This window comes from Ictidomys tridecemlineatus, chromosome 8, assembly GCF_052094955.1.
Source record: "Ictidomys tridecemlineatus isolate mIctTri1 chromosome 8, mIctTri1.hap1, whole genome shotgun sequence".
NCBI classification, from domain to species: Eukaryota; Metazoa; Chordata; class Mammalia; order Rodentia; family Sciuridae; genus Ictidomys; species Ictidomys tridecemlineatus.
Window position 1 is genome coordinate 95589668 of NC_135484.1, and position 1153433 is coordinate 96743100.

At 36.5% G+C, this 1153433-nt stretch overlaps 8 protein-coding genes, 2 long non-coding RNA genes, 2 other non-coding genes and 1 pseudogene across 54 annotated transcripts; 9 read left to right on the forward strand and 4 right to left on the reverse strand.

The window, feature by feature from the left end:
* Window positions 1-567: 567 nt before the first annotated feature.
* On the forward strand, window positions 568-32531 carry Rab23 (RAB23, member RAS oncogene family). Of its 2 annotated transcripts, none has more exons than XM_005318526.5 (7): window positions 568-689; window positions 8679-8898; window positions 11136-11221; window positions 24912-25068; window positions 26614-26696; window positions 27474-27566; window positions 30281-32531. In XM_005318526.5, the coding sequence occupies exons 2-7, from the start codon at window positions 8744-8746 to the stop codon at window positions 30418-30420; spliced, it is 714 nt and encodes a 237-aa protein (XP_005318583.1). In that variant the 5' UTR covers window positions 568-689; window positions 8679-8743; the 3' UTR covers window positions 30421-32531. The 2 variants fall into 2 exon arrangements, with proteins under 2 accessions (XP_005318583.1, XP_077875969.1); XM_078019843.1 differs by lacking the exon at window positions 568-689 and adding an exon at window positions 712-851.
* Window positions 32532-36688: 4157 nt separating this feature from the next.
* Bag2 (BAG cochaperone 2) lies at window positions 36689-46988 on the reverse strand. The gene is made up of 3 exons (XM_005318527.5): window positions 46855-46988; window positions 38528-38637; window positions 36689-37277 (listed from the first exon to the last, which is right to left on the reverse strand). Exons 1-3 carry the CDS (start codon window positions 46965-46967, stop codon window positions 36865-36867), a joined length of 636 nt encoding a protein of 211 aa, XP_005318584.1. The 5' UTR covers window positions 46968-46988; the 3' UTR covers window positions 36689-36864.
* On the reverse strand, window positions 38527-140118 carry Znf451 (zinc finger protein 451). 14 transcript variants are annotated; one of them, XM_078019838.1, is made up of 16 exons: window positions 139834-140104; window positions 139214-139297; window positions 132395-132475; window positions 109679-109804; window positions 104538-104649; window positions 99988-100138; window positions 98029-98155; window positions 79494-79671; window positions 78633-78780; window positions 73673-75267; window positions 71349-71489; window positions 69799-69929; window positions 68720-68906; window positions 61644-61709; window positions 54422-54473; window positions 38527-38637 (listed from the first exon to the last, which is right to left on the reverse strand). In XM_078019838.1, exons 1-15 carry the CDS (start codon window positions 139852-139854, stop codon window positions 54448-54450), a joined length of 3174 nt encoding a protein of 1057 aa, XP_077875964.1. In that variant the 5' UTR covers window positions 139855-140104; the 3' UTR covers window positions 38527-38637; window positions 54422-54447. The 14 variants fall into 14 exon arrangements, 12 of the variants coding, with proteins under 12 accessions (XP_077875964.1, XP_077875960.1, XP_077875956.1 ...); XM_078019834.1 differs by having other exon boundaries at window positions 54422-54476; XR_013425082.1 differs by lacking the exon at window positions 38527-38637 and adding an exon at window positions 49434-51502 and having other exon boundaries at window positions 54422-57723.
* LOC144366170 (uncharacterized) lies at window positions 47030-49387 on the forward strand. The gene is made up of 2 exons (XR_013425084.1): window positions 47030-47168; window positions 47463-49387. It is a non-coding gene; the product is annotated as an uncharacterized LOC144366170 (long non-coding RNA).
* On the forward strand, window positions 83188-83294 carry LOC120889428 (U6 spliceosomal RNA). The gene has a single exon (XR_005733319.1). It is a non-coding gene; the product is annotated as a U6 spliceosomal RNA (small nuclear RNA).
* A 21149-nt stretch (window positions 140119-161267) lies between the features above and the next one.
* Kiaa1586 (KIAA1586 ortholog) lies at window positions 161268-173834 on the reverse strand. Of its 3 annotated transcripts, XM_021721798.3 has the most exons (4): window positions 173562-173834; window positions 172942-173025; window positions 169011-169091; window positions 161268-168097 (listed from the first exon to the last, which is right to left on the reverse strand). In XM_021721798.3, exons 1-4 carry the CDS (start codon window positions 173580-173582, stop codon window positions 165941-165943), a joined length of 2343 nt encoding a protein of 780 aa, XP_021577473.1. In that variant the 5' UTR covers window positions 173583-173834; the 3' UTR covers window positions 161268-165940. The 3 variants fall into 3 exon arrangements, with proteins under 3 accessions (XP_021577473.1, XP_077875967.1, XP_077875966.1); XM_078019841.1 differs by lacking the exons at window positions 172942-173025; window positions 173562-173834 and adding an exon at window positions 170146-170209; XM_078019840.1 differs by lacking the exons at window positions 172942-173025; window positions 173562-173834 and adding an exon at window positions 168221-168330.
* A 9388-nt stretch (window positions 173835-183222) lies between these two features.
* Window positions 183223-249460, reverse strand: Bend6 (BEN domain containing 6). 5 transcript variants are annotated; one of them, XM_021721799.3, is made up of 7 exons: window positions 248844-248975; window positions 222404-222623; window positions 213407-213584; window positions 197207-197427; window positions 195634-195826; window positions 194473-194608; window positions 183223-184481 (listed from the first exon to the last, which is right to left on the reverse strand). In XM_021721799.3, exons 2-6 carry the CDS (start codon window positions 222521-222523, stop codon window positions 194481-194483), a joined length of 840 nt encoding a protein of 279 aa, XP_021577474.1. In that variant the 5' UTR covers window positions 222524-222623; window positions 248844-248975; the 3' UTR covers window positions 183223-184481; window positions 194473-194480. The 5 variants fall into 5 exon arrangements, 4 of the variants coding, with proteins under 4 accessions (XP_021577474.1, XP_005318588.1, XP_077875979.1 ...); XM_005318531.4 differs by having other exon boundaries at window positions 248818-248955; XR_013425087.1 differs by lacking the exons at window positions 194473-194608; window positions 222404-222623 and adding an exon at window positions 192002-194403 and having other exon boundaries at window positions 248818-249460.
* Window positions 249461-249559: 99 nt separating this feature from the next.
* Window positions 249560-677201, forward strand: Dst (dystonin). 23 transcript variants are annotated; one of them, XM_021721801.3, is made up of 103 exons: window positions 249560-249866; window positions 250442-250503; window positions 296575-296775; window positions 335489-335696; window positions 428686-428747; window positions 461328-461417; window positions 463715-463792; window positions 465946-466038; window positions 490103-490269; window positions 506105-506217; window positions 506316-506422; window positions 508532-508651; window positions 511039-511134; window positions 511370-511497; window positions 515083-515176; window positions 515460-515614; window positions 516778-517240; window positions 517465-517593; window positions 517740-517817; window positions 517914-518075; window positions 518168-518272; window positions 520601-520696; window positions 521195-521320; window positions 521931-522083; window positions 522254-522408; window positions 522615-522741; window positions 523216-523399; window positions 524511-524668; window positions 525119-525297; window positions 525809-525947; window positions 527035-527228; window positions 528311-528473; window positions 529172-529255; window positions 530520-530627; window positions 531147-531245; window positions 541471-541599; window positions 544069-544157; window positions 545277-545406; window positions 546456-551930; window positions 552059-552208; window positions 552930-553145; window positions 553311-553460; window positions 554482-554715; window positions 555895-556047; window positions 557375-557608; window positions 558064-558330; window positions 559754-560299; window positions 561397-561573; window positions 568615-568738; window positions 572742-572950; window positions 573585-573902; window positions 574353-574519; window positions 576216-576372; window positions 577258-577384; window positions 579720-579782; window positions 580310-580551; window positions 581474-581603; window positions 584196-584395; window positions 585856-586351; window positions 587532-589003; window positions 603298-603459; window positions 604767-604937; window positions 607999-608165; window positions 610267-610426; window positions 610637-610963; window positions 611497-611581; window positions 612672-612913; window positions 613844-614050; window positions 623203-623322; window positions 623520-623627; window positions 625421-625639; window positions 629042-629245; window positions 630683-630914; window positions 631774-632000; window positions 633454-633576; window positions 633718-633819; window positions 635478-635579; window positions 637508-637681; window positions 637991-638146; window positions 640548-640745; window positions 641071-641199; window positions 642585-642755; window positions 643476-643631; window positions 643808-644014; window positions 646357-646476; window positions 648747-648916; window positions 652461-652620; window positions 655117-655311; window positions 655830-655958; window positions 658133-658276; window positions 659053-659241; window positions 660678-660807; window positions 662394-662557; window positions 663263-663425; window positions 664153-664307; window positions 664482-664556; window positions 665429-665446; window positions 668257-668374; window positions 670384-670455; window positions 671406-671605; window positions 672016-672126; window positions 675219-675342; window positions 676166-677201. In XM_021721801.3, exons 1-103 carry the CDS (start codon window positions 249686-249688, stop codon window positions 676426-676428), a joined length of 23361 nt encoding a protein of 7786 aa, XP_021577476.2. In that variant the 5' UTR covers window positions 249560-249685; the 3' UTR covers window positions 676429-677201. The 23 variants fall into 23 exon arrangements, with proteins under 23 accessions (XP_021577476.2, XP_077875971.1, XP_077875970.1 ...); XM_078019845.1 differs by having other exon boundaries at window positions 612672-612901; XM_078019844.1 differs by having other exon boundaries at window positions 545277-545394.
* Window positions 391960-392032, forward strand: Trnaa-agc (transfer RNA alanine (anticodon AGC)). The gene has a single exon. It is a non-coding gene; the product is annotated as a tRNA-Ala (tRNA).
* Window positions 597386-600310, forward strand: LOC144365933 (uncharacterized). Its single transcript, XM_078018640.1, has one exon. It carries the CDS (start codon window positions 598748-598750, stop codon window positions 600308-600310), a length of 1563 nt encoding a protein of 520 aa, XP_077874766.1. The 5' UTR covers window positions 597386-598747.
* A 71204-nt stretch (window positions 677202-748405) lies between the features above and the next one.
* LOC144365887 (uncharacterized) lies at window positions 748406-751040 on the forward strand. The gene is made up of 4 exons (XR_013424617.1): window positions 748406-748737; window positions 749081-749209; window positions 749308-749576; window positions 750401-751040. It is a non-coding gene; the product is annotated as an uncharacterized LOC144365887 (long non-coding RNA).
* A 19332-nt stretch (window positions 751041-770372) lies between these two features.
* On the forward strand, window positions 770373-782946 carry LOC101966194 (signal transducer CD24 pseudogene; annotated as a pseudogene).
* A 150716-nt stretch (window positions 782947-933662) lies between these two features.
* Col21a1 (collagen type XXI alpha 1 chain) lies at window positions 933663-1102712 on the forward strand. The gene is made up of 31 exons (XM_078019855.1): window positions 933663-933913; window positions 991000-991068; window positions 992460-992583; window positions 995408-995959; window positions 1009135-1009303; window positions 1009445-1009661; window positions 1012304-1012477; window positions 1013569-1013646; window positions 1015109-1015117; window positions 1015452-1015535; window positions 1021986-1022048; window positions 1035790-1035843; window positions 1035934-1035987; window positions 1048311-1048364; window positions 1048832-1048883; window positions 1049535-1049590; window positions 1049848-1049901; window positions 1062021-1062074; window positions 1078997-1079041; window positions 1081100-1081153; window positions 1083293-1083346; window positions 1086387-1086440; window positions 1088083-1088154; window positions 1089887-1089922; window positions 1092974-1093018; window positions 1096711-1096743; window positions 1097482-1097628; window positions 1097718-1097772; window positions 1098289-1098489; window positions 1099483-1099560; window positions 1101121-1102712. The coding sequence occupies exons 3-31, from the start codon at window positions 992496-992498 to the stop codon at window positions 1101306-1101308; spliced, it is 2874 nt and encodes a 957-aa protein (XP_077875981.1). The 5' UTR covers window positions 933663-933913; window positions 991000-991068; window positions 992460-992495; the 3' UTR covers window positions 1101309-1102712.
* The last annotated feature ends 50721 nt before the right edge of the window (window positions 1102713-1153433 follow it).

Sequence of the window (1153433 nt, forward strand, 5' to 3'; positions counted from 1 at the left end):
AATTATTATTCCACTTTACATCCAAGGAGTAAGGTAAAATAATTCAGTTACTTGCAATAACTTCAGATACTCGCCAACACTAGGTATTTTCCATCATTTTTTTTTCCTATTTTATTTGGAAATTAGAGGCAACTGGGACAAGTTTGGTTGCTTTTTGCAGGACCTCTTAGCTTGGGAGTTGGTTTTCTGAATCATTAACTAACTCAGGCTTTTACCTCGTCCAGCCAAATCCTGTTGGCTGTGAGTGCATTTTCACTTTGCTTGACAGTTTTATTCACTCTGCTACTTGGATGTCTCCAACTCAAGAAAATAGGTGTGCACTGGGGGCGAGGAAAGAGCTTTGAGGACTCTGGAGTCTGATCGCTGTTTCGGTAAACTTATGCGAACCTTCTTCGTTTGAATTCTTTCTTCCAGACCCTATGGGCTAGCAAATCCTTCTCATCTCTGGAGTTCTGGGTGTACGCGGCCGGCCATGAGACAGGGATCCCACTGCAGCCGCCCACTCCACCACCAGCCGGTGCAGGGGTGGGGCGGGGCACGGTTTGGCGCGGAGCATGCGCAGAACAAGCCCGGCGCATGCTCCACAGTGCGGCGGGTCCACAGTTGAGGGGAGTCGAGTCTCCCGCGCCCCGCCATCCCTGGTGGAGTGACCGCTTAGCCATTCGATCTGAGACCTCAGTGATAATAAAGTTAGTTTAAAATCCATAGTCATTTTTAAAAGAGAGGAAGAAGGTGCGAGGCAGTCGGGCGGCCCCCCTGGGGAGCTGGCGCGTTGGGAGGCGGTGGCGGTTGCGCCGCGACCAGGAGGAGCCGGTCGCGCCTGCCGGCGGGTCCGCTGCTGGCGAGGGACGGTGAGTAGCGGCTCGCGCTCCGGGGTAGCGTCGCTGCGCTCATCTGCCCTCTCCAGGGCCGCCTGAGGTTCTCGGCCTCCGCTGGGGAAGGACCTGCTTCTCTTGGGGTCCCGGGAAGCGCCTTGCGCCGAGCTGCGGAGAGGGGCGTGGGGGCAGGGGCCTCCAGGCCCGGCTCCCATCCCCCCCCTGCTGAACAGAGCCCAAGTTTCAGGGAGGAGGTGGGGGGCCCGGCGCCCATTCTCAGTTCCCAGCGGTCGGATCTGTGTGGGCGGCGGTGCCAGAGATTACCTTGTGGGCGGGAAAGAGTGGGGTGGAGCGAGGCGCCGTCTCTCCACGTCCATCCCTCGGGCTGGCTGAGCATCCAGCTTCTTGCAGTCCCCCAGCCCCAAATGGAAAAAGGGGTGGCCCAGCCGGGCAACGCACCAGCGGGGGACCTAGAGTGCCGGGTTAGGTTTGCGCGGGAAGAGGGTCCCAGGTCTGCCCTGGCTGGGCTTTCAGACCCCTAGTCTCCCCGCAGTGGGGGCCCCTCCTTAGCCGCGGCCCCACCCTTCCCTAGTTTCTCGCTCCAACTGCTAGAATATGAATGAGCCAGACTGCACTGTTTCATTGACGCTGGCTGCCACAGAATTTCTTTACTCAGAGATTTAACTACCGTAGTTTCCAGGAATATGTACCCGAGTGTGACAGAGTTAAGAATCAGGAGCTAGTGAAGTGGCGGTGGGGTCCAAAGTAGGCTATTTACTTCTCTAGTTTTTACATAACTTTCTAATATGTTATGTTCTAGGTAACTTCATTGACTCTAGGAAGTTTTTAATTACAAGTTATTAACGAAAAAACACTTTTTGATCAGAGTTGACGCATCCTTTTCATTTCTAATTAATTGTTTGGCCAATTAATTTTAAAATTAAGTTTGTAGGGAAAGGGTGCTTACATAAAAACATTACTGTCAAGGTTTTAATTATACTCAGAATTCGACTTTTCTAAGGACATCATTGTTTTGAGGTAGGGTTTTAAGTTTGTAGTGACTGAAAAATCTCTAGAGTTATGTTAAGATCTGCTTTCACTTTTTTCTTTCAATTTTATTTTTGAAATTTATAGTAAAATTGACTTTTGAGGAGGATGTACAGTTATGTGAATTTTAGATTCATGTAACCACTACTACAGTCAGGACATAAAGCAGTTCTACCACCACACACACAAAAATCATGTTATTCCTTTATATCTCACTCCTTACCCCTAACTCCTGTCAATGACTGTTCTTTTCCAGAGTGTCATTTAAATTGAATCATTAGTCAAGGTCTCCCTGCAGGCTGGTCTTTGAACTCCTGGGCTCAAGTGATCCTCTCATATCTGACTTTTGTCAGTAATTTTAACTTTGCCATTATACCTGAAATCATTTGAGCCTAGACATTTTTTTCTGAGTTTTTTTTTTAAATATATTTTTAGTTGTAGGTGGATACAGTATCTTTATTTTATTTATTTTTTTTTATGTGGTTCATGGAATTGAACCCAGTGCCTCACCCATGCTAGGCAATCGCTCTACCACTGAGATTTGGTAAGTTGTAAAGTTATACACTCAGTTGTGTAGTGGTATCTCATTGTGATTTTAATATGGCTTTAACCAATGCCCAAAGATGTTGAATGAGACCTTTTGATACTGCTTCTTTCACTAACCATGATGCTCTGAGATCCCTCCCAAGTTGTTTCATGTTAGGATATTTTTTTTCTTTCTTTTGTGGTATTGGAGATTGAACCCAGGGCCTGGTGAACTGAGTTACATCTCCAGCACCCCCATCTTTTTTTTTTCTTATTGGATACAGGGTCTCAAATTGTCATTGTTGGCTTTGAATTTATGATTTGCACTACCACCACATCCATCAATTATTAACTCTTTCCTTTCTCCCTTCCTTCCAAGTAGTATTTCCTTAGCTTGATATATCACATTCATCTACTCATTTATACATCCATCCATTGAAGAACATTTAGGTTGTTTTCAGTTTTAGACAGTTATGAATAGAGCTGCTATAAATACATGGTACAGATTTTTATGTGAACTTTTCATTTTTCTAGGGTAATGCTACCTGTGAGATTTTAGGATTATATAGTTAATCTGTGTTTAACTCATTGACTTGTCAAACCATTTTCCGGAGTGGCTGTGTCATTTTGCAATCCCACCAGCAAAAGGTGAGAATTCTAGTTTCTCCACATCCTTTCACATTTTTCCCAGTACTTGACACTGTCTTTTTTTTTTTTTTTTTTTTTTTTTTTTAAAGGAAGGTCTCCCTGCAGGCTGGTCTTGAGCTCTTGGGCTCAAGTGTTCCTCCCATGTCTGACTTTTGTCAGTAATTTTAACTTACCCAGTCTGAAATCACTTGAGCCTAGACATTTTTTTTCCTCTGAGTTTTTAAGTTGTAAAGTTATACACTCAGTTGTGTAGTAGTATGTCATAGTGGTATCTCATTGGCTTTAACCAATGGTCAGAGGTGTTGAATATCTTTTGATATGTTCATTTGATATGTATACCCTTTTGGTGAGTTATGTAGCCAAGTCTTTTGCCCAATTTTGAGTTGTTTTCTTATGTTGAGATTTGAGGATTCTTTATATGTCTGGTTACAAATTTTATGTCACGTAAGTGTTTTGCAAATGTTTTCTCCCAGTCTTTAGTTTGTCTTTTTGTTATTGTGACGATTTTAATGTTACTGAAGTCCAGTTTATAAGTTTTTCCTTTAAATGTGTCTTTTGGGCATTATGTCCAAGAACTCTTTGTCTAACACCAGGTCAAGAAAATTTTCTTCCTTCTAAAAAAATTTGTTTGTTGTTAAAGTTAACAGTTTTACATTTAGCTTTGTGATTCATTTTGAGTTGTTTGTGAATTTTAGATGAAACTTTTACTTTTTTGCATGTGGATGTATTATTGTTTCATCACCATATTTTGAAAGACTCTTTTTTCCACTGAATTGCTTTTCCCACCTTTGTCAAAATCAATTGGTTATTTTTGCGTGGATCTATTTTGAGCCCTCTGTTCTGTTGCATTGATTAATGTACTTTCCCTTTGCCAGTATCACACTTTCTTGATTAAGTTAGGTTTACAATGTCTTTAAATTAGGCATTATGATTTCCTCCAATTTTCTTTCTTTTTAGCTATTTTAGTTCCTTTGCCTTTCCATATAAGTTGTAAAGCTAGCTTGTCTGGGAAATCTTGTTGATACTTTGATTGGAACTGCATTAAATCCATGGATCAATTTGAGAATTGCTGTTTTTTTTTAACATTTATTTTTTAGTTATAGGTACACAATATCTTTATTTTATTTTTATGTGGTGCTGAGGATCAAACCCAGTGCCTCACACATGGTAGGCGAGCACTTTACCTCTGAGTCACAACCCCAGCTCCAAGAATTGCTGTTTTTACTTTGTAGAGTCTTCCAATCCATTAACATGTTGTGTCATTCTACTTATTATTATGTTTAGTAGTGTTTTGTAATTTTCAGTATACAGATCCTGTATGTTTTGTAGTTTTTAGTTTTTTTTTGTAGTTTTTAAAAATTTTGGGAGCTTTTATAAATCTGATATTTTAAATTCTGCTTTCAAATTGTACATTGTTAATATATAAAAGTATAGTTAAATTTTATGTGTTGCCCTTGTATCCTGTGACCTTGCTAAACTCACTAATATTAGTTGCAGGGTGTTTTGTTTTCTTTTGTTTATTGTTTTGTAGATTCTTTGGGATTCTTTGGATATTTCTACAGAGATAACCCTGTCATTTGTGAATAGAGACAGTTTTATTTATTTTCTAATTTTTTAAAAAAATTTTGTTGGCTGTTGCACTGGTTAGGATTTTGTGTATGATATACAGTAGTGAGAGTGAACTTCCTTACCATGTTCCCAGTCTAAGGGAAAAGCTATTAAATCTTTGAGAATTAAGTATGATGTTAACTGTAGGTTTTATGTTTTCAGTGCTCTTTATTGGGTTGAAAAGTCTTATGGATTCTAGTTTGCTGGGAGTTGTCCGCCCCCCCCCAAAAAAAACCAGAATGTTAAGTTGATATTGTGATGCATTCCCCCCCCCCCAGCCGAATGTGGTATATTACATTAACTAATTTTCAAATATTAAACCAGCTTCCTTTCCCAGAATAAAGCCCATTTGGTTGTGGTGTATTGTTATTTTTATATTACTCAATTCACTTTAATATTTTGTTGAGAAATTTGCATCTTTGTTCATAAGAGGTTATTTGTCTATTTTTCTTTTTGGTACTTTTGTGTGGTTTCAAGATAATGTTGGCTTCATAAAATGAATTGGGAATTGTTTCTCTCCTCTGTCTATTCTTAAAGAGATTTTTTGTCATTGGTTTTAATTTTTCAAATGTATTATGAAGTTCTCCTTTGAAATCTCAAAAAATTTTGAAGATTTTTTTTCCCCGAGTTTTAAAGTTACAAATTTAATCTCCTTTATAGTTATAGAACCATTCAAATAATCTTATTTCTTATTGTGTAAGTTGTGGCAGTTTATACTTTTTGATCTCCATTTCATGTTAGGTTGTCAGATACATGTGTGAAGAGTTGTTTATTTTTATGTCTGAAATTGTATTATATTTGAAATATCTTTCTGGCCTCTGCCATTTCATCCTTGATATTGGTAATTTGTGTCTGCTTTTTTTTTCTTTATTAATCTTGTTAAAGATTTGTCATTTTTATTGAACTTTTTCCAAAATTAGCTTTTAGTTTCTTTTAAATTTTATTAATTTCTGTTCTTTATTATTTTCTTCCTTTTGTTTGATTTGGGTTTATTTTGCCCTTTTTCTCTTTTCTTGAGGTGGGAGCTTAGATTGGTTTTTGAGTTACTCTTTTCTAAGGTAACTCTGAAATCTGTTGTTTCTTACACATTTTCATATGTTGTTCTCTTATTTTTATTTAAAAAATGTTTGTAACTTCTCTTTAGATTACTTTGATCCTTAGAGAAGTGTGTGTTTCTGGTTTCAAATGTCTGGAGATTTCCCTGTTACTTTTCTGTTAGTGATTTCTAGTTTGATTTCATTGTGGTCAGTGAACACACTATATTGAGGGAAGTTGGTGAAAGTTTTGCCTTTCTAATAGGCGTCTTCTAACACTACCCCAGCAAGGAAAGGGACATAAAGGTGAATAGAGATGACAACTGCTGGATGGGTGGATGTCTAGGCTCCCCATATGATGGTGGTTTGGGGTTGAGGGTCCCTTCATGACCTCCCAATGGGGATGAAAGTGGTGGCTCTTCAGTTGGTCTTCTCTGATATCACCTCATGGGGGAATTAGGTCCCATCATTATATTTCTCACAAGAGTATGTTTTCTGTCTTGCTCTTGCTAGGCTGCACTTTTTCTGGTCCTTTAGCTAAAAAAAGTAGACTTTTGTTGGATCTTTTTTGTATTAGCATTTCTTGGTTATTGGTGCCTCAATAATCCAGTCTGAGATATATGAGAAACGGAAAATTCACTACTTTGTTCCTTGTATCCTGTGGTCCATAGCCAGGTCCATAGCCAATCTTTCTTCTTTTTTTTTTTTAGAGAGAGAGAATTTTTAATATTTATTTTTTAGTTTTCGGCATACACAACATCTTTGTTTGTATGTGGTGCTGAGGATCGAGCCGCATGCATGCCAGGCGAGCACACTACCGCTTGAGCCACATCCCCAGCCCTGTTTTTTTTTTTTTTTTTTTTTTTTAATTTTGACACAGAGTCTCACTAAGTTGCTGAGGCTAACCTGAAATTTTTGATCCTCCTTCCTCCTGAGTCACAGAGATTATAGGTATATGCTGTTGCACCTGGCTCCCTTCTTTCTACTTTTTAGAACCTTATGTTTGTTTTATATATAATATCCAGAGTTTTAAATAATACATAAATTTAATGAATAGGGAAAGAGATGTCTATTCTTTTAGAAACAGATCTCTGAAGTATATATTTTTAAAAGGGTAAACTATGATACATTTTGTTGTAGCTTTATTATTATTATTATTTTAAACTTCATAATCTTTTGGCATAAATAATTATTTAGGTAGAGAGAAGGAAATTGCCTTCCAAGAACTCAACTGATGTGAGATAAAGCTAGATGAATAGGGGTCAGATCATGGTAGGAATTTTTGATTTTTACTGTAAGTATCCTGAAGACAGACCTTTTCATAGAGTAGAAGGGTGGTGGTACTTGATATCCAGCTTGTATCCTAGACCACTTAAATCATATTCTCAGAGAAAGGATCCAAGCATTAGTAATTTTTAAAGTTCTCTAGGTTATTCCAGTGTATAGTCAAGGTTTAGAGTCACTAGCCTAAGGTAACAGTTATATCATTTGTCTAAATATAAAATCACTTGCCTATTTGAGTCCTTCAAAAAGCAAATGTCAGGAAGGAATTATAAGCATAAGTGAGTTATTGGCGGAAATGCAAAATGGTCAAGAGGAGTCCTTCAGACTGCAATGCCAGTTTGATGCCTGTGAAAGGAGAAAGGAGGATTGATTGGAAAGAGCCCCAGTCTGCGGCTGCCAGAAAACCTCAACCAGTTTGATGGGGAGACCCTGCACAAAAAGGAATCCCACATTGAGCAGAATTGGCCTGACTCATGTTGGGCACAGTTGTCCTTCCTGTTTGCTCTTCACTTGGGGAGAGTATGGCCTTAAAAGAAGTGGTAGTGCAATAGATCCTAAAGGTGTGGTGCCTGCACACTCAACATAGCATTTCTTCTGAAAGGATAATTAAATTGTATACTTCTGTGTTCATTTTAAAAATTTCAGAATTGCAGCTAGTGCTCTGAGATTTCTGATGAATTATATCACCGACTTAGAGCCTCTACTTTAGCAAGTACTGACAGGTGATTCTTATGATCAGGCAAGTTTGTGAAGTACCAGGGGCAATTGCTGAGACTCTACTAAGGACAAAGAAAGAATTTTCTTCACATTTCAGATTTGTTTTGTGTAGTGGTTATATAAAGAGTTTTCAGTTAAGGTAGTTAGAATATAATAAATACGGCAGGGGCCTAACTAGTAATTAACTGTAACTGGTCCAAAACTAAAGAAAGAATATATGGTATAAGATTTGTGTAGACCAAGGGGTTGGAGGTGGGGAGGGAAGGGGGAATTGATTATGAACAATATCCAAGTGATATTGGCTGAATTATATTGTTATATTGTGTATATGTATGCATATGTAGCAGTAAAACTCATCATTAATGTACTACTATAATGCACTAATAAAAAAGTGTGAAAAATTAAAATAAAAAAATTGATTCATTGTAAACCTTTCTTTGGGGTGTTTTTCTAGGGATGTTAATTATTACCTATAAGGTTAAAAAACATTTTTATCAGATTTTACATTTGCTACCCATTTGGTGTAATACTGTGGGGGTATTTATTATGCTACGTAAAACTACTAAGTTTTGCATGTTTAACTTTCACTACGGTAAGTCCTTTATATGTATCCATGATCAACAACACTGTGAAGTAGATTTTATTGCCAGGATACAGAAGCTTAAAGAGGTTAGGCAATAACTTCACCAAGAGTACATTACTAGTAAGTGGTAACTTTAAATCAAGCCTCAGTTGCAATGCCCATAGGCTTGGTCTGTATGAAACAGAATGCTATGTAGAATTAGGCATTTGTTGATATATGAATGTCATGCATTGTGCTGTTGATGTGGTATCAAAAATTATTGTTTTATCTTCCAAAAAATTTATCTAAAAGAGGTAGAATGAGACCCTAGTCTTGGAAATTAATTCTTGTAGTGTTATTTATTGATAAAACAGTTATGGTTTATTTTATTTTGTACAATTTTTGTGACACAAAGAATAATTTCATTTTAAACTACAGGTGTGAAAGAGAAGTTCTGATCACTTGGAATTGGAGTTGGTACTGAAACCATTTCTACTTCAAAAATGTTGGAGGAAGATATGGAAGTGGCCATCAAGATGGTGGTTGTAGGCAATGGAGCAGTTGGAAAATCAAGTATGATTCAGCGATATTGCAAAGGCATTTTTACAAAAGACTACAAGAAAACCATTGGAGTTGACTTTTTAGAGCGACAAATCCAGTATGTAGTTGACTGCTTTATCCCTTTGGTTTTGAGTTGTGAACTATATCCAAGACTTTCATTGTAGTAATAGTAACTAATTATAGTAGTCCAAGGTTAAGTGGCAATGACTCATGTGACAGTTGATGGTCGTTTTCAGTTATTCATTAGCATATATATCTTTATCCTTGTTTTTCCTTTCATCTTCTTTTCCTCTTTCTCTTGTTTTTTCATTTTTACTGTGTTCCCTTTCCCCATTTTTCTTATGTTTTATGTTTATTAGTGATAACTTGAATATTTATTACATAAAATGGTGATAGACTTTAAATAGATTTTTGTCTCCTATTTTATTTAGAAGGAAAGTTACCTGTCTCAAAGTTTTCATCTCTTACATTACAGGTGCCTTTTGTTTAGAATGTCTCTTCTCTTTTTAAAACTGGGCAATACTACTTAGAAGTTAAGGAAATAATAATTTGCTTTTATTCTAAAGGTATAAGAGAAGACAGATTTGGAAGGATTAAATTTGCCCATGAAAAGGAAATCCTACTTCAGGAAATCCAGTTGAATTTCTAAAACACCTCAGTAATAGTTTTTGTCATCAATCTTGATAACTTTAAAGACTGTTTTAGGTTGTAGGAGACAAAAGAAAATAAGAACATTAAACATCTGATTCATTGGCCTAGATACTAACATCAAGTAAAGATAACTGTGTTTATCATTTTGAAAATATTTTTTTAGTGTAGATGGACACAGTACCTTTTATTTTTATGTGGTGCTGAGGATCGAAACCAGCATCCTCTGTGTGCAAGGTGAGCACTCTACCACTGACCTACAACCCCAGCCCTGTGTTTTATTGTTTTAAAGATGAATTTTTAATCTGTTCTGGGATGCTTTTTTTGTACTTCCATATTTGCTTGCTTTCTTGGAGCATATTTTAAGAAGGTTCATTTTAAGTCTTGATGGTATATATTTCTTGTACTTATTACCTGAAGCCAAATTAATATTTTAAGTATATAGTTGATCCTCATTATTCGTAGGTTCTTTATTTGCAAATTCATCTACTTGGTAAAATTTACTTGTAATCACAAAGTAAGTACTTGAGTATTTTTGTAGTTATTTGTGGACATGTGCAGAGCAGCATATGGGTTACTCAACATGTACCTTCCTAGCTGAGGTCAAACCAAGGTGTTACTTTTCTTTCTTGTTTCAGTTCTCACACAATGAACACTTGTCTTTTTTGTGTTCCTTATAATGCCATATTTTTCACATTTTATGCTTTTTAAAAATTTTTATTTTTTTAGTTGTAGATGGACATAATCTTGGATTTATTTATTTACTGCTTTTTTGTTAGTGATATTACTGTTTAAAATGGCCCCTAGGTATAGTACTGAAGTTTGTATTGTATTGAAGGTATGATGTGCCTCATGGAGAAAAATACTTGTGTTAGGCAAGCTTTGTTCAGACATAGATAAGAGTGTTATTGGTCTATAGTGCTTGCTATTGGATATTAATTGAACATTAATGAATTAACAATTATATTAATAAGTATCTGTACTTAAAAACACATATAAAATAAGGTGATGAAATGTAACTAGGGGTTCTCAGGAACCTAACCCTATAATTCCCCTAGGAGTGGTGTGGTTCAGTGCTTATTTGGTGTTCAAAGTGATATTATGGGACTGGAGTTGTATCTTAGTGGTAGAGCACTTGCCTAACAAGTGAGAGGCCTTATGTTTGATTTCCAGCACTACATACACACACACACAGACAAATATATATATATATATAGTGATATTTTAGATCATAGCTCCTATAAATAATGAGAATTAACAATATGACAAAGTAGAGAAAATTTTTTAGTTGGAGGGTAACAAGCAGGTAAGCTGCTTTCTCTTATTCTCATTCTATCACTAGGGCATCAGAACCCATTAAAATGGTGTAGTGAGAGAAGAATAAACACTGGCCTAAGGGAATTCCCCTTTGCCAATACTTCCTAATCTCAGAGCCACTACCATTCATGACTATTGTTGAAGGAGAAAAGTGGCAGAAAAATCCAAATCATATGTAAAGCTATATAGCTTTGCTTTCATTATTGGGAATAGTATCAACATTTAAAAATACTGAACTCATAGACTTTTTCAGAGTGAAACTGACAATGTAGTTTTAATACTTTTGGATGTGAAAAATAAAAATGTACACAAAGCTAAGTTACAAAAAATATTTTCATTCATATGGAATAAATTCATCTCTCCTTTCAGAGTTAATGATGAAGATGTTAGACTAATGTTATGGGATACTGCAGGTCAAGAGGAATTTGATGCAATAACTAAAGCCTACTATCGAGGTAAAATGTGAGACTTATATTGTTTGCTTGGTGTGTTCTTTAAAAAATAAATAAATATCTATATCTATATCTATATGTATGTATGTATGTATATGCTTTTAAAATATTTGTTTTAGTTGTATGTGGACACAATAACCTTTATTTTTATGTGGTGCTGAGAATCGAAGCCATGTCTCACGTGTGCTAGGCAAGCACTCTACCGCTGAGACACAAGCCCAGCCCCATACACACACACACACACACACACACACACACATATTTAATTGTAGTTGGACACAATACCTTTATTTTATTTATTTATTTTTATATGGTGCTAAGGATTGAACTCAGCTCCTCACACATTCTAGGCAAACACTCTACTCCTGAGCAACAACCCCAACCCCTTGGGTGTATTCTTTTGGCTGAACAAAAAACTTTGCTCTTCATGTTTCCCACATAAGGATTTCTCTTTAATATCTGTTTATTTATTTATTTATTTATTTAGTTAGTTTTCGGTGGACACAACATCTTTGTTTGTATGTGGTGCTGAGGATCGAACCCGAGCCGCATGCATGCCAGGCGAGCACGCTACCGCTTGAGCCACATCCCCAGCCCCAGGATTTCTCTTTAAGATAGTTAAAATAGAGCTGGGAACACAGCTCAATGGTAGAGTGCTTGTCTAACATACACAAAGCACTGGGTTTGATTCTCGGCAACACACACACACACACACACACAAATAAATAAATAAAAAGAATAGCTAAAATAATTTCAAAGTATTTCTTAAAAATCCCAGTTCATTATTCTTTTTTTTCTTACATACATGACAATAGTGGAATGCATTACATTCATAATTTTTTTTGCATTCCAATTCTTAATACACCTTTATACCACAATTTATCAAATCTGTTTGTATATATGGTTTGTTGACACCAAATTCACATCTTCATACATGAATTTTGTATAATGATGACTGACTCCTTCCACTATCCTTGCTATTCCCCTTCTTCCTCCCTTTTCCTCCCACCCCTGTTCCCTACATCTAGAGGTAATTTTTACCCATGCTCTTCCTCCCTACCCCACTTTGAGTCACCCCCCTTATATCAGAGAAAACATTCGGCATTTATTTTTTTGGGATTGGCTAACTTCACTTAGTATAATCTTCTCTAATGCCATCAATTTCCCTTCAAATGCCATGATCTTATTCTTTTTTAGTGCAGAGTAATATTCCACTGTGTATAAATGCCATATATTTTTTTATCCATTCATCCACTGAAGGACATCTTGGTTGGCTCCACAGTTTAGCTATTGTGCCAGTTCATTATTCTTATAAAGATCTTGTGGAGTGTCAAATAACACTTCATACTGTAGATAGCTTATTTCTGTCTTAGAATTATGTGACTCATATAGATAAATCAAACTGAATCAAGACAGAAACTATTAAATGTCTACCCTGACACACAAAGAAATTACTGTACTTTCAGAGTGAAAACTTAACATATAAAAAGTAAAGCCCCTGAAAATAAGATGGCATTTTGCTTAATTAAAAGTAAATGACACGGTAATTCCTATTAGTGCAATGCTAAAGAATAGTTCAGGGAAGTGTTAAGTATACGTGGAGAGGAAGGAGCCACAACAAGAGAATTTAAGGTTTTAAAATATGAGCTTAAATTCCTAAAGAGAGTTTCAATTGAACTTATAAATGGAGCTTAGTGTCCTTTAATATTTCCTATAATATTTTGTCCTTTTGGAATTTTTAAATTTGCTTTTTCACTTTTTCAGTACTGCCAATTGAACCCAGGGCCTTGGGCATGCTAGACAAGTGCTCTACCACTGAGTTGCATCCCTAGCCATTTCTTTTTTTCATTTGAGACAAGGTCTTTGTAAGTTTTCCAGGTTAGCCTCAAGCTTGTGGTCCTCCTGCCTCAGCCTCCAGAGTAGCTGGGACTAAGATATGTGCTACCATACTTAGCCTTTTTCTTTCGGAATTTAAAAGGACATTTTCAGTGTTCTTCTAACTTACTATCAGTGGTTTCTGAAATGAAAAACAATAACTGAAAGCTTGATCTAGTATCATATAGCATGATCTTTTTTTTTTTTTTTTTTTTAGTTAGGACACAATACCTTTATTTTATTTATTTATTTTATGTGGTGCTGAGGATCGAACCCAGAGCCTTGCATGTGCAAGGCGAGCGCTCTGCCACTAGAGCCACAACCCCAGCCCCAAGCATGATCTTTTGATGCTTAGTAAGGATTTGGTAATTCATATCAATAGTTGTTTAATACTCTGCATTTCCCAGATGCTGTTGAAGAGGTAAAGGGACAGTGACACATGAAACTGAGCGCTAAAGCCTACTAGTGCTGTGTTATAAACATTCACAAAAGTGTGCCAGATGTGGTTTGCCTGTAATCCTATCAACTCAAGAGGCTGAAGTAGGAGGATCCTGAGTTCAAAGCCAGCCTCAGCCATGGCAAGGCGCTAAGCAACTCAGTGAGACCCTGTCTCTAAATAAAATACAAAATAGGACTGGGGATGTGGCTCAGTGGTTGAGTGCCCCTGAGTTCAATCCCTGGTACCCCCCTCCCCCCAGAAAGTGTGATATATACATGTGAGAGGAAGAAATCATGACAACATTTGCATAGCCCATGTTGGCTCAAGTGAATTCTAAAATGTATGCTTAAATTCATAAAGAAAGGCTCAGTTAAACGTACTGATTTCCCTTTCTTCTGTGACATTTCCTCTTTGCCTAACCTTCTTGTTCTAATTAAAATTTGATTCATTTCCTAAAAATGCTGTTATCCCTGCTACCTTCTCTAGTGAAAGTTGTCTTGCTCACATCCCCACATCTTCATGTTTTTCAAAACTTGATGGTTGTTGTTGCAGGAATGTCTTTCTTTCTCATTTCTGTTTCCAAACCATTTCTCTTCTTTTTGAAACCTTAGCATCTTGAAATTCAGTCATGAGAGTTTTACCTACCTCCCTGGTTACCATGGTTTATCAACTTCATGTCTCCTTCCTGGTAACAGTGGTATCTGGATCATTTTTTTTCCTTTAGAATTGTTCAGTTTATTTTTTGTGTGTGGTGCCAGGGATTGAATCCAGGACTAGGCTTACACCTCTGCCTATTATTACTTTCTGAAAATTCAGTTTGTTACTCATTTCCTTGCCCTTCACAAGGTCAATGATCTTTTTATTACTTCTAAAATTTAAACCTCTATAAAGTCTCCCACTTGATGATTACAAGTTCTTATGATTCTAGCTTGCTAACTTTAATATCCATATTCTTTTAACTATCCTTGAACTTGTTGAGAGCTTCTGTTCACTGACCTTACTACTCTTTTTACTATAACTTTTCACATGATTTTACTTCTTTCCTTTCTCAACTTAGTTTTTCTCATTCTGTAAACATTTGCTTTAACTCCCTGCACTGCACTCCCTGTGTAATTCTTGTTCTGTAAAATGTTCAACCCAGTTAAACCCCACTATCTACCAGTCTGTATCCAAGCACTGAACCTTATTCATGAATATCAGGACCATTTTGACTGAACTTTGAAGTTATGATCACTTAGCTTTAATGAATATTCAGTGTCCACATATCTTTATACACTACTCAAGTCCCTGTTGTTATCCAAAAGAGATGTTTATTTTATGCCTTCTCTTGCCTTTAATCTTTAGGATCCCTTTTTTTTTCCCATTCTCAGATGACTTCCTTGCTTCATATTTGAGAAATTAAATACAGTCAAATGAAAATTATCTTATTCTTGTCATTGTCAAATCATGTCCTTTGGTTAAACTCCTAGTAACCTCTTATTTGAGAAAATAGTTCAGGCATTTTAGCATGGTATAAGAAGACTTTATAGTTGTGTTTCTCTTTGTGTATCTAGCCTCATCTCCTGCTGATTCCTCATATGCACTTTACTCCTGTGAAATCTCCAGATTATTTTTTCACAGTGCCTGAAATTCTTTCTTGTCACTTTTGACCTTCTACCTTAACGTGTGAACAGCTCAGAAATCTATGAAACCTTTTATGGCCCCCACACCTGAAAAGATTAATCACTTTCTTTTGAGCTACTTCTTTTTGATTATTGAATTTATCATTATATAGTGTTTGCAGTTAACAGACTGAGTTCTTGAGATTCTAGCTAATGGAGCTGCAGAGTTGTAGGGTTTATTTTGTTTTGGTTTTTGTCTTTTTTTCCTCAGCTCATTTGCATAGCCCATGTTGGCTCAAGTGAATTCAGTTGCTCTTAAGAGGCCAATTCATTTGGTTAATTTTTTTAATTGTATAAAAATTTTGGGGGCTGGGGATGTGGCTCAAGCGGTAGCGTGCTCGCCTGGCATGCGTGCGGCCCGAGTTCGATCCTCAGCACCACATACAAACAAAGATGTTGTGTCTGCCGAAAACTAAAACATAAGTATTAAGAAAACACTCACACTCACTCTCTCTCTCTCTCTCTCTCTCTCTCTCTCTCTCTTTTTAAAAAAAAAAAAATTACCTAACAGATATTTCGTTCTGACTTTAAGCTACAGGCAAAATAGTATATGTACACATTTGTAAATATAAATTATTTCACTTAAAAGTATTTGCTCTCTCACTAGAAGCCCCAAGAAAGGAGGATAATATATGTTTTATTATTGGCTCTATGCCTGTTACTCAAGATTTAAAGTTTCCTTTAGCAAATGTGTATTGAGTATGTAGTGTCTTGTGTGTTCTAGGTAGATTGTAGGCATTGTAATCTAATCCTGCTTCCTTGTTTTGTATTTATATTCATCTAGTAACATTTCTTGGAAATACATCCAAAAAGTTTTTCTTAAAGATAATCTTTTTTTCACATCTTTTTTTTTAAAGAGAGAGAGAGAGAGAGAATTTTTTAATATTTATTTTTTAGTTTTCGGCGGGCATAACATCTTTGTTTGTATGTGGTGCTGAGGATCAAACCCGGGCCGCACGTATGCCAGGCAAGCGCGATACCGCTTGAGCCACATCCCCAGCCCCCTTTTTTCACATCTTAAATTTGTTTTTCTGTTTTAAAATCTACTCTTTAAATTGTAAAACTTAAAATGTATTTTATCTTAGTAATTAGAATGATAGCAATTTAAATAATCCCAAAGACTTTAGAATCAGTAATGATTATCTGTTCAAAGTCTCTTAAAATAACCTACCTTAGTTTTGATGAAACTGAAATAACAGTTGTATACAATGGAAATTCTACTGACTTCTTCGTTAAGGTCTTAACTTATTTGACATGTCATTGTACACAACTTGAAAGGAAATGTGTATGTGAAATGGATTATCTGAGCAATACTTGAAATAGAATAGGTATATTAAATAGCCAGTTTGAATTGGCAGCGTTAATGATTATTTGGATATAGTTTCATGCAAGTGCATAAACTTTTCTACTTTCAGATGGGATTTACCACTGATTTTATTGAAATAGCTTGCTACTCTATTTGTAGATTCACATATATAATATAAAATATGTATCCTTGAGAAACAGGATGAATTCAGGCAGCTTTTGAATATATATCTTATTTTTTCCACTTCTGAAAATGTAGAATTATAGTAAATAACTGAGATCTAATAAAAACATAATTTCACTGATATTTAAAGTTGCGTTTCTAAATTGGTACCAAGGAAAATTGACTTCCACTGCCTACTCTGAGAAATAACATTTTAATTTTTTGAGGAGAGTGGTATACCTCATAATTGTCATCCTAAGACTACATGTCGATGCTTACTATTCACTCTATTTATTCTGTCCTTAGAGGTTTGTTATAGTTTGGATTTGAAGTGTCCCCCAAAGACACATGTGTTGAGGGCTTGGATCCCTGCTTAGCAAAATTCAGAGGTGAGGCTTTGAGGAAATGATTGGATCTCCAGGGCTGTAAGCATATCAGTATATTAGTCCATTTGCTATGTTAATCATTTGAGTGGACTAGAAATTGTAGGAAGTGGGACCAAGTTGGGGGAAGTAGGTCCCTGGAAGGATGCCCTACAAGGGTATTTCTTGTGCCTGGTGTGTTCTTTCAAGCTGTCTCTCTGCCTTCCTCCTTCCTTGCTGCTCTAAGTTGAGCAACTTTCCACAACCTTCCACCATGATGTTCTGCCTCCCCTGAAACCTAAAGCATGGTTGGGGCTAGCTAATCATGGATTGAAACCTGAGAAACTATGAGCCAAAATAAGTCCTTCCTCTTTTAAGTTGTTATTGTCATGTGTTTTGGTCACAGCAGTAAAAAGCTAACTTATATAGCTTCCCATCAGAATGGCTTTATCATTGTGTATGGTTGCCAATTTGTATCTTGTGCACCTGTATTCATGCTGTAGGGTTGAGAATTATGTTATTACTACTTCAAGCTCTTAGAGTAGTTTTTTTTTTAATTTTTTAGTTATAGATGAACACAATACCTTTACTTATTTATTTTTATGTGGTGCTTGAGGATTGAACCCAGTGCCTCATGTGTGCTAGGCAAGCACTTTACTACTTGCCTAGATTGGTTTTTTTGGTTTTGTTTTTTTGGTGCTGGGGATTGAACCCAGGCATGCCTTACCACTGAGCCACATCCCCAGCTCTTTTAACTTAGTAAGACAGAGTCTCACTAAGTTGCTGAGGGTGGCCTTAAACTTGGAATTCTTCTACCTCAACCTCCCAAGTTGCTGAGATTACAGGCATGTGCCATGGCACCTGGCCCTATTCATATTTTTTAATGGGGTTATTCTCACCATCTGCTTACCTGTTTTTTTCTAAGGAAAAAATAAACAAAAAAAACCCAGGTGTAAATACCAAAAATAGTAATTACATGAGATTTTCACTATTTTTTATTCTCCTTTGTTCTATAGACTTTCTATATGAAATATATGTTCTTTTTTTAAAAAGAGCGTTTTAAATATGTATTTTTTAGTTTTAGGTGGACACAATATCTTGATTTTTTTTTTTTATTTTTTATTTTTATGTGGTACTAGGGATCAAACCCAGTGCCTCACACATGCCAGGTGACCACTGTACACTGAGTTACAACCCCAGCCCTATATGGATATTAGGAAAATGTTGTGTTATTTCCTTTTAAGATTTTGACAATTTCATATGGGAGTATTATTTTTTTAGCCCAGTAGTTATTTTGGGGTCATTGTATACATATACTTAAAAAAAAAAAAGCAAAACTGTGTGAATCTATAGTTATCCCTAATTAAAAGTTTAATTTAGAAATTAGCTAGGTACAGTGGTACATGCCTGTAATTCCAGTGATTCAGGAAGCTGAGTCAGAAAGACTGCAAGTTCAAGGTGAGTCTCAGTAAAGTAGGGAGGCCCTGTCTCAAAATGAAAAAAGGACTGGGGATATAACTAAGTAGCCCTGGGTTCAATCCCTACCACTGAAGGAAAAAAAAAAAAATCTGGCCAAATGTAAAAACATGATTTAATTTGTGTATAAGTTTAAAGAAAATGTTGGAACTATCTAGTTAAGTAAATCATTTGGGTCCCTGATGATTTTTTTAAAAGGACCAGATAACTAAAAGTATTTTAATTTCCCATTGTAGTTTAGGTATTATTCCTGCTTTCACCGATTTTTACTATAAGACCGTCCAGGTTTTTTATCATTTAGTTGTTTTGTTTGGATCATCTAGTTTATTGTATAGTTAATGTAGTTTAGTACTTTTTAGATCTCCACATATACCAGAATTAAAGAGTGAGTCATCTTTATTAGTATTTATATCTTAATTTACTATGAATGATGTTTAAATTACTTCCCCCTGTATTTCACTTGGATTAAACTGTTAAATATAGGGAAACCAATTAAAATTTGGTTTCCCTATATTTAACAGTTTAACTCAAAGTTGCCCTAAGTTTCTAAATAAATGTCTGTTAAAAGCTTTTCTTAGCCAGGCACACACCTGGCAGAATCCCAGGTTCAAAGCCAGCCTAAGCAAGCTAGAGAGGCCCTAAGCAACTTAGTGAGACGCTGTCTCAAAAAATAAAAATAATAGGGCTGAAGATGTGGCTCAGTGCTAGAGTGCCCCTTGTCTTAATCCCTGGTGGTGGGGGAGGACTTAATAACATTACCTTTTTTTAGCCAACTCTATTAAAATGACAAAGAGGGTGGGAAACTTAGGTCTTCACAATGCAACTTGAATTAAGGAAGAAACAGTGACTGTTTTACATAAATTTAAGAATGCTATATTGAACATTCTTTTATGCTTTTATTTGGAGTTCCATCAGAATGCTTTGGTTGCTGAAAACAGAAAAACATTTTCAAATTTTATAACTTAAACTACAAACAGTGTATATTGATTTGTTTAATAGAAAAGTCTGAAAGTAGCATAACTTTTAATTGTGGTTTGTTTAGACTGCAACTTCACTTAATCGCCTGGCTTTGCCTCCTCCCTGTATGGAATTCCTCTCATGTTGATTTTCTCCTTGACTGCAAGATTGCTACCATGAGCAATGAACGCCACATGCTTTGTTTATATCCTTGGGGAGAGAATGTTGCTTCTCACAACAATAGACCAAAAGTCTCAAGCTTTTCTCTGATTAGACCAGCCTTGACCTGATTACAATAGTCAAGGGAATGTGATTAATTGGCTTGGATCACCTACCCCACATCCACAAAAACCCCTCCTCCCACAGAAGTTAGGTTTAGTCTTCCTAAACCATATGGCATTATATATTGGGGGAAGATGTTCTTAGGAAGGGATGTCAGCTAGGCAAGTGATAATATCTACTACTAGTATAGATTGAGATAATAATGTAATTAGGAAGATGAGTTAAGATACAAATTTGGTGATTGAAAAACTGCTTTATTCAGTTTTATGACTCACTGATTTAAATCCAAAAAGAATTACTCATGATGCATAAAAATCAATAAATTAAAAACTTAAAAATTCTATATAATTTAAGAAATAACCAAAGCAGAGACATTATTTTATAGACAGGGATTGCTGGCTTAATTGTTCAATGAGACATGTTGAAATATGACCTTATAAAGAGGTTATAACAGTGCCTGTATCATATTAAGAAGCTTTTTGGAATCCCAGATGATTTATTCTGGGTGTGTAAACTCTATATTGGCAGGTGCTTGTAACCCATGAGAATCAAGTGTAGGGGAGAAAAAACTTCATTATACCCTCTTGGATTCAGTGATCAGGGGCTTGCAAATTAAACTGGCAAATGAGATTAGCAGATGAAAAAACAAAATTTAATCTAATGTGCATATGGAAATTCACAGCAATATGTGACTCAAGGAAGCATTTAAACCTATAAACAATCTTAATAGGTGAAGGGGAGGGAAAGAAGGACACTTACAGGGAAACAAATGACTTTTTGGAAAGATAAATGGGTACTTAAGATAACAGAAGTGGGATGTGACAGTTTTGTGACAATGATTATTTGGGTATGTGGTGATCATAAGAGTCTCTTTCCTGTTCTGGGGATATATGACACTTGAGTGCTTTTTAGCAAGCTCTTTTTTAATGCAGATAAGGGGTTCCAGGAACTCAGATTCCTTTTGCTTAAAATAATTTTCTGGACCCCTTCATAAGAATTCCACTGTTATGGCTAGCTGCTGTCACCTGCTAAATATCCTACTGAACATAATTTTAAATTACCTCATGCTGGTGAAGGGGTGAGAAATCTTTTCCTTCTAACCCTCTAAAGTTTATGACCTGGGCCCCATGCCAAAAGGCAGAGTAACAAGAGAAAAGCATACAGCTTTAATATATGTAATTTATATGACACAGAAACTTTCATAAGGAAATGAAGACCCAAAGAAACAGTCAAACTTTAGTGTGTGTGTGTGTGTGTGTGTGTGTGTGTGTGTGTGTGTGTGTGTGTGTGTTTTTAAAGAGAGAGAGAGGGGGAGAGAGAGAATTTTAATATTTATTTTTTTAGTTTTCGGCAGACACAACATCTTTGTTTGTATGTGGTGCTGAGGATCGAACCCAGGCAGCACGCATGCCAGGCAAGCACGCTACTCCTTGAGCCACATCCCCAGCCCAACTTTAGTGTTTTTAATGGTAGGTTTGATGAAGAGTAGAGAGTCCTTGAAGAAAACTGATAGGGTAGAGTATGAGGTAAATGTAGTAAAGTGGGAGAAACTTGGCAAGACTTGTTTTGGAGTCCTCTTTGAGACCTTTCATCTTCAGAAATAAGGATGAACAGCCCCTTTCAAGTGAAGGTCTCATGACCAGCCTGAAGGAAAGGTCAGAGGGTTCTGTGACCTGTTTCTGGAAAAATACCCCAGGAGTCACATTTTGGGGAAGCATGTTTTGAACTCCATCACTGTTTAGATGATCAATTTCCCTTAAGAAATTGATTTGCGTTCTTTGCCCTGCCATTTGATGGGAGCAGATTTCTTTCCAGATGCAGTCTGTCTTTGTCTTTTGGTCTTAATGCTGCACCTTCCTCAAGCTTGAATTGAAACACCACTAATCCAGACTGTCTTCCAGTTACTGGGAATACATCAGATTCCTTAATTGATCTTATTGAAGTCCATTCTCCCCCAAGGTTTGAGATAAAGGTGGCAGTGACAGTACCCTCCTTCATCCCAGCCCCTCTTCTTGGAAGATAGAGAAGGTTTGGAGAATAGTACTTTCTCTTATCTTTTACAAATTCTCTTTTCAACCCCTTTCTCAGTTAAAAAAGCAAAATAAAACAATTCATGGAGTACTTGAAGGAATTTCAGAATTGTATAACAGGTTTATATTCATTTCCTTTGTGTACTCTAAAGTTAATGATCTCTCTCTCATACACTTTGGAATCTGGTCTTTGTCATCTATTTTATTGTACCTCCGCCAAAATTTTGTTTTTTAAAAAAGGGAGGGCTGGGGTTGTGTCTCAGTATTAGAGTGTTTGCTTTGCACATGTGAGGCACTGGGTTTGATTCTCAGCACCACATAAAAAATAAATAAATAAAATGAAGATATTATGCCCACCTACAACTAAATAACATAATTCTTAAAGAAGGGAATCTTTTAATTTTTTAAAATTATATATTAGAAAGGGTCATTTGGTCATTAAGTACAAAAGAACCAAGATGGATCACTGTTTGGCAGAGTACATTTTGTGTAATGGATAATATTCAGTTAGAGGAAATTAAAATAAATTGTCCAACATTTGTTAGAATTATTAGAACCATAAAAGTAACCCAGATTGTCTGTTGGTTTTTATTTTATCATTTTAGCAATATATTTAGGTTAAATTAGACAAGGTGGTTGTAGCATCTGATCTGAAGGCTTAGAATCATCCTGCCTTGGAGATTTGTGCATGGTTCTCTTTCCAGAGATAGTTAATTGCTATTCTTAGGACTTATTTTTGACATCTTATTTCAGGTTTAACTTTTTCCGTAGCTCTGTTTTGGTTGCTTTTGTTGTGGGGTTTCATTTTATTTTGTTTTTATATCTACATTACTTTTTTACATAGGATGAATTCAGTTTTCTAGTGTGATTTAATAATCATGAATTCTCTTATTATTCTTACAGTAATTGCCTTTAACTAAGACATTAACTGTCTTAGTTTGAGATTATCCCCTCCCTCCCCCCCTCCCCTTTCTCCCTAATTCCTCCCATACTCCTTGATGCTAGTGGTTTATTTGGGATATGATCCTAGGAAGAAGAAGGGAAAGAATAGGGAAAGTGAGGCAGGAAAGGGGGAAAAATACAACAAAGGATTCTGATAATATCACTGTAGGTAACTAGGGGTCAGTCAGTTCCTCTGATGAATCAGGTAGATAAGCCCCAGGAGGCTGAGGTATTTACTGGTCCTGCAGATAAACCTTTCCCCTGGAGACACTAGTTCCCTTTGGTGATCAGGCTCTTAAGAAACATCAGAAAAAGCCCTGAGGCAGAACAGAGAGCTACCTGCATCATGTACTTGAGATAGGATACTAGCAATAGACACAGAACTGTCTTCCACAACTGTGGCCAAAATCAGAGGCTTGAGGGCTACAGGTGTTCACTGCATTGTTTATTTACCCCCCTTGATTATTTAAACATCATTTCAATATTACATCTTCTTCAGACAAGCATTTCAGCATGTTTTCACATTCCTTTAGTCTCTCCCCATTCTATCCCCTACTAAATAATTTAAACGTTCTGGATATACTTTTTCTTTTTTTCCTTTGGTCCTCAATTTTTAAAAATAACATTGAACTTTTCATTCTTATTGTTCATATTAATCATTCTTACTGGTCACATCTTTGGCACCATCTATTTAGATTTTTTAAATTATTATCATCATATACTTTTTCCTCTAAGAGGTTTTTTATTTTTGTTTTCCAAGTCTGAGACCTTATATACTTGGAAATACCCTATTGTATCCTCAAATTGAAATGATAATTGGCTGGTTATAAAATTTTAGGCTTAAAGCTAACAAATAGAACTTTATAATAAAGAACAATTTCTTAAAATCTGATTAATGTTTTCTTATTTATAGTTTTAGTAAATGATACAATTCAAGTAAGTATACATTTATTCATGAATACTAATTTGGGGGGGGTTGTTTTAATACTGAAGCACTTAATAGGAAGAACTTAGCAATAGCCTCCACTCATGCTTAGATACCATTCTGTCAACCTTTTATGATAGAATTAAATATGTCATTTCGTGGTGTTCTAAAAAGAACATGTACAAGTTTTGGGAACACTTTGACAGTTTTTTTCCTTCTTAAATTCTGAGATGATCTCAATTTCTTCCTGGATTTTATATAATTAATTCATTAAGTTTAAAACTTGTTCATAAACTATTTCCCATATGAGTCTTCTGTCTTTATAGTAATAGCAGACTGATGTTTTTCTTTCATTCTGTTCTCTTTGGCTTTCTACAGTATCCTCTTTGGTGATATACAAGCTATTTTTGTCTTAGGTAGGCTAGGCATGTCCTGAGTTGTGGTAGGAAACTCTAAATACCAGAGGGATCTAGAAGGAGAAGTAATAGTAAGAAAACATGCCTGAATTCCAGGAAATTCTCTTGAGCCTGGGGATGATTTTCTTTTGTCACCTACACACTTGTTTCTATCACCATGTTTCCTGAACCAGCAGCTAGTTTCTAAAACAGCTTGTTTCAGGAGGTTGTTGTTTAGTTTTAATTTTAGATATTATTGGCCTAAAATGACAATTGATAGTTACATGACAGTAATAGTTACATTATGGAAATTATGCAGTTAAACAGGATAAAAGCTAAATTAAGTCTTTCCTTCCTTTATCAGATGGATGGGTGGATAGAAAGATACAGATCTTTTTTTTTTTTTTTAAACTTCTGGTACTGGTTCTTAAATTATATTAGGATTACCGCTCTTTTTCCTAAAATAAAATAATACAAAATAAATTGATGACAAATTATATTTGTTTTCTCATATATTTTTCTTAAATCTGTGCTAAAAGAAAGAAATCTTAACAGGAAAAACAGCAATAGTCTATCAGTCATGCTAGGTTTAACAGTCTCTTTAACTCTTACAGTAGAATTAAATATGTGGTGTTCTAAAAAGAAGAGTGTATAGTTTGGGGGGGTATCTGGATACTTTAACATTTTTGGCAATTGTTCTTGATGTAAATTAGTTCTTTGAATTTGAAAATAATGTTTATGTTGAAAAATAAATAGTGTTTCAAAGATGAGTTCAACATTGATTTACATAAAAGTTGTTTTGAATAAATTAAAAGTTGCCCCTACCCTACATAGGTTTGTTTTATTAACGTAAATAACATTTTTATTTTGTGACCTTACAGGAGCCCAGGCTTGTGTACTTGTATTTTCTACTACAGACAGAGAGTCTTTTGAAGCAGTTTCTAGCTGGAAAGAAAAAGTAGTAGCTGAAGTTGGAGATATACCAACTGTGCTTGTACAAAACAAGATTGACCTTTTGGATGATTCTTGTATAAAGAAGTAAGATGGCTGCTTTTTGGGGAAAAGGGTATTAATTCTGTAAAGTTAAAACAAATTTTTGCTTAGACTTACAAAAGTAAAATTTTTATATTTAAGTTCTAGAGGTTTTAATTATTTATAGGCTTTAATTTACTTATCTGTGAGCTATTTGTGATTGGTTTATGTTTAAATGAGCATAGAAGGTGATAATAAATAATAATACTAAACTGTACATTTCAAAAAAACTGGAGGAAAGTACATTGAAAGTTTCACCATAGGGAAAGGATAAATGTTTCAGAAGGTAGATGTTTAACCTGTACAACATTGTACAGAAAACATTTTTTCTATCTCAGTTTCTGTGGATCAGTAATTTGGGAGTGGCTTAGCTCAGTGGTTTTATGTTGGGTTATAGTCAATATGTTGACTAGTCACAAGCTTGAGAAATAAGCAGTGTTTCAAAGATGAGTTCAACACTGATTTATATAAAAGTTGTTTTGAATAAATAATAATAATAAAAGGTGCTAGAAGATCCATTTCTAAGATGGCTGTCTTGCTGCAGGAGGCTTTAATTCCTTGCACTGTGGGCTTCTTCTTAGGGCTGCTTGAGTATTCTCACAACAAGGCAGCTGTTTCCCCAGGGCAGGTGATTCAAGAGAGAGCAAGGCAGAAACCACAATGCTTCTTAAAAGACCTATTCTCAGAAATCACATACTGTCATTTCTATTGTATTTTGTTGGGCACACAGACCAAACTTGATTATGGGTAGGAAGAAGCTATACAAGAGTTTGAAGACCAGGAGCCATTCTGGAGCATGGCTACTAGAATTCTAATGCAGCTAAAAAGGGTCCACTCTTACAGACTCAGCCATTAATAGGCTGACTTTGGCTTTGGGCAGCAAAGTTATTTCATGGCCAAGAATAATATAACAAGTTATTCAAAGTATAATTAAATCCAAATATTCTCAAAAAGAAAAGAGAGAAAATTAATTAAAATTCTACATAAAAGCTGCATTTGATGGTCTATCCTAGCCATTCAAGAGGCTGAGGCAGGCCGATCTTAAGTTCCAGACTTCGGCAACTTTGTAAAATCCTGTTTCAAAATTTTTAAAAAAGGACTAGGGATTTAGATCAGTAGTTAAGTGCCCCTGAGTTCAATCACCTGTACCCCCCACTCTAATTATATAAATAAAAGTGATATTTAATTATTTTAATTAGTGACTTTATAGAAAAGTGTCCTATTTACAATATAGGTGGTTGGTGTTTATCCCTCGAGAGGAATGAAGCTAAAAATCCTGCTCAAGCACTGAGAACTTCACTTTAAACACTTTTATTTATTTGGGCATCAATATCAAGCTGATTTTAAAAAGAAACATGAACATTATCTGAAAGATCTGCTACATCTCCCTATCCTTATTCTACTGTACCCTACCAATCTTAATAAGTGTAATTTTTAAAAGTAACTTTTTTTAAAAACAAGCTTTCAGAAGCTGCTGCTTCTCTCTCTCTCTCTCTCTCTCTCTCTCTCTCTCTCTCTCTCTCTCTCTCTCTCTCTTTTATTGGTGTGCAGTGAGGAAGCTGAGGCTCTGGCAAAAAGGTTAAAGTTAAGATTCTACAGAACATCAGTGAAAGAAGACCTAAACGTGAGTGAAGGTAAGTTGCATCTTTAAAAATATATATTGTAATAGGAAATTTGTTTTATTCTTCTTAATGTCTTTCCTGTTGTGTTGTTAGAAAAAAAAATTGAGAATGTTTTATTTTTGTCACCTAACATTAAGTAAAATTTAAAGACATTCTGCTTCTTTGATTTAAAAAGTCCTTGGTTATTTAATTAATGTCCTTGAAACTTATTCCCTATAGCAATTTATAGTGGTACTTTAAGTTTTATCATTATCTTTGAAAATTTAAGTTATAAATATGTGTGTATGTATGTTTTTCATGTATACCTTTTAAAAATTACTGAACTGTTTTAGTACTCCTTGGTAATAGATATTTCATTAGGTAATTACAATGACCTTAATTTGTTTAATAATATTTCCCAGTTTAAGAAAGTGAGATTAGAGAAAGAAAATTATGACTTTTCTCATTCCAGAATTGTCACTTATTAGATTACAACTAGATTGTGGCTTCAGTGTTTATTCTGGGTAGTTTCTTCACCTGAAAAACTAGACATTTCTTCAAGTCTGAATCAGTTGGATGATTTTAAATGAATAGCCAATGTCTACAAATAGTATTTCATTTCTTTACTATTATTCTAGTATTATCATTGTTCTCAGATATCCCTCAATTAATTTTTGAAAGTTGAATTTTTAACTAAATGTCAATTTAATTTTATCTTCATTTAGTAAGTATAAAATTATAAGTAATATGAAATAATACATTTATTGGTATAAATCATATTGACTGTGTGTGTGTGTGTGTGTTTTCTAGTTTTTAAATACTTGGCTGAAAAATATCTTCAAAAACTCAAACAACAGATAACTGAGGATCCAGAACTAACGCATTCAAGTAGTAACAAAATTGGTAAGTGCTCAGGAAATTTTTCCCCATGCTTATCTGGTATTTATTCTGAATCCATTATTATATTTACTTTTTTTTATATATAATGTGCACATTTCTTTTAAAAATGTAATTTAAAAGTGTTAGATTAAAAATTATTAAATTTAAGAGTATCAGATCTCTTGTTAAATTGAGATGTAAATACTTTTTTATAAAGGTCTATCCTTTATATAAAGGAGCTTTATATTACTTGTTTTTTTCATTCTATACTTGTCTTTTCTCTTCCTGACTATCTTGCTTATTACCTGTTGATTATTTTTTCTTTTTCTTTTTTTTTTTTTGTTACGGGGAATGAACCCAGGGACACTCAGCCACTGAGCCACATTCCCATCCCTTTTTTAGATTTTATTTTGAGACAAGGTCTTGCTGAGTTGCTTAGGGCCTTGCTAAGTTGCTGAAGCTGGCTTTGAACTTGCGATCCTCCTGCCTCAGCCTCCAGAGTCTCTGAAGTTACAGATGTGTGTCACTGTGCAAGGCTATTGTTTTTTCTTTTACATGTTAAATGCTAGCAGAACTTTAGCATTGCCTAAAGAACAAGTGTGTTGTCTTCTGTTTTACAGTAACTGTTGGTTTCCAGGGAGATGAGAGCCAAATGTGCTGGTTCTGAAGTTCTGTGTAGTCTCTTAGGGACTTTGTTATCTACATTCTGTCCTTTTTCCTTGGCTCTGGCTTTTTTTAATTCCATTTTTGTTGCATATATGACTGCCATTGGACATCTCAAATGCCTTGTGAACAAGATAGGACTCTTGCATGAGTCTATAGTTGGTCTGGTCTGCTTGGCCCCCTTCATGTCTCCTTCTAATTCACTGATAGATTCCCTTCACACCAACATTTAAAGACAGTTTGTCCATTCTCATTCCAGCTTCATGCATCGCTATGCACCCCGTTTGCTGGGTTCTGCCGGAGGTCTTTTTCTTTCCTGAGAAGAAAAGCCAGTGCTGCTGCTTCACTTTTGCACATTTTGTTACTTATATTGAGAGTGACCTCTTTTTCCCATCTTGTTTCAAAGAACAATTCATTCTTCAGGGATAATCTAGAAAGCTCTCTCAGCTTTTTATCTGGCTGAAGCCACAGCCTTCATACTTTTCCTCTAACAGAATAGAAATTAAAGTCCAGGGCATTGTCAGATGTCCAGTTCTACTTTCATGTAGTTTTTCGTTGTTTTGAAATTCTGTAGTATGCTATCATATGAATGAATCAAATTTAATCAGTTCTTCCTTTGAACCATCTATGAGATCTTGTCTCTCCTTTCTGACACTTAACATATAATGTCTCTAGCAATACTTATCTGTATTCTGTCTTATCTCACTTATTAAGTTGCAAACTTCTTGTGGGCCAAAATTGGTCATGTTTGTATCCCTGATATTGTTTATTGTCTCTGGCCCAGAGTTTTGTGTATCATACATGCTACGTAGTTCATAAATTGTGTGTGATTTACATTTTGTGACTAGCATAGTTCAAAATGTGAATTAAAATAGAAAAGGTTTCTGTTTAGTTCATCTCTTCTTATCTACTGTTGCTATAGACCACTTTTCTGTTGTTTTAGCCAACATAGGAAAAATCTGTATTTCACCAGCTTTTACATGGCAATGTTATTATTAATATAAATTCTACAAGTACTGTTGTTAAGTACAGATCAGGTATTCTTGAGGAAGTTATGTGGTATATAATGAATAAGTGAAGTCATTAAAATGATTATATTTGCATATTCTAAATTTTGAAAATAGAAAAAGATGTGTGTAGAAAAAGGCATGTAGTATATGCCACAATTTGGGTAGAACAGGATAAAAGATATATGTGTGTATGTGTGTGTGTGTGTGTGTGTTTTTCTAACTACATCTGCATAAAATATCCCTGGAAGGATACAAAGGAAAACTGCTAACATGTTTGCCTTAGTGAAAGAAAACTGGCAAGGTAGGGTGGTGAAAAGGAACACTTCACTGTGACCTCCTTTGTACCCTGTGTATTCGTTTTTTAAATTGTAGGTGGGCTGCTAAAATTTTTCTGTGTTGCCCAGGCTGGCCTTAAACTATCAGTCCTCCTGCCTCAGTATCGAGTGCTGGGACTAACAGTGCACACTGTCCATGCACAACTTTGTATTAAAACATGCATACACACACACACACACACAAAAAAAAAAATTTCAGTACTAAAATACCCATTGACATCTCAATGGATAAAGATAAACAAAATATGTTATCTACATACAATGAAATATTATCCTTAAAAAGCAAGGAAATTCTGTAGTATGCTATCATATGAATGAATCAAAGATATTACGCTAAATGAAATAAGTCAGACGCTAAAAAACACAGTATGATTCCATTTATATGAAGTAGTCAAAGTCACAGAGACAGAAAGTAGATTGGTAGTTGCCAGGGGCTGATGGGAGGGAGAATGTTGAGTTATTGTTAATAGGTATAGAGTTTCAGTTTTAAAGACACAAAGATCATGGAGATGGATGGTGGTGATGGTTGTATAATATTATGAATGTTCTTAATAGCACTAAACTGCACACTTAAAAAAGGTTAAGATAGTATATTTTGTTATTTATACTTCATTATAATAAAAACTGAAAATAATTATAAATACTTAAAAATATTCTGATTTACTAATAAGCTGAATGCAACAGGTAACTAGGATGTATCAATCTCTGTGTTTTCCTTCAATTTATACAGGTGTCTTTAATACATCTGGTGGAAGTCACTCGGGTCAGAATTCAAGTACTCTTAATGGTGGAGATGTCATCAATCTTAGACCTAACAAACAAAGGACCAAGAAAAACAGAAATCCTTTTAGCAGCTGTAGCATACCTTAAAATATTTTAGGGATGAAAAAGTTGAATTATATTGTACACTTCACTAAGAAACACATCCAGCTGTCACAGTATGCTACAAGTGTTTTAGCAGTCTTTGTACCTAATGGCTTTCTGAAAGCTGACAGATTTAAACATTGCTCTGCAGTGCTTTTCAGAATGTAGAGTGAGACCTCTGGTGGAAAAATTACTGCCCTGTGGAATTCATTTTATTTTATTTTTTTTTATATTAGACGAGGCTTCTCCTGTTTTTGAAAGAATGCTATTACGAAATGTCAAAAACAGGTTTTGCTGAATTTTAAATGCTAGAAAACATATATGCAATGCCTAAATATATTGGTACAGATTTTAATATGGATAAAGGAAAAGAAAACAAGCATTCTTTTTCTGAAATTGGCCATCTAGCTTTTCTAGATAATAGTGTTGAACCCAAATACTTGGGAAAAATAATGCTGAAAGGCAAACCCTAAATCTTATCAGACTGCACTAGTATGTATTTTGGCAATGTTACTTGTGCAATATCTAAAAATTAGAATGTGGAAGTGTGCATGCAGATATCTGGTACTGAAGCAAACTGAAGGTATGTGCAGTATTTAAGGGAATGTAGATTTTAATTAATTCATTTGTAAACCATTTACACAATGTGTACGTTTTTATTTTCAAATGAAAAGTTCCTGACATATATTTTGCAAAATAAGCTTAGATTTAAAATGTGCTTTGTGCCAAAAATATCACCTAATTTTTACAGTGCTTTACTATCAAAATTTTTATTGTTTATAGTGTCTTTTAAAAGCAGTTCTCTGATAGGCAGATAAAAGGGGAATATAATTATTTTTATTGCTAGAGCATCTTCCTGGTATGAGACTTTTGCAAAATCTTTTCTGTGTGGTCACTGTAAACATGGTGCATTCATGCTGTCATAGGTTAGCCAAGTCCCAAGAAGGTACACTGTTCATGCATGGTCATTCAGGAGGTACTACGAAGTTTGTGCATCTAGCACCTTTTGCTGCTGACTGAGAACCCAACTTTGAACTTTTAAGAGTATGCTAACTATTTTTAAAATATGATCTGTAGTCCTAATCTAAGTTAGGGATTTTATAATAACCTGCAACTCTGAAGCATCCTTTTGTTTACATACTTTCATATATTATTTTACCATTATTGCTGAAAAATTTCTATAGCCTTTGGTTTGTTTAACACTTTCTCAAGAGCTGTCAGCACCACATACAGAATAATAAGAAACAATCTAATATGAAAGGATGTATCAGAGCATAAATTTTGTGACTTGGGACAGTAGCCTTTCAAACAAAAATAATCGCATGAACTCTGTAATCGATTATAATTCTGATTATCATTCATCCGTGGTTGTTTTTTAATATATAATTAACCCATTTCAATATATCTCCTTTTTACAGGATTTTAAAATATGCAAAAATTTCTCTTAATGTGTCATGAAATCATTTTCATTATTTATACTAAATACATGTGTTTTATATATTTTTCTTTTTTTAAGTCTTCCATCTGCACCACCCTCATCCTTTTGTCCAGATTAATATTGAGAACATGTAGAATTTCCTGCGGTATGTCTTGGTTAAGTGATCAAGTATGAATGTTTGCTTTTCATAATATTGAAATAATCGAGCATTATCTATTTCAAAGTAATATAAAAAGTTTATTTTTATGTCATCAGTTGTTACCACTCCCATTGCTGGCAGTGGGACAAGTGTTGGGGGAAAAAACTCAGCTTCTTACAATGATAACCTGCTAAGGAATACATCTTTTTTACTCTTTAATTTTTGCACAAAAAATATTTGTGTCAAATAATCTCATGATCTTTATCAGAAGAAAAGTCTCTTGTTATATAATGTGTTGTAGTTCAATTTCATATTAATTGTGTGAATAATGTGTGTTACTTCTCTGTATAAAAAATGTAATCTCCAATGATGATTGTAGTTATGTTTGGTTTATCCTTGTTTTTCCTTATAACTGAAGAGACCTAAATTTTTACTTGGCATTATTATATTTTACACCTAATCATAATCATTTAAAATAAAAGGTCTGAAAACCAGTGATATGTTAAATAAATTCTTAATTTAATCTTCTAAAACTTTAAAGATTGATATTTTTCCTTTGTGATCCTTTACTCTTTTAAGTAATTTTATTAACTTATCATGAAACTCTGGATACTAAAGAGACACGACTAAGATGCTGGGTTAGCATGCATTTGTGCTCCAGTCTACTTTTATGGGTAATTTTTAGCATACAGACATACAGCTGTGGAACAACTGCCATATTTCAGTTCCCCTGGTTTCCTTTTTCAGTCTCTGCCTGTGAATTAAATAGTATGTACAAAATAGTCCATATAAGGCAATATATTTTAAAAGGCTCTTTTTACCTGTTCAAAATTGGAAGCACATGTGGTTTTTCAGAATAAAGCTTAACAGTATTAAAAAGGACAAGCAACTTTCTTCATTATGGAGTGAAGCTATGTGGTTGTTCCAAAGTTGGCAATGCAGTGAGAAAGAAATCTCAGTAATATGTATTCCATTGCACCTGGGGCTTTAGGAACTGGGACCTTTTTTGAAAATCTTCTAGTGAGGAGTTGTCCTTAGAACCCAATGTTCCAACTTCAAACATTGTACTGTTTTAATATAAGATATTGTTAGCGTCTTTTTCAAATTTTTGAAATAGTTATTACTTTCTGAAATGTATCATTAGTGTATTTCTCTGAAAACAAAATGAACTGATGTGGTGAAAGCTTGTCTTTCATTGCACAGTCATTTGATAAACAGGTAGATTTTCTCAGTAATTATGAATATCATGTGTACTTATTGTCACTCTTTAGGCTTTCGTATATAAAACTTGTATATCTACATAAAATTGAATTTGTAAACAACAAAAAAATATTTAAAACCCTAGTAGTCTTTAAGATACCCAGTCATCAAACACATGAGTAACTGGGTAATCTGACTATGATACTCTTTTACCAGCTAGTGCCCCTTTTTGGCTTTCTTTAAGTATCTCTAACAGAATGTTGGTAAATGGTATTTTAAAAATAAAAACTGGATTAAAAGGAAAACTGAACCACTTCTATATTTTTTTGTGAGGATTAAATAATACTTTTGTAAATTTAAATGGAAAACCACTTGTATGAATTTGTACTGAGTAGCAGTTATGCCCTCAAGATTAATTTAAAATGTGCTATTTGGTTAAAATTTCAGTGGAGATGAATTCCAATAATTAAAAAAAACATGCATTTCAAAGCTAGAATTTCATGTGATATGTGTGATGTTATCACCAAGGTGAAACTCAGTAGTAAAAGGTATAATGTAACTTCTTTAAAAATAAAAAATAACCTAAAAATAGTTCTTACTCCTGATAATGGATCAGTATGGAATATATTCATTTTGTTAGTGGTTATTTAATGCAACTTAGTAGCACCATGGCACACAGATGTTTCTTCTAGCCTTGTAGCAATATCATGCTTTTATTTTGTCTTGTTCTGAGGCTTTTAGTCCTCCAAATAACACATTTACTTTGTCTTGTGGTATAAAATAACCATATAGTTCTAATTGATTTCACAAGTTTTTTTCCACATGTGAGCATGTAGTATCTCTTACACATAAAAGCTTGAAGGAGCCTTGTAACCCAGATTTTTCAGTTGCCAAGGGCAAGATTCTTGTTAAAGGAAATGCTCCTGGGCCCTCTGCTGGTAAGAGATGGAGTTGGGCGCTCAGGCTATGTCTTGCAGTGATGCTTATTAACCCAGTAGTACTGTGCCTGTTTTCTGTTTTATCCATTTTCCTTTGGCTTCTTTGGTGTGAGTACACACACACAAATACAGAGGTGGCTGAGCCTACATTTACTCACACCTTGGTTGCCTTTTCTTTCCCAAGATTCTTAGCTCTTTTACCTTATTTTGTGTCTTTGGGTAATTGTAAAATTCTGCCTTCAGAGACAGCATTTTTACATATATGAAATGTGTCCACATTTATCAGTCAGTCATTTAAAGGGTATAAATACATTAAACAGAATTTCGTTAGTTGTTAACCTCTTTAGGGCAGATTTTAAGCACTCTGGTCAATGCTAAACTGAGCTGCATCAATAGGGTACCATGCCTGCACTCAAGTGTTTGTCCTTGTGCATCATACTTGACTAATGTTTCATTAAATGAAAAGGAAGAGCCCATTCACAGGATTCCTTGTGTCCTAGAGAATCCAATAGTGGAAGAGCTGAGGCTGTAGCTCAGTGGTAAAGTGCTTGCCTCATATGTGTGAGGCACTGGGTTCAATCCTCAGCACCACATAAAAATAAATAAAGATACTGTGTGTTCATCTACAACTAAATAATTTTTTTTAAAGAGAGAATCCATCAGTGGAAAGGCAAAGGCCATTGGAAACCTCAAGTTCAAATTCATTGCTGTTAAAGGTCCCCTTCCCACTTAAAAGCACTAGGAACTTTTTCAATATCAGAGTCCCTAAATTAAAGCTCAGTTCTATATTTGCCATACTCAACTAGGTGGATTTTCACTTTGTCCTCAATTGATGAATTTGAGTTAACGTCTCCTTTGCAGGTCCGTTTGCTAGCTACCATACTTCAGAAAGCCTATCATTAAAAATGAAGGCAGAAAGCAGGCTTTATGGAGAACCCTTGGGACAGACAGGGACGGAAATAAGACAAAGAGCTGTCCTCAAATTGCACGTTAAAAAAATTCTTAAATTGTGTTGGATTGTGATAAGTCAAAACATACTCTAAATGTCCTTCAAGTCTATTATCTGTCATTATCTATCATGTGGCTCATGTAGCAAAGAATACAAGTCAAGGAAGCATGTCAACAATAATTTGTGAAGGAAAAAGTCCTGGACTGATATGGAGTGAATGGAATGGGAGGGTAGAGGGCAGGGAGTACCACCCAGAGGGGAAAGGGCTTTCCAAAACTGACAACACTAGAGAATCTGAGGAAAACTTGATCATCCCATTCTTAATTTTCAAAAAGCTGCTAAAAAACAAGGTGGTACAATTTTTTTTTTCATCTGTGCAACCTGATGACAGCAACTCAGAATCCATTTACAAACCAAGAACTATTGCCACAGATAGAATTAACATTTCCCCAAAATAGAAAGACTTAAATGAGCAGAGTTAGGGCTGGCAAAGATCAACTATGAATGTCCTGAGTATATCTAACTTGGCATCTTTTTTTTTTTTTAACCCCTACCCGCAACTAACTTGGCATCTTTTGTACAGAAAATTCTGCTCAATGTTGTTTGCACTGAGGAATATAGATATATAAAATCAATCTGAATATTTTTTGTGATTACCTATGTTCTAATAGAAATTGAAGTATTTGTTTCACAGTATTTGGGGAAAAGCACTAGTTAATTTTAACAAAGTTGTGCTATACTTCATTTATAAAAGGATCAATACATTAATCAGCCTTGTTAGTAAGCAAGATGCAAATTAAATTCAGGTGTTTTAAGTCTACAAAAAATTTAAGGCTCAATGCTAGAATTTCAGTGAAATAACTATACTTTAATTGCTGAAGACAGACATATTTCTGAATTCTTTGTATAAAAGTTCTCAATTTATAAATATGTTAGGCCATGAAAATCTATATACCCTTTGACCCAATAAATCCACCTGCTGAGAATTTGTACAAAAATCAGAAACAAAGGATAAAGCTTAGTTAAGTTGCAGTAATAGCAACAAGTTGGACCACTACACAAAATAGAGCTTTTGAAACTACAATTAAGCAGCCTTTATAGTGGCTTAAAGGAAGAAAAAAATAAAAGGCAAGATTCAACACTGAAATTTTAGACAACTAATGCATTTGAGAGATCAAGTGGATATATAATTGTTCAACTGTTGCAAAATTAAAGCTGCTTTTTCTCACGCTGCCATGTATATACAAAATACATTCATACCGTGAGATGCACAAATCTTAAAAACAAAATAATCATGTAAATGCAGGTAAAGGTCCTTATGTTGTGATTCCTTTTATCCCTCTAAGCACAGTATTTAGTACTTGAGTGTACTGCGTGTGTGTATGTGGGGTGTGTGTGTACATGCATGCACGTGTGTACTGTTAGGGTAAGGAATTTCTAGCTAACTAAATGCTCATGTGCCTATGTGTTTACATGCCAGACAAAGTCCAGGAATGCTTTAACCCCGGCTGAATACATTTTTTTCTACATACTATGTATTCATTCATCCATAAAATAGTAAAATATATAGTGCTAGATCCTAGTACAAGATAAGAATTCAATCTAAAAACTTCTAGATAATTAAAATACTTTAAATTTTAATTATTATTTGCAAAAAATGTTAACACTGGAGTATTTTCCTCATCTGAAACAACTGTATCAAGTAAGTGGTTATACCTGACAAAGAACTAAAATAGCATCTTATTATTTTTATGTCATCATTTGTAGGTACCCTTAGGTTTCAAGACTACTTAAATTTGCTTTCAGCATTTTGTTGCAGAGTTTTAGAACCAGCTCCTTTAGAATGCTCCAATAACTTGATGGCCTTGTCAGAATTTTCAATATTTCTAAGCAAAGTCTCTAATCTTCTCTTAATTTTCTTCTGATCTTCAAGAGCACAGCCAATTACTATGGATTGAAATTTTTGATCAACAGGCCCAGGTGGTACCTCAGACAAACATGCACTGTAGAGTGACATTAAATGATTCTTGGCATTTCCCAAATCATCCAGAAACTTATTGACCACCTCATCTATAATCCTTGTGGCATGCTTTAGGGATTCTTGCTGTTGGGGATTTCTAATTGTTTCTACTGAAACTTCAACGGTGAGGGTTCGTCCCATCAAACGGTTTGCAGTCAGATTTAATTCTTCTCTTTCTCCTAAACATAAAAAGTTTTGAAATATCAATCAATATGGGACACAAGCTTATTCATGTCAAGAACACTAAGGCATTCATTTATGGCTAGATTTATTTTCTATAAGAACTTGTGCTGTGAAAATTTTAAGGTGAAGACTAAAACTACAGCATGTAAGATTAACAGACGAAATACTAGAGGTTGCAGAATACCTTCCTCTGAAAATTTGTGACAGTGTACCAAATGATTTTTCAGGTTCACATGTCTGCACAAGTGTGTGCAGGCTTGTGTCTGAGATGAAGAACAATCACATCATTATGAGCAAGGAGCATAACTAGGGTTTGTGCTGGGTAGAGCTGTGGTGATGAGACTGTCCCATATGAGAGTGTGCAGGTGTGGCCAAGGAGTCAGAGCTATGACAGTAGAGAATAAGCTGGCCTCAAAACCAAGCACTGACTTCATCCCCTCCAGGCAGTCTGAGGAAGATCAGAGGTCCCGAATCGTGGCTGGCACAAGGAGGCAATGATGGTAAACAGGGCTCTGTCAACAGTGCACTATATGAAAAAGCCCATGATCTTTTGTCCTATAACCTCATTCCTAACTCATGACCCTGGGCCACAATAATGAAGAGAAAAACTAGATCACGACCCACTCTGGATGTTTACCAGTTTGGATATGAAGTTAAGCTTACTGTTTTGTGACCCACTGGCTTTCCCTGTGGAGCACCAAAGGAGCCCAGTTGGGAATCCAATATCAAGGGAAGAACACCCCAGAGCCCTATTCCTCCACAGGCAGTGGCGTTCTTCAAATGAAGAGGACAGCACATCAGTGTCTTCTTTTGGTCCTGTAATTTACCTTTCCTCTGAATTTTCTCCATTTCCTCTCACCTCAATTCATCTCTTTTTTGCTCTCCTCTGCCTCCACTTTCCCCTTTATTCTCTGCTTTGTCCTCTGCTTTTCCGAGTCCAGGAACTTGGAAAAATTGAAGTTAAGAGTGTGAACCTGACAGGAGACACATGGCCTTACGGCTTGGGCCCCACTCTTCCGGAGCTTTCAGGCCTTTTCCAGATCTGGGGTAGGCAGCACATAGGAACAATGATCTCTACATAAGTGGCTGCTGTAATTGACAGCCACAGCTGCTCCATGTAGCTCACGTGAAATGCTGAAGCCTAGTGTACGCATACCAGAAGTCAGACAAAAACTGGCCCATGCTTATCACAAATCCCCTAAAACAGTGTAAGAGAGGAGCCCCCTTCTGTGGAAATGGCTCTCACCGTCACTGATCTGCCTCATGTCCTGGCTATTTTGGATACTGTGGATCATTTCCAAGAGGATTTCTTTCTCTTGCTCAACAGCAGTTGCTGCTTCTCTTAAAGCTTCAACCCTATGTAAATTGGGAAAACAAAAACAGTCATTAATTATATGGACGGTGTTCTTTTTATTAATTTTCTTCATTTTCTCATTCAATCCAAGTCAGTCTTTAAGATCATTAGGAATGCATTTTAAAATTTCTTTAGACCTTTTTAAACATATCATTTTTCTACTTTTTTTAAATTCACTTACTTCACTCCCACTTTCATCTCTGCCCATAGAACAATTATTCTATTTGTTGTTTCTCTGTTATTACAAAATCTGTATTATTCGTATATTTGCATATTTTAAATTTATACCTTATCCCATTTTTAAAATTTCCATTTTGTTCAGAATCATCCAGGATTTGGGGTGTATGTCTAAGCAGTAGCTTCTAATTACTGCATATGTATAAACATCTGATGTTTTATGTCCATTCCCAGAGATGGGCACTCAGATTGTCTACCATCTTCTCATTAGGGCAATAACACTTAAAGTTGACAACATGTCCCCTATGGGCCTGAGAATTTGCATATTAATTTCTGGTTGGCAACAGACACTGCAATACCTGCTTTCATCTTGTCATATATGAACCTAGTCTGGGATTGCCTTCACTTGAGATCCTGGTTTTTTTTTTTTTTTCTTTTTCTGAGATGCTAAGCTGCTCAGGTTGGTCTCAAACTCAAAAGCCTCTTGCCTCAGCCTCCCCAACAGCTGGAATTTTACACATATGCCACAATGCCCAGTTATGAGGTCCTTATGATGATGGGATGGGTTAGTCTCTCGTTTGTGGTTTATGCTTTAAAGTTTTGTTTAAGGCCTTTCCCACCCCTAGGTCATAAGATATTTTGCTCCATTAAGTTCATAGTTTTATCTTTCTCATATTTATTTAATCCACTAGAACCCATTCTTATATGTGGTTACATAAATATTTTATTTTTATCCAAACAATGAGACATTTCCCCCCAAATTATTTACCACACAATTCATATTTCCCTACAATTTGTGTTATTTCTGAAATCTGTATTCCATATATTGGTATATTTAACTTTTTATACCAACACCTATTTAAATTTTTTTAATTATACATGAACGCAATATCTTTATTTTATGTATTTTTTATGTATTTATTTTTATGTGGTGCTGAAAATTGAACCCAGTGCCTCACATGTGTGAGGCAAGCACTCTGCTACTGAGCCATAACACCAGTCTTGCATTTTGCATTAATATTTGGTAGAGTAGCCTCCCCCAACTGCCCAATTTTCTTTAAAGATAACTTAGCTATTTAATGGGAACTTTTTCCACTGTACAAACTGTTCAGTAAGTTTATTGGGTTCTAAAAAAAATTGGGAGAAATTTGACATCTTTATAATAAGAGTCATTTCACTCAGGGGTATGATACATCTCTTCATTTAGATCTTCTATATTCTTTATTAGAGTTTTGAAAAACTCTCCATAGTAGCCTTGTGTTCTAGATACATTGTAGACATAGTTGATGTTGTGGATAACTTCAATTACATTTCTAATCAATGACTTAGTTCAAAAAATGCTGTTTTTGTAGGTTCAAGATTGTAACTGGAATCCTTGATTTATACTTATTAATTTTAATGGTGTCTCTGTTGATTCTCTTGGTTCTTCTAGGATGATGATCATATCATTGGCGGAAAAGAAAAAAAAAAGACCGCTTGTGTCTTCTCCTTTGCAATCCAAATAGCTCTTGTTTTTTCCTTTGTAGTACTAAGGTCCTCTGGTACTATATGAAATGGTGGTGGTGTTGGGAGCATCTTTTGTCTTTTTCATAGATTTAAAGGCAAGCTTTGGTAGGTTTTTGGTATGAAGCCCTGATCAAACTATAGAAGCACTCTTTCTCCACCTCCTTCAACTAGACACACATGCCTCCTTCACTACACAAACAGAAGAACATGCCCATTCACTAAAAAACTAGGTGGCAGAATTATGAAAGCAGGAAGAAAAAAATGACATGCTGCATAATTAAAAGTTGTCTGACATTTGCTTTTGAAAGGTTACGGTAACTAAGGTACCAAATCTTGTAAAATGACAGTGTCAGACTTATCCTCAGAATTTGGATGATCCTAGGAATACAGGATCATGGGAGATCTAAGCTAGATTGTGCCTAAAGTGGGCACAGAAGGAACAACTCACCAATGTTCTGGCATGTCAATTCTGTGAAAGGATCCCTCACCTCTCACCCTAGCCCGGAACATGCTTTTTTTCCATCCACTCACCCACCTGTTATACCCCAAAATAGCACTGAAAGGCTGTATAACCACAGCATGGTTATTCTTCAAGATATTAAATATGTGTAGGATTCTGTGTTTATAGGAACCAGTAAAAGCAAAGAGCTGGTAAGAATCTTATGTGACAAATCTGGCTGGAAGACACAATCAAATATAATATTCCATAAAGTGGTAATAATGCAGTATCAGGCCCTCTTCCTGCACCACTCACCATTTATTCAAATATTTTACAAAGTCTAACAGATATACGTGAAAGAGACTGAGTAGCCACTAATGAGATATTTATACTAAAAACACCATGACTAATATTTAGATAACTGACACAAAAGAATCATGTGATTGGTAAATGAGAATAATAATTTTTTTTAACACTCCTGAGTTTGTATTCACATGTAAGATGATAAGGACAGAACTGAATGCTACAAGGCAGGCTGTACATACAAGAGTTTGTGGAATTGTTAACAGATTAAAATAAAAATGTAGAAAAAATGTAAATATGTTATATAAAGAGAAATTTTATCAATGAATAAGACCAAATGAAATCAGCTAGAACTCTATTTATGGGGGATTTTTTTTCCCCCATAAAACTTCTTTATACAGAACAGAAAGTGCCAGGGCCTTTTCCTCGAAAAAACAGATTTGATCTTTAAAGAACTTCTTGTACCTTTTCCCTTTCAAGGCAAAAATAAACTGCCATTCTTCAAGATGTGGATTCCAGGGGTGTTGGCACCAGGGGCTTTTTACTTTTTACTCTTCCTTCTTCCTGCCACCTTCTCTCCCCCACCCTTAGACCCTTATCTACTAGGTGATCTTTTTCAAAACCCAAAGCCCCTTTGACAGGAACTGTTTCCTTAACAACTCCTCCTTCCTGCCCCTTGAGGTAATTAACACCTTTGGCATTGTTCATCTGTGTATGTAGTAGTAGCAGTAGTATTTGTACTGTTTATCAGCTAGTATAGATTTGTCTATAGCTTTTTCATTAATTCCAGAAAATTCTTAGCTATTGTATCCTTGAATATTCCTGTCTCCCTTTCAATTATTTTCCTCTGGAACTCTGGTTTCATCTCACTTGGGCCACCTCACTTTTTCCTTCATGCTTTTAGTATCTCATCTGACAACACTTCTCTTGGCGGCAAAGGGCAGTTCTGTATTTACTAACAGATCTTGGAAGCAGCTACATGTCCAAATTGGGAAAGAACTTATCCTCACATCAAGGCTGGTCTGGGCTGTGCTCTTGGAAAACTCTCCATGTTAAATCACAACTAAGCAGGCTCCCCCACCCCCCTTCAACCCCAATCCTGGGGATTGAACCCAGGGGTGCTCTACCATCCCAGCTTTTTTTTTTTTTTTTTAAACGATACATTTGTTTATTTTTTTTTTTAAGAGAGAGTGAGAGAGGAGAGAGAGAGAGAGAGAGAGAGAGAGAATTTTTAATATTTATTTTTTAGTTCTCGGCGGACACAGCATCTTTGTTGGTATGTGGTGCTGAGGATTGAACCCGAGCCGCACGCATGCCAGGCGAGCGCGCTACCGCTTGAGCCACATCCCCAGCCCCATCCCAGCTTTTTTTTAAAAAAAATATTTATTTTTTAGTTTTAGGTGGACACAATATCCTTATTTTATATTTATGTGGTGCTGAGGACCAAACTCAATGCCTCATGCACTAGCACTCTACCACTGAGCTACAACCTCAGTCCCCAAGCTTTCTTTTACTTTGAGACAGGGTCTTGTTAAGTTACCGAGACTGGCCTTGTACTTGCAATCCTCTTGCCTCAACCTCCAAAATCACTGGGATTACAGGTTGCCCCACTGAAATGGGCTTCTAAGCAGGCTTTGACAAACAAAAGCAAGCCCCACTTTCATCAGAATATTACTGAGGACAAAACTGGCACATATGCAACCTAAGGTAGTCCCCAGGTCTTGGGCACCATACAAAATTTCTGCAGCTTAGGTATCAAGAAGACAAATTGGTGGGAGACTTGGGAAAGGTGCAAACCTAACCTGGAGCTACTATTACATTAGCTAATAAAGTGTGCAGTGAAAACTGTCTTGTGCTGCCACTTTCTGGCTATATGGCTTTGAGTACTTATTCACTCTTGGCTACAATTCCCTCACCTATGAAAAAGAGATAATGAGGAGATGGTGGCTAACTAAATGAAGTAAAGAGGTGATGAGTTTAATGCAGTGACTGGGGCAGTGATTTAAAAAAAAAAAATATATATATATATATATATTTTTTCATATGTATGATGTGCTTAGAATTGGTGCTGGCATACATCAGCTTCACAGCAGTTATTATGTACTTACCATCACCACAAACTCATTTATTAATAACAAGAATTCATGTTTTCATCAAATGGAGGGAAAATGTGAAATGCTCACATTATGGATTTATCTGAAAGAAATAATTTCCAAAACAGTATCTTATTTCATACTGCTGCATTTTAAAAAACTGCAACAATATTCCCTTAATATTTTGGGCAATGTGAAAAAATTGAAGGGTTTTTCTAATCATTAAAATATTAAAGTTTGGGCTGGGACTATAACCTAGCACAGTGAGGGACTGAGTTTGAGCCCCAGCACCACATAAAAATAAATAAATAAATAAGATAAAGGCATTGTGTTCATCAACAACTAAATATACTTTTTTAACGTTAAAGTTCATTCACTATCAAGATACTGGTATAAAAAAGGGATGGGTATTTTCCTGTTAATGGCTACTCATCAGTAACGAGGCCTCAGGCAAGCCATTTAATCCCTCTAGACCTTAGTTCCCTCATTTCTAAGAGATAATAATATGTGCCCTCCTCCTACCTCAAAGGATTCTAAGTTTTCAATGACAATTTTTATGAAAGGTGTTCTTTTAAATTATAGGCTGTTATGCAGAATTAACTATGATGTTATCTTGCTTTTTGAGTCCTGGAACATTTCACACACCATGACAGACTTTAAGTGCTGAGAAACTTTAAGCCACAGGAATGATACACTTCATCTCCTGCCCAACCCTTCATTTCCCAGCTGTGCTCACAGCTGATGTGACAAAGGAAGGAATGACTATGATTAGTTTGGGGGAATGTGACAAAAGCCAATCTCCCTATTTCCCCTCTGCCAGTCTCTAATACCCATCCCCTAAACATTTTCCTTTTCTCCCTGGGCCTTCTAGGAGTCACTACGCCTGTCACACAGTGGGTGTTTAGTGTTTACTGAATGGAAGTTTAATATAATTTTCATCTTTTTTTAGTAAAATCATATATCCATTCATATACCAACCCAATATTATGGAACAGGACATATTTAAGAAAATTCAGGCACAAAGTATTAGAGCCTGGAGAGCCAGTCTTCCAGTGTTCAAATTTGAAGTCCACTACTCTTTAGCTGTGTGGCTTTAGACAAGTCATCTATGTGTTAGCCTCAATTTCTCATCTGTAGATTGGAGATAATAGCATGGGGCATTATATATAGATATTTAGACAGTGCTCATTAAATGAGTAAATGTTAACATATTATTTCTAAGTTATTATTACTGTTAGAAATAACAATAATAAGCAGGGTGTCTTGAGCCACAGGCAAATGTGAACTCCAGATTTCACAGAATTGGTTTATTAAGAGGAAGCAGTAAAGGAGATGAACTGACGGGGGAAAAGAGATTTTTAAAGGCTAGTGTAATAAAATATTAGAAACCAATGGCAAGTTTTAAGTCTGTAGACCATGGCCAAACAATTTAAGGCCTTTTAAACATCTTATAAGCCAGTTTATACCCCAAGTCATAGAGCATTTGGTATAATCCTGTTTTTAGTTTCATAGATGGAAGAACTTTCTTCCACAACCAGCAGAATCAGTGTGGATGAGGAATTAGGTACAGACTACACTGTTTACCCAGCCTACTACTTTAAAGTCATAATCAATATGAAATCAAAGTAGAAAAGCAAAATTACATATAAGTTTCATGTGTTTTTCTAAAAGTCAATCTCCTCCTGGGCACAAGTCTAGTTTTTAATAGTGTAGGGGTCTGTGACACTGCCCTTATAGCTTCAAAAAGAGAAAAAAGAATTAATGGGAGCAGCATTAGCATTTTTCTGTTTTTGCTTACCTTCTGAAATACTTCTTTACTTTTTAGTATTACTTTTTTAAAGGAAGAATAAAAAATTCCTTAAAGTGGACAATTAGACACATATATTAATTAGGTTTTCCTCTTTGGTGCAAGTGTTAAGCAAGTTATTTTCATTAATTAAACATTAGAATATAATAATACTCAAAATCAGAGGTTTGCTTTTAAAAAGAAGCACTTGAGTACTTTTGTACATACCACATACATGGGAGGCATTAATTCAAGTTTGAGTACAATGACTCAGCTTGAAGCAAAGAGGCGAAAACATCCTCCTCAAGGCTTTAAGAAAAAGTTTTCTTTCTGACTATCCAAGAGAGACTGAAATGATTGAGAATATTCTCAAAGATCTAAAGACTGTGGATCACTGCTACAAGAAAAGAACTATTCCTCAGAGGGCTTTTTATCAATAGCTGGGGCCACTGATCTGTAGTTCCCCAATTTTGCTCCACTTTCTCTGCCAGTTGAGCGGGTGAGTTGATATTTTTTTGAGATCCCTTAAACAGCATTACCTCTCCCTTCCATTTGTCTCATTCTGAGCAGATCCCCAGAACCAGGTGCAGGGCCCTAGTTTCTCTATCTGGTGCAGTTCATAAAAATGCTGTGGGTGGAAAATTTCTCACTTTCTAGCACTTTTCTCCCAGTAGTAACAAATACCTAAAATGCCAGGAGATACTGTGGTTATTAATGTGTTATGTGGGGTGTTTTGGCTTATGATTACAGGGAGATAAAGACACAGGCAAGTGCTTCTTAAGCTTTCTGGCTCACATTCTCCTATCTTTTTATCCAGAACCTGGCAAAAAAATTACGCAGTTTCAGGAGACTGCAGGTACCTTAGCAAGATTTTCATTATTTATACCTGCGTACAATAAAAATTTACACAATGGAGCTGGGATTGTGGCTCAGAGGGAGAGCTTTGCCTTGCATTCATGAGACACTGGGTTCAATCCTCAACACCACATAAAAATAAAGATATTGTGTCCACCTATAACTAAAAAATTAAATATTTAAAAAAATTTACACAATAATTTCAGCGATATTTACAGGATGTTTAAAAACGTTCACATTAAGTACATAAAATTTGACAAACACAGTTAAAGAAAAATGTTTTCAAAATTTACTAATACTCAATTATTTAGAAAATTCTAACCAATGAAATAAGAAATTCTATTCAAGTCTGATTTCTTAGTAAAACCATAAGCAGGTGAAGAGACTACCTTTTCGCACTTTTAGGCCAAGGACTGGCACTTCAAAGGTGTGAGCAGAATCTTCCATGCTAGGAGGTGCTCAATAAATACTGAGACTAAGGGACTGCAGAGTACCATACAGGAGGTTAGGGGAGTACAAGCGTTTGTCCCTTGGTTTATCTCACCCCTCTCTAACTCTGGCTCTAGAGGGGATTCCTGGACCCCCCAACTCACCTTTCTTTTCTGCTGTCAAGTGTTTTGGAGCAAAAAACCCCCCTCATAGCACACCAGGAGCCACTAGAAACTGCTGCCTCCTTTAAAAGTGCATAATTTGGAAAGAGTTAAGCTTAAGGAAGCTGGGACCACACAGAAGGTTCTAGAAGTTCTATAGACCCAAGGTGCCGTCTTAATCCCTAGTGATGTCACCATCTCTTCTCATTTTTCTGCGCTCCCAAACGCACGTCCAGGTGTTTTAGTGAGAACGTGGCCACCGCGCTCACAGGTTTAATTGAATGCATTTTTTTTAATTGATGCATTTTTCTCTCCGACCAGGGGAGGAATATCCGCTACGAAACAAACTGCATCCTCTCCACCCACAACAAATCGCCACAAGCAACCCGTCCCGCCGCAGCCGGCCCGGGACTGGGCCCGGGACGCCCGCGGCCTCTGCCCGCGCCGCCCGCGAGGGCTCGGCGGCTCACCTGAGCTCCAGCTGGTCTAGACTCTCCAGCAGGCGGCTGGAGCGGTCGGCCATGGAGGAGGAGCGGCAGAAGCGCCCCTCGTTGGCTTTGGCGTTGATCTTCGCCTGAGCCATCTGAGCCTCCGAGGCGGGGCGGCAGAGGTCACCGGCCTCTCAGGCGGTGGCGAGCAGAGCGCTCCCGGGGCCGCGGGCGTCGCCGTCACCGCGCGGGGCGCCCGCCTCCCTCTGACGCCCGTGGGGGCGGCCCGGGCAGACGCGCCGACTCCGCCGCTGCCGCGTGGCCAAAGAAGGACAGGCGCACCGCCTGCGGCAAGGGTACGAGTCGGGGAGGGGACTCGCCGAGGGGCCGGTGGGGCCCGGGGCTTCAGACGCCGCCAGGCCGCCGCAGAAAGGGGAGGTCCTGAGCTGGCGGCTGCCTCCCCCGGCGGACTCGGGCCGCACAACCCGAAACCGGGGCGGGGGCACCCCTGAACACCCAGCCTAGCTTGTGGCCCCGACTTTCCGTGCAGCCTGAAAGGATATCCGCCTGCGAAGGTACCTAACGGCAAACAGGCAGGAGCTGCACTGCCACTAATGGTTTCATTTGTTCTCCATTACCCACATTCACAGCCAGAACAAAACCCACTGGATCCTTTGACATGTGGAAAAAAGGTCCCTCTGTGAAACAGAAGGTCTCTACACCGCTGGCAGTCTACACTGGCCTGACAAGTTGGGTTACCATTTTCCTGAGATGAGAAAAATGAAAGCCTGGACAACACTGAGGCAAAGTTAAAAAGAAAAAGCCACCACATCTTTCCCTGTCTACATGTGGGAAATAAGATGAACTGACTCCACTTCCACCCTAACGAAGGGATTTTTTAGTGACTTTGTTTTTCTTATTGAAAAAACTATCTGTTAGTATTTGAGTGGAAATAATTGGTACTGATTAGTTAAGCCACTTCACATCCAACTTAAGTCTCCTGTTAACAATATAAAGATGCAGTAGGCCCTTAGGTCAGATGCTTAGAGGTCAGTAAAGGACCGACTAGGGCTAGGAATAAAAAGATTTTTTATTTAAAAAATTGTGCTTTAGTTCCCTCTTATGATAGTTCTGTGCCTCATACTGCAGAGATGAAAATGTACAGGGCACAGAAAATAATAAATCTTTGAAGCTGAATCACGACCTTTAATCAGAGATCAAAGTTATCTTAACCCTGGATCCCAGTTCCACCCAAACGCATGGGATTATTTGACTTCATTAAATGTTATTTGTCATTTCATGACAGAAACTTGAAATATAAACACACTTTGTGAATAGTCTAAAAGTCTTATAATTTGACTTTAGAATCATCCTGGAATCTGTCACATTCTAGATCCAATCCATTAATAAATACCATCATTGGGGCTGGGGATGTGGCTCAGGCGGTAGAGCGCTTGCCTGGCATGCATGCAGCCCGGGTTCGATCCTCAGCACCACAAAGATGTTGTGTGCCCCAAAAACTAAAAAAATAAATTTTAAAAAAATTCTCTCTCTTAAAAAAAAAAAAAATCTCGTCATTTTTGCCTTCAGAGTAGATTCTTCCTTCTCATTGGACTTACACCATTCCAGTCCAAGTCACTTAGTTGCACCTGGATTATTGCAATTCCTTCCTTTCTGGCCTCTGTTTCTACCTTTGCCTCTTATGTATTTTCAATATAACCAAATAAGGTACACCACACCACTTATTCTCAGAAACCTTTAATGGCTTCTCATTTCACAGTAAAAGCCAAGGTCCCAAAAGAAGCTGTAAGGACTTGTCTTTTACTCTCTTAAACTCATCCTGCTTTAGTCATACTGACATTTTGCTTTTCCTTGAATATACCAACTTCCCCTCTAGACTTTCTCATTTTCCACCTGGAACATTCCTCTTTATATAGATATTCCCCAGTTAGAATGAGGTTACATTCTGATATAAGTTGAAAATATCATAAATCAAAAATGCACTCAACCTACTAAACAGTAGGCTTAATACACTCAGCCTACTGAACAACACTGCTCAGTGGTACAGGGCACAGCATACCCTCATGCTGGGAGCTGCAACTCGCCCATGCAGGGCCTGAGAGAGTATGGCAAAACATATTAACCTGGGACAAGATCAAGATTCAAAATATGGTTTCTCCTGAATGTATATAGTTTTTGCACCATCCTAAAGTCCAAATAAATAAGTCAAACCACCCTAACTCAGGGACCACCTGTATATATTTGCATGGCTCATTCCTTCACCTTCCTCAGGTCTTTGCTCAAGTTCACTGATCAATGAGATCTTTCTTGACTGTCCTAATAGAGAGCCTTCTCTCCCTCAGCTCCCTGCACTGTTTATATCCTTCCTTCTTTATTTACTTCATTATACTTATCACCATCAGATACACTGTTTTATTTATTTGTTTACTATTTAATACTCCCACAGTGTGTGTTCCATACCCGGCATGGAGCTTTGTTTTGCTCACTGGTGTGTGTCATTTGCTGAGAACTGTTGCTTGCATATAGTAGGTATTCAATAAATATTTTGTTAGTAGATGGTGAATAAATGAATGGTGGAATGAAAAAAATCAGCATCTATGTCAGGATTAGAAACATTTACTTTTGATAATATACCTTTCCTTAATATATTCTACTAGTTACATCTCCTATGTCTAAGTTAAGTCCAAATTATAATTTTAAAATGATTTTAATTAATGAATAGAAATACAATCAGTGACAATTATAAATTTAAACATTAAATAACCCAATTATTTTTACTTAAGGTGAAAAACCCCTTTCTTATTATACCAAAAGCTTCAGTTACTAGCATAACACATCAAGAAACCTTAACAGAGCACCTGTTTTCATCACACCTGTGTGTCATCGCTAACAGAGATGCTACCTGCTCTTGCCCCACATCCACTTAACTACTCTTCTCTCTGGAACGTCCCTTCTGCTTCTCACTATTTAGCAAACTCCTGCAGATGTGTTTAATGTCCAGCTCCATTACTGTATAGCCTAGTGCCTGACAACTTTAACATAAAAATTAAATGCACAATGTGGTCATTTTAGAAACATGATTAATAAATCCTCAATATACAATGCCAACCTTAAAAAAATGCAAGTAGGAAGAGAAATGACTTTAAAGAAATAAAAACACAATTTGGTTTCAAATATAGATTGAAAAGACTATAGTTAATAAACCAGCAATCTGTTGAACATTAAAATATCTAGTGTCAGAGAAAAAAACAAAATTTTAGCCATGATGTCTTTCTATCTGAAATATAAAGAAAAACTGTATAGAAATATTTTTTACATTTAGTAAATAATTACTAAAAATTTTTAGAGATGAAGATGTTTTTGGTTAAATAACATGAAGCATATGTGAAGATAATATTAGTCCTTTTTAGTTTTCCACTTATGCAATTTCACAAAAATTATAACAAGGCTTCAACATTTAAAAACAGGGAATACCAAATGTATGAAATAGACAATTCAGTGAATTTGAATAACTAAAATGAAGACACTCCATATGAAACAAAATTTTAGAGAGTTAAGAAAATTATTCCTGAGAAGACCCTCAACATTTCCATTACTATTATTATTTTATTTATTTATTTTTGAAGGACTGGGAATTGAACCCTTAACCTCACATATTCTAGCCAAGCATTCTACAATAGAGCAATATCCCCAGTCCTTTTTATTTCACTTTGAGACACAAGTCTTGCTAAGTTGCCCAGGCCATGATCCTCCTGCCTCAGCCTCCAAAGCTGCTGGAATTACACATTTGCCCAGCAACAAACATTACTTTTGAAGAAAATTACGCATATAAAAATATATAAGAAGAGTAATATTATTAAAATAAGTTTAATTCTATGCATATTTTGACATTCCTTTAAACAGTAGATCATACAAGTCACATAAAAGTCTAAGCATGTAAAAGGAATGGAAAAAGTTTCATTTTAGTTTTTTTGAAAAAAGTGTGCTTTTATTTTAGCAATGAGATTCTCTAAATAAAGCAAGAATATATATCTGTGTGATACCCACAAAGAACATCACTGGTAAAATTTTTAATCTGTTTTCATTATCAATTTCCATTACCCTCTTCTAATAATCATAACCAAAGATCTCAAAGGTATTATACATTAGTGCCACATGAGACACAGAATTTACGGAAAAACTTTTGAGTTATGGCACCTTTATTTATACTCATTTTTCAATCCTAAAAAAATAAACTAGAATCATCTATATAGTACAAAAAAAGAAAAAAAGGAACTAATAATACTTGGAAACCAAACAATAAGCAAAACTTTCCTTTTTTTCTTTAATCCTTTTAACCTAAATATATGAATTCTAAGATAGTTGGGAATCTGTGATACCTATATATTAGAATACATGATCTATATATGCATTAACATGTATTCTACTCCTTTGATACAATTTTGTACAGTAGCACAAAAAAATACAAAGCAAATATGAGATTGTGAACATATCAACACAAAAACATGTTTTCAGATACGTTTATACTAGTAGGTTTCTGGTCTCCTTTAGAAAACAAACTCAAGAATTCATTATCCTGAGTCTCTTCAAGGCCACTTGATGTTTTGTGGTTATATCTTTAATTACATTTCCTCAAGACTTCTTCTAATAGCTTCTTCTAATTCCACATCTGTATTAAAAAACAGAATTTTAAAACTTAGGGCAGAAAACTAATCAACAGGTTCTTTATGTAAGTTTAATCAACTATATTCATCTTTTCAAGAAGGAAAGAAAAATCAAAATTGAAGAACTTAGGCTATATTGGAGTTTCTCTGTAATATTTGAATATTTTGAACTGAGTATCTGGATATGATAATAACTATATATTTGAACTTAAAAGTTTATTTCTATTTAGGGATGCAGAAAGTCAACAAATTTTCAGTCATTCACACATACATAATCACTTGTTTCAATTTTGAAAGAAATCCTTATCACTTATTTCCTAAAAGACTTGAAATGATACATATAAAGATGAAGTTGAAACAGAAAGGTTAACACTATGAAACAGCAAAAATCTCACAGGTTATTAAATTTTACTTTTTGATTTGTCAACTATACTCCAAAAAAGCCTGATGAGAAAAATCAGCTCTAAACTTTCTAGCATCTTAGGCAGAGTGAAACTCATGGCTATATAACGTTATCTGAGAAATGTATGTATACACACACAACTCATTTAACCAATATTTATTGAATGCCCACCATATACCAGGAACAAGAATATAACAGCAAACAAGAAAGACATCATTGGGCTCAACAGGTCTCTCTCCATCTCTTCCCTGGGACTGCTTCTAAAACCTAGGAGGGTAGAATTAGGTGTCAACTCCTTCCTTTCTCTGGTTTCTCATACCAGATTTATCTTATCATACACGGTTCACAGCCTCCCAGAGCCTCCTTAGTTTACAGGCACCAGTGATTCCTCTAGGATGCAAGTGTAGTTTCCTCTGAGCAGGGGCACTGGTTTGTTACGGTGTCTGCAATTTAAAATACTACAAACTAGTATAAACTGTGCATTAAATTAAAGGTACATTCTAAGGTCACAGAGTTGCCCTGAGATGAACTCAAAGGGATGCGTTAACACAAAGTAAAGCCAAGACATTTCTAGTGAAGAACAAGGTGATAAGACCTGTATAAGATAGAACATGTTATTATGTAGTTACAGTAAGAAAGAATGTGGTACTAGTGTAAGAATATACAAAGAGACCAAAAGAACAGCAGAGGAATTTCAGAAACAGACCCGTGATTATATGTACACTTTAATTGCAAAGATAATACTACAACATACAAGGGAAATAGGGTCTTTTTAATAAATGGTGGTAGATCAAATGATAAGTCATATAGGAAAAATAATTTTATCTCTATCTTAAGGAATACACAAAAACATATTTCTCATATTCTATATATCTGTGAGAGGCAAAATGAAAAAGCTTTTATAAGAAAATATAGGGCAGTATGTTTATGATCAGTGTAGATGAAGATTTATTAAACAAAATTCAAAAACCATTATGGAAATGATGGTGAATTCCACTGAATTAAAATTGTGCCCACCAAAAGGTACCATTACAGCCATTATACTTGGGAGGCTGAGGCATGAGGATCACTTGAGCCCAGAGTTCTGAAACCAGTCTAGGTAACCTAGTGGGTCAATATCTCAAAAAATAAAAAGGACTAGAAATATAGCTTAGTGGAAGAAAGCCTCTGGGTTCAATCCCCAGTACCCCCGCCAAAATAAAAAGAAAGAAAAAAACAGGAATGTTCACAGCTGAATTACTTATCTTAGCCACAAAGTATAAATTAAGGGAAAGGAGATGGGAATAGGAAAAATAGTGGAATGAATTGGACATAACTTTCCTATGTTCATATGTGAACACACAACCAGTGTAACTCCACTCTGCCACGCGACCAGCGCAGGCTTCATGAAAGAAGGTTCGGTTCATAAGAAACTGCTAGTGAGTTTTGAATTAAAGAGACACACTCTCATTACCTTTAACACCAGCTCTGAGATGGCTTCTCCTACCTCCCGCCTCCAGCCACCTAATGCGGTGGTGAGGTTTACAGAAGAGACTAGCGAGAGAGGGAGAGCACGCCAGGGAGTGAGCTTTTATTGGGGAACAAAAAATTCCAGGGAAAATCCCATCCAATGAAGGGTAAGGGGGGCAGCATCCCAAGGTCAAGGATGATAACTGGGTCTTCAGGGCAGTGGCCAGGCACGTCTCTACACAAGCCCTTGGACCTGGGAAAGGGTGGGGAAGGCTTTTAACACAGCTGTGTCTAAGCGCCTCTCACCCAGCCAGGGAGGTAACTCAAATCACGTGTGAGGATGGCCTCCCACACTCCACATCATGCACAATCACGAGAATGGGAAGTTTATACTCCATGTATGCAAAATATGTCAAAACATATTCTACTGTCATGTATATCTAAAAAAAACAAATAAAAAATTTTTAAAGTCTATAAATAACTGGTTGTAGTATATACATCGATTATTACATAAGTATTAGAAATAAACCAAAAAAAAAAAGAAATAAACCAAAGCTACATAACAAAACACAGATGAATCTCTAAATCAATGTTGATTAAAGGAAACCAGACCCAGAATACTACAGCCTATACTTATATTCAATATGATGGACACTAACTTATGTGGCTATTTATATTTAAAAATTAATTAAAATTAAATGAAATTTAAATTCAATATCTCAATCAAGTTCCATTTCAAGTGCTTAATACCCATGTGACTGGTGGCAACCATAGTGGACCATATTTGGACAGTAATGGTCCATAAAATTCCATCTAAATGAAGTTAAAAATCAAGCACTACTATCGTGTTTAAGTTACATAGTGGTTACTAAGCTTTGGAAAGGAGAAGAGGGAAAGTAACTAGAAGAGAACATGAGGGGGACCCTTCTAGTGTACTAACTGTGTTAAGGGCTGAATTGTGTCCCTGTAAAAGATATGTCCTACCCACCCCCCATGTCTTAGCCCATTTTTGTGTTGCTATACCAGAATACCTGAGGCTGGGTAAATATAAAGAAAAGAAATTATTTCTTACAATTCTGGAGGTTTAGAAGTCCAGGGTCAAGGGGCCTGCATCTGGTGAGGGCCTTCTTGTTGCATCATCCCAGGGCAGAAGACAGAAGGGCAAGAAAGCACGTGCACAAAACAGCAAGAGAGGGCTGAACTTGATTTTATAACCACCCACTCTAAATAAACCCAGTCCCAAGATAACATCAATTCATTTATGAAGGCCTCATACCATAATCGCCTCTTTAGTTCCACTTTCTACTTATTAATACCATCACAATGACAATTAAATTTCAATAGTTTTGGGGGAGACATTTGACATAGCAATTAGACATTATTTCTAGAAAATAATCTGATTTGAAAATAAGGTCTTTGCAAGTATAATTAAGACGAGGTTATTTGGGTGTCTTCCCCCACCCCCTGCAGTGCTGGGGATCTCATCCAGAGCCTGCTACATGCTAGGCAAGCATTATACTACTGAGCTATACCCCCAGCCCTAGGGTTAGTTTTAATAGTCTTAGCCCTAGGATTAGTCTAGTAAGACTGTTATCCTTATAAGAGGAGGAAAATACCATGCAAAGGCAGACATACAGGGAGAAGAGGACCACATGAAAATGGAGGCAGATACTGAAGTGATAAATATATAAACTAAAAAAATACCTAGGATTGTCAGAAATTGCCAAAAGCTACAAGAGGGTACATAGTCCTGTTGAAAGCTTGATTTTAAACATTTAGCTTCCAATCTGATAGAAATTAAATTTCTATTGTTTGAACCCACTCAGTTTGTAGTAATTTGTTAAGGAAGCCTTAGGAAACTAAAATATTGGAGGTGATTTACTTTTTAACCAGAGAGGTGGTTAGCTACTTTAAAATATCTTATAAAGTATTTTGTATATTTTGTGTGTGCATTATATCACACATGCACACACACACAGAATCAAGTTCTAGAAAATACCAACATGTAAGTTAGGAGGAGAGGACCAAAGTTGAAGTGTTCTAAAGGCCTTTTACTGCAAGAGGTGGACAAGATACAGGTATAGTTTAGTTTTTAAATTATGGTGTGTGGGGCGTGGTAAAATTTGAAGGTAACCATAAAAAAACTTGCTAACCAATTTTTTAAAAAAGAGAAAGCTTAGACTGAAGTAGCAAAAAAAAAATAAATACAAACATACCAGTATCTACAGTGAGCTTTTATGAATTAAACTTGCCAATTAAAATTGGATAAAAAACAAAAAACAACTATATGGTTTCACTTCCAATAACAGCAGAGTAGCTTATATTGGAATATCCTCCCACAGATAAGATTATATACACACATGTGTGTGGTGTCTGTGTGCATGCACGAAGATATTTTTCCCTGTACTTGGCATTAAACCCAGGAACTTTTGTGTACTAGGCAAGTGCTCCACCATTGCTCCACCACAACCAGTCCCCACAGATACAACTAAACACTACTTCAAGACACTGTAGAGTAATAAAGAAACAAAGAAAAAAAGAAAGAAAAACAGGTGCAAACAAACAGATGTTGACCCTTAAAATAAATGAATATTACAAGGTTAAATTTATAGCTTTATCAGTTTTGCCTTAGGGTACTTTCCATTCCTTATGCAGTAAGATGAACAGACTTCATTTAGAAAGCCAAACTCTTAGTGGCTTGAGTAATCAAGATAGGGTGTCCATCTACAGAAAAGCTAGAAAGTGTGGGGGTGGGGATGGGGTATAAGAGGTATATCCCAGGGCTGGGGCTGGGGCTCAGCAGTAGAGCACTCGCCTGGCCCGTGCAAGGCCCTGGGTTCGATACTCAGCACCACATAAAAATAAGTAAATAAAATAAAGGTATTGTGTCCAATGCAACTAACTAAATAAATATTTTTTTAAAAAAGAGGTTTATCCCAGAGAAATGAGAAAGCAACAAAGAAGGTTCCCCTAAATCTACAAGTACTGGGTTTACTTCAGAAGTGTAAGTATGCATCATACATGAGAAAAGATTCATTCCCCAGTGAAAATCAACAGCTGGAAACCCAAAACTTCGAAATAAGCAATTTTAGCTGTTGCTTGCTGTTGGGGGAACAGTTTGAAGTCTGAATTTAGCAGAAATAAAAATATATTACAGGGCTAGGGCTGTAGCTCAGTGGCATAGCCCTTGCCTAGCATGTGTGAGGTACTGGGTTTAATCCTGAGCACCACATAAAAAAATAAAGGCATACTGTACATCTACAATATTAAAAAAAATATTACAATGAAATATTATTCTGAGCACATTCACATTGGGACATTTGAAAATTTAGGTAAAATGTACACATTTCTTGAAAATCACAAAACTCCAAAGTGACATAAAATGAAAACTGAAAAATCTGTGTATCTACAGATAGATTAAAAAAAAAAATCCAGGCTAGATAGTTCATCAGTGAATTCTATGAAACATTTAAGAAAGAAATAAAAACCACTCTTGAGGTGAATTTAATACAGTGGGACTGTAGTCAGCTCTAAATACACATACCTTCAGGGATACACTGAAACACTGGCAGAAATAATTTTATCAAAACTCTGGAAAACAACAAAGGTTTGCAGCAACCAAGCAAATGCTGAATTAAAAAGGAGAGAAAGAAAAATGACAACATAAAGACAGCAGGAAAGCCTCTGGTATCTGTATTTTGCCTTTTCCCCACTATTTCCTCCCCAACTTGGCAGTAGTCTTGAAGACAGCAGCCTATTCCCAGTATGGGATCCTGGTCCCTGGTTCCAGAGAGAGCAAAAATCTTACTCACAAATTGTTGTTTTAATCTATCTGGGAGCTAGCTGAAGGACAAGCTCAAAGCATTCATCTAAAATGTAAGGCCCACAGAAATTGGGTCAAAAGATTATGGGTAGACTACCTAAAGCCTTGAAGGAAAACCCAGGAAGAGAATTTCTTTAGGAAATAAAGCACTGAAAAGTGGCTGTGTGTACTGAGCAATTTAGAAAGCCAAGTATGTGCCCAGGACAAGATATAAGCTGAGAAAACACCCGAAAAGACCCTTAACTTTCATCACTGCCCGGTCTATAGAGTTAATGTGAGTCTGAATAAATGTGCAAAGGAGGGCCCCCAGCACAGAGCCAACCTGCAAAGATTAGGAGTGGTATGTTTTTGTTTGTTTTGAGCCCCTGGCATTCAAAGAAATCTGTGAAAACACTAGCTGAACACAAACTAAAGGAAGAGAGACTTCAGTGATTGCATACAAGGAATACAGTTTTTGCAAAAGTAATATGGAAAAGTAAGCAAAAAATGCACAACTGCTCAATTTAACAATCAAGAAAACTGCTGAATTCAACGATCAAGAACCGCAAACCCTGGAAAAGAAAAAGAACATGATTTCCAGAGGTAACACGTTATAATATTCAATTATCTAGTTTTCAACAATGAAACAAGAACAAAAACAAACAAGAAAACATGAACATATGAACAAAATTATAGTATCACTAAAACAGAAATTATAATAAAAGTCCTCAGCTCCTCAGCTGAAAGTACCGATAACTAAAATGAAAAATTCTTTTGATGAGTTTAACAGATCTGATCTACTAAGAAGAATAAATCAACAAATTTGAAGACAGAAGGATTTAAATTATCCAGTGTAAGAAACAAAAATGAAAAAAGAATCTAAGGGAACACCATCAAGTAGACTAACATGCATATTATGCATGTCTCAAAACAAGAACAAGACAGGAACAGAAAGAGTATTTATTGAAATAATGGCTGAAAAAAATCCAAAATTTGATGAAAGATATGAATTAACACATCCAAGATGCCCATAAATTCCAAGAAGGATAAACTCAAAGAGATTCACACTGAGATGTTACAGTCAAATTGCCAAAAGTCAAAGATAACATGATGAGAAAAAGTAGCAACTCATCACATATAAAAGATCCACAGTTAAGATTAATAGCTGATTTTTCAACAAAAGCCATGGAAGCCAGAAGACAGTGGATAACATAAAGTACTGAAATAAAAGCCAAATAACCTGTTTAATGAAGAATTCTTTATCTACCAAAACTTATCTTCAGAATGAAGAAGAAACCAGATTTAAAGAAATAAAGAGTTCATTCATTAAATAAACCTGTCATACAAGAAATGCTAAAAGGAATCATTTAGACTGAGATTAAAGAACAAAAGAAAGTAGTAATCTGAAGTCACAAGCAGAAATAAAAAGTACTTTGTGTAAAATCTGGTTTGGCCTCTTTTCCCCTTTTTATTCTGTGGCTAGTTCTATGTTCCTCTTACTCTCCTTTTCCTCTGTCTTAACTGCATTATATGGAAGTTGTAATCATGGCAGGTTAAGAAAGAAACCAGTAATAAGAACTAGAAGACCTATAACAAATCATTTTCAAGCTGTGAATGGGAAGCTAAATTACTTAATGTTTAGAAGCCTGTTTTTTAAAATATATGAAATGAATGTTTTGACTTTCAGAAGTTAAGAGCAGTTTTAAAAGTAGTGTTTGTTAAAGAGCAAACATTTTAAAAATTAACACTGGTCTCTTATTCTTTATTTGTTCTTTAAAAATTGGCTACATTAAGTAGTTTTAGTATTTATGCTATATCAATAAAATGTAGATGACTATATTAACTTAAAGAACTCTAAAAGTAAGTTAAATTGCTGACATTTAATTCACACAGTGCTGTCCTATTTCCCAGGGTTTTGAGTAGGCATACCTCCACAGCAAACTTTGGATGAAGATAAGTGAACAGTGGTAATAAGGATAATTATGGTCACACTAACAGCAGCAACAACTTATACATACACTGTATAAGTTTACCACATTATTTTATTAAGGTAGGTATGCTAGTGTTCCCATTTTTAAAATAAAGAAAATGAAGCACAATGAAGTTAGATGCACATCTATAGCATCCAACAACCCAAAACAGTGAACCCTGGGGAAAGGGAAAAATGATTTCCAGAGGTGCCAAATGACAATAATTGAATATCTAATTTTCAACAACAAAAACAAGAACAAAAAGAATATAAATAAACAAGAAAGTATGACATTAAATGACTTGCCCAATATTACACAACTTATAAGCAGCAAAGCTCAATTTTAACTTAGGCAGCCTGAATCCAATATCTGTACTCTTCATCACCACACCATGTGGCTTCCCTTATCTAATAACCAAAAGAGATTATATGGGACTGCTATTATTAGCCTGGGTGATCAGAATTTTGTATTGATTTACCGAGAACAACAAAGGAAGAAACAAATCATGATGGAGGAGGTTAGCCCTCCCCACAAGGCAAAAGCCACAAGCAAATTTATCCTTCCTTTTGCTACTATTTGTTAAGCACTCACTATGTTGTCTTAGGAGGAGACAGAAGAGAAGAGACTTGTCTTATCAGCTCCAGATAAGAACATTACTTGTTCCATGGTGCAGGGTCAGCAAATCACTCAATATTCTTCCAAACTGTCCTGTATTAATTTTCCTTAATCAGTTGTAGGAAGAAGGGTCCTGGTGGCTCTAACATGTTTTATGTTTATTTATTCAACAAGTAATAATTTAGTACTAAACGCTATGCTAGGTACTACTGGAGGAAAGTAAATAAAATGTGATTCTGATTCCTTGAGGAACCCGGTGAAAAATAAAAAATGTAGACAGAAATATTTTAAATCTATTTGGTACTTAACTGTGGGAGCCTAGTAGAAGCAGTGGTTAGCTCTGTTTAAAGACCAAAAATCTAGAACAGGCACTGATGACACAAAAATGGTAATTTTATGTGGTTCAACCTAAGAGATGACATTTGAGCTGTTTCTTATTGGGTAAAGAAGAGTAAAAAAAAGAAGGTTATTAAAGGAAAGTGCATAGGAGACCATATTCCTTAACCTGCATGGAACATTGCATACTCCTCACACTTAATTCGATACAGATGCATCAGAAAATAAAAGAAAGCTCAAACATATGTGTCTTTTAATTTTCTTGGAATGAGGTCCTATGTTGCCACCTCAAATAACAACTAATGAAAAGTTCAAATGATCTTTTCTTGAATCCTTTGATAATTATTTTTCCAAAGTATTATAAAAACGTAAAAAAATCTCAATCCCTAAACCACATAATGCATTGCACAGATAATAGAATGGCATACGTTCTGATACATATCCAGTTATACACATCACATCTCAGAGTTCTTGGGTAAGCCAGAAGCCCATAAAACTGTAAAAGCTTCAAAACTGTAAAGCTTCCAAAGCGTCGTTACTTAAGTTTTAACTCTGACTGGCATTTTCCTGGAATTATTCATGGATGTAAAATCTGAACTTAGATGTTCAACAGTGTTTATCTTTTAGTGGCTCTGATAAACAACTTACTTGGCAGATTTTGTTTAAAGCTCACAAAAGTTCTTTTATTTATCTAACTTCTTATTATGTGGCTGCTAAGCATTGAGCTAAACCTTGAAAAACCCATGTTGGAAAAAAAAAATTGGGCAAAAAAACCCACCCCGTTTCCAATTAGATTGTGCATTTTCTGTCAACTTTGTTTAATCAATGAATTTTGGCTATTAAGAAAGATAAGAGTTTTCTACTTCATCAAAAGGATGAATCAATTTCACTGCCATACTCAAATTTCTGAATCCTAATAGCACAAAGCTCTACTATGCCCTTAGTGAAACTAACTGCATTAAATGAGAGAGCACATAAATGCACAGAAAACAAATCAACTGGGCTATCGGTTTGTGTGTTAAGCCACATTTCCTTCCTTACTTTCTAGCCTCCAAATTCCCATCCTCAAATCTCCAACCATAAACACTAGTATACTGGAATCTATATAAAGACTTCTACTATTTTAATGCCAAAGACACTAATATAATACTTTCCACTCCTTCAATGCAGCTAAAAGCATCATCTCATTTCCTCCCTGGTTATTAAAAAATTCAGCTTATTATGGAAAGGCCAAAGTAAAAAACGGTTATATGGTACAAATAGTGGTACAGCCAGGAATTTATGTCAAGTAACACAAAAACTTTCTCTAATTTATAGAAGGAAAGAGCCTTTCTTTATAAAGCCAGGTGGTATACTATATTTGGCACAAAAACCATAATGGATTGATACCTGTTCTAGTCTTAGAACTAGGTTTACCTTTAAGTTTAAATCATCATATGTAAGAAAATGCAAGAAATCTCTTAAACTGAGAAAACTTTGTTGTTGGTTGTTTTAAGGGTGGAGAAGGTGAAGGGCTGACACAGGGAGGAATTTTTTAAAACAGAAAATAAGGATTAATTTTATTAGATTACCTTCTGTGGAACTGAATTCTTCAACTGAAGTACCTTTTGCTCCCACATTATCATCACTGTCACATTCTGTAAGATAGAATCAATAAATGCAAATGTATTTCTGAAAAAGTTATTGCACCATAAATTACATATTCTCAAACAATACTGTTTTCAATGATTTCTTTCATACCCAAGCTCACTAGTTTCAGTTCATTAGTATTATATCATTTAACCAGGGGTTTGATTTTTTTAATGCTTACTAAAAAATATTAAAAAAGGTGACAAAGTTTTTTTTGTATTTTGAAAAACATCTGTATGAAAGTTTTTTCTCAGCAAGAGAAACAATAAGAGAGGTAATACATCCTGGGAACAAATTTTTACTCCTCACACTTCAGATAGATCCCTAATATCCAGAGTATACAAAGAACTCAAAAAATTAGACAATAAGATAACAAATAACCCAATCAACAAATGGGCCAAGGACCTGAACAGACACTTCTCAGGGGAGGATATATAATCAATCAACAAGTACATGAAAAAATGCTCACCATCTCTAGCAGTCATAGAAATGCAAATCAAAACCACCCTAAGATACCATCTCACTCCAGTAAGATTGGCAGCCACTATGAAGTCAAACGACAACAAGTGCTGGCGAGGATGTGGGGAAAAGGGTACACTTGTACATTTCTGGTGGGACTGCAAATTGGTGAGGCCAATTTGGAAAGCAGTATGGAGATTCCTGGGAAAGCTGGGAATGGAACCACCATTTGACCCTGCTATTGCCCTTCTTGGACTATCCCCTGAAGACCTTAGAAGAACATGCTACAGGGATACTGCCACATCGATGTTCATAGCAGCACAATTCACAATAGCTAGACTGTGGAACCAACCCAGATGCCCTTCAATAGATGAATGGATAAAAAAAATGTGGCATTTATACACCATGGAATATTACACAGCACTAAAAAAGGCAAAAATCATGGAATTTGCAGGGAAATGGATGGCACTAGAGCAGATTATGCTTAGTGAAGCTAGCCAATCCCTAAAAAACAAATACCAAATGTCTTCTTTGATATTTAATGAGAGCAACTAAGAACAGAGCAGGGAGGAAGAGCAGGAAGAAAAGATGAACATGAGATGGGAAGGAAAGAGAGAAAAGGGAAATTGCATGGAAATGAAGGGAGACCCTCATTGCTATACAAAATTACATATAAGAGGTTGTGAGGGGGAATGGGAAAATAAACAAGGAGAGAAATGAATTACAGTAGATGGGGTAGAGAGAGAAGATGTGAGGGAAGGGGAGGGGGGATAGTAGGGGATAGGAAAGGTAGCAGAACACAACAGTTACTAATAGGGCATTATGTAAAAATGTGGATGTGTAATCGACGTGATTCTGCAATCTGCATTTGGGGTAAAATTGGGAGTTCATAACCCACTTCAATCTAATGTATGAAATATGATATGTCAACAGCTTTGTAATGTTGTGAACAACCAATAAAAAAAAGTTAAAAAATAAATAAAAATTTTAAAAAAATTAAAAAAAAAGAAAATCATCTGTATGGAGAAAACACCACAGTTTTAATTAACAGTGCTCCTGTGATATTAGCTAGATTATACTGTTATATTGTTTACATGTATGAATATAAAAATTCCCATCACTATGTACAAGTATAATGAACCAATTTTAAAAATAGAAAAAAAAAATTGCTCCTGCATCAAACAAATTCCTTACCCGGGGCAAATACTGACTATACTAACTTCTACTTATTTTGAAACATTTACAGCGAGTAAAGGTGGAAGATATAATGGAAGGGGATTTCTAGTGAATTTTTTAGAACTGCATGTTGTACTAATGAAATAGCTCACTCTAGTGCTTCAAGTTCTTGGCCAATATCCTGCCCAGCCTCTAAAGACAGAAATGTTGGTTTAATTATGAGAGTAACACTGCTAATCGTTTTCCTTGACCTATGCTGGACATTTAATTAGTTTACTTTTAAAAGTATCAGAACTCCCAACAACCAAATAATTTTATCTTCTCACCAAAATATCAGGTTCCTTAATGTTATTTTTAAAAAAGCATGTTTAATATCTTAATATTAATTCTGCAATGTTGTTAAGACTATGGCAGAACATCTCTCATTATCTTCACTCTTTAAGGACATGGTAAGTATCACTAATTCACACTGGGTGGCTATTTCTACATCATGAAATCAAGTCTGTCAATGAAAGCTTTACCTATAGCAGTTAATACTGATAAAAGGCACTTCATGGCCACATATAGGTTATTTAAACTCTCTGAACCTCTATTTCCTCATCTATAAAATGGGGTAATGTAACATATCCTACCTCACAAAATGCAAAGAGGATTTAAAAACACATGGAAGAAGCTCTTAAAATGTGTTTAAAGTATACAACCAGAGATACGAAAAATTGTGATCTATAAGTGTAATTGTAATGCATTCTGTTGTCATATATAACAAATTAAAATTAAAAATAAAAAAGTGTTTAAATATCTTTAAATGTTTAAACAACTATAAAAGGAGCTAGCATGTTGGCTGGCACATAATATATCCTCAATAAAGTTTAGTTCATTTCTCTTTAAAACTGAATATTAAAATGTCAGGTTACATCCCCAACTCTAAAACATGGGACTTAAGTTAGAAGGAAGATGTACTTGTGAATAAAATGTAAAAGGTCTAAAGCAAAGTCTACCTGGCTCCTCTGATAAAGATTACCAGAAAGGATCCATGTATTTGCTAAGTTTTAAGAAAGTGCAAATGACTGCAATAAAAAATAAAATTGAAAAAAATAAAAGAACTGATGAAGGATAAGGCCACCAAAGGGTCAATTAAGGACAGACCACTGGATACTTATATATGTCTTTAAAAGGATTTATACTATTTATCATAGCTATAATCAAAATGTTGGTAACTGGAACACTGGAGAGCTTAGAGAAAAAATATAGCAAAACCCATGACACAACCAAACCTGGAACTTTCTCTAAAGGTTCATCTAATACTGATTTACTTGATGTAAGCAAGTCAGAAGCCTAAAAAAAAAAAAAAAAAAAAAAAATACCATAGTAAAACTATCTACCTTTCCCTTCCCTATCAACAAAAAGTAATGCCTTAGGGTCAAATGACTAGAACTCAATATATGGAAAAGCTACTCCAAATATTTCTATTTTTACTAAGTATCTCCTGAAATTTTTTCAATTAACAGAAAGGAGGCAAAGACTAAACTCTCCAAGTATAAGATATCTTATGACCATTGATCCTCATGACACTATCCCTCAGATTCTTTCTGATTACACAGGAATATCCAGTCTAACTTTCTGAAAACTCAGAATAAAAAACACAAACTTGTATCATTTCTTCATGCTCTAGTGAAAAATTTAAAAACATGTAAAATCACCAGACTGTCTGCGTAATAGTAAGTATGAGAGAACTTCTCACTGTTACATACAACATCAACTTCTCCCTATATCCTGAAAGATGAGAGTTGTTTGTTGGTTAGTAAACAGGAATGCTAAGACCACAAATCCCCTGAAATTTTAAGTAATACTGTACATACAGGCTGTTTATTTGGGGGATAAGAAAACTTTCATCTGATTCTCAAAAAGATCTCAGTATCCCACCCCAAAACCACAAAACCTTTAACAAACTGTCAAATCTGAAGACAAGAACACCAATGCTAAACTACATGCAAGGAGTTATTCTGGCATTCTTGTGGTGACTGAAACTATCTAAAGACCCAGTGAAAAAAACTAGTGGGAAGCCAGGCATGGGGGAATACACCAGTAGTCCCAGCTACCTGGATGGGTGAGGTCAAGAGAATCACTTGAGCCCCAGGGTCCAAGGTCAGCCTGAACATCATAGTGAGACACCACATCTCTAAATAAGTATGTAAATAAATAAAATCATTAGTGGACACTGAAAGATTTTTAAAGTACCAAAATATATATTAAATACCACTCCATTACAAACTATTATTCTATCATTCACAAAGCCATTTACTAGGAAAAATGATGGAATAAAGAAAAAATTTGATATTGATTCAGATAACTAAACTTTGAATATACTGTTTTCATATAACTTTTTTTTTAATTTTAGAGTTTTGAAAGCATTATTCATTTGATCCTTAAATCTAGGTAAAGGTAAAATCTTCTGTTTTAAAGATACTACACTTCTTCATCAAGCACTTAATTATTTTCATAACTTTAAAAATGTAGTGGTTAAGGCTGTGGCTGGGGTGAGCTGTGGCTGTGGCTCAGTAATAGAATGCTCGCCTGGCATGTGTGAGGTGGTTCGATCCTTGGCACCACATAAAAATAAAGGTATTGTGTCCACCAACAACTAAAAATGCATACATAAAATGTAGTGGTGAGGAGTCTTATTTTCTTTTTATGATAGTACTAATACAAAGAGCTACCATTTGTTGAGTCCATAGAATGCTTTATATGCTGTGCTAGACATTTTACATAGATCACCAATTCTTATAACCAAAAAGATACAAACAATGAGATTCTGAAAAAATTAAGTAACTTGCCTGAAATCACACTGCTAGGAAGTAGCAAAGTTAGCACTCAAAACCCATGCCCTTCTTTATGTATTGCACAATCTCTGCATTTCACAAAAATTCAGAATAAAGTATACATGTGTTTTCAAAAAGCAGTATATTCAAATAAGTACTACATATGAATGATAAAGAGTACATAGAGTGGGCTGGGATTATAGCTCAGAGGTAGAGTACTTGCCTAGCATGTGTGAGGCACTGAGTTCGAGCCTCAGCACCATATAAAAATAAATTTTTAAAAAAAGGTATTGTGTCCATCTGTAACTAAAAAATATTAAAAAAAAAAAAAAAAAAAAAGAGGGGCTGGGGTGGTGGCTCAGCAATAGAGCGCTCGCCTCACACATGCGAGACCCTGGGTTCGTTCCTCAGCACCACGAAAAAATAAATAAGTGACATAAAGGTATTGTGTTCAACTACAACTAAAAAATATTAAAAAAAGAGGGCTGGGATTGTGGTTCAGTGGTGGAGCGCTCGCCTAGTACATGTGAGGCCCTGGGTTCGATTCTCAGCACCACATAAAAATAAATAAAGGTATTGTGCCCAACTACAATATATATATATGTACACACATATATATATATATACATACATATATGTATACATATATATATATAATAGAATACATTCAGAAGGGTTTAATGAGCATATTAATAAACCATATTTTACCTCCAACCCTAATGTATCCATGCAGGCCTTCTCATATACAGCTCTCATTCAAGTTGAACAGAAATAGAGGGAAATTCATAACAGGTTTTACATTATAAATTTAAAAAGAAATGTTCCCCAAAAAAGCAGCATAAGAGAAGGAAAAGGAAGTTGGTCTAGTGTGGAAAAGGTAAAAATTTAAGTATTTTATAGAATATTTATAAAAGTATTTTATAGAATATAGAATATTATGTTGTTGAGGATAAAGGAAAGGGTGATAAAAGAATGGAAGAAAATAATTTTTATAAAAAGGAAACCAATATATAAAGAGTGGAGGAGGGGCTGGGATTGTAGCTCAGTGGTAGAGTGCTTGCCTAATACATGTGAGGCATTGGGTTTGATTCTCAGTACTAAATATAAATAAATAAAATAAAGGTTCATCAACAACTAAAAAAATTTTTTTAAAGTGGATTAAAATGAAAAATACAGAACAGGAAGATAATATTCAGCACTAACATGTAACATAAATATGTAAGAGGTCATTTTCCTTTATAACCTTGCATCAGTACTTTGATAAAGAGTATAGTTGTGCCAAGTAGATTACCAATTCTCAATTTTGCAAAAGTGTATTGATCCACTGTTATTAGTGAAGAGAGCAAGATTCTTCAGAATGGACTTTCAATTTAAAATATGGTTCCAAATATATTAAAAGAAAAAAAAATAACTGAAAAGCAAGCAGAGTTGGAAAATTTAAAGGCATAAAACAAAATGCCAAAAAGTAGCCACTATTTGTTATTTAATCATTCATTAATATCTTCAAATTTTATTTATGAATTCAAACTATTAGGAGAAGTAAAAATTATTATTTTATTGTTTTCATTCTCCCATATTTATTTCAGAAATTATGAAAAATTGAATGTGGTCAGGTGTAATGGTGCATGCCTTTAATCCCAGCCACTTGGGAGCCTGAGGCAGGAGGATGGAAGTTGGAGACCAGATGACCCAAATTAGCAAACCCAGTCTCAAAATTAACATTTTTAAAAAGACCCTGGGTTTGATTCCCAGTACTGGGGAGGTGTGTGTGTGGGGAACCAAATCTTCTGAATCCTTAAATAATGAGAAGTAAAACTAGCTATCATTAGCATTCCTTTCAATTTCATAATAATGAGTTACAGCAATAAGATAGGATGTACCAACAGGCATGGTAGCTATAATCCCAGTGACTCAAAGGATGAGGCAGGAGGATTGCAAGTTGGAGACCCATTCATAGTAATTTAAAGACCTTGTCTCAAAATAAAAAATAAAAAGGGACTGGGGGATACAGCTCAGTTGGTAGAATGCTTGCCCAGCATGCACAAGGCCCTGGGTTCAATCCCCAGCACCACAATAAATATATAGATATAACTGAAGCTAAATCTGAAATTTCAGAAACAAAGATCTGAATTCTGAAGTTTCTAAAATTATAATATTTCAACCTATAACTATATATTTTATATAGATTTTTTTATATTTATTTTTTAGTTGTAGTTGGATACGATACCTTAATTTTATTTATTATGTGGTGCTGAGGATCAAATCCAGGGCCTCACATGTGCTAGACAAATGCTCTACCACTGAGCCACAACCCCAGCCCATGAGTATGGTTTTTTATCTACTAGATTTTAATAAAGGCTATGGAAAATTACTGTGAATTATTGTCCTTCTAAAACACTAAAGATTAAAGGGAAAATAGGGAAAAGATAAATAAGATAGAAGTATGACAACATGAAGGTTTATAAACAGGCAAAAGTTCACTAGAGGACAGCAGTTTATTGGTTTCTCTCAGCAGTGAAGTCTCCTCCTCTTGGGTGGTTTGCACTGTGACTGCAGCTGCATACCTTTGGTGGTATCAGAAATGCTATTTAACAAGGCACACATCATATCTCCCTCTAAGTGGTGAGGGTTTAGTATATGAGCTGGCCTCTGAGTCTTCTTAAATTGATTCTCTAGCTCCAGAAAACCTTGATCTCCTGAGAGGATGGTGAAAGGAATTTGCTTGGGTAGTTGTTCATCTAGACGGCCAGCCTATGTTGGAACAAATGGCATAGGTTGTAAGAATCAATATGAGTTTCAAATCAAGTTACATCTACTTCACATATCTAAAAAAGCACACTAGGCTTATTTCCTAGCCTACGTCTTCATAAATGAAATATGCCACATTTAACCAAATATAAGATGCCATCATTTATACGATCAAGGTAAAAGAAAAAGCCAAAATGAAGTCCAATAGGAGGATTCACATAAAGCAGTAACACCAAAGGACTACACACTCAATGTAAGGGAAAATAAGAAATAAATCCATAATAGGGAAAATAAGAAATAAATCCATAATAGAGAAAAGGGAAGCAAGGTAATTTGCATGATTCAATCTTGGCACTGGATAGAAGGGAAAGGAAATCTCTTGTGGTTTAATCTCTTGTGGTTTACCTTCACATTAATAAATCAACATGAATACATTCACATTATCAGTGTGACAAAGTTTCTAGTAGAGAATTTACTATAAAATGGGCCCTAGGTCAGTGGTTTCTCTAGGTAACTGGCAGAGACAGTTGTAAATGAAAATTCTATCTCAGTCAACAGTGACTGTGAACAGTGTCTCTGAATGTCAGAAATACAAATGTGAAGTAACTTAGCATAAATAAAGTACAATATCATCTCAATCACTCATTCCATAAATAATGAAGGTAGATCTACTGTGTATAGTTGAGGGTCTGCTGGGAATTGGGGGATATAGCAGTAAACAACATGCCACAGGCCTCTACTCTCAGAGTAGTCAAAAGTAGAACCTGACATAGGCTTCATTCAAAAATATAGTACTGAAGAATGATCTATACTGACATTACATACAGTTCAAATGGGAAAAAAATTCAAGTGGATCCTGGATTCACATTACATTTTGAATTAAACAATGACTCACATGCATACATATGGCAAAATCAGCAGCATCTTTTCTTTTACTACAGCGAGGATGAAGGAAGAAGCATCCAATTCTGTTCAAGTAATTATAGATCTTACAGTTGAGTGGAGGCTTCCAGTTCGTGTTTCCTCCTAATAATTTTAGAAAAGGTAAAATGACAGTCAAACAGGAGGAAAAGACTAAAAACTGTATCAAGGGAAACACTAAACTTTTTTTTTTTTTTCTAGAGAGAAAGTACTAGATAGAATGTGGGGAACGCAGGTCTTGTATAGGCATCACCATCTTGTTACTTTAAAATCTTGGAAATGTAGGCCAAATTCCCTGATCTGCCTACTCGTGTGAAAATTCACAGGGATGTTAAATAAAATCTAAAGTAATATGTGTGAAAATTCTTTGAAGGCATTATTCTACATGAATGCAAATTAATGTTTTTTACAAACATGACACAGATGAGCAGTGGACAGAAATGATGAGCAATCAGGAAAGCTAGACCTAATAAAACTTTATACTGGCTAATTTATATAGGGCAGTATATTTCTATCTTTAATCCTAATCATCCTCTATATAAGCCATTTCCTCTCAAATATAAACTATATTAGATACTCACTATACTAAAAGCTCTGCAAACCCAAAATCATCTCCCTCAGGTCTGGTCCGTGGTTTGGTTTATAAAGAGATTTAGATGAAGGTACATACTTAAGAAAGGAAGGATGAACTGAAGAGGCAGCTGTGGCATGTTGAAAATAACACTAATTCTATAGGTAAGAGACGGAAGCTCAAAAGCTTACAGCTTTTTATTAGTTATCACTTTAAAAAAATAATAAACTTCTCAGTCTGTTTCCTTGTATTTTAAAAACATAATAATAATCAGTATCCATGTTTGTATCAAGCAGTGGAGTCTGGCACATTATAGGTGGTGAATAAAATCTTTTTTACTCTGTATCAAAAGATGTATATTGCCAGACGCAGTGGTACACTCCTGTAATCACAGCAACTTGGGAGGCTAAGGCAGAAGGAGTGCAAATTCAAAGCCAGCCTCAGCAACTTATCAAGGCTCTAAGAAACTCAGTGAGATCCTGTCTTTAAATAAAATACAAAATAAGGGGCTGGAGTTGTGGCTCAGCGGTAAAGCACTCGCCTCTCACGTGTGAGACCTTGGGTTCAATCCTCAGCACCACATAAAAATAAATAAAAAAAAATAAAGATATCGTGCCCATGTATAACTAAAAAAACATTAAAATACATAAATAAATAAATAAAATACAAAATAAGGCTGGAGATGTGGCTCAGTGGTCAAGTGCCCTTTAGTATAATCCCTAGTAGCCGCCGCCCCCGCCCCCCCAAAAAAGATTTATAAACTTTGGGTCACCAAAAAGAGCTAATGTTTACCATAAAGACATGTAAAAAGAAAAATATTCTAGCAAAGTTAACATAATGCAAAGTAACACTATTCAAATTATATTCTCATGTTCAAGAAGGTTCTATGGAATTTCGTAAAAGAAATCATTATGGAGAGAGGTTATCTCACATGTTTTCCTTATTGATCATACCTTGAAAGCCCCAAATAAATGTTCCTTGGTTAAGATGCCCTGGTAGATGACCAAAAAAGTTTGACCAATTATCAAAATCTACAAAGACTATATGAGTCATGGTTCGCAGGTAATCCAAATCTGGAAGCTCAACTTCTTCCTCTGAGAATACAGAAACATTAACATAAATTTAGTAAGAATCTGCTATAAACATTCTATTTTCTCAGTCTAAAAGATATTACAGGCCTAACAGGAAAAATAATTAATTTTATATATTAATTCATCTATCTAAAACTTTTAAGGTAATTCAAATTTATACATGGTAATGGTTTATGCTTAAATACTTGATTATATATATTTTATAAATATCTTTCTTTGATTTAAAAAAATAAGTCATTTTATTATTATTTAAGTCATTCATAAAAGAAAGTTTTAAACAAATCAATGTACTAGAAAATCAAGTGTCAACAGTATATAACCAAGAACTTACAATTCACACCATCCACCAAAATAAAATTTCAAGGTGACTGGCAAGAATGTCCTTGCCACTAGAATTTGCTTCTTTTCCTAATTTAGACTGATTTATTAGGAGCCCCCTGGCTCTAAGATTAAATCCCCTAGAAAGCCAAGCATGGTGCCACATGTTTGTAATCCCAGTGACTTGGGAGGTTGAGGCAGGAGGATTTCAAGTTCCAACCAGCCTCAGCAACTTAGTGAGAACCTGTTTTAAAATAAAAAATAAAAAGGGCTGGGGATGTAGCTAGTTTCTTTTGAACCTAGGAACCCCTAGGTTCAAAAGAAAGAAGAGGAAAGAAAAGGAAAGGAAAGAATAGAAAATTCCCTAGAGAGCAGAAATAAGATAACCAACAACCCAATTGCCATAAAGCAGTGGTAGAAACAGGTGGTAGTTGCCTATTAATACCTTTAATCATAGATATATCTTTCTTGGTTCTCTCAAATTCTTTCATCTCCTTCCATTCTCCCTCATTCTCTCTCTCTCCTTTCCCTTATTTCATACTTTTACCTTGACAAGAACTTCCTGTTTCCAGTATTAGTAATGCAGACTTTAAAATATTAAATTATCTTAAAAATGAAGTTTTTACTCTGCCTAATAGTTTTCTTCAAATATACTACTACCATCCCCTTCCATTTCCAAGCCACTTTATATCTTCAAGTTCTTAATAATTCTATATTTATATATTAGTCATCTTTTATCAAAGATAGATTAATGCAAAATTACTGAGAAAAGCAAAAGCCAAACATAAAAACATAAAATGGTGTGACCACTATTTTCACTATCTAGAGTAGTAGAGTTGACTAAACTGGACACGATTTAATTCTTTCTTACTGAAAACGTGTCATAATAAAAAAAGGTAATGTTGATTTTATGTGTGCAAGCCTATAAAAATTCAGTGGTTCATAGCTGGGTGTGGTAGTGCACACCTGTAGTCCCAGCTACTCAGGAGGCTAAGGTAGAAGGATCACTTAAGCCCAACAAGTTTGATCAGCCTGAGCAAAACAGACTCTGTTTCTAAAAATAAACAAATAAACAATAATGCAATGGTTCACAAAAACATTTTATAAGCCAAAATTTTCACATGTTCTCATTGTCTCCACTATCCATTATATAACTCACCATGAACTAATATTTGTTTAAAAGGCTACGGACTTAAAATTACACTCTAAAACAACAGGCGCTTAAACTTCTAAACAAAATCAAATCACTATACTACTTACTGAATCCTATAATATGAAAGAAATAAAGTTCAGAATATGTATAAACAAGGGGATTCATCTCAATTTATCTCTAGTTTCTACCACTTTTAATTCTACTTCTAATTGCTATTTTAGCTGCATGTTAAAGCTTTACTTTCAAATAAACTGCAACAAAAATATATAAATGCCGAAATTGCCTTTAAGATTTCTCATACTTAAACAAACAGGCCAGACAATAAAAATAATTTAATCTATTTTATTTTTTAATGAATCTAAATAAATGGTACTGAAAAATCTAAATGATAGTAAGGGTCAGAATTTCAAATCTTTCAGAAAAACTGTCAACTTCCTTTTTCTGAAAATCCCCATGCCTTTTGTAAAAGAAATGAGATCTCAAATATGTATTATTTAAAGCCAACACTCTCCCCCCTCTTAAGTTTAGAAAGTGGATGAAGAGAGTAGTAGGAATACAAATCTCCCAAAAATATATGCTGCAGTAATTAAGTGAATGATGTATCATCCTGTTTCTTACTTCAAAACTGAATCTTTAACTTTCACAAAAATGGTGGATGCACTGCATACAAGTTTTTATATTACTATGTGAAATGTGCAGAATTGTAAAGCCATACCTATATTCTGCCAGCTTAGGTCATTTTCAGCTCCTTTCTCGATGTCTGAGTTTTTTAGACAACTCACTGCCTGTTTTGGTTTTTTCTCTGTACGTGGGGCACTGGCAGTAAACTTGTATGTGCTCCCTTTTTCAGATCCAAAATGAGCCACGCTGGGTTTCTGTAAGAAGCCATGTTTCCTATGGAAGTGCTGCTGAGCACTCTCAGGATTATGAAATGTTTTGGTGCAAATGCCACACTTGATTACATACTGCTGCTCCTCTTTATCCCTCTTTTCTTCTCCATGTACTTGAAGGATGTGAGTGTTCATGCTGGCTAAATTCTGTGCTGTTGCTGAACACAAATTGCAGCGAAACCATAGTTTACCTTTATCTAGCATGATTTGAAGACATCTACCATAATCTTCCTTTCTGTTGACTTTACAGATGTAACTCTCACGGCAACCACAGGTTAACAGGTTACCGGTCTCTATAACTGGAAAATCTTCCTCAGTTTTAATTGAAGTTTCAGTTTTTTCTGACACAAACACATAATCTGTGCTGTGGTGCTCCTTATAATGACTCAGAAATGCTTCTTCCACATTAAAGATAAGATCACAAAGTCCACAGAAGTATTTAATCTTTATTTCATTGTTATGTTCATCTTGGCAATGCCGGTATAAGGTTTCTATCTTATGAAAAGTCTTTTTGCAATGGGCACAGCTGTATCTATGAAATTGGTGACTTGCCAAAGACAAGCAGTGTTTTTTCACACATTCTTGGGAATCAAACATATCTTCACAAATTCGGCATTGCCATTTGCCTCTTGGAGGGCTACTTGCTGGGATATGATCAATAGTAATAGCTGAAGGAGGTTTGTTAGCAGCCAAATTACTCACCAAAGAGGATGATGGTAAAGTTTCATCTTGTATCTCATCCATCTCATAAAAATATCTGTGCCCATTATGATATTCAGTCACATGTGCCATGATAGTATCTTTCTTCATTAACTCTTTTTTGCATGTCCGACACCAAAAAAGAAAGTTATTTAAATGTGCCCCTCCATGAATACGACTCATGTGTAAACGGATGACCCCTGAATCTTCGCACACCTTTCCACAGACCACACACTTGTAACACATTGTGTTTGCTGAAAAAACATGCTTTTCTACTGCATCTTCACTTGGGAATCGCTGATTGCATTCACAAAACCAGGTTTTAATTACTGACCTTTCTTTCTGGACACAAACCACACCTTCATGCCTTTTATCTTCTAAATTCATCTTCTTTTTTGGAATCATGCTGCAATCCTGTGAGCTAGATTCTTTAATAGACATAGTTCTTTTAAGTGATGAAAGCTGTGGTTGATCTAATAAATTCAAGTCAGATGGAGGTCTGTTCCCTTCACTACTGTGGCAATATAGTAAGACTGATTCTTGGACTGAGTTAGCGACTCGGATTTTGTGTCCTGAATTCTGCTTGTGAATTAGGGTGCTGGTTTCATCCATAAAGACCTGGTTGCAATTTGGACAATAGCCTCTTAATATGAATTTTTCTGCAACCTGAGTAATGCTTTTCTCAGCTATAGCTACAGGTCCAGCACTACGACAACGAACCCTAAATTGGATTAAAATGAAACAAAACATTCCTTTGTAAGAATTTTCCAAATATACCATTTTTGCTTTTTATGACAGGTATTTTTAAATAACTAACATATAAATACTGATACTATTTTTCAATAAGGATACAAGAAATTTAATGATACTGTATCATCTCAAAGTACCTAAGTATTATCTATATTTTGTCTATTTCTAACCCATACACAAAAAGTTAAAACTAGAATCAGAAGATTAAAAAATATTCAAGTAAACACAAGAAAATTAAAGTCAGAATCAAATGCACTGATACATGACCTTATCACCTTTATCAGACAAACAAATTGACTCTCCAAGCAATTAAACTATTTGGAGGAACACTAACATAAGACCGCAGATAACCTTGTATTTACCTGATTAATTTTACATCAGGAATATGCTTGCCTAAAGAGCAAAATTCAATAATAAATATGCACAACCATCATTACAGTTTGAGAACACTACATCACATCAAAAAGAAATTACACACACTGTAACTAGCCTTTTCACCCTAATGCTTCCCAACCCCAAAACAATCACTGAGCCCTGTTGCAACTACTTTCCGTTTCTGTGAATTTCCCCATTCTGGAATGTTATATGAATGAAATTATATAGTAAGTGGATTCTTCTGACTGGCTTATATCATTTATCATGTTTTCAAGGTTCCTTAGGTAGTAACATGCACAGTATTTCATTCCTTTTTAAAGTCAAATGATGCTCCATTGTATGGATATGCCACATTTTCTTTGTCAGTTGAAAGAATCATTAATAATGCAGCTTCAAACAAACATAAATTATTTGCATGGACCTATGTTTTCATTTTTTTTGGCTGTATCTCTAGAAGTGGAAATTGCCAACTCATACAATAACTATTTTTAATTATTTAAGAAAAAATAAAATATTTTTAACTGAATGCAAAAGAAATCATAATTTATCAAAATCTATGGAATGCAGGTAACACAGTGCTTAGAGGGAAATCTATACCTTTAAATGTTAATATTTTTTTAAAAAGTCGGTGTGGTGGCATATGCCTATAATCCCAGCAGCTCTGGAGGCTGAGGTAGGAGGATCGCGAATTCAAAGCCAGGTTCACAAAACCCAAGGTGCTAAGCAACTCAGTGAGACCATGCCTCTAAATAAAATACAAAATAGGGCTGGGGATATGGCTCAGTGTCCCTGAGTTCAATCCCCAGTACACCCCCAAAATGAAATAGAATATATTCTTGAAGCAAGAACAGGCAAACACAAATTATACTCAATGAGGTTAAGAGAGTCTGTTCTTCAAAAGATATAATTATTAATATGAATATACAAATAATAGACTGGGAAAATATACTCAAGAATATTTGAGGGCTGGGGTTGTAGCTCAGGGGTAGAGTGCTTGCCTTGCATCTGTGAGGAACTGAGTTCAATCCTCAGCACCACATAAAGATAAATAAATTTTAAAAAATGTCAATCTACAACTAAAAAAATATTTGAATTGTCTTTATATATATATAACAAAATACTTGAAGCTGAGTACCTTATTACAAAGGGATTTACTTAACCCACAGTTTTGGAAGCAGAGAAGTTCAAGACCTCTGCATCTAGCAAAGGCAGGAATATCTATCTGTGAGAGAGGACAGCAGTTGCATGTAGAAGAGGCCTTGCTTTACAACAATCCACCCTCAGGGTGACTTATCCAGTCCCATGAGACCTCACCTTCTCCATGAAACAAGCATCAATCTCCTCTCAGGGTGGTGCACTCATAACCTACTTACTTCTTAGGTTCTACTACTTCTCAATACCATTAATGGGGGACCATGCTTCCAGCACATGAACCTTTGGGGTACCAACCATGACACATATAATTCTAGAAAGTCCCATAATCTAAACAGAAATTTGACAAAAGTTTGTATATATGAAGAACCCCAGCTCACTACTAAAAGATCAAACAATCCTATTTTTAAAATAGGCACAATCCTTCAACAGACTTTTCATAAGCAATTAGTGCTCAACATCTTTCATCAAAAAAAAAAACTTGATAATTAAAATCACAATGAAACATAAGAATAGGTGAAAGGAAATGTTGGCAAGCATGAAATTAGAACTTTCATATCTTGCTCGTATAAATGTAAAGTGGTACAACTACTTTGGGAAAATATTTAATCATTTCTTATAAAGTTAAATATATATCTACTTTTTACTCAGCAATTCCACTCTTACATGTTTACCTAAGAGAAATGAAAATATATATCTACAAAAAGACTTGTGTAAAATGTTCCTAGCAGTTTTTTCATAATAGCTATAAACTGCAAAAAGAAACCCTACATGTCCATCAACATGAGAACTGATAAACAAATTACAAGCTAATAGTTCTAAGTTGTGTATGTGTTCTGTGAATGGGAGGTGACACGGTTAAAATAGTGCCTGGGCTTTAAGTTAACTGGAAAATATTATACACATGTGTAAGATTAAGTCTCAGTGATAGGCTAAATTTATTGAGTAATGAAGGAGGATTCCAATATGCTTTTGCTTTGTCTTTACAATGTAATCTTTTTAAGTTATACATGAAAGTAGGGAGAAAAGTATAAAGACCACCACTGCAACTTTTACCACCTGCTTTTAATAGTTATCATAATAACAGTCATGTTTGATTTATATTCCTAACCTCCACAAGTTAATTATTTTGAAGTAAATCCTAGATATCATTCCATTTCATCTGTTAAGTACTTCAGTTGTACTATAAATGAAAGGGGCTTTTTTTTTTTTAAACCGGGGATTGAATTCCGGGCCACTCAACCACTGAACCACATCCCCAGACCAATTTTGTATTTTATTAAAGATAGGATTCTCACTGAGTTGCTTGGTGCCTTGATTTTGCTGAGGCTGTCTTTGAACTCACGATCCTCCTGCCTCAGCCTTCCGACCCATGGGATTATAGGCATATGCCACCGAGCCTGGCTGAAAAGGGCTTTAAAAAAAATGTGATACTATAAGACACCTTAAAAAATTAGTGGTTTTGGGCCGGGGCTGTAGCTCAGTGGTAGAGCACTTGCCTGGGCCCTGGGTTCAATCCTTAGCACCACATAAAAGTAAATAAAGATATTCTATCCATCTATAACTAAAATAATATTTTTTTAAAAAATAATTGGTTTTGTTTGTTTTGGCAGTACTGGAGACTGAACCTAGAGTGCTTTATCACCAAGCTACACCTTTCTCTCTGCTAAATTTGATTAATTTCCAAGAAAATGTATATTCTTATTTGAAAAGTAGAAAAACATGAATAGGAAAGTATTTCTCGAATCTTCCCACTGATGAACAGCTCATAAGGATATACTAACAGCTTAAGACTAGAACTGTACCAACCTGAAATGGGCAGTGAGCTCCATATGAGAACGCAGTGTCTGGTGGCAAGCCACACATTTTACTTGAAATGGAACATCTTTGCACAGAGAGATCAAAAGTTTCTTTGCATAAGATGGAAATGATACTGGATGTGCTATTCCCTTGTCAGCTGAAAGACAAAATAAATGATAACTTGCAAAGTCATTTGAATATACAATGAGCCAATCTTTCTCCCCTTTCCCTTTCTCAACATCAGTTGAATTACTTAAAACAATGTAGATGAAATTATAAGGGAAGTCACTTTCTAGCCTTAAATACAAGAGATGCCCTATACTCAAATTAGAAATTGAGCATAAAATGTAGAGAAATACTCAGTTTCCAAGATATCATGAATATACCATATATACTGAATAAATCTTTTCTTTCCAAGTTTCTCTTCACTCTTCAAAGTAGTCCTCCTCAAAGCAATCCTTACTCAAATAAATATTGAGAATCTTTATTAAAAATAAGAATTCAAATGAAAATCTTTCACTTTCATAGTTTTAAAAACTATTAGGAAAATAAGCAACATAAAGAATGGTGTAAGAGGCTGAGTGCGGTGTTGCTTGGGAGGCTGAGGCAGGAGGATCGTGAGTTCAGAGACAGCCTCAGCAAAGGTGAGGTGCTAATAAGCAACTTATTGAGACCCTCTCTCTAAATAAAATAGGGCTGGGGGGGATGTGGCTGGCTCAGTGGCTGACTACCCCCCTAGGTTCGATCCCTGGTACTCCTCCTCACCACCCCCCCCCAAAAAAGGAAAAAAGGAATAGTAAAGAAGTACAATAAATTAGTTAAGTAACATTAATGTGGTTTAATAATTTGCAGCAGAAGATATTAACATACCGCCCAGTTTAAAGCTTTGATGGAAATGATTCTTAAAGCTTTGGTGGAAATGGTTCTTTCCAGACATATGCTTTAGACAGTCATCCTTATTGCTAAAAAGAAGAAAGCAACTTGGACATGCAAAACACTGAATAACCTGAGGAAGAAGGTTGTTGTTATGTCCATCATCTTCAGCTTCCTAAAACATAAGGCAAAGTTGTATTACAGACAACTAAAATCAATACTCAATTTTTTAAAAATTAACTTTCAAGTTTTCCTACTTATCTGGAAAATTCTGTATTAATTTTTAATATGAAAACTTTTCTTCCCTGGGGCTGGGGCTCAGCAGTAGAGTGTTCACCTACCACATGTGAGGCCCTGGGTTTGATCCTCAGCACCACATATAAATAAATAAACAAACAAACAAATAAATGAAGGTATTGTGTCCAACTACAACTAAAAAATAAATATTTTTTAAAAAATTTTTCTTCCTTAGTGTGAATTACAGAACTTTTATCACAAACAAAGTAACATGTGAAATTTAAATTTTTCTTCAAGAACAAATTATAGCCATCTTTCTGTGATAACATAAAAAGCACATTTTTCATTTCTTACATACAATTCATATGTAATATATTAAAACAGAAATGTAATCATAGAACATGCACTCTTTCTCATGGTTTGCTTTGTTTACTCTCCTGCAATATAACTGATATTTACAAATAAATTCTTTCATAAACTTAGAATTCTATGTAATCATTTAAAAAGACATATAGAAATAAATTTACAAGCAGGAAAGGCACTGTTTTATCAGATATTGTCATCTTATAGACTTCTGCCTACTAGTTTTCTCATTCCATAACAAATAATGGAATTCCTATGGTATAGGTGTAAATCAGACCTCTTACTGGTTGTAAAGTATGATTCAACCACTCATTTCTAGGTTTTTTTTGGTTTGGGATTTCTTTTCCCATATAAACAATGCTATTACAAACAATCTTAAATATATATGTACTCTTACTTATAGTTACTTTTTTTTTCATTATTGTGTCAGTACGGGGAAAAAGGATATATTTATTTGAATAAAAAGATACTATTAGGCTGAACATGGTTGACACATGCCTGGAATCCCAGCACCTCCGGAGGCTGAGGAAGGAGGATCATAAGTTGGAGGACAACCTCAGCAACTTAGAGAAGCCCTAAGCAATTTAGAAAAACCCTACCTCAATTAAAAAAAAAAAAAAGGGTTGAGGAGGAAGCTCATGGTAAAGTGTCCCTGGGTTCAACCCCTGGCACCCCCCCCCCCAAAAAAAGATACTATAGGATTGTTTTTCAAAAAGGCTTAACCAATTAATATACACTTAGTACTGAAAGAGTCTGTCAGAAACAGATTATGTATCTTTTTCATTTTTGCTAGTCTAGCAGGTATAATACTCAATGTTATTTTAATTTGCATTTCCTGTCTATAATTGAGCACGAGCCTTAATTTACACATTTGCTGGGTATGTAGATATGTTTTTGTTTGGTTGGTTTTTTTGGTACCAGGGACTAAATCCTGGGGCACTCAACCACTGAGCGAGACAGGGTCTAAGTTGCTTAGGACCTCACTAAGTTGCTGAGGCTGGCTTTGAACTTTCGATCTTCTTGCCTCAGCCTCAGAGGCACGGGAATTACAGGTATGTGCCACCATACCTAGCTTGTGTGTGTGTTCTGTAAAATTCTTGGTTTGTATTCTTTAACTTTATTTTTTAATTGTTTTGTTTTCAACCCTTCTGAAATAATTTATATTAGTCCTTTGTTACTAGAATCAACTCTTCTATGTCATCTTCCATTCTGCAATTATTTCCCCAAACATTTATCCACTAATTTTGTTTATGGTCACTCTCAAAATTCTGACATAATCAAAGAGGTACACCTCTTCTAGCATCTGAGTTTCCAAACTTGGTTCAAGTCTCCTCTATCTTAAAACTGGAAACTGTAAAAGAAAAGTGTACATTTACAAGTGTGTGGGTGCTTATTAGAAGTATAATTTAACTTCTTATTAAGTCTCTAGAAGAACAGCCCTAAAAATTATTATTATGCTGCCTTCTTCTTTTTATAATTTTTTTCAGTTGTAAATGGACAGAATACCTTTTTATTTTTATCTATCTATCTATTTATTTATTCATTCATTTATTTGGTTCTGAGATCAAACCCAGGGTCTCACTCATGCTACGCAAGCACTCTATCACTGAGCCATAACCCCAGCCCTACTGTGCCTTCTTGTAATTTACTAATCATTAAGTATGCAACAGTTTACAGGATGCTTATCGGATGCAGCAAGATAACAGATTACATTTATATTGAGTACTTTTCAAGCCTCACACAAGTATTCTGAACATATTTATACATTTAATTCTTATCAAAACCCCATGAGGTACCATTTTAATTGTTTACAATTACCAATATTAACCACCCCACAAATTGTGCCCATAAAAGAGACAAACCTATCATTCAAACCTGGTTTTGTATCCTTCGTTATAAATTCAATGCCCTTTTCACCATTCCCTACAACAGCTGTTTTAATTTCATGAAGTTGTGTCCCATGCAAAAGAAGAAACACCCAGAAGGACATTTTGAAGCTAGAAGATTCTAAATGACATGAACAACAAAGCCATTTACTAACCATCAATTTAATAAGTTTAAGGCTACTTGAAGAGCCTTAAACAAAGTAAATAAATCAATTTTACTTCAATTGAGAGTTATAAATAGATTTTGGAGCAGGGTACTAAGGATTGAACTCAGGGGCACTCAACCACTGAGCCACATCCCCCACCCTATTCTGTATTTTATTTAGAAACAGGGAAACAGCTGTTGCTGAGGCTGGCTCTGAACCCGCAATCCTCCTATCTCAGCCTCCAGAGCCACTGGGATTACAGGTGTGCACCAAAGAGAATTATAAATAGATTTTTAAAAAAAAAAGTTTAAATGATTTGCTCAAAAGAACCAAAATGTGAATATACATAAAATTTTGTTGGAGGGTTCAGTGGTAGAGTTGCTTGCCCAGCACCTGCGAGGCCCTGGGTTCGATCTTCAACACCACATAAAAATAAACAAATAAAATAAAGGCATTCTGTCTATTTACAACTACAAATAAATAAATAAATTTTGTCAGAACATACCTATTATAAAAGTATGGCATATCTGCAAATATCTCCTACAAATTGTTAACATGCAGTCATTCTGAGTCATTCTAAGTTATTCATATGCACATTAAAGTTTAAGAAGATTGGCCATGAGGGAAGAAATTGGAAATGAAAGAAAAGGAGAGACAGGCAAGGAAAATAACACTAATTGCAAATAACTTAACTCCTTCATTGAGGGATGCCATCTTTACAAAAATATAACTCATAGGTATAAAAAACAATGTGGCTTATACAATCTTCCAGCAACCTTTTCTGGTTGGTGGGAAAGGCAATTACAACCAAATACATACTAGTGTAAAGGTTTAGAGTCTAAGTTTGATTAGAGTCCTCATGACTGATATACCTAGGAATATGCAATAAGGAGTATTAATTAAAGTCTATAAGTCAGGCCCAAAGTACCTTACAGACTATTATATCTTCTCTTAACCTTGTATGTTTAAGTATAATAACACCATTTTAGAGATAAAGAAACTAAATTCAAGAAGCATTTAATAACTTAAGAACATTTAGCTTATAAAAGTGACAGTGGAGTACCCACTTCAGGAGCACGTATACTATAATTGGAACAATACTGAGAAGGTTAACATGGCCTCTGCACAAGGATGATATGTAAATTTGTGAAGTGTTCCATGTTGTGGCCCTATTCTATGAGATGGTAGGAACTTACAGAGACACTACAAGTAAACAAGGTAGAGACTCTGGGGTTGAACTAAACTCAGCCAAAAGATAGCACACCTTGTTCTACATACAAATTACATGAAAGGAGCATGAAAACAAGGAGGAGTACTACTCTCATTTCTGAAAAAGCAAACTTCAAACCAAAATTAATCAGAAGAGACAAAGGTTATTTCATACTGGTAAAGGAAACAATCTCAAAAGAAGAAATAATAATAATAAATATTTATACCCCAAATGTGGGTGCTACCAGTTACATAAAAGGGATACAAATCAAATTTAATCTCGGGAAACACCCTAGTACAATAATACTAGATTTAACACATCTGTCTCAATAGATGGGTCATATAGATATAAACTCAGGAATCTTTGGACCTGAAAAATATTATAAATCAAATGAATGTAATAGACATTTACAAAACACTTTATCCAACAACAACTGAATACATTTTCTTATCAGTGGCTCAAGGAGCCTTCTCCAAAAGAGACTATATTTTAGGCCACAAAGTAACTCTTAACAAATATAAAAAAAAAACTGATATAATTCTTTGCATCTTATAAGATCATAATGGATATAATTCTTTGCATCTTATCTAGGAATTAAACTAGAAACTATGCATCTAATAGAAGAAGATATGGGGCCAACACTTCAGCATACAGAAATCAACACAACAAAATCCACATAAATAAAGTCATCTCAACAGATACACAGAAGGCCTTCAATACAATTCAGCATCCATTCATGATAAAAACACTGAAGAGACTAGAGACAGAAGGAACCTACCTCAACCTCATAAAGGCTATACATAAAAATACCAAAGCCAATCGCATAGTAAATGGGGAAAAAATTGAAGGCATTTCTTTAAAATCTGGGACAAGACAAGATGCCAACTATTACAACTTCTATTTTAATATAGTGCTAGAAATTCTAATCAGAACAATTAGGCAAGAGAAAGAAATAAAGGGATAAAAATAGGAAAGGAAGCTGGGCATGGTTGTGTACAATTTTAATCCCAGTGGTTCAGGAGGCTGAGGTAGGAGGATCGCAAGTTCAAAGCCAGACTCTGTAAAAGCTAGGCACTAAGCAATTCAGTGAGACTGTCTCTAAATAAAATACAAAATAGGGCTGGGGATGTGGCTCAGTGGTCAAATGCTCCTGAGTTCAATCCCTGGTATCTCCTTCAAAAAAAAAGGAAGGAAGAAGTCAAATTAAACAAATTTTTGGCAAAGCAGCAGGTTGCAAAATCAACATACAAAAATCAATCGCTTTTCTATATACCAACAATGAATCCATTGAGAAAGAAATCAGGAAAGCAATTCCATTTACAATAGTCTCAAAAAATTAAATACCTAGGAATAAATCTAATCAAGGAAGTGAAAGACCTCTACAATGAAAACTCTAGAACATTGAAGAAATTGAAGAAGACCTCAGAAGATAGAAATGCTTCCCATTTCATGAATAGGCAGAATTAATATTGCTAAAATGACCATACTGCCATAAGCAATATTCAGATTCAATGTAATCCTCATCAAAATACCAATGACATTCTTCATAGGAATGAGAATGGCCAAAGCAATTCTAGGCCAAAAAAAAAAAAAAAAAAAATCAATGCTGGAGGCATCTCAATACCTGACTTCAAATAATAGTACAGGGTTAAAGTAACAAAAAACTGCATGAGACTTGCATAAGAACAGATAAATAGATCAACGATACAGAAAAGAAGACAGAGACTAATCCACACATCTATAGTCATCTGATCCTTGACAAAGATGCCAAAAACATACTTTGGAGGGGCTGGGGATGTGGCTCAAGCGGTGGCGCGCTCACCTGACATGCGTGCAGCCCGGGTTCGATCCTCAGCACCACATACCAACAAAGATGTTGTGTCCGCCGAAAACTAAAAAAATAAATATTAAAAATTCTCTCTCTCTCTCTCTCTCTCTCTCTCTCTCTCCTCTCTCACTCTCTCTCTAAAAAAAATTATTTAAAAAAAAAAACATACTTTGGAGAAAAGACAGACTTTTTAACAAATGGTTCTGGGAAAACTGGTTATCCATATGTAGAAGAATGAGACTATGCACTTATCTCTTACCCTGTATAAAAATCAATGCAAAACGGATCAAACACCTAGGAATTAAACTAGAAACTATGCATCTAATAGAAGAAGACATGGGGCCAACACTCCAGCATATAGGCACAGGCAATGGCTTTCTCAATAGGATTCCTAAAGCTTAGGACATAATGCCATGAGTTAATAAATGTAATGGTATCAAATTAAAAATTTTTCACACCAAAGGAAACGATGAAGAATGTGAATAGAGAACTTCAGAATGAGAGAAAATCTTTGCTAGTTACTCTTCTGACAGAGGATTAATATCTAGAATATATAAAGAACTCAAAAAACTTAACACAAAAACATGAAATAACCCAATTAATAAGTGGGCAAATGAATTAAACAGAATCAACTCAAAAGAAGGAATACAAATACAAATAGCCAATGAATACATGCTAATTGCAGAAATGCAAATTAAAAGTACACTGAGATTTCATCTTCTATCAGAATGGCAATCATCAAGAATACGAATAATAATAAATGCTGGAGAAGATGTGGAGAAAAAGGAACTAAATTAGTATAACCATTTGGAAATCAATATGGATGTTCCTCAAAAGACTAAAATGGAACCATCCTATGACCCAATTATACCACTCCTCGTTATTTACCCTAAAGAATCAAAATCAGGCCAGGCATGGTGGGGCAGATCTGTAATCCCAGCAACTAGAAAGGCTGAGGCAGGAAGATTACAAGTTCAAGGCCAGCCTCAGCAACTTAGTGAGGCCCTAAGCAACTTGCCACACGCACATCAGATATAGCACTAATCTCCAGGATATATAAAGAACTCAAAAAACTTAACACCAAAAAAACAAACAATCCCATCAATAAATGGGCTAAGGAGCTGAACAGACACTTCTCACAAGAAGATATATATACATTTGATCAATAAATATATGAAAAAATGCTCAACATCTCTAGTAATTAAAGAAAGGCATATCAAAATTACTCTAAGATTTCATCTCACATGAGTCGGAATGGCAGTTATCAAGAATACAAACAACAATAAGTGTTGATGAGGAAGTGGGTAAAAGGCATACTCATACGTTACTCTTGGGACTGCAAATAGGTGCAACCACTCTGGAAAGCAGCATGGAGATTCCTTAGAAAACTTGGAATGGAACCACCATCTGACCCAGCTATCCCACTCCTTGGTCTATACTCAAAGGACTTAAATCAGCATAGTATAGTAACACAGCCACATCAATGTTTATAGCAGCTCTTTTTACAATAGCTAAACTGTGAAAGCAACCTAGATGCCCTACAATGTCTCAAAATAAAAAATAAAAAGAACTAGGGATGTAGCTAAGAGGTTAAGTACCTCTGGGTTCAATCCTCAATACCAAAAACATAAAAATAAAAAGGGTCAATGTCAGTATACTATAGTAATACAGGCACACCTATATTTATTACAGCACAATTCACAAAGGCCAAACCATGGAACCAACCTAGGTGTCCATCAGTGGATGAATGGATAACAAAAATGTGGTTTATATACACAATGGAGTTTAATTCAGCCATAAGAAAAACGAAATTATATCATTTGCACAAAAGTGGATGGAACTTACAATCATATTAGGTGAAATAAGCCAAACTCAGAAGGAGGCAAGGGTCATTATGTTTTCTCTCATAAGCTAGAAAGGAAAAAAGGAAAAGAAAGGTTGGCAGACAGGGATATCATGAAAATCAAAGGGAGATAAGTAGATAAAAAGGACCAGAGAGTAGGAAAAAGGGAGGGAGGGAGAAAATGATGCTGAGTGATATGGGCCAAATTATATTGTTATATTTTGTATTATGTGAATGTACCAATATGTAACAACAAATCCCATCATTATATATAACTATAATACACCAATTAAAATGAAACCCAGGTCAGACATCAAAGTCTTTTCTGTATTGTAGAATATTGCCTCTCAGCAGGCTGAATGCCATCAAAAATCAAACATTCCATGCTATTTTTCCATGCAAAATAGCATGGAATGTTTGATTTTCTTTCTCAGAAAGAAAATGAGCGAATTAATGAAATACAGGGAAACACAAATGAAAGAATTAATTTTAATTATAAATCACCTATTCACATTTTCTAAAAAAATAAAATAAAATATAAATACGTTCATTATAACAGAAAAAATACTGGGAATCCAACATGGTGGCGGGCACGGAGAGATCAAGTCTCTGACCCCTTCAGCTGCACGGGCATAGGGAGTCATAAACTGTCTAAATGCTGTTTGCTCAGGATCACTAGGCAATGGAGGGCTGACGTGGATCTGGGGCCAACAGTCCGGGCCTCTCAGAACACACACCGAGCAGGGATCGGCTGCATTCAAGCTCTCGTTCGCCTGCTTCTCGCAGCCAAACTGCTATGACTCAGCACTAAGGATCCCGCCGAAACAACTGGTCGGCCCTTCTGATCCTACGGAAGTAAATGCCAACCGAGCCTGAACAGGCAGTGGCCACAGGATTGAAACGGGGCTTGGGAGAGTCAGACAGGACCCACCCATTGCATTGGTCACCCAGCAAAGGAAACGAACTGTCACCATTTGCATGGGATACCACCATGGCAGAGAACTGACGTCACCAAAACTAGGTGGAGGAGATAAATTCATTGAAACCAGCGGCAGAAGGTGTGTAATCCCCTAGCCTTCCCTCTCCACACAGCTGGGAAACCTTAAGGGCCCCTCCCCCCTCCCAGCTCTCCCTTGAGTGCGATAGCCAGACCAAGGGAACCAGGAGTGGCGCAGGACTCCCGGCGGGGAACTCCCAGCTACCGCTCCCACCAGTGCTGACAACTGAGGTCCCTTGCACCAGCTACCGGGGGCATGGCTACCGGAGGGCAAGCAAATTCGCTGGGGATTCTCAGCCCCGAGCTCTAAAAACTTAGGGTCCGAGGGAAAGGCAAACAGTGAGAGTGTGCCCAGGCGTTCATGAAAACAGAGCTACCAGGAGCGGCAGACCTAGCGTGTAGCCAGTATTGTGGTGAGTGTCACCAGTGAGCGAGGCCTGGCTTGAGGAAAAGAGGGGAAGTGTCTAGACACAAGAGAAGGCCCTAGGCACCCAGGATTGGAGACCCGCCCAGTCTGGGAGGAAGAGCTGCTGCACAGTGATTGGTTCCCGCCTATTGAGAGGAGAAGCTTGGCCCAGTGGCCTACTGGAAGAGAAGTGGCCTACTGGAAGAGAAGTTAATCAAACTCTAAGACTGCATTTATTAATTTTTTTTTCTTTTCTTTATTTTAATCTGGGTTTTTTTTTCATTTTAATGTTTTTGTTGTTGTTTTGTAAATTTTTTAAATTTTTTTAAAATTTTTATTATTTTATTTTATTTTTTATTTTTATTTTTTAAATTTTCATTTTCATTTTTTTATTATTATTTGTCTTTTCATTTCTTTTCAATTCTCTTATTCCCCCTTCCTTGAATTCTATCTGCTTACTCTCATTCTCTTTAGTGACTTCTTCCCTTCCCTTCTAATACCTTTTCTCCCAAGCATCAAATAAATTTATAGGAGTAAACAGTAACTCAGCAAACAGAACAAGAAGTAACATGAGCAGCACGAAAAAGCAAGGAAGAAAAGGAGTACAAACAATGCAGGACAGCCTAAATATTTAGGAGGACCTAGAGCCATCAGAAAAATGGTCATATAAGGAACTCAAGGAATACCTTAGACAGATGGAATGGAACCTTAAAGAAGATACGAGACAGCAAATTCAAACAGTGAAAGATTACATTGAAAATGAATTACATAAACAGATAAAAAAAGAAGTTAAGCATCTTTATCAGGAGATAGAGATTATAAAAAAAATCAAACAATAATTTTAGAAATGAAAGAAACTATACACCAAATTAAAAACTCAAATGAGAGTATCACTAACAGAGTGGAGCAAGTAGAAGCCAGAACGTCAGATAATGAAGACAAAATATATCTTCTTGAAAAGAGTCTAGCCAACTCAGAAAGGCTGGTAAAAAATCATGAGAAAAACATCCAAGAGATATGGGATAACATAAAAAAAACAAATTTAAGAGTCATCGGGATAGAGGAAGGCACAGAGATTCAATCCAAGGGAATGAGTAACCTGCTGATTGAAATAATTACGGAAAACTTTCCAGAAATAAAAAAGGAAACGAATATACAAATTGTAGATGCACACAGGACACCGAGCACACAAAATCACAGTAGACCAACGGCAAGACACATTCTTATGAAGATATCCAATATACAAAACAAAGAGAAAATATTAAAAGCTACAAGAGAAAGGAGGCAGATTACATTCAGGGGTAAACCAATAAGGTTAACAACGGATTTTTCATCACAGACGCTGAAAGCAAGAAGATTCTGCAATAACGGGATTTCAAACACTGAAAGACAATGGATGCCAACCAAGAATTCTGTATCCAGCAAAATTAAGCTTCAGGTACGACAATGAAATAAAAATCTTTCATGATAAACAAAAGCTAAAAGAATTTGCAGCCAGAAAACCAGCATTGCAAAGCGTCTTGAGCAAAACAATATACGAGGAAGAAATGAAAAACAATAACCAAAACCATCAGTGGGAAATGCCTCGGTAAAGACAGAGGACGAGAGGAGAGCTAATCATGGAGAAACAAACTAAATTAGAAAAAAAAAAAAAGATAAATAATCAAACATGGCTGGAAGTACAAACCATATATCAATAGTAACTCTAAACATTAATGGCTTAAACTCTCCAATAAAGCGACATAGGCTGGTAACATGGATTAAAAAAACAAATCCAACAATATGCTGCCTCCAGGAGACATCTGATTGGAAAAGACATACACAGGCTGAAGGTGAAAGGTTGGGAAAAAATATACCACACACAGGGTCCTCGTAAGCAAGTAGGGGTGGCCATCCTCATATAGAATAAAATCGATTTCAAGACTAAGTTAATCAAAAGGGATAAGGAAGGACATTATATACTGTTAAAAGGAACCATTCACCAACAAGACATAACAATTATCAATATTTATGCACTAAATAATGGTGCTGCGACGTTCATAAAACAAATTCTCCTCAAGTTCAAGAATCAAATAGACCACAACACAATAATTATGGGTGACTTCAACACATCTCTCTCACCATTGGACAGATCCTCCAAACAAAAGTTGAATAAAGAAACTATAGAAATCAATATCACAATCAATAACCTAGACTTAATTGACATATATAGAATATATCAACCACCATCAAGTGGATATACTTTTTTCTCAGCAGCACATGGATCCTTCTCAAAAATAGACCATATATTATGCCATAGGGCAACCCTCAGTAAATATAAAGGGGTGGAGATAATACCATGCATTTTATCTGATCATAATGGAATGAAACTGGAAATCAATGATAAAAGGAGAAAGGAAAAATCCTACATCACATGGAAAATGAACAATATGTTACTGAATGATCAATGGGTAACAGAAGACATAAAGGAGGAAATCAAAAAATTCTTAGAGATAAATGAAAATACAGACACAAAATATCGGAATCTATGGGACACAATGAAAGCAGTTTTAAGAGGGAAATTCATCGCCTGGAGGTCATTCCTCAAAAAAAGGAAAAACCAACAAATAAACAAGCTCACACTTCATCTCAAAGCCCTAGAAAAGGAAGAGCAAAACAACAGCAAATGTAGCAGAAGGCAAGAAATAATTAAGATCAGATCGGAAATCAACGAAACTGAAACAAAAGAAACTATTAAAAAATTAACAAAACTAAAAGTTGGTTCTTCGAAAAAATAAATAAGATCGACAGACCCTTAACCATGCTAATGAAGAGAAGAGAGAGAACTCAAAATACTAACATACGGGATGAAAAAGGCAATATCACAACAGATGCTACAGAAATACAGAAGACAATTAGAAATTATTTTGAAAACCTATATTCCAATAAAATAGAAGATAGTGAAGACATCGATAAATTTCTTAAGTCATGTGATTTGCCCAGACTGAGTCTGGAGGACACACACAATTTGAACAGACCAATATCAATGGATGAAATAGAAGAAGCAATCAAAAGACTACCTGTGGGAAGCCATTCTAACACGTGATTGAGCGACTCCCGTTAAGGGCCTGAGGCACTTTGGCAAAAGTCGAAGTTTTCCCGACCCTTTCCTGATGAGAGAGCCCATCCGTGTGGGGGTGTGCCTGACCACTGACCCCGGGGACCCAATCACTGACCCTGACCTTGGAGTGCAGCCCCCCCTCAACCTTCATTGGATGGAATTCTCCCCTGATTCTCTTGTTCCCCAATAAAACGCTGATCCCCGGCGTGCTCTCTCTCTCTCTCTCCTGCTAGCCCAGAGTAATCCCTGCTGCCCTCCTGGGCAGTTTAGAGGAGTGAACCAGAGGGGAGCCGTCTCGGACCTAGCAATAGAAATAAGGTAATTGAGTCTGTGTTTTTATTTTGATCTCTTCTAACTAACTTTATGCCTAGAACCTCATTAATGAAACCACTGTGCAGGCCGCGTGGTAGAACTACCAACCAAGAAAAGCCCAGGACTGGATGGGTATACAGCGGAGTTTTACAAAACCTTTAAAGAAGAATTAATACCAATACTTTTCAAGTTATTTCAGGAAATAGAAAAAGAGGGAGCTCTTCCAAATTCATTCTATGAGGCCAACATCACCCTGATTCCGAAACCAGACAAAGACACCTCAAAGAAAGAAAACTACAGACCAATATCTCTGATGAACCTAGATGCAAAAATCCTCAATAAAATTCTGGCGAATCGGATACAAAGGCACATCAAAAAAAATTGTGCACCATGATCAAGTAGAATTCATCCCTGGGATGCAAGGCTGGTTCAATATACAGAAAACAATAAATGTTATTCACCACATCAATAGACTTAAAGATAAGAACCATATGATCATCTCAATAGACGCAGAAAAAGCATTCGACAAAGTACAACATCCCTTTATGTTCAAAACGTTAGAAAAACTAGGGATAACAGGAACTTACCTCGACATTGTAAAAGCTATCTATGTTAAGCCTCAGGCTAGCATCATTCTGAATGGAGAAAAATTGAAGGCATGCCCTCTAAAATCTGGAACAAAACAGGGATGCCCTCTATCACCACCTCTATTCAATATAGTTCTTGAAACACTGGCCAGAGCAATTAGACAGACGAAAGAAATTAAAGGCATAAAAATAGGAAAAGAAGAACTTAAATTATCACTATTTGCAGATGACATGATTCTATATACCTAGAAGACCCAAAAGAGTCTACAAAAAAACTACTAGAACTAATAAATGAATTCAGCAAAGTGGCAGGATATAAAATCAACACGCACAAATCAAAGGCATTTCTGTATATCAGCGACAAATCTTCTGAAACGGAAATGAGGAAAAACACTCCATTCACAATATCCTCAAAAAAATAAAATAAAATACTTGGGAATCAACCTAACAAAAGAAGTGAAAGACTTATACAATGAAAACTACAGAACCCTAAAGAGAGAAGATCTTAGGAGATGGAAAAATATACCCTGTTCATGGATAGGCAGAACTATCATCATCAAAATGGCGATATTACCAAAAGTTCTCTATAGGTTCAATGCAATGCCAATCAAAATCCCAACGGCATTTCTTGTAGAAATAGAGAAAGCAATCATGAAATTCATATGGAAAAATAAAAGACCCAGAATAGCAAAAGCAATTCTAAGCAGGAAGTGTGAATCAGGAGGTATAGCGATACCAGATTTCAAACGATATTACAGAGCAATAGTAACAAAAACAGCATGGTACTGGTACCAAAACAGGCTGGTGGACCAATGGTACAGAATAGAGGACACAGAGACTAATCCACAAAGTTACAACTATCTTATATTTGATAAAGGGGCTAAAAGCATGCAATGGAGGAAGGATAGCATCTTCAACAAATGGTGTTGGGAAAACTGGAAATCCATATGCAACAAAATGAAACTGAATCCCCTCCTCTCTCTATGCACAAAAGTTAACTCAAAATGGATCAAGGAGCTTGATATCAGAGACTCTGCGTCTGATAGAAGAAAAAGTTGGCTCTGATCTACATATTGTGGGGTCAGGCTCCAAATTCCTTAATAGGACACCCATAGCTCAAGAGTAATAACAAGAATCAACAAATGGGACCTACTTAAACTAAAAAGTATTTTCTCAGCAAGAGAAACAATAAGAGAAGTAAATAGGGAGCCTACATCATGGGAACAAATTTTTACTCCTCACACTTCAGATAGAGCCCTAATATCCAGAGTATACAAAGAACTCAAAAAATTAGACAATAAGATAACAAATAACCCAATCAACAAATGGGCCAAGGACCTGAACAGACACTTCTTAGAGGAGGACATACAATCAATCAAAAAGTACATGAAAAAATGTTCACCATCTCTAGCAGTCAGAGAAATGCAAATCAAAACCACTCTAAGATACCATCTCACTCCAGTAAGACTGGCAGCCATTATGAAGTCAAACAACAACAAGTGCTGGCGAGGATGTGGGGAAAAGGGTACTCTTGTACATTGCTGGTGGGACTGCAAATTGGTGAGGCCAATTTGGAAAGCAGTATGGAGATTCCTGGGAAAGCTGGGAAAAAGAGCGTACTATAGGGATACTGCCACATCGATGTTCATAACAGCACAATTCACAATAGCTAGACTGTGGAACCAACCCAGATGCCCTTCAATAGATGAATGGATAAAAAAAATGTGGCATTTATACATCATGGAATATTACGCAGCACTAAAAAATGACAAAATCATGGAATTTGCAGGGAAATGGAATGGCACTAGAGCAGATTATGCTTAGTGAAGCTAGCCAATCCCTAAAAAACAAATACCAAATGTCTTCTTTGATATAATGAGAGCAACTAAGAACAGAGCAGGGAGGAAGAGCAGGAAGAAAAGATGAACATTAAACAGAGACATGAGATGGGAGGGAAAGGGAGAGAAAAGGGAAATTGCATGGAAATGAAGGGAGACCCTCATTACTATACAAAATTACATATAAGAGGTTGTGAGGGGAATGGGAAAATAAACAATGAGAGTAATAAATTACAGTAGATGGGGTAGAGAGAGAAGATGGGAGGGGAGGGGAGGGGGGATAGTAGAGGATAGGAAAGGTAGCAGAATACAACAGTTACTAATAGAGCATCATGTAAAATTGTGGATGTGTAACCCACGTGATTCTGCAATCTGCATTTGGGGTAAAATTTGGAGTTCATAACCCACTTGAATCTAATGTAGAAAATATGATATGTCAAGAGCTGTGTAATGTTGTGAACAACCAATAAAAAGAAAAAAAAAAAAACAGAAAAAATACTAGAACATGGAATAGAGAAACATGCCCCAAAAGAATTCTAGTTCTGAAAAGTCAGAATATTAGTGAACTACTAAAAACACTAAAAAAAAAATATGGAATGCAGTCTCTTGTATCCTTTCTCCCTTCTTTACCCAAACTTTCCATCTGTAGTGGCAACAGACAGCCCTCTATCATTTTTTCTTTCAACATGTTTTTTGGCTTCATGTTAAGGTTTTCATTCTAAATATCAGTATTTAAGTCAAAGCTTTTTCTCATCTCAAAACTAAATTTTTTTTAGGCTGGGTTTGAGGCTCAGTGGTAGAGTACTTGCTTAGCACGTGTGAGGCGCTGGGTTCAATTCTCCACATATAAATAAATAAAAATAAAGATGCACTGACAATTAAAAAATAAAAAACTAAATTACTGCAAAAGTCACCTAAACTGGTCTCCTGTCCACATCTTTGAGTCCACTCTGAACACAACTATAACTCTAATACCATTCAGTCTTCTTGGTGTCCCTAAAGACAGGAAAGAAACTGGGTTGAAAAATTATAAATACTTCCAGTTCTAAAGGTATAAATCATTATTTTTATCATATCATTGTTCTACAACAGTGTTCCATCTATAATGGTTCAATAATGGCTCCCTCTTGCTAATATCAGATTTAAAATCCTGTGTCTTTACAATCAGGTTAGTAGAGGAATATGTTAAAAGATTATTAATCTATGTTATAAGATTACCCTCAGGGGTTCAACACTTTGCCAAGAGAACTTACAAGACAAAGTACACTGTCATACTCACAGCCAAAACTTTTGAATGCAAGGATATGCAAAATCAGCAGAGGAAAAAAGTACAAGGGGCAAAGTCCAGGTATAATATGCCAAGGAATCTGTCTCAGTGTAGTCATATAGGCACATTTAATTCCTCTACCAACAAGGTGATAGACACATTCCAACTGTGGTCTACTACAGAAATTTACTAGAGATTTAGTATTCAAAGGCTATTACTATAGGCAGTCTCAGCCTAGCATGTATCAAAATTCTAGGCTCCTATAAGGAAAGCAAGTGCTTGGCATAAACCATAATGTTTGCACACAGAATTCAGGCAAAGTAAGCCTCTCATATCAAAAGAATAATGGAAATTCTCCCCAAAATCCAAGTTCTTAGACATCAGTTGAGAGCCAACATTGCAAGCAAGTCTTTCTAAGGATGGTAGTCTCAGGACTACTAACTCTTCTGCACAGTCGCTTTCTACAGTTGCTTATTCTGTTCAGGCTCTTCAAACTTATCTGAATTTCATCACTTGTACTTTCCATCTTACCACATCCCATCTTTGAAGACCTACTGTTTTTCACAATGCACTGTAAAATTCTCTGACACTTCTCTCCCCTTTCTCTTAGTTCCTATTTTACTTTATGTTTTACCAACAAGACTTTTTGTTTTAGAGCACAAGCTGTGTGTAAGAACTACAGTTGATTTCTCTTATACTACAGATGAAGGCTCTTAAAAGTTAATGACTGATTGTATGTATGTTCTCAAAATGTTCTCTAGAGCTGGAGCACAGGATGGGAAGACTACAGAACTCAATTAGATATAATTTAGATTATAAGCTTTAATTCTGTACTGTGAACCTACACAAAATTCGAGCTATTCCCTACATTAAGTTTCAGATATAGTTCTAGATATAAGCAAATTGTGAAAGCACAATTAAAATTAAAATTTATGTGCATACTAGCACATCCCTATTGCAAAAACTACTCTTCACTCAGTAATACATCAAATATAGATCTTCTCAAAGGTTTTAAGTCACCAGGATATTTAATGAGGTATTGTTTTAATGATAAAAAATTAATACATCCAAAGGAAATTAATTAAGTAAACTAATATACTCATACAGACAGCACTATTCATTCATTTTAAAAAGTAGAAATATATGAATATATTCAGTCAGTAACTCTGGATTTATGTTTACAACACTCTGTTATTTTGAATCCCAAGGAAATTTAGATACCTTATCTTATATGAAAAATATGGAGAATATTTTTACAAATCTTTTTTTTTTAGTTATAGGGACACAATACCTTTATTTTATTGTTTCTACATATATATATATATATATATATATATATATATATATATATATATATATATATATATATGTTGTGCTGGGGATCAAACCCAGTGCCTCATGCATGCTAGGCAAGTGCTCTACCACTGAGCCACAACCCTGGCTCTAAAAATATGGAGAATATTAAAGACATATATCACATTATTAATAGTCGTTAACTGAGAATAAAAGTGAGTTCTTAATTTCCTTCTGTTAGATTTTAAATATGAATACATACAGTCATCCCTCAGTATCTGGTGGGGGACTGATTCCAGGACCAACTGCAGATACCAAAATCTGATGCTCAAGTCCCTTATACAAAATGGCACAATACTTGATACAACCTCTGCACCTGCTCCTGTGTATTTTAAGTCATCTCAAGATTACTTATAATACCCAATAAAATGTAATGCTCAATAAATAGTTGTTATATGGTATTGTTTTAGAAATAATGTTAAGAAAAAAGGTTTGTACATATTTATTATAGATACAATTTAAAAATATATATTTTTGATCCAGTTTGTTGAATCCACAGATGGAGGATATAGATATGGAGGACAAACTGAATTACTTTTGTAATGTTAATAAGTCATTAAATATATCTACTATATAATATGGTAAAAACCCATGAGAGTTCTGTATTATAAGGAGCTTAATATCCATGCAAAGTGAGCACTCTATCCCACAGGGCTATATCCCAATCCCTTGATGTGCATATCCAGGAATCAATTCGTGTCTTTTGAGATTAAACACTTTAAGGAGAATTAAAAAACAAAGTTTCATAAATATTAATACTATTTCTTAATACTAGCACTAATAAATTATTAATTCTAGCATAAATAAAAGTTTTCATTTACTAACTGGGGGCAGACTTACTACAGATAGCAGACTTCATAATATGACTATTTCTCACATGTGACCAACTCATAGAGCATCTTAAACAAGGCAGTTTAATTTAATTTCATATAGTAACTGCATGAAAGGAAAGCTTTCAATATAAACTCAGACTAATGGCTCTCAGCTATGAAGCTTACCTGCTCACAATAATTTAGTGCCACAATCATATTATTTTCAGTAGAGAGTACATTCTAACCTTACGTGTGATTGCAAGCTTAAAAGCAGTATGAACATAAACCTATACCCAACTCCAAGGTTATTTAGAAAAACAATATCTACTCTTAGAATATGCTCTTACCTTAGCAAAAAGATGATCCCTATATTGCTGCTGAGTAACAAAATTTTTACAACATATTACACAAGCAAAGGAACTGGAGAAAGGTCCACGTAATGTAATGGTTGGATCACATGGAGAGTGATCAAACCTACACAGCAAAAGAGAAGAGACATTAGAAAGATGTACATTCTAGAGGATAAATTATTTTGCTTTATTTGTGAAGCTAAATACACATACTCAAAACTTTTTGTACTACTTCACTGAAATATTAAATAATGTTCTTCAAGTTCCAGAACTTTCAAGTGGCTCCAATATCTTCAGTGGTCAACAGTTAACTCAAGATTTCATAAAAATACTCAAGATCCAATAAAATGGATTTAAATATTTCTTGCCAGACTAGTAAACTTCCAGTTTGAAAATTATAATCCTATTAAGTTTTCCTTCTTGCTTTGATTACCATAAGACTCACAAATAACTTTAAATAAATCACTGCAATAATAATCTCATGTTAAGATTTGTGGCATGGACTGGGGTTATGGCTCAGTGGTAAAGTACTTGCCTAGCATAGGAGAGGTCTTGGGTTCAATCCTGAGCACCTACAAATGGTTTTTAATCCTTTCAGCGTTCACTTTAACCACTTAAATCTGTGTCATTTTTTTAATATGTATTTTTTAAGTTACAGGTAAACATAATACCTTTATTTTATTTATTTATTTTTTTTTAAAGAGAGAGTGAGAGACAGACGGAGAGAGAGAGAGAGAGAATTTTTTTTTTAATATTTATTTTTTAGTTTTCGGCGGACACAACATCTTTGTTTTTATGTGGTGCTGAGGATCGAACCCGGGCCGCACGCATGCGAGGTGAGCGCGCTACCGCTTGAGCCACATCCCCAGCCCCCTTTATTTTTATAAAATAAAATGCATCATGGTGCCAGGCAAGCACTCTGCCACTAAGTCCCAGCCCCAGACCAAATCTGTGCCATTTTAAACTGCCTCAAAGACCTTTTAAAGGTAAGGTAAATATAGCATACTGAATCCCACTGTTATGTGTAATTATAATGCACCAATAAAAAAAAATAAAATAAAGGTAAAGGCAGGCATAAGTAGAGTAGGACACCTGGAAAAGACATGGTTTGGAGCCCCCAAATTCTCAACTTCCCCTTTTTCAGCTATTAGAAAGGGAGACTGTGGAGAAAAGAATGTCTACTATCTTTATGCTACCTTCACTTTCTTCTGTTCTTCTATGAAAAATCTCAGTAAATTGATTAAATGAGTTTCACAGAGGATTTCCTTATTATTAATTTTACTTCCACTGGTTTGCCTTTAGTATTTTTTAAAATGCCTACTAACAACTTTAGGATAGACCAATATCTGAAAGTGTTCTGCATTTCTTAAAATTTACATTTATGGGGGCTGGGGTTGTGGCTCAGTGTTAGAGTGCTTATATAGCACGTGCAAGGCCCTAGGTTTGATCCTTAACACCACATAAAAATAAATAAAAACAAAGGTATTATGTCCAACTAAACTACAACTAAAAAATAAATATAAAAAAATTTACATTTATGGGCTATAACAAATTCAACTGCAGTTCAATGTAAAGGCTGCTCAGCATTTTAAGAGACATATTAGGGAAAAATACATACTTAAAAGGCTACACCCATAAAGACAGAATATCACTAGAAAAATCTGACTTCGCCAAGCTTATTTAGGGAACCTAAATATAAATTAGAAATAATTACATCAATATAGCACAAAACATCTTGAATTTCAAATATATAGCTATAATCACAATGACAGAAGTATATTACACTTTCATTTAACAAAATTACTGCAGGAGCTAGGGATGTAGCCCAGTGGTAAAGCATTAATTTAGCACATGCAAGCCTGGATTTGATCCCCGAGAGCACAATAAATAAATAAATAATTTTGCTTTGTACTTCACTTGTTCATAAGTGTCCTTTATTCTGAATATCCTACTTACCTTTTCAAATGCCCTAAGAGAAGGTGCCCATTGTCAAATTCCTTGTTACAGTGCATTATAGGACATGAAATTGGCTTCCCACACTTCCGCGTTTGACCTCCTCTTTGGAATGAACTTTTTGTTCCAGAATTAATTGTACCTGTTTTGAGTCCTGCATCATCAGAATATAAATTCTTAAGTTACTATTTTCAGATAATTGTCCTTTGGAATGACAATCAAAATTACGGCAAAACAATGAAAATTAGAATACAACATCAAGTATATGATTCTTAAAATAACTTTGAAGTTAATTAGTTATTTTGGACAAAAACAGTCCTTAATTTTTCCACAAGCATTTTCTTTTTTAGAAAAAGAATATCTACTCTTAGAATAGATAAATCCATTTTCTTAAATTCAACACTCAAGAAATGTTGAGGATAAAATGCCCTACAAAATTAAGCCCCTACTTCCTTCATCTCATTCATATATATTTGCCAAGATCATTTCTTCCAATTCTTATTTTCTCTTTTAACTGTCTTAAACAGATTTAAAGGTTGAGCTTATCCAGTGGTACAGTATTTGGCTGGCATGTGTGAGGCACTGGGTTCAATCTTCAGTACCAAATTAAAAATAAAGGTACTATGTCCATCTACAAGTAAAAAAATATTAAAGAAAAAGAAAAAAAAAGAAAAGGTTGAGCTTCTCTTATAGAGTACTTGCATTTTGTGAAAATTGTGTTAAACAATGTAAATGAAGTGAAGGCTAGGAATAAAGAAAGCAGAGACGCAAAGGAAGAAAGAGTGCTATTTTCTGACAAATCTAGCCACTGATCAATCATTTCCAACCTGGACATCAAGTAATGCAGTGTCAGTAACAACAAATTTATAGAATATAAAGCAGAGATTTATTTAATGTTGCTCTCTCTCTGAACCCAATATTAATAATGCGTTCATTCTTTACCATCTTGGTTATATAGTTACACAACTCTTTAGACTAATCTCCCTAGTCAAAATTTGCTCTCAGAAACTCCCAACACTTGATATATGATGGGAAATTTAGAGTTATGTTGTATAAAAAAAATTATAATGTCAGGAGGATTCTGATGCAATGATAGTTTAATTACTATCTTTTATTATTATCTCTTATGAACTCTTTCATTTAAATGCCTTGAATATTCCATAACAATGGAAAATTGGGCAGTTTCTACAAAGTCCCTAAACATTTACTGGACTAAAATTATTCCTTTAACATAATCTAGTTTTTAAATCCCCAAAATGGATGTAAATGTTTAAGGTTTTAACTGCTTTTCTGCTGTTTTAGTCTTAATGGGGGGAACGCCTCCATTAAACTATCAAAGTGTTTTTAAATGTATTCTGACAACAAATAATGGATACCACGGCCTTAATCATATTTTAGTTTTAATGAGGCATTAAATGTTAATGCACCTTTTATCTTTAAGCCTGCACGTGTGGTACTGGGGGCTGAAGTCAGAGAGCCTGGAACACACAAGCCATTCAGCTATATACCCAGTCCTATCTTTAACTTTTTTAATGAAGTCAGAGTATGACAGTTTTTACATCTGTCCATTCATATTCCAGATGTCTTCCATTAGGACCTTTATTTAGCTACAAACAGCAACTCAATAAAAATTAAGTTGGAAAAAAAAAACAACCTATCAAAAGAAAATAAATATTCCCCATAGAAGAACAAAACACAAAGATTAAAAAGCTTTTTTCCTTAAATAGTTTTGGGTGCAATGCCTTAAAATTATTTAGTATTTAAATGTATGCAACTGGCTCAACTATAAAGGTCCATAAAAAATAGATGGTCCAGGGCTAGGGGTGTGGCTCAGAGTAGAACACTTGTTGAGCATGCACTAGGTCCTGGATTCAATCCCCAGCACTACAAACAAGAAATAATAATAACAACAAAAAATGTCCAAAGTCTGGGTGATTATAAAATACTTAAAGTAGCTTTAATTAAAAAAACTGAATTATAATAGCTGAGTACTTTGAAATAAGATTGAATGAGTACTTTAAAACTACTAAGAAGTAGAATCTCATTTTTTTAAAATATGTTTTTAGTTGTAGGTAGACATAATATACCTTTATTTTATTTATGTGTGGTGCTGAAGATGGAACCCAGGGCCCTGAACAGACTAGGTATCACATTTTTTATAAACTAGGATCAAATTTTTTATAAACAAAACCACAACTCCTCTCTGTTTCTCCCAGTTATACCCTCTTAAAAGGTCTAAATAAAGCCCAAGTAAGGAATGGCAACATACCAATTACAGCCCAACAACAAAGCAGCTATTCTAGCAATGAATTCAAACTTCATTTTTATACTGTCTCAAAAACCAAGTAAAAAGCTACCTTGATGGATCGATTGATATCTCTCTCTCTCTCTCTCTCTCTCTCTCTCTCACACACACACACACACACACACACACACACACACACACACACACACTATCACACAGAGATAACTGCAGAATTTAACACTGAACTCAAGTTTATCTGCTATCAGCGAGCCAGGCATGACCTGAAGGTAGAGAGTTTACCTAGTCTTCTTAGTACCATAAAGACACAACTAAAAAACTCAGGTCTGCTCAGGAAAATAAATAATTAAATGTTCAAGAATTGAATTTACTATGCCTTAAAAAATTCTGACACTCTAGAAGCCATGAATTAGGTCTAAAAGAACATATTACTGACCCAACAAACATTCTATATAGTTAGACTCATATACGAGATTGGTGATTTTTAGAAGCAGACTTAAAGATAACACAGGCTTGTAGTTTTAGCCCATTTTCCTGTCTACCCAGAAATATTCCCCAAACTGCAGATACTCTAAAAGATCCTCTGGAGATAATGGGGCCTAGGCATATGTTTACAAGTTCTCAGGTGATTCTAATGCAGTCAAGGTGAAACCACTGAGCTAATCAGTAACTTCTTCCACTGAGAAATGACTTCACATTAAGAGGTATTTTTTTTTTTAACTATAAACTTTAAAAGAACATCTCAAGAGGCAAAATCATTTATCAAATTTTCCAAAGGTAAAGGTGGTCTGGAATGCCATAACATTTGTTTGTTTAACTGCTAATCGTCTAGTTTGGAAACCAAGTTCTAGGCTTCCATGTTTATTACGCAAATACTTATAGCCCACCTCAATACAACAGTCATAGAGCATATCTGTGCTGGGTATTCTTTATATGAACTGACACTATAAAAAACTTGTTCTCTGTCCTCAAAGAACATATTGTCTACTGGAAGAGACAAACAGATCAATTCAACATAAAAGAGTAAGTAAATACTGCATTAAAGAAACAAATAAGGTACTATAAGACAGTAGCTCAAGGGGGCTGAGCAACTAACCCTATTCAAAATAAACCAAGATAGGCTTAACACATAATTAAACATGACATACGATAGATAAACTCAGCAATCCTCAGTACTGAGTACTGGAGGAACAGGAAATATGTATTAGCCTTACAGGCAAATAAGAAGAAAAAAGTGAAAGTTACTTTAAAAGATGTGTGGGTTGGGATAGGCTGAGTGGAAGTTTGTTATACACAAGCAGATTGAGGGTTAAGAAGGAAATATAGGGGCTGGGGTTGTGGCTCAGTGGTACAGCGCTTGCCTAGCACACATGAGGCACTGGGCTCGATCCTCAGCATCACATAAAAATGAAATAAAGATTGTGTGTCCACCTACAACTAAAAAATAAATATTAAAAAAAAGAAGAAAATATAGTTTGAGTGGTGGCCAACTGTCAAAAAGAATACTGTATCCGTGATAACTGCTAAATATCAATAAATATAAATTATTTAAAATCTTTTGTAAGTGGTAACTGTAGTCAAAGGAAAGCCCCCTTATAATTAACTTTGGGATGATAAGATATCTAGGTTCAACAAAGTTAAGCACTTCACACATAGATTTCTGATGATTTTTTGCAATGAGACATTCTAGATTAAATTCATAAGTAAGATTCCTGTGGATATACTATAAGAAAGGCTAGAAAAGCTGTCACAGTGGGGTTCTCCTAATAGCTGTTGAAAATTCCAAATTATCTAGCTGGGGAAGAACTGTTTCACAGTAATGCTTCCAGAAAGCTCAGGTCTGCAAAGAGTGAGTAGCAGATATTTCCTTACAAAATATCTACGTAGGCTGCATTGATGAATACATAAACAATAATCCTCTAGATAATAGTTTAAATTTCATTTTCTTAGGCCTTTTCTGATCACAAATAAACTGCTATACAGCCTCTGACAGATACATACTACTTTATGCAATAAATATGAAATATATGAATGAATTATAAACAGTGTCTTCTGAGCTCAGAGATGATCTATCTATATTGCTTCTTCTCAAAATATACTTCTGCCAAAGAAGAAACACAACTGATAAAGGAGGCCATTATAAAGTAAGCCATTATGAAGTGATATTACTATCACTAAAACTAAATTTCAACACCTTACATACTTATTAGCAAATGAATGAAACAGACATACTTTCTGCCTTAGGGCTTTCTGGAAGCTTAGTAACCTTAACACAATTTCTAAAGAATACCTGGCATTTTTAGCCACTGGTCCACACACTGTCTTGCTGCTTCTGTATCAGAATGTCCTTGAATAAATTCCAATTCTTGTAACCCATGCGCATGTTGAAAATCGACTTTTTCCTAAAGATATTAAGAAAAAATTCAATTGACTTTGATTGCTACCTGGTTTCCTTAGGATAAAGATTTTGATACATCAATGATCAGAAAATACAGAGCACTCCTTATCCCAAGAATTACACATCTAGAAATCTATGCTAAAGTTATACATATATCATAATAAAGGTTCATATTCTAAGATGCTGATGATCTTAATATTATTTGCTCATAGTTTGCTACAAACTATATCTTCAACAACAGGGTATTATTTAAATGATTAGGGTCCTTGTATTTGTCAGAAGTCATTAGAAACACTAAAAATTTCCAGTGCTGTTCAAGAATATACTTTTGATATCAAGTAGATCATCAAATTGTATTAAGCAGATAAGGCAAAATGTAAAAAAAAAAAACTAATCTCAATTTATACACAATTACATCCAAAGAGGGGAATGAAGCTATAACTATATACATTAAATGTTATTAAAGCTATATGGCTATGTGCAGGAATGGAAATATTAAGGATTATTTTTACTTTTAAACTTTTATGCACTTTTTTCCAAATATTCCATATTTAGCCTGAAATACACAAAAGGATAATAAATACTTGTTCATTGAATACTATTAGTATCAGGTACTCATTAGCACTTAATATGTGCTAGTATAAAGCATTCGTTGCTTCTAGATCTATTTCAAAAAGGGTCAGAGAATATTTCATGGGCTTGGCAAGCTACACAGTCTCCAATACAACTTCTCAACTCTGATGCTATATAGCACAATCACAGACCATATGCAAACTAATGAGTATGACGGTTCCAGTGAGCCTTACGTATAAACAGGCAGCCAGTGCCAATTACTGAAAAAGATGCTTTAAAACATTAAAAGTCTCAATTTTTTTTTTACTTATGTAACCCATAAATCTATTTTTGTATTCATTAATCATGTTGTATGTAACAATTAGTAATTGCTGACCATCTAATACATATCAGGCATTGTTATAAAAAGACTTTATATTTAATTCTCACAGTAACCCTATGAAATAGGTACTATTATCATGCCCATGTTATGATGGAAAGACTGAGGTACAGACATGTCAGATATATTGCCCAAGGATATATAACAATGTCAGGATTCAAATTCTGGCAATCTGATTTTAGAATCCATGCACTAAAGGAGCATATCACACTGCCTCTCAAAAAACATTTATATGTATAGTAAGCCCCTCATATCCATGTGTTCCATGTGCATAAATTCAACCAATCTCTAACCAAACACGTCAGAAAACAAACTGCATCTGTACTGAGCACATACTTTTTTTCTTGTCATTATTCCCTAAACAATACAGCGTAACAAAGATTTGCATAGATAGCACTTGTATTGCATTAGGTATTACAAATAACCTAGAGAGATTTAAAATATACAGAAGGATATGTGTAGGTTATATGCAGATAACAAGACATTTTTTATTAGGGACTTGAATATCCCCAAATTTTTTCTAGGAACCAATCCCCCACAATGGTGCTTAAAAAGAAATCTCAGAGTCAGAAACAGTGAATTTGAAAGATGCAGGCCAGAATAGTACATGGTCTAGTTAGCAATATAACAAAATTTTCTATAAGGAAGGGTAAGTGAAGGGAAAAGGTGGATCAAGATATTAATGTAAGGCTGAGGATATAGATATAGCTCAGTTGGTAGAGTGCTTGCCTCACATGCACAAGGCCCTGGGTTCAATCCCCAGAATGGCAAAAAAAGAGAAAGATATTAATGTGAAAAAAATTCACAAAAAATTATTAAAAGGACAGCCACAGAATACTAATTCTTAAGGATATTAGTATGCATTATAAACATTATTTTAAATTCTCTGTAATCAAATTATGTAAGTATATAAAAACTGGTTTTAATAAAAAAAAATATTCATTTCATACAAGCTTCTGAAGTTCAAAGTGCTAATGTACACTATGATTTTTCCATACATAAAGCAAATAGTTTCCCAACTTCACAAATCAGTTGCTCAGAAAAATGTATTCCAATAAAACCCTTCAAATAAAACAGTAAAATGGAGGGGCTGGGGTTGTAGCTCAGTGGTTGAGTGCTTGCCTCACATGTATGTATAAACACTGGGTTCGATCCTCAGCACCATATAAAAAAATAAATAAATAAAACAAAGATATTGTGTCCATCTACAACAACAACAAAAAACCTTTAAAATTTTTTTTGAAAAAACAGTAAAATGGAGATTAAATATTAGTACATGTCAGTTAACAGTCTACTTAGGCAATTTCTAATATTAAAATTAACCTTTTCTAAAAAGTTTTCTGGCATTTCTTATAATAGGATTTAAATTCTGTGAACATGCATAATTAATGCCCCAAAATATTTAGTGACTGAAATTATTCCAAAAATTAGCCACCCTTTTCTCCTTTGTCACAAACTACTTCAACGGACTTTAGGGTTATAGTTCTTCTTACAAGTCAATAAACAAAGCTGACAGCTGGTTACCTGATCAGCATAACACAAGATCTCAGAAACTGAAGTATCCAGTGAAGATTTTAATGAATCTTTTCTCTTTAAAACCTCTTCATTTGTCAGGCATGGTGGTGCATGCCTGTAATTCTAGCAACTCGGAGGCTGAGGCAAGAGGATCATAACTTCAAAGCCAGCCTAAGCAACTTACAAGGCCCTGAGCAAGACTGTCTCAAAAAAATTTTTAGAAGGGCTGGGGATGTGGCTCAGTGAGCTCACACACGCGCTGTCTCTCTCTCTCTCTCTCTCTCTCTCTCACACACACACACACACACACACACACACACACACACACACACACACACAAATCTCTTCATTAAAAAAAGGAAAATCTTGGGCTGGGATTGTGGCTCAGCAGTAGAGCTCTTGCCTAGCATGGGCGGGGCCCAGGTTCGATCCTCAGCACCACATAAAAATAAAGGCATTGTGTTGTGTCCATCTACACCTAAAAAAATAAATATTTTTTAAAAATTAAAAATAAAAAAAATTAAAATAAAAATTAAAAAGGATAATCTACTTTATTAATAAAGACACAATTCAAAAAGCCTAAAATAGAAGACAATTTCTATATCTATTTTTACCTAGAATTATCACTCACTACAATTCTGCAAAAATTATTTCTGTAGTCACACATGGAGGTGCACGCCTGTAATTCCAGCAACTCAAAGACTCAAAGATCACCCTCAGCAATTTGTGAGACCCTGTCTCAAAATTGAAAAGTATTTTAAAAGGGATGTGAATGTAGTACAAGGGTAGAGTACCCTTGAGTTCAATCCCCAGTAATGCCAAAAGAAAAAAGAAATTTAATTGAATAGTGTTTCTACCAGGATAGAAAAATAACTTTGTATTTTTATAAATAAACATTTTAAATACACAAGTAGAATACATAGTGTAATTTAATTACTATTATACCAAAAAGTTAAAGACCCTGAACTGACCCACATCTAAATTTAAAGATTTGTGTACTTTATTCATTCATTCATGCATGCATGCATTCATTCATTCATTCATTCATTCATTTCGTTTTTGCAGTGCTGGGGATCAAATTCAGGGCCTAATGCATTCTAGGCAAGTATTCTACTGCTGAGCTACAACCCCTGCCCAAGATCAGTTTGCATTATCAGCTGGAAGATATTAAAACAGATGCTACAGAAATATAAACTTCTTTTTAATAATCAATGAAACAAGGAATCAAAAACATGACATTAAAATTATAAAATCCAGGGCTGGGGTTGTGGCTCAGTGGTAGAGCACTTGCCTCAAATATCACGAGGCACTGGATTTGATTCTCAGCATCGCTTGTAAATAAAAAAAATCCAGGGCTGGAGTTGTGGCTTAGTTGGTAAAGCACTTGCCTAGTATGTGTGAGGCACTGGGTTTAAAAAATAAAAATAAAGTCCACTGTCGACTAAAAAAACATTAAAAATAAATATAAAAAATAAATAAAAGTCCATTAACAACTAAAATAAATAAATAAATATTTTAACAAAATTATAAAATCCTAGTGCTTATTTTGATCTGGGAGAACATCTTCAACTTGTTTCTTTATAGAATAAAAACCGAAGTCTACAAAAATTAAGGATCTGATGAAATCCAAATAGCTGCTGGCAGTTATGATAATAAACCTTTTTATAACTCTACTATAGAGACTTGTTTTACCCAATGCATTAACTTTTTATGTTTAATAGATTTTTTGCTAGTCACTGAAGGAATTCTTTAAGTAATTCATTTGGTGCCTTCTAAAGCAAGTCAAGTAAAAAATTTGTAACAAAAGATTCTACATTAGGCTTTGTTTTACATAGCTCTTCTACAACCCCACTTCAAATTACTTCTTTTTACTAGTTATGTAAGTTGGAGACAAGAGTGTGAGTTTTGAGAAAGTGATTTGGCTCTATTTGGTAGAAAATGACCTTTCAGGGACTAGGGCTATAGCTCAGTGCAAAACACTTGCCTAGCATGTGCAAGGCACTGAGTTCAATCCTTATAAAAGTGAATAACCTTTCAATAACTTATTCTATAAAATGCCTGATAAAATCTTTCACTCATGTAATAAAGTAACCCAAAACATTTAACTACTTATCTGCCTTAAGAAATGTCATAATTTTTCATTCTCCAAATCAAAGTCCATTCGGTTATTTGTATGTTTTCTTCTTTCCTATGCACACAGGGGATACACATCCAACAAACTAAAAACAAAAATGTAAAAAGCTATATGAGCTAGGCAGAGTGGTGCATGCCTATAATCCCAGCAGCCTGGGAGGCTGAGGCAGGAGGATCAGCCTCAGTAACTTAGACTCTTTGTCTCAAAAATAAAAATAACTGGGGATGTAACTCAGTAGTAAAGCAATCCTGGGTCTAACCCCCAATATTAAAAACAAAAGCCTGTAAGAATTACTACTGAATTGATGAGCTATCTAGAGTACATGCTGAAATTTGAGTCAATCATAAATTTTCTTATCAAAGTTTTCTCATTACATCTGTATTCAAAACAATTCTATAAAGTAGTAAAATATCAATTAAAATAGCCACCTACCCTGAATGCTCTATTCTTCTCTTCTTTTTGCTGTTTCTCTACTTCAACATGACGAGCTAGTCGAGCCAGAGTTAATGCAACTTTATCCTTCTGATGGTCAATATAGTCTTTATGTTTAAAATTATCCTATGATGGAAAAAACATTTTTTCATTCCTTTTAATACAAAATTGGTATTTGGTAACATCTCCATTTGTCAAACAGCTATTATGCTAAAGAATCATTTACTTCTTTTATTATTTCTAAGAACCTATCTTGGTATATTTTACGTGATATGTTGTAAGTCAGCCAAGTATAATAAAAAAGTAATGATACACTAAAAAAGGAGAAAAAATAAAATATGAAATGCTCAATTAAAATCATAGGGAATATGAGAAGACAAAATAAGGGGGGAAAGCACAATAAAAAACAGTAAGAAATATATCAACAATCATTTTAAATGTCAATGGTCTAAATATACCAATTAATAGATTGTCAGAAAAGATTTTAAAAAATCCCAATGTATGTGGTCCTTAACAAACCCTCTTTAAATTACAAAAAAATAGAAAGTAAAAGCAAAGAAATGAAAAAGATATTTGCTAACACAAATTAAAAGAAATTGGGACAATAGCTCAGCTATGGAACCAACCTAGATGCCTGGATAAAGAAAATGTGGTATATATACACAATGGAATATTACTCAGCCATAAAGAAGAATGCAGTTATGGCATCTGCCCATAAATGGATAGAACTGGAGACTATCATGCTAAGTGAAATAAGCCAACCCCCAAAAGCCAAAGGCCTAATGTTCTGATAGGCAGATGCTTTTGGATACACAATATAAGGCATAGAGGCAGAACAGGGGACACCACGAGGACACACAGAAGTTTAATGGATTAGACAAAGGGAAATAAAGGGAAGTGGATGTAGGGGGATGGGAATAAGAAAGAGAATAGAATGAATCAGACATAAGTTTCCTATGTTCATATATAAATACAGGACCAGTGTAACTGCACATCATGTACAACCACAAGAATGGGAAGTTATACTCCATGTATGTATAATATGTCAAAATATACTCTGTCATGATTATCTAAAAAGAAAAAAAAAGTTAAAATAAAGTTTTGTTCCCAACCTCCCAATACTGGTGATGGAACATATACACCCCATCCTCCATAGTTTTTCTTTTAACATTACAAATGAGAGTCATTAATTACTGTGTGAATTTGAATCTTGTTACAATTCTGAAGTGATTTTAGTTGATTGTCACTCTTCCAGGTATACAGTCATAAAATCTGTGAATAACCTTAATTTTACGTTCTTTACAGATTTTTTTAACCACATATCTGCAGTTTCTTTTTTCTTCCAAATGCCCATAGTAGTATAATAAATTGTTGTGATATTAGTTGAGGGGTGGGGGAAGAAAAGAAAGTGGGAGTAGCTACATCAATTCTAGGCAGCACATTTTAAAGCAAGCAAAGTTATCAGGGATGTCAAAGGATAATACAGGAATACTATAAACACTTCTATACCCACAAATTCAATAATCTAGAGAAAATGGATCAATTTCTTGAAAGACATAATCTGTAAAAATTCACAAAGAAATAAAACAATATCAAAAAGCCTATAACTATTAAATTAAAAAAATAAATAACTTCTCAAAATAGAAAGCACTAAGGCTGGGGTTGTAGCTCAGTGATAGGGCACTTGCCTGGCATACTGGGTTTGATCCTCAGCACCACATAAAAAATAAATAAACAAAATAAAATTATTATATCCAACTACAATGAAAAATATAATTTTAAAAAATAACCCTAAGATCAGATGAATTCACTGCTAAATTCTACCAAACATTTAAGAAAAAAATATTATACCAAATCTCTACAATTTCTACCAGTAGACAGAAGAAGGATTACTTCCTAATTTAAAAAGCCAGTATTGCCCTAATACAAAACCAGACACAGGCACTATAACAAAACTATAAAAGGGGCTGGGATTGTGGCTCAGTGGTAGAGCACTTGCTTAGCATGTGTGAAGTGCTGGATTGAATCCTCAGCACCACATAAAAATAAATAAATAAAATAAAGGTAGCGGGAAAAAAAACTACAAAGAAATATTGCTCATGAACACAGTAGATCTAAAAATTCTCAACATAATTTTAACAAACAAAACTCAATAATGTATACAAAGAATAACATATCATAATTAAGTAGGATTTAGCCCAGGTATGCAAAAGCTGGTGAACCATTTTTTAAAAATTAGTAGAATCCATCATATCCATAGGCTAAACAAGGAAAATCACATGATTGTGTAAGCAGAAAAAGCATTTGACAAAATTCAATGCTCTTACGTGATTAAAATAATAAAAATAAAAACTTCTAAGCAAATTAGGAATACATAGGAATTTCTTCAACTTGATAATCAGAAAAAAATTACAACTAACTTCACACTTTGTAGTGAGAAACTCAAGTTCTCATACAAAGATAGGAAATAAGGCAAGGATGTTCCCTCTCACTACTCCTTTTCAACAATATACTGGAAATCCAAGCCACTGAAATGAGAAGGAAATGAAAGGCTTTTTGATTGGAGCTGAAGAAATAAAACTCCTTTTTTAGATAACATAATTGAAAAAATTGAAAATGACAGAAAAAAGACTCCTGGAATTAATAAGTGATTAGCATGGTTGCAGGATAGTAATTTACAAAAGTGGATCACTTTCCTATAAAGCAGCAATGAGCAGGTAGAATTTAAAATTAAAAATTATTGCCATTTACATTAATAATCCCCTAAACAAGCTGGGCATGCTAGCACACGCCTACAATCCCAGTGACTCAGGAGGCTGAGGCAGGAGGATTTCAAGTTTCAGGCCAGCCTCACAATTTAGTAAGACCTGTCTCAAAAAATAAAAAGGAGTAGGGATAAAGCTGAGTGATAAAGCGTCCTTGGGTTTAATCCTCAATACAAAACAAACAAACAAACAAAAATGGGGAGAGGGTAAGAAATCCATGTTTATAGATAGGAAGACTAGATATTGTCGAGGTGTCAGTTCTTCCCAACTTGATCTCTCTACATAGACACATATACAGAGACATTTATATTTATATTTATGTGTAAAGGGTGTGTGTGTGTGGGTGTGGGTGTGTATGCAATCCCAATCAAAATCACAGCAGGTCATTTTCTGTTTTTTGACAAATAGGTAAAAGGCCCACAACAACCAATGCAATACTGAAAAACAAAGTTGGAGGTCTAAAAGTACTTGACTTTAAAGTTACTGAAAGCTACAGAAATAAAACTATGTGATACTAGAAAAAGAATAAACAAATAGATCAATGACACAGAAAAAGACCCATGTAAATATAATAAACTGATCTATGACTAAAAAGCAAACGCAAGATAATGGAGAACAGATAATCTTTTCAAATGGTATTGAAAAACCAGACATTTGCATGCAAAAAAAAAAATTAGACTCTGATCTTATACTCTTCACAAAAAAATGAACACAAAATAAACTACAGAACTAACATAAAACACAGAATTATAAAACTTCCAGAAGATAACACAGGAGAAAATCCAGATGACCTTGGCTGTAACAATGACTTTTTAGATATAACACCAAAGGCATGATAAAATAGACTTTAAAATTAAAAAGTTGTCTGCATAAAACATTATCAAGAGAATGAAAACACACAACAGAGAAAAAAACAGATACAAGATAAAAAACTGTAATTCACTATATACACAGAACTCTTTATAAAAATCAACAATAAGAAAACGAATAGCCCAATTAAAATATGGGCAAAAGACCTAAAGAAACATTTCAGTAAAGATGATACATAGATAGCAAATTAAGCATGTAAAAAGATGTTCAACATCATGTCATTGGTAAAGTACAAACTAAAACAATGATATACCATATACTCTTATTAGACTGACCCAAATCCAAAACACTGACAATACCAAACGTTGACAAAGATGCAGAGTAACAGAGACTCCTTAGACATTTCTAGTGGAAATTCAAAATTATACAGGTTCTTCAAAGAACAGCTGGACAGTTTCTTACTATATTAAATATGCCCTTACCAGTCATTAGGCTCCTTGATATTTACCTAATGAAATTAAAATTTAAGTAGAAATTAGAAAAACCAGCACACAGTTGTTTAAAACACCTTTCTTTTTAACAGCCCAAACTTATAAAACAACCAGGATATTCATCAGTAGGTGAATGGATAAATAAACTTTGGAACATCCAGATAATAAGAAGTAAGCTATCACCTTGAAAAGATATGGAGGAACCTTAAGAGCATATTATTTAAGCAAAAAAAAAAAGCTAATATGAAGCTACATATCATATGATCAGAATATTATATAATATTCTGGAAAATATAAAACTATGTTAACAGTTAAAATATCCGTGGTTACCATGAGTTAGAGGGGAGGGAGGGATAAATGGGCAGAGCACAGGTTTTTAGGGCAGTGAAATTATTCTCTATAATACTATTATGGTAGTTACATGTCATTACATGTATGTCAAAACCCAGAAAATGTATAACACTAAGAATGAACCCTAATATCACCTTTAGACTCTGGATGATAATAATGCATTAATATAGATTTATTTGCTGTAACAAATGTTATTAGGATATGGATTGTAGGGGTGGTTGTGAATGGGCAAAGGGGCAGGACCTATATGGGAACCATATCTACATTCCATTCAACTGTGCTATAAATCTAAAACTGTTCTTAAAAGGGGGGGAAAAAAGCTATTTTAGGGCTGGGAGTACAGTTGTATAGCATTTACTTCACAAGTAACAAGGTCGTGGGTTAGATCCCTAGAATCATGCAGAAAGCGGGGTTGGGGACAAAGAATAAAAGGAAAAAGTTCATTTTAAAAAAGAAATGATCTTATCTGACTTTCTACAAGATTGGGTGACTCATATTCTTTAGGCAAACCAGTCACATACATATAACCCAATTTTAATTTAAAGTCAAACACTAAGTTATTTCTGCAAACAGAGGGAAATTATATTGACGTGTGCATATTTAAAAAACAGCCAAATTGCTAGGTGTGGTGGCACATGCCAATAATCCCAGCTATTTAGTAGGCTGATTAAGGAGGATCCCAAGTTCAAGATCAGCCCGGGCAACTTAGACCCTATTCCAAAATAAAAATTAAAAGGGCTGGGGATGTAGCTCAGTGGTAGTAAGGCAGGACCCACCACCCAATATTAAATCCTAGGCTAAACCTTGTTTTTTTTTCTGTTGTGGCTGTCTAACAGGAAGGTCCAACTCAGGCTTGGATGCCCATACATTCTGTTGTTCCTCCAGGTTTCCATGACTACTCTAACATTATTCAACCCCAATGAGTTGTTATGAACTCAGCAATTCTTTTGTTTTAAGGAAAAACTACAGAACAAACTCAGGTTAACATATACATTAAATCATCTCATTACGGGAATATGAAATTAAAATTATATACTTTCAGTTGAATCAGAGAAAGAGAACTCTCCAAAGAAAGGTTAGTTTTTCATCAAAACACTACAAAAATATCTAGAGCCAACAACAGTACCCCTCTTTGGGAGCTTTCCTTGCTTGCTTCTATTAAATCTGCTACTGAATTTTCACCCTTGTAGTCTGCATACTTCATTCTTCAAGTGCACGAGATAAGAACCCTAAAGTACCCACACGACCCTGTGTTATAGTAGAAGGCACCTGGGCTCAATTCCAAAAAAAAGGGCCTAATTGGTCTTTTCAGCATGATGCTACACTTTGGAGTAAGGAATGTTTACAAGACCACTTTAGGTAATGTGAATATTCTGTGGACAGGAAGGCAATCATGTTTTAGATAAATTAAGGTAATCCTAATCCAGGAAAACCTATCCTCGAATTGATGGCCCCACTGTCATTTAACTTTTTCCTAGGCCACAACAAAAACATTCTGAATTACTTTTTGAATTGTAATTCAAAAAAACTTCACATAATGTTTACTCTTCTTAAATTTTACATTAAAGCACTTAGTAGTTCTAATTCAGAAATATAGCAAATACGTATTAATGAGGAAATTTTAATAATCTTCTAATCATAAAATATAAGTATATTCTGAAAGCTTTATTACCTTCAAATTACACCCATATGCCATCAAAACAAATTTATAATGCTAGGAATGTTAAGTAGTTTAGCCTTTAAGCAACATTTAAACCTTCATTTAGATCTCTTCAACTTTACTCTAAAATTAATCTATAGTCCTAAACCATTACCTTTATTTGAAAAAATTAGCTATGTAAAATATGTAAATGTGTAAAATTATGGGGTACAGTGTGATCATTCAATATATGTATACAATGTATGATGATTACATCATGGTAATTAGCATTTCCACCTTAAATATTTATCATGACCATTACACCTTGAAAGTTAAGTAAAACTGTTAGAATTGTTACTAAATTGTTTACTACCATTATTTAACTATCCATAGCCTACATTACCTTTTATTTAACATTATGGTTCTATCTCAATAAAAAGACCATTTCTTTCTGACCAGTTCTGCTCATCCAATTATCATTTACAAGTTGTAAGAGCTGAAAAGACCCATATCCCTGAGTCTGAAAACAGAAGACATCTTAGAACTGAGTGTGGTCTCCTTTTCCTTTTCCCCATGGAGAAAGTTTCTACTTTCTTCTTGAAAAGAAAACAACCAAAAAAGAAATTCTGACTACCTACATTGAAAAATCTGGGAGAAAAGGAATGGTAACTAGAGAGAACAAGCATTTCAACTTTGAAATTTTTGCCAATATTAAAGTTAGCACTCTAAAACTGAGAAAAGGAATTTTCTCTTTAACTGGAGGACATAGTATATATGAAGCAGATTATAAAAGTCATATGATATTTTTCCATCACACCTCTGGGTTGGGTGAGGGTCAAACTGTTGATTGGGGCTGGAAGTGTGGATCAGTGGAAGAGTGCTTGAGGTCCTGGACTGAATCCCCTGCATAGAGGATGGATGGAGGTTGCTAGATAAGTCAGGCACGAGTAAAAATTTATATAAGAATACTATCCCTTTTTCCAGAAAGACAAGTTATTCTGCTAATGATACTGAGGAGTGATCTCTAGATGTCAATGAATTATACTCTTCTATCATTCTGGGAAAAGATATTGGCATTGAAAAAAGCAGAGAGATCTCTGCTATAAAAATGTTACAGATTTTACCCATAAGTCACAGAAACCCCTATTTTGCACAGCTGTAAAGCAGGTAATTTAAAGAATTAAACCTACAGAAACAAATTTCAAATGATCAGAATGTAAGGGAAAGAAAACTTAACATGATTTTGTTACCAAATCAACTGCAAAACCAAAGGTTTGATATTGTCAGGAATATGGGCAAAATGCAAATTAATTTCAGGGTAGATGAAAATACCTTAAATGCTTCCTACAAAACTAAAATAAAGGGGGTTACTCAATTCTTAGGATTGGGAATTCCCACCATTCCATTAGTGCCAATATGCTAAATTGTAATTTTAACATGAAATCATAAAAAAAAATTCCAGGACTGGTCTTCTTAAGCTTGATTTGTCATCTGCCCCAAAGTCTATTGATGGAATTATCACTTAGGTTCTTGGAGCTTTTCTAAGAAAAGTCTGGCAATCACATAGGTACTTCCTAAGCTAGACCTAAACTGACTCTGAATCCATAGTGACCATAACAGGATTTATGTTTCATTTAGATTACTGGCAGCTATAGAAGCTCCAGGATCATCCTTTTTGAATTACTTCATTATGTTACTCAAGACTAATTTCTCTGTAGGATAGACAGTAATACTATAGAATCCACATTACAGTAAATGATAAGCCATCAATTCATTCAGTTATTTCTTGAGAGAAGCATAGGAAAGTCTTAGGAAAAATATTGGGAATAATGTCTCTAAAATTTGTCTATATTTTAGATCACTCTCTACCAGTTTTCCTCCATACTCAGATCTGCACAGAATTAAAGAAGATGTAAAAGTCAGGAGTTTAAAAGGCAGATTCTGGTTTAGTCAGTATGAAATTCTAATATTGTCAAGTATATTTCTTTACATTTTTATTTAAAACTTGAGGTAAAACATGTACAAAGCAATTTGGGGTGTGTCCTAGAAATGATATTCAAATTTAGGATACTGGTTAAAACTTTGTATACATGTTCATGAAATCTAAGCAATTACAAGTCAAAGTAAAGAAGAAAGAATATTTTTTGTTCTAAAGAACAATGTTTATGTTTTATTATAGCTTGAAGAATTACAGCAAAAAAATTGGAGTCTGGAAATAGAGTGTAACTTGGGCAAGAAAGAGGGCTTTCTTATGACATCTACTGATAAATTTCATTTAACAAATAAAAAAAATTGTCCCTGGAGGTATAATGACTAGGTTACATTTTTCCCAACTCTAACAGAAACACATTAAAAATAAAAGGCAGGCACAGTGCTGCATGCCTATAATCCCAGCTACTCAAAAGGATGAGGTGGAAAAATCTTCAGCCTACAAGTTGGGAAACCAGCCTAGGCAACACAGCAATACCTCTCTCAAAAAAATATTTTCATAGGTTTGAAGACAAACACCATTATCACTTTAAAGCAAAAAATGTTTAGTAAAAATGTCTGTTTTGGTTTTTGGTACAGGGTTATACTCCAGGAGTACTTAAATACTGAGCCACATCACCAATAATTTTTTATTTTGAGATAGGGTCTCCCTAAACTGCTGAGGCTGGCTTCGAACTTGCAATCCTCCTACCTCAAGCTCCCAAGTTTACTAGGATTGTAGGCACGTGCCACCACACCTGGCTCATAAGTAGTTTTTGGTTTGTTTTTTTTTTTTTTACCTCGGGGGTCAAACCCAGGGATTTGTGAATGTAAGGCAGATGCTTTGCCACTGAGCTACATCCCAGGCTCTGGTCTCAAGCCACATCCCATACTTCTGGTTTCAAACCCTCTCTTCAGCTTCCCAAGCAACTCAGACCTACAAGCACTTGCCACTGCACCCAGCTCACATGATTTTTTCAAAAAACCCAAAGCACATGAACTAACATTGTACATAGTAAAACACTAAAAATATACATAGTTAGGCAGGTGAGGTGGCACATGCCTGTAATCCCAGTAGCTAGGGAGGCTGAGGCAGGATGATCAAGAGTTCAAAAGAGTTCAAAGCCACCTCATCAACCTAGGGAGGTCTCAACCAACTCAGTGAGACCCTGCCTCTAAATAAAATATAAAAAGAGCTGGGGTTGTGGCTCAGTGGTTAAGCGCCCCTGGGTTCAATCCCCAGTAGCAAAAAAAAAAAAAAAAAAAAAGCATAATAAATTGAAAGTTGAAATCTGAAAATATTAACTTACTTAACTTAGACCTGACCTTTCTCAACTGATGTCTGAATGTAAATATAGGAAACAATATTCTTAGCTGTTCTAATCACAAAGGTAAGTTCTAAGTTTTAAAGAGTATATTTAAAAGAAAGCTAATTACATTCCAAAAGAAATTTTTACTGGAAGCTAAAAATTTCTCACTGGTCTTAGATTAATATATACATAAATAACTTCACAGGTGAACTTTCTTTTAAAATTAATCTACATATGCTTTCTTCTTGAACTACGCACTATCAATTCTGAAATGGATTATGGTGTAGAATCAACTCTCCTTTAGTAGTTAAGAAAGGCCCTGATATTTGGGGCTGGGGTTGTGGCTCAGCGGAAGAGCACTTGCCTAGCAGGTGCTAGGCCCTGGGCTCAATCCTCAGCACCACATAAAAATAAAATAAAGATATTGTGTTCAACTACAACTAAAAAATATATTTAAAAAAAAGAGAGAGAAAGGCCTTGGTATTGAATGCTGAGAAAACTGGATCTACACTGTTTTATTAAAAACTATTCAAGGTCCCATATTTTCTCAAATATTAAATACAGGCAAGATCTTTCATATTACTCATCATACAACTGCTCACCCAAAAGTTGAATCCCTAAGTCACTTTATTAAAAACTCTCTTAAAAAAAAAAAATTAAAAAGAGTGATTCTGCTTTTGCAAAGCGATTTCTATAAAAACAATACTGAAATCATTTTATAACTTGTAGCACTGTATTAGTGGTGGCTTTTTAAGTGAATAGACGGTATATTTTTATTTTTATTTATTTTTATTTTTTAAAAAATGCCAGGCGAGCGTGCTACCGCTTGAGCCACATCCCCAGCCCCGGTATATTTTTAAATCATTAATATTCTCCTCTAAAAGCATTTTAGTTCTTAATGAAAATGATTACATTTTACATTTCTTACAAAATTTCCTTTTTTAAATACCTTTATTTTATTTTTATGTGGTGCTGAGGATCAAACCCAGGGCCACAACCCCAGCCCACAAAATTACCTTTTTTTGTGTGTATGTGTGTGGTAGGACTGAACCCAGGGACTCATGCATGCTAGGCAAGTGCTCTACCACTAACCTATATTACTAGCTTTTTTTCAATTTTGAGACAAGATCTCACCTAGTTGCCCACCCTGGTCTCAAAACTGTCAATCCTCTACCCTCTGCCTCTTCAGTGGCTCAATTTACAGGCATGCACTACCACAACCAGCCTTTCATAATTATTTTAATAGAAATATGAAATATCCACAGGATCTTCCTGAAAAATAGAATAATTCTACTCCACCTACTACACAGGGTGACAGAACATAGGAAGAATGTACTTTGCAAAACTATTACCCAAAGAAGTGACCACAACAAACCAAGTTTCCTATCTGACTTACCAAAGGCAATTTTGGAACTCCGAAAAAGCCAGTATTAAGGAAAGAAGAAATCTGTAATGGGCAGGGGATTGAGTGAAAGGGCTATATATAGAATTCAAGGCAGAGGTTTATTTATTGTTCCATCTCCCTGAATATCAGCTAGCAGTAACTAGGCAGAGAATGACTATTTCCTCCCTCAACTTTTTTTGTAAGGAAAACTGAATTCAAAGGAAATCCAAAATAGCAACCAACTGCAAAAAATGTAAGGAATTTGCTTTACAAATCATACTGTCATCCACATGACCAGGTACTTCTTTTGAAAAGAATTCCTGAAATAAATGCACTACAAATTTCAAAGCCTATTTATTAATTGCCCATTCTAAAGCTTCAGTCCCTTGTTTGGTGTGAAATTTGCACTCCCAAACACTGTGTTTACTCTTGTAACCAACATAACCCCAAATAATGATGTGAAGGTCAACAGTTTTTCACAAGAATTTTATATCCAAATACAGACAAAACAAAAGAGATAAACACAGCAAAGCAGTACAATATTTATTTACCATATCCAGCAGCAAAGTTTTTGAACCAAGACACTCTCTTTTTACAAAGCAATCTCCTTTCCCCACCCTTTACTATTTATTGTTTACAAATACCAAGTACATAGAACATCTGTTTTATGTGAACAGAGTGAAAAACATACATACAGATATATCCCAATCTGCAAAGTACTTTATTCAGTTAAGAAAGCTTAACTGAATACCACCAAACCTGTTAAACAAGACTCCTATATTCTGATAATCAAACTGCCAATCTTTCTGTAAAAATCCTAAGAAAATGACTTTGATCCTCCATCAATTTCAACAACAAAAAAAGAGTACAACTTTGGAACTTAAGAGAATTTCTTAATATCTCTGAGTATGACACTGTGACAAAGAGGAGTTACTTTTTAACCCTGAGTGCCACTGCACTGCACTGCCTCCTGCACAAGGAGGGTAAAAAGGAAAGAAAAAAATATAACAATATAGGGAAGAAAACATGAAAGGGGCAACAATAGCAAGGAAAGAAAGGAGAAAAAGCAAACAGTTGACAAAATGTGTTTGGGAGCTGCTGGAGAGAACCACTGGCATAAGGTTCACAGTTGCTACAACTCAACTCCTGCAAAATGTCAATGCAGTATCCTTCTTATAACTACCTTCATTTTTTCCAAGTTCACTCAGAAATTATCCATATATCAACACAGAGAGAAACTGGCCACATTTGGCTATACTGAGGGAGATGCTGCCAGCTGACTGAAGTGTATGCCATACTCCACTTATGCAGAGTATCCTGTCCATCTTCAAAGTTACACTCTACCAATGTCTCAATTTTCTCTCATTATTTAAGCTGCCCCAGGGGCAGAAGTGCATTGTTAAGAGTTCTCCTTAGGTTCAGTTCAGGAAAAAAACGAATAAGCTGTTCTGTGGCTGTGAATGACTATGATACAAACCAATTCCTATACAAACTACTTCTATAACCTTACAAGTACAAACAGTATCCTTGCAGGAACCAATACATTTACATGGATAATTTATCCTTTCTCCTCAGCTTAATCTCCTTCATTTCTATCCTCCTAAAGGCTATTTCTTATAATTCTGAAACCAGACACACCTCATGATGTTTCCATCTTTGCATATAATAATCCCTCTATCTTAATGCCTGGCTTCTGCTTCTCCACTGGACCAACTAACTCTTTACTAACCATCCCCCAAAACTCAGCTCAAGCATTATTAAGAAAGAAAAGCTTCCCTGACTCCTCTATCTGACCCTTTCTTTTGTTCATACTCCACCACAGGTTTTCCTCTAAATAAAGCAGTTTCCACTATCTCGTATTATTTGCTTCTCTTAAGAGAATATACTGTTTTACTAACCCTCAGTATTCCCAGACCTTCCATATATAGGTAGGTGCTGAAAAATGAGTCTGACAAATGAAAAGATGACTGTTTCCAACATAACTACAAAATAACATCCATCAAAAATCATATATGCATACCTATGCACACAAGCTCTTCATTCTCCATTCTCCTTTATTATTCTTATTATTTAACACAAGCATTTCTTAGCTTCTACTTCAGAAAAGAGACTTAGTCCATTATTAGGCTTGTAATATAGCCTTAAAATGTAAACATGAGGAACATGATCATATGGCATGAAATGAACAATCACATGCTATTAAATATGTTTATAAATGTATATAATTATCCATATCCAATATCATCCCACAGTTATAAGAAATCTAAGGATGTAGAGAAGAATAGCACAATGACTTATAAAAGAAAATCTGTATTAAGATTAAATATTTTCAAAGTACTTCCAGGTATCACCTCATTTGAGAGTAGAAAAACGAAGGCATAAGAAGTAACTTGTTACTACTGAGACCAAGACCTTAGGTACTCAAACACCACATGATTTGCACCATTCCATCTTCTTTCCATTAAGCCAATATCCTCAAGATGTCAGTAAAGAAATTTTCAGTATATATCTGAAACAAAATGAGTGCAGCAAACAAAAAACACAAACCAAAGTAAAAAAAAAGGAATTATGATTCAAATGGTAAAGTCTAAAAATGAATGAAATACAAATAAGCAATAAGTAAAACAGAAGTCAGAGAATAGGGTTCCTGACTAAAGACATCAAGTTATGAGGAGTGGGAGTATACCAATAAACACAAAATTCAAGGAAGAAAAAAGTTAGCATTTATCAAAGAGGTAAAACTTGTCTAGGGCCTTGAAAAACACATAGAGGCAGCCTAGCACAGTGCTTAAGGGACACTCTGGAAGAAGTGTACATTAAAGCTCAGTTACAACACTCGAGACAGTTGCTCAATTACTGCAAAATAAGGATGAATTTCTATCTCAAGAATGTTTAGAACATATAGGTGCTACTAAAGTAGATTTTTTCTTCTACTTCCTTCTCAGGTAGGAAGATGATGATTGGACACAAGGCTATCAAGGTGGTTCCAGGACGTTTCAGAATACATGGGAGTTGTTATAAGCCATTACAGAAATGTCAACACAGGCAATTCCATGCTAAGAATATAAAATAGACTAACATATTAACTATATTCTTACCCAATACAGAAAGGAATGGGTTGCACAGTTACTAGCAAGAACTTACTTAATGCAATTAAAACATATTTTTTTAAAACAGGAATTGAAAACTTCAAACTGTGTTTAATGAGCTGGGATGTTTTTATTTCATCATCCACATCACTACTGCCTAAATAATTAAAATACAAAGGAACCACAACATGATTATTATGTAACACATAACTACATTATAAATCAAACTAGTGAACCATCACAGACAAAAGTGGGAGTTAAAAGGAGGTCTATTTATAGCCCTTAAAACTGAACACTATAATGCAGCCATTCTTCTGGGTAATGAAAGAAAAAAGAAAGCATATGATAGCTTATGGGGAAAAAAATAGCATGTGGAAATTAGTCTCATAAAAAGACTAGTAAGAGACCTATTACATAGCAACACCTGAAGCCTTTAAGGTCAAAGTAGAATTTTTAAAATTATCACTAAATACAAAACAGTTCCTTTCACTTTTACCAAGGAATATACTCAAAGAATATTAGAAAACAAGACCACTTGAGAGATAGTCAAAGTTCCAAAAGAAACTTAAGAACTCTGAACTCTTCATAAGTCATCTGAAAATCTATCCAATAAGCCACTTGAAAGTTACCTCAGTGAAAACAGTAAAACCCTCAAGACTTAGAGAAAACCAGAGAACTGTAATATACAATATATCAAGAATCCATGGCAATGCACTTCAAATTTTTCAAATAAATTTGACCATAAGTAACACATTTGTGTGAATATGTAGAAATGAGAAAACACTGCCTGCCATTAAAAAAGAAGGCATTAAAAATTGATGAAAATAACCAAAAAACACTTTGAGACTGAACTGGTTATATATGTTTGTTTTTGTTTTGTTTTTTTAAAAAAAGCATTATGGAAAATTAGAAAATCTCTTACAATAAAGCCTAAGACATCGTATTTAGGTATACAAATACAAAGCCACATCAAAATCTGGCTACTGTACACTGGTAGAATTAAAAAATATAATCTACATCAAAGAGATTAAGAAGAGATCAGACATCCTTTTAAAGAGAAGTATAGTATAAAGGTGAAGAAAAGATCAATACAAAGAATAAAATAAGTAATATGCTAACATTATAAGGACATGACTGGACTATGACCACACCTGGATATATCTCACAGGAAGCAAACATAATTTCCAGTAATAAGATATCTCAATGTTATCAAGCATTGCTATAAAAAAGCTTTCATTACAATACAGTAAAGCAAATAAAAAGACAAAGTACAAAAACATTATCTCACTAATAAGAAAAAAAGATTTAATAAAACAATGTTATCATCATCTATCCAGGAAGGGACATATTTTAATGGTTTACATAGCTTGCTGTAACTGGAAAAAAATAACTGCAAAATTTGCATTCAGTATAGTAATCGTCATCAGTTTACTGATAACTTCCATCTGTATATTTTCTTAACTAAAAAGACTGGTTGGTTTGTGTATGTACTAAACACCATATAGAATAGATTTGGCCAAATAAATGACATGCATATGTGACAACCCATTACTGGACTAGCTACTAACATTAAGTACATAATAGTAAATTTCAAAAGATAATGGAACACAAAACAGTGCAAAAACTGGGGCAAAATATGCCTTGCATTTAAAAAAAAAGTTTTCAGTTATTGCAATCTTCTAAAAATATCTAATCTGTAATTTCAAACCTTCATCAGAATCCCAATTAATTATATCTTCAAGAATAATAAACTTGTCATTTAACCCTATAATCATCCATATCAGTACCCAACTTTACATTTAGAAGGGATTCTGAAGTTTGTCTTTTTCAACCTCACTGTTACAATACCTGAGAGGTTATCCTGGATGTGTCAGGCCCTTTAAAGACATTATCAATCAGGTCACTTAAGTACACTTCAGTAAATTATTAGTGTTGTCCAATATAAATTATTAATGTAGTCCTAATATAGAGTACTCTACAGTATCCAAGTAGCCTGAAAGAGTTTATGCTTCCCTCAAAAAGACATTTTGAGGGCTAAGTAAATAAATGAATTATACTGATAAAGAAGCTGCCACTCCATTTAAAAAAAAATTTAAATATAATGTAATTACACTGATAAGGAAGCTGTCATACATCTAAAATATATATATGTATGTATGTATATGTTGTGTGTGTGTAAAGTGTTGGCAAATTTACTGCTTTTTTAAAAATATCCTTGCTTCTTCTAACCAGTGGAACATTCACTTATCAAACATAAGCTGTGTTACCATGGCTAACAAGGTTAGATAGGAGACAAATGACTCAAATCAGAAAATCCAGAACACAAAGAGAGAAAACAAAGCTGCCTTAATGCCTAGAAAACTGGGAAAATCACTAAAAACTAAAAAAAACTTCTGTGACGTTAATTAAATAAGGGGGAGGGAAGTATACTCCACAACCTTCTGAAATTAATCAACAGTGCTAAGAGAAAACAACCATTCAGAAGGAGAGTACATTTAGATAGTGCAATTTTACAGATAATAAACCAAAAAATTAAATCACCATACAAAATTCACATAAATATCACCAGCAATATATGTGAGACTTCAAAATTTAACTTTTAAACATAAATGTGAAATTTAAAAAGGCACTTCATATAACAATTAATGGAAATAGTATTTCTCTATACATAGTAACTATAAGAAATCATATTGTCTCCATATACATTTTATGTCTAGTCAAGAATAACATTTTGAAGAAAAAGGATCATTAGACACATCCATTTTAAGAATACCAAATCATTAAACTTGCAACTATTTCAAGGCCTCCTAAAAAAAAACTAGAGGCATTTCAAATCAGATGTTAGGCTAATAGAGAATTCTGTCCCAGGCTCTGCACATGGCAGGCACAATATGAATATTATCTAATTATGAACTCTATATTCTATTGGGGTTGTCTTCCTGACAAAGTACCCACTTTTAGTTTTATAACACCATCATCATTCAAGTATGCCAGAGATTTTTTAAAAAGAATTTTTTAAAAAAGATAAATGGACTAAGGACACTGGGATATTGTTTCTTCTACAGTCAAGAAACAAATCTAGAACTAAAAGCTATGCCCATCCTCCTGCATTCTGTCCTCATCCCCATTCAACTGTCAGATACCTTCATTAAGTTTCCTATTTAGTCACCCATTTGATGATTCCCAATACCTTTTCACTTTCAAAATATTCAATTCTCTGGAAACACTTGAGCTTATCAATTGAAGTGGTTAAGTAATGTTATTTTCACTTTATTATTGAGCAACATAAATATCACAAAAGGAACATAATAGCAATGTTGTTTATGTGTTTTAAAAATATTTAAGAAAGGAAGAGCTATACAACAACGTGAATATAGTTAACTTAAAAATGGTTAAGGTGCTAGATTATATATATTTGTGTGTGTATATATACATATTTTTCTCCTTAATCACTATTTATAAGGGGAAGAAAAAGTAGAAGCATGTAAAATTGAAAAGCCAAAGCAGTTTCAGAGAATCGCATCTGCAAGTATCATTTATTTTGGTTTAGTTTTTGGAAAGTATGGGTATCTCAAAAATCATCAAGTTTGTGACATACCATCTAATTCAGGGAAAAAGGGAAAAGTAGGAACAAAACAGTGTGAAATAGGCTTAAACAGGAACATTTTGTGCAGCCACATAAAATCTTTCTAAGGTCTCTCTCTCCAATGACATCCCAGTGGCTAGTTCTTTCACCAAAGAAAACTACAATGTCAGTGTCAAGGACACAAGACTTCTTCACTGGTACAACACACTTTATATAGCTACAAAAATCTGTATCTGATTTCTTGGCCCTTATTTCTTTTCAGTAATCAATGTTCTTCTAGAGTTCAATTTGACAGACAGTTTCAAACTGAGCATTAGCATGGATTTAAAGAAGTGGATGTAAACTTTGAAAAATACAGAAAAGGTAAATATTGATTCTAGATACAACTTGGCTAAATTTGCTAAATCTGTATTAAGACTAGTTTAGGTTTAATCTACAAAAGGGACAAACAGGACCAATACAGTATCCTAAAATTATCTGACAAATTAACTTCTTCCTAGTAGGGAAATTTATGCCTTTAACCTCTATGGCACAAACACTAAGAGGAAGAAAGGCAGATAAAACAAGAGTGCTAAATATGATTATGATGGGGAAGAAGAATGAACTTCCAATAATAAACTTTTAAAAAGTGGGACATCACAAAATGCCATTACTACTGTGCAGGATCTATGGCATGAAGAAACAGAAACCACATAAACTTGTAAAATAGTGCTATATTCCATTAACAGTATCCAAAACACCTTGATCAAGCAGATAAAAAACACATATGTTTAACAAACCAAGAAATTACAGATTGTACCCCCAACCCCTGGAAATTTTTTTTTTTTTTTTTTTTTGGCTTCCAAGCAAATTAACACTAGGTGGTAATGTATTCAGACCCCTCAAACTTATATTTTCTCCATTCCCAAAGTCACTCTGTGAAGACAAAGATCTAAAGGCTGGTATACGATACAGCCATTGCCTTGAGATTGAAGAGAAGATACTGTGGAACATATAATTGAGGTATCTGCTGTCAGTTCCAGTAGAGTGGAAAACTATTATTGGGAGCAAAAACACAAGTCATCTCTTATAGTGAGTCTAGACTAGGTGACCAATAAACCAAGACACATCTCTGTCTCAATTTCAGTCTTTCAAGAAATCATTAGCAGATATTATCATTTAAATATCCAAAAACAGAGCTATGCAGCTTGTTCTCTTCAAGATAGTGACACTTTAAACCTTGAGGATTTCTCAACAAAATCTAGATTGATGGTATCTCTCTTCATTTTGATAGGGGACCAGATTGTCAGGCATGTTTAGAATTTTTACTCTTAAGAGAGTTCAGACTTGCATGCCTCGATTATGAAATAATAAATATCCTTTATTTCCAGGGCACTGATGTGCATGTCTTTACTGCATTTAATGTGTGACACATTATCAAATTCAAAGGAATTAACTTTTTAGAAGACAGGTTTTAGAAGGTCATCCTTAGTGAAAGGCCCAGATTACAGTAAGACCTCTATGACTGAGTCTCACAGCTTGTTGACATAAGAGCTTGATAGGTAAAGACTACTAGGATTGATGACAACAAAGAACTGTCTCACATATAGCTTTATGAATGGTGATGGTATTATGGCCATCAGTGTCGATGAAAGTTACTGTGAAAATTTCTACAGTGATATTACAAGTAAGAAAGTCTCTTCCCAGCTGGTATCCATAATGTACCTGTGACATCTAGCCATTCCAACTGGAAGCAAACAGGATTCAGCAAAATTTTATTTGAATTCCAGTTGACACATAGCTTGGTGGCCAGTTCTGAAGTCTCATAGAGCTTGATAGGAGTATAAACTCTTGGTGAGGTGATAATCTTGACCCAGAGACTGTAACAAATTTGACATTTCATGAAGATCTACCAAGCTGAAGCCTGAACAAGGAAGCACAGATGACCTAAAAATGAAGATTTACTCTGGTCTTAGTAAACAGAGATCTAATAGTAAGTAGATTGTTTCCATATCCAAAATCTGCTAGTTCTCACCAACAAGATTTTCCTGAGGAACAAATCTATATATTTTCTTTTAATCACAAGAGGATTCAGATTCCTGAGTGCCCTCCTCTGGACATATTTTGGACCAGAAATAATGGATAAACCTTGTCCAACCCTCTTTACAGGAAAGTCTCCACTGCTAACTTGGCCAAAAATCAGTCTTTATCATAAACTCATTCCAAAAGTCAAAAATTCAAACATTAGCTGTCATCATTCCAGACACGAATTCAGTTTTGCAATGACCTCCTACCTGTAGATCCCGTTTTGAGCTGGGGGTGGGGCAAGTAAGATAGTTAGAATCTTGGATGAGTATTCTGATGAACATGAACAGGTTATTAATTCTTGTACCCATGGCGTTCTGGAGATTCTCCCTTTTTTCTGTATCTATATGGGTGGTTTCGAGGTTTGTACCAATCTCCTTTGGAGTATCCTCTATTGTGATAATGTGCTTTCTGATCATGACTATAAAAGTATCGATGCTGGTTGTAGTATTTACTGTGATCCCTATAGTCATTTTCTTTAATACTGTTTTCTTCTGCAACAACAGCATTCACATCTTGTCCAAAAAGGGAAGTACCATCAAAGGGTAAGTGTGAGATCTTTTCCTGGGTTTTCTTAGTGAGAGATGTAAGTCGGAGCCAGGCTTGCCTCCTGTAATCAACTGCCATGGCCATAACTCTAACTACAGAATCCATTATGTCCCTAGTAGTACAAAGTTGCCAAAGACCTGCGTCCATACCATCAGATATTATACACCTTGCTTTTCCACGATCAAACTCGGGATCATGAACCAGATCCTCCATGTCTTCCCAGAGTTTTCGCTGATACTGAGTCATATAGGCCATGTAGCTAGCAGCTCGAGCTGCAATGGAGGCAGCATGGTAGAACCTACAACCCATGATCTCCATTTCTTTTGAGGTAGAATCTAGAGGAGATGTTGTATTTCCTCTTTTGCTGTGCTCCAGTGCTTCTACAATGGGGCCCTCAGCTGGTGGATTTGGTTGGAAAGGAGAGGTATCCTTGGCCACAGGATATACCCTGTGTCCCATGAAGGAAGAAGGATGGCAATCAGCAGGGTCCTTAAAAACTTCAGTGGTGGCAATTCTCAAAAGAGGATGCAAGGGAGGAACCAAGCGTTTTTTAGAGGTCACACAATCAGGTTTCCCTTCACAGGATTCTGCTTCAGATTGTAAGGTTACCCTCTTTATAACACCTCTTTGTTCCATTCTCTTCAAAAGACCTGTAAAACTGGATTGGGTGGGGTCAGTTGGCTGCCCTTTGTCATCTGCTGATGGGGATTTGCAATCAGTTTCTTCTTCAACTGTGGATAAATTTTCTTCCTTAGAGGTGGAGATGTCCCAAGGAACTGAGGAATTCTCACTTGGCCTAGAATGATGAAATCTAAAACAGCTCCGGGACTGCAGATCACGTATCACTCTGGACATCTCAGCCACTTGTGTCTGGAGATAGAGGATGGCATCCTGTCCATGTTGTGAAGCTGAAGAAGATTCTAAAGGTAAATCTTCTTTGTCCTCAGAAGAGGCCAAAGACTCTTGGGGGACCAGAGTTGGAGATGAAGGCAGAGTCTGATAATTTTGTGATGATTTAAGTGCCTCTGTCTCAGAGATCTTAATATCTGAATGATTTTGATCATTTTTCTGTTTCTCCAATGGGTTCTCAACAGCAGAAGGTTGAGAAACTGTCCTTTGTGGACTGTTGGCACAACTCCCAGAGGAGGAGCTGCTGTCTCCAATGGGAAGAAGAACATTGCAGCTAGAGCACATTTCTGGGCGATGATTCTCAGAGGATGGCACCTTAGATTCAGGCATTCTCTGGGTTATCCACATGAACAAAAAACCAAGGAAGAAAAAAAATATGCTTTTAATATGTTAACTTTCAAGTGCAGAGATGCATGTCCAGTAAGTAGAATCAATTTTTAAATTATTATAAATAAAAATGAAAGACATATCCACTATAGGTCAGTAAAGAGGTAACAGAAGTCAAATCCACAAGCTTCACTACCCCAAGCCCCAATATGAACTTTGGGCATTAATATGGAGCTCTGGCTATTAAAAAGCAGAAGGTAAACATATGCTAAATTCAAAGTGGTGCTACCCTGGCTTGCTGCTTGGTCCTGTGCTGATAGAATGATGAGACCAAGTAACAACAATTAATAAAAGAAAAACCCCACTGAACATATATAAGTCAGTAAGTGTGAGCTAATGATGGCAGAAAAAACTTGAGGAAAGTCTCACTGAGAAGAAAAAAATTGTTCTAAAACTCCCTTTTTAGTCATTTTTAAGCCTCTTTAAAAATTTTTGGTCATTCACTTTCCATGAATTTTCAAAACTTTCCAGTTGTATATTCCTACTTCATGGTTTCTAGTTTGAAGGAGCTTACATAGTTATTACCTTATTTCTTCCTCACAACAACCCTGTGAGGTAGGTACTATTTTCATCTAATTAAAAAACAAACACAACTGAGGCTAAAAGGTTTCTTAATTGATACAAACTCACAGAATTAGTAAGGAGTAAAGCTGGCTCTCAAACTCAGGTATTTTGATTCCAGATATTTTGATTCCAAGTCCAAGTCTCAACCCCCTTTATCACAGAGCAAGAAGCTTTCTGGCCACTATGAGCAAGTGTCAAGAGTTCTCTAATCCATCAAGAAAACAGCCCATTAATAAAATTTTGGGCTAAGGCAAAGTCAAATCAAAGGCAAGACTATGACAAAGGAATTCAATTAATTTAATTTTCAGAGTAAGAAAGTACTGATTTAATGATCAAACCCACAACTAGCAAGTCACAGTTAAGATGAATAATTTCAAATACATGGGGGAAAGAGGAGGTTAAAAGGGATGTAGACTAAAGTTATACACGAGCTATAAACCCCTTCCCACATTATTTCCTAAAGGATCTTCGGATATCCTTTTTTATGAGATAAAACAAGTTTTCTGTGGCCACAGTTTTGGAAGAAAGGGATCCAGTTCTACAGGGCACCAGAGGAAAGCATAGAAAAGAAAAAAGTCAAGAGGAGCCACAAAACCACAGCTGTTATTATATTTTCCTTTTATTATATATCATTTCCAGGGCTTAGAACTTCCTAGAACCATTTTAACTTTTCACATCCTCAGTGAGATAACGGAACAAAATTGGAGTAGGAGATGTTCTTAACAAAAGACTTCTAGACTACCTATTATGGCCCATTTTAACAGAAATGGGCCATTCTCTAAGGCACAATAGTTCCTAAACACAACCATCACTGATTTTAAAAAATGCAAATCAAATGTAATATACTTACATCACTATGAGAGGTGCTAGGTTCTTCATCATCACTGCTGACCAGATCAATGTATTCAAGAACAGGTCTTAGTGGTCCTTCCTATAAAAGAATTGAGTAAATTTACCAGTCATGAACAGTTACTTAAACCAAAATAGCATTTAAAACAATGACTTTTTATTATTGTTTTTACTTTTTCAGTTGGGATTGGCTCTGAAGAGGAAGCCTTGTGGGTAGCAGAAATAACTAGAACAAAAGAAACAGGAAAATATTCAGTGTGTGTAAATAAAAAATGATAGGACTTAAAAAAAGAACCTAAACCCCTACAGAGTATTAAGGCCATAAAAATTGCTTGTAAAAAGGAAAATAAATACAAGAATAGTGCAAAAAAGACACAAACACTGCAATCCAATGTTTCTTAGTTGGGATGGGTATCAACAGTCCGTTAAGATATCCAAGCTCAAGGAATGGTGATATAGCTCAGTGGTAAAGCACCTGCCTTACATTTGCAAGGCCCTGTCAATCCTCAGCACCACACAAGAAAAAAAAAAAAAAAAAAGACAGTCGAAATATGGAGATATCTTTGACCAACAGCTTAGCTTCATCTCCCAATCCAACAGATTTAAACATCAAACCCAGATTCTTTCCATTCATGCTGACATTTTCATAGACCAGGCTTTGAATGTCAAGCTTAAAAACCTATGTTCTATTCTATAGGGAAAAGAGCAAAATACTTATGAACTGTGCTTCAGGAAGATTAATCTCATAGAATAGTAGGAATCATAGGGAAAGCCAAATAGATAACAGAGAGCTACAGGTACATAATAATGCAGAACAGTGGTGATGGTAAGAAGTGATGGAATAGATATATAAGAGACTATGAGTAACACAAGGTGGGGAAAAAAGAGGACTGGCTATTAAATACAAAATAAAACCAAAGAGTCAAAGAGTTAGTTTTAAGCTCCAGTGGCCAGAATACTAATGCCATTAATATAAATCCACAATGCATAAACAGAAAGCTGATTTTTTTTTTTTAGACATATTGACTGAAATAACAGTGGTACACAGAGGTATCTGGCAGACAGCTGCAAATGCAGGCTTATAACCTGGGATATGAACATACCTGCAAATAAGATATTTGGAAGCTGCTCCCCTAAAAGACTACTAAACTCTAGAACTAAATTGAAACTGTGATATTGCTTCAATGAATAATAATCAATGCTAAACATGACCAGAAACATTAAGTTCCAAGAAGATATCACTAAATTTGGCAACAGTACATTTTTAAATGTCTTTCTGATAGCAATGCTAAATAAAATAATGAGCACAGAAACCAGAGAGAATGTAGAAAAAGTAAGAAGAGAATGAGGTAGAAAGGATCATTAGTAAAGATTATTCTTTCAAGAAATTTAGGAAGAAGGAACAAAAAAAAAAGAAACATGGGTCAAAAATATGGCTGAGAGAAAAAGATTTCTTAAAATGGAGACAGCTGCTGACTAGATATCTAGTTAATGATTCTTTCCCCCCCCCCCCAAAAGCAGCAAGATGGCTTTTTTCTTCCTAGGCTATGAGTTCTGCCCAACTGGAAAACTGCTAACCTTTTGGGCAGTGATCCAGACACTAAGAGAAAATCAATGGGCAAAACTTCTAGGCAGGGAACTGCAATTAAAAATGAGAATTTTTGCTCAAAGTTGTAAAGATGAATAAGAGAAAGAGAAGTAAAAGAAAAAGGAAAGGAAAGGCAAGGAGAATAGAAGAAAAGAACAGGAGAACAGATATTCTCAAATATATGGTCAATAAAGCTACATTACCTGTCTTAAGACTAAAACCTATTGGCGTGAACATACTTTATACATAGAGTTACGAAAAATTGTGCTGTGAATGGATAATTATGATTGTAATGCATTCCACTATTGTCAGGTAAGAAATAAAAATTTTTTAAAAAGTCTAAAACCTAACCCTGATATTAAGTCAAAATCATATTTTCAACTCAAGAAAGAAGCAGGAGATAAAATGTAAAACTTTTCCCATTCACATCATTTCCTCTCCTCAAGAAATGTGATTTAGGACCTTTCATTAGAGTAAATAGTAAAGAAGAAAGTCCCCAAGTAGCCAGAAATACAGACGCAAGGGCAGAATTTCCATGAACAAAAAGTAGATAAAGAAAAAAGGGAGACAAAAGGTAATAAGACATAAGGCAAAGTCAAAGAGGCAAGAAAAAAATGTAATAAGGGAAAAAAATGGTCACAAATCAGACTGAAAAGTAGCTACAAAGGGCTCGGGGTGTAACTCATATAAGAGTGTTTGCCTAGCACATGCAAGGCCATGAGTTCAATCCTCAATATCACAAAACAACATCAACAACAAAACATACTTTTAAAAATGCAGAAATAGAAGAAAGACCAAGAGTAGGGACAGTGAGAACACTATCAGAAATTTACTAGAATGAACCATTTTCAAACTATAAAAGACAATCCCATACAATTCATAGTAATTAAGACAGAAAAATAAAAGAATCGAGATTTTAAAAAATCAAAATTGTGAATTAGAATATCCACTCACTCAACAAATAATTACTGATTTACAAATGTAGAATGAGAAAGGAAACACAAACAATGCATAGGCTAAATGAAAAAGGAAAGACAAGTTTATACATAGATACATCATCCTCTAGCTAATTTTCACTATAAATTCACAAAACTTCCATCATAAACTTATCAAATATTCAGTCCTCCATTTATTTTACTACTATATAACATTTACTAAGCCCTGTATCGAGCACTGTAATAAACTTCATGCACATTATCTCATCCCAATCCTCTCAACCGCTTTAAAAGTCAGATTCTGAATTATCCCATTTAAAAGAGGATAAAACTTATTGAGGTACACATGGTTATCTAAACGCATAATTGGTTCTGTATTCACTATAATTCTGAGACATTTGAAAGTATAATCCTATTTTTAAACCAATGATTATTACTTGTTTCCAAGACAACATATTTTCTTTTCCTTCAATAAGAAAAAAAGGACTACCTGCTATTGCCCCCATTTCTGAATATTATAACACTGACCAAACATAAACTACTAATAATACCCAAAAAATAATGCCTATAATGCAAATACCAAGGAAAAAAATCTCTATATTTATGATTTTATCCTTAGCAACTACAAATGCATGTGGTCCTCCAGCTATTTTTTATTTGAATTTATGTTATTAAGTAATAAATCATCCCCATACCCTCTGATACCAATAAGGATTCAACTTCTAAAGCCATACAAGTTAGCAGCAGAGGCACATGTACAAGCATGACAAAACATTTGAGGAACACAGTTTAACTAACATTGTAATTTTTAAAAATATGCTTTTAATAACAACAACAAAAAGTTTTCATTCCTGTAATTAGAAAACTTGATTCTCAGAGTGCAAACACCAATTTTCTACTTGGAAAGAGAGATTAATACATTAAAATATGGCCTACAGAAAAAAAAACTAGTTTAATTCAAACAAAGAATTCTCTAAAACAAGGACTATGATTTAAGTGTAAAAGTAAAAACCTAACCTAAAACCCTAAATAATGTGTTGTTGTTTATTCCATATAGGTAAGTAGGGGCTTATTTTACTTCCGCAGTCCAACCCAGTTCAAGATTTCAAATGGCTCCCAGTTGTCTACTTTATAATTTAAATTTGGTCCAGTACTCAAGTTCTGTATCATTGGCCCCACTTTAAAAACAAAAATATCTCATCCTCCAAGCACACATAATCCTGTTTACCCATTTTCATGTCCTTCTCCTTCTATTCCAAATTGCCCTTTTAAATGTATACAAATAACAATTAAATATACAATAAACTATCACCTATGCTACAGTGACAAACTGTAAAATCTTTTAAAAATCATTTTTAAAGCACTAAGTACTCTTTATAAAAGATCTTTCTACTATCACTTTGAGTTATTTACTTAATTCTCTTCTCCTATCTCAGCACTTCCACTAAAATATTTCTATTTAAGGGTAGAATATATTTCCAATTAATCTATTTAGGTCTAAGGTACTTCACTCACAGCTTTGCACTATGAACTGCAACACTACTTTTGTTTAATAAGTGAATTACAATGCAAGAAATCAGCAAAAGATAACCTCACTTTTTGCAAAAATCCCTCGTATTAGTATTTACTTTTAACTACAGGCCCCTCAAGTTATTTATGAAATTCTGTCTCGACATTATTGATTATTCCCACATTTTCAATGAGCCTATATAAATCAATAATCCTGACTAAAACTGACATCTTCTGTGCTGTTATAAAGCTTAGAATAGGTTCCCTCAGCAGTTTTTATACCTTTATATTTATAGTGGCAAAAGAAACAACAGCTATTAGCTGTTAACAGCTATTAGCTGAACAGTTTTTTTGGAAGCAAATCAGAAAAGACCTACTGTTTCAAAGAAAGACACAAAGGTGGTGGTTGAATAAAAGAAGCATTATTACTACACAAAAAATGCAAATAACAGATCTATATGAAAAAATTTTGTTAGAATACCATTCTTCATTTGGGCACTGTTCAAATGGGTATATTGACCTTGCAAAAATCAATCAAATAAGTACACTTACTGAACTGTGCACATCTCAATGTATTTCATCACAATTTAAATGAATAGGCTCATTTTCATATCCCCACATCTTTCCTTCAGGTATATTGTATTTGGCTTCAGGTTCAATATTTTGCAAACCACAGAAAGTCTGCTGTGCAACCTTGTAAATTCAAGGTGGGAAAATTAGATTTGAATGAGGCTAAGAAATCCAAACCAGAGTAATCAAGAAGTGATCACATAATGCACTTTTTGTTATCTTTAGAACTCAAGCAGGTAACTATTTTTCATCATTGCTGGATTAAACATTACATGGAGGACTCAAGTGTATAACTGGGTTACAGAAAAAAAGTACAAGATTCTGCCTCTGAATTTTAATTATTAAGGTATGGTTGTCATTTAAGCATTACCACTTAAACACAAAGAAATGTATTTTAATAGGTTCCTTCTAGTATTCTAACCACACTTAAAACATGTAATTCATTTTCCATTTAGGGCAGTCAAATCACTGAATCTTTATCTGGAGAAAGAGAGAGAGAGTATCAAGTACAATATACTGTACATTCTTTATTCTTCCTGCAAAGATATTAGTAACTTTCTATTTTAAAATAAAATTTAAATTAAAAGACTACGTTTAAGCTAAACAAAACCCTACAATAACTAGTTACAAGCTATAATGCAACTCTTCATTCAAAGGGTACAAAAAAATATTTATTCTTTGAACCTTATTTTTATATATTATGTCTGTTTTTCAAAAGTTCAGAATATCATTCCTAATTTTATTTGCATGAGACATCAAAGTAAATAGTTTGTTCACAAATATACAGATTCCGAAAAAATGGAAATGTGTGTCCTAAGAACCCATAAAATCCTATTATCGAACATACTTCAGCCAGGCAAATTACTACATACCTGTAATCCCAGCAACTCTGAGGCAGAAGGATCACAAGTTCAAGGCCAGGCTCACCAATTTAGCAAGGCTCTAAATAACTTAACAAGACCCTGACTCCAAATAAAAAAGGAGGATGGAGTGGGATGTAGCTCAATGGTAAAGTACCCCTAGGTTCAATCCTCAGCACCAAAAAACAAAACATACTTCAGCCCATGCTTAGAGTGCCCAAGCCCTAGGTTCCATCTCCAGCATCCTGCCCCAAGAAAAAATACTTCAGTACAGAATGAAGAAAGTAGCAGGATATAATGCACTCACCCCAAATTCTTAAAGTTCCAGACAAAATGATATAGTACAATGGGCACTGGCAATGGGAAACAAAGTCAAGAAAACAATCTTGGAAAGGAGTCCCTTCACAACAAATATTAAAACACCATACAACAACAGTTCACTACAATAGCCCAATGTTGGGGAAAATATTGTTCAATAACCACTTTTATATAGTTGGCCAACAACATCCACAAATACAAAACAGATGTACAAAGAAAAATTATAAAAACTACAACTATTTCATTCCAAAAGAGAGTATGGGGAAGGATTCTCTATAGCTTTAAGCAGAGTCACTGTAAAAACTTAACAGCTACAGATAAAAATCAGGCAAAATACACCACATGCTGTTTTTCCCAAACCAAAGCTTTATTGTGTTCAGAGATCCAAATGTCCTGAACTTGTTCAAAAATGGAGATTCCTAAGCCCGACTTTGAATTTCTTTCTGACTCAGTAAATCTGGAGTTGGGCTCAAGAATTTGAAAGTTTCTATTTCCTAACACTTGAAAACTACTGCCTGTGGCAAAGGACAAAAACAGAAAAGAAAGCATGCTCCTGGTGATGCAGGATTCATTATGTGCAATTGTTGCACTATGCTGTAACATGATGATCTCAGAGGTTAGTCAAGTCCTCAAGCTGAGTTCCTACACACCTTGTTTTCCACCTCTCTCCCTCCCTCCTAGTCCTGTGTGTCACCTTTGAGAAGGCATTCTTGCCCCCATTTTAAATCACACAGTCTGTAAGTTTACAGAGACCAGAATTTTGTCTGGAGTAATCATAAAATGGATCCAAATGAGGGCACCGGAGGCCTCAATAAGAGGCCAATACGTTCAATAGGCCATGCTCTTTGTGATGGCTATTGTGGTGGCTCAGATATCTTTCCTGGTAAACTCCTTAATCCTACACCATGTCCCACAGTGTCCAGCACCCAGGAGACATCCTTACTATTCGTTGAATGATGAATGACCAGGTCAGTAAAACTGCACAATGCCTTACACAGTCTTTTACTCTGGGAAAAGCCCGATTATCAGTAGCTACTTACACTAACAAACTGAATGTCATCTTCGTTTTCATCCGTTGTTGATTCAGATGCCTCAGGCCCAGCTGGAGGGGCAGATTCTATTATCTACAAAAATAAGCCAAAACATGCTTATCTATTCAGCTATACACTTGTAGGGAGAGATTTTTTCCAAAAAGGACGATTGAGACAAAAGCTTGGACGGAAACTGAGCACAAACGCACGCAAACGCCACGAAGAACTGAGTCGAGGAAGCTCGGTTTTGCTAAGGCGTCGTGCAGCTGTAGTGAATGGCCCTCGAAAAGGAGTGACCAGCGCTCAGAAGGTCCCCACCTACTCCAGGAGTAGGGATGCAAGCTCGCTACCCAAGGGCAATCCTGACTTCAGCCGTCGCTGGGCTCCCGGGGCAGAGCGGCGGCAGCAGGAACTAGGGGCCAGTTCAGGGGCCGGGGGCGGCCGGGCGGCCATTGTTGCCGCAGGTTCCCGGGGCACGCACGCAGCAGGCCCGAAGGCCCCGCTCCGCCCTAGATGCTGAGGCGCAGCGCCCCGAGGCTGCGGCCGAGCACAGGCCTCAACCTCACCAATCTCGAAACCCTCCGCGGTTCGGCTCCCAGAACGCGAAGGCCCAAGGCCCTGCTACTCACCTCCGACCCTGGGTCTCCCATTTCTCCAACGGCTTGACAGCACCACCACTACTGCTGTCCCTGCCGCCGCCGCCGCCGCTGCAGCAGCCGCTGCTGTCCCCGCTGCCGCCTCCGCCACGACTTCCCTTCCCGCCCTGCACCACCCTGACCCGCCCCTGCGTGAGCGCTGACGCAGCTGACGCCGCAGGCAGCACGAGACGCAAACCATAAGGAAAAGAGCAGCGGTCCTCACAGGCCCGCTATACCCCGGAGCCTCTTTAGTACACTCCAGGCCTGCCCTCCCAGCACCGCACAGGATGGTGGGAATTGTAGTTCCCATTGGCCTTGAAACCGCTCCCCCACCGCTTGGGGGGGAGAAGAGCTAACAAGGAGCCCTCAATGCCGCGCATGCGCTCCACCTAGCAGACATCAGCCATAGCTGGGCAAAGCCCTGGGCAAGACTGGATTCTGTTGGATGAAGCGCAGGAAGACTGCGTAGGATGTGGAGGAGGTTCTCCACTTGGTTGTAAACGTGAAAAGTCTGGCTCCCATAGGCTGAGACAATAACTCGAGAGACAGGAATGGGAGAAGAAAGCTTTATTGGCAATAAACTAGCAGGTGGAAAAGGGAGAGGCCTTTCACCCACATTCCATTTAGTGGTCGTAAGGGCAAATGCAGGGAGTCCAGTTTTACCCACAGCCACGTGGACACCGAAATGGTCTTTTAATTCGTGGAGTAATCAATGGGGAGATAATTTTGGAGGTAGTGGGGGTTTTGTTGTTGTTATTGTTTGGTTGGTTTTGTATTGGGGATCTAACTTCAGGGCAATTTACAATGAACCACATCACCAACCCTTTTTATTTATTTATTTATTTATTTAATTTTTTTTGAGGTGCTGGGGATTGAACTCAGGGCCTTGTACATACAAAGCAAGCACTTTACCAACTGAGCATATCCCCAGCCCCTTATTTTTTTGTTTTGAGACAGAATCTACGGTTGCTGAGGCTGGCCTCAAACTTGTGATCCTCCTGCCTCAGCCTCCTGAATCGCTGGGCTTACAGGTTTGCACCACCACGTGACCAGCTGAGTAATCAATTCTTTTGACATGGTTTGGATGTTGTCCACAGGTCACCAAGAGTTTCTGGTTCCTGAATAGCTAAAGGAAGATTACTGACAACCTAAAGAAAGGTTACTGATTGGGAGGACCACTATTGTTCTTTGATGTTTCCCCCTCATTATTATTTTCTAGCAAAGCTCATTTACTGTTTAATATTTGAGGAATGATGCAAACAGACTTGCTAGTGCTAAGGACAAAAGTTTTAATGGTTGTGAAAGAGAAGCTCATTGATAATTTTATGTTTTAGCCCTAGAGGCAGGAGGTAGAAAATAATATCTCTGTTTTCTTATTCTCCGCCCTGGCCCTGTCTCTGTCTCTTTCTCATTGAGGAGGGGGGGGGGTGTCTATTTAGGTGAAGAATTGAATGTGAAGTGCCCTTATTAAACTCTCCTCCTGTATGTTACTCAGATTTCTATCTCTGTGACAAAATACCTAAGATAAACAATTTAAAGCAAGAAAGGTTTATTTTGGTTCACAGTTTCAGAGGTTTTTCAGTCCATCAGTCAACTTGGCTTAATTGTTTCTGAGCTTGTGATGAGAAAGAACATCATAGTTAGAAGTGCCTAGTGGAAGAAAGCTGGCTCACCACATAGCAAACAAGAACCAGAGAGAAGAGACAAGAGGACAGATGTAGCTTTCCCCAGCATTCCTCCAGGATCCATCACCTCCAAATAGGCTTTACTTCCTTTACTTTATGAACTCACTGATGGATTAAGCCACTGATGAGGGTAGAATGGTCACTATCCAATCACCTTCCAAAGGCTGTGCCTCTGAACAGTGCTGCCTGGTGGACCAAGCCTTTAACATGTGAGCTTTGGGTTTGGATTTAAAATCCAAAGCATAACAGCTTCAGTCTTGCAGCCCTAGCAAGTGCTAACCCTGAAGCCAGAATTAAACAGGCAGTCAGTATAGATAGGTAAATCAGGTCAGGTCAGCTCTAGGAGGCCAATTTGAGTGAGCCTGTGAAGTTGGAGACTGCTCTCTGGGGGACTGAACAGCCTTCAAAGCCCTTCCTCCACCCTAGCAAGATCCCCAGCTCCAACCTGTTGCTAAGTTAACCTGTTCCAGGAATTGCTCTTCCCTACAGGGAGTTATAAAATTGTTAATTCATGTGTCCTGGGCTGCTCCATCCATGACCCCCTCCTTCAACTGCTTCTCACCTTTTGGCCATCCCATTGAGCACCTCCTGGACCTAGTCACAGGAAGGAGAGAGATAAGGGGAAGAGAGCAGAACAAAGAAAGCCTAGGACACATAAAACAGGCAGAACACCTCAATTTTGGGGATACCAGCTATGGCCCTCTTCTCCCTCCCAGGAGAAGACTATGTTACCCCTTTTCTCTGTTGTACATGCTTGCCTCTGCATGTTTCTCTAATGTTATACTTCAACATGTGAGGAAGCAGAACTAACTCAAGGAGATATCAACACAACTAAGGAAGAAAACTCAGTGAAGAAAATGGGTGAAGTGAAGAATCCAGGATCAATTAGAAAAGGCAGCCAAAGTCTAGCTAGCTTTATCACTAACCCTAGACTTGTAATTTTAAGATGTACTTTTTCAAAATATTCTCAGGATACCCAACTAAAATAAAATTTAACCTTTTTTTTTTCAGTTTACACTCATATACCAGTCTACAAAATAGATCAAATTCAACTGTTTTCATTTTTTTTATCAGATAATGCCTTATTTTTTAAAAGTTTTTTGAACACATAAACAGTGGTCAATAAGGTTTTTAAAAAGAATGTAAGTGAGAAAATTAAGTCTTAAGTGCCTGTTTTTCTCTGTTTATATACAAAACAATCAACTGATTGCTTATGACTGTAGTAATAGGTTTTTTAAAAATTTTTTTTTAGTTGTTTATTTTTATTTATATATGGTGCTGAGAATCAAACCCAGTGCCTCACATATGCTAGGCAAGTGTTCCACCACTGAGCTACAACCCCAGACTCAGTAATTGTTTTTTTAATATTTGATATTTCCTGAATCTCCATTAAGTGCTTTATGATATCAGTTGTTTTTCTACCAAGTAAATTTGAAAATTGCCTGTAAATTGTACAGGCCGATTCAGAGCTGGCAACTTGAACTGTGAGTTCTTCAAAAGTTGTACATTTATTATTATGCCAGGGATTGAACCCAGGGGTATTTAACTGCTGAGTCACATTCTGAGCCATTTTTGGGGGGAGCAGGGGATTGAACCCAGGGTCTTGTACATTCGAGGCAAGCACTCTAACAACTGATCTATATCCCCAGCCCCTCAAAAGTTGTACATTTAAACTGAATATCACTAAAACTTTTAAATGTGTACGCAAAACTTTTAAAAGATTGTCTTTTAAAAGCTCAGTAAAATATTTAATTGGTTGCATGTAGGAGTTAAATTGGTAAAACCCTTCAAAACCAGTCAGTCTATGGATAGAGCCAAAGAAAAAAAACATTAATACTATTCAATTCAATAATTGTAGTTAAGGGATTTATGGTTTGTTTATAATAGCAAAAATATCAGAATGTCTAATAACTTGGGAATGGAATGGTTAAATTTTGATACATAATCACTATATATACTTTTATTGCCATTGAATATGTTTACTAAAATTTCTGAAAGCTTATTTTTGAAAAATGTAAGCTATATGTATGATTGAAAGCATGTCAAACCACCAAGCAAACTATGTCTGAAATGATCTGTACTAGCAACCTTATGTTGATATTCTTCCTTCAACGCATTATGTATCAAGAATTCTAGAGCTTCAACATTAGTTTTCATCATTTCTCCATTGACTTCTTTGCTATTTTTATTGAACTATTACATAGTGAAACATGTCTGAACAATAGTTACTCAGTAGCATTTAAAATTCTGAAAAACTGTTTCTTGACTGAGGTTATGCCACCAAGAGGAACATTAAATAAATCAGAATTTAAAACTCCCATTAAGAATAATTATCTGATAAATCTCAGGGAAAAAAAAAGAAAAATTTCAGGATTGACATCCAACTGACTAGCATGAACCTCTAGTTTATTTAAGGAATAATTAATTTGGGCAGAAGAGTTTACTTATATACAGCTCCAAATTTTGTTATGCTTTAGTAAAATACAATCACTTTCAATGTAATTATTTTATTAAGAAGCACATTTCAAGGGGCTGGGGAAGTATCCCAATGGTAGAATGCTTGCCTAGCATGCAGGAGGCCCTGGGTTCAATCCCAATACTGAAAAAAAAATAATTAAACCCACATTTGGTTTGGATTTAAATGCTTTCATTTAAAGATCTGACAATTCAAATTGTTTCATTAACAATTCCTGAGAAAGTAAGAAATGGTTTAGAGGCATTCATCCCAAAACAAAATATTCTTGAAGGAATAAAATAACTCAGGCGTCAGGTGTCTTTGGTATTGCTTGGGAATTATATGAGCAGAATTAAAGAGCAATTGGTTTTGAAAGAGTATAAAGAATTAGTCCACAAGTCTATCATGCAGTTTCTCTGCTTCTTTCAGGTCTGGAATTCTGCACAAGTTACGCACATAAGGAAAAAAGCCATTTGGAGCACAGCACAAAAGAAGGCGACTCATTTCTATGGTCAATTCATAAATACAAGCTGCTTGTTTCATTAGAGCAAGCTGTCATACATACATATGGGCATTTTCCCTTTCAAACAAAATGCATTTGTACTTAAACAGATGAGAGTAGTTTTGTTATTATTAAACATTGTGAAAATTTTGCAATACCTCTCATCTCCTTTCTTGAAATATTTGGAGGATGACATGACAGTTCACCCTATTCAGATCATTGAATACTATTCCTCCGTGTCAGACCACTGAACAAAACTTCAACTTGTGGTGGATCACTAGGGTTTTTAAAACACCATTGATAACCAAAAGTATTAGAACTATTTATATTCAATAAAGAAAGTGGTTTGTAGCAAAATGTAAGGGTAGGCATAATTGTAAGAATCTTGTTGGAAGGTAGTATCTATTAAATAAGTCTAACTTTGTTTACAATAATTTATAATGTTAAAATAGTTGTCAAAAATCCTTTTACCAAAGAGCAACTATGGATTAATTTAAAGCAATGTAACTATTGTTTCTTCCCATAAGGTGAAGGATAGTAAAAAGTTCTAAGCAGAAGCAAAACATCTTGCTATGATTTTACACTTATAGAATAGTTGCAAATAACAACATTTGCTTTAGCATATCCTCTAACCTATATTTTTCTGTCTATACATTTTTTTCCTATCATTCATCCTTATCCTCAATATTTCCATCCTAAGAACAAAGATCTTTTTTTGATGTACTATAATAAATAACAAAATCTGGAAATTTAACATTGATAAAGAACTTCTTTCCTAATTTATGATCCTCATATTTTGTCAGTTATCCACATTATAATATCCAATCCAGAATCACACCATGCATTCAGTTGTCTATATGATATTGATGTTTTTGAGAAGTCATGGCCAATTATTTTATAAAATATTCCTCAATTTTGGTTTGTCAGACATATGGTCATGATTTAAGATAGATTATATTTACCAGACAAAACACTGTGACACTGAAACATTTTAGATTATCACATTATTATGGCTATCTGCCCCTCATTGAGGACATTTAATTTTAGTCATCTGGTGAAGGTAACGTTCAGTGACTAATTGTATCAAATTAGTAGTACTATTTTTCCCTTTACAACTAATAAGCAATCTGTGGTGATATACTTTGAGGCCTTGCAAACACCATGCTCTTCATAATCTTATGTCTTAGATACGGCATCTTCTGATAATTTTTGCATGTACCAATTTTATGATGGTTTTATATTATGTTTGCTTGTACATAACTTTTTATATGATGGTTGCAAATGGTAACACTATTGTTCTCTTGACATTTTCACCTTTTTCTTGCCTCTTATTTTATAAAAATTTATCATAGGTACAAATTCATTGGTTTCCTTTTTAAAACCTTTCATTACATTATTTTATAATTTTAAAGAGAATGCAAATACTCAGAATCACATAAGTAGCTTTCATTGCTACCATCCCACTGCCAGATCAGTAAGACAGACTCCAGACTACCCTAAACAATTTAGCAAGACCCTGTCTCAAAATAAAAAGAGCAGGGGATATGGCTTAGTTGTTAAGCACCCTTGAATCCCAGGTTCAAAAAAAGAAAAGAAAAAGAAAGCCACTAATCTTCTCATAAAGGAGATGACTTCTTTTGTTAACAGAGAATGGAGAAGTTCAATCCTAAGGGTGCTCTCAAGAACCCAAGATAGTGATGAATGGCAACTGAGAGGATATTCAAGATACCAGGCAACCAGTAGGTTACCTAGTTTTCAGGAGAACAATAGACTAAGGTAGTTTATATGAGCCCCTAGGGACAAAAACAAATATTGACCGCTGACCTCAGACATTATTCTTCAAAGAAGCCAGAATTTGGATGACTTTGCAGAGCAATTTATCCCCCAGAGTATTATAAGATATAACAGAATAATCAGCAACAATTAATGGAGTTTAACAACTGGGAATAGATAAGGAAAGTGAGGAAGCAGGCTCTATCCAAATTCATTTTATTCCATAGGGACTGTGGAGATGCTGCAATATAGAGGCTACACTCTAAAACAATCTAGCTTATCACTGAACACATAAAACAAATACCAATAGAAAGTCTTAGAGGGAGGGTAATATCCATATAAAGAGTTAACACAATTCTTTATATTACCAAAAATGTCCAATTTTCAACAAAAATGTACATGGCAAGCAAAGGAATAGGAAAGTGTGACCTATTCACCAAAAATAACAAAATAAAAAAATTATAAAAAACAGGCAACAGAAACTGTCTATGACACATTAGTTTAAAAAAAAAAAAAGAAAGAAAGAAAAAGAAAAGAAAGCCAGGCATGATGGCGCACTCTGTAATCCCAGCAACTCTGGAGGCTGAGGCAGGAGGACTGCAAGTTCAAAGCCAGCCTCGGCAACTTAGCCAAGTCCCAAGCAACTCAGTGAGACTCTGTCCCAAAATAAAAAATAAACAAAGGGATGGGGATGTGGCTCAGTAGTTAAGGGCCTGTGGATTCAAGAAAATCTTCAGGGCTGGAGAATAATAAATAGCTCAGCAGTAGATCACTTGCCTAACATTTGCAAGATCCTGGGTTCAATCCCCAGCACTGCAAAAAAAGTAAAAGAAATATGTGGTAGGGACTGTCTCAGAACAAAGGAAAGATAACATGACACCCTCAATATTAGTGTGCACATTCCACAACTGTTGTAACATTGTTGCAACTCTATATTATAGAAATAGAGTGCCCCATCAGAATGTGTTTTATTTTATATGCAAGGCAAAGAACTAGCAAGTAAAGAGGAACTAACAAAAGGCATACAAGGCAATGCCTTCTGTGTTTAGGGCTTTAGAAATGAATCCATTAGGTCAGTGCTGGCCCTGCTTCCTGCTAAACACCCTGGTGGTGCCCTAACTCTCTGCATAAGAATCCCAGGAAGTAGTCATATACAAGTTCTCAGAATTAAGTGAAAACATGACTAAAAAGGAAAGGAAGGTATAATGACAATGATACATCAAATGGAATATCAGTAAAGAGATTAAAATTATAGAAAACAAATGAAATTCTGAAACTGAAAAGGTTAAGAGATGAAAACTTTTTAAAAATTCACTAGAGAGACTCAAAGGTAGATTTGCACTGTCAGAAAAAAAGACTAAGGAAACTTGAAGATAAATTGATAAAGATTATTCAATTCAAAGAACAAAGAGAAGAATGAAAAATGGGAGTCTTAGAAATGTACAACACCATTAATCACACCAACATATGCATAATGAGGGTACCAGAAAAAATATTTAGAGAAATAACTGCTGGAAACTTGCCAAATTTATTGAACAGCAATAACCCAAACATACTAGAAGCTCAATGGACTAAGTGGGATAAACACGAACAGAGCCTAAACAGACACATTGATGAACCCAGCCTAATTCCATTTTAAGATTGGGATCCATCTCGTCACAAAGTCATGAAAAGTTAATTTCTGTTTTACTATAAATTACTGCAATTTCTAAATTTGTTTGGAATTCCTGCTTGTGCCTTGAACTCTCACCCATGCCTGGCTTTCCCTGACCAGATAACAACTCTCTCTAAAATCTTAGTGGAGCCTCATAAATCCTGGCTCCACCTGACCAGATAACAACCCTCTCTGAAACCTGAGTGGCACCTCATAAATTCTAATGTTGAGATCTAAATTTACTCCCTACCTTGAAATATCATGCCATGTAGATCATTAACCTACTATCTGCCTTTGTATTATGCTTGTCAAAATCCTGTTAGCTCTAAGTTCTCAAGACACCCACCTTTGCAACTTTTTGTGCTATAAAATCATGTTCCTGGAAAGCTGGGGGACTGATCTCCAGCCCGGGGTTTTCAGGAGAGACAGTCCTGGCCAGCTCCTGTGTACACAATTACAAGCTTGCTTTAATTTGATTTAAAATTGGAGTCGGTGGTCTTTTCTTTGCGCCGTGGCTTAACAAAATCATAGTAAAAACACTGAAGAAAACTCATGAAAACAGCTGCAGAAAAATAGCTCCTTATTTCTAATGGAAAACAAAAAAGATTAACAGCTGACTTCTCAGAAAAAACAATGGAGGTGACAAGGAGTGTTAAAAGTACTTAAGAAAAAAAAAACAGTGAACTAATAATCCTACATCTGACAAAGTTCCTTTCAAATACAAAAGTGAAATAAAATCTTTCCTATATAAACAAAAAATGAGGAAATTTGTTGCTAGAAGACCTGCCTTATCAGAAATTCTTTAGGCAGAGAGAGTGTTAACTCAGGTCTACACACTAAAAAAAATGAGAGCACGCATAAGATTAATTATACAATTATAAGAGCAGCATCAATGCATATTTTCTCCTCTTAACTGATTGTATATTATGTATCATTGCTATTACTAAGCCTGTAACATAGAAATGTAATATACGTGTAATATATTATTCAATAACAGCACAAAAGTTTGTAGGAGCAAAGTTTTACTGGGCTAAAGAAATAACTATAAGGGCTGAGATTGGGGCTCAGTGGTAGAGCACTCGCCTAGCACACATGAGACCCTGGCACCACATAAAAATGAATAAATAAAATAAAGATACTATGTTCAACTAAAACATAAATATAAAAAAAGAAATAACTACAGATAATAAATTTATAATTATAGTAACACTTTGTTGGTTTTTATGACAAATGTAATAGGCATAACAATAATATTTTAGAAAGGAGTGAAGGGACTAAAACTATATAGGAGTAACATTTCTACATATAACTGGAACATATAAGCTAGTACAAATCTAAAGCTGATTCTGATGTGTATGATAAACATAAGAACAAACACTTTTTTTAAAAAAGTAAACAAAATCATTACATTAAAATGCTACATTAGAAAATGTTATCAATAATGTAAAAGGAAGGAAGGAAGGAGCAACTGAGGAACAAAAAGATCTGACACACACAGAGAGCATAAAGTAAAACAGCAGACATATGTCATGTATAGATTACATCAATAATTAGAGTAAATGTGAATAGATCAAATGGTCTAGTCAAAAAGATCGATAAGTCAAAGAAGAAAGCAAAACAGGAACCAGAAAATATTTTGAGATCAATGAAAATATACAATATTCCAAAACTGACGGTAGGCTAAAGCAGAACTTAGAGGAAACTTTATAATTAAAAATGCCTATATTGGGCTGGGGCTATAGCTCAGAGGCAGAGCGCTTGCCTTGCATGTGTGAGGCACTGGGTTCGATCCTCAGCACCACATAAAAATAAACAAATAAAATAAAGGCATGCTGTCTATCTACAACTACAAAAAATATTTTTTTAATTAAATAAAAATTAAAATGCCTATATTAAAAAAGACAAAAATGTATACATGTTTCAAAACATCATACTGTATACCACAAATATATAATTTTTATTTTTCAATCTAAAAATTATTTTTCTGAAAAGGCAAAAGATCTCAAATCAATAAGCCAGCCTTACTTCCTAAATCCCTGAGGAAAGAAGGGCTAGCTAAAACTAAAACAACAAGGAGGAAGGAAATAATAAAGAATAGAGCAGAAATTAATAAAATAAAGAATAGAAAACAGAAAAATCAATGACACCAAAAGCTGTTTAAAAGATCAGCAAACTGAAAAACCTTTAGCTAGTTTGGCCAATAAAAACAGAAGACTCAAATTACTAAATCAGAAATGAAAGAGGGTTTATTTCTACCAACTTTAAAGAAATAACACAAGATTGTAAGGGGTTTCTCTCTCCTCTTATAGATCACCCATTCTCTCCCTCCCTCTTGAGAGTGCTTTCTTTCCTAATAAACTTTGCTATACAAAAAAAAAAAAAAAGAAAGATTGTGAGGATTACAATGAACAATTGTACATCAAAAAATTAGATAACTTAGATAAGATGGATATATTTCTAGAAAGAACCAAACTACTAAAATAACTCAAGAAGAAATACTAGCCTTAATAGAGCTATAACAAGAGATTATATCTGTAATTATAAACCTACCCACATTGAAAAAGCCCAGGGCCAGGTAGCTTGAATGCTAAATTCAACAAAACAACTATATAAAAATGAATGCCAATTCTTTTTAAAAAAAATATTTTTTTAGTTGTAGATGAACACAATATCTTTATTTTGTTTATTTTCACATTGTACTGGGGATTGAACCCATTGCCTCACACGTGCTAGGAAAGTGCTCTACCACTGAGCCACAACCCCAGCCCCTGGACACCAATTCTTTACAAGATCTTCCAAAAAAGAGCAGAGCAGGGAACACTTCCCAACTTATCTTACAAGGCCAATATTATAGTGATAACAAAACTAGAAAAAACACAGGAAAAGAAAATTTTAAAGCAATATCTCTTCTGAAATGTAGACACAAAAATTCTCAACAAAACACTACATGACCAAATCTGGCAGTAAAAAGAATTATAAACCATGACCAAGTGAGATTTCTACCAGGAAATACAAGGTTAGTTTAGCATCCAAAAATAAATTAATACACTAAATTGATAGAATTAAAAAATTAAGATCATATGATCATCTTTAAGATGTATTATATCTTCAGTGTATTATCAATTTATTTTTTTCATGATGAAAGGAAAAGACAATAAACCTAGAAGGAAACTTTCTCAACTTAATAAAAGACATCTATGGAAAACCTACAGCTATAGGTTAAAGACTGGATGCTTTATCCTCTTTCAATACTTCTATTCAACATTATGCAAGCCAGGGAAATTGGGTAATAAAAGGGAATAAAAGACATCCATATTGGATAGTAAAAGTATATCTTCATTCACATATGACATATTTTTGTATAAAAAATCCTGGGAAAGCTACTAAATTAAGTATTCAAACATAATTAAAAAGTTCAAGCTGAAGGGACATTCTTGCTATGTTGAGTATTTGGATCCTTGAATACAATATTTCTTTCCATTTATTTAGATCTTCTGTGACTTGTGATTTCTTTAATCAGCATTGTGCAGTTTTTAGCATACAAGTCCTGTATGTTTTGCTAATTGTACACCTAAGCATTTCTTTTTTTTCCTTTCTCTTTCAGTCTTCTTATTTTTTTAAGAGAAAGCAACAGTAGATAGTATTGCTTTTTAAACCTGGCATTTATATGGTTATTGCTAGAACATAAAAATAGAGCTCAATTTTCTATATTTATTTTATATCTTGCAATCTTACTGAACTCACCTTCTAGTTTTAGGTTTTGGGAGGGACTTTTTTTTATTGCTTGTTTGTAGATTCTTTGGGATTTTCTATGTAGTAAATTGTGTCATCTGGAAATAGGGACAAGTTTTCTTCCTTTCCAGTTTGTAAACTTTTTGTTTCCTATCATTCATGTCAAATTTTTTCAAAAAACTATAGTTAACATTATACTTAATGATATGATACTGAATACTTTTCCCTTAAGAACAAGAAGGTGACAAGGGTTTCCACTCTTATTCAACATAGTGATGGAATTCTAGCCAGTGCAGTAAGACAAGAAAAGGAAGTTAAAGGCATAAAGATTGGAAATATCTACCAAAATTTATAATACAATACTCATTCCTAGGAATTTTCCTTCAGATGTATCTGCAAGGTTTGAAATAGCACATGCATAAGATATTCCTAGTGATGTTGTATGTAACAATTTAAGAATACTGGAAACATCTATATCCATCATTAGTGAACTTTCAAATAAATTATGGCACATTATATGAGAGAAACATTTAAATAATATAAAATTAGAAATTAGGATAGTGGTTGTATTTGGGAAATAGTGACTAAATTAGTGACTAGAAAGGGATGCTGTAGGGTTTTCTGGAATACTGGTTCTCATTACACAGTTTTTTGGTTTTATAGAAAATCATAACTATACATCTTTAATCCATGCACCTTTTTTAAATTCTTTTTTCCTTTTTTCATCATTTGCTTATTTTTTTTAACAGAATGTCTTTATTTTATTTTATGTGGTGCTAAGCATCGAACCCAGTGCCTTACATGTGCTATGCAAGCACTCTGCAACTGAGCTACAGTCCCTGATCTAATCCATGCACTTTTATATGCATATTTCAATATAGCAAGACCCTGCCTCAAAAAAAAAACTGTAAAGCTAATCTGGATTAATATACTTATTAAAATAGTCTAAATGCTTTTGAAAAATACAGATAATTTTAACTATTAGATGTAATAATTTATTAAAAATCACTAGTAATTAAGACACTATATATGACAGATTAAAGCATTAACCTATTTTTCTTCCAAATATTTTACTGAAATGAACATAAAGAAATACTTCCCAAAGCAGCAATGGATGTTTTTGGCATTATCATCCAGGGAATTAATAAAGCAAGGACTCTCTAGGTTATTGAAAAGCTAAATATACTAACAACTACCTTTTTAAAAAAAATTTTTTGTGGGTTTTTTTTGGGGGGAGGGCTACCAGGGATTGAACTCAGGGGCACTAGAACACTTAGTCACATCCCTAGCCCTATTCTGTATTTTATTAAATATAGGGTCTCACTGAGTTGCTTAGCGTCTCCCTAATTTGCTAAGGCTGGCTTTGAATTTGCGATCCTCCTGCCTCCACCTTCTAAGAGCCGCTGAGATTACAGATGTGCCACTGTGCCAGGCCCTAATAACTACCATTTATAAAATTATTACTCCATGGCAGATGTCATATTACACACATAACCTTATTTAATCCATACAATAACCTTGTAAGGTAGGTATTAGTTAGTTTTATCTTTAGTAGACATTTGAGAAAACTTTGGGACACAAAACTAAGTGAAGTAATAATGATTCCACAGGGCATAGGAAGAAACCAATTTGTCGGGGTGGGATTGTGGCTCAGTGGTAGAGTGTTCACCTCCCACGTGCCAGACCCTGGGTTCCATCCTCAGCACCACATAAAAATAAATAAGTGAAATAAAGGTATTGTGTCCAACTACAATTAAAAAATAAATATTAAAAAAAAAAAGAAACCAATTTGTCCCAGGAAACCCAGGAATCATAATACTATGTGCAATCCATGATGGAGGTCAGGTGCCACATACCAAAGAAAGAGGTTGAAAGACTGTATTCATCCCACACATCTCCACATATCTATTCACAAGGCACTTTCCGCATCAAGTTAAAAGAATTCATGTGTAGTTGTGAACCTAAGTAAAAGCTCGAAATAGAATTCACTGAACGACTTTTTTCTTTTTCTTTGGTATCAGGGATTGAAACCAGGGGAAACCAGGGGGAGCTTAACCACTGAGCCACGTCCCCAGTCCTTTTTTTTTTTTATTTTGAGACAGAGTCTTGCTAAGTTGCCTAGGGCCTTGCTAAATTGCTGAGGCTGGTTTTGAATTTGCAATACTGCAAGGACAGCCTCCCCAGCCCAGGGATACACACCCAGCTGAAAGTCTATTTTTAACATTGTTACTTCAGTCCCTTTTCCATGTCCTGTATGCAAAATATTATCAACTAAGAAAACTTCTGGAGAACACTCAGTATCAACAAAAATAATCAACATCAGACTAATATATAAGATACCTCAACAAAACTACTGGCTTTCCACCCAATAACACATATTAAAAGTCATTGTATATGAAAGAACATCCAAGGATCAGATAGAAATGCCCCAGACAGCAAAGTAAATTCAATATGAGAAAAACTTCAGTAAAACAAATATTGCCCAAAAAATATTTTAAAAAGCTAATATCGGGGGCTTGGGCTGTAGCTCAGTGGGAGAGCACTTACCTAGCAAGTCTGAGGCAATGGATTTGATCCTCAGCACCACATAAAAATAAAATAAAGGTATTGTGTCCATCTACAACTAAAAATATATATTTTTAAAAAAGCTAATATTGGTGCTTGGGATGTAACTTAGAGGTAAAACAAATGCTTAGTATGTGCAAGGCCCTAGGTTTGAACCCCAGCGCCAAGACTAAACAAAACACTGCTAATATTTTCAGAGGATAAGTAAAGTGGATCCTTCAATTAAGCAAAAAGTATAATACTTAATGAAAAAAGAAACAAACATAGAACAAGAAACAACTCTTGGTAACCAGAAATGTATACTTGAGCTTAAAAATATAGTAGACTGGGAATTATATAGTTAAGGAATCTGCCAGAAACAGAAAAAAAAAAAAGATTTTAAAAAAAGTCATAGGAAAAAAGATAGGACACAGAGAGATTCAGTCCATGATAACTGATTCCCAGTCTAACTGTAATTTCCAAAAGTGACAAGATGAAATGTGATGGGAAATCATATAGAAACTATACCAAAAGTAAAAATAATTTTTCCCAGAAGCAAAAAATACAAGTATCCATCATGTATCCAGCACAACATAAGAAAAAGATGTAGAAGAGGCAATTCTAATATATCAAAGAAAAAGATTTAAAAAGCCTCAAGAAGTAGGGGTACACAGCTTCTGAAGAGAAGAATGAGACTCAGAGTTGTATTAGGCTTCTGTATAGTTACACAGGATGTACCTCTCCGGTATGAACACACAGTAGGTAGCCTTACTCTTTCTTCTCCTACTCTTAGAGACACCAAACAAGAAACAAGAATAGGAAACAAAACATAGATTTAAAAAATATTGTCCCTCTTTTTTTTTTCTTTCAGCAGATAGGTGCCATAAAATCTGAAAATTCAAAGGAAAAATTAAAAGTGAGAAGAAAATGCAGAAAATGAATATCAAGATTTCTTATCAGTGGCAGATTCAGAAAGCATCAGCAAAATTATACTTCCTGAAAAGGAGGAACTTACCAAGTAATGTAAAATCTTTAATTCATAAATCTAACAATTAAGTGACTGCAGGGCTGTCTCAAGCTGAACTTCAGAAGTCACAAGGTTGAGATGCAGAGAGAAAGGCACAGGGTTATCTAGAAGGTTCTTAGCAGCACATCTCAGAAAAGTCTAGCAAAAACATACTGCCTGAAAGCGAATGGCTCATCTTTAATTGCAGAGCTTCTGTCCTTTACAGCTACTAATGGGCCTGGGGACTGACAGAAACCATTCCAGACTCAGATTGGATCAGACAACCAGAGAAATCAGAGCTACATAAAATAATTTCTTGAAAACCCATACCCACCAGTCCCTGTTACCACAAAATGAGGGCTTCTCAAAGATTTAAAACCTGGAAGGAAACCCTGGAGCCTTCTGTCAATCCAAGAACCCACCTACAAATTGCTGGAGCAGGAAAATGATGCCACTAAAAAATAAGCATCTGTGGGGCTGGGGAATATGGCTTAGTAGAGCATTTGCCTAACATGCTCAAAGTCATTGGTTCAATCTCTTTTTTGCTAAAAAAGAAAAAAGAAACAAAGAAAAGAAAAAAGAAAAAAAAAGGTGATAGCTCAATATCCATTAAGATTTTATAAGGGAGATAAATAACATGAAAAGATCTATAAAATTGACAAATGAATGTATATGAGAAACATTCACAAGAAACAATGTCGTTACAGAACAGATAAAAATGCTGACCACACCTCCACCATGGGGTAAGATTCTTAATGGAACTACACCTTTGTGTGTGGGAAAACTACAGAACATACAGGCAGGAACCCATACACTGATAAGTTCTTCTTTGGCATTTTTGCTGCACTATCTTTATACTAAGAATGTCCTTCTCATCCAAATAACATAAAAATATACACCAATTTCTACTTTTATTTATCACTTCGATGTTTACTCTTAGAAGAAATATACTTTTTGTTTTTTTCATACCACAACTGTATTTGGGGATGAGAAAATGGGTATCTCCAAAGGAAACATGCTGCACACTTATTTGATAGAAATTCTCTAGTAGTTTGATACATCACTTATATTTAGTGTGGAATCCACATGCAGCTTCTTCACCAAGCTTCTTGCTCCATCAGGAGAATCCAAGAACATCACAGATGGCCTATATCCTATCATTGCACATCTGTCTATATGATCACTGTCAGGGAGGTTGCAGATTCTCCAATAAGTCCAATGTTAGACTTAAAACTGAAGGGGATGTGGCTCAGTGGTTGACTGTCCTTGATTTTAATCCCTGGTACCAAACAAAACAAAACAAAAAACACTGAAGATGCTTTGCTTCAGATCAGTATAACTTAAAAAAGCAAATTTTTACAAGTAGGATAAATTTATGTCATTGTTTTATGCCATTTTAAAACTAGTTGTTATTTTTGTACCTACTATGATTTTTTTTCTTTTTTGCTTAAAACTACAAATTTCTAATCATACGATTGTTATTGAGGTGAGTTAGGGATTATATAATCTATCACAGGAATTCCAGCATAGAAAACAGTTGATTTTAAGTTATTTAAGTAACGGGGATTGAACCAGCGGCCTAGCACATGCTAGGCAAACACACTGAGCTAAATCCCCAGCACTTTTCTAAATTTTATTTTGAGACAGGATCTTTCTAATTCGTGAGGCTGTCCTCAAATTTATGATTCTCATGCCTCAGCCTCTTGGAGATTACGGGCATAGACCCATGCATCCATCTTCAAAGTGATTTTATTTATTATTATGATTATTTTGGTACTGGGGATTGGACCCAGGGGCACCTTACCAAAGAGCTACATTCCATTCTTTTTTGTATTTTAAAAAATTTTGTGACTGGGTCTCACTAAATTGCTGAAACTTGTCTTAAACTTGTAACCTTCTGCCTCAGCCTCCCAAGTTGCTAAGGGTATGCACCACCACACCTGGACCAAGTAATATTCACAAAAACTTTTTATATATATTTTTTTTAGTTGTTGATAGAACTTTTTGCTGAATATCGAACCCAGTGCCTCACACATGCTAGGCAAAAGCTCTACCACTGAGCTACAACCCCCAGCCCCTACAAAAACTTTTTATTAGAGAAATTTACACAAAGTAAAACAAAGCCCATCCCTATGTATACACATACTCAACATTCAGATTAAAATTATCCATAATTCTAACATTTTATACCTTTATTTTGTTTATTTTATTTTTTTATGTGGTGTTGAGGATCGAACCCAGGGCCTTGCACATGCCAGGTGAGCACTCTACCGCTGCGCCATAACCCCAGCCAAATTTTAACATTTTTAGAAAATGTTTAATTAATTGCTTAAGTGCCTAGCTATTTCTAAATCTGCCTTTCCTCATTTAGAACTCAAAAAAAAAAAAAACCTTCAAGAGGCTACAGTAGGAGGACTTAAAGTTGAGTCTAACCTAGGCAACTTACCTAGTACTGTCTCATAACCTAAAAAGGGCTGGGGTGATGCTCAGTGGTAGAGTGCTTGCCTAGCATGACTGAGACCCAAGTACTGAAAAACAAAACTAAACTCCAAAACATCTAATGATGGAGGTCAGAAATCACTACCAATGAAACTTGCTTTGATGGATACCTTTGAAAAAACGGGCCATAGCATTATATTCTCACAAATTTGTGCTAAATTTATAAAAATATTTCAACCATAACCACTAAAGACTGCTGTCTCTTTCTATGTCATATGTCAACTGCCCATTCTTCATACTTTCCCCTCATGTTATAACCCTGGAGTACATAGTAGGCATTTCCGAGATCTTGTTAAGGGCTGGACTGCAATATGTTTTTGTGCTTTGACATCTCTTCCATGTATAGTTACACTATTACTTGCCATCTCACTATAGAATGTCCCATAGCAATACTATGATCAATTCAGAGAGTATTTAAGAGCAGTCACACAACAGAAAACATGAAATACCCTGATATCTTACAGCTCAGGTATGAAAGATACACCATAGAAGTTTCCCTGAATCTGACAATTCTAAAAACTATATTGAATTAGAAATAAAGAGTTGAATCACATCGGTTACACATCCACATTTTTACATAATACCATATTAGTGACTGTTGTATTCTGCTACCAATGTGATTCTGCAATTTGTATTTGGGGTAAAAATGGGAGTTCATAACCCACTTGAATCAAATGTATGAAAGATAATATGTCATGAGCTTTGTAATGTTTTGAACAACCAATAAAAAAAAGAAATAAAGAGTTGAGAATTTGAAACTTCTGTAGATAATCAAAAATAAAAAGCAATTTTCCAGTAACTATTTTAGAAGATATTCTAAATTATCCTTCTATTCCTCTATAAAAAATGAGTTATAAAATCAAGTGTGTGTACATCAAAAGTAGAGGTGGGGTTGTGGCTCAGTGTAGAATGCTTGCCTAGCACATGTGAGGCACTGGGTTCAATTCTCAGCACCACATAAAAAACAAATAAATGATGATACCATGTCTATCTACTATTAAAAATTTTTTTAAAAGTAGAAAAAATATTATGGTGGTATAAATTATAAAAAATCATATCTCTTTCTCCTCTATATTTTATAATATTAATTTTTAAATCTAATGAAGCTTGCAGTGATTTATTTCCTTCATGTAAATAAATATTTCAATTGTACATGATTTGGTGTGTTTGTAATTTTGTGGGGTTTTTTTTTCCCTAAAATGGGTGCCGAATTCAATAATCAATAGGCCCCACAAAACCTGGAACCACTCATGACATAATTATTATTATCCTCATTGAAGGATGAACAAATTGAAGTTCAGAGCTATCAACTAACTTTCCAAAGTTACCTAGATATTAAAAGATGGGCCATGCACCATGGTGCATGCCTGTAATCCCAGTGGCTTGGGAGGCTGAGGCAGGAGAATTAAAAGTTGAAAGCCAGCTTCAGCAACTTAGTAAAGCCCTAAGCAACTTAGCAAGACCCTGTCTCAAAAATAAAAAGGTCTGGGGATGTGGCTTAGTGGTTAAGCACCCTTGGGTTCAATCCTTGATACCACACATACACACAAAAAGGTGGATTATGAGTCTAAAAATCACATTTTCAGGGCTTGTAATTTAGCTCAGTGGTAGAATGCTTGCCTAGCATGCCTTGGGTTCCATGGATTCCAAGCATCAAAAAACAAAAAACAAAAAAAAATTTCAGTCTCCAAGACATTAAGATAGGAAATACAAAGAATTATATAGCATTGATTATCTGTTCATTAAAAAAAATAAAAACTTATGACTATTGAAATCATAATCTCTTGAAATATGGTTTCACTACATATAAAATAAGGAGGTCCTATTAGATCATCTTTAAATTGCCTTTTCATAACTAGGCCAATGGGAGTTACCTGAGCTCAGTACTGGCTGGAGGAAACAGCTACTTAACTCTAAGTTTATAGTAAACATTGAATAAATACAGTTATCTTAAAGGAAGTGGAGAGCCAGTGAAAGATTTTCAGGAGAGGAACATGATAGATCTCATAGACTGGCTAAGCTATCATCCATTTCCAATTTTTTCTCTCTTACCTATCTCTACTATTGAAGCTAAGGAAGGTAGAAGTTCACATCCCAAGTCTCCCTTGCGATAAGGATGGTCATGCTAATACAACTCTGTCAGTGTTTTCCTACTTGGAAAAGCTTCTAACAAAGCTTTTGATTTTCTGATTCACACAGGACTTGCTCCACCTTTTACCATGCTGGCTTAAATCAAGCAGGTCTAAAACTATGTCAGCTATCCTGCCATCTTTCCCATGAGGAAAAGACCAAAATAATCCCAATGACAATATTAAACTACTCAGAAAAAAAACCCCACAGCCATCTCCAAATTTCTTGTTATACAAGGTTATAAGTCCATTTAAGTGATTTAAGTTGGTTTTCTGTTGAGTGAATATCTTACTGCCTAATAAAAGTTATAAGAAAGCTGAGTGTGGTAATATATGCCTGGTTTGTAATCCCAGATACTCTGGATTTGCAGGCAGGAGGATTGCAAGTTTGAGGCCGGTATGGGCAACACAGCTAAAAAAAAGTTAAAAGAATAAATGTGGGCTGGGTATGCCTGGCATATGGGAGGCCCTGGATTCAATCATTAGCACCATACAAAAGTATAAATGTGTACTCTAGAATGGCATTCTCATGTTTCTGTGGAGGCTAGATTAAGAAATGTCAAGAATGAAGGCAGGGAAGCTTGTTAGGAAGCTATTACAGTACTCTAAGAAAGAAAACCAAGAGTGTGGATAAGATAACTACAGTGGGAGAAGTGGAAGAGACACAGCAGGCTGGATGAAGAAGTTTGCAAATGTTTTCTCTTTCTAGTTTGAGTGACAAGAAGGTGGTTGAGCCATTCTCTACAGCAGATATACGAAGGGATTGATAAATTCAGCTTTGGGTATATTTACTTTGCATTGCCTATGGAATGAGATTTTGAAAATGATGAAAAGATGGTTGGCTATGGATCTTAAAGTCAGAAGTAAGATCTAGATTGCAGAAACTTGGGTTTGATAAATACCATATAGGATAGTGCTGACCAACAGAACTACAATGCAAGCAATTTATGTACTTCTAAAGTAAAACTAAATACATAAAATTAATTTTAATATTTTATTTAACCCAATGTATCTAAATTTCAACATATAATCAACATAAATTAATGTGATAATTTACATACTAAGTCTTTAAAATGCAATGTGTATTTTACACTTAAAAGCATATATCAATTCCTCCAAATGCCTTTTTCATCACAAATACTTGATCTGTGTATAAATTTCATAAAGTCATAAGTGAAAAAGTAGAGTCACATACTCAAATTATTCCGAACAGTTATTCTTTTACTTTAGTTTTCATATCCATGCTGAAAAAAATCCCTTTTTATTTTATGTTTTAAAAATATTTCTTTCAGTTGTAGTTGGACACAATACCTTTATTCCATTCATTCATTTTTCCATGATGCTAAGGATTGAACCCAGGCCCTTGCATGTGCAAGGTGAGTGCTCTACCATGAGCCAAAACCCCAGCCCATCCTTTTTTTTAAGAAAAAAAAAACAACAGTAAGATTTGGGTTTATATTTTATGGATGCTGCTGCTGCTGTTTCAATTTTATAAAGTAAAGCTGTCTGCTTTCCAAATTCCAAAAGATCCCCATACTAACCAGTGCCCTTTGGTTTATTTAGGACAAGAAGGATGAAAGGGTTTTCATGATGGAAGTGCCATTTTTTATTTTGGGACTTTTCATGTACAAATCACAAAGTGGATGAGCACTTTATGGAAGTTTAAATATTATGCCCTAGCCAAATTAATGTATTTTACCCACCCTTTTGGGGAGAGAAAAACCATGCCTATAAAACTATTTCACTTGACAGGATGTTTCTACCCATAATAAGTAACTTCAACAACTTCCAACAGTAAGATGTCTCACATGGCTTCTTTTTTTCTTTTGGTACTGGGGACTGAATTCAGGGGCACTCTGCCTCTGAGCCACATTGCCATCCCTATTTTGTATTTTATTTAGAGACAGTGACTCACTGAATTGCTTAGCACCTCGCTTTGGCTGAGGCTGGCTTTGAACTCAAGATCCTCCTGCCTCAGCCTCCAGAGCCACTGGGATTATAGGTGCACACCACAGCACTTGGCACATTTGGTTTTTAACATGGGAAAGTCACATAGGCTAAAGGTAAAAGTTAATTTTCAAAAACAAATAAAATTTAGTCTATAGGTATGAATATATACCATTCATCTTTTTAAAAATAACTGATTTGACTTCAGACCAAAAGCATTATCACTTTGAAACCATTTGAGTAAATTCAATAAATTTTACGCCAATTTAGTATTAACACTGATTTCAGAGTTGGCTGAATAAATTGAAAAGCAACTCTAAATTCATCAATAAAGGAGTTTTCAAATTTTTCTTGTGGTTTTTGTAGTAAATTTCCATAACACTTTCAAATACATTGAAAATCTTGTACACATTGGTTCATGTTAAAAAAAAAAAAAAACATGTGCTAGGCGTGATAGCACATGCAGCTTAGAAGGCTGAGACTGGAGGATTGTAATGAAGTTCAAAGCCAGTTCAGCAAAAAGTGAGGCACTAGGCAACTCAGTGAGACCCTGTCTCTAAATAAAATACAAACTAGGGCTGGGAATGTGGTTCAGTGGTTGAGTACCCTGAGTTCAGTCCCTGGAACCCCCCTCACTAAAAAAGTGTGGGCTGGGAATGTGGCTCAGTGGTAGAGTGCTTTGTTAGCATGTGTAAAGCCCTGGGTTCCATATCCAGTATTGTATACACACACACACAAATAAATAAATAAATATACAGACAGATAGATAAATAAATAAAATTATTTGCCAGGTACAATGGCATAGTACTTTAATCCTATTGACTCCAGAGACTAAAGCAGGAGGATCACAAATTTGAAGCCAGCCTCAAAGTGAAACCCTGTCTCAAAATAAAACAGAGTTGGGGATGTAGCTCAGTAGTAGAGTAGCTAGGGGTTCAATTCTCAGTGACACACACACACACACAAAAGAAGAATAAGAAAAAGTGTAAGATTCTTACTAATTTTCATTGTTTAAAGATTTGATTTCAACATAAATTCTAGTATTTGTCTAGTTAAAAAAAAAAAAAAGTTTTTTTCCCCTAGCCTTAGAACTTCAAATTTAGATCCTTCATATGCCATGTGATATTGGGGAGAAAACAAAACTACCATTTTTGTTCTTATTAAGTATTCTCCTTCCATTTCTGTTTCAAGAAAATCCTGAGCTGAAGTTAAAAGTACATTAAATTTTGTATAACTCTTCCACAATTTCACCAACTGGCAGAGCATGTAAGATCACTAAGTTCATTGCCCTAATTCATTGCCACACTGTCTGCATTTGTGAACAACTACTTAAATGTTCTATAACACTTGTCATAGAACCCATTTCAAAAAACTGAGCACAGGGACTGGAATTGTGGCTCAGCAGTAAAGCACTCGCCTAGCACGGGTGGGACCTGGGTTTAATTCTCAGCACTACATAAAAAAATAAAGGTATTGTGTTGTGTCCATCTACAAAAAAGATTCATATTCTCTCTCTCAAAAAAAAAAAAAAAAGAAACAATATGAGCACAAGTTGGGTATCGTGGTGCACACCTATGATCCCAGCTACTCAGGAGATTGAGACAGGATGATTGAAAGTTTGGTATCAGCATGGATAATTTAGCAAGACTCTGTCTTGAACTACAAAGGGCTGGGGAATATAGTTCAATGGTCAAGAGCACCATTAGTTAATCCCCAATATCAAAACACAAAACAAAAAATTGAGCAAAAATATTTTCATACTGCATCATACAATAGAACAAAGAAATAAGGAAGCTGGGCATGCTGGCACACACTTGCAATCTAAGCAGCTCAGGCTGAGATAGGAAGATTGTGGTTCAAAGCCACCCTCAGCAATGGTGAGGTGCTAAGCAACTCAGTGAGACCCTGTCTCTAACAAAATACAAAACTGGACTGGGGATGTGTCTCAGTGGTTGAGTGCTCCTGAGTTCAATTCAATCCCTGGTATTAAAAACAAACAACAACAATAACAAAACAGAAAGAAATAAGGAAAACACCAGGCTTATTCTTTGGCTGTGTGTGTGTGTATGTGTGTGTGGTGCTGGGTGTTGAACCCAAGGCCTCTTGCATGAGAAAATGCTCTATTACTGAATCACATTCTTAGCCCCCATCAGGCTTATTTTGAAATTCCAAAGAAATACAATTTTTTACCTCACCTAGCCAGAGTGTTCTCTATTGTGAAAGGTTTTTTTTTTTTTTTTCCACATCTAGTTGAAACTCCCATCATGGCACATGCGTGTATTAAGAAATTCATTTTGAAGACTCAGCTTACATGGCCACATAGACAGAGAAGTCTAAAACCCCAAGAACAGGTGGAGCTGGAGGGTTGGGCCGTGTTGGATGCTGCATGACATATGTAAAAGACTAAAAAAACAGCTGCATGATTATTTTTTAGGTTATGAATTTAAATTACTTCCTTATAATTTTTAAGTCCTATGAGATAAAATATACTTAGGATTATTAATTGGGAAGTATCTCTTATATACTCACCTAAAGCTATCTGCAACTTTTCCGATTTTGAATCAATCTTTGATACTGTTAGGTACATATTGTATAAGCAACTGATGGCTTAACTGAAGGCCCTGCGTGCCTGTCTCAAGTACTGGGAATCAAACCCAGGGACATTTTACCACTTAGCTACATTCCCAGCCCTTTTTGTTTTCAGACAGCGTCTTGCTAAATTGCAGAGGCTGGTCTCAAACTTGCAATCCTCCTGCCTCAGCCTCCCGAGTAGCTGGGATTACAGGTATATGATGGTGCTCAGCCCCTGCATGTTTTTATAAACTATCTTAGGTTTTACTCGTAATTTTCTAACAATTTCTACAACTACATAATTTAGTATTAATCCATCTAAAAACTAGTTCTCTTTAATGCAAGAATTCAAGCTGTTTTAAATTCATCAGGCCAAACTTAAAAGCTCAGATCCTATAAAAATTGTTAAAAATTTGTCTTGTTAGACAATTTTTCAGATGACTAATTTTATTTTTTAATTATACATAGGAGTACATATTTGTGAGGATACAATGTGCTAGTTTCTTTTTTGACCTTAGAAAGGTAATTTATCTAATTCATCTTGCACTTTCTGAATACATTCATATCTAATTTTTTCTTAATTATCAGCTTGCTTTTCTGCCATAGCAAATTGCAACTGCCATTCATCATGAAATCTGCAATATACCTTCTTCCAGTTTCTTTTTGTTAGCTGTTACTGATATACTAGCTTCTCCATCTCTACTTATTCTTTTTTCAGTATGTCTTCATTTTAAATTTAAAAATTTGTTGATATTCATGTGAAAACTAGAAAAATAATTATAATCAAAATAAGCATTTCAATTTAATCAGCAATTGATTTTCATAAGTATCACTATAATTCCTGTGGTCTACATAATATGTTCAGGAAAAACATGGTATAATGTTACATCATTGTAGAAAAAAATAATTTGTATTGATCTGTCTGTTGTCAGACTTAATTAGTGATATGTTTATATGTAATATTAGAAATGATACAGAAGTTTGACAAGCATACTACAATCATATTTTATGCAAGGTAACAAAGGAAAATGTGTTCCCAAGAAAGTTATGCAGAAAAATATTTTATGTTGCTTCAGTTTTTACAAGATTAAAATTAAATAATTCTTACTTCCTTAGTCCTAACGAACTCATCTCAAGTGTCTAATAGTCAGTCACTGAAGCTAGTGGGTACAATACTGTATAGTGCAGGTATAAAAATGAGAAAGACTAGAGCCAAAGGCTTAGTTTTTATCCCATTTTTCTTTTATTTGATAAAACCTTCAAGGTTTAGAACTTAGATGTCACTTTTTTTTTTTTGGTATCCTTATTTAATATAAAACAATGCAAAAAGTGTAAATGGTTGGAAGTTCTATATAAGACTTTTTGGAATATATAATGACCCATTCTAGCAGACATGGGTCAAACTCTAAAAATTTACAGTTCTAAAAAACAATTATCATCAGCTTTATCTCTTTAAAGAATGTCATTTAAACAGCAAAATGCTGATAATAGTTTAACTGGCTTTCAAAAACACTTTTAAGTATGTAAAGGATGTGTGGCACAAAACTTACAAATGATAAAAACATAAAGGATATTTTTTACTGTAAGTTTCTTAAAGCCAGCTAATTCTCATAGAAGACTTTTGTTGATTTTTGCCGAACTCTTGTATCTGTGGCCAATCTATGGTTGCAATTTGACCAAGATTTTACAAATGGAGTTGCATCCCAATCTGCTAATTCCTTCCCCAATAAATTTATTGTCATTAAATCAGATATGTGATCTATTGTTAAACTATTTCTCACCCTTGTACAAATTATATTCATCAAACTGAAACCTCTTTCAGCTTCAGCATTATTGACTGCGATGGTGCTAACTATCTTCTTAGCTTTTTGTATAGTTGTAGGAATTGAAACATTATCTGATTTTATATTATTATTTATAAATTCCTGAAAATCATTCAAATCAATTTTGTATTTTAAAATTTCACACAAATGAGATAATTTTTTTTCACCAGCTGTCCATGGTAAAGTCATTTCTTCATAAGGCCATGTGGAAGGTTCTAGCAAATCAAAATAATTAAAAATACTTTCATCATGGTTTCTATCAGAAAAAAGGCGTAAGTTCATGTGTTGAATTATATTTTCTAGCAACATATTCCTAGGAAGAGCATTAAATTTATTATTCTTACTAAATGGAATATCTCTAAACTTCTCTGACTTAATCAAATCTTCAACCTTTGATTCATATTTTCCAGTATCAATTTTTAAATTTTCCAAAGATCTTATGGTTCGTTTGATCAATTTTTGTGCTTTCTGAATATTAGTTGATCTTGACTGTAATGCAGTTGAAAGCAGGGAAAATTCTTCAAGAATGTCAATCATCAAAGCAAGGTCTTGTAAAAAATTAGTATTAGCTAACCTCTCTGCCAAACCAGAATAAGAATTAGAAAAATGCATATATAATACAGGATATGCACGCCATACAGCAGTAGCAGCTTGTAAACTACATGCAGCCCATCTTGCTCCCATTACCCGACCAATTTTAATAATTTCAATTTCAAGGTCTTTAGCTACAGATCCTAATAGCTTGGTTTGATTTGTATTAGATTGATGATAAAGAGAATAAATTTTATCAAGAAATATCTTAAAATGATTAACTTGTTTTATTTCAGATACTGAATCATCAAGTGACAATTGCAATCGATGGTTTAAACAGTTCCACATAATGATTTCAGGAAATTTTTCTAACAATTTTGTACCTATACCAGACTTTCTTCCCAGAATCAGGTTAGCACCATCAGAACAAAATGCAATTAAATTTGCTTTCAAATATTCATTTGTAAAGCCATAATCATTTAAAGTAGTCAATAATGTATTTAAAATGTACTCTGCTGTGGTTGATAGTAATTCTTTTAAAGCAACAAATAATGTAACAGGTGCAGGAGCTGACTGAATTGCGCACTGGAGATAAATCACAAGGGTGCTTTTCTTTGAAACTGTAGATGCCTCATCAATTATGATACAGATTTTGGCTTTCTCTTCAATGATATTCTTAAATATCTTCATCTTCATTTCTTTTGCAATATGTTCTGCTATTCTTGTTGCACTGTAGCGGGTATTTAAACAATTGACCTCTCCATTTTTCTCCTGTAATTCTATTGCCCCTTCAATATCAGATAAAGGTCTATTATGTTTTACTAAACTGTAAACAGTATTGAAAACTTTTACAGTAGCATCAATATTTTTATTATTTTGTTTAGGCAATATATTAGAAACTGAATCATTAACCGATTCCTTTAATAAATCTTGAATTTTACCATGAGCTTTAGATATATCATGCTCCCTAATTTTTTTCCGCAAAGAAGCTTGTCTGGTAGTTTTATTACTGCCATTAGGGGTTACTAAATATGAAATCCATTCCTTGGATACATGGACATGCTTTTCTGCTTTCGATCCCAAATGCCGAACTGTTGAACAATCCTTACATCCTAATTTACCTTCTTTAATTTCAAGCCACTTATACTGTTCTGTAAACATAAATGCTTGTTTTTCATTCCAACAATCTGGAAGCATAAGATTATCTATTTCTTCCTTTGATGAACATGATGGCTTTTGTTCAATGATTGGTTGTTCAATACATTCTAAATTTGGTTCCTTTGACTTAGACAGTCCACAATGATTTTTGTTCCTATCATTACTTTCTGTGTCTGTTTTAGCCTTCTTCACATTTAAAAAGTGCAAGATGTCACCCTGTCGTTTTGGCATTTTAGGGAATAGAACCTGAAAAATAATTTTACATGTATAAGTAAAATTCATGATAACATTTGAAAGGCTAATGTAAAATGTTCTCTTAGTAATTTATTTAAATAATTTTAGAAATAAAATTTAAACTAAAATGCTTACCTTGATGTTCATTTTTACCTATAACTTCAATGTCACTTGCTATTTCTTGAAAAATCCACTATCAGATTTTAAAAAACGTCTATTGCCAACAACAGTATCACAAAATCTGACTATGAATGTTTCATTATGATCCAATTCAGTCAGAAACACAGGTCACATGATTTGCAAATGAGTGTAATTCCAATATGAAGAGTGGGTGGTATTTTCATTTACAAGAATAAATAAGATGAAAATGAAACAACGAAGACATATATTAGACTTCCATTCATTTTTCAATGACAACATCAAATCTTTGCTGAATTAACAGTTTTCAATATCACAAGGCAATTTCCTCAATTTGTTGTGCTACACACATTTTAGCAGTTAAGAAGAGTCATATCACATTCTGAAATTTAATCTGGATTAACATTTTATCTTTTGAGTTTAGACCACCAACAAATAACAAATCAAGCCCTGATTTCTATTTTCCCAATTACCATGAGGTAAATACTCCTTTTTTGTGGTACCAGCACACTACCTAGTGTGGCATTTCTATCCAACAGACACAACAGATGCAAATAACTTCAAGTATACAGATGCTAGGATATGATGAGTTTGAGTATTAGGTTAAATGTAATGATAATGTATACCATATATTTATATACTTTAATTTTGAATAACGGCTATGTTTATAATCAACTCACGAAATTCCAGAAAAATCTAACAATAGATTCTTATAATACAGTTCAAGGACCTCCAGCACACTATTACACTTACTAGAAGAACTAAAACAGAAATATAATGTGCTTACATCACTATGGTGCATGTTAGACTCTTCATCATCACCACAAACCAGATCAATGTATTCAAGAACAGGTCTCGACAGTCCTTCCTAAAAAAGAGAGTGGTAAATTTATGTCATTAACAATCAATTAAACTCACAATTACAATCAGTGGGGAGTTTTTGTTTGTTTTAATTAAAATTTGCAAAAATTACTCTGAATAAGAAATATTGCAAATGGCATAGAATAAACAGAAACAAAAGAGGCACAGGAAAAAGAGAGTAAATAAATATGTAATAATGACAAAAGCCAGCCACAAAGAGCTTAAATGTACACAGAGGAATAAAGCCATGTGGCTTCCTTTTGGAACGGGCAACAGTACAGAGAGAGTATTAAAAAAGACACAGATTTAATAGTACAGCATTTTAAAACTGGAACAGTTATCAATAATGTTTGAGATAGCTTAAGCTCAATGATTCTTCCCTCCACCTTTTTTTTTGGTTGTAGATGAATAAAATACTTTTATTTATTTATTTTTATGTGATGCTGAGGATCAAACCTAAAGCCTCACCCATGCTAGGCAAGTGCTCTACCACTGAGCTACAACCCTAGCCAAAATTCTTGAATTTCTTCACCCACACTACCCCTAAACTGTTAAACATCAAACTAATTTTTTTCTATCCTTTCTTTACATACACAATACTTTCCTTCATAGATGAGGCCATAAATATCTCAAGTTAAAATATTAGACTTTATCCAAGGACAAAAGATCAACAAATAATGTTAAGATAGGAATATTATGAGAAGTCTGTTTCAAGAAGATTGATCATATAGGAGAGTACTGAGCAAATACAAGTAAGATAATCCAAATAATCAATCCAGGAAAAGGCTAATATGGTACTAAAGTAAGGTGATGGCAGGGAGAACAATGAGGAAATATACATTTTTTTTCTAAATGCATACTATAGTTCAATAAAATTTATATCAAAGATAAGAGCTCTTTTTGTATTCCCCAATCAATTTTGTCATTCCTTTATTTCAGTATATTATGTTTAATTTGGGGCTGAATACTTAGCAGACCACAAAAAGGATGTTGTGCCACAATGTAGAATAAAATCTAGGGGAGTAGGGCTGGGGATGTGGCTCAAGCGGTAGTGCGCTCGCCTGGCATGCGTGCGGCCCGGGTTCCATCCTCAGCACCACATACAAACAAAGATGTTGTGTCCTCCGAAAACTAAAAAATAAAAAAAAAAAAGTTAAAAATTCTCTTTGAAAAAAAAAAAATCTAGGGGAGTGAAAAAAATCAAGATTTATATGAAACAACTAAGACATAAAAATCAGAATATCAAGAATTAACATATTAACATTCTTTTCTGTATCTGTATAACCCTTAAACAAATAACTAAATCCAGAGCATATAATCCGTAATGGATAGTACTATAAAAAATATTTTTAAAAAAGCAAAAGCATATCCTAGTGGACTATAGGATGGTATTACAGAATAAAGTAATAGATTCTGTATCTAAATGCATTTTAAAATAGCATTAAAGTCAATTGTCTTTTTCTTGGCACCATTTAAATGCAACAGGAGGGCTGGGGATGTAGAATACTCATTCAGCATGCTTTGAGGTCCTGGGTTAGATCCTCACACAAAAAGTAATAGTGACAATAATAACAATGCACAAATGCATTGGAATTTTTTAAGTACTTTCTGATATGCAATTTCCTTTACAGCATATCATTTATTTCCCATGTGAGGCTATCAAGCCTTTGATCCTCTATTTGGAACAGGATAAAATATGAGGTTCTCATCTATTCAAGACTTTGTATGCAAAGATGCAAATGATTCTCTACATTTAAAGCATATCAACCCTCCATATCCATGGGTTCCATATCTATGGTCAACCAACCATGGATTGATAATATTTTTCATAAAATAAAACTTTTTTAATCAAAAAGTGTCCATACCGAACACATAAAGATTTTTTTCTTATCATTATTCCCCATACAATGTAACAACTACTTACATAGAATTTACATTGTATTTGTTATTATTTGAAATCTACAGATGATTTATACCTATAGGAGATTGTGCAGAGGTTATAGGGGAATACTAGGACATTTTACATAAAGGGTTTGAGCATTCACAGATATTGGTATTAGAGAGAAGCCTGAGAAAAATCCCCCACATAAGCTCAGTCATATATAAGCTCAGTCAGAACTTAAAATATTATTATTCTTCAGGGTATTACACAAACTTATACCTATTTATTTTTCAACCTTAATTGTAGATTGCTTTTGTGTTTCTCAAGTAAGGCAGACAGATCATAAAGATGATGTGTGTCATTCCTACTGAGAATTACACAAAACATTATCAAGATCAGAACATCCCAATCCCTCATGGGATAGTCAGGAAAAATCAAAATTATTTTTCCTAAAGACCCATGACATCCTCTTTCCAACTTTTTTCAGTACAAAACAAAACTATGACTCTTCGATTTCCAGTTACATCACTTAACTAATCACAAAAGTGAAGAGTAAGCATACAACTTCTCATGGTACCCTCAAATTTATAAAGGTTCTAAGTATCAAGACTAGAACACCATATTCACTATTCATGTATTTCAAGAAAGAATGCCAGGGCTAGGATTGTGGCTCAGTGGTACAGCACTTGCCTAACATGTATGAGGCATGGATTCGATCCTCAGCACTACATAAAAAATAAAGATATTGTGGTCATCTATAACTAAAAAAATTATTTTAAAAAAGAATGCCAAAGATGGGCTGGGGTTGTAGCTCTGTGGTAGAGTGCTTGCCTATCACAGGCATTGGGTTTGATCTTCAGCATCATATAAAAATAAATAAATAAAATATTTGTGTTCATCTACAACTGAAAAATTATATTATAAAAAATGCCAAAGATATGATTTTGTGAACACTTTCTACATAAATCTTATAGAACAAACAACAATGTTAACTACATAATTTTCAGGAAGCAAATTTTGTTTCTTAAAAAAATAAGTGACTTCCAAAGTCAATCTAAACTACAGCCACTAAAAACACACAAACATCAGACAGGCACTCTAGTATAAAGAAAAACTATACAGACTTAATACAAACTAACTGATCACATAACTCAGTAATAGAACAGTTTTGAGGCAGAACTGTTTTTGCGTAGCTGAGATACTATGACAAGCAAAGCCTTTGTAAAACTTTAACAGCACTGAATGAAAATCATCCCACAATATTTAGAGCATTTCCTTCCATTTTCCAAATCAATGTTTTATTAAGTGTGTTCAGAGATTCAAATGTCCTGAACTTGTTCAAAAATGGAGATTCCTAAGCCCGACTTTGAATTTCTTTCTGACTCAGTAAATCTGGAGTTGGGCTCAAGAATTTGAAAGTTTCTATTTCCTAACACTTGAAAACTACTGCCTGTGGCAAAGGACAAAAACAGAAAAGAAAGCATGCTCCTGGTGATGCAGGATTCATTATGTGCAATTGTTGCACTATGCTGTAACATGATGATCTCAGAGGTTAGTCAAGTCCTCAAGCTGAGTTCCTACACACCTTGTTTTCCACCTCTCTCCCTCCCTCCTAGTCCTGTGTGTCACCTTTGAGAAGGCATTCTTGCCCCCATTTTAAATCACACAGTCTGTAAGTTTACAGAGACCAGAATTTTGTCTGGAGTAATCATAAAATGGATCCAAATGAGGGCACCGGAGGCCTCAATAAGAGGCCAATACGTTCAATAGGCCATGCTCTTTGTGATGGCTATTGTGGTGGCTCAGATATCTTTCCTGGTAAACTCCTTAATCCTACACCATGTCCCACAGTGTCCAGCACCCAGGAGACATCCTTACTATTCGTTGAATGATGAATGACCAGGTCAGTAGAACTGCACAATGCCTTACACAGTCTTTTACTCTGGGAAAAGCCCGATTATCAGTAGCTACTTACACTAACAAACTGAATGTCATCTTCGTTTTCATCCGTTGTTGATTCAGATGCCTCAGGCCCAGCTGGAGGGGCAGATTCTATTATCTACAAAAATAAGCCAAAACATGCTTATCTATTCAGCTATACACTTGTAGGGAGAGATTTTTTCCAAAAAGGACGATTGAGACAAAAGCTTGGACGGAAACTGAGCACAAACGCACGCAAACGCCACGAAGAACTGAGTCGAGGAAGCTCGGTTTTGCTAAGGCGTCGTGCAGCTGTAGTGAATGGCCCTCGAAAAGGAGTGACCAGCGCTCAGAAGGTCCCCACCTACTCCAGGAGTAGGGATGCAAGCTCGCTACCCAAGGGCAATCCTGACTTCAGCCGTCGCTGGGCTCCCGGGGCAGAGCGGCGGCAGCAGGAACTAGGGGCCAGTTCAGGGGCCGGGGGCGGCCGGGCGGCCATTGTTGCCGCAGGTTCCCGGGGCACGCACGCAGCAGGCCCGAAGGCCCCGCTCCGCCCTAGATGCTGAGGCGCAGCGCCCCGAGGCTGCGGCCGAGCACAGGCCTCAACCTCACCAATCTCGAAACCCTCCGCGGTTCGGCTCCCAGAACGCGAAGGCCCAAGGCCCTGCTACTCACCTCCGACCCTGGGTCTCCCATTTCTCCAACGGCTTGACAGCACCACCACTACTGCTGTCCCTGCCGCCGCCGCGACTTCCCTTCCCACTTTGCACCGCCTCAAGGCACCACCACTTGCCACAGCGTTATCTCTAACGGGAACTCTGGTCAAGCGCAACCAGGTGCAAAACCGCCAGAGAAGGAGGAGCGGCCCTCCCTGGCCCGCTATCTCCGGAGCCTCTGGCTCTCCTTCCCCGCACCTCGCAGGATGCTGGGAATTGTAGTTAAGCCAGACACAGAGCCGCCCTGCGCGTGGGCGCTGAGTGGGAAAGGACCTTGGGCTTCTGCGCTTGCGCCCCCTCTTTGCAGTTCCTCTCAGAGGGAATGGCTGAGGGGTCGGTGGGGATGTTTTGTTTTGTTTTTACGGACGTATTTGGTCTGTATAAAGATAAATGTGATTAAAGTACTTCTTCGTTGTTTGTTCAGATATTGCCTTAGCGAAGTTATGGCCCACCTTTTTCAATATTACCACAAAATTTTAGTAAATGGATGAAATTTATGAAAACAAATTTTAACTGAGAACATTCTTTTAAAACTTGTTTCCCCCCCCCAGCCTTAATAGCCTAGGGCCACTTCTAGTTGATAATTCTGTAGCTCCAGAAATCACCTTTGAGATTTTGATGATGACTTACAACGAGCAAACTCATACAACTGAGGAACTATGGGACATCTCACCATTCAAAGGATAAGACAGCATGATTATAAGATTTTAAGAAAGTGTAGAAATAGGTGAAATAGAAATGAGGCAATTTTATTTATTTATTTATTTTAGTTATACATTGGCACGATATCTTTATTTTTGTTTACTTATTTTTATGTGGTGCTAAGGATCGAACCCAGTGGGCCTCACATTTGTGGGGCAAGCGCTCTGCCACTGAGCCACAACCCCAGCTCGAATGAGGCAATGTTTTAATAGATTCAATTTGATTCGGACTGTGTGCAAAAGGTTTGATGTTGTGTGTGGACTGCAAAGTGGCCCAAGGTCTTGTCAACTTGAAAACCACAAACCTAAAACAGGGAATGTTGAACTCAGAAATTCCCTACGTGTATCCCGTGCACTAGTTTTGAAATATGAAGTTGAATCTCTATGTTAGAGTTATGTAGCTTCTCCAGCCAAGAGACAGGCTCACTTTTGTCTTTCTGATAAATTTTCAAACAACAAAGTTTTTGGTAGTCTGTGATTTTAGAGAACATATTTTCTCAGTAAGAGTGAAGTAGTTCCTAGTCATCTTGATTCTTTATAAGTGCAGTATTTCTTTTGGGAAAAAAAAAGTCATCTTTTGTTAATTTTGCAGCTGACTTAATCTGTTAATTTTGCCTGATAAATAATGCAGTGGATAATTACTTTCTCAGTTTGAGACCTATTTTTTTCAGGTCTAAATGGGAACATAGCATGTGATTACTTGTGTTTGCAGTTAGTATTACATTAATCTGTTTCATTTCTTGCATCTCCACATAAAACATTAAGCCTGCTGACTAAATTTAAGGAAAGCACTTGCATAAAAAGCTCAGAACAAAAGGAGACCTGTCACAATGAGCACCCCAATGCCTAATGGAAATTAACCATTTCTAAATTACTTAAATGCCTAGGAGAGACTTGTATATAAAAGATTTTCCTTGTCGGTAATCCCAGCTGTTGGGGAAGCTGAGGCAGAAGGACACCATTTGAGACCAGCCTGAGCAACGTAGTTTGACCCTGTCTCAAAACAAAATTTTAACTGAGAGGAGGAGGGGCTTGGGATGTAGCTCTGTGGTGGAGCTCTTGCCTAGCAAGCATGAGGCTCTGGGTTCAATCCTCAGGACAAAAGATTTTTCTCATGTGCATTATGTGACTAGATTCTGGATGTGCTCCTGCTCTTCAATTCAGTAGCTTTTCTTTTTTTTTTTTCTTTTTCTTTTTCTTTTGTGGTGCTGGCAATTGAATCCAGGGCCTTGGTGCATGTGAGGTAAACACTCTACCAACTGAGCTATATCCCCATCTCAATTCAGTAGCTATTTCAAAGATGGTCCTTTTATTCCAAACATTCTAATAGATGTGTAGTGATTTCTCATTGTGATTTAACTTGCAATTAACCTAATGACTAGAAAGTCATGTTAAACATCCTTTCAGGGCTGGGGATGTGGCTCAAGCGGTAGCGTGCTTACCTGGCATGCATGCAGCACTGGGTTCAATCCTCAGCACCACATACAAATAAAGATGTTGTGTCTGCTGAAAACTAAAAAGTAAATATTAAATTCTCTCTCTCTCTTAAAAAAATCCTTTCGTGTTTTATTGGCTATTCTTATATCTTCATTGGTAGTGTCTAAGCACATTTATCCATTATTTAAATGAATATTCTGTTTTTTATTGAAATTTGAGATTTGCTTATTTATTCTCCTGATAAGTCCTTTAACAGATATATTAGTAGTAAGTCTTGAAAATAGGTAGTTTTCCAACTTTGTCTTATTTTTCATGTTGTCGTAATTCTTTATTTTGGGGAATTTTTTTTAGTGTACCAATGTTTTTCATATTTCATCAGATTCATCTCTAAGTATTTCTTATATTTTGATATTTTTGTTTTTGCTGTGCTGGGGACCATGCTGTGTGCATGCTGGCAAGTACTCCACTATTCAGCTATATTCCCAGCCTATTTCAGGTGTGTGTGTGTGTGTGTGTGTGTGTGTGTGTGTGTGTGTGCGCGTGTGTGTGTGTGTGTGTGTGTGTGTGTATCTGAATATATGTATATATTTCTTTCTAGGTATGAGTACTGAACCCAGAGCACTGTACCACTGAGCTACATCCTAGCCATTTTATTTTATTGAGAGAGGTTCTCACTAAGTTGCCCAGGCAACTCCTGCCTTTTTCTGATTGTTTGTTGTTAGCACATAGAAAAACATCTCATTTTTGTATGTCGATTCATATTCCCCACAAATGATGCATTACATTTCACATGGGCTATTTTTTGTAAACATGCAGGAGTTGGGGTCATCACCTGCTTTCTTGTGGCCAGGCAGGGGATTTCAGCCTTAGCAGCTAGTTTACTTTTAGAAATTTTTCAGTAAATTTAGGAAAAGCATAGGAGTAGGGTTTTTTGTGTGTTTGATTTTTGTTTATTAGAGAGGAGAACTCTTCCATGAGCAGTTCTTAAAAATAAGTCATTATTGCTGTTATTCAACTTTCTGTCACTATGACAAAATATCAGAGATAATCAACTTGAAAGGAGGAAAGGTTTATTTGGGGCATGGTTTCAGAGGTTCTGTTGTTTTGGGCTTGAAGCAGCACAGTACATCATGGTGGGAGTGTATGGTGAAGGAGATCTATTTACTTCATGGTGGCTGGGAATCCAAGAGAGAGACAAAGGAGCCAGATTCCCATTATGTCCTGGAAGGAAATGCCCACATTGACCTAAGTTCCTCCACCTGATGCAGTGTTACAGGATGGGGACCAAGCCTACACATGGGCTTTTGGGGAACATTTCAGATCCAAACTACAATTGCTTTCCCATCTCCCCTGTACTTTCTAGAGTCGAAAGCTTACGCTTCAGTTATCAGAGATTTTTGCTCTCCTGCAAAAATCTGTGTCCTGATTCATTAACTATAACTTCACACATTTTTCCTCCAATCATTCCCTATTCTCACCCAGAACTGTTTACCTAAAGGATTGGGTTTAAGGTGTAGAAAGCATTTCATAGAAAAACATTTACACACAACTTAACCAGAATTAAGTTTGCAATCTCCAAGGCTTCCTTCAGTCAGGACATACCAAAATAATAATAATAATTTATAATAATAATAATAGAAAACCAAAGGCATTTTGCCAGTTCAAGAAAAGAATTCACAATTTTCAAATTTTTCAAAATAAATCTGTATAACCTCCCACCCCTTTATCCTAATCATATCAAGTTGCAGCCTAGTAAAGATAATCCTATTATGAGGGAAGCTACATAGCATAATCTTATGAAGGCAACAATAACTTACAAAGGAGTGTATACAAGGAAAGAAAGAATAAGGGAGTAGAATGAAGCTGTCGACTGATTGTTGAGCAGTTTCTTCCATAAAAGGTACAATTCATCAGACTGCAAGTAGTCTGGAAAGCCAAATGCAAAAGGACACAGCAATGATCTATCTCCTGGAAGTGGCCAAATGCCTGAGGTGATTGAATCAGTAAAAAGCGGAACAGAAGGGATAGGTGGTGAAGGACTCCAAGCCCTGAGCCCTTCCCAGTTTCAGTTTTCAGCAGTTATCTTCTGAAATCTGTGCTGTGTACGTTCTGGTGTGGTAGTTTCCTCATGTGTGTGCAGATTGGACTCAACGCTCCAGGAGTTCTGCAAGTGTCTGGAGTTCTTTGTGTGATTCTCCTCTAGGCTGCTCTTTGTGGACCACAACTACCTTAGTTTCTATAGACTTTCATCTCCCCAATTCCTGAGTTTTTTTTCCTGCTTTATGGCTCAGAAATTTTCTACAAACATTAAGTAGGGACACTTGTAGGATTTTCTGTCTTCCAAGAATCACTGTCATTGAATGTTTGACATACAGTATCTAGAGGGCTGTTGTTTCACAAAAAGGTCTAGTCCATTATCACACAGTGCATTTAATTTTCATAACTTTATTATTCTTTAATTTGAAACAATCTTTAGCCTTTTCTATCTATCATGACATTGGCTTTTTTGTATTTTTGATATTATATATTGAACTAAGGTGTGTGCTTTAAAACCAAACTATATCCGTAGTCTTTTTTTTTTTGAGACAGAGCTTGCTAAATTACTGAGGGTCTCACCAAATTGCTGAGGCTGGCCTTAAACTTGTGAACCTCCTGGCTCAGCCTTCCCAGTTATTTTATAGAAATAACCTCTGTTGAGGTTGTTAATGTTCCCTGGTAATCACATTCAGATTATGTCTCCCTGGTCAGAATACAACTCCTTGCACCAGCTCAGACAATGAGTACACCTAACACCCGGATATTGGTTTCTAAATACCATTTCCCACCAAATGAGAAATGGTTACTTGTAAAAATGGCTGATTTCAGGGCATGGTAAAGAATGTACAAGATTCAGTTAGAGGGGGACTGGGGTTGTGACTCAGAGGTAGAGTGCTCGCCTAGCACGCGTGAGGCCCTGGGTTCAATCCTCAGTACCACATAAAAATAAGTAAATAAATTAAAGGTATTGTGTGCAACTACAACTAAAAAATAAATATTAAAAAGAAAAATTCACTTAGAATATTTTGCTATGCCAAAAAAGTAAGGATTTGCTCAAAAAATGATGGTCACATGACCCAGTAAAAAGATACTCAAACTGGCTGAATCTGGGACAACTGATAATCAGAATAAGTTGGAATAGAAATGGATTACAAACCACTGAATAAATAGGAATCCATATCCATAAAGAATAGATAATTTACGAGTAAGGGAGAAGGAAAGATTGGTAGAGTTAGAAAATGACTATTTTGCACCATCATTTTTTAAAACAAGAATCATCAGTAGATAATAAATCTTGAAGTATAAGTTTCAAGAGAAGAAGATATTTACATGTTATCATAATATTACCCCACAGATTCCTTATAAATTGCAAGGAGATAAACACTAACTACATCACTTTCTTAAAAATGGACAATGCATTGACAAGATGATTAAAATTTTTAATCATGATTAAAAGACAAATGGATTTTATGTACCTACAGATGTAATTCCTTAGAGACAACATAAGCTCACTCGAGTGAGCTATTGTCCTATCTCTTTCCCTGATATTTAGAATTGGATGAAATTCTTTTGTGTTCTTTTTTATTCTTTTCTTGGGTGATGCATCTCTTCAAACTGGATAGTCACATTCTTTAATTTTGGTGATGAATAGAAACATATACACAATTATACCCAGTATTCAAAATTTTTTAAAAAATATATTTTTAGTTGTAGACACAATACCTTTATTTTATTTGTTTATTTTTATGTGGTGCCAGGGATGAACCCAGTGTCTTATGCAATCTATGCAAGTGCTCTACCACTGAGCCACAATCCAGGCCCCCAGTATTCAAATTTTTAAATTTAATTATCATGTATTGATTCTCTAAGTTTCTTATTTTATATTTTTTAATCTCCTTTTTTTCTGCTTTCTGGGAGATTTTCCTCAGTTTTGTATCTTCAAGTCCATTTATTAATTTGGGGTTTTGTTTGTTTTTACAATGCTGGCAATTAAACCAAGGGCCTTGCACATTCTAGGTAAGCCTCTACCACTGAGCTATATACCCTGAGCCCCAAATTTTTACTTCAATCATCAAAACTTTAATTTCTAAGAATTATTTATTATTATCTGCTTTTTTTCATAAAAATACACCCAGACCATAGCAACAGTACATGCATATACAAGCATGTAGAGAAATGTATTATAAATAAAATAACAAAAGTTAAAATGACATTAGGCTTAATAACAAAGCCAGATTTGGTAAATAGAAATATTGGACATGTATTAGCTTTCTGTTGCTATGACAAAATAACTGAGAAAATCAACTTAAAGAAGGAACTATTTATTGGCTCACAGTTTCAGCGTTTTAAATTCCTGGTCACCTGGCTCCATTGTTTCTGAGCTTGTGATGAAGCAGAACATCATGGTGGGGAGTGTATGGTGGAGCAAAGTTGCTCACCCAATGGCAGCTGAAAAGCAAAGAAGCAGGACAGAGCGAGGCCAGGAAAAAAATATACCCTTCAAGGACTGCCGCAGTCTGGCTGGGCACAATTCAGGAGCCACTTGTCAAAAGAAACTAACTTTATCTTTAGAACTACAAACGCCAAACAAAACAGCTCCTCAGGGAAAAAACCCTCAGAGCCCAACTGCCACCACCGGCTTCCACAAGCCTCTCACCCCCACACCAGCCTCTCAACCTCCCACAATCCTCCTGCTCTTGAGGCCGATTGGCTGGGTTGCGTGGGCAGAGCCAAAGAAGTCCCCCAATGAGCAGCTCCGTGGAGGAGCCAATCAGCTAGATGTTGCTGGGGCCGCTGTGAGCCAATCATCAGCTGGCAGTCTGAAGGGCAGGGAAACAGCCCAATGAACATCAACGCAGAGGAGCCAATCAGCTAGATGTTGCTGGGGCCGCTGTGAGCCAATCATCAGCCGGCAGCTGGAAGTTTGCTGGCAGCTGGATCATCAGCCGGCAACTGGAAATTTGCTGGCAGCTGGAAGTTTGCTGGGGCCCCTTTGGCTGTGGCTCTCAACAAAGGACAAACCCCAGTGACCTATTTCTTGTAACTAAGCTCTACCCTTAAAGTCTCCACTACCACCTTCCAATGCCCATTAAGATCTGATGCAGTCATCTCCCAAAAGTCCCCACTTCTGAACACAGGCACTGGGGACCAAGTCTTCCACATATGAGCTTGTAGGGGACATTTAAGATCCAAATTATTTGGATAAAAATTATATAAAAATATATAATTATAGTTGTCTTGAGTCATGCTATGCAGGAGATATAGATAATGTCCAAAATTTAATATTTTCATTGAAAAAAGGATGATCTTACTAAATGTATAGTATTTCTTTTTTTAAAAAGCCTACTTGATAATATATTGCCTACTAAAGGTAAAAATTACATAAAAAATTCAATTGAATTTGAATTTCAGGTGCCTGAATAATTGTTTAGTATATGTATATCCCAAATTTATGGTATTTATAGTTCATCTGATTCAAATCACGCCAGGTGTTCCATATTTATTCAGCAATTCTACAGTAGTGACATTGAAAATAATTCTCCAGTAGGAATATGCTAGGAGGGCTGGGGTTGTGACTCAACGGTAAAGCATTCACCTAGCACATGCAAGGCTCCAGGTTCGATCCTCAGCACCACATATAAATAAATAAATAGATAGATAAAAGGTATTGTGTCCAACTACAACTAAAAAGTAAATATTAAAAAAAAATTTTAAAGGAATAGGCTAGTAGATTACTTATCTTTTCCATCCTCTAAGAGATGTTAATTTTGTTTTATTTATTTACTTATTTTTAATATTTTTTTAGTTGTAGATGGACACACAATGTCTTTATTTTTATGTGGTGCTGAGGATTGAACCCAGTGCCTCACACATTCCAGGAAAGCCCTTTGCCACTGAGCCACAGTCTCTGCCCAGAAATGTTAATTTTAAAAAGCACTTCGGAGAAATAAAAATAGAATAACAAAACACATGTACTCTATTTTTAGCAATGTAAGTGACAGAAAAGTCTCAAAATCCATACTTTAAAAGACTGAACTAAATTACACTGGGCAGCAAATGCAAGGAGAATATCAAGTTGTCTCCTAAGTAGTGGATCTCAGAAAGCATAAGCAAAAAATATATTCTGAAAAGAAAGCACTCAGAAATGGAAAATTTCTAATAACTGAGTGCAAGCCTGCTGTAAGCCAGACTTCAACTGATGATTTTTCTTTGGTCTTTTCATGGCAGTAGCCTTGGAATGAGAATGTGCTTCCCATTCAGAGAACACAAATATGGAAAATGGAATATGAAATACATACGGAATCATAGAAGATAGTTTGAAGTAAGAATATGACATTTTTTTCATTTATTGAGTAAACCTTTCTTTCCCTACTTATTAAAGTTCTACTGTGTTCTAAATTCTTATAAATGTGAAAACACATATATACACATACATATGTATACATGACTTTCTGAGATTCTGCTTTGGGTTTTATGATTTTCGAATTCATTAAGGACCAATGTACAAAGCTGAATTTAAAAAATACATTTATTCTCTTATCTCTAAAGACATCAATATATATCAAAATAATGACCATACAAATTATGTTTGAATAATATGGTTATGTTTTGCAAAGGCAATTTTATTTACCTTTAGTAGACAATACTTCTATTATTGTGGGAGACTAACCTCCCATGTGACTAAGTTAATTCCCCTGCTGGGTAATGTGGCGTTAGGCACCCATGCTGCTAGACTGCCCCGATCTTCTAGGGTTCCATGAGGTGTGTCTTCCTACAGCCCCATATGGGTGAAGCTACGCTCACCTGTTCCTTTGTAATATAACCCCTTGCTCTGTTTAGGATAGAATCTTCCATGGAAGTGCCTTGTGTGTGTACCCTTCTCTTACTGTGCCCTTGGATGTGATCTACCCAGATGTCAGTCAGCCTGCTGACAGTAGACATCATGAAGATAGACTCAGCCCCCTGAAACCTGACCCCTTGCCTCATTTGAATAGCTTCTCCTCAATAAAAGGGGTCAGCACATGCAGTGCTCTCTCTCTCTTCCTGTGAACCCTTAAGGTCAGAGGAGCCGTCACAGCGACGCCAAAGAAAAAGGTATTTGTGTCTCTTGTGTGATTATTTTGTGCAGCCCAAGTAGCCCACTTCAACTGGAGTGACCCCTGAGCCTTTTAGTCGAGAGAACAGAAACCTGGCATATTATCAAGTAGGCTTTTTAAAAGAAGAAATAATATAAGATTAGTAAGATTACCATTTTTTCAATGAAAATATTAAATATATTTACCTTCTTGGACATTATCTATATCTCCTATATAGTGTGACTCAAGACAAACAAACCATAACCAGAGAGTCAGATTATAAAGGTAATACCTCAGTGAAGAGGCCATATGCTTAGAAAAAGAAATTTCTCTGAATTTTATACATTAGTAAACAAATAAGAAAATGCCATTTCTCTTTTCAATAGGATTTATTTATGTTTAATTAAAAGTAGCAAATGTTATGTAAGTCATTTTCTTAAGAACTTTATTTTGTACAACCACATGGTTATCAAGCAACATTTATGGAATGTTCCCTGGGTCCATGATACAGAACTTTGTAACTATTGTAGCATCCTCTTTTCCAAGTTTAAACATGACTGTGTACACTGAAGAAGCACAGCTGTACCTTGCAGAGTGGTCATCTGTGACAACCTGACATCAAGTGAGAAGCCTCTTGAAGAACGTTGTCTTTTGTTGATTTTTTACAGAATGGCACTTGTCTTTTTTGTGTGATTATCAAACCCATATTGATGTTTTTCAATTAATTTTTCCTTTGCTACCATGAAAACAAACCAGTTAAAACGAAGCAGTGTAGCAATATAACGAATCAAACACATATGATGTTATATCTTATATAGGATGTTTTAGGTGGTATGGATGTTTTAGACATCTGTACTTAGCTTATTTTGGACAATAAAAAGAAGCATATCAGCTAAGCAAACTCAAAGATTATATTGGAGATTGATACACTGTTTTGACACACACACACATACACACACACATAAAATCTTGGGCTCATTTGTTTTTCAGGAGTGTGGTAGAATAGTTTACTGTTAAAAAGGTTTGGCTGTTCTTGTTTTCCCCAGATTCCTTTTTTATGCATTTTTAGATAACAGAATAATATTATTTCTGAAACATTATTACTTGGTTTGACAGGCTACTAGAGTGCAGGCTCACTTTGCCATTCTCCTCTTTGTGAACGTTGATGATTTCTGTTTACTTTTCCAAACATGTGCTTATGCTAAAGATCCAAAACCTATAATGGAGAGTCACTGGTAATTATAAATATACAATGTTTTGTTAGGACAATGACTGATCTGAGGGATTGAAGTTTTGTTGCTAATGTAAGAGCTCTGACTATCCTGCTCAGCTGTACAGAGAAGTATTTGGGAATAGGGAAATGCATATTTCCAAAGAAACCATACTGCATGCTTATTTGACTGGTAGAATTTCTCTGGTTTGATGCATCACTGGTATTCAGGGTGGAATTGACATGCAGCTTCTTCAGCAAGCTTCTTACTCCATCAGGAGAGTCCAGCGATGTTACAGATGACTTATAGCCTGTCACTGCACATATCTCTCTATGCTCACTGCCAGGGAGGTTGCAAATTCTCTAGTCCAATGTTAGTCTTAAAACTGAAGGTGCTTTGCTTCAGATACCTGTCATACCTATAAAAAAGAAAATATCAAAAAAAAAAAGAGGGAAAATTTGTGTTACAGGCTTTATAGTACTTTAAGAATTGTATGAATTATTTATTTTTATATCTATTACAAATTTGTGTTTAAAATACAGATTGTTGGGGCTGGGGATGTGGCTCAAGCGGTAGCGCCCTCGCCTGGCATGCGTGTGGCCCAGGTTCGATCCTCAGCACCACATACCAACAAAGATGTTGTGTCGGCCGAGAACTAAAAAAAAAAAATAAATATTAAAAAAAAAATACAGATTGTTGGGCTGGGGCTGGGGCTCAGTGGTAGAGAGCTTGCCTAGCACATGTGAGTCACTGGATTTATTCCCTAGCAGCACATAAAAAAACTAAATAACAAAGGTATTGTATTATCTACAACTAAAAATATTTTTAAAAATACAAATTGTTGATAAGAACTATTACTAGTAAAGTGTATTAGTGATTATTTTATTTTGTGCAATAAAATTTCAGCACAGAAAATGGTTAAAGTATTTCACATTAATTTTTATCTGAAGTGACTTTTTTTTTTTTTTTTTTTTTTTTTGGTGGTGGTGCTGAGGATTGAACCCAGGGCCTTGTGCATGCGAGGCAAGAACTCTAACCAACTAAGCCATATCCCCAGCCCTGAAGTGACTTTTAAAAAACTTTTTATTAAGTAAATTTTAAAAGACCCCAAAATAGGTAAATTTCAAAAATTATACCCCATATGCAAAGTAATCAACCATCTTAAAAATATTATTCACAATTCTGTTGTTGTTCAATAATGCTTATTTACTGCTTATTAAGTGTCTGGCAGTTTTCCAGACCTGCTTTACCTCATTCAAAACACAGAAGAGTCAAATGAGCAAGGTTAGAGGCAGAATTACTATGACACTTAGAAAGCTTACTTGCCTGGGTACCTTCAATAAAGAGGCCCTATCAGTATCTTTATGTGTTTATATACAGTCACACTGTCATTTAAGAACTGGACGTGTTCTGAGAAATGCATAGTTAGACATTTTTGTCATACTCAAACAAACCAAGATGGTGGAGCCTATGCACATAAGCTGTATAGTGTAAAAGTGGTATAGCCTATTGCCCCAAGGGCCAGGATGAACAAAGCAACACTAGACTACATCTAGCACAAGAGAAATCAATCCAATCAAGGGAGTGAATGAGACTACTGCTGTCATAATATTGCATACTGTTTTATGATAAACTTTTTTTAATAAGTAGAAAGAGTGCCATCTAATTATAAATACTATGATATAGTAAGTAAAGAAATTGATAACAGTTACTTATCACCAAGCATTATACACTGTGCATAATTATATGTATCTTGCTTTTATATAACCAGCAACCAAATATGTTTGTTTAAACTGATGTCACCACAAAAACATTGGTGATGTGTTATGATGGCCAAAACATCACTGTGAAATTTTCAGCTCCATTATAATCTTAAGGGACCACTGTTGTATATTCAGTCCATCACTAGGCTTCTGGATGCACAGGAATTTGTAGACATTTGCATGATTTTTCAGGACCTCTTGCCTTGCTAATACCAATAGTAGGAAAGTCATTTTCCCAGGGAATATTGACCAGAAACAACATTACCTGTCGCATGACTGTATTTTGTTAAGTTTGCAAAAATAAGATATTTCAACCACAACCAGTTTAGACAGCTGGCTCTTTCCATTTCAACTGTCTCTTAGTGATAATTTGTTCTCTTATTGTAATTATGGAGCAGCAGTAATCATTTCTTTGATCTTAATAAAATAAATGACCATTAATAAAGGGTTGACCAGTATGCATTTTATGTGCTTTGCAATTTCATCCACATATAGTTACATTTTTGTTGGTCATCTCAGTTTGGTATGTATTCTAGGAATATTCTGAATATGGTTAATTCAGAGAACATTTAAGAGCAGGCATTCAGAGAAGACCCGAAAAGACCTGACATCTTCTGATTTAGATATGAAAGAGACTCAAAAGAGGTTCCCCCATTTTTTTTAACCCAGGGGCACTTAACCACTGAGCCACATCTCCCCATTTATTTGGAGACAGGGTCTCTCTAAGTTACTTAGGGCCTCATTAAGTTGCTGGGGCTGGCTTTGAACTTGCAGTCCTCCTGGCTCAGTCTCTTAAGTCACTGGGGTAAGAGATGTGTGCCACCATGCCTGGCAAAGTTTCTCCAAATTTTACAACAATCCTAAAAATTACATATTACTAACAAAGAATTGACAATGTAAAAGAAACCTCAGTAAAAGAAAATTGTCAAAGAGAAAAATAGAAAGCAAATTTCCATAAAATATTTAGAGAATAGTCTAAATAATTTTTTTCTATTCCTCCTACAGAAAATGCCATTACAAGATTCTCATCAAATGCAGAGACAATAAAAGAATAGGCAGGGCTTGGGGTGTAGCTCAGTGGCAGAGTGCTTGCCTAGCTCGTGGAGACAGCACCACATAAAAATAAACATAAAATAAAGGCATGCTATCTAATTACAACTATAAAAAAATTTTAAAAAGAAGAGGCAATCAGTGTGTACACAACTAAATAAAGTAGGATATTGTACAGCTGTTAATATGATGTCATTCACATGGAGATTAAACAATATGCTACTGAATGAACAAAGGGTTACAGAAGACATCAAAGAGGAAATTAAAAAATTCTCAGACACAACGTATCGAAATCTCTGGGACACTATGAAAGCAATACTAAGAGGAAAATTCATTTCATGGAGTTTATTCCTTAAAAGAAGGAAAAGCCAACAAATAAATGAACTCACACTACACCTCAAAGCCTTAGAAAAAGAAGAACAAATCAGCAGCAAATACAGTAGAAGGCAAGAAATAATTAAAATTAGAGCTGAAATCAATGAAATCAAAACAAAAGAAACAATCGAAAAAATTGACAAAACTAAAAGTTGGTTCTTTGAAAAAATAAATAAGATTGATAGACCACTAGCCATGCTAACAAAGAGAAGAAGAGAGAGAACCCAAATTACTAGCTTACAGGATGAAAAAGGCAACATCACAACAGACAATTCAGAAATACAGAAGATAATTAGAAATTATTTTGAAACCCTATACTCTAATAAAATAGAAGATAGTGAAGGCATCGATAAATTCCTTAAGACATATGAACTACCCAGATTGAGTCAGGATAATATAAACAACCTAAACAGACCAATATCAAGTGAGGAAATAGAAGAAGCCATCAAAAGACCAAGAAAAGCCCTGGACCGGGTGGATATACAGCAGAGTTTTACAAGAACTTTAAAGAAGAACTAATACCAATACTCTACAATCTATTTCAGGAGATAGAAAAAAGAGGGAGAACTTCTAAATTCATTTTATGAGGCCAATATCACCCTGATTCCCAAACCAGATAAAGACACCTCAAAGAAAGAAAACTACAGACCAATATCCCTAATGAATTTAGATGCAGAAATCCTCAATAAAATTCTGGCAAATTGGATACAAAAACATATCAAAAAGATCGTGCACCATGATCAAGTAGGATTCATCCCTGGGATGCAAGGCTGGTTCAATATACGGAAATCAATAAACGTTATTCACCACATCAATAGACTTAAAGATAAGAACCATATGATCATCTTGATAGATGCAGAAAAAGCATTCGACAAAGTACAGCATCCCTTTATGTTCAAAACACTAGAAAAACTAGGGATAACAGGAACTTACCTCAACATTGTAAAAGCTATATATGCTGAGCCTCAGGCTAGCATCATTCTAAATGGAGAAAAACTGAAGGCATTCCCTCTAAAATCTGGAACAAAACAGGGATGCCCTCTCTCACCACTTCTATTCAACATAGTTCTCAAAACACTGGCCAGAGCAATTAGACAAACGAAAGAAATTAAAGGCATAAAAATAGGAAAAAAAGAACTTAAATTATCACTATTTGCGAATGATATGATCCTATACCTAGAAGACCCAAAAGGGTCTACAAAGAAACTACTAGAGCTAATAAATGAATTCAGCAAAGTGGCAGGATATAAAATCAACATGCATAAATCAAAGGCATTTCTGTATATCAGCAACAAAACTTCTCAACTGGAAATGAGGAAAACCACCCCATTCACAATATCCTCAAAAAAAAAATACTTGGGAATCAACCTAACAAAAGAGGTGAAAGATTTATACAATGAAAACTACAGAACCCTAAAGAGAGAAATAGAAGAAGATCTTAGAAGATGGAAAAATATACCCTGTTCATGGATAGGCAGAACTAACATCATCAAAATGGCGATATTACCAAAAGTTCTCTATAGGTTCAATGCAATGCCAATCAAAATCCCAATGGCATTTCTTGTAGAAATAGATAAAGCAATCATGAAATTCATATGGAAAAATAAAAGACCCAGAATAGCAAAAGCAATTCTAAGCAGGAAGTGTGAATCAGGAGGTATAGTGATACCAGGTTTCAAACTATATTACAGAGCAATAGTAACAAAAACAGCATGGTACTGGTACCAAAACAGGCGGGTGGACCAATGGTACAGAATAGAAGACACAGAAACCAATCCACAAAATTACAACTATCTTATATTTGATAAAGGGGCTAAAAGCATGCAATGGAGGAAGGATAGCATCTTCAACAAATGGTGTTGGGAAAACTGGAAATCCTTATGCAATAAAATGAAACTGAATCCCCTTCTCTTGCCATGCACAAAAGTTAACTCAAAATGGATCAAGGAGCTTGATATCAAATCAGAGACTGTGCGTCTGATAGAAGAAAAAGTTGGCTCCGATCTACCTATTGTGGGGTCGGGCTCCAAATTCCTTAATAGGACGCTCGTAGCCCAAGAGTTAACATCTAGAATCAACAAATGGGACTTACTCAAACTAAAAAGTTTTTTCTCAGCAAGAGAAACAATAAGAGAGGTAAATAGGGAGTCTACATCCTGGGAACAAATCTTTACTCCTCACACTTCAGAGAGAGCCCTAATATCCAGAGTATACAAAGAACTCAAAAAATTAAGCAATAAGAAAACAAATAACCCAATCAACAAATGGGCCAAGGACCTGAACAGACACTTTTCAGAGGAGGATATACAATCAATCAACAAGTACATGAAAAAATGCTCACCATCTCTAGCAGTCAGAGAAATGCAAATCAAAACCACCCTAAGATACCATCTCACTCCAGTAAGATTGGCAGCCACTATGAAGTCAAACAACAACAAGTGCTGGCGAGGATGTGGAGAAAAGGGTACACTTGTACATTGCTGGTGGAACTGCAAATTGGTGCGGCCAATTTGGAAAGCAGTATGGAGATTCCTGGGAAAGCTGGGAATGGAACCACCATTTGACCTAGCTATTGCCCTTCTTGGACTATTCCCTGAAGACCTTAAAAGAGCGTACTATAGGGATACTGCTACATAGATGTTCATAGCAGCACAATTCAAAATAGCTAGACTGTGGAACCAACTTAGATGCCCTTCAATAGATGAATGGATTAAAAAATGTGGCATTTATACACAATGGAGTATTACTCAGCACTAAAAAATGACAAAATCATGGAATTTGCAGGGAAATGGATAGCATTAGAGCAGATTATGCTAAGTGAAGCTAGCCAATCCCTAAAAAACAAATGCCAAATGTCTTCTTTGATATAATGAGAGCAACTAAAAACAGAGCAAGGAGGAAGAACGTGAGAAAAAGATTAACATTAAACAGGGACTAGAGGTGGGACGGAAAGGGAGAGAAAAGGGAAATTGCATGGAAATGGAAGGAGACCCTCATTGTTATACAAAATTACATATAAGAGGATGTGAGGGGAAAGGGAAAAAAATCAAAGGAGAGAAATGAATTACAGTAGATGGGATAGAGAGAGAAGAAGGGAGGGGAGGGGAGGGGGGATAGTAGAGAATAGGAAAGATAGCAGAATACAACAGTCACTAGTATGGCAATATGTAAAAATGTGGATGTGTAACCGATATGATTCTGCAATCTGTATACGGAGTAAAAATGGGAGTTCATAACCCACTTGAATCAAATGTATAAAATATGATATGTCAAGAGCTTTGTAATGTTTTGAACAACCAATAAAAAAATATGATGTCACTTTCTCTACATTATATATATGTGATATCTGAGAAATGTGTTAACACCTAACAATGTAGTTTTCATGATTTATTTTTCTTCTAAATTAATATATGGAGCTGGAACCAATTATGTATTCATACTTTGCATTCCTTCCCTTAAAGAGGACTCTGCAAATTCAATTAAGATTCAGGTTCCAGAAGTCCTGGATCTGAGATATATGGTACTATTACCCCTGTTTTAATTGAAGTTTAGAGAAGTCATGTGACTTTACAAAGTTCACTGTTATTAAAAGGTGCAACAGCCTTTCAAACCTGACTTTCCTTCCCTAACACATTAGTAATGATGGTTAATTTCATGTGTCAACCATGGTGTAAATTGTCTGGTCAAATGACAGCCTAGATATTGCTTTGAAGATATTTTTAGATGAGATTAACATATCAGTCATTTGAACAAAGCAGATTGCCTTCCCTACTCTTAAGAGGGGCTTAAGAGAAACCACCGAAGTCCCACGGGGAAGAAAGAATTTTGCCTCCAAACTGCCTTTGGACCCAAGATGGCAAAATCGACTCTTCCTGACTTCTGTTCACCAGATGCCAGTAGTACTACCCAGTTGTGACAACCAGAACAATCTTCAAGACACTTCCAAATATCCCCTGATGAGAGAAAGGAAAGGGGCAAAATAGCCTGCCTACCTGCTATGTGAGTGCCACTATGTTAGATTAGCTCTAAGCAATAATATATGCATATGTGATAGTATGGGTTTTTTTTGTTTTTTTAGAGAAAGAGAGAGAGAGAGAGAGAGAGAGAGAGAGAGAGAGAGAGAGAGAGAGAGAGAGAGAATTTTTTAATATTTATTTTTTAGTTTTCAGCGGACACAACATCTTTGTTTGTATGTGGTGCTGAGGATTGAACCCGGGCCGTACGCATGCCAGGTGAGCGTGCTACGGCTTGAGCCAATTCCCCAGCTCCGTCATAGTATGTTGAGATGATCAACATTGAGGTAGCTTTGGACATTTCAGGAGAAGGCTGTTGATCACTTCGTAGGTTGAGTTAAGAGATAGTAGCCTAGTGTTGTGCCTCAGTGGCAGAACGCTTGCCTTGCACACATGAGGCACTGGGTTCCATCCTCAGCATCACATAAAAATAAATAAACAAATATATTGTGACCATGTATAACTAAAAAAATATTTTTTAAAAACAGGTGGTAGGGGGGCTGGGGATGTGGCTCAAGCGGTAGCGCGCTCGCCTGGCATGCGTGCGGCCCGGGTTCGATCCTCAGCACCACATACCAACAAAGATGTTGTATCCGCCAAGAACTAAAAAAAAAAAAATAAATGTTAAAAATTCTCTCTCTCTCACTCTCTCTCTCCTCTCTCACTCTCTCTTAAAAAAAAAAAAAAAACAGGTGGTAGGGCTGGGGTTGTGGATCAGCAGTAGGTAGAGTGCTCACCTAGCACGGGCAGGACCCAGGTTCGATCCTCAGCACCACATAAAAATAAAATGCATTGTGTTGTGTCCATCTACACCAAAAAATAAATATTAAAAAGTCATTGTTTATTAAAAAAAACAGGTGGTAGCCTAATATTCTGTAATTCTTATAAATAAATTTTTCTTCAGTTCTTATAAGAAATAAAGAAAGGCCAGAAAGATTGATAACTTCAAGCTCTTGGCAAGTGAGAGCTGAGGCAAATTGAGGGCAATCACAGGAATAGGAGAATAGACTTTTTTAAATTGAGAGGGACAGAATTTAGCTCTTACTCCAACAGAAATGAACCGTATCTAGAAAATGACTTTTAATTCATAAATCACCAACAACCGGGCTGGGATTGTGGCTCAGTGGTAGAGTGCTCCCCTAGCACGGGTGAGACCCAGGTTCGATTCTCAGCACCACATAAAAATAAAGGCATTGTGTTGTGTCCATCTACAACAAAAAAGATTCTTTCTCTCTCTCTAAAAATAAATAAATAAGTCACCAACAAGGACCTGAGCTTAGTCCTGGGACATGGACACAGTCTACCATAGGAACCATGGTGGGGACCATTAGGCTTCTTGATGCACAGGAATTTGTAGACATTTGCATGATTTTTCAGTACCTCTTGCCTTGCTAATACCAATACTAGGAAAGCCATTTTCCCAGGGAATATTTTTTTGGTGACAGGACAGAGTGGGAGTATAGTTTGTCTGAATAAATGTATCACATTTTTGTTCCTGTGGGTTCAATGACCCAAGGAAGAAAAAATACAGCAGTAGTCCAGTAGGTGGTGCTGTATCTGCCTAATTCATCAAGCACTTACAAATTAAGGTTGTATGTGACCATGTCTTTCCCAGTAGCATATTTTCTTCAGTCCTTTGGATATAAGTTGAATTTAGCTATACTTTAAGTTAAAGATATCTGCCAAATTAAACAGAATTTGCATTTATGTTAATCTCCACTTCTAATTCAAAATATGCATTCCTAATCAAGGTAACCTGGCAGTCAGTACAAAGCAAGGCTCAGGCCCAGAGGCGCAAGAACATATTGTGTTCAAAGCAAAAGGTTTTTCCTTTGTTTCAATTTTAATTAATGCCATAGTCAGGAGGCTTAATAACTGGCAGGCACAAGCAAAACTGATATAAAAATCTTTTAATATTCATTTCTTCAATACCCTGCTGTCTGATAAAGTCAGATATGTGTTTTGTTACTATCCTTGGTAGTCTAAGATATTAAAAAAGACAGAGCTTAGGATATTAAAATGACTTATGGAATTCAGAAATATAATAATGTGCTCCAAAAGATAGCTTCATGAGTTGGAGTTCTAGTTTCATAGCATTCAGAAAGGTCACATTTCTGAATATTACCCTGAATATATTCAGGATATCTGGCTTGTCTCATGTCAAAATGAGAAGTTCTAGGGCACATTTATGAAATTATTTCATAATTGGAAAGTTATGAGATTCACAATCTACTGAAATTTATAATCCCATGGGGAGAAAAAGGATCCAGATATCCTTATCTTTTATAACTTGTGAAGTCAGTCTCCGGTATGTGTGAGCCAACAGGAAGAATCTCACTGCAGTTATTGTAAGTAGTATTTTTTTTTTAAGGAAGAGAGACTCTTGTTGGCTCTCAATGGAGCTGGCCTTACTTGTATAACAAAACAGATGAAGGACCCTTGAGGAAGTTGGTAGTGACAGCAATGGGTAGACAGTGGAGGAAGTTGCTGCACTACATATATAACTCCATGTCCCACTTAAAACCTGGTCAGAAGAAATGCAGACAAATAAAATAGTGTTGATGGTGACTCCAGTTAGTCAGAAAACAGACAAAATAGAAGTCAAAGAGAAGTGAAGAAAGTAGGGGGAGGGCTGGGGCTGGGGCTCAGTGGTAGAGCCCTTGCCTAACATGCATGAGGCACTGGTCGGATCCCCAGCACCACATTAAAAAAAAAAAAAACCCTGAATAAACAAAATAAAGGTGTTGTGTCCATCTACAATTGAAAATATTTTCAAAAATGGGGGTGGGGGGGCAGGGAGAAGGGACATCTTCCAAACGTGTGAATCTTACTCTTGTGTGTTACCTACATATACCTCAATGAAGCTATTAATCACATGATCATACATATTTCCCATCAAAATAATGGAGAGCATGTTAGTTAGTTTTCTATTATTACAACAAATATCCAAGATAATCAGTTTACGAAAAGAATAGCTTTATTTTGGCTCCCAGTTTTGGGGGTCTCAGTCCATGATGTTTTGGTCTGGTTGCCTTTGGGCTTGTGGTGAGGGCGTGTGGCGGAGCAAGCTCTTACCTCATGGTGTGAAAGCAAAAAAGAGGAGGAAAAGAGTACTCTCCAGTGGAGTATCTGGAAAATGCTGTTTCAGAGATAAAAAGAGCACATTTTATTGTCACATTGAAAGGATTGTGAAGATGTAAAAACTTACCAAAAGATCTACTTAATATCCTGAGAGTTAAGATTTTTGCTTAAACTTGGCTTCTTGGTACAGTTGTTTAGTTTTTGCCCTATCATTCTCCTAATTGAAACATCATCCGTATTGGGAAATAACTGTTTTGTTACTCCTGTAAAAGACAACAATAACACCCCAAAACACTTTATGAGACTTTTGGATCTTAAAGCACAAACTGAGGCAAAACATTAAACATCCTACATTGTAATTTTGTCTCCATTTTACAAAAGTATCCCAATTCCCATGAGGTATTTAAATGATTTTGTTTTCAAAACAAAACAAGAGATAACAGAGGGTTCATATTGTCTGTTTTTTTAAATTATACATGGACACAAATATCTTTGTTTATTTTTTTTTATGTGGTGCTGAGGATGGAACCCAGTGCCTCACATGTGTGAGGCAAGCACTCTGCTACTGAGCCACAACCCCAGCCCCAGAAGGTCCATATTGTAAAAGCAGAATATACTTTTGTCTTCCTATGGCACCATTCAACTATAACCCTGCTCCTTACTTCCAACCTGAAATCTTTTTGCTCCATAATGTTAGGTATTTATTTTTATCCATTCCTAACATCAGTTGAAACAACTAGATTCCAAATTATCTTTTTCCAGCTAAGAAATGACATACATAGAACTAGGATTCAGAGACTCTCTAAATTTGTTGGATGATTGCAAAAAATATATATATTTATTTTTTAAAATAATCTAGATGATTATATGTTAGAAGGTTCATTAATTTAAAAACCACAAATAGTATAGTCAAATTAACCTTCATCTTTCTAGAATAAAAGATGAAGGATATAACCAAGAAAGAGAAAAATGGAAATTGTTATTGAAATTTTATTTTAAACTTTTTTATTTTTGAAAATGGGGGTGGGGGGGCAGGGAGAAGCCACAAATGTTATTAATTCAAACTTTTTGGTCATATGACCTTCAGTTTTATTTTAATAACCATTTTAATGAAAATTTTCCATAAATTTTTCCATGTTTAATGAAAGCATTATACTATTCTAAAATTTTTCTTTCATAGAGCAATAAATTTGAAACAAAATAAAAAGGACCATGAAAGAATAACTTGACCTTGAATGGTAACACAATTTCAAATTTGTGTGACAATATAATGTAATGATATTATCACCTATGATTTCTTGAACTTCATTCTGATTCATAGCTGGTTTTACGGCTTTGTCCCTTGAAGTAGAGGATTTTGCCCCTGTCAGGCTATGTGTGGCCATGTATTCGTTTGTGTAAAGTACTTGCATTAAATCATTAATAAACTTCTGAGGCTTGCTCTTATTACAACGGGCAATCTGCCATTTTTCAATCTTGAACTAAAAAAGTAAGAAAATGAAATAGTTGAAGTTAGAAAAAGAAAAATGGTATCTGGAGAAATATATTACTAATTAAGATGTGCCAGCAAACAATATCAACATTATTTAAGGTGACATATTATACTTTAATATATGCTTTACACTTCAGAGGTTAGAGCTTAATGTTATCTTTGAGATAATTCTCAGTATTTATGAGATATTTGTTCCAGGGTTCATGTAAATTCTTGTCATGTAATCTGGATTTGGTGCTCCAAGGATCAATCCTATCCTCAGCACTACATACCAAGTGTGGTAAGCAGAATAATGGTCTCTGAAGATCACAGCCTAATCCCTGTACTGTGACTATATTACCTCACAGTACAAAAGCAATTTTGTAAAATGAGATTAAAGGTAAGTACTTTGTGGTGGGAAATTATCCTGGATTGCTCGTGTGAGCTTAATCTACTCATACAAGTACTTAAAAACAGAAGAGGGAGGCAGAAGAGTGGGTCAGAAAAGGGAGACACAAAAAGGAGGAAAGATAGAAAGAGAGACTTATGTGTCATGGCTGGCTCTGTAGGCAGGAGAAGTGGGCCATGACCCCAAGGGTTGTGATTGCCTCTAGCTATGGGAATGGCCTTTAGTTTAGAGCCAGCAAGAAAATGGGAAATTCAGTTCTACATACAAGAAACTAAGTCCTGCAACACAAATGAACAGGAAACAGATTCTCCTTTACAGTCTTCAGGAATGTTCCTGCTGACCTCTGATTTTAGTTCAGTGAAGCCTGTTCCAGATTTTGGACCTACAAAAATATGAGATACTAAATTTATGTTATTTGAAGTCACTAAATTGTGGTAATCTGTTACATAGCAATAGGAAATTGGTATACTGTGACTCAAATATTCTGAATGTTAGATTGTTAATATTTCATTATCCCCTTTGAAGACATAATTTCCAAGGCTGATCTGAGATTTTAACAAAACCTTATCTTTTTTGGTTTCTGATTTTTTATTAAGAGAAACTGCAAAAAAAAAATAAAAAATAAAAAAGGAATTGTGATCCTCCAGTGCACAGAGGCTGAAATTTATCTTCTCTCAATTATATAAAATTTTATAACTGTTGATGCCTAAGTATCCTCCAGTTATTGGTTTTAGAATGTAATAGCTTAAAAACTTGATCATTTTTCTACAATTTGTCTTTAGTCTTTTACACTGGGTATTTGCTTTCAGAAATTAATTTTCATTTCATAGATAAAATAGTTCAATATAATAAGAATATTAAGGTTATGTCCTAAACTTACCTAAAATCTTATCTGACACAACAATGATCATTTCTGCCTTTATTTTAATTTTTGCATTTAACTATTTTCCAGAGAACGATAGGGCAAGTATTCCATCTGACCTGCTTCTCTTCAGGATGATGCTCCTCCTCAGCTTTCAAGGAAACTGGTGAACTAGAATTAGAATTGGAATTACTGCCTGTTGAGGCAAATGAATCTGGTGAGGAATTATTTGTTGCTCTCCAGAGAGTGGATGCAGATGTGGACATGGTCCCTCCACCCTTAAGCAAGGTTTCCGCCATGCTAACCAATTCTTCAAACTGGGTGACTGCTTGTGGTAACACTGCAATGGCAAGAGAAAGTAGCATTTTACAAACATGTTCATAAGGGTGCATATTTACATGTTTTTATTCTGTATATGTGCACAGAACTATGAGGAATAAATTGTCAAAATTTTCTACCTTTGGTAAATAAACATAGTGGGGAGGGTGAAACATTGATTTTTTATTATTAAATAACTTGATAATTGTTTAATAATAATAAATCAATTTTAAAACATTTGGTCATTGTATTTAAGTGTGTATGTATTACTTTGAAGCTAAAAAGTTGATACTTAAAAAGTTGATTCTTTTTTTCTATATTTGAAGGTGTTGAATCTGTCATTTGGAGATGTGTCTGATTCTATTATCAATTACCTTCTGGAAGCTTACACTAGGCCAGTTTAAATGCCAAGATAAAATCAACAAATTCTTACAGATTCAAATAGATTGTCCACAACCTTTGTGTATGGTCCACCACCACCGTCAAAATCTATCAAATTAATAAAAATACACTGCTGCAATTCAAATCTATGTTGTCATGTATTAAAGACGAATTTTGCTAATCAACTGAATATTCACTTTGTCCCTTTTTGTTTGTTATTGGAAACTTACACATTCAAAGTTTTCATGCTTCCATGTAAAATGGTCTTCTCTGTTGTTATATCTAGTTTGTTTCCTAAGGACAAATAACAAGAGATCTTGAACCCTGTCTAATTATATTCCTCAATCAAATGTCAAGGGCACTGCTTGCTGGAGAAGTGAAAGAGACTCTGAAACAAACTGAAATAATCTTTATCTCCTCTCTCTCTCTCTCTCTCTCTCTCTCTCTCTCTCTCTCTCTCTCTCTCTCTCCTTATGTATTTTTCTTAAGCATATTATTGAGCTATACTCTTTTGAATAATTTATGACAAATCAAAATTAATACATCTTGTACTCTATGAATAGGCAACTCTACCAAAGAAGAATTTATAGTTTCTTATTCTTTCAATAAATATTCACTAAGCATCTCTTATGGTGCCAGACACTTATTCAATCAGTGTTTATTTATTGAGCATTTAATAATATTAAATATTTATCTAACTTTTTCTCTGTGCCACAAACTATTCTGAGAATTCCTGTGATGTTTACTTAATCAACCCTCATTGCAGAAGAGGTCAATTAGAGGATAAGTAACTTGTCCAGAAGAGCCAGATTCAGACTGTCAGTACCCACATCCATGTTTTACAGACTCTCAATATTTGCCAACCACTATGTGAAGTGCTAGGGGAAAAAACTGGGAACAAAACCAGATGTGACCCTTGCCCTTTTGGAGCTCAGAATATGGTGGATAATCTTTCTCTCTTCTCCCTCTCTCTCTCTTTCTCTCCTTTCTTATGTATTTTTCTTAAGCATATTATTGAGCTGTACTCTTTAGAATAATTTATGACAAATCAAAATTAATACATCTTGTACTATATTCATAGGCAACTCTACTAAATATGGTGGAGTGGGGTAAACGGGAGGACATTATTCACATAGCCATGCAGTACAGTAAGAATTTTGTCTTGCTCAAAGAGGGTCTGGCCTTTGTGCCAACTCCTAGATGGTAACTTCTAAACCCTTTGGGGTTTCCTGAAGGATAGATTTATCTTTGTTAATCATGGTGAGCACCTGCGACCCACCTGGTAGTTTATGCTAATAAGGTAATTCAGAGTAAGGTCTTCTGTACCCAATATCCAGAGGGTGGAAGGTGACCACAACTAGAAATCTAGAAAGATCCACCATATAATTTAGAGACTGAATTCAAGCATGTGGACAATCAATCAGTCATGCCCATATGAAGCCTCATTCAAAACTTTGGATATCAGAACTCCAATGAGCTTCCTGAAGGAGCATTACTGTCTGCTTATGGTCACACATAGATCCAGGAGGGTAAGACTTCCTGAGGACAACAGAACTCCATATTTAAAAACCTCCTAGATTCTACCCTCCTCATATTCTAATTTGTGTCCTTACTTTGTAATACAATCATGACTTTAAATAGGCTTCAGTGAGTTCTATGAATTTTTTCTATCAGATTATTAAATGTGAGGGTGGTATTAGGAAATCCCCAAGTTTTGTACTTGGTGACAGAAGTCTTGGACAGATTTGGCAGTCTGGAGGACAGTGCCCTTGACCTTGCAATTTGACTAACTTGTACATGCAAAGAAATAAAAATTATAATTCTGAAGTTACACAAAGAAGAGGCATTGATCTGAGAGCTAAAGACCCAACAGGAATTAAAGAGCTGAAGAGACTGAGGGAAGGTCATTAGAAGCACAGAAAACGCAAGATCTGTATTTGAAGAACTGAAAGAAGACTAAAGCTATAATGTCAAGACAAAAAGGGAATTTGGTTTAATACTTGAAGATTTATTTTGGTTGTTGTATGAATAAGTAATTAATTCCTTTTTGTCAATGACTATATTCCATTACTTCACAATTAATACTCTGCAACAAATGTATCTAATCATCTATTGATTAATTATTTACCATCGATACATAATTTTAATTGTTCCCTAATATTCTAAGATATCGATGTTGTATAATTTACTTAAATGCTCCATTTTTTCTTCTTAGAGATTAAGTTGCTTCCAATTTTTTTAAGAGAGAGGGGAGAGAGAGAGAGAGAGAGAGAGAGAGGAGAGAGAAAATTTTAATATTTATTTTTTAGTTATTGGCGGACACAACATCTTTGTATGTGGTGCGGAGGATGGAACCCAGGCCGCAAGCATGCCAGGCAAGCTGCGCCACCGCTTGACCCACATCCCCAGCCCTCCAATTTTTCTTTATTACAAACAAAACTCTGACCAGCCTTCGAGCACATACGTCTTCATGTGCATCTCTGATCATGTCAATTCTAGACATTTCTCAAAGCATTATATTAGGGTCAAGAGGTATAAATGTTTTCAAGATTCATTTAGTTACTAAATTCTCTCCAGAAAGACTTTTTATGATTTACATTTCCATTAAAAATGTAAGACATTGTACCACTAACAACAAGCTTTAGTCATTAACAATAATCTTCATTTTTTGAGAGGTTAAAGTCTTAGTAAAATTTAACTTGTGATTATTTAATTATTGTGAAGTTAAATATATATTTATTTGGGTTTTTTTTTTTTGAGTGTTTGAATTTCTTTTAAGAATTACCTATGAGACTATTGGCACCAGTACTTTTTTCTGTTTTTTAAAAACTTACATGGCCTATGTAAAATGCTTACAACACTGCCTAGTGTACAATGTATAAGTTATTGCTGTTAACTCTTTTGTATATCAGCAATTTAATTATTTGTATGTTAGCATTATTTGTATATTTGCATCCTAATCTTTTATTTGTATTAAATTGTGAGTACCTTTCTCAGAATGTTTCTCTCTTAATGTTGTCACATTTTAAAAGCATACACAAAAGCCTAGTGTGACAGTGTGCACCTCTGTAGTCCCAATCACTTGGAGTCTGAGGCAGGAAGATCCCTTAAGTCCAAGATTATGAAGCCTGGCTGGGCAACACAGGGAGACCCTGCCTTTAAAATTAAATAAATAAATGTGTGTGCACACGCCCAGTTTGAGTCTTTATTCTAGTTAAAAGTAGTGGTATTTTCTTAGTATATTGTCATTTTATTTTATGCTTGAAAATTATTCAAATATTCATTCATATATTGAATAATTGTAACATATTTTTAGAAATGTTTTCTCCTCATATATATATTTTAAACTTTTAATGGAAAAATTTAAACACAGACAAAAAATGGTAAAATACCCTAGTTTCTGCTCAAGTAAGGCCAATCTTGTTCTATTTTCCCAACTACTTTCTTCCCAAGATTATTTGATTGGAGTCACACACATCATCTCATTTTATTTGTAAATATTAGTATCTATAGACATTCATTCCATTTATAAGTATGTATTTCTAAAAGGTGAAAAATTAAAAAAAATATAACTGGAACACCACTGTCAAAATAAGAAATAATTAAAAATAATTCTTTAAAAAAACCTGGTCAATGTTTAAATTTCTTTGTCAAGTTGTTTTTGTTTTTGTTTTTTAACAGTTTGAATCAGGACTCAAAATAAAGACTGTGCATTACAATTATTTGCTGTTTCATAGGAACTATAGGTTTCCTCTCCCTCTCCTAGTTTTCTCCCTTGCAATTTATTAGTTTAAAAAACTGAGTCATTTGTTTGGAGGATTTCACTTGGTCTGGATTTTGCTGATTTTACGGCTAAGTAGGCATTTAACATATTCTTCTGTTCTTTGTATTTGATGTAGATTAATAGTTAGATCTGAAGACTTATCAGATTCAAGTAGTACTTTCATTTCCATCAGGTTGCATTTAATGCGTGGTTAGCTCTTTTATGATATTATAAGCCACGATGATCACTGCTTAGGTTCATTATGTCATAAGAGGTCCCCGAATGGTGATATTCTAATTATTTTATTTTTTGCTAATTAGCTGAAATTCTTTTAGAAAGGGAAGCTCCCTCTTACCAACTATTTGGTCACTCAGAGGTTCATTTCATATAGTAATGACAGGATAAATGCTTCATTTTGGGGGGTCTGTTTTTGCCAGTTTTCAAAGTAATTAGACGCTTTTTTCAGATGACTAGTAGATTATGAACTCATACGCTTAAACATGTACAATATGTTTCTATCTATTGGGATTATCATTCTTTTTATTTTATTTTAATTTTTACATTTGTTCTAATTAGTGTGGTTTTTATTCTTTTTGATGCTCAATCTGCACTTCTTTGGTTAGTAGGAAGCTCTTCTAGTTGACACAATCACAGTGTTTGCTATACTCCTCACTGGTATGGCAAGATGTTCCTATTTCCTGTTCAAAGGCTCATGTGGTGTATTCCATGTGCAGATATCAAATCAGCCTTTTCTTCAAGGATCTTGAGTTTCTTTTAGTGGGGAATAATGCTATAAGACTACATCCAGGTGCTAGAAATGTCCTTTGCTATTGAGTTCTTGTTTCTAGTCCTATTTAGTGAATAGTATTAGGAAATATATGACGTTATATTTTTAAAGACAAAGTTCATCAACTCTTCAAACAAATACTTCCCATTCAAATTCAGAATGTGTAGTTTTTATTTAAACTGCATAGGCATGTTTTCATGTGCTACTTGGTGCAAAATGAGAACCTAACTTGGAATATCAGTTTTTCCAACACCATTTGCTGAATAATCAATGATTTTCCTCATTGACTTGCAGGGCTTACTATATAGCTACATTTGCAGGATCCAGTGCAACATGAATATGCAGAGCCCAAAACTTCTTAAGAACTTTTTAAAAAATTTTTATTAGTTATTGATGAACCTTTATTAATTTATTTGTTTATATATGGTGCTGAGAATTGAACCCAGTGCCTCACACATGATAGGCACCACTTAGCCACAACCCAGCCCCAAAACTTCTTAAGAATTTTAAGAGGATGACAGTAAAACCTTAGACCAGTAAAAGCAGGGCCCTGTGGGACTACATGATTCACATACCCAGGAAAGTGGCCTTGCTAACTTGTGATAGCAAACATAATAGTAGCAAATTTTTATAAAGTACTCTCTATGTCCTTAACTCCATTCTGAATGATTAACCTCTCTCCAGGTGACAAATTTCAGAGATGAGGACACTCTTTTCTCTAAAATGGCACAGAGCTGTTGAACAACTTACACAACAGCGGTCAGTATGTGGTAGGGCTAGGGCTTGAACCTACATGCTGCCTCCCAAATCTGTAGTATTTATCTCTGTGTCATGTTGCCTCTAGGACTTTTATCATATATTGGGTTCTCTTGGGGGGGAATATGCATTCTTCTCCATAGATCTGCTAACTCTTGGACTTTAAATCATTGGATAATAGGCTCCGCCCACTACTAGCTCTGTAACCTTGGCAAGCTATTTAACTCCTCTATTTCTCAATTTCTTAATCTCTAAAATAGAAGTACTAAAACTACTCACAAGGGTGAGAGATAAGACTCAGAACAGTCTGATACCTAGCAAGTACTGTATAAGATTTACTTATTATACAATTTAATATGGACACATTTTGTACTCGTACTTTTTTCTTAGAATGTTCATAATTGATCTTGCCTGTTTATTCCTTCAGATTAACTTTATTTATTCATTCATTCATTCATTCATTCATTCATTCCAGTACTGAAGATTGAATCCATGGGCACCTTACCATTGAGCAATATCCCCAGCCCTTTATATTTTGAGACAAGATCTCGTTAAATTGGCAGGCTGGCCTTGAGCTTGCCATATTCCTGTCTTAGCCTCCCAGTGCCTGGAATTACAGGTGTGTGTCATTGTGCTCAGCTCAGTTTAACTTTAGAATAAAATTTGTCAATTATTAAAAGACAGAAGGGGCTGGGGCTGTAGCTCAGAGGTAGAGCATTCGCCTAGCATGTGTGAGGCTCTGGGTTCGATCTCAACACCACATAAAAATAAATAGAATAAAGATGTTGTGTCCAACTACAACTAAAAAAATATTTTAAAAAAGAATGGATTTGATTTTAAAAAAATACAGGACCAAAACAGCCACTGGTATTTTGATTGTGACTGCATTCAAACTACTAGTTATTTTGGGATGAGCTGGCAACTTTTCTTCCCACCTATAAATGTGACATGTCTCTCCATTTATTTAGGTTTCTTCATTTCTCAGTTTTTACATTTTTCTTCACAGATTCCCACACATTTCTTGCTGGGGTAATTAGTCAATATTTTATAGTTGTTTGTAATTAATGTGAATATATTTTCTTTTCCTTTTTTTAGGAAAATAGCTGATAATTTCTGATATATAAGGAAATTACTGATTTTTTTAAATGATAGATACTAGATATTGGGCATCTTTTATGTATCAAAGATTTGTTACTTTTAAAATAAAAATAGGCTTATAAGAGCAATGGTGCTCTGCCTTATCACTCGCCATTCATGATTTTCACTCCTAGACACCTTCACTTCCCATTAATTTACCCATTTTTCTGGTATTTGCCCTTTCATTGTCAAATAATAATATGCATATACAACTATTTCTCATTTTTTTCAGATTCAGAAAACTATTTGCTGACTTTCAGCTATGTAATATGACAAGGTAGCTCTTCTTTGATTTCTCTATTATCTACAAAACAAAACAAAAACAAACAAACAAACAAAAAACACACAAAACCCTCCAACAAACATAAGCAAAAGAACAGACACTTCACAGAGGAGGACATACAATCAATCAAAAAGTACATGAAAAAATGCTCACCATCTCTAGCAGTCAGAGAAATGCAAATCAAAACCGCCCTAAGATACCATCTCACTCCAGTAAGATTGGCAGCCATTATGAAGTCAAACAACAGAGTTGAGTGGGGGGAGAGAAAGGGAGAGAGAAGGGAAAGCATATGGAAATGGTAGGAGACCCTCAATGTTACACAAAATTACATATAAGGGGTTGTGAGGGGAAAGGGGGGGGGAACAAGGGAGAGAATTGAACAACAGCAGATGAGGTAGAGAGAGAAGATGGGAGGGGAGGGGAGGGGGGATAGTAGGGTATAGGAAAGGCAGCAGAATACAACAGTCACTAATATGGCATTATGTAAAAATTGTGAATGTGTAACTGATGTGATTCTGCAATTTGTATTTGGGGTAAAAATGGGAGTTCATAACTCACTTGAATCAAATGTATGAAAGATGATATGTCATGAGCTTTGTAATGTTTTGAACAACCAATTAAAAAAAAAAAAAACACCCAAAACCCCACAGGCACAGTACTCACATGCAAACATACCCACACTTTTCTCCTTTTCCATCATCCTTGAATATTATAATAGGATTGCTAGTTCAACCAATTATTGCACTTATGTTATTATAGTAAGGTAAATATTATTCACAATTCCTTTTCTTTATAAATGTTTTGCCCTGAAGTCAATAATTGTCTTATATTAAATAGTTTGTTTAATATTTTTTATTGCTTCTTTCACTAACACATCTCATAAGTCCCCATCAATATCCTTGTGATGTGTTTGGATTCATCATGTCATCCATTTTTTCTTGGAAATCTTGCTCTGGAACCCTCTATACCTGGGTTAGCTGTATGCTTGTCATCCTGGGCCTTCCCTGTGTCTCTCCTGAAATGGATCACCCATTTTCTGGTTACTGTCTTTCTCTTTATAGGTTTGTTCTCTCATTTTGGAGAAGCACAATCTGTATTTTTAGATTCTATAAAAGAAATCATGGGAAGCACATTTTTGAGGTTTTGTTAACTGTGAAAATATTATTACCCTTCTTTGACATTCAGTCAGTAATTACACTGGGTTAGAATTCTAGGTTTAAATATCTCCTTTCAGAATTTTGAAGGCATTGCTTAATTATCTTGGAGCTTCCAGTTTTGCTATTAAAAAGTCCAGTGCCATTCAGATTCCCAGTCCTTGGTTTGTGACATGCTTGTTCTCTCCGAAAGCCTTGGGAGCTCTTCTTTGCTTTTGCTGTTCTGAAATTTCACAATGTTATGCTTTAGAGCGAGTCCATTTTCCTCTGTTAGATTGGGATTTTAGTGGAATCTTGATTATTTTATTTTATGAAAGTTTTACTTAAATCTATAAATAAAGTCAATTCAGCATAGTTAAAATCATTAACAGTTTTACTCTCTAATCATTATTTCCAACCAAAAGTATAATTTACTATGAGAAAATAATGAAACATTTATCTGAAACTAAGGTGATTATATTGTCTTCCAGTCTCAAATTATTGTTTTCAGGCTAAGCTCTTGCCATATTTTTGTACCTATGTGAGATGATGGATATGTTAAATAGCTGGACTATTTTAATCATTTCACTATGTACCTGCAAAATGTCATTGTATACCTTAAGTATGCACTGTAAAATTTTAGAAAAATGTTTTAAACACTTAGCAAATAAACTTATCTGCATTTCTAGTGGCATCTTTTTTATTGGTTCTTTTTTAGTTATATATAACATTAAGATTTGTTTTGATATAATTATAAAAGCATGGAACATATTTTGCTCTAATCCAGTCCCCAGTATTTCCCCCTTTCTTCCTCTCCTCTCTTTCTCTGTTCCTTCCTTTGGTGCTAACTTTTGACCTAGAAATTTGTGCTCTTTAGTTTATTGTATTGTGGGTTTTTTGGTTTTGGTGTTGGTTTTTTGGTACTACGGATTGAACCCAGGGCCTTCTACATGCTGAGCGAGTGCTCCTTCACTGAGTTACACCCCACCCCTATTTTGAGACAGGGTCTTGCTAAATTGCCCAGGCTGGCCTAGAACTTGAGATTCTCCTGAGTAGCTGAGATTACAGGCATGAAACACTACACCTGGCTTGGTTTCTTAAAAGTATCTTCTCCCTCTGTTCTCTTTTAGGACCTTTTCTCTTTGGATGTTAGGACTCTTGGACTATTTTTTCTAATCTTTTATATTTTCCTTTGTCTTCTTGCTCTAATATCTACAACATGTTTTTAACTTTAACTTCCAGACAATTCTATTGAATTTCTAGGTTTCCCCACCACCACCTTGCTTTCTAAATATTCTTTTTTAGAAGTACCCTCCTCTCGTTTCGTGGATGCAATCTTTTTTTTTTTTTTCTTAGTGGAGTTTTATTCTGCTACCTGCCTTCTTAAAACATGGATTTTCTCAAATAATCACATCCCCTTTTCCAACTCTCCATTGTCCCTGAGTTCACAGCTTTGGTTCAACGTCTCCTGAGAGAAAATCTTTGGTTTTTGATACAGTGAAGAAGTGATAGTTGAAGGCTACAGTGGAAGGATGTGCTTGTGGATTTATGGTCTGAAAGGGTGTTTATGTAGGTTTTTCAATGTTTACCCTCATTTTCACACTACCATAAGCCTTTTCACAGATATAATTTCTGCAGCTTTTTGTAGTTCTGTTGTATGCTTTGGATTATTTCTTTGTAATTTCTCTACCTTTCTCCTGTCCCTACACCACAGACCTAAAAGTTCAGTTTTTTTCCCACATAAAGTCAGTCACCATTTATCCATCTACTTTTCAGCTTCTAAAATTTTATTGGCATTTAAAAAAATTTGTTGTGATCTTCTCTTGAGTTCTCCTGGTTCTTGTGCTTTTGCATGTCTTCAATATATTTTTTGAAAGGGGTTTCAAGGCAGGAGGGAAATTCAAACATATTTAACTTAAACTTCCCATCATATTTAAATGAAGCTGAACAAAACTTCCTGCTTTCTTTTTTTGTTTTGTTTCAGTGCTAGGGATTGAATATGGGACCTCATGCACATTAGGCCAGTGCTTTACCACTGAGCTACATCCCCAGCCCAAAACATACTGTTTTTTGATTCTTAACTGAAATCTTATTAGTTGTGGTTTTGGCTGATTTTTTGTGTTTCCTAGGTGTACATTCATTTTTGATAAATAACAACAACTTAATACCCTCTTATGTGATAGATAATATCACTCACTTTCTTTCACATATTGAGCTTATCAGTTCTCATCCACAAGATTATGTTTCAACTGTTTAGCACACACTCATTTCCCATTTAGACTGTATAGAACAGCACAATAACATGTATATATGCTGACATTTTTCTTAGTAGGCTTCATAAACAAAAGAAGTAGCCCTGATTCTAGTTCAAAGTTATTGGGAACATTATTGCAAACAAGATAACTAGTACACAGCCTTCTCTCAGAGACTGAACATATTATATAATTATATGAAATAAACTTATTATATAATTGACTTCATTATTATTTTTTATGTTTTTAAAATTATATCCCCTTACACACACACACACACACACACACACACACACACACACACGAACATAAGGTCAATGAAAGCAGGAATCTTAGCTGGGCATAGTGGCCATGCCTGTAATCACAGCTACTCAGGAGGTTGAGGCAGCAGGATCATGAGTTCAAGGTCAGTGTTGGGAACTTAGTGAAACTCTGTCTCAAAATAAAATGAAAAGATCTGGGATGTATCAGTTATAAAGAGTCCCCATGTAAAAAGAAAGAAAGAAAACAGAAATATTTGTTTCTTCATTAATTTTCCCAGGTAGTGGACAGGACCTAAATATAGTAAGGATTTTATAATATTTATTGATGAATAAATACATGAATGAACACTGGAGCATCTGTAGGCCCTCTGACTTTTCCAGTTGCCTGAAGTCCAGCCAAGAACAACTTTACTACTTTATTTTTAAGTTTACTTTACAGGCAGTAGAGGGGGCTAGAGAGACAGTATTAAATATGTAATAGGTTATATAGGCTTAAAAGTGCCCTGGGAAACAAAGCAGGAGAAGAGGATTAAAAAACACTGGAAGGGGCTAGAGTTGTAGCTCAGTGGTAGAGTGCTTGCCTAGTTTGTGTGAGGCACTGGGTTCAATCCTCAGCACCACATAAAATAAATTAAAAAATAAAGATATTGTGTTCATCTACAACTAAAGAATTAAAAAGAAAAGAAAAACATTGGGAAAAGAGAGGTTGAAATTTTAGATGGTGGGAGTCAAGGAAAATATGAATTTGGAGTGAAGGCCTAAAGTGAGTGAGGGTTCAAGCCATGTTGATACATGGAAAGAATCTTCTAGGCAGTAGGAAAGAGCAAGTATAAAGACACTTAAAGTTAAGATCATGTCTGATGTCTTTAAAGGGAAAGCAAGTGGGCCAGTGTGTCCTGAGGACAGCAAGAGAGAAGAGCAGCAGAATGCAAAGCTGGAGAAGGAAGGGAAGGGAGATAACCAGATCATGGTTATGATTCCAAGATCATAAAAAGGACTCTAGTTCTTGCCCTGAGTAAGGAGGTAATTCACTGGAGGATTTTAAGCAAAGGAGTGACACAAACAGATCTATAATTTACAGTTTTATTCTTACTGCTGGGTTGAGGATACAGTGCCCAGGAGCAAGAGCAGAAGTAGGGACTTCAAAATAATAATAATCTGAATGAGAGATAATGGTGCTTCAGACCAGACTGCCAACAGCAGTGGTGGTAAAAGGATTGAGCTCCAGACATATATTGAAGGCAAAACCAGTAAGATTTGTTGATGAACTGAATTGAGATGTAAAAGGCATAGAAATAGAGGATTACATCATGGTTTTGGGCTTGAGGAACTGAAACAGTGGAGTTAGCATTGACCAAGAGGAGGAAGAAAGACAAAGAGGCTGAAGGTCAGGAATGTGCTGTGAGATGCATAAGTCTGAGATGGTTATCAGTCACGGCAAGTAGGCAGTTAGCTGGAGAGGTCCAGGCAGGAGACAGAAATCTGAGAATCCTAGCTTGTAGATGAATTTTAACACCACATGATTGGATAGGATCACATAGGGAGTGAATGCAGATGAAAAGGAAAGAAATCTAAGGACTGAGACCGGTGTGTCATCAAATATTTAGTGGGTAGGATGATGAACCAGTCAATAGTCTAAGGTGGAAATACTAGGAATGCAGAAGGAAAACCGTGGCATCTTGGAAGCCAAATGAAGAAACCTTTTCAAGGGAAGAGAGTTGCCCAATTGTGTCAAAGCGCTAAAGATGGCAGTTGAGAAATGACCACTGGGTTGGCAATGTAGAATGTTCTAGATTGAACTGTGTCTCCCTTGAAAAGGTATGTTGGAGTCTTAACCTCCATATCTCAGAACATGACTTTATTTGAAATAGGGTTTATACGGATGGAATCAATATGAATGGTGCCTTCAAGGGGAGCATGGTCCTGATGGAAACTTCATTTTGGAATTCTAGCTTTCAAAACTGTAGGAAAATACATTTCTTTTGTTTTAGCCATCTGTTCTGAGGCAGCCCTAACAAATGTATACATGAAGGACATGGTTGATCAGAGAAGAGCAATATAATGGAATTGAGAGTCTGATTTAAATGGGATTCCGAAGTAACAAAAGAGAGGAAGAAGACAACACGGATAGCCAAACTTCTTAAGAAGTTTTTCTATAAAAGAAAAGAGAGAAATAAGTCAGAAGGTAGATAAACAAATGGCCTAAAATGGAGTTTATTTTTATTTTTTAATGAATTATTATTTTTTTAAGTGCCAGGGATTGAACCCAGGAATTAGCTAGCACCTGCTGGACAAGTGCTTTACCATTTAGCTACATCTAGACCCTTTTATTTATTTATTTATTTATTTTGAGACAGTGTCTTGCTAAATTGCCCAGAAGGCTGGCTTGAACTTATGATCCTCCTACCTCAGCATCCTGAGTAGCTGGGATTACAGGTGTGTGCAACTGTGCCGAGCAAGGTGCTTTGTTTTTTGCTTTAAATGGGAGAAATATTAGTATGTCAAATAGTAGTAGGAATGATCCATTAGAGAAAGAAGACTTGATTTTTGCAGGACAGAGGGACAGAAGCTCAGGGCAATGCACTCATACACTGGTGGAGAAATTGTCTTTGGTTGCCTACAAAGATGGCTCATTCATGAATAACAAGAAAGGATGGAGCATAAAAGGATGGGTGCTGGGAGATGACGGTCTCCTCATATTCTCCTATTTCTCAATGAAGTAGGAAGCAAAGTCATCAAATGAAAGTGAGAATAAGGGAGGAGGTGTAGAGAGTTGGCAGTGAGGAGAAAAAGAAATAGCAATCTGGGAGTGTGGGAGAGAGGGAACTGGTTATAGTAAATGATTCTTTTTCATCTGTTATTGAGCCTGATTTGGTACTCATGAATTAAAATTTTCTCACAAATATTTATAACAAGAATTGATCTTAATTTTCTTTTTCAGGTTCTGTTGTTAATAAAAACCTCGATAATAAAAATAATAACTACCATTACCGAGTCTTGTGCCAAGTGCTGAGTAAAGCAGTTCTCCAAATCATCTCATTTAATCCTCCTAGCAACAAGGAAATCATATATTGTCCCCTTTTCGTAAAAGAGGAACTGAAGCTGAGGCTGAGGTCACAGTAAAGTGTCATGGCTAAAGTCATAAAGCTAGTAAAGCAGAGTTGAGATTCAAACCAAAGTGTATAACTCCAAAATTGATGCTCTTAAGCAGTTCTTCTAACTTTATAAAGTAGCTTTTATCTCGTTCTATATTCTGTGACAGAATTTAGGGGATTATATCTTCTTTGAAAAGCACAAAAACTTCAACAGGAGAAAGTCGCAAAAATGCAATATTCAAAGTGAAGAAATTTCAAGAGGGGCTGGGATTATAGCTCAGTGGCAGAGTGCTTGCCTAGCACATGTGAGGCGCTGGGTTCCATCCTCAGCACCACATAATAAATAAATAAATAGGAGCTGAGGTTGTGGCTCAGTGGCAGAGCACTTGCCTGGCATGTATGAAGTACTGGCTTCAATTCTCAGCACCACATATAAATAACTAAAAATCCATTGACAACTAAAAAAAAAGTTTAATAAATAAATAAAAGGCATGCTGTCCATCTACAACTACAAATTTTTTTTAAATATCTTTTTTTTTTAGCTATAGATGGACACAATACCTTTATTTTGTTTATTTATTTTTATGTGGTGCTGAGGATGGAACCCAGCGACTTGTACGTGTAAGGCAAGCACTCCACCCCAGTCCCCCCCAATTTTTTTTAATTAAAATAAAATGGCTTGTTAATGGAATAAACATATTTCCATTCACATGTAGCTATTTCTACTAAAATCTAAGCCTTAAATTTAACAAACATTCTGAGGAAAACCTGTAACCTATTACTTTCTTTTCTCAATCTCCAATCTCATTCATCACCATATTCTGTCATTTTTGTCTCCAAATATATCATGAAACTGTCTTCTTTTTTTCCCACACCATTGCGCTACAGTAGGCTGCTACTAGGTTAGTCTGGATGACTATAATAGCTTTCTGGTGACTCTTCTTAACTTTCTTTCTTATACCACTTGTACCCATTCTATACACAGCAGCTGGAGGTATCTATTTATTTTCAAAATGTTTGGAGCGTTTACTGGTTTATAACACAATGCTGCCCAGCATTGGATTAATTGTTAAATATTCAGAAGCACATAGTGCTTACCCATGGAAACCATCTCTCTCTGTTTTTTTTTTTTTTTTTTTGTCCTGGGATTGAACCCAAGGGCATTTTACCTCTGAACTACATCCCTATCACTATTTTTTTTTTCCTTTTTTTTGAGGCAGGTTGTAGTAAGCAACACTAAACTTTGAACTTGACATCTTCCTTCCTCAGCCTCCTGAGTAGCTGGGGATTAAAGGAGTGTGCTACCATGCCCCATGGAAACTATACTTTTTGAAAAACAGAGTCTCAGATACAACATAGGATCCTACAAAAAGCCAAGTGGTTTTTAATTTGCCTAGGCTCCTCTTTTTCCTTTATGTGTCTCCAGTGAAATGAAATTATTTTCCCAAACCAAGGTTCTCAATAGAAAAACTAATATGAAACCATTAATTCCAGTGGTTTCCATAATAGATCACACCAAGCCTCATTTTCTAGGGCATTCTCTAGCAAAGCATCTGAGATATGTGCATCATGAGCACCCCAACATATTTACTCTCTCTGACTAATGTTTTCTCTCTAGGGCCTAGGATGTGAGTGGCTGACATTAAATGCTCAATAAATACTTGTTGAACATTAAATGTGTTGAACATTGTTAAATGAATATAATATTTGGTATTCTGTAGGAAAAATCTAAAATTTTTGAACAATAAACTAGATGCTTCAAAAGAGTGCTGCCATATTTAAATTTTGTAATGGTGATTTTCTTAAAGTGTGATTTTTAAGCTCTCTAAGGTACTGGTTTTCTTTTTCATTCTTTTTTTTTTTTTAATTCTTGTATGGGAATTGAACCAGGGGGCACTTAACCACTGAGTCACATCCCCAGCCCTTTTTATTTTTTATTTAGAGATGGGATCTCTAATAAGGTTGAGTTGCTTAGCGCCTCACTAAATTGCAGGGGCTGGCTTTGAACTTGTCATCCTCCTGCCTCAGCTTCCCAAGCTACTGGGATTACAGGCATAAACCATTGGGCCTGGCTCTTTTCCATTTCCAATTCTTTTCACTGATTATACAATTTTCCCTTTTATCTCAAATGCCAATTTTCTCAAAGTTTACCTTGTAGCATGACCAAAGACTGTCGAAGCCGGCTGTTTTCTTTCCGGGTGTTTGTTAGTTTTTCTTTCAGGTTTTTTATCTTGGCACATAATTCCTCCTTTGATAATTCTGCTAAGGGCGCTTCATCCTCACTGGAGCTCTCCCCAGGCAGAAAGGCATTTCCCGAATATGGATCTCTCTAAAAGGCAAGGCAGGCACAAGAAGAGAAGTTTCACAGCACCTTTAACCGTTTATCCTATGTTCTGTATTCTGAAGGGGTTCATTCAAGACTACACACTCCTGTTCCCACAGGCACTTCCTGCAACCCATGCAGCCCAGCAGCTTGAAACCCCACCATTCAGAGGAACTCAGGATGAGGGGAAAACAGTGCCTCCGACAGCGTGGAAATCAGGATTCTAACTTTCTGTGTCATTTCCGTGAAAAATACAAAGGAGAATAGTCATGTAACAGACTATAACCAATAAGAGCACCAGGTCTCCTCTGAGATGTGGCCTGTTTTGAGCCAAATACTTCACAATCTGAACCTCACTTCCTTCCTCTGTGAATACATAGATAAAAATCATGCAATAAAATAGGAAAATCTAGCAAGATGGCAGGATAAACAATAGTTACTGCTTCTACATACCAGCTACAATTAGCACTGTAGTGCTATAAGAACACTATTTATTAAGTCAGGACAGTAGTTACTGTGGGGACCAGTGATGGAAAGTAGCAGAGAGGAGCATGAGGAGATCTTTGAGGTACATTTCTGGCATGGATGTGTTCAGTTTGTGATAATTCATTAATTTCTGGCATGGATGTGTTTAGTTTGTGATAATTCATTAAGCTGTACATTTCTGACATGTGCAACCTTCTATATGTATATTGTACTTCCATAAAATGTTTTAAAAAATATCTCCAAGAAGGGGCTGGGGTTATGGCTCAGTGGTAGAGTGCTTGCCTAGCATGTGTGAGGTCCTGGGCTTGATCCTCAGTACCACATAAATAGTACCTTTTGACAGTTTCCAATCCATATAGCCTAAATATTTCACATTTATGTTTAATTCTTGTTTTGAGAATAAGTGTCATTAATGTATAGCAAAAAAGTGAAAGATCTCTATGAAGAAAGTAAACAAGCTGTACTAAAAGATGATGTCAATGTAGACAGTCATCATGTTCAGAGATAAAATATTTCATTTAAAAAGTAGTAATTATCCCTAAATTGAACTTTAAAGTTAATGCAATTTCAATAAAAATTTAAAAAACCTGAAACTTAATAAATTGATTCTGAAATTTATCTAAAAGAACAAAAGCCTAAGAATATCCAAAGAAATCTTGAAGAAGCATATGAAATGAAACAGGATCTTTCTTTACAAATGCAAGGGCTTACTAAAAATATAGAGCAATTAAAACAGCATGGCATTGGTATAGAAACAGACAGCATGACCAAAAATAGAGAGGCCCAAAATAGATGCATGCACATGAGAAACTTCTTATAGGACAGAGTGGCATAGCAACTCACCCGTTGTTACGGTTTGGATAAGAGGTGTCCCTCAAGAGGTGTCCCGCAAAAGCTCATATGTGAGACAATGCAAGAAGGTTCAGAGAAGAATGATTGGGTTACCAGAGCATTGACCCAATCAGTGGATTAATCCTCTGATGTGATTAACTGGGTGGATAACTGAAGGTGGATAGAGTATGGCCAGATGAGGTGCCATTAGGGGTGTGGCTTTAGGGTATATATCTTGTATCTGGTGAGTGGAGGCCCCTTTCTGTTTTCTGATCATCATATGAACCACTTCCCTCTGCCACACTCTTTCACCATGATGTTCAGCCTCACCTTGAGCCAGAGGAATAGAGTCTGCTGTCTATGATTGTGACCTCTGATACTGTGAGCCCCCAAACAAACTTTTTTTCCTCTACAGTTGTGCTGGTTGGGTCTTTAAATAACAGCGATGAAAAAAGCTGACTAAAACACCCAAGAAAATAGGACTTGCTCAATACACGATGCTGGAAATACTGGTTGACCTTTAAGAGAAAAGGTAAAGAAAATGCATTCCTACCTTGGTGTATACACACACACACACACACACACACACACACACACACACCACTTCAGATGGATTAAGAATTTAAACATTAAAAGTGAAAATTTAAGTTGTACAAGAAAATATACTCTTAAGATTTCATCTCACTTCCGTCAGAATGATAGCTATTAAGAATACAAACAACAATAAGTGCTGGTGAGGATGTGGGGGAAAAGGATTGCTGGTCGGACTGCAAACTGATGCAGCCAATATGGAAAGCAGTATGGAGATTCCTTGGAAAACCACCATTTACCCAACTATCCCTCTCTTTGGTCTATACCAAAGGACTTAAAAATAACATATTACAGGGACACAGCCACATCAATGTTTATAGCAGCACAATTCACAATAACTAAATCATGGAACCAACCTAGATAACTTTCAGTAGATGAATGGATTAAAAAAATGTGGTATTATACACAATGGAATATTACTGAGCAATAAGAATAAATAATGGCATTTACAGATAAATGGATGGAGTTGGAGAATAGAATACTAAGTGAAGTTAGCCAATCCCCCAAAAATAAATGCTGAATGTTTTCCCTGATATAAAGAGGCTGATTAATAGTGGGGTTGGGAGGGGCAGCTTATAAAGTTAAAGAATAAATAAGCTGGGTATGGTAGCATATACCTGTACTCCTATTTTCTGGGAGGCTGAGGCAAGAGGACTGTTTGAGCCCAGGAGATGAAGGCCACTGGGAAATAGTGAAATCCCAGCTCAAAATAAATAAAATGATATATTTTAACACATATATTATACATATTATTGAATAAATATTTGTGTGTAATGAGACAATATGTGTGCACGTATTTCACTTTTATAAATTTTTTAAAAGTGGGATAGATGTAAAAAAGAATGACTTTATGACTTTTTCTGGTAAATGGATGGAGCTAGAGATTATCATGCTAAGTGCAATCCAAAAAAACAGAAGGCCAAATGTTCTCTCTGATATGTAGATACTAACACACAGTAAGTAGGAGTGGGGGAGAATAGAAGTTCATTGAATTAGACAAAGGGGAATGAAGGAAAGGGAGCAGGGAGGGAATAGGAAAGACAGTAGAATTAATCAGACATAACTTTCCTATGTTCATATAGGAATATATCACCTGTGAACTTCCACATCATATACGACCACAAGAATGGGATCCTAGTTAGAGTAAGTTATATTACACATATGTATAATGTATCAAAATACACTCTACTGTCATGTTATCTGAAAAGAACAATTAAAAATTTATTAAAAAAAGAAAATTTTCAAAAAAGTGGGCTAGGGACACAACTTAGTGACAGAGCACTTGTCAGCATGAATGAGGCCCAATCCCCAGCAGTGTAAAAAATAAGTCTTACAAGCAAGTAAATTATATTAAGATGGGCAGCAGTTTTATTGGAGTTCATTATTCTTATTCTTTTTCTTTTGTTGTTATTATTGCATGTTCTGGGAATGGAGCCAAGGGCCTGTACATGCTAGGCAAGTGCTCTATCACTGAGATACATCCCCAGTTCTCATTAATTTCAAAATTAAAAAATAAAATAACTTAGGACAATATTTAGAGTAAAACCTAGCATATTGCATTGCACATAATAGACATCCAATAATCTTATTGTGCTGGAAGTCAATATATTTTCCTTCTTTTTAGTTCACCCCCATTCTGCATTTCTTTCCCTAATCTCCATTCATAGCCTCACTGTCAAGACTATGGCATGAAACCAATTGGGGGCTTATTGCACCAGAGAAAAGAGAGAGCAGATTGGCCTAGAAGGAAACATTCACATTTACCTTTTTATTTTAAAAATAGTTTTTAATGTCAATAACAAGACTTAATTTTAAGACTCTGGAGTTGTAAAATCCAAGCTGTGTTGATACTTAACCTTTTTTTTTTCTCTACCAAGCTGGAGAATTGTAGTACTAACTGGAATTTGTAAATATCAAAACCCAGAAGCCTAAAGCTTTAAAAAAAAACAAAACAGGAGAGTAATAGAAATAAAGGTTATACCATAAAGAAAGTTCCTGCTGCTGAGAAGAAAAAGACATTCTGGTGCTGGAAGAGGCTGGGAAATAAAGAATTGAAATGGCAGGGAATTAGGTTCAAATGTCTGTACTCTACTGTCCCCCTGCCCTTTAGGGGATTTAAGAAGTTGGGGCACATCATATAAACAATCAGATAACGGGGGCAATCCCAGAGCACCAGGGATAGCTCCTTGCTTCTTTGTGCAGTCTAAGCTCCTTGAAGAGGCTCCATGTCCAGTGTAACTTCAGGGTATCATGGTGATTTTCTGGGCCCACAGATCAGAAATAGTCAATTTGGTTTTCAGACAAATGGACAGAGATAGTACCCCAGACTCCCTGGTATGAATGCAAAGCAGCTAGAGAATCCAAAGGATCCTTACGTCCTGGTCAGGAGATAGGAAAGTACTAGGGAAACTAATGAAACAAATAGCTTAGAGTGTAGATCAGAGGCCACATGGTACCAGAATCTCATGGAAGGTGGTAGTGGGTACCAGGATGGCAAACTTCAGCAGCAGGTACCAATAAGATCCCCAGTGGACCTGGAAGAACTAGCTCAACAGCAACACTTAACGACACCTAGGAACCGGAGATGAAAGTAAGAATCTTAATAGAAGACCGAGTGTACATGTTACGTAAGACTTCTAAAAACTTGAATCATGTCTTTAAGAAAAAAAGTAGAAAGCAGAAGAGGTTAAAAATATAAGATTGATTGAAGCTTAAATCCTGAAGTGATTGAGATAATGACTAAAAGGGACTTTTAAAAAAAGACTGGAATACAAATTGTAGGATGATGGTGATGATGATGATGATGATTCAGGAATGGAGAATTAAAAGCCAGATGAGATCAGTTAGAGAAAAATTCATTTGCACTTTTGTATGATTTATGATATGTATATTCAATCTTTATTTTATAAACAAATATCAGTATATGTATATATATTTTATTGTTATACAAATGCTTGCATGTGTATATGCACCTATAATGTATATATAACAGTAGTGGATATATATGTAATAGTAATAATGTAAATTACTATTCTATGTGGGCAAATAGCTAATGTACTCACACAAGATATATAAATCCTAAGGGAAAAGGTGATGTATTTAATTAAATATAAATGAAAGATTTTTTAAAAATTGAAGGATGCTTATTGAGACCCTAATTCTATGCATGATAATTGGAAAAAAATAGAATGTATGGTCTTATTCTCGCCAGCAAGTATTAGAAAGAAAAGGAATCTGGTCAAAGTAAATCCATTTGTAATTACCAATGGAAGGAAGAAGATAACAGTTAATACACAAATAGAAACTGGGAGAAGATATTTGTAATATCTCAAACCTAAATCACAGTAGGCTAATTTCTACAATAGATAAAGTATTTATATTAAGAGTGGGATAAAAGACCTACCAGAATAGACCAAGAAACCCAAAAGAAAAGACAAAAACCCAACAGAAAAAATGGACAGTGGTAGAAACTACTAGCTATATGTATCTTTTGTCCCATTTTTTCTCTGGTAACAGGGTTCTACCTGACTGTTAGCTAAAGACTTCATTTCCCCGACTCACGTGCAGTGCGACTCACTGCAACTGTCTATGCTCCTGCCAATAGAATAGGAGCAGAAGCTGTGTGCGCCACTACTGGTCCATAACTCTAAGAAAACGAGCATGTCTTCAGATACTTCACTAGCTAGCCTGTAAGTACACAAAAAAACTCTTTGAGTGCAGCAGATAGTCTAAATTAACTGAGTTTGGCAATGTTAAATCTTCAAGCGTTTGGGGAAAATTTTTACTTCCATATCTAAATAGCAGGAGGTAAGACTGTAACCTCAAGGCTTTCTCAGGAGCTTGTTCTCCAGCAGACAGTGGTATCCAGCCCACTAAAAAGCTTTAAATTCAAGGTGTTACCTTCAAGATTTTTTGTTTGTTTGTTTCAGATGGCTGTGAGGTAACTGTTATAAATTGGAAAGAAAAGACGAGAAAAGATGCCTTAAAAGAAGAGAGTTTTCAGGCCTAAAATCTATGATCAAATAAGAGCTCTGGCTATAGTGAATTGCAATGGAATCAAATAGAAATATGTAGTCTGGAAAGCTATGGTTTTTGAGGAAAAAAATTGCTGACAAAACCACACAACTGGCTTATAAGAGCAAGTGACTATTTTACCCCTCAAGCAACCCTGAGTCCCCCCAAATCTGCACTAGCAAATTATAACAATATTTTCACTGATTGATTTGGTAAAAATTAGAAAAATGGATATTAATGCTAAATGTTAGTAGGGAAATATAAATATAGGAACCCATTATGCATTACTGCTGGGCATCTAGACTGATGTGAACATTCTGAAAAGCAATTTTGTAATATTTAGTCAAATGAACTAGAAATACATATGTAAACCATAAATCATCCTCCTATGTATTTACATCATAGAAATTTTCACAGTCACTTTTAAAAATATTTTTTTAACTTGGTGATGGACCTTTATTTCATTTATTTACTTATATGTGGTGATCAGAATCTAACCCAGTGCCTCACACATACTAGGCAAGTGCTCTACCACTAAGCCACAACCCCAGCCCCACACTGTCTCTTAAAGGGACATGTATGAGGATTAGTTTATTGATGTTAGAGGACATTTAAGTGGTCATCATTAGAGAAAAAGATAAATAAAAAATGGTACCATGCAGCAGTTACATGCAATGGATGAGATGTACATGTAGCAATATAGATAGGTGCTAAGAATAGTGCTATGAAAAGAACCTAAGTGTTCATCAATGGATGAATGGATAAAGTATATATGTATGTTAATATACGGCACATACATATATACACATGTGTATTTGTATATATATCCATAGTTTATTTACAAACATGTACCATACTTAAGTATGTGCCATAATTTATATACATAATGCATGTATATATGTATATGCATGTATATATGTATGTACACAGTGTATATGTATATGTATACAATTCAGACTTTAAAAATAACGAGATGGGGGGCTGGGGTTGTGACTCAGTGGTAGAGTGCATACCTAGCATATGTGAGGCATTGGGTTCAATTCTCAGTACCACATATAAATAACTGAATGAAATAAAGGTCCATCAACATCTAAAAAATTTTTTAAAAAAATGAGATCTTGCTATTTGCCACAATGTATATGAGCCTGAAGGACATTATGTTAAGTGAAATAAGCCAGATGCAGAAATAAAAAAAATACTACATGGTATTTGCTTACATCTGCAGTCTAAAACAAAACAAACAAGCAAACAAAACCAATTATACAGTGACAGAGAAGAAGCAGTGGTCCCCTCAGTGGTAGGCAGGATAGAGGTTAGGAAATTAGGAGATTAGACCAGAGGATACAAATCTGAACAAGTCTAGAGATCTAATGTATAACAAGAGGACTATAGGTAACAAAACTACTATATTTGAGATTCATGCTAAATGAGCTGATTTTAGTTCTTTTTGCCCTAAAAACAAACTAAAATGAATAATTCTATGAAATGATGGTAGTGTTAATTCGTTTTACTCAGTAACCTTTTTACTTTTTAGATGTATCCCATAACATGTTGTATACCTGAAATTTTATATATAAAAATTATTTTTATAAAGCAATTCTGATGGAAAAATCAGAAACAAATTAAGATTTATAATATGATATCAATGTACTACTAAATGGTGTATATATAAGTTTATATAGTGCATTGTAGATCACATTAAGAAAAAGATTAAAAAGAACCCCATTCATCACAGGGGACTAATAAAGATTGGTGCATACAGACGGTGGAATAGAGCTATCTATTAATGGAAAGAGCTTCAAAATATATTAAGTAAAAAAGCAAAGTACAAAGCAGTATATATAGTATGTTCCTTTTTTGACCCAAAGAGAGATAAGAATATCTATTTATATTTGCTTTATTTGAACAAAGAAATGCAAGAAGGATAAACAAGAAAGCAATAAATGTGGTTGCTGTAGTGGGGATGGGGTTCGGGCATGAACAGAGTGAATAGGAGACAGGAACATAAGGATTTTTCATTGTTTGTCTTTAAAAATATTTTAAACCATAATAATGTAGTATTTATTTAACAAATTAAATAAAAATATATGAATATAAAACACTGCATGTATTACAAAGTCATACACAATATTTCATGTATTATAGTGACAAAAAAATACAGAATAAGCACATTGATTGACTGTCCAAACTATAGGAGGGGAATGGGATTATGAGGATGGGCCCCCAGTTGAAATCTAAAAAGAAAAGCAAATAGTGTGTCTTAAAGAAGAGATATTCCAGCTAGGTACATTGGCGCAGGAGCCTGAGGCAGGAGAGTCACAAGTTTGAGGACAGCCTCAGGAATTTAGTGAGACTCTGTCCTAAAATAGAAGGAGGAAGAGGAGAAGGGAGAGGGGAAGGGGGAGGGAGAAAGGGAGGAGGAGAAGAATAGGGAAGAGGAAGAAGGAAGAGAAGGAAAGGAAGGGGAAGAAGAAGAAAAAGTTCTAGGGATATAGCTCAGTGGTAGAGCATCCCTGGGTTCAATCTCTAGTTCAATCGGGCGTGGGGAGGGGGGGCGGCAGTGGGATGCGGGGAGAAAGAGGTATTCCAATTTCTCCAATATATTTGTGAAAGGAAAAAAATGTTTTCTGACAGTTTGCTGACTTTTAATTTCCCAGAATTTTAAGCAAAGTTTTAACAATGGCATATTTGGCCATAATTAAACAGAGGCAGGCTTATTGATTATCAAATGTTTCTAACTCTTCCTATCTAAGATTGAGAGGAGAACATGACACTACATTCCCTTGACTGAATACAGAATTTAAAGGAAGAAAAAATTAGTAGAACAGAAGAAAGAACTGAGAAATTATGGAATTGTGGTTGAGCTACTTAATAAAATTGAATCAAGGTAAGAGAGAACCAACCTGTCCTTTTTCCATGTCACTATTTGGATTTTCTGAGTCCATTGTCTCTGTCCTTTTCCTCTTTCCTTTTCTAAAAGCTTGGATATTGGTAATTTCATCTGTCTGCAAGATCTTCTGCATTTTCTCAATTAGTTATCAAAGATTTTCTGAAACTGTAGGAGGAGGGAATGCCCATGTAGACGTTGCTACTCTGGATGAGGCCCCAAAGTTAATGATTTTCCTTAAAAACAAAAACAAAAACAAAAATATGTTTACAACTCTGCTTCACGATGGCATTACTCCCTCAGGCAAACTATTACTAAATGCTTCCTAGAGTTTTTTCTTTCACTGACCAATTAGTACACAGTTTCATTTGATTCAGAAGTTCAATTTCATTATCATCACAAGGATGTTCATGGTATGATTTGCAGAAAGCTGACACAAAATCAAATAGTGTAAACATTTTTTCATTTTTGTAACTTTTTATCAGACAAAAAGTCTAAAAATGAGAAGTCTAAAATATTATAAACATTATAAATTTATATAAATAGTATCTCAGAGACAGCTGAAGTTATATATTAACAGCAGAACTCACCAGGACCAAAGACCTAAATATTCCAGGGAGAACAATAAAAATTACTTAGAAGTTTTTTTTTTTTTTTTTAAAGAGAGAATGAGAGAGAGAGAGAGAGAGAGAGAGAGAGAGAGAGAGAGAGAGAGAGAGAGAGAATTTTAATATTTATTTTTCAGTTATCAGCGGACACAACATCTTTGTTTGTATGTGGTGCTGAGGGCCTCACGCATGCCAGGCGAGCGCACTACCGCTTGAGCCACATCCCCAGCCCAGTTTTTGTTGTTTTTAACAGAAAATCATGAAGTCTTGAGAAGGAACTAAAGAATTGTAACGTTAGGATTGAAATGATTTAAATTTTGATATGTACAAATGATGCAGTACCTTGGGCCTGAACATCCTTTGTATTTGAATGTATTGGTGTGTTTTCATGAGCTGGGGTTGTGGCTCAGTGGTACAGAGCTTGCCTCACACGTATGAGGCACTGCCTTCGATTCTCAGCAACACATATAAATAAATTAATTTTTAAAAAGATTTCACATTAAAAAAATTTAACTATATAAGGGACTGAGCTTAGAAATCTTCAAGAAATATGTGGACTGTTGAGCAAAAGATAACATTTTGCTTCTTACCAAATTATACTGAGTAGCCAGGCATAGTGGCGCATGCCTGTAATCCCAGCAGCTAGGGAGGCTGAGAGGCAGGAGGATCATGAGTTCAAAGCCAGCCTCAGCAACTTAATGAGGCACTAAGCAATTCAGTGAGAACCTGTCTCTAATAGAATATAAAAAAGGCCTGGAAATGTGGCTCAGGGTTAAGTGCCAGTACAAGAAACAACAACAGCTAAATTATACTGAGTAATTATATTAGAAAATATGGTTCTTTTGCTTTTTTTTAAAGAGGAGAAATGGGGGGGGAGAGAGAGAGAGAGAGAGAATTTTTTTAATATTTATTTTTTAGGTGTAGATGGACACAACACAATGCTTTTATTTTTTATGTGGTGCTGATAATCGAACCCAGGTCCCACCCGTGCTTCTTTTAAATGAAAGTCATCACACTCTATCCCAAGAGTAAAAATAATGTTTGGATGTCTTGCCAAAATTGCTGTGATTCTTTTTTGGAAACTTTTCTTAGGCTTTCAAATACATTAATAGTATGTGAGCTTACACATAGGAACTGCCAAATCTGACTCACAAACATTAGAGATCTTACCCAATATTGAGCTTTACTAATAATTTCAAAGATATAAGCAATAAACAGGCACAGGCAAAGTAGGGAGAGGTCTAGTACATCCTGCTGTAGAGGTCTAGTACATCTAGTCCTTCCTTCTCATATCATATATGAACTCTGTGGTTCAGACTACTTAGTGAGACCTCAATGAGGGTCACCTCATACAATGGGGAGTGCTGAAGTCATAGCATATATTCTTTTTATATTTCAGAGTTGAATAGCTTGCATGACATTCTAGAGGGAGGGATAAATCCAGATTCCAAACTGATTCTATACTATTAATGTATTTGAAAGCCTAATTGCCATCAGCAATCCTAAACCAAGGATATACTGTTAAAAGCATTCCATAGATGCAAACTTTATTCCCAGTAAATGTAATTAGTTGAAAAACTATCTCTGTGAAGGACTTACATAATAAATATTGTGGGTATTGCAAGCCAAGAGACAAATATGAATATAACATATGAGTTTATACAAGAGAAGAAATAAATTTTTACAAATTTTTTTTCACAAAATTCAAAATGTAATAATTGAATAGGAGTTTTTAATAAGACAAATTTACTAATGTAAAGAACAGAATTTTAGGGGCTGGGGATGTGGCTCAAGTAGTAGCGCGCTCGCCTGGCATGCGTGAGGCACCGGGTTTGATCCTCAGAACCACACAAAAATAAATAAGTGAAATAAAGATATTGTGTTCAACTACAACTAAAAAATAAATATATAAAAAAGCAGAATTTTAAAAAATAAGATTTTGCTTAATTTGGGTTCCAAGTTGTTTTGCTATCATCAAAATCAATTGCAAATGCTCATCTTTTAAGTCTAACCTGTAATGAGCTTTTGCATATTTCATTTTTGAAGATGTTATTCACTGATAGGTTCTGGAATATATTGATATTAATCTATGAGCTTTCAATTTTGTTAATTGAGATAAAATTTACATAAATAAAATTCACCCTCTTAACCATTTAAAAGTGTGTATTCAATGATTTTTTAAAAATGTATTTGCAATATTTTAAAATCATTACCAGGAGATCGTTACTTCTCGATATGAGTTTAAAATTTTAAGTGAACATATTTATCTCTTAGAAGACCATTATAAAATTCTTTTAAATTCTTCTCTTGATATATGTCTTTCAATATCATTATCTTACAGATTAATACTTCTAATTAAAAGTTAGAGGGAAACTCCTTAATTACTTAGTAAAATGACTTGAAACATAGAAATTTTCTTTGCATTTGCTTTGAAGTTTGAAAGACAGTGCTGTAATAATTTGAACTTGAAAATATATCAATTGCAAATATAAGTGAGAATAAAGCTTTCTTCTTTTAACTTTGGCAGTAGGAGAAGTGTATAAGGCAGTTTGACATTTTTTTAAAATATTTTTTTTAGTTGTAGATGGACACAATACCTTTATTTATTTATGTTTATATGGTGCTGAGGATCCAACCCAAGGCCTCATACATGCTAGGCAAGTGTTGGTACCACTGATGCACAACCCCAGCCCAGTTTGACATTTTTGAGACACAAATTGTTACTGAAATGAATTAACCTCAGTATACACTTTGCATATAAGTGTTTTGTCATGTAATTTTGATTATAATTTCTTAATAAATTCATTTAAGAAACATTATCAAGCTATAACAAAAGTAAATTTTCAAAGTCATTTAGTGTTCCATGAGTGACCAAGGGCAGTTCTCATTCTCAAAAATTTCAATCTTTGCCCTGAACTCAAATACATGCAATAAGACTCTGTCACTACTAAGCCATTGAAATGATATGTAGTAGGGAAAGTGAGAGTATTTTTCTATTTCTATTCAAATTGAGGGGGAGGAACTGGGGGACTGAACCCAGGACCTCATACATGTTAAGTGCATGCTCTATCACTGAGCTACACTCCCACACTTTCCAACTTTTGTTTATGAAAATATTCAAGTGGTTGAGTTCAGAAGCATGAAGCTCACTATTAAATCTAATGGATCAAAAATACATGATATTTTCAGAAAATACCAAAGTGACCTTAAATGTTCTTTCTTTTTTGTGGTGCTAGAGATTGAATCTAGGACTTCACATGTGCTAGGTAAGTACTCTACCACTGAACTATATGCTTATCCTTTAAACTTTATATGGAAATGCAAGAGACTCAGAGACTTAGAGTGGCAGAAACAATCTTGAAAAAGAATAGTCAAATTTGTAGAGATAGAAAGTAGATTAGTGGTTTCTTAGGGTTCGGGAATAGGTAGAGAGGGATAATGCATATAAAGTTTCTTTTAGAAGGGAAAAATGTTGAAATAATTGAATTGTAGTGATAGTTGAAAATTCTATGAATATGCAAAAATTTTAAAATTATAAGGCACACTGAATTGTATACTTTAAATGGATGAATTGCAGGGTATGTAAATTATATTTCAATAAAGATTTTTAAAAAACACATAAAATAGGTTCTAATATTTTTTTCAAAGTATCTGCTGATGAATAAAAAATTAATAGCCATATATTTTCATAAACTTTGTAAATTTGTCTTTCTGATTCATATATATTTTTACCACCGTTATATCACATCTTAGTATGTTTCACTTAAGGTTGTATTACATTAGTGTTTTCTTAATTTCTTTGAAAATATTCTTGCCCATAATTGTTTCAAAAGACTATTTACAGGGGCTAATTTTTTAGTTACTTTAAATTCAGCATTTGTTCCTCAAATAAAATACAACTGAGCAGTAACTTCTGTTGACTCATCTCTAACCAAGAAAATCTCAGTCACTTGCCTTGTTTTATAATTATTGTACTGATCCTATGACCTCAACTCTTTTTGTTTAAAGGCTAATAGTCTTAAGTCAGTTTTTTTTTTCCTGGATAAAAGCATGATTTAATTAACTTACTATCAGTGAATGGCTTCCCTTGCTTTACAAATAAAAGAGCTACTAAGAAATTAATTTGGTTGCAGAATCACTTCCATTTTTTATTTTGTGAAGAAATTTTGTTATGATGTAATTTGAGATATTCCTTTAAATTTTCCCAAATTTTCTGGCTGTTGTTTTCTTAGAAATAATGTAATGAGTATTTAGTCTGGTAAAGTTGACATGTTTTGTTGCACAGTTATAGTATCATTGTATAATAAAAACAGGGCTTTGCCATCAAATTTGATAACAAAATAATTCACACTCCACTCGGCTTTAAAAGAACTAAGTCCAGATTTATCCTTTTTTCCCTCTTTCTTGTTTTGACATGATTGGCATGCACTGGTTATGAAAGAATAAAATGCCATAGTATGACAATATACACATCACTCAAAATGTTGTCAAATTATTGTAAGTGCATCATTGCAATTTGTGGTACATAGAGAAGTGCAATAAAGCAATGAGATTGCCCCATATGATTTCTGTCATAATTACTTAACTATTTCCTCATAGCATAAAAGCAGCCACTGGTAATACATAAACATAGAGTGAGGCTGCATACCAATTCAAGTTTGTTTATGGACACTGAAACTTCACTTTTATATAATATCCATATATCATAAAATGTTATTTTGATATTCATTTAAAAATTTTAAAACTGTAAAAGACATTCTTACCTTACAGGCTGTACAAAAAAAGGTGGCTGGCAGATAAGCCATAATTTACTAAACTCTGATCTAGAGGTCCAGTTTTATCATTTTTAAAAGGAGTTTATATAATATCATTTGGCTTCTTTTATTTCATTTTCATTTCTTTTTCCAGGGAGCAAGCCAGCTGCTTTAACTCCTTCCTCTCCAGTACCTTACATTACTGCACATTATCAATAACAAATTAAAAACAGTGCTTCAGAAACAACCGTGTATAGCCTATAAACTGTAACCAAAATTATTATTTGATAAAACTGGATTTTACCAGATATAACTGTAGAGACTGTTAACCTATTTAGTGATAGTGACAGATGCTAGAATCCTGGTTCACTTGGATTTTTAACAACTCAGGGTTATGTGGAGATTCATTTTCTCCACAATTGAAAAGACAACATTATTTGCCTCTAGGCAGGTTCTCTCAACATATGTCTCACTCCCTCCTTTTGTTGTTATGTTTTTTCCAACTAATCACGACACTTTCAGTAAACTCAAGGTAGTGCAGTAGAGCCCTTATGACTGCAATTAATTTTTTACTTATTCATAAAATAGATCAATACTCCACTTGAAATTTCACTTATACTATAAAACTACATGGTAACTCCCTGTCTTTTCTATGATTTCTCCTCTTCTCAACTGTACAAGCTTGTCTGTTAAGAAGAAATAAAATCTTGCTATGCACTGAATTGTGTCCCCTTCCCATTTGTATGTTGAGACTTATCCCCCAATGTGACTCTGATTGGAGATAGGGACTGTAGGAGGTAATTAAGTTTAAATAACATTGTAAGTATAGGGCCCTAGTGCAATAGGCTTAGTAGCCTTATAAGAAGAGGAAAAGAAAGTGATCACTCCTCTTTCTTTGCCATGAAGGATGCAATGAGGAAGGAAACTGTCTGATAGGCCTTGATCTTGCACTTCCCAATTTACAGAAGTGTGAGAAATAAACTTCTGGTATTAAAGTTACATAGTCTATGGTATTTGTTATGATAGCCAGAACTTTCCTAATACATTTCTACTGCAAAATGGAATGTCAGTTTTCTGCTGAGGATTACAGAGTTTGAGGTCCTATTGAAGGTGATAATTGAGAAGTCTATTTCTCTTCTTTTTATTTTGAAAGCAGCAATGTTAATTATAAAATTGAAAAATCACACATAGTTCATGAAATAAAGTATAAAAACCTTTTTTATAATTCTTCATATTACATAGATAGGTCTTCAATACTCACGATTTGTTACATTAAAATTTTTATTCTTGTTAAAAATTCCTTTTGGCTTGCAAATCATTAAAACCAAATTAATTATAAAACTCTCAAAACAAAACAAGGCAAATATTTATGCTATTGGATTTGATGATAATTTCTTGGCTATAACATCAAAAACATAGATAACAAAAAATATAGAAAAACTGAATTTCATAAAAAATGTTTAGATTTTGTGCATCAAATCATTATAAAAGGAGTAAAGAGGCAATCTGAATAATATGACGAAATATTTCAAATTATGCATCTGATAAGGGATTAATAGCCAGAATGTATAGAACTACTAAAATGTAACAAAAACCCAAACAACTAGACTCAAAAATGGGACTTGAATAGGCATTTATGCATAAAAGACATACAAATGGCCAATATTACATGAAAAGATGCTCATTATCTTTAATCATTAGAAAAATGCAAATGAAAATCACAATGAGATACTACCTTACATCCATTAGGATAGCTACTGATAAAAAAGCCAAATCAAAAGTGTTGGTGAGATATGGAGAAATGGGAACCACTGAGCACTGTTGGAAATGTAAAATGATATGGCTGCTATGGAAAATTAAAAAGCGAGGTCTTGAAGAGATACTTGTGAACCCATGTTCATAGCACCATTATTCACAATGGCTAAAAGGTAGAAGCAACCCAGTGTCCATCAACAGACGAATGAATAAGCAAAAGGTGGTATATATATATATATATATATATATATATATATATATATATATATATATATATAATTCAGCCTTAAAAGGAAAAAACCTGACACATGCTACAACATATATGAACCTTGATGACATTATACTAAATTGAATAAGCCATTCCAAAAATACAGATACGATGTAATTTCACTTATGTGAGGTACCTAGAACAGTTAAACTCATACAGAAAGAAAGTAGAAAAGTGCTGCTAGAAGTTGGAGAAAAGGGGAAAATGAGCTATTGGTCAGTGGGTACAGAATTTAGGTTATTATTGTTTTTTTAATATCTTTCTTTTTTTTTACATGGTGCTGAGAATCGAACCCAGTGCCTCACGCATGCCAGGCGAGCGTGCTACCACTTAAGCCACATCCCAAGTCCCCAGAATTTAAGTTTTGCAAGTCAAAAAGCATACTGGTGACCTTTGGTGGTGATGGTTGCACAGTGATATGAATGTAACTGTACATTTACATATAGTTGAGATGGTAAATTTTATTACATACATTTTATCACAATAAAAAAATTGGGGAAAAGTTAGTTTTCAAAAAACAACATTTGTATTATTCCTAGTTGGGTCAAACTTTTCTCCTGGTTAAAAAGCAATTCTTCAAGTTTATTTATAAGCATAATATTTACTCAAAACCAGTCATAAATGTATACATCAGACCTCTTTTAGAATTCAGGTCAATATTCTGTTATAATATCCACAAACAGGTGATTCAATATTTATATTACCTGCCAATTAGATAAGTCAAAAGAAATGTTATGACTATGGTTGTGTCTTAAACATTGTTGTTTCCTAGTAAAAAAAATTATCATAATGCTTTCTGCCCTTTGATAAATTTCCTAGGTAGATGCAGGGGATAAGATTTGTGAAAATTGTCAAAATCTAAATGGAGTCACTTTTGTTAAGTCCTAACCAAAAACTAAATTAAAAAAATCCAGGAGATTATAAAGAAGAAGGGGATATCCCCTCCATGTATGCCTGATAATAAGAACTATTCACAAAAATCTCTACCAGAACCACAACTTTAAACAAAGGCCCCAGCAACTGTTAGTCAGCTTTTTGTTGCTGTGACTAAAAGAACTGACACAGATAACTTAGAGAAAAAAAAAAGATTTATTTTTTGAGCAGAATAATATGGTGGAAGGGTGTGGCAGAGGAAAGTTGTTCACCAAATGGCAGCCAAGAAGCAGAGACAGAGAAAGGGGTCATGGACAAGATACAGTTCCCAAGGGCTTGCCCACAAGAATCCACTCTTTCAACCAGGTTCCCCCTCCCAAAGCCTCCACAGCTTCCTGGTAAACCATTCTGTTATTCCTGGATTTATTTATGATCCAATCACCTCCCCAAAATCTCAGTTCTGAAAAATGCTGCATTACCACCAAGCCCTCAACACTTGCGTCTTAGGGGGACACTTCATATCCCAACCAAAATAGCAAGTTTGCACACACAAAAAATTACTTTTCCAAGAACATCTGCTCAATCTTGGACTAATGCAACCTTTGTTATTGATCCTTGTAGCCAAAGATATTGATTCAAAACTTCTTATGTAATTGCCATTTTGCCTTTTCAAGACTTCCCTTGGTCTCAACCTTCTTGCATATATTCATAGTTTAATATTCTCATGGCAGTGCTATTCTAATTTCAAACTGAATTCATCTTCAGAGAATACCTGATTGTTATTTACATTGACAAATTAAATATAACCACAGGCATGATAATATACAAGATACGTGTGTGGTTGGATTAATAATATAAGCCAGTCACTTTCAATTTTTTTTTTTTTTTTTTTAGTACTAAGGATTGAACTCAGGGACACTCAACACCGAGCCACATCCCCAGCCCTATTTTGTATTTTATTTAGAGACAGGGTCTCACTGAGTTTCTGAGCACCTCAGTGGTGCTGAGGCTGGCTTTGAATTTGTGATCCTCCTGCCTCTGCCTCCTCAGCTTCCTGAGCTCTTGGGATTACAGACATGTGCCACCATGCCTGCCTTCAATTTTTTTTTCTGCAACTCACAGAAAAACAGTATTTTGGGGGATAGAAAAAGGGAGGAAGGGTCAAAAATTACATATTGATTGGGAAAATGCATGCCTGCATGTGTTTTCACACACGTGAGAAAAAAAATGTAATTAAACATATTTACCCTTATAGATGCAAGATATTTTCTCAGTTTCTGTTTTATCTACTCTATTTTAGTTCGCTTTAAAAGGAGTTGAATTAGGGTGGGAGTATAACTCATTTGGTGGAGTGCTTGCCTCTCATGCACAAGCCCTGGATTCAATCCCAACACCACACACACACACACACACACACACACAAGGTGTTGCATTATATGTATAGAATTGTCACAATGAAACCCTTAACTTGTACAATTAATATGTGCAAATTAACTATAATTTAAAAATAAAAAGTACTGATCATAGCACATTAAATTGACTTCACAACTCAATAATGGGTTATAATCCCTAGTTGAAAAACAATGTTCTAAGCAACAGCCAAATTATGAAAAACACAATATGTAACGAAACAAAGAGCAGCTTTGTGACAAATGAAAGCAAATGTAGTTCAAAATATGAATTTTAATGCATTTATGTTTGCTTTTAAGAAATCAATGATATAACTAGGTGTGGTAGCACACTCTTGTAATCCCAGCGGCTTGGGAGGCTAAGGCAGGAGAATCACGGGTTCAAAACCCAGCCTCAGAAAGGGCGAGCGCTAAGCAACTCAGTGAGACCTTGAGCGCTAAGCAACTCAGTGAGACCTTGTTTCTAAATAAAATACAAAATAGGGTTGTGGGGCGGGGGTGGGAGGATTGGGGGTGGGAGGTGCTGGGATTGTGGCTCGGTGGTAGAGCTCTTTCTTGATTCTCAGCACCACATACAAATAAATAAATAAAATAAAATTTCATCAATAACTAATAAAAATATTTTTTAAAAATAGGGTTGGGGGCTGGGGTTGTGACTCAGTGTTAGAGTGCTCACCTAGCATGCTTGAGGCACTGAGTTCGATCCTCAGCACCACATAAATGTAAAATATTGTGTCCACTTGAAAAACAAACTAAAAAATAAATATTAAAAAAATAGGGCTGAGGATGTGGCTCAGTGATTGAGTGCCCCTGAATTAAATCCCCAGACCCCCCTCCCTAAAAAAAAAGCAGCTTCCTCAACTTATTGAGGCCCTAAACAACTTAGTGAGACCCTTTCTCAAAATGAAAAATAAAAAAGGGCTGGTGATGTGGCCTAGTGTTTAAGGTCCTCTGGGTTCAATCCCTGGTACAAAACAAATCAGTAATGCAATTAATACAAGAATCCAAAAGCCAATACGAAATTCTAAGGAAAAAAAGTTACTAAAACTTAAGGAAACTATGTGAATATTCAATATAATTCTGGTGTTGAAGTGGCACCCCCTTTATCCACAGAAAAGTCTTAACTGGACTTCTCCAGAAATCTTTATCATGGCTGATTTTAGGACTGTCAGCAAAATAGTCTGTGCAAAAGAGTTCAATGTAGATAAACTTCCTATTTTTGTGTCGCTCTGTTTTACTTGGCCACAGGCCAGGAAGATACCAGAATTCCAGGTGCTAGATACCCCCTTACTAGTTTTTCACAAACAAATCCAGTTTAGTACTTTGTAGAAATGTGCAAACAATACCTTATATACAAACAGAGATATGATAAATTGTGGTATAAAGGTGCATTAAGAATTGTAATGCAAAAAAGAGAGAGAGAGAGAGAGAGAGCTCACGTATAATGGCATAATTTGGCATGAACATACTTTATATACAGAGTTAATGAAAAATTATGCTATGAATGGATAATTATGATTGTAATGCATTCCACTATTGTCATGTATGTAAGAAATAAAAAAATTTAAATGGAAAAAAAAAGAAATAGTTTAACAAAGGACAGACTTTTCCCCAAAAAAATGTTAAATGATGGACAAATAAGCCAAAGCCATAAAAATAAAGGAGTTATCAAAATCAGCAGAATTTGTAAACAAAAACACATGAAGTTCCTCATCTCTCATCATACCCACAATTAACTGTGATGAATCAAAGAGCTTCATGTATATTACATGTAAAGGAAAACATTAAAAGAGCTAGAAAATGTAAAAAAAAAAAAAAAAAAGAAAGAAAGAAAGAAAAAGAGGGCTGGGGATGTGGCTCAAGCAGTAGCGCGCTCGCCTGGCATGCGAGCGGCCCTGGTTCGATCCTCAGCACCACATTCAAAGATGTTGTGTCTGCCAATAACTAAAAAAATATCTATATATTAAAAAAATTTCTCTCTCTCTTTAAAAAAAAGAAAGAAAGAAAGAAAAAGAAGAAAAGAAAAAGAAATGTGCAAACAAGGCCTCTGGCCTTGAGCTGGGCTTCACAGAGATGTCTACATTTTTAAGATAAGTTACAATTGGGATCCATGTTAACAGCTGGCAGGAGAGGAAAGAAAAGGGAGAAGAAACCCCTCCCTTCTCAGGTGTTGTCCTTGAAGAGTTAACTTGCCCAGAACAGTGAAATAAAAAGCTGCTTTTATGTGAACTTCTGCAGACTATGAACTGCTGAACCCCACCCCTTACATGCTGGGTATAAAACTCTGAAACTACCTGAACTCTTGGTTCAGGGGATTGATTGATTATAGCAAAAGCTGTGCCCTCTGAACCTGGTACAGGTTTATTTTAATAAATAAATAAATAAAACTGTTTCCTGCTATCTTCCGAGCCTTCCCTCATTTGTCCCTACAACAGTGTCCCATGTGACTTTGTATTTAAATATGAATCCCCTATTACAAATGAAATAAAGATTGCGAAAGGTAAACAACACAGTATTACAATAAACTCAAATACCCTTTCATAGGTTTCCAAAGTTTTGGATTGCTTTCCATACATATCAGTTTGTCATGTTAGGCATAAAAGATCCCTTGCAGTACTTAGAAAAGAATATGAATTGAAGACTCCCCTCTAAATGTATCTCAAAATTCAGGAAAATACTGCCAATGTAATTCTAAATATCCCATGGCTGGTGTAGTGATCTCTTTGAAATGGATTATTAGTTTCAACCCAGACCCTTAGCAAAGTAGGACATGGGAAAGGAGATGTACATAGTACTTTTTAAAAATTATATATGTACTAGAAGAACAGAAATCAGGATTGGAATGGCTCTAATTGATTTGGTCCACTCTGAGTACTTCAACATGAACAGCACTTCACTGCGCAAAACAAATGCAGGAGTGAGATTCTCACCAGAGTGTTCTTTACTTCTGGAGGGAAATTACTAGGTTTTACTAATGTCTATTAGTGAATATTTTAACTTCCTCTTTTAACTTTCTACATTTTCTTTTCTTTTTTAAGAGAGAGAGAAATTTTAAATATTTATTTTTCAGTTTTCAGTGGATACAACATCTTTATTTTATTTTTATGTGGTGCTGAGGATTGAACCCAGCACCCAGAGCATGCCAGGTGAGCTTGTTACCGCTTGAGCCACATCCCCAGCCCTTAAATTTCTCCATTTTCAATTTTCTCAAGTAATTCCTGCAATATCCTGATTAAAAAGATGGTCAATATACTTTAGGATAATTCAACAATGCTGCCAAACTCTCAAATCATTACTTAGACTGGATTGCTGAGTATTCATGAGCTTAACTAAAAAACATTAAGCATATTGAGAGACTATAGACCTGAATCACTTTAAACTTTCATAATGGAAAAGGGAAGAAAATATTCTTATTTGGTCAAAGCAGATGGATATGCTTGCTTTTTGGGGGGAGTGGGGGTGGGGAAGACTGAAGATTGAATACAGGAGTGCTTTCTCAGTTCTTTTTTATTTTTTATTTGGAGATAGGGTCTCATTAAGTTTCTGAGGGTCTCACTATGTTGTTGAGGCTGGCCTCCAACTTGCTATCTTTCTTCCTAAGTCCTTCCAGTTGCTGGAAATATGGATGAATTTTATTCAAGCTAATTTAATGAATACATAGTGATATCATGCAGTGTCATGCATATTAACCATTTTGCTTTCTAGATGTCCTATATGACTTCTTCAAACTTTTCCAATCCTCTGTCCTTCACTTAATAAGAATAAAACCAGCTTACATTTCATTTACTGAATCCTCCATCTATGTCTATTGTAAACATTCCATTAATCTATTACTATCTAAGCATCTAACTTGTACAAACTTGTTTAATCCTCACAGAAACTCTCTGAGATACATACAAGTTATATTTACATTTTAAAGATGAGGGAACTGAGTTCCCCTATTGCAATGAGCCCTCGTTGCTAAACTGCAAGCAAACTAAAGGACTTTCATTAAGTAGGCTTTGCAATAGATAATCAATTCCAACTGTGTTGTTGCTTTTCACTTGACTTAATCCCTTACAGGGCTCCCCTTGCCTAAGTCTCTGCCCTTGTGGTTCTGTTCTTCCAGAGAATGGTGACTTGGCTGGTTCATCATGGCCTATAGACCTGCTCATACACCCATGTTGGACATCCTTTCTTTGTCCCTAGGAATCTCTTCTTTAGCCATCTCTACTCTTCAGTCTGGAGGTTGACCTATTTGGGCTCCCTTTCTCTCTTTCCGGCTGAGTTCAGCCAATGGAGTGTCCAGGTGGCAATTCAGAGGGAAAGAGAACAGTGAGTTAGGAACATTTATCCTCCTGGCTCCCTTCTTGTGGGTTTGCTTCAGATTTTAGTGTCCCTGTCTATATGACCCACTCCTTTCAGGTTGCAATAATCACTGCCCTCCCTCTGTCTTTTGTCCAGGGCTGATAATATTCCCATTATGACTAGCCCTGTAGAACAGCTCTATCCCTCATGGGCTTCTCTGTATTCAGCCCATACCTTCTTAAAGAGCACCTTGGTTAAAACTTTATGGAAATCCTAGTTTAGTGGGTCATCTGTTTCTTGCCAGAGCCCTGACTGATAATAACATGGTGGGGCTCCTCCTACCTCCTGACTACCTGGGTATCTATTGCCAACCAGTAGATTCCTTTTGCTACTAGCACTCTCATCTGTTATCTTCCTGGGGACATATGATACTGACAATGTGCCTTGACCTACATTATTTGTTTACTGGAGCATTATCATTGTATTAGAAAAGGCTAGTATTTCTGATTCCATGTTCTGACATGACTTATCCTACCACCGATCAAGTTCTATCTCCATTGATGAAGATTTAGTTCAAAGAAAAGGGGGTATTATTTGCTGTTTTCTTCCTGCACAAGCACTCAGATCTCTACCACTGGATCAACACCCCTGGTATTCCTAGTACCCTTGACTCCACAAATAGTGGCCTCATGACCTGGCAAGAGAACCAAGTGCTAAGTGACCCATCTTTGTTTTATCTTATTTAGACAGTGTGCCTGGCTGACTTTCATCTTGATGTGTCAAGAAGACTTCTACAGCAGAGAGGTAACAGCACAGACATCAGAGACTGGGAACAGTGGAAGACAATCTTAACTTCTCCACAATGTCACCTGTCTCCATCAGTTGTCAACAAAAAGCCAGAATCCATGGGTAAAACCATCTGAAAATTTACACAGGAACTCAGAGGGGCTCTAAATAATTTTTCGTATGATTCTAGGCCCTCTAAAATAGTTTCTAAGAAATACCATTTTTTTGAGCATCTTCTTTTACTACCTGTCCTCCCAACATTTACATGCCTTTCTCCTTCATTCATCAAAAGCAGAGTTAAGCCTAAAACAAGAATAAAATCAATTAAAAATTCTGTTTTAGGATAACTGTAAGTCATGCAAAACATCCTCCATTTCACATATTTTAAAGGAATGTAGAACATTTTATTCATTTAGAAAACTGAGAGCAAGATGAGATCATTATGCTTTTTATTTTGAGTATATTTTACAACTTTAATAGCTTACAGATCAATTTTTAAATTGGCAAAATATAATAATTCTGACTCTAGAATTATTATATATGCATAAAAATCAGGAGGGATTCAACTTTCAACTATTAATTTAATCAATTATAAATGAAAGGACAAGCTGATTTTTATTTGAAATGTCTATCCTATTATACTCTATATTGACAGCATATATTAATGAAATAAACAGGTTACCATTTACCATTAATTTTGTACATTTTACTCTAAAAAATTTGGGTCTAAAAATAATTAATATACTGAGGCACATATTTCAGATAATTTACTTGATAAATCATCTTAAGTGGTTTTCCCCTCTTGCTCAATACAAATCATTTCTCTTCTTATTTTAATGTTTCTTTTTTTTTGCTACTGGGGATTGAACTCAGGGCCACTCCACTACTTAGCCACATCCTCAGCCCTTTTATGTATTCTATTTAGAGTCAGGGTCTCACTGAGTTGCTTAGGGCCTCGATTTTGCTGAGGGTGGCTTTGAACTTGTGATCCTCCTGCCTCAGCCTCCCGAGCCGCTGGGATTACAGGCATGCACCACCATGCCCAGCTTAATAGTTCTTCATACCACATTGAAGCAAAATTAAAATAAAAAAGATCAACTATATGATACATTTTTATCCTATCTATTTCCTATATATAGATCACTTAGAAAACATACTTATGAGCAATAGTATTTTGCTATTAATAAATTCGTAGAGTAATGTACATGAAAGGGAATGCCAGGGACTGTCTGCTTCTCTGTTGCAGAAGCAAGCCTGGGTGTGGGCAGCTGCAGGGCAAGTCAAAACCAAGAAACTAGCTCCATATGGAGAAAGCAAGTACAGTTGGCTCTTTGTATCCACGGGTTCCACATCTGTGATTCAACTGTCCCCAGATAAAGCATGTTTGGAAGAAAACTGCTTCTGTACTGAACATGAACAGATTTTTTCTTATCAGTATTCTCTAAACAATACAGTCTGATATATATTCACATAATATTCATATTGTACTAGGCAATATAAGTGATCCAGTATTGGGATGATGTTTGTTTATATGTAAATACTATGCTATTTTGTGTAAGGCACTTGAGCATCCATGGGTTTTGGTATCCTCAAGGATCCTGGAACTAATCCCACTCACATGCTAAGGGATGGCTTTTGATCAAAGAAAGAAGCCCTAGGAGATGAAGTGGATTTTTTTAAGCCAGCAGAGGCTCAAGAAGTCATATAAAAACAAGGATGAGTTCAAAATATGCAACCTAACCTCAAGGTCCAGGAGTGTTGCAGACTGAGGCAACAGGAGACTCAGCAGCTGTAGCATTGTGGGACAATGCTGTGAGCTCTTGGCTCTATTAGCGGGAAAGTTGTTTGAATAGCCAGGGGCAGACTGAACCTTGGGCAAACATACATAGTGTTCTCAGAAAGAAGGGACGAATAAATTTGTTTTTCTATAAAAGCACAGAAAGTTTAGTGAGATACTATTTTTTGGTAGAGGTAAAATTTTGCCATGTAGGTAGTTTGTCCAGTCTGAATTTCTTTCAAGTATATTAGAAAATGAAGGAGGGTCACAAATTGTTTTAAACTCAGCTTTAGAACCAAGCTTTATGGATCCCTAGCCCTGGCTCCAATACTTACTACCTATGTAACTTTTCTGAGCCTCTGTTTCCCTGTATGTGAACTGGGAATAATAACAGTATGAATTGATATCTTAGTTATATTAATGGCATATGAATTTATTAACAGTAATACTTTTATTATTAACTGAAAGGAATAGGACCAGCTTCCTCTCATACATGGTTAGCTCAATCACATAGGAATACAAAGGGCATTTACAACAGCAGGAACGAGGAGGGCTTCAAGAAGCAGAGCTAATTGACTTCAATATCTATGATGTTATGAGACAAACCTCAATCTTACATAAAAATGTAAAGAAAAGTGATTAGAGCCAGGGCATCTCCAATAGAGGCCCTTTTCCAAAGTGGGAGTCTGCCCAGACTCCCACTCCTGCCTTTGTTAGCTTCCTGGGAGTGCTAGGTGGAACTTACTCACATGACAGTGATGGGTAAGTGGCAATGACATTGTAACAATGAAAACTATAATTATTTTCTAGTTGTAGATGGATAGCATGCCTTTAATTTGTTTCATTTTTATGTTGTGCTAAGGATCAAACCATAGTGCCTCACACACGCTAGGCAAGTGCTCTGCCACTAAATTATACATTTTTAATAAGAAGAATTTTGTTAGGTTGAAGGATTAGGAGAGGTCGTTCAGGTCCTCACAGGTTAAAGGAGAGGATCGTGATTTCACAGCCAATAAACATCTGACACTACTTGAGTGGCAGGTTGGTCCTCATTAATCTGAGTGAAGGTTGACTAAGGATAGTCAGAAGAGAGGAAGGACAGCTGCCCAGCAATCCCTGACTTAGAGGAATTCCTTCAGAAGTGGGATTGTGGCAGGTGGTAATTTCAAATCTTGTTTGTTTGACTAATTTGTAAGCTGAAATATTAACAGAATACTAAACAGAATTACAGTTGGCCTCAGAATTTTCAATAGCCAGCATTTCTCATCAGCTGAGATAAAACTTTATTAGAAATTTTCAGTTGATACTATATTCTAGAGATATATTTAAATGAGAAGTTTAAATAAACTAAAAGCTAAAGAGTATATGTACATCTACTTCTACATCTATTTATGTACATCTACATCACATGCTGTTTGGTTATATACAAGATTTCCTTCTTTTTTTGTACTGGGATCCAACCCAGGGCCTTGTGCATGCAACACAAGCCCTCTACCAACTGAGCTATATCCCTAGCCATTGGTTATATACAGGATATCTAACAAGGATTTAAAAATGGACAAGCAATGTAGGATTGAAGTGTTATTTTATTTGGTTAAAATAAAATGTATGTCACCAAATTTTTTAAAAAACTAAAATGCTAAGTAGTATAAGTTGGTGACCTTAAAAAGTGAGTTTAGCCGGGCACAGTGGCACATGCCTGTAATCCCAGAGGCTCAGGAAGCTGAGACAGGAGGACTGCAAGTTCAAAGCCAGCCTCAGCAGAAGCGAGGCACAAAGCTACTCAGTGAGACCCTGTCTCTAAATAAAATACAAAAAAGGGCTGGAGATGTGGCTCAGTAGTGGAGTGCCCTTGAGTTCAATCCCAGTATCAAAACAAACAAACAAACATCCCCTGAATTTATACACAATTACCTGTTTATATGGTGTTCATTTGTTATTCTAAAAAATAATGGACAACTGTGATATATAGAAAATAGATTTTACCAACCACAGTTTCACTACTTTTTAGTCAAAATTAAATTTGTTCTTAATGCTCAGGCATGGGAATCATAAAGCATTTTAAAGAAAGGGTTTTTGAAATGCTGGAGACTCCTTATGCCATTTTCTAGCTGTATGATTTTGGGGGGATTTCTTATATCTTTAAACCTCAGAGTTCTCATCTATAAAATAGGATGAGTTGTACCTACTCATGGCTGCTGTGAGGATTGAATGAGTTAATGCATACACACACTTAGCAAAGGTCAAGCAGAGGTAGATACTAACAGCTTTGACTACAGATAACTAGATTGTCCACACTAAGGTGGACATTCAGTAATGAGGAACACTAGTGCATGCTGACTCATGCTTTTTCAGTGAGGGGGACAGGTGAACAATGACAGCAACCAACCCCCAGGGTCCACTGGTGCCCTTTAATCCAGGCACTAACTTTTAACAGTTTACCAGTTTGCGGGTCTTTGGGGTGTTTGCATTTACTACAGCCCTGCAATGCTTTCTCATGGTGGATTCCTGTCACATTACAAATGGTCATGAAATTAAATTGTGCAAAAACAGTGTTCACTGGCCCCAGAGGGCTCTGAGGCACTCAGGGAATGGTGTTGTTTATGTGTAGAATGCATGAAAGTTGTGTCAACTCTTCATAGCCTAGAGGGTCAGAAGGGACATGGGAGGGAACAGAACTGACCAGTCTGAGAGATCAGGATTCCTCAGGAAACTAGACCTGCTTGCTGTAATGAGACAGTTGCCTAAATGACAGACAGCATAGCTTCATGCTGTGATAGAATATGGTCACGATGATGGAACACTGAGACAGTCTCCTGAGAAAATGATGTTGGGGAGAAGCAGAGGTCCATAAGAATACCAAGGGCAGAGTCTTGGTCCATTCTCTGATGCTATAACAGAAAACTACTGAGTGGGCAATTTATAATGATTGGAATTTATTGGCTCACAAATCTGGGGGTACAAAGTCCTCTATCAAGGTGTCAGCCTCTGGTGAGGGGCTTCTTGTTGGGTCATCTCATAAGCAGCAGGTAAAAGGTGGGCGGGGGGGGGGGAGAAGAGATTGAACTTGCCCTTTTAAAATAAATCTACTCCCAAGATAAGGTCATTAATCCATGAGCACTCTGCCTTCATGACTCAATCCCATTCAAAGGTACCATCTCCTAATACTGTTATAATGGCAATCTGATTTCAACATGAGTTTTAGAGGGCCATACACTCAAACCATAGCATTCTGCTCTTGATGGGAAGTTAGAAATAACATCTGGGTAAAGCTGAGCACTTGGTATGGATGAGTAGCATTCCTACCATGAACTACAGAATTACCCTCATTCAGATACCAGGTCTGAAGACTCACAGCAAATTGTTTATCAGAAAGTCTCACAAACTGTGGTTCAGGCAGGATTTAAGAAGAGCCATGGCTACATTCACCAGAATATCCAGGAGTAGTTTCTAGGAGCTTGATACTAAGACCTTCTATCCCTCTTTTAGGCCTTAAGACTATGGCAATTTTTGCACTCTGAATCCAAGACTAGATTTTTAGGGCCAGTGCTGTTGGTTCATAAAGGGCTTATCCATTAAAATATCTACCAAAAAATGGTAAAAATGCTGTTTGGTTATATACAAGATTTCTTTCTTTCTTTTTTTGTTTGGTACTAGGGATCGAACCCAGGGCCTTGTGCATGCAACGCAAGCATTCTACAACTGAGCTATATCCCTAGCCATTGGTTATATACAGGATATCTAACAAGGATTTAAAAATGGACAAGCAATGTAGGATTGAAGTTAATTGAGTTAATTGAATTAATTAATTGATCTGAAGGCAGCTTGGGAATCAAGTTAGCTCTAATTCCTTTGACAAAAATCTTTGGAAGTGGTCCTATATAGTTCACCCAGTCTTTCTCCTCTTAGGGTTAGAACTGACATCCCAATGGGAGTGGCCTTAGGGAACTCACTTATCTCCCTCCCCATATGTTTAAAGTTGCAGGAGGACAAGGAAACTCACAGCACCCAATGTTCACTCTTCGCCAGCACTTGGGAGACTTCCCTGAGTTTTTAAAGGTGAGAGTAGAAAGTCTTCTTTGCTTACCCTCAACTGATATGCCTGAGAAGCTTTTCCCTGTCTGAAGGGTACCTAGGTGATGATGATGTTGGTGGAGGAGAGAATGATTTCATACTGCATTCAGAAGGGTTAATACCTGTGTGGATTTGTATGGTTCTGATGATTCTCATTTGGTGGGGAGGGGTCAACTCATTAAGAACCTAGTAAAAGTTATGGATCACATCCCTCAAAAAAGACATATATTTTACATATAATTTCAGATCCCAAGAAACTCATTGATGAGTTACAGGTTAACAACATCTATAGAAGAGAGAGGACCACCAAGAACAGGTTTCAGGCTTTTGGCTTTCTTCTTTGAGATACCAACTCTATTATATTTCATTTTAGTGTGGTGGTTGGTTGTTATCCTGTCTTACTCTACAAAGTACTGGGGGCTATAAAGACATTTTTTTAACTTTAAAAAAATTGTTTTAGTTGTAGATTGACACAATATCTATATTTTATTTATTTATCTTTATGTGGTGCTGAGGATCAAACCCAGTGCCTCACGCATGCGAGGCAAGTGCTCTACCACTGAGCCACAGCCCACAGCCCGTATAAAGACATTTTACCATGTACTTTTCTCTCTGTTCCTAGATTCCTGGAATGTCATTACAATGGGATGATTTCAATAACCTCTGGAACTATGTGTTATTGAAACATTTTTTACTAATCATCAGTTACTCATCGTAATTTTCTGTTCTCCTTGGTACACTTGGTACTTCTGCTCTCTCAGTGACATTATTTTTTCAGGCTATGAGCACACTGATGCATTAGCATACAAATCTGTTAGGATAAAATATTTAATACAAAAGTCCTTAATGACAAAGAATTATTGTAAGAAATAGGAGAAATCTAGCTTTTCAATGTTGCTGTAGTTTTGTCAAGACAATATGAAATTTATTTCATAAATATTTATCAAGATTTTATTCATCTCATAACATATTTACAATGCTACTGTAAACTCTCTACCTTACTTTTTCCTCTTTTTTTTCTTGTAAATGTAGAAAGGCTTGTAACTTATATGACAGCCCTCCTATTGGATCTAGAAGGCTACACTTTCAGCTTTCAAATTTGCTTTGTAAACTGCACATTCTTAGAAATGGTGGGAAGTATTTTACACTATCTGAATAATAATGAACAATATTTCTCAGTGATTTATAACTCTAAGAGCAGTATAATTTGATTTATGAACAGCTCTCAAATTTTCCACTGGCAGTTCATACAACTGTGAGTAAATTTTCTGGCCAAATGACTCAGTATTTTGCTGCATGACTAATCTTACATTCCATGTAGAAACTATATAAATGATTCTATTTGCTTGTGGATAATAAATAATTACTTTCCAAAACTGTCTGCAAAGCATTATAGAGTTCAATTATATTGATGTTTTTAAGCCCCCCAAACTCAGCAGACTTTTTAAAAAATTCCATAAAGCTCACACAAAAATTTTTGTTCACAGCATTATTATGGATTCTGCAGCCTGATAACCCATAGGATAACAAATCTTAATTAGGCTCTAACGTTTCTAAAATGTTAAAAGAACAATCTGAAATGATTTTATTTGAGACATTTTCTCTTATAAGGATAGATTTAAATTATTTAAAATGTTTTTATTTTGGTAAAATGAATATAAAGTTATTTCCCGGGGTATATTTGCTGAAAATGACATTTGATTTTACTGAAAATGACAATTATCTTTTTTTCCCAAACTCAAAAGACAAAAGACAATAGCAATCCATCCACATGATGGTTTTCCTGATTCTGGTGACTGAAAATTGCCAGATTTTCAAGATTACTTTAGATAAATTAGGTTATTCCAGATGACATAAACTACTTTACCTTCTAGTGCATGCACATATAACATTTGGCCTGGGCACAAATAGGCCACCAGTCTAAGACCAGTACAATTAATTTGTAACAATTTGTTGTTAGAGCATTCTTACCTAAATTTTTTGTTCTCAAGGAGGTAATATTCAATGGGATGTTCTTGTGTGATTAACAATTGGGTAATTTACTCACTTTCATGTAGGTTTGTAATAAATACAGAAAGCCTGGGCTGCATTCCAAGGTAGTCTTATCTTTCCCTAATAAGAATTCTTCAAGTCTGAGTATTAGTAGTCAGGGTTGGTCAGGGAGCCATCACTAGTTTTAGTTCTGCAGCATCAAAAGCAGCTTGAGAGCAGAATCATTTGGGAGAAGGGGTCCTCAAGATATGTTGAATCACATTACTAAATCACAAGTCTCAGGAGAAGGCAGACTCCTCCCCTCTCTTCAATTCTTCCTCTCCCCCTACTGTTCTTTCTCCCAAGTTCCTTAGAACCTTGTTCAAATACCCTTCCTTATCCAGACAAAAGGATCGCTATTGGCCTTTATTCAGGCTTCAATTGCTTACTTACTCATCCTCTTTTAGATTTAAATTTCTCCAAAGATCATAGACAACCATTTTCTACTCTTTTTCCCTCACATTTCCTTTCAACCCATTAACTTCTGATTCTAGCCTCTTCTGCCATACGAATCAGTTCTCTGGAAGGTTTCCAGAGGTCTCCTGCTAAACAGTTCTAGGTCCTCACCCTTCTAAATCTCCCATGTGGGCATTGGTTCAAGCAAGCCACTGAGTTGGAACACTTCCCATATAGCTTCCAGTCCTGCCTTTTGTTCTCCACCAGTCCACAAATGGTGGAGTAGTCTCCAAAATTCCGTTTCCAATTTTTTTCCTATAGTTTCTCTTCTTTAGTCATTTCCTCCATTTCTATGACTCCAACATCTGTGTAGATGACTCCCACATCTGCTTCTGGTTCTGACCTCTCCACCCACATTTCCATGGGCTTGCTGGATATTTTCATACTGATATCCTTTTGACAACTCCATCTCAGTAGGTCTAAAACCCAGTTTGTCATCTTTTCCTTCAAACTCTTCCTCCACCCTACTTCAAAATTTGAGTCATCTTCTTTTCCCTCAATTGCTACATAGCTTTGGGTGGAAACTTTTCTTCTTTCTGGCCCATAAATTGGGAACTTGTGCCACAACTTCCTACTTCTAGAGAAGTACTATGGAAGATGTTTCCACCTTTTATCAAAGCCCCCTTTTCTTGACTGTGGGAGGTAGAAAGACTTAGTAATGGCAGAAACTGCAAAGGGCCTGCTAGCCACTCATGGGCAGAGTAGATGTATAAAGGTCCCTTTTCACAGAGAATTCTTGCTCACTCATGGTGTGTGCCTTGTGGGTTGGAAAGTGTCAGGCTCTTAGTGTCTGGTTTCTGTGCAGGAATTTGTACAGGTCAGTTCTATCCTGCCCTACTATTGGGGAGACTGTTCTTTAGCCATGTGACTAGGTGAACATGCTAAGTTAGGGGAAGAGGGAAAAGATGTCCCATTTGGGCCTTGAGTCTAAGCTATGTTCTTTAATTTGGCTTATCCTTGAAAAATTTAACATTCTAATTTCTTTTGGATCCTTGTAGTTTTTCACAATTTGGTTGAGAATTCAAAGAGAAGGAGGGCTGTGGGATGGATTACCTTATATATGTCTGATGCCATTTTCTCTGTCTCCTGTGTCTTTCTCCTGGGTGACAATGCTAACTCACTATCACAAGAAAGTCAACAAATTATACACACTTTTTCATTATGATTTTTCATTTTTTATGACAAATTTTGACCATGGATTTTCCTCTTCTACCTTATCCTCAAACTTTATTTTTTTTGATTTTTATATAATGCCAATTATTTTTCTTTAAAATGAAAACCTAGCAGAAAGAAAAGGTATGAATTCTACCAAATTAACTTTCAAAAAGGCTGATTTAATATTTATTGAATTCCATAATGCATCAGGCACCACACAAATACAAAGAAGCAATTAATAACATGCCATTGTTTGGGAAAAATGATTAATTAGCAATACATCAGAAATTAACAATGAAACCAAGCACTGAACTCTTCTAGGATTTGGTTTGCTTGTTGTTAATATCTTTAAGATAACTGATGCAAAAAACAGAAATGAATGCATCTAAAAAGAAGTATCTATAATCCTTCTGCATGGTAGTTAAGCATTTGCCTGCCAAGAGAGATAAATGATGTTCTTGTGTGTTCTTGAAACTTATAAATGGCTGCACCAAGACTGAGATGATAAGAATTGTGCTAAAGAAATAGCTCAGAGAACCATAATTGCTATTTAGTTGCTTCTTATTGTTAAAAATGCAGTGTTTGAGGCAAATTTGTTTCTATGTGGTGTTGGTAGTCTTTTGCCTGTTTCTGTTCAAGGATATTTAATCCATCTCAGCTCACAAATTTTTAGTCAATGAGAAACATAAAGATGACCTTCCTAAATTCTATTGTTTCCACCCAATGTTTGCAAAAGATTAATTCCGTTTTGTGGTTTTAAATTACTCCACCATGCCATTGTTAATGTGATAGAGAATTCTTGCTTTCCTGATGTGCCACACATTGCAGGCTCAGGATTCTTTTCAATAACCCCTGCATAATGGACAAGAATAGTTTCTGACTGCAGTGGGCTGCAGTATCAGGAAACCCTTAGCTATGTGCACATGATGCAGAGCTACCTGTCAGCCCCTCTGAGTGCCAGGAACCTGTGAAGCCTGTCCTAGCATGCAATGCAGCCTACACTCTGACATTCAATATTCCCATCTTACACCCGGTTTGCAAGCAAGGTCCCTTCTGTCTTCAGCCCCAAATAATGAAATGAGATGCAACATGCCAACAATTTGAATGTTTGTTTTAGGAAACCAGCTGTAAATAAGAAAATATACCCATTGTTTTTCATGTTTATTAATTTAGCATTGAAGAGACTGCATTAGGAAACACCTTTCTGAGTTTCTTTTAATGCTTATACCTGGTAACATGTTACTGGCCTTAACAACATCAATGGTTAAGCTTTTATGCAGAGTTGTAGAGTTGGTTTTGTACAGTTAGAAAACAACACTCATTTTGAGATTCTTACATGCAAATAAAACAAGTATTCCTATCAATTCTTTAATAGTATTTCAGAATTTTACAAATTATTTTTATGACACAATTTCTTTAGTCTCTAAAATATTCCAAAATGAGTCCAATCTAGTTGGATGCAGTAATGTGTTACCTTGTCACTGTGATTTGCAGTTTCCTTATGAGAGTTAGTGAAAACAAACTACCCATCCCCACATAGGGAAAGCCAGCATTGCCTTGGGGGCAGCAGAACGCCATACCGCACTGGCCCGCCAAAGCCGCAAGATGCCGCAGACTGACCGCTGCAGCAGCGACTTCCTCGCCAGGTGGCCAAGTCTGTCTGCAGAAAGGCACACTGCAGCGCTCCTGCTATACCTTCTGCGTTGGCATTGCACCAGTGACCCATGTCACAAACTACAATATACTTTTTGCTGATTATGAAGAAATGTGAGGGGGGGATAGCAGTAAAAGGAAGTGTGTCCAAGAGTGCGACAGATCACCATGGCTTCACACTGCCTAAAAATTTCTCCTCGAAATATTTACAAGCCAAGCCCCAACTTCCTTTATTTGTTAGGTCCCTAAATCTTAAAAACGCCTCTCCCTTCAAATGCATCAAATGAGTCAGGATTTTAGGGTAAACGCAAAGATAACAGGAGGATCTGAAGTGCCTATTTCTCGCCGGCAAAATAGCACCAAGTTTGGGGGTGGACAGTTCAAGTCTCTAGACCCGAGCGTTCTTCTCCGGAGCACTTCTAGTTTAAAGGGGTTTGGAGAGGGATGGGCCTCTCGTTGCTAGAGGATCCCAACTCCCAGGGAAGGCCCTTCCCGGTGCTCGCGCTTCAGCGTGCGAGGAACCCCCCCATAAGCAATAGCTCACCCGGCTGCATACTCCAAAGCCCCTACCTCGGGGCGGGGCGCCGGAGGGTGGGAAGTGGGGGGTAGCACCGCTTGCAGGCTCTCGCCAGCGCCTTACGATTTTCCCCCTGGCTCCTTGGCGCCCCCTCACGCCGGGCTCCCCAGAAATTCCGCCAAAGGAGGCTGGGCAGGTGGAAGCCCCGGGTCCCCGGGAGCCGAGAGGCACCCGCCGGTTGATACGAGGTCGGCGCGCACTGTCAGGTGGCTTGGGTGGAGTGGGCGATGGGCGCTCAGCCCACGGCCGCCACCGAAGCCGCCGCAGCCATGTCCGCGCGCCCGCGCTGCCGCAGCCCGGCCGTGATGTCATCAGCCGAGCCCCCGCCGCGGCGCCCCATTCCCGCCCCCCGCGGGCCGCCGCGGCTGCTGCCGGGCGCCGCGTCCCCGCCCCGACCCACGTGCGCCCATCTTAGGGGATGCTGAAGCCAGCGGCAGCCACCAGACGATGCGCGGGGCCCGGGCATCCGCGGTGGCGGCGCTGCTCCTCCCAGCTCCCCGCGTCCCCGGCGGGGCTGCGCCCGGGGGCTGCGCACGGACTGGGACGGGGGCGGGGGCGCCTGGGGAGGGAGGGGAAAAGCTCCACGCCGCCAAGTCGCTGCCTCGTCGTCGTCTGCTGAGTCATGCCAAGCACTCCCCGCAGCTCTGGATCACTCGCGTAGCGCGGCTGGCGCGGGGTGCGCAGCCATTGGGCTGGGCGCGGGGCCGCGAGCGCCGGGCATGACGCGCTGAGCCGCGCTCGCCCGTGCCCGCCGCCCCGGCGTGCGCCCCGCGCGGGTGCCTGTGCCGCCGCCCTCCAGCCCCGCCGCTGAGTCGCCCCCCGCCTTGCCCGCATCATGATCGCCGCCGCTTTCCTCGTCTTGCTGAGACCCTACAGCATCCAATGTGCCCTCTTTCTCTTGTTGCTTCTGCTGGGCACCATCGCCACCATCGTTTTCTTCTGCTGCTGGCACCGCAAGCTCCAGAAAGGGAGGCATCCGATGAAATCGGTCTTTTCGGGTCGTTCAAGAAGCCGAGGTAAGACACGCTGCGACGGGTTTCTTTGGGCTAAAAGGAAGAATTTAAGCCTATTTGACAAATGAAGCGCGACTTCCTCCCTCCTTCGCCGCTCCTACCCCCATCACTACCCACTCCCCAAGCTGACATTTATCTATTTAATGCCCCTTGCCCCTTTTGCCCTCACCTCCACCCTCCACTCCTCTAGATTTTGATAACCACCAAGATACAGAGAGCAGGGAGGGGAGGAACGGACTCAAAGTCTGAGTTTGCTAAAGCCCTGAGGATATTTCCAGTGAGGTCCGGGGCAGTCTGGCCTTTACCGATCATTTTCCTGAGCTTAGGGAGTAAAAAAGTAAGGCATGGAGATTTCGGGGCTCCCCGACTGCCCCAGAACTTTCCCGGAAACTTCTTGTGGAGAAATCCCTTAGAGACAGATGGCCCAGTACCCCGGCTTCCCTATCCCAATACGCCCACCGAATTCGAGGTGTCTGCAATGTGCTTTTCTGAATCTGGTCTCACAGGTAAGTCATTAGTAACTCTGCAGTTGAAGAACAAGGAGTTAAATGAAGTCTCATTTTTCTTTTTTTTCCCAGATGCGGTTCTGAGATCTCACCACTTTCGTTCTGAGGTAATTTATTTAGCGCGCACACTCAAGGTCAGAAGAAGTTCTCTTTCCTGAGTACCAATATTAATCATATGCGTGTTAAGAAGGACATTGATGGCGAGCATGCTGCCCCCAAGCTCAAAGTGATATGTTTCTTTTTAAGTGATTCCACATTAGTGCCAGTGAATGTTTTAACAGATTTTTGTGTGGTGGAGTTACTGTACAAGAGGAGGAAAGGCAGCCCCTAAGCTGCCGGAGGGATATCAGCTTAGTTTACAACCTAATTTGAGGTGAAAGCATTTTCGGGGTGCTGTCCTATATCTGTAGTTGTGCAGTAGGATAAACGACAGAGAAAAGCTTTTAGGAGGTTAGTGCAGGATTTGTTTCATGTGCATTTCATTTTGCATTTTCAGGGTTGCATGCTTATTCTTTCATAAAGCTATCTGTGAGGATTTTTGCAAAATAACAGTGGTGGTGATGGAGATTTCTTTGATGATGTGTGCTTACATGCTTATACTAGCTGCATCAAAGAGGACCATTCCTCTAGAGCAGATGACCCAGACACTGTGATTAGGTTAGACTGCAGTAGGGCCAGCTTCCCTGAGATAGAAGAAAACAAAAATCAAGAGCTTTCTCTAACCCAGCATTTCTTTAGGAGTTTCCAGGCCACCTCCCACTTAGTGTAAAATAATTTTTTTTTCTGTTTCTGGCAAAGTTCCACATAACCAGACTTGGAGGTTGCTATGTGATGCAGTTTACTCATCTTAGCAAAGCCTCTGTAGTCACACACCCTCCATTTACTTGCCATTTACCTGAAGTTATTTCACATTTCAATTTGCTAATCAGATGTTTTATTGGATTCTACTTGCTTAAAGGCTTCAACTGCATTAGTATAACATTATTATAATCTTGTATAGTAATTCTATTGCGTATAGCCCTAAAGATGAGAATTCTGTGCCCAATGTAGGATTCTTTTTTTTTAAAATATATTTCTTTAAATTGTTGATGGACTTTTATTTTCACTTATTTGTATGTGGTGCTGAGAATCAAACCCAATGCCTCATGCATGCTAGGCAAGCGCACCACCGCTGAGCCACAACCCCAACCCCTCCCAATGTAGGATTCTTGAGAGAGTAAGTTGACTTGTCAGAGAATCAGAAATTCTTTTCCTGGCTTTGCACTAATCAGCTGTGTGGTGCTGGAAAAATTTCTTTGAATTCAGTTTTCCCATCTGTAAAACAGGGAGGGCCACTAGTACTTTGCAGTGTTGTATGTGGGGAGATTATAAGAAATTATGTTAAAAAAACAACACTTTTTTTTTTTTTAGTTTATAGTAAGGGATTCAGCACTTGGTAGCCATCATTATGTTTTGTATATGTTTGTAAAATTTTCAAGCATTTTCAGGTTTATGCAGTATAACATAAACCACGTTTGTTGTTAAGCAATTGCTTTTGAATATCTGATTAATTCAATAGAACAACTCAGATGTGGCAAAAAAAAGTAAATAGTGGTCAGGATGCAAATATCAGAATGTAGAGTTTTGACTAGGAAAAGTCAACACCAGATCCATGCACATAAATGAAAGAAACAGAGTAATGATCCTGTTATGGATTATTGCACTGAGGCTATTATTACTAAGGCTAGTGTCTTCAGCCAGTTCAACTAAAGTACAAACAGGAAACATGAATTCAAACTATGTCTTATTTTTTTTTTCTCAGTTAAAAGTTTGTTCTGAGCTTCTATTTGATTAGGAAAGTTGGGGTCAGTGGTTTAATGTCTAGTTACTTAACTCATTAATAAATGTTAATGAGTTATTTATTTAACTTATTTCACCAGATTCCTATATTTTAAGATTCTTGTGTGCATCTGATATTTGTCTCATCTTTTAGCCTGTAAGCTCCTTGAGGGCAGGGACCATGTCTTGTTTAGAGCAGCATTCCCACTTCCTGGCCCAGTGCCTTGTATATAGTGGGTTCTTAAGAAATATTTATCCAATGAATAGAGCAATCTCTTGATGGGTACTAGTTCCTGAAAACAGAAATCAAAGAGTCTTACAGAAAAGAAAAATGCATATTCTCAGAATTCAACATTTGCTGAATTTTTGCTCTTATTTGATCCTTCCAAAAATTTTTCAATTTTTTGAAAATTGCCTTGGAGTTTGTACTAAAATGTAAGTCACTAATTATAATAAAATGGATTTAGCTGGAAAGGGTTTTTTTTTTTTTTTTTCTTTTGGTACTGAGGATTGATCTCAGGCACTCAACCACTGAGCCACATCCCCAGTCCTGTTTTGTATTTCATTTAGATACAGGGTCTCATGAGTTGCTTAGTGCCTCACTTTTGCTGAGGTGCTCTCATTTTGGATCCTCCTGCCTCAGCCTGGCAAAGCTGCTGGGTTTACAGGCGTGTGCCAACTCGCCAGCTTGGAAAGGTTTTTTCCTTTAGAAAATTAAATGCAGTGTTAGCTTAATTTATTGATGGGATACTCATCAATAAATTTCTTTGATAAACTACTCAAAGAATGCTGTATTATAAATGAAAATTCTGAGATTGAGTTGCATAAGCATGTCATATTTCATTACTGCTCAGTGTTTATCACAAATGGAACATTTACCCTTAAGGAAAGCAGGGATTTTTTTTCCTTTTCTCTTTCTATTAAAATGCCCTTTCCTATAAGATTTTTCTCCTCAAGTAATACATCTCCATTTACTTGGATTCTAGTATATTAGAAAGGTTAGACTTTGAGTAGTGAGATGGAATCATCATATTTCTTCTTCTTCTTCTTCTTCTTCTTCTTCTTCTTCTTCTTCTTCTTCTTCTTCTTCTTCTTCTTCTTCTTTGTAGCAGCTGCTGCAAAATATTTTATTATCAGAAAGAATGTTTGGATTTTCTGACAGGTCATAATCATGTTGAACTGAGTTGTTAGTGCTTTCTGTTTTTCATTACAATCTTAGTAAGTAGATAATTCACTTTCAGCTTTTCTGTCATGGTCAAATGAGGAAAATGAGTTTAGGATCTGCTGACTCACTTTGAAACATTAAAGAGCTTTGGGAAAGCCCTTGAGCAGATCTAGAAGTTCAGTGAGTGATTTGCTTCTTTGCTTAGCAGAGGATATTGCTTCTGCTACTCACATGCCTAAGCAGGAGTCCAAATGGACAGGAAATTTCAGTGGGTTCCTTTCCAAGTAGTCAGAGAAAAGGACTCAGTTTGTCATGGGGAAGCTCCTCATTAGGGAAAAAGCTACTTCTTTCATCTGAGGAGCTCCAGCTTTTTTCTGCTAAGTGTATAATAGATACATTTCTTTAATTCAGTTTCTTCCTCATGAAGCTAGATGTAAATAATATACATGTTTATAGAATACTTTTGATCATATCAACTCATTTTATTTTCACATGCTTGCAAACTGATCATTACTGACTTTTTAAAACTTTAGTAATAGCATATGAGAATGTGAAATTATTAATCTATCTGGTAAGGCCTGAACAGTATAACCCCATTTCAGAAACCAACAGATTAAAAAGGACCAATAGAAACATGTGTCTTGTATTTGCCTATCAAAACTTGTATAGTAGTTGACATGGAGGTGCATGCCTATAATCCCAGTGGCTCAGGGGGCTGAGGCAGGACGATCACAAATTCAAAGACAGCCTCAGCAACTTAACAAAGGCCTGAACAACTTAGTGAGACCCTGTCTCAAAAGAAAAAACAAAAAGTGCTGGGGGTGTGGCTCAGTGGTTTAGTGGTCCTGGGTTTAAAACAACAACAAAAGAAAAGAAAAGAAAACAAACAAACAAACAAACAAAAACCCTTGAAACAGACCATAGAAAAAACCTTGTACATGATATTTGTGTTTGTTTTGTTCTGAACAGCTAATAAAGAGAAGTGATTTCACATTGATGTGGGACACAGTCTAGAAATCAATTGTTCATTCTCATTTCTAGAATTCTAGTATCTAAGAAGTGTATTTTCTCTGAGGATTTATAATATTTTATGCTGTGACTTTAAACAATGGTAAACTATCACCCTAGATTCCTGGGGTGAAAGTGAGGCAATGACAGTCCTGATTTTAAGGAAATTTCAGAAAGTAATATGGGCAATTGAGGTACCACTGGGTTATAAGAAAGAGTGTTGGAAGTACTTCATAGAATGAAGACAATTATAATGCCCTTTGGGAATACCCAGAGTGAATACTGGTAAATGATCTCCATTCATCAGCTCAGTAGAATAAGGGAACCCTTGTTTGATATGAGGAGGGAGAAGAGTGTGTTTTTCCTCTACCAGGATTTGGGTAAATATCTTTACTTCCTGTTTCAGGCAGAGAAACCAGTAGAATTAACTCAAGCAATTCCTGAAGAGTCACAGAGCAAGATAAGGACTAAAACAAGAGGGCCTGTCTACATTTTGTCTGTTTTGTGGTGCTTAACTGTATAATTCATAGCCCATAGAGAAATATACTCTAAATTCTCAATAAAAGAAATTAAGTTGAGTGAGTTTTTGGTGGATCTTTCTTATAAAACTGAATAGGCAAATTCATTAGTTTTTCCCAGTTATTATCCAAGGTGTCCTAGATGGTCCACCCAAGTCCTTTTGGCCTCATCATGTTCTCAGAGTGTCCTTGTCCCAAACCATGGTCAGCAAAATGGTCACATTTCAGAGTTTCTCATTAAATTTGCATTTTTCTGTAAGAACTTACTGATTTGAATGTATATATAATATTAAAGCATCACATGGTACCCCACAAATATGTGCAATTTTTGTTATAAAAACAAAAGCACCAGCATAAAGCACCAGTTCAAATACAAGTTTAAATTTTTGAAAATGTGACCAAAAAAATCACACAATGTGGTGGGTTTATTTGCAAACATACTTTATTATTGAATTGTTCTTTTTTTAATATTTATTTTTAGTTGTAGTTGAACACAATACCCTTTATTTGTTTATTTTTATGTGGTTCTGAGAATTGAACCCAGGGCCTCGCATATGCTAGGTGAATGCTCTACCACTAAGCTACAAACCCAGCCCCTTGAACTATCCTTTATGATTATCTTTATAAATAATATCTTTATAAATAATAATATAATATAAATCAATTCTAGGTCTAGATTGATTTATACTAATCAAGTCAGTCATAAGTAGTAACTGCACACTATAGTATGGCATTCATTTGTGTACGCCAATTGTTTTCAAAATAAATACATTAATTTTTTCTTTAGGAGCTCCTGTGTTAGATCCTAGGGCTAACAAAGGATTGAGTTATACTCCCTGCCCTTAGTGGTGATTACTGCTAGGTCATTCCCAATATCAGTGTTGAAATTTTATAGTTACTGGTTTCTTCTGTTACGGTAACTGAACTGCTGTGCTGTTTCCAACTATGAGTCATAGATGTGATGAGAGCATCAGAAGCTGGGTGTGCAAGTGTGCAGCCAATACATATGTAAGAAAAAGAAATTCACCCTACTCCTAGAGCTTATTACACCAGATTCAGCACTACTGGATAATTAACCCTTACTTTGTAAGGTGGCAAAACAGAATTGCTGAAAGCTGAAAACAAAAAAGAAAAATGAAAAAGAATTTCCCCCACCCCCCACCAACCTTTTTCAGGCTCTCATCTGAGCCTGTTCAATGTGAAATAAAAACGTTTTTCAGAGAAGTTTGAGTCTTTGTCCAACCTTAATGCTCAAGAATGATTCTCTTGTTGAGATTTGGATTGCAAAATAGAAGCCAAATTATAACAACTACTGGTATCATGAAAGGTATTTAAGCATAGGAGTTCAAAATTCTGGTTCTGTGTTGTAGCTCTGTTCCTATCAACCCTGGTCAAGTCTTTCTTAGAGTTTCTGAGACTTAGACTTTGTGTTCTCACTGGTAAGGTAAGGATTATCTCTGAAGCCCTTTCAGGACTGTTTCTACTGTGTTTAAAGCATCATACTGAAAAGGCATCATATAAAGCATGGTTCCTCCCCTCCAGATGCTTATAGTAGGTAAAGAAAAAAAATGTATGCATTATTAGCATAAACACCAAGTAACAAATTATGTGTAGAAAAGGAATGATTGGAATAGTTCTGGTGAAATTATTGCATCTAGCTGGGGTGATCAGAGAAGTCTTCTGAGAGGCGGTGGTCTTTAACCTGAAGCCTTTCGGTGAGCTAGTAACTACCTGGGTAGATTGAGCAGGAACTAGAGCAAACTCCGAGACTGGCAGAATGGCATGAGAACAAAGATTTGGAAAGCACATGCCTGTTTTCAGATCTCAGTGTGCAAACAATATATTAGAATACAGGAGTCTTGAGATTGCATGAAGGAATGTAGAGCTGGAAATAAGTATGTGCCAGCTACAAGAAAAATAATTTTTGTATATTGTTTTACAGTTGGCAAAAAGCTTTGATATATCATTATTTTATCTGAACATCTTAGGATGGTACCTACCATGAGCCTTTTTAAGAGAAGTGAAAATCACCTTTGACTTCTTTTCTAACTACTATAAAAAAACAGCCTGAACGCTCTTTTTTTGTTCTCAGGGAGAATGAAAAGTAGTGACCCATGCTTTGGAGAATCTGAGAAAATGAACAGTTTGGTGCCTTTCTTGTCACTTTGAAGTTCAGCTTTTGATACCATGTGGTTGAGGTTCCAGGATCAGGCATTGTTGGATTGTATTCTGACTTCAGACACCGTCTGTTGAGGAGTTTGTGACAGCTTTCTAATGTGTTTAGTGTGGTTAGCACCAACTATAATACGTTCGTAGGTAGTTCATTATGTATAGGAATATTTTTTAAGCTTCATTTAATTAAAAATTTTTATTATGTGCATTTTAATTTTACGTAAGAGTGGAATTCATCATAATATGTTTGTTCCTGCACATAGACTAATTTGGTCATTTTTATTCCCAGTGCCTCCCCTTCCTCTCTCCCCTTGATCTCCTGTGGGCTACTCTACTGGTTTCCTTTAAAAGACCATTATTATTGGCTATGAAGTAGATTACTATTTTTTAAAAGTATCTGAAATGTGTAGATCAACTTTTCAACTTCTTCCTTAAAAATTCCCCTCCCATGAGAATTATTTTATGTGGTGGTTCCTTCTGCTGCTCAAATCCATGCCTTCACCCTTAGCCAGTAACCTTCGTCTCCCAACTCAGAGAATATAAATGCATCAAGGAATGGCTCAAGTTTCTTGTCCCTTCAAACTAATTGCCATCTTAACATCTCAAGCCAATGGAAAATTCATCTGACCTTCGTGATATTATGTTGGGGATTGCTTTCTTCCAGTCGCTTGGAGGATGTTTCAAGAAGGAGGTCTCCTTCTTCCTTATCGCCAATTGTCCTCTTTCTGTTGGCTTCTTTTACTTATATATAAATATCATATGTGCTTCCTATTGAAAATAACAACACAAAACCTCCCTCTCCAAAAAAGTTGTCTGATAAAGGCCCTTTATTTGTTACATCCTACTCCTCACCTCTGATTTACTCTTCAATAATATTATCTGACTTCTGCTGCTGCTACTTAAAATCACTCACACTTAGCTCACCAGTGATTTCTAAATTGCTAAGTCAAATGTTTCAATCTTTGGTTTAATTGGTATATCTAGTACTACTACTAGTATTTGATGCTGTTGGCTACTGATGACTTCTTTTTTTTTGGTTCTGTGGATTGAACCCAGTGGTGGTGGTGGTGGTGGTGGTGGGGCTCTATACCGCTGAGCTACATCCTTAGCTCTTTTTATTTATTCTTTTATTTTGAGACAGGGTCTTCCTAAGCTGCCCAGGCTGACCTTGAACTTGCAACTTGCGATCCTCCTGCTTTAGCCCCCCAAGTTACTGGCATTCCTTTTTGGAACTACTTTCCCGGTTTTTAGACAGTACCCTTATAATCGCTGTTTCCGTCCTTTCCTGGCCCTGTCTCCTTCTGTTCCTGCATTGGATACTCCTGGTTTGAGCTTACTTTTTTTTTTCTTTCTTTTTTTGATTTTAGGGATTGAAATCAGGGGTGCTCTATCCCTGAGCTACAGGCCCAACCCCTTTTTTAATTTTTAGACAGTCTTCCAAGTTTTTTAGGACCTTGCTAAATCACCCAGGCTGGATTGGAACTTGAGATCGTCCTGCCTCAGCCTCCCAAATAGCTAGAATTATAGGCATACATCACTGCGCCTGGCAAGGGTTTACTTTTTTCTTTTTAAAGCAGCTTTATTGGGATATAATTTACATATCATACAGGTCATCCATTTAAAGTGTATAATTAAGTGGTTTTTGGTATATACACAAGGTTGTGCAATCATCATTGCAGTTTAAGTTTTGCTTTTCATCACTCCAAAAATAAGCCCCATGCCTGTAGCAGTTATTCCCTCACCTCTAATCTCTTCCTTCCTTCACCCTTCACCCTTCGGTAACTGTTAATCTTTCTGTCTTAGATTTGCTGGTCCTCATTTTTGCGTATCCAAATTTTACTTCTGGGATCTCACCATAATGCTCTTTTAGTTTATCCCCATGTAATGGTTACTGTAAAATAAAAGATATTGTGTCCACCTAGAACTAAAAAAAAAAAAAAATTTAAAAATTAGCATCTCAAATTGAGACCTCACTCTTGACCTCTAGATTCAAAGTCAACTATTTTTTCCTTATTTCACATGAGCATCTCAAACTGAATTTGTCCCAAACAAAATTTATCAGTCCTATACCATATCTGCCTCTATTTTGGAAACTGATACTATCCTTAAATCTGTACTGGCCACCTCACAATTGCTCAAACTAGAAATCTAGAAGGTGTATGAGACTGCTCTCTTACCCATGCTGCCCTGTCTTCTCTTTTAAATATCTCTGGACTCTGCTTTCCTTACTGTCTACAATGGAGATTCATTAGCTCAAGCCCTTTAATAAACCTCTGTAATCTAATTTAATAAGTCTCTGAATCCTCTCTATGATCCATCCACACTAGTTTAATAAGGATCATTCTAAAGTACAAATTAATTCTTAAAACTCTTACCAGTTGTGGAGACATTTAGATTCAAATAATAGTAAACTAAATTTAAAATGGGTTATTAATAAACAAGGATCTATATTTTTGCACATCAAGAAGTTTAAAGTTGGCTACAGGCTTCACTTGAGTTCTGCCATCTCATTGCTGGTACATTGGGGACAGTCTTGGTTGTTCCCTTAAAGTTGCAAGATGTCTGGCACATTTCTAGACATCATTCCCAAATTTGAGGCAGGAAAGAGGGTAGAGATAGCCAGGGATATAAATCAGGAGACCTGAAGCTTTGCCAGATGCTTTTTTTTGGCGGGGGGGGGGGGGGGAGGGGACAGGCACTGGAGATTGAGCCTGGGGTTGCTCTATCACTGAGCTATGTCTCAGCCCTTTCTTATTTTTTATTTTGAGACCTGTTCTCACTAAGTTGCTGAGTCTCATTAAGTTGCTGAGGCTGGCCTCAAACTTGTGATCCTCCTGCCTCAGCCTCCTGAGTCACTTGGATTATAATGCTCCACTATGCCCAGCTACCAGAGGTTTTTCATTTAGATTTCTGCTTACTCTTCTGGCAGAACTACAAGGCACCTCTTATTGCAAAGGATGCTGTTTATGTGAGCTTTTATCATCGTAAGATCTGCAGTAGAGGTAGGCAAGGAAGAAAGGGTTGGGTAAGCCATATTGCCACCCTGCTGAAGAATCTTTAGTAGCTACCATTCCTTCAAGGTAACAGGTTTCATTCATCGTAATATAGCATTGGAGAGATCCCTATAGTGATGTCTCTGTGCTGGATCTGGTCTACCGCTTGTCCACATTTCTTGTAATTCTCCAGGTGGACCATGACCTTTTAGGATTATTGTTTCTGTCCATGTTATTTCAAATTGAGAAAACCTTTTTTCTAATCTTTTTCCACCTACCTCTAACAGAATTAAAAAAAAAAAATACTCAAGTACCGAAGACTAACTCTTGCTTTTTTTTTTCAAAAACTAGTTCATAGTCAACTCCTTGACTGTGAGGAAACTTTCTTGGCTCTCTCCATATTAATAATAATTGAGTTTCTTTCTTTGTCTCTCCCATAAGATTATGAGAATCTTGAAGGCACTCTGAATGGCCTCTCCATAGCTCAGTGTATGGCCCATAGTAAAGATCAAAAGTTGGCTGAATGAGGTAATATTTAAGTTTTTCTATAAGTCAGCTTAATTCTTAATTCTCATGGGTTTTGTCAAGTGTCCTTCTTTTCCTTGAGGAGAAAAGAGACAGTTGCTTGTCATTTGTCGTTTTACACATACTCATAGTTATGCCTTAGTTAAAATCCTTTGTTTGCTTCAAGGATACAGATTCAGGCACTTTAAAAAATAAGTTGAAAATATACCCTGACTCTTTTTTTGATACCTTTGTTTTATTTATTTATCTTTATATGGTGCTGAGGATTGAACCCAGGGCCTCAAATGTGCTAGGCAAGTGCTCTACCACTGAGCCACAACCCCAGCTCTGTGACATTCTTTTATAATGAAAGGGTTTTCATACTTGGAGAGTTTTGAACAGAAATTTTAATATTTTCATTTCAATTTGTATCTAAAAATCCATCCAAGTAAATATTGAATTGTGTACTGATTATCTTTATAACCAGTTCACTCTATAGCTCTTACTGTTATCTGTTTCCAAAGCGTGAATTTATGTTTTGTTGATAGTCACATTGGTGCCAAGCATTAAGAGAAAAGGTCAAGGCCAAGTGGTGTGGTTGGTAATCTGTTAAAATAGTTTTGAGAAATATTGTTGCATGTTTGAATGAAGAACATCATAAATGGCAAATTTGAAAGTAAATTAAAATACCATTTTATTCCTCTTAATTTCTTTTATACATATAAGTTGTTTAATGCACAAGTATATATGTTTGATGACTATAGTTTTGAAAATGGAAGGGATTAAATGGATTCCTTACATGACTACAAGTTTTACATTTTATCTAAAGTGGTTTATCAACTTAAGTAGAATGAAAAGTTAAGGATGCATATTTTCCCCCACAAAACATATAGTAGAAAATAATGCAAAGCCAGAAGATGAACCCAAATAGAATTCTAAAATGTACTGAAATAATCTGAGGAAGTAAGGAAAGAGGGAACACAGAATCAAAAACAGAGGACACAGACTGAAGATAAATCATAAAATTGTGGATGTAAATCCAACCATATCAATGACTACGTTAAATATTAATGGATTAAATACTCCAGTTAAGAGACAGAGATTATAAAAATGGATAAATAGCAAGGCCTGACTATATAGTATTGACATGAAATGCACTCTAAGGATAAAGAGAGCCTACAGAATGGGAGCAAATTTTTGCCACACTTACATCAGATAGAGCACTAATCTCTATGATATATAAAGAACTCAAAAATCTTAACACCAAAATAACAAATAACCCAATCAATAATTCGGCCAAGGAACTGAACAGACACTTCTCAGAAGATTATGTACAATCAATCAACAAATATAAGAAAAAAATGTTCAACATCTCTAGCATCTCTAATAGAGAAATGTAAATTAAAACTACTCCAAGATTTCATCTCACTCCAGTCAGAATGGCAGCTATTATGAAGACAAACAACAATAAGTGTTGTCGAACATGTAGGGAAAAGGGTATACTCATACATTGCTGGTGGGACTGCAGATTGGTGCAACCAATCTAGAAAGCAGTATGGAGACTCCTTGGAAAACTGGGAATGGAAACACCATTTGACCCAGCTATCCCACTCCTCAGTTTATACCCAAAGGACTTAAATACAGCATTCTACAGGAACACAGCACAATTCACAATAGCTAAACTGTGGAACCAACCTAGATGCCCTTCAGTAGATGAATGAATAAAGAAAATGTAGTATATATACACAATGGAATCATGGCATTTGCAGGTAAATGAATGGAGTTGGACAATATAATGCTAAGTGAAGTAGTAAAACCAAATGCTGAATGTTTTCTCTGATATAAGGATGCTGATTCATAATGGGGATGGGGCAGGGAGCATGAGAGGAATAGATGAACTTTAGATAGGGCAAAGGGGTGGGAGGGGAAGGGAGGGGGCATGGGGGTAGGAAAGGTGGCGGAATGAGACAGACATCATTACCTTAAGTACATGTATGAAGACACGAATGGTGTGACTCTATATTGTGTACAATTAGAGATATGAAAAATTGTGCTCTATATGTGTAATATGAATTTAAGTGCATTCTGCTGTCATATACAACAAATTAGAATAAATAAAAAAGAAAGTACAAAGGAGATTAGAGAATATTTTGAACAAAATGATAATGGAAACAGCATAGAGCCAAAGCAGTGTTTAGAAGGAAACAAGTAACTTTACGTGCTTTTATTAGAAAAGAAAAAAGATGTAAAATCAGCTAACAAAGCCTCAACGTTAAGAAGCTAGGGAGGAAAAAGCAAAGTAAACATTAAATAAGTACAAAGGGGGTCAAAGGTCTAAGAGCAGAGTTAGAGAAAAGACACGTGATTCAAATGTAAAGCCGAAGTTGGTTCTTTGAAAAGATCAACCAAGTTTCTCAACTTCTAGGTATTCTGATGATATCACTGTTATGAAGTGATACAAGTAAAAGAGAACTTATAACTATAGCACTTGCAGAGTTTAGAAGGCTAAAGGAATATACTGTAACTGTGCTAAAAATGGCAACTTGGATGAAATGTGAAAATTCCTTGAAAATTACAACTTACTAAAATTCACAAAGAATGTCAATACTAAGATGGTTTAGCAATATTATGAAAATAGTTCTTTGCCTTGTGGACCCCTGAAAGAATCTCACGGATCCCAAAGTGTGGGCTGTGAACCATACTTTAAGAATTGCCACATTATATGGATGCTGTTTATTGTATGTACTTTATATCTCGGTAAAATTAGTTTTAAATCAATCCATTTGTTGCCTGCCTACCTACCTACTTGTGGGAATTTTTTTTTCTCCTATAAAAACTTGCTATCACTTTAAGTCTGTAAATCACTGCCTGACAGTATAGCTAAGGCTATGGCATTTTTGATGGTATAACTGAAAAAATGTTTCACTACATTTTCTTTTTTGTAGTACTGGGGATTAAACCCGCAGGGCCTCACACATGACGAGCAAATGTTCTACCACTGAGTTACATTACATCACTAGTTTTTAGTGGTTTTTTTTTTTTTTTTTTTTTTTTTTTTAAGACAGGGTCTCATTGTGTTGCCCAGGCTGGCCTTGACTTTGTAATCCTTCTGCCTCAATCTCCTGAATGGCTGGGATTATAGGCGTGTGCCACCACACCTGACTCATTACATTTCTTTTAGACTTATTTGTATAATTTTTTTTTAAAAGAGAGATCTGTACACATCCATAAGTGTGAAATAAATTTGTAAAATATATCCACACAAAATACAAATGGTTTGGCTAGTTTGGAGGAAAGTGGACAAGAAAGCCTATATATAAGGGGAACTTTCTGTTTTTATGTAAATACTCACTCCCATCTTGCCACCACTATACTGGGGATTGAACCCAGGATGCTCTACAATTGAGCTACATCCATCTTTAGCAATTTTTATATTGAGACAGGGTCTTGCCAAGTTTGTCAATCTTGTGTGCCACTACACCTGGCAACTTCTCTTATCTTGATATCTGTATCTATAGCCCTCCCTCCCTCCCTCCCTCCCTTCCTTCCCCAGTCCCTTTGAGGGCACTTCTCCAATGACCCAAAGACCCCTCAGTAGGTTTCATCTCAAAAGTTTTACCACTTCCCAGTAGCGTCATACTGGAGATCAAGCCTTTACCACATGGACTTTTGGGGAATACGTAAGATCCAAACTGTAGCAGTGGGTTAACTGTCTTTACCTTCCTCAGGACCAGATTGTCTTCCATGAATTTCAGCCTGTCAGCATCTTCTGACTTCACTTGTCTTATTGCTCAGTATAGACCCCTAGATCACCTGTATAGAAAACCATTCACTGTTATTCTCTCTTCATCCATGCAATTAGTTTTTCCGTGGTGACTATGGCAGATTTGGGTCAACTCATTGACTGCTTTTCTCTTCTTGTACTTAGGAGATCTGTCAATTGGGCAGCTGCATAAAATGCACTCTCTTCATTCACTGAGTTTTCCAGTAGTTATCAATGCTCTTTTATAGTGTATCAGCTTCTGTTTTGTAACAAATCATTTAAACCTTAGTGCCTTTTGACATAGCTCACACTTCCCGTTGTTGGCAGTTTAGGCTGTGCCCAGCTGGGTAATTGTTCTGTTATGGGTCAGGTGTGGCTCATCACGGCAGGTGCACACTGGTGTGTCTGTGGTCAGATTCTGGCTGACTCAACAGTTTTCCTCCACATAGTCTCTCACTTTCAAAGTAAGCCAGCCCAGCCCAGGTTGGTTTCCATGTGGTTAGATGTGGGTTCTAAGAGCAGTTAGAGTGGAAGTCCATGAGGCCTCTTGAGGTCTAGGCTCTGGCCTTGTAATTTTTTCTAGTGTTTTCCCTAGCTAGTCTTTTCTAATTTCTTGGTTTCCACATATATGGAAATTATTTCCACCTGAACTTTCTAGATTTAACTTAAATTTTCCAAAAATTTATTGAGGTATAATTTTCAGTTTTAGAATATTTTGCACAACCCCAGAAAGATATTTCATGCATGTGTGCATTCAATTTCTGTTCTAACCCCCGGGCTCTACATAATGACTAATCTGTACTTCATATCTATATAGATTTGTTTTTTCTGGACATTACATTCAAGTGGCATCATATAACATGAATCTTTTGCAGCTGGCTTCTTTCATGTAGCATAGTGTTTTTGAAGTTCAACCATGTTATCACATGTAGAACTCTCACATAAAGAAGTAATTAAACAATAGACCATTAACAAGTTTTGAATAATTAATTGAGCATCTCTGGAGAATAACTTTAAAAACATTAAATAAGTAAATTAATAAGTAAATTCCTAGTACCCACTGTGCTGTGTGAGCTGTACAGAGAAAGCAGCAGGCATTTGCAAGCTTTGTGGACAAATCTAGAATGTAACTGCTTCTTGTGTGAAAATTGAAAATTGGTGTGGGGCATCCCAAAACTGATCCTGAATACATTCTCCAAATTTGGTAAAATTGTCTAGCTTTTTTTTTTTTTTAAGCTGAGCAGTCACAACTAGAAACTTAAAAAATTTCGAATTAAATCATAATAAGGATGTCTAATTTCCTCCATTCTGAAGTCCTCTATTAAATCTTAACTTTAGGGGACATCCTAGGAATCTGATGAAAGTTTTTGTCTACATCTCTAGAAAAATGTAGAGAGATGCATAGACACATATATTTGCATATACTTTCAGGTGCCTGCAGGGGCCCTTGAAATGCCCATCTGTTGACTCCTGGGGCACAGGTAAGACCTAGTTAAGAACTCTTACAGTAAGATGAGGAGGTGTCCCTCTCTAATTAGGATTTTGGTTTTGTTTTGTTTTTAAGTACAGAATTCTTTTTTAAATTAATTTTTTTAAATATATGACAGCAGAATGCATTCTAATTCTTATTACACATATAGAGCACAATTTTTCATATCTCTGGTTGTATATAAAATATATTCACACCAATTCGTGTCTTCATACATGTACTTTGGATAATGATGTCTATCACATTCCACCATCATTAATAACCCCATGCCCCCTCCCTTCCCTTCCCACCCCTCTGCCCTACTTTAAAAATCTCTACCAGGTAAAATTTTGTCATGGGAAATGCCTTTGATAGGGCAAGTTGAGCTTTAGTTCTGTTGTGTTTTAGGTGTTGTAGATAACTTTTTATTAATTTCCTGGGATATTGGAGAAATAGTAGTTCACAAAGTATTCCCAGTGCAACTCTACAACCTGAAATTCCAGCTCAGACCTTTTCTCTGTGGCATAGTGGGAGACGTCTTCTTCAGACCCACAGGCTCCAGGTTTTTTGTTTGTTTGTTTTAATACCAAAGAAATACATTTTCACAAAATATATGGGATCTGGAAACTCCTTTGGGAGATGTTTCTCAGCCTCCCCTTCTGTGTACAGTGATTGGACCACGTGAGAATCGGAATGGTATGGTGGAGTGGATCCTGACTCAGGCTTAACCTCAGGTTTTTTAATACCTAAGTTTGTGTAAATCACTTAATATTAATGCTGATGCTTAGTTTCTCTTGATAAACTAGGAATAGCAGTAACTATTTCTGTCTTATTATGGGGCCCTGGGAGAATCAGTGAGATAATGTGTGCCATTTTTTTTTCTTTATAAACATTTATTGAATTCAGAGATATTATAGGGATCTATAGTACAATAGCTACGACAAAGTGGAACCTTCATTCCTTCACTGTACATTCATTCATTAATAAATACCTGTAACTTAACATGCACAAAGCATCGCAGTTTCCTTGTATTCCTGGTCTAACCTCTGTTTCAGGAATATGGTCCTTTATTTCTCAAATTCTTTTTAGAATGTTCTTCTTGAGAATAGATAGAATAAGAGGAAGTTGAGGGATACAGAATAAAAAGGAGTTAAATAGTGTCTTTAATATTTAAGTTGGATAAACGAGTAATTGAGTGGTTTATATTAGTTCTTAAGGCATAGTGAGTGGGATCAGGATGACTTTAGGCTCTTCTGAAAATAGTGAGATCCCATCCTGCCCCACATCCTGTCCTGGAGATGGCCTAGTTACAAGGAGATGATAATAGCTGACATTTTCTGAGCACTTCCTTTGTACCAGGCATCTTTGCTTATGTCCTATCTCATTTAATCATCACTTCTCCAAGCTCACATGATTCCAAGAGCTGAAACTCAAAGCCTGATTTTCCTGCTTGTACAGCCCTTTTCATAGCTACCTGAGCAGAGAATTGGGGCTGAATTATAACTAGTTGAACTGACATATGCTTTTTATAAAGTTTATAGGTATCAATGTTACTGTTATTCTCATCTTCACTGTTGAAACTCAGAATAACCTTTGAGCATGTTTTTCAGGACTTAGAGATAGTGATAATTGCCCTATGAGGACTAGTTGGGACATAGATGGAATCAAGTTACAGCTTTAAAACATAAGATTCTTTGAGTTTCATTTTTCAATTTTTGAAATTCTTAAAGAAATTAATTTGTTATTTAATCTCTTTTCTTTTAAATTTTTTTTAGATGAACACAATACCCTTATGTTATTTATTTTTATGTGGTGCTGAGAATCAAACCTAGTGCCTCACACATGCTAAGCAAGCACTCTACCATGGAGCCACAACCCCAACCCCTTTAGTCTCTTTTCTGAGAGTTTCTTTTTTTCAATTGTGTTCTAGAATTCACATTTCTGGGTTAGAAGATATGGAGCATATGATTATTATTATATCATGTAATGGTATGTATCATGTATGACATGTAAATACAGTGCATTTTATCTATTGTTATAAGAAAAATGTGCTGGTGTTTTTCACTGCTGTAGTCAGTGTGTTTTAAAGCTGAATCCCTCTTGCCTGCTATAAGCTGCAGACTGCTGGTTATATTACCAATGTGGCAGAACAGAAGAACCAGAGGCTAAATTTTAAATAAAATTCCTAATTGTTTAGAATTAAAAAAAAACATTTAAATGCCTAGCTATAATTCCAACTAATAAACTGTATTGGGTGAGAGATAAAATTGGGAAATGTTGGCTGACTATTGCTATATTACAATTTCTCTAGAAACCTCAAGAAAATAATGGACTCAAGCTTGCCTTAAGCTGTTCTCTGAGAAACTATGGCAACGGGCCTTTTAATTAAAGCTGAAGTAGTGTGTGTAGCTTAGAAAACAGAGAGATGCTGCCAGTTGATAGGGAGAGTATATGGGAATAATCCAGAAAACTAAAAAATAATTCTTTTCATATGTATATATATTTATTTTTTTAATCTTTTCTAATTAGTTATACATGACAGTAGAATGTATTTATGCACTTTGCTGTACTCCTTTCATAGATATTTGATATCCCTTTGTTATCTATACTGTTCAAAGAAACAGTAGTAAACTCTTTCAGTGGAAATCATTATTTGACTTGTAAATATGTTACAATATTTTTAAAGGGAATATAGCTTCCTAATTGTGTTTTTAAGATTAATATTCAAATTAATTTGTGTTTCCTTAGTACATGTTAACTGATAATTAGCAAAGTCAGACTAGAGGCATTGTCATTTGCAGAGGGCAGCCAGCATGGGAGTAGTCCACAAAATTTATGATCTTTCCATTTTGATTATATGTGTGTATACACACACACACACACATACACACACACACACACCAGTGCATTTTACTGTGGCATGCATATGTGTGTGTGTGAGTGTGTGTGTGTGTATATATACATGTCACAGTAAAATGCACTGGTGGCCTGATGATTGACAAGTTAGTAAACTGTTCCCCTTTTGAGCTGAAGGATTTACTGGTGGCATATAAGAATTTATATGTTCAAGCAGACCAAAAATGAATTTACTATATTATTGTTAGCTTTCCAAATTAAAAACAAACAAAACCAAAGCGAAATGGGAAAGCAAAGAGTTGTCATTTTTGTTGCATCAAAATATGTGTTATGTCAACTATCCCCAGTGGTGGTCAGATTCTGTTGCTCCTTTTCTGCCAGGGAGAATTTGAGTTTATGCTTATTGTTTTTTAGCATCCCATCTGATTGGTGCCCCTGTTTGATCTTCATAAAGGCTCTTGTTTGGAGGATAAATTGCATAGTCACTTGGTGAGGGCAACAGCTAGAAAGATGAGTAGCATCTAATGAAATAAAATACAAGATGGCAATTGTGAAAGCTGGAGACAGGGTAAGAACTAGCTCTTACAATAGCCTGTTATGCTGTCTCCTTGGCCTGGCTTCCAGGTCACCTTTTATTATGCTGTTGGCAGAGTTAGCTATCAGATCTGATCTTCTAGTCCTTTTGCTTAATGGCCTCTCTTTGCTTAATGGTGTCCTGTTGCTTACAGGATTAGTATACCTTTTCTGAGTACCAGTTCCAACACACCTCTAATGCATGGATATCCTAAACTCTTGCAAAATCCAGCTACTCAATATTTCTTGTCCCTTTCTGTTTTCATGCTATTGCTTGTGCTGGAATTCCTCCACCCCACATTTTATTTTGGGACAGATTCCTACCCATACTTCAAAATGAGGATTAACATCACCCTTTCCTTCTCTTTATCTCTCAGTCTCCCTTCAATCTTTCCAAACATTCTTCCACCAGAGACTGGTGAGGGTGACAGATGTGTGGATATCTGTCTTCCCAACACAAGTACTACATCATTTTTGTGTTTCCATTGCCTTGTGTAGTATTTGGCATGAAATATGTCCTTATTATTTGAATATATGATGTTGGGCAAATATTTGATGAATAGATGAATGGAATTAAATGAGTAAACTAATCGGAGTCACTGGGCATATTTGAGAAACACAGAGTAGTTGAAATTTGGATTTGCTATTTTCTTTCCTTCCTCTTTCTCAATCTTCCCTTACCACTAGTTGCCTGTTGCCCTCATCCCTTTTCTTTGGTTTTCCTGACCACCTTCTTCAAAGTCTTAGCTAGGCCTACCCTATTCCTAGTTTGCTTAAGATATTCTTTGCCCTTCTTCCCCAAACTTCTACCTCTGATGTCATTTAAAATGCCCTTTCTGTACTGAAGAATGCAGCTAGATACATAGTTGATATATGGTTGGCCCTCTCTATGCACAGGTTCCATATCTATGGATTCTATCATAGATCAAAAATATTTGAAAAAAAATAGGGTCTGTATTGAAAAATGTGTGGACTTTTCTCCCTTATCATTATTCCCTAAACAATACAGCATAACAACTATATACATAACATTGACATTGTATTTAGGTATTATAAATAATCTAGAGATGATTCAAAGTATATGGGAGGATGTGTAGGTTAAATGCAAATACCAAGCCATTTTATATAAGGGAGTTGAGCACCCAAGGATGTTGGTATACAATCAGGCTGGGAGTGGGTTCCTTAGAACCAGTCCCCCAAGGATAGGGAGGGACATCTGTAATCAGAAGCTTATCAGTTCAACCTAATTTATGCCTGGTTGCAAATCTATGACAGGCAGACAGAAGGAAGTGTTTGAAATTTGAATTCTACTATAGAAGAGATCGTTTTGGTGGTCTGACTATGTGTATAATCATCCCTCCTTCCCTTTCACATAGCATATTAAATCCATTCTAAACAGGTTTTTATGACAACATTTTGAATTATGTCACTCAGTTATGATGAAGGAATATTTTGAGAGCTGCCTGTCTTAACCAGTTTCAGCAACATCGGTGTCTTTTGAGCAGCATTTGTGTGATTGTTTGAATATTTTATTGCTTTTTTTGTATCTTACACAAATGAACATTGGAAAAATGACTCCTAATCCTGGTGATAAGGAAAGTAGGTCTCATACAGCAATTCATGTGAGACAAGATAAAAAAAAAAAATCTCCAGGTGAGCTAAAAGGGGAAATTCTTAGTCTCAAGTGTATGCTCACTGATTTAAGCCCATCTACAGTCTGTTTGTTGGGTAGAGGGAGAAAAAAATTGAAAGCAAGGAATACATATGGTACTATGGAATTCCTATTGAAGAGTGTATACAAAAGATGAGATGTAACTCAAGATTTTTAATCTTATATTTCAGTTTCTGGGCCCTGAAATCCAAGTCTCTCATGAGATTTCTGCACATTTTATGTCTTTGGTGCTTTCAAGAATACATTTTGTACAAAAGAAGGGCTGTTGTAAATGGTGAGGAAAATGTTTCCTTCAAGCTGCCCTCTTCAGTGTTATTAAGTGTTGCCTTAGATCCTTCTGGTTGCTGAAATCTAGCTAAATCTTTGCAGCAGCTACTTTAGAAGGTCCCAAGGCTTTTAGAAGGTCCCAGGATCTGGCAAGACCCCTGGGCTGGGCACTAAGTCCTACAAGAGGAGACCAGGGGCTCTGCAAGCCTTCACTTTCTTCTTCCATCCATCCTTTTCCATTCAGAACAACCAGAGCTGGGAGGGCAGCCCACTCTGGCCGTTCCCAGTTGGGTCCTGGGAACCCAACTGACTGAGAGAGGCCTTCTTGTAATACAATGTAATATGATAAAGTCGAGTAAAACTTTTGGCTAAACTCTTTTCGTTTCCCATATCTTACAGTGATGTGTGTTTAGATAAAGAAATTTATAATTCATTGAAGTTATGTTCATATATTTTTTTTCTTCTCTCCTTTGGCCATACCTGCATTTTCCTGAGAGTTTGTGTACCTTTTATGTAGAATTTAAGGGTAAATTAGTTTAGTTTTGTTTCAATTTGTCCTGGCTCTACATGAAAGATTTTAGTAATGGAATTGGTGGAGTGGAGAAAGAGAATGTGAGAATCTTTTTTGTCTGCTAGTATATCTTTCTTCCTATAGTGATCATAGATTTGGTTTGGCAGCGTGGCTGTTATTGCTTTTTTAATTTTTGAAAACGTAAAACATTCACAAGATTCAAAAATTAAAACATTATAAAAGTATATCAGTGAGAATTCTTTACTCATTCTTATTCCTCATTTTGGAACAAGAGATTTCTTAGGTAATCATTATTTTTAGTTTCTTGTGAATCCTTATTATTTATTTTTCAATTTCCAAGGGAATAAAAATTTATTTTATTTTATATAAGTAGTAATTTACTGCGTACACTCTTTGCATTTTGTTTTATCACTTGGGGAACTTTCCATAGAGAATATTCTACTTTTTATAACTATATATTCTACTGGATACATGAATATAATATTGTTAACCATTCATTCCTCTGGTAATGCATTTTAGATTTTTCCAATTTTTTTGTTATTATAAACAATACTGAAATGTTAAATCTTAGTCACATCATTTGTGTGCAAATGTAATGTGTGGGATGAACTCCCAGAAGAATTTTAAGATCAAAGGTTTATATATTTTTTGGTTATTTTGTCACGTAATGGTTTAATAATCGAGACTTCATAGTGTGCTGTAATCCTGCATTAGTGGGATTTTTTTTAAGCTTAGACAGGCTTTATTTTTTTTTCTGTATGAATATTTGAATTAGGTTGTCTAGTGTTAATGGAAAATATCAGTACTTGTATTGAACATGTTATATGTGAGTTTTATTAAAGGAACATTAAATATTTATTATTTTGGGCTGGGGATGTGGCTCAAGGGGTAGCGCGCTCGCCTGGCATGCATGCGGCCCGGGTTCGATCCTCAGCACCACAGACAAACAAAGATGTTGTGTCCGCCAAATACTAAAAAATAAATATTAAAATTCTCTCTCTCTTTCCCTCTCTCTCACTCTGTCTTTTAAAAAAATATTTATTATTTTGAGTTTTCCTATCATATACAGTTTGTTCAACCCTTATTTTTTGTATAGTTCTTTCATATTTTTTGTAAAGTTATTTCTAATATTTTATCTTTTGGGTTGTGATTAAAAATATATTTTCAGTGTTATATCTTTCATTTGCCTACCCACTTTCTTCTTTCTTTCCTTTACCATACTAAGGGTTGAACCTAGGGCCCTGCACATTCTAGACAAGGGCTCTACCACTAAGCTATTCCCCAGCCCTTTAAAATATTGTTTTTGTTTTGAGACAGGGTCTTCTAAGTTGTCCAGGTTGGCCTTAAACTTGAGATCTCCTGCCTTAGCCCCCTGAGTAGCTGGGATCAAAGGTGTGTGCATCTGGCCTGTTTGCAGTTTCTATGTGTACAGCTATTAGTTTCATTACCTTAATCTTCTAATCTGCTAATTTAATTATCATACTTTTTATAGTAGACTTTAGTAGAATCTTTTAGGTTTTCCAGATGTAGTACTATATTGTCTGCAGATAGTGATTGTTATACATCCTCCTTTCCAAGGTATTTATCATTTACTTCTCTTTTATTGTCATATTAGCTAGAACAAAGCAAAATGTTCAATAATAGAAAAAAGAGTGGGTACCCTTTTTTATTCTTGACTTCACTGGGAATGTTCCTGGTGTTTCCTTGATTTAACATAAGCTGACTTTGGGTTGAGATAAGTACATTTTATTGTCAGAAGGATCCATCTGTGCTGGTCATTTGCCCTTGGTTTTTCTGCATCACCTCAGCCAGCTATACAGTACTCCTTGGGATTGGGCTGGGATTCCCCACGCTGCATTTCCCAGTCTTCTTTGACAGCTGCTTCCAGTTGGGGTCTCTGTCAGACAGGGCATGAGAGAAAGGTGGAAGGAGGGAGAGGCACTTCCTGTCTCTTGTCAAGTTTCCTTTTTTATTGCTAAAGGTGCCTCAGTAAAGGTATCTCACCTCAGCCATTCCCCCCTAAATTGGTAGGACCAGCCTTATCACTCTCCTTCAAATAGATATTGATAGCGGCCAAGTGCCTCCATCTGAGAGGCATGAGGCCCACCTCAGAGGCATTTTCCTCCTCTGAGTTCCTAGGGAACAGCAACTGAGCAGTCGTCTCCTTTCCTCTCACAGTCATGGGCCCTAGTTTTCTGAGGTCCCTCCTTTAAGCTTCTGTTGTTGTAACCTGGTTCTCCCCCCTTGTCCCTGAAACCCCAGGGATGGCAGCAGTGATAATCTTCCACACCTTCATTAAACAATTAAACAGTTCCCTTTATTAAATCTCCTTTGTTGAAATACCTAATGTGCTTTATCCTTGCCTGAAAGGACCCAATCTGAAATGACTTCTCTGTTCTTATTTTAGTGAATATTTTTTTTTTCCAAGAAGTTGCAGTTCTTTCCAGTGTTTTTTTAAAAATTTTTATTTCAGAGGGTATGTTTGTATGTTTTTTCTCTTTAGAACTATATAATGTAATAGTAGATTTTCTAACCCTGGACTTCTCTTGAATACTTGTAACAAATCCCCCTTTCAATGGACTGCTTCTACCTATTGATATTTTAATTATGATTTTTGCATTAATATTTATACCTGAGACTGATATAAAGTTTTTCTTTTGGGTCAATCTGTGTCAGGTTTTTATGTCGATATTGTGCTTGCTTTATAAAAATTTTGTGTTTCCTGGGCTGTGGCTGTGGCTTAGTGTTAGCGTGCTTGCCTAGCTTATGTGAGGCACTGAGTTCGATTCTCAGCACGAAGTATAATCAAATAAATGAATAAAAGTCCATCAATAACTAATAAATTTTTTTTTTAAATTTTGTGTTTCCCTTTTTTTTTTTTCCAAACTCTGGAGGGTTCAAATAGCATTTAACTTTAAATTTTTCTGCCTTGTGTTGTTTTGTCTTGTTTTTATTTTTTAAGGTTTGGTAGTCTCCCTTTATAAGACTTTATAGGACTGGTGCTAGCTTGGTATTATGTAATGGGAGATATATTTTATTAAATAAATCCAGAAATGACTAACACTTAAAAGGGTGCCCTGTTCTGCATCAGCTGGGCTAATCAAGAATAGCTTTTGTGGGTACCACTGCTAGTCCAAACCAAACTGTTGAACAGGCAATGTTTCTCTTATGCCCTTATATCCCATAACTATTGTACAAGTCTTTAAGTAATTCTCCTTCTTGCCTGCTCCTCTTTTCCTTTCCTATTCTGTTCCCACTGAGTTTACCCACTAACTCACCAATGCTTTTTGAGATATGACCCTCAGAAATATTTGCATTTCTTAGGGGAATCATGAATTTGATTATGGGAATATCTTGAGTCCTGGCACTTCATGTTTTTTTTTTTTTTTTTGTCCCTCCCCTCTCTCTTGTCTTTTGAATCTTCCAAGCACACTTATCTCCAACCATGGAGTTGCTTAAGAGTACCAGCATGAGGAGTATGCGTCTTCCCATTGGTACAGCCAAACAGGTTCAGTAAGCTTTCCACTCAGGAACTTTTGCGATTTCTCCAGTTTTCCTCTTTTAAAAAAATATTTTACTTTTTAGTTATAGTTGGACACAATACCTTTATTTTGTTTATTTATTTTATTTTTATGTGGTGCTGAGGATCGAACCCAGGGCCTCGCATGTGCTAGGCAAGCGCTCTACTGCTGAGCCACAACCTCAGCCCCTCTCCAGTTTTCCTCTTAAAAAATTAAAAAAAAAAAAAATCCAGGGTCACCACCTAAACTACCTTTAGGATGAATGAGGGAAAATGTGGAATGACATCTTGTTATCCTGCTCTCATCCCAAGCTCCTAGCTTGTGATTGACTTTTAGTATCTTCAAGCTTCTTCCTCACTTGCACCAGCAGGCCTTTCCTTGCCCTTGACCCTGATAGTCCTCACTGGTGTTTGAAGCCATGACCCTCACACAGTGCTTGTCCTCCCCGACTCAACCTCTTCGCCTTGATTTCCCCATAGTGTCTCCCCAGCTTACTTCCTTCATGTCCTCATCATTGCATTATTTGGTTATTACTGGACTGGTTGCTCCTTAGGGTGCTCCCATGCCTGTTCTCTCTTGTATCTGGTGCTTAGCACAGTGCTTTATATATAGTAAACTTCAGAGAATAGTAAGTAGTTGAACTGTTGAATAAATGAGACCCAAGTAAAAGTGGAGAGAAAAAAAGATGAATGGCAAATGGATAAACAGACTCCAAAGAGACCTTAGCACCATGCTCCATATGCCAAAAGATGGGTTTTAAATGATCCACTTCTACTCTATGAAAAGTAAACACGATGATTTCATCCAGAGTAATTTAATTTACATTTGGTTTATATTCACATTGTAGATTCTATTCTGGCAACACACTCACTTTCTAAATCTGCTTCCTCAGAAGAAGTATATCAGAGTAAGTCAGAAAGACAGTTTTCAAGGCCATGAAAATCTTAAATCCTCTGCTAGCTTTACAGTAATTCAGTTTTTATATTGGAAAGTTTGTATTTATTCCTGCCTCAGGAAATTATATCCTCCTTCAGGAAATGATGATAGTAGAGATGAGGGGGAATCAAAGGGATTAATAAGGGATGCTAAACATAGATATATTGGTAGGTGAGATGTCCTGAAAGCAGAGGATTAAATTGAGGGGTTTGAGGGAAATAAAAAGCTATTTCCATGATGCTTCCACCTGGAAAGTATAAATATAAATAGTTTGGGATTATGTTAGCTTGAGTGTTTTCCCATTTTGAGCTGCTGGAAATTTTTTAATTGGCAATCTGTGTTTGGATGACAAAGGGAGGAATTTAGAATTCTTTGGAACCTCTTTAGCCACCAACATTATTTGGTACCATATAAATATTGCAGTTCCTTATTACTGCTTCACTAATGTGACCTGCCTAAAATATATCTTATTTTATTTATGTATTTTGTCCCTCTAGTGTAGGTATTTTAGAAGAAAGTTTCCTCTTTTTATTGATGTATGAAATTATATTTAGTCAATAACAGGATGATGGCCAGCATCTTATTGGGGGGTTCTTCTTCCTGCTGAGGAGGGTATAAGCTATCCTAAAACTTAGTCTTAAATAATTAGTGAATAACGAAACACAAATGGCCAGAAATATATTTCTAAAAGCGAAGCTCCTGATAGATCTAGTCCATATGGGTTCTGGAGATAGACAAAGAACAAATGGCTCTTGTGGTTTATGTAAGGGGGCACATCAAAGGCAGGGATAAGGTTTCAAGGGCAGAGTCTTGCTTTATGATGTCTAGCAGTCTGCAGGTTGATAGGCATCTTCTCAGGTCACACCCATCTCAGGTGCTGTGTGAGATCTCTCGAAGAGCTTGAGGGGGAAGTTCACCTGCATCAGGCGATCAGTCCCTGTGGATGTGCCATGGGGGTGGGGTGGGGCTCCCAATGCCAGACTTTTCCCCTCATTAGGCTACAATGTGCCACATAGTCCACACATAGCCTATGGATGGCCCGTGACAAGTCAATACTAAGAAGGCTTATTCTTACTTGTAATTAGTGTGAATCCCCTCTGTCCCAAAGAGCTTGTTTCTGCCTGCTTTTGTGCTGTGGGGGGTGTGGTACAGGATGGAGGTGGAGGGAAATAGGCCTTAGGGTTTCTCCAGCCAGAGTGTTCTATCCAGGGTGATGCTTCTCCCTTCCAAAAGAGGCACAAACTAGAACCACAGCCACTTCTTTTCCTTGAACTAAATGTACATTAGATCCCAGTCGGAGGTGTAGCAGTATAGAGCTTAGCCAATGCTCCAAAACCATGGCGCCGAGGGTAGGGTAGGATAGGTTGAGGAGCTAGGCCAGGTCTTAAGGCCCAGACTCTTGGGTCTTTTTTTTAACTTGTTTGTGTTTTTTCTCTACTTTTTAAGCTGAGGAGCTCTCTTTTTGTCTCTCTCTCCCAGATTTTGCATCCTGTGATGGTCACTGATTTTTTATATTTTCCCCATTTCTGCCAATCTCTGCCAAGGGTAGGGTGAACTCTGACTCCTGACAACTGGTTTTGCGGACCTCCACGGTCCTGAATGAGAAAGGAATACTCTTCCTATTAAATGCTATTTAAAAAATATATATATATATATATATATATATATATATATTTAGAGAGAGAGAGAGAGAGAGAGAGAGAGAGAGAGAGAGAGAGACTACTGTGACCTACTGGCCTAGCATTATTATGCTAAGAAAACATTTTTGAAATAGCTGACCATGAAGGTGCCCAAATTGATTATCCTTAATCCCTGTGAAAAAGAAAGCAAACACTAATGTAATGTCAGCCAATTCAAAGCAAAGTTTAGTGTGAAATGGAATGTCCAGGTCCTCCTCCTCCTCCTCTTCCCCCTCCTCCCTTATTAAATTAAGGAAATACTTTCATTTATGTATTTATTTTTGTAATGGGGATTGAACTAGGGGCACTTTACCACTTTCCCACACCTTTTTATTTTTTATTTTGAGGCAGAGTCTTACAAAATTGCTCAGGGCCTTGCTAATTTTGCTGCCCCGAGTTTGTGATCTTGCTGCCTCAGCCTCCTGAGTCGCCAGGATTACAGGCATGCACCACTTCGCGTGACATGGAAATACTTTTTTTTAAAGCAAGCATTTGTAATATAAACTTTTCTTTTATCTCAAATGGTCACATATAGAACTTGGTGGACCCCTCCTTGCTTCTGTTTTTTCACAATGCTATTAGAAATGTCTAGTTTTCATTCATTTGCTGGAGGTGTTTTAACTATAAATAGGTAAGCTGAATTAAGTCCATTTCCATAGTGAAAGAAAGTAGCCTCTCATTCAAGCCTATTTTGATTTTTGGCTGTGAACTAGAAGTTCTTAGGAACATTTTAGAATACAAAAAAGAGGCTGAGAAGCCAGGTGTGATGGCACATGCCAGTAGTCCCTGATATACAGGAGTATGAGAGGATCACTTGAGTCCATGAGTTTGGGACCAGCCTGGGTAATATAATGGGACCCCATTCTCAAAAACAAGCAAACACACACACACACACACACACACACACACACACACACACACACACACACCTGGAAGATGAGAGACCTTTCCTGTAATGTGGGAAAAAAAAATATACTCTGGTAATTAAGTTAAAATAAGCCACATATATGTTTGAAAATTAGAAAAACTGAACTGTATATTTTCAGTGCCAAAAATATATAAAAATACTCTAGAAGATCTCTACATATATTTCATTTATTGCTTTAGTAAGATTTATTCTACCATAAAAGAAACCTAAGATGTCAAACCTGAGAAGAAAACTGTACAAATTGTGTCAGCAAGGTAGTATCTGAGATTTTTCTTATTTATCTCTGGACACACAATAACTGGATTATGTGTATCTGTATATGCAAGCATATAGAAATTCAAATATAAACATGTAAACTGAGTCTCCATCCAATGATGATTTGGAGGGAACTGGCTGGGGAGAGCCAGTCATATGCATATCTTTCTATCTCCACATTTGGTGATATCACAGCTATGACAGAAATATGTATATCATGGATATTAGCAAGCACTATTAATTTTACATGTCAATTTGGCTAGACCTTTGGATGCCCAGATAGTTGATCCAACATTATTCTGGGTGTTTCTATGACAGTACTTTTGGATTCGACTGACATTTAAATTGGTTGACTTGGTAAAGCAGATTATCTTTCACAATGGTGGGGTTCTCCTCCAATCACTTGAAGGCATGAATAGAACAAAAGACTGATTGCTCCTTCCATCTGCTGCTGAGTAAGAGATAATTCTTTATCTGTCCATCCTATCTTCAGGTGGACTGGAGAACTGGCTCATCCTGTCTAGTAGCCTTTGAACTAAAACTTTGGCTCTCCTTAGATCTCCTTCATTACTGCCCCACCCAACAGATTTGGACTTTGCAGACTCCATAACCATTTGAGCCAGTTTCTTAAAATAAGGTTTCATTTCTGTCTGTCCATCTGTCTGACTCTCTTACATTGGTTCTGTTTCTCTGGAAAACTGTGACTAAAATAGCCTACATTGGGGATTTTTGTTTGTTTTTTCAAAGAGCTGGTTTAACAGTAAGTTTGGGGAAAGAATAGTTTAGTAGATGATGTTACCTACTTGGGAACAAATATAGTATAGTAAAACATTAATTTTAGATGAATTGAAAAGATGCATATAATTAGTGGATTATAAATATCCAGTTAAAGGACTTAAAGGGAGAGAAGGAGATAGAGGAGAATATTTTAAAATTTCCAGTTGTGAGAAACTTTCTAAGGGAAAAAATAATTAAAAGTCATAAGGAAAAAGTTGGCAGTATTGAACAAAAGGATTCTACATTTCTGCATATAAACTAAGGCAAAAATACTTGCTGTACATACAGCAAATTATTTTTTATATTATGTAGTAGAAAAATGAGCCAAGTGTATGACTAGACCATTCAAAGAACAAAGGAGAAAATAGAAATATTAAAATATTTCTGCTAGGCACTGTGTTATGCATTTATAAGTAATCCCCCAGCAGCCTGGGATCCAAGGCAGAAGAACTGCACACTTGAGACTAGCCTTAGTTACTTGTTGAAACCTTAACTGAAAATAACAATTAAAAAGTGCTGGGAACGTAGTTCAGTGGTAAAGTGTCCCTGGGTTCAATACCCAGCATTAACAAAACAACAATCAGCTAATTAAAAAATAAATAAAATAAAAAAAGGAAAAGACAAGGCTCAAGATCTCTAACTTTACTAATAAATTCAAATTAAAACTAGTTTTTTGCTTGTTAGACTGGGGAGCCACTCCAAATGCATACACCTTTAAATCCTGATGCGCCACGGGGATCTGAAAGATCACTGTAGTCTGGCACATAATGCCATGACTCCAAACTCGGGCTTTTTCCTTACTGGAATAATAAGATGTGGCCCTGGGAGTGGCCCTAGAAGTAGGTGGCACTCAGGGGGGTTAAGCTACACTCACCTGTTCCTTTGTAATCCTACCCCTTGCCTCATTTGAATGGCATCTTCCCAATAAAAGGGTTCAGCACATGCTCCTCATTCTCTCTCCAAGGACCCCTAAGGTCAGAGGAGCTGTCACAGGACCCAAAGAAAAAGGTATTTCTCTGACTCTGTGTGATTATTTTGTGCAGCTCAGTTCACCTGGAGTGACCCTTAGTGTTTAAGTCGAGGAATTCAACAAGCAGATAAAAAGATTTATTCTATCCAGTGACGCAACAGCAGATAAAAAGATTTGTTCTATCCAGTGTTGATGTCAATAGGGTTAAAAGACACTTTCATACTATTGAAATACTATTTCATGACCCTAGATTTTTAGAGAAAAATTTGGCAGTATCCTTAAAATCTTTTCTACGCCCTGGCAATTCCACTTCTAAGTAAAAAAAGATTTAGTTAACGATACATCTACATCTTATTTATGCACTGTTTATAATAAGAAACATTTGAAATTTCAATGAGTAGAATAATTAACTGAAGTGTGTGTATCCTTAAACTGGAAATTATTCAGTTGTTATAAAGAAAATACATGTGAAATGCATCTGTATTTTTGATTAATAAAAAGAGCCAAATGTAAAACTTGTTATTTTCATACATCTATAAATATCTCTGTAAGTATAGGAAAAATCAAGATGATATATAACCTCAGTGATTACTCTGGAGGCATATGTATTGGTGTAAAAACAGGGACATTCACACTTACATAAGTAGTTTTAGAAAACTATTGCAGTTATGGGTGAACTTGAGTTTCTAATTTTCTCAAATTTTTGGACAAATCTTGGAAAAGGAAAAATCAAAATCAAAACATTGTAAATCTACTTTGGGCTAAACATAAGTAAGAACAGTAAAGGACACAGAGATGAAAAAGAGGCACATCACAGCCTTCAGACCCAGGAGTACTTTTTGTATAAATGAAACTGATAAATGTTATAAAATAGCCACACTGAAATAAACTGCACTAAAATCAGTCTATTGGGAAAAGTCAACAGGAATCTTATGATCTAGCTTAAAAAGTTCGTAGCTCTTGCCCAAATAACTGCAAGAGAGGCAAAAGAAGGTAACAAAATCTTCAAAGCTTTTAGCTCTGGTTCTAGATTGACTAGCATCATCTTAGGACAAGGAGTCAGTACAAGGTGACTTCTGACATGCAGTTTTTGCTGACATCCATGATGAACAGTAAAAGATGTCATAGCCACCCCTATCGTGGATTAGCCACACACATTTCTCAATAACCTCTGATTAACCATCTTTGTTTGGAATCTGGTCCTGTTAGCTCTCCTTTCTCTCTCTTTACTCAATGTAAATTAGCAAGCAGAAGGTTTTAGGTCATGGATTTTTTTTTTTTTTTTTTCTGTCTTGCTGATCAAGTGTGCCTTCAGAGTAAGCAGATTTTGAGAGGATATGTGCTGCCAGAAATGCATTTAAGATTTGAATGCTGACCAAATACACACTCAATCTCTGATGGCAAAGGTTCAGCCCCCAGACTGTGGGCAGGAGTGGTCAGTCCTTCCTGCTCTGCAACCTTGGTGGAGGCAGTTGATGTTTCTGTGACATTTCTGGTCAGAGCAATGTGTGCCAGGAGTCTTTGACCATCATTGCTTTTTTAGACTTCCTGTAACAGGCAGTGTTCCTGGGGCTTGATCAGGAGTCTTGGAAAACATCCACCCCTGACTCTTGGCTGGGGGGAATCAGGAAATGCTGCTACTTTGCTTTTCTTGTTTAGTATTGTCACTCACCTTTGGGACTTGAAATCCTGCCCTTCACTACAACCCCAAACTTAAGATGCTTTTATTAACTTCATACATTATCAGAGGTGATCTTTAAAATATTTAACAACCAGTAGAAAGTGGGCACTGACCAATCAGAACGAAGGGCTTATCCTGATCAATTTTAGTTGCTAGACCCAGAGGGATTCTGGAGTTCTGGGAGGGAGGCTGCAATAATAGGATGTAGGGGTGTTGGGTTCACTTCCTGTGGCTGCCCAGTTTCTGCTCTGCTTGAATTTATCACCTTGAATTTACCCAGCTTTGAGCATTTGATGCCTAGATCCTCTCATGGCTGGGTGGGCCTATTGGCTCCTGCCTCTATATACTCCTGATCCTAGTTGTGGCTTGCTGCTTTCCCTATGACCTACCTGTCTAGGCTTGAACTAGCCAGGTCCTGCTGCCTTGTAGCTAAACTTGCCTGAGTCACAATAGGGTCAGCCTCACTTTAGGAACTTCTTATGGAAACAGTACCTTCTTAGGATTACATTGGACTGGAAGACCAAGCTATTACTTGAGAATAGCTTACTGAGAACACTCTTGCTGTAGCTATAGCTGTAAGGTTGTTTAACCACATCCTTCATCCTAGCATAAAGTGTTAGCAGTTAAATTTGTATATGTTTAGATCTTTATTTTGTCCTCTGGATCTTCACCCATTGTCTTCTCCTGTGTCTTGTTTCTTATGCTCTGTCTGATAAATTGAATTTTGTCTCTAAAAAACTTTGAATTTATGGTGGGCATTAGAAGGATATTCTGTAAGGATTGCCATTGAAAAAGACCCAGGGACCAGAGGTTAGGACTTCTCTGTAAGTTGCAAATTAGCACAAGCCCCTCCCAGCTTGTTTTCATTCTTCCCTGCCCCTTCTTCACCCTGCCTGCACTTTGTCCTGCACACCCCGTGGGCTGCACAGCCTCACCCGTCTGGGTTGATTTTCCTCCGAGTACTCTTTTGTTTCCTTCTCATTGCATCCCTCTCATCGCGTCACCTCTCTTATGACTGGTCTTGGTGGCTTTTGCAACGTTTACTATTTTCGGAAATCTTTCTGTCTGGTTGTTATTTGACTCCTCAGAATTTGCCATTGGGAAATTTTAAATGATGCATAAAACATGCTTATTTATTTCATAGTTCCTAGCTTCTCATCTTTATATATATATATGTGTGTTCTAAAATTGTGACACTTTTTGTTTGTAGACGTGGCGGCTAGTGAAATTGTCTGTGAGTGGGTATCTCAGGAAAGGGTCTCATGCAAACAGATTGTGCTCACATTTAAAGAATCATCTTTGAGGTCCCATAGTCTGTAATTATGAAGGCTGGGTTATGATTTGCTGGTTGCAGTGCTATTTATAGAGCCTGTCATTGCGCATGACTGTCTGGGCCCCGGGCTGTGGGCCTCGTTGCTGAGAGGAGCTGAGCTCTGGCTGCTGCCAGAGCAGATTGTACTAACTGCTGCTCCTGTTTCTCAGGCATCCTTCCTCACTTGCCCTGCTTAGCTTTGTGTGGCGTTTAGCCTTCCTCTAGAACTCTAGTCTACTGCCTATTTTGCTCTTTCATGTGGCTATTGCTTCTGTATCCTGTTGTGATCTATTTGGGATGTATATACTGCCCCATGTTTTGCCCTTGTTCTCATTTCTTGAATTGATGGATTTGCTGTCCTCTAGAAGTGATTTATTGCTGATTTTTTTTTCATGACATTGAATGCTAAATATGGTTCCTAAATGTTATTGATGACACTGTGTAGGAAATCAGACTTCATGTTTGTCTCAGGTCAGCTTCTCAGGGAAATAAACTTTGAGATGGAGAGTATGTGCAGATTTGTTGGGGAGTGACCTGGGGAATAACACCCTAAGAGAATGAGGGAGAAGTTGAATTTCAGTGCATGTGAAGGAAGCCCTGTTGATCCCATGGGAAGTTTCACAGTTGCCTTAACTGAGACAAGTATGCCCCCTTCCCTTGGACCTTTGCTGACTCTGGGGACAGGAACATGACCCTGGATCAGGCAGTAAGCTGTTAGGCTGAAGGCAGTTGTCAGGGCTTCAGCTGAAAGCCAAAAACTGCCATTCTTCTCAACAGCTGGGGACAGGAGTGTTTGGCCGATGAAGGAGACATCTGGGTGGTACCCCACAGCATCCAATAAAATACTGCTGTCATAGTTTTGCATGTAGTGCAATTTCCACCCCAATTTTAACTTTGTTTTAATACATGTACAATGTTGCTTCTATACTCTGAGAATCTCTAAAAGGCCAAACATATTTATTTTCTTTTTATGTTTCATTTTAATGAAAAACATGGAGCTGATTAACTCAATCTAAGAAAAAATAGAATAGGCGAATTCAAACAGAATAAGTCCTGCCTTGTTGTACAGCCACTTCTCATAAAAATTCACTGTCATTCAGTAGCTGATGACTTTACCCCTAAAATCCAAAGGTGGGGAGGGCAAAGGATTGAAGCCTATTGTACCCAAAGCAGGAGGACTGGTAAACTGGTGCAAACTTTTTCTTGATGGTTACAGTCTAAATATAAAAAAACGTCAGGGGATACACATAATCATTATTAGAAAAATAATGCAAGTGCGTGCTTTGGTAGTGTCGTCTATGTGTTTGGTGAAACAACATAACAGATGCTGTTTAATCTGCCTATGAAACTACAAACAGATGGAGTAGACATGGCTGCCAGAGGGAAATTAGACTGACCTTACATTTCACAGACAGGTTGTTGACAGAGAGTACAGATTAGCAGACCAAAACACCAAGTCAAAATTACTTTTCAGATTATGATAGAAGCAGATAGAAGCAGTTCAAAGCCCTGCAGGTACTGTAGAACAGGGGTTGGCAACATTTTTCTGGAAAGAGCTGTTTAGTGTTTTGACTTTGTAGGCCTTATGATTTCTTTTGCAACTATTCAGTTCTTCTTTTGTAGTGCAGATGTTGTCAGAGATAATAAGTAAATGAATGAAACTGGCTATGTTCCAGTGAAACTTTGCAAAAACAGATGGTATATCAGATGTGGCCAGAGAGCTCTAGTTTGCTGACCTCTGAAGGAGACCCAAGGTCAGGCTGCTGAGTTTCATTCTTTGGGCAGATACTTATAAAGTGTTGGGCAAACTTCTAAGTGTCCATTTCCTTGTCTGTAAAACAGGCATTAAAACAATATTCACCTTCTAGGAATATTACAAGAAATAATGAGCTAATGCATACATGATGTTTGGCACTTGGTAAAATGCTTAAGAACTAGAAATTATTATTGTTTATGGAACTGAAAAGAATTAAGAGTGTTGGGTGTAGTTAATGGCTGAACAGTGGTGGAAAAGTATCAGATAAATGGGCTCACATAATGTTTGGCTGTGTAATAAGTCATGTTAGGGGACTGCGTTTTGTCTTAGTTTTGTTTGAGGCCCTGAGAGTTGTAGTCAGAAAGCTGGCATTGCTGGAGAGAGGAATTGGACCCCTACGTGGGACCTACCCAGGAGGTGGCTGTGAAATTGTTTTTGCCACCAGCTCTGTGGTAGTCTGCTTTGGCTCATGGATATTTGTGTTCTTTTCTAGGCACATGGCCTCACTAATCTTTTAGCTTCTCTTGCAGTTAGTTGATGGCCATGTATCTGAGGTCTACTTAATGAAATGTAAGAAGTAATATGTGCCATTTTCTAAATATATATATATATATATATATATATATATATATATATTTTAGTTGTAGTTGGACACAATTCCTTTATTTTATTTATGTATTTTTATTTGGTGCTGAGGATCAAACCCAGGTTCTCGCATCTGTGAGGTGAGCGCTCTGCCGTTGAGCCACAACCCCAGCCCTAATGTGTACCATTTATGGGATTGTCTCTTGAAACCATCTACACATAGCCCTGTTGCTTTCCTCCCCTCCACCACCCCCAAAATGACCTTGAAGACCTAGAGAGATTCATGGATGGAAAGTGCCTGGTGGATTTTTAATTCAATTAAATATAAATGAAAACAACCCTATGTGACTAGTAGCTGGTGCTATCCTATTAGACAGGTCAGAGTTAGAAACTAGAAAATTTCTCCTAGTGCACTGAGTCCCACTCCAAACTTTCTCAAGTCTAGTGAGACTAACTAGGTCACTGGAGAAGCTTGACTTGTTTCCACAAAGTCCACGGGAAAACTAGTGCCAGAACTTGTGTGATAATTCCAAAGGCTAGAGATAGTGACTGGCCAGCTATTTTGATAGTGGAGTAAACAGATGTAGCTGCAATTGGAAAAGTCTAACTTAGAATTTGTTGGGGCAAAGGACGCATGAGTATTTCCTCTGGATTTCTTGGGAGAAAGTGCCTGAAGTCATTTAAAACCCTGTCTGAGAGGAAACCAGAGGAGTGATGTGACCTCATTGGAATGGTACTGTTTTTGTGACTAGAAGTGGCTGGAGCCCTTTTTAATTATCTGAGAACTTCTAGAAAAATTATAGGAGCTACACAAAATTTTATGTAAGGTTGGGAGAAAACGAAACCCTCTTTGTGGATTTGAAAGGTCAACCAGGAGGGAGAATGCAGCTGCTTTCTGAGTGCACCCTGTGATCCCTGCTTTAGCTAATCTAACATTTATAATTAAAAATCACTTTAAGCTCTTTAAAGAAGATGCTATATCTCAAGTATCTTCAAACTAAAAGTCCCCTTTTATACTTTTCTCCATCACCCAACTATGGAGACTACAACCCAGCTCTAACATGTACAATTTTTTATATTTTTATGTATCAGTTAAAATAAATTGAATTTTTAAAAGTTTGCCAAGCCCCACCCTTGAAATTCTGATTCAGCGAGGTGGAATGGGGCTGAGAATTTGCATTTCTAGCAAGTCCTCCAGTGACTACACTCTGAGAAATCCTGCTCTAACACCAGGTCCTGCCCATTTCTGTGTGGTTAGTGAGCAATTTTGGTCATAATAACACTGTATCTCATTGTGCTGTGTGCAGAGGGACCCTAAGGATTAGAGCAATTTAGCTCTTATGGTTTTAATAACCCTACATTAAAAGATTGGTTCTGGAAGCCACTCTGTCAGCTGGAGAAAGAAAATAATGTATCTAGAGCTACCTTTCTGTTTTCAGAGAGAATGTATTCCCTGGGGGAATATCTTTTCTAATATTTAATCATTCTCAAATCATTCTTGGTACAGATTGTTCCTAGAGGCTCCTAAAGGTATGATGAAGCCAGAAGTTTATTTTGAAAAATTCTAAGCAATTGTGTATTTATTTTAGATAAATTTTCACAAGTTAGTAATATAGTTTTTCTTTTACATTAACTGATATTATATCAATTGCTGCTTAGTTCCTGCTGATCAGAACCTCTGACTGGTAATCAAAGAGCCTGGATTCATTTTAATGTTTTTTTTAATATTTATTTTTTAGTTTTTTTTTTTAGGTGGACAATATCTTTATTTTACATTTATGTGGTGCTGAGGATGGAACCCAGTGCCTCACGAATGCTAGGCGAGCACAGTACCACTTGAGCCACATTCCCAGCCCCTTTTTTAATGTTTTTAAAATTATGAATGAACTACAACTTAAATGCATTTTTATAAATGGGAATCTTTTAAAATCTCTTGTGATGTCAGTTGTTCCTTCTTGGACATAATACTCTATCTATAGTCCCTCCTACCATGGCATCCCACCCATCCCGTCACGGTTACTGGGTGTTGACACTTGCTGTGTCTATCAGAGCCAAAGCTGCTTCTTTGAGAGTTTGATGGAGAAATACTGAGACTCTGGGCTATAGGATAGAAGCTGAAAAAAGAATGACAGAAGGAGGAAGAAAGGTGGGGGTGGTAAGGAAGGAATGAATTCTGTAGATCATTGCTTCTCACACTTTAAAATGTGTGTGTGTGTGTGTGTGTGTGTGTGTGTGTGTGTGTGTGTGTGTACAGTCCATTATTGTTATCTAGGGTCACCCTGCCATACAAGAGCACACTGTATCTCACTAGAACTTCTTTCTTCTAACTAACTTACCATTGGTCAGCCATTGGTCCTGCCTTCCTCCATCCCTGCTCCCTGCTACTCTTCCCAGCTTCTACTCTCAACTTCTATGAAATCAGCTTTTTTAGATTCTACATATGAGTGATATCATGTGATGCTTGTCTTCCTATACCTGGTTTACTTCTCTTAACATAGTGATCTCCGGTTCCATCCATGTTGTTGCAAAAGACGGGATTTCATTCTTTCTTATGGCTGGATAGTATTCCATTATGTATATGTAGCACTCTTTTCTTTATTTATTCATCAATTGATGCATATGTGAGTTGTTTTTATCTCTTAACTATTGGAATATGTTGCAACAAACATGGGAGTACAAATGTCTTTTTGATATACTGACTTCATATTCCTTGAATATATATATACCCAGTAATAGGATTGCTGGATTATTTTTTAAATTTTTTGAGGAACCTCCATACCATGTCTCATAATGACTGTACTAATTTACATTCTTATTATAGTGTTCGAGAGTTTCCTTTTCTACACATCTCCATATACTCACCAGCACATGTTATCTTCATTCTTTTTTTTTTCTTTTTTTCCCCCAGTGCTGGGGATTAATCCCAGGTCCTTTCAGATGCTAGGCAAGTGCTCTACCACAGAGCTATATCCTTGGTCCTAGTCTTATTGATAATAACCATTCTTGTGGAGGAGAAGTAAGCAATGTGTATTCTGATGAGCTTTCTAGGTGGTTCTGATGCTTCATAAAGTTTGAAAACCACTGCATCTGGGTAATGCAAACTTCTTCAATAGGTTGAACAAAATAGAAATAGATTTGTTGCCTGTATAGGTGGGTGAATAGGAGGGGTGACTTCCTTTATGTAGTTATTTAGAGATCTGGGCTGAGGGAGGCACGGCTATCTTTAATGTGTGTTTTTCAAGGTTCCTCTGAGGTCATCTCAGACAAAAGAGGAGAAAAGAATGAAGTGGCTGTGGGAAGTGTTTATCTGCTAGGTCTAGAAATGGCATATGTCATTCTTTGTCCACATTCCTTTGGCTAGACCTCAGTCACATGACCTTACCTGACTGCAAGGGAGGCTGGGAAATGTAGAGGCAAGCATGAATTTTAGTGAGCAGCTTCTTGAATTTTGGAGAGAGGCAAACCTGAATTTTGGTGAGCAGCCAGCTTATGTAAATTTCTGAGACTTTCTCTATTTTTCTTTGTTTCTGTGACATTTCCCTATTTTGTTTTGATAAACTCCTTAAACTCCTTTGGAAGAGTAGTGAAACCCATGGACTCTTTCTGAGAATGTTTTTAAATGCATAAAATTAAATATATGTAATCATAAAGGAAACCAATTATATTGAAATATTTTAAATTATTAAAACAATTTTTCAGCAATATATACTTCTTTTAAAAAATACTTTTTAAAAAATTGTAGATGGACACAATACCTTTGTTTTATTTATTTATTTTTATGTGGTGCTGCGGATTGAACCCAGTGCCTCATATGTGCTAGGCTAGTCCTCTGCCATTGAGCCACAACCCCAGCCCCATTACTTCTTAATGCATTAAGTAACAAGATCTAGTGAAAAATTTACTAACTCCTTTGATTCTGAAATAATGAGTATATATGGTGTTTTAAAGATATTTGCAGCCTTTTTAATTTAATATTTAAATATCTGTGATTACTTTTTTGTGGCAAAAGTCACAAGTACTGCTATTAATAACAGACTTATAGCCTATATATAATTGAACTGTATGTTAGATTTCTATTAGAAGCTCATGGAAATAAAGACATATATTTTTTTTTTCCTGTCCAAGTTCCTTGTATACCCTTATTTTTCTTGAATGTTGTTCACAGACCCAAAGAACTTGCTATACACCTTACTTCTGTTCTGGAATGAGGGAAATCACTGAGTTTTTTTTTTATGGGATATTATACACTTTAGAAACAACAGGTTGTTGAGCTTCATCTGTATCTGGTAGATTTATATATTGTATAGCTATGTGCCTTAATTTTTCAGTTATGCTAATACCACAAAGACAATTCTTTGTAAATGCCCAGTGATCCAATGTGTTCTGTTGTCATCTATTCAGGTGGTTCATCAGTAAACGTGATGGTAGTTTGACCTTACATAACAATTCTTACCTGAAAATGTATTTTTGTTCATTTTTGTCTCTCTCAATTTTATTTAAATTGTGTATAGACCTTTTCTTGTTATAATCCGTCAACCTATATTTGTAGCACTTTCCAGTCCTGTGAATATAAATATACTTCAGGTTCTGAATTCATTACTGTCTTACACTCTCTCTGCATAAAGGCAGAGAAGTGAAGGGCACTAGTTGGCATTAGATAACCTTGGTTCCAATCTGGGTCTTTCTAATCGTCAAGTTCTGGGGCTGGGGATATAGCTCAGTGGAAGAGCTCTTGCTTAGCAAGTATAAAGCTCTGGATTTAATCCCCAGTACTGTTAAAAAAATAAAAATAAAAAAGCTCTAATTACAAGTTCTGTCCTTTGATAGATTACTTAGCCTTGAAAAGCCTCAGTTTGCTTGTCCTGGTAGTAGGTATATTATTAGATGTGACCCAAATGATGCTCAGTAGATAAATGCTATTACTATATATTCCCCTTTTATGCCAGTGTACACAGCCAAACAGCCTGGCTTAGTTTGAGTATTCAATGTCAAAGGAAAATAGCTAACCATTTGAAAGCATAATACAAGCAAATGCACTGGAGGTTTTTGTTTGGAGGCAAAAATTCTGACGCTGTGTGACTTAAACCAAGGGAGTGTCAATTATAAATATGTGATAGAACTCACAATCAAGACTGAACATCTGGTTAAAACAGGCAATACTAGGCAGCCTCAGAAGGTCTTTGCTTTAGCCACTGGAACTAATAAATTCCTGCTGACTTTTTCAGTCTTTTCATGCCGTCATTTAATATTCAGAATCCGAGCACAGAGACTTTAATTTATTGAGTGTGGTCCAGGCCCCTACCATGAGCTATATCAGAGCAGATCTTGACTTAGCTGTGTATCAGGACATCACAGTGAGATATCACCTCACTCCTGTTAGCATGAAAATCATCAAAAAAACCCAAAACAAAACAAACAAACAAAAAAACCAAACCAAAACAAAAGCTAACAAGTGTTGTCAAGGGTATGGAGAAATTAGAGCCCTTGTATATACATACACTGTTGGTGGGAGGGTAAGGTAATGCAACCACATGGAAGCAGATTGGAATAGGTGGTTCCTCAAAAAATTAGAAAGAGAATCACTGTGTGATCCCATAGTCCCACTTCTGAGTATTAATCCCAAAAAATTAAAATCAGGATCTTGGAAGAGATATATGCATTCCCATGTTCATTACAGCATTTCTTGAAGTAGCTAAGATATGGAAGCAACCTAATATCAGTAGATGAATGGATAAGGAAAATGTGACATATACCTACAGTGGAATCCTAACAGCCTTAAAATAAAGAAATCCTGCCATATGCAACATACGAAATTGAGGAACATTATGCTACATACAAAATAACCCAGTCACAAAAAAAGTACTGCATGATTCCACTTATGTGAAATATCTCAAATAATCAAATTCATAGAATCAGAGTGGGGTGGTGGTTATCAGGGGCTGGAGGGAGGTGGAAATGGGAAATTGTTTGTGGCCTGTCGCGAGTCGCGAGGCAGCCATGGGCTGTGTGTGAGCTATGCGCATTTGAGTATATGAGGGGACTGGACTGATGATGCTGCTCTGACTGGGCTGTGCCACATGTGTGTCCTTGTTTGCTCACTCTTATGATCCCCACACAGCACCTGAGATGGGTGTGGCTTTCCAGGATGTCAATCTGTTGACCACAAGACATCACCAAGACACCCCCTGAAACCCAATCCCTTGCCTTATTTGGGTTGAATTTTCTTGAATGCCTTCCCCTCAATAAATAGGATGGTCTCAGGTGTGCTCTCTCTCTTTGCCTGCCTCTTTGACTCCCTTGTGGAAGCTGAGGTTGAGGAACTGTCACTGAACCTCCAAAAAGGTTTTTCTGTCTCTGTGTGGTTATTTAGTAGCCAGGGAGTGACCTTGATTCAGTTGCATGTCGAGGCAGTGGCAGATGAATATATTCTCTAGAGATCTTCTGTACAATATTGTGCCTCTCCCTGTAGTTAACATTGTGCACCTAATTAAAAATCTAGGAGTATTTTTTGTATTAAATGCACTACACACACACACACACACACACACACACACACACACACATAACTGCACATCTTGAGAGATTGTTATTATCCAGCAGATGTGATAAATTGAAGTTTCCTAAAAATGGTAGGTATCCCCTCCTGAGAGACTTCCAAATGTCTGGGACCTAACCATTAAAGAGTATCTAGGCTGGATTAAATGAATAAATGAATAGAGAGAAAAGGACTTCATACTAACACCATCAAATTTTGTTAACAACTGTCAAAGCCTGTAGCACCACCTACTGTTTTAAAATAAAATTTTTAGTAAAATATTTAATTTTTTTTAGTTGTAGATAGATATAATACCTTTATTTTATTTTATTTATTTATTTTTGTGTGGTGCTGAGAATTGAACCCAGTACGTCACATGTGCTAGGCAAGTGCTACTACTGAGACATAACCCTAGCCCCTAGTAATATTTTTTTATAGTATTTAAGTTAAGTGCCTCATAGACAAAGAGATATAATCCTGTGCATTGATTTAGGGAAATATAAAGTGTGACTGTCCAATGTTGTTCATAGTATTTGTAATCATAGCTCTGAACTATTGACATGTAAATTGCTGCCACAATATCCAGAAAGTGATGTAGTAATAATATGGAGTAATAATAAGTGATAACTTACTATTTATATGCTATGTACTGTTCTGAGTACCCAATGTAGACTATACCATTTGAACACCACCATAACACTGTGAGAGAGGTTTCATGTGCATTTTACAAATGAAAACTCTGAGGCAGAGAAGTAACTTAGCCAAGGCCACTCTCCTAGTAAGTAACAGCTGGCATTCAGGCCCAGTGATTTGATACACTGGAGAATAAATGCCTGGGACCCTCATAGCCAACACTTATAAACACACCAAACATTCTTCTAAGTACTTTACATAAATTAATTCATTTATTCTTTTCAACAATCCTATGAAATACTTTTTTTTTGTACTGGCGACTGAATCCAGGGGTGCTTTACCACTGAACTATATCCCCAGCCCTTTTTTAAATTTTATTTTTATTGTAGTGCTGTTGATTGAACCAAGGGACTCATACATGACAGGCTAGCCCTTTACTACTGAGCTACTTCCTCAGCCATCGCCCCCACCAAAACACTTTTTTTTTGAGACAGGGTCTCACTAAGTTGCTTAGAACTTGGGATCCTCCTGCCTCAACCTCCTGAGTTGCTTGGATTACAGCTATGCGCCACCATGCCTGGCTTAAAATACCATTTTTAATTCCCATTTTACAGGTGAGGATAGTTAAGTAACTATCCAAGATTACTCATCTAGTAAATGACAGAGGCAGTACGGTACCCTGATATTCTGGCTATGCTGTTTGTGAACTATACTATAAATGTTTTTAAAAAGTTATTTTAAAATAATACAAGTGTCTTTGATAGAACAGAAATCACAGAGGTCTGCCTAGTGGGGCTCAGATCTGGAAAACATTGTGAAGGTGGAATGGAAATGGCTGATGTTCAAGAAAGACTGATTTAAGTTGTTTTAGTATCATAAATAATTCTGCATTGAATGTCTCCCTGGGCATTCCTGGTAAAATTTTTCTAGGGTAGATGGAGTCATGTGGATTCTTTCTCTCCAGAGTGGCTGTAACAACACGTTTTAATGTCTTCTTTTTTTGTCACTTTAAGGGAGCTTTATGCAATTTTTCTCCTTAAGTGTTGCTAGAATTTGTAGACAACCAAGGACTTTTGGTAATTATTCAAATTAAGTAAAGTTTAGTTGCTAATAAGAGACACAGAATTTACATCATTACCATAGAAGTACACTCGACTCACTCTACTACTATAGAAGCTAGTGTATGATCAAATACTTTGTTCTTTCTACCAGTACACACATTTCTGAACTAGAGAGAATGCAGGGGCTGTGTTTAATAGTGCCTTCTAGTGGTTACACTAAGTCCTGGCTCCTGGAGACTTTCAGTCTTTAAAGTGTAGAAATATTACTCCCAGTAGGTCTAATTCAGAAGGGAGGAAAGAGTGTGGGGTGGGGGTGGGATGTCCAGGAACCTGCATATTTAAAAAGCAGCCTGTGTGGTTGTTGGTTCTGACGTTGCTTGGTCTGAACTCTGCTCTGTAGCACAGTTTTGCAGTTGCCTCCAGCTGCCTCTTCTTAATCCTCTTCTCTGGCAGCTGCTGTGGCATCTCTTGGGTTATGTGCGAGATGCGGGGATCTTCTGAGACTATTTTGAGTTGAAGAGGACCAGCTGAACTTGCACACAGGAGAATGATGGGAGTTGGCAAATGTATTTGGGATGAGAAGAAAGAGCCCAAATGATGACCTCTGTTTTGCCAAATCTACTTTCATTTTCTCCTTATTGATTTCTATTGACCTCAGTGCTACTTTTGACTGTGTGGGTCATCATTACTCCCTCTGCCTTCATATCTGTTAGCTTGTATCCAGTGTCTCCATAATCAGATGCTAGCACATTTCCCAGGTCCCCTTGTGAATGAAGTCCCCATAAACATGGAAATCTTTCATTATCCCATTGAGTCATGCTCAGGCCTTTTCTTGTAGTATTTATTTCTCTGAAATTCTCAGTCCCCATTTTTATGCCCTCACTTCAACTTTTAAGCATCTTTTAAAATTCAGAAGACTTGCAAACTCAAAGAAACCCTTTAGGGAACATTTATTGCTTACTCTCCTCTCCTAATTCCCTACCATGCTTGCCTTATACCCTCATCCTGGTACATCATCAAATAATGTTTCTTTTGTTTTTTAAATAACTTTATTTATTATTTTTTAATGTGGTGCTGAGGATCTAACCTAGTGCCTCACATACGCTAGGCAAGCATTCTACCACTGAGCCACAATCTCAGCCCCCAATAAAGTTTCTTCTTGTAATGTAAATATTCCATTCATCCATCACTTCACTTCACTTCACTTCACTTATTCATTCATTCCTTATGTTGTTTCCCTTGCCTGGAATATAAATTTTATTCATTCTTCAAGTGCCACCCACTCAACTAAGCCAAATGTACACTATTCTTGGCTTCATTCATTGATTCGCCCTCTGTGATCTGCTTGAACTGAGAGTCCTGAATTTCCAGCTTTCACCCTTCTTTATTTCCTGTGTGTTCATGAATTCCATGTTAAATTTCTTCTGCTTCCTGTCAAATTTCAGGCTACATGAGGGCAGAAGCTGTTTTATATAGTTTTTGATGTTTTCCAGAATTGTTGCACATTCACAAATGCACAATGTGGCTTAGCTGAACTTGTTTCCATTGTCTAATGAGTTGTGCTTATACTCACCTTACTCAAAGAGAGAAAGAAAATGACCATTTTTTTCAAACACCTCTTTTTTAGCCAAATACTATGCTCAGAATTTTACATATACTCTCTTATTTAAAACTTAAAAGCCCTGTGAGTAGAATGTTACTGTCTTATAGGTTGGAACGGTTTAATAAATTGTGTTAACAAGTTGGCATTTGGACCCAGGCCCTTCTGACACCAAAACCCATACACCCTTTGCTCCAGTGCAAGGCCTTCAGTTTAGTTTTGCATCTTCCTTTTGTGATGTTTTGTGATGATACTCTGCATCTGTACTTTTCCTCACTGAAAAAGAGTCTGCTGTCAGGAATGAAGAGTGACACTGTATCCAGGAATGGCATTCTGTCCCGCTCCATGACAAAGTGGAAATACCCTTCCTCACTTGTAGTCTGCTTGATACATAAGTAAAGCAGGGTGTCCACCTGCCTTTAACTTTTTTTTACTGGAGTAAGAGCATTTTTTAATGTAGAATAACTCTGGGCTCTGAAGCCCCATGGTGCTTCACAGAGCACCTAGGGATATGCTTGCATGTTCAGCCTCCTACACGCTGACTTAGGGGGTGTGAATGGCCTTGTTGAGCATGGTGACTTTGGAATCTCTTTGTATAACTAGCTCCGGAGAATGTCCAGACTGACAATACAAATCTGGATTTGTTCTGTTGTGTTTTCTGTCACAGGGATTCAGAGCAAGTCCTCGGCACATCAGACGGCGGGTTGCAGCAGCCGCAGCTGCCCGACTGGAAGAAGTGAAGCCCGTGGTGGAAGCTCACCATCAGAGTGAGCAAGAAACTTCAGTGAGGAAGCGAAGAATCAAGAAAAATAGCCGAGTCCAACCAGAATTTTACCACTCTGTTCAAGGTGCCTCAACCAGAAGGCCTGTAAGTAGAGAACTGTCCTTTGTAAGAATATTAAAATACTACCAAATGGTGTAGTCATTTTCTTGGTTTTAAAAAAAATTCAGATCAAATAATGGTGTGGTCCTGTTATTTTCCACAAGTGACTGTGTGCTCACATGAATTCCAGCAAGAAGTGTGGCTTCTTGAAAGGTGCTAGGCCAGATAGTTTTTGGAAGATGAGAGTTAGTCACTGTTAAGCAGATTGATATGAAAACTGGTGATTTTCCAGCTCCATTGGAGTGGGGGTCTAGAATGAGCACAGGGACTAGAGTGCCAACAAGAGGAGGTGTCCTGATGACATCAGAGCTGGTCAAAGGGCAGCAGTAAGGCCAGTCTTATCAGGTAGGGCTGGAGTCTCTTGTGGGCACTGATCCCTGCAGGAGGTGTGTGGGCCCTGGAGGCCTGAGCTCCCCTTTGCAGCGAGCACGGTGACTGTGGTAGTGCCTCTCCAGTGTGGCCTGGAGACTGTTCAAAGTCAGCAATACCTTTATTAACTTGGTGCCCTGTGTCTCCACTGGCTGCGGTGCTGCCTTTCCTGGGGAACTCGGGGCTCAACTGGAAGCTGATTTCAACATTCTTCTCACTTCCTGAGCACATTGTTCTAGGTGCTGATTGTTTTTCTTGGTGGGGTTCTGGCACGTGGACTTTTAAACCAAAGTTGTGAGAGTTAAGGATTCAGGGCTTGAAAATGTTATCACTTAAAAAATTAAAAAAAAAAAGTATTATAAGAATGCAATAATTTTACATTGCTTTGGTGGGGAACTAAATTCCTTTACAGAAAAGGTGGTTGTTATTATTAACCAGTTGCAATGTAAGTACCTTAAAGTGTTGCTGAATAACAGCAACACATTCTAAGAAATGTGTCTTTAATTGATTTCTTTGTTTTGCAAATGTAGAATATACTTACACAAACCTAGGTGGTATGGCTTAGGCTTTTTGTTCCAAGGACCAGACTAAATCAAGCAGGAGAGAAAATGATGCAAACAAGAGACTTGATAAACATGATGTCTGAAACTGAGGCTGGCACAACACGGCATACAGGCTTTTAGTAAGCTTTGTTTTAATAACTAGAAAGAGGACACTCTTAAATAATGATAAAAACATAGCATTGTAAACACACAAACCAGTAACATAATCGTGGATTTTCAGTAACAAACATTATGTACATAATTGTACTGTGCTTTTGTGTAAATGGCAGTATTTTATACTAGCATCAGAGTTTTTATACTAGCATCACTACAAACACATGAAGAGTACATTGATCAAGATATTATGATGACTATGATGTCACTAGGTGATAGGAATTTTCCAGCTCCATTATAATCTAATGGGACTGCTGCATATATTATCTGTCACTGACCTAAATGTCATTATGTAGCATGTGACTATATATTTAGAGATGAAAGTCTTGTCTTTTCTTGATTTAATGAAACAGAGGCCATCTAAGTAGAATTTGGTATCTATGCAGAGAAATAGGAAATGGAAAGTTTATTTATTCAATAAATGTATGCTTTTTATACAGGAATAAAGGATACACAAAATATATTAGTAATAATTATTGAGGGCTTGGAGTGTGACAGGCGTAATTCTATGTCACTCATTTAACAATCCTACAAGGTCAATGTTGTTATTATTCCCATTTTATGGATAATGAAATTGAGGCTTAATGAGGGTAAATAATTTGCCTAAGGTGTGACCCAGTTGGTTTGGACAGATTTTAGGGATCCAGGTAGCTTGCTTCCAGATCTCGAGCACTTAAGTCTACAGTAATATATAAAACATGGTTTCTAGGAGTTCACAGCTGAGTCAGTCAACAGATATGCAAACAAGTATATATAATGCATGTTCTGTGTCATGAGAGTTCTGTTGTAGAGTTTTGCACTAGGCACTATGGAAGCATCTTGGATGGCCAGAAGTAGTTACAACTAAGCAGTCACCTGAGATGAGTACAGAAAGGTAAGAAAAAGTTCATCAAATGGAAAGTGAAAAGTAGGTGTCTCAAATAAGAAGCACAGAGGCATAAAAGGACATGGCAGACTCAGTGAAAAACTTAGGGGTTGCCGATGAATCTGTATGGGTTAGGTAGGGGCAAATGAGACTTGTGTATTATGAGCTTGTGTATTATTATTCTGTGATGAGCATCAATTGAAGGTAGAGAATGGGTGAATTTGTTCTCTTGCTTAGAATCTAGCTGTAGATCTTTTGGTAGCACCAGGGGTTGAACTCAGGGGTGCTTAACCACTGAGGTACATCTCCAGTTCTTTTTAATATTTTAAATTTTGAGACAGGGCCTTGCTAAATTGCTGAGGCTGGCTTTGAACTCACAAACCTTCTGCCTCAGCTTCCTGAGCTGCTGGGATTACAGGCCTGCACCACGGTGCTCAGCTCATTCTTTGCATCTCATCTCCACAAATGAATCAGAAGAGAGAGGTAAGACATTATTTTCACAGTTTAGAAACTCTCAACCACCTTTATTTTCTTACAAACCCTTAATATAATTACTGTGGTTAATAAGATATCTTTGTGTCTCTGTGACTTTGAACCCATTCTCTACTTTGTCCTTGAATGTAATTTCTTCTGCTTGCCTAGTGAACTCCGATTTACCTTTGAAGACTGACTTGTGCTCACATGATGTGTTTACTGAAGTCTTTTCTGATCCTTACTTTTAGAATGAGCTGCCCTTCATTCTGATAAATGTCAGTACTTTGTACAGACCTTTAACATAGCAGGCATCTCAATGAAAAAGGAGGGCTCTGTAGTAATACCCACATAGGTTAAAATCCTGCTTTGTATATCTGCAGGAAATGGTTGTCACACTTAGTGGGTTTAACTGGAGAGAATTCCCCCCTACCTGCCTGCCCCCAGGGATTGAACCCAGAGGTGCTTAATCACTGAGCCGCATCCCCAGTCCTTTTTATTTTTTATTTTGAGACAGGGTATCACTAAATTGCTTAGGGCCTCATTAAATTGCTGAAGCTGGCTTTGAACTTGCGATCCTCTTCAGCTGCTAAGATTATAGGCATGTGCCACTGTGCCTGACTGGAGAGAGTTTTACGGAGGGACTATGGAGGTGTAGGTAGGGCAAGGTACTTATGGAGGTGTGGATAGGGCAAGGTACTTCTCTAGTCTACAAGTGGAACATTCCTTTCTACTACTCCTGACCTTAAGAGGCAACCTGAAGCAGTCAGTGGTCTTGCTAGATCCTCATAGGAAGATCTGGAACTGTGGAAGAGCCCTTTCACAGGAGCTGGCTGTGGCTGTGGAATGCAGCCACTACTTGAGTTTTCATAAGTCAGGAAGGAGCAGGGGGAGTGGGTACATGTCCTCTTAGCCCCTGTGGTGCTTCCTGTTGACCCAGCCTAACTGGTAGCCACAGTGCGAAGTAGCTTGTATAGTACAAATCCTAGAGATCAGGCTTCCAGTGACAGAGAGCAAGGCAGAGATGGGCAGAGTACCTGAGAAGGGGACAGGGACAGCACAGAGTGAGAAATATACATGGTAGCCTTTCTAGGTTGTTTCAACTCTTTGAGACCCAGCTTCCTTATTGTACGATGACAGTGGCTGTCTCATAGAGTTGTGAGGATGAACTGAACTAATGCATTGAAAAAAGATGTCATGGTGATCTGTTTAGAATGGACACTCAGTAAATGGTAAGTTTCTTTCCTTTCTCTTCTCCCATAGACTATGACTTAGTATTTTGAGGGCCATATTGTGTGGTTCAGAATTTCTCCTAACATCTGGCATCCAAATGCATTTTATTGATTAAATGAATGAGTAATATTTATGTGTGAAATAGAGCAAAGGGAATGAGTGTCACTATAGGAATTTAGAGTATGCATAGGGGTTCTTTCATATCATAAATAGGATGGTTTGGGGATATCTATGGGAGACCTGGGATTGCTTTGGTTTGAATTGGCTAGGCAGCAAGTAGTGGAGTAGGTTTAGGAAGTGGAGAAGCAAAATTACTGAGAACTGTTTGAATGTGGGATTTATCTAAGATAAGTACAAAATAATGCTGGAAAGACAGATTGGAGCCAGAGTGTATTCCAGACAGCCACCGATTTAAAGTTTACTTCCTGTGCTTCATAGAGACACTGGAAGACTTGAGTATTGGGAGTTTAAGAAGACTAAACATGTTCAGAGTGAGCTAGGGATACAGGATGGACGACAGTTTAGTAACCACTGCAGAGGTCTAGGTGTGAGGTGTTTAGTGCCTAAACTTCAGCCTAAAGCTTGGCATGCTCTGCTGGCATCTGATATCATTGTTGATGGGGAATCTGAGGATGGCCTTTACTTCCCTGGAGGAGCGCTTGGAAGAGTGAGAGATTAGGGGTTAGAAAATAGCGGTGCAGGCTACTCAGTTGCTTGGAGCACAACAACATTCAGGAGGTTAGGGTGGATGGGGAGTTATTTAGGGCAGGTGGAACTTACTTCCTCCATCTGACTGCATCTCCTATCAGTTGTCTCAGAGACAAGAAATTGTCAAAGTCTGTATTGAGGAGGCTGTTGGCTACTTGTCTTACATGATTCCTGTGCAGTCTTCTGGAACATTACGGCCTCTGCTCAATTTCTGTTTTTTTTTTTTTTTTCATATGGGACTCAAACTGAAGCTTCTGAAGCTTTGTGTCATATAATGGATTTAGTTAGGTGCATTTGGTCCTACCTGTTAGAGCTACCCTTTTTTCCACAGGCCCAAATCTGTACTGTTTCTAACGTACACATTTGGAGAAAGTCAGTGTTAGCACATGGTGCTATAAAAGCAACTCTGGTTGTGGCTTGGAGATGCAATAAAAATAAATCAGCTGCGGTGATTTAGGATTATTTGAAAGACTTTATATGGAGCACTCCAGGCATTTCTAGTGGCATTCTGAATAAGTCATAGGCCCACGAGTGAGAAAGACTGAAACAGAAGTAGCTGTGCAGGAGATGAATCAGAAAATGTGACTTTGCAGTTTCAGACAAATTGTAGTAGAACCGTCCTCTTGATGAAGTGCCACATGGGATGCGTTATACTTAGCATCTTTGGCTGCTCTAACCCATGTACTTATTCTGAATTCATAATTTATATACTCAGACATGCCTCTAAGAATTTGTAATGAGGATCACTGATATAAACAATTAATAATACATGTGTTTTTTTTATGTCCCACCTTTGGAGAATTAGATGTCTCTAAGGTTGAGTAAACAAAAAATTTATCCTGATTTTCTCTGAGGTTAAATCTTAGAATTTATACTTATATTATTATCTGTTACTAGGAAGCTTAGAAGTTTTGTAGCCACCTCAGAGGAGGAAAGAAATCTCCCTTTGAGCTTTAGTATTTTGACATTACAAAGCATTTTTTGGTTTCTGAATCCTAGAGTCTTTAAACATCATTGTCTTACAACTAAGAACATTGAGTGTTTATGTCATTGGCCATACATGGACATTGTTCTCTGTGCTCTTCTCTATCGTTACTATTTTTTTCTCTCATGTGCTCTTCCCTGCAATTCTCTGGGATGGGTGCTGGCTTTCCAAAGTCACAGTGCTGGTAGGTAATGGAGCTAACACTTAGACCCATGCACACACGACCCCATGCAGGGTAAGCAGAAAATGGGAAATTCAAAATGAGCACATTACTTATGCTACATATTATCTTACTTTACCCCCTAAAGTATTTTAATCTGCATAGATGGCAGCTATGTACAGAGCATCTGGTGGGCCTGCTTTTCCTGTGTCAGAAAAACAGCAGGAGTCATTTTCCTTATTGTTACTCACACGAACCTGCTAATATATAACAACTCCTAGGCCCAAGAAATATTTACGTGTCTGAGGTTGGGGGTTTCGGTACAGAGAAATAAAAGTTTGAGATCATGAATAAATAATCAAGTATACCGATTTTATTCCCATTACATTTCACTATTTCCAGTTTTCTGTACACTACATTGGGATTGCCTCCATTTCCTCATGAATTAGAATCTCTGAGACCTCACTTGGTGAATCCTTCCAGGTCATTGTCCAAGCTGTAGCTTGCTTCCTTTGATGGTCTTTGAGCTCCTGTCCTCTTACTTTTGTGGTCCTACCATAGGCAGATACCTGGATTATTGAACCTGACAATTTTGACGTAGGAGTTGAGACAGGTCTAACACAGGTGATTGAGTTATTTTTTTTTTCTCAAATGGTGAATACAGAGGATGAAGAAGGTTTGGGCTGTGGAGTGGAAATACAAATTTCCATTTTGAACATGTTATGTTTGAAATATCCATAAGACATCCTAGTATCTGGATATCATGGAAGATACGAATCTGAATTTGAGAGTCATTAGTACATAAATATTTTTAAATCTATGGCACTGGATGAGATGGCCCAGGAAGTGGATATTAGTAGAAAAGAGAAGGGAGTTGAACATGAGCCTCGAGTTCCATCAGTGATGAGAGTTTGGGAACATGATTATTACATTGAAATAAGTTTGGCCTATAGCTGCCTTCATATATGTTTTAAATTTGGTCTAAAGGTTTCTTGGTACATAGTGAAGTATAGCATAACTTGTTGTGTAACAGATGTAAAATAACTTAGTTTTGTAATAAGTAGCAGAATTTCAGCCAATCATAGAGCCTCAGTTAGAGATAGGCAGCTAGCTGTTCAAATCAGGTTGAAATAAGGCAGCCACCAAATTTTATCCAGTTAATCTTTCCATGTACATTATTTCTACATTCACTATCATACTTCTTTTTCTCTGGCTATAAATAAAACCTGCACAGGTGGTGGGGTGGAATATTCTGAACCATTTTTGGTCTGGACTGCAGCTTGATTCTGGAATTATAAATAATGCCGATTCAGAACTTCCTACGGGGCTGGGGTTGTGGCTTAGTGGTAGAGTGCTGGACTGGCATGGATGAGGCACTGAGTTTGATCCTTAGCACCACATAAAAATGGATAAAGTAAATGGTACTGTGTCCATCTATAACTAAAGAAAAAAAAAGTACTTCAAAAGTAGATTTATGGGGCTAGGGATGTAGCTCAGTTGGTAGAGTGCCTGCCTTGCATACCCAAGGCACTGGGTTCAGTCCCCAGCACCAAAACAACAAAAAACCCAACCCACAAAACAAACAAAAAACCCCTAATAACAACAAAAACTCAATTTGTTTTAATTTTCTCTTTTAATGAATGAAAAGGAATACAGTTCCTTTATATCTATACTCTCCTTCTTCCTTTGCAAGTGTAGATAGATGCTTTAAGCTGAGTTGGGTCCAGGGCTCCTGATTTTGGTTTAAGGTTACTCATTTTAAATCAAGAGAAGGTCACTCAGGTAGACTAGAGAAAGTAGCGGAAAAAGGTCACTCCCCTACACTAACCTCCTTCACCTTACCCTTGTTTTTCTTTCTTTCTTTTTTTTTTGTGTGTGTTGTTGTTTTTACGTCTTGAGGATATTTTCTACTTTTGTGATTGAAGCTTAGTTTGTTGTAAGGCTGCAGGATATTTTGGAACATAACATAGTTTTAATTTTTTAAAATTAGTGTTACCAAGATTTTAGGTCATCTTTTTTGTTGGGAGCCTGGTGCAATGTAGAAAAGACTAAAGGCACATCCTTGATCTTATTGAAAATGTAGCAGGGTGTTTCTTTGTTCTTTTCCTGCTTAGATTATGAAATGGTCTTCCCTTTCCCTTTCCTTTTCAAATATGTTGGACCAGGCAGCTTTATTTGCATAACCTCAGGATATTTCCCCTCCTGGGGAAGGCTTGACTGTACAGCTCATACCTTATGTTGGCTAATTAATTGGTAAATACAAGCTCTAAAAGGAAACCTTCCTTTTCTTTGCTTCCTAGAAAATGAATCGAGTTAATAAAGTCAAATATCTCTTGCTAACTTCCTGAAAAGGATTTTATTAGATGAAGCTCATACTGTTTAGTGAGTCTTTGCTACATATTGCTACATCTGCCTCTTCAGGTTTTGAATCAGTGGAATCTTGTAAAAAATTTCACTTATTGCGTATTTGTTATCAGCAGGTATGGAAATGATTGTACACAGGAGCATGCCGAGTAAGTGGACTGTATTGAGTAAACAGTGGTAATATGGACAGTGTTTGGTTTCCTGAATGTCTTATGAAACAAAGATTAACTAGGTGAAGGAATTCACATGCTGTGTTTGGAGGAAAACAGGCTTGTTTTTCTAACTTATAATTCTGACATCCACATTTTGATTGCAGTAAGGCCTCTTTGCTGTTCTGCTTTCCTTGTACTCAGTGTTGCCTGATATCTTTAAAACTTTAAATTCTTTAAACTCCAAGCAAAAAAGCAACTTAAAATATTCAGATAGCCACTTACACTTTCAAAATTCTTGTGCATCAAAGGGAAAATGAAACCTCTTTTAAAATGGTATAGATGATTACTTTACCTCAAAAGAGAATAATCCTTAAATTGTCTGCGAAGATGGGTATAAGTTCCTTTACTTTGGAGGAGACAACCATAGCTTCCCTTGGAATTCTGCTTGGAAATTAACAGGCATCTTTGTCTGAGACATTACTCCTTAATTCTTGCCATAAATCTCATAGGTTATGATTTAGGTCAGTATCCTATTACACGTGAAGAGGGTGAGATTTTTACCCACCTGCTTCTATATTTCTATTAGTTCTTGTGAATCAAAGGAAGTTTAAGTGTGAGGGGATGTTAGAGCTTGTCTAATTCATTGGTTTTCCTACTGCTAGATTTCCCTCTGCTCCAATACTTCCATTGATAAAATCTCCTATTGATAGCTGTAAGCAACACAGGTTATTTGTATTTGATAACCAATAAGCAATCTGTTTTCTAGAATCATGGTTCCATGTCTCTGAACATTAATTCTTTTTTAAAAAATTTTTTTAGTTGTAGATGGGCATAATACCTTTATTTTTTTATTTTTACATGGTTCCGGGGATTGAACCCAGTGCCTCACGCATGCTAGGCAAGCGCCATACCACTGAGCCACAACCCCGGCCCTGAACATTAATTCTTAATTTTTCTAAATATCACCTTCTTTGAACTCTTCGAAATCAGCCTCAACTGAGTGATAAGGGTCCCTTTGATTTCTCTTCATATTGTCCATATTTTTGCTTTACAGTTGTGGGATGATGTGTAGTTCAAGAAAACCAAACTATAGATTTGAACCTTCAAAGTTCATATTCAGACAAAATTTAGTTTGTTCCTTGGGAGAGCAGATGTCTGTTCTAGAAATGACAATAATGTTTCAGGAGATTTATTTCCTTATAAAAGTACTTTGCAGGTAAGTAGTATTTTGTAGTTAATTTCATATTTTCAAAACATGTTCATATTTGTTTTCTTTTTTTAAAAAATTATTTTTAGTTTTAGTGGGACATTTATTTATTTTTAAGTGGTGCTGAGAATTGAACCCAGTGCCTTGCACATGCTAGGCGAGCACTCTATTGCTGAGCCACAACCCCCAGCCCTGTTTTCTTATTTATTCTGAGCAATCACTTTGTGCATGGTGTATAATCTTTGGTAATATATTTTTAGTTGTACATGGACACAATATCTCTATTTTATTTCTTTATGTGGTCTTTGGGATCGAACCCAGTGCCTCATGCATACTATAGGCAAGCGCTCTACCACTGAGCCACAACCCCAGCCCTAGGTAGGGTGTATATTTTTAAACTGACTTGATAAAACTGAGTCTCACAGAATAAGCGATTGGCCCAAGGTCATAAGTCTAGAGAGAAGCAGACATCCCTTATCCTTGTAATCTGTTGAGGAGCACTCTATTTCAAGATAACACTTAGGGAATTGGGTGATAGATTTCAGGGAGAATAATATAGATTGTAGTGTACTGGAGGAATTAGTCATCTTTTCAGTGTGACTCATTCCTAGGGAGTAGTTATATATCTTTAAGAGCCTGCTCATTAGTCTGCTTAATCTATACTGGCTACCGTAAGCTACCAGTGTAGTATGGCAAGTCCATTTTGGTAGAATACTACCAAGCCCTTATTGCAGCCTCTACACATCCCACTTAGTTATCAAGTGGTAAAGTAGATAATCAGTGCTAATGCTGGGTACCACTGACATATCAACTGTATCAACATTGATCCCCCACTTTGTGTAGCTCAGCATCACTAAGATGGATAAGGATCAGATAATTAAATTAATCTAGTGTTAAACAATTAAGTTTAAACACCCTTGTGCACTATTAGTGGGAATGTAAAATGGTGCAGCTGGCTATGGAAAAATAGTATGGCAGTTCTTCAAAAAACTGAAAATAGAATTACTATGTGACTTGCAATTCCATTGCTGGATATATGCCCAAAAGAATCAAAAGCAGGGTATCAAAGAGATATTGAATACTCATGTTCATAACAGCTTTATTCATAATAGCCAAAAGGCAGAAGCAATCCAAGTGTCCTTCAATGGATTAATGGGTAAACAGAATATGATGTATACTTAGAGTGAACTATTATTCAACCTTTAAAAAAAAGGATGGGAATTCTGACACATGCTAAAACACGGATGAATCTGGAGGACATTGATATAAATAAGCCATTATGCTAAGTAAAAGAAGACAAATTCTTATGATTCCACTTTTATGAAGTATTTAGAGGTGAAAAGGGAGTTGTTTCATGGATATGAGTTTCGGTTTTGCAAGATGGCAGGAATTCTGGAGATTGTATAATATCAATGTACATAACACTTCAGAATTGTACAGTTAAAAACTATTAGGATGGAAATGTTTATGTTATATATGTTTTACCACTATTTTAAAAATTAAGTTTAACCAGATCAACTATAGGCAAGGAGGCAAAAAAATAACTTAAATCAAAGTTCATCAAATAGGACCCGAAATGCTAAGAACATTAGAGAAGATACACACTTAGCTTATTTTAAAGCCAAATTATCATGAAATATGAGAGGCACAGAGGAAACAAAAGGAAATTACAAGCAAGAAATGCTAAGAAAAAGATTTAATTGTGATTGGGGGACGTTTCCTTATATACTCTTTTCGGGAATGTCTGGATTGAATATCTGATGACAAGACACTGATTCATATGAATGAAATGAGAGGCGGGATCACTGCTCATAAATAATAGAATCTTGGTTATGGCTCATTGGTAGAGCACTTGCCTAGCACATGCAAAGCCCTGTGTTTGATCTTCAGCACCACATAAAAGTAAATAAAATAAAGGTATTGTGTCCAATTACAATTAAAAATATTTTTAAAAAATAATATAGAATCTTCATAGAATATAACTTTTAATTGGGGCTTTAAGGATATTGTATGATACATTTCCCTGTGAGCTAAAACATTATATTCGGGAAAAACAATATTGACCTAAAGTGATGTAAAGTTGCATTTTAATTCAAAAGATTGCAATATTTCATGATCAGTTTGTATTCTTATATTTAAAAAAAGCTCTCCAGACTTTAGCAAATAGGCATGTTGATGTCATTGGGAGCTAAGATTTACAGTGAGAGAGAAAGATATAAATATAATCAGAGAAGTTACAAAAATCTCTATAACTTTAAAAATGGAATTGGAAATATCAATTTGAACTCAATTAAATCATTAAAAAATGTATTATTTCCTAACTCCGTCCACTGAAGAGATCTAGAAACAGTAGTATACCCATATAGTAGGATCCTAAAATCATTCCTTACACAAAGGCTAGAAGGCTGTGACTTTGGTTGGTTTCCTTCAACAAAACCTGGGGGAAGGGATTCTTGTGAAAGTGACTTACTGAAGGAGAGTGCTGTGCAGTGGAGCGAGGGAAACAAGTCAGGACAGTGGGTGGAATCTAATCTACAAGGATGTGGGCTTGGCCAGAGACCAGTGTCACCCCAGTCTTGTACTTAGCTCTGCTTCATAAATTGCCCTGTAGGTCCTTTCTACTAGAAACAAGCCTTTTGTCCCTCATTGCATTCAGTCATTAGCCATTGACCCTTTTAGAGACAGCTCTGAAGAAGGGGTAGCTGTGCACCATTAGCAGCCAACTCTCACAGCAGGTGGGAGGTGAGGTTATTGGCCAGGTGGAGGCCATCCAGGCAGGGCACTCATAGAAATCATCCTGGACTTCTTGGGGATATGGTTGATTCCAGATCTGGCACTGGAAATGTAGAATGAGCCAGGAACATCTTGTGAAGCCAGAAAGCAAGGATGCATCAAGGACTTCTGGGGTCCTGTCAGAAGGACCAGGAGTCAACTAGAAAAGCCCCTACTGCATAGTCAATTTAAATAGTAATCACAGTGTGTTGAAACACATCAACATATTTAAAATCCATGAGTCTATAATATACATTTAAAAAAATTTTTTAGTTGTAGATGGACACAATACCTTTATTTTGTTTATTTTTTTAATGTGGTGCTGAGGATTGCACCCAGTGCCTCACACATGCTAAATGAGCGCTCAACCACTGAGCCATAACCCCAGCCCCAACTCTATGATATTTTAAAAAATGGCTTCATCAATGACCTTTGAAAAATGTTAGGGAGCCAACTCACCTTCTGAAATGTGTTAAAGGGAAAGAATCAAGCATTATCCTGTCTTTGCTGTAAAAATTATTCTACATGGTAATCAGATCATTTTCCGGGGAGAGGAAATGATGCAATCAGAATGTCACTATTTTGCGAACTTTAATGAAATAATGAACCTAGACAATGGTTGTCAATGACTGTTAACATGTATGAGAGAGACAACCACGTGTATGTGCCTTCTGATGAAAGTATACAATAATACTTCTGAAATATTCTTGCCAAAAATTGAACCTAAATCATCTTAAACTGCTAGTTCTAGATTTAAACAGAATATAGGAGACAGAAGATATGTTAAAGGCTATGGTGCAGATAGTTATCAGAATCAGACTGGTGGAAACTCTAGGACAAATAAATACTCTCAGTTTCTTAAGCAAATAAATTGTAGGAAGCAAATATGGGAGCTGTAACCAGCCTACAGATAGAGAGAGACTAAGGCAGCTACTAACCAGGTGTAATGTGTATGAATTATTTGGTTGAACAAAGTGTCAAAAAGAGTTACTGAGAAAAGTGGGGAAATTGAATGCTGGATATTTGATAGTATTAATAACTTTGTATTAATATTTTTAGGCTGATAATGGTATTGTGATTTTGAAAAAATACTTATTTTTTTAGAGAAGCACCTAAAATATTTACTAATGATATAATTAAAATAATCCAGAGGATGGGGAAGAAAATGTGGGCTAAGGTTGAATCAACACTGACCAGATGTTGGTAGTTGTTGATGCTTGGTGTTATTTAAAGGGGATTCATTTTATTTTTCTTTTGTTGTATAAGCTTGAAAATTTTCATAATGATACATTTAACACATTAGAAAATGGAAACAAAGCCTTTATTTGAAGTTTTTTTTATCATCAACACGTTGCTTCATTAAGCTCCTCTGAGTTTTGTTTTCCATGGAGAAAGCCTAAATTTTTGTTAATAATATTTCTAGATTTTAGGTCTTTATTATTAGAAGGTTTTAAGAGAGGAGGTATTATTCCCATGGCTAGCTTTTTAAAAAAAATTTATTTATGTATCTTTAGTTTTTTTAGGTGGATACATTAGTTTGTTTTTATGTGGTGCCGAGGATCGAACCCAGTGCCTCATGCATGCTAGGCGAGCACTCTACCACGGAGCCACCACCTCAGCTCCCACTGGCTAGCTTTTGATGTTTTGTAATTTTTTTCTTTTAACAAAGAACTATTTGCTAGTTTTGGACCCTTTACTTAGAACATTTAAAAAACTTATTAGTGAATGGCATATAAAATGAAATAATTTAAAAATTTAAATAATGTCAAATGGACAAAAAATTATGTAGACATACTTTATGTTTTATTATCTAAAAGCTGATTCTTCCTTAAGAAGAAGAATTATTATTGGTAGGTTTATGCATATGAGAATAGAGTCATTATTAAAATAAAACTGACTCAAAGAAGCATGCCTTCATGTTGCTTGACTTTGCTTACTGAAATGCAAATGATACCTGGTTTAACAATTTTGTTTTTCACAGAAAGTAGAATTCTTCCATTCCTGTATTACTGTATTGTAGCAAATTACACTTCTGTCTTCTCACAGAGCTCATGAAATTTTGATGATGGCTAAAATGCAAGATATTGAGTTGCCCAATCGATTTGAGTTAATCTTTAATATTGACATCACATTCCATTATGTGATTTTCTATTCAAGAGATGGTTTTCCAGTGGTGGGTCATCTGCTTTCATTTCTTGCTAATATTTTTGCCAGTGATTTACACTTATCTAGTTCTGTTTAAAGCTTAATTTAGAAAGTTTGAAGCTGTCATTAGTTAGGATGCTGTAGAATTATCTGTGAGTTTTCTTTATATTTGGGCATGGATAGTTGATAATTGAGCATACGTTTTAGCTGCTTTGCCAGATGTGTTCACCCTCTCTAAAACTGGACAGTAGTTGTGGAGTATTAAAGAAGCAATGAGGTCCTTGTAGGATGTGTGCTTTCATGCTATTAATTTTCATGACTTGCAGCCACAGAAAATAATTATTTTTAAATGATTGGCATCAGTGTTGAAAACGAGCCCTTTCCTCTTAACCATCAGAGTAGCCACTTCCCTTAAACTGTGATAACAATCAATTGACACATTATTTTTAGCCTTTTCTTCTGCATTCCAAGAAGGTTGAACATGATTGAGCATAAACCTTCATTCCAGGAGATCTAAAGGGCAAAAATTGTACATTCAGTCAGAACATGCACTTTAAAGTGGAGTTCCGTTTTCCTTCAGCTCTTTGGAGTTTTAAATAAGAGGTGACCAAAAATTTGTCAGCCACGATTCTTGGCACCTTCCGTGCCCTACCCTCTGTTTGCTTGGCACCTTTTTTTGTCTCTGTGGAACAAAAAATTAGCCACCTATTTAATAAGAGGTAAGCTTGATTTCTTCCACAGTGACAAATTACAGACATTGTGATTCTTCCCATAAAGAGAAATGACTTGGATTAAATTTCAGATTGATCTGTTTTTGCATTTACATGATTGCCTGTTTCTGGTAGTAAAAGACTTGAGTGTGGTTTGAGCATTTTAGAACTCCAGGGCCCAGAGCCTGCTCTTAAAAAAAAAACTGTTTTGTTTTTTTTTTAAAAATAAAAATAGATTGTTGGGTCTGAAGGTGGGAGGTGGAGTGGGAAGATGAGTCAGTGGGTGTCAGGCTTTGTCTGATTCTTTTGACACTGTTTGCTTTATATTCTTAGTTATTTTCATTTGTCCTTTTATTTCCTTAGGTATATGTAACTTTGAATAAGAGGGTATTTTATATTACTAGGCATTGTACAAGTATTTCACTAATTGTTATATTAAAACATCTCTTTCATTAATTAATAGAACCAGAGGAGCTGAAAAACTAACAGTACCGATTTCTTAGAAACACAATAAAATTGTTTTTTCAGTTTCTTTTTTTTTGTTGTAGTTCTGTCTCTTAATCTAACTTCAGTAACAAGAAAAACTAAATCATCTTAGAGGAAAGAGACTGTGCTTTGTGTTTTAAACCTTAACCCCAAAGACTTGTAGGATTTCAATAAATATTTAATAATGAATCTCTGGTCTGCTTTTTCTCTGAGTAGTTATTACTTAGCTTTCATGGAGTAGGAGAAATCTGTAAGGTGAGAAGTCAGAGTGAGGAGGAGTGGAGAAAAGGAAAATTATAGGCTCAATTATCATGACTGATTGTCAAGTTGAATTGTATTTTATATATCCAAGATACCTTTCTCAATACTCTTTTGAAAGTTACCTACTTACTGTGGAAACAGAAATTAAAATTTTTTCTCATATGCTACAATAACACATTTTATTAATGAGCTAGATCCAGTTTAATTTTGTTTGAGTTAGGAAAAACCTTTTGGTGAATGTAAGCAATGCAACAGAGTGGCTAAGAGGGGAACATTTGGAGTCACAGCGAGTCATGAGTTTAAATTCTGTTTTAGCTCTTAACTAGCTTATTGCCTTTAGGCAAGTGACTTACTTAGCTTCTCTGTGGCTTAGATTCCTTAACTGTAGAATGGGGATCCTAACTTCTTAATGTTATTGTGTGGCTTACCCTAGTTACAGATTTGAATAAGCAAGAAAATTTAATCATACTACACTATTTAATTTAGTGGTGAATCATATTAACATGGAATTAATTATTAAATCACTGAATATGAATTAAAGATCAAATTATATAAGAAAATTATAATCTTTGTCTATCATAAAAGAAACTCAATAGATAATATATAAAATTAATGAATCCAGAGATAGCAGTATGTGCATTATATTGCAGTCAGGGAACATTCTTTGATGAGGTGACATTTGATTAGAGACCTTTGTCAGTGATGGAGCCATGTATCTGAGTAAGAGCCTTTTAGATCAAATGCTTTTTATCATTTTGTTAGTCTTAATTTATGGGTATGTTTTACTTTGAAAATAAAATTCTATTTAGAAATGAATGGGGAAGGCAGGTGGAATGGCACAGGCCAGTAATCCTAGCTAGACAGGAGGTTGAGGCAGGAGGATGGCAAGTTTAAGGCCAGCCCTAGCCATTTAGTGAGTACTGTCTTAAAATAAAAAATAAAAGGATCTGGGAATGTAGCTAAACGCTAGAGCACCCTGGGTTTAATCCCTAGTACTGGAGTATGTGTGTGTGTTTGGGTGGGGGGAGAATGGAAGAAAATGAATGGGACATGGAAAGAGCATTTGTGAATTATTCTTTAAAGAAGTTTGCCTGATAAGGAATTTAGGAAGTACGCTAGGGAAGATGTAGGACTCAGAAAGGTCTTTCTTAGGATGAGAGACATTTGAGAGGTTTAGAGAGAAGAAAGGGGTCTTTCCCAGGCCTAGATAGAATGAAGGTGAGATAAGAGCAGAGATTAGATTTTGTGATAGATAGAGGCTGTTAATAGGAGCAGCACAGAGGGCCAGTTGGTGTTGGAATATTGTGCATAGGTTGAGGGTCAAGCTTCCTGGTTGAATGATATTTTCAAAGCAGGCTTCAGCAGTTCAGGATTAGGAGTTAAGAGGAATGCTTCAGCTGGTTCAAGGTGGAGGTAGAATTGATAGCTCTGGAGAAGTTGGCTGGGAGGCTGATATCAAAAGAAAGCTTGAAAGGATACATGATGAGGGTGAATGAGGAAGAGTAGGAAATCTCCATGGCAGCCCTGGGTCTGACCTGGAACAAAGAGAATTGGAGGTCAGGATTAGTTTGAAGGGGAGTGAGAGCCTGGAGAGCCAGAAACTTGAGGTTGTATTGTTGGATTAGAATGAGAGGTTCCAGGACTGGGGATGTGGCTCATTGGTAGAGTGCTTACCTACGATGCTCAAGGCCCTGGGTTCATCCCCAGCACTGGGGGAAAAAAATGAGAGTTGGTTCAGGTTCAGCTCCAGGTAATGTCCTCATTCAGAGTGGGGCTATGGAGTGGCTGGCAAAAGAGGAGAGAGTTGAAGGTTACTTGAGTTTGGGAGGTTAGGAGCTTTGGGGGCTGAGGTGTCTGATGGCTCATTCACATATGTGTGGGAATCTTCCTGGATGATGACAGTTCTCAAAATGGAGAAGCAGCAATGAGTCCAGATACCAGAGTCCTCAGTGAAGGAGGTGTTGTGGCCAGAGGTCAGACAGTGATAGTTCCGAGAAGGGAAGAGAGTGGTATTGGGTGACCTCAGGGAGAGGCAGGCCTTTGATGGGATGTACAGGAGAAGGAGCAGCCTCTGCCAGAGAGATGCAGTGGTGTAGAGAATGGGAAGGTAATAAACACTTGTGGACTGATAAAGGAAAGATTTGCTTTGTTTGGGGGAGGGTGGAGCTTGTTGATGTTGAAATGAAGATCCTAAAGGGCACATAGAAGGAGTTGGCAGGAAGGGCAGCAGTGGAGGATGTACAGAGCCGCAGGAGTATGGTAGTCTTTGAAAAGAGTTGCCATTGCTGAGTGCACTGGTGCCCACTTGCATCCCCATCCACTCAGGAGGCTAAGGCAAGAGAATTGAAAGTTTAAGGCTGGCCTTGGCAGCTTATAGAGACCCTGTCTCAGAAAAGCAAAGGACTGGGGATATAGCTTGGTAGCAAAGTACTCCTGGATTCAATCCTCAGTACTAAGACAAACAAACAAAAAATTGCTCATTGGTCGTGAATTTAGGGCAGGATACAAGTATGGTGGTGGGAACTCCATTGGTGCTGCCCCTCTCTAAGCTGTAGGGGTAGACTTTGGGTTGCTGGAGACAGCATATGCCCTTCACACCAGTACTTGGCAGCCGGGCTCTTAGCTACTCGTATGTCCATTAGACGCTCTAGCTGGTATATAGGGTCTGTAGTCTATTCAAAGCCCTTTTGGCATGATTGGAACCTGGATGTGTATCATGGATTCCAAAATAAGAGAAGTTTGGAACTTGAACTTTAAAAATCTGTATGTAAATGTCTACAAAAAGCATTATAATTTCAAATGGAAGGTTACAGTTCAACTTAAATAATTATACATAAATGAAATTTAGGGTACACAAAAATATCTTAAACATTTATTATTTAAATAATAAAATCCATTTCACACACTTAATGGAAAAAATGTACTGAATGTGTCAGATCATATGTCTGATGTGACATTGAGGGAACCTGTTAAAAATGTGTTTAGAACCCCGCAAACATCTTAAAGCATCTCTGGCTTGCGAACATCTTAAAGCATCTCTTGCTTGAGTTCCAAATAGAACCCCAGTCCGAAGTTGTTCAGAAGTATCTGTTTGTGTGGAGAAAAGACAGCCGTTTTAATGAATGGTGCTGGGAAAACTGGTTATCCATATGTAGAAGAATGATTTGATATCCTTGTATATCACCCCCCACAAAAAAGTGGGTTAAAGACCAAGAACTTAGACCAGAAACTTTGCAACTGCTAAGGCAGTGACTTCTTCAGTGGCATTTCTATAGCGCAGGACCTAATACCAAGAGTTAATAAATGAGATGGCATCAAATTAAAAAGCTTCTGCACAGAGAAGGAAACAATTAAGAGCTCAAAGAGAGAGACTGCACAAAGGAAGAAAATCTTTGCCTACTGCTCTTCTGACTGGAAATTAATATCCAGAATATATAAAGAACTCAAAAAACTTACCACCTAAAACCCAAATAACTCAATCAATAAATGGACAAATGACAGTTCTCAAAAGAAGAAATATAGATGACCCTTAGATACACGAAAAAATATTCCATATCTTTAGCAATCAGGGCAATGCAGATCAAAACTACACTGAGATTTCATTTCATTCCATTTAGAATGTGAGCTATCCAGAGTACAAATAATAGATCTGGTGAAGATGTGGGGGAAAAAAGAACACACTGTGGGTGGGATTGTAAATTAGTCCAACATTATGGAAATCAGTATGAAATTTCCTCAAAAGACCAGGAACAGAACCATATGACCCAGCTATTCCACTCCTTGGTATTTATTCAAAAGAATTAGAGTCGGCATACTATAGTGATACATGCATACTCATCTCACTATGTGAAAGGATAAAGAAAATGTGATATACACACATATGGAAAGAATGAAATTATGTAATTTGCTGGAAAATGTATGAAGCTTGAGAACATTACTTTGTGTGTGTGTGTGTGTGTGTGTGTGTGTGTGTGTGTGTGGTGCTGGGGATTGAACCCAGGACTTTGTGTATGTGAGGCAAGCACTCTATCAACTGAGCAATATCCCCAGTGAGAACATTACATTAAATGAAATAAGCCAGACTCAGGTCAAGGGTTGTACGTTTTCTCTCTCTCTCTCTTTTTTTTATTGATCTTACTTTTTTTTCTCTTATGTGTGGAAGCTAAAGAGAAAAAGTTGGGAAAAAGTGGAAGGATCACATGGAAATATAAGGGAAATTATAGCATAGAGGAGAGGGAGCAGGGGAGGGAAGAAGGAAGAGAAATAGGAGGTCCTGGGGAATTAAATGGCCAAATTGTCTTATGTGTATATACAAATGTGTAGCAACGAATTCCACTTTTATGTATAATTGCAATGCACCATTTAAAAGGAAACTTCCAAAAATTTGTATTTGTGTGCAGTTGAAGATGGTGATTATAACGAGATAATCAGACCCCCCCCCCAAAAGAACTATTCAGGTAGCTGGGAAGGGAATGTGCTATTCTGAAGAATGTCACCTCTTAAAAGTATTAATTTTGTTGTCTACCTTTAGTGATTTGGAGTTCTAATTTTATTGTTTCTTTGAGATCTCTTAAATATCACATGATTTAAGATGTGTGTGGGGAGATTAGAAAGGACAGGTAATCTGGGCACCTTTGTGGGTACTTGGAGTCCCAGCTACTCAGGAGGCTGAGGCAGGAGGATTACTTGAGCCCAGGGAGGTTGAGGACATCCTGGGCAACCTAGCAAGACTTCTCACTCTCTCTCCCTTTTTCCTTTTGGTACTTGGGATTGAGCCCAGGGGTGTTTTACTACTGAGCCTTATCCCTAGCTCTTTTTATTTTGAGACAGGATCTCATTAGTTGTTTAAGGCTTCACTAAGTTGCCAAGTCTGGCCTTGAACTTGCAATCCTCCTGCCTTAGCCTCCCGAGTTACTGGGATTACAAGTGTGCTCCACCACACCTGGATCAAGACTTGTCTCTCTTATAAAATCTCATGTAATCCCTACAACAATTTTATGAAGTATATGATACCATTCTGCTTCTATATCAGAGAAAATGATAAGTCAGTTTTTCCAGATTATATTAGGTCTTAAAACTCAAAATTCAACGTTCTAAATAATACCTACCTTTTTCTTTTTTAAGTATACAAACTCACTATGTTGCCCAGCTTGGCCTTGAACTCCTGGGCCAGTCTCCTGCTTTAGCTTCCCAAGTAGCTGGGACTATAGTTGCCTGGCTGAGATAACATTTTTGACAAGGTTTTATACTATAAAATGCCCTGTGAATATAGTTATGAATGATAGTGGTCTGAGGTGACAGGGTGGTGATTAAAAGGATGGAAAGATGGCAGATTCATGACACATTTAAAAAAAATTATTTTGAAGCCAGATATATGAGAATTTTTTTTTTGAGTTGTTGATGGACCTTCATTTATTTATTTATATATGGTGCTGAAAATGGAACCCAGTGCCTCACACATGACAGGCGAGCACTCTTCCACTGGGCCACAACCCCAGCCCTCATGACACTTTTTATTGGCACATGCATCACCTACTTTTATTAACCAATCTGTTCACTGTGTAACTAGTTATGTGATAAACATCCTTAACCCTCCTGATTCAAAACAAAAGCTCAGACCTTGGCAGTAACCCACGTCTAACCACATGGTCTCCTCTACCCAAGGTAACCATCAACCTGAAGCACATTCCGTCATACTTGTTTCCCTTTTCAGAGTTTTTACATCTCTATTCCTAACATGTTTAAGTTTTACATTCTTAGTTATTTTAGCTGAACAAAAAAGGTTGCCACTTTATGCAATTATTTGGAATTTACTTTTTTCACTTACTATACTGTTGCTAATGTTTAGCTAGGGTGTCAACTGTTGCTGCGGTGTGTTCATTTTGACATTTGCATGAATGGATCACAGTTGTCCCTCTTTGTCAGTGGGCATTTGTTTCCTGGCCTTGGCATAGGAGTGCTGCTCTCAGTTTTCTAGTGGGTGTCTTTCGCCGCACACGTGCCAGAGTGTCTTCTTGGGCAAGTGCTAGGTGAAGTGCTGAGGCTTGGGGCACATGTGAAAGTTCAGCCTAGGGAGATAACCCCAAACTGGTTTTCACAATACTCGCACCCTGGTTTATGCTTTTGTCAGCATTGTCACACAAGCATGAAGAGCCATGTGTCTTCCACACATAGTAATTAGATTTTGTAAATTCTTGCCGAGTGAATGCATATCATCTGTTAATTTGCTTCACCCTGATCACTAATAATGCCAATCATCTTTTCATATGTTTATTAGCCATATGTGTTTCTTCTTCAGACTGTCCACTTTGTTTTCCCTTTTTCTTGTTTTTTTTTTTTTTTAAAATGCTTTTCTTTCTGGTTTGCATGTGTTCTTTATATATTCTCTGTTCACTGAATCTCAATTTCTGTTATTTTATTTTTCTTCTAACTTCTACTTTTGATACCCTTTTCTGTTTTTGTCAACATATAAAATATACTTAATATCTGATAATTTTTTGTCTGGAGTGTGTGTGGCTGTGTTGTTTGTGTAGTTTCACCACTGGGACCTTGTTTTGTTATGTGATTTGTGACTCTTTATTATGAGCTTGTGTTTGATTGAACTTTATATGTGGTAATTTTTTTTAACTTTTTTTTTTTTTTAGTTGTCGATGGACTTTGTTTTATTTGTTTATGTATATATGGTGCTGAGAATTGAACCCAGTGCCTCACACATGCTAGGCAAGCGCTCTACCACTGAGCCACAACCCCAGCCCCTATGTGTGGTATTTGAAGCTTGGATAAAAGGTACATTTTTTTTCCGAAAAAGATCTTTTGTTTTTGCCAGGCCTCTATTACTAACCCATGGACATCTAAAAGTGAATTCTCAGCTTTTGAGTTTTTCATGCTATGCATGGATGAAGCTTGGGCCACAAAATATACCTGAGCACCAGCTTGTGGTTATGGTGATTTTTTTTTTTTCCCCTATTCCAGCCAAACTCCAACTGGAGACAGGCAAGTATCCCTCTATCTCAGGGCATCTTGTTTTTCTAGTTCAGGGTTTTCCAGGCTTTGTTTGTGTTTTTTCAAATTGGACTCCCTTGGCTTTGTCTTCTCTCTGAGCAGGTGCTTGGCCACCAAGGGAAGCTTTAGGGTCACAGGAGGTCAGCATAACATTTCTGTATCTGTGGTTTTACTTTTCTCTTTAGTGTCTGAATATTTTCCGTGCTTTTCTGCCACTTCACTGATGCATTTAGAAAGATGTTATTCTTGTTCTTTCCAGCATGCTTACGTACTGTGCAATAGGAGGCTTGAGAAACCCTTGCCTTGTTTTTGTATAACTAAAAACGCTCTCCCAAATTGGTTTCTCAGATCAGAGCAGGGTGTATTATAGCCACCCAGTTAAAAAATGTGGACATTATTCTCAAGGTACACTGGTTATTGTCTGCCAAGACCTTGCTTTTTGTATAGGGTGTTAAAGACACTTAGCCAGTTGCTCCTCATCATTTTTTTTCCCCCTCCCAGTTCTGGAGATTGAACCCAGGACCTCAGGCATTCTAGATAAGTGTTCTACCACTGAGTTATATACCCTTGCCCTTTGTAAAAATTTTTTTGAAACAGCGTCTTACTAAATTGCTGAGGCTGGCCTCAAACTTTCGATCCTTCTGGCTTAGCCTCCTGAGCTGCTGGAATTCCAGGTGTGAAGCACTATACCTGGCTTCATCTCCTAATCTTAAGCAGATGACACAAAAGCTTCATTTTCCCATGCAGAGTAGAATTCATGTTTACATAGGGTATTGAAAAGTACTGCAGCGACTCACTTATTTTCAGGTATCAAATTTCATTATATACTCACCCTTTCAGTTAAGCCAAATTGACTTTTTAATTTTACAGTGTTTTATAATTTGGAGTTGAGCGTAAAACCTCAAATAGAGAAAACATTCTTGTAATATTTTTATTATAAAAGAAATTATGACATAGCAATTGTGTGTCAAGTTATTATATCTTTTATTTATTTTATTCATTGATTTTTTATTGATCTTTTTTGGCAGTGAACGACTTTCTAAAAAATTTGTCATTCAGAATATACTTTTTTGAAGCGGGAGTGAGTTATGGGATTAGGAGAGGATGTTTTCTTTTTGTTTTGCTTTTTAAATTATATGTACTACTCTGCACATACTATCTCTAATTCATTGGCATTCAAACTTACCTCGAAGTAAAAACATAAACAGCTTCTCTATCAGTTTGAAAAGGAAACATGAATGATACTGGGATTTGGACAGCAAAAGAGCTGCAGAGATGATGAATACCTGGACAGTTTAGGAACCTCAAAAAACCATCTTTTCTGTGTTGTCACTGTGAGGAAACAAGGAACAGAGGAGTGATCTGAGATGTCAACCGAATATCCAGTTACCTCAAAGCTGCAAGTGGAAATGAGGCCTGCGAGCTGGACACACCTTGCTGTGTTGTTTCCCTACTTGTGTGTCATGGTTAGCTAAGCTTTTTTGTTTTTTTATATCTATAAACTAAAGTAAAAGTTTTCTTTATACATTTTTATAAGCTGAACTGACCCCACCATGTTTAAAATTAATTTATGAAACACAGACCTTTGACATTAGAAAGAAAAACTACAAAATAATCTTTGGAATTTATGGGAGTATTAAGCAGACAACAGATTTCTCAAGTTTATTTCCAGAATGCCAGTAATCACCATGACTCCAGGCAACCTTGTCTGTTTATTAAAGCAAAAAAAATCCCAGGAAGTCTGAGATGTAGACGTTTCAGGATACCAGGGAAGTGAAATATAGCTTTTTTATTTTTTGAAATAAGAGAGCTGCTTTTCATAAACAAAATGACTTATCATTATTTCCTGTTTTTAAAATCTTATTAAAAACTGTTTGGGAACTTTATCAGCTCTCTGTAGCTACAGAGATAACCATAAATAAGACTGTACAAGGAGTGAAGTTCTAAAGACTGCAAACATTTCACATCAATGGCATTTTTATTGATGCTAGTTAATAATAATAATGGCAACTGGCATTTTTAAAGCACTTTTTATGAGCCAACTAGGCTGGACAGTAGTGAACAAAACAAAGTCTCTGTAGTTCTGGAGCTTCTTTTTTTGGGAGCGCATGTGGGTAAGACAGATGACAAGCAGATTAGGAAGTAAATAGATCACCTGTCAGGTCTGGTAGGTGCCATGGGAAGGGGAATACAGAGCTGGAGGTAAAGTGATATAAAATTGGGCCTCGTGCATGCGAGGCAAGCACTTTACCAAGTGAGCTATATCCTCAGCCCTAGAACTTTCTTTACAAAGGTGCCAGTTTGCCATTTGAGGAGTTCTTTAAGAACAGATCCTGAGGCCTTGGACAGGCTTTGGATTTTTCCCTGAGTGAAGCCAGAAGCCATAGACAGTTATCTGAGGGTTCCCTACTTAATGAGAAGGCAAAGAATTTACAAAATGACGAGGGATTTTACTTTTCTTGCCCTTTCTGCCTTTTGCCCTTTTGACTTTGCTGTTCTCAGATGATCCGCACTGTCCATTTTGGAGGAAATTGCCTGCTTCATTATCCCTCCTATAAGCTTGTGCATTTTATAAGTCTGTCTCAGGCCGAGGAAAATTGAAGAGTGACTTTATCATGGGAGCATTTCAGACACTGTGGCACCAGCTTTTGGTAGCAGATCTTCTGACTCCCATCAGATCACATCAGATAATTTTCTCCCTGGAGAAGCAGGGAGGCAGGTGAGACGATAAGGCCATCTGTCTCTAGAACTCAGCAGCGTGGCCATGAGGAGCTGTTCCATTGAACCGGAGAAGCCAACGGGTGGGTTTTCACAATTAAATTAAGAGCCTGTGCTCCAGCCTGTCTTTCTCTTGAGGAGTTTTGAATTGGGCGGGACTGTGTTTCTGCTAGGACAGAGAACTCATTTACTCCTTACATCTCTGTCTCTATGTTGGTCAGAAATGGTTGTAGGAAAAATTGTGAAGTAGACAGAGTTTATTTTTCTTTACCTCTAGGAGCCTCAGTGTTCCTTTTTCTTTTTACCAAAACATTTCCCCCCGCCCCCCCCCCCCCATGTAGCCTGGTTACTTTTTTCACGCTAAAATATAAATGACTAATACCAGCTTAATGTTCTTCATCTGTGAGAAGCTTGATTAGAAATAAAAAGCTCCAAACCAAAATAATAAACAAACAAACAATGTACCTTTATTACTGGAATTCTAGGCAATAGTTATAAGGTGTTATGAAGGAAGGTGGAACATTTTTTCAAGCCCTCAAAATGCTATACTTTTGGATGATATAACTAAAATTACTTTTTTTTTTAAAGTTGTAGATAGGCACAATACTTTTATTTTATTTACTTATTTGATGTGGTGCTGAGGATGGAACCCAGTGCCTTATACATGCTAGGCAAATGCTCTGCCACTGATCTATAGCTGAGCCCATAATCACTGTTATTCTGGTTGTTATGCTACCTTTTAATCGGAATGAAATGCTATTAAAATGTATTTAGTATTAGGTGTCAGGCAGGTATCATATTAGAAATTTTGTATACATTTTTATTTTTATTATTTATTTATTTTTTGGTACCAGGGATTGAACCCAGGAGTGCTGAACCAGTGAGCCACTGAACCGCCTGCGCCTTTTTAGTATTTTATTTAGAGATAGGGTCTCGCTGAGTTGCTAAGTGCCTCACTAATCTGCTGAGACTGGCTTTGGATCCTGCCTCAGCCTCCTGAGTTGCTGGGATTACAGGTGTGCGCCACAATGCCTGGCTACATTTCCATTTTAATACCATCTAATCCAGTGAAGTAGTTGTGATTATTCACATTTAGAATATGAGCAATTTAGAAAAGTTAGGTAACTTTTTTGTGGTAGTATAGGTAGTTGATAATGGAGTCTAGGAAGCACTGTGGCTTCCTGATAGCCTGGTAAAAGTCTTACACTCTTTCTTTCCATAAAATTCTAAAAGGAAAACTATAACAGGTGTTTCTACTTCCCTGACATGTAGTCACAGTGAGTCATAAACCTCTGATAATGTGGTAGCCAGTTGTCCTAGTTAGACTTCTCCAGAAAAACAAAACCATTAGGATGTGTTGATTATGATGCATACACACAAGCACAGATTTGTTCATTTTAAGGAATGAATTCATGAGATTGTGGGGCTGGTATATCTGAAGTCTGTAGGTCAGGCTAGCAGGCTGTAAATTCAGATGAGATTGGTTATCACAGTTTTGAGTCCAGCTTCTGTTAGGCATTAGGTTGGAAGCACAGGCAGGGTTTCTGTGTTGCAGACTTGAGGAAAATTCCTTCTTCTGGAAAACTTAGTTACTTTGCTCTTAAGCCTTCTACTGATTGGGTGAGGCCCACTTCTAATGTGGAGGGTAATCTTCTGTACTTGAAGTCTGTGGATTTATACTTTTGGATGATATAACTAAAATGTTAAGCACATCTAAAAAGTATCTCTGGAGCAACACCTATACTGATGTTTTACCGTAAAGTGGGTACCATGATTTAGCTAAGTTGACACATAAAATTAACCATCACACCAATCAACAGTTATTTTCATGGAATAGACTTTTGAAGGATCTGGATTCTTCACCTGGAGTACCAACAGTCCAGCTGGTTCCTGTGCTGAGACACACATAGGGCCTGCTCAGTGGGGAGAATGATGTGGGGCACAGGGAACAGCTATTTATATATTCTTTCCAGTGTGTGTATATTTCTGATAAAATTCATAATATTGTTTTCTGGACATAGATAATGATGCATTTTCAAAAATGTGTTATTGTTGGAGAAAGCCATAAGACTGGTTTGGTTTTGGAAAGCCCCTGTTAAGGAAGGGAGGATTAAAAAAAGACTCAAGCAATATTTCAGGGTCATGAAGGCAGCTGGGAAGGGGAGGCAGGTCAGGGGTTTGGAATTCACAAGGATCATCAGTGCACATTATGACCAAGGAGGAGAGAGCCATGGGGGTGTAAAACTAGGGCACAGGATTGGAACTGAGAAGAGAACCCTACTGTGAAAGAATGAGAGGAGTTGCTTTGTAAGTGTAGGAACAGTTTATCAACTGCTTACAGACAGAAGTCAGGATAAATTTTTTTTTTAATTTTTGTGATTTTAAGTAGAGTAATATCATGGCTCCTAATATGTTCAAGACTAATAAGAAAACAATGTATCATGTCTACTGTGGTCTCTAATACAATTCGAGTGTGAAAGGGGACTTTATACTTTTTGTTTTCTGTGTGTATGAGAAAAAGGACAAATAAAGGACTGAGTGGCTCAGTGACGCTTTGTTAACAGCACGCTGTGCCTTCAGCAGAGCCTTGCAGCATGCTGGCCAGCTGCAACTTCTGTGAGCAGCAGGTTTCCAGGGGTCGCTCACTGTAGGGCTGTAGCTGGTCTCTTGGAGGTTAGTGTCTAAGCAAACCTTGTGCCTTAAGCTAATTAAAATCATCATGTACTAGGTGGCTTTTCAGAAAGTGTCTCAATGTGTGGACTCCTCCCTATCTGACCTGCCTGGGACCTCCTGTTCTTCTCTGGTTCCTCACTATTAGTGTCCTGCTGGACTTCCAATCTTCTATTTATCAGGAAACTACTTAACTCCCTAACCATTAGCCACAGCCCAGCCTTTCTCTAGCTTCTTTTTTAAAAAAAAATCTCTACATAAGTCTCAAATCCATCCTCTCCTTTCCATTTCCAATATCACTGGTTTAGTTTAGGCTCTCATCATTGATTGCTGGACTGTTAGAATAGATGCAGGCTAATCTTTTGGAATAAGATGGCAATAAGCAAGCAAGCTAATAATCCCCTTCTTCCCTTGTTCAAAGTAGGCTTACAATAAAAAATGATGCTGGGTGAAGGAGGAGATACAGGAGGAGGTAGCTGCTGTGATGACTTCTGTTGGTGGGACTGTGGGTGTATGTTTGTGTGTGTGTGTGTGTGTGAGAGAAGGAGGAGGAAGAGAGAGAGAAAGACAGGAAGACTGAGAGACAGAAACTCAGGGCATTTTAGCTCTTATTGCAGAGCTTCCTCTCTGAATCTCTACACACATTAAACCCAGCTGCTAGGCCAGTAAAGGCCTAGCAATGTCAACAGACTTTTCATCCAGGGCCCACTCCTAAGAACTGAGATTGTGATGTTTATGAGAACCAGTCACTTCCCACTCAGTGAGTTTGAGTCCCAGTCTATAAACTCTGTTGTAAATAGGTTACCTTTACTTTTTAAACTCAGGTTCTGACTGACAGTCTCCCTTTACTCCATTTCTGGTGCTCCCCACTTCCTCTACCTTAAAGTTGTGTTAAGGTTTTGGTGTCCTATAAGCTGCCATGCAAAGGCATCAGGGAAATGGGAGGGAACATCCCTGTCACTGCCCCTAAGTCTGCTTCTGGGTTATTCTTAGGACTCATTGAAAATATTGCTCTATGATCTGTGCCCCTGGACATCACAAGCAGTCCTTTATGTCTGGATCCTGTACTGGGACTCCAGAAGTCCCTGATGTAGAAAGATCCTTCCTCTAGCGGAGAAGTACCTTTTTTTTTTTTTTTTTTTAAGGTTGGAGAATGTCTTTTTGCTCAGAGACCAATGGCCCTCTACAACTGTAGCCTTAACAGATTTAGGCTTGTGGAAAATAAAAACCAGGTATTCTCTTGTAGACTGCTTCTGCATCCTGCCCTGCTACATGGCTTCCTGTATGGGTAGAGTCAGGAAGGGAAGGGCCCAGATTACCTTGTGAAGGAAAGATCTACTGTAAAGATAAAGTGAAACCCAGGGCAGCCTTTAATGTAGGGTAGAAGTTTTGAGCCATGTAATTCTGAAAGGATCTCGAGTGTTCTAGGACTGGCAGATCTTTGGGAAAACTGAAGTGCTAGTTAAGTGCATTTGGAATGCACTTAGCATTTATTCCTAAGGGGACACTGCAGTTGGATTGGTTTGCTACCATCCCAGCTAGGCAGTTTTCTAGCAAACTAGCTTGGAGGCAATGGATCTCCTTGTGTCCAGGCACTGGTCCCTGGGTTTAGGTTGTGGAATTGTTTTCACTTAACACACATGTGAACACCCTTGTTTCTCTAGAATGGGCCTGTGGGAGTACTAAGTACCTAAAGTTTTACAGACTTTGTTTCAGTTCAATAATAAAAACTTTTTTTTTTTTTTACTAAAAAGTAATTCTTCCACTTAAGTATTAACTGTTTGAAAGAATAGCTATATAAAAGTTACTAGCAAAAATAATTTTCTGGAAACAACAAAAATAATTTTCTGTAGTCTCATTAGTGAGGACAGGTAATGAAAATGGAAACATAAAGGAAATATAAAGCCAGACCCTTGCTATGTGAGCTATGATCACTTGTGTGGGCCCTGATTGTATCAACAGGGATGAACTGATGATCTGTAATTGCATTTTAAATAATAATGTGTTTGTTTAAGTTTTTGTTGTTATCTCTAGTAATGGAGACAATACATTTAAAAGAAAGTATTGGAAAGATACAGGGTCATCCTAAAGAATTGAAGTTTCAGCCACCAATTTGGGAAGGATAGATATGGGAGCTTCATGGACCTTGTCTTCTGTTGTTAATGTGACCTAGTTTCAGTAACTTACTATCTCTGTGTGTTTGTTGCTTCATATTTTATGGAGTGGTAATTGTATTGGCTTCACTGTAGACAGTCCATCTAACTCTGGATCAAGCAAGTATGAATAGGCATCATCAATCTACTTCCTATATGTTGGGCATTGCTCTAAGTACTTTTCATGTGGTTTTTACTCTGCCACAATAACCCTATGTATTAGGTACTGCTATATTTCTTATTACTTGGATAAGAAAACCAAAGCCTAGAGAAGCCTAACAGTTTTCCATGTGATTTTGCCCAAGATCGGTATGTGCCATAGCATGCACTTATCTTTAACTTTCTGAGTAGACAGCATAGAAGGTAGCTGGAATTTGGTCTCTGCAAATGGCCTGTTTCTGCCTTTGGGCTCACAACAAATGATCATAGGTCACATCTTTTTTCCAACAGAAGTCACAGCCACATCTTAGCTATGAAGTACTTGGCAGCAGAACCTTCTCCATGACAGAGGGAGATAGGAGAAATATGTGGGAGTAAGTTGACCTTAGGTATGGGCAGGAGCAACCCAGAGGCGAGGCAGCAGCAGAAGTAGTGATGGGTCCAGCTGGACTCATGGAGATCACAAGCCAGCATTTACAAAAGTCCCATAGTTTCCATTTCTTGGACATTTGAAATGTTAACCAGAATTCTCAGAATTACAGCAGAAAGAGATCAGCACTTGGGTGCCAGCATAAACATGGAATCACTGGCTTTTTGTTTGACATCTATTTAACTGAATATTTTAATAGCTTCTTTCTTTTTGTTTTGTCTTATCTCTCTTCTCTAGTTTTCTTCTTTTTATTTAGAATTTCATCGTCTTCCTATTATCATTTTCTCCTTTCCTGCACCTTTGGGCTTTCTTTTACTCTGAATGCAACAGTGTCATTCATCCCTTATTTTATGCTACGGTCCCCAAACTCATATGCCTACCAGAGCCATCATAAATGAATGAAATGGGCCAGGTGGATACTGTGTCACACTGGAAAGCACATGTCATTTCTATAAAGATGAAACCACCACTACGCCCGGTGTCCCACATCTGAATTTTCAGATAAAATCTTCTAATTTTTAAACGTTTACCATTAATTTGCCTTTAAATAGGTAGGCTAACCACAGTGAATCTACTTGGTGGGTTTGTCAGTTTTGGGTAGCGTACTCTCCAAAGCATGAGGGATGTGAGGAGTTTTTGCTTTTCCATTCTGGGCTCTGAAGGGACTTGAGGTTATCCAGTCTATTTGACTCAATCCCAATCTCCTAGTTGATTATGTATGGAAGAAAATGTATGAACCCTATTTTTGTGAATATATTATTTTCTGGAAGATATATTTAAGCTTAATATGTAAAGATGATAATATTTAATAGTAAGATAGTTTTCTTTTCTTTAAGTCACCTTTGCCTTCTTAGATTTCAAACTCCTCCAAGGAAGAAGCCTGTGTGGTATCTGGGACATATTTTTAACTGATTGATATAAATAAACATCTACTTAAAATATAAGATTAAGTATTCTGTAGTTAAAGTATTCAGTGTTTGAATTTGTCTTCCTAATGTGTTTCTGTTTTGTTGGGCTATTTTCAGGATATGTTTGCTTTTCTCTTAGGTAAATTATTTAAAATATCCTTCCTCTGGAAAGACTATTTGTAGAGACTCAAATGCAAATTAGTTCTTGATGTCTCTATTTTTATGGTTTTAATAGGGTTGGATTAAGATGACTTGCAAAAACAGATATTTGTGAAAAATTTGAAAGACTTTTACAATTTTAGAAAGATTCAGCCTTTGGATACTTAACATAGTTTTTCTTTTGTTTGTGATGTATTTGGGGAGACTTGTGGTAGTGAGCAGGCACAGAGGACCAAAGAATCTGAGAGTTGGGAGAGTCCATAGAGTAAGTGAAGACTTGATCCCTTGGAGTAGGAGGGTACCCCCTACACTCAAAGCAGTCCTTGTGAGTGCACCTGATCCTTGTGCAATATGGGGGTTATGGTTGCCCCCTACATCACCCGCAGTAAAAAGTTAGCATATGACTTTTGACTACCCTAAAACTTAACTGCCCACTGTTTACTGAGAATCTTATGGATAACATAAGCAATTGATTAACATGTATTTTGTGTGGTCTATATACTGTGTACAGCGAAAAACATGTGAAAACAGTAAGAGACCACTTTTTATTTTCTCTCCAGCAATTTAATGGAGAGACCAGCTGCTCAAATGGAGATGTGATCTGATCATCACATTCTGAGCAGCTACTTGAATCCTTCCAACATCTGAGCTCACTGTAGTAGCAACAGAAGATGTCTATGAAATCACGACAGCAGTTATAGTATGTGCTGCAGTTCATTTTATGCAGTTATGATTTAATCCTGCATCTTTGTTTACCTTTCTCCTAATGGCAAATGGTACCATGTATGGTCTGTGTTTATGCATAAGTTTGGATAAATTTTAACATTTTGTTAAAATTTTTTTGTCAATTTGTGTATATTTTATGGTAGTAAATGATAAAAATAGACTACTGTATATAAATTTTATGAATTAATGACATATCTAATATTTATTATTTTTTTGAAATTTCTAGGCTACACAGTACAGTTTTTTCAAATTGTCAAAACTTTTCTGTGGTTATATATTTTTGGGTGGTTTTTCTTTATTTTGAGCTGAAAATGCCCTGTCTCTTGGTGATATCCATGCTTCAGGCCTAGTACTGAATCCAGATCAAGTCTAATCCTTCTGGGTTTTCCCAATTTATGGTAATATCTTTAAGGATTGTGAACATACAATATGTTAAATGTTCCTCCAATGTTTGGGACTACATTTCAGGGCACTGGTGCTATGTGGGTTGGCACTGGAGTCCAGAGGACCCAGGTAGAAATCTTGCCTCCACTTTGTACAGACAGAGTGAATGTGGGCAAGTTACTTAAACTCCCTTAACATCTGTTTCCTTATTGGATTGCAGTGAGTATTAAGTAAGATAGCAAGTAAAAATGCTTAGTCTGATCCCTAGAGTCACTCAATAAATGGTACGTCTGGGTGGGACATACCGGTTAAGCTGGAAGAAAGGAAGTCTTGCAGAGTATCTTACTGCTGAGCCAGGATTGCCTATAAATCGAAACTATGCTTTTACCAGGAACTGAAATTAGTATGTCTAAGAGATATTCTGTGTTGGTTATTGTAGTATTATTCATGTTAGCCAAAATGTGGAATCAACCTCAGTATCCATCAATGGATGGATGGATACAGAAAATGTGGTCTTTATGACAACAAAATACTTTTCAAGCCTTTATAAAGGAAGAAAAAGAATCTTTGATACTTATCTTGTATTATTGTGAGAGAGACCACATAGAAGAAAATGATCTTTGAAAAATTTCTCCCTCCTGTATCCCAAGAGCAAGCTCCATATCCCCAGAAACACAGTACCAAGGAACACTCCAACCACACACAATTTCATAACCAGAAAGAGTCTGAATTCCAGTGTTCTTTCACAGGCAATGTACTGGATCCTTCACCTAGAAAGAAACCTTTGACTTTCTTAACTCTTGGCCTAAAACCTCCTCTCCTGAGTTAGAACAGATATGAACTTTTTGGCTTCTCCTCTGTCTGATTTCCCCTTCCTCTCTAGCTCCACCCAGGCTCTTCTGCCTCTCAGAGTTAAGGGCTGCTGGGAGTCTCCCTTACAGGGAAAGACTGAGAGCCAGTGAGGCCTCACCAAACCAGACCTCTTTCCCATTACCTTAAGGTGCTTTCCAGGTGAGGGACTTGCTAAGTTATTTATTTGCTGATCAAGTACTTGAATTGCTTAACTGATTTTGAAAAAAATTTAACTAAAGGAAGCACAAGATTCCCCAAATTGACCCTATCCCATTTTGTCTTCAAGGGGTTAAGCATACTTTCTTATATTTTCCTTAACTGTTTTCTTCTATATTTATTTGTTGTGGTAGAGATTGTTTTCTTTGCAGTCTTTAGAATCAGATAATGTGCTCTTGCCTTTTTGACTTCTTTCTAAACAAAACTCTAGAATTTTATGTAGACTTGTGCAATACTTTGTATTTTTTTAAAAAATATTTATTTATTTATTTAAGTTCTCGGCGGACACAACATCTTTGTTTGTATGTGGTGCTGAGGATCGAACCCCGGCTGCACGCATGCCAGGTGATCGCGCTACCGCTTGAGCCACATCCCCAGCCCCAATACTTTGAATTTTTATATAACATGAAAGAAGTTAGTATTTGTCCTTAACCTAATTAAGGGAATTTTACACACAAGTAGATCTTCAGTTTTTCTAAATTTTTTTGATATCTTTTTGTTTATAGAGAATGTAAAAATTATGTAATATGGAATGTATTATTTTTAGCTTAAAAGAAAGGAACCCAAAATTCAATTTAGTTTCATCAATTTTTATGAATTAGAACTGTCCCCCCTTTTGGGGTATTCATGTCTCATAGCAGTGACCATTTTGCAGAACCTAGGACAGTTGTCTTGTAGCATGTCCCAGAATTTGTCTTATTTTCTCTGTCTTTTCTTTTTTTGAAATTTACTTCATGATACACATACAAAAATTGTGCACAAATGATAAGTCTGTGGGCTTGTGAAAATCTGCACTCCAATCTCTGGGATTCTAAAAGTCTGGCTTTTCCACAAATCCTTATCTCTGCACTTGTTTCCCCATTGCCCTTAGAGAATGTCTAGTGCCAAGACAATTTCCTGGCACTTTGCTACAGATCAGGGTGCTGAGGCTGGGCCACATCCAATTTAGGCAGTTCCATTGTACTTATCTCAGATCCCCCACTGGGGTTTCAATTAAAGAAGTTATTGTTCAGTTCCCCTTCTAAAAATGTTGTATTATGTAATTATCCTGGCTCTAGGAGATTTGGGTTGTTTGTAACCATATGAATGAATTGACTATTAGGAAAGTCACATTAAAGCTTTTGGTGATCTAATTCAATTGTTCAAACTACTTTAATAACTAGGTGATAGAAGACACAGTACAGCTTTTTTTGTTGTTGTTGTTCATCACTATCTAGTGTGTTTCTTTCTTTCTTTCTTTTTTTTTTTTTTAGTTCTGCAGATTCAACCTCACTCCAGAGGTAGCTCAGAGTCTTTTATTAAAGCAAAGGTCGAATGTTGAAAATATTATGACCAAGGCCAACTTTGTCTTCACTACCCTAATTACTCTTTCCTCTCTTTGTGGAACAGCTCCTTCCTATTTTTCTTGTTCTCAACATGCATGCCAAATGGTGATGACAAATGATGTTGTGAATTGGAGGCTTAACCTGGGGTCAGTGGGTCAGTGGGTCTAGGAATCCCATAAGAGTGTATGCAGAGTTTATGTGTAATTGCTTATTTGCTTTGTTCTGGAGAGAGGTTTCCATAGATTCCATTAATTCCATTAATTTTTCAGGGTGTTCATGAGCCCAAAAGAGTTATAAACATTGGTTTACGAAGTTGCTTCTTCATAGAGGTTTTCCCTGGACATTTCTTTTAGGTAATCTTTTTGTACATTTGTTTGGGGTTAAAAAATTTTAAGAGGCACAATTTAATAAATTCATGATCTTTGTCATCATCTAGAGATAACCGCTGTTTATATGCTGTTAATATCTATCAATCAATTTATCTCCACGCACATGCACTCACACTTGAACAGACTTTTTAAGGAGTCATTTTATATTAATTCTTTCATCTTTGCTAAATGCATATCAACAACATTTTTGTTTCATTGCTGCATAATAGCCCATGGAATGGCTATACTATGATTTATCTAATGAATCCCCTATTGATGGACACATAGATATTTGTATTTTAATAGGAATCAAACCTTAGGTATTGGAGCAAATAAGAGGTAGGAACTTGGGATTTGGCTGGTCACAGGAGCCCTCTTTCTTTGTTCTACCTTCAAAGACCCACATCAAAGGTTGGGCTCTAGACTTTGGGTCCGAAAATGTGTTTGCTTTCCCCAAACAAACCAAACAGACTAGTACTCTCACACTATTCCCTCTAACTCCCAGTGACATGAAAGAATATAATAATTTTAGAGGATGCATCCACTTCAAAGCATCTTCATTTAAATCCATTCTCCATTTTCAGGGTTCCAATGGGCCTAAATTTGTATGGTTTGTCTTATAATTAAAAAAAGATCATTTTTTTTGTGTGTGTATGTGTGTGGGAAAAAACCCAATACTGTGATTGTTAAAATGTGTGAACTGGGTAGCCAGGAGAGACTTTACCCTTTATATACATGTATGGTTTTCCTTAGTGTGTGTGTGTGTGTGGTCTATGTTTTCCTGTGATAAATTGCTGAAAGAAGTGTTGCTGATTGTTTTTCCTTCCTTTTCTCTCTTATCTGTTTACCAATGACATGACCAGATTAGAGGCTGTACTAGTCAACACCCTTGGGTCTGGGGGTAGTAACTGTTCCCATCTGGCAACATGTGATTAATAGTGTGTATGTCATGGCATAAATCACATTTTGTTGTTCAGTCAGCTGAGACTCTGGCCATTAAAAAAATTTACTCCGTAAAAATCAATAACCGGTGGTTTTTGGAAAGGAGTTCTTTAACAGTTATTCCCCAAGTCTGTCTGCAAAGATAAACAATCAAATTACTATATTCACTAAAATAGTGCAAGCAACAAGAAATATGATCTCACAGATAAAGGATGACCTTAAGTAAGGACAGGTAGGAAACCATTTTAAGGAAGACAGAAGGCTACCAAAGAAACCCAATACCCTGTTAAAAGTCTTCAAGAATTTCACCTTTTCCCACAGATCCAGCCAATAACAAAACCTCAGAGAGCTCAAGATGAATTTTCAGAAAGGCATGGAAAATAAATTGAATTGATAATAGCATACTGAATTGATAATAGCATACAGTGACCGACTTAATGCCACTCACAACTCTCTATGGACTGTAGATGCAATACAGAAAATCAATTTTATTTACTTGTATGCCTCAAGTTTGCCTAATACTTTATTGTCAATAGGAAAGTATACAAAATCTAAGTAAAAAATTAATTTAGCCAAAGCAATGCAATTTCTTATTGGAAGAGTGTCTTTTGGGGGGAGGAATTAAAGATGAATATTACATGCTTCTCTTTGTGGGAAATACTCTGAATTTTTAAAATGATGGTGCTGACCATTTGTAGCTACATGCTTGAATAGTTTGAGGTAAGACCTCTGGTCCTGCTTCAATTATGGATTATTTCACAGGCCTTGGGTGAGTGCTTTGGGATGTTGCTCACACAGCCTGTTTGTGCGGCAGTTGCCACTGCTTTTGTGAGTGGCCCAGTGTTTTTGCTTCAAATTGGAGCACGCCTCACTGATTTCTGCCTGAGACTTGCTTCTTAGGAATTCGTGGCTGCAACTTACATTTCAGGAATTCAAGTTATACCGGTTTGCATCTTCATCCTGAGCCTCAGAAAGAGAAATTCTGAATAGGAAAGTAAAGCCTTTCCCATGATACTTTATTTTATTTATGACCCTGTTCACAGCCCAGATCGCATCCTCCTCTGTTAGTAAGTTGGTGGCTCTCTAAATAGTCACAGATGCAACCCAATAAAGAAAGAAAGAATAATGAACATCTTGTGCTTTTTTTTCCTCTCTGTGGAAGATGTGACCCCTTTATGTAAGATATGACCCTGCAGATTTGCTCCTGCTAGAGACTGGGGGAATAACCTTCAGACAAAGTGCTTTGGGAAAAGCATCCGAGTTCTCATTTTACTGTGCAAGGACCAGGCACTGAGAAGGGATCTGTTTCCTGTCTCTGCACTGCATCATTTTCATGTACATTATTGGCAGCTGTTACGATGCTAGAAGTTTAAGTTATGTCAAGATCCCAAACCGAGTTTAGATGTTTGTTTATTGGAGCTGCCCTGGGCTTCTGAAAACACTCTTTTGTGTTCTCCTAGTCTTAAGAAAAGGCTCTTCCCAGAATCAGCCCTCCCTCCCTCCTTGCTCTTTTCTGGGAACCTGCTTCAGTCTCATGAAGAAAAATGAATAAAGAGGACAACACGGGGCTTTCAACTAGTTAAAAGAAGGCTCCAGTGGTGAGGCGACTTGAAACGGAAAGGAATTGGGACCCTACATCCTGCATTTGTGCTTTGTTTTTGAAACTTGAGTTAGTTGCGTTAATGAATTAACCAGCAGTCTAGGAATGGAAAATGTTTCTCCTGTCCTGGTGGGGGAGCCAAATACTATAGATTTGTAACAGGAAGGCTGTTGATTCTGGCTTCATTGTTGGGCCAGTCATTTGTGAGCTGGTGGCCGGACCGCAGGCCACACACTTCTTCCGTGCAAATCTTCATGTGTTGGAACCGCCTGGGTATTGTTTCTACTGTTTTGGAGACTTGGCCAAGAAAACATGGTGAGCTCTGGGTTTCATTTTATTTTGTTTGTGTACATCCCTAAATCTCTGAGGATGGTGCAGAATGCCGGACCCAATGTGGGGGGTGGGGGGATGCGCTGCTTGAATCGATGAGCTTATGTGAGTGTTTTCCTGTTAATGCTTTTTTTCTATGTCATCCTCTATAGAGTTCCGGGAACGCGTCCTATCGCTGCTCTATGTCTTCCTCTGCGGATTTTTCTGACGAGGATGATTTCAGCCAGAAATCCGGCTCCGCATCTCCAGCTCCGGGAGACACCTTACCCTGGAATTTGCCTAAACATGAGAGATCGAAAAGAAAGATTCAGGGGGGCTCCGTGCTGGACCCTGCTGAGAGGGCTGTGCTTAGGATCGCAGGTAAGCGCATCCTCCGAAGGGGATGGAGTGGGGATGAGAGTTGACGAAATGCACCCATCTGTTCCCTGGAGGCCACATCTGGGAGCTGATGCACTGGGCAGTAATTTTACCTCAGGGTGGGGGAGGAAAATGACTGTGTTTACATTGTGCCTCCTTTTACCGATAGAGCAATTTGCCTGCCTGCTGGTGACTAAGCTGTTTGGCCCTGCTTTCTGGTTGGTTGAATCCATTTATTAAAAATGCAAGGAAATATTTACAGACATCTATCTTAAACTTTCCTATTTACATGCTGTAGCCAAGCAGGCAGCCTGAAAGTATGAACTCCAGTGATTCTTCTTGTATTTGCTGGAAGCTGTGATAGAACAGCCTTCATTTTCATTTTTGCTCAGGGGCACTGAGCTACGCAGATTTAACTCAAGTAGAGACATGAGTTTTGGTACCCAGGATTGCAGAGCTTATTTCCAGCAACTTGGATGTCTTTTTTTTTTTTTTTTTTTTTATGTGGCATCTCTGTCAGCATCATGTATCCACAGCAGCTTTCTGTTCCTAGTGCTTTTGAGGGTTTAGCCATCCAGTATTTCTGATGAATTAATATATGGGAGGTGCCAGTGTTTCTGGTATTCTGGTATTCTCTTGCTTGGCTGTAAAAGCTGACCCAGAAGTGATGGCTTGTTTTACCCAGCTGACAGCTGAGAACCCTGTGGAAATAAACCCTCCTACCCTGCACTGTCCTGTGGTTTGTTTATATTTGTTCTCTGCCTGAGAGTTGCTTCCAGGGCTGGTTGTTCCTCCATCCCCTCAATAATTTTTTTTTTTTTCTCCTTCTTGGAAATGGTTACTGGGCTGGATGGAGTATGTCCTTGGGCATTCTCTTGCATAGGCCAAAGGCTAGGTGTTTTCTGAGTTTGTTTCCGCAGCCAGAGGTTCAGGTCTCCTTTCCTCCCCTCTTCCCCACACCTAACTCTGGGAGGCCTTCCCCTCAAAAGTTTCTTTTGCTTCCCAAGACAATGGCAAAGTTGGGATGTTTTCTGCGAGGGCCTAAAAGGTATAGACCCGGATTACAACCACCAAGGCAGCTGAGAACCCCCTTAGGGTTCCCCCATTGGGATTTTCTGATTACTGGAAAAACAAACAGAGCCTAGCCAGTCATTCTCTAGTCAGGGTTTCTGAGGCAACAGCCTTGAGCTTCTTTTGGCTTCTGTTGTGAGATGCTGGCTGGGCTCACTCAGCCATTGAAGAGGAGGGGTGGAGTGGGAAAGGAGAGGAGGAGGGAGGATGGAGGCTGGGATCCAAGTGAGTGTGAGCAGAGGTGGCCTTGGTCTTGACTTTCAACCCCCTCTTATCCTCTTCAAATACCAAAAAGTGTTTAGTCACTCAGGCCTGCCTCCTTGCCTGGTTGAAACCGACCTGTAGGTCTGAGGCTTAAGAGTGAGGTGACATTATCCACACCTGTTATTTGCCTCAGTAGAAAGAGAAAATAGTGAAAGGAGGGTAGTGGGAGTTGTTGGGGCCCATGGCAAGCTTGGGGCATCAAAACAGGATCCTGTGTGTTTCTACAAAAGGTGGATAGTTTGCTTTTGGTAGTGAGAAAAGATCAGATAGGTGTTTGTTGGGGAATGAGATTATACAACTTGGGGGAGACTACCTGGCATAAGACATGAGAAGTTGTTACCAACCTGCAGTGTTCACTGTAGGCAGGGAAGGAATGGGAGAACTGGGAGTTTTAACAGGAGACATTGGACATACAGGTGATAATGATAGATACCTTAAAGGCAGGGACCATGTATTATTTAGTGTGAAATGTCCACTAAGTTTGTGCGGATGGCTATGAAATGGGTGGTTGAGACCTCAATGTTATTGACTTTTAAATATTATGCTAATGGTTCAAAAATAAGTCAAAATAAAGTGAAACAACAAACAGTATGGAAGTGTACTACTCTTTTAGATAAATACTGGCAAATTGAATGTTTGTAATACAAATCCTAAGCAATAATCGTTCATAGATGATATACTCAGTCCATAAATATTTGTTAAATTCTTGATGTGGCTGAATTATGAGATTCAGATATGAGTTAAATTGACCACTGATTATCCAGTGTGGTGATCAGGGTACCATTTATCTAAGGGAATCTGGTGCTGTGGACAGTTTGAAAACATATCCTTAAAAATTTTATTTCTAATTTTATTGCACATTTTCATAGTGTCCTTGAAACTCATCCCTTTTTGAAATTCATCTCTTGTAAGACTTAGGGTGACATTCAGAAATGGTTCGAGGATGTTTGTAATAAAAGAGGAGATGGTTAAGGCCATAAAAGTGGAAGATTGTGAAAATGCCTACTGAGTTAAAAAGACCATATGGCCCATGGGATACTTTAATTTATCCACATTGAATAATACTGACTAAGCTTCTGCAAGAAAATGGAGAATTGCACACCGTTCTACCTTCAAAAAGTTAGTTTAATATGATAAATGAATGTGTTGTCAGAGAGTTATACCTTGGTTGGAGAGATTAGTTGAAATGGCCGCAGCACCTAACATTTAAAGAACCCAGAGGAGAGTCTAATTAACTTGGGGTTGGGTGGAGGGAGGCATGGCAGGTTCCTGAAAGGTTCCTGAGAGAAAGTGCCACTAGAGCTGAGATTTAAAGAGCTTGAGGGAATTAGGGTGAAAGCTACTGCCACTTCAAAGGGACGGAACTACATGAACAAAGGTGGAGAGATCTGTTTAAATGGAGCTGCAAGTACTGTGTGTGACTGTGCACATAGTTCTGAAGAGAATGGCAGAAACTCTGTGGGTGCTTGCATGCTGTACTGAGGCACTATTTATGCTATAAAGGTGGAGAACCTCTGAAAGATTTTCAAGACCCAGACCCTGGTGTATGTTAGGCAAGTGCTCTACTGCTGAGCTATACTCCCAGTCCCACTGTATATTTTTAAAAGTGCTTGTTCATTCGTTGTAGCTTCATTATATTAAAATCTGAGACTATAATATATTCACTTCCTATTTCTCAGGGTCAGGGTGGGAATAAAATAACAAGAGGTAAAGAAGGGGGCTTTGTAGTACCCATTGTAAAAATGCCTTTTATATATGAATAATACAGATTTGCTGTTCTTAGCTACAAGATAAGTTGAGTTTTTCAGACTTGAAGTACATTGTTTATTACTGATATTAGTATTTAAAATTTTTTTGTTAGTTGTAGATGGACAGCATGGCTTTATTTATTTTTATATGGTGCTAAGGATCGAACCCAGTGCCTTACATGTGGCTAGGTAAGCACTCTGCCAGTGGGTTACAGCTCCAACCCCGATATTATTGTTTTAAAATAAGAAGTTTTGAAGTTAGCATTGAATGATCAAAGCTCAGACTTTGGACTTACGCAAACTTGGATTTTAATTCCTTCTCTCTCTCTAGTGTTTTGCTTGTAAAATTTATTGAAATTCTCTTAACTTCAGTTTCTTTATCAAAGCATAATTGTTGTGACAATGAAGATGGTGAATACAAAATGTTTTGTAAATTCCTTGGCGAATGGAAAATGCTTTATAAATGATAACTTACTGATGGCCAGCTGCTCTTCTAAGCATTTACAATGTTATTTCATTTAGGCCTCCTGAGAGTCCTATGAAGTAGGTACTGAGATTTTCTCCATTTTTCAGCTCAGAATTTACTGAGGGAGGAGGATGGAGGATAAATGTCCCAAGGTCATAGGGCTGGGATCTGTATTCAGTCAGTCTTGACTCCTGAGGCCGGATTCTTTGCTGCTATACTTTTGTCCTTTCCCTGGGGAATACACTATTATTATTAGTACATCGACCAATATTACCATTCCAAGAATGCTTGGGGCAGAGGCTGTTTTACAAACAACTCTCAATACTGCTTCTGCTCATTTTGACTAGCTTCTTAAATGGACAGTTAAAAATTACTAAATGCACTCAGTCTATATTCATAGAACTGGATGCTATTGGATTCAGTTTCTGATGAAGACTTCGACTATGCCTTCAATGACCTTACTCATTTTGAGATGGGGCAAGACAGTTTAGAATGACCTATGTCTGTACAAGTGTGGTCTCTAAGTGGAATAACTGTGAGGGATTTACTTGCTAACCCTTTCATTTCAAGAAGGTGTTCTGTAGACACCTCTTTGTTACTTCAGGAACTAATGTGCACGTGCATTCCTATTGAGTTGCTTTTTTGTGCAAACTCTCATGATCTTTAAAGCTTAGTGGGAGAAGGGATCAAACTCAGAGCATAAGTGAGTGGTCTAGGTAGAAAAGAGAGATGTGGTCTTGCTTTATTTGGAATAATAAAAGTAGGCCAGTTGCTGAGGAGGAACTAAGTGCTCTAGTTCTAGCTGAAGTAAAATGCATTTTCCAAGAGAATGCAGTCTTTTTTCAAGAGTAACTCATTTTTATTTAAGAGTTAATAGAAAATGGTCCACATTTTACAACCCAATATCAAAAAAGAAAGAAATCATCAAGGACGAAAGGTCAGTACATATGAAAGGTGGAATCGGGAGGGATGATTAAGACAAGAGGTTAAGGATGGTCATCAGTGAACTGATTTATCTAATTACAGCAAGAATAGTAAACTGGAGGTGGTGATGCACATTTATAATCCCAGTGAAGTGGGAGGCTGAGGCAGAAGGATGGCAAGTGCCAAGTCAGCCTCAGCAGTTTAGTGAGACCCTGTCTCAAAATATAAAAGGACTTGGGGATATAGCTCAGTGGTTAAGCACCCCTGGGGAACAATCCCAGGTACCAAAGTTAAAAAAAAATAGTATTTATGGCTACTCAACATTTATATAGTGCTGCTTGGGTGCCAGGCACTCTTCAAAACCCCATTTACTCTTAGAGTTCTATGAGTTAGGCAATGTTATCAACTATATTTTCCTGAGGAAGACAGGCTCAGGGAGTCTAAGTAATTTGCCTTGAGTTGGTCACGCAGTTAGTGAGTGGCTAGGATTCCAACCAAGATCGCCTGACTTCAGTCATTATTCTTTTTTCATTATTGAATTATAATTACATGTAACAGTAGACTTCTTTGTTATATATTTGTACATGCACATAATGTAACGATATAGTTTTTTCAACTTAGTTCACCAGTTATCTCCTTTTCAGTCATTATTCTTAAACATATCTGTTGACAAGCCTGGGTACCAACTGGTTCCTTCATTGGACTTTTAAACTAGCCGGGGCATTTTAGTATATGACATTTCAAATTTCAGGGAACTATACTCATTTTACTCAATTTAGTGGATACTAGTACTATGCGGAGTGAATAATAAGTAAAGAAAAAGAGGAAGGTGTCAAAGTAATCTGGGGATGATATGAATCAGTAGGTCCTCTGCGGAGCACAGCGGCAGATGCGCTGGCGGGCTCTGGGGGGCAGAAGGGAGGGACCGAGGGCTGGTCCTTGGGCCGCCGCTGGGCGGCCAGGGGCGAAGGCGCAGGCGCGGCAGGCCTGTCAGGCCCTGATGTGCCGGGCCACCTGCAGAGGCCATCCCGCCCCGCTCCGGGACGTCCCCGGGCGAGGACCCCAGTGCCCAGTGCTGCCTCAGAGTGACTCGAGTCTTCCTTTGCCATAAGACGGGTTGAAAAAGTGTTTCCCACATTCTTCCATGTCACCCCTTCCCCGGGGAGTACTGCTGACTTTTCGGCAGGGGGCTGCGCACATCGGTGGCCCTGAACTGTGGCTTTGTTTCCAGGCACCTGTTGTAGGTCCCAAATAGAAACGTGGCTTTTGGGGATCCGGGACCGGGCAGCCAGTGTCCGGGGGTGGGCGTGCTTGGCAGCGCTGTCAACCCGGGTGGGCGGACCGGGGGAGGGGTCCCGGGGATCGCTGCGGCTCTGCTTGGAAGGGAGGGGCCGGGCGGCGCCGGGGCCAGAGCCCAGCCCGCCGGGGCGCTGACCGCCGCGCTCGCCCCCTCCCTTCCGTCCCCCGCCCTCCTCCCTCCCTCTCTCCCGGGGCGCGGGCGAGTGTCTGCAGCGCGGCGGCCAGGAAATGCTGCAGATGCGCCGCGCAGCATCCCGGGCGGAGGCAGCGCGCCCGTCCTCCCGCACCGCCTTCGCGGCCTCCGTCGGGCCCGGAGAAGGCGCCCTGCGCCGGGCGAGGGTGCCTGCCGCGCTGGCCGCAGAGGGTCCCGGCGCCCGCCGGCGCCCGCCCGCCCCCGCCGCGCTTTCTGCTCCTCCGCGTGGTTTGGCGCTGCTCGTTGCCGCCCCCGAACTCGCCGAGATTTGTCGCTGCTGAAACCCGAGAGGGACTCTGGCTCCCCGGGAGCCGCGCGGCCCGCACCGCGGCCCTCCTGGGGGCCTGGGCGTTTCCTCTGCCGGCGCCCGCCGCCCCTCGCACCCCTGCCTTGCGCCTCCCGCGGCTTCAGCCTTCTTCCCCTTGTCTGCTGCTCCTTCCTCTTTTCCAGTTCCCAAGGCTGCGTCTTGCTGACTACCATACTGTCCTGGGGTTACGAAGGGAAGAGGGGAATTGGCCAGTCATCGCTTAAATAAACTTGGGCATGGCGGGTTACCTCTCCCCTGCTGCTTACCTGTACGTAGAGGAGCAGGAGTACCTCCAGGCCTACGAGGATGTCCTGGAGAGGTACAAAGGTATGTAGTCCCCTGCGCTGAGGCTGCGCGTTTGGGCACGGACCGGCGAGGCAACCGTTACCTTTCCTTAACCAGAGCCACCACTGCTGGGGCACTTGTAAACAGGTGTCTGAACCGATCTTGGGTATGGCCCAGGTGCTTTTGGATGGGATCGAGTACTCCCAGCGCTGGGTGGGGTGGGCGATGGTCCGGAGACGCCCTTGGATAGGCGATAGAATGGGGGAGGGAGGTTGGTTTCCAAGAAGCTCATTGCATTTTCTCTTCCTTTGTAAAAGCTCTTAAGTACTAAGCATAATCATAATTCTTCCTGGGATGGTGGATACTGATTAATTCTCTGTGGGATTACTAAAGCCTTGCTGTTCTTCCTTTGGCATGGGGTGCTGATGAGTTCTATTAAAAAGATTCTTGTGATCTTAAATGTACAGCCCATTTTCTGCTGAGAGCAGCACCGAATCATTTTCCTTAAAATAATTTTACTTATCTGAAAAAAGTTTATGGTTTGTGCCTGTGTGCTTATTCTGGCATATGGCAAAAATCATTTAATAGCCTGATGGATGAAAGATCTTATTCAGTGAGTTTGTTGTAAATTTAAAGAAGTATATTTTGAGATTTTTTCTTCCTATCTTTTAAGTGCAGAAGATTCTATGCCAGCCTGACAAATATTGATATTTTAGTATTATGTTTATTTTGTAGTTAAATGTTAGAGAAAATAGATATGGCACTCTTTAAGAGCTTTTTGCCCTTAAATTATTTTTTAAGTGTGCATAGACTGTTTTCTTATTGTGACTCCCAAAACACCCTGTACCCAAAGGTAGCTCACAAGTGTGTGTGTATGTGTGTGTGTGTGTGTGTGTGTGTGTGTGTACTAGTGTGAATAGTGTCTTTTCCATGGATTGGGTTCAAATGGCTTTTGAACATGCTTTGAGTTTGGTAACTCAATTTCTGAAAATTGAATGGAATTGTATGTTTAAAATGCATACATTTCTTTTAGTAGAAAGTAGAAATATGAAATCCTGAACTGAATAACACAATTCAAATTTCCCCAGAGCTCAAAATCTATCCACATTCATGTTTTATCTTTTTCTAGAATATATTTTATAAATGAAATTCTTAAAACCCACATGGAATTTTGTAAACACACAACTGGAATTCCTTTGTGCCAAGACTCTATTGTGTATAATACTGCCACTGAGCAAATGCAATGATATTTTAGGCTAAAGCACATTTGTACCATTTGTATGTGTGTGTGTAATTGTTTACCTCTGTATTTCCATTTTAAAATAAGGTTCTTAATCAGTTGTCTTGAGAACTTTAAAAATGAGTATATTACTATGTAGATTAGTAAACCTTAAACCGCATAAGAAATACATCTGTGTTCTATAAAATATGGAAGAAAAAAGTCTGAAAGCTCTATGGTGTATACATTTTATGCTTTTGGAGGAAATTACAGGTATATGATTTTTTTTTTAATCACATCAAGTTCTACATCAGTGATATGTGGGTGATTTCAGGTAACGGAGGAAGTAGACATTGTATTTGTCTTTGTAAATACAAGCAAATTCAAGCTCTGAAGCCAATTGTACTTTACACTATCCTTCCTTTTAACCATAACCTTACCAACATATACTTCTTTAAACATTTTGCCCAAGATTTCACTGAAAAAGTGAGGAATACAGCCCTCATTTTCTTTGTGGTTTTGAAATGCTTAGGTCATCAGTTTGTACTTTGCTTTATAGATGTTCTATATTTCATTTAGTCTTGGAAAAGAAAGTCAGCTTATTGGCCAGTGTATTTCATGAAAAGCTAGAGATCTGGAAAATTCATTGTTTCCCGATGTGTTTGGAAGCCAGTTACAACTTCCCATCAGTATCCAATATGATGACTTCACTACAGTGCTTATTATCCTGATGACTTGCTATGGGGGCTGATCTAATCAGAAAAGAATTGTAGGCTTTGAATAGGGAGTGTCAGTTCACTAAACTTTGAAAGTACAGTTGCTCATTTTCTGAAATCATGCATTGTTCAAAAAATTTTATGTTTTCATTTGAACTTACAAGAGATTATTCTGATTTTTTTATTTCTGACAAAGTTCCTTGGGTACAGAATGAGTTTACATTCATTTAGTGTATTCTCAGGTTGCCAAGTTATCATATGCCCCAGCTGTTGAGCACTGTAAGTGGTAGAGTCAGCTGGAGCAAATTCATAATTTGCCTGTTGCCAGTGTAAAATGTTAGGAATTGTGAATATTAGATTTAGAAGTTGAGAGTTTTGCTAGGCCTTGTCCTGAGACAGTTTTGGAAATACTTCAAACCAGGCCCTCTGTAGAAAAACGAGAATAGTGTCCAATGAGCCCTAATTATTTATGGTGTGGTCTATTCTTGTGTCTTGCTTTGGTCCTTACTTCTGAGTAAAAATAGGCAACTGTTTGCTGAGTTAGAATAACACAGAGAGTTATGTACTGCAAAGAAGGGTTCTATGTTTAGTTCATATTTTAGTCTGTTACTTATAAAATATATTCATAATTAAAATATTTAGGACTATTTGATTAAAAAATATTACTTCAGTTGATACCAAAATTAGGGAGAATTAAGGTATATATATATTTTAATAGAATATGACTATTTTTGTTTGTGCTAGAAATTGTCCATGTTATTAACTTTTATATATAGTTAATTTTCCAGTGTATTTACTGTGTAATACATAACATTTTAGTAGGGCTGAACATAAAAGATGCATAATGATCTCTCTTGCCATCCTTCTCAAGCATAAGGAAACTAATTTATACTATTATAAATAATTAAATTAATTAGCTATCACTTTAATCTGTGAAATTGTTATTGAAATATTTTTTTTTCCTAGCACATTGTTACTCTTTTATATGATGTTAAGTGAGAAAATGAGATAATCGGTGTGAACCCAGTAAATTTCATTCTATCCATTTTAGACTTATTTTTAAAATGCTAAATTAGTTTGGTCTGACAAAATGGTTATTTTTTCATTGATCTGAAATTAATGCTTTTCCTAGACAACTGTAGTAAAAGCATTACATTGTTCTCTCTGAAAGCTGAATGGGCAGTTTAGTTAGTTATATATAATATCACTTAAACCCAAAGATTTTATTATTTCACTGGGTAATTGCTTATGTGCATGGTGTCAGAAGCATCTAGGAATGCTATAGTCTTCCTTTTCAGTTCAGTTTCATGGCCTCCCTAGACATGTGATTGGTAAACCAACCCTGTTGTTCAGGTGAATTGAATGTTGAAGTATAAAGGTTTTGGGGGATTTCTCTCCTTATTTATAACACACCTGTGATGTTGCTCAGTGGTTTTCTTTCTTTTTTTTTTGCTCAGTGGTTTTCACTTGGTTTCCAGGACTCTACAAACACTTGATTTTATATTTCATCTGCTCAGGATATATTCATACAAAAGCAACGAAACTTTTATATTTCTGCCTTTGGATCCCTGTGCGTCAGGAGCCTGGCTCTGTGGGGAGATGGAGCATTCTACCAAAGCATATTCATGGTTTACTAGTTATATAATAAATGAACTCTATGCTGCATCAAGATAATGTAATGTTGTAGCTAGTTATAACAGTATTCATCTGGGCCTTTTCTGAAAGGTTTAATGAAACAGGTTTAATCTGTCGAGTGTTCCTTGAGATTTTGGCCTGTTTCTATCAGAAAACAGGTGCTTAACCAAATAGATGTTTTCTTTTTCATAGCTACTGGGAAATGCAAGGGAGGCCGGTCAGGAGTATGGACTACTTTCATTTGCTAAGAGGGACCTTTCTTGAGCACTTACAGCATATTATGTAGTTGTTTTGTGATCCCAAGATAGCTGCTTCTCTACCAACCTTTGTGTTTCAGTTCCCCGTGAGAACTGTTCGAGGGGTCACTCCCATCAGCAAGGTAGGAAATATAGATTTTTAAGCTTAAATTTTAAGAATTTTGTGCCCTGATCCAAACTGAAGTTGTGTTTGTACAGAAAAAGGAAAGATGGCTACTGGCTTTGCAATCAGCAAGTGTCTGGCACACAGAGGATAAACTGTCTGTGCTGAAATTGGAAACTTGAAGTTGGGACACATGTTAACAACCATAACGCAATATGTTTGACTTTACTGAAGTTTGAGGGAACATCTGAGAGCTCCATTGACTTCTCTGAAGATTTTCAAAATGACACAATTGAATGCTTCATAATGTTACAACATTGATTGAAAAATAAATTCTACAAAATAATTAGTGTTTAAATACGCTAAAGAACTTGTTTATGCCTCATGCCATGAAGGAGAACACACCAGTTTAGGAATGTGAGCAACTATGAGATATTGTTAGTGAATTTAACTTTGAACTTCACATATACTGATGCTGGTTTTACTTTCTTTTGTTCTGATTTGGCATTACTTCAACTTTTCTTTAGTCAGGTATTTAAAAAAGAAAGCTTCATGCTCTTTAAAGCTTATAATTTTTTTTTTTTAAATTTGGGCCATTTGGAGATGGTTATTTATGGGTTCAACACAGTTTTAGGTAATAAATGCAAGGAGAAGAGATGAGAGCAGTTTATTAGTTACTGGTTATTTTGTAGTTAAGCAACAAAGCTTTTGTATTTCTGCCTTTGGGTCTCCTGTGCCTCAGGAGCCTGGCTCTGTGGGGAGATGGAGCATTCTACTAAAGCATAGTCATGAAATTGAAGATTATGAAAACATCTGCAGCTATAGAGGCAATCAAAGATGGACTAGATAGGCTGCCCTGTCATTCTGTTCTAGTTCCACACCTGAGTACGAGTACTGAAAATGTATGTGAATCATCCAACTCTTTAAACCCAGTTGAGCAAATCAAGAGAGAGATGATTTGTACTTCAGAATGTTTATTAATTAAAAAGAAACCCAGAGTCTTCTGTTACATGCTTGGGACTTCTCTCTCTATAATGACTTTTTTTTTTGGTTCTGGGGATTGAATCCAGGGCCTTGTGCATTCGAGGCAGGCATTCTACCAACTGAGCTATATCCCCAGCCGCCTATAATGACTTTTGAATGAAAGAAAAGACTTCTATATCCATTTCTTGGCTCCTCGTAATTTTGTGATTACTTTCTCTTTACTTTCAAAGAGGAATTTCAGGCATTTGCTGAGGTATATCATTGTTTCCATAAATTATCAAATGAACCAGCCTTCTCTTTTGGTCTATTTTTTAACCGTTTTATTTGCTGATGTTTTCCACCCTATTTCCTCATCTCCCAAAGAGGAAGCAAATAAATCTGCTTAAGTTGGGTGTTAGGAGAAAGCTTTGTGCTTGGGGTCAAGTGAGATTTTGTAGAAAAGGTAAAAGTATGAGGAGGAAAACTGCAAGATGAGATCCTATCATAACTGTTCCACCTCATTGGCATAACCCCAGAATCCATTTTGAGTTCTGGCTGCTGGGCAGAGGAGGTCTGAGGGAGTAATTGGGTAGAAGTTATATGAAAGTGGATGAATGATGGAGAGTTATGCTGGGCCATATTGAAAGGGTCTTGAATGCCATATTCAGGACTGGATTCGGCCTTTTGGACAGGGGAACCCTTGGTGACCCTCAGCAGGATGACCAGTGAGGTAACTGGTATTAGTGTGGAGGTCTGAGCAGAAGGAATACCTAGGAGGCAGGACACAAGTTAGGAGGAGACTGCAATATTAAAATAGCTTCTAAATTAGAACTTTAATTCTCTTTTTGCAACTGCTGCCTTTTCATAAATAAGGATATTAAGGCTTAGAGATTTTTTCTGAAATCATATAGCTGTCAGTGATGATAGCAGTGGCATTTGAACATCAAGTGTATATTTGACATAAAGCTATATATTTAGAATTTCATTACACGGACTGGGAAATATTGCAAAAAGTTTTTATGAGAACATTTTTTACTAGGAATCTGATTTTCTTAGTTTCACTTTTTTTCTGGGTATTGAGCCCAGGGGCACTTAACATTGAACTACATCCCCAGCCCTTTTTTTAAAAAAAAAATATTTGTATTTTGAGACAGGGTCTCACTAAACTGCTGAGGCTGGCCTTGAACTTGCTGTCCTACTGTCTCAGCCTCCAAGTTTCTGGAATTGCAGGTGTGCACCACCATGTCTGGCTCAAGTCTTGTCTCTTAAAAAAAAAAAAAATCTCATGTAATCCCTGCAATGATCTTATGAAGTATGTGTTATCCTCCTTCTTGTACATAAGATAAAACAGAGGCATGGAATCTGATTTTAATCTACAATTTTCTAAGCTGTTTTAAATGGACGCATGGAATAAGTATTAATAGCTTAAAAGTTCATAGAGATATCAGTTCAAATATTAAGTAGATTTTGGAGCCTGAAATGTTTTTTCTTAGCTAGATTCTAATGATTAAATATCCACGAGAAGAAAATAAAATTTTTAATATGAGCACTTCCAGTGTATATTTAGTTTGAAGAAATTTTTTAAAAAATTAACTTTGGTAAATGTCACCAGTGAATGTGGCTGCTTTGAGACATGCCTGAAATGTTTCCCGAAAGGAACTGTCAAAGGGAATTGACAAAGTCTTAATTTTTCTCTAGTGGGTGGAAATATTTCCCATTGGATCCTAGTATTAAAGATACTGTACAAAGATACTATTGTCACAGGGAATTAAAAACATGGCCTGTATCTAGTGTTACAGTTTTCCATGCTGGCCATGCTACTGTGATGATATGGATTCTTGATTTTGGCATGAAATAATGCTACTTGGTAGCTTGTTTTATTCTACATTTATTAAACCAGTGTGATAGATAAAATAAGGCATTTGAAATATTCTGAGCAGTAAATATTACATAGGTAGCCAATGATTGAGTTGACTTAAGAACTCAAGTGCTCTGACTTCTTCTAGGCCAGTGGTAGCCTTTTAGCCTTTTTTTAAAATCAATAATCAGTAGACTATATTTTAGATTTTTTTTTTTTTTGGTACCAGGGATTGAACTCAGGGGCCCTTGACCACTGAGCCACATTCCCAGACCTATTTTGTATTTTATTTAGAGACAGGGTCTCACTGAGTTGCTTAGTGCCTTGCCTTGCCATTGCTGAGGCTGGCTTTGAACTTGAATCCTTCTGCCTCAGCTTTCCTAGACATTGGGATTAAAAGTGTGCACCACTGTGCCTGGCTAAACATTTTAGAAACTGAGTTGAACAAAAAGTTCAGTTCTAATATGTTCTTTCCCCTTCCCCATAGTTTCCCTCTGTTGACATATTGATGTGGTACATTTGCTACACTAAGATCCACAGTTAATATTAGTGTTCACTGTTGTACAGTTCTATGGGATTTGACTAATGTATAATGTCATGTGTCTGTCATTACATACAATACAGAATAGTTTCATTGCCAAAAAAAATCTATTCTACCTGTTCTTTCCCCAGCCCTTGAACCCCAGACAACCCCTGATCTTTTTGCTGCTTCTGTAGCTTTGCCTCTAACATACTGGAATGTTATATATTTGGAATCATATAGTAGTATTGTTTTATTCCTGAATAATAGCTCATTGTCTAGTGTACCACAGTTGATCCATTCACCTACTGAAGGGCATCTTGGTTGCTTTCATTTTTTTTTTTTTGTCGATTATTTAAAAAAGCTGATGTAAACATTTGTGTTCAGGTTTTTGTGTGGACATAAGTTTTCAAGTCATTTGGATAAAGGAGTACAATTGCTAGATTGTATGGTATTTTCACTTTTATCAGAATCTGTTAAGCTTTCTTCTGAAGTAGTGGTCCCATTTTCCATTTCCACATAAAAGAGTTCCTGTTGCTCCATGTCCTTGTCTGCATTCTGTGTTTTTCTTAATCTGATGGTAACAAAGTTCCTGAGGCTGGATGATTTATAAAGAAAAAAGGATTATTTTGATTCATGATTCTGTTTAAGTTCAGGCTGCCACATCTGGTCAGGTGTGACAGCCTGGTGAGGACCCCATGCTGTGCCATATCAAAAGTAGAAAGGGGGAAAGGGGAACCAGATTTGTACAGGAGCATTTGTGCAAGAGAGACAAGGGGAGGTGCCAGACTCACTTTATAATGATTTGCTCTCTTGGTAACAGATCCAGTCCCAGAGATATAATTCACTCCTGTGTCTTTTGACAAAACCAATCCGGTTCATGAGGGTGGTGTCCCCATGACCAAATCACCTCTTAAAGGCTCCACCTCCTGAGGCTGCCATATTAAACCTCAATATGAGTTTATCCAAACCATATCAGTGTTGTCACTGTACTATATTTGAGCCATTCTAATAGGTTGTAGTGACATTTCACTGTTGTCTTAATTTGCGGTTCCCCAGTGACATATGACATTGAGCATCTTTTCAATTATCATGTGATAATTTTCCATTTATTTATCTTCTTTGGTGAGGTGTCTGCTCAGAGCTTTTGCCCACCTTTCAATTGGGATTGTGTACTAACTGTTGAACTTTAAGAGATCTTTGTATGCATTTTGGCTACCACTCCTTTATTAGGTATATATTTTGCAAATGGTCATAGCCTTTTTATATCATTACCTTCTTTTGGTGCTTTCACATTATTGCATGTTATAGATATTATTTAGATAAATAGAGGCCTGGTTATTTCCTTTCTTATGGTCACAGTGTTATTAAGTACTGTTGCATTTTGGCTACTTCACAGTGTCTGGTGGCGCAGAGTTCAGCAGTCTGACAGTTTGCTTTGGTGTATCTATACAGGCTGCCGCAGCAGTTCAGGTATCCAGTTAGCTGGCAGCTATGATGCTGTATACCACTTGAGTCTAAAATTAGTAGAACTGTTCTATTTTTAAGGACAGACTGAAATCAGTAGTCATGTCCTGCAAAACATGTGAAAGTTAAACTCAGGATACTGGATGACTTCTTTTAAAATGTGATCTGAAATAGAGTTGGATAAAAAGTAGTTAGTTGTAATTTTTTAGAAAGTTATTATGGTGATGTGGGTGTCATGTGTATGTATACAGTATATCAGAACCTAAACTTTATGCTGTTACCCCTTAGAGTTAATATAATGCTTTTATGTAGATGGTCATGTTTGATTTTTAAAATATGAGTTCATTTAGAGCAAAGCTACCAGATTTTGCTCATAGCATATTTTAGAAGATCCACATCCCCTGAATATTCATGAATGCTAGAACACCAGACTTAATTGCCTTTGCTAGGAAAAAAGTGACTGATTAAAGAGCTATTTGATCGTTCATTTTGTGATCTTTGTGGAAACTTTACCTAACAGAAACTAGAGAAGATTGAAAAGATTGATACTTGGTAGATGAAAAGCTGAGTGATTGAAACTCAGTTTGATTTTACATGTGTTATGAATTTTATACTCTATTAAGCAAGGGCTTATGTTCATGAAGGTGTTTTGCAAAGTTATTTGGATGTCCTTCAGGCAATTTCAGAAGCTATAATAATTTAGTTACTATAGATACTTTGTAGTCTTTTTAATTTTTCTTTGAATATTATTGGAGGATCTAAAGCAGGATTAAAAGGCTCTAAATTACAGAAAGCAGGATGCTAGGTCACTTTCAGTTATTTTGTTCAAAAATGTACTTAATACCTATCCCTTTGCATTTAAAATGTTATGTAGAAATTTAAATTTGTGCTTCAGTAGAATTAAAATGATAAATGCAGTGAAATACTTTTACAATTAGAGCATTCCTTTAAAAACATTTGTGCTGCATTGTTCCCAACCCTTCTGGTATTTCTAATCAGAAATGAATTGATTATATGCTTCAATTGAACAGAGTACACACACTATCCCCTGTCCTCCAGCTTCATTATATTTTATACTTGGTATTTCTCCAGAAATACTGGGAAAAGAGCACTTGGGGCAGGGAGGAAATATTCACACATTTGGAACTTGTGGTTTAATTCTCAATAATCATTGATCCTGTGCTTAAAAACTGCAAAGGAACCAGGTTCTACAGCAGGAGGAGGGTCACCATTGAGTATTCTCCTAAAGAGCACAGTTTGGTGAGGAAGGGGAGCTGGCTACATTGATGAGTGAACTCTACTCTAGAGGCCAGATCTGCACATAGGGTGGGGTGGGGGTGTTTACAAGCAAGGTTGGCATTTGAAAGAGGGCATTGTGAGGGAGTGGTTTTGTATTGCTCTGTGGGGGGTGGGTGATGTGGGCAGAGGTTCCTTCCTTCAAGCTTACCATTTCATTGTTCTCTGAGGCAAGTAAGGCAGGAGTGCCCTTATTCCAAGGAGATTGGGCTCCCAAGATTGCATTGCCTGGGTTGCTGTCTGGGGACTAGAATTCTGATCTTCTGAAAACTAGTCTAGAAAACACTATAGATAATTGTGGCCCATCCTTAAATGCACCCAGAAATTGTCATCAGTCATAGGGGCTCTACTGTATTTGGTGAGAAGTGAATAGTTTCAGTGTAAGTTAATAGCAATTGAATATATTCTGACATTATTGGCAGAGTTCTGTCCATATATTTAGGAAGGAGAGAGTACAGTATATTTGAGCGAAAAATTATCATTACCTATTGTTTGCATTGTTGATTGAAGCAACTATTCAAATTATGGGGTTTACACATTTAGGCAGAAAAGGTACAGATATCCCATTGATTATCAAGACATAATTTCTATAGTACTCAATGCTAAAGGAGGAACTATGAAAATTGTTGGGGGAACATGGAAAGAAAACTTGTATCACAATTTTGCTAACATTTTTGGAAAATAAAGTGTATAAAATATGAATTAAGAAACCAATCTCAAGTTTTTTATCCAAATTAATTTTCTGACAAATTTTTCTCTTTTTCCATTACTTTTTTCTTCTTTATATATAAAATTTAGAAAATTGGATGACTGTGTATGAAGGTCCATTTCCTGTTTATTCACTTAGCATATGATATTTTCTAATGCTCTGAAGTATTACTTCATAACATTTTTAATGACTGATTCATGCATTTATTTATGTAGTGGTGTAAATAGTATCTTGAAATGTTTAAGCAGTTTTGTGTCCTGATAGTTTTTGGTTAATATTATTACATTAGTTAGTATTTTTCCATCTAATTACAAGCTTCAGAAAAAAAATGTTCAAGATAAGAAAGCAGTCATAGGAATTATATAAACAAGTTAGTGATTATTGTTTATAAAATATTGCCTGATGATTGAATAGATTCTTGAGTTATATATACAATTTAAAAATCAATCGAACCACTCTGAATTCTAGAAGAATGCAATGACTTTCAAGCAATAGTGAGATCTGGTTTCCATTCTTGGCTTTTATGCTGATTAATTTTGGATGGCTCATAAATTAAAATGAATGATTGCCCATGTTTCTAATTATAATAATTGCCTTAATTATTTCATCCTTTATTCATTTCTTGAGTGTCCCCCACCCTGCTTTTATTTTGCTCTGGGGCACTTGACAACAGAGCTACAACTCCAGCCTTTTTATTTTGAGACAGAGTCTCCCTAAGTTGCTGAGTCTAGACTTCAACTTGTGACCCCCCTGCCTTAGCCTCATTGGCATTATTTTCTGACATGCTTTCCATTTATTGTTTATGGCATCCACTTCATCTTGTGTTTTAGAAATGGCTACCATATTCGTCATTTTAAATTTTTTATAAATTATAATTGATTTCTTTTGAAAACCCCTTAAAAGGTTTTCTAGACTTTTGATGTAGTTTGTAATTAATTATTGCATTGTCTTTCATTACTAATCTTCAAGACACTGAATGGCACTGCATCAAAGTGTACTTTAGAGAATTAAGATTTATTTGAAGTATTGATTGAAGTAGAATTTTTGGAAGAAATCCACATTTAACAAGTTTCCCCACTCTGATTACATGAATACATGATATATAACTTAGTGCCTTTGAGAGTGTGCCAATGTCCTCATTTTGGAAGTTTTTAAAGTTATCACCCATTGTATCGCTGTGTTGTTCTTTCGTGTCTAGGTCAGTGTTTCTTTTGTGTTTATTTCAGTGATCATCACATATAGTCTTGAGGAAGGGCCAAAATGTCATCCTTGCCAAGGCTCCTTCGTCGTATTTGGTTAAATGGGAGATTTCTTTTCTGGTACTTTTAATTTTTCATTTTAATGATGAACTTGAACAAATAATTCCTGATTGGTCATTTTTCCCCCCAAGGTTTTCAATCCAGTGCTTTGGAGTTTGGGCAGAGCGGTAACTTCACATCTAGAAATAGGGTCCTCTACTTTGAGGGGGGGTCTTATTCTGGGGGTTGCTGAAGTAGTTTGAGTTTGTTTCTCTCTTCCCCTGTCTTCCACCCTGCAATCCCCATTAGCAGAACTTTGCCTCTAATTCTGAGTCTCCTCTCCCAACTTGCCCATCCTTGGAGAATTACTGTTGCTTGTGATCCATGTAAGGAGAAGACAGAAACATTGAGTATGTTGATTTTTAGTCCTTCCATTTTATATTTAAGAAAACTGAAGTCTAGAAAAATGGAGTCAATAAAGGAAATAGCAAAACCTCAAATTTGAGGTCTCCTCATTTCCAGTTCTTCATAATTGATGCATTGATGTAGCCTGTTTTTTTTTTTTAACTTGTAAATAGAAGAAATACTTTCATTGATGATTTCTGAGCCACCTAATGAAAATATCAAGAACTACTCGAGGATTAGGAAGGAATGGTGATGTCAGTACTCTGTGTGTGCAGTGAGAGGAACACTCAGGTTTCCGTGTTAAATTCAGTGTGTCCGAGATGATAAATTGCATGCAGCAGGCTCATCAGTGTTCTGAGACTTCAGGAACTAGATTAGGCTTAATATACGCTGAATTATAGCATGTATTTAAAATGTTCTCCTCCTTGAAAGGTTGAAAGCTTGCATCACCCTAGCTGTTTCCTAGTTAACTATAAGATCTGGACAGACCAGTGGACACTGCCTGCCCCCCACCCCCAATCTATCACTGCTTCCCATGTCCTGCATTCTGAGAATATGGTGGAATCTGGAACCCTCCCTCTCTTTGGATCGGGACTGGATAGGAGAATATTAGAGTCGAATATGGTACACTGTGGCCTTAATTCTAACATGTTTAGAGAGTAGGAGCAGCAGTAGAAGAGATGGGAGGTTTGGCTTTGCATTCACCTTAAATAGGCATATATTGTGTGTGCATGAGTGGGAGAGGGAGGATGGAGAAGGAAAGGTCAGGAAAGAAAGGAGAGGGAGCCTATGTGTTGGTATTTCTAGTGAGCTGGGAGATAGAGGCTTTCAGGTAAATGGCATCCAGTCTTTGTCCTTTGGGTCTGCACACATACATCTTACCTCCTTACTTGCTCCCCTGCTTGGTTGTGTTTATGGCTGGCTGTCCCAGCTTCCTCAGCTCTCTCCAGGAGAGCAGCCGTTAAGTAATTTGAGAAGGATGTGATTTGGAAAGTGTGTTTATAGTAGGAATGTGCCTGTTGTATGTATTTATTAAGCATTTTTAATGGATCTAGTTATATATTTTGATTATTATTCCCAATTGACTATAAAATGTCAATGTATATTGTACACTGTTGATGTTGTCATTTACTGATTTTTAAATTATAAATACAACTTTGCGTTAGTCTGGATTATCTTTTATTTAAATGATATTTTAGAGAGAAAACATGTTTTCAAAGAGTTGTTTGGAATTTTCAAGTGAATTTCCATAGCTAAACCCATTGGTAAATTGGAGACAGCTTGTGAATTTTTTGGTGGGGTGGTGCTGGCATTTGAACTCAGGGCTTTGTACGTGCTAGATAAGCAACCTCTCAATGAGCCACATCTCCCACCCAGATGGCAAAATTTTGAACACAAACGAAAAGCATTTTAGAAAAAAAAATTAGAAATAGCATTTTTTAAAGGTGGTTATCACATTCTGCCATCATCTTCTAAATGCATTTATTAAAACATCTGGTGCTAGCAAGAATGTGGGGAGAGTTCTCTCCTCCTCTGTTGGCCAGAGTGTGACTTGTTACCACCTTTTTGGGAAGGAGGTGGATGCTGAAGACTCATATGCGTGCATGTGTGCGCTCTCTCGCTCTCGCTCTCTCTCTTTTAATGGACACAATATTTTTATTTTGTTTATTTTTATGTGGTGCTGAGGATCGAACCCAGCACCTCACATGTGCAAGGCAAGCGCTCTGCCATTGAGCTACAACCCCAGCCCCTCATATGCTCTTTGACATATCAGTTATTTCAGAATCTATCCTACAGGCAGAATTTAAATATAAGGATGTTTATTCTGTTATTATTATATAAAATTCTGGAAACAATGTGAATCACTATAGTTGGGGATAGTTGAATAAATTTTTGATACTAAAATATTAAGCAGGTGATAATGAATATGAGTTAAATCTCTAGGTACTGATCTATATAACATTTCTGCCACACATTATAAGAAAAATTAAAGGACTCAGGATACCACCCCCCACACACATTTATACACACACACACAGGATTTTTATTAAAAGGGAAAAATTGTATTTGCAGACAAATGTGAAAGGATAGAATCCAGACTGTTAACAGGGACTAACTCCAGAGTGAGTTTATTTTTCAAGCTCTGTATTTGACATTTTAAAACAAATGTTTATTGCTTCTGGAACAGATATAAACATCATCACAAAGTAGGAAGTTTAAAAGAAGAAAATTAGTAAATATTCGCATGCATATGAAGTATTGTTGTTTATCTAGAAAAAATCCCCCATGTGATTCCGACAGGTATAATTTATAAGCAACATTGGGTATTAAGTGACATTAACTTGGTAGACCATCTGGCACTTTCATAAACAATTTACAGACTTATGGTTTGTGCAGTTGTTTACTGCTGATGTGGTCCATTATGTCCTTGGCTATTATTTTCGGTGTCTGATTTGATCTTACACTCACAGGCTGTCTTCTTAGGCAGATTCCAATGGGAAGAGAAGATGCTGACTTGAGACATATAATATGTTCTCTGAGGAGTGCTATCCTTAGCTAGAGTACTGGTTTGTTTTCTAAAGTTACCTTTTTGTTCATTTGTTCAAAAAATTTAATAAAATTGAGTGCCCATTACATACACAAAGTTGAACAAGATGGTGTTGCTTTTCTTTGGAGATCTTGGTCTATTAAGGAAAATCATCAGGATGACTCATGGCAGGATTAAGATGCTGAACAAGCAGTAAGAGGGGAATACTCTGAGAGTCTTAACTCCTTTACCTGGGGAGACCATTGTGTTCTGTACCCTTAACTTCGTTTCATAACGTTTTGGTTCTCTGACAAGTAGGAGTAAATAAATTTTAGTAAACTTTTTTTTCCCCCCTTTTTTCTAATGCTAGGGATGGAAACCAGTGCTTAATGCATACTAGGCAGATTCTCTACCACTGAGCTCTATCCCATCCCTTGTCGTTTTTATTTGGAGACAGGATTTTACTAAGTTGCTCAGGCTGACTTTGAACTTTCAATCTTTCTGCCTCAGACTTCAAAATAGCTGGGATTACAGGTGTGTATCACCACATCCAGCTGTTAGTAGACTTCTTTTATAGCACAATTTCTTTTTCTCCGGAATATAAAATAACCCCAGGATTTCCTTATGTGGAAAGATATGGAAATATAGTAGGGAAAAAGAAAAGCAAATTACATTTTTAAAAATAGTATTATCAAATAGCAGACCATGGAATACTTTTGAAATTTTTTATAGTTTGGAAAACTATAGAAAATATATACTTTTTGGTTTTACTTTTTTTAATACTTCCATTACTTATCATGGTACTAGCATATTGTAAATGCTTAATAAAAAAAGTGATTGCATCAATTTCTACTGAGGGCATAGGGCTTTAAGATTTTTCTGAATTTAGCCAGGTGTGGTGGTATTTCTGTAATTCCAGTGACTGGGGAGGCAAGTCAGGTGGATTCAAGTTGGAGGCCAGCCTCAGCAACCTGATGAAACCCTGTTTCAAAATAATAAAAAGGCAGGAGCCTGGCAGGGTGGTGCATACCTATAATTCCAGTGGTGTGGGAAGCTTAGACAGGAGGATCACAAGTTCAAAGCCAGCCGCAGCAACTTAGTGAGGCCCTAAGTAACTCAGCAAGACCCTGTCTCTAAACAAAATATTAAAAGGGCTGGGGATGTGGCTCAATGGTTAAGCACCCCTGGGTTCAACTCCTGGTACCAAAAAAAATAAAAAAAAAAAAAAGGTCCCAGCCAACCTGCTTCCTCTCATACCTCATTCTGAGCTATGTAAACACTGCCACACTTACAGCATGAATTGAAGCATTTAGCTGATCCCTTTGAATACATTATTGATGCATATATTGCATTAGGTTCTAACATAAGACATACATTTTGCAATTAGAAGGCAGTTGGGGTACTTGACCATTATTTTGAAAGTGAATATTAATGCTTCAGCTAGATTGACTGTGGGCCTGTTTGATACTGACCTGAGTTGCTAAGTAATGTCAGAGGGCAAAACAATTTGGAGAGATGTGTGGACTGTATCTGATGACAGTTTGGCACTTAGCTTTTTTCTCCTTACGGTGGCCTCTGTATTGAACCATGGCAAATTAGCCTTGTTATTTTTAAAGAACACTGAATCTGTTGGGTTTTGGCAGTACAGAAACATTCTGTGGTGCAGTTATAGATTAAGGTTTATGGTCCCCCTAGGACAAAGTTTTGAAAAACAACCCAATGTTGGCAGTCAATTTATTTACATAGTACCATAGGGACAAGAATAAAGATAACTCATGTTTTGGTTTGCCACCCTTTCTTTTTGTTTTTCTGTGAAAAAGGAAGAAATTAAAGGGTAAAGAAATTAAAGATGATTTGTTATAGTTTTTAGTATAGTAAGCATTGGTGTGCTGGTAAACATTTGACAATCAACACTCCATGGAAAAATGTCTTGATTTATAGCATTTGCTCATTTCCATGGTATAAAATATACATATTTTTTACCATGGCCAATTTAAAGCTACCAAGTTGATGTCATATATAGAGTTGGCAAGAGATGCACAGAACTACACCATTATGTAGTATTTCCGTAATACAGTTGTGATAGATGGAAATAAACTCAAGAGCAAAAGTTATAATAAAATGTTATAAAGCAATTAGTAAGTGGTAAGTTTTGAATATTACTCTTTTTAATGTCATTTTTAGTGTAGGTTTATGCCATTTATTTTTTAATAATAGCTGTGTTTAACAACCAACTAACACAGTTTTGAAATTTCAACAGTTTTCTTATGAGCTAATGTACCACTGAAAATAGGCAACGCTTATTGAGCATGTACTAGCTACTGGGCACAGTTTAAATATTCTTTGTGAATTATGTCATCCTCAAAGTAACATTTTAAAGTAGATGCTTAAATCATCCCCATTTTGTGTTAATCGAGTCCCATAGAGATTGTTAAAGATCACAGTTTGGAAGTGGCAGAGTTGAGATTCAAAACCAAGCCAGCTATCTATAGCCTGTGCTTCTAACTACATTGCCACACTGCCTCTTGAGTCTACAGATTTCTTGAATGGGAGGCTATGATAAATTTTAAGTAAATAACTCATGCTTCAGAATTATTTCATGAATTGTTTCAATAATTGTTTAGATTTTAATTTATTGGAAATTTATTTATGACCAAGTATTAATATCCTTAATGTAGGAAATGTTTATACAAATCAGCAAGAAAAGTGCTTCTGTCTTCAGTAGAAAAACAGACCAGAGACTTCAATAGGCAGTTCATAAGAGAAGAACTGACAATGGCTTGTAAACACTGAAGGCAAAGACAGTGTTCATTTTGTTCATCAAAATATTAACCCAACCTTTGCAGAATGTCTAACACATAGCTGGGATCTACAAATAATATTTTAGTATCTTTTAATTTTTTTTACACATTTTAATGAAATGTGTGAAGATATTTTGTCCTTTTCTTAATACTAAGTAAGCTATTTTCTCATGTTGTCTTTAAAAAATTGAATTAAAAAAGTATTAATGATTTGTATTGTCAGAGATATTTTATTAAGACCCTCTAAGTTTTTACAAGGATGAAGAGGGGTAATGAATTTTTTAAAAATTATAAATCAAGAATCAATAGATGCTGTTTTTGTAATTCCATTAAGTAAAATAGACATTTCAAGCCTCCAACTTAAGAGACCTTGTGGAATTATGAGAAATCCTGTATAATTTTTAGAACTTCTAAGCAATGGGGTCTTACTGGTTTGAGAGGTTTACCTATAAACCTCTTTTGAAGAACAGTGGACCTAGAATCCTTAAAGAATGAAGTTTCCCTTTGTGACTTTTCTAGGTTTGCCTCACTTTTTTCTCTTGGGGGATGTTGTTTTGCCTGTCCAAGAGCTCAGATGTACTTCTGACAGATGTTGTGAATTATTTAGAGAAAAAATGTATCAGAACAGGTCTTCTGGTGCTGACAGCTGAATTTGGAAGATTAGGAATTTGAGATTTCTGAAGTGTTTTAGTTATGCTGGTAGGCTTGTCATCACTTGGTATGGATAACCAAGAGCTTGATGAAGTGTTCCTTTTGAAATGAAAAATTCAATAAGGAGGAAGGAGAAGGGAAAAAGGAACAAACATTGATTAAACAATGACCCAGGGTCAGATTCAGGGCTAAGTGTTGTACATACATTAATCATTAAAGTAAAAGCTTTTCTGGGTCAGCAGTTTGGAAAAAGAGATTAGGATGAGGGGAGGGAACCTATTTAGAAAATTTGCAATTCACTAAAACATGCTCATCTTGCTCTATGTCAGTGGTTACATATCAGAGTATAATTATTCTACTTGCCGCAGACATTTTTAGAGCTTTTTGGTAAAATGCCAGGTAGCATCACTTTTCCATATTGATTCATTATAATGCAAACCAGAGGTGGTGTCTGAAACCTAAATCATCATTTCCTTTAATAATAAAATATGACAAGTTTGGCTAATTTGTATTATGCTGTTTTGAATAAAACAAAGGAAATATGCCTTGATATTTTTGCATAGGGGTTTTAAATAAATTAATAAGGTGATTGGGGAAAAAATGATGAAATGTTTTCTCCCAAGTATCTCATCCATCAGAAGTCACAAACTGCTTCCAGCTGTTCCTCTGCGTGTATGAAAACACATCTTTTGTCTTCATCTGAAATGTGAGATAAAATTCAAGTGGCCTTAGATTTTCTTGGAAAATCTATGCTATTTTCTCAGCTTATTTATGTTGTTAAGTTGCTTCAGAACTAAATTCATGTTTCTTGAAGACTATTAGGAAGTTACCAAACAGAAGCTATCTTCGGCGAGGGAGAAGCCACAGTGAAAATTGATAGTCCTTGTTGAAGCATTTTTTTTAACATATAAGTATTTTTAGACCTCACTTTACCCCCTTATTTAGAAAAACATTTCTATTTAATTGCTTGCACTTTTAAGTTTTTGAAGTGGCTTAAAACAGCACCTATTTACTTCTTCACAGATTCCAGGAGTCAGGAGTCTGGGTGCTGCATAGTGAGTTCTTCATATGGGCTCTCAAAGGGGTGCCTTTGGACTTGGTTTTTAGAACAGTGTGAAATTAGAATAGAGCAAAGACTACAAAGATCTTTGGTCGGAGAGAATTTTACAATTAAATATACATATTATTGTTAAAAAGCTTTACTCTATATATGGTGGAGATACCCTATGTAAAGTATAGGAAAATTTTTAAAGCAGCTTTCTGCCACTTAGAATATATTTATGAGCATATGAAATGAATGAAAGAAAACAGATCAATCAAACTGGGAATTTGAGGCTTGTTGAGTGTTGACTGCTGACTACCAGCCCCTCAACCTGGCTTGCAGATAGGAGGGATTCCTTCTTTACTGCTTCTTTCATAAAGTCTTGTTAATAAATGACCAGGATGCTTATAATGCTTACAATGATCGACAGAGAGATTACAGTTTTGCTCCATAGTTAAACCCTAGGATTGGAAGAACACATTGGGGACAGAGGTGAGTGTCTTTACACATGCCACAGCTCTGCTGGCTCTTTTTATTGACTGAATCTCTGCCATTAATTAGAGGACTAATGTATTATGGGAACATGGGTCTCCTGTTCTGCAAGACTACTACATTAGTTTGGTTTTACAGGAAGCTAAAAATTGAGTGAACAGTTTTCTAAAGTCTCTAGGTTTTCTCCAGTTCATTGATACCCTTTTCACTTAGAATTTGGGTTCATGTCATGTTATTGAATTAAATTTATTAATGGGGCTATAAAATTAGAACTAAGTTAGCAGGCAGTTTTAGGGAAACAGGAAAGCCCTGTAGAGACATTTTATTATTAGAATCCTATTAGGGAGTAGAGGACTCCTTTAGTACTGTTTAATTCATAGATACTGTTCATCTCATCCACATGGAAGGCATGGAAAGAAAAGAAAAATACATTTTATATAGCAATCTTATGCTTTCCTATCAATAAAGTTATTAACATTGTTTGAGTTATTGACTAAAACACTTCAAGCAGAAAGTGAGAAATCAAATGCTTATAATATTTCATTATTTTCAGGGTCTGCTGTTACAGTGTAACCTCATTTACACTCCTGGTAGCCTCTGAAATGGCTCAAGCTCTGAACTTAGGGGCAGGGGTGCTGGGACTTGGTCCTCTGATGTATCTTCCATTCCCCTTTGTAGGGATCATCTTTAAAGGGCATGTACACAGACCTTTCACCTTCTTCTAAAAGTGGAGCACTTCTACTGTGATTTACAAATTGCTTGAATTGGTCATACTCCTTTTTCGAAAAAGATAGCAAACCCATGCCAGATGAGTTTGCTGGTGTAGACAGGGTAAACTAAAGTTATCCTGCTTATAAAAATAGAATGGATGTAGATCCCCCAAATTTCCAGTAAGCACTTGTATACCTTCTTGTGATGGGCAAAATTGGATAAATTAAAAACCTGTCATCTGTGTAGGCAGCACATTATAGGGGGCTGTGTGCATTGGCCTTGCTTAATGGCTGCATTTCCTATTCACACCTGTTGCCTTCCTTACCTTTCCCTTTTAATCTGACATTCCTGTAAAACTTACTACTTGCCAGGGACTTCTCTAAATGCTTTATTTGTATTAAGGTAATGCAAATAGCATTTCTTGAGGTGTCATAATCCCCATTTTACTGATGAAGAAATGATACAGAGTGAGGATGAATGACTTGCCCAAGGCCACACAAGAACATGTGCAAGTCCTGAGCTGTGATTCCAACCCAGGCTGTTTGGTTCTGTGGTCTGTGCGCCCTTTCTCCCGCATACACTATACTGTCTCTGCCACTGTGCTGCTTTTGCTTCCCCTGGTCATCATTTCCTAAGTGACTTCAAATCATTTTTGAATATGGCCAGAGAATCAGTAAACAGATAAACCCTTCAACATACATTTTGCCTGTAACTCTTTTTGTTCAATCATATTTTGATTGAGCAGTTAAACTCTGAAGATGTATCGACCACAGCATACTTGTATAGTTCCCTTGGAAATTCCCAAATTCTGGCAAAAGTCTTGAGAATAGAGAATTTGTTTTCTTTTTGGGGGGGATTTTCTTTTGATGGCTCTGTTGTGTGGTGTAATTAGGTTTTCCTTTTCTGAAAGCACAGTTGTAACTGCTGCTGTGATAAATGCTGTTGGAGGAAGCTGCTTCTTGGTGAGCAAGATGGAAGAGATATGCCTCGATTAAGAGTTTTCTTTGGTCTGTCATAGATTAAATAGGAGGTCAAATCCTGCTCTGAAGGACTGTTAGTGGCAGGTGCTATTTCTGTCACCAGGATAGACTCTGCTAATTTTTAATGCAGTGACATCCCCAAATAGAAGCATTCTGTCATTCTCTCAATCTTTCCATTTGTGGCAGGATTTTGATCAAAGAGTGTTTTTACTTGTTATTTATTTAGTGAGACATAGCATCATATTTCATACAAAAATATCTTGTGTAATAGTAAAAATAAAACTTAACAAAGTACAATAGATTTTCTTTGCTCATTTTTCACATCCAAGAATTTGTACTTCAAAATTGAAGTCATATAGAAGCATACCTTCCCTATTTGAATCTACATTTATTTATGTAATAAATATGTAAATAAATTAATATGAAGTTTTATCTCTATGTTAGAGACATCACAATTATTGCATTCTTTTTCTTATTTTCTCTTGGGGAATCAGCTTATTTTGAGTTAGTAATGCCAAAAACATGTTTAATTTCAGTAATTTCTTTAATAAAAACGCTAATTTATTTTACTATATGGTAACATTTTCTCCCATGGTTAAAATAAGATACTTATTTGTACAAGTTTCTTAATGATTTAAGTTTTAATCTTTGGGGGCATGTAGTTTTGGATCCTCAAGAGCACCATAAGGAAGGAGTAGAATTATAAAAACAAGTAATAACAAGGACAATAAAATTCAGTCTCATCTTTGAATTTTCATTTTCCTTCCTTTCTTGGGCCTACTGTTCATTAAGAACTACTTTTCTGAAAACTATCTCCCACATTTATGTTTTTGTTTCTTTTTGTTATAGTGGGGCACTATTTTTATTATACATATTTATTTTATTTGTAATATAGTATAAGATTGGCTGTTAGGGGAGCTAGAAATTTTTAGTATTTGTAGTTCCTGTAGGCAAATGTGTACTTCTTAACAAATAGCAGAAGAATTAAATATATTAAAATAGAATTTTAAGAAGTATTTGCTTCTTGGTGGGGATGTGGATCAAGCGGTAGTGCACTCGCCTAGGGTGCGTGCGGCCCGGGTTCGATCCTCAGCACCACATACAAACGAAGATGTTGTGTCCGCCGAGAACTAAGAAAAAAATAAATGTTAAAATTCTCTCTCTCTCTCTGTCCCCCCCTCTCTCTCACTCTCTCTTAAAAAAAAAAAAGAAGTATTTGCTTCTTAAGTGAACATCTCAGATAAAACAATATTTGCCTTTAGGGTTGTTTAGGTAGGTATTATTCAGAGGTTTGAAGTTACTCAAACATATTGTGACTGTAATCCAGTGTTTTATTGCAGAATTTGAGGTTTTTAACTGTGTACCACATTGAATATGTTTGTCCACTTTATTTAGCATAAATATTTCAGAATATTTAAATCTATGTTCTTGGCAAATACATATTAGTTGAGCTCTCCCCTTTGAAGTATTTTATAGATCTTACCTCAGGATGTTTCTTGTCTGCGGAGTATAGTTTGTTTCAGTTTGTTATTTTTAGACATTTCATCTTAATTAGAACTAGTTATGATCTAGTTATTTTTTTTAATTGATCACCTAAAAATATTCAAATTCATTTTTAAGGGTAATTTTAGTTTCAAATAAACAAGAAAAGCCTAATTATGTAATTGTCAAGACTTAGTTACTGTCCTGTCATCAGTAAGAAGTGCAGATTTTTAATTTTCTAATCATATTACCTATTAGTAAATAAGGAAGTGCTTTTTTTTTTTTTTCCAATTTAGCCAGTTTAGACTTGAAGTTGACAAATCAGATAATGGCTCCATGAAGATAAAGCAGACTTTTTTAAAAAATATTTTTTAGTTGTAAATGGATCTTTTATTTTATTTATTTACTTATTTATATGTGGTGCTGAGGATCAAATCCAGGGCTTCATACCACTAAGCCACAACCCCAGCCCAAGGCAGACTTTTGATGGGATAGGGTGTGTTTACCAGGGAAGTTGGAAAATGATGCCAACAGTTGCACCATCAGCTGGTAGTTGACTCTTTTTTTTTTTTTTTGGTCTTTTCCATTTTTTCTTAAAAATTTCTTCTTTTTTGTTTGAAATTTTTATTGTCTCCCCTGACCTTTTTTCTTTTAAATTTCTTTGTCTTCTCTGTTTTAAGTGGAGGAAAATATTGAATTTACAAATGGATTTGTCTCAAAAGTTTTCTGTGTAAAACTGATTTCCTGGAGCTCATAGGGGCATGTTTCCTCAACATGTTCTGGCAGGAAGCCAAGGCATACAGCATCCATGAGAAAAGTATGTCCCTTTGTTCCATTCACAAAACCCAGACACCTGGGTACCCTGTTTCTTTCAGGAGGCCTCAGAAGAGGAGTTGGCCTTTTGCTGGGTCCCTTTTTCAGCATCCCTTCCTGATGTCAGCTGAGACTTTGCTGGCTTCTTCCTTTCTACCGGCTTAGAGCCTAGTGCTTCCTGCTTCCCCTTTCATGTTGGGACTTAGAACATCATGCTTGCCATCCTGTTTTCTTTCCCCCAAGTGGCAGCTCTACCTGGTCACCTGGCAGCTGCCCTGGAAGGCAGGGCTTCAGGTCAGGGTCTCTTGTAATCCTGGGAGACAGTTCAGTCTGAGCGGGCTGTCTCTTTGTTCTCTTTAATGAAGTCATCAGGATGCTTGATGGTAACTTGATGCTGCTGTTTTCTTACTGCACACATTGGACAAATTCCTTACCTTTTTTTTTTTTTTTTGTAGTAGTTGTAGTATATTACTCTGTCTGGCTAGTTGCATTGGGCTACCTATGTAGTCCTTCATTGCTTTAGCACTATATGCAATGATCACATATTTCAGCAGGGGATTACAATGATTAGGTTTTTAAAAGACAGGAAAACAAGATTTTTTTTTTTTTTTACATTGAATATACCACCTTTTACCCATCACTGGTCAAGTGAATATATCACCTTTTACCCATCATTGGTCAAGAAATGCCTTAGAATTAGAATGTTTTCTAAATTTTGATGTTTGATTTGACATCATAATCTTAGTGTATCATTAACAGAATGCCATGATGTTCTTGTGGGGACAGTATCATGTTATACAAAATCATGTTGACATTATACCTAAAATGTGTGGTTTAGGTGTTTCCTGAAAGTATAAATTGCTATTTTAATTTTCTATAGTTAAACACATTGTTACTGAGAGACATAAATATAAGAAAGTGGAATAATAAGTAAAACTGCTATATTTAAGTTTCCTAAAATTTGCATATCACAATTTAAATTGTTTATAAAATTTCTTAGGTGAAAATGAAACAATGATATTTCTCAGGTCACACCGTTGTGATTGAAAACTCTAAAATATATCAGTCTCTTTCTCTCTTAGTTCAAGGTGCTGGATGTAACTGAACTTTCTTGCCACAGTGTGAGCCATTAGTGGAAGATTTATGATGATTGTATCAGCTATCCATGTATAAGATAGAAGATTAAGCTAAATGTTTGCTGACACCAAGCAACAATTAATTAAACATTTAATTTTTGCATTTTTCTTTTAAGTAGATATCTATGAGTGATAGTATACTGGAGGCTTCAGTTTCTTTGGTTCATAATAATTTGCTACATATATATACAAAATATCAATATTCATTTAAAATTTTAATTCATGCTATCTACTGGTGCATTGTGGACCATGATTGCTCAGTACATCATTGAAGGTTTTGTAGGCCCCTTTTCAGGCTCTGGACAGCACCCTGATACCCTGACAGAAAAAGACACTGGGAGCATCCAGAAGCTGTGCTTTACCCAGGGAGGAGCAGCTGAGATTCATTCCCCATTACCAATCCCATTCCTTAAATATTTGTGACCAATGACTGATTTGGAATGGGAGAGAGAGAAGGAATTTGGGGTGGGGTGGTATCTGGAGACCAAAGGGTGAGCATAAAGAAGCAGATCACAGGGAAAAAGAGAATGAGTGTCTTTGAAGAGAGGGTGGGGAGACTGGGAGGAGATAGTGTAGGTAGTGCTCACACATCCTGCCTCCCAGCTGTTCCCTGTGCCAGCAGATGCTGAGTGATTTGACATCACAGGCAGCCACAGAGAGCAATGGGTGGCTGGGGTGGCTGTGCAGCCAGGGGATTTATATTGGGCAGTCTGGTATCCGCCATCCTATTAAGCCTCATGCAACAAATCTGCCAACTAGCCATTATCCAGAAATTACTGAAATCCTTATCACTGACTAATAAACACGGACTTCTAGCAGGTGGTAGAAAATGTGGTCCAATTTCTATTATTAGATTATGCTTCATCTGCTAACTATAAAAATATCAGTGGATCATTTATTTTAACCTCTCAATTGAAGCTTACGAAAGAAAAACAAATTGTAGAGTACTTATTACTAGTTATGGAAAATCAAATTTAATTTGAATAATGATTAAATAGAATGATATTTCAGGTTGCAGATTGTAAGCTTTATTAAAAAAATTTATTTAGATTTAATTGTATAAAATTTCATTGTTTTAACAAATGATTACAAGATAGTAAGTAAATGATAGACCATTTTTTCCCTTCTTCTCCACGATTTTTTTTTTGAAAATGGAAGACATGAATTTTAAAGTTTTTTTTCTTCATGTTGTATTTCACTACTGATTTTTCTGCCAGCCCCCCCAACATATATATATTTACATGTATATATTTTGGGGGGAACAATGTAGAGTGCAACCATTATGTGAAGCTTTTTTTTTTTTTTTTTTAAAAAAAAAAAAAACAATTGTGCCAGTACTTAAAGATCATTTATAACTAAACTGTCTTTGATGCAAGATTAGGATGTATGGAATATTTGTGAATATACGTTAATGAGGTTGTACCAATTATGTGGTGAAATATGGTGTTAGGTTTCATTAATTTATTCCAAACTTTTCATGTCTCTGAATGAGGCTCAAAATTTTTCTCTCTCACTTTATGTTGGAGCATTTAATAGCAAACATTAATTCAACAAACTTAAGCCAATGTTTCATATCTTTGAAAAAAATTAGCATGGGAAATCTCAGTTGATTTTTGTTTTTAGAGCAAGGTACTGGTTTTTAGATGAAAACCTTATAATGGTTATGAGATTTTGCTAGGGTTTGAGTGGGTGGTCTGGGAGTCATTGGAGAGTTACTTGGATGAGGTTATGATAGCCCACAGTCTGGTTCTGAAATTTGTGGAGAAACCATTTTGTCAGCATGTTCTACTCTGGGAGATTGAACCTTTCCAGGTAAACAAACTTTGAGGTGACCCATGTGTCAACCAGAATGCCAATTTATTAACACAGTGAAAAGAATGCAGCAGTCCAGTGGATTGGAATTTGTGCTGGACAGAAAACTAGTGCATTTTCCTTATCAGAAAAGCTATGCAAGAAGTTAATATGTGCTTGGAAATAGGAGTTACATCAATGATTTTGAAGAAGAGTAAGTTTTTATTTTGGTGAAATCCAGTTGATCAGTTTTTTCCTATTGTGGTTCATGCATTTGATGTCATATTTAAGACGTCTTTGCCTAGCTCAAGATCATAAAGATATTTGCCTATACAATAGCTAACTTATGGGACCAACCCAGATGCCTGTCAGTGGATGAATAGATTAAGAAATTGTGGCATAGATATACAATGGAGTTCTGTTCAGCCATAAAAAAGAATGAAATTATGTTAAGTGCCAGCAAATGGGGAGAAATGGAGAATATCATGCTAAGTGAAATTGCCAAACTTAGAAACTCAAAGGTCAAATGTTTTCTCATATGGGAAAGTTAGAGTAAAATGAAGGAGAGAGGAGGAAGGATAAGGTAGCATAAAGAATTAATCAAACACAAACTAATAGATGAATGAAAGATAGTAAATAGAGGAAGGAGAATGGAAGAGGAGAAGCAGCCAGGAGGGAAAAGAGCAAGGGGAAACGGAAGGGGGTGGGATTGTGAACTGAAATCAATTTTCATGCATGTATGAATTTGTCAGGGTGAACCCAACTACTATGTATAGCTATAAAGCTCTAATAATAATGATGATGATATTCACCTACATTTTCTCCTAGAAGTTTTATAGTGTTTTTTTTTTTAACATTTAGAACTATGACCTGTTTTGCATAATTTTTTTTTTTTTTAAATGGCACTAGGTAGATAGGTTGTGTCCGGTGGCACAGGCCTATAATCCCAGCAGCTGGGGAGGCTGAAACAGGAGGATCGCAGGCTCAAAGCCAGCTTCAGCAACAGTGAGGAACTAAGCAACTCAGTGAGACCTGTCTGTAAATAAATTACAAAACAGGGCTGGGAATGTGGTTTGGTGGGAGAGTGCCTCTAGTACTACCCCGCCCCCCCCCCAAAAAAAAAAAAAAAGAAGAGGACGATGATGATAGTGACAACTAGCCCTTATCATGCACTAATCTTTTGCAACACAATGTTAGGTCCTTTATATACATTACTGCATTTAACAACATAAAACCAATGCAGTATGATCCAAATATGATAGATGAAGAAACTGAGGCTCACAGAAGCAAAGTTAACCTGCCCATGGTCATCAGTAAGTGACAGATTCATGACCTGAACTCAGATTTGAGTCCATGGTCTATGTTCTACCCATCATTAAGTAATACATCATACTTAATTACTTAATGTATTATATAGTGGGTTAACATATTTTAAATGTTTTGTACAGGACATGTATTTTAAAAATTTGCCTCAGTTTATGGAGAAGTGGAGGGAAAAACAGGAAACTATTTTATTTCCATTTAAAAAAATTGAAAATATGAGATGTGAAAATAACTTGATGTTGCCTAAATCAACTTGTGGCTATACAGTTATTCCCAGTCTTACGAAACCAGAAAGTTCATTGTTTGGAAATCAAAACCTACCCATGAGGTTTGCTGGTCAGCTCTCTTGGGTCTTGGGGATCTTCCGGGAAATACAAAGGGATTTCTATGGGAACATTTGGGACCTCTGTTCTCTGTCTACATGGCATCTGTATTTTGGTACATTCATGTCTTAGCTTCAGAAAGAATATTTTGTGTTTGGAACTAAATATTCTAGTCTTTTTCTGAATCATCACATAATTGTTACATTTTATTCAGTATCAGCTTTAGAACAAAATATGCTGCTTCCTAACCATTTAAATCTGGGCAAGGCACACATCCCATCTGTGCATCCGTTTCCTCATTTCTAACGTGAGAATATTATTAGTACCCATGTATTTTGAGAATTAAATTAAGTTACACCCTTAGAATTGTGCCAAGTAGGCACATGGTAGGTACTCAGTAAATGTTAGCAGTTAATTTTTTTCTAGTCGTTTGAATAGTGACATCATACCCTTGCTTGAGTTAATAAAAATCAGTTAGATAAATTGATGGTTTAACCAGTTGTTTTATTTTTAATCATCTTTCATAACTAGAATATACTGAGTTTAAAAAAAATGTGAATATGCTTGGTTTTATTTAGGAGTGGCAAAACTGCTGAAGTAGCTCAGATTGTCTTTTGACTTCATGGTGATATTATTTTAGAATTCTAGGTAATAATAAGTCTATTTTTGTTTTTTAAGATAACATGGAAATTTTACCTTCAAATATTGAATCTGATTTTCCAGAGATCCTGTGTTTTACCTTGTTTCCATATAAACTAAATGAGTCATAAGGAAGGCATTTGATTTGTTAACACCCACTTAAGAAATCAAAACTTTTGGCTTCCTAGTTTGTTTCCCCAATTCCAGAGGATTTGGTTTCCTTAGAAACTGATGATGTACATGATTTATGAATTATGTATAAAGTTAGCTTAAGAACTCTCTCAGTTGTTTGGAACTTGTTTTAAAGACTAAAAAGAACCAATTTGAGTACTTTTAATGAATAATTTGAATAAGTGCTCACTTAAGTACATATTTACTTGCATGTTTAAAGTTAAAATATCAAATTATAAGGAATGAACTCCATGCAGTGAACTTTCCTCTTAGAACTGCCTTCATAATGTCCCAGAGATTTCGATACATTTTATCTGTGTTCTCATTCACCTCTAAGAATTTTTTAATCTCCTCCTTGATGTCTTTTGCAACCCATTGTTCTTTTAGTAGCATATTATTTAGTAACCAGATGTTGGAATAGATTTTATTTTTTATTTTATCATTGATTTCTAATTTCATTCCATTATGATCTGATAGGGTATTATGCAGGGTAGTTTCTCTACTTTTTTATATTTGCATGGAGTAGCTTTGTGGCATAATATATGATCTATTTTAGGAAAGGATCTATGTGCTGCTGAGAAGAAAGTGTATTCATTCATTGAAGGCTGAAATTTTCTATACATGTCAGTTAAGTATAAGTTATTGATTGTATTGTTGAGTTCTATAATTTCTTTGTTCAGCTTTTGTTTGGAAGATCTATCCAGTGGTGAAAGAGATGTGTTAAAGTCACCCAGAATTATTGTGTTGTGGTCTATTTGACTCTTGAACTTGAGAAGAGTTTGTTTGATGAATGTAGATGCTTCAGTGTTTGGGGCATATAAATTTATTATTGGTATGTCTTGTTGATGAATGGTTTCCTTTAAGCAGTATGAAATATCCTTCTTTTACCTTTTGATTAACTTTGGCTTGAAGTCTACTTTATTTGATATAAGGATGGAAACCCCTGTTTGCTTCCGCAGTCCAAGTGAGTGGTATGATTTTTGCCAACCTTTCACCTTTAGTCTGTGGATGTCTTTTCCTATGAGATGAGTCTCTTGAAGGCATCATATTGTGGGTCTTTTTTTTAAAATCCAATCTGCCAGTCTATATCTTTTGATTGGTGAGTTTAGGCCATTAACAGTCGGGGTTATTACTGAAGAAATAAATAACTTAACGTTACATCTCAGAGTCCTTGAAAAAGAAGAACAAATCAACACCAAGAGCAGTGGAAGACAGGAAATAGTTAAAATCATAGCTGAAATCAGTGACATTTATTGAAATTGAAACAACTGAAAAAATTCACAAAACAAAAATAAATAAAATTGAAAAATTCTTTGAAAAATAAATAAAATTGACAAACCCTTAGCCATGCTAATGAGGAGAAGGAAAAAGAAAACGCAAATTACTAATGTTATGAAAAAGGAAATGTCACAGTAGATACTACAGAAATATAGAAGATAATTAGAAATTATTTTGAAAACCTGTAATCCAATAAAATAGAAAATATCAAAGGTATTGACAAATTTCTAGAATCATATGACTTTCCCAAATTGAATCAGGATGATATACACAATTTAAACAGATCAATTTCAAGCAATGAAATACAAGACACCATCAGAAGCCTACCAACCAAGAAAAGCCCAGGACTGGATGGATACACAGCCAAGTTCCGCAAGACTTTTAAAGAAGAACTAATACCAGTACTCTTCAATTTATTTCAGGAAATAGTAAAAGAGGGAGCACTTCCAAACTCATTCTATGAGGCCAATATCACCCTGATTCTAAACAGGTAAAGACATATCAAAAAAAGAAAACTTCAGATCAATATCTCTAATGAACATAGATGCAAAAATTCTCAATATAAAATTCTGGCAAATCGAATACAAAAACATATCAAAAAGATAGTGTACCATGATCAAGTGGGGTTCATCTTAGGGATGCAAGGTTGGTTCAACATATGGAAATCAATAAATGTAATTCATCACATCAGTAGATTTAAAGATAAGAATTATATGATCATCTCAATAGATGCAGAAAAAGTAATTGACAAAATACAGCATCACTTCATGATCAAAATACTAGAAAAACTAAGAATAACAGGAACATATCGCAACATCATAAAAGCTATCTATGCTAAGCCCCAGGCCAACATCATTCTAAATGGAGAAAAATTGGAAGCATTCTCTTTAGATATTGGAACAACACAGGAATGCCCTCTTTCACCACTTCTATTTAATATAGTTCTTGAAACACTGGCCAGAGCAATTAGAGAGATGAAAGAAATTAAAGGGATAGAGATAGGAAAAGAAGAACTCAAATTAGCATTGTTTACTGACGATATGGTTCTATACCTAGAAGACCCAAAAAATTCCACCAGAAAACTTCTAGAACTAGTAAATGAATTCAGCAAAATAGCAGGATACAAAATCAACACCTATAAATAAAAGGCATTTCTGTTTATCAGTGACAAATACTCTGAAAAGGAAACTAGGAAAACTACACCATTTATAATAGCCTCAAAAGAAAAAAACAAAAAACCTTGGGAATCAACCTAACAAAAGATGTGAAAGACCTCTACAATAAAAATTACAGAACATTAAAGAAAGGAATTAAAGAAGACCCCTAGAAGATAGGAAGATCTCCCTTGTTCTTGGCTAGGCAGAGTTAATATTGCCAAAATGACCATACTACCAAAAGCACTATTCAGATTTAATGTAATTCTAATCAAAATCCCAAATGACAGTCCTCATAGAAATATAAAAAGCAGTTGTGAAATTCATCTGGAAAAAATAAGAGACCCAGAATAGCTCAAGCAATCCTTAGCAAGAAGAGTGAAGCAGGTAGCATCACTATACTGGACCTTAAACTATACTACAGAACAACAGTAACAAAAACAGCATGGTATTGGCACCAAAATAGACTGGTAGACTGGTACAGAATAGAGGACACAGAGACTAACCCACATAATTACAGTTATCTTATATTAGAAAAAAGTACCAAAAACATATATTGGAGAAAAAAATAGCCTCTTCAACAAATGGTGCTGGGCAAACTGGAAATTCATATGCAACAAATGAAATTAAACCCCTGTCTCTCACCATGCACAAAATTCAACTCAGTGGATCAAGGACCTAGATCCAATTAAATCAGAGTCCCTGTGTCTAATAGAAGAAAAAGTAGGCCCAAATCTCCAACATATTGGATTAGGCCCCAGCTTCCCTAATAAGACTCCTATAGCACAAGACTTAAAATCAAGAATTAATAAATGAGATGGATTCAAATTAAAAAGCTTCTTCTTAGCAAAAGAAACAATCAGTGAGGTGAATAGACAGCCTACAGCTTGGGAGCAAATCTTTACCACTTGCACATCACATGGAGTACTAATCTCTAGGGTTTGAGGTCTATAAAGAACTCAAAGAGCTAAGAACCAAAACCAACCAACCAACCAAATAAACAAACAAACGAACAAACAATAAAAAAAAAACCCCTCAAATAACCCAATCAATAAATGGGCCAAGAAAGTGAACAGACACTTATTGATTGTGATATACAATCAATCAACAAATATAAGAAAAAATGTTAAACATCTCTAGCAACTAGAGAAATGCAAATCAAAACTACTCCAAGATTTCATCTCACTCCAGTCAGAATGGCAGCTATTAAGAATACAAACAACAGTAAGTATTGGTGAGGATGTGGGGAAAAAGGCACACTCATACATTGCTGGTGGGACTGCAAATTGGTACAGCCAATATGGAAAGCAATATGGAGATTTGATGGAAAACTAGGAATGGAACCACATTTTGACCCAGCTATCTCACTCCTCAGTCTATATCCAAAGGACTTAAAAACAGCATACTACAGGGATAGAGCCACATCAATGTTTATAGCAGCACAATTCACAGTAGCTAAACTGTGGAACCAACCTAAATGCCCTTCAGTAGATGAATGGATAAAGAAAATGTGGTATAGCTACACAATGGAATGTTAGTCAGCAATAAAAGAGAATAAAATTATGGCATTTGCAGGTAAAAGGATGGAGTTAGAGAAGATAATGCTAAGTGAAGTTAGCCACTCCCAAAAAACCAAATGCTGAATGTTTTTTCTGATATAAGGAGGCTGATTCATAGTGGGATTGGAAGTGGGAGCATGGGAAGATTAGATGAATTCTAGATAGGGAAAAGGGGTGGGAGCAGAAAGGAGGGGAAATGGGGGTATAAATGAGGGTGGGATGAGATGGGCATCAATACCCTAAGTACATGTATGAAGACAAGAATAGAGTGAATATACTTTGTATACAACCAAGAGATATGAAAAATTGTGCTTTATATGTGTAATATGAATTGTAATGCATTCTGCTGTCATATAAGATAAATTAGAATAAAAATTTTTAAAAAATCAAGTTATAAATATGAAAATGATATTTATAAACTGAAACCATCCTAATTTTTTACCCCAAAGGAAATTTGAGGGAAAGAATTAAAAACTCTTTAAAAAAATCTGTATAATTTCTGTATTTTTGTACAATGAATTCGAAATCATTTAAGCAATCTCTACTTGATATAATACGTCTGGTTTACTTAAGTAAACTAGGGATAGTAACGTCCAAACACATATATTTATTAAATTCTTACATGTTACTATGTTTGTTAAAGTGGTATTTGCTAAGGAGTCTTTTACCATGTCCCAAACAGTGTCAGACATGACGATGAGACAGATATTTATTCAGGGCTGCAGCACTGGAAAAAAGGTAATACCAATGTAAAAGTCATCTGGAAAAAATATCCCACAGAGAAAAAACAAAAAGGAAATACGGGACAGTAAAGTAGAAGCAAAATTCAATTTTTACATGCAAAAATCTAGTAACAAAACTTGATTGTTTTTATAACTCAGTCCCGGGGAAAAGCATTCTTATTGGTAAGGGATTACTGATAATTATTATCACCAGAATGAAAGGTCTCTCTAGAAGATTTGTACAGGACCTGGGTTTGGTTTAATATGGTTCATTTCCTCTGTGAAAATGTATTGAGTGGAGCTACTTTAGTGTGGCCATTAGAGTCTACTATGATATATTCCCAAAGAAATGTGTGATAGCAGCGGAAATTCAGGTAAATCTGTATTTTGCCACATCAGAATTTTAATCATCATCAGAGACTAAGATATATTTAAAAGCCTCAGGAAATTCAAAATTTTTTGGAGAAAGAATAGAATGTTTCATATTCTTTCCTTCTCTTTTAATTAGGGTGTGAGAAATTTTCATTGTGTCCAAACACTTATTCCTGAATAACTAGGGCTATGAATTCCTTAAAATATTTTTTTACATTAAAAAAATATCATTGAATGGCAACTTTTCCCAGAAATGTATTTCAAAGTCACTGTAATAACCTTTTTTCAGATTTTGGAAATTATGTAAATCCTTCTGATTGCAGAGTTGCTGGTAATGTGTCTGCCATGCATTCAATTCTTATGGTAAAAAATCTAAATCAAAGGGTAGTTAAATCTAATGGTAATTTAGAACCCTTGATGTGGTCTGCCGTTTAATTATGCAGGATTTATACTTTAGTAACCTGTGTCTTGATATCCTGATTTTGTGAATCAAAATTCTTAAGTGATATATTCAAACTCATGCTGCCAAAAAAAACCATTCCCACTTGCTAAATTGTAATAATCTGTAAGACTGAATTTGATTATAGGTTTGGTATTCAAGATTTTTTCAGAGATTTGGTGAGATGAGGTTGTGACCCTCGACCTCTGTTCTTTGCCTTGATTTATGTAATAGGAAGGGTGCCTTCATTCTAGAACCATAATTCTTACTTTAGGAGATTGGGTTCCAAAAATCTTACTTATTCTGTTCAGATTACCCCCATGAGTCACATAGATTCCTGTGGCACTGCATGTTGGTTTGTTGTCTTAAAGTTTTAACAAGAAGATCTTGGGATAACCAAGAGGTTGGGATTACCACAATAGTAAACTGGTTTTGAGATCTTGCTCCATTGGATGAGAGTTGACTTTGCTGGCCAGCTTGGGTCTGCCTCTAAGACTCAGGCTATAGGAGATGGAGCAGAGGCCCCTCATAACTTTCTGAGGAAAGCTCTGCCTCTAGCAGTGCAGAAAATGATCATGTGAAAGTTTTGATACTTATATTAAAAGTTGTTAGCTTAGGTAGAGGATGCATGTACTCAGATTATTCAGAGATGAGTCTTAAGATTCTTTTATGATATTTTGCAGTTTTCTGAACACTTAAGAAACTGAAGGTGTATTGAAGCAGTAGCATCACTAATGTAGAGATTTAAGAAAAGGAAAATAATTCCTCTGGAAAACAGAGTAAATTGTTAATAAGGTTGTAGCATACATTTTTAAAGTGGTTTCCACCGGAAGAAGCTAGTTTCAGATATCAGTTAATACTATTGCTCATTTTAGAGTTAATAGTGGATAGATATGCCATGGTGTTTTAAGAGAAGAAGGGTTTTTACAATGTTGGCTTTGCCTGTTAAACTGTTTCACTTTCATCACCTGCAGGATGTAGATAGAGCCCAGTGGGAAGATTTTTATGAGAATCCAGTGGGATGATCTGTAAAGCATTTATCTTAGTGGTTAGCACATGAAAAACACCCCCCAACTGGTAGCTACTATTTCATAGATTTTCATGTCATCGACAGTGGAATGTTTTAGGTCATTTGTCAGTATTGCACTGTGTTTTACTGTACGATATTCTTTGTATGTTCTTGGCCTTCTTAAGTATAATGATTTCTCTTTTCTCGAGTTGAATTTTGACCTTTTCAAAAGTCTGGAATTCACTGAAGACAAGGAATTATCCAACACTTCATGAATGGTGATGTTTATATTGGGTTGGCTAGCAGCCAGGTGCAAACAACGTTCAAAAGCAGACATCAATTTTCCCCTTTACAAGAGGCCACATGGTGCTCCTTTCCTGCATCAGGCTCCCATGGACATCAATGGGTGTAATGTGTGTAGAGCAAGGGAAAGGTCTTGCTGTTAGACACTAGGGCGATGTGCTATATAAGATAAATTAGTATGTTCCCATGAGCTCATGCTTTGTCCTAAAAGATGTCTTTGTCTTGAGGCCCTATTTGAGCCTACTTAGCATTAGGAGTCAATATTTGATATAACTCTCAGTAGTTGAATCCTTACTAGGATGTTCTGAGTTTACTAAAAAGAAAACCAAAAACAAACTAGGGATATTAAAGTCCAAACACAAATATTTATTAAATTCTTACGTGTTACTGTGTTTGTTAAAATGATATTTGCTAAGGAGTCTCTTATTGTTATGGTGTTTAAAGGATTAACTTAAATCTTTTCCCAAAGAGTGTTAAAAATTGTGGTCCTTGAATATATAAAGCTAAGAAAATTTTTGCACATTGTCTACGGAGATCAGGAAATGTAATGCTAATTATTTATAGTATTATAACATGGAAATATGTTACTCATGTTACTAATTCATGGGCTCATTCATTTTGTTTATAATGCTGTTTTAAACCTGCTTTCTGATTAGTCCTTAAATATAAAAATTAAATGCAGTAGTAAAAAAAGAAATAAGGAGTAGGGATGGGAGTAGATATTAAAGAATTAGCAGTCATCTTTAATTTTTACTTAATTGTTATGTGACATATATCAATAAGATTAGAATATTTAGTAAACTTTACATTACTACTTCTTTGGACTAAAGATTTTTTTCCCCCCCAGAGTTTCTTGAGCATTTTGTTATAACACAAATCCCTTGTGAACATGACAAAGAGTCTTTGGTTTCTCCATGAAATTACAAAGATGAAGTTACATATTCTTGGAGCATAAGTGGGCTTTAATTCCCTCCAGATATTTTATAAGACATTTCTGACCCTTGATTAGCTTGTGAATAATACCTATAAAGCACTCTACATTTCTAGTATGGAAGACAAAGTTGATAGGGCCCTTTCATGTCGTTATCTTATTAGATATTCTCAGGCAGTACTGTCCCCTCATTTTATAGCAAAGGAATTTTGGGTCCAAGAGGTTAAAATGTTTTGCTTAAGCTTACACAGCTCACAGTGTTAAACAAGTATCTCCTGCATACAAATAAAGCATAGCTTTTGAGACTGGGGAAATGTGACAATTTAAATGCATTGTTGTGCTCTGGAAGGGATTCTAGAACAAAATGAGAAGGTCAGTGGGAAGAATCCAAATAAATAAAAAGTATATAAAATATAAAAAAGAATAATATTAAAATAACAAAAATTCAAAAATCCATATAAAAGTCTGGAATTTAGTTTAAAAAATGTGTAAGTGATTAAAATTCTTTGGGGAACATAAGGCAAAATCTTTGAAGACAACTGAACAGATGAATGTTTTGCACATGTACAAGTAATAGATTCTTTTTTTTAATCATTGTTGCTTTTAGTGGAGAAACTGTATGCAAATGGATAAATTTATAAATATTAATGGATAAATCATAATTGGACAATCAGTACTATGTATCAATTTAAAAATTAGAATTGTGTTAGTAGAGTTAACTCAAGGTTAGCAAATAAAGCAAATTATAAAATTAAAAACAAATCTTTGAATAACTTTCAAAAGCTTACATAAATATTTTTATTTAGACATAATGTTTGCACATGGTTAACATGAAAGATTTGTAATGAAAACGAATAAATGTTTTTCCTTCTTCCCCTTTCCTATCCTATTTCTAAAAACCATTTAAAAACATTTTTTAATGTTTCTGGTGGTTACTTCCATGTCTCTAAATGTTTATACTGTGAAAATATGCTAACTAGACATTTTTTATTCCTGTTATGATAGATGAGGATTTACTTTGTTTATACTCAATTTTCTTTTCTCTTTCCCAGTACTGTTACTATAGAATATAACAATACTTTTGGAGCATAGTTTTAATTTTTTATCAGATTGTTTATATACTTAGTTTAAAAGTGAAGCAGGTGTACAGAGATTATCACAAAACTCTGCATTGCCTTTAACCACTGTTTGTAGCCCAGAGACAAGTACTTGGGACTTTTGGCCATTTTGTTGGTGTTTAAATCATATCACTAAACAATATGTTTTTGGTTCTACTTCTTAATATTCTGTTTTACAATTATCTGTTGGATTCCGTCTCTGGAAGATGAATGTTTAGCTCACCCTTACCCGCTCTGTCCCAGACATGTCGTACTCTGTAGCCTTGTCCTTGTGTGGTTATGGCTTTCATTTATCTGGATCTGTATTCTGTGTTACCTTGTTGTGACTTAGTAAATGCTGTTCACAGCTGGGGTGTGAGTATATTGTGATGACTTTTCCTTTCTTATGCAACTTCTTGTTTTCTCTGTAGTTAATATTTGCTTTTTTGCTTCTTTTTCTATATAACTAGTTACAAATCCATCCCCAATTATTAAAATGCTCTCTCAGAATACATCAGGTATTTTATCTTTTTGGATCTTATTCTCCTTGAGTATTGTTCTGTCCATTCTGGATATTTTCCCTCTATCCCTGGGCACAGACGACTTGTTCTGGGGATGCCTTCACCTGTTTCCATGTTAGATCTGTTTGATGATTTTATATTCACCTCTCTCTTAGTTTGCAACCTGATTTTTGTGCTAATTCTTTATGCTGCAGTATGGAATAGAATTTTTGTGAGAACCTCAGAGTCCTGGAAAAATGTCTGTATTGATGCTCTTATAATTATTGGATAAGTATCTAGATTGGAAGTAATTTTCCCATCAGAATTTTGAAACTGATACTCTATTTAAATAGTCCTCTGAATTTTACTTTTGCTGTTAAATCTCAACATCATTAAATCTCATCTCCACACCCCACCTTTTTTTCTTTCTGTGAAGTTTTAGGACAGTGATTCTTCAACCCAGTCTTTGTTTTAGGGTTGTCTTGGAACTTGATCAAATTCTGGTTTGAAGTACTTGGTTTGGAGTAGTGCTCATATATATGTATTTCTGCAAAGCTTCTTTGGTAATTCTAATATGTAGCTACAGTTGAGAACCACACTGTCTTAGATTCTTTTCTTGTCCCCATGGTGCTGAAATTTCATGGTTATGTGCTGTGTTGTGCTTTTAATTAATTGTTTCATTAATCTGTAAGTTCACATTCTTTAATTTTGGAAAGTCTTAAGTTTCTTTTCCTTAGCCCACTTGTCTGTTTTTAGTGGGCTCTCCACGAATTTTCTCTTCTCTGATTTTCTATAACTTTTTCTTTGGGTTTTGGTTTTCAAGTGATCACCTCAGTTTGAACTTCTAACCCCTCTATTGAGTTTTCCTTTTTCTATCATCATATTTTAATTTTGCCAGGAAGTCATTTTTTTTGTGCTCCGTTTCTTCTATTTTTATTTTGTGGGTTCAGTGTACCTTCTTTCCTAGGATGTTAATAATTTAAGTTTGTATCTCCCTTTCCAGCTTTGGTTTTTTTTCAAAATTCCTTAAACAAAAACCTTATCACTTTGTTTTATCCCCTGGTATTGTACATTCCCCTGATGAAAAGGATATGGATGCTCTATGTGGTGAGTCTGTCAGCTTTCACCTTTACTATGGGATGGTCTGGCTGGGTCTTTGCTCCGAAGGAACCCTGGTATCAGAATCTGGAGATCTTTTCCTTGGGCCATTCAGATCCTCAGAAAATATTCTTTTCAGCTCCACCATTGGGAACTTTGTGGGTGGGATTTGGTTAGAGGATGTTAAATTTTAGTATGTGAACTCATGCTTAATTTACTTCCACATTTGTATCTCTTGCCATGCAGATTAGAGATACTGTCTGTCTTATTCTTTCCACAGAATAAATCTCCAGGCTTTTGGATGTTGGGCAGTCATTTAAGGAAGGGAGAAGCTGCTTCTCAGTCTTGTCCCTTCTGTTTCAAGCCCCACCCCAACTTCCATCCCCATCCAATGCTGTCTATTTCTGATGGGGTTTTGGAGGATTTCAAGATGTGTCTTGTTGCTTTTCTTCGTCTTCCATGCCATGTTGTAGGCTTAGGCTTTAGCTCTCCCTTAGGTCAGGTACCACTTGTTCTGCTTTCCAGCTCCCCTGTATTGGATCAGCTCCTTTACCTTTCTCCTTGTTTGTAGGGATATATCCTAAAAATAAACCCCATTACTGTCAATGCAGTGCAGTGTCAGAAGAGATTAAAGATAAACTATGTGTTTCTTTGCTCCTTTTAATTAGAACTGAATGATGTGATTGTGACAAAAAATAAAGAGATGATAAAAGTCCTCAGATTGTCATAATGAGTTTTTTTTTATACGTCAACTTTGAGTTTTGGTTAAACTTCTTGACATGAAGTGTGTCTGCAGAAACTGAGCAGGAGCTGTGTTTGGTGAGTTTGGTGGTGTATCTTGCTGTGCGATCAGAATGAAAGTTAAATTTCTGAGAGTTATTTAAACCCCTCTACTGCAGCACAGATTGACAGTTGTCATTAAAATGTTTGTTTTATAAACCTTAGAAACAAATGTATTGGTTTTAACCAAAAGAAGCCTTACATTTCTCCCTATATCAGTCAATACTACAGTATCATTTTAAGTATTTTTTAGTGCCATTTACACCTCATCCAGATGTCACAAAGAAAATTTAGAAATTACAATTTATTTCTATCCTTTTAATGTACATTTAAGACATAAACTATAGTGTAATCTTTTCTTTAAATTATTTTTCTTCTAGATTTTTTTTGGTACTGGGAATTGAACTCAGGGGCACTTGGCCATTGAGCCACATCCCCAGCTCTATTTTGTATTTTATTTAGAGAGAGGTCTCACTGAGTTGCTTTGTGCCTCACTTTTGCTGAGTCTGGCTTTGAACTTGCAATTCTCCTGCCTCTCCCTCCCGAGCCACTGTGATTACGGGAGTGTGCCACATTGCCAGGCTTCTTCTAGAAATTTGATAAGATAGCATATTTGGCATCTTTTTACTATTTTTTGATAGTTACCTGTCATTATTATATTTCAGAGATAACACACATATTCTTTTTTGGGGGGTAGGGGATACCAGGGATTAAACTCTGGGCCACTCCACCACTGAGCCACATTCCCCCCAGCCCTATTTTGCATTTTATTTGGAGATAGGGTCTTCATTGAATTGCTTAGTGCCTCACTTTTCCTGAGGTTGGCTTTGAACCTGGGATCCTCCTGTCTCAGCCTCTCAAGTCACTGGGATTACAGGAGTGTGCCACTGCATCTGGCTAATATACATATCTTTACTGCATCTTTATTTAAGTTTGGAGAACCAATCTGAAATTACTATTCAATAGACAATAAAAAGCCATATTTTTTAAGTTTTATACTCCCAGGAGCAATTTTTAAAAATATTTGCTTCTTTTCTTTTTTAAAGAATAGTGTTCTCCTCTATCTTAGAACCTCTTCTGTTATTAAAATTTTCTGTGGGTAATTTGAGAAAGTTCCAACATTATATTTGAAAAACCTAAAACCTACAGAAAAGTTGAAAGAGTAGTTAGTTGTAGTAGTTAGTTGAACCCTTCACCTGGGTTCATATAGTAATATTTTGCTGCATTTGTGTTCTGTATCATGCTATATTTTTAATTTTTATTGAACCATTAAGTTCATCATGACACTCTTGTCTCAATAAGTTTGTATGTCATCAGAATAAGGATCTTCTCTTACTTAATCATATCATTTTAAACTCTAAGAATTCCATAATACCATCTAATATATATATTTTGTATTCTTTTCTGATTTTCTGCAAACTCTAACTCCCTGGTTTTCTTTGCCCCCATTCTATAACCAGGACTCCAAGATCCAAATAAAAATCTCACATTCCATTTTGTTGGTGTATATATTTCCTTTATTCTAGAACCATCTTTTCCTTACCACTTACTTTATAGAATGTCTCATACTCTGGATTTGTCTTCTTATTTCCTCATGACGGGATTCAAATTAAACATTTTTTGGCAAAAAATGTTACCATGGCGATGGTGTAGAATGAACCCATTAATGGTAGTGCTAATTTTGATAATCAAGGTGGGATCTACCGTATCTGAATTTGTTAAAAGAACAATTTAGGCTAATTTTCTACTTTGTGATTAATGAGTAAACTGTGGCTGATTTGTGCTGATCATGCTTCCTAATAGCCTTTTTTCCAGTGGTTAGTATTCCTTGGTGTGTGTGTGTGTGAGTCTATTACTTAATTATAAAAATAATCATATCTATCTTGTTTATTACTTTGTAAAGAAGAGCTTTTCTACATCCCCTTTTTTTCTTTTTTTAAAATGTCACTGTTGACTCATGCTGCTTTTTTTTTCATTGTCTTAGAATCCATTATCATTGCTATTCTTTTTGATTCTTAAATTATCTCCAGCTTGGCTAGTTGGAGCCTAGAAGCAGACTTTTTTTGCTCTTTCACCATGTTTCCATTAGACTTTAAGCATTTCTTTGCTTTCTGGTACCAGAACATGTTTCCAGCTCACTTTATGTTTTCGCTGCCCTAGTTCTGCATCAGTTATTTCCCTAAGGAGTACTGGTTTATTTTCCTGGGTCTTCATCTTTGGAAATCAAGATCCAGGTACTAAATGTGTTTATTGCTACCTGTCATCACTGCTTGTAGGTCTTTTCCATAAGAAGAGATAGATAAATATTTTTTCCATTACAAGTTTATTACTGTTTCCCTATCCAGATTGATATTATGAGTTTTTTTTTTTCTGTACCTTCTCCCATTCCATCTTCTTGGTTTCTAGCATTAATGTATTTACCTAATTGCTCTTTCCTACAATATGCAAAATAGTGTCTTGTTTCTACTTTATATAAACAGTCTTATTTGGTTTCAAGGTACAGAGATTTACTCAGACTACTTGGAAAAGACTACTTGGGATTAGGATACCCATTGGTCTGGGTCTAAGGGAGCTTTTGGCATCAGCTGCTCTCATCCAGTCGCTTATCCTTCTTGATTGATTTCTCGGTTTTCATTCTTGGTATCTCTACATCTCATCTCTCACCTTGAAAATTCCTAAGTGTGGAGGAAATTATTGGGTTGGTTATTTACTCTGTAATAAGTAGCATCTTGATCCAAATGCCTTTGGTGCAGATAGCCAGGACCAGGGGAATAGGGATTTCTATGGAAAGCAACAAACTTTCTGCTTCCATTGTATGGTTAGTATAAACATTGGGCACTTTTAGGCTTCATAGCAATGCACACTAATTTTCATTTCTCTTAGTATAGAAGTAGATTTCTCCATCCAGGCTTGTTCAGCTTATGAGTAATTAGAAAATGTACTAGGTCTTTGGCTCAATCCCCAGCACATACACACACACACAAAGTGGTAAAATGTATTTAGTTCCCAGATTGCCAACCAGTTCTCTTTCTGAACAAATGAAAGATAATATGCTGTGCAGACGTATGGTAAAACTGTAAAACTAGGCTTCTGTTGATGAACCATATATCCTACAGAGATCCTGTCAGATTATAATGGGGCTAAAAATTTCCTGTTGCCTAATGATACGGGAGGTGTTTTAGTGTCCTTCTTCACATATTTGTGGTGATGCTAGTCTAAATAAACCAACTGCACCACCAGCCATATAAAAGTATACCACACAGAATTAGCTATAGTATATGATACTCTATAATAAAAGACTGTGTTTTTGGTATTTACTATAATTTTTATCATTAGAGTGCATTTTATTTATTCAGAAAGTTTACTGTGGAACTTGTGGGTTCAATTCCCACACCACAAAAGCCTCACAAACGAGGACAACAAAGAGGTCACATTAAGTAATTGACTTATATTACATGTAATATTACTTATATTACACCCCATGTTTGCACTATTATAAAATGTGCCTAACAACACATTTCTTGACATGTATTTCCATCTTTCAGTGATATATGGCTGTATTTATTGATGGCATTTTAGCAAGAGCCTAAAAGGAAGAAACAGGTGTTTTTTTCTCTCTCGATTCTGAATAAGAGTATGAAGTATCCAAGGTATGAAAATTTGATGTTCTGAGAAGAATATTAATTTTTGCCTGGTTTTGATATTAAGTGAGAATTAACAAGAGAATTCATAAAATGTAGCACACACAGGAGAAAACAACCTTTTAAATACTACAGACTTCAGATCCAAATTTGGTATGAGTCATTCAAATCTGTGACTTTAGGAGAGTTCCTTATGTCATCTTAAGCCTCAGATTCCTCTTTTGTAAAATGGGCATCCTATCATAGTTGATATAACTATTTAATGAGAAGTCAGAGGATTGGGCTTTTTTTTTTTTTTTTTTTTTTAACTTTGCTTTCTGGCAAGTTGGAAATCCTGTCTCTGGAGAAGTAATGGGATTTCCCCAGTGTCAGCAAGAGACAGAGAAGAAGGACATCTCTAAGAAGTGTGATCTGAGGGCCTGGAAGCAGCCTATACGTGATTCCCTACTTGTTAACACTCCAAAAAAACTAGATTTCATGTATAAATTGCATAACTCAAGTGTCTTAACTATATATTTGTACTGCCACCACTACAACAATGTGTTTATAACTATAGCTGTCTTTAAAAGGTGGATAAAAAGTAATAGAAGTAGGTCTTATTTACGTAGTTCAGTATTTCAGGGTTTCTGATACCCAGAATATTTGATGATAGAGAATTAGTACTTTATAACTGGCATAATTCCTATTGTGTCTGATTTTTAAGATAGTATGTAGTTCACGAAAATTGTTTTTCTTGGTACCTTATTCATCTAGTCAGATGAACATTATAGTATTCACTTTTATATAGAAAGTTATTATTAACTGATTCCATGTTTAAATCTCTTTCAAGCTATTTTTTTTCAACAAAGTGTTAATAATCAGGAAGTATCCTTGGGTAATTACTGTGCTTCTCTGTGAGTTTTGATTTATAATTCGGAAGGTAGCAGTCTATGTATTTTGTGGTATGTGTTACAGTGTTTCATGTTTTGTTGCCAGCACTGGTGAGAACTGCAGCCTGTCTTAGATAATAAGGTACTTCAGCACATAAAGTATCTCGAGCTATTTTGTATCATTTTGTGCAGTGTCTAGGAATGTAGAATATTCAGTCTGGTTTCTTGAACTAGAACATCCAAATGAAGAAATGAAGTCAGATTTCTCTTTGGCCTTGGTTAAATTACTTGATCTCTCTGTGTTTCAGTTTACTTATCTGAGGGTTTTATTTTTTTAAGCAAGCGAGAGAGAATTTTTTTAATATTTATTTTTAGTTTTCAGTGGACACACATCTTTATTTTATTTTTATGTGGTGCTGAGGATCAAACCCAGGGCCCCGTGCATGCCAGGCGAGCGCGCTACCACTTGAGCCACATCCCCAGCCCATCTGAAGTTTTTAAACCAAGATGATAATAAATAGGGACATGCTTAATTTCTATAAGTAGTGCATTAATCTTAGAAAATTTTGCTACATGCACTCAGCAAGCAGTCTCTTCTGTCATCTTGTGCTTTGGAGTGTAAGAAGTCCCATTCTTTCAACCATTCTCCGTTTTTGTGCTCTGATGGTTTGAACATCATGTGGTTCAGATTCTTTATTTACAGAATGGGAACAGTGATCATATCTACCTACTTTATAGGGTTACTGTGAGATAAAATGAATTATTGCATGTAAATTTGGAAAAGTACCTGGCACTGTTGGTGACTAATAATCCAATAAATGTTAGTTATACCTTAGTTCAGACTATATAATGTTTCTTTATAATATTTCAATAAATAAATAACTATGTAGACGTTGGTAGGTATTTTTCACTATGCAACAATTAGAGTTTCAAGAAAATTGAACTTTGGATAAGGATCAACTTAGATTCTGCTTTTCTGCAGAACTAATCCCATTGTAGTAGAAGAATAATCAGAAGAAGTGGAAGATTCCTAATAGGATTCTGGCTGATGATGGAGTTGAGAATTTAGACAATTTTCTCTTGGATGTTGTAATATCCATAAATTTTTACTGAAGTAAGTTCATTTCCTCAGCCTACTTTAGGTATGGCAGGTGCTGTTTGATTCCCCATTGTATTAATGTTTAAAAAGCATGGCATGGCCACATTGAGGTGATGAGTGATTTTCTTTACCATCATTGATGGACCTCCTTGGTATCAGTGCATAGGAAACTTGATCCTAGATTCATCTTTGGTTAAAAGTGTACTGAAACTGGGATACATGGAGCATGGTATCAAGGAAGGAGACATCAGATCACTTTGAAACTGAGATGCAGTTTATGTGAACCAACCACTTTTTCCTCTTTCTTTCATGAAAGGCTGCCCACAGCCTCCCCTATTCCATCATGCCATAGGATTCTATAGGGATGGGTTGTCCTGCCCATGTGATACCATGCTGCTTGTGACTGGGAGAGTAAGTCTGTATAATTATGGAGTTCAGCATTTGGAAACCACCCACTCGTCTATAGTATTGTTCTCCAATTTAGATTTTATTGGTAGAAAAGTTAATATTTTGGTTCTTCATTTGCTTTCTTATTTCTTGTATCTCATTCTTCTTTCTAACCTGTTTCTGTTAACATTCTTATCTACCTCATCTCATTTTTTTGGTTCCAGGATCTTATATGTTGGAAATCCTTAAAACACAAATGCCTGTCCTCTCTTATGCCTTGCATTTGTAAGTTTAATTACATGCCATTTATTATTTGCATAAGGAAACCAGGGTTAATTCATTCAGGGTGTTGGGGGCCAACACCAAGTCAAGAATAGTCAGCAACAAAGACAAGCATTTTCATCTGTGTGAGCATGAACAGCATTTACCTTGCATTCTTGCTTCGCAGTGAGTTCATCTGTAGCAGTGAGCCCTTTTGAGATGTCTTAATAGTATCTGCATGTGTATCCCATTCCTGGGATCATTACAAATTTCATCTTAAGCCATCACAATGTTTTCCCCTTCTAAACTCACTTTTCTTCTTGATGTGATGTAAGTCTTGATTTGATTGTGATTTTTCAACAATTTGCTTTTTAATGCTATTCAGAATAAAATCTATGAATGTGTTATAGAAGGTTTGGGGCTGGTTGTTAGTTTTTAAAAGTGATTTTAAAAATTAAATACTTTAGGTGCAGTGTTTGTCTTTAAAATGTTTGTACCATAATACTTTTTATCCACAAAAATATTCAAAATATGTGTCTCTTTTAATTTTTTTTTAAAAATTTGAACTTTTTAATTTTAGTTTTGATTTGTAGAAAATAACAAAGATTATACAGACAGTTCTTGAATACTCTGTGCCCAATTTCCCCTGTTATTGCCATCTTACACTAGCATGTAGATTTACCATGACTGCTGCACTAGCATTGGCACATTACCTTAAATTTGACCTGGATTTTACCGGTTTTCCCCGGATGTCCCATTTTCTTCTGGGATCCCATTCAGGATACCACATTACATTTAATTGTTTTGTCTCTTTAGTCTTCTCTGGCCCATGACATTTCCTGAGGCTTTCCTTGTTTTTGATTACCTTGACAACATTTTTTTGTGTGTGTGCTGCTGGGAGTTGAACGCAGGGCCCCATACATGCTAAACATGCCTCTACCACTGAGCTATGCCTCCAGTCCACCTTGACAGTTTTGGGGTGAACTGGTCAACACAGTAGGAAGAACGTCCTTCAGTTTGGGTCTGTCCGATGCTCTGAACATGGTTATAGCCTTTGAAATGTTTTGCCATCTATTTTTAAGAGTGGTCCTGCTGTGAAAGCATATTTTAGAAAACTTCAGATCAGATTTTAGTTAATAATTAATATATTTATTGGATTCCATTACATAAATTGTGATGGCCACACTTCTATTTATTGATAAGGAGGTATTTAAGGCTAGTTAAATGAAGTAGCTTACATGAGTAGTGAGCAATGCTGGCAGTGAATGTGGTTACACTTGTGTTGACAGAGACTGTGAGAGTTGTTTAGTGGATCTCGGCAGAAGAGGGTGGGTGAGGTTTCTTTATTTAGTGAACTTGTAGTTCTTCCTGGCTCAGTTCAACTGTGTCCTTTCCCCTATATTTCTTTCTGTTTTTCCTAGAAGAGTTCAGTTATTGGTGTAGCCTTTTTCATCAATTTTTATCACACTGTGCTATTGAAACTTTTCCCATCTTGCTTTCTGAAGAGTCTGTGTGCTCCTTGATGTCAGGCATTGTATTTTTTCTTTATATAATCTTTAGCACAGGTTATAGTAAATGACAGCTCCTGGGTGTTCTGTCTGGGTGTTGTGTTTGAAGTGAATTAAGCTGAGTATACCATAGATGCATATTATAGTATAGTGAACAGTATAAATGTTTGAAAGAAGTATCTCAGGTAAACAGAATGGCAGAAAAGGACCATTGAACCAACACATGGTTGATGGCTAAGTGAATGTCTTGACAGTTCTTTGCTGTAGGCTTTCAGAGCAAGGCTGAGGCAACCAAGGAAGCTTTCCTTTAGGAAGTGGTGTGGGGTTTGTTTTAGGATATGAGCACAAGGTGTATGGGGCAAGTTGGTTGGTGTATGATGGGTAGGGAATACAAGAGTCTTAAAAGGGTGTTGGATAGGCCAGTCTATGGTAATAAAACATTCTGATAGAGCCAACAAGGCTGGTAGGTAAGTTGAGTCATATTGTTGAAGAGGGAATGTCAGATCAAGAACTTCGATTCCAGTTAGGTCATGGGTAGCTATTAAATGTATTGAGCAGGGGAATCAAGATCTGAGAAAAATTTCAGAAGAATTCATCTAGAAGAGAGTTTGGAAATTGGTGGCTCATAGATTGAATTGAGGCTCAAATCTGGGTGATTGTAGAGAAAATGCAAGAAGTATGTGTGTAGGGAGACAGGGTGATAGAAGAATTATGTAAATCTGGTGACTTATAACTTAGAAGATCCAAGAGTCTCAAAAAGTAAAAGAATAAAAAGATGACTGTATTGGTTATCCATTGCTATTTAACAAATCATCCAAAACTCTAGTACTTTAAAACAAATATTTACTACCTCATACAATTTCTGAGGGTCAGAAATCTTGGAGAAATGGTGTAATTGGGTGTTTCTGGCTCATGGCCTTGTTTGGTTCCCTTAGGTGGCAGACAGGCTGTGTAGTCATCTTGAGGCCCAGCTGGCTGGTGAATCTGTTGGCAGGCTCTAGCTCCTTGCTTGCTGTTGACTGGAAACCACAGTATGTGCACGGGATAGCAGCTTACTTTCCCCAGAGGGAGAGGTCCAAGAGTAAGGGAGAGTGGGCACCTTGGAAGTGTATCATTTTTGCAGTATAATTTTTCTTTTTGGTACCAGGAATTGAACCCAGAGATGCTTAACCCCTGAGTAGCCCTTTTAAACATTTTATTTAGAGATAGGGTCTTGCTGAGTTGCTTCGGGCCTTGTTAAGTTGCTGAGTCTGGCTTTGAACTTGTCATCCTCCTGCCTCAGCCTCCTGAGTAGCTGGGATGAGAGGTGTGATTCTTGTGCAGTGTGAGAGGACACTATACAAGTGTATGAATTATAGAAGGCAGGATTATTGATATTCATCCTGGAGGACAGCTACACAGATATTCTCTGGGAACAAAATCTGTGTTGTGGGCTGGGGTTGTGGCTCAGTGGTAGAGCGCTTGCCTAGCATGTACGAGGTCCTGGGTTCGATCCTCAGCACCACATAAAAATAAATGAATAAAATAAAGGTGTTGTGTCCAACTACAACTAAAAAAATAAATATTAGAAAAAACCCTTGCATTTTAAAAAAGATCTGTGTTGCAACAGCTTTTCTGAGGGATTTTAGCTTGTGTACGAAATGTCATTGAAGGGTGTCCTGTAGGGTATCACAATAAAATTGCTTGTGATTAACTATTCTGTTCCACTGATGGACCCAGATTCTTATAATTTACTTTTGCTATAATCTTAAGTTTAGAATACAATAGTGGTTTTAAAGATCATTTAGTTCATTCCCTCAGTTTTGTTGCTTTTAAAAATTGAGGTCCTGAAAGGTAATGATGATCAGAGACACATTGCTGATCCAGTGCAGATCTAGGAGTAGGTTGAAGATACCCGACTTGTAGAATGTTGCTCCTGCCCTTGCATGCAGTTTCCTGCTCCTTGCTTCTCTGGGACTGAGTCTTATGATAAAAATGTCACCTTCAGAATTTGTCTCTGTGATTCAGCAAGCAAATAAATTATGTATTTTTTATTTCTATTTTTCATTACGTGAAATAGTTCAGATGTAATATTGAAGATTTTCTATATGTTTTTTAAATACATAAATGTAACATTTGGTTTTGCCAAATGATGAAGTGCTTATATAACAGCAGTCTGCTAAAAAAGACTAAAAATATACCCATTTTAAAAGTTAAGATTTTGTCATGTTAGCTTTTTTGGCATTCCTCAATCTTAATGCCTAAAATAGCCTGGAACCCACGTATAAGTGTATTACTCTTCCCTACCTCTGTTCCAGCTTCTCTTTCAGAGAAGGCATTTTGTTAGCAATACTGGTATTTTTTTAAAATTTTCTTGCTGGAATATTAATACTTTTGGTGTAAGTCACTGTCCCAGTGTCTAAGAGGCCAGAGCACAAGTCTAGCGAGTCTTTAATGTAATCCTATAATAGGATTACATATACCTGGATATTTCAATGTAGGGCTTTTTATGCATATTTAGAAATGTTAGAAATAATAGTTTTAGGGCAATCTTTTAATACTCTGCATTCAATACATGAAATTGGAGCATCTCCCTAAGTGACACCACATTCTTTAACTATTACATTACAGACAGATCCAGAATGTCAGTTGGACAACTGCTCTTCTCAGACATTTTTAGTCATGTTACTAGTATGAGGATTAGCATTAGCCTAAATTGGGGACCCTGTGTTAAAGGATTTAACTTCTAAAGCAAAACCAGTTTTTTTTTTATTGGTAATATTTATGATTGCATTCTCTCTTAAACTGTGTTATTAAAAGTAATTATAGATAATATACTTCTCAGTAGTTGAATGATCTAGAAAGTTTATAACTATTTTTTTTAATGGCAAGCTATTTTGAGGTGTGAGTTCTAAGCCTCTGTTGATATTGACCACAGAGATACTTTTATAAATAGCACTGTTCATTTCATCCATGTTTATCTTACCCCTGGAGAATTTAGGTTCTTGGATGGATTATTTCTTTGTTTACATTTTCTAAGGCAGCAGGTTTTACAGTAAGAATCCCATATTAAGGGTGCAGCAAAAACTAGTCTGGGGTGTAGTCCTGGTTTATCATTCCAGAACCTTATTATTTTACAGCATTCAAATAAATTAGTAAGAATTGCAGTGTTATGTTTTATTCACTCATGGACCTCAACCCCAGCTCTAGGGAGATGCCTGGAACAAAATGGGACATCTTACACAGTTTTAATTTATTAACATGGTTTCAAATGAGCATTTATGATCTTTTTTGGCTATGTTAAACTGATTTCCATTTCTTTTTTTTTGGTATGGGGGATTGAACTGAGAGGTGCTTAACCACTGAGCCACATCCCTAATCCTTTTTATTTTAATGCAGAGGCACACCAAATTGTTGAGTCTGGCTTTAAACTTGTGATCCTCTTGCCTCAGCTTCCTGAGTTGCTGTGATTACAGGCATGTGATTACACTCTTGGCTTGATTTCCAGTTATAAATAAGTTGAATTTATTAAATCACTGCCTCTGACAACTTGAAGATAACATATATGCCAGGCGAGCGCACTACCGTTTGAGCCACATCCCCAGTCCAATTTCCCTTATTATTAACATTGTGATAAATTGGTTACAATCATGGAACCAATGTTTATTATTAATGTCATTATTAACTAAGATTCATTGTTTAGGGTATCACATAGTTTAATGAATTTTGGCAAATGCCTATCATATAATCATTGGTGTAATATAAAACAAAATAGTTATATGCCCTAAAGATCTTTTGCTTCACCTATTGATTTCCTTTCTCCTTCCTTGCAAGCCCTGGACACCACTGATCTTTTGCTGTCTCTGTAGTTTTCCTTTTCCAGAAGGTGCTGAAGTTGAAATCATACAGTATGTAGCTTTTTTATACTGGCTTCTTTCACTTAGCAAAATATTAAAGCCCCCACTCTGTCTTTTCCTGGCTGGGTAGCTTAGTCCTTCTTGAAGTAATAGCCCATTATATGGATGCGGTGAGTTTGTTTATCCATTCATTGCTTGAACAACATCTTGTTTACTTCTAGTCTTTGACAATTCTAGATAAAGTTGTTTTGAACATTCATGTGCAGGTTTTTGTATGAATGTGTTTCAGATCATTTGGGTAAATACCTGGGGGTGCAGTGGCAGGGTTGTGTGGTAAGACTGGGTTTAGCTGTATGAGAATCTGCTCAGTATCTTCCAAAGAGACTGAACTATTTTGCATTTCCACTATCAATGAATGAGTTTGTTGTTCCACATACTTGACAACAGTTGATATTGTTTTAGATTTTAGCCATCCTGATAGGTATCTAGTGGTATCTCTTTGTTGTTTTAATTTGCAGTTCCCTAATAACACATAATGTTGAGCATCTCTCCATATGCTTATTTACAAGTGTATATTTTCTTTGGTGAGCTCTCTGTTTAGATCTCTTGGCTACTTTTTAATTGCAATTTTTTCTTATTGATCCTTTAAGAGTTTTGAATGCTAATCTTTTACAATTATGTCTTTTGCAAATATTTTCTCTTAGTCTGTGGTTTATCTTTGCATTTTCTTAGCCATCATTACTTTTAGTTTCTTATATATTTGCTTTTTTGTTTTTTATTATTGTCTGTTGTATTTCTCCTGGTAGAATTTAGTTCCACAGTGGCAGAGCTTTTTGTTTTATTTAAAATGTAATTTCAGCTCATGAAACATAGTAGGGTTTTATTAAATATTTTTAAAAATGAATGAATGAATGAATGAATGAATGAGTTGAAGACTGATATTGGTTGTATGAAAGGATGTTGGATGTTAATTCATTAGATCTTGCCTTCTTTAAACTCAGGATCTTTTAAAATGAAGTAAAAATTTAAAACAGATTTAGATGGTATTTTAGAAAATGTAATGATTTTTGACAAGGTGCAGCTGCTTATGTGGTGGTATTAATAGATTTCCTTACTGTATTATTTATGAGTAGCTTAAGGGCATCTGAAGTCAGTGGGGGGAAAAAGTGCTGACTCATTTGATTTTTAAAGATGAAGTTGTCTATTTGTGTTTCTAGGTTAGGAGAATTGGATTTCCCCAGTAGAATCAGTACTGCAACAATTGCGGAGAAAGGACTTTATGTCTGATGAGAGACTATAGCTTCAGAAAGGTGGACAGCCAGGGTTTCAGAGCCTGCATTAACTACCTTTGTTTCCCAGGACCTAGGCCATTTTGTACCTGGTACACCAAAGAGACTCAGTAGGTATTTGTTGAAAGAATACATTGATAGTGAATCACAGTTATGTTCATGATCTGCAAATGACATGAAACATGGGTGCTATTATACTCATGCATCTTTATTTTAGAAGAAAAATGTATTAAGAAAATGTATCCCAGAAATTATATTAAGCAAACTACCTTTGATTTATAGTCTCAGGGAATAAATTTTCTACACAGTGTGCATCTGTGATTCATTTAGTGAATTTTTGGGAAACAGGGCTTGATGTTCAGAGGTAGTGTGATTGGATTGGGTCTTTAATCTCTTGAGATTGTTGTGTGAGAAGAAATATTATTGTGCATGTTGCTGGTTATATGTCACTTTGCCCAGATTCTTGTTTTCCACCTGCAGTTCAGGTAAACATAGCAAGACCCAACCAAACTTGTCTGAGAGGAAATGTTACTTAGGTACTTTTAGAGTGTTTTGACTCTGGATATTTTTAGAATGCAGAAACACATCTTTTTTTTTTTTTTTTTTGGTTAGGAGGGTTGAAAGGGAGGCTGTCATAGCTCCACTGTTGGAAAGTTTCATCCTAGTAATTGTCAGGGAGTAAGAATTGAAATCCTTCCAGACTTCCTCCAGCTCCTCATAACAGCTTTAACTTGGGTCCCTGTGGTGTGCCTCACCATCTCTGTCATATCTCATCAATTATACTCCTTTACTCACCTTCACATCTCTGTGCTCTCAGCAGATAGGGTTTGTTGTCTTTTATTACTTCTGCCTCAAGACTCAGACTAGAAATCTCTTTTTTCATATCAGACTTTTGTGCTGCACCTTTCTGTAAAACCTGCTTCTTTATGATGTCCTGGCATGCACATGTGTCCTCCGTTAGGTTGATATTCATTTGTTGGCATTTGTAGTTCATACTTGATTTTTTTCCTGAAATGCCTTTTCCATAATTCTAGAACAGTAGTTTGAAAGTATTACAAGTGCCGACTTACTGCATTTCATGTCCTTAGCTATTTATGAAATTATAAAAATATTTTGAGACATAAGATAGTGGGAGATAGGTTCAGTGCTGTGTTTCTGTAGTTCCAGCTATTCAGGAGGCTGAGGCAGGAGGATTGCTTGAATGCAGCAGACCCTTTCTCTTTAAAAACCACATTAATGGGAAGATGACATCTGTAGACAACAATAAAGGAGGTAGGGACTTTGCTTTTGAAAATCTGATTGTGTTTTCACAAGCATAATGGGCATTTGTGTAAAACAGATATTAGAAATTATAGGTCACAAGGTTTCAGAGAGCATAAACTACTGAATCTTATAGATGAGGAGACCTGGCCTGGTGAATTAGTTGTCTGCTCCTGTTGCTAGCAAGTGGCTGGCAATATCTACTTCCTAAATTTAAATTTAGTGTCTTTGGCTTCTTCCTCCCTTGACTCCTTTCTGCCTTCATTCTTACTGTCCATCCTTTCCTTCTTTCCACAAATGTTTGAATATCTTCTCTCTTCCAGGTAGTGTGCTCACTGTTGTAATTTACAGGGGTAAATAAAAAAGGCCACTGCTCTCACATTGTTCTCTGACTATTGAGAGTGCTGGACTTGTCAACAGAGATCTGGTCTTTTAGCTAGGGGACCTCAGGCCACCAATGCAGAGGGACATGGATGGTGAAACTAGGTGTGATAGGGACCAGAAGCAACAGCATATCTAAAATGATTAAAGGAAATGAATTAAAGACAGCTAGCCTAACAAACAGACTAGCAAATGGTGTTTGTTATGAAAGTGATTTAACCAGAAAATGTTTGGGAGAATGTGCTTTGCTTTGCTTGTTGGTGGATTGCATTTTTAAATTATACCACTGGGGGGTGCAGGAAAACTGGACAGTGAAGTTATTGGAGGCTCCCATGTAGGTAGAAGAGGTCAGAGGAGGGCTTGTCTGTGTGTTGAGAAAAGGATTTGGCTGGAGACTTCTTAGTACTTGTCTTAATTATTGAGCTTTAACTGCTGCTAGGTTGAGGATATTAATCTGATTATTCATAGTGTTCAGTTTCATTAGAACTCTATAGACTATAGATATCAAAAATATTGCCTAATTTAGGTAATTGTGTACTTGAGTACATGTCAAATAGTAAAAAAAAAAAAAAGGTGGTGAGTTCCTTGTGGGATTGGACCTGCATTTCTTGAGACAAATGGTGATTTGCTAGGTGAAACCTTTAGTTTTTGCCCTCCCCTCAGTCTCTCTTTTTCTCTCTCAATTAATTGGCATACAGAAAATTTAGGAGGTGTTGGACTTTCTCCAGGCAGAGAGATGAAGGACTTAGACATATTTGATAAGTGATTAGGAGGATGAAGCATAGATTAATGCTTATGCGAGCAGACTTGGAATATGGAAGGAGATATGAACCTGGAGTAAATGAAGAGGAATGTTTTCTGTCAAGGTGTTAACTCTTAAGTGTACTTTACCTATGGTTCGATGCACAGTAGGTGTAGAGTGTAAGATCTTGTTGAGGGGCTGGGGATATAGATCAGTTAGTAGAATGCTTGCTTCACATGCACAAGGGTTCGATCCTCCCTGACACACACACACACACACACACACACACACACACACACACACACACACACACACACAAAAGAGCTTGTTGAATGAATTCAACAAGCCAACCAATCTAAGGGCCACATTTTTTTAAACGCCCAAATTTGAATAGAGGTAAAGGAAGAGATGAGGAGAAAGGAGTTGTGCTAGTATTTTTCAATGTTCTATTAACAAATAGTTATTAGATGACTCTGAAATGGAACCATGATAGACAGTGAAAGAAGGGAATACAAAAAAAGGTAAGGTAGAATTCCTGTCTTTAAAGACATTTATAATCAAGAGAGGGAGATGGAAGTTAATAAATAGTCTTAAGGAATGTGGTGCTCGTCAAGAGTAGAGGTAATTATATTCAGGGTGTCCAGGTAGCAGCACTGTGCTGGAGTTTGGGGTAGGGATGGTGCTGCTTTTGAGGCACATATCTGCTGTGTACCTCTTTGCTGGACCTGGGAAAGCAAATGACATAAGATGATTTGTTAAGCCATTTCTTGCTTTCAAATTATGTGAGTCTGTTTTAAAATTCGAGCATTGCTTGAAGTTGATAAATGTCCATGACTAAGCAGAAGGCTGGTTAACTAATAGAAATTTTTGATGCTTATCTGGAAGGTGCATTAAATGGTAACTAATGGTTGCTGAAAGAAAAGGTTGTGTTTGGTTTTATAAATCAAATTTCTGCATGTAATTATTTGGTGAAATGTAATCATGATGTAAGATTTTCTTCATTGGAGGTGTTGGTGAGTGAAAATGGAAAAGGAAGATTTTAACCTTAGTTGTCAGAAGTTTTAAGCACAGTGTGAGAACTCAAGCTTTTAGTTTTTCAACAGGTTCTTAATCAGGGGTTAAGATGCTAGTATGTGACCCCAGCTCTGTTTGCTCTTTGAAGGGTGATCTCCAGGCATCGGTATTTTTCAGAAGTTGCACAAATGACTTTAACATTCATCAGGGCTGAGAATCTGTCTACTATGCATGTTCAATTTGTGTAGCTAGGATCTGGAGACATTTATGGTGTCTGGAACATTTATTGCTTAAATAACTAAACAGTTTGCATTTACTTGAGCCAGTAGCAGCATTAGGTCCTGAACTACCTGGGTTTGATCCTGGCTTAGCCACTTGTAGCTGGTGCTAATTATCTCTAGCTGCATAACAAAATTTTCTGTAATTTAGCACTTTAAAACAGTAAATTTGGGCTGGGAATGTGGCTTAAGCGGTAGCGAGCTCGCCTGGCATTCGTGTGTCCCGGGTTCGATCCTCAGCACCACATACAAACAAAGATGTTTTGTCCGCCAAAAAAATAAAAATAAATAAATAAAATAAAAAAATTCTCGTTCACTCTCTCTTAAAAAAAAAACAGTAAATTTTAGCTTTTATTCGTATTTTTTGGGTGCTAGGGATTGAACCCAGGGTCTTGCATGTGCCAAGCATATATTTTACCACTGAGCTACACCAGCAGCCCCACAATAAACTTTTTGTAACTCTTCTTGTGGTCCAGAAATTCAGGAGTGGGTTGACATTTAGATGTCTCTCAGGGCTTCAGTCATCCAAAGACTTGACTGGGGCTGAAAGACTTCTCTCAGTATGGCTCACTCATGGGCTGAGGGCAGGTGAACTCAATTTCTTGCTGTCTTTGAGCCTCCCCAAGTTCTGTTTTAAGTGTCTTTAAGACCTCATGACTGACCTCACCCTGAGTGAGTTATGCAAGAAGAAGGCTACATTGCTCTTAATGACCTGGTCTTGGAAATCTACCAATGTGACATCAGTTCTGTTCCATTATTAGAGTTCCCACTCTCCTGGGGATTCGAAGTAGCCTCACTTGTGAAGGAGGAAGTGTCAGTTTATTGACATATTTTAAAATGACCACACAAATGATGCAGTTTATTAAATTTTTGTGCCTCTGTCTCCTCATTCATAAAAAGAAGATTTAATTATAATACTTGTCTCATGTTGTTATTGAAGGATTCACTGACTTAATACATGAAAGTGCTAAATACCAATCCTGGCATATAGTAAGTACTTAGTATGTGATAGCTTTTATTATTTTCAAGATAAGTAATAGTATTCAGAGCAGTCATTCCTATATTGGCATAACAGGGGAAATTTAAGGATGTATTTTTGGCATTATGTAGGTCGGGATAATACAACTTTGACAATGTATGGTTGAAACACACTGTTTAATGTATCAGAAATACAGTGTATTTTATTTACAACTTTTCTCAGCTTCTCTAAATGCTGCTTTATTCTTTGTGTCTTTCCAGCTGCATCAACCGTTAAGTGCCAAAAGACCCATTGAATAACAATTCTTAATCTTTCTGTTAAAACTGGAACGTGTATAAGCTTTCACACAGCTCTGAGCTCAGATGGCCAGAATTTGGCTAAGTAAAAGTCAAGCTGATGAGGCCATGGCTCTGGTGCCAGAGTTACTATGAATACAGGCGAGGGTTACATTTGCCCCAGCTCTTGCCTTCCTGTAAGAAAGCATAGAGAATTCATTCTGTGGACTGGAATCCTACTTCCAGGACATCTCCTGATCAATATCTGACACCAGCATTGATCTGCATGTGCTTTTGGAATCCCTATTTAACATCAGGGAGAAGCCATTAAAATAGTGTATTGCCAGTAAGGGCCTTACCAACTTCTTGATCTCCCCCTTTGCTAAGAAAGCTTGTAAAATTTATAGAAATTGAGTATTTTTCATTTTTTGTTTTTGCTTCTTCTGTTGTATCATTTTAGGCCACAATAGGAGTGGGTTACTAATAGGAGAAGAAGGATCTTAATGTTTAGAGTGTGTGGATGAGGGTCTTTATGGGAATTCTTTGTTTAATTTTTTTTTGTCTGGCATTATTTCAAAATAAAAAATTAAAACTGCAAGTGTAGTATCTTTAAATAGATTGATAATATACAATGATTGTATGTCTTCACAGATTATGATGGATTTCATTTATGTTTTAAGTGAGTGTCATCTTTTCTATATAAAACATTAAGATACACCAGGCTTTTCTATAGGAACACAACTCATGAAATAATTCCTTTCTCTGTAATATTCTTTGAAAATATCTCATTCCTACATTCAAAATCTCATTTTAAGCACAAATCATCCTATATCTTAATTTCTATAAGAAATATGTTTATGGAGAACTACTCCCCATTTCTTTTTTATAACAACTTCATTGAGATGTAATTCACATAGCCTTAAAATTCATCCATTTAAAGTGTACAAATCAGTGGTTTATGGAATAATCACAGAGCTGTGCAACCATCCTTATAATCAATTTTAGAGTATTTTTATCATTTTCCAAAATAAACTGTCACCCTAAGTTATTCCCCTTTCTCCCCATCTGACCCAACCCTAGATACCCATGAATCTGCTTGCTGTCTCGCATAGTCCTATCTGCACTTAGGTAAATGGGATAATATACCTTGTGGCTTCTTTTCTCTCCCACCTTATTCTTTTTACCTTTATTTGCTGTGGAAAAAGGCAGATAGATTGGCCCTCAAGATTCATCTGAATCACTGTGGTTTTACAAAAGGTCCATCCTTGAATGAGACTATTCAAGGATGAGAAGATATTATATGGTGTGATTTATAGACAACACCTGACTTTTTGCCCCTTGGATATCATCCCTATTTTAGTAGTTATCTTGGAATAATTATGGCTGTTTTTTTCCCCTTAGGAGATTTGGTTTGTACCATGTCATATTTATTTAATTGGTAGATTTCTTTAAATAAATATAAGCATTATAAAGATTAATCTGTATCAAAATTCTATTTCTGCAGAGTGTATTTGAATTTGAAATGTTTATGTGGTACATTTTCAAGTTTGTATGTTGTGGGTTCCAGAATTAATATTTACTTGATTTTTCTGTTAGTGTAGGTTCCCTTTCGAATCTGTTCTGCCTTAACTGAAAGGAATATCTCAGTATCTTGACCACTAGTCATTTTCCCACCTCTTCCTGAATACTGAACCTGGACTATGGCTGGGGTTTGTATGACCTCTCCTACAAAGTGGCTCTGGCTTCTAAGTTATCATATTTTCCTTAACTTTCTCTAATGTCTTCAGTGATTCAGAGCCAGTGATTGATAGCTTTCTGTTTGAATCATTTAAAATTGACATGAATTGTTTTATTTTTATTTATTTATTTTTTTAAAGTGAGAGAGAGTGAGAAAGAGGGGGAGAGAGAATTTTTTTTAAATATTTATTTTTTAGTATTTGGCGGACACAACATCTTTGTCTGTATGTGGTGCTGAGGATCAAACCTGGGCCGCACGCATGCCAGGCGAGCGCGCTACCGCTTGAGCCACATCCCCAGCCCAGAATTGTTTTATTTTTTAAGATCATTTTTATCGATGAAGTATTATTCATGCAAATAGTGGGCTTTGTTGGAAATGCTGTATTATTAAAAATTAGAAAAATTATCTAAATATCAAATAACCTAGTATCTAAGTATAGTACAATGCAAGAAATTAAACAAAAGAGTTTGAAAGCAATGGTGCATAAGTTTTTAGTACAAAGACCTTGGTATTGTCTTCCTAAATGAGAGTCAGTTATTCTTTTAAAACAAGTATTAGCTTATCAGTCACTCTCTCCTGCCCTGCTCCTAGCTTGTGAAGGGATCCTATAGTCTTATCAGCAACCCCTCCATAAGCAGTTCCCAGAGAGGTACCATTGCCTTCTTTGTCCCTTCACTTTTTCATGTCACAGATGGTCTTCAGCAATCTTATCATTCTTGGACTCTGAAAATTGTTTAACTTATATGCAGTAGCTTCCAATTTTCAGCCTTCAGCTTATGAAAGCAACACAAATTTGTTCCAGCAGCAGACCGTTCCCTCTCTACCCAGTCTCTCCAGTTCTCACTTTATTGTTTATTCTTCCAAACTTTTCTCCATGCTCATAAAGCATACATGGCCATGCATTTCACTTTTATGTTTTCCTCAGTTTTTTGAGAAACAAGATCATCCTGTTTCTGCAAAGAATTATTATTATTGTTTTACTGACTGTATTCAATCACTGTCTTATTGATGATGCTGTGATTGTTCTTTCTACTTAAAAAGGAAAAGAATATGCTATACTTCCTAAGAGAAAAAAAAAACAAAACAAGATACTTTTCATTATTTTTTCAAATATCCAAAGTTTTACTTTAGCGGTTAGCATCTGGTTTACCAAACAAGATTTAAAACTAAAAGTTATATTAGAACCAAAAAGTAAAAATATAAAACAGAAATTTAGTCTATCCAGCTACTTCACTTGCTGTGTTCAAAATTAAGCATCTTATTCACTATCAAAACTTTCCCTTGTGTTTTTTCTAACTCAATATATGACTCATCAAATTCTAGAAAATTGAGAATGCAAAGCTTTCCTACTTATTCTTTCCCCATAGTTGTCTATCAGCCCCTTAGTCCTGGAGAATTCCAACTAACAACTGGTTATTTTCAAAGCTGGAAGAGAAAGGATTAAGCATTTACCTGTATAAACAGTGCTTATGCCTCAGGGTATACAAATATTTGATGAAAGCAAGGTTCTTTTTATAGAGATAATCTACTATTAAATGAAGAAGGAGTGACAGAGCGAAAATGCCACTGTTCTATAATACCTAATGGTGTCTGGGCAATGATCTGTCTAGGTAATGTCTAGGCTGCTAATAAAAAGGATCAATCGATTTTACGTGCCTGAATCTTAGTCATTTGGCTCCAACTTCCATTTTATAGGAAATACTAGCACAATAAGTGACACCATTACGATGCAGTCACCAAAATTCAGACTAGGAAACCATGGGATAAATGATTCAGTTAGTCCAACTGGGAAAGAAAAGGAAAAGGAGGGAGAACCCATAGACTAAGGAGACATGTAAGTTAACTACAATGCGTGGACCTCATCAGGATCCTGAAACAAATAAACCATAAAAAGAAATGGACAGATTATTGGGGAAATTTAGACACTCTCCCCCATGATGTTAAGATTTTTTTTGCTGTTTAAAGACCCTTGTTGAAAGATTCAAAGATGAAGTGTTACGTTGTCTGAGATTGACTTCAAAATAATTCACAGTGAGAAGAATAGGTAGAGATATAGATAGAATAGGATTGAGTTGATAATGGGTTGAATTATATGTGTTTTAGTATATTTTTCTTGATATTTTTGTTAGAATTTTTCTGTAATAAAAAGTTTCCTAGAGCCAGGTGTGGTGGCACACACCTGTAATCTCAGCTAGCTTGGGAGGCTGAGGCAGGAGGATCGTAAATTCAAAGCCAGCTTCAGCATGTTTGCAAGCTCCTGAGTAACTTAGCAAGACCCTGCCTTAAAATAAAAAAGTAAAAAACAGGCTGGGGATGTGGCTCAGTGGTTAAGCATCCCTGATAACAACAACAACAACAACAATAACAATAACAACAAAACTCCCTAGGAATGTAATGTTAAGATTTTTTTTCTATGCAGCAAAATATATAGGGATTCATTTTGAAGTTGATGTCTCTTTTAAACTAGGGGATAGATTTATGATATTTATTTATTTATTTAGTGCTGGGAGTTGAACTCAGGGGCACTCAACCACTGAGCCACATCCCCAGCCCTATTTTGTATTTTATTTAGAGACAGGTCTCACCCAGTTGTTTAGTGCCTTACTGAGTTGCTGAGACTGGCTTTTAACTCAAGATCCTTCTGTCTCAGCCTCTAGAGCTGCTGGGATTACAGGCATGCACCACTGTACTGTGCCTGACTATATTCATATTTTTAAGACCAAAAATGCATCCCTCCCTCTCTCACTCCCTCTTTCCCTCTCTCCCTCTTTCCTTCTCTATTTCTCTATCTCCCTCACACACACAACCCAGGGGTGCTTAACCACTGAACCACCTCCTTAGCCCTTTTAAGTTTTAAATTTTTTTTTGCATGGGGCCTCATTAAGTTGCTGAGGCTGTCCGTGAACTTGTGATCCTCTTATCTCAAGGAGTGCTCTAACACAACCTGGCACAAAGGCAGCTCTTAATCTTGATCACTGAATGCAGGTGGACACCAGTGAGAAGAATGAAACCCAAAGCCCTGCTGGAAAACACTGCTGGCTGTACTTGACCATACCACCATCTCTTTTGTCTCCAACAGAAATTGCTGGGCTGGCAGGGACCCTCAAGGACCAAGCCAGCCTGCAGATCAGGTAGCATTGTGTGACACCAGACTCTGGCTATGATTTCCAAGTGAAGGCAGTAGAGAGAAAACAGATCTATGACCTTCTTTCGAGAATAATTTCTGTGCATCAGCAACTCATGAAATTATAGTGTCATTATAAAGGAAATCTGTTTTTTTTTCTGATTAAGTAAATTTCTCTATATTTTGCTTGTTAAAAACACAGCACAGTTTTATACAACCTTTAGGAAGGTTGTGTTTGTGTAATTTGTAATCTTGAGAGAGATTGATAGGAGATTAGGTGGTGCATAGGGCGAAGAGTACACCTCATTTTCTGCTCTGTGCCAGGTATTGTGTTTAATCCTTGTGGTGTTTCTTGGTAGTGGTTTGGAAGTGAATTAAGGCTCAGGAAGGGCAAGTAACTTTCCTTAGCTTAGGCAGCTGTTTAGTTAGTGATGGAACTTTAATTTTAACTTATCCTGTTTCCAAAGGTCTTATTTTTATGAATTTAAATTCATCAATTTTGCTATTAAATTATCAGCTAGATTTATATTTCAAAGTTGGATACATGGTTTTGAATGTATTTTGAAATGTTCAGACTTTTACACTCTTCTGTTATATGCTCTCAAATTTGTTTTCTTCTTTATTTCGAGTGACTATGAGAGGGTAAAAATTCTATTGCCTATTAATTTAAAAAATAGAAGGATAATTATATATCCAACGCATACTAAAATCATTAGACTTTGAAACACTTCTATGAAACTATTAGATTTTTCAAGGATCACTTTGCTTCACTAAAAGTAAATGACAAAAACCTTGGGTATAACTAACTAGTGCTTTGCTTTGCTTAGGGTAGGGTATTTGGGGCAGTAGCCCTGAGAGGCTTTTGAACACATTCAGTCAGATTCACACAGCACATCTGGAACTCTTTGTTTTTTAGGCTGTAGTTTCTTGGCCACATCAGCATCTTTATTGTCTCTGCTCAGAAATCCCTTAGTGCACCAAACTGGGAAGGGAAATTGGCAGCATGCAAATGACTGACAAAGGGATTGTATTGTATTAGGGGTTTCTGATATTTGTTAATAATTTTGAATGGACAGAAATATGCCGGCAGCTAACGATAAAAAGGTAAATTGTAATCACAGTGTCATTCTAGTAGTTATAAAATTAGTTTAATGCGATACACATTTTTACTACTAGTAATTATTTCTAAATATCAGAGTACTCTTTTTTTTTTTTTTGCTGCAGAGAATCAAAACACCAATGGCTTAAAATGATCACTTTTATTTCCATTCATGTAAGCAGTCCAGAATGGTATGCAGATCATGTCCATGAGGTCAGCTGGAGCTCAGGGTCAGGAACTATGGTGGCTTTAAAACATATGTGCCTTTCCTCAGCCGTTTTTCCTATTGTCTGCTCCCCTTGAATCTGGTTGGACACCTGGCTCACTTCTAACTAGAAGGAGGTAGGATTAGTAATGTACTTACCTGACACGTTTAGGTCAGGTGACATAGCTTCTGCCTCCCTCTGGGAACCTTGCTTTTGGAACTCTCTGCATTACTACAAAAGTTTGATTCTCTTGGGGCTGCCATGCTCTGAAGGAGTCCAGGCCACACATAGAGACCACCTGTGAGTGTTCCAGAAGATACCTAATGTCAACTACTAGGTATATGAATGAAGGTGTCCTCAGATGAGGCCAGCCTCAGCTGTCAAGCCACCCAACTATTTTTTAAAAATCCACTTATTTATCTATTGGTGCATTATAATTATGTATAAGGGTGGTACAACCCAGTTGTTGAATGTTACCAGTCGAGGCCCAGATATTGTGGAACAAAGACAAACTGTTCTCATTATGTCTGGTTTGAATTTCTGATTCATGATTTATAAGCATAATAAAATGGTTGTTTTACACAGTTAAATTCTGGAGTGGTTTGTTCCATAGCAATAGGAACTGGAACTAATTTCGAGTTTCTTATGTCATTTTTGCTGTGACCTCACATGGTTCTTCGAGGTTCTACTGCCACATCTGCATGCCAGCCCTCTAGGGTGAAGAAGTACTTCCTTTGCCTTGTGAGAGTGCTGTCTAGGAGCACTCTCCACATCTCAGTGGCCAGAACATGACCACGTCTAGCTCAAGGAAGGTATTTATTTGTGTGACCATGCATTTAATTAAAAATTAGGGAATCTACTTCTTTGAGAGAGAAGAATTCATGTGCTTGGGGAAAAGTTGTGGTTTCTGCTACAGTTGTGTTGGCCTGATTTTAGAATTTTTTTTTTACATTATGCTTTATAACTGGTATCTCTCTGCTCCTAGAAATTTTTTTTTGTCGAGAGCTTTTAGTAGCAGGTTTGTTGGAAAATAGGATTAGAATTTCCTAATAATAATAATAATATTCAGCAAATTAAAACAATAGTGGTTTAAAGAGAATGTTTGCTTTTCCTATATAACAGAAGTCCAGCACAAGGTCTCCCAGAGATGGATGGTATGGTTATAGTCACTATCATCAGTGACATAAATAAGCTCCTTAACTTGTTGCCACAGCTTTAAGCTCTACCTGTGACCAGGATGACTTGAGCCCCAGCCCTGAGGTCTGCTTCCCAGAAGGTAGAAAGGATGATGAGGGAAGAAAGGGCCAGGGCTGCACACAGTCATTTTTCAAAGACAGCTTTTGGAAGTTGCCATGTAATGCTTCTGCTTTTATTCCATGGACCAGAGTTTTGTCATTTGGCCACACATGGCTGAGTGTAAGTCTGGAGAAGTGTGCTTTCATTCCAATTAACCATGTCCCCCCATCAAAATCAGCATTCCTATTTCTAATGCACTGTGCATTAGAGAAGAGCTGCGTGGTTTCCCAGAACTTGGGCCACGTATGTTGCACTTTAAACAAAAGATGCTTAGAGATTGCAGTAAGGAGTGTTGTGATACCGAGCTGCTCTTGGGCATGTTGGGTTGCACGTTTGTCTTCACATGAGACATGGAGCCACTCTTTGCTAAAGTATTATAATCACTTGGGTTTCTAGGGATATCTGATGTTTACTGGCAGATGACACACTTCTTTGTACAGACTGTCACTGTTTTAACTTCGGTTCTCAAAGTCTTTCCTGAAAAGGAACAATCTCATTTAGGAGCATACATAATAGGGCCGTCTGTCACCGTTTCTCAGTAGTTCAAAGTTGCATTGTTGGAGGTTCTGTTTTTCTAAAAGTATCCTCTGATATATATGTATACTTTTTTCTTGTAAATATTTTTGTCCCTTTGTTTTAGGATTGAAATAGTGTGAATGAATATATCAGCCTTCCTGTGATGAGACGAAGCTTGCTGTGAGACATTGGTTCAACCTTGTCACATACGTTGCTGCAGAACCTTCATCTTGTTAATATCTCCTGAGAGAAGACTGACTGTGCATTTGTAGAAAACCAATCTTACTGCCCTATGTAGTGGGTTGGAAAGATTCAGTTCACAATTAGCATGTCCTCTGCATTGCCAGATTTTTCTTTGATTTTCCAGTGGATTTGGAAATCTTTATGAATTCTACCTGCTGATTAGTAGAGAACATGTACTTTAAAACAGAAAATCTGGTTTAAATTTAAATAGGATTAGAATTTCCTTTTAAAATGTAGTCTGATATGAATTGGTCTCTGATTGTTGTTCTGTCTCTTGCATAAAAATGTGTGATACTTACAGGTAGCCTTGCCTCCTTCTCTTTTTCTCTGATTGTTTACATGGAAATGTGACTTCTGCAACCTTGCCTTTCTCCATAACACAAGGTACTCATCCCTACCAGTGTCTTTCTGCTGCCTTTTAGTACTTCTGCATTCTGGGTGACTTATACTCCTTTTATGGCACTCTGGGGGCCAGTGATTCTCCAGTCAGAACCCATTGACCTTGGGGCCCCTTCAGACATGTCCTTCATTGACTTGACTTCACCTCAGCTCTGGCTGGTGAGCCCCCTCTACCTGTGAGGCCCCTTTGGCAGGGGCCATTCTCAGAGTTAATTCTGTCTAGTCTGTACCAAGGGGAACCAACGGTAGCCTCCTTCTCAGGGTTTCAAATAGGGAGTAGCCTCAGGCATCCCTTCTGCCTTCCACTTTGTTCCTCACTCACTGAATACACCATCTTGCAGGGTTCAAGTCTCTGGACTACCTCTCTTCCTCCCTCATATGGCTGTTTCATAAGCTTCTTTAAGCTAGCACTGTGGCTCTGCTGTCATAGCTGGAAGGGGTATCTTTTCTATTCTAGAGGAGAAGAGATAGGTTGGGTCCCTGATTAAAAGGACGCAGTAAGGGGAGACAGGAATGAAGTATTTTGGAAAATTCACTTCGGGCAACAGTATAAATAGCAAAACTCTATAGCAAAACTATATATTCTTGATGAATAATTCTGTTTTGCAAATCAGAAGTGATCACTGCCATCTTTTTAAAGCACTTCTATAATTTCAATTTTTTTTTGCCAGAAGGCAAAAGAGGATATATGAATAAATTTCAAAATATTATCATATTATCCTTGCTATAGGTCAAGCAAAATTTTTGCCTTCTTAAGCTTTATATCATTGAAGTCAATCTCTTTTCTGTTAAGTGTTTGGTAAAGGATTTAGTGATCCAAAGATCTGTGTTCAAGTCCTGGTTACCAGCTAGGTGGCATGGGGTTAAGTGGCTCCTGTTTTTTGGAACCTCAGTTTCTTCATCTTTAAGTGTCAACCTCACACACAGTATATGGGAATATAAAGTGGGGTGATTATGTGAGTAAATCTGCCACCTTTGGAAAGAAGTGTGATTTCATTCTAGTTTGCCTTTCCAGAATCATGCTTGTCCCTAGAGTGTACCGCTCCTCCCATATGTCTATAAGTCTGTCCTAGATACTCAGGGGTGCACTGGTCACTCTTCTGTATGTCATTGACAGGTTTCCCATGTTGCAGCTGTCTTATCTTTTGCTTTACCTCCTCCGTTATATTTTAAATGCTCTATATAAAGCAAAACTATAAATAATATACTTTTTTTTTTTTTTTGGTGCACTACTGGGCATTGAACCCCCGGCCTTGACCATGCTAGGCAAGTGCTCTACTACTGAGCTATATTCCCAGCCCTGCTTTTATGTATACCATGATTTTCTTTTTGTATTTTCTCTAGTCCTGGGGCTAGTCCTTGGGAGTGGGTAAAAATGGGCATTACTTGGTATTACTATAAACTGGTGAGACAGGATAATTTGATTATTTTTACAGGATAATCCTGTTTCCTATCTCATCCTTTTATAGTTCTGAAAAGTACTTATCCTTTGAATAAATTGTAACAGACTGAAGTTATTCAGGGCTTACTTATGAAATAAAGAACATATGTTTTGATTTAAATACTTCAACATAGCTAGTTTTGACTCTGAGGAAATATTTTTAGGTTTTAGAAATTTATTTTGGGACTATGAAGTCATTTTTTCTACCAGACTCAGATATTCCTGGCTCAAAGTTTTTTTTTTAATTCAAATTTGAATTTGTTTAAGCTATAATCTAACATATATAACTTTTAAAAAAAATTTTGGTGGCTGTGTTTACATAGCTCTTGGACTTTCTCAGGGACCATATCTTTAGATGATTGTTACTTAGCAGTCTCAGATTTTATGTATATTTTGCTAATAAATGTTCATGAGCTTCCAGTTGAGCAAAAGCCAATGATAAAGGTTATAGTATGTATTCTGAGTCACTGGAACATATTTACTCCCAACCCTGTGGTAGATGACATGTTAAAGCAAGTTTAGAGCTCAGAATTTTTAAAAAAGAATCAGACCCCATGTGCAGAAATAAAATTTTGTAGAAAAATTGTACAAAGTCAGACAAAAATCTGCCTTCACTATTGAGTTGTCAGTGTATTTTGTTTACACTTTTCAAAGGCCAACATCTACAAATAAATTATATATTCTTTTTTTTTTTTGGTCCCAATAATTGAACCCAGTGTGCTTTACCACTGAGCTACATCCCCAGTCCTTTTTTTTTTTTATTTTTTATTTTGAGACAGGGTCTTACTAAGTTGCCATGGGTCTCACTCAGCAGGCCTCTAACTTGTGATCTTCCCATTTCAGTCCCCCTGGTTTCTGGGATTGTAGGTGTGTGCCATTGCACCCTGCAGTTGATTTCCTTTGAAAAGTTTTACTTTATATATAATTTTCTGTACTTCCACCAAAGATCAGTTGGAGTAGTATATGTCTCTATTTAATACTTTAATTTTTTTCACGTTCTTATTGCTAAAGGAAATGAAAAGTTCTATTTCTTTTGTAATAGAAAATTTCATTATCAGGGGTGTTAAGTGAATTTTCAAGTGGTTCATGTAAATGGAAAGTTCTGTTGAAAGCACTACTGTGTTGTTTGTCCCAGACCACATTTTGTCATTTCACTGGCTGTTACTACTGTGCCATTACTATCACTGGATAATCAGACCTGTTTTATTAGGTTAGTGATAACTGTAAACAAGTATATCTGTGCTTCATAGGAGATGTTTGAATTACATCTCCATTATTAACTTAGCTATAGAGATATGTACGCAACACATATAGACTGGGTTTGTGTATTTTTTAATGATTTGCTCTGAGTTTTTTAGTCACTAGGTGTCAGGTGATGCTTAAAGTTCAAGCTTCTAGAACTATTCAACCTGTTTTTTTTTTTTCTTTTTGTGGGGGTGTGAGGGATAGATTTGTTCTGAAACATATACCTAAGGCACATGTTTGGCCTTAGAGGCCTTGAAAGCACTTCATTATTGAAATAAATTTTATTTTATAAATGTCATTTCAGTAGATAGGTAGAGGTTTCTGAATGCTCAGTTAATCTGCAGCTAAGGGACCACATGGTGGTGCCCTGTTCTCTGAGGGAACCCAGGAATCTGTCTCTCCAGAAAAATCCCTTACCATTTTAAATGGCTCTTTGAGACTGAGATTTCAGTGTTAACTCCACATTTTCAAGATTCCCCATTAGTCATCAGGAAGGTATAAGACTTTTATTTTTTTTGTACCAGGGATTGAACTCAGGTGTACTTAACCACTGCTTGGGGCCACATTCTCAGGGTCTATCTCCTACCCTCCACCCGTTTTTAAAATTTAGCCACACGGTCTCACTAAGTTGCTCAAGGCCTCACTAAGTTGCTTCTGAAGCTGGCTTTGAACTTGTGATCCTCCTACCTCAGCTTCCTGAGCCATTAGGGTTCTGGGTGTGTGCCACTGCATCCGATTATAGGACATTTTTAAAAAAGTACCATACAAATTGAAAAGTTCTTAAATATATCTCAAGAACATCTGTGATACAACACCCACCTCCATTATAAGAAAATTATGTATGTATTCCTTGAAGAAAAAAGGTGAAAATAAAAATCACCGATAATCTCACTACCTAGATTTAATTACTGATACCATTTTGGCAAACTTCTGTATACATTTTTTTTTCCTATTAAGAGTTTTGAAGTATTTTCCCCCTATTATTCTGAAATAAGCTTTTTCCATGATACCAAACTTCTTTATCAGTATTTATTTAGCAAATGTATAGCCCTTCTTCTTCATGTCTGTACCACAACTGATTTGATTTTTTTTTAAAAGAGAAAGAGAGAGAGAGAGAATTTTAACATTTATTTTTTAGTTTTCGGCGGACACAACATCTTTGTTTGTATGTGGTGCTGAGGATCAAACTCGGGCCGCACGCATGCCAGGCGAGCACGCTACCGCTTGAGCCACATCCCCAGCCCACTTGATTATTTTTCTATTTTGTATATTTAGATTATTTCACATTTTCTATTAGTAGCTAATAACAAACAGTACCTAATAAATATCAGGCAACAGTTGTATTTAATATTGAAATATGTGTTTTCTATATAAACTTTAGTTTGAATTTTGTATCTTCTTCAGATTTAATTCCAGAGCCTCAGGGGTTAAGAGCATATATATATTCTAGGGCCAACTGCCTGGGTTTGAGTCCAGGTTCTCCAGTTATTAGTTTTGTTCAACCTTAAACAGATTATTTAGCCTCAATTTCCTTATCTGTAAAGTAGAAATAACAATACTTCATTGTCAACTATGTGAAATGCTTAAAATCGGGCCTAGAACATAGTAAGTCCTATACAGATGTGAAGGTTTATATGTATAGAACATATGAATGTTATAAATATTTTAAAAACTTTTGGTCAGCATTGACAAATTCCTGAAAGATCATATCAGTAGAACCTTCATCAACACTATCCTATGGTGCCTTTTTTGTGGGGGGGTACTGAGGTTTGAACCCAGGGGCCCTTTACCACTGAGCCCTTTTTGTTTTTTGAGACAGGGTCTTGCTAATTTTCTGAGGTTGGCCTCAAACATATAATTCTTTTGCCTCAGCCTTGCAAGTTGGTGTGATTACAGGTGTGTGCCCTGTGCGTGACTGGTGCCTATATTTTATCACACAGATTTATCTATTAGCAAAATTTCCTCATATGCATCTTTTGTTATTTGCACATTATTATTCACTCTTTCTTCTTTGCTCTCCTACCCCTGATTTTCATTAGGTAATATATCTACTCTTTAATAAAAGTGTGGAAACAAAAATACTGATCCACCTTCCCTCCCTCCCTCCCTCCCTCCCTCCCTCCCTCCCTCCCTCCCTCCCTCCTTCCTTCCTTCCTTCCTTCCTTCCTTCCTTCCTTCCTTCCTTCCTTCCTTCCTTCCTTCCCTCCCTCCCTCCTTCCCCTTCTCCTTTAGGAACAGAAGGAAAGAGGAAGGAGTGGTTATGGAATTTGAATGTTTGGGTCCATTATTTTAATAGTAGATAGTAAATATACCTGGGGTATATATATTAAAAATGTCTGGAAATATAAAGAAGAACATCCACTTATGCAGCATTTGCCTTTGGAAATTCAAGTAGTAAGAGTTCACTAGGAAGTTGAGGTGTGGAGATGATTGACCCTAAGAGTTATTGTCCAATGGTGAACTTGGGAGCTCTTCTGTCCTTGGAGTCAGATGTGTTTTATCACCATCTGTTTTGTATTTCCTGTCTTGGGTAACCTTTGGTTGGTAGAAAGGGTCCCTGACTGAACAGGTGAGATTCCCCCACCCTTACTCCTAAGGGGAGAAGTTCCCTGGCAGTTGATGTGCAGTTCTGCCTGGGCCACTGTGACTTTAGCAGGTTTTTGGAGGTACTTGATACATGTTTGCTGATTGATTAAAGTGACAAGAAAACTAGTGTGCCTTTTGCCTGTCTCTGTTCATGGGTGTGGTACAGAGGTGGTGGCCCACACAGAGCACTTCTGGGATGCAGTTGGGTCACCTAGAGTGTGTCTTCTGACAGAGGCTATAGGGGCATACAGGTAACTAAAGCAGTTCTCAGTACCAGCAGTAAACTAGATTCAAATAAGAGACTCTGGGTGGGAGGCCCTCTTCTTAGGCAGCAAGTCCGGACTCAACATTTTTTCCAGTGGCTCAGGGTAGTTGTTTTTGGTGTTCCCCACCCTTGTATCCCTGTTGCTGACTCACTTGGAGACTGGCTTCATTGTATTATGGGAGTGAAAAGTGTTATGCCTGTGAATCATATCTATAATTTACATTGCACAGAGAAGTGTGGACTCACAAACTGAGAAAGTAGTCTCAAAACACATGGTTAAAATAAGAGATCACATCTGTACAAAAAGACTAAGAATTCTGTCAGTGTGTTTCATGAAAAATTAAGTTAGTTAGACAAGTATTAGAACAAGTACTAAGGTATGTTTGGTTTTATTCCATAAGTCATGGTGACATGGTGACATGGTACCTGTTGATACTTATCTAGAAAGACTTTGATTATATTCAGGGTAAACAGAATCAGAGCAGTTCATTATGCAGAAACCTAATAGTCTGGTACCAGTGAAAGGCCAGAACTGCCACATTCTTATTTTTGTCCTTGTATGGATTTACACTGTCACCATGAGCAGAATTTAATATATATATATGAATTTATGCAGTTTAGTTAAGGGTTCAACAGCCAAGGACCTTTTTTAAAATTAAAAAAAAAATTTTTTTGGAATTGGTATACTAAGAAACGAAAGCATATATCATATATCCTTTCCCAGTTTTTTAATATTAGAGGCTGTGAGGATCTGATACACCCTTATTGCTTACAATAGAAAAGGCATTACAGAACCTGGGTCAAACCTTAGCATTGCTGCTCCCTTACTGGATTATGGAAACCTGGTCTGGGTTATTTTAACTTGTTGTTTAATCGGTAAAATAAAGACAGTGTTTAATACAGTAGTAGGATTATTGTGAGATCATGTGCAGTTCTGTAGTACCTAGATTAGTGCCTGGCATTTTTTGGAGGCACTTGATACATGTTTCCTTATTGATCAAAGCAACTAGAAAACTAGTAGTATTTGTGAGGACTATTTTCCTATATGATGGTATTGTACTGAACGCTTATAGTAAAGTAATACTATGTGAAAGGTTTTTAGTAAGATACCTGAAGAAGAAGGTGACTGTTTTTCACACATGATGAAACTTGAATTAATGGAAGTTAAGTTGTTTTCCCTAGCTGAAAGTGCTAGCCAGTGTTGATGCTAGGTTTACAGCCTTATTTGTATAGATTCCTGGTCTTCCTGCTGACTCCTTAGTCATGCTCTTTATCCCTCTCATAGCTGTCTTCTTAGTCTATCAAATGACACAGCATAGATAGTAAAACCATGGGTGTGTTTGGGGTGTGTATGGGTTCCTTTATATTTTGAAGTCTTAAAGGTAGTTAATTATTTAGTGAACTTACAAGATGTAGGTACTGTAAGTTACGTCATTGGTTGGGGGCTGGAAATAGCATAAAAGTAAGAGAAAATAGGATTCATTCAGAAATCAGAAAGTCATATAGTTAAAAAAAAAACTTGAGCTATCATATGCATCCACTGTAATTTGTTCATATTCTTATCTGATCTGAGCTCTTGGAGGTCCTACTTGTTTTTTTGATACCAAGGATTGAACCCAGAGGCACTCAACCACTGAGCCACATCCCTAGCCCTTTTTATTTTGAAACTGGATCTCACTAAATTTCTTAGGGCCTCACTGGGTTGTTGAGACTGGCATTGAACTTGCAATCCTCCTGCCTCAGCCTCCTAAGCTACTGGGGTTATAGGTATGTGCCACAGCACCCAGATGGAGGTCCTAGTTTTGAGTACTTTTGTACTAATTTGAATTTTAAGTGAACTATTTTTCTTACATGTAAGTAGTAATTGTAATTATAGAAGTTTTCAAATTTAAAGATTTTAAAACCCCAAGGCATTTAAATGTAATAGATTTATCTTGCATAGCAATAATGTAGAAATGATGTTTATTTAACTTATTTTCATCAATTTATGTGATATGTGTGACTTTGGATATGTTTTTATCTAGATCTCTGAATCTGAAAAGAAAAGCTGGCTTTGTGAACTTAAAAAAAGTCCAATTCCTTAAAATTTGTGTAATACAGATGAAGAGTTTCAGAAACTTTCTGTCCATAACAGTGATGCAGATCAGTAGAAATTAGATCACATTTAGTATTTAAATGTTGTAGCAGTATAATGGTAATTAGAAGTATCTTCATGTTCATAGGTTTTTAAGATGCATAGGTAGAAGGCATATTAAAGACAGAGTCTGGGAGTTTTATATTGAATTCTTGATCAGTGCTGATAGTAGACACCAGTAACTTCCTTTTTAGGCAGAATATTTACCTTAGTTCCCAGCCACCAATACTGTTGGTCCCTACCCACTCAGCAACTGCACCTACAGGACAGGAAAACATAGGATCTGATCATTGATTTGGCTGGCAGGGAGAGTAGCAGAGAGGAGAGACACAAAAAAGCATTTGTGGGGAGAGATTTACCATTGTTCTGCATCTCAGCTTACCTTGCACATTCTACCCTTGGCCTGCTTCTGGATCCTTGACAAATGCCTGTGAAACCATACTGCATTTGGTTTTATGGCAATTAAAGTCTGAATAAGGAAGCCCTCTTAGGGCAATTTTTGAATATGTTCTCAGTTACTGATTCTCCTTTCAGAGATTTTCTACAATCTCATCATTTCTCTTTCCCTGCTGAGCACCCACCCCCAAAGGAAGTTGTCAGCAGTTGCACCTCCACCTTTGTTCACCACTTCTCGCCCTTCCCCTCTCCCCTCCCTTACCCTTTCCATCAGCAGAAGAGCAAGCCTAGCCATACCTGGAGTGCTTGGCTCCTTCCACCCTGAATGGAAGCATTCTGGCCTGGGTCTTAGTTCTTTTTCACCATCTCCTAGAAGAGTCTAGTGGAGTATTCAATACCTAAACAAATAAATGAACTTAAAACACTCTTGCCCTTGCATTTACAGTTAATAGTCACACACAAAGACATCCTCCTTGCACAAGAATAACTTAATCTAGAAACATGCCGAATGAAATATGAGTGATACCTTTCTAAGCCCTCTCCTTCCAGGTTCTATGGAACTGATCTTTCTCATGATATGCATCTTTTATATATAATTTTTATTTTTTATTTTGTCACTTAAGTATGTGTCTAGAAAATCTTTTTCCTGTCACTATGTGCAGATTTTCTTTTATTAAAATTCTGTAGGATGAGTGAAAATTCATCTTGTTTCCCTACTTACAGACATTTAACTTGCTTCAAATATTTTGCTATGGTAAACATCCTTCTGTGCTATTCGTATACACACAAGTATTTTCTTACTGTTTTTTTACAAGTAGAATTAGTAGTTCAGAAAGTATATGCATTTTTTCTTTATAATGGATACTGTCATATTGCCCTCAGAAAAGTCTTTGCCATTTTCTATATCCACATTATGGTAGTTTGGGACTACCTATTTCTCTGCATTAGATGTTATCATTCTTATATATTTATGCCAATATGAAATCATTTGCTTTTCTTGATAAGAAGGATGATTGATTATTCCTCATATCTTTCTTGGTCATTTGCATGTCTCCTGATTTATATATTCATACCATTTGTTTAGGGGGAACTCTACTTTTTTAAAATAGGATTTAGTCATCTATTTGGTATATATTCCAGATGTATGTTATTTATGTGTTATTTATTTTCTTTCAGTTAGTTTTTAAATAAAAACTTTGTTTATAGTATCTGCTTTTTATATCAGGGGTTTGTCAAACTTGTTAGCCTTCTTATGTTCAGTTGTTTTTTTATTTTTTTAAGTGGGGTAACTTGTTTTGAAACAGTTTTCCTACTCAACTATTTTTAAAACATGCTTTTATGTATTTTCCTCTAATGATTCTGTTTAACAATTTTTCTCATTTCTAATGTTGTATAATTTCTTCATGTATTGTCAGGTAGTATGAATCTGGAGATTTTATTATAGCTGTATGTTTGAGATACATTGTTAGTTTCAAGCTTATCTTGAAATTTCTTTAAGCTTCTTCTAGTTTTTTTTTTTTTTTAGCAGAGTGATTAAGGGTTTTTGAAAATGTAAAGAGCTTCTATATGAAGACTGTAGTTTAAATATATCAAGAATTCCCTTTTAAGTATGGTTTTTAACCATACTTGGTATCTAGCACAGAGGCTTAGATCGATTATGCCCTGGTCAGGAAATCAATATTAATTTTGTTTAGATTCAAATCCTAACAAATAGTGGTTATAAAACAAAAACCAACATTGAGAATTTAAATTGATAAAACCACTATATAAGAAAGAGCCAATCTTTTTATGCTATGTTAAGATGTCGTGTAGCTTCTTTTAAGTCTGTAATCCCACATAGGTGAGTCTCATAGACCAGTGGAGCAAAGTTGGATTAACTGGAACAAGAACATCAATTGTAGTTCAATACTGATAGACATAAACCATAACAATGTTTCTATGGGAATATTTGGTAAGATTTTTCAATTGAAATGGGAATGGAAATCCCCTTTCTCATACCCGTTACCTCCACAGGGCAGCAGCAACCCCCAGTCACAGGTCAGGTTGGCTGAGGCTGTAGAGTTAGGTGGGCCAGGGAGGTGTGGCCACGTTGTTAGGTGAGGACTGGGTGAAGGCTGCTAGCTCACAGGTGGTGTGGGCTTGGTGTGCAGGGTGGGGTGGCCATGCGTGGCCCCTCTATCTATTCTCACTAGCTTCCGCTTCACCAGTTACCTGCATTGTCTGTTGGTTTTAAGAACTGGACTTCTTACTGATCCTCCTTTTCCAGTTACTTTTTTTTCTTTTGCAGAGGTCTTACAGTTGTTCATTTGCAGTAGTTACTGTGTTATACTACAGAATTATTATTAGGAGTGGAAAAATAATTAGACCCCCTTCCACATATTTTTTTTCTACACAACACCAATTCTTCTTATTTTCTTCTCCTATCCCCGCAGGACTGAGGATTGAACCCAGGGCACTCTACCACTGAGCTACATCCCCATCCCTTTTCTTTTCTTTTTTTTTGTGTATGTGTTTTGAGATAGGATCTCACTAAGTTGCTGAGGCTGGCCTTGAACTTGTGTTCCTCCAGTCTTAGCCTCCCAAATTGCTGGGATTACAGGCATATGCTACTGTGGCTAGCTTCTTTTCTTGATCTCTCCTTCAAGATAGAACCTTTTAAAAGTGTTGCTTGATCTTTTAAAATTCATGTCTCACTATCACCAAGAAATGGTATTAACCTAAGTGTCCATCAACTGACAGATGGATAAGGAAAATGTGTATACTTTGAAATATAGTTCAGCTGTAAAAAAGGACAAAGTCCTATCTTTTGTGACAACATGAAGGGAACTGGAAGAAGGTAGTATGTTAAGTGAAATAAGGTACAGCAGGACACATGATCTCACTCAAACATGGAATCTAAAACAGTTGATCTCATAGAAAGAAGTTGAGAGAAGAATAATAGTTTTCAGATGTTGGGAAGAGTAGGAGGGAGGGAAAGAGATGGAAGAGTTGGTCAATAGGTACTAAGTTACAGCTAAGTAAATATAAGTCACAGCACACTATTGCACAGTAAGGCCGCTCTGGATAATGATAATATAAATGTTCAAAGAAGGTGAAATAAAGGATTTAAACTTTAAAAAAAATTTGTTTTGGTATTGGGGATTGAACTCCTGAGCCATATCCTCAGCCCTTTTATATAATCTTTTTTATTTAGAGACAGGGTCTTACTAGGTTGCTTGGGTTTGATCCCAGCAATGCAAAAATAAAATAAAATAAAATTCACACCAGATTCTTACTAATTCAGAAATCTCCCTATCTTAAGTTCTGCTAAGTTGCTTAGGGTGTCACTAAGTTGCTGAGTCTTTGAATTTGGAATCCTCCTGCTTCAGCCTCCTGAGCTGCTGTAATTACAGGTGTGTGCCACTGTGCCTGGCAAGGATTTTGAATGTTTCCATTATAAAGAAATGCTAAATGTTTGAGGAGATATGCTTACCCTAATTTGAACATTATACATTGTGTACATGTATTGAAACATCACACAGTATCCTCCAAATATGTGTAATTTTTATATGTCAGTTTAAAAATTATAATAAAAATAAAATTTGATTCCAGCATTGCAAAAAAATAAAATGAAATTCAAACCAGATTCTTTTTTTAAATTTATTTTTTAGCTTTAGGGGGATACAATATCTTTATTTTTATGTGGTACTGAGGATCAAAACCAGTGCCTCGCGCATGCCAGGTGAGCACGCTACCACTTGAGCCACATCCCCAGCCCAAACCAGATTCTTATTAATTCAGAAATCTTCCTATCTTAAATTCTGCTGTAACCTCTTATAGTAAGACACTGTGGTTCTTCTCCTTCTACTCATTACAGTCAATGATCTACACAAGGTCAATTACATCTTTTTGTATCCATGCCATAGATGATTTGGCCAACTTTCATATCTATCTATCTATCTGTCTGTCTGTCTGTCTGTCTGTCTGTCTGTCTGTCTGTCTATCTATCTGTCTATCTATCTATCTATCTTTCTATTTATTTATTTATTTTAAAGCTTGAATTTTGTTATCCAGTACAAACTTAGAATATTAAGTATGCTTTTGGAAATGACGTCTCTTGCCCTTAGTATCTTTGTGATCCCTGGCAAGTTGTTTAACCTCTGAGCACCTCAGTTTCTTTATCACAAAAATGGGTATAGTCTTGTGGGGTTATTATGAGAACTGGGTGCAGTGTACATGTGTTGTATGTATATATGATGGATAACAACTGCAAATATTAAATGCTCTTAAGTGTTTGCTATTATAATCCTGAGAAATAGGCAGGCTGAGACTTTTCTGTAGTGGAGGCAGTGCCTATAGAACAAATAAAGATAATTGGAAAAGGAGAGAGAAGGAATATTTACTAAGTAGGTGCTTTGAATTTCTTAGCAGCAGCTAATATGATTTTTTCAATCTATTCTATTTAGGATAGGGTTAGACATTATATGTTTCTTTTTTTAAAATTTTATTTATTTATTTATTTTTATTGGTTGTTCACAACATTACAAAGCTCTTGACATATCATATTTCATACATTAGATTGAAGTGAGTTATGAACTCCCAATTTTTACCCCAAATGCAGATTGCAGAATCACGTCAGTTACACATCCACAATTTTACATAATGCCCTATTAGTAATTGTTGTATTCTGCTACCTTTGAGATGGGAGAGAAAGGGAGAGAAAAGGGAAATTGCATGGAAATGAAGGGAGGCTCTCATTGCTATACAAAATTACATATAAGAGGTTGTGAGGGGAATGGGAAAATAAACAAGGAGAGAAATGAATTACAGTAGATGGGGTAGAGAGAGAAGATGTGAGGGAAGGGGAGGGGGGATAGTAGGGGATAGGAAAGGTAGCAGACATTATATGTTTCAAAGCATATTGGAAACTTAATCTAGCAGGCTTTTGATGTCTTCCCTTGGCATGATCAAATTTACTGTCTTCCTTTTTCTTTAAATAGATAATGATCATTTTTATTTGTTGTTGTGGATTTGTTATTTGCATAGTTTCTATGCAGGAAAAAAGTTTCTATTTTTCTGATGTTTTAAATAAACATAGGAATGCTAAAGATGCTTGGTCTTTTGCTTGTTCAGAACAAGGGTTCTCATGTCTTGGCATTCTCCATATATTGATTCCCATCCAGACGTGAAGGTCTCAAATTGCAGGTTCCTGTTTTTTTTTTACATTATTCAATTAGTGGTTCTATTGCTTGATATAGAGAAGAAATGGGTTTTAGAATGAGATTTAAGATTTCATTTAGGCAGTAGAGTTTTAGCACTCCCCCTCCCTTTTACCCTCTCTTCCTTCCTTCCTATAGTTCTCACTATGTTGTTTGAGCTGGCCTTGAATTCACTATCCTCCTGCCTTAGCCCCCCAAGTAGTTGGGATTATAGGTGTATACACCACTGAGCCTGGCTCTTCATGATTCTAAACTCTGGTATTCTCAGCTTTAATTTTTACTATACCACCAAACTCAGAATTGTTGTAAGATTCAAATGAAAACTTATCCATGGGGGCTGGAGTTGTGGCTCAGCGGTAGAGTGCTTGCCTAGCACATGTGAGGCCCTGGGTTCGATCCTCAGCACCACATAAAAATAAAATAAAAAATAAAAAAAATTGTATTGTGTCCATCTACAACTAAAAAAATAAATATTAAAAAAGAGAAAACTTATCCATGAAGTATCCATACATAAATATTTGATAGTGGTTTTTCCTGAACCATGTTTAGCCCATAAAGGTGAGCTTCCCAAATCACTTTCATAGCACACGTATCAGGGATCTGTGAAACAAGTTGGGCTGGGCGTTGTCTTTTATTGCAAGGGAATTCTGCCTGGGGTGTTAAAAGAGAGAATGTGATGAGTTAGTTCAGCTATAAAATCCAACATCCTATTGGTTTGCCTCATGGCAAAAAAAAAAAAAAATAAAAAAAAAATAAAACTTTCTTTTAAAAGTGATTTCTTATAAACAGCTTAAGAATAAAAGGAGAAATAACATAAAATTTAGTTTCTTTGTCATAGTAGTTGTTACATGTATCCCCTACAAAATAGTAAAGGAGCCTGGCTTTGCTGATGTTTGCTTAGAAGGGGGTGTTGTCTAGTTTTCAGCTTGCTAGTGGGAGTGTCTAGTCAGTGTTTTCCTTTCTACATAGAAAGTTAGCAGGACTGACACATCCCAGCTTGTACGAAGAGAGTTTGGGAAACTGTTGCCCGGATTTACCACAGAATGATGGGGCAGCTTGTGAGAAATGATCAAGACTGGAACGCAAAGCTGGTGGGACTGATGTGCTGTATGGGTTAGTAGTTTCAGCTTAATGCCACTTTCATGTTGTCAGAACTGGGAAAGGAAAGTTGCACTACCTGCTTCGGTTTGCCTGGCAGGAGTTGAGACCCAGCACCTTTAAGAAGTTTGGATCCTGACAACTTCTGAGGCTGTCTGGAGAGAATTTCCTTTCTGTTGTTATATACAAAATATGCCTTTATATAATATCAATATTTGTTGTTGTGCGATACTGAGTGCATTTAGCTTTGAATGGATTTTGTTGAAGTATAGTAAGTGTAGGTTATAATAATCTGTTCTCTTTATAGATATTTATATACATATTTATATTCTTTTCTCCCTAAATTCATTGTTTGCATTCAGTATTGTTATATATTTTCAGCTATAATGAACTTAAAAGGTCAGTATAAATGTATGTGTTCATTTAAAACTTACTGTACAAATGACAGGTTTTCAAACAGGAATGTTATAAAACTTCATAATAATAAATGGAGAATCTGAAAAACCAGTGGAATTGGTTAAGAGCTCAGGGATAACTTTCCCTGTTTTGCTGTCATAGCAGCAGCCTTGCCCTAAATATCAATCTTAGTGTTAAGACATCCCTGACTGAAAAGAAATAAAGACTCACTGTGAGACTTGTAATAGGAAAATTAGATGGTGTAATCTAGCCTACTCCCTTTTGAAATAATGCTTATGGAAAGTGGTAAAATCACAGAATCCTCCCAGGGTTAATCTTTTCCCTGATTCTAAATTGGTCTCATGAGGAAAGCCAAAAACCTGAAAGTCCACCTTAATTCTTCTCACATTGTTGTGAGGTACAGTGACATTCTAGTGTTATAGAGCCTCCCCTGGTTCTTGAATGACACTCATCTGGCTTATCAGATTTAAAAGACAAGGTTTAGGTTTTTACTGTCAGAAAACAATAACAGGATTTGCTGCTACATTGTGGTATGTGTGTGTTAACTCAGTCTTTGTACCTGGATCATGTGCTTTAATTGTGGATAGTAATTCCCAGTATTACCTGTTGCCTGCCACGTGGTTCGCATCATCTCAGTTTTCAGCAGTGCTTTTTGAACCTCTAGCAACAACAACCACATCAAAACATCAAATCAAAAGAACTTTTTATAGTTTTGTTATGTAAGTGAATCTTTCTTCTGTGCTGGGAGGTAAATAATTTGATTAAATCATCTTTCTTGATATACCACATGGGTCAGAAATTAGCCTGTCCATCTTTAGAACCTATGCTCTGCTTCTTCATGTTCCTTAAAATATAGTCCTGGTTTTTATTAACTTGGAAAATAATAAAAAATAACTATTTTGTACTCAAGAAGGTAGAGTTCATATAATATATATGGTATATTAAGTTTAATGGAATGGAATATGTTTGTAAAAGCTCACTTTATTATGTAATGGTTAAATAAATTAATAAAAATTTGGGGACTGGGGTTGTAGCTCAGTGGCAAAACGCTTGCATAGCATGTGTGAGACACTGGGTTCAATCCTTAGCACTGCATAAAAATAAATAAATGAATAAAAAAACTGGAGGGCAGTTACAGGAATATCTTAATCATAACTTGATATGGAAGTTGTTTATTCTTGACTTAAAAAGATTTTTTATTAAATATTTTAATGACCTTTTTCCTCCCTGAGGATTTCACCTTAGGGTTCTAGATTGTTAATTGTATGGGAATAATATGACTACTACCTAAGAAATAGCTTTTTCTTGTTTCTGTTTCCTTTTTGCTGAAGGCATAGAAAAGTACTGCTGGGATTGTGATATGAGTGCTAGTCTGGCACATAGCTTCCATTGTTTGCAATCACTTGTCCAAAGTTCACTTCACATAGCAGGCCATATTCCAGTTCCTTGTGTGTGAGTGAGGTGTGTTCAGCACGTCTGGTTGAAAGATGACAGTGTCTTTGGGTACTGTTGCAGCCCAAGTTGTTGGAAGCAACTGCAGAAGGGATCATAGAACTTTGGTGGAGAAATCTGTACAGGGGTGTCTGGCTAAACTGCTTTCTCTCCTTCAAGCCCTGCCCCTGTGCCCTGGACCTTCTTCCCTTTCATGCTTACCTATGTGGTGAGGGCTGTGTCCTTTTCTCAGTTGGAGTGTGTGTCACACTGCCTTCCTGTAAGAGGTTCTTCCAGGTGATGACCTTCAGAGGTCCTGGCCAATGCTGTTCCTCTTCAGCCTGGTGGTTCCAGTACCACCATGGCACTGGGCTCATCAAAGGACCTGATGAAAGCTTAGAATGAATGAGTGAGAAAATGAGGGAAGTAAATCTGCATTTATCAGTGAGGTAGATTGGTAGATCTTTTCCTCTTGCTTTGTTCTTGTCTAATGTGCTGGAACCTATGTTATATTTATATTTTTGCTTATAATTGAGATTCTTTCTGAACTTTTTAGGAATAGCAAGGCTAATAGACATTTAAGACACCATTATTACTTCAAGATATGTAGCCTTATAAGCTACCATGTTACAAATACAAGTAATTCTGCATTGTTTTCCTGAGTTGAATTATGCCCTTTCTGAAGCATAATTCATATCATGGGTATCTTTTATTGGAGCACATAAAAACATTGTGGCATTTAGTATATAGTAGAAAAGAAGAAACTGTAGATGGTACTCTAAAGGGCCAACAGAGTAACTGGTAAATATTTTGTGGAAGATAATATTAGTAAACAATTATCAATATCATTGTTGTCATAGTAGTTATTTTTATTGAGATTTTCATTTGGATTCAGGCAAATATAACAATTTTGGCATAAATTTGAAGCATTTATATTCAGAAATAGCAAGCTTCCACCTCTGGATCTGCTTTCTGAAACTCCCTCTCCAATTTTGTAATATTAGATAATAAGTAAAGAAGAAGACTAGATGGTTGGTTACTGAAAAAGTGTTTGTTACAAGCAGAATCAAATAATAGGTTATATTTAGGTTATCTTTTTGTTTCTCTCTGACAGTGATAGGAAATGGAAGGGTTTCAAGGGGATACTTTGCAGAAAGGCTTATGAAATTACAAGCTGCATGTTGGCATTAAAATGGAGGAAAACAGCAACATGCCATCTTTGAATAGCTTTGTAAAATATTGGACAAATGATTGGATTGTTTTACTAAAGTTTCTTCAACAGTTTCCTTATCATGAAGCATTTATGTTTTTCCAAAACTTTTATTTTGCTATTCTAAATGCTTTGATTTACATTTTTATACTTGTATTTGTACATTCCATGATTATAACTTTAGGATATGTTCTAGAAGTAGACTTGCTGGAAAAGGGTATATATGTTTTTAAGGTCTTTGATCTACATTGTCAAATTGGTTTGGAGCAGTACTCATTGATAACTTTCTTCAAAGCAGCACTGCCAAGAATTCACATGCTGATAGGAATGTCTGCAGCTCTGGTTTTCAATGTTAGCTGTGTCTAGCCCTCCCCATCCGCCTTTTTTGAGAAAAGCCCTCCCTGTTTTGCCCAGGCTTCAATGTGTAACCTTCCCAACTAGGTCTCCCAAGTAGTTGGGATTAAAGTTGTGAGCAACTGTGCCTAGCAGATTTTAAAAAATGGATTAGCTATCTTCTTTTGCTCACGTGCATATTAAGATGTTGATCTTAAATAAATTATTGATCTTATACTAATGATCTGTGTCTCATAAATATCAGTTAATTTGTCTTATATTTTTGCTTATGTTTAAGTTATTGTAGGGAGCATAGATACCTTTAATAAACAGGACAAGCATTTTCAAACAAACAAAAACTATTACAACAACAACAAAACAAGCCTAGTTCTACTGCAGTTTAAGGAGGTTCAGGGATAAAGAATGAAGAGGTAAAGAGGTAAAGAAGGAGAGCAAGATTTGTCTTATCCCCAAGGAAAGGTTGGAGAAGAGCTGAATGGTAGTGGGACAGGAAAGAAGGTGACCTGGGAAAAGAAGGGTATTTCCAGATGCAAGAAGGAGGAGGGAAGACACAGAAGGTAGGGAGTGCTGCCTAGAAGTGGGGAGGGAGAGGGTAGTGTAGTTTTGCAAGTTAGCTCTAAGTGTTGGAAGAGTTTGATTCTCCTTTGAAATAATTACTTGATGTATCAGAGTATTTTGATTGTTCTTTCTTCCTAAAGCATAAGAAGCCTTCTCTTACTCTTCTCTGCACTGGGCAGGATCTCTTTCCTCAGTGAGTCTACTTAGTTGTAGTGTTTCTTTGTTACCAGACATTTCAACACAGGGACTCTAGGAGTAGCATAAATAAGCCAGAGCCCACTTCAAGCCAAAGGATCTGAATTTAAGTCTTGCCTTTTGCGGGGGTAGGGGGGTGAGGGGGTGAGGAGGGTGAGGGGGGTGAGGGGGCTGGGTAGCGAGGGTCCCAGGGATTGAAATCAACACCACTCAACCACTGAGCCACATCCCCAGTCCTATTTAATATTTTATTTAGATACAGGGTCTCACTGAGTTGCTTAGCACCTCGCCATTGCTGAGGCTGGCTTTGAATTTGTGATTTTCCTGCTTCAGCCTCCAGAGCTGCTGGGATTACCAGGATGCACCACTGTGCCTAGCTAGGCTAGGTCTTGCCTTTTAACAAGACTTTTTTTTGTGATGCTAGGGATTGAACCCAGGGTCTTGTGCATGTGAGGCAAAGCACTCTATCAACTGAGCTATATCCCCAGCCCTTAATAAGACTTTAAACCATTTTCTGGATAATTGTGGACAAATCAGAGACTTAGTTTCTTCTGTAAAATGGGGATGACAATATCTACTCTCCTGCTTATGGTTGCAAAGAGCAAATAGGATATGAATGTGTTAAAATACTTTGAAAAGTTCAGTGCAAGGGCTTACTTGAAGCTGGCAGCATTTTTAGAGTCATCTTTGTGCTGGTGGATGTGATGGAGTTAGAATTGTACAACTGAGGGGCAGTTGTAATGGACTAATGTTGGCACATACAACATTGAAGAGACCATCTGACAAATAGCCCTTTAACGCTTTCTTGCAGATGGCCTAAAGTTGCCAACATTTAATAAGAAAATTTGAATGCACTGAGCAATATCTCTTGGATATCCTATTTTCATTTATATGCATGATCACAAAGTGTCTTTTGCATAGATCTTATCAACCTTATACCTTATTTTAATCTTTCAGATGAACGGGACAAAGTTCAGAAGAAAACATTTACAAAATGGATAAATCAGCATCTCATGAAGGTCAGTTTTTATTTCTTTCATATCTTGGAATTGTTTTGCATACTCCAGTTTTTTGGGCAGTAATTGATTGTATAGGTTTGAAGCATAGCTTTTGAGTATCAACTTGAGAATTTAAATTCTAGAGCATTTCACATGCATTTCAGGGATCTGTAATTATTTGGTTTGTGGCTTATGGGTAATGATGGAAGTGGGAAGAAAAGTACCCACTGATTACAGTGCTTTCTGTGACATTAGTAAAACCTACTATTACTGGATTAAAAAAAATCTCTTCAGTAAATAAACCTGTAAATATTTATATGTTAAAGCACAAAAAAGTTGCATTTCTAGTAAGATTTCTCTCTCTCTCTCTCTCTCTCTCTCTCTCTCTCTCTCTCTCTCTCTCAGGATTCAAGTTCTGGGATAAGATTTAAGTGGTTGGCAGAGAGTTAGATGAGAAAAGAATTGGATTGTAGAAGTACAGGTCTAGACTAGTTTTGCTTCTTGCACTTAGTAAACCCAGGCATTGGTCTTACATCTTCATTTCTCTGCCTGTGAGGCAGTTAATAATAGTTGTGGTTCTTAAAGGAAGATATATTTGTATGCCATGGGTCACTTTGAGAATCTGATATATAAGCTCTGCAGAAAAATACACATGTGCACAAAATTTGCATACCATTTCATGGAGCTTTTGGACTCCACTAATGCCTTTCTGAATTCTCAGGTAAGAAATTCTTAGAATTTCACAATTAACTGTTGGTCAATTTTTTCCCTCCATTTTTTTATGGACAGCCACGAAATTGAAAATAGTATTTCTGTGTTGAAAGAATTTTCTCACAAAGAAACATTATTTTAAATGTGATTATATTCTTAGATAAGATTTGTAGGCGTGCTAATCTAAACTATCATTTAACTTATGAGTGGTGCCAGTAATGTAATAGGATCTAATCACTTTCTGTAAGAGTGATTTTTATTTTAGGAGCATGTCAGTATTACCTGAGAGACATGTCAGTTCCTGTCTCTTTCATCACTCAACATAACCCATTTCTCAAATTCTGTTAGTGTCCCTCAGAGAGGGCATGTCACCTACTCCCCAGTTGAGAATCACTTCTGTAGGGAACTTCTGTTAATGCTGGGAGCTAAATCTTCTAGTGTGTTGACAAGAGATAAAAGTTTGAGACCCGCTTAGTGATGCTTTTGTGAAGAAATATATCATGAATTCTTATGAAAGATGTCAGCATTCACCTGCCGTCTCCCAAACCTTTGTATCATTCTGCATGTACCATGCACTGGTATAAAACGGACCCTTTTCCATGAGGTAGGACAGAGATGGAGCCTGTGCAGGTTAAGGTTTGGGGTGTGGGACTTTGGAGCTGAAACCTCCGACAGGATTTTCTCATCTCTAGGGTGGCTAGCTCTTTGAGGAAGATAGGCTTCTGTGGCTGCTGCTAGTCTAGTAGTCTTTGTATTTGTGGCTTGCTGGGGGCTAAACAGGTAGGTGGGGTATAGAGGATTGCCCTGCATCTTCTACAGCATAGCTACTTGAGGTTTACAAGTTAGTAATCAAGTTGCAGTTGCTGACTGTGAACACCAGAGAGAAGTAAAAGTGCAAATATGGTCCATTATGGGTACTAGAGGTACTAGACAGATATATTTAGGGCCTACTATGAACATACTATGGACCAGGCATGTTGAACTGACCATTCATCTTAGGATGAATTGGATGATTCAATTTAAGGAGACTGCCTTTGTTAAAAATATCAAAATACCAATTGAGTGGTTTAGAACAGAGGCCATATTACTAATTTTTAGGGCCCATCAATGTTCTTGGAAAGAATACTTACATTATGTGTAAAATATATTACATGCATTAAATCATTTACTCCTTGCAGCAACCCTCCAGGGTTAATTTAGTAGTCATACACAACCTGTAGAATCAGGTAGCAAGGGTTCAAATTTGGATTTACCTAGAATATATAACCTTCATGTGTGTATTTATGATAGATCTCAAAGATTTAAGACTTAATTCTGCTGTAATACAGTAAGAATTGAAAAAAAAATAGTATTTTAGATCCAATAGCCAATAGATAGATGCCAGTGTAACCTGCTGCCAAATCAAACTGGTTTGTTTATTTCTTAGAGTCTGTTAGAGGTGAGAGTTTTAACTGTTGGCTAGGGGTATAGTTCTGTAGTTGAGCACCAGGTCGTATGCATGATTCCTTGGATTCAATCCTAGCACCAAAAGCAAAATGAAGCAGATCAAATAAAAATAAAATTACCTTCTATCGAATTAATAAATGACTTTGGGGAGTGGAAAGCTAGACAGTGTAGTTTTTAAAAATTTTTAAATTTTTTTTAGATTCAGATGGACACAGTATACCTTTATTTTACTCATTTATTTTTATGTGATTCTGAAGATTGAACCCAGTGCCTCACACATGCGAGATGAGTGCTTTATCACTGAGTTACAATCCCAGCCCTAGACTGGCTCCCGTTCTTATTCTGTTTTTACTGTCAGCTCAAAGTAGACCTTTTTTCTAATCCATAGAGTTTTACACTGAAATTTTTACACAGAACTCCAGAATGTCAGAACATAGCCTTTTAATCTTTTATTCTTTTATCTAGAAGTTGTTGCATTATTAATCCTAAAGAGAAGAGAAATAATTTAATATTTCCAAACATGGTAGGACACTGGGTGTTAAGGTTTTTTTTTAAATTTTTTTTTTAATTAGTTAATCAGAGACAGTTTAGTCATGATGTGATCTTTTCCATGTTTGACCTGAGAGTTGTTGAGAAGAATGTTCTACTGAGTGAGTAATCAGCCACATCTCACTAAAAGAAATCTTGATTCTGGGCACGGTGGTGCAGACCTGTAATCCCAGCAGCCTGGGAGGCTGAGACAGGAGAATCCAGAGTTCAAAACCGGCCTCAGCAATCCTGAGGCACTAAGCAACTCAGTGAGATTCTGTCTCTAAATAAAATACAAAATAGGGCTGGGGATGTGGCTCAGTGGTCGAGTACTCCTGAGTTCAATCCCTGGTACCAAAAAGAAAAAAAAAAAAAAAGAAAAGAAACCCACTTTTGTTTTAGGTGGCCATTAGCAGTCATCCAATTAGTGGGAGATTAAAAAGTATGAAGGTGAATTTTGGTTAAGAATCTTAATATTAGGAAAATATTTCTCTGTTGGTTTTCTTATATCTTCATGAGAAATACTTATTCAGGGACAACAGGGAAGGGAGGGTAAGTCCCATGTCTTTCTTACCCAGCGGCATTCCTTTCAATTAGTGGAAAGTAGTTATTTGAAGAGTTTAATAAAAATAGAATCATATTATATAAATGTTAAGGGAAAGTCTGGCCATGAAAAATTAATTAATAAAAATGAAAGAGTTATTGATGAATAAAGAGAAGAAATCGGGAATAAAACCATTCAGATAAAATCCGAATATTTTTGTGTGTATTCTATATCTTGTCTGTTTATTTTATTTTTTTGGTATTAAGAATTGAACCTAGGGGTGCTTTACCACTAACCTACATCCCCAGCCCTTTTCCTTTTTTAAAAAATTTGAGACAGTGTTGCTAAATTGTTGAGGCTGGTCTTGAGCTTGCAATCCTCCTGCCTCAGCCTCCTGAGTCTCTTGGATTATAGGCATGTGCCACTGCACTGGGCTTCCCTTGTCTTTTTTTAAATGTAGTCACAAGTAGTCCTTAAAGCATACTTTATTTTAAAAAAATATTTATTTATAGTTGTAGTTTGACACAATACCTTTATTTTATTTATTGATGTTATGTTGTGCTGAGGATCGAACCCAGGGCCTTGCACGTGCTAGACAAGCATTATACTGCTGAGCCACAACCCTAGCCTCTTACAGCATATTTTAAAGAAGAGGGGGGAAGGAGTTTAAAGGAGAAAGGTGAGAAGGCAAGGGACAATTGAGAAGTTTAAAGGGGTGCTTTGTACAGGAGGGGTGCTTCTTCATAGCCCTGGAGTTGTACACTGGGATGGTCCCAGGGTCAGGAGACTGCTTGGCTTCATGTAATGCCAGGAGTACTGACTCAGGCTAGGGATGTATACTTCATCTTATAAATAATAGAGCAGTTTTGGGGGTGTGTTTTCTAGATTTTATTTGATTTTATTAATATTAATTTAATATTATTGCATTTAATATATTGCCTGGTTTTTTCACCCTCCTTGTGACTCCATGGAGAACAGTTCTTGGTTGTTCTGCCTCTTTGGATGGTGAGATTCCCTTTAGAGTACTTGGATCCCCAAAAGGCCCTTCTTCACTGGATTTTCCCACATTTTATAAACAGCATATTGTGCTGAGAGCAAATTATTGTTGAAAGGAAAATGTCTCCTACAAGTTTTTTTTTTTTTTTCCCCACTGTGTGGCAGGTAAGCCCAAGCACAGGAGAGGCAGCAAAAGTTGCTGATCCAGGAGCCTGACCTTCAAGGTCCAGCAAATGGGGCTGTGTCCAGGCTTTGAAGTTTGTGTAAACTTAACCTTCTTATGCCCTTGTCTGTCTGTAATGTGGTGGTAATGCTAGAGTAGCATGAGGATTTAAATGAAATGAACCATTAGCATAAAACACAAGACTTGGCACATTGTTAAGCTCTCAGTAAGTGAGAGCTCATGGTATAGGAGAGTGATTGACAGGTGGCTCTAAATCAAATTGTAGAAGGAATCTGAGTTGCCTTCAGTGTCCTATCTCCCTCATCCATGATCTTCTTTTTACCTCAAGTACATTCCATTTTAGTTCATTCATTTTAGAAAATGCAGTAATTTTGGGTTTGGCATCTCTTGAGGAGGTAGAGTAGTCTGTGTGCTCCATGCCCTAGAGTCCTGCTGGGGCACTGACAGTTGCTTACTGGAGGTGATCCTTAGTGGTTCCTTTCTCTCTCTCTGCCTTCCACTCCCAGACTTTAAGGATTGATGTGGCCTTCAATCTTTTTTGCTTCTTCTGCTCTCCCACACCTCCCTCATACAAGGGGAGTTAGCAAAGGCCTCTCATTCTGAAAGGTTGGCAGCTTCTCTCCTCCCGCTTTGCAAGGCATCTTCCACATCATCCCTTTTGGTTCCCTCCTGTAACCGAGGGGAGGCGTGCCACTAGAAGTCAAGAAGTGAGCATCTGAATGTGAGGGGAGCATTGTGTCCACTGTTGGATTTCCTTGAGCACTGTGATATGTTACAGATCTACTGCACATTCCCCTGGGCCATGAGATTTTGTTTGCTTTTCTCTTCCTTACAGTTTCAACTATTTGTTTATTAATTCTTGTGACTTAGGAAGTTAGGATTTCTGCAGCTGTAAAATAGCACTTAGTGCCCAGGGATGATTCTAGCATAGTCAACTTGTAAAAGTTTATATGGCTGAGAAAAGTAAACATAGCAGAGCTTTGAAATGATTTTTAAAGTTACATCTCTGTGTGTAAAGATTCTTTTTCCTTAAAATATTTGGTTAGGATTTTAAAAATATAACTTTTTCTCCAGAAAATAATCTAATATGGTGTTATTTTATATTTATCAGAGCTGAAAGTCCATTTGTTTAAAGAAAAGAGACTGGTTAGGTGAGACTTATATTTGTTGGTGAGCAGTTGTCTCTGACTTTTTGCCAAATGTACTTAACTTAGTGTTCTGGTGTTTCACTTGTGTGAATGACTAAGCCTTCCTTATAGTGATTGTTCTGGCAAGAATGTTTTTCTTTTGATTCATCATCCTTTGGAATATTTTTAAGAACAAAATCTAGTCAACATACTTAGATCTGCTTCTGTTAAGTCTTTTCACATACTGAATTAGACTGGATTATTTAGACTGGATTATTTACTGGTAGACTGGATTATTTACCTTGTAAATCATGGTTTCTAGGTTAGCTATTTGTGGTGGGAATGTTTATATATTATTATTTAGCATAATTTAAATGTGTGAAAGTAGAAAATGAATGAGCTGGTAACTATTACTTCAGTTAGCTAAATTTTACCTGGAGAATTGTTCCAAAATATAAAATGGCTGATATTATTTTATTATTTACAGCATTTATTTATACCCATTCTGCTTGAGGCATTATAGCTGTCTGTTTAGAAACTGGAGAGTCTCGTATGATTGCTTGTTATTACTGATCACATGCATTTCTGTCTTGCTATCTAGAAATTCATAGGAGAAATGACACCTAAAATTTTTGAGTATTTATAGATTAGCACTTGTCTTTGGTGCGGGGGGGTCATGAAAGAAGGAAGCACTTTATTTTCGGAAGCACTTTGACAGTTACCATGGTTTATAAAGTTCCTTTTAAGTGTTTACTTGGAATCAGAATTAGGATTTGAGCCATGACTGAGAGGCTGTGTTTAAGAGGAATAATTTAAGATGATGAATGATTTTTAGGAGAACATTGGAATCTGGAGAAATCCATGTGATGTGATTTTCTTGCATAGGATTCATCCAGCTGGCAACTTACAATGGAAACATATTCCACAGCACCTGTCTGCTGCATTGTAAAGTTATTCCATAACATTGGAATTTTTTCTAAATATTTTCTTATTTTTTCCAAACTTTAATGTATTGATACATAAATTTATTTGGAGAGAAAGAGGCCTTGGATTCCAATGTTGGACCACTCCCTGTTTGTTAGTAACCTTCTTGGTTTTTACATGGTAGACACCCAACTGACTATCACATTTTTATCTCTGTTCAATTATGTCTTTGGAAAACTTAGTTGACTCATGGCACAGATTTCCTTTGCTCACATGGCAAAGTCATCGACTTCATGGCTCCATTGAATCAATCATACTATTCTTTCTTTTCTTTTTTTTTAAAAAAAATTTTAATTGATTTTTAAGAAATAAATGACAGTGGAATGCATTATAATTCTTATTACATATATACAGCACAATTTTTCGTATGGTGGCTTCAAGGAAATGTAAACCCCCAAGCTGAGAACACAGTAATTTCTTTTAGAGGACAGAGGTGTGTGTGTATGTGTGTATTTGTGTATGCATGCACACACATGTCGGGTTTCTGTTCTCGTGACTAAATGGCTCAGGGGTCATTCCCGGTAAACTGGGCTAACTGGGCTGTGCAAAATAACCACACAAGAGACACAAATATCTTTTTCTTTGAGTCATGGTGACGGCTTCTCTGACCTTAAGGGTCTGCAGGAAGGGGGGGGGGGAGGGAGAACGCGCAGCGTGTGCATGGGCACTTGCTGACTCCTTTTATTAAGGAGAAGCTATTCAAATGAGGCAAGGGGTCAGGTTTCAGGGGGCTGAGTCTATCTTCATGATGTCCACTGTCAGCAGGTTAACTGACATCTAGGTAGGCCACACCCAAGGGCACAGTAAGAGAAGGAGACACACACAAGGCACTTTCATGGAACATTCTATCCTAAATAGGGCAAGGGGTTATATTACAAAGTAACAGGTGAGCATAGCTCCACCCATGGGGCTGTAGGAAGACAAAGCCTGGGCACAAAGACACAGTCACTGGAACCCTAGAAGAGCGGGGCAGTCTAGCACCATGGGTGTCTGATGCCACATTGCCCAGCAGGGGAGTTAACTCGGTCATATGCTTGATTGGTCACACACACACACACACACACACACACACACACACACACACACACACACACACGGGTGGGTGGGTGGGTAACAACGATGGGAAAGTAACTCTTTGATCTGTGTTCTTGACCATTGCATAGTTATTGAATAATTAATGGCCACAGATGGTACATGGGACTTTTTGGATGATTGACTTGATGAAGATTTAATGAAAATACTGCTTATTAAAGTATAATGCAGTGTTTCTGCTCTTAAAGTCTACAATATATTGTTTTCAGACCTGAGATTTATACCAGTGGTTCCTAAACTTAAGTGAATTATATTTACATGGAGGACTTGTTAAAATAGACAGGCCCCACCTCAGGAGCTTCTGATTCACTAGATCTGGGATGGGGCCTGAAAACTGGCATTTCTAACAAGTTACAGAAATTTTTGTTTCTAACAAAATGCTGATGCTGCTGAGCTGGGCAGTTCTTTGAGAACCTCTGTTATAGGTAAATGGATCAATATGTAAATAGCCATCAGTTTCATTTGGCAGATCCAATAAGTAATTTAATATGATGTATAAAATAATAAAAGCCATCTTTTATTGAACCCCAGCTGTATGCTAGTTTTTTTACCATATTATTATCAATATTAATAGTAAAGGCTGCTAATGTTACTGGAGTGCTAACCACATCCCAGGATCTGCCACTTTTATGGCAGTGTGTTTATTTCTTACAACATTCCTAATGGACAGGTTCTGGCAGTTATTATCCTTGTGTTACAGATGACAAAACTGATGCACAGATATATTCCATAATTTCCAAGTTCATAGAGGTGGGGATTCTTATGGAAAACAAGGCTAAGAGAGAATATGTTATATCTGCTAGGTTGGACAGAAGTTTAAGGAGAAAGTGAAGGTTATACTCCAGTCTGTCTGACTCCAGGTCCTTTGCTCTCTCAACTGTGCTGTATTATTAAGGATAAAATTGGAATTGACTGATTAAAGCTTATGGGGAGCAGCTGAACTTGACATTTGGACATTGTTTCCCTTACAAATAGGACTTGTTATTTACTTTATTTCTGTTGTGTTTTAAGAGATAACAGTACCTAGTTGAGGAAGGTTAATTTTTTTTTTTTTTTAAATATCTGGTTACAGGCCTGGGTTATGGCTCAATAGCAAAGTGCTTGCCTCACACATGTGAGGCACTAGTTTTGATCCTCAGCATCACATGAAAATAACAAAGAGATTGTGCCCATGTATAACTAAAAAAAGAAATATCTGGTTAGAAGCCTCAAGTATAGAATCTAGGAACAAATCTTACAAATCAGGTTTTTACTAATGTGAAAGAATAGTTGATATTTTCAGAACTGTAAGAGATACATGGAAGAGTATGAAATGGTTTTGTGTAGATAAATACTAGACCAGGATTGAGAATCTCTGAATCTTTTCATCATGAAAAATGATGATTGAGTAGAATGATGATTTTCATCAGGAGGAATAATAATAGAATCCTCCTCATTAAAAAAAAATCCAGAATAACCCTATGCTTAACATTCAACAGGGCCATATTGAATTTCTGGTATCATCAGGGCTGGTTTTGAAATACACTTCTCTGTTTTCGTTTAGCTTGCCATTTTGTGAGAGATATTAAATATATATGTATGAAATAATTAATCAGGCAGGTTAAAGTGCCAGAATGAAGGGCCAAACAGTAAGATTTTAAGAGGTCAAAGCCAGAGACATGGATGGGTTGGCTCTCAGTAGGAGGTGGGGGCTGTGTCAGAGCAGGGAACTTGACTTAAAGTGGAGCAGAGGAGAGGGTGGGTGGGGAAGCACAGTGAATCTAAAGTCCTGGGCTACCAGGGCTTGCTGGAAGGAGATCAGATAGGGTAGAAAAAGGTTAAGCCAGACGTGGACTGGTGGCACATGGCTATAATCCCAGAGGCTCCAAGGCTAAGACAGGAGAATCACGATTTCAAAGCCAGCCTCCACAACGGTAAGGTGCTAAGCAACTCAGTGAGACCTTGTCTCTAAATAAAATACAAAATAGGGCTAGGGATGTGGCTCAGTGGTTAAATGCCCTTGAGTTCAATCCCTTGCACACCCCGTGACCCCAAATAAAAAAGGTCGAGCCAGAAAATAAATAGTGGTGATCAGCTAGTGAAGGATGCTATTAGAAGTTTTTGAGGACAAGAGTGACATTTTAGAATCCTAAAATGGGCACTAAGGGACTGTGCCTGTGAATTCATGACTGTGTGTTCACATAACAGGAACTCAGTAAGTGTTTACTGAACGTGTGAACCTTCTGGGGAGGTGACTGCTGGCTTAGCCCAGGGAACTCTCTGCTCTGTAGCAGATCCTTGGATAAAGTCAGAGAAGACATACTTGCTTATCACATCTACAGATGAGGAGAATACTTAGCGTAATTAATCAATAAAATCCATTCTCAAAGGAATTGTGAAAGTTGGACCTTTAGTCTTATCTGAAGGACAAAATTTTACACTGAAAAAATGTTATGTTCTGCTCAATAATTGAAATATCTATCTGTAAAGGATACAGGAAGTCTGATGTAGCAATAATTGATTCAAGTAAGACCCCGGGGCTTTGCTGACTTTAGGTTTACCCCCGTAGTGTATCTGAGTGCCATCTTAGGTTATCTTGAGTGTTTGTAGCTCTTTTGTACTGTTCCCTTGTTGGGTCACATCCTAAGAGTTTCACTCAGTTCTCAACAGTGCATCCTAAGGGGGAGTGTCTAGAAGGAGATATCCATGATGATGAGGATCTGGATACCAACTTGGAGGAAGAATGATGGAAACAAATGGAGCAGTGAGTGGTCTTGAGAAAAGAAGATAAGAGGGAAATGCAATGGGTGTTTTCAGATATAGACAGGCAGTTATTTAAGAATGATCATGGTTCTGGGTTTATTTAATATACAAGAAGATTACTGAATAATTTCAGGGTTGAAGATTTAAGTTTAATAATAAGAAGTCTCATGACATCCTCAGTGTCCAGTAATCAGCACTTAGTAGGTATTTTTTTGATCTAAGGATATCTTATTAGTTTCCTATGACTGCTGTGACATATTATACACACTTGGTGATTTACACCCAGGACATTTATTCTCCTTCTGTTCTGGGGGCCAGAATTCTGAATTCAGTTCCCCTGGGCTGAAATTAGGTCTCAGCAAGGCCGGGCTCCCTACAAAGTCTCTAGGGCCAACTGTGCCTCACTTCTTGTGACTTCTGGTGGCTGCCAGCATTCCTCAATTCTTGGCCACATCATCCTAGTCTCTGCCTCTGTGGTTCCATTGCCCATTCTTGTTCTGTGTGTGTCACATTTCCCTTAGCTCTATTTTATAAGGATACTTTTGATTGGATTTAGGGCTCTCACTAGGATAATCCAGGATAATCTCTCCATCACAAAATCCTTAAATTAATCATATCTGCAGAAACCCTTTACAAATTAGAAATTCATAGTTCCCACAGATTAGGATCTGATATCTTTGTGACCACCATTCAGCCTCCTACATGTATGAACAGTTACAGCTGCCTGATATGAAGTCCTTGCCAGTAGATTGTTGGGATACAGCACTACCTAGCCATCGCCAAATTCCCATGAATATGGAAATTTAGTTATAATCTGTTAGAGATGGAGTAAAAATAATTAGTGCATTGGTAGGAGAGTGAGCTAGGTGATGTGTAAGATACTTTCTAAGACCAAGATTATAACATCAAATGACTCAGGTTGGAGATGTAGCTCAGGTTGGGGATGTAGCTTAGTGGTAGAGTACTTGCCTATCACACACAAGCTCCTGTATTCAATCCCTAGCACTGCCCCCTCCCCCAAAAAAGTCAAATGATTTTTTTCAGATGACAAGATATATGAAATACTAATTAGTAGGGTAGACCAGAGATTGTCTTTTATATTTATTTATTTATTCTAATTTGTTATACGTGACAGAAGAATACATTTCAATTTATAGTACACATATAGAACACAATTTTTCATGTCTTTGGTTGTACACAAAGTAGAGTCACACCATTCGTGTCTTTATACATGTACTTAGGGTAATAGTGTCCATCTATCTTTTGTATTTAAAACTTTTGAGATAATTTCAAGTTTTAATTTTACAAAAATAAAAACAGCATAATTAACACTGTTATACTCTTTATCCAGATTGCACTCCTGTTAATGTTTTACCTTATTAGCATTTCCCTCATACTCTTGTGTGTTTGTGTATACTCATGTGCCTTTTTATTTTATTTTTTAAAACTCTGAACTAATGGGGTAATTATACACACCATGGCCCTATCCCTAAGTGCTTCACTATTTATTTTCTAAGAGTAGGGATATTCTCTTTTTTAAGCACAAATCTATCATCTTCATAAATTTATATTGGTATAACACTTTAATATCCATATTCCAATTTTGTTAGTTATCCTTCATAGCATTCCCCGACCCCCAGGACAGGATCCAGTTCAGGGGCAGGTTTTGTGTTTAGTTGTCATTTCTTTTTAACCTGCATTAGTTAGGAACAGATTTACAGGCTCTCTGCAGACTTTTATGACATCAACATTTTTTTAAGCATGCAGACAAGGGCTTTATATGAAATGAAAGTTGAATTAATGGCAATATATATTTTGAACTTAAAGTTATTTGATGATAAGAAGTAACTTTTTTCTTTTTACTTATGCAGGCCATTTAAGTAAGCAGTTACAAATGATTTAGTGTTTATTGATAAAATTGTGAACTCTTTTCAAGTAAAGATCATGAAAATTTTATAACATAATTTTATCAAGTAACTTTAGTTCCATCTTGTGGTCAATTATATTTTTTCTTCTTGACTTCCTACTCATTATTATCATTATAACTACCACCATTCTTTCTACCATTTATTGGGTACTTGTTCTGGGCCAGGTGCTAGACTAGGTATATTATGTAGTATACACATTGTCTAATTTAATCCTCAGTTTACTAGTGAGGAAACTGAGGCTCAAGGAAGATAAATTATGTGTTCAACATGAAGTCACTAGAATGTGGCACACTTGCGTTTTACCCCAGGTTCTTCTAGCTTTATAGAAAAACTTCATCATATCAACACATTATGCCACAGTCAAAAGATTCAGATTCTTGGATGATCAGAAGAAACAGAGGCAGAGGAGTGGAACAAAGAAGCAATGATCTGGGACACATCACCTCTTTACTTATTGTCAGTGTCTCTCAGCATTTCCTCACATTTTACATCTTTGCAAGTTTGCTTTGGTCTCTTAATATGGACATACATTTCTGTTTGCATTCTTCTTTAATTAGTTTGCTTTGCAAGACTTCATAGATATAGATAAAAGTATGCAAAGAAGCCAAACAGCATTCCTGAAGATCATTGTTTTAGCTGGACAAAGTAATATCTAAGACCTTTTCAAAGAAAAAATTATACTTCAATCGGTGTATAATATTCAAGATCATGCTTTTCATGCCTGTACATCAGAAGTGTGTGCATTCTGTAGAAGGCAAATTAAAGCTGAAGATTTGGTTTGGTTTTCTAATTCTAGGCTAAGCTACACGAGGACAGGGCTATGTCTGTCTCATTGAACCTGATACACTGTGTTTTTCCTTAGACTATGCTAAAACATTTGTTGTTTAATGAATGAGTGTGGAACAAATTAAACTTTTATCCCCACTACTTTGATAGGGGAAATAAAAGGGTTGCTTTAAGGAGTGAGAAAAAGGTAGTTTGCAGGAAGAATACATTTATGGTAAGTTTCTTCTTTTAAAGCTGAAAAAAACCTATTTCAATTTAGATATAGAAGCTCCCAAGTCAAGTATACTTAGGATTGACTTCTGACTCTTCATGTTCTTGCCACTGAATTAATTTCTCCATTTGTGGCTAGGTAGGAGTAGGTTTACTCATGCATAGATGTGATTAATTTATGTGTCAGAGAATACTAATGCGCTTTGTGTACTTATTCGCTGTTATTTTCATTAGTTTAGAATTTAGAAAAACATTGGCTAGATTATTCTCACCTGGGAATTCTCTAATAATAAATTAATAAAATTGATAGATTCTCTGCAGCCTTATTACAGAGATAGTTAGATTTCTTTGAAGGTCTAACATTTTTTCCCCATAGAATTTAATAGCAACCCTGTTTCCAAGCCCTAGTCAGAGTGCTGTACCACAAACCTATGGGAGAGTTCAGTTTTAAAGGGGACAGACCTAGGAAGACAAGAAGCAGAAAAGTCAGAGGCCAGAATCAGAGAAGCATTGGACACCCTGGGCTCCAGAGAGGGAGCTTAATGATAAAAGTGGTCCAGGTATCAGAGGCGACAGTGTGTCACCAAGGAAGTGGCTAGGTGTTTGGAAACTGATAGTCATTTGATCTTAATATAACAAAAAAATTCTGTATTGCAAGGAAAGAAAAGAGGGTTGACTTCAAAGGGAAGCTTTTGAAGCTGAGAAAATTATTGCTTTCTTCTAAAAATGCTGAAATTCCTGCCTTGTGGCACTTTGATGTTGATGCACAGTGTTAACATATTCTGATACTGATATTTGCTTGAAAAATGTTTTTAATCAAAATTGTTCAAATACTTTAAAAAAAATTACTATTATTTATTTATTTTTATGTGGTGCTGAGGATTGAACCCAGGGCCTTGCACGTGCTAGGCAAGCACTCTACCACTGAGCCACGACCCTGGCCCTGTTCAAATACTTTTGTGTTTTAAAAAAATTCATGGAAATATACTACTAGATTTCACATAAAATTTAAGGAGATCATGGTATTTTGTTATATAGTATTCATATAAATATGAATGGGGACTTTCATAAGTCATTTTTAGAGGCTTGAGATTTGAGATTGCATTTCTTTAGATGAGTGAAATGTTCTAATATTGGGCTTGTCATCAGGCTAACCCAGCCAATCTTATTTAATGCATATCCTATTTTACAAATGTTAAGAGGTTTTATTTCAGAATCTAGGGTGTCATACACTGAGAAAAAAAAAAAAGAGAGGTTCTCTTCCTTCATCCCTAAACAAATTTGAGTTTCAGACTTTTCTACAGTTTCCATTTCTTGGATTCACTCTCTTGTCTGCAGGGTTTGAGTGCATGTGCATGTCCTCCTGAGGTGCCTTCTTTCCAGAGTTTTCATGATGGACTCCCAGTCTTGGGGTTGGTAGGAAGGACAGAGGGAGGCCTAATTCATCCGTCACAGTCTGTGAATGGTAGGGAAATCAACCTCTGGTGGAATTTCAGACAGCTTCAAGAAGAAGAGATAGGTGGTTCAGTGATTTTTGAGAAGCTTCTGAAATCACCAGTGACTTGTGAAGTCAGTATAAACTCTTTGAAAGTGGTCATGACTTAATCTAGTATCATGCATCATTTTACAAAAGAAAGTCTCAAACTTAACAAGTACAGCTATTTCAGAAAGTCCTTCCTAGACTAGTTTTTCTGGTGGAGTAACCTTGAGCCTTTCTGAATCTTAGTTTTCTCATCTATCAAAAGAGAGATAAAAATACTGAATAGAGCAAAATAGATAAGGCTTTGAACACAGTGCTTGTTATATGACGAAAATGTATATGTATAAAATGGGCTGATAATTTACATTTTAAACTATAGAAATTAAAAGTCATCTAAAAGCTTCAGATTTGTCCTCCCACCTTCTAAAACAGAGGGCTTTGTGGTCCTGTCTCTTGCATTATTATGGATTTGAGTCATACTCTTGCCTGTATATTGAAGAAACTGTCCATATGTGCAAGTTTAGTGGTTTTATAATAACATTACAATAATGAATGCCAGTTAAATGGTGAACTCTAAATAAGGAAAGTGTTTTTCATGGTCTGGCCAAGGCCTTTGCTGACACCTTTCTTCTCTCTCTTGGATATGACAGCTTGAGGTGAGATGCTGTGAGTGCAAGGCAGCCTACTGTATGGATTATTTGTGAGCCCTTGTATTGCTGGTTGAATTTAGCCTGTGTTGGATAATTCACACAGCAACAGCCCAGCAGAGCCAAGGCCACATAGGGCACTTCACTCTCCTGCTGAGCAGAGAATCTGGCACTTAGGTTTTCTGTAAGAGCCTTCTCAGCCTTCCAGTATTTTAAATACCTGCCCCCCCAAAAAACAAAAACAAAAACAAAAACAAAAAAAAAACTAAACAAACTCATATGCTAGGTATTGAATTCTTGAAGAATAGTGGAAAAATTCTATTTAGATTTAGAACAGTTATGCCAGAATGGGGCATAGATATCCTTACATGTTCTGAACGTAGAAATGCCTCTCCTCATCTGTTTGTCAGAGTTAATGAGTTTTAGTATTGTCCTTTCTTATATATCACAATTTGTTATTGTTCCCAAATATTTTAATTTATAACTTCTCTGTTATAAATTTTCACACAAACTTAAAGAACTTAAGAAATGATATTTGCCCTCACTTTGATTTTACTGTGCATGGTGTAGCATAATTTTAATGTTTCTTTCGGGTTGACATTTCAGACTTCTCTGTTATAAATTTATTTAGCTTCTGGTTAATACTTTCTTGTTCAACTTGGAAATTCATTTTTCCCAGGGTTGACAAGATCAAATAAACATACTTTTTTTTTTTTTAATAATAGAGGGATGGCATTTTTCAAATCAGGTTCTGAGGAATACTAGTGATTTCAGATGTCTCAAGGAGAAATAAGGTTTCCATCCCCCAAAGGATTTAGAAAGTAACATTTCCTGGTTGAATAGATTTATGGCACACATTAGCATATTAAATTAAAGACTGAAAAATTCTGTGATAAAGAAACTGTTTAATCCAGGTGATTAACCCAGGACTCTTTGATTCCTTTTGTCAAAGAATGTTCATTATCATCACTTTGGGAAACCATGCAGGAGAGTTGTAAAGTGATTACTTTTAAGCAAATGTAATGAATTTTGTCTTAACTTGAATTACATGCAGATTTGAATGGGATTTAGTTGTTCTGCTGGTCATTGTAGGCATATTTTGTCACAGCTCTTCTTATGGGCCATTAATTTTCTAATTTATGGACAACTCAATTTTTGGTTCACTTGAATTGTAACTGAGTTTTTTCTTGCATTGTCTACAATTTGCCTTTTGTAACTTCTACCCACTATCTTGGGTCCCCTAGTATGATTTAAGATATAAATATCAGCTCATAAATATCTGAAGAAACTATTTTGTGGGCCTATCCCAACTCCAATTACAGTGATTTTTAAAAAACATTTTTCCCCACCTTTTTTCAACCAGTTTTATTTCTTTTATTTTGTTTTAATATGAAAAGATTTTTATATCGTGTTTTCATTTTTCTAGTATCTTCTCATTCAATTTTTTCCATTTGTTTGAAATTACTAAGACTGTTGAGTTGAAGACAGAAAATGAGTTGAAGGAAAGCCTATCATGCAATAACAGGCATGGGCAAAAGTCATCCACGTCGTCATCTCAGCAATATATATATTATCTACCTTTAACCTCTTTACCTTCGTACACATTGAACTATTTATCTGTTTACCTACCTTCATACTTTTTCTTCCCCCCACATTGGAGGATAATTCCTTTAGTTTTAACTACTTCAGGTTTTTTTTTTTTTTTTTTTTTACAGTTACTTTTACTATCAGGAAGGAATAAGACAATGTTATTTTGTAAGTCCTTTTCATTCTTAGTTGGCCATAACAAGGGAAGGCAATTGGATAATTCATATCCTTTAAAGGAATTAAGGAATGATAATAATTAATGGGCTATATGTCATAAAGATATTTTTGTTTTAATCAAGGACTCTTAAGTGGTCTGCAAACCGTGGCCTGTGGGCCAAACCCAGCCACAGCCTACTTTTTTGTATAGTCCTTGAATGAGGAAGAGTGTGTTTTTAAATAATTGACAACAAATCAAAACAAGAAAAATATTTGTGACATATGAAGATTATATTAAATCTAAAATAGTGTTCATAAACAAAATTGTATTGAACTCAACTCCACTCATTCATTTATATTGTATTTATATATTGTCATAGCATACAGATCCCAAAGCCAAAAACGTTTCTTATCTGACCTTTTGTAGAAAAAATTTACTGATCTCTTTTCTGTTTGATTTTGCAGTACTGGAAATCTAACCCAGGAATTCCCACATGCTCTTAGGGCAAGGTTTTGTATCATTTAGGGTAAAGTTTGGTGTATACTTATGGTAAGGAAGGATGGCCTTTATGTTTCCAATGAATTCATTTATGAAGGTGGCTTTCCTTTCCTGTATGAAGAGGCCAGCTATAGTTCTATGAATGTAATTTTATACCATAGTTGCATTTCAGAATGAATTTCCCTTTGACTTAAAGAAATGCTATTTGAAAAGTCAAGTTCACTATATTGATTTAGGGCCAAGTTTTATTTCTGTGATAATCCTCCTTGAGTCAAGATCTAGTCATGAGTGAAGTGCTCATTGCACACGTCACTTCAAGTTTAGTAAGTAAGGGTCAAGCCTGATGTAAAGCCTAGGAAAAATGTTTCCTCTGTCACTCAAATTAGATCACTTGATAACCTTTTATACATGACTTTTCTGTTTACTTTTTTGCTCTCTTGATAACATATCCCCCTTTTGGTCTAGATTAAGGGTTTTGTAGTGTGACACCAATAGCTCTTCCATCTTTATTTTGTTATTATCTATCCTTTTGTTAATGGATAATCTTTAAAACTACTTTTTCAATAAGTAGAAATCACCCATTCTTTTCAAAGTATTTCACTTGTGTGTCCTGACCTGTAGAACAGAAACACCCTGTCCTGTATTCCAGGGATTATTATTAATTCCTTTTGAATTTTGGTGGATATAAACATTTCCTATGTGCAAATATTGCTGCTCCCCATTTTCTCAAAGGGAATGTGATTAAATACTTTAGGAAGGGGCGAGATGAGCTGTGGATGGCTGGTAGCAGGGCAAATGGTACAAGGTTTCGTTTTCTGGGTGATGGAAATATTTGAAAGTTAGCCTGTGTGATGGCAGCGCACTTCTGTCAGTTTAAAAAACTTTGTTCAGTTATATAGTCAAGACAAGTGAATTTTTGGTGTGTAAATTGTATCTCAGTAAAGCTATTCTCACAACCACTGATGAACTTTTCATCTTATTAAATTTGCCTTTTCTAGATATTTCACATAAATGGAATCATGCAATATTTATCTTTTTGTGTCTCTTTTTTTCTCCCCACATAACATAATGCTTTTGATGTTTATCCTTGTTATGGCATTCTTTGTTCCATTGTTTTGTATAACCATCTTCTATTCTAGGAATGTATCACATTTTCTTTATCCATTCCCATAGTGGGTAAACATTTGAATTGTTTCCATTTTTTGGCTCTTCTAAACAATACTGCTGTAAACATAAATGTACAAGTCTTTGTGTGGACCTCTGTTTTCTTCTGAGTATTTACCTAGGAGACAAATTGCTGAGTTGTAGGGTAAATCTAACTTAACATTTTAAGAAATTGCCAAAACATTTTCCCAAGTAGACATGCAATTTCACAAGTCCACTGGTAATATGTAATAATTCCTCATCTTGCTTTCCCTGTCTTTTTGGAATTAGCTGTCCTAGTGTGTGTGGATTGCTTTTGCATTGTGGTTTTACTTTGTATTTCTCTCATGACTGATGATAGCAAACATCTTTTCATGTGCTTGTTAATTATTTGTGTATTTCTTTGGTGAAATAATTAAGATCTTTGCCTATTTTTAAGCAAAAATTTGACTAATTTATTAGCTTTAAACACTCTTGTTATTTACTTTTCTTTGAGCATATATAAGAAGTCTTCCCGTGATGCAAAAGTTCACTTCTTTGATTTCATCTACTAATTACTTGGTTTTAGCTGTTATATCTGTCTGTGATCTGTTTGGAGGAAAAAATTCAAATGAATCTTTTTTGCATGTGGCTATTCCGTGTCCCAGAAACATTTCTTGAAAAGACCATCCTCCAGTAAATTGCCTTTGTTCTTTTGTAAAAAAATGAGTTGTTCATAATCATATGGGTCTATTTCTGGACTCTATTCTGTTCTATTGTTCTATATTTTTATTGAAATATTTAAGATTTATTATTAAGTCTTGAAATTTTATTTGTCGGAAACCTTTCTGCCAAGTCATTTGACAAACTAACTTAGGTGGGTAACGGGAAGTATGTAAGAGGTTAGACATATAGAGATGTCCCTCTGTTCCTCATTCAACATAGCATTTATTTGGGCTGGGGATGTGGCTCAAGCGGTAGCGCACTCACCTGGCATGCATGCCGCCCGGGTTCGATCCTCAGCACCACATACAAACAAAGATGTTGTGTCTGCCGAGAACTGAAAAATAAATATTAAAAAAATTCTCTCTCTCTCTCTCTCTCTCTCTCTCTCTCTCTCTCTCTCTCTCTCTCTCTCTCTTCCCCCCTCTCCTCTTTCTTTAAAAAAAAATAGCATTTATTTAGCTCTGATGGTGGCAGGACATGATGCCATTATGGGCTTTGGGAGCAAAGACAAATTCCAATAGGAAGTGGTGTGATGGGGTTTTTGAATCTGTTTCCTGAATCTCTTTTCCCTTCCCCAATGATTGAGTGTACTGAAGGGCCCACAGCTGAGAGCATGGTAGGGGTTACATGCAAAGTGCTGATGACTGATCTTTTATTTATTCAACATGAGTTCTTTGAATATCTGCTATATGAAAGGTCCTGTGGAATGCATGAGGCATTTACAATGAGCACCTAAGACAGGGTGCTGTCTTTTTAATGGACTTAGGCTTATATATATTGTGTGCATGAAACTGAGATGAAAATGACTAATAATGTTATAGTATAAACCAAGGAATATGGTAATCAGAAGAGGATAACAGAATTTGACCTGAGGGAAAAGTAATGTTTCAATAATCAGAGGAGCAATGAGAACAGAATAGCATTTCAAGTAGAGAAATACCATGAATGTAAGCAGAGAAATGACAGTGGAGGTTTTGAGAATATGAACTAAACCATTCATAGACTTTCTTTTCAAATTCTCTTAGTCTTTGGGATTGGAAATGGAGATTTACTGTTAGGGTGTTGAGACCTAAATATCTTGTAAATCCACAACTGTTTCCCATGGTTCATTTTGGAATTGTGGCCTGTGATTTGCTAGCTGCTGCCTAGCCCAAGTTTAGGGGACCCTGATGATTGTAAAAGGAAGGGTGCTCAGAAAAGGAGCTGGAGGGATAATAAATACCACTCATATTTAAGCTTAGTATGAGACAAAGACATCTCCTCTGTGATACTGGTCTTGTACAACTGGAAGAACTAGCCATTGGACATTGTGGTTCATATATCACTGTTTAATAGACTGGAATCTGAAAATTTGGTGGAATTGTAATAACATTTAGAAAGTGATCATTTTGAAGAAATTGTTGGCATCTTTGGAAGTTTTAATTCTCCTACAGAAGGCATATTTCTGTTTCAGAAAATAACAAGAGTGTTGATTTTATTTATTTATTGGTTGGTTGGTTGATTGTAGTACTGAGGATTGAACCCAGGGTATTAGCATACCCAGCCCTTTATCTTTTTATTTAGGTAACAGGGATTGAACCCAGAGTTACTTAACCACTGAACCACACTCTCAGCCTCCTTGTTTAAATGATTGAAAAAAAATCTTTTTTTTTTTGAGACTGGGTCTTGTTAAATTGCTTAGGGCCTCACTAAATTGCTGAAACTGGTGTTGAACTTGGAATACTCCTGCCTTGGCCTCCCAGGTTGCTGGGATTACAGTTGTGTACCACTGAGCCTGACTACACATTCCTTAGCTCTTTTTAAGATTTATTTTGAGACAGGGTCTTGCTAAGTTTCCCAGGCTGGCTCCGAACTTCTGATCCTCCTGCCTCAGCCTCATGAGTCTCTGGAATCATAGGCTGCATCATCACTCCTGACAAAGTCAAATGGGGTTTTTGGCTTGTTTGTTTTGTAGTGCTGGGGTTTGAACCCAGGGCCTTCCATATGCTGGGCAGCCTCTTGACTAAAGCTGTATCCCTAGCCTCAATTTTTTTTTGTTATGTAACTAATAGAATAGACCTATGGTTCTGTTTCAAATGATTTCCCCAGATATGATTTGCAGGGATTTTATTTTAGAACATATATATCATGGTATTGTGGACATGGACACTCAACTGGATTTAAGGAAACATTCTTTGACAGGGAAAATATGTTGAGCATTATAGTGAATTGTAGCAGAGGCAGTGGAATCTCATGGTCTGAGGGGTATCGTTAAAAATAGTTTTAGTGTTCATCTCTGTGACAGTTGTCCTGATCATAATCCTGGGTATTTTCAAAGGTTAATCAAGAGGATGTAACCAGTTGTCCTCAGTTGTTTATTTCTAAGGGCTTAAACTGGGCTTATATTTAGTTTGCATGTAAGTGCAAACTATGAGAGTATTAGAAAGCCTTAAAAGTGTAAAATATGCTACTTAGAGATCCCTCGATCCTTTAATTCTTGAGATTTGAAAAATGACAAAATGACTGTCATGCCTCCCCATGGTACTCTCTCACCTTGGCAGATAATGGTCTGAAAGAAACACTGGTGTCCGTGATAGTGTGACCAAAAGTCATCTGTAATAGTCAGTGCCACCTCTCCTGTCCACCAGTGGATTCTGTTGGTTGCCTGGTGTTCACCAGTCTTCAGGGACCTCACTTCCTTCAGCAAGTGGCTCAGTGGTTGAGGACTGACACCATCCAGAAAGTACAGGAATCCTTTTTTTTTTTCTTTTTCTTTTTTTTTTGGAAAAGGAGCTCCTGTGGCCAAAACCCAAAAGAGAAAATTCAGCTCAGAAGTGTTCAGGTAGTGACCACAACCAGCATGTTTATCAGATTTGCAAAGTAGATGACATTTTCGTTTGTCACTTTTGTATATTCCTCTTCCTGGATGCTTCTGTTCCTACTTAGCAGCTGCCGGGGACCCTCACACTGCCTTTTGCTCTGTATTCCTGCTATGCCCTACACCACAGTGCTTCTGCCCCACAAGCTATTCCTTCTTGGTGCCAGCCTTGGTTAAGGTTTCTCTGAAACTCAGGATGAGTGGGTGTGAAGAGAAAAAACAATCTAATCAAGTGACCTTGCTTTAAGAGGCGCATGACAGAGGTTGCAGTGTCCCAGAGTTGCTTTTCCTATCAAACAAGAACTAAATGCATTCACTTGAATGCCTTTCTAATTTCTAGTAATTAATTTAAGCCCAGTTTATACATTTGCTATAATGTTACCAGAGAGTCGTTAAGTGGGAATCAAATCTAATTTTTATTTATTTATTTTTTTTCCTTGTTTTTATTGGTTGTTCAAAACATTACAAAGCTCTTGACATATCATGTTTCATACATTAGATTCAAGTTGGTTATGAACTCCCATTTTTACCCCAAATACAGATTGCAGAATCACATCTGTTACACATCCACATTTTTACATAATGCCCTATTAGTAACTGTTGTATTCTGCTACCTTTCCTATCCTCTACTATCCCCCCTTCCCTCCCCTCTCATCTTCTCTCTCTACCCCATCTACTGTATTTCATTTCTCTCCTTGTTTATTTTCCCGTTCCCCTCACAACCTCTTATGTGTAATTTTATATAACAATGAGGGTCTCCCTCCATTACCATGCAATTTCCCTTTTCACTCCCTTTCCCTCCCACCTCATGTCTCTGTTTAATGTTGATCTTTTCTTCCTGCCCTTCCTCCCTGCTCTGTTCTTAGTTGTTCTCATTATATCAAAGAAGACATTTGGTACTTGTTTTTTAGGGATTGGCTAGCTTCACTAAGCATAATCTGCTCTAGTGCCATCCATTTCCCTGCAAATTTAATTTTTAACTACTTGTGAATTTTGGTCATGAGTATAATTTAAACAAGACTGATTAACATTCTTTAAAATGACATTTACATGATATTTATTGGAAAATATTCACAATTCTGTTTGAAATATGTTTCGTAAAAATTTTTCACAATTTGAAAGTACAGTGAGATGTTTAAAATATTGATGGAAAAGGATAGGATTATGCTGCCATAGTTTTAAATTATCTGTTAAACAGACTTTGTGATATCTTGTTAAAGATTTTACAAAATATATATATGATAATATTTATTTTTTTAAGGCATGGCATATATGAAATAAGTAGTACTTGGCTATTACAATAGCATTCTACTTAGTTGGCGTTATTTGTCTTGTTATGTTACCAAAATTGAAATTTTTCATCTAACTTTTTATTACATAGCTTATTAATTACTCATTTAGAAGTGTGTTAAGAGATTGTGATCCCTAGTTTTTTTAGCCCCACCCCCTGCCCAAATTGTGAATAATTGGGAAGAAATGGTTAAAAAAAAGTGAGCATTAAAATGCTAGTAATTGGTTCCTTCTGACTTCTTTAACCTATTTTGTTCATCATCCCAGATGTGGAACTTGTATATAAAATTATATATCTGTATAAAATATATAATTATATAACAATGATAAGAATAGAATTATAGTATAATGATTATAATATAAGCTAATACTAATAATAATACATATAAGCACTAGATTATGATTTTCAGCCTATTTTAATGTACTTGTATTAGTTTTGTCAAAATATTCACAAAATTGAAAACTTTGAACTTAATGGGTTAAGCCATTGTTAAAAATTGCTTTTTGCCATACATAAATATGGTAGCATTTGCCGTAAATATAAATATAAATGATTTAAAGTGAGATTTATAAGAGTAATGAGCTTGCAGAACATTTGAAAAACTTCAAAAATGTGAGGTCATTTCCTCCTGCCATTTAATCAAATTTGGCTGGGTTATACCCTCAATAACAGAATATTGGATAGATTTTTGTCTTCCTTAAAATACTTCTCCCAGTTCTTTGTTTTTGTATTTTTATAAGAATATATGATAATATTTACTAGTCAGTCTTCTCTTGTAAATGGGATGGATAACGGTGATGGCTTTGCAAACCAGTGCTCATTTGTTTAACTTTATGATACGGAGGTTGTCTAGAACACATCCATCTTCAAAGAACAATTGAGCAGATACTAAAACAGACATATTATTATGCAGAGTATATTGGTTTCTGGATTGATTTTTTTTTTCCTTTCAGTTACATTGTAATTGCTCAATACCAAGATGTGAAAGTCTGTAGGCTGAAGGAAAAACTCATGCAAAAATGGATTTTGTTTTCCTGTTTATAAAAGGAAAGAGCTAGAGGGAAAGGTAGAAACCCAAACCCAGTGCATCTAAACCAGAACTAACCCAGGCCCCAAACTTATAGAAAAGTTATATACTTAAAAAAAATGAAAGAAAGAAAGAAGAGAGAAAGAAATAAAAATAAATAGCTTTTTAAGAAAGGTTCCTAAAACTATGGTGATACTGTTCAGAAGAACATAAAGCTCAGTGAGACTGTGACTAAAATGCTCCTAAATCTTAAAGGCATTTATTAGTAATATAAATATTTTTGTTTTATTTAATTACTTATAGTTCTACCTTGTGAAAGACTAGAAGAGACCTTGTATTTTTTTAAAAAAATTAATTATAGATTGTCAACCTGAAAGGTTAAGAGAAGCAATCTTTTGTTAACTTATTGAATTCACTATGAAATAAATGAGCTGTTTACACTATCTAGGCCAAACATTGACTTGTTTAAAAAATTTCACTGTTATATCCATTAATACTAGAACATGGATGACCAATATTTTTATTTTATATTTAAAGAAACAGTAAAAGAGATTAATTATGTATGGCCTTTTAAAACATTGGTACATTGTAGTTGCACATAGTAGTAAAATTTGTTGTTACATATTTGTACATGTATTATACAGTATAACAACATAATTTGGCCAACATTATTTCCTAGTATTTCCCTTTTCCCTTTCCTCCTCCCACCCCTTGGTCCCTTTTCTCTACTCATATCCCTTTAGTTTTCATGAGTTCCCCTCACCTTTCTTTTCCTTTTCCCTTTCTAGCTTCTACATATGAGAGAAAATACATGACCCTTGAACTTCTGATTTTGGTTTATTTCACTGAACATGATGTTCTCAAGTTCTGTCCATTTTCCTGAAAATGACATAATTTCATTTTTCTTTATTCTGAATAACACTCTGTTCTGTGTATATATTACACATTTTCTTTATCCATCTATCTGTTGATGGACACCTAGGCTGGTTCCATAGTTTGGCTATTGTGAATTGTGCTGTTATAAACATTGATATGCATGTATCACTATAGTATGATGACTTTAACTCTTTAGGATAATCACAGAGGAGTGCTATAGTTGGGTCATATGGTGGCTTCAAACCTAGTCTTTTGAGGAACTTCTATACAGTTCCATAGTTGTTGTACTAATTTACAGTCCCACTAACAGTGTAAAAGTGTTCCTTATTCTTCACATCCTTCCCAACATTTATTATTATCTGTACTCTTGATGACTGCCATTTAGACTGATGTGAGATGAAGTCTCAATGTAGTTTTGATTTGCATTTCTTTGATTGTGAGGGATGTTGAACATCTTTTTTTTTTTTTTCAAAGAGAGAGAGAGAGGGAGGGAGGGAAAATTTTTTTTAATATTTATTTTTTAGTTTTTGGTGGAGACAGCATTTTTATTTTATTTTTATATGGTACTGAGGATCAAACCCAGCGCCCATGCATGACAGGCGAGTGCGCTACCGCTTGAGCCACATCCCCAGCCCTGAACATCTTTATATATTTGTTGCCACTTGTATTCCTTCTTTTGAAAAGTGTCTGTTTAGTTATTTTTCCCATTTATTGATTGGATTATTCGTGGTTTTGGTGTTAAGCTTTTTGAGTTCTTTATATATTCTGGATATTAATCCTCTCTCAGAAGAGTAGCAAAGATTTTCTCCCATTCTGAGATTCTTTCTTCACATTCTTCATCATCATTTCCTTTGCATGCAGAAGCCTTTTAATTTGATCCCATCCCATTTTATTAACTCTTGGCATCATTTCCTAAGTTTTGGGGAGGTGACCATCTTTTTTAATCAGAAAAAAATTCCCTTATTATACTTAAATGTATTGATTTAGAATTTATAATAATTTAGATAAAATCTGTATTGTACTTTTCTTCTTTCTCAATTCTTGAAGAAATAGTAGTGAAATTTGTAGTAAATTTCTTCAGATTAGAGAGCTTCTAAAGAGAGTACATTATTTTAAAGGATTTTTGTATATTTTCACAGGATCAACTTACTTATCAATATTTGATATGGTAGTAATACTGTTAGTCGCATTATTACTATTTTTGAAATAGGACTTCGGGGAGCTATTCCAGGAGAACTTAATTGTCTGTTGTCCATGACTATATTTTGTGTATACTAAACAAAAAGAATGGAATTGAAAGCATTTTAATTCCTAGTTTTCATGAAAGCAGGCTAGCCCCTTTCTTTTCACCCAGTTAGTACAAGGCAGTGAGGCGACCTCCTTTGGGACAAGCTTTCTTTTATTATTTATGTTCTTTTCTAAAGATAGACGATTGTTTTCCCGAATACTGTGTCCTTCAGATGTACAAGTTCTTTAAGAGAGGACTGTGGATCCTTTATGTGGCTGATCTTTTGATTGGTACTATTGTGCTGGGATGTATGCATTTTTTTCCAAGGTTCCTTAACCCAGTGTCCTCTTTATTCCACTTTTTCCTGAGGGACCTTTTTTCTCGACTGCTGTGTACAGATTGGGCCTTGGGCTTTACCTGCAGTTTGGGTCTGCTCAAGATAATAGCTTACAAGAAAAACTTATTGATCAGAGATAAGTAGGGGAAGAATGATCCCCATAGGTTTTCAGTTGGAGTAGGCCCCTGTAACAAAAGATTTGCCAGAGAAAGCTAGTTTACTAACACATATATTTCACATATACTTGGGAGATACCCATGGGATTAGGAGTTCTCCAAGAGGTGGCTTTGAATTTCAGTTTACATAGCATCTTCAATCAAGAACAATGAAATATTAGGGAAATGACAAGACAAAAGAAAAGGAGTTTGAGTCTCTTGGGGTGGCAGCATGGGAAAGGAAAATGAATGACAGATAGTTGAGTTAGTAAGTTTATTTATGTAGAATTCTCTGGTACCATCTCAGGCCAGCAAGGTTTCAAAATCTTCTTCAGTGGTTAACCCTTGTTCTCTCTGGTACAATCAGAAGATACCTTTTGTCTTTGAAAATCTGTGCACTGCTTCTAAGCAGATGTTGGAAGGGTAGAGAGCTTACCTGAGTCTCCTGCTTCTCATTTGTCTTTAGCTCAGCAATCCTTCATTTTGGGGGTAATATATTCTGGTCTCCCACAATAGGATTTCCTCATTTTTCTTAAAAGCCTTTAGTAGTTCTTTTCACCTAGGTGAAGTCCAAGTTTCTTAATGTGGCACATGAAGCTGCCATGTGTCCAGGCCCAGTTTCCTGCCTCACCTTCCAGGCTGCTTCCCCCTGGAACTCACCAAACAGATTTTGCCTTGTTCTTGCTCTTCATTCTCTGGAGAACATTCCTGACTTCTTTGATTGGAGGAGTTCTTAGAGCTTAGACTAGGATAAAGCTCCCTGACCATGCTCTGAGTATATTCACTATGGTTGCTCAGTAAATATTTGGTGATCTCCGTTGAATTGCAGCCACATGGTAGCAACATGCTTAAATATGGGAAGTAAAATTATTGTGGCATTTGTGAAGATTAACATGAACCACTACAAAGTGAGACTTTTGAAAAAAGGCAGTTTAATAAGCAGCTATGCAATATTCCTGTTCTCTCCAAAGTGGAATTTGATTTAGCTCATGTAAAACCAAATCACTAAATGATTAGCAAAATGACATTTTTGGAGTAGGAGTTTGGTTGGTTTGTTTTTGAGTTTTGTTTTTGTGTGTGTGCATGTATTTTTTTTTTTGATCAGTTAATCCATTTGGATAAAACAGACCTGACATATTCTGCTATATTTCTGCTATATTTTATTCTCAAGATAATTTTGAAATATTGCCTATGTTATTACCAGCACCTTATTTAGAATCATTTCCCCCATGAAAGGTTTTCTTGTCTATTTATAATTTTCCTTTCTTAGGATGTTCTCTTAAGTGCAAGGTTAGCACCCCCTAGGGGTGAACTGTAGATGCAATGTAGTAAAAATTTTAGAAAATACTGCAAAATTCTTGGAGAATTTTGTGAAATACAGAAAGTGATGCTTTGCTCTCATTATGTAATTCAAGTTATATAATTTAATCCCAAGGTACCTCAGAGTGCTTCTACATTGTTCATCACTTTCTCTAGCACTATTTATTCTGACAGTTTTTTGTTTCACTGGGAAAAACTATCCAAAAAGAGAAGAAAGAATGTTTTACTGAAAATGGAAAACAGAAGGTTAAAGCTATTGGCAGTTAGTGTAGTCATCTGTGAAGGAAAGTTACCAGGCCAAATGTCTATGACTCAGACTTAGGACAAAGTAAAATAATGATTCCTGTGTAGGTTTAACTGTTTAATTTCTCTCTTTTCTCTTTCCTAAATTGCTCTCGTGATCAGATATTTCTCTAGAACTTCACTTTTCCTATTCCAGTTCATTGTTGATTATAATATTTGAATTATAATGTTGATTATAAATATTTTTAATGCCATTTCTTTTTACCTAATTTGTTTATGGTGAGCAAAATAAGCTGCTATTTATAAAGCATTTATCACAGGGCTGGGCCCCTAGTAATGTAACAACTCATCATGCATTTTTGCCTTTTATTGTTAATGGTAACATTTACTTTCTATGGAATGATAAATATGTAAATAATGATAACTTACATTTGTTTGTTTTGCCCTGGAATCCAGGGCCTCATGCATGCTGGTAAGGTGTTCTACTACTGAGGTACACCCTCAGCCCTGATGTGTTACGTTTGTAGAACAGTTTTCATATACAGTATTTCAGATTAATCACTTCAAATTAGAAAGGCAGGCAAGATTGCATGGTAACCAGTGTCTCAGAATACTTTAAAGCATTACAGAAATTAAATTACTCCATTTCTATTTTTTCTTCTAAAATTCTTAAGCTACAAGACTTTGAATAGCTTTTCAGTTTACATGCTTTCTTTTAAATTGGCAAGTCATTAATTTTAGAAAATGATAATTTTATTTTCACATGGTAGAATTTTTGTTTTTTAGTTTGAATGAGAGAATTTCTTTATTAGACTTCTATTTTACAGATGAAAAAAACAAAAACAAAAAAAACAAAAAAACCCCTGAGGCCTGGAGAGTTTAGGCAGTTGGTAGTTGGTTCAAGTTCATGAGGCTAGGGTCAGAAGTGGGACATAAATGCAGGTCTCCTAATTATTGTGATTTTTTTCCCCTTTAACAAGATTTCTCTTTTTCTAATTTGGTTTAATATGATATAGTATTATTATAATCCTTTTCTAAAGATGCTTAATTTAATTTTTCTGTATAAATAGAATGGTGAAAAATGACATCTGGTTTTGGAAGTTTTTTTTTGATGTAGGGGGTTTAGTTCAACCTGGCAAGGCAAGTTGTGAAATTGCCTTCCTATGAAATAAGTGTTCATAATCACACCCCGTCTTTAACTATCCTGGAGTGAGAAAGACACAGGAAGTGAAATGTGGAGTGAAATGTGGAGTCTGGCGGGCTCACCAGAACTCTCAACACTGCATTAGTCACTGTTTGGGGAGGCCCCATCCTGATCACGTGCCTGTTTCCGCTGTCCTTGTGTGCTGAGGATGTCAGGCCCGCACAATAAAGCCATTTATTTCAAGAGATTAAGCAGCTGGCTGAGGATCAGTAGCTGCATAATATTATTTATATAAATATGATCTCTTAGTGATCCTGTTCAAGCTCTTTTAGGGTTAGGCTGCTTTCTGGTTACACTGGAGGTACAGTAAAAAATACATAAATCTAGATGTTTTAATATGTGCAACATTCACAAGCTTGATTTTAAGTATAGATTTTGGCCTTATAAATTCCTACAGTGCTTTAATGCAACCTGAAAATTACAGTACTAGTTCTCATCTCAGCAAGGGCTTATGTTCCTGTATGTGTCATGGATATAGTAGTTGCATTCCTGAAAAGGTCATTGAGAATTGGTTCATCTCTAGAATATAATTAAGGCCTTGAGGAGATTGTCATTTAATACTAACTATCCTGAGGCACATATTTCAATGCAGTTTATTTGTAACTTACTTTGTTTTTTTTAATAATATTATAAATAAGAATTGTCTAAAGTATTATGATTTTTTAAAAAAGAAATAAAGTAATTTAAAACTTTCTCTTACTGTGATACCAAAGTTTAACTGGTATTTTTTGGTAACTAGGAAATCAAAATTAAATGTAGGTTTGTAAAGATGGATATTTGTTTAATAGTAACGAACTCTTACTTTTGCTGGCCATTTTCTAGGAACCGCTGACATTAGCAGTTACTTAGTGGTGGACTTTAATACATACATTGCATATTTGTGGATAATGATGCCAGACAAGTATCTGGATATTAAAAGGTTCTGTGACCTTGGCAAAAAGTCCCTATATGTTGGGTAGAGGAGTCAGTAATTTGATGTTACTCCTAAGTGGAATTTTGTCGTGAATCAAAAATATTTTCTTATACTACCGCCACTGGAGATGAAGCTCAGTGGTGGAACACTTGCCTAGCATGCACAAGGACCTGGGCTCAATCCCCAGCACCACAAAACAAAAACAAGATATTGTAAACTATAAATGTAGTCAATGAAAATAATGCAGTTTAACAGCATTTAAACCAGTTTTTTTTTGTGTGTGTGTGTTTGTGTGTGTGTGTTTGTGTGTATGGGTGTGTGTGTGAAAGACTTACCATTAAAAATTTCATTTCAGTTGACGTTAGACCTTTTTTTTTTTTTTTTGCTTCTTGTTATATAGTCAGATGGTTTTGATCAGAATTTTAGATCTTTGGGACTGGGGTTGTGGCTCAGTGGTAGAGCGCTTGCCTAGCACACATGAGGCACTAGGTTCAGTCCTCAGCACCAATAAAAATAAAATAAAAGAATTGTGTCCACCTACAGCTAAAAAATATATTTAAAACAACAACAACAACAAAAGAATTTTAAACATTTTTATTACTTTGTGCTGTATGTTCACATGACATTTGAGAAATGCAAAGAAGTTTGATTCATACTTAGAAACCTTTAGCATTTTACTCCAAAGACTAGCAAGTGCTCAGGGCTTGTGCAACTTGTTAAGTAGATGGGATTCTGCTTCCTGTCTCTTTGCTAGACCACTTCTTTGGCTCCTTTCATGGGAGTAGCAAAAGTAATGTTAGCCCTATCCCTGAATTGTTACCAGGTGAGGAAGTGCACATGTGCCTGCCCACTGTGGAACAGCCATCTTAGCCTGTGAGGACACCTGTCCATCTAGCACAAGCTTAGTAGTAGGCCAAGTACTTGTGGGATCTGCCCCTGCTGGAAAGACAGAGCTTTCTAGGAGTCATAGTGGCTTGAGCTCTAGAATAACAGGTTGAATTCAGTGCTGTGGAATGAGGGAAGCTGTTACAGATTGAGTGCTGACTTTGTGCTGTTACTGAGTTTTGAAAACTCTCTACCACAAGATTTGTGCTGAGCAGAGGAGGATTTGGACAGAGGCCTTCTAATCTGACATGTATGGATTTGAGAAAACTTTATATTTTAAAAGAATTATAAGTTCACAGGAAGTTGGAAGAATGATACGTAGAGTCTCATGTAGCCTTTGCACAGCTTACTATGGATTCTTAAGATATGGAGTGTATGCCTTTGTATCCTGGATCTTTCAGTGGTCTGCAGAGTAGGAAGACTGATTCGAGGGGGTTGGGAATAAGGGCACAGCCCACAGGTGAAGGTGGAATAATGAATAAAGTCAGGATACTGCCTTTAGGGAAGCAATGGTCACCCCGTGCAATAGTCCAGGCTTATGTTTATTCACTGCACTAAAAATTTAACAGTCCTGTCTTTATAAATTATAAATCTGAAGTTCACTATTTCTAGCTTTGAAATTCAAATTTAATTTTTAAGTAATGAGAAAGTAAAAATAAAAAATGGGTGCATGAACAAATACTGTACGAAGAATGTTTTGTACATACTCCTTTCTTGCTTAAGAATGATTCAGAACTGTAGGACCAAAAGTTTTGCTTTTCTCTGTGTAGGTTCGGAAACATGTGAATGATCTCTATGAAGACTTAAGGGACGGACACAATTTGATCTCTCTCTTAGAGGTTCTTTCAGGAGATACCTTGGTAAGTTTCAATTTTCTTAATTCATTTTGAAGAACATTTAGTCCACTCCACATATAACAAGTGTGTTTTCAACATAGACTTTTCAGATTTTTGCAACATTCATCCTTTGAGCTGTGAATTCTATCAGGAAAAAAAAAAAGTTCTGGTTAGATGCCTAAGCATTCTCAAGACTTCAAATGGTGTGAATTTGAGAAACTTGAAGCACTTCGATGACTTCGCTTATATAATCATTAAAATACTATTTTTGCTCTTGCTTTTCTTTTTTTAACCTTCGGGTTTTTTTTTTTTTTTTTTTTTGCTTAGCAGCAGTTGGATGCATAACATACCCACACATTAAAAGACTCACAAATAGCGCGGAAATAAACATTGCTTTCTGAAAAAAAAAATGGTCTAACTCATTCCTCAGGTGTCATTTCCTTATTTGTGAACATTACCTCCCCTTCTTGGTTACTGTGCTCCCTCATTATGTTCTGTTCATGCTCTTCTTTTCATTTCTGGTCTGTCTTGTGTCTTTGCTGTCCTTTCTTCTGTCTGTTATATTCATTAGCCAAGGGAGCGAGATTTTTTGAAGACCTTACGATTGGTGAGTGCCACAGAAGCATGCGCATATGAACAGCATGAGGATGTGGAGGATGAGGATAAGGGGGTAGGTGTCAGCCCCCATAACTCGACTAACCTAGTGGGTCCAGTGTGGTGAGCGCTAACCTGATAGAGCAGTAACTCACAGGCTTTTCTTGAGAAAAGTATAGGAAGAACCAAAGCCTACAGCGAGGTGGATGTGTGTGCCAAAAAAAAAAAAAAAAAAAAAAAAAAAAACTGGACAAAGGAAATATTTTCTCTTTAAAAATCTTTAGAGAGCTAAAATGAATTATTTACACATTACTGTGTGTGCACCACATGGTAATCGCACGTATTTGCCTAAATTATAAGACAGCATTTTACCTAAGGAATTTCATATACCTTGTATATATGTATGAAATCTTAGAACAAGCATGCTAATTTTTGTGCAAACTCATTTCACTTATGGAATTGATATTTCAAACTTGGCAACTATTGATTTTTTTCAAAGGACTTATAGGAATTTTATTTAGGATTTAAGTTTCTACTTTAAATCATACCTATTGGCAGTAGGTGTTTGGTGGACATTCTAAAAGGTCTTACCATATTTAAAGACAGGAAGGTTTTAAAATTTAGCATCCTAACCAAATCCACAGAGCTGTTGAATCTCCATGACACACAGCTAACGTTGACCCACCTCGGCAAGGCAGATGTGCTTCTTTTGTCATCTCCATCCCAGGTGCCCCCTGATTTCCTTGGAAATTGTGCTTTTGTTGGATTTGAGGGGTGAATTTATCAACATATTTTCCAATGGTTATGCAGAACTTATTTCCCTTCTGTGATCTGCTGTTTGTTTTATTATGGAACCTTTGGCTTCAGTAACCTATTCATATTTAAGAAGCTAAGCTGTCAGTTTTGCCTTTTTTGTTTTTCCCTTGGGAAGATTTTATGTGACAGATTCCTGCTCCATTCTTTGTATTTTCGTTAAACATTTCTCAGCTCTGTTTCCTTATGTTTTCCTTCTGCTCACTTGTATCGTTTCTTAAGGGAAACAGCGTTAAGGAAAAGAATGATGGTTTGTCACTTTTCCTTAGACTGAGAAAGTAATCCTGTCCATTTCCATGCAGTGTAAAACTAGTGTAGTCTTTCTCATTATCATAGAGTCAGTCCAGTTTTGTGAAAAAGCTAAAATAAAATAAAGAGGAAATATATTATGTGATTTTAATCGCGTTTTTCTCTTCCTCTATCATACTAAGTCAATCTTCCTTTCTATGTGGTGATTTTTATACTAACTGCATGCTATGTTACCTCATTTTCATTAACATCCCATATATACAATAATTATAAAAACCCTCCTGCTAACAGTCAGTGTTTATTAAGAAGGCAAAATGGGGAATGATATTTAATTATTTTTGTGCATCCACAGTTAAATTGTGGGCTAGGAATATTCTGTTAGTGAACATTAAAATGTATTTCTATGGCATTTTCTCTTTTAACTTTTGTTTAGATAAAACTTTTGAAATGAAGTATTAAATTTAAAATGCATTAAGAAATTAATTAGTAGTTTACATTCAGTCCCAGATAATATGAAGAAATTAAAAGCTTTTTAAAAAAATTTTACGGGCTTACTTAAATATTGTTTTAATATATTCAGATGAGTGGAAAGTCTAATGAAGTTAGCATGGGCAGTGGTATCAGAAACTACAGTGCTTTTTATACCTACATTTTTCTGTTCTTAGCCCAGAGAAAAAGGTCGGATGCGTTTCCACAGGCTACAGAATGTACAAATTGCACTTGACTATTTGAAAAGACGCCAGGTATGAAGGTTTTCAGACTCTAATTATATAAACATATGTGATTAAGTAAATCTACATAAAACATGTCAGGGAAGAAAAAGGTTAAACATGACTATGAATTATAATAATGAAGCTGTGCTTTGGTGAGGCAAATATTTTAAAGTGTTTTTAAACATTTGTTCTGAAGAAAAGGAAGTTAATATTAGGTATAAACTCAGAAGGAATTATAAGTGGCTACATTTCCATCTGAATAAGAGCAACTGATTTTCTCTGTTTGAATTGGAATGCATTTGCCTAGGCAGTTAATGACATTTTAGTAGCAATGGAATGTTAAGTATGCCTATGAACAGTACTTGGTACTGGGGAAACAACATTTTATTTTTTACCCTTAGTATATAAAAATACTTCATTTTATTAAAACATTTTATATCATACTTTCTAAAACTCAGTATAAGCATTCATAGTACTTAATAGTGATTAGGCAATATTTTATTTTTTATAAGTTGATAATTATCTTGGTCCATTTTATTCTGCTGTAGTAGAATACCTGAGAGTGAGTATTTCATAAAGAACAGAAATTTATTTCTCATATATTTTGGAATCTGGAAGTCCAAGATCAAGGCATCCCCATTTGATGTCTGGTGAGGACTGCTTTCTCTGGAGGAGAGGACCCCTGTGTCTTCACATATCAGAAGGGACAAGGGACAGGAAGGTGAAAAAGCAAACTCAGTCCCTCATCAGGCCTCTTTATGTAAGGGCACCTCATCACATTCATGAGAGGAGGAGCCCTTATAACATAATTCATTAATGTTTTTTTCTCTTTTCTCTTTTCCATGGTGCTGGGGATGGAACCCAAGGCCTCAGCCCTGGCAAGTGCTCTACCAGTGAGCTACATCCCCAGCCCCATAATTATCTCTTAAAGGTCCACCTTTCAACCTCATCACAGAGGCAGCATCTGAATTTTGGAATTGTATATATTCAAACCATAGTAATAATGTTAGGTAGTTTATGAGTGATTAAAACTTAAATAACATTCCTGACAGCAGTCTTCAACTAGCTTGAGGTTTCTGGAAAAGAATGTTGGATGTGATCTTTATTAGGTAGCATTTTGTATTGTAGTAACATAAGTCTTTCAAGTACAAGAGAAAAAGGCAGGAGAGTTGAAAATTAATGAAAATAACAAGAAATTGGGTGGCAACAGTTTTTAGAGGAGTGGGTAAAAAAAGGAAGTAAGGAAAAGGGGAGAGGGGAACAGTGGATTTTATTATTCCTTTATTTAGCTTATTGGGCATATTTAAATTCTTTTAGTTATTAAATGCTAGTAAATACTTAATGCTTAACTGTTTTAAATATTACTACTTTTGCCTCATTATTCTGCATTCTAGTGGAAATTTCCAAAGTATTAATGGTTACTTATGCACTCTTGCCTGAAATATTTGTGGTAGTATTTTTCCAGTAAGAAAAATGTTAGATATTATGTTATATAATTCTTGGTAATTAATACATGATATTTGACTCTTTTGTCTAGGAAGTAAATGTTAGATATTATCGTTACATTAATTTACCTGAATGCCTAGTTTAGCAGTTGATAAGCTTTAGTCTGAGTATTATACTATTTTTTAATTTGAACAGTCTTCCAAATGCTCAGTGACATATACTAATTTATGGTAGATTGATAGAAAAATAATGCTATTTTTTAAATCATTTGTGATGGAAGTGTGAGACATTGTTAAAATTATTTTATGGATCAGAACAATTTCCTATCTAATGATAAGGATGAAAAACCTATTTTGAAAGAAAAATTATTTCTAATTTTAAGAGTGCAGACACTTAGGCCTTCCTGACTACAGTTGTATTTTTGACAAGTAGATGCTTTTAGTACTTGCTTTAGAAGACAAAACCACAATAACACCCATGTTGCCTTTGTGTTTACCCTGTACTTTGCTATACTAAAATAACTGAGGGTTGGAGATGTAGCTCAGTGCTAGAGTACTTGCCTGGAGTGCAGGAGGCCCTGGGTACAGTCTCTAATACACCTCCTCTGCCCCTCAAAAATAAGGTAACAGTAAACCAGTATTTTGGTGATTACTGTATTTGCATATTTAAGGATTGCTTTTCTGTAGGTAAAGATAATTGGTTTAATAACAGTTTTCTCTTTTCCATATATGAAACAGGTGAAATTAGTGAATATTAGAAATGATGACATAACAGATGGAAATCCCAAATTGACTTTGGGATTAATATGGACAATAATTTTGCACTTTCAGGTAAGTCCACTTTTTCTTAGATATCATTTCTTAAGTCTTTTATGGCTAATTTTAAGGTAGTTCTTATGACGGGCTTTTTATTTCCTATGAAAGAAAAATCAATTTGGGACTTATTTTCTTAAACAATATATTTAAATTGTTCTTTCAAGTAACACTGTGAACCTGGCTTCACATTTCCTGTTCTCCATGAGCTTGAATGTAGTTTTAAGGACTGTGCTTGTAATCATAGATTTGGAAGGCACAGTTTCGTTCTTGAATGCAGACACATTTTTTTTTTCATTTTGACAATTTTATCTATTTTAGAGATTTTATAAGGTAATCCTTATTTAGAATAATTTTTATCCTTATTAGAAATAAATTGTTGTTCCTTTGAGATACACTAGATGGCAGTAGAATTATCCTAAAGAGATCTGACTGTATTGTGTTGTGCCTAGTGTCTGCTCATGAAATGTTCTGTGTGCACAGAACCCATCCTGTAGTAGGCATGCTTTGCCTCTTACTGATTACTGTGCAGTTGAACCTTGAAGTTAAGATAGATGGTTTTCTAGCTCCAGAAAGGAATTGGTGTTCGCAATCAAATCTTGAGAGGAATTAGGCTTAAAAAAATTGACTGAAATGTAATATTTGAGGGGAATGGGCCATTTGGAAATGGGAGAGATATGACAGATAATGGAGAGCTTTGGGGAGGAGATTCCAGGTGGATTCTGGACCTAAACGGCATTGGAGGAGATATAAGAGGAGGAAAGGTGCTAGCTAAACTGTAGGAGGCTAACGTAGGTGAATGTCCAGTCAGTGTCACTATTGAAATCATTACTGGAGGGTCCCATCCTTAGGGATACGGGTATGAAGCACAAAAATAAGGCCAGGATTTAGATATGGAGCCCATAACCAGATCTTGTAACAGAATTGGGTAAAGTCTAAGTAGAACTGGCCCAAAAGTTGAATTCCTGTGCAGTTCCTCAGTAGCTTTCTCAGAGAACCTTTCATTATTTCTAAGTGGATCAGGGTCCCTGCATTTTTTTTTAAAGTGGTCAATGGACCTTTGTGAGTTTTTTTTTTTTAATTTACTTATATGTGGTGCTGAGAATTGAACCCAGTGCCTCACATGTGCCAGGCAAGCACTCTACCACTAAACCACAATTCCAGCCCGTCCCTGCATTTTTAGAAGGATCAAAACTTGAAGAACCCCATATGGATCCCTCACCCTGCACAAAACTCAACTCAAAGAGGATCAAGGACTTAGGTACTAGAACAGAGGCCCTGTGCCTAATAGAAAAAATATAGGCCCAAGTCTCCACCATGTTGGCTTGGGAAATGACTTCCTTAACAAGTCTCCTACAGCTCAAGAAGTAAAATCAAGAATCAATAAATGGGATCTTTCATACTAAAATCCTTCTTCACAGCAAAGGAAACAAATCAATAAAATCTTTACCACATGCACTTCAGATAGAGCATTCATCTCTAGGATATTTAAAGAACTAAAATCTTAACACCAAAATAAACAAATAGCCCAATCAATAAGTGGGCTAAGGAAATGATCAGATACTTTACAGAAGAAGAAATATAGTTGATAAACAAATATATACAAAAAATGTTCAACATCTCTAGCAATTAAAGAAATTTAAATCAAAACTACATTGAGATTCCATCTTACTCCAGTCAGAATGTTATCAAGAATATAAGCAACAATAAATATTGGTGAGGGTGTGGGGGAAAAAGTGTACTCCTCCCTTGCTGGTAGGATTGCAAATTGGTGCAATCACTATGGAGAGAAGTATGGAGATCCCTCAGAAAACTTGGAATGGAACTACTATTTGACACAATAATCCCACTCCTAAGTTTATACCCAAAGGACTTAAAATCAGTGTATTATAATGATGCAGCCACATCAGTATTCATGGCAGCTCAATTCACAATAGCTAAACTATGGAACTAACCTAGGTGTCTTTCAGCAGATGAATGAATAAAGGTAATATGGTATATATAAACAATGGAATATTACTCAGTCATAAAGAAGAATGAAATTATGTCATTTGCAGGTAAATGGATGGAGCTGGAGAATATCATACTAAACAAAATAAGTCAATCTGAAAGAATCAAAGATGAAATGTTTTCTCTACTATGCAGATGCTAATTCACAAAAGCGGTGGGGCTAGGGAAGAAGAGAGGTAGTTTGGATTAGATAGAGGAGAGTGAAGGGAGGGGAGGGGGTATGGAAGTAGGAATGATAGTAGAATGAATCGGACATTATTACCCTATGTGCATATATGATTACATGACCTGTGTAACTCTACATCATATACAACCAGAAGAAAGAGGAGTTATACTCCATTTATGTATGATGTGTCAAAATCCATTCTACTGTTGTGTGTAAGTAATTAGTATAAGAAGAAGAAGAAGAAGAAAAAAAACCAGATGGCAGAGTTGGAGGCCTGTCACAGGAGGGAGCCAATCTCTTCACCATCCAACTGGTGAGGCAGGCTGTGTCTGAATTTTGCACACCAGAATAAAGATTGCTCTGGAGTAGTAGTAGAAAGCACTCAGGCTTTAAAAGAAGGGAGAATTAAGTTTTGTTATTGAATTTTTTATTTCTTGCTGTGATAGCATTGGGAAAATTACATAATCACTCTGAGCTTGGAAATTTGTGTTTTAGAAGACAGAATCTATTATTTCTTCATAAAATAGATGGAAATGAGCAGAGTCCATAGTCAGGAGATAAGTGAGAAGCTGAGGTGGTGTTCTCAGACAGTAGTGATAAAGGTCATGGCTCAGGGGAGGATGGGAAACTCAGTGCAAGAGATGAGGGTTTTTCGGTGGTAATGGTGATGGTGATGGTACTGTTGTTGAACCTAGGACCTTGCATATGCTAAGCAAGCTCTCTGCCACTGAACTATATCTCCAGCCCTTTTTTATTTTATTTTGAGATGGTCTCACTAAGTTGCCAGGTCTGTCCTCAAATCTGTAATCCTCCTGCCTCAGCTGAGTAGTTGGGGTTATAGGCATGCACCACAGAGCTGGAAAAAGATGACAGATTTTTAAGAAGGAAAAAAGGGACTTGACCACAAGGCATAGAGGATGGAGAAGAATTTTAGTACGGGATGATTCAGCTCTAGCCTGAGAGATCAGAAAACAGTAGACTACAAAAGACATGGGGGTGAAGGCCAGGGGGTGGTGGACAACTACTGTCCTTCTGAGTGGGTTTGATGGCAGGTGGGATGTCCTGTTTGTCCATAGGGTATTTGGAGGCAGGTGAGCAGAACAGAGCCGAGAAGTCAGAGGTATAGGTGTTAATAATCTTGGGAGTTATTGGTATACAGCTTGTTGTTGAAGTGACCACAGAGAAAGGATCTTTAGAAGACCCAAGAGAAGAGCACAGATGGAGAAGATCTGAAGATCTTTTCACAGGTGCAGGAAAAGATGCTACTGAGGAAATAGAAAGGAATATATAGAGAGGTGTATGAAGCAACAGGAAGATGAACTGATAAAACCAAGAGAAGAAAATTTCAAGTATGGAGGAGTGATGAACAGTAAGAAATGTTGCTAGAGACCATGAGAAGATTATATCAGTGTGCAGGTTAATAGTTTGTCTGTAAGGAAGATTTGGGAGATCTTGGAGAAAACACTTCCCATGCTGTTGGGAGCAGACATTAGAAAATAATAAATAGATACATGAGGATGTGGTTGGGAATTAGAAGCAGTGGATTTAGACCCTAAGTTTGAGAAAATTTGAAGCAAAAGATCCTTCAAGAAGAATTACATATTAAGGAAGCTCTTTGGGACAACGTGGGTGTAGTTCAGTGTTTACTTAGTATGTTCCTGTGGAATCCACTATATTGTAGGACCTGAATTACAAGACATTAATATCGATATTTTAAAGTTAGGTTCTGGAACCTATCTATATTTTGGTAAAAATGAAAATGTTTCTTCTTATTTAAATGAAAAAACTTTTCTTAGTACTGTCATAACTGAAAATTAGAACTGTTTTCTGGTATCCCAAGATATAAAGCTATTTATAACAGTGGTAACCATTCCTCACTCAGAGTGACTGAGCCTTTTTCCCCTCTCTGTACCTTACATAAGTAGGGAAGTAATTTCAGAAGACCAATTTATTTATTTTAAAAATATTTGCTATGGGCATGACTCATTGAATCTGTGTTACAGGGAGGCATTTTGCAGGGAGGCATTATTATTTCACTAATCCTATACCATTAGCCACCATATGCTCAGTTCAGAAATATTAAGATAATTAAGTACATTGTCTTGTCTATTAGGAGAATGTTCATAATTAATCATAATCAAGAGTGATGAATCTATTGGCCACAAAAATAGAAATAAAGAGGTATAGGAAGAGAGCATTGTGATAGGATTAGGAAGGATTAGAAAATAAAGGAAATTTTTATAGCTAGTAGAGATAGGCTTTGCAAGATGGTGCCAACTCAGGCAGATACTAAAGTTGAGCTATTGCTGGGAGAGGAAACGGTGCATGTGGTGAGGAAATGGACAGTTGCTTAGTTTGGCAGGGCTGGAGGGAAGGGTGGTGGGGACTGAAATCACAGGTTGCCTCTCCAGTGTGTTAGTAGGAATCCCAGCATCACCCATTTAAATACTTTTGAGTAATGTTCTGTTGCCTTTGAAGAAATTTAAAATCAAATGAACAACAACCTGACAATCCCAACACATTATTTTTGCCATTGTCTTCAGTTTTTGCCACTGGATAATGTTAATTTCTATTTTATTTTTTAATATTTATTTTTTAGTTGTAGTTGGACACAGTACCTTTATTTATTTTTATGCGGTGCTGAGGATCGAACCCAGGGCCTTGAAAGTGCTAGGCAGATGCTCTACCACTGAGCCACAACCCGAGCCCTAATTTCTATTTTAAATGATACAGGAAAATAATACACTGAGGTGTCTATTACTAACAAATATCTGCAACATTATTGATGATTAATTGAATATTCTTACTCAGTGAAATACAGTGAGTTCTATCTTCTGATTTAATTTTTTTGTAGTCAAATGATGTTTGCCTATGTGTTAAGTGCATTTTAAGCTATGCTAGTTTCTTTTGTGTCATATCTGTGACTCAGTGTTAGAAATATGCACACCTGAGATAATCAGGTTCCATTCTAATTTATTATTTTTCCAGCAGGTCCCTACTGATCTGTATAATATTTAACTAGAGTACAAGTATGAAGGTTACATATAAAGTTTAACTGCCTTTACTCATGTATAACAATGCACAGATGTTTCCTTTGGCTAAGTTTCCCTGCTTTAAATCCTGTCATTCATTGATCTGCTCATATGAAAGTTTTAATGATCAGATAATGGCCATGGCTTGGAACTGTATGTTATTTGAAAAATATTTCAAACTATATTAAAAGATTTATTTTAGAAAGAATTTTTTAAAATTTTATTCAGTATTATTATTTCTTCTTGGGCTAATTGTTGAATCAGATTTTTATGTACTATTTTGAATAAGAGTCTTTAATATAATTTGGGATTTTTTGAGCTTGTTTTTGTGAAAGTACCAGAATTAGTTGGTGTTTTTTAAGGAAAAAGGGTTTTATTGTAAATAGTAGAGACTATTTGAAACTGAATTTGAAAGGCACTTTGCTAAATCTCTCCTGACTGGTATTTGCTTTCTGTTTGCTCTCTGATTGGTTGAACCACCAGAAGTTTCAAAGGTTAATGCAAACTTTGGTAGCGTGTCTGCATTATAGAAAGCTGAGAGTTAATGTGAGGGTCATAATCCTCTCTAGCAGTGAATCAAGGGTTTGCCTTGAAAGCTCATCAGTGTTGTCATTTGGCAGTGCGCAGTAATGTTGGTCTAAGAGGATTGGTGGCCAGAAATAAGCCACGGTGTCTAATGAGACACAGGGACCCAGCTGGGCAAGATGCCACAGCATTTCTTGCGTGTGCCTTTTTCATAAGCAAAATGGCCTCAAGCTGAAGAGGATGGTCACAAAGTCTGTGAGGAATGACAAGTCAGAATAGAATCTCTGGACTTCATGGAGAAGGTCTAAGCCTGGATTTTGAAATGAGTGGCTTTGTGGAGCTGTGATCTACAGATCAAATGGGGAATGTTTGTGGCTGTGTAAGAGCCGAGAAAGAAGAACAGTATTTCGATCCTGCCAAAACTCCTTTGAGCCCTGAAAAATATCCTCCTGGAAGAAAATATTTCAGAAGAAAACTGAGCCAGAAAGCTGTAGGGAACCCAGAGTTGGTCGAGCAAAAGAGTAGAAATGAAGGCAAGAAGTGTGACATTCAGTTTTCAAGAAAACAGCCAACTCTTTTATCCAGAGGACTGGAACCGGAGGGCTCTGCTCCCTCTGGCTCTGCACCAGAAGACTGTGTTCAGCGAGAGAAGACAGAGGTTGCAGCTGATGGTGTGAAACAGAAACTTCTGCTGAGGGCTACAAGTAGTGGGTCTTACCAAGTGAACACGTCTCCTGCTAAAGACAGAGAAATAAAAGCATACGTAAGTGCCCTGGATGAAGAGCTTTCAGAAAATGACAGCACTCCATATTGTGCAAAAAGGAAGAAGCATTTAGATGATGTCAACACAAGAGAAATAACATTCCAGAGAAAAACTGATGTTTTTCATTTCCGAAAGGCAGCCAGCTTAAGTTCCATTCACTGTGATAGAGAGAGATCACTTGCAAAGAGTGAGTCTGCTGAAATTCCCTCAGAAAGTTATAGCAGTGTTCAAGACAGGCCAGGCACTGAGAGATTTTGCCCTTGTGCAACACACCATGTTCAGTTCACAAAAAGGAGATGCCATTCGCTCTGTGCTATTATGTCCTCTGTTTCCAAGGACACATATGGAGATGAGGTAAGTGAAATGTGAAGCCTGAATTTAAGGTGTAAATAAGTGTTCCACTTGCCTGCATTAGACTGATGTTTTGTAATTTGTTACGTGAAAGCTATAGAGTTCTTGGTCTATTTTATTCTAGCCTTACAAATATTTGATTATTGTGATTTTTTTGGTGTTATTTGTATTCTTTTTTGAAGTTTTACTTTGATATTTTGTATACTTATTGTTGGAATAATTAGAAAAGCACTGGTTTAAGAGAATGTATTTTTAAAAATTTCTCTAGTTCATTGACTTTTCTTAGGATTAGCCTGTGGAAACTTAGCTACGTGGTAGTTAAGAGTTAAATGACAGAATAGTCATAACAATCAAATATTTCAAAATAGTAGAGGGGATTTTGAATATTCCCCCAAATTGAGAAATAATAAATGTCTAAGATGATAGAAATGCCAATTGATCATTACAAATTGTACACAGATATTGAAATGCCACACTGTGCCCCATAAATATATACCATTACTATATGTTAATTAAAAATTGAAAAATGAAAGCAATCATGATAAGACAATAGTTTGGATATTGTTCAGTAGCTTGGATATGTTTATATAGTACAGCTACCAGTCAATACTGACTTACTGTCCCACAAATTTAAAAAGCCAAATTCCAGTTTTTTCTCAGTTTCATGTACAAAAACATTCAGAAAATTGCTCCCAATTCTATATGTATGTTGGGGGTGGGGGCACAGATGAAATTGCTTAAATCTGTTCTGTCTCTTTGTTTACATCAGTTATTTTTTGGCTCCCATCAGAAATAAAAAATCATTAAGACAACATGTGATAGAAATTTGAATATGACACACACTTCCAGGAAGTTGAGATCTTTATTCCTGATGTTGATATTTAAGTTCCATACAAGTTTCTTCTCTGGAGTTTTTACTTGTCTTTAAAAGTAATAGGATCTGCACTTATTTACTTACCTGGGAAGTGCATTACTCAAACAACTTTGCTATGTTACCAGTTGGGAGTTGACAGCTTTTTCTTTAAGCAATTCCTAACTTTAACTTTTAACCAAAACATCTGGATGTAAGTGATATTTGTGACCTTCAACATTCCTGGGCAGGTCATTGTATCATTGGGCAGAAATCATTTATTTGCATAGTGATAGAATGAGGTGTTATCAGGGTTAGTGTACACAGTCATCCTTGACCTTGGCTGGTGAGTTCTCCTGAAGGTGTCCCAGTTTGTACACACCACACACCTTGCCATTATTATGTCATCACTTCTGTTTACATTTTACAGTGGTGGCATTTTAAATAGAAAGCCTCCAGTCTGTCATTCTCTGTGTAGGTCTGGAATAAAGGCTGGTGCAAAAAGAATTTTTTTTTTGGCTGTTATGTTTATGAATGTTTGGTTTACTTTCACATTTTCCAACTGCTTTTTGCATAATTTGGCTTCAAGTTGGTAGTGCGTTTTTTTCAATTTCTTAAAATCTGTTTCCCAAGTGGTATATGAGCACCACCCTCCTTTTTTAGTCTTATCCTCAGGCCTAGGATGTTGCTCTTGTTTGTAATTTGTGTAACCAGTGATTTTGAAACTTGAGGAAAATCTGTGTGAAAATAAGTCATAAACCTGCCATCAGAATTGTTAAGCATTGATTTGGAGGTACTTAACAAAGCCTGGCTTCTGCTAGGTCAGAGTTGAGTGGGAGAGTCATTATTTTATCTGAGGAGTTTGACATCTCACTTCCCTGCAGTGCAGATGAAGACTATTCTGTGGCATACAAACAGCCAGACCCAACAGTTCAGCTGTTGCTGTTGGAGCATTCTTTCTGTTTCCTTGGAGGTGTTTGACTCTGCTTAATTGTCTCTTCTTAGAACTTTCCACAGAACTCTTTTATCTTACATTGGATTCCACACTTTTCACTGGAAAATTAGATTCAGTGGAGAGCTCTCAACCCCTTCATTAGTGTTCAGTTCCAGAAATGGTTAGCCAACACTCATTTATTCCTTTCACATACTTTTTTATGTCTTCCCTATTTGATCCATTCTTCCTCTTAGTTGTATGCTTGGTTGGGCTTGATGACATGTGAGTTAATTTCCAAGTGGATAATGTACAATTCTTTGAGCTCATCTTAACCTGACTTGAACTTCTTGAGTCCTGTGACATTAGTCAATCTCAGTACAGATGACCAGTGTACCTCCTCTTTAAATCCTTATAATAGGCTGACCTAGAGTGGCCCTCCAGGCTCTGGTGCTCTGAGGCCAAGCAGCTGCCCCTTCTTTGCATGCCAGATGAGTATAAATCTCATAAGCATGCTACATATGTATTAGGATAAGTAGGTGAGTAAATAAGAAAAAAAGGGGAGTATCTTAGATTTGTATGTTCTTTTAATTGGTAAAATTAAAAGCAGACACATTATGCCTTAGGATCATCCCAATAACTATGAAATAGGCCATATTGATAGGTCTTCTTATTTAGAATGAAGAAATAAAAACTCACAGATATTAAATAAGTCCTGAGGGACTATAGTAAATAGGATTAGTTATGTTAATGGTGGCATGACATCTGTTTCATTTAATTGTCAAAGAATTTCTGCTTGAATAAAATAGACATTACTATTGCTGTATATATATACACGTGACTGTATGACCAATATGATTCTGCAGTGTGTACACTCAGAAAAATGAGAAATTATACCCCATATGATTCAAATGTATGATATGTCAAGATCATTGTATTGACATATGTAACTAATTAAAACAAATAAAATAATTTTTAAAAAAGACATCTAAGGAGGTGACATTGACCAGGAGACTGAAAAAGGGACCAAAAAAAAAAAAAAATTCTGCTTGGGTGTAACAGTAGTCCCAGCTAATGGGAGACTGAAGTAGGAAGATTGCACGGGCCCAGGAATTTGGGACTGTAATGCTCTATGCTGATGGGGTGTCTATTCTAAATTCAGCATGAGGAGGAGTGAACTGGCCCAGTTCAGAGATGTAACAGATCTTAACTCATGTGCTGATCATTAGTGGGATCACACCTGCCCCCCAGCTTGGGCAACATAGCAAAGCCTTATCTCTTAGGGGGAAAAATTCTGAAGGAGATTGCTAAGAAGAGATCAGAGCAGGATTTGATGTTTATAGGCTTGTCTGTGAAAGATGAATGTCATAAACAGAGGTGACAGAGGGTAGATTATCTTTGGGGACATTGGGGCTGGACTCAGGGATTCCCTGGTTTGTATAATACATGCTTCTAATACCTTATGACAGGGTCTCCTACTTTTTCCCTTGAGCTCTTTCCATAAAGCATTCTTTTTTCCCCCCTTTTTTTAATTTCACAAATTCTGCCTCTTCTCAGTCTTGTCAGGTTGATGTTAGCAAAGATAGTTGAATTCTCTATTTATAGGTCAGGGAATCTCTAATCTGAGCACATGTAAGAATAATCTGAGTTAATTGCAAACCATATAGGTGCATTTATGTCATCCCCAGTGATTCTAATATAGTAGATCAGGCTGGAACTCTACAGGTGGGGATGGAAAGCTTTTTGCTATTCTTAGTCTATGGCTCTTCTTCTCCAAGTTTGGACCCAGAGTCCTTGCAGGGGAATCATCTGAAATGTTTATTGAAAACATCCTACCCCAGATTTCACTTCATTGGAATAGTTCCTGGCAGGAAGAGAGTGTTGTATATGTTGGCATATACATATGTAGATCTGTTTTTTTATTGATTTGTTTTTTAATTCTAATTGGTTATATATGATGGCACAATGCAATTCATTTTATATTACACATATAGAGCACAATTTTTAAAGACACTGATCATATACAAAGTATTTTTGCACCATTCATATCTTAAACATGTACTTAGGGTAATGATGACACAAAATTTTGAGAATCTGCTATCCCATTTAGCATTTGCTTTCTCATTTTCTTCTCAGTGTAGATTTTCTGATAAGTAGTGGATAATGGCCCTACAAGGCAAGTGATCTGAGTTCTTTATAGTCAAGCTTTCCTATCAGAAAGCAGTGTGACTTAGCAGTTCATTTCTCTAGTTCTAGAGAAGGATTTTGGACCAGATCATGATTCTATGACTGATGGTGTTTTTTGAAACCTGTAATATACTAGTCACTTCCCCATTACATTATGAAGTGGTTCTTTTTTTAGATTTATCATTATGGATGAGGAAATTGAGGCTCAGGAAAGTTAAATAAATTGCTCAGCTCACTTAACTAGCAAGTAATGGAGCATGGATTTGCCCCAAGTTGTCTACCAAGTTGAACTCTGAACCTCCTTTTCCCACATACATCTTTTTCAGCTTTAAATGTTCATGAACCCAAGTACGTAAGCATGAGCTTTTTTGTTTGTTCATTTATTTCATTTCCTTTCTCCATCTCTTCCTGTATTTCTGTGTCAGAAATTTATTATGGATTATATATTGAACCCAAACTGAGCACTTAGAGTTAAGTAAAACAGCCATGTGCATTATAGCCTACTGTTTGTTCAGAACAAATGACAGGACCAGGGCCGTAAACCTAGGTTCCTAAAAATTAGGTTTCTGAGATGGTGATGAATTTTAACTTCCCACAAAACCATATGACCATATTAAAGAAGGAAGCTACTTCCATGTTTCTTTCCATTCTCTGGTGAATTGCCAATTAATAGTGCAGTGAGCTAAAGAAAGATGAGAAATGAGGAGTTATGGATATTGTAAAAATTATATCATCAGTATTTTGAGTAATGAAGAATTGAGTATTTTTATTTTATTAATTATTATATTAAAAACAAAAATTTTATTAACTATCTTAGAGAATAATGCATTAATACTCAATTGCTCTGAATTATGTTTATTCATTATTGTTTCTCTGAAAATATGAAGCTTAGACAATAGAATTCATATTGAGAATTCAAGGACTTGGATAAAATTTAAATGGTTTTCCTTTCATATGATAGTTTTGCTCCACAGATCTTGGAAGACAAAGGTAATTCATTGTATAGTTGACTAGTTTATTTCTATCTGAACAATTTGATCTCTTTTGAAAAAATACAAATGAATTCATTGATTTTTGACTAGTTTCTTGTCATTTAGATTTCATAACTAGTTTTTTAAAATCTAGCTTTAAAATAACAGTTTAGAATTGAGGTCCATTTCAGTATTCTAATGCTTCTGTTTTTTAAGTTAAATGAAGGACCTACAGAAGAAGTTTTAAATCCTTTGCTCTACAAAAGAGGTAGTAATTTTTATGTTGGGGTTTCTCTCTGTTTGAATAAGGAATAGAGAATTTGCTCAATGTAGTCATCAGTTTAGAGCATTAGCATTTGATCTTTACCAACTTTCTCATGGCTTGACCCTTTATTTAAATCTTTCCTCTCCTGCAGGCAGTTTGTACCAAGTCAGAATTTTCAAAATGTTTGAGCCATCGTTGCAGTTCAAAATATTTTTTTGGAGCAATTTAACACTTTTTTTTTTTTAACTTGCAAGCAGACACTTAAAATGTGTTGATTACATTTATTTCTGCCAAAATAGTTAAAAACGTTTTGGGAGAAATGGTTCTTGGACACAAGAATCTTGACTAAGAAATATTTGCATGTGTTGACAAATTCAGTATGGAATTCAATTTTCCCTAAATGTAATGTCACGTGTTAAGAATCAAAGAGTAAGCAATCATAGTCCCTTCTTAGTTACTGCCCTTCACTGTGGGGCAAGCACTGTTCTGAGCCGCGTACATGCATTGTCTTAGTCTGTCAAGAGTCCAGTGAGGAGGTACTATGATCCTCATTTTACATGAAAGGAAATTGAGGCCCAGAGAAGTCACAGGACTAGTGAATGGTGGAATCAGGAATTGAACACAAGTCTCCCTCTCCACAGACATGCCCCAGTTTTCTTCCCAGTTAGATTTGAAATAATTGTTAAGAGACTAGTGAGGTAGAAGAATCTCAAGCTTCACCTGTTTTATTCCAGGCCTTTTATTAATATCTCAACTTTTTCATGGAGAATATAATATCTCTTTCTCTCTCTCTCTCTCTCTCTCTCTCTCTCTCTCTCTCTCTCTCTCTCTCTGGTGCTGGGGATTGAACCCAGGGCCTTGTGCATGTGAGGTACTGTACCAAATGAACTATATCCCCAGTCCCCTAGAATATAATCTTAATTTTTATTTTAATAAAAGCAAGAAGGGATTGAATTTTCATTCAATAGCATTTTTGTATCTTATGCTCTAAATTGATAAGGATTCTGTGTTCTGCACAGAAGATCAATCGACTGCCTATCATTTCTACATCTGTTGCGTTTCCCAAAAGTCTGGTTCTGCTTCTGTAGAATGAGGTGGTTCATTGATGGATAAAGCTCCTTCCAGAATGTTGTAGGAAACCGTTGTAGGTTTAGTGAAATAGAGGAAAGAGCACTGATGAGGGGGGCATAAGAATACTTAATTTTAACCCAGGTCATATTATTCACATCTGTAAAATTGGATGATTTCTTGTTGTGAGAATTAAATGGGGTTTTGTGTGTAGACATAAGAGACTGAGAAGTGCTTTATAATCTTTATCCTATTACTGTCTTCTTCTGTGGAAAAGATAAAACACCTGTAGTCACCCTCTGAAAGAAGAGCTCTGTGAGTTTTCAAAACTTTCCAGTACACTTCTTGCTTCCTCTGGTCATAAAGCATTCTGCATAAGTAGGGTCAGCTGCCAGCTTCTCCCCAACCCCCATCCTACCTCCTCTCACTAATTTCTTCAGCAAATATTTAGTGAACACCCACTATGTGTCAGTCAGTGTGCTGACCATCTTTCTCAAATTCCAAGGTTGGCTTAAAACTGTCAACTTGTTCAAACAGAAATACCTGTTGGAGGAGCCAGTTCTTGAAGCTGCTTTTTAGACTTTACTGTGGGTTCATTTCAAAGGTATTAATGAGAGTATCTCAGATATAGGAGAGGAAGAGAATAATATAAGGCCAGAAGCCAATCTGCAATTCTGAGGGGGAAGAGGCTGTCAGTAACAGAGCTGTGACTAGTCTAGTGGGGATTTTATTCATTTTTTAAATAAAACACAGCCTTGCTATGTTGTCTAGGCTGACCTTGAACTCTGGGTGTTGAGTTGTTTTCCTTCCCCAGGCTTCTGAGTATCTGGGGCTATAGGCATGCCACTGCACCTAGCTTGGTGGGGAAATTGTTTATGAACCTTGACATCCAGTTTATGTGAGAGATACATGTCTTCCGCTGAAAATGTGAGAATGTCCTGCATATCAGCTGCTCTATACACACACAGACTGAGCTGCTTCAGTGAAAAGGGGCTTAATTGACTGTTAGGGATGAGGCAGAGCTGGGGGATGCCCTCTCAGATCTGTGCCTGTGCGCCATTTCCCAGCTGTGGGTGCACTGGAACGAAGCTGAGTTGGCGGCATCCAGTGTGGCTACTGATATAGAGGGGAAATCAGTCTTGGTTGTAAAAATATTCCCCCCGCTTTTTCTCATTTATGTGAAGGAGAAATTTTACTCTCAGAGATTCTGAATTGGAACTAAAGACCTAGCTTCATGACCTAGGCTGCCTACCAGCATGCTGTGCGACCTTTGGCACATCACATCACTTCTTTTTGTCTCAGCTTGTTCACCAGTAAAATGAATGAGTCCATCAAATGGCCCTGCTTCCTTTCAATTTGGATTCCCATGACTTTTGGTTTTTACTTTTTATAGACTTCTTTAAGTGGAATATCTTACTACTTAGTTATTTTAACTTCAGAACTGTTGCACATAAATTATTTAAATGGTAAATTTGATAAAATTTTTAAGTAATTAAAAAATTTTTAAAGAAAATTAGCATTATTTGAATTATGTTAAAGAAGTTCATTTTTGTTTTTAAAAAGGTAAAGAGGGACTGGGGATGTGGCTCAATGGTAGAGCACTTGTCTAGCATGTGCAAGACCCTGAGTTCAATCCTTAGCACTACAAAAAAAAAATTAAAATAAGATAAATGTGAATAAACTCTCAGGGAGTATCTGAGTCAACTTTAGAGTCGGCTGTTCTTGTGTTCTCAGTGCATGCCATAAGCATGACAGCATCTATAAAAATAGTGTGTTCCTGTTGCCCAGTTGTCTGGTGGCATTGACTTTGCTCTTAGGACTTCACATTTACAGATTCAGCTGACTAACATGGTGAGGCTGTTGCAACTCACTTCATAGTAAGTGGGTCATTTAGCAGTAGGCTGTAAGTGAAATCAGAGCACTGTGGAATATATTGACTTTTTTTTTTTTCCATTGACAGGACATCTCCAGGTTTACATATTGTGTTGTTTGTGATTTTTTTTTTAAGAGAAACAATTTGGGTGAAACTCAGCTTCCCTCCTTGATATTGGGTTATCACTGAGTGGTCTTTGGGCTTTCTTCCTGCTGAATACTTTTGTGCAGTGGTCAGTGTGTTGTTATTATTGGAAAATGAAACAATTGCCATCAATCTATTTTTATATCTTTGGTACCAGGGGCACTTAACTACTGAGCCACATCTCCAGCCCTTTTGATTTTTAATTTTGAGACAGGGTCTCATGAAGTTGCTTAGATCCTCACTAAGTTGCCAAGGCTGGCTTTTTGCACTTGTGATCCTCCTGCCTCAGGCTCCCTAGTTGCTGGGATTATAGGTGTGCACTACCATGCCTGGTTAATTTTCTAAAACGACAAGGTTTACATGACAGGTTAATACCAGTGAAAACATGGAACATGTTTCTGATCTTTCTCACTTTTTTCTTTTAATTACTTCCTTATTTTCTTTCTCTCCCTTCCATCCTTCTTATTTAGCAGATACTGTTGATCACCTAATAGATGCTGTGTTGAACTGAGTATGGAGAGAATGTCCTAAAGGGAGAAATATCTTAAGGGAAGAAGTAGGAGAGAGAGGGCGTGTGGTGGGTACAGCTTGATGCTCACACGGTTTGATCATAGAAGGGGAATGGCTTGGGTTTGGAGAGATCTACCAAATCTTAATGAGATTACTGTTGCAGAATAAAGGATGAACTGGACTGAGAATGTGAGTAGGGCAAGACTTAGTATAGTGAGACTGGTTAGGGGGCTGTTACTAATCCAGACACTGAGGCTTTGTTCAAAAGAAGGTGGAAGCTCTCTTGAGCCCATTGTCATTGTAAGCCTATCAGGTCTGTGTTTTAAAACATGCTATTGGTATTGACGTTGGAGAATAAGACAGTAATCTAGACTAGAGATAATAGTTGCCTCAACTCAAGTTGTTGGTGGGAAAGAAGAAGTGGGGAAATAAGATTCTCTTCTCCCTGCAAAAATCTAGGGAGAGTTAACAGGTTGTTCTTGTTCTTAGGTGTTTACTGCATCCTTTAGCCATTTATTGAGACTGTGGTTCACGTTGCCTGACCACACTCTCTGAGTTACTTGGTCAGGCCTGCACTGTGAAAAAGCTAATGGCTCATTAACCACAACCCTGACTGTCCAGGAGTGTTCATGTGTCTGGGGAATCCACAGTTGTAATTGTGTGAATTGGGGTCAGGCTCTTTCCTTCTGTTTGAATACTGCTTATCCAGAGCCTCACCTGGAGTCCTCTGTACCTATTTAATTCCAGTTATTGATGTTTTGAACATTGGGTGTCATCTCAGCTCTGCCGAAAGGGAGAAGCAATAATATAGAATGAAGAATCAATGTTGTATGTAAGGGTGGAGTTGAAGTGGGAAAAGGAGAAGTAAATGTGGGAAAGAGTGTGAGGGTTATTGGAATCAATCTTTTTTAAGGCTGAGGCTAGTTTTTGGCATTTTTAATTTCAGTTTTTGAGCTTGCTTATAAATGGAGTGAAGAGGTAAAATAGAGGTGGTAACTCTTTTGTTCTCAAAGCCTGGCATCCTGAACTATGAAAATAACTTTATATTTTGGGGATCAAGATTCTTTTTTATGCCCAGAGGGCTCAAAATTACAATGTTAAAAATATAGTTACCAGCCACATGTCTAATCCAAATGAGTTTATGGTCCTCCTATCAAATGGGTTAGATTTGTTTTATTACCAATAGAAATAATATGTTTAGAACCTGTATTTGGAAAACCACATTGTAACATGTCCAGGGAGTTTATGAGAATGCCTTATGAGGATCTTTTGTAACCCAGGGCTGTGCTTTGGAAACTAGCTTCAGTCAGGGCTCTGGAAAATATTTGGCCTTGACATAAAAATCCTGAAGACTCTCATTCCTAATCTAAGTTTGGAATCTTATAAATGTGAAAAGGAATACATGCAATTATTGAGCTGGTTAAAGCATTTTAACACAGAGTACCACAACTGTCACATGCTTTTTGCTATTTATCCATAGCATAGGCCAAATCTTGATGTCATTTGAATTCATGGGGAAGCTTATTCCTCCTGGAGTAAAAGCCAGAATGGCACACACTGTATGTTCCTGTGACCTACTTCCTGCAACTAGGTCCCACTTTCCAGTAGTCCATTCAACTCTCAGGTCAGAACCCTCTTGATCATAACCTGAGACATTCGTTGACATTGAAACTCAGTTCTAGAAGAAGGTAGAAGCTTTGGCCAGGCCAGTATCTTTTGAGGCCTGTCATAACTATTAAATTGTGATTGACATTCATGTTTACTTTGGATTTGTTCAGGTCATTGGCTTCCCTATTATATTCTCCTTAAATTTGGAAAACAACTGCTAGAGTTTGGTTGTTTTTACAATGTCATGATAAAATTTGTTTCATTTTTGTTTTTGTTTGTAATCCTGTGGATTGAGCTCAGGCCTTTGTTTATGCTAGGCAAGCATTCTATCACTGAGCTACATCCCCAGCTAAGATAAATTTCTTGAAAAATGTTTTCGATGTGTCATTTTTATTGTGTAAATGAGAAGCAGATAAACCCTACTTGGTTAAGTGACATTTTTATAGGTTGATCAGTTCTGTTGGCTGGGGGTTACAACCTACAGAGGTAGTAAAGCCTCCCATGTGGAACCTTGAAACATATGATAAAGTAGAAGTGATCAAGAGGATCCTGGTTGCCTGAATGAATTAATGCAAGTTCCTAAGGTGTCTGACTGGGTCACAATGTCTTTTGTTTATTGGGTATTTGCTGAGTGTCATGTGCCAGGCACTGTAATACTTAAGTGAATAAGACATTGTTATCTTTGTATGTTGCTCATATGCTAGAGGGGGAAAAGATTTATCAAGAAGCAAAAGTAGTACACAGTGTATACTCCTGTAAAGCAGTATGCATAGGGTGGGTGGCAGGCACCTCACCCAGACTCTGCAGGTGCACTCAGCTCATGGAGAAGGACTAGAGGGTCAGTGAATTCTCTGGGTATGGATGGCTCATATACATGCTTAACATGCTTAGTGTTCTGTGGAAATACATTGGCATAGAGAAAGAAGTAGTTCATTGTGCTAGACTGAGGAGTTTCAAAGGGAGGGTGTTAGGGGGAAGGAGGCTGCATAGGACTATGACCAGTCGAGTGTGGGCATACAGGATGAACTGCACCGAGGATGACTTCAGGAGTTTTTTATGTCGGGGAAGCTGGGTAAATGATGGGGCTGAGTTAGGAATATAGTCAAAGGAGCAGGAAAGAGAAAGAAAACGTCAGTTTTTGATATGTTGAATTTGGAAAGGTGAGATGTAGCACAGTTTAAGAGTGCCCTCTTTGAGCACTAGTCTGTTAGTATTTGTGAAGTGCTTAAAGCAGCATTTGTCTCACTTAAGTGGTTAGTTTTACTCTTTCAATAAAAGTGTTGGTTAGGGGATTGGGGTGAGTTTAGGGATAAGATAGTGTGTGTGACATGGGGACTAGGGGTCATCAGTGTGAAGGATGGTTGGAAGCATTGTAGTAGAGGAAATCAGCCAGGACTGAGAGGAGAGGACCGAGGCCCAGGCCTGGAGGGTAGCATTAAAGTTGTGCTCCAGAGGAGCCTCTAATGAAGACTGAGAAGGAAAGCCCAGAGACCAGAGGAAAAACAGGAAGGAGTGGCATCACTGCCAGGGACAGGTGCCTTGAAGAGATCAGGATTAGAAAATGGAGGTATTGGTAAATAACTACGAACTATTCTTGCTGGTTCCATCGTATGCTTTGTGAAGACATTTGTGTAACCAGTGAACATCAATGGTTCAAGCATATGCTTACAGGTATTTGTTGAATGAATGAGTCTGTGAAAGAGGTGGTGATAGATGACTTCTCCCAATCTTTCACCTCTTCAGTTTTCCCCTACCTATCACTTTAATTATGTTTTGTAAACTAATTTCCTTCTTAACTCTGAAAATAGTCATGAGCAAGAATTACCAGATTCTCTTGTCTGGTCAACTCTGCTCAGTTTCAGTGGAGTGATGGGGATGGAAACCAAATCACAGCAGGTAGAGAAGAGAATGTAATTAAGGCAAAAAGAAAAAAAAATGACAGAATACTCTTTTAGGTAGCTTTCGAGAGAGAGAGAGAGAGAGAGAGAGAGAGAGAGAGAGAGAGAGAGAGAGAGATAGATAAGAGGGAATTGAGTTGAAGGTTATTTACTTTTACTTTAGGATGGGAGAGACTTGGGCATTTTAAATATGGAGAAGAAAGACCCAGGTGAAAGAGAATAATAGATAGAATAAGATCTCTAGGAAGCAGAAGGTGAAAGAATTAAGTGTACTGGAGGAGAGAGGTCACATGGAGGCAAAGAGTGTAAGGGGACAGGGGGATGAGGGAGTCCTGGCTCATGGGGCTGTTTTCTCTATGAAGAAGAAAAGGTGATTATTTCACATCAATGGGAGACTTGTTTATTGGCAACCCAAGATTGCAGACCTGAAATTTGTGGTGGTAACATAGTGTTATAGGATGGTTTTCTGGTTTCCAAACCTCATAGTTTAGGGTGTGAGCAGGGAAGATGCTCAGCTGCCTTGATAAAGATTGTGGTTGAGTGGCTCCCAGGTAAAGGGTCAGGGAGCTGAGGATACTGATGAGAGTGGTTGAAATGGTGGATCATATAATATCAGGCAGAGAAGGATGTAAAGATGAGGGAGGGCTCCTTAGGAGAAGAAAAATGTTTCCCCACCAACCTCCTAAGTTCTTAGTTGGAACAAACAACAGACAGACAGAACAAGAGAAAAATAAATGGAAATTCATTAACATGTGTATTTCACATATACCCGGGAGACACACAGAGAATGAGTAGTTCTCAAAGAGGTGACTTTGAGTTCTAGCTTCAACCAAGAAAAAATAAATTTATAGAGAAATGACAAGGGGAAAGAACTTTTGAGTCTCTAGGAGTGGCAGCAGGGGAAGGCAAACAAAGGGCAGGTAGAGAGGCAAGTCAATAAAGCCTGTTCATGTAGAATCCTAGAACCATCTCCAGACCCACGGACATGCAAAGTTGTCTTCAGTAGTTCATCTTTTATCTCTGATAGAAAGGTGGAGCAAGCAGTACACTTTTTGTATTCTGCTTTTAGGTAAATGGAGGGCAGGGAGTTTTCCTGCACCTGTTTTCTTAATTGTGTTCATCTCAGCAATTCATATTTCTGGGTAGCTTATTCTGGTCTCCCAGAGTTCCCTGCCAGTCTTCAAGTATATATCAATAAACTTGTTTGTTTTTTCCTGTTAACCTGCCTTATTATATGGGTCTATTCCAACAAAAAATTTCCATTCCAACTAAGAACTTATGAAGTTTGAAGACAAAAATTACTTTTCTTCCCCTGTAACTCACAGTTTAGAACAGAACTGGGCGAGGAATGTGAGATGATGTTGAAGCCAGATGATTGGCTTAGCTAGAGTTGGAGAATGAAAGTGCTAGAAAAACAAGAAGTTGCTGTCAATAGTTCAGTGTCTGAGAGCAACTTGTTCTGGTTCAAGATGATGATATCCAGGATGCGGATGCATGAGTGGCTGAAGTGGAGAGGAGACAAAGGACTGAAAATGGGAGTCAGATGGAGATGGATGTGGGCTTGCAGGCACATACTCTTTTGGGTGCCAAACATTTGGGAGACACAGGATAATTTTTGAGGAGAGGAAAAAGGTGGTAAAGCAAGAGTGTCCTACAGTAATGTGAAAAATGAGGTCTTTGCACCTATAGGCAATGGTTTGAAAACCACTGGGTTCGCATCTCTGCAGAGTTAAGCATACCTGTGCTGCCCATTGGCCTAGTAGAGTCTGGGACTTGGCGGAATTTCAGTTAATGTAGTGGAGAGAACCTGGGATTCTGGAGAGATAGAAGCAGTGTAAGGTACTGAAGATACCAGAGACTTTGTTTACTGTGGGATTGGTATTTTTGGAAGGTTTGGAAATGATAGCAATCTGGTCAGGGGAAATTAAATACAAATGAAATATGGGCATGACAGGCTCAATGACAGGAAGAACTTGAGTTTGAGTAGTAGCCAACCATGACCTGGATGTGAGGCATGAGGGCTTCAAGTTTCCAGAAATAACTCTGATATAAGGTATTTTTTTTTTGGTGCTGGTTGACAGATTGTTGGTGAGATGCTTTTAGGGGCAAATAATGCCAATAAAATGGTGCTGGGAGAGTTTTCTCTGTGTCAGGTACTGTGTTGAGCATTCTATGTGCTTATTCCATCTAGTCCTCAGAACCACCGAAGAAGATAGACGTGATCATCTATTGTTTAAGTTTCATAGATGGGAAAATGAATTTTTGAAATATTTTGTGAATAGTCTGTGCTCATTCATTCTATTAACCATTGGAGGTGAGATTTGACCCTAGGTGATAGGAACTGCAACCCTCTCCAACCATTGCCGTGTTGGCTCTAGGTTTTGTAAGGAGGTACTCTATGATTTCCTGCAGTCCATCCTGAGTGTCAGCTGTCCCCAACCTGCCTTTTGTGGAGGACTTGGGTTGTTTCACTAACACACACATTTCAGATCAGGGATTGTGAATTACAACTGTAGATTTATAATTTTTAGCATTCAATTTATTTTTCCTTTTTGCTTTATTTGCAGTGTATCATGAAAAATCTGATATACTCAGATAGTAGCTAATGTTGTCTGTTTTTTAAAAATACCTTAAATCACTGTGTGAGGATGACATTTGGTTAATTGGCAAGAGCAGGGGAAGCTGAAATGGAGTCAATGCATTAATCTTTGTTATGTTAAAGCTTGGTTCATAAAGTAAATGTACTTTTTAAAGTTACACCTTTTTAAATAGTGTTATCTGAAGTAGTATATATAATCTGAAATTCACATATTGGAAATGTATTTAATAAGAATGCATGGTTTTGGTTGATATTTAACCATTGTCAAACCTCTGAACAACTCTTTCTTTTCTTGAGGATGGAGTATTCTCTGTATTGCTCAATGCTTTTACACAGGTACCCGTGGTTGAAATTTACTGACTTCCCTAGTTAATAGATGATTACTTTTATAACTGGACTGGCATGGAATGTTCTAGAATCAGCAAAAAACAGCCCCCTTAACTCTCCAGTTATTTCTGTCCTTTTTAAATAGCACTGTCAATACTCCAGTGTAGCTCCTCCATTTTTTGGGAAGAGGAGTGGAGTCAAATTTTTGCTTTTCAATTTGTCAAAAAGAATGACAACACCACAATGAAATAGCTATCTTCTGTTGAGCATGTATTTCCTGTGTGCCAGGTATTACATTGTGCTGATGTTGAATTCCCACTCATAGTGTAATAATTGTTATCCTTATTATTTTACAAGCGAGGAGGCAGTAATCTTAAATCAGCTAAGTAGCTTGAGCATATTAATACCTGAGATGTAAATGCAGAGGAGGTGCCAGGAAGACACACAAGCATAATTTTAAGATTAGAATATTCTTAGAAGTTGGGCAGAAAATAGTGGTGTTTTCTTCACATGAAAAAAAAATTGCTCTTATATATGCTATATAATGTGTTCACACAAACAGTGCTTTGTCATATTATAGAGACTAGCATGAATTCCTAGTAATGATGATTAAGACACTTTGCTTTATCTCCTGGCCATTTGTCCACTGCCGGGAGTTGAGCTGTACAGGGCAGGGTGCTACCTCTGCTGTGCACTGGCAGAGGCCGTGTATGGCCCCACCCTCATCTTCAACAAGTGGTGTCCTAGGGGCTGCCAGGCTGGCAAGAGCTCAACTGCTGCAGCCGGCCTGCCCCAGCTCCCTGGGTTGGCTGTGCCCCTGGCCCTTGTGGCAGCTGGGAGGAATAATGGGTTTCCTGTTTTAATTTTAAACTGCTAGATGAAAAGGTCTCTTTAGTCTGGAGTTGTCCCCCCCCCCCCCGCCCCTTTAAGTTGCTTGACTCTGTATTTTGACCTCTGAGTTCTGTGTTGTGTTTACAGTCTCAGTAAGACTTTAGACCAAAAAGGGCCTTAAATGTTATCTGATTTTGCTTCCTACTCCCTCATTTTATAGATGAGGAAGTTGACTCACAGACCTGGCATGAATTATCCAAAGCTATGGGACTTGTGGTCAGAGCTAGAAGCATATCACATGACTCTGGTCTAGTGATTTTGTTCCTGTTATAGAATTATTTTTCCCTCCCTACGCCTTGATTCCAGTCTCCTTACTTGCCCATCCTGATTCTGGCTTGCCTCTTGCATTCTTGATCTTTTGGCTCTTCATCTTGCTCTGACTGAGGGAGCAGTTGTTGGTGTTAATCCCAGCTTTGGAGTTACTGGCAACTCCTAGTAAAGTCACTTTGTGCCTTAGTGTAATTATCAGTAGGCCAAGGAGGACCCTTTTCAAAGTGATGCTCTTGGAAAATGTAAATCATGAACACTCACGAGTGTTGTTATTATATTATTATTTGATGGAAGAAGCTTAAAAAACATTGAAAACAAAAAAAAAATGTAGGGGAAATCAGTTGAAAAGTTTTGTGTTGAACAAGCTGAGCAAGACTCTTGAGAAAATTAAGAGATTTGCAGCCAAATTGTTATATAATATAATTAAGAATATACTTATTTCTTTCTCTATTCTTTACACGGAACACCTTTTGGCTCAAATTCTGCTCAGCAGGTGGTAGTGCAGATTAACTTATAGGTTTACTTCAGATCAGTTTGCATTTGGAAAAAAAACTTGCTGAAGGATTTTTTTTTAAAACTGATTAGCAAAGAAGAAGGTAGAATTTTCTGATACTGTTATGTTTTTGTATAGTTAAGTTCTTGGACACAAATAACTTTTTAAATCTGTTAGCCTGATTGAAACTTAATTTTCCTATATGTAAAATGGAGAAATATATTTAGTGTTTAAATAAGTTATGAGGACTGAGGAAAACAGTACTCATGAAGTGCCTGGCACACAGTAGGTTTGTAATCTGCATTAACTTCCTTCCTTCCTAATGGTTCAACACTTTCTGTTATATTTAGATATCTGATATCCATGTCACTGGAGAGTCAGAGGATATGTCTGCAAAAGAGAGATTGCTGCTGTGGACACAACAGGCAACAGAGGGTTACGCTGGAATACGATGTGAAAATTTCACTACCTGCTGGAGAGATGGAAAACTATTTAATGCCATCATTCATAAATACAGGTATGGAATCTGTGGTGTTTTTTCCCTACACAAACATAAGGCATGTTTCTTTAACTTCTAAATTTTAAAATAATCTATTATGGAAACAATGCATCTGCATGGCAGAAAAATACAAATAAACTAAAAATATCACATTCCCATCACTTAGAAATCATCGTTCTAATCTTTGGTGTATACATGCAGACCAACTAGCTATAGTATGCGTTTAAATTTTGCCAGTAACTTACCAGGCAGCTCTGCTATGTAGAATCTGCATGTAGATGACAGAATGTATGTACAAGGTACTGATGAGTGGGACAGTGTTTAGTTCAGATTTGTAGCTCAGAAGTTTTCAAATTATAATCACCTAATTAACTAGTTATTCTTGTGAGTGACTAGGCTTAACAATGGTCAATTTTGTGGTGGGAAGCAGGTTTTTTTGGTGAAAAATTTCAAGAACTAAATCCATATTAACACTTAACATAGCACTAACTGCCAGCACTGTTCCAGGCAATTTATATTTATTAACTAGTTTAATCCTCAAAATACCTCAGTTGTCCTCATTCCTAGTTAAGGGACAGAATGCAAAATGCACAATAAATAATTTGCCTAAAACACAGCTAACAACAAGTAGTAGATCTGGGATTCAAACCCAGGCAGGCTTCTAGCCCTGACAACAAGTCCCATTGCTTTGGATAAGTCCCATACTTTTATTAGCTATGAGAAGCTCAAGCCCCAGAAAATGTTTATTGAAAACTATGTATTTCTTGTTCTCATTTATCTTCCTTAGTTTTATAATGATTGTGTTATTTTCTCAAAGAATTAAAAATATTCCTAAATAGACTAAACCTAATCTATAAACTCATTCAACTAACAAACTTATTTGATCATCATAAAAATAATAATTATATTAATGAAGTTCAGTGATTTACATGTTATCAAATCAACCATTCCCATGAAGCGTAACCTGTTATCATCCCATTTTATGGATGAGGCACCCTGCCAAGGTCGCATTATTCATAACTTTTCTCTCCTTCATCTCTCTTTCCCTTTTTATGTTGGAATTTTCAACATCTACAAAACAGTAATGAATCCTTCATGCACCCACACCCAAGAGTTCCTATTTTTAAGCACTATAATTGTCCCCTTTTGTTAAGAAACAACATAAGTAGAGGTGAGTGTAGGTTGCTGAATTAAGAAGAAAAACCAAGATCAACATGCCTGCATTTTTTCAAAACAAAGATCCTCTTGGGTAACTCAGAGCCAAGAGGGTTTAGTGGATAGACATTGCCATTGTCACACCGCACATTGTCACATTACATACTGCACACGGGGACTATGTAGCTGGCCACATTCTATACATGGGATGATAAAAATCTTCATAGCCTTTGAATAGAAAGATATTGATTGTAACACCGAAGGGACTATGTCAAGATGCATCTTCAAGGGTGTTCTCTGCTCTCTTCTTTGAAATTTTTAAGATAGAATCAGAACATTTTTGAGAAGCAAGCTCTTCTGAAATCATCTGCTTTTAAAATCAGTAGTTTCTGAGACTTCTTTCTTCAGTACTCATGAAAAATCATGGAACAAATTGGCATATATTTGCTATATATTTTTCATCTAAGTGCTTTAATAAGTCACTGTGTATGTCAAAGGTCGTAAAATGTCTTAGGGAAGTTTAATGTTATAGAGCTCAGTTGCTCTAGGGAGAATTTGAACCTTGTGAATATTATTTGCTTTGAACTTTTACTTTGGCATAGTGATCATGTTAGAAAACTGTTTAACTTTGAATTCTGGTTTTTCTAGTTTGCTTTTTGTTGTTGTTGTTGTTGTTGTTGTTGTTAGAATTCCTGGTAAAAATACTGCATATCAAATTGAATTGTTTATGTGATTTCTTTATTGCTAAAATTCTTTCAGGGTACCCTGTGCTTCATGTAATATTTCTGTGGTTTCTTTCAATAGAAGAAACCTTTTAACTGTAGAACTGTATTTTTAAAGTCCTTTCTTAGGAACCCTGTGCCTTACACATACTAGGCAAACATTCTACCACTAAGCCACAACCCTAGCCCCATTTTTTAATTTTCATTTTGTTACTGGGGATTGAACCCAGGGCCTCTTTACTTCTGAGATATGTCCCTAGTCCTTTATTTTGTTTTGAGACAGGGTCACACTGAATTGCCGAGGCTGGCTTCCAGCTTGTCATCTTCCTGTCTTGGCCTCCCACATGGCTGGGATTATAGGCATTAGCCACTGTGCTTAGCCCATGTAGATGTTTTTGTCCCAGTTTTTAAAAATATAAGTTAGCTTTTTAAATAACCACAATCCTACGAAATAGAGTGTGTCTCCAATTTTATCAATTAAACTGAGGCTCAAAGGGTAACTAACATATTCAGCATTACAACCTTTTGAATAATGGAAGTGCTTGCTCTGGATTCTCAGACCTTCATATACTTCTGTGTAACTACTTATATGATTTCATTTAGGCAAACTAGATTTCAAGTAATGGAACTGTTAGGAGAACAACTGTGATAGTGCAACTTTGAAGATATTTAGTAAAGATAAACATGAAAATTATTAATGAACTTATATGACTTGACATGTTTAAAACTGTCAGCTGGGGTATTTTCTCCTTGTTAGAAATTAATGAGGGACAATATTAGCAATTCTTATAGTGAGGACAACTGTAGATAATGAAAGAATATTAAAATATTTAGCCTAAGAGCATAGTCAAGAATGATCTGTTGTGCAGTTTTAGTATGTTCTGTTATTCTAAAGAGATGAAGTGCCTTGGTTATACAATGGGTCAGAGGAATGATAAAATAATATGATTTAGTGGAAGGGATTATAAGGCATTATTCTGTAGATTCTGTGTAAATGATCACTGATGAATACATTGTTTTCCCATTAAATCTGTGTTAGGTAATTTTATTCCTGATTCTTTCTAGGAACTTATATTTATTTTGTTCAGTTTCAATAGGAAGTATTCAAGTGATGAATATACCACATACCTGTACTAGTTTCTGCTTGTTTTGTTTATATAGTTTAAATTTCCTTTAGTACATAATAAAATCTTTTCACTGCAGATCACATGGGTAAAGAGATTTTTAAAAATAACCCTCACTATTGTCTATAACCTTAGCTTTCATTCAAAAGAATAATAGGCAAGATTGGATTTGGTGAATTTATATCAAAAGGCTGTGCTACAGAAGCATTCAATTATTAAGTAGCTTAAAAGCAAGAGATGAAAAAGAATTAACCAAGATGTAATAGCCAAGGCTTCCTCTAAACCCGGGTGGACTAACAAGTCACGAAGAGTTGGGGTGGGTATAGAGAAATAAAACTCAGTACGGAATGTCCTTCAGCATAGATGTTACAAGCAGAGGGTTCAACCATGCCCTTGTTTAAGGGTGTGCTCAGGCATCACAGTAAAATTGGTTTATTTTGTTCTGAGATCAAGCTCTGACTTCCAGTGTAAAGTTCAGCACCTCTAACTTTTGTCAGCCTCTCCAAGTGGCTCTCTGCCCTAGAACCTAATGAAAGCCAGGTTCTAAAGCAGCAGCACAGCATCACTCATTAAAGCATGTCCGCCTGAGCAGGCGTGAACATGACCGTGCACCTCAGGCCAGAAGGAGCAGTGCAAGGTGTGCAGCAGGGCCGTGAGAACCTGAGGTGGTGGTACGGAAAGACATCTTGTATGTTGGGACCAAGGTGCCAGTGGGTAGATTTTGAAGAGAGATTATTTCTGCTCACTAGTTTCTTCTGCCTGTTCTTATTTTTAAATTATTTATTTGAACCTCCTTTTAAGGCCCCTGGCATTCTTTTCATAGGCATGTTTTAAATATGTTTGCCAAGTTAGACTGGAAATTTTGGGAATAGGTCATGTGCAAGAACATGCCATTTAAATGTTTTCTAATTAAGCAGTGTGTAATTGAGTAGCAATTATTTTCTTCATTGTTTGTTTTGAATTAGAATTTAATGGGGCCATTATATTTCATTGTATTAAATGTTTAAAGTTCTTTAATTGGGAAAGTTAGACTCTGAGGCGATGGTCAGAGTCATCTTGTTTAATAATATCTGTGGGCTGGTGATTCACCCACCTCCTGGGATTCAGTCACACCTTAGAAGCTAAACTGGATTGAACTGGTTTAATGCTGGGAAGAGGCCCCTTAGGGTTTGAAATGTTCTTCCAGGAAGTTGGATTAGTGTAGACTAGTCCCTCAGTCCTGAGGCAGCAGAATCCAGACATATGAGCGTGGCTTATGGACACACACACACACACACACACACACACACACACACACACACACATACACACAGCTCTGAAAGTTCTTAATTTTTTACAAATCCTGTGGCGTTTCAGTTTGTGAAGCAAAATCAAATTGCTTATTTACTTTACCAAATGAACTCACAATGGTTGAACTCCACAGAAATGGGAATTTATAGCCATTATCACATCTAAAAATCCTTGAAGAGCTAATGCCTGCTGTGTGTAATGTAATGCATTTGTCCAGGTGAAGTGTGAGAGTTAGTGTCTCACATCTGGTCACTAATTTTATTGTGTCTATATTTTAACAATTTAGGAGATATAAATTGGCATATAAATATTGGAGAAAATGCCTGCGTATCTTTCTTTCTTTCTGTGCTCCCGGCTCTCTTGCACAGATTACTTCACAGAAATTCCCTGTAATCCTAAAATCGCATTATTGAATGAAATAGTTACAGTTATGAAGGAAGGTACAACCCACATTCTCCTACTTCCATTTTCTAGGCAGATAACTGAAAGAGCTTTACGGCTAAAACAGAAAAGTGGTTTGTCTAAGGCTCTCCTGCTCATGGAAGCCTGGTAAACCCAGTAGCAGTTTCCAGGGTAGGCACTCCTTGGCGACAGTTGTGCTTTTTCTTTTATCTGTGATTTTTAAAAATGCTGCATAGTATTCTGTTGTATGCATGTAACATACATTTATAGTATCTTACTGATGTATGTTATGTTGTTTCTTGCTATAGGAAACATTGTATTGAACTTTGGGTTCTGTGTAGGGTAAGGCCTTAAAAGTGGAATTGCTAGGATAAAGGGTATTATTTATTATCTGTAAATTTTTAAAGTTTATTTCTGAATTATCTTCCTCTGTACCACACTGCCCCTTCATGAAGCCTTTAAGAAAGGTACATTTTCTAATTTGTTAATGGTTTTCTAGCAGGTCTAAATCCCATTCTTGTTTTTTCTCTCTTTCACTTTACTCTTTTAATTCACAAAGCTATTTATATTCAGCTTTTAAAGATGTACCAGAGCTGAAATTGCAGGCTTATTTTTTTACTCTGCTTGGTTGGTATAAACATGAGTGTGTTAAAATAGTTAAGGAGGGAAAGCCAGGCACGTGGTGCCCACCTGTAATCCTAGGTTCTCAGAAGGCTAAAACAGGACAATCACAAATTTGAGATTGGATAGATTAATGAGACTGTGTCTTGCCTCCCAAAATAGAAAGGGCCGAGGATGCAGCTCTGTAGTAGAGTGTATGCGTGAGGCCCTGGCTCAGTCCCCAGTTCCCCAGCAGGAAGAAAAAGGGTTTGGGAGCAAAATGATTAAATAAATAGGCATATTTCAGAGTGATGTGATTATTTAAAAAGTTAGAATGCTAGCAGTGGAGGTTGTCTTGATGTAGTGTATGTGAGCGTACCTGCCTGTCACTGTGCCAGTTGATGAGCATTAGTACTCCCACTCCTGTCCTGCTGTGGATGCACTAAAGATGGGGCACTGGCTGGGAGCTCAGGATGGCCCTTGACTGACACCTCTCCTTGCTATCAAATCCCACGTGCACACATCCTTCATCCCAGTTCCCTTCTGTGTTCTCTTACCCTTTTCTTACATCAGATTTCTCTTACACTAGAAGAATGGCTGGCAGGTGTTTATAAATTTTCCAAAGGCTTGCATATTTTTTGAACTCTTATTTTATTTTGACTCATTTATATATTTATATTCTCATCTTATTCTGTGGTACAAATAGTTTAAGGGGTTGGGGTTGTGGCTCAGTGATAGAGCTCTCACCTATCATGTGTGAGGCCCTGGGTTCGATCCTCAGCATCACATAACGATAAATAAGTAAATGTATTAAAAAATAGTTTAAGACTTTATTTTCTTTCAGAGTGAAAATAAGTTGATCCTCCCCTCACTCTTTTGAACAGGGGTATTTATCCCCTTAGTCCCTAAGGTTTACTTAAAATTAACTCTTACCAGTTCACTAAAATGCAGGTACTGGAAGATTTACTTCTCAGTCAAAACCAGTATTCTATATTTATTAAAGTCCAGGAGACTATTAGGAGTTAGATTATTCTTTGTGAATTGAAAGTCACAATTCATTATCTTTTAATTATTGAGGTTGTTAGATTCCAACCTTGAAATACCCCTTGAATAAAGCTTTCTGTAAATTATAGTGTTTCTACTCTTTGCGCTCTGCCTTGTTGTTAATAGAACGTGTCTTTGTAGGGAAGAAAACGGAAGAATATTTGAAATAAACTCAGACATCTAGTTGTGAGAACAAGGGGAAATTATCTTAATAGCTTGTTGCCACCTTGGAGTTCTTGGCTTTATTTCTTTCAACAATATGTGCCCAAATATGAGCATAGAGGAATGTCTACACCCTGTTACGTAACTATGCGTGGGTCTTCCATGTGCTCATATTTATTTGCTGGGATTAAAGGGAGGAGACCGTTTTACAGAATTTTTTTTTTTTTTTGAGGGGGAAGAGTAGGTGAGATGCTTGTTGCACCAATAAAAGCAATAAGAATATGCTAAGTCTGAACTTGATTTAGTCGGAGCAGTCATGTTCAGGAATTTGTTATGGTAACTGCTATGCTGTCACAGCAGTGAGGCATGTGAATGCGTATTCTCATTGTGTGCTCTGTGCAGAGCTGATGATACATGATATATGCCGTTTCATGTGTCTGTGAGCAACTTGTGTTCTGGAGGATAGAGGATGTTTTTAAGACTGCTCTCCAGATAATTTCAGAGGAGTTTTCTTTGTTTTTGTTTTAAACTTCCAGAGAATTCCTTTCAATTGCTCCTTGCAAACTGCTGAGTATATACTGTTTCCCCAGCAAAGCTTGAGACTGTGTGAGCCCAGCCATTTGCCTTGTCTGTACATGTCCCCAGGAGTGAAAGGCGCTGGAGAAAGTCACACTTCAGGGTAGATTGGTTTCATAGAATTTGAGCAGCAGCAGCCTGGACTTGTCTGGCCAGTAGTCTTCCTGTCTTTTACTGACCCCTTCCCTCACATCATCTTTCTTTCTGTATCTCTTCTTCACCCTTATTAGATGCCCTCAGGAAAATTAAGAAAGGAAGTGGGAAATCTTTCCTCCTGCTCTCTAAGGTTGAAATCCCCCTTCATTTGCATTCATCCTCATCACCTGCGCTCCCTGTTCTTATAGCCATGTTCTGTCTCCCCTATCCTAAGCCAGTCCCTTCTTGCTGTGTTGTGGCTTCTTCTCAGCCTTTGCTTCAGAAACCTTCTTACTCATGTGTATTCAACGTTTCCCTTCAGGAGATGTTTCTCCTTGGATTTTAAGCATGCTGAAACCTCTTCTGTTAATAAAATAGTCAACAGAAACACTCTGCCTTCACACCAAGCTTTTTTCCAACTACTCCCTTCTCAAATTCCTCAAAAGAGTTTTCTGTATCCGCCTTCATTTCTTCACTTGGTGTTATTCCTCAACCCACTCTAATTTGGTTCTGGCTTCATAATTCACTAAAATACTTCTAGGGTCATGAGTGACTTCCATGTAGCAAGAAGAGTAGACATTTTTCAACCCTCATACTACTACTTTGTATTTGACACTGTTGAGCATTTCTTTCTTTGGAAATTCTCTTACTGTAAGTGTTGAGAGGCTCAAGGTTGCATGTTTGACATTCTTTCTATTTTCTCTCATCTATGCCTGTAGTCTTATTATTGAGACACAGGTTGAATTCTGTAATCAAGGTTATAGACTAAAGTTCTGTGGATTTGACCTTCTAAATATCTTCTGACCTCTCTAGTTCTCCCCATTGCTGCAGTATTCTTCTGGAAGCCATCATGGTCTTCTAGCTGGATTCTATGGGAGGTATCTGCACCGCTTTAAATTTCTCCTCCATCTGATCCCACACATATCTGATGATTTAATCTTTTAATCCTCCTTAATATACTTTATTGGTTTTCCAAGGTTCTTAGGAAAAAAGTTTGCAATCTTTTAAGAAATTCATGAGAATTGGCCTCTCCCTGGCACCTGGCCACCTTCTAGCTCACCTCTCACCATGTTCCCTTGGCTGACTCCTTGACTATGCATGGGGCTCCTTATAGTCATGCTTCCTTCATCTGCAGAATGTGTGCATGCATTTCCCTCAGGTTTTCTCCTGGTGCCCTTTGGGACCCCCTTTTGGAGAGCTCTGAGCTCTCCATATATATAGGGATTATATTCTCAGTGCCTCATTGCTTGGTACATGGTTGATAATTAAGTACTGAGTGAATAAATTAATGAATTTGCTGATTTGTTGACTGGAATTTTGTATATGAAGCATACCAAAGTGTCAGGTTATGTCTTCTCTGACTGCATTTTTGATGCATGCTTTTGAGTGAGTAGATACCTCTTAGTAGCCTGAATACATTATTGTATATACTTATTTCCACAACTGCTTTGCCTGAAATCCTCTCTTGAGATCTTAAGCCATTCGTTTGGATTCTTCAAACCTTATGCCAGCAACAACCCATAATGCCCTCCCTGCCATATCCACACCCATTTCCAGATGCTCCCTAGGTGTAATTCAAATTTTAGGTAACTTTGTTCTAACTTCTGAAATTCCTTTCAATTTTTTCATAGGAGGATTTGAGACATAGGTTACATGATGTGTCTCCAAAGTCAAACCAAGAATAAGTTAGGACTAAAACACAGACACCTGATTTTTGTTATTTTTTCCCCACCTCAGTATAGTCTTTTCTCTATAATATGTAAAATCGTCTTTTAAAAATTAATAATAGATTTGTGCTAAGATACACATAAACTGTATTATCTTAGCCATTTTTATGTATACAGTTCAGTTAGTTGCATTAAGTACATTTACATTGTTATACAACCACCACTACCAGCCATCTTCAAAACTCTCTTTGTGTAACTGAAACTCTGTACCCATTAAACTCCTAAAACCCTCTTACCCAGCCCTTGTTTACCACTATTCCATACTCTGTATTGTCCTTTAAAAAAAAATTGAGATAGTAAATTGTTATTTAGGGTCTTTTCAGATGATCAGATAATTCAAATTAGATAATTAAATTGTATTTTTATTCTGATTTTAAAAAAATACCTATGACCAAATGCTGTCTTCTCTAGACTTTGTCATTTTATAATGCATTCCAAAATAAGGCTAACACTAAATGTTATGCCCTTCCAACACTAACTGATTGTTTTCTTCTGGATTTAAACAATAAAAATAAACACTGGATAAGTTCACTGTCTCCTATTGAGGGCGTAAGGCACTAAGCAGGTGTATTTGTGGGTACTTTGTTTTTGTTTTGTTACATGGTCATATGATGGTATTTTGTGGATTATTTTTCCTATACAAAATGTTTATAGTCTCAAAAGAAAATCAAAGAATTATTAGAGATGAAGGATTCTAACATGGCTTTGTTCCCAAACTTGCCTTATGAGAATTACCTGGGGGAGAGGGAGAGAAACTTGTTAAAATATTAGGTAAGCAGGGCTTCCTCTCTATTCTTATCTGGCTTGGGGCCCTAAACCCTTCCGAGTGTGGAGACATGGGGATGTATGTGTCCATGGGTACTGTTTCGGCAACCACCTGGAGCTCCATCATATTTCTTACATCTCGTTTTTCTGGGCATGTCAGTACCCACACATGCGCCTTGCATCCTCTCTTGTGTCCCTTTATGCATATCACCATCATCATGGTCCTTTTCCCTGGTACCAGAAGCCTAATTTTTTTCCATATTTTCTTCATTTTTAGTTCTTAGCTTCATATGGGATGTTCCGTTAGTTCTCAGTTCGTAATGCCAGCACAGAGCAGTTACCAGCCCAGGCTCAGGATTATAACAACCTACTGCTGGAAGTTGTTGAGAGCCTTCAGTGAGGATGCTTTTACATTCTTCCTTTCCCCCCAGGATTCAAAAAGAAAATTTCTCAAACATAGAAAGGCGGTTGGCTGAGTAGCTAAAATATTAAGTATTTCTCTCCTCTTAAGTAATCATTGAGTGTGAACTGGGAGCGGAAACAATCTAGAAAACCCTATGAATTTTCATTACTTAATTTTTTCATACTTTAAAAAAAAGAACCATGGTTTGGACCTTTACTGTTGGTGTTTCTCACATCTGTCCTCTCAGCTGTTGTCACATTTTTTGTTTAGGATTGGTACTATTGTGTCCATACTACACTTCTCTCTCAGTTTACTTATGTTCTCCCTTCTCTTAGCTTACTTTAGTCACTGTTTCATGTTGTGTGTTTCTGAGTGCTTTCTTTAAAAATTTCTTTGTTCCATTTTCCTTGTAACTGGGTGTGTTGGCATTTGGCATCATGATGTGGAGCCTCAAGTAGTCTTTGTGCTAATCTTAAGCCATTTGTAACACTGTGGGACCCATAACTCCCCGTAGAATTATACTTAATTCTAATGTGACCTAATATATTAATAATGCATATGAGGACTGGAACAGATTGCCTTGGTGTAGGTAGAGAATATTTATGCTATATTAACATTTATTTTCAGATATTCCTATACATGCATGTGCATAGGAGTGTGTGTGTGTGTGTGTGTGTGTGTGTGTGTGTGTGTGTGTGTGTGTAAAATGTAGGGAGATTATTTTTTTAAATGAGTGCTGTATCAAAAATGAAAACATTACCTTTATCCAAAATTATTTTGTATTATGGCAATAGCCATTTTCCCCCTAATTTTTTATTGGTGTATTATATTTGTTCATAGTGGGTTATTTGTTGTTACATTTTAGTGCATGCACATAATATAATAATATTGTTTGGTCAATATCATTCCACATTATTTCCTCTTTCTCTCTCCTACACTCTTCCTCTTGTCCCTTTCTTCTACTGATTTGCCTTTGATTTTTAGGAGATTTTCCCCAACTTCCCTTTTCCTTTTTCCTCTCTAGCTTCCACATAACAGATAAAACACGTGACCCTTAGCTTTCTGAGTTTGGCTTATTTCACTCAATGTTCTCAAGTTTTATCCATTTTTCTGCAAATGACCTATTTTCATTCTTAATGGCTGATTAAAACTCGTGTGTGTGTGTGTGTGTGTGTGTGTGTGTGTGTGTACACTATGGAATCAGCCTACATGTTGGTTGTTAATCAATGGATAAATAATAAAGAGATCAATCACATTTTCTGTATTATTTACCCATTGACGAACAACATCTAGGCTAGTTCCATAATTTGGCTATTATGAATTATGCTGCTATAAACATGGCTATGCATGTACCACTGTAGTAAGATGACTTTAATTCTTTAGGATTAATACAGAAGAGTGGTGTAGTTGGATCATATGGTGGCTTCAAGCCTAGTCTTTTGAGGAAACTCCATTCAGGTTTCCATAGTGGTTATACTAATTTATAACCTTACCAACAGTGTAAGTGTTCCTTTTTCTGCATATCCTCTCCAGTATTTATTATTGGTATTCTTGGCGACTGCCATTTTGACTGCTGCGAGATGGAATCTCAGTGTAGTTTTGATTTGCATTTCTTTGATTGTGAGGGGTATTGAACATTTTTATATATTTGTTGGTCACTTGTATTTCTTCCTTTGAGAAGTGTCTGTTTAGTTCTTTTTCCTATTTATTGATTGGGTTATTTGTGTTTTGGGTGTAAGTTTTTCGAGTTCTTTACATATATTTATATTTTCTGGATATTAGTCCTCTGTCAGGAGAGTAGCTAGCAAGGATGTTCTCCCGTTCTGTATGCTCCCTCTTCACATTCTACATTGTTTCCTTTGCTGTGCAGAGGCTTTTTAACTTCATGCCATCCTACTTATTAACTTTTGCATTATTTTCTAAGCTTTAGGGGTTCTATTGAGAAAGTCATTGTTTGCATATCTGTATGTTAGAGTATTTTCTTCTGGGAGATGCATAGTTTCTGATCTAATTTCTAGGTCTTTGATCCATTTTGAGTTGAGTCTTGTGTAAGGCAAGAAATAAGGGTCTAGTTTCATTTTTCTATACATAGATAACCAATTTTCCTAGCACCATTTGTTAAAAAAGGATATCTTTTCTCTAGTATATATTTTGGCACCTTTGTCAAGAATCAGATGATATTACATATGTGGGTTTGTCTTTCTGTTTTGTATTTTGTACTGTTAGTCTATGTGTCTGTTTTATGTTAGTCCCACACAGTTTTTGTTATTATAGCTCTTTAAAATAATTTGAAGTCAGTTTTTCTAATACCTCCAGCATTGTTTTTTTGGCTTAAAATTACTTTGGCTATGCTGGATCTTTTATTCTTCCAAATGAATTTTAGGACATTGGTATTTTGATGGGGATTCTATATATTGCTTTTGGTAGTATGGCAATTTTAACAGTATTAATTCTGCCATGAACATGGGAGGTCTTTACATCTTCTTGTGTTCTTGAATTTCTTTCTTCAGTGTTGTCATTGTATCTCATAGTAGAGGTCTTTTACCTCCTTGGTTAGATTTATTCCTAGGGTTTTGTTTGGGGGGTGGTGGATGCTGGGGAGGCAGTCTTTTTTTTTTAATGCGTTTTTTTAGGGGGGCACTGAGGATTGAACTCAGGGGTGCTTTATCACTGAGCTATATTCCAGCCTTTTTCTTTCTTTTTTTCTTAAATTTTAATTTTGAGGTAGAATCTCACTAAGTTGTGAAGGGCCTTGCTAAGTTGTTGATGCTGGCCTCAAACTTGCAGTCCTCCTGCCTCAGCCTCTAGAATTGCTAGGATTACAGAAGTTTTTAATACCTTTTGACTTTATAGGTTTGGAACAAATTAAGGATACTGTGCATACATATAAGTGATTTTCACTTTTTGGTTTTACTTTTAACTTCACTTTGTGGCCTTCTCTGGGTTTTATTTTAGTTTAATATTCATGTCATCATCTTCCATTTGCACTTCTTTTCAAGCTGTTTTTAAACATTTATGGAAGACAAAGTTATACAAATAAAAATTACAATCCACAATGATTTAATCATTTAGAAAACAATATATTATCATAGCATAACAAAACAAAGTAGCCCCCCTTTTTATGACAAAAGATGAGTATATATTATTTTTTTAAAAAATTTATATTTTTTATATATACATGGACACAATATCTATATTTTGTTTATTTGTTTTTATGTGGTGCTGAGAATTAAACCCAATGCCTTACATGTGCGAGGCAAGTGCTCTGCCACTGAGCAGCAACCCTAGCCCAAGTATATGTTATTTTACATGGCTGATATTTCAATAAAAGAATTTTTATAAAATAGGAAAGTTAGAATACTCATCTGTCTAAAGTATAATACAGGAACAAGGCCTTCTGCACTTATAAGATAGTCTAATGCTCTTTGATTAATCAAACCTAAGATGGAAATGAAATTTTCTGCTAATGTTCCCCAAACAAAAAAGAGATGTTACAGTGAAATGAAACCTTTAGAATGAAAAAAATAAAAACCAAAAACCTCTGTATATGAAAAATAGCTGGAAGTTGTTAAAGGTTGTTTATATCAGTGAGCTGTGAAGAAAGAAAGAGGCAAGAGCAGAGCCCAGCCTCTTCTGGATTCTCAGGGAGGTGGGCAGGGGGCACATTGTAAGACCAAAAATGGCCAGAGCACTAGAGGTTTGAAGACTCTGAAGCTATTATTTTTTCACACTGGTTCTTAATTTTTTTTCCTTTTCTCCTTTTTGTTTAATCAATCTTCTTTATTCTAGTCTTTTAATGAAGGAGAACCTTGTAGATCCTTGTTCCACTAAAGTGTTAAACATTAGGATAAAAGAGGTGACTTGTTCAGAGCTCCTTGTATTATGCAGCTGCTTTTGTGCTGCAAGGACTATGTCATTCTGAAAGAAGTTTTATGTTTTAGTCTCTTAGTCAAAAAACTTCATTCTTCAATGACTTTATTCATTCTCTCTGGGATTACTCAGTGTTTACTTTCTTTGCTAATGGCAGGGTTCTCATAATAATGTGCTGTTTCTTGTTTTGAGTTTTGGCAGACTCAGAAAGGCTGGTTTTTTATTTCTCAAAAAATGTGTGAACTTTATAAAAACAAAACAATTTTTTTAATGAAAGCACTTTAGGAATTTGTTTTTGTGTAGACTGTTACGCATACCTGTTTAGTAAACTTGATGTTGGCAGATGGATTCTTCAACATGATTCCCTGCAACTTTAAAAAGGCCGTCTTTAAAGGTCTGTCATTTACCTCTATTGTCAGTGTATTTCTTTTTCCTATAATGCATGTAGGATCCTTTATGAGTGATCATATTGGTGGCATATGAAAATTGTTAAGGAATTTCCTTGGATATGAATTGTAGGAATTGGTAGCCATACTTCCAAGTTATGAACACTTCAAAGTGCTGTCAAAGTATAAGTAGACTTTTTTGGAAGCCTGCTTTATCACCAGATAAAAATAAGAATACAAATTGCTGTTTACCTTTTCAGAAAATTAATCATGTGTTTTCAAAGAGTTTCTTATGTAAATGGTCTTCCAAATAGTACTCAAAATAATTTCCATATCATTTTTCGCAGGCCACCTCTGAGCCCTCCCACTCTTGCTGTGGTTCCCCAGTGATTATTTTGAACCAGCTCGCCTGTGGGGATTATAGAGAGCCTTCTTTTGCACATTGATAAACAAGTTCTGACTCAGTGATTTTGGGGGTGGGTGCTACTCTTTTTGAAGGCTTTGTTGTTTCCAGATTTGTTTCTGTATTCTTTAATGCTTTGTTCTTGAGATCAAAGTTTCCTGACTAGCTTCTGGCCTTAAGGGGACATTTCCATCTATCATGTTTTGCCACTTTCTATACAAGGAATATTTGCGACATCTTTTCCTGTCTCCTGTAGGTAGAAATAGCTTGAAAGTATCTCTCTCATTTTGAGTATTATGTGTCTCACAATTAGGAGATTGTGTGTAGTGAGAGAGAGAGTATGAACACAGAGAGAATGAATAATCATTGAAGAATCAAGTTTTTTGACTAAGAATATACTTACTTGTTCATGAAGTATACACTAGTGCTTGTTCTAGTCATTAATTTATGATTCTAATTTCTAACTAACCTACCTACTTACCAACTGAATGGTAGATATTTGTTCAGGGTCTGCTGTGTTTATGTATTTCAATAGGAAGATAAAATCCAAAAATGTATTTATCTATGGTTCTCACTGTATTGGAGTTGACCATTTGAGAGAAACAACATGTATGTGCACACAATGAATTAATAGTGGGAGAAAGTATAAGGTTGTCTTGGGTGATACAGTTGAATGGTGCAGGCCAGGAGAAAAGGAGTCTGGTGGTGTGACATTGAACTGAGTATAAGCTTTATGTATTGGGGGAGAAATATTGAAAGGATGCTGGTTGTTGGAAGGATGCTCTTGGAACAGTGGAACTTAAATCCACTTAATGGGATAAATATTTGTGTATATTCTGAGTATAAGGCATTTATGGACTTGGTTGACAGTTACGTATGTTCCACCTTTTATATTGCTGTGTTTACTTTCTGCACACATAAGTTTCTGAGGTAAGTAAGCAGTGTTAAATGTTTGAAGAAAATCTCTGGTTTTTAACACCAGCTTAGTATTACTATTTGTGGAACTTGTTATGTAAATAGATACACCTATAAGTATAAAGTTGAATTGCCATGTTAAAAACTTAATTAACACCGTAAACTTTTTCCTAGGCCGGACCTGATAGACATGAATACTGTTGCTGTTCAAAGCAACCTTGCAAATTTAGAGCACGCTTTTTATGTAGCAGAAAAAATTGGTGTCATTAGACTTCTGGACCCTGAAGGTGAGTTGTTTTCTTATCTGTATGTGTACTGGCATGAAAGTTGATCAAAACCAAACCATTGATATCATGAAATAAATAATTTATGTTGCCATTTTTAGATGTTGATGTCTCTTCACCTGATGAAAAATCAGTAATAACTTATGTGTCATCTCTCTATGATGCATTTCCTAAAGTCCCTGAAGGTGGCGAAGGCATTGGAGCAAATGTGAGTACTGAGTTTTCTGTATTGGAAGCGTCTGATTTGGTGGTCACCAGTTGAATGAATTCTTTGACAGTTCTTTTTACAGTTTTTAAATGTCAAATAAATTTAGAAGAGTTTGAATTAATGCACTGTTTAATAAACTGATACTATATACATTTCATGGCACCATTCCACCATTAAGATTAAAGTATAACTAAAAATATTTTCTGTCTCACAAATAAAATAAGCTATTTAGAGTTACAGGTCATTTCACAAATAAATGCTATAAACCATTTTCATTTTTAGTTTTGGGTCTGTTTTATAACTATTTCCTGTCCTTATGTATGTACGGGATAATCTCACTTTTGAAAGCAATTTCAAGTTCATTAACTCATATGGCCCCATGAAATAAGTTAACTAGATATTTTTCTGATTTAAAGCAGGGGCCTGGCACAGGTTATTGGATTTGACCGTATTAACAGAGCTAGGTCTTTGACATGCAATCTGGGTGTTTTGTCTTCCTTAGATCACTGTTACTCAAAGGTGTATGTAATTTAATTCAGTCACACGTTTGGTAGTGGTCATGCTAACAAGTGCTTGTGCATTTCTGGATGAGAACAGGAAACAACATGTGTTCTGCATTGAGGATGATCCCCTTTGACCCTGGGCTTCTCCCTCTTCCTGCAGATACATTTTCTTCCTTACTCTGAAGATGTAGGAGCTTACCTTGTAGGCTCCCATTTCTAGTCTCTTGTGTCACCTCTGTATGCTGTTGGTTCTAGACCTATTCTCTTCCTATTGTTCTCCCAAAGCATAAGTAACTCTTTCCCATGCTCAGCCTCTCACAATTCAATGTTGAATGTTGCTTCAAAATGTTTCTTGTGGCTATTTGTTGCACTATCCTCTTATTACCTCCACCCTATTCCTGCCTCTTATTCATTTATATTAGAAGTAGGATGATAGCTTATGTCTTTTCTATCTCCATCTAAAAAAATTTCTTCTTATCACCTCTGCATCTGATTACCAAACTAACCAGCCTAAAATCTGGGGTCTTTAGCTTGAAAACATACAGTGTCCTCATATTGTTCACAAGATTAAATTCAGCTAGATACCCTGACATTCAAAGTTCTGTAAGAATTCTGCTTACCTACATTTTTGACTAGGATTTTCTACCATGAACAGTTTAGTTTACTGGTAGCTGGGGCATTTCCATTTCAGTGTCCTCACTTACTTGGGATTCCCTTGTCTTTTATCCACACTCTCCATGGCCTCTCCCAGCCATATAGTTAGTTCCTGATCATTTCAGAAGTGTTCACAGATTGCCTTCCCAGAAACCTTTAGCCCTTTCAGAGCACATGGATACTCACCTGATTTTTATCTCAATTTCTAGCATATACTATCTGTTTCAGTTATTTGAATACTTAATTAAATACTGCTTTTGCAAATTTAAGGTAAAAACACCATGAATCTTCCCTGTCTTCTAATTTAGAAAATAACTCCTTGACAACAATAGGTTTTATGTCCTAAAGTTTTAGTTTTTATTACAACAACAAGCACAATCTTTAAACATAATAGTCATCAAATACTTAATTGAACATAGTAGTTGGCAGTATTCCAGTTTCTTACCTTTGTAAAAAGGTTGCTTAATGAGTACTTGACTAATCTCCATCATATCCAATTCATTCCTGTCTGGTTTCCTACATACTGTAGAACTCCTTTGAGTGTCAGATATGCAATTGACATTCAAGATGGTTGGCATAGATGGCTTGCCTGGCTTGTGTAAGCTGCTACGTCCCCTTTTTGAACCCTGGAAAACACTCCAACTTGATAATGACATTTTTGTCTGAAGAATTTGGGTGGCATCTCAGAAACTTCCTCAACACCTTGAAGAGCACTATCTTTGGATCAGAGCTGACACTCATTAGGCTACTGTTGGTGGCCAGAAGTTGATAGCATGTTTTAAAAACTGTTTGTGTGGAAAGGATTGTGACTGAGTGGAATAGAAAACATTTAGCTGGTTTTCTCTATCCAGTTTCAAGACAAGTGAAGTCACAGAAGGACTTCTGACTAAATTGTGTCAGGTAGGAATGTTATCTACAGACATGAACTTTTTCTGTAATTTCATTGTTTTAGGATGTTGAAGTCAAATGGATTGAATACCAGAATATGGTGAACTACCTCATCCAGTGGATTAGACACCATGTGACCACAATGTCAGAGAGAACATTTCCTAATAATCCTGTAGAACTAAAGGTTGGTATCATAGAGGAGTCAAATAGGGTTTATTTCTTTTTATAGTTATTTATGGTGAGTAGGATTGGTTTGAAAATAACCAATGCTTGAACAATTCTATAATGTTAGAATCTCAAGAAAGCTACTATTGGTAGACCACTAATTAGTAGGGAAATTTTTTATTTGTTTCACTATTTTACAGAGAAAATGAAGGTAAATGTTAATTAAAATATGATAGCAACAACATCTTTAAAAAATTTATATTCCCTGAGCTTTGATTTGTTGAGAGTTTACAGGTATAATTTGAGAGAGTCTCTGGAACTGACATTGCCACATTGTTTTTGGTGGGTGGGCAATGCTTAAAGCTCACCAGATGGTGTGGCAGGAGGGCCTGTGGGAAGCTCTCACACACCACAGTGGTTGGGAGCGCATCTCTGCATGAATCCTCTTAGAAACTGCCTCAGAGGCATCTTTGGTAGAATACAACATATATCCTGAATTTTACCATGAGTTTGAAAATGTTTATATCTTTTTCAGTATAAATGAATTCACAATTAACCCTCAGTAGGCTGGTGTTTGAGGCTAAATGGATTAGCAGAACATTTGCCAATTCTGAAAAGTTTAGGTCAAGCTTTTTGAGGCAAGAGTGTTATAGAACTATAAATCACATTATAGGTATGTACACTTAGCCAAGAATTCTTGATAGTAGAATGCTCCCTCATTTTGTTCATTTGGATTTCAAAGAGCAGTGTTTTTTGTTTTTACAAACCAATAATGTGAGTATTGACTCCAAAGCCTTAATTCTTTGGTTTGTAAGTTTTGTTTTGATGATCACACTAGAATCACAAAAACTAATAACCCAGGGTGGGCCCTGTTAAAAGTTATTTGTTGTGCTCAGGCATCTGTACAGAACATCTGTGGCACAGCTCTTATTCACATTGCCACAGGGAGTTTGTCCTTGGCACAAAATCACTTGGCATCTGTTGATCTGAAGGTTTTTCAATGTATTCTCACGTTGTTTGTATGATGGCTTTTTATGTAGACATGAACTTTTACAAAGTGGGAAAGAGTTTCCCTTCTACTACCAGGTGGTATGGTACCAGTAGCAGTTTTTAGTACACGTACCATTCAGTGCTTAATAACCAACAGACATCCTGAAGACGCATTTCCAGTTCAAAATGAATTCCAGGTTTCATGTTTAAATTCACCTATTTCTGAATGGATTCCTATAGTCTGCATCCCTGGGTTAATTTGTATTAGCTGTGACTAGTACAGATTTTTAAGGTTGTGGAAGAAGTTTGACCATATAGATTACTTGAGAGTGCCTATGATAGGACATATATGGGAAAGAAAATATTTTTGTGAGGAAATGCCAGATAATTCTATCAGGCAGTAAGCCATTGAATGGAATTCTGCAGAAGTGTGTTTGCCTGATGATTTTTAGGGTCTTGTTTTAAGGCAGCATGAATTAGGACAGAATAATTAGTACACAGTTATTAAATGTGGAGACATTTATTTATCTAGATAATTTTGATGAAGGAACTTTTTAATAAATACAATAAATTATATTTCAGAGACTCCCAAATTAATATCTATAAGCAAAATGATAATTTAATTATTTGATTCAAACTAATATAATAATAGTACCATCAACTAATAGTACCTATCTTCATTTATTTAAAAAATTCTGTTCAAGCCAGATGTGGTAGTGCTATAATTCTAGCTACTTGAGAGGCCAAGGCAGGAGGATCTCAAGTTCAAGGCCAGCATGGGCAATTTAGCAAGAGTTTGCCTCAAAAAAATAAAAAATGGCTGGATATGTAGCTTAGTGGTAGAGCCACCCTGGGTTCAATTCCCAGTACTGCAAAAACAAACAAAACAAAACAAAACAAAAACCTATTTAAATTGGCCAATGGGACATTGAAATCAGATTTTAGTCCTACTTTGCTGCTAAGAATTCTGTTTTCAAGGATATTACCGTAAAATAGAGTGGGTTTTTTTCCTTCCTCTATAGGAATCACATCAAATTATTTTCCACAAACTAAAAACTAAATAAGTCAGTGAAATAAATTTAGCATTTAAAAAGTATTTATAGATTTTTAAAGAACATGCTTTCTTGTTTGGACAATGAGAGAGTTTTTTGTATAGCCATAGTAAAACTTGCCATGGTTTTATTATTATCCAGGTTCCTGTGTGGTACATGCTGAATCATGGTTCATATCAGTAATTACACCCTTGCCAAATCTTATATAACCCAGGCCACCAATTAATAGGAATTGTCCTTGAGTGTGTATTTTATAAATTGTGCCACTGAATGTATATGGCACAATTTACAGCAGTGACGTAATGAGATAATGAAAATATATCTTTGAAGTTTGACCTTTAGCTTATTTTCCTTCTCATTTTAGGCACTTTATAATCAGTATTTACAGTTTAAAGAAACAGAAATCCCACCAAAAGAGACAGAAAAATCAAAAATTAAACGCCTCTATAAACTACTAGAGGTAAGCTGAAGTTTCCTTTGTATTGTCAAGCATAATCTTTTTTTAAAATAATCTCTTTGTGGGCTGGGGTTGTGGCTCAGTGGTAGAGCACTTGCCTAGCGTGTGTGAGGCTATGGGTTCAATTCTTAGCACTGCATCTAAATAAAGGAATAAAATAAAGGTCCATCAACATCTAAAAAAAATATTTTTAAAAATGTCTTTGCTTCACATTAAAGTTTTTTTCTCCCCCCTGAAGATATGGATAGAATTTGGACGCATCAAACTCCTTCAAGGTTATCATCCAAATGACATAGAAAAAGAGTGGGGAAAACTCATCATTGCCATGCTCGAGAGGGAAAAGGTGCTTCGTCCAGAAGTGGAAAGGTAGGACAGATGTTTTGCAGCAGACCTTAGTTTTAAAACTAGGTAGACAGAGGACCCATATTTGCCTTTTCCATTTACTTAGTCCTGTCATCTTGGGTAAATCACAGTTTTTCTCATCCTCCATTTTCTTATCTAGGAAACTTGAAGATATTTTAAGGAATAAATAGATCAGTGAATTAATGATATAAAGGACTTGGTATGCTGGACTGGTATGTGAAGTCTCATATAAGGTGTTACAGTTTAAAGCCAATCAAAATTACCCATAGAAACCTGGGAAAGGTGGCCTTAAGTCACTCAGACCTAGATCTGGAAGCTCTGAGTTTAGCAGTTATTTTATTTCTTCTTGCATTTGTGTTCCTGGACCTATTTCTGCAGGGCAGTGGAAACCAAAATCTAGCCTTGCCTCCATTTCAAGGGCCATGGGCTCATATCTTAAAAACACAAAGTAAATATCAGCTCAGCTTCCTCTTCTGCCATACTTGTACAAATCCATTTATCCCATGAAATCACCACTGGCTGTTATATTCTGTTGCTTGCACTACTGTTGCCCAGGAAGATATAGCTTAATCTCCAGGAAACATTTATTGGTTGAATTTTATTTTATTTACTTATTGTTTCAGTGCTGGGGATGGAGCTGAGTCTGTTGCATGCTAAGCAAGCAAGTACTCTACTCCCACGCTGTATCCCCAACCCTGTTGGATAAATTTGCTTCCCTTGTAGTCCTTGCCTCACAGCCTGCCTGTAGTATGTGGGAATAGTGATCTGTGTCCCTTGTTAGCTGTGAGGCCCATAGGGACCATGCTTTATATCCCGGGGCCTATGTGGTCAGGCATACCTCACTGACCTCCTTGCTCTCTACAGAGCAGACACTCTTCTCTCAGGGGCTCTCATGTGCTGAGATCACACCCCCCCTCCACACACAGGGTGTTTGCACAGTCTGTTCTTTTGCTGGGAGACTGTTTTCTCCTCCCTGTTTCTCTGTATTCTTTACCCCAGCTTCAATGTTTACTTCCTCTAGAAGCGTTCCATGGTCTTCCAGTTTGCTTCACATGTCTTGCTTATAACTCTCATATTTTACCTGTATTTTGTTTTATAGCACTTATGCTTGGTTATAATTTTGTTTATTTCTCTTTGATCAAGTGCTACCTGTTCCTTAGATATGAGCTCCAAGAATATGGAGTCAGAGGCTTGTTTTTGATGACCCCTGTGTTGTCAGTGCTTAACGTGGTACCTGATACACAATCCAAGTGGTCAGTCTAGTGACGTTCTTAATGTCTAATACATCGATTTCAGTGTTGTTAAAATATGAAATAATGTGTTGAAGATACAAGGGAAAGTCCAACTTTTCAACCTGATTAAATTATTGATTACATTATTGTTAATGCATAGTGTTACAACTACATAACTCAGTCATTAGAATCAAAATAAACTTGAAATATGCAGGCTGAAGCTTTTATAGAGGAGGTAATTTTGGGTGATTAAAAGGAGATACTAAGCTAATCATCTGAAGTAATGAATGATACAGAATAGATTTTTATTCATCACAGTAGTAGCCAAATTTTAATGTATGTATCTTAAACTACTTTATGTTGCTACAACAGAAATACTGCAGACTACATGACTGTGAAGAAAAGAAATTTATTTCTCAGGGTTCTAGAGGTTGGGAAGTCCAGTATAGTGCTTGCACCTGGTGAGGGCCTCAGTGCTGCATTGTACCTTGATGGAAGGAGCAAAGGCGAGAGAGAGAGAGAGAGAGAGAGAGAGAGAGAGAAGGAACACACACAGTGTGCATATATGCACACGAATGGGCAAGCATTCATGTGCACAAGAGAAGGCCAAAGTTAGTTTTATCTGGAACCCACTGCTACAGTAACTAAACCCCATTAGGGCAGAGTTTTTGACTTAATTACCATTTATAAGTCCCACCAGTCAACACTGCTGCATTGAAGATTAAGTTTATGGTATAATAACTTTAGGTAACACATCCAAACCATGGAAATATATTAATGAAAGAATATAGTTGAGATTTCAGGGCCCAGGAACCAGTGAATCCTGGATTAGATTTGTTAACTCAGCTCGCACATTGTGTGATCTTAAATAAGTTCTTTAACTCTTTGAGCCTCAGTTTTCTCATTTGTGAATAGGATATAAGAGTACCAACCACATTTGGTGGTTTATGAGTATAAGATAAAGTCATGTATATGAAATGATTCATGTATGTAAAATGATTAATTTCCTGGAACATAATAATTACTTAATAAATGTTAGTACTACTATTACTTCATGAATTATTCTGTTTACTTGCAGTATATGATATAGCATACTCAAATTTATCCTTTCTTGCCTTTTGAAAACTCCCTATCTTTAGAGTAGAGAAAGAACAGTTTGTCTTTGTAGTGTTGGAGGTAGGAAAATATTTAGAAGCTTGTTTGAATAGATGTCTTCATTTTTCTTGACACAACAAGTCTTTTGGCATTGACTATGAATTGTAAATAATAGCTATGTGGCAGGGAGTGTGTAAAAGACATATAGGAAAGAGGCAGTGTTCTTGTGCTATGTAACAGCCTATAGAAAAGAAAAGCAAGCACAGACAAATTACATTTACAAGCATTACATTGATAGTCTACTTAGCACCTTGGCTTTAAAACATATAACTATAACAGCTAAGATGTGACATTGTTGAGAGCATGGCATATAAAGGTAAATGGATAATTTTCCAGTTAATTTAATCTTATGAGTAATTGACATGGTGGTTAAAATGGAAATGTACTCTTTGTTTCTCATCATATTTGAATGTCTATGAGTACTTGATAATTTCCAGCTTTTTGCCTCCTGTAATTCAGAACACAGTAGCCCTTTACAAGAGATAGGCTATTAGCGAATATTTGTTCTTTTAACTTGGAATTCACTAGCTGTACCTGAGTTTTTGTGAGGAATCTGAGTTGTTTTTTAGGTGGTTGCAATTGGATGATTCATAGTGAAAGTATTTGGCATATCTTTTCCAGTGACGCCCTAATCAGCCTGCTTTGTCTGTACTTGCAGGTTTTTAATGCAAGCTACAAAAGACAAACCTCAGTGAGCAAACCAATGGCTTTAGGGGAGATTCTTTTGAATAGTTATCAGCATATTATTTGCTGCATATTGCATATGCATGTTGATGCATATTTAAGAGAGCTGGTCAAGCTGTTAAATTCAGCTGCCACTTTTCATCAGTAGAAGTAGAGCTTTTTCCAGACCTTCTAATTTTTAGTCTACTTTTAATGGTCAAAGAACATCATTTAAGGACTAAAAATGCACAGTAGTAGTTACAGCTATCGTAGCAGTGATTCTGTGTTTAGTAACACTACCAGCACTCGAACTAGTCTTGATTCAAATGAAAATCTTCTCTCTGTTCATTGTGGTCCAACACTGATCAACTCCTGCATTAGCTTCGGCAATGAATCCTTTGATGGACACAGGTATTAAATTGATTGAATTGTTGTTGTGGGATTGAGTTTTACTTTCTGCTGGTTAACATTTTCCAGGGATGGTGAGCTGTTTGATGTCACAGGAAAAAGCTATATTTTCCTTTATCCCTTGTTTTAGGTTGGAAATGCTGCAGCAGATTGCCAACCGAGTTCAGAGGGACAGCGTCATCTGTGAAGACAAACTGATACTTGCCCGAAATGCTCTCCAGTCTGTAAGTTAATTTTAGGAGCAACTGGGTTGCTGTTAGGGGGTCAGTGTGTGTTTGGATTAACTAAAAACTTTTGTAGAGCGTTTCATCAATTTCTTGGTATATGTCCTTCACTGAGGTTATTATTTGCTCCCTTGAGGGACAGTGAGCAAAGGGAAAACCAAGAATCAAAAGGGAAAACAAAGAAAGCCCAACTAGGCTTCTGTTTCAGTATTTGGAGTTTCAAATTTAAGGATAGTTTTAACACTTGTAACTCAGAATTAATATTGACTTCTTTTCAATACAGGATTCTAAAAGGTTGGAATCAGGTGTACAATTTCAAAATGAAGCAGAAATTGCTGGGTACATAGTTGAATGTGAGAACTTTTTACGCCAGCATGTAATTGATATACAGATTCTTACCGATGGAAAATACTACCAGGCAGATCAGTTGGTACAGAGGTGAGAGTGCTGCTTTTTCCCGCCTTGTCCTTCTGAATAGCTGTTCTTGGGTGCTTGCAATAGGAATGTAGAGTGTGACAATCTTACAAAATATATTTCTTAGCTCTTTTCAGTTGAAAGAGTATCTCATTATTTCTGTTATATTTTGCCATTGGCATGTTGTGTAGATATTTGTTCTTCAAAATCAGTTGTAGAAAAAAATCATGTGATATATGTAATATTTACTGCCATAGTAACTAATATACTCATTAAAATGGATATTTTAAATGCATGTATGTTAATTACATGCATCAAAAATATTCATATTTGGGGATGGAAATGTAGCTCAATATTAGAGTGTAAGACCCTGGTTTTAATCCCTAGCACTCAATCTGTCTATCTCATATGTGACATTTGAAAGTGGAAAAATAAGAAAAGTTAATTTTTAAATCAGATTTGTGTTTATTTTATAGGAAAATGTTCATAACAAAATGTTGGAAAAATATGTATTTCTGAGTAGTGTGTTTGGGTGCAGGAATGAAACCTTTCAGGCTGCAACAGTCTCTCCCTTTCTCTCTCTCTCTCTCTCTCTCTCTCTCTCTCTCTCTCTCTCTCTCTCTCTCTTTCATATATATATGAAAGCAGAATTTAAATCATGTTTGACCCTAGCAGTTTCACTTTTAAGATTTTATAGTAATTAAAAATATGGATAATAAATAAAAATAGAAAAGAAAGCTTTATGTGCATGCCAGAAATATTTTGTAACAAAAGTTTGGAATTTTTCTGAATGTCCAATAACAGGACAATAATCACATTACAGTGTAGTAATTATGTTCCCTGTGATATTTATAAAGACTAACAATACTGAAAGTGCTCAAAGCAAAACACTTAACAAAAAAGATAATGATGCAAAATTTTATCAATACAATTACAATGTTACAATGACTGTTTCCAAATAGGTTTTATTTATATGAGCAGTTAGGTTTATAGAAAAATTGAATTTAAGTTCTTAAATGCCCCATATCTCTTCTTCTATCATTAACATCTTGCATTGGTGGTATATTAGAATTAATAAGCAGTGTTGGTACATTTTATTAACCAGGGTCCATAGCTCATGTTAGGATTCAATCTTTACCACAACTGCATTTTATATTATGCCTTATTCCTTTTGATTTTCTTTTCAGGGTTGCAAAACTGCGTGATGAAATTTTGGCCTTAAGGAATGAGTGTTCCTCTGTGTACAGCAAAGGACGCATGTTGACAACGGAACAGACTAAGCTCATGATATCAGGAATCACTCAGAGTTTAAACTCAGGATTTGCACAGACCTTAAACCCCTGTCTGAACTCAGGACTGACCCAGAGTTTAACCTCATCCCTGACCTCTTCTAGTGTGACTTCTGGCCTGTCATCAGGGATGACATCCCGCCTGACTCCATCTGTCACTCCAGCTTTTACACCTGGTTTCCCATCAGGATTAGTTCCGAATTTCAGTTCAGGAGTAGAGCCAAATTCTTTGCAGACTCTGAAATTGATGCAGATCCGAAAACCCCTTCTAAAGTCTTCTTTGCTGGATCAGAATTTAACAGAAGAAGAAATCAACATGAAATTTGTTCAGGATCTTTTGAATTGGGTCGATGAGATGCAGGTAAGAAAGGATTTCTACCTGAGTGTTTTAGTCTTTATTGCTGTCAGGTTTTTGTTTTTTTGTTTGTTTGTTTGTTTCTCTGTGTGTGTGTGTGTGTGTGTGTGTGTGTGTGTATGTTGCTGGGGATTGAACCCAGGGCCTATTCATGTGAGACAAACACTCTACCCACAGAGTTATTTCCCCAGCCCTGCTTGTTTTTTTAACCTAGTATTTTGCTATAAAAGGTACAGCTGGATCGCACTGAATGGGGCTCAGATTTGCCAAGTGTTGAAAGCCATTTAGAAAATCATAAAAATGTTCACCGAGCTATTGAAGAATTTGAATCTAGCCTTAAAGAAGCTAAAATCAGTGAGGTATGTGTATTTTAAATTTTTATATATTTCATTGTAGTTTTTTATTGATTTGTTCTTTACATAAAATCCTGTAATTCAATAATAAATACATGAAGTGAGAGTCAGAATTCCTTAAGATCCCTAATCTTGATCTTTTTATCTCATAGATTCAAATGACAGCACCTCTTAAGCTAACCTATGCAGAAAAGTTGCACAGATTAGAGAGTCAGTATGCAAAACTCTTGGTAAGTTTCTTTCTTTCTATTTTTTTTTCAAACTTCTGTTTTCCCTTATCTCTGTTTGGCAGAGATATGATTCTTGTAATGATTTTTCTTATAAAGAACACATCCAGGAATCAAGAACGGCACCTTGATACACTCCATAATTTTGTAACTCGAGCAACTAAAGAACTTATTTGGTTAAATGAAAAAGAGGAGGAGGAAGTTGCGTATGATTGGAGCGAAAGAAATACCAACATAGCTCGAAAGAAAGATTATCATGCTGTAAGTGCACCCTTTGTCCTTGTGTGCTAAAGTTGAATTTCAGGTTTAGATCTTTTTTTTCTAACACACTTTGTAATTCTTTCTTAAATTAGGAATTAATGAGAGAACTAGATCAAAAGGAAGAAAATATTAAATCAGTTCAGGAGGTAGCAGAGCAGCTCCTTCTGGAAAATCACCCAGCCCGGTTAACTATTGAGGTGAGTCTGAAGGTATAACAGTATGGGTTGAATATTGATATAGGAGTGTGACCCTTCAGATACTTCCATTGCTGAAAGATACAAACTACCCAAATTACTACTGCCTGGCTGAAAAATAATGTTTCTGACAATCTTACTGACACTTGCCTTCAGTTTTCTTGCCCTGAATGTGTCACCTATCATTTAGGTACCTTCATCAACCCCTGTGGCCATGGTGATTTATTTCCGTAAACATGAATGACCTTGTCTTAACTTTGACATTGTAGTTTTTCCCCATCTCTGTGACATTGCACAAGTGATCCCTATCAAAAATGGACTATGTTGCCTCAATAGAGTTGTGGTAAGAATGAGAAGAAATAATTTCTTCTCACCTCTGAGTAGAGTGCAAATTATATAATATATTCTCCAGAAATATCACATTGCAATTTAATTTAATGCTTCTACACAGGTTTGGTGAAGGGTATTGTGGTAGCTTCCTCCTCTTAGTGTGGAGTGAATATTTCAGTTGCAGAAGTGGAGAGTTGACGTGGGATTTGCAGGTTGCCTGTGCAGTTTTTGATTTTTAGGCCTGATGTGCACTAGACAGACTCAATGACTTTGTGAATGTGAACTGGGATTATGTAAGAGGACGGGGAGCATCACCAGGGACAGACATATGTCACAAGTTGCTAGAGGGAAAAAGTGTTCTGCATAAAAGCTGGCATGCCTCACACTCGCAGTTGAGGGAAGGGATCTTATCGCTTTGTTCACTGAAGTCATCAGTACATAAAATGTTAGTAAAATTCTAGGCCTCATTAGGAAGTTAGGAATGTTATGTTTGACTTTCTTTCACACAAATTAAAGTTTTTGTATCCACATGATCTGGCTATACTTTTGTACAATAATAATCTAAAAATACAGTGTTCCTTAGAGCAGATAAGTGAGAGCTGTTGGAAAATAGAATTTTGATGGGAATGAAAAGTGTGAATGTGAATCTGATTACTTTTACATAGAATAATAATCTAACTAAAATTTTCTTAAGGAGTAAAATGAAGCCTTAGTAATCCCTATGACCCCATTGGCCTGTTCATTGTAGATTATCGGTAGATGAATAATACTTGGTTAATTATCAACACTACTTCATATTTTGTACTAAAAAACCCTAGAAATGTGATAACATACAGTGATATGCCAGTTTACTCAAAGTACCTTAATTTGAGGGATTAGGGTATAATTCAGAGGTAGAACATATGCTTAGGGTGCTTAAGGCCCTGCATTCAATCCCCAGTACCAGAAAATAAAAACAACAACAAAAAAAGCTTGATTTGAGGGAACAGATAATATAATCATAATATAGCATCAGATTTCCAATGCTGCACTGTACATTCCATGCAGAAAGCCCGCCTGTACATTGCTCTGCAGAGATGAGTTATTCCTAATGGAGGGGAAAAAAATAAAGAAATGAGAGGCTTAAGTTGTGCAAACATTTAGAGCTCCCTCTCCTGGAAGTCAGTGAATTGCACCTCAAACATAAAAGGGTGTTGGATTTTTTTTTTTTTTTTACACTTTTTGCCCTCTTGAAAGATACACTTTGCATGAAATGAAAGTTTGAGTCCACAGACTTTCAAATTATAATTCCTAGATTATAATTATTATAACTCCAAATTGCACAAGAAAGAGTGTGCTCCTTTTCCATCTTCCCCAATTCTTTCCTCAGCAAAAGCAAAGAGGAACACTTACAGAACCAGCTATTTCTGTTAGAAGGTATATTTTATGATTCAGTAATGTAAAAATTCAGAGAAACAGAAAATGAAGTCGTCATGGAGGAAAGCATGTTTGAGGATTTAACCAAGCAGGTGTAAGGGTAGTGGCATAGGAGTAAACAAAAGAGATAGTTTTCTAAATAGGAGTGGTATCTTGCATTTATTTCAAATTTTAAATATTTTTCATGCAAAAATAGCCAGAGTTAACTTTTCTCTTGTCTTTTTAGGAAAAAAATTCAAGAAGTTTAAAATTTGAGAGAAATCAGCTGCACTGATTTAAAAACTCAATGTGTAAACTTTAGGATTATATAAGTGAGAACTCTTAAATAAGAGGAACATTTTACTACCATGCTTTTCAAGTCTCATACTGTTAAAGCAATTTATCATCTATTTAGATAGAGTATTTTATCATTAAAAAGCACCAGTGTAGACATGCCTATTTTGTTGTTGTGATTGTTGCAGTGCGGGATATTGAACCCTGGCCTTGTGGATGCTAAGAAATCACTCTAAGCCTAGACTGCCTCCCTAGCACAGCAGGTACCTTATTCTCTCCATCTGGTTTTAATGGCTGTGTTTTGTCTTGAAGGCCTACAGAGCTGCCATGCAGACTCAGTGGAGCTGGATCTTACAACTCTGCCAGTGTGTGGAGCAGCACATAAAGGAGAACACTGCATATTTTGAGGTATGTTAATAGAACCAGGACTCCAGTAGATAGCATAGTGATTTGGGCTGACTTGCAGAAATCTTCTTCATAAGTTATTACACACATAAGCATGTATATAGTGTGCAGAATGAATAAACTGAAATGTTTTCTTTGTAGGATATAAGGGTTAATTTCATGTCCTGTAAGAGAGATTGCAGCATTCTGTTAAAAAAGAAAAATTCTTTAAAAACTACTTTAAGCTGAATGTGGTGGCACATGCCTATAATCCCAGTGACTCAGAAGGTTGAGACAGGAGGATGACAAATTAGAGGCTAGCCTCAGCATCTTAACGAGACCCTGTCTCAAAAGTTCAAGTGTTGTTTGACTCAAGAAGGATGTAGCTATCAAGTTATCTTGTGCTTTTATTCTGTTCTTGCTTAATAAGGGGTATACACAGGGCCTGGTTTTCCAAACTTGACAATTCTGTGCTTTACTGGCATTTAACGAGTCTGACTGACAAGTTTTCTCTTTCCTTAGTTTTTCAATGATGCCAAAGAAGCTACTGATTATTTAAGGAATCTAAAAGACGCCATTCAGCGGAAGTATAGCTGTGATAGATCAAGCAGCATTCACAAGCTGGAAGACCTTGTTCAGGAATCAATGGTACTCATACAAAAACTCATGCATTCCATCCACAATGCAGAATAGTGGTTGGATTAGTGTTTTATTTATTAATTTATTGTTAATTAATTTATTACACTTTATGTGCAGAACTTAATTTTATTGGTACTCATATATTCTTACTTCATTTGATTAAGCATTTAAATGTTTAGAAATTTTTGGTAACACAACAGAATTGTTTTTTATATGATAGCCTTGATGCTTTAAGATGCTTTAACAATACTCTGGATGAGTGTGTTTAGTTGTTTATTCCACAAATATTTGTTAGGAGCTTTCTATACCCTAGGCACCGTTATAGTTTCAGGACAATGAACAAAGCAGACAAGAATCTCCACCTTTGTGGTGCTAACATGTTCAATAAAATGTAGGTAGTGTATTAGGCAGTGTAAATGCTAAAGAGGAAAAAACAAAACAAAATCTGAACAAACAAAATAAGGGAAGAAGAATGCAGGAGGGGGTATGGAGGAACTGGAAGTTGAGACCAGGTGGCTAAGGAATAACTTTTCAGGTGAAATTTTATTTGTGTAAATCTCTGCAGGAATGGAGAGTACAAGTCTTTCACTTCTTAAAATCCACTCTATTTACAATGTAGGAAGAGAAAGAAGAACTTCTACAGTATAAGAGCTCAGTAGCAAGTCTGATGGGGAGAGCCAAAACAATCATTCAGCTGAAGCCAAGGAATCCTGACTGTCAACTCAAAACTTCAATTCCAATCAAAGCTATCTGTGACTACCGACAAATTGAGGTACAGACCAGTTTCTGTTACTATTCATGTATTATAAAACAAGGTCATGTTGCTTAGTAGTGATGACATTTTTCCATCTCATAAAACAGAACAAATCTCAGGATTGAGTATGGAAAAAAATTAGCTAATAGTGATCTGATATAGTTATTCTGTTCTTCATTTAACACCAGATAACCATATACAAAGATGACGAATGTGTTTTGGCAAATAACTCTCATCGTGCTAAATGGAAGGTCATTAGTCCTACTGGTAATGAGGCCATGGTCCCATCTGTGTGCTTCACTGTTCCTCCACCAAATAAAGAAGCAGTTGACTTTGCAAACAGGTTTGTATTTATTAGCTGAAGACATAGAACTTGTTTTGGGGGCCTTCTGAAGGTTAAAGAAACAATCAATATTTTATCAAGTCTGCTCAGAATCTGAAGACTCTACAACTAGTAAACATGGATTATTTCAGAAACAAAAGGAAAAATTGTAGAATGCTTTCAGAAGGTGTGGAAAGACTTAATTTGTATTTTCTGTTATATTTCAGAATTGAGCAACAGTATCAAAATGTCCTGACTCTTTGGCATGAGTCTCACATTAACATGAAGAGTGTAGTATCCTGGCATTATCTCATCAATGAAATTGAGAGAATTCGAGCTAGCAATGTGGCTTCAGTAAGTGAAATGTACACATCAACTCTATATGTCCAGAAATGTGGAATGCCTTGTCATGCATGGGGTGGACTTTGTTTTTGTTCCAGAATAGGATAAAGCCTGGCAGACCCTTGCTGATATTCAGGCATCAGTGAATATTTGTTAGATGCCTGCCATGTACGGGCACTTTCAAATAATTAGAGAATTCTGGAGATAACAGATTTCATCTAGTGCTGAGATGTCAGGATAGGACATAGTGTTTGGACATGGAGAGATTGATGTAGTTTATAATTAAGTTTATTGAAATTTATTGACTTGTTTTTTAACCTGAAATTGTTAACAGAAGAGAATATTAATTTTCAAATGGTTCTTCTACCTATATCTATTTATTAATGTAAACTGGAATATACTGAGATCAGCAAGAGATTTGTCTCATTTAGATTTAACTCTTGCTACTATAATTATTTAATTATATGGATCTTTGGTCTTCTTTAGATCAAGACAATGTTGCCTGGTGAACATCAGCAAGTTCTGAGTAATCTCCAGTCTCGTTTTGAAGATTTTCTGGAAGACAGCCAGGAATCCCAAGTATTTTCAGGCTCTGATATAACACAACTTGAAAAGGAAGTTAATGTATGTAAACAGTATTACCAAGAACTTCTTAAGTCTGCAGAAAGAGGTAAAGCATGGGAATTTCTGGTTCCTCCACCCCCGCCCACAGATGTTTGGTTTAATCCAGGAGTTTAGTGTTCTCAGTGGGAATCCTAATCTTGTTTGTATTACATCACTCAGTTTGTGATATAGAGATATAATTGTTGGAACACCAAAACAAAAATGTATGGCTGGAATAGTAGCTCAATGGTAGACCATTTGCCTAGCACACACAAGGCTTCAGTTTCAAGCACCTGCATTACCAAAACCAAAAGTTTGATGTAGGAAGATTCAAGGAGAGATTCACTTATTTCTAAGTGATGAATTAACAAAAAGATGCCAGCCAAATATTATGAAAAAGATGAATCCTCACTGAATCATCTTTTCAAAATCTTCTGAAAGGTCATATTTAGGATAGTGACCCTTCAGGTATAGGAAAGACTCAATTATTTTCTCACGAATAATTATATATAGGGATTAAAAGCAAAATGTTTAGTTAAATTTTATTAAATATATATCTTTAAAAATATTTTTTTAGATGTTGATGGACCTGTATTTTATTCATTTATTTATATGCTGTACTGAGAATTGAACACAGAACTTCCCTCACTCTTGCTACACAAGTGCTCTACCACTGAGCCTCAACTCTAGCCCTAAATATAATTTTTATTCATAACTCTTTTGATGTTTCTTAGATAACAAATGTTTTATTAGTAATTTTCTGGTTTTTAAAATCTGAAACATTCACACATTCTTCATTTTCTTTTTACTTTTAAGGATTATATTTATTTTTTAAAATCTACAACTTAAATAATTCACATTATGTTTATGAATAACATATAATTCACATTATGTTTATAAATAAACATAAAAAGGGACAATATATTATTCTCTTTGGACAGCATGAATCAGAAATTGGTGCTTCAGATGGCTCTAGGGAGATTTTATTTACTTCTTAAATTTTAAAATTCCTATTTTTAAGATTTACACTTTAAGTTTTAAAGTGAGTTTAAATAGGAGCTGTAAGTTTGACTAAATTGTTACCCAGTAATAGGAAAATTGCTGTATTAAAACATGAATAAGGTCATTCAAAGGTAGAAAAAAAAAACAAGGTATTTTTTAAACATTTATTTTTACAGAGGAGCAAGAGGAATCAGTTTATAATCTCTACATCTCTGAAGTTCGAAACATTAGACTTAGATTAGAGAACTGTGAAGATCGACTAATCAGACAGATCCGAACTCCCCTGGAAAGAGATGATTTGCATGAAAGTGTGTTCAGAATCACAGAGCAGGAGGTAAGAGTTACAAATATGTTGGGGCAAAAAAATAAGATTAAGGACTCTCTTAGTAACCATACAGGTTCAACTTTGCACACTGGTTACTTGGTAAGGTCTGATTGTGGGTTTATTACTGATTGTAAAATGTGATTCTGTAATTTTACCTCTGACTTAGGTAAGCATGCAAGCTTGTGCCCTTTCACTCATCTTGAGGGGTTTCTCAAATGAGTCATTATACCCCTGCTGTATACCTGGGTGATAAGTTATGTTTGGGTCTAAGGAGATAGGCAGCACTGATTATAAAATTGGAATTCCAAGTCTTTGTTTCTTTGATAAAGAAAAATTATATAGAATTTGTAGATTTTAAAGTCCGTTACCATAATGTAAAATGTGTTTTTAAACTATTTTAAGAAAATTACCCCATCTGGAGTGATCACCTAATACCTGTGTATGTTCGCTGTCTTATAGAAACTAAAGAAAGAGCTGGAACGACTTAAAGATGATTTAGGAACCATCACAAATAAATGTGAAGAGTTTTTCAGTCAAGCAGCAGCCTCTTCATCTGTTCCTACCCTAAGATCTGAGCTCAGCGTGGTTGTTCAGAACATGAACCAAGTCTATTCTATGTCTTCTACATACATCGAGAAGTATGTAACTACCGTACTAACATGCAATTTGCCTCTTAATGTCATCACTTTTATATGCTGTTAATTTAAAAATTTATGAACAGAAATATTCAATTTTATTTTGTCTTAAGAAATATATTAAATTTTCCTGTGGATTTATAACACTTCTTCATGCTGAAAGGGGATATAAATGCTTTAAGATTAGTACCTAAGGCATTATCTTCCCACATTATGGTTCTGGTAGTGTAGCAGTCCTAACCTACAGGGGTTTCTGTCTTTACTTGGTTAAACAAACTTAGAAATTGTTTTATGTTGGAATCTCTTTATGAATACTGACTGTGGGGCAGAGCACGTGTTGGAGTGCATACTGTCTATTCAGAAGAGAGTCAGCTGAATGCCAATCTTACAGTAAATTTTCAATGTTCTCCTCTGAAAAATACACTATGCCATGTGTCATAATGGTACTTTAGGACTGAATTATGCCAAAATAAACATGCAACAGTAAGAGCTATCATTTAATTTCCTTTTAAAGGCTGAAAACAGTTAATTTGGTATTAAAAAACACTCAAGCTGCAGAAGCCCTTGTAAAACTTTATGAAACCAAACTGTGTGAAGAAGAAGCAGTTATAGCTGACAAGAATAATATTGAGAATCTAATAAGTACTTTAAAGGTAAGAGTCTCACTTTTGGCTATTTTTCAAGATCATATGAGTATTTTTTTAGCACTGAGTTCAGATCTTCAAAATCAGCACTAAGTATCTTGGTTGGAATATATTTTTGATGTATTCAGTCTATTTCATCTCTATAAGTCTATAATTTACTATAAATAAATATGTTCAATCATAATATGAGCAACATACTTATTTGAAGCTTAAACATTTTTGACAATAGGTTTTTATAATCAATTCATGTTGATCACAAGAGAAATTGAACCTGAAAATGAAATTATTTATAATAAATTCACCTACTAAAAGAGACAGAAGAATTAATTGAAGAAAGGAAAAAGCTTGGTGATTGTACTCACTATTTCTGTACATAATGCACTTAGCAGAGCAGTTGCAAAACATTGTGAAGTTATCTCTGAATTTTAATGCATGTATTCATTTTTTTATATCTTTGTTTTATTTATTTAATTTTTTATGTTGTGCTGAGGATCAAACCCAGTGCCTCATACATGCAAGGGAAGTGCTCAACCACTGAGCTACAACACCAGCCCCCATGTATTCATTTTTAAATAATGAGATTAGTAACATTACAAAAAATGAAAAAAATGTTTTATATTTATAGGTGACAAACTTAAGGAATATATTTATCTTATTAATTTGAAAACTCTGAACTTAATAAAATTGTCATTTTTTAAAAATCAAAGCACAGTTGCTGGGTATGGTTTTACAGACCTGTAATCCTAGTTACTAGGGAGATAGAGGCAAGAGGTTTGAAAATTTGATAACAGCGTTGGCAACTTGACAAGACTCTGGCAAAAAATAACAAAGGCTGGAGATATAGCCCAGTGGTAAAGTGCCTCTGGGTTCAGTCCTTAGTACCACAAAACAAGAAACAACAAAACACATCAAACTATAGCCAGATATTGGCCACTTAATAAAGTTAAGCCTAATATACTTAGTGTATGAAATATAGTCTTTACTTCATCTGATTTTATGTGTCATTTATAAATAAATTGTAACATTGCATAACTAATGTGCACCCCCAGTAACTCATTGATTAATTTTATAACTCTCTTTAATTAATGTATTTTAGCAATGGCGGTCTGAAGTTGATGAAAAGAGAGAGGTTTTCCACGCCCTGGAGGACGAGTTGCAGAAGGCAAAGGCCATCAGTGATGAAATGTTTAAGACGTATAAAGAAAGGGACCTTGATTTTGACTGGCACAAGGAAAAAGCAGATCAGTTAGTTGAAAGGTGGCAAAATGTTCAAGTGCAGATTGACAACAGGTACATATCATTATTGGTTCAGTTTAAGTGCAGATTTGATGTCTTATCTATGGATATTGGATAAACTTCAAACTTAAGCTTTTTAAAAAATTCCATAGTTAATTGTGTTAACTACAAGAGCTGTACCTAATTATATTTCTTTTCTATGTGGTATACTTTAATAAGACATTTAACTTCAAAATAAGCATTTTTCAATCCTGTGTAATTGAAAATATTGATGTTTTCTGACATTTGTGGAATTAATTTATTGCTTTTTTTGAAGAAAAGAAAACAATATAGTTTTGTAATTATTACTAACATATGATATCCACACATGACTAAGAGCATGAATCACATGTTTATTTGTTAGGGCTCTATATAACAACATATATTAGACCTAAGAAATGTAAATAAATTGAAATGGCCTGATGTTCATTTTATTTGAAGATATAAGAAAGTTTAAATCACTCAGTGAAAATTTAAAACATGAAATGGGATAGTTTTAGGGCTCATCTTTAAAGACATGGATTAGCATTCTTTCTCATTCATCTTTAGTTTATATCAGTGTAAATTAGATACTTTTATGAGATTGAGAAATGAAATAATGTTCATACATATAGTGTCTTGTTTCTGTAGGTTAAAATGTGCTGGTTTTAGAATTATAGCAACAAGTTTTTGATCATAGCTCCTGGAAAATACACTGAGTCCATGTTGAGCCACTTTAAAGTGCCTTCTATTCATTTCAAAAGTGAGCTGCCATTTGAAGCAAACCTTGGTTGTTCAAGACTTTCTGATAATAATTATTATTAAGTCCCTATTTTCCCGGTTTTTAACTTTCATCTCTTGGGCTCATTCGTAGGTAGAATAACCAGTATCACTAAATTGTACAACTCCAGGAAAAAAAATAGTTACAACTCAACTCAAAGCCAGTGTGAAGGGCCCTTGGATATGTACCTTGGGGTGCTGCAGCCTTGAATGATTTACAGATACTCCTTTATTGTGCTTGGTGAATAGGACAGTGCTTTTCTCTCTCCCTTCCCTACACCTTCTACCCTTCTTATGGATGCTGTTGGAAACTGTCTGTTCTCTTTCTGTTCTCTTAGGCTACGGGACTTGGAGGGCATCGGGAAATCACTAAAATATTACAGAGACACCTATCATCCTTTAGATGAATGGATCCAGCAGGTGGAAACTACTCAGAGAAAGATTCAAGAAAATCAGCCTGAAAACAGCAAAACCCTAGCCACACAGTTGAATCAACAGAAGGTCTGTAAAAAAATTCCTTGTCCCAAGGTTCTGTCTACATTTGGTCAGTCACATCCCTTATCTTCCTTTCCTGTCTTAAGAGCAGATATTTTGAGAAAAATGGGGAGTACATAATACTGAAATTCTGCAACCCAAACCTATGTACATTACTTATTTTTATTTCTTGGCAATAATTTGGAAGTTTTCAAATTCCTAATCATCATTTAATCATAGGCATGGAAATCTCTTTGAAACTTTTCTGGCCAAAATAGTTTCATGAGTTCCCAAATAAATGAAAATACAGAGTAGTAGAAAATTATACAGTGATGTTGGACAGAACATTGAGTGGTTGGGGAGTTTTGTTCTAACTTTAGGGGTTAGTAATTTCTAACTCTGTTTTCATCAGGAATAGGTGATAGTCAAGTGTATCCAGACCGCTTTTGCATAATTCCTATGGGGTTTAGTAATTTTTGCTTTTGAATCCTCATGAGGATATAGGTCACTTAGAAGTCTTAATCTAGAAGTTTATAATTTACCCATAAGCTAAATTGTATATTTAATTTGTAATTTTCCTGTAAGGCAAGTTGCATATTAAATGCAAAGGGCTTAGGAGTTGTACTTTTAAGTGATGTGGGTATTTCTTAGTTCTGAAGCATCTTAAGAAATAAAGTAGCATAGAGTTCCTCATCCTGTTTTTTCTAAACTGTGTGTGTTTCTAGATGCTGGTGTCTGAAATAGAAATGAAACAAAGCAAAATGGATGAATGTCAAAAATATGCAGAACAATACTCAGCTATAGTAAAGGTAAGATTTAGTTACTCTAGTCAAATTTAATGTTCAGTATATAAGGCTGTGATGTATTTTAAAAGCCATGCTAGTAGAGAGAGGATCTCACTGAGTCGCTTAGCATCTCACATTTACTGAGGCTGGCTTTGAACTTATGATCCTCCTGCCTCAGCCTCCTAAGCCTTTGGGATTACAGGTGTGCATTACTACACTCAGACTTTTTTGCTCTTGTCTAGAAATTCTGGGTGAAATTGGAGTCCAATGACAGTCCCTGATTTGTTCATTGTGTGTGTGTGTGTGTGTGTGTGTGTGTGTGTATGTATGTCTCTCTCTGCCACATGTGTGCCTGAGCATGTATGCACGCACACCGACACACCCACATACCCTCCCTCATGAACATAAATATCGGAATAAATATATAGCTCTGAAATTCGTTTCCTAACCCTTTTTCCTCTTTTTTGTCTTTTTTTTTCTAACATCAAGAGAGCTTCTGACTTTTTTTGTTGTTTTTCTTTTTCGTTCTAGGGATTGAACTCAGGAGCACTTTACCATAAAGCTATATCCCTATTCCATTTACTTTTTATTTCAAAATACTGTGTCAGTTGTCAAGGCTGGCCTTGAACTTGTGATCCTCCTGCCTCAGTCCCCTTCAGCTGGAATTATAGTCGTGTGCCACTGTACTGGCTAAGCTTTGACTTTTTAACTTAGCAGATGTTTCCCATGCTTTTCTGGTTATCACTATAGTTTCTCAACTTTCTAGATCCATAGTTTAGCCAGAGGAAGGGGAGACTGTTTATAACTAAGATATTATGTGTGTGTGTATGTGTGTGTATTTTTGTGCAAGTATTGAACCCAGGTACACTTAAGCACTGAGCTAAGTCCCCAGTCCTTTGTATTTTCATTTTGAGACAGAGTCTCACTAAATTGCTTAGGGCCTCACTAAGTTGCTTAGGGCCTTAGCTAAGTTGGGAAGGCTGGCCCTGAACTTGTGATTCTCCTGTCTCAGCCTCCCAAGCCCCTGGGATTATAGGCATGTGCCACCACATAAATAGTTTTATGAAGTTACAAAAAGAATTGAGAACTTTCCTGACTATACTGCTTTTATCAACACACCTTGGAAGTATCTCCAGGATCTGATAGATTCCTAAAAAATGTAGTTTTGTAGTGTTTTATTTAAAATTCATTCAGTGAAACTAGATTTTAATTTTCTGCATTTAATCACTGTAGGATGAAGCTCTAGGCTTGCCTTAATTAATTTTATAATATTGACTCTTTTATATAGGACTATGAGTTACAAACTATGACCTACCGGGCCATGGTAGATTCACAACAAAAATCTCCAGTGAAACGCCGAAGAATGCAGAGCTCAGCAGATCTCATTATTCAAGAGGTAATAAAAATATGAGGGGGACGTATATAAGGGCATAAAAGAGTGAAACAATATTTTTAAACAATTTTATTTATTTTGATTATGTTAAAACATGATATAAAATATACCATTTTAATCATTTAAAAAGGTACAGTTTAATGGCATTTTAATATATCACAATGCTGTGTAATCATATCCACTAATCATTTCCAGAAAATTTTTATTATCTCAAACAGAAAATCTATACCCATAACTACATTTTATTAAGAGTTTTTAAAATCCTTTTTAAAATCAAGATCAATTCAGGATCAGTGATTAACTACAAAGATAAATAAATGTATTTCATGATTAAACTTAGAATTAGCATGCACATGGTGTGCATAACTGTAGCTCATCGATACCTAGTTACCATTAATTATTGGGGTGTTGTGTGTTTAATTCTACCAAAGCTTAGTTAATATTACAATTATTACTCAGTTTATTCAATTTGTTAAGGACAACTGGAAATTACATTTTTATTAATTTTTTCCTTACTTGCAGTTCATGGACCTACGGACCCGGTACACTGCTCTAGTTACCCTCATGACACAATATATTAAATTTGCTGGTGATTCATTGAAAAGGCTGGAAGAGGAGGAGGTAACCATTACCAACCAACAGCTAAATAACAAGCATCTAGATACAAGCAGGAACTACAATATGGTTTGGGAAAGCAAAAGGAGTTTCTATGAGTTTACATGACTGATAGCTAATATACAAGTAAATAACAGTGAATTTTCAATGAAAAAGAGCAAAGGCCTAAGATTTTTGTTTGCTCATTCTAAAGATTTTCTTGAATAGAAGAGCATTTAAAAAATTTTTAATTCAGGTGGCCTGGGGATGTAGCCTAGTGGTAGAGTGCTTGCAATGGGTTAAATCTCTAGTACCACAAACAAACATCCCAAAATTCCCCTTTAAGACCCAACATGATATGGTTAATATTTCAAATGATTTTATTTTCAACTTTATCACTGATAAAGCTTTCTCAGTAAAGTATGGTTACTGCTATTATGATGTCTAGAGAAATATTATATGAGCACATTTGTTTATGCATTTTAAATTAATTTATATCCTCCAGGAGTTAAAAGTTATTTTAATTTAAATATATTAAAAAGACATCAACTTAGAAGGAGTTGGTGTTTGTATAAAACAATACTAAATTTTAAAAAATCATGAAGTTTGGGGCTTTGTTTATATTTTTGCCAAAACGTGGTCATAATAAAAAGACTAGGTAACACTTTGATTTGGAGCACTTCAATAACTTTGATTCTACATTTATTAACAGTAAATTATCATTAAAGCCTTATTTTTCTAATCTTGATGGTATATTCTGTGCTTTATTATCTTGATGTGCTTTCTATTCCTAACCTGAGAACAGACAAAGATAGTAAATCCTGAAATAAGTAAAATGAGTAAAAAGGTAGGGTGTAACCACCTTACTTTGACAATTTTTCAAATTCTGAGTATGATTATAATTATAACTCTTATTTATATAATGAAACATCTGAAACAGTAGTAAACATTTATTAGATGTTACTCTCTTAGTTTCTGAAAATTTGGCTGCTTTTGTAAGCTATTTTAGTCTGTTCAGAGCTAATCATTTTCTGCAACTCAATCATTAACATAGCTGATTTCAAGACTTTATATCCAGTTTCCTTTATGCTTAGAAAGGAGAAACAAAATATTTATGGCTGTCTTAATAATTGGCATGTACCTCTTATGTGTGAACAAATATCCATAATTTTTAGTTTTTGAGAAATCTTGCTATAGTATGCATATCTTTTAAATTATATGTTCTGTAGGTAAATGTAAGAGAAAATAATTTAAGTCCTTTTCTTTTAGTGTATATCTGATTATACATATGTGGGCCACCTTTCTTAATTTATTTGAGAAAGCAGAAGTTGATAGAAACAGAAGATATTTTGTTTATTTTCTTTCATGACTTATTACAAAGCTACAAGGTCAAGACATTGTAATGCATAAAAACAGATGAATTCAGTGAAATCAAACACACATTGATTTTAGAGTTTTGGTTAAGTACAAAGACAATTTTAGGAAGAAAGGATGGTCTTTTCAATAAACAGTGCTGGAGAAATTGGATATTCATATACAGAAAATATGAACTTCAGTGTGTACCATGTGCTACACGCAGAAATAAACTCAGAAAAAAATAAATTCAAATGAAAAAATCTAAAACTATAAAACTTATACAAGAAAGCATAGAAACAATTGATGTTTTAATAAGGCTTTAAACAATTACAAATCATCATTACCATCCTCTGAAATATCAGATATATAGTGAATTGAGTATCAAAAGCACTCTAGTTATGAAAGACATGCAAAAACTATAATTTGAAATTGACTTACAAAACCCTCACCATTTGAGGATCACATTAATAGATTGTCCTATAAAAGATATTTAAGTCGGGCATGGTGGTACATGGGTACATGCCTGTAATCTCAGTGGCTTGGGAGGCTGAGATAGGAGGATGGCAAGTTCAAAGCCAGCTTCAGCAAAACTGAGGTGCTAAACAACTCTGTCTCTAAATAAAATGAAAGATAGGGATGGGGATGTGGCTCAGTGGTTGAGTGCCCCTGAGTTCAATCCCCAGTAATTGCTCTACCCCCTCCAAAAAAAGAAAAAAAAGATATTTAGCTCATATTTTAGGTTCAAAAGAGTATGTTTGAAGTTGTGAAGATCTTGAGAAACCTTGGTCTGAAAGCAGAATTTTTCATAATAAGCATAAAATCAAAGGTAGGTGCCAGGTAATTTCAGAGGTAATGCCAAATTAGAGAAATATTGTAGAGTATCTGTAATGGCTATTAGCTATGATAAAGAAATTTTTTTTTCATCTAATTTGAGAGCAAACTCTTAGGTATTAATCACATTGTGAGGGGAACATGTAGAGAAAATGTTATTTTTATGCAAATAAGTTCAGGATCTACAAAAAGGCAAATCAGCATGTGGTCTAAATTATTTCAAGTACTCTTTGTAGCTAGCATTTGCCAAGAAAATCAGAGTTCTGAGATAACATGAGATTTATTAACAAATCACCAGGATGACTCTAATTAAGGTATGGAGGGCTCATCAAGCTTTTTCCTAAAGGAAACAGAATATGAACTTTGAACTTCTTAATAATAGTTGAGTTTTAAAGAAGGTTTGATAAGCATATGGAAAAGACCCTCTTTGAAATTATTTTGAAAATATTGAAACCTTAATATTTTAAATACATAGAGTGTTTTAGTGTCATCACAGTTGATCCTAGTGCCAGAAGAAAGAAAATAGAGTGTTGAGCATAGCAGTTTGTGATGAGATTTATTTCTATGTGAATTCTTATTAAAAAACTACATTTAGATGGGGAAGGAAATAACTGAAATTCTCATGAAAATTATTGGTGATCAAGAAATTCAAGAAAGCAAAATGAGATGCATGGTCCATAATGTAAATTAAATTCTTGAAATTCATCTGAGTATCTCAATGAAAACAAGTCTGCTATCTAAAGCAATTTCACTACTCGAATTTAAATTGTTTCTAATTATAGTGATGTCAAGTTGATTCAAAACGAATAGCATTATGATATTAATAAAGAGAAATTGTCATTCTAAACTAATCCTGGTCACCTAGTTCTGATGTCAATGTGAAGTGGACTCCTCCCAGCTGAGACTGTTTCTCTAATCAGTAGAGTAAAATGTTTTTCTTACATTGTATTTAATAAATTGGAGCTGAACTTCTTAGTATATTTTTAAGAGTATTGATGTTTAACAATTTTTTTTTCATTATTGGGTACCTAAAGGTACTTGTCAAGGTGGATTCATATGAGGCTGTTATTAACAAAACCATCCAAATCTGTGAGTATATGAAACACATCTTTAAAGTTATCAGGGACAAGAGCTGCCTTTGCATTAACAATTCCAATTTCTGTAGTTGTCCTCACAGGCAAGTACAATCACATAAGGAATTTAGGGATAAAGTTTTTATGTAACTTTCTTTTTTCCTCATGTTAAGTATTATTTCTGAATTTGGCTTTCTGTTCTCAACTCGTGTGTTTTGTTTCTTTAACCATGAAACATGGGAAAATAAATATCATTTTAGGTTCCCACTGGGCTAGCTACTGAAAACTAAATTCTTTAATGTTATTTGGTTCCTATATAATGTATGTTTTTCCTGACTCCTAGGACTAAGTTGTATGCAAGAATTAAAAGGGCACTATTGCGAGAATTTTAGTTCCTACTTTGTCACTTATCTATTGTGTGAGTTTGCAAAATTATTTAACCTCGTATTTCCCCTTCATTTGTTTTTTTTTTAAAAAAAGGTCATGCTAGATGTTTTCTAAGGTCCTTTCTTGGTATAAATCCCTGAGCTACCTAATTTTTAAAATGAAGTTATTCCTGTGGGACAAAAAAAAGATTCTCCAGGACACCCATCCTGGAGGATTTTCTGTCCACTCCTGCTGACCTCTGATGCTTCCTCTCTGAAGAAGGTGGTGCTATGGTGGCGGTGATGCTGCTTGTGCTATGTTTGGGTTCTCTTGGTTTTGTAAGTACTTTTAGGCACGTTGCTCCACGTGTCATGAAGTAAATTTTAATAGAACGGCTGTGACACTTTTAAAAATGTGTCTTATAGATGAAAAGGTGCAAGGAGACTTCTGAACATGGGGCATACTCAGATCTGCTTCAGCGTCAGAAGGCAACAATGATGGAGAATAGCAAGCTCACAGGAAAGATTGGTGAACTGGAAAAAATGGTAGCGGAACTGCAGAAGCAAAAGTCCCGAGTGGAGGAAGAACTTCCGAAGGTCAAGGAGGCTGCAGAAAATGAGTTGAGAAAGCAGCAGAGAAATGTAGAAGACATAGCCTTGCAGAAGATACGGGCTGAAAGTGAGGCCAAGCAGTACCGCCGGGAACTGGAGACCATTGTGAGGGAGAAGGAAGCCGCACAGCGGGAACTGGAGCGGGTGAGGCAGCTCACCTTAGAGGCCGAGGCCAAAAGAGCAGCTGTGGAAGAAAACCTCCTGAATTTTCGGAATCAGTTAGAGGAGAACACCTTTACAAGAAGAACCTTGGAGGATCATCTGAAAAGGAAAGACTTGAGTCTTAATGATTTGGAGCAGCAAAAAAATAAATTGATGGAAGAATTAAGAAGGAAGAAAGACAGTGAGGAAGAACTCTTGAGGCTGGTAAAGCAGATGGAAAAAGACCTTGCATTTCAAAAACAGGTAGCAGAGAAACAGTTGAAGGAAAAGCAAAAAATCGAATTGGAAGCCAGAAGAAAAATAACTGAAATTCAGTATTCATGTAGAGAAAATGCTTTGCCTGCTTGTGCGATCACACAGGCTACATTGTGTAGGGCAGGAGTCGGTATTCAGAAAGAGAATGACAAACAGAAAGCTGAGGAACTCAGACAGCAGGTAGATGAACTAACCATCGCCAACAGAAAGGCTGAGAAAGACATGCGGGAGCTGAAGTATGAGCTTAACGCCCTCCAGCTTGAAAAAACCTCATCTGAGGAAAAGGCTCGCTTGCTGAAAGATAAACTGGATGAAACAAATAACACACTACAGTGCCTTAAGCTAGAGCTGGAGAGGAAGGATCAGGTAGAGGAAGGGTATTCTCAGCAACTCAGAGAACTTAGTAGGCAGCTGAACCAAACCACAGGTAAAGCTGAAGAAGTCATGCAAGAAGCCAATGATCTCAAGAAAATAAAGCACAGTTATCAATTAGAATTAGAATCTCTCCATCATGAAAAAGGGAAACTACAAAGAGAAGTAGACAGAATCACTAGAGCACACACGTTAGCTGAGAGGAATATTCAGCATTTAAATTCCCAGGTTCATTCTTTCCAGGATGAGAAGGAATTGTCAAATGAAAGAGGACGGCTCTGCCAGAGAAGATCAGATCATCTGAAAGAACAGTTTGAGAAAAGCCATGAGCAGTTGCTTCAGAATATTAAAGCTGAGAAAGAAAATAATGATAAGATCCAAAAGCTCAACAGAGAATTGGAAAAGAGTAATGAATGTGCAGAAATGCTAAAACAAAAAGTCGATGAGCTTACTAGGCAGAATAATGAAACCAAATTAATGATGCAGAGAATTCAGGCAGAATCAAAGAATATAGTTTTAGAGAAACAAGCTATCCAGCAAAGATGTGAAGCACTGAAAATTCAGGCAGATGGTTTTAAAGATCAGTTACGAAACACAAATGAGCACTTGCATAAACAGACAAAAACAGAACAGGATTTCCAGAGAAAAATTAAAAGCCTAGAAGAAGACTTGGCCAAGAGTCAAAACTTAGTAAGTGAATTCAAGCAAAAGTGTGACCAACAGAACATTATCATCCAGAACACTGAGAAAGAGGTTAGAAATCTGAACGCTGAGCTGAATGCTTCCAAAGAGGAAAAGCGGAGGGGGGAACAGAAAGTTCAGTTTCAACAGGCTCAGGTGCAAGAGTTAAATAATAGGTTGAAAAAGGTACAAGATGAACTGCACTTAAAGACCATAGAAGAGCAGATGACCCACAGAAAGATGGTTCTGTTTCAGGAAGAGTCTGATAAATTCAAACGTTCAGCAGAGGAGTTTCGGAAAAAGATGGAAAAATTAATGGAGTCCAAGGTCATTACTGAAAATGATATTTCAGGCATTAAGCTTGACTTTGCATCTCTTCAGCGGGAAAACTGCAGAGCTCAAGAGAACGCCAAGCTTTGTGAAACGAATATTAAAGATCTTGAAAGGCAGCTCCAGCGGTACCGTGAACAAATGCAGCAAGGGCAGCACATGGAAGCAAACCACTACCAAAAATGTCGGAAACTTGAGGACGAGCTGATGACCCAGAAGCGTGAAGTTGAATACCTGAAGCAAAAAATGGATCAGCAGATAAAGGAGCATGAACACCAGTTAGTTTTGCTCCAGTGTGAAATCCAGAAAAAGAACGCAGCCAACAACTGCACCTTCACACCAGAATTTGAGATGACAGTGAAGGAGTGTCAACACTCTCCAGAGTTCCCCTCTAGGACCACTGGGCACCTTCACTCAACAGCCAGACCACCTCTGTCGAGATGGACTCAAGAACCACAGCAGGTAGAAGAGAAATGGCAGCATCGGGTTGTTGAGCAAATGCCCAAAGAAGTCCAGTTCCGGCCTCCAGGGGCTCCAATTGAGAGAGAGAAAAGCCAGCAGTGTTATTCTGAGTATTTTTCCCAAATAAGCACTGAATTACAGATAACTTTTGATGAGAAAAACCCTATTACAAGGCTATCAGAAATAGAGAAGATAAGAGATCAAGCCCTGCACAGTTGCCGAGCACCTGCCAGGTGTCAGGATGGCTCATGTGAAATGGAGTTGGTGAAGCTCTTGACATCCTTAGAGGTATACTTGTGTTCTGAGACCTTATCAGCTACCTAATGTCAAGTTTCTTCTATTTCTTTTCTCTCCTAGACTAAGTTTTTTAGCAATTTTGAATGTGTTTGGCTTTATATTTCTGAGAAGAAAGTAATGCTGTAATTTTTCTAGTGATTTATTTACCTGAATCTAGTAAGTTAGATTCTTTATTTTGCAAATGTTTGACATTAAGCACACAGATATAATGGGTATACTGTTATGTCTGTGGGAATGTATTTCAAAAAATGTGACTATAAAAACAAGCCAGAAGAACCAGGCTGTTAACCGTAACCTTGGCCATATTCTGTGGTCACATTTTATCTCAGTGCAACATGCCTTTTTAACTATCATTAGTTGTCACCTAGAGTAAACTTCAGGCTCTTAAAATAATATTACTTATTCCTGAAACCACCCCCGCTTGTTTTGAAATTTTTTCCTTCACTTATCTTTGTAATTATATTTTGATTGAGAATGGGTAAGTAACATCAAGTTCTTTAGGTGACTTTTAACATCTTAAAAATTCCTGTTGCAGATAGCTAAGGACAAGCAGTATGCTGTGCATACAGAAGTCACAACATTAAAACAAGAACAGAACTCAGCTCCCAGTGCTAAAGAATGGATGCTGGAAGGATGCAGAGGGTCAGATGGACTCAAGAGAGATTTCCTTCAGAAAGGCTTAGAACCAGAGACTTCCCAGAATGTCAATAGTGACCTGGCCTGTTCAGTTAGGGATGATGAATTTAAATTCCAAGGTCTCAGGGATATCGTGACTGCCAGGCAGTTGGTTGAAGCTAAGCTTCTGGACATGAGAACAGTTGAACAGCTCCGACTTGGTCTGAAGACTGTTGAAGAAGTTCAGAAAACTCTTAGCAAGTTTTTGACGAAAGCTAACTCAATTGCAGGCCTTTATTTAGAATCTACAAAAGAAAAGATTTCATTTGCCTCAGCAGCCAAGAAAATCATAATAGACAAAATGATGGCGTTAGCCTTTTTAGAAGCTCAGGCTGCAACAGGTTTTATCATTGATCCCATTTCAGGTCAGACATATTCTGTTGAAGATGCTGTACTCAAAGGGGTTGTTGATCCTGAATTCAGAATTAGGCTCCTTGAGGCAGAGAAGGCAGTCCTTGGATATCCATACTCTTCTAAGACATTGTCAGTGTTTCAAGCTATGGAAAATAGAATGCTTGACAGACAAAAAGGTAAACATATCTTAGAGGCCCAGATTGCCAGTGGGGGTGTCATCGACCCCGTGAGAGGCATTCGTATTCCTCCAGAAATTGCTCTGCAGCTGGGACTATTAAATAATGCCATCTTACAATTTTTACATGAGCCATCCAGCAACACAAGGGTTTTTCCTAATCCCAATAACAAGCAAGCTCTGTATTACTCAGAATTACTGCGAATGTGTGTGTTCGATGTCGATTGCCAGTGCTTTCTGTTGCCATTTGGGGAGAGGGACATTTCCAATCTCAACATAGAGAAAACTCACAAAATTTCTGTGATAGATGTTAAAACAGGAGCAGAACTGACTGCATATGAAGCTTTCCAGAGAAATCTTATTGACAAAAGTGTTTATCTTGAACTGTCAGGACAGCAGTATCAGTGGAAGGAAGCCACGTTTTTTGAGTCCTATGGGCATTCTTCACAAATGCTGATTGACACTAAAACAGGATTACAGTTGAATATCAGTGAGGCTATAGAGCAGGGAACAATTGACAAAGCCTTGCTCAAAAAATATCAGGAAGGCCTCATCACACTTACAGAACTTGCTGATTCTTTGCTGAGCCGGTTAGTTCCCAAGAAGGATATGCATAGTCCCATCGCAGGCTATTGGCTGACTGCTAGTGGGGAAAGGATCTCTTTACTAAAGGCCTCCAGGAGAAATTTGGTTGATCGGACCACTGCCCTCCGATGCCTTGAAGCCCAGGTCAGCACAGGCGGGATAATTGATCCCCTAACTGGCAAAAAGTACAGGGTGGCCGAAGCTTTGCATAGAGGCCTAGTAGATGAGGGCTTTGCCCAGCAGCTAAGACAGTGTGAGTTAGTTATCACGGGGATTAGCCATCCCGTCACCAACAAAGCAATGTCGGTGGCAGAAGCTGTGAATGCAAATATCATAAGTAAGGAAATGGGAATCCGATGTCTGGAATTTCAGTACTTGACAGGGGGCTTGATGGAGCCTCAGGTTCACTCTCGGTTGTCCATAGAAGAGGCTCTCCAAGTAGGTATCATAGATGTCCTCATTGCCACAAGACTCAAAGATCAAAAATCATATAACCGGAATATAATATGTCCCCGGACCAAAAGAAAGCTGAATTATAAAGAAGCCTTAGAAAAAGCTGATTTTGATTTCCACACAGGACTTAAACTCTTAGAAGTGTCTGAACCTTTGATGACAGGAATTTCCAGCCTGTATTACTCTTCCTAATAGAACATGTTTAAAAAATTTACGCAAGGAGCAGTGCTGGTGGGCTTGTACCACCTATTTACAGCATGGTATTTTGACTACATATGCAGTCTAGGAACTGTGAAACTGACCACTGCTTATTTCTTGAAGGCCAGAAATAGTTCACTACTTAGACAATAATTTTTCAATTGAACATAACCAAAGATTTAGTGCACTTAAAATGGTTCCATTTAGCTTGAGAATAGCTTTTTGAATCTTACCCACACTAAAATAAATGCATTTTACCTAGAATATGGGGTACATGTGATGCACTTACCATGTTCACAGCAACATTTCTTCACACTGGCCTGGTGTTCACATTCCCATTTACTGACACATTGCATTCCCTGAAAGCATTTGACAAAGCACCACAGAATCTTAAGAGATGGAAATTCATTTCCTCCCCCATTGAGGCTGCAGTGTGTAAGATTGCTTTGGAAAAAGAAAAAAATTTGTATTTTCTTGCTTGTAGTAACCTTTCCATATTAAAACATTCCCCATCATCTCTCATTCCTAGTTGAGATTTTGGAATTAAAAGCTAACGTTATGAATGTATTGTCAGAGGAGTGGGAAGGATTTTCCGCATTCTGTGTATTTCTCATCTTTCATCTTTGTATAGATTCTTAATCCTTTCAGCTTTCCATTATTGGATACCTTTCTGTTAAGGAGATCGAAATTGTAATGCTAATGCAAAGGCAGCAAAGCAAAAATCTTCTAGTGCCTCATGAATAAAGGTTTTTTGTTTGTTTGTTTGTTTTTGTATTGATGTAGCAGCTGGGAGGATAGACCAATGATTAGAAAATGTTTGTCACAGCTTTCTTTGCTACTGTAAACATTTTGTAAGTACATCTGCTATGCAATACAGTTAAGTGAATGAATAAAATGAGTAACCTGTGTGTGATGAGCAAATGTTTATACATTCTTGTTTTTGGTGGATAGGTTAGTTTAATAGTGCAGTTATTTACTGAAATGTAATTTTGTTTTTAACCACTCACATCTGTCAGAAGTCACTGGAAGAAGAAAAGAACGAGCATGTCGAAAAAGCCAAAGAGTTACAGAAATGGGTATCAAATATCAACAAGACATTGAGAGATGGAGAGAAGGCTGGAAAATCTCCCTTCTCTAAGCAAAAGGTATTCACAGAGGTTCTGGCTTAAAAATAATTGTGGGTAGAACTTACTGAACTGATGATGTAGCCCATCTTGCACAGTATCTAATTCTTTACCTTACCGATCCCCAGTTTTTATAGGAAAGCAATCATAGGAACAGAGAGGTTAGATAACTGCCCAAGGAATCACAGTTAGAATGTGGCAGAAGGTGATGTCTGATTTGAAAGCCTGAACTATATTATTCGCTTAGCTATTAGCAAACTAGGTTTATTTATTTATTTATTTATTTTTAAATTTTTATTATTGGTTGTTCAAAACATTACATAGTTCTTACATATCATATTTCACACATTTGATTCAAGTGAGTTATGAACTCCCATTTTTACCCCGTGTACAGATTGCAGAATCACATCGGTTACACATCCACTGTTTTACATATTACCATACTAGTGTATGTTGTATTCTGCTGCCTTTCTAGGTTTTGCTATTAGTAAAATAGGTTGCCCTGCTTTTCCTAATGTTTAGATCTGCTTCCCAAGAACTGCAATGAGAACTGTTGAAGAGCAGAGTTGTCCTGTTTTGTGTCCAGAGTGATCCATACACTCCATACCATAAAGATACACAGTTGCAGTCTCGTTCTTCCAGACATAAACATAATAAGTTCAAGAACAGTGAAAATATGAAGTAGGATATTATCATTTTTGAGTAGTAACCTTAGTTGTGCTTTTCTGGGTCATTTCTATTTCATAAGGAAGTATCCACCGTCCACCACTGGAAACTTTAGCTTCTTTCTTTTAACCAAGTGAATTCTTTGGGTGCGTGAGCTATCTTCTGAACCCCCATTAGTTGGCATTGGTTGGGTGGCTGCAACTGTGAGATGCCAGTGCTCCATGATGCCTCTTGAACTGTACCACCTGAAGCCCTTAGGACATTGGTAATTAAGGAACAGATTCTAGTAGTGTTGCTACTCATGGTGGGAATTGCTGCTATATTTTCAAAAAGTAAATTTCCACTAAGATAAGTGGAAATTTTTTTCTTTGAGTAATACTTTTGTCACCATTGCCCTCCTATGCCTATCTGACATTTGGAAATATCCAAGACTATCATTTAACCTTGATATGTAGTGATTCGCCCAGCTCTGCCACAGTACTCACTTGTAATCATTGAAACAGACACTGTTGATATGATTATAATGAAAGATATCAGTGTCTTGTTTAATTTTGCCCATGATGTAAGGGCAGGAATAACTTATCTGGGATTCACTCTTAGGGAAGTTCATTGACTCAAGTTCACTTGAAATATCATTGAGTTGAAATAAAGCTGTTTTAGCTCAGTCTTGCATGGTATGTATTATGTAGCATGGAAGAAATGAGATCTTGAGAAGCATTTACATTTGGTGTTTTAAACCAAGAGTTTCAGGATAATTTAATGTAAATATTTATCATATTTCCCCTTTTTCTCTTTTCTCAAAAATAGGAAGATAATGAAAATAGGTACATAAGCCTTAGCCAAAGATTTCTCAGCAGAATAGGTTCCTTTACAGAAACATGAATCATTTTAACATTCTGTAGTTTCAGGTTCTCCAAAACATTACTAAGTCAGTTCTAGTGTACATAAGGGAGACAGATAATTTTAATGTAGATCACAGCCTTATTTATAACTCTCTAAGAACACTCGATGGTCTTTTCATTAAAGGAAATTTAAGTAATTTGATGTATGTGGTAAGTGTGTCTGCCAGAATTCCATATGGCCTCATGATTATTTATAACCATGAAAAATTATCTCTAATAGGATACACAGGGTCGAAGGTTAATATATCTTTCATGGGCCTATCATTTATTCACATTTTTACTCATTTAAAAGTATGACTATTGCTGGAATATATTCAAAAGTGATATACTGAGGGAGTAGGAGTCAGTGTTCCAACTTCTTGCTTTTTGCCAAACAGATCAATTTTACTTCTCTGACTGCCACAGGTGACTTTTAATAAGAGAGGGCCTTTGCATCAGAAATTATTTAATCTTGATCTGCAGACATACTGAATAATACTTTTACCATATTTTTTTTTCAAAGGGAACCTTGTATTTAGGAGGTTGGGGGAAGAAACTCTGGAGGTGGTGTTCCACATTTACAAATCTTTCTGAGAACCATGATGTATGAGAATAACATTGGGTCAATGAACCTCTGACCACCTCAGTGTTATGGCCACTTTTATTCATCTTTGGGCTAGACAGATGCAGGAAATATGTTACCTCATGAAAATGATGGCACTGAGGATAGAGAAAAGCACTTTCCTTAATTAAGCATTCTAAATAAAGTACTCTTCTTACCCAGGCCTACAGATGCTTAGAAACTGATTTGTTATGGACTTGGGTCACCCATTATGTAGATCCGTCACTTGGATCTTAATTGAAACTTGATTAGTTTTTTTAACATTACTATTGTGTGGTCTTTTAGAGGCGTGTGTTTGAATATGCCTTCTTTGCCTTACAGATTTCCAGTGAGGAAATATCAGCCAAGAAAGAACAGCTATCTGAAGCACTTCAAACCATGCAGCTCTTTCTGGCTAAACATGGAGACAAGTATGTTGCTTTTCATTAGCACTTTTATTCAGAGGAGGGACATGATCTTTAAAATGTTCAGCAAAATAAGCCAGGCACAGAGTCATTCACACCTGTAATTCCAATTACTTGGGTTGCTGAGGCAGGGGGATTGCAAGTTAGAAGTCAACCTTGGCAATTTAGTAAAACCCTGTCTGAAAATAAAAAATAAAAGGGGCTGGGGATGTAGCTCAGTAGCAAAGCATCCTTGGGTTCAATCCACAATAGCTAAATCAATCAATCAAATGTTGAACAAAAAAGAAGTTGGTAAGTTTGAATTATGATTTTAAAAATGGAATTCAAATGAATTAGGGAGTTTACTTCATATCACATAGAATATAAAATTAGCAATATAGTTCATTGTTACTTCTGTCTGTACCACAGCTCAGAAATTTACCTGTTATTCCCATATATTATTGATAAGAAATTAGGCCAGAGAGGCTAATGGTTAGTAGCTAGTCGGTGATAGAGCTGAAACTCCAGGTCAAGTCTTAGTTCTAGGGAGCATTTTCTGAGACCACCTTTTGGAAAACATGTGTTGGTATGTTTTTTGTTTCCTTTGCTGTTTTCATGATTTGGTCTTGCATTTTTCCACAAGGTACTTCATATATTTCAACTAATCACTCAGGAAAGGAATCCACACTTGTCTTAAAGCCCTTTTAGACACCCTCTTTAAGATTATTCCAGAAGGACTTCATATTGCATCTTAGAGAATCAAGTTAATGTCCTTGTAAATTCCCTGTCTCTTTATTCTTCAGTTTAAGCAAATTTTATCTTGAGAAATGGCACCATACTGTTCCCTTTCCTTGTTGGAGCTAAGAACAGTATGTTTCCCTTTTCAGATAACAGCAGTTATTCTGGAAGTTTATATATTGGGGACATGCTGAAACATCAGTTCACACACTTTCCTTCAATGCCTTTCTCAAATAAGGGGAGACCCCTAGATGTTTTTACCGTCCTAAATTTCACATGCAGTTGGACAAAGGGCTAAGAAATGTGTATGTGGGGCTATATTTTAAGACATGTGACAATGATATTGAACCTAGTACATAATTTTTATGCTTGAAAGTTAGAATTACTCTTTCTTACTTTCTATTTTAGAATGACAGAAGAAGAAAGAAATGAATTGGAAAAACAAGTCAAAACTCTTCAAGAAGGTTATAATTTACTGTTCAGTGGATCTCTGAAACAAGAATCACAAACCTCAGGCGATACAAAGGTAGAGGAGAAGGTAATACTTATTAACCATGAGGCTGTTTCAAGAAGCCTATTTTAATTGCATGACTGTGGAAATAGATGTCAATAATAAATGCATTTGTATGTGGGTAAACTATGAATGGGTTTATTTATGTGTTTGGAGATTTTGGCATTATTAAATACAGTCTTACTCATGCTGATCATCAATTTCCATGACATCTTAATCTCTGCCTTGCATGATAAAAGAAAAGACTCATTCATTTTTCTAACTCTTCTCTTTAAAATTCATTCTTCTGTTGCCACATTAGGTATTTTATTATAAAATGTGATGTTAAAGAAGATCCTGTGGGTCATCTCTAAAGGGCTTTGGAGTTTGATTTTCAGAGATACCCATGAGAGTTATTTGAATAATCTAAGGTCATACATTACTGTGAGGATGCTCTAGCACCTTCATAAAATCTAGTAGGAATTGCTTAATATTTGGTTGGTTCTTAATTTTTTAAACTTGACTGTTAGCATGCCCAATATTTAATTTTCAAAAAATTTATTTTTATATTTAATTCTGTTACTCCTGGAAACAACTTTCCACATAATTTGTCACATTTTGGGGGGTATGTAACAATTTTTATGGTTCCTTAGTTTTTTACTGTCTTTGAAGAAACCTGTATGCTGTAAACATGAATAGCATGGGGTTTGATGCTCTTTCATATCACTAGACTCTAATCTCACCCAAATACAGAAAGCATGATTGGCCTTCTAGGTACGTGTTCTATTTTCTCTCTGTCACCATCTACTCTGTTGTGTCCTCACTAACCTTGTTAATGTACACAATATCAAGTTTTCAATTCACAGATGCATGTTGTTTTTAAAGCTTTTATCACATCCTGTGCTGTTGAATAGATCACTGACATAGATCACTTGTGCATTTGAGCTGCCTAACATTCACAGAATTGCTGCGCCTTGGTAAGTAGAGGATATTTTGATGAAGTGTATTATTAAAAAAAAAAAAAAACTAAGTTGCATAAAACTCTCCCTGCTGTTGTTTAACAGACTGACCTGTAATTTTTTTACTTTACCTTTCAGCTGGATAAAGTGATTGCAGGCACCGTTGATCAGACAACTGGAGAAGTCCTTTCAGTCTTTCAGGCAGTTTTAAGAGGCCTCATTGACTATGACACAGGAGTCAGGTTGCTTGAGACACAGCTGATGATTTCTGGTCTAATTTCACCAGAGTTAAAAAAGTGCTTTGACCTCAAAGATGCTGAAAGACAAGGCCTTATTGATGAACAAATTTTGTGCCAACTCAAAGAGTTAAATAAAGCTAAGGAGATGATTTCTGCTGTGCCATCTACCACAATTCCTGTGCTGGATGCTCTTGCTCAAGGCGTGATATCAGAATCCATGGCTGTCAAAGTTCTTGAGATACTGCTTTCCACAGGCTTTCTGGTTGTTCCAGCTACGGGAGAACAGTTGACCCTACACAAAGCATTCCAGCAGAACTTGGTTTCCTCAACATTATTTTCTAAAGTTCTAGAAAGGCAAAATATGTGCAGGGACCTAATTGACCCCTGCACCTCTGAGAAGGTGTCTTTAGTAGATATGGTACAAAGAAGTGTTTTACAGGAAAGTACTGGGATGTGGTTTCTACCTGTGAGACCACAAGAAGGGGGCAGAATAACGTTAAAATGTGGAAGAAGCATAAGCATTTTAAGAGCTGCTCATGAAGGTCTCATAGACCGTGAGACCATGTTTAGGTTATTGGGTGCTCAGCTTCTGTCTGGTGGTCTAGTCAATTGTAACTCTGGTCAAAAACTGACTGTTGAAGAAGCCATGGCAGAAGGGGTGCTTGACAGAGACACTGCCCACAGTATTCTCACCTATCAGGTTCAAACAGGTGGAATCATCCACTCTAATCCCGCTAAACGCTTAACAGTAGATGAGGCAGTCCAGTGTGATCTGATAACTTCCAGCAGTGCTCTCTTGGTTCTAGAGGCTCAGCGAAGCTATGTTGGACTCATTTGGCCCCATTCTGGTGAAATATTCCCTACATCTTCCTCCTTGCAGCAAGAGTTGATTACAAATGAGTTGGCCTACAAAATACTGAATGGCAGGCAGAAAATAGCTGCTCTTTATATTCCAGAAAGTTCTCAAGTCATTGGTTTGGATGTTGCCAAGCAGCTCGGAATTATAGATAATAAAACAGTATCAGTTTTAAAGAATATAACACTGCCAGATAAAATGCCTGATTTAGGAGACTTAGAGACATGTAAAAATGCCAGAAGATGGCTCTCTTTCTGTAAATTCCAGCCATCTACAGTTCATGATTACAGGCAAGAAGAGGATGTTTTTGATGGAGAAGAGCCAGTGACAACTCAGAACTCAGAACAAACTAAAAAATTATTTTTATCTTACTTGATGGTAAATAGTTATATGGATGCCAACACAGGGCAGAGGCTTTTGCTGTATGATGGAGACTTGGATGAGGCAGTTGGTATACTACTAGAAGGTTGCAGGGCAGAATTTGAGGAGGACATACCCACAAGAGAAAGTCCTGATGTCTTAAGCTTCCCTGGTGTAGTTCTTACTAATGTTCCAAGAATAGAAAAGGATGAATGTGCAACTTCACCAGCTACTTTTTATAAATCTCATTACACTGAACCTGAACATGAAGAGAATCCTGAAAATAGAAAGTGTGCCATAGCTGAAGACTTTCATGAAATGGGAAATAATGTTATCACTAGTGCATCTTACCAGTCTGACAACCTGGCAAATACAATAACAATTGATAATAAAGTTAACAGTTCATCCAGTGTATGTGTTCCCAATCCCTTATCATATTTGACACAAACTGAACTTGGAAAAGATAGCATGCTTAGACATGGCTCTGAAAACATACTTAATAAATGTGAAAGTCAAAGTCAACTTGCAACAAATGAACATGCAGATGAAAACAGCTGTTCTAAAAACATTCAAAACTTTGCAAGTGATTTGATAACAAATCCTATCATGACATTGAAAACTGGTAGACTCTGTGATTTGAATGAATTGGAGAATGAGGATAACATCAGCCAGGATGCATCTATCTTTGACTATTCCCCCAGGCTAAGTGCCTTATTAAGCCATGATAAATTGAGGCACAGTCAGGGAGATTTAAATAATGGACACACCCCAGAGAGCAATGGCAATAAATATGAAGCCTCTTCATTGTCATTTAATGACCAAAGCATGTTATCAGATCAAAGAATGGGAGAAAAATTTCAAGACCAGTTTCTAGGAATTGCAGCTATTAACATCAGCTTACAGGAAGAGCACCTTGAACAAAAATCTTTAAATATTGGCAGTAGTACCTCTCAAGTACAATATCATAATGATAAATATGTGTCACATACTTCTGGGGAGAATGAAAAATTGCCTGATGCTTCTCAGACGAAAGCTGAAGAGGAGCAAAAGGAGTGTGAAGTGGAAGAGGACTCCTGTGCCATGTCTCCAAGGGGTGGTCCTGATAGTGCCAGCCCACCTCACATACCTGGTAAACTGTGGCATGAAGAAATTGCCAGAGCTGGTGACTATGAAACGTCACTGCTGGATGATCAGCAGAGTGACACAGGAACAGACACTGATAGTGATGATGACTTTTATGACACTCCCTTGTTTGAAGATGATGACCATGATTCTCTGCTTCTTGAAGGTGATGACCATGATTGTCTGCAGCCCGAGGACTATGATACACTACAAGAGGAAACAGATGGGACAGCGCCTCCTGGTGAAATTTTTTATGATGTTCCAAAAGAGAATGAAGATTTTGTGGTTGCCCAGGAGGAACTAGTTGGTAGCTTAAATTTGAGGGGCAGAGCACAATGTCTGCAGGATTTTCTTGTAGGTATTGAGAAAGCTGAATTTGATTCTGGTGACAGAAAGCATTTAAGATCTGCTGACTTAGATGTGAGTGTATCAGAAAGGGGACCCACAAATGACCTTGAAGGTGACGAGTGCGACTCATTGACTGATAATGAAACTGTGGGAAAGGAAGAGAGCTTTGGTGCTTCATTAAAATTTGATGACACTGGCAGTTGGAGAGGAAGAAAACAAGAGGTTGAAACTGGAAAAGAATTTGAATCTGATACTGATCATTTAGATTCTGTGCAAAGTGAAGAAAGTTATGGGGATTTTATATGTGACAGTAATGATCAGGATGACGACGATGATGATGACAATCTTGGTAATGATGATCTTGATGAGGAGGAAGGGGGAGAAGTGGAAGATGAGAATGGAAGACCAATGTGCCAAAATAAGGCTGAAGATGGCCAGTTTTGTTCCACTGCTGGAAAGGAAAACAGTGATGAAAATCAAAATATTCGTAAAATGATTCTCTTGGATGAAATGTATAATTGTAATTCTTTAGAAAAACTGCAAAGTGTAAGTGTTCTACAGCTAGAATCAGCTAGCGAGGGCAACGTATTTACTGAAAGAGGCAGCCTTCCAGAACATATAACTGAGGTTGTTGGAAAAAGCAAAGAAAATCTGTCAAGTCAGGAGATGGCACTTAAAGATTTATTGCTGCCTGTCACTGAATATACTGAATCAGAAAAAGCCTTAGGTCCTGAAGGTGTTTCACAAAATAACATCAGTTCACCTTCTGAATTCGAGAGTAGTCCAGTGAACACAAAGGTCAAATTGATTCAAGGGCCAGAATCTGCAGACTTTGTGAAAGGCAGAGATCAATATCTTGAGACTGTAACATCTAAAGGTGACTCATCTTATAATAAAATCATTTGTTCTGAGCCTGAGTTAACAGGAAAACCTGCAGAAGGCCAGGTGTCTTCCGTAGTCTCTGTGATAGACAGAGATCACCAAGGAAATGGAAGAAGTTCAACTAAAGGGAAAAACAGCAAAAGCAATATGCAAACAGAGGATGAGACTTCAGTTCAGAAAATGTGCTTAGAACAAGGAGAACTGCTTTTAGAAGGCCCAGAAGAAGAAAATAAATACCTCAAACATTTACCTAATAAAAGAGAGAACCTCAAGCTAGACAAGACTCAGTTTCCATTGCTGTACATCACAAACAATGAAGAACTTAATCAGAAAGGAAGCCTGAAAGAAGCAACTGTAACTTTTAAAGATGAATCGAAGGAGACACAAACAATGATTAGTAAAAGTCCAGTTCAATTTGAGGATCTTGAAGAAATATTTGACACATCAGTTTCCAGAGTGGACAGTGATGACATTTCTTCACATATGACCTTGTCTGAAGGGAATACCAGCCTCAAGGAAGGTTCAGTCACTGAGGGTTCTGAGAAAAAGCTTGAGTTGTTCACTTCTTTAAAACATTGTGCTAAAAATATCAAAGCAAAAGATGTGCTGAAACTGAATGAAGACAACCCAAGGCATGTCTTAATAGCTGCTCCTCCCATGAAAGAAGATATGCAGGTAGAAGTTAATAATATGAAAGTGAAGTCAACACCTACCCAAGAAGACCAGCCTCTAGATGACACAGTTCAGCAAAATGATCTTTGTACTAAAGAAAGTATCTTGGAAGGAGCAACACAAATTCCTCAGTTCACACCAGAAAACAGCAAAACCACCCTTTCAGTCCTACCTCTTAAAAATGTGGAAGACCTTGAAGAAAATAGCAATTTTGTAAAGTCAGAGCTCTATATGAATGGAATAAAAAATAATAACTCTAGTAACATTTTAGAAACTGACTCCTCAGAAATTAATGATAAGAAAGAAAGAGTTGAGAAACAGTCACCAAAAGAACAAGCCTCGTCTCTAAGACCCCAAGAAAAGGAGGTTCAGATTCCTGATTTATCTTCAGTACTTGTGGAGGATTTAAAGGATATCTTAAAAAGCGGTTTGAAAGAAGGCCATAGAAATCCTCAAGAGGTGGGAGACCTTTCAACTTGTGCAGATGCTAAAATTTTAATTCAAGACTTAATTAAAAGGGTTAGTTCATCACAGTTGGTAAATGAAGCATCTAGTGTGCCCAGTGACTGTAAAAACGATGATAACTATGGAATTTGCCCAATGGGTAACTCATCAGAACTGAAGGCAGAAAAGAGAGATGATGCTTTCTGTTTTGCAAATCTGAAGTCTGAGCTTCTCCTTGATGTACTGAAGCAAAATCAACAGAATCAGAAAGTCACAGGAGTTTTGGAGTTGATGAGAGATTTAACTCAAACAGATTGTGACCTAGAGAAAAGAGAGATTTCATCTAGAGTACTTCCACTGCAACTTGAACAGATTTTCTGCAAGCTACTTTCTGATGGATATTCAGAAAAAGGAGAAGAGACGGGAATCGTGACTCCAAAAACAGGTACTGCTTGTGAGATAGTGGAAGAAAAGCCACACGTTCTTGATTATCTTAAACACAAAGAAGGAAATCTCTGTTCCCTTAACTTACAAACTACAAAAGAAATTGGACTGGAAAGTTCTGCTGGGTGTGCTTCAGCATTACCAAGAGACGGAAAGCTTGAGCAGCTCTATAGTGATTTCCCAAACCACTTGGAATGTATTTCTGGATCAAAAGAAATTACCTCTGGGGTTAGCTCAGTGGAACAAGTAAGTCGATTTTTATGTTTTATATGGAAGTACCTGCATGAAACATTTGGGAACAATCCCATACATTTTATTTGCTTTAAAAATCTGCATAAAGGCGATTGAATCAAAATGTCCAAATTTGTTTTTAGTTTTCCACTGAGTTGCAGCAGTGTTTACAGCACACTGAAAAAATGCACGAATATTTGGCTTTGCTTCAAGATATGAAGCCCCCCCTAGACAACAATGAGTCTGTGGATAACAATCTAGAAGCTTTAAAGAATCAACTGAAACAGTTAGAGGTAAGAATTATCTGCTGCTTTGTTAGTTAGCTTTACATTACTGAAACACATACCTGAAATAACCAACTTATAATGAGAAAAGGTTTATTTGGGCTCCTAGTTTTGCAGTTTCCAATCTATGGATCAGTTAAACTGGCCCTGTTGCTCTTAGGCCAATGGAAAGGCAGCACATTATAGTGGGGAGTAGGTGGTAGAATGAAACCACTTACTGTATGGCTGGAGAGCAAACGAAAGACACTTGCTTTATTTTGTCGAATCCTCCCAGATATGGAACACTTATAAACACTTATGCACATTTGTAATATATAATATAATAATGCTAATTAAATATAATAGGATCATACAACAATTATGATACTAATTAATGTAATACATATACGCTGTGGATTATAATTTCCAACCTGTTTTAGTATACCTGTGTCAGTTTTGTTGAACTATTTACAGAATTGAAAACTTAGAGCTTAATGGGTTAAGATAAGGACCTACAAGCCCCTTTAAGGCATATCTGTGGTGACCTAAAGATCTACCACCTCTGAAAGTCGCCTCTACTTCCCAAAGCACCAAGCTGGGGTACCCAGCCATGGGACATCCTGTATCCAAACTCTAACAATTATCTATTTATGGATTTATGGTATCAGCTAAGCAAGTACTTAGTACTTTTATGTTTATTGTTTATGTTTTTCACTGAACAGTAACCAGATCTGGGTATGTTTCTTTTCAGACATTTGAACTGGGATTGGCTCCAATTGCTGTGATTTTAAGAAAAGATATGAAGTTGGCAGAAGAGTTCTTGAGGTCTCTTCCCAGTAACTTCCCCAGAAGACATCTTGAGGAGCTGAGCATGAGCCAGCAGAGCTTGCAGGCTGCCTTCTCTTCCCTTGGCAGTGTGTCTTCAGAAAGAATGAAGCATATTATGCTTGCAGTGGACTCTGAAATGGTAGGCGTGAAAGCAACAAATTTTGAATGAAATTTGGGTGTTTGAGAATTTAGTCACAAGATGAAGTATTTTATTTTTAGAGTGTTAAGCCCTTAAAAAAGAACCCCTGTTTATAGAATTCTGAAATTTTGGAGACAGAAATGAATGCACAACTTTATTTTCCAGTCTAAACTAGCAGTTTCCCATGAGGAATTTCTGCATAAACTTCAGTCTTTCTCAGATTGGATATCAGAAAAGAGCAAATCTGTGAAGGATATTGAGACTGTGAATGTTCAAGATCCTGAACATGTAAAGAAAAGTTTGGCGTTTCTTAAGGCAAGTACCAGAATTAATGTGACAAAGTACATTATAAAATCTATGGATGTATGTAGTGAGTGTTTAAAAATTGACTTACTGTATAAATCTTTTTGACTTCCTTAAGACAAAAAAGAATTCTTTGTCTCTAAGAGGTGTGTCTTCATAGTTGACATAGCCATAACATAATCACAACTTTTGGGGCTGGGGTTGGGGCTCAGTGATAGAGCGCTTGCGTGAGGCACTAGGTTCAATCCTCAGCACCACATAAAAATAAAGTAATAAAATAATGATATTGTGCCCACCTATAACTAAAAAGTAAATTAAAAAAAGAGTGAAGGGGAGAATTAAAAAAAAATAATCACAACTTTGTGGATGCTATTCTGATGCTGTCCCAAATATTTTATCAGACTATGACTACTGTTGACATATTGAGCTTTGTATGTATATATTTGTTTATGTATTATTTAATCACATAAACACAAAATAGTATAAATTATACACAGTAGTATAAATAGTTTTTCTATGGTAGTCAGTTTTGGCATGATTTTTTATTTTCAAGCTCTTAGTTTGAACAACATGCCCCATGAACATGGTGAGACTCCTTTCCTCAGAATCAGAAAATTGAGATTCTGGCCTGTTTAATTCATTCATATTTCACATTTCCTGGATTCCACAATTGTTTAATTGTTACCACAATTAAATAGATGCTGTGAATATTAGGGACTGATATTTAATGTCATTGGTTCTCTTAAGTGTTATAAATATATGTAAATTGGACCTTTGTCTTTTGGCAGAATTTAAGTGTAATACACAGGGTAAGATAAAATATTCCTGGAAGGGTTATTTATTTTACATAGTGTATTAACTACCATGCATTTAATTAATTAATTGTCATGTTACTAGATGATGAATAATGAAAACAGTGTCATTAAACTTTTGACTACTGATCAAAGGAGCATATTTGAAAAGTTAGTCATATTAATGTAAACTTCATCATGACTTCATTCTTTCTTGATAACTTCTACAACTTTGTTTACAGAATGTGTTAAAAGATCTTGGACATACCAAAATGCAACTGGAGACTACTGCCTTCGATGTTCAGTTCTTCATTTCTGAATATGCACAAGATTTGTCCCCCAACCAAAGCAGACAACTGCTGAGGCTCTTAAATACAACTCAGAAGTGTTTTCTTGATGTACAGGAATCAGCAACTACTCATGTGCAACGTTTAGAGACTCAGTTACAGCTAGAACAAGATCTCGATGATCAGAAGGTTTGCCTTTGTAGAGATGGAATTCTTTGTTTTGACTTTAGTGTGAAAACTTGATGTAGATTGCAAGGATAATAGCATTGGTAGAAAGATTTTCTGGACGGTGTTAATGGACAGGACCCTGCAGTGTTTAACAAATATTGTTTTTTATAACGATGCCATAATTTAGCTTAGACTCTCTGACACTAGTTAGTGTAGGTCCATTCTTTATCCTCTGCCTCCCACCTATCCCCAATAATAGGAAATAAAGTTGCAGTCAGAAATGTCAAGGGATAAATTAATGAACATATGGCAAAGGAAAGATAAGAGTATCTTTTTCTTCTGGGAGATGATATGGCAGCTCTGATTGTGGGCTTTAGGGTCAAATTGCCTGAGTTTGCATGACAGCTGCCATACTCACTTGTGTGAGTGAGAGCAAGTCACTTAACTGTAGTTTTCTGATGGGTAAATTGGAAATAATAAGTGTTTATCTGGTAGTGTTATGAACACTGACAAAAGAATATATGTAAAACACTTAGCATGTGCTAGGTTTTTAATAAACATGAAGTGTTGTACTATAAGATGAATAATTAGTGTATATATAATAGGAACATGAAAGAGGCAAGTAATTAGTTTTGACTTATTAATCTTTTAGAAGATTTACTGAGTTGCACTAGAGTGCTATATCTAATAGCAATAATGAGAAAAATTTGGGAGTGCAATTAGACATAGTGATTAAGTAAAAAGTATTGCATGCAATTTTTTCTTTATTATTTCCTGAAGCACCCAGGCATTGTCTCTAGCATGATAACTTGTATATACTTATCAGATATGTTGACTGACAAATCACGACTAACTTCTCTTTTGGTGTCCTTTTGCAGAATTAATTATGTGTGTCGCAGGTTTCAAGAGCTTAAGAAAATGAGATGTTTCTTCCTGTTGGTCAGAAGTTCCATCTCTTACACATATGCATGGCCAGTATTCTGTTGAGCAATTTCATCCACACACCATCTCTTTCCTTGTATATGGGACATGCTCGTTCTTTCTGTATCACTTGGCTCAGTGTGTACCCCACTGCTATCATGTTTACAGCATACTTATAAAAGCTTAGTAGAGGAAATTTGAAAAGTTTGTTCTAATAAGAAATAACACATAGTAATTTTGAACATACATTAAAGGTGTTTTGGGATTTCTCCATTTTAGATTGTGGCAGAGCGTCAACAGGAATACAAAGAGAAACTGCAAGGGATATGTGATCTCCTCACCCAGACTGAGAACCGCCTAATCGGTCACCAAGAAGCCTTTGTGATTGGAGATGGCACCATGGAGTTGAAGAAGTACCAGTCCAAGCAAGAGGTAGAACTTGGTTTTGTATTAGCAAAATACAAAATAACTGTGTTCATGTTAGGTTTGATTACTGTCATTTGGAAGGCAATTAGATAGTTGAAAAATAGAAAAGCAACGCATACCTATAAGTTCCTGGCCTGAGCTTTAAATTTTATTTTAAAAGTTGGATTTCCAACTTGGAGCAGGCCAGGTAATTTTCTAGGTAAGATACTGGATGAAGGAGGTATTAAAGGAGGTTTGATGGTGGAAATAGCTTGAGTAGTAAATTAAAATTTGAATCCATTTAAAGTTAGACTTCTCACTTGTAGACCAGGAAAAATTAGCCATCACTTTGGGGTTTTTGTTTGCTTGGTTTTCACTTTTTTAGCTGCTGCTACTTCCTCCCATATTTCTCTGTCATTTGTTCCCTTTTATTGAAGGATGATGAGAAACAAATTAAAAACATCAGATCAGAATATCTTTATTTTGGTATCAGGATAAAGAATATTCTCACTCACTAGATACCTGTTTGTTCAGATTCCAGACTATACCTATTGTTAGCTTCATAACTTAATGTTTTTGAGCCTTGGTTTGTTCATTGGTTGTATTTTCATTGCTACATTATTATAAGAGTTAAGTAAATATTCTGAATTAAATCATGAGCATAGTGTCACACAGTAATGACTAAATAAATAGGATCTCTTTCAATTCAGATATTTCTCAGAAAAATTTAGGAGGCTTAAGATATGGAGAAAATAATATTAAAATTCAAATGTAGTATAATGTAGAGAATTAAAATGCACAATAACAGAGAAAAAGTTATATAGGGAAATCTCCTCTGTTGAGACAAGGGAAAACTACTGAGAAAAGATCTTAATTTTGAGCTTCCTGGCAGTCAGGTCAAAGAAGCAAATATTATAAGGTCTGATGTTTAATAGAAGGAGGTATCTTAGTTCACTGGGGGAACTATTTTCTTTTTATCCTGAGCAGTAAATATATATCCCTCATATATATGTTTAGCAACAGAAAAATATTACTATGTATTTACAAACTTTGTAAGTATACTTGTAAAAAAAATCAGCACATGCAAATTTGCATGTATACTGACTACTTCAATGTTTTCAGAATTTCACAAACTACATTTTTTTTGTTAAGCATGAAAATCTCATGCTTTTCCTCTTTGTTGAGATTTAAAATTATATTAAGTCTTATGATTACTATAAACCAATTCAAATAAACATTTTCAAAATGCTTTGTCAAACTACATGTGCTGGACTCTCTGTTTTCCCTTCTAAGAATTATAGCTCTAGAAGAGTGAAGTTGATAATAATGTACTGTTTTTTTTTTTATATTCCAGGAGTTGCAGAAAGATATGCAGGGAAGTGCACAGGCATTGGCTGAAATAGTGAAAAACACAGAGAACTTCTTAAAAGAGAATGGTGAAAAGCTGTCCCAAGAAGATAAGGCTTTGATAGAACAGAAACTTAATGAAGCGAAGATAAAATGTGAACAGCTGAATTTAAAGGCAGAACAATCGAAAAAGGAGCTGGATAAAGTTGTGAAGACAGCAATCAAGGAAGAAACTGAAAAGGTCCTATTCAAATGCATGGTTCACTGTTGCTTTGTCAAAAATGATTACATAGCAGCTACTTGATTTTATTTAGTGATATCGGGTAGTAGTGAGCAGTAAGTAGCACCAAGAACTAGAATTCTGGGTGTCCAGGTTTGTAACTGGCCAGATACAACAAAAGCCTTGGAACATTGGCTTTGATTCACTTCTTAAAAGTGAGTGGGCTGTGAGACTCTGGACTTGTAGAGAGTGTGATCCCTCATCAATAGTAATTAAAATTTTGGAATGTATTTCTAAGAGCAATGAGAACTTCAGAGTAAACTGCCTGTTGCTTTAAGGTTTTAATTTTAGTGTGTAAACTTTCACTGCCAATTTTTAAAATCTAAAATTATCGAAATATTTATTTATTCTGTGGGTGTCTTAAAACCATGCCTTGGCCTGCAATCATAATACCTGTGTGAACCTTCCCTGCCCAGGTTGCCGCTGCGAAGCAGCTGGAAGAGAGTAAAACCAAAATAGAAAACCTTTTGGACTGGTTGTCAAATGTCGACAAAGATTCAGAAAGGGCGGGGGCAAGACACAAGCAGGTCATTGAGCAGAATGGGACCCATTTTCAAGAAGGCAATGGGAGGTCGGCGATGGGAGAAGAGGATGAAGTCAATGGTAACTTGCTAGAAACTGACCTTGATGGGCATGTTGGAACCACTGAGGAGAATCTGAACCAGCAGTACCAGAAAGTGAAGGTATGTGGCTTTAAACATAGTGGTGTCATCAGATTCTGTTTCCAGGTCAGTAAAAATAGAAATGACCTAGCACATATGAAGACTTGATGGCCACAGAAAGGGATGTCCTTTGTTATCCTGATGTTAAATATAGGTTAAGTGAATTAAAGACGAGTCAGAAAAAATAAAGAGAACTCATTAGTGATGGCGCACTCTACATAAGTGAGGCAGTAGCATAAGCAAGTAACCAAGCCCATAGTAATAGTTGACATTCATGGGACCATTATGATGGACCAGATACTCTTCACTCTTTCTTCCTTACCTCATTTAGTCCTCCCAGTTACTCTTCAAGGTTTTTATTTTCATTTTACAGGAAAACTGTGACTTACAGAGCTCAAGTAGCTTGCCCAAGTTATACATGTTGTAAGGGAGAGGGTTTGGATTAAAATTTAGCTTTGTCCTCAGTCACTCTGGTAGGTTTGAATCCATGTTTGCAAACTGGCTTGCTGAGCAGTCTTGAGTCACTTGTACCCTTTCTGAGCTCAGCTCATCTAGACAGTGCAGGCTGTTGTTGAAAGGAGATTATTTTTTTTTTTTAAAAAAAAAAAGCCCTTCAAAAAACTCCAAACAGTTGTAATTAGAGCTAGGATGGATGCCTACTATAGGATCAAAGGCAACCTTTGAAGAACCATTCTTAAAGTGTCACATAAATGATCTTGTCTCAGTGTTGCCTTTGGTTATGGAAATGACTGGACCTAGTGCCTATCAGTGTCTGCAGGAAGTAGTCTTGGTATGGATCACATATACTCTTCACAGTAAATCTGTGCTATACAGAGGTTATTGTCTCCATTTCCACAGTCTGGAAACTGAAGTCCAGTGATGCTAAGTCACTCCAGTATTTTCTTTTATTATATCTGCTCCTTTAACTTCTATTTGGCTTCTCTGTGTATCGTTCATGTATAATTATTACAAAAATGTTTTTATTATTTTAAAATTACAAGTTATTTTTTCCCTAACTAAATGTTTTATAGAGATCATTCCCTAATTTTTTTTAAAAAAATCATTTACTCAATAATAAGGTAAAGACTTTATCAGTCCCTCTTGGGTTGCTGTCAGGGATCAATGAGTAAAATGTGATTAGATTATACCTGCTTCCTTTAGAATTTGAATAGAAATTTGTTATGTTTTTCCCCAGCTTCTCAAAAACATTTGTCCTCTGTGATTAGTATATAAGTACTTATTAGAGAAGTATAGAAATTTTCTTAAAAAAATAAGATTAGGGAGATCAAAATACAATTCTTGCTGTTCTGAAATTCATCAAAGGAGAATATTGTTCGGCTTGAGAATCGGGGCAAGAAGCCCTTTGTCATGGACACCTGTCAGTCCTGAGGCCACAGGGAGTTCCAGACAGCTTTAAAATTATGGTCAATTTGTTTTCACGTAGGCTCAACACGAAAAGATCATCTCTCAGCACCAAGCAGTCATCATAGCCACACAGTCCGCACAAGCACTGCTCGAAAAACAGGGCCACTATCTCTCTCCTGAGGAAAAAGAGAAACTGCAAAAGAACATGAAGGAACTGAAGGTACATTATGAAACTGCACTGGCAGAGTCTGAGAAGAAAATGAAGTTAACACACTCCCTGCAGGAAGAGTTAGAGAAGTTTGATACTGATTATAGTGAGTTTGAGCACTGGCTCCAGCAGTCGGAGCAAGAGCTTGAAAACCTGGAAGCAGGTGCAGATGACTTCAGTGGCTTAATGGCCAAGTTGAAGAGGCAGAAGAGTTTCTCAGAAGATGTCATTTCTCACAAAGGTGACCTGAGGTACATCACAATTTCTGGAAACAGGGTGTTGGAAGCTGCCAAATCTTGCAGCAAGAAAGAGGGAGGCAAGGTCAGCAAGGATAACATTGACACTTCTGCAACCTACAAAGAAGTCCAGAGCAAACTAGATCATGCTACTGATCGCTTCAGGTCTCTCTACTCTAAGGTAATTTTTTAAATTTTTTTTTTTTTAGGGGAAAGATCAATCTATGGTTATAGTTTTCATGCTGTCCTTATAACTTTTATTTTGAATTTAGAAGCAGGAAGCCTAAAAAAATGATTCAGGGGAAATCATAGTTTAAGTTTTATTTATTTGCTTTGCTTCTGACAGAGGTGTTTAAAGTTTAGGAGTTTAAAGTTACTTAGGTTTTTTTTTTAATTTTTAATTGTACATGGACATAATACCTTTATTTTATTTATTTTATGTATGTGGTGTTGAGGATTGAACCCAGTGCCCTACACATGTGAGACAAGCCCTCCACCACTGAGCCACAACCTACGCCCTAAAGTTACTTAGTTTTGACAGGGATTTATAGGAAGCCATAGATCACCACTGTAATATATAATATGACCACCAGATGGGGATCTCGTGTAACTAAACTAAAAGGGGCTGTTGGCCTCAAGCTTGGGAACTGCTTTCTTATCAAATATAAGACTGCCCCACAGATGTATTTGATGAGTACATTATTTGCATACTTAATTACTTACACGATGTTTTGTTGCCTACCCCCACTTTTTTTTTAAACATCTGTGGACAAGTTAAGTAGTTTTGTTTAGAAACAACAACCACCACCTAAGCACTATTTCCGTTTTCAGTGTCAGTGTATAGACTGGCAAAGGGGCATAAGTGCTTTTAAAAGTATCACTGACTCTTACTCTACACTCTTCTATTTGTGTCACTCAATCTTATACGATATTTGGAAATGATTTATTAAGCATTTGTAAATCTTTTCATCAAATGCAAATTTAAACACATGGTGTATAATACCCAGGGAATGTGCCCTGGCAGATCTGCTCTGATGATTGATATCTTTATCCTTCGTTTGAATTCATACAAATCTACTGACTATTTTCTTGTTTGTAGAGTTGCTTTTTGACTTCTTCGTGTAAAGTGGGGGGGACCTAAGCTTTACAACTTTGGTTGAATTCCTTTGTTTCCCAAGTTACATAGTTCATAGGTCCTAGAGTTATTTGACACAGGAGAAGATAGTAGGTTTTAATCTCCCTTGCATTCTGCCTCTTGTTTTTTTTTTTTTTTTTTAGTGCAATGTTCTTGGAAATAATCTTAAAGATCTGGTGGACAAATATCAACACTACGAAGATGCTTCATGTGGACTTCTTTCTGGGCTTGAGGCCTGTGAGGCCATAGCGAGCAAACATTTACTTGAACCTATTGCTGTGGACCCCAAAAATCTGCAGAGGCAGTTAGAAGAGACCAAGGTAAGAAAGAAAAAAAGGAGAAAGAAAGAGAAAAGCAAGAAAGACCATCAAATAGTTTCTCATGCTTTTGTGATTGTTTTACCTTGAGTAGAGGAATGAAGGATGGGAAAAGTATGCTTCCCTCTCCAGAGGGAGCTATGACTTTGATTCTCCAGTCTCCTCCCTTGCCCAGAGTTACTCAGCTGGTTTGACATTGCCCTTATGGGTATCTGCACTATCCAGTCTCTTCAAGTAAAACCCAGAATTGTCCAGGCCTCTTTATGTATCTTGTTTCTTTGTTTCTTCCTCTATTAGAATTAAGTTCTGTGAGGATAGGTGTTTTAGTTTTGTATATTGCTATGTTCCTAGTGCTTGGGCTGTTACCCGGACTAAAGTAGGTGCTCAATAAATATTTGTTCAAAAATGGGAAGGTAGAAGGGAATAAGGGATCTCACTATAATACAGAGTTCTCAAGGGCCAGGACTGGGGTTTTTGTTGAGTATCCTCGTGATTCCTAGAAATATAGACTTCAGTTTTTACTCAGCACAGTTCTCAAAATATCTGCCTGTGGGTTGGGGGGATTGCTTACTGTAGCACAGTTAGGTAGCATGTGCAAGTTCCTTAATTTGACCCCTAGCACCATGAAAGCAAAGCAAACTGTCTTCCTGCCTTTTCAGAAATGCAAGCTTGATATCATAATTGTATAATCATTCAGACCACAGTGTTAGAGAAAATCTCTATTTCTTAAATTTAAAGCATATTTTAAAATTCTAATGTAAGGAGAGAGAATGTTTTTAAAATATTTTATTCTTATTAGAAACAATCAATAATTTTGAATTAGAAAGTTCTAATTCATAAACTATTCAATGATTTCTTTTAGCTGGGAGTAGCAGCAACTAATTGCTACCCTAGCTAGAAAGTAAACAAAAAATTTTCAGTACACTGCCTTTTAGAATATAATTGCATGCTCGTTACAGTGTCATGAACCACCATTGTGCCATTAACAAGGAAAACAGGTCCCCTATTAGTTGAGCTTAAAGTCAAGTATTGCCTGAGACTGGTGATTGCTTAGCTAAGGTAAATGTGGCAGATCAAAGCCAAGCAGTAAGACATTGTGTGGAGTGGGTGGAAGTGAAGGCTGGGAGCAGGGAGTGGGTAGAGGGCCGAGGGCACTGCTGCTTTCCTGGGCTGGAGCGTTCACCCCATCTGACCTGCACACCAGGCGGTATCCTGGGCCAGGTAGGTGTCCCCAGATTAATGCAGCCCCCCTGGGGTTGATGCCTTCCTTCAGTGTGCATTTTCAGTCCTGATTTTTCTTTGGTTCTTAATTAAGTTTTCAGTTCCCACTGATTATGTGTTCAAGGGCAGCATAAATGCCAACGGCAGAGGAGATCCTGTGGCACTTAAGGCTATTGTTTTGATGAGAAATGCCAATAGTTTAACTAAGATTGATGATATTACGTTTAATTAGAAAGTTAGGCATTTTAGTATAATAGAAATATCTTCTAAGTTAGGTATTTCTAGTGTAAAAATACAATTTTTTAAAGTTAGATCTGTGTTAGGAAATGGATTACGGCCTATATAAAAGTAATTTTTATGTAACTAGAGCAAAATAAAAAAAAAAAAGAAAGACCCAAAGGATAGCTAAGCTTTTTAATTAAACTGATACAGAGATTAATTTTAGAACAGAAAAAAGTTATTTAGTTAGTGTTGAAAAAAGCTCCTCAAGTCCAAAGGCAGTCAAAAAATACAAAGAGGAGAGAGTTATCTCAAAGGAGAATGAATTTTAATTAAGTCACAGCATAACTTTAAAAATTAAATGTGTAGTTGAAGCTGTTCCCGGCATATGTTTTGTTTTTCTCACAGATGATCTCCATATATAGTAAGGATTTTTATGAGGATTAGGTAGTCTGTTTCTTTTGTATCTATTAATATTTAATGATTATTTCTTTCAATAATAAGATAAACACTAAAGACTACTACAGATTTTTTTTCCCCAATACTAGGGATTGAATTCAAGTTGGGTGCTCTGTCACTGAGCTATATCCTTAGCTTTTTAGAAAAAATATTTTCTGTTTTGAGACACAGTCCAGCTGACATCAAACTTGGAATCCTCCTGCCTCAGCCTTCTGAGTAGCTGGGATTATAGGTGTGTACAACTGTATAAAAATCAATCTTTCCTGCCCTTACTGCTTCTTCTTATATTTTGCTGTGTAACAAATGTAATTTTGGCGGGCCTCATTAGTTCATTTGAAATATTTCCATCCAATACCATGTTGTTATTGGCCTTGTTTAAAAAAACAAAACAAAACAAAAAATCTATTAGCTGTGTTGTCAGTAGTCAGATACCACTAGGCTACAAGGACACTCCTCAAGATCCCCTCCAGAGAAATCACTGGATAAAACAAGATTTTAGCCCCTTCAGAGGCATAGAAGGCAGGATTCTGAGACCAGCCTGGAAGCCTAGGTTTGGAATCGGCCACAGGGCCAGATCATGTTGACCAATGATGTAGCCCTTTGAGGCTTGCACTGAGCCTGGTGGTGGTAAGCCAGGAAAGTTTTATGACCTGGAAAAGGAACCTCAGCTTCATAGGCTCCATCTTTCTCTGGTGCAGGCAAGAAGACCAAGGTCATAATCTTGTAGTATTCTGTGTCATGGATGCTAATTCCATTGGAATCTATTCAAAATAAGACATCTATTTAAATAATTCAATTTTCAGTTTTGTTACAAAGTAGTTGTGTAAAACATGATTCTCATTACATTACAACCTCATACATGTTAACTCTTTTTTATTTAATTACGGAGAGCAAAGGCATGGGACATTTTGAGGAGAAGTGAAGAAGGGACATTCTTTTATAATCTATTCCTTCATATTAAGATAATATGCATGTTAAGATATGGAGATTCCTCGGAAAGCAGGGAATGGTATCACCATTCGACCCAGCTATTCCCCTTCTAGGACTATTCCCAAAAGACCTAAAAAGAGCATACTACAGGGATACAGCTTCATCAATGTTCATAGCAGCACAATTCACAATAGCTAGACTGTGGAACCAACCTAGATGCCCTTCAATAGATGAATGGATAAAAAAAAATGTGGCATATATACACAATGGAATATTACTCAGCACTAAAAAATAACAAAATCATGGCAATTGCAGGGAAATGGATGGCATTAGAGCAGATTATGCTAAGTGAAGTCAACCAATCCCTACAAAACAAATGCCAAATGTCTTCTTTGATATAAGGGGGATGACTCAAAACAGAGCAGGGAGGAAGAGCATGACAAGAAGATTACCATCAAACAGGAAGGAGAGGTGGGAGGGAATGGAAGAGAGAAGGGGAATTGCATGGAAGATGGAAGGAGACCCACATTGTTACACAAAAATACATAAAAGACAATGTGAGGCGAAGGGGAGAAAAAAAATAAGAGAGAGAGAAAGAGAAATGATGGGGTAGAGGGAGGGGAAGGTAGGGGAGGGGTGGGGAGAGGAGGGGGGATAGGAAGGGCAGCAGAACACAACAGACACTAGTATGGAAGTATGTATAAACATGGTGGTATAACCAGTGTGATCCTGCAATCTGTACACATGGGAATAATAAGAATTCATACCCCATTTGAAACAAATGTATGATATATGGTATGTCAAGATCAATGTAATGTTTTGAGCATCTAATAAATTTCTGATGTTTTTTTAAAAAAAGATAATAGTGCAAGCCTGGTTGACACTGGATGTTTTTATAGAACCATATAAAAGTTATACGTAACTTTTACACATATTTACTCTTTTCAGTAAATGTTTGCATTCTGGGTCCATTGTTAAGTTTTGTAAAAGACATTGTTAAGATTTATTAAAACCCTGTCTCTGTCCTTGGGGAATTCAAATATAACAACAACAACAACAACAACCAATGTCCTTAACTTTATTTCATCTTTTAAATAAACATGTGATATAAATAAGCTGTCCCTCTGGCCCAGATTTCAGTCTGATTATAGGTAAAGTTCATGTCTCCAGGAATTTCCTCCACTTTTTGTTACTATGTCTCTGGGAGAATTTCCCAAATACATCTACTCTGATGTAGACTCTTTCCTCTGGAAGCAGGTCAGATCTGTAACTCTGACCACAGATTCCTTATTGGCCAGGGTTGGGAGGGCCTTTCTACCTCTACGTGGGCTGCTTGTGTGTATTCGAGTTTCTTGTGTTATAAAGATGAGTTCAAGTTTCTGTCATTAGGTTTAAGCACTTATTTTAAATAATGAAAAAAAAATGCTGACATATCAGAAGGCCTTTTAGGTCTTACACTTGATATTTTCATTTATTTACTTATTTGTTCACTCACTTATTCCAGAAACTTATCAAGGCCTGCTATATGGTAAATGCTGGGCTATGCATGGATAATTAAAAGCTGATTAGGATGAATTCCTAGTTCTCAGACAGGTGGCAGTTTGATAGAAGAGACAGATCAAGGCAATAACATTCACAGTATGTTTATGGGACTTCCCAGGAGAGTACTTATACAACTAGGTAAGGAGGCGGGGTGTGCAGGTTACATAAGAGGCCAGTGTGTAGAGATGTGAAGGCATTGGGTCCAGCATGAGCAAATAGCTAAGAAATAGCTGTGTTGTTGGGCATTTCTGGAACAGGAAATGGAGAAAGAGAAGATTGCAGATAGAATGGGGGAATAAATTACTTTGAGCCCTTTATAGCATGCTCAAATCTTAGCCTTACGAAGGGAAGTTCCTGGAACAGCAATTTGGTCAGATAACCTGCTTTAGATAAAACACATAAGGGTCTCTCTCAGGGGAGTTGTTGGAGACAGCTGCACAGTTGGTAGTCATTCTTCAGTGATTCACGTGAGGGAATACCCTGCAGTGATCCGAAGACTGCAGAGCAGGGGTCTGACTTTGAAAAAGTGTAAAGCATGTAAACTGTCTGGACTTGATGGTTGATCTGCACATGGAAAAGGTTTAAGAGAGGATGGAGTCTAGAAGTAGTTCCAGGTTTAGTTCTCAGGTAATCAGATTTAACCTAAGAGGAAGTACAGGTGTGGGGAGTGAGATGATGAGTTCAGATTTCGATTTTTTTTTTTTTTTTAATGAGTGTTAAGGTCGCTGTTTACACCCAGATGGAAACATTCAAGAAGCAGTTGGAAACCTGGGCCCGTGACCAGAGATGAGTTAATCTCCATTTAGACAATGGGACTTTGAGATCTGAATGCTGGGCAGAGGAGAGCTCAAGTATCTTGGTGAATGAAGATAAGCCAAGAGTGGGTCCTGCCATCCCACTTGGGCAGAGGTCTGTCGGGAGTGTTAGGAATCTAGAACTAGCTTCTGGGAGACTTTCTGCTCCCACCATTTTTCCTCACTCGCACAGTTGAATTGCATTTGCTCCCTCAGATCTGCAGGTACCTCTGTGCTGCAAATTCAAGGGTTTGTTATCATTTGCCTTACATGATCTTTCTGAACCAGTTGACACTTTCCCATTTTTCTCTCTCCTTGGGGTCAGAATCACACTGGGCCCATTTCTACCTATTTGATCACATTTGTGCAGTCTCCCCTCCCTGTCATATAAACAGAAGTATCCATCATGGTGCTGCTTAATCTCCTTCTCTGGCGTTTCTGGACTTTCTCCGTTAGTGGTCTCCTCATGGGTCTTGATTTCTGCTTAATATCTAGTGCCATTTGTGTTCAGGGTCTCCTCCATTGCCAGCTTTGCTTTTTCTTTATGTATAAAGTCCAGAAAGCTCTTTGAAGTCATGAACTCCCAAATAGGCTTATAAATTTGTGAACACAATTGTGTTACTGGGCTTAAAAACTCAGGCTACTTTTCTCCTCTTGGCTCCTCTGTGCTTTATTCCTGCCCTCTGAGTGGTGCCTGTCAATGGGGCATTTTGTGATGATAGGTGTTCTGTCACCTGCTCTGCCTACCATGGCAACCACTAGTCACTGGGGGCTATTTTGCTCTGCCATTGAGAAATTGAATTTAAAATTTTATTTTATTTCATTTGAAAAATCACTTTAGTTAGCCACTACTATATTGGTCCTGAGTCCTCAAACATTCCCGACTCAAATTGTACTTTGTCAGCCCCGACAGACCAGATAGTGCAGTGGTGCTCAGTCCTCAGTGGCCCTCACTTGACTGGTCTCTGCTTGCTTTTTCCCCTGCCACTGGATTTTTCCCATGAATTGCTACAAATTTAGCCTTCGTATAGGTCAGCCCTGAACATTTCGACACTTAATCAAAAGCCCTGAATAAGTCTGCATTGCTGTCAGATACAACAGCAAGCCCTTGGCCTGGCTTTCCAGCCTGATTTCTTTTAGGCCCCCACCCTTGTGCCTTCTGATTGTTCTGGGGGAGGTGCTCTCCCTCCCCACATCCACACTCTCCACAGGCCCCATTGCATTGGCAACACCATGGCAATGGCCCTGTTTCCCTCTCTAGTTGCTCTGTCCCTCAACTTCCAGTAGCATTTTTTCCCTACTCATATTTGATGCTTGTCACTTCCTGCCTTAGACTACAATTCCTGTAAGATTTGTGTCTATTTTATTTTTGTGTTCATGGAATATAGCAAGGCTTCTTGATAGATGTTTGCTAACTTTTATTGTTATCAACAAACATAAATATAACTTGGTATTGAGTCAGGACCTACTGGTGTGGAAGTCCTTAACTTCTTCTTACCTGGAGTCAGAGATGGTCCTGGATGTCTTTGGTAATAGAGTTGTTGTCAAAGCCTAGAAATGAGGATTAAGGGAGAACCTGGGCTATAGTTAATAGGATTCTAAGGTTAGGAACCGGAACATTATTAGGAACATAGGCTGATAGTTTATTTCAAGACTTATTTTTTTGTTATTCAGGCTGGCTGATGCTTTTCTGGCTAATGCAGCTTTATAATGGCCTTATTCTAAGAACTCCAGAGTAAGTTTATAATGATGAAAATTTTTATGATGGAAAGTTTACTCTGTCTGGTTTAACTTTATCATATTGTAAATCAGTTTTTCCATATTGGAAAACTGTTATTTAGTCTTCTTGAGTATAATTGGAAAGTGTTTAATCCCATAGGCTCTGCAAGGACAGATATCAAGTCAGCAGGTTGCTATAGAGAAACTGAAAAAAACAGCTGAAGTACTTCTAGATTCCGGGGGATCTTCACTTCCAGCCAAAAATGAGATCCAGAAAACTCTGGGTAAGAAATTCATTTTCTTGTTTCCTTTCTCATAGGTAAATTCTAAAGGCAGATATTCTAAAAAACATAGAGAAAATGTATATATTGTATTACTTGTGGTCCTTCTCTGTGAAATGGTTATGCAGGATATGGGAATCATATATTTCTATATGTGCATGTGTGAAATTTAAAAAAAAATAATGTTCACAGCAGGTGATTGGACATATATTTCACCAAGATAAAGCATGAAGTAAAATCTGAGTGGAAATTTTATGTGAATAGAAGAATAGAACTCTATGCTTCAAAAGCCACTCTGTAGAAGGGGGATACTTTTTTCATTCTTATTGACATCCAAACTTTTTGATTAGATGCCTGTAACAATAAATAATTTCAACCTGCCCCCTCTATAAACACATATACTTATAAATTATATGCTCATATTACTGTATTTTCACATGTATTATAATTATAAAACCAAAACAGAATTTTAAGATATAAGGTGAAAGTATAAATGGCAATTTTAACATTTTGTTCCATGTCCCCATCTTGTACATCCACACAGAGACCACTGTTGTTGGGACTTGAAAGATAAAGACTATCCTAATTGTATTTCTGTTATTTGAAGAGCCATTTTAGTCCCTCCCCCATCCTTGCAACCACCATTGTTAAGGGTCCATAGTTTCATTTTTAGTTGTTTAAATTTCATGTTACATTAAGACTTTGAAGTTTCTCTCTGGCATTATTTCATAATGTGTGAAACTGTATTTAGGATACAGAGGAATTTCTCAAAGATCTTTCTGACTTCTAAGAAGACCAGCAACTTAAAAAAAAAAAAAAGAAGATAGTAGATATTGTTTTGTAGCTTTTTCTAAAATATGTTTTGGCCACTAAAATAAAGAATTTAGTTCCGTGACAATATTTTTCACTAAGAAATGCAGAACAAATAGTGTCTTTGTTCAGGCTGCTGTTATAAGAAGGCATAGAGTGGATGGCTTAAACAACAAATATAGTTTTGGAGTCTGGAAGTGCAAGATGAGGGTGCCAGTAAGTCATGGTCCTGGCAAGGGCCTTATTCCTGATTTATAGATGGCCACTTTCTTGATGGATCCTTCCTTGCATGGTAGAGAATGGTGGAGAGGGATCATCTCTCTCATGTCCTTCTTATAAGGACAATGGTCCTACTCAAGAGGGCTCCTCTCTCATGAACAATTGCCTCCTCCAAGTGACAGGAAAACCTAAGTGTTTTTCTCACACAGCACTAAACACAACACGGACTATTTCTTTTTTTTTTTTTTTAACAGAGAGAGAGAATTTTTAAATATTTATTTATTTTTTTAGTTTTCAGTGGACACAACATCTTTATTTTATTTTTATGTGGTGCTGAGGATCGAACCCAGCACCCCGCACATGCCAGGAGAGCATGTTACCACTTGAGCCACATCCCCAGCCCAACACAGACTATTTTTGTGAACTGATACAGAAGGGTTTTTCCCACACACCGAGCAGTGTTTCAGTGGAAATCAGCTGAGCTTTCTATAAACCTGACACTGTCTACCTGGCAAGGCATCAGATCCTATAGTCCCATAAGACCGCCTCCTTCCCCCTTCACATGCCAATCACAGTTCCCACTTTGAGACCTGTACTTCTGACCAACCAGCTATAAATTGAGGTTCCCATGATTACCTCAGATTCAATTAATTTGCTAGAGCAATTCACATAATTTGGGGAAATAGTTTATTTATATTCACCCATTTATTATAAGGGTATTACAGAGGATATTGAACAGCCAATGGAAGAGATGCACAGAGTGAGGTAGGGGAGAAGGGGTATAGTACTCCCTCGCTCCTCTGGGCAGGTCACTCTCCAGAACTTCCATGTGTTTAGCTATCCTGAAGCTCCCAGAAACCAGTCCTTTTATGTTTTAAAGGAGGCTTTATTAACATAGGTATGACTGATTAGATCCTTGGACATGGATGTCAACTCAGACTTCAGCCCATCTGCCTCCCTGGAGGTCAGAGGGTGGAGGATGCAAGTTTACTCTCAGTCACAAGATCTGTCCCCCTGAGAACCAGCCCCATCCTGAAGCCATCAAGGAGCATCCCACAGGAGTCACCTCATTAGAACAAAAGATGCTTCTCTTACCCAGGAAATTTCAAGAGATTTAGGAGCCCTGTCAAGACACTCCTGTCACCCAGGAAATTATAAAAGTCTTAGGAGCTCTGTGTCAGGAAGTGGGATCAACAAATATCAGAACAAAAGATTGTTCTTGTGTTTCTTATTACTCAGGACATTTTAAGAGCTCAACATCAGGAAGCCATGGTCAGAGATCAAATGTATATTTTTAAATATATCACAATATCACACCTTCCAAAGATTCGGCCTCCAAATTCTATCACTTTGGGGCTTAGGCTTCATTCAACCTGTGCATTTGAGGAGGACATAAATAATCAGTCCATAGCAAACAATAACACTAAAATGTGTTAATTATATAGAAATGCCTGATGGTGTGGGAAATTGCATATCATGGCTAAACAGTCGCTGATGTCACTCATGCTGTTGATGTCCAGGTGTTGCCCAGGTGAGGAGCAGCTCACCTGCAAACCTCAACCTGCAGTTTAGAGTAACTTTGCTCATGGCTTTGAGTTAGGTCTCATGCTGCTTGTTTTGCCTCTTGGTGCCTATGATATGCCTCTTCCCTCCCTGCTCAGCATTCTTACCCCCACCGAAAGGAAGCATCAGATCCAACACTGAGTTTTGGTACTTGGAGCATGACTGTCTCTTGCAGAATGTTAACATTTCTCTCTCTCTCTCTCTTTGTGTGTGTGTGTGTGTTACTGAGGATTGGGCCTTGAGCATGTTAGGAAAGCACTGTACCCACTGAGCTACATCCCCAAGCCCTTAACCTTAACCTCTCAATTCAGTGAAAATTTGTCAAGCTGTTTTCTCACATCTTTAAAACAACCCAAAATAATGTTTTGTTATTTGGATTGTGTTCCATGGACCAAACACAAATGTAACATATTTCATTTATAGAGTTTCAGGTCATGGCTTTTTTCTACTGAAGCATCTATGGTGTTATCAGGTGAAAGCATTCAGAAATAATTAAGATACTTTTTGAATTCTTGGACAATAAGTGATAAATTAAATTCACAATTAAAACAAGATTGTTTTTCCAGAGAGAGAAAAGTGAATACATCAAAGAGCACTATTCTTTGAACTTCTCAATGGCTTACAATGAAATGCTAAAGAGAAGAGCTTTACATTCAAGTGAAAACTAAGCTGGAAGGGTTTTTCTTTTTCTTAAATCTTTCAGCAACTTTAGAATTAAAAGTAAAGATTAGCTCATTGAGTTTGTGATTTCCTCATTTTGTTTGCTATTAAACTTTTAAGTAAAATCCCTTTGTGTATACTTTAGAAGCCTAACTCACCTTTAATTGAATTTTCATTGTTGTTCTGTTTCTTAATTCATTTGCATCTGCCAGTTTTAATGCTTTCTCAGGTTATGAAGAATGACAGGAGCTTAGCACATATGTATGTGTGACAGAGTGAGTGAGAGAGTGATAAATTTTAGATGTAAAGGTTAATTCTTGATGAGTACATGCATCTCTTAAGAATAGTTTTATGACTCTCATTTTTTATCCAAATAGTTATATTAACAGGTATTACCAATTTGAAATGCCAGATTGAGACCTAGTATTTATTTCAGAGATTTGCTTTTCAGATCATTCATCTCTTTTGGACAATTTGAATGTTAATACATCCAAAAATCTCTTTCCTAAAGTAGAGTATACAAATAAAACTTTAAAAATTGTTTTTAACTTTTAATTTTCTACTATATTCTTTTGTTTCTTCATTTTTAAAGATTTTAGACAGTGATCTGATTAAGCACTATGAATTTATCATTTAAACTTTTTCCTTTTCCAGCTTTTGTATGGAAATTTTATGATTCACGTTGGTGTTGTTTTGAAAAGGAATAGGGCAAAGAGAGCTTTGTGGTTAACATTTCCTGCTCTGTTTGAACTAGATGACATTGTTGGGAGATATGATGATCTGTCCAAGTCTGTTAGTGAACGCAATGAAAAACTCCAGATAACCCTGACCCGTTCCCTGAGTGTGCAAGATGGCTTAGATGAAATGCTGGACTGGATGGGAAGTGTGGAAAGTTCTCTGAAAGAACAAGGTCAAGTGCCCTTAAACTCTGCAGCCCTTCAGGATCTCATCAGTAAAAACACTGTAAGTGACAATTTTAAAAAGCAAAAAAAAAAAATTTCATTGATAGTTTAAAAAAACAGTTTTGTAAACTCTAAGGATAGGTAGATTTAACATAAATTTAAGGAAACAGAAGAGGATATGTTCCCTGCATATAATACAGTGTGAAAAGCAGTGCTTGCACAAACTCAAGTGTGTGCAATGATTCTTCTATGATAGAGGATAGAAAGGGCTTCATTTACTTTTTCATGAATACTGCTTATTAGAGAGGGCTTTTACCTAAATTGAGTCCTATCTTGTTTGTCATTGCTTCAGCCAGCTGCACATGAGGTTCATCAGATCAATCTTCTTGTTGTCTAGCTATTTAAAAATTAGGACCATGGCTAATCCCCAGGCTCCATTGGTTCCCAAGGGTTGCTGAATAGCAGCAGCCTCCTGCTTCTTTCGAGCAACCAGCCAGCTGTTCTCCACTCCCCCTTGAAGAGATTTGGGATGGGATTCCTCAGGGGACAAATTAAAGTTGTCATTTAGTTTCAACTAATAACCTTCTTAGTCACAGGTTGTTCAAGCTTATGTTGTTTTGAATAGTAATTTTTAAAACTCTGGCATTTTTTGTAAACATCACTATAAAGCGCATGTAATATTTGGTGTATTTCAGATGTTGGAACAGGATATTGCAGGTCGCCAGAGCAGTATAAATGCCATGAATGAAAAAGTGAAGAAATTTATGGAAACAACAGATCCATCCACTGCTTCCTCACTGCAAGCTAAAATGAAGGACCTATCTGTTCGGTTTTCAGAAGCAAGCCATAAACACAAAGAAAAACTTGCCAAAATGGAGGAGCTGAAAACCAAAGTCGAACTCTTTGAGAACCTCTCAGAAAAGCTCCAGGCATTTTTAGAAACAAAAACTCAGGCTCTTTCTGAGGTAGATGTGCCAGGAAAAGATGTTACTGAATTGTCTCAGTATATGCAGGTATGTCTTCCTTAATAGTCCTGAGACTGAGCAAGGAGATTAATAAGTAAAGCAAACTCATAATTTATTGGCAGAATTATAATTATAAATACAATTATAAATATAAAGTATCATTTTCAATGCTTGTATACTAACAAAAGATTTATATATTCTTCCCTTAAAAGCTACAAATCACATCTTTGCCTTAAAGCCTTTGTCTATCATATAAAAATAAATACCACTTATCATACATATCACAGATATTATAAATATCAGAGTACATTTTAAAATTAAATGAATTTTATTCTCTTTCAAATAGCCTATCTGCATATTATGTTTAGAGTGTTGACCAGGCAGATTTATTCTTCTGTGAAATTCTGAATAAAGCCATTCTGGTCCTGTATATACCACTTAATGGAATTCCCTTTAGGATACAGAAACATCTATATTGGTTATCTAACTATTTTGTAGGAATCAACTTCTGAATTCTTAGAACACAAGAAAGATCTTGAAGTTTTACATAACCTCCTGAAGGAGATATCCAGCCATGGCTTACCAGGTGATAAGGCTCTGGTTTTTGAAAAAACAAATAACTTGTCAAAGAAATTCAAAGAAATGGAGGAAACTATCAAAGAAAAGTAAGTAGCACTTGAAAATTTATTTTATTCTGGTTGATAGTAAGTAGATGAGTTTCTTTTATTTACTTGTGCAGATAACTTAAACAATTTCAAAAACTTAAGAATAAGTAGAGTTATTACCTGTTTTTATATTTTGACTTATTTTTGCTATTAAAATTAAATATATTATTTCTTAAAATGCTTTGGAGGAAAACTCAAATGCTTCCTCCAAAAAAGTGGAAAGCATTATGTATGAAAAATGGTGATGGTAATGGATTACTGAAAAAGATTTAAACTCACTGTAATCCCTCAAGCCTTTGTCAAATAACACATTTTTATTTGCAAAGACAGAAATAACCTGAAAAGATAGCTCATGATTCTTTGCTTTCTGGGCTCAATTCATAAGCTGTGTATAATTTCCATATAGATTTTAATGGCCTTTTTTTTTTCCTTTTTAAATAACAGTTTACTTTTTAAAGAATAGATGAGAGTGACTTAGGTGATTGAGGTAAGAGGATCACAATTCGAGGACAGCCTCAGCAACTTAATGAGACCCTGTCTCCAAAAAACAAAAATAAAACAAAGTAGCTGAGCCATGAGTTCATGAAGAAACAAGAGAATAGAATAAACCTAACTTCAACTACAAAAGCTATACAGTGATAAACCTTGTGACTGAACTTTTGCATTTCTGACCTCATGCTACTTTAGAATACACATCTCCTGTTGCTGAGGTTTATGTGGCAAACCCTCTAAAAGATAGAAAATGGCCATGTCTCTTTCAGAAACTTTTCTTTCTTTCTTTAGAATTCTCCCCTTAAAACTTTTAGGTGCTGTTCATACTACTTACAGAGCTATATTTTCCATCTCCTCATGTTACTTAATTCATACTGCACAGAAAAAGTGTTCTTGGTTTCCTTAGGTAATCTGTAGGTTATTTATTCTTTCAAATGGGTCCAACTTTAAAACCACAGAGCCTTTATTAATTACTCCAGCTGTAGCACATTCTTATCTGGTATTCCACACACTCCCATATGTACACGTGTCATTCCACATGCCAAGTGTCACTGCACTCATAGTTCTTGTGCTGGCTCGTTTGCTCCCTCCCTGGTGCTGAGCATACCGGAAGATCCCTGTAGTTCACTGTGAAGCTTCCTGGGTCTCCATGGGGCCTGGGCCTGTTGGCAATAAGATTCTCTAGTCACTAGCTTTCATCTCAATTTGACACCGAAATCTGATCTTCCAGGAGCACTTGGTTTACCCATCCATTAACGTGATGGTAGTACAGTGTAGAAACCACTAGGTGGTGTGATATTTTCCTCCTGTTGGTGATATTACAACTTCCTTTCTGGTTCTTTGCATGCTGGTGTTAAGCATCATGCAAACTGGACAGATCAAAGCTCGTTGAATCTAATTAATGTTAAAGTTGTTTATGTAGTCTTAGAGTTTATGTAGCATTTGAGAGTGTCTTTACATATGGGTTGCAGATTTCTTGACTGCTCCTATCTATGAATTTTGCCTGAGGAAGAGACAAATAGTTACTTAGCTCGATTTCACTTAGGAAACTTCTTCTCTGGTGTCAAAGTAACAGATTGTGCATGGAAGTTTTTTTTTTTTTAATGTCATGCCCAATATTGAAATAATAATTATTGATTAGTAATTATTCCTTTGGAGTATCTCCTTTTGTGGCTTACATTTTGGTATGATTTTTGTTAACCAGGAAAGAAGCTGTAACTTCTTGTCAAGAACAGCTGGAAGCTTTCCAAGCCCTTGCTAAATCATTGAAGTCTTGGATAAAAGAAACAACAGAACAAGTTCCCATCGTGCAGCCTTCTTTTAGTGCGGAAGATTTAGGAAAATCCCTGGAAGAAACTAAGGTGACTCATTGTCTATAGTACTAATTTTTGTTTGCCTATGTTGGTAATGAAAGATAGTTTCCCTAATCTAAAATCATGTAAGTTGGATCTCTGTATATACTGTATGTTTTAGTTATCTTTGAGAATCATGATATGGGTTTAACTGATCCTTTTGAGGAAGGCTTAACCTTTCAGTTAATAGGCTTAAAAAAAAAAAAAAGATGTTTTAATGAGTTGCTGTTCTAGTTTCCAAGTTTCCTTCTCCCCAAAAATTTCTACTTCATTTTTAAATTTTCATACAACTTCTTATAATAGCAAGTAAAAGATCCTGTTTTTCACTCAGAAATTGAATATCAACCAGTATTCAAAGATATAAGTTATTTGAATTTCCTTTGCAAATAGTATACAAGTCATTAGTCCTCTGACTGAAAGTCATAAAAACTATAACCAGTTAAGACAGTTTTCCTCTCCTAATTTGAGAAAAGTTATGTTTTTGAAAATTCATTGAAATTTTGATGATTAAAACTAATAGTGAAATGGAATTCTGAATTCCCATGTATTTATTTTTATTGTTCTTACTGAATTTCATCTTATAACTTGGCTGGTACCTAGTAGTCTTACACACTGACAGTTGACAGTTATTTTGGAACCAGGCATAGCCTGACTTCCACCATGGCTAGGAGCAGAATGCAGAATAGGCTGTACCTCATTTCCCTCTCACTGCTAACAGTGTTAACAGCTACCTGGGCTGTGGGAACAAAGAGGGATGGTGTCTTTTTCTTCCATTCACAGCCCCACAAATCAGGGCCTGTAGTCATTGCTTTAAGATATGCTTAAGAAATTGAATTATAATGTGCAACTCTGAAGATATTAAAACTGAAAAATAATGTGTTTTTATATCTCAAGAAATTACAAGAAAAGTGGAATTTAAAATCACCTGAGATTCAGAAAGTAAATAACAGTGGGATCTCACTATGTAACCTTATAAGTGCTGTGACTACCCCTGCGAAAGCAATAGCAGCAGTTAAATCAGGTATGTACTTTATTTAAGGCAAAAACTGTAAGAATTGGAGCCACTCATGTTAATTTTATTTGTATGTTATTTTAAGTGAATGCACAGATTAGTAAATCAGCTAAAAGTTACTGATTAGTAGTTTGTCCTTTGTTAGTCCTTTGGCTGCCTCTCCAAAACAAAAACATTTCCCAAATTTACCACAGGAAAACAAATGTAAGCAAATAGAAATATTTGGAAAGATTATCTGAATCTTAGCTTTTGTCCATTTAAAAACATAATCATAAATATGATACAAATGACATAAATACAAAGTGAAAGTGGCAAGATAGGAGGCATCTGTAAACACACCAAAACCTGTCATGGAAAAGTAGCTGTAATAATCAATCTCAAATTCCTCTCATGTTTCATTTTATTAAAAGATACAAATGAAATGTATTCAAATTAATATGTTAGAATAAGAAGCATTATACTGTGGGGCCAGGTAAAATTCATTTTTTTGTTTTTACCTTAATTAAATGGAAATATTGAAATTCTATTTGAGGTATTTCTATTCTCATTATAATATTTAATTAAACAATTCTAATTACCTATGAAGGAAGTGAGGAGAGGAAACATGCTTTTTTCTGTAGAGTGGACTGCTCTTATTTATTCCTATTCACTTTATTCTGTACAGTGTTTTCAAAGCCAACATATCAGAATTACAGTTTGGTCATGGTGAGCCCCTCTCCTCAACAGAAGGGGAGAGTCATGTGTAAATATTTGCTGTAAAATCAATCTAAGTGAGTTGTGGGTATAGTTTTTAAAACATACTCTACTGAGATTTGAAAATCCAAAAATAGAAGGTAAATCTCTAACCTTATTCTGAGTTTCTGGGTCCCCTCTGTGGTCTATCTAGCCTGGCCAGACCTCCAGCTGTCCCTATTGTGATACCGATGTTCCAGCTGGGCCTTTCTCAACCAACCATTTATTCCACTCTATTAATTCCATTTCAGGGAAAACCCATATTATATGTAGTGAGATGATCTCTCCTTTCTTTACTAATCAGATTTCCTGAAATGTCAACGTGTTGTTTTGTCTTGTTTTAAAGAAAAGGAATCCTGTTGTGTATTAACTATTTTAGTTCCTTGTGTCCCCTTTCCATTTGTAATAGATACACAATATCTTTATTTGTTTTGACTTTAGGTAAGTAGCAGCCATAATAGGAATTAATGTTGAGCAGCTATAGGATGTTTTCATTTCCATCTGAAATTCGGTTGTGTGTGAGATTTTTTTTTCTTTTTTAAAGAACCAAACTTAAATTCAGATGTTTAAGTATTTGTTTAGACTTGTTCTCATGTGGTTGATTTGGGAAATGCATTTGTGTTTTGGATAGGCAGCCAATGGACGCTTGCATGAGAAAGTTTAATTGATTTTTTAAAAATATTCTGATTATGAGGAAAGGTACCAATGCTATATGGTTATATAATAAAAGAGAAATACTAGTTACTGCTCACTGAGTAGTTCCTGTTTGCTAGGCAATGGGTTAACAATCTTTAGTTCCCATAGTGGTCTTTCAAGTGAGGTCTTATTGCTCTCATCAGTTTGGTTGACTAGTTTGTCCAAACACATATGGCCTATCATTAGTGGGGCTGGGATTTAAATTTAGGTGGGTCGTACACCCAGCCCTAGCACTCCAACCATTGCGCTTTCTCTGTGTTGACTTTATGTGGATTGAGTAACAGGGTTTATGTTTTGTTTTGACTTTTGACTTTTCTCTCATGTCTTTTTCAATCATTCTGCCTCCATTAAGCCCATGATTACCCCATGCAACTGCACCAGACAGTTTTCAGTCCTTCAGTAAGGTGGACATTCTGGCCAGTTATTTATGCTTCGACATAGGTATATACTGAGCACCTTCTGAACTTCAGCAATTTGTCATTAATGTAACTTGAGCCATAAAGAAACTTTATCACAATTTGCTATGAAGTAATATTTAATGATTGATTTGTATAGTTTAAAGGGGCTAAAACTCTGTGGTGTTTAAGATGCTCATGTTGCTACTTTAAGAATGAATTTTAGGGCTGAGGATATGATCGAGAGTTTGCCTAGTATATGCAAGACCATGGTTTGATTCCCAGTACCCCAAAACAACAAATTTTATGTGAAGATGAGTATTTAAATATTGGACCTTTGCTGGGTTTTGAATTCATTTTTGAATAGTAATAACATTTAAAAATGATCATCACTTATGGGGTTTGATTTAATGTCATGTATTATTAATGTATAGTAGTAGGTACACTTATTACATTATTATTGTGTAATATAATTAATGTGTAAGAAATCTATGATTACCTCAGTGTTTATATTTGTGCAGGTGGAGTAATAATAAATGGTGAAGGAACAGACACAAATACTCAAGACATTTTGGCAAATAAAGGTAAATAGTAATTTTAAAAGGTTATTGAGTAACATAACTTGGTATTTTTTGACAGACTAAATCTTAGAGGAAAACAATTGTCATATTGAAATTTCAAACTTTATTTAAATGGTATTTAAATAGTAGTTACAATTTCTATAAATATCATATTTGCACAATTTGCTATTAACATAGTATTTGGTTTGACACTTGGTTTTATTTCCTTCTTTTTGGTTAATTTGAGATATTTTGTCACTTAGAATAACATTATTTGAACCAATTTATTGAGTTGGTGCCTGATGAATACATTTTATGATTTGAGTCTTTTGTTCCTTTTTGTTCCTTTTGTTCACTTATATTATACAATATGTCATGAAATAGCATTATAAAGTGATCTAGCCTTTTAGTTCTAAAAGATCTATGGTTTAGCATAGCAAGCTTCAGAGTGACAAAATAGAAGGAAATACTGTATAAAACAAATTCTGTTTCTAAACCTCTTCTCCAATGTTCTGAATATATATCAGTATATTTTTTTTCTTTCCTCCTAGGTTTAACATCCATTAAAAAGGACATGACTGACATAAGTCATGGTTATGAAGATCTTGGCCTCTTACTCAAGGACAAAATAACTGAATTGAATTCTAAACTCTCCAAATTGCAAAAGGCTCAGGAAGAATCAAGTTCAATGATGCAGTGGTTGGAGAAAATGAACAAAACTGCAAAAAAATGGCATCATACCCCAACACCTACAGACACTGAAGCTGTGAAGACTCAGGTTGAACAGAATAAGGTATATTATTCTGAAGCTATGGAATAGAGTGGATTTATGTTTGGAACTGAGCCTTGGGGGTCAGGAGCTTTATTATTTTTTCTAGATCTACAGTTTAACAGTTTTGCTCAATGGACCTTTCCCTAGAGACTGATAATAGTCACATTTTCTGCACTTTAGTATTATGAAGATTGAGTACCTGAATGTGGCTTGGTGGTTAAGTGCCCCTCAGTACAATCCCTAGTACCAAAAAAAAAAAAAAAAAAGAAGAGTATCCTGTTGGGTATTAGTAAATTTTGTCACCTTTAAATGAGTTTAAATCTTGGTTATTAACCAAACAACTGTTGAAAAATATTTAGTTAAGGGCTAAGTATACTAGGGATCTGTTGTGTCTAGTATAGATTTGGGCAGCTAATGTCTCCCTTTCTAGTGGATGGTATTCGCAGCTATCCAGACTGGGGAAATGATTTTCCATGGTGAAAATGATGGCAAAAAATTCTACAGATTATTAATCTATATTTGAACTGGATAATGGGTTTGTCCAAAAAGATGCTTATCTCCCAGTAGATGTTCAAATTCTGGCAGCCTTTATCAAAGCTGATTTTCTTATTAATTATGATCTTACTGATGTCATCTTGCTTTTTTTCCATGGTGGTTTGTTTGAGAATATGAAATTCTTCCTCAGTAACGGGGGACGAGAGTCATTATCTCCATGGTTATAGTGTTCCTCTGTGGGATTCCTTTATCCCAGAGTTGAAGACTAGCAGAGAGGAAGAAAGGAAAATAATTAACTGCTGCATCCAGGCCCTCACCCACTTGAGCATTTAACAGTGGATTTTTTCCTCTTTTCGTCATGTTAGAGGGAAAAAAGTTCTATCATAATTGTGTTTTTGTCTTTTGATGTTGACATACTTTAATGTAGTTACTTTTTTTTCCTTGTTAGTCATTTGAGGCAGAACTAAAGCAAAATGTAAACAAAGTACAGGAGTTGAAAGACAAATTGACGGAATTGTTGGAGGAGAATCCAGATACTCCTGAGGCCCCCAAATGGAAACAGATGTTGACAGAAATAGGTATGTTATACAATTTAGAGCAAATCCATGAACAGAAGCTCAAACATTTTTTTAAAATTATCATCTTTATCAGAAAACATCCAATAGCCTCACTTATTTTTGGATTTTCTTTAATGTTTTGGAATCCATTTTTGCATATTTAAAAGTGTCCTTTTATATTTTTTTCTGAGGATTGGCATATAAGTATTTTATGAAGAAAATAGACACATGTACTAATAAAATGCCATGCATTTGAATAATATTGTTTTCATGAATGTTTTTTCTTGTTAGTAGTTTTTGTAACCTTTATGCTTTTTTATCATTTTATGCTTTATTATATTTTACTTTACATGTTCCTTTTGTTCATTTATTTGAAAAAGGTGGGCTCGGATCTCTTCCTAGGGTTAATTCTGGGACTCCTGCAGCCCTGTACTACATGCTTTTCTTCTCTCCCCCAAACAATATCAAAAAGTACTTTGCTACAGAAGGCTGATGATTTTCATTCTTTACTCACAGTTATCTTCCTACATCCTGTCCCTGTAAAAACTACTGCTTATAGATGCAGAATTTTCTTCACAAGCTTCATGTCTTATCATGATGATGTTGAAAATTGAATGTAAGGGCTGGGGTTGTGGCTCAGTGGCAGAGTATTTGCCTTGCACATGTGAGGCACTGGGTTTGATCCTCAGCACCACATATAAATGAATAAACAAGATATATATATATATACACACACACACACACACACACACACACACACACACACAGATATATAAAATTGAATGTAAGACAAGGATAATATTTGTTCCTACATACTATTGTTTGGAGAATTCAATAAGTTAATGTATGTACAGCTCAGAGGAAAGTACCTGGCACATAGTAAGTGCTATTAAGTTATATCATCAATTATTACAATAAGTACTCTACTTTGACATGTCCCATTATATTTATCTAAGTATTATCCTTTCTTTAGAATCAGATATACTGTGATAGATTTAGAAACCTATAAATATTTTTTAGCTTGAAAAAAGTTAACCCTAAGAGATCTCAGTTAATAGGTATGTGTAATCCAGCTAAAGAGACCCCTGTTGCATTGTAGCCAGTTTGCTCCTAATTTACTGCCTTCCCTGGGATATCAGAATTACTTGGGTAGAGTATTATCAAGACATTTTAGAATGGAAGTGGAAGTGGGAGTGTGGAGTGTGTATTTCAAAAACACTTATTGATGTTTTTATTTCTCTACCATTTTTTAAATTGCCTTCTTTTGTTGTCAGATTGTGTTTGGAACACACCATGTAGAATTATATAGACAAGGATTCAGGGATTGTGTTCTATTAAAATCAGCCCATTAGTATATTATGGTAAATGAAAAAAAAATCTCTAAAATCAACTAGTCACAACCCATCAATAAATGTTTATGGAGCAACATGTGCAAGGTTAGGTTGGTGGATTCACCTCAGTTGAACTCCCTAGGATCAGTAGACTAGAGCCAGATTGGGAGAAGCCCTGAATGTCAGGGAAAAAATCTTCAGATTTTATCATCTGGGTGGTAGGAATTTAAGTATTGAAGGATTTGAACAGGTAATGGACAGGCAAGTGCCATGTTCAAAAATTAGTATATTGTTATAAGGGAAAGTATTTTAAAACACATGGATTGCAGGTGAGAAGCACTAAGAGTACGATACCATTAAAAAGATTGATTAGCTTGGGTCCAGTGGAATCCACACTAGGAACAGCACCACCCTTGGGACTTGTTAGAAATGCAGACTATCAGACCCCAAACCTACTGCAGAAACCCTGGAGGTGCCCCTGCCCCCACATCTGTGTTTATTATCCCCCACTACTAGGTGATTCTAATGCAGCTCAAGTTTAAGCAACACTGGTGTTCACAAAATATGTTAAAAACCAAAATGGAGTACACCACTGGAAATGTAAAGGAGGAATGGAAAGCATTTTTGATCAATAAGTTTGGAGGTCATAAAAGAACATTCTGAATTATTACATCCCAGCAACCTGGGAGAGATAACAGCCTTTGAAAGAAATCTAAAAGTCAGAACTATCCTCCAGTTTTGAGAGGAGTAAAATGAATTTTATGTTTTAATGTTGAGTTTAAAGAGTTGGTGAGATTTTTCTATTGGAACTTTCCAGCAGCTGGTTATTAATGAGTGATTTGAATAGGAGAGAATGATTGGGGATAGATGCACATTTGGCAGCCACTTGCCTATAAAGGATACTTGAAGATTTGATACTTCAAAAAAGAAAATTAATGTTTATTGTGCTAGTAGTTGAATAAACAGATTGAATGATTTCTCGTAGAATGAAAGCTCTCAGGATCCTGTTGGCTTTAAGGAATATTCCACATTCCATATTATCTTTTAAAATGAGATTCAGTTCTTTTTATTATACTTCCATTGATATGCAGCCACCAGGTCCATAAAATCTGTGTCACTGAATACACTTAATTTTTTTTAGGCTAGACCTTCAATTAGCTAAATAAGGAGAATTATAAGAAAGGAACTATGCCAAATTTATATTTTGAAAAATATCAAACAGTTTTCTTATAATTGCATTAAATATATAAAAACCAATACCAGTTCATCCTTTTTCTTTTAGATTCTAAGTGGCAAGAACTCAACCAATTAACAGTTGATAGACAACAAAAATTGGAAGAATCCTCCAATAATCTAACCCAATTCCAGACCTTAGAGGCTCACTTAAAACAGTGGCTTATGGAGAAAGAACTGATGGTCAGTGTTCTTGGGCCCTTATCAATTGACCCAAATATGCTGAACACACAAAAGCAGCAGGTGCAGGTGAGTATTAACTAATATCCCAGCTCAGGCATAGCACCTTGACTTAACAAGACAAATGCTTTCATTATAAACATGTTAGCTTTGGGCAATATGTGCTTTAACTGCTTTGGAGTGTCTTTGTAATATTTCAGATGCTCCTGAGACACCATCCTAAGATTAGTGGAAACTCCCCCCAAAGCTATGATTTTTAGAGAATGGCAGCTATAAGGCATCCCATCATATGCTCCCTGAGCCCATGAGTGGACCAAGCCCCCCTGATTATTTCAGTCATATTGTGGTTGGTTCAGACCCTGTTAAAAAAGGCCTTCTCTGAAGTATTAATGTGCTTCTTTAATATTTTTTGAGAAGCTAGTTATAATTTTATTGTTTAGAAATTACTCCTTTGAGGTTTTATTCATTTTGATTGTGGTAGCAGATAATGAAACTTGTAAAACTCATGCAGTATGGTCCTGAGGGGGAGAGAGACAGAATAAGAAGGGGACAGGGAGTCAGGGAAGCAGAGAGGGAACTTGAAACCTGTGTGTTAGGCTAGTCTAATTACAAAGTAGAAAAATCCACAAGCAGGAGTGGGGAATCTACAAAGTCAGACATAAATAGCAGAAGCTCCATTGTGATTCCAGTTAGATTTCTTCAACTGTGATCAGTGGCTTGAGAAAAGGGAGGTGATTACATGAGCTGAAAATACTAATAAGTCTTGGTAGTTTGGGTCACATGATCTAGTTCATATCTGTTCATAATCAAACATAAAACAAAAGATAAAAATGAATATCAGGGGGAAATATTTGTTTCTAGTCAGTTTCCCAGAGATGGATAAATAGAGATTAATGTACAATAAAAGGTAGGTAAATATACTAAAAGAAAAAAATTCTGGGGTCATTCATTTTATAATGTCATGTTGAACCTCTGTCTCCTGAGCAATTTGATTTTCTAACATTATTATAATAGACTGTAAATAATAAATCTTTAGTTTAAAAAAATTATAAATTGTAAATCAGTGCATCATGAGCATGACACACAATTATAATTGCACATGTTCTCTAATGTGGAATGCTATTGAATATTTCATAAATTAGGCAAAGAAAAACATGAATAGGAAAAGATGAATGTGGTGGTCATGTGACATGAACTCGTTCTTGGCAGTGTTTCTTTCTGTGTGTGAAAACTTGAACATGTACTTTTTTGTTCATTTTTGCCCAGGCTACCAAAAGTATTTATGTTATTCTTCCCCTTTGGGAGATGTGATGATTTTAGATGAAGCTATCTCTGTGAAATATCATGACTGTAGGAATTAGTATAAGATAACTGCACTGCCCTTCAAATAAAAGCTAGGAAAGCAATACTAGGAAACAAACAAAAACTAGATGAATTGGTACCATATCTTCTTCTTCGAATGTTCAAAACTCTGTCTTCTATAATCAATTATACAGTAGTTTGTATTTATTTACCCTTATTTACCTTAGATTCTGCTGCAAGAATTCGATACCCGGAAGCCTCAGTATGAACAGCTAACAACATCTGGTCAAGGCATTCTGAGCAGACCTGGAGAAGACCCTTCTTTACATGGGATTGTGAAAGAGCAATTGGCAGCTGTGACCCAAAAGTGGGATGGCTTGACAGGACAATTGAGTGACAGATGTGACTGGATTGACCAGGCCATTGTCAAAAGCACTCAGTATCAGGGCCTGCTAAGAAGCCTTTCTGATAAGCTGAGTGAGCTGGATGACAGACTCACCAGCAGTGTGGTGGTGAACACGCTTCCTGATGCCATGAACCAGCAGCTGGAAACAGCTCAAAACCTGAAGCAGGAAATAAAGCAAGAAACAAAGCAGATAAAATTTGCTCAGGCACTCTGTGAGGACCTGTCAGCACTGGTTAAAGAAGAGTACTTGAAAGCAGAACTCAGTAGGCAACTGGAAGGCATCTTAAAATCATTTAAGGATATTGAACAAAAAGCAGGTTTGTCTGTCTTCTCTTATGATACATGTATTTCCTGGACAGAAATGAATATCAGATACTGCTGTTTCCAAGCTGTTGCCAATAATCCAGGACCTTAAAGAGCCCCTGCCTCATTGAGCATGAGTGAAGGGGTGGTTGAGCATAGAAGTGCAGAGAATAGTTTAAGGGTCAGGCAATTCCATTCCCATCAAAAAAATTAGCAAAACTCACTTAATGAAGGCTCATTGATCTGTGGTATCCCAAATTGGTTTTTAAAAGATGTAAACATTTTTGCTGTGTGATATTGTCTTATTTCACCCGGGGGAAAAAAATAGATGAATGTTTTTCAAAAGGTTTTGTGTCATTTTCTTATTTACTATTACTTTTCTGATTCTGCCACAGAAAACTTTTCTAGAGAAATTTCTCTTATTTCCCTGTTCTCCTCTCTCACCTACTGCAGCACTAATTCTGTGGCAGCTGTGCTAGTATTTGTCAGAGACACCATAGTGTGCTGTTGGAGTTCAGGAGGGTCTTTCCAAGGAAGGACAAACTTTTTTGCTATGTTTATTTTTGTTGGAAAATAGTACTATACCTTGCACTTGGTAAATGCTCAATTTATGTTTTTTTAATTATTGAATGTGTTTATTGATTACAGCAATCATTTCACATTAAACTTTATTCAATATGGAGACAGCATAATGTAACCCATAGAGACCACATGAGTTTATATCCTGACTTAACCACTTCAGAGCTGGAAAATCTTGGGCAAATAATTAAACCTCCACAATATGTAAAAGCCATAGATATGAAACAGTCATTGCAAAGAAGTGTTTTATTATTAACATAATCTAGACCTTGGCAGTTATCTCCTCCCTATTCTGGAATGTAGATGATACTGGCAAAGCAGACCGTGTGCAGTGTGACCACACCATGCAGTTTGATGCATTTGTACTTCCCAAATCAAGGCTTTTCTCCTCTTATCTGCCTTCTGCTTCTTGCCAATGATCCTTTTTCTTATTGTTGTATTTACCTCTTACTTCTTCTTTCCCTCTGTCAGTAAGTTCACTTGTAATTCTTGTAGTCAGTGCTAGAAGTCCTTGCTTTTAGACATCTCTGCATATTAATTTGAAGATTTTTTTACTGACTTTTCATAGATTGACACTTTGATGTAAAATAAACATGTCTGTGATTTTGCTTTCAGAGAATCATGTCCAGCACCTGCAGTCAGCCTGTGCAAGCTCTCATCAATTTCAGCAAATGTCTAGAGATTTTCAGATTTGGCTGGATACAAAGAAAGAAGAGCAAAACAAGTGTCATCCAATATCAGCCAAACTTGATGTCTTGGAGACATTAATTAAAGATCAGAAAGACTTCAGTAAAACTTTGACTGCTCAGTCTAATATCTATGAAAAAACCATTGCAGAAGGTGAAAATTTGTTACTAAAAACACACGGGTCTGAAAAGGCAGCCTTACAGTTACAGCTTAACACTATTAAAACTGATTGGGATGGATTTAATAAGCAGGTGAAAGAAAGAGAAGACAAGTTAAAAGATTCATTGGAAAAAGCCCTCAAGTACAAAGAGCACGTAGAAACTCTCCGGCCATGGATTGATAAATGTCAAAACAAGCTGGAGGAAGTAAAATTTTGCTTGGATCCTGCTGAAACAGAGAATTCTATTGCCAAATTAAAGTCTCTGCAGAAGGAAATGGACCAACACTTTGGTATGGTGGAATTACTGAACAACACAGCCAATAGTTTGCTCAGTGTTTGTGAGGTAGATAAAGAGGTTGTTACAGATGAGAATAAATCATTGATCCAGAAGGTGGACATGGTCACTGAACAACTTCACAGTAAGAAATTCTCCCTGGAGAACATGGCCCAGAAGTTTAAGGAATTTCAAGAATCTTCCAAAGAAGCTAAAAGGCAGCTTCAGTATGCAAAGGAGCAGCTGGATGTCCATGACTCCCTGGGACCCCAGGCTCACAGTAACAAATATCTGACCATGTTGCAGACTCAGCAGAAATCACTTCAGACTTTGAAGCATCAGGTGGATGTGGTCAAAAGGCTTGCACAGGACCTTGTAGTAGAAGCCTCAGACTCAAAGGGAGTCTCTGATGTTTTATTACAAGTAGAAACCTTAGCTCAAGAGCATAATACACTAAGTCAGCAGGTTGATGAGAAGTGTTCATTCTTGGAAACCAAGCTTCAGGGCATAGGGCATTTTCAGAACACCATCCGAGAGATGTTTTCCCAGTTTGCAGAATTTGATGATGAACTGGATGGCATGGCTCCAGTGGGGAGAGATGTGGAAACATTGCAAAAGCAAAAGGAGGGCATAAAATCCTTTCTGAAGAAACTAGAAGCCCTCATAGCAAACAATGACAATGCTAATAAAACCTGCAAGATGATGCTAGCCACAGAAGAAACCTCTCCTGACCTTGTTGGAGCCAAAAGGGACTTGGAGGCCTTAAGCAAACGGTGCAACAAGTTACTGGACCGAGCTCAAGCCAGAGAAGAGCAGGTTGAAGGGACAATTGAGCGTCTCGAAGAATTCTACAGCAAATTGAACAACTTTTCTACTTTGCTTCAGAAGGCTGAAGAACATGAAGAGTCACAAGGTCCCGTTGGTATGGAAACAGAGACAATTAATCAGCAACTTAATGTATTCAAGGTAGGGAGTTCTTCATTCTTACTGAATGTTTTTATTATTAAGATAAGTTTATAATTGGCATAGAAAGGTGATTACATATTATTTAGAATCTTCAAGAATGACTATAATACAGTGTTTGAGCATATGTCAGGATAATATTCAGATGCATGGGGCAGTTCCAAGCCTACTGGGGATTTGGACATGGAGGTCAGAAGGTGCCAGAGAAAGTTCTAAATAAGCCAGAAACTGATGTGGAGTCCATTTCTGATGTCATTCACAACTGACATTTGTAGTTACCAGAGCTGCATTTTGAACTCGGTACATTTTTCTTCAGTGGTGAATTATAGTCTTTTCCTTTTCTTTTCTCTTGTCATTCTTCTTAATTTCTTCTTCAAACTTTTTTCCCTCTTAAAGTTCATATTTTTAACAGACAATTTGGCATTTCATGTTGTAATCCTGGTTTCATAAAACAAAGATCTTGGGGGTTCGTGCCTCAGAGGATTAGGTGTGAATTATTTTCATTGAACTCTACATAAGCTCCTCAGACCAAGAAATGCCTACCACTTGACCAGTGATCCTTAATGAATAGAACATTAGATTAAAATAGTAGCCCAGTTTCAGTGTCATTGAATTTGGCCTCCTTTGTTACAGATCAGAAGTCATATATTGCTTTCTGTGTCCTATATATTAATAATTTGCTACAGGGGTATGATATAAACCTTCACAGTTGTTATGGGTCCTGGTTCTGATCTTGAGATGTGTTTTACTTTCTAGTAAATATGTATTGCATCATTAGCACAGAGAATAAACTAAGACCAAATAAAAACAGGATTTCCAAAACCACAGATTGGGCTGAAGTATAGCTCAGTGCTAGAGCATGTGCTTTTAGCATGCCTGAGACCCTGGGATCAACCTCCAGCATCAAAAAAAAAAAAAAAAAAAACCACAAATTGTTTCCCATGGGAAATGAGGGTGAATCAAGTGGACTTCCAAATTCTATGTTGTTATCTAACGTATTGTTTTCTTTGCTTATCTTTAATAACATTTGATTACTGAATTTTGAAAAATAACTTTAGTGTAACTTTTTATTATTACTATTTGCCATTATTAAATGGCTTGAAGCCTAATTCCTCCAAGACTTAAAAATCTGTGATTCTGTTTTTAGATCTTGATTCTTGAAGGCGAAGGAATTTCCCTTATTGTTGACTTGACTTCTTTCATTATACTGTCAAATTTTCATGTTTCTTTGCAAAACAAAGATTCCATATGAGAGAATTTGCTATTAGAAAAACAGTTTTATGGCTTCTTTAAAGACAGAAGACATGGCTCTTCTTCTGACAGAAAGCTTTAGAATTTTCTGTAGAATTCTGATAAAACTTTAAAATTCCTATTGAAACTTAACCATGTTCAGTGCCTTTGTAAGACATCATTGTGACTTCTCTGAGTTTTCTGGGAATTTGTGTAGAGAAAAAGAGTACCCTAGGGTGGTGGTATGGCTCAGTGATAGAGCCCTTGTATAGCATGTGGAAACCCTGGGATCAGTCCCAGTAGTGCAAAAACAAAAGAAAAAGTAGGTCTTCCTTTTTCTTCCTTTCGTTCATGAACTGTAAGAAAGTGGGCAAAAGTAATAATATTTGGTGCTGCTACTGGTGGCTGCCTCCCTGTGTGTGTTTGTGTCATGTAGAGAACTGAAAGTAGGAAAAGCAAGAGAAAGGAGTTTTCTCACCATTGCACTGAAAGTGTTTTGTAAACTAAAGCAGCACCAAATAAGCTCATTAACATTAATAGCGGGAGAGATTGTCTTGGTTGTTTGTGAAGAAAAATAGTGGTTATATCTCCTAAAATCAACCATTTAGCATGTTGTGCTCGTTTGTTTTCTGATTATTTTGGAAGGAGTTGGTTTATTGAAATTCAGTAATAAAGAATATCATAGATTTAGTGTCTTGAAATCCAGTGACTTTTAAAAAAAGTAGGGATTCAAGGGATAGATCATTTGTATATAATACATTATAGTGCCATAGGTAAGAAACAAAAATAAAAAGAATACGATTATGGTAAAGAAAGTTGATAGCCTATACAACCAATAACTCCATTTGTGTGTGTGTTTATTTTAAAAACCAACTACAGTAATTAACATCTATCATAGGCTAATTGTATGTCAGGCACCTCCCTAAACTCTTCATATTTAACACTGCTGTCATGAGAGGGAGATGCTATTTTTGTCCCCCTCTCACTTATAAAGAACCTAAGGTCTAGGATCTTAGGTGACTTGCCCAAGGTCACACAAGTAGTAAGAGTAAGCTTCTGTGATGCTTTGTGTGGACTTTATTCATCATTTTCACATCTTATATTTTTCTCTGGGGAATTTTCACATCATCTTTGCTTGTAATCTAATTTAGGCATTTAGTAGCCAGCCATTGTTCATTTTAATCCCAAACACCAGGAACACCTACTTAAGGAAACTGTCTATCAAATTAGCTTCTATAAGAAACACAAGGTAAATGTGTGTGAAGCTGATGTTCTATATATATCTTGATGACGGTGGTGGTAGTGGTTGTGATTGTGGTATTCCCACTACTACTGTGACTGAGACAGAACCAGACAGTCCATTGTCTTAGTGGTTCTATCTTTCTTAATTAAAGTGGCAAATTATCTCATTTACTATTCAATCTTGATTGAGTTTCTTTGGGTCTTTAGTTTCAACATAGTTTTTTAGAAAGTTTTTTGATTTGTTGAGTGGAATGCTTTGTACTAAGTAAAAAGCTAGGTATTGTAATTTCTGATAAGGAAACAGAAAAGCACCAAAGGGCTAGACCAGTTTTCATTATTGACTTTTTAAAATATAGTCCAGTTTGGCATTAGTTCATCAGGTAGCTTTAATTTTTAAGCTACTGTCATGGATAACATTCTCTAACAGTTTTTCTTAATGCAAAATAAACTGCCTTCAGAGCAGTACTGGAACTTAATAGTCATTATTCTGTTACTTACAAAGGATGCCTCACTCCTATTCAGTGGGAGCAAAATAAATTATTTTTAACCAGGAAGACAAATTTCTCTGCTTCCATTTTACCCCTAAACTTTTGCCTAAGAAATAACTATTCATATTGACCTTAGGTTTTCTTGAAAAGACAAAATTCACTTACATTTAAGGGACCAACTCAAATATAATGAAAACAATTGCTATTCTGAACAGAAGGCCCTGATTCACTCTCAGTGAAAACTATTCTGAAGATTTTGAAAACAAATTAGTGTTACTTCAGGTGGCTTGAAGTTTTTAAACTGTTTGATTTTGTAAGTTCTGTGGCCATATATGTTCCTCATGCTAAATACTGGAGATTGGACTAAGTGTGTCTAGAGTGGCAGTCTCTTTAGTCTTTAGACATGTTACAACCTTGTAGTGTTGATAACTCAAAGTACCATTTTTCTGCTTATACTTTGCAACTATTACAATTAAATTCTGTGCACACTGTCAAAAACTTTGAATTGAACAGTGAATAGATTCTGCACATGTCCAGGAAGAAAGAAACTCCTTTCATGTTATCTTTGCCCCTAACTTCTGTTTGAAGGCCCCTGACTCGATGTTATTTTCAAATTGAAGACACATTTTTATTAAGAAATATTAACATTTCTATACTTTTTACTTATCAAAGATATGTGAAATTGCAGTCTCTGGAAGGAGTATGTCCTTGTGATTCCTGTGATGCCAGTAACAGCCAATCAGATCTCCTGATCATCATGAAGTAATCACTGTTACCATATTGAATTGATTTAATTTCAGGGAAGATCAAAGAAACTAGATGTTTTGAAGAACATACACAGTCACATTCTAACTAAATTAGTACACCTCCCTACCTCTCTATCTAGGCCATGGTTTTTTAAAAAAGAAAATCTTACCTCAGACCCTGCTTTTACTATTTACTTCTGGCCATTCTGCTACTGCCCAGTTGTGATTCATTTTATCCTCACAAATGAACACATCTCTGGTACAGGGCTTTCTGAACTAAAGATTTATTTTTATTTTCAAAATGGAAATGGCATTACATAGAGCAGAGCATTTTAAAACCAAGTTGAAACCAGAGACATAGACCAGAACACATGCCTGATTTTACTGTAATAACTTCTGGTCCAGGTGAAGTATTATTCAACACAGGCATCATTATTTGAATATTGGGTAACTAAAATGCAAAGTATCTTGAGGCTCAAGAAGCCAGGCAGTTTGGACAAATTTCTTATTATGGTATTTTTTAAATAACCTGGAAAAATCTTTAATGTCACTATATTTATAAAGATAGAATTAAACTGTTCAAAGAAAGCATTAGTAGCAGTGTTTAAGTTGTATTCATATTGGTAGGTAGAGGTCAGTGAGGAATTGTTCTCTGTTTTGTTGAGTACAGGGGAAAATTAGATAAAACTGTTTCAGAATAAAAGTTTTTCATAGGGACAGTTTCTTGATATACAAGATTTTTGTGAATGAGACTATTAGCCAGGAGGTTGTGTAATACCTTCCTCTGGTGTTTTTAAAGGTGAAAATATTTTTAGCATAAAAACTGTAACTAGATGAATGGGCTTTTGTAGGAAAGTCACACTATTTAACAAAGCACTTCAAAGTACCACTTAAGATTTTAGGATGAAAGAATACTATACCAATCTGCAGGGCAAGGCAGACATCCTCCTACCCCCATAAAGACCATACCTAGCTATTACCAGTCAAGGCTGATATGATGGTTAGTATTGTTAATACCTTGTACTTAACCAGGCATAACAGATAACTGCCCTCTTTCCTGTGTCACACAAGGACTGTGCAGTGTTAATCTGGAAGGGCAGTCAAAAGGGAACCTGGCAACATGGGTCCTCTTTCCAGTTCTACTAATATACTGACCCTTCTTGTCTCATACACAGCCTCTCATAACTTCTATTGTTTGATTTAAGACTGAGGAATTAAAGTAGGTTGTTGAGGTCAGTTTTAGCCAGAGAGTTTTTAAAAAATGATTTTTTATATGTTTGCTTTTTTTGGTTTGATTTTAATTGGATAAATCTCAGTATTTTAAAGTGATCCAAAAAAAAAAAAGGCCCAACTATAATATTTACTGTCATTATCACAGGCCTCCTTTAGATAAAAGAAGGCCTTCATGATTTCTTTTATTGTGGAAAGTTGTTTAAGGGGTGTGGGTGCCTGGGTGTGTGTGTTTATACATATGAGAGGGAGAGACAGAGATAGTTTGCATTGCTATTATGAAATTATACATTGGTTCCTTGATAAGAATATTTGGTGTTTTTTAAATTTTTGTCTAGGTCTCTGATGACTTGTTAAAATAATAGCACAGAATAGGTAAATGCTGCAATTTTAAGTTAAGTAAAAAAAAACAAAAAACTTTTGGAGCCATTCAAGAACCAGGACACCCTAAGAAAATGTCTGTGCTCCCATATCCTCTTTTCATGCATCTGTAATTGTCTTCCTCTAAAGACTGTTTTGTTTCTTTAGCCAGTATTTTAATATGAATAACATTTTCAGATTTTGCTTGGTCTTAGTTTCTCTGAAAGAAACTGAATGGTATTCTTAATGTGTGCATTAGTTTCGTTTTCTGAATGGCTTTGAAAAATCCAAATGTTTAGGTATTTTCGTGTATATATGCATACATTTTAAATAATAAGATTCATATGTCGAATCACCTCATGGAAGATGGTGGGAAAACATAGTCTTAGTATTGTAGTAATTTACAGAAAAATAGCAAGTACTTATTGAAGATATTAGCCAGGTTTATATCAAGATAAACTTCCAAGATGAGACAATAAATCTATTGAGTGTTTCTAAACTTGTTTCTTTGTGGCGAAGTCTAAATCTTCTATTCTCTTTAAACTACTTTCCAGTGAAGTAAATAGCTATTGCATATTCATCAGCTGCATATCCTTGAAAACCCTTTAGTCATATGAAAAACTTTATTAGTTTGAACACCATAGGATGCTTTCAGTTTTCATTAGCTAATGACTTATCTGTTTTAAACAGAACAATAGAAAGTGTTGCTCCGAATTCCTGTTTTTGTATTTGTAGTACAAAGCACAGATCTCTTGTTAGTTTATGATCTATGTTTCAAGAGCTATTGTACTACAAGGGACTTTTGGAGTTTTCATGGATAATATAGCACTTACTTACACAGACACTTTCCCCTTACTTTGCCTTGAATTTCTTAATATCTCCAATTACTCAGCTCTAAAATGTCCATGTTTGAGTTGATAAAATTAATCTTTAACTTTTCCATGGATATTGCACTTAGTGGTAAGATTATTTTCAGAAAGTTTCCTTTTTAAGGATTTAATTTAACTTTAGAAATATAGAACGGTAGGATGGTACTATTCTGTTTATAATTCAGTTAGTATTGGTGTACTTTCCCCAAATCATCTGCTGTAGTAGGTAATTTAGTTGGATCATATCTATACATTAAATAGGGAAGATTGCATTTGAAAACAGTATTGTAGTTTCTGTATGTATGGAATAAGAGTGTTAACTGTTTTTCAGAAAGCTTTGCTTATTTTATTGATTTTGTATTTCTCGTGAAAATGTGAGCAATCTACATATCACAATTAATATTTGGAACAACTTAATTCATCTTGATTTTATTAATATTAGAGACAATAACATTTAAAGTGGTTGTATAGACCAAATAGAGAGGAAAAGATAAACCAGTCCAGTTCTGCTCTGAGTTCTTTTATTATCCAACTATGTCTTGGGAATGTGATTTCAAGTAACAGAGATATATGTGAATTATTACTATAAATCCCACCATGATGTTAATAGTACAGGTTTCAATTTAAATCAGAATATAATAAATAAATTTAAGTCAGTTTAATAAATAAGAGTTCAGTTGTGAAATAAGTGGCATATGCTTAAGCATATTCGGCCAGAGCACATTTTCCCAGAGTACTCCCTACTTCCAAACTGTGTCATGCCCATTTCTTCATCTGTGTTCCCCACTTGGCCATAATATTTCCCCAGTGCTCACATACTATTTGGCAAGATAGTGAGCACTATTTTTGTTGAATGGTTGAATTTATGAATGAATTATCCATGAGGTTTTTTTTACCCCCTTGGCTACATCATTTTTTTTCTTTCTACATTTTTTATTGGTGCATTATAGTTGTACATAATGATGGGATTTGTTGCTTCATGCACACATCCATAAAGTTTTTAAAATATTTGCCTACCTCAAATGTGAGGTTATATGTTGCTCTTAGCTTTTCATAAGGCGAGAATAATATCGTGCTAATGAGTCAGAGTCTAAGGTGGACTGAATTAGGGCCATTCTTTCTCATGAAAAGTTTCTGTAAGAACCTTAGAATGTTTAGAGAAAGTTACTCATGCAGATTTCATGGAAACTTTGTTGATATTGCCATGATAGGTAGCTTTTCCAGGCTTACATATCAAGATAGTGGCAGCTGGGAGTAAGATCCTTGGTGGTTACTAATTCCCAGTCTTGTGTTCAACCCACTGTTCAAACACAGAAGCTGTGTGCACATTTTTCTTTTTGTCTCTTATCAGTACCTCACAACAGCCTGTCTGCTTTAAAAAGCACAAAATCAGGTGTTTGTTGAAATATTTCACTTCTTAACCATGAAAAATGGGCTTTGATATTGTGATGTTAATGGATATTTCATACCTATTTTTTCTTTGTAGATGGTTAAATACAATTTCAGCTTAATGATGGCTACATATTGAGTTGCATGATGAGTTACCTATAAGGAGTTCTGGTTACAAATATATTTTTAAATGCAACTTGTAGGTTTATAAAAAATAATTTTGGGGTGATATTTTCTCATTAACCATAAAAAAGTTCCCTCCCACATCTTTTCTGTAGGATTACCAGAGAAAACATAAGGTTGTTTTGAACAGACTGCCTTCTTCATTTGAGTGTCAGTGCTGTTTTGTTCACATTCTAATAATTGTTTTATGAGACTGAAAAAAGACTATCTGTCTTCATTTGTAACTATCTGCTACTCTGATGGTGTCACTCATTTCATAAAAGAATAGATAGATTTTAGTAAATAAAACATCATTTCTGCTACAAAGGCTAAGGTTTGATTTGCTGAACTTTACTTTGAAACAATATTTTTAAAGGGTGTTTGTTCAATAGTTAAAATCTGTAGAGGTGATTATTTTATTAGAGTCAGTTACTATGTTTGCCTGGATCCTGCATTAATCTCAAAAGGACTACCTGGATATTAGTAACTACAAATATTCATGTCAGCAGTGCACAGTGCTTTTAGGAATAATTGACTCCTGACAACTGTTAGACTTGAACTTGGGCTTTAAAAGGGAATGACAAAACACTCCTTTTCAGTGTGATCTGCACTTTGATTGGCAAAGCCTGCTTAAACAGCTGATTCGCTGCTGAGAGTGTAGTTTAAACTGAAAGAGACCTGGGTAGCCTCCGCCGCCTTTTCCTTTTAGTAATCAAGTGAATTGGGTCTCAAAATGATTTCTTCAGGGCCTCCTGGTGTCAGGTTCTGCCTCTGCACGCCCTTCGGGTCCTTTCCCATTTTGAAGTATAGCTGGTGTAATCTCAGCAATCTCTGAACCCGGTACTGCCCCTCTCCCCAATCTCAGGACTCGTCCAGTTTTGCGCTGATGTCACCGCTTAGCTGTTGCTTTGCAGCCTCTCTGGCCTCAAGGTACCTCCCACTGAAAGTGCTCTCTGTTCGGGGAGGTGGCTAGGAGTCGGAGGAAAGATGACTGCGAAGTTAAGTCGCGGGAGGGCGTAGCACCGGAGCTGTAGAGCAAGCCGAGGTCTGGAGCAGCCTGCAGGCTCAGGGACTTAGCAGATGTTGTGTGAAGAGAGAGGGCATTGCTGGGAGCGCCCTGGCTCGAGAGGATGCCTGCCCAGGACCCCGCTGCCCTGAGGAGCCGGGGACAACGCAGGAGCTCCCTGCTGGAGCTCCTTTTCTGCCGTGTCCACTGCCACCTCCCCCTCTCGCCAGCTTTAGCTGAAATGAAGACCCAGCTGCGGCCACAGCAGTTGGTCAATTTCAAAGGATAGAGTAGTGGCTTGGTCTTCAGCTGAATGTGAATTGCGCTGCCGGTGCCTTAGAGGAAGCCGCGGAGCTCTTCTTTTGCTGCAGTTGCCTCAGGTGGAATAAGCCTTCTTGAGGATCAGATAAGAATCTTTGAACATTTTTTTTTTTTAAGAGAAGCTTATTATAGTACAACATGCTTTCTGTTTACTTTGAAAGGTTGCTGGATTGTACTGCTCTGCTCTGGCTGGCTGATATTTCCCCCGTGGGTAGTTCTGGGTAACCTTGAAGAAGCTTAATATGGGAAGAAAAACTGCCTTTTGAATCAAGATTATTTATAGTTATTACCCCCAAGAGAAAGTAAAAGAAAAATTTAACTTTTTTACATAGAATTAACTTATTTTTCTCTGAAGACTTGGTCTGTGCCTTCAGCTGAACAATACATGGTCTCTGTCTTTTAAGTTTCTGAAACTTGGTTTATTTATAAAGGAGATGGAGTTTTGCAAGCCATCTTTAAGTGGATTACAGTTAACCAGAGCTTTGCTGAAATTAACATTCAGCCTGTTAAAATGCTTGCTCATTTGGAAATTTTAATCTGGAAACCTCAGATGCAAAATTAGACAAAAAAGGGAAATGGACTGACAATGGAATGTTCTGAGTGTTTGAGCCACTTTTAAGTGTTGTGTATTTCTGTGTTTTGGAGTATGTGAAAGGGAACTTCAGGGGCTGGTAGAGGAAGGAGATTTCTGTTCTCTGTTCTTGATGCACTTTACTTTTTGGAATAATTCTAAAATCAGCCAGGTAAAAGATAGTTGCATTAATACCGATGCACTGCTAATGACCCTAAGCACCTCATATATTTCGTGTATTATTTTAGCATGTGTCTTTATGCTGAGGACACTTCATAGTGCTGTTCAGAAGCAGACTTTTTTGCAAGATGCCCTACTTTGTTTCTTATTTTCTGTGTCAAGAGCTGCAATATTTGTTTTGACTGTCTACAAAATGGGGAAGCCACTCAGTAGACCAGACTGTTTACGTCAGAATCCTCCATGTGTAGGGAAGGGTGAAGAAGAAGAGGACTTAAATATTGAAGACTGTTATGTCCCACAGAGGTCAATCTATGACACTGTTAGACTAAATGAACAGATAGACTCTGGTTCAAAAGGTAGCCTGTCGTCCAGGCATTTTACAGATCGGACTTTACCCTACAGTCACAGAACACTGGATGTTAGTTCTTTATGCTCTAATGGTGCCCTTACTTCTTCCAGTGTATTTGAGTTGAGAGGTCGTGAAGCTAACAAACTAGATGAAAAGATGATCTTTGATGCACTCAAACTGAATAGTGACATCATTCGAACCACAGGATTACCCAAAGCCAAATCTCATGCAGAAAAGAAAGAGCATAGACGGTCTTGGCGAATGTTTGTCCCAGCCAATTTTATGGATTATGCAAACAAAAGTGAAAGCTCTTTTGTTGAACCTCCCGATATGTCAGATGGCGTTACGAAGGCCAGCAAGTGCAGATGGGGCACTAATTCTCTGACTTCTGAGGAGGATGACTCTGGTTTATGTAGCCCTCAAGCAGAGAGGGAAGAAAAACAGGGCATTTTAACTGGAGACCAGTCACAAATTAGAAGCCTATCTTCTGCTGAAGATATTCATATAACAGAACACTATAGGCCATTTTTTTCTGTTAATTCCATGAGTGAACAGAAAATCCCATTGCTTTCATGTAGAAGTGCCCACCCTGATGATAACTTCAAAATGATTTTGCATGATGTTTCTTCACTTGAGGAATCAAAATCTATAAATGATCAAAGGGAAATCAATGATGAAAATTGTTGCCTGCAGAATGATTTGAAAGAGAGCACTAAGGGTGATCCATTAATCATGCCAAAAGATGAAGAAAAGGAGTGCATTTCTAACTCCTGGGAAGAGGAGAACACTTATGGACCAGGAGAATCCCAAATGACAGCACAAAGTAGGGAATTTACAAAGGGTTTAGATTTCTCTCACACCACCCTGGAGGAGAGTGATGTAGATTGTGGTAGCACAAGTTTGGTAGAAATTGTGACACTGTCAGCACAATATGAATCAGAAGAACCCAACAGAGCATCTAAAGGGGAACTGGAGCCTCCCCTTTCTGCCCAGGAGATGGAGGTGACCCATATGAAGTGCTCCCTGAAATTCATGCCAGTAAGACAGAAAGCAGTGCCCAGAAAAACAGGGACCCAGGCAGGAATATTGGGCACAGTATGCAATGGCTTCCAATCAGTCCAGGTAATTAATGGAAATGTGATACTTTGCAATGCCAAACATTTATGATTCTGTTTCAGAGTGGTTACCAGTGTTTCTAGTAATGATCAAATACAGTCATTTGTTTGAGATGTTTGATTAGCACCCTGTAAGATGCCAGCTATTGATAATTTGAACATTATAACAAATTAACTAAGGGACCCCTGTGTGGTTTTGGTTTGTTTGTTTGTTTGTTTGTTTAAAAAGAGGAGCAGTTTTTTTCCAGGTGTTTGGGGCCCTGCCATTGGTTGTGCCGATTTTGGCTGTTCCCCTTCATTCAGAATGTTGTCACTGTGAATTTATGTTCATGTGAGGCTTTTGTACAAGTTGTGGTTTAAGATACTGCCATTTAAGGTCAGTTATATTGGGTATATTAAGCTTCAACAGGCTTAGTCATGAAGATATGAACACAATATTATATTGTTGTGATCTGCAAACTTTTCTACCTAAATTGAGGACTTTTTCAAAGCACTAAAAAATTTCTCTCAGAAGCTCCGCATGTGAGGGTAGAAAAGTCACTGTACTAGTTTCCCAGGCGTTATAGTCCTAACTTCTTGTGAGTGGTGGATGAGGTAAGAAAGTAAAGGGTGCAGCCTAGTAATAACTAGAGGTTGTTTGTCAAGCCTGTAATTTTTTTCTTGCCACTCAGATTGAAGTTCAGCTATTTTAGTACTTTTACTGAGCTCTTCTGGTAAACTTTTCCTCAGAGGTAATTTGATTTTATTTTAGGTTTCTCTGTGTCTGTGCTGTAGGTTAGTTTGGGGAGGGGGGAGTCTATCTTCGTAGGTGTCTTATTACCACTGAGAGATAAAGAATTTAGATAACATCAGAACAGTTCTTTTTAAGTCTATGAAATAATTGCTTTAGTGATCCGTACCCTTTTCTTGGGTATGCAACAAATGGCCTACTAATTTAAAAGCTTAGCAAAGTGCATTTTCCCTGTAAAGGATTTGGTCGTTAATTTGTAGATGATAATTAATTTTAGGATTATATGCTTTTTTTTGTATTTTTATAGCACTTTAGGAAATGACCCCAGACTCATCTAAATCCTCTTTGAAATCTATCCCTAAATTAAAGTCAAAAGCAGAGTTTAAGGCAATTTAGGAGAACATTATATTAGTTTGTGTGTGTGAGTCCTCATAACCAACTGCAAGAGAGGAGGAAACTTTTTTTCTGCATTACAGTGTATCATGAAAGTTCCTGAAATTAAGAATATAGCAATTTTTCTTGATGCCTCCCATTATTTTTGTAAATATTTAAACATCCAAAGCTACTGATGCCTAGAGTTAGTAACTTAGAAAGTGATATAGAAAAGAAATAGAATCATTCTGCCAAATTCTATTTTGACCACCTTTTTGCAACTTTCTGTTGACTTATTTGGTAAGTTATATTTTTAAAAAAAATCATGAAAAGTTAATTCTTTCCTCAGTGATTTGTGGGATCTTGTTTCTTTGATTATGTATAATTAATTTTTATATATGATATTGTTATATAAAAACAATTAGCCAGCATGGAAATTGTTCATATGGATTTTCTGTGGAAAAAGCAGCTTGGCCTTTTAGCTAGAGGGGACTTTTACAGGAAATGATCAGTAATTTGATTGCTGTTCCCTAATGTACTCATTCATACAGTAACATAAGAGTATCCTGTGTGCTCAGCTTTGGGCCAGGGTTTGGAGAGTTTGTTTCCTGTGGCCTCTACATCTTTCAAATTTAATTTTTATATAATATCTATAGATTTTTTTCTTAATTGCTATTTTAATATTTGCCTATATTATGTTTCCATATATTCTGCTTAGACATTTATTGATTATTTATGTAGTGCCCTTTGCTCTAATAACTCAGAATCCCAAACAGTGCTTTATCTTAAAATCTGTCCAGAACTTTCCTTACATAGTTAAAATAATTGATCTTTCTCATGGCTTCCTCCAAGTCCTATATTACAAACATGGTATCTGTGAAGGAATTGATATATTTACCTCCAGTATTATTTGTTAAAGAGCTGATGTCATCTAAGGTATAAATGTAATATTTCCATACTGAAAATAATTTGGCATATAATTATTGGGTGCATACAACATGCTAGGCACGGTGGTAGGCCCAGGCATAGAACTGTCATAAGGAAAACAGGCCAAAATTTGTACTTTCACAGAACTTGCAGCTTTTATTTAATACATTGCATCCTTTGCTAGTCACAGTTGACTGAGTGACCATAAGTTGGATGTAATGGAGAGGAGGTGAGGCAGCCCTTGGCAATTGCTCAGAGCAGATGCACAGGTAGCATTGACCAAAGAGGAACCAGACTTGTTGTGCCACTGATATGTGTGGTCAGATCCATGGGATGAGGCCACGGTGCTTCTTGCAAGCCCATGGATATTTTTATAGGCATGGAGGAGAGGAGGCTGAACTTGCAGAGATCTATATTATTTCGGCACATACCTGTGTCTTTTTCCTTTTCCAGCCCTACATGTTTGTTCCTCTGGCCGGCCATGTGTCTGGCCTCTTGGCCCACTTCATTGTCTTGCCAGTGATTCTTCATTTCCAGTTTCAGTCTAAAGCTTCAGTTGTCAGCTAGCAGCACCCATCCTTATGAGAGCTGATGAGAATTCCTTGCCCAGTAAGGCTCATTTGACCCCATCTTACCAGTTTGTTTTTTAGCATTTTCTATAAGCCTTTTGTTAGAGTTCAGTTGAGAAAGTAGGAAATTTATCATGTGATTATAATGAAGCAATAAAGAGAGGACAGATAAGACTGTCTTTTTGGTTTTATAGATAATTTAATTGGAATATAATTCTTTAATATTCCCAAATGGGTTTGATATGCTACAAATTTATATGTTGTTTACTTTTGTACTATAGCTCCCAGGGTAGCTAAGACCTATGAACAGGCAACGGCAGTATCTTTACTTCTGTAATGATTGATAGTTCCTACTACCTAATGACAAAGTAAATGCTCATTATACATTTTGGTAGTTTGTAGATAGTATAAATCATATGATTATGGCCCTTCTAACTGCAGGTATTCCAGAAAGAAGAAATCGAACCCTTGCAGGTTAAACAGCAAGATGTAAACTGGTTAGGTCAAGGCCTTATTCAGAGTGCTGCTAAAAGCACCAGCACACAGGGTTTGGAGCATGACCTGGACGAAGTCAATACGCGGTGGAAGACTCTCAATAAGAAGGTATTTTTTTATTCCCTTCATTATCATTTTTGAGTAGCATTTATTGTAACCATTAATCATATTTATAGTAGCCCAACCTCCCTAAACGTGTCTCTTTTTTTTTTATTTAATGTTGCTATAAACTGTAGGGCCCAACTCAGGTGCCACAGGAGCTAGGTAGGGAACATAAATAAATAAACTGGATAAAACAGGGTTTCTCCCTGCCCTTGCCTTGACTTTTGACAGAGATATAGCTACAGATACTGAACAGGTGTGATGGCAGACAGCCATGACCTATTCGTGACCCCATGTCAGGAGACCTGGTAGCTTCTTAATTTTGGTAAATTATCAACATACAGGGATGCAGGCCCATTGTTGCCAGATACTCTACTTACTTTCAAAAGAACTGGAAATTATGTTCTCTCTGTGAAATCTTCCCATTTTCAAATGCGGGTGACTAATTTCACACTGTAAGTGAAAGAAGCTCTGTCTCTCTATCAGCCCTAGACCATCAACTCTATAAATATTTTACCTATGAAACCTTTTAATAAATTCTCATGAGAGGAAACACTAGAAATATTGCTTCAATAATCTTGGGGAAATAATTCTGACACACAGTGGCTCTTCATGTGACGTAAATGACCAGATTATTATGGGATGGCACTGCTTATTTAATGGTGGTAGTGGTTCTTATCATTTTCCCTGCATTGAAATCTTAAGTCATTGCTATGTCTTAAAAACTTTTCACTCTTTAGAGCCTGATTCATCTTGTAGTGTTTCTTAAACACAACTGGGATGCATGTTGGGTGTAAATATATTCCACAGTACTTGCCAACTACTTTTTCACTCCAAAAGGAGAGACTATGAGAAGAGCAAGAGGATATCTCTATGTAGGACATAAGACTCCATTTACTAGGAGACAAAGGCCCTAGTTTGTCAAAAAGAGACTCCAGAGCTTGAAGATAGTAGAGTTTAAGTGGATATTCATTAGTAGGAAATTTTAAAAAATGAATCCCAGCAATAATAATAAAATGACTAATACATGGTTATTTTCAATAATTTAATCATTTATTGCTAATCAAACATATTGGGCATTCCCAAAAGCTCAAAGATTTAATGTCCATATTGACTGGGATAAGAACCTTATTTTCATGTGTTACTTGCTAAAATTGAAATCCTTCCCACTATAATTGCTTTGTGTTAATTTTAAGTGAAAAGTAAAAGAAAATTTGTGACCATATGGGAAAAGAAGCATGAAAAGGGGTAGCCAGCAGCAGATTTTATTTTATGAAAAGAGTAAATAAATTGAAACAAGTGAAACTTTGCAGGTGGCTCAGAGAGCAGCCCAGCTGCAGGAAGCCCTATTGCATTGTGGGAGGTTCCAAGATGCCCTGGAGTCCCTGCTCAGCTGGATGGTAGATACTGAGGAGCTTGTAGCCAATCAGAAGCCACCATCTGCAGAGTTCAAAGTGGTGAAGGCCCAGATACAAGAGCAAAAGGTAAGTTAATGATGCTTTTGTATTGTGTTCCGTTTTAAATCCTAATGATGAGGGTAAAAATGTGCCTCCTTACTTATATTAATAGGATATCTTAGTGAACTGGTTCTTGCTGCTATAGAGGTTATTTTGGTAGTCATTCATCCAATACTTACTGAACATCTCTCACCGAGGCTTTATTCTGGGGAGGTATCACTGAATAACAACCATGAAAATTCCTCCTTGAGTTTGAAGTCTAGTGGGAAGGGAGGGATAAGGAGAGAGACAATAAACAAATATATAAACAGTGATAAGTTAGAAAGACAGTAATAAAGCCAGGAATGAGGGCTAGGAATCAGGAAGTGAGCAGCGATGAGGGCAGGAAGTGCCAGAGTGGGAATCTGTGGTGTACTTTGCTCCTTTATATGGTAGGTTTATTCATATGAAATTGCCATTTTTATGGATTAAAAATACTGGCAGTTTCTTAAAGTTCAGTGAGTGCTAATGAGGCAAATGTTGGATTCATTTATGCTCAGGAAGGTGCCACTATTTTTTATGACAGTGCTAAAAATGTCCAAGGTGGGAAAATACAATCTGTGTAAGGATAACTACTCAGGACCACATGTACAGTTTTGGGCTTCTGATGGTAGTGGTCAGTTATGAAACATTTAATGACATTTTCAATAGTAATTTGTCAGCTATGAAATGAAATGATAGATGGGAAGGGGCCTAGTACATTGCACAGTGGTAAGTTTTCTCCTGTGGAATTTTTGAAAGGGAGTAGATTAATTTTAATTAATTTACTTTTTTTCATTTAAAATTCTTTTAAATTAAAATTTAATTATATCTTTCTATTCTGGTTTTGTTTTACTTAGCAAAGTTAGTAATAATAATGTATGTTTCAAAATTACTAAAATTTTATGTGTTCTCAATACAAAAGAAATGGTAAGTAGGGAAGGTGCTAGATATGCTAATTATCTTAGTTTAATCATTCCAGAATGTACACATACATCAAAACATTGCATTGCACTCCATAAGTATATGCAATTATTATGTCAGTTAATTTTTTTTAAACTTCCACATTTAAAATTTATTGTATACTTTAATATCTGTATTTCATCTCTAATTTTTTTTAAACTAGCACATTGGGAAAGTACACTTATTAGAAAATAAAGTTAGAGGTAAGGATTAAGGAAACATAACTGCAAACACATTGCATTTGTATGATTTTTGAATAATGGAACTGCTACTTTTTACAGTTTGATGTTATTTTCCCAGAGTTAATTAATGATGCTTAGCCAGCAAAATCCATTATCGATTTTGCTTTTTGCTTTCTTGATTGCCAGAGGCTTTGCTATTAAAGTTTATCAGAAGTAATCCACTTCATTAGTTCCTCTGGCTGCCTAAACCACCTGTTATATATTTTGATTTATTTTAAAATTTTTTAGTTGTAGTCAGACACAATATCTTTATTTATTTTTATGTGGTGCTAAGGATCGAACCCAGTGCCTCACACATGCAAGGTAGGCACTCCTACCACTGAGCCACTGCCCCAGCCCTATACTTTGATTTTTATAATGACTCAAACCAGTGTTGAGAGTTCGACATCCTTCCCCTTCTTTTTAAACATGCATTCCTCTTCCCTCTGGCCTCGGTGGTCTTTTCTCAAAATGTTCCTCTAACATTTTACTTCTTTAGTCCTTAACTGCCATTCAGGATCAGATTAAGGAAGCCATGAAGCACTTGGTGTGTTGCACACTTGTGCATTCCTCCTTACTGTCATACAGTGCCTGTGCATGGCAGTTGCTCAGAAATTGTGTGTTTTTCCTTAGGGTAGAGCAAGGTAATTCTTGAGTTCTGGCTCCCTGTAGCAAACATTTCATTTTAGACCTCTTAAAATGTGCCATTAGAATTAAATTGAATTTTGTTTATGCTGTAAAATCCTGAAATAATAATCTTATCTGGCCAGCTTTGGAGATTTCTGACATGTTCCACACTCTCTTCCCTTTGGAAATAATACTTAAAGGCTGTTTTTGAGTTTTCATACTCCTAACATATCTTAGGAGCTAGTTGCACCTGGTAAAAGGAGCCAAGAGCCTTTTTTCTTTTTTATTGGTTGTTCAAAACATTACATAGCTCTTGACATATCATATTTCATACTTTAGATTCAAGTGGGTTATGAACTCCCATTTTTACCCCGTATACAGATTGCAGAATCACATCAGTTACGCATCCACATTTTTACATAATGCCATATTAGTAACTGTTGTATTCTGCTACCTTTTCCTATCCTCTACTATCCCCTCTCCCCTCCCATCTTCTCTCTCTATCCCATCTGCTGTAATTTAATTCTCTCCCTTGTTTTTTTTTCCTTTCCCCTCACAACCTCTTATATGTCTTTTTTTTTTTTTAAAGACTTGAAAACTGGTGGACTTGGACTGAGTTTAAACTTCCTTGTCTATAACAGATTGTTTAATGTGGGGAAGGGTTTTAAAAGTATTAATTATTTATAGTAATAATTTTAACTTTGTAGATAACTGTTGAATGTTTAGGGCATTACTATTTTATTAAAAACTACTGGGACCAGGCGTGATGGTGCATGCCTGTAATCCCCGTGGCTTTGGAGGCTGAGTCAGCCTCAGCAAAAGTGAGGCACTAAGCAACTCAGTGAGACCCTATCTCTAAATAAATACAAAAAAGGGCTGGAGATGTGGCTCAATGGTTGAGTGCCCCAGAGTTAGAATCCTAGTATCCATCCCCTCCCTACCAACAAAAAAACAATATTGGGGATTTTGCACTTTCCCCAAGATTTAGTGGAGTTATCCCAATAACACCTTCTATTCTGTTACTTTTTATCGATATTAGTTTTTTCTACCGTGGAAAGCCTTACCACACTGCCTGACTCATTAGTAATGAATAATTAAACCAAATAAGTTTAAAATTCCATTTCTCAGATCCTTTCTTGTGTGCATCCATACAAAATGTGTCTTGCTGTCACAATATCAGAAGTACTTACAATATTTTTAACCTTATATTTGCTTAATTGTTATTTTGCTGTTTAAAATATTTAATGTTTTGTCTCAAGCTTCTCCAAAGATTGTTGGATGACCGCAGATCCACTGTGGAGGTAATCAAACGAGAAGGAGAAAAAATCGCTGCCACAGCAGAACCTGCAGATCAAGTGAAGATTTTGAAACAGCTGAGTCTCTTGGATAGTAGATGGGAAGCATTGCTTAATAAAGCTGAAATGAGGTAACATAAATACTTCCAGTTTTTTTGAAAGAGCAGCAGTGACCTTACTGTATATTTTAGTTATAACTTTTTTTCAAATCCTGTTCTCTTGTGTTTATACTGTGTGTGAACATAGGTAGCAAGGGCTACAATATCTCTCTTACTCCTCCAAGGGAAAGGTCTTGCACCAGCCATACCCCAACTCTTTAAGAAAGCATTTCCCTTGGGTGATTTATTCATTTTAATACAAGGTTATTGCCTGAATACCACATATCAGACATAGGCTTTCGGTTATGTCCATCTTATCTGTCCTCAGGTAAGATGCAGACTTTTGGGTTTATTGCCATTGAAAAGTGATGACAAATGTGATGTTTGGAAGCAAAAATGCAGGGTGCTGTGGGAGCATATAATCGGAAGAACCTAAACTAGGGTCAGGGAAATGACAGCTAAGCTTCGTCTTAAGGAAAGAATTGGAGTTAACTAGGTGGAAGGGTCTTCTAGTTTCATGAAGGCCAAGAAGCCTAGAGCATGGCTCCACTGGGCCCTTGCTCACAACATGCTTCTTCTTATAGAATGCTTTAAGTGTGTCATTTCAGCATTAATTCTACATTGACCATTGTTAAGTGTGGCTCCATTGAAGTCACCTAGACTGTTAGGTTGAACATAGATGAACCACTGAACAGAAAGTTTGTTCCATAAATTCCTACCTTCTTTGGAACCAGAATGGGGAAGAGAAGTATTTGCTTATCTTGGATTATGGAGTAGAATTATAGTCTTTAAGACCACAGAATGAGGTACTCCCAAGGATGCTAAAAATCTTCTTGTTCTTTAACACATGTCAACAGATAAAACCTTCTGTGTAATGTCTGGTGACAGCAAGCCTGGAAGATGCTATGGAAGATGCTCTCAGTAATTTATATTTTTAAGATGAATGAATAAATGTCTGCATTGTAGCTTTACTGCTGTAACTGGTCTTCTTTTCCTAAAACCTTCTTCAGAGTAATATTGAATGGAGGGATATTACTAATAGTTATAATTTATGCTTAGACTTATGACTCACAATTTCAGTTATGACAAATTAAACACAATTACAAAACAATTGTTTCCATTGATTCTAGATGATTGGATATTTAAATTCAGAAAAAAAAAGAGTCAGTGATCATCCAGAAGTAAAGAAAAAAATGTGATTATTTTATTCAGTTTTTTGATCAAACATATTTCCATTGAAAACTTTAAGAATTTTTTTGTACATAATATAGCATATAATGACACAGAAATTATATATTGCAACTTATACTAGTGTTCCATAAGTATCTTGTCTTCAAGGAAATCTAATTCCCCAAATCATATAATTCCCTACAAATTAAGCATGAAAAGAAGACAACAACCAGTCTTGATCCTGGCAGAAAGGATTTATAGGATTGGGAGTAAATCAGGAACTCTGACTGCAGACTACCACAGTCATTTGTGTTAGAGAACAACCAAAGATAGTGGAAGCAGATTTTACATATGGTTTCTCTGTTGAGCAAAAGTGTTTCTAATTGTAAAGAAAAATTTGAGCAGTTCATCTCTGTTCATATTTTAAACTATAAAATATAAACTATTGCTTCTGGCAAATAAACTTGACACATTGTACTTTTTATAAAGTAGAAATCAGCATTAATTCTACTAAGCAGGGGATAGATACATGTCTTTCAAACTTTAAATCGTTTTGGCAATTTGGCATAAAAGTGATCTCAGTACTGGTGCTCCATTTGAAGTTAATATATAAAGGACTTAAACAGGACCAACCACTGTACATAACAACAATTATTTTATTGCTGTTGTTGTTATAGCATTGTTAATTATCACTCTAATTATTATTGCTGAAATGATTAGGAATATTATTTAAAAATACACCTTTCCTGAGATTTAGGTACTCAGGGATGATCTGTTGTTCAACTTTAGTTTTAACAGGACTATTCTAACATGTTCTTTAAATGTTAGAGATTTCAGTTTTAATCTTAGTTGATTTCTACAGAAAGTGTTTTAGAGTAGAACAGAGGAGCATAACTACAGAATTTTGTTGAATATTTCACACATTCTTTGTCCCTAAATGACCTTTATCTTGGCACATTTGTAGGAATCGTCAGTTGGAAGGTATCTTGGTGGTAGCACAGCAATTTCATGAAGCCCTAGAACCACTGAATGTGTGGCTCACGAGCATAGAAGGGAGACTGGCAAAATTAGACCCCATAGGAACCTGCGCTGCCAATCTTGAGGAGCAAATTGCAATGCACAAAGTAAGATATCATCACACATCAGTAAAACTCAGTTTTCCATTTGTTTTGTGGTTTTATGACATAAATTTTCAGTTATGTACTATTGTTATGCATATTTGCAAAGTAAATCCATTTCAAATGTCATCCTTTAGTTCTGTTTATGTTTTCATTTCATTTTTATTTGTCCATTCTTTTTTGTGTTTCTTCTTCTTTTTTTTAAACTTTATTTAGGCCTTAGAAGATGACATCACCAGTCACAATAAACATTTACACCAGGCTGTTAGCATTGGCCAATCCTTAAAGGTTTTGAGCTCCAGGGAGGATAAAGATTTGGTGCAGAATAAATTAGACTTCTCTCAAGTGTGGTACATTGAGATTCAAGAGAAAAGTCACAGAAGGTCTGAGCTTCTCCAGCAGGCCTTATGTAATGCTAAGATTTTTGGGGAAGATGAAGTTGAGCTGATGAACTGGCTGAATGAAGTGCATGATAAACTGAGCAAGCTCTCAGTCCAGGATTACAGCACTGAGGGACTGTGGAAGCAGCAGTCTGAACTCCGGGTATTTGGATTTCTTTTATTTTATTTCTTTCATTTCGGTTGTTCATTATTATTTAATCTTCCTTATTTATGTATTGTTTTACATCCATTATGTTTTAGGTGAGTCGCTGTACTCAGAAAAGACCCTAACTGTGTAGACAGAGTATTTTTAATTACGTCGCTTTTAAATGAAGTTGAACTTATCCAATGAGCTGGATTTTTAGCTTTTCATTTTGTTATTTATTTATTTTTTTTTGTATACAAGGACCTAATATTGAATCAGTACTTGAGTACCTCCACAGAGTCAACTCTCATAGGCCCTAAGTATTTACAAAGGAGAGTGCCCTGAATTATGGTAGATCAGCATGGGGCATGGGGCACAATGGTAAAAAGAAGAGGCATAAACACAAGAATGAGAATGAGTATGTGAAAATGTGAGGGGCATCCTCAGATATTTCTCTATGAAACCAACTTAAAATTCTCTGTGATTAACAAATACTAATACTGCTTTAATTTTTTCTTCTCCCACATAAAAAATGGTACTTTTGTTTTTAGGCTATACAAGAGGACATCCTACTCACGAAACCACATGTAGATCAGGTGTTACAAAATGGTTTAGAACTGCTTAAGCAAACCACAGGTGAGCCATCTTTCAAATAACTGTGCAGTCAGCATTTTGCATTGCTTTCAAATATTTTAGGGATGGGGGAAAAGACAAAACCATGTATAATTTTTGAGCCTGTTCCAAGACTTTATTCTGGAGAATGCTTTGAAGACCAACCAAGGGGGGCGGTTGGAATATGATCTCACTTTTTTCTCATGATCTCACTTGAGTTCCTGATGGACATTGTGTATTACTCATGACCTAAAGCACTTTGGCACAGGACCTAGTCGGAGAAGCCTACAATGGAGTTACCTTGGTTTTCCACTTGCAGAAGGCAGATGAACACATAGGTTGGAGACAGTTGTTTTAAGGTAGACTGCATTGCAGTGACACATGTTGTGGCAATACACAGGCTTAACTTCTCCATGTGTGAATCACCAAGAGCACAAACACTTGGTTTAACATTTGTGTGAGGTAATTTTGGAACAACTCAAACTTGTTTCAGTGATTCCTTTGGCCATGGGAAGGTTTCCCAGTGCCTGTATCCAGTTCAGCAGCATGCGTACAGGGAGCAATTACCATTCATTAAAAGTAGAAGAAATATCATATCTAGATACTTGAATTAGAAGTCTGAAACCTAGGACACAATTTCTGTGTGTGCAAAAAGGAGATAGAGGCAGGTGAGGGTCCACTAGAATGGTGCCAGTGAATAATGATAAGGAAGGACACAGAGAAGTTAAGTATCCTGCCTAAAGTAACTCAGCTTTCAAAGTCATGAAGTCTGTGAACTTAATGAGCTGAACCATGGCATTTTGCATCCTTGTGCTTTGATTACTAAAAGTATTATAATATGGATGCAAAGGTGCTGAATTCCACATAACTAAAGGCACTATATTCCTTTTCCATTTTTGCTTTCGTATTTTTTCAGCTGATCAGAGTTGCCATCAATCCTGGGAAAGATGAAAACCTCATTAAGGGCTCTCTTGGGTCTGCTCGTCTTTGTAAAAATATCTTCTTTTTTCCCAAGAAAATTTCATCATTATACAATGATATCCAAAGAAACCCCACCCCCTACACATACCTTTCTTTTTCCTTTTCATAAAAAATAACATCTTTGGAATTTTAGGTGATGAAGTTTTAATAATTCAAGACAAATTGGAAGCCCTTAAAGAAAAGTACAAAGACATTACCACGATGAGCACCGACGTAGCCAAGACTGTGGAGCAGGCGTTGCAGCTTTCAGGGCAGCTGCACTGCACGCATGAAGAGCTGTGTACCTGGCTGGACAAAGTGGAGGTGGAATTACTTTCATATGAGACTCAGGATCTGAAAGGAGAAGCAGCAAGCCAAGCACAAGTGAGACAAAAAGTATGCCCTGGTTTATACATATCGGATCTGCTTGTCCTCTTTCAGGGAGTCTTATTCACACAGCAATGAAATTATGTTTGCCTTGTGTCATTTCTAACATGCTGAAGGATGCCTTGGTAGGCAGGGACCCAGCAGACATTGGCAGCAGATCAACCCTTTAAACTTTTAGGAACCTAGAGATGAAAACAGCACATTATAATTTACTCCAAGAGACTTATGTTTGGAGTATAGTTTATTACAGAAGAGACAGAATGATGAAGATGGGGCGGGAGGGGGGGAGGGAAATGATCACTATTTCAGAGACATGTCATTTGGTTAGAATAACAACATTTCTATAAGATAGATGTGTAGCATGGGGCGGGTTTTCTGTTTATAGCACATAGTAGTACACTGCTTTGCTGGCTATTCTTCTTTTCAGAGATAGCAGCCTCTTTTATCTCACCCCTGAAGTATGATCACATATGGGCAAAAGGGAGTCAGTGAGGTCAGGCTCACTGAGACTATAATGACTCAAGTGGAGTGATTTAATACCTGTATGTCCTCATTTTGAAGGTCACTTAATTCTAACTTGCATTAAACTCATTATTTTTACTTTTTCTGTTACCTGATTACTTAGAGGTTTCCAGAAAGCAAAGAATAATACATGTTAATTGGCTTGATTTTGTTTTCTAGATTTTAAATATATTTATATTAAATTTCAAAGACTCAATGTTGCCTCATTGATAAGTGAATTTTTCTTTGAACTTCTCTCCGAAGCTTTTTTTATTCTTTGTAAAGTTAGCTTTAAATAACAAAGCTTTTTTTCACTCAACTAAAACTAAGGGAGCCAAAGCGTAGACTCACTGGCCAACAGAGGACCATCACCCCAAAAATAGTTAAGGGAAAGAAAAACCTGTTCACACTTATACCCATATATTTGTATGTTTTTAGGAACTGAAAAAGGAAGCCAAGAACAACAAAACCTTACTGGATTCTGTTAATGAAGTGAGCAGTGCTTTGCTGGAATTGCTACCATGGAGGGCAAGGGAAGGACTGGAGAAAATGGTGGCTGAGGACAATGAACGCTACCGGTTAGTGAGTGACACCATCACCCAGAAGGTGGAGGAGATTGATGCTGCCATTCTGAGATCACAGCAGGTAGGGACAAGTGGTTTGTTGTCTAAGCAATAAATTTTCTCCAGCTGTTCCCAGAGCCTTTACCTGAACAAAGATGTCTGTTACTAGTGTTTCCATTCATTTGTTGTACTTCAAAAATGAAAGAGTGGATTTGAATAGAATTTGACTGGGCTCCATGTGAGTGCTAGGGCAAGGCTAATCTGTACATTGTTAATGGCCATCTGTCCAATGCTTCCCAGATTTACCCTTTCCACACCAGACACTGGGAAGATCAGCCCTGCTTGCCAAACAGAATGCTTTTTGCCTACATATATGCTTATCGCTAATATTAATTTTATGCCTCCACTCAGTCTAATCTTTTTGTGAGTAAATATACTGAGTTTGTATGCAAGTTAATACCAATTGTTCATTTATATGCAACTGTGGCAAAAAAAATGCATTTTTATAAAAGTAACAGTTTTGTTGGTGATGTGGAGTTTTTTTCCAAAGATGACTGAAGGGGAAGAAATTATAGCCTCTGACCTGTCTGCGGCTTATGCAGAGTTTATATTCTATGGTTTTAGAGATACCCTGCCCTTAACCACAGTTCCAGAATATGATAGCAGTGAGGGGGAACCTGGAAATAGAAGTTTGTAATACGTGTCATGATTAACTTTTATTTGAAATTCTGTGACTATTTACATTAAGTCATCAGACTAGTTGCAAATTTTCCATGTGGGGGCTAGTGTGGTACTTAAGAGCAGAGCTTGGGAAGGTATGTGACTAAGCTTATACTAATAAGTCAAAGGCAGGAAACACAAATCCCGCAGATTCTGTGGGAGCATTGAAAATTAATTGTTGCTGTAAATTGTTGCCATAAAAGTGTAATTTATATGGTTCTGAAGTACAATGCTGCATTCCTTGTTTTGGTACTGTGATCTAAACTCATAAAAGCTGCTGGAAGACAACAAAAGCAAAAGCCCTGTCTAAGAAATTTTTGTGAAGGAGGGCATTCATGCCTGAGGAATGTGTTTGCCCGACTCTGTTTTTAAAAACGTTTGGAGGAATTTGTATGCCTCATTATTATAGGAAAATAAGTGTTTGTGAAATTTATTTAACTTTTTAAAATGCTGATATTTTTCCCCCACTGAAATGTATCTAAGTATTTCAGAACTGGCACTGAAGACTTTGCTAAATAGTAAGACAAATATTCCATACCCTGTGGAATAAGACTTTCTTGAGAAATTAGGATAGGTCATTTCAGTGAAATGAGATGGTAATAAGGGTAAGGTCAGAAGTTGAGTTAGTACTGATTTGTATTGGTTAGTATGCTCTGATATTTGTCAAGACCATTAGCAGTAGCCTAATTTTATTCAAGGTTTTGCAAATGTTTTCCAAAGTTAACAAAGAAAAAGTAACCAGGTCAGTGTAAGTCTTCAGGAACCTAAAACATATGTCCTTCAGGAAAATAATGATTGTTGTGTGTATGTGTTTTTTTTTTCTTCTTTAAACTATTCTTTACAGGAATTTTTGAGATTTTACTAAAGCACTACAAAAAACACATTAAAAAATGTGTGAACAGTTTGGACTGTATGTCTTTCCACCCTTTCCTTTCCATAGAGTGTGTGCTTGGGAATACTAAAAGTTGTACTACTGGTAGGTCACAGCTAGAAATAATGCCATTACAATCTTCTGGTTGTACACTTGTGTGCTTATATCTGCATTTCTTTGGAATACCTGTAAATCTGCCCAATGAACTCCCTCCAGTAAGGTTAAAGGTGTCTAAACCTGAGAGGAACATGTGTATGAACAATACCTGGTGAGGCAACTTTCCTGGTCCTACAGCTAATTAGTGGCAGAGTTGGAACTAGAATTTAATCCAGATCTCCTCTTCTTCACTAGAGTGCCTCCTTATGAATCATATGGATAGGAAGAATCCTGAAAAGTCATCCATGGCTTTTCTAACTTCTTTAGTAATATGAAGAAAGTGCCATTTTTTTCCAGCAAAATGGAAGCCTCTAATAAAAATATTTCCAACTATAAGGATAGTGAAACTTGACAAGGCAACATTTAAGGATCATGGAACATCACTTTCCAGGCGAGTTAAGAGTAGAGTAGTTGCCTATTTCTAGTTTGGCAGTGACTCAGTTTTGCACTTAGGAGGGAACCCTCAAAACTCATGATTTTCAAATTTAGAAAGTAGCAAATTTACCACTAACATTAGTTTGTAAACTTGTATAAAATAATAGTTGTTTAGAATAAGGACCATAATACAGTTGGATACTAAAGTTTTTGTTTTCTGATTCACCCAATGATAAATATTCATGAAATATAAAAGGAGTGATGAAAAATATATTTTTAGAGTTGAATGTTAACCACATATTTGGTACCATCTTATGTTGTATAAACAAATTATCTATCATTATGTGTTTCTTCTTCGTATAAAATATGGACATGATCTGACCTCAGCTTATCATCTCACTAATGAGCAAATGAGTGAGAATTATATGTGCTCGGGTCAACAAATCCCCCAAATCTGATTCTCCAAGTTTCCAGACATTGGTATTCTGAAGAGGTTATTCTTGTTTAAAATAATTGGGCCCATTCATTACTTTTAGGAAACAATCTGGGCAGAGCATATAGTAATATTGAGCTAGACTGCCTCTCTCTTAGCAGTGCTTGCCACTTTCTGCTTTAGAAACTGTACATGCTTTTGCACTTTAAACCCACACAAACTAGCCTTTCTGTATTGCTTTCTTTCTCTAATTGCAAATTGAACTAATATTGAACTAAATGAGCTCTGTAGAAATTGGTAAAGGCACTTTTGCTTAGATATCTCCTAAATTAAGACCACTGTGATTGTTTAAACTCAGAGTAGTTCATTGTTCATTGCTTCTCGTACAATTGTCAGAAGTTGCTACATGTGGTGTCTCACTAGGTTTGGGAATTCGAGGGTCTCCAGCAATTCTAATTGCTTAGCTTCTGTAAGGGGGCCCTGTAATAACACTGGTGCCGAGGCCTCTGGGTTGGTAGTGTAGCTCCTGTCATTAGGAATCTGCCTTGGAGAAAAATACCACCTGTTTATTTCTTTTAAAAAACCAGAAGGAAGCATCCCCTACGGAAATAAGATTTGTTTAGACCCTCCAGGTGTTCAGGGAGTGAAAATAGGAAAGATGAAAAGTAAAGTGGAAGGAAACGCTAATCAAAGGAAAATGGTAAGATCTCAAGCCAGAGGAAGGGAGTGAGAGAGGATGCCCTTGGGTTCAAGGTCTGCTCTTTGCTGTGTCTTAAAGACCTTTATTACCACTCATTAGAAACTTTCTGAATAAGTATGAACAATTTTAGCAATTGGAGAAATGTTTAAGTCACAACTTATTACTTACTGCTTATTGTGAACCATTTTTGGTGAAATCACAAGAGTATTTTGAATTCAAAGCTCAAATAATATATAAGCACAGACTGTATAACTTGGGAGATAAAGTGCAGTTCCTGTGCTCAGGCCACCTGGTTAAAACCTTAGGTCCAACATTTACTATCTGTATCCTCTTTGATAAATTAATTAATGTCTCTCTTCCTCAGTTTTCTTGGCTGCAAGTGAAGTTAATGGTGTTCCCACATTATGTATTTGTTGTCAGGATAAAGGGAGCTACTGATTGTTAAACACTGAGAACAATGTGTTCAGTAGAATGCTGTGATTTTAGTGTTTTTTTTTTTTAATAAAGAGAATCTCTTAAAAGTGGCTTGCAGTAACTTTTAGGAAATTTCTGAAATGTTGAATTCAACATAATAGTTAAGGTTAAAAAAAAAAGATGCTAAATGTTAAAACATTGCCCAGAATGCAATTATGGAGTTTCAAAAAAGGTACCAAGATTATCAACAATTTATTTAAAGTCAACTTTTGCTACTTATACAAGCAGTAAACAAAGTTATTAAAATTTGGTAATCATACAGTTGTTCTCTGTGTTACTCACATGTAAAAATGAGTCCATTTTTTGGCCCATTAGAAATACACACCAGTCATTTGGAATGAGTCATATCCCTGTGGCTGTTCCATTTGCTGCTTAACAATAAATATTTGCTAATTTAATTTTTTAGATTTCTCAAAAGGCAGAAGGGAAATTTCTGCTTGAAGCCTTGTTTTCTTTCAGTAAAGCAAATATTTGACTTCATTAAAGAAACAGTGTTTGAGTTTCAGCTTTCCATTTTGGCAACCTAGATGGTATCATCAGACTGTTTTTCATTGGGTACTTTTCTTTTTTTAAAGGGAAGCCATCATGTTAAACTAATATTAACAACAACTTGACTTTCCGTATTATAAATGTCATATTTTTAACAGCTTGAACACAAACAGAGAAGGTTCAGTGATGTGTCGCTTTATTTTTTCCGGGATCAATAGAAGAAAAAAATACATCATGACTGTTAAATCTTACTTAGATCTCTTGCAGCATTTACATTGAGATGGAAAGACTCAGATGGTTTCTCTTAGTCTTAGACTCTTCTAAGTGAACCACATAGTCAGGCTCTGCCTGCATTTGTATTGTGTGTGCCTTGAAAACAGATAATATATTAGAAGACTCTTTCATTTCTTTCCCATGGGGACTATGCACACCTGAGGCTGCTGGATTAGTCCATGAAGTGTTTTTCTTATGTTTCCTCATTGATCTGTAATTACTAATGAGTACTTCAATTTGAAAATGAACAATGTCATACAAAGTATGAACCAGATTAAGAGAGATTTTTTTTTCAGAAGGTTTTGTGGTTTCCTTATAATGAAAGAAATCCACCTAGAAATTTGACAAATATTTAAAAGTCTAGGGGCTGGGGATGTGGCTCAGGAGGTAGCGCACTCGCCTGGCATGCATGTGGCCCGGGTTCGATCCTCAGCCCTACATACAAACGAAGATGTTGTGTCCACCGATAACTAAAAAATAAATATTAAAAATTCTCTCTCTCTCTCACTCTCACTCTCACTCTCTCTAAAAAAATAAAAATAAAAAAATAAAAATCTATGCCCCTTTCATTTGTTTTATTTTCCAATGTTTCTTGGTTCTAAAATTTCCATTTGTTCTTTAGGTGTCATTTCTTTGTGGAGGCTCTGTTTTGTGGCTGAGGGCTTCTGATTTTTCATTTATTTCAACCATGAACATCCAGAAATGGTTGTCAAAAGCATTTTTATCATGGTTGACTTAAAATCTCTATCAGATAATTCTATCATCTCTGCCATCCAGATATTGGCATCTGTTGTTTTTTTTTTAAGATGGACACAATACCTTTATTTGTTTGTTTGTTTATTTATTTATTTATTTATTTATTTATTTATTTATTTATTTATTTTTATATGGTGCTGAGGATCAAACCCAGTGCCTCACACACATGCTTGGCAAGTACTCTACCACTGAGCTACAACTGTAGCCCCTAGCATCTGTTTGATTATCTTCTTTAATTCAATTTGATATCCTTCTGGTTCTCATATGAAGTTATTTCTTGGATCTTAACTTTCTGATTTTTTTCTTTTTTTTTATTTATATGTGACAGTGGAATGCATTTACAATTTTTATTATACATACAGAGCACAATTTTCATATTTCTAGTTGTATATACAATATATTCACACCAATTTATGTCTTCATACCCGTACTTTGGATAATAATGATCATCACATTTACCATCATTAAAAACCCCATGCCCCCTCCCTTCCCCTTTCACCACTCTGCCCTATCTAGAGTTCATCTATTCCTCCTATGCTTCCTCTCCCTATCCCACTATGAATCAGTCTCCTTATATCAAAGAAAACATTTGGCATTTGGTTATTTGGGATTGGCTAAATTCACTTAACATTATATTCTCTAATTCCATCCATTTACCTGCAAATGGCATGATTTTATTCTCTTTTATTGCTGAGTAATATTCCATTGTGCATATATGCCACATTTTTTTAATCCATCTATTAAAGGGCATCTAGGTTGGTTCCACAGTTTAGCTATTGTGGATTGTGCTGCTATAAACATTGATGTGGCTGTGTCCCTGTAACATGCTGTTTTTAAGTCGTTTGGGTATAGACCGAGGAGAGGAATAGCTAGGTCAAATGGTGGTTCCATTCCCAACTTTCCAAGAAATCTCCATACTGCTTTCCATATTGGCTGTACCAATTTGCAGTCCCACCAGCAATTTATGAGTATGCCTTTTTCCCCACATCCTCACCAGCACTTATTATTGTTTGTATTCTTAATAGCTGCCATTCTGACTGGAGTGAGATGAAATCTTAAGAGTGGTTTTGATTTGCATTTCTATAATTGCTAGAGATGATGCATATTTTTTCATGTATTTGTTGATGATACATCATCTTCTGAGAAGTATCTCTTCAAGAGTGGTTCAATGTACGGAAACCAATAAATGTAATTCATCACATCAATAGACTTAAAGATAAGAATCATATGATCATCTCAATAGATGTAGAAAAAGCATTTGACAAAATACAGCACCCCTTTATGTTCAAAACATTAGAAAAACTAGGGATAACAGGGACATATCTCAACATCATAAGGGCTATCTATGCTAAGCCCCAGGCCAACATCATTCTTTTTTTTTTTTAAAGAGAGAGAGAGAAAGAGTTTTTTAATATGTATTTTTTAGCTTTCAGCAGACACAACATCTTTGTTTGTATGTGGTGCTGAGGATCGAACCTGGGCCGCACACATGCCAGGCGAGCGCGCTACCGCTTGAGCCATATCCCCAGCCCACAGCCAACATCATTCTAAATGGAGAAATATTGAAGGCATTCCCTCTAAAAACTGGGATGCCCTCTTTTACCACTTCTATTTAACATAGTTCTTGAAACACTGGCCAGAGCAATTAGATGAAATTAAAGGGATACATATAGGAAAAGAAGAACTCAAATCGGCACTATCTGCTGATAATATGATTCTATACATGGAAGACCCTAAAAGTTCCACCAGAAAACTTCTAGAGCTAGTAAATGAATTCAGCAAAGTAGCAGGATATAAAATCAACACCCATAAATCAAAGGCATTTCTGTATATCAGTGACAAATCCTCAGAAAGGGAAACAAGGAAAACTACCCCATTTTCAGTAGCCTCAAAAAAAAATTAACTTTCTGATTTAAGGACTTTTTTGGATTCCACTCTGGCATAAGAGCTGGCCAGGTGAGAGTAGATGTCCAGGTTCATCACTTAGCCTCTCTAGACACCTCAGGGGATGCCCCATTGTTTTTGCTGGGTGGGTTTGGGAGTTGCAGCTCCCCATGTGGTCTCTACTGATACCTATTAGCCACAGTGGTTCAAGAGTGAGTGACGTTAAGGACCCCCTCTTTCCATTAGGCATGCCTTGACGCACTTCAGAGACAAGAACCGGCACAGCTCATGGCTGTTTGCTTGGGGTTGGAAGGATCTGCATGTGGTCTCTGCCTTTCTCCTTGGCCTTCTCTAACATTACCCTGGCAGAGATGTTGGGAACCTTGCTGTAGCCTCATGAAGATGGGCATCTAGTGTCCTTGGTCAGCTTTCTTGATATAAGTAGAATTGGGGGCAACATTTTTCCCCATGGTATTTGGTTGGAAAAAAGTGGTAACTACCTAAGTTTTCTGACTTGCTAGGCTGCCCTTATCCTTGTCCTTTCACTAGAGATATCAGGCTTGTCTTGGGGCTTTGTCTGTGCACATTGATGTGTCTAGGTTGCTAGTTTCTCTAGCATCCAGTCTTGGATAGGTGAGCACAAAGGAATCCCAGAAAACTCATCACCATGGTGTTCCTCAGGGTCCAGGGTCCACAGCTCTTCTGCCCTCTTCTCTCTCCCTCTGTGTAATCCCTGTGTGTGTTTTATGTAATGCGCAGACACTGTACTTATCATGTGGAACTAGGAAAAGTTCAGCTGTTCCATCATCTCCTGAGTCCACATAGTATTGTATAGTTTGAAAAGTACAAATTCTTTTCCAGTCTTTCCTCTTCCTTCTCCTAGTTATTCCCCCACCCCATCTGGATTTCCAGCTTCTCTTCAGAAATCAGAAATTCTGGGAGAATTGGGCTTGAATACGTACAGCATCCATTCCCCACTAATTCTGAGGCTGTTGTTAATTACCATTCACCATTGGTGCGCACGGCGTCACTTGCCTACTATATTGTCAATGATAATTTCTTAGTCTGGAAATGTGTTGTGTTTTATCTAATGTAAGCATTGAAATTAATTAAAATGCTCTTTGACTTGGTAGTCGCTTCTAGGAATCTATACCAAGAGCCTAATTAGACATGCCAAAAGATTTATACATATGATATTCATACAGGTATACTTATAGCAAAAAATCTATGGAGAGCCTGAATGAAAATGTCTGAGTATGCTAGAATACATTGGTGCTATTTTAAAATCACATTGAAAAATATGACTTGGGAAGTTGTTCATAATAAATAAAAAAAAGTGGGGTATATTATCCTAGACCTTTACGTGTCTTTCTTCTGGAAGAAAATTCACTGAAATACCAACAGTATTAGCTTCAGGTTTTAATTTTCTTTTGTATATTTTTCTGTACTTTATGAATTTTTACCATGTCCATGAATCATTAGTAGGATCAGGAAAATAAAATCTCTTATTAAAATATTTAAGAATTCTCTCAAAAATGTTTCCTGCCATTATTAAATGAAATGTTCAAAAATTATACAAGAAAAATTTGGTAGTACACTGTATATACATTGAGACATATATCTGCACATTTATTCCTACACATAGATATAGTATAGTAGTACATGGGAATATGTCATTCTTTTACTTAGGAATCATGTGTTTTTACAGCAGGTTGCTACCTGGTATAGTATGAGTCAAGGTGACAGAGTAATTAAAGATGGTATCTGGCCCTTTACGTCTGTTGATGTTACATTTGGATAATACTCCTAAGGAGCAAATGATTGGGTCCACCAGGAAAGAAGGCAGTGAGACTCACTGTCCTAAAATCATTAATGTAGTGTTATGACTTCAACACATTTTAAGAGCTTATATTTAATTGCTCTATGGAAAGTTCTCCTTTCTTTATGACTCAGTCATTCTCATGAATTATTTCAGGATGCCATGAAGAGATAAGCTCAGAGTCTCCACTTGTGTAATAAGGATATTTAAAAGAAATGTAGATAGGTATTTTTCTGGCACCAGTTACAGGAACTTGCTCACCTTATGATTTATCTTTTGTTTAGTTTGACCAAGCGGCTGATGCTGAGTTATCCTGGATTACTGAAACAGAGAAGAAATTGATGTCTCTGGGTGACATTAGGCTTGAGCAAGACCAGACCTCTGCTCAGCTGCAGGTTCAAAAGGTGAATAGATACATTTCCAGTTGCTTTGTAAATTATTTGCTGCTGTGCTCCAAGTCTAGGAAATAAGCTTGCATGATTTGCTTTTCAAGACCCCTCTAGTGTTACTTGGTATTTTCAACTACTTTGCCTAATTGTTTTCTTTTTAGTTACAAACTTTGTTTCTTTTTTCTTTAAAATCTTTATTTGGTAAATCACAGACATTCACCATGGAGATTTTGAGACATAAAGATATTATTGATGAACTTGTTAAATCTGGACATAAAATCATGAGCACATCCAGTGAAGAGGAGAAACAGTCAATGAAGGTATAATCTTTTCTATGTGACTGGTGTTGAGACTCTTAAATAGGCAGCATGTGTTGAGCTTTAAGGCTACAAAAGACTTATCCACAGCTGCTGTTCAAACAGCAAACTCATTAGTTTTAGATAAGGCATGTTTTCACCTTACAGAATAACAATGAAAGGAATATTCCTACAGGGAATGACCAAGAGGACCATCTTTTTTAATAAACGTAAAAGCTATTAAAGTTTGGTTTCTTGGCTAACTGGCACACATTAAGCTTTGATTGATGTTAACTGTGTTTTTATCATTATTATCAGTATAAACCATTGTTATTACATATGACTCTTATGCATGGTTAGAAGGGTTTGATTTCATTTTGTTGCATATGGGTTTCCAATTTTCCTGGCACCATCTGTTGAAGAGACTATTTTTCTCCAATTTATGTTTTTGGCTCCTTTGTCTAATATAAGATAATTGTAATTTTGTGGGTTAGTCTCTGTGTCCTCTATTCTGTGCCGTTGATTTACCAGTCTGTTTTGGTGCCAGTACCATTGCTGTTTTTTTTTTTTTTTTAATTAGTGATAACAGGAAGATATCTCAACATCGTAAAGGCTATCCATGCTAAGCCCCAGGCCAACATCATTCTAAATGGAAAAAAATTGAAGACATTCCCTCTAAAAACTGGAACAAGAAGGGATGCCCTCCTTTACCACTTCTATTTAACATAGTTCTTGAAACACTGGATAGAGCAATTAGACAGATGAAAGAATTTAAAGGGATATGCATAGGAAAAGCAGAACTTAAATTAACACTATTTGCTGATGATATGATTCTATATCTAGAAGACCTTAAAAGTTCACCAGAAAACTTATAGAATTAGTAAGTGAATTCAGCAAAGTAGCAAGATATAATATCAACACCCATAAATCAAAGACATTTGTGTATATCAGTAATAAATCCTCAGAAAGGGAAATGAGGAATACTACCCCATTTACAATAGCCTCAAAATATAAAATAAAATACTTGGGAAGCAATTTAATGAAAGAGATGAAAGAGCTATACAATGAAAACTACAGAACCCTAAAGAAAGAAATCAAAGAAGACCTTAGAAGACAGAAAGATCTACCTTGCTCTTATATAGGCAGAATTAATATTATCAAAATGACCATACCACCAAAATCACTGTACAGATTTAATGCAATTGTGATCCAAATCCCAGTGACATTCCTCATAGAAATAGAAAAAGCAATTATGAAATTCATCTGGAAAAATAAGAGACCCAGAATAGCTAAAGCAATCCTTAGCAGGAAGAGTGAAGCAGGTGCCATCGCTATACCAGACCTTAAACTGCTATGAGTTTTTACTGTGAATTTATACCATAGTCAAGATCACTGTGACTGCTACACAAAATTCATGTGTAGCACAATATTCAACTTGGATTCTAATATATGTAATTAATTTGTTGATTAGCAATTTTTACAGTTTCATTTGCAAAGGAAAGTCTTTTGTTTTTCAAGAAAATACTGTATATGTTGTTTTCTAGCCTCAAGGGCATTATAGGAATGAGTGGAGAATTCTACTTCTTGTTTGAAGAGCTAGTATCTTATTCATAAAAACTGGCAGTCCTTCTTGAATTTAGAATGAACTTTTGTACACAGAAACAATTACTTAGAATAGCTTTTATTGGTTTATTCATTTCATATACATTTGTTGTGTATCTTCTCTATGCCAGGTGTACAGTGCTAGACAAAGTAGACTGGAATACAGGTACTAGTCTGCCTGACAATTAAACATATTTTATCATCTGATTTTCTAGAAAAAACTGGACAAGTTATTGAAGAACTACGATTCCCTCTGCCAGATAAACTCTGAGAGGTATCTGCAGCTAGAACGGGCACAGTCCCTGGTTAACCAGTTCTGGGAGACATATGAAGAACTTTGGCCATGGCTGACAGAAACACAAAAAATCATCTCTCAGCTTCCTGCCCCAGCCCTTGAGTATGACACTCTAAGGCAACAGCAGGAAGAACATCGGGTAAGCTGAGGGTGAAAGAAAATGTGATATTCCCACTAAAAAAGCATCATGGTTTTGAAGGTTTTTGAAAATGCCATTAGACATCTTACATGGCTACAGTGTCTTAATAATATCGTCTTCTGGTCTACACAGTTTTCTTACCTCAAAAAGGTTTAACCTGTGGCCCAGATTATATGGAAGGCCCCATGTGGGTAGGGCATGCTGTATGTGCCATTAATTGCATCATGACTTTTATAGAAGAGTACTCAGTATAAAACCATCTGGGTAGGGAAAAAACTCCCTTTTCAAAATGCTAGAGAAATAAGTTTTGGAAGTGCTTTTTCAAGTTTATACATGCTAAATTTCTTTCCATTTGTACATGTTGACTAAGTTTTATATTTTTTATGTAGTGGTCAGAGCCATCTAGACTATAAAGGAAAAGTAGAACTGTATGGAAGAGGCTTCATACAGCTTAGAGAAAATGTACAGTACCATGAAATATATCCAAATAGCAATATCAAAAACTGTGAAAAGGAAATATGCTGAGGTATAAAGACATATCACCCCCCTCCAGCCCCCGTGTACATGGAACTCTTTGAAGTTCTTATTCCCCTAAGTGTAGATGAATATATTAGGGAATATATTGACAACTACAATTATATGTATTTTAAACATAAGTGAAATGGCATTATGAAGCCCTCATTTTAGCAAACAATTATTAATGTCACTTAAACTTTTGCAAAGATTTGTATGAGAGAAAGTTCAAGACTCAGAATAAAATCTGGAGTCCTTGCTATTTATGGACTTGTGAACCTAGTTGTTTTCCCAGATCTGTACAAAATGTACTCTGAGACTTAATCAGTGTGGGGGTGGGGAAAGGAAAGGAAGAGAGAGAACTTAGGGTATATTTCAGGGTATATTACATCATTGTTTGTAATATGTGAATAACTTATTAACTTGTTTGTTTACTATTTTAATATACTAGCATGGAAGACTATCTCTAACAAGTATTTATTTAGAAAAGAGTTTTAGAGAACACTTTGTTTAAGGGAAAATGAAAATTTCATGGAGTTCTGTTTAAATCATTCAGCAATAGAAAAACTTAGAAACTATACAGAATCAGATTTAATTTTAGTAGAAGGATTTTTGTGGTGGAAATCCTGATGACTATTCACAGAATGATTTTTAATATAAATTATTTCATGGATTTATTTTACTCTGATGTGATTTTAATAACTGCTTTTCACATAATATCAGATGGTAAGAAAGGATCTATTATGGAGCTGACAATTTCAAAATTGAGTTGATTTCTCTTTTTTGCATAATCTTTAAATTCAAAAAAATTTATGATTGTATATATAAGGAAAAGTATGAAGGCTTGCAGCCAAGTCTTCAGATTGTTCAGATTAAAAGCTCTCAGAATATTTGTAGTGTTCTAGAATGGCATTTCTTCAGCTTCACCATCTCTCCTTCTGATTTGGGGGAAGATCTAGTTCATTCTTGTCTGTAATAAAAGCTGGTTCCAAGGGCCTTATTACCAAGAGTTAGATATCTTAAAATCACAATGAAGTATCTCCAGCAGGACTGGAATCCCGGATCATTTTGCCAACCTCATGCCCACACATGCCCAAGTGTGGGCATCCATTGGGTGTTCTCTTGTGTGTCATGGAATGGTCTGCAAAAGGCTCTTCTCATGCTCTCCAGGCTGTCACCTCTTAGTAGTACTGCACAGATAAGATCTCTAGGCAGCCTGAGAAACCTCAGCAAAGGTCTTGCATTTCACTCTGAGTATGCACTTGTTTTCCAAGAATGCACTGTGGAATACTGAAACCAGAATGTGTGTGATGTCTCCAGCTCTCCTTTCCCATTTGATTTTATCATAGATGGTATTGCCATCACCACCTCCATTCTGTCAAGCAGCAGGAAGAGATGATTTGATTATATGAAATGAAAATAAGGAAAGCTCATCCTAGAGCACTCAGGAGCTGGATTGTAGGCCTACGCCTCCCATGTCCTTACTTGCAGTATATTCAATTAGACATCCTCTTCCTTTTAAAATTGAATTCCTGTTTAGCTCTTTCCTAAACTTTAAAAATAGTATGTTACACGGAGGATAGTTGATGATGTAATGTACTGATTTCCTCAACAAGTTCTCACAATTATCCATAATACTAATTTCAGCGGACACTTTGAATAAAAACCCAATTATGTCCATCCTGGTGATTCTACTTTATGAATAATAGAAATTTAAATGTATAGAAAAGAATGGCTAGTTTATCTCTAGACAGTCTTTCCTGAATATGATTTCTCTCAGAGAAGGTCTTATTAGGGATTGGATAGCAAACTCTTTGGAGATGTACTTTCTGTTGAGGACAAGGAACTGCTGATGAGGGAACCCAGTCTATCACATGGACATATGGAATGCTCCTTAGTGATGCATGGAGGCTGGCCTCAGAGAAACTAGGCAAAACTCCCCTGGGAGTGGTTTGGGGCTTGACTCATGAAAAAAACTATTCCACTAAGAACCCAAGATCCATGAAATATAAATATTGCAGCTTTACTCAAGCCTCCAATTCATCATTTCCATCAGCAGGAATGGGGCTCCACCTGGATCCCACTTCCATTCATTAATATAAATATCATTGTATCTCTTGTGTAGGTTATGAAATTATGCAACATATACCTAGGACACATTTTTCTTTAAATGCACCTTTTACACAATATATAGCTATGTATTTGAAAGGTTGATTACCCTTACAACTTTAACATTTGAAAATAGTGAATAGAAATAAACTCATTCATATGTATGTATAATGTTTATGTCATATATATGTAGAGTAGATTCTAATATACGTATACAGTATAATGTGTATCCATTTTATATTGGTTCACATAAATGCAATGCCTTGTGGGCTTACATCACCCTCATGTGCTTTTATCTTGAGTTTTTACTCTCAACACTGTCTGCCTTCTACTGAGCTTCTTTCCGTTCTCTTTTTTCCTTTCTCCCTATTTTTGTACATATCACAAGTGTATACAGAGGTACATCAAGAGTTATTGTTTGGTCTCTGCAGGGACATAGGAGATTAGTATCCTTTCACATAAAATGACCCTTGGCTTTGTCAAAGTGTACTGCTATTGGCATGGAGTACATAAAGAACTGGGATCATTATTTCACTCAACCAGCAATTGTGTGTGTGTACCCTTGAAGGGGCTTTGGCATGACTAGACTGTTGTTTAATATTTGTGTCAGGGCCATCTCTTCCTGGCAAAGAGTTGTATGAGCCATCATGTGCTAAATGCCTTGCTGTGGGGAGAGCATTTGTTTGGTGTTTCTTGCCAGCTGGATGCATTGGGGGTGTGGACAGCTGTAATATGGAGGTGTGACTCTGAGATACTGAGAAGCTGTTTGGTTTGTTATAGCAACTGCGAGAGTTGATAGCCGAACACAAGCCTCATATAGATAAGATGAACAAGACTGGGCCACAGTTACTGGAATTGAGCCCAGGGGAAGGCTTCTCTATCCAAGAGAAGTATGTGGCAGCCGACACCCTCTACAGTCAAATTAAAGAAGATGTCAAAAAGCGAGCTGTAGCACTGGATGAAGCCATTTCTCAATCAACTCAGGTAATCGTGTACACTAGAAATAGAACTGGGTCCACCCTCCCAAACAGCAAAGCAGGGAAAGCCTCTTAGATATCCTGATTAAATTTCAACCAGAATTATTTCACTCCACTAACTCAGGGTATTGACACAGGATATTTGTCTCTCAAAGGTGGTGTTTGCTTGTGCCCAGCCCTTATATTTCTGTGCCTGCTTTAAGACACAATAAAAGATAATTTTCAGTGAATAAGAAACATACAGTCACTCTCATTGTCAGATATTTAATTCCATGTCCATCTCAAGTGGAAGGTAGCATTTGCCATTGGTAGAGATAAAGTATTACTGTCATTATTAATAAAACATTCTCAAGGCACTAAGAGGGAAGGCTGAATGATAAGCCAAATAAAAAGGAAGCAAATACGAAGTTGGAAATAAATAAAGTAGAACTTGTGAATGGACTAGTTTTTATAAATTTGCTTAATATAAAAACAACAAATTTAGCTGGGTGCAGTGGCTCATGCCTGTAATCCCAGTGGCTCTGGAGCCTGAGGCAGAAGGTTCACTAGTTCAAAGCTAACCTCAGCAACTTAGTGAGGTGCTAAGCAATTCAGCAAGACCCTGTCTTCAAATAAAATGTTTTTCAAAAAGGGCTGAGAATATTGCTCAGTGGTTAAGTGTTCCTGGGTTCAATCCCTGGTACCAGAAAAAAAGAAAAAAAAATTTTAAATTTAAAATTATCTCAAATTTGAGATTGTGTTTGACCATGAATTAAATACAAACTTGTTTACTTTTTTTTTTGGTGCTAGGAGTGGAACCCAGGGCCTTGTGCATTTTAAGCATATGCTATATACCCCCAGCACTAAAACCAAATTTCTGATACAGCATTGTGGAATGTTGTGTTTAGTTTTTTGACATTTTTCAGTTTAGCAAATATGTAACTTAAGGAATCTTTTAAATCAAAATTGTCTGTGAATTTCACACTTAATAATATAGGTTTTTAGAATACCAAAATAGTCATTAGAAAAGAAGAAAACAATCAGTTTTGATAGACATATATCTAGTTTATTGAATATAAATTTTAAAATTTGAATTGTGATAACAGGATGAAGTAACAGGTTAAAATAGATGCTGCTTTCCAGTGATCCAGTTATATGTTCATTAATATATTATCATAATATATTATGATAATATATTCTTAATGAATACCCTCAATTATTTAAAAGAAACTAAGTCCATTCTACTTACATAGTGTGTGTCACACAGAAGTGTATATACATGTCATGATTTTAGGCATGACTTAATATACCAGCTGTATCTAACTCTATGAATGGATATATTGACAAATGAGATTCACATTTAGTTCTTAATTAAAGAAGTTAAGTGGATTTTTTTCCACTTAAATTTCACACTTAGTATCCCAGATCTGTTTCCTCCCAAATGATCCCACTGTTGTACTACTAGTTCCATGACAAGATCGACCAGATCCTTGAGAGCCTGGAGCGCATTGTGGAGCGCCTGAGGCAGCCACCTTCCATCTCTGCTGAGGTGGAGAAGATCAAGGAGCAGATCAGTGAGAATAAGAACGTATCAGTAGATATGGAAAAGCTGCAACCACTGTATGAAACTCTTAAACAGAGGGGAGAGGAAATGATTGCTAGATCTGGCGGCACTGATAAAGACATATCTGCCAAAGGTAATCATTTTGAAAAATTCAGCTATGCTTTTGAATCAACTCTCAGTTTTTATGTTGTTCTCTGATAGTCCAATTGCATAACAGAATGCCAGATCTCAGAAAAGGCATTACAGATATGTGTTTAGGGTGGAAGGGCTGGGTATACAAGTCCCTCGTTAATGTCTTCCTGCATTTGTGAAATTGAATACAAACTGTGCCGTTATACAAAGACCATGTAATCCCTGGGCCTTTTTAAACAAGTAGGCTAAAGCATAGTGCTAATAAGGCCAAACCCAAGGTTTTTAAATAATTTTTTTCTCATTCCTGATTCTATTATTTTACCTAGTATGCTTGCTCTGTCCCATAACCACAGAAATGGCAAGAGCATAGCCCATCCAACTTAAAGCCATGAGCTGGGCTTGTGCACAGTGGAAATTCATGATAGGGGTATCTAGAAGCAAGCCAGAAATACACATCCTACATTTTTATATTCCTGAGACTAAACAGATAACTTTATTCTTGAGTTGGAGAGCATAACAAATGTTTACATGGTTACTTAATTTTTGAGAAAGTTTGACCAGGCTCAGCAAACTTAAAACTTATTAAACTTGGGTATACTCTGAGTTTACATAGCTTTGAGTATCCACTTTTTTCAGGAAGAGCCTTGGTTCAGCAGAGCAAGAGACCCATAGATCTTGCACTAGCTGGAATAGGATCTTTGGGCCAAGTGATACTGATCAGACTACAATCAGCCAAGACCTAGTCCAGTGTTAAATACTTAGCTAACTGAATCGCTGCTTTCTGTGTGAGCTAAAACATTTTGCTTTATTGCTTCAATGGAGCTAGCCAACATCTATGCTAATACTGTTTGGCTTCATAGCTGTTCAGGATAAACTTGACCAAATGGTTTTCATTTGGGAGAACATACACACATTGGTGGAAGAAAGAGAAGCTAAACTCCTGGACGTAATGGAATTAGCAGAAAAGTTCTGGTGTGATCACATGTCACTGGTAGTTACCACTAAAGATACTCAAGATTTCATCCGGGACCTGGAGGATCCTGGAATTGATCCTTCAGTAGTAAAACAACAGCAAGAAGCAGCAGAGGTAAGCAGAAAATCTCATTTAAAGTTTAAAAAAAAAAAATATGTGTGGCATAATGAAACCTGGATTCCTGTGGTATATGTTAGGAATATTATTCTGTTAAAATTTTATATTTGTGTCTGAACATAGAATGCATAAGATTGGTAGGAGATAGAATACACCCACAAATTTTGCTTGGAGACTGCATATTTAAAATAATTTCTCTCCATCTCTACTGCTTCTGCCTTTTCAGGGCCTCATTATCTCCCCTTTTGGCTTCCAAAGTAACACACAGTACAGTTTCTTTAATTGCCAAGCCTCTAACCTTGCTGCCAATCATCTCTCTGTATCTGCCTTTATTACATTGCTGCTTGAAAACCCTCAGAGGTACCCACTGCACACTGGATAAAACCCAAATTTCCTAGAACAGGGTATGCAGCTTTTTATGCCCAGCTTAGCCCAGGCCTATTTCCAAAAGCTTCTATTCTATGCTTCTTTACCAGATTCCCTCAATTGCAGTAGTTAGAAAGGGTCATCCCCCCAAACTCCTGTGCTTTTCCTAGCATCCATCTGTGCCTTTGCACACTTTATTTCCTTACCTTAGAATGTTCTTTTGGCCACTTTGGTGACAAATCCTATTCAAGCTTCAAGTTTAAGCTCAATTATTACTGCCCCTACCCCATGTAACTCTATTTTTGTATAGTTAGCAGAATTATCTGCTAAGAATAAGTTACCATCTTTGTTGCCATAAAACTTTCAGACTCTACACATAGTCTGACTTACTGTTGCTTATACCTCTGTCTTTCCTGATGGACTGTGAGCTCCTTGAGGGGAATAACTAGATCTAATATCCCCAGTGCCTTAGGGCTTGTATTATGCTTACTAAATATTTGTTAAATTAATTAATATATATTTAACCAAGAAGATAAAAGCAAAGATAATATACTTCAATTCTGTTATAATGTTTTTGTAGTTTATAAGTCATACTTAGAATAAAGACATTAAAAATGTCTTTTTTAAAAAAAAAAAGACAAAAAAAAATCCAAAGCTTGCTTACCCTAAATCTACTAACATATGTTAATTTGTATAAAGTCTTTGAGCTTATATTTTCCTTAAGTCTATTTTAAATGCTTGTTGTCAGACATATTTGGTTTGAAAAACAAAATACTCCTACACTTTACAATATTGCTGATGTTTTTCAAAATTTGTTCCTGTATTGTTATAGTATTTATTATTTATTAGTGTTCTTAAAATAAAAATGTGGCATTTGTTTTTTAAATGGTGCCATTTTTCCTTTAAAATATTTCTTGTTTTTATGTTGAGAAAATTTATTGCAGAAATTTAGGAAATGGAAGAAAATAAAAATTATCATAATCCCACTTTCTAGAAATAATTACCATCAGTATCTTTTGTATACATCATTTTAGTTTCAGGGTGGTTTTGCTTAACATGTAAGGCTGTCACTTTCTTATTCTAGGCCATAAGGGAAGAAATAGATGGGCTACAGGAAGAGCTGGACATGGTCATTAACCTGGGTTCCGAACTCATTGCTGCATGTGGGGAACCTGATAAACCCATCGTCAAGAAGAGTATCGATGAGGTACAACTGACTTAGTTTCTACTCTTATCAGATGCCTTTGTAACAGTTTAGTTAACTCAAATATTTTTAACTAATATATTTTAACAACTAGTTAAAAATTTTGAACTTGACCCTAAAAAACTTATAATGTTTATGTCATAGTTAAATTCGGCGTGGGATTCTCTAAATAAAGCTTGGAAAGACAGAATTGATAAGCTCGAGGAGGCCATGCAGGCTGCGGTTCAGTACCAGGATGGACTGCAGGTAAGGTGGTTACAGTGTGTCTGCTGGTTTTAGCTGAAGGAGGCATCATACTAGTTGATGTCTACAAAATTACACATTGGCACAACCCAAGACTGCAAGTGTGCATGCAGTTGTGGCCAGATCTATTCCTGTAACTGTCCCAGCTACTCCAGTTCATGTTTGGCCTTTTAGATGTCTTTTCTGACCTTCCAGGTGTATAGATTGAAATGTGTATCTAAACACGTAGTGAAATTTACTTTAAAAAGAAATACTGCAATCTGTATTTGGGGTAAAAATGGGAGTTCATAACCAACTTGAATCTAATGTATGAAACATGATATGTCAAAAGCTTTGTAATGTTTTGAACAACCAATAAAAAAAAATAAAAAGAAATACTTTAATTTTTTTAAAGTGAACATAAGTATTCCCTCACACAATTTTTCATATATGATTTAACACCAAACAGTGAAATGAAACTGAGACTGAATTTTGTTCTGAAGTTGAGTGGAATGAGATGAAAGGAGTAAACACTATCTAAAAATATCACCAAGTTTAACTAAAGTCAGAAGTAAAGAAATTTGATTTGAAGCCAATGTTCTCCATGTACTAAAATAGATTTCCATTTTGTTAAGTCATAATCTGGTTTGTAAAAAGTGTTTTCTTCTTTTCCATATATATAGTTTCTTTTAATAGTTGTTTTTCACGTCTCTTCAAGGTTGTCAATCAGTTCATTAACCATTTATGAATTGGTGTTTTCAATACCCAAAATTCTCTTCAGTGGAGGCCAACTCAGGGATTTTTCTTCCCTACCTTCCTTAACTTTGTTCCATTTCCTAACAGGCTGGCAGGAGTTTAATCTTTGATCCCTCTTACCATATGGAAAAAACCTCTCTCTAAGTATTTCCATAACACTGAGTGAATATTCTTTTTAATGTTCAGATGAGAACATCTTTTCCTTTTTCATTATGCCATTTCATTTCTATATTTGTAAAAATAAATATCACCAGCCAGGCTTTATGTTAGCTGAAAAGGGTTTTGAACTTTGGAAATATTTTTAAAAAATCATTACAAATAACACCTTATTAAAACTTTCCACCCATCTTTTTTTTAAACAAAGTGATAACTTATTAGTTAATATTGAGTACTAATTAAATCAGGCTCCAGCCCTGTTGGTAAGGTCAGGCCATGATGGTGAATCTTTGAATTGCATTGTCCTCCAAGACTAGAGGGACAGTCATAAGAGTCCTTCCATTGCTAGAAAAACAAGGGCCATCGAAGGTCCTATTGGTCCTGAGGAGCAGCTGGATTTACTAAAGACCTGCAGCTGGTGTCAGGAGAAGTGGAAGACCCCCATTAAAGACCTGCAGCTAGTGTCACTATAGATATGGAAGTCCCCAGGTACTTCTGAGGGTCCGAGGTATGATTAGGAAGTAGAAGATATTTTATTTCCCAAGTTGCTGTTTAAGTTCTTAGGGTTCATTAATGGCAGCAATTTCAGATATTTTTCAAGATCTTCCCCCCACTGTATTGTCTGGGAACTTCATTAAAGCACAGTGTCACTTTTTATATATTTAGTGCCTAAAAAAAATGGTGAGTTAAGACTTTTCTAAAATACAGAAGATATTGTAGCACCTTCAAATATACTAGTATATTAACATATACACTAATGTGTCTTTCAGGCAGTATTTGACTGGGTCGATATTGCAGGTGGTAAATTAGCTTCAATGTCTCCAATTGGAACAGACCTTGAAACTGTCAAGCAGCAGATTGAAGAGCTAAAGGTGGGTATGTGTGGCAGCCACATCATTTACCAAAGACTTTTCTGCATTTTTTCTTTGTTTTGTTCTCCTGATGCTGGGGATTGAACCCACAACCTCATGCATGCTAGGCAAATGCTCTACCACTGAACCATATCCTAACACTACATTTTTAAGTTTTCAAGTCATCAGATTCCTAACATGAAACATATTTACATTTTGGTTTTAAAATGGGCTTAAAATAGTGCCTACACAGAGTAAGAAGTAGCTAAATGCTCATTTAAAAAGGAAATATACTAGTTATTTTCTTGTTATTTTGTTTATTATAGAAAGTAGGATAATACAAGTAAGCTAAAAGGAAAAAAAAACAATTTTTCTAAGTTTCCTAAAATATATTGTACCCAGAAGCAATTACTCTTAAGATTTGATGTATAGTCTTTCACATATCCTCATATTGGGGTATGGTGAAGTGTGGAGAGTGTGTCACCAATACACATGCAGCAACATTTTTTCTTTTATATGTTCTGAGTAATTAATGGACACATCATAGTATAATTGAATTTTTCAAGATGTTTTGTAAATGTTTACTGGTTTCCATCTGCTTTCCTCTGTCATTCTTGCTTTTGTGGTTCTTAATTTCCAGCTGTGAAAATGGCTGGACTGTTTCCTCTCTGTATTCTTCTGCAAAGTGGTTATTTACTGAAGTAAAATCAGCTATTGCCTTCCTAATTGTTCATACAGAGACCACTATCAGCGAAGTCCTTTAGATTTTGATGTAAAATAATTAATTATCTGACTTTAGAATTATGCCATTTTCATCTGAGTCTGATAGACTGTTTCACGTAGAAACAAATTTTTCTTCTTGAGAATTTTATGATTACCATTGTTAGACTGAGATTATTTTGTTTTGTTTTACTTTGCCTTGTCACATAGCAAGCACATGATATACTTTATATGTACAATTACAGCGATGAAGGAGAATTTATTTTGGATCCTTGTGTTTATTTCAGGTGGTTTTCATATAGTAAGCTGGTTAGGAGAGAAAACTCTGAAATCAAGTTGTCTAGGTTTAGGTTTGAGTTCATCCGCTTGCTAGTCAAATGACCTCAGGAAAGTTTTCTGACTTCTCTATTTTTGTGTCCTTAGTGTGAATGGAGGATGAGAGTATTTCCTTATAGTAATAAGTTGGTTGAGTAATTTGATCATAGTAAGTACTCACTGTAATTTACTTATTATTTTCATATGTTTGAAAGAAAAATAAGGAACTGCTTAGCCATTATTTACTATTACAGATTCAAATATTTTATGAAGATATTTTATGACAGGACAATTTTCTGTTACAAGCAACCATTTTCTAACCTGTTGATTGGCAAAGCCAAGGTTATTAACTACATGTCTGTATTATAAGAGGCACCATGTCAGGGAATAGTGTTCCTCTGTGTCAGCGAAGGATGAAGTGTAGGAATGACTAAATATTAATGAATGTAACATAACCACAAAAAAAATTATCAGGGGATGCAAGATGCATGTATGTTTTAGAGCAAGAAATACTGAGTTTCTTAGGTACATTGTTTTCTGGTTTTCATATATGTTAATATATATTTTATTTTCATCTTTTCTATCATTTCAAACTCATTTTTAGTGTACAATTAGATATTGGAATATGCTCAGACTTCTATATTTATTCATTTTGTTGTAGAGAACAAAAATGCAATATCAAAATTTAAATAGAAATATCTTTTCACCAGAAACAATGAATAAAGAGGAAACATTTTCCTTAATTTTTTATCTGTATTCTTCCATCAGTTAATCCCATGTTTGATTTTTATTCCTTCTCACTTCCCTACAATAGGAAATATGAATTGGAATAAAGATTTAACTACAGATTTTTGTTTGTTTAAAATTACCAATGTGTTAAAAAAAATCCCTTGTATCTTTCTTTTTTAAAATAGCAATTTAAGTCAGAGGCCTATCAACAACAGATAGAAATGGAAAGACTGAACCATCAAGCAGAACTTTTGCTGAAAAAAGTAACAGAAGAAAGTGACAAACACACAGTTCAAGACCCATTAATGGAACTGAAATTGATATGGGATAGCCTGGATGAGAGAATTATCAATAGACAGGTAAACACCAAGACTTTGGTTATGAAGTTAAGCATTGTTGATTTTAGGCATTAATGTAAAATAATTACTAAAAATAAAATCAGGAAATTATGGAAATAAACTTTTGAAGTGACAGATTCTCTTATTAGAGCTCTTTTTGCTTATGCCATTTTTTAAAGAAAGAAGATCAAACTAAAAATATGGCAGTGTATGTTGATTGGGCTTTCAGTGGGATGTGCTTATCGGCAGAAGAAAACAATTGATTTTTGCCTTTTTTTATAAATATGGGTCATTCATAGATGGATCTTCTTTCTCTCTGCTTTCTCGTAGCACAAGCTGGAGGGTGCTCTGTTAGCACTGGGTCAGTTCCAGCATGCTCTGGATGAGCTCTTGGCATGGCTGATGCACACTGAGGGCTTGCTAAGTGAACAGAAACCTGTTGGAGGAGACCCTAAAGCCATTGAAATTGAACTTGCTAAGCATCACGTATGTAGCTATTGTTACATATTATGTTTCTTTTCTATGCATTTTTAGTGTCATCAAAGTTTTTGGTATGTTTCTTTATGCATTTTTCAAGGTTATGATTTTAATACAAGTTCATATTTGATATTGGTAACTAAGGATTAAACTACTTAATAGGCTCTTATCACAGTGTTTTTCTCATTGTTCAGTATAGTTGTTATCAAATACAGCAGAGATGGGAAATTTGTGGCTAAATTTTATTGGAGCTTCATGGCAAACATGAACGATTAAAATTCTTAATTATACCTGTTATTGTGTTAACTTCACCTATTTTTAAAAGTTGTTGGGCATAGCCTGAAAAAAATCAGGGATTCAAAATGTTGTTGTTTTGACACAGATTTTGTTTTTCCTCTGGTTCCTGTCTCCACTCAATGTCTCTTACCCTGCTTGGTTATCTAAATGATTTCTGTCTGTACATCTCTCATTATGTTGTGGTTTTTCATTCTGTCTCTGTCACTCTTATCTTTGACTGGCTTTTTGTGTCATATTCCTTTCTAAATCAGTTTTTAAAAACATTTATGTTTAAAGGAGTTTTTTATGTTTTTTGATTTGAAGCTTATGAGATGAAAGTTGTTAATCTTAAGAGACTCATGCAAAATCATTTTATGTCATTGTCATCTTTGTGACACTGGTTGATAATTCTTAGCAGCAGATCATTCCCTATTTCTTGAATCACTAGACTTTTATAAATGCACAGTAAAGTTTATCCTAACATTCCACAGTCTTTCCTAGACTTAAGCATTTACCTTACTAATAGTGTCTTCCAAGTCCTGAAGCTGAACTTTTAAGTTTTCCTGATTATCAGAGAGGAAACATTTAATAATTTACTTTCATTAACATTTTAAAAATAAATGTAAAATGCAAAAAATAGCATTTAAGATAATGAGATACAGTTTTTGATTATTCTTTCTTGAGTTCTCCTTCTTTCATATTTTTCCCCATGCGAACAACTCCCTAGTTTAGATTCTTTCTCCTCTTTTGCCTGGTCCTGTCTAAATGGATAGTCATTGACCAGCTATATCTGATTAAGAAATTAGGATTATTTTGCATAATTAGTGATTACATAGAAGCTTGCTTCATTATTTAATGTCTGTATTATACCTTTGCTTAAAGCAAAAAATGACTGATGAGATTAACTTCATAGAAACCAAATGTTTATTTTCATAGTGTGAATTTATAGATGCATTTATGTTTCCATTAACCTGGTAGTTGTTTCAAAAAGTAACCTACATCAGTGATATGAACTACATAAAATATATAGTAGAGATGGAAAGATGAGGCACAGATCCAGTTTTGGTGAGGGATCTGGAAGGACCTTCTAGTTTTGTTTATCTATCTTTTGAGCAGTTAAAAATGGTTCCTTTTTTCTTTCCATTGCTCAAAGATCAAAAGTTAGAAGATTTAGAATTCTAACAGAGTTGCTGGAGGAAGGAAGGTAATGTTTCCACCCCTTCCTCTCCTGCAGTCTCCTATAGACCTGGACCATTTAGAAGATTGCATTTTATAGTATTTTCTTTTAAATTTGGACAAGAACATTTAACTCTTCCATCTTGAGAAAGAATTCCTACTATTAACATATCAAAGTACCTGCTTTCTATAAAGATAACTCCTTATTCACTTGGTTTTATAGCCTTTGGAAAACACTCCTTCACCAGATGCCTTAGAAAATGAGTGAATACTGTCAGAGAACAGTGTTCTCAGATGGCTACTGCCCTTCTCTGAAATCACTATCTTGATTCCTCTACAAACGTGTGATATCTGACATGGGCTGAGAGCTGAAGTTCTTTTTCTTTACCATTGCCAATTATGAGCCAGTAAGCGTAGGGGAGGATTATAATAGACCCTTACAATATTACATTCCTTTGAAATTAGCAGTTAATTCTAGTGCCCCTCCAATAAGAGAAAATAAAGGAATATTCTTTGGTTACTTTCTTTCCTTTTAGAAAGCTAATTATAAAATATCTATATTTTAGAAGTGATAATTTTATGTTTGAAAATGAATATATAAAAATATTTCTAAATTAAGTAATTAAGATATAAAAATTAATTTTGATTCAATAAATTGAAAAAATTTAGAACCTTTCATGATAATCTCCAGATATGTAGTGCATCAGTTGCAAGGTCATTGTAATGGGAAGAACTGGCAAGGTGTCCTTACACAATTATTTCAAGCAGTGTTGGTAGACTAAAATTATATCTAGGAAAGCTATAAAGTGAAATGAATTCCATCACTTTAAAACCTCACATTAATCTCTGCTTTGAGGTTTTTGTTTCAGAATGTCTCATAAACAGAAAATACAATTATGTTAAAAGTGGTGTCAGTGTGTTACCACTGGCAAACATGATGTTTTCTTAATATTTTCAGGTGCTTCAAAATGACGTATTAGCCCATCAGTCCACAGTGGAAGCGGTTAATAAAGCAGGAAATGATCTAATTGAATCAAGTGCAGGAGAAGAAGCAAGCAATCTTCAGCACAAGCTTGAAGTTTTAAATCAACGCTGGCAAAATGTTCTGGAAAAAACAGAAAAAAGGAAGCAGCAGCTGGATGGTGCCTTACGTCAGGTGAATAAAGAGACTAAATACTGAAATTTAGTCTGTAGTGTTCAAGACCAAAATAGCATGGATTTCTTTCATTAGTTCACAGACTTCTGTTTAATTTTTATACTTTAAGGAGAGTAGTAGAAATGAGTGTGGATAAAGAACAGAGTAAAGAAGAAGGCACTCTTCAGTTCTTAGCATAATACTCTTACCTGCTGAGTTGAGGGGCCAGGCAGATTTAATGGGAATGCAGACAGAGGCTTGGCAGGCTGGGACTGTTTGAATCTATTTTCTGCTGTGAAAGTGACAGTGTTTGTGGCTCAAACTTAAAACTTACCTATCACTGCAGGCCAAAGGGTTCCATGGCGAAATCGAGGATTTACAGCAGTGGCTTACTGACACAGAGCGTCATCTGCTGGCATCCAAACCTCTGGGAGGTTTACCCGAAACGGCCAGGGAGCAACTTAATGCCCATATGGTACGTTCAGATTTCTTACAGCTCTAGTCTCAGATTAACAGATTAACCATTTTTGTGGGCCCTGGTGTTATATTATATAAAATAAGAAAAGGCTTTAAAAGATACATGATTTTATAGCAGAGATTATTGTGTGTAAGAAACAATACCAGTTATCGATTAAAAATTTTAAGTCAGAACCTATTCTTTATTTCAAAGATTAATGTGTCAGCACATGAGGTTTTAGAAGTCAAGTTATTTTTTAGAAGCCAACATTTCCCCCCAAATTGATAAGCTCAAATGGATAATGTTATAATCCTGTACAGATTTTAAACTGTTGGGCCTTGAAGTATAAAGAAAAATCTCCAAAATAAATCAGAATATACAAGATTATTGTTTTTTTCTATTTTAATTTGTTATATATGTCAACAGAATGCATTACAATTTATATTACACATATAGAGCACAATTTTTCATATCTCTATTTGTACACAAAGTAGAGTCACATTGTTCGTGTCTTCATACATGTACTTAGAGTATTGATGACCATTGTATTCCACCATCTTTCCTACTCCTATTCCCCACTCCCTTCCCGTACCTTTCCTTTACCCTTTGCCCTATCTAAAGTTTATTTAATAAGCATGATATTCTCACCTAGTACCACGGAAGGCTGGAAAATATGTTCTTGTTCTTGTTAAAAGAAGATACTTGTGTGTCTCCCCTCTCCCCTTTTGTACTGGGGACGGAACCCAGGGGTGCACTACCTCTGAGTTCCACCCCAGCCCTTTTTATTTTTTATTTTGAGACAGGGTCTCACTAAGTTTCTGAGACTGGCTCCCAACTTGCCATCCTCTTGTCTCAGACTCCCAAGTAGCTGGGACTAAAGGTGCACATCACTGTGCCTGGCTAGTAAAACCTTTCTTTTAAAATATATATATATATATGTGTGTATATATATATATATATATATATATATATATATATATATACACATATACATATATTAGTTTTTTTGGACACAATAACTTTGTTTTATTTATTTGTTTTTATGCGGTGCTGAGGATCTAACCCAGTGCCTCATACATGCTAGGTGAGCACTCTGCACTGAGATACAATCCCAGCCTGTGAAATATTTCTTGACAACATGAAAACCATTGCTTCAAACTTTGGCATGCAGAATGCATTGATAATAATAGCACCATTTCTGAGATTTCTCAGTAGACTGGATATAGCTGTAGGTTTTGGTATTATTTCAATATAGAAAAAAGTTTAACTGCGTGTCATGATTGTTCTTTATGCCAGAGGAATGAATATTTGTTGAGGGGTTTGGGATTGTTGATCTTGGAAAGATAGAATTCTTAGATTTTATTTTCTTTAAAGTCATATAACTTCAAGGTATCTCAATTTAGGAAGTCTGTGCTGCCTTTGATGTTAAAGAGGAAACATATAAGAGTCTGATGCAGAAAGGCCAGCAGATGCTTGCAAGATGCCCCGAATCTGCAGAGACAAATATTGACCAAGACATAAATAACTTGAAAGAAAAATGGGAATCAGTGGAAACCAAACTCAATGAAAGGAAAGTATGTACTTTGATTAAAATAATAGAACCAATGTTTTAGTTGATTTATTGCATGGATTTTGCCTTATTTCTGAGTTAGAACTATCAAGAGTAGAATTTTTTGTAATTCACATTTAAAAAGGATTCTGTATGCATGGGGTTCCATGGCATCAGTTGAACCTAGTATGCTGACAAGAGAATAAAGAGGTATCTATACAATACAGATAAAAACATATCACAGCTCAAGTGTCATTCAGGGATATTTTTAAATATTATCAAACTCTCAAATTCTAATCACACCCATGAAACAAAGAAAGAGCAAGAGATTCTACTTGGATTTTATGAGCATTTACATAAAAATTTGATCCAAAAGTGATTACGATTTATGTTAAATTATGAATTTTTTGTCACTTTTTAGAAATTTCAGAACAACAATCTAAGAAATCTGTAATGCTGGGAGTAATGCTATCAGAAAATTGTCCATTAGCACAGTTTAATGTATATTAAATATTTTCTAGCTGTGGGAAAATACTTCTTACTAGATGGAATTAATAAAGAAGTTTGATTTGCTAGTATTTTAGTGAAGTCCCATTATAAAAAAGTAATCTGAGTGGTTAATATGGATACTGTATTCATAAAGTGTGGAAGGGAAAGGAATCTGCAAAGAATGATTAACCTAAAACAAACCAACAATATAACCCAAACCCTTAGGCATCAAACACTAAATAATCTGCCTTCACAGACTAAACTGGAAGAGGCCCTCAACTTGGCAATGGAGTTCCATAATTCCCTCCAAGACTTCATCAACTGGCTCACCCAGGCTGAACAGACCCTAAATGTAGCTTCTCGGCCAAGTCTTATCTTGGACACAGTCTTGTTTCAAATTGATGAGCACAAGGTATGTAGTGACTCAAATGGACAGCATTCTCCTTTCAGACGCTGGGCTCTTTTCATGGGAAAAGTATGAATTTGGTGCTTGAAAACCTTCTGTTGACCATTAAAACAATTTGAGCTTTACGACACCAGAAGCATTTTTCTCCTGTTTCTAATTTTGTCCTTTTTTCTGGGGGAAAGGTTTTTGCCAATGAAGTAAATTCTCACCGAGAGCAGATAATAGAACTGGACAAAACTGGAACCCACCTGAAGTATTTTAGTCAGAAACAAGATGTTGTCCTAATTAAGAATCTACTCATCAGTGTTCAAAGTCGATGGGAAAAAGTGGTTCAACGGTTAGTAGAAAGAGGAAGATCTTTGGATGAAGCAAGGAAGAGGGCCAAGCAGGTAATAAACCTTTACAGAAATTCTCTGAATTTGGCACTGGATCAGTTCTAACTACTGAAATGTATGTTATTAAAGTTCTTTTTATTGCGGGCAGTGTAAGGTGTGGCGATCAGAAGCCACGTTGTTTATTTCCTGAAAAGACTATGGCCTATTTTTGCATGTTGACATCATTTTTTGACCTGGCCCTGAAAGACTGATTATACCTTGACCATTATCATTAAAGCTCAAAAAGAAGCTCCAAATCTTGTTATTGTGTTTGTTGATTTTTCCTTCATTTTTCAGTCTCCGCTCTCATATTTAGAGCAAGGGATCATACTTTATTTTACTACTAACTTCCAAGTACTTCCTAAGGCAGTCTTCCTAAGGCAAGCTCAGTTACATGATATAACAGTGTCATGGGAATCAAGTGTTTCATTGTTTATAGCTATCAGGATAATTTTTTTAAAGTTTTAGAAATGGCAGATTGCATTAGAGAATTACATGCTATATGTTTCTTTTTGAGTGAGAGATATGACTTGTCCAGTGCTAAAAAGAAGCCTTTGGAACAGAGTTAGTTTCTAATGTTTCTTCAAAACTATAATAATTTGGGTTGAGGTTGTGGCTCAGTGGTAGAACACTTGCCTACCAGGGTGAGGCACTGGATTCGATTCTCAGCACTACATATAAATTAATAAATAAAGGCCCATAAACAACTAAAAAATTTTTTAAAAATATTAATTCTGAGCCTAACTTTTTTTTTTCTCTGTAGTATGTGGCACATTGCCACCTGTAGTACAGGTATTTCTTGATTTTGGAACTTCTCATTTACAAAGGTTTTTTGGTACCAATAGCCAGTTACTCATCCTCTTTCTTCATTCTTCACTTAATCAATTTCCTGGTTTCATTTCATTTAACTCACTTCATAAACATTTTCCACTGTTTCACTGGAAATGGATAGCATTCCCTCTATTTATATGGCTTAAAAATAGCTTTGAAAGCAGAACCCTCCTTAGAAACTATGGTTTATATTAGTGAACTTAGCATCCAGCTGTTGCAACCTATGTTATTTATTCTCAAACTACCTAACACCTTAACTAGCTGTTTCTTTAATTTCCTTCTTTTTTATTCTATCTCAGTTTTTGGCTCTAATGTAGATCATAATTCTCTGACTTTGGCATTTCATGTGCCTTTCTGCTTGGCTTTTTTCTTTTTCCATGTTTAAATTGATTAGAGTTTTGGGAGGGATGTGCAGAGAGAGCAGATTTGTAATGAGATAATCTCTTGTGGGCCCTGAAGCTTTGTGGTTCTGTGCCTGGATTGTGCTCATGTTGATAAATGTCTTTTTGTTATTTCATTATTAATATTCTTTGGTAGACAAGTCTTTTATGTTGATTACTTTAGTTTTGTTATGTATAAGTTCATTTTAGTTTATTATAAGAAATAATTTATAACCAGTTTCACAATTTGGTATCTAAAATTAGAACCTACTAATTCTTCTATATGATAGAGTAGAGACCTTGGCTGAAACCACAAATATGTAGCTCCAGAGTGTGAGAATTATATTTTGTTAGAACTGAAGTATTGTGCGTGCTTGTACATATAAAACCAGTATGTGAGACACAGGCATTAATATGAGAATTTTGTTAGCACAAATGAAGATGTGGAATTCTCTTTATGGTTAGTAGGAATACAATGCCTTTTTGTTCTTGTTACTTTTAAAAACCAATTTCCAAGCTTTATTCTTCCTCCTCCACTTTCCTTCCTTTTTCTTAACACATTAGAAGTTTAACACCTGGGACTGGGGTTGTGGCTCAGCAGTAGAGCAGCGCTCACCTAGAATGTGCAAGGCCCTGGGTTCAATCCTCAGCACCATATAAAAACAAATAAATAAAATAAAGGTATTGTGTCCAACTACAACTAAAAAATAAATATTAAAAAAAGAAATTAAACACCTTAGAAGTAAATCCACATGTGTCAAGAGACCACAGTGGACTACAACACAATATAAAGACCAAACAACATTTTCTGAGAATCTGTGTTAATTATTGAGCAAAAATAAAGAGCAAGAAAAAAGGAAGTTCTCCCTGGAGCTCCTTAACTGGGTCTCTTCCTATTTCTGTTCATATCCATGTGTTGAATGGGTTACAACAAAATTACCATGGGGTACAAACATAAATGCCAAGCACTGTCCAGACATTTTGTAATTTTCTAGAGAAAGCTTTACTTTTTTCTTCTTCAAGGGAATTTTTGAATGAATGATATTCAATATGTCCATTAATATTAATTTCTATTTTAAAATATGCTAGATATCAAATACAGTATATTCAAAAATTTCTGGACAAAGATGTGAATTTCTTTTACAGTTCCATGAAGCTTGGACTAAACTAATGGAATGGCTGGAAGAGTCAGAAAAGTGTTTGGATTCTGAACTGGAAATTGCCAATGATCCAGATAAAATAAAAACACAGCTTGCACAGCATAAGGTGGGTCTGTCATTAGAAAAGCATATTGTGCAATACATCATTATGTATTTCAATATCACATCTAGATTCTTACTTGATTATGTATTTATTCATCACTAGAGGAAAAAAGCCCACCCAGTATGAACCTATGTCAAATTTAAAACCAATTGCATTTGATGTGAGTCAGGCAGCAATAATGTCTTTACTTTTAGTGACTGTATATTAATGATTCAAGAGTTAATTGCTTAAAAAAATACAAAATTAAAACTGGGAGTTAAGGATGTGACTCAGTGGTAGAGCACTTGCTTAGCACATGCAAGATCCTAAGTTTGATGGCCAGCATTACCAAAAAGAAAATAAATAAAATAAAACTAGACTTCCTCTGCAGTCTAAAACACATAAAGAATTTGTAGTGGTTTGAATGTTGGCATTGGCATTTCGATTTTCACATACCCTGCTACCCAACTCTTGCATTTGTGTCTGTTTACAGTTCTGTTTGTAAAGTGATCACCAACCGTGAGAGTGAGGATGTGGGTAAAAGGAGAGTTGGTTTCTTGCAAACAGTTTTACAGTTTTAGGCATCTACCGATAAATCACTGCTTAAAACACGATAACTTTAAAAGGCTGGAAAAATTGGGAGCAGTGTCAGGTTCATCATCAGAAAATTCTAGCCATCATTTTCACCCAGGCGGGCTAGGCTCACAGGGTCACGACCAGAGGATGCCTGGAGGAAACACATTGAACATCTGTTCTTGGCTGAGTGAGGACTTATGATGGCTTGTTCTGCTGGCAGCTGGGAAGCTGCCACATCCAATCTTGGAAGCACAGTGACAGTGAACAGCACCTTCCATCCTTCCCCTCTGATGGAAAAACAATAGCCTGTTTCTCAAGATAGAATGCCTTTTATGAATTTGAACATGGAGGACTTGTAGTGTTATGAAAGTATATTGCATAATAGAGAATCCCAGATAAAGAAAATGCACAGAACTAATCTAACAGATTCTCTATTTTGCTCCATATTGCCTGTAGCCAAAGTCAGCCATTTCTTCAAGACACATTTCAAGGTAGTCCATTAATTAATAGTAGTCCATTATTAATTTTCAAAGAAGTCTTTTGTACTTATTCATCATTTGGGGACTTTTGTCTTTTAAAAATACTCGGCTGTAATATTTATTATGTGTTTACCTTGTGAAGAAAGCCTTTATCAATATCGTGATTCTAAACACAAGCATTCTGTTCAGAATGCATGAAAAAATAACATTTAGAATAATAAACTATAGAAATCGCATGATATTATAATTATTTTAATACTTTAAAATTTCCAGATGTAGTTGCCTCAAAATACATTTTGTGGGGCTGGGGTTGTGGCTCAGTGGTGGACCACTTGCCTAGCATGTGTGAGGTACTTAGGTTCAATCCTCAGCACCATATAAAAATAAATAAATAAGTGAATTGTGTTCAGCTACAAATATATAATATATAATATAATATATATATATATATTATATATAAAGAAACAACCTGGGGGCTGGGGTTGTAGCTCAGTGGTAGAGTGCTGGCCTAGCACGTGTAAGGCCCTGGGTTTGATCCTTAGCACCACACAAAAATAAGTAAAATAAAAAGTTTTTATGTCCATCTACAACTAAAATTACATTTAAAAAAAATTCAACCTGGTGATATATGCCTATAATCCCAACTACTCAGGGGCTGAGGCAGGCAAATTCAACAACTGTCTGGGCCATTTAGCAAGATCCTGTCTCAAAATAAATTTTAAAAATATACTATTTTGTCTTGTAATAGGACATTTAAAGTATAACTTTTACAGGCAATAAAATACCTACTATGTATAAAAGGATTACGAAAGGCTTGCAAAGACAGTTCCTCTGGTCTGTAAATGCTTATAATTGAGCTGTATAGAAAGAATATAACTCATCCCTCCACACACAGAGATGTGTACATACACAAACATGAAAGTCTAACCGTGTAAAAGGCAGCAAGGTATAGATGTCATGTTAGCAATGTAGCCATTAGATTCTGAAAGAGCAATCTGTAGATGTTCTAAGACATAGATAGGGCTTTGTATAGCCAGAGAGGAAGGATATAGGCTTCCTAAATGGTGAGAATGGCATAAGCCATGGGCCCAAACACGAGAATCTAGAGGGGCCATTCTTACTTCCCCTTCATATTAGCTCAGAGACTCCATTTGACAGAGATGCCTCTTTAATGCCTTTTATCTATTTTGTTTATTAGTCCAAGTAGAAAAGCACATTGTTTTCTTGTTAAATATATAGGAGTTTCAGAAATCCCTTGGAGCCAAGCATTCTGTCTACGATACCACCAACCGAACTGGCCGTTCTCTGAAGGAGAAAACCACCCTAGCTGATGACAACCTGAAGCTGGATAACATGCTGAGTGAACTCAGAGACAAGTGGGATACCATATGTGGAAAATCTGTGGAAAGGTAGGATGTCCATCCCATTATTGATTCTTGATTTTAATTCATGTGCCAAAGGAGTCTTATTAAGAAAGTTGGGGCTTAATACCACATGATGGAGATTAGGGCCTACTTTTTCTTCTATTAGATGCGGGGTCTTTCATTTTATTCCTAGGTCTTTGATCCATTTTGAATTGAGGTTTGTGCTTGGTGAGAGATAGGGGTTTAATTTCATTTTGTTGCATATGGATTTCTAATTTTCCCAGCACCATTTGTTGAAGAGGCTATCTTTTCTCCAATGCATGTTCTTGGCACCTTTGTCTAATATAAGATAATTTTAATTTTGTGGGTTAATCTCTGTGTCCTCTATTCTGTACCATTGGTCTATCAATCTGTTTTGGTGCCAATACCATGCTGTTTTTGTTATGATTGCTCTGTAGTACAACTTAAAGTCTGGTATAGTGATGCCACCTGCTTCACTCTTCCTGCTAAAATAAAAATCTCTTATTTTTCCAGATGAATTTCATGATTTCTTTTTCTATTTCTATGAGGAATGTCATTCAGATTTTTGACTGGAATTGCATTAAATCTGTAATTATCTGTGAGGTGAATAGAGAGCCTATATCTTGGGAGCAAAACTTTACCCTTCATCATAGAAAGCACTAATCTCTAGGCTATATAAAGAACTCAAAAATCTAAACACCAAAAAAACAAATAACCCAATCAATAAATGGGCCAAGGGCCTAAACAGACACTTCTCAGAAGATGATGTACAATCAGTCAACAAATATATGAAAAAATGTTCATCATTGCTAGCAATTAAAAAATGCAAATCAAAACTACTCTAAGATTTCATCTCACTCCAGGCAGAATGGCAACTATTATGAACACAAACAACAATAAGTGTTGGTGAGGATATAGGGAAAAAGGTACACTCATACATTGCGGGTAGGGCTGCAAATTGGTGCAGCCACTATGGAAAGCAGTATGGAGATTTCTTGGAAAATTGGGAGTGGAACCACCATTTGACCCAGCTATCCCTCTCCTTGGTCTATACCCAAAGGACTTAAAAACAACATTGTACAGGGACACAGCCATATCAGTGTTTATAGCAGCACAATTCACAATAGTTAAACTATGGAACCAACCTAGATGTCCTTCAGTAGATTAATGGATTAAAAAATGTGGCATATATACACAATGGAATATTACTCATCAGTAAAAGAGAATAAAATCATGGCATTTTCAGGTAAATGGATGGAGTTGGAGAAGATAATGCTAAGTAAAGTTAACCAATCTCCGAAAAATCAAATGCCAAATGTTTTCTTTGATATAAGAAGGCTGATTCATAGTGGGGTAGGGAGGGGGAGCATGGAAGGAATAGACGAACTCTAGAATACTGGGGCCAAATCAGTAGTGCCTTGCTTGTACTTGGCAGAGGGATGGGAGGAGAAGGGAGAGAACATGGGGTTAGAAATGATGGTGGAATGTGATGGACATTATTATCCAAAGTATATGTATAGAGACAAGAATTGGTGACTATACTTTGTATACAACCAGAGATATGAAAAATTGTGCTCTATATGTGTAATAATAATTGTAATGCATTCTGCAATCATATAAATTCAAAAAAGAAAGTAGGATGTCCTTTAGGCAGTTTGGTTACTTTGTAGACCTCCCTCAAATAGAAGTTAGTGGTTCTTTGCAGGGACATTATAGGGACCTTAGATAACTTCTTTGCCTAGGGAACATCTGCTTGTCCTAAATATCCATTCACAGAGCACCTGTTCTGAGAAGCCTTTGCTGTTCATTCTTATTTATTTTTAACTACTCATTAGAAGGAAAAAAAAAAAAGATACCTTCCCCAGTCTCTGTCATCTCACACTTGACTACACAAACTGCTCTGACTGGTCTCCCCAAACCTGGTTTATCCCTCCTTTCATCTAACCTCCATGGAGCTACTTAGGATGATTTTTTTATTTAAATGCAATGGGATCTTATCATTCCTGCTTCATGCCCTTCAGAGCCTTGCTGTTGCATGTGGATGAGACATAGGCTCCTTAATGTGGCAAGCAAGGCACTACTGATCTGGCCCCAGCATTCTCTTCAGCCTCCATTTACCCCTTTCCAGTCTCCCTCTTTCTCATTACACTTTTGTGAAGGTACAAGACTTATTTCAAAAATTTTGAGTACTTAAGTACAAAGTACAAGAGTTCAAATATCTTGTAAATGTTTTTAAGCTTTCTGTTGAGCCTTAGTTTTAGTTATTTTTGCCAAAAGGGTTGAGTATACCATATTTGAAGTACTTAAGAAGTTTTTTAGATGTTGGAATATTTGCATTTAAAGAATGAGATATCTTGGGGATGGGACCCAAATCTAGACATGAAATTCTTTGGTTCATATATACCTTATACACATAGCCTGATGTAATGTTTTGTAATAATATTGAGCCTGCCATAAAGTGTCATGGTATAGAATTTTCTATATGTGGCATTGCATTATTCCTCACAAAGTTTCAGATTGTGAAACATTTTTGGATTTTAGATTTTTGGATCAGGGAATCCTCAACTGTATCCAGATTAAATAAGGGCCCCTGAAAATTTAGGGTTTTTTTTTGTTGGAATTTTCCTTCTGATCTCCTTTAGCAGATTTTTGCCCTTTTACATATGTACATACAAATTGTGTGTGTGTGTGTGTGTGTGTGTGTGTGTGTGTGTGTGCATGCACATACTTTTTCAGGGATGAATGGCATCTTTTATGTGAATATTATGTTCTTTGCTTTTTGATGTATATTTTTTAAATAAAATTTCTGTACATGATTTTTAGAAAGTGTTCCTGTTTCAAACAACTCGTAAATTAACAAATGTTATGTTTTCCTTTCACTTTTTTATTTCCAAAAGGTTTGTTTGGCAAAATTCAAGTCTTAATAATAATAAAGATTATTCAGTTCTACAGAACTTCACAATAAGTTTTTATTAGTTTTTTTATCTTCTTCCATCTCAAAAGGACATAATTTTTGCAATGTCATATAAATGATTTTGTTCTAACATTTCTGAAAGGGCAAAAAGTTACAGTGATGAGGAACAGAGCAGTGAATGCCAGGGCAGGGTGTGACTATAAGGAAAGAGCATGAGGGGCTTGGGGATGGTGAAATGGTATCTTGATTATGGTGATGGTAATATGAATCTGTACATGTATTTAAATTCATAAAACAGCATACTAAAACAGTCACGTTTATTGTCTGACCACCTAAAGCAAATTTTTAAAAAATCTTTTTTTAAATTTTGAAGGCATGTTTTTAGGAAGAAACTCAAAAAATCAAAAAATTTCCAAAGTTTATGGTAATGGAATTTTCCTGGAACAGATGTCAGGAATATTTAAGTAATAACAAAACTTTTATAACTTTTTTTAATTTTTATGTTCTATGGAAAGTAAAGAAACAGCAGTAAATACCTATGTATTGTCTCTTCTCTTGAATACCACTCACCCTGCATAAATGAACTTCATATGTTCAGACATGTTAAGGCAGCTCTTCTGTTCTCAGAGTAATTTTTCTACCCTTTTTCCCCAGACAGAACAAATTGGAGGAAGCATTGCTATTTTCTGGACAATTCACAGATGCCCTGCAGGCCCTCATCGATTGGTTGTATAGGGTTGAACCCCAGCTGGCAGAAGACCAGCCCGTTCATGGAGACATTGATTTAGTGATGAATCTAATCGATAATCACAAGGTATTTTCTGGGGCATTTTATCTCATTTGCTTATTTTGAGTCTAGAGGGGTGTGTACCACTTAAATTAGCCCTTTAAAATCAGGAGACTGTGTCATAGTACAACACTATTGTTAAAATTTGTGTACTTCTGAGCAGAAATCAGGAAGCCAACTAAAAAAGTGCAGGGGAGCACTGGGAATGTTGTTTAGTAGTAAAGCACTTACCTGGCATGTACCAAAACGAAAACCAAAAAGGTGATAGGGGAAAATTACTTGAGTTATTGGTGAAATACTTTTGTTTTTGTGCTTTAAACCCCGTTTCAAGCATGTTTTACTATCTTTAGTTGTTCATCTAAATAATTATATAATAAAATTTAAAATCATTTGTTCAGTGACCCAGAACTAGGTCATTGCATAAATGTGCAGATTTGTGACATGATCCGTGGGGGTCATGATTAAAGCCCTTCTTTTTTAAAAGCTGTTTTAACCTTGTCCCTTGAACTATAGCAATTTATGAGTCATCAGCATGTGCTATGAGGGATTTATTATTTTTTTCAAGATAATTGGTTTGCTTGCAATCTCCTGATCTGTACGTTAAACTGTCATGCAAAGATATATTTGAAGTGCCCAGCTGATAGTAGTGTAAGTTCCTAAATTATGATCAAACGATATAATACAGCTTAACCTTGGAAACACCATGAAACAGTACTAATATAGAATGGTTATGGTATTAGAGTTGACTTTCTGAACAAATATCTTACAGCACTCTGACTTAATTCCTGTTGTGATTTTTTGGTACAAAAAATGTATACATTTTTAAATGTTCTCTTTATGTTTCCCTATTTTGATTTACCTGTCCTTCTTAACATAATTGGTTCTTTGGCATATTTTTTTTCTTTTCTGTTTCTATTCTATGATTATACCCATTAAAGAGACTTTATTATACTAGAAAATTAAAGAATAAATAAGGAACATTGACAAGGCCTACAAAAATTACAAATCTTAAAAATTACATTGCTTTGCTTATATTGAAACAAACGTTTTGTGCATGATTAATACAAACTTTTCCATTTCTTGGAACTCATTTAGTGAGTAATGGATAGTATAATGTTACTTTTTACATAATGCCATTTTTATAAACTCACTGTCTAAATATTTACTGCCCTAGACACTTGCCAATTTTTTTATATGTTAAAGATCACCAAGAATGAATTAATCATTTAGCATTAGTAATACAATTGGAAGGCTCAGGAAATTTCAATAAAAGTACATTGGAAACTCTAATCAGAACTGTTGGGACTAGTTTCATCACAAATGGAATGTTTAGTTATTGTCCCTTCAGTGATTGTGCGTGTGTGCAGTACATATGTGTGTACCGTCTGTCTGCAGACACATATCATTTAACATTGGTTGAGTGAAATCAAAGAATTAACTATACTGTGTTTGGATTCTTGGATGGGCTCCCTTTTGTGACTGATCTGAGTCTCAATAGAAACACACAGATATACCCAATGGTAATGTTCATTTGGGGGGATTATTTGAAAAATAAATTAATTTTATTGGAGACAGAAGGTTGGTTATTTGAAAGCTCTACTTTTATATACAGACTCTTAGATCAGAAATAAAGAATCCTGGAAATTCCTAGATAAATCTGGGCCAAAAGAAACCAACTTAGCGCTTGGCACATAGAAGTTCATCAAAATTAGGAAGGGGGGGAAAAACTTAAAAGCTTTTTCATCTAATATGATAAATAAAAATTGAATCATCTTGAATGAATATGAATTTATTTAGGATAGGTGCCATGAAGACAAAGTTGCTCTATAAAAAAGAAACAAAAAAAGACTACTTGCCAACTCCCTGTGGATTCTCTATCATTATCTTGGAGACCTCCATGATGTTCATCAGGACTGCTTGCTTAGTCATTCATTTGTCTCTTCATTGTGTCCCCTGAGTAATGCAGTGGCTAGCATGCATGTGGCAGTCACACTAATAATTTGGGAGGAATTGGGACAGCCTATCAAAAGAATCATTGAAAAAAGAAATTTGATGCATCTGTGTGTTTAATTGAAGTAAAGCCTGACTGCCATTATTTAAATCCAGTGACTTATTTTAAAAAACAAGGCATGCATATCTTTTTTCCCTCATAAAAATATTACAAGATTAAACAAATATAAGACTGCATTCTCCGAGCTGGGATTGTGGCATATCGGTAGAGCACTCACCTTACACATGTGAGGCCCTGGGTTCAAACCTCAGCACCACATAAAAATAAATAAATAAAATAAAGGTATTATGTCCAACTACAACTAAAAAGAAAATATTAAAAAAATAAGACTGCATTCTTGGTGCTCAACTACAAGCAGTTGGTCATTTCTTAACCTCTGAAGATTTGTCAAAAATATGGTTATTGAACTGTGAGTCTTATGTGTCTGTATGTATTGTTTTATGCACATGTTTCAGATAGCCCATGTTACTGTTGAGGCTTTAAAATTAATTTACAAAATTTGCTCTTCTCAGGTTTTCCAAAAAGAACTGGGGAAGAGGACCAGCAGTGTGCAGGCACTGAAGCGCTCAGCCCGAGAGCTCATAGAAGGCAGCCGGGATGACTCCTCCTGGGTCAAGGTCCAGATGCAGGAATTAAGCACGCGCTGGGAGACTGTGTGTGCCCTGTCTATATCAAAGCAGACAAGATTAGAAGCAGCTCTGCGTCAGGTAAAAACCATGCAGATAATAACTGGGTGTTATGAGAAAAGTATTGAAACCTCAACAAAAATGGCTCTAGTAAATAACTGTGAGGATCCTCTGTTCTCAATATGGACAGTCTAGTAGCCTCATTGCCTTGACCTCTCCTCTGCCCTCTCTCAAGACTTTAAATTAATTGCAAAGGGAGGTTTACTAATCTTCAGCTCAAAGTGCTGCTTGAGTAATTTTTTCAGCTTGAACGTACAATGGACTGCCATTCATTTAAAACCAAGTTGTGAAATTGGTGAATTATTCTTCATATAGGCCTCATTGGTATATGAGATATTTTCTTATATTTGTAAAATGCAGCACAAGGTATCTTTATCTCTTTAATGGGAGTAATGTACATAATTAATCTATTTAAATTTAAGACTTGTTTTTTCATTGAGGGGAAGAATCTACTGTACAATTCTGCAAATTTTACTAACAGACATTTGGAAATCTTGCTTGGTGTGTCTGTCTGTATGTGTGTCTGTCTGAACCGTTAGGCAGAAGAATTTCACTCTGTGGTACATGCCCTCTTGGAATGGCTGGCCGAGGCAGAGCAAACCCTGCGTTTCCATGGTGTTCTCCCAGATGATGAGGATGCTCTCCGGACTCTCATTGATCAACATAAAGTGAGTAATTTCTAAATGTTCAGTAAAACTAAAACTAAATGAGAAAAAATCAAATAAAGTAGGCTCAGGATTACAAATATCAAGTACATGAATATTTTCCTTCCTGAGAATTAATAAACATCTGGTACATTTGAGATTGTGTCTCCATCCTTTGCTTATGTACCTGTGTCTCCATACACATACATTCATACATGTGCAGCTGTCTTTTTGTTTCCTCATTAGTGAAAGTGGTAACTCTAGAATTAGTCACTGTGTTTCATGCCTTGTAAGAAGCACATTGATCTTTTTAGGGAGTTATTTGGCTTCCTACCCAAATTAGTTCATTGTACTGCACTTTTATGTAGATTTTAAGAATGAAACTTCCTCAAAGAGCAGTTTGGCATTCATAAAATTATACCAGTAGAATTACAAATCAATAATTTGGATGTTTATAAATAAGACAAGTAATTTAGTAAAATTTAAAGTCTTTTTTTTATTTTTTTATTGTTGGTCTTTCAAAACAATTCATCTTTCTTAATATATCATGTTTCACAATTTGATTCAGAATGGTTATGAACTTCCATTATTACCCCGTATACAGATAAAATTTAAAGTCTTTAAATTTTATTTTTAAGCCTCTCTGACTTCTGTTTTTAATCAAGAACCTTTTAAAATTTTTTGTAGAACATATTAAGTAAGTGCTGGGATTGTATATTTATATTTTTTAAATTATAAATTTAAGAAATGAAATTCCTAAGTAAATAGATGGTTGAATAACTAACCAAGTTAAAATCCAGCCATTGAATTTTCAAGCCAAGATCTTTCCCATGTCGATGCATGGAGTTAACAAGATTCTTAAGAGAATGGTCCAGATTGCTCTTAACAGATGTTTTTTAACCTTTGACTCATTAAGTCAGGACTTTGCAGTGCAAATACTCAAAGCAGTGTTGATGTCAGCATTTCCTATTAACTTTAAAGGATCTTTTTAACACCACTAAATAATCTTACCTTTCAAGGTCAGGGTGGAACTATATCATCATTCATTCCACTTTAACATGGATTACATCATCTATAAGAGACTCCTTATAATTAATACCCTTTCTCAAAGAGGAGTTGGCTAACCTGTAGCAATGAAATATTGCCTTGTCATTAATAAAAGTACACTAGACTTGTACAACATTATCTGGAGGCTTAACTTAAAGAATAGGACAACTACATCAAATTTATTATAAATTTTTGATTCAGCTCAATATTTAAAAATCTAGGTTGTATTATATTGCTGTGAGCTGACCACCAACCAGCACTGAGGTCCACTAATGTACTAGGGTTTGGGTGTCAGAGTAGCAGTATCTGCTGGGCACCTGTTGGTATCGCTGCCCTCACATTAGGACTAGTAAGCAAGTCACCAGAGCAGGGGGAGTGTTTTTTTTACAACAGATTATTTTATAATAGTTTTAACTAAATCTTTAAATAAATGGCATGGAATTACCTGTAAGTTTATGAAGTGTTTATTAGTAATACTATTTTACAGTAACATTATTCATTCTTGTTCATTTTCACTGCTTCCCTTTCCACATTTACCAAAGAAAAACAGATTGTGTAATTTAATTTCTTGGCACAGGACTAAAGACTTCTTAGTATAATCCAATTTCTAAAAATGTCAAGTTTTCCCATGTGAGTACCAACCACTAAGGTAACCCTGAGACTAGATCCGAAGAGCACAGTGTGGCAGGGAGTGGTCCCTCCCATCTGGTTTGGAGCTCTTCGAGGGCACAGAGTAATTAGAAGTGTGTGATCTCTCTGGTTTCCTCAGGAAGTACAGTTATTATTGACCTATGGTTTTCTCTTCCTACTAAGTTATTTTTTTTTACTCTTTCATTTAAGGACTCTATTGGGGAAAATTAAAATATTTTTTAAAGTAGGTTAGGATATGAAAAGGGTAGGTCATGTTATCAGAGCACATTGTCAAAAAAAGCATGACATATTATCTTGTACTTATATTTTGACATACATGTTAGAAAATACTTAATTTATCATTTCCCCCCTTTCTTCTCTAATTAGTGGATTATTTCCAACTGTGAATAAACAATTGAAGTTCCTGTTTATTTGTTTAACCCTGACAGTAAATAAACAGCAGCAGAGTTTTGTTTTCATCTAGTGCCAACAGCTAACTGAAGTCTCTGTTTCTGTTGTAGGAATTCATGAAGAAACTAGAAGAAAAAAGAGCTGAATTAAATAAAGCCACCAGTATGGGTGATGCTGTTTTGGCCATTTGCCACCCTGACTCCATCACCACCATTAAGCACTGGATAACAATCATCCGGGCCAGGTTCGAGGAGGTCAGTATGTTTCAGATATCTTCACAGGAACAGTAGCTCAGAGATTTGAGGGTGTGGGAAATTTCAGCTATTAAGATGCAGTTGCCAGCATGGGAAAGTGAGGCCTCCCCATGGAAATTATTCCTTAAAATGCTTTCTTTTGTGCACTATGAGTTTCTGAAAATCAATTTTCTTTTAAAAGTTAAAGGAATTTGCAGATATGTCCCCACAACCTTAAGAGGCTGATATTTGGTTCATTGGAAAACATTTTTTCTCACTTCCAGGATTCAGAACAATATATACTTGTGAAGTGAATTAGTATAATTTAAATTAACTTAAATAATTAGTATAGTGTAAATTAACTCTACTTCAGTTCTCACCTTTTTGGGGGTGGGCGGTGGTGGTAGTGGGGATTGGACTTAGGGATTGCATGTGCTAAGCAAGCTCTCTACCACTGAGTTGCATCTTCAGCCCTTAACTATTTTTTATTTCCACTTAGTACTACATGGAATAAGCATATTTGATCCTTCAGAGAATGCATATTTGCACTTAAATTAGAAAGCAAAAGAAAGCCTAGGTGATTGATAGACAGGTTTAAACTGCCAAAGATGACAAACATTCTAGAGAGCTCCCATTAACCTCCTTGGGCTGGGTCTTCATGCCACCAAAGGGGACTAGAAAGATTGGAAGCATTTTGGGTTTACCTCAGAGTTATCCTTATTTTCATTAAAAAGGTGTTTATTGTATATCAATATAATTATTCACTAAGTTGGAAGAAATTTCTGTTTCTCCAACAGGTGCTGGCCTGGGCAAAGCAACATCAGCAAAGATTGGCAAGTGCCCTGGCTGGGCTCATTGCTAAACAGGAATTGTTGGAAGCTTTGCTGGCTTGGTTGCAATGGGCCGAAACAACACTAAGTGATAAGGATAAAGAAGTCATCCCCCAGGAGATTGAAGAGGTGAAAGCCCTCATTGCAGAACACCAGGTAAAATAAATTTAATCCTAACCCCTGGTAGTCATCACCTCCACTGTTTTCTTCCTTTTCCTGTGATGCATCTTAAAAGATTGCTTTGTGATTGTTGCCTTCACTTCTTTAAGCACATACTCCACAGCTCCAGTCAGCTGGGCCTAAAACTCCTCTTCACAGCTACCCACTGGACTTCTGCAAAGCCTTTTTTCTTTGCTTTTTGTGAAGTTATTCCCAGGTGACACTGTCTCACAGTGGTTCCTGCACCACCTTTGTCTTCCCAGTGCCAGCTCTTCTTTCTCCTGCATCTTTTCCTCAGTCCTCTATTCCTTTCAGTCTGCTCTATCTTTTGGCAGTTTCACTCAAATCCTTGGCTTTAACTGGTACTTGTTTTATTTGGCATTTTATCCATCTCCCAAGATGACCATCAAATCTCCAAATATATCACATCTAAAAGGAATGCATTGTCTTTGAAAAATTATTTCTTCTGTACATCTCACTTGTTTTAATTGCAAAAAGGATGGGCATCACACTCACTGATTTATAGCTTGTTTAGTTGATAGCATTTACAGGAGAAACACTGAATGTCAGCCAATGGGTTCAGCTGTCAACATTGCCATTATTATATATATCTTGGTGAAAATCTGAGGTATCAACATGTGGAATGATCCTAAGTGTTTCAAGTCGTGTTCTTTGGTATCAGAGGTATTCAAGTGGAGCTTTCCAATGTGATAAATATTCCAGAAATGTGTTTTACTTCCCCTTTTCACTCTTGTCTGCCTTGCCTTTTCCTCATCACTTTTTATCAGTCTCTGCCTTACCTCAAGCCTTTGCCACATATTCCAGATATTAGAATATTTAGTCAGTAATAATAATAAGCCTGAGAGAAGTGACAAGAAATGTAACTGTAATATATCTTTACTCGGTTCACTTTCACCCTCCTTTAAATAGCTTGCTTATGACTTTAATACATCTACAGTTAATGTGGATACTATCACTATATATCACAGGCAACTTAAGTCTTCCAAATGTGTAGGTGAAATGTGCCTCAAAGAAACCAGTTAGTTGGGGTGTTCCTTAGGACAAATGCTCAATACAAATTCTTATGGGGGAAAAAAAATTCTCGTGGAAGAACTTGAAAGCTTTAACTTGGTTGGTGAACAGATAGGTTATTTCATTCACACTGCTCCTATATTTGGCCTTTGAACTACAACAAATTATTTTTGTTTTTAATTTATTGTATTTGCTGGCTATAACACTTTGCATTCTTTGAACATTAGTAAATGCTTTCTTATGCCAATTTAGATATTTTTTTCACTTAAAGGTAAGGCATGGTAATTTATTCTTCTTCAGAAATAATAGCCTGGCTCTTTGACCCTTGTTTTTTGTTCATTCCTAATGATAATTTAATCTAATGTACTTTTATTTAATTGACATCATTTCTTTCATTTCAGACCTTCATGGAGGAAATGACCAGAAAACAGCCTGATGTTGATAAAGTCACCAAGACCTATAAGAGGAGAGGAGCTGATCCTTCCTCGTTACAATCCCATATTCCAGTCTTGGATAAGGGACGAACTGGAAGTAAGCAGTGGTCAATTTCTTTGAAATGAAAATGGTTAAATAAAATTGCATCATTTGAAATTTTGGAGCACTTAGTGATTCTAGATGAGCACTCTATCATAAAAGATTTCTTGAAAGAATACATGGGCTCAAGCATTGTGGCAACTTGTTGAAAAATAAAGAAATTGCTCTGCCTAGCTTTCTGTATTTAACTCTGTGCTTGAAGTTTATCTTTCAGATTAACTAGAATAAACTAGAAAAATTCATAAGTACAGAAACCTTCACTCCCTTTGAATTGTGTCATTTTTCTTCTATGTAAACAGCACTAGTGTTGAATGAAACAAAAGTTATCATAACCTGGGTATAGTTCATAATCTAATTGTTCATTAGTGACCGGCAATCTGATAAATTTTGCCCATGTTCTTATGACTTCAGGTTCTATTTACTACTTCTCAGACAATCTGAGTCCCCCCAAAATGACCTTAAAAATAATAAAGCTTGGAGAAGATGTAAAAAAAAAAGCACAATTTGTATTGCATATTTTTTTAAGTGGGGTCAGAGCTATTGTAAGTACTGTATTACATGAGGAAGAGACCAGGTAAAGTGACTGAGAGCACTGGAGGCAGGCTCCTTGGCTGCCCCCTCCACTTACCAATTGGGAGACATAACCTCAGACAGATCATTTATACTCCTTCTAAGCATCACTATCCTCTTCTGTGAAAGGGGATGATTTTAACCTCTTTGGACTGCACTGAGAATTAGATGAGCTGATCTTTATAAAGTGCTGATTGTACTTCCAGGCCTATAGTTAAATACTCAATAAATACTAGTGATCCATATAAATCTCAGCCTGGATACTAACATCCTATGGGAGTTTGGACCAGTAATTTTTCTAGGACACATTTAACCATTTATTTAAATGAGGAAAATGCAACAATTAATAACTGTTTCGTGAAGTTATACAAAGTTGTGAAGAATGGGTAGGAAGAGGGAGATAACTTGAGTGACTCAGGAAACTTGGATAGAGTCTGTGCACTGGAAACACACAATCTCAGTGGGAAATGGACTTGGGAGAAAGTTTGGGTCCTGGACATACTTTCACACTTGACTAGGATTAATAAAGCAACTTGCTGTGACTCTGGTGGACTGCCTGGTATGTCCTGCTCTCACTTCCTCTACTTTCAGCCTTATTCTCTAAGAAGGACAGCTGGGTTTGCTATAACTGATTCTAAGATGTGTGTCTGCCTATGAGATTTCTTTCTCTCTCCTTAACAATAGGGAAGAGCACAGGGTGCAGCATTACCACTGAAACAACATGAATTTGAAGCAGGAACATGTTTTAAGCATAAATTTTTAGAGAGAGCTTTCTAATATTTAAATGCCCCTGTCAAGTTATGAATCTAATTTACGTGAACAGTATGTGATCCTTAATAAGTAATACAGATTTAGATCTTAACATTATGCACCATCTAAATTATAATATTTCTGCTTGCATTACCCAGTTTTTAAGTTGACTCATCCTGGCTAGGAACAACAAAAAGGCCAAGCTTTACCACCTATCAGAACACTTAGAAATTTGCCATCCTAACTAAAGTGTATTTTTACAGGAAAACGCTTCCCAGCATCAAGCTTATATCCCTCTGGATCACAAACACAAATTGAAACTAAGAATCCCAGGGTAAACTTACTGGTGAGCAAATGGCAGCAAGTCTGGCTCCTCGCATTGGAAAGAAGGAGAAAGCTCAATGACGCCTTGGACAGGCTAGAGGAGGTATGGAAACTCATGTATCTATGGCCAAGTTGTTCCCCTGCCTTCATTCACCGTGACACAGTGCCAAAATTGCAATCTTCTCACATATTAGCAAACTCTTGCTCCTTGAGTGCATGTTTTACTTCTAAAATGAATACCAAGACTGTATGTTTTTATTAAAAAATTGATATAAGGGATCGGGATTTAGGCAATCAATAAAGTAAAATACTCTCGTGCTTTAATAATGAGAAGCTGACTTCTTAAGAAAGGCTCTAACTTGACATGTTTGCTGGTTGTACTGCCTGGCAAATATATCCTGTGGCTTGAGATTGGGAGTTTTAGGTTCTGAAACTGGAAAATTTTCAAATGTCCAGAGAAGTTAAGAGAGTGGCTGACAGTGTGGGGTGAGACAGAGCATGGAGTTAGGTGAGAAGTATTGAAGTGGGTCTGTGCCTTTCGGTATGCATGGGACTAGTGCTGGTAAGTTGGAGCAGACCACTGTTGTGACTTTGCTGTTATCAGAAATTTTCAGTTTTAAGTTTTTAGGGATTTTCTTAGTGAAATAAACAGCACAGATAAAATGTTTCTGAACCCCCTTGGCAAGATCATACCTTTCTTTGAAATGGGAGAGAGATGTGTATTACCTGTAGAATCATTAGAAATATAGTCTAAGATACAATTGGAGTTTAGCATTAACCTAGCTCAGTTACTTTGTATCCTTTTCAGTTGAGGGAATTTGCTAACTTCGATTTCGACATCTGGCGCAAAAAATATATGCGGTGGATGAATCACAAGAAGTCTCGAGTGATGGACTTTTTCAGGAGAATTGACAAAGACCAGGATGGGAAGATCACCCGGCAGGAATTCATTGATGGAATTCTTTCCTCAAGTAAGTGCCAGGAGTCATGACATTAACTGGCGTCATTTTTAAGAAAATGAGCACAGGGTAAAAGTGTGGACCCGGCAAATAAAGCATTGCCTTTACACTTGTTAGAAAGTCACCACCATGCAAAAAAGTGTCTGGGGAACTCTGTGGTCCTGAACTTGGGTATGCTTACTAGTTGTGTGACCACACATGTGTTCCTTTTGTGTCCTTGCTAGTGTAATAATTTTCATAATGTTTGATTTTTAGTTTTTTTGTGTTGCCTGGCATATATTAGGAAGTCAATAAATGCAGGTCCCTTTCATTTTTCATGCTAATTCACATTGTCATTAATAAGACATTAGTACCCCATAAAATATCTTGGTTTTTGTTTGACACTTCAGTTGTTTGTATGTAATTTCCCTGACATATGCTGCTAGAAGTCATTCTTAATGTAAATTTCAAACCAATTGTTCCTTAAGTAGGGTAGTTGTTGAACCATATGAAATTGCCAATGTTAAACAGTTTCAACTACAGAAACACTTTCCTTTGATTCGCCCCAATAGTAATGGAAGATAAATTTCAGATCACATATACAAATGTCCATTTGTTATATAAATTAGTTTTTGAAAAGCATTTTGCATATTTGATCACCATGATTGTCTAACCGGGCACACTGAGATTAGGATGTGAAATGGAGAATGGCTTGAGAATTAACAAGTTACCTTCTTACTATCATTTTATAAAATTCTAGAGTTCCCCACCAGTCGCCTGGAGATGAGTGCAGTCGCAGACATCTTTGATAGAGATGGTGATGGATACATTGACTACTATGAATTTGTAGCAGCCCTTCACCCAAATAAAGATGCATATAAACCTATCACAGATGCTGACAAAATTGAAGATGAGGTACTCATTATCTTTCCACTGTCTACAAAAATAATAGTGTGTTCTGCCAGGACATCATGTGCAATTCATACAACCATTTTATTTACTTCCACTTTAGTTCTTGTGTCAAAGTTGTAAGGATTCCACTGTGTAATATTAACATTAAAGTGAATATTTCATCATTGTTTTTGGCAGGTAACAAGGCAGGTAGCTAAGTGTAAATGTGCAAAACGATTTCAAGTTGAACAGATTGGTGATAACAAGTACAGGGTAAGTTTTCCAAATAACTTCATAGTTCCTTTAAAGGATATAAATTGAAATTTGTGTACCATTTGATCTGCCTTGTTTTCCAGGAATCCTAATTATTTTTACATACCAAAATTTAATGGCATATGAAACTTCTACTTTTATTATTGTAAGTTATGTAGAGATACCCTTCATTTTTTAATTAGGATGTATCCTTGACATTTGCAACATGAACATTACTTTTAATGAGAAAAATTTTCACAATAAAACACTCCAATCTCATATATTTCTGTCATTGCTTCACACAATTTTATAAATAATATTACCATTCTGATTAGAGGTAAATTCCAGATTTCAAATAGAAAAGCTATTCCAAAGCATAACCACAAAGTTAAAAAGGTTGACTCATTTTTATAAATATGAGTAAGAGGCAATATTTTTTCCATTTACACAGTAATTTTTGCTTTTATTCAAACTCTCAACCTGGTTCATTAAAACAGAAGAGCAATGTGACTTCATCATTTTGTCTTTTTTAATTTTCCTTTTTGGAACATCTCTTATATGTAGTAGCTAGATAGGAAATGTGCTGAGTTTCCCTTTGTGAATTTACAACTGCAACATTATTTCTTTTTATACTCTCACATTGATAAAAATTCATTTGTATATTCAAACTTTAAATTTAAAATCCTCAGTGTTTTCAGTAAAATTGTAGAGGAAATTTTCTGGTTATTTGGTTTGAAGTTGGGAGACCTGGGTACCTGCACATCTCTAAACTAGATACTATATCCAGAAGCCCAGAGTGTGAGAGTGTGTGTGTGTGTGTATTCTCAAGTCACATAGAAAGTTTCCTGTTGAACTAATTGTGTCTTTCTTCCATTTTTCATTTTTTTTATCAGTTCTTCCTGGGAAATCAGGTATAAACCAGTGGAATGTATTCTCAAGTGCCCAATGATTTTTCTTTTTCTTTTTTTTCTTTTTTTTTTTACCTTTAATTCATAGCCCTTAAAGCTTGCCCTGGCCAATCTTCCCATGCTGCCTCCCTAGCTACTACATTGTTGGTTGGCGTGGTGTTTCTGTCAGCGCTATAAGGGTCCTTGATCCAGGATTCCTTTTTGCCTTGTGTCTCAAATGAGGAGATTACTTTTAAGCAAACCAGATAATGAATTGTTACATAGTTGGCTACACTATTAACAAACGTAATTTTCAATTCTCTTGTTTAATAATGCTATAAGTATATATTTATGCAAGTATTCATTGGAACACAAATTTAATTCTCCACACATCTCTATGTTTCACTATTTAGGATGCATGGTGTGCAGTGGCAGAGAAGGATCAGCATCAGGCAGTGGCATGAGAAGACCCAGTACTAAGAGGTCTCCATGTCATTCAGCCACAAGTAACATGCAGCTATTTTCAAGGCTGCTATTTTCCATTTGCCCTAAATGATTGATTTAGGGCTTTCCATCCTCTGGATAGATACAGTAACTCTGCAGGTTTTAGATGATGCCATTGCTTCTGAGGAAAATTATCATATATAATATACAAGACCTTTTTTATGACAACTTGACCAAATATATTGACATTTACATCAATATAAATTGCCTAGTGACATTATAGCATAGTCATTTCAAAATTGAAGGCAAGAGAAATTGTTTTGATTTAAACATATTAAAGTTTAAGTTTTTTAATTCATTCTTTTGTAAAGAACAGTACTATCTAATTTACCTAACAATATCATATTAGATATTATTACTCTGGCACTCCATTTTTAATCAATATTATATCTTATGTTTCAAATACCTCTTACCCCATCTATTGTAGGCAAATAATTTAAATAGAAATATTCACTTATTTTGAGTATATTTTCCAGGAAATATTTTTAATTACTATAATCATTGTACATATTTACATATTGATAATTTGATACAGGTACATGTATACAATGTATAAGGATCAAATCAGGGTAAAGTTTCCATTAATGTTACTTTTTTACATTTTTGTTATCCTCTGAGTCAGCAAGTGGGTTGGCATCTTGTATTTGTGGAAAGAATAAGATAAACACTTACCTCCAGAGATGTAATTTACTAGAAACACAATGAACAAGATTAATCTGGTTTTTTCTTGTCTCACAATTTGCCTATTGGGAAAATTAGGAAAATTCTGAAGACAAGGTTAGTTGTCTGGAGAATGCCTTTTTAAAATAAAATTGAAAATTACTTATTTAATAGAGCTGAAATATCTCTACAAAAGTTATTTTCTTAAAAGCTTTTGTTTGGAGCATAATCTTGGAATTATCTGGTTCCTTAAGGGTAATTTTCTTTAAATCCCCTCCTTTCCCTTTGCTTATTAGCAGCACCATATTTTTTCTAACAAAATAAACATTTTCATTTTTAAACTCACATTTATATTTCAGGAACAGGTTCACTGATAAGAACATTTAAGTCTCAGTGTTTAAAAATCAGATTTAGAAATAGTTATTTACAAGGTCTGATGTAAAACGCATGAGTTCCCGCTGGTGCCTTTTACATTCTTCCCAGTTCTTTCTGAGTTTCTTGTGAGTTTTAGGATCTTGACTGTGAATAGGTTGGTTTTGTTTTAGGGTTCTCTTACAGAAATCTAATGTTGAAGCTTACTGAAAAGTAGCGGACGGTTCCTATATAAAGTTTTCTGTTTATCACAATAAGCTCAGACAAGTAGTTGATGTTGCAATTGTTTCTTCCCTGCTTTAAAAAGAAACTATTTGTATTTAATTGTTCATTTTGCTTTGGTATCTGCTGGGTTGGCAGCCATGAAGTCTAGTATGGTGGTTTTCATAAGTTGGACATGAGCCTATTAGAAGTGATTTATAACTGTAAAATCATTTCTCACAGGCTTTCAAAACAAATAAACTTATGATCAGAACTACCTGTAGTGAAGCATTTATTTAGGACTTGCAAAATCCGAAGCATATCCCAAGTAATTGGCCGTTCATGGAAAGGGCAATAAAAAAATGATTTGCTTGTTAGTCTCAAGTATTATGATACAAATACCTTTAAGAGAACCCCATTTAGTTTTTAAGAGCCGTATCATTAATATTTTGCTAGTGGCTGTTCTAATATTATGGTGATCTAAAGTGGCATATTAATTCAACCTTTAAAAAGTTGGTTTGCCAGATAATTAGGGGTAGAGAAGTTTTAGTTGATTATGAATTTTTTATTAGTCATACATATTTATTACATTATTTTCCATGAGTCAAAATTCTTAAAATGAGTTTATTTCTCCCACATATTTGAATGGAAAATAGTTTTCATGTAAGACATAATTCTAATGAAGATGAATCAGTTTATTAAATGTGCCATAGAATCATCTTATCTTGTATAAGCCTTCAGCAAGTAGGCCAGTGATTATTTTTATAGCTGTGTTTAGTTTCTAGAAACAATTTCCTATAACTGCCTTACTAATATTGATTCTGTCATAGGAAAGAAAAATAATTTTTAGAATAGAGCTTTGATATTATACTTGATAACCTTTGTAATCTTTTCCCAATCTGTTTCCTCTGGGCTAAATCCGCATGCAGCAGTCTAACGCAGATCATGACAAACCCCTTTTTCTGAGATTTTACTAATCGCTGTGAACTAAGCAAGAAATCAAAGTTGGTTGCTTAAGCTACTTCAGATTGCACATCATCCTTTACTTTAGAATTATTTTTTGACAATTAGAGATGCTTTCTTTCTTCCCTGCACAGTTTGGAGACTCCCAGCAGCTGCGACTGGTTCGGATCCTGCGAAGTACAGTGATGGTTCGAGTTGGAGGAGGATGGATGGCGCTTGATGAGTTCTTAGTGAAAAATGATCCGTGCAGGGGTAAGGAGACACTCATGTCAAGATGACACCACAAAAGCACAAGCTCGCATTGTTTTCTAGCACGAAAACATTCTGAGCATAATTGTGGTGTTTTATTCTAGCAGTGAATGTTTCACATTGGTCTCTCAGCCTTAAGTTCCCGAATAACTGTGGCAGTCACACAAACCATGTTCTTCTCGGTTTTTTATTTGTTACTACTTTAGACACGTAGGTAGGAAATACTAGATTAGATTTTCTTCATGAGACTTTCTGTTCTGCAGTTTTCAAAATGAATACTTAACTTGCAAAGGAAAGGATTCTGTCTGCCATTATGTAGCAAGGTAGGAGGAAAAAAAATGAGGTGATGAAGACTAAAGGTTCTGGGTAGTGAAGTTCCAAAGTCAGAGTTTTTAACAACTTGATGGGGTGGTGAGGCAAGGAGTACTTAAAATTTTAAAAGATAATAATGAACTGCTAACTTTACTCTTACTTTCAAGTTGCAATATTAAATATTAAAATATAAATTTAATATTTATATTTTATAATATAATACTATATATTATATAATAATATGTAATCATATTATAATATATAATATATAACATAATAATAATTGTTCCCTATCTACCAACCTGAGAGTCCTAGGTTAGCTTTTAATGTTCCTATTTTCAGATTCTATAGTCAGTTGTTAAATTCTTAATTGATTTACTTTATAAGTGAACATTTGATTGAGGTTTCAAATTAGGTGTCATCTACTGAGTGGCACATTTTCCTGCCTTTGTAAAAAGAAACAGTAGAATTATGATTTGCTTTAACCTGTGAGCTTATTGTCATTGTTTTTAAAGGTCTGTGCCAGCACTGCCTATTAGAATAAGAATATGTGAGACCAAGGATCCTCCAGTGGGGTCCCTGGGTTTCTATCCCAGTAACTAAATACACAGATCTATCAGAATCAGCAGGCCTGTCTGCCAAGGCTGCCTTGCATTGTTATATAGTCATATGCAGTAGCTCTGGCCTCTATAGACTAAAAATATACCTAAAAAGAAAAGTAAAATAAGAATAAAATTCCTATTTTATCATAACAGTGAGGAATCACTTAAAACAATAGAGATATGTTCTGAGAAATACATTATTAGGTGATTTCATTATTGTGCAAACATGAGACATTCTTATACAAACCTACGTGGTATGGCTCACTGCACACCTGGCTGCTATATGCAATACATGTGTGGGTATACACATATGTACATATATGTGTATGTACATGATATAACGTATTGTGCCTAGAGCCAAGACCAAAAAGCAATTTAAGATTAAATCAAGCTCAGGAGAAAATAATGCCACCAAGAGGTGCAGTTAACATGAGATGATACAGAAGGGTGCTGCTGGCATAATAACATGGCATACCATCTTCCAGCATGCTTTACTTTTTTAATACGTGAAAAGAATACACTCATTTTAAAGTGACAATAAAAATACAGTATGGTAAATCAACAAACAAGTGATTTTTTATTGTCATCAAGTGTTTTGTTCTATGCATAACTATGTGTGCTATACTTTTATACTAGTGACAGTGTAAATAGGATTGTTTATGCCAGCATTACCACAAATGTGGGTAATTCATTGCCCTATGTTACAATGGCTACAACATTAGGGTGGCCACAGTCTTAATGGAACACCATTGTATACGCAGTCCATCGTTGACTGCAACATCATTATGTGGTGCATGACTGCATTTTGGAAATAAAGCAGCCTAAAGTAAAATGCAGCTCTAGTTATGAAACAAATTCAAATGTATACAGTTGTGTTGGGATGCTTAGTAAAGTTAGCATGGCTGTTGCAAAGTCTTTCAGATGTTGTTCTTGTTGAGTCAGACCTTTGAGGGCTTCTTTTCCTTATGCAACTTTTCTTCTAAAATGTGCTAAAGGCTGGATCTGAGCACCTTTTGCATATTCAACTACTGTACTTTGTTTCTTCTCCTGCTAACAGTATTCTTTAATGTGATTGGTATCCTGTGTCATTTTTTCTAGTTCATCATCATGGGAGTAAAATGTTACGTTCGGAATCAAACTCTTCAATTACTACTACTCAGCCTACTATAGGTTGGCAACCCCTCTCTTTGCCTCTGCCTCCTTCCTTTTCTCTTTCCTACTTTTACATTCTTGCTTTAATCATTTTTTTAAATATAACATGCTTCATTCATTGCGTATGGCTTAACTCATATCCAACTGAGCTGGTGCTTCCAAATTTAAATTCCGAAACTGTAACACATCCCTGGTGTGTTGCAAATGCAGGTGTCATGTAAGTGATCAAATACATGCTGACACTTGGCCCATCGGGTTCTTGGGGCGCGTTCTCCATGTGCATACGTGTTTCTATGAGTGCTGCATCACTGACTATCTAACAAACAGATCCTTGGGTCTGGTGTTTGTTATTGCATGTTGGTAAAACAGTTTTTTAAAGGCATAAAATAAAAATACTAGCTGCCTCATTTCAGTGAAAAATCTGGAAGTTTATGTGTTGTCACCATGACTAATGAGCCATCTCTCGTTCTGTGTAATTCTATTGTTTAATTAATCCCAGTGTTAAGTACTGGCATTCTCCTGACCTCAATGTTACATGCAAAAGACACAGTCCCTGCCTTCCTGGCTTGTCTTCTTGGTGTGGTGAAAGGGTAATGAAACCATGTGGGCATCAGTAACTGGTGGATTAACAGTATTTTAGCATGAGCTTTCCATTTTCATGCTGACTCTTTCTTTTATAGTGGTTATTTTTGCTGGTGTCTAGTGTTAGAATAAGCACACTTTTTTCCTCCTCCCCAAACTCACTTGTATCCAAAAGGAATGCATTGTAAAGGAATGCATTTAACTTTTTGTTATGCTGAGTTGGAGTTGGCATGGCAAAAAGATGTTCTTGAAATTCTCAGGGTGACCTCTGGTGCTGCTGTGGTCATTCTTTCCATAACAATTGAATACCTCTTCTTTTCCTTCTGTGTGTGTGTGTGTGTGTGTGTGTGTGTGTGTGTGTGTGTGTGTGTGTATGTGTTTTCCAGCTAAAGGAAGAACCAACATGGAGCTGCGTGAGAAGTTCATTTTAGCAGATGGTGCCAGTCAGGGTATGGCTGCTTTCCGACCCCGGGGACGCCGATCCCGGCCTTCCTCACGAGCAGCTTCGCCCAACAGATCTACTTCTGTGTCCAGTCAGGCTGGCCAGGCAGCCTCCCCACAGGTCCCTGTCACCACCACACCCAAGGTAGGACTCCAGAATAAAATTCTTTCCTTCTCCAAAGTAGCCAATGTCCTGAGTGTATACCTTTGAATGTTTTAGGTCTCTAGAATTTTTAAGATTAACTGTTTCCATGTATGTTTCTTCTCATGATATAGGAAATTAAGGACTTTTTAAAAATATATATTCCTAGTGGCCCATACAGAGATTAGGGGCTTTTTTTTTTTAATCTTTCAGATTGATTTGATTTTTCTTTTTGAATTTCATTCTCTTTTTGTTGTTGTTGTTATGTGTATGATTTGCCATCAGAGCTTTCTACTTATTTTTAATTATTATTATTCTGACTGTGAAATGTGATTCTCTGCTATGAATATCTCTTTCTGTGCTTTGTTTTTACCTGCTGTCCTTTACATTTGATTTGCCATTGTTCCATACAGATTCTCCATCCTTTAACACGCAATTATGGTAAACCATGGTTGACAAACAGCAAAATGTCAACTCCTTGTAAACCAGCAGAGTGCTCAGACTTTCCCGTGTCATCTGCAGAGGTATTGTAAGGCCCAAGATGCCAGTATTAACAGTCCCATTTAACTGAAACTTACCACCCACTAACACTGCTGCACCACTCCTTTCCTGTATTTACTTTTGATAATGCTACATCTTTTTATAGATTTCTGTGAAATAAGCATCAGCCTGGCAGTTCTGAGAAGAGTAAGGAGAGTAAGTTCTGAGAGAGTAAGGAGTTAACAGAAAAGACAGTGGCAGCTTGCCCTAGTCATACCTGCAGGCTCTATGATTCCTTTGCTTTTTTTATTCTCACCTATACTTAATTCTACTTTCTCTCTTAAAAGAGTGAAATACCAGCCTTGCTAAAATATCCAGACCTCAGTAAAATTTCTTTTAAAGCTGATGGAATGCTTTCACTGATAGACATAATTTGGACAAGAAAGGCAACATATCCCTTTTAGATAGGAGTAAGAAGTAGCATCATTTGGAAGAGAATCAGTTAAAAGAATTCCAAGCTAGGCATAGTGGCATGCACCTGGAATCTCAGATACTTTAGGAGACTGAGGCAGAAGCATGGTTAGTTCAAAGCCAGCCTGGGCAACATTGGGAGATCCTGTATCAAAATAAAATATACAAAGAACTGGGGATGTAGCTCAGAGGTAGAGCACCCCTAGATTCAAAGTACTACAAAGAAGGAAAAAAGTAAAAAAAAAAAAAAAAAAAAAAAACCAACTCTGGGCATGGTCCTTCTTAATGTCCTTTGCATTTGTTTCTGCCCAGCACCACTGGGTAGATGTGACAAGTCCTGTGATCTATGCAGGAGGTCAAAGGGGTAGGCAAGAAAATAATCTGTGATTTTCAAAAAGCATCTTTATCAGATTTGAAGGACTAATATTTTTGAAGGATGCTTTTATATCTCAATATAGCATGACATAGGAGAATAAGATATTTAGGGAACATAAAATTTGCCAAGATTGACTCTCATCTGAGAGTCATATGCAGATAAAAGTCAACCATGTATCTTTTTGAGAAACTTCTCCATGAAATAACAAACATAGGCACCAAATAATCACCTCTTTGATTAAAGTGACAGTAATTAGGGGAAAATCCCTAAACATCTTTTCTTAAAATAAAGGAGGTATTTCATCTTAATGATCAAGTATATCTTAAAAGGCCACTTGACCCTTGTATGAAGAAATATGGTACCTTTACAATGTCCTTTGTGCTTTTCAAAATACTTTCCTATCTCACAACAGTAAGTTGTAGGCAGAGAAAAGTTCATTACCTTCACGATTTGATGGCAGTTCTGCCACTACTAGGTGGTAGGACTGAGGCAGAAACACCCCATTCATCAGCTTTTCCTCATTCCTTGCTCTTCCTGCCCCAACCCCTATACACCCCCACCTTTTTTCTTCCAGGTGGAGAATATTAGTTTCATAGATTAGTTATGGAGTTTTCTGTCAGTCATTGGATCTACAGTAGCAAAAACTGAGAAAGGTTTAAAGAATCTGAAGTGACATTTTAGCATTTGTTTTAAATATTTAGGGCTAAAATGCTGTGTTCTAATTTTTTTTTTTAAAGTAGAAACTGCCTAAAATTAAAGTCTGTTGTTTGCACTAAAAAACTGTCTCATTTCAAATTACCTTAAAAATAAAAACCAGGGCTGGGGTTGTGGCTCAGCAGTACAGCGCTTGCCTAACATGGGTGGGGCACTGGATTTGATCCACAGCACCACATAAAAATAAATAAATAAAGGTATTGTGTCCACCTACAACTAAAATATATATAAAATAAATAAATAAATAATACAAACCAGCCAACCAGACAAACCAAGAATATGTCTTCATGGAAAGAGTCTATGATATTAAATCAAAACAAGGCAATCTGAGAAGAATGATTTTGGTCGTTGACTTCTACCACCTTAAGTGATACACTTCATAACCTGTGGTCAGTCTCTGTTGACTGTTGAGATTCTTTGTAAGAGAGGAATTTAACCATATCAGCTAGACTGGAAGCAAATCACTTCCTCCTTGGGCCCTGATATTTTACATTTATTGAAAGGTGGGTGATTAATTATGGTTATATGTGTAAAAGTCTTCTGAAAACTTGAGCACTGTATGTGAACCATGTATAAACACTATGCTTAAGTGTGTATGACATACACATGTAGATGAATGGTAGGAATATTACATTCATATTAATAAATACAGCTCTGACATATCAGGTGGTCCTGCATATGTTTTATTAAATATTGAAAACTTTAAGAGGAAATTAGATATTTTATGAATGTACACATAATTTGTATAGATTTATTTTCTCCAAATAGCTCCTTGGCTCTGTGTTCATTCATTGAGGAATGTGATGCTGCTTGTATTCCTCAAGAGACTTATTTGTTTTTTAAACTTGGGCAGAATTTTCAAAATGTTGTCAGAATCTGGGAAAATGCAGTGATTTTAGACTTATCATAGAATTATATAATTGCTTCAGCCATTCTCTACAAATTCCTGTAGCATTTTAAAAGAATTATGCCCAAATGTCCCCTAGGAATCTTGTATGTAAGGACTATAGAAAGTGACAGAGCCAAGAAGTGAAGTGACATAGTGGTACTAACCTGTAAAACATCCCTCTTTCTTTTTGCAGTTAAGTCTGTTTAAACAGTGGCTGTCTAGGCATTGTTTATGTACTTCTTCTATTTCTGTTTATTTCTGCCTAATTCCTTAAAAGCATTGGAAGCAACAGAATGTCCCCTTCTCTTCACCAGGCAGTTGCCATCCTGTGGCAATAACTCTCTTAACTCTGTAACATTCACTGACAGTATGGAAGATACTAATGTACTCACAGTTCAATTTGTCTTGTTTTCCTTGCTGTCACTTTTGTATTCTACTGGGGACCTCCATTTTTTTGTTTTTATTTCAACCGGGAATCCATTTTCTTTAAAAGGTTTCCTTCAAACTCTGGCTGAAAGTTAATGGTTGGGGAAGGAAAGTAGGTGCCCTATGCCTTGTTCAATTGTAAAGTTCCCATCTCCTGAAGGGGTCTTGTATAGGTTCCCACCCATTCATAAAGTGGTGTCAGTGGAATGTCATGGTGCACGAGCAATATCTTGAAATGTCTCTCCGCTGGTTTAATGCAGGGAACACCAATACAGGGAAGCAAGCTGCGACTTCCAGGGTATTTATCAGGGAAAGGCTTCCACTCCGGAGAGGACAGTGGCTTGATAACAACCGCAGCTGCCAGAGTCCGAACACAGTTTGCTGGTGAGTGTGGTGCATTTCTTTCTTTAAAGGCTTTTGCAATACGATGAACTGAAGATTATAGTCCCTAGTCCCCTTTCTTCCTAATTGGGAAAGAAATTTTGAATTGGCAATGCAGTGTTCTTTTGAAATAGCATGTAGCCCCAATCCTCTAATAAAGGTAGATAATAAATGAGTCATGGGAGCAAGTGACTAAGAAAATCCTTTGGGAAAGCATCAAAGAAAGATGGGAGAATGACTACAGGCCAGAAGAAAAAAAAAAAGCACTGCTTCACACTAGAAGCCCGTATCTCTTCTGCTTGCTCAGAGTTTGTACAGAGATGTTTGGGGTGGTTGGAAAAACCCATCCACAACAAGCCTTATGCCAGTGCCTCTTACATTTCTTCACATAGTAGTGAACCTGTGAAGAAATATAGTGAACTACTAACCACTGAGTTCTAAACTCAGCAAATGTGATGTTTCTATAGAATTTCAAGTCTTCTCTTTTAAATTTCTGCATTCTTTGAGTTACACCTAAGAGTCTGCTCCATGTGACAGGGTTACACGTGCTACTCTTTAGGAAGCACAATCCCAAGTGATTGGTACCTGGAATCCTGGATATGTAGGGCAAGCCCAGACTTACCATTTATATGTGAATCTAGCTTTTGCTCTGTTACATCTTCTTAAAATAAGTCTTCTTAATCCTTGCATAATAAGAAAAATCCATAAATCCAAAGTCTTAGAAAAGTGCCTACTAGGTGTCAGGAGAAAAATGTCCCAGATAGAAAATGGTGTCAGGTTTTCAAGAATTGAATAAGGTTGACCCATCTCTGCCTTTTTTCCTCAGATTCCAAAAAGACTCCCAGCCGACCAGGAAGCCGAGCAGGAAGCAAAGCTGGTAGCAGGGCCAGCAGCCGCCGAGGCAGCGATGCATCAGACTTTGACATTTCAGAAATCCAGTCCGTGTGCTCAGACGTGGAGACTGTCCCCCAGACACACAGACCTTCACCCCGAGCAGGTTCTCGGCCATCTACAGCCAAGCCTTCCAAAATCCCCACACCTCAGAGGAAGTCACCTGCCAGCAAATTGGACAAGTCCTCAAAGAGATAGTGCAATTGGTTCCACCAAGGCCCTTCCTTATTCATTTATTATTTAAGTTTGAACAATGTAAAATATGATGTAGAAATTATTGTGAAATATTGCAAGAGGTGAGTTTAAAATTCTGAAGATGGCCTTATTTGTGTATTTGTCTTTTTATTTGATCTGTATCATTTTTTGGTCAGATATTCTGGGGTTAAAGTCACATCATATGTGATGGGGAAGAAAGAGTTTAACATGAACTAACACTTCTGCACTGTATTGTGTAGAGCATACACTAAAATCAGTTACTGTACCTACAGGTAAGTCTGCATCCTCTCTGACAACCACGGCACTACATTGATAACTAACATTAAGGATACCTCATGACATTTTCTTATTTTTATGGAAATTCTGAATAGCCAAAAAATGACGCACCAGGGATATATTTTGAGATGATGTAAATGTAAACTAAGAAGTGGAAGGCAAAAGACGAACACATCCATACACAGTTCTTCAAGCAGTATCTGACAGAGAACCCACAGGAGGTTACTTCAGGCACTTACCAGTACCACAATATTCAAGTACCCTGCAGCATTTCTGTGCCATTGCTTTAAATGCGGCCAGAGGCGTCCTGGACGTTAGACCTAATATAATGTAAGAATATAATTATAAAGTGCATTCATATAAATGTGAGGTTTTCTTTCGCTTGAGTGGACAGTAGCACCTGTATCATTGAACTCATTTTGTAACAAAGCAATTTTGCTTGCAAAAAGCTATGAAATAAAACATGTCCCTTAACTACATTGCTATGGAATTAATTTTTTCCCCAGGGAAAATTGGTGTATTTTTTTATGAGCAGTATCAATTTGGAGTGACCAAAAGATACTTAAAATGGGTTTATTTTGATTTCTGAACATCTGAAATAATCATGTTCTGATATTATATCTACCTATATTTAATAAATATATACATTTTAATTTATTATGTATACTCACATACTATAGAAAGATATTAGTATGCATTTAATAAAACATATTCACTTGACTGTGGAATACCTGATTATTTAAAGTGAACTTTTTCTGTTGTTCATTAATTGGTTTAAAAAAAAAAGAGTATTTGTTTATGTTTACTAATAGTATGGCAGGCTAAATTTGGGGGACATCAAAAGGAAGTTCGAATAAGATTAGTCACTCATTAAGCAAATATTTTGAGTAAGTACTGGCCATGTGCTAGACACTGTTGAGACCTCTAAGGTTACAATATTCCTGCCCTCTTGCAGTTAATTAATAAGAAAGATCACTGAAAAATGAACTGAAATTAGGATATATATGACAGGATGACAGATTTCACTAAGGTAACATAGTGATATTTTTCTGACTTGTATTCATTTAAAAATCAGATTGCAGAATTTCCTAAATATGAAAATAGCATCAGATATAATTAGGATGGTTGATTATTGCTCTGGGCAGTACAGGTCATGGCATTCTGTGTAACTTCATGAATTTAATTTAACAAATGGCAGTGGTGGTGTTTGGGAACAGGGATTATGTTTTTCCTGCTTGGCCTTTTTAACAGAGGCCAACATTGAGTCTGGAGTTTCCAATGACATAAATTGGTGCCATTTTTAAGCAGTAGTAAGTCCTTCTTTGCCAAAGCATGGGTCTCAGGTGGAAACCCGTGATGGAAAGTGTAATTCAAACCTATGAGATTAGGTGCTACATAGTCATTGCTTTTGATTATAAACATGTCATCTGAGAAGGCAGTTGGAATTTTTATTCCTGGAGAGCTTTGCATCCGCTCACATTTCCACTTCAAAGACAGATTTAAGGGAATGATTTTATCTCAACCTGTTTGAATGCTACCCCTGTTAAAGAGCTAAGGATTTTCCTTTTAAGTTATAAAATAAGCTTTTTTGAAAAAAGATAGGTAGTTTAAAATATTTCAGAGAAGTCTTAAGGAACTTATCAGCATTTGCCCTCATGGGAGCTTTTGAAATAGGGACGGGATGACTGATCATTTCTCTCCTCTGTGCTAATAATAATCCTGGAACCTCAGACTGAATTCTGAAGAATCCTCCTGTAAGTTTTACTGAATGCAACAGGAATGCCTCTTCCCCTGCACACGTTTCTTTTCTTTTCCTTATTCTCTGTATTTTTTCGATTTCTTTTTAAGCAGCAGAATATTGATCCAGGTGTGGTGGCACAGACCTCTAGTCCCAGCTTCTCTGGAGGCTGAAACAGGAGGATCACTTGAGCCCAGGAGTTCCAAATCAACCTGAGTAACATAGTGAGACCCCCATCTCGCAAAATACATTGGAATGAACCTCAATTCTAAACCGTGGAGTAGACAGTTTTTGTCTTAATCAAAACTACTGGTTCTTTTATAATGCTCCTTTCTTCTGAAACAATAGCATATGTAGCATATCCTCTTTGACATCAGTACAGGAAGGAGTTGGCCTAGTAAAATCTCAGATGTGGTTAATTTTATGGCCAAGGTAGGTTGAAGGGCTTGGAAATGGCCCCAGCTGTCTAGGATTGACCTGTGAAAAAAGAAAAGGTAGGAGGAGGTGAAGAATGGATCCTATTATTGTTTTTTATTATTTTAAAACTTTATTGGCAGCAAGGGAAACTGAAATGAGATGCAGCTGTCTGCTCCTTTTGACAGGTTGCTTTGAAGTGCATGTTCTTTGTGGTCTCCTGGGTGGATCTGATGCCCACAAACAGCTTTTGCAAGTACCTATTGCTTCTCTCTATGTGTGTCTGATGACACTACCACCTAGGACCCCATGAAGAAGGCAAAGACACTTCAGCTTTGTATTTAGTACTCTAGTAACTTAATTTTCTTTTTATATATGTTAGAGATGACTTGACTACTACCAGAAACTGCTTAGAAGCAAATGAAGTCATCAACAAAGTGGTCAAGAAATGGTTCATATAGTGCTTTGAAATTTTTGACTTAACCTGCAAGACTGAAATTTTATGTACATAGACTCTCATGTCTATGTATAACATTCCTAAATATCTAGTGTGAGGGACAACAAACATAGACATGTTTTTTTTTTTTTACTACTACTACTATAAATGTGCAAAATTAAAACAACATGAATTTAAAACAAAGAATGTTCAAAGGATTTTTTTTCCTGTTTGTTTTTGTTTTTCATTCTTTTTGGAGCTGGGGCTGAACCTGGGCCTTGCACATTAAGGGCAAGTGTTCTACCACTGAACTACACCCAAGCCCTTCAAAGGAATTTCATACTCTTAATTGTTCTTCATTATTGGAAGTTGAACACGGCATAGGAGATAAAAGTAGAGGTTAAGAAGTTTCTCAAAAGTTTTCTCCAAATAAAAACAAAACATTCTTTTAGAATGTTATTATTCTTAAAGTACAGCTACTTTGCCCCAGGGCAAAGACTAGGAGATTTGGTTCCCACAGTTTCTAACTTCTGTGCTAGTCGTCTCCAGACTTCCATGTTCCCTTGAATAAAATTTTTTCAGTAATGTGTGTGTTAGTTTCTTCTAGAGTATTTGTAAGTATTTATGAATAGCTATCAAGTCTCGCTAATCTTAAAGTGAGATTTAACAACATTGATGCACATGTGTATTTCAAACAGTCTTAACAGTTAAATGTTCTTAGCCAGATTTTTCTCAAATCTGATGAGATTCTCTTTGTTTTAATTCATGATGTACCTGATGAAAGACTTGGAGGAGGGGGTCATCTCTTTTTATTGTTTGTTTCTTGAATTATAAAGTGACTTCAATCCATTATTTATTTGCAGGGATCCCTTTAAGCCATTTTTTAAAGATTAGTTTGTTAAATAAAATTTTTACACTCACCCATCTTGACATAGATAGCTGTAGTTTGCTATGCATTCCAAATGGAAAGTAAGGAGTTTGGGAGCTACTGGAATTTCCACTCAGCTCTTGGTTCACTTCAATATAGACTGGAGGTGAGGCTTCAAATGCTGCAGATGTCACTGGAGGGCTGGTCCCCATGTCAGTCTGTAATTGGTGTCAATGAAGATTGATTTCCTTTTAAATGAAATGTAAATATATATCATATTCTTTCCACATCTTATGAGATCACCTTGATAGCACTGCAGCTTTAGAAGTCATTATTTTAAATTATTTCCATATTTCTACCTCTTCACAACCATCTTTTTCCAGAAAAACAGAAGTAATCTCTAACATGTCTTCCTTTTTCCTCTGACACCAGGGATGCAAGGACTTGTGCACCAGTGCTGGTGGTTGTATGTGATTATAACTCTGACCAGCTCTTCTGTTTGGGGGAAGCTGAGGGGACATGTTAACATTCCTGAAGCCACAGTTCCAGTTGCTGCCTACCTCTTATGCTACCATACTGACCATGTGTTGGTTATTGATTTTCTTACCTCCAGTGTTGTATCCTCCAGATAATCAGGTGGAAGAATAGGCTGGGGTGGGGATGCCTTTTGATATGAAGGAATGGGAAAGAGATGATTAAGACAAGAGAAGGTGAGAGTGACATTGTACTGACTTATTTTCTTCAGCAAGCTACTTGTGGTTTTCTGCCTGGAAATTAAGGAAGAGGTCACTGTTTAAGATATTAACTTGACTAAAGAAGGCTTGAATTAGGTGAGGTTATAGGTTTGTAGTTACTCAGAACTCCAGCATGCAGTCTTAGTTAGGAACAGAGGGAACATAAAGTTAATTGACCTAGAGCTGGGTTTTATTCCCCATCAAGCTCAACAAGTAAAGCAGGGGATTTGAGCAGTGGAAGGGAGCAGAGGGCATAGGTTGCGTTTTCACTTTAGAATCAGGTCTTATGGAATTCAGAGGAACGGATTTGGGAGAAAAGATCTTGATGGGAGTTTGGGCCAGAATGATGGCCCATGTTCATCGATGTAGAGAAGCAGATTTATGACTGACAGGAACCTGTTTTTGGATTATTGTCTAAGGTTTGAAAGAATGAATTTTGGGTAGCTTCAGTATTTCTTTAAAAATTATTCTCAACTGTTCCAAGTCTTCACTGATTGTATGTATATGTGTATTCACATGCGCACGATTGCACACTAATAGCAGAATCCGCATGGAGAAAGCACTAATGGCCAGCCCTTAGAGTTGGGTAGAGAGTGGAAGAGGCCACTGATCAGCTGCCTTTGGTATGCTGAAGGCCCTGGGCAGGCTGAGGGATATGTGAGTGCAGTTCTGGCTTTTCACAAATGCAGGAGTCTCAGGTTCAGGAGGATAGTATTTTAGGATGTACTCATTACATGTGGCTCTGAGCATGAATTTAAAATGGATTACCATAAAGACTACTTTTCTAAAAGGATCAGCCAGGTGGGAAAATGTGCATGGTTATGTTAATTATCCAGTCTAAAAACAGCTTGTTTCAAAAGTAACCAGCCAATGAACTATGTTCTAGGCAATGGCCACAGTTTACCTTCTTGAGAAATGACTGGTGCATTTCAAGGACTAGATAGGCTTAAAGCCATGTCTTTATAGACTTTACAGTGACACATCTAATCACAAATTGAGTTGTTTCTCTTGGGAAATTTCATGACAGGAAGTTTTATTTAATGCTTATATTTTTTAAGTCTCTTATTTGTGTGTCAGTTTGGGTTTATAAAAGCTCTGAATACAAATATATATATATCTTATATGAGGTTCTCAATCAGTCACTGAAATAGTAGATAAGTATTATTTAACTTTTATGAATAGTAAATTAAGCCAAAGAGGTCACAGAGCCACAAAATGACTGAGCAGATAGATCTTTTTATGCCAAGATCAATGTTCGTTCCACTGTGCCTTGGGATTACAACAGAAGGTACACATTCTTCTCTAAAGGTTGTCACTTTATAAGAAAGAAATTACAATGGGTCTCTCTCAGGAAACCAGGCCACATCTGAGTTTTGCAGAGTAGCAAACTTTTTATTAAGATTTTTGGAGGGTCTGGGGTTGTGGCTCAGTGGTAGAGCACCTAGCATGCGTGAGGCACTAGGTTTGATCCTCAGCACCACATAAAAATAAAATAAAGGTATTATGTCCACCTACAACTAAAATATATATTTTTTAAAAGGTGGTTGGAGACTCTTCTTTGGAGGGCTTCATTTTCCATTGTTTCATGTTACATCAAATTATCTAGTTCCAAAAATGTAGCAACCTTATAAATTTAGTTTGCTGCATCAGATGGTCTGATCAGAGGCAGCCAATATTGAATACTCCTTTCCACTTCATTACAGGATGCACAATGAGTTCCCCTGCAAAGTTGTTCTGTCACTTAGCTATCAATATCTGATTCCTCCTCTGCTGACAAATGGTTTATCTTAAGTGTCTTACTTGAATTAGACATGTATATTCTGCCTTTTGCTTCAGTTCATTGACAATATACTTGGATAAATGGTCAAACTCTTCATTAACTATGTCTTGGTGTGTTGTTTTCAAATCAAGTGGTTTCCAAAAATATGTTTCTGGTGTGCAGACATATACAATGTGACCTCATCAAAAAAAGATCTAATAAAGATATGTAAGGAACAACATTATGCTTTTCCTGTTTCCTTTTTGGATAGTTTGAGTACAGTGTTTCACAAAGCAGTCCTATGGATTTATCCTTACGCTATCTCTCAAATATATTTCAAGTTATTTTGTAATACTTTCATGAATGTGTTATTTTGCCCACTCTGAGACACCTCTGAAAATGTATCTTTTAAACGATAGTTTAATACATCAGTGTCAGAATCATTTGCTTTTGTGAAATCATGTTTGAGAAGTACTTAATTCAGTGAGGGATTTTTATATAGTAACATTCATTTGATTATTTGACTGCATTTTGGAAGTGGGATTTTTATGCATTCACCCCAGTGCTTAAAATAAATCACTGATAAGTCTGTGGGTGATTGTTATTTCGAGTTTTGGATGCCAAACTGTGCTTTCATTTTGGTATTTATAATCATAGTTTTAAGCAAAAAGTTCAAAGATACTGTAAGTTATCTATCAGTAATTATTTTACTCTTTAAAACAAGAAATAGGATGATAACTTGTAGTATTACCTATTGCTGGATAAAGAATTGCTCTAAAACTCAGTTTTTGTGGTTAGGAATCTAGACAAGGCTTAGCTCTGCTTCAGGGTCTCATATAAGTTTGCAATTAGCTACAAATAAAGGTGTCATCCAGGAGCCACAGTCAGGGTTCATCTGGAGCTCAATCTACTCTCAAGTTCACTAACTGGTTGGTTTTATCAAGATTCTGTTCCCCATGGGCTCTTGACCAAGGGCCTTAGTTCCTGCTGGTGATGGGCAGCAGGCTACCTTCCTTTCCTTGGTCCATGGGCCCCTCCAACATGGAGCTTGCAAGTGTGCAAGCCAAGAAGGCATTAAGTTCATCAGGGTGAAGTCAGAGTCTTTTATAACCTACGTTTAGAAGTGACACACATCATAGTTGCCAAGCATGTCACTAGTTCCTGCCCACACTTAAGAGTATGATTACCAAGAGGCAGGAATCATTGAAGTTATCTCCAAACACTGCCTACCACAATGCTAAATCAGAAAAGCTGTACTGCAATCTCTTACTTTCATTATATATGTAATAAATAGGCTGGTTTAAAAATCTCTAAAATATGTGTCTATGTGTGTGTATACATTATATATATATATTATTATATAATTATAGATTTTTTTCAAGTCCTTTTCACCAATCTATGGTTTAAAGGATAATTCATTAAAATTCAGTTACTGGTACAAAACAATCTAGATTGGAAAAGGAATCTTTCTTCAAAACTTCATTTTAGCAAAGAAGTTGTTTAGAATACTTGGAAATAAACAATGAAAGCGTCCAAGCAAAGATTGTCTATCCCAAGGCACATTCAAAACAAGCAATGGATGGATGGGGTGAAGACTGCAGGTTGGAAACTCACTAGAATCTAATGTATCCATCCCATCTTAGTTAAATGTTGACTTACCTAATTTTCTTCTAACTTCCTTCCTTTATTACCCCATTGGCTCTAAGCTGCTGTTCATGGAAATACTAGATTCAGTTCACTGGGGAACAATTAATTTATATGGCTAGGAACAGGTCCTCATTGTCCCTGACACACAAATGCTTCTTTGCTGGTCTAGGAGCTCCCATGATTTAACCAGTGAGGGTTAATATTTCATTCAGATTTCTTCCAGAGGATCCTGTATTTGCAGCACATGCACTTTAAAGGGTCCATACCCTTTTGTGAAGAAGGGTAACTATATTTGGCACTGGATAAAACATGCCCCTGTGGCCTCTCCCTCCTTGTATGAATGCTCCAGTGTGGTTTGACATTTGGTTTGTGCCAGTGAGATCACTTTCATATTCAAAGGAACTGCTTCATAGTGTTCTCTAGAAAACCAAAATGCACCAAGCACCTCATGAGCAGGGCACTGTTTTGTAGACTCTGAGCTGAAGTTCATCCAAGAGATTTTACAAATAATGAAGCAACACGGCTTAGAGATTTTTGTAGCAGCTATGAACCAGCTTGCCTATGTTTGTCATTAAATAATCTATAAAAAAATGTTTGTTCATACAATATAAATATACCCATCAGCTTTTAGCTGTTTTCCAGTTTTTATTGTTTGTAGAGAAAAGCCAAATGAATAACAAAGCCATTTGGAAGAGTCTGACTCTACTCCTCAGCCTGTCACACTCACACTGTAGATTAAGGGCTAACAGGATTGGTCACTCATGCAAAAACTATGCTCTTCCAATGTTTTGAGGTGTTAGTTATCCTAAATTGCTGTTCTGAAATTTGATAAATTTCAGAATTACATGCCCAAAACCACTCAATAAGTAAAGTCCATGCCTAATAGCCCTGCTCCAGCTGTGCCAAAAGCCTGTGGCAGTCTTTCTACTATACCATGTTATTTGTGCAGTTAACTTTTAGGTTGTTTGTTTGTGCCAGTCCTTATCTTACTGATCTTTTTCAGGCCTTATTCTTTCCTAATTTGGGTGCTTTTGCAACTTAAAGACACTAAAAAATATATTCTTTCCCATCTTGTTTCCCTACCAACAAAAAAGAGAAAGAACATATTTTTATTTAAAGAATTCTGTTAGTTCATGTAAACATTACTTAGATGAGAGCTAAATGTAGGGAGATTTCAGGAAGAGGCAGAAGAATTTAAAACGGCAACAAGGAAGCAACAAGAAGTGTGTGTTTTTGACATTTTGATGCAAACTCAGAATGCAGAATTGATTTGTGCTAAGCTTTGTAGGGAAATCCTTGGCTTTAGTGGGTAACATGTAAACACTGTTTAGGATTAGACTGAATTATGGTTACAACCGTGTAGAGGAGTTGTCCTGTGCCAAGAATCAGTGATCTTGGCTTCCAGTTGCCTCTTATCTCTTTGATATGTAGTACTTGAGTCTCTTCAGATCAAGGATGGCCTTTGGAATAAAGTGCCTTTTTCTTTTCTCTGCCAGACTGAGAGCAGTTCCAAAATTGGATTTATGACTATAAATGTCGGAATTATGGCAATATGTGATGTACACCCACCAAAAGTTTTTTGGAAAAATATAGGGGTAAACAGCACCTAATTCTAGTATGCATTCTAGAATACTGTTTGAAAATGCAAAATAAACACTATTTTTTCTGCAGAACTCAGAGTACTGCAAAAATCTGCCTTCCTCCCACAGCCCTGCTATGAGGTAGATATACTAAAGCAATTGAAAACCCATCTAGTTACTCTTGTTGTCTTTTAATAGACCACAATGACAGGTACTGAACAATTAATTGCTGGTAAGAAAAGGAGATACAAAAATTCAACTCAGGGTCTCTTTTAGTTTTTAACCTAAGATTCCTGTCTCAGAGTTTGATTTTCTAAATTAAGAAGCATTTTAAGTCTGGTGATCCCAGTAAATCATGAGGCTAAGGCAATAGGATTGCAAGTTTGAGGCCAGCCTCAGCAACTTAGCAAGACCCTGTCTCAAAATATAAATGACTGTGTGTGTAAGTCACAGAAATAGAGTGCCTCTGGGTTCAATCTCCAGGATCCCCACCCCACCACATACAACATTTAAAACACATACTGATGATAGATGAAGATTTTGAACATAATTGGGAAAACAATCTGAAAAGACTATACTTATAATCTACCCATAAAAGTTAACATCTAGCAAGTCTTACTTGTTTAGGAATGAAGAAATAAAACTCAAGATATAAGATAAATTTATATACAGCATCTCTAAGGAAAAAAAGTTGTTGTCAATAGCACAATGGAAGTGAGTTGCTGATGTGGCTCCCAAAAGATCTGGAGCTGAAAACCACAGTGCCTAGCACAGTTCTGTTCACTGTGAGCCTCCTTACAAGAGGTGGGTAGCTAGGCTGGGGGTGGGAGTCAGTGGGAGAACATATGCCTTGCAAGCAGAAGACCCTGAGTTCCATCCCCAGCATTGGGGTGAGGAGAGGGGGAATGTGGGTAACTAGCCAGGGACCAGGAAGTGGTTCAGAACAGTATTGGAAACTGACATAATAATGTGGAAGAATAAGGTTTTACATTATATTTTAATGCAAACAACTAATTATTAAAAGAAAAGTAAAGGAAGATACAAGGTTTTATACAGAATATTTTAATTTCTAACAGATTAGTGAAATCCAGTTATGTTAATATTCATAGCTTCTATAAACAAATTCATTTCAATTTTGGGTGAGCTAACAAAAATATTTTGTACCTCATATTCATATTTTACAACAGATAGTCTCAGGATTGCAGCTACTATTGTTGAGAAATAACTATTAACGAATAACTCCGTGTATGATAGGAACACTCGTTGTCCTTTTTTAGGCAACAGATTTAGGAATTTATAATGACCAGACACAGAGTAAGTGTAGAGTTAACCTAAATTTCATGGTAATCAGTGGGTAAGATATTCTCTAACCATTTCCCTTATATTCCTCCTCATTGCCCAAGAAAAGGATAATAACTATTTCAGTAGTTTACCTTTGTGAAGAGTCTTTTTAAAATTTCCATTAACACTATTTAAGATTGTGACTGATTACAACTACCATTTTAACTAGACTGTGAGATTATTTGGGGTTTATAAGAATTGTAATAATAATGGTTTCCCTGTAATATGGGTATTAATACTATACCATTTTAGAGATGAGAAAACAGAGAGTTTAAATAAACTGCCCAAGGTCACATAGTACCAGAACTAAACCCAAGTCTGTCTGGCTTTATAGCTCTCTGTCAATATCTGGAAGACCACCCATGGTCTTTCGTGGTAAGGAAGAACTCGTTATTCATTACAGCTGTCTCAAGGTGGCTGTCCTGGAGGGGCAGAACGCCTAGCTAAATTTGAACTTTAGATAAATGTTGAAAAAACATTTGTATATGTCCTAAATATTGCCAAAGATTATTCATTGTTTATCTGAAATCAAATTTGTGTATTTTTATTTGCTTTATCTGGCAGCCCTACTTGAGAAAGAATGTTCCCCAGTGCTGGTTATCCAGAACACTATATGGAAATGTGGTCTTGATGATCTGAGAGTCAGAGGGTGGAACTGGGGTCTTTCTAAGGGTTCAGGTTCATCATCTTCATGGGTATCTCATTTGAGTCCAGAGCTGAGCTAGGCACGGAGGGAAAATGAATGACTCTATAGCTTTTGACTTTGGGAAATAGTAGTTTTTATACTGTTATTCCATTTTCTTTATTTCTTATTCTTTTGGAAGAATCATCTCACTGCTCACCAGCCCCTGGTAGTTACATAAAGACAGCAGAGGATGCAAAAAAGGAGAATGTTTTGCTCTCCATTCAGCTTTCTTGAACTGTTTTGCTGGTAGAGATCCTCGGAAACATATCTATCTGGGGAACTGAGTTCCTATCAGGGATTCTGGAATTTTCACCACCAAGATGCAACATGCCCAATATATTTTGTATTTTGTTTGCAAAAGGCGGCCTGGGAGTATCATTTCTAGAGATGGGATTTAGGATAAATTACTTCTGGAAGAGCCTCAAAATCTCTAAATTACACTGACAATAAGTTAAAAGTTGGTCCACTTCGAAGTTTATGAAACCATTACTTGGGGAACATTTCTCAATGTTGCTGAATAAAACACTTCAAGAGAATTCTTTTTGGTGTTTTTGTTTTCCTTTTTTGTGATGCTGGGGATTGAACTAGTGCATGCTAAGCACTCATTCTACTACTGAGCTACCTCCCCATCCCCCAGAGAATTCTTTAATGGATGTCTTTTAGCACACGATATTAATGACCTGTCACATGAAATCCATAAGAAGTGGCTCCATGCTGGTAATGGACAAATAACGAAAATTCAACTGTGTCCCCTTCCAAATTTGGTTCTCCCATGCAGTGTGATCTGTTTACTGGAGACTGTTGTTAAGAATGTAAATACAACCTGCCTGAGTGCCAGAACAGAATGAGACTGCCTAGAGCATGAAAATAAGCCATGCATGTGTTCAGTGGCAGCGATATTTCTGCAGACATATTTTTAGGTTACAATTATAAGAAATACTTGAAAATGCCCCTAGACAGGCAGGGAACAAACACATGATTTCTTTGTGAAACCAGTATATAAGAGTAAGACCCAGTTTTTAAAAATGTTTTCTTTCTTTTTTTTTTTTTAAACTGGTAGAAACCTGTCTTTGTTCAAAATAAGTTTCTGTTATGTTCCCTACCCAGACTGAAACAGATGAAGTCTGGAAATCGCAAGAGAATTTTTAAAAACTTAATGTAAGAGTGGGGACAATGTTTCAGGAAGCATGCAGGAAAAAAAATGAATTTTAAAAAAATGTCTGCTCATCCTAAAAGGACACAAAACCAGAAGACAAACTGGTGAAAGTATTGCCATTTTAAGAGTGAAGGGCACAATTTTCTTAATGGACATAAAATTACAATTCATATTATAAGACTATAAGTGAGTCTTGGTACTGAAATTTGAGGGTAAGAGGTCACATTTCTTCCCTAGCGGTTTGGTAAATGGAGAAAAATCTGGTTTCCACACCATGTTGGTGAGAACACAGGTGCAGACCTCAGACACAGTTGCAAGGAGTTCAAATTGAAGTGGCCTTTTTAGGAGACAATTTGGCAACAGTTATCAGAGCTTTAAGTGTAAATACCTTTTCATCTGGAAGTACTATTTCTGGAAATGCATCCCAACAAGAATGGGTATGCGTGCTACCCTAGAACAATTTTCCAGGAAAAATAATATTCCCCTCACGAGATCCACATTGCTTTGTCAGCTAAAGACCCAAGTGTTGAATTAGCATTGCCATGGGGATGGAATAGAGAAAGCTGCAGAGCCTAGAAAAATATCCTTGTTTTCAAGCCTGCAAGGACACTTGGTCAAGCTGTGTCCAGGAGTCCAGAGCAAGAATATAATTTGAAAATTCAATTTCCAAAAAGAGAGCTGCTCCATCACCATGTTAGTTGGGAAACTGTATTTCCATTGAGGGGACTGAGACCTCTATACACAATGTTTCCTCTTAAAAAAGTGGCATTTGAGACGCTCCAGCATTCTTCCTCTATGTAGGATCCCAACATTCAAGTCCCCTTTTGCTCTTTCTCGACTGAGCCCTCTGTTCCCTGCTCCTCCAGGTTGACCAGGCTGGACTTCATTCCTGGGTCCCTTCATATGTACCATGGAGTTCTCCAAGTCCCGCTCCTGACCTCACAATTCCTCCATCCTCAGTAAGAGGTTGGGCCTGTTAGTCCCACAACAGGGGGGCTGCTCCACTGTCTCTACTTTGGAATTCTTGGGCTCTTGCACCCTGTCTCCTAGAAGCATTTTCACTTTAATCTCCCATTTGTCTCTGCCAGATACAAATGGGAGCCACAGATACTTGGAATGAAGCCACTGTTGGTGTGTCCATTAAATCCTAGGCCCTTGAACAGGCTCAGGGCCTCTTCCACTCCTCAGCTTATTTTTTATTATCTTATTTTCAATAGGCTGCACAGTTACGTAGTTCAGATGTCAAAACTATAAATAAGATATACCCCAAAAGTCACCGTCCCATCTCCTCCATACCTTTTCATTTTCTATTTGTTCTTCTGATGTTGATACAAAATATGTGTATATATAATAAAGCAAGGCAAAACACAGATTATACTACTTTATTCCTTTTTTAACCCTCAAATATTTGAAAATGACAAAAGCTATACTACATCTTGATTTTTGCATCTAAAAAACATCAGGATTTATACATGTGATTTTCTCCCGAAAGATGTTTACCAGGTTGAACAGCTGTTCATATACCAGATTACCTTAACAAGAGCTGAGGAAATCAGATGAGAGAGCCCATAGTGTCTGCTTTTAATAGAACACAACAAAACGAAGTATTGAAAAAGGCAGAAAGAATTGCCTGAGGGAATCCTCCCCTCTCCCCTCCAGGCAGTTCAGCATGGAGAAAGGCTCCTCCACTTAGGGCCAGTCTAAGTACAGGCCCTAGACTGAAAACCCAGAAGAGGACCGCTATAGTGAAACCCAGTGCTTGTCAGTGCCCCCAACCTTTATCACCAGACCAGTACCTGGGGACTGAGCCACTGGAACTGCATTAGGTGTGTGGCTAATTCTTCTTTTAATTCTTGTGGATTCCTACCCAGAAGTGGAGTTACTGGTTCATAGGATAATTCTTTTTTTTTTTTTAATTTTTGAGGAAATTCTAAAGTGCTTTCCATGTGGTTGCAACATTTTATTTTGACACCGACAGTAAATCAGTTTTCCAAAATAGCTCTTGTCTGGGTTTGATCTTGTTTGTTTTTGATAGTAGCTATCCTAATGGGTGGGAGGCACCATTGTGGCTTTGATTTGCATTTCTCTAAAGATTACTAATGTTAAGAATCTTCTCATGTGCTTGCTTATTCATTATTTAGTTCATAGCCTTTGACTATTGCAGGCCTTGATTAATTTGCTGGCTTCTACTGCAATGGAAACATTTGGGCTCCCTTGGTTTCACCACATCTTTGTGTCAGTGTAACTCACATGTGATGATTTGTTTCTCTCCTCCTTCCAGCTGAGATGTTGAAAATCTTCACCTGCTTCTAGGTTACTTTCTGCCCTTCCTACTGCTGAGTCCTGGTATTTTCACAACTTAAACTCTTGTTGCTTTACTGTCTGACACACTCCTCCAGATTGAGCATACTGTTGGCACCATAGTAAAGGAGAGATAAGTCAGTAAGTTCTGGTCTGCTGAAAACATCTACTGTAACCGTCCCTGGAGGATGTTGCCTGGCTTACCTCCTTAGAGAAGCATAGTACTTCAACTCTCTACAACTCTTGTACCTAAGGATGATCTGACTAATCCGTGCTGATTTTCTCAATCTTTCTTTCTGAAATATGCCACAATTAGTGGCTCACAACTTTGGCTGCTTGTTGGCTTCAACTGGGGAGATTTTTAAAAGACTAACATCTGAGTCATACTCCCAAAGCTTTTGCTTAGTTTGTCCAATTGAAGCCTGAACACTGGGATTCTAATATGCAGCTAGGGTTATCTGCTGACTCAAATATTTGGAACAGCTAATTAACTTATTAAAGCATGTTATTAATTAAATCTTATTTACTCCCATCTATAACTTAAAAGGTTTCTCTCAATAGCATCCTCGATTGGACCTTTTTTGGGGGAATTAATCATGTTCAGCTCTCTGAGGTTTCATCCTCTGTTAATTATCTTTGCATTGCAGGATCCCTCCTGATCCAATCACAAATCCCATTTACTAATCCCAACTGTAAAGGGATTGTGCCTCTTTTTTTGTCTCTCTCTAGCCTGTCAGGAACAGAAGAAAATAAAATTTCTACCCTACTCTGGAGCCTGTTCTGCAAGCAGAAATATTCATTCACAAATATTAGGTTTGTTGGAAAACATTTAGAGCTTGATTTCTATAATTTTAGAATTTTACTAAAAGTTATATAAAGGTATTCTAGCTGACACTTGTTACATTAAGGACAAATAGGTAGCCAGAAAGGCAAGAAAATTACAACTCTAGCAATAAAATGAGTAGCAATGATAAAGGAGAAAGATTGGCACCTGAGAAAGGAAGTTTCTCTCTCTCTCTGGAAACTTCCTTCTCTTTATGTACCACTTTTAGAATCAATCTGTGGCTGGTATAATTCTCGTTTCTTAAACTCAGAGTGTTGTTAAAAGTCATCGAATTATTCCATCCTGAAGAGTTAAGCACAGTAAACGGTTCCTTAGTTTGTCATTTTTTAAGGGGTGTATGGATCTACTTAGGAGATCCCTTGGGAAGAAACCCTTCTCTCCAATGCCCCTGCTTTGCAGTCATGTGGAATGCTTTGTGGAAGTTATCTTTGCTTCAAGTCCCAACTGCAGAGTTATCTCATGCTGTGTGGATCAGACAAAGACAGAGGTACCATGGTAGACAAACCACTAGGGAACAACTCATCAGGCTAGACCTTTCCAAAGAGTCAGAAATCGATATGGTTCAGCCAAATCTGTAGTTAGTCAGCTAACTACAAGATGCAATTCACCTGCTATAACCAAAGCCCTTTAACTACCTTTCCCTGATGGGAATAAAGCATTATCATGACCTGCCTCACTTGTAATTTCTACCATGTTTGGTGAGGCTCCTCTCAGTGCCCTAACCTCATCAGAGTCCAGGAACCCTATTTGTAAGCATATCCACTGCCATCCAAATGCCAGCCTTCTTGCCTACTCCTGAGTCCACCATCACTGACCCTACAGGACACCCACAACACTTCTGGTCAGGCATACTCACCTGAGTTCCTATGTGCCCCCAAACATTTTCTGCCTATAGCTGAGTTTCTCCCCAGGACATGTCCCTGTGAGTCATCCTGGTACCAGCCCCAGCCTGTTTCTGGCCTTATTCAAGGTAGGTCTTCATGCTCATGCCAGGCTTTGGAGTTAGTAAAGAGCACCAATGTGGAGCAATTCTTCAGAGTTCAGGCTCAAATTATGTTCTGCTACCTGCTAATAGTGAACCCATCCCAGTCTCACTTTCTAGGGCACAGAAGATGAAAAAGAAAAGTAATTAACTTGTAGGATTTCTTTGAGGTCCAAAAGATACAATCCATGCAAAATGGTTGTCATGATACCTAGCACGTTGTGAGTGCTCAGTAAATACAACAGAAACTTTTCCAGGCTGGTCTCTTTGGCTCTGACAGGCCCAGGGGACTCTGCAGCAGCCTCTGTCACCTTAGGTCCTGCAGGTACTGAGAGATCCCTAGGGAGGAAGCCAGGACACATTGCAAGCTGGAAAATGAGTTATGATAATATATTAAAGAAAATTACATCATTAAAAAGTATCTTGCCAGGTATAGCAGCATATGACTGTAATCCCGGCTATTGAAGACAAGAAGATGGCAAGTTCCAGGAAACATAACAAACCTTGTCTCAAATGGATGGATGGATGGATGGATGGATAGATAGATAGACAGATAGATAGATAGATAGATAGGAATGGGGGTGTAGCCCAGTGATAGAGCATTTGCCTAACATATTTGAGGTCCTGGGTTCAACCCCCAGCACTACAAAAACAAAACAAAACAAAAAACAAAAACAAAAAACAGTAGCTTATTGGAGGTAGAACAAGATGGTGGCTGAGTATGATCCTTCCACTATGTCTCCTGAACCAAGTTGAACAGCAGCTGTTCATTCATACCCCAGATCACCTTCAGAAGAACTAAGGAAATCAAAGGGCTTGCTTTTAATATAACAAAACAAAAAGACATTGAAGAAGACAGAAAATGTTGCTGTATCAACCTTCCCCAACTCCAGGCAGTTCAGCATGGAGAAAGGCCCCATCTACTTGGGGGAGGAAGGGAGAATTAAGTACAGGTCTGGACTTGAAACCCTATACAAGGTCTGCTACAGTGAAACACAGTACTTGTCAATGTCCCACAACCGGTACCACCAGACCATACATATCTATGGACTGAGCAACTGGAACTGCATTAGATGTGTGGCTGGCTGCCTCCTCCACCCTTTCTCCAACCTTGGCTAGTAGAATGGGTGGAGGACGCCACCCACTGTGAAGCAGGGCATAAAAGCTAGCACAGGGCTTTGTCTTGGATCCCCAGCCCACTGCCAGACCTTCTATGGTAAGACTGAGTACCTGATAAAAGCTGAAGTCCCTTTATATGGGCCAGAGCTCACAAATGGATTCTCTAGACCAACCCAGCATCAGGTGGAGACCTGTGTGCCAGTAAGACAGACTTTAGTTGCTGCCCACATGCCTTGGAGTAGACCTGAGGGACTCCTGCCCTTCCCCCAAGTCTGTGTCAGCCCTGCAGCCTGAGACTCAGAAGCAACTCAGCTTCATGTCAGCCCTGGTTGTCAAGGTCCTGTCTCTTTCATCTGTCATGCAACCTGAAGCAGCACAACTACTTCCAGGCCATTGTTGCAGACAGGGCTCTAGAACTGCCCCAGCACCAGGCAGAGACCTGTACCCCAGCGGGAAAGACCTGTGTCTCAGCCTGAAATGTGTACCTCTGTGCACCCCAGAGACAGTGTAGGCTGTGAGACTCTGGCACAACCCAACTGAGCATCAGCATAGGTGGCCAAGGGTCTGCATTCACCAACTACCCAAGCTTGGGCAGCATAGCATGATGTATGAACCCATTTGCTGGGATAGGACAAGATAATAAAAGTTCTAGCTTTGCCCTGAAATTTAGCATTGGTTGTAGTGAGATCCAATACTGGGCAGATGCTAATGGTCCTCATTCTCAGGTCTACCTGTGAATGGATCTTCTGGAATAGCTCCAGTGCCAGGGAAATACACTGAACCCCAATCTACCAGGCTTTTATTCCAGCTACCATCACCTCTGGTGAGTCGCATAGTTCTGGAAGTCATAGTCAGAACAATCAGGCAAGAGAGAGAAATAAAACACATCCAAATTTGAAAAGAAGTCAAATTGTCACTGTTTGCAGATGACATGATCTTATACATGGAAAACCCTAAAATCTATCAAAATTATTTAAACTAAAAATGAATTCAGCAAAATTGCAGGATACAAAATTGACATATAAAAATCAGTAGCATTGCTATATGCCAATTAGTAAATTTTCTGAAATAGAAATCATAAAAAACAATCCCATTTACAATAGCAAGAAAAGCTATGATCAATAAAAGTGGTGAAAGTTGGCACTCTTGTTTTGTTACAGACCTTAGAGAGAAAGCTTCAACTTGTCCCTATTCAGTATCATGTTAGCTATTGGCTTATTGTAATGACTTTATTATATGTTGAGGTACCTGCTATTTCTGTAGCACTATCTAGTAATTACTGTATACAATTAGAATCCTGAACAAAGATATTGACTCATCAAAACATATTTCAGTTATGCTTATTTATTTATTTATTGAATTAGCAAAGCCTACATAGTATAGCTCTAACATTTCTTTTTTGTTTTGTCTTTTTGGTACTAGGGGTTGAACCACTGAGCTACATCCTCAGCCATTTTTGTATTTTTTTATTTAAACAGGATCTCACTGAGTTTCTTAGGGCCTTGCTAAATTGCTGAGACCGTCATTAAACTTGCAATCCTCCTGCATCAGTCTTGCGAGCTGCTAGGATTATAGGCATGTGCTACTATGCCCAGCTACCTATAGGTTTTATAAGTATTTTTAACCTAAAATGTTATTAGAACCAAATGATTCAATATATTAAACTATTTTATATCCAGGGAAATTTATTTTATTCAAGATTTTTGCTGTCTGTGAAGTTGGTTTGAAGTTTTCTGTAATATTTTCAGAAACTTTCATAACAGTGTAATTACAGTGTGTATGACTTGCACATTTACCTCCCAAAATTTCACACTTAAGTGTCATACATAAATGACAGAACAATATCAAAGAGCAGTGTAAGATTATTGGGAAAACAGGCTCTGAGGTGCTCCTTGTCTTTAACAGTGAAGCCATTTCTGTCAAACCTACATGGCAGTTTTTCCAAACATGTGTTCTGCAAATCATTAATACACATAGATATACCTTCTATACAAAAGGTGTTCCATTGTAAAATAAATTTGGAAAATATGCTGCCTGTTATAATTCCTTGCTCATACTCTTCTGTGTAATGAATGCTCTCAGATGGCCCACTGACCTGAGACGTGTAACATCTGTTGAAATTGTCTAATCCTTCTTTCCCAAAATTTCACACTTTGGAAAATGCTGGGATATGTGTAAGCATTGACAAGAGGAGAGACAGATGCAATAATCAGACTGTGCATAAAATTATAAGAAACAGAGGCCAAAGTAGCCTAAGCAAAGTGACTTTTGCTCAGGAAAAACAAAGCTTTTCTTCTTTTGCATTTGAGGGTCTATCTACATGGGTAAATACAGCAAAAAGCATGAAGAAATATATATATATATATATATATATATATATATATATATATAATTTTTACCATTAGATATATATTGTCATGCCTAATAACAGACATTTACATAATAAATCATACTTATCATTTTGCAGGGCAATCATGTATGTACATAAACTTTTACTTAATCTTTATATTGACCCCATGGTATGAAGTATTTGAGCCTATGTTTTGACATAGTGAAGCTGAGTGTTAGAATGATTAGGGACTGGACTTAGGACGTGATGACATATAGCAAGGAAAAGATAGGGATTACAGGACTACAAATAAAGGCTGCCTCTAAGTAAGTTTGGGGAGGTACTTTCAACAGTTGACCATTCTAAAACACTGAGTACAAATACTCATTTACCTTAGATTTCATCTGGCTTGCCAAATCTATTTGCTTATAAGGTCTTTTGTTATTTTTATATATTTATTTCCTATCAACTTTCTATGAAACATACTTTGAAAAACAGCTCTCCTGAATCATTGATTTCTCCCTTGCCAAAGACAAAAAATCATGTCCAGGGCCTGTACACATAAATTTGTGGCCTATAAGTCAGACTGCATTGAATAGAAATCAAAAGAATTCCTGGAGCTGGATTAAGGTTTACCTTCATGGTTTATATAAAGAAAATCCTTGCTACATAACTAGTACCAATAACGATCTCCTTCTCCAGTGCAATTGCCCAAATTACTTGGGTGTGACTTAGCTCATAGAGGTTTTTCTCTTATATGTGATTTCCAAGAATTAAGCCAGGTTGATGCCTGCCATGGGTTGCTCAAAGTATTTGGAATCTTATGCACCTTCTGAAAAATAAGTGGGGCACATGGGCCAAACTTTAAAATGAATATTCCAGATGAAAAAAAAAAGATAACCATACACAGATGTTAATTCAGCAAATGCACCTCATCTGGTGCCACTGCAATTGCACATTCAGTTTTTGGTGGGCCAATATAGGGATGATTTAAAGTCTTCTCGACCCCAGTGAAGGAGACAAGGGCCCTTTGTTGGGGGAGAGACCTGCTTCTTTGAGTTGCTATTTTAATTAGAGCAGTCTCCAATCAGTCTAAAGAAAGTCGTTAACAAGCACGTTGGAGGATAATTCCAGGAAGGAATCCTGGGCACATCTGAGAAAATGCAAACACACAAAGTCACTTGAACCACAATTTCCTCGATGAAGGCATTTCTTTTTAAGGAGGAAAAAGTTAATGCCATTTAATTATTTTCTTGATTGAAACTTCCCTCTACTGAGTGACTAACTGAAGAGATGAAAGGTATTTGGAGGAAATATTTACATGCCTTATCATTTAAATGTTTTAAAATAAAAATCTATAGATCTGTCATTTCCACTGTTCTTTTTAGATTTTCTTTCCCATTCAGAGCTGACAAAGATAGTCAAGGCACTTTAGTAAGTCCTTCAACTTCTGCAAGCCTCAGTTTTCTCATACCTAAAATATGAGGATTGGCCCAGAATGTGTTTAGGGTCCCTTTGGCTCTATGATTTTAATGCAGTTCCTGGCCCACGGTAGATACTGGATAAATAATTGTTGAAAAATTCTGGATACTTAATCACATATTTTGACCTTTACCAACACAATATTCTGCTGTCTGGAAGACTTAGGTTAATACCCTGGCTCCGTGATTTATTATTCCTGTGAACTTGAACAAGTTAGCTTGTCCAAGGCTTTGTGGCCAAATCTATTATGTGAGTAAGAAAGTGTCCATCTCATTAGGTTAGTAAAGGATGAGATATGAGATGGCTTCTATAGTGCTCTCTGCAATGTCTTTTTACAGAGCAAGTGTGCACCCAGTAGTTGCCAGCATTGTCACAGCACACACCTGTAATCCCAGCTGCACCAGAGGCTGGAGGGGAAAGTAAGATCACAAGCTCAAAGCCAGCCTGAGCAACTTGGCGAGAACCTAATTTCAAAATAAAAAAGGCTGGGATGTAGTTCAGTGGTAAAGTGCATCTCAAAGTACCACTAAATAAATAAATAAATAGGTACTTAAAAGAAATAAATATCAATAACAGTAGCTTGATGATTTTCTTAGTGCTAGAACAATTCTTTTTATGAGAGTTTGTCAGCCTCCCATGGCATCCATTATACTGGAATTATAATTTGTGACATTATACAGTCACAATTTTCTGTATCTCCATGCTCATAGGTCCTAGAATATCATTAGCCTCATGCATGCTCCCAAGTTCTACTCTCCCCCTGATTGCAAACTGCCTAACCTTTATTTACTTATTTATATTTTGTACTTGGGGATTGAACCCAGAGGCCCTTTACCACTGAGCTACATCCCCAGAACTTTTTTTATCTTTTATTTTGAGACAAGGTCCAAGTTGCTGAAGCTGGCCTTGAACTTAGGATCCTTCTTTCTCAGTCTCTCAACGTGCTGGGATTACAGGCATGCATCCCTGCTGTGCCTGCTTGATCATCTTGACCTTTACTCTGTTATTCACGATCCTCTCCTAAGCACCTAAGCACAAAATATGTAGACAATAAATATGTGTTGAGTAAACACATGAAGAAAGTCAAGTTTTTACTGCATGTCAGGTTTTAAGAAAACTTGGTCCCAGATGGATTTCTCAAAATATAGTGATAGCCAATTCCCAGCTATTCCCATCATTAGAGCAGTTCCAGGGTGTGGATTACCCAAAGAACATGTTGTAAGGACTCTAGACTCCCCATACATGCATGTGTTGGGAAATGGTTGCTGTGTTGGGGAATGAAACCACATTTTAAAATCTGACTCAGAAACAAAGAGTCGGTTTTTTAAAAGTTCTCTATAGCCTTCATTGCATATGGCACAGCAGTAGGTCTTTCTGTCTAATGTAGAGTCTATTCTTACCCTTCCATTAAATAACTAAAGACTGATAAACATTTGAGCTTCAAAGACTTGCCTCATGTTATAAAGTCAAACAGAGAAAATCTAAAAGTCATTAAAATAATCACTTGCATGAAACTTGATTCTGTATCATTTGTAGACAGCCAAGACCACTGCTGTGCTTTAATATGAATATGCTGAGGCTGAAATAGTATCTGAGATTTAACTGCAAAATTTGATTTATTTAAAAAAAAATAAGATCTTCCTTCCCTTTGGCAAAGAGAAGAAATTTCACTTATCTGTAAAGTCTGTCTCTGATGGTCGTTAAGCCTGATGTTTTCTGAGAAGGTGAACTATCTTTATTGGCTTAAAATCACCTGAAAGCTCTTTTAATCTCTGTGTTTAATAAATCTCCATTCTTTGGAGATTACACTATGAGGTAAATTTATCTGAAGCTAATTCCAAAAGAACACATTTTGGCTTGTTTCATCTTTAATGTAATAAATAACTTAAAAAGATACTTACCCCTGCTAATTTCTTGTTTTCAGATGTCACTCTCTGGGTATGTAAGTAGAGTTCATCAACATTATTAAGAAAATGTGGTTAAGAAAATGTTTATGTACTGGTGAAATTTAATTTAATCTAGGGCTAAAATGGTTTGCACAGAGGTGCAAACCATCTGAAGGGTGCTGTGAACTCAGAAAGATGGTATGGATCTCGTCCAGAAACAATGACTCTGTTCATTCGATCTATTTTAGTGGCGACTTTGTGTTTTGCATTGCACTGAGAACAAATAGCTATGGTCATGATACACAATTCATTTATAAATTATTTAAAAATATGCTTTGAATATAGATATGTCAGGTATGATTCTAGATGCTGATGATGAGTAAGTCTGACATGACTTTGGTCATTACTCATCTCACATTGTGGAATGGAGAAAGGTGAGAAATCTAAATGTATAAAAAACTTGCTTCAGACTAGATCTTCAGAGAACACCAGGAGAACAAATAACTAACTTTTCAAAAAAAAAATGAGGGCATCAGAAATTAATAAAATGCTATTTTTAAATTGCTGGAATAAAAAATCACTGATAAATTTCCTTTCCAGCTAGCATTTAGGATGGAGTAGGAGTACTTTAGGAAAAAAGAAGAGTGAGGGGATACCTGACAGTATCCCTTGGGACCTCTCTTTAGTGCTTCTTGAAGGCCCAACTTTTCTACACGGTCAGCTCTGTAGAGGGCTGGTCTTCAGGATGTGGTTTCTGAATCTTCTGAGCTAAGCACTCTGTCCACCTCAGGTTTCAATGTCATGTTTTATCTTAGATGAAACAGTTGCTCCTCTTAGAGCCTCAACCCTATATCATGCAAGGATAGCTAACTAATAGAGTTTCCTAAGTGAATTTCTGGGGGAGGCTGGAAATTGAATCTTCCTCCTGCCAGCATACCAGCACCACTGACAGCACTTGCAAAACTCCCAGTAATTAGATTAATTTGCTAAATGCTACTTCAGATTTAAGGAATAATTTTAAGTTGATTTTATTTTACTGTGTATGCTTTGTTTATTATTCACTGCTGTGGTTTAATTTGTTTTTCTTAATTTTACATAAGCCTTCTCCCCAAGGAGTCTGAGGGCTACCCCCTCAACAGGAACTTTTTATTCATCTTTGATTTTTGGTAGGGGGATTTTGGTTTACGCTTTTTCCTACAGAGCTTCTCGATCTCATCTCTATTGATATTTTGGACCATATCACTCTTTGTCATGGGGGCAGTACATTACAGGAGGGATAGCAGCGTTCCTAGATCCTACCCGCCAGATGCCAGGATTACCCACACTCCAGTTGTGACACCAAATTGTCTCCAGGTGACGTCAAACAAGGAGTTAAGAACCACTGCTTTTTTAGTCCATGGTTTATAACAGGAAGGAAGCCAAGTGTAGCTATAAAGTCTCAGATATCTCATTTCTACACAACCCAGGAGCAAACTATTGATACTTACAAGCTCTTCTCGTTGGATAATTGTAAACTTTTGAGGGCACAAACTCATCCAGCTTCTAGCCCTGACCTTGGCACATAGTCTTCAGAAAATATCTGTGGAATGAATGAAAAAAGTAAACGTTGAATGCATGATTTTCTTCTAATGTCTCGAATTTTGGACTATTGGATTCTAATAAACCAAGTACTAGCGGCTTGGTTAATTTTACAGACTTGAGTGGCTTGCCTTCATTCAGTATTAATTCAGCCCTTGACTTAGCAAACACTGGACTCTCACTATATTTTGCCAGTCTGGACTCAAGACTCATCCCAGGGGCACTGGTGGTAGATTGCTTGGGTTCGAGTCCTGCCATGGCTAGTTGTTGGTTTTATGACCTCAACCTGTCTATGCCTTGGTTCCATCATCTTCAAAACACAGAGGATGAGTGTGCACAGTCACATCTTGTAGAGTTGTTATAAGGATTCAATTACTTAACGTATTCCCAGACACCTAATAAGTGTTATATACATTTGCTGTTATTATGCCTAGTTGTGAAAGAAGCTTAAAGTAAATGATACACATCAGAATTGTTGTTATTTGAGGCAGACTATAATATGTTGTATGAAAAATTACAACTAAATGGGAGAAAGAAACAAGATCATATCCAATGAAGGGGTGGAGGAAGCTTTGGCTTTAGGACAGAGGAGGCTTCTGAGTTGGATCTTCAAAGATGGGTAAGTAGAATAGGGTACCTTTTGACGGGGGGGGGGGGAGGGGAGGCAACAGAAGAAGCAATGTTCTGGGGTCATCTGCAGAGAATCTGAGAGGTCCTGCTGAACTGGAGTTTAGAGAGATGTTACAAGATAGGGCTGATGACGCAAATTAAGACCTGACTGAAAGGTTTTGTGTGAAATTTAGTTTGTTCTTCACAGCACAACAGCGAAAAGCCTGAAATCCAAGGAAGCAAATTCAGGTTCTAATTTCATTAATTACTAGCTGTGTTCTGGGCATATTACCAAACCTCTCCAAGTCTCAGATTTCTAACTTTAAATTGTTCAAAACCAATGTCTACCTAACATAATTCTTATGAAAATTAGTAGGACTAATAAACATAAAGGACTTAACTCTCTGCCCACAGACAACATTAGTTAATATTATTCTAAATATGGGCTGAACTGGGAAAGAAAAGAAAGAAAATGCTAAAAGAAAAACTGAGACCAGTTAAATTCAACAAAGTTTTTAAAAGGTTCTAAAATGGGGTATTTTAGAACCCCCCACCCAACTCTACCACTTATATAGGTTATATTTGTAGCCAGAGAACAGGAAGTAACATATAGAAACACCCTTATTGGCTTCAACTGGCCTTTGCCTTATATGAGCACAGTCTGAACAGCCTGTGATTGGCTGAAATTTGATTGATGTGAATTTGGTTAAGATCTATCTTCTTAGTAATACTCTTTGGTTAGGTTAGAATTTGTTTATATATCAAGTTAGGGTATAGTTCACTGTATAGAGAGGCTGCTCTGGGCCCAACTCTATTATCTAAGTATGAAGATGGATGCAGCTGGGTGTGGTGGTGCGTGCCTGTAATCCCAATGGCTCAGGAGGCTGAGGCAGGAAGACTGCAAGTTCAAAGCCAGCCTCAGCAACTTAGCAAGGCCCTAAGCAACTCAGTGAGACCCTGTCTCTAAATAAAAAAAGGGGTGGGGATATGGCTCAGTGATTAAACACCCCAGGGTTCAACCCCCAGTACCAAAAAAAAAAAAAAGTGCAATCAATAACAAATAGTTGAACTAGAGAAGATAGAGAATGGGAGAGTCTGCAAGGTTGAATTCAGAGGGCCCAACTTCCTGAGAGGAAGTGGGAGTCAGGGAAGAGAGACTTTGAAGCAATGGCAGTGGTAGAAATATTGTATGTGGAAAACCAGAGGAAAAATTGTGAAGAAGCTTTCTGAAAGCACAACATACCCCTCAATCCTCTCTCCTGTACACCATCTTCTTTATATATATATATATATATATATATATATATATATATATATATATATATATATATATATAAAATTTTTAAAAAATTTACTTTTTAGTTGTAGTTGGACACAATACCTTTATTTGTTTGTATCTGGTGCTGAGGATCAAACCCAGGGCCTCGCGCTTGCTAGGCGAGCACGCTACCACTGAGCCACAATGCCAGCCCCACCATCTTCTTAACAAAAAGAAAAACAAAAAAACAAACAAAACCTGTATTTTAGTGGGAAATTCAATTTTTAAAATAAAATTTCCAATTTTTTTTATAAAGGTCACCTCCTTAGTGGTATTGTCATGTGATAGCTGAGCTTCATATAAATTACATCTAAAAGATGGCTCAGGAGTGTCTAGTGTTTGTCCTTGTTCTAGCTGCTCTCCTCATCTCATCCCTGCCTTCTGTGTTTCTATCCTCTATGGAAGTTTTCAGGGAAGAGAGAAGATGAATGGCCTGCAACATCAAACTGTTTTTTTTTTTTTTAAATCAGGTCCATCTCCTCTACTGAAGAGTGGGTTCTTTGAGGACAGGGACTCATTTAGCACACTTGGTTTTATGAAATAGCTGTAATCTGGCCTCTTCCTCTAGCCATCTCCACCTGGCCTTTACAGAGCATTATAAGGGACCCGTCTCTGACCAACCAACACTAACAAATCCCTTCCCAAATACTTCTGCCATGTTTCTTGAGTTGACCTAATATGAGTTTGTTCTGCACTCACCTTTGATACTCCTGCCCCCGCCTCCTGAGCCGCTGGGATTACAGGTGTGCACCACCATGCTCGCCTGATTGCACCTTTGATGAGATTCCCAATTGCTATTGGCTCTTCCATTCTCTAGATTTTGCATAATCAATGGCCAGAAGTTAATGTCCCTCAGCATCTTTTCACCTTGGAAATGTGGGGCAGGGAGAGCAGAAGAATGGCCTGGAATTCTCCTTAGAGGCAGAGACAGGAAATGAGGCTACAGAGATGCTCTGACCAATGATTTCTAACCCTGTTTTAAAGAATGGTTAGGAGTGGGTCTTAAAAGAGTTTGGATTTCCCCACTAAGTAGATTGTTTTGTTGATATGTATGTCCTCAGCTGTAGAGAGCTGCCTTGATTTGAACTTCAAGGTTGTACTGGCACTTCTCTGGTCAAAGACACCTGTGAATGGAAGAAGAGTTGGATTTATCAATTTGTTGCAGTGAGGGCTGTTTTGCTCCATGTGGAATTGTGGGGTGTCTCAGTAAGGAAGTTTTCAAAGATTTGTTACAGGAGCTGGATTTGTGTTAGGTGATTTTGGCGACAGATCAAGGAATCGTGGTTTTGTTCTGGATTAGATACTGTCAGAAGCAGAGGTGATTTTATGATTGGGCATATTGATAATTTTTCTGTAAAAAGCATAGAAACACAACCTCATAATGCTTTAGTCTTTTGGCCAGCTACCCCTTACTGCATAATGCCAGAATCTGAAAACACCAGGGAAAAGATTCTCTTAATGAATTTGTTTCTGGAGGTCCTTAAAATATTCCTCATTTTGACCTTTATCCTGTAAACAGAAAGTTGAACTGGGCTATTTTCTTAGGCTGACTCGTCTCACCATCCAATGACATATCTAGTCTTTTATAGAGTGTCTTTCCTATTTTTAATTTTTTATAGCCACCCTAGAAAGTGATGAATTGTCTTCATGGGGTTGACCACAGTTTACCTCCAGACACAATTTCACGCCTTACTGAGTTAAGTTTTTGGTTGACTGGATAGTAAATGAATTGCCTGAGCAGGATCCTCTTTTTCAGGGATGGGCCATTTTAAAAAGCGGTGTGACTCTTCTGTCATCTTGAGCACTTTGACCTAAGTAAATGCCACATCTAGTTGCTTTTTGTCTGTCATTTCAGCACATTTTCTTTCGAGTCAATTTTTGTGGGAGGGTGAAAGGTTCCTCTTACGCTTACTTTATTTGTCTGTTACACAGATTCCTTGTACACCAGGCTGCCAGCTCAGTTCTCCTTCGTGTATAATTGTCCTTTCACAAAAATACACATTATGCTTTCCACAAATAGATTATAATGGGGTGGTGTTCACTGCATAGCTCTTGACCTCCTCTTGAACTTGGCATCGGTGACTTGCTTCCCTGCCTTTGCCAAGGTTGCCTCGCACCGCTCTGCTGGTCCCTGACTCCTGGCTGATGGGGGAAATGGCTCTTGAGGAGGTTTCAGTACATCCGTCACCTCATATCCACAAAGGATTGTTAGCTGAACCCAGTCCTCTCAAGAGTTCAAGGGTCTCCCTGGGCTGGCAGATGAACTCACAGACAGAGGACAGTGGTCTTAAATTCTCGTGTATGTTTTTTTTTTTTTTATCATTGGAAGGATGGTAAATATTTTTGCATCTTTTAAATGATGACTGAGAAGATTTCACAATTCTTTGCTTATCATTAGTCTTGTATACCAATAAATAGAGCCCATCTGGCTCCAGATTTTTCTCTTTGGCCCCTTCGCAGAATTCCTTTCTCACACTGTAAGGATTGCAGTTGTAACCAGGTCTGTGATGGATGCTGCAGGTCAGAGCTTCTTGGCACGTATACTTGGCTTTCTAGGACCTCTCGGGTTTTGTAAGGAGAGCCAGAGCTTATCTAGCATTCCAGCTTTCAGGGGAAATGGAAAAGTGCCTACAGGCTAAGGAGTTGGAAAAGTCCTGAGCCTTTGGTGCTCTGAGGAGACGGCTCTCTGGCACCTTCACTGTGAGGATGAGAGACAGAATGTACAAACGGTCTATGGCCAGACTGCATGTAAAGACAGAACCTTGACCTACAAGTTTCAGTGACCTGTCCAGGAGGCCCAATGATGGCTCTTCTAACTACTCCAGAGTGAAGTGATTCTGACAGCCCCCAGATGACGATCATTTCTATCAGCAACATCAGAGCCAGCTACAGACAAGGAAAATCGTGTTCTGAGAAGCCTTCTGGAGGGGACCATGCAGTGAGGGGGGGCTTCTACAAACCTGAAAATGCTCTGCCCTTGAAATGTCCCATGGAAACCCCAACACTGAGCCTCAAAAGAAAGGCGTTTAAACTAAAATGTATTCAAAAAAGCTTCCTTATATATTTAGCAGGGTAGACTGAAAAAAGTAAAGACCTTAATGCTAATTAACCAGGATTCTAGATCCAGGAAATGTTTCAGTTTTTAAAGCAAACCCGGGAAAATGGAAGCCATAGAGTAACTTTGATAAAAGTTTTGCCATGTGGAGGGATATGAAAAGTGACCAGAGTGCTAAGGCGAATTATTTTTTTTTGAGATTACTAATTTAATTTGACCTGCATAGAAACAAATTTTTCTCCCAAAGAGAGGACTCCTATTTCTCTTCCTCTCTCCCTCTGCCTTCACTGTGGCCCATTACCATAGGCCCTTGGATACATGGTTCTCTTTTTTTTTTTTTATTACCAGTGACATTTTTTTTATTGGTTGTTCACAACATTACAAAGCTCTTGACATATCATATTTCATACATTAGATTGAAGTGGGTTATAAACTTCCAATTTTACCCCAAATGCAGATTGCAGAATCACATCGGTTACACATGCACAATTTTGCATAATACCCTATTAGTAATTGTTGTATTCTGCTACCTTTCCTATCCCCTACTATCCCCACTCTCCTTCCCTCACATCTTCTCTCTCTACCCCATCTACTGTAATTCATTTCTCTCCTTGTTTATTTTCCCATGTATCAATGGGAAAATAAACAAGGATACATGGTTCTCAATGAACTGTGCACACAGGAGGAGACAGAACCATTAGGAGTGATGCAGCTCTGAGGCTCTTCCCTGTCATGGCCTTGCCTCTGCGAACCAGGAAGGATGTCTGGTAATTTAAGGAAGAGCAAATACCCCAAGGAGATTCAAAGCCAGCATGTTTTGTTTCTGATATTTTCCAGCCGCTGATGCCTTTAACCCAGTCTTGGTTGCACAAGAGTGGACCTTCGCCCTACCCTGGGCTGCTTGTTATTGTGACTTTGTCTTTGCCTGATAGAGGGAGCATCCCATGTTCAATGTTTTCAGAGCCCTATTTTCCTATCTCCAAAGAAGTGAGTAGATAGGCTTAGAACTAACTAGTGGGTACCTGGCCACCTACTACATTTTTGAACCAAATTAAACTTATTTCAACACAATATGGAGAAAATATTCTAGTAGCAGCTAATTCTGGGGTGTGTGGGGTTGACTGGATGTGATAAGCTTCTGGAGAGGTCAGGCCCAGGTCTTTCTGTAGTCTCTCTGAGAGGATTGGTCCTTACCAACTTTGAAATCCCAAGCAATTGGTCTCTCTGGTCCTCTGTTTTCTTGTCTTTAATTTTTTTTGGTAAATACATAAAATTTATCAAATGCTTACTCTTTGCCCTGCACTATTTTAAGCTTATCACACTAACTTACTAAAACCTCACAATAAACTTATGAGATAAAGTAACAGAAGCACAGGAAGGTTAAATACTTGCCCAAGATCACTCTACTAGCTGGTGGTAGAGCTGATCACACAACAAAGGCAGTTTAGCTGGAGTCCATGTGCTTGATCACTACACATACCAAACCTCGATACAAATTTTCTACCATGCAATATATGTAAACACCTAGAATTGGGCCTGATATATAGTAGGTGCTCAATAATAATAATACCGTTAGCTAGGTATGGTGGTGCAATTTGTATTCCCACTGACTTGGGAGGCTGAGCAGGAGATTTACAAGTTTGAGGCCAGGCTTGTCAACTTAGCAAGACCCTATCTCAAAATAAAAAATAAAAATGGGCTAGTGATATAGTTAAATTGGTAGGGGGCTTCTAGGTTCAATCTCCAGTATTGTAAAAGGATAAGAATAATAAATTAAATATTATTAACAAATAAGATCATTAACAAATTATCAATAAAATTTATTAATAATAACAAATTATTAAATAACAGTTTTTAATGATAAATTATATTAATAATACTTTATTATGATGATTTATCTATCCTCCTATAAAATGTGGCTCACTACAGGTTTTCCTCTTGCCATCTTATATTACTTGGGCTATTTCGGGTCCTCTTTGATGGGGGGAAATATTTCGTAAAACCCACTGTTCTATTTAATAAACAAACGAATATAGTCACATATTCATTCAACAAACCAGGGTGGATGATTCTTTTGAGCTAAGCTTGGCATAGGTCCTGATGTGAATACCAGAATGAGTCTTTTCTGTCCAGGGGAGAATACAAGATATGAATGCTAATAAACCTAATATAAAATTGGGGTGATAAATGTCACAGGGAGTATACAGGAAACATGTTTGGAAGTTCAGTAGGAAAGGAATTAGTTCTTTTGGTTATTTCTTCAAAGTTGAAGTTCATGTGAGTGGTGGTCCTGAGAAATAGCAAGATTCAGTGGAAATATCTGGATTTGGAGTCATAGAGACCAAAACCTGCAACTCTAACCTCTTAACTCACCTCTTTGTGGTGTGTGTATGTGTGTGCATGTGTGTGTGTGTGTGTGTGTGTGTGTGTGTAACTGGGAAAATTTAGATAATTTTACTAGATTCTGAGAGTTGATGTGAGCAAGCAATCAAGTAAAAACAAATGTAATATGCTGTACACATAATGACTATGTGTGATAAAGGGATTAAGAAAAATTATGATATTAATTAAAAAAAAACTTCACTCTATGCCTTGAGAAATACTTCACATGAGTATGGGTTACTCATTTGTTTTTTCCATCATGAGTTGGAAAACTTCCCATTTTGTAAAGCAGTCACCTAGCTATATTTTTTAGTTTCAGGGTCTTGCTATTTTAAATATTTATTTTAGCCCTCTTCCATCTTTAATGCAGCACAGAAAAACTAAACTATGTGGTATTGATGGATCCATAAGTAAAAGGATATGTGTCACACAATTTTATTGTATTCTTGAGGCTGTAAACTACATGAGGACAGGAATTTGTTTCTTTTTTCCACTGCTGTCTTCTCAAAATTTAGAACAGGTTGTGGCATACAGAAGACAATGAGCATTTATTGCATGAATGAGCAGTAGATATGGATGCACACCCTTTAGTCCTTTAGAATTTTCTATGCAGAGCTGGAGTAAGCTGGTTGCATTTGTTGTTCTTATATATATATATATATATATATATATATATATATATATATATATATATATGTATTTTTTGTAGCTGAGATGGACCCAATACCTTTATTTTATTTATTTATCTATATGTGGTGCTGAGGATCCAACCCAGAGCCTCACATGTGCTAGGCAGGCACTCTACCATTGAGCTACAACTCCAGCACAAGTTTGTTGTTGTTGTTGCTGTTGTTTAATTTTTTTTGTAGTTGTAGATGGATAGAATGCCTTTATTGTATTTGTTTTAATTTATTTTTTAATGTGGTGCTGAGAATCGAACCCAGTGCCTCGCGCATGCTAGGCAAGCACTCTGCCGCTGAGCTACAGCCCTAGCCCCCAAGTTTGTTAATTTATTAATGCAAATAAATTAATTTATGTTCTTCAACAGATTAATGCCTATATGAGAATACCAAAAAGTATAAAGCATTATGGAACTACAGGGTGTTATTTTTGTTTCCTGCTAAGTAAGTGGTTAGGAAAAAAAGATTTGATAAGAAATAATGTCAGACTTTCTAAGTTTTGTTCTGAGTTTATTTAAAGAAAATGCATGTAAGCAATAACTAGAGCACTGTATTCTATTTGAAAATTGAAAAAGATCCAAGAAGTAAAATGTGAGGAAAATCTAGCTTCTCTGACAGTTTGCCGAGTGTGTGGCAGATGTGTTTGTAATTCAGCATAATTGTTTTTCCACCAAAAGCCAATACTAATCTTTTAACGGCTTCTTACCACATTAGACTCAGTCTTTCACTTTCTATCAACTCCATCTGAAGAGTCAATTTTGTCTGTTTGAAAGAAAGCAGAATGACATCCTCCCAGATGTTCCAGGAAGACACAGGGAGTGTGTGAGATCACTGACCCTTGTACCTAATGGGTTATGCTGTGTTGTTTCAGCAACTAGCCAAAGTCCAAGGCAATTGGTCACTACCTCTGTTGGGCTCATGTTAATTTCATATATAAACCTTATTATCAATGTGAGTGGAGATATCTTCTCTCTGTAGATATCTCCACAAGGTTTGGAAGACTCGTTAAAGGAGTATGAATTTTAGAATTCCATGCACACAGACAATATTGAACTGATGATAAAGTGTATTGGCCATATCCATTGGTCATTTAAAATCATTTAAAACCTGATATACTTAAAAGTGAAATTTCTTAAGCAAATTACATTAGGGTCTCTTGGTTGGGGAGAACTATATTTTTGTGTTGTAGTATTTACTCTTCTTTTTCAATTTATATCTGCCACTTTATTCTTACTTCTGAATGATCTTATTATGAATCGTCACTTTTTTTTTCCTTTCAATTCCTGTCAGGAGGAGGCTCAAACCCAGGAAACAGATTTGAGATCTTGGCGGGTAGAGGAAGATCTAAGATGCACTTGGGATAGTAGACATTCTTTATTCAAAGGTGGCAGCTGAAGCTTCATTTTGGCCCAGCCAGTTCCATTTAGCCCCCTGAGCCATTTCTATTGACCTTTTTTTTTTTTTTTTTTTTTTTTTTAATATGCAGGCCAGACAAAGAAGGCACACTGCCAACAGGTTATATCAGCAGGTGCATGCTCACAAACAGATGTTTATGAACCTAAGTACACAGGGTGTATGTGAATCAGGGTGTTTATGACCTTGCCTACACACTGAAAACAGCCTGCTGGAAGCCTCCACCAGAGAGCCTATCGATGGCCATTTTGGAGCTGCCCAACAATCCTCAGCATGAATGAAAATAATTGACCAAATGGTTATTGCCCACAAGCCCACTTAACAGGGATGCTATTCTTTCATTAGTGAGTACGACAACTTATTTTCTAAGATATTTCCAAACATATAGCTCAAGATTTTTTTTGTAAGAAATAGGGCCAGCTGCAGTTGAAAATTTATGAGTGTTCTGGTCTATGGATCTTTTCCCCTTTGGTTTACTTCATGCTTATTAGCACTCTGGGGTGATAATTATGAGAATGCTAGTAAAAAGCAAGGGCAAAATCCAAAGAGAAATATCCTCTAGCCTCTGGGTAAGGTTCCAAGGGATTTACCCTCAGAATATGTTAGGCATCCTCTTCTGAAAGAAGCAGAAAACCTGGCCCAAACTGGTTTGAACAATGAGGATTTATTGCCTCACAGTTTAAGATATCCTGAGGTAGGGCAGATTCAATGCCTCAGATGTCTTTGCTTCTTTGTGATTCCCTTGTCCTGTGAGCACTAGCTTTACCCTCAGTCCGGTAATAAGAGGCTGCAACAATCTCAGGCATGTTACCTTCAGACACAGCAAGGTTCCCAGAGAAAGTGGGTTGTTGTGTACCTAAGAGTGTCTTTTCCATGTAACCCCTACAGGTGAGTGAGGGGTGAGTGATGGGCCAAGACTACATCATAGGACTATTCCTAAACTGAAAGCAGGACAGGACTGCCATGGCAATTTGGTGACCTTTGCAGTTTTTTTTTTTTTTTTGGAAGAAGCAGATTATCCAGATAAAATTGGGGTTAACAAGAGCAACAGTTTTCCAGTAGGCAATGAAGAACATCAGCTGTACCCTTCTAGGATGATCAAGAGGAGACTTTTGAATGGCAAGAAATGTTCTTGCCTTGTTCCAAGTATATTTGTGTGAGTCCAAGGTATAAAGCAACTTTTCAAATATTTGAAGTAAAAAGGAATTAGATGACACAAAAGCATTGAGGTTACAGAGCTGAAATAAACTTGTATTCTTGATCATGCCATCCAGGAGACAGTTCTAACATGGAAAGGATTGGAGCCCTGGTACATCTGACAGCAACCAGTAAATAAGAATGTAGGGGGAAATCTTAGGTGGTAAGGAGGCACTGATGTCATCAGTGAAAATAGGGCTTCTGAGTTAGGAAGAGCACATTTGTTTTTCTTATCACCATCTTCCACTACTTAAAAGTACCATTATTAAAGACCCTTGCAAATGATCCTATTCTGAGTAAGCAGTATTAGTTAAAAGGTGACTGATAGCATTCAGAATGGATGTTGAGAGCAGTTTGGCTGCTGAGGACAGAGACTGGAGGGGTAGACTGGAGAATGGAATGGTGGGGTCCTAATCTATAATTCTGAAGGTCATGGTGATTCATATTATGGGGATTGCTCACAGACCCTCTCTTCTGAAATGCTTTAAAAAATCTTTTATTGATTTTATTTTTTTAAATAAAATGCAGTGGAATGCATTACAATTCTTATTACACATATAGAGCACAATTTTTCATATCTCTGTATATAAAGTATGTTCACGCCAATTCATGCCTTTATACATGTACTTTGTTTTTTTTTTGCATTGCAATTCTTAATACATATATATACCATAATTTTTCATATCTCTGTTTGTATATAAAGTATGTTGACACCCAATTCAAGTCTTCATACATGTACTTTGTATAATGATGTCCATTACATTCCACCATCCTTGCTAATCCCCTGTCCCCTCCCTTTCCCTCCCACCCCTCTTCCCAATCTAGAATTCATCTAATCCTCCCAGGCTCTCCTTCCCTACCCCACTATGAGTCAGCCTCCTTATATCAGAGAAAAAATTTGATGTTTGTTTTTTTTGGATTGGCTAACTTCACTTAGCATTATCTTCTCCAACACCATCCATTTACCTGCAAATGAGATGATTTTGTTCTTTTTTAATGCTGAGTAAAATTCCATTGTGTATATATGCCACTTTTTGTTTATCCATTCATACACTGAAGGACATCTAGGTTGGTTCCACAGTTTGGCTATTGTGAATTGTGCTACTATAAACATTGATGTAGCTGTGTCCCTGTAGTATGCTGTTTTTAAGTCCTCTGAACTGCTTTTTGAGGAATCAACCCTTATGTGGCAAACAGTCTGGCCTATCTTATATTAGATTCCTACAATTTCATTACATGTGATTAATGTATGACTTGCAAATTTTTATTCTTAATTCTTCTTATTGAATTCCTTTGGGATTCTGTTGTTGTTTTGTTTGGGAATTGGGATCAAACCCAGGGTTTTGCCCATGTGAGGCAAGTGCTTTACTGCTGTGCTACATCCCAGGCCAAGATTCTGAGTTTTATTTAGTGCGGGGGGGGGGGGGGGGGAACACTAAAGGGAAGCCTCTTAACAAACAGTGAAAAGTGAAAAATAATCTCGATAACTATTCCAGTTCAACAGGGTCTTTTTTTTTTTTTTTTTTTTTTTTTTTTTTAGTAAGAGCAAAAGAATTGGGAGCTTTATGGTAAAATTCAATAGAATACAGACCCAAATATGGAAAATTAGTAATTTTGAGGTAGCTTTTTATATAAAAAAAATTGGGAGAGAGGGTAGTCTTGTAATTGACCAGTTCCAAAAAAAAAAAAAGCTGAAAATAAACAAAGTTTTTGTTCTGGCACAGTCTTGCATAATTTCTTTCCTTCAGGTAGTGAAGGCTGCCAGCTTGGAAAAAAGAGACAAATTTTCTTTTGCATTTTGTAACTAATGTCATTTGGCATCCTTTTAATTTGGCAGCAGGCTGCATATGAATTTCAGATAACTGAAAGGAGAGATTGGTGTAAAGTCTTATTCAACAGACAGCCACTATGCAGCTGTGAAAGCTCACTGGTTTGAAGCCACTCTAAACTGTATTTTACCGAATGCTTCTTAATATAGGTTTTTTTTTTTTTTCCCTTTGAGTGTCTTCTATAATATATCTCAAAAATGCCCAAATGGACCCCACCAATGATTCAAAATCTGGAAAATATGTTTTCCTGGCCAATTCTGGTTTGCCTCAGTAGTGTTTTGAAGACTTACAGTGCTAACTGCAAACATTCATGTACCAAATTCCATGAGGCCTTCATCATTTTTAATGTGAAAAGAATCTGGTTTTGGTTTCTTTAATCTTTTATGGCCAAATTGGGTCCAGAAGATGAAACTGTGGACCTACATTTTCTAACTAAACCAAGCACTGCTAATGGAGGAAATGTGTGGCAGTCCTACACCATCAAACCTCCAACGGGTACCTTCTTTTACTCTTGAAATAACAAGACCTTTTAATGCAGGAGAAAAATGACGGTTCATGGTCTTAAAACCACTGAGAACAGGAAGCAATCTCAGAGGCTCTGGGCTGGTTTTATGTGAGATTTACTGGGAACAGTAGATGTGTACAGAAAGATGTAATGGCTCATGGCTGATTGTGCCGTCAGAGCCAATTTTATGAACCTCATTCAGGTGAATGGAGCTCTTTTTACTTGGCTCATTTTCAGGCTTTGACATTATTTCTGCATATTTATTGTTTTCTCCAAAGCAAGGTTTTAAATTGATGATATAGTAATATCAAAAGGATCTGTAAGTGGATTCAGGGAGTCAAACTGTGAAATTTTTACTCCCTCCCTTCCCGTAAAGAAAGCTTAATATGGGTCTAATTCTGAGAGGAGTCAGTGATCATCCATAAAAGTTCATTACCACTTCCTAAAGGTGAGTCCAAGACATTTTGAGCTTCTCTTGAAGATTTCTCTCTCCTCCATAGGAATGACTATTAAATAGTGACTGAAATAAGTGCATTCTGAGTGTATTTTTCCCTACATTTTCTCTTTTAAAATAGTTTTATTTTTTTAACCAAAGTTGTACATGTTTTACAGTTAGTCAAATAGTTCTACAGAACTTATCGTAAAGGTACAGCACGTACACATCATACCCCATATCTGTTTCATACAGGCAACCATTTTCAACTTTGTTACCTATTTCTTTTGGAGTTTCTAAATAACATGGTGATATGGGTAGCTTTGGTTTGTGCAGTGTTATTAATCTATTACTATAATCTATTAATAGAAGGTGAGGATGTAGTTTTCTTCCTTTCAAATAGACCTCTGATATTGCAGACCCTTACCCATAATATCTCTCCACCCACACAATTCCCCCTCTACTCCTAACATATTTTGGTAATAATATTTGATTGGCTCAATCCTCATTGCTCATATTAACTATTCTTATGTAAATTTTACTCATAGCTAGGTCACATGGTGTACTATGGTTATATTTCTTATTTTATATAAGTATGTTTCTCTTGGGCTTGATAATTTTGGATAATTCTAAAAAATATCAAAATAACTTTTTTTTTTTCTACTTGATCCCCAAACTTCCCTCCAGACATGTAGATCTTCTCTTAAAATGTCCTTATCTACCAGGTTGTCTGTCTCTAGCATTATCTCTTGGAGAGTGGCTCTGTAGATTTTTGACCTTGTGGCTATGACAGGGGTGCTTGCTGCTCTTGAATTTGTTTTATTAAATTTATTTCTATTGCCATTCTTGGAGTCCTTTTATCTCTCTTTTGGTTGGATCACCTGCTTGATGGATTTTCCTTCCTCTGTTTTGGATTGTTCATTTGTTTTGATAGAACATATTCTCTGATAACCTCCAGAGGAAGGTTGCATGGGTAATCAATGCTAGGGGAACTGGCATATTTGAGAGTGTCTTAATTCTACCCTTACCATTGTTAATCTTTAGAATTCCATCAGAATTTTTGAAAATATCCAACCAATAGTGTTTACTGATAAAGAGTTAAGTTTGGTGGATATAGATTGTGTAAAACAAGCATTTTCAAAACACATTCTTGAAAGTAGAGATTAGGGGATGGGGTTGTGGTAGAGCGCTTGCCTTATATGTGTGGGGCCCTGGGTTCAATCCTTAGCACCACATAAAATAAATAAATAAAATAAAAGTATTGTGTCCAACTACAACTAACTAACTAAGTAATTATTTTAAAAAGTAGAGATTAATGTCTTGGTAAAATAACATAAAATACAATATTAATAGATAATGCATATTTCTAAATCTGGGCAGCATAACAAACATTGATACAAAAATTTAGATTTCCCTACCTTCATGAACATTATTAAATGCTAACTTCCACTGAGTAATTAAACAGAGTTTAGTTTCTAGTGATAATTTACAAATAAAGTTGTAAAAACAGTATTCTCTAGTATAATTAACAAATATCAAAGTAATTAAAATAACAGACCTACATAATATACTGAAACATAGAATACGTTTTCTAGTTAAAAATGGTCGTAATAAATACACTCTACTGTCATGTATATCTAAAAACAACAAACAAAAAGTGAGCACAATAATACAAGTGTAGCGTATTAATAGAGTTCCTAAAGATAGATAGTATAAAGTACCTTAAAAGCAACCCACTTGAGATGGGGTTGTGGCTTAACCGTAGAGTGCTCACTTAGCGCATGCAAGGCCTTGGGTTCAATCCTCAGCACCACATAAAAATAAATAAATAAATAAATAAATAAATAAATGAATGAATAAATAAATAAATAAATAAATAAAATAAAGGTATTATGTACAACTAAAAGAAATAAATATTTTTTTTAAAAAGCAACCCACGCTACTTGTGGTTGTTCCATTATTCAAAGGTAAAGGTTCAGAGTCAGTGAGAAGCTTTAGTAGTTTTTGAAATAGTGTACTTTCATAACTAATATTTTAAACTTATTCTCTATTTTTGGTTTGAAAAAATATAAAACCAAAATCCAATTTTTTTTCTCTGTACCTCCCAGTGATGAAAATCGAAATACAGATAAATCAACACCTCCTGCTGTCTTTCATCTCTTCTCTTAAATATTTTAATGTCTGGGGATTGATCTCAAGGAGTCAGTAAGTAAAAGCAAACACTTGAACATCAACTTCACATTACTTATAGGCTATTTTAATTTTTACTTTTTCATATATATATATATGAAAAAGTAAAAATTGAGGATAAAGGCCACATTTTGTACACAAGGAGTAAAAATGAGTAGCCTTGAACTTTTGGCATCTGTGGATCATCAGCTTCAGCTGACATTGATTTAAGTTATATTTTATACTTTACAGAGAAACTTGAATTACTCAAAATGAAAGAAATTACAATGCATAAGAGATGACCTAAACCCAACTCAACTAGAATTGCTGATGATATTCCATTAGAAAACTGTCCAGTAGAGGACCAATTAAGGTTGGGAAGACCTGGTAGAACTCCATTTGGCCCAAGATGGGGAATGCCATGTCTGGCATTTCAAAGATTCCATTCCCAAATGAAGCTGATGTCTAATGCTGAGGCTCATCTTTAAAATGGGGTGGAACAGTTCAATTAAGTCTTTTAAAATTGTCTTTGAAAAGAACATTATTTTCAAATTTAGTAAATAATATCTCATTGATTCTCTTATTTGTGGGTAAGAATCTTATATAAAATCCAACAAATGGCTCTTATAAGCTATTTTAATTTTTCTCTATAGCTTAGTAGTTTAACCAATGTTAATTTTTAGGGATAAATATTTTAGGAAAGGACTGTAAAATGAAAATGGCTTATAATGAGTTTGCTGTAATTTTGGCTTTAAAATTATTTGGTATCAGAATCCAGAGAACTTCTTAAAATTACTCCCTGGCAGCCACTGATTTTTTAAAAAACTATTTAAGTATGACCCTGTATCTCCATAATTTTTTCCACTAATTTATTTGTTAAAAAAATAAGTGTATAAACAAATTATCTGTGTTGAATTGTAACAGCAATCTGGTTTCAAGTTATACAGCAATAACAAGGAAATAGACAACTTTAAGTAGGACGGCCTGAGAAGGAAAGTTCTGATTATTGGCCCCAAGTCAGGCAGTCTTTCTGTATCAGTAGACACATATATCACCTCTTAAAATCATCTTGGGTAAAAATACATTTGTCCTTGATAAAAGTTAGTAGTTCTGGGGCTGGGCCTGGGACTGGGACTCAGTGGTAGCGCACTTGTCTGGCCTGTGTGAGACACTGGGTTCGATTCTCAGCACCACATATAAATAAATAAAATACAGGTGTATCAACAACTAAAAAAAAACAAAGTTAATAATTCTAATGAATGATTAGCTAATTGGGACTGTTAACCTAAAAGACATCCAATATAAACAATACTTGCTGAATATCAATGAAAATGAGTATTCAAGTTTATTGTTAAATAGGAAAAAATGGAAATAAATTCACCAATAAAAATATAAGAATGACAAATAATGTTAACACAAGCCACATTTTCTTTATCCATTCATCTACTGAAGGGCATCTAGGTTGGCTCCACAGTTTATCTATTGTGAATTGTGCTTCTATAAACATTGATGTGGCTGTGTCCCTGTAGTATGCAGTTTTTAAGTCCTTTGGTATAGACTGAGGAGAGGAATAGCTGGGTCAAATGGTGGTTCCATTCCCAATTTTCCAAGAAATCTTCATACTGCTTTCCATAGTGGCTGCACCAATTTGCAGTCCCACCAGGAATGTATGAGTGTGTCTTTTTACCCATATCCTCACCAACACTTATTGTTGTTTGTCTTCATAATATCTGCCATTCTGACTGGAGTGAGATGATATCTTAGAGTAGTTTTGATTTGCATTTCTCTAATTGCTAGAGATGATGAACATTTTTTTCATATATGTGGCATATATATACAATGGAATATTACTCAGCAATAAAAGAAAATAAAATCATGGCATTTACAGGTAAATGGATGCAGTTGGAGAAGATAATGCTAAGTGAAGTGAGTCAATCCCATAAAAACAAATGACGAATGTTTTCTCTGATATAAGGTGACTGACTCATAGTGGTAGGTAGAGGGAGCATGGAGGGAATAGATGAACTCTAGATAGGGCAGAGGGGTGGGAGGGGAAGGGACAAGGCAGGGGGTTAGCAATGATGAAGGAATGTGATGGACATCATTATCCAAAGCACATATATGAAGACATGAATTGGTGTGAACATACTTTATATACAGAGATATGAAAAATCGTGTTCTATATGTGTAATAAGAATTGTGATGCATTCCACTGTCATGTATTTTAAAAATAAAAGCAATTTTTAAAAAACGTTAAAAACACTTTTCAGAAAAAGCTATAAAACACCTAAAGATAAAAGAAAATCTGAATTCCTGGACTACAGGAATTGGTATGGAAAAGGTATGGGCAGGAAAAGGTCTGGGTAGTTTTCCAAGGATCTCACGTAAAGCACTTGACGGGGTTCCTGTTCTGTCATGTTTTCTTACCCACAATGCTTGGGAACACCTCGCCTCTACCCTAGCCCTGCTAGTGTGTTTGCCTTTATGCCTGTATTCAAGTGAATATCTTTCTCTTGCAACAACGCTTCCCAGCGAGTTCTGGTCTTTATTCACCTCCTTACGTTTCACTTTTCTGCTGCTCCTCTTAAGCCTTTCAGAGCAAAATGTCTTGAAGTGAAAATCCTGGCTTAGCCCCTGTAGATTCTGCTGGTATAGTGAAGGCTGTTCTCAGCTCTGGAGTCATTGTGTTCTGCTCTCTCCACGCCTACTTCTTGTACACCTTTAATGAAGCTTGGTCCCTCAGCAAAGTTGAAGAATGTCAGAGACCAGCTGATTGAGCCAATGACTCCACCTCACACCCATACTTAAAATATCAGCTCTAAATAGAGACAACTCAGATATCATAAAGTTTACCCATTTAATGAGCCCCAATTGAAAGGGTGTTAGTATATTCACAGAATCGTGCAGTCATGACTACTATCTGACTCCTGAATATTTTCATTATCCCAAAGAGAAACCACAGACCATTAGCTGTCGTTTCACATTTCCTCCAGTTCCACAAAGAAGCCACAAATTATCTTTATGTTTATATGAATTTCACTTTTCTTGAATACTTCATGTAAGTAGAATCATATGACACATGGCTTTCTGCCACTGGTTTTCTTGACTCTGTGTGTTATTTTGAAGATTCATTCATGGTACAGTCTATTGACACTATAGTATATTGATACAGTATATTGATACTTCATTCCTTTTTTTATGGCTAAATAATGTATCACCACGTGGATGTAATAATTTTGTTTATCTGTTTATCAGTTAATGAACATTTGGACTGTTTCTATTTTTAACTTATAATAGTACCAATATGAATATTTGAGTACATGTTTTTATGTGGCTATATGTTTTCAGTTATCTTGGGAAAATAACCAGGAGTCTTGTGATAATGCTATATTTAACATTTTGAGGAATTGCCAAACTGTTTTCCAAAGGGGCTGAATCTTTTTTAATCCTTCCAGTAATGTATGATGTTCTTAATTCTTCACAGCCTTGATAATGTTTGTTACTGTCTTTTTTATTATAGACATCCTAATGGGTATAAGTGATATTTCAATGATTTTGATTTGTGACTACTAAAAACTAATGATGTTGAACATCTTTTTGTGTGCTGTTATGGTTTTGATATGGTGTCCCTCAAAAGCTCACATGTGAGACAATGCAAGAAGGTTTGGAGGGGAAATGATTGGGCTATAGCCTTATCCTAATCAGTGAATTAATCCCTCATGGGATTAACTGGTAACTGGAGGCAGGTAGGTTGTGGCTGGAGGAAGTGGTTCTTTGGGGGTATGGCTATGGGGTATATATTTGTGTCTGGCAAAGGAAACCTCTCTCTCTCTCTCTCTCTCTCTCTCTCTCTCTCTCTCTCTCCTTTCTGATCATCATGTGAGCTACATTCTCTGCCACACTCTTTGGCCATGGTGTTCTGCCTTCCCTTGAGCCCAAGGAATGGAACCAAGCATCTGTGGACTACCACCTCTGAAACCATGAGCCCTCAAATAAACTTTTCCTCCTCTACAACTGTGCTGGTTTTGGTCCTTTAGTCACAGCAAAAAAGCTGACTAAAACACGTGCCTATTGACAATTTGTATATTTTCACTGGAGAAATGCATATTCAAATTACTTGCCAAATGTTATAACTGGAGTTGTGTTAGAAAAAAATAGCACAAGCTAGATGCTGACATCTTTGTGAAATGATGGGAAGAGAACTAGAGAAGTAGAAGAATCTTATCAAGAGGGGCAAATAATAGAATGTGAATTCCTGAGCTTCAGGAAAAGTGAGAGGCATCAAGGAGGAGAGACAAACAGAAATTTAAATGGCAGTGAGAAATGGAAGGTGATCCTTCTTTCCTCCAGGACCTTGGAGTGAGATATGGAGAATAAAACCACTAATACTTGAATAGGGCACATAAAAAGCTATAGCCTCAAAAGAAGCCATGTCTCGTCGGGACCAGAAGGTGGAAGGAATTTTCTAAAAAGGACTTGAGGATGCAGAAGTTTCTCCAGAGACGGAATTAGTATCTGACCCTGTATTACAGAAGTCACAATGGAGGTTAAGAGTTAGGGAACAGAATGTAATTGGACCCGCTTAAGGGTGTTCAGAGACATCAAGCTGAGATTCTGGTTGTGAGGTTTTTCTCAGTTACCAAGGTAGGCAGGTTCTAACAGCCATAGCCCATTCCACGAGCAGACAGAGCCCATGGTGGTATGGAGGCTATGCAAGGTGGACAAGGTGGCATCCATAGGAGCATGTGGAGTCTCTTTTGAAGGAGATGTTCTTGCAAGAAGCTCAAGATGCCCTGATCAGCCAAGCCCATGGTGCTATGTAGACAAGTGGAGAGGCAAGATCCCTGGAGAGACTCTGTATTAGATCCCTTGGTTGTATCTCTTCCTGTCTCTTTGACAGTGTAATTTATAGGATTTTTTTTTTCTGTTTCCTACACTGTCTGTGTTCTTCAAGGTTATGTTTTCTTATTTGCTTTGAACTTCGTTTGCAGAGCCTGTGGCAAGAGCACAAATGAGAGCCCACAGGCTGCATGTCTATAAACAAAAATAATAAGTCAAGCCATAAACAAAGTATGTTCTATGCTTTCACTTTGACAACTATACCTTTATAATAAGTTGGAAAACTAGACTCAAATTTAGGATTCTTGGATTCCTGATGGGAAGTGGACTGGGAACTCAATTCTCAGTTCAGACTTGAAGGCCCAAATGCTTTCTGAATGTATCCTGACCTCAGGCACCACATGGATCCCCCATGAACCATCTCTCTCCCTCAGCCTTGCCAGAGACTACACCCCTCTTCTGGCTGACTGCAGTAGGCGGCTCTGATCAGGAGACATTTCTGGATGTGTCTCCTCTTTGTCTTTTTATCTGATTCTTCTGTTTTCAGTCTCACCTGAACTACACTTGGTGGCCTCAATTCTTGGACCTTCCTGTTTTGATTTGCTTTGTTTCTGTCTCCCCCACCTAAGCTGATTTAGTTTTTATCTTTCTCAGGTCTTGGCTATCTGCTTTCCAGCTTCTAAAATCTTTTTGCTGTCATCTCTTCTAAGATTCTTTGTGCTAGTGAATTTATACTCAAAGAAAAAAAATTTCCTGTCATTTTATGAGTCTTTGGAATATGGATAAACACGTTACTTTAACTGTGTTTGTTTCTGTTTGTCTCTTTCCATTGGTGATGCAGTGAGAGCTGCATTGATTACCTTGAGCTTCATGTGCATGTGATGATAATATAACTACTTGAAAAAGGAATTATTTGGAGTCTTTATATTTCAACACACTGCAAATTTTCAAATGATGACCAGCTGATTGGATTATTTAGTTAAAGTGTAGTAGCTGAGTGAAATGGAAGAGTCAGAGCTAGGATGGAGAGATCCAACCTATTCAGGAAGTATAGTAGACATTTATTTGGTGTACCTGCCCAGAATAGTCTACTACTTTTTTGTAAATAGATGTTTACTTTTTTATTGGGAACCAGGCCCTAACTCTGATCAAGTGTTTTGGATGATCCTGACCATGCCTCTGGATCCAAGGAACACCCGTGACCTATCCTATTAAACGAGCCGGTTTCACCCTCTGAGTACAGTGGTTTGTTCAAGGGTGAGCACTTAACCCAAATAAATCTAGGGTGGCATAGTCCAGGACTTTCACTGGAAATCTGCAGGAAGAAATGCTCTGTGTCACTGTTGTCACTGAACTGGCAGCTTTACAGGTGATGGTGACTGTCCCATACTATGTAGGCAGATGCCTATGTGAGAACAAAAGAAGGGGAGCAGGGAGGTTCCAAAGAAATCGTTGTTCCTGCTCATTTTCTTAAGTATAAATAGAATGCAACAGGGCTTTTAGAAATAAGTAAAGCTAAATTGTTCATGTGAATTTGTACTTTAAAAAATTTTTTTTATTAGTTACACATGACAGTACAATGATCTTGACAATTCATACATTTGAATCAAATAGGGTATAATTTCTCATTTTTCCAAGTGTACAGGTTGCAGAATCACATTGGTCATACAGTCGCATATCTACATACAGCAATACTAGTGTCTATTTTATTATGCTGCCCTTCCTATTCCCCCTTCCCCTCCCCTCCCCTCCCATCACTTCTCTCTACCCAATCTAATGTGACTCACTCTTTTTTTTTTTAATTTGTACTCTTTATATGTGAATCCAACAAGAAAGTTGAGGCTAGAGATACAAATGTTTGATAAAGTTCTCAGAGCCTTTGAGGATGATTTCATTCAATGTTAACAGTTCACAGGGGAGTTTCAAAGGATAAGAAAACGTGAACAAGTGAACATTACATGATTCTGCCAGATGTGGGATAAGGGAATGATTTTCGAATTTAACTAACTAAAAAGTGCCTCTGGTATGCTTCTAATGTTTCAGCAATATGCAAATTAGATTTTATATGATACATCTCATAAAATGGCCAACAATAGGATGAAATTGAACTTTAATTGGAAACAGAGCTAGAAGAAAGCTGGGATTGAGAAGTACAATTTCCAGTTCCAACAACATTAAAAGAATTCATACTGCATGTTAAGAATGGGGGAGGATTTTAAATAAAATCACAAATAGATCAATAGAAAGCAATTCATTTCAATTAATAGAAACAGATTCAGATGCAATAAGACCCTGCATATTTTATAATCCTTTAATTGTAAGAAAAATTATTATGCACATTTTAAAAAATTACCCATAACAAAATAATTCATAGGGAAAGAAAATGTATAATGCTACATAGAGAAACACAGCTGATATGAAATACTATCTGAACAAGCATCATTTTGTTTGGCATGGTTTTGTGTTTCTAAGATATTTTTTTAAAGATATTTCCTGCAGTCTTTGGATTGGATATCAGCTTGAAACCATGACTCCCTAGATGGGGAATTAAAACCATGTAAACAAACTAATTCCCATTGCACAGGAGAGCACAGACTTCATTGTTGTAGGTTTTAATTATATTTTAATATATATTCTAGATATTTGTCATGTACATTTAATATAATGTAGAATTCTATATGTTTATTATATTTACAGATATGTAGATTAAATTTATTATAATATATTTAATATTCTTTAATGCATTCAAGGTATACTCCCTCTAAACCTCCATCTTTTTGCATTGAGAAGCATGCTGAAGCTACATCAGTCAAGAAAGGTGCTACCAGGAATTGGTGTTTGGGAAAAAAGTAGTGGAGAATTTAATTCATTCCGTTAAAATGGAACATTGAGAATCTCTATTTTGAACCATGATAGTCATGTTTGGGTTTCCATAACAGAGGTCAATCAAGGGTTAAATTTGTGGTTTTCATGGTTAACACAATACTATAATCATGAATAACTTGGTGTGGTTTTCCATTTTATTCTGGATTGAAAAAAAATAATATCTGAGCAATTCTTTCAACTGTTAACCTTTCAATCCTTTCTGATGAACTTTCAGAGAGCTTTCTACCTGTGCTGCACAGCTGTGCCTTCTGAATAATTGATTTTGCTGAATTGAGACTTGGTGTGGTGCCATTAGTTGACATCAGGGATCCGTTACAACATGGCCCTGGAGTTACCTGTCCATGTATTCACTGCAGGACTTCTCATGGTCATCAGGGCTAATGTTTCATGACCACTGATGACCCGCCAGTTTGTGGAGGACCTAGGGTTTGAACCCAGGCAGGGTGACTCCAGACCTGGTCTCTGAGCTGCTGATCTTCTGTTCTTCCTTTGCTGTAATTCCTGGAGCACAGAGAGTGCGTCCATACCAGAAACTGTTCTAATCACTTCACATGCATCAAGGCACTTGGTTCTCACACAGTCCTCTGAAGCTGAGGTTGTTGTCCCTAGTTTTATGGAAGATACATAAGCAGTAAGTCCAGTAAGTCAGAGCCAGTAAGGATACCCTCTATTATCTTTCACATAACAGAGGTGTTCCCTCTCAGAATAGTTACCAGAGAAGTTTCTCTCCAGTCTCTGGAGCTTCTACTGATTCTACTTGTTATTTTCTCTTTTAGTTGATACCTTGAAAAACAATGGGTCAAATTTGGTGGCCTATCACTAGTAAAGAAGATAGCTTTATTTTAAATGTTTTTTTTTGCTTCCCAAACTTGCATTGCTCTTCCACCATGTGTTGATATCTTGGCTTACCAGGCTCACTCGCAGGTGTTCTTGCAGTAGCCAACAAGGACACAAAAAATCTTGGGTTTTTTGGAGTAACTTCTCAAAAATTTTAAGCCCATATCTCTTTTGCCAAGAAATTTTAGGTTCATGAATTTATTGAAAGAAAATAAAGAATTCTATCCTAAAATGTTAATCATAGAATCATCTATGTAACAAAGTAAATAATTCAGGTATCTGGGATCTGTTATAGAATGTTAAGTATGTGTTAAGTCCTGGGTTCAATCCCTAACAGCACACCAAATAAATAAATATATGAATAAACAAAGTCTATTGAATGTTATAAAAATAATTCCAGTACCTAGTAATGAGTGACAAGAAATTGATGAAATAAATTATGGTATATCTATACTGCAAGCCCTTAAACATGTACCATAAAATATTCATTAAAACAGGAAAATATTCATGACTTGATAACCTCCTTCAGCCAACAAATGTTCATTGCCTCAGACAATAAGTGTTTTCTTTATATTTCAAGAATGAGATAGGCTACCATGTGACATATGGAAGCAGGTGATTAGTGTTGAAAGATTTTGTTACATGCTTTCTCAGAAGTGATCCATTCTTTACTATTTATTTATTCAACTATTCATGTAGTGGCTATGTTTCCCAATGGTTTTAAAACATGTTGAGAGCTTCTTTGACATTCTTCCCAACAAGGTGGGAAGGGCTTGCTCAGCATGGTCTTCCCAACATGCCCATTAATGTGGCCTGGCCCTAGTGATTTATTACTAATAAACAATATGAAAGAGATGCTGTGGACTTCCAAAGCTATGTCATAAAAGCTGACACAATTTTCTCTCTTCCTCGTCCTTTCTCTGGCAGGTCACAGTCCTTGGATTCGTAAGAAGAGCAGCTCTCATGAAGCTTCCTTGCTGGAGACACCACAAGGAGAGAGTACAGGGGGAGGTGACTAAGAGCCCCTAGTCATTCTAGACCCAGTGGTTTGATTCTTCCAGCCTAGGCACCAGGCACACAGGGAAGAAGCCTTTAGATACTGTAAGCCCCAGCCTCTGAGCCACCCCACCTGATGCTAAGTGGAGCAGACATAAGCTGTCCCCATCAAACCCTGCTCAACTTGCATACTTATGAACAAAATCAATGTTGCTTTTTTTTAAAACGAACAAGTTTTGGTTTCTTATGCAGATTTAGATAATGGGAACCAATCCTTATCTGGCAGGTAGGTTATAAGCCATATATATGATATGTATGATCTTGAACCCTCATTTTCTCTTTCTCTGTATCTTCAAAAGATACTAGGAGTACAGAAAACAAACAAAAAAAATTTGTTGGTAGAGTTACCTTCAGATTTATAATTATGGTAAGTTTTGGCTAATCCTTTCTGCTTTACTGTGATATATGGATAATCTGCAACTGATAATTACCTCTATTACTAGAGGAGAAATAAATGAATAGCTGATTAAATAAATAAATAGATCGCTTCTGAGAAAGGTCATAAAAACCTTTCAACACTAATCACTTGCTCACACAGTGACACATTATAGCCCATCTCATTCCTGAAATACATCTATTAAAGAAAATGCACCCCTCCTGTGACTGCGTGCTGAACTCTCTAATTCTCAACTTAGGAAACTTGACCTGGGTGGAGAGTCACACTCTGGATAGTTTACTAGTAACTTGTACCCTGAAAAACCATCACCAACCCTATTTTCATCAATATTATTTGTGTTTTGAGAAAATAACAGGGCTATCTCCAGATTCCATTTATTCATAATCATGTTGTTTGTCTTTCATATAAAAGCATCACAGAAAAGAGATGGTCTACTAATCTCAGAAACGTCTTATTTATGCCAGCATAGGTTGACCTTTGATCCTAGAGTATTTCCCCCTGTATATCAATGATGATTAGTCTCCTCTACACACATTTCAGATGTTCCTTTCATACAGGGGAATGTGATTATGAAAATAGCTATGGCTGTTAGACTAATTATGCTATGAAAATGTGTAGTAAATAGTTAACAGTATTTGCTTTCTATTTCTATACCAAATAAGGCAGGCAAACACATTGGGGAAGCTACTCTTAGTAAAAAAAACATAGTTAACATTTTCATCTCCAGGGGAAGACATCATAGGCACAATAGGCCTTGATTGGTCTAGAAACATCAGGCAGTTCTTATAGTAACCTGTGAAAGTATGTTGCACATTATTGCTGTGTCAGTGTAAGAGCAAAAAGCAGACAAACAAGAGCATACAATTTATCTTTGCATTCACATCCCTGGAATATGTCTATTTTAATAATGTTTGAGGCAACACTGAGTTAGTTTCCCAGTCCAGCTATAAATAGCTCACTCTTCAGTTTGAATTCAAGCTACAAAAGGCCTTTGGGCTTGCTGACCAGCTATGCCCACACTCAACATTGCAGCAATGATTTCCCCCCTTTCATTTCCTTATATTGTAAAAACATCAGCTATGGTGGGACATCAAATGCCCAGGGAATGACAGCATTCACTTTTACTTATTTAGTGATTACTATGTGCCAGGCCCAAATGCTCTGTATATATTAAATCCTTACTTAATCCTCTCAATATCCTTATAAGGTATAAACCCCCATTATTCTCATTTTAGGGATGAGAGAACTAAAACAAAAAGAGCACACTGACTAAGATCATCCAGCAGTACATGGCAGAGGCAGGATTACGAAGATAGAAATAAACATGCAATCAATTTCTGAGCACTTATTTTGTGGCAGGCTCTGTGCTAAACACGTTATATATATTAATAAAAATTATCCAAAACTTGGAAATCAGGCAAAATGATGACTGCATGTCTTTTCATGGTGGAAAAGTTATCTAACAGGTCCACCCACGTGTTATCTAAGTCTCTAGGAATGTATCTTTGTTTTGGCTATTGATTCAGGACCAGATTCTATGAAATCAGATGCTAACTTGTAGCAGATAAATACATTTCAAGTAATTTTTGAATAGTAGAGATACAAATAATTTATATTTAAAAAGATAATTACAAATGTTGCTTTTTTACCTTACAGGACCTTAGCCACCTTTGTAAATGATTTCCAAGGTGTGCCAGCCCCTTCTTTCATTCACTCTGTGTGTGAGTCTCTCCCGTGCTCCTTTGAACCAGCATCTCCATCCAGATGGTTTCCTCACTGATGAGTTAAATAACTGTCTCATGTTCACTGTAGGTGGAGATGAGAGTCATATCTTTTAAATAAATCCATAAGTGATTCATTAACTGCTTGGTTAAAATTTCAAAGATCTGGCTTCTAGTCCTTTATTTTTTAGACACATTTCTACTCAATTCTGGGCTTCAAATTTCCTATTTATTTAAAATGTAAGTGATGATATTTGCCTTATAGACACTCCGAGAGTTGTAGCAAGAATCCAATGATGCTGACTATGAAAATTGTCAGGGAAAGCCTCCAAGAGGCAGTGAGGTCATCCCTAGAAGGTAGAAATTAGGAAAAGGAATCATCCAGGAGTGATGCCAAGAGATGTTTCCATAGGGGTCTGCGGGAGGGGTTCAACAGAGCTGAGGTGTCTGTCAGTTTGGGCGGTGCTGGGGATTGAACTCAGGGATTCATGCACACCAAGCAAGCGCTCTACTCCTTACCTACATCCCCAGCCCTCAAGAGAGTGATTTTGATGGCAAAAGAAAGAAACAGCAGATTTAAAGAGAGATCACTAGAGATTATACAGTGTGAAGAACAGGAGAAAATAAAAAAATAAAAAATAAACAGTCTTATAGAGATGTAAGCCAGCAAGAAGAGCACCAAAATATGTGGAAGGGAAGTGCCAGAAGGAGATGAGGGAGGAGGTGAAAAATATTCAAAGAAACAGAGGCTGAAAATTTCCCAAATTTGATGAAAAAGTTTAAACTGCACCTCAAGAAACTTAATGAGTTCTAAGAATGATAGACAAGGATTTCCACAATTGGACACATCTAGAGAAACAGAAAATCTTAAAACCAATAGAAAAATGTTTCATCACATTCAAGTGACTTCCAATAACATTAGCAGCTGTTTTTTTTTTTTTCCAAAATCAGTGCAATTCAGAAGAGAGCGGGATAACACATTCAGTGTGCAGAAAGAAAAACACCCACAGACTATCTTTTAAAAAAGACAGTGGAATGAATCTGACATAACTTTCCTATGTACATATATAAATACATCACAGTGAATCTCAACATCATGTACATCCACAAGACTGGGATCCTAACTAGAATAAGATATATTCCAAGTTTGCATAAATATGTTAAAATTCTACTTTCATGTAGAATTAAAAAGAGCAAATAAAAATTTTTTAAAAAAATAAAATGAAAAGATGAAGGATTTAATTTATAGAATAATATCTATGAAAATGTATTGCTTTATTTATAGCATATAAGATATGTAATATGTTTGATAATATAATTGACATAGAGGGGGAAGTTAATTTGAAACTATATTCTAGTAAGTAAATGACATTATATGGTAATTCAAGCTCATAGGAATAAAAGAAGAAAATAAGAATTTATAAATTAGAATATTCATGTAAAAAAATTCTATGAACACATTTTTTTCCTTATTTTTTTAAGCTTCTTTTTAAAAAAGATATAAGATCATATAAAACTGTTTCCATAGAATTGTATTCTTGAGTTTGAAACATACATAATTTAACTGTGTCTGACAATAATAGCACAAAAATCTAAGGGAGTGACAATGAAGCCATATTGCAGCAAATATGTCCCATAGGAATTGTCAATAATTAAAATTTGAAGTAGATTCTAATAAATTAAGATATACATTGTAAACTGGGCATGGTGGCACACGTTTATAATCCCAGCTACTGGGAAGGTTGAGGCAGGAGGATAGCAAATATGAGGCCAGCTTCAGCAACTTAATGAGACCCTGTCTCAAAAAAAAAGGACTAATGATATAACTCAGTGGTAAAGTGCCCTGGGTTCGAACCTCAGTATTAAAAAAAAAAATCAATGTCTCTCTCTCTCTCTCTCTCTCTCTCTATATATATATATATATATATATATATATATATATATATATATATATATATGTGGGCTGGGGATACAGCTCAGTGGTGGAATTCATGCTTTGCATGTGCAAGGCCCTGGGTTCAATCCCCAGCAACTCTCTCCTGCCAAAATGTGGAGGAATAAAGCAATCCTATAAGAAGGTACCAATTATCAAATGCCAAAAGACAAGATCCATTTCTCTGTTGTGTGTAATAGAAACACTTTGGATTCTAAGCTACAAATAGATTGACAATAAAATGATTATGGGTGTTTTTTTTCCCCAGCAACACAATTATGTTAATTTTCCATGTCAGTTCTCCAATCTGTGACACCAGCTGGGTCTCCAACAATTCAATCCCATGCGAACACTATCTACTTACATTAGATTCTAAAATTTAAAGGGCTTAGTCCCACAGAATGCCTCCACTTCAGATGTCATCCACAAGTAGGGCTCCCAAGTGAACCAAGATGCCCACCCAACAGCAAATTTGGGGGTTCCATCCCCTACTCACATTTGATAAATTGCTTTAACAATTCACAGAACTCAGGAAAATGTTCTGCTTACTATTACAGTTTATTATAAAGGATATGAATGAGGTGCCAGATCAAGAGGCAGATTCTAAAGGGGTCCCCAGCACAGGAGCATCTGTCCCATAGAGCCAAGGGGCACCATCCTTCTAGCAAGTAGATGTGTTCACTAACTTAGAAACCCAACAAACTCCATTGTTTACATTTTATTGCATAGGCATGACTAAGAAATAATTGGCCCTGGTGATTGAACTTAATCTCTATCCCCTCTCCTTTCCCTGAAAGACAGGGAGTGAGGCTGACTCTGATCAGCTGACTGGTTCCCATCCTGAAGTATCTGGATTCCCCCACCCTCCGTCATGAGTCATCTCTTTAGCTTAGAGAAGACAGTAAATGTCAAGGGTCTTAGGAGCTCTGTGCCAGGATCCAGGGAAAAAAGAGCAAGTGTTTATTTTTTATTATACCACAGATGTAAAAGATATTCCATGCAAATAACAACCATAAGAGAGCTGGAGTACCTATGCTAAGATGAAACAAAATAGACTTTAAGACAAAAAACGTTGCTAGAGGCTAAGAGGGACATTCTACATTTTTCTAATGTCCTGCAGAGAGGAATTGTCAGCTGGGAAGAAAAGGAAGTTCCTATCTGAAGTTAAGATGCTTGCTAACTTCTGTAGGATGGGTTTAGGAATTGAGGGATTCTTCAACCTGAGGGCCTATTAGAGTAAAAAGTTACAGGTCAGGCCTTGTAGTACATACTCATAATCCCAGCTACAGACAGAAGAATGGCAAACTGGAGGCCAGGCTGGGCAATTCAGTGAGACCATGTCTCAAAGGGCTGATGATATAGCTCAGTTGTAGAGGGTCCTGGGTACTGCATCAAACAAACAAACAAAAATAACAACAAAAACAAGATGCTTCAATTCTTTTGCCATTTTAATGACCTAAAGATAATAAAACCAAACAATTCATCAGTCTTTCAAAAAGTACAGGAGTTTTATAGTGATTGAGTTGTAGCATGTGATCACATGTCACCAAAGCATTAATATTGTGTTTAGCATTAATATGCATGATACAATTATCACTTTTAAAATCTTTTTTACAGTGCTCGGGTTTGAACCTTGAACCTTGGGCCTTGTACATACTAGATAAGTGCTCTACCATTAAGCTACATCCCAGTCCCTATTCCTTTTATTTATTTTTTTTAAGTAGGTGCAGTAATCTTAGTTGTTAGTATCATATCACTTAAATTTGTTCTATGAACTGAATTGATTCCTAAATTTTAAGGATGATTGTATAATGGACAATTTTTGTTGACACAGTTAGAGCTTTGAAATAGCTCTGTCTCTTTCAGGTGAGGTTTAAGCTAAATTTTCAAGTGGGTCAACTTTGGCATTTTTCTGTAAGAATGGAGAAAGATCCAAATAAAGAAATTACATATTGTAGAAATCTTTTAATTCTAATGTAACCTTAGCTATTCTTATGAAGAAATCATGCTGTTTTAAAAATGAAACCTCTATGCCATTATTTGGGAATTGGAACACTGATATGTTTTCATGGCATAGACTTTAAAAAATAATTCTGATCAGAATTAATATTTCCATTTTGATAGGGCAATAGCCTCAATCAGGATGACGAATCTTTGGCACTTGACTTGTGAAATGTCATGCAAAACAGAATGACTAATATTTAGAGCCTATAGGAGTTTAAAATAGTTAAAGAAATTAATTAATAGTTTTTATTTTTATTATTGTTTTTAAAAATTTATTAAAAATTAATAGCTTTAAAATAAATTGTTTGGATATAAATTTTGTTCTGTCTTAGTTTTCCCTAAAATGATATACTTAGAAGCAACTAATGTCTGCATGCAACATCCATGGTAAGGAGCTCTTGAGTAAATTTCACCTGATAAACCTCTTTGATATTTGCGAGGTGAGGTCACTGAGAAATGAATGTTGGCTCTGGGAGCCACCCCAGGTCATCTGGCCCATTCCTTGCATTTCTTTCAGATGCGGATAGTGGGAGGGCTTTCATTTCTCCCTTTCCTTCAAGCCTTAAATTTAATTTGTCCCAAATTCCTATACTTTTACCTTGTAAATATTTCTCCACTTTGCCTCTTCTCTTTCCCTACTCTTGCTCTTCACGACATCTTTACTGTAAAGGGCCCTGCTTATGTTGAAGCCTGTCCAGTTTCTGATCCAATCCTACAGGAGTGAAGAAGCATCCTATCTTAAGATAGGAACCTTCATGGTATCTTCAGATTTAATCTAGAAAACTAGTTTTCTTACCTTCTTTTAACTTGCATTTAACCAATCTTTCTTACAACCTCAGTTGGGTTATCTAAAAGGCAAATACAAGAAAAGATGTTGTTGTGGTTTAGAAAAAGGTGCCCTCCCTTCCCCCCAAAGCCGATGTGTAAGACAATGCAAGAAAGCTTAGAGTGAAACGATCGAGCCTTAGCCTCATCAGTGCATGAATCTGCTGATAGGTGGTAACTGTAGATGGGTAGGATGTGGCTGCAGGAGGTGGATCCCACCTGCTTTCCTCTGACACACTCTTCTGCCATGGTATTCTGCCTCATCTTGGACCCCAAAGAATGAAGTAAGCCATCTATGAACTAAGACCTCTGAAACTGCAAGCCCCCAAAGTAAACTTTTCCTTCTTAAAATTGTTCTGGTCAGGTCTTTTGGTCATAGGGCGAAAAAACTGACTAAAATAGATGCTCAACATGTTTAGTCATTAGAGAAATAAAATCAAAACCATAACAAAATGCTACCTCAAAAAACTACTACCTCCAACACACTAAGCTAGTTATAACATGATTCTTAAAAAGTAAATAAGTTTGTCAAGGATCTAAAGAAATTGGAAACTGTTGAGAGCCACAGCCAAAGGGGCCCCAGCAAACTTCTAGCTGCCAGCAAACTTCCAGCTGCCGGCTGATGATCCAGCTGCCAGCAAACTTCCAGTTGCCGGCTGATGATTGGCTCACAGTGGCCCCAGCAACATCTAGCTGATTGGCTCCTCTGCGGTGATGTTCATTGGGCTGTTTCCCTGCCCTTCAGACTGCCAGCTGATGATTGGCTCACAGCGGCCCCAGCAACATCTAGCTGATTGGCTCCTCCACGGAGCTGCTCATTGGGGGACTTCTTTGGCTCTGCCCATGCAACCCAGCCAATCGGCCTCAAGAGCAGGAGGATTGTGGGAGGTTGAGAGGCTGGTGTGGGGGTGAGAGGCTTGTGGGAAGCCGGTGGTGGCAGTTGGGCTCTGAGGGTTTTTTCCTTGAGGAGCTGTTTTGTTTGGCGTTTGTAGTTCTAAAAATAAAGTTAGTTTCTTTTGACAAGTGGCTCCTGAATTGTGCCCAGCCAGACTGCGGCAGGAAACTTCATATTTCATTGGTGAAATATGGCAAAAAATGGCAAAGCAGCTGTGGAAAACAGTTTGCTGATTTCTTAAAAATGGTTAACATAGAACCTGGCAATTCCACTTTGAGGTAGCTCAGTGGTAGATTACTTGCCAAGCAAGTCTGAGGCTCTGGGTTCTATCTCCGGAATAATAAAACAGAAAACCAAAAACCCTTGTACACAAACATCTATAGTTGTAATATCTGCATTAGCCAAAAGGTGGAAACAATATACATGGCCATCAGGAGCCTGGGGTATGGCTCAATATAGAGCATTTGCTTAGCATACGTGAGGCCCGGGATTCAAGCTCCAGCACTTAAAAACAAACAAACAAAAAACCCACAAATGTTCATCAACAAATAACAAGTGAATGGATAAACATAATGTGGCATATCTATACAACTGAATATTATTCAGTTATACAAAGGAATGAGGTACTGGTAGATGTAACCACATGGGTTTAACTTTGAAAGCATTATATTAAGTGAAAAAAGTCAGGCACTAAAGATCACAGATTATATGACTGCTTTATATGAAATATCCAGAATTGGTATATTCATAGTGACAGAAAGCAGACTGAGCAAAGAGTGATTTCTTTTTTTTTTTTTAAAGAGAGAGTGAGAGAGGAGAGAGAGAGAGAGAGAGAGAGAATTTTTGATATTTATTTTTTTAGTTCTCGGCGGACACAACATTTTTTGGTTGGTATGTGGTGCTGAGGATCGAACCCGGGCCGCACGCATGCCAGGCGAGTGCGCTACCGCTTGAGCCACATCCCCAGCCCGTGATTTCTTAATTGATATGGGGGCTTTCTCTTCTTTTTGATCTTGATACAGATGATGTTTGCCCAACATTACGAATGTACTACAGACCATTGAATTGGAGACTTTAAAAATGATTAATTTTATGTTATGTGAATTTCACTTCAAGGAAGAAAAAGTCCCCAAAAAGTGAATGAAGGAAGGTCAGCATGGTGCTTGTGAGGAGGACTGAACTTGCCAAGGCAGGCTTTGAGGACAGGGGAAGGGACCCTGAGCTAAGGAATGTGGCCAGCCTCTAGAAGGTGTAACAGCAAGGAAATCGATTCTCCCCCAGAGACTTCAGAAGGAATGTAACCCTGGTGACCCTTTGATTTCAGCCCTGTGAAACCTGTCAGGCTTCTGACCTACAGAACTGTCAGATAATAAACTTGTGTGTTTAAGCTGCTAAAACAAAACAAAAAACACGTAAATTTGAGGTTGCACTTGCCAGTAATCCCAGCAGTTTGGTAGGCTGCGGCAGGAGGGTCACAAGTTGGAGCCCAACCTGAGCAACTTAGCAAGACCCTGTCTCAAAATAAAAAATAAATAAATAAATAAATAAATAAATGGCAAGGGCTGGGGGTATAGCACAATGGCAGAGCACCCCTGGGTTCAATCCCCAATGCCTCAAAATAAAAAACAAAAACAAAAATTTTAGCACATGACCTCTTCTCCCAGAGCTATTCCAAGACACCCCATTGCTATGGCATAATATGAGTGCTTCACTACAGGATAAGCCACAGTGGGATTTGATTTGGTCCCTATCAATCTCTCCAGGTGCCTCCTATGTCACACTGATTACCAGAGCCACCTCTTCCAGTGCTGCCCTTCTGGTGCCCTTGGCAGGCTTACTGTCTACACCTGCAAGATTCAGTCCAGATTGATCACTCCTGGCCTTGTTAAATTCCCTCCCTCAGGGATCCCACAGCACCTTGGATGATTTTCTTTGTTTGCATTTGAACCTGTAATGTAAGTGGTGATTACATGTTCCTTTAGGTTAGGACATATCTTTGAGGCCCCAAGGTCTAGATCAAATTGCCCCCAAATTCCTGCAGGGAGTAGGACTTTTGAGGACTTGTAGAATCCACTTGGATAAAATTTAGTTCAGAGAGGTGGAGCAGCTCCTAAGGCATTATTAGCAGAACTAACCCTGAGTCTTCATTTCCAGCCTGGTTCTCTCAACAGCTGCCAAGGGAAGAAAACTTGCTCTTTGTATCAAGATATTTCTATTCAGGACCTGTTGTCTGTGGATCAGAATAATTTAAGAAAATTCTTTTTCTTCCTTTATTTTCCCTTTCTCAGTTCCACAAGAATAACAAAACCCTTCAGTGTTCTTTTGGAGGTAGTATTTGTTATTAGATCTGAAGCAAAACTTGTCAGTAAGAGATTTCTCTTCCTGCCTTATGTTTTCCGAAAGCTTCAGTAATGACACATTTACTGCTAAGCTCTTATAAGGACAAACAGAGGGGGGAGAGATTTTTCTTTTCAAAATTTAAGGTCAGAGGTGTATGTGCTTTGATGTTGATCCTCTGTATGGTGCTTCCCCTGCTGATTCCTCTGCCCAGCTCCAGAATGAACTCAGTGTAATCAGGCCTTTCCTGTCCCTATCAAAATCTGTGAGAGGAACTTGGACAAGTTTTAGGAGACCTGCTTTGTCTCTAGGTACCTGAGTTAGGAGACGGGAAAGAAATGAATGTGACACATCAGTCATCACCAGACTTCAACACTGCGGCATGGAATCGTTCCTCAGATCACCCAGTCAGGAAAACTGTGCCTGTAATGACGGAATGTTTGTGTCCCCTCCCTACATTCAAATGTTGAAAGCCTCATGTGAGGGTCGATAGAGGTGGACCTCTCTGAGGTAATTAGATCAAGAGTGTGGACCCATCATGAATGTGATTTAGTTCCTTTTTAAGAAGGTAACTCCTCTCTTTTTCCCATGTGGGAATCCCAGGACAAGGTGAAACCTGGAAGAAGGCCCTCACTAGGACCCAACCATGCGGGCACTCTGATGCCAGACTTCCAACTTCCAGAACAGTGAGAAAGTAAATGCATGTTGTTTAAGCCTCTTAGTCTATGCTGATCTGTTATAGCAACCCTAACTAAGACAGTTCTCCAAAGGAGCAATGGTCAGAAGGGAGGGATTTTGATAACTGGAGGCAGAGAAAGTGACCAGAAAAGGTTAGGACGGTGGGTACCATGGTGTAAGGAAATGTGTGGCTGCACAGGAAACATTTTGGAGCCAATATGGTCAAAGCACCAGACCCCTAAATTACAGAGAAGCAATGCTTACCTTATATGATTCTAACAAGATATCATAGATGGGTGATTTGAGCAACATTTCTGGAGGCTGGAAGTTCAAGGTCAGGGTGCCAGCATGGTCAGGTTCTAGTGAAAACCCTCTTTTGGCTTGTAGACAGTGCCCTTTTACTGTGTCCTCACATGGACTGTCCTTGGTTATGCACTTAGAGAAAGGGAAAATGGAGGAGGAGAGAGGGAGACAAAAAAGGGAGAGCTCTTCTTTTCTTATAAGGTCACCCATCCTATCCTATCAGATTAGGGCACCACCCTATGACCTCATGTCACCTTAATTGCCTCCTGGAAGCCCTATCTCTGACTACAGTCACATTGGGGATTTGTGCTTCAGCATGTGAAATTGGAGAGGTGGGGGCACAATTCAGAGGTGAGGGCACAATTCTTACTTGGCAGAGAGAGGAGGGTTGGTGGAAAGATCAGAAAATCTATTTTCCAAATTTACATTAGCTGAATCCACTTCTTCACAAGGCTGTCTGTCCTCTTTAAGAACAACAGATCCACTTAATTTTTCTAATAGAATTGTGGGAGCCTAGAGATAATACAGCATGCTTGTTTTTCATGGAAGACAAGTGTGTTGACATAGTCCATGATAAAAATAGAAGGGAGGGCTTTAGCATTCCAAATGTAGTTCTTGAGCACTAAAACTCACAAATGTGGGATTAATCACCAACACAAAAATTCAAAGATACCATTGTGCAGGTGATACATAATAAGGCTAACCAGTCCTGACAGGTGTGACCTGATTACTGCTCCAGTGATGGTAAAATTGAATGCTTGTGAAACAGGATGCTTTTGTTAGTCTCCTTTTTACAGTCCAGTATCCATGTCATCAGGAATAATTTGCATGTAGGTCACAGATAGATATCTGTTGCTGGAGTCAAATTCCTGGTGAAAAGGACTGTGGGCAAGCAGAAACCTTTGCCTGGTACCACTGCATAAGGGTGTTGCTGCTGTCAGGGTCTGAAGTTCAGCCACTGCCTGAACTTTGACAGGCTGAGGTGCTGAAAGTGTGACTTCCAATTTGGAGTCAGTTTGTCACTTTCAGATTCCTTAAAATGCGACTTGTGAACTATCTTAGTTGAAGATCAACAAAATGCTCTTCACTGAACTAGTGGGTCCTCGTTCATTTGGGGTTGATCCCAAGCCAAGCCTGATTAAAGGGAATGTTTTATCATAATTGCCCAAAACAACTCTTATAGTCTACATGGGTGAAGTTCAATGTGACACCAAAAATCTAATGGTATTCCTACTGCAAATTCTATAGAAATAACAGTAAAATATTTCATGCATTTTTTTTTGCAACTGAGACCATGGACTCATGTCATCCTCGAATAAATATTTCAAGGATAGAGTGAAACAGTATCCCTGAGAGTCATATGATCTCTCTTCCTCTTTACCTGGTGGGTTTTATTTGAGTAGATGGAGAGAGCTTGTTTTTGCATGGGTAGAAGGCCATAGACCAGATGGCAGGTAATACCTGGATTCAAGTGTTTATTCCAGTCATTCATTTAAACTACAGTTTCAGGGCTGGGGATGTGGCTCAAGTGGTAGTGCGCTCACTTGGCATGCATGCAGTCCGGGTTCGATCCCCAGTATCACATACAACAAAGATGTTGTGTCCGCCGAAAACTAAAAATTAAATATTAAAAAAATTCTCTCTAAAAACAAAACAAAAAAACTACAATTTCACTTTTTAACTAATCCCTTTTAAACTAAATCACTATAACCAGAGGTATATAATAAAAATAGCTTCATAAACTTTATCATATAAAATTATATGTATAAAAGAATATATATATATATATATTCTTGTCCCCCAATAAACAAAATTAAAAGACAAATAGAAAAGATGAACAAAATAATTGTCACTCTTATGATAAAGAGCTAAATGCCCCAATATAAGTTGATTGCATTATTCATGGCCCATAAAGTCACTAAATTAACAAATACTGAATACTGTGGCTAGGGAAAATAAAGGGTTAGTTTCTTGTAAAAGCCCTTGGCCACAACCTGTCAATATATAACATTGGTTTTTCTTTTTTTTGTGTGTGTATTTGTGTTTAAAGCACCTTATTTAATATATTCATAGCCAACAGCCCTACAATTTATGCCTGAAGATTTTTTCCATATGGTACATTATATCCTTCTTTCTTCCAGGAATACTAACTAGCAATTCAGCACCAAGGTTGAGGGATATTTTAAGCAGAAATCACCCATATAAAACACAAAATATGGAAAAGGTAGACAATGGAAAGGACACTTGTTTGGTGTCGGAGCTGATAAAAGAAGGCAGAGCACGGCCTCTTCATGGGAATGAGTTTATGGAGTGATTCAAAGTTTTTATTGCTCTGTTCAGGTCTTTGAATGACAGAGTCCCTGAGAGTTTTGATTTGAGGATGACAAATAACTTTTAGTGAGTAGATGAATTCACAAAAATGGAATTCGTGAATAATGAGGATTGAATGAATATAGTTATAGTTCATAAGAAACAACAAAAAAGACACACTGCTCAATATAAAAATAGGCAAATTCAATGAACAGATCTCAAAAATAGGAAAGATAAATGACTCCTAATTATAAAAAGAGATGCTCAATCTCCTCTAAAAAATAAAAACTAAGTTAATATTTATTCCAAGGCCTTTTTAAACTCATCAGATATGCAAAGATGAAAATATGGTTTTATTGTCAGGGAAAACAGACACCCTCTGCTTTCCCTGGGGAGGAAAATGGTACAGTATCAATACTAAAGCATATGTCCTTTCCTCTTAGCACTCTGCTTTCAGGAATTTTGTCCTATAGATATATTTTCCATGCAAAATGATATATATATATATATGTGTGTATATATATATATATATATATTAGATTGTTATCAATACTTTTTCCTTTTTATGCCACATGGAATAACATAAAAAGGGTATTGATAACAATCTAATAAATGTTCATCAAGGGAAACACAAATCAAAACTACATTGAGATTTCATCTCACTTTAGTTAGAATGGCAATTATCAAGAATATAATTAATAGTAAGTATTGGCAAGGATTTGGGTAAAAAGATACACTTATACACTATTAGTGGGACTGCAAATTAGTGCAACCACTCTGGAAAGCAGTATGGAGATTCCTCAAAAAACTGTGGATGGGAAGTACCTATGACACAGCTATTCCACTCCTTGGTAAATATCTAAAATCAACAAACTATCGGGATGTAGCCACATCGATGGTTAAATGCTCCTGGGTTCAATCCCTGGTACACACACACACACATACAAAAAAAAAAAACCAAACCCACACACAACCCCCCAAACAACAACAACAACAATGTTTATAGCAGCACAATTCATTTTAGCCAAGCTATGGAACTAACCTAGGTTCCCATCAACAACAGATACTTGGATAAAGTGTGGTGTGTATACATAATGGAGTATTACTCAGTCATAAAGAAGAATAAAATTATGGTATTTGCCAGTAAATGGATAGAACTGGAGGTCATCATGCTAAGTTAAATAAGCCAGACCCAAAAAATCAAAGATCAAATATTTTCTCTGATATACAGAAGCTAATTCAAAATAAGGGAAAAAAAGAAAAGAAAAGGGGCAAGGGATTCTATCAAAATAGAAGAAAGATTAGTGGAGGAGAGGAAGGGAATGAGGGAGAGGGAGGAAAGACAGGATAAGGGAAGAACAGTGGAACAAACCTGACCTCACTTTCCTATGTACATACATGAATATACCTCAGTGAATCTCCCCAGTATGGACATTCACAAGGAACAGTTCTTTTTAAAGCTATAAGTAAATAGCAGAAAGATCAGTATAGTAAAGAGAACAGTGGGAGGGAAAAGGACAAGGAGAGGGACAAAATTAGAGCAAATTACATTTCATACTATTACAATTATATCACAATGAATCCTACTGTTTTGTATAAGTAAAAGGAACTAATAAAAATAAAAATCTGGGGCTGGGGATGTGGTTCAAGTGGTAGCTCGTTCGCCTGGCATGCGTGTGCCCTGGGTTCAATCCTCAGCACCACATAAAAATAAAGATGTTGTGTCTGCCGAAAACTAAAAAAATAAATATTAAAAAATTCTCTCTCTCTCTCTCTCTCTCTCTCTTAAAAAAATAAAAAACTATAATGCTAAAAAAACATTCTGTTTTTAAAATGAAGGCATATTAAGATCGTGGTTTATTACATGGCCTAAAGAATGATAAATCTCATTGAGATATATTGAATTTTAAAAGTATGCACGTCTGGTGATATAGCTGAGTAATAGGTTGCTCACCTGGCATATGTGAGGCCCACGGTCTCTCACTAACACCAATAAATAAATAATTAAAAAGGAAAAAGAAGAAAGTACACAGTATGATGGACACCATGTGCGTAAATGTGTGTGTTTACAATTGAAATGGTATATGAAGTTTCATATTCTCCTGACTTCCAGCTTATTTTAGTTGGGTTTTTCTATAATATTACATGATCACATCTGGGTACTTGGGAATAGCAGTCCACTCACTCCTACTCATCTCTCCTCTAACTAAACCTATAGTTTTTAACTTTCATGAATATATTTCTGGGCAGGAGGTAAGAATGGGGAGAAAAGTAGGAGAGTGTTTGAGTATGCTTTATCTTGCCCTGGCCTACTCACCTTTATATCTTTTCTATTGGATTCTTTCTTCCTGATGCTGGGCACCACGCACTCCTGCCCCTAGTTTTTAATTATAAAAATCTTGGTTTTGCGTTCTCTCCCTTTCAGTCCAGCCTCAGAGTACTTTCAGCTGCTCCTCCTTTTTTTTTTCTTCTGTAACTATTTAAAATCTCAAGATCCAAATCCTGTTTCCACTCCTCACATCATATACCAGTGTCCCAGGCTGGGGATGTGGCTCAGTGTAGGATGGCCTGCCTGGTACATGTGAGGTCCTGAGTTCAAACCTCAAAACTACAAGAAGAAAAAAAAAAGTCAGTGTCTTTTACTCTTTTGAGAAAATTGAGGCCATAAAGTATAAAATGTCTTGACAGTTTCCTTATCCTGAAGATTCATTCACATATCCACTTAGCCTTTACAGATGAAGGAGGATTTCCCTTCTATCCCAGTCCAGTTTGCTGGAGCCTGTCTCTTTGTCCTCCTGTAGATTGCAACTTAGTCTCTCTCTGAGTTTACTTCCTTCTGTATAGAAAGATGCTCACATTTCTTTCATTGAAAACCATCCTCCCTTTCCCCTCTTAACCCTCTTGTTACTGTCATGCCTCACTTGTTCTTTTCTCAACCAAAATGCCTGAAAGCTTGCCTCTACACCCTGCCTCCAGCTCCTCCCTTGTGTGGGACTCCTGACAGCTGGTGTCTTCAGTGCCACTCCTTGGAAACTGCTCTGGCAAAGTTTAAATGGTCTCCTCCAAAGTGTAGCCAGTGAGTAAGTTCCAATCCTTACCTTAGGAGACCTGGTCCTGATTCTCACTGTTAACCTGCTGCTTCTTCCCCCTCCACGCCTTCTACTCTCATGGCCTGAGGACCATTACCATTGCTCCTCTTGTTTTATTCCCACTCCTTGACTACTCGTCAATCACCTTTCTTCCTCTTACCCAGGGAACACTCATGTTCTGGAGAATCCATCAGCCGCCTCCACCTCTTCTTCCCCTACTCTTTCCTGAACAATCCCATATAGTGGTCTTGCTTACTTCCTACATGTGAATGAGTCCCTATCTTCCATCTCTGAAGTAAACCTTCCACCCCATGAACATATTTGATGTCTCCACTTGGAAGCAGCATGGGAATATGTTTGAACTGAAGGCAGCAGGTCTCTGAACTCACTCCATTCTGCTTGCTTTCATCTTGCTTTTGAAGTCATTCATTCGCTTTCGTCCATATTCGCCCTAAGTTCCATGTAGTCAATCATTCAGAATTTTAGAGAATATTTTGATTCTTGCATTCGTCACGGTCCCATCAGGAACCCCGTGATATGACTAAAGAGCATAAAAACCACAATGTAAAGGGACTAATTACAAGGTGTGGGCAAGGTTTAGAGCAACCAGGAAAGAATGGCACCATGCTCTGGGTCTAGAACAGAGGTGGTCCACCAACCTTTAAAGAGCAAGGAGAAGAGGGCAGTGAGCAAAACCTGGAGAGAGTGGCTGTGTAGAGAAGATGGCTTGATGAGAGCTGTCATCTGACCAGGAGGGAAGCAGAGAAGTTAAAATTTCAGACTCGCTTTGCTCCTACCCTTCTGTCTTCCAATGCTGCTCCCCACTGGCTGAACTCAGTGGGAAGCCAGAGGACAGGAGCTGACTGATGCAGTCCACACTGTGACAGAGCAGGCTGGGGAAGCATGGCTAGCAGATCTGGAGGGCCAAACGGAAAACATCCAGGACAGATTCCTTTTGCAGGCACTCATTGCACACAGCTGTTGCTGTTTATGAGGGTTTGCTGACCTTGATACAATTTCATACATGATCCCTTTCTCAGTCTCTAGGATTCTTTCTATCTTGTTCCCTGTGGCTCTGGCTTCCTCCCATTTTTCTTTTAAATTGGCTTTTTGCCTCTGGCTTAGCTCACATGTCCCAAGACTTTTGGCGTCGTGTAAGATGACTTGGGCCTGTGGTAGGCTTCTTGCTCTCGAGGGCACAGTGACATTGGGTAATGGTTGACACTGTTTATTTCCCTCAACAGAGATAGGGTTTCTGGCCAACTTCCAACAGGAGAATTATCTTCTCAAAGGATTTAGAAGAATATCACCAAGTTCTCCAGAAATGGGTGAATAACTAGGAGAGAGTGGAGTGGGATTTTGTTTAGAAGCTGTGGTGTCTTAATAATGCCTCCCTATTACTGACAGTCTTTTCTACAAACTTCCCAAGGTTTGGAGAAAAGAAAACATATTATCTTTAAAAATTTCACATGCATGATCCCTTCTATTAATCATATTTCTTGGATTCCTTGCTTTAAGGTATCCTACTTTTTTCTACTGGCATGGTGGAACAAGCAAACAAGAATTGTTCTTTCAACTATTTGCAACTTGGCAATTGTGGGTTTCAAAAGGCAGGCAGATAGAAAGACAGTGGTGTGTGTCTGTACTTGGGAGATTCAGGCAGGAGGATGACAAGTTTGAGGCCAACCTGGGAAATATGGAGAGACTCTGTCTCAAAACAAACAAATACTGGTAGAGAATTAGGGAAAATTCTATTTAAAAGAAAGTGCTTATCATGGCCATCACTTTCTTTAGGAAAGATCACCTCCTCCAATCCATAAGAAGGTCTTTTTGAGATTATCTTTTGTGAATTCCACAGTCTTTAGCCACAGAAACGGATGTTTCACATAGGTTGGGCCAAAATTAAAGTCTTAATCCTCTAGCAACACATTTTGAGAGTAGGGTGAGTATGTAACCCCCCAAAAAGATCAATAAGAATCTTTGCCTGGATTGATGTGCACAGCAGAAGAGAGAAGTTCCTTGTCAACTGAATTGACAAGCTGGGGCACTGTGACTTAGGGCAGCTGTGTGTAGTCAGGTTCTTATTTGCAAGCTGTTGAAATCAATTCTGGTTGATTTAAGCAGAAAAGAAGTGTATTAAAAGTATTGAATCAGCATCCTTAAATCAGAGAAAACATTCATCATTTGTTTTTTGGGGGACTGGCTAACTTCACTTAGCATTATATTCACCTAGTCCATCCTTTTACCTGCAAATGCCATGATTTTATTCTCTTTTAATGCTGAATAATATTCCATTGTGTATATATACCACATTTTCTTTATTTATTCATCTACTAAAGGGCATCTAGGTTGGTTCCAGAGTTTAGATATTGTGAATTGTGCTGCTATAAACAAAAAGTTTCTTCTCAGCAGAAGAAACAATCTATAAGGTGAATAGAGAGCCTACATCTTGGGAACAAATCTTTATCCCTCACACATCAGGGATGCACAATCTCTAGGGTATATAAAGTACTCAAAAAGCTAAGCACCAAAAACAAACAAACAAACAAACAAACAACCCAATCAATAAATGGGCCAAGGACCTAAACAGACACTTCTCAGAAGATGACATACAATCAATCAACAAATATATGAAAAAATGTTCTGCATCTCTAGCAATTAGAGAAATGCAAATCAAAACTACTCTATTTCATTTCACTCCAGTCAGAATGGCAAATATTATGAACAAAAACGACAATAAGTGTTGGGGAGGATGTGGGAGAAAAGGTACACTCATACACTGCTGGTGGGACTGCAAATTGGTGCAGCCAATATGGAAAGCGGTATGAAGATTTCTTGGAAAATTGGGAATGGAACCACCATTTGACCCAGCTATCCCTCTTCTCGGTTTATACCCAAAGGACGTAAAAACAGCATACTACAGGGACACAGCCACATCAATGTTTATAGCAGCACAATTCACAATAGCTACACTGTGGAGCCAACATAAATGCCCTTCGGTGGATGAATGGATTAAAAATGTGGCATATATACACAATGGAACATTATTCAGCAATAAAAGGGAATAAAATCATGGAATTTAAAGTAAATGGATGGAGTTAGAGAAGATAATGCTAAGTGAAGTTAGCCAATCCCAAAAAACCAAATGCCAAATGTTTTCTCTAATATAAGGAGGCTGATTAATAGTTGGGTAGGGTAGGAAAGGGGAGGAATAGACAAACTCTAGATAGAGCAGAGGGGTGGGAAGGGAAGGCAGGGGGCATGGGGTTAGAAATTATGTGGAATGTAATGGACATTATTATCCAAAGTACACGTATAAAGACACGAATTGGTGTGAATATACTTTGTATACAACCAGAGATATGAAAAATTGTGCTCTATATGTGTAATAAGAATTGTAATGCATTCTGCTGTCATATATAAATAAAAATGATATTAAAAAATTGATGTGGCTGTGTCCCTGTAGCATCTTGTTTTTACGTCCTTTGGGTATAGACAGAAGAGTGGAATAGCTGGGTCAAATGGTGGTTCTATTCCCAGTTTTCCAAGAAATCTCCAAACTGTTTTCCATATCGGCTGCACCAATTTGCACACCCACCAGCAGTGTACGAGTGTGCCTTTTCCCCCACATCCTTGCCAATACTTATTATTGTTTGTATTCTTAATAGCTGCCGTTCTGACTGGAATGAGATGAAATCTTGAGAGTAGTTTTGATTTTCATTTCTCTAATTGCTAGAGACTGATTCATAATGTGGTGGGGGGAACATGGGAGAATTAGATGAACTCTAGATAGGGCAAAGGGGAGAGAGGGAAAGGGAGGGGGCATGGGAGTAGGAAAGACAGTGGAATGAGATGGACATTATTACCCTAAGAAGACACAAATAATGTGGCTCTACTTTGTGTACAACCAGAGATATGAAAAATTGTGCTTCATATGTGTAATATGAATTGTAATGCATTCTGCTGTCATATATAATGAATTGGAAAACAAAGGTATTGAATAGCAGAATCCCTGGGACCACCAGAGAATCAGGTACTGTGTTTAATAACTGGAAATATGGCCCCAGATTATGCTTGAGGATGGTCCACTGAGGATGCTTTGCAATCCTCATCCTTGGCTGAGCACCAAGCTCTCCAGCCCACTGACTTAAGGCTGAGCACAGGATGTGGGGCATTACCTTAACATTTGTTGTTGCTGCTGCTACCACACCAATAATATGAGTTCACCAGGGAGAAGGTTGATTTCTGCATTTGCTTTTTTTCTTTCTTCCTTCCTTCTTTCTTTCTTTCTTTCTTTCTTTCTTTCTTTCTTTCTTTCTTTCTTTCTTTCTTTCTTTCTTTCTTTCTTTCTTTCTTTCTTTCTTTCTAATTCCAAATTTAGGAAGGCTGTGTCTGGGTTATATGCCTGAGTCCCAGCTGCTGAAGTCTGGGAAATCAAGCATATGATATTTTCAGCTTCTATCCTGGGAGGGCACATGCCCCACCAAGACTTATGAGGTGGGAAATTCCCTAGACCTAGAGAGGAGTTCCAGATGCTACAGAACAAAAGAATGACCAGAACCATTTCAGTGGTCAACTCTCCTGTCCGTGGGAGAACTGGTCTTCAGAAGTGAGCTGACACAGAGACAAAAGAGCCGCCAAGAAGTAGCCCAAATGATGTTATGGAAGCCTCTGAATCTATGTGTGCCTAAGTCTTAAAAACAAACAAACAAAAGCAAAACAAAACAAAAACCTGACCTATTTATGTAAGCTGATAAATTCCCCTTTCAGCTTGAGTTACAAATTCCCTTTTGAGCTGAGTGTCTGTCACTTGTAAACAAGAGACTCCTGCCTTATATGGTGCTGCTTTCACTATTAGGGCTGAAATCATATTCTTGCTTCTTTATTGGGGCATTTTCCCTGAGTTTTTCTTCTCTTAGTCCTTTATGAGTTCTCTTGGCATATTGGCACATCCGCAGACCTGGATGGGGAGAGAGAACCACAGTGCCCATCAGCTAACCTTACAGGGTAGCCAACTTTTGCCTTGGCCTGTGTAAATGCTCCCTTAGGTCAAAGTCCCTGGATTTTCTGCAGATTTCCTCATAATTTCAAAGGATGTTATTCTCAATGGAAAGAGAGTGTTAGGGCCATGTTCTGTGCTGATTGCAGGGACAAAGTATCCCCTGGGTCTCTAAAATGTGTGAATTTGAATGGGGAGCTATTTGTAAGCCTGTGAGTAGGGACTGAATGCTTTCCCTCCAGAAATCTCTCCAGGCATATCTCCAGGCCCCGTGGGAATAGTTTTCTGGTGTAGGACACATCCTAAGGACTTATTCTCTGGTGGAATGAAAATCTTTGAGCTTTCCCCTCATTTCTTAGGGCTGAACACCCTTGACTTGTCTCTCTTCAGCCAGCCACCTCTGCTTCCCTATTTGATGGGTTCATCCCAGTCTCAAGGTAAGTCACCCCAGGTATGTGGAGCAGGGACCTGGGAATAAGCTCAGGGCACTCCTGCTGTCTGATTGTCTTCCTTTCTCTGTTGGGCCAGGGATCTGAGGCCTTTAGGGTTTTAGCCCTGGAGAGTGAGTGAGAGGTCAAGGAATCCCAAGCACGGGATAAATGGGAAGTCTATTGTCTTCCAAAAAGCTATCCATTCCTCCTGAATGGCTAAGACACTCTCCTGTGAGGACAGTGGTTCTCTTGTTCAATGTCACTGGGAGGCTGGACCGTAGATTCTTCAAGCCTCTGGTACTTCCTGGGTTTGTGAAAATGGCCCCTTTACCCAAACTGTCTTTCCCAGGGAATCCTGGTATGTTCTAAGCTGCCAAGAGCTGGTAAACAGGTAGAAGAATTGAAGGCCCTGGATGGTCAGGTGATTGGGGAGAACTTGGTTTGGAGGCTGACCTCTCTTCACCTGATAGGCCCTGAGGTGAGCTGAGCACCTGCCCTCCCCAGGCCTGACTTTATGCTGGAAGAGCATTGGTCATCAGGATGCAGTAGATTTGCCTCCTGTCCTTTGTCTTTCAGATGAGCCAAGGGCAAACAACTCAGAAGACATCTCTTATCTTACCCAGTGTCACGGTACAAATTTAGACTCTAAATCCTCTTTCTGTGTTAGGATTTGGAATGAATCTACTGAGTAAATAGCAAAAGCTAAAGAACTGAGTGATGATACGTCTTTAACTTTTCAAACAGCAACATGGATGGCATTTAACTTCTCTTGGAGCTTCCAGACTCTGGAACATATTTGGATCTCCATTTGATCCTGGAGGTTTTTCAGGAGGCATGAGTAACTGGTGAGTGGAGATTGTGGTCAGATCCCAGGGGAAGTGAAAACAGGTTTTTAAAATGACCACTCAATTCCTCAAGGCTTTTTCTTTTCCCATTAAAAAAAAAAAAAAAAAAAGACTATATATTCACCGTTTAGAAATACGTAAATAAAGGGCTTCTTTTCTCTTATTTTCACCCCTTGCTCTGCAAAACCTTTCCTTTCTCTGGAAATGGAAGGAACTGATGTAATTGTTCTGTGTGGAAGACAATGAAGAGCTTTTGGATTTTTGCCAAGTACATTTCCTGCCAGGGCCTGCTCCTCTACTCAGTTTAATTATGAGTAATTGTTTGGGCTTCGATGTGAAGAAATATTAGAGAATGGAAAAAAAGAACAGAGTTCAGAATATTACGCTGCAACTGATTCATGTTTTGGCAAGAACCCTTAACTAGATTTTATGCTTTAGCCTTGTGACGGTGTCACAGGGAGCAGCTTTGCCATATAAGCACATAGAGCCCAATTGCACGGTTTATTTTGAAAAGGTCCAAGGAAAAGCATTTGAAAAATGCAGGGACAACACTAGCCACTGGGGAAAGTTCTGTGTTAATCATGTGCAGTGCCCTCAGCCGAGGGACCAAAGTTATTTTAAGCGGGATGTTAGCAACACTTATATTTAGCTGGTGTGTCAAATTTTACTGCTTAGTTTTCGTATATTTGACAAATCTCACATTTTACTGAAAGCCTCTGATTAATTCTCAGTGTGTGTGCTCGGGAAGGGATATGAAGCCGGGGGAAGTTGAACCCTGTGAGAAGGCTGGGAACTGAGACCCAGTTTTTTTTTTTTTTTTTCAGATCTAGACTTGAATCATGGAAACCAGAAGCTGAGGTGTCCTCAAGTGGCCACTGCCCCTGGGAGAGAGAGTTAGAAAGCAGACTCCACACAGGGCAATGATTGTTTTTATTTTTATTTTTTTGATTAATAAAGTAAAAGATGGGGAAACAGACCAGAAATTTAAAATAACCTAACACTTGACCACCTGATTGAACTCTCATAAGCCTTTAATTCTTTTTTTTTCTATGCATGTTTTTACATATACGAATATATGTTTGAGGAATCGCAAACATGCTACAGAAACTGTTTTATAGATCTTTAGCATTTCCCTTGCTTTTAATTCAAGAAACAAGTTTGAGTGACTGGATATGATTACATTTAACAGCAGTATGCTTACTCAGAATAGCAGATGGATTTGTATAAATATATATGGTGGTTGTTTTAATTAGTGTCTGTTTGGATATCATTGAGGTTGAGCAGTTTTGTTTTTTTTTTCACACTTATGGCCATTTATGTAACTCTTCCTTGGTGACTTGCCTATTTCTAGGATGAGGGGGACAGGGAATTCATTCTGAGTGGTTTGAAAGATCTGTCCCTGTTAAACATATTAGCTTTGTCTATCATATCTTGGAATAAAGGTTTTACAGTAGTTTGCCTTCATATTTTGTTCAGGATTTTTTTTCTTTTTTTTAAATAAGGAAGACCTATATTCCTATGCAGATTTTTTCCCCCTTTATGCTGATTTTTTTTTTTTTTTTTTTTTTTTGCCTGAAAAGCCTCTGGGTCCCAACCCCTGTTGTCCTCCTCTCTTTGGGCTCAGTGTTACCTTAGGGTCTCTCATATCCTGAGTTTCTTTGAGTGAGTGACATGTAGGATGGTTTTTGACTGTTCCAGCATTTATGGAGTGCTTGTTTCTGTGGGAATTGACACATCTTTTCCTACTCTGTTCCCAGACTGTTGAACTATTCTAACTTTATTTTTGGCCTTCTGTGTCTTTCAGGATAAGTCTGACCTCTTTTTACTATTGTTCAGAATTTGCTTAGCTGTCTGTACCAGTTTAGTTATATTCTGACAAATTTAAAAATCATCTTGTCAAATTTCCCCTTTGGCAACATAATACTTCTCTCCATTTTTCAGACAGTCTTACATTCCTCCTTGACGTGTTTGTAGTTTTGTAATTTTCCTCATGTAAGTCTTTACGTAGTAGTCTGTGGGAAAAGAGAGCTTAACTTAGTGTTGAAAAAAAATCAGCTTTAGATTGAAGTAAAGTATCAGTGAATAATTTCTCATCCCACAGTTCACTTATGCACTCTTGAAATATTCTGAGCACTTATTAGGAAGAGCAGAATTATTTTTATCTGAATAATATCAAGTTAGGCGTTTTCAAGATTTTTTTTATCACACAGGTCAAACATGATCAGATACTGAAAGGTCTCTATAATTTAATATGTATTTACTGAAAAATATCAATAACCATTCACCGTTTGATCCTACATATTCAAGCAGAAAGTAAAAGCAATCAACATATTTAATGGATTATTCTTTCTTTACAAAATCATCAATGATTAATTTTTTTTACTTAATTAAATAGTTTCAATAGATGTGTTGGAGTTGACTTTAATTAATCAAGATGACCAAAACAATTGTTTCTTGACATTCAGTTAACTGGTATGCTGGATTCATACCTGGTACTTGCTTTGATTACTAAGAAGTCCTCATTTAACCTAGCTTTTTTCCAAAGATGGAAGAGAATATCGTGCTGCCCATTTTACAGATAGTGTCATAGGGAACCTAGTAGATGAAACTGGAGAAATCATGTTGACATTTTTCTGCCGAAATAGTCACAGTTAAAATACCAGCATATATTTGAAGACTTCTGAGGATTAAAAATCAGAGACCATTGAGAATTTCTCTTCCTCAGCACTATTGAGAATAGGAACAGGATATGCCCTCAGTGACACTTGCTGACAGGGAATTAATGGTAGGAAATGACCTTGAAGCTTAGTCCCCAAGAAATATAAACAACTTTCCCTGGCAGCTGAAGGCAGATAATTCTGAAACAAAGAGAAACATAAATGGATTTTAATGGGAGAGAGGAGAAGAGAATGTGGAATAAGGACCTGGTTCCAACCATAACCGACTGGAATTGTAATCAAACAGCAAAGCAGTCGCTGCCCTGAGTATCCACCATTCTACTTCACACCACACTTTCCTTTTAACTACAGATAAATCAAGCCAGTTAGCTTGATTTTTTTCCACTGCACTGCATAAACCTGTGTATTTCATCATTCATCTAAAATTACTATTTAAAGTGTCATTTTGATTTTTCTTGATTTAAGAACAAACCTTTGATGTGTACAGATATGGAGATTTAAATTCTTATTTTTTTCCAGACCATGAATCATACATGATAGATTGAGAAACCAGGGATGATTTAAAAGGATAAGATTCTACTAGAATAATTTGCTTATCTTAAATTTTAAAATGCAAAATTACAAATATTCAGCAAATGCCATCTCCCTCTTTTTGAGTCAAAGGAGAGATTGTTGAGCAATTCCTGATTAGGGTGTTGAGATTAGCACAAATTAGAAATGCTTAATGTCATTGCATAGTTGTTTAATTTAAGCAATTGTACTCAAATATGCATGGGTGCTTACAACATATCCTTAAGAATTATCTCAGTTCCAAGTTAATAAGAAACTCTGGATGAATGAGCTTAAACAAGGATATTAACTATCCTCAATGTTTAACGCACAGTTCAGAGGCAGGAGTTTCAAGCTGATAATTCATTGGCGGGAAATACAAGAGTCTCTCTGCATTTTGAGTCCTGGAAGGGATTGGTCATCTTCCTTCATTATCTCAAAGCATCTCTTGCAGGCACAGAATTATGAGTTTTCCTTTATTTCTCTTCTCATGAGCAGGAAATTTTTTTCTAGAGGTCACTGTAAAACTTTCACATCACATTGGCCAGACCTGGACCATCTGCCTGCTCCTAAACTAATAAGGGAAATAAAATGACCATGGTGAGTTTAGACCAATCAGGGTTTGCTCTCTGAGTCTCATGGGGAAGGTGTGAACCTGAAAACTACATTAGAATTCTACCAGCAAGGAAGAAGGGGGAGGCTGTTACATAAACAATAAAGGCATCTGCCAGTGTTTTCCCATTTATCATCGATGTACAATAACCAAAGAATAATGGCATTTTCAATCAGTTTGGTAAGACCCCAACCCTATCTCGAAAACATTCAAAATCTCCCAAATGAAAAGGCTACTACATTTAAATGTTTCTGAGGTGTCATTAAAATCTGTATTTCTTTGTAAGATCCTAGACTAGTCCTTACATAGTCTTGAAATTTTAGACTTTGAATCCAAGCATACCTTTGAAGAGATTATATTTTTGTTAAGTAAATTAAGGTAAATTTTGTACAGGTATTTTTTTAATAGTATAAGGGGCACCCCAAAACCTTAAAAATACCATTATTTTTGTATGGTTGGCTAGTTCTCCTGCTAAGCAGACAAATTGGCCCAGTGGGAATGAAACCATCCTACAAGCTATTACTTCAACAGTTACTAAGAATGCTGGGTTCTTTATCTTGCCATGAAACAATTTTCCACTTGTGGAGCTGTGGAAACACATCTGGAAGAAACCCATATTTGCCGTTTCAAGAGGTATTGGCCTGGAGTTCAAACCAAATCCCATCAACCTAATTGCTCCTGCCACATGGCCTCAGGAGTGAAGAATTCTCCCTTTGTTTGCAATCTGACAGGGGGCAGAGCTCCACAAGATATATTGCTTACAAGGGAAGAGAGAAATATGACTTAACATGACATCCTCCTCCCAGATCATTGCTTTTTTGGCACTACTTGGTTGTGCATTAGGATGTTTCTGCATTTTAAAGACATATTTCTTTTCAAATGGGAGCAGCCCATCCTCACTCCTGATCAGCCTCTGAGAATTGACACGGTCCCAACTAGACGCTCTTCAGATTTTCCTGTTGTAGGATTTGGCCTTTGGAGCTAAAAGTTAGTCCCGATATAGATCCTGTGGTCTCTCCCACTCACAGGACGTCGTGGCCGAATGCCAGTCCCACGCAGCCTCAGCCTTGGCAAGGCTGTGTGTAATCACACTTTGGCATGTTGAGCCAGATTGTCTCACCTTGGAGTTCCTCTTTTGCTCTTCCATGTTCCCTCCCGCCATGGCTTTCCTACGTGCATACGTTTTATCCCTTTCCTCATCAAAATGTGAGCTCAGCAAAGAATCCAACGAACTCAGTAGCATGCAAAGGTAAGTGCCATAAGGTAGAGACACATTTGCATTAATTCTTCCCTTGAGTTTTCAAGTTAGACAAATCTCTCAAAGGATGCAAATCTAATTGTGACATTTTAGTATTCACTGAAAGCCAATGGAAAGCACTCCTTTTCTGGTGATTGGAATTCTTTCTAAGAGCCTCAGATCCTTCCATATGCTGAGGTGGCTCTCTATTCAAAAATAAAGAGTGAAATGAAAGCAGGTTTGGAAGAAGGAAGAGTTAAAGATGATGCCAATGTGCAGAGTCAAACCCATCAGATCAATGAACATCTCAATATCCAACCAGCCCACCACCTCTCTGTCTTTAGGGAATTAATGTATAAATATGGGCACATTTTGACATTCACAATTGGAACCCACAATTTTAAAACCTGAAGTGACCTTCTGACTTGAGCAGACTGGATTATTGGGACTATATTTGAGATTAAAAATATTTTTAAAAATCTTAACTCTCATATTTATGTCCTACTTACCAAAGCAAAGAGGAGGCAGTTTGCATGAAAACATTCCAAGTGATAACATAGTAAAACCACAAAAACAAGAAAAAAAAAGATTAAAGAAAAAAGAAGTTATAGGGTAAGTTTTATTCAGAAAACTATTTTAACTATTCTTCAGAGCATAAACCTTAGTGCTGACCTTAGAATAAAGAGTCCATTAGAAAAGAAAAGAAATCCTAGCAGTTAATTCAGGAAGGAAGTCTGTCATGTAGGTTTTTATATGGAAAAAATTGAACAATACAGAAGCTAAGATGATCTCCTTCCTGGTGAATCATTTGGCTCAGGTCTAGATAGCTGTTGGAGACTATCTGAGATTTGAGAAGGTTGGGGAGAGATTTGTGGTGCGCTGTAGTTGTTTTTTTCTGATAACTTTGATTTCTGATGATTTAGGATTCCTGAGATTACAGGAGGTAGCTAGCTGTATTTTAGAAACCTCAGGAAATATGAAGTACAGTTCTAAGGGAGCCATAAGCACCCAGTGTCCTCTGTTGGACAGGACTTTACACGTCCTCTTAGGGCTTCTAGAGTGTTCAGTTCACCAGAGACACAGAAAGGAAATGAATCAAAATACTTTCCTGAAAACTCATATAATCGCTCTTGTATAAACCTGAAAATGTGCCCCATAATAGCTCTGATAAAAGAGACTGTCTTTTGCATGAAAGAACAGACTGCTTATGTTTCTGAATCTTTTCTTTCTGGGCTTTTTGAAGAGAAGGATATCAACTAACAAATTGGGTAGAATAAGATGAGAGCTGCTCTTGCTATGCAGTCTTTACTCAGGGAAAAGCAGATTGCAGCCCTAAAGCCAGCCAAGAGAAGATGGCAGTCACCAAGTTCAGCTGCCTGAGAACCAGTCAGGGCTCCTGATGGGAAAAGCAGTGCAGGACAAAGCCCTTTTCACAGCTGCCCAGGCGGCTCAGATGGCTGGCGAAGGATGGAGATAAGTTGGATTTATGGGAGGGGTCTCCCCAAAGGGTCTAGCACACAATCGCCTCTCCTAGTCAAACAGGAAACCTCATTCAATCTGTTAACAACATCCAGGAGAAAATGGCCCTTGAAGATGATATCCATGAAAAAGCATTGTGCGCTAGTAAAAGAAACTATTTGTTTCCATGGAGGTGGAGGGACCATTGAGGCTGCTAATTCTTGTCTGCCTCTTTTCTGAAAGGTCGCTGCCTAGGTTTTTTCATTTATAGCACCTGACACTGCCACTTGTGCCAGAACCCATTAGGACCGTCTCGATGGCTCCCTCTGCCAATTAGAAAGAATTTAACATTAATGAGGGTCTGGGACACTAAAGAGCCTATCACCACCAACTCAAGAGACAACTGGGAAAGAAATATACTTCTCAAAGAGGCAGATATTTGCTTTTTCCATCCTAATGAAATCACACAACACTCATTATGCTCATAATGCATTTATCTTGGCAGCCAACCTATTTAATGCTTGCTGTTTACATCAACCATCAAGTCTGCTGTCCAGTGCAAATTCTGAGTTAGTCCAGGTCAGTCTAGTTCAGATTTTCTGTCCTGTCCCAGTAATTGCCTGTGTATCGATCTGATCATTGTTTTCTGACTTGTCACCTATTAGCAATGAATATATTCTTGCTTTTAAATCAGAAGTCTCAGGTTCCCAGAGTGGTTCTCATCTCAGGAAGGTACAGTCCTTCTGAGAGGTTTGGAAATGTGTGGGAGAATTTTGGGTTTTGTTGCAATCAGATTTTAGTAGACAAGGATGAGAGATGCTAAAACTCCTGAAACATGTTAGGTCAGACTAAAAACAACAAAAAAAAAAAAAAAAAAAGGAAAAAGAAAAAGAAATAATGTTGTCCTACCCCAAACACCTAAGGTCAATCCAAACTGGAGAATATTGTCAGATATTCAACTCTCAATCCTGATTGGCCCCTGGAGGGATTTCACTTATCCCCATAGGAAGCAAATATCCTGAGACACACAATCAGCTGGTCATGCCACAGGGTCACTGACTTCAGAATGACTCCCACAATGAACTGTGGCATAGCAGAGGTCACCCACATGAGTCAAAAGACATGGATTCAAGTCTCACTTCAAAGGTACAATCTCTGTTAATTGATTTATCCTCTGTAAGCCCTCATAACAGAAAAAAGAGGGCATTAAAAACCTACCTCACATGGTAGTGAGCACTGAAATAGATATCAGTATGGCACCACTTTGAAAATAAGAAAGCTCTGGACACTTGACACCTATGGTGTGCATCCGGCCTGCTGCTTCTGCTGTCTGGAACACTGAGGAAAAAGACAGACCCTTAGTCCTGGTGCCAGGAGGTCAAGGAATTCATATCTAAATCCATGCACTCATTGATTAGTTTAGGGTTGACAACATTTCTCTTGTTTAATGGGCATGGAGGACATGTTTGGGGCTGCAAATTAAGAAATGTCAGACATTCGTTTTTCTAGAAAGAATGCTCCAAAGAAATTACAAGGCACTGATCATCTTTTTTTTTTTTTGGCCCCGCAGGTGCTGCCCTGATAAGAAATTCAGGGTAGAGAAACTTTCAAAGAAGTTGGGAGAAAGGCCTAGCTATCTAAGCACTAGGAATTCCAGGGGCTATGTGGGACAGGGTGCTTTTCAAGGGTGTTCTGCCAAGTGGAAGAATTACAAAGCCTTTGAACATGCACTGATCTGGGATCTTTGTACAAGCAGACAAACAACTAGGGACTTGCCGAGCAACCAGGGAAGGCTACAGGGCTCCCTCTTAGAGGGGTCCAGGTAGCTGGGGCAGTAGGAATGGGGAGGGGTGATCTTTGCAGATTGTGCATAAAAGTCAGCAGAATGGAGGGGGGTTGTTCCTCATGTGGAAAGTAGAAAAAGCTCTTAGTGGTGGGACAATCGGAGGAGGTGCATGAACCCTGGATGAAATGGGATGGGGGCAAATCCAGTCTCCATGATGTGTGGGGTACTGCCACTTGGAGTAAATTTAGTAAAGTGTATTTGAACAAAAATAGAAAAAATATTGGTATTTTAAGCCATTCGGTCTTTTATCCATATTGCTCCATTTATGCATAAGGGGTCCTGAACTATTGGCTTGATTGCATTGACAACCCTTACCCATTTTATCAAAAAATACAAAATGACACATTCACTGTAGAAAATTTAGAAAGCAGATAAGCAAAAATAAGAAAATTTCATAGTTCCACTACAACTAGAGTTAACCATGAGTAACATTTTGGTGCATTTCCTTCACATAATAATTATTATACATTTAAAAAACACTAAGTGAGATTATGCTTCATATAATTTTACTACTGTTAAAGATACTACTGTTAGTATCTTTCTAGTTTGGCTGAACTTGTGACTTGGCAGTGGTTTGTCATCTGGTGAATTCAGAGGGGCTCTGGGTAGGATGAGGTAGTGGGCGAGCCAGGGGTCGGCAGGGCCCGGGCATCCAGGCAAGTGCTCATTGTGTAGTTAACCTGGAGACCTGATTCACATCCTCTCAGTGACCAGGAAGGTGACTGTTCTTGACCAGAAGCCAATCAGGCCAGGGAGCCAAAGGAAAAGGTCAGGTCTGCTTGAAAACAATGCTCAATATCCCTGTGGGTGAGCCATGGGCACTTTGAGCTCTGCTTCCTGGCACAGAATTTGGTAGTAAAGGGACTTTACTTTAAAAAATATGTTGGTTGTCCTTGAGTTGTTCATGTTTTAGAAAAGCAATACATACACCACTCAAAATCCCATAAATCAGAGATAACTTCATAACTTCATTGACTTTTTGTTTTTATGCTTGAATCCTCCCCCACCTCCCAGCTTAGTGTCTGGCTGTGTAGCCCAGTTGTTACAAATTCAAGTGATCCACCTGCCTCAACCTCCTTAGTAGCTGGGATTACAAGTGTGTGCCATGGTGACCAGCAAATCTTCTGTTCTTTATTTAGAAAAACCCTACCAACCTGAGAGAAATACTGCTAACATTTTGGTGTCTTTAGTTTGAAAAACAAAAGTGTGGTCATTCTGTTTTACAGCTTGTTTTTCTCCCTGTAGCAACCTAGAATTTTCTCCAAGTCACTAGATAATCTTCTACTTCACTTCAAATGGTACCTAATAGTCACCCAATGAATTATGATAATTTAAAAAATTCCATGTCATTGAGCATTTAGGTTATTCTCAATTTTAGGCTTGTTTTCAAATGATGTTTATTGTGTCAAAAATAAAATTAAGCAAATATTTGTGCAAACTACAAGCAAAATCATAATTAAGAAATAGCATGGTTATTCATTTCTGAGACAGAGCATGAACTGGAAGGAACTCAAGAGATGGACAGCCCATAGGCTCTTGTTGAAACACATAGTTTTAATCTCACATTCCTGTAGAAAATTGAGAGTAAACAAAGCTAAACTACCTTTCCCAAACATATAACAAGCAAATAAAACCACAGGCCTCTGATTTCTTATCTTGTACCCTTTACCTGGTTAATATTTAAACCCCATATTTTTAGATTTAAAAGAAAAGGACTGGGGATGTAGCTTAGTGATAGAGTGCTTGCCTGCCTAGCATGTATGAGGCTGTGGGTTTGATGCCCACCACCACCACCACCACCACCTCAACAGCAACCATACAAAGAGGTGGGGCAGGGGAGGGAGAGAGAGGAGAGTTAATTAAAAAATATAAATAAGTAAAGAAAAAGATGGAGGTTGCTGCCAATAATTCCAGCTATCTGGTGCTAATAGAAATATATTTTTACTGTTCAAATTTTATTTCCATTTATTTAAAAAATGGTGATTTGTAGAGACACCATGTGTATTTGTCATCGTCAACCTACACCATTTTTATTTAAAACCTTTGAAATCTCTGCTGCTGACTCTTTGCAGAGGCATTGTACCTGTTGCTGCTGTGTTGTCCCACCTCCTGCCATTTTAGGTTTTTTTTTTCTGCAAACTCTTGCTATACCATCATCGCTGTGAGTCCTCAGGTTCACAACACTTATTGTGGCATAGACTATTTTTTTTTGTATTTAATACAAGGGCCTGCTGGTGTCTTTCATCAAGTTTGCGGTAATCTTGCTATCAGGCACATCCCGGAGTCTGCAGCATCTGTTCTCTTTGACTTTGTAATTTTGAATCCGACTATTGTAACCTTCAGACTGGTCCAGATCACCACACCAGTGTGAAGTTGAAGCAGATGCTGTGACACAATGCAGTGGGCTTCATTCCCTTTTTGTGCTCAGCCCATTATGTGGTAGATAGAATAATGTTCTCCTGTCCCTCTCTTGTGGCTTTTATGAGTCTCTGCCGTCTGCTCTCTCATCACCATTGTATCTATAAGGACTTCCAATTCCAGAAAGAATGATTCAAAATCCCATGAAAAGGAGTCAGCTACAATACCACTCTGTCATTCTTTTTAGGACAATCAGTAGAAGTTTTTTCATTTATGATTATTTATTTGCAGTACAAATGAAATTATTATTTAGTGGTGCCCTGAGAACATCACCTCTCCTTAGTTTATTGTTCCTCTGTTTTTAATGACTATACTTAAAGAGGGCCACAAATTAGATTAAGAAATATGTTTCATTTTCTTTAATGTAGAACTCAGAGGACTTCAGAGGCTCCGGCAATTCTACTTGGTCTTGCTTTCCAGACTCCTATAATAGATCATCAATCTTGCAAAGGATTCCTCTGCCAAAACCACCGAGATTAATTTAATTGGTTACTCGGTTAAAATGAAAGTTTTTATCTTCCATTCTTCATTAATATATGAATCTTAAGCAGAGTAACAGATGGGAACTCAGAAATTTGGGAATATGCTCAAAAACATTTCCTTTAGAATAATCAGCAGTGAATGTTCTAATATCTCATGTTTTCAGCTTTAAAGAAATGTAATTTCACTAATATAATAAAGTCTTCCAAATTATAAACAAAACCCAAGACAAAACAAAAACCAACACCAACCAAACAACCCCCACCTACTTGAATCATCTCAGTGAAGCTGAGGAAAAGGTATTGAGGTGCTTTGCTGCCCTCTGGTGGCTCATCATCTCAGCAACACAAACGTGGTTTATCAGCTCATTTTGAAGGGTTCTGGAAGCTTTAGAGTATATGACACTAAGGCCATATTAAATTTTCAGATTTATTCAAATGTTGCCTCTTGATTCAAACAGATTTTACAACTATAAAGTCCTAAAAACAATAACAAAAACACACTTAGTTTGTTGAGAATGAATGTGGTATGCTACTATCCTTGGCCTTTTCTGTATTGTATTGCCTTAAATCTAAAACAACAAGAAGTGTGAAGTACACCATCATTTTGTCCCTGTGAAAAAATGTGCAATTAAACCATTAGTAAATGTTGGGGCTGGGACTCAGGGTGGAGCACTTGGATGGCATGGTAAGGCCCTAGGTTCAATCCCTAGCACTGAAAAAAAAATTAAATACTTCATTGTCATATAGAATTTTGTGGTCTACCTAGTGAAAGAGCTCTTTTATTTTATTTTTTTATTTTTTTTTTAGCTTTGCTAATTTTTATTTATTTATTTATTTATTTATTTTTATTGTTGGTCGTTCAAAACATTACACAGTTCTTAATACATCATCTTTCACAGTTTGATTCAAGTGGATTATGAACTCCCAACTTTACCCCGTATACAGATTGCTGTTTCACATCAGTTACCCTTCCATTGATTGACATATTGCCTTTCTAGTGTCTGATGTATTCTGCTGTCTGTCCTATTCTCTACTATCCCCCCTCCCCTCCCCTCCCCTCCCCTCCCCTTTTCTCATCCCTGTTTAATGTAAATCTTCTTCTCAAGCTCTTCGTCCTTACCCTGTCCTTGTTTACTCCCCTTATATCAAAGGGGTCATTTGGTATTTGTTTTTTAACGATTGACTAGCTTCACTTAGCATAATCTGCTCTAATGCCATCCATTTCCCTCCAAATTCTATGATTTTGTCGTTTCTTAATGCAGAGTAATACTCCATTGTGTATAAATGCCACATTTTTTTTATCCATTCATCTATTGAAGGGCATCTAGGCTGATTCCATAATCTTGCTATAGTGAATTGTGCTGCTATGAACATCGTTGTAGCAGTGTCTCTGTAACATGCTGAAAGAGCTCTTTTAGACTTAGTTGGGCATTGCTTTTTCATCATATATCACTCTTGTGCATACAGAGAAAGATAAACACAAATTATGGAATTCCTGAAAGTTTATTTTGCATCCGAGTGTCTATTTTCTGAATCACTCTATGACTTAGAATTGTTGAGGTTGTCATTTGTCTACCAGATGTTGTCCTCTGTACCTTAAAGACAGTGAATGACACAGCATTTCACATAACATGCTCTCTTATTACCTCTGGGATTTCCTCCCATGCCTCTTCCTCGTATTCTGCAAGTTTTGGTCTGGTCTCTCTGAAATAGTCAGCAGAAGGTTTTCATGAACACCAAGATCCACACTCCTTCCTTGCAAAATGGTTCTGAAATGGCCTGATCACTGAAACTTGCTGAGCTGTCAGTCATACCACCAGGGTCCATGGGCAGGTGATGACAGCTAGATTGTGATCATTCACTGATGGTGATTGTAAGATGCTGTAGATTCCCATTCTGGAGATGCTCAGAAGTGGTGGGGGGGCACATTTTTTTCCAAAATTAGTGAAATATAATGTGTTATCTTTTAATTTAATCTATATTATAACACTATGAGGTAGGTATTGCTATCTTTGATTTACAGATCATTGCATGAAACTTTAGCTATGAGGGAAGATCTATGACTACAGAAAGCTGCACTAGGGGAGTAGCTCAGTGATACATGTGCTTAGCAGGCATGAGGCTCTAGGTTCAATCCCCAGCACCGCCTGTCCCGCCCCGCCCCCGCAAAAAAAAGAACAAAAGAAATAAAAGAGAACACATAGAACTAACTTTGCAAGTTGAATGTTTGCCTTCAAACATTCCTTCTTAAGCACCTAGAAAATTGAGGAGAGATTGTAGCAGTTCACTGTAGCTGGGGTCAAGTACCTTATTTACAGAAGAGGAAATTTATCATATGTGTCCTATTCAGAGGACCCATAAAAATTCATAAGATACTGCAGAAGTTGCAAAAGCACTGACATAATCCATACCATGGAATGCCATGACGGCTTCAGGCTTCTGGAGAATGGACTATTGATGTTGTTCTTCTTCATGGGTAACAGAGCTTCTCTGATGGAAAAAAAAAACAAAACTTTAATCATCTTTCATCAAAAATACAAAAGTCTCTTCAGAAGGAAGTGACTCAGAGCCGGAATTGGTGGCTGAGGGATTCATCCTATTGGAACAACAATGTGTCTACAAACTTTCTGAGGCACATGCCAAGGAACTGCTGGGGATTTCAGGCTGTTAGCAAACTGTCAACATCTGGCCACAAAGGGTACTTTTCTGAGCAAATCATGTTTTTCTTCTATAAGGCAGTCATTATTTTATGGTGGCCACATTTTAGGCAACACACCCCTCTGCTAATATGAAGACATTGAGTGGAAGTATCTTTTTTGCCTCCACCTCAAGAGGTCGTTTGACAGCATCTGTGCACATTTTTTTATTTGAATGACCAGTGGTTATGTTGATGGTAGGGAGGCAGGTACTGCTGGCATTTAGAAGGTAGAGGCCAGGGATGCTGTCTAAGAGCCTATACTTTACAGGACAACATATCACAAAAACAAAGAGTTGTCAGGCCTAAAAGTTAGTAGTGTTGAGACTGAGACACCTTGACCTGTGCCCACTGTCTTCTCAGAACTCAGCACCCAATAGACAACCAACTGTCTTTTCTTACCTGCTGTCAAACTCTCCTTTAAAGTCATTGAGAGCTTAAATGTCCTCAAAAACTGGCATTGTGAGGGAATGCATTAAATTCATCACAAACGAATGACAGAAATGCAATTAGAACTCTCAGGCAAATTAAAGAATCCCAGCAAATATCTGAAAACCCAACTCCAGCAAGATCAGGTATATAGCTGGTATCTGAGGGCCAGTGGAGCCAACAAAAGCTGGCAAGGCTCTCTCTACATCTTGTCTCTGCTTTTTTCCATGTGTGACTTTTAGTTGTCCACATGGAAGAACATGGCCCTTGACAGTTCCTGAGTTTTCAGTCTCATAGATGCCTTTTCTGAAGAGGAAGAGGCCCATTTTGGGGGTCCCTAATTCTTTAGAAATTCTGAAGAAAGGCTCTTCATTAGCTACCTTGGGTCAGGTGTCCACTCTGAGGTATTAGACTGCTGATAAAGCTAAGAACAAGACACCTCTAGGAAAAGTAAGTACTGGGCAGACACAGCACAAGAGGCTACTGCCCTCTAATATGGTAGACCCTTAGTGACCATTTGTTCAGTGATTGAATATTGAGAATCCTAGAGGAATGTAACATGTGCCAGGCTATGGAGAATAACCTCTAGGGGCCTCCACTTTTAATGGGAAATGCAATTTCTAGGTGGCAGATTTGCTTGGGAAGACTTTGTGTGAAAGAAGCCTTATAGCAGTTGGCTTTAACTTAAAAAAAAAAAAAAGGCTGAAACCCTACTAAAATTAGTTTAACTGTAACAGGAAACTTTTTGCTCATATAACTGAAGTCAAACAACAGGTTGAACTGTAAACTGTCTTTTTGGGCCCAATTCTGTTGCCACACCCTGTTCATACATCACTGAGGATGATCCAGGAAGCCCTAGATCCACACATTCCCAGTTTCACCTGGAAAGAGAGAACTGTCTCATGTGTCAACATCTGGGAAGATTCTAATTGACTTTTCTTGGGTTAGGGCCCAACACTGATCCAGTTACTGTGGTTGGAAGCCTGGGGACTTGTAATTGGTGCACCTCCATCTCATGACCACTCGTGTGCTGGTAGACTGGGTATGGAGTGACAGTCCACCCGCAGTCACAGAGAGTCAGGGTGGAGACAAGGAAGCATAACAGAGGAAAACGCAGCTCTCATAGTCCTTGCATCCTCTACCACTTAGCATTCAAATGACCTTGGAGAAAGAATCTGAACCTCGAGGTTATTACTAAAATGAAAAGAAAGACCACTTACTAAACAGAAATAATAATAATAAACTTATAGACATATTAGTTACTAATACTTAAGTCTAACACAATTAATTTCCATTTAGTTTTGGCTTTGGCGCAATTTTTCCACGTTGATACCTGATGCAAACGGGCAGGAGGAGGGGGAGCTTTAATGTCCTCATCTAAGCACACTATTTATGAAGGAGCAGCTTAATTCATTTTTCAAATTCCCTCATCACATACAGGGCCCTCTGAATCCTTTTCCCCCTTCAGCTTCTGAATCTCTACCCTTTTACTCTTTGGGGAGTTTAAGTTTGATGCCAGCCAGAGCCTTAAGTGAGGGTTTGTGTATTTAAGAGCTTAACTTGTTATTTTTCTTTCATAATTATAATACATGAGATGAGAAGAGTCCTTTATGTTATTATAGAAAATTACAATAAGACTAGACAAAGAATAACAATCTCTTTGGAGCTATCACTCTGTCCCAACAACCATCGACTCAGTGTTTACTCAGCATCATTCATATTGCCATCCAAGTTCCTGCTTCTGCTTCTTTCCAAGTCCCCTAAAGTTAATTTTATCTATAAAAACTTCATATGTGCAGACACAGAGGCATGTACCTGTAATCCGAGCTACTCAGGAGGCTGAGGCAGGAGGATCACAAATTTGAGTCCAGCCTTGAGACCTGTCTCAAAAGAAAATATAAAAAGTGCTGGGAATGTAGTTCGATGGTAGAGAGTCCATAGGTTCAATCCATAGTGCCGCAACAACAAAAACAAAACAAAACAAGACTTCCTGTGTACCTCTGAAAGAAAAGAACTCCTTAAAAAATTCACACCACCATGAACACACTTTAAAAATGGTTAGTAATTCCTTAGAAATATCAAATTTCCAGCAGTGCTATGTTTCTTTGATTTTATTCATTCATTTCTTTATTCATTTATAAATTCACTCATTCATTTATATTTTAGCTTTTTGGAATCAGAATCTAAATATGGTCCATATATTACAACTGGTTGTTATGTCTCTTTTGATCTACAGGTGCTCTCTCCATCTTTTTCTCTTTCTTTTTCTTACAATTTCTTCATTGAAAAACTGATTATTTATGCTGTAGTATCTCCTTATGTTACACCTGGATCCTTACGGATTCAATTGGTATTGTTTAATGAGCTGCAGGTGGCTTCCTGTTCCTAGAAATTGGCAGTTATGTTTAAAAGTTTGATCAGGTGTAGGTTCAATCCCATTAACATCAGGATGCCACAGGTGGTCAGTGCTTCCCTCACAAGGATCCAACTCACTGCCAGACTCTCTTTTTGAGAGCTTAGTAACCATTAGAAACTGCAAAATCCTGCTATTCTAATTCTTCCACTCCTTAATTGATTACCTGGCATGATCTATAAGAGAAACTCGCTGACAACTCTTAAGTTCCTCTGAAGTTGGGATACAGGAAAGGCAGATAGAGGGCTGATACTTTACTTTATTCAAAATAATGAATTGGCTTCCTCTTATCACCCAGTGATGAACACTGAGATTGTTTTTTATTATTCATGAATTTAAACAGGTTGGATATGTTTTATTCCATAGTGTTTCTTCTTTTTATTATTCTTAATGCTCAAGTTCTGTTTCCTCTGTGACAGTAAGAATCTGTTCAAGTCGGCCCCTGAGTCTTTTGTGCTTTTAATTTTGATGGCTAAATGATTTCTTTCCTAAACTGGACACTGTTTTTTTGTCCTTAGTTTTACCTACCAATATATGCCTGGATTTTTCTCCTGTAATTGTACAAAAAATACTATTTCCATTTAAGCATAATATATATACAGAAAAGCACACTATTTATGAAGGAACAGCTTAATTCATTTTTCAAGTCCCTGAGAAATATGTTCTTTAGCTGGGTGGAGCCAGGAATTTCAACCATTCCATGCCAGTTCTTCCAACAGATCCTCATTTTCAGTACTTTACCTGTTTGTCTTTTTGTTGTCATTGTTGTTTTGAGGGTGGAACTTCTTGGTCAAGAGATCCTCCTGCTTCAGCCTCCTGAGTAGCTAGGGCCACAGGCACCACCAAACCCGACTTGCCTTTGTGAATTCTCGCCGGCATCCAGTGCAGGTGGTGGGAATGGGGTTCCCCTTGTTGGAATGAGCTGGCTGAGAAATAAAAGCTAAGAAAAATAAAATGACAACCCCCCTGCCCCACAGGACACAGAAAATATTTCCAGAAAGCGGGGGCTGGATAGACTAGCCCATTATATGGATTGAGTTTCTATACTACTGGTCAAATGGAGCCTGTGCCTGCTTTATTGATATGGGGGACATCAAAGGCCTTCCATAGAATGTTATTTACCATAAAAGGTTGAAGGTGGGCTGTCCAGTTCCCAGTGGGTTACGCCCATCTCCAGAGCCACTATGAGGGGTCTTCCTTGTAGAGAGGAGATAAGGGCAATGTATTGTGTAGGAGAGCCACGGAGAGTTCCCAAGGTTAAACCTAAAATCTTCCTGGCTGCCGTACTGAGAGAAGACCCTCAAGTAACTTACGGGTGGCTTCCTGCAGTGGTCATGGAGACAACAAGTTCTGAGTCTTTCTAGAAATGCTGGCTGTATTCCATTTGCCTCCCGGCAGCATTTACTCTCCATTCTTCTCCACCTGCTCTGGGTCTTGGAATGTTGGATATGGATGACTCCATGGTGCTCCCCGATGTTCTGGTTTCTGGGCTAAGGAATGGTGTTGGGCTGAATCTCATTGGAACCTGAGGCAACAGGAAAAATCAGTAATACCGATTCTGTCTTTATTAACATTTTTATTATTTTTTTATTATGGATTTTTTTCATTAATTTTGATTTTTTTTAAAGATATTGCTCTGTGAATACTATGGACCTTGATTACTGAGTTTTTTCCTCCACCCCTTTTGAAGTTTGTGCCCTAAGCAACTGGTTCATTTACCTCATGCTAGTCCTAGCCCTGACATTTTGGATAGCTAAAAGAACTCTCTGTCCTGTTAAAATCATCTGGAGATTGTTGAACTTTTGTTTGTTTGATTTTGTTTCATCAGGCAATTAGCCTGGTTAGGATCAGACTGTGTGCTCTGTCTTCATTACTTGTTGCTCCAGGGTTAGTGCAGACAGACTTCAAAGCCTTGCCATGCTCTGAGGTCTCTCTTGGCCACCCAGGTTTTCTGACTGGTGCCGAGGTTCACGTTGTAGTTCAGTTCTCAATGGCTTTGCTCTGTATCTTGGGGTGTGTTACACCTGCAGCTGGGGGGTTCCTACATGGCATTAGGGCATACCCTTTTCCAGGTCCTCTTGACATCTCAGCCATGCTCTCCAACTCCCAGTTCCCTGTCGACTTGTTCTCCTGTTCCGAAAGATTGGGTTTTAACCAGACGTATCCCATGCTGTTGTGCAGTTATGAGTGACAGGGCCTGCCCTGAAGAGAAGCTGGGTGAAATAAGGGAAGAAATATTGGGCATGCCCTCATATTCTCTCCACAAGATCAATTCCTTCTCCTGTATGCTTCTTAGCATAAGTCATGACACTACATAATTATTTAAGTCTATTATGTTCTTTTGCAGGGGTCTTAAGGGAATACAACAAAGAATTCAATAAGAGTTTAGCAGAACTGTCTAAGTCCTATAGAGTGTAAGTTCTTTGCATCAAAGTACACAGCCAAGCGTTTGTTTAGAATCTAAGCTAGGCATGGTGGAACATATTTGTAGTCCCAGAAACTTGGGAGGCTAAGTCAGGAGGATCAGTTTGAGCCCAGGAGTTTGAGCCAAGTCTGGGCAACATGGGAAGATTCCCATATATTTAAATAAAAGTTGAAAACAAAAACAAACAAACAAACAAAAAATAGAATCCAGAGTTTATGCTAGGTTGTGAGACATGCTTATACCATAGTAATTATGTGTCTAATGTGAGGCAGGGGGCTGGGCACAAAGCAAGCACTAAGTAAATTTGTTAAATGTTCAAGCAATAGACTTCAGCACCATAGCCATGTAAATCCTGACTATAGAAAATTACCTTTCCAAGGCTTAAAACATTATGAATGGATGAATATTACATTATGCAAGTATCTCTATTTTTCACAACAGAAACTGGTACCTGTAGTGACTTGGTTGCTGCAAGAATTGGCTGGGTGTGGGATAATGCTGTCACCTCACCTCATTCAGTTTTGTCCCTGTCTAGTTCAAGGCTCCTGTTTACTAAATCCTAAAAAGTAGACCTAGCTGGTGAAGAGTTTCAGAATACTGTTTTGGTATATTTTGAACAGTATATTTTCTTCTAGATCACTAATTAGGCCAAAAGGAGGAGAGCTACAGAACTTTGACACAGGTCCAGAAAACAATCTCAATGAAAAAACCAGCATGTTCTTATTGGATATCATTTACCAGAAATCTATTCCAGTTCAGCTTTTGTTTATTCATTTGGTACATATTGCTTAATGCCTATTTTGTGAAAGCCAGCATGTAATGCTCTTCAAAGGATAAAAAAGGAAGGACCTATTGAAAAAGCTATAGTCATTTTTTTCACCTCCTATTCCAGCTAAAATTTCCTGGAGATCAAAACCTGTAAACCCTAGTTGGAGGTTGACAATTCTTCCTCTGTCACCTCTGTCACTCCTTCCTATTGCCCTTTTCATGTGCCCATGCTATCATTTCAGGAGGTCTTATCCTTGCTAAAGTTAGTGACAGACTGAGTGACGCACAGCACCCCTTCCCCTACCCCCAAGTTTGAGTGGACCAGATTTGCCTTTTGATCCTAGCAAGCCAGTTATATTCCATCCGATAATGTTGAATTGGGACCAAGTTCTGACTTGGCGAAGCTTACAGCTGATGGGCCCTCTTCATCTTGAACAGAGTTGGGCTGGGGATGGTAACTGGTTAGTAAGGGGAAGTATACTGAACTATATACTATAGAAAGAAAAAGAGAGCAATAGAGAGAAAATCCGAGCAGAGTCCAAGACAGCTAGAAAGACAATTCTGCCAGCTTCCTAATGGTATCCCAGCCCCTAGGAGGCTGGGCATATTCCTGCCTGTGAAATCCATGAGATTTTCAGATTCCTGGTTCTAGGGATCAACCTAAAGCCTCACACGTGAGCTGCGTGTAGCCCTGTTTGGCCATTTTAATCAAGCAGCATCCTCTTGTTAAAAGAAAGCAAACAAGAGCCTGGGGATGTAGCTAGGTGACAGACCATTTGTCTAGCATGTATGAGGACCTGGGTCTGATCTCCAACCCTATAGCAAGAGGTGAGAAAAGAAAAAAAAATCAAAATAGAACAAACGCAAAAAGAAATATAGCCACGACTTCAGTAGGAACAATAACATAAAAGAAGAAATAACAAGTGTTTTTGACTGGCTAATTAAAAATACAGGAATATTTATTTTTATACTATTTCTGGGTCTTTTCATTTGTTTGTTTTGCTTTTTGCTCTGCAGGGCTTTGCATGCTAGGCGGGCGCTCTGCTGCTCAGCTACATCTCAGCCCTTTTTATGCCTTTTTAAAGTTATTGCTATGATTCTCCTCCCCACATTTCTGAAATTAAAAATTAAAGATAAGTGTCCTGAAAGTTTTAATTACTTTATTTCTTATTGACATTTTTAAAATAATTTACTTAGGTAGAAATATTTAATTGACAATTTGGTGATATTGTTTAGTATCTCAAGTTTCTTTGGTCAAAAACTGCTTGCTGGCAAGAAAGCAACTTAAGATAATTATGGCTTTGCACTCTGAGTTTGTTTTTCAAAGGTTATTTTGATTTATGATGACTCAAATTCTCAGTCTCTGTGGTTAACTTTTGGGGGAGGAGTCTTCATGGATTAGCTAAACTTCCTCTTCAAAACATCATGAGATTAAAGTAACTGTAGTTCTATTTCTTACCTTTATCCATTCTCTCTGGGGGGTGTTGAGTTTGAAGGTGCCCAACTATAAAGTTTCTGCTTCTAAGTTTGTGTTCTCAGTGCCATGGATCATGTTTAACACTCATTTCCCTAGTGTCCTAGGCAAGGATGAGAGAGAACTTTACTTTTCTTCTTCAGAAGTGGTTCCTTGCTCTTTTCTCTACATTAAGGACATTTCCTCTCCTTAGGAACACTCCATAAAGAGACAGTCTATGTCCCCTTCCTAAGGGATAGATCGAGGCTTAGTTTCTTTATCTCCTGACTCAACCAGCCTGAACTTTCACACTGAATTTTTATTCCCTACCTCGCTCCATCTGCTACCAATGAAACACCTATCCCTTTTGCCTTTCTCAGTTTCTCAGCTATATGATAAATATCTAGTATTTATGGGAAAATCTAGCTAAAAGGAGAACAGTCAGAGATATTAGAATTGGGAAAGATACACCCCATCCCTGTCTTCACAAATGAGGACAATTTATTTGTTATTCAATCATGTGTCTTTAGCACTACATTGCCTTATCATCAGAGTAAAATATTCTAAATCCCCAAATTTCCCTTTACTTATTAAGGGTCAAGCCTGGCTGACTCAAATCATACAGTTTAGTTAGGCCTGGGGATATAGGGCCAGAGTGCTTGCCTAGCATACTCAAGGACCTGGGTTCAATCCCTGGCACCACAGGGGAGAAAAAGTTTTGTTGATTACATGCAATGGGTTCCGATCCTGGATGCATGTCAAATCATGTGGGAAGGTTTAAAAAAGTATTAAAGCCTAAGACTTACTTTTAGAGACTGATTGTATTATTAAGTCTGAAATCAAGTTCAAGTACCACTGTTTAAAGAATAAATGTTTCCCAGGTGATTCTCATGTGTAGTCAAACTTAAGAAACTTAGCGGGGTGAACTACTTTGTTTAAAGGCTAGATAATATGACTTTTGTCACATGGGACACAGAGAGGTGAAAGAGCAGGACATAGAGTCAGAGGGGAATGATTTGACTCCCTCAGGGCTGACCCTTCCCAGCAAAGCCAGGGAAGGGGCAATAGGAACACTCAGAAAAGTTGGAATTCCTGCTGCGTGGCTTAGTCATGGCCTCCTAGGTGTTTCACAGGAGAATCCCAAGCCACATAGGGAGGCCATGCATTTGACATGGCTCTGAACATGGGGCGGCACCAGTGAAGTTTTAAGAGTGTCTGAGGAATATGACTAAGAGGGTGGGCCAGAAGGCAACCCTACTGAGGACCCCCATCCTTCAGTCTGGTACACAGGCAGCAGAGAGTTCCTGGGACCCATGGACTGGTTGAGTGGATAGCCTGGAGTTGAAATGGGAAGAGGGCAGAGTGCAGGGATCTCCCACAGGAGGCTCTGGCAGGGACTGCCAAGTACCACGGAGAGTGGTATCATGATACACAAGAGATGAGGAGGAACCAGACTTTCTCAGTGGGCAGCCACTCATTCACTGGAGACCAGCAAAAGCCTGGAGGGAACTTTTGTCTGAAACTCTACCTTCTACCATTTTTGAATGAGGAACACCTTAGAAGAGCCAAGTGGCCCTAATTGGGGTTGGAACTGTGAATGGAATTAATATTTATTCCAGAACCATTTAGGTGAATACCCACCGTTTTACGTGAAAAGACATTGAGTTATTTTCAACCTCTGTGTTTTTCTTCTGTTTTCAATGAAAGCAGGAACAAGAGGACCAGATAAAAACAGTTATAAATAATAAGGAAAGCCATGTCTCTATGTCAGAGGTTTGGTATGCAAATTTTTGACATGATGCAAAAAATATAAAGGATGAGTTCAAATTCTGACTAAGTGTGTGTGTGTGTGTGTGTGTGTGTGTGTGTGTGTGTGTGCATGCGCATGCGTGCATGTGCTAGCACGTGTGATGCAGGGGATTGAATTCAGGATCTTGCACTTGCTAAACATGTGCTCTACCACTGACCTATAACCCTATTCCTTTTAATTTTATTTTGAGACAGGGTCTTGCTAAGTTGCCCAGGCTGGCCTTGAACTTGCAATCCTCCTGCCCCAGTCTCCAGAGCAGCTGCAGTTATAGGTGTGTGCCACTATGCCCAGTATATCTAAGTATATCTAAGTAATTTCTCAGAGCTATTTTGTATAAAGTGTCTTTCAGTACAACAGAATGGAACTCAGTAATAAAACAAAAATTGCTGATACATACAAGTGTGGATGCAAAAACAATTAACAGAAGAAGCCCGGCCCAGAAGGGTACATGCTGCATCAATCCATGACCACGTCTTTGAGGAATAGGTAACACAATCTATGTTAATAAAAGTCAGAATTCTGGTCATTGTGCCTTGTAGTGCTGCTGGGTGTTGCTGATGAGAAGGGCATGAGAGTGGTAAGTTCTACTACGTCTTCTTCATCTGGACAGGGTCATGCAGATGGATGTACTTGTGATTTGTCGTTGAGCTATCTCCTTAAGAGCTGGGTGAGGTAAATTATACTTTTAAAAGTACTGACAAAAAAGGTAGGAGAAAAAAGAAAATAATACTACTCATTTTTCACCCAAAAGACTGGGGTTCAATTGACAGATTGTAGAGCCAAATGTTGAAAAGTTAAGGGGCCAGATAAAAATGAGTGTGGTGCTTGAATTCATAGAGGTTGACTCAGTCAGGCCCTGAACATTGGAGTGAGAACACACAAGGTTTAGACATGAGCAAGAAGGAAAATGTGTTTTCACCACAGAAGCCCCTGGGCCTCCTGTGACAACTTTTTTGTCTCCCTTGGACATTTTTAGATGCCATTGAGTTACCGCAACATTTTTTAAAAACTCTCCTCCTGGAATTGATTTGTCTAAAGACATACTGGCTCCTTTAAGATAAAAACTAAGCTGTCAACACATCCTAATGGCATTTTTTTTTGAAGGAAAGATTGGTAATATAATTGGCCCTGGAAGATGCAAGGATCATGCATGTGTATGTTCTGAGTCTTGGGAAAGTTGTTTCTTTTCATTGTGGTGTAGTAGAAAGAGCATTGGTTTTGATATCTGAAGATCTGAGTATAGCCCCTGACTTCTCTATATGCTACCTGGATGATACTGGGCAAGCTTCTTAGAGAACATTTGTTTCTTCATCTGTAAAAAGGAGATATTAGCAATTCCAGTACAGATAATGCTATGGAGATTCAACTATATCATGTATATGTGCCTGGCATGATAAACTCTCAACAAGTGGGTACTTACTATTATTGTTCATATAGGACTGCAGAAGGCCACCTCCTCAAACAGAGCTTCATGAGTCATAGACTTTAGTTTCCACCATTTCCTTCTTTTGGAATTCTGTTATTGCTTCTTATAATTTCAAAGGCTGTTTTCTCTTATCTTCTCCCAGAAGTAATTCATATTGCTTTTTGCTAAGATGTGAGGTTATAACATCATCAGGATGTTATGCCTCTTGTCTCCCTTATTAGTTCAGAAGGTCTTAAAGCAAGAGTCCCTTTTTTGCCCACCCATGCCTCTTACAGAAGTCTGGCCCAGTAATTTATGTAGGTAAGCACCTATTGTCTTTTAGCTTGAAGAGTTTTTAAGAATACAAATGTTTTAGTAGAAAGAAGATATATGGTTAACATATTGCAGTAACAATAGCGTCTATCAGTTTATCAGATCAGTTCCTTATTAACTTCCAGAGAACATTTTCTGAATTTAGAAAGAGCATATTCCAACAGATATTTCATGGGAAAAGATGTTGTGCCTGTGGATTGAAAAGATTTTGGTTGATATTAAGTCTGGGTATTTGTTATCTCTTGCTGTATAACAAATCTCTTCCAAACTTAGTGGGTTTAAAACAATAATAGTCATTTATTATCTGTCATAGACAATGAGAGCCAAGAATTTACGATTTTTTTTTTGTACCAGAGATTGAATCCAGGGGCACTTAACCACTGGGCCACATCTGCAGCCCTTTGTATTTTTAAATTTCAAGTCAGTCTCTCTAAGTTGCTTAGGGTCTAGCTAAATTGCCCAGGCTAACTTTGAACTTGTAATCCTCCTGCCTCAGTATTCTGAGTAGAATTTAGGAAATATTTGAAGGCAAATTTTGAATTTTGCAATTGGAATATAAATAGTCAAATACGCTTATTTACTCTCAACTGCTCACTGGCCGGCAGTTAGTCAGTTACTATTGTGAAGGTGGCTTTGCTCCTAAAGCAGAGGGAGGCATCTGAAACAGGCTGAAGTAACCCCCAGCTGCATCCCAGCAAATGAGCAAAGAACCACAGGCAAAAACATAGATAACCATTTGCCGCAGTCTGGCTGGGCACAATTCAGGAGCCACTTGTCAAAAGAAACGAACTTTATTTTTAGAACCACACAAGCCAAGCAAAACAGCTCCTCAGGAAAAAACCCTCAGAGCCCAACTGCCACCACGGGCTTTTCACAAGCCTCTCACCCTCCCCCACTCCTCCTGCTCTTGAGGCCAGTTGGCTGGGTTGCATGGGTGGAGCCAAAAAAGTCCCCAATGAGCAGCTCCGTAGTCTGAAAGGGCAGAGAAACAGCCCAATGAGCATCATCGCAGAGGAGCCAATCAGCTAGAAGTTGCTGGGGCCGCTGTGAGCCAATCATCAGCCGGCAGCTGGAAGTTTGCTGGGGCCCCTTTGGCTGTGGCTCTCAACAACCATTCTCCCTGCAAGAAAGAGCAACATGTGGACAAAGATAGAGATTCAGCATTCAAATTGGGATGGAGGTTGATTGTTATTGCTTTTGTATGTGAGAAGCTTGCAGTTTTTTTAAAAAAATTTGACATTAATTATACCAGAGGTTCTGGAAGAACCTGCAAGGACAGGCTAGGAAGGGCAGGGATAACTTATCCTGCAGGCAGTGAGAATAGACTTGCCAGCCTCAACCTGCGCAGTTAAACTGCTGCTCCTTAAAATAGAAGGCAAAGTACAACTCTCAGTTGTACTTTATGATGTACCTGTGTCTCCATTTTTGCCTCCTCTTTAGATAACAATGCTAATTCTGAAGTTTTGTTTTCTAACTTCAGTATTTACTGTCTTGCATATGGGACAAATCACATGTGAATGTTTTCCCATCTGTAAAATGGAAGGTGATATGGTGTATGTAGCAGATGGTAGAATTCTAACAAGTGTGAGAATGTTTCATGAGGCAAGCACATGCACTGATTTTTTATCTTTTAAGTGTAGCATCAAGATGGTGATCACATAGGCAAGCCAGCTGTCTTTTTCTGTGGGAATCCCTTTGATCATGCCTGGAGAGCAGAGAACAGAGGTGCAGATGATAGGATTTCATCCTCAGGTCAATGGGATTCATGCAAAAACAAATAATCACGGAGCTAGGATGAGTCACAGCAAAAATAACAAATACTAAGGTGGTCTGTAAGGAGCCCAATTAACTATATAGTAGTCATAATCCAGGACGATGAGAGAAGTATTATTTTACAGACCAAGTGTATACAAGTCCAGAATCAAACTTCTATTTTTTCCAGAACTTTGGCTGCTTCTGACTTATCCTGCCCTCCCTTAAGGCAGAGCAGAAGGAGCAATTACTCCTTTCTTAATTTTTTTTGTCCATTTGAACCCAGGGCCTTACACATGCTAGGCAAGCACTCTACCACCAAGCTACATCCCCAGTCACCTTTTAAAAAAATGTCATTTGTGAAAACTAACTCCAAAAATTAGAATGTATATTCAGAAATTCCAAACCAGTGTCCAATATAATTTTGTTTAGCATTGAATACAAACATTGGAATGCAGTCATATGCTGTTAGGAACAGGAGAGAAAAAAATGACCATTTTAAAAGCCACTGAGAGTGACATTACAGTATCACTTTTAACAAATACAATTGATTTAGTCCAAAAATATATTTATTTCTTATTTCTTCATTTCTTCCTTAGATTTGTTAAAATATACTATTTTAGAGTCAAAGCAAAATCGAGCAGTAGGTACAAATATTTTTTCCATATGCTCCCTGCCTTCAGTCATACATATTGACATTTCCCATTAGAATAGTACATCTGATGAGCCTACAGTAATGTGTCATTGTTCCTCAAAGTCCTTTTTATGTATTTATTTATTGTTAAATTGTCTAGGCTGGTCTTGAACTAATGACCTGCCTGCCTCAGCCTCCTGAGTAGTTGGGATTATAGGTATGGACTACTGCATGCAACTCTCCAAAGTCCATATTTTACATTTGACACTCTTGGTGGTATATATTCTAAGGCTTTAGATAAATGTATGACACATATCTACCATTATAGCATCATATAGAATAGTTCTACTGCCCTAAAAATTCCCAATGTTCCACCTATTGATCCCTTTCTCCTTACTACCTCTGGCAACTGCTGATCTTTTTATTGTCTCCATGGTTTTGCCATTTCTAGAGTGTCACATTGTTGTAGGGGACAGATGAAGCAGGAAACAGTGGCTGTAACCACATTCAGAGGGCACAGCTTTTACTGTAGTCAATAAATCCCCTGAACCCTGAGTTCAGGTAGTCTCAGAACTTTATACCCAGCATGTAAGGGGAGGCTGCTCAGAAGCTCACAGCCTGCAGAAGTTCACATAAAAGCAGCTTTTTCTTTCACTGTTCTGGGCAAGTTAACCCTTCAAGGACAGCTTCTGAAAAGGGGAGAGCTTCTTCTCCCCTTTCTCTTCTCCCTCTGCCAGCTGTTACCAGGGAGCCCAATTAGTAACTTCCCAATTAGTAACCTCTTATCTTAGAAATGTAGACACCTCTGTGAAGCTCCAGCTCGAGGCCAAAGGTCTTGTTAAAGGATTTGTATTTTTTATTATCACATTTTGCATTTGCAAACACACCTCTACAAACTACTATACTTGATAAATGTTTGTGAAAAACTACTAAAGGGGCACCTGGAGTGCTAATTTCTTCCAGACCAGTGGCCAAATAAAATAGAGCAACAGGAAAATAGAAAGTTTACCTATATTGAACTCTTTTGTAGAGACTCTTTTGCTGATAGTCCTAAAATCAATTATGGTGAAGATTTCTGGAGAAGCTTAGTTAAGATTTTCTGTGGAGGAGGGGGTGCCACTATAATATAGTTGGAACCAGACAGTTTGTCATCAAACAGTCTGGTTTCTTTCACTTAGTAATATGAACTAAAGTTTTCTTCAAATCTTTTCATGACTTGATGGTATAAAAATATTTTATTGCTGAGTAATATTCCATCGTGTTGACGTAACACAACAAATGTAATTTTTATACAACCCTAAATTACTGAGTATATTCATAATATATGAAGATAAGTTCTTTCATAACTTATCAAAAGTTTTCAAATGTGCTGAGAATTTTTTTTTGCATTTTCTTTGGATTGCCACAAATTTATTGTCATAATTTTTAATTATTCTGGTAAATTGATATTCTTCTCATTCATTTAGCTTTAAGTTCCTTATTCTGAAGTTCCTTTTTCCCTCTTCTGTTCTGGAGTATGGGAGACTGATGTTGGGTCTTTGTGTTTTGACTGAAAAATGGAGAAGTTTAGGCCCCTTGGAAATGAGTTTTGAAGTAGCATCCATTACAGTAGCTTCTGGTCCACAAATATTATGACTCTGCCATTCCTAGGAAGTATGGTTCCCTTGTTACAGAGATGTTCAGAGACTGTAGGATTGTAAATGTAAGGAGATAGCAACGCCGAGTTTTGTGTTGAAAATAGCAAAATGTCTATTTCATTCTACATATATACTCAGAACAATGAGAAATTATATCTCATCTATGTATAATATATCAAAATGCATAAATGCATTTTAGTTTCATGTCTAATTAAAACAAATAAAATATTAATAAAAAAGGAAAAAATCTTAAGTTCCCAAAAGACTAACATACATTGAAAACCCTGAGCATTTTAGTGTCAAATTAGAAGGTCAAGTTCCTTAATGTCAACTTGGTTTGTTAAATAAATAGATATTAGACATTACGATAATGTTTTCTGTAACAAAATGGAATGGCTGTGAACCATATAAAAAGGATTATATGCATACCTTAAGAACTGGTAGTAAACCAGGGCTGGGAACACAGCGCAGTGTATAGAAACATAATTTTGTTGGTATATAACCATACCCACTTATAAATGAACTTAATATCATTGAACTATACATATTAAAGATGTGTTAAAATAGTAAAAGAGAGAGAGAAGAAGGAGAAGAAGGAGAAGAAGAAGAAGAAGAAGAGGAGGAGGAGGAGGAGGAGGAGGAAGAGGAGGAGGAGGAAGAGGAGGAGGAGGAGGAAGAGGAGGAGGAGGAGGAGGAGAGTTGAAATAGCAAAATGGAGCCAGGGATGGGTGGATGGGTGGGTGAAGTTGGCTCAATAAAGTGTTTGCCTAGCATGCATGAGGCTTTGGGTTCCATTCCCAGATTGGAAAAGAGAAAAGAGAACAAGAAAGAATTTTTTTAAATGGGGCATGTGCCTGTAATCTCAGCTATTCCTCAGGAGGCTGAGGCAAGAGGATGGGAGTTTGAGGCCAGCCTGGACAATACAGCAAGACTCCATTTCAAAACAGGAAGAAAGAAGCTGGGCACAGTGGCACATGCCTCTAATCCCAGTGGCTTGGGAGGCTGAGGCAGGAGGATCACAAATTCAAAGCCAGCCTCAGCAGCTTATCAAGGTCCTCAGCAATTTAGCAAGGTCATAAGCAACTTAGCGAGACCCAGTCTCAAAATTAAAAAAATGGGCTGGGATTTGGCTCATTGGTTGAAAACCCCTGGGTTCCATCCCTGGCACAAAATAAAACATTAAAGAGAAGAAACAGCACCTCATCAGCACTTCAGGCTGCCAGGGGATATGGGTTACTTGCCTATAACACATACATAACGCATCTTCGTGATAAAATATGAAGGTAATTTCAGACTCAACTTCAACCCAATCTAAAGTCATTTGTGGATATTAACTAATTCATTGTCATTTTCAAATGACTCCAATGTGAGGAAGACAGCTAAGAACTGCTCACTGTCAGAAGGATGTTCGATATTGTACCAACATTATGGAAATCCACATTGTTATTGGAATATAAACAGAGCAAACAGAATCTCTTAATTTAAAAGTCAGGTAGAATATCTATCCTGAACACAAATGTATTTCCAAATAGCTGTCTCCTAAATATTCTAGGAAAAAAATCTTATGACCTTGCTGGTTCTCCTCCTCCACCAACCAGGAGAAGTGGAGTGAGCATCAGCTGCCTGGAAAGTCTGCTGTCCTTCTCTGGCTGCATGCCCTGTGTCAGAGCCCTCCAACATCAGTTTCCCTTCTCGCTTCCTCTTCCCTGTGCATCTCCTCAGATCTCTGCCCCTGCCACTGTCCTCCTCTCTCTGTCACAGGCCTCTGCTGAGAATGGGATTGAGGAAGTTTGAAGTTGCTGTCAGGTGACTCAGGAAAGGGCACTAAGGCAGGAGGGGTGAGATGGGGCTCGGGAAGTATCACCTAGATCACATGAGAGAGTGTATCTTTAAACAAAGATTTCCTTAATTCAGACGTGTTTTTGGTGAGTGTGATTCCGAGCTGGTATTTTTTTTTCCCCTCTAGGTTACTCTCTAATGATGGGAAATTGAGTCCCCAGTTCTGACTTCCTCACTCAGACTACTAGCATGAGGAATATCAATTTTTCCCCCCAAATAGGATACTGATGGCACCCTATTTTCTTTTGGAGGTTTTTCATTTCTGACGGACTGGCTGCAATTTTATATTAATTTTATTCTGGTATTATAAACTTGCCCATTATAAAACATTATAGAATGGTTTTGCAACTTGACTTAAGAGAATATTCACTCAGCCGAGTGAAGGGGAATATTATTTTTATGCCTCTGGATGTAACCATGTGAAGCTGGCTGGTGTAGATTCTGCTCAGACTTTGGTTCCCACTTCATTTGAACGCTGATGATATGAGTGACTGGAAACCTACTATAAAGTTCAAGAGAGGTGGCTTTCAAAATGAACTGGGTCCCTCTGATGAAGTGTGGGCTTCCTTGTGATTTTTCTTGGGAAAAAGATGGACAACCAAACATTCAATCCTACTGACCAGCAACAACAGAAATTGATGCTCAAGATCAGTGATTCCAAACTCTTGCTTCAAATATATTTTAGGTCCAAAAGACCACACAAATCCTCATTCTTCTCACAAGAACCACAGGTACAAAATCACCCTAACAGATCACTACAAGAGTAAGACTAGTCCCACTTTCAGATAAATACTTTATGAAGTTTTAACTAAATGGAATAATAAAAATTTATGTTGGATGATAAAACATAGATCTTGCCACCTAATAAATCTTTACTATAGCATGATACCAGCCTGTGAACTAAGCTAGGTCTTTAGAATACCAGACAGGCTCCAGCAGTAGTTAGGGGGAGCAAGCTGATGAAGGGGGTGTGCTTTGGAGACAGGTCAGAGTTCAAATCAAACCTGCCACTTGATAACTGTGGCCCCTGTGGGAAGGGATATGAGTTTTCCAAGCCCAGTTTTCACATCCAAGGTGACAATGATGATGGCCAACATGTAATGTGCTGTGCTTCTTACATTTGAGTTGAGAAATGGCTACTAGCACCTAATGAGTCAAAGAGACAAGAAACACTCCCCTATTATAAAAAAAAAGTTGCCCCAAAAGAACGGCTAGATTTGTTCTTTAGACTCATCAAGAAGCATGCAAGCTGGCTCTGCCACCTCGAGGCCTGTATAAACAGGAGACAAGGAGATCCAGGTCCTCATTCAAGGAAGGAATTATAGAGAATTGTGTCTCTATGGTGAGTCACTAATCTCTCCTTTCCTTTGAATGTGTGTCTCTTCCTGCAACCAGGAGGGCAATCCAACAGATTATCTCATTGCAGTGGGAGGAGCTCGTATGATGAATACCTACTTTCTCCTGTTATACATCTGTTTATGCATCAGGGTGGCCATCTGTCCTCTGATCAAGGGAAGGAGAGAGAGGGAGGGAGGGAGCTTGACCAGCAAAGGTAAATGAGTTTCCATTGCTCCATTGCACATCGTTGAAGCTGCCTGGATTTGAACTACCTTGCAGATGCCCCACTCCCAAAGCAAGAAGCTGAGGAGTGGACTGCAGGAAGGGATCAGAAGAAGTCAAGCTGGAACCTGTCTCCATTATCAGAGAACTACGAAGAGGGAGGCTCCAATGTCACCAGGAAGTATGCTGCTTTTCAGAGAGTGTGACAGACAACAGATCTGGAAAAGCATCAGTTGAGAGAGCAGCAGTACCAGCCAGGTAAGAGAGAAGTGCCTCTGCTCCAAAGCAGGGGGGATGAGAAAGGAAAGGCAGCGGCCCAAGAAATGACCCCCTACACTATCCCCATTCAATTGGCACAAGCCAAAGCGGGAAATGAGCATGATAGGGACCATTGAGACTGTGGTTTTAAATTGTCTGGAATAGATGAGAATTATGTTTGAATATCTGAAAATGACTCAAAACCAATGGGATTTCTCCAATATGCAGTTAAATTTTGATGTATTCGAAAATCTCGTCACACAGGTAACATCTCCTTCTACTCTCACTACGTCTCTGTAAGCTGGATATTACCCCCATTTCACACATGTTAAAATGGAGGACCGATCCTGTCTGCACCCTCCGGGAGCCATCCTATCTCCTCGCATCTAGCATCCAGCAAGACACATGGCACATCTAAGGAGCAAGGAGCAGACACAGGCAGAGCGATGGTGGCCAGGCTGGGGCTGGGGCTGGGGCTGCTGCTTCTGGCACTGCTCCTACCCATTGCAGATTTATTCAAACCAAACAGCTGTTGTGACACTTTCAAGTAACTCCTCACAGAGTGCATTTGCTGCTCCCAGTTCAACTAATGCTACACCCAACACAGGTGGCAGTGCCCTGCCGTCAACAGCCAGCCTCCTTGTGATCTCGCTCTCTCTTCTACATCTCTACTGTTAGAGGCTGAGGCCAAGAAACGTCTCTACTTCCCCATCTTCTAAACCCAATCTGAATGGCGACTAGAAATCCAGTGTGTCAAGGAAGAATCAGGTCTGCATCAAATCTACCAATCCCACATGTGATTTTATTGGCCCAGGAAACATGGGGACTTCCAAATTGATTGATTTGAAGGACATGTGGAGGGTTTCACAGGTGATGAATACCAATATTATTAAATCTGCTGGAGTTTCACATACAAGATAAAAAGAGATAACATCCAAAATTGAGGCACGATTTCCTTGAATGAGACATAAGAAATACGGACATTTAAAAATCTACCTTGAAAACAAGAATAGATTTTATCTAGAGATAAAGGATGGAATGTGAAATGGAGATTTCAGTTGGTTCATGAAATCTATAAGGCCATAAAACAGGTAATATAAAAAGCGTCCATGATTCTATTTGTATGTACATTGGAAGGAACTTCTGGGTGTTACTGTAAATCCTCAATGTATTGTTTCATCAGTAGTTTAATGCTGATATATTCTAGATAATGTTTCACATTGTTAAGCTATTTTGATTCCCTTGGAAACTGAACTTTTTCCTCTATGGTTTTGGATTTGACGTTATGTTTGAACTTTTTTAAAAAAAAATATTTATTTTTTAGGTGTAGTTGGACACAATACCTTTATTTTATTTATATATTTATTTTTATGTGGTACTGAGGATCTAACCCAGGGCCTCACACATGCCAGACGAGTGCTCTACCGCTGATCCAAAACCCCAGCTCTTTTTGAACTTTTATGTGGTAATTGCCAGGGCAATGATAGATTGGAATCCACCCCAGATCCAGGCATCATGAGTAAACCTTGCTTATCCTCTCAAAATCAAATGATAGGCATCTCCCATGTCCTGTTTTCATTCAACAAGAGTGACAGATTGCTTTATCAAAGCTGATTCCAAAGAGTAGAATTGAATTGACCCTAACTAATTTCAAAATGCTGCTTTTTATTTCTGCATTTATTGAATACTTTTCACAATTGAAACCGGTCAGCTTCGGGTGGGGCTGGGGTTGTGGCTCAGTGGTAGAGTGCTCATCTGGCATGTGTGAGGCTCTGGGTTCTGTCCTCAGCACTGCATAAAAATAAATGAATAAAATAAAAGTATTAAAAAAGAAAGAAAGAAAATAGTCAACTTTGAAGATAATATGCCAAATCTTGAAATTAAAAAGGCAACTATGTGAAGAAGCCAAATTTATAAATCAAGCATTTGGGAAGTGAAGACTGGAAGCTAGCTGGCATATTAAATTCACAAAAACTTTTATCCTTTTTTCTGTAAATGCTTTTTTAAAAACTATGGATCTGAATAGCCACATTTGGAACACTTTCTCTTATCAGTCAATAGTTTTAGGGAGTTAGAACCTGATCCTAAGCCTAAAAGCAGTCTTGATCCTATAAATCTTTTACAACTACTTTAATACACAGAAAACTTTAAAAAAATAAACACTCCCTGAAATCTTTTGTTGGCATGGTCACACTGATGCTTACATGTTCTGGTATCTAATATGGCACAGTAGTCTTGATGACCCAAATCATTTTTTCTCATCTTTCGAAACCTACATGGAAACAACCATATTAAACAGATCTAAAGCTACTGTGTGTGTGTGAATGTACACGTCTCTTTGCTTCATACCTGAATGCTGTACATCTATTTGGATTGTATATTGTGTATTTATGCTTTGATTCATAGTAACTTTTCATGTTATGCAATTGATCTGCATTGAACACAAACTGTAAATAAAAATAAATAGATGGCTGAGAACAAAAAATAAAAAATAAAAAATGAAGTCTCCAAGAGAGGCCCAAGGGATTGGAATGTATGGCTCCAGATCTGAGGCCTTAACCTGAAACTGAGATTGGTGGTTCCTGGGACTTCATGAATGCTTGGCAAGTGCTCCATCCTATCCCTGACCCTGTTGATGATGATGATGATGATGATGATGATGATATTTTCTCCTCCTCCTCTTCTTCCTTCTCTCCTTCTTCTTCTTCTCCTCCTTCCCCTGCTTCCTCCTCCATTTTTAGTTTTAGGGTTGAACCCAGGGTTATTTTACCACTGAGCATCATCCAAAGAATTTTTTTTTCTTTTAAATTTTGAGATAGCATCTCACTAAGTTGCCTGTCTGGCCTTAAACTTGTGATCCTCCTGCCTCAGCCTCCAGAATAGCTTGGATTATAGGCATGCACCACTCTTTCTGGCCTGCATAAATTCCTTTTTTGTTTTCAGTACTGGGAATTGATTTTTTTTCAGTACTAGGATCTTGCACACGCTAGGCAAGCACTCTAGCACTGAGCCACATCCCAGCCCACCGGCCTTCCTAATTCTTAATGTGGTATAATACTTTCATATAAATCAATTATCAGAGTAATGTATTCTTGCATCCTTCAGAAGTTTTGCAGGAGGTCTTGAAACATTGCAGGCTTTCAATAAATGTTAGTAGTTGTTATTGCATTTGTTATTTTTATGATTATATACTAGAGCCCTTGCAAAACCCATTCTAAAAACAAGTTTATTATCCAGGAAATTTTATAAACTAGGGATGTTCAACAACTGGGACTTAGCTCAATGGTGGGGCACTTGTCTAGCATGATTGAAGTCCTAGATTCATCCCTAGTACCAACTTTCCCATCAAAAAAATAAAATAAAATAAAGAAATAAATTTTTAAAAAATTGGGCCAGGCCTGGTGGTGTGTGCCTGTAGTTCCAACACTCAAGAGTGCTGAGGTAGAGGCATGGCTCGAGTTCAAGCCCCACATGGGCAACACAGGGAGAGCCTGTCTCAAATCAAAACCAAACAAAAACAAAAAACGGGGGATTGTCCAATACTGCATGTCCACTTATGGTTATGGTCAGTAGATCAGGAAACATGAGTTTGGGGATCAATTTGAAAGAGAAAATGAAAGAGGAAAACCTGTTAGCACAGTAAGCTGAGGTCTGAGCTAAGAACTAAGAACAGCTCCATGAAAAGTTTAGGGTAGTAGGTGGGATTCATGAAGATTTAAATGTGGAAAAGAGGATAGAGCTATTTACTTAAGTCAAAACAAAGAACTGAGACTATGTTTTGGTTTTGCCAAAATAGCTGGGTGAAAAATGATCTGCCTATTGTTTGGGCTAGACAGTATGAAATCACTGGCTTGACAGATTTCTTTTCCCCATTGCATTGACCATAATGTTGGCACTGAGGGGACACAACCTAAATCACAGGGTGGGGAGAGGTGCTAGGAGATCATTTTACAGACCCTTCTATTGGTCCTAGCTAACAATAATAGAAGTAACTTGAATATGTGCAACTCCTTAAAAAAATTTTTTTTTCATGAAAATGATCTCATTGGGTTGAGACTAATCTCAATTTGTGTTCTTCAGTAATTCACTGCTACATAGCTTGAGGGAAAATGGTTACTGGGAAAAATATTCTTCTGTGGTTTTTGAGGGAAATGAATATAATCCCCGAGGCTAGCTTATATTCTTCCTTCCTCAGGGCTCTGGGAAAAAATTTTAAATTTTTAACGTAGGAAAGTTATGTTCAATCCATTCTACTGTCTTTCCTATTCCTGTCTCCACTTCCTTTCCTTCATTTCCCTTTGTGTAATCCAATGAACTTCTATTCTTCCAACTTCCCCACCTCATTGTGTGTTAGCATCCACATATCCATGTATCAGAAAGAACCTTCGACCTTTGGTTTTTGGGTCTGGTTTATTTCACTTAGCGTGACGTCCTCCAGTTCCACCCGTTTACTGGCAAATGTCATAATTCTATTCTTCTTTAAGGCTGAGTAATAGTCCATCGTGTATATATTCTAAGAAACCAACTTAGGTGCCCTTCAACAGATGAATGAATAAAGAAAATGTGTTATATCTACACAATGGAGTATTCCTCAGCCTTAAAGAAGAAAAAACTTACGGCATTTGCCAGTAAATGTATAGATCTGGAGATAATCATGCTAGGTGAAATAAGCCTATCCCCCACACAAGAAAACAAAAGTTGAAGGTTCTGTCTGATATGTGGATGCTAACACGCAATAAGGAGAGGGTATGGAAGAATGGAAGTTCATTGGATTAGACAGAGGGGAATGAAGGAAAGGGAGTGGAAAAAGGGATAGGAAAGACAGTGGTATGAATCTGACATAACTTTCCTATGTACATGTATGAATATGACACAATGAATCTCCACATCAGGTACAACCACAGGACTGGGATCCTAATTAGAATAAGATGTATCTCATGTTTGTATACATATGTCAAAATATACTCTACTGTTGTGTAAAACTTAACAGAACAACAACAACAGAAATAGACACAGGGACATAAACACAGGAGTTCCTTCAACTTCCTCCAACCTCTGGACTCCACGTGCCACTCTTCATTCACATTTGCTCCACCCATCCCCATCCTTTTCTGATATAACAAGAGATTTTTCTCTTGCAGTCTAGAGCTGAATCCTCTGTCTGGATTCTGTATCTTCTCTTGTCCGAGGCCCTCTCTCATTGTGTAACTTTCAAGGTGGATCCCAGGAAGGCTTGTCCCTTCCACCTGGGTCTCCTGGAATGCTTGCTCTCAGGGAAGCCAGTGCCATGCAAGCAAGACTGTCACACCTGCCTATGGGGAGAGCTGCCTGGCCATGTCCCAGCCATTTTTTTCTTCTTTTTTCCCCATACAGATACATTTTTATTGGTACATCATAGATGTACATAATGGTAAGACTCTTACTTAATTGTACATGCCCACAATATAACGATGTAATTTGGCCAATATCATTCCCCACTATTTCTCCATTCCCTCCTCTTCTCCTGACCCATGGCCCCTTTCTGCTACTCTACTGATCTTATTTCAGTATTCATGAGATTTCTATTCCCACCTTCTTTTCTTTTTTCCTCTTTAGAATCTGCATGTGAGATAAAACATAAGACCCTTGACCTTCTGAGTTTGGCTTATTCTCATAATGTTCTCGAGTTTCATCCCTTCTCCTGCAAATGACATGATTTTTTTTTTAATGGTTGAATAGAACTTCACTGTGTATTCACCTAGGCTGATTCTATAGTTTGGTTGTTGAATCATGCTGCTATAAACATGGGTATGCATGTTGAGGACCACAACCAAGTTAAGATGGCGCCTGGCACTTTTCCAGGAGGAGTGGTTTGTGAAGTAACGCCAGCGAGTCATTAAGATGATGAGGATTCCTTAATGACTGACTGCTGTACGTAGATGATGTTAATTAAGTTAAGTTGTGTGTAATTAGTTAAGTATATATACCTTTGCTGTCCCGTAATAAAGTGGCTCCCGCTGTTTCAACCTTCACAAGTTGCTTGTCACTCCCCCGGTTATTTTGCCACAGCCAGACTGTGGCATATACATATTAAAAAAAAAAAAAAACCAACTACAATGAAATTTCCTTTGCTCATGGAAGGATTGTCCATGGTCCATAAGATGCTTGTCACATGGCATTAGCTTGTAATTCAGTAAATTATAGGATCTGTTCCGTGATTTTGGTAACCTGAGTCTGGACCTGCTCATGTGCCAAGAACAGGTCCTTTCCTTGGCTCCCACTAGATGATATGGAAGTGAGGCTGTCTGAGTTGTAACAAGGGCCATGTGTACCAAGTGGATGGAGCACTGGTCAGTGCAGCAGGACTTCCTCTCCCTTAGACTGTCTCTGCACTCTGAGAGATTGAATGAACATGTGGACAAAGGCCAGACCACATGATGACTGTACCTTGATTAATAACTTATGCATCTTGCCTGGTAAACCAACACCTTACTTGTACTAAGTCAGCCAGGAAGCCAGCCTGCTGTAAGTCAGGATTGTAGGAAGCCAGATCACTGTCTCTAGGGACAACCAGGCAACCTAAACAACTCCTGTAACAATCATCCTCAAATGGCTAAGATTTGATTTAAAAACTAGGAACTTCTCTAGTGTTTATCTCCACCTCCTAAATTGGAAAACCCAGAGAAAACAAGATAGTTACCCCTAACCAACCACACTGGATGCCCCACTTGTAGTCAGCCCTTTTGCTGTTTCCCCAAACCAACAGTCTCCAATCAAGGCTACTGAAGCTGTCCCTTTTATTTACTATAAAGCTTCCTCACTTCTCTGCCTGCCTTTGAATCTCTGCCCAAGCAAGTGACAACAGCCAGCTCCCTTACTGTAGCAAGTTCAGAATAAATGAACTTTGCTGTTCTCATTTGATTAATCTTCATTTATTTCCACAACTATAGGGATAAGCCAGGCTGGGCTGCCCACAGGCAGACCTGCCATGGATACTGGGTTCAGTTCTTTCCATGGGAACTGCTCAGGAATGCTACAAAAATCTCCATTTGTATTAATGTCATTATTTTAACCGTGAAGGTTTGGGAAATGTCTCGAGTTACTGAGCTATTGCATTACATATGATGATGATGGTGAAGATGACTAAAGGGACAACCACCATCAATGAGGAAAGCTATGGACAAGGACAATGACAGCTAACATTTACTGAACACTTGCCTTGTGACAGTCCTCTGAGAAGCACTTTAGTTACACAAATTAATTCACTGAGTGTCCCCAGAGTTCTCAAAGCACATCAGCCTCAACTAGGGACGTGTTAGAATGCAAATTCTCTGCCTCCTTCCCCATGGACTGAATCAGGGTCCCTGGGGCAGGGCACAGCAATCTGTTTTTGTTTGTTTGTTTTTGTGGTACTGGGAATTAAAGCCAGGCCTCAAATATGATAGGCAAGCATTATATCACTGAGCTACACTCCTGGCCCAGCATTCTGTTTTAAGGAGTCCTCTGGGAGATTTAAATTTTATTTTATTAGAAATAGGGTCTTGCTGCATTGCCTTGTATTTCTGGGCTCAAGTGATCCTTTGCCTCAGCCGCCCAAGTGGTGGGACTACAGGTGTGCACCAAAGCACCTGGCTTCATTTTAATTTATATCATTTTAAGAAAAGAACACTGAAGTTCAGGGCAATTAAGCAACTTGCCCAAATTCATACAGATAATATATCATGAAGGCTATGTTCAAATATTGTCATTCTGGGTCTCTATATTGACTCTCTAATTTTTAATATCAGATTATTTTCTCCTCACGTTTTTATCATTTGAATTAAATTATCTAAACTCCACAAAGTGAATGGTGTTCACATAGGCCAGGTTAGAGAACAACAACAAAACAGATGAAACTATGAACTTTTTATATCTTCCCTAATAATTGGATGTTGTGTTTTGTGATTTATCCAACCATGTCATTAGCAGATAATTTTTGTTTTCTTTCTTTCCTATCTGTATCATTTTGCACTGGCTGAGACCTCTAGAACGTTTGTTATGGTTTGGATGGGAAGTGTCCCCAAAAGTTCATGTGTGAGACAATGCAAAGAGGTTTAGAGGAGAAATGATAGGGGTATGAAAGCCTTAGCCCCGTCAGTGAATTAATCCTTTGATGGGATTAACTGAGTAGTAACTGAAGGCAGATGGGGTGTGGCTGGAGTGGGTGGGCCATTGGGGGGTGTGGATTGGGGGTATATATTTTGTATCTCTTTCTCTCTGCTTTATTATCATTATTTGGGCTGCTTCCTCCCCCATACTCTTCTGCCATGATGTTCTGCCTTAAACCAGAGCCCAGAGTAATGGAGCCAGCTGTATGTGGACTTAGACTTCTGAAACCCGTGAGCCTGGGGACATTCAATGAATTAATTTGTGTAACGAAAGTGTTTCTCAGAGAACCTGGCATAAGGCAAGTGTTCAGTAAATTCTAGCTGTCATTGTCCTTGTCCATAGCTTTCCCTTATAAACTTCTCATCCTCTCTAATTGTTCTTGTTGGTTAAGTTATAGTAGTGAAAAAGATGACTAAAGCAACATAAAATAAAACTAGAGAGACCAGAGGCTGAGGGTGTAGCTCAGTAGTACAGTATGGGCTTAGCATGTGCAAGGCCCTGGGTTCCATCCCCTGCACACCCAACACTTCCCCCGATATACCTAGTAAGACCAAAAAGATTCCCTTTGGTATTCAAAGATATGATAGATATGATACTTGCTACAGTTTTTTTCATCTATACCCCTCATAAAGACAAAGCTAAAGAAGTTCCCTTAAATTCCAAATTTTTGCTATTAATAGTCATTGAATCTCATCAAGTGCTTTTTGATATATATATGTGTATATACATATATATATATCAAATAATTAACTTATTATATATGTGTGTGTACATATATGTGTGTGTATATATATGTGTGTGTATATATATAATATACATATTATATATATTATTTTCAGCACAGGGGATTGAACCCAGGGCCTTGCACAAGCTAGGCAAGTACTATATTACTGAGTTTTATATTTCTAGTCTTCAATGCTTATATGGTTTCTTTCTTAAAAATATGTTGAGTTATACTAAAATTATATAAAATTATACTAAATTGATGTTTTTTAATATTGAACAAAACTTTCATTTCTAGAACTAATTCCACTTGGCTATGATGCATCTGTGTGTATGAGTGTGATATATGTTATATATAAACATGCATTGAGAGACTCATTACAAATAGGTCTACAATTTGGTGGAAGGTGAAAATAAAAGATATGGATAGAGGTGGGGAATAATCTGAATGTGAATCACCAAAGAAGGCCAAAGCTCACCTTGTACCCAGTGGTGACTGAAAAAGAACAAAAGCCAAACTTTCCTGAGGATTATTCCATAGTTGCTTAAATTTCAGCCAAAAGTTTTTATCACTTTCCCAAAAAAACAAATACACACACACACACACACACACACACACACACACACACACCTGTGGGTTGATATCCTTGGAGGCCACATATACTCCTTGACTCTATTGATCCCAGTTTAATAGATCCTTGTCTAAGTGGAAATCAGCCTTCGCATGTGGAAATTAGAAGATAAAAGCAGATTTGTAACTACTACAAGATAAATAGAATACTACTGAGACTAACCCCAATTACTAGTCTAGTTCAACTGGATACCTGAACCCATTTCTACACAGGTGTTAGTGCTGGGCCCTGCAGGTGTGATCTGGAAGACCAGAGCACCAAATCATCCCTAATGAGACAGAAAGGAATGATGTTAACTTGACAAGGCAGAGTTTCCAAGAGCTGCCAGATCACCCTAATTAACAGGAGGGTACATGTTAAAGGAAAATATCTAGATTCTCTGAATGCACCTGCTGACTATAGCCTTTCAAAGAGCATGAAGATGGTTGGTGTTAGTTATGGCTTCAACTTGCATAACTGTACTAAAATTTGCTCTTTGGGGCTGGGAGCATGACTCGGTGGTAAAGCATTTCCCTAGCATACACAAGACCCTGGGTTCAATTTCCAGCATTGAAAAAAAAAATAACAACAAATTTCACTCTTTACAGGAATAACTCCCTCATATCTGACAGTTGTGATGATCCATGTTTTTATACTTCTGCCATTGGTCCAAGGTGAGAAATCAACTTCACCTGTGGGTTCTTTTTAAGGGAAAGGCTCCCTTTCCTCGGTTGGATTGGTCAGAGAGAGCGGGATGGGTTCATTCTTGATATCAGTTGCCTCCTCACTTCAGATGGTTCTGGTGAAAAATAAAAGAGCACACACCCATGTTTGAAAAGTTCGATCGCCTTTCTGGTAGAGGATAGTATTAATTGAATCCTCTCTTTTCTCCCTGCCCTGCCTTGTAAAATCTGACCCACCACATGTTCAATAGCAAAATATTACCCACTCCTGGGGAGGTCCGGTTGTACAAGGCCTCTTCCCAAATATCCAGCTTTGGAAAAAATAGAGTGTGTATCTGTGTGGTGGCCAGAAGTCACAGAAGAAGGACAGAGCACCCACCACCAGTGTCATGTGGTAAAAACACAGAATAGGATTGCTGGGGGAAAGCCTGTAAGTGAAGAGGACGCCAAGTTAATAGTCTCTCAGATCCCAGCACCTCACAGAGAGGCAGTGAGGCTGGGCAGAAGTGACCTGGACCCATCACAGCCAGCACATCAAAGCTCTAAAGCCTTGTATGAATGTTGTGCTTCTGGAGGTTTCTTGGGATGGGCTTTCTGGGGTTTCCCCAAGGATATCCTGACCAGAAGACAAGGAGAAGGTGTTCATTTTGAACACCACGGTTGCTCCCCAGGGTTCTGACAGTCCCATAGACTGTCAGACCTAGAAGAACCCTCAGATGTGGAGTCCCTGATACTCTCCAAACTAGTCTCTATTTATTCCATCTTCTCTACTACCTGTCCTCAGCCACAGCCCACCACTGAGGACATTCTTCTACACAAACATTCCGTTCTATTCCACCAATATTTCCAGGACACCTTCCAAGATTTGCATCTTTTCTATGTTCTGGGGATCCCAAAAAGGAGGGTTCCAGGGAAGTCTGCTGGATGCTGCCTCCATTTCTGGGCCTTCCATCAATCCCCCTCCCAGAAGCAATTCCTCCTCCTCCTCCTCCTCCTCCTCGTCCTTTCTTCTTTCTTCTTTTTGTGGTGCTGAGGATTGAACTCAGAGCCTCATGTGCCAGGCAGGTGTTCTATTGAGCTACAACCCCAGCCCCCAGGAGCTCTAAGGTTCTGAGTACCTGTACTCCTGCACCCCTCCTAGACTTAAACACCTTCAATGCTTCTTTACTCCGTGTGGGCTGGAATCTAGAACATTCTATCAAGGCCTCTGTTTCTTGGTATGGATATCAAAGTCTGTACCTGTGTGCTGTGCCCTGTCCTGTTTATCTAGTGTTAACCTCCGCTGCTCTTTAGGCCTCATGTGGCCCCAACAATGTCTACTTTTCATCATGATCTGCTGGTTCATGGGGGTCCTGTGCTGTGGAGCAAGGAGAAGTGGGGTCCTGGTACTGTCTTCAGTGACATCAAACCTAATATTTCTATCTCCAAGCATCTATTCCTGAGGCAGAGAAATGGGAGCAGATGGGTTTGGCTAAGTGATTCCAGGAAGCCTTTACAAGTTTCAGAGATTCAGTATTTTCCATTAGTGTCCTCCAACCTCTTTTTATACCAAAATCATCTGAGAAAATTTAAACCAGAGTGTTGACTGTGCCCCACTCCCGGTAATAGAAAATACAATTGACTTGATGAGGTCCACCCACCTGCAATTTTGTAAAAGGTTGTGAGCACCTGAGATCCACGTTTCACCTGGGAGAGAGCTGATAACAACCTGCTCATTTTCAGACAGAACTATGGTCCCATGCTGCTCCCTTGTGGTCAGATTACTCACACCAGGCAGATTTCTGCATTTAAGTTTTTCAAGCTGGATGGGGCTATAAAATTGTAATGAAGAAGGATGAAGAGAAGAAAGCTACCTGACCCAAGAGTTCTCAAATGCGAATGTATTCTCCTTAACCATTTCCCCCTATAATAAGTAATTTATTACTTACTTATAGTATTTGCTTATTTATTTTTGCTGGGCAATGGAACCCAGAGCCTGTGCTTGCTAGGCAAACATGCTACTACCAAGCCATTTCTAGTCCTCTATTTATTCTAAAGTCTCTAAAGAGACTGAGTCCTGGGGGTGGGGGTCGTAATTGCATTAAACATGAAAATGCTCCCTGACTCCACAAGCTTGTTGTAAAAGAAGATTAAAAGACAAAGGAGGAGCTTCTGAGAGAGCAAAGCCAAGAACTCTTGAGATAATGAGAGACTACATATAAACACCTAGAAAAATGAGTACTCAGGGTTAGCTTTGTCATTAATTACTCATTACCTTAACATGGGGCAAGATCATTTCTCTGAGCCTTAGCCATCACTGCCTACCCTACAGCAGGATTTTGAACACCAAATGTGTTAATGACCAAAGTCTCTGTCCAGGATCACGGAGCCTTAAGAGGGTCCATTCTTCAAAATCCTGCCCACTCAATCAATATGTAGCAGAGTTTTCCAAACCTGATCATGAGTCTGAAAAATGGTAGCGCTCACTTTGTAAACATAAAAGAATGTGTTTTAAAGTATTGCTTTATCATCACAATGCAATCTATATAACATATTATTTATAAGAAAAAGAAAATTTAAAAGCAGGTGTGTCTTATAGATTATAGCTTAAGGATGAGGCTAAAGGAATGTGGAAGTAAAGGCATGGCTGAGCAACCCAGTACGTGCTAGTCACACGTGGACAACGTCAGGTAGGTATGTTACCACGGATGAGACCAGGCATGAGATGTGCGAAATCCCAGGTCGTCTTGGCATCAGCACCAATAATATCAAAACTCCTGGGGTCACACCTAAAATCAGGTAAGGCTGTGTATTGAACACCTGAATGACCTCATCAGGTGAGGGCCAGCTTCTTTCCACTTGCAATGCCTTCTTACCTGTTTAGCCTCTTCACAATGTTAATTACAACACAGATCTTACCTCAAACATCACTTCCTCAGGGAAGCCTTCCTACACATCAAGTCAAATCTCTCAGTTTAAATGTTCTCAAAGTTTGCTTCCTTTTCTCCTTAAGAGATCACAATTATTTTATTTACTTGTATTTTTTTTCCCCTATACTGGGGATAGAAGCCGGGGCTTTGTGTATACTAGGCAAGTGTTCTATCACTGAGTCACGTCTCTACCTCAGAGATCACAGTTTTAATTCATTTTGAAAACTGTTCTGCATCAGTATCCCACAAATGCCTGTGACACAGCCATGCTCCTGCTTCTCCAAAACTCAACATAGTATCTTGCTTGTTGCAAGGGGCTCCATAAATAGTTGAGGGAGGGCATAGCATAAACAAGTCCCTCTTTTCTGAGTGTTCCATATTTATTTGTCACTCTAACTTTTCTTACCACTAATTGAAGCAAAAGTAATTGATTTCAATGTGGCCAACACAGCTTCTATTTATGCATATCATAAAAAAACAGATAAATTGAGAACAAATTGCCATTACATTAGAAACAGCAACAAAAATTAATGTTCTAGCATGTTGTTGATCTCCACCTTTTTCCTGTAATACTTCATTCTAGCTTCCTTCTCCTTGAAGCTCACATGCTCCATAGCTTTTCAGCATTGTTTTTTTTAAGAGGAAATACGTATACTTCATGACTTGAATTGTGTTACTCTCACTGGGTGGAATAATGTTTAGCTTAATGAAATCCTGTCTGGACATAGACTTGGGAAGCACCACCCAGGTACCAGTTGTGCTTATCTGCCTTCCACAGGCTGAGTTAATTCCCACCAGAACCTGTTACCCAATATGGTTCCATGACTAGGGATGCATTAAAATCACCTCAGCACTTTTTAGGAGTGCAAAATCTTAGTCTCCATCCCAGATCAAAGAGTCAGAATATGTACTTGTAGCTGGGCGGCACAGACCTATAGTCCCAGCCCTTGGAAGGCTTATGCATGAGGATCACTTGGCCTAGGGCCATGTCTCAAAAAAAAAATGCTTGTCATCATTGATTGTAGGTATCAACTTGACGGGTTAAAGAATAACTAGAGAGGCTGGTGTGGTGGCACACACCTGTAATCTCAGTGGCTTGGGAGGTTGAGGCAGGAGGATCATGAATTCAAAGCCTGCCTCAGCAATGACAAGGCACTAAGCAACTCAGAGAGACCATGTCTTTAAATAAAATACAAAATAGGGCTGGGGATGTGGCTCAGTGGTCAAGTGCCCCTGAGTTCAATCCATGGGATACAGCTATATTGATGTTCATAGCAGCACAATTCACAATAGCTAGACTGTGGAACCAATCTAGATACTCTTCAATAGATGAATGGATAAAAAAAAATGTGGCATTTATACACAATGGAGTATTACTCAGCACTAAAAAATGACAAAATCATGGCATTTGCAGGGAAATGGATGGCATTAGAGCAGATTATGCTAAGTAAAGCTAGCCAATCCCTAAAAAACAAATGCCAAATGTCTTCTTTGATATAAGGAGAGTAACTAAGAACAGAGCAGGGAGGAAGAGCATGAGAAGAAGATTACCATTAAACAGGGACAAGAGGTGGAAGGGAAAGGGGGAGAGAAGGGAAATTGCATGGAAATGGAAGGAGACCCTCATTGTTACACAAAATTACATATAAGAGGAAGTGAGGGGAAAGGGAAAATAAACAAGGAGAGAAATGAATTACAGTAGATGGGGTAGAGAGAGAAGATGGGAGGGGAGGGGAGGGGAGGGGAGGGGAGGGGGGATAGTAGAGGATAGGAAAGGCAGCAGAATACAACATACACTAGTATGGCAATATGTAAAAATGTGGATGTGTAACCGATGTGATTCTGCAATCTGTATATGGGGTAAAAATTGGGAGTTCATAACCCACTTGAATCAAATGTATGAAAGATGATATGTCAAGAGCTTTGTAATGTTTTGAACAACCAATAAAAAAATAGGGCTGGGGATGTGGCTCAGTGAGTGGTCAAGTGCCCCTGAGTTCAATCCATGGTAGACTCCTACCTCCCCCCCCCCGCCCCGCAAAATAACTGGAGAACTGGTAAACTATTATTTTTGGGCCTGGTGCAGTGAATCAAACCTTTAATCCTAGTGACTTGGGAGTCTGACTGAGGTGGGGGATTGAAAGATCAAGGACAACCTCAGAAACTTAATGAGTCTCTGTGTCAAAACACAAGATATATAAAAAGGGCTGAAGATGTGACTCAGTGGTAGAGTGTCTTTGGATTCAATCCCCAGTACTGAAAAAAAAAAGAAAAAGAAAAGAAACATTATTTTGGATGTGTGTGTGAGGGTGTTCCCAGAAGAGATTGAGATGTAAGTGGGTGAAATGAGTAAGAAAGACCTGCCGTGAACATGAAAGGTCATATCTAATTAGTTGTGAATCTGGATAGGAAATGGGGGACCGGGAGAGGCAGAGCAGAGAGGATTTCCTTTTTGTCTTCTGGAGCTGGAACACTCTCTCTGCTCTTGGACCTCAGAATTCCAGCTGTCCAGCCTTTGACTCTTTGACTCCAGGTCTTGTTCCAGCTGCCCCCCAGGTCTGGCTCAGAATTAGAGTTACTCCATTGGCTTCCCTGGTTCTGAGGCTTCTGTACTTGAACTGAGCCATGCCACCAACACCCCCAGGGTCTCCAGCTTGCAGGTGGCCTGTCATGGTACTTATCAACTTTCAGATTTGTGTGAGCAAATTTCCCAAATAAATTCCTTCTTGTCTATGAATATACCCTGCTGTCACTCCCCACCATTATATCCCATAATCCCAATCCCGTCATAAATTGAGGAAAAAACAGCAAAATCAGCAAACAGCAGCTTGCCCTTACCCTTTCATTTTCTCCCAGGTTATACAGGGAGTCCTGATTTCATGAACCTCCTTGAAGACCCTGTTAAACTTTCCCAAGTGTTTGTGATTTCCAAAGCCCCATTGTTCTTAGAATCACACGAATTCTTATTTTTCAAACCTACATTCTCTTGATATTTTTAAACTCCTAACTTCTGCTTTAAAGATTTGGGAGGAGGATGGGGGTGCAGGTCATTTCTGTTAACATTTTCCTCGCCAATGCAGTTATTTTGGAAGTTGAAACTGCAGCAGGAAGGAAAATGACAAATTCCTCAGGATTTAAGTGTCTCTGGGCAGGTGTTCTTACAAGGGCAGGTTTGGCCAGTTGTGAGAGCCTCTCAGCCCTGAGCGATCTCTATCAGGCTGTTCTATCTTGCTCAAGGGCAGGATTTGACTTCTGAAATGATTCACCCAAACTGTTACTGTGTGGCACAAGAGCCCAGGTGGAGAAGAAGAGATGAGGCCATAGCGCTCACTGCTCCCAAAATATCTGGAGTCAAATTGGGAGGAAAATAGGTTTTTATTCAAAGCCAGCTTTGAAGGAAGATGGGATAAACTTAATTATTTCAAAAGTTTCGTTTCTGAAAAGTTCTGAGAGGAAGGAGAGTTTTCAGAAGGGGAAGGAATGCATTAGGACAAATGACAGAATTTCACAGGTTGAATAGTATTTGCTTCTGAGTCATTATAGGAATTTCACAGGTATTTGCTCTTTTGGAGTCTTCCTATCACATCAAAAGGATCTGGGACTTTCTGTGACTAGTGTCTGTATATTCCTAATTTCTGAAGGGTGGCACCTCCAAATTAAATCTGTTTTAAAACATCTGAAGAAGTCCATATGTACAGTAGGCATGCAATCTATCCTGGGTATATATTCCCCTCCTCTCAGGGGCATACGAGGTCCTCCCTATTGTCTCAGCCTGCTGCTGCCAAAGTGTGTGTGAGTAACAAACTGTCTCAAGCCTACCTGCTGAATCTTCTAATTTCTTCCTTTGGGATCAGTGAACAATATGCTGGGGGTTTTGCAGACCCAGAGTTGGAAAACTGGCATAGTTGGCAGAATTCCAAAGAGAAACATGTCCAGAAAAGGACATGGAATCAGTAGGGAAAATTCCTGGCTGGCCACCGACGTGGATGTGGTTTGAGGTGGCTTCTCTTTTGGAGGGGTGGGCGTCACCACATGAACATGGAGACACCACAGATATGCAGAAAGGATTGCTGCAAGTGTTGGAAGCAGCATCCAAAGAAACCATGGGAAAGTGGAAGAAAACAAAGACTACGACAAAGGTTACCACTGCAATAGTGACATGGCCCCTGCTGTGTGCATTAAAGTTTGCCACAGACTGGGAATTAGCTATTCAGATTCAGTTCTGCAGAGGACAGCAAGTTAAAACTAGAAAGATAAGCTCATTTGGTGCAGGTTGATACCCAGTTTATGTTGTCATAGTCCTCACAAACTCACAAACTCAAACAGGTCATGGTGTGCCATGATGCTAAACTGAGGGGACATTGTAGGGCTAGAGGCCAGATTAGGGTGATGGTGGAAACCTGGAGACTCAGATGTGGGACCCATTGGTAATCCATTGGTTCCAGTGTCTCAGAAGTGAGTTAGATGAAACTATAACAAAGTTAAAGACCCACCAGGAATGGCTGAAGGGATTGATCCAAATATGCTCCCTACTCCAGAGAGATATTTACATACCACCATGAGACCATGATAGTACTAGTGGAGCTGGGGGTCCAATTCCTGGTAGAAAATGAAAGAAAGCACACCACATGGCTGCTCCACTTGTGGGACACTGGATCAGATGGGATGATATTAAATGGGTATAGAATTATCTAAACTGGCTTTGAGAACTGCCTACTCTGTTTTACACCAACACCTTTATTCGAGTGCCACTGGGACTGACTCACTGTAGCTTGGTTGCTTATTGCCATTGGCAATATGCGGCTAAGTTCAGGAGATATTTCTATGTCCAGATGCACTTGGACCCCTTTAAAAAAATGACAGGCTATTTGTGGGATCTGGGGCTGAAACGTGCTGTTTATGTGTAGCGTTAGCCAGGACTGGACAAGATGAACTTCACTGCCAGAACGTGAGATGCAGTGTTACCCACGGACCCTGGTGTCATTATTATCCACAATAGTAGAGCAGTCCATTCAGTGAGCAGCAAAGTGATAGCAGACTTAGGGGAGACAGAAAGATTGGAGCAGAAAACAGGAGTCCCTAAAATCCAGCCCAAATTGAAATGGCCTCTTTAAGTTTGCATGTAACTGGAAGAGAAGAAACACCGGAAGACATGCCATTAGACCCATACTAAATCACCAGTCTCTAATACTAGAGTCAGCCTGATACTGATTGTTACTGACTGATACATTGATTAGCAAAAGGAAACCCCCCAGAGTTAGAGCTGTAACCTATCATCTGGTGTCGGAGACACTGTGAGTCAATGAAGGACAAGGACAGAAGTCAAAGGACTGAACTATGGATGGTTATGGTTCATGAACATGGACCATTTAATATTTGCATTAATAGGCCATGTTCAGAAGACTTACAATGTGGCTGCTTCTGTGGCAACAGCAATGGATAATTAATTAATGGCCAGCCTCTGTGGAGAAAACAGGTTTCCAAACCAAAATCGTCACAACGTGACTGTGCATTGCCCTCTCCAATTTCCAGACAATGATAAGGCTGACCAACTGCTCAGAATTCCCAGTGACTGTAGCACAGGATGTCCCTAGGTCGTCCAACCTGCAAATGAGGTGGAATGAATGACTTGGCTGAAAAAGAGTGAACAGAACACATTCAGTCACCAAAATGATCATCATGTATTACACTAGACAAAAGATTTTTCCTTTAAGAGACGCTGAATATTCCTCAAGTTCCAGGGTCTGCTTATTTAAGGATTGGGCTTTCATGGAAGGTAACAACTCAGGTTACAGTTAAAAAAGATGGCTTTCCATTGTATCATCCATATGGTTACCATAATAAGGCAGCAGGCTTTATGCCTGATGCTCTGTGTGAGAACAAAGTCGATCCAATACATATCCTCTCCCCATCATCACCCAATGTTATTCATAGAACTTTCTCTCTATTTGTGGGGTGCACTATGTATAAGTGGGCCCTATGGATGGCCTCATCTACTATATCATTGGCCAGGACAAAGTACATGGGGATGTTTTTATATCCTGGTCCTAGTTTTGCATCTTTTACTGAACACACCTAATAATTGGGATGATGTAAAGGTCTATTCATTAGATCCTTTCCCCACAGGCTGTGGTGGTTGATGTGGAAACATAGACCTCAGCTTTAGCTTCCCACGTTGCTCAGACTCAGACTAAAGATACCGTAACCTTATTAACTGAAGAAACTGCTCAAATGAGAAAGGTGGTTTTTTGCAAAATAGGACGGCATTATACATACTTATATCTGCCCAAGTTGGGGTATGAACAGACTTAGGGACAGAATGAGCACAGTATCACTCATGCTTTAACCCAGTGTATAAACACATTAGTGCTATTAATGTTCCTTTGTTGATCCATTTCTAGATCCTTTACTTCCTTTTCTTTGACATGATAGCGTACTTTCTACGCTATCTTACTTACTTTAGCATGCCCGATGATAGATTCTTGTTCTTTGTACTTCTGTGTGAAATGTGGATGTAATGTGCCTCCAGAACCCTGCTAAGGGCTTTGTGGGAAGACGGAGTGGAAAAAGAATGTGAGGGACATTAAAGGGCCTCTGAGGCATGGAAGGGGTGGAATGTTGGAGTTTAACACCTGTAAGTGCCTAGGAAGCTTCTTCAAAGAATATGTTATTGTGGGTAAGGAGGAAGGACACTGGCCATGTCCCCCATCTTCAGTCTTTAGATGGGGATCAGACCAGAATGACCTTAAATACAACTCCCCTGCATGTAGGTGTAGCATGGCACTCCATATTGTCCCAGCCTGCTGCTATCCAGAAACTCATGAGTCCAACCCTCTCTGGAGTCCCCCAAGTCTTTCTTTGGGACTGGTAAAGATATGCTGGCTTTGGAAGCCCTGGGATTGAACACTAGGTTTATTCCCTGTGACCACATTATATTCTTAGTGGAAACTGTGAGCATTTGTCTCCCTGAATGGCCTCCCATGTTCTGGTGTTCTATTAATGGTCTTTTCTATTTTGATTCCCTTTTGATTATTTAGTAGGTTTTCCACAAGAAAAGAGTTTGAGTTATTAAAAATTTCATGTGACATTTCTTCTGATTATAAAAATAATAGATGTGGAAAATTCTAGCAAGAAAATTAAACAATCTATTACACATATCTCAAGAGAAATGATAGGCTTTTGTTGTATTTTCCTGCTGGATTTCTATTTATTCATGTATAATACAGGCATTCTTTACAATTATGTGACTGTTCTGCAACATTCCTTTTGTAATATTCCTTTTCACTTTCATGTATTTTTAATATTTTCCCATGTTAGTCTTTTTTTCTACCATAGTTTTAGCAGCTGTGTTTATTTGAAAGCTGGGGAACTGTAGAGGAACCATTATTGAAGGAATGCATTTAATGTGGAAATAATAAAAATGATTCATACCTAAGTATTCATGATATTTATTATGAATTCAAACCAATGTATATCTGATATTCCCTAGTCTTAGCTATGGACTAAAAACCCTTGGTTGGAAAGTGTGTGCAATGATTTCACTTTTCAATAAAACGTACCCAGAACATCCAGTTTTTATTTTGGTAAAATAGATGATGAGTGGAAAAGATATTTAAAGACGCATCATACATCTCCTAGATTGTATGTAAGTTTCTTCAAGATTTTGATAACAAATAAAACTGGAATAAATAGTGATACTGAAATCTTAGTCCTTGTCAATGATGCTGATCCAATAATGCAGGCAAGGTTTTGAGAAAAGGAAAAAGTTTTATTGATTTGCTTGCAAATGAGAAATGCAATGGATTCCCACCACAGAGGTTTCCAGTATCACTACCAGGGGAAGCAGACAGTTTTAAAACAGGGGATACAAAGATTGTTTTCTAAGTATCATTATCAGTAGATCAAATTAATTTTTTTATTTCTCTCTTTGTGTGTGTGTGTGTGTGTGTGTGTGTGTGTGTGTGTATGTATGTATGTGTTGCTGGGGATTAGAACCCAGGGCCTTGTGCATGCAAAGCAAGCACACTACCAACTGAGCTATATCCCCAGCCCCCAGTTAATGTTTAATTTATATCCTTGAAAGAGCTGCTGTTTCAGTTTCCAGGTCAGAAGTATCTTTATTCTTGTGAGCAGTGAGTGGAAGACAGATAACTTGGTTTAAACAGGAAGAATGCTTGTCTTGCTTCCCCCATGGTTAGGAAGGGGAAGAGAGAGAAAAAGGAATGAAAACAATAAGTCATTTTAAAAATAAGCCACCAATGTTGAAGCATCAAGGTTTATATTCAAAGCATGAAGTGGACCCCTGTTATATTAGGAATTTAGAATGTCTAAGTCTTGGACTGCATGCTCTTACGTGTCTAGGAGCACAGATGTGCAGGTTGTCCGATAGAACTCTGTCAGCTATGACTGTTTCATGGGAGAGTACAGAGTATCCATTGCACTGGAAAATCATATAGTGGTGTTAGGAGAGCATTTGACCTTTTCACGGTGGGGATTGACTTAAATAGTTACCCAGTGCTCTGTTGTAGGGGATTCTGGTGTTTTACAGTTGAACTTGCCAAATTCCCAAAATCTAGCATTTTTGGGGGGTCAGAGTTAGGAATTAAACCCAAGGCCTTGTGCATGCTAAGCAAGAGCTCTACCCTGAGCTACATCACCCGCCAGAGGATTATTCCTATAAGTTGTGTTTATAAGCACAGCTGTGTATACACATACATGTAGCATGTCTTTCAGGCATACTATCAACTAACTTTCCAAAAATATTGTGCCAGGTTATCTCTACTTCCATCAGATTGTAGGAGAGCATCCATTACAATATTCACTTTCAACGTTCACTGAGTTTAATAATAATTTAAGAACCCAATGGACTAAAATTGTAGCTCTGTAGTAGAACACTTGTCTAGCCTGTGCAAGTCCCTTAGTCCAATTCCCACCATGATTAAAAAAAAATTAAAAAAAATAAGAGAATTACCTTTTGGAGTTGAGTGTGTAGCTCAGTGGTGGAACGTTTGCCTAGTATATGGCAAGGCTCTGAGTATGATCCATACATAGCACAGGGTGGAAAAAAAGAAAAAAAAAGTTAAAAAAATAGCACCTTGTTCTGTTTGATAGATGCTTTCTTTAGCTTTTTCATTGCTGTGACCAAAAGATCTGATAAAAATTTAGAGGAAGAAAAGTTTATTTTGGCTTATGGTTTCAGAGAGAGGTTCAGTCCTCTCCCAGCTGATTCTATAACTCTTGAGTCTAGGGTGAGGCAGATCATCTTGGTAAAAGGGTGAGATGGAGGAAAGTAGCTCAGGACATGGCAAGCAGGAAGCAAAGAGAGAGCTCCATTTTCCAGGAACTAAGTATAAACCCCAAAGGCATACCTCCAGTGACCAACTTCGTCCAGCTATGCCCTATTTGCCTGTAGTTACTATCCAGTATAATTTACCCAGTATAATTTAAATCAGTGGATTAATCCAATGGTAAGTTTATAACTCTCATTATCATTTCACTTTTGAACATTCTTGCATGATCTCATGAATGAGCTTTAGGAGATACCTCATATCTAAACACATTATAATAATCTCTATAATGATAATGTGATGAGACAGAAGTCTTGACTATAGTGACTCCATTTTGTTTAGTAACCATGCCAAGCAGAAAGGTCATGACTAGAGCAAGTTGTTTTTCCTTCTGTTGTGGAAACCCTCAAGAACATGGAACTATCTAACTGGGCTCTGTTTCTGTAACTGGGGTAACTGGGTTTATTCTGATTGGCTAAGCCTCCTGCTGCCTGACTGCCATCTCCTACTTCTGTGACTTGGCTTGCTTGCATTGGCTAAACCCCTTAATGTCCCTTTTGTGTTTTTTTTAGCTTAAATATGAGGCTATACTGAAGGGGGTGCACCACTCTGACCATATTGCTTTTAGAGAATAGAGTGTCTGCCATTGGCCAGCAATAAAGGCTTAATTGGAATGGCAATGTGTGAACTAAGAGTTATTTGAGGGTCTTGGTATCGGTATAACAAAAGGTGAAATTCAAACCAATTCATATCCATTCCCCAATCACTTTGCTATATAATAAAAGTCTGGTTGGAGAGCAGGTTCACTGATTTAAGTTTCTGTCATAAACCATATTTTGAAAATCTGTGTTTAATATTTGTGAAGTGGATAGAGAATGTAAAAACATTTAATCTGACTGCAACTTTGAGTGTATGCCAATTTTTCCAGACTTTTAATACACAGAAACAACTGGTATAAAGGGTTTAGATTGAAAGTGGTTGAGTCTTGCCCAGCAGGCCCTTAAGCTTTGGGGAGCATAGATAAAGTGGTTGTCAGGTACTGTCCTTTTATAGGAGAGTGGAGAAAGTCAAACCCACTAGCAGAGTCTTCCCACTACACTATCTTCCCACTGTGTAGATGTACGTTCAGAGGTTACTCGGTCCTCTGTTGTGGGGATTTTGGTGGTTTGTAATTAAAACTTCTGAAATTTGTACAAATCCAAGGTGAACCTTAAGATGAATTCCTGGAGGTATGAATTTGCTTTTATGCGCAAGTATGTGCCTACACATACATGTGCCATTTCTTTGAGACATTGTCAGATTACTCTACAAAATGACAATGCCAGATTATCTTCATTTTCCATCAGATGGAAAGAAGTGCTCATTTTAATGTTTTCTAGAACTGAGTTTAATAAGAATTCAAAACTTGTTCTGTTTGAAAGGTAAAATTTTGAGCTCTATCTGTGCTAACTGGTAGTTTTAGAACTTAAAAATATATATTTTCCTTATAAAACATTATATAAGTGTGAACAATTTATCTTATCCTCAGTTATCTTAGCTGTTTCTGTATTTCCTGTTGATTTTCATCCACTTTTTTTCCTTCTCTTGGGATACTGCGGATTGAACACAGGGGTGCTTTACCACTGATTCATACCCCCAGCCCTTTTTGATTTTTTACTTTGATACAGGTTCTCACTAAGTTGCTGAGGACCTCAACCAGTTGCTGATGCTGGCTTTGAACTTGTGATCCTCCAGCCTTAGCCTCCAAGATGCTGGGATTATAGGTATGAGCCACAGCTCCTGGCTGCATCCACTCTTTCTAAATCGAGGATAATAAATTTTGTTCTTCACTGACAATATAGTGACATTATGTTTGCTGTTATCGTTCGACAAAAGCTGGCAATATCAACTCATTACAATAGAAATTTCGCAAGAACATACCTTGAATTTGAACAAGAAATATAGACAATTTTTGGATAGTTTAAAAATTTTTTTTCTTCATGTGGCTGATTAGTATACATTTGTTCATTTTTACTTAGTGTGAACATGAAGAATCTTTAAGGCCCAAATTCAAAAGAGTAGTTTGTATATTCTTGGAATTTCTGGGATCAGTGCTTCTGGCATAGCACAGGGCTAGTCCTTCAGGTCTTCCCATCTCTTGATTAAAAGTTTATTTCACTGTGGTAATAAACTTTACTGCCTGTGTGGGTCTTTCTTTTAGATACTGCTGTTTCTTTTGCCTTTCCAAAAAATCAGGTTTTGAGTTAACATATCTCATGCCTTTTTTTTTTCTAACAATAGAACTTAAATCATATTTTTTCAGGGAAGGATGAAGAAAGAGGTACTCAGGGCAAAAATTCAGTCTCTAATTTTTTTTTTCATGGCTCAGTTTGGGTATCAGTGATAAAATCATATATTTCTGTGGTCTGTGGTCTGGTGTGCTTTTAGATTAATCCAGATGTTCTTTGCTTTCTTTTTTGGTGGTGTTGGAGATTGAATCCAGGGTGTTAAGTGCAACACTATGTTATACTCCTAACCTCAGATAGTTATGAATGCGGATATTTATTCTTGGTGGTTATCATCATTTTACAACTACTTTGGGAAGTTGGTCAATTTTTTAACTTACACACTCTATTAGAAAGAATGTATAGCATTAAAGACAAATCCTTGTCTCAGTATTGTCTAAACAAGTAGCCTTAGAGTTGAGATGGCTATGGATTAGCAGGGCTGGTTTCAATGTTGCTTTTTGGTGTTTAGGAGGGCCCACCTCTCCCCAAAATACAGGGCAGTTTTGAGAGCAGAGGAGTCCCTAAATTAAAAAAAAATTTATGGGGTTTGAAACTCCAGAGAGCATTGAAATCCTGGTCTGTCATTAGCAGAGCTCTTTCTCTCATGGACTTAATCCCTGTATGTATAAGTGACTTTTATTGGAGTTGGAATACCAAACCTTACTCTGTGTGTGTGTGTGTGTGTGTGTGTGTGTGTGTGTGTGTGTGTGTACACGTGTGTACATGTGCACATGTGAGTGCAGGGCATGGGAATGAATAAGGAATCAGTGCAGAGGTTGATTTTTTTTTTTTTTTTTGAGATGGGGTCTTTCTTTCAGTGTTGCCCAGACTGGCCTCCTACTGATCCTCAGCTCTGGAGTAGCTGAGATTACAGACATGCTCCATAGCACCTGGCTAAGTTGATGCTTTTGAAGACCCTGAAAGTAACCAGTCTGTACAACTGCCTTCTATATTTGGCATTGTAAGTACCCTGGGCTTGCATATGGTGAACTGCAAGTCACAGGACATTGACATTTATCATAGGCGGACCATGGACTAAGAAATTTTAGTTCATTGAGGTATCGAGTTTTTTTTTTTCTTTCCCCCTTTTGGCATCAGTTTAGATCATTTTTCAGTGGCTGCAAGGCATTTTCTTTGAATACCTGTCCTAATGTTAAATCCCTGCCCCCTGTGTTAGGAGAAAAGGCTTTTGGGGGATAGATAGGCTAAAATGAGGTTTGTCAAATGGGTGGTCATGATGGGTCTAGTGTCCTTATAAAGAAGACATGGGACTAGGCCACCCTTTTACTAGCTTGTAAGGACTCACCAAGCAAGGCACCTGTGCAGACCCAGCCTCTGCAACTAGAAAGCAGCTCCTGATTTCCAACTCCCACCATTTAGAAACTTGAGGAAAAAAAAATCTGTTGTTTGTAAGATAACCAGGTTTTGGTGTTTTTTTTTTTTTTTTTTTTTTTTTTTTGCTTGAAAAAACCTGAATTTGCAGAGTTGTGAAATTTAGGTTGTTTAAGATAAATTATTTTTGTCTAAATAGATCTATGACAAATATACATGTTGGATTGAGCTTCGAGTCCTTCTGATAGGTTCTCAGAAATGATGTTACCATATTAAGAATAAAGAACTGGAAGAGTAGACAAGAGTGCTTCTGGCCAGAACAAGGGCTTGGTGATCATCATATCTCTGCCAGACCATCAGATGGAGATTTTTCTTGCATTTCTTTCATCAATAATGCCAGAATATCTTAATATTGATTGAATGCTTGATGTCTTTTGTGGACTTTGCTATTAGGCATGTAAGATTTCTTGTTTAAGGAGGACTTCATGCTCATGCCTCCATCACTGAGATATGGCCCTGAATTCAAGTGTTTGATTTTTAACTGATTTGTGGTTCTTATACAGGTCTAGGGTTTGAGTCTCCAATTGGGTAGAATTTTCTTTATTTTGTTAAAACTAATAAATTTTATGAAAATTTAAACAGTTTGAAAATATATAACTAGAATTTGGGTTTAATGCTCAGTATGATATATATATACACACACATATATATACATAAAATATATACTCTTTCTCTTTAGGACTAGCAATATTCTTCTCAAAAATAATCATATTTTGTAGCATTATTATGACTTAAAGATTTGGTGAATGAAATAAACAATGAATAAAATATACAATTGTTATAAAAAAAGAGAAAACACTTAAATTGAAAGTTTTCTTAAATAAGAATAAGGTCTAAAGCCCATTAAAATTGCACACCCATGTTTGGTTTGCACTCCCATTTTTGGTTTGCACTCACTGGATAGTGAGTGGTACCTGTAGTGGGACAAATAAGAAGGGGCCCTATGGGGTCATGTGATGGGGCAGATGGGTGATTGCCTTTTTGGGGGCATGATCGATTTCTGTGGACCTTCAGCCTAGGATTGGCTGAGAATTTGGCTGCTGTGATTGGCTGAGACTCAGCTGCTTTGTTAGTGTCGTATACCATTTTGGTTAGGTTGTGAATCACTTGCACATGCATCTCAGTGGCTACTTAGGAGAAATAGGGTGCCTTTTGGTCATATTTCATCACCCAAGTAATGAGGCAAGTTCAGGCCACTTCATGAAGTGCCCAAATATTCAGTATGATTTAATTTGGAAGAAGGTTCTTGTGCCACTATCACTTGGGTGACAACATAGGCCACTGAGGGCAGTGCCTTCCTGAAGTGGCATGATTTGCCTCCTCGAGGTAAGACCTAGGAGACATCACTGTGCTGCTCACGGCGATACTTTGTTTCCTGATTGTCCCATCGTTTATGCTCATTACTAGTGAAACTTTCTCATTTTTGTTAATTGCGGCATGAGAAGCTTTGAATGTGTGTGTGTTCGGTTGAGTTTTACATAGGGGTGGCACTGCTGAGCTGGATATCGCCCCCACCATCCTTGCTGCCATGGTTTTCTTCATGGGTGTGTTGGTAAGCACTGTGGTGGCTGCCCTTGGCGGGGTTCCTGCTCATCATGGGTCTTCAGAATGACCTTTTCCTCAAAAGTCTGTTCAAGGCTCTTGTCTGCTTGAAGGAATCGGATTGTTTGTCCTTTAATTGTGATTGTAGAGCTTCTTTATTCTGGATCTTTACTGGGGTCAAATGTATGTGTTGCGAACGGATCCTCCCTGTCTGTGGTCTGTTCTGCTTCTTCTCACTTTCTCTCTCATACTGTTTTTACTTATTTGCAATCCTGGTGATGAACCCTAGGCCTCACACATACTGGGCACATAGTCTACCACTAAGACACCACCCCCCCCCCCAGCTTATGGCTTCTCAGGGTTTTGTGGTCCCTTTTTTCGTGTTTTCTTTTTAAACTTCCCATCATAATTGGGATTGAATTCAGGGACACCATATCATTGAGCCATATGCCTAGACCTTTTCATTTTGTGGTTTGAGACAGGGTGTTGCTGATTTGCACAGACTGGCCTGAAATTGCAATCTTCCTGCCTCAGCCTTCTGTAGAGCTGGAATCACAATGCTGAGCCACCACACCTAGCTATTACAGCTTGTCCTGAAGAGAAGTTTGCATTTTATCTATGGTGACTATTTTCTCTTTCCTATTGCTTCTGTCTTACCCTCGCTTCTTTCCCTTGATTCAAATTATACATTTTCCCAGCCTTTTAACCTGGATATGTTTATCTCTAAATTCTTTATTTCCCATTATTTTTCCTCCTTCAAAATGAATGCTTGCTTTTGATGGGTCTATTGTACTGTTATTATATTTATAATTTTAGAGCTTCCTTTGACTCTTTGCTTTAACTCAGTTTTTTTTCCTTTTCTTGAGATGGAAACACTTCTTTGTCCATGTTTGTTGCTTTCAACCTCTCCTCTCAAGCCTTCCTCTTGCCTCAGCCTCTGGTGCACTTGGTTTTACAGGGACAAGACATTCAGTGTGCTTTAAACTCTGAGTTTTAGTTTTTTAAAACCTTGAATTTTAATTTCTTGAACCTAATAGTATCATTTCATTTAAGTACTTACTATTTTTTCTTTCTGAATAACACCTCAGGTCCTGTCATATGCTAGGCAAGTGCTATACCCTGACAAATTCTTTTTTTTATTTCTGTGATGTAATAATCTCATTGTTTGCTATGCTGACCAACTCATTGGATCCAGTGATCCTTCTGCTTCAGCCTTTGGAGAGCTGGGTCTTGGACCTTTTACCATCCTAGGCTACTTGGTCAGTTATTTTACTTTAGAGACTTTATTATCTTGAACCCTGTCTTGTTATGTGGTCTTGGTTTTTGACTTGCCTTCTTGTATGGTTGGGTTTTCATTGCTTGTTGAATATTTATGTATTTATTTTATAGTGCTAGGGATAAACCCATGGCCTTGTGCATACAAGGCAAGCACTCTAACAACTGAGCTGTATCCCCAGCCTTTATTGGATATTTTATATTAAAAGCTATATAAGAAATTTGAGACCCTAGATGATACTCTCCTTAAGAGGGGGTTGACTTTGTTTTTCCCTGCAGTTGGCCTGTAGATAATGAGATAGTCCTGAGATCCTCATGTCTTGGCTTTGTTTTTGGTAAGAAACCTGTCTCTTCATACTGTCCAAACCCCTCTTTTGAAAGTATAGCCCTTGGTAGCTTCAATACCCAGAGATGATTGGTTTCTATAGCCATTTCACTGTGTCGTGGTAGTGGGTCTTCAGCTCTGGATTTGATCTTTCTAACCCTCCTAGTGTCAATTTAACAGCCCTTTGCTGGTAGTTTGTAATTGTTGGCCCCTAGAGGTGGAAGAGTCATCATGGGACATTCTCCTTTGCTTGTGAACCAAGATGGCTGTGAATCTTGGCCCTTTATTTCTTCCTTCCTTAGGTTTAAATGTACATATACTTATTGATTCATTTTGTAATTGTTTTTAGCTGTAGGGTTAATCTGAAGCTCCCTGTTGTACCACTGCCACATTGGGCATTGCTAGCTTTATTTTTTTTCTTCTTTATTATTTTATCTACTTGGAGTATATTTATGAGATGAATTATACCTCAGGTGTTTTCCAGATGTAATGTTCTTTGCATGATCCAGCTGTATCTTATTGCTGGTGAAATTTTCCCTGTTGTTCGGGCTGTGTTGTTTAAAACTAAGATAGGCTACAGCTGGGCAATCAACCCAGTACCCTTCTACCTTAACTTAGTGACTTGAACTTCAGCTTTTATTACCTTATAATTTCTGTTTGTTAGGCATCTGGCCAGGAAGGCGTTGACTGGTATGTCCTTGTTGGCTGGAGAGAGCCCAGTTTTGAGCTGATTTGTCTGGTTCCTGGTGGGTTTCCATTCCTGGCAGGCTGCAGATGAGGCAGTTGCCCTCTGTTCCTTGCCACATGGGCTCCTTCATAGGGCCCCTCACAGCATGGTGGGCAGTTTCTTGTGAGCCAGGGAGAGAATGTGAGATGGCAAGAAGGAAGTCACAGATTCTTTAGACTTCATCTCACCTTTGCCAGATTCTGGTGTTAGAATGCAGATATAGGTTTTTGTTTAAGTTCACAGTACTGAAAGGGGAGAAAATAATGTGAACAAATCTCATTAGAATATGCCCAATAGACGAGGTCGGTTAACCAGATAATGATCAAGTTTCAAAGTTACGAAAGTCTAGTTGCTCAGTTAGGTTGGAATTTCCATAGGATTCTGTGAGAAGTGGTCACACTTAGTTTGACATGTGTCTTTCTACAGGTGGGTGGTTCTTGGAAAAAACTGATCTCCATAGTGGAAAGCCATGTCAACAGGTAAGACCCCTCAATGCTGGAGGCTAGAGGTGGTGTTGGCCAACAAGGATTCTGAGAATAGGTATGGCCTTGTGTTCTCAAAGTGTCTGTCAAATTCTTGTGCACACGCACGTGCATACACACACACACGTAATTTTTTTTTTTCTCGTGCCAGGGATTGAAGCCAGGGGTTTGTTAACCCCTTGAGTCAAATCCTCAGTCCTTTTTTTTTTTTTTTCTGAGACAGGGCCTTGCTAAGTTGCTGAGACTGACTTTGGACTTGCAATCTTCCTGCCTCAACCTCCTGAGCCTGAGGATTACAGGCATGAGCCACTCTGCCTGGCACAGACACATACACACACATATATATTTTGAAGTAGTTGAGGTCAATTACATATATGAAGTCTGATTAGGTGTGATGTAAAATGTTCCTAAGGTGGGGGGTAATCAAAGTTCTCACAGATGGGATCTGGTAAAAGGGATATGGGGGATATACACAAAAAGCTGCAAGTATTTAAAATCATTTCAAAGGCATAAAACAGTTCCTTTGATTTCAAATTGCTTAAAGTCTAAGTTATACTTTCTTAGATATTTGTGTAAAGCCAATTTAGTGAGAAATATAACAAAATTATTCAGACACACATGACATATTATTCTTGATATGATACCATACGATCAGTAAAGACCAAAATTTGAATCTCATGACTATCTTGACAAATCTTTTCCAATTAAAAACAGGTTTATAAATAATATTCCATGGGTTACAGTGCTTATTTGCATAACTCAGAATATTCTCAATTACCATAGTAACAAAAATTAGAATAGCCATAATGTTTGAAAAACTGTGTCACATTCCTTTTTCAGTGTTTGTAAAGTTTTTCATAATTTGATAGTTTCCTGGGTGAAGTCTTCTTTTCTGTGGTACTGGGAATGAATCCAGGGTCCTTTATCACTGAGCTACATCCCCACCCCTTTTTATTTTTTATTCTTAGACAAGGTTTCATTAAGTTGTCCAGGCTGACCTTGAATTTGTAATGCACCATTTCCACCTTATCTAACTAGCTTAAGATTTTATTGACATCTGGTATAGGGTATTTTATCAACATTTGATATAGGGTATTTTAATATGAAATATTTCATTTATATTTTTTATGTTTAATTGATCTTCATACTATCAGTTATCTCCTGTGGTAAAGTTGATAATATATTCAAATTTCATGCAACCATGTAACTCAAAATCTTGGTTATTCTTCTCTTCCAGTTTTATGGTATTAATAGGATTTTGAGGATGCAATCATTGTTCAGTTGCCAACATAGTAAATGATAGGAGTACTAGGCAATAGTGCCATAGTCATAGGTAAATGAACTATTGGTAATTTCAGTAGGTCTTGAGGTTAAATAGATGTCATGATTCCATGAAATTAACTGATATGCTGGTATGTAATATCCATCAATTAAAACAGGATCCTGAGTTGTGTGCAGGTTCCACTTACCTTTTTGAAAATAGGAAAGCAGAATGGTATGGTCTTCCAAGAGAATGTCACTTCCTTTAAATGATAGGATTATTTTGTTGTGTTGCTAGTTAGTGAACCCAAGGTTTTATATCTGCTAGGCATATGCTCCATCACTGAGCTACCCCAAGCCCTAAGTGAAAGAATTCTAATTTAAATTCATTAGAGAGTCAACATCCATGAAGATATACTGAGTCAAAAGTTTTGATGTCATGGGATTATCAGATAGGTCTGGATACCAGTATGCTCTTATGATCACTGCTTGTTTAAGGGTAGTCTACACATCATTTAACCTTAATTTGTAGCATATGATTTTTATTATTAACGTAGAAATCTATGAGGTTTATCTGTAAGTGCACATTTATAGCATTTTCTCCAACAGCTTTATGAAGTGTAACCAAGGCTTTCAGAGTTTTTTGTTCTAATGTGAGCCAATCATTAAGTTAGTGGCATATGCCTTTAGAGGAAAGTTCAAGGTAGAGTTCACATGATCTCTGTGTAGTCAGGATCAGGTTCAGTGGAAGTAAGAAGCATTGTCATTTTGTTTCCAGTTGGTAAGTATTAAAAGAGCATCTTCTAATAATGAATTCTTGTTGTATAGCTTCAAAAGAATCTTCTGGATCAGCTGGTTGTGAGCACATAAATCTCATTTTTATAAAACAGTCATGTGTTAATGTAGAGAAATGCATCAGTAGGCAATTTAATCATTGTGTGAACATTATAGAGTGTATTTTCACATACTAAGATGGCTATGACATCATTCTGCCACATAGTCTTATGGGATCATTGTCATTGTTGATTGCAACATCATTATGTTGTGTATAAATGTTCTATGGTATCTTGTGTGATTTCACCAGAGTGGTATGTGAAAGATTTCTGTAAGTCACATGTTTCATTATCTTATAGCAGGAGAGGTTAAAGTGATGCTTGTATAGATCTTTGTATAATAAAGCAAAAACTACCCCCATTATGGCAGGATTTAAGAATTTTTTCTGGGATCTGATTAATGTCATTGAACCATGTCTGGTCAATAGTCAAAACTGAATATTTTTCTGTGCATTTTAGCAATGAAGGAGTGGTTAGAAGGAATAGGATAGTAGTAGTAATAGTGCTAACCTCCTTAGTACCAGTTGCACTGAGTTGTTAATATTATAATTCATTTTCAATAGAAACAGAGTAACAGAAATCTAGGTGCCCTTATTGTAGATGTTTTTAGGATAATGTTTAGGAATTGCAGTCTTTTTTTACAGGATGCAGTTTTGTTTTTTTTTTAGGCATCTAATTGTGCAAAAGCAACAACCTCAAGCTGGTGCCTGACACAAAGGCATGGAAGTTAGTGTTAGACTTTATTGTGGAAAACTTAAAGTCCATTCTGCATAAAATGAAGGAGATTTTTTGGGATAGTGTGGCATGACACTTAACAAATCAGGGCTTAAATCTCAGTGAGATTTACGTAAACCCTGAGTAATACCCAAAGCTACATTTATTTTTGAAGCCAAGTTTTAGAAAAGATGTTTTGGATAGTACTCAGTAACTGTGTAGTCACCACAGCAAGTTGGTTATACCCAGAGGGAAAAAGACATCTAGTGTAGGCTAGATGTCTTTGTCCTATCCTTCTTGTACACTTCCAGAAGGGTCAGAGAAATTTCTGTTTGAGTGGCTCCCTCAGCTTCTTGTAGAACTCTGTCCATACATGAAAAGTTTCTCACCTTGGTATAGAGAGGAAGGGTTGCAATGAAGAGTATTTGGTCCTATGAAGCCAAAAGAGGAAGTCAACTGCTGTGCAGATAGTACTGTTTTATTTTCTCCAAACTGTGCATTCCAGTTGAAAAAAAGAAAAGGATTTAAAATGTTATAATGATTCTCAGTGTTGGTACTTGTTTAATGCCAACTGTGAATCTAAAATTCTGAATATCTTTATTGACTTTGTTGATGTTATTACAAACAAGTTCAAAATATTTGTTGGTGTAATTTATAATTGCTTCAAATGTACCAGTATTGTTTTTTTTTAAAAGATAAAAGGAGTCATTGCCTTCAAGGTCATTTTACAATAATTTTCAAGATGAGTGTAACTTTCATTTTATCTATCTATAAACACATACTGTGCCTTTAATTTGGTGTAAGGTGCTTTTACCTTTGGCTACCCAATAAGTTTTTTTATTTGTTTTTTAGCAGAGGTACATTAATTTAATCTGTAGAATAGTTATGTTTTTAAATGAAGACAACTTCATTTAAAATATGAAGGCTGTTTATTATTATTATCTGTAATGTTTTGGGTAGTAATGTTTGTTGGTGCTGGTAGTATGTTTCCAGGGAAGTATAGCCATTGGATTTGTACCTTGTTCAGTGATTTTAATACCTGCCATATAACTTTGGTCCAGGCCTTTATATCAGGGTTGTTGGTAGGCAGGGTTGTTTTTCAAGCCACTAAAGTGTTCAACAGGACCAGGGGCAGGAGCATTATAGGTAAGGTGAATTCCATGAAATACTTTATTCATTAGCCTATGTGTCTTGTTGCATGTCATTAAACCTGCCTGGGTCCAGGTCTCATCCCTGACAAGTTGCTTGAGAGGTGCCCATTATTTGATATCCTTGTCCAATTGCAGACTCTGAGGGAAGTCCACCCAGGGTCCATAAGGACTGAGCAAGAGAAAGTTTCTGCAGGGGAATCTGGGTGCTGTTGCCAGGAGTGTTCTAGAGGGTTTCAGAAGAACAGAGACATTTATACCAGGTTCTCATTCATAGAGGTTGCTGTTTGTAGGACTGGCCTCTGAAATATATTATTTCTCTGGGGTGGGGTTATGGCTCAGTGGTAGAGTGTTTCTCTACCATGTGTGAGGCACTGGGTTTGATCCTCAGCACTACATAAAAATAAATAAAATAAAGGTATTTTGTCCATCTATAACTAAAAATAATGAAAACAGATTATTTCTCAACTCCTTAAGATCACCCTCAAGACTTGTTATATTAATTAAAGTTCCATTTATCATGTCATTTGATTTGCAGTATTCATGTTTTCAACCCCATAACATGGTATCTGTATGTTCTAATCATCATATGTGTATATGCCTCAGTGAAGGTAGCTTTCTTCTTGGCTCTTTTTACTTTTTATATTATAATTGTTCCTGGTTATTTTAAGTTTTATGGTTATTGTGAAAGAGATTTCATTTTTATGTTTTTTGTATGATATAAATGGAAGCTATTAGTAGGGTGACAGTTTTTCTAAAAGCTTTCATGAGGGGGCAAGTAATGAATTCTCGTCTGCCTTTTTGTTCCCCTCTTTAATTAGCACAGGCGCAGATACATAGTGTGGCACTCCTTTGGTCCCTATAGTGCTTCCTGCTGTTGATTGTGGAGTTGAGATGTATAGGTGTGCAGGCCCTTGTGTAGTCAGAGTGGATATGTTGACTTTATGAAATATTTCCTGAGGCAGTTAGGTCCGTAATAATATGCCAATTCTTTGTTTACATGTGTGGCTTGTCTCTATTTGGCCATTGTGGATTTTTCGTTGTGCCTGGTAAATATTCTCAAGTAGATTGGTTTTAGTTTTCTTGTTGGTGGCATAATTTTCAGCTTTTTTTGTGTTATTGTCAAACTTTTTAAGAAAAAGTTCAATATTATGCTTTTTAGAACTTCTATACTTCCATCTCTTTACTTGGGCCCCCATCTTGGCATTTTCTTACTTTTGAACTTCAGTTTTGGTTGGTAGATCACTGCCTGTTGGCCAAGTCTGGCCCACCACCTGCTATGGGAAATAAAGTTTTATGGGATCATGGCTATGATCATTGATTTATAGATGATCTTTGGCTGCTTTCTTCCCCAGTGGTGGAGTTGAAGGGTTCTGACAGACTAGATGACCCTCAAGCCTGAAATCCTTACTGGATGGCTCCTGCATTCTTCTCTCAAACTCTCCTCTCTGGTCTGGCTTGTGAATCTGGTCAGTCCAGATTGCAAGGGCCTTGCTTCAGCCCTATTCTTTACAGGCAAAGATCCTGCCTTCACGGGGTTTAATCTCCACTGGTGGGAGTTGGGCAATAGAAAATAAATTAGTAAGTGGTACAGTCATTCAGAAAGTCTAAACAGTCTAGCAAGGGTATTGCAAGAAGAAGTGGGAGAGGTTTTACAGGTGGCACTGAGGTTCTTTTATATCTGTGCCCCACCCTGGCCACTCTTCCACCCATGAGCTCACCTCCATTTCATCCTCAGGGAGACCCCTTAAGTGTAAGTGGATTGTCTTCACACCTGCTTTCACTTTTCCAGCTGCAAAATTGCTTTCCTCAGTCTCCATTACCTGTGAGTCTCAGGGGAAGAACAATCTGGACCTGAGTCCTTGGGAATGGGATATTCCTGGAGATGTGACAGGGCTATGTGCCTTGGGTCCCTTGCGGGTGGAGTTCTGAGGGGTTATGGTAATAGGTGGGGTACACCTGTATCCTGTGCCCTCTCTGTTTTACTTAGGAATTTACACTTGCTTTATGGGGGCTAAGCATGACTATGGGGTTATGAGAATTATGGTCACTTGTGTATTTAAAAAAAATAGTGCAGCAATGGAATCCAGTTAGGGTTGTGTTGGGACTCTGTTGCATTTTAAATCTTGACACACAATGAGCTCTTACTAGATTTGCTTAAATGAAGTATAATAATCATATAACTCTCGTTGTTTCAGCTTTTTCTAGCATCCTGTATCTTAGAAATGTGTTTCACTCTTATTGCTTCTTCTAATAGTATAGTTTTATCTAATATAAAAAGGAGAGAATAATTAACTTAGATTTCTATTAACTACAAATGCAAGTGGTTTTTCTAAGAAAAGTTAAGTTTAGTTATGACCAAGAAGTGCATTTGCTATTGGATTATATGTTAATATATTCAGCAGCTTGATATCTCCTTACTGGAAAGTAGCTTTGTTTCTTGAGTATAAAGACTTCATTGGCAAATAAGTCCAGTGCACTTATCTTAAAATTCATGGGAATTTCAAAAATATAATAATAATTTGTGTTTTGATGATTTTCATCAAGTTCCTATAGGTTATATATAGCCTGCAGGCCACAAAATGCAAGAATTTGCAAAGAAAATTGTGTGAGTAGTCCCTTTCAGGTGGTGTAGCTGTAAAAATTTTCAAGTCAATATTTATGGTTGTACGATCAAGGTTTTATGGTACTTAAATACTAACCTGCAAGAAGGGTTTTATCTTGAAAAAATCAGAGAAGCTCTAATTTGATCTGCTTTATTATAGTCTTATACTGTCAATTGCCTCTAATGATGTAATTTGTTACATGGCCTTGGACTTTTAATCTCTAAAGTGTCAGTGGAGACCTAAGCTCTCAGAGGGGAGGAGAAAAGGGTGGACGGGATAGGAGGAGGTTACAGTTATATGTGTGGACATGGGGGGGGGTGCTGTGTGTTAGACAAGGGACATCAGATCCCATGAAGCTTATATAGGATTATGGGAATTGTCATACACCTAAATGATTTGAGATGAAAATTAGCAGGGTCACATGAGTGCAGTGTCCACCATTTTGGACCCATGCTTGGGAAAGCAGGGGTTTGAATGCTGAGAAGATTTTGTCACAGGAAATGGGACTATAGGCGGGATGCTGTATTCAGCAGGCTGGTGTGCACCCCTTGTAAATATTTATACTAACACTTGCATTAGCAGATGGATCCTGAATGGTGTTAATTATTAAATAGCTCTATCCAGCAGTTAGCATGTTTACAGCTAGTCTGAAGCCTGCCTGACTTAGAAGTTCTGCATCATAGGAGCCCTTTTTGGTCTTGGGAAGATCTGGATGATGTACAGAGTCCTAAATGATCACATATGACTAGTTCTTGTGGGAAAGCTAGGCTCTCATTCTGTTTAGGGCAAGAAGGGGAGTCCAGGGTCTCTTCATATTTTCTGCCCTGCTTGGATTCCATCTTGGGAAATGAAGTGGAACAGATGTTGACAATGAGTGGTTCTTTTTAAAGAGCCCTGAGTAATGAATGACAATTGCTAGGATTTGGACTGGGGAATGGCTAATGAAACTTCATTATGGTTGTAGAGAACGTTAGTGGGCTGTTGGAATTACTTGCAAATTGGAATTGAATCAGCAACATAGTGCTTTTTTTTTTTTTCAGGGCAAACTAATATAATATCCTGCTGTACTTAGGTATTGCTTCATGTTGTAGTTCATCAGTGTCAGTCATTGAGGTCTTTATGAGATTATTCAGTTGTCCTTTGGGATCAGCTTCCAGGAAGCATTTGGTGTTTTAAGACAGCAAGCAACAGTTCCAGGAAGACTGAAGCTGCTGTCGTTCTGTGAGAAGGTCATCAATAGATTTTGTTTTTGTGAGAACAGAGTATAAGAATACAAACTAAGATAGCTTTGTCATTAGCCTACAGTATTACTGGTTCAATCCCACTATCACAGAAGCACAATTATTTAGTGGCCCATATTTTATCAAAAGATCATTATGTAGAGCATGAAGATTGATAGATCCACAGCTGGAGAACAAGCCTGGGGTATCTCAAAAGGATAGTTCACAAGTCAGGAGTTGTTTACCCTCTGTAAGTGATGTTAAAACTTCTATATTAGTTTGGCATTGTACAATGGATTTGCAACGTTCTCTTATTCCCAACTAGATGCTTTTATTCCTTGGATCTTGTGCCTTCCACTTGCCCTTGAGGTTTATTTCATTAATTAAAGCTGGCAGAGAAAGACTGGCCCCTCATCCCATCTCAAACTTCAGGTAAGTTCTGGGCAGTCCACTGCTGGCCAGTTAACTCTGACAAGGAAAGTCCACTGCTGGTTGGCTGCTGTGAGAGCAGCTGTGGCTGAAATGAGGAGGAAGAAGCAATTCCTGGAAAGAAGGGGGACACCATGCTCTAAACCAAGCTAGGGGTGTCCCAGAAGAATAAGCCCCAAGTGAAGAAGGTAAGTCTTCCTCCTACAGTAATAGGGGACAGCCATGTGACCTCTGAAATTTTGAGTTTCTTGGGATTGGATTTCCCTGGGATTGCTTTCTTTTTTTTTTTTTTGGTTGTTCACAACATTACAAAGCTCTTGACATATCATATTTCATACATTAGATTGAAGTGGGTTATAAACTCCCAATTTTACCCCAAATGCAGATTGCAGAATCACGTCGGTTACACATCCACAATTTTACATAATGCCCAATTAGTAATTGTTGTATTCTGCTACTGATTGCTTTCTTTATATCACAGTTAGGGATGACCATTGGAGTGGATGTGAGAAACATCAGAGGAACCTGCGCTATAGCTGTACCATGAAGATCTGGGTATTAGGATGGCAAAAGACCATAGCTGGACGGTTCAGGTGTGCTGATGAGGCTATAGCTGGGTCATAAAAATATAGGCATTGAGATGAGATCAGAGATGGACTACATAAGTGTGTGCATTGGAGATAAGGAAAGGCTGAAGCCCTACACGGTTGCCAGGTGTTTCCTCTGGGAAGGGGTGGTTTGCATTCTTCTTGCAGTACCTGTGTTGGTGTCTATGAGAAAGTGACTTCAGTGAGTGAGCAAAGTTCGACTTATAAGCACACCAGTTGGCATCACTGCTGTCCCTGTACTGGGCTGTGTTTGACCACTCTGTATTCCCATGCATTGTCCCTTTGTGATGGGGTCCAACTTGACTGAGTGCCATGGAGGCCAGACTCATCAGTGGATAGTAAGTAGATGATGTTCTTGTGATGTGTCCTGTACATTCTAAGAATTGCTTCTGCCTCCAACTCCATTCCCTACCTATGTATTTTACATAGTGCTTCTTCATTTGTTAGGTATAGGGGTAAAGAGGACCATAAACAAGGAAATCATTAACAAAATAACCCCAAAGAGCAATCCTTCTATAGTGGGGATGCAGAAGAGCTGGGAACATCGATGACCAAAGAGAACATGAGGTTCAACATTGGCCTTGACATGAAGCAAGGGTGCTTGTCTCTCTACAGCTGCTTGTTTGCCTGGAGTTAGTGGTGAGTTTGTTCCAAATGGCCCATTGGCCCAGGGGAGTGATGACAGAAGGGTAATAACAAGAGGAGGCTATTTTATTTTTTCTTTCAATTACATATATTTTATTTTTTAATTATTTATTTATTAATTATTATTTTTTTTATTTCTTACATACATGACAATAGTGGAGTGCATTAAAATCATAATTATCCATTCACAGCACAGTGTTTTGTAACTCTGTATATAAAGAAGAAGGGGCTATTTAATTCGCTCTGCTAAGAGCTTCCCTTAGTATAGTATGTTCTCTGAGAGACTCTTAGCTTCCCCATGTAAATTCAAGAAAGCTCAAGATGAGAGGACCATTGACCCTCATACTTGCAGTTGCTGAAATGAAGATTTGTGACTACCCCAAATCTAGTTAAGGTCATAAACTTCAAGCAACAACCATATGACCCTCAGACCTTGACAATTACATACTTGGCATTAAGTGCCAAGTCTTGTGCTTAACTTTATGAAGTTACCTACCTGACCTGGCCTTGAGCTCCTGGTTGAAATCACCTGACCTTACTCTACTAGCTCTACCAACCTGGCTTAAACTTGCCCCTACTCCAGGCATAATCCACTGACCCTTTGCCCCAAACTCACTGCATATGTAGAACATTAGCCTGACCAAAGTAGATTATGCATCAGGTGTTCACTTGTTGGGCTCATTCTGCTGGATTTAGTGACATGGTATTTCACCTGCCTTTACTGACCTAGACTTATTAAAATTGTGGCCATCATCTCAAGTCTCCAATTTCCTCATTGTGCCACCTGAATATACATCAGTGTTCAGTGCCCCATAGCAAGATCTGATTGCACGAACACCCTGTCAAAACCCCTTAGCACTTGTCTGTGGAGTCTTCATGACCCCTGGCTTTGGTTTTTAAGTTTAGCCATTTTTGTTATGTATGTCCTTTCACCCATAGTGTGGTCACCTGGTCATGTCCATCTGTGTGTCCTCTATTGACTTACCCTTATGACCCTTCTCCCTGTTCCTGCTCTTTCTCTTCACCTGAAAACTTTGCTCTCAAGTCCTTGGATCACCCTTAACTTGACACCTTGGCTTTTTTATCCAATTGACTTTCACACCAGCCCAACCCAGCATCTATACCACTTACCTGATGGAGTGCTCTGTACCAATTTTATTAATTGTTTTTATCTTCTCAGGTCCTGTGACCTGGCATCCCACATGGCCTTACCCATGTAGACTAAAATTTTTAAGGTCTTGGCCTTCATGTCATTTCCTCAACCTCCTGCTTATACTCTTTTGGCCATTACCTTCTGTCCCAACTAATAAGCCCATGATCCCTGACCTCAGGCTATGTCACCAGGCTTCAATCCTTTTTGGTCATGTCTACATGGTCTTTCATACCTGCTGTTTCTCTATTTGCCCTTCTGCATCTTTGCTTTGTCTCCTATGAAGAATTGGTTTCAGCCCCTTCCCTCCAGTGACCTCTTCCATCATGCTCAACTGTCCCGATGGACTTTGCCTTATCTATGTGTGGTGGCCTCTTGTTCTTAATCTCCTTGGTCTAGTATAATTGTATTCCACATGCATTACCCTGCTGCTATTAATGCATACTTGGCCTTAACCTCATACCCTAAAATTTTGTTGTGTATGCTGGGCTATACTTAACAGTCAAAATGCCCTTAGCCAAACCTACTTGACTTTCAACTCATCCAAACCCTATAGCCAGTTCTTCTGTCCTTGCCCACCTGTTCTTGTCCACCTGTCCTTGTCTGTGATGGCTTCATGACCCTCTGTCCGTGGTCATGTGGTTTTGACTCTTTGTTATGTCCCACGTGTACTTTCACCCCCGGTGCTGTCCTCTGACCTTGACCCCGCCCCGCCCCCAGCTTTGCCCATTCTGGCCTTGCCCTTATAGCCTTACCTCATACCCCATTCTACCTGTCCATGCCCCCAAGGTATTGTTCTTATATACTTCAGTCCCCTTTTCTTTGACACCTGATGGTATCCACCTGACTTTGGCACTAGCCCGACTCTGCATCAAGATCACTTGTATTACCTGGTGGCCCTGTCATAATTTATTACTTTTATCCTTTGAGGTTCTGTGAGCTAGCACCTAACGTGGCCTTACTTACCTAGACTAAAATGTTAAACTCCTAGTCTTCATATTATGACCTCAACCTCCTACTTGTACCGTTGGCTGTGGCCTTCTCTAATGAGAAATCCCCCAATACATGGTCTTGCCCACCTGACCATGCCCACTGCCCTAAAGGACACTGTGTCCCATAACACCAGTTCTCAATACTTTTGGATACGTCCATATGCCTTTTCATGCTGGGTGTTCTTCCTTATGCTACCCGCCAGTCTTATCCCCAAGTCCTTATGAATTTATTTCAGCCCTTCCAACCAAGGGTCCACTCCCATTGCACCAACTGGCCTGAACCACATTGCTGCATCCATGTTGTGGAAACAGCTTGCATTTAACCTCCTTGGTCTAGTAACTCAGCATCCCAGATGGGTTTACCCACCTATTGTCATCACACACTGGTACTTTGAACACCACGGCCTCAGACTTCATTCATTACTGTAGTTGGGAATAATGTCTAAATACCTTTCAGCAAATCCACTTGCCCTCCAACCCAGTCCAAACCCTATGTCCAGTCTGCCTGTCTTGCCCACCTATCCTTGCCTCTGAGGTCTTCAAGACCTCACACCTGTGGTGGACAGGTTTAACCCTTTTTGGGATGGATGCTTGTTTTTTCACCCCTGATGCTGCAGCCTGGTATTGCCCTACTTGTCTGGCCTTCAGAGCCTTGCCCTTTTGGTCCTTCCCCAGACCCCTCCTCCCCTTGCTCTCAAGACCTTGCACCCTTGGTATGGCCTTTATGGCCTTGCCTTTGTGGTCTCTCACCCTATTCTGTGACATTGCCCTTGTACCCAGAACCTTGTGTCCTTTGTCTAGCCTTTATGATTTTACCCTTATGATGCTGCCCCATGCTCCCTTCTCATGGACCTTTCCATTGCCAGAAAGACCATGACCCCAAGTCCAACCTTTGTGATATTGTCGTATTGCCCAGCTCCCCTGCTCCTTCCACCCCTCCCTTGCCTATGCACACAAGGCCCTGCCTCACTGGATTGTCCTTGACCTTATTGTCCTGCCCCTTGTCCATAGACTCTGCCCCATTCCACTTCTCCTTGCCCTTCCAATGCTCCCAAGCTCTTGTTCCCTCCTGGGACCTTCATGACCTTGGTCTTATAGCCCTGACCCATGCCCCCTCTCTGGTTCCTTGCCCTTGACCCCAAGACACTTCCCCCTTGGAATGGACTCCATGGCCTTGCCTCTATGGCCATGCCCTCTGCCCCTCTTATAGACTAAACCAAACACCTTTCTCCCTTTGTCTGGCCTCAGTGGCATTGCCTTTAGGGTACTGCCCCTGACCACCTCTCTCTGTACTTGCCCTTGTCCTTAAGGCCTTGATATATTGGGTTGGCCTTTGTGACTTTGCCCTGCCTCATGCTGTATCCTCCCTGCTCTTTACCTTTTCCCGAAGGCCTTGCCCCCTTTCTCTGGCCTTTATGGTGTTACTCTATGGTCCAGCCCCTTGAAACTTCCTCTCTGCCCTTGCCTTCAAGGCCTTCCATTTTCACTGGCCTTTATGGTTTTACTCCCCTATGGTCCTGCCTCATGCTAGGTCCTCCCTGCCCTTGTCCTGGTCCACTATCCCTTCTTCCCTGTTCTGAATTCATGGCCTTTTCCTATGCCCCTTTTCCTATGCCTACTTCCTGCTCTTGCCCATGTCACAAGACATTGCCCACGTTGTCTGGCCTTTATGGCCTCACTCTTATGGCTATCCACTCTTCTCCCATGGCTTTTCTCCCAAGGCCTTGCCTCACTGGTCTGTCCTTTATGGCCTTGAACACAGTGCCCTGCCTGGAGCCCCTTCCTCCCTTCCCTTCCATACTCCAAATTCCTCATCTCTTTTGTCTGGCCTTTATGGCTTTTCCTGTAGGGCCCAGTGCCCTGTCCTTCATCACAAGACCTTGCCCTCATGATCCTTCCCTAAGCCCTCTGCTTCCTTCCCTTACATCCCCCCAGCCTCACCTCCTTTCTCTGGCCTTTATGGTTATGCTCTTATGGCCCAGCCCCTGCCCATCCTCCCTGCCCATTCCCTTGCCCATAAGCCCTTGTCTCATTTTTTAGGGCTTCATGGCATTGCCTTTCTGTCTCTGACCGTTGTCGCTTATTCCAGTTCTTGCCCTGTCTCCAGTCCTTGCCTCTGTATTCAATGGATTTTCTCTTATGACCCTGCCCCAGGCCACACTGTCCATCTCTTTCGTGTGTGTCCATGGGCTTGCCCCCATGGGTTTGCTCTTTATGACCTTTCCCCTATGGCCCTGCCGCATGCTACCTCCTTCTTGCCCTTGTCCTTTATTACAAGACATTTTCTCCTGTTCTGGCCTTCATGGCCTTGCCCTGTGGTCCTAAACAATGTTCCCTCTTCCGACTCTGGTTCATGCCCCAGTTCTCTGCCCCACTGGTCTGGCCTTTATGACTTGGCCATTATGAGCATTCGCCCTTGTTCCTGTACATGCCCTTTCTTCCAAGGCCTTGCCCCCATTGCTTTAGCCTTCATGACCTTGACCAAAATTCCTTGCCCCAAGCCCCCTTCTCCATTCTGTTCATGCCCCCAAGCTTTGCCCTTGTCTCATGGGTCTGGCCTTAAGGGACACATGGACTTGCCCCTGTCCACTTATTTCTACTTTGTCTCCAGTGCCTTGACCTCTGATCTGACTTTCATGGACTTTCCCTGATGGTCCTGGCCAATGGCCCCTCTTTTGGCCTTTTCCCTTGCCTCAAGACAAGAGGGGGTGTTGGACCACAAGGTAAGACTACAAAGGCCAAAGTAAGGGGGCAAGGCCTTGGGAGCAGGAAAGTGAATGGAGAAGGAGGTTCTGGGCAAGTTGGTGTGCTCAAGGCCATGATGGACAGACCTAGGAAGCAAGACCTTAGGAGAAAGACCATGGGCAGGGAGAAGGATGAATGGCCCTAAGGCAAGGCCATGAAGATCAGACAAAAAGGACAAGACCTGGGGGCTTGGAAGGGAATGGAATCTGGGGCTCCAGGCAGGGCAATGTGGTCTTGTCATGAAGACCAAACCCATAGGATGAAGCCTTGGAATGAAAGGTATAAATAAGCAAGAATATGTGTGAATATTAAGGACAACCATTTAATGGTCATACAAATGGGACAAGGATTTGAGGGCATGCAAGGAAAGGGAGCAGAGGGCTTCGGGAAGGGCTATGAGAGCAAGGCCAGAATCCAGACCCAGCCACTTCTCAGCTGCACTAACTCTTGCCCCAAGTCCTTTCCCCTCTTGGACTGGTCTCTATGGCTGAGGGCCTCATGTTTCTGACCAGTACTGCATCCTTAGACCCTTGCCCTTGCCCCAAGATCTTGACAACTTATTCTGGCCTCGATTGCTTTATCTTTATAATCCTTCCCAGAGTCCCCTGCTCATTTCCTATGGCCTCTAGTCACCTCTTCTACCCACTTACTCCTGCCCCAAGTCCTTGCTCCTCTTGGACTGGCCTTTGTGACCAAGGTCTCATGCCACCTTACTACTGCCCCATTTTTGGGCTCTTGCCCTTGCCCCAAGATGCTGCCCCCTTTCCTAGCCTTGATTATCTTTACCCTTATAATATGGTCATAAAGGCCATTCAAGGGTGCCTTTTGTCAAGTACTGGGGTATGGAGGAGGGGGCAAGTTACAAGGACAGATGGGCAAGGTCATTTAGGACAGATAAAGGGACCATGGAAAAGGGCCAGAAGAGGGGACATAGGCAAGGGTCATAGGGCAAGACCATGAAGGTCAGAAATGGGACAAGGCATTGTGCAGGGGAAAGGGGCTCAGGGCAGAGTGATGTGGGCAAGATAGGAATGGTCAGTTCAAAATGGCAACGGCTTGAGGCAAAGGTAGAGATTGGGTGGGTGGGTAAGGGGCAGGGCCCTAGGGTATGGAGGATAAGGCAGAGGCAAGGACAGATGGGCAAGGCCATGTATGTTCAACCAGTTTGGCAAGGTCTTAAGGTCACAGGAAAGGAGCAGAAAAGGGAGCATAGGTAAGGGCCAGAGGCCAGACATGGGGCAAGGCCTTGTGGGCATGGGCAGGGGAGAGGGGCTCAGGGCACAGTTGATGTCGGAAAAGAAGGAATGGACAGTACAGAATGGTAAGGTCTTGAGGCAAAGGCAGAGATGTGAGGGCAAGAGCCAAGGCCCTAAGGCAATGCCATAAAGGCTAGACAAGAGGGGATATCCCGGCTTTGGGCCGTGGAAGACTTCTGGGCAAGGCGATGTGGTCAAGCCCATAAAGGACAGACTAATAGGGCAAGCCTTGGTAGAAATGGCTTTAAGTGGGAATAAAAGAGTGAATGTCTACTAGGGCAGGACCATAAAGGCAAGACCAAGGGATGAAGTCTTGTGGCAAGGACCAGGAGAACTGGGCAAGGGGCTGGACATAGGGCAATGGCATAAAGGCCAGACATGGGGGCATAGCCTTTAGTGCAAGTGCAAAGACAGTGGAGATGTGATACTGAGAAACTGATGTGACTCATTTTTGAAAATAAATAAATAATAGCAGCTTCTACCTCAAGGACTGTCCTAAGGAAGGGAGCATGACCCTTGTCCTTGGAAAAACCCACAGAGCTTTTCTAAGCAGATAACCACCCTGCTGAGTTGTTTGTCTGCAAATAACAGGAGAGATCTGCTCTGCCATGTGTCCCTGACTCAGTTAGGCTAGGTGAGGATCCATAGCAACCCCCTACCAACCACCAATCAGCATGAGACAGGGAAATACCTGGGATGCCAGATGACCCTCCCAGTAATTTATGGTGATTGATAACATGTTGGAAAACCATGTAGTTGAGCATGTACACCCCTCATGGCTTAAACCAATCAGTTCAAAGGAATCCCCCTCTTGTACTAACCAATCACCCCTACCCAACTTGTTCCCGCCATTGAATGTGCTAATCAATGTTAAGAGTTGTTGTTTGATTTTCCCATGGTATGTAATGATTTGCTGTGTGATGTTGTGACGCATAGAGTATCCCCCCAAAACCTATAAAATCTCACTGAACAAAGGACTGGGACTCACTCCCTGGGACTGCTGCATCGGAATGGTGAGTCCAGGCTCAAGCTTGCAATAAAGACTCTTTTGTGATTGCATTGGATTCAGCTCCTGGAGGTCTATTGGGGTCCCACGAATCTGGCATTACACTACAGGGCAGGGTAAAATAGACAAGGCCTTAAATAACACCCACAGCGTGTCAGGCCTTTGAGGCATGGATGGGAAATGAGCAGGAAGTTCATGGAAGGCCTAGTCCTTGCCATAAGGCCTTGACCTTTTTGTCTGGCCTTATGTCCTTACCATTATGACCCTGCTCCTGTCCCATCCCCTAAAATTTTATTGCTGTCAAAAAAAAAATTGCCCCATGATTTTATCTTGTTGGCTTTGCCAATATGACCTTGCCACTATTCTGTCACTTTGTTACTACCTGGTACTCCATGCCTTGCTCCTTTAAACTGGCCTGTATGGCCTGGCCCTCATGCCCCTGACCATTTCCCCTCATCTGTCCCTTGCCCTTGACCCAAGTCTTAGCCCCCCTTGTTCTCACCTCAATTGCCTCCTCCTATGGCTCTTCCCTGAGGCCCCTGCTCACTTTTCTTCCACTCATTGGAGACCTGGTACCTTGTGTCTGCCCTTTAAGGCTTTGCCCATGTTGCCCTGCCCCTTCCACATCTTCTTAGTCCTTGCCCTTGCCCCTGGCCCCAAGGTCATGCCCATCATCTACATCATTGCCCTATGGCCAGCCCCTGCCCACTCTAGCCCTGTCTCCAAGACCTCGTCCCCTTGATCTGTCCTTCATGGCCTTTCCCTTATGGTCATTCACTCTTGTCTCAGCTTCTTCCCTTTCTACTAAGTCCTTGTCCCATAGTTTGGGGCTTTGTGGCCATGACCACTGTAGTAACCTCTTGGCATTAACTTCCTTGGTCTGGTAACCTGGCATCCCAGATGGATTACCCACCTACTAAAACACTGGTCCTTAATCTCATGGCCTTGAACTTTGTTTTGTAGGCTGGGCTACTGTCTAAAAGCTCCTAGTGAAACTCACTCACCCTTCAACCAAGTCCAAATTCGACATCCAGTCCTTGTCCTTGCCCACCCGTCCTTGCCAGTGAGATCTTCGTGACTTCCTGGCCACAGTCATCAGGTTTTAATCCTTTTTGATATGCTTATGTGTCCTTTCACTCCTGGATTTCCAACTGGCTTTGTGTCCCTATGGTCTCACCTTAATGGCTTTTCCCTTATGGTCCTGTCACTCCTCCCTGACCCTGCCCCCAAGGCAATTACCCCCTTTTTTTTGGCTTTTAAATTCTTGTGATTATGGCCCAGCCCTTTTCTCTGCTCTTGCTTCTAACTTTACCCCCAAGGCCTGTCCACTACTGCTGTGGGTCACCCTTGACTTATATGCAGCCTTATCTACTTGACCTTGGCATAAACTAGACATGCATCTAGATATTTAGCCCTACCCATGTGGCCATGTCCAGTTTTTATTAACCTGTTGTTCTCATCCTCTCAGGTTCAGGGGCTTGGCATCCCACATGGCCTTACTCCTCACCTAGACTGAAGTTCTTAAACTCCTGGCCCCCATTCCAGGCCTTCCATCTCCTTGTTGTTTCCATCATTGTTGCCTTCTGCTCCAATGTCTAAGCCTGCAGTACCTGTTTTTTTTTCTACCCAACTATGTCCAGTGTCCTACAGGACCTTGAGCCATATGTAACCAGGGCTCAATTCTTTTAGTTTTGTCTACATGCCTTTTCACACCTGGTGTCCCTCCATTGGTCTTGCCATCTTCCTGGCCTTGGCCCCCATTGCTTACAAATGGACCTTGCTCACTTTCCTACCCAGTACCTTCTGATTTTGCGCCATTGGCCTGGCCTTCTTTACCATGTCCATGTGTATTAATCTCTTGTATTTAATATCCTTGTCTAGTAACCTAGTATGGGTTACCCACCTAATATTATTAAACATTTGGCCTTCACCTCGTAGCCTCAAACTTTCTTTTCTGTTGTATGTTATCCTTGTGTCTAAATGCCCTTGGCCAATTCCACCTGTGCTTCATTCAGTCCAATCCTTTTGGCTTTGCCTACCTGTCCTTGCTGGTGAAGTCTTAACCTGTAGTTGCCAGGTTTTAACCCTTTTTGTCATGTTCACATGCCCTTTCATCCCTCTGTGGCCTCTGGGCCTTGCTCCCCTGGAAAAGCCCTCATGACCTTTCTTCCAATGGTCTTTTCCTTTTGTCATTGGCTCCCCTGAGTTGCTGTCCTGATAATACACCCTTATGACTGTACCTGTCGGCATAGTCTCCCAGGCCTTACCCCCTTGGCCTTTCCCAATGACCTTGCCTCCTTTTTATTACTCCCCTTGGCTTTGCTGCCATTCAGGTTGACTTGCTGAACTCAAGTCTACTTATCCTTGGTCCAGACATCTATGGGTATTTATCACTAGCTCTACCCACCTGACCTTGTCCTTGTGGTATTACCTTGCTATTCCTGTCCTCCTGAGTATAGTTACCTATCAGTTCATGTGGCTTACCCACTTAGGGTTAGTAAACCCTTGACCTTCATCTCATGGCTTAAAATTCCTAGTTGTAATCCCCAGCCATAGCCCTAGGTACGTACCCTGTGGTCACTCCTTCATGCCCTTACACCATGTCCAAATTGCAGTCACCACACCTGGTCTTGCTCACCTGTCTTGCCCCAGTAGTATTAATGACCTCCTGATTTTATATACCTGTTACTATCCGGCATTATTTCTCTGGGCTTGCCCATCTGGTTTGATCCTTATTTCCTTATACCTTGAATGTAGTCATGGTGGTTCTAAGTCCTGAGTCTTGGCCTGTCTGGTCAAGGAGTGACTTTGGTATAGCAGATTTCCCTCTTTGTTACTTTTACTTGCTTGCTCTATGTGTACTTTTTTTTGTTGAGAATAGGAAAACAAAGTTTTTTACTGGCTTTCCTGGAGAAGATGGATGAAGTTGACAATTCTGGTAAGTTTTAATATTTTTTACTTACGTGTCTATTTTCTCTGTTAAAGATATGGTACTTTTCGCTTTGCATTCCATTGTCAGCATTTTCCTCAGTCACTAAAACATTTTTGCTTTTTAGTATCGATTCATAACTTTTCCCCAGCCATGATGGCCCCATGAAGTAATGGAAATTTTTTGATTCTCTAAAGACCTGGATGCTCTTATGTTGCTTGAGTTGTTGCATAACAGTAACTTTTCTGTCCTTTTTGTGGTGATATTTTATAGAACACTACAACTAGAATGGATTGTTAACAACTTAGTAGCTCTTTTAGTTACTGTATTTATCATTTCTGATACTTTTTGAAGGCCAGTGTAATCAAAGCAAAAGGAGAGCTAAAGTTTTTTGTAGACCATAATCTTAGTCCTGGAAAAGGTAAGAAAGTTTTCTCTTTTTCTAAACTTACTAAGTTTTATTGTTTTTAATGAATGGGTTAACATTGAAGCTCCTTGTTAACTATGGAATCTCCAACTATAAGAGCTTTCCTGCTCTAAGAACCCTCAGGAGTGAACTTCAAGCCTGATAACAAAACATACCTACCCATGCATATAGTAGCTTTGTTATTGAGGTGTTGACCATCAAACTTAGGACCTTGAATTTTCTGTGAAAGCATTTACCATTGAGCTATATCCCCCACACTTGGCTTCTATGTTATGAATACTATTTGCAAAATTTCTGAATATGTAGAAAAATATAAACAAGATGATAAAGATCACTTGTATTCCTTCCAGCCAAGACAATGAGTACTTCAACAGTATGGACACTTCCAGGTGTTTCCTCTATGTGGGACCTCATTAATCTCAGGTGAAATGAAAGAAGGATCTTACAGTGAGGTTTTACTGCACACTGCATGCAAAGTGTGGGCACCATGTCAGTGAGTTCCTTGTATATATTTTAATAGTCATTGGGGATTGCTTATTTTTCTGTTCTCTGATGAATCCAGGGGAGTTTTAAAATAGTGACCAGGTCTCTCCCTTGGTCTTCTCCTGTGTTTCAGTAGTATTTCTGGAATCCAGCTGTGTCCTCTACCTTAGTCTACCCACCCTTCACCCTCACCCCAACCTGTCAGGTCTCAGTGCCTTAAACCCCATGCAGAAATTCTTTCCTGTAGAGGTTACTGCCTGTATGAAGCAAAGAACAGATTGAAGAGCCATGGTAGGGTCTGGTTGTTACTTTAAAGCTGTGCAAAGCACTTGGTTGTTCATGTCTTCATTCTTTCACTGAGATGCTATGTGGGAATAGGTGTTGAGCAGCTGAAGGGATAGACATGGAGTCAGTTTTCCAAGTTCATAGACCAACAGTTAACAAGTCTCTAGTACTCTTTTTCAGTGGGATAAATGCTGCAGGATGGGTCTCCAAAGAAGCATGACTGACTTGGTGGGATAGAGAAAATAATGTGACATTTCAGCTGGTTCTTCCTAGATTCCAGTGAATTTATGGACAGAAACCTTTTGCATGTGCACATGTAGAGGGCAAGATTGGGGCAATAAGACCAGTGAAGGCTGGAGGAGGACAGGGGTTGAATCCAACCAAGTCAAGTGATTATTGCTGCCCTAGTTGTGAACTGAGGTCATATCCAAAAGTTTAAAAGAAGAGTAAGGATACTTTGATGTAAAACAAATGAAGTTTGGGACTTAATGGAAATTTATCAAGCGCTGAATTTTGTTGAGTTAGGATCTGTCTTTATAATATGTTTAATTTTAAGAGTGGTTTCTTCTTTCACTGTGTGCATCCCTTGGCATGCATTTTAATTTAGAAGAGGACAACAGTTCTGAGACCAGTTTTGAAAAGTGAGTGTGGTAAGATATGAATGGATTTTTTTAATTTTAGAAACATCATAAGGCATGGGAACCTTTTTTAAAATTTTGATATAATGTACACATCACTTCTTGATGACTGTTTTGAAAGCATATTAATTACCACCTTGATATTGTAGATTACTGGAAAATGCTTACATGGTAAGTAATTTCTGGTTGCCAAGCAAAGTTGCCAAACAGGATGAGTTGAAGAAAGACAGGAATTGAGTCATTGTTTCAGAACTGACCCTGTGTTTAAAGTTCTGTTGTGTAGAAGTTATGTTGGTATTTTATAAACTTCACCCTTAGATCCTTCTGAGACCAGGATTTGAAGACTTTGAGTCTAGAATGATATGTTTTTTAAAGCTGTTTCTCTCTTGCAACCCCTGGTAACTGAATTGGTGCCCCAATGGCTCAAGAATGAGACAGGTAGTGAGGCAAGCCTGAAGCGATGTCATGGTGGAATTTTGCACCTCTGGACACTGGCAATAGCACCAGGATCTTGCAAAATGTGTTTAGCATCAACCCCCCCTGCTTATCCATGGGTGACTCTCCCAAAGGTAACTCAATCATTTTAGATAGGAAGCCAAGCATTTGCCCTATTGTGTTAGCCCTAAGTGAAAGGGGTTTTGCCTACTTTAAAATGATTACATTTTAAAATGATATTCACCCTTCCCCACAGGGAAACAATAGTAGTAACATTAACACTCACTGCTTATTGAATGCCAGGCATAATCCTACCTGTAATTTAATTTTCACAACTTTGTGGAGATGGAATTATTCTAATCTCCATTTAATAGATGGGGAAAGTGGAGCACAGGAAGGCTTAGTAATGTGATTAAAGGGCTTTAATGCATTGCAACTATTGGTCAGTGTGGATATGAGCAAAATTCACTGCTGTTCCTTTTTTTGGTACATATGGTGGAAATATGGTCCTTCAAACAAATCATTGAACACTTGATTGGCCTAAAGGAATATAGTCATAATTCAGATTGCATTCTAGTGGGGAGAGACCTGAAACAGAAACCTCCATTGTGTAATGTGCCAGGTAGGATAAGGGCCCTCAAGGAAAATGAAAGAGGAAGTGGCAGTGTTAGGCAGGAAGAGCTTTAGGTGGGGCAGTAAATAAAAAGACACTTGGATGCAGTAGATCTTAGCATCAACTGCCTTTGAGCAGAGACAGAAGGATGTGAGGAAATGAGCAACATGAATATTTGTGAAAGGACACAGTCCAAATGCCCTTAGGACAGTGTGCTTTTTGTGTGGTAAAATGGCACAGAGTAACTGGAGGGCATCAAACATAGGGAGTAGGCAGGGGATAAATCACTAGGAGCCAGATCCATAGAGGGCCTCCAGTCACCTTGTAAGAGTCCATGTGTTAGACTCTTAAAATAGATTGTTAAAATGTATCTGAAATTGGATCTTAATTTTTTTTCTGAAAATCTCCAGACTAAGCTCTAAGTGGATAAAGAGCCTGGAAGGTTGATGCCAGAGAAGCATTATCTTGAAGATCTCAGGACTGAAGTGGAGTGCTGGACCCCTAGACCCTCTGAATCACTTGAATAGAGATGCAACTCTCCAGTTGAAACTCTGTCCTAGGTGGTGAGCAACCCTAATGAAAAGATTGTTCTCCTTGTTTGAGTCTTCAAACCCTCATATCTCCACAGGTGGGGCCGGGAGAGGTATTCACCAAGGAATCTTCTACTCCGATAAGAGCAAGGGCTGTGTGCTTGCTCTCTCTCTCTCTCTCTCTCTCTCTCTCTCTCTCTCTCTCTCTCTCTCTCCCCTTTTTTATCCCCTGTGATTCCTCCCATTGTATCCCCTTCTCCTGAAGTGTGGGGAGGATGAGAGGATTAGGTTGAAGGATGAGAACATGGTTGCTGCCCTGCTGTAACATCCTATGAAGTGTCTTCCCTGGAAGAATGGGGTGCGTTCGAAGTGGAGAGTCACATTCAATATAATTTTCATGCATTGGACATTCAGTGAGAGTCACAATATTGAATTGACTCCTTATGACATTTATGTGTATGTTTAACTTGCCATTGTTTGTTAAAATGGAGGTGGGCATTACTGTAGTTGGTGGTTTATCCCTGGATTGATTGGTGCCATTACTTGTGTGTTAATATCTTTATAATTGAAGTATGGCAGGATAATGAGCAAATAGACATTTTCCCCCCTGTAGGACCTTTTATTCTAAGTGGTAAACACCACTGCAGGCTGTGGTTCTATAGGATCTCACTGACTACAACTCCTCCTCGACTTTCCATCTGCACACAGCAACTTAGAGAGTCCTTCATGAAGGTAAAGTCAATTAAAATGAATAATAAGTGTTGAATATTTTGTACTCAAACATTACTCTGGATTTGGGTGGGCCCAGTTCATGTTAATTCAAACCTACCTTCCAAACCCCACAGTAGTGTGGGTCTATTTGGATTTTGTAGAGAAGGTGATGACTGAAATCCCCAGATCCATCAACCTTCCAGGCACTTTATCCACTTAGAGATTAGTCTGTTGTCTCTTCATGTGAACAACATCAAGAATGGGGTATTAGCTATCCAGAGGTGGGGGTGGCCAGAACAAGCAGGCCTGACTTTAGACTGGGCCTACCCTTATATATCCTTGGCCATCTCTTTTCTGCAGCTTTTTTTGCTCAGAATATATTCTGGGAACCAGAGGATCCAAAGTATCAACATCTGCTGTGAAATGGTATCAGGGCAAAAATCTCTGTATCAGAACCTGTACTCAGCATGATTCCCTAGTGACTTGTATGCACATTTGCATTTGAGGAGTGTCTACGAAAGAATATACAGGGAAGCCACTGAGCTCAGCCTTTGGGTCAGGAGTAGAGTGACTTGAGGTTTTTGTTTGACTTCAAGCTCTTCAAATAAAATGGCTATACAAGGTTCACTCAATTTCAGAGCCATGTTTTGGAGGGAAAAAATTGATGGGTTCAATATTCTTTGTTTTGTAGAAGCAAATACTTCTGGAGCACCTACTGAGTACAAGGCAGAAGGACCTAAGGAGAGAAAGTGTGGCTTTGTATAATAGAACAAATTTTTTAAAAAATATATAGAATGAAACTTTGATATTTATCTGTTTTCTAAATTATTGTAATTCATAGTTGTCCTCAATGAATCTTCTTTTATATCTTTGCCCATCACCAGTAGAGGGGTAATGAGTGTAGAGGTGGATAGAGAGCTGGAATAAGCAAAGGAGGCAGATGAAAAAGTTGCTCAAAATTGTAATTTCAGATTTCAAATGAGAGTGTGATAGAAATTTAAAAGTATTAGATGTGTAATTGTCTTAATTAATGAGTTAGTTTGTATTACAGAATTCCTTCCAGACTGGTAGTATTTCTACTGCTTTGCTAATAAATTATGTCATTGTAATTAGCAATACATATTAAAGTTTAAATTTTTAAAAATAATCTGTTACTAATTTCTTTTTAAGAAGAAGAAATACTTCTTTCTCCACATGGCAAGTGATAGCAGTGTTCTTTATTTGGTAATTCTAGATTTAAAAAAAATGTCAAGGAAATTATATTTTAGCTGGCATATGGCTGTGTCAAAATCATGATAGTGGTAGGCAAATAATTTACATTTGGGAAAATTTTGCCTTAGAATACATATTAGAAGGCAAGCCAAAACCCTTGAGTCATATTTGAATCTTAGAGAGGTTGCCAAAGCCCTAGAACTTCACTTCATGTCCTTTCACAAATTGATTTATTTAATTCAAATTTCATGGCACTTTTTCTAATTGATGTTGGTTGCTCTTTTATAGGTGAATGGACCTCAAGATAACCAGAGTGAACCATTTTGAAAAGCTGCACAGATGGTAATTACCCGTACCCAAACATTAAATGAGTTTTAACTCTGCCTTTTGATCCTTTGGTTAGATAGAATATGTATTTTGTTGTGCAAATAATTTCTTTTATTCCTCCATATTTTTATTTGTAAATTATAGTTGTACACAATGGTGGGTTCATTGTTACATATTCATTTATGCACACAATATAATAATATAATTTGGCCAATATCATTCTCCAGTATGTCTCCTTTCCCTCCCCTCTCACTTCCCCTGGTTCCTTTCCTCTACTATACTGATCTCTCTTTGATTTTCATGTGATGTTTCACTACCCTGAACGTTCATTTCCTTTTTCCTCTCTAGCTCCCACGTGAGAGAAAACATGTGACTCATTATATTCTGAATTTGACTTATTTCACTTAACATAATGTTCTCAAGTTCCATCCATTTTCCTGCAAATGACTTAATTTCATTCTTCTTTATGACCGAATAACACTTCATTATATATACCACATTTTCTTTATCCATTCATCCACTGACAGACATGTAGGCTGGTTCCATAGTTTGATTCTTGCAAATTGGGCTGCTATAAACATGGCAAATATGCATGTTTCATTATACTCTTTTGTCTTTAATTCTTTAGGAAAAATAGGGTAATACGGTGGTTCCATTCTTAGTTTCTTGAGGAACCTTCATACTGATTTCCATAATGATTGTATTAATTTGCAGCCCCACCAACAATGTAAAATGTTCCTTTTACTCCACATCCTCTCCAGCATTTACTATTGTTTGCATTCTTGATGATTGTTATTCTGACTGGTGTGAGATGAAACCTCAGTGTAGTTTTGAATTGCATTTTCCTAATTGCTAATGACACTAAGTATTTTATTATATATTTTCTGGTCATTTGTATTGCTTTTGAGAAATATCTATGTAATTCATTTGCCCATTTTTTGATATTAAATTCTTTGAGTTCTTTATATAGTCTGGATATTTATCTTCTGTCAGAAGTATAACTGTCAAAGATTTTCTCCCATTTTGTAGATTCTCTCTTCACATTCTTATTTCCTTAGTTGTGTGGAAGTTTTTTGATTTGATGCCATCCCATTTATTATCTCTTGACTTTATTTCCTGAACTTTAGGGTCCTTTGTTGGAGTGCAGACTGTACATTTTCTTCTAGGAGTTGCATGGTTTCTGGTCTAATTTCTAGATCTTTGATATATTTTCAGTTGGCTTTTGCACAGTGTGAGAGATAAGGATCTAGTCTCATTCTTCTACATATGGGTAACCAATTTTCCAAGCACCACTTATATAAAAGATGAAAAAGATAGTCTTTTGAACAGTGTGTGTTTTGGGTACCTTTGTTAAGGACTATAACTATATCTGTGCAGATTTGTCTCTGTGTCTTCTCTTCTGCAATATATATATATATGTATATATATATATACACATACACACACACATATATATACACACACACATATACACATACACACATATTTTGTTGTATATATACACATATATACACATATATATGTATGTATGTGTATGTGTGTATACACATATGTGTGTGTATACATATATGTGTGTGTGTATAATCTGTTTTTATGCCAATACCATGCAGTTTTTTGTTACTATAGCTCTTGTAGCATCTGTAGTATAATTTGAAGGTCAGGTATTGTGGTAGCTCCAGCATTGCTTTTTGGCTTAGAATTGTCTGTTCTGAGTCTTTTATTCTTCCAAATGAATTTTAGCTCTGTTTTTTTTTTTTTTTAGTTCTGTGAATAATGTCATTGGTATCTTGATGAATATTGCATTGAATCAGTATATGATTGGTACTATGGCTATTTTAACAATATCAACTCTACCTACCCATGAACATGGAAGGTCTTTTCATCTTCTTATGTCTTCTTCAATTTCTTTCCTCAGTGTTCTTTAGTTTTCATTGTAGAGGTCTTTTACCTCCTTGATTAGATTTATTCCTAGGTTTTTGTTTTGTTTGTTTAGACTATTGTAAATAGGATTATTTTTCCTGATTTCTTTCTTAGCAGAAAGAAATCATTGTTGGTGGTATGAAAAAAATCTATTGATTTTGTATGTTGATTTATAACCTGTTGCTTTACTGAATTTATTAGCTCTGGTAATCTACAGGTGCTTTTTGGATCTTCCCAGTATAGGATCATCTCATCTGCAACAGTGATAATTTGACTCCCTTCTTTCCTATTTTAATCCCTTTTATTTTCTTTCTTTTCCTGATTGCCATGGCTAGAACTTCTAGTACTGTATTGAATAGGAGTGGTAAGAGTGAATATCCGTTTCTCATTCCAGATTTTAAAGGAAATGCTGTATGTTTTTTGTAATTCCCTAGGATGTTGACTTTGGGTTTGCTGTATACAGTCTTTATGATGTTGAGGTGGATTTGTTCTGTCCATGGTTTCTTCAGTGTCTTTGTCATGAATGGACACTGAATTTTGTCTGAGGCTTTCTTTGCATCTGAGATGACTCTGTGATTTTTGTCCTTAATTCTGTTTAGGTGGTGAATTACATTTATTGATTTGAGTCGTTAAATTATCCTTTCATCTTTGGGATAAAACCAACTTGTTCATGATGTACAATCTTCTTGATATGCTGTTGAATGTGACCTGCAGATATTTTATTAAGGATTTTGCATCCAAGTTCATCAGGCATGTTGATCTGTAGTTTTCATCCTTTGATATGTCCTTATCTGGTTTTGGTCAGAGGGTAATACTAGCTTCATAGAATGAATTTGGAAGTATTTTTCAATTTCTATTTCATGGAATAATTTGAGGTATATTGGTTTTAGTTCTTCTTTAAAGATCTGGTAGAATTCATCTGAGACTCCATCCGGTGTTGAATATTTTTTTTTTTTAAATCTTTGTATTCCTGTGTCTATCTCATTACCACCTATTGGTTTGTTTAGGTCTCCTGTGTCCTCTTGATTCAATTTTGACAAGTCATATTTGCCTAGAAATGTATCCATTTCTTCTAGGTTTTTCCAATTTATTGGAATAGAAGTTTGCAAAATAGTTTCTAATGATTCATTGGATTTCTGTGTTATCTGTAGTAATATCTACTTTTCATGTCTAATTTTATTAATTTGAGACTTCTCTCTTTTTCTTTTGGTTAGTTTAGCTAAGGGCTTATCAATATTTTAAATTTTTTTCCAAGAATCAACTCTTTGTTTCATTGATTCTTTGTACTTTTTTATTTTCCAGTTCATTGACTTAAGCTCTGATATGAATTATTTCATTTCTTTTTTTTATTTTAGAATTGATTCTTCCTTTTTGAGGTTCTTAAGATGCTTATTTGGGATCTTTCTGATTTTCTTATGTAGGCACTCACAGCTATAAACTTTCCTCTTAGAAATGCCTTCCTAGTGTCCCAGAGGTTCTGGTATATTATACCACTAGTCATGTTTTATTCTAAGAATATCTGAATTTCTCCTCTGATTTCTTCTATCACCCATTCATCATTCAAAAGTGTACTTCTCAATTTCCACGTGTTTATATAGTTTCTGTAGGGTTTTTGATGTTGATTTCTAATTTCATTCTATTAAAATCAGGTAAGATGCAAGCAATCAATTTTTTGAATTTGTTAAGAGTTGTTTGTGACCTAAAATATGGTTATTTTGGAGAAGATTTTATGAGCCACTGGTAAGAAAGTTTATATGGCTTTTGTTGGATAAAATATTCTGTAGATATCCATTAAGTTCATTTGATTTGAAATATTTTTTTCAGATCCAAAGAGTCTTTACTGAGTTTATTTCAGAATAATCTATCTTTTAGTGAGAGAAGTGTATTTAAGTTACCCTATATTATTGTACTGGGGTCTATCTGAATCTTTACTTTGAGTTGTGTCTGTATTATGTAATTAATACACCAATGTTTGGGGCATAAATATTTACTATTGTATCTTCTTGTTGGAATATTCCCTTTACTGGCATGAAGTGAACTTCTTTATCTCTTCTGATTAATTTTAGCTTAAAGTCTGCTTTGTCAGATATGAGAGTAGTTACATCTGCTTTTTTTCAGGCTCCATTTGCATGGTATATCAGTTCATCCTGTGACTGTCTTTGCCTTTAAGGGGCATCTCCTGCAAACGATATATAGTTGAGTCTTGTTTTGTAGTACATTCAGCCAGCCTATATGTGTGTGTGTGTGTGTGTGTGTGTGTGTGTGTGTGTGTGTGTGTATGTATGTATATATATATATATATATATATATATATATATATATAGGATTGAACCCAGAGATGTTCAATCACTGAGCCACATCCTCAGCTCTTCTTCTATTTTATTTAGAGACAGGTTCTCACTAAGTTTCTTGGGACCTCACTAAGTTGCTGAGGATGCCTTTGAACACAACAATCCTCCTGTTGATGGGATTACAGGTATGTGTCACCATACCTAGCCTAGCCTATGTGTTTTAATTGGAAAGTTGGAACCATTTACATTCAGTGTATTATAGAGAGATAATTATTAATTCCTGCCATTTTGGTTGATTTCCAATGTTTAGTTTGTTCATCTTTCTTGTTTAACTGCTCTTCAAATGAGATTTATTTGTGAGCTCTCAGGGGTTTGTTTTGATTTCTTGTATGAAGTATTTTCTGTAGTGCTGGATTAGTAGATATGCATCTTTTAGTTTCTGCTTTATCTTGGAAGATTTTTATTCCTATTTGATTATGAAGGATATATTAGTTGGATATAGGAGTCATGATTGACAGTTATTTTCTTTCAGGGATTGGAACACATCATTCCAAACCCACCTGGATTTTAGGACTTGTGCTGAGAAATCATAAAAAATTATGATTGACTGACCTCTAAATATGACCTCGTGTATTTCTCTTGAGGATTTAAAAATTCTATCCTTGTTTTGTATGTTAGGCATTTTAATTGTGATGTATCATAGAGAGGTTCTTTTTTTGGTCTTGTCTACTTGCAGTTCTGAATGTTTCCTGTAACTAGATGTCCATTTGATTATCAAGGTTTAGAAAATTTCTGTATTTCCTTGAAGAGGTTATCCACACCATTATCCTGCATTTCACAACTCTCTTTGTTATTGTTTAGATATAAGTTGTCTCCAAAAGCTCATGTGTGAGAAAATGCAAGAATTTTCAGAGATGAAATGATCGGATTATATGTGCTATGACCTAATCAGTGGTTTAATCCACTGATATGGGTTAACTGGGATGTGACTATAAGCAAGTAGGGTGTGGCTGGAAGAAGTAGGTCACTGGGCTGTGCCTTTAGGGGTTATATTTTGTCCTTAAGGAATGGAGCTCTCTATGTCTCCTGGTGCCATGTCCTGGGCTGCTTTCTTCCTCCATGCCTTTCCACCATGATGCTCTGCTATACCTTGGGTCTAAAGCTATGGAATCGGCTGTACATGGCCTACAACCATGAACCAACATAAACTTATCCTCTTCTATATTGTTCTGGTCAGTCTTTTGACCACAGTGGCAAAAATGCTGACTAAATTACTCTTCAATTTCAATGATTCTTAAATTTGGTCTCTTAATATGCTATCCCAGAGTTTTTATATATTCTGGTTATGGTTACTGCTTTTCTTTAATACTGTCTGAATGTTCAAGGCTACTTTGTCTTCCAGCTCTGAAATTATGTTTTAAGCATGGTTTGCTTTATCAAGAGGGCCTTTCAACTGAACATTTTGTTTGATTTATTTTCTTCCATTTTCAAGATGTCCGTTTAGTTGTTTTTCAAAATCCCTATCTCCTTATTGAATTTCTCATTTATGCCCAGTAATGACTTCTTTATGTCACTCAGAGTTGTGTGTGTGTGTGGGTGTGTATTGTGCTAGAATTCATTTATCATGTTGATAATCATTGTTTTGAGTTCTTTATCTGATATTTCATCCACTTCGGTATTTTTGAAGTTAGTTGCTGGTGAATTTTAAGTATTAGGAGCCATTGCATTACCTTGATTTTTCATATTTCTTATATTTCTGTGTTGGGTTTAATGCATCTGTTGGGATGGATTTATTTTCCTCTCTTATGTGTGGGCTTTATTTTCCTGGGGGGCACAGCCTTCTCTTGCCAAAATGTCCTGTAGCAATCTAGATGGAGAAGGCTAATGGCTGTGGTAACCATAGCCATTATGTTCCTTCTTTGTTTTTGCTGTGAGTGTAGAACTTCCACCGTGAGTAGAACCAGAAGGAGCCCCAGATGTTTCTTCTTGGAGTTTGATCATTAGTTTGTGGTTTTTGTTCCTTCTATTCTTTGTATTAAAAGTATCACTGAAATTTGAGTGTGGTTAATTTGTGTGTGGAGGATGATGCACAGTCTTTTGGCTGGATTTAATGCAGCATACGAGCATTGGCCTTGTGAACTTGTATTGTTCTTGTAGATTCCCAGCACCTCACAGAGAAGGGGGAAACAATAGCAGCAACTGAAGCAAACGATATTAAACATTAAAATAAATACCCAGGGCCAACTATGATATCTACAACACTAATTACCACAAAACCAGGAATGGTGGCGGTCAGCAATTTTCAACAGCAAAAATAACAAGCAGCTGTGAGCCAGATTATTGTAATAAACAGGTATCAACTATGCTATCCAAAATACTAATAACTGCAACAACATGAATATTGTGAAAAGGATTTATATAAACCAAATTGTTCTAAAGATGGTAAAAATATAGCATTGAGGACAGCCTCAGAAAACTAGTGAGAGAGACTTGGGATGTAGCTCAGTGGTAAAACACACCTGGTTTTCAAGCCCTAGTACTGCACAAGCAAGCAAGCAAATAACAACAACACAACAACAACAACAACAACAACAAAACCAAAGTGGGAGCCTATGAAAATGACACACACATGATCTAGTTTTATATCACTATGAATGTAAAATGTTATTGTTTTATTTAGTGAACATGGAAAGAAGTGAACTCTAATTATTTTTAAAACATATCTATGTTGCAACACAATTTTTATTAAATTGGTACAAGGGAACGTTTTCTTGTTTAAAATTATACAATTACTTGGCTAGTGAATCCCAATAGCAAAGTAGTTACAAGTAGAATTATTCTGATCTGAAAGACTAGGGATTTCTAAAATTTTTGAGATAAGCATTTCAGTATCTAAATCCAGTTAATAAAGATTTACTTTGGGGAGGGTATTTTAACAGTGATCTTTGCGATATCAAGCACTGTATCAGTAGTTTCAGATTGAGTGTAACACTGTGGTATTGTTTATAATAAGTTCAGGGCTCAACCTTAATAGAATCACTTCAAAATCTTATTAAAAATTTAGGTTCAGGGGCTGGGGCTGGGGCTCAGCGGTAGAGCATTCGTCTTGCATATGTGAGGCCCTGGGTTCGATTCCCAGAACCACATAAAAATAAATAAATAAAGGCATAAAAATTTAAATAAAAAAAGACCAAAAAAATTAGGTTCAGAATCTGAACGTAGTTAGTTTTGAGATGGTCTTGAGAACTTGCAGTTTTAGTGAGCTGCCATGTAACTCTCATTGAGGAAGAGCTAAGAGCTCTTCTCAGAGCTAAGAGCAATCTACCATGTATCAAGAAACCACTAGGTGGTGAGGCCATCTCTTTGAACCAATTCTTCAATCTAGAAAGCCATAGAAAATTCAGTTGTTAGAGAAAAATCAAGAAATGTGGGAAGATCTAAACACACTTATATCAATTGTTACTTGCAGATTAGCTTAGACACCTAATGGTCCCTGATGGAAAGGTGGTAAGTGTCCCCTTCTCCCCCCATTGTCTTCTAATATCACCTTCAGGGTTTGTTATGCCATAAGGATCCTTAACTGAAACTCTGCAACCCATGAGCACAAACAAATCCAAATATAGAAAAGCAGCTTAATGAAAAGGGTTAGTATTATATGAGATCAATAGTTTACACTGGGAAACATACCTTTCTAAATTTAAAAAAAATAGCAAACAAGCAAGCAGATACAAGTCTGGTATTATCATCTCCTAACATTTCTATGGAATGTGCTCTTTCCCCACAGGCCTAGATGGCATCTTGGAGGGTGAAATTCATATCTGTTGCTGTCCTCCTTTGTGGGCCCTAAGCCACTACCTGTGTAAGGTGCTGACCCTTAAAAAAAGACACCGAGATGCACAAGAGCATTTCTTTTGAGGCATAACAAGTACTTTTGTGTCATATTTTGAGGCATATTAAGTACTTTTTAATTTTTACTCCAACTTGTACTGTTTTAAAATTAGTCTTGTACCTGAATTATCATGGTGAACATTATACTCTAACAGTTTAATGTTGTTATATTGAACAGTACCCTTTAGTCCTTCAGTTAGTTTGGAAAGCATGGATTCATTTATCTTATGGCAATTAAATATGAAGAGTGGTTAAGGTTAATGCATCATTGTATCCTTAATAAGGAGAATACATTTTTATTGTAAATACCTGTAAATGATTGAAGTGTTAAGAGGAACTAGTGAATTACTTATCTGCTTTTAGGTGGAGCAAAGACAGCTGGGGAAAGAATGGCTGAGAATTGCTATTGGTAACCTAGAGTTAGGGAGTAGTGATACTGATGATATCTAGGAAAGTAGAGAAGATCTTCCTGTATTCTCTGCAGGAAATCTGCAAGTTCAGGATGCTGGAAAAGTGGGAAGATAAGAAGCAGAGGAGTCCACAGTCCAAGATTTATAGAATTGCTTGAAAGATATTATTTGTGTTGAAGTCCAAGAGGTGCTGCAAGGTGAGAGTCATTTACTTGAAGTCCAGCAGTGTCCTTGGAAAACAGCAAAGGACTACTACAAAATGTATTGTTTGGTTGTTTATGAGGTTGGGTTCAGAGAACCCAACAATGGAAATGCAACAGTAAGCTCAGGCTAATATCATCAATAAAGATTTGTGCAATGGCGGAAATGGAGGAAAGGTTGTAATCCCAATTCAAATGCTAGTTTGCTTTTTGAATATAAGCAAATTCTTAATCTGAAAATCCCCTCAGTCCTGGGCTAATGACAAGGAAAGGAGATAATAAATTGTAAAGCACCTGCCAGGTATTAACTTGCAGTAAAGGTGGAAAATGTCATTCTGGTATTTGAAACCTGACTGATAGCACAGAGCCTTCTGGACCTTCCCTGAGGGGAGGAGAGGGCACTGGGTGGTAGAGGGGGTTACAGGGAGCTGTTCTGGTCCCATTCCAGAAAACCACTGTGGTCCATACTTTAAGAACTTTTTATTTTTGTTTGACTGGATTTTCACATTATACTCAGGCATAAACCAATTGAAAACTTTAATTCTGTTACCACAATTAATAAAGATGGTATTGCTTCTCAGAAAATGTGATAACTCGGAAGATTTTATTTGAAATTCTATTTAAGTTTATTTCTTAAAGAAAATAGAAGTAAATGATCCAAAAAGTTATATGTATTGTAATCTCTGTATGCTTTTCAACCTGAGGTGTGAGCTCTCTGAACTCTTGGGGTTGGCTACTGAAGGAGGGCTACTTGAGGTTTTCTGTCCTCTAGTGTTTGGATGCAGAAGCCTCAAGCAATCAGAGAGTAATTCTCTTCCACCATGCAGTGTTTGTATGCGTGTTCCAAGGTCTGCTCATTTTCCTGGAGAAGTTCAGTGGAATCTTCAGAGCGCACTCAACATCATCTATCTTCTGAAATCACCAGGACTAATGTTACATTTCTTGACTTTCACTCTGGGATCTTTTATTTTTAGTATGAAGAATGCTACTCAGAAATACTTTTCTTTTTATTGTGCCCAAACCATGTCTCTTTTTGAAGATGACTTGCCCCAGGGAATAATGTAGTCACATGGACTGTTAATTGGTAAATAAATTTTGTCTCAATTTCATCATCATGCATGTGTGGACGAATCAATTTGGGTATGTTTTGTTTAACTGTTTCACTTAGCTAAGGAAAGCATAAACTAAGGATGAAAGGAAGAAAAATAAATTTGCCTTTTGACAGTGCTCATGTGTTTTGTTTGTTATTTATTTACAAGTCAAGTTCCTTGATTGTTGTTACCTTAGCTCTTTGGGCAGCAGCTGGTTTTGATCCCAGCTGTTTGATGCTTGGACTGAGCCTCCATGAATACAGATCAGGGGAAGCTAGTTCTCTCAGGTATTTCACAGGTCTGGTAAAATCTACATGATGAGATCTGGTCCTTCTACAACAGGAATTGTTAGAATGATAAAGAAGCTCATTTCAGGGGTGGATTAATCCATTTTGTATTACTATAAAGGAATACTGAGGCTGGTTATCTTTATAATGAAAAGATTATTTTAGCTTCTAGTTCTGGTGGTTCAGGAGCATGTAACCACAATTAGCTTGGCTCTGGTGAAGGACTCAGAGTAGATGGCAACACACAATGGCTGGAGTGTGGGTAGGAATAACAGATCACTTAGAAAGTAAGTTAATAAGAGTGATTGAAAGGGCTGGGGATGTGGCTCAAGCGGTAGCGCGCCTGCCTGGCATGCGTGCGGCCTGGGTTGGATCCTCAGCACCACATACAAAGAAAGATGTTGTGTCCATCGAGAACTAAAAAATAAATATTTTAAAAAAAATTTCTCTCTCTCTCTCTCTCTCTCTCTCTCTTAAAAAAAAAAAGAGTGATTGAAAGGTCAGACTTGCTATCTTAAAAACTCCTCCTTGAACAAAGTCAAGCTCCCAATAGAGCCACCTTGAACCCTTCTGAGGTCATACCCCTAATAACCTAAGCATCTCTCACCAGTCTCCACTCCTTAGCACCTCTCCACACTAGAGACCAAGTTACATGAACCCATGGGGGTAAAACATACCTAAACCTTAGCAAAAGGTGTGTTTTAATTTAAAACCAGGCAGATTGGTATCAGTTCCCCACCTGTGCATCTGTCTTGACATGGCTTTTCCTGCATATCATGGGAACTCATTTGGTTATTTTGTTATAAACTTGAGGAAACATTTTTCCCAACTTTCATGTGGAAACACAATTTCATTCCCTTCTCTAAGGAGGATGCAAATCTACTGATTTCTTAATGCTCACATGAGAACGGTGGTTGTCAATCATTGGCCTAACAAACGTTTCCAAGTTTTCTGAAAGTGCTTTGGGTGAAATAGCACACTACTTGCTGAAAGGCACCATCCCAGCTAGGTAACCAGGGAGGGAATGTGGGAATTGTTTCACATGAGAGAAGTTCTTGGCCTTTGTTTCCTCGCACCATGATTTTAGCAGTCCTGGTAACTGCTTTAGCTGCTCCTGCTACAATAGAGGCCTTGGAGTTGAATACTGGGTGCTGAGTTCTGAGGTTCCTTCTGTTTCTCAGTTGGGGTGTTCAGCGTCATGTGGAACCCTCTGGTGGATTTAGATATAATTTATTCCAATCATGATCTAAATTCCCAGGTAGTCCTATTCATTATGCAGAAACCCATTATTTTTAAAAATATTTTTTAGTAGTCCATGGACCTTTATTTATTTATATGCACTGCTGAGAATCAAACCCACTGCCTCACACAAGTTAGGCAAACGCTCAACCACTGAGCCACCAACCCAACTCCCAGAAACCCATTCTTGATTTTTGCTCCAACTTCTGACTCTAGGAGCCAGGCAACATGGTGCATGCCTGTAATTCCAAAGATTGAGGATCTTGCTATAGGAGGATCCCAAGTTTCAGGCCAGCCTGGGCAATTTAGTAAGGCAGTTCCAAATTTTAAAAAGGACTAGGGATATACCTCAGTGGTAGAACACACCTGAGTTCAATCCCCAGTATCACCACAAAATATCCAAAACAAAAAAATTTATGGTTCCTATCTTCAGGAAGGAGCCACTTGTACTGAGGTTAGCTGCAGGAGGTTCATGAATGCCAAGCCCCACTGTATGCACTTGGAGCCTTACAGCTACAGTGAAAGAAGTGATTGGGATAAAGCAGGATGGAAGTCCTTTTGAAGGAAGTCCTTTTGATAGAAGCAGAGGTGGCTCACCCTAGGCTCTGCACAGATGCACCAGTGAGCTGGGAATCCTGGATTCATTGGCTTAACAATGGCTACTTGTTGACATCCCTGTGTGCTGGAACAAGGTTGGCAACACTAATGCCAAGCTTCTCTGGTCTGAATGTGTTTCCCTTCACAAACTCCCAAACTGGAAATTTAGTTCACAGTGGAACAGGATTAAGTGGTGGGGTTTACAGGAGGTGATTAGTCTGCAGGGCTGGGGCCTCCAGAGTGGATTTGTTTCCTTATGAAAGGACCCTCAGGTGCACATGCAAGGCAAGTGCTCTACCACTGAGCCACAATCTCAGCCCTCCTTTGGTTATTTTTTTGCATGGTTTATCTTTTCTTTGCTTCTACCTTTAACCTATTCATTTCCTTCAATCTTCAATCAGCATATAGATGTGATTATATTTTTTGTTTTAGTTCACTCAGCCAAATCTCTACCCTCTTTTTTTTTTTTTTTTTGTACCAGAGACTGAACCCAGGGCCACATCCCCAGCCCTTTTCTATTTTTATTTTGAGACAGGGTCTTGCCAAGTTGCTTGCTAATTTGTTAAGACTGACTTTGAACTTGCAATCTTCCTGCCTCCTGAGCTCTTAGAATTACAACCATGTGCCACCACACCTATTTTTGTTGTTGTTGTTGTTGCAGTGCTAGAATTTAAACCCAGAGTCTGTGCATGTCAGGCAAGCTCCATACATCAGAGTTCTAGCCTATTCTACTTTTTAATTGAGATGTTTAATCCATTGATATTTAATGGAACTAGTGATATGGTAAGATTTATGCCTGCCATTTTGCTGTATGTTTGCTTATCTACCCTTTTTGTTCTTCTGATCCACTTAGTTCATTTCATTCATATCATCCTAGAAAAATTTATTAGATTTTTTTCTCTGTTGAATTGGTATAGCTCCTTTTGCCATGTATCCCAGTGTCCATAGATGTCTAGTGCCCTTCTGAGCTTTCAGTTATATTGCATTGGTCATACTTTTTTTTCTGTTCCTATGACAGTACTATTTTGAATCAATTGCAGTTGATTTATATCTGGAAGAGTAATTCTTCTTGCTTTATTCCTCTTCATCAAAATATATTTTGGAGTATTTTTGGATCTTTGCTATTTTGGATCTTATTTAGGATTTTTCAAATAACTCATCAAGTTTTACTATAATATCTGTTGGTTCTTGTATTTTGATTACTGAATTTTCAGGTCAATTTGTGATTATTTATATTTCTATAATTCTGAGTCTTTAAATTCATTTATTTGTAATGAATAAGAAGTAATAATTCTATTAAAATCTCGTTTAATGTATTTTAGTAAAGTTACATAATTTTCTCCAGTAGTTCTTATACAGATTTGTTAGATTTACTTTCAAGTACTTCATTTTATTTGCCATAGTAAGTGTAACCATTTTAAATTTTTAGTTTTCTGATTTCATGATTAATGTACAGAAACATAATTTTGTATGATAATTTTTCTTTGCCTTACCAGGAATTAAACCTAGGGGCCTTCTACCACTGAGCTATACCCCTAGACATTTTTATTCTGAGATAGGATCTTGCTAAATTGTCAAGGCTAGCCTCCAACTTGTGATCCTCCTGCCTCAGCCTCTGAATTGCAGGAGTGTGCCATTGTGCTTGGCTGCATATTAGTTTTATATTTATATTTAATACTCATATTTTTAAATTTTTCATGTTTTTTAAACACATAACCAAATAATCTGCAAATCATATTATCTTTATTTCTTCTTTCCCAATATCTTTTACCACATATTTTATTTTCTTGTCTGACTTCACTGACTAAATTCTTCAGTATGGTATTGAATTGAAGCATGATTGTAGCATCCCCACCTCATTCCCAATCTCAGAAGGAATGTTTTAAGCATGTCACCACTGAATATGCCAGATGCAAAAAATATGCATGGACTCATGTTCTAGAATTTTCCTAGAAAATTCTAGGAAAAGCATAGCTTTTCTATAGTGACAGGAAGCAGATCTGCAGTTGCTTAGGAGGATGGTGGCTAAGGAGGGATTGATAACATAGAGACAGGAGGGAACTCTCTGAGGGTGGCAAAGAAGTAGAACATTGTGATAATTTTTGCCCAAGTTTATGCAACTGTTAAAACTCAATTGAACTCAAAGTATAATATTGTATGGAAAATATATCTCAGTACATTTGATTATAGCACCAGAAAGAGGCTGACCTCTCTCTACTGTATATGTAAAAAGGCATGGGGACCCTTCCTGTATAAGTGTGGTGTATTTCAGGTCTCTTCAGTCTCCTCCACTGATCTGTGTGTCATTTCTTTCACTGATATCACCCTGTCTTAATAGCTCTTCAAATTGTTTATTGAACTAATAGTTACTTTATCCAAGGCTTCCAGAATTTCCTTCCAAACTTAAACAGAATTGTCACTTTGCAAGAGATAAATGTTGTATAGAATTCCAAGAATTGTTTTACTGATTACCATGTAAGGTTGTAAGATTGTCAGTTGGCTAGAAAAACAGGCTGTCATTTTGATTTATGTTGCTATATCCCATTACCATGATGCAATATAACTGAAGTACAATTGAATTAGTCCCCCTCCCCATCTGTGGTCAAATTTGAGAGCCTAATGAAATTAGGTCTAAGGTCATTTTAAGTTGGTGGGGAATAATGGGTAGGACCTTTATAGTATCTACTAGGACCTTTATAGTAGCTACTTAAATGGGAAATCATAATAATCCTGTTGCTTCAAACTCAATCATTTTTAATAATTTCCTAATTTGCTTAATGTATGGATTCACATAAGTTGCATTTTAATATAATAAATTGAAGCTAATGGAAGAATCCCATTATTCAAAATCACTGCCACTGATTACTTTCAGAAACATCAAAGAATTTTCAGAGCTTACTATCTTTTTTATTTTGCATATGTGCATTTAATTAAAATGTGTGAGGAACTTTGATAATGGGAAAAAAGCCCCGTCTTGTCAGGGATTATATTAAAATAGAACAATATGTTTCCCTGGTTTGCCCTTGCTTTGTGTTACAATTCTTAGTCATCGTTACTAATATGAATACAAGGGTATGTAGGGAGGAACAATCTCTTCTGCCCATCATTGGTTCATGGTTGAGGCCCCAATTGCAAGTGACAGATAAAAAGGAGAAAAACACAAAAATTTATTTGATGTAAGTTTTACCTGAAATGAAAGCCTCTACAAAGAAGTGAAGATCTGAAGAAACAAGTAAACCTGAGCATGACCATGCTAGGTTTGATGAAGAGTGGAGGGCCTTGAAAAATCATGGTGGGGCAAAAAGGGTAATGACCTGGGGGAGCCTTCGAAGCCTGTTTGTTCACATTCTCCTTTGTGGCCCTTGCTTTTGGAAATAAGGATATGCCTTTTCTCCAGGTGGTGTGGAGTACCTCTCACACAAGGATCTTGTCAGCTGCTTCAGCGGAAGGCCTGAAAAATTTCCTTGGATTTTCTGATCTGCTCTAGGAAGAGAAGTTGGGAAAGGTTAGCAAACTTTATCTCAAATAATTGCAGCCTAAGATATTCAACATGCCAAGGTACCATATTTTGGAGTAGGACATGCTGAAGAAATCATCAGAAGAATGATGGTCATATGGAGTATCTACGTTATTGTATTTTTAAAAATTTTTTTTATTTTTTATTTTTTTTATTGGTTGTTCACAACATTACAAAGCTCTTGACATATCATATTTCATACATTAGATTGGAGTGGGTTATAGACACAGGTGGGATTCCATGGCTGGCCAGATGTGGGACATCTTTTTTACTTGCACCTTGATCAGATGTGGAAGGAGGGTCTCACTTCCATGCTACTGCCAACTATCCAGGTGTCTAAGACCCTACTCCACTCACACTGAAGGCCAGATGGAGAAATTTAAATGGAGAAATTTTCTCCAGGTGGGCCCTTTATTGGAGGATGCTAGGCCATTCATTGAGAGCCAGACCAGCGTCCTTCCTGCTGACTTACCCAAGGTAATACTTGGGCTGCTCCATGGACCACATTCAGAAGGGCAGTTGGGTAGCTGCTGCTCATGCCTGTGGTGGCTGGAGACCTCTTGTCCTTAGTATGCTTCTTTCTAGAAGGCTTTCCCAATCTACTTTGATGTTTGAGGTGTCCTTGAACAGTCTGGGGACATAAAAGCCTGCTGCTCTGCCAGTTTATATCTGAGTCCTTCACCACATTATGCTCAGAACAGAAGAAGTTGCCACCATCATTTCCTAGTTTCTAGTTTCCTCAAAACAGTGGAGACCGTTCCAGCTGTTTAGATGAAAGAAGAAAACCCTGAGGATTGAATGATCATGGGCTCCAAGGTGTAGTAATGTAGTGAATTGTTTATTCCAGAACGTTAATGATGGTCTCCATGCCATCCTTCTCTTCTTGAATCTGCACTTCTGTGAGGATTATTTCCAACTCAAGTGAAGAGACCATTATTTTGATTATAAATAGTACCAACTCTTACCATACCACATGCAAACTCATAACATAGAACATAATGACAAAGATTCTTTGCTTAGCCAACTTGAGTCAGTCTCCCCAGGACCCTCTCTCCACAAGGGCCAGTTCATGTACTTCCTATATAGTGTTAGCAAGAATCCAGCTAAGTCAGTTTAGCAAGAAGCCCCAACTTTTAATCTCTGATGTGAGATCAAACTTGTCCCCACTATGCCCAGGTGATATGCGATCACCTGGGCATGTTTCAGCAAGAATTCTGCTAAATTGTTCAGCTGGCATTCCCCCAAAACATGATGACTTCTCTTAGGAATTTTCCATCTACAAATCTCACTCCCCACCACAACATATTCCAAGTATTTTTTTTTTTTTTTGCTACACATCCTATTGCTCTGGTTTTATTCAGAATACAGCCAGTTTTATACTGGTTATGGTTGGGACCTAGAAGTGTCCACTGAAAAACTCTTGTTTTGAAAGCATGATCTCCAAAGCAGTAGTGTTCAGAGGAGGGATTATGGGCAATGCTTAGGGCTCTGACCTTGTCAGCAGATTGCTCCATTTTCAGAATTAATCTGTTAGCTGAACGGTTTACTAGGTGTTAACTCTAGACATGTAGTTGGTGCCTGGGTGAAATATGTCACTTGGGGTGTGACCTTGAACTGTTATCTATCCCTGGGCCCTTCTTCCCTCCCTTATTATCCTTCCCTCCCTCCCTCTCTGCTTCCAGGCTGCCAAGAGCTGAGTGGCTTTCCTCCTCCACAACCTTCCGCCATGATGTTCTGCCTCACCTCAGGCCCAGAGCAATGGAGTTGGCCAACCATGGACTGACCTTTGGAAACTCAGCCAAAATAAACTTTTTGTTCTCAAAGTTGTCCTTGTCAGGTCTTTGATCACAGTGACAAAAGCTGACTGCCAGCCACAATACTGGAGTCTTTCTTCCTCTGTAACAATATTTTCTTTTAATAAAATCTATCTTTACTGTTTTAACTTCTGTCCATCTCTGCTTTTTCTTAAACAGTACTAATTCATTCATCCAGTGTACTGGGTGCTGAGGATATACTTGTGACTAAGAAACAGCCAATTTCCTGCTATTCTGGTAGTTTTTTGTGTCACAGAAAATAGGTACGACACTGATATGTCGGGAGCTGCCACATGGGAACCGAGGGCCCCTTAGCCCTGAGCGATGAGACTGTGGAGATGTGGCAAGCCAGCCATGGTCTGTGTGTGTGTGTGTGTGTGTGTGTGTGTGTGTGTGTGTGTGTGTGTGTGTGAACTATGAGCATTGAGCACACAGGGTGGACTGAACTGACATTACCCCTCTGTTGGGGATGTGATATGTCTTTTGGCCTGCTCTGCCTATGATCCCCACACAGCACATGAGATGGGCATGGCCTTCTTTCTGTCAACCTGCTGACAACAAGACATCAGGAAGCTGGACTCAACCTGACTCCTTGTCATTTGAATGGCTTTTCCCCAATAAAAGGGTTTAGCACCTGTTCCTTGCTCTCTCTCTTGCCTGCTTTGACTCCCTTATGGGAGCTGCAGCTGAGGAGCAGTCACTGAACACAAAGAAAGGTACTTTCTGAGTCTGTGTCTTTAGTCCCCAAATTCCCTTGGAGTGACCCTGACCGGTTGAGTCACTTAATGTGACACTGATACACTATTAATGTGAGAACAAAAATAATTTCTAACATTTTTATTTCAGAATACATCATGGTAATAATTATTCAAGTCTGGATAAAGCACTACTTAAATAAATATATTATTAAATATAGTAAACTAGCAATAAACTATTCATATATGAGCAGAGTGCTTTCTACTATTTTATCTTGTATGTTTTAGAAATGGGGTCTCACTATGTTGCCCAGGCTGGCCTCAAACTCCAAGCCTCAAGTGACCCTTCTGCCTCAGCCTCCTAAGTCATGGGACTTCAGTTGCATGATACCATGCCCAGCTCCTGCTTTTTTAGACTGAACATTTTTGGGCAGCTTACGTGTTTCAAAGAGGTAACATTCATCCTAAAATTATTATAACTTTTGGAGCATACCTAAAGGAAAAAAACTGTCAGTTCTGTTTGAGTTTGTTCTTAATTATAAAATACTTTTGGGAAGTTTAGGGTGTCTAAGAATTAAGGATAGAGCCAGCAGGGTTTCATGGATGCTGGCAGAAGACACAACTCCTGGGTTAAAAACAAGAAAATTTCAAGAAAATAATATTAAAATTTTGATGTTCATGTCATTATCCGTAACTTTCTGGTTAACATTGCCTTAATCATACATGAATGAGTTTTTAAAATACTTGAGAATTTAAAAGTTGTATTTTGTAATGAATTAACGTGTGTGTGTGTGTGTGTGTGTGTGTGTGTGTGTGTGTGTGTGTTATTGGGGACTGAACCCAGGAGCGTTCTGACTCTGAGCTACATTCCCAACCCTTTTTATTTGGATACAGGCTGGCCTTGAGGATGGAGCCAGCAGTTTCATGGATGCTGGCAGAAGATGCAACTCCAGGGTTAGAGACAAAGGACATTTATTACTCATTGTAAATCAAGCAGTATATTCGTATTTGTTCCCCTTGTGCCAAAGTTCCATGGGTGTTTTAGTCAGCTTTCTCGAGGCTGTGAATAAAGGATCTGACCAGAACAACTGTAGAGAAGAGTTTATTTGAGGGCTCATGGTTTCAGAGGTCTAAGTCTATAAGGTCAGCTCAATTGGGCTGGAGGCGAGGCTGAACATGTTGGAAGTGTGTGGCGGAGGGAAGCAGCTCGCATCACCCTGATCAGAAAGCACAGAGACTCCACTCACCAGATATTCACCAAAGCCACACCCCAATTCCCACCTCCTCCAGTCACACCCCACCACTTCAGTTAGCACTCAGTTAATCTCTATTAGGGGATCAATTCACTGATTGGGTTAAGACTCTCACAACCCAATCATTTTTTCTCTGAACCTTCTTGCATTGTCTCACACATGAGCTTTTTGGGGACACCTCACATCCAATTCATAATAACGGGGGTGGTTGGCGTGTCCAGTTTTTGCCTATACATGCTATAGCTTTATTATAGGAAAAGAACCGTGAACTTAGGGAATCCATTTTTGTTTTTTTGTACTTGAGGTCAAACCAAGATACACTTTATCACTGACATACAACCCCAGCCCCATTAGAGACAGGATCTTGTTAAGTTAGTGAGGTTCTTGCTAAGTTGCTGAGGCTGGCCTTAAACTTGTGATCCTCCTGCCTCAGCCTGCAAAGTCAATGGAATTACCACTGCACCTCACTGAAGGGCTTTGAACTAAAAAGCAGTATGGTCTTATTTTTAAATCAGAACATATGTTGGAAATTCCCTGGTGGAGAAATGCCAAGGGAGAAGCAGGGAGGTCACTTAGAAAGCTATTGTATCCACATAGGAGAGAACAAGGTGAAGAGATTAAATTTTAGATATATTTTGAAGATAGATTCAGAATTTGCAGAAGCGCTAGATATGGGGTGGGAGGGAAAGAAAAGAGTCCAGGATGACTTGGGTTTTGGACCATTTTGTTTGGAAGAATGGAGTTGCTATTTATTGCAATGTGGGAAACTATGGGAGAAACAATTTGGGATAGTGGTGAAGGGTATGATTCTAAGTTGGGATGTATGTTGCTTTGAGAAAGTTATTAAGTACTCAGGTGGAGATGTCAAGTAGGAGGTGACATACAGGTATTTGTGAGAGTCAATATCTAGATGGCCTTGTAGATAAGGATAGAGGGAGTCTCTACTAACTATAGCAAACAGAGAAGGTATCTCATTATTAGTCCCTGATATGCTCCAGACTTAGAGATAAGTCTTAGGCAAATAGTGAAGACCTGGTCTAATTAAAGTAGAGGTGCTGTCTTAATTGGTATTGGTAGATAATATAAAAGACAGCCTGTTAAGTATGGTCTATTGCTTGACTCCCAAGGAAAAAAAGATCTCAATCTATCCCTATTTGCCAATGACATGATTTTATATTTAGAAGACCCAAAAACTCTACCAGGAAAGTTCTGTAACTCATACGAATTAAGCAAAGTATCAGGATATAAAATTAGTACCCATAAACCAATCGGATTCCTGTACACCAATGAGGAATCAGCTGAAAAATAAATCAGGAAAATTATGCCATTCACAATAGCCTCAAAATAAATATTTGGGAATCAATGTAACAATAGAGGCAAAACACAGAATAGTGAAGGCAATCTTTAGCAAGAAAAATGATGCAGGAGGCATCACAATACCAGAACTTAAATTATACTACAGAGCTATAGTAACAATAATGGCATGGAATTGGCACAAAAACAGACAGAAGACATAGAGACAAACCCACGTAAATACAGTTATTTTATATTAGATAAAGGCACCATAAATATACATTGGAGAAAAGATTTCCTCCTCAACAAATGGTTCTGGGGAAACCAGAAATGCATGAGTAGTAGAGTGATATTGAACCTCTATCTTTCACTCTACACAAAACTCAACTCAAAGTGGATCAAGGACTTAGGCATTAGACCAGAGACTCTGTACCTACTAAAAGAAAGAGTAGGGCCAGTTCTCCACCATGTTGGCTTAGGAACTGAATTCCTCAATAAGACTCCTAAAGCACAAGAAGTAAAATTTAAAAAATCAATAAAATGGAATGATATCAAACTAAAGAGCTTCTTCACAGCACAGAAAACAATCAAGAACGAGAAGAGAGAGCCTACAGAATAGGAGAAAATCTTTACCACCAGTATCTCAGGCAGAACATTAATCTCTAGGATATACAAAGAACTCAAAAACTTAACACCCCCCCCCAAAATACCCAATCAATAAATGGGCTAAGAAACTGAACAGACACTGTTCAAAGAAATATGAAGAAGAAATATGAATGGTCAAAAAATACACGAAAAATATGTTCAACATCTCTAGCAGTTAGATAAATGCAAATCAAAACTACACTGAGATTCCATCTTACCCCAGTCAGAATGGCAAATTATCAAGAATATAAACGATGATAAATGTTGGTGAGAACATGGGGGGGGAGGAGGTTCACTTACACACTGCTTATGAGACTGCAAATTGGGACAACCACTATGGAAAGAAGTATGGAGCTTCCTTAGAAAACTTGGAATGGAACCATCATTTGACCCTGTTATTCCACTTCTTGAGAACTTAAAATCAGCATACTACAGTAACACAGCCACATAAATGTTTATAGCAGATCAATTCACAATAGGCAAGCTAAGGAACCAACCTAGGTGCCCTACAACAGATGAATGGATAAAGAAAATGTGGTATATATACACAATAAAATATTATTCAGCCATAAAGAAGAATAAAATTATGTCATTTATCTGTTAATGGATGGAGCTAGAGAATATCATGCTAAACAAAATAATCCAGTCCCCCCAAATCAAAGGCAGAGTGTTCTTTCTGATATGTGGATGCTAACCCACAACAAATGAGGGGGAGATTAGAAGCTAATTGGATTAGACAAAGGGGAATGAAGAAAAGAGAGAAGGATGGGAATAGGAAAGACAGTAGACAGAATTGGTCATATCTTTCCTATCTGCATATATGAATACATGACCAATGTTAACTCCATCATATCATGTACAACCACAATAATGGAATCCTAATTGAAACAAGTTATACTTATTCTGTGTATACATAATATTTCAAAATATACTCTACTGTCATGTAAAAAATTAATAAATAAAAGCACGTATGGGAACTTTGCCCTTTGTTAGATATAAGAACCACTGATCACCTGTGATGGTAATTGTTTTAGTTTGCGTTTTTTTTTTTTTTTTTTTTTTTTTTTTTTTTGCTGCTGTGGCTTAAACATCTGACAAGAAGAATTTTAGAGGAGGAGAAGTTTATCTGGGTTTCAGAGGTCTCAGTCCATAGACAGCTGGCTCCATTCCTTGGAGCTTGAGTGAGGCAGAATATCATGGCAGAAGAATGTGGCACAGGAAAGCCATTCGAGACATCACACTAAGAAGCAGAGAGAAACTAAGCTCAGTTCAACAAATACATACCCCAAATTTATGCCCCCAGGGACCCACCTCCTCCTTCCCACCCCCCACCTTCAGTTACCACTTAGTTAATCCCCTTACAAGCCATTGGCTTAAGGCTCTTATAAACCAACTATTTCACCTGTGAACCTTCCTGCATTGTCTCACACATGAGCTTTTTTAGAAACACATACCTAAACCATGACAGGAATGAAGTCAAAGAATGTGAGCACTGATGCAGGTAAGTAGGCAAAGGTAGTTGTGAGACAGCATAGAAACTTTTGCAGGATAATTAAAAAAAAATCCCTGAAACAGAAATAGTAGCTGTGGACATCAGCTAGGAGAGAGAGAGAGAGAGAGAGAGAGAGAGAGAGAGAGAGAGAGAGAGAGAGAGAGAGAGAGAGAGAGAGAGAGAGAGGGAGGGAGAAAGGGAGGGAGGAGGGGGTAGTCCAGGTGTGGGGTATGAAGGTTGGAAGCTTTGGATGATAGAAAAGTTATGACAAGGGTCTAGGGAGATGAGAGAGTGAGCATACTGGGATGTACAGCTGGATTTTCGGGTGACACTAAACCTTAGTAGACAGAGATTAATTAACTTAGGGAAAGTCAGCATGGTCGAGTATTTTTCTTACAGGTGCAAGATTAGGAGCAGGCAGAGCTATCTTTCATCAGAGGGGTGGGTGATGCTTGCAGAATGTGATGAGAGGGTGTCACTCATTGTGAATATGAGTGTGGAAGAAGGTGAATTGTGAAGGTAGAATGGATAATGCAAAGTAAAATTAGGGGATTATAACCTATTGTCTTTGAAATATTTTTGAGGTAGCAGTACTGGAGAGATTGAGCTGGAAGAGAAGAGGTGATAGTTAGATTATAATAGAATTCAGCCATGCGCAATGGCAAATATGCCGTAGGTTTGCCCATGGGGTGGAAGGCTGAGATAGGATGCCAGGCAAGGTCAGCTGAGGAGAGAAGGGCCTAAGGAATTAAGAGCCTGAGGATTGGAAAAGCCTCCAGCATGGATTTGTGAAAGTTATAACAAAAGTAATTAAAGAGTAAGGAACTAAAATCTTTACATAATGAGGAAAAAAATCCCCTAGGGATCTGTAGATGATTGCAGTAAAGAGGTAATATCCTGCCACTGCAGTGGGCTGGGCAGAGTCCTGGTGCCACCAGGAGAATGGAATGAACTGTGTAACATTTTGCATGGACCATGCACATGGTATGTCCTCAACATATCATTTTTTAAAAAATATTTTTTAGTGGTCATTGGACCTTTATTTATTTATATGTGGTGCTGAGAATGGAACTCAGTGCCTCACACATGCTAGGCAAGCGCTCTGCCACTGAGTCACAACCCTAGCCCTCCACATATCATTTTGAACTTCAGTTTTAGTTCTTAAGGGTAGAGTGTTGGAAGTCATCCGTCTCATTCTTATTACAAGAAAAAGCTGAACCAACAGGAAACCAAAGTTCTCTTGATGCATCCAGGAACTGAGAACTGTCTGCCCTGTGATCTGGGGACCCAGGTGAATTCTGTCACAGCTGAGTCTCACCTGAAGCAGATACCACTGGAGCAGTAACAGGTCAGGACGCTTACATGACAATTTGGACAACTTGCTTGAGGTTGAGTGTCGACTAGCATGGAGTGAGAAACTGCTTGAGACTGCCATCTTCATGTTCTAAATGAGCACAATAACCAAGCTAGTCAACACATTCATCGTCTCACTGTTATTTTTTTGTAGTGAGAACACTTGAGTTCCATCTCCAACAAATTTCAAGTGTACAATGTATTCTTATTAACTATAGTGTGATTTTAAGCTCCTTTTTTGGGAAAAGGGAAAAAAGGCCTCAAGCTACCTCACAGGAGTTGGCCACCTCTGTTTTTTTTTTTTTTTGCTGTTGTGGAATCCATCTAAAGGCAGGAGCATTGGCCTGGTTTGGGAACAGAACCTTCACAGGTGAACACAGCCACCTGCCCAGGGGATGGCTCAGAGCCTCTCCATGAAGTGCTATTTCTTAAAAGAACACAGGGTATAATAACTATCTTATATTGTATAATCATTTATCTGGATAAAAAGAAACTTAATTTGAGTTTATACTCATATATTTGCCTTGTATATAGGCATCCAAATGTCTACAGCATTTATCATGCTAGCATTAAATAGTTCACAGTTACACTGACTTTTTAAAAACAATTGCAGTAATATTCCATAATATTGTGAGTGCTCAGAGATTCCAGTGATTCTTGTGAACAAGTGCTCCACTGTTTGGAGGAAACATACCAAATGTAATGTACCAAGGACTCTGTTACTGTGCTGTCCTCTAGTGGAAGACTCTTGTGTTTACAGCTACTGTACTGCTACATGTAGAAAGCAACCTTCTGTACCAATTCCAATTTATAAGGGAAACTCTCTGCTTTTGTTCCAGTGAGAGAATGCACTAGGAGTCAGAATGTCCAAAATCTTTCTATGTATTTCAGTGGGAAATTAATAAAAAAAAAACTATCACACTCTAACAGAAGATTCTGATCGGAGATTGTGGGAGCTGAATGTATTGAACCTCAGATTTTCAGTGTTAGAATTTATATAATGTTAGGGATGAAAGGCTGCTTAAGATCGCTGAAACCAACACAATTACTTTAACGTTGAGGGAAAAAAATCTCCAAGGTTTAAGTAACTTGGACAAGGAGTGTTGGATACCTTAGGATAGAGCTGAGCTAACGATCCAAGTTTCCTGATCTGGGAATCTTTCTTCATGCACCCACACACCACAATGACACTTACGCAGTGGAGAGAGGCCCAAGGTCCAGGACATTACCAAGGAATGGCATGTGATATCTCAGAATAGAAAACTAATTTCTTTGCTGTTTGAAGGAAGGAGAGGATATATGCTCTTTCTCTTTTTAGGAAAATAATACTATTTGAAGAGATTTTTAAAATAGATTCCCAAAAAGAACAAAAAAATTGGTCAAATAAGGGTAGAGGAAAGTGGGACAGGATCTGCAGGAATTACTCCATCCTTGTTTTGACCTTATGTGCTCTATCCCACTCAAAGAATAGTTTCTGAGTCTGATTTGGCAAGGACATTTGTTGCCCTCCTATCAGGAATCAGAATGCTTATGTTATGAACTGAATTTCATCCCCTAAAATTTATATGTTAAAGCCCTAACCCCCAAAGTGACTGTATTTGGAGATTATGGTCTCTAAAGAGGAAATAAAAGTTAAGTGAGGATTGAAGAATGTGGTCTTAACCTGATAAGACTGTGGCCTTATAAAAACAGGAGGAGAGAGACAGAGGTCTTCCTCTGCCTTGTGAGGACGCGTGGGAAGGCACTGTCTGTATCCCAGGAGGAGAGCCGTCAGCAGAACCCAAACATGCTGGTACCCTGATCTCCGACTTCCAGTTTCCAGAACTAAGAGATTAATGCATTTCTGTTGTTTAACTACCCAGTCCATGGGATTTTGTTAGAGTGGCCTCTGCTGACTAAGACAGATATTGCTGTAGTGGTTCTCTGCTCTGTTCCATTTGTACCTCTGTCAATAACCCTCATGAACAAGGGAAGACTGCTCTGTGCAAGGTGTAGAACTATGCTTCCCTACTAGGATCCAGATAGTGTTTGCTTTTGTTTTGTTTTACTTTTCATCAAACTTCTGGTAGAAAAGAATCATAAAAAATAGATTCTTCAGTGCCATCTTTAGCAGGCATTCTATACCTGACCCCTTGACAGGTATCTTACACTTTTTTTTTGACAACCTACTTTATGCAAGTTACTGTGATACATACTTACCATTACTTTTTAATTTTAATGTTGCCAATTTTGGAAACTAAGACTCATAGGGTAAGGGTAACTTTTTACCATTGGTATTGGGGTTCTCTAGAGGAACAGAACTGATCTATCTATCTATGTAACTATATATAATAAAAGGGGGATTTATTAGGTTATCTTACACAATCAGAAGCTGAATAATTCTACAATGGAGTCTGGAAAGTTGGAGGAGTCAGTAGCTGCTCTGTCCGAGAGGTTGGAACCTCAGAACAAGAGGAATCACTCATGCAACTACAGTCAGGTACTGAAGGCCTGGAAACTCTCCAGAGAGTTGCTGATCAGAGTCCTTGTTGAAAGGGTGATGGAGCTGGAGTCTGATTTCCTCAGGCAATTGTAGCAATAATCAAGAAACTCAAGAAGAATAGAACTTACATCTGCTGCTGCTTTCTTGTTCTTCCAACTTTTGTTCAATCCAATGCCCCCAACCTATTGGCCTGTGCTGCCCACACTTAGGTTATATCTCCCCCTCAGTCTGCTGTCTTAACATGCCAGTCATTCCTAGACGTATCCTCATTGACACATCCAAAAGCCGCTTAATCGCAGACATCTCTTAATCCAATCAAGTTTGACAATTCGGATTAACCATCACACCATCCTTCTAAGTAGTGGAATTACAGTCAAGTCAAGGTTTGTGTAACTTAGAAGCCCTAGGTCATTCCACTGCACTGTGCTCTGGCCACTTTAGTTCTTTACCGGCTGCCTCTAAGCTGCACCCTCTTCTCCTGCCCAGATCTGGAAGGATCCTGAGCAACTGGTGGGGATTTGGCAAGCATGGCTTAGTAGTCACAACAATTAAATGCATGCTGCATGGTTAGATTCCTATCATGGAAGGTTCTATGCTTATTTTCCTTACTGGCATGTCTGATGATTTTGCTACTATACCCTCCTTGTGAAACCCTCTTCCCTTGTTTTCTGTGACACCAATTTCTACTGGTTGTTTTTTCTGGCTTAACTCCTCCTACATTGTTCCATTAAGGGTACCGTTTCCGAGGTATGCATTTTAGTGGCATTGAAGTGTCCCAAGTGGTGTCAGTCCTTTATTCTCACTCCAAATGTGCTTTCTTTTATAAGTCTTGTGATATACACATATTTTTTACACTCATATTTTTATATTTTTCCAAATAGCTTTGATTTTTTTCTTATTTCTATCCTGAAGCCTCTTCTGTGCTTCAATCCATGTATTCAAATATCTCTATGTAGATAGATGTCTCTATCTACATATCCAATAGATACTTTAAGCCATACATCATATATCTGAATGTACAAGTTTTCACTCATTCCATATTCCCACACAGATCTCACCATATTTCTGATTCAGAAATGCCAACATTTTCCTAGTCACCTGTGCCAGAGATCTGGAGTAGGTCTCAAATCATTCTTCCATCCCTTCTTCCATATCCAATCAACTATCAAATTCAATTGAATTCACCACCCAAGTAATCACGAATTCTCTCCTTTCACCCTGCCATTGCACTAGTTCATAACCTCTGCATTGCTAGCTTGTATTATTAACCTTCTAAGTGATTTCACTGCTTCTATTTCTGACCTACTAAAGCTTTTCACATTACGGCAAGATTGAACAATCTACAATGCAGATACATCTGATTGCAAGGGACATAGCAACCAAAACAAGGCAAACAGGGTCCTCATGCTCTGGTCACTGACTTTCCTTCTCCTATCACCTTGGTAACACATGTCATACTCAGGGTTATTTCCTGATCATACAATTCTATTGTCTGCTCATTATACTCTTTCCTCTACCTATAAATCACTACTCCAAATTTTCAGCCCTCATCCTCACCCTGTAAGAATAATACCTGTACCTACCCAGTTTTTCAAGACTCAGCTGTGGTATCATCACCTTTAAGAAGCCTTCTTAATATGACCTTGGGATAACTTTGCTTTCTTTGTGTTAACACGGAATCCTGAACATTTCTCAGCCCTTGGATCTACCAGACCCTAGTTCCCATGTCTGTATGCCTCATTCCATCCTCATAGGGAGTGACCATGATAGGGCTCACCACAATGCTTAATGGGTACTAATAAGTACTTCTTTAAAAACTCAGTCATTGAGGCTATTCTAGGGCAAGTATTTAAAGTTAAAGCCTTCATGCCAGATGTGGTGACACACATCTGTAATCCTAGAAGCTTGGGAGGCTGAGGCAGGAAGATCACAAGTTCAAAGCCAGCCTCAGCCACTTAGCAAGGCCCTAAGCAACTTAACAAGACCCTGTCTCGAAATAAAAAATAGAAAGGGGTGGGGATGTGGCTCAGTGGTTATGTGCCCCGAGGTTCATCCCCAGTACTAAAATAAATAAATAATGAAGTTAAAGCCTTTAGTTTCAATATGTTTTGGACCACTATTTATTTTCACACACATGTATACAGGTGTGTGTGTGTGTGTGTGTGTGTGTGTGTGTGTGTGTGTGTGTAGACCTCTAACAGCCTTAGTAGAAACTATCTTTTATAGTAGAGTAAAAAAGGACTGTTACCATGTTCTGAAAATCTACAGCTCTATGACCCATTCATTTAAAGGAAAGTTACTTTGTCAGGGTCCATCTCTCATGAAAATATGGATTGTAATTCTTATTTACTCCCCATTATAAAGGGTTCCACCAGCATTCTTCTCAGTGTTCTTCCTCCTTTTCATAGTCTGTCTGATGAGGAGGTGGAGCAGGCAGTAACATAGTCCGGTGGCACTGCAGGGACCTGAACAACTCCCTGCCTAGGGCTCTGGGGCTCTGGTCTGGACCGCTTCCTCATCACATCAGGAACAAGTTTATCGACAAATGTTCTGATGCTGCAACTCACATCCTGGAACTAGTTTTTACTCACTAATCCAAGAATTGCATTCTCTTGTTTCTTCTTTTGGTTCTCCCATTTTTTGTTGTCTTTCAATGTGTGTTCATCTTGGCAGGAAAAGAATCATTGTGTTCTGTAGGACTAGTGGTTGGTGAGCTAATACTAGGAGTTTTGGAAGTTTTCTCTTTATGAAAATGGTACTTTAAAAATAAATTGGCCTATGGTTTCTAAAATTGTGTCCTGTATTTTAAAATGAATAGTGCTTCAATATTTTTGGCTTTTGTGAATTAAATATCTATTAATTTGCTACATCTATGCCAGGGACTAAAATTCATCAAAGTATGCTCATGGCCCAAATAGATTTCTAGTAGAAGGGGACATATATGTTAATGTGACATATTTTATATAGTATAGCTTGAATGTTATACTACATTATATATATTAAAAATATTGAAACATACATATATTAATGAGTCTTCTTTTGTTTTGTTCTCCTCTGGGCATTGCCTGGCAAGATTTTTGGCTAAAACTTACTTAACGAGTCACACAGTCATTCTGGCTGCAATCATGTATTTGTAAATAGCCTCTCTAAGTAATTTTTATAAAATAGAAGCAAAGACCTTTCCAGTATCAGAATGTCTCCATCTAAACGAGATTAATGGTCAACACTAGTCCTATTAAATAATTATGGGGCATAGATTCAGTGACTTTAATTCCTGCTTTGTGGGCTTCCCCCGGCAATTGATTCCTTATCCGGCATCAGTTGTGCCTTTTTGAGAGTGGTTCTCATTCTTAGATGGATATTAGCTTCATCTGGGGAGCATTACAAATACATTCAAACTCTTCTACCAGAGATTCAAACTCCAGGGATTTGGCGGGGGTCTTCAGCATTGGTATTTTTAGAAACTTCCCTGTGGTCTTGTTTGCAGCCAGGGTTGAGATCCCCTGGTTCAGTTCTTTTCTCAGTGGGGACCCAAAGAATTTCCAAACTCTTTCAGCATAGCTGGAAGTGAGCCAGGTTGTATCCACAGGAATTAGGTCTTATTATCTCAGTTTTCCTAAATCCTCTATTTTTTTGTTGTCTTTCTCATTGGAGATGTTTGTTTTTTTGTTCCCCAGCTCTTTTTATGCCAGGATCATATTCTGAGTAACTGACTCTGGATTTTGATACTTGACTATCCTTTTATTCTTGCATTAATTTTTATCAACGTTAGATTTTCAGAGGATACAGGACATAAAGAAGAGTGAGATTCAGCCATTGCCTTGTGAAAATTTGCAACTAATTTTATAGTTTCCCTTTTAATGAATTCTTTGTTTTCCTTCTCTGTTATTAATCTATCTAGTCATTAATCCATACATTAAAAATTATTTAGTGCTTACTATACATTAGGTAATATTCTAGGTGTTAGGTAATGAAGAGAAACACTCTAAGACAAAAACATGCTTGTGGGGCTTATGTTCCCAGGAGAGGTGTGATGGGACATGGAGATAAGCTACTCAGATGCCCTTTAGCGATTTCTTGACTGGTGCTAGGAGTACTATCAGTACATATTGTTCAGCCATTTGCCTTTCCAGGCATTGCCTCTGCTGAGGAGTTACCTGGTCCAAGGTTGTGGCCCTTCCTAGGTACCACACATCTAATGATGGAGACAAAGAGAGAAAGGTCCAGCTGTTAGAGCCCACTGTAAGGCAACTGTGATGATCATTTTAGCTCTAGAACTCCCTATGGGTTGCCTGGGGGATGTTGGACCTAGATTATCCAAAGGCATAATCTAATCTATTTAACACTCTCTACACTAAATGCCATCTCAGAGTCTGCTTCTGAAGAACCCAACCTGCACCAGTTAGTTGCAAGGGTAATGTAAGAAAGCCATGATTTTGGGTGTTATATCAGGGGAAGGATCCATACAGGGAAAAGTAACTACCAGGTTTATGAATTCAAAGAGCCCTAAGTTCAACTGACATGCTATTTAAGATAATAAAAGACTGATTAATAAGCAATTCCATGTGATCTTTCCATCTCTCTGGCCAAAATAGTAAATATAATGTATATCACATCCTAGGGGAATGAGGGAAATTAGTGCTACTCCAACAGATCTTTTAGTCAGCCTGTCCAATAGAATTTGCTTAAATAATGGAACTGTTCTGTATCTACCATATTCAATAGAGTATCTACTCCCACATTGAGCCACACTGAGCACATGAGATGTAGCTAGTGCAACTGAGAAGTTGAATTTTAAATCTTATTGAATTTTTTAAAACTTATTTTGTTATAGCAAGAATACTTAACATGAGGTCAAATCCTCTGAATAAAATTTTAAATGTACAGTAGATTATTGTTGACTGTTGATAAATTGTACAGTAGAACTCTAGAGCTGCTTCATTTTGCTTGAGTAGAAATCTCTGTCCTTTGTTTAGCAAAATTTCACTCCCCTCTCCCTTAGCTCCTAGCAATTACCATTCTACTCTTTAATTCTATGCATTTGACTGTTTTTTAATTTTAAATTTATTTATTTATTCTACTTTGTTATACATGACAGCAGAATGAATTTCAATTCATAGTACATATATAGAGCATATTTTTTCCTGTCTCTTGTTGCACACAAAGTAGAGTCACACCATTTGTGTCTTATTACATGTACATAGGGTATTGATATCCATCTCATTCTACCATCTTTCCTTCCCCCATGCACCCTCCCCACCCTCCCTGCCCTTTGCCCAATTACAGTTCCTCCATTTTTCCCATGCCTCCCCCCTCCCATTGTGGATTAGGATCCACTTATCAGAGAGAACATTCAGCTTTTGGTTTTCTTGGGATTGGTTTACTTCATTTAGCATGACATTCTCCAACTTTAACCGTTTACCTGGAAATGCCATGATTTTTTTCTCTTTTAATGCTGAGTAATATTCCTTCACACATATATACCACATTTTCTTTTTTTTTAGAGAGAGAGAGAGAGAGAGAGAGAGAGAGAGAGAGAGAGAGAATTTTTTTTAATATTTATTTTTTAGTGTTCGGCGGACACAACATCTTTGTTTTTATGTGGTGCTGAGGATGGAACCTGGGCCACATGCATGCCAGGTGAGCGCGCTACCGCTTGAGCCACATCTCCAGCCTCCCACGTTTACTTTATGGACATTCATTTATGAACATTCATCTACTGAAGGGCTTCTGGGTTAGTACCACAGTTTAGCTATTATGAATTGAACTACTATAAACATTGATGTGGCTCCATCACTGTAGTATGCTATTTTTAAGTCCTTTGGGTATAAACCAAGGAGTGGAATAGCTGGGTCAAATGGTGGTTCAATTCCTAGTTTTCCAAGGAATCTCCATACTGCTTTCTGTATTGGCTGCACCAATTTGCAATCCCATCAGCTACGTATGAATGTGCCTTTCTCCTCACATCCTCGCCAATATTTATTGTTCTCTGTATTCTTGGTAATTGCCATTCTGATGGGCTTGAGGTGAAATCTTAGAGTAGTTTTGATTTGCATTTCTCTAATTACTAGAGACGTTGAACTTTTTTTTCATATATTTGTTGATTGAAAGTATGTCTTCTTCTGAGAAATGACTGTTCAGCTCCATAGCCCATATATTGATTGGATTGTTTGTCTTTTTGGTGTTAAATTTGTTGAGTTCTTTATATATACTGGAGATTAATTCTGTATATGATATGTGTGTGGCAAAAATTTCCTCCCCAAATGTAGGCTCTCTGTTCACCTCATTGATAGTTTCTTTCTCTGAGAAGAAGCTTTTTAGTTTGAGTCCATCCCATTTATTAATTCTTGATTTTATTTTTTTGTGCTTTAGGAGTCTTGTTAAAGAAGTCAGGGCCTAATCTGATGTGATGAAGACTTGGGCCTACTTTTTCCTCTGTTAGGCACAGGGCTTCTGGACTAATTCCTTGGTACTTGATCCACTTTGAGTTGAGTTTTGTGCATGGTGAGAGATAGGGGTTTATTTTTATTTTGCTGAATATGGATTTCCAGTTCACTCAGCAGCATTTGTTGAAGAGGCTATCTTTTTTTTTTCAATGTATGTTTTTGGTGTCTTTGTCTAGTGTGAGATAACTGTATTTATGTAAGTTTGTCTCTGTGTCCTCTATTCTGTACCATTGGTCTACAAGTCTATTTTAGTGCCAATACCGTGACATTTTTGTTAGTATTATTCTGTAGTTTAAGGTCTGGTATAGTGTTGCCACCTGCTTCACCCTTCTTGCTAAGAATTGCTTTGGCTATTCTGGATCTCTTACCCTTCCAAATGAATTTCATGATGGTTTTTTCTATGAGCAATATCATTGGGATTTTGATTGGAATTGCATTAAATCTGTATAGTGCTTTTGGTAGTATGGTATACTACCAAATACAGTATTTTGACAATATTTTCCATTTTATTGGAGTACAAATTTTCAAAATTATTTCTGCCTATCCAAGAGCATGGGAGATCTTTCCATCTTCTAAGGTCTTCTTTAATTTATTTAGCATTCTATAGTTTTCATTGTAGAGGTCTTTCACCTCTTTCATTAACGTGATTCCCAAGTATTTTATTTTATTTTTTGAGGCTTTTGTAAATGGAGTAGTTTTCCTAGTTTCTCTTTCAGAGGATTTGTCATTGATGTACAGAAATACCTTTGATTTATGGGTATTGATTTTATATCCTGTTACTTTGCTAAATTCATTTATTTGTTCTAGAAGTTTTTACATGGAATTTTTTGGATCCTCTAGGTTTAGAATCATGTTGTAGGCAAATAATGATAGTTTGAGTTCTTGTTTTCCTATCCATATCCCTTTAATTTCTTTTGTCTGTCTAATTACTCTGGCTAGAGTTTCAAGGACTATATTGAAAATAAGTGGTGAAAGAGGGCATCCCTGTCTTGTTCCAGGTTTTAGAGGGCACATTTCCAATTTTTCTCCATTTATAATGATGTTGGCCTTGGGCTTAGCATAGACAACTTTTACCATGTTGAGATATGTTCCTATCATCCCTAGTTTTTCTAGTGTTTTGAACTTTAAGGGATGCTGTATTTTTGTCGAATGTTTTTTTTTCTGCATCTATTGAGATGATCATATAATTCTTATCTTTAAGTCTATTGATGTGATGAATTACATTTATTGATTTCTGTATGTTGAACCAATATTGCATCCCTGGAATGAACCCCATTTGATTTTGGTGCACTATCTTTCTAATATGTTTTTGTATTTGATTTGCCAGAATTTTATTGAGGATTTTTTTTATCCATGTTCATTCGATATTAGATATATTGGTCTGAAGTTTTCTTTCTTTTGATGTGTCAAAACCAGGCAAGGTTTTGGAATCAGGGTGATATTGGCTTCATAGAATGAGTTTGGAAGTATTCTCTCTTTTTCTATTTCAAGGAATAATTTGAGGAATATTGGTATAAGTTCTTCTTTGAAGGTCTTGTAGAACTTGGCTGTGTATACATCTGGTGCTGCGCTTTTCTTGATTGGTAGGCTTCTGATGCTGTCTTCTATTTCATTGCTTGAAATGAAACTGTTTAACTTATGCATATCATCATGATTCAGTTTGAGCAAATAATATGACTCTAGAAATTTGTCGATGGCTTCAATATTTTCTATTTTATTGAAGTACAAATTTTCAAAATAATTTCTAATTTTCTTCTGTTTTTCTGTAGTGTCCATCATGATATTTTCTTTTTCATCATGGATGTTAGTAATTTGAGTTTTCTCTCTCCTTCTCTTCTTTATCATGGCTAAGGGTTTGTCAATTTTATTTATGATTTCAAAGAACCAACTTTTTGTTTTGTTGATTTTTAAAAATTGTTTCTTTTGTTTCAATTTCATTGATTTCAGCTCTGATTTTAATTATTTCCTGTCTTCTACTGCTTTTGGTGTTGATTTGTTCTTCTTTTTTAGGACTTTGAGATGTAATATTTGATCATTTATTTGTTGACTTTTTCTTTTTTTAATGAATGAAATTTTTTTCTTAGTACTGCCTTCATAGTGTCTCAGAGATTTCAATGTGCTGTATCAGTGTTCTTATTTACTTCTAAGAATTTTTTAATCTCCTCTTTTATATCTTCTGCAACCCATAGTTCATTCAGTAGTATATTTTTTAGTCTCCAGGTGTAGGAGTAGCTTCTATTTTTCATTTTATCATTGATTTCTTTTTTAAAACAAATATTTATTTTTTAGTTGTAGTTGGACATAATACCTTTATTTTATATATTTATTTTGTGTGGTGCTGAGGATCAAACCCAGGGCCTCACATATGCTAGGCAAGTGTTCTACTGCTGAGCCAGAACCATAGCCCTATCATTGATTTCTAATTTCATTCCATGATGATCTGATAGAATGCAGGGTAGTATCCCTACTTTTTTTATTTGCTAAGAGTTACTTTGTGGCATAATACATAGTCTGTTTTAGAGAAGGATCCATATGCTACTGAGAAGAAAGTGTATTCATTCATTGAAGGATGAAATATTCATATGTGTCTGTAAGTCTGTTATTGGTTGTATTATTGAGTTCTATAGTTTCTTTGTTCAGCTTTTGTTTGGAAGACCTATCCAGTGGTGAAAGAGGTGTGTTAAAGTTACCCAGAATTATTGTATTGTGGTCTATTTGACTCTTGAAATTGAGAAGAGTTTGTTTGATGAAAATAGATGCTCCGTTGTTTGGGACATATATATTTATAATTGTTATGTCTTGTTGACATATGGTTCCCTTAAGCAATATGTAGTGTCCTTATTTATCCCTTTTGATTAACTTGAAGTGTACTTTATTTGATATGAGGATGGAAACCACTACTTGCTTCTGCAGTCCATGTGAGTGGTGTTTTTTATTAACCTTTCATTTTCAGTCTGTGGATGTCTTTTCCTATGAGATGAGTTTCTTGAAGATAGCATATTGTTGGGTCTTTTAAAAAAATCCAATCTTCCAGTGCATGTCTTTTGATTGGTGAATTTAGGCCATTAATATTCAGAGTATTCAATAATTGTATTCCTGGTCATATTTGTTTATTTCTGTTATTTAACTTGACTTGGTTTCTTCTTTGATTGTTTTTTCCTTTAGTGAAATACATCCTTTTGCTGATTTTCATTTCCTCATCATGGAATATTTTGCCTAGGATATTCTATAGTGGAGACTTTATATTCTAAATTCTTTTAACTTTTGTTTCTCATGGAAGGTTTTTAATTTTGTCATCAAATCTAAAGCTTAATTTTGCTGGATATAAGACTCTTGGTCGGCATGCATTTTCTATCAGAGCTTGGTAGATGTTATTCTCGGATTCTAGCTTTCAGGGTTTGGGTTTAGAAATCTGCAGAGATCCTAATTGTTTTCCCCCACATGTAACCTGATTCCTTTCTCTTCTTGTGGCTTTTAAAATTCTCACCTTATTCTGTATGCTAGAATGTTCATTATAATGTGCCTTGGTGTAGATCTGTTGCGAGTTTGTACATTTGGAGTCCTGTAAGTCTTGATTTTACAATTCATTCTTCATGTTTGGAAAATTTTCTGATATTATTTCATTGAAGAGATTGTGCATTCCTTTGGTGTGTAACTCTATGCCTTCCTCTATCCCAATAATTATTAAATTTTGTCTTTTTATGTTATCCAATAATTCTTGAATGTTCTGTTTATTTACATCTTCTCTGTGTGGTCAACTTTATTTTCAAGATTATATATTTTGTCTTCATTGTCTGAAGTTCTGTCTTCCAAGCAATATAATCTGTTGGTGGTGCTTTCTATTGAGATTTTAATTTGGTTTATTGTTTCCTTCATTTCAAGGATTCCTTTTTCCCCCAGATCTCTATCTCCCTTTTGAAGTGATCTTTTGCTTCCTGTATTTTCTTGTGTAGCTCTTTATTAAAATGCTCTTTTGCTATATGTATTTGCTCTCTTAGATCACCGTTTAATTCACAAAACATTTTAATTAAGTACATCCTGGAGAGCCGCCGCCCACGCCTGCAAGGTAGGCAGACCTGCGACTGACCAGCAGAATGGGCCCAGCGGCCCGCTGGTGTGGTAGACACATCATCCCAATTGGAGGAAGGGCTCAGCTGCTGCCCGCAAGGTAGCCAGACCGCACGTCCCGGAGAAGGGGCCCAGGGCCTCGGCCTAGTTGAAAGATCACCCCAATTGGAGGAGGGACACAGCCGCCGCCCGCACCTGCAAGGTAGGCTGACCTGCAACCTGGAGAACAGGCCCAGCGGCCCGCCAGCGTGGTAGACAGATCACCCCTATTGGAGGAGGGGCCCAGCCTTTGCCCGCAAGGTAGGCAGACCACTCGACCTGGAGATGTGGCCCAGCGGCCCACCGGCATGATAGACAGATCACCCCAATTGGAGGAAAGCACAGCTACCACCTGCCCCTGCAAGGGAGACTTTGCAACTATACAAGAGCAATATAAATATATAGGGGGAAAACTCAATAACACAACAGTTTCACCAAGCAGAAAGAAACACAAGCAGTATGAAAAGACAATGAAAGAAAGGACCACAAGCAATGCAGGTCAACTCAACTTTAGAAGAGGTAATAGCTGCAGCAGATGGAATATCAGATAAGGAATTCAGGATTTACATGCTTCAGATGATCTGGAGTCTCAAGGAAGACCTTAGACAGTAAAATCAGACAATGAAAGATCACTTTGACAATGAATTACACAAACAAATCAAAGAAGCAAAAGATCAACTATACAGGGAGATAGAGGTTATAAAAAACAAACAAACAGAAATCCTAGAAATGCAGGAAGCAAAAACCAACTTAAAAACTCAAATGAGAATACTACCAGCAGAGTAGAACACTTAGAAGATAGAACATCAGACAATGAAGACAAAGTATTTCAACTTGAAAAGAATATAGACAGCTCAGCGAGACTGTTAAGAAACCATGAGCAGAACATCCAAGAAATATGGGATAACATAAAGAGACCAAACTTAAGAGTCATTGGGATACAGGAAGGTATAGAGGTCCAAACCAAAGGAATGAGCAATCTCTTCAACGAAATAATAAGAGAAAACTTCCCAGACTTGAAGAATGAGACAGAATCCCAAATCCTAGAAGCCTACAGGATGCCAAATGTGCAAAATTATAAGAGATCCACACCTAGACACATTATAATGAAGATGCCCAACATACAAAATAAGGAGAGAATTTTAAAAGCTTCAAGAGAAAGGAAGCAGATTACATTTAGGGGTAAACCAATCAGGATAACAGCTGATCTTTCAACACAGACTCTGAAAGCTAGAAGATCCTGGAACAACGTATTTCAAATGCTGAAAGAAAATGGGTTCCAACCAAGAATTGTGTATCCAGTGAAATTAAGCTTCAGGATGGAAGATGAAATTAAACCCTTCCACGATAAACAAAAGCTAAAAGAATTTGCAGCTAGAAAACCATCTCTTCAAAACATCCTCTTCAAAACATTACAGGAAGAGGAAATGGAAAATAACAATGAAAACCAACAGTGGGAGGTAGTACAGTGAAGGGAAAAAATAATCAAAGAGGAAAAACAATCCATGTTAAGTAACATAAATAAACAAGTATGGCTGGAAGAACAATCCATAGCTCAATAATAACCCTAAATGTTAATGGCTTAAACTCACCAATTAAGAGACATAGGCTAGTAGAATGGATCAAAAAAAAAAAAAGATCCAAAAATATGCTGCCTATAGGAGACACATTTGATAGGAAAAGACATACATAGACTGAAGGTGAAAGGTTGGGAAAAATCATATCACTCATATGGACTTCGAAAACAAGCAGGAGTGTCCATACTCATAACAAATAAAATAGATTTCAAGCCAAAGTTAGTCAAAATGGATAAAGAGGGACACTACATACTGCTCAAGGGAACCATACACCAACAAGACATAACAATCATAAATATATATGTTCCAAACAATGGTGCAGCTATTTTCATCAAACAAACTCTTCTGAAGTTCAAGAGTCTAATAGACCACCATACAATAATTATGGGAGACTTCAACATACCTCTCTCACCACTGGACAGCTCTTCCAAACAAAAGTTGAATAAAGAAACTATAGAACAAAGTAATACAATTAATAACATAGACTTAATTGACATATATAGAATATACCACCCAACATCAAGCAGTTACACTTTTTTTTTTCAGCAGCACATGGATCCTTCTCAAAAATAGATCATATATTATGTCACAGGGCAACTCTTAGAAATTATAAAGGAGTAGAGATAATACCATGCATCCTATCTGATCATAATGGAATGAAACTGGAAATCAACAATAAAAGAAGGAAGGAAAAATCATGCATCACTTGGAGAATGAACAATAGGTTACTGAATGATCAATGGGATATAGAAGACATCAAGGAAGAAATTTAAAAAATTCTTAGAGATAAATGAAAACACAGACACAACATATTGGAATCTATGGGACACAATGAAAGCAGTTCTAAGAGGAAAATTCATTGCCTGGAGTTCATTCCTTAAAAAAAGGAAAAACCAACAAATAAATGATCTCACACTTCATCTCAAAATCCTAGAAAAAGAAGAGCAAAACAACAGCAAAAGAAGTGGAAGTCAAGAAATAATTAAAATCAGAGCTGAAATTAATTAAATTGAAACAAAAGAAACAATTGAAAAAATTTACAAAACTAAAAGTTGGTTCTTTGAAAAAATAAATAAGATCGACAGACCCTTAGCCATGCTAACGAAGAGAAGAAGAGAGAGAACTCAAATTACTAGCATATGGGATGAAAAAGGCAATATCACAACAGACACTTCAGAAATACAGAAGATAATTAGAAATTATTTTGAATCCTTATACTCCAATAAAATAGAAGATGGTGAAGGCATCAATAAATTTCTTAAGTCATATGATCTACCCAGATTGAGTCAGGAGGATATAGACAACTTAAACAGACCAATATCAATTGAAGAAATAGAAGAAGCCATCAAAAGACTACCAACTAAGAAAAGCCCAGGACCGGATGGGTATACAGCAGAGTTTTACAAAACCTTTAAAGAAGAACTAATACCAATACTTTTCAAACTATTCCAGGAAATAGAAAAAGAGGGAGAACTTCCAAATTCATTCTACGAGGCCAACATCACCCTGATTCCTAAACCACACAAAGACAATTCAAAGAAAGAAAACTACAGACCAATATCTCTAATGAATCTAGATGCAAAAATCATCAATAAAATTCTGGTGAATTGGATACCAAAACATATCAAAAAAATTGTGCACCATGATCAAGTAGGATTCATCCCTGGGATGCAAGGCTGGTTCAATATACGGAAATCAATAAATGTTATTCACCACTTAAATAAACTTAAAGATAAGAACCATATGATCATCCCAATAGATGCAGAAAAAGCATTCCACAAAGTGCAGCATCCCTTTATGTTCAAAACTCTAGAAAAACTAGGTATAACAGGAACATACCTCAATATTGTAAAAGCTATCTATGCTAAGCCTCAGGCTAGCATCATTCTGAATGGAGAAAAATTGAAGGCATTCCCTCTAAAATCTGGAACAAGACAGGGATGCCCTCTCTCACCACTTCTGTTCAACATAGTTCTCAAAACACTGGCCAGAGCAATTAGACAGATGAAAAAAATTAAAGGCATTAAAAATAAGAAAAGAAGCACTTAAATTATCACTATTTGCAGGTGACATGATTCTATACTGAGCAGACCCAAAAGGGTCTACAAAGAAACTATTAGAGCTAATAAATGAATTCAGCAAAGTGGCAGGAAATAAAATCAACACGCATAAATCAAAGGCATTCCTGTATACCAGTGACAAATCCTCTGAAATGGAAATGAGGACAACCACTCCATTCACAATATCCTCAAAAAAAATAAAATACATGAGACTCAACCTAACAAAAGAGGTGAAAGACTTATACAATGAAAACTACAGAACCCTAAAGAGAGAAATAGAAGAAGATCTTAGAAGATGGAAAAATATACCCTGTTCATGGATAGGCAGAGCTAACATCATCAAAATGGTGATATTACCCAAAGTTCTCTATAGGTTTAATGCAATGCCAATCAAAATCCCAACAGCATTTCTTGTAGAAATAGATAAAGCAATCATGAAATTCATATGGAATAATAAAAGACCCAGAATAGCAAAAACAACTCTAAGCAGGAAGTGTGAATCAGGCGGTATAGTGATACCAGACTTCAAACTATACTACAGAGCAATAGTAAAAAAACAACATGGTACTGGTACCAAAACAGGCGGGTGGACCAATGGTACAGAATAGAGGACAGAGAAACCAATCCACAATATTACAACTATCTTATATTTGATAAAAGGGCTAAAAGCATGCAATGGAGGAAGAATAGCATATTCAACAAATGGTGCTGGGAAAACTGGAAATCCATATGCAACAAAATGAAACTGAATCCCTTTCTCTTGCCATGCACAAAAGTTAACTCAAAATGGATCAAGGAGCTTGATATCAAATCAGAGACACAGCATCTGATAGAAGAAAAAGTTGGCTACGATCTACATACTGTGGGGTTGGGCTCCAAATTCCTCAATAGGACACCCATAGTGCAAGAGTTAATAACTAGAATCAACAAATGGGACTTACTCAAACTAAAAAGTTTTTTTCTCAGCAAAAGAAACAATAAGAGAGGTAAATAGGGAGCCCACATCCTGGGAACAAATCTTTACTCCTCACACTTCAGATAGAGCCCTAATATCCAGAGTATACAAAGAACTCAAAAAATTAAACAATAAAAGAAAAAACCCAATCAACAAATGGGCCAAGGACCTGAACAGACACTTCTCAGAGGAGGACATACAATCAATCAATAAGTACATGGAAAAATGCTCACCATCTCTAGCAGTCAGAGAAATGCAAATCAAAACCACCCTAAGATACCATCTCACTCCAGTAAGATTGGCAGCCATTATGAAGTTAAACAACAAGTGCTGGCGAGGATGTGGGGAAAAGGGTACTCTTGTACATTGCTGGTGGGACTGCAAATTGATGCAGCCAATGTGGAAAGCAGTATGGAGATTTCTTGGAAAGCTGTAAATGGAACCACCATTTGACCCAGCTATTCCCTTTCTCTGTCTATTCCCTAAAGACCTAAAAAGAGCATACTACAGGGACACTGCTACATCGATGTTCATAGCAGCACAATTCACAATAGCAAGACTGTGGAACCAACCTAGATGCCCTTCAATAGACAAATGGATAAAAAAATGTGGCATTTATACACAATGGAGTATTACTCTGCATTAAAAAATGACAAAATCATAGAATTTGGAGGGAAATGGATGGCACTAGAGCAGATTATGCTAAGCAAAGCTAGCCAATCCCTAAAAAACAAATGCCAAATGTCTTCTTTGATATAAGGAGAGTAACTAAGAACAGAGTAGGGAGGAAGAGCATGAGAAGAAGATTAACATTAAACAGGGATGAGAGGTGGGAGGGAAAGGGAGAGAGAAGGGAAATTGCATGGAAATGGAAGGAGAACCTCAGGGTTATACAAAATTACATACAAGAGGAAGTGAGGGGAAAGAGAAAAAAACAAGGGGGAGAAATGAGTTACAGTAGAGGGGGGTAGAGAGAGAAGAGGGGAGGGGAAGGGAGGGGGGAAAGTAGAGGATAGGAAAGGAAGCCAAGTACAACAGACACTAGTATGGCAATATGTAAATCAGTGGATGTGTAACTGATGTGATTCTGCAATCTGTATATGGGGTAAAAATGGGAGTTCATAACCTACTTGAATCAAAGTGTGAAATATGATATATCAAGAACTATGTAATGTTTTGAACAACCAACAATAAAAATTAAAAAAAAAAAAGTACATCCTGAACTCCTTCTCTGTAATTTCTTCTGCTGTGCTGGTCATGAATTGTCATAATGTAGTATCTTTTTTTGGGACACTTTCTTCCCTTTTTTTTTTTTTCATTTTGTTCATGTGTCTTCCCTTATAGCACTGTGGATCTGAGGTGTTACAGTTTTTAGCTTATAGGCTTATAGTTGTCCAGCAGGGTTCCAATACCTCTCCTTTAAGGGGGAGAACAATATTAACAGATCCCAATACAAACAATATACAGCCTTAAATCAAATAGCTCCTATTAAGACATTTATAGTTTTGTCACAAAGTAAAGAAATGATGAGTTCACTTATTATCTACAATATAAACAGTAGATTTGCAAAAGTATCTACAGTTTCTGATGGTGGACAAAGAGAGAACCAGGATGAAGTGGGGTGTAGGATGAAATGTTAAGGAGGGAGGAGGATATAGAGTTATTAGATCTTAGGAAGTGTAAAAGAGGAATATAAAGAAGTTGCCTAGTAGCAGAAGAGAGAGAAAGTGATTTTGGGTAGAAAAGAAAGTGGTAAGACAATAGAGAGAGTACAAAAAAAAAAAACCCCAAACAAATATAAAAATTAAGAAAAATAAAAATGTAAAAATAGGAGATAAAAGAATATACAGCACAACTGTACTATACTATTCAGATATTCCAGTCCACAGTAGCCTAATTCATGTAAAGTACTTGGTTTCACAAATGTTGGAGCTATGAGGGCAGGAGAAGAGACAGAAGAAGAAGAAGGAAAAAAAAAAAGAAAAAAATCTTGAAGGAAAATATAATGTTTTTTAATCTTTGTTTTATTTATTTATTTTATGTGGTGCTGAGGATCTAACCCAGTGCCTCATGCATGCAAGGCAAGTGCTCAACCATTAAGCTACAACCCCAGCCCCACAAGATTTTTTTGTTGTTGTTGGAGTTCAGTATCTTTTCTGCTTCCCTTCTTATCCAATAGGTGGGGTTGCCTGTTTTTTGCTGGCATCTGCACCCTCAGAAGGTGAAGGTTTTTAGAGTGGGAGGGTTGGTCTTGGGGGTAAAACTCCTAGAGGTGGGGTATAGCACTTGCTGGTCCCCAATGGGAGACTGCACCCAAGGCTGTCCTATGGGGCCTGCTTGTGTGATGTGGGCACCTGGTCTTATCTCCTTATATCACCTGTAGACCTCACAATTCCTGGCCTCTAATTTAGTCTCTAAACTGTATCTCACTCACCCCTTCTCTTTCTACTTCCCAATCAGTCACCCCTCTCTGGAGGTCTTATGGGCTGCACTCTATGGGCTGTGCATCTGTCACGGAGAGCAGTTTTGTATTGGGCAGTTCAAGACCAGTCTTTGCAAGGTACGGACTGGCCACGTAGCTGCAAGCACTGTGCTGGGTTAGCGGCTGTGAGGGAGAGGGGAGAGTTGGGGACTATAGGTACCTTGATATTGCTTCTAGGCCCCAGCCAGTGTCCCAAGCTGGGAGTTGCCCCAGCTAAAGATGGCAACAAAGGTGTCCCAACATGGAGGTGGCTGCTTTCAGAGATGGGGTGTCAGGGTGTGTGGGGCTGGGTGGTAGCATTGGGCAGCATGTTCAGAGATGCAGCTCTGTGGTGTGCAGTGCTGTGGCTGGTAGCTATCTCCAGACCTTGTCTGGTATCCCCAGGTACAGGCTACCACATGTAGGGGACTATGACAGTGGTTGCAGTGTCTCAAGAGAAGGCGACTAGGGGAGCCCCAAATTGGTAGATGGGGGTCCACATGGGAGTAGCAGTCAGAGGTCCTGCGTGTTGGCGGTGGCTGGGTGTCCTGTGTGGGTAAGTGACCAGTTCTGCACTGACACTGAGGTCTAGAGACCTGCACGGGCATGGCGGCCGGGATTCCTATGTGGGAGCAGCTGTTGGGGATGGGTCCTCTAATAACTTGCAGAGAAACAGTATTCACACTACTTGAATCCCAAGTCACAGAGAGACACAGGATGCAGCCTCCCTCTAGCCTGACATTTGGATCTCCTTTGACTGTTCTAGATGCCTTATAAAAGTGGAGTCATGTGTTATGGGTTGGATCTGTAATGCCCCCTAAAATCTCATGTATCAAAGGTTTGGTTTCCAATACAGCAAAGTTCAGAGGTGAAAGAAACTGTAGACAGGTGGGACATGGTTGGAGGGCATGTCCTTGGAGATAATGTTTTGTCCCTGATGCCTTCATCTCTCTTTCTACTTCCAAGCTGCCATGGATTGAGCAGTTTTCTCCACTACACCCTTCCACCATGATGTTTGGCCTCATCTCAGGCCCCCAAACTAAACATATCCCAAAGTAAAGAGGATCATATAGCAAACTCTGGGTACCCTCACTGAGCTTAAAAAACTGCCATCCTGGGGCTGCCTTGTTTTAATCTGCCCTTCACTCTCCACCTTTCTGTGCACCCTGATTATTTTAAAGCAAATCCCAGAGTCATATCCTCTATCTGTACATTTATAAACACAGTTGAACAGATTTATTAGTGAATTTCCTCATATTCATGTTGGTTTCCTGCACATTTTGGCTGGTCCATAATCTTTCTGACATTTACTATCTTTTCTTTACCTTGTGTGGAATTTTGTACTGACAGAAAAACATAGCAACTAAATTTAGAAGGTACTAAGCCAGCCAGCCTTGTTTAATTTTCCTATTACTTCAATTCATATTTGAGAAAAAAACAGCTTACGAAGTGGAACTGTGAGAGTCGGCAAGTAGAGTTAAAATAGTATTTGCATTTTTCTTTAGGGACAGGAAGAAGAGCTCTGAATCACAAGGGAAATATGAGTAAAAATGCCCAAGTTCTATAATTTATTTTAGGAAAATGTTAAATAATGTTGAGGTAAGACACACATAATCCAGTTTTAGAAGGAGCACAGAGAGTTTCTAGGATTAGGAGATTTTCTGGGGGAAATTTCCCCTGATAACAATTAGGTAAATCCAGGACTTAAATTGGGAAATAAAATGTGGATGAAACGGAAAGATTGACCAAAAATATGGAGCCATTTAACACATGGCTTCATAAAGTGTGAAATATTTCTTTTCATTGTTAAAATGCCACCTTTTCATATAAGACTGTATGCAGTAAATATGTGAAATATCAACCTATTTGAACAAAAATTCCCACTCTCTCTATCAGTTGGGCTGGATGATGATTTCACTATTGTAAACTCAGATGTCATTTACCAACAGTTGCTTCTTTCTAACACCTTTAACTACCACAAACCAGATCTAATTTTTATCTTCAAAGGATCTGAGCCACAGTAGTTTATTCGTAAAGGCATAAGCTAAAATATTTGGAGGAACAAGTAAAATCAATTTTTCAAAGTTAAATTTAGTATTTAAAAATTCATCAAGTTGAAATTCCCTATTAGGCCATGGTTTCAAAGTGGGAAGTTTCCATTAATAGACTCATAGAGACTTAGCTGGGTAAAAGATATAAAATGATCAAATTCAGCTCCACGTGTGAGTGCTGAGGTCTCTGGAGTAAAGGTTGGTCAAAGTCACACATCTGGAAAATGCCAGCTCAGACATAAGAAGTTAAGTTTCCTGCCTTCCTGATTGGAGGTTCCCCTCCCTCAGATTATAAAAGAAAGATTTTTGTTGCAAATGAAAAATAAAAAGATTACTTGGTTCTGTTAATTGTGATGGTGTAGAAATACATACTCAGATGAATGACTTTGCATACAAATTCTTTCAAGAAATTATAAGATGTTTAAGGACACTTAAGTTCTAAGATGAAGCATTCATAAGAAGAGGACTTTTTCAATTGAATAAGAATTATGCCAAATATTTCTAAAAGTGTAACTTCAAATAGAAGAAAGAACAAAGAGTTAGGAGATGATACTTCACTTCTTGTATTTTCTCTTGGATTTTATTTTTTATATCATCTTTTACCTCATAGTTCAGTTTAACCATTATCTTTCTGAATTCTATCTCTGACATTTCCTCCATTGTGGTGTCAATGCAGTCTACTGCTGAGGTAGTCTTGGTTATTTGGGATGGTTTGTTCCCTTGATTTTTCATATTGTTTGTGTGTCTGCACATCTATCTGAATGGATCTGATGCTGTAGACATTCTACTTTATGGATTTATAGTGTCCCTCTATGTTACTAGTGCCTCACAGACTGGGGGGAGTCCAGTGATACCCAGTTGTAGCAACACTGTATGCAAACAATATATAGCAGTAGACTAGGTCCTTAGTTCCTATTTTGATATCAATTGGTATGACACCTATTTTGTGTCAATTGGTATGATACGTAGGGATAGTGGGATCAGCAATTTCCATCAATAAAAATAGTACATAGTCATGTATTATGTATAGCTTAAAATCAAACAATGGATGTTGTCTACACCTTCCACTGCATTAATTATTGCTGTGACATTGGTGGTAGGGGTAGACATAATATACCTCAATTAGTATTAAGAAGTATTAAGGATAGAGTTGTGTATGTATAAAGAAGAGATAGGAGTGTAGAAAAGTTTTTGCAATTTTAAATAGGGTAGATGCAGTGGTAACTTAGGATATGTTGTTAGTTTGAAATGGTACAAAAAATAGAAGACTATAGAGGAGGAGGAGAGAGAGAATGGAATTTGGATGTCAGGAATAGAGAAATGAGAGAGGGAGACAAGGGAGATAAAGTAGTGATAAAGATGATACAAAACAAAATCAAAATAAACTAATCATAAACCCTAATTCTCAAAATACAGAGCATGGGAAAATAACCGCTTTGACCCCCCTCCCCCTAAAAAAAAAAAAAAACCTCCAAAAACAAGACAACAAGGGAAAAAATGAAAAAAAAAAGGAAACAGAAGAGAAAAAAGAAAAAAGAAAAGGCTAGAAATGAGGAAAGAGAAACAAATATAAGTATGTCCTTGAATCTGTCAGTACATATTCAAATAAAGCAAAAATCCAATATGGAAATCCAAAGTCAAAAAGAAAAACAAAAAAAGAATCATGGCCACAACAAACAAGCTACAACAACAACAACAAAGAAAAATCTTGGTGAAATATTAAGAAATTAAGGAGTCCTCTTCACTATGGTGGACAAATAGTGTGTATGTGTTTACTGACTGCACACCTCGTTTTCTTTCATTTCTTTTTGAGGTATGATCTACGCTTGCAAGTATGGGCTGTGGGTTGTGATCCTTCCTTTTATTATGTTGATCACCGAATTGAAGGTTGTAGTTTAAGACTTCCTAATTTTCCTTCTTGGGAGATTAGTGTGGGCTGGGCTGCAGGCCTGGAGGTGAAGTGGCATGCTGAAGAAGGCGGCCAGCAGCAAATCAGCTGGACATGTCTGGGTGGCAGGTGGATCAGAGCCTGGGGGATGATGGCTAGGCTATGTGCTGGTTGGGGCAGGTCTGGCAGTGAAGCCACTTTGGGATTTGCAGGGTGGGTGAAGGCTGGTCCCCGGGACCTGAATACCAGTTGTGAAGCTGGGTGCTGGGCTAGGCGGGTCGGGTGGTGAAGCAGCGACCTGAAATGCAAAGCTGTGTGCCTAGTCTTAGAGCTATGGTCCGGGTTGGGGACCAGGGAGGGGTTAGGAGACTGGGGACTGCAGAGCTGGAGGGCCCTATTGGGTGCTACACCTGTGGTTGCCAGGGACCATCAAATGATGGGCTGAGGAGGGAGTAGAGGACTAGGCTGGTGCTGGGACCCGGAGAGTGCTGCCTAGGTGGGCCCTGGGAACCCAGTAAGTGCCCAACCACCTGGCCGGGCAAGCTGAGAGCAAAATGCCCTCAAACCTCTCTTTCAGCCTTCTGACCCACCATAGACCCACCACAGCCAGCTCTGTCATTTCCCACACGCTGCAAGACTCAGGGAGCTGGGGAGAACCCTGTGTTCCCTCAGGTGAAATGCTCTCAGTTTCTGACTTTCCACAGGTTTTCTAGGCTCAGATAGGGGCACACTCAAGAATCTGGGTTTCCAGTTTCCATAGGCTCCACCAGGCTGCAGCCCCAAGACCGCTCTTGGATCCCAGATGATTGATAAACTCAGGTGGAGGGGTTTTTCTTATATTTGATTAATGAATCAAACAGTCTCTGGTTTGGCTAGGGAAGACTGCCCCTCTAGTCTTAGGAATTGTCCTAAACCTTGGGGAGACGTGGTGTTCCTGACATTTGAGTTCTGGGTAGCTGAGAACTGGAAATACTGCCTCACGCTAACCTACCATCTTCCCCCCACCATTGTCTTTTTAAATTCTCTCTTTCATTTATCTCTTCTCCAATACTAATTTGTTTTATTGCATTTCATAGATTAGTCCTGAAGAAGGTTCCATGTGCTAATGAGAAAAATGACAAACACTACTTTTGATTGTCAGAGCCAGTTATTCTGACTCTATATCAGGGTCCCCTCATCTGATAGATGCCTTTTCTGCAGGTCTGGATATTTGTGCATCCATAAGGAATAAACAGTGCAGAATTAATCTTCTAGCCAAAGAATAGCATGATAGAAAGCTCTCGTTATCTCACGATAACTGTAATATCATTTTCAACTGTTTGAAGGGCAGATTCTGACATATTAGCATTTACACGTCATGAGTCCACAGTGTTGTGACCTTTCAAGAACTTTAACTTCATTTTCTATGCTTATTTCTACTTTTCAACATCTCAGTTTATTATCATTAACAATCAAACTTGGGTTTTTTTATGGACTTTAAGTTTCAGATTGCCACAAATTAAAAAAAACAAATAAGCTTTCTTTCACCAGAGTTATAACAGTTCCCAATGAAATCTAATAAAAAGAAATTGCAATTGGTGAAAGAGCATAGTAAATATTCTTAACTATTGTTAACTGCTCTTTTCCCAGCTTGGAATCATTTCCCGATATGATAGAACATTAAGCAAAAAAAAAAAAAGAAAAAAAAATATATATACACACATGCACACACATACAGCACATACAGATCTCTCTCTCTCTCTCTCTGAATATATATATATGAATGAATATATATATATGAATGAATATATATATATGAATGAATATATATATATGAATGAATATATATATATGAATGAATATATATATATGAATGAATATATATATATATATATATATATATATATATATATATATATATATATAGAGAGAGAGAGAGAGAGAGAGAGAGAGAGAGAGAGAGAGAGAGACTCTCACACACAGGGACCTGCGTGTCTTTGTAAGGACAGATGGCGAGATGGCTCCTGGTCAAATTTTAAAAGTAATCTCAAGTTTCACCTGACTTAAACCAAAGAGAAGAAAACAAAACAATGAAGTAATTAGAAGGAAATTCTGAGATACGCAGGATTTGGAGGGAATTTACCTAAAGGGCTTTGAAGGACAGGGAATGACAGAAACTAGTTAACACTTGTTCAGTGTTTTATTCCTTCTGCATAACTCAAGTTCATGGTAACTTGATCTGTTTTCAGTCATTCTTCTATTGAAGTATTTTGTCATTTTGGCCTTTCTTTAATGCCCCTGTCTTTAAAAATAAGGAAATATTTGGGTTCCATACTGAATCTCTTCAGGAGATCAGCAATTTAGTAGAGCAGTGGACTATTATTATAGAGCTATAGCAAGAGTTAAAATTTGATCTCGGAAGCTTATCTATGTCTCCAATTATCTCAATACATAGAATGAAATGCTGATTTTCGACATTCAAGAAGTAGGTAAGCAGCTGAAGATGATTCAGACAGCTCATGGATAAGAGTAGCCTTGGTGAACCTTCCCCAGGTTGCTAGACATGTCAGTGATAAGGAAGAACAGCTGGGCACGTTGTCACAGGTGTCACATACCCGTAATCCCAGGGACTTGGTGAGCTCAGCAGAAGGATGGCAAGTTTGAGTCTAGCCTCAGAAACTTAAAGAGACCCTGTCTCAAAATAAAAAATAAAAAGGACTAGGGATGTATTTTAGGAGTAGAGACCACCTGGACTCAATCCTCGGTTAAACAAAACAAAACAAAACAAAAATCAAAACCAAACCAAAACAAAAAACAACCAAAGAATCAAAAAACTCAAACCCTTAAGGACAGTAAATCACTTGGAAGTCCATCTTTACTCCAATAAGAACATGCCATATTTCCATTCCTGTAATCTGTTTCATATGTTTAGTACTTGATGTTAAGCATTTCTCAAGTGTTCCGTGGACACTTATGGTTCCTTTCCTAGGGACAAAATGTAAGCGATCTCTTGTTCCTGAGAACTCTTCTTGGTGGTTGGTATCCGAGGAATTTTGCATGACGTCTTCCAAGCCCAACATCCATGAGTTGGTATATCCTTCTCAAATGTTGGTTCACCATCATGCAGACACAGTGTAAATATTGTCTCAGGGAGAAGCTTGGCATAATGCACAGATATCTGTCAACAATCTAGAGACAATGAAACAAATTACAAAGCTGCCTTTGTGTGTTTATCATACATGTTAACTATGTGTGTATCAAGAAAGAATGAGAGGGAACACAAGATTCTTAAAATATCATTCTATGTATTGAGATAATTGGAGACATAGATAAGTTTCAGAGATCAAATTTTAAAATCATTAGTATATATAATGCTTAAAGAAGTGATAGAAGTGATTGTGATCAGAAAGATTAGGGGGTTATTTTGCCTAGATACAGTTTTCATTAAAGACTCAAAAATGCTGTTGTTGTTTAACAACATTCATTGGAAGTTATTGGATTGACTATTTCCTATTTTCATTCTATATATATATATATATATATATATATATATATATATATTTGATATACTGTTACTTTGGAAGTTTTAAACTAGACAAGAAAATATGAGATATTACCCAGTACATTTTAAGACAGATTTTGTTTAGCTTAATGTTGAAATATACTAATACTTATGTTAAAATTAACCAAGATATCATCAAAGTAAGAATAGAAAGAAACATCTTCTTCTTAGTAAAGAACATGTACAAGAATCCTCTAACCAACATCATATCTAAGGTTAGAAACTAGATGCTTTCTCATTAAGATTGGGAACAAAGAAAGGATGTTCCCTTTCACTACTCCTGTTAAATATTGTACTGTAAGTCCTAGTTAATCCAGTAAAACAAGAAAAGAAAACTAAGGGTGTACCAAGTGGGAAGGAAGAAGTACTACTATCTCTGTTTGCAGATGACATGATTAAATGTAGAAGATCCTAAAAAAATCAACAAAAATTTCTGGAACTATTAAGCAATTATAGCAAGGTTGCAGGATATGAGGTTAAATGTAAAAACGCAATGATTTTCCTGTATACCAGTAGTGAACAATTGGAAATTGAAGTTGAAAACACAATACCATTCACATAAGCAAACACACACACACACATACACACACACACATACACACAGAAGTCGAAAGAGAGAGGGAGGGAGAGAGGGAGGAGAGAGAGAGAGAGAGAGAGAGAGAGAGAGAGAGAGAGAGAGAGAGAGAGAGAGAAAGCACAAGCACACAAGAGAGAGTAATGGGTATGAATCTTACAAAACAAAACATGTCCAAGATATATGTGAGAAAAGGCATGATGAAAGAAATCAAAGGTCTAAATGAATAGAGAAATACTCCATATCCATATACAAGGATAGAAAGATTCAATATTGTAAAGATATCAGTTCTTTCCAACTTAATTTATAGATTCAACGCAATCCCAATCAAAATTTTGACAAGATACTGTGTGGATATTGATAAACTAATTCTAAAATTTATAAAGGAAAAAGTTCCAGAATAGCAAACAAAATATTTTTGAAGAAGAAGTCAGAGAACAGACATGACTGAATGACAAGACTTATTTAAAAATGACAATAATCAAGACAGTGTTGTCTTAGTGAAAGAATAGAACAAATCAGTGGAACAGAATAGGGGATCTGAAAATAGACCCACACAAATACAGTCAACTGATTTTTGACAAAGAATCAAAGCAATTAGATGGACAAAGGATAATTTTTCCAACAAATGGTGCTGGAACAATTGGATATCTATATACAAAAAAGGCATAGATCTTATACTTTATACAAAAATTAATTCAAAATGGACCATAGATATAATTGCAAAATGCAAAACTATGAAAATCTCAGAAGATAAGAGAAAAATCTAGGTGACTTTGGGCTGGCGATATCTTTTTACACACAATGCCAAAAGCACTATCTATGAAAGAAAATTGGAGGAGTTGGACTTTATTAAAAATGTCCACTTTGTGAAAGACACTTTTAAGAGAATGAAAAGACACACACCAATTGGGAGAAAAAATCTTTACAAAAGACATAGTTGACAAAGGGGATATTAGATAGATAGATAGATAGATAGATAGATAGATAGATAGATAGATAGATAGATAGATGTGTCTTCTATGTAAGAATAAATTTTCAAACTCAACAATAAGAAAACAAACAACTCAATTAGAATGTGCAAAATAATTGTACAGATACCAAAGAAGATAAACACACAGGAGACCTTGAACATCTTTTGTCATTTAGTGAATTGCAAATTAAAACAACTATGTGATATCACTAGGACTTTTTAGAATGACCATAATACAGAACTCTAACAACACCGAATACTGGTGAGGATGTAGAACAACAGGAACTCTCACGGTTGATGGAAATGAAAAAATAAAATAGGTGAATGAATAGCAAACTGAGGTACATTCAGACAACGAAGTATTATTTATTAATAGAGAAATACAAGGAAAGAAACTATCAAAACATGAAAAGACAGATAAACCTTAAATGCATACTGCTAAATGAAAGAAGCCAATCTGAAGAAGCTACATGCAGTATGATTGCATATTATATGCCTTTTTGAAAAAGGAAAAACTAGGGAGACAGTAAAAAGATAAGTCATTTTGTTTAACACAAAGGAGGGAGGAATGAATAGGTGGAACACTCGGATTTTTAGTGCTGTGAAACCCATACTGTGTAATACAATAATGGAGGATACATGTCATATGTTTATCAGAACCCATGGAATGTACACCAAGAGTGAAACCTAATGTAAACTATGGACTTTAGTTAATATTGATACATCGATAATTCATGAATTATAACAAATTCATGACACTAATGCAAAATGCCAGTAACAGGGGAAAGTGTGTGTGTGTGTGTGTGTGTGTGTGTGTGTGTGTGTGTTGGTGGGGAGAAGGTGACAGGTGGGAATTCTCTGTTATCTCTGTTCAATTTCCTGTAAAACCTAAAATATTTATAATAGAAAAACAGGAATGCTGGGTGCAGTGGTGCAGTCCTGTAATCCCAGCCACTAGGGCAGCTGAGGAAGGAGGACTGCAAGTTCAAGGCCAACTTCAGCAATTTAGCAAAACCCCATCTAGCAAAACAAACAGGACCGGGATGTAGTTCAGTGATCCTATGTTCAACTCCAGCACTACAAAATAAAATAAAGTGCAAAAATGTAAGATTGCTTTTCACTTGAAAATACATTATAGAATTTTTAAACATTATTTATTTTTTTAACCTTTTAGAAGTTCTTGTTTTGTGGAATTTACTGATTGAGTTTTAATTTCGACTGTAAGGGCAAAGTAAAGTCCTTGCACTTTGCTATAAACTGACAGAGATCTGTTACTTTATTCAATCATCTTTTCTTGTATGATTCAGAATAAAAATATAACTGTAAAAAATAGCCCTATTTAGTTTAGTAAAGTGATAACCGAAGTTTGGTATGATTGTGACTGGTAAAGTAGCTTACCAACTTAGGTCTAGCTCTGGTATAACTAAATTGCCATTTCAAATCAATTTCTAGTTTTGTTTTAATTAAATTTGGTTCTCCACACGCAGTTTTCACCAAATGCACTTTGTACTGAGCCAGGATAAATTCCTAAAGGAGCCAGCGTATCTCAGCTGCTATGGCTTAGGTTCAGCTGAAACTGAACAAAACAGAAACTTTTCCACTTTTCATAAGTTTTTCCTTGGCTTCTGCATTTTGTAAAATGAGCCACTGTTTGGAAATTGCCGTGTTACTTTTTAAAAACTAATTTTAATTAATTTTCAAAATGTAATATGTCATTAGCTTGCATCATGTTTGGCTTTTTAACTTTTCTTAATGATTCTTAGATTTTTCCAACTTAAACATTTTAAATCATGGACAAGATTTCTATAACATAAGATGCTTTTATAGCAACTTACTCAGAGCTGCTTAAGGAAATGAGAATGTCAAAGGAGTTTTTATCTATTGTCTCATATTTTATTTCATTGGACATAAACATAAGGTGGTTGAACTCTTTTAAAAATTTCTTTTAAAATTTAATTTGCCTGTTAATATGGGTTGCCAACTGTTCTAGCTTCTATATGGTAAATATATGGTTAGTATGAATTTATATCTTTTTTCATTGTGTTAAGAATGCTACATATTTATCAATCAAGTTACTCAACCACATTCAAATGAAAGAATTCCCAAATATCATATTTCACAGAAGTTTTAAAGGAAATTAACTTTATTTATACATATGTGTGTGTGTGTGTGTGTATATGAAAGCAATTTTATAAAATCAATTTTTTTGTCATCTCTGTAATACAAATGGGAAATTTTGAATCAAAATCATTGGAACTTTTTATGCTACTTAATTTTTTTAACTTTATATAAAAATTGTTTGGAACTGAAAACTGAACACGCACACATATATGGAAATTTCTTCTTTGACTATAGGTTCAATACAATCTGATTTCCCTTAGTGTGTATTTAAACTATGCAGAATCTCTTCATTTTTGTCCAAAGGTCACTTTGTTTTCAACCACACTTTGATATAAGCTGTGTTCTCATTATAAAAAATGTAAATTTTCAATCACATAAAATTGATAAATATATGTATATGATATACATTTTACAGTAAGCCACACATATGACTATATACCATCTTACATGAAGTTTTAGCACATTTTTAAAAACGATTGGCAATTTTCAGAAATAATTATGCTAAAGCTTTGAATAAATTCAGAATGCTAGACTTAATTACAGACTACGCATAAGTATTAGAGCTCATCCTCTAGGTGGCAGAAGTGTACCAGGAACATTCACAGATAGACTACTCCCCCTCCCACTCCCCACACCCACACACCCACCCTGGGCCTTGAAATTCCTTTCTATAGATACTGCAGAGGAGAGCCTGCTGGGCCTAGGGAGGGCTTGCACTGGCCAGTTATTTTCTTCAGCTGTGTCCATGTGTTGGCACTGAGCTGCTACATTCTCCCAGTGGTGAACAGGCACATCTGCCAGATGCCTGTTACAGTGAGATTCTCCAATCTCTGGCTAACAGGGCTGTCTTATGAGAAGGTAGGGGCACCTGCATGTGAAAAAAAGTTATGCTTAGGCTTACTAGTCCTCTGGTGAGTTAAAGAATCCAGGCTTCCTTAGGGTGGCTCCCTGTTTTGTTGATATTAACTACACAACTGAAGTTTTTGCATTTTATTCAGCATTTAAAGAGGAACTAAGAAAAGGTTGTTTTTGTGTGGAATGTTTTAAATAAAAGGAAGAAAGCAGAGACATATTTAGCTTTGGAGACACACATGGACTGAGTTTATTCTTTTTTCCATTGAAAAATTTCTTTAAATATAAGATGATAAACCACAATAAAGTCATGGTTTATATCACTGACATTAGGAAATGAATTGTGAATGTTTTAAAGCAGAGAACTCTGCCAAGCTACTGATTAAATAGAGGTAACTTGGTTAGAAATCAGAATAGTGAGGTATCATCTGAAGCTGGGCTTTCACTGTGATGTGCATGGAAATCCCCTGGATCTAGTTAAAATGCAGATTCTGGTTCCGTAGTTGTGCCAGTTATTTAGCTATTGTCTCTCAACTCCAGACCTGCCCTTTGAGGTTTGCCATTGTCTTGCTGGGACTAGACTCTGCAAATGGCATTTCTGCTTTCCAGCTGGTTCTATGCTGGGTTATTTTAGTAGGGGCTGCTAGAGAGAGAGAGACTTTGAGTCAGAGCAGGGGGAAGGCAGCTGTCTGCCTGCTGCTCTTGTGTGCCTGACCCCAGCAGTGCTCCTTCCGTCCAGCATCAGCAGTTCCTTCCTGTGGTAACATCTTCCAGTTTGTAGTGTTCTCCACACTCTCAGAATAAACTTCATGATGCCCCTCAGAGACCACAGTGCTGGCCAAGAAACTACCACTTCTCAGGGATTCCAACTTCCATCCTTTGTTCCCTTAACCCTACAGTTGGTAGCTGATTTCTATAGTAGCTACCTCTGTAATACGTTAGAGTTTTATTTGTTTTTAATTACTTAGTTAACAATTTTACACCTAGCTAACAATTTATTTCTTTTGATGCTGGGGATCGAATCCAGGGTCTCACACATGCCAGGCAAGCCCTTTACCACCGAGCAATACAACCAGCCTGTGATGGTTTAGATGTGAGGCGTCCCTCAAAAGCTCATGTGTGGGACAAAACAAGAATGTTTAGAGGCTAAATGATTAGATTGTGAGAACTTTAACTAATCAGTGAATTAATCCACTTGTGTGGATTAACTGGGTGTGACTAGAAGAAATAAGTCACTAGAGGTAAGGCTTTGGGTTTACATTTTGTCTCTGGTGGGCAGAGAGCTCTCTCTCTGCTTTCTGGTTGCCATGTCCTAAGCTACTTTCGTCCACTGTGTCCTTTGCCATGATGTTCTACTTCACCTCAAGTCCAGAACAATGGAGTTGGATGCCTATGGACCGAGAACTCTGAAATTATAAGTCAAAATACATTTTTTTCCCCTCTACAGTGTTCTTGTCAGTTATATTGGTCACAGGGACAAAAAAAAAGCTGACTAAAACACAATTCTTAATATTAAATTTTCACTCTTTACATAACGGATGTGGTTTCTTCTTCTGCCTGCCCCTTGACTGAAACAGTAGGTCTGGGGTGGCCTCTGAGATTCTGCATTTTTGATAAGCTCACTGGTGACACCCAGCTGCTGTTCTATGAACACACTTTTAGTAGCATTTAATGCTACTCAGGTGTGTAAAGAAATGGCTCTCAATGTTGGATTAAACATTCAGATCACCTGGGAACTTCGTGAAACTATAAATAACTTGATGCCACTCTAAGTTAGAGGATTAGTTGTTTTGAGGTGTAGCCTAATCGTTGGGTTGTTCATAGTTGTCCTAAGTGATTTTAATATGCATCCAGAGTAGAAGATCTCTGTTTTAGAGCAGTGGTTCTCAATCTGGAGAAATTTTGCCCACCTAGGGGACATTTAGTATCTAGTAGGAAGAAGTTAGGGGTGCTATTAATCATCCTATAATGCACAGGAGAGTTCTCACAACAAAGCTGTATTATACCCAAAATACTAATAGTGCCAAGGCTGAGAAAACCTCAGCCCATCTCTGTATCTGTTTGATCATTAATTTATTCATTCACATGTATTTACTGAGCATCTATGTACTTTTATAGATGTTGGAGACTTCAGAAGGAACTAAGAGACAGGTATTATTAGACAACCTTAGCAGAGAGAAAATAGTCCCATCATGTGCTTCTTGGGTAAAGATATATGGTTTATTGGTTACTTATTTTAGGTCCTAGAAGTTAACTGTAGTTTGAGGCTTGCCAGTGTATGTATGACCTGTTAGGAGTCACTCAGAACACTGCAGATGTTATGAACTGTCCCATTGTGTATTGCCTGCAGAATTCTGATGTCAATATCAAGAATGGAAGTTCAAAAATGGAGAAAAAGGGGGGCTGAGGCAGGCAGATTGGAACACCAACATGGGTCTTGCTGGGCTAAAACCAAGAAGTCAGCCTCAGCAATTTAGGGAGGTCCTTAGTAATTTATTGAAACCCTGTCTCAAAATATAAAAGTAAATAGGGGATGGGGATGTGGCTTAGTTAAGTGCTACCGGGGTTCAATTCCTGGTACAAAAAAAAAATAAACAAAAGGAGAAAGCTAACATAATATCTGTGAATCTCTCCTTTTAGCTGCTAGTGTGGTACTCAATGCAAATCCTCAATAATTGAGGAATGGATTAATTCAGTAAGAATGAATAAGTGAATGTAATAATGACAAATAATTGGTACTGAGTGGGCCTGCACATGTACTTAGGGCTTTGGTACAAATCACTTTTAACCTTTTGAGGAAAAATTTATCTCCATTTTTAAAGTTACTGGGATTAAGACTTGTAGAGTATAAGTAAAATTCGAATTGATATAACGTCTAAGATTCAAAGTTTATATCATTTCAGAAAGTGGTATCTGTAGATACGTTGTGTTAAGAATACTAAGAATTTTATTTCAACAGTGAACTTGTGTAACTTACAGTGCTGCAGGCACTGTGATGAAATGCAGAGCTGTGAATGGTTGCTGATGAGAACTGATGATGCTCTGTCGCACTGTCCTGGGTCAGCACCTCCAGTGCTGTCAGCATGGTATTTTGATTTCTGTGCATCCCCAGGTTTGGGAGCTGGGAGTGGTAGCTGGTCATTAAGATGCTGATTCTCAGGTAGCTGGCCTCCTGGTTTACTTGGCTCTTAACTTGAACATTACACCAAACTCTAAATTAGAGGCTGAGTGACTGTCATGAGCATCTGCCTCTTCAGCTGTTCTTTAGGCTCTTTTACTGGCTCTTGTCTTCCTTTGGCTCTCAAATGTGAGTATGGTATGCAAACAAGGACAGTTTTCAGAGCCAGAAAATGCTGTCATTTAAAAATTCACCCATCCCTTGAGCATGATTGTAGCAGCCATTCTGATGATTTCACTAAGATCATAACCAATTTCCTCTGTTGCTAGTACTTAAAACACACCAGGACAATGTTTGCTTATATCCTCTAGGGCAGTGTTTTCCAAACCAAAGTGCTGTGAATCCCTTAGTGGGTCATGCAATCAAATTGCCAGCATATCCTTTTTATAGAATGAAATAAACTTGAATCATATAGAAAATATTGGAGACTATTCCCTGCAGTAAGGCAAATGTTATTTCATGTATGTTTTTTGCATTAATATGTTTGAATAGGGGTCATTATTGGTTTCCTATTGTTACTGGAACAAATTACCAAATACTTAGATGCTTAGAACAACACAGATGCATTACCTCATAGTTCTCTAGATTGGAACACCAAGATGGGTCTTGCTGGGCTAAAACCAAGAAGTCAGCTGTTGCATTTATCTGGAGGTTCTAGGGGAGAAGTCTTCCAGTTTTTGGAGGCTGCTGCATTCTCTGGCTTGTGACGTCTTCCTCCACTTTCAAAGCCAGTGATGATGACTGAACCCTTGTCACTTGCATTGCTCTGACCTCCTCTTCTCACCTCCTTTTCCACTATGGAGCTGGTGATTACATTGGGTCTACCCAGATGATCCAGTAAAGTGTGTCTCAAAATCAGTGGATTAGCCAGGTGACCTAACACACTCACAGGCTCTGAAGACTAGGATGTATTTTGGGAGCTATTATATTCTTCTAAACAAAGGGACACAATATAAAAGAGTTTGACAAATATAGCTCTATGATAGATTCTCCTGCTTCCAATATGCCAAGGAGGCCTGAGGGGCTTACAGGGAGTCATAGGTGAGGTTCAGTGTCAAGCTTTCTATGTCTTTAAGCTTCATTCTGAGGACTGATTGTTTTGGGTTTGTATTAACATGGAGATCCATCCACAGACCTGAATGTCAGCAGTGATCCTGTCACTTTCCATTTACTGTTTTTCCTAAGAACAATTAGCAGGATACATGGAACCCTAGGGTCAAATCAGAATTATCTTTAAATCAAGTAAAAGCCAAGAACAGAACAAGATAATCCTACTCTTTTTAGAAAAGAAAATCCAAACTGTGCCTTGATATCATTCCATCCCTGTGAACATTCTTTTCATCTCATTTCATGAGAACTGTTAGTTTAAAGCCCTTCTCACCCTCACATAACCCTTTATAGTGTGTGTGCCCAAGGATCAGGAGCTTTGGGTATCACACAACTCTATGAGATGAGTAGGGGTTATTATCCGGTTTTCAGTTGGAAAAACATGATACTGAGCTATTTAAATAAGGTCAAATGGTTAGTAAATATAGGTGTACCAGTTTATAAATTGAATAAATATTTGGAGTTAACTTGCTTTGTTGAAAATTAATACAAGTTAAACTCAATGGGAATTGCTATAAGAATTGAAAAAGGTAGATGACATGGTTTCATCCTCATGGGGCTTGGAATCTTATTTGGGAGATAAATATATATATGTGTGCATGTGTGAGTGTGTGTACTTGTTTATGTGTGTGCATGCTGTTATGTATGCATGTATATGTGTAACTGAATGTTGATGTAGCAAAGTGCTTAAGTGCACAGAGCTTTAAATCAAATGGACCTCAGCCCATAATTTTGAATATACTCTATGTAACAAGATTTAAACAAGACATGTTTAAATCTTGCACAAAATCATACTATAGCTGAGTTAGTAGACTAAACACAAGGATGACTTCTGATTAGCCAGTTGATGAAGACTTACCAAGGGAGACTTTAAGTCTTTTGGCTTTTTTTGATTTTTATGTTTCCTGAAACAGATTGAGCTAGTAAAAACCACAGTTAACTTAATTATCAGTAAAAAAGACTTGGGAAAAAGAAAAAAATCAGCATTACTGTTCCCTTTCTGTGGGAGAGTAGAAATGGGAATAATGTACAGACAGAAGAAAACAGTAAACAAATTGTGATTTGGAGATTAGCAAATGTTATTGACAAGAGTCTATCTTCAGGATAATGAGTTGGTGGGCTGAGGAAGAAGGGGAAGCTGTTCAAAGATGGGAAAAAAACTTGGATTTGCTTGGCAGAGATCAGGGAGCCCCAGGAGGGTAGTGGCTGAGAAAATTTTCATTTAGATATTACATTACAAAAGTTTACTTGAGATGACTGTATAGCAGTTTAATACATGTCATGTTTTTGGCATGTTTTCTCATCTTAACAAATACATACACACTTCTGTGATGGAATTGTTTTACTTCATCACATTTTCCAAGAAGAAAATAATTTGTGTTGTATGAGGAAAATTGATCAGGACAAATTCTACCCTCAGAGTTCTCTATCCTTGGGACAGTTGGATTTTGGAATCTTTTCTAGGCCTCAATTATATGAAGTTAGTGTAAAAAAAAAAGAGCATAAGAGCCTACCATCTTTGCTAACTAATTGCTCTTTTAGAAGAAGCTACTGAAGATATTGATTAAAAGCTGGAAAACCTTAGTGGTGATTTCAGTGACATAGAATCCTTTTCACTAAGTTCTATTCTGCGCCAGGCTAGATGTAAGGTAGAAAGGAAAGAGAAGATGATGGAGTACAGATATAGCAGTGAATAATGCTTTTCACACAAAAAGCACATGAATATCTGCTGGACAAAGGGATAAATGAATGAGCAAGTCCCTGCCATGAACTGATTCAGTTTTTTGGGGAGAGCAGAGAGAGGCACTAAATAAACAGAGTACAGAAAGGGAAGCACTTTAATAGATACTAGATAAGTTGTTCTTAAGATTTGGCTGACCATACAAATCACAAACATCACCCTAAGTGAATCTGATTTCGTTGATTTAAAGCAAAGAGAAAGGTTGAGGGAAAACTGTGTGCACAGACCTGGGAACTTGGAAAAGGAAGGCCATGTGGAGAAGAATGAGTGACTAAGTCGGTGAAGTGTAGGGCAAACTGATCCTAGCCAGAATTTGGGTAGCATGGTTGAGTTCAGCTCATGGAAGGCCTGGGTTGCCATAGTAGTCAGATGGATTTTATTACGTAGCCATCTGGGAGCTGCAAAGGAATTGTAAGGAAGAACATAATTAGATTTATGCTTTAGAATGGTAATTCTGGCGAATGTGCAAGGCAGCGATGGGGAGAGGAAGACATTGCCCCTAGGAGGCTTTTGCACTAATCCAGATCAATAAAGCCTTTAGCATTGGGGATAGAGAGGAAAAGGTGCATTTGATAGACCTGCTGGGAGAGATGCACACAGCCTAGCTAATTTATAGCTGGCTTAGGCTGATGAGGCCAAAAGAGGACCTAAGACAATAATAGGTCTTTCTCACTGTGCTCAAGTATGAAGAGAACTACTTTTCTTCTTTCGTTCTTTTTCTTTTCTTCTTTTCTCTCTCTCTCTTCCCCCCCCCCCCCCGATGGGTCTTGTGATGTTGCTCAGGCTGGCGTTTAAAAGAAGCTCCTCCTGCCTCAGCCTCTGTAGTAACTGGGATTCCAGGAGAATGCTACAGCACCTGGTATGAAGAGCCAATTTTAACATTTATTAAAGTTCTGTAGACATCCACATTCCAGTAAGTACAGCTTGGTTTCTATTGATTGAGAAATCATTCCATACAGAATGATTGACAGGTTTGCTCCCAGGTTGCCACCACTGCATGTTTGTGCATCTAGAGACATAATCCCATTTCTACCCTACCTCCCCGAGACTGGATCCCTTTTATTGGAATCTCTGAGTTATGGCACATTCTTCAGCTAGATTCTTTTTAAAAATATATTTTTTAAAGTTGTAGATGGACACAATATCTTTATTTTATTTATTGTTATGTAGTGCTGAGAATAGAACCCAGCACCTCACATGTGCTAGACAAGTGCTCTACCACTGAGCCACAACCCTAGGCCATTTTCAGCCAGATTTATTTAAAAAACTGAATCCTCCTACAGATGGCTACTCAGGTTGGTGGCGCTTATGTATGCTTTTTATTCATTCATCTCTTTGAGATGTTCTTGTTTTCTTGTTTGTATTCCTCTTGAATAAGGATGATGATTCCCAACATCACACAAATTTTTCTTTTCTTTCTTGAACCCAGGGGCACTCTACCATTAGGATTACAGGCAGGCACTACCACGACCAGCACACTGATTTTTTTTCCATCACAGGATATCAGTGACAGAAATGACTTACTTCTGGTCTATGTCTTCATTTTTTTTTTCTTTTTAAAAAATAGCACATGTTCACTCTAAATACTTACAAGATGTTGGAAATTTTAAGAAGAAATAAGAATTATTCTTAATAAAGTTCTTTCATACTGTTAATATCTTGATATATTTCAAGTATACATTTGGTCCATGCTTACACTTATTTGGAAAGAAGTTTTCCTACTGACTTTTTAGTGTTAGTTTTTTTTATCTTAATCTTGGATTATAAGCCTTTCTTTGCATTGAATACTTGTAAAAATTAATACTGTATATGGATTTTAAATATTTTTTGACCACATTTTTATGTCAGACTTTGTATTTTTCACATTCATAAATAACACTGCAATGGGAACCGATACATAAATCATTTTACAAGTCCCGATTTTCTTAGATAGAATCTTAAAAAGAGGGATTACTGGGTAAAAGTGTATTTACTTTTGTGAATATTTTATTCAGATTGCTAAATTAATTTTCAAAAGTTTGGGGCATATTTATTGGGTGTTAGAATGTATTATACATATTTCTATGACATCTCATAATTGTAATAGAATTTCATTCTGATTTACATAAAAATATTTTACATGAGTAGGATTAATCCAAATAACTGCACCAATGCTGAGAAAGCCATGGGAACGTAATAGTAATTAAGAAGACCATTGACAAAAATAACATTTAGGTCTCAGAGTTCATTAACTGAAATGATCCTTCAGTAGGTTTCAATATGGTTTTGGGTGGCAGCAGATTTTACTTACTGGGTAAGAAATGATGGGTTTTATTGGAAGTAATTTGTCATCCAGGTGCATCTTGCTTTGCAAGATAATGAAATCAAAAGTATACGTTCTTGGAAGCCTTTCCATATCGAAAGTCATTTGAGGCAGAAGTGTCTGGATCTGGTTTATATAATACAATACACAAGCAATGCATCTGGAAGATGTCTTCATGCTGTGCAATGTTCTGCGTGCTGGTCTGACCACAGAGGAGCTTTCCCATCATAGGCTTGTGATGGGTAAACTTCGAATCATTTATATGTTGTATCTGGCAGCCAGAACTCTTCTGTCTGACTGCACATGTTTCATAATAATGGAACAATAGAAATGTGGCTCTAGTCTTTGTACCTTTGTTTATAATTTTCTTTTTCTGGGAATATTTGTTCTAAAATTATTTTCTCTTATGAAAAAAAATATGTGTAAGAAAAGTAAATGTTAAAATTAAAAATGAAATTGATGACCATTCCGCAACAAGAACTAATATTTAGTTGACTCCAGTTTAAAACTTTTCAATATTTTTTTCTTCTTTCCATTCTGTCAAAATCCACATAATACCTACAGTTGTAACATAATTCTGATGTTAAGCAATACAAAGGCTTTCTGAGGTGTTTGTCTAGCCTGGGAACACAAGCTTTTATGTTTGACTCCAATCATCAGTTGAACACTTGACATTTGAAGACACCAAAAATGTTTACGATGGAAATTTACTGTTCAGAAAATAGCAATCCTAAAAGCCCATTCTTTTAAAAAATATTTATCTATTTATTTATTTACTAATTTTATATATGACAGTGAAATGCATTATAATTCTTATTACACATATAGAGCACAATTTTTCATATCTCTGGTTGTATACAAAGTATATTCACACCAATTCATGTCTTCATACTTGTACTTTGGATAATAATGATCATCACATTCCATCATCATTTCTAACCCCATGCCCCCTACTTTCCCCTCCCACCCCTCTACTCTATCTAGAGTTCCTCTATTCCTCCTATGCTCCTGCTCCCTATCCCACTATGAATCAGCCTCCTTATATCAAAGAAAACATTCGGTATTTGGTTATTTGGGATCAGCTAACTTCACTTAGCATTATCTTCTCTAACTCCATCCATTTACAATCATAGCAAATGCTATGATTTTATTCACTTTTATTGTTGAGTAATATTCCATGGTGTATATATGCCACATTTTTTAATCCTTTCATCTATTGAAGGGCATCTGGGTTGGTCCCATAGTTTAGCTATTGTGAATTGTGCTGCTATAAACATTGATGTGGCTGTGTCCCTGTACTATGCTGTTTTTAAGTCCTTTGGGTATAGACTAAGGAGAGGGATAGCTGGGTCAAATGGTGGTTCCATTCCCAATTTTCCAAGAAATCTCCATACTGCTTTCCATATTGGCTGCACCAGTTTGCAGTCCCACCAGCAGTTTATGAGTGTACCTTTTCCCCCACATCCTAGCCAAAACTTTTGTTGTTTGCCTTCATAATAGCTGCCATTCTGACTGGAGTGAGATGAAATCTTAGAGTGGTTTTGATTTGCATTTCTCTAATTGCTAGCAACAATGAACATTTTTTCATATATTTGTTGATTGATTGTATATCATCATCTGAGAAGTGTCTGTTCAGGTCCTTGGCCCATTTATTGATTTGGTTATTTGTTTTTTTTTTTTTTTGGTGTTTAGCTTTTTGAGTTCTTTACATACCCTAGAGATTAGTGCTCCATCTGATGTGTGAGAGGTAAAAATTTGCTCCCAAGATGTAGGCTCTCTATTCAATTTTAATTCTGTGTATCCATGAACAAGGTAGATATTTCCATCTTCTAAGGTCTTCTTTGCTGAGAAGAAACTTTTTAGTTTGAATCCATCCCATTTATTGATTCTTGATTTTAATTCTTGTGCTATAGGAGTCTTATTAAGGAAGTTGGGGCCTAATCCCACATGATGGAGATTAGGGCCTACTTTTTCTTCTATTAGACACAGGGTCTCTGGTTTTATTCCTAAGTCCTTGATCCACTTTGAGTTGAGTTTTGTGCATGGTAAGAGATAGGATTTAATTTCATTTTGTTGCATATGGATTTCCAATTTTCCCAGCACCATTTGTTGAAGAGGCTATGTTTTCTTTAATGCATGTTTTTGGCACCTTTGTTAAATATAAGATAGTTGTAATTTTGTGGGTTAGTCTCTGTGTCCTCTCTTCTGTACCATTGGTCAACCTGTCTGTTTTGGTGCCAATATCATGCTGTTTTTGTTACTATTGATCTGTAGTATAGTTTAAGGTCTGGTAGAGTAATGCCACCTGCTTCACTCTTCCTGCTAAGGATTTCTTTAGCTATTCTGGGTCTCTTATTTTTCCAGATGAATTTCATGATTGCTTTTTTTTTTATGAAGAATGTCATTGGGATTTTGATCGAAATTGCATTAAATATGTATTGTGCTTTTGGAAGTATGGTCATTTTGATAATATTAATTCTGCTTATACAAGAGCAAGGTAGATCTTTCCATCTTCTAAGGTCTTCTTTGACTTCTTTCTTTAGGATTCTGTAATTCTCATTATATAGATCTTTTACCTCTTTTGTTAAGTTTATTCCCAAGTATTTCATTTTTTGAGGCTATTGTAAATGGGGTAGTTTTCCTCATTTCCATTTCTGAGGATTTTTTACTGATATACAGAAATGTCTTTGATTTATGGGTGTTGATTTTATATCCTGCTACTTTGCTGAATTCATTTATTAGTTCTAGAAATTTTCTGGTGGAACTTTTAGGGTCTTCAAGGTATAGAATTACATATATCATCAGCAAATAGTGCCAATTTGAGCTCTTCTTTTCCTATATGTTTCATTTTTATTTCTTTCATCTGTCTAATTGCTCTGGCCAGTGTTTCAAGAACTATGTTAAGTAGAAGTGGTGAAAGAGGGCATCCTTGTCTTGTTCCAGTTTTTAGAGGGAATTTCAATTTTTCTCCATTTAGAATCATGTTGGCCTAGGGCTTAGCATAAATAGCCTTTATGATGTTGACATATATTTCTATTATCCCTAGTTTTTCTAGTTTTTTGAACATAAAGGGATGCTGTATTTTGTCAAATGCTTTTTCTGTGCCTAATGAGATGATCATATGATTCTTATCTTTAAGTCTATTGATATGATGAATTACATTTATTGATTTCCATATGTTGAACCAACCTTGAAGCCCTGGGATGAATCCTATTTGATATGTTTTTGTATTTCATTTGCCAGAATTTTATTGAGGATTTTTGCACCTATGTTCAGTAGAGCTATTGGTCTGAAGTTTTCTTTCTTTGATGTGTCTTTGCCTGGTTTTGGAATCAGGATGATATTGGCCTCATAGAATGAGTTTGGAAGTGCTTCCTCTTTTTCTTTTCCCTGAATAACATTGAAGAGTTCAGGCATTAGTTCTTCTTTAAAGGTCTTATAGAAGTCAGCTGTGTATCCATCCTGTCCTGGTCTTTTCTTGGTTGGTAGACTTTTGATGGTGTCTGCTATTTTGTCACTTGAAATTGATCTGTTTAAATTGTGTATATCATCCTGATTCAATTTGGGCAAATTATATGACTCTAGAAATTTGTCAATTCCTTCAATATTTTCTGTTTTATTGGAGTACAAATTTTCAAAATAATGTTTAATTTTCTCCTGTTTTTCTGTAGTATCCATCATGATATTTCCTTTTTTCATCACATATATTAGTAATTTGAGTTTTCTCTCTCCTTCTCTTCCTTAGCATGGCTAAGGGTCTGTCAATATTATTTATTTTTTTCAAAGAACCAACTTTTTGTTTTGTCAATTTTTTCAATTATTTCCTTTATTTCAATTTCATTGATTTCAGCTCTGATTTTAATTATTTCCCATATTCTGCTGCTTTTGGTGTTGATTTGCTCTTCTTTTTCTAGGGCTTTGAGATGTAATGTTAAGTCATTTATTTGTTGACTTTTTCTTCTTTTAAGGAATGAACTCCATGCAATGAACTTTCCTCTTAGAACTGCTTTCATAGTGTCCCAGAGATTTCCATATGTTGTATCTGTGTTCTCAATGACTCTAAAATTTTTTTAATCTCCTCCTTGATGTCTTCTGCAACCCATTGTTCATTCAGTATCATATTATTTAGTCTTCAGGTGTTGGAGTGGATTTTATTTCTTATTTTATCATTTATTTCTAATTTCATTTCATTATTATCTGACAGAATGCAGGGTAGTATCTCTACTTTTTTATATTTGCTAAAAGTTGCTTTGTGGCATAGTATATGATCTATTTTAGAGAAGGATCCATGTGCTGCTGAGAAGAATGTGTATTCTCTCCTTGAAGGATGAAATATTCTATATATGTCAGTTAAGTCTAAGTTATTGATTGTATTATTGAGTTCTATAGTTTCTTTGTTCAGCTTTTGTTTGGAAGATCTATTAGTAATTAAAGAGGTTTGTTAAAATCACCCAAAATTATTGTGTTGTGGTCTATTTGACTCTCGAACTTGAGAAGAGTTTGTTTGATGGACACAGTTTCTTCATTATTTGGGAAATATATATTTATAATTGTTAAGTCTTTTTGGTGTATGGTTCCCTTGAGCAGTATCCAGTGTCCATCTTTATACTTTTTGATTGACTTTAGTTTGAAGTCTATGTTATTTTATATGAAAATGGAAACCCCTGCTTGCTTCTGCAGTCCATGTGAGTTGCATGATTTTTCCCAACCCTTCACCTTCAGTCTGGTGATGTCTTTTCCTATGAGATGAGTCTCTTGGAGGCAGCATATTGCTTTTTTTAAATTATTGTTGTTCCAGTCTGCTAGTCTATGACTTTTGATTGGTGAGTTTAGGCCATTAACCTTCAGGGTTATTATTGAGACATTGTTTTCCCAGCCAATTTTGTTTATTTTGGTATTTAACTTGACTTGGTTTCTCCTCTGATTAGATTTTCATTTAGTGTAATACCTCTCTTTGCTGATTTTCATCATTATTTTTCATTTCGTCTTCTTGGAATATTTTGCTGAGGATGTTCTGTAGTGCAGGCTTTCTAATTGTGAATTCTTTTAACTTTTGTTTATCATGGAAGGTTTTTATTTCATCATCAAATCTAAAGCTTAGTTTTGCTGGATAAAATATTATTGGTTGATGTATGTTGTTCCATGACCTCCTGGCTTTAAGGGTCTGGGTTGAAAAATCTGCTGAGATATGAATTTGTTTCCCCCTATATGTGATCTGATTTTTCTTTCTTGCAGCTTTTAAGATTCTATCCTTATTCTGTATGCTAGGCATTTTCATTATAATGTGCCTTGGTGTAGATCTCTTGTAATTTTGTACATTTGGTGTCCTGTAAGCCTCTTATATTTGGTTTTCCAATTTGTTCTTCATGCTTGGGAAATTTTCTGATATTATCTCACTGAAGAGATTGTGCATTTCTTTGGTTTGAAACTCTGTGCCTTCCTCTATCCCAATAAGTCTTATATTTGGTCTTTTGATGCTGTCCCATAACTTTTGTATGTTCTGTTCATGGTTTCTTACTATCTTCACTGTGTGATCAACTTTATTTTTCAGATTGTGTACTTTGTCTTCACTATCTGATGTCCTTTCTTCTAAGTGATCTAGTCTTTTTGTTATGCTTTCTATTGGTTTTTCTATTTGATTTATTATCCTTCATTTCAAGGATTTCTGAGTGTTTTTTTTTTCTTCAGAGTCTCTATCTCTTTCTTAAAGTAATCTTTTGCTACCTGTATTTGCTCTCTTATCTCTTTGTTGGAGTGATCAGTTTTTGCTGGTATTTGCACATTTAGATCATTCTTTAATTCACAGATCATTTTAATTACGAACCTTCTGAACTCATTTTCTGACATTTCATCAACTGCACTATTCATGGGTTCTTTTATTATAGTTTCCTTGTTTGGGGCACTTTCCTCTCTTTTTTTTTTCCATGATGTCTATGTGTCTTCCTTTTTTGAAGTGTGGATCTGAGATATTATAGTTTCTTCTCTATATTCTTGTAGTGCTCACGAGATTGTCTGTACCTCACCTTATTGTTGGGCTTCCAGACCCTGCTGGTGTCCCTCAGTGTATGCTACTGCATCTAAGGCTGGTGGCGGCAACAGCAGAGGTAACTTGAGATAATAGTTAAGGTGTCCCACGATGGAAACAATGTCTTAGAGAGATGGGGTTGCAAGAGTGGCCCTCACACTACCTTTAGGATGCCTGCTCTGAGATGCAGCTGCTTGTAGGCCCTGTCTATTGTCAAAAAGTTAGGGACTACTGCGGGGGGAGGCTATGGCAATGACTTTAGTGTCCCAAGATAAAAGTGGGTTAAGCTTAGGCTCCAAGGTAGGGGGGCGAACTCGGACCTACTCTGGACCTGGGTCCTGGGCAAGTCAGTGTGGACAGATCTGGGCTGGGCCTGACTCCTGCAGTCATCTGCTGGATCCAAGGGGCGGTCCTGTGCCAGAGGCTAGGCTCTGGAGGGTGTTTGCCCTGCTGGTGGAGGAGTGGAACAGGGCCTACTGTGACCTTGCGTCCTGCGCAGGCTGCTGTCCTAAAAGCCCATTCTTGACACATTACTTTCTAGAACAACACTTATTCAGTATTGAAGAAAATTTTCTGAGTTTCTAGTATTCAATGTATTTCCTTTTTGGACTCCCAGAATAGTTTTTCCATGCTTTCCTTGTGACAGTTAACTTTCTCCTGTGGTACTAGAATTATTTCACTTAGACGCTACCTCTTATGTCCTGGAGCCACCTGATGACACACCTGTGCTCATTTAATGCCAGGATCAAGTACTTCTGGTATTTCTTATGTTTTTCAAGCTGAGATCTAGAGGCAACCCCTCAACTCACAGGCACTGAAGGTGCTGCTCCAAATTAGCCACATGAAATTAACTGAGATAAAAAGGGATTGACAAATTCATATAGTATTGATAAAACATTAATTTGCTATATAATGAGGAAGACTATCAACAGAATGTAATACTTCATTTTTTATCAGAATCGGAAAGTATTCTTGAAGTCTAAATCTCTCATAACATTTTGTGTTTTGGGGGGTTGAGATGACAATGGTGGTTGAGGTGATGTTAACAGTTTCTTTCTCACTTTTATTTTTTTTACCATGGTAAATACACACAAAATAGAAAAAAAATCATTTTCATTATTCTCACACCATTTTAACTATGCATGAATTAAATGTGAACTGGTTTTGCCGGGCATGCCTGGAATCTCAGCAGCTTGGGAGGCTGAAACAGGAGAATTACAAGTTCAAAGCCAGCCTCAGACCTTAAAAGAGCGCACTATAGGGATACAGCCACATCAATGATTATAGTGGCACAATTCACAATAGCTAGACTGTGGAACCAATCTAGATTCCCTTCAATAGATGAATGGATAAAAAAAACGTGGCATCTATATACAATGGAGTATTATGCAGCACTAAGAAATGACAAAATCATAGAATTTGCAGGGAAATGGATGGCATTAGAGCAGATTATGCTAAGTGAAGCTAGCCAAGCCCTAAAAAACAAATGCCAAATGTCTTCTTTGATATAAAGAGAGCAACTAAGAACAGAACAGGAAGAAAGAGCATGAGGAAAAGACTAACAGTAAACAAAGACGAATGGGGGGAGAGAAAGGGAGAGAGAAGGGAAAGCATATGGAAATGGTAGGAGACCTTCAATGATACACAGAATTATAAGAGGTTATGAGGAGCAAGGGGGAGGGGGGAAAAAGGGAGAGAATTGAACAACAGCAGAGGAGGTAGAGAGGGAAGATGGGAGGGGAGGGGAGGGGGGATAGTAGGGGATAGGAAAGGTAGCAGAATACAACAGTCACTAATATGCCATTATGTAAAAATATGAGTATGTAACAGATGTGATTCTGCAATCTGTATTTGGGGTAGAAATGGGAGTTCAAAACCCAATTGAGTCAAATGTATGAAAGATGATATATCATGAGCTCTGTAATGTTTTGAACAATCAATTTAAAAAAAAGAAAATTAAAAAAAAAAGCCAGCCTCAGCAACTTAGCGAGGCCCTAAGCAACTTAGTAAGATCCTGTCTCAAAATAAAAAAAATAATAATAAAAAATAAAAAAGAGGCTGGGCATGCGGCTCAGTGGTTAAGTGCCCCTAACTTTAATTCCTATATGCCCCCCAAATAAATAAATAATAAATAAAATAAAAATGAAAAATAGTGAAATGGCTTTGTATACTGTAACTTTCTATTATTTAATATTATTATTAAAATGTAAAAATTTCTTTCTTTTTCTTTTTCTGTCAGACCTAATGTGCCAGGCAGTGGTCCTACTTTGTAATCCTTCCCAACTAGGAATACAGGGTACATGAAGGCTGAGGGATGATGGAAGGCTGATGATGAGCTGTAAGGACCATAGGACAGTATGAGAAAATAGAAAGGACACTGACTTTCTACTCAGACAGGTTTGGGTAAGTGTCTCAATCCTCTTAGCCTCAGTTTTCCTGCTTGTAAGATGATGATAATAATAAAATTTCTTTTATACATGATATCATGTGGTGAAATTCCTCACTTGGAAACAATCTGCAAGCCACAAATGTTTCCATCTTTCTTCCTTTCTTATATGCTAATAGCCTTTGATTGAGCTTCTCTGTTAGCAATTCATTTGCCATTAGTTATCATCACATCCTAGACAGACGAGCCTTTTAGAGCAGGGATGGATGTCTAGTGGGTCAGGTCAGTGCCAGGCTGGGAACAGAGGCATCATAAGCACCAGTTTTACTAAGCTGCATTCAGTTGTGTGAAAGAATCCATGATAATATCAGGAATTTGGAGAGGAGTTAAGAAATTTGGAAGGAAATAATAGAGCAACAACAGCCTGGTCCTGTGCCATCTATCCAAACTTATTTCTTGCTAGTTCAGGACTTAGTCCATACTTATTAAATGAATGACATTAATATAAGAACATTTATAAAAGAACCTCATAGGAAAGCTTTGTAGAACTGAGATTAGGTGACCTGCTGAGTGCTTGGCACATATTGGACACAATAAACATTCATTGATTCAGTAAGAAAATGATGAAATACCTGGGTGAGGTGATGCATGCCTTTTATCCCAGCTACTCAAGAGGCTGAGGCAGGAGGATCACAAGTTTGAGGCTGGCCTGGGCAACTTGGCAAGATAATATTTTGAAATAAAATTAAAAAATTAAAAGGGCTGAGAATGTAACTCAGTGAGAAAGTACCCAGTATGGGGAGAGAGGGAGGGAGGAAGAGAGAGAGAGAGAGAGAGAGAGAGAGAGAGAGAGAGAGAGAGAGAGAGAGAGAGAGAGAGAGAGAGAGAAAGAGAGAGAGAGAGAGGGGAGAGAAGAGAGAAATAGAAGATTAGAAGCTACACAATTCATGGGTGGTAGTAAGAGTAAAAAGCAGATTATTTGAAAAGTAATGTATGTAGCATAAGATGGTAACCATTTATATAACCATCTACATTGTGTGTATTTGTGTATGATGAAATAAGGAAAAGGGGGAGGAAATATGTTCATATGAGCCACTGAGGGAATTAAGTAATTTATCAGGTTTGGTTTCTTTTCATTGCTGTATTAAACATTGGCTTAGGTTACTGAAGGTTAGTGGTCTAAGAGATAAAGAAAAAGTTATCATCTGACTCATATATGAGATACAAACTATCACTGGAGGATGAAAGAAATGATGTCGCTATGTTCTTGCTAGTATGTTTTTTCTGGTTCACCTACTGACAGAGTCTTGCATTTGATTTTTGAACAATTAATTAAATAAATGCAACTTTTATTTCACACTTGAGGTTTCTGAGTGACCCTTAAGTATTTCCAGTATTTTTTTCCTGCACAATCCTGGAGTTATCAAATCTGGTAATTGGAACTGAATGGTCCTCATGAGGGCTATATCAGAAAGGAGTGGTTACTGCTTGATTGCCAAGAGAAAGATAATCCCATTCTCTGCTGTTGCTATCACTGCTCCAGGAACTGTAGGGGGCCCAGGCAAAGAAGTCTAGCAGCCAACAGCACTGCAAAAAAAAAAAAAAAAAACCCTTGAATCTACCACCTTACCCTCATTTTACCGTTCTTGGTTCCTAGCTCTGACTAAATAAACAATTTCATTCTCATGCATGAGCATAATTTATCTCAGGATTAGGGAGTTAGAGTATCTTATTACCATTTGAAGAGGGAAAGTATTCAGAGAGGTGGTATTTGGATATTTAGCAATGTGTTTCCCGGGGTACCTGGAGGTCAGGTTTTATCATTCACCAAGGCATGATGTGACATGGGGAAGATGCTAACATCCCTGAGCTTAGGTTTCTTCATCAGATTGTGACCATCCTACTATTTAGCCAAAGGACTGTTCTAGAAATCACAGAAAACAGATGTAAAAGGACTTTGTAAAAGTACACATTGCTGTATGAATGCATAAATATGCTCATTTTATATTGTAACATTTTGATGAAGGGGAAAAAAGGAATGGGGAGAGGTAAGCCTCTCAGCCATTATAAGGAGTTTGGCCCATTGGGAGAAGGGTGGGGGATGCAGACTCCTCAATAGACAATATATAATGAAACAGTGAGCCCAAAGAATGACATTCTTATGGAACTGAGCTTCCTTTTCTCTCCTCTCCAACCCCCTACTGCCAAACCTCCTGCTCCCTCTTGGCATCTACACAGGGATGTGTCAGCTGGAATGCCTTTGAGATCATTAAGTAGAGCCCCCAGGCAGCTATTTCATGGTTGTTCAAACATCCCACCATTTATTTTAGTCTATTCTCATAAACTGAATAAAATGGGTCTAAAGCTCAAGGGAGAGGAGACTGGTGGTAGTTCTATGGGAAAGGGAAGATGAGAGTCTCTGGCCCTGTTTCAGGTCTGTTTGCCAAGTCAGAAATATACAAAAAAATTCCAATCTAAGTGGCACAAAATATTCCGTTGTTTTGAAATAAAGTCCAGATTTGAAGGAAATCATTTGCCACTTCTAACAGTATTATTATTATTATTTTTAATGCTCCAACAAAGAAAAGATACTCCATCAGTCTTCAATTTTGACCAAAAATATGTAAAAACTTAGGAGAATTAATAAATTATAATGTAAGTAGGATTTCTGCTGCTTTGTGTAATTATTGCAAATATCATTCCATTGTCAGGAATATAAATGTAAGTTCTCCTGACCACCTTTATGTCTCACCTGTATCCACTAGCTAGTATGGACATTTTTGTAGTTTACATATTTACCCTTTACTTATTTAGTATTCTCTAGTTTTAACAGGGGTATTTACTATCCAAGATGAATAAGGACATTTAAACAATCTACTCACACAGTTGAAAAATGTCTACAGGAGTTGGTATATTTTTACAGATAACTGATCATAACAGAAATGACTACTTAGAGCTTATGGTTAGATTTTAATGCATATTTAGTAATAATAATATTCCTTGATTAAATGACAATACCTACTACAGCTATGATAACGGCTGTAATGAATAAATCTCTAAATGTATAATGGTTCAAGAATTGAAGAATCAACTTCTTAATCACATGAAGTCCCAAACCAGCAATATTTTTTCTTTCTTTCTTTTATTTGTTTTAATTAGTTATACATAACAGCAAAATGCATTTTGGCACATCATACATAAAATGGAGTATAACTTTTCATTCTTCTGGTTGTACATGTTGTAGAATTCCACTAGTTGTGTAATCACATATGCACATAGGGTAATAATGTCCAATTCATTCTACTATCCTTCTTTCCCACACACCCCTCCCCTAACTTCACTCCCCTCTGCCTAATCCAAAATATACCTATTTCCCCTAGCTCCCTCCCCTTATTGTGAATTAGCATTCGCATATCAGAGAAAACATTTGGCCTTTGGTTTTTTGGATTTGGTTTATTTCACTTAGCATGATATTCTCTACTTCCATCCATTTACCTGCAAATGCCATAATTTTATTCTTTTTAAGACTGAGTAATATTTCATTGTGTATATGTATCACATTTTCCTTATCCATTTATCTGTTGAAGAGCATCTAAGCTGATTCCACAGTTTGGCTATTGTGAGTTGAGCTGCTATAAACATCAATGTGGCATGTAAACTAGCAATCTTGACAGGGATTTCTCTTCCAAACTGAGACTGGTTACTCAAGTTTCTTCCACCTGGGGCTCTTCATTTTCCATCTTCCATCTTTCCCATGTTTATGGGCTCATCTCTATGAAATCAGTGAAAAGAGAAAGAACATTGAGGATGATATACATGTTCTTTATGTGGACCTGGAAATGGAACATTCTATTGGATGAACTCGGGCTGTGTCCCCAGGAGGAGAAGGAAGCAGACTTGATGAACTAGACTCTACTGTACTCCCTTAAACACCGCCTAGCACACTGTTAGCTTTCAAAGACTGAAAAACTGTGCCTGAGTCAGTGTGAGCTCTCAATGGTTAACCATTGATAAAGAAATGGCAAAATTATTTCCTTTTCTTGGACATAGTTTGAAGTTGATAATCTTCATCAAATGTATTCTTTTTATTTATTTATTTTTGCACCTATGATCGCTAGGCAAGTGCTCTACCACCAAATTACACCTCCAGCTTTCAAATACATTCTCTAAAGAATAAAAATAATTCTTAAATGAGATTAGAAAACTACTTTCAATTTTTAATTTTCTTTAAAAGAGGTATGAACAAAATTTCCCTCTCTTTCTCTTTCTCTCTTTCTATCTCCTAGTAAATATTTCAGGTTTTGCAGGCTGTATAGTCTCTGATGCCACATAGTCACTGTCACAATTAATCAACTGTGCTGTTTTAGTGTGAAAGTAGCTCTGGAAAATATGTAAACAAATTACCATGGCTGTGTTCCAATAAAACTTTATTTACAAATAGAGGCAATTGTCTGGATTTGGTCCATGATTGTCAACACCTGGTCTAGAATGTTCAGTACTTTCTGAAAAGATTATACTTTCTAATTTTATATTAGATGTCTATGACATTTATAAAGCTGTTTTCTCTTTACAGAGTTTGGAATTTTACTTCTGCTTTGATTTTTGATGGGAAGAATGATCATGACCTGAGATAACTTTGACTAATACACAATGTTTTTTTCATCCGCATAAATGAAATCATAAATTATAGTTGCGTTGTCATATTTTGTTGGGCCACAGGCCTGTAAGAGCTATTGGTTTACTCATAAAAGTGCTGGGACTGAGTTTTCAGGAACTTCTAAAGAAGGATTCACAAGCTTTTCTTATTAATCTTTAGTAAAACTTTAGTTGTGAATTTGTATTTGCTTATTTTTTCTTCTCATAAATAGATGGAATTTAATTTTCTTACTTGAAAAGCTTTTGCTCTGTAAGACTCCAGGTAGCATTAATCTTTTTGTTCTTTGTTTTCAAACTATTTAGGAGGATGTCATTTCCTAACATGTTTCTCTCAGCAAGTATTGTAAAAAACAACAACAAAAACCCTCTTGCACCTGGAAGAAGCACATAAAGAAGTCTAATTAAATGATGTATGTAGAAGGAAGCACACAGTCCAGTCCACTGAATCAAGATGGTGTGACTTGTCATTAGTGGTAACTATGGGTTTCTTGCATTTGTCTTTGCAACACATGTTTTTGAATTAGACATTAAACTCATCATACTTTGTAGCTGGGGTGAATCATTTTCTGTCCTTGGACCAGGCCCTTCTGGTAAGTGAGGTAGGAAAGAAGGAAGGGAAAAGAAGAAGCAATAGAGTTTCTTCCATACTTGGCTTTGTTGTATGCTGGTCCCCCCAACCTCTTCAGTGGACTAATACTGACCAGACCCTGTGACTCATGAGCAAAACACATCTAAATTCTGTCTCCTCATAAAGAACTTGCACACATTCTACTACTTCTTCCAACCTCCCACTTATCAGCTGCCCTGCTGAGCCTACTCCAAGGTTCTTGTGCCTTGGGGCTCCCATCAAGAGTTGAAGGACATCCACTTGGCCCATGAAAAACTCACACATTCTTGATTTTCCAAATAACTTGCTGTCTATTCTATTGGCCCTGCCTTAGATCTGCCATCCTATCCAACTCTCTTCTTCTCCTGCTGAAACAACCATGGTGGGAAACCCACAAGACCTTTGTGTAAGATGCCATTCACGGTGGTAGGAAATTCCAGTCTCCCCTTCTTGCATGCACCTTGGATTTCTTATAGTCTCTCCTGCACTGGTTTGGGAGAGGTATCTCCTCTTTCCTGTGATTAGAGGATTTGTATTTATATAAATATAAATAAAATACAAATATAAATTTGTAAGTTATGCAAACAAAATTTTCTGGTGAGACAATATAGGATAAAAGAAGAGAGTGTCTAGGATAGTGACATTGAATGGTTTGATGTAAAGGAATAAGCATTCCAAGGGGAATGATGAGGAGTTGCCACAGGAAAACCAGGACATGGTTTCCAAGGAGGACATGATTCTGAAACCTGGGAGAGGGCATAGGAAAAGAAGTACGTGGCTAAAGAGTGATTTTTGCTTACTCTATTTGTGTTGCTCCTACTGATGCATGAGGGCATTAACCAAATGGAAATGGAAGCATTATGGATTTCTTTTCTTGTGGATTTGTTTGGAATGTTCATGTTGCTAAATAAAAATATATGTCAGCAATTTGCTTCCCATGTATGATATAATCATTCCAGGGAGACTTCATTTATCATAAAGACAATACATTATGTATCACAAGGAAAACATAAACAGAGATTACCCTAGGAAGGAATGTAATTTTATTCTTTACACTTGTAAAAAAATCTTTGTGTGGGTATGTATGAGGATGATTCCCTTTCTAGAGCCAATATTATCATTTTCTGTATTCTAAGCGTTTCTTATTCTCTTATTTTGTGTGCTGAGTTAATGGTCAAATACCAGGGAATTGTTTAAATAGCTGTCTGAATTTTATGAAGCTTACTATAGAATGTCAAACCGCTGTTTTCTGTTTCTCTTGATAGAAAACAAGAACACAGTTTCATCTTAAGACATAGAGACTTGGGAAACAACAAAATGGAACTTTTGTCTAAAACAGAATGAGTACCTGGGTGCTCCTACAGTATAAAGTGAAACACAGCTTGAGAGATTTGTGGGGATATTCTAGGGCATATTCTTGGCTTCCCTGGCTGCAAACACTGAAATTTCTTTTGTGATGAACAGAGTTCTTGATTTTTCTTCAACTTCAGCAACACGTACACCTGGAACTTGGAAAGCTTCCAAAATTTCAAATGTACTTTTAAAGTTCTCCCATTTCAATCCTCCCCAGAGTAAAACCACAATCTCCAAATGTGCCCATTGTATCATTGCATCAGACTTTTCTCTAAATCTTTGGAAAATCTTGCTTAAATGTCATTTCTGCCATGGAACCTTCCATAGGACTTCAATAAAATGTAATCTTTCCTTCCTATTAACTTATTTGGCCCTTTTTGAAATATAACTTACTTATTCTTTCTTTATTCATTCAACAGATATGTATTGAGTGCTTGCTGGGTATTAGACTCTATATTTGTGCTAGGTGCTGGGGAAAAAGCAGTTCTTGCTTAAATGGAGTCTGTGTTCTTACAGCAATGTAGTGGTTGGGTCTGCATATTTTAGGGCCAATACTCCTAGATTTGCATCATGATTATGTCCCTTTCTAGCTGTGCAATCTTGTTCGAAAATTCTTATTTCTGTGCACTAGTTTTTTTTTTTTATCTGAAAATGGAAATAAATTAAGACCCTCTGAATGAAAAAAGCTTTGGGTTTGGGTTCTGTGCCACCCTAGGGCCATGTCCTTACCTTGCTTTCTAGATGGAACAGTTCTTGTAACATCTTGTACTTCCTGTTGGCACAAAGCCAGGCTGCTGCCACTCCTGGAGACCCAGGACTTCAGGAGGGCGGCTCCTGGTCTAATTAGAGATGGGATGGACTTTACAGAGTCGTAGGAGTATGTTTCTGCCTCTCTGAGTCTCTTGATTTCCTGTGAACACACAGCTTTTTAAAAAGCTGGGGCCAGCTCTGTATCTCAGTCCCTTACATATGAGTCCTTCTGTTCCTGACTCAGTGCTCTCTTCTTCCTCTCCTGCCTCCCTGAGACTGTCCCTCTGACACAGGGTAGTATGTATGCAATTAGCTCAGGCTGTTTTGAGGGGGGCTCAGACTGAGAAACGACTTCACTGGCTTATTGTACTAATTAAATATAAAGGCTCAGAATAGTACTTGGCATAGAATAAAAAATAAATGGTAGCAGATATTGTGGGAAAAGTGAGAACACAGGGGAGGGTCTAGGTTGAGGGATGGAGGCTGCTTAAGAATTCTCAGAAGAAATGTAGTCTTAGCCAAGATCTTACAGCTGAATAGGACTTAGCCAGTACAGGATTTGTGGGTGGGACACACAGGGATATGACAGGCAGAGGAAAGAGGTTTGAAAATCTAAGGATGAGAAAGAGCATAGGTTTGAGGAATTAGGTGCAGTAAGAACTGAAATTCATATTCATGATATTCAATTGTTACCTCATTCTACAGGTGGCAGAGACAGTAGAGTGTATTAAATCTGCCCCTTTTGCTTTTGATATTTCCTAGTCTTCTTGAAGTTTTGGATAATGAAATGTGAAGGAAGTGGCATGTGTCACCTCTGGGCTGAGACAGAGTCAAGTCCATCTTCTTCCTCTGCTGCAAGACATGTTTCAGATAGGTGGGATACAACTTGGTAGAGCTGTCATCACCTAATTCCCCAAGTAACTGGATGGGTGCTGATGTGCCAGCAATGAGAATGAGAAATAATCTGATACCAAGCTCACCAGAATTTTGAAATTGACTTGTTATTGGAGTATAATCTGTCTCAGTCAGTTTGGGCTGCTATAACAAAATACCTCATACTGGGTAGCTTATAAACAGAAATTTATTTCCTATAATTCTAGCAGCTGGGAAATCTACAATCCAGGCACCTTGTGAGGGTTTGTTGTCTAGGCCAATAATGAAGCCTTCTTGCTACATCCATATGGTGGAAGAGAAAAAGAGCAATCCTTTGGGCTTTCTAAGGGTACTAATGCTATTCATAGGGGCTCTTGGTCTAATTATATAATCATTATTAGACCCTCATGGTCTAATCATATCCCTAAAGGGTCTGCCTCCTAAAACCATCACCATGGATGATAAATTTAGGGGGACACAAACATCCAGACTATAGCACTGGCTTATCCTGACTAATACAATGATTAATCTTTCGAACTACAATGGTAGCTTCTAGATCAGGGCCATGACAAGGGTGAGGCAAGAAAGGAGCCTAGTGTAAGAAAGTGAAGGAAGAGCTTCCTGTCTGGGTTGTGTGAATGAGTACTCCATGACCAAAGCAGGTGAGGAAGGGGAAGGCTGGGGATGAGGCCTGAGGGGCCACTTGGAAGACCCCAGAAAGTTGCTAAAAATTGGGTTTGTAGTGGATTTATTGTCAACTCCTAATTTTCTATAAAAAGTGAAGGCAAACAAACTTCAAGAAAACCAATAGCCAGAGAAATTCATTGAGACATTAAAACTTGCCTTTCAAATAAGTGGTATTACACTTGAATATGCAGGAAAAGAATGAAGAGACAGGGAGTCACCTTTAGAGATTGTGTGTGTGTGTGTGTGTGTGTGTGTGCGCGTGCGCAAGTACATGTGCACACATGTGTAATTGAAAACAAAATTGTATTCCAAAAAAAAGAAGTCTTCTTTAACAAAAAAATGTGTCGTCATGTCCCACTTTTTAAATAATCCTCACCAGAGATTCAACATTGTCTGTAATAATATAATAGCACCTTACTACTTTACTGAATTATTTCCATTTAAGAGTTTTCTCTTTGAATCAAGTCCAGGTTTATAGAAGAAGCTCCTTATCAGTTTTAGAGTTATTTCTTCTTTCTTTTTTTCTTTTTTTCCCTTTTCTTGTCTTTTTTCATTGTGGTACTGGAGATTGAACCCAGGGACACTCTAAAACTGATTTATACCCCCTTTCCCCACCTCTCCACTCACCTTTTTTGAAGCAGGGTTTGCCATGTTGCTGAGGCTGGCCGTGAACTTGAAATCCTCCTGTCTCATCTTCATAAGTAGCTGGGTTAACAATAGTGCACCACCTCACGCACCTAGAGATATTTTTTGAGGGAGGATAAAACCAATTTAGCTTATACCTAGATTCCAGAATACTGTACTAAAGTGAACTTATTATTTGTTTTCCACTCTTTATCTTTTTACTCTTGTTGAATTTAAAACATGGTGTGTGTGTGTGTGTGTGTGTGTGTTGGTAGTGGGTCACGTCAACATTTTGAGTTAATGTTAGAAATTATGTCATGCCTTTTCTCTTTAATAAAGAGACTTATCTGAAAATGCCCGGAATGAATCCAGATATCATATTGTGGCTAGTATCTGAAATATGCTGAACCGACCATGTGTTTCCTTAAGCTCTAGTTATAATGGGGCACATATTTGAGATATGAAATAATTGGTTTTGTGAACGATATCCTAAGCAGCAGCAATATTCCTTTTCAGACTGATTGTAGAAAATTGCTTTGGGGAAAAGTACATGTTTTTCTAACAAGATATTAATTGAATTAAAGCTTCATGCATAACTTTCCCTGGTGATTGGATATTTGAAAGATACTGCCAAAAGAGAAACAATGAGATGCATTCAGAGGAAACCATATATTGGATATGCTCAATTCTTAGAAAAATAAATGCAGGAACATCTAATCTCATCACAGTTGGACACATATGTTTTTTTGCTGATGGAATGTAGTTTTCTAAAAATGTCAGCTGTGTGTGTCTTATAAATACAGAAAACATATGCTAATTTTTGGAAGCAGCCAAGGAAAGCTATGGTTTTTTAGTTCAAATTGAAATACATAATTGGTGAGTGAGCATTTGGCAATGATTGGAATGTGCTAGAATGGTAGCACCTGTAGCATGGAGTCCGAGATGGTTGGAAGGAAAAGCAGGAGGGAGTGGAGCAGAAGGGAGTTGAAGGCACTTAGTAGTCTATGTAGAAATTGAAACAGCACCAATGTTAGAGCAGCAGGGATACAGTAGGCTGCAGGCCAGATGAGGTGGCTTTCAGCATTTGAGATCATGACAGTCTAATTCAGAAAGATTTGAGGGATGCTAGGTATATTGTTCTACTCTCTTCTCATCCCAAACCAGACTTCTATTTGTCAGGTCAGGGTATCCCCGAGATTGTAATTTTGGGAACACTGCTTCTGCTGAACGTTTCTGTGTTCCTATTTAAATAGGAGTGAGTGAGGGGTGTTGAAAATAATTTTGGGAAACAATGAATTAAACAAAGTTGAGTATCTTTGCTTTTCTACTTGGCAGAACCTTTAATATGATAACATGAATCATGAGTCTCAAGTAATACTATGTTGTATGGAGCATCTCTGAAAATGATCTGATTACAGCTCTTGTCTTTTTGCTTGCCATATCTCAGGGGATAAGTGTTTATAAAACAGACTTAGGAAATCCTGGCTCATATGGCTGAAAATTGCTTGTCAGCTAATTATTCATTTGAGTCAAGACAGTAAGATTCCAAAACTCCTTTTAAAATAAATATAAGAATATTTCTGGAGATCCTACAGAGTGAACCATTATCAGTTAAAAACACTGCCTGACTCAACAAGGGATTGGTTCTGTGTTGAGCTGACAGGTTAGTGGAAATGAAGGAAGTGAGTGCCTGTGGGCTTAGGTGGGCGGGAAGACAGAACACTGCATTTGAAGTGCTGCAGTAAGCACAGTTGGAAATCCTGGGTGGTTAGAGATGTTACAGTGATTAAGAGGGGCTTGCCTGGTAACTGGGGAGAGGCTAAGGGTACCAAATAAGAAAGCTCAGGACTGGGAGGGAAATAAAAGAGCAAGAAAGAAAGACTCTTATTTTGGGGATTAGATGTAAGCATTTGATTTTAAGAAGTGTGTATCTCTAAAAATAAATGAACTGTTAGCTCCTGTTTGAAAAAAAAATGGTGTTGTTTAAAAGTTATTGCTAAACAACAGTGTGAGCATTGTCAAGAATTTCGGAAAGTTCAAAGTTTCTGAGTAATGTCTAAAGAATGAGAAAGAAATGAAATTTTTAAGCCAAAAATGTCCTCTAAAATATTATTTTATCATAAATAACATGTAGTTAATGTAAATAACTCTAAAAATATAAAAGTTAAAGAATAAAAGAAAATCATTCACATTATCCATAATCTCAATTCAGAAATAACAACTATAAGTTGTCAAAAGGTATGGATATTTTAGGCATATTATCTTCTAGTCTTTTTTTCTCATTAGATAATTTGACCAATTAATGAACACAAAATTTTAATGACAATACTACAGTGTAACTCAGGGTTCAACAAATATGCCTTGCTACCTGTTTTTGTAAAACCCACAAGATAAAATGGTTTTTAAGTTTTTTTAATTGTTGAAAAAAATCAAAGGATTATTTAATGGTATTTGAAAATTACATGAATTCCAATCTCAGTGTTCATTAATAAAGTTTTATTGAAACACAGTGATACACCCCCTCCCTCTTTAAAATATTTTCTGTGGCTGCTTTCACACTACAATGGCAAAGTAGTAGTGGTGAAAGAGACAGGGTAGTCTCCAAAGTCTAAAGTATTATTTGGGTCTTTGCTTACCTTGGATTTACTCAATCCATAATCTCGAGGCTTTGTTTTTTTCTCCCCTACTTTTTGTTTGTTCATTATAAATAATATTTTAATCAATATATTGCATATAATTTTTGTCTACTTTTCTGATTACTCTATTACTTTGTCAAAGGGTATGGATATTTTAAGACTGTTGATGCATAATTCCAAATTTCTTCCCAGAAAGCTCAACCTAAATTATACTCCCACCAGAAGCATAGGAGAGCTACAAAGATTTCCCTTTGGCAATACAAAATCCATATTTCCTTGCCTTAAACTACTTCAGGTTTAATTATAGAACAAAGTGTCAATCCTGTCTATTGTCACTAGTGATGAGGATTTTCTGGGGGAATAGGTTTCATACGCTTTAAAGTTTCTCTCTCTCTCTCCTTTTAATACATCCCTCAATGTATTCAGCTTCTACTCTTGATGCATCTTCTTGTGAGACTTCGTTGAACTTGCTTATTCATGGGCTATCACAGTGTCTAATACAGAAATATCTCTGTATTATGGGGAACATAAGATTCATCAGAGTTTACATTTCATTCCATGTATATCTGAGATTATGATGCCTTTGTCCATTTACATGAATTTACTTGTATTGTGAATGATAGATTTTAGAAAATTCTGATAATATGCCAACACTTATTTCTCCTTGAATTTGAAAGGATATTTGCTGTATTAACAGTGAAGAATGGTTAATTTCTTCTGCATGTGGGGCTTTAACTTATGTGGCCACACCCTTGAGAAGGGCCAACACTGTTTTAAAGTTATTTGGTTGACAGAGTGAGAGAATATATATATACATATTCTTATATATGTTAAGTATAAGTGAGAGAATATATATATATGCATATTATTATATATGTTAAGTATTAATTTACCCTCCCTAAGTGAAACTAATTTATATTAAATAGGGTACAGTTCTGAATCTCTTCCTGTTTGAAACTTCACTTTTGACTCTGCACAAAAATGATATCTTAATCCTGATTCTAAATACTTGCTTATCAAGTTTTCAAATATCTAACTTGAAAGTAATTTATAATTTTGCAAATTCTTCTATTCCTAAGGATAATTTTTTTAAAAAAGAAACTGACATAAAACATCCTTTTACCTGAAATTTTCACCTAGAACTTCTCGAAATTATTATACACCCTATTAGGATTTTAAAGCAGAATATTGTTGTTCATGAATGTGCACTTTTCCTCCTTGACCACATTCCATATCCACCAGAAATAAAGGGGCTGGATCTGAAGCTCTATAAAACTGTCCTTAGATTAAGTTTTCCAAGTTCCTAAAGAAGAGCACTGTGAGAGTAACTGGGGTTGAGAAGTGTTATGAGAACTTTGAATTGGTTTTAGTAATTTTAGTGTTGACCTTAGGTTAGGTGTCATTTGGGGAACCTTATTCTTTTTTTTTTAAGTTTTTATTGTTGGTTGTTCAAAACATTACATAGTTCTTGATATATCATATTTCACACTTTGATTCAAGTGGGTTATGAACTCCCATTTTTACCCCTTATACAGATTGCAGAATCACATCAGTTACACATCCACTGATTTACATATTGCCATACTAGTGTCTGTTGTATTATGCTGCCCTTCCTATCCTCTACTATCCCCCCTCCCCTCCCCTCCCCTCCCCTCTTCTCTCTCTACCCCCTCTACTGTAATTCATTTCTCCCCCTTGTTTTTCTTCTTCCCTTTCCCCTCCCTTTCTCTTGTATGTAATTTTGTGTAACCATGAGGGTCTCCTTCCATTTCCATGCAATTTTCCTTCTCTCTCTCTCTTTCCCTCCCACCTCTCGTCCCTGTTTAATGTTAATCTTCTTCTCATACTCTTCCTCCCTACTCTGTTCTTTGTTACTCTCCTTATATCAAAGAATACATTTGGCATTTGTTTTTTAGGGTTTGGCTAGCTTCATTTAGCATAATCTGCTCTAATGCCATCCATTTCCCTGCAAATTCCATGATTTTGTCATTTTTTAATGCAGAGTAATACTCCATTGTGTATAAATGCCACATTTTTTTTATCCATTCGTCTGTTGAAGGGCATCTAGGTTGGTTTGGGGAACCTCATACTTGTATTCTGTAACTATTTGATGGGTTAAAGTCTTTACTAAAAATACTTGATTGTCTCTTAAATTTCCATAGGGAAAAAAAATCAGAATAATTCAGAGGGAAATTCTAGCTGTGTCCTCTTACACTTGTAGACTTCAACAGTCCCTTGATGAGAACCCTGGTTGAGGATCTTCCTCCAGCAGAGCTAAGCAGACCATTCAGAGTGGCTGCCTTTCAGGTCTGGAAGAAGCCTCCAGAGACCATCCTGTGCAGTCCCATGCTCTCAGACACCAGTCACAGTGAGAGGTGGCACTGGGATCCTTTGGAGTCTTGTCTATCAGGCATGTTGTGGCTTTCCTGAGACCATGCTGCAAAGCTTTATCTGACTCAGCTTTCTGAAATGTTGAGGGCAAGGTTGCATCTTTTTTTTTGCACACAAATTCTAGCAGATGCCTCTATCCTCAGCAGGAGGACTGCTCTTCTAATAACTTGGCATCTTTGAAAGCCTGATGTGCAACCAGCCAAAGCATTAGTCCCTGACCTCTGCTGACACTGAAGGCTTCCTTAGCATGCTTTCAGCTGGGGAAACTCATTGGCAGAGCAGGAGAGAAGTATCTTTCTTCCTGTTTCTTACTACAGGATGTAATGCATTCAGGTAGCCTAAGTTATGAAGATGAGTTCTAGAGAGAGCATTGGAGTTTTTAAAAAGGCATGTTTATTTATTTATTTTTTAATATGAGCTTCACAGTGCTCTCTGCAGTTTGGCTGGGGCAAAATTCATACAAATATACAGTCCTCTCTGCAACAATGATTCGGCCTTGAAGGTTAGGAAAGAAAAATTTTATGCCCAGAATTAAAAAAAGAAAGTTATGAATCCAGAAGGTAGTTATTTAACTAGCTGTGATTTGCACAATATGAGAAGTCAAAATGTGCAAGTTGTAATATATGATTGCAATTATGACTTGACTAACTCCATAGAGATTTGAGTACTTTAGAGCTGGAAAGAGACTATCATTTCATCCATCATCCTAATTTTTCATATGACATGATTAAGTCTCTCTTAAATCTGGTCAAAGTGACCTTTATAAAAATGGTATTTAGAAATAAAAAAATAAAATTTAAGGAAATGATGAACCATTACCTGGGGAAAAAGTACCATTTGGATAATTTCTTTTTTAAACAAGCAGCATACTGTAGGATGTTTACTCCAAGTGGTCATTACAGATTTCCTGCATGAATTATTACTCAGGGACCTGTGCAATGCTGGAAGAAATATGAAAGGATTGTTAAGAGAATAATCAGAGTAATTAAAATAGGATCTTTAAGGAAAGTTAAAGAGCTGGCATTGTTATAGTTTTTTATTTTTATTACTTTTTTACGATGCTGGGATCAAACCCAGGGCCTTGCTCAACCTAGGTAAGAGCTCTACAACTGAGCTATAGCCCTATTCCCATATTATAATTTTTAGAAAAATATATTACCTAGTCTCAAAATATTCAAATATTTCCCATTTTCACACACACACACACACACACACATACATGCACACACACATATATCTAGTTAATGGAACTTGTGAACAATTATTTTGTTACATATTGATTTGTTGACTTTGAAGTTAATTTAAATTTGGCTTTTAAAATCTATCCTATCCTGTCACTATTTTTATAAAGAATTCTGCGGAAAAGATAAGTACCATATGATTTCACTCATATGTGGAATGAAAAAAGTTGACCTCAGAAGCTGAGAGTGAGTGGAATGGTGGTCACCAGAGGCTGGAAGGGTTAGAGAGAGGACAGGAAGAGGTTGTTCAATGCATACTAATATATATTTAGGGAGGAGCAAGATGTGCTCTCGAACAGTATGATGACTATAGACAACAATAATGTACTGCACATTTCAAAAATCTAGAAGAATCAATTTTGAAAATTTCAGCATAAAAAAGTAGTAAGTTTTTGAGAACACAGATATGCTTAACCTAATTTAAAGATGTTTAAATGCATATATGTATTGAAACAATACATGGTTCCCTATCAGTAGGGAAGTATAATTTTTATGTTTTTATTTATCAGTTAAAAAAAATAAGTTAAAAAGAAAGAATTCTTAGAGCCAAGTGTGGTGGCACACACTTGTAATTCTAGCAGTTCATAAGCATGAGGCAGGAGGATCACAAATTCAAAGCCAGTCTCAGAAACTTAGTGAGGCCCTAAGCAACTTAGTGAGACAATGTCTCTAAATAAAAAAATATAAAAATCAAAAGGGATGAGAATGTGACTCAGTGGTTAAGTGCCCATGGGTTCAATCCCTGGTACCAAAAAAAAAAAAAAAAAAAATTCTTGGGAACTCATTAATAGAAGTCTATTTTAACTGTGACTCAAAGGAAAACGAGTACTTAACACGTTCTTTCAATTTAGACATAACATTTCAATCATAAGTGAATTAGCCAGCAAAGAACATATCTTCCTTCTGCTTTTGAAGATTCCTAGGTCTAAGTGACTTTGACGGAGAGAGAAGCCTTCCCTCTTCACTGGGTTTACCACGATGAGCAGCTTCTCAAGTTTCTGCAGGAAGATGCCTAAGAAGAAACCATTTCCATAGCTAGTTAGAAATAAGGGTTTCTCATTTTTTTAATGTTCTCTTTTAAACGTGAGGAAAGATGAATTTGCCATTTGGTCCTAAGATAAAAATATAAGAAATGCTACCGAACCCCTAGGGGATATGATTTCATTCAGCGGTCTCTTGGCCAGAACAACTTCAGACTCTGAAATTTAGAAGAAAGAATTCATAAAATGGAAAAATTCATGTCTGACTGCACTTCAATTGTGTATTTATGACATTTTCCCCCCAATCTATACCTTCCAATTTGGGTTCTCAGGTATGAATCCAAAGACATGCCTTCAGAAATAAGTCCTGCAGATCATTCAAGCAAATTAGAAATCTATTTCCTAGATCTTTTAGGAACTTTTAAAAGAACTTTTGAAAAATATTCATTATTGATGCCATGTTTGTTTAGGCCTTGATAGTTAGCATTAAAAATAACAGGTTTCAGCAGGATTTAAGATATCAAAAGACTTTATGTCAAGGTTCTATTAAAGAGCTTTTTTTAATCTTTAGAGCTCTTCTAGTTGAGAATAACAGCAAGCTAGTTCAAATGAGCTTTTTGAAAACAGGGATTTATTGGCTCACAAAAGGGAAAAATCCAAAAGTAGGCCTGTAATGTCTGAATGTAGATGCTGAAATGATGTTGGTAACTTGTTTTCTCTCTTTTTGCAGTTCTGCTTTTCTCCCTATAGACTTGTTTTTCATTCAGGATTTTTTCTAGGAGGATCCAGGCTTACATAATTTTTAGAGCTCATAATCTAAGGAAATAATAAGAGAAAAACTCTCTTTCCCTTCCTTCTAAATCCTAGAGAAGCCTCTAACTGGCTCAATTTGGGTCATGTGTCCATCCCTAAACTAGTCTTTGTGCACGTTTTCATGAGAGCCCAAAGCAAGGACATTAGAATATTCTGAAAAATCATGGACCTCTGTGCTGTGATGTTTCTGGAAACAGCACCCCAAGGTTTGTTGTTGAGCAGTGAGCATCTGAGATTACTTCTAAATTATTATCTAAGGTAGGGATATTAGAAGGCATTTAGATAGAATATACTTATGGGCTTTCTGATGCATCCATGTAGCTGGATGTGCTTACAATCCAAGGACGTACAAGTTGAGAGACAGAGATGACCTCAGAAGTTGGTTCTAAAGAAGCCCTAAGGGACATATTGTCCCTTGCTTTGTTGTCCCTGCTTTGTCTTGTTTTGTCTGTCTACCTAGCATTAGTAGATATTCTATTGCTATAAACTGTTTTCCAATTTTTCTGTGAGCTACCCATATATTTCCAGAGGATTTGTTTTGTGTATAAATTAGACAGAAACTGTTTCTCTGCTTGCAACCAGAAAGATCTAATTGATATGGAAATATGGGCTAGAAGTGGGAACTGCAAGTCACAGAGCTTACCATGCAAAATTATCTAGGCAAGGGAAGATGAAAGGCAGAGAATGAGCCTCTATCCAGTGCTGGGAAGTCGGCCATCATCATTATGTAATAAGGGAAAAGCTTATTACACTTTAGCCTGTAGTGACTTGGGATGCAGATCATTTGAATCTTTCAGGGACACAGAAGGAAAATGTGAAGATATTGAAGTTTCTTGGCTACATCTTTTTGTCTTCAATAGGATCCTAGAAGAAACTGTTAGACTCAAGCTGAAGCTGATTCTAAAAGTAAAGAAGGAAGGAAAAAAAAAAGAGGGAGAAACTTTCTGATTGCAGCCTGCAAAATAAGATAGCTTAGAGCCTGATACTCTATCTAGCCTGGGATAGTTGGAAAAGACAAATTCTGAAGTTAGTGTGATCAAAAGTAGCAAGGTTGAGGTGGGGTTGTGGCTCAGTGGTAGAGCACTTGCCTAGCATGTGTGAGGCACTAGGTTCGATCCTCAGCATCACACACACACACACACACACACACACACACACACACAAATTAAAATTATTATGTCCATCTACAACTAAAAAAAAAGTCAAGAGGGAAACACAGAAGGAAATAAGATTGCTACCTTGTACCTGTGACTTCTTACTCCCTTCCTATATGCTCTTGATGTAAGTTTTAGTTATTTTCATTTATCTAGGATTGTTAGAAGAAAGGGTGAGGACATTAAAAGATTTGCTTGCAATGGCTGTTCTTGCAAATCTAGAAAGAGCATATAAGAACAGCCTGTCCTGTGAATGGTCATTATTTTAGGACAATTTTAGTTATTTATTCCCCAGATTAGACTTCATCCCTAGAATAGAATTTTCATGAGAGAGGGCAGGGGCTAGTTTTGGGCTAATATACCTCAAATCTAGCCTTATGCTTGGAATAACATTGATTTATTCAGTATATGGTATAGATTCTTATTATCCCTTGTTTTTGGTTTAGGTTCATTCACTTGTTAATTTTTTTTACTGTTTCCCTTGGAATATAATGGTGAGCAATAGATTTGGCCCCTGCTCCAAATACTTCTGGCTTTTATTTAGTTATAGCTGCATGGCTCAGATTCACTGTGGTAGATTGATTAAATGTGCTGTAGTTGTGAATTTGAGATTTAAAATGCAATAATAGAGCTGTAAGATAGGTTTATTCTTCCGGAGAAGAGGAAGAATTATAATCATGAGCTGAGAAATTGAGCCCTGAAGAATCAAGTCAGAGGCATTTATAAGAGTAATTTATCAATTACAACCAATCTTTTTATACAGCTCCTGCTATATTGATATCCTAGTTTTGGATGAAACAGAGATGAGAGTGAGGAATGAAGTGAGAGATTCATGATCTCTTCTATCAAAATTTTTGGGTCAATGACTTAGATCTTGTAATTGAGAAGGGAGATGCAATATTACAGATTTGGGTACAATAGTATAGTAGTTCAAGAATTGGGAAATTCTTCTTGGCAAACCTATTATTTTCTCTAATTTGTAAATCTAAACATTTAGACACATATGTTCTGGGAATATAATAATTAAATAACATTAATCACATATAAAAAAGAAACTATTAAAACGAATAGCTCAGGAAATCTCTCTGGACCATCTGGGCTAAGGTCATGGTATTAATTTTCTATTATTGAATAACAAATTTACTACAAACTTAGAAGTTTAAAATATCATAAACGACTTACATCACAGTTTCTACAATTGAGAAGTCTAGGTGTGATGGCATAGGTTGCTTACTGGGTTGAAATCAAAGTGTTGCCCAGGGCTGTTATTCTTGTTTAGGCTCAGAGTCATCTTCAGAACTCTCAGTTTTTGACAGAATTCATTTCTTTACCACTGAGGTCTCTATTTTTCTAGCTGTCAGCCTGGAATGGTTCTTAGATCCTGGAGGCTGCCCACAGGTCCTTGCCTTGTCCTCCTTATGCAGTTCACAACATGCATAGCTGCTTTATTCCAGGTCAGCCTGCCCATGTTCCTCTCCTAACATCCTCTTTTGTGAGGGAACTCTCTATTTTTAAAGGGCTCAGGGAATCTGGTCAAATCCATCCACATAGTCTCCCTACCTTAATGATAATTGATTATAGAACTTAATTACATCTGCAAGATCTCTTCTCAGTAGCTACTTTGATTAATGCCTTTTAAAAAAAGTTCTTCTTGTTCTTTTTAATTAAGGCTGTTGTCTCAAAGGATGTTAGCTCTGCCTATTTTGGGAATGGGAAAGATGAAATCAAACAATGATTATGCCAGACACATTTTTTAAAAATATTGTGAAAAATTGAAAACTAGAGTAGTTCTCTGGAGAGCCATGATGGAATTTAAAGGAATGTTCTACAGCTGAGTTAAAACCAGTGCATTTCATATCTCCTTATTTGTTTTATTTTTACTGACACATAAATTAAACATCATAAAAGCAATCCACTTAAAGGTTAACAAATTAGTGGTTTTTTTTTACTGAAATACAATTCACATACCATAAATTTTACCACTTTAAATGAAAAATTCACCAGCTGTTAGCATATTCAACATTGTGTAACTGTCACCAGTGTCTTATTGCAGAACATTTTCATCACCCACAAAGTAAAACCCCATCCCAACCAACAGTCGCTCCCAATTTCCTTTCCCTCAGCCCCTGGAAACCACTACTTTATGTCTTTATGGATTTGCCTATTCTGCCCAATTACATGGATGGAATCATAAAGTGTGTGTGTGTATGTATGTGTGTGTGTGTGTGTGTGTGTGTGTGTGTGTGTGTGTGTTTGCGACTAGCTTTTCTCATTTAACGTTTCAAGGGTTTGTTTTTATTGTGGCATTTCACACTTTTCTAGCAAAACCATGTTGCTTTGTGTGGATGTATCCCATTTTGCTTATTCATTCAATGGCTGATGGACATTTGGATCATTACCATCATTAGCTATTATGAAATAATGTAGATGTGAACATTCATAAATAATTGTTAGAAGAGATACAGTCTGTTTTGAGTTCTCTTGCCTGTATATTTAGAAGTGAAATTGCTAGATCATATAGTAACTCTGGGTTTAACATTGTAGAAAATGTCCAAACTGTTTTCTGAAGTGGCTGAACCATTTTTATAATCCCACTTAGAATATATTGAGTGTTCCAATTTCAACACATTCTTGTTAACACTTATTGTTTGCCTTTTTTATTTAGCCACTCTAGTGAGTTTGAAGTTTATCTGCTTTTGGGTTTGATTTGCATTTCCCTAGTGGCTAATGATACTCAGGAGTCTTTCATGTGTTTATTGGTTATTAGTATATCTTCTTTGGAGAAATGTCTATTTATATCCTTTGCCCATTAAAAATAATATTTTTATACATTCTTTTTATACATGGCATTAGAATGTATTTTGACATACCATACATACATGGAGATATCTTTCCAGTTTTGGGATTGTACGTGATTTGGAGTTACACTGGTCACGTATTCGTACAAGAACATAGGGAAGTTATGTCTGATTCATTCTACCCTCTTTTCTATTCCCATCTTCCCCTCTCTCCATTCCCTTTATTGTGAGTTAGCATCAGCATATCAGAGAGAACATTTGGCCCTTGGTGTTTGGGGACTGGTTTATTTCACTTAGCATAATCGTCTCCAATTTCATCTATTTACCAGCAAATGCCATAATTTTATTCTTCTTTTTGGTTGAATAATATTCCATTGTGTATATGTACCACATTTTCTTTATCCATTCATCTGTTGAAGCTTTGCCCATTTTTAATTTGGTTGTCTTGTTGCAGTGAAAGAATTCTTCATATATCTGAATGCAAGGATCTTATTGAATGTGTATTGCAAATATTTTTCTCAATTGGTAGGCTGTCATATTTGAGGCAAAAACATTTTTAATTTTGCTGAAGTCCAACTCATTTTTCTCTTTAATTGCTTGGAATTTAGTTATCACATCTAGGCATCCATTGCCAAACCCAAAGCAATTCACTTCCATCATATTTGCATAATAATAGAATTTAACATGAATGAATGAATGGTAGGAATGATAATCATTTCAAAATGTTCTTATGTGACTTGAATTTAATGAGATTCTTATTGAAGGAAGGCGTGTGTGTGTGTGTGTGTGTGTGTGTGTGTGTGTGTGCGTGCGTGAAGGTTTTTCCAGAGTGAGAAATTAATTCACACATTGATTCAGCCAGTATTTATTGAGTATCTCCTATACTTCAGGTATTCTTTGTGCAGATGATAAAATTGGCAACAAGTCCATCAATTCCTTGCCCTCATAGACCTTATCTTGAGTTGGATGTGAAGCAAGAAAACAACAAACATAAAATTAAAACAAAAAATCAGAGAGCAATAAGTGAACTGGTGAAAAAGTGGGCTTGGGGATGGAAATGCTTATGGGAGTTCCATTTTGATAGGACATGCAGGAAGGACTCACTTGGTGATATTTGAGTAGAGAACTGAATAAAAAGAAGCAGAGAGCTATGATAAGGTCTGGGGCAGAGCTTTGGAGGCAGAAAAAATACCAGGTGAGACTGCCTTAATGTGTGTATGACAGAGCAAGCAAGCCCTATCTGCGGGGAGTTGCCTCTTTTCTGCTTTCCTACTAGTTCCTCATTCTGCCTCTCTTTCTGGTTTTTCTCGTCCTTCTTGGACGTCCTTGTTCAATTTCACTGTCATTCCCCAATCGTGCATATTTGGGTCCTAGCAGGATTTGAACTGACTGTGTCTCTAGCAGAGTTAACAGTAACAGTTCTCACTTCCAGATCCAGATCCCAAACCCCACCCTCTGGCAGTCGCCCCCGCCGAGGGCGGGTGGGGCGCGGGAACCTTATCTCCCCGGCTCCGCCTCCAGGGGGCTGAGGAGTTTCTGAGCCGGGGCTCTCGGCACCCGCTGCTGCAGAGAGACGGGACTCCAGGCGGAGTGCTGCCAACCGGATTCAGCCCAGGTTTTCCCGGGTCCGGGCTTGTCACTGCCTGGGACACCTGGTCCCTCTGGCGCACCACGCAGCTGGCTGTGACTGCAACCCTGAACCTGGACACTCGCACCAGGTAAGGCAACACCACCGTCTCCCCTTTCCTAGCCAGAGTGACGTCTAGGGGACTTCGGGCTGACCCTCTGGGGACTGCAATTTGATTTGTTACGTGACTCGAGGGTGCAGTTCCCCCACCCCACCCCGGTGCCGAGGCAGGGGGTGAACTGTCCGGTACAATTCCTGCCCAGGCTGAAGGCTGAGAGAGGTCAGGGTCTGTCTTGCAAATTTCCCTTATGTTCATAAACCTCGGGAGGTTACCTGGGAGCGGATTTCTGCCTCAAGAGTTTGAACTCTGAGATAACATACAGTGATTAACTCCTGGAAGCTCATCCCCACTCTGCCTTGGTCTTCTTGGAAGTGTCCCTAGCTCGCCTGGGAGCGCCACGCTGAGCATCCAGGACAGTGGGTCTGGGTCTGTGTGGTGTGGACCAGAGATTCTTTTACTTAACAAACAAACAATCAAAAAATCCCTTTAAATATATATTATTGGTTGTATATATTGTGTACAATATGACGACTAAGAGCTATCTTTAGCAACCTTAAAGATAAGGTTACTGTACAAGTAGACTTATTCCTGGAGTTTTTTTTTTTAATGTTGCTTAATTGACACCCCTAACCAGTTAACCATAATCTCTGGGGGTGGGACTATGGGTATCAGCATAAAGAAACAAAACAAAAAACCCAAAGAAACAAAAACCAAAACGGCTCTCAGATTTCAACCTGCAGTGGAGAGTTTAGGAAGAAGTGAGTGAAAACAGTGATTCTCCAAGTGTGGTCTCTGGGCTGTAAGCACCACCTGGGAACTTTCTGATGTACAAAATCTAGGGCGCTGGCTCCACCCACTGAATCTGAATCTCTGGGGTTGGGGCCAGCAATGTTTCAATAAACCCTCTAGCTGATGCTGTGCTTGCAGTTTGAGAACTCTGGGGTTGGATTTCAGTTAGGGTAAGGGCAGACACCTGTAAATTCCCCTCTCTAGAGGAAAGAAGAAAGAGACTACTTTCCAGAAAACCTTAGGTATTCTTCAGTAGGGTTTTGCCTAGGCTAAAAACAAAACACGGAACTTTGTAGGCTCCAATAAAGGACCATAAAAGAACCATAATTTCTAGTAATTTTTACATTGTAGAGTTTGCATACTTTATTTAGAAGAGAATAAGATTTTTTTTTCCTTTTCCAAGAGCTAAAATAAAACCAAGATGAAACACAGATGAGTCTTCTAGTTGTAATAACATGAGTCTTTGGCTCCTGATGAGATAATCCTAGATCATCCCTGTCATCAGTGCACATTACAGGCATTCATATATAGGACTTTTTTCTCCCTAAAGTAGTTGGGGGTTTGAGGGATTAACTCCATTCTCATAAGTGAAAGAAAATTCAGCGATGCAGTCTCTGGATTATTCAAACGGATCTCTCTCTTTCTCTTTCTCAATAGAGATCTGAAATTTCAAAATTTTGGCTTAAAACACTCTAGCTGTTCTAAGCCATTAATACAGAAATAGAATGACTTTGCAAATGGGCTTAAAAGGATTAGAAAATCTGACATTGGATAAGAAAATCTAGACTAGGCAAAACTCCAGTCCCAGCCCGTGTGTGCTGTAGTGAACATGGTGCTCACTGTACCAAGACTTTCTGTACAGAGAATATTTATTTTACAAGCTGTGATTTTCTACGCCAATTTGTCACTGAGGTATACACATTTGTTAAGGAACAGATACTAAGCTTATGTTTAGAGAATGGGGGAAGTGTAGGTAGGGGATAGGAGCAGAAGCCTTGTTTTAAGGCAGACCCAGGTTCAAACCTGCTCTTTTACTTCTCCATGCTCTTGAATGCTTGCATAATTTTCCTCATCTATAAAAGAGGGACTGGAAGTGTCATATAACACTTACTCTTACTTTTCACATTGTTATCAGAGTTAAATGAAGTAATAATTCTAAAGTGTCTAGAATAATATATTAAATATTTGTTAGCTGAAAATACACAAAACATGTATACTCAAAACCAAGAGCAAAAAACTAACCTGTAAATATCAAATTTAAAAATTTGTTGATACATGATCAGAGTTTTGTATTTATATGAGGCCTTAGAGTGGAATTCACAATTTTTCCTTTCTACCAGAAAGTGAATATATGGACATCCTCAAATAATCTTTCCAATTATGTTGGGCGTTTTATATGGAACTTTCTAAAAAAAAATTTCAGCAGATTAGCTTCAAATCAATAGCCTAGTCTTTTTCTAGTTACTGACTATGGTAAGGATTTGACTTCTGGTGGAGCTTATACTCTATTAACTTTCACATTTTTAAAGAGTCTTAAAATCTGACTTTTCAGAATACTATTTATATATATATATATATATAAAAGTAAGCCAGGAGAAAGCATGTAAAAGTAAAGGGTGCAATCTCCAAGGTTAGGAGTCCTGCCTGCTGTTTCTTAGCTCTTGACAGAATACATGAAACCTTATCCAGCTACATCAATGTTTGTTCAAGAAAATAGAAAAATGAGGACACAGAACAAGGACAAGCCTAAACTGGTAAAAAGGATAGGTGAAGTAATTGAAGAGTCCTTTTCTTCCTCAACTGCAATCATTTCAAAGTGCTTTGAACTATGTACACACAAAATCTACACCTTTTACATTATTAGACTGGAAGATCATCTCTATGATCTTCTTAGGACCAAAAAGCATTTAAATACCATAAATATTAGTGAGAAATATTTATGGTATTTAATCCAAAAAATAAGTTTCAATTCTCTTAAATTTCTGTGATAAGTATAACCTGAAAATGTCTTTTTATGTCTTGTATTTTTAAGTGCAAGAATATAAGTTGCCCATTCCCTATCCTGTGTGACTTCTGGTAGACTAGACAGAGAGCAAGTGCCAGCCCATAAGTATCTTAGTAAATGTTCTATTCAAGTCATTAAGATATTTTAAAAATTACAATTTAATGTTATAAATATGTATACATATACACAAAACCGAAAACCTAAACCAAAATCCTAACTCCCAAACACCAAAATGAAAACAAGTTGAATGGAATTAGAATGGGATGTTATTAAATTAAATGTAATTACAGCTTACTGTAAGTAGGGTATTCTATTTGGCTTGCTATGAAATAACTTTAAAAAGAAAGATTAGAGAAACATCTGTTGTGGGGAAAAAAGAAGGCATGTGGAAGCAAATTCAAACTCAGTAATCAAATTAAGTGTTCTGGATAATTTAACTGAAAAGCTAAGAGAGTTTGATGTCGCAATTCAGAGTGATAGATGTGGCAGCCCTGCTTGCAGTAAGTGAGTGGCCAATTAGAAATGATCAATACTGCATTGCCTCATGGTGACGTTACAATCCTCCACTGGAAGGCACAAGTGCCAGAGCAGATACAATCATCTAGAAGTCAGCTTAATTAGGCTTGGTTTACATAACCTGGCTCACTTAGAAATGTTTTGATGAGCATTACCTGGAATTCATTTAGGTTCACTTCAGAGTTCTATTTGTTCCATCATGCATGGTTTTACTATTAAGGCCAATCTTGAAACTCTTGTGAGCAAAACACATCACAGGAAATGGATATGTGTTTGTTTTTTATATTTATTGTTTTTGGATTATATTTCTCAGCATGCGATAGTAAGTCTTTAGCTCCATTCATTATCATTTTTTTGTGAGAAACAAAGTTGAAATGTTTATTTCTGGCATGTGGTTCAATCTCACACAAAGAAAATTAGCCATGGGGGCTGAGTTCCCCAATTTTCTGCACATACCCATGGTTAAAGACACACACTGTGTCCAAACTGTCTAGCTCTGAATCCTGGCCCTGTCACTAGTTGTTTGAGTTTGGACAAGCTACATAATAACCCACCTCAGAGAGTTGTCATGAGGAGAAAGCTTCTTAAGATACCGCCTGTCTCATAGTAAATGCTTAATTAGAATCTACTGATATTTTACTCTGGACACTAAGGAATGGTTTCAACTGAAGCTCTCTTTTTAAGCTCTCCTTTCTCTTTTTACCTCTGAAACTGGGACCCTCAAAGCGAATAGGAATTGAGGTTATTAACACATATATGTTCATTTCATGGTTTTTATGTTTCAGCTAGTGGAAGAATTTGTGTCAGAATAAATGACATACTTGAAGGTTCTCAGAAACTAGTACAACATTTTGAACAACACTGCTAAAAGGTCCCAGGTGAAGTTGCTACTACTGACTAGAGACCACACACTGAGAATCATGGTTTTGATCCACCTTCCCAGATCAACTGGGTACTTGAGATCTATTTTTTTTTTTTTTGTAAAGACTACTCTGTATTAGAATGTTTTGCAATCTTATTGTGAAATGGAGTAGTCATACTTTTTATAAAGAGAGGCCTTTGTAAAATGTCTGTACATTAGCTATATGCACAGGATTCCTGTGTATTCATACAATTTTTAGAATGGGAAAGGGCATTAGTATTTGTGTAATGTAAGTGGGGAAACAGACTTGGAGATATTCTCAGAGCTAATAATAGTATTGGTGGCATTGATTAACAACTCAAATTTGCTGTGTTCTGCTCAGTATGTTTTTCATTCAACTATTTAGCCTTCTGAAATATTGGATAATGTTGACAAAGAGGCACAAAATCCATGTTGTAGAGTACTATCAGAAAACTGTAGAATTCTACTGCCTGTCACACTTATCCTGGTTTGATTTCAGGAATATTTATTTAAAGGATTTCCTTAATCATAAAGCAGTGTCAGCAATAATTACAACATCAAGAAAATACATTTATTGCATCCATAGTGAAAATGATAATTTGCTCACTATAGTTCCTCTTTTCAAAGGATTCCATTTAGTTTTTTTCTCTTTGTTGTTAATGTGGCATTTTGGTTTTTATTAAGGAAATGCAGAGATATCTTTGAAAATTTCAGGAAACTGAGAATTTTCTCAAGTCCAAGTTTGGTGACCTCCTGGGCCTCCTGCCAGCTGCCTGTGTTTGATGCAGCAGTGTTTTTATTTTGACTTATTTTGATCTAGGTCAATTTGGCCAAGGTTGCAGCACTGCATTACCTATTAATCATTCGTTTATACAGTTCTTGGTGTCAAGAAGAAAATTAAGAACCAAAAACATTTAAAAAAAAATTTTTGGTAAATCAAAGCAAAAAGAAGTTCTAATGAAGTTTAAGCTTTATGAAAACTTCATTCTTCTGAAAACATTATTTGAAAACTTTTTTTTATGCTTTTATTATGTAACTACTAAATAAAAACTAACACTTAAAGTATTTAATTATATTTTTATGGTAAAATTTCAAATCTATAGGCGGTTAAGTTATTTAAACAACTTCCTGGAATATAGACTTAACATGTTAAACCTTCTGTGTATTTGTTACTTTATTAGGAAGAGAGAGTTTGATTCCACTCATAGGGTGTGTCTAAGCATGTGTTTTGCAGTGGCACCCAGAAGAAGATAGAATATTCCAGATAAGACAGGGAGGAACATTCCTGGTAAGTGTTCAGCCATTCATCAAATAGCTAGTAAGTGCTTACCAAGTATCTGGCTATGTTAGATAAAGGGAATTCAGAAGAAAAGTTGCTAAGTTCCGTCTAGTGAATCTATTCATAGTCAATTGGCAACTCTGCTTTTGAAAATGGAAAACTCCTTTCAGTTTATTATGTAAAATAACATTTTATAAATATCCCGAGTTGAAAAAAAAAATGAATAAGGCAAGAATAGTTCTGATTTAAATTTAGAAAAGTCAACAAGCATAGCACAATGGATGTCTTACTTGATTTCTTCTCAATCTGTTTTTGATTATCAATTGCAATTATGCCACGTATCAATTGTTGGGGTTCAATATAATTTGAAAGAGTATCTTGGCACAAAGTGGAGAGATCATCCAAGACAGGTATTGCGAAGAAGGTGAATAACCAGGGTTCTGCAAATGAAGGAACTCTTTGCTATTTCCCTTGAAAGTCAGTTTTTCCTTTTGGCACTCTGCTTTGCAATCATTTAATGGCTCCTTTACCTTTCTCTCACTGTTTAAACCACTGGTTAGCTAATACCTGTGGGCTAAGGTTTGGAAGAGAAACCTTGAGAGAATGTGAGATAGAACTTGCACAGCAGGGATGACTTGTGACTTGATTAGCTTGGGCCACTGAAACAACATACTATGGAGTGTATGGCTGAAAATCTAGCTAGAATTGCAGGGCTTTTAAAAAGTTTTTCTTAATTAAAAAGCAGCAACAGCAATTGAATTCTCATAGAAATTTAGTTCTCACAGTTCTGGAGACTTGAAGTCTAAGATCGAGGTGCTGATATGTGAAGGTCCTGGTGAGTACTCTTTTCCTTGCTTGCAGACAGCTTTTTACTGTGTGCTCACATGGTGGAGAGAAAGCAACAAGCTCTTTTCTGTCTCTTTTTGTATGGGAATGGTCCATCCTAAGGGCTCCACCATTATAATCTGATTATTTCCCAAAGCTGTCTCTCAAGTACCATTGCACCAGGGAGTTAAGGGTCCAACATATGAATTTGAGGGTGTGGGACACATTTCAGATCATAGTAACATAATGATTATCTTAACTAGAGGGGTGTAGACAGTGTTCCTACTTTGGTTCCTATGGACTGAACAAAAGGCAGGTGAAAAGGGAAGGTGAAATGCAGAGAGTTCTTAATGGCAAGTGGAAGTACATGGAACCCAATTTAAATTCTTGCATAGTTAGATAGCTATAATCTAAATTATATATCATTTCTATATTACCATTCAATAACAGTAATGTAAATATAGTAAGTGCCAAATACACAGACATTCTCATTATTTTAAAGAAGATGCTGGGCCAGGAAATGGTTTCTTAGCCCAGCCTTTTCCCAACTTATTGAAAAGTTGGTAACTTAGAAAAGCCTGGGAGAGCTGCACATGTATGACTGTACAAGATTCCCTTTATTTTACTGTTTGCATATTTTTCCCTTTCCTTGGTTAGAAGCACCATTAAAGGCCATCATGGGCCATGTATAAGTTGTATCTTAGGGCATCTGTCTGTAGAATTTAGGTCAATGTCAAGTAGCATATCCTTTAAGAAGTTAGTCCACTGAGAAACGTAGAATTTATTCCTTCCTAAGATTCCTATTGACTCATGTTGCAGTCTGTTTCATGCTATTATAACAAAATACCTGAGGCTGGGTGACTCATAAAGAACAGAAATTTATTTTCTCATAGTTCTCTAGTCTATAAAATCCAAAGTCAAGGTACCAGCAGGTTTGGTTGTCTGGTGAGTTCTGTTCTCTATTTCCAAGAGTGTACCTTGTCTTGGAATCTTCAGGAGGGGTGGGGAGGGAAGACATCTCCTTATGTGGCATTAGGCAGAAGAACAAACTAGCTGAAAGCCATGTAAAGCCTCCCATTCATGAGAGAAGCCCTTCTGGTCTAATTGCCTCTTAAACTTATTTCCTCTTAATACTAACACTTGATAACTCCTGACTTGGAGGGAACATATTCAAACCAGAGAAGCATGTTTCTTGCACATGTACTGAAGACAAATGTTACTGTGAATGTTGATTAATAAAATAGCTGATATTTTTCTTTCAAAAAAGTCACAAGCTCTTTTTCATGGTGCCTAAACAGATTTCTCTTTGACTTCCATGTGGGAATTATATAAAAGTGTTTTCCATTGGTCCTTTCAACACTTGAAAAAAAATGCTGATTCTAAATTATGGGCTTTTTGAGGGAAATCATGTTTATATGAGTAATCAAATTATATTTTTGAGCTCTAAATTGTATGGTTCCCAATATGTTAACAGTTGTATTTGGGTGATAATATGATAGATTTTGTTTTTCTAGTTTTCTTTTTTCTGTATTTTTAAATACTCTTGCATTGCTTTTATAATGAAGAAATGGATATGTAGTTACATGCTTTGTAGATGAAAACATTTGGAATTAGAATTTTGAATTTACATACATATAAGAGGTAATGACTGTCAGAGTGTAATTAATTCATGTTCCTGTAATTCATAAAATACATATTGAACCAGATTTTACTTCTAAATATAGTGTACGCAAATTAGAGATAGCAATGTTTGACTAAAATGAAACAAGACTTTTTTTTAAAAAAAAGCAGTGAATATTACTTCTTATGAATGCCCAAAGAATATTATGTACTCAAATAAAACCAGGCCATGTCAGGTCATAATTAAGACATGGATGACAATACCTATATGACCTTATAAATGCTATTTGACCTTTGAAAACTTAATTTGCCATCAAGTGATAAATCACAGGAGCTTCTTTATAGTGTAGTTGGGAGCATTAAAGAAAACAATATGCATAAACTCTCTGGTGTGATGCCTGGTGACAGAAAATACTCAAATAAGCTCAAATTAGTTACTTGTAAGCTTTGTCACACTTAGGTTTGGACACCTGTCTTTTGGAAAGCTTGTTGCTTCTTTAGATGAGAATATTTTTATATACCTGGGTCACGGACCAGATACAAATTCAGATCCCAGCCATTATTCACCTTGTTGTGGGAGAGAAGAAAGTGAGGATGCAGGGGGAGCTGCTGTTCGAAGCTGGTAATGCATGTGCAGCTCTAATAGAGGCTTTCGAGACTGACTTCATGAGACTATAAGTATGGGTCTAAGGCTGTTATCCTTAGCCACAGGGACCAGTTTTGGAAGACTACTGTAGTGATTGTATGGGATTGAGGATATCTTCAGGTCTCACTTGTAGTCAGGTAGTTTGTCATGAGCTCTTGAATTTAGCAATAGTAGAGTTCTTTTTGGTTAGGGTCATAGCCCTGATCACAACTTTATGAAAATTAGAAGGCTTTACTCTGGGCAGATGTGGCCTTGGGTTTCAGTGTATATTGTCTCTTCAGCCAGGTGCCTTCATGCTGCTGCATTAGTTCATCCATTTAGTCAGCCCTTTCCATACATCAGACTAGGTGCTAGGGATGCAGTAATTAATAAGACATAATTCCTGTTCTCACAGACTCATAGACTCTTAAGTCAACTTCCCCATAGATGCCCTGATCTGTCATTGTCATTCCACCATGTTCTTCACCGAAATCAGCTGATGTTTATAGTAGAGTACTTTGAAGAGGTTGTTGATTGCCTCCACACCCATAATGTGAAAGTTTATAGTTGGAGTCTGTGGTCAGATCTATGGTCTCTTCAGATCTATGTGGGGTATCTGTATTTAATGTGCCTAAATTTTTGCACAATATTTATACCAAATATGTAGTCTATTAATGAAAAACCAAAATCATCGTAAATAGAATTGAATGAGACTCAAGAGAAGCAAGCCATGGAGAGTCCAAGGAAAATCAGAATCAATTGTTTTTTAGACTACACATCTCAGATCACTTAAAAAAAAGTGTGAATATTTTTGATCTCCAATTCATTCTAAATTAGTTAATTAAATGAATGTCTGGCCTGTTACCTACATAGAAAGAATAGTTAGAGCCATGTGTGCATCTGTGTTTCTTTAACTGTGTCTCTAAATACTTTTAATTTTTAGCTGGGTAGTGTAATTTCACAGTAGACATTTTTGGCCAGACCTAATGTTATTAAATAAGCTCAAATGATTTAATAAGTTTGTGCGTTTTGAATGTTTCTACACCATTTTGGATGTGGTTGCTAAATTGAATTCCAAATCTCCCTTTCAGTATTCTGCCATATTTTGGAGTTTGGGACCTAAAATATCCTAAGTGAGACTAGGGAAGCAATTATAATTTTAAATTTTCAAGCTTGATTTAAATACTAATGAATTAAATGAAAACTGAATGTGTAAGTAAATTTCTTCTTTATTCATTATTTGATTCTATCCCCAAAGATATGCCTTTATCATAAGAAGAAAAAACCTTTTATTTCTTATTTTCATTGTTTTAGAATGCCAATCTCTTTGGGGAGGTGAATAATTTTCCCTTGGGGGTGTCCTTAGGACTCCATTTACAGTTGAAAACTTTCCAAGCTGCACTGAGGAAGAGATGTAGCATGTAAGAGATTGCTACTGTTATTTTAGAATTTAGATTTTCAGATTTTCCTCTTTTTTTTTGTCTTTTAAAATCTTTCTTCTCCTAAGATTTTTGTTTTTTCAAGCCATCTGCAGATATGTTCTAAGGGAATGGGGGGAAGGAAAAAGGCATTTTCTGTTATCTGCAAAAGCTTTAAGAATGGATTTTGGCTTTTCTATCTATTTTTTCTCATTAGAGAGTTAGGAAGTTTTAAGTGAAAAAAAAAAAAAAAGGAATTCAGATGCAGTAAGAAGGTGGCATACAGGAATGCCCAAAGAAGCTGTTGCTGTATATTTCATCACTTCTACAGCAAGTAGATGTTGATAATTATAAGAATATTGAATATGTGCTATCTAAAAAACCAAACAAGCAATGAATCAGCAAGTTTCTTTTCAGTGGCTAGTAGGTAGGGAGTGGAGACATGAGATCATGGTCCCAGGTGCTTTATGATGTAGTTGTGAGGTGGACTACTTCAAACAAAACTTTTTAGGAAGCACAATAATACTTTGTGTAATGAAGCACCGAATGGTCTAACAGTGGAGGTAACCACTGTGGATGAAATGATCTGTTTTTGCCATAACTGACTTCATGAGGGCACCAGGGTATGAAGCAGCATCTTGAAGCATGATTCGATTGGGCAAATGTTTCAGATTAGACACATTGTAGTTTATATAAATCATAAGGCTGGAAAGGATCTTACAAATAATTGTTGTTTGTAATGCAAGTATTTTATCCGAATAATTCTTGATGTTCTAACCCCTGCCTGTAACATACCTAATGAGTACACATTTTATGTCAGACCCTGTCAGTGATGGGAAGCGCTTCGTTTTAGGGGCATCCCCATCTATTAAAAACTTTTTCCCCTTAAATTAGACCCTGAACTTCCTTCCTGGAGTTTCCAAACTTTGGATCTAATTTTGTGCTCTGGGAGAGGCAGGAAGAAGCTAATTTCATTTCTGTGTGGCAGTCTTACCAGCATTTGAAGACAACTAACATTTTGCCCCAAGGGGAGCATCATCACATCCTGAAATTACTTTTTTTTTTTTTTTTTTTTGAGGAGGAGGAGGTTTGGAGTCATATCTCCATTGTGGTTGGCTTTCCCTGGACACATTCAGTTTTCATTCTTTTGGCCTGGGGCTGGTGCCACAGCTCAGTGGCAGAGTATATGCTTAGCATGGGCAACACCCTGGCACTTCCAAAGAGAGGTAGAAAAAAGAAAATTATTCTCTTGAACCACTGGTTGATGAGTAGAAGGGGTGTAGTCCTGTTCTTTTCTCAGTTTAACATAAGACCAAACGAATTGTTGGCAGTCACTTCTCACTAATGGCTTCAGTTTGCCATCAACTAAGACCTTCTGGTTTACTCAGACCTGCTGCTGTTAAGTCATTTGATTCCTTATCCAGCATTCTACAGTTCAGATTCTGGATCCCAGAAATTAATGTGTGTTTCTCTTGGATTTTGATTTGTTGCAATGGACCCACTATTCATTCAGTTGAGATTATTTTTAACCCCAAATCTTTTGTTCAGTCACATAGATAAGCTGTTCTTTGTCTGGAAATTTAATTTGCTGTCATCATCGCCCTCACTCCCACTGGAGAGGGTAAATGGCAGAGTTGTAAACATATCATTAGGAACCTCCTATCAGGCTGACATTGGGTGTTAACTCTCCACTGGGGAGACATTTAATTAGTTTTACATGTGATTTACTTTTCCATTCATTTTTGAATTGTCATGGGCACAGTATTCTGATGCTAGCCTAGTATTCCTCTCAAAGAAGTATAGGTCAGTTTGATTGATTTTGGGGTACTTGGCTAACATTGCATGTTGTTCAGTGAATCATTCTTCTGTAAATTTTTTAAGTGTTCCCTGCCAGTTGTGAGGTTTAAATTTTTTAACAATCAGAAAGGCCACAACAACCATCAGAGTGGGCACAGGCCCAGTGAGAATGTATGTGAGCACACACTCCACATAACAACACTGGCTTACCAGCTGGGTATGGGCCGTGTTCACAACTGACCTTCCAGCCTGTAGTTTTACTCAAGGTATATATTTCATTGTTAGTTATCTTTTCCTTTTGCCTTATTTCTTTCCCTATTGTATTGTATCAAGTGGGCTTGATATAACTTGTCTGATGGGAATGGAAGATTTGTGGTCAAGTAGCAAACAAGATTGAACTGCTGGTTCAATCTATGGAACCAGGAGTTCTTGAGTAAGAGTTGTCACTGAAACAGTAGAGCATGCTGTATTTTCTGGATGAGAGGCAGTGGTCATTTAGCCAAGAACACGTTTGTTAATAGGATGCTAAAAAGAAAAAACAGACTGAAAGAAAATGACCCATCAAGAGAAAGGACAGCTGTAAAAAGATGAATATGAAAAATCACAAGAGTGATTCTCAAGCAGTGTGAAGTAAGGAGTGAGTGTGGGGGTGAGAGAGGCCACTGATTCGGGAAGTCAGGAGGTCATTAATAGCTAGGTGAGCATTTCCATTCGTCATAGGGATGGAAGTGTACTTTTATTATATTTTAGATAATGTGAATAGTGAGCTTTTGAAGCTGTAAGAGGTGCACAATAATTGATTGAGAAGTATGGTGAATGGAGAACAAGAGAGAAAAATATATAGAACAAAGAAGATTTAAGCAAAGGAAACCTAACCTTTCTGCCCATCTAGTTGCCATTTCAATTTTGTTATAAAATGTTTCTTTATTTAAAGAAGATGTCATAATGAATGAACAACTTACTCTTTAGTGCTGTGTCCTTGCTTGGTACTTGGAAAAATCTTTTTGGCTCAGTTATTCAAGTGCTGATTAGTTTATGGAGTATCTACCAAGAGAAATACAAAGATCTGTGCTCTTCCAACTTGGAAAAAAATCAGTCCTGTTCATCTGTATGTGTGAAGGGGGAGGAATTTGGAATATAAAGGGAAAAGAGGAGGCTCAGTCCAGGTTGAGAACCCCTTATTTGAGATACTTGGGACCAGAATTATGGATTTTGGATTTTTTGAATTTTTGAATATGGTTTATCATGGGGATTGGATCCAGACTTAACACAGAATTCATGTGTGTTTTATATACACCTTATACACACAGTTCAAAGGTAATTTTATGCAATATCTTTAGTGTGCCCGTGTTTTGACTGTGACCCATAACAAAAGGGGAGGTGCAGAAAGTTTTCACATGTACCATCAAGTTGGAGCTCAAACAGTTTAGAAATTTGGAGCACTTTGTAGTTCATATTTTTTAATTAGAGATGCTCAAACTGTGTAAGAACCCACTGGAGAAGTGCTAGAGCTTTCTGATGCCCAGTGATGTATATCTGTAATCCTAGAGACTTTGGAGGCTGAGGCAGGAGGATGGTAAATTCAAAGCTATCCTCAGCAACTCGGTGAAGCCCTGTCTCAAAATAACAAAATAACAATAGCAACAAAAGGCTGGGGATGTAGTTCAGTTGTAAAGCACTCCTGGACAATCCCTAGTACCAACAAAGAAAAATTAAAAAAAAAAAAGAAAAAGTTTTCTGTGTATCATTGCGAATGAGTTTCAAATAAATCCTTCCAAATAGTTCTAGGCTGTGATTATGCTTCATTTTAGCCTTCTTCAGAACCTGAGCTAGGGCTCCCTTCCTTCCTAAAGCATGTCTTGCGTTTATTTCATAAGTTGGTATTCCTATTTTAAAAAGTGTAAATAATGGAGTTTTACTCAGTCGTAAAAAAGAATGAAACAATGGCATTTGCTGGTAAATGGATAGAAATGGAGAAAATCATGCTGAGTGAAAAAGCCAGACTCAAGAAAATCAAGGGTCGAATGTTTTCTCTCTCATATGTGAAAACTAGAGCAAAATAAGGGAAAGAAGGAGGTCAGGGAGGAGATCAAATATCATAAAGATAGAGGCAAAATCAGAGGAGTAGAAGAAGGAGAACTAGCGTGAAGAGGGAAGGAAGGGAAAGGGAAAAAATATGGAATGAATATAACAAAACAAAATCGTGTTATATTCATATGTAAACATACCAAAGGGAATTTCACTTTATGTATATATAGAAGAAAGAAGTTTAGTAGAGGAAGGAGAATAAGGGTAGGGAGTGGGGGAGGAAAGGTAAGAGAACAGAGATTGAAATTAAACTCTTTGCATGTATGATTTTGTCAAAATGAACCCCAATACTATGTATATACATGTATAATTATAAGGCTCTAATTTAAAGAGTGTTAAGACTCCGGTTTATAATGTCTTATTTGGGTTTTCAACTTCTTCGTAAAGAAGACACACACAATTTCTGGGAGGGCAGGCACAGTATCTGTCAGGAGCAGATGTTAATTGTTAACTTGGATGCATGGGGAACTCTAAGTTCTTCAGAAGGGTTCCTGTAGAGCTGGACCAGATGCATCAATTCCCATATTGCCAGCAAGTGTGTCCAGTCTCAGAACATACATTTTATTTCTAGAATGCTGTTATTTTTTTCAGTAACAAATTCAGATTGAAGTTTACTTTGAGAAGGTTGTTGGGGGAAGGTGGTAAATTTTTTTCATTTTGTCATTCTATCCTACAACTAATTCATAGTTTTCATCCTCTAGTAATTGTTTTGGTGAGGGTGAATGATAATGAATTTTTGAGTTCTTTAGTATCTAGAAGTTTAAAATATTTAAAAGTGCATATTTGTTTGGCTAGGCCCTGAACTATTTTTCTGAAGAATTTTCAAAATTGTCTCATTTCTTTTTTGGCTCATTTTTGTCATAAGTAATCTCTAGACAATCTCAATTACATTTCTTTTATGTGTCTTCTACCTTCTCCTCCCCCATGTACATGGAAACTCTTTGGATTTTTGCTTTATTTAACTTATGATTTTTCACCAAAATGCGTCTAAAATAAGTCTTTTTTGCTATTCAAGCAGTTTGGTATTTGTGAGACTCTTACTGTCTAAAGATTCAAATGTTTACTTGGCACTGAAAACTTTTCTTTTACCTGTTCCCTCATTATTTCTCCATATGCTTAGTTTTTCCTTCAGAAATTTCTTTTTAAACATTTTGTAAAATCTGAACTTTTGCATTATAATCTGGCAGAATTCTTCAACTTGATTTTTCTATCTAACTGTTTCCCCATTCAACTATGCACATTATTAATTTTTTTAATTTTCCAAGATACTAATTGGTTCTTTCCTTTTTAATGCATCAATAGTCTTACATATATCTAATTATATTAATTGCATTTAACTAATTGCACTTTTTTTTACTATTATGCTTCTATGAGAGTCAGTTATTAAATTTGCTGAGTTTAAAGTCTTCCTCCATGATGCTGGATTTTACTGAATACTTGTTCACTCTTATTTGTACATGCCCATCAATATGTTTGCAATTTCCTATTTAATACTATGTGGATGTTTTTTTTTTCTCTTCACTATAGCTTGTCCCCAGTGACTGGTGTTAGGCAGTGTACTAATGTCTTCTCTTCTGACCATGACTCCTTCTTGCTCCTCTTGGGTTTGGCTAGGCAGGGAAGCTATCTGAGGCTCATTTTGCCAGTGCAGACTCCTGTATACAAGTGGGAAGAGTTGTATAACACCTAAGAGGCCCCTCTTCTTCCTCATTTCTGTAAACCATTTCCTTCTCAGTCTGATAGGCATCTAATTCTGCCGGGGTAATTTTTCTCCTCCTGCTTTGAATCCCTTTTCTTTAGGCTCTGAGTAACACTGTTCTTTCGACGCTCTAACAATATAGGTCATGGGGTTGTGAAGTTATCATGTTCAGTGTTAATCCGACAATATTCAAAATCACCTGTAATTGTAGAAAGGGCTGAAAATCATTTTGGTGTTTGCTTTGTCATTGGTGGTATGAAGTGAACATTTTGGATCAAGTAATATGGGGACCATTTGAATCATTCCCTTGGACCACTGGGTCATATGACTCTGGGGAATCTTGTTCACAAGTTATTATGAAAAGCAATCGGATGATGTAGTAAAAAAGAGCATCTTCTTTTGGATAAAATCTTACATATTGGAATTCTGAGACCACACTTGGAACTTGTTCTAAAAATGTCAGTTTTCCAGGATTAACAAAGTCCAATGCAGCTGTTTCTGTTTTAAACCATTGAATAAAAAAAGTCTACATAACAGAATGTAACCAACTAACTTGAGTGAGAAATGAAGCATGAGGGTTTCTCATTTCATGAGTTTCTCACATTGTAGGAGACAAATTTGATAATAATAATGTTATTGTCTTGAATTTATGTGTTGTTATCCCTTTTAGGGCTTTTTTAGTAAAAAATTTTATGCATAATTAATGACACCATCAATGCCTATCATTCATTCTCTTTATCCCACTAGGTCTAACAGAGTAGAGGTTTAAAATATATTTTAAAACACTGCATACTCTTCCCATTTTCTAAGGCATTAACCAAAATATTTACTAGGTCTATTTAATATTTAATATTTGTCTAGGTCTCTCGAGTTGGTTTTTCCTAGGATATTTTCATTATTTACTCAGCTTGAAGTGTAGTGCTATCAATTTATAGAATTCCAGGTGTAATTCCATTAGCATATGAGAATTAACATGTCCAATGCCCAATTGTACACCCCCACTCCACCACTCTAGCATTTAAGGCTCTTGTACTAATTCTCTCTTGGCATACCACTTGGTCAATGGTCAAAATTCAGCTCTGGTATTTGTTTGCTATTTTTTTTTAATGTGTTGAGAACAATATGAAATAGTTTAGGATATCTCACATTTTAGGACTCAAAACCACACTGTAGGCATGCTGTTGGAGTTATGTAATGTTTATTATTTAAGAGGAGAAATTTCATGGGCTTATTTTTTTGTCTGGAAGAGTGAAAGAGAGACAGAGATGGAGAGAGAGAGAGAGAGAGAGAGAGAGAGAGAGAGAGAGAGAGAGAGAGAGAGAGAGAGAGAGAGACAGGATGAATATGAATGAGCTGTATGAACTTAGAGCTCTGAATGGAATAGAAATGTGACAAGTGCAATTTTGATTATAAAATGTTAATTTATAGAAGATTCCTTCATTATGAATTAAGTTGTAGATCTGTTTCAGAATAATGGAAAGAAATGACTTTTTTATTATTTTATAAAGCTAGTTATTGACCTTGAATTTAATGGAATAAATAATTAATAAAGTATTCAAGAGAGAAGGACTAGAGCAATTGGAAATGGAACAATCATCAAGCTCATTCATCTCCTTTCTCCCAGGTTTTACAGAGGAGATACTGAAGTCCAGTTGGGCTTGTTTTCTTGCTCAACTTCCTGCACTGTTGTGTCTTTATGGCCTTGTTGGGCCTGGAGTATAGTCTGATCCCCACTACAATTCTAGCTGAATAACACCAGGAAGGAATCCCATATTGTGACTCATCATTTTTTAACAAGTTGCTGTTGTTGAATTGAATGTAATCTTTCCTTAATTAACAAATGCAGGATGTTCATCATTTTTCCATACCAGAGCTTCCTTTTATATGGTAAAAAATTGCACACTAGCTTATTTTTGAGGATGGTCTTTTTATTTTCCATTCTTTTAAACACAGTTAGTCATGATTTATTTGGTTCTCTTGAATGTCAGGATGGTAGATTATATTAGTTCCCATTGACTCTTTTTTTCCTCAGGAAACCTCATCTGACATTCTAGTTAATGGTATTGGAGTCATCTGGGAGGTAAAAGAAGATTGTACCATGTGAGAGCTTTGTTATTCTTGGCTCTTTAGCAAGCGTTTAATTTTTTATGTTTTGGGGGCTGGGCATGAAAACCCGGGGCTTCATGCATGCTAAGCATATGCTCTACCACTGTGAGCTACACACCCCACTCATAGCCAACATTTTTTCAGCACAAAACAAAACAAAAACAAACAAACAAAAAAACCAAAAAAACACTGGCTTTTGAACTGGCAGTGCTATGAAGAATAGGTTGGAAAAAACATGGCCATGTGTTTGAGGGTGGTATTGGAAACATTGAAATTGGTTGAAACTCTTGTGTTTAAATAAACAGTTGTAGATGTTTCACAGAGATTATTGTGTTAAGATAAATTCATTTTGAAATGAGAAATGTGAAACTAAATTTATAAGTGTATTTTACCCATAAACAAACATATAGAATGAACATATTTCAGATGTGAATTTTATTAGTTGAAGATAAGTAATAAGAGTATTGAAAATTGTAGTTAGTAAGCCTGTGACAAGGATTTAGAAATAATAAGTATTTTATAACTAAATATGGTTTTGAAATGTGTTTTCTTTCCTTAAATATTAAAAAGCATAAGTAAGCATGATAAAAATTAACACCTTACAAAACATAATAATGACAATAGCAATACAAAGCAAAAAAAAATTACATTACCATTCATCTGGTTAAGGATGCCATTTAAATTAATAGAAAAATAGTATATATTCCTAACAGACAGGCTCTACAGAATTAAGGAAACCCTATTTGGGAACTGGAAAGTTTTTACTTTAGGAGAAACAAAAAGCAATGGTACTCTTAATAGTTGGAAGATGCTAAAATCAAAATTGCATCATTGATTTCTTGATTGAATACGCATGATATTAAAGAAACGAGTAAAACTTGGACTTAGTTCTCTCAGATTGACACCGTGGAGGGTGACCAAGTTTTCCCCATTTCTCATGGTAGAGGACATTGGACTTGAAGAACCTGGTCTGGGAATTGTTTTGTTTCTGTGGGTCTGACTTAGTCAAGGCTCCTTTAGAACAATGGCTTTCAAATCAATTTTTTAAAATAGAACTCACAATAAGAAACAGATTTTAGATTGTAATACATATGCATTTATATAAAAAACTGTTTCATGATATATATTTACCATTTATATATGCACTGTGTTCTGTTCTTTCCCCTCCCATTCCATTCTATTAAGCCATATTGGTCATTGCCCCCTAAACTGACTTCACAATCTATTAAAGAATTATGATTTGCATTTTTAACAGTACTGCTGTAAAAATCCCCCATAGTTTTATTTTTGGTTGTTAGTGGTAGAGGGGAAATAAATTTTAACTTATATGTGATCTTGCTTAGTTCTGTTTGATAAGTACATTTCCATTACATGGTAGGCTCATATATTTTGGCCCAGTTACATTTCTGGATGGAATAATTTAATTTTCAGGTAGACCTGTCAGAGCTCTTTAATTCTGCTATGGCAAATGGCTTAGCTCCTCAGACTAAAATGAAGGACATGAAGGAGAGCCACTAGCTAGCTCCTAGTGGAGCAAAACATAAATCATTGCTGTTTTGATACTCAGCAATTTTTTAATATATTTGTTACTCAGCATAATCTAACCTATATGATCAGCACAGGATAATTCAGTTATGTTTTTTTGCTGGTCATAGAGCGTATTCTTTTAAAATGTTAACTTTACCTAAAACATATACAAATTTTAAAATGTTTATTATGTCTGATTCTAAAATAATACATAATCTCTAAAGAAAACTTGGAAACAAAAAGAAATTACATCCCATAATGCTATTATCTGCAGGTAATGATTTTTATATTTATATGAATGTCATTTTTATTTTTATTTTACATTTATATATATGGCTTACTATGTAGTTTTGCATTTTAATTTTCCCCTTTACTTGTATTTATGAAATGTCACTAAGTATTCTTGGATCACATGAGTTTTGTGCTTCTATAGTACTCAATAATGTGGATGAACTGACAATTACTTATTTTTGTACTGTTAACATATTTGATTTTTTTTTAATATAAAGAGTTTTGATGGGTCAAAATCTAAACCTCTGTTACTCAAAGACAAATAGTAAGTCAGACCAGGGTCTGCTCACTCTGCTTACCATCAGTGTCTCCCTCGGACTCTTCCAATCCTGGCATACGAGTCCATATATTCAGCTGCCAAGTAAACATTTCCATACATGAATACTTTATATGAAACTCACACATAATTGTGCAAAACCTAAGAAGTTTATTTTATTTTTTCTTACTCTACTCTCCAACCAATAAATTTGGTTTTCCTTCTGAGTTCTTTTTCCCAGGAAAGATATCACTAGATGTCCAAGCCAAAGGCTAGAGTTGTTCTCATTCCTACCCCGCACTCTATTCCACCACACCATGCAACCATCAACCTCTGGCCTGTTTGAACTCTGGAATATCTGTCACCTCTGTTTCTGTGCTTTCTGCACTACATCTAGCCCTTCCTGCCTCTCACCTAGACTGCCTCCATGCATGGTCTCTCGGACCATTATCTCTATTGCTACTTTCTAAAATTTGAACCAGAATATGTCACCTCTGCTTAAACTTCTGTAGTGAGATTTAAGGACAAAGCCCAGTACTTGTCACTGATGGAAAAGGCCCTTCATGCTGCTGCCTGACTACCTTCCCCACCACTTATCCCCTTTAGCACCACTTCTACTCCCTCCATCCACAGGGACTTCACTGCAGACCTGCTGCTTCTCTGAGCTCATTGTGTTCTTTTATGTTTCCAAGTGCTTACAAAGACTTTTTTTTCCAGTCCTGTTAAGGAAATCAAGCAGGTCCCTTCTTCTCCTTTAAGTCACAGTTCAAACTGCCTCCTCTTGGAAAGTCACCCTCTTTCCTCTGCCAGACATGAATTAGGTACTCTTTGAGATCTCCTTGAACCTGTGTCTACCTTTGTTAATAGCTCTACTAATGTGTTAAAGTTGTGTAATTGATATCTTCCCTCCAAAAATTCTATACTTGTTGAGGCCATTACTGGACCTTTCTAGACTCACATCTGCAATGCTTAGTACATTGGAGAATAGTAACTATCTGTAAATACTGTTGAATGTGGATGAATAGACAAATAATAGTGGTAGTCATTCATGTATTTTATCTCAGAGATTTCTCTCTCTCTCTCTCTCTCTCTCTCTCTCTCTCTCTCTCTCCTCCCTCTCTCTCTCTCTTCCTCCTTTCCTTTATCTCTCCTTCCCTCTCTCTCTCCCTCCCTCCCTCCAAACAACAGAGCTTCATGTATTCCTGTTATCAAAACCAGCTGTCAAGACAAGGATCTGAAATACATTTACCCTCAAGTATAATAACTGATAACACTGTATGTCTCCCAAGGGGCTTTTCATTTTACAAAGCTAGAATTCTTTATCTAAAGGAAGGAATCTTTATTGGTAGAATTTTAGGCTTAACAATCACACAAAATTAGTTTTAATTGGAGGTTGGAGATGGGACTTGAGAAATTTTCTCTTTGCTCCAAATTAATACCCCATAGGGTCTGCCTAAATATGAGGCCAATTCTGTGCTTCTGGCTCACAGAATGGACTAGCATGTCATATTACACAGCACATTCATTTTTGTTTCTATTACACAGCACAGATCATATGAACTTCACATCTGGTAAACATTTTCACATAGAATGTGCAGCTGCCAGGAATTGTGGTTTCCTGGTACATCCCAGTAACTCCGAGTCGGGGTCACAAAACCAACATTGCAGTTTTGGTGATCTGGAACTGTACTGTTTTTAGTTTTTGAAAAGTTACTCCCTTAAGAAGATTCTCTATGTCACCATTATAGACTTGGAAAAAGACTTGGGTTATTCAAAGTCCATTATAGTCTTGTGTGCTCCCCTTCAGATGCCATCCTACAGGGATGAGAATCTTTTCTGCTTCTTAAAATTCTCTGCAGAAAGTGTGCACAAACCTTTTTTTTTTTTCATTTTGGTCTCATTAAAATTTTCATTGTCATCCCAATTTAACTCCTGCCTCATTTAGTTTTGTCACTTTGTTCTGTTCTTTTCTGCAGGGCAAAACATCTGCTTTTCGTATAAACTTTAATGCTGCAGATACCAAGCCGTGCATTGTATCATAAAAGCAAACCAAATACTACCACTACCACATAAATACTTCAAGATAATTGAGTTAGGAAAGTGGGGTTTTCTGAACACAGTGTGAGTCAAAGCAGACCTGCTAGTTGGCAGCTGCCTCAAGTAGAAAGCTGACAATCTGGTATTTGCTTATATTCTCAACGTCCTCTGTGAATTCTTTCCTGAAAAGCCAGATAACATTAATATCATTGAGGAATTGGTTTATTTTCTATGCTTTAATTCAAAAGACTTTAAAGTATCTAGCATGTATTTGCCTTTTCCCTTTGGAATTATGAAGAAAAGGGACAAATATCTTTCTTTAAAAGTTGAATCATTAATCGATGGTTCATATATATTAAATGATGAAGAACATTTTGAAAAAATTACCTTGCTCTAGTTCTAGAAAGAAGTAGTAGAATATTCCTGATTCTTAGGTGAAGAAAGCCAAGTGACTTACCTTGGCTTAAACTTGACCATAAATATTGCCCTATTGGGGATTTTACTATGCCTGACTGTTGTTTTCCTTTTTCAATGGCATATGCTAGTAAGATTTGTACTGTTAGTTTTAAAGACTAAAACTCAAGACATTAGGATTCTTTAAACAATTTTGCTTATTATTTTTACTGTTGATTTTGGGGGAATAATATTTGAAATAAGATGAAAAAAATGGTATTACAAAGCAATAGGTATAAATACTGATTATATATAATAAGTACAAGGTGCTCTGTTAAATTTAAAGTCTGTGAGTATAATTAAAAATTTCAAAATATTGCCTGTGATCCACATCAGTGGCACAGCTTTGCCATTTGAAGTCCTTTTCTCTGAAAAGATATTTTCATGCCCAAATCCTTACCAAATTCTTTCCTCATGTAGATTTTTTTTTTCTTATCATCAAGTACCTGAAAACAGCACATCCTTTGGCCAAGAATAATCTGAAAATTTATCACATGGCAACCTTTAGGAAGTGAAAATGTCAGACCTTTGCTGTTAGAGGAGCGCTCTGGGGTTTTCATGTCACCAGTCATTGCATGTTCTTAACTAGCTGCGCAAGGCTTTCAGGATGTCTTACTGAAGAACTGGTAGAAGCCACCAAGAATGAATATCTAAAAGTGTTCAGAAATTTTGAATCATTCTGCAGCAGGTGTTCAGAATCAATTATCAGTTGACCAAGTGGTAGATAGTTTTTTGATAGCTGAGGGTCTCAGACTAATGGAAAGAAGTGATCATTTGGAACAGTTGTTTGCTTTAATAGAAGCCTTATTACAAGTTGTACAATGTTAAAGGAAGATGGAATATTTTAAGGGAATTGGGGAGAGGGGTAGCAATTTAAAATCTGTGGCTTTGGAGGAGTCAGTGGTGTTTAAACTAATTTACTGGTTAAAGTGATTATTTTTTGAACTTTGAGAAAAGAGAAAACTTTTTCTGACTTTTTCCACCTCCTGAAGGGTCAGGACTTTGTTTTTCTTTCCATGTATATTGATTTATGTTTTAGTTTTATGTTACAAGTTGTGCTGCATGTGTCTTGCTCAAGAGCAGACACATGCATTTAGAGAGAGGCAGAAAAAGTGGTTGGTGTGATTTGGGTCACTTGTTCTGATAGGTCAAGCAGTACTTTTTGTTAAATAATGGAGTTTAATTAAATAGAATACTTTCCAACTATAATATTTCAGCATAGTTGCCCAAATGAAACCTAATATATCATTATTTTCATCATATGTCTCATTTTGTTGTGATTTTTCCAGTAAGAGACTTGGTAAAGTAGAACAATGTCAGGAAAAAGCCTACACTGTCATTGTTTTTATGTTTTGATTCAGCTAAATCTGCTGATTTTTAGAAACACAATCCTATTCTTTAGTATTACATATGATTTTAAAAATTAGTTTGTCTCGCACATTCAAAAAGGAGATTAAGATTTGTTAAGTAGCAATTATACTGACTGATATATGGTATATAAATATCAGGATGGGAAGTATTAAAATCAGTATATATTTTTGTTTTAATTGTATTTAGCAAGAAGTATAGACTAGAACATACATTTTTGCTAAAGAACACTGTAGACCTCCATACTAAGTAGTAAAGTTCTGTTATACATGGTGATTTGTACTTTTTATTTAACATAAGAATTTTTGTTAAGAACTGCAAAGAGTCAGCTTTTATCATACTTGCAAGTTAACAAATTCATCTTCCACAGTTTTATAGATGTTGGCAGGCAGGAGACTTTTGGGACTGAGACAAAGGACTTTATTACTCACAACAGGCGCATTGAACTTCATGTTTGTGTTGGTTGCTTTTCCCATCAAGTCCTATGAGGATGGGGGTGATATGGAGGGACCCAGGTGGATGTTGTGTACCAATGTGTATGTGTCACAGCTAAAGAACTCCAAGCTCAAGAAATCCCTAATGTTATAAAAAGATTCTGGCAAATCTCTTCAGTGTTTGTACTAGAGGAAGAAATCATCTTTATTACACCACTTGGGAAACAAGTTTGTCCTCCTCTCAGAAGAGCGATGCTATCCATCTCCCAAGGCCATATGGGATGTGTCTCCACATCCCTGGGAAGGTAGTCTGGAGTATGAGCTGATTCAAGATACACAGAAGCCAGGCAGAATTATCTTCCAACACTTTGCAGGTGAAGAATCAACTAAGATTGAAATTTTAAAACATATTACATGTCAAATTAATTAAGGTCTCATAAGGTGGAAAGTTTTTTGATGAATATTAACATGAACCATGGTGAATTTTCTACTCTGGCAATTTCTAAAGATATTACATTCCTGGGCATCTTTGATGTGTTAGTAGTTTACCATGAATGCATTATGCAAATATAGATCTATATTAAGTTTTAATGTTTTTTAAAATTAGAATTATTTCCTTATTAAAAACGAATGTAATAAGTGTACTTATCATTAGAAACCAATTACTGGTGGTCTCTGTAAGACTGAATGAACATTGTAAATCAATTATACAAATCAGGCACTGAATTCTCAGAATAATTTATTTTTATTTTAAAAATTTAATGCTTAATTATTTGGAAAAGCAAATAAATAAATGTTTCAATGACTTATGTTATAGAATAAAGAATGTTGCTTAGGGCATGAATAAAATATAAAATAAGAAAGCACAGACCCTTCCCTGCCTATTAGAACACTTTTTAAAATTGTGCTTGTTTTTTAATTGATGCATAATAATTATACAAACTAATGGGTTTCATTGTGGCATATATGTACATGCATATAACATACTTTGATCAATTGTGTTCACCGGTATCTCCCCTTGCCTGCCCCTCTTCCCTTGCCATTATCTTTTTCCTCTACCCTAAAGCTCTCCTCTCTATTTTTCCCTTTTTTTCTATCTTCCACATGAGAGAGATCCTTCACTTTCTGAGTCTGATTTATTTTCCTTAACATGATACTCTCCAGTTGCATCTATTTTCTTACAGATTACCTAATTTTATTCTCTTTGTGATGGAGTAAACTCCATTATGCACATATCACACATTTTCTTTATTCATTCATCTCTTGACAGATACCTAGGCTAGTTCCATTACTTGGCTATTGTGAATTGTGTGCTGCAGTAAACATGGATATGCATATATTGCTGTGGTATGCTGACTTTCATTCTTTTGGGTAAATACTGAGGATTGATATAGCTGGACCAAATTCTACTCATTCCTAGTGTTTTGAGAAAGCTTCCTACTGATTTGCATAGTGGCTGTGCTAATTTACATTTTTACCAACCACTGTATCTATAAACATAATACATGATGTAATTAGAATTAAGGGTATAAATCATATTATCTCAATAGATGCAACAAAAAGGAAAGAAAGAAAAAAGAAAGCCATCAACAAATTTCAACACCCATTCATGATGAAAACCCTGAAGAAAAAAAGGATAGAACAAACTTACCTTAACATCATAAAGACTATATATGGCCAACCCCAAATTAATGTCATAAAGAATGGGGAAAAACTGAAAACATTTTCACTAGTTAGGAAAAAGACCAGGGTACCCATTCTCACCACTCAGTGTAGTACTTTAGTGGGAACAATTAGGCAAGGGAAGAATACTTCTCATTGGAGAGGGCATGGTAATAATAAAAAGCAAAGAATATAGAAAGAAAACATGTTACTTACCTTCTACTTACTAATGTTCCTGCCAATTACTGTCAGCTTGTCTTCAAATGGAGCACAACTAATGCAAGGACTAATTATCATAGAAAATAACATTGGCAGGACTAGTGTTTATCCCAGAAGTGAGTGGTCCCACATGCAACACCAGTTTAGCCAGTATTCCAAAGATTTTAAGTTTTTTTTTTTTTTATTCTGAATAGACTAAGGGTCTCTCTTCCCCTGGTATTCACCTTGTCATCATTTAATAAAAAATGAATATACACAAGTGACTCACATGGTATCTCAATATAGGAGTAAAAATGAAAGGCTAGTAAAAGCTAAGGGCATCCGATTAGTCTACTCACTGAAAATCACAGAATAAGCTTTTGTCTGTGGGAATCCGAGTGTTCTGATATATGTGATCTGCTTTGAAATTCTCCCAACACCTCCCTAGGAGTCTCTTTCTTTGAAAAATTAGAGCTAAGCTGAATGAAAATATATCCAATTGACAATCATGAAAATTCTCTAGGCCAAAAGCCAAAGAATCCTTTTGTACATGATTTTTTTTTCTGAAACTTAAATGTAACCAGATGAATTTTCTTTCAGTACTATCTTATCCAACTGATTTAAATGAATGATTTGTCTTTTAATAGGAAATCTGCATTTCATCATAGAGATGGATTGGATATCGTAAATTTAATTACTCCCTAGAGAAGCAGTGCTTCTTTTACACTATAGTCTTTGAATTTACTAAAGACTCAGAATATATAACAAATTCACTATAAGTTTGGGATCTTTGTAGAGCTTTGCAGATATATGAATTGAAAAACATGAAAAATATAGTGACTATTATTATGTAAGTGAAGTATAGCAGAATTCCTCAACAGTATTGTTATTTGTCTCCTGTTTTACAATTAATTGTCTATGAGTCTAAAGTAAATAAAGAACATTTTAAAAGGACTATATTGTTCATGGCCAAGGAATAAAGATAAGATATAAATCATGAACTTGCATGTGTTTCTTGATTTACTTTTAAATTGGATTTTGAGAATACCTGATGTACTATTTCCAAAGCGTTTCAATTCTTAAATAAAGGCAATATCCTCAAAACACTGATAGTGGAATAACAGAGCTTCTTGCAAGCCTGAAGCCTGAAACAGAAAGCTAACAAGCAAATTCAAGTCTTCTAAACACATGGATTCTTTTTATCTTATTAATTTATTTTGGGGGCAAAGAATATGAACTTGTTCCTGGTATGAAATCTAAAACAAACTTCAAATTTAGTTTTTTTTTTTTCCATTAAAGTCTACTTTCCAGTCCTGAGACAAACCTTTATTGACTGAATTAGTGAGATTTTGTTGTTGTTGTTGGGGAAAGTTTGTGCCCTGGTGGCATTTGGCCATACCTGGGAATATATTTGTCTGTTACAACTGGAGAGGGTACTGCTAGCATATGTTGGGTGAAAACCAGGGTTGCTGCAAATATCCTGAAATGCACAAGACAGATGCCACAATAAAGAGTTTCAAATGTCAATAGTTGGTAAACCTTGGCTGTGTACATAGCACTGGTTTTATGCATTAAGAAGGATTACAAAATGTGAATTCAAGAGAGGCAGATTTTACCTTAAGAACTTTATCAATTACTCAGTTTTAAAGAAGAATGAAATTATGGCATTTTCTGGTAAATGGATGGAGTTGGAGAATATAATGCTCAGCAAAATAAGCCAATCCCCCAAAACTAAAGGCCAAATGTTTTCTCTGATATGCAGATGCTAATTCACAATAAGGGAAGGGAGACTAGGGGAGAATGGAGTTACCTTAGATTGAGTAAAGGGAGTGAAGGGAGGGGAGGAGTAGGAATACGGGGATAGGAAGGATAGTAGAATGAAACAGACATTATTAACATATGTATATATATGGCTCCATATATGTATGTATGTGTGTGTGTGTGTGTATGTATATGTGTATATACACATATACATATATATATACTGTGATTCTACAACATGTATACTCAGAAAAATGAGAAATTATACCCAATCTATGTATGATATATCAAAGTGCATGAAGTCATTCTACTGTCATGTATAACTAAATAAAACACATAAACATTAATTAAAAAAAAGAACTTTATCAAGTTGTGTAGTGGAAAGCAGAGGTCATATGATCTCAAAGGAACTTCACCAAAACTTCCTGTTTTGCTTTTGTATGACTAGTTTCCTTTAATTCTCTTTGAGCCTCACTGTGCTCATGTAAGATGGAGCTAACATGGTAGTTTCAATTTCAAAGGCTTGTTGTATCAAATATTGTATGTAATTACTTAGTCCAGTGCCTGGTCTATGTTATATCAATAAAAATGAGCTATTATTTAGAGTTCTATCAGGAAAAATCATGTACGGTTAAAATTATCTAAAGATTAAATAGGTTGTTTAGAGGGTAGCGGTAGCAAGTTTTCTCTTCCTGGATGAGTTTGAGTAGAGTGTTGGAAAACATCTTATGTTTCTTCCAACTCTCAGGGCTACACGGTATTCTTCTTTTATTTAAAAAAAATTTATAGTTGTAGATAAACAGCATGGCTTTATTTGTTTAATTTTTTATACGATGCTAAGGATAGAACCCAGTGTTTCACACATGCTAGGCAAGGACTCTGTCACTGAGCTACAGCCGTAGCCCTCCATCCTTCTTAGTTATACAAAACCATTCCTAAATAAAATTCAAAATACTGATCCTTTTCAAGTCTTTAGTAATGAAGAAATTTTAGGTAGGATTGACAGAGAGTGAGCATAGATGACAATGATAATACTCAGTAATATTAAACTTGCTCTGTGGATTGATACTAAGATGTTTGTAAAATTTTGCATACTTGCTCCCTTGGTTCCCTCTGCTAACCAGCACTACTTATTTTCCTGGATCCCCCGCAGATTATTTTCTGTAACTGCTGCACCAAAATTCTTTGTTTATCTCTTGTGTACACAAATGTAGCCATGGCTGGCGACTATTTACCTATCAAGACATTTATTGAACACTTCTTTGTCAGTGAGGTGCAGGGTGCTGTGCACATGTTTTATCATTTCACAGGCAGGCAATAAATGCTGAGTGAATACATAAGAAATTATATTAAAAATAAAGAAATATTGATTGAACTTCTACTAAGTATTAGATATTAACATAGTCCAGCTATTATTAAACATCCAAAAAATGTAAAATATACCTTTAACTTGTTGGGTAAAGAGGATGTATTTATAATAACTTTTCTCCACACAGTTAAGTGCCTTGAAAGTGATTATTACATTTTCCTAACACCTACATGCTGATCAAGTATTCAATAAATATCAGGTATTCAGTAAGTCAGGTACTCAATAAATGTTTGCCCTCCAAATGAATAAAGTGCCATTCAGTGGATGGATGGGTGATATATTCATCCTGAGAAAAATGCTACTTGATAAAATGTTGTCTTTATTGCATAATGAAGTGGAGTTTATCTTGATAACATCACAAAAGATGGGTATGCTTTGATTATGCAATGGAATTTTTACTACAATCTTTGCTAATGACTTTTTATAAACCAAATCATATCTTTTTATCTTAAATAATTTTTATTTGTAAAACCTTTCACCACTCTGGCTTTATATCAATCTGTCATGTAAGTTGACTTTCAAGGCAGGATTATAATGTGAACAATACCTCTCCTCCAGAAGAATTTTTCTGAGAGTAAAGTGTCATTTTTATGACCCTGTCACTAATCTAATCATTCATTTACTCTCTTGAAGGACTTACATATATAACTGGACCAGTTTATTTTTTTCTTCTCAACTTACATATAAAGACTAAAAAGTGTGCTTGAAATAAAGACAGCACTCTTGGAAGAATTTTGGGGTTTTACTTCTGAAAATAGTATAATGCCAAGATTTAAAACAAGTAGGAAACAGTAATCACTGCTTCAAAAACTCTAAACAAGTATGTCCATACTATATTCCACAAGAAGAGAAGAAACATGATAATTCAGAAGTTAAAAGGCATTTCAATAAATTATCACAACCCTCATTTTCAAAGTGAGTACATAAATTATTTAAAAATGACATACATATGATAGAAACTACAGACAGTTATAATTAGGTATTTTCTCTGTGTTTAAAGTGAATAAGGGATATGTTTTATTTCCATCTAAAAGGGAGCTATTGTTTTGCAAATTTATAGCAATATCAATTCATGGTGATCTTATTATGCTGTTAAGGAAAAGCACTTGATTTTAAGCAGTGTAAAGAAATGTATCAAGAACAAAACAGTGATATGTTTAACAACTTCTATGAACTTAATTCTGATATTTTTCTTTCTTTTTTTTATAAAGTCTTTTTATGCCTGGAAATACTATTAGAAAACCATCATGAGTATAAGAATATAAAATATTTGTATTTTCTCTATACTTCATAAACAAGGTACCTCAGAATGTTTTCTGACAAGCTAGTTTCTCTAAACACTTTTAAAGCATAGCTGTTTAAAAAGGTACTGAATTGTTTTCACATAGTACATAGTGCAGATCAAGAAATGAGGATCCTTTGGTAGCACATAATTTTTAATACTCAGTATTTTGCATGTCACAGAATGAGAAACTCCTGACCTTTCATTGTCACAGGTAGTCCCCCTGACAGTGGGCTGGATTAGAACTGGCTTCCTATCTCCTTTTTACATATGCCACCAGCTCTCAGAAGACTCTGTTACCAGGAACATCACATATGTGGTGCTTTGCAGAGTGAGGATTGGAGCTCCGGTGCTTCTGCCCAGTGTTGAGGAACACGGCCGGGGGTAGGGGAGTAGTTTCTAGAATACTGAATGTGGTTAAACTGAGTGCTGATTTATAGAGGCTGTTGCTAGAGCAGTAACATTAAACCTTTTTCCCATTTAAGGGAGGCAGTGTGTTAGATTGGAGAGAACGTAGTTTGTTGACGAGTTGACCTAAGTTTGCTGTTGGCCATGTCATTACAGTATATTTATTGCTTAGAATATTTAACTTTATTAGTTATCAGCTTCTATCTGTTAAACAATATAGTTGGGTTGAAAGGACTTTCTGGTACCTTTCAGTCTTACTAGTTCATGTTTCTTAAGGACTATTCTCTTTGTTTTTCTCTTCACAGGGAAGGTTCTTGCTCTTTAAATGTATTTACTGTGTACTCTTCTGAGTCTCTGAGGAAATTCTTGGTTGTCACTGCTGTGGAGGGTGTTATAGTTTGGATGGTTCTGTTCTAACCTGGGGTTTATGTGAGATTAAAGCCTTGACTTAATTGGTAGTTTGGCTTCACATGACCTAGAAATTGGACCCCACCAAGGGTTGTCCTTCTTATTCCCTTGTCCAGTTATATAGACAGTGGATACCATTCAATAAAACATGTATAGAGTCCTTTATAGAAATCTCAATTCAATAGAAAAGCTAACAACATGCTTTAGTTACATTTGAGAGTATCATTTCTTCTTATTTTGAAACTTAAAATATTTTATAATTAACATCCAAATTCTACAACTTAAGTTAATGTGTGGATTGTTCGTATTTATGTAATAATTTATACATTTGAAGAGTACATACCACCAAATATGACATGTTGGCTTAATACAGGAATCACTTTTAATTTGATTGGAGTATGTAATCAGTACTCACCTTCTAAATTTATAAATTTACTTCTTATGTACTTAATAACCTTGTTATTATAAAAATAAAAAAAAATTGAGGTAGATGATCTCAAAATTTTTCATTGTTTAAAAAAATGCTAGCAGGTGTGGAAAAATCCAGCTCACCCCTCATGCGTTAAGAAGTTTTGGCCTGGGTCAAAGATGTGTGTTAAGAAAATATAGCTTCAAGCTTTCACAGGTGTTTAGAGAAAAGAATTGAACTGGACTTTTGGTCAGAGGTTGTGACTAACACTGACCTAACCTTGCTGTGTACAACTCGTGAGTCTCACATCTGCATGATATTGACCCTAATCAAAGTCTCTGATGATGAGTCCAGTGGGAATTATTTGGATAACAGAACAGAGTAAAAGGAGAGAGAATAGGATTCTCAGCACCTATGTTATCTTACTGTGAATTTGGGTTTAAAAGACTTCCTTTGTCAAAAATGAAAGTCATGCATGTGTGTGAGCAGATGAAAGGTATCTTTTTTGCTGTTTATATATTTGGTTGTATCACCCTTTGTTTTTATTTGGTTTACCATTTCAAAGCTAAAATATGAATTTCCTAAAATATTCTCCAAAAATAATAATGTTGGTCTTCTTGTGGAGTTGGATGGTATCTGGATTGGCTTGGTTGTTTGGAACATAGCCACTAACACAGCAATAGATCCCCCAAGTCCCAGTGGACTATATAGCATTCCACAACCACATTCTGTACACTTTGTTCTAGCCAGTCATTCCACTGATGTGTGCTTCTAAGAGAAGTCATTTCAGAATGTGCAGATGGAGGGCTGGAGATGTAGCACAGTGGTAAAGCGCTTGCTTAGCATGAGGAAGGCCCTGGGTTTGATCCCCCAGCACAACAAAAGAATTCAAAAATCAAAGAGCAGATGGATTACAATAAATCTATCACCATTGTGAAAAAAATGAAAGTATCTTACTAATGATGTGTGAGCCTTTAAAATATTTAATGGATTGTCTACAACACATGAATTATTATGGATGAGAATTAGTGATTTAAACCCAGTCTTTGAGGAACTCATGGGTAATTAGTCAGAAAATTGGGAACTACCCACATACACATGAATGTATGTACTGTACAAGAAAGTGATCAACAACTGCTTAAAATTTTCTGATAACATACTGTGAGCATTCAGGAGAGGAGGATTGCTTTACACTACAGCAATCACTTGCTTTTCACCAAATCCTGATGTTAAAAACATTAAGGGAAAAGGAATAAAAATGCTTTTAAATTTAGTTATTATAGAAGTTTGAGACTATGCAAAGGGCTTTCATGCCATTTCAGGTGGCATTAACAATAGCCCTTCAAGACAAAAGGGGTAATTTATCTAAACCCCCCCTTTTTTTCAGAAAGAAGGGACAGTAAGATTCAGAAAGACTGAAGAAACTTAATTATATAGCAATTGTTGGATTGAGAATTTAAACCTGTTTCGCTGAAAACCTGTACTATGCAAGGTGTGCAGCAGTGTATAAGGAAAGTACAAAAGAACCTGCATTTGGGCAAATATCCAAAAATGTTTCCATCTTGATGTATAGGTAGTTGCACTGCCAGGTCAGGTTGGTGGACGCTTCTAAAGGTAGAGAGTGTGAGTCAATAGAGGAAGGGGTGCAAAGAGAATATGAAATATTGTATCACCCGTGTTCTTTTAAAATCCACTATCTGAGATAAAAGAGGGTAGAGGAGATGAGCAGTTACCCAAGCTCTCAGAGAAAGTTACTGCAGTGAAAGTTATTGAGTGAAGATTTAGCAGAAAGTGAGGAAATAGAGGGAATTAGATGAAGACCTAGCTCCCAAAGCTTGGTAGTGACAGGAAAGAAAGTAACATGCAAGTAAGAGTTGAGGGAAGAATAATGCATTAAACATTAATCATAATTTTCTCAGTTTTGTTATCACCACATGGATAAAACTTGATTGGGAAACAACTATACTGCACATGATGAATTGATGAACAAAGATTGTATGACTGAGAGTTTTAATTCAGCATTGATTATTCAGGTTTATATTTGCTATCCTTTGACTCTTGTGTCTGAAAATAGTGAGTCATACAAAAGAGAGTCACGTGAAACAAATTCAAAGGCTGGAGTCAATCTCTATACAACAATGATGTAGTTAAGGGTAAAAAGCTTTAATAGATTTAAAATATAAGGCAAAATGTTTAAATAAATCATAAATAAAAATCAGAAACATTTTAGTGTCTTATTTTTGCTTTGCTTACCAATCATATGCCATGAAAGGATCTCTAATTTGGAAAAAAACATAATTCTAAAAAATGGTGGCCTTGATTGTCTGGGCTAAGATGTTGAGTCTATTTTGGTTATCGTGATTCAATAAAAACTTTTAAATCCACACTCTGCTAGTCTGTAAGAGAGGAAGTCCTTGTCCCTGTTGGTGCTCCAATGTTGGAATCAGAGGACAACCATATTCTAGATTTTGTTTATTCTGGCACAATCTGGTTAATTGGATTTGTTTCTAATTTAAATGATACTTTTGCCAAGTGAAGTTGGTAATGATTAGAGAAATTTAAAAATATGTCTTTAATCCAGTGAGATGCTTTCCATGCATTTAGCTATCATTTGAAAATTATATTCATGATATGATATATAATTTTTTCTTTTAGTTACCAAATCTATTTTTATAGTTGAAGTACACCCAAATTGCCAACTTAAGTTGGACTGCAAGAACAAGTTCAGGGTTCCCATGGAAACATGATTTCATCCCATCTATGAAAACCCATTTTGTTTTTTCTCCTTTATCATGGAACTTGAAACTCTGCAGTGTTTTTCCTGTGATTTCTTTTCCAAGAAAAATAAAACAGGTTTTCAACGGGACAAATATTCACATTTAGGTCATTAAAGCTTAACTCCAAGGGACATTTTTATTTAGGGAAATAAACTGTATCTATAGTCTAAAATATTTCCTATTTAAGTACTACTATGAGTTTTATTATATTTGTTTTGTATTTTTAAACACTTTGGATACTCTCCAGTCACATTATTCTAAGCTACACTGAAATTACTTCATAGTTCTAATATCATTATTTAGTGTTCAGTTGACTTAGGAAAAAAAGAGGCTATGACAGACTTCAGTTTTATTTTCTCCCATGCCTACTCCAAAGCCAGACACAGGTAGATTTTCAGTACATGTTTATCATTTACTTAATGATGCATCCAATATTTATGAAACTTCTATAGACTTGGCATTGTTAAGGGCTTTGTGGGATACAAAAGATGCTTGCCATTCTGCAAAGTAAGGATCTGTGTAAATTCTTGTTACTTATTATTTAATCTTACAATAGCCTGAGCATTATTATCCATTTAATCTTTACAATAGTCCTAGAAGGGTTGCTGTGCCCTACTAATTCTACATATGAAATAACTGTGCCTAACCAAGGTTAAATAAGTGGCTCACAAGGGTGATTAGAGGGCAAAGGTTGAATACTAGCCCAGCATTGGCAGTATACCCAGTTGGAGACACAATTCTCTGCACAAAAACAATTAGTGAATTACTAGAGATTACTGGCTGTGAGGAGTTCAAAGAAAAGTGAAGCAATGAGAGTAATTGTGGATAATATAAATAGAAGGGTTATTATATGGTGAGCACTAAACCATTTCTTTAATTAACACACTGTATTTTACCCACTAGTATAGATATCTTGGCTCTTGTTAAGTGTTTAAAATTATTGTTTATTTCTTGAAAAAGGGCATGGGATGGCATAAATATACTTTTGTTTTAAAACAATGGTGAAAATATGTGAAATTTGATTTTACTGTGAAACACGGGTTCATAGAATGTCAGACTTGTTCATGTTTATCACATTTAATAGAAAAGAAAACCAAGTCCAAGAGAACAGTCCCAGTGAGTCTTTTTCTTTCTTGCTTAAATCTATATGATGGCAGAATTAAACTAATCTCACTTTTCCAATGTCCAGTCTAATATTCTATAAGCCACAAAGCACTTTCACTCATTGACTTATAGTACATAAGTATGTATTGATAAATAAAAATACTTGTAATAATTTTTGTTTATATATCATTTATTTCTCATATTCTAATAATCTATTATAGAAACATCTTACTGTAGAAACCACGCATTTCACTCTATAGAAATTAATTTTAGAGATTATGAGCACTTTAAGTGCATTACTAAATTGGGTGGTAATGGTCCACATTTCCACATTGCATATTTTCTGTGCCCTTTATATTGTAGTATTTTGGTTCATCATCATTGACTCCAACTTATAGTTTTCTGCCGCAGTCTGGCTGGGCACAAAATCACGAGCCACTCAAACAGAAACAAACTTTCTTTTTGAAACTCCCGCCAATGCCTGAATGCTCCCTGGAAATATGCCTGACCCACACACTCGGCATTCTCCCAGACACACACACCAACAGGAAATCCACACACCAACAGGAAATCCCTCCTCCGGAATTCCCTCCTACTGTACTTGTACTTCCCCAACCAATGGGAACTCTCCAGGAGAGCAGGCCAAGGTGGACAGCAGGGGTCTAATATCCATTTGAATGCAGATCTTAACATAATCATATCATCTCAATGGCTTGCTGGTGTCACCTTTCAACCCAAAATGCCATGCATTATTTTTACTTGGCTATGGCTCTTAGCAGTTTTCCCCTAGCTCTTCTCTTGGGTTTTTATGTATGTATTGTGCATTTTTATTTTCAGAGTTTCGTTGTCTTTCTTTAATGGAAAGAATTTTAATTTCAGAAAAATAATTATAATACTATTTAAATACTGTCCTTATCATTATGCCATTAGTCTAACACTAGGGTTTCTCCTATAAACTTAAAACACCTGAGGTTAGGGGCAAATACTGTATTTGTAGCAAAACTATGCTATGAAACACTAAGTGGTTTCATAATCACAGTAAGAAGACTATTATTTGGCAAGGGGTTGTCTTCATTTCTGATAAGTGGTTAACATAACATACAACATTGGTGGTCATCCCATGACAGTGATCATAGAACCATGATAATGTAAAATAGAAAAACGATGATTCAGATCTTTTAAAATGAACCCAAGTACACAGTTCATATCAATTATGTGAAACCCCAAAGCACCATAAAGCATTACCAGGAAGCCTTTTAATGTATCATAAGTACAGTTTGAATATAAAAAATATTCGTGAAAGAGTTCTAATTCTACTTGTCCTCTTGGTGTTAAGAATGCTTTAAGAGTGAATGATTCAGTTAGACTAAGTCTCTTACACTTTCAAGGAAATTTGAATTGATGGTCACCTTTTTCTCTTGTGTCCATTCGACAGTTTTACAATCTTTTGAAACATACCAAACTTGATTAGAAACATCACAGAAAACTCCTCACATAATACTTAGAATTTCTAATATAGTTACATTTTTTGAATTTTGATAAAAGTGGTATAGATTGAGGTATTTTCTTTATGCAGTCTTAAGTTCTACTTTAAACTAGAAACTGATAGAAGAGGCAAGTTAACAATAGTTTAAATTTTTAAAAATGATGCAGTGGAATGGCATTTGATATTTAAAAAATAGTGACAATTGCAGTAATAATTTACATATTACATGTTCAAATGTCATCTCCTTCCCTGATTAGCTTTCTCTTGCCCCCAGTTTGGCGAATTAGTCTAGAAATAAACCAGATAAGGTTTTGTTTTGTTTTGAACTGGGACAAATATTGCACTATAACTATAGTGCTTTTCTCTCTGCAATCTCTATTTACAGTATTATCATGCATGCTCTTTGAAAATACTGCTGCTATTAGCTGCACCTTAGAGTTTTGTGTCTGATATTATTTTTTTTAAGTAACTCCAGCTGTTAAAAAGATTTAAAGTAAGAAAAATACAAATTCGATTACAAAACAACCATTGGTATAAAACTTATATATCAAATAAACTGGGTTCACTGTTTCATTGTTATAAAAAATGAAAGTTTGTATTATGGAGACAAAATCCTTGTTGATTAGATGTTACAAATATTTTCTTCCATTGTGTGACCTGTCTTTTATTATTCTTAGAATCCTTTGATTAAGAACCTAAAACAGAACACAAACTTCATGCTAGTATCACACACAAAGAATTTTTTAAAATGGTGAATATCACCAGTCCATGTTTAATTTTATCTGATTGTCTCAAATATATGTACTTACAGTTGATGGTTTGAATCAGGATCCCCTGAAATGTCCCCAATTACTTGCAATTGACTGCTCTCTTATGTCCCCTTAATCTTTTTTAGTGCCATTTGCTTGTTGAATAATTGTAAAGTTTTTCACTTTATATATTCCATTGTTCATCTTCCTGGTGTCATTTAACATATTCCTGAATTTCTTATCATAGGATAGCTATAGAGACTTGAGTAAATTCATTAGGTCCCACTTTTTATTGGTAAAAATGATTCAGGTAGAGATGTGTTTCTCCTATTATATCATACCAGGATGAATGTATGTCTATTATAATTCAACAGTGTTGAAGTCTATCAGTAGGTGCAGGTGTACCCCAGCCTAATGAATGTGTTGTAAATTTTCTCTCTAATCTTTGCCCTAAGAATACTAGAAGGCACTAGTGACCCTTACCTGGATCTAATTATTTCATTAGGGTTGTAAGATATGATTTTCAAATTCTATTCTTCTGTTTTTTATTATTGTTACACTTGTTAGTACATTAATTATACAATTAATGAGATTCACTGTGACATTTCCATACATGCATGTATTGTACACTGATCATGTTCCTACTATCTGCTTCCTAGACCTGCTTTGTTCTCGTGACGTCCTCATTTTAAAAATTAATTAATTAATTAATTTTAGTTTCAATATTTAAGAGAAAACGTGATACCTTTGTTTTTCTATCTAGCTTATTTTACTTAACAAGAAGTTAACATTGTGCGTATATGTATATAATGTACTTTATCCATTCAGCTGTTGATGGACCTCTATGCCTATTCTATATCTTGGCTATTTATTTATTTTTGCCTATTTGCCAGAATAATTAGGGGTATGCAGGTATCTGATTTACATGCTGACTTTATTTCGTTTGGATATAAACCCAGTAGTGAGCTAGTTAGATTATAGGTATAATTTTAGTTTTTTGAGAAGACCTTGATACTGATTTCTATAATGGCTATACTAATTTACATTCCTACCAATAGTTTTTCTCTACATCCTCACCAACATTTGCTTTTTTTTTCTTTCTTGATAATAGCTATTCTGATTGGAGTGAGATAGAAAAATCATTGTAGTTTTGATTTGCATCTCCTTGATTTGTAATATCAGGCATTTCCCCCCCCATACATTTATTGGTCATTTGTAATTCTTCAATTGAGAAGTGTCTGTTCATTTCATTTGTCCATTTCTTGATTGGATTAATATGTCTTTTTTGTTAAGATGTTTTAGTTTCTTTATTCTGGATATTAATCCTTTGTCAGATAAGTAGCTGGCAAAGATTTCCTTCTATTCTGTGGACTGTCCCTTCACTCTGTTGATGGTTTCCATTACTGCACTTTTTAATTTGATGTAATTCTATTTGTCTACTTGTCAATTCTTGCTTTTGTTTCCTGTGCTTTTTGAGTCCTATTCAGGGAATTGTTTCCTGTTCCAGTATTTTGAAGTATTTCACCTGTTTTCCTCTAGTAGTTTCAGACTTTCAAGTCTGATATTAAGTTCTTTAATCCATTTTGTGTTGGTTTTTATATAGGGTGAAAGATAGGGTTCTAGTTTTTTTGTTTTGTTTTGTTTTGTTTTTCTGTGTGGATATCCAGTTTTCCCAGCACCATTTGTGGAAGAGGCTTTCCTTTCTCCCATATATATTTTCATTACCTTTGTTGAGAATCAGTTGCCTGTAGATAGATGCATGGATTTATTTTGGGGTGCTTTACTCTGTCCATTGGTCTATGTCTGTTTTTATGCAAATTCTATGTTGTTTTGAAATCAGGTATTGTGATATTCTCTTCTCTCAGAATTGCTTTGGCTATTCAGCGTTTTTTTTGTGTGCTTCTATATGAATATTAGGATTATTTTTTCTAGTTCTGTGAAGAATGTCATTTGTATTTTGATGGGGATTTCATTCAGTTTGTGGATCACTTTGGGTAAAATGTTATTTTAATAATATTAATTCTTCCTATTCTTTCCACCTTTTAGTGTTTTCTTCAATTTCTTTCTTCCTTTTTTGTGTAATTTCTATTGCAGCAGTCTTTTGGTTTCCTTAGTTGCGTTTATTCCTAGGTATTTTGTATTGTGATTGTGATTACTTTTCTGATTGTTTTCTCAGCAAGTTTATTATTGGTGTAAAAATTGGTGAAAAACTACGGAACTGTGTGTGTGGTTGTGTGTGTGTATGTATGTCTGTGGTGCTGGGGATCAATCCCATGGTTCTATTGTAAGGCAAGCACTCTGCCACTGAGTCCCATTCATAGCCCAAGCTACTGATTTTTATATGTTGATCTTGTATCCTGCTAGTTTACTAAATTTGTTTATCAAATCTAATAGTCTCTTGCTGGAGTATTTACAATTTCCTATGCACACACAGGAATCATATCATCCACACACAGGGATAATTTAACTTCCTTCTTTCCTATTTATATACTTTTTATCTTTTCTCTCTTGCCTAACTCCTTTGACTAAAATTTTTAGTATTATATTAAATAAAAATGGTGAGAGTGGATCTTAGAGGGAATGATTTCATTTTTCCCCACTCAGTATGATATTGGTTTTGTTTTTGTCATGTATAGGCTTTGATATTTTGAGGTATGATACTTTTATATCTAATATTTTCAGGGGTCTTAGGAAGGAATGCAGGATTTTATCAAAATTTTTTTTCTGCCATCTATTGAGATGATCATGTGATCTTTATCCTTGACTCTATTTATGTGCTTATTATGTTTATTGATTTGCATATATTGAACTATCCTGACATTTTTGGAATACAACCAACTTGATCATGGAATATTATTTTTTTAAAAATGTGTCGTTGATTGGGATTTGCAATCATTGGTTTTTTTGAGGGTTTTTCCATCTATGTTCATTGGAGATTTTATTATGTCTTTGTTTAGTTTTGGTAACAGGTTAGGCTGGATTCATAGAATGAGTTTAGAAGTATTTCTCCCCTTTCTACTTTATGGAACAGTTTGAGAAGAATTGGCATTATTTCTTTAAAAGTTTGCCAAAATTCATCCATGAAGCCATCTGGTCCTGAGGTTTTCTTCATTGGGAGATTTTTTTTTATTATTATTACTGATTCATTCTCATTATCTCTTGTTGAACCACTTAGGCTCTTTATATTCTTATAGTTAAATTTTGATAGTTCATATGTGTACAGAAATTTGTCCATTTCTTCTAGATTTTCCTATTTATTGGCAATAGTTTTTCAAATTATTCCTTAAAGATCTTTTGAGGGGCTGAGGTTGTGGCTGAGTGGTAGAGCGCTCGCCTAGCACATGTGAGGCCCTGGGTTTGGTTCTCAGCACCTTATAAAATTAAGTAAATAAAATAAAGGTATTGTGTCAAAAAAAATGCTAAACATGTGATTCCCTCTTCTTATTTGTTCCCCAGCAACCTTCAAATATGACCCATCATTTTAAAATATATTTATCATTGTGAACATGTACCTTTAAAAAGTTGTTAATTTTACAGTATTGTAATTATTTTTTAAATGATCAAATTATTTTATCTTTAATAAGTTGAACCTCTTCAAATTGGCTCTTGCATCCTTTTAAACTAATCTCAATAAGCTTTTGAGTATTTTCATGGTTTTAGAATGAGAAAATTTCCGTTTCAAGTCTCAGGTGCCTTGATCTAGAATCTGGTATTTTCCAAAGAAGCTTGTTCCTTTGAATGGAAATGGTATTTAATATCCTTAACTGGGATGCCAGAGTTGCCTATTAATCATTTTATCCATTTGAATAATAGGACATAATGAACATAAAATTCTCATTCCCATCAATTTTCTTTCATCTACTTTTCTTTCCTCTGTACCACTTATTTTGGATTTATTATTTTGTACTATTATTTAACTCTTTACCTACTTTCATTATTTTTAAATAGGCAAAGCAAATCTAGCTATCACTTCTGTGTCTTACTATTCAGAATTCTTTTCCTGTATCATGGATGAATTGGGATTAAATTGTTTGATAAAAAAAATTGGAACTGAGATGTTTAAAATTTCATTAGTTTTCCCGTTGAGAATCAATGTCTATTTTTCTGATACTTTATCATGAAAATTTGGAGTTGAATTAAGATAAAATAAGAAATTAGGCTAACACATATTAATATAAGAGGAATTTAGGAATAGAAACAAAGACTACATTTATAAGCACAGTTTCAAATTACCAACAGAATCCCATGGCCTATTTTTAGTGGGTTTGCTGGCACAGGGAAATAAAATACACTCTATGTTCCTTGGCTATCTTCTACTAGTCTTATTTTAAGTGGTTACACAGACATGTATATTCTTTTGTTGTTTGAATATTTAGAAGTTGCTATGGCCAGATTGGATTTTAAGCTAGCTATCCTCCAAACTCCAGGAAACCAGATTTCTGCAGTTCTCTTTTGAGTGGCTTTATTAGATACTATGTAACATACTCTACAAACATATCAAGAAAGCATTCATCAACTGCAGTGTGAGAGCAAATTCTGGAACTAGCAGTTTAGCAGAGAGACTTCACTGTAGATAGAGAAGTGCAAGATAAGGAAGTCATCAGTGGGATAAAGCTAAGGGAACTGATAGAGGAGACGGTGGAAATGAAAAGGACGCAGTTAAGGCAACATCTTTTGAGGGTTAGTAGTGTGCCTGGTACTGTTTAGGCAACAAGTATGCAGTGATGAAAAAAGAATGACAAGGTCTTGTCCTTATGGGTCATCCATTTAATAATAGAAAGATGGATGTGTGCTCCTGTCTATTTTGATGTGAGCTTCTGTCCATTTGTTTTATCTGAATAGGAACCAGTTCTCTTATTACAGTTATGAAAAATGCTGTGATTCTTTTCTCCAGAAAAATGACAGTTCTTTTTAGTTATACACAATGTTAGGATTCATGTTAGCATAAGCATACAAGCATGGAATATAATTTGCTCTAATTCATTCCCAGTACTTCCCCTTTTTCTCCCTTCTCTCCTTAGTTCCCTACCCTCTGCTGATTTTTTCTGCTATTTATTTATAGTTTTTTAAATTAAATAATTGCATGACACCTGTATAATACTTTTTTATCCCTGAATTTTTGCATGAATATGCTTTAATCATCTCATTATGTGATGTAGATTTTTAAAAATATAATTTTCTTTGCACACAGTATGAAGATGATTCAGTTCTCTGTTATCTAGATTGAAAGTTCAATCTTTTGTTTGCTTATCAACTTTGATTGTGGTTAGTAAAATTAATGTTTGGGGGATTACATTTTTACCCTTAATATTTTCAATCAGAAATGGATCATTCTGTTTCAAACATGATATTTAAGAATATTTAATAACAGAGAAAACTTTTTAAAAAAACTAACTTAAAATGAATGATTTATTCTCATTAATTTTTAAAATAAACTACAAATGTAACAATTTTATCAAATAGCATTTTGATTATAATTCTGTATGTGTCTTATCCCAGAATTTGCTGTCATTCATAAAATTTAAATGTATTTATCACTATATTCATAATAATGACTTCTATTTATTGAAAACTCACATATTGTTAAGCCCTTTTCTTTGTGCTTTCCAAATTTACCTGATTGTCTTATCTCAGTCTGTTATGGTTTGGGATGTGAGGTGTCCCCCAAAAGCTTATGTGTGAGATAATGCAAGAACATTTAGAGTAGAAATGACCAAGTTATAAGAGCTTTAACCCAATCAGTGACTTAATCCCCTGATGCAGATTCACTGTGATAACTGAAGGCGAGTAGGGTGTGGCTGGAGGAATGGGGGCATTCCTGGAATACTTATTTGTGTCTGATGAGTGGAGATCTCTCTCCCTGCTTTCTGATCATCATGTGAACTACTGTCCTCCTCCATAATCTTCCACCATGATATTCTGCCTACCTGGATCCCTAAGGAATGAATCCAGCTGTCTATGGATTGAGACCTTTGAAACTGCAAGCCCCCAAATAAATGTTACCTACTCTAAAATTTTTCTTATCAGGTCTTTTAGTAACAGTAGTAAAAAAAAATTGATTAAATCACAGTATTATGGAACAAATATATCTCCATTTAAAAATTATTTTGGCAAGTATAGAACATGAAAATAGCCAAAATTTACTATTTAAACACTTATAATAAAGGTTTTAGAAATCCCTTGCTCCACATGTTCATAAGGCAGAAGCACAAGTTTTAATTTCTTTTAACTTTTTCTTGGTAATTACTGTATGGTTTGAAATAGCATGTTTTTACTCATTCTCTGATGTATCAGTTTTATATGATAGCTGTTAATTTTCAATGTAATTAGTGAAGATTTCTCTTATACTCATTCTATTTCTTTTATCCTGCTTACCCAACGCATCACTTTTAAGTCAATAATTGGTTACATTATAATTACATAAATATATTTCACTAATCAGCTGAGTCTTTCTTTCTTGAATAGTTTTTGTTGTTTTTTAATTCATAATTGCCGTTTTTTTTCTCTTGTTCTTTCTGCTACCCACATACTTTTAATCTCCTCAGCACCCAACTCTCTTGTTTTAAAAATTCTCTTATGTGTTCTCTTAGTCCCTGCTACAGTTTCTTTTTCTTCTTCATGGAATATTCAATAACAGAATTCCTCATTTCTTCATGGAGGAAATCCATCTTCTATGGTTTCCTTTTAGATGTGCTGCTCTCTTCACTTGTGACCTGAGTATGATTCTTCATGTCTTGGATAAACTTTTTGCTGCTCTTCTGGCTTAAGTCCAGTGTTTTCTGTATGATATTCCTTTCTTTTCCCTGGTTTACGTGTGTTTTGAAATAGAAATGTGTCTTTTTCATTGTTGTTTTTAGATACACATGATAGTAATGTGTATTTTGACATATTATACATACATGTTGTGCAACCCATTATAATTTTGATCCCATTCTCATGGTTGAACAGGATGTGGAGTTATGTTGGTCATGTATTCATTCATATGTGAATAAAGAAAAGTTATGTCAGATTCATTCTTCTGTCTTTCCTATTCCTATCTTCCTTCCCCTTCCCTTCATTCCCCTTTGTCTAGTCCAATTTACTTCTATACTTCCCCTCCCTACCCTCCCTTATTATAGGTTTGTATCCACATATCAGAGAGAGCATTCAATCTTTTGAGTTTTAGGGACTGGCTTATTTCACTTGGCATGATATTCTCCATCTCCATCCATTTACTGACAAATGCTATCATTTCATTCTTCTTTTTAGCTGAGTAATCTTCCATGGTGTACATATACCACATTTTCTTTATCCATTCATCTGTTGAAGGGCACCTAGGTTGGTTTCATAGCTTAGCTATTGTGAATTGAGTTGATATGAACATTGATGTGGTTGTGTCACTGTGGTATGCTGTTTTTAAGTCCTTTAGGTATAAAGTGAGGAGTGGGATAGCTGGGTCAAATGGTGATTCCATTCCAAGTTTTCTGAGGAATCTCCATACTGCTTTCCATAGTGGTTGTACCAATTTGCAGTCTTATCAGCAATATATGAATGAAACTTTTCCCCCACATTCTCACCAACATTTATAGTTACTTGTATTCTTGATAATTGTCATTCATACTGGAGTGAAATGGAATCTCAGTGTAGTTTTAATTTGCATTTCTCTAATTGCTAGAGATGTTGAACATTTTTTATATATTTGTTGACCTATTACATTTCTTCTGTAAAGTGCCTGTTCAGTTCCTTAGCCCATTTATTATTATTATTTTTTATTGGTGTTAAGTTTTTTGAGTTCTTTGTATATCTTGGAGATTAATGCTCTATCTGAAATGCATGTGGTAAAAATTTTCTCCCATTCTGTTCCAATATCATGTTCCAATGATATTCTTCATAGAAATAGAAAAACAGTCATGAAATTCATTTGGAAAAATAAGAGGCCCAGAATATCCAAAGCAGTCCTTAGCAAGAAAAGTAATGAAGTCAGCATCACCATACTAGATTTTAATTATACTACAGAGCTATAGTGACAAAAATGGCATGATTTTGGCACAAAAAGAATTGAAGACTAATGGAACAGAATAGAAGCCACAGAGACATACCACATAAATACAGTTATTTCATAAACAGACAAAGGTACTATAAACATACATTGGAGAAAAGATAGCCTCTTCAACAAATGGTGCTGGGAAAATTGGAAATCCATATGTAGTAGGTTGAAATTGTACAACTTGCACAAAACTCAAAGTGGATTGAGGACCTTGGCATTAGACCAGAGAAACTCTGCCTACAAGAAGAAAAAGTAAGCCCAACTCTTCATCATATTAGCTCAGGAATTGACTTCCTCAACAAGACTCCTAAAGCACAAGAAATAAAATCAAGAATCAATAAATGGAATAGCATCAAACTAAAAATGTTCTTCAAAGCAAAGGAAACGATCAGTAACATAAACAGAGAATGTATATTTAAATATCTTTTTAAAGTCTCATTTTTAGATTGTAAAGTTTCTGAGCCATTATGTGAAAAATTGTCTGTTTCTTGATCTCTTTGGGAATATATCTCATGGCAAATTTTTATGAAATATGAACAACTCAGGTTTCTCTTTCCCCATCAGATTTTTTAGTGTGTGTGTGTGTGTGTATGTGTGTGTGTGTGTGTGTGTGTGTCTGTATGCATGAGACTGAGAGAGAGACAAAGAGAGAGAGATCTTTGTATTTTTAGCATTTAAGACAATGTATAAAATAATAGTTTACTTGAATCTGTTAACCTATCTTTAAAATGGGAGCTATATTTATCTGTCCTTTCTATTATGCTGGGTGCTTGTTTAGAGAATTTCAATAACAAATGTCAATTTTCAATTAACCATAAATTGTTATACATATGTAAAGTGATGTGATTAATTACATATTTTTTTGCACATGATTTGGCCTATGTAATTCCAGAAGTTATAAATATCATTCAGTTGTTTTAACAATAACTCAAACTAAATTCTATAAACATACATATGTTAATTAGTTACTTATTTTTTCTTTGACCAGGTTGTCAGCATTTTACCCTTCTAAATTTTATTGTCTTAATCAATACTTCCAGTACATTAATATGGGAATATATAACTCTACACTGGTATTGGAGCATTAATCTCCAATACCAGATAGTGTGTGAGTCAAAGAGCAGGGACTAGAATTTGTTTCCCCATCTTTAACTGTTTTATGATTTAGTTTCAAGACAAAGCCTGTAAATAAGCATGAGTAAGTGTCTCATAAGTGGACTATTTTTAGTTTTAACTCTGATTTGAAGGTTTTAAAGCCAACCATAGCAACTAAATTTTGAGATGTCCTTTTTGCTGACAGTCCCTCATTTTGAAGGCTTTTATTGCATTTCTAGTGGCTCCTCATACTAATTCTCTTGCTTTGCTGATTTACTAAAAGGTAGTAATGGAAAGGGGAGAAGGAATGCTTTAGTTTGTAGCAACTATTCTGAAAAGGTTTTTCATATATATTTATTTTGACATTAATGAAGTATTAACAGTGATGGACTGTTGAGAGCCACAGCCCAAGGGGCCCCAGCAACCTTTCAGACTGCCAGCTGATGATTGGCTCACAGCGGCCCCAGCAACTTCTAGCTGATTGGCTCCTCTGCGGTGATGCTCATTGGGCTGTTTCCCCGCCCTTTCAGACTACGGAGCTGCTCATTGGGGGACTTTTTTGGCTCCACCCATGCGACCCAGCCAATCGGCCTCAAGAGCAGGAGGAGTGGGGGAGGTTGAGAGGCTTGTAGGAAGCCGGTGGTGGCAGTTGGGCTCTGAAGGTTTTTCCTGAGGAGCTGTTTTGTTGGGCGTGAGTGGTTCTAAAAATAAAGTTTGTTTCTTTTGACAAGTGGCTCCTGAATTGTGCCCAGCCAGACTGTGACAATGGACAGTGGAATGTAACACCTAAGATAAGGACATGGAAGAGATGAAAAGCAAAAGAGGACAATAATTAGTGAGTTCATCTGTTTATTTCCTGGTTACCCTGAAAATAAAATAATTTTTAAGCTTTATAGAGCTCTTTGATCTTGAATGTGGGATGATACACTTAACTTGAACACCAGATCATGATACCCCCATGCTGAAAGCCCTCTGATGAACTTATTTTGCATTAAGGGGAGGCATTCTACACCAAATGTGCTCCATGACTGAACCTGCTCCAGGTTCTTACCCTCATGGTTCACTGACCTGTTCCTAGAACAAGCAGAACTGACTCCATCAATGGAAGAGAGTTTGACCTCAGATCCCCTCAAGCAAGGCTTCTTTATGCTACTCCAGTGTAAGCTCAAAGGTCACCTTTTTTGAAGAGGCACACCTTTACCTCCATATGTAAGGGATCCCTCCCCTTCCCCCTGCCCCTAGTTCTACATTAGTGTTTTGATTTCTTTATAACACTTAGTACTATTTGAAGTTATCTCACTCAATTATGTGTTTAATCTCTAACACAGTAGTATTTTATCTCTGAATTCCTAGCAGCTAAAGAAGTTTCTGTCATGTAATAGTCACTTAAATGTTTATTGTTGAGAAAATGTAGGAGAAATAGCTCTGGACTCAGAGACCCTCACTTTAAGTTCTAGCCTCTTGTTTAGAGTGCATGCAAAAAGTTTTGTTACACAGGTAAACCCTATTTTTCTCCATATTTCCCAAGATTAAATGAGCTAGTGTTGTTTCAAAGAAATTTTAAACTAAATTTTCATTATCACAATAATCCTGTGAGGACAAAGAATATGAATCCTTCTTTCCATAGTTGAAAGGAAGATTACAGATCACTGGGTTTTCCTCATTTTTTAAAAAAGTACAGTACTAGTATACCCTTTCCCCACATCCTCATCAACATTTATTGTTGCATGTATTCTTATACACTGCTCCTGGGACTGCAAATTGGTGTGACCACTATGGAAAGCAGTATGGAGATTCCTCAGAAAACTTGAAATGGAACCACCATTTGACCCAGCTGTCTCACTCCTCAGTTTATACCCAAAGAAGTTAAAATCAGCATACTACAGGGATACAGCCACATCAATGTTTATACCAGCTCAATTCACAATAGCTAAGCTATGGAACCAACCTAGGTATCCTTCAACAGAGGAATGGATAAAGAAACTGTGGTATATATACACAATGAAATATTAACTCAGCCTTAAAGAAGAATGAAATGATGGCATTTGTCAGTAAATGGCTGGAGCTGGAGAATATCAAACTAAGTGAAATAAGCCAATTTCCCCCAAACTAAAGGCCAAATGTTTTCTCTGATATGCGGATGCTAATTCACAATAGGCAGGGGGACTAGTGAAGAATAGAGTTACTTTGGTTTAGGCAGAGGGAAGTGAAGGGAAGGGAGATGGGGTATGGGGGTAGGAAGATAGTAAAATGAATTGGATATTATTACTCTGTGTGCATGTATGACTACATGGCAGGTGGGATTCTATATCATGTACAGCCAGAATGAGAAGTTGTACTCCATTTATGTATGATGTGTCAAAGTGCATCCCACTGTCATGTATAACTAATTACAACAAATGAAAACATTTACAATACTATAAGAAGGATGTTCTTTAAATTTTGGTTGATTAACAGCTGTGTTAAATCTAATAGTTGGATTTCCTGATGTGTATGTATCCTCATGTATATTTTCTATTGACAGGTAATCTCAGTTTAAATTCCTACGTTTTAAAATTCTGGCAAAAGTAATTTTCTCGCTTTTCAGAACCCACTAAGAACTTTATAAGCAGCATAATAAAGTTAAATTTTCCAAAACCAAATTCTATGTTTAAGATGGTACATATGTTCTATATTCTTTAGCAGCCTATCCATTATAAATGAGGCAAGCAACTATGTAATTTACACTGTTAAAAACACAACTGTAATAAGCACCACCACAACCAGGTTCTGAAAAGCTCTGGAGGCAGAGTAGACCCAGGCATCTTGTGAACTTGGCACTGTGCCTGTGTCTCTGTGATAGCACTTCCCATAAGCGACTGTGAGAAGAGCTAGCAAGGGTCAGATTTGTTGTCTCTACCAGGATCTCTCAGAAAAATGTCATCTTGTCCTTTTATGTGTTTAGGGCCATTTCAGTTTGGGGAGGAAAAAAAAAGGGGGAACCCATGTTCTAATCTGTAGTCTCATTCTTGAGGGAATCCATTATATCTCAGCCTGCTTGACTCTTGCCAACATAGTTATTTTAAATTCCTATCAAGACAGTATTTAAACTCAAAATGGATCAAGGAGCTTGATATTAAATCAGAGACACGGAATCTGATAGAAGAAAAAGTTGGCTATGATCTACATACTGTGGGGTCGGGCTCCAAATTCCTCAATAGGACACCCATAGCGCAAGAGTTAAAAACAAGAATCAACAAATGGGACTTACTCAAACTAAAAAGTTTTTTCTCAGCAAAAGAAACAATAAGAGAGATAAACAGGGAGCCTACATCCTGGGAACAAATCTTTACTCCACACACTTCAGATAGAGCCCTAATATCCAGAGTATACAAAGAACTCAAAAAATTAGACAATAAGATAATAAATAACCCAATCAATAAATGGGCCAAGGACCTGAACAGAAACTTCTCAGAGGAGGACATACAATCAATCAATAAGTACATGAAAAAATGTTCACCATCGCTAGCAGTCAGAGAAATGCAAATCAAAACCACTCTAAGATACCATCTCACTCCAGTAAGATTGGCAGCCATCATGAAATCCAACAACAACAAGTGCTGGGAGGATGCGGGGAAAAGGGTACACTTGTACATTGTTGGTGGGACTGCAAATTGGTGCAGCCAATGTGGAAAGCAGTATGGAGATTTCTTGGAAATCTGGGAATGGAACCACCATTTGACCCAGCTATTCCCCTTCTCGGTCTATTCCCTAAAGACCTAACAAGAGCATGCTACAGGGACACTGCTACATCGATGTTCATAGCAGCACAATTCACGATAGCAAGATTCTGGAACCAACCTAGATGCCCTTCAATCGATGAATGGATAAAAAATATGGCATTTATACACAATGGAGTATTACTCTGCATTAAAAAATGACAAAATCATAGAATTTGCAGGGAAATGGATGGCATTAGAGCAGATTATGCTAAGTGAAGCTAGCCAATCTTTAAAAAACAAATGCCAAATGACTCCTTTGATATAAGGGGAGTAACCAAGGACAGGGTAGGGAGGAAGAGCTTGAGAAGAAGATTAACATTAAACAGGGATGAGAGGTGGGAGGGAAAGGGAGTGAGAAGGGAAATCCTATGGAAATGGAAGATGATCCTCAGGGTTATACAAAATTACATATAAGAGGAAAGGAGGGGTAAGACAAGATAATACAAGTGGAAGAAATGATTTACAGTAGAGGGGATAGAGAGAGAAAAGGAGAGGGGAGCGGAGGGGAGGGGAGGGGGGATAGTAGAGAATAGGATAGACAGCAGAATACATCAGTCACTATAATGGCAATATGTAAATCAATGGAAGGGTAACTGATGTGATACAGCAATCTGTATAAGGGGTAAAATTGGGAGTTCATAACCCACTTGAATCAAACTGGGAAATATGATATATTAAGAACTATGTAATGTTTTGAACGACCAACAATAAAAAAAGACAGTATTTAATCACACATAATCCAAAGCCTTTTGAAATGCAGAATTTAGACAAAGTGACTCATTTTTGTTTCTTTCTGAGAATGTAGATGAGCTGAGCTATCCTGTCCCCGAATGGAGTTGAACTAGACCTGACAGCTGACAGCAGGACTCTTTCCTCTTCCGCTTCCTTCACCCCTCCACATGCCACTGCCTTCTGACTGCACTGTGGGCTTTGCCAAGTCAGTTCTTTTTTTCTCCCTTATTTTTATTTTTACTTGTATAAGGCTAAACATTTTTCTTCAGCTCTTTGTGGTATAACTGATAAATAAGCTTGTATATATTTATGGCACACAGCACACTCTTTTGAAATACTTACACATTATGATTATCACAATCAAGCTATCATATCCTTAACTTTACCTAGGTTTTATTTTTTTGTATGCTGAGGACACTTGAGAGTTACTCTCTTAACAAATTTTCAGTATACAATAAATTATTATTAACTATGGCTACCATGTTTCACCTTAGGTCTTCAAAATTGATTCATCTTACAGTTGTAAGATGAAAACTTGTACCTTTTAACTACCTACCCCTTCTTTCCCCCACTTCTGAGTTTTAGTTAGTCACCATTCTAGTCTCTGTTATGAGTTTGACTTTTTTTTTTTAAGTTATACGTATATGTGAGATCCTATCAAATCTTCCTTTCTGTCTCTGGCTGACACAGAAATAGCATACTATCCTCCAAGTTCATTAATGTTGCTGCAAATGACAGGGTTTCCTTTTAAAGGCTAAATGGTATCACTGTGTGTATGTATGATTCTTTCTTTCATAATGAAAGACAATTTTTACAATTTTTATGTATCGAAAACTCAACAGTGTTTACTTAGCTCCAGTTTAGTGACAAGCCCTTTTTGCTTTTTTTTTTTCCCCCCTCTGGCTTGGCAATGTGAGCTACAGGTCTTCGAGTATGAGAGAAATTGGGGTTTGTCCTTCTTTAAGTGTTTGTTATAGGCATCTGATCCTGGATTATTTATGGTTGAAAGGTTTTAATTACTAATTCAACCTCATTACTCATTATTGATGTACCCCAATTTTCTATTTAATCATCATTTGGTTTTGTTAGGTTGTATGTTTCTAAGAATTGATCCATTTTTAGTTTATTCTATTTGTTGGCTTCTTGTTTTCCATAATGGTCTCTTGTGATTCTTTACATTTCAGTGGTGTCTGTTATAATGGCTCCTCTTGCATTTAGAAATAAAAATAGTTTTATTTATTCTCTGTCGTTTCTCCTTTTTATTGATATTATTACTGACATAGACTAAAGGTATTTTTGGTTCTTGCTCCTGAGGTCAGAATTGTGGCCCCTTCCCTACCCCCACCACTGCATTTGTTTCAGAAAGATAAATAGTGGGGTGTGGCTCTTAAAACTAGGGATTCTGTTGCTATCATTGTAGAAATCTCAACATTATTTTTAGTTTGGGGAGAAAACCACCAAAGACAAAAACTGAAGTGCCTTTTACAGCCTAACTATTTGAGATGTGGTTAGAAGTTCAGCAGGATCAGAGTCACCCAGCCCCTGTTATGATGGAAAACTCCCCAGCGATGAAGCAAACCCACTGATCAGACTGTGCATTTAAGTAAGATCTCTAGGTGATTTTCAGATATTTTAGTGTTTGAGAAAAGAGGTTGCTGAAGGTCACCCAGCCACTCTGAGTAAGAATACATTTTTTGTTTGTAGAAATTCTTTTTTAGGCTACTAGCTGACTTCTCTACCAAGGGAATAGAACCATAGAAGTTTTCCTTAGTTATCATTTGTGCATTGTCTTATGCAAGAATTTCTAGAACTTTGAGGAATGTTGGCCTATGGGGAGCAGTATTTATTCTTAAACAATGCTTGAGTCTTGCCCAATAACCTGAAGCTATCAGGTCAGTCTAGGCATCAGTGTTTAACAAGTTAACCAGGATTCAAGTCAATGCTCACATCTGTTAAGTAGAACTTTATATGAACTGTACATAAGCACATAGACAATGAAATGTCTGTAAACATTTATGAAACCAATTTGTTTCAATGATTAACATTATAATAACATACCTTTAATGTATTTTCTGTCTTCTATTTCAATTGCTATTGATCCTGAGTATAACAACATTAAGGAATTAACATTAGCCCAAGAATTCTAATGAATTTGATATTATATAGAAACACTGGGGATAATTTTGATAAAAGAACCATAACTAAATTTTGAGACTTTTGAGGATGAAGTTAGACAATATTTGATATTCTTTGCCATGAAATAGCATATTCTGGTTATGGCCTACCAAAAATGTCTCTCATGTATATTTTTTGACCTTTATAGCTCTTTATGTAGAGGACTCAGTCTCATTTGACAGTAATTCTTTTGGATAGATTGCTTTTCATTGTGGTATCATTTATATGTGTTGACCATACAAATATCAAGCATCTAGTTTAATGGACTTCCACAATTTTATGTACCTGAATATTGATGCCATAAGAAGATATTTCTATCACCAGCAAGTTTACTTGTACTATTTTCCAGTTATTTTCTGCCAGCCAAGGCAAACATTACTTGATATCTAATATTATAGGTTAGTTTTGCCTATTTGGGGACTTCATTAACTGGAATCAAACTGAATGTATTCTTTGGTGTCTGGTTTAATTAATGAAATAGAAGATACTTAAAACTAATTCACATTGTTTGATAGTTCATTTTTTATTGCTGAGTAGTATTCCATTGTCTGAATATGTTATACAACTTGTTTCTAGCATTCGAGTTATGTTTAGTTTGGGAATATTATGGATAAATTACTGTAAAACATTATTAAACCTTTTTTTCTGTATATATACTTGCTATTTCATTTTTCTAGGTTATACATTTAGCATGAAAGAACTTCTGGCCATAGTTTGTAAGAAACTGTACCTAACAATTTTGTAAAGTAATTACATCAGTTTTCACCAGTAACATGAGTTACAGTTTCTCCAAAAATCCTTTTATACATTTGATATTGTCAATCTTTTTCTTCTAGCCAGTTTTGTAGGTGTGAAATGACATCTTGTTCTGTTTTTAATATATATTTCCCTAATGATTAATGATGATGGATGTCACTCAATGTGTATTAGACATTTCTGTATCATTTTTATACTATGCTTGTTAAAGACCTTTTGCCAATTCAAAAAAATCAGGTTGTTTTTCTTTTAGAAGAAAAAAAACTTTGTATAATTTATATATGTATATATGTGTGTATTTATATGTATCTTATATAAAATCTGGATATGTATCCTTTTTCATAAGCATTTAACCTGAATATTGGCTTACATTTTTTTAATAGTGCCTTTGGAAAAAATAGAAATGTTTAATTTTGGTAAAATCTCATGCACCCATTTAAAAATATTTGCTAAGATTTGTTTCCTAAGAAATAGTTGCCTAATTTTAAGGTCAGGAAGATGTTTTCTTCTGAGAAGCCTTATAGCTTTAGCTTTTGTATTTGGAACTACACTCCATCTAATTTTTTCTGTAGGGAATAAGCTGGGGTCAAGGTTCATTTTATTCAGTTGACCCAACACAGTGTTATTGAAAACACTTTCCTATTCAATTACCTTGGCACCTTTGTTCAAAATAGATTGACCATGTAAGTGTGGGTCTATTACTGAGCACTGTTGTGCTCCATTCTACATCTGTTCTTATACCAATACCACACTTTCTTAATTGTTGTGGTTTTATACTAAGTCAAAATCAGATTATGTAAAATCTCCCATTTAGTTCTTCTAAATCGAGACTGTTCTTTCAAAACCATTTGCATTTTCTGTAAGTTTTAGAATAAATTTTAAACTTCTTTTTTTGGATTTTATTGAATGTATAATTTGAGGAGAATAGAAATTGTATGGATACATGAATATGAATCATTACATTTATTTAGTTATTAAAATTTCAACAGTTAGATCTCTCACATTTTTAATTAGCCATATTTATAGGTCTGTGATACTTTTAATACTATTAAAAACAGTATTAAATTTTTCTCCCAATTTTGTGGTTGGTTTATCTTTTTACTGAAAAAAAAAAAAACCAAAAAAAACCATTCATCATGTCTTATGACCTTGCCGAATTAACTCATTAGTTCTACTAGTCTTTTGGTAGAATCAAAAGATTTTTCTTTTCTTTCTTTTTTTCCAGGACTGGGCTTGAGCCCAGGGCCTCACACATGGCAGTCAAGCACTGTATGACTGAGCTACATCTCTATCCCCTTTTATTTTATTTTTAAGACAGGGTCTCACTAGGTTGCCTTGGCTGGCCCTGAACTTGTGATCCTTCTGCCTCACCCACCCAAGTAGGTGGGATTATATGTGTGTGCTACCAGGACAACCTGTCCAAAGAATTTTCTGTGTAGATAATCATATGCTTGAAAATAAGATCAGTTGTTTTTTTCTTTTATAATCTTCACATCTTTTATTTCTCATTTTTGCCTATGGCCCCAACCAGGACTCCCTATACATTGTTAAAATAGACGTGGTATGAGAATATATCTTTACTGATTTTGGGGACAAATAACTCAATATTTTACCTCTTAATATGCTGTTTCTTTAGATTTTTCATAGAAGGCATTTATCACATTAAGTTTCTTTTTATTGCTGAAAGTTTTGTCATGAGTAAGTGTTAAATTTTGTTAAATGTTTGCCCCACAAATCACAATGCACCTATGATTTTTTTTAATCCTTTAGTAAATGATATATGTTCAGTTTTAAGTTTTAATCATATCTCTGTGATAAATTTTACTTGGGCATTATTGTATATGTTGCTAAACTTGATTTGCTTATTTTTACATCTATGATTATGAAGAATAGTAGACTACAGTTTTCTTCTAATTGACCAGTTTTCAATTTAGGGTTAAGTTGGCCTTATGATAAAAAAGTTGGGGAAAGTTCACCCTTCCTCTATTTTTATTTGATTTCACTCAATGATTTTGATTTTAACCATTTAAATAAATGTTTGAAAGAAATTATTCACAAAGCTATCTAAACCTGTAGTTTTCTTCCTGGAATGGTTTTAATTAAAAAATTCAACTCTTGAATTTGGTTCAATTATCTATTGAATAAAATGAACCTGATCAAAAAACCTTTCTAAAAATAAACTCTAGGTCCAGATAGCCTCACCAGTATTTTCTAATTTAACATCATTTGGTCAAGGAACATAAAATGTGTGACTTTAATTTTTTTTTGGAATGTCCCTCCCCCCAACATATGGTCTTTTATGGTGACTAACACATTGGCATTTCAAAAATATGTGTATTTTGCTATCATTAGAGAGAACGTTCTACAGATGGCAATGAGGTGAAGATAATTGATAATGTTCAAATCTTCTGTGCCATTACTGTATTCTTGGTCTAATATTTGCTGAGTCCTGAATGTTAAAACTTTATGTTATGTTTTCAGTGGTCTATTTCGTTATTTTTTTCATATTTTGCTCCAAATAATCAGATGTTTTAATATTAGATATCCACATATTTAGGATTTTTTATAGTTTCTGATTGCCAATTCTTGACTGTGAAATATCAATCTAAAATTCTTGTTGTTGTCCCCTATGTATTATAATGTAATTTCCTCCCCTCTAACCAATTTTAGAAATTTTCTTTTGTTTTGATTTTCAGTTGATTGATTATGATGTATCTGGTTGTGACTCATTTTGTTTCTTGCTTGAGATTTGTTGAACTTTTTGGATTTGAGATGGTAGATTAGACAATTTTTGGCCATATCTTTTCAAACTTTTTTTTATTACCCTTTTTCTCTCTGAAGAAAATTTAATTACTGTATGCTAAATAAAAAGCATTTGGTATTGTCTCACAAATTTCAGATGCTCTATTCCTTTTATCATTATTATTATTTTTTCTTCTTAGGGTTTCATTTTTGGATAATTTATGCTGACTTGTCTTCAAGTTACTGATATTGCACTCTGGTATATGCAGGTAAGTCTGTTGCATGAATTCTTCTCTGATGTATTTTTCATTGCAAGTATTTCTGCTTGGACCTTTTAAAATAATTGTCATCTCTCTTCTGAATTTCCCATAGCTCTGCATGTTGTTCATTTTCTTCACTGGATCCTTTAACATACTTTTCATAGCTATTTTACAAACCCTATTTGGTACTTCTGATATTTAGATAATCTCTGCGTTTGAGAATACAGAATGTTTTTTGCCCAAGAAATCAAAATTTCATAATCTTGGGACAAAGGGGATTTCTTTCAGCTTGTCTGTAGTTTTTAGCTCTTCGGATTTCTGGAGTTGTTTTTCTAATCCTCTTGGCTGTCTGCTTTTTGAGCTCTCTCTCCTTGCTGTAGTGCAGGACTGAAGGGCCTTAGAGGGATTCCTCTCTGTCTTTTTGCTCCTACTACAGATTTCAGCAGACCTCTGCTTTGTATTTGAGGAAATCTCTGGTCATCTGCACAGTGGGAGGATGGGAGAGGGCCTCTGTGGGCTATTCTAACTTCTAAACAGTCCATGTACTTCCCATCTACTCTGCGTTTAGCTTAGGCTCATGGGGAATGCATGCTGCATGAGGACCTATTCTTTCTGTCACTGGGGCTTCCCAGGATTCGAATCTGAATTCCACTCTGACATACCAATTTTGACTGATTTCTCTCATGCTTTGTCAAACTCCTTCTCTTCTGGAGGATTCTCTGTCAGGAATGAAACCAGTAACTTCTGAACTTTAGTTCATTTTGGTTTCTTTAAATCCTCTTCTTGCTTCTGGGTTAAAGATTGTGGGTCTGTGGTTTATCTGGTGTGTTCTCATGATTGTAATGATGATATCCTAAAATTTTCCACATTTTAGCCAGAAATGAAATCCTTGAACTGATGTTTAGAAGGTATATTAAGGTCAAATAAATGAGTGTTTATGAATCAGATAAAATATTTCTTAATGTTTACAATTAATATCTCATTTTCTACATTAATTTATCTCCATTTTATCATATAGATATCTTTACCAGGTACCTTGGACTATTTTTTAAAAATGCAAATTCATATTTAAAGGAATATTTGCTACCATTTAGGTATTAAAAAGAACATAAAAATGTTTCACAGGATGTATAGAAAGGAGAATTTCTAATAAAAATTTGGAACAAAGCTCAAAATTTTAGACAGAGCTTATGCTTTTCCAAGACGATTATGAATTAAAAGATTTATCATGGTCTTCCTCAGCCCCTATTGATTGTCTTCCTGCATTAAAATATTTAAATTTTGTCTATTTTAGACCCATCTAAATTCTAAAGTCATGAAGTTAATTTAAATTTAAATGTACAATAATTGCATGTTTATCTTCATTTATCTAATACATTTAATTTTTTTTGTCCTTTCAGGAATCCTAAAACCAAAATATTAAATTGAAAACAAACATGGCTCATCACATTACATTTCTTTGGATAGTTCTTGTTCTACTTCTTCAGAATTTTGTATTAGCTGAAGATGGGGAAATAAGATCAAGTAAGAGCTTTTAGTATTGTCTCTTTTTGTTATCAACAGATTTTGATTCTGTAAATCAAATATTGGGAGTTCAAGGAGTAGTTTTAAGGATCTTATTCTTATTGTCTTTGATTCTGTAATTCCCTAAGATAAATGAATTGCTATGTAGCTGAGAGAAAGAGCTTCCCTCAGAGGTAGTTTGGAAGTTACTCTGTGCTAATACCGTATCCTCATAATGCACTGGGCTTTGGAATACCCAGTCTGGTTTGGAGTCCATGTTCAGCAACCTCTGAGATCACCAGGACTGAATGGGATAATGATGCATGTAAATGGCTCAGTACAGTGACATCTCAGTTAATGGTGACCATGTTCTTATTGCCTGGGAGCAAGCTTGCATTAGAGACAAAGAATTGTAATAATTGTGGTTCTGCTACAGAGGCCATTTTGTATAGATAACATACTTTTTTTTTAGAGTTTAGTTATTTTCACATTTAAAAACTCATAAATACCCAACTATATATTAATTAGTTTCTATAATAGTTACATCATATGTTTTGACAGCTTGATTCAATTTGACTTCAAATTTATTAAAACAATAATAATTAATGTTTAATTCCCCCAAGTATTCTACAAGATAGATAATCTGTCTCTACATTTTGAGGGTGAAAAGAGACATTTATAATTTAGGTGGCTTAGTGCCTTTCAGCTGGTTAGAGCAGTAACTGGTATTTGAACTATACTTTTGATTTTCAATTCCATTCCTTTCCTATGACACTACTCATCTCTCTAAAGGGGAGGTTTATTGTACTTTGGGGTTTATAAATGCCAAACTTGCTTTAGTATTCATGGTTTTGGCTAACCTTACAGCTATGAAATACATACTCTGTGGCTCCAACAGGAGAGGGGTAAGGAGGGCCAAGAACAACCAACCTTGTAAGATCTTTGTCAGGTGGCACACAAACACTAGCAGGTTCAGACAGTGAGTCTCGGTATTTAAGAAGGGTCAACATTGAACAACTCTGAAAACACATCTTTCCTATCCTCTTGGTTCCCACCCAACCCCCAACAAACTACTAGAAGCATAACTTTGAATGCCAATCAGGCTTCCAAAACTAACAGAAGAATGGCATTCTCTTGGGCTTTCAAATTTGCCTCTAGGCAAAATTCCATTCCTGTGGTCCCTGCCCTGAACTTTGGCAGAAGTTGGTGGAGTTGGGTCTGTTACACCCTTCTGAGGGCACCACCACCTGCAGAATACAGGTTAAAAATAATGTCATAATCACTGTTGAATTTTTGTGACAAATCCACATAATGACAACTTTTTGTAACTTCTTGGCTGTTGCATATAATTCACCTCACAGTAGTCTATTTTTGACTTCTATGAGTGAGTTAAGATAATTGCAAAGTTGGAGCTTCTTCCTGTGAGCCTTGTCAACATCCCAAGTATGCAAGTAGATATAGATAAAGGAAGGGAAGGGAGGGAAGATAAGTCAACAGAATAGGAAATATAGAGTTTAACTTATTACTAAGGAGACAGGGAAATACTAAGAATACTTATTTTCACAAATTAATTTTTCTTTAGTACCTACTTTACAATTATGGTAGCTTATTTGCAAGTATTTGCAGAAAATAAATCATCTTTATTTTAACTTTAAATTGGGAATCTGATCTCTACTTAATGGAAACTATTAATATGAGTAAAATCAAAAGACTTAAATTTACTATCATAGTACTCTGACTTCTCATTTCATCCTTTTCAACTCATTATCTCCAGGGAGATGTGATTTCCCCCATGCTAAATGCAAATGTGGCAAATATAAACAAAAATGAATTTAAAACCATATATCATGGGACATAAAATGATAGCTATTTTTGCTTCATTGAGTGCAGAAATTATAAAAGGATAAAGCAAATTGGCTGTTCCTATCCATGCAGTCTGGCCATTCCCAACTTTTAGGTTTACTTAAACCAACCAGTTTGTCTTTTAGTTTGTTTCTGTGTCATCTCTGGGCCTTTGTACTTGCTGTTCCTTTTGATTAGAATATCCTCTTCTTCACCTAGTTAAAACACTCATATCTCATATTGCCTATCAGCTTTCCCATAAAACCTTTCCTGATCTCTACAATTAGTTTGCGGTCCCCTCTTCAGTGATCTCTTAATTCTTTCTTCTTTCTTAAACCAGCCAGCTTTCTGTCGTACTAGACTATGAGCTTTTTGATAGATTTTATGTGCCTTTAGCATAAGTCAGGTGCCTGCAATCATCAGGTACTGAAAGAACAAAATAGGGTTAGAGGCTTACTGTTGTATACTATAGAGTTAAGATTTTTTCTTTCCACAACTGCTTATAATTTGTCTAGCTGTAACTTGCACCAAAAACCTTTTTTTCCCCTAATAGAACTTTAAGATTTTATATTTTTCCTGGTTATCTCAAAATAAAAATGTATACAGAGAAAGAAATGGTTTCATACCCTTGAATATAGATTCATTTAAGCTGATGTTTTGCCACATTATTGGCTGAAGATGAGAGATCTAACATTTGGACACCAATTTTAGATGTAGTTCAAGTGTTGACTGCTTTGGTGATTTTGTTCCATTTAACTTTTACCAACAAGAATAGTATGAAATTATATTAGCTAGTTGAGTCAAAGTTGGCAGAAAATTTGTTTTTATTTTTCTCCTATTCCTTGGTTTATATTTTACAAATGTTCAAGTTTAGCATTAACCTTAACATGTTTAACTCATTACTTAAGACAAGCAAAGATGTTAGCCAAAACCTCATGTATCTAAGGACACTTTTTGTTTTTTATATAACAAATGCATTCTGATGGTTTCCCTTTTTCCTTAGGTTGCCGTACGGCTCCAACAGACTTAGTTTTCATCTTAGATGGCTCTTACAGTGTGGGCCCAGAAAACTTTGAAATAGTGAAAAAGTGGCTTGTTAATATCACAAAAAACTTTGACATAGGACCCAAGTTTATTCAGGTTGGAGTGGTTCAGTATAGCGACTACCCTGTGCTGGAGATTCCCTTGGGAAGTTATGCTTCAGGAGAGAATTTGATAGCAGCCATGGAGTCTATCCACTACTTAGGAGGAAACACGAGGACTGGAAAGGCCATCCAGTTTGCACTGGATTACCTTTTTGCCAAATCCTCACGATTTCTGACCAAGATAGCAGTGGTGCTTACGGATGGCAAATCCCAAGACGAAGTCAAGGATGCGGCAGAAGCAGCAAGAGACAATAAAATAACACTGTTTGCCATCGGCGTTGGATCAGAAACAGAAGATGCAGAACTCAGAGCCATTGCCAACAAGCCTTCCTCAACATATGTGTTCTATGTGGAGGACTATATCGCCATATCCAAAATAAGGGAAATAATGAAGCAAAAGCTTTGTGAAGGTAAGCCCTACTGTAATTTGGCAACATTTCATAATTGCAGTTTCTTACATCTTGATATATAATTTTGCTCATTAACACTGGTGTAGCTTTAGGTAATGACATGTTATTTATTTATGTTAGAGATGAGGTGAGCACAGATTTCTGTTTTATATTCTGGATAAATATTGCTTTTATAAACAGTTACATTTTGATAAAATCTAAATATAGAAGCCTGATGTTTTTTTTTTACATTTATTTTTCCTTTCAATTATAGCACATCTACTATGGGGATGGGATAAAATAAACAAAATTAAAAATAAGAATTAAATCAACCGCTTTATATAAAATTACTGCTAAAGAGTTTTCCTACATTTTTCATTCCAGTCTATTTCCTTTTGTTCCTCAATGTGTCTTAGAGTTTGTCTACCTAAAACAGGACACTATTGTATATATAATTTCATACTCTATTTTTATGCTATTACTTTGTTGTCTAATAATTTTCTTAATCTTTTAACATGATAACAGAACATCTTCTACTGAAGCTTATTTAGTAATTTTCCAGTTTTATAAACTTAGCTTATTTGTAAATATTGTCAACATAAATAATAACAGTGAGTTTCTTGTACATAATTCTGAATGGGAATTTCTCATTTCTTCAGGTAAAAAGGGTCAAATTACTGACATTTGAAAATATCAGGGGAAATGTTAAACATTGCACTTAAGAAAGGCTTAAATTCTTTCTTCATGGGACATTTGGAAATAAAGTACTTAACAGTGATTCTATATCATTCCACAAAATCTAACTTCATGTTATGATAACTGCATGGTATGAGAAAGCTTCAGTTTTTGGTAAACATTAATCCTGTCAGGGCACAGATATGTCTATGTTTGGATTATTTGGCGAGAATAATATCTTTTGAGTTTCTATAGGCATTGAATATTCCATGTACTTCAGAAGTAACACTAATGTGAAAAGAAAAATTTTTCTTATTTTCCATAGACTCCAAAAGTATTGGTTCACATTTGATGGAAAAAATTGCTATGTTTGTGGTAGGAAACAAATTATGCCATAGCTATTCTATTTTCTTCATATTTGTTTAGTGGAAATAGTGGAGAAAAACAATTAAAATTTTTTATTTACAATAATTAGCAAAGTATAGAAAATCAAGCATCTTCTCTAATCACACTTTGAAGAAAGGGGCATATGTGGTCATCACTGTGTTAATGAGCTGCAGTAATACTGGGCTGATTCTTTTTTATTTTTTTAAAGAATTTATTTTTTCAGTTGTAGATAGACACAATACTTTTACTTTGTTTATTTATATTTTTATAGGGTGCTGAGAATGGAACCCAGTGCCTCACACATGCTAGATGAACACTCCACAACTGAGCTACAACCCCAGCCCCTGGGTTGATTCTTATCATCTTTGGGTTGATATCTTTAATAGCTTGTCAGATTAGTTAGAATACTCTTATTTTGAAGCCAGGCATATTTCATTATTAAAATAGACTTTTCATAGATAAACTTATCTGTTTTTAATCCTAAAATATAAATTTAACTGATAAAATACATCTGTTCAGTACTCAGAGGCTTTTTCTGTAGATATGTATTTTGGTAAATATGTTCTTTTCAACAAAATCTAATTACACATTAAAGGGTTGCTGTTGCTCTGCTTAAAATGGGGTAAAAAGGTCTTCAAATGTACAATCTACAAAAAAAAAAAAAGAATTTGAAATCTTGCCCAATATTACTTCATCCACACTCAAAGAAAGAATATAAGTAATGTCTGTGTCTATTCAGTTTCATGTATGTGCTGTACAATAGTCATCTTACAAATTGTAGTTTTTGAAGTTATGCTTATGGAATATATGGGTTTTCTGGCACTTGACTTTTTGTACCAATTAGGTTATGGTTAATGCTCTAAATTAAGGCATTCTTGTCTTTGAGAATCTCAAGTCATGCAATTTGTATTTGAATCCTTTGACCAATTCATATTTCCATGGCAAAGAGTCCAGCTGTACTCAGTATTGAAGGTTACTATTTCCTAGTACTGTTCACTTTATACTTTATGGTTGCTTCAGAATGAACAAAGTATTATTTGCCTGTTTTTTTTTTTTTTTTTTGCCTCACAGTTCATTTCATCTTCAAGGACCCACTGTTTCCCTGGAGGAATTGCCTCCAGTATTTTCCTTGTATCAGGGCCACCATTTTTTAAATGGGCAATTGTTTATGCCTAAAAGTTGTCTTATTACTACTACTAGTACTGCCACTATGTTACTTCTCCTGTCTCCTCTTCCTTCCCTTTCTCAGAAAAAACATATAACATGAGATATACCTTACTAATAAGTTTTAAGTATATAGAACTGTGAACCTTGTACAGTGTCATAAGAACAGATTTAGGAATTTTTCATCTTCCCTGGCTGAAACTTGATATCGCTTGAACAATTTTTCCATTTCCTCAAACCATGGACAACCACCACTTTTCATTTTGCTTCTGTAAGTTTGCTTACTTTAGATTCATTCTCACAGGTAGCATCATGCAGTCTTTGTCCTGTGACTAGCTTATTTTACTTAGCATAATATCTTTCAGGTTCATCCACATAGTCTCATATGATAGGCTTTCTTTTTATGACCAAATACTCTTTCACTGTATTTGTACACCATGATTTGTTTTGTTTATTTTTTATCTGTTCCTCCATCCTTGGTCATTTAGGTTGTTTTCACCTCTTGGCTATTGTGAATCATGCAGCAGTGAAACTGGGTACACAGATATCTTTTGATAATTCTGTTAATTTCTTTTAGATAAATTCCAAATGTAGGATGGTTGTATCATGTTGGTAGTTCCATTTTATATTTTTAGGAGTCATCATACTCTCTTCCATACAGCTAACAGTGTGCAAGAGGTTCAATGCCTCAATATCCTTGTCAACACTTGTTATTTTCTGCTAATTATTTTGGAAATGGCCATCCTAACATGTGTGAGGTGATACCTCACGGTAGTTTTGATTTCCTGAGGGCTAGGGATGTTGAACATCTTTTCATTTACCTGTTAGTCTCGTGAAGGTCATGTTTGCAAAACCATCCATTCAAATCTTTCACCCATTTTTAATAGGGTTTTTAGAAAATATCAAGTTGTAGAACTTCCTTATTTATTTTGGATATTAACCAAACATGAGATATCTAGTTGGCAAGTCATTTTTTCCATTTTGCATGTTTTCTTTCCACCCTTTTCATTGTTTCCTTTGCTGCACAGACCTTTTCAATTGATGTCATCCCGTTTTGTCTATCGTTTCTTTGGTGCCTATGCTTTTGGTGTTAATGCAAGAAGTCATTTTTAAAACCAGTGCTTCAGTCAGCTTTTTGTTGTTCTGACCAAAGGATCTGAGAAGAACAATTTTAGAGGGGGGAAAGTTTATTTGGGGCTCGTGGTTTCAGAGATCTCAGTCCATAGAAGGCTGACTCCGTTCCTTGGGCTTGAGGTGAGGCAGTATATCATGATGGAAGGATGTGGCAGAGGAAGGTGCCTCAAGACATCACATCAGTTAGCAGAGAGAGAGAGAGCTCCCTCATCAAGAACAAAATATATGCCCCAAAGGCGAGCCCCCCCAGTGAACCATCTCCTCTAACTATACCCTACCTGACTACAGTTACCACCAGTTAACCTCATCAATGGATTAATGCACTGATTAGGTTAAGGCTCTCATAACCCATTCATTTCACCTCTGAATGTTCTAGTGTTGTCTCACCATGAGGTTTTAGGGGATACCTCATATCTAAACCATAACAACCAGGGTTATAAAGCTATTTCCCTTTGTTTTCTTCCAAGAGTTTTATAATTTTAGGTCTTATGATAAATCCATTCTGAGTTGATTTTTGTGGGTTGGTGTAAGAAAGTGGTCCAGTTTTATGCTTTTATGTGGGGATATCTAGTTTCCCCAGGAGCAGTGGTTGAGGAGATGATTCCTTCCTTCCTCATTGTGTAGTCTTGGCACCCATGTCAAAGATCATTATATACACGTGTGTGTTTCTGGGCCCACTCATCTGTTTCACTGGTCTTTATATCTGTCATCATTTCAATTCCATACTGTTTTGATTACTATAGCCTTATTTGATAATATGAAACCAAAAAGATTTTTCAATATATTTTGGCTATTCATGTTCCTTTGTGATTCCACATGGATTTTAGGGCTTTTCTAATCTGTGTAAAAAAAATTCCATTATCATTTTAATAATGATTGCATTTTAACAATGTTAAGTCTTTAGTCCATGAACATTGGATTGTACCATGTTATTTGTACCCTTCAGTAATGTTTTATAGTTTTCAATGTATAGGTCTTAATCTTCTTTGGTTAAATTCATTTTTAAGTATTTTAATTTTTGATGCTGTTGTTAATTGAATTGTTTTCTTAATTTCTTCTTTGAATGATTTGATGATAGTGTATAAAAACCATTTTTTTTTAATGTTGAGCTTGTATCTTACACCTTTGCCAGGAGAGGTAGCGGTAGTATCTTTAGGATTTTCTGTTTTTAATGTTATTTTAATTATACGAATATGGGATACAGTGATAATTTGATATGTGTGTACAGTGTGTAATCAAATCAGGGTAGTTAACATTTTTGTCTCAAATATTTTTAAACATTGTTAATTAATATGTAACAACTGTACTTATTTACAGGGTACAATGTGAAATTTCAATACATCTAAACAATGTGTACTGATCAAGTAAGGATAATTAAGATTCCATCTCCATATGTTGTTTTGCCTTAAGAACCTTTGAGCTTTTCTATTCTAGCTATTGTGAGCTATAGGCCTTCTACTGTAGTCTAGAACACTCGAACTTATTCTATCTAATTGTGATTTGCTACCTATTTATCACCATTTCTCTATTCTTCCTTCTCTCCATCCTTTACAATCTCTAATAACCACTATATTATGCATTCAAATCTATCATTAAATCTTTTAAAAATATTCACATAAAAGAGAGAACAATCAATATTTGTCTTACCGTATCTGATTTATTTCACTTAATCTAGTGTCTTTTAGTTCCATACATTTTGCTGCACTGATAGATTATCATTGGTTTTTATGGATACATAATATCCCATTGTGGTATGTGTGTTTGTGAGCACACACATGCATATATATACACACACCACATTTTCTGTATCCATTCATCCATTGTTGGGCATTTAGGTTCCTTTTTCATATTATAGCTATTGTGAATAATGCAGCAATAAACCTGAGCATACAGGTGTTTCTTTGATACACTGATATAATTTCCTTTGGATGCACACACCGTCCCACCCTGCCACATACTTACACTCTCAGAAGTGTGATAGCTGGATCATATGGTAGATCCGTTTTTTAGGGTTTTCTATATGCAAGATTATGTCAGCTACAAACAGAGATAATTTTACTTCTTCCTTTTTTTAGTTGGATTTAAAAAAAATTTCTTGTGCCTAACTGCTTTCACTAATATTATTTTGAATAGAAGTGGTAAGAGTGGACATCCTTGTTTTGTGCCAGATCTTAGAGAAAAATCTTTCAATGTTTCCCTATTGAATATAAGGTTGGCTATGGAATTTTCACATATGGGCTTCAATATGCTGAGGTACATTCCCTAAATACCTAATTTGTTGACATTCTTTATCACTAAAGGATGTTGAATTTTGTCAAGTGATTTTACTGTATCTGCCTTGAACTTGGGATTCTCTCACTTTAATCTACCTGAGTAGCTGACATTACAGTTGTGTGCCCCATGCCTTGGCCTCTCCCATCCTGGTAGGGTCTGCTGAAGTAATTCAGTTGTCGAAGATGTTTTTATCTTTATTTAGTGATATTAGCCTATAGTTTTCTTTTGGTGTTTTCCCCCCCTTTGGTAAAAGGATAAAGCAAGTCTCATATTAAGTGAAAGAATTTGAAAGGATTAGAATTAATTCTTCTTTAAATGTTTGAAAGTATTCATCAGCAAAGGCATCAAGTCCTAGGCTTTTTTGTTTGTTGGGAGGTTTTGATTACTGATTCCACCTCATTATAAGGCATAGATCTCTTCGAATGTTTTATTTTTTCTTAATTCAGTTTCGCATGTTTTATTTTTCTAGGAATTTATTTATTTCTAGAATATCCAATTTGTTTACACATATTTCTTCATAGTGGTCTTTATAATCTCTTTTATTTTTGTTACATCAGTTGTAATGTATCACTTTCATTTCTGATTTTTGTCTTTTTTTTTACTTTGTTAATCTAGGTAAAGGATTTGCCAATTTCATTGATTTATTTAAATAAAATAACCTTTAGTTTATTGACTTTTGTATTGTTTTTCTCTTCTCTGTTTCATTTATTTCTGTTCTAGTTTAGTTTTTTTTCTTTTAACTTTGGGCTTAGTTTATTCCTCTTTTTCTAGATCTTTGAGATTTATAAAGTTATGTCGCTTATTTGAGATCTTTATTTTTTTGGTAGGTATTTATTATTACAAACTTGACCTTGGTACTATTTTGCTACATCCCATAAGTTTTAATATGTTGTGTTTTGTTTTCATTTGTCTCCAGATATTTTCTAATTTCCCCTTTGATTCTTCTTTGGCCCAATGGTTGTTCAAGAATGTGTTGTTTAATTTCCACATATATTGAATTTTCCAGTTTTCCTCCTGCTATTAATTTATAGTTTCATTCCATTGTGGTTGGAAAATGTACTGGTACGCATTCATTCTTATTAAATTTAAGACTTGTTTTGAGATCTATCATGTGACCCAATGGAGAATGTTTCATATGTATTTGAGAACAGTATGTGTTCTGCTGCTGTTGAGTAGACAGTTCTGTAAATATTTGTTATTTCCATTTGTCTATACTATTGTTTCAGTGCTTTGTTTCCTGATTGAGTTTTTGCTAGGATGTTCTAATCATTGAAAGTGGAATGTTGAAATCTCACAGTAATATTATGTTGCTGTCTACCTCTCCCTTCAATTTGTCAACATTTGCTTCATAAATTCAGGTGATGTGATGTTGGGTATTTATATGTTTATAATTATTGTTTCATTCTGATGAATTAATAACATTATTATATCTTTTTTTAAACTAAATATATATATATTTCTTTCTCATAAATGTGGCTCCTCTGTCCTCTTTGTTTACCATTCACGTGGGATAGTTTTTCCATTTCCTCACTACATGTTATCCTTAAATCTAAAATGAATTTCTTGAAGACAGGATATTGTTGAATTAATTTCTTTCTCTCTCTCTCTTTCTTTCTTTCTTTCTTTCTTTCTTTCTTTCTTTCTTTCTTTCTTTCTTTCCCATTGAATCTCTCTATTTTGACTGAGGTGTTCATCCCTTTACATTTAAAATAATTCATAATAGCTATTATTTTCATACTATATCCTTTATAGTATATTTATAGACTATAACTGAAAGTGACTTATGTACCACATTTTAACTATTGCATTAATATGTATTTATCTATACATTTATCTTTGGTAGCAAGTTTTGTTTTCTTATGCTTTTGTGGTGTTCAATGTGAAGAACTGCATTTATTTTTCTTGTAAGGCAGGTGTAGTGGTGATATACTCTCTCAACTTTTGTTTACCTGGGAAAATTTGTTTTTCTTCTCTTTTAATTTTGAAGAACAATTTTGCTGGATATAGTATTTTTGGTTGGTGGGTTTTTGTCTATCTATACTTGGAATATATCCTCCCATACTCATCTGCCCTTCAAGATTTCTTCTTAGGAATTTGGAGATAGTCTTATAGAAGTTTTCCTTTATATGACAAATCACTATTGTCCTGCTGCTTTATAATTTCTCTGTCTTTGACTAATGATAATTTAATCTTAGGGTGTCTTAGTGTGGATCTTTCTGTGTTTCCTTAGCTGGAGTTCTTCTGGATATCCATTTTCTTACCCAGAATTAGAAAAATTTCAGCTGTTATTGAATCAGCAAAACTTGCTGGTTCTTTCTCATTTTCTTTTCTATCTGAGATTCCTATAATGCTGTATTGATTTGCTTAGAGGAATTCTGTAAGTCCCTTAATTTAAACTGATTTTTTACCTTTTCTTATTCTTTCTTATTTATATATCTTTGGCTGGATAATTTCAAATAAACTGCCCTTGAGTTTATGGCTTCTTTTTCTTTCTTCTTCAATAAGTTGGCTATTGAAACCCTGTAGTAAACTTTTCAGTTCAGTTATATTTCTCAGCTTCTACATATCTGCTTGGTTTCTCTTTGTATTTCCATTTTCTTAGTTTATATTCTCATTTTGTTTATGTGTTATTTTTTCAAATGATATAACATCTTTATTATGGTCATTTTGAGTTCTTTTTCAAGTTATTTACATACTTTCATATTTTTAGGATTAGTATATGGAGATTTACCCTTTTCCTTTGTGCCATGCTTCTCTCTCTCTCTCTCTCTCTCTCTCTCTGTGTGTGTGTGTGTGTGTGTGTGTGTGTGTGTGTATTTTAGCTTTGTTTTAGGATCCAAACATTTGCTAGAAACAGTCACATGACCAGTCTTTATAGGTTGCCTTTGTACAGGAGAGGATCCTTATCAATCAGCTGGCTAGACATTCTGAAGGACCTCAAAAACCTTTTCTTTTTTAAATGGGATTCAACTTCTGTAAGTCTATTTCTATTTTCCCTTTCTGACTGTCTGTCTCTCTGTTTCTGTATGTTTTTTTGAGACTGGATCTAATCATGTTGCCCAGGCTAGTCTCAAATTCCTGAACTCAAATGTTACTCCCATCTCAACCTCTTAGTAGCTGGTATTATGGTCATATCCCATTGCACCAGGCTGTACACACAACTTCTCAATTAGAGAGATCTACTGTTTTCAAAAACTCCTTCCCTTTAGTGTACATCTATGGCACTGCACGTTCTCTGGTTCTGTAGTCACAGCTATTCAGTTCATCTTTGTTCTCAGCCTTCACTAATCATCCAAATTTTGTTTGCTCCCAGCAGTGCCCTTAGGCAAGATAGATATTAGTCCTTCAGGTAGCCCTTCAAAAAGTCAGAACACAGGTTGCATGCTCTACCCCTTTTCCTTTTTTTTTGAGTGATGCCTCATACTGTGAACCTTTTTCTAATTACACTTAATTGTGCTGTCCACTGCAAGATACACCCTATTTTCTTTGTTCTTAGTGTCCCCCAGGCACCTAAACTATTCTAGGTCTGTCAGCACTCCAAATAAGACAAGATCAAAAACCAGTTCCTCAGGGAGTCCTCTGAAAAGTACAAGCATCAGAGGCTCATTTCACTCTTCTTCAAGGAAGAAGATGTGCATTCCCGGATCTATTTCATATCCACTTAGAGGATAGTCTGACATGAACAAAGTGAAATATCTCCTTACCTATCTCAGCTGGCTGTTCCTCGTTTTGTGCTCACCCAGGTTTCTGCAACATCCTAACTGGATTCTGCAATTCCTCTAAAGGTATTTTGATCTGTAAATCATTGTTAAACTGGTGCTTATTTTGATTAATATGAGGTGGAACTTGATACTATACCATCTTGCTTATGTAACTTTTCTGTTTCTTCTTCAAGTCAACCAGGCATGGGTTTGATAGAACAGACTGAGGAATGAGAAAAAAACTGTAATTTTCTCTTATTCCCTTATTCCCTGAAAGTTCCCTTCCTTCTGTCTCTTCAAGGGTTTCTGACTATCAGTGGTTGGAATTGTTGAGTTTCAGGGCCCATATGTTGATGGCATGTGTTGAACTCGGCCATGTGCAGATGAAAGTGGTGAAAGATCAGGCTGTAGGAAACTGCTTTTGTGTGCTCACTGTTTTGCTTTCTGCTGCCCCATGTTTGGATGATACAGGAAATTTATGTATTTTTTCAAAGAGTATATGATATTCCCTTGTGTATTAGGGCCAGAGAACAGAAGACAGGTGTAGTTCTTACTCTAATTAGCCATACAACTTTTAACTTTGAGTAAGCCTCATTTTTTTTATTCTGTGAAGCAAGAAGACTGGACTAGATGGGCATTTCTCTGTTATTTGTTATCAGAACTCTATGCAAATTACTCCCTTTATTGCTTGTTTATAGTATGTTGCTCATTGGTAAGAGCTTTTCAGTTTTTAAGCCCAATGTTTTATGGTAAAATGTCCGCTTTTCACAAGGATAAAACCGCCATTCTCTCATGGCAAATGAGAAGGATTGAGAGAGAAAGAGGAGGAGTTGGAAAAGGAGCACAGGAAGGAGAGAGAGAAACAATGCCTGCTTGAGTGAACCCTTGTTCTCCTTCATCCTCAGTAAACTTTGGGGTTTTTCATCTCTTCCATGTTTTTTTACCTTGAGGTGATTTAACTTGTACTTTTGATTTCTTTTCCTTTATTCAAAATTTACTTGTGCTTCTTGTTGTTATTTTATTGGAGATTGCTCAATAATTTTATCACTTAATTCAAGACTTATAATACTTACTAAATGTGCATTGATATATTACCCTACCCTACTTAGTTCAATTTGCAATTCAATAAAAGTCCTAAGGGGTATAGGTATACTTAGCAGGGACTATGGCCAGGATGATTGAAATTTTTGTGGAGGTGGCAAGTATTTTAGCTCCCATGATTTCATGATGAATTTATCTAATCCCACTTGAGCCTGATTCCTTTCTTTTCTGCCCCTCCAGCACTAGTATTCATCAATTTCCACCCACTGAGCTGAGAGCAAGGGTGAAACTTGGTAGATAGGCTAGAATTGGATAAAGTATTTCATAAAAGCTCAATAATTATTTAGAGAATCTCTTTGTATTCTATTTCTATATTAAAAGAATCAAATTCTAATATGAATTTAGGGTAACTTAAATTTTCAGGGATGTGTAAATTCCAAAACATGAATTTTCCCTGATATGAAATATGATGGAGCAATAGTTCTAAATAAGGAAATAACAGTTTTATTATGCATGAAAATTGATGTTTGGACATTCATAGGAAAATATACAAATTAGAACATACTAACCTTGCTGTTAGTGTTTATAATTGGATCAAGATGCATCTCTATTAATATCTAGTTAATTGATGTGAAAAGAAAAAAGAAAACTTTTTTATTATGAACATAGAAGGACATATGAATAGCATAGTCTAAACTCTTTTCTTTCTCTGAAATATTATGTGTAATAACTATAACCTAATTGCACATACTTTTATCTCTCTTAAGTGTGAGTGGAATTACTTGTGAGTTAGAATAGTTGTACAACCACTTTAGGAAAGTATTTGGCACTGTTTACTAGGGCTAAGCACACACATACCCTATGAAGCAGCAACTTGACTCCTAAGTACTTTTCTGTGGAAAATTAAGCTCATATGTCCACCAAAAGATGTGTTCTTGAATGTGTGATCAGTTTTAGATTTGTAATAGTCAAACACTGAAAACAACTCAAAGACTTCCCACAGGAAAGTGGATGCATGCATCTTAGGACATTTCATACTACATAGCAACAACAACAAAAAAAGGATAAACTGCTGAGAAGTACTGTACCATGGATGGTTTTAGACATTGTGCTGAGTAAAGCAAGTCAGATATTCTGTTTTTTTTCCCCCTATGAATCTGAGGCCTGTGGCTACACAGTATCCTAGCCATCTCTGGAGTCAGCCCAGGTCTGAGTTTGATTCCTTATTTTGCCAACATCACTTTGTTGCAGTGGGAGCTTGGGTGAAGTGACCACGTCAGCAGAAGCCCAGGGACATGTGAATAGAGGTGCTTGGATGTCTAGTTAAAACAAAAAACCCACAACCCCTACTTCTTTAAAGCCTAAACAATAGTTTTTGTGTTCAAATTATATATACTGAATATCCAACAAAAGTTCTGCCAATTCAAATTAAAAATGAAAGAGAAAAGGAGTAAAGAATGAGGTAAGGGAATTTGATAATACTGCTGGCAGGATATGTGTAAAGAAAAGACAAAGCACATTATCTTTTCCCTATAACAGTCAAACAGAAGAAAGGGTAACCTCAAAAGCTGTCATTGTATAATCATTTTAAAATGAAAAAGGTTGATATCCAAATCGACAAAACCCAAACAAGTTATAAATTATATTCTACTTAACTATTTTCTAAGCCAAGGATGAATTTCCATTTCTTACATTTTATCTTTTTGTCAATAAAATAACATAATCTATTGTTAGTGAGGTGATGTACAAAAGATTTTTATTTTCTGGTTTGTGCACAAGTTGTACTACAGGCTAGTTGGAGCCTATTGTAACCACTGACTTAACACTGAATGGAATGTTATAAAAATCTATGCTTACTATATTGTATTGTTGCTGCTTGTGCATTTGGAAGACACTTCCTCAGATGAGGGACAGTTCAGTCCAAGGCATCAGAGATTTCAAGGCACTAGGGTTATTTGCTAGTAAAAGAAGATGAGGTCATTCAATCTGGAATGAGAAAATAAATTGTATGAATCTTGGTCTGCCTTTTTTGATATTTATCTAATAGTAAGTGAATTGTCTTTGGGATAATTATTTTGCTCTTGCTAGTATTATTTTTGATTGTTCTGTCTGGACTCCATATATATAGTCTTTGTGTTTCTGTGCATGGCAGGATTTTAAATAAAACACATTCCTTATGACTCCAGCAAGACCAGAGTACTTAGATATCACTAAGCTCTGAGATTTAACAGAAAAGCCAGAGTGTAAAATAAATAAGGAAATCTTCTCATCACCAAAGCATTCTGATTCTTAATGGTCTCTGAACAAATTAGAGTAAAATGAAATTATAACTTTAGTCTATTAGGGATTCATTTGTGAATTTAGACCTGTGTTCCCCACCCCTACCTTGTTTCTTGCTTTAAACTAACTTGGTTTATCTAAGATGTCCTATGTTACAGGTTAGCATTATCCCTTATAGGCTCGTAAAATCCACATCACTAGTTTTTATTGTATTATGATGCCTTTCCCATCCTTAATGCTACAGAAGAGGGTGATTATCTTAAGGTAATTACCTTTTGCTCCATACTGCAAACTTAAACACAGTGTTGCCCGCGTGAAACACTCCATTAAATATCCCTGTTGCATTTTTGTCATAATTTTATCCACCTTCTGGGGAAAAAAGACAACTGAAACATCATTCTCGGATGTCTAAAACAATTTCATATTTTCTCATGTTTGTATACTCATATTCTTATATTCTGTAGTGTTTTTCCCTTGATATTTCTTTTCTTGTGGGAAAAGTTAATGAGTAACCAGTTTTTACTGCTTTTGCTTTTATAGAATCTGTCTGTCCAACACGAATTCCTGTGGCAGCTCGCGATGAGAAGGGTTTTGATATTCTTTTAGGTTTAGGTGTAAAGAAAAAGGTTAAGAAAAGAATTCAGCTCTCACCAACAAAGATAAAAGGATATGAAATAACATCGAAAGTTGATTTATCAGAATTTACAAGGTAAACGTTATATGTTAATACAACTTAAAAATTATATACACACATGCTATACACACATGCACACACACTATGTGTATATATATATATATTTGCAGAGGTACTGAGAATTCTTTAAACTGATGCATGTTCTTCTCTTTCTAGCAATGTTTTCCCAGAAGGTCTTCCTCCATCCTATGTATTTGTTTCTACTCAGAGATTTAAAGTCAAGAAAGTGTGGGATTTATGGAGAATATTAACCATTGATGGAAAACCACAAATAGCAGTTACCTTAAATGGTGTGGACAAAACTTTATCATTTACAACAACCAGTGTAATTAATGGTTCACAAGTGGCCACCTTCACTGACCCTCAAGTTAAGGTAAAGAGCCCAGGTGTGATTATGGTGTTCATAATCATGGGGGGAACATCATTAGGATTGTGTGTGTTGGGTGAGGATTGGAGTTTTAACATGGCTAAAAGATGTTGACTTCGTATTTTAAAATTTTGTTATTTATGAAACACCACCAAAGAGGAAGGAAATTTGTTTCTAAATCAGTATGAGGACAAAGAGTGGGGGAAAATTAGCATATTTCATATTCCTATTACTGGGTGTCAAGAACATTTAAAGATAATAACCATCCAGTGAAGAAGCTATCACTGCCATTTTGTAGACAAAAACAAAAACAACAACAACAAAAAACAATGTTCAAGGTTAAGTGTGCCCTCAAAGAAAAACAGCCACTTTGTGGTTTAGATATGCACTCCTGTGAGACAATGCAATAAGATTCAGAGATGCAAATGATCAGATTATGAGAGTTTTAACCCAATCAGTGGATTAGTCCACTGACATTGATTAGCTGAGTAGAAACTGTAGGCAGTTAAGGTGCACTGGAAGAAGTAGGTCACTGGGGGCATGCCTTTAAGGTTTATCTTTTCTTCATGGTGCGTGAAGCTCTCTCTCTCTGCTTCCTGATTGCCTTGTTCTGAGCTGTTTCCCTTGGTTGTACCCTTCTGCTATGATGTTCTGCCTCACCTTGGGACCAGAGATAAGGGGTCAGCCATCTGTGGATTGAAACCCATGAAATCATGAGCCCCCAAATAAACTTTCCCTCCTTTACATTGTTCTTGTCAGGTCTTTGGTCAGAGTGATGAAAATGATGACTAAAACAGCTCATTAAGAACTGAATTTAAATATGGTCAATATCAAAGTCCATGTTGGACTGTTTTATATTGCCATGTCCTATGAGTTGATGAGAATAGAATTTATTTTAATCAGGAGTACATTTTATTTCCCCCAAAGGAATATATATTTAATAAATGAAAAATGTTTATTTTCTAAGTCATGTGTGCATAATACAGATGCAATGATAAAAACAATTAAGTTTTGCTCATTATTATAATTATGATAGCTTAAAGGTATATTATACAATTTAGGAAATGTGCTTGGTGACATATGAATATTTTACATTTGGAAATTTTTTTTCATTCAATTACTATATTAAATTTAAAATTTTGTGGTCTGCTTTTCTTATTAAAACCAAGGTGCTAGATTCTTTATTAAAAAAACCTAATAATCTGTCTATCCAACATGAATTCCTGTGGCAGCTTTAAGGAGCTTTTTTATAATGGAATATTCAAATAATTTGTATTAAATTGAAGTATAAAGCACAAAATATGGGAAAAACAGGGTAAATGACATGGTTTGGGGATTGGATCTTGGAAAATATATAGGATTTTTGATGGGGAGAGATGTAAGAGAACATTGAGACAATGGTTTGGCATTGACTAGCCAAATGCAGTTTTTATTTAGAGAATGGCATGTTTTGAGTATAAAATGCATGAATGAAAAGGCTAGCAAGGTATGAGCCCAATTTGTGAGGATCCTGGAAAGCCATACAATTTGGTTTGGATTTTATTCAGTGAACAACAGGGTTCTGTGCAAAGATCTTGATCATAGGTGTTTCATGGTCAAAGCAATCCTTCTTATTTGTTCCCCAAACAATGTTTTCAGCTTTATCCTGCAATTATGTCTGATACTTGAAGTAAAGAAATGGATAAGATGGAGCTTCTCCTCTAACACAACTTTACTGAGAGAAATTAATTATAGTGGAGATATGCAGGGTGGCTTGGAGAGGGAAAAGTCAGAAATATGTTAGAAAACAAAGCAAGATAACCACAAGCCTAAATTATGGCCTTTAGAATGAAAATAGAGAGGTGAATTTGAGTAATTTTTAAGAGAAATAGTTGATATAATTGTATCTGGTGAGTTTTTACGACTCAGAACAAGAAACATGTTTTAGAAAAGGAGAGTATTATCATGCAAGGGAACTATTTGGGAGTGGGAGAAGTTTGGGGGACAGTTCATTTTGTAACACACTCCATTAAACTGGTTGTGAGATACCCTTGCAAGATTATTCTACTGAGTGTTAGAATTTTGAGACCTATGTGTAGGAGGGAGGTCTACGCTATTGATGTAGATATTGGAGTTACTACATAGAAATAATGTTTGGCTTGTAGGTATGGATGAGGTAGTCAGAGGGCAGAATGAAAGATATCAAGGACAGACCTGTGAGGGATGCTCTCTTTATAGGACAGGTTGAGGAAGAAGAACCCTCAAAGTGATAAAGAATGAACAACAGAAGAGAATGAAATGAAGATGGCCAAGATTCTTTCAGTTATGGAAATTGAGTGAGAATATCGAGAGAATTGGACTAACTGTGGAATGAGGAATGAGAGGAGCCATTTGGATTCAGAGATCAAGATCTCATTAGTGACTATGAGGGAGTTGTTTCAGTAAATTGTTTGGCAAAACTACATTGGTATATGTAAGAGGAACTCAGGTAGGAATTAAGAGAAGAGTTGGTGGATAGCATATGGGGTCCAGCTTAGAGCAGGGTGAATTAGTATATAATACAGAAAATCAGCATGATTCAGACTTTCTTAACAATGGTTCTAAGTAGGAAGACAGTGAAAGATAGTTAAGGGTTTTATTTGTGAATCTTTCATATTTTCTTCTCATAGACATTATTTGATGAAGGCTGGCATCAAATTCGTCTCTTAGTAACAGAGCAAGATGTAACTCTGTTTATTGATGATCAACAAATTGACAATAAGCCCTTACATCCAGCTTTAGGGATTTTCATCAGTGGGCAAACCCAAATTGGAAAATACTCTGGGAAAGAAGAAACTGTTCAGGTAGTATAATAATGATTTATTTTTTAGATTGGATAAAATCAAATTTCTGCTGTCCTCTCTCTAGTATTTACTAAATCAACCTTATTAGACTTAATTGTGAATTCTCTTTAAATGCTTAATTGAAATATGGTCAGTTCATGGGTGAAATTTTGTGATCTTATGTGTATATTAGAATGCAAAATTTGACTTCATCTATTTTATTTAAAAAATCTTAGAAAAATAATCCCCTGGGCAGAAGATAGAATTCTAGGAAACATTAATTTCATATTTCCCAGGAGAAGCAGTTTAAATAATGGATTTGGAATGGGGAATATGTTTAGAGCTGTAAGTGAGAACTATAAAAATTTCTTTGCAGCTGTGAAGATAAAATTAGATTAATGCATGTCAGAGTCCTTCACAAACAAAACTATTGCTTAAAAATAAAGTGATTGTGTTTTGTGCAGTTCATGCTTTTAAAAGTTTTATTTTTACTTTTATTACAGCTATTTAGAGTCTGTGTTTGGGTTAATAGTTTGTAGTTAAAAAACAACTCTGGGAAAATCTTTAATTGGTAAGAGTATTTCCCTCCCGCTTTGTTTCTGTTACAGGAAGACTCTGTCATTTTCAAATGTGTGATTACTCACACGGTCACTATGTATTAATGCTTTAAGTCAAATTGTAGTAAATATTTACACAGTAACTGATGCATTCCATCCCAGCAACTAAGTCTCTAAACCCAGAATGGCCTCTGGAGGTTACCCCTATATGATCTGGAATGTTGTAGAGATTTAGGGTAAATACAAAAAAACTGGGAAAGGTTTTAAGTACCTTAGGAAATACTTTCTAGACTAGTTCTCAATACAGGGATATTTAAGAAAGCTTCACTGGGTTCCTGAAGAAAATCAGATTTGTTCTTGGTGCTTAGGGTGCATCACATCTTTATAACATATGTTGGGTATTCAACCTCTGTGTTTTTATTGTTTTAGCTAAATGCTGGGATCTAAACCTTATCAAATGACCAACCATAGCAGCAGTTTCTACATATTTGAGTTGCTTTTATAAAACAGTTAGCTCATGCCTCAACTTTAACTATACTGTATTTATATTCCTAGTTTGATGTCCAAAAGTTGCGAATCTACTGTGACCCAGAGCAGAACAACCGCGAGACAGCATGTGAGATTCCTGGATTTGTAAGTGAGATGGGTTATTTTTTTTCTCCCAAGTGTTGCTTTAGTACTTTCAAAACAATAAATGAAAAGTAGATAATGCCCAAAACTTATTTAATATGTAGAGTTAATCTTTATTATCAAAGTTAAATAGAGTGATACATAGTTTGAAGTTCATAACTGAAATAAATTATAATGTGCAAGTATGAATGAAAGCACCAGTAAGTGATTTCTCCCCACATCACTTTTTACTGTGATTATTCCAGTTCTCAGATGAAGCAGAACTACACCTGCTCCAAAGACTTAGATTGCTTCGTATAAATATCAGTGTGTAAAGAACATTTTTCTACTTAATTAAACATAAGACAAAACATTCCAAAGTATATATTTCTGATGAGTAGGAAATAAATTTCCTGTTCACTAGCATATTTTCTGAACTTATAATGAATGATTTTATTTTTGTTGTTGCTACCTCAGTAAGGTTTCCTTATGGTTCTAGAATGTAAGGGAATTTCCTATTTATTTAGTCATTTTTATTAATGGGTTAGAAAGGAAAATGATTATAAGCTAAAATTTTATAGTGTATGACTCTGTGTGTGTGTGTGTGTGTGTGTGTGTTTGTGTGTGTGTAATCCATCCCTTTTTGCCCTAAGCAAAAAATTGTGAATTATTTTAATGGAAAAACATACAATGCTGGACAACTTTTTGACAATGTGGATTCTCAGTGAGGTTTGGACTGTCCATGATTCTTTTAATTTGCATAGTTGCGCTATCATAATTTATTTCTCTAACAAACCATGTAATGAGACCACATGTAAAGAAGAGTTGAGAACATCGAGCAGCACATTTAAAGGATCTGTAATAAAATCAAATATGGAACTTTTGAGAAATGACTCATTCTTAGGTTTTCTAGATTAGTAATCATTTAAATACTATAGTTTTATTTTTAGATACTTATAACTTGGAATATAAATCTCTCCTAAAATATTTGAAGTCATGGCATTTGAGAGTTTATTGTATGTACTGATCTAATTTTGTTACTGTTTGGAAAGATTATATTAACCTATTTAAAATTGTGTGATACTCAGCAATAAGTTGAGAAGCTCTTCTACAGTAAAATGAATAAAATTTTAATGGAAGCAGTTATCTTTGGCTTCTTTTTTCTGTGTTTTAAATAATTTCCAGATAGTTCAGTACAGCTTCTGAATATCACCTTAAGGTATTTTTGTTCTTGCATGGTCATTATATCAAGAAGCTTCAGTGCTTTGATTTTTGCCTTCCATCTTCGCCTATATTTTCTTTTATCCTTTATAGATGTAGCAGAAACCTGTGTAGATAAGTACATTTTAGGATAGGTGTAAGCAAATGTTTTATCTCTAGATTTGACACTTTGTATTGGGACAACAAACTACCTGTAAATGACAAAGATATTTTAGAAATATAATTAAAAACCTATTTTAAAACACATGTGTTGTTTTTCTTTCAGAATGGAGAGGTAGGCTTGGCTATTTTTATTCTCCTTAAGGTAATGTTTGTGTTGTGGGACCAGTTAGCTTCCTCTCTTCAGCTGTAAGTATATTAGACAAATAGAACCCATTTTATATAATTTGAATGTACTTCTTATTGATAGTTTTTTTGTGATTTGGAATTTCTTAGCAGATTGAGCTAAATAAAATTGGAAAGTAACTATATCTTTACCATTTTACATATGGATACATACACATACATATGTGTGTATATAGAGATAAAGCTAGTTCTATCTATATCAATATTTAGCTGTCTATCTTTCTTTCCACATTTGTTGATTAGTTCCGTTTTTGTCTTTGCAGTGCCTTAATGGTCCCAGTGACGTAGGTTCAACTCCAGCTCCCTGTATCTGTCCTCCAGGAAATCCAGGACTACAAGGCCCCAAAGTGAGTAATACAAACCATACTGTTTTTTTGTTAAAAGTCAGTATTGCTCAAAGGCAGAAATTCTTAATTGCCATTGACCCCATTGTAAAGTTCCCTCCTCCTGCCTTACAACCATTAAAAACCTGAGTATTAGTGTGGTTTCTAAAAAGTGTATTCTATCTGGAACTGTGCTTTGAAACTAAAACTGATACCACTGACACACATTAAACTGAGGTCACATTATTGTTTTTTTTTTTCCCCAAATACTGCTATTAGAGCCCAAGAATGATATTTCCTTCCAACCTGGTTAAAAAATAAATGAATAAAAAACAGCTGTTAAGTTATGCTTTCAATTTTTAAATGTCTAATTTGCCAAAATGATTTTCAGATGAAAAACATGAAGTAAAAATGTTTGACTTGACTTTAATATTGTTTAATGTCTAATTCTATAAATGGAGGCATATGTATTTATTTCATTTAAACTTACATTAATTAATTTTGGAGAATATTTTTGTGGTCCAATTGTACTTAATTATTTACATACATATGTATATATACATATTCATATCCTTGGAGCTATCCTGTGCAGGGTTGTAGCTAGTTACTTTTTACATAACAGTATGTTCTGATATATTCCTATGCTATTAAATATGAATGCTACTAAGTTGATGCTTATTATAGTATCACTTAGATATATGCTAAGATCCTAAGAAATTGTTTGTCCACTCTAGATAAATTTTGTGCATTTAATATTATTTAAAAATAACTCCTTACATAACATAAAAATGATATATAATTTCAAAAAGGTCTAATTCTATAGACAAAAAGAATGTCTGTGTGTTTTGATACCTTCTTACTTGAAGTGACCATACTAATTTTTGTTTAATATGAATTGCAAGGTTCATTTGGACTGAATTTTAAGATTGTTTTAATACAATGGCTAGTTTTCAAACTACTGATGTAATTTATTTCTAAAAAATTTATTGGTTCATATTAATTAAAAGAATGGTAGATTTCATTGTGGCATATTCATACATTCATATAAAAATTCGATCCATTTCATTACCCAGCATGTGATCTAAAATCATTAATTTCTTCCCATCTTTTTTTTGCATGTTTTTCCATCATTTCCATGCCTATCTGTTGAACTTAAGAAATAAATGTAGTTTAAGAAATATATGTTCAATAACTCATTCCAAATAAACATCTATTTGACTTGGAATTTGCAGTACATACCATGTAAATCGTTTATTATTGTCATTTATTTTTAGATTGCATTTAAGAAAGTTAACCCAAGTGTTCATTAGTTAAAGTTACTACACATTGTTTAGGATGCTGTGATGTAAGAGAGAAACACCTATCCTTATTAGAAGACACTTTGTAAGACAGATGAGTATGTTGTACCAGAAGATTCTTTATTGAAAATATTTTTATAGCTATTCACCTTGGAATATCATACATAAAATAGTTTGATTCTCCAGAGATATAATGGGGAAATCATAAACCCATTATGTCTAGCCTTTCAATGGTCCTTTCCTGCCTCTCAGGGAGGCTCAGGCCACCTCCATGGACTGTAAGGGGCTGCCTGCCATTAGAGAGGCACTTGAAGACTCTGATGTTTTTGAATGATTAATTTCTGAACTAATAGGTACCTCTTAGTATAACTTAATTTTATATTTTCACAGCAAATTTTTTAGCACACCATTGTCTTATCTGGTCAAGCCTTTAATTTCTAGTTTTTCCAAGTTTCACGTGTTTTTCATTTTCATTCTCTTTTCTTAGTCATGATCTATCCCCATTGCCACCTACTACTTTAAGTGAAATTGCAGTTTCCACCACTCTTGAAATTGGCGTGCCTTCTTGATCTGCTTTCCATTTTGTTCAGGAAATCTGGCAGGATTACAGGAACGAACACATACACACACACACTCTCTCTCTCTCTCTCTCTCTCTCTCTCTCTCTCTCTCTCTCTCTCTCTCTCTCTCTCTTCCATCCTTTTAGGGCTTTTTTCCCTGGAGGTTGTTCCTTACCCAGGTCAGGGACCTATATGTGAAAAACAGAAACCCCTAGCAACATTTGAGTTGCACATCTTTTAGAGATTTTTTAGCTTTCAATATCAATCTGGTTTTTATTAGTTCAACAGAGCCCAAACTAAAGCAGGTAAGATGATTGTATTTTAGAGTTATTTTTGTTAGATGGTTTCTGGAAAATTTTGCCTGTGTCCATCAAACAAAGTCACCTGTGAGAAGCAGATCTAGCCTTTCTATTGGCCAGAAATAGGGTTCTGGGAGCAGAGTTCATCATGAGACTGAAACAGAGGAGGAATTCCTGGGTAAATAGGAGGATAAACACTTATTTAAGATAAAGAAATTTGTCTACTTAAAGCTCTGTCAATTTCTGAAAAATATCCCTGTTGCAAAAACAGGTTCAAGTGATTATGGCACTCCACACTTATCATGGCATTATAACTTTTCATCAAGCATCAAAAAATACACCTGTCTTTGGACATTTGGCCCATTAATTTCAAATAAAGAGAATGAGTAAATTAATGGGATAATTGATTTATTAGGATAATTCTTACACACAAGCACTTCTTTTGTTTACAGTGAAGGTTAATAAGAAGGAAATTCTCCTTGGAATTCTAGTGTTAAGCACAGTGCTTAATAGTTATAATTTTTTACTGAATGAATTATGGGATCATTGAAAAAATAAGATTCCTCCAGTCCCCCCAGTTATCCTATATGAACTGTCTCTGTTCTGCACAAAAGCTGAGGCATCCCCAGTATGCAAGTGACTTCCTTTCAGATGCTCTGTACATGTAAATGATACTTCTTTCCCTATTCCACAGCAATAGAAACATTTGTGAAATCAACCTCCTCACATTTGTTCTAACTTAAACGTTAAAATTCGTTCAGAAGTGGAAAGAAAGCATTTTCCCTTCTTTTCCAGGTTGGAATAATTTCTTAATGACATCTTTGCTTAGAAATATCACTTTTGCTATAACCATCTTCCTGCTGAGGCTTTTGTTTCACCCTAATAATTCTATCAATTAGAGATTCATTTGGACTATTGAAGTTCCAAAGTCTCTTTGAAAATTTCAGGGGCCACTGGACATCAACATTCTTATGCTAATCTTTATAGACTTGAGTGAATTCTTTGTAACCTGAAGAATGGATTTCTTGAGTGCCAAGGAAGGGAAAACACTGGTTGTGGAGAATGGTAAAAATCAGTTTTAGTTCACATATTCCCAAGGAGGCCAGAGTGGCCTGGAGGCTTAAGGATTTTTGAGAAGAAGGCTTATAAACATGGTTAAGGGCTTTGTTTCAGATGTACAACTTGAAACATCAGCTTACTTCTGCAAGCACAACTCCATTTCTTACATTAATGGTTCATGTTTATACTTCATAAGTGGCCTTATCCAGAGATGTTTCAGCTTAGTCTGTGATGGTTCCACTCCTGTCAACAACTTAAAAATCCTATGGCCACAAATTCAGTTCAGCATAAATAAGTATTCCTTTTCAGTGGAGCACATATTTTTAAAATTCAAAATGTGCAAATGTTTCAAGTAAACTAGAAGAAAAAGAATTGGGAAATTTAGTCACAGTTGTATAATAGTAAGCCATATGTCTAATTTAATGTATTTGGAATTTTTTTCAAGTTAAAGTGGTCCATATGTCTGATCAACATATGCATTTGATCATGTGAGCAGGAATAATAGTGTTTAGGAGTATAGACTGTGGAGTTGAATTGGTTGGGTTTGAATGTCATCTCTGCCACGGCTGTGTGACCTTGGCAGATTACCTAACCTCCGTGGGCCTCAGTTTCCCTAGATAGAAAAGTGAAATAATCAAAGTACCTTCTTCATAGGATTATTATGAGGGTTAGCTAATTTAATGTATGTAAATCTTTAAAGCAGTGCTCAGTATATAATAAGCAATAAACAAATGTTAGGTTTTGCTTTAATAGTAATAAAATAGAATTTTATTTTAATTGGTCTTCTTGCTAATCAGTTAAATAGTTTGGGCTTTATTTTATTCTTTAAGTTTTATGGGAACAACTCTAAACCTACCTGAACTTTTGCAAATAATTCAGTGAGGGAAACAGTCAAAATTATCCATCATATTTACCAGCAATAATACAATCTACTAAAGAGATTAATTTCCCTCATGCTGGTGTTGATCACTGTTATAATCATAGATAGATCCGGTCTGACTGGATCTATCATGTGGGTGATATTTTCTCTTTGAGAACTTAGGTTTCATCAATTTAAATCATTATTAATATGTTTTATATTTTTATGCAGCATAAAAGCACATGAGTGGCTTTTCTTCTTGTGCAAAAATTTATTTCAGCTCATCATAATAATGATTAAACGTTCCAAATCCTTTTGATTTCCCAGGTTTTGCTGGTAGTTAATATTCTGCAATGTAAGTGGGTTGTTGACAGATTTGATTTTAAATAAATCAGTCAGAAAATATTTATTGAATCTCTACTTGATACCCAGCATTGCATCAAAAAAAAATAGAAATTATAGACCTTCTTTTCATGGAGCCTCAATCCAGAGGATAAATGAAGATTAACCAAGGGAAAACTTTGAGAAGACACTAGGTGTGAAAAAGTGATGTGATATAAGAGCTGCCATACTATTTCAATAGGAAAAGAGAGAAAGACACCAGGAGAAAATAGTGACATGGACACTTCAATGTCAGAGAAGTTTGTCTTATTGATGCCTAAGTGGAAAAGGAGGAAAATCTTTTTTCCCAACAGAAAGTTAACGTGGAATTTGTTGAAAGGCAGGAAGTCCACTCTGAACACGGGTCAGGACGAATGGTCCAGAGGCTGGAAGCTAGTGTGAACCTTTTCAAATAAGAGAAATTCTAAATCCCTAGAGACCCAGAAAGTTGCTCCCTAACACACAGCCAGAACTGCAAGTCCTTGAATTAGAATTACAAATTGTCTTTCCTCCTGGATTTATAGCTCTTCTCTCTCTGTTTGAAAAATGACATTTCCTTCTTCTCAGCCTTTCCTCTTGCTAAGCCTTTGGAAGGGCCACTGGTAAATGAATAGCCCATCCCTTCTTTATGGGTTCCTGAACAGAGTTCACATAGTTCTTTCCATCTTTCCTGTTATGTTTCAGGAACATGCCCCCTTAGCCAGGAGTCCAAAGTAGTTTTCAGATCAGCAAATTTGGCTCTATAAAAGTAGTCTTAATTGCCAGAGTCCTGTGTGGATGATTTCTTGATTAAAAACAAGGAAGAGTTATTATTGAATGGAATTAGTTCCCTTTGCAGAAGTTTACTGATACTGATGGCGGAGACTTCATATTTTCCAGAAGAATGTCCCATATGGACTTCATGGACTCAGAGATGGAGGAATATTACTTTTGAAGTATTTCTTAGAATTAAGTTAGAAAGCACTTTTACTTCACAAGAAAATGGTTCTTTAATGCTATATTTCATGGTTGGTGACCATCTGGATGATCAGTACTGGCATAGGACAACATGCTGGACTTCTATAGAATGTGCTGGCCTTACTGCTATGTGGAAAGACACAGTGTTCTTGCAAGATCTCACGTTTGTGAGGATGAAGTCATTTCTTAATTTCTTAGGTATTACATGCACTGAAGGACTATGAAGATTGGGACTGAGTTGTCTGACCAGGGCCCTGTTTTCATGAACATATTCAAAGTTTGGAGTTTTGACATTTTTCTCAAATGTGATATAGGCAGAATATTACATTTGACACCATTGAAAGAAATGACTGCCATTAAGCTTTAAACTTGAGTCCTATGTGTGAGATCACATGGATTTGGACATTTTTTAAAAATTAGGTATTGGGGATTGAACCCAGGGGTGCTTTACCACTATGCTATATTTTCAGCCCTTTTTAAAATTTTGAGACAGGGTGTCACTAAGTTGCCTATACTGGTCTTGAACTTGCAATCCTCCTGCCTCAGCCTCCTGAGTGTTATTTATTACAGGCATGTGCTAGGCTTGTGGACTGTTCTTTAAGTAATTATTTTATGAACTGAATTATTACATTATAGGGTATTGGTATCTGGGATGCAACATTCATAACAGAGTTAAATCTATAGACTCAAGAGTCAAATATTGCCATCATGAAAAACATTTGCTGTGGCACTTTGCAATCTATTCAAAATCCAAAAAAAAAAGTATCCTCCCATAAATGCTGACATTTTGCTCCAGGAAAAAATACTTCACTTGTTATACCCAGCATTCTCACAGAAATAAATCATTTAGTTTTATATAATTAAGACATTATTTTTTGAGGTAGATATTTAAAATGAAGCATAATTTTCTTAAGTCTATTTTGAAATGTCTTCTTTAAAAAAAAATCTACAAAATGCTTCAAATAATAGAACTGACTTCAAACCTTTATTGGCCCTGACTTGCAGCAATGTGGTTGGATGTTTTGTATTGAGAAACTTTTTATTTTTTCCCCCTTGTCTAGGGTGACCCTGGACTGCCTGGGAATCCTGGCTACCCTGGACAACCTGGTCAAGATGGTAAGCCTGTGAGTACTGAAAGCTTAGTCATCTCCAGTACTGGGATTATAGTGTCAAAGTAAAAATTGCACTGGGCACGGCTAAACAGGCAAAGATGACTTTATTCAAGACTACTGCCCTCAGGGAGAGAGAACTGGCTCAATGCTGCTGAAACAAAGGGAGAAAGAGAGGTTTTAAATGCTGGGCATGCTAATAGAAAAGTACTGGAGGACTTAGAAGGAAGGTGGGGTTTTGAGGTGGAACACATTGAGTTATTCCTCAGTTTTTCAAATATTTTATTCCGTGATTAGCCCATCTGTATTTGCTTCTATTTGGCACCCATTAAAGATAGTCTCCAGCTTTGCAAGATCAGGATGCTGTCTTCCCTGAGGCTGATATAAAAAGGATGGAAAGGAGGTCCTTGAGAAGCCATTCCTAGGTTGTAAAACTAGTAAGAAGCTATTAAAAATATTTGTATTTCAAAGAGAGGCCTAATATTGAATCATTTTCTAAAGTAAATGCTCTAAGAAAAGCAAAGTCAGGTAGAATAAGAAAGATAGCTACCTAAATTTAGTCAAAGTGAGGGAAACATTACACTCAGTGTGGCCAAAAAAGCAGCATTGTTGACATAGGGTTGCCTGGGGATCAGATTTGATGAGGTCCTTTCGAGTGCTTTGTAGCTACGGATGGTGTGTGAGTGCAGGCCTAGAGCAGGCATTGTGCTCCTCTGTGCTGTTCTAGACACTTCATGATCCTATTTCATGATTATATACATCTTTACTACAATGAAAAATATTGACCAGGGACTTTCAGTATCATGATAAATCGATAAAACCTTTTGTCTTTTCTTTTTATGTATATGGAAGTTTTCAACTTAAAAGTCTTTTCAAAGGTGATGTTATTTTAAAGAATATATTCACTGAAGCACACTTATAATCTGATTAAATAAATAATATTATCTAAGATTCTAAGAGAAATTTAGGGATACAGAAAGGGAATGTAAATCAACTTGAAAGCATTTTATGCAATATTTATAGATAAGTCATCTGTCATCATGTTTGCAGAAGTAAATAAATATCAAGAATTAGCTTTGGAATATTAAAAAATAGTTTTCACCAAGAAATATTTCTCCTGAGAGACTTTATCATGAAGGAGTGGGAAGGTTTGTACTGTGAGTCAATAGTTTTCAGGAAGTCAGGCTTGTTGGCAAATTCCTGCAATCCTAATGGCTTGAGAGGCTAAGGCAGTAGGATTGCAAGTTCAGAGCCAGCCTCAGCAACTTAGTGATACCATAAGCAACTTAGTGAGACTCTGTCCCAAAATAAAAAAGGCTGGGGTTATGACTCAGTGGTTAAGCACCCCTGAATTCAAATCTTGATATAAAAATGGTGATGATGATGATGATGATGGTGGTGGTGGTGGTGATGATGTTGTTCAATAAAGAGCCAGAGGCCTAATGTTGAATCATTAAGACTCCTATCATCAGGAGAGTTACTTAAATCCCTGAGAAAAGTTTGCTAATGGATTTAGTACAAAAACAAAACAAGACAAACAAGAACAACAACATAAAAGAAACTAGGCAACCTTTGAAACTGTGTTAATATACTGAGACCTTTGACCCCAGCATTGCATGGGAAGGGCTTAGATAGTAGGTGAGCCCCTCTAGAGAGGTAATAGGTAATAAAGGAATGGTCATCGGGAACTGCTGTATGATTGAAACTGTGCTGCTCAGCTGACCATGGGGGTTTATTCTGAGTGTGATGGCAACCAGGGATTTTGAGAAAGGAAGTGACTTAACTGGGTTTACAACTTCAAAGGATAAATATGAATATTACCTGGAGAGTAGCTTACATGGGGGCAGGTGTGAAAGGAGGGAGATCATGTGGAGATTATTTCATGATGCTAAGTAAGAGGTAAGAGTAGTGGACTAGAATGATGTGGCAGAAGAGAGAAGTAGTCAGATTCTGACTAATCATCTCATTTAAAGCTGACCACAGTGCCAACAAATTTATATGTTGGGTATGGAAGAAAGAGAGATGTTGAAGAAGTCACAAAGGATTTTAGTTTGAGTAACTGGGTGAATTGTGGTGTCATATACTGCCCTGGGCAAGGCTGTGGGAGATGTAACTTTTGTGGGGAGAATCAAGAATGCATTTTTGGACAATTGGAGAATCCAGTTGTGAGTCACCATATAGCTGTATTCAAGGTCATGGGAGCAAATGAAATCATTTAGGGAATGAATCCAGACAGAGAAGAGAAGGGGACAGTGGACAGGGCTTAGGGCTTAGAGGAGCAAGAGGCAGAGGATCAGCCAAGGAAATAGGAAGCACTGATCAGTGATGCGGGAGGAAAACCAGGAGAGTATGGTATCCCAAGGGGTGGAAGCATTTCAAGAAGGGAGTGTTCAGTTATGTCATTGTTGTCAAGAGGTCAGAAAAAGTTGGGGCTTACGATTAGACTGTTGAATTTGCTATATAGACGTTACTAAAGGCCTTGATAACGGTGCTTCTGGTAGGATGGTACAAAAGATGGATTGGAAGAGATTCATGGGAAGAGTATGAGATGAAATGGTAACTGAGTATAAATGTTTCTCCTAAGGATATAAAGGGGAGCAGAGAAATGGAGCAGTAGAATGGGAATGACGTAGGATGAGAGTAGATTTCTTTTAAAGGTGGGGGTGTTGTATCAGTTTTATCATGATGACAATGAGGTAAAAAGAAAAAATGGGAGATTTGAGAGAGATTTGTAGGAAAATGAGTAGACAAGAGGGCATTAACTTCAGTTAGGAAACAAAAGTTTCACCTTGATAAGAGGATGGACAGTTAAACTTTTCTGTGGGTACAGAAACAGCAAGGATATGTATTTTGGGGAAATACATAGAATATGTATTTTGAGAAAAATTATCAGATTACTTATACTGAATTCAATTCAATTAAAATAGAAACCTAACATCTTTGCTTTTGAATTTATCTTTAGCTTCTGTTTTTTGGCAACATTGCCTTGGAATTTCTGTTTTAATCCAGCCTTTATTCACTTCAACCTAAGCTGTCTTTATGACCTTGTGCATTTTCTCACTGCAGTTTCTCGTTCCACTAAGATACTTCCCTGAGGTCCTATGTGAGTTCTGCCCTAATCACACTTGGGTGAGATGACTTTTATAAATATGAGTCCTCCTGCCTGGAGATCCCTTTCCTGGGCTCTACTATTTTTATGACTGGCAGCTGAGGTGATGAACCAAATCCCAAACAGGTAGACTTTACAGGCTGGCATGTCACCTGTCAACACTGCATAATGTTGTGGCACATCCCTGACAGCACTGGTAAATTATTTCAGCTATTGTTTTCTTCAGGGATAAGAAAATCCTAGGCAATGATGGGAGGTGAGTGCTGATCAGGCCCTCCATGGGTTATCAGCCCTGTTTGCTCTAAACATTTTTTTAAAAAATCTTTCCTTGAATGAAGTGCTAGGGATTAATTATAGTTAGCTTCATATAATAAACTTGGATATTACTCTATAATCTGATTTAAGATATAGAAGACTTATTTCCTCATCTAATTAAGCACCTGTGTAGACATGTTTTGAATATATGTATATGTGTATAATTTTATGTTAAGTATATCTGTGCAGTATCTGATAGTAAAATCAAAGAATAAAAGCAAGCAAGTGTGGTGAGCAGAATCATGGTCCCCTGCATGTTCACATCTCAAATTTCAATACTCATGAAAATGTTATCTTTTATGGCAGAAGATGTTGTGCAGATGTGATTAATTTAAGGATATTGAGATGGAATCATTTTGAACTATCTGGATGTTCCAGTGTAGTCGCAGGTTCTTTAAAGAAGAAAGCAGGAGTGTGAATCGGGGAAGGGTTTTTGATGATGATGATGATGATGGAAGCAGAGATCAGAGTGAGGTGCCCAGGAGACAAGAGATCAAAAGAAGCTTCCAGACTCTGGAAAAGAGAAGGGATGGATTCTCCCTTAGAGCTTTCAGAAGGAGCAAAGCCCTACTGACACCTTGATTTAGCCCCCTAAGACCTCTTTCAGACTTCTGACCTCCAGAACTATAAAATAATAAGTTTGTGTTGTTTTAAGCCACTATGTTTGGGTTAATTTGTTATAGCACCAATAAGAAACTGAGATATCAACCCAAATCCTGTTTTCCCCTAAGTCTGACTTTTTCTTAAATTCTCCCCACCCCGCCCCCATTTCTCTCTCTCTGCAGGAGATGTGAGATTGGGTGGCCAAGCAGGAAGAGAAAGCAAGCCTGTGAGCCAGAACAGCTGAGGGTCATTAGAGTGTGTCCAGGGCCAGCACCCAGCTGGAGTGGGAAGGTGTGGGTGGAGCCTCTGGCTGGCTCTTGAAGCCATCTGGACCAAGGAAACTTGGATGGAACAGTTTGCAGGGAATTCTGCTTTGTTTGGATTTGGTTCTGTACAATCCCCCTCAATAAGCAATTTGAATCTCTTTCACACATTATAACCAGGCCAAGTCAATTGAAGCTTTAAATAGTAAATTATTCCACTCTGGAGAAATACTAATTTTCATAAGGAAAGTGCATTCAACCAAAATTTTAAGAGTGATTTCCAATCCTTCCATTTCTTTCTCACTTCTCTTTCAATCCACTAACTTCTATAATGCAGTGTCTGAGCATATTAATATTTATTCTTTTACTATGACAAAGGAAAGATGGGGAAAATATTTATATAGTCTGCTAGGTAATTCAGGGTGGTACTACTAAAGACATTATACTGATAGGACATTGATTGTTAAAGAAGGCCATATGTGGAAACACAAATAGGACTAGTTTAAGATTTTATAAGAGTTTATATTTTAAAAGTGCTTGTTTCTGTTTTCTGTCATTATTGGTAATTCTTCATGAAGTACTTTATTTAAAAAACAAAAAAGCCCTAGCTAGTAATTGGGTAAATCTGGGGCTGTATTGCTGTTTACAGAGTTGCTTTGCTTTTATGGTCTTCAGTTCCTTCATCCAGGAAATGAGATGATAATGCCTGGTAAGCACTAGTTTCTCTCTCAGCCTGAGTTTTTTGATTACCTGAAGTCTATCATATTTCTAAGATATAAAGATGAGATAGTTGAGGCCATAGAATACTGGAAATGATTTTCCATATCAGTGGTCTTAAGAAGTGAGTTGGGGAGAATGACAGCACAGTGCTATCAGCAGACAAAACAGTGGGTTGGTCAGTAGATGATACCCAGTGGTTCAGTACCCCCTTTGCCTTGCCCTCTTCAAATGTGCCTCTGAGTAGGCTAGAGATATCAGAGATCCCAGCTTCCATGAAGAATTGACTCTTATAGAAGGGATAGGAGAGGTGGGGAATTGAAAAAAAATCATATGACTTGTTAAAGTATAAAGTGCATTTGGAAGAAGGTTAGTAGGAAATGAATTTGGATAGGTAGGACAGAGAGAAGGGAGGGAAGAGCACATAAATCAGACCATTGTGATAATATTGGCTTTTAGTTGGTGTGAGTTTCAGAGCCACTCATACAGAGAAGTGACGTGATCTAAATTATTTTTTAAAAGAAATTATCCTGGCTTCTGGGTTGACAATAGATTTTTTTAGAGTGACAAGAGCAAAGGCAGGGAGAACAGCCAGGAAGTTCCTGCAGCCCTCCAGGAGTGAGGCAATGACCATCAGGGTCAGGGTGGTGGCACTGAGGTGAAGAGTACTGCTCCTGTCCCTGGGGTGTTTTGAAGTGAGAGTCCACAATATTTGCCGCTATGTTGGATATATTTTGGAGAGGAAGAGGGAAGTCAGGGAAAGCTAATGGGGTGTGGGAGAATGGGGAAGCCATTACTGGGTGAGGGAGTTATGAGTGGTAGGGAATGTGTTGAATCGATATATTAGACATTCTAGTAGAAATTTTGAGGTTGCAAGTGAATAGAGGAAGTCTGACATTCAGGGTGAAATCCCTTTCTTGCAAAGTGTCTTTTCTTGTCCTTTGTTTTCTGCAGTGACTATTGAGTTTTTCTATAAACCAGTAAGAGCTTTTTTGATGCTTTGAGAAAATTAATACTATATTATATGTTGTATGTATTTATTTTGACTATGCATTGGCTTATAGTTTTGTTTTAATTTGTAGAAATGAAAAATTCCCAGAATCACATATTTTCTGTTTTTGTTTCTTCTAGTGTTATTTTTTTTGGAACATTATGTACTATACTATATGTTCATTTACTTTAATTTAACTGTATTATGATTTTAATGACTTTTAGTTTTTTTATTGGGAATTTATTTTAGTATTTGGGGTGACATGAAGTTCCCAAAAGACTTGGGGAATTTGGACAACAGGCTATTCTAACATAGTGAAATCTAACCGCAGTAAATATGTGGCTCCTACTTGTCCATGAGCTGTTATTTAACTAAGGTGAAAATGGGATCCACATATGTAATGGGGTTGCCTAATAGGCAGATGCAGGTTTTGACACAGGTAGTAGACATGTAACAGGTACAGTGAGAAGGATGACAGCCCTGCCTCTGGCACACTGGATTTGATTCAGAATTCTACAGAGACATGCAGGAACTGAAATTATTCAGAAGAGAGTAACTGGGAGAGTTCAAGAGTTCAGAAGACAGTCTGTGAGGGAAGAGTTCTTGTGCTTCAGGTGTTAGTCCAAACAAAAGATGCTGTTTCCAAATATTCAGGAAATCATGTATAGAATAAGAGGAAAGTGAAGTAAACCAGCCCTGAGGTGTGCAGAGTGATTAATAGTAAATATAGGACCTATGAGACAAGCTCTTCATGCCTTCCTGCTTTCAGACCCTTAACTTAATAAGGTGCCAACTGTGGGCCCAACAGTTTAAGGGCTATAGAGAGTTGGGAGCTGAGTGCCATAAAGATTAAAGAAGTGGAATATGAGATACATCAAGATGAAGGCCAAAGGGATGGCTATTATTTAATTTGAAGATTATAAGAGGCAGTGTAATCATGAAATGTATGAAACATCCTTCTAAAGAGAAGAGTGTCTGCCTGAACCTCCTTCATTTCAATCTAGGTTCCTTAGCAGAAAGATCTATTGTCTCACTTTCTTCCATTGCCATTTAACTCTCTTCCTATTTCCCTCCCTCTCCCTCCTTTTCCTCCCTTTCCTTTCTTTCCTCTTTTTCTTCCCTTTCCTTTCTCCCTCTCCCTCATCTCTCTCTCCTTTCTTCCCTCTCTCCTCATGAGTCTCAATGATAAACTAAAAGGTGAACCATTTTCCTTGAATGAATTATTCTATAGTATACTAGGGCACTTTATTTCCCTTTTCTGCAATAAAATATTATTTAAAACTTGTGTCTTCACCCAATACAGTGGAGATCACCTGTAATCCTAGCTACTCAGGAGGCTGAGACAGGAGGACTGCAATTCCAGGCCACCTGGGCAACTTAGAACTTTTCTCAAAATGCAAAGGGCTGGGGCTGTGTAGGTCAGGGGTAGAGTGCCCTGAGTTCAGTCCCCACTACCAAAGGGAAGAAAACTCCCCGCCCAAACCAATCTTAGGTCTTCTTAAGGCTTTGGGCAAAGCTTACCTGACTAGCTAATTCATTCTTTTCCTCACTTTCCTTCTATAAAAATCATGTAGCTATTTCCCTGTTTGTTTCCCAGGTTGATTACTTACATTTTACATATCATTCGTAGTATATATAATATGACAATGTATTTACACCTTATATACACACATTACTGCCATTTGTATATTAAGCTCTTCAAGAAATTCTTCAGTGATACAAGTAGCATATATGATGTTAAAGATAAGTTCTTATGTTGTGTCATCTTTGGCAGAGCTATTTCTACCATTACAGCACTCAGTAGTGACAACTGGTTGGACTCAATATTCATTTGTTTGTTTTCTTACTTATTCATTCATTTACTCATATGCCCTGTATGTATTGGTATTTACTGTGTTCCTGGCACTCTTCTAGGCCAAGGGAATAGAGTGGTAAACAAAACAAACAAATAAAAACCTCTGACATTTTGAAGCTCACATTCCATTGTGCAGAAACAGAAAATACACACACACACACACACACACACACACACACACACACACACCACGCACAATCATATGGTGTTGAATTCTGTGGAAAAAGGCATCATAGGGCCATAAGAGGTGGAATGTGTGCTATTGAAACCTCCCTTTGAATATGAAAAATTCAGGTTGTAAAATAAGAATTATTAAAAATGGTACCAGCTACCTTAAAATGGGTTGTGCATTCTTGGCCAGGCTTAGTGGTACATATCTGTAATTCCAGCTACTTGGGAGGCTGAGGCAGGATGATCAAAGGTGTGAGGCCAGTCTGGGAAACTTATCAAGACTCAAAAGAAAATAAAAAGGATTGGGGATATAGCTCAGTTGTAGAACACTTGGCTAGTATGTGCAAGGTCCTGGATTCAATCCTTTGTACAGATGGGGGAAATCAAGGTTGTGCATTCTTCTTTTTAAGGAAGCTTATTATAACGTTAAGTGTAACCTTACTTAGAGAATGAAGCACTTCAATAAAATTAAATTAATTCTACAGGTCTTAGAACTTAGCTTTCTCTGCAGAGATTATTTCTCAAAGATAGACAGTGCTTTTCATTTCAAGGCAAGTTGTTATTCATCATTCATACACCTTTCCTTAGGGAAGACAGAATAAGATTTAGAAATTTCCTTTATAGCAAATGCAGTTTGCTTTAATTTGAAGTAGAAATTCTATTTAGTTCATAATAGTATATAGCTTCTCACTGTCAAATATATTTTTATGTTAGTCTATGAAGTATTTTTGTTTTTGTGCTACTTTATACTTTGCCACCAATTCAACTATATTTTCCTCCAGAGTGCCTCTCTTCATCATTGGTATCATCAGCAGTGACATGTCAGTGATAGAGACCTGGGCATCATTTCACAACTGCAGAATCCGTACCTCCCTCAACCTGTCATCCTCTTAGAACCCATACAACTGAGTTGCCTCATGTTGAGCCTCCTACTCTTTCTTCCCTGCAGGAGGCTCCCATCTGGTGTCCATGGCTATCTCTTGTCCCCTCTGATCTCCTCCACAGTGTAGCAAGGGATCTTTTCAGAGCTTAGTCTGATTGTGTGATCCTCCTTTGTTAAAATGACTTTAGCGGCTTGGATAAAGATCATAATCCTTAAAACTCACAAGCCGCACAGGTAACCTCCACTCTATTATTTCAGACTTCCTTAGCTTTCTGTCTTTCTAGCTCTGTGGACCTGGTTTATCCTATCTTGCCACATGGTATGTTGAAGGGCTTCCTCTTGTGAATTGTTCTTCATTTTCTATTCCTTTGAGCTTGTTTATTAGCAAAGCTTCCTCTTACTGCTTATGCTTCACCTCCCATTGCATCACAGTTTTCCTTAAAACTTAGCTCAGGTATAATTGTTACATATATTCATTTGTTTGTTTGCTTACATATTCATTCATTTACTTATATACTCTGTATGTATCGGTCTGTTATTTAATTTGAGTAATTAGTTAAATCATATCAAACACTTATCTAATAATTGAGTTAGCTAACAAAGAAACTAGTTTTTATGTTAGTTATACTTGGAAAGACAAAGATATTTTAATTTTCTTGGAGTTCCATTGCATAGAGCTACAAAGTATGCCAGACGAGAAGACCCCCAGAGGACATTAAAAGTACACACTTGATTTTTGTTACCTAGTTTCCCTGACTCCCTACCAAAGAGAGTTGGAATTTTGGAAAATTTTGAAGAAACTTATGTAATAAAATAAGCTTGAAATCACATTCTTTCATTTTTAAAAGCAGGGTGAGATCAAAATAATTTCTCTGGAATTTGTTCTCATTTTAAGTTTATAATATTAAAGGAAAATAATTTATCCTCCTCACTACTTTGAAAATTTAGTTTAAGTATATATTGTGTGTAATGATTAGAATTAGGCTTAGAAAAAATGGTGACCCAGGCACATTTGGAGATTTTGTTTTCTTTAATATTCATTTCAATGCTATATATATTTCCTGGAGCAATGCAACTATGAATCATGGAAGAAAACTAAATTGATTCTGTATCCTTAAACCCTACAATTTGGCAGTGAGAATTTTTTTTCCCCTAAAATATGACTCATTTACAAAGAGACCGAACATGGAAAAGACCTAAGTGCTGTCAGAAATCTTGTGGGTGGGGGTGGGGGTGGGGTGGGTATTTGGATCTGCTAATAATTACAAAATTGCAAAATTAATATCAGAATATGATAGGAAAGATGCGGTTGTAACTGAAACACAGAAACTCATGTTTTCAGAAAACAAAAGCTCAGACTATAGAAAAAGCTTATGATTTTTCCTATTTTAGGGTACTTTTCTTGTTTTAGTGTACCCTACTATGAGTCAACCAATGTTTTATTCCTTGCTCCTCTTGGAAATTGTTGTGCACTTCCCTGTTAACCTTTATTTTCCTGATTTTTCGCCCAAAATGTGTCTCTCTGAATTCTGTCCAGTTTCTGTTGGAGTTTTGCCTTGGGATCCCCCAGGTTGGATGTGGTTATGGTTTTCTTTATTTTGTTACTAAGCATGTTTCCTCTCACTTCTAAAATAATCTTTGAATTTATTTCTGCAGCTAAGATTTCAGAGATGCATCTCATTGTGAGTTTGAAGAAGACATATCCCACAACACTCTCATATTGTGGGAAATGCTTATTATTCTTACATTGCATTTCCTCCCCAAACAGACAAGCAGCTGTCATGAAACACACTGAGACCATGTTTGTATGTTCAGCATAGTTCTGTGTAAATGTGGAAAGGGCTTAAATCAGAATGAGGATGGCTTAAATCAGAATGAGGATGTCAGGACCTTTGGTTCCCAAAGCACTAAAGATGGCTGTTAAACTTATAGAGTAACATTCTGCAAAGGTGTTCTTGTGGCTTTGGACCTTAGTCATTGAGTCTGAAGAAAAGAAATACTCACTGATTGAATTCCTAACATATGCCAGACATTTTCACCTGTGACTGCCCTTTACTTCTTTTCAAAAGTGAAGTGGGTATTATTATTGTATCTTGTGGTATAAAACCAAGCCTTTGGTAGTCCAAGTGGCTTAGCCAAAATCCCATAAAAAGTAAAGGGAGGAGCAAAAATTCAGCCCAAGGTCTTTTCCAATTTCAAAATTCATTGTCTTTCCACTTCACTGTGTTGCCTCCCAGGATTTGGGGATTTGATGACTCTGTCTGAGGTCACATGATGAGTCAGAGGTAAGCTGGGAATAAGTTTGGGGCATCTCCACATTTTTTTTATCCCATTATAAAAGGATGCATCCTCTATATCAAATACATCCAATCAACCTACTCAAAGAGGGGAGACAGAATAGCAGCTTTGGCTCTATAATAAAATATTAATTTTCTTAAAAGTCATAAAGCAGATATGACATTTGATTTAACTTTTGGAAAAATCTGAAAAAAAAATAGTTCATTAAATGTGAACTTTGCAGATGACCAACCATTTTGATCAATAGCCAATCTCCTTGGTAACTTTCTTTTGAGGAATTTTATGAACATTCCTTTCCTCTGGGCATTCACAATTGTAAACAGTTTAAAAAGAGTCTGGAAAAATGGACCTCTGTGAATCTGATGAGTCATTCTAGAATGGTCAGATCTGATGCCCTCTGAAGCATTTTCTGATAAAGGTTGTTCCCACTGGCTCTGCCAGGTTACTAACTATATAACTTCAGGCAAGTTACTTAACTTTCTGTGCCTTCCTTTCCTAATCTGAAAATGGGTATACTGTAAAATCTACATTAAACAATGGTTTTGTGGATTGATAGATAGAAAGAATTCTGTGTAGAAATGATAAATATGATATAAATCATTGCTGTTCTCTCCCTGCCCACCCATTATAAGAGCCTGTTGTAAATCATGTTGGATTATCCAGAGAACACATAGAGGTCATTTAAGGAATTGAAAGTCATTCTAAGTGGTGGCATTTATAAGTAATCTAGTTCTTCTCATTGATAGCAGTGACAGTCATATCTTATTCCAAAGTGGCGGAAGGAAGGAAATTCAGGGAGAACAAAAGGGATAGAGAGGTCTGAGCAAGTTCTAGGAATGTGGACTTTTTTCTTTTGACTGATCTTTAAAACATGAACTACAGTGTATTACTAAATTTTATACTGTAAACTACACAAATGTAACACAAAGAGATTTTACGTGCTTGTGTATAGCGTGGATAACCATAAGATAAATTTTTCCAATGTTTGATCAACCAAAAATATACCTAACAATGTGTTCAATGCTGTAAATACAGAGATGAGTTGGACTTAGTTCATCATCTCAAGGGGATACATAATCCCTGACACTGAAACACTGCCAGTCCAAAGAGCAGATGGTGGGCTTGAAAATTGCTGGTTGCCTTGTATAGAGTATGGAAAAGTTGATTATGAGGCCAATTATTGTCTGGTGAAGTGAAATATTTGAGGATTTGACAAAGGGACTTGAGAAAATTTTGAATTTGAGAAATCATGGAGAAAACATAATAATATACCTTGTGAGGAATTGAATAGGATATGAAGGAGAAGATGGTGGTTGCTAATAAAAATTCAATAGTCATTTTCATTCTGGAAGTGACTGAAAAAGCAGTTTATAAGACAGGAAATGTAAATCTGTTTAAAGGGAGATTAACATAATAATAACATAAGATGGAATTTTCCAAGATGACCATTATTATTATTGTTACAGCCAGCAAAGACTATTAGGAGGACTATTTGAAAATATGAGTAGAAAAGCCGGGAATTATAATGTCTCTAAAATTATAGTTAAGATTGTACTGACAAGTGAGTGGGTGACTGTGAAGGCTAGAATATACACGCATGAATACCACATGGAATTGAAGCTTTGGGATTTAAGAATGGAGATGTGCTTGGAAACTGAATGAGATATCTGTTAATACTATTGACCATGGCTACTTGTGTCCAAACAGAGAAGAAAAAAATCAGAAGTTGACAGAGTACTAAATGTCTTTGTAGGTGCTAAGTGGTCCAAGTTAACCTGATGTGGGCCCCAGGAAACCTAAATAAATATTCAGGGTTCTCAAGATTGTGAAAACATTAGTTTCCCAGTGCTGAGTGAAGATGAATCATTTGCTTCTGTCTGAAAGAGTTGTGCTATTTTACCAAGGGACCAGTTTTTGGAGGGTCATGTAAGAAGCAGTGGAGTTAAAAGTGACTCCTCTCTTCTCCCACCCTTAGCAGACAATTGCTTTGGGGATTGAGGGGGAACATTTTACAGCCACATTCCTGGGTTTAACAGTGGCTTTATAAACTGAGTAATCCAAAGGTAGTTATAGACTTAATATAAAGAATAACATTCATCAAGATTTACTTAATTCCAAGGATTAATAGATTACCATTAATCAGGCAGTTTCAAAAGTATTTTACATGTGTCTAATCCTCTAACATTCGTAGGTGTTTTTCTCTTAAATGTGTCGAATGTGCTTGTATCATGCAGAACATTTCTTTGGGAGCTCTGTATTTGTAGAACATTGACTCAGTGTTTCCATGCCAAAATCTTCTTTTGAATTGAAGAATCTGTGGATATTTTTTATTGATCTAGAGAAATTTAAAACCTTTTTCTATATGTTTTTCAAAGGATTTCATTAAGATTGGAGGGTATGCATGCTTTATTAAGTGTTTTATGCTTTGCTATTTTATGCTTTGCTATATAAGTTTTAAGTATGAGAAACCTGAGAAAAGAATGAATACTAAATGTAAAGCTATTCTTTGAAAATATGATGAAATATCAATTATTTGTTTCTTTTTATTTAGGGATATCAGGGAATCTCAGGATCACCAGGTGTTCCAGGACCTCCAGGAATGCAAGTATGTGATCCATTTTTACACAGTTTATAAATCTCACTTTTAGTGAACCAAAGACATAATTAACAGAATTTAATTTTGTGGTTAATTTAGGGCTCTCGAGGACTACCAGGTTACAAAGGAGAACCAGGGAGAGATGGCCAAAAGGTAAATACACATAAATAAAAGTGGAGTCAGTAGTTTTGTCATTTAAAATTGAAAAAGAATTATGTATAATGGCTCCATGTGTAGTGTTGGTGAATTTGTCAGTGGCCATTGGCCAGTAGAGCTCACAGAAGGCTTTTGTCACTAGATGACCACCATCAGATGCAAGTTGGCATTGCCCAGATAATATGTTCTCTTCCTGTGGTTGAGCTCCCTTTTCAGAGGGAGTGAAGCACATATCAGTGTAATGTGTTATTGTGTTAGCCTTAGGCAGCCCAGTCCTGCATGTCTAGTTCCATTTATCTGGCAAGTGGTCTACTGGCTTAGCCTTACCTGACTTCTCCTGTAGGTTATTGATGGGTATACACATTTCAATTACTGCCTCTGTTTACAGCTCTGAGATTTGCTGTGTTTTCCATTGAAGTACATGTTCTTTAAATCTGTTAGTACCTTCCCATGGGCAAAGTCACTGCCTATTGGCCCTGGTAGCTTGTCCATGCTCAAGATATATTTTTGTATTTGTTTGAATTCCTGTGTTGATTGTTAGCTTAATTCCTAGAACACAATCTCATTTTAAGTTTTCAGGGAGGCATTCTGCTATTTGATCCAGATAAAAACCCTATAGTAATCTTCTCATGCCAACTTTGCAAATTGCTTACCTTTGGAATATAAAGTGCATAACATGCACATCTCAGAAACACTGATCTAAACTTTACCCATTTTATGTTTTGATGGTTGCATAACATCACAACTATTTAAAATGTATCTCTTGAGTCTGATGGCTCAGCTATTTTCAGGGTATTTGGTTTGGGGCAAGTTATTTAATGTCTTCAAATCTTATTTTCTTTATTGACAAAATGGGAATTTCTTTATAGGTTTATTGGGAGAATTAAGCAAGTATGGTTACTGGCTTAGGGATTTTTTAATACAAATGATGGTTTTATTGTTCTGTTTGTTTATCAAGTAACATGATTATAGATGGAATATAGTACAGGTTGGGCTGGCATGGGTTAAAGCAGTAACGAAATCACATAGAAAGATTAGTGACTGGAAAAAAAACAGAAAAAAAAGATGAAATAGGTAAAGGCAGGTTTATAATATGTAGAGAAATAGAGTAGGTAAAGCAAAAGCAATAGTTTACCTAATTCCCAAAGCAGAAGTATTAAGTCCTGTTGTCCACAGAGGTGACCTTGGTCATCCATGTGTCCTTTTAGCCCCTGAGCAATCTCTACCAGTTTCATATGAAAGAGGAAACTTTAGAGACAGTATAGAGAAGGACAGACAACAAAAATGGAAAGTGTCTTACATATTCATGCTCTGGGGGCATCATGAAGCAGCTAAACCTCTTTCAGATGAACAGGGATTCCATTTGGAAGTTGAGGATACATATTCTGAGGAACCTAGGTGCAAGCCACATCTCCTGTGTTCTAGTTGAAAGGATCATTGCTCTCTTTACATTCTCACAAATAACCTGATGGGGATGGGAATGTGCTGTTTTACCAACAGTTCAGGGGGATGGGATGTAAAAAAAGTTATGCATGTATCTGGGTATTTATTATGCATGTATCTGATATTTATGAATGAATGAAAAAATGACTTACTTTTTCCTTTAGTGGAGTTTTAGGGATCAAATATATGTATTTATTTGTACATCTTAGAAGGACTTGAGCAAAATTTTTATAGGAATAAATGTGCCTTATTTAAAAATAAAATAGCAATAATAATTGTACCATAGCATCTTTAACTGCTCTACTGTTTTGGGTTATTGGTCTAACTAAAATACAGATGCATAAATTTTACAAAATCGTATGTTCTACAGGAGAAGAGAAGACAAGTAAGATGTGGTTGATGCAGGGGCCTTTGTTTTCAGATCAGTAATGTTTTCATTCAGATTTGCTTGTTTTATGAAGTTCATTGTTGAAATTAAACTCTGATTTGACAGACTGAGACTAAAACCATCATGTGCTACTTCCAGGTTTCCTCCTCATGTTCCATGGGGCTTCTGAGAATTCATTATCCAGAGTTAAATAATTTGCTAAGTTAGTAAAAGACTTTCCCTTTTTTGTTCCTTTTCAACATGGTTTCTTGATTTTAAGAAATGGAAAGGTTAAAAAGTATAACCCTGAGACGTATCTGTCTTGTGGTAATTTAGGAGATGTTTCCTACCTAGGTATTACACTAGTGGCCATTGGGAGGTTGTTCCACATGATGCTGTTCTCCATTAGGATATTTTCCCAGAATAATTTCCATTTTGTGGCTTTTCTCTGAAGATTCTCACAGTACAAGTTTCTACTTGGAGATAATTAACATTAGATGTACTTTTTTTTTCTGTCTTTAACTGTTTTTTCCCCCACATATCAGACAATAGAATGTAGATTTTTAAGGAATTTTTCTCCTTGAACTTACAAAGTCAAAAGGAGCATTTATTCAGCAAATGATCTTTAATTGGTAACTTTTTTTAATTATAGCTTTAAAGCTGTTTTTTTAAAGCTAAAAGATACTTTAAATACTTTTTCATCCTTAAGGATATGTAACATGTTTAAAGTGTGTGGAGAAATATGTTTGTTAAAACTTATATTAACCTGTGATAGTTAACTGATATGTATTCATGAGTTTTCAGATTAAGCACAGACAAACTCAATTTTGGAGAGGCAGGAAGTATTGATAATTTATTTTTATTTTTTGTCTATCCAACAAGCTCATTTCTTTTTTTTTCAGGGCTTAATAAATAAAATGTTAATTATATCTAAGGTATTATTATTAAATAAATTATTTTATTTTCTTTGTTAGTGTTTTTAACATCAAAGTCTCCCTTTAAAACTTCACCTTCCTGTTGTCCATGCCAGGGTGTCATGTGATGGGGGACCCTGCCCTCCTCAAGCAGGTCTCCTACCTCTGGGTTTCTAACACTGAGATACTGAGTGGTTTTCAAGGTGTTTGTTCCTGGTATTTAGTCAGTCATAGTCAAGGAACTCCCAATGTATATTTTGAGAGAATAATAATAAAAAGCCAAGTGAAAGGTTTGTTAGGGATGGTATGATAAAATTTATTATATTAGTGATATTAGTTATTGAGTGTTTCTGAAGACAAAAAAATAGTTTCTGAAATTAAAGCTAATAATGGTAAATGAGGGAAAAATAGTCAGAAGTAGCTTAGCAAAGTTGCCTCCTTATTTTACTTTCTCAAAAAAAGATAGTCTACGGATGGAGCTTTCTGATAGCACCACACTACAGATACTAGGGTGTGTGTGCATGTGTGTGTGTGTGTGTGTGTGTGTGTGTACACATGTGGCGATAAGGGATTTAAAGCAGTTGCAGGTTATAGGTCGAGCTCTGAATTCAGACTGCTTAACTCCCAAGTCATGCTTTTTAATCTTTTTAAGTCTGTTTTATCATGTGGACAGTGGAAGCTACAGGGTTACTTTATTACTGGAACCACCATTCTTCTGATGATAATTTTGGAAATATCTTTGATTTATCCTTTATTCTTTCTTTAAAATGTTGACGTTCCTTGTCTAAAACAATCAGACAGGATTTCCCTAAACTTCCTTCCAGTTCTATGGGCACTCTTCCCTGTGTGTGTACCTCCATTCAGCTTTCCTGTCTGTTGACAGGTAAACTGTTCTTGCAGAGTCCACAAGCCCTATTTTCTCCACTTCTTTGTGTTATTAGTTAGCCTTCTCTTCTATATCATTAATTTTTTTTTCTTTTCTAGTTAGATTTTCTCAATAAACCAAAGGGTGACCCATGTGAAACCAAATAAACAGATTCCCCTTTCCTCCCACCATATAACCTTTGTGGCTATTACTCCATCTTTTTTTCTCAATGGAATGTAAGTATCCCAAAATCTTTGCATTTGTTTTCTGCACTTCCTAATCTCTCTTTCTTGCTGTAACCCCTTCTGGTAGGATTTTATCAAAACTATCTGCTGCATATCTAGATCACCAGTCTCCTAGCTTTGAAATCCAGTGGTCAGGCTTGTTCAATTATCTTTGTCTTGTTATTTTTGTATCTTTGCAACATTTGACACACACAGTTGACTATCCTCTCCTTTTGGAAGCATTTCTTCTCTTGGCTTTTAGGATGCCACATGCTCTTAGATTTTTCTCCTTGCCCACTTTTTGTGTTTACTTGTTGCTTTTTACTCCTGTATTCACTCTCAAAATGTTGGGAGTTTCCAGGGTTCAGCCCCATTTCCTTCCTCAATAGAGTTTATTATGTTGATAAGTATAAACTCATGTGAATATAAATCTAGATATTAATTATGTAAAAATAAACATATTTTATGACCATAGTTATAAAATAATTAATACATTGATATAACAATATAAAAATACTAAATATATCGGATAAATACACAAACATACATATATTTATACAATCTGTTTTCTTTTTTCTATTTGTATTGGAGATTGAACCCAGGGGCACTTTACCACTCAACTGCATTTCTAGCCATTTTTATTTTTTATTTTGAGAGAGAGACTCACTAACTTCCTAAGACTGGCCTTGAAGTTGAGATCTTCCTTCCTCACTCAGCCTCCTGAGTCACTGGGATAAGAGATGTGGGCCATCACGTCCAATTCACGATCTGTTTTCTAAAATATTTTGCTTCGTCTGAATCTAGAGAATCCTTAATAGTTGACATTACAACTAGGGATTTTCAGAAAAAAATTGCTTTTAATAAAAGTAATAGTACCATAATTTCCCTTTTTCAAAGATAATTCCTCCTTCAGAGACTTTTCTTCCAAACAGCACTGGCTTTGTGCTCCATAAATATTCTCTGATATTTGGCTTTGTTGAGCATGTCTCCTGTATATGTGGGGCTGATTTTTTTGCAACTTCTGTGGCCACTTTTGCAAAGTGCCGATTATTTCCTGATCTTTCACTCTTTCTTCTTTTAAGGCTACATAATGGATTCAGAATCTTAGTTTATTATAAAAGAATGATTAATTCCATGTTCTGCCTCATTTGTTTGCAGTTATTCCTCTTCTGCCCTGGTTTCTTTTCTCTACTGGTATTATTAAGAAACTTAACATTTTTATTGAATTTCACAGTGTACTTCAGATTTTGTTAGCTCTAAATTCAATTTTGCATCTTCAGTTTGGGTGTGTCTGTTATAGGGTCATTGAGAACCTATGACAGTGACTCCATAATAGCAGCTTGGGGGTCTATTTTTCTGTAGACCTGAATAGTCCAATGTAATTCCCAAACCCTAGGGAATATCCATCACTGTGTTAGAGAAAGGAAATATTTTAGTTGAATTAAACATTTTCCTGCTAGTCACTTAGGATTTGTCTTTTTATCTGACATAAGAAGGAGCCACAGATTTGTGCAAGACTTGATGTATTGGGTACATGAAAGATTTTACTATTGTGTATGCTTTTATTCCTACATGTTTTGTTTGGTATTTTCTGTGTGCATTTCTTATCATATTTTGTCCTTACAAAAGTCTTATAATATTAGTAAACAAAGCCATATTTATATGACTGTTTTTATGTAAATTGCAAGGCAAATTACCTCTATTTCACAATTTGGAAAAGTAAGAAATGAAGATTTTGAATAATTTGTCTAAAGTTACTGAAATATCAAAGCGTTGAAATAAAATGTCTTTATCCAAATCTGGCTTTCTTTTTTTTCTAAATTTTGGCCAGAATAGCTTTTCTCACTGTGACTTGTGCCCTTGCACTCTATTAGCCTATGATAGAAATCTCTGAATGCCTGACAGTTGCCCAGAATACAGCTGGGGAGAGAAGTTGACAGGTGAGAACTGACATTGTGCTGACTGTGCCACAAGAGAGTATTTATTGCCTAAACCTCTCTTGAGGAAATAGGGATCATTCCCTTAAGCATACGATATCAAACTTTTAAATTGCAAAACCTTTGCACTAAAAGGTTGTCCCATATTTACATAGGAATTATATCTCTATGCTACTAAATAGAGCATTATGTAAATATAAAATAAAACCCACCCCAAAAGACAATTTAAAATAATGAGATTTTAAAATTACTAGTTTCATGTTCTCTTCTCTGACTATCCAAATAAATAATTTTGACTTGACTTTGAAGACCATGACTCTAGATGAACTTAATAGATGGACAGACTCATTAGCCATGAAAAGTTTGAAAGCTACCTATGGGAGATGGAAGCATCTCGAATTTTCCTTGACTCTAACCTCTTATAAACTCAGATGGGATCTTGAGCATCGACCCCAAAAGTACCTGTTTTGTTCAGTTTTCTTTGAGCACTCATGAATGTCTACTATATTTAGGGGAATGAAAATATTTTGTATATTCAGCAAATAATCATTAGTCATACCAGGGCATTATCCAGAGAAGGTTATGCAAAAGTGAAAAGCAAACCCCAAATGTCCATGGCCTAAAACAATAAATGTTTATTACTCATCAAACTACACATTTATCATCAGTAATGAGGAATTCCCCTATATTTATATGGAGGCTTAGGCTAGCAGATGTTTCATCATCTAGATTATAAAATGGTAGCCAGTGCACAGAGAATCAAACACTAGCTCTTCAACCACTTTCATTTCTCCTTAGTTAACCTGAGAAAGTTGTGCAAACCACATCAGCATCAAGAGATATATACAATATGCCCATGAGGTAGAGGGAATCTAGAGATTGGTCAAAACAAAAAAGTCATTTCTTTTTGATTATTTTTTTAAATTGTAGATGGGTATGATTTTTTTTTATGTGGTACTGAGGATTGAATCCAGTGTCTCAACGTGCAAGGCAAGTGCTCTACCACAACTCCAGACCAGTAGTAATCATTTCTACAAAAAAAAAAATAGCAGTGAATCAAGGTTGAATTCCTTCATCAAACAGGGTGATGTCAAATAAAGGATGTAACCCAATCAAAGTAACTATTTCACGATAGTCAGTGTTAAGTGTCAAAGAGGAGAGTCAAATAAAGCTCTCTATAGTTTAGAGGTAAGATGAATAATTAAAAATACATCATAAAAAATCATAAAGAAGAGGCTCATAATAACTACATAGTAAAGGGACTGTTCTTAGCCAATTTAAGAAATCTCTAACCTAGAGATGCTTTGGTCCTTATCTTTACTTATTTTATATCTTTAACAAAACTAAGGACCATCTTTGTTTATTTTCTCAGTAAGTTTTTCTTAGTATATCTATAGAAAAAATTCCCTAAGGTGGAATTGATTTTTGGAGCAAAGAGTTAATTAAATTCATAGTTAAACTTTGATACAAATTGCCTATTTACCCTTAAGGAAGTCCTTATTCCCCAACACATGTTTGAAAATGTCTTTCCTCATGCTCTTATCATCATTATATTTCATTTTAGTTTCTTTTACCTATTTAAGTTTAAAATGATAATGGTGCTCTCTTTCTCTGCTTTCTGATAATCATGTGAGCTTCTTCCCTCCACTATTCTCTTCCACCATGATGTTCTGCCTCACTTTGAGCCCTGAGGAATGGAGCCTGTTGTCTGTGGATTGAGACCTCTGAAACCATGAGCCCCCAAATAAACTTTTCCTCCTCTACAATTGTTCTTATCAGATCTTTTAGTCACAGCAGTGAAAAAAGCTGACTAAAAGAGAAATTGAGAAGTGGGATTGTTGCTGTGACTGACTTGACCATATGGTTCAGAAGTGTTTTGAGCTTTTTGGAATTGGTGGGAGGAATTTTGAGATATTTAGTAGTGCAAGATGAAAATATTTTAGGTTGTTGTATGCAGAGCTTAATGGTTGATTCAGGTGGGAATTCAGAAGATCAGAATGCCGATAGAACTCTAGACAGTGAAAACAGGGCTCAAGAGGGTTTAGAGGAAAAGGAGCACACTGTTGGTAATTGGACTAGAGGCCATTTGTGTTCTGTTCTAACTGAGAAGTTGTCTGCATTTTGCTCATATCCTGAGACTTTCTGTGAAGCTGACTTTAAAAGCAATGGATTTCTTAATCTGGTGGAAGAACTATCTAGGCAACATAGCATTCAGGCAGTGGCATGGATATTGCTGGCAGCTGTTAGCCAAGTTATTGTGATAATCCAGAGCAAAAAGTAGAGCAGAAAGATTTTTAAAACTTGGACTTGAAAGGTGAGAGTAAAACTGGGTTTGGGCTGGGGATATGGCTCAAGCTGTAGCGCGCTCGCCTGGCATGCGTGCGGCCCGGGTTCGATCCTCAGCACCACATACCAACAAAGATGTTGTGTCCACCGAGAACTAAAAAAAAAAAAAAGAATTAAAAATTCTCTCTCTCTCTCTCCCCTCTCTCACTCTCTCTAAAAAAAAAAACTGGGTTTAAGGAAGTTGTAGTTGTTAAAGACAAAACAGCTAAAGAAATGCTAAAAACTTTGCTAAGAAAGATGGCTTGAGGCATCTCAGGAGCTGGCAAGACCACACCCATTTCAGACTCAAGGAAATTAAAGTAAAAATTCTATTGAGAAGAGAGCACAAGAGGGCTAGGAAGTTTTTTTCAATGTGCTCAGCCACCCAGGCACTCAGAGACTAACACAACCAGGGTTCCTGAAGGCTTGGCTACTGCTTCAAATGGCAGCAGAAGTTGGCATCAACAACGTGGTTTTGCAGGAATGCAGGATACTAGAGTTAGAGGATCGTGGAGGCTTCCCCCCATATTTCTTAAGAAGGCCTGAGAGTCCAGGAAAAGTGCAGGGGGGTTGGAGTCCCTGCAGGTAGCCCTTGAGCAGGTGATGTGTAGAGATTTGAGCAGGAAGCTGAAGCTTCAGTTGAGACCCCTGAGATTACAAAATGCCAGTAGCTTGAGACATCATCCTAGGAAAGCTGTAGGAATTGAACAGAGACAAACCAACAGAAAGGCCAATTGAGCTGTAACCAACATGGTCACAGGAGTGGAGCTATATAAGCCCTTTGGAGAGAATATCATCATACCATGTGCCCCAGATGCTGAACATGGAGCTACAGGATTTCAGTCTTGCTTTGGTCCTATTACTTCTTTTTATGTCCCCAATTTTGTGAATGGAAATATTTACTTCCTACCATTATATATTAGATACTTGTAAATTGCTTTTGTTAGGTGCTCACAATGCAAGATTGCCTTGAACCTCAGAGAAGACTTTGGGCTTGAACTTTGAGCAATCTCTGAACTGTTGAGACCATGGGGACTATTGGGAATGGACTAAATGTATTTTGCATTGTCAGATGAGTTTGAGCTTTTGGGGATCAGGGTAGAATATTTGGATGTGAGGTGTCTCTGAAAAGCTCATGTCTGAGACAATGCAAGAAGGTTCAGAGGAGAAATGATTGGGCTGTGAGAGTCTTAAGCAAATCAGTGAATTAATCCCCTGATGGGGTTTAACAGAGAGGTAACTGAAGTAGTTGGGTGTGGCTGGAGGAGGTGATAATTAGAGGTATGGCTTTGGGGTGTATATTTATATCTGATGAGTGGAGTTTCTCTCTCTCTCTGCTTCATGAGAGCTGCTTCCATCTGCCATACTCTTCTGCCATGTTGTTCAGCCTTACCTCAAGTCCCGAGGAATGGAGTATGTTAATGTACATTGAGATCTCTGAAACCCAAGCAAACTTTTCCTCCTCAAAATAAAATAAAATAATACTGGTTTGACTTTCATTTCTTTATTAGTAAGATATATTATCAAAATCTGTGACTTGAGGACAGATTATGTTTTGTTCATGTTTTATTTCATATTGGGCTATTATTTATAAAATTGATTTTATATACATTTCAGAAATTGTTTATAGATGTGAAAATACTTTCCTGGTTTACATAAATTTTATGTTTTGATTAATTTTTTCAATTTTAACTATACAGAAATATTTTACTTTTTATGTATACATAGAAAATGTTTTTGTTTTATGTCTATATGGAAAGGTTCCACATTATAGAGTTTTGAATATAATAATTCATTAAGTTATTTTCGGAATTTTATTATTTTTAACCTTCAAACTTTTAGATTGTAGAGTAAAATTAGATAAGCATTTATATTTTCTCTTTTTTCCATAATGGATAGCCAGTTACCACAACAATATTTATGGAATATCACTTTTCCTCCACTTATTTGAAAACCATCTTTCCAATTTCATTTGGTTTGGTGTTTTTGGCTTTCCATTCTGTTCCATAGACCTGTCTACATCTTTTCCACTGCCAAATTGTTTTAATTATTGTCACTTAATAATATGATTTCATATTGGCAGGATTGGTCCTTCCTGATCATTATTTTATAATCAAAAGTTTCCTGGCTATTCTTGAATGCTTATTTTTCCAGATAAAGCTCAGTATATTTCCTGCAGCTTCTTAGACTTTCTATTCATATTTTAATTAATATTTCTTTAACTTACGGATTAATTTTGGAGACACTGACATCTTTTCATTACTTTTTCTATTTATGATTATGGATTATCTTTCTTTAGCTTTCCTCTTGAAAACTTGATATAATAATATTAAGTGTGTTTTAAATGATTGTTAACATTGCTTTGTTTAGGTTTATAATACTAGAAATAACTAGAAAATTTTTTTACATTTTTTGTTCCTATTATAAAGGGCGCCATTCTTAATCTTTATATATATTGTATATAAAAGCTATTTAGTTTTGTGTACTTATGTTTGATAACACCAACTAATTGACAGCAGGGGTCTAATATCCAATTGAATGCAGATCTTAACATAATCATATAATCTCAATGGCTTGCTGGCATCATCTTTCAACCAAAAATGCCATGTGTCATTCCTACTTGGCTATGGCTCTCAGCACATTAGCATCAGCCAAAAATCTATTTCAGTCATGTCTCTCTCTCTCCACTTAATGATAATAGGTGACTTAAATTTATTAGGCATCCACTATACTCTCTATTCCTTTTCCTTATGCCATATTGTCAGGATTAAAAGGCTTCATTGGATCCACTTTTACTGATTTGCAGATTTCAAGGGTGATGTTTATAGCCACATCCTTGATTCAATCTTTCCCATGGGCTGAGTTTTAATTGGAAATTTTATTTTTTTATATTTTACTGAGAAATGCCTATTTAGTTCATTTGCCCATTTATTGACTGGTTGTTCTAAAACTTTTGATATTAAGTTCTTTTGAGTTAATTATATATTCTGGGTATTAATGCCCCATTGGAAGAGATATTTTCAAAGATTTTTTCCCATTCTTTATGCTCTGTCTTCACATTCTTAATTGTTTCCTTTGCTATACAGAAGCTTTTTAAATTTGAAGTCATCTCATTTATTGATTCTTGCTTTTATTTCTTGAGCTTTGGGAATCTCATTAGGGAAGTCCGTGCCTGTAGCCACATGTTGGAGTGCTGACTCTGCTTTCTTCAAGCAGTTACAGTGTTTCTTGTCTAATTCTTAGGTCTTTGATACACTTTGAGTTGGATTTTTGTGCAGAGTGAGAAATATAGATCTAGTTCTATCCTCCTACACAGGGAAATCCAGTTTTCTCAGCACATTTGTTAAAAATGCTGTCTTTTTCTCTAACATATTTTAGGCACCTCAAGGATCAGACTGTTTGTATGTGGATTTGTCTTTGTGTCTTGCGCCTATTCCATTATCCTTCAGGCCTTTAAAAACATGCTAATATCATGCTACTTTTGTTTCTGTAGTTCTGTAGTATAATATGAGATTAGGAATTATGATGCCTCCAACATCACTCCTTTTCCTCAGTATTGCTTTGTCTGTTCTTTCATTTTTCCATATGAATTTTAGGACTTTCCCCCCTAGTTTTGTGAAGAACGTCATTGGTATTTTGATGGGAACTGAACTGAAACTATAGATCACTTGTGGTAATATGACCATTTCCACAATATCAAATCTGCCTATCCATGAGTGTGGGTAATTTTTCCATCCTCCTAGTTTTTTTAATATTTATTTTTTAGTTGTAGTTGAACACAATACCTTTATTGTATTTATTCATTTATATGTGATGCTAAGGATTGAAACCAGGGCCTCACATGTGCTAGGAAAGCAGTCTACCACTGAGCCACAACCCCAGCGCCCCCTCCTAGGTTTTTTGTTTGTTTGTTTTTTTGCAATTTCTTTTTTTGTTCTATAGTTTTTATTGTAGAGGTTTTTCACCTGCTTGGTTGGCAACTCACTAAGGATGGAGGTAGGATTGCTGATGAGGTTCCTGTAGCTCCCAAATTCTTCTGATTATAAATGATACACTGAAAAATGAGAACTAATTTTTCATAGAGTTAGGGTTCGATGAACATGAGAATTTAAATGTTTGTAGACTTATTTCCAATCAATTTTGATAAGGGTAATGTTGAAGTATGTATAATCCTGCTGAGGCTGAAGCATTTTTTCTTTAATTAACAAAATGTTTTTCTTTAGTTAATTTCAGTATTATTTTCAGGGTGACCGTGGACTTCCTGGTTTTCCTGGGCTTCATGGAATGCCAGGATCAAAGGTTGAAAACATTTATTCCTTTTAAATACAGCAATACCATATTTTAATTAAAAGGAAAGTGCTTTTATATTATAAATATATTATATATAGATGCTCATATATAAGTAAAGACAAGTATGTTAAAATAAATGATTAAGATTAATATAGTGGCTTACATAAAAATCTAAAAAAAATTTTCCTTAAAGTTTTTAGTTATGAATGTGTAATACACTATTTAAAATTGAAAACAAGTTTACTATACACAAGTTCTTTTAAATGTAAGTCCTAAACTGTAAGCCCTATTATAGTACCAATTGGGCTTATGAAGCCTGGAAAATAGGACTTTTGTGAACAAACTATAAATTATTTTAGTTTTATTTATTTTGATGTTGACATATTAAACTCTGTTATTTATAATGTGTTTTTTCTTCATAAAGGAAATACTCCTATTACTATAAAATTTAATATTTATATATGTTTTTCCTTCAGGGTGAAATGGGTCCCAAAGGAGATAAAGGATCCCCTGGATTTTATGGCAAAAAGGGAAGTATAGATCACAAAGTATCAATATTGAACTTTTAATGTAAGGGAAATACCAAACTTGAATTGCATTCCCAGCCCAAAATTAGAGCAATTACCTCTGTTCACTCTTCTGAGGGACTTCTTTTAAATGTAGAAAGGAAAAAAGTGGGGGTTATATCTGATGACTGCAATAATGGTGCTGTATAAAAATCCATTGTTATTGGTCACTGTGAACTTCAAAAAATATTTACAGTGAATGATTTCTTTAGAAGCAGTGTCTGCTAAAAACATATACATTCAGAATTAATGTTATATACCTTCCTGTGTCCATACACTGAAGGAAGTTTGTTTTTTCCATGCATTTAAAATACCATTACTTAAAAATTTATCAGTAGATGGTTGCAATGTCTAGATGCTTATGATAAAAATTCTGCATATTAACATTTTCAGTGTCTTAGAGGTAAATTTTTTTTTTACCTGGGTAAAAACTTAACACTGGAATGGTTAAAATTATGCTTTGCCAGCAGTTGCAGAGTCAACACAATCTGCAGTTCCACCAATTCTGCCACTATGTACTGAAATTAACTTGTAAGCTTTCCTAAGTAAATTTGAGTTAGAGCTTGAACATATTATTGTCAAGATTGTTTTTTAAGTGTTCTTTTTTAAATGCAGGGTGCAAAAGGTGAAAAGGGGAATGCTGGTTTTCCTGGCCTTCCTGGACGTGCTGTGAGTTTCATAGAAAATTGTTCTTGAGTATTTTGCTTTAAATAAAAAGTAAAGTAGGGCTGGGGTTGGGGCTCAGTGGTAGAGTGCTTGCCTAGTATGTGTGAGGCACTGGGATTGATTCTCAGCACTGCATATAAATAAATAAATAAATAAATAAATAAATATCCATCAACAGATTTTTTAAAAAATAGAGTATGTCTGCTTTAAAAGAAAAAATAGTATAAAAATATGCTAAAACACATGTATTTATTTTTTAGGGAGAACCAGGAAGACATGGAAAAGATGGATTAATGGGTATTCCTGGTTTCAAGGTATTTAGCAAAATAAACAATATGAAAAAGTTTTTGTACCTGTGAATGAACATTAGAAGAATATGCCAATATTAGAAATTTTTATATACAGCATTGGGGTAAAATTAAAGAACTAAAACTATTTTTAGTCTAATGTAAAAATGATACTAAATTTCCCTTGAGTGCATTGTGAATTCTCATGTCTTAGAAATAAAATCACAGAATATTTTTTCATTAACTAATTTATTTTAATTAGGTATATATGATGGCAGAATGCATTTTGATTCATTGTACACAATTGTAGCACAACTTTACATTTCTATGGTTGCACACTATATAGCCTCACACCATATGTGCCGTCATACATGTACCTAGGTTAATGATGTTCATCTCATTCCACCATCTTTCCTGACCCTCTGTACCCTCCCTTCCCTCCTTCCTCTTTGCCCAGTCAAAATTCCTCCATTTTTCCCATGTTTCCCCCCTCCCATAGAGTGTGGCTGGAGGGAGTGGGTCATTGGGGGCTTAGGGGTGTGACTTTGGGGTATATACTTTATATGGCGAGTGGAGTGCAGTGTGTGTGTGTGTGTGTGTGTGTGTGTGTGTGTGTGTGTGTGTCTCTCTCTCTCTCTCTCTCTCTCTCTCTCTCTCTCTCTCTCCTCCCCCACCATTCCTACATACTCTCCCTCCCTCCCTCCTTCCCTCTCTCCTTGGGAGTGGTGATTGGATTAGCATCCTTGAGCCATACTGAAACACAGGCAATACCTGTTCTGGGAACTTCCAGCGTGAAGGTGCTGATTTAAGATTGTTCAGTTGCTATGGTGATGCCCTGTTCAATAGAAGATTCTGTTTCAGCCACAGAGCTATCAGTTCTTGACCTTGAGGTTCAGACACCAGCTGCCTGGGTGTAGAAAGTCATAGGTGCAAGTTGATAATCATAAATGGGCTGCTCATACTTATGACCTTGGTTCTACTTGTTTTGAAGAAACTTTCTCACAATAACCCTTTTAATGATAAAACTTATAAAATAAACATGCTGAGTTTGTTCTGGGTCACTATCTTCCTACCAAGGATTTGAGTGAACCACTCAATCCCAGCTTTTTATTTGTGTATTTGTTTGTCTTTTCTTCATCCCCTCATGGAAACTTCCTCATCCAGTACCTGAATTAATGACCATGCAAATTGCATCCCTCTCTCTACCTATATCTCTCTCCTACTCAATCATAATATGAACTGCTTTCCTTCACCACACTCTTCTGCCATGATATGATGTTCTGCCCCATTGTAAGCCTCAAGGAGTGGAATCAGCTATCTATAGACTGAGATGTCTGAAACCATGATCCCTCAAATAAACTTTTCCTCCTAAAAAAACCACAAATATTAAAAAGTTGAGCATCTTTGATAAACCATTCAGATTGGTTTATTTAGTGGGTTGGGGCAGAAGATCTTAGCTCTATCTCCCAAGGGATTAAAGGAAGAAATTTTATGCTTAAGTCTGAAAAATAATTATTATTTGTGTGATATGGTATGAGTATGGGAAAATTAGAGCAAGAGGGATCTGTAGAGTATTAATCATTTCTCTTTCCTGAGAAAACTCAAAAGCCCATATCCCATTATGGTGGGTTAGCACCATCATATATTATTACATAAAGAAACCTTTTACTAGCCATTTATCAAATAGAAATGAACTTTTCTATGGTGTAGCTTGTTAGATAAAAGGATATATGTGTATATGTATTCAGTCCGTGTATCTGGAATACACAAACAGCTGATAATATTTCAGGGTATAGATATATTATTGTGTCTAACATGTTGAGGTCAGCTCACTCTTTTTTTAAACATTTTATAGTTGTTGATGGATCTTTTATTTAATTTATTTATTTACATGCAGTGCTAAGAATCGAACCCAGTGCCTCATACATGCTAGGCAAGTGCTCTACCACTGAGCCACAACCCCAGCCCCATCACTCTTGATATGTGACATTTAGGACATGTTATGTTTTCTAATTTTTTATAAGATTAGTTTATAAATTTAGGTTTATAGATTATTTTGAATTAATTTTATTCATATGGTGTGAGACAAAGTTCTTTATTTCTATACGTGGAGATCCAGTTCTTCTAATAATATTTATTGAAACCTATTATTTCCCATTGAGTTACATTAACACTTTCACCATGTATCAATTGATTGATATATGTGTGAAATTATCTTCAGATTCTCTTATCTGTTCCATTAATTTATATCTCTGACTTTCCTTAACATCATACTAATTTTATTTTCCTTGTCTTTCACTAATATAAGTCATATATCATAATTATAATTAAGGTTTAAAATCAGGTTAATACTATAAATTTATTTTTCTTTTTAAATGTAATAGTGGATTAGTAGATAGTTTAGATCCATGAAAAATTTAAATTTTATCATTAGCTTATACAATTTTACAAAACAAAAACAAACAAGCCTTCTGGAATTTGTTTAATTTGTTAAATAAATTTTAGTATAATTTGGAATAATTTTAGAGTTGAAAAATTGCAAATACAGTACAGAGAGTTCCCTTATACCTTTTACCTACTTTCTCCTGATGTTAATATCTTATGTAACTGTGGTACATTTGTCAAAACCAAGAAACCAGTGCTGGCACTAAACTCCATACTTTATTTGAGTTTCATGAGTTTCCTTAAAACATTAGGTTTTCCACTAATGTCCTTTTTCTCTTCTAGAATTCAATCCAGGATATCACATTGCATTAATTTCTCATGCCTCTTTATTCATCTCTGATCTGTGACAGTTTGACAGTCACAGTCATGTTTTGGTTTTTATGACTGACAGTTATGAAGAGATTTGGTTAGGTACTTTGTAGAGCGTCATTTGAGTTGCCTGATATTCTTTTCATGACTAGACTGAGATTATGGTTAGTTTGGGAAAAAAATAACAGAGATGAAATGTCCTTCTTATCCTGTGGGAGCATACATGCTAGACACATGATTATTCACTGACGACCTACCTCAGTCACTTGGTTAAGATGAGTACTTGCCAGGTTTCTCTACTTTTTTCTATCTTCTACCCTTTGGAAGCAACTCAACAAATCCAGCCTTCATTTAAGGGATGGGATGAGAATGAGCCTCCAACTCTTACAGTGGGAGTATCTTCACATTTATACATTTGTTCAGAATTGCTATTTTAACAATATTGTGCTTTCGAGTCAATAAACATGGTATGTGAGTCTATTATGTAGGCTTTCTTTACTTTTTCTCAGCAAAGTTTTATAGTTTTTATAAGTGTACAGATCTTTTATATGTCTTTTATTAAACTCATACCAATTTTATTATATTTTTCACAATATTGTGAATAGATTTTTTATATGTCTTTATTTTATTTGTTTATTTTTATGTGGTGCTGAGAATTTAACCTGGTGCCTCACATGTACAAGGCAAGCATTCCACCACTGAACTCCAACCCCAGCCCCTGTTAATAGATTTTTAAAAATTTATTTCTAGTTTGCTTGTTACTAGTATATTAGAATAATGTTTTAGACTATTAATCATATATCTTGCAAACTTGCTAAACTCACTTATTAACAAACTTGCTAAACTCAAATGGTTTTCATTGCATATTCCTTTGCTTTTATTACTGCATAGATGATAATATTTTTGCAAATAAGGGCAAATTTCTTTTTCTGTACTAATTTACATGAATTTATTTATTTTGATAGTTTTGTTACACCAGGCCCTCTAATACAATATCAAATAGGAGTTTGATGCTTGTTTTTGAAGTTAAGTGGAGAACCTTCAGTCTTTAACCATGGAGTGTTTGTTCTTGATTTGACAAAAAAACTTCATCAGGTTGAGGAGATTTCTTTTTATTTCTAGTCTCTTGAGAGTTTTGTTTTGTTTTTTGAAAATCATGGTGTTAAATTTTGTTAAAATTTTTTCTTCTTCTTTTACTACTTTAGTGTGTTGACTATGTTTTCTCCTCCTATTAATATGGTAAATAACAGTAATTGATTTTTTTTATAACTCTGATCTTGTTTTATTGGAATAAACTCCAGTTGGTCAACTTATGTTACTGTTTTTATATATTGATGGGTTAAATTTACTAATATTTTATTAAGACCTTTTGTTTTTGTGTTCATGAAGGGTATTGGTCAGTAGTTTTCCTGTGATATTTTATCTGGCATTATAATCAAATTAATTCTGGTTTCTATTTTCTGGAAGAGTTTATGTAGGATTGGTGTCATTTCTTCTTCTGATGTGTAGTACAATTCATGAATGGAGCCATCTGGGCCTGGCCTTTTTGTATGTGTAAAGAATATATTAATTACTAATTAAATGTCTTTACTAAATACAAAGCTGTTTAGATTTTCTCTTTTTTATTAAATATGTTTTGGTAGTTTGTGCTTTTTAAGGAATTTCTCTTTTACTAATTTTCAACTTCATTGACATACTATATTATTAATTAACATTGCCTATTCATGCCCTCTTATGTAGGGTTTGGAAGTGATGTTCTATATTTTATCTCTGACATGTTTTGTGAAAGGATTTCTCACTGATACTTATAACTAAAGTCAAGCACACAGTGTTTTTCTTCATCTTCCCCTCTGTTATTTGAGACTGATGATTTTTTTTTATTCTTAGATAACTTTCCCTTATATTTTTGTGTGGAAATTGATCTGCTTACATATTTTCTTTCTCATAAGGCCAATAATCCTAAACTTACTTTTCTTGGAAAATTCGCATTCCATCATTTTTCAGGTGATTTTTATATAATGTGAAAATTCTTCTCCAATATTTTTAAAGTTTCTTTTGCAACAATGATTATTCACCCTTTTGCCATTATTTACTATGAATACATATCTTCATTCTCTACTTTTTTCTTGAAGATATGTTCTTGTTTGTCTATTATGTTGACTTATTCAAATACCTAACATGGAATTTAATTATTGACCTTAAGGAATTTTTTTTAACTTTTATCCTATTTTTTTTCTTTTTTCTTACAGTTTTCCTAGATCTTACAATTGACAATTGAATACATTTATTTTCATTTATTGTTACTTTTTAATCTAAGTAGTTAAATTATAAATGTTTTTCTGATTATTGCTTTAATTCTATCCTCTTGATTCTGACATACAAAATCTTCATAAATGTTAAATTTTAGAAATTCTGCAATTTTTATTTGTTTTTTCTAAGAGTTATTTAAAGAGTTTAAAATATTTTTTAGGTTAGAGGCCTTTTAGTTTGACCTGTTGCCAATTTCTTGTTTTATTGCACTGTATCAGAGAATGTTATTTGTAATAGTTCTTCTGTATAAAAGACTTATTTTTTTTTCTTTGACTCATTGTATGTTCAATTTTCAGGAATGTTTCCTGTGCATAGGAGAAGGTAAACCTCTATTTTCAGAGTGTGAATCTCAATATGCATTCGTAAGATCTTCCTTATTGAATATTTTCTTTAGATCTTTAATATAATTTTTTGTTTATGACGTGTCCTATTATTAGTTCCTTTTTGTCTATTTCTCTTTCCATCTTCTATTCAGGAATGTGGTTTCTGTTTTTTGTTGCACAGATACTCAGAACTATTATTTCTTCATTTTCAATTGTGGCATTAGCATTATAAATATCGTTTTTGTCTCCTTTAGCTTTCTTTCTACCTTTTTTTATGCCAGGATTATACCTTCTTCTTTCTGGTGGTTTTTATTTTTGCTTGCTATACCTTTGCCCATCTTGAGCTTTAACTTCTTCAGTAACTTTGTTTTAATTGTGTTGCTTATATTCAGCACAGAATTTGTCTTTACTTTGTAAAGCAACCTGTTTTTTTTCTTTTAATAGATTGTCTATTTTTATTCATTGACTGATATGTTTACTGTTATCACTGGGATAATATTTATGCTATGATCTTGTTATGCTTAGTAGGTGTATTGTACTGTATTTACTGTTTCTTTCTCAATGTGATAAGTTGTCCCCCTTTTTTTTTTTTTTGCTTTTAGTTTGTTGAGTATGTAGGAAGATTTGTTTTTGTGGTAGTGATATACTGAATCTTTTTCAAGAATTCTCTGTACTGATTCTTTTTCAAGTCATTTCACATGTGCATTTCAGATTCCCTTAGGCTCCTTTTAGCCTTACTTCAGCATCTATTCTTTGTTGTGTTAAACTTAAATTATACCCCATTTACGTGGCATTAATGAACTCATTCTGTTTCTATTTCTCCTTCCCCTTATCTTTTTCCTCTTATCTGTTTAATTATCGTACTTCAACTTCGTCAGATCATATAATATAAACTATTTTTCCATTCTGCCCACTGTCATTTTAGACTTGCAATTAATTTTCCTTAGTGTTCATTACCGACATCCTTGCCAATATTGTATAAGCATCATTTGAATTTGGTGAAGTTTCTCCTCTAGTATATTCCTTAGAGCTTGTGCATACAGTAATTCATCAATTCGTCTATTTTAACATATCTTTCTATATCTTTGTTCCTTGAATAATAACTTAGCCAACTATAAAATTATTGTCTTACTGTTTCTCACTGTTTTTTTTTTCATTCATTTCTTGTAAATGTTGCTCCATTGCCTTCACATACATTGCTGATGTCAATCTAATTGTCTTTCCTTAGCAGGTGATTTTGTCTTTTTGCATGGAAGTCCAAAGGTGTGAAAAACACCACTTGTATATTTAAAGTCTAATAGCATAAGTATATCTTAAAATTAAGAATTTTAATTACTCCAAAACCCTTTTTAAAGTTATAGTCAGTGTTTTTTTAAGAAAAATTCTAGAACAATCTAACAATTCTTTTAAATCATTTTGGTTTATGTCTGTAGGATTTGAATTATCCTGAGATTTCTTTGTCTTCTACCTCTATCATTTTCTGGTTCCTTTTATGTTTTTAAATATTGTCCTCTTTTTTTGTTATGGTTAGTTTTCTACTTGGTGTCTTTTAAAACTTTAAGTTAAATATCTTCTCCTATAATTTTTAATAATTTATCTATCACATTCATCATATCTGATTATTTTTTCAATTATTTATTTATTTAGTTAGTTATGACACTAAGAATAGAACCCATAGATGCTCTACGACTGAGCTACATCCCCAGCCATTTTTTACTTTTTATTTTGAGACAGTGTTGCTAAATTGCCTAGGCTGGCCTTGAATTTGCAATCCTCCTGCCTCAACCTCCCCAGTTGTGGGCATCGCAGGGTGTGAACTTGGTTTTATTTTCTTTTCTGAGTTTGATTCTTAATTTCCATTTTCCTTTTTTCTCCATTATTATTCTAAGTTTTTGGATTCTAATTTTTTCAATAGCTGAAAATGCTTCTATATTTGCTAATCTAGATTTTAGCGTTTGTTGAACTTTTCTTCTGCTTTCTGTTTTTTTTATGTAAGCGAAATTTACTAAAATGTTTTGATTTTCATTTTCTGTTTTTTCTCTTAGTTATTCCTTTTAATTTCTTTTTCTTGCATATTGTCTGTCAACTCTTCTTCAGTTTAAAATATCTTATGCCTGGCAATAATAGGGCAAGTATAAAAGTTGGGTGACTTATTAGGTTTCTTAGTTCTAGTGTCTCCTTTTTTATTTATAGTAGTAAAGTTAGCATTTTCTGTACTCAGTGAAAGTATTTATTGGAATGATTGGGCATGCTTTCTGTTGGGAAGGTGTAGAGGGAACAATAATGTCTTCAAAGTAGTTTCCTGTGACACTTCCAAGAGAAGATGCCCAGTAAACAGATCCGATGAAAGAGCTCCCTCTCATTTTGAGAAGGGGAAAGAACAGGACACTGAACAAAGTTGGAAGGGATTATTTTAGATGAGGAACACCCGTGCATGGCAATAAAAGAGAGGCACAGATGGTTACATGTGCAGGTAGTATGGTGGTTTGATGGCAGGGTGTTTTAATCCTTTTTTTTTTTTTTAAAGTGCGTGTTCTCACCTATTGAAAGACGAGAGGGAACAAAGAGCATTGTTGATTTTTGAGAACTTTTTATATAGCAGAAACTTCTTTTATATATATGTGGAAAATGTGACAGAGAAACGATGAAGCAAATACAAAACTTTCACCAAAGTCTAGTTTAAGCTGTGTGATTTTAATGCTATTTCCCTCTATCCCTAGAACAGGGAAAGGGCTGAGGCAGCCTTCAGTTTGGTTTACTCAACATTGGAATATGCATAAGCAGTTACAGTGGCTGAACAATTAGGTGTAAAGGAATAAGAACTTAAGAACTTTAGAGAGTGGTTCAAATAATGAAACTCGTTTTTTAAGTTGGAAATGAAACTAAATAATTGGAAAAGACAGAATGCAACAAAAGATATATGCATTTTTTAAATATTTACTTAATGCCTGGCTCTTTCCCCAATATAAAAAAAAAAATTAGGGAAGAGGGCTACTGAGCATTGAGCCCAGGGGCACTTTACCACTGGGTTATATACTCAGTTCTTTTTATTTTGAGTTAGTGTCTCACGATTTTGCTCAGGCTGACCTCAAACTTGCAATCCTTCTGCCTCAGCCTCCTGGGTAACTGGGATTGCACATGTTGTCTACCACACCCAGTTTTCCCCATTACTTTATATGATTTTTCTCATTAATATCATGAGTCATTTTGAGTTATAAGGGAAAAATATTTTTATCATCTTATAGATGAGAAATCCAAGTAATGGAGAGATTAAATAACTTGTCTAAGATCACGTAGTCATCATTTAATAACCAATAAAAATTCCTTTTACCAAATTATTGAAAAATCATGTTACATCCAAATATTCTTCCTCAAATATAGAAAATAATGATAAACTGGTGATTCCATTATTTTTATGACTTTGAAACTAGATTAATATAAGGACTAATCTAATTTTTTAAATATTCCTTTTTCCTAATTTATTATGGCAAACCATAACATTTTCAAATATGAAACCAATATATGCTATTTGAAAACAATGTAACCTAAAACAAATCAGGAGTAAAGGATTTTTAAAACCCTAACTTTCTTGATGTCAGTGGATCTGGCCTTCTATGGCTGGAGCTATGCAAAGCACTTTCATAAAAGCTCTATTCCATTTTTCTCAAAAAAAAAATTGGTGAAGTTGGGATTACCAGTGGTATTTAATATATGAATTCATGTTCAGTGAGATTAAAGGATTTTGTCGGATATGCACAGTTGGTTTCATGGCAGAGTGAGAATCCCAGTCCTGGTTTGGGTGCAAACCTCTGCAGGATTCCTTCCACATATCTTGTCTGTGTTTATTTGGTTAGCCCAGAGAAGCTTCCCTAGCCTAACATCTTCAGTATATCCGTAGGCATGCTCAAGATTTGTTTACATACTAAGAATAAACTATGCAGTAAGGTCAAAGTAAAAATAAAGCATTTCCTTAATAGAAAGTTAAGATCTTCCTCCCATTGTATTATCGTGATAAATAAACCATACCTTCCACCTGATTTTGAGGATTGCGATGACTGTGATCTAAATTACTCTCTTCTTTTATTCTTTTTATTATATATTATTCTTTTATTTTTGTGGAGTAAGTACCAAAGACCACAGTATGAAAAGAAATACATATGCAGTGCCAGTTTCACATGTCTGTTTTTGGTTAAAGCTCCTTCTTTAAAATAACTGGTATGTTGTGGAATAAATCATCTTAGATATTAGCTATAGAAATTAGACTGAGGGAAAATGTTAAACATGACAGTTTCTCAATTATTTTATTTCAAAAAGGAAGTTAATGGCAGAATAGAAAAATAAGTCAGAGGTGGAACTGTGATTTATGTTTTTTTCCATAAACCAAACAAACTGACTTGTACCAGGTTTTCCACATCATGAAATCAGTCAAATATTCAGGTTAAGTTCTGAGTGTAATACTGAATTTCTCAGGCTAGTTGTGTATTACATTTTTATTTTAGGGAAAATGGCCAAATTATCTTTTCATCTCCTAATGAAACATTGTTAAAATACATTATTAAAATAATGAAGATATTCTTCCTAGGTAAAGATCACTGGCTATTGCCATATAATAACTAATCTTCATAATTTTCCAACAGCAAATGCTGTAACTCTATCCACAAGTATTTTTTGTTTGTTTCTTTTGTCCCCTTGAAATTGAGCACTTAAGAATCAATAGTCAATTGCTCCTTCCTTGTTATGCTTTAGTGATTGTAAGGAAGAGAGGATATAGTCTCATATTACGTTTCAGGCTATTTCAAGCATGGTAGGCGATTAAAAAAAACATGTAAGGTAAGTTTCTTGCCTTTAACAAATGCAAATCGGGAAAATAGCACTCATGTAAACAAGACTCCTGCTGAACAATCTGGCCATCATAACACTTAACACTAAATGTATATCTATACAATGTAACAGTTGTTCATAAAAGACAGGAATTTTTGAGATCAAAAGGCATCTGTAAGTCTCTATCTTGAAATTTGTTGTGAAATAAATCATCTTAGATATTAGCTATAGAAATTAGACTGAGGACCAGAGCTATAGCTCTCAAAGTGTGGTCCCAAGGCCAGCAGTATCAGCACCTCCTGCAAATAGAAATTTTTCCTTTCAAAGAAGATCCCCTGTGGAGAAAGAAATTAGTGAGTCAGATCTAGCGGGTGTGAGGGCCATATTTGAAAACCAGTGACTTGAATGATTCTTCCTTATTGGTGATAAAGTTGAGTTCAGATAAAGATATTGTATCATTCCTCTATAGTATTTAGAACCTTTTATGATCCTTTTCCCTAATTTTTCAGGCATTTAAAAACTAGAGCTCTCAAACTAAATAGAGTCAACATACTCTTTTACTTTGTCTGAAATTTTCACAAGCTTTTCTATGAGGCCACTGGACCCATAGGTAATCCATAGGGAAACATTCTTTGCTGCTTTTGTCCTCAACTGTCATCTGGTGTTTGTAAATAAAAGTGGAACAGATAAAATATTTGGCTTTGGTTGATATCTCACTGTGCTAATGAAATGTAAGAATTCATAGAAGTGAGAGAATCATAGTTTATACAAGGTGATACGTTTAAATTTTCTTCTAAGTGCTGATTATGTCTGTTAAGTTTGCTTCATTTTCTATAATTTTGGGGAAAATAGAAAGTAGATCTATGAAAATAAAATTGTAATATGCTTCTGTTCCTATGTTCTGAGGCTCTTTCTACCTTAATCCTGTTTCAGTGCAGGTATCTGAGACGTTTGTAAGAACAATGCTTTAGTTCTTCTTAATCTCATTCACTCAAGATGCAATGTTCTCTCTGTTGTGAAACAGGTGTGGAATAACTGCCAACAGGGAACTTAGCTTGTGATGCAGTACTTGGTTGGACAGAAGTAAAACATGACTCTTACTATTAGTTTTATACATTCTAGATGTTGGAGTATCTATTTCATAAAGGTCCTCTACTACTCTAATTTTATTCAGGCAATTTAGGTTTATTAATCTGTGGGTGCTATGTGTTTAGGATTATATTCAGCTAATGCTTATTGTTTTATAAGATAGGGTGTTAGATTATTTATATATGTTAGCAATTGATTCATGTGGGAGATGTTTTAGCATAACAGAAGGTAGATATAAAATAAAATGCTTAAATATCTGAGCATAATAATGTAAAGATATATAACTGAAGAGTATTAAAAAGTATTGATGGTTATCTAAAAAATATACATTTTAGATATTTATTTTTAATAGGTGAATACCAAATTAATGGGGCCAGATAATTTCAAGTAATAACTTATAAGTAACTCCATTTATAATACAAGTTTTATTTAGATTTTAAAATGCAACTCTTGGAAGGCAGCATCAAATTAGGTCTAGTAGGATGACCATTTTTAAAGTAAAGATTAAGATCAAGGTAAACATGAAAAGGACCAATATAGAACATTGGTCACATTCACATTGAAGATAAGAATATCAATCTTCCTAATAATACTAATAATTACTAAATAGGCTCACAGTTATTTCATAACTCAACTATCTGTCACCATGTATAAATTTTTGATGTTTATATTGTCACTTTATGAACTTTTTAAAGGTTATTTGATGTCAGGAAAAGTTATTAATAATTCAGAAATAATTCTTATTTTCATCTGTGTCTAGCATGCTGTAGTATGTAATTTTTAACATATAATAATATTTTAGTAAATGAACTTAAAAATGGAATTTTCCTTTTATTAAATCATTTACAGGGAGAAGCAGGATCCCCAGGTGCACCAGGGCAGGATGGACCACGGGGAGAGCCTGTGAGTATCTTCTTGACAGGTCGTGAAATCCTATTTCATGATATTTAACTTCTCCCCCCAGATGTCCTGTTCTTATTCACTGACTTCCAGAGTTTGGATGTTGTAGAAGGGTTTGTGGAACACTGTACCATACTGAAAGATTGAATCCTCTTTCATAAACCAGGAAGAATGTTGCATGGGGTATGAATCATGACCACAAATGCTCAGGCCCAGATAAGCCATTGGTAAACATCATGGTCTTTTCTTTAGTCAGTGTTGCTTTGCCACATGTCTGCTTTTTCATAGTAGGCTATTGGGGATTGTGTCTTCAATAAAAGGAGTGCAGAGACATGATTAAGAGAGTACTGTCTGAATCCTAGCTTTTTAGCAAGTATCCTAGATAACTCTTAACTTCAGATGGGTTTTGGAAATACAGATTGCTGCCTCCTTTATTCCTAAAACCCGTGGCCAACACTTAAATACTAGTAGATTTCATTTTAATCATCAAAGATATCTGTCCTCCAGGAATTCACATCTGCTTTGGGGGGACCTACGTCAAGAAGTAAAAGGAAGGCTAGATATTATTTATCTAGCATTTATCACAAAGTGTTCAGTTGGGAGTCCAGAGTCTAAATGTAGATAAGACCTAGATGGAGAGAGAAATCGCCAAGATGTCTTAAACAAGGAAGAGGGATTGATTACTCTTGGAATTACTCAGATTTCACTGAATTCTCATTTTTGGATATTGTATTGCACTGGATCCAGTTCTATACAGAGCTACTGCCTTTATGAAGCATATAATCTAATTTGGAAAATTGAAATAAAGGATGCAAATGACACCCAACTTAAGGCTGTTTGTCATCTAGTGTTGTGTATCAACTTGACAGGGACCCAAAAGACCAGGGTTTAAAATCCAATCTCTGCTATGTTCCAGCTGTGTAAGTCAAGTTCACATCTCTTAATACCTTCCTTTTCATCTAAATTGTGCTTACAATGCCCTCTTCATAGGAGTTGTTGTGAGTCTTATGTAGGACCCCCCCCTCCCCACCAAATTGTGAAAACATTATACAAATTCATGAGGTCAGTGCTAAGCGTACTGCATCTTGGATGGTTGAGAAATTTTTACCAAGGATTTGGGGCTAGGTTTGGTTCATGAAAGGATGGCTGGAATGGAAGGAAGAGAGAAAACTAATATGAGTGAAAGCACACAGGTACAATGGTTACAGATGTGCCTAAGCAACCATGAAATCATCTTAATAAGGTCCTAAGGCTGTAGAGAAGGGTCCAGCTTGGGTAGTAGGAAAACTAGAAAGGTAGATTGGACTATCTACTTGATTTAGGAGAGACAGCATCCAAATTACTCCTGCCACTACTCCATCTAAGAAGTGCATTAGAAGTAGTTTATGAGTTTTTCATCCATACAGTGGATGTACAGAAAGAGACTAGAATGAGAGCAACAATTCCTGGGCTATTTTGACAGACTAGGCCTGAGGTACAAGGCCTCAACCAGAGTGTTAACAGGAAGAGTGAGTGCACTCAGTATACCTGAGCCTTAATTATCATTATTGAAGATAAAACTTAGGACTTGCTACCTGAATATGAGCTTGGGTGAGACTATTATGTTCTTCCCCACCCCCAGAAATAGTATGAAGAATAAGAAACAAAGAGAAGCAGATACAGAGATAGACAGGGGAGTGGGTTGCTGAGAACCAGGTTATAGTCTATGAAGCAACCATGTTCTAAATGTGGGTTAGTTATTTGGAATCTGCAGTTCATTTTCCCATAGAAATAATGCTATAATGGGAAGACTGACCAGTAAATCTATGTAAGCCATAATGTAATATAAGGAGAATGCATGTACTTTGAAAATAAAAATTTTTCAATCATTTTTAATAAAACCAGAAAAGAGAAAAGAATATTAAATGGGAAATGAGGGTGATTAGGGGTGCTTCCTTCCCTCCGGCTGCCCATACCTCACTTTCAGCCAGAAGCTGACCTGGTCTGCATGTGTTCTTGCCCTGCATGCTCCCACTTTTTTTTTTTTTTCTGATTTTACGTTTTTGCTTCTTTTCTTCCTTTCTACCAACATTTGCTGCATTCTTCTAATGTTTGAGTGAGAATCACAGGGACTGCCTCTAGAAGACTTCCAGCCTAGTGGGAATAACAGATGGTCAAAGGATAAACAAAACAGAAATGAAATGAGGATTTTCAAAAAGATAGGCCAACAAGTGGCTAAGGCAGGAAATGATCAGAATGGGGTAGTGGCTATTTAGATGCAATCTCTCTAAACCAAGTAGACAGAAAACTAAGAGTTACTGAGTGAGATTCTTAGCAACTCTCTCAAGCCACTTTACCAGATGGGAAGGCAGGAGCAGGATCCCTTATCCTTTTCCTCCATCTCCCCTCTCTCTCCGGGTGAATGACAAAAAGGCACTCAGATTTCCTAAGCCAGGAACCAGAGTCTATTGGGAAAGTGATGAATAGATGATGCATCTAAAATTTGCCAATGTCTGGCTATAATCCTTCTGGTCTGTAATCACTTCCAAATAAGAATGTGTAGCATTGTAAGCTATTCTGTTATTTTGACAATTCATTGAGACATGGTTGTTAGAAATGTTATGCCGCAAAAAAAATGATCTTTGTCATTTGTGGAAAGGTTTTGAAAACAAATGAACAAAACCCTCTAATGTTTATTTGTTTTGTGATGCAAAGAAATGAAGACTCCAGTTCCTGTGAATACTGGTTTTAAGGATTTGTAATGAATGATTTGGCCCGACTCAAAAGGACATGTCCAATATATTTGTTGTGCAATGTGGCAGCCAAGAAAATTAATGGAGCTTAAATTGGAAGGACAGAAGCTCTTATAAAATACTTTAAAGCTAATTAAACATAGCTTATGGCAGTGTGATAGTGATTCATTCCTGTAAGCAGATTGATACATAGGAACACCATCTCCTGGAATTCAAACTGAGGACAAAGAATTTATTTCATTGGGAAATGATTACATGGCTTTAAGTTACAAGTCATTCACACTCCAGTTCTTTGGATTTTAAAGCTAGTATCGATCATTCCTAAAAACAATTCAATCCTAAAAGCAATGCACTTTATAAATAGCAATTTATACCCAACTAACTTCAATCCAGTTAACTACAACCTAAATTTGAACACTTGCTACTTTAATTATAATTGGCTTCAGCTTTGAATTACTATGTTTAAGGATCACATCAGTTATCAGTTATTCATTCAAAAAGCATTTACTGAGTACCTACTTTGTACTAGATATTATACTAACTCAGGAGAATGTGAAGATTAGACTCTACCTTCAAAAAGTCAGAGGAGCCAATAAATGACAACCTGGCATGGATGCTATGAAACAAGGCACAAGGTCTTGAAAAATTGTAGAAGATGTGCATAACTCTATATGTAGTTTGGGGTGTCCCTGAAAGGGTTGTGTTCTTTCTATAAAATAATACCTTTAATAGATAAAATTCACGTACAGTGTAGTTGATATATTTACGTTGTACATGGTACATTCCAAAGTTTGGAAGATAAATAGGAGTTGTCTAGCTGTGTTAAGTTGGCAAGGCAGGAGCATATAGCATGTTCCAAAACAGAAGTAAAAGAAGGCATGATACTCTGAGAAGAGCTGATGCTAATTCAGGCTAACTGGGTTCACAGAGTGGAAGGGATAGAAGTAAATGAAGTTGTTGGGGCAGGCATAAGTCAGTCATGAAGGGATTTTGTATGAGTCAATTGGTGTTAAGTCTCCAAATAAAGTTGGGAGCCACCCAAAGGTTTTATGTAGGGAAGTGGGTTGATCAGGTTTAAGTTTTAGAAAAATCCCAGCAGCAAATAGGAAGTCAGGGTGGGTCAAGAGAGGAGAAAGCCTGGCAGCAGTCTAGCTGAACTCTGTCACCTTTAGTGCCAACAAAGGCAAGAACTTTCAGAATTGGGAGTGAGAAAATGGACTGATTTGAAATGGACTAAAGCAGGGCTTGAGGCCATCTTAGTGCATGGTTGAAGGCAGAGAAACACAAAGCAATAAACAGACTAGAACAAGAAGAATAGTTTTAGCCAAGGATCACTTAAGGCATTTTGAAATGGAACATATCTAGATAATAATAAGGATATTTGCACAGTGGTCAGATCCTTATTCCTATCTTTGAGTAGTTATAAAGAACAGATTCATTAAAAATGAGTATTTATAAAATTTTTAATAAGAAATAGCAGACCACATGCCTGTAACCTCAGCACTTGGGAGGCTCAGGAGCGTGGATCACTTGAATCCAGGAGTTTGAGACGAGCCTAGCCAACATAGTGAGACCCCATTTCAAAAATAAATAAATAATGTAGTTCAATGTAGTTTAACAGCCTCTCCTAATGGCTCATCCTATGGATTTGGTAGTTTCTTAGCCAGTCCCCACAAATGCATGAGCTAGTTCTTTACAGTAGATCTCTGGACTGTAGTTGTGTTAGAAAGCATTGGTGAATATTTAGCCAAGGAGATTTCCAAGCAAAGTGATGAAGGTATGGTTTGATTTCTTTTTGCTGCTTATAGTAAAGTATGAGGAGAAAAGGGCAAGTTGAGGAAAAAACTTTGGCAAAGAAGAACAACCACTTGATGATTTGGGAATGTTTTAACTTATCCCCATTGTAGAAGTTATCAAAATTGGTAGATTTGCTGTTAGAAAACCATGCTGGTGGAAAGGCTAAGAACATGAGTGAACAAACTTTTACTGGCCCTAAATAGATAAGGAGTATACCTCCTCTATTGACTCAATCATCCCAGTAGAATTCTTGTAGAAGAATTTGAACTTCACAATAATGAGTTGAGACTTTTGGGGCTATTGGGTTGAGGTAGATTTGAATCTTTAGGGTCAGAGGGTGAACTATGTTAGTTTGAAAATTGTACACCCCACTTAAGATATCATGTCCTTACCCCTGAAACCTGATGATATTACCTTATTTGGAAGAAAGTGTCTTTGTAGATATGATTAAATCAAGTACCTTATCTAATTGCATGAATCCCCATGAAAGATACAGGAAAAACACACATTTTAAGAATTGGACTGAATGGTATAGAGACAGGACAAATTAAGGAAGGTTATTGAATTCCCCAAATTCTGTAGGCAGGAAAAAAAATCATATAAACTACTCAGCTGTTCATATGTATTACCCTTCAAGAAAAAACAGTGACTCCAAGATGGGAGTCACAGGCACAGTGGTCAGATCCTTATTCCTAGAGTACCATCTTCAAGCCTTAAAATCTGAGGGAATTTTCCCTGCTCCATGTTAAAATTGCTAGGAACCAGTGACTCTTTCTTCCTTCCATTTTTCTTCTTTTGGAATAGGGATGTTTATAACTGTCATCCTATACTATTTCAACATTGTATTTTGGAAGTAAATAACTTGCTTTCTAGTGTATAGGTTCACAAATGGAAAGGGGACTTTGTTCCAGTACGTATCATGCCCTTACCTGATTTATAAAAAGAAACAAATCTCATTTGAGCTGATTTTGTTTAGATAAGAATTTGAACTTCACAATAAGGAGTTGAGACTTTGGGGGCTATTGGGTTGAGGTATATTTGAATCTTTAGGGTCAGAGGGTGAACTTTGTTAGTTTGAAAATTGTATACCCCACTTAAGATATCATGTCCTTACCCCTGAAACCTGATAATACTACCTTACTTGGAAGAAAGTGTCTTTGTAGATATGATTAAATGAAGTACCTTATAATAGGGAGATTATACTGGCTTATCTTAGTGGACCCTAAGTATAATCAGATCATAGGTATCCCTCTGAGAATGAGACAAGGGAAATTTTCACACACAGAAGAGGAATAGTCAATATGGTCATGGTAGCTGAGATTGGAGTGAATGATGTACCCATGAGTCATGGCATATTGTTAGCCACCAGAATTTGAAAGACTAAGTAATAGGTTCTTCTTCAGAGCCTCTGGGGGAGTGCAGCACTGTTAAGACTTTGAATGTAGACTTCTGGACTTCTAAATTGTAAGTGAATAAAATCTATTATTTTTAATCTACCAAATGTATGGCAATCTTACAGCAGCCATTAGGAAACTAATACATTGGCTTTTCATATAGTCTAATCGTAACAATCATTTTATGCAACCAACTTGTATAAAAATGCATATGAATATGTATTACAAGCTCTTTTTTTCTGGTGGTGGGCAGGTACCGGGGATTGAACTCAGGAGCACTCAACCTCTGAACCACATCCACAGCCCTATTTTTTTTTTTCTGTATTTTATTTAGAGACTCAACCATCCCAGTAGAATTCCTGTAGAACAACCTCTTATCTAATTGCATGAATCCTCATGAGAGATATAGGAAAACTACACATTTTTAAGAATTGAACTGAATGGTGTGGAGACAAGACAAATTAAGCAAGGTTGTTGGATTCGCCAAATACAACTGAGTTGCTTAGTGCCTCACTTTTGCTGAGGCTGGCTTTGAACTTGAAATCATCCTGCCTCAGCCTCCCCAGCTGCTGGGATTATGGGTGTGTGCTACCACACCCAGCTGTGTATTGCAAACTCTTGTTAGGCCATATATTTATCAAAAACATTGGGTTTACTAAACCAGGTATGCTGGCAAGCTGAGGCAGGAGACTTGCTTGAGACAAGCTGGGCAACATAGTGAGGCCCTGCCTCAAAGAAAACAACAAAAAAATCAGGTTTACAGCAAGTAAAAAAACAACTTGGTTTAAATGACAGTTTGTTTAAAAGCAAGACTCTGTGGTCACCAATATTATGTGCACCATCAATTTTGCTAAATTAATATGTATTTTTAAAAAAATCTCTCCATTTTTAATTTCTGTATATTGACGTTATTGTATTTAATAATTTTTTGCACAAATTTTATTGTAGTATTCTTGATATTACAAAGTTGATATAATTTAAATATATAACTTTTAATATATTAAGTATATAAATCACAATTAAGAAATATAATAATGTGTGGATATATTCCAAAAAGGATCTACATGGGCAAATATCATGGGGTTTAGTCAACTTTCAGTTGCTTTGAGTTTTACTCCCCCAGTGGGTCTTTGATGTCTATTGTTGCTTAACTGTATCTTATTTGCTCCCATAAGCATTTTTTTAAAGATGCTAAGCTTGCCGGACTATGTTTTAACTTTATATCAAGGAATAAAGGACAATCAAGTTGTTTTAAAAAAAAAATCTTCAAATACTGGAAGTGTGTTTTCCTGACTTTTCACAAAATCAGCCTGATTTTATCTTGAACAGCTCAATAGATGGTTAGAATCCAGCAACATGAAAGCAGCAGTAACCCAATGTACCATTAAGTGAAAAAAAAAAATATTAAATAAAGAACACTCATTTTTAACTAAACTAACTTTTAACCAAAAGAAGAACTTTCATTTTCAACTAAATCAACTTTTGGGCCAAATTACCATGTTTACCAAATTTGTTTGGCCCATTGATGCCAATCAGATTACCACAGTAACAGAATTTCTGTTGTTAATTCATCATAGATATTCTTGTCCTGGTGTTCCTTCCTTGTTGTATAACATTTTTATACAACAAGATTAACATTTTTAATCAGGCAATCTGGGCTAAATACTTGCTCATTCTCTGCTCACCAGCCAGACCCTTTGGGGCAGGGAGCCTTTTGACTCATGGTGAAGATTTGTAGGCAGGGATTCAGTTTCTCTGTCTGAGCTGAGACCCTTGGAGCTCCGTGAGGATAAAGGATACATGTTTTCTGGATCTGTGAAGGTGAGTTTATAATTCTTAATTAAATCCTTAATAGATGTTTTGCCTTTTTATTATGGAAATGTTTGTTGTCTCATGTTTCCCAGAACAAACAGATGGATTTCACTACAGCATATTTGAGAACAGGAGCTCATGGAGTCTTTTGTTGTTTCCTTTCCTCATGCCTTTCAAATTCTTGCTAACCCACATGTTATGGTTGTCTCTATGGTGTAATGTTGACTGCTAAACTGGTCCAAGTCATCATTTACTTAAGAGACAAGTAGATCTTTTGTTTAATCACCTTTTCTGTGGTCTGATTATTTGACATATTATTTTTTATGTAAAAAGCCAGAAAACATTCATAAAATTATTGGGGAAAGTTAATGTAGAATTGCCATAGTGATTTCCCATGTGGGGCAATCTACTTATTAAAATTAGCAATGTAGAGATGGTTATTTGCCCATTTTATTATGTTTTTTATTTAGATTGGGAAGAAAGGTAAAGGCAGAACACCCCATAGTTCTATTGTTGTTCTTATTAGATGTGTAGTTGTATGGTATGATTTTTAAATCTTCTGTACAGATTTGTAATACTTTTTTCCACCCTTCTTTCAGGCTCTGGGTATGGCACATCCTCGGTATGTGTTGAATGAACCAACTTTATTGGGAAACTCATATCTGGTCTTAGGAATTTCACATAGCACTTGGTGCAAAGACAAACCACTTTTAACAACTCACACGATATGATATATAAAAGTTTACTTCTCTTTACCATTGTAATAATCCCTGGCTAGTTATATTGATTATTTGTTTTAAACCAGATTGAGAATAACTCTTAGGATGCAGTTTGAAATAGGCTTTATCTAAACTAAGTTATGTGAACTTCAACTTAACTATAGCCGTAATTAAATTTGCAAGCAGAATCTGTAGCTTTTTCATCTCCCCAAATATGACATTTGTTGTTGTAATAACTGTGAAAATATATTGTTTTATTTAATCATATCAAGCAAATGTTGGCCATTGTCTGTACAAGTTAATAAAGCCCCACCAGGTTTAATTATGGATTTGTCTGATTCTTTCCTATCTAAAATAATGTAAATATTATTGGCATAGTAAAACTGAACTATCATCAAAAAACTTTATACAACAATATTATGGGCTTTGAATTTAGAAACTCTGTGACACTGATTTTTTTTTGCATTCTGAAGACATATTTTTGAATATCATAAGTTGAAGAAATCACTAAGTATTAAAACATTTTATTTATTAAAACATATTTATTTGAAAATTTATCTTTTCAGGGTAACTGTAATTGGAAAGAAGTTTTATTGAGCTCTGAAATTATAAGAGGAATAGTGCCAAATCCTTAGCTCTTCTCTTGAAGAAAGTACTTCTTAATGATAGTGTTTTCCTTCTCTAAGAAATATTGATGCCTTTAGATAACACAGTATACTTAGAGATGTGTGAAACTTATTTGCATGAAAGTTAATCAAGTGTGTTACTCTCTCAGGTCACAGCAATTGAATTGTATTAAGATCTACCCACACAAATCTTTGAGTCTACAGCAGCCTTTCTTTTTGTTGATCTAAGTTTCTTTACCAAATAGCGGCCATAACCTTTAAAGCCTTTACTTTTTTATTTTGAAAGTCCAACATTTTGAAAAAAATTTTTGGATGACTTATATGTGAGGGAAAAAATTCTTTGAAAATTTGATTAGAAAATTGTGAGGGCCATTTTTATTATATAAATTATTACTTCTTATTATATTAATTACTTGCATGAATTTATTTTTTATCATTGTATCTTTTATCTATTTAAGTACTCAAAAAATACAGAAATTGTGCTGTGAATTTTAAAGTTGGCCATCACTAACCTCAATCCCATTCCTATAAGTTACAACTGCTATCCTTTTAACAAGATTATTTCCAAACTTTTTTTGAACATATAAATACATGAACAAAAATACATACATATATGTTTCTTCTTTTTTTGTACCAGGGCTTGAGCCCAGGGCCACCTAAACACTGAACCACATCCCCAGCCCTTTTGATTCTATTATTTTTAAAATTTGGAAACAGGGTCTAGCTAAGTTGCTTAGGAACTCACTAAGTTACTGAGGCTGGCTTTGAACTTGTGATCCTCCTGCCTCAGCCTCCCAGCTGCTGGGATTACAGGTATACACCATTGCACCCAGCCATACACATTTCTTAAAGAAAAACATCGATTTCACTGAAAATTTTGACTCTATGATACGGTCATTTTATTATTTCAGGCTATAAAACAAAATATAAAATCTCATTTCATTTTATCTATAGCATGGTTGTATTTTGTCCTATTGATGATATATATACTCTCACATACTTATGCCAAAGTTTTCCCTGAAAGATATATACTTATGGGGGAATTGCTAGTTTAAAACATAAACTATGCTTTATTTCTTAATTTAAGCAGAATTGTCTAATATTTCCCTAAATATAATATTTATATTTCTTATTTATTCAGATTCTGGTTTAAAAAGTTCTATTCCAAGGTGATTGAGAGATATTCCACAAATACTATATGAAAAGTTTGGAGAAGATATATTTTTAGTATCTTGTAACATGATTTTGGATGTTTCTTCTCTAAGTTATTAACATAGTAATCAATAATGAGCATAGTGTATTATATGGATTTATTACTTTTTTCTCTTCCCACATTTTTTATTGGTGCATTATAGTCATACATACTGATGGGAATTGTTACATATTAGTACATGCACACAACATACAAAGGAGGGGGGAAGTGCAGGGTGAGGGACAGTGATATTGGATTTATTTCTTGATGTCGAACTCTCCTTATATTTTGAAACAAACCCTACTTGGTCCTGATTGGTCTAATTAGTATTATATGATTTACATGTTATGGTGAATCCATTTGCATTTATATTAACAAATCGGTTTGTAGATTTCTCTTGGAGGTATTCTTTTTTTTTAGTGGTTTTAGTATTAGTAGCCTCATAATTTGAGTTTAGATTATCTTCCATCTTTTTAAGAGAGTTTAAATTGCATAGAAACCGTCTGACCCTTTGATATTAGACATTTTTGTGGTAGGCAAAATAATGGCACCCTCTTCTCTCCTGCAAAAAGATATGCACATCATAATCTTTGGAACTTGTAAATATGTTGTCTTATGTGGAAAAGGATTTTGCAGATGTGATTAACATGAATGACCTTGAGAGAGGGGATATTTTCCTGGTTTTTCTGAGTAGATCCAATCTAATCATAAATGATTAAAACTGGAAAAATGCAGAAGAGGAATGTGTCAAAAGGATGTGACTTGAGAAGAACTTGATGCCCCATTGCGGACTTTGAAGATGGAGCAGTGGGGCCATAAGTATAAGGGGGTATGGCAGCCTCTGTAAGCTGGGAATGGCCCTCAGCTTAAAGACAACAAGAAGTGGGGTCCTTGACCCCACAACTGGAAGGAACTGATTTATACCAATAGCCAGAGTGGTCAGGAAACTAAACTGCCTCTTGCCTACAGACTCCAGAAGGTAGCACAGCCCTGCTGACTCCTTCAACTTCTGACTCATACAATTGTAAGACAGTAAATTGTGTATTTTTAAGTCACTAAATGTAGGGTTTTTGTTTTTTTTTTAAATAGATCAACAGAAAATTAGTGTAATTTCCATTTTCTTTTAACCTTTCTATTTCTAGTTAGTGCTCGTTAGTCTATCTTATTTTTCATATAGGAAGATGGGGCTATCTACTACATAAACATAATAAAATTCACTATGGACTCAAACAATTAAGCAGTGCAAGGATTTTAATGGATTAACAAATATACTTGATAATGTGAGGTTATAAGTAAAAATGCACAGAAGATATAAAAAATATTTCTAATTTTCAAAAATTTATACATTCACTTTTTACTGTATAAATTAAGGTTAAAATTCATTCATTAGTTTATTTTCTTCATCAAACTACCTTCACCTTGAATTTGGTGTTTTAAAGTATTTTATGTTTGATAATGTCTATCTTATTGGAGATTTTAAATAATTAGTACAGTTTTTAGATTTTTTCAGGAAAATGGTGTGTAACTGCTCTTCCACAATTGAGTCAGCTATAAAGGCCTCTGAAAAATCCATTTTTGGTTTTCATCTAAGTGAAAAGCTCTCTGTGATTTGTTTTTTAAAAATTGTGAACTGTCTTTTTCAAGTTTCAGAAGGGTGAACCCATTTTACAACAGTTCTGATATTATTTGGAATTATTTTCTTTCAAAATGATATCAATTTTCAGTGTTTTGTTGGTCTCCTTGTACATGTTCCTTGTAACTCATTGATGTTTTTCGCATGTATTTCCTTTTACTGACTGACACAAAGAGGCAGGTGATTTTTGTTGACTTTTTGGGCTTGGGACAGTGACATGATTTTCCCATGATGTGGCAGTGCATGCACTATCCACCAGGCTCTTAATCCTGTCCTTTCCTTTATGGGTGGTTCTTTGCCTTCTCTGGGTTTTTAGATACATTATTTTAGGTTAGGGAACATTTGTATTTTTTGTCTTGACCTTAACAATAACAGTTATGTAACAATAGCATTGTTTAGACTATCTTCTTGGTATTTAAAAATTGTAGAACTGCCTTTAGGTGTGGAAGAGTCATGCCAAAACTGGAAGTAACTTTACAAAATACAAATAGCCTTTCCTTCCTATGATATCCTTGGCCTCTTCCTACAACATATAATGTCAAATTGGTGACACTTTATGGTGTATATAAACATAAGTAGCCTCAAAATGTTGACAATTTGGGGCCAGTTCTATGTGGGTCCTGACCTATGGACTGGAGTAAATTCATCCAGATTATTCCCTCCCCCTTAACTAAAGCATAATATGGGAGTAGTAAAACCAGCAATCTCTTTATTAAGGGTTTATTGCAAGTACTTGTATGTTGGTTTCTTTTAGGTCTGGCAACTGTGATTGTGAGTTGCTTCCCTTTATAGTTATCTTACCACAGAGCAATCTGTTGTGTATCATTCATAATGTTCTGTCAGTTACTGTGGAAATAAATGAATTGAAAAACACTGTGCGGCTCAACTACACACATATTTCAAAAATATCAATTATATTCTTCTGAACAAGTGGTGATGAAATTATTAAATATTTACAAAGCAGAAATCATTGCAGTAGTATTCTATAATCAAAGTCACCCACACATAAAAAGGCAAAACAGTGCTGAGCAATGTTGGCTTGTTGGCGCCCCCCAGTGGAAAATGGTAGATTGCCAGAGTCATCTGTGTACTATGGAAACCTTGGAAAAGGAGGGTGGGAAGCCATCTGTGTGCAATGGAAACCTTGGAAAAGGAGAGTGGGAAAGGCAAAGTGGAAAGGTCACACACACACACACACACACACACACACACACACACACACACACACAGAGTTATCCTCAAAATGGAGAAAGAGGGGGCTGAGGTTGTAGCTCAGTAGTAGAGCACGTGTAGAGCATGTGTGAGGCCCTGGGTTCGATCCCCAGCACCACATAAAACTAAAAGAAACAAAAATAAAGGAAGTATGTCCATCTACAACTAAATATATATTTTTAAAAAATGGAGAACAAAATTTTGAGACATGGGAAAGAATTGACTTCATTTATTTCACAATTTTTAAAGGTTAGGGAGGAGCTATGAAGACAGTTATAAAATTGGTTCATTCTAGTGCCAGCACTGAGCTAGGACTTTACCTGTGAAAAGTTAATGAGAGAATTTTACCAGCCTTATGTGGTAAATTCTGTTGTTTTCCCCATGTATAAAATGAGGTTGCCGAGACATGACAGCTAAGTGAAGTGTCACTTAGCTGTGGTCCAGCAGCCACTGGGAAATGGGTTGACTGAGTCCAGCATCTACACACTTAACTGCTTCATTCTTTCCTACTATACACTTTATTAATAATAATTTTCTAATCTTTTCATCTAACTAGAATGAGGCTTGCAACATATGTCCTTTTCCTTTATTGGCTCCTTAGTAATGAATCAATTACTTCTTGATGCAAAGAATAAAACATGCAATATGTTTCTAATGTTTTGATAACTGCAATATTAAGTATCTCTACCAGTGTGTAGAAAAGCTAAATACCATCAATGGATTATATCTGTTTTACTGGATTGAAAATATTACATTATTTAAAGCAAGTTTGATCTAAGATGGTTCAATATCAGGAATAAGGTAAATATATCATTGCATGAGAGAAAGTATCATGTGATATTTTGTCTTTTCTAAGTAATCCATAGTGGACACATTATCTTCATTATAAAAACAGCTTCTAGAAAATAGAGGGAAGCCTGTTCTAAAATACATGTTTCTATTCTCAATAACTTATTTGGTACATAGTAATGGTTTAAATGGTTACAGAGAAGCTTCTAGAAGTGTTCTCTTGTCAACATTCTTTCACCACAGCAATATGCAGATTTTCCAGTTGACTTTCTGCTCTTCTTCAAACCCAGACTACAATCAGAGTAATGGAGGAAACATGTCCATTTTTTCTTACCAAATAAAATACTTGTTTTTTTCTATCCTTAAACATTTTCACAGTTGTCTGGACCCAAAACCACACAGGCTGAAAGTAAAATATAAAATAGTTTTCTTGGAAAAACATTTGGTCTATGAAGTAATTGTCACTAAATACTTTTGGATTAACGAACTGGTTTTAAATGATATTTCTGGTAATATAAATCTGGCAAAGTCTTGTATATTTCAGTACACATGTTTGGAACCCAGGAAAATATTACCCTGGAGAGTTTTATTAACTAATATAGCTCTAAATAATTTCAGTTCTCCTGAAACTCTCTCAGCAATATTCTACTTCTCTTTCTTATATTAGTTTTGCCAAAATTTGCTTAAATAATCTTTACATTGTTTTAATATATAATATTTTATACTTGGTGTTTTAAAAATAAGTAACATTTTAGCATATTTCTTATAGAAAATATTCTGACTTAATATCTGTGAAATGTATATTATTTTTGTGAGGACAGACAATAAGGGAATTTTTTTTCTAATCTGGAATCTTCCACAAATAATCTCAATACCTGATATGTTGAAATGATTTAAGGTGTGTGGCTATGTGCTAATGTAAAAGAAGTTCAATATTAGGAGAAATCAGATAAAAGAGTGTCAAATCCCAGGAAAGAACTGTAGGGAAATGGGTTCTCAAGAGCTCCTGGCAGGTGGAAGTCAGGGTACTGTTCTTGGATACTTGGGCATAACTATAGTTCCTCATAGATGCGAAGAGACTGACTTTGGATGCAGAATCAGCAGTAGAGTCAGGTTATATATAAGTGTTTATATATAAGTAATCACTATTAATATCATAGATGGTGTAAGGGCACAGATATGTGAATAGTGATGGTAATCCTAAGTAGTAAAGTACTGTAGGTGGCAAGGAATTCAGCTGGTCATGTCTGACAGTATCATGGACAACTGTATGTCCCCTTTAGGGATTCTGGGGTCAGGGGACATCTCATTGAAGAAATTGCACTTATTTTCCATTGTAGAACAGCATATAGTCACTTTGCTCCTGATAATCTTTTACAGACAGATTTTTCATTCAATTCAGAACTTAGTCTAAGCTTACAGTAAATTTACATGTGTGGGTGTGTTATGTATGTGTATTTGGGAAGAGTGGCTTCTCAATCAATCATGGCCTTATTTTGAACCATGTTTTTGATAATTGATTGTATAGAAAATATACATTTTCTGTCTTAGAAGAACTGAATTCATTTCCATCTGTTTTCCTTCAAACTCAATGATTAATTTTTATTTTATGTTTTAAAAAGCTTTGGGGACATAATGTATTCATGCTTCCTAATGTTTAAAATTTCAATTTACATTTTTTATTCTCTAGTATGTTTATAAAGATTTGTTTTGTCAATAATATTTTGAGCCCCTATTGATAGGCATTACTGAGATACAACTTTTGTTCCCAGTTGAGGGTGTAGTGAAATGGAAAATAAATTGAGATGAAGAGCATCAAATTGTGAAAGGAATTTACCTGAATTCCAAGTTCAGATTCTAAAACTAGAATTATGTGCTTGTACCTTGCATTACAGTTATGGCTAAACATGGGTCAGTATTCCATTCAAAAACTCAAGATGTGAAAAAAAAGCAAAATAATGGCAGACTCTCCATGTAGAAGTAGTTGAGCATATGGATACTGGTGACTCTCCACCTGTCCTCAATTATTGGAGAGAGCTGCCGTTCTTTGAAAGCTTTGATGATGCAGAGGTTTTTCAAAGACATTTTAATGGGTTCTAAATTCCTTGTCATTTAATTTTCCTATTCTGCCAGAGAGTCAATATGTATTTATAAAAATAAATGTTAATCATTTCAACTGGAGTGTCATCAGGAAAGGAGCTAAGAGAAGTGAATGAGAAAAGAAAATTGATTATAATCTCATCTTTGTTTTGTGTGACAAATAGTCATTTTGAGTAAATGCATGGAAAAACTTAATGATTGCTTTCCCACTAATAAATATGCTAAATCCATCTTTATATACGTAACATTATTATCCTTTGAATCTTGCTAGAGAACTTGTACTTTTAGGCTGAGCCATATAAAATAATTCTTTGTGCTTCTTTCTTTCTGTCTGCAAACTGGTGCAGAGACTTCATGATTGCACCAGCAGGGATCATAAAGAGAGCTTACTATGGGTGTTTTGAGACTCAGGTTGGAGGAAATAATTTTATTTCATTAATTTTTAAGGCTGAGATTGGGAGAGCCTTGAGAACTGTTGTACTGAATCTGAACTCGTATCTATTGACAGTGTTTCTTGCATTAACTATTATAAATAATTAAGATGTGTTCAAATGAAATTTCCTTTTTATCGTTTGTGTTGGTCTGAAAGAAGAACCAAGATTTAATTCTTTGCAGTTTTTTTTCTTTCTAAAAGTCTTTATTTCAAGGTTTAACCATTAGTAGATATTCACCTAATGCTGAATCACATAAATTTTTTCTTATCCAAAATTGGATTATTGCAGATAACACTTTTATACTGTAATATGGATGATAAAAGTTTTCAATTATGCATTATTTACAAATTTACATATTTATACATATTTTACAGATACACATGCTTGCAAGTTACATAAAATTTCAATTATGACTGATTCTTCTTTATTGATGCAGTCTGTAATTTTTAAATTAAAATCTGCTTTTTTTTTTTTTTTTTTTTTAGGGAATCCCAGGATTTCCTGGAAACCAAGGATTAATGGGCCAAAAGGCAAGTATTAATGATTTGGAAGGAGTGGTCCTGGATCTGCTTATTAAGACTGAAGAGGCAATGCTTGCCTTCACACAGAATATATATTTACAACATTTATGACAACAGCCAGCAATTCAAATATGATGTCATTTCAGAAGCTCTTTTGTGATGTATATAGATAATATTAATTTGGATTTACCCATATGTGTGTTGTTTACTTGATTACTTCTCTATCTTGTGCTTTAAGACAACATTTTTGGGATAATTTTATTCTTCCTGAACTGTGTCTTTAGCTGTTCCTATGCAAAAAATATCTTGGAAGTAAACTTTTCAGCTTTTATTTAAGTATAAATTTCCTTTTTTTACTTAGTTTTGAGAGATAAATTTGTATAGTATTTCAACCCAAAGTTGACTATTATTTTTTTTAATAAATTGAGGTTTTCCTTCCATTGTCTCCTGATCTCCATCGTTAATTAACACCATAAAAATTTGCTATCATTTTAACTATCATTCTTTTGTAAATGATCTAGTCCTTTCTTTTGGATTCTTTCCAGGTATTTTATTTATTTTTAGTGTTATGAAACTCGATACAAGTGGACTTCTCTATATTCATCCTGCTGGGAATTCAGTTTTCTTCCTGGCTTTATGAAATCATTTCTGTTAATTCTTGAAAAATTCAGCTGTTATCTTCATATTACCTCTATTCTCTCTGTTCTCTATTTCTGGTATATCTTTTTAAATTTTATTTTTTATTTTTGTAGTTGGAGATGGACAAAATGCCTTTATTTATTTGTTCATTTTTATGTGGTGCTGAGGATCGAAGCCAGTGCCTCACACATGCTAGGCAAGTGCTCTGCCACTGAGCTACAGCCCCAGCCCTCTGAAATATCTTATTCCTTCTTATTTTATACTCTATCTCTTAACACCATCTTCAATTTTCATTATTTTAATTTTGTCTTGTGTTCTGGTTGAATGTTTCTGAATATGTGTTTTACTTTACCTATTTTTCCTTTACTGAGTTGAATCATTTTTTTTAATTTAGAAGCAATCATATTTTTAACTTGTAGGAGCTCTAATTTTTCAAACCATATCTTTTTGTTCTTGATAGTCTCATTATATTTTCAGTCCTGATAGTTTTTCATGATTATATTTTTTAATTTTTAAAGATCTCATATGTAGTTTTAAATTCTAATATTTATACTTGGTTTGTTATTCCCTCTAGGTTGTGTGACTTGCTGTCCCCTGTTTCTTTACTGTTGATTGTGAGCTCATTGCTTTATTTTTATCTGGAGGGAGTCCTGTCAGCCTTGCTGGTAAATGGGGCGCTGTCACCTGGTAGCCTCAGATAGCATTTTAGTCCATTTTGAAATTTCAAGGTTGTCATGGCTATTGAGATTTCTATTTCCTCTCCATATCTGGCTCACATTGTTTCCCAATAGCTGAGCATGCACCTTAACCACTCATCCTTTTGTGTTATACATCTCTACCTTTGGCATGATTTCTTCATAGTTCCAAATCCTTACCAAATATAGCTTCAACCATATATTTTATTAACATCAGAGATATCTGAATAGTTCCCCAACTGCTTAGAAGACAAGCACTCTCTCTTGGAGGATGTCCTTTGCAACATTTTTGGTCTGAATTTAGAGAGTCCCTCAGTGTCTAGTCGATCACAATACCAAAAGTTGAAATCTAAATCCTGTTATTTTTATAATCCTTGTTTTTCTTAAAATAATTTTCATTCACTATCATAGCACTTAAACTCTAAAATAAGAAAATTTTCACTTGATTGTTTTTCTTGTCTCACTTTACCAACTGTCAGCTACTAGGTCTGCCTTTGGTAGAATGGCAAGTGTCACTCCAAATTTCACAATGAAATTATAAGACAGCAATTATGCAGAATCTAGCCCAGGTCTCTAAGGTGTTAAATCCCTGGTATTTCTGCTTTACCTGGCTATAGTATCAAATTAGAATGACTAATATTGAATTTTCATTTTGTAGTGCTTTGGTAGAAAATTTCTGAGAATAAATTATTGATACACAAGGTTTAAAATATAGTCTGTATTTGATTTTTAGGGAGAAATTGGACCTCCAGGACCACTAGGAAAAAAAGGAGCTCCAGGGATACCAGTAGGTCAAAATTGTTATCATGATGGTGTTTAAAATGTTGTTACTAAGTACCAGGAGTTTATATTTTGGAGTTCATAAAACTAGATAAGATACAACAATGAGATTTTTGAAGTCCACAAATTCCATCTATTTGTATGTAATGGTAATAGATTACCATTTTTCTTTAGGTGTCAAGATTTCTTTAGACTCTCAAAGAGTTGGTCACTTTAAGGTCAAAGTCAGGATTGGTAATGCTTGCTTGTAATCCTAGCAACTTGGGAGGCTGAGACAGGATGATTGTAAGTTTGATGCCAGCCAGGGAAACTTAGTGAGACACCACCTCAAAATAAAATAAAAATCTTAGGATGTGACAGAGAATCCCAGTGAAAAACAAACAAACAAACAAACAAAATAAAACACACACACACACACACACACATATCATTTAATTAAAAAACAAATATCAGGACCTTTACTGTAGAAAAATCAGAAAACAAATGTGCTAGGTATTCATTAAAAAATAATACTAGCTGGGCACAGTGGCACATACCTATAATCCCAGCGACTTGGGAGGCTGAGGCAGGAGGATTGCAAGTTCAAAGCCAGCCTTAGCAAAAGTGAGGCACTAAGCAACTCAGTGAGACCCTGTCTCTAAATAAAATACAAAACAGGGTTGGAGATGTGGCTTAGTGTTCAAGTGCCTCTGAGTTCAATCCTTGGTAACCCCCACTCCCCCAAAAAAGAGTACTAAGAATCATGAAAAAGTATAAAACTCAATGAATATTCTTTTTTCATTTTTAATAATTTATTAATAAATTAATGAAAGAAGAGGTCATATGCAAAGGTTTCTAAACCAGTGAAGAAATTGTTTTAGAATTTTCAGGAATATAAGAAACATGAGTTTTATATTGAAAATTATGAAAATTCTATTATGTATGAAGATTCCAGAGAAATTGTAAGTTTATTGCTAGACATGATATTGATCTTTAATTTATGATACAAACTGCCTCTAATAGCTTTTTATTCAAGTAAAACAGATCATTTTCACATTTGAAATTGATAACTTTAAATTATAAAAAAATAGATAAATTAAAACCCAGACATTTGACTTAGTGAATGAAAGATTTGGTGAATTTTGCATGCTAGAGTAAATAAGGAAAATGTCTATTAAGTGTGCATTCAAATTTTAAGAAGACTTAAAGAAGTATCTTTCCTTCAAGACTTAAAGAAGTATCTTTCCTCTACTTTCACCCATCACTACCAGGTTATATGTTAAAATAATCAATTAAATTTAGTTATTAGTAAAAACTATCTAGAAAAATGGAGGAATTGACTAGTGTCCATTGACCTCAAGAATAGCTATGTATAACATTTCTAATATTTGGCACACTTGCTATGAACTAGCAAATTTCATGTTTTGTAGTGGCAATAACATTGTAAGTTGATAGCAAAGCATTGTAGTGTCATGGTGTTTTTATTATGAACATACTGAAATTATGCTTTCTAATATTTGAAATTTTTCCACATCACGTTTCCTTTGCCAAATGTTTGTATGTGTGCATGCATGTATATCTATTTATAGTGTGTATGTATGTGTGCATATATATATATATATATATATATATATATTTGTGTGTGTGTTATCATATAATTTCTATATAATATTAAAGTAGACTCTAAATTAAGTAAGGTCCTACTTGCCAAAGTAGTTATCATTGTCTTGTTTTGAACCAAATGGTTAGATAAAAATGTGGCAATTTTGTAACTTGAGGAAAGATTGTTATAGTTAGAAAATATATTACATTATAATTCTCTTAAAATATTGTTCAGGATAATAGAAGTTTTAAGCAATGTTGATTGAGATGATACCTATGAAGAAAATTACTTCTTAGCCATCATGATAAATTGAACAGTTTGAAAAAATAAACATTTCCTCACATAAATATTTCTTTGCTCTTTTTTGGTCTTTTGGACATCAGCATTGTAAGGGCTCTGCTAGCCTTCATTCTGTCTTGTGGTTTGATTTTTAAATTTTTTGTTTGAAGGTAGTACATTAGGATTTAGTGGATTCATTATGAGAATGTGTAATGTGGAAATGCATTTACTATTTTAAAGTATTTTTCTCTAAATCACTTTTGAAATTCCCTCTTTAAAATGTAGGGCTTGATGGGAAGCAGTGGCTCACCAGGTCAGCCTGGCACACCAGGACTGAAGGTAGGTATGATGAGGGTCATAAGATTGAGACTTATGGGATCACAATGACCATTTATAACTTCAGTAACAATTTTAACTATGTTGATTCTATTATGAATGTGGTTTTAATTCTACAAACACTCACTTGTAAGAATGAAACCTAAGACAAAAGCTCGGCATTTGAAACAGGCTAAAATAAATCAGGTCAGGCTTAAGCTGGAGATGGGACAGGGTCCCTCATCAGTTGGTTTCTGCTTCCTTTTAGGTGTTTTAGGGAGCATCGAGGAATGCTTAGAGCTTATTGGAGCTTGGAGATAAAGGCACCAACCCCAAGAGCATTCATAGTTATGACTGGGCAAGGCTCTTATCAGTTTTCTAGTCTTCTTTTTGATATTTTTATTTATTGGGATGCATTTGGATTTTTAATAAATTTTGTTCAAACACATACTCCCTTATTCCTGTGGTTACGATAACATTTTATCTTTCAGATTTTTTTTTAAAAGTAAGGTAAGCTTAACAAATACATTTAGAACATCAGATTAGATTATCCTTAAGGTAAAACTGGAACTCTTTAATGTTACAGTTTGACCAATCTGTAAATATAGAGTCTTGTGTTAAGAGACCTATTTCACCCTTTGTTTTGGATTTAGCTTGTGGACAATTTACCAACCTCTGTGTGAACTTGTAACTGCCAGTTTTGTCAATGAAATGCTTGTTAACTATGCCTTCAATATTGTCTAGAAGTTCTAAGGTGGGACAAAAAAGCTGTATACATAAGACCAAGAATAAACTAAGTTTTTTTTTCTGGCTATACTCAGGAAACCATCCCCAACTGTTTAGTGAATAGATTTGAAGATAACTTTCCAAAAAGGAGTGATGAAGTAGCTGTTTTGGAAGCCTTTGGCCAGACAAGGTTCCAGGGGAAAAGACCCTGGCATACCAGATAAGGAGATGATCTAAATCTAGTCTATTTTTAATTTCTAAAATATTTAAAGAAAAAGGAAATATTGAAATGTTATGAGAGTCCAATGATACGGGAAAAGTAGCTCCTCCTTTATTCGTGGTGAATCCTGTGGATGTTTGGAGTATCATGAGTCCTAGCAGCTGTAGATGTCAGAATTAGTATAAAACCCTTGAATGAATGGGCTGGCCAAGTAGAAGTTCTATATAGGTAAGGAGGATATAGAGTAGTTTAATACCTCTTAATAACTGGATCGCTGTGGTCTCTCCCATTGTCTTCTGAATGCCCTAATTCTTAAGATTGCAGCCTGACATTTCATCATCTTTTTACTGGCTGCATTACACTATTGGCTCACACTGTGCTGAAGGTCTGTAAAACCTGCAGGATTTTCTATAAAAAGACTTTAGAACAATGCTTTTATTTTATCATCCACTATTTGAGTAAATGTTGGATCTGTAGGCAATTAGCTGGGTTAGCAAGTAGCTGTTTGCTCACATTTGTTTATTTTTACATGATTTTCTAATAGTTGTTTTCCCTCATCTTGCACTTATGCAATTATTTTGTTAAAGACAAAGATGTTAAAATTATACCTACTAGTATTTTCAGTGAAACATTTCAACTTCTCTTCATATAATCTCCTAGCTCAAGTATTGAAAACACTTTTGCAAAGAACAAGATATTTAATATTTTTGGCTTTGAGGGTCATATTGTCTCTATTGCAGTGACTCAGTTTTGCTGTTGAAATATGTAGCATCCAGGGGCAATATAGAAATGAATGAGTTTGGAATATGACTGTGTTCTGGTAGAACTTTATTTCAAAAACATGTGTTTGGCTGGATTTAGCTCAGTTAACTGAATTATATATTAGCATATTACTGAAAATTTTATCAACTGTTTATCAATTTTGTACCTTCAGTAGCATTGGTAGAAGTTCTAGCTACAGTGTGACAAAAACACTATTAAATAGTGTATGGATGAGGCTGACACTCTAGTTGATCTTCAGAAATCTTCCAATTCAGATTACAATTCTTCTTTTAAAAATATTCATTAGTACTTATTAGCCTACTTTTTCATACTAGTATATATACTTAAGATTTTTAACATTAAATAAATTATATTAAGATATATTGGCATAATCAAATCTTGTAACTTTGGACAAGTCTTGTCACCTCTGTGAATTTTAACTAATCATCTGTAAAATTAGAAATTTTAAGAAACCATTGTTTTATGGTTCCATAATATTATTCTTAAATGCCTAAATTAAATCCAAATATTACATTCATGTGTTTCTTACCATGAGTTGTCTAGAAAACATGTTAAAAGTTGTAAGTTTTCTTTACTTATTAGTGAACCCAGGTTGGTGCTGAGTGATCATTCCTTCCCCTGTTAGAGGTCACACTAACCTGTTTAATTAGGAGCTTTTGTCAGACATGGGCTTGTGATTTGGGGTATCCAAGTGTTTGAAAACCATTACTATATTTGACAATCTCACCTTATTAGCCAGCAGATTTGTGTTTTGTTTTGTTTTTCTCTCTCTCTCACTGTTCTCTTTTCCTATATTATACCTTTGCTCTGTCAATTTGGTCTTGCTTTCCAAATTTTCATCTGTTAGGACTTCATCAGAATCCTCAAAAAGAAACTAAACATTTTCTGATTCATATTTCTCAAAACAAACAAACACCCATTGCATATTTGAAGCTATGTTTCTTTTCTTCAGTTGCATATTGAAGGTGAGTCCTACAGAAAAAGAGAAACAAGACAAGGATTAGGATTCTCATCCCAGGAGATGCTGTTGAAGTTCATGGCTCCCACCTGTGAGGTGTGGAGACTCAGCTAAAGATTTTCTTCTCTTACCCTATACTTGGAGCTACCAGCTTTAACGCTTGCTTCTAAACAACCTTATAAATATGCAGGCTCAGTAATTTGCTTAAATGAATTTCTCTTAATAAATGAGTTTCTCTTAATTTATAGCATCTGTTTCAAGCACCTGGAAAGCTGAAAATATAAAGCTTATTTTAAATATATTCTTTTAAGTGTCTGTATCAGATTATTGTGACTATGGTTTTTTTTTTAATTCAAATGTTTTTGATGCATTGATAGGGAAGCAAAGGTGAGCCTGGACTTCAAGGGATACCTGGACCTTCTGGGCTCAAGGTAATTGTTGTTTGATGCATTTGGAATATTTTCAAAGAAATTATACACTCCATTTATTAATTAAGAAGATTATCATTTTTATCACTTAAAAATGTACTTGAATTTAAGAATTACCTATATTACAAAATTAATATACATGAAAGGAAATGGCCAACATAGGATTTCATTTTTATTTTTTAGATACTGTATCCTTGGGTAATAAAGACATGAAATAAACTTAGGCTTATTTTTTTTCTAGAAATGATATGTTATACCCTAATGAGAATATACTTTTCTAATCCAAAGAATGCAACTTTCTTAAGTGGTTGACTCTCACAAATGCTTTCATTTTCTTCAAGCCAAATGATTTATGTTTATTTCAATAGAATTTAAAATTCTTCAGTCTTTAAAAATCTAGAGCAATATTTAATGTCCCAGGAGTAGACACAATGAGCAAAGAGAATACAACTTAGGGCCTGGGGATGTAGCTCAGTGGTAGAGCCCTTGTCTTGCATGTGTGAGGCTCTGGGTTCTATCCCAGCACCAATAGAGACAGACAGACAGGCAGACAGACAGACACACATACACACACACACACACAGAGAGAGAGAGAGAGAGAGAGAGAGAGAGAGAGAACTTTGTTTTCATAAGAGAGTGAACCATAGTAAAGTGATAGTTTGAGACTAATGACAAAACAAAACCTCATGAAGCATGTTCAGGATCATGTTTTCTCACACACATATTTTAAATATTGTCAATTTTTTTTTAATAAATCCTTATTTCAGAAAGGAAAATCTCTACAGGATGATGGGGAATGGAGAAATTGAGTTAACTCATATATAATATTTCCTGTACCGAAAACAGTTCATGAATTTATTTCTAAGACAATAACATTCCATATCTATAAAGAACAAAATATAAACTTGCATAAATTTATGTACAAGAATGTTTTTCCCAACAATATAAAATAAAAACCATTAAAACTATAATGCAAATAGTATGAATTTTATTAAATAAAATAGCAAATTAAGAAAGTTGAATATTCTTCTGTAACCGAAAACATTTTAAAAGTATGTAATGTAACATAAACAGCTTCATAATACTAATATGTTTGAAGGTTAAAAGACATAAAATTATGCATATTTAGTGAGCACATTTTGTTAGCTAAACTATATGTAGTGACTTGGAATGAGACAAAAAATAATGAAGTAAAAATAGTGGGTAATGAACTTTTCAATAACTTCTTGTTTATTTGATTTGTAACAAAAAGGTTTGTTTTTAAGTAGCAATATGAGAAAAAGCAATCTTAAAGACTAGAAGAAGGTTATAGTAAACTCATAGTAACAAAAATACCTGTTTATTATTTTTATTAAATTATTATTTAGTTCATTGTTATTGTTATGAAGTATAATAAAAATACCACATATTTACAAAATTTTAAAATATGAATGCTATCAATTTTTCAACTGGCAAAGATAGGAAATATACAGAAAATTTTATTGGGATGCCAGTAAACTTTTCATTCTTTACAATTTCTGTGGTAATAAGTCTGTCCACCCATTTTTTAACTGTGTATCTTAAATTTGAAATGTTACGAAGAGATAAAAGCAGTGGTGTCTTTCACAAGCAGATCTGTGATAGTCACAGAATTTCTGTTTCCTAGGGAGAACCAGGAGCGAGGGGTCTCCCAGGCGAACCTGGATACACGGGCCTACCAGGAATTCAAGGAAAAACGGTATGCATTGTTTAGGATTTATACATCTCTTTTATTTAGTCACATTCATTTAAGTTTTCCTCTCATAAAATTGGCATACAGGGCTGATTATGTGTGTAGTGAGATGCCTCCTTCCATCTCTGGTCTGTGTGGAATGTGTTCAGTCCCATGCTTAGTAGCTTTGGCATCTCTCCCCTGTAAGGGCATTATCTCCGATATGAAGACCTGAGAAGAAGCATGCAAATTAGAAAATATAAACATACCATTAAAAATTTGAGATTTTTTTTTTTGCAGTCAATTCAAATGACCCAGGAATTTGCGTTTATTCAACATCTGGCACTATTGGGCTGGGGATATAGTTCAGTTGGTAGAGTGCTTGCCTCGCATACACAAAGCCATGGGTTCAATTCCCCAGCACTATAAAACAAACAAATAAACAAAAAAACAAACATGTGCCATTCTTACCAAAATGTGAACACTATTCTTACCAAAACTGGGACAGAATTCTGAGAGGGTAAAAATTACAACTACAATATTTGACCATGAAGTTCCTTTTTTAACTCTGTTACATAGAGTTTCACTGAAAATTAATGTAAAGGGTTTAAAAAACAAATCATCTATCTCATTGTAAATGTTTTGATGAGGTGCAACAGTAACACTAAGTGTCCTCCCACTCCTCTCCCTCTTTCTCTCATTTTGGTCAAGTAAAGGAATTCTGAATCATGAATCTGTCTAAAAACCATTATTTTGGGGAAGGCATTCAGCAACGATTCAGCATGTGCCAAAGGAGTTCATGCTCATGAAAATTCAGTATTTCAGATTAAAAGTAAATATATTGTTATTCTGGAAAGACACAAACCCTTACATATGTCTCCATCTCCCTGGTGATTTCAGTTTTCTACCATTTCATTTTGGTCTCCCTTTTGTATAATCTACTTTGCCTCTAGATTATGACACACGCTTCTTGACCTTTCTGTTCCAATGGGCAGAAGGCATCCTTTGCTAAGACAGGGTTGACCCCTCATTAAATGTTAGTGGATGTTAAATAAATCTTTGGGGAATGTATGTTTGGACTTGAGAGAATTTTTCTTATTCAAAAACGTGTCATTAAAAAGAAAATCTTTTTTTTTTTTTTTGTAAACTCTCAACTCTGATTAAATAGGATGATGAGGTAGAAACAAAATTTGGAAACAGTGTCCCTTCAACTTGGGTCAACTACTTACCTTTCCTGATAGCAGTTTCATATCAATGAAATGAGGGCATTGTACCATCAGTCTCTCATTTCCCTTCTAGTTGAGAAATTGTGAAACTTATTATTATGGAATATGAATTTTCCTTCAAAAGCCCATTTGAAGTATTTGTTTTCTAAAATATCATTTAAACAGCAGCGTGTTTTACTTTGTCATTGTTTCCTATAAACTTGTGGCTACTATTAGTTTAATGGAAGATTTTCAGTTTGATTTTATAAAACAATGTTTGTCAAAATAAGCCCTCTTCTGTTATTTTGTTTAACCTCAAACTATGAACAATATAGAGAAATGTTCTTCCTGGTAAAATAATGTAGGAGAACAAGAGTGTTCTTCCAAAATATAATTTTAGCACAGTATGGTTTTACTGTCTCCCAAAATAATTGGATCTGGAGTTAGCTTCTGTATATGAAAGCACTATTGGAATTTGCTAAAGAAAAACATGCTCATTTTAAAAGATATAAAATGTGCTAGATTATAATACACATTAACTGCTTTTTTTGCAGGGAGACAAAGGAAATCAAGGAGAAAAAGGCAGTCAGGTATGTTGCTTTATTTTTGTTTGTTTTTGGCATAGTAATAAAATGAGGACTTTTTCCTGTTAAATTCTTTTTTTTTAATTTTCATTTTTTTATTGATTGTTCAAAACATTACAGAGCTCATGATATATCATCTTTCATACATTTGACTCAATTGGGTTTTGAGCTCCCATTTTTACCCCAAATACAAATTGCAGAATCACTTCTGTTACATACTCACAGTTTTACATAATGGCATATTAGTGACTGTTGTATTCTGCTACCTTTCCTATCCCCTACTATCCCCCATCCCTTCCCCTCCCCTCCCATCTTCCCTCTCTACCTCCTCTGCTGTTGTTCAATTCTCTCCCTTTTTCTTTTAAAGGTTTTACAGTTTCTTCCCGTTTCACCATCGATTTCTGATTGTTCAATCCTATCTTTCTCCTTTTGCTACTGAGTTTCTCAGACAACATCTAAATTTGTTCTGGTAGAAAACTTAAGAACAAAATGATTCAACAAGATAAAGACAGATTTTATTATGTGCTTCTGACACCAATTGATTTAGATATTCATAGTGTGCATACTTTATGGCAAAAAAATTTTGATGAGAAACCACTAGTACCAAGTTAGAAAGTATGTTCAAGCAAATATGTGGAGGGAGAATTATACTAGAAAATGATATTACACTTAAGAAAACCAGGCACTTTAGAAAAACATTCAGTTTTAGGTATCCTGGCAACAAAGGCAAAGAAGAGCCCTGCTTCTACTTTAGAAGACAAGGATAGTTCCACCTTAATTAATGTAAGTGACTGTAGAGTGTTTTTTTTTTTAATTTCATTAACTAAAGAAAGACACAGGAATAGGAAACCCTTAGCTGAGTCAATGATATATTTTTCTGACATAAATTGTATCTATTGTTTTTTAAATTTTATAAATTTTAAAAATGATACTTAAAACAAAAAAAACTTTTGAAACAGTTCACAAATATAAAATCATGGAGACATAGGAAGAAATTTCAAATTGAAGTAATAATCGTTACAGTCTGTTAAATTCATAGTCTTAATAGTCTTTTCTCATAAATTTATTCTTCATAACATGTATGAACTCTTGTAGAGTGGCATGACAAAATTCAGGGATTTTCCCAGTTTATTTTTTTAACTGAAAAATCTTCCAAGTATTATTATAATTACCTAAAGTTAACCTTAAAATTTGTAGTGAGGTAAATTTTTAGTGTCTCTGGGTTCCAGACCTGCATGTTCCAGTGGCCTTCTTGGTATTACATTTGGATGTCCCAAATTCAACTTGTACAAAATTAAATTTGTTGTCTTTCCCCATCAACCACTTCCTGCTCCTTATACTTTGTCGCAGTAGTTGGTACTACCACACAACCACCTCCTCACCCTCACAAAAATGTTGTAGATTGACCCCCAACCTTCTTTCTCTCTTTTCACATTCAGTCGTTCAATCAGCTATGAACTACCCCTTGAATGTGGTCCCTTTTTGCTGTCCCCACTGTCCTAATGATTTCTTGTTGGGGGTCCTGGGTTACTGTGATGTTTTCCTAAATGCTCTCTTGAGCCCCATGGACACTCTTCCTCCTGTACTTTCATCAACATGCAGTACCTACATCATGCACCTGCTTAGGAATCCTTTAACAGTGCCCCACACATTAAAGATAGTCTATCCCATAAAGTTCCTCCTGGTTTGATGGAATCTTATTTTGCAGAGGTTTTTTTTTTTTCTTCTTGTGTCTCTGCCCCCTATTATCTATTCTTGCTCAGCTGTTTTAACCAAAAGGAGCTGCTTGCTCTGCCCTTTGCCTGATCTCTCAATCTCACTCTTCACTCCTTTCCTTAAATGGCTGCCTCTCACTTATCCTTCCAGGTTGTACTCAAGGGTGAGTCACGTTCCCTCCCTTCTCAAATGTCCCTTCCTAAATTCCCAGCCCAGATATTTAACTATATATTGTATACTTATCAGGCACTATTTTTCTCATTCTTGATGTAAGTGCCTACCTTCTCACCACACATTTGTGACACCTTTGTTTCACTGTCCCTACATGCCAACAAATAGGTGCTCCTCAATAAATATTGGGAATTCACTTATATAAGGAAATGAATGTCGATAGGCAAGAATGATTTAAAATTTTAGTCACTGTATCATTCATTGTTATATTATTAGTCATTAATCTTCTTAGAAACTACTAATTAGCCAGGTGTGGGGCTGTACACCTGTAATCCCAGCAGTTCTGGAGGCTGAGGCAGGAGCATTTCCAGTTCAAAGCCAGCCTCAGCAAAAACAAGGTGCAAAGCAACTCAGTGAGAACCTGTCTCTAAATAAAATACAAAATAGGGCTGGGAATGTGGCTCAGTGGTCAAGTGCCTCTGAGTTTAATCCCCAGTACCCCCCACCACACAAAAAAAGGAAACTATTAATTATTTTGTCTAATGTAGGGTTGTAGTGCTTGAATCTGGCATAATGTCTTATTTTGATATCAAAAATATTTATTTAATAGAGAAATGCGGTTTTAGCTTTTTAATTTTTCTTTTATTTGTCCTGCTTTAAAGATTTTTTTTCAAATGTTGTCTTACTAAAATATAATAGTACATTTTTAATTTTTTAAAGAAAAATTTAAAAGTAGTTAAAACTAAGTATACGTTTGTCATTGAAGTTATTAAAATGTTAACATCCATTGGATTTTAAAACTCTTCTCATACTCTGTGGATGATAGAGTTCTTGCCTATTATGTGCAAGGCCCTAAGTTCAATCCCCAATACAAAACAAAAACTAAACAACCGTTTTCTTGTACAATATCCTCATTATTTGAAATTATTTACATGTTCCCTCGAAATCAGTAGTTTGTTCCAGTCTCTATCCATTTAACCATTAGCTTTAGATTGACTGCTTCTCACTTCTTTTTTTTCTCTGATTAACCAACGTTCCTATTAATTTATACATGTTTGTATCACTGCTTTTGTGATATTTCTTTGAGACTTCAGGATAATGTATAACATATTGCAGATGTGATCATATCATATGTATAAACTAATCATTAATGTTTATTAAATTTTAAAGGGACAGAAAGGAGAAACTGGAAGACAAGGGATTCCTGGGCAACAGGTATTTTTGTTTTTCTTTCACAAAAAATGAAATAACGAGCCACGTAACTGGGCCATGCTGAGAGAAGTTTAGTTTGAAGTAATAATGAGTGAGGCAAGCATAGATGTAACACACTTTAAGCATAGAAGGATGGAACTGCTGAGTGGTAGTGGTAATAATGATTTTGTTGTATATTTTCATTTTCTAATCCTGATAACAGTAGTGGCTGTGAACTTTGGCTTATAATGTCCCCCCCCCCCCAACTCTGGCTAAATTATTGACTAAAAGTAGAAAATTTCACCTGTTTCTTTGGGTAATCCTGTTACTGACCAGAGGCAGCTGGCAGAACAATGGCCATATCTCCATATTTGCCATTTAATCTTTTCTTCTTTAAATGTTTATAGTTGGGGGCACACATGGTGAAGGAATGTTACTTGTTTCCCTGTAGTTTGCTCAGAGAGATAATTTACTACTCCAGAGACTTACTAAAATGCTCTCCCTAGGGACTGTGTCATGAAACAAATATAGAAGAAGTTGCTCTGCTTCTCCCCTGACTGAACCCTTCTCATTAGGTAATGCTCTAGTGAGATGCCATGTGGCACATAAGATCAGTCAGAGCCAAAAGCACGGAAGTGATTAATACTCATATAGCATGTTTGCTGCTGTAGTGCTATAACTTCAGTGTCAGTTCAATTCCAGCTTGAACTGGACTGAAAGGGCAAGCTGTATTTGTGAGTCTTCCCATGAGGTGGACTCTTACTCTGAATGTGGGTAGAAGAAAGATTGAGCAATTACACCAGCTCTATAGATAGGGTAATAAAACTATAGCAGTATCTGCAGGGACAGGGCTCTCTGGGTCCCTCACTTGGAGGAATATGATAGCCCACAGAATAGTGTTTGAAGATACACACACACACACACACACACACACACACAGGCTGGACACTATGGTGCACACCTGCAATCTGAGTGACTCTGGAGGCTAAGGCAAAAGGATCACCAATTTCAAGGCCAGCCTCAGCAACTTAGTGAGACCCTTTCTCAAAAAGGGATAGGGATGTAACTCAGTGGTAAAATGTTTCTGGGTTCAATTCTTAGTAAAACACACACACACACACACACACACACACACTCATCATACACAATTATATTATTTTGTCTGTAATATAGAATAGAGGTAAGTGCTACATTTTAAGAATTTAGAAGCTAACAGTAGGATCAAAAGCCACTGAAAAGAAATTAATTGAGTGTGCCTATGTAAAATTAAAAGAAATATCTCTTAATTTTTGTGCTCCTCAATTTGACTCAAACTCAACTGATGACACACCCAGCTCTATCTTTATTTCCCTCTCTGGCAAGACAGAGTGAGCCCTCCGAGTATCTAGAAATAGCTGTTCTCAAAGGATCTCTATCCCTTATTCATTCAAGCTCCACAGCCCAGGGACTCACACCAAAAATTCTTATTAACAGTAACTCTGAATGGAAGGATATGTTCTTTGAAATTCAAGATCAAACAGCTAGTTGCTGGCTTATAGAAGGTTTTTCCTCCAAGGTCCCATTAACTTTATTTTTTGTTTTCCTACTTCTCAAGGAAAATAATGTGTTCTCTCCCCTAAGACAGGATTCGGATTCCCCAGAAAGCTTCTGCCCTGGGTTTATTGGAAGCTTCATTTCCCACTGCCAGGAACTGAGCCTCCTTTGAGCACCAGGTGTCAGAGCTGCTATTGCGTTTCCATAGCCAAATAGCTATCCCAACTTCTTCATATAAACAGTCTTAGTTACCTGTCATTTTACCAAATGCTGCATATGTGTGATTTTTAGGCCTCGTTTTGTGAATGAAGTCCAAGTAAACATTTTTTTCTCACGAAATCATCTTAATGGATTCTCTGGTGACAGGTGTTTCCAGTTTCAGCTCTAATTTATTTCTCATCCCTACAATTTACTATTTGTCTGTCCTCTTACATTGACTCCAGTGTGTATGCAGGATTTTATCTGATAGCAATCACTTCTGCAACTTCAGAAACAAGCCTTAATATTTAAAGAATGGCCTTACAAGGAGTGTTTTGTTCGTTTATAGGTTGAGTGTCCCTCAGCTAAAACACTTGGGACCAAGTATAATTCAGATTTCAGATGTTTTTTAAATTTTGGAATATTTGCATATTACATCATGAGCTAACTTCGGGATGCGACCCAGGTCTAAACATGAAACTCATTTATGTTTCATATACACCTTACATAGTGTTTTAAAGTTTCCATTTGTGGCATCATATCAGTGTGCAAAAAATTTCAAATTTTGGAGTATCTCAGATGTTGAAATTCTCAGATTACTTAACCTATAATAGATTTTTTATATGAAAACTAAATTTAATTTGGTGGTTTTATGCTTACATTTTAATATGCAAATCTTTATCATTTCTTTCCTAACAAACATTGACTGTATATAATTTTTTCATCCCTTTGTTTGATTTAAATATCCATGCCTAAAGAACCTGAAAATAAATCAAAAGGTACATCCCAACTCAAACTTCATCATGTGAAATGTTATATGTTATATTTAATATTAAATTGGTTAACATAGATTTTTAATTTTCCCAAAGTCAAAATATGAAATTCTCCTTGTCTATGTGAAAGCTGTATTTCTTTCCCTGAACTGATGGTGGGTAATTTTGAAGCCTGTGTATATAGTGAATTTTAAAAATAAAAAATTTGAATTCTTCTGATAATTTATACCATCTATTATGTCATTGGAATGAATATGTGAAAGAGATAAGTGGGAAAGAATTTAATAGAGCCATCTATATGTATCTGGTAATTAGAAGGATGAATGAATAGCCTCCCAGCCACTGCTATGATAAATTATTAACAGAATAATAAATATTTCTGAAATTACTAGAAATTAAATTTATTAAGAGATATGCACATATTCAGTAATCACAGATTTTTTCTATATATTTAAAAATTGCTTAGAAGTATTTACTAAATCCTTTTCACCATTTAAACATAAAGGATGGTGTTTCTTTGTTTTTAAGCCCAGCACCATAGTGTCCAGCCATTAAAAATGCTATATTGTATATAATAATACCTCTCTAATCTCTTAATTACCAGTAATGAGTGGTTTAGGCACTGGAGAAATAGGCATTTTCTCTCTAATAACTTCTTTTAAAATTTGTTCTTTGTATATATACATGACAGTAGAGTATATTATGACATATCTACCATGGAGTAACTCTTATCACTTTAATAGTATCTTTAATTCATCCCTTATCAATTGTACTCAACCAAAATTTAATTTTAAGAATATAAACTTGGGAAAATAGATTACCTGTCTGAATTACAGACTAAAAAGAACATACCTTATATTTAATCTCAGTTGAGTTTTAATTTTCTTTAAAATAATAATCATTTAAAATCCATTACAATCCTATTCTGATCTTCATGATTTGCTCTATAGCATATCAAAATATTAATATCTGATGGTGAAAAATTTATACAAATCAAAAATTTTGTATTATTCAGATAACATATTTTCTAGTCACTAGCCTTCTTTAAAAAAGGCAATAATGATTTCTTATGTCCATTCATGATACTAATTCTATCAATCAATAGTTTCCAAACTGAAAATCAAAGTTTGATTAAATATGTGGTAAAGGTACTTGTCATATTACTAGTATGGTAGGTTTACACATTTATTAGTCTTTTTCCTGTTTTCAAAGGGAATTCAAGGCCATCATGGTGCAAAAGGAGAGGTATGTTTCTTCAAATATGGTCTTTGCTCAGCCTTCATTATTTGGGTTTTCAGTACTGTAAATATCTAGATTTTGGTGTTGTGAATAGAAAATATCTTCTATAGTCTTCAGTAGAAGCTCTTAGTTGGTGGTTTTTAAAATATAGACATTTATCCCTGACTAAACTGTGAGAGAGAAAAGTCATGTATGTTTATGCTTTAAATATCCCTGATACATAGTGGATATTCACCTGGAACATAGTGGATAAGTGTTTATTAAAATAGTAAAATAAAAAAAGAATGTGGACATTTATACTGACTTAGGTGTAAATTGTCATAGAGTTGAGAAAATCATCAATTGTTATTCACAACTGGGATCTGCATTTTTCTATGAAAAGTAGTGTGCATCTCTATATTTATCTACTTACTAGAATGGAAGTGCCTTGGGACAGGACCATGTCATGTCATTGTTATAACTCTATTGCTGTACAATATGCTCAGTAAATAGTGCATATTTTTGAGTTGCCTAGCTGGATGTGGATGTGTGGATAAATGAAAGTTCAGATGGTATGAAATTTCTTTCCTGGTCAATGATGATATTTTCTCCATAATTTGTATCTGTATATGTGCATATAAATAAATAAATATATGTGTGTGTGTGTGTGTGTGTGTGTATGTCATATCCTTTATGACTTTTATGATGCAGTTGTGCCTTCTGAAATACTTAAAAGGAATTTCTAAAGATTTACTTTGGCTTTAGAGAGGTGAAAAGGGAGAACCTGGAATCAGAGGTGCCATTGGACCGAAAGGAGAATCTGGGGTGGATGGCCTGATGGGGCCTGTGGGTCCCAAGGGGCAGCGTGGAGAAGCAGGTCCTCAGGGACCTCCAGGATTGGATGGAAAGCCTGTATGTATTCTGCTTCTTTCAGTGTTTGTATATTTTTGTTGCTTTTTATGCTACACGTACATTTTATAACCCATGATATTTTGATGCAGGGAAGAGAATTTTCAGAACAGTTTATTCGTCAAGTTTGCACTGATGTGTTAAGAGGTAAGTCTCAAACATAGTTTTTAATAACTTCTTTCAAACTGCAAAAATAATCCACATTCTTAGTAGAAATTGTGGAAGACATAACCAAAATAAAGAAGAAAATAGACATTTATAAGACTTGCTATGGGCTTTTGGTATGGATATATTTATAAAGATGAAATATTAAAAGTATTTGTTGTTTTTTAGTGAAGGAATTTATTATTATTTCATCATTAATTAAATTATTAACACACATCATGACAAATCAGTGCCTAAATATTTTGAATATCTATAATTTGCCAATTTTTGAGCAGGAGGAGCACTCTTTCTTTCTGCCCTATTTTAAGCAGTTGCTATGATAAAATTATTGAATAGAATAATGACTATTTCTGTAAATTACTAGAAATTAAATTTATTGAGATATGCTTATAGTCAGTAATCTCAGATTTTGTTCCATTCATTTAAAAATTGCTTAGAAATAGTATTAACTCCTATTCACCATTTAAACATAAAGGGTCGTATTTCTTTATTTTTAAGCTCAGCTACCGGTCTTACTTCAGAGTGGCAGAATTCAAAATTGTGATCACTGCCAATCTCAGCGTGGTTCCCCAGGTGTTCCTGGGCCACCTGGTCCCATAGGCCCTGAAGGTCCCCGAGGATTTCCTGGTTTGCCAGGAAGAGATGGTGTTCCTGGACTAATAGGTGCCCCTGGACGTCCTGGTGCCAGAGGACTAAAAGGTACTTAATTTGTTTGAGTAAGAAAATGAACAATAAGGGGGCATTTTAAAATTTAAACCCTGTTATTTACCTAGTAGGTAAAAGTTCATTTTTATTTTCATAATGGAAAAATATTTTGAAAACCCTTAAGCCTTTAAATAATTTGTCAACTGTGTTAAAGAGCAATTGTTCTATTTATTGAAGCAATATTCTGTCAGAGAGGTTAAAATTGTGAACATGTGAAGGTACAGATGTTGACAATACATTTAGAAATTTTAATTGAGTTTAATAAAGTCTTTAAAAGAAAATCATAGCCTGGTGTGGTGGCACACACCTGTAATCCCAGTGGCTCAAGAGGCTGAGGTAGGAGGATCAGGAGTTCAAAGCCAGCCTCAGCAAAAGCGATGTGCTAAGCAACTCAGTGAGACCCTGTCTCTGAATAAAATACAAAATGGGGCTGGGGATGTGGCTCAGTGGTCAAATCCCATGAGTTCAATCCCTGGTACCAAAAAAAAAAAAAAAAAAAGACTCACAGACACTATTTCCTTTATTTTGACTTTGGTGCTTTCTGTACTGTTATCTTATTCAGAATTCTTTTTTCTATTACAGGAAAAATTATGTTTTGCCTCCAATATCTCACAATTTACTTCTTTGCCTTTGAAATTTTATGTGAAATGTTGTTTGATACTTCTAATCTATTTATTTAATATTATATGAACAATTTGAACATTTCATGAAAGTAATAAAAAGCAATTGTAATAAACAAATGATGACAAACCATTGTGTTTTCTCAATATTTAATTCCCATTATATCTTTCATCTACACTGCTGATTAGTTTTGAAAATTTTACTTCATAAATTATGTTTTCCATTAGTAAAAAAAAAAAGATAACAGACTATATTTGAATAGATAATTTTCTTTCAATGTGTATGTTATTAGCTTTGAGAGAAACATTCTAGAAGACAGAGATTTTACAGAAAAATCATCTTACTCACATGTTTGACTCTCTGCAGGCCTACCAGGAAGAAATGGGGCAAAGGGGAGCCAAGGGTTTGGGTATCCTGGAGAGCAAGGTCCTCCTGGTCCCCCAGGTAAGAACTGGGGTGTGCTCCTAAGTGTTGCTGTACTGTGTTTTTTTGTTTGTTTGTTTGTTTTGTGTTTTGTTTTTGCTTGGTTGGTTGGTTTTTTGAGGTGGGGTCTCCCTAAGTTGCCCAGGCTGGCCCTGAAATCCAGAGCTCAAGTAATCTTCCTACCTCAACCTTCCGATTAGCTGGGGCTACATGTATGCACCACCACATCTAGCTTGTTGCAAGTTTTGTTTTAAGAAAAATCATCATAAAACTATGTCAAATAATTTGAAGCCAAGACTTTCTTTAATCATTTATAGTTGAAACATTGAGGTTTTGTCATGCATATCTTTTATCCATGAATCATTTAGGATTATCTGTTGCTTGGACTCCTTGGAAGGTCTAGAGTGGTTCCATTCACCTCTGCCTAGCTGATGTGTAAGGCTGTTTAGTCTTTATGACTCTTGGGGAAGCAAAATAATGCTAAAAGCTGAGTCTCAAGTAACCTCTGTTATCTGTGCTATTTAGCTTTATTGTGCCTCAGTTACCTTTTTCATAAAATGCATTATGACATTATTGGAAAACTACATGAATTCATGTACATGGTGCTTTTAGAACAGTGCATAGCAATCAGACTTGTGCTTTCCATAAGTGTTTACTATTACTCTTATTTTAGATAATTCATGAAACTTTTTTTTAAGAGAGAGTGAGAGAGGAGAGAGAGAGAGAGAGAAAGAATTTTTTTTAATATTTATTTTTTAGTTCTCGGCGGACACAACATCTTTGTTGGTATGTGGTGCTGAGGATCGAACCCAGGCCGCACGCATGCCAGGCGAGCGCGCTACCACTTGAGCCACATCCCCAGCCCTCATGAAACTTTTGAGTAGAACAAATGATTTAATACTATTTATCTAAAGCACTTAGGACTTTACCTACAATCAGGGTTAAGCGCTAAGTAAATTTTTATCAATAGTAATAGCAGGAAGTAGAGTAGTAGGAAGTGCTCCCAATTACTCTGCTCTGTCCCTTAATCTGAATATTTTGTTTTTATTTTGAATCATCATTTTAGAAAACCAGTATCCTAAGTTAACTCTCCTTGGATATATTAAACGAACTAGCCAAGCTATAGTTGATAAATTACTGTTGTAATACCTGTATACTATGATAATGACAATGTATTTACATATGAAATCTTATATGATTTAAATAGGCACTTTTACTGCAAAAAAAAAGACACAAAATGACTTCATTAAGCTTTGACTTACTTACATATCACCTGCTAATTTAATATCATATTGATAAAAGACTGAAAGGAAGAAATATGTTCGCACAATCCACAAATCAGAAGGGTAAAATGTTCACTCAGTGTCTTAATTTGTAATATGATTAGGTTTAGCCAATTTTTACGAAAGCTGATATTTACTTTTTTGAGGTTCTTTTGAAAGTGAGAAGCTTGTAGAGAATTAGTGCAAATATGTAAAATGTTCAAAGAATTGTTTTTCAGTTTAAATTTCTTGCAGAATCAGCGACTTCCCCATCAAAACCCAAGTGCCCTATTCACTTGTTGCTCATGTCCTATCTCAGGTCCTGAGGGTCCTCCTGGAATAAGCAAAGAAGGTCCTCAAGGAGACCCAGGAATCCCTGGCAAGGATGGAGATCATGGGAAGCCTGGAATCCAAGGGCAGCCAGGCCCCCCGGGGATCTGTGATCCATCTCTGTGTTTTAGTGTGATTGTAGGAAGAGATCCCTTTAGAAAAGGACCCAACTATTAGTCTGATGCCTCATTCAGCAACCTAGGCATGGTGCTTTTCTTTTGTGGTCTTTTACATCTCAGGAAGATAACCAGCAGTAATCCCTTGAAGAGTAACTAAAGTACCTCGGTGTTTTTATTTTTTTTTCCTCAAGGAAAATTATATAAAAGGTCACATACTGATTTAAAAGGCTCCGCAATAATTTGGAGCCTTGAGATTAGTAGCATTAATTAAGTCTCAAGGGTTTCTTGTGAAGTCCATTTGTTTTAATCAAAGTTGAATATAAAAATCCACCATTGCCTGTTAACCAGTCCAGTTCGTTTGTCACTGTGAAATACTTCACATTCAGTCTCCATGCAGGGGACATTTGAGTTTGTGCTTGTGTGTATTTCATGTTGCATATCATAGCTCATGTGTCATATTAGCCAAGATGTATCTGGTCATTGGAAACAAGATCAGGGCTGATATTCATCTAGGATAGATGGTGCAATTGGCCCTCTGTATCCATGAATTTAACTAACAGTGAGTTGAAAATATTGTTTTTTTTAACTGTGTCAGTACTGAACATGTTTAGACTTTTTCCTTGTCATTATTCCCTAAACAATACAATATAATAACTATTTACATAACATTTATCTTGTGTTAGGTATTATAAGTAATCTAGAAATGATTATTTAAAGTACATGGGAGGATGTGCATGGCTATGTCCAAATACTATGCCATTTTATAAAAGGGACTTAAGTATCTGTGGATTTGGTATTCGTGGGTCGTTGGTAGAAGTCCTGGAACCAACCCCCTAAAGATACTGTGGTAGGACTGTGTTGTCACATGAGTCATTTACTTTGGTGTCTGTGCTTATTGGTTAGGGTCAGTGGACTACTTGTTGTTCAGTGTTTTTAATATCACCTCTGAATACATTTAATGTGTTTCTTATTTCACTTTCAAACTCCAAAATCAGATCCATGATAATGCTAAGAAAGTGTACTGCTTACATTTGAATGGTCCAAATTAATTAACATTAAAAATATTTTTAAAGAAATGTTTCAGTGTATAATATATTCAAAGGAAACATCACTTCAGAAGTACTAAGAAGACTTCATACTTACTGATTAATTGAAATGTTTGCTGTATGCCTTCATTTTTCATTTCACTTATATGTGTATGTTCATGTATGTTAATTTTCATTTCAGCAAAGCTAAAGGGAATAAATGCTGTAGTTGAAAGATTATTCCATAAAAAAGATTATTCCATAAATCTTAGTGTGTTTTCATATCTTTAGTACACTTCAAACTATTACAAACAGTCTTTGTGTACTGTACTTAATGCTTTTGTAAGGAACAGAATTGAGATATTTTGTCTTTGTCATGCTCAAAATTTTGTTATATTCTTGTTATCATAGTACAATAAAGTTTTGTATGAGCCTGAGTGTGGTCTTTTTTAAAATAAATAAATTTACATATATATTTAAATATATAATATAAATAAATAAATATACATATATAATATAAATATACATATATAAATATATTTAACTTTAGCTGATTGTTGAGTACATTATCCATATTCAAGATGACTTACATATCATTTCACTTACTAAATTGTTTACCCTATCCTCAAAATAATGGGCTCATCTGAAAGAAGAACCTACAAATTGAGTTGATAAGATACTTGCCCCAAAAGATGGAGCACAGCTTCCTTGTCCAGTCATGGCCTTTGATCAGTGTTTAGCTACATCTATGTGCAGATTACAATACTTTGATGAGGACTTTGGAGGAGATTAAAGTCCATGCATTTCAGTAAGCGCATGAGCATTTGTATGTTTTCTCTCCAGCAAAGCCCAAATATCTGCTAAGGCCTAACAATCCTACTACCCTGTTCTAATTATGGCCTTTGCTTCTAAGACCTTGTAGAGAAACAAGATAGTTGGTATCATGCTGTCATTCAACAGCATTTACCCCTGACCATTAAGTGTTAGGCACTGTACCTGGCATAGATGGCAATAGAGATAGAATGTGGCCTGAGGGAACGCATGTCTAATGAAACACAGGTAAGTAATCAGGTGATTCAAATGCATTAATTCTAAAAAAAAAGTGCTATAGAAAAGTATAAGATGATATTATGGACTCAATTGCACTCTCCCTTCATATGTTGAAGTCCTGTTGAAATCCTAACTTTCAATGTAACTATTTAGAGACAATTAAGATTAAGTGAGATCTTTAGGATATGGTCCTAACCAGATAAGATGGGATTGGTGGTTATAAAAAGAGCTTGCCTTCCTCCCTCACCTGTTCTCTCTCCTCATCATGGAAGTACAAAGTCCAAAAGCCTCTCTCTAATCTGGGAGAGAGCCCTCACTAGAAACCAAACATGCTGCCACCCTGATGTTGAAATTCCAGCTTCTGGAACTGTGTGAAAGTAAAGTTCTTTTGCTTAAGCCACCCAGTCTGTGGTACTTTTTTATGGCATTCCAAGCCAACTGATATAAGTGCCTTTGGGGAAACCTTCTCTAAAGAAGAGGATTATAAATAGAAATTTAAAAGTTTAGGAGTCATTAGCATAATCAAATCTTATAAAGATAGTGAAAATGAGAATAGCCTAGAGGATCAGCACAAGCATGAGGAATTCTAAGAACAAGAAAACCTATGGGATATAAACTATATCTTCTTTTAGTATATCTGTTTTTTAAATTGGTGTATCATGAACTATTTCTGTCAATTATCATGGCATATTTTATATCTCAAAATATTTTTCCTGTGGTCAAAATTTAGACCCACCCACAAAGCACCTATTTTTAAAAACGTGTAAGTGAATAATTTTGTCCTACAAAGTCATTTCTGCACCATAGTATTTCCTCAGCACTATATTACAAGCAGCACCTTTTAATTCATGTTGTCATCAAAGGCATGGCTTCTGGGCTGGAATGTAGCTCAGTAGTAGGGTTCTTGTCTATCATGCATGAGACCCTGGGTTCTATCCTCATCATGGCAGCCACAACCACAATCACAGCAGCATGGCTTCCATAGTGAGAATGCCTGGGTTCAAATTCCTACTTTGTTTCCAACTGTGAGTCTTCAGAAAATTCATGGAACTCATTGTGTTTCAATTTCTCTACATGTTGAATAGGGAAATATTAATAATACCTTATCACACTAAGAGGATTAAATGAGATTAAATGAAGGAAATTTATCAGTGGAGTAAAATAACACAATTTACCAGAACCATACAGACAGTGTGGAGTTAGCAGATCCCCAAAGTGAAACATTAAAACACTTATTCAAAAAATTTTACATGTGTAAAATCTGATGCCGAGTAAAGTTAAACTAATTCATCATCATTTAGAATAAAACTGTATCTGAAGAATAATTCTCAGTAAAAGCTAGTTTGTCTTTGGTATTTAGAACTTTACTAGGTACTCACTTTCATTTCCAAAATGAAGACAGTTTTACTTTGAATGGAGCTGGAACTCATTCTTGATCTCCAGCAGAGGGCAGCAAAACACATAAATCCACCCCCACCCCAGCTCCCCAAGCTCATTGTATTAATCACAGAAGTTATCACTATGCATTTTCTCATTTTTCAAAAGTATGGTTAGGGTTATATCCTTAATAGTTATTCCAAGGAAGAAAAAATAACTTTTCATACTAAATCATAGTAGATGATGCATTTATATTTGTATGCCCTGACTGTCTGCTTTACCTTTGTGTGATTCTGTTAAAATACTTTGGTGATTGATAACTAGATTGTTAGAGGAGATATTCAAAGGTCACTCCTGGTAACAGTCAAGAACCTGGCCCACTGGAAGGATTTCACCTGTGTTGAGGATGAGGGAGGGAAACTGTCCATAATATCATCTCGCTATTTTATCTAACTGTTGAAGGACCTGCTTCCTTGCCATGGTAAGATAGGTTGCATCAAATGTCAACACAAGAGACCATCTCTGTGCCTGAAGCACTGAGAGTCTGCTGTTTGAGGATCCTAGGCAGCAGAAAGAAGCACAAAAAGAACTTCAAATTTAGAGTCTTTTCTGTAGTTGTAAATGGAAAGAGTAAAAATCAACCCATACATTAGTTACATTAGTTAAATTGAGCTGCAAAGGTTTCTCTCTGGAATGTTTTAACAAATGTTCCTGTTAAAAGTTCCATGGAAATTTTAATTTTGCCCCAAATGACACATTTGAAGTAAGGAACATTACTGTAATGATAGCCCACTAAATTATTCCTGGCTTATACTTTCTCCAAAAAAAGATTTCCAAAGAGGAATTTTGAATAAATAGACATCAAAAGCCCTATGTTGATATTTCAGATAAAGCAACAACTTGCAATAGAAACTGAAGGATCATTCTGAATAAGAATTGCGAAGCAGTAAAGTGTTTTCCATAATTTATCCAATTCAGCTGCCATTTCAAAATAATATAGTTTTTAAAAATCACACTTAGAAAGTATCTATAGTTCCTATTGACATCCAAAGTAAAATTAATTATGGCATTTATCATTTTGGGGGAAAAAAGGTAAAAGTAGTTCTGTGTCATGTGATCTAGAGTGACTCTTAAAACTTCCATGAATCATTTTTTTTTTAATCTATAAAAGGTTTAACTTACTCTGTTTTTAAACCCTGGCTATACTTAAGAATTTCTTAGGTAGTTTCTAAGAAATTCCCTTACTTGGGCCCAGAGGTTCTGACATAATTGGTTTGCTTTCCAGGCAGAGGAAATAACTTCTGCAAAGATCTTAAGCCAGTGCCCAGTTCAATAGGAGGGAAAGTCCTTCTGTATTTTCAAGTTTTAGAACGCTGATGGTGTGGCATGGCAAAAGATAAGCATAAAGACACTGGGAATAGGAAAAGGAACAGAAAAGGAAAGAAGAGATGTCAAAGAAGTTTGCAAGATTTGAAGGTGGAAATAGTAAGAAGAGATTTGCCTTCTAGATGGATCACTTTGGTTGCAGGGAAAACAGATGAAACTAGGGGAGACTCTAAGTGGAGAAGCTAATTAAACTTCATTACAGTGGCATTAGGGATAGTGGTAAAAAAATAGAGGCAAAACAGAAGCAGAGAAGATGGTAGAAAAAAAACAAAACACTTCAATTTATCCTACTAAGATCTCGGATAACTTTCATAATGTACTCACAACTTCCCGCTTCCATGACTCCAGGAAGGTGAAGCTTATTAATATGATACCACCAGTTACTGGGGACCAGTTCTGTTCCCTCCCATGTTGAAGTATAACATTAGAGAAGCACGCCAAGGCAAGAATATAAAGCAAGGCTTATTTAAAAAGGGGTAACATAGACTTATTCCAGGAGGGAGAAGGAAGCCATAGCTGGTATCCTGGTAGCCCAAGAAGCTGTGTTTGTCTTTTTATATATCCTAGGCTACCTTTGTTCTCCTGATCTCTTTTCCTTATCTTTGTCCTTCCTGCATACATGAGTAGGCCCAGGAGATGCTCAGTGGGATGGCCAAAAGGTGAGAAGCAGATGGACTGGGGAAGGGCTGGATGGAGCCCAGGACACATTAATTAACAATGTTATAACTCCCTATAGGGACAGGTTACTTTAGCATGGGTTAGAGCAGGGATAGGTTCTTGATAAAGGTGGAGGAAGGGCTCTGAAGGAATTAACATTTCAATCCCTCCGTTTTCTGGATCTGACCCTTGCCTATCTGCCTGCCTAATTCTGGCTTCAGTTACAGAATGTGAAACTAATATGTTGACCAAAACTTTAAGATTTGTCCTATGGTTGGCCATAGGATTAACTTATTTACAGAGCTCAGGGCTGCATCTTTTTAGGGACCGCCTCTGAAGATGCTATGATCTGAAATGCAAAAGTATTCATTTTCATCTTCCCCTGGGGCAAAACATGTCAGACTATTTTCTGACTACCTCTGATGGTGACCAGAAGCCTCTTTTCTCTGGTCTTATTCACATCACATTTTATTGATTGCAAGGCATCTGTTTCTCTTTCTGCAAGAATCCTGAGGATTCAAGAGAATATTATTTTGCTCATGCTGAGATCCTTTAGGAACACCTAGTGGTAAAAGTGTGTGAAGGATGTGATGGATGGGCTTTCTAATTAGGAGACTCAGTTGGATGAGAAACTGAATATTTATGTAATGGGTGTCATCTTGGCTGGAAATGCTCAGTAAATCAAATTGACTACTTAAGATAAAAGGAAACAATTCAATCTCCCGAGACCATTATTTAAATATTAGGAGGAAATACCCAAGTCCTTAAACCGGAAATGGTAAATAGAAGTTTTTAGAGCCAAAAAGCAGTGATTTTAAGTGGTTGCCTGGAGGAATAAAAAAGCTTAGATGTGATTTTCCTTGCCTAAGGACAAAGTGGTAAGAATAAGAAGCTGAGGAGTAGAGGAGAAGTTTTGAGTGTGTGTGTGGGGGGGGTGGATTTAGAAAAACGAATCTCTTTGAAACTGATTTTTTCCATCTGTGAACTAGTGATTTTGGAACAACAAACTTGAATTCATAACTCTAATAATGCTTTTATTAATCTCAGAATCAGCTATATAAAATATGTAAATTTTATGCATCTTGCATACTTAAGAAACTCAGGAGCAGATTTTTCTTGGTTACATAGGAAGAGGGCAACAGCAAGGATTCAAACATAAGTCCTATCCCCAAAGGTTAGGTCATCTGTATTTTCTTTTCTTTTGAGAGTTAAAAGCAAAGTGAATTTTTTCATTTTATCATTGGTGCATTAAAGTTGTACATAATGGTGGCATTTGTTGTCACATATTAATACATGTATCCCAGGTGCCTTTCCTCTATTCTGACCTTCCTTTGATATTCTTGAGATCCCTCCTCTAAACTTTTCCAAACTTTCTTTTTTTTTTTTTTCCTCTATAAGTAAGTAAATTTTTGTGAGAGGTTTTACTCCCCTGTTTAGGTCATTCCCTACTCTTTCCCATGATAAATTTAATGATACATTTTTTTTCAATAAATCTCTAAGCTTACCTAAATAATTATTAAAAAGAGGTACGACTTGGGTGACAGTGTCAAATTCACACATCAGTTTGTGGTTACTTCTTAGATGGCTCTTAGTGGAAACCTCTTTCTCTGGTCAAGTGGTCAAAGAGAAACATTTCCAGATGGGAGACTAAGAAATGTATGGAATAACTCCATCTAAATGACTAGTCAACAAGTGATAGCAATTTAGAGAAGTATTACATGTCATTTCAGAAATACCATCAAAAACTTGTTCTCAAAGTTCATTTAACTTTTGTATTGAAAATAATTCTTTGGATAATTGAGCCTTGGAGGATTGCTCAGTTCTTACAGAAGAAAACAGTTCTTTAGTTGATCACAATTGGGCAAAAATTAAAAGGGGGAGCTTGTTTAGTAGGAAGTGGCTCCCTAGAAACAGCACAACCTTGAAAGTAATTTGTACAGGCTTAAACCTGGCTGGGAACTGTGCTTCTGGTATTATTCAGAAATGATTGAGTGAGAACACAGAAGAGTAGTGGTTGGGGTTTGGATGGTTTCATAATGGAGAATAGATTTTCACAACAGTAGGCTTGATGTTTCAAAGATGAACCTCCTTATGTTCACACCTTGAAAGACTGAAATCTGGGCAATATTCTCCCATTCTACTTTAATTATGAGTCGAAGGAAATCATAAATCTAGTTCAATGTAAAATTAGGAGACCAGAGGAAAGAATCAGAGTGGGATGGTTGAGGGTTGTATTTATCATGGATCTTGTAAATTAACTTTTCATTTTTAGATGCAAAGAATTAATGCTAATTAGCATTTTCAAATGCAGAAGAGTTAATGTGGAAGAAAAGAAGTCTTTGGTTAAAGATGGTATTTGTTGGATAAAAAGAAAGAATATAAAGAATCAAACATAAATTTTTGGATTCATCCTCTTTAAAATTTTAGAGATATCTAAAATCTTTTCTAATCTATTTACTCAAGGATCCCCTGGATGATATTTTTAATTTAAGAAATCTTACTTTTTCCTTTTTAACTTCTCCAAGTTTTGGGAGAGGCCCTACTCTGTCTTTCATTTAACTTGCAAAGGCTCCTCACACCTTGTCAAGGGTTGAGGAGTGAGGATGATTTTTTTAAGTGATCATAGGAATGAGTGGCACCCACCTAGGCAAAGGGGGAAAAGACAGGTGGCTCTAATTATTCTGATGACACATTATTCCATGATTCTGTTGTTCATTTCAAGGCAAACTAGTTAAAATTTTGAGTCATAACTTCACATAAAAAAAATGATCATTTTCTCTAAAAACACCCTGAGGGTAAAAGAGATGAATGCAGCTGCCTGTCCCCATGAAATGTTAATGGGCCCCTTCAGGTTGCAAGGGTCCTAGGAGCCTGGAAGGAAAGAAACGGTGGACTGTTGTTGAGTCCTGTCAAGAAAAATGCCACCTTTGGAAGTCACAGCCTACATTAATGACAACAATGACTCAATCGATTAAGTAACTTTAAATAATATTTGAAAACCATCTCCTTTAGTATTCAGAGCTTCCTTAGGAGCAAATGAACACACTGAGCTTCATGCTACTAGACAGTGATGAATCCAGAATTCAAACCCAGATCCACCTGGGTGGATGTTTCTAGTCTTAATATAACCAAAATGGGTTTGCTCTCTAGTTTATATTGCAATTCAGTGTTTACTTGGCACTAGAGGCCAACTAAGCATTTCATAGCTATGTTCATCTGAAAGAAATGTTCACTGTCTGAAATTTATCATTCAGGCATCTGTCAAAGAGGGAGATGCTGCGTTGCTGCATTTCATTTTTTTCTGTCCTTCACAATAATGTCATTTGCAAATTTCAAAGTGATTCTTCCAATTTGGGGACTTTTCCTAAGTCTTCCACTGACATCCTATACAATCTCCCATGATACGATTTTTGTGTTTTGGCAGAGTACTGGGGGTTGAACTCAGGGGAACTCGACCACTGAACCACATCCCCAGCCCTACTTTTTTTTGTATTTTATTTAGAGAGAGGGTCTCACTAAGTTGCTTGTGCCTTGCTTTTGCTGAGGCTGGCTTTGAATTCATGATACTCCTGCCTCTGCCTCCTGAGCCACTGGGATTACAGGCATGTGCCATGGCACCTGGCTATGATTTTTGTTTTTAACCATGTATTACAATTGCTCTTTGTTACACTCTCCTGAGAGACGGAGATCCTGTTAAAGGCAAGCCTCATGCAATATGAAAATATGTTTTGCAGACTGCCTTTTGCCAAGGCTTAATATTTGATTCTTTTTTGACCTGTATTTGTGAGTATAAAGATCATATAAAGGTGGGTATGTAATGGCTATAGTTCTAAGATGTTGGTGAATCAATAAACCAAAAATTTTAGAAGAGAACCTAGTACAGAGTAATAAATGTTAGCTATCATTAGTATAACTTTCTGATGATTGGCTTTTTCTATTAAGATCATACACTTGTGTGAAGAATAAGATATAGGAACCAAAATGTCTTTTACATGACAGTGTTTGTACAGACCTCCCACCATTTCCCTAGCTGTGTGACCTTGAACTTAATTGTGATAAGTCCCAATATTCTCATCCTTGAAAGGGGAATGAACGGCAATAACATCTTAGAGGATTTTTAAAAATGTGATGATTTAATAACATCTTGTTATGATCACCAATGGAGCTAGGGGTCTGAGGTTAACCACCAATATGTCATTTGTGGCTAATTGCTAAAGTATTGGGACAAGTTTGCCTCATACAATGATGAGACCTCATCTCTGAACTCTGATTCTAAACTCTTTTTGTGTGGTCCTCCATATAGTGGAATAAGAGAATCGTCTACATTGGAATACTCCACCATCGCGTATCAGGAAACTCACTACTAGAATGCTGTCATCCCTAAGGGTAGCCCCACCATGACCCCAGATCAGCCAGGGATCTGCTCCCTTTATACAGTGACTGAACAGGCCTCCTGACATCTAGATGTGGCTTCTGTGGTTGTTTTTGGCAGGACCACAATTTGTTGCTCTGTTCCTCTTCTTCCTGAAATATGTGATAACATTTTCCTCAATAAATTCATCTAACTTGAGAAAGACTGTAGAGTCAAACCTCATTATCCTGAGAATTGCAGCTAATTCTTAATTTTTAGGGCTTTTGGGGTGCACTTTGTAAATAATTACTCCTATTTCATGCATTCACTCATTAAATATGCTCATTCAATAACTCCATGGAAGAAAAATGAAGGCATTTACTTTCTTCTGTGATTCTGGCAAAACTGATTTACTATTTGAATGAAACTATTTCTATATAAGAACGATACACTCAAAAATGTTTTTCCATTGTTAAATTAGTAAAAAACAAAATGTGCTGTGATGTCTTTGTTAGCATTTCTAAATCTTACATCGTTTTACAGTAAGTAGAAAACCAAGGCTCTAAGAATTTTAAGCACCAAGCCTAATTTAATACCCTGAAAACACTGAAGATTAAGGAAAAATCAGGGATGCAGGTAATAGGAAAAAAATACATACAACATTTGGAAAATCATAATTCAATTTCATTTTTTGAATATTCTTCTAATTTAATATTGGCTAAGGGCTGACAGTGTTATCTAATTGTCAGTGGAACGATGTGGTTTTCTGGTGCCAAACTCTGCATTCCACAAGACAGACTGCCAATGAGATTAGAAGCGTTTGTTGAATATTAGAGATTCTTGCCTCTTGGCATGGATAATAAAGAGAAATATTTGAATACATGACTTTTATGCCGAGTATCATCTAATTTCTCCATTGAAAATCAGCAAAGAAACATTCTTCCCCAAATGTGTATTTACATGAAAATCTGTCTAAATGCCTGTGAAGTGAAATTTGTACAAAGTGTTACTCAGGGGAAAGAAAATAATGATGGCAAAAACAATAATGATGATGCTTTTGTACTTCCGATTGCACAAAAGATGCTTCAAATAAAAATAAATAAGTTCAAATAAATCAAATAACTATCTTCCCCTGTCCCCATTTCACAATTTTGATGTAAGCTGGAATTGGTCTAAATTCTATTTTTTTTCTACCTCCCGCCTTTCTCCTTCTTTCTTCTTGATAATATCAAGCCCCAAATAAAGCCCCAAAACTTAATTTTGTTTAATGCATATATTTCATAAATATAATTGACTAGCTTTTAAAAAATCAACTTTATTGAGGTTTAATTTATATTCAATAAAATTATTCTATAAGAATATATTTGTCAGGTTTTGACATACATATGCACCCATGAAACCACAACCACATTTAGAACATTTCCATCAAGTCCATGAAAGTTCCCAGTACCCTTCCCCTGCTACAGCCAACCACTGACCTGCTTTCTGTCACTATAGATTAGATTTTATTTTCTAGAGTTCTATAAACATAGAATCATACTTTATGTATTCTTTAATTTCTCACTTCTTTCATTCAGTTGTTTTGAGAGTCATCCAGGATCTTGTGTATATCAATAATTTATTCCTGTTCTATTGCCAAGTAGTATTCTTTTGCATGACTATATTTCCATTGATTATTTGTTCACCTGTTTATGGACACATGGATTATTTCCAGTGTGGGCTATTCTAAGTAACACTGCTATGAACATTCATTTATAATTCTTTGTGAGGAAATACGTTTTCATTTATCCTGAGAATATAAGTGTATTCTTAATTTTGTAAGTAACTGTATTTTCTAGATCATTCCTTTTGATATATGTTGCAAATAAAGTCTGTGGTATGCATTTTTATTTTCGTAAAGTAATCTTTTAAAGAGTAGGCATTTAAACATTTTAAATAGTATGATTTTACCATCTTTTATTAATTTGTACTTTTTGTGTTCTAGTTAAGACATCTTTGTATATGCTGAGATTGTGGAGATTTCCCCCTTTATTTTCTGCTAGAATATCATGGTCAAATAGAAATTTGTGCAATGATGAAAAACTTATTCAAATCGGTAGCCAATAGTCACACATAATTGCCAAGTTCTCATAATTGCCAATATGCCTACTGCAACTATGGAACTAAATTTTTAATATAATTTATTGGAATTTAAATAGCCACATATATCTAATGGCAATTGGACAACACAGATCTAGACATTTTTATATTCATTTATTTTTTACCAAAAAAGAGCTACCAGTATTGTTTGTTGAAAACACTGTTATTACTTTAGTATTTTTATCAAAAATCACCTCATTGTGAATGTTGAGTATGCTTATGTTTCATCAGTGTTTATAGTTATACTTACTTGATCATAAATGTGGAATATGTTTCCCCATACCAATATCATACTTCTTTGATTACTAGAGCTGCCTAGTAAACAAAACTTTGCTTCCTAAATTGTTTTACATTACCACAAAAATGCAAAAAACAGTTTCTACAAAAAGATTAATTTATACAAAAAAAGCCTATTGATTTTTTTAATATATTGACTCTGTCCTGTAACCTTTTAAAATGCATTTGTTATTTGTTACTTTAGTTGTTATTTATTACTTTAGTTCAAGTAGATTTTGTATAATTTGAAAGTACCAGATATTAGATATATAAATTTTCTGTTTTTTTCCCATTTGTATTTTATTAGTTTCTACTCTTACCTTCAATTTTGCCTTCACTGACTTAGGATTTAATTTCTTCTTTTCTAGTTTCTTAGGGTAGATACTGTTTACTTGACTTTTTATATTTCCAATTTTCTAATAGAAGCACTTAATGCCAACAATTTTTCTCTAAACCTTGCTTTAGCTCCATTCTACATTTTGATAATACTGATGTCTAAATTTCTATTAAGTTCAAAATGTTTTCTAATTCCACTTATGATTTCCTCTTTGACAAAAGGCTCAACTAAGCTGTTAATTTATGCATATTTGGATATATTTCAGATACCTTTCTGTTATTGATTTCTAATTTAATTTCGTTTTCTAAAAACAAATTCTATTAATTCTTTTCAAATTAATGAGACATTTTATGAAGCAGTGTATGATCTGGACTTATATTATTTGCAACTAAAAAGAATGTATGCTTTATTGTCATTAGGTGGCATGTTCTAAAAGTAAGAAAATATTGGTTAATAGTATTGTTTATTTTATTTTGTTCTTAATGATTTTTCTGTCTACTTATTTTCTCAGTTGCTTAGGAAGGAGTATAGAAATCATTCATAGTTGTGGATTTGTCTTTATTTTTAGTTTTATCAGTTTTTACTTCAATTATTTTATAGCTCTCTTAGAGGGTGCATCTGCCTTTAGGAATATTATGTTTCCTTGATGAACTGACCCCTTCCTCACTATAAACACTGCTCTTATCCCTGACAACCACTCTTTTTCTGAAACAAACTTTGCCCACATTAATATGGACACCCTAGCATTCTGGTGAAAAGAGTTTGCAGGATAATATTTTTGCTGTCCTGTGATGTTTATCTTATCTACATCTTTATATCAAAAGTGAATTTCTTGTAGGTAGTGAAACCAGTCTTGAAAATCAGAATCGGGTCCTGGTTCCCAGGTGTTGAAGGCTGAACACCTGAGGAATGCTAAAGCAAGAGTGAAAAGTTTAATTTAAAGGATAGAACAGAGAGGGACACACACACACACACACACACACACACACACACACACACACACACCACAAACAGACAGGGAGACTGACTGACTCCTCTAGAAAGAAGGGGGTCGAGAGCTGGTGCCCAAGGGCGTGGGGGTGTCTTGCCCCTTTTATAGATTCCAGGTTTCTTTTTTTCTAATGCCCCTTCCTCCTATTCTGTCTATGTAGTGACCAAAAGGGAAGAAAGTCAGAGCTGTCCTTTCCCTATTTTCCATAGCTGCCCAAAAAGTCAAGAAAGGAGCCATCCAGGTGGGTATACATTATCAGCTTCTTGCTGGGAGGAACAATTCCCTAGAGGCAGGTGACCTTGGCAACAGGTGAGGAAGAGGGGGAAGTGTTCTGGAAGTATTAACATTCCATTTCCTTTTGAACCAGCCCCCATCTTCCCAATCCAACAGGATCATCTATCTATACTGCCTGCCTGTCCTTTTGTCCTGGTCTCCGTAGCATGTAGACGAATCTTGCTTTTTATTCAGTGTGCCAATTTCTGTTTTTACTTGGAGTGTTTTGACTAGGGGCTAGCAAACATTTTCAGTAAAAAGTCAGATAGTAAATGGTTTAATCTTTCCAGGCCAACTAGTCTCTGCTGGAATCTAGTGAACTTTAACACTAGTGTGAAAGCAGATGTAGAAAAGCCATGAATAAATGAGGATAGCTACGTGTTCTGATATGAATTTATTTACAAAGCAGGTAGCAGGTTGGATTTGGCCTATGGGTCAAAGTTTTCCAACTACTGGTTTGGATTACTTATATTTAAAAAGTATTATTAATATGGTTGAGTATATAAGTATTATTTCTATTCGTTTTCAGTTTATTCCAACTATTCCTTATACTTCTCCACACTAATTCTTGCTTTCTGATGAACTGAATGTATTTTAGTACTCCATTTCATCTCCAATTTTGAGTTATTAGCTATGTTTATGTACTTTGTTTTTGTAAAGCACTTCTAGGGTTTACAATATGCATCTTTATCAGAGTACACCTTAAAATAATATTATGCCACTTAACATACAGTGAGTGTACTTCCTTTATCCTCCTCATTCTATGTACTACTGTCACACATTTCACATCTACATTTTTCCCCCCCTGCATGCTGGAGATGAAGCCCAGGGCCTCATGCCTCCTAAGCATGTACTCTACCTCTAAGCTGTACCCCAGCCCATTTAAAGGTGCTTTTACCCCCATTTATGCATTGTTATTATTTTTTGTTTTAAATGGTCACTACTATTTTAAATAACTTAAAATGAGAAAATAGAATTTACCCATATGTTAATCATTTCTGGAACTCTTCATTCCTTTGTATAGGTTTAGTTTTTTCCATCATCTTGCTCTTCTTTCCATCTGAAGAACTTTCTTTAATGTATTTTGTGTGCAAGTTTACTGGTGAGAACAATTGGCTTGCATATTTCTGAGGAATCTGTAATTTCTTGATCTTTGTTCTTTTGTTTGCAACATCTCTTTTTTTTCTCACTGCTTTTTAATAGTTTTTGTTTAATAAGTGATTCTAAGAAATTTTATTAAACATTTTTTTGTATGTTTGTCTATTATATGAAAGGGTGTGTATACCCAAATTTATCTTGAGACTTACTTGGGTAGTGAATTCATTCTTAAGGTCTTGGTGAAGTAATCTTCGGAAATAGCAGTGGTTTTGAAAAAAATGATTTAAAGATGTTAATATGTATAATGCTAATCTGTATTTTCTTTGCTTTTTTTAAAAAAAATTAAGGCAAAGAAAAGACTATATACTGTGTCATTTATACTTATCTTTAAAAAATTATGTTCTTAATTCTATTTTTAAGATAGAAAAAAAGCCCAAGCAAATTCATTATATAGTTATTTGATTTTAGAAATATTGGAAAGTTAATATTAGAACAAACTAACCAGTAACATGTTTATAGACAGTTTGAAAATATGTAATTGAATATTTAGACAACATAATAGATCTCAAAAAGTTTCTACATAGCAAAGCAACAATGGAAAAGCAATAAAAAATATTGTCCAAATGACTAACCAATTATATTAGCAAGACAGAGAAGCTCATAAAGCATAATAAGGGTATTGCAATCCCAAATTAATGAAAAATGTAAGAACACAAGAGATTCCTTAGAATAATAAAAAATTTCCATATATATATGTGTATATATATATGAAACCTAATATCAAATTCAATAGAACTCTTTGATGATTATGTTTAAAAAATAGGCAGTCAGGGATAGGAAATAGGAGAAGGATTCAATTGTTCCTTTGTGTGTGACTTTTTGAAAGATATGTAGGCCATGTCTCAGGTTTTCTTCTGCAATGAGCCCTGCAAGTGCCAATCCCGTACCAACCTGGCCAACCCTCGGATCTAAATCTTGCCATGCCTGCCCTTCCTCCCCAGAATTTGCACTCTTTGCCAACCCAGTTTCTGGTTCGGCTCCCCCAAGTCACAGCCTGGCTACATTCCGATAATCTCTGTACTTATGTCTAGCAGAGCTCATTCCCACATGTGAAGAAGAGGTGGTTTTCTTCAAAGGATAAGTATGGTAACACATTACATAGCAAGTTATAAACTCATAAAACTCAATATTCCACCTGAGATGATGCATAACGTTTGTGAGTCTTCAAATTGGAATGAACTGTGAAGAAATTCTAGAATATTCAGATACAATCATCTCTTACTATAGCACCCTTCAGGACCACTTCTAAGTGCAGTGTAGAAGAGCCAGATTTTTATACAACTATTTTAATGTTAGAGGGGAGAGGGTGGGGGTGAATTGAATAGTAGTTAGGAAAGAAAAAGGGGGAAACTAACATTTATACAGGAGTCATTTCAAAACATCAGATGAAGCCCCATATTGTTTGTGGGCTTCAGTAGAGAGCATAGGCATTGGCTGAACTTTGAAATGAGGACAATGGGTATCTTAATGTTGTTGCAAGCACCACAACACTGTATTTCAATCAGTGTGTGGGGAGAGTGGTGAAATGGTCTTGGATGTGGCTCTGACTGGAAAGAATGATCATAGTCCATCACAGAAGGCCACAGCTCCCAGTGTTTATAACCACCAAACATATCAAGTGTTGAAAACTCAGCCTCATGAGCTTCAGAGTACAATTGCTTCATTTTAAATTCAAAATTCAATGTGGATATCTACAGTTTCTGCAAAGAAAGAAAAGAAACAGGTTATAAAATACTTGTATTTGTTGAAAACAGTCTGTCAAAGAGATGGTATATTTGGGAGGAAAGTGTTATCGGTATATGTAGAAAAATCTCACTTTACAAAGGAAGTTCACAACTCTATGAACTAAATATGACAAGGTTTATTTTTAAACATCATTTTAGAGAAAGGTGATGAAGAATTAAAGGCATTGACTTCTCCAATGTCAGAGAATATGCTACAACTTTTATATCTTAATTCCCAATCCAACATATTTTCTGTGTGTTCATGTCAAATACACTTTAATAATCTTGCTTAAATCCATTTTAGTTTTCATAGTTTATGAACAGATGCAGTGTACATATTATAGACTCTGCATTTGAACAATAAAAATTTAATAAATCTCTTAGAATGCTTTGGCATGCACATGCACATTAATTCTGGAATTAATCCCTTTTTCTCAATTGTGAAATTTGTTATGTCATTCTTTTTTAAATATCAGGATTACAGCATACTTAATTTTTATTGATATATTTCAGACAATGTAACATATTTGTGTGAACTTTGAATCTGTCCACCCTGGAGATTACAAGTATTTTTTAACTTGGGTTTTCAAATTATGAGAACCTTGGCCCACCTTCTGTAGCTTTGTATTTTAATAAACAGTTCTGAATAATCATAATATTGAGGGAAGATCATATTTGGAACAAATTTTACTGTAGCTTCTGCTTTCACAGAAAATGTATTCATAATTCCTCTGAAAGGTATATAATTCCTTAGGTCTTCAGAACAAAATTAAAACATAATATAAAAAGAGCTTGAAAGTTAGATGAAAAGATAAAAGTTAATTATTTATTTCATTTTTTATCCTTGTTTGGATCTTTATTCAAATATATGAGTTGCAACATAGCAAGATAACTTTGAGACAATTGAGGAATTAAAATATGAATTGTTACTTAAAACTATTAATTTGTTAAACCTGATGATGGCACATGGTGTCTGTATTTTTAAAAAATTGCATATTTAGCTGGATGTGATAGTACACTCCTCTAATCCTGGTGGATCAGGAGGTTGAGGCAGGAGGATAGTAAGTTGAGGCCAGCCACAGGAACTTAGTGAGGTCCAAAGCAACTTAGTGAGACACTGTCTCAAAATAAAAAACAAAAAGGGCTGGGATGTGACTCAGTGGTTAAATGCCCCTGGGTTCCATCTGGTACAAAACAAAAACAAAAGCAAACAAAACAAAAAAATATATTTAAAGGTGCAGACTAAAATATGATAAAATAAATTCAGGTTGCAACAATGTTGATGATTATTAATGTTTGCATGATAGATACATAAATCTTTATATTATTCTTTCTTTTATGTTTGAAAATGTCCATAATACAAAACTTTTTATAAAAGAGAAAATAATGAACAGGGGTAGCAACTAGAACATATAAAAGGTTGCAAAAGCACAAAGGGAGATCAGGGATGGCCTCACTGGAAAGGTGAGGTTACAGCAAAGATGTGAGGGAGTATGAGGAGACAACTACGTGGTTCTCTGGTGAAGAATGTTGCAGTCAGAAGTAGGAGCTAGTGCAGAACTGCAAGGTAGACGTATGCATGTCATGTTCAGAAACACCAAGTCCAAAGGCTGGAAGAGAATGTGCAATGCATAGAATAATGGGAAGTGGTGTTAACAGGAGTGGGTAGGGATGACGGTATAGCTCAGTTGGCAGAGTGCTTTCCTTGCATGCACAAGACCCTGGGTTCAATCCTCAGCACCACACACAAACAAAAAAAAGATGGGTAGGGAGGATAGGAAGTACATTCCGCATTGTGTCCCACAAGGAATTCATAGAAAAATAACAAAATGGCATATCTCTAAGCCAGGAGGGAAAGCAGGCAACCCACTAAGAAAAAAAAAATGTTTGAAAGACTTGGAACAGTACTTCATAGAAAGGAAATGGCCCATAAAAGCAAGAAAAGATATTCTAGTTCGTTAGGCATCAGAGAATGCAAATTAAAACCATAACACTATACCACTATACTCCTACAATGCTATGATGTGTTTGTTCCCACAAAACTCATGTTGAAATTTAGTTCCCCTTGTGAGATATAAAGAGATGGAACTCAGTAGACCTTTAAGTGATTAGATGAGAAACTAGTGGATTAATAGGTTATCTGGAGAGGGGTGTGTAGTAAAAAATAGTTTGGTTCTGTCTCTTGTCCCTCTCACCATGTGATTCCCTGTGCTAGCTCAGGATTCCTCAGAGTTCTTACCAGCAAGAAGACCCTCACCAGATCAGACATTTATTCTTTACAAATTAGCCAATTTGAGATAATTAGTTATAGTGCCAGAAAACAGACTGAGACACACAGAAAGACTAAAGTTTAAAAGGCAGACTAAAGTAGATGGTCCAGAAGAAAAGAACCCTCATCCTGGTGTTGGGTGTTTAAATTGGTACTCACTATAGTATCTGCTAGAATTAAAAGTACACGTACCTTATAAATCAGAAATTCTATTTCTAGGTATATGTCCAACAAAAAAGGATGTGTTCATCAAAAGACCTTAATGAGAATATTCAGAGAAACACTATTAATATCACCAAGCTGAGAACTAACTACCCAATTGCCTAGGAATAGTAAGATGAATAAACAAATTGTGTTGTGGTCAGACAATACAGGATTTAGAATAAAAAAGTAACTGATAATAAATAAGTCTCAAAAAATATTGAGCAAAGGAAGCATACACAAAGGATTTAATACTGCATGGTTCTATTTATGTAAAGTTCAAAAACAAACAAAACAAATCCATGCTGTTAGAAAACAGAATGTGGGTGACCATTGTGAAGGAAATGACAACAGAACGGAAGGGGAGCTGGTAGTGTTTTGTGTCTCAGAATAGATGCTCATTACACAGGTGGTTTCAGTTTGTAAATAGTCACCAAGCTGTCCACTGATCACTTTTGCACTTTCCTGTGTCTAGATTATACTTCGATAAATAGCTCCTTAAAGTCATGTGGGAACATCCTGGCTCACCCTCTGCCACACCAGTACCAAGTCCAGCATCTAGAACCCACTACCCATGCTGAATAGAAGAGATACGCAGCTTGGTCAAAAGAAAAGAGTAGACAGTGGAATGAATCTGACTTAACTTTCCTATGTACATATCTAAATCCAACACAGTGAATCTTTACATCATGAACAATCACAAGCCTGGGATCCTAATTTTAGAATAAGATGTACTCCATGTTTGTATAATCATGTCAAAATATACTCTACTATGATGTATAACTGAAAAGAACAACAACAACTGTTGAGAGCCACTGGTGAAATGTGTGTGGACCAGATTGGCATGGAAGCCCCCTGAGTGGGAAAGTCTGGTGTATGGGAGTTTAGCAGTGGCAATTCTAAGATGACCCCAGTTCATGGGAACTCCCACCCAGCTCTGCCAAAGGTCTTGTACTGATCCAAAGATGGGGTGACCTGCTGCAACCACACAGCCTCTCTGAGATGGATGTAGCCTGCCAAGATGCTAATCAACTGGTTCAGTGCAAGACATTGAAAGGTGAGTGACTCACCTGAGACTGGAAATTCAACCCAGAGATTTTACTGGGGAGCTGCCTGGAAGGGAAGAAAGGAGAGGAAGAGAGCAGCAGCCTAAGCCTGCAAGCTTCAGCTTAAGAAGGGTTGCCTAGGCGACTTGGTTGGTGCTGATCAGGAACGGGCAAGCGGACATTGTGTCCCACAGAGATTGGTCAAGAAAACTTTGACTTTGGAGCCCTTCAGTTTGGCACCTTTTGGAGAGGAGGGGGAGGGGTAAGGGATTAAGTCATGTTCTTCTCCAGAGACAGAAACTTAACTTCAGCGGGGAGAAACCTGATGGGGGAAGTAAAACCAAAAGGCAAGGTCTCCCACACACCCAACAGACATCATGAAGCAAGACTCCACCCTGAAGCTTTATTCCTGCCTTTGATGTACCCCTTAAATAAAAGCACCAGAGCCATTTTCTAATTGTTCAGCTGGAACTCCTGTGTAGGCTGGACCTATCATGCACTCCATGCTTTTAAAAACTAATTCTGACTTTGTCTTATTTCTTCATTAATTATTTCAGATTTTACTTTCTCAGGTGGCTTATCCTCTCCTGTGCAGGAAAAATTACCTTGGCGAGAGGCTGGACAGCTCACAATAAACAACAACAAAAACCTAGAAAGAGTAGAAGCTTTGTTTTCTCAACCTGTGGCTATAGCCTGGATACACAAAGACATTGAAATGAAGATAATGAGTTCCTTGACTGATGGAAAGAGGAACTCACTCCAAAGAAACTGAGCAAAACAATGAATCAGGAATGAAAATGTGATAAAAGCTGTCTTTCTCTCAGCTTTAAAGATATTAATGATATACAAAAAAATAAATAAATAAAATAAAGGTATTAAAAAAGATATATATGTTATTGTGTCTTATGCAATAGGACACTTTTGTATATCTTCATAATACCAGTTAGACATTGGCATCATTTTGGGTCTAACTGCTCAGGGTTTAAAGAAAAAGGAATTGAACATTGTACGTGTAGTCAAGATGAGCTCCACTTTATAAAGCCAAAATTTATAACAGTTTTTCAAACTGGAAATGAAAATGCCAAGAAATGGCTTCCAGTTTTAATTTGCAATAGAATATTGATGACTCAACCCTACAAAAACGAAAGCACGTTTGGAATCTCAATACGGGTTTTTTAAAGAGGAAAGCATTCTTGAGGAGAAAATGTAAGGAAAGCACTGTGGCTCATCCCCAGACTTTATAGCTTCCTGCTCATTGCTGTGCCCTTGCCTGGGAGTTTCAAGCCCCCATTTAAATCCTTGCTGGGCTAAGGTTGTCCTTTGTGCTCAAGAAGTTGGTTTTCAGTGACCTTCAGGAAGAGAGTGAGCTTGTTTCCTCCTTGGCATCCTGGGGGTTTTGTCTATTTAGTCTGTTATTATTTTTTTCTCTTTTCTTTGTTTCTTTACTTTGATTTTTTCCCATCTTATTCCTTTTTATTTATCTTTTCTCCTTATTTTTTTTATTGTATTTCTTATCTTTTAATTTTCACTTTTTCCCTTTCCTCTACTTTTTCATTTTTATTATTTTTCTCATTTAATTTTCTTCTCTTTTTGGTCTGGCATTGTCCATTATAAAGATCAGTTGGTCAGTGGATTTGGAAGTGATTTTCTTTCAAGCAATTTTGTCCAGGTTTTTTATGAGTATTTCCTGATCATAAGCAGACCTTTGGACACCTTGACTCCAGATCCAGAGGCCAACATGTGGCGTTGTCTTTCAACCTGCCATGTATGCTGAGGAACAGACCCCATCTGGACAGCTCACAGCTTTGTGAGAGCATCACCAACAGGAAGTTTGCCAAGGAGGAGATGCCTGGGATGTCCTAAGTGGGAAAGAGGTAACTCTGAAGATCATTGACAAGATTCCACAGAACTCCAGCCTCTAGAAACTATCTCATGAAGTTAAGAATCATGAAGCCTTTAAATCATCTTAACATAAGAAAATTCCTATGAGTGGCAGCTTGAGAATTCTACCTTGCTAAGGAAGGTGCTAATGGAAGAAACATGTTTTTTTTTTTTTTTTTTTTTTTTTTGGAGTATCTAGTGGCTCCCAGCAATAGGAAAGAAAAAGAGGCTTGAGCTAAACTCACCTGACACCTGACAGTGTCCTTTGTGGAATACTGCCACCAGAAGTTTATTTTTCTGAGACTTAAAAGCAGAAATCCTGCTCTTGGATGCTGACATGAAAATCAAGATTGCAAACTTTGTTTTCAGCAAGGAATCTTTCTTTTGTCAACCAGGCAGATCTCTTCTGTGGTAGTATTCCTAATGCTAATGTACAATGTTCCCAGGGCAAAAAAAGTAGATGAATTTTTGGGTTCTGCTAACCAATGTACATAGAAACTCATGTTGAAATTTAATACCCATTATGAAATATTAAGAGGCAAGAGGTGATTAGAGGTTTTTGCCTCAAGAATGGACTAATCCATTTATGGTATTACTCAATTAATAAATTAATGTGTTATCTCAAGAGTGGGTCTGCTATTAAAATCAGCTGTGTTATATCACATGCTACCTCAAGTCACTGCCAACAAGAAAACCATCATTAGGTGTGTCCCTTCAACCTTGGATTGGAAACATAAGCTAAAATAGACCTCTTTTCTTTACAGATTCTCAGTGTGTGGAATTGGTATTAGCAACAGAAAACAGACTAAGACACCCACTTTAAATATAAATATAAATATACATATAGATTAAAAGCAAATGGACAGAAAAAGACATGCTAATTAACACTAATCAAATGAAAGTGTGAGTATCTGTAATAATTTCAGACAGTGCAAGAAAGGAATCAGTGATAAAGAGATATAATGAAAAAAAGGTCACTTCTCCAAGAAGATGTAACCATCTTTAATGCATATGCACCTAATAACAGGGCACAAAAATATGTAAAGCAAAAACTGACCAAACTACATGGATAAATTGATGTCAACTATTACAGCTTGGGACATCAGTACTTCTCTATCAGAAATCAGCAGATTCAGCAGGCAGAAAATCAGGATAAAATTGAATACAACATCATCATTAATCATTTTGGACAGCTGTGTGTAATGGATTTCTGTAGACAACTTAATGCAATAACAGCAGGATATACATTCTTTTCAAGTTCACATGGAACATGCACCAAGATAAACCATATCTGGGTCTTAAAACCTGAACAAACTTAAAAGTTTTAATAGACATCTAACAATATCTAATTTTAGAACACAAAGGCATTTAACTAAACATTAATAATAGAAAGATAGCTGGAAAAAGAAACTTAGAGATTAAAAAGCACATTTCTAATTAATACATGGATCAATGAAGAAATTTCAAGAGAAATTTAAAAATGTTTTGATAACTAAACATTAAAATATAACTTATTGAAATTTGTGGGATGAAGTGAGGATAGTGCTTAGAAATTTATAGAATTGCATTAATGTATTAGAAAAGATTAAAACGCTAAAATCAACCATCTAAATTTACACATTAGGATATTTGAAAGAAAAAAAAACAAATTAAATCCAAAGTGACCAGAAGAAAAGAAGTAGTAAGAATTAGAGGAAACAAAAACAAACAAACAAACAAAAAAGCAATAACACAAAAACAATGAAATTTAAACAAGAAATCAATAGAGAAAAATCAATGAACCAGAAGCTTGAGCTTTAAGAAGACCAATACAATTAATAGGCCTCTATTTAGGCTAAGGGGAAAAAAAAAGAGGACTTAAATTACTAATATTAGAAAATAAAGAGAGTATGTTACTACATATGTACTACATATCCCTTGGACATTAAAATGATATAAAGAAATACTATGAATAGCACTATGCCCACAAATTTTATAACCTAGATAAAATGGACCAATTCTTTAAAAGACACAGTGTGCAAAAACTCACGGAAGAAGAAACAGCCGATCTTAATAGAACTATATCTACAATGAAAATTGAGTCAACAGAAAGCATTAGGCCCAGGTGTCATCACTGACAAATTCACTGAATATTAGAGGAAGAAATTTTTCTAGTTCTCTACAATCGCTTTCAGAAGATATAAGTAGAGGGAATGCTTCCTAATTCATTCTAGGAGGCTAGGATTATCTTAATATCAAAAGCAGAAAAAGATACTACAAGAAAATAAAACTACATACCTATATCACTCATGGACATGGGTACAAAACTACTCAACAAAATATTAACAAATTGAAAACAATGGTCTATAAAAAGAATCATACACCATAAAATTTCTGTGCCTTTTATTCAATTTTGCTATGAAGGTATAACAGCTCTAAATAGAGTCCATTAATAAAACAAAGGAAACAAAGAACTTCTGGACCCTTGTGTTTAAGATGGCATAATCTCTTTATCTATGTTTGTTTCCTACAAGACCATAAACTCACAGGAGAGAGAGATATGGAATGTTCCATTTTTCATTTCATGCTAAAAGGCTTCTTTCTGTAGGCAGATCAAGCCCTTTGTGTCTTTGGTTCAATTTTTAATCCTATTCACCACCTTTGATAATCTCTGCTTAATGGTAACATGTTTTAAAAGAGTGAATCACTCTTATGAATTGGAATGGTGGGTGAGTATCAGTAGGAGATATTTTGTCTTTGCTTTTGTCTTGTTCCCTTATGCCATGAGTTAAGGGCAACCAAAGTGCAATGCGATGCCAAATGCACAGTTTCTTCACTGAGAATTAATTTATACCAGACTACATGGCAGTTTGCCATTGCTTCTTTTCTTTCCTTTTTAAAAGTGGAAAAAAAACTGGGCGTGGAGACACATGCCAGCAATCCCCAGCTACTTGGAGGCAGAGACAGTAGGACTGCAAATTTGAGGCCAGGCTGAACAAAATAGCAAGACCCTGTCTCCAAAAAAAAAAAAAAAAAAAGTGAGGATGTAGTCCAGTGGTAGAGTGCCCCCTGGATTCAATCCCCAGTTTTCTGTCCCAACACATAAAGTGGAGAATAGAGTCATTGGAATCATTTCTCTAACAGGGGCATTTAAAGTGCTAGAACTCTGTTATTTCAATAGTTTGCTTTTGAATGTGTCTGTAACATTAGCTTCCCTACTCAGAGCCATAAGTTTTCCATTTCTTTTCTACCAAATTTTCCTGGTTGGGTTTTTCACTCTTGATATTTTGCTGTTTTCTGTTCTCATAAAGGATACAAATTTTGCAAACTCCTGTTACTCATTTTTTTTCTAAAGATATCCATAATATATTTTATTTCTAAATCTTCATCTTGGTCCTATTCCAACTTCTGAATTACACCATGATTTCCATAAGTGATGTCTTTGTATATTATGTCTGTGTATTTTCTAACAAGGCATTTGGTCGTTATTTAATGTCTCACCAACCTGTAACTGAAATAGAAATTTTTAACTGAAAGCTTATTATCTTCAGCTAACCGGGCTGTGTGACCTGTGCTGGGTTCACAAGAGCTGGCTACATCAATCACTAAGAAAACGGCAAAAAAGCATGCAAAACATAAAAATACCTTTTGTGGGAATTAGGGACGGCTCTGAGACCTCTGGGGTCCTCTGGGGGGACACACAAAAGGAGGTTCAATGGAATGTTCTTTCCAAATAAGGCAAGGGGTTAGTTTTCAGAGGCTTGAGTCTAGCTTCATGATGTCGTTAGTAGATTGATTGACATCTTGGCAAGTCACCCATCTCCCGTGCTGTGTGGGAACACAGGCAGAGCAGGAGGAAAGGGCACACATGCCTCGCATAGCCCAAAGAGCATTCATCGACAGGCCAGTCCTATGCTCAAATGTGCATAGCTCACACAAAAAGCCCATGGATGGCTCATAACAGCTTATTTTGCCCTGAGGAGGGAAATCTTTGAGGCAAATTTTCCTAACAGGGGGCTTGTTTTAGCACCAGTGTGTTATAGGGACTTGTACTGAATAGAAAGTGCCAGACATAATTTTAAAAAGTATTATTGTAGTTGACATCATCAGGTCAACATGTTGGTCATAAAATTACAAGATGCTCGTCATGAGTGGCATTTGGAAAGATGTTTAGGCTGAACATCATTTATGAATCAAGAGGCCTCCCATTTTTTCTTATTTTTCTCAGTGGAAAAGTGCAAAGGCACCTTAAATGTGGTCTGTCTAGAGACCCTGTTGGAAAAGACCTATTGCATTTTGGTTTTGCTGATACCTAAGCAAACACCATATTACATGTGAATGTCCCTTCTGCCCTTAGCTCAAAAGTTGTCATATGCTCTATAGAGTGAATTACACACTTTAAAATACATACATTTTTGGGTTGGGAATGTGGCTCAAGTGGTATCGCACTCGCCTGGCATGCCTGCGGCCTGGGTTCGATCCTCAGCACCACATACAAACAAAGATGTTGTGTCCACCGAAAACTAAAAATTAAATATTAAAATTCTCTCTCTCTCTCTTTAAAAAAAAATAAAATACATACATTTTGTTGATGATATATATGTCAGCAATGAATTACAGAGTGGAAAGAAAAAAAGAACAAGGAATTAGGTAACTTGGTATGATCCTAGTTTTCCAACATGTCACTTCAGACAATTAAACTGTAATGTGAAACTATGTTGATTGTGAAGATTAAGTGAACAAGAGTTTCCCTTTAGGACTCAGTAAAATGACTAATAGGTGTTTAATAAACTTAATGTAAGTATTAGTGTTGATTGTATTACAGTCTTTCTTATAACTCTATGACTAAGTTCTGCCCATGGAGAATGGTCGGAAGGAGTTGTATGTAGGCTATTTACATTGTGTTTATGAACGGAAAGAAGCTCTGTGGTACCCTTTTCCTGAACTTCATCCTGGACATGTGGTACAGGTGTGTCATTCCCACCCTGAACAATTCACCATTACAAGGCAGAGAAATAAATTGCAAATTTATCCATTATTACTTTAGATCTCTGTAATATACTACAAAATCTATATTATAATAAATATCAAAATGACTACCAAAGTATTTGGTCTGTGTATATACAAATAATGCTATTTTTAATTTTATACAAACCATACTATTTTTCTCACATGAAGTATAATAGAATGTGTACATATGCTTTAATATAGGTATTAATTTTGTTTAGTTTGCATATGATACAAAAGACTTGGTGTCTACTGACATATCTATAGCTTGTTATTCAATATAACACACTCTATATATAATATTTTATGAGCATTTTTTAGCTGCTAAATTTGTGATAATTTATTTCATTATCAAAATGAAGCTGATATAGATATACAGAATATCTTTCTGGTTCATCAATCATTGTAGGCTTAAGAGAAAATGACATCAGGCAATAAATGGAATTTTGGCTCAAAATCATGTCACACTGGGTCTATCAGCTGTACAAATTCAGTCTTCCAATATTTATCCTATTTAGGTGTATTCTTAGGCTAGATATCAATAAATTTCCAAAATGGCATAAAGACTATTATGGAAGAATATTCCAGTGGTAGCTATTGAAATAATATTATCTTTATATCAAAATATAAACCAAAGAAGTACTACATCTCTAGGAAATTATAGGGATTAGTTCCACTTCCAAATACTTGAAAAACTCAGTTGTACTTATCCTTATTACAGGCTCATTTAGCTCACTGATTTTGCTTGTTGGATCTTGGAAAATACGACTTGTGCTTGTTAGCTTAACAGAGTGGTCACTCTACTGAAGATGTAGTCTCTTTACCAGAGCAAATCAAATCAGCCTCTGGTATTTGAAATGGAGAAATCGATCTAGATAATGATGTCTCCTCCCCCATTTCAATAATTGGACTTGAAAGAGTTATCTTTTTTTCTGGCAGAAATAGCAGTACACCTTAAATGTCAACAGGGATAGGGTCTCTTAGCAAAACTCCAGGTGTAATCATTGCTCTAGTTTCAAAATTCTGATTTCAGAAGAACACTGAAATAAGGGAGGCTAAGGGTGATAAATGAACCTTTGGTAATGAACCCTTGGATTGAATTGTACTCTAAATCCAGCATCACATTTTATGTTATAAAGCACTGAGATTGATGAAGTCTACCTGGTTTAGAGGGTGCTATTATTTGGATCTGGGATGTTCTCTATATTCCTGGGCCTTAAAGGCTTGGTCCCCAGTCATGGTGCTATTGGGAAGAGATGAAGTTTTTAGAAGGTGGGTATAGTGGGGGGCTTTAGGTCACTGGGGGCATGTCCACAAATAAAATTGTGAGACCTTGGTCTCTCTCTTTCTTCTTTATATGCTGATCATAAGGTGAGCAGCTTTGCTCTACCATGTGCTCCTTACCATGATGTGCTGCATTGCCACAGAGCTAAAAGCAATTGGGTCAATGGATCCTGAAGTAAGATCTCTGAAACTTTGAAGTGAAATAACCTTTTCCCTTTATAAGATCATTATCTCAGGTATTTTGTGACAATAATCAAAAGCTGACTAACAGATGGTATAGTTCCTGGCACATATCCAGATTGACCTACATGAAGAACTTCACAAAGTTTAAATATATTTGATGTCTAGAAGAGAAGCATTTGAGCTTCAAGAAAGTTTGCCATAAATTTTAATCAGATTTTTAACCTGAAACTATTCTTTTTAGAGAAACATGGAAGTTCATGCCAACATCTATTAAAGAAAATCTTCCCGATCTCTTTCCAGTGTCCTGATTACACTACTTTTGTCCTATAGTAAGATAAGGAAACATTGCTTAAATAGTCTAATTTTACTTACCTATGGCATATCTATGTCTGATTTCACCATCAATCTGAATATTTGTAATAAAAAGTCTTCATAACTCCATATGATGTTCTTTTATAAAAGCTGTCAAGGTACTGACACTACTAAGTTCCTAGGTTTTAGCAGCAGAAACCAATCCTGATGTCATCTTCCTCCTTACCCCAACTCCCGTCCTGCCAGAGTAACCATTGTATTCTCTGGAGGACTGTAAACCGAAGTTAGAAGGTTAGTATAATAACTTTGCTCTTGTTGGAACACAAACTTTGATGTTGATATGCCTTTCTGACCACCATATTTTTAGCATTTCCTCCAACAAAATACATCCATGCAGTTCATAGATTCAGAACTGAGCAATGTGAGGAGGTGGCCACATTTTAAGGAAGTGACTCAGTGTAGCAGATACCCAACTGTGCAGCCCAGAGCTTCCTTCTTCAAGATTAAGATCCTCATCTTGGAGTTCCAGGAGAGTCACAGCTGCTAGCTCTCAACGGAATTTGTCTCCAGGCTTTGATCTCAGAGAACAGCCAAAAAAAAAAAAAAAAAAAAAAAAAAAAAAAAGCCTGCCTTTGGTTGCTCCCCAGAGGAAGTTTGTATCCAATGTCTAATCAATTCTGGGAGTCCAGACTTGTGCTTCTAAATCTGGGACAACTCTGGTGTCCAGATTTCCCTGGAAAAGGATTGGCCTAAGCTTCTGTATCTTCTCTCATTCCTGATAACTTCCTGTATAGAAATCTCTGCCTCAAAGCCTGCTTCTTCATAACCTGGCCTAAGACATTTGGCTAGTACAGTGGTGGTGTTCCATGAATTGTAAGGAGAAGAAGTCTTGGAATTTATAGCACCTGGTCCCAGACATTGTTGGGCTTTTCATTTTCATCTTTATTAATTTTTATTCTAAATGTCTACATGAGGTGCTCTGGATCAAAGACAGACTTATTTATTACTTTACAATAAAAGGTCACATTTTGTGATTCTCCCCTATCCTCAATCCTCACCTCTGGAATGATGATGAAAGCCAGGTAGAAAAATCTAATATTATGCATAGCTGGACACTCCATTGGTGAGAGACAGAAAAATGGATTCTCTCCTTATAATCAAGAAAAAGAGAGTAGTAACTTTTCTTCTCTCTCCCAAAAGGAAAGAGAATACCTTTTGCTGTATGGACATGGGTGGAAACGATCCTGGATTCTCACTCTTACCTCTGGAATGCACACAGGGGCCATATATGTGTCTCCCTGGCTTTTATGACCTACAGATGTTGCCAACATCCTAGGACTCATTTTCTCCTAAAACGTAAACACATGCCTCAGAGTTAGCAAATCTCTCTGGAGTTCTTTTACTATGCTTTCAGTTGTAAATTAACTTCCCAACATTTGCTCTTATCCCAGAATTCCAAGTTTCCAGAAAATTTATTTTTGAAAAGCCCAAACAGAGCAAAAACACATAATATTTCCTCTATATGCCATAGCATCACAATTGATTAGAAGATTGGATATTTTCACTAGAGAAGTTTTGGTGATGTGATTGAAATGGGCAGTTTCACAGTCTCCCTTTCCAAGAAACCTGGAGAATCTATGAACCATATAATATTCTACTATATGTATTTTTTTCTTCTTAAATTAAGTTCTTTTGTGTTTGCAGTTAAGATTTTTAGCTTATACAAATCTATAAAACTTGTAAATAAAGCAATTTATCATATATGGAAACATACATATTTAGTCAAACTATGAAAACTTGTGAAAATAGTAGACATCAAATTCAGGACTGCCTGGTGGTGATGATCTTGGATGTTGGAGAAAGGGAGAACATTGACTGCTAAAGAATACATAGGAGGTGGTGCTGGGGTTGTGGCTCAGTGGTAGATAGCTCACCTAGCATGGGTGGGGCACTGGCTTCGATCCTCAACACCACATAAAAATTAAATAAAGGTATTGTGTCCAACTACAACTAAAAACAACAGCAACAAAAGAATACATGGGGGACTGGAGTTGTGCTTCAGTGGTAGCGTGTTTGCCTAGCATGCATGAGGCACTGGGTTCGATCATCAGCACCAAATAAAAATAAAGATATTATGTCCACCTAAGAATTTAAAAAATAAATATTTTTAAAATTACATGGAAATCATAATCATAATGGTAACTTTTTTTAATTGTAAGAGCGAGGGTTAGGGTTACTTTTTATCACTTATGTTCATCTACATTTAAATTTATATATATGACATTGTGTAATGCATTTTAACATCTGCAGAAGATCCTTGGTACAAAACTTGCTACAATAAAGTGGTTCCCAAATACTGTGACTTAAAGAAAAAAATTATTCTCCTGATATGTAACAATTATTGGAGAAATAATCTAGATTCAGAATCTAGATTATTGGGGAATTTCAACTCCAGCTCTTTAGGGACTCATCTCTTTCTCCTTAGTATTCCCTCTTTCCCCAAGGTGTTGTTCTTATTTGCATGCTGAACCCTGGGGTCATAGGTGTGTGTATGTCCCAGCTTACAGGAAGAGAGGAAAGATTATGAATGTCCACTGTTAAAAGAAGACCAAGACCAGGAAATGGCTCCTGTCTCCTCTGTTTGCATTGCAGTAAAGAGAATGGAGTGCAGAAGGCAGACCATACTGTCAACATATCCTGGGGAGTGCATTTCCGGCTTGGTGACTTGCCCAGCTTATTTCTTGTGGTAGAAGAAAGAGGGGATGGATTTTGTTGAAAACTAGCCATCTCTTCCAAAGGAACTTTATCAAAATCTGTACAAAGAATGATTTAATAAGATTTAAGGACCTGAATAAAATTTTCTTCCCTGCTCACAAAAATATAGATCACCATTTACTCTTACTTCAAGGGTAAAATTCTGCATCTTAGAATAATTCTAGAGAATGTGTCTTTTCTAGCTCTCAGTGGGTTCAAATACTTCATGTAACAACATACTTAAGCCTTAAAAGGAAAAGTTTTAAAAGCTTTCAAAACTCTGTTAATTTTTGCCACTATTTATCAACATCCTATATGAGGAAACTTAGTTGTCTAATGCATGAATCTCTCTCTGCTCTATTTAGCTTGGTCTAAATTTCCCCTTTCTATTAAGTGTTCTCATTTGCCTTTTTATATCAAAGAATGAAGAGGAGAGACAATTATTTTCTTTCTATGTATTAGAACTTGTGTTGATCTTCTCTCAACTTAGGAAAGGGTTACAGGCAATAGTGTTTCTAAATGATTCCCTCCAACTCTCTAATCCTGATTCCTATCCATGCTTAAATAAAAGTACTGGCTTGTGGAAGTAGAATTTCAGCTACTCTATAAATTATTTTGTGCATTTAACACATATTTTCCATTTGGATATTTTTGTTTTCACAAAATATGGTCTGATAAGTTGACAGCCTGTGATTAGGCTGAAGCTTGGTTGCTGTGATTGGCGGAGACTCAGATATTCGTTATAAAAGGAAAACCCTAAAAGGATTTCAGTTAGCTTATGTACTAAGTTAGCTTGCATTTCCCTGTGTGAGGACTCAAAGTGCACAGTAATCTGTAGGTCAAATTTAGTTTAGTTCAATTTTGGTTTAAGGTACCTTGCCATTATCACTAGTTTTTATTTCCTTTTATATCTTGATTTTCGTTTTTTCTAATAAACACATCTTTTTCCTTTTTTATGTTTGGGCTTAAAAATACTGATAGATTCAGAGTTTTAAAAGTTATCTATGATTAATAGTGTCTTACAAATTTTTATGTGTGGAATATAATCCTTGATAGTTAAGGGAGTAGGTAGGATCTTAAGCAGGTCTCTAAAGTATACATAATATTTTATGTTGCAATGTCATGAGACTTATTTATGGGGTTTTTCTAGCTACTGGTGGGAAAACAATAAGCAATGATTTCTTCTTGGAACACCCTGATGTTTTGTTTTAATAAATTCATGAGTGTATTTTAAATATTATCTAGTGAGCACAATTGTTAACACCTTTTGAATCAGATTTTATGATAGTCCTGAATTATTTCTTTGCACTCAATTCTATAAAAATGCTAAGTTGAGCCATATCTTCACAATGCTTTTATGTTGCTCATAATCTTAAAAGTGTGTATACCTTAAGGTACATAAGTATAATGAACATGGATTTAAAATTATATAACTGGGAAGAGTCATAGACATGGTATCATTCAACCTTAATGATCTGGAAGCAGAAAAAAAAAAAAGAGAAATTGCATAGTTGGTTAGATGTGGGCAACATTACTTAGGGATATCACATGCATACCACTTCTCCACACCCCCAAAACATACTTCTTCTATACTTATCTACAGCAAATAGTGCTTAATAGTACTTTTCTTGCTGAACGCAGATGTGGCCCATAACTCATTCTGAGCAAAGTGTTCAGGGAAATAAATTCGAGTTGTTTGGAATTGATTCTTAACTTGAAGCTATTTGCCAGCCCTACATTAGTACTTTGTCTCCTGAATTCCATTCCAGAATCTTTATATTTATAGCATTATAATTTTCACTATTATACAAAAGACTTATATATTTTATTCCAGATTCCACATTTTATACAATCTAATAACTTTCATTGTATTTATCTAATTCACATTTTCCCAAACATAATTATTTTATTAAAATTTTAAAAGATTTTTTTCTTAAATAGTAGTCATAAAATTCAGATTCCTGCCTTATTTATTTTCATGTGTCAATTATTGTCTTTGAATTATTTTTGTTCTTGAATTATTCTAATAATGGATTTCTTAACTAAGTGGATATTCTAAAAACTGTAGTCTGTAAGTAAAGTGCATTTCCAAAATTGTGAGATACTGATGATAAAAATACATATCCATATACTTTAAAAATATTCCTGGACTGAAAATATTGTTAACATCTCCTGTTTTCAAAATGCACTGCGTAATTTTATACCTTTTTAGAATATGTTAATAGATACACTATCAAAAAACATTTAAGGCAATGGCTACTGACTCAGAAAAATATTACAAAACTGAATCCACCTACAAGAGGATATAGTGCCAAATTCTACCATGCATCCATACATAAAACTTCCTATAAGGGTTTTGCCACAAATAAGAGCAAAATTTAGATCTTAATGGTTATGTCTGTATGCAGCTTGAGGGCTTAAAAATAAAAAAGGAGGGGTTGAAATATTTCAGAGTTTCTCCATTGTTCTTTGCTATGATTTTGGTACATTTTGTACATTTTGTAAATAGATTGAATTCCATTCCAGGAAGAAAAAATACACACACAAAAAAACAATCTTTCATCTCATTCCAATCTTATAGGTCAGTTTCCCCATTTCTTGTGATAATAAATACATATTGAAGACAAAGAAAGCAGCTATCAAAATTTCCATGCTCTCACCACCCAGCCAGGAATGCTTGATAACTGGATTCCAGTCTCTCTGTTCAGGTTTACTGCTGCCCCCTGGTGTCCTAAATGACCATGGACCTTTTGAATACAATTAATGTCTAACTCAGACCCAAATCTTAAGTAGCTAGGAGCCTGAAATTAATTTTTCTTTATTAGATTGTGAATGATTATTGTGCATGGTTAATTGTATCGATGGGTGATGCAGTATTAAATAAGCAGATTAAGTAATAATACAGACTTATAACTTTCTATTATGCCATTTTTTTTTTTAAATGTGTTATCTGAGTTTTTCTTGGATCTAGGCATCTCTTCAACTTGGCTGATTTATGACATTTAATGTGACTGGGTTTCTAGAATTTATAAGGTAAGTGCTCCATTTTTAGCCCTTATATCTCAGTGTGCCCCTCTACTTGGAAGGGTGGCAGTAGGGTAGATACTGCTTTCTCACTTGTGCTTTTTCATTTCTTATACTGAGTTCTTTGGCTATAAAGATTAGAACTTCAAGGGAGGTTAGCAATAATTCTATGCAATCTCTTTATTTTACAGCTAGATAAATGGATTTTTATCCCATTCTTTATTTTTGTCTCTTGAAAGACGAAGGTACTTCTGAACTTTTCATATTATTCTCTCAAAACTGTTTAAAAAATAATTTCAATTATTCTCCACTTTCAGCTCAATTGCCATTGATTACTTTATCTAACCATTGTTTCATGATTGAGATTTATTAATATAAAAAATTGTTCACAAATTTAATCTAACTATTTCCTTAATATAAAATAAAGCCATTAAGAAAACTGGGATTTTCCTAAAGACATTCTTGATTTAGAGAAATGTGGTTATGGGGCTATACATTTCTGTAATATTATCTTATACCTGAATTCTGATCAAAATCGTGGGATGGGTAAATTTCAAAGTTTTCTTGTTGTTGTTGTTTGGTCTAAAGCTATTGAAGATTGCTTAAAATCCATCCAGTTTCCATTCCCATAATTACACTCTAGGTAACAGAAGTCCCTCAATCTTTTTTTCTAGATTGGCTCTGGTAATATGACTTACCTTTACCCTATTAAATCCTTAGGAGACAAATTCTGAATGACCTAATTTAGGTCACAATTAATAGTGTGGCCAGCATACCTGGTCTCTTAGCCCTAAAATGCTTCCTGGATATTCACACCTATTAGTTATTCTAAGAAAAGAATGAATTAAGCACATGCAACCCCAATATTAGTTGTCTATTGCTCTGCAAAAAATTGCTACAACATAGTGATATAAAATAACAACTATTTGTTATAGTACAATTTTTGGGGGGGTCAGGAGACTGGATGTGACTGCACTGAGTTCTGTTTTGGGGTCTCTCAGGAGGCAAGAGTGGAGACTTATCTGAAGGTTCAGCTGCAGAAGGATCTACTTGCTGGTGGAGACACTGGCAAAGTTTGGTTTCTCAAGTGTTTTTGAATTGAAGGTCTCAGTTCTTAGTCAACTGTAGGCTGTTCCCTGCCATGTGAATCTCTCCAACATGACCCCTTACTTCATTGAAGTATGTAAACAAGGAATAAGTAAGTCAGCTGGCAAGACAGAAGTCATTATCTTATTTAACCTAATCATGGAAATTATAATCACTTAACTGATGATTCTTCATCACCATTGACATATTTTTCTTAGTTAAAAACAAGTCAGAGTTTCTATCTAACTCATAGAGAGGATTACTCAAGAGTGAATGCAAGGAAGTAGAGATTACTGGTGGTTGGTTCCTCCACACTTCTTATAAGCACTGTTAATTAACCAGAAAGACATTAAAGTTTGTTTGGGAAGTATCATATATCAGGCACTGTGCTAGATGTTGGAAGATTTTTAAAAGGACAAGTTTTCTGCCATGGTCCAATAAACTGTGGTCTCGCATATGAAATTTGAACAGTTTTAAAATTATATAGAGATATTTGACTAGACCATGTATTCCTCTGATTAAAACCTTTCAATTGCTTCATATTGTTCTAGGATTAAAATATAATTTCTAATAAAGGCTCAGAAGGGCCTATGCTATTTAGTCTTTTCCTACTTTGAAATTCCATCTTCAAGTTTTCACTATGTTCTACTCATCTTGGTTTTTATCGTATCCTAGGACATGTGCATGTTTGAAAATGTTTTTTAAAAAATTTAAAAAATGATGTAATTGAATTCCTACCACTAAAACCTCAATCACACAAAGAATGCTTTGCTTTAAACAATATAATTTTGTACTGCAACCTCTAAGATAAACTAGTTGTCAAAATGTACCCTTTGGTAATCAACTGCATTGAATCGTTTTATAAGACCGTTAATTGTACATCAGTTGATTGTTGAATGAAAGCAGCCTTCCAAAGATAAATGTTTTGATTTAGAGAGGTAACTCAACTAGACCTCAGAGTGCTTGGAATACTCTGGAAGAGTCTTTATAGGTTATGTATACTAACCTCATGTATTTATTGTTTAGGGTTTTTGTTTTGTTTTATCTCATTTTTTCCTGCATCACATAACGTCTTTTTACTGAGAAACCACCGAAGAAATTCTCTTGTCCCAGCAGAATATTCTCCTCAGAAATTCTTTTTAGTTCATCTTATGGACACCTAGTAATTGTGCAACTCATCAGAATCCTATGTTGCTCTGTCAAAAGAACTTTTCCAGTCACAACTAAAAATTATATTCACAGTCCAAACTACATATTCTGATTTGAAAGTCCATAGTCTTTCTTTTATATGGAATTTACATGTTTTTTTCCCTAAATCCTTCTCTTTACCTTAGAGTTCACCCAAATCAATAAGAAATTCCTACATTATAGTTTAGAGTCCATCAAACTAAGACCATGATCTATTTAGGGTTCCGGAATATTTGGGGTGACACATTTTTTCACTTAAATATTTTCTCCAGTTATTTTCTTGCTATTTTGATATGAAGTATCTGATCCAAGAATTATGAACAGGTAGGTTAGATTAAAAAAAAATCTCCCCTTTTCCCCTCCCCTCTTTTTCTTCTCTCCCTCCTACCCTTTCTTTAGTTTCCCCTCTACCATCTATTATATAGGTGATATTTTTGTTGTACTCATGTTCAAGGTAGAATACATAAACTTTGAGCAAAATCTAAAACAAAATCTGAGGCTACATCATAAAGGAGTTGGCAAATTATACACACATTTATGGTTCTGTTTCCTTTTCCACATAAGTGACTATGTTGCAAGGGAATATTTTATATGTGTCTCCTGGTATAGAAGGAGAGAAGAGAGAAGGGAAAGGAAAAGAATGACTTCATAATTAGCCTGAGGATATAGGATTACTTAGTGTGAATTACATAGGGAGAAGTGCTTTCAGTCAAGTGAAAAGCAAGTTAGAATTGGATTTAGTTACACGTTTTAGGTCTCTAAGAGACTTGACTTTTACTTATGTTGTTTAAAGATGATTGCTCTCTGGTTGAGTCAAATTGAGGCCAAAAGAACAAAGGTTCCCCTGGTTCTCCTGAAAGTGTTGAGATTTATTTCTCTGGGGTGGCCTAAGTGAGTAGTGATTCATTCCAACAAATCATCCTGTTTTCATTTGGAGATTAATATGTTACAATATAACACAGAAAGAAAACTGGAGGAAATAGTAATGATATTTTTGAGAACCATCTTACCATAAAATAAATTGAAAACATAGGGCTTGTTATAAATTTGGATATAAAGAGAATAATATGAGATTACCTAAAGGAATAATTTTGAAACCTAGGCTAGGGTGTTACAGAATTATAGTACTTTTATTTCTCATAGATTTACGAGAAACCACCAGAGGAGTTACATTAGGATTAACAACCTCTGTTATATGGATTTTCATTTTTATTGTTAGGATTTATTTACATCAATCCCATCCTGTTAAATGTGATTTGTTCACTTATCCATTCAATTAATTCAATAAATGTTTATTGTGTGCAAAATATGTGCTAGGTGCTCAGAAAAGAAAGACACATAAATTGTGGCATCCTGCTGCAAGGAATTTATAGACCATTGAGATTGTAAGTCATTTAGAAGACTTGCTCCTCCTCCTCATCCTTCCTCTTCTGAGCCTGTGCCAGGAGTAGAGAAAAATAAAGATAAAACAAGATTTAATGCTATTTTGCCAGACATGTCTGTAGTGTAATCCACTCATATGTTCATTGTTCCCCCAGAAATCATTCAATTCTCTATTTATATATTTGGACCAGATACTTCCCATTTCTCCTCCCCCTATCTATTCTCAGCATGGATTTTTTCCCCCTAATTTTTGTCTTCCTCAAGCTGGGTTTTACCGTTGGGAAGCCCCAGCAAATGAGATGGAAGCAAGGAAGTGGGCCCAGGGTTTGGATCCCTTCCTCCTTAGTTGAGGACCCTGGGGCAGTGTCTTTGCACGGAGGGTCAATGTTCTCCAGGCAGATTACTCTCCAATTTCCTGTTCTATTAGCTGCTCAGGGGTCTGGGAACACTGATGCAATGAGCTCTGAGTAATCAGCTCCAAGGGCTGCCTAGGCCTGTGGTTCCCCTCTGCCTGTACTTTCAAAAATATTTCCTTTGTAAGTGAATGCTCCTAGAATTTCTCTATTTTGAATTTTAGGACTATGATTATTGCAGTGTTTTCTTCAGTTATCTTACATCTTATTCATTTATTTGATTCCTTACCTTGTCAAGAAAAAAATCTGTGCTGTTTTTGTTTGAAATATGAAATTATTATTTTCATACTATCTGAAACTCAATAAATATAAACAAATCTGTTTCATCAAAATAATATTCCTTTCTTAAACAAATAAGTGTTTTCTCACTTATTTTTGTCTACCTTATAATGATTATTGGTATAAACAACTAAAATACAGGTTAAAATGAGATGGATAAACTTGTGCCTTAAAAATATCTAATTTAACTTGGGCTTTTTGGCATTTCTTCTTCTTGATTGGTTTTCTTTTCCATTCTTCAAACACAAATGAAATAATACTACTTTCATTTTATAGTTTAATATTATTATGGTCTTCTCTGACTTTAAATGGAGCTATTCTCACAGTCCGACAAATTTGGCAAGGTTTCTTAAAATAAATAGAAGTAACACTGCTTGACCAACAGGTGTTTTGTTATCCTCAAAGGCTCAATTAAGTGACTGAGTTAAGAGTTCAAATGAAGTTTAGCAAACTTGCTTCAGTCTGAAGAACATTTTTGTTTTAAGATGGCTCAACTAATATTTCTGACAATTAAGAGTAAGCCATGTTAGATTAAATAACTTTAACTATCATGTATTATAAATGTTAATATATTCATTTATGTCTATTTTATGAACTGTTCTGTTATGCTTGTGAATAGATTAGGGTTTATAGTCAGCAGAATTAGCATGTATTGTGTTTTTCTCAAAAGGAGACCTTTCAGTTCTGTAATGTAATGCCTAACTTTTCTCCTGGCCCCAAAGCTATAGATCATTAAAGCTATTTAAATGGCATTCTTAACTTAGAATCTATGACCTCTGGGCTCTAGGCCCAGGTAGAGTAGGTAGGTTCTGAGGTACATAATAGGGGTTTCACAAAGCCCAGCATCTTATTTGGAAAATTTGTATTTGTTACACATTTCTATTTTTTCTGGGAACAAGGTCGAAACCTTTAGAGGAATTTAAAAGAGGTTAAGGCCCACTAGTTTAGTTTTTGTTTATCATGTTGTATTTTATCATTGCTCTCAATAATCAGGAACCTTACCTAAGGGTGACTTGATAGTCCTCCCTACATGAAGACAGGCACATGACTAGTTTGGTGAATAGAATATAGGTGAATGTGATTTGTGCCATGACTAGGAAGAAGCTTCCAGTACTCTCTAATTTACCTGTGCCATCAAACTAGGTAGAGGCTTCCCCATCAGACTGAGTCTTATGTAGGAACAATAAATATCTTTTAAGGATTTTCTTTATGTCTGCAGTAAAAACTATGCTAACTGGTAAGTATGATTATACATATTTTCTAAAGTAGACTAAATCTCCCTGTGCCAAGGTTAAACAATAAGTCAGTTAAATTTTTATTGATTTGTTTTCTGTGCTATTTTACCACAATGCATTGTATATTCCAACCTAGGATTACCTCAGCATAGGCTTATCCTCCTGCAAAAGCACTATATGAATTCTTTCTTATTCAAATGAATTCAAATACTTCTGTTTCTGACCTAAAAGGAGTAACAGGAACCAAATTTACCTACCCTTCAAATAATATTAAGAAAAAAGGACAAAAATAAAAGTTTTCAAGATACTGGACAAGGGATAGTGGTCCCTGAGAAAACAAAAACAAATGAGGTGACGCCCACCTGACAAAAATCCTTTAATGATTCATTAACCTACTAACATTTAAAGTTGCAAATTCATTTAGCTCATAAAATAGGAAGTTTCCCCATAAGCAATCTTTTGGCTAGCCTCATCAATGAAAACCAGAAAGTGATTTAAACACATGTTGGTTTAATACTAAAATAGCTGAAGTCATCTATTCTGCAGCCAAATAATTTACAATTGGCTGAAAAGTAAGAAAAATTACACTCAGATGACAATTAAATAGCTTCTGAGTATGAGTGATCTTTAAGGATTCTAACTTGAAACTTCCACATAAGTTGGCTTTTAAAATTCAGTTTGTATCTTGTTATGAGCATTGTATTTGGGAACTCCAATTTAAGCCTAATATTAACATATAACAATTCTGCTATAAAAAGAATTTAAAAAATAAAAAATTCATTCACAATAATTAAAAATTTTTATGACCCTGAGTTTCTAATAGGAAATGACCCTCATAGTTTTCTACATATTTGAGATCATCAGTTGGTATTTTTATTTAGAAAATCACAAAAGTAGAAAATATGGGGTATTTTAATATTTAAAATTTGCTCTCAAACATGAATATATAGAGAGAAGTGTTTTTAAAGAACATAACATAATTTTGAATTGAGAGTTATTTTAGAAGAGGAAGATCTCCATACTGGGACGGAGCTAAGGCAGGAGTGGGTGGAATGTGAAACATTTCACTAGATTATATTCCCAGGTCTGCTGCCAGCTGTTTCTAAGGCTTGGAGCAAAGCAACTAATTTAGCTCTGACTTTGTTTTCCCACCCTTAAAAAATTGTGGAAGCTTCTCCAAACTGGAAAATTCTATAGTGTTAGAAACAACTGAAATAGCTTTGCAAAAAATAAAATGTAGTTGTCATCAACATCAAAATATTGCACAGCTTTCAACAATAACAAATATGAATACAAAGAGAGGTATTCACATATCTGTACACCTTAGCCATCCTGGACATACTATATCCTTTATAAACATATAATGTGAGATATGAATAGAATGCATTTAAAATATCAGAGTAATTTAAAACCACATTACCATTTTATTAGATTACGTGTGAATTTATCTGAATTACATTTGTCTGATCATAATTTTGTTTCTCCCTCATTATTGTTCTATTTCCAGTAACAGATACTGCAGGACATTTCTGTTTGATGACCTTTGAGTCCGGCATTTTCATGCCTTGATGCTTGGTGAGCTGAAGCAATAGGACAGTTCCTGGAAACCAAGCCTACCCTGAGGTAGTTAAAGGGTATTTAACTATACATGAAAATCACTGCAAAGTATGTGACTGTATCCCTCCGAATTAAAGCTAATGGAAACCTCAACTGGAAATCTTCTTAATCTGAACCCCCCCCCCACGTACTAATGATGCCTCCCATGCTATTCAGTGTAAGGTGAGAGATGATGATGAGGAGATCCTTGTGGAAAGAAACAGGATCTTACCTGGTTGCAGTTAAATTATCAAAAACCTATCACCATGTAAATACATTGCTAAAGTCCCTTCCAGAACCTTGAAAGAGACTCATACACATTAAAGATCCTGAAGTGTATTTCAGCTTTGCTAGTGTCATGATAAATATATTTTGGGTAGTTAACTTTGTAAATGGCAGAATTTGAAATTCCAGGTGCGAAATCCATATGACCCTGAACTGTTGGGGTGCAATCTCCTAGAAAATCAAGACCAAGACAATTTAAATTGCTTTGCACAATGCTAGGAGTGATACTCATCCTGGGATATACTAAGCAATTAATTACCTGATTATTAAGTTAATTATCTTATTTTATTCCTCAATCTTAAAGCGTATATTTTTATAAAGCTAACAGTTGTACATTTTGTAATCCAATGGAATCCTTCATTCATTACAATCAGTAAAAGGGAATTTGTGATTTTTACGTGCCAGAGTAGACATTTTTTTTCAGTGTTAATTTGTATTTGTGCACTGTGGCTCATATTAGACATTAGAAGATCTTCTTGGTCTTCTATTTATGGATTTCTTAATATCAAACCATGAATGTCCAACAGATATTTTCATGTTTGACTGTGGATTAATAGTTAGGTCATTATCATTAGGATGTTTTGCAAAAGAGTTTAAAAATTACATTTAAGACTGACTGCTATTGTTCTGAGGATCTTGATTTTGGAAAGTCCTGGAGCCTTTTAAAAATAAAACCACTTATATTTGTTCTCAAACATTGTAAGTGATTTTCACTTTTTTAAAAGTTTCATACCTGAGCTGGAGTTGTAGCTCAGTGATAGAGCATTTGCCTAGCATGTGTGAGGCACTGGGTTCGATCCTCAGCACCACATAAAAATAAAATAAATAAAATGAAAGTATTGTGTCCATTGACAAGTAAAAATATTTTTTAAAGTTTCACACCTTTGAGAAAATCATAAAGATATTAATAATAAAATGTATATGCTATTAATCTGGTTAGTAATTATTTTAATTCATTTATGCCTGATATTTCTAATTTCTTCTTTCTCTCTCTTTCTTTCTTTCTTTCTTTTCCCTCCCTCCTTCCCTCCTTCTCTCTCTTTTCCTCCCTCCCTCCCTCCCTCTCTCTCTCTTTTTCTTTCTTTCTTTCTTTCTTTCTTTTTGCAGAAATTATCTTCTGTCAGGCAGATTTAACTTGCATTGGCCTTTGTCAATTAACCATCCTTTAATTCAAAAGAAGCTAATTCTCTAGGAAATGACTGGCCTGTCTGAATTTGTTATAAATAAGTGTTTCAATTCTCTGGAAGTGATTGTTTCAGTTCATGTATTTTGAGCAGTTTCCAATACCAAATTATTATAAATCTGTTATCTGTTATTACCCAAGATTTTCAAATGTATTTTGGAATGAGATATACTTGCATAAGTTCATTGGGTATTCTGTTTACGAAAATAATTGATTTGTCTGATATTTATTTATCATGATTTAATATTCTTTAAATGGTGTTCAAAAATAGCAAAAGGACAAGTATCAAAGGTATAGTGGGAATATTGTTCTTGTTTCTTTGTGGGACAACTCTTGGGCCAGTTTTGCAACAGAATCTTCTGGGAATTAGGGAGTCATTAATCCTTCAAACTAGGATGTCAGAATGCTCAGAAAACACCTCACATGCACAAGACCTTTATAAACTTCCCTGATTATAAAGGACTTTCAGGGATTTTTGTTCAATATGTGAGGGAATGGTAACTTAATTATGATACTCCTGGGAATAAATTTGTATTCACTCATCACTCAGGCAGCAGATTCCAAGGAATCTTTATAGTTTTGTTTGACCAAATGTTCAACCCTAAAAGGTCAAAGTGTATCAAATCATATAATACCCCATATGAACTCAGCATAGGAATTCATTATATAGGACAAGCTTCCTCAAAAACCTTACCTTTAGCCTGTACATCTTAAGGGGGTTCTTAGCACCCATGATGATAGTGAGAATTGAGAAAAATTGGCAATTTGAATGAGTATTTATTTTTTCATATCACCAAAGTCAGATGCTTTGTTTTCTCATGGAAAATTGCTTTGCACACATTTCTGCTCTGGGAATGGGTTTGGAATTCACACACCAAAGTTAATACAGAATGATTTGGAAAGCATTAAAGTTATTTAAAATACATGATAGAAATCATGCTGTGGGAATAAAAAATGTGAAATCATACCTCTCTCCGTAATCATATCTTAGTAGAAGTAGTTGATGTCCATGCCTCGAATACAGTTTTGGTTTTCCTAAATTCAAAACTGGTCAATTAAGATTCATTCTGGAAAATATCAAGAGCAAGGTAGCAATTTTACCTTAGAAAATATAAATCCATCAGCAATATTTACTAAAATGAACAAAATTTGATACAAAAATAAATTTGATTTGATCAAATTACATGGCATTAGCTCTCCAGTTTAGAAAAATCAGTACAACATTCTCCCTTCCTTTCTTACCATCCAACCCCAAGCTATAAAAGAGTAAAAAGAAAAGAATTGAGCATTTAACAGAAGGAATACTACAAGATATCAGTAGAAGTCAATATCCACTTGTAAAAGTAGCAAACTCATATATGTTTGTGGTAGACAATTTAGAAAATAAAGTACCAAAAATGATAAAAAAATTATCCCATTTAAACCATGAACCAGAGAAAACCACTGATAATACTGATGTAGAAATTTGTAGATATTTGTGTGCAAAGGTGTATGAAAATCTAGTTGTTTCACAAATGTTTGTGCATGCATCTGAGAATGCTGGCTTTTAACACACTGTCATATTATTTTTATAGTATTATTTGAAAAATTAAGCCTAGGAGAACAGATGATTTGCTATTTTGTTTACTGATGTATCCCAGTGCCTGCCACAATGTAGACTATTTTCTTTAGTAGAGCTTTGCTCTGATATTCTTATCCAAAGGATGATGGAGGGTTGGATCCCATCTCTAAGGCCATCTGCTAGGCCACAGTGAATGGCTCAGGAAAAAAAAATATATAATAACTCAAGCCACTGAGGTGAGAAATAGTTTCTTTTTGTGGACTATTGGGGAAATCATTCTTTTAGCTTGTTGGTGCAAATGAGGAAGACTATAGCTATGGGAACTGCTGGTGGTCCATGGAATATGGGGAATCAACTTCAGGGCACTGCAATCACTGTAGAAAGCAGAAGGGAGTGATAGAAAAAACCTGGGCTTTAATATACTTGACCAGCTACACTTGAAACTTGACCTAAACTTTTAAGATTCCTGAGACAAAAAATTCCTTCCTTATTCTAAAAAGGGCTTAAATTTTTGATTAGTTATCATATAAAGATCCTGATATTTTGAATGTCCCTTGCAGTATGTAAAAGGATCGTTTCCCACACCTTACTCATTATTGATTATCATTATAATTTGACTGGTTTCATAGGAATCACATTCTATCTCATTTTGATTGTTTCTTCAATTGCTAGGGATATAGAATATTTTGCATATGTTTGTAGCACTATTTAATTCTGTTTTCCTGGTTCTATTTCCCTCTAAAGGATTTCAATTACCTGGGTTCCATAAGATACATTAGCATCTTCTGTTTTTTTTTTTTTTTTAAAAAAAAAAAAATATATATATATATATATATATATATATATATATTTGAAGGAATCTTTTAATTTATATTTACACAAAGTTGCAAAAATATTGCAGAGTTTTTATGTACTTTCTACTTTCCTTTCCCTAAGAATAAATCTCATATAACCATTATATATTTGTCATAACTAAGAAATAAATATCAATACAAATATCAACCAACTTGTTTGGGTTTCAGAAGTATTTTCAGTAAAGTCCTTTTTCTATTCCAGGATCCAGCCCAAATGATATTTGGACCAGTTGACCTTTTTAGTTAACTATTCTCTAAAGCCATTCAAATTTCATGCAACTTTTACTTGCTTGAGTCTGTCATGATCATAGAAAGTACTTTGTGATCCTTTACCTAAGAAAATTTGGAGAAGAGCCCTGTATGGTAATGCTTTCAATAGTTTTGTTATTACTGTCTATAATAATGCTCAGCATGTATGTGGAATGATACAAAGAAATCCAGCTGTATTTGGGCAGTAGGTAAACTAAAGCTGGAGATACAAGATGAATAAAATACTTTCTGAGGTTCTTGTCAGAGCTGGATTCCCTTTGGAATGAGGACTGGACTTTCAACCTAGAAAGTGTACTGTGCACAATCCTGGAAATGTTACCTAACAACCATCGGTAGGATTTTTGTATGTATTATCACTTTATTCAGCATTCAAAACTTCACAAGCTTAACCAGAAACTCAAACTCCCTCCTCCCAAACTATTTTTCCCCCTTCTTAGTAAGCAAATCATCTTCTATCCTACTGGAAGCCCAGTTCAAAATATAGGAGTCATTCCTTATTGTCCTCGTCCCCATTCCCTGCATTTAATCCATCCACAGATCTTCTCAGCTGACTTTCTAAGCTATACCCAAGTTGATTCATTCTCTGTATTTCCTCTATTACAGTCCTATTTCAGGCCATTGTCACCTCTTCTTTGAATTAACTAAAAAAGCTTCTTAACTATCCTTTCTGATTCTACCTTTTTCCTTTTTATCTACCACTGTATTGTAGCTGGAATAATATGTTAAAATGTAAATTATATTTTGGTTTCAACTTCTTGCTTAAAAATCTCTGATGATTTCTCATTTTGCTTGCATAAAAATTTTATCTCCTTATTGGTGACTGGAAAATACTACAATATCTCAGTCCTGAAAACTTCCTAATTTCATCTTTTATTGTTTTTACCCTCACATAGGATGCCCCAGCCACACTGGCTTTTGAACTGCTTTTCAAAATACTCAGCTTGCTACAGCCTTAGGGTCTCATGTACTAGGGATTCTCTCTGAATAGAATGTTTCCATCAGGTGGATTCAAGGCTGAGTTTTTCTTGATAATTCTCACTTTCAGTTTAAAGAGAACTTTCCAATTTAAAATCTTACTGGTGTACATATTTGTATATTTATTTGCTCATGGTCTGTCTCTGGGTTTGGTTGGTTTGTTTTTGGTGCTGGTTATTGAACTCATGGCCTTGCATATGCTAAGCATGCATTCTTCCACTGAGCTCTATCCTCAGCCCCTCAGTGTCTGTCTTCTGTCTCTGGATTATAAACTGCATAACAGCAAGAATGGTTATCACCTTTATCCATATCTATGAATGCATGGTACAATGAGCAAAACACAACAGGCATTTAATAAATGCTTGTTGACTTACTGAGAAAAAAGAGAAAACGTGCCAATATAGGTATTTGAGAACAATTCTGGGAAAGTTGAAACAAAAAAAGGAGAGAAAAATAAAATAAATGCATATACAAAGAAAACCTGATTATTGAATTTTTTCATGACAACTATGAAATTACCTAAATGGCTAACTATGGCAATTTATGGACTTCTCTTTTATGGGAAGACTCACATTTTCCAAGACTGTATCAGTTGTAGACAAACAAGCAATTGCTAAGTGGTTCAGTTCCAGAAACCACTCTTTGTTAATCTGGAATTAGGGAGGTGTGTATGTATATGGAAAAAATGCATGCTTTTGAGACTGTGGGTTTTGGTCAGCTCAGGCAGCTGGGGTTAGGTCCAGTGCCCCAAACCTGTAATTAGAATACTGTAATCCTTCTATTAGCATTTATTTTAGGTAGGAACCATAGTGGAATATGTTTGTAGTATTCCATCTATAATATATTTTGGATGTTATTCATTTCTTTTCTGGGTAATATTGCTTCAGTTCAATTGTTTATTCACCATTTTAATGTAGAAAAATAAATTCCATTCCTCACTAATTAATTATTTATATTCTTTGAGGTTCCAAACAATACTTAATGCTATTTTCCCTGTTGCTCTAGTCTTCATAAAACATACACACATGTGTGTGTGTGCAAGTGCAAATTTATTATTTCTGGTGGAAGGTCACTTTTGAAGTTACTGTCATAGGTTGAATGAGGGTTATTCTTATTGCTTCTGATAATCAGAAAATGTTATTCACTACAGTGGCATCTTTAACATATTTTTATTTCCATGAACCTCAATAGTTACAGTAATTATGTTTGAGATGGCTTTGGGTATAGAGACGATGTTGGTCTGAAGATGTTCTCTGTCTCATAAGGCAGGAGAGCATGTGTCAATTAAGAAGAATGTTCTTATCACTGCAGTGCTATCAGCCCATACTACAGTACATAGGGTAATGATCTATTAAAACATCCTCTCTAAGCTTTGCCTTTGAATGCTTCTTAGCACATTCACTGAGAAGAACTGAAATTGCACTACTACAGGTTTCAAGATCCCAGACAGCAGATTAATCAAGTCAAAGAACCAAGTTGGTTTTGTCTTCTCTCCTTTCCTCCCTCTAACAGATAATGCAGCAGCTACCAGGGCCTGTGCAAGGCACTGACAATATTGGATGAAAAAAATAGAAATATTTTCTGCCCTGATGTAGCTTACAGACAACAGGAAGAATTTGGCATTAATCACAGAATCGTATGGGCCCCTTACCACAACCTAAGAAAAATGTTATGAAAGACAACTGATCCACTCTTAGAGAGGAAGGCTCTGGTGTGTCCAGAGGTGGCAAAATGGTCTTTCCTAGGAATTTGTCATTTGCCTGAAGTGTGAATAGGAGTTATCAGGTCAATAGAATGGTGTGCAATGGGGTAGACAGTAAGGGGTGTGGGAAATGTGAAGAAATTTCCAGGCAGAGAATGGCACGTGCAATGGCTCTGGAGTGAGGAATGCATAGTCTAAGACCTTAAAGTGAGCTGTGACCCCAGAAAAAGACAGTGAGAGGGAGATGGAGGTAGAGAAGGCATTCCATAAGAGGAATCTGGGAGGCATAGAGATGAATCAGAGAAAGCATGGGGTGTTGGGGCTGGGGAAGTGGGGAGGAAGCATGAGCAGATACACTGGAGAAATGATTGTCCAGTGGGTACTCTATTTTGCCTAAGACCAGCCTAACACTTAGTCCCATGAGATATTCTAAAATGCTCAGATATGCTCCTTCAAGTCCATAATCTCAGACTAATCATGAAGAAACATCAGATACCCCGCCACTTCTGGGTTCATGAACTCCCTCCCATCTGCTTCATCCCACACTCAGTTATTCCTTTTACTCCTCCTATTTATATAGCCCTGAGACTGGAGGTGAAAGAGCTGAATATCGCTCCAGAGCTTGAAAAAGTAGAGAGTTACCACCAGGACAAGAAGGGAAGGCTGATAAAGTGGAGGTTAGAACTGCCCTGTCTACCCTTCTAAGTTTTCAGGAGGCACTTTTCAGGAAGTATCTCTGTGTGTAAGATAGGGGGCTTTGACTGCCACTCTGTGTGCTCTAATTATCTATGTCATCCATACTCTAAGTGACAAAGCTCCTCTCCTTTATCACCCTCCTCTGAGCCCTCTTATGGACTAACCTCAACCTTGGTCTTTGAAGACTTGATAAAACACTGATTGAGTTTCTGACATCTCAAGGATCTGTCATCTGGGAATAGCCCTATCATCCATTATAGTGCCCACCTGGGAAAATCAAAGGCTGTGGAGAAACTCAAGCTTGACAGCAAACATCTAAAACAGGGCCCCTGTCTCCCTTCTGGGAGACAGGAGCCTGCCTTCTGAAAGCAGCAGTTGGTAACCCAGGTGGGTTTCACAAAGACCAGCTCTCATGTAGTTTTTTTTGCTTCCTTGACACCACTGAACTTCTGGAATCTTCTCTTTTGTCTTAAACTCTTCAGTAAGTCACCTCTTTACAAATTGAAGTTGATTAAAATCACTCATTATCATTTAAAAAAAAAAAACATCAGGCAAACATAAACTGTTCAGGTTTCTATTGACAAGTACTATGTAAACTGTCAAGGTCATCCTTCAAAAGCACCAGAGGCACATGACAAACAAAGGTAGTGGTATCTTGTTTGAAATCCTGGAAGAGAAAAATGACATGAGGGTAAAACTAAGGGAATCTGAAGGAAGTATAGATGGTAATGAGTAATAAAAGATCCATATTGGTTCATTAATTATAATAATATACCATAATAATGCAAAATTTTAACAATAGGGAAAACTGCTTATAGGGCATGTGCAAACTCCATTGTCTTGCATCTTTTATGTAAATATAAATTATTCTAAAGTAAAAATTTTGCTAAGTCTTTGTATCTCAGAAAACATATTTTGAGACTTTTTAAATGTTAGCAAATCAAATCTCCAAATTTTATATGCTCAAATTTTGTACTTTAAAGATCAGATTAATAATTAAATTTAAGATTATATCATGGACCCTTTTTTCTTGAATGAATTACATCTCTGCTATACATCCTGCATTTATTAAAATAATATTACTTAAAGTTTGCATTCTTGTCATGCTAAACCATTTTAGTTCTCTCACTGAGCAGGGCTATCTATACTCTTTGGTTTATCCCTTTATCAGAACATACTTTGGCCTTTTCTGGGACAGAATAATTCCTGTGTCTCCATCTATACTCTCTTTTAGTGAGGTTTCTTCCTGGAAGCCATCCTGGATTTCCTCAGATAGGGGTGGATTCCATGTTCCCCTCATAGCCTCTTGTACCTTACTCTATCACAGAACAAGTCACACTTTCTGGGGGCTGGCAGTTTCCTATCTGTAAGCTTCTCCAGGAAGGGGACCCATGTCTTATTCTACTTTATATTTCTAATGTCAATCATAATTCCCACAACTGGTAGTTGTGAAATAGTTTTGTTGAGTGAATAACTTTGCCAGTGTTGGTGAAATAGTTTTGTTGAGTGAATAACTTTGCCAGTGTTGGTAATTCTTTTTGGATGCCTTGAATCATATCACAAGTACTATATAAGTAAGCAAGAATAACCAAAAACCTATCTCTTGTTCACTGTGATGAGATGCAGTGACAAGAAGGTTTTGGTGACAGTAAAACCAGATGGCTCCTATCAGATGTTTCAGTTGGCATCCTGGGCATCATATTTCAATAAATGGATTTTGGTCTCTTTCTTCCTAAATGAAATAAACAGATATAACTGAATCATAAATCACTACTTTCTACTCCCCTGGATGGAAATTGAGGACAAGGGTATTTGGCAAAGAAGTTTATTGAGGACTTGGTAGAACAATTATCTCCTAGCTTCTTCTTTTTCTAAGGGATCCACCCTTGAGAAGTACAATTCTTTCTCTACTTAATAATGTGACTCACTGTATCAGAGGAGGCCAGGGTACCTCCCAAATTTTCAAGCAACCAAGAGGCAACTGGGAAACTATTTTGTATGCTTCCTTCTGGGTCCAAGCTGTAGTATCTGATAATTTGTCTTTGACCTAGAGATGTATGTATGCCCTTTGTTCCATAGGTCTATCTATATGTAGGCATTCAATCAAAGGATCTTAAAGGCCCTGTGGAACTTGAAGCACCAGCTGGATTTTGCTCCAATTCACATAGTATTCCTTTTGGAAAAGAAGGATTTGTTTCTCATTAGTTAGATTGCTGAGCTCCCCCTGGGCCCCAGGCCCAGAGTATTAAAAGGATGGAATAAATCAGATTTAGAGTGCTCTGCTAGTAAGATGGGAGTAGGTAGAGAGAGTGGTTGGATATTATGTCACTTCATTTTGTGTTGCTTTCCCAAAGTACCTGAAGCTTTTAGCTCCATGTTTGGGAGGCTAAAATTCCAAAACTGTGTGGCCCATCTGGTGAGGGCCTGTAACTGTATCATCGCATGGCAGATAGCATCACAAGGTAGATGAAAGAAAGAAATGGGGGAGATCACAAGGCTAAGCAAGAAGGTGGGAAGGGGCCAGGCTTACTCTTTTGTAACAACCTACCTTTGTGGAAATTCATTCCTGTGTGGTCTCACCCTCTCCAGAATCAACCCCTTCAGGAGGGCTGTCATGATCTGGTCACCTTTCACTAGGCCCCACTTCTTCTAGGTCCTGCCACGTTTTAATGCTGTTAAATTGGTACCACACTTCAGCATGGATTGATGGGGATAAACCACTTCCAACCACAGCACATGCCATAAGCAAAAATTTTATTTTCCAAAAAACAGAATGGCCTGTCTCACAGGGGA

Bases quoted from the DNA above. Each gene is read 5' to 3' on its own strand.
- Rab23 (XM_005318526.5), top strand. From the start codon at position 8,744: ATGTTGGAGGAAGATATGGAAGTGGCCATCAAGATGGTGGTTGTAGGC. The intron at 8,899-11,135 runs GTATGTAGTTGA...CTCTCCTTTCAG, and splicing joins TTTTTAGAGCGACAAATCCA to AGTTAATGATGAAGATGTTA. The intron at 27,567-30,280 runs GTAAGTGCTCAG...CAATTTATACAG, and splicing joins TTCAAGTAGTAACAAAATTG to GTGTCTTTAATACATCTGGT.
- Bag2 (XM_005318527.5), bottom strand. From the start codon at position 46,967: ATGGCTCAGGCGAAGATCAACGCCAAAGCCAACGAGGGGCGCTTCTGC. The intron at 38,638-46,854 runs GTGAGCCGCCGA...CAATTTACATAG, and splicing joins CTAGACCAGCTGGAGCTCAG to GGTTGAAGCTTTAAGAGAAG. The intron at 37,278-38,527 runs GTGAGAGCCATT...TTTTATGTTTAG, and splicing joins CATGAGGCAGATCAGTGACG to GAGAAAGAGAAGAATTAAAT.
- Znf451 (XM_078019830.1), bottom strand. From the start codon at position 139,854: ATGGGAGACCCAGGGTCGGAG. The intron at 79,672-98,028 runs GTAAGAGCATAT...CTTATGTTTTAG, and splicing joins GGGATCATCTTTTTGCTAAG to GAAGCTGAAGATGATGGACA. The intron at 69,930-71,348 runs GTATGATCAATA...TAAAATTATTAG, and splicing joins ATTTATTTGGGGCTTTCAAG to GAGGAAACACGAACTGGAAG.
- Kiaa1586 (XM_021721798.3), bottom strand. From the start codon at position 173,582: ATGGGAGACCCAGGGTCGGAG. The intron at 173,026-173,561 runs GTGAGTAGCAGG...TTATTTTTGTAG, and splicing joins TGGGAGACCCAGGGTCGGAG to ATAATAGAATCTGCCCCTCC. The intron at 169,092-172,941 runs GTAAGTAGCTAC...TCTCTTTTTTAG, and splicing joins ATGACATTCAGTTTGTTAGT to GAAGGACTGTCGAGACCTGT.
- Bend6 (XM_078019853.1), bottom strand. From the start codon at position 249,162: ATGACATCACGGCCGGGCTGCGGCAGCGCGGGCGCGCGGACATGGCTG. The intron at 197,428-213,406 runs GTAAACTTTGAG...TTGCCATTGCAG, and splicing joins GTCTTTGGTCATGCTACAAG to TGTTACCACAAGCAGTCACC. The intron at 195,827-197,206 runs GTCAGATGGAAT...TTACTTTTTTAG, and splicing joins ATCATCCTGAAGAGAAGCAG to TTCAAGATTGAAAAATGGCA.
- Dst (XM_021721801.3), top strand. From the start codon at position 249,686: ATGATCGCCGCCGCTTTCCTCGTCTTGCTGAGACCCTACAGCATCCAA. The intron at 296,776-335,488 runs GTAAGTAGAGAA...CATCCTCTATAG, and splicing joins GTGCCTCAACCAGAAGGCCT to AGTTCCGGGAACGCGTCCTA. The intron at 637,682-637,990 runs GTAAACACCAAG...GCTTTCTCGTAG, and splicing joins AGAGAATTATCAATAGACAG to CACAAGCTGGAGGGTGCTCT.
- LOC144365933 (XM_078018640.1), top strand. From the start codon at position 598,748: ATGCACTTTACTTTTTGGAATAATTCTAAAATCAGCCAGGTAAAAGAT.
- Col21a1 (XM_078019855.1), top strand. From the start codon at position 992,496: ATGGCTCATCACATTACATTTCTTTGGATAGTTCTTGTTCTACTTCTT. The intron at 1,015,536-1,021,985 runs GTGAGTAATACA...CCCCTTGTCTAG, and splicing joins CAGGACTACAAGGCCCCAAA to GGTGACCCTGGACTGCCTGG. The intron at 1,049,902-1,062,020 runs GTATTTAGCAAA...AATCATTTACAG, and splicing joins TGGGTATTCCTGGTTTCAAG to GGAGAAGCAGGATCCCCAGG.